At 41.1% G+C, this 1,153,433-nt stretch overlaps 3 protein-coding genes, 2 long non-coding RNA genes, 1 other non-coding gene and 1 pseudogene across 35 annotated transcripts; 2 read left to right on the plus strand and 5 right to left on the minus strand.

Moving 5' to 3' along the window:
* Positions 1–29,470: 29,470 nt before the first annotated feature.
* Positions 29,471–551,561, plus strand: KCNIP4 (potassium voltage-gated channel interacting protein 4). 10 transcript variants are annotated; one of them, XM_073001089.2, is made up of 10 exons: positions 29,471–29,745; positions 56,724–56,799; positions 57,399–57,532; positions 443,723–443,847; positions 511,303–511,372; positions 524,334–524,404; positions 544,966–545,073; positions 546,490–546,594; positions 546,958–547,020; positions 549,064–551,561. In XM_073001089.2, the coding sequence occupies exons 3-10, from the start codon at positions 57,400–57,402 to the stop codon at positions 549,109–549,111; spliced, it is 723 nt and encodes a 240-aa protein (XP_072857190.1). In that variant the 5' UTR covers positions 29,471–29,745; positions 56,724–56,799; position 57,399; the 3' UTR covers positions 549,112–551,561. The 10 variants fall into 10 exon arrangements, with proteins under 10 accessions (XP_072857190.1, XP_078250182.1, XP_020636100.3 ...); XM_078394056.1 differs by lacking the exons at positions 56,724–56,799; positions 57,399–57,532 and adding an exon at positions 436,121–436,226 and having other exon boundaries at positions 443,727–443,847; XM_078394057.1 differs by lacking the exons at positions 29,471–29,745; positions 56,724–56,799 and adding an exon at positions 56,806–57,113.
* LOC110072267 (uncharacterized) lies at positions 93,396–141,773 on the minus strand. 3 transcript variants are annotated; one of them, XR_012087577.2, is made up of 6 exons: positions 139,860–141,773; positions 123,837–123,894; positions 114,984–115,287; positions 106,521–106,603; positions 97,985–98,159; positions 93,396–94,825 (listed from the first exon to the last, which is right to left on the minus strand). It is a non-coding gene; the product is annotated as an uncharacterized LOC110072267 (long non-coding RNA). The 3 variants fall into 3 exon arrangements; XR_012087579.2 differs by lacking the exon at positions 114,984–115,287; XR_012087578.2 differs by lacking the exon at positions 106,521–106,603.
* On the minus strand, positions 550,929–572,559 carry PACRGL (parkin coregulated like). 8 transcript variants are annotated; one of them, XM_073001092.2, is made up of 10 exons: positions 572,402–572,557; positions 571,524–571,601; positions 571,210–571,361; positions 569,718–569,785; positions 566,637–566,727; positions 563,552–563,686; positions 560,228–560,335; positions 559,506–559,586; positions 557,597–557,659; positions 550,929–552,330 (listed from the first exon to the last, which is right to left on the minus strand). In XM_073001092.2, the coding sequence occupies exons 2-10, from the start codon at positions 571,573–571,575 to the stop codon at positions 552,274–552,276; spliced, it is 807 nt and encodes a 268-aa protein (XP_072857193.2). In that variant the 5' UTR covers positions 571,576–571,601; positions 572,402–572,557; the 3' UTR covers positions 550,929–552,273. The 8 variants fall into 8 exon arrangements, with proteins under 8 accessions (XP_072857193.2, XP_072857194.2, XP_078250180.1 ...); XM_073001093.2 differs by lacking the exon at positions 572,402–572,557 and adding an exon at positions 572,027–572,370; XM_078394054.1 differs by lacking the exon at positions 572,402–572,557 and adding an exon at positions 571,884–571,943.
* An 18,982-nt stretch (positions 572,560–591,541) lies between these two features.
* Positions 591,542–1,047,319, minus strand: SLIT2 (slit guidance ligand 2). 12 transcript variants are annotated; one of them, XM_073001080.2, is made up of 40 exons: positions 1,046,975–1,047,288; positions 1,043,754–1,043,825; positions 1,042,569–1,042,640; positions 1,002,873–1,002,944; positions 819,607–819,678; positions 807,085–807,156; positions 788,060–788,131; positions 784,779–784,942; positions 782,340–782,478; positions 742,079–742,150; positions 741,394–741,465; positions 736,432–736,503; positions 729,934–730,077; positions 729,631–729,794; positions 728,864–728,887; positions 725,669–725,686; positions 724,498–724,648; positions 716,824–716,898; positions 714,302–714,445; positions 710,787–710,930; positions 683,734–683,900; positions 671,953–672,085; positions 668,223–668,291; positions 667,038–667,109; positions 666,869–666,940; positions 666,441–666,512; positions 665,285–665,448; positions 657,747–657,871; positions 657,300–657,397; positions 653,536–653,675; positions 638,337–638,363; positions 632,513–632,606; positions 617,322–617,459; positions 616,994–617,234; positions 616,197–616,327; positions 599,102–599,256; positions 597,058–597,346; positions 594,564–594,714; positions 594,064–594,152; positions 591,542–593,406 (listed from the first exon to the last, which is right to left on the minus strand). In XM_073001080.2, the coding sequence occupies exons 1-40, from the start codon at positions 1,047,154–1,047,156 to the stop codon at positions 593,241–593,243; spliced, it is 4,590 nt and encodes a 1,529-aa protein (XP_072857181.2). In that variant the 5' UTR covers positions 1,047,157–1,047,288; the 3' UTR covers positions 591,542–593,240. The 12 variants fall into 12 exon arrangements, with proteins under 12 accessions (XP_072857181.2, XP_072857182.2, XP_072857178.2 ...); XM_073001081.2 differs by having other exon boundaries at positions 594,564–594,775; XM_073001077.2 differs by lacking the exon at positions 594,064–594,152 and having other exon boundaries at positions 594,564–594,775; positions 1,046,975–1,047,319.
* On the minus strand, positions 676,662–676,825 carry LOC140707940 (U1 spliceosomal RNA). The gene has a single exon (XR_012088069.1). It is a non-coding gene; the product is annotated as a U1 spliceosomal RNA (small nuclear RNA).
* On the plus strand, positions 729,071–751,953 carry LOC144589444 (uncharacterized). Its single transcript, XR_013545540.1, has 2 exons — positions 729,071–729,160; positions 751,873–751,953. It is a non-coding gene; the product is annotated as an uncharacterized LOC144589444 (long non-coding RNA).
* Positions 905,171–905,325, minus strand: LOC140707858 (U1 spliceosomal RNA; annotated as a pseudogene).
* Positions 1,047,320–1,153,433: the final 106,114 nt, after the last annotated feature.

The raw sequence follows: 1,153,433 nt of genomic DNA on the forward strand, positions 1-1,153,433 counted from the left end.
CGGACAGAGAGTACAGTAATTAGAAGCTTGCGCACTCTTATGTAGCTGAGTTGAGTCCTGGGACGCCAGCAAAGGCCTGCAGCAAAACTCCCGCTTACAAGTCTGCCCTAAAAAGAACACCTCTGCCACCTTAGGAAAACTCAAAGAGTAAACCACATGAGCTTTGTAGTCAGTAGACATACTTAGCTCCGTCTGGATAGGACTCATTAACAAAACGTGGCCTAAATTCCCCCTCAGGGTAATCTAAGACAGTTCCACTGTTCGAGAGACCAATTGATTTTTATAATTATTATTTTATTAAGAAAAATATAGAAATTTACAAAATAAAGTCAGTTTGATGCATAAGCAAGCAAATGATTATTTTCAAGGCAGGTTACAAAATAGAAATGAAGCAATAATTCTATTAAAATACAAAAACACTGAAAATCCATCAAAATATATAAAAAGCTGTTTAAGGGAATGCAAAAGGCAAAAGCCCCCCTTCTTCTAAAATTCCTTACATCTCTCCCTTTTGTCTTTCACCCGCACTGAGCAGCAGGCAAACAGATCTAGAAAAACTACATTTTCAAAATAGTCCAAATAGGTAATCCGTAGGATAGTATCTAAGAATGAATCAAAGGCTAAACAGAGAAAGAATAATGTCCATAGTAAAAGTTCCTTTTTGAAGCTTCGCTGGCACATCCCTTATCTCCCCTCTCTCACGCTGTCGTCCAATCACGGCATGAAGTCAGGTAAACAGTTCCTCCTTATCTTCTCTCTTCTTTGCTCCGTTCTCTTCCCATGGGTAACAGGTGTTGTTTGCCTCAGCAAATCTGCAACCACGCCACAACAAGGTCCATCTTCCTTATCTAGGAATGTTTTTCTCAGGCCTTCAGAAAAACATTCCCAGATACTTCTGGAAAAATTACACTGTCATGCAGAAATCATTTATACAGAAATCATATATCCCATCTTCAGTACATGATTTAAACCACATAAACCATCTCATGACACTGGTTATTATGGCAGGCCACCCAAAATTTCGCTACCAGTTCTGTAGTAGTCTGAGTTTGATCAATTAACAATTGGTTACAGTAGTCCGAGTCTGATTGGCTTGTCATGTAATTTAAGAGAGGTTTAATATATTTTCCTCAAATCTTGTTATCCTGTTACATCTGAGCATCGTATGCTCAATAGATTCTATCTCACCAGATCCACAAGGGCAGAGTCTCTGTTGCCTCGGGATCTTCTTAAATCTGCCTTCCAACACCACTGAGGGAAAGGCCTCACATCTAGCCAGAATAAAGGCTTTCCTAAACTTATACAATAGTACCTCGCAAGACGATTACCCCGCAAAATGACAAGTCCGCATGACAACGAGGTTTTGCGACCACCATTGCGCTTTGCAAAACAGTGCTTCCTATGGAGGAATTTCGCTGGATGACGTTTCGGTCCATGCTTTCCCAGACACTTTTTTTCCGGGACCAGTGCTTAGGAAGAGGATGATTCAACAGCTGATTGGCGGCTCCGCAAAATGGCTTCCCTAGGGTGTTTTCTTTCGCAAGACAGTGATTTAAGATGGCTGTCCTATGGGCGATCTTTGCTGGATGATGACTATTTTCCCCATTGCAAGTCATTAAATGGGTTTCAATGCATTCCAGTGGGGAAACGCTTTTCGCAAGCTGATGATTTCGCTAAACAGCAATTTCAGTGGAACGCATTATCATCGTCTTGTGGGCACCACTGTATGTCTCAAACTGTGATAAATATGCCATGGGAAGCAAGCGATATTTGTGTGTGTCTATCACTCTAAAGTTGGGGCATCTACTAAGATCTACCTGTCTTTCCATGTTCATTATTCTCTGTTTAAGGGTTGATTTCACTTCATCCCCTTGCATACTTAATATTACTTGTGGAGAGAAGCCCATAACTTGCAATTTGTTTAGGACTGATTTCAACCCCTTCGATTGAAAATTGTCCTCTAGAAGTAGATGGGTTAATCCCTGTAACTGAAAAATTTATTTTATTTTATTTTATTTCATCAAATGAATTAGCGAAGTGCTGCTCATTTCAGCAAATATTGCTGAGTCAGGCCAGTGGCTCACCAAGTTCTCTGTTTCTACTCTCCATACTATAAGCAATTCCTTGCTCTTTCCTAGTCATACCTGTAGATACTGTAGCAAGGAGTGAAACTGATACTACCATTGGCGTGCAGGTCATGTACTGTATTAAGCTATAGTCTTGTGTGGGATGGTGCCCATTTAATTTTCTTGGGATTTGCTCATTTTCTAAATTATAAGTTTCAGCTAATCCAGTTACACCAGTAAAATTGACTTATTGGTGGTCAACTCCTGAACAAGCCTTTGATCCTTGTAATAAGAAAGAGAGAGAGAAAGAAGCCATCATTGTCAGAGGCTGCTCTGGAAACTTGTGGGGAGCAGTGGCAGTTCTTGAGACCAATGGTGGACCTTTTAGTGTGGTGATTAGAGATGGGGTATATAAATACAAATACCTCAGTGCAGCTGGATTTAGCGAGGGGCCAGATCCTGCGGCCAGCCGGTCCACTAATGTGTCCGCCGGCAGGGCCGGCCTTGCTTATCCTTCCAGTCGCTCCCAGAGCTCCACTCTCTTCCTGCTTGTCTGGCCACTTGGCAGCTGTGCAGGGAGACTTGCCCTCCCTCCCACTGCCTGGAGTGGCCAGGCAAGCAGGAAGAGAGTGGAGCTCTGGGAGCGACTGGAAGGATGAACAAGGTCGCTGCCGCCACCAGATGTGTGAGTGGACGGGCTGGTCGCAGGGGCCTGCCCCTCGTTAAGTCAAGCTGCACTGGGATATTCATATACAAATACCTCCATCTATAGTGGTGATATCTGTGGGGGAACATACCTGCTGCTTTGATTTTCACAATATGGTATCCTGTAGACTAGTGGTCCCCAACCTTTTCCCTACCGCGGACCGATTGGGGTGGGGTGTGGCACGGCCATGGGGCAGAGCTCTCTCGTGCACATGCACACATTGCACTCAGGAGGGCGCTTGTGCACATGTGCACAGCGCACACATGGGGTGGAACACGCTCGTGCACATGCGTGCAACTGCGCTCACGGGGGCACTCATGGGGGGGCAAGAGATCTGTGTCTGCGGCCCAGTTCTGGATAGGCCACGGATAGGATTGCCAAACGTCAGGCAAAAGGAGGACATGTGGAAGGACCCCCCTTCCCATGTCTTTCCGTGGGTTTGGGTACAAATGGCTGTTTAAATAATGTTTGTTGGTATTTTGGGGGGGAAGCCTCAACTGAATTTATTTTTGAATTTATTTTTATTTTTATCATGACTGTTTCTTGGTCAGTTCACTAAGAGACATTTATTGGCAGCTATTGTAATCATATTATATTGATTGTGGGTTTAATCAGGAGTGATTCAAATGAAACATTCAATACGTCCTCTGTCTTCTTCTTTGTCTTTCTATGTCCTCCTTTTGGTACTCATGGATCGGGGGTTGGGGACCTCTGCCGTAGACCATCTTGACTGCTGTCATTGGTGTTGTCAGCTATGTAAAGCTTGGAATTCTTTTTCCTGCTGGCAGTGCGGGCAAAATATTTTGCAGCAATATTGGGCCATTTCCTGACTTTCTGAATCATGGGTTCCAAAGTACCCAGTCCCTGTACTTTTAGATACCCAGAGATACCACAGGCCAGTGGCGTTTACCATGCCTCTTTGCCCTTTAAATACCCGGCCTACAGTGGGAGCGAGGGCTGTAATTCCTGAAAAACATTGGATGTAGAAAAGATGGAGGAGAGGAGGTGTAGAGAGCTTTTTCTCTTAGCTTATGCTAAACTATGAGGAATTGATGATGGATTGTGTTAGGTAGATGGATGTTTACAGAATGTTGAATGGTAAGGAGAAGGAGGGGTGGGATTAACCCACCACAGCTTAGATTTTAGTGTTTCTTATTTTTAATAAGAAATAACAGCTTTATTTAACGATTGTAACCTTTGAACATGTTATTGTGCTGCTGTTTATGCGAAAGAATCATTTTTTAAATAAAAATAATTATTAAAACCTCATTGAGGACTAGTCTCTTGGACCAGCAGGGTTTGGATAAATCCAGAGGAGTGGAAAGGCCACTGACTGGCTACTACAGAAAAGACCTATTTAACTGAGCTGTTGTGAGTTCCCTTCACGGATTGCTGCCTTGTCATGGCAAAGGGGCTTGAGTAATTCAGAGAAGCTATGGACTATGCTGTGCAGGGACACCCAAGATGGACAGGTCAGAGTGGAGAGTTCTGACTAAACGTGATCCACCTGGAATTGGGTAGGTGGGGCTCGTCAGCCTTGGAAGGCAGCCCATCTAGGAGAAGGAAAACTCTGATTTCAAATCTCCACTGCCTTGTGGCTATATCCTAATCTGGTAAATAGGAAAGCCAAATAGCATTGGTTGTTGTGGGTTTTTCGGGCTAAAGCCTAAAGAACAACAAAACTACAATGTCTAGGAAATACTGCAGCAGCTTCCTCTGAGGAAGCATTGGAGCAGGAAACAAAGGCTTAGAGCAGTGGTTCTCAAACTGGGGTCCCCAGATGTTCTTGGACTGCAACTCTCAGAAATCCTGGTCAGCACAGCAAGTGATGAAGGCGTCTGGGAATTGCAGTCCAAGAGCATCTAGGGACTCCAGTTTGAAAACCACTGACCTAGAATACAGCCTAGGATGACTAGGCCCTGCTCCAGATGAAGGATATATAGGTGTATGAAGGTGTGGGTTTGTGGACTAGAACTCCCGGAATTTTGCCTGGGGAATTTTTGGAGACTTCTGGAAGTTGAAGTCCCAAAAATTCAAAGAACAGATTGTTATAAAATGCTATCTCCTGAAAGATACTGTACATGTACATTAAATGATACATTGTGTAGCAAAATATTCCTCCATTCAAAAAACAAATACAACAACAGACCACCTCTTCCTGTGCATGGAGAGGGGAAGCTAAAGCTAAAAAATTTGCTGTGGGCAAGGAGCTTCTAAAATGGAGAAGTGTTATGTCATCTTATTCCCTGATCAGGTTTTGAAATCAAAGTGTCTCATAATGTGGCTATTTTAGATGTTGAAAAACAAACAAAACCTATGGACCTACAGTTCATGGTCTGAACAGTAAAATCATGCCTGAAGGAAATCATTATAATCAATTTTTTATGCTTTGTCTTTTACCTTTCAGTAAAACCTACAGTTGAAGCAAGAAGAATGTGGTCTGGATGCATTCTGAGGCATAACTCTCCTCCTGTACTAATGGAGATACAGAAGGAGGAGAGTCCCACCACTGTTCCCACACTGAATGTTATGGAGCTGAACTAGGCAAACCATCTCAAGAATTCCTAGATGTGAAAGCTGCTTTTCAGGGGAGAGGTCTTATTCAGATGCAGGCAATCAGAGGGTACTGCTAGCTCAGCCATTCAGTTGTTAGAGAAGGGCCAAGTAGCTCAACCCCACTTCTTGTATGCATGAGCCATCCACATCAGACAATCTCATGACCCCATCTTCAAAAAATGTAGCAGTTTTCTGACACCTACTCTATTTTCAGCCTTCCTGGGAGTAAGGTTATTGCAAGTTAAATGCAATGTCTGTGTGTGTGTGTGAGAGAGAGAGAGAGAGAGAGAGAGCTCATTAGCTTTATATATAGGAACTCAGTTGTGGTATTGTCACACGTGGTGTGTGTGTGTGTGTATATATATATGTATGTATGTGTGTACACACACACACACACAACTGAGTTCCTATATATAAAGCTCTTGTACAACTGAGAGGAACTGTTGCTGTTAATTCTTTGCAAAGCAAAGAGGCTAGAATCCTTTCCATCTTTGATGATTTCAGCACAGTTTAAAGTGATGTTTTATTTTTGTCTCTGTGTCAGAAAATTGTGCCAGAGCTTTTGAGGAAGGGGAATCATCTATTGAAATCAAAGCTTGCACACACCAGATGTCATTCCAATTTTTGTTTTGCTTAGGCAAGGCTGCTGCTAATTTATGGGATGGAGTCATACCTACCTTGAGTAATAACAGCTCAGGAAAGAACCAACCTGGATCAGTGCAATTAAGAAAGGCAAAATATTTATGACAATTGAGGATGAGAATGAGCTGCAAGCATCCTACATTGACAGCTGCTGTATGTATTTTTCATGAGAGAAAGCAGATGCCCATTTATGTTTACGTTAATGATATGCAAATAAGGAAAGAAAGAGAAACAGTTTCTCCCATAGGACTGTAGTAGCTATGTTGTTTTAAAACAAGATTGTAAAGGAACGGGATGACCTTTTCAACAGCACTAATTGTTAACTTTTGCAGAGTTTATATGTAGTGCACTAATTTCTTCAGAAACCAACTGCACTCCCCTAAGTCAATGCACTAGGCAAAACTGAGTTCATTGGGAGAATTTAATAGAATACTTGTCATCACAACTTCAAGGCATACTGTTCCTTGCAAGTCATTTTTATTCTAGAAAAAATCCCCTGTCATTTCAAAACAAGAATTTATTGATTACATACTTGAATCAACAAGTCTTCCCTAGATCACTTATCATTAAAATAAAATTAAAAACACTGTTGCATAATTTGTGCCTGTGAAAGGCTGATGGCACAACCAGTGGGGCGGTTCTGGCAATTAAAAATGTCTTACTTCTTTCATGTGGCTTGTTCAATTCCCATATAATCCCTTTCACCATGTGGAAGCTGTGAGAGCCATGGAACAAGATCAGAACATTATTAATTAACAGAAATTGCCACTACCAGAAGACATTACTGTCAGGGCAAATGATAGATAACTTTCAAGGGGCCTCTGTAAGCAAGTACAGGCATTCTTTTCCTTTCACACTATGATCAAATGGATTTCTCGGGAAACAAACAGTATGTTTTTCCTTTTGCCTTTTTACTAGTCTTCATACAAGTAATTCTTTTTCAGCATTACCCAAATCAAATAATCCTAATAAGAACTGTGTGCTTCTATTTCAATTATTCTTTAAAAAAGTGTAGAATGAAAGAAGGAATTGAGATATTTGCAGAGTCAAGACAAAGTTACTGTCACATACAGCACTGATGGTACCTGTCTGTCATGGGTTTGGAGGGAAAGTTCCATCCTATGGGGAGTGGAAGGCGGGACATCAGGGGGGAGGAGCTGTACTGTATATATATTTGGAGCTTGTGTGGAGAGTTAGGAGTTGGAGTCTGTGTGTCAGACTGAGTACAACTGTGTGTCAGTTAGTACATACCTGATAGGTTCAGGTTTCTATTTAGGTAGCCAGAACTGATAGGTTCAGGGTCTGTGCGTTACCTTAAAGGGTTCTGTGGGAACCAATCTGTTATATGTGTATGTTTGGGGTTATGCCACGTTACATTATCCTATTTACCTGATTCTTTTATTTACCCTGTTTGTTATTTCAATAAACCTTGTTCTTTTATTTATTAAAATCCATTCCTGGTCTGTGTGACTCCTTACAGGGAATGGTTGGTGGCAGCATAACTACATGGTGGCATACTCCAGTAGGTCTGGGGTTGCTACATTGATTGGTGTCCAGCGTGTGGGATACGACTGGTCCAGTTGTCCAGTGGTCCAGCAAAGCCTTGGCAAGTGTGCCCAGAGCAAGGGGGGTCTAGTCAGGGAAAATCTGAGGGCGCGTAGGTAATCTTCTAGGCTTACCTCACGGGGAGGTAGGCTAGTGGAAGAACGTGCACACTCGGATTGGGGGGGGACTAGATTAGGGAGCTCTGAGGCAACCCGTTTTGGCGGGAAAGGGCTGAGGCAAAGCTGTGTGAAGTAACAGTGATCTAGCCTGTCTGCTGAGAGGCCTAGCAGAGGGGGTGGATTCTGCCTGGCAACAGTTGCAAGTTGGTGCTGAAGGAACAGCAGCAGTCTATAGAAGGCTGTTTCTGAGGCAAAAGGGAAAAAAGTCGTCGTTTTATTTTGAGGATTGACTTTTGAAGGCAGCCTGTTCTGGGGGGATTATGCCCTTGACTCGAAGCCAGATGGCAGAAATGGGGGAAGTGAGAGAACCACAGGGAGACCAAGGTTCTGAGGAGGAATTTGGCTCAGTGCAGGAACAGAGCACGGGAGAACTGACCTCAGAACTCAGAAAAATGCTCCTAGCCCAACAGCATGAACTGAGGGTGAGGGAGATGGAGGAACGGGAAAGAGAGAAACAGAGACAATTTGAGATAGAGAGAGAGAGAATGGAAAAAGAAGAAAGATTAGAGAGAGAATGGAAAGAGAAGAAAGATTGGAGAGAGAGAGGATGGCGTTTGAGTTAAGAAAATTGGAAATGATGAATCAGAACAATAATAACAATAGAGATTCTGAGGTGGGCCAATTGTCTAAAACTGACCTGAAGAAATTCCCTGTGTACCACAAGGGAGATTGCCCTGAGGTGTTCTTTTCCCTCGTGGAAAGAGCGTTTGTGGACTTCTCAGTAAGGGAAACTGAGAAGATGACCATTATGCGATCTTTAATCAGTGGCAGCCTGGCAGAAGTCTATGCAGAGATGCCAGTGGAACTGATGAAGGACTTCGCTGAGTTTAAAAAACTGGTGTTTGCCCGACATGGGATAAATGCGGAACAGCTGAGGCAAAGATTCAGGTCACTCACAAAAAAACCAGAGCAGACTTTTACCCAAGTGGGGGCCCAACTGGTGAGGTTGCTAGAGAAATGGCTGTCTCAGGAGGGGACAGAGACCTTCCAGCAGCTCAAAGACCTGATAGCGCTGGAACAATTTTATTCAGTCCTGCATGGGGAACTAAAGTTCCATGTGAGGGAGAGGAAACCTAAATCGGTGACAGAAGCGGCAGAGATCGCAGATTTTATTTCCCAAATAAGGAAGCCCTTAGGTGCTGAGGGGAAAACTGTGGGTAAGCCCAAAGAAACCTACAGCAGGTACTCTCAGGGACCAGGGAAAAACCAGCAAGGGGGAGGGGCCCATGTTGAAGGGAAGCCCTCAGACATGAAACCACCAAGACCTCAGATTTTGGAGGGAAAACCAAAACCAGATGAGAAAGACTCCAAGTACAGCAGAAAATGTTATTTCTGTCAAGGAAAGGGCCATCTAATCTCAGAGTGTGAGAAATTAAAGCAGCTAAAGGGAAATTTGCCTCATGATTTGAGTGGAACCAAGCCAAAAGCTGTGTTCTGTGTCCAGACAGAGCAAAGCTCCTTGCCACTGAGGGAGCCTGTTACCATGGCTACTCACTCTGGACCAGTTACATCTGCTGATCAGGCTGAGGAAAATGGTCCTCTTGTGGAGGTCAAGCGCTGCTTACTAGTGAGGACAGATTCGCAATTGTTTGAGACCGCAGGGGTGGACGTAGGAATACTTGACCATCAGTATAGGGGGCTAAGGGATACTTGTTCCCAGGTGACCCTGTGCCATCCAGACATTATTCCTAGGGAGTATATAATCCCAAATGAGAGCCTGAAGGTGGCAGGGATTGAGGGGCAGGTGATCTCACTGCCAGTAGCTGAGGTACCTGTGAGCTTTCAAGGCTGGAGGGGAGTTTGGCGGCTAGCGATTTCATCGACTCTGCCAGCAGCCGTGCTCGTGGGAAATGACCTGGCTGAACATGTGAAACGGGTGCTAGTGATTACACGCTCACAAGCTACCACGGGGACAGTTCAGGGGGGTACTGAAGAGCCCGAGGTTGAAGCAGGTGAGGGTAGTCCCGAAGCCGTGGCAGAAACCTTAGCCACGGACAGCAAATTTGGCCAAGAGCAAAAGGCAGACGCCACTCTCCGAAAGTGTTTTGAAAAGGTGACAGACACCCAGCTAACACCTGAAACCCCAGCGAGATTTCACGAGAAAAAGGGAATTTTATATAGAGAGACCCTGATGAATATCTCAAAAGGGGGAGATGGGATCAGAAGTCAGCTAGTGGTACCTGAAAAGTATCGCCCCATGATCTTACAAAGGGGGCACTCTGACATGTTTGCTGCGCACTTAGGGGTGAACAAAACACAGCAGAGAATCACACAAAATTTTTACTGGCCGGAAATAGGGAAGCAGATCAAGGAGTTCTGTAAACAATGTGATGTGTGTCAGAGGCAGGGGAATAACCGTGACAGGACCAAAGCGAAGTTGTGCCCTTTGCCTGTGATTGACACCCCGTTCAAATGTATAGGAGTGGATATTGTGGGACCTTTGCCCAAGGCCACAAAGAGGGGGAACCGGTTCATTCTCACCATTGTGGACCATGCCACGAGGTACCCCGAAGCCATTCCCTTGACTAACATTGAAACTAACACAGTGGCAGATGCCTTGGTGGGGTATATGTCCAGGATGGGATTTGCCTCAGAAATAATCACAGATTTGGGCGCATCGTTTACATCAAAGCTCATGAAACAGTTATGGCAAATCTGTGGAATTAAACACAAGGAAACCACTGCCTATCACCCCGAAAGTAATGGGTTAACGGAGAAGTTCAATGGGACTCTGATGCGCATGATTAGGGCTTACTTGGCAGAGAATCCAAACAATTGGGACCAGAAGCTGCAATCCCTTTTGTTTGCTTATCGATCAGTGCCACAAGCCAGTACCGGGTTCAGTCCGTTTGAACTTTTGTTTGGGAGAAAAGTAAAAGGTCCACTTGATTTAATCAAACAAAATTGGGAGCAGATCACCCAGGATGACCCACAAGATGTTGTGACGTACATAGACACTTTAATGAATGACCTGAAGAGAAACCTAGAGCTAGCAGCAGAAAACCTGCAAGCTCAGAAGGTCAGACAGAAAACCTGGTATGACCAGAAAGCCAGGGAGAGGCGCGTTAACCCAGGGGAGGAAGTGCTTTGGCTTAGGCCCTGCAAAGAGAACAAACTGCAGCTCAAATGGGCAGGACCATACAGGGTCATTTCCAAGATGTCAGATCTGAACTACCTTATAGAACAGGAGGAACACCAAACACGGAGGGTGGTACATGTGAATGCCCTGAAACCCTACTACAGAGGGGAACAGAGGGTTTTATTTGCGATAAAAGCAGCTGAGAGTGAGGAAGCTGAATTACCCTTCTGGGAGGGTAGAGGGGAAGTGAAATACAACCCAGATGAGGTGAAGATCAGTCCTGCACTCACCCAAGACCAGCAGCAAGAACTAAAAGTGCTGCTCACGAAATATCATAAGGTTTTTTCAAATAAGCCGGGGATAGTGAAGGGAGTGATGCATCGGATCCACACAGGGGATGCACCCCCGCAAGCAGTATCCCCATACCGAGTGACGGGACCCTATAGGGACAAGGTGCGGAAGGAGCTGGACGAGATGCTTAGGGAGAACATAATCGTCCCCTCTTCTAGTCCTTGGTCCTCTCCGATAGTCCTGGTGGACAAGCCTGATGGGAGCATTAGATTTTGTGTAGATTACCGGAAATTAAACCACGTAACCACTCCTGATGCCTACCCAATGCCCAGGCTAGACAACCTGATTGAAACCATAGGGGGTTGTCGGTTCATTTCATCGTTGGACCTAGTAAAGGGTTACTGGCAATTAAGGATTGATCCCAGGGATCAGGAAAAGACCGCATTTTGCAGCCCTTTCGGTCTATATGAGTTTAGAGTCCTTAGTTTTGGTCTCAGAAATGCACCAGCCACATTCCAAAGGCTGATGGACCAGACCTTAGCGGGGCTCAATGACTTTACTGTGGCCTACATTGACGATATAGGGATCTTCAGCAATACCTGGGAAGATCACCTGAAACACCTGGAGATAGTGCTGCAGAGGTTAAGTGCAGCAGGGCTAACAGTAAAGGCAAGCAAGTGTCAGCTGGGTAGCCCAGAAATAAAATACTTGGGTCACATAGTAGGGGGAGGAGTGATCAAACCCCTAGAGGCCAAGATAGAAGCCGTTCGTGATTGGCCCAGACCCAACACCAAGAAAAAAGTCAAATCATTTCTTGGGTTGGTGGGCTACTACAGAAAGTTCATCCCGAGGTTTAGCGAGATGGCAACTCCGCTGACCGATCTGACGCGGAAGAAGACTGGTGACCGCATCCCGTGGACCAGCGACTGTGAGGAGGCGTTCCAGAGGTTGAAGGAGGCGCTCGTCCATTATCCAGTGCTGCGTGCTCCTGACTTCGATCGGGAGTTCATCATCTACACCGATGCGTCTAACAGCGAGGTAGGAGCAGTTCTTTGCCAGGAGGATGAAAATGGTGACCAGCATCCAGTGTCCTACCTGAGTAGGAAACTCCAGAAAGGTGAGAGACATTTGGCAACCGTGGAAAAGGAGTGCCTGGCCATAGTATACGCGATTCAGAAGGCCAAACCTTACATCTGGGGAAGACATTTTGTTCTGTGCACTGACCACTCACCACTGCAGTGGTTAAAGACAATGAAAACCCATAATAGTAAACTTATGAGGTGGGCTTTAAACCTGCAAGATTATGACTTTGAAGTGAAGGTGGTCAGAGGGTCAATGAACTGTGTTGCTGACGCCTTGTCAAGAAGACCCGACGAGTGAAGACGGCGAAGAAACCATGGACTATGTATATTTTGGTGACCAAAAGTTAAATGTACCTGTTTATTGAACAGGCTTGGTTTGTATTAATAAAGGTAACTTAATGTATTGTAAATATTAATGTTTAAATGCATAATTGATATGTTTGACCTAAAGTAAGTATGGGTTATGGGATTGTGTTATAATGTATAACTGTTTTGGTGTTTTGATCATGGTTGTTTTTTTTGGAGAAAAGCACTTTAGCTTTTCCCCTGCAAAACAACTTATAAAGAGGGGAGGTGTCACATACAGCACTGATGGTACCTGTCTGTCATGGGTTTGGAGGGAAAGTTCCATCCTATGGGGAGTGGAAGGCGGGACATCAGGGGGGAGGAGCTGTACTGTATATATATTTGGAGCTTGTGTGGAGAGTTAGGAGTTGGAGTCTGTGTGTCAGACTGAGTACAACTGTGTGTCAGTTAGTACATACCTGATAGGTTCAGGTTTCTATTTAGGTAGCCAGAACTGATAGGTTCAGGGTCTGTGCGTTACCTTAAAGGGTTCTGTGGGAACCAATCTGTTATATGTGTATGTTTGGGGTTATGCCACGTTACATTATCCTATTTACCTGATTCTTTTATTTACCCTGTTTGTTATTTCAATAAACCTTGTTCTTTTATTTATTAAAATCCATTCCTGGTCTGTGTGACTCCTTACAGGGAATGGTTGGTGGCAGCATAATTATAGGGTGGTATACTCCAGTAGGTCTGGGTTTGTTACAGTTACGATTTCAGATATGCCTCTTGTCCCTGCTTCAAGAAATCTGATTACTTTTTTTTTTGCTTTCTTGGACGATAGTAGAAAAAGCTGGCCAATCCCAGTCAAACAGACTGAATTGGCTCAAAAAATCACAGGTTTTGCTTTCGTTTCTTTCTAGGAGCAATACTTTAACAGCATCAGTAAATATTCTGATAAATATGGAAATATAATGATAAATTTGTATGTGGGCATAAGTAGATTATTTTGAAGGGAAGTTCTTACCTTAAAATGATCTATGCATTCAAATACAAATTCTAGAAAGATTTTATCTTGTAAGGGTGGCCAGAAACAGCCTATTAAATACTTCCTCCCCATGCAGATTTGGATCTGGATATAATCATTCTGACATTAGGCCTTTCCACTGATTTCATTAAATTTACTCTAAGTGTAACTAATTCTGGATCCAGCTGATAGAGTTTTGAAAGTAAAGTGGGGTTCATTTCAGTATTATGCATCTTCGTATGTTTGAATTATATTATTTTGAACATTGTCACTTCATAAGAGTGCAATGATGGTATTGTGCTGGTAGGGTAAATCAACATTCTAGAAAGTAATTCTATAAATGAGGGCAGGCCAAACAAAAAAAAAATCACTTTGAAACTGGACTTTGGATCAGCACCAGCTTTGGCACAGATGTAGCAGTCTGCTCTTGCTCTGTGCCAAAACTGGGACAGGTAAAGTATTTTTGCATTATGATTTTTAAAAAGTAAAATGGCTTTTATTTAAAACAGATCAAATAAACTGACAATACCAATCTTGCTTAACTTAATAGTTGTTCCCACCAACTTTTCTTTTAATTTGGAAGGAATCCAGGTTTCAGGGGTTGAATCACGTATGCTCAAAAACAGCCTTTCATAACTGACTTTCTTATAAACTAAGCATGCATGGATTAGGATTATCAGCAAGAACATTCCAAAGTAGATATAATGTTCCTGCTTTGTGAGCCAGGAAGGAATATGTGGAAGGCAATGAAAAGTCATAAAACCAATCAAAAGATGGTGTATTTTTAACAGTCTAGGAAAACAGACTTGCTTTAAATGAAGAGAGGGAGTAACAGTCATCCAGAAAGGAATATTTTGCCATGTATCTTTGCTGTTGTTATTTAGTCATTAAGTCATGTCCAACTCTTCATGACTCCATGGACCAGAGAACACCAGGCCCTCCTGTCTTCCACTGTCTCCCAGAGTTTGGTCAAATTCATGTTGGTAGCTTTGATGATACTGTCCAGCCATCTCATCCTCTGTCGTCCCCTTCTCCTCTTGCCTTCACACTTTCCCAACATCAGGATCTTTTCCAGGGAGTCTTCTATTCTCATGAGATGGCCAAAGTATTGGAGCCTCAGCTTCTGTCCTTCCAGTAAGCACTCAGGGTTGATTTCCTTTAGAATGGATAGGTTTGATTTCCTTGCAGTCCAGGGGACTCTCAAGAGTCTTCTCCAGCACCACAATTCAAAAGCATCAATTCTTCAGTGGTCAGCCTTCTTTATAGTCCATCTCTCACTTCCATACATCGCTACTGGAAAAACCATAGCTTTGACTATGCAGACATTTGTCAGCAAGATGAAGTCTCTGCTTTTTAAGATGCTGTCTAGGTTTGTCATCACTTTCCTCCCAAGAAGCAGGCCTTGTTGTTAGCCATACTTTTTAAGGACCAATTGACTTCACTCTCCAGGATGTCTGGCTCAAGGTCAGCAACCACACTATCTGAGTTGTCCCGGACATACAGATCTTTCTGGAATAATTCCTCTGTGTATTCTTGCCATCTCTTCTTGATGTCTTCTGCTTCTGTTAGGTTCCTACCAGTTTTGTCCTTTATCATGTCCATCTTTGCACAAAATATTCCTTTAATATCTCCAATTTTCTTGAACAGATCTCTGGTTTTTCCTTTTCTGTTATTTTCCTCTGTTTCTTTCCACTGTTCATTTAAGACGGCCCTCTTGTCTCTCCTTGGTATTCTTTGGAAGTCTGCATTCAGTTTTCTGTAACTTTCCCTATCTCCCTTGCATTTTGTTTCCTTTCTCTTCTCTGCTATTTGTAAGGCCTCATTGGACAGCCACTTTGCTTTCTTGCATTTCCTTTTCTTTGGGATGGTTTTTATTGCTGCCTCCTATACAGTGTTACGAACCACCATCCATAGTTCTTTACGCACTCTTCCACCAAATCTAGTTCCTTAAATCTGTTCTTCACTTCCACCGTGGATCATAAGGGATTTGGTTTAGATTATACCTGACTATCCCAGTGGTTTTTCCTTCTTTCTTCAGTTTCAGCTTGAATTTTGCTACAAGAAGCTGATGATCAGAGCTACAATCAGCTCCAGGTCTTGTTTTTGCTGACTGTATAGAACTTCTACATCTTTGGCTGCAGAGAACATAATCAATCTGATTTCAGTATTGCCCATCTGGTGATGTCCATGTATAAAGTTGCCTCTTGTGTTGTTGGAAAAGTGTGCTTGTGATGACCAGCTTGTTCTCTTGACAAAACTCTATTAGCCTTTGCCCTGCTTCATTTTGAACTCCAAGGCCAAACGTGCTTGTTGTTCCTTTTATCTTTTGACTCCTTACTTTAGCATTCCAGTCCCTTATAATGAGAAGAAAATCTTTCTTTAGTGTCAATTCTAGAAAGTGTTGTAAGTCTTCACAGAATTGGTCAGTTTCAGCCTCTTCAGCATTGGTGGTTGGTGCATAAACTTGGATTACTGTGATGTTGAAAGGTCTGCCTTGTATTCGTATTGAAATCATTCTATCATTTTTGAGATTGTATCTCAGTAAAGCTTTTCCCACTCTTTTGTTGACTATGAGGGCTACTCCATTTCTTCTATGGGATTCTTGCCATAGTAGTAGATATGTTAATTGTCTGAACTGAATTCGCCCATTCCCATCCATTTTAGTTCACTGACGCCCAGGATGTCAATGTTTTTTCTTGCCATCTCCTGTTTGACCACATCCAGCTTACCAAGGTCCATAGATCTTACATTCCAGGTTCCTATGCAGTATTTTCCTTTGCAGCATCAGACTTTCCTTTCACTTCCAGGCACATCTGCAGCTGAGCATCCTTTCGGCTTTGGCCCATCCACTTCATTAGCTCTGGAGGTATTTGTACTTGTCCTCCACTCTTCCTCAGTAGCATGTTGGACGCCTTCCGACCTGAGGGGCCCATCTTCCAGCGTCATATCTTTTAGCCTTTTGTTTCTGATCATGGGGCGTTCTTGGCAAAGATACTGGAGTGGCTTGCCATTTCCTACTCCAGGTGGATTGCGTTTAGTTGGAACTCTCCACTATGTCCTGTCCGTCTTGGGTGTCCCTGCACGGCATAGCCCATAGCTTCTCTGAGTTACTCAAGCCCCTTCGCCACGACAAGGCAGGAATCCATGAAGGGGTATCTTTAGGGTAACAGCATATAACATTGTAAAGAATACAGTGGTGCCTCGCTTAACGATGTTAATTGGTTCCAAAAAAACATAGCTATAGGAAAACATCGTTAAGCAAAACACCATTTCCCATAGGAATGCATTGAAAACCGTCCTTAAGCGAAAATCCCCATAGGAAACATCGCTAAGCGAAACGCGGTTCCCCCATTGAAAATCATTGAAGCCGACTCAATGATTTTCAATGGCTTTCCGATGTCTGTTTTCGCTCATTTAAACGTTTCTTAAAATGTTTGAAACCTGTTTTAAATGCTTGGAATCGTTAGTCCACCTTGTGAAACCTATGCAAACTTAATTTGACTTTGTTCTGAGTCTTCGTTAATTTTTGGTGAATTTCTCCCCCCCCAATGAAAAGCACTGAACGGACAGATAGGCGGGGTATAAATACTATTATTATTATTATTATTATTATTATTATTATTATTATTATTATTATTATTATTATTATTATTATTATTATTATTATTATTATTATTATTATTATTATTATTAATAATAATAATAATAATAATAATAATAATAATAATAATAATAATAATAATAATAATAATAATAATAATAATAATAATAATAATAATAATAATAATAATAATTACTAATTACTAATTACTAATTACTAATTACTAATTACTAATTACTAATAATTTTGGATCTTTGAACTAGTACAGGATCTATTTACTTTTGACACTGATATTGTGTTCCTTGAGGTAGCAACCTCACAAAGTATGTTGTGAGGCATTAAATCTCTTGATTAAAATTTTGCCCAAGCCCTTAATTTTTCAATAACACTGGGCAAGCTGTTAGCTTAAAATCCTCATCAATAATATGGGATAATGACACAAACCTGCCTTATAAGATTGTTTTGAGGGTTACTAATGTAATGAACATGAACTGCTTTGAACACTTGAAGAACAGTAAGCATATATTGTAATTGAATGTGGTGGAAATTGAAGCGGCTGCAGAATATGTGTCTTAATATTTTAAGTTCTATACTGAACATTTCTAAGTCTACTACTGGCTTGCTAAGAACAGTTTGCAAAGTACAAGAACAATGACTTCCAGATTCTTCAGCAAAGGTTTTTGGAATAGGGTGAGGAATGACAATTAGTAATCTGTGTAATTTCAGCCACCTTTCTCCAGAACTGAATAGTCATATGTTTCCATGGTAACCTTAAGAGAGAAATCAAATATTCTTCAGTGATGTTTGGCCCTCATATACAACTAGTGTAGGTGGGCATTATCTTCAGTTCTAATGCCTCCTTTACAAAAAGAACAGAGAAGCTTGAAGTATTTCAACTTTACACAGATTGAGGGGAGTGGCAGATAATTAAAAGACATTTACTTAGCAATCTGTCTTGGGCACATGCAAACATTGAGCAGGTGACAGTCAAGGGCAAAGATACTTGTTTTAAAACTACCACATCCCCTGCCAGCTATGTATCTGCCAGTTGTGTGAAAAGGGCTTGTGCACATCACTGAGATATATGTGTAGGGCTTTTCCACACACAGGTGAATCCTGAGACGAATCCTGAGACAACCAATACTATCCTTTTGTGTAGAGGAGCCAATTAGAGAGTTACTCATAACTACCAATTGGAGAGTTATTTATTTATTTATTTATTTATTTATTTACTTACTTACTTACTTACTTACATACTTACTTACTTACTTACTTACTTACTTATACCCCGCCCATCTGGTTTACAAGACTACTCTATCAACATGTATGACGGCTACTGAATACATGGCTGGCAAGCACATTGACCATAGGGTGGGATTATGCCATCTGACCTTATTACTTGGTCATATGGTATATAGACCTAATTAACACACCAAAGAGTTTAAGTGACATTTGCCCATCTGGTTATTGTTTTCTGATTAGCACTAATAGCAAATAAGATGTAACAGCAAACATTGGAAGCCAGCAGAGTCAAGACTTAAGGCAAAGATTTCTCCTCGAAAGCATATCACTCTGTTCTTTAAGAGGCTCTACCCACTGTTTCTGGAGTTCTAAGTGTCATGGTTAAGTGCCATTGTGGAAGATTATTGCACTGTATTCCGAGGAGGTGTAGTGGTGTGTCCCAATTTTCTTCTATGCCTGAGCTTGACTGTGTAAAGACATAGGCTTATATGTAGACATCTCCATTTTTATAGGCCTTTATGGACTCTTCTTTGCTTAAGTAGAACTTTCTGGTTCAACAGTGCTATTTTGCTATTTTCATTCTCTTCACATGTCAGGATGTGTGTGAAATAAATCATGTTTAAGTAGCTAGCAGAGTCCCCGAAAGAAAATTTACACATTCTCTTCTCTGGACAATAGTGAAAAATAAGATGCAGTGAAACTTTTTTGCTCTGAAAGATTAGAGCAATATAACTCACAGACAAATTGTTGTCTTTCTCCAACAAAGGTTTTTATCTTATAGTTTCAGGAAAATATTTACAGTAGTATATAGCATTCCGGACAGCAAACAGACAGCATAACATTCAGAATTTCAAGCTCCACTCACCGGATCATGGTACTGTACTGACTTGCTTACTTTTATACACAATCTTACTACAGTAACAGGATTGCATCAGATGCACAGTGACTCAGCAGAGTTCAACTGCACATGTCCATCATTATCATAACTTTTCTTAAAGGTAAAGGTAAAGGTTCCCCTTGACAATTTTTGTCCAGTCGTGTTCGACTCTAGAGGGCGGTGCTCATCCCCGTTTCCAAGCCATAGAGCCAGCGTTTTGTCCGAAGACAATCTTCCGTGGTCACATGGCCAGTGCGACTTAGACACGGAACGCTGTTACCTTCCCACCAAGGTGGTCCCTATTAATCTACTTGCATTTGCATGCTTTCGAACCGCTAGGTTGGCGGGAGCTGGGACAAGTGACGGGCACTCATTCCGTCGCGTGGATTCGATCTTACGACTGCTTGGTCTTCTGACCCTGCAGCACAGGCTTCTGCGGTTTAGCCCACAGCGCCACCATGTCCCCACAGTGCCACCACGTCCCCACAGCGCCACCACATCCCCACAACGCCACCACGTCCCCACAGCGCCACCACGTCCCCACAGCACCACCACGTCCCCTAACTTTTCTTAAAGACACAATATTTTCTAGTACATTATTTCGATCAATATTCTGACAGTCCTATCCTTGCCCTGACAAAAGAACTGACTAAAAAGACTATATGTTTGCCCCTTTACTGTCTGGTTATCACATAGGAAAGGAATTTGTATATAAAGCTGAGCTGGTCAGCTAATTAATTATAGACCCCTATGCTTGAGAGGGACTGTGGTGGGGCTGTGGGTTAAACTGCAGAAGCCTCTGTGCTGCAAGGTCAGAAGACCTGCAGTCATAAGGTCAAATCCACATGACGAAGTGAGCCCCTGTCGCTTGTCCCAGCTCCCACCAACCTAGCAGTTTGAAAGCATGCGAAATGTGAGTAGATAAATAGGTACCACCATGGTGGGAAGGTAACAGCATTCCATATCTAGTCGCGCTGGCCACGTGACCATGGAAGTTCATCTTTGGATAAATGGTAGTTCTATAGGTTGGAAATGGTGATGAGCACCACCCCCTAGAGTCAGACACGACTGGAAAAATTGTCAAGGGGAACCTTTACCTTTACCTATGCTTGAGAACTCAGTGTATTCTGCCAGTGGCAGAAGTTGTTTCAGGTCTCTTCACCCACCCACCGCCCATCCTTTGCTGTATTAGGGTTATTATCATTCTTTATATTATTCTGTACTCATTTTATTATAGATTTTTCTTTCTTTTCTCTTACGGAAGTTTTGTAACCTTCCCTCACTGGTGTGATTATTCTCTCTCAAATTCAAAAGAACCTATAGTCCTTGGCAAAACACATGGCCACCTTTTTAAAAGTTTTATTTTAATGAACATTTTAAATGGTTCTTTCCCTTTGCCATTGATAGTTCTCTAGCCTGGGAAAAAATGCAAAAGGTGAAACTTTCCCTGCCATAGAACTAGACTGAGGCCCTGGCCACACAAGGGAAATGTTCTCTAATTCTTCTGATTCTTTCCAAACTTCTGTTTACTGATTCACAGTTACGTGGTATATATACTGGGGAATGCACCAGTAAAACAGAGATACAAAATAACACAACCTTCCCAGCTACAGGGAAATGTTCACCATTTATACCACTTGCCAAGAAATTTCAATCTTGACTGTACATCGTATGACCAGAAAAAAAAAACTCCAACTACCTGGGGGATAACTAGAGAACATTTTCCTCATGTGACCAGGGTCTGACAGAAAAACCTCAATTCCTGGCCACTAGACTGCTGTCAAAGAGAAACAAAAGTCAGTTAAGGTGTAAAATGAGAGATCATTTTTGTGCATATATTTCATAGAAAAGGAATCATTGAATTATGAGCTCAGCCTTTGAGGATGTGGCTCCTTTATAATATTCTAATAGGCAATACACAATCCTCCAACACTTAGATAACTTCTATTAACTTTTTCAGAATGAGGCAAAGCATACGGGGTTTTGAATTATTTCAGAGAGGTGGTTTCAAGCAACCTGCATGTTTTTTCATGGAGTAATTTGTTTCAGTATTGTCTCTCACAAGAGAGGTGATTTATTATTGGCTTAGTTATTTAGACTGGATGTTGAAGAGAAAATTTTGAAATACTCATGACTGGCAGAATAAATAAATTGCAATACTCAATTTTAAGCTTGAGGTCTCTGTTGCAATTATAATAATCCACTGCAATTATATGAAGTCCAATTCCACATTTCTAAATATATTACTCTGGTGCCTGCTTATGTGGGACAAATAAAGTATCTGGGAAATATTTTTTCTGATACTGATGAGCAAAATATGAGTAGGCTGTACAACACATTCCAAAATACACGCAACTAGGTTATTAAGTTGATGAGGAATTACCATACTATGCACCCTAACAGAAAACAGGCTTTATCAAGGAATAAACAACTATGTGAAATCTCCAAAGGGAGGTAGTTAATTTCTTTTTTTTTATTGCGATCTGTTTAAAATTTATTTCTAAATACTAATTGAGGATTGTGGAATATTTTAGTGTACGACAGCATAAAATAATTCATTATTAGACAAGGGATAAAAGGATTTCAGTTTATCAAGGATGGATACTAAACCAATGTTTATTTATTTTATTTCTAGCAAGCAGAATTTAGCAATGCATCCACACATTACACTTACAACATATTCTTTTAAGCACCACCACCACCACCGTCATCATAATTCTCTCCATGGACACAGGCTTTGTTGAGGTAGACAGGCCTGCGTGCTTCAGTGAAGTTGAGAGCTTCACTGAGGGTCTCCCAAGCCAGACAGGTCTCAGCTGAGAACCAGGACAGGCTGCTGCAAAGCTACTGGAAAATGCAAAACTTGGATTCCCACCAAAAAACCCAAGAAATTATGAAATGCTGTTATGAGGCAAACACAACATGATTTTCAAAAAAGAATTATGGAAATAAGGAAAAGGAAACACTGGGATAGTGACACAACTAAACAACAATTAATGGACCAGAGAATGTTTATCATCTGAAGTGAAATGTTTTCGGAACTGGAATTGCAAGAACTAGAGAAGGAGGCAAAAAAAAAATCAACACAGAACAATGGCCATAGTACGGAAGACAAATGGAGGATAGAGATAGATACAATAGTGAAAGAAAATGTATCAACAGAGGATCAAATTATGGAACAACTCAGAAATTGAGTTGACAGAACTGTAGACATCACTGACGAAAAAAAATACTAACCAATATTAGCCAGAAAACAAAAGACAAAGGCTCCCTGTTTTGCACCAGTTACAAAGTAAACTAGTAAAAGATAAACTGACAGAAGCAAATGCAGAAATCAGAACAATCCCAACCAACATGCTAAAGGAAATAAACCAGTTCACGTATAGCACAGCTACCGTAATAACCATGAAACTTGGTTACAAGCTGCAAGAAAAACAGAAAACTCCTGGCACTCCAAAATGTAAAATTCGGCTGGAAAGAAAAATAAACAAATTAGATATAGAAATTAGCAACTTAAAATACTTGAAAGATTAAAAACTTAAAATGAACAAGTAAAAGCTAGACTATGCCGAATATATCACCTAGAAAAGAAAACTACTGTTGAAATTATGGAAGAATTAAAACAATACGTGTGAGTTTTTTCAGACAAGTCTACTTCTTCAGACATATGAGAGAAAATACAGAGTTCACACAGTAAAATATCCATGCCTGGCTTTAAGATAAAATGGTGCATGGTTTAATTTCACATATGCAATAATTTATGATTGTTCAGGTCTTTTGAAGTCTCATTTTGGAAACATTCCTACAAGACACAGAAAACAAGGGATGAGTAAAAGATAGGGAAGGGGAGGTTCTGGTACGTTAAAGACCAACTGTAAGCAGTAATATGGTTAAAGGAGAAAGTAAAGGAACAATATGTGTTAATATAGAGAATATTGAGAGTTTTTAACTTTGAGCTTTGTACTGAAAGATGGATCTGGCAGTTGTTTGCACAAACTAACACAGGTACCTCTTATAAAATTACAGTTATGAAAGGCACCATATTTTTTCAACACAGAACTTAAAAGCAGAAGTTCAGATGGCATAGTTATGCCACTCTGAAATACATTTCTGAAAGAGACTCTGGGGGTAATGATAAAATCAAAATTTAAATCATAAATTAATATTGAAATCATATGCCTACCAGCAGGGAGGAGTGACAATGACATGAACCCATAGGAGTTAAATCACAACAGAAAGCAACAAAGTGGATCTCACAGGTTTCTCCTATGCTTGTGTCCTTAAAAGATTTACTACAGTCAATGAATCTGCAGTATATCTTCTAAGGTAAATCCAGCCTCAATTATTAATCTTCCTTAGCATTGATTTCAACAGCATCTACCTGTAGCTAAACATTGCAGAGCTGTGTACACAAATAACATTTACTGTTGTTGTTTAGTCATTCAGTCATGTCCGACTCTTCGTGACCCCATGGACCAGAGCACGCCAGGCCCTCCTGTCTTCCACTGCCTCCCGGAGTTAGGTCAGATTCATGTTGGTAGCTTCAATGACACTGTCCAACCATCTCATCCTCTGTCGTTCCCTTCTCTTGCCATCACACTTTCCCAACATCAGGTTTTTTTCTAGGGAGTCTTCTCATGAGATGGCCAAAGTATTGAAGCCTCAGCTTTAGGATCTGTCCTTCCAGTGAGCACTCAGGGTTTTCTTTCAAAATGGATAGGTTTGTTCTCTTTGTAGTCCATGGGACTCTCAAGAGTCTCCTCCAGCACCACAATTCAAAAGCATCAGTTCTTCGGCGGTCAGTCTTCTTTATGGTTCCCCTTCTTTAAGGGGAAAATAGTAAATGTTATCCCCTTCATGGATTGCTGCCTTGTTGGAAACTGGAGATATTAAAGGAACATTTTGTGCAAAGATGGACATGATAAAGGACAAAAATGGCAGGGATCTCACAGAAGCAGATGTCATCAAGAAGAGGTGGCAGGAATACACAGATGAATTATAACAGAAAGATCTGGATGTCCCAGACAACCCAGATAGTGTGGTTGCTGACCTTGAGCCAGACATCCTGGAGAGTAAAGTCAAGTGGGCCTTAGAAAGCATGGCTAACAACAAAGCCAGTGGAGGTGATTGCATTCTAGTTGAACTATTTAAAATCTTAAAAGATGATGCTGTTAAGGTGCTACACTCAATATGCCAGCAAGTTTGGAAAACTCAACAGTGGCCAGAGGATTGGAAAAGTGGCCCAAAGCCTATAGACAAAGACAAATATCTCTCTTACACACACTCTCTAGATGTTGAGCTGGATAAAAGTACTGGCAAAGCAGCTACCATGTTCTTTAGACTCACAAAGAGGGTATGGCTCAATAAGAAGCTGACAACATATACCAAGATCCAGGTCTATAGAGCATATGTCCTGAGTACACTCCTGTACTGCAGTGAGTCCTGGTCCCTTCGTGCACAGCAGGAGAGGAAGCTGAACATGTTCCATATGCGTTGTCTCCAACACATTTTTGGTATCACCTGGCAGGACAAAGTTCCAAACAGAGTAGTCCTAGAACGAGCCGGAATTTTCAGCATGTATACATTACTGAAACAGCGACGTCTACATTGGCTTGGGCATGTCGTGAGAATGGCTGATGGTCAGATTCCAAAGGATCTCCTATATGGAAAATTAGTGCAGGGAAATCGCCCCAGAGGGAGACCACAGCTGCGATACAAGGAGATCTGCAAGTGGGATCTGAAGCCCTTAGGAATGGACCTCAACAGATGGGAAACCCTGACATCTGAGCATTCAGCCTGGAGGCAGGCGTTGCATCATGGCCTTTCTCATTTTGAAGAGACCCTTGTCCAGCAGGCCAAGGCAAAGAGGAAGTCACAAAAGCAGCAAAATCAGGGAGCTGGACAGGGGACAGATTGGATTTGTCTTCAATGCGGAAGGGACTGTCACTCTCGAATCAGCCTCCTCAGCCACACTAGACGCTGTTCCAAGTCCTCCATACAGAGCACGTTACCATAGTCTTTCGAGACTGAAGGATGCCTAACTAAACTAATATACTCATAATCAATATCTCTCTTATAGTACTTCATTCCTGCTTGTTCAATATATTTTAACCTTCTCAACTCCTCTCCTAACACTTCTTCTCAACTCAATTCACTAACCCTCCCCTTCTAACTTCTAAACCCTAACTGCCATTCCACATCTCCAACTGTCTCTTTAACTCCGCCCCTCCTGCCCTATCCTTGGCTCCTCCCCCTTGAACTTCAGTGATGGACAGGCAGGAATGACGTCACCTTTTGGCATTTTGCTACATACCCTCCCCCTTAGAAAGTTTGTTCCATGGGAGTAAACCTACAGTGGTTTGCTCCATGAACAACGTAGAAACAGTTTAGTAAATTTTCACACAACCTATAATAATAATACTGCACATTTTAAATCACATTAATACTTACTCAACACCATTAAACTCCCCCAATCAATATTTGCAATACGTTTAATATCTTTGCTTACCATTAAGTCATCTAAAGGAAAGTTACATTTGTAATTACTTATTTTTATTTATACACAACTGGAACATATTATTATGTTTTACATTTACTTTCAGTAGTCAATTTATTATTCCTTAAGTCTTCGAGCCCAGGCTTCAGCAACTATCTTTTGAGTCATTCTTTTTCTGCAGATTTCAACTTCTAAATCTTGCAAGTTCCTGGTCCAGTTTGCAAGCTTCTTTTTGTAGGATTTCACAGTTCATAACTCCATTAAAGGAGATGAATCTGTGCACAGTTCAAAATGCCCTCTCCACTTGCACGGCCTGATCTTCTGTATTTACCCCCCCTTATATGACACTTACGTTCCATTGATGCTAGGTGTCTCGCACCAGCCTGCAGCTTTCCACTCAGGAACATAGCTGGAGGATGATTTTCCTTGTCATCCGCCTGGCTCAGCACGGCTCCGTGTTCGAATGTGGACACATCAGCGTGGATGGTGAAGTCCTTCCGGGACTCTAAACCTCTCGGCCGGCGTGAGGTAACCCTTGTCCATCAGATACAGTACCTCCATTGTTAACCGTTTCCCTCTCTTAGAAGGCATGGTTTATCTGTTTTCTCCCAGATTCAGATAGACAAACCTCGTTTTAAAAGGGACCTTTTTTTGTGTGTTAGGGAGAGATCGATTAATACTTAGTAGCTTTCCCTTTGACAGCCCAGGTTCGTTACTTTGTTACTTCAGGCACCTAGCCTCATTGTTCCCTGTAGGATACACTGTTTTGTTTGGCCTCCAGCCACCCTGCTGATTTTTTATTTTTCTGTTTTCCAAGCCCCTCTGCTTGGTCCAGTTCCCTCAGATCTGTGTTTGACCTTGGCTTCCGGTTTTGTCCCCTCAGCACTTCCTTCTTAGAGCCTAGGGTCCAAAGGTAGCCCACTAGTCTTTCACAATCTTGAGGTAAACCTTGAACTGTTGAGTTTTCCAGAGCTTTTCCCTTTCTTTAGTCTTTCCTGGTCTGCAATCAGGAGTCCCTTTTAAGCTTTTCACCAAGCCACTTTCAAGGGTCCCACTCCTGCCCTTACAGCACCAGACTACTAGGTCTCTTAAGCTCAGAAAATTCACTTTTTCTTTGGCTTACTGGAATCCCTTTTGCTTACTGGATTCTCACTCGTATCTCTTTAGCTTACTGGATTATCTTTCGATCCCGCCGCTGGTCACCACTTGTGGCGATCAACCTTGTTGCCTCTGTCTATTTTGGCCCTCACAAAGGCTCACGCCCTTTTTCTCTTCTAGCTGCCACCAGGTATTCTTCTAATACCAATTATGTTATACACATGTGCTGCCAAAACTAAGAGTTATTGAACTTAGGAATCAGAGGTTTAATTAACAAATATTCTTTTGTTGTCAAGAAAATCATAAAGTTAAATCATGTATGAACTTTATCAGGTATTAACAAGGATTGGATCATGTATGCCACTGGTTCTTAACCTTGGGTTACTCAGGAGTTTTGGACTGCAACTCCCAGAAGCCTTCACCACCAACTGTGGTGGCTGGGGTTTCTGGGAGTTGCAGTTCAAAAACATCCGAGTAACAAAGGCTAAGAACCACTGATGTATGCCATCACTTTTATTCCAAACTACTATATACTTATAATCAATATCTCTCTTATAGTACTTATAACTTCATTCCTGCATGTTCAATATATTTTAACCTTCTCATTCCCTCTCCTAATACTTCTTAACTCAATTCACTAACCCTCTCCTTCTCCCTTCTAAACCCTAACTGCCATTCCACTGTCTAACACTGCCCCTCCTACCCTATCCTTGGCTCTCCCCCTTGAGCTTCAGTGATGGACAGCCAGGAATGACGTCACCTTTCAGCATTTCACTACAGGGAGCAGAAAAAAGACAGAGAAAATCAATGAAGAACAAGAAAGTTTTATGAGAATAAATATGTAGTCTGGATAAGCTTGTAGTTTTGCACTGTCAAAAAAGCAATAGTATTGTAACATACAGTATTTTTAAATACACCACATGGATAAGAGATATCTTATTTCACAACCCTCCCATGGCTACAGACATGAATCCATGGCACATATGAATGGTCTCAAGCCATGGACCTGAATAAATCTTATTGGATTTAAAAGGAGATCCCCAAAGATCAAACCATAGAACACATATGTTTCCATAGCTTCATTCCAAATAATATTATTGACCCTTGTTTCATGGTACCATTATGGTGTGAAAGAGAGGTCCAAGGCACAGATCTTCACAGGCTGGCATGATTTTAATATATAGATCATCTGACATTACCATGGTAAAATTACAGGGGAAAACCCATGTTTCTAAACTAAACAATAAAAATCAGACATCTCTTTCTCTACATCTAAACCTGAATAAGTAGTCACACATATTTATTCATACTTAGCTAGCTGCTTGTTTGAGATGGTTGCTAATTTTCAGGCAATCATAATTAGTAATTTGCTAATGAATTGCCAATTGTTCCCTGCAAAAACAACAAAAAAATCAAGAGAACCTGTACCATTCCTTGGTGGGCTTCCTCCCCATCATACAATGAATTAGTAAATCTGTCTTTATTATTACCCACCCTCATTTTTGGATTCTATACAAGGACCATATTATCCTTTTCTTTCAGAATACATCCATGAGAACCTGTGCCCCAGATCCATGCTGCTGGGACATGTCAGTGTTTTAAAGTGAGTGGTAAGTGCTTTTCATGGTTCTGCCTCTGAGCATGAGTGGGTCTTATCATTTCACACTCCTTTCTGTAGGATGTTTCACAAAAATGATATAGTTCACTGAGATCCATGCCTAGAGCCATGTTTTTGCACCATGTGCAAAGTCACTATACAGAGAGGGACTCCTGATGCTGTTCTTCAGTTTGTACACATAGAAGTGATCCATCATTTGATGGTGGTTTGGGGGTGTATCCCATGTGAAAATCATCTGGACACTTGAGGAACTGTGTGTGAGGCCTATGTTTTAGCACTGCTTTGGCACCATGCAGTGAAGGTTCTGTGAGCTTTGTGGTTCACCGTGTGGCCACTGTATGATCATTGATCTGACAGTCTTTTTTTTTTTTTATCCTATTGAAAAACCAAATGGATCCATTAAACCACTGCCCTATGCCACAACAACACCATAGAGTGAGGGCTCTGTGATTTTTCTAGTTCAGTCTGTGAATATGGGTGTGATCACTGATTTGACAATGGTTTGGACTGGATCACATGGATCTACCCAAACCCATGACTCAAGATGTATTTTTGCAGCTTGATGATGCTATGCAATGAGGGATCTGAAATGTTTGTGGTGATTCAGTCTGTGAATACTATTTACGCATTGATTTGATAGTGGGGTTTCGGGGGGGGGATGCATTCCAAATAAACATCATATAAACAAACATACATATCTGCCTGAAATCCATTTTTGAGGGACCATGGTGACTTGGTGCAATGAGGAATCAATGATTTTATGCTTCACTCTGTGGACACACATGGGACTTAGGATCTAAGGGTGGGTTAACATATAAAAGCCAGGATTAATTGTTACCCGCCAGTGCTAAGTGTGCCACTTTAAGTGTCTTGCTTTCGTTTCCATTCACTCCTACAGTCGGGACCCTACGCACAATTGGAAATAACCCCGGGGGAACTCAGTGGGACATATTTACCACAAAGGGGAACTTTTACACGGGATGCATCCTGTCAGTGCGGTCTCTCCGCCCGGGAATGCATTCTCCCCCCCCCCCGCCTCTCCTCTTGCAAGGGACTCACAGCAGCAGGTTGTTGCAGCGGGAGGGTGGGCGACAGGTTCTCACGCAGACCGGGGCTGCCCGCAGCTCATTGGCGGCCGGCCCGCCGCTGGCTGGCGCTTTTTCCTTCCCCGTGCGAGAGGCGAGCAGGAGCCGTTCCCGCGAGGGAGACGCTGCAAAGCGAGGCCGGGCGGGCGCTCGTCGTGTGCCGCCACGTCTCCTCCCGCGACTTACCCGCCGCGGCATCGCCAGCCATGAACGTGAGAAGAGTGGCCAGCATCTCGGCGCAGCTGGAGGAAGCCAGCACCACCGGCGGTAGGGCTGCGAGAGCAGCGTGGGCTTCGCTGTTGGGTGTCCGTCTGGGTTGGCATTACCTGACTGTGCCTATCCCTTGCCTGAGGCGTTTACGCTGGGCTGAGATGTTCGGGCGGGAAAACAAATGGCGTGCTTGAAATGTCCAGGCTAGAGGCTGTGCGACGTCTGTGTGTGTGCGCGCGAGAGAGAGAGCCTTTGCTAGTACTTCTGTTTCTTTCCTTGAAATTAAAAATAAATAAACAAATAAATAAAAAAGTGAGTAAGAGGTAATTCAGATGCCTGCCAAAGTGTCGTCGAGGCATATATAAGGCTGTTTCCCTTCAGAGCACCCTTGCTAATTCGCCTTGGTTTAACTTGTACCGTCGCACCTGGCAGTAGTCATAACCAGTCATTCGGACGGCAATCTTGGGCGCGTTTACTTCAGGGAGTGAGCGGGAGATTCCATAAGAGGGAAAATGCAGCTAGGCTGCAGCAGAAGGGTACAGGCTACAGTACTCCTTTAGTGCTTCCATTTAGAGCTTTCTCCCAGTATTATTATTTTTCCCTTGCCGCTGAAATTTCCAGCTTCTTCTTGGTCTGCTTTTGTTCCTTCAATGCCAATTTGACCGTGCCGAAATTTATTACGTTTTTTTAAAAAAATTCCCACCCCTCCAATAAAACAAAATGATGAAAGATGTTCTCCCTACTAAACCTCTGTATGACACGTTGTTCCGAAACATTGAGAAACATTGAGAAAGTTAGTTTACAAACATGCTAAGCATGTTACATTGGAGTGGGGAAATACATAGATGTCCCTTTACCAAATGGAAAAAGTCTTTCTGTACCGTGGGACTTAGTTCTGATGTACTGTAGTGTTTCGAATAGCACTGTTAGTAAGTCACTTCTGGCAGTTACAGACTCTTTGTACTACGCATCTCATTCTTCTTCAGTTTGGCAGGTAGGAGTGACAGGGAAGCTGCCAAACCTGGGATGGTCCATGATTTCTGATTAAGCTAGTTGGGGAGTAGCAAGAGGTGGAAAACACCTCACCTAAAATGACTGGGTAGGTAGGTGCCTTTCTTAGAAGGACCACAAGTCACCAGTGTTTTTTATTAGAAATTGAAAAGTAATAAATTTAGCAAAAGTGACAAAGTGAAAAGTACATCAGACAATACAGGTTCACCCCAAATCCCACTGATTTCAGTGAGGTTATATTCAAAATAAATATATTAAGGTTTGGAAGCTTTAACAATTTAATGTTGTTTTAAAAACATTTTATCTCAGTGTTTGAAAGAAGGAATAAGCAGGGCAAGGATGTATGTATTTCTTGATGTTGTCATTTTGATATCCTTCATGGCTCATGAACCAGAATTTCTCCAGTTCTTTCCCCCAGAACAGTGTTTCATGATGTGAGACCACACTGGCAAGAACTTTTCTATCAAAAATGCTTATCTCAAAGTCCAGTTTTGACCATCCTTATTGCCATCAACAGAATGTCCAAGACTCAGAAGAGTGTCATATGGGGTGCACTGTTTAGAAAAAATTAGAATAGTGAGTTGGTCTAAGGATATCATTATATGAGTTAAAGCAGAGTGATAATGTTTAGTGCTTGTTGAGTTCCTTGCTAAGCCACTTAAAAGTGTCACATAGATAAGATAAAACAAAATTTTTAAAAAGTTCTTCTTTCTGTTTTCTCCAAATCAAAACCTTATTAAGAATTTGGAAACATATATTTTCTTGAATTTTGTTGATTTACTATTAGATACTTTGCAAAATATTAATATTTTGAAATAAAAAGGCAGTCCGAAAGTTGTTTAGATCAGGGCTATTGGCTTCACACTCCTATCAGCTTCTGTGCTTTTTTAAAAGCACAGCTTACGCACAAAAGTCTAGGGAGGCGAAGTTTCTCTGTTCTCTTTAATCCATTTCAAAAAGACGTGAATTACTACAGGCCAGGGTGCTGTTTGTTTAGATATTCAGTGCAAATATATCTTGCCTTTCTTTCATCATGGAATTCAAGGGAATGACCTTGTTTTAATTTGTTATTGGTGGAAACGCTTTGATTGTATTCCTGCATTGAGCAAGTGGTTGGACTTGATGGCCTTGTAGGCCCCTTCCAACTTCACTTTTCTATGATTCTATGAAATCTCAAAATATGTGAACAGCTCAGAGTGGCCTTTGGTCAGATAGGTGGAATAAAAAATTAAATAAATTAAATATGAGTGACCCAGTAAAATAAGAGTAAGTGACAGCTTGCTAATGATATGTGATAGGTCTTTTGAATAAGCTAAAAGATAAAAGGAAGAAGTTAATTTATTGGGGAGGCTAGATCTAAAACTGTGCTTGTCTAAATAGACACTCCATTCATGCCTGACAAAAAAGCTTAAAATCTTCTGTCCTCCAGCTTACTTTCAGGGGTAGCCAATGACATTTTGTTGCTTGAAGCAAAGGGCAGGATGGCACCACCGCACTATTCTATGGCTGGATTGGCAACTAATTTCTATTTTAGGGATAAGTGCTATTATTACCAACACCTGAGGCAGCAGGATAATAAAGTCATATAGGATAGATGGTGTGCCATCCAACATATTGGAAATATCAGGGTACACCGGAGGAACATAAGGAGATTTATGTCACTTCCCCACAAGCATCTGCAGTTACCTCATTATGCCTAATGGTCGACTCAGTCTTGTCTACAAAGCTCATCAGTCTGGAGGGTTATTTTTAAAGAAGTGAGGAGCTGCAGATGGAGAGGAGAATGACAATGATGCTTCCGAACTATTAATATGGGCACATGTTTCTATTTGCTCAAGTAGGAGTTTGTATAGAAACCAGTATAAACTATAGCTTGCAAAATGGGTTACCCTTTTCCAAAGCATGCTGCAGACATGCTGTTATTCCTCTGTCCTTGGAACTGTAGCATTGCTTGCAACAAGCTGTTTTGTGACAGTGTGGAGAATGGCATTGGTCTTGATGGATGCTCTTGAAACCTAATAGCCCTTGCCACCTATTATTGCTGTTTTTGAAACTTTGTTCAGTTTTAAAGACAATTTGCCATGCAGTATTGGAAAAGAGATCTCTAGTTTCTTGTGGGGGTGGCAGAAAGAGAAAATACTTATAGAACTAAATTCTTTCATTCCGGGCCATTGTTTCTTTCTGGAATTCATAGAATTATGGTTGGCTTTTCTTATGATAAATTAATAGAACTTAATGTGGAAGAAACATTGGGATTTTTTCAGTATCCTGAGAAAACATTTCTAGTGGTAAAGTTTTGGTGCAAAACAACCTTTCAATCATCCTGAAAAGGATGTAGAAAACCACAGTTTTAAACAGGGAATTTTAATAAAAATGCTAAGGAACGCTATTGTTCTATTGTTGTTCACAAAGAGTTTGGCTGCTTTGAAATTAACTACAGGGACATAATACTTTAGAAATGTATTAGCAATTTTAGAGGGGTAGCATGGTAAGAAATCAGTATTCATAAGTTCTTCTCCAATGATCCTAGCTCTATAAATATTGCTAGGGAAAGTTGGGTGGGGGAGACAGTGCAATTTAGGTTGAATGTCATGGTAGTGACTGACCACTAAAGCAACAGAATTTTCTTTGTGCACCACAGTGATCTTTGCCCTCAAAACCCTCTTCTACAGAGTTACGGCATTCTAGTGCAGATTTTTGAGGAGGGGAAAAGTAAGAATTGCTCTTGTCCCAACTTGATTGACATAAGCAGTTCCAACAAAAGAACAAACTCATGGAAACTGGCCTGAGACCTCATGGATGATAATCAGAATTGCATCTTGGATAAATGTTTCATTAGAAGTTAAAAGAAGGGTATTCATTATAAACTTCATATTCTAAAAGAACATAGATTAGAATTATGGTTTGTCCCCATGCTCTGCTGAGAGTGAGTGCCAATAACATTCGGTGGCATGTGCATTGGCCCTGTGTGCATATTGATGCTTCACATAGTATAATGCAGATGCAGTGTGTGAGGGAGCATGGCCAAAATGATCCTCAAACTGGACATGTGGTTTCTAAATATGGGAGTTCTATCTGCACTCACAAGCAGTAACATGCAGTTTGCCTCACAGATTTCATAGGTTGGAACAGATTTTGTGGGATTGGTTTAAGCAATAGATTACTTTCCATAGATGTATGTGAATCTTATATAAACTGCTCAGTTTGTAGGTGAACCATACCTTGGGTTTTTGCTCCATAATTAGCTATTGAGCAAGATTATTCTTAATGATTAGCTATAGAAGATTTTGCAAAAGGCCCCTGCATCTCCCTGTGACTGGCACTAGTGCGCATGTGTGAGCTCTGCGTAGACAAGGGTGCCGCTGCTTCCTGCTGAGCAGAACGGGCCGGTCACGCCAAAAAGGCTGGCACCCCGTCTCACTGCTGATGCTCGCCACGGCCACGCTGGATACCGTGCATTACTGTACGGTATGTAGAATGAAGTGGGCGGGCATTGGGAGGCTACTATGGGCAGCTATGTCTATCCCAACTGAAGTGCACCCAGCGTATAAGACGACACCCCCCCACTAGGAGGCATGTTTTTCAGGGCAAAAAAGTTGTCTTATACGCTGGCAAATACGGTAATTGCATAACAACAATTCATTAATTGTATAATAGGAAAAAGTCCAACAACACTGTCAACCTCCCACCCCAGGCCCTCAAAGTGTTACCATCTTGCTTTAGCTGCTTTCAGGGTCAAAGTCCGAGATTAGATTTTGACAGTCAGATATTGAAGAAATGGCAACAAAAATTTGCCGCAAGGGATCTTCTGGCAGTGTTAAAAATAGTGAGAAAGAATCAAAATGTTACACCTTTCTAGCATTCCAGCTGCTTTCATAAGCACATTTTATTCCATCAAGACAGTTAGTAATATGTTAGCTACTAAGTGTGTGTGAAATGAAGTCTAAGGAAATCAGATCTGTAATACTATGAATACTTACTGTACTTGGAGATATTGGGTTTTGTAGAGGTTACTCCCAGGTAAGTGTGCATAGAATTATAGCCTAATAGCAAAATCTTGCTTGCTCAGAGGTAAGTTTCACTGTATTCCGTGGGCCTTATGCTAAATGTATTTATGGCTGATTGCTGCCTATGTTGCCTGTTTTTGTCTTTTCAACAATAAATAGCATATGCTAAATCACTGCAGAGGTATTTTCATTAAGTTTCCTATTTAATGATAACTTTATGTTAATAGATTTCCCTTGAAGCACTTAATTGCATATTACATTATAGATTATAGTTCTAGAAAATGAGAAATAAAATTGATTTCCTCTTAAAATGTTGTTAATTTTATTTCTTATTACATATGTAAGTAATTAACTTGTTTTATCCTACATCCAGAATAGCCACTGAAGTTAGTGGGGACTTTTTTGTCCATGGCTGAGCAATTGTCATTCTTGTATATGCATGCTTTAGAAAGCTGAAGGAAGAAGCTAAAGCAGGAATAGATAAGGTGTATATTTTGTTGGATTTTGACTCTCAACCAGAGCCTGGAAGTAAGTTACATTACTTATAACTTACTTCTCCAAGCTAACTTTTGGAGACAAGAAGGGTGTAACGAAATTTCATTTTTTTTTTTTTTTTGGACTTATATACCGCCCCATAGTGCTACAAGCACTCTCCGGGCGGTTTACAATTTAATTATACAGGCTACACATTGCCCCCCCAGCAAGCTGGGTACTCATTTTACCGACCTCGGAAGGATGGAAGGCTGAGTCAACCTTGAGCTGGCTACAATGAAGTTATTTTATCGAGAATACATTGAACAACACAATGTGTTTGTGTTATTCAATGTGGCGCAGTGGTTAAACTGCTGTACTGCAGCCAAAACTGTGCTCACGACCTGGGGTTCAATCCCAGGTAGCCGGCTCAAGGCTGATTCAGCCTTCTATCTTTCTGAGGTCGGTAAAATGAGTACTCAGCTTGCTGGGGGGTGGCAATGTGTAGCCTGCATAATTAACTTGTAAACCGCCCAGAGAGTGCTTGAAGCACTATGGGTCGGTATCTAAGCAGCACGCTTTTTTTTTTTTTTTTTTTTTTTTTGCTTTTAGTTTGAAAAGTTACCTGAGGAAGTGTTTTAAGACATTTCAGAGGTACTCTGACAAGACTTCAGCTTATAAATCAAGAACCATCCACAAATACAGCAAAGAGTAATAAAAACATAATAAGCAGTATAGCAACTAATACAGTGGTTTACATGTCCAGCATTGCAAGGATTGGTAGAAATTAGTCAAATTGAGTAACAGGAATGAAATAAAAGTAACTTATTGACATTTTAAAAGTAACTTTCCAAGCTCTGCTCCCAACATCCCTCAGTTGTGACTGTGCAGGCTAGATGTGGTGGAAATTGTAATCCAGCATCATCTGGAGTGTTTTACGTTCCCCTGCTCTGGCCCTTAAGGGACCAGAATAAACTGTCATCTTTTCTGTATATTATAATGTTGATCTGATAGTGCAGAAGGTTGGAATAGTTCCAAAATAAGTAAAATGAATCAGCTCATGTCCTGCTGGACCTTGAGCATTGATTATGTCTCAATCCATATATTTGAGTGAGTCTAGGCAGAGCTAAGATACCAATAGGATGTCTTTTATAAGCTTTTAAATGTACCATGTGGAAATCTGATACATAGCAATTAATAAAGACTTCTTTATATCCTTTTCAGCAGATATCACTTGGCTTACATTTGTCATAATTTATCCTGAAAACTAGCAAAAATAAGCTCCTTTTTAGAAATTATAATTGCTTTCACAGAAAAGAATACCCTGTTTTCCCAAAAATAAGACCCAACCTGAAAATAAGCCCTAGTATGATTTTTCAGGATGCTCGTAATATAAGCCCTATCCCAAAAATAAGCCCCAGTTAAGTGAAACCCACCCTCCACCATTATGCAGCAACCAGAAGAAGATGACATGACTGTATTTGAGATAGAGAATGTAGATTTTTGTACATGGAAAAAAATCCCCTGAAAAGAAGCCCTAATGCGTTTTTGGAGCAACAAGTAATATAAGACCCTGTCTTATTTTTGGGGAAACACAGTATAAAATAATGGTCTGAAAACAGATAATCTATTTTGTTCTTCCCCAATATAGTAGCAATCAGCCAAGTGAACCTCTGTCATTATTCTATGGACCACTGCCACTATTTTAGCAATTCCCACTTGGGATTTGGTTGAAACAATTCTCATTCCCACAGATAAATATTGAATTAGAAACATGTGAAGTATAGCTACTGAGTTTTTTTGATACAAATGCATTAGGAAGACATTGACATCCAATGAACATATTCTTGTAGCATCCCCAAATTTTCTGAAGACCACTTTTAGGCAATTGTGTGTCTCCCACCATAATCAAGTGCCTGCATGGGGCTTATACAGAAGCACCATTTGTACCAACTGGATTTTCAGATGGAACCTCTGTACAGAGATACAGAAACTTTAATGGAGGCACCACAAAAATGCCTCAACCTTTGCAGAAATAATATGTTCATGTTATGCACAGATGCACACAAACGACACCTGTGTATCACCTATACCTGAATATAGCCTCTGAGACAGCTGCATACATAATCCTTGGGTATACAGTGGTACCTCAACTTACAAAAGTAATCCATATTGGAAAGGTGGCTGCAACTCGAAACTTTTGTAAGTAGAAGCAAAATTTCCCATAGGAATGCATTGAAAACCATTTAATCCGTTTCGGCTGTTTTTCATTCTTATGTAGAGGCGCCATTCTTAAGTCGAAGCATTACTTTCCATTAGGAACTAATGCAAAGCTGGTTAATCCGTATTCTACCACTGGGGGGAAATTTTTCTTCTTTTGACCTAAGATAAACTTAGGTAAAAAAAAAAGGATAGGAAAGGAGGGAGGGGGGAGAGAACACCTTCTAAACAGAACACCTTTTAACCCTAGCACCTTTTAAACAAAACAAAGCACCTTTTAGGTCAAAAAAGGAGAGTGGGGAGGGAATACCTGCTAAATAGAACACTTTTTAACCCAAGCACCTTTTAAACAAAACCAAGCACCTTTTAGGTCAAAAAAAGGAGGGTCGTAGGAAACATCTTCTAAACAGAGCACCTTTTAACCCAAGCACCTTTTAAACAAAACCAAGCACCTTTTACATCAAAAAAAGGAGGGAAGGGGGGAGGGAACACCTTCTAAACAGAACACCTTTTAACCCAAGCACCATTTAAACAAAACCAAGCACCTTTTAGGTCAAAAAAGGAGGGTGGGGAGGGAATACCTGCTAAACAGAACACTTTTTAACCCAAGCACCTTTTAAACAAAACCAAGCACCTTTTAGGTCAAAAAAAGGAGGGTCGTAGGAAACATCTTCTAAACAGAGCACCTTTTAACCCAAGCACCTTTTAAACAAAACCAAGCACCTTTTACATCAAAAAAAGGAGGGAAGGGGGGAGGGAACACCTTCTAAACAGAACACCTTTTAACCCAAGCACCATTTAAACAAAACCAAGCACCTTTTAAACAAAACCAAGCACCTTTTCCGAAGGACGTGGTGGCGCTGTGGGCTAAACCGCAGAAGCCTGTGCTGCAGCGTCAGAAGATCTGGCAGTCGTAAGATCGAATCCATGCAACGGAATGAGCACCCGTCGCTTGTCCCAGCTCCCGCCAACCTAGCGGTTCGAAAGCATGCAAATGCGAGTAGATAAATAGGGACCACCTTGGTGGGAAGGTAAACAGCGTTCCGTGTCTAAATCACACTGGCCATGTGACCACGGAAAGATTGTCTTCGGACAAAATGCTGGCTCTATGGCTTGAAGAGCAGGATGAGCGCCGCCCCCTAGAGTCGGACACAACTGGACAAAAATTGTCAAGGGGAACCTTTACCTTTTAAGCACCTTTTAGGTAAAAAAAAAAAGGGCAGGAAAGGAAGGAGGGGGAGGGAGGGAAGGAAAATGGGGAAAAGAAGAAAGAAAGAAAGAAAGAAAGAAAGAAAGAAAGAAAGAAAGAAAGAAAGAAAGAAAGAAAGAAAGAAAGAAAGAAAGAAAGAAAGAAAGAAGGTCATCACTGGGGCACACAGACCCCCCAGACAAAGGTTTGTGCTGTTAAACACAAAAAGAGAGAAGAGAAAGAGAGAGAGAGGACAATGGGGAGAGAGAGTTTGGAGTCTAAAACACATGCTAAAACAACATATTTTACAACAAAACATTTTAAATCAAGCAACTTTTAAACAAAACACATTTTAACATGAAACAAGCAACTTTTAAACCCACCCACCAACACCTTTTAAAACAAAAGAGAGGTCACTTAACTTTCGGTGTCTTCTGGAGGACATCATGGTGACTTCTGGATGGAGGATGGTGAGATGGTCATGACTGCAAGGTAGAGGTCTCTTCTTCTGGGTCATCTTCTCCAGGGGTTCCCTGTTGCTGTCTCTTGCCTGCAGGCTCCATCCTGGTGAAAAATCTGTCCAGTTTCATCTGCTTCATCCTGCACTGCAGAATCTTTCTGAAATGGCTGACCACGTTGTCATTCATCATGTCCAAAATTCTTCCTGTCACAGTCCTGTTTGGGTGGTGCCTCTCAAAGAAGTCCTGGCAGTCAGTCCATTTCTTGCAGATGGATTTTATCTCCTCATTGCTAACCTGCAGTGATTCTTCCTCAGTGGAAAGCTCCTCCACAAAAGCCTTCTGTTGCTCAGTTTGCAGTTCTGCAAGTTCTTCTGTCGCCAACTCCTCTTTGTGATCTTTAATCAGCTCCTCTACATCCTCCTCATTGACATCCAGACCCATGTCTTCACCCATGGAGATGATGTCCCTCACCACCTGTGAATCAGTCCCCTCAGTGCCACTGTCTGTGGCACATTCTGACCACAGTTTCCTCTAGGCTGAGTTCAAGGTCCTAGTTGTGACATCTTGCCAGGCCATGTCGATGAGTCTGACACTGTGGAGGACATTGAAATGTGTCTTCCAGAACTCTTTCAGGGCCAGGGACATCTCAATGATATTGAAGCACCTGGTGAGGAGTGCCTTTGTGTACAGCTTCTTGAAGTTGCTGATCACTTGCTAGTCCATGGGCTGCAGAAGAGGTGTCGTGTGTGTGTGGGGGGGGAAGGAACTTGACCCTGATGAAATCCTCGTTGATGTCATCCACCAAGGATGGGGTGTGTGCCGGGGCATTGTCCATCAGCAGAAGGCACCTCTCAGGAAGCTGCTTGTCTGAAAGATATATTCTGACAGTGGGAGCAAATTCGTCATAGAGCCATTTAATTTTAATTTAGTATGACAGTCTACTTTTCACATTTTAAATCCACACTGCAAGACCCATCAGAGCAGAAAACATAACCCCCCACCAAGCTGCATAAAACCCTGTACAGTACAGTAAACACAGTGTATGTACTCACCCAGAACAGGCAGTCTCTCTGTTTTTTTTTAAAAGTCAAAAATCCAAAAATCTAAAATTAAAAAAAGCCAAAAAAATACAGTCCGTACAGTACAGTACCAGGCAGTACCAGGCAGTATTGTACAGTACCATGGAGTACCAGGCAATACCAGGCAGTACCAGGCAGTCTGAAGACTCTGTCCCTATCCACTCTCTAATCGCTGGGACGAGCGAGGTAGGAGACAAGCAGCCTCTTCGCTGGCCAACAGTCAACTCAAAGTTCAAATTTCACGCTTTCCCCGCCTCCACTGCATTTTTTTCATCCATAACTTGAAGACTTAGAAAGCTCCGGCTGCAAAATATTGCTTTGACTTGCGGCTGGAGCTTTTCGTATCTCAAAAATTTCGCAAGTAGGGACAGTTGAGGCACCACTGTATATGTATGTAGGGTGGCACAGATCTGCCACACAAGTCTTTCAAACTTTTGGATTCTCCTCTCACAAATTTATATTTCTTAGATCTCTAGACATTATCTGCTCTGCATTTATTTATTGAAACAGTTCCTTAATTGCCACCAGGTTGATTGTTCATAGGTGATCCTATGAATTCATGACCACCAAAAGGTCCTGTCTTTAGCTGCCCCTGTTCAGATCTTGCAAACTAATAACCACAATTTCCTCTATTGAGTCAGTCCATATGAAGTTAGGTCTTGCTCTTTCCTGCTGTCTCCCAGTGTTTCCTAGCATCAGTGTTTATTCTAGTGATTTTTGTTTTCTTATGATATGTCCAAAATATGATACTTTTGGTTTAGTCAAATAGTTATTGCCTTTTTTGAAAAAGATCCTCAAGGTGGCTAACAGTCAAAGACCAACACTAAAAATGTAAGCAATATTATTCTGTTTAAATTTTCAGCAGCACTAAGGTCAGTGGAAAAGTTTTCACTAGACCAGCAGAACTGAAGGTCATAATGCAGTTGTAGCGAGACAGTTGTCTGCCAAGTGCTCTTCTGAACAGCCATGTTTTCAATGTTCAGCAGAAGTCCAGTAGCAAAAGAGAAAGAGTTGTCACTTTAGAGGGCATTTTATGACTGGGATAGCAGAGGTGAGAAAGTCTGATACAATATACATCACAGATTTGGGGAGCAGAAAGAATGGCTTTCTGTATTGATCTGTGTTTGGTGAGGTACTTATAGCTGACAGCAGTCCTTTGTATATTATAGGGCCAGTTAGGAGCCACTGGAACGTAGAGCTGGGAATCTTCCACTCTACGTGCAGCTGATACTTGTATTCCATTGAAACAACAGGTTGGATTTCATTCCTGGACAGTGAAGTATCCTTAGGTAGTGGACTGGTCCCACCTTCCTAGTCAGGGCAGGGTTCCAGCCCCTGACAGGGATGCTGTAAAGGGCTGCTTATTAGAGCTGAGATTTTGCGAGACCAACAGCTGTTTTTCCTGACTGTGGTGTTCTTAGATATATTTTCTGTTCCACCACCTGGCTTCATCCATCAACTTTGATTCCTGCTGCAACTCCTGGATTCTGGCTGTCCAGTGACTACTGCCAAGAACTCGGCCCTGGTATTTTTTAGGGCTTTAAGTTTAGGTGGAAGTGCTTTGATTCAGATCTCAAAACAATCTGGCAATCAGTGTGGAGTGAATACTCCTAGAATAATTTTTTTTTAAAAATCTTGCCCTTAGTTGATTGTCTCGAGTGAGAGCCAAGTTGGCTTTCTGAATATTTTTCATTTGGATTCAGGTAAAGGGGATGCCCCTTAACAGATTGCTGCCTTGCTGTGGTGAAGGGGCTTGAGTAATTCAGAGAAGCTATGGGCTTTGTTGTGCAGGGATACCCAAGACGGACAGGTTGTAGTGGAGAGTTCTGATTAAATGTTATCCACTTGGAGCAGGAATTGGTAAGCCACTCCAGTATCTTTGCCAAGAAAACCCCAGGAACAGAAACAAAAGACTAAAATATATGATGCCGGAAGATGAGCCCCTCAGGTCAGAAGGCGTCCAACATACAACTGAGAAAGAGCGAAGGACAAGTACAAGTAGCTCCAGAGCTAATGAAGTGGTTGGGCCAAAGCTGAAAGGACGCTCAGCTGTGGACGTGCCTGGAAGTGAAAGGAAAGTCCAATTCTGCAGAGAAAAATACTGCATCGGAACCTGGAATGTAAGATCTATGAACCTTGGTAAGTTGGATGCGGTCAAACACGAGATGGTAAGAATAAACATTGACATCCTGGGCGTCCGTGAACTAAACGGACAGGAATGTGCGAATTAAATTCAGAAGATTATCATATTTACTCTTGTGGGCAGAAGAAATGGAACAGCCTTCACAGTCAACAAAAGAGTGGGAAAAGCTTTACTGGGATACAATCTCAAAAATGATAGAATGATTTCAATATGAATCCAAGGCAGACCTTTCCACATCACAATAATCCAAGTTTATGCACCAACCACCAATGCTAAAGAGGCTGAAATTAACCAATTTTATGAAGACTTAAAACACCTTTTAGAAAAGACACCAAAGAAATATGTTCTTCTCATTCAAGGGGACTGGAATGCTAAAGTAGGGAGTCAAGAGTTAAAAGGAACAACAGGCAAGTTTGGCCTTGGAGTTTAAAATGAAGCAGGGCAAAGGCTAATAGAGTTTTGTCACGAGAACAAGCTAGTCATCATCACAAACACTCTTTTTCAACAACACAAGAGGCAACTCTACACATGGACATCACCAGATAGGCAATACTGAAATCCGATTGATTATGTTCTCTGCAGATGGAAAAGCTCTATACAGTTAGCAAAAACAAGACCTGGAGCTGATTGTGGCTCTGATCATCAGTTTCTTATAGCAAAACTCAAGCTTAAACTAAAGAAACTAGGAAAAACCACTGGGCTAGTCAGGTATAATCTAAACCAAATCCCTTATGAATACACAGTGGAAATGAAGAACAGATTTAAGGAACTAGATTTGGTGGACAAAGTGCGTGAAGAACCATGGATGGAGGTTCGTAACATTGTACAGGAGGCAGCAACAAAAACCATCCCAAAGAAAAGGAAATGCAAGAAAGCAGAGTGGCTGTCCAACGAGGCCTTACAAATAGCAGAAAAGAGAAGGGAAACAAAATGCAGGGGAGATAGGGAAAGTTACAGAAAATAGAATGCAGACTTCCAAAGAATAGCAAGGAGAGACAAGAGGGCCTCCTTAAATGAACAATGCAAAGAAATAGAGGAAAATAAGAGAAAGGGAAAAACCAGAGATCTGTTCAAGAAAATTGGAGATATTAAAGGAATAGTTTTGTGCAAAGATGGACATGATAAGGGACAAAAATGGGAGGAACCTCACAGAAGAAGAAGACATCAAGAAGAGGTGGCAAGAATGCACAGAAGAATTATACCAGAAAGATCTGGATGTCCTGGGCAACCCAGACACTGTGGTTGCTGACCTTCAGCCAGATACTCTATCCTGGCGAGTGAAGTCAAGACAGCTTTAGAAAGCATGGCTAACAACAAGGCCAGTGGAGGTGATGACATTCCAGTTGAACTATTTCAAATCTTAAAAGATGACATTGTTAAGGTACTACAGTCAATATGCCAGCAAGTTTGGAAAACTCAACAGTGGCAAGAGGATTGGAAAAGATCAGTCTACATCCCAGTCCCAAAGAAGGGCAGTGCCAAAGAATGCTACAACTACCGTACAATTGCACTCATTTTACACGCTAGCAAGGTTATGCTCAAAATCCTCCAAGGTAGGCTTCAGCAATATGTGGACCAAGAACCCCCAGAAGTACAAGCTGGATTTCGAAGGGGCAGAGGAACTAGAGATTAAATTGCTAACTTGCGCTGGATAATGGAGAAAGCCTGAGTGTTCCAGAAAAATCTACTTCTGCTTCATTGACTACGCAAGAGCCTTTGACTGTGTGGAGCACAGCAAACGATGGCAAGTTTTAAAAGAAATGGGAGTGCCTGACCACCTTATCTGTCTCCTGAGAGATCTATATGTGGGACAGGAATCAACAGTTAGAATTGGATATGGAACAACTGATTGGTTCAAAATTGGAAAAGGAGTATGACAAGGCTGTATATTGTCTCCCTGCTTATTTAACTTATATGCAGAATACATCATGCGAAAGGCAGGACTGGATGAATCCCAAGCCAGAACTAAGATTGCTGGGAGAAATATCAACAACCTCAGATATGCAGATGATACCACTCTGATGGCAGAAAGTGAGGAGGAATTAAAGAACCTTTTAATGAGGGTGAAAGAGAATAGCACAAAAATGGTCTGAAGCTCAACATAAAAAAAACCTAAGATCATGGCCACTGGTCCCATCACCTCCTGGCAAATAGAAGGGGAAGATATGGAGGTAGTGGCAAATTTTACTTTCCTGGGCTCCATGATCACTGCAGATGGTGACAGCAGCCACAAAATTAAAAGACACCTGCTTCTTGGGAGGACAGCGATGACAAACCTAGACAGCATCTTAGAAAGCAGATACCTCACCTTGCTGACAAAGGCCCGGATAGTCAAAGCTATGGTTTTTCCAGTAGCGATGTATGGAAGCGAGAGCTGGACCATAAAGAAGGCTGACTGCTGAAGAACTGATGCTTTTGAATTGTGGTGCTGGAGGATACTCTTGAGAGTCCTCTGGACGGTAAGGGGAACAACTCTGAATGTTCACTGGAAGGACAGATCTTGAAGCTGAGGCTCCAATACTTTGCCTATCTCATGAGAAGACTCACTAGAAAAGACCCTGATGCTGGGAAAATGTGAAGGCAAGAGGAGAAGGGGATGACAGAGGACAATTTAAATCAATAATATTAGTGGCATTTAAGATGGAAAAGCAAAATGGAAGTTAGGATAGAAAAGAAAATCAAGTAGTGACCTGAGGGGAGGCATGCCTAAGGAGCCAGGTCTTAAGTTGGCTCTTAAAAACATCCAGCGAGGGTTCCAGGAGAATTTCCGATGGAAGTTTATTCCAAAGTCGAGGGGCCACTGCCGAGAAGGCCCAGTTTCTTGTTCTTTATTTCTGGGTCTCCCTTGGCGTTAGGTCCCTCAGCCGCCTCTCCTGGCTGTATCGAATAATTCAAGTAGATCTAGGTGGGAGAAGGCGTTCCGCTAGGTATTGAGGTCCTAAACTGTTTAGGGCTTTATATGTCAACATTAACACTTTGAAATCAATGCAGAAATTAATGGGCAGCCAATGCAAGGCAGCCAGAGTGGGAGAAATATACTGATGTCTTCTCATCCCACTAAGAAGTCTGGCCACCACATTCTGCATCATCTGAAGCTTCCGCATCAATCTCAAAGGTAGCCCCAGGTAGAGCGCATTACAGTGGTCTAATCTTGAGATTACAAGTGCATGGACAAGAGTGGTGAGGGTCCCAACATCAAGATAGGGACACAGCTGGGCAATCTGCCACAGATGGAAATAGGCAGAACGGACTACTGACGCCACCTGGGTTTCCATGGTGAGCACCAGATCCAGATGAACCCCCAAGCTGCGGACCTCATTCTTCGCAGTGAGAGTCACTCCCCCAAAAGAGAGGTTCTTAAACCACCGATGGAGGGACTGCCCACCCTCAGGACCTCTGTCTTGTCCGGGTTCAGCCTCAACATCTTCTCCTGCATTCATTGGAGTACACCCTCCAGACAGCACTGAAGGGACAGAACGGCATCCACTGAGGTAGGTGAAAAGGAGATGTAGAGTTGAGTGTCATCAGCATACTGATGGCACAAGGCCCCACACCCCCTGATGACCCCACCCAATGGCCTCATATAGATATTAAACAGCATTGGGGAGATAATCGAGCCCTGTTGAACCCCACAGTTGAGACTCCATGAGGCTGAAACACTCTCCCCAAGTTGTACTATCTGAGGGTGGTCCTCCAAGAAGGATCGGAGCCAGGCTAGCACCAGCCCACCAATTCCCAACTCGGAGAGCCCCTTCAGGAGGATACCATGGTCGACGGTATCAAAGGCAGCTGAGATATCGAGGATGACCAACAAGGACATTTTGCCCCTGTCAGCCTCAGCAGGTCATCCAACAGTGCGCCCAGTGCCATTTCTCTGCCGTGGCGCAGCTTGAAGCCTGACTGGGACAGATCCAGGGTATTGGTTTCATCCAAAAGAGCCTGAAGCTGATCAGCCACCACCCTCTCCACCACTTTACTGAGGAAGGAAACATTGGCAATGGGCCTATAATTGCCAATATAGTCCATTGCCAAATTTGGTTTCCTCCTAATGGGCCTAATGAGTGTCTCCTTGAGGGCAAAAGGGACCTTGCCCTCCTGTAGAGACCCATTAATTATTGCTGTGGCCCATTCCGTCATTATAGGCCTGGCTGCTTTGAATAGCCAGGCTGGGCAACGGTCAAGAGAGGAAGTGGTGGTCCAGCAGTGATCAAGCGCTTTTTCCACCATATCTGGTGTCACAGGCTGAAAGAATTCAAGTCTCACCGGGCAAGGTGGAGTGCTGGACATCTCTGCTCGATCCACTGTATTTAAAAAAGGATAGAGGTCCTGGGGGATGGCCTACACTTTAGATTTTGAAAATGTTGCAAATTGGTCAGGTGAGATATTAGTAGGAGGCCCATTACCTAGACCAATTCTGGATAGATCACAAACTATATGGAAGAGTTCCGCCTACTGATTTGAAGCTTCGCTTATCTGGTTAGCGAAGTGTGATTGTCTAGCAGCCCCCACCTTAGCAAGGTAGTGGTTAGTCGTGATCATGACAGCTTTCTTGTTATATTCTATTGGTTCCTGTCTCCAATTGCACTCTAGCCGTCTCCTATTTCGCTTCATAGCTCGCAGCTCCTGGTTAAACCAGGACCCTGGCCGAGCTCTGCACCGGAGAGGGCATTTAGGAGCGATTGTGTCTACAGCCCTAGTGGCGGCAGCAAGCTATCCATCAACCAGAGCCTCGACAGGAGCACCAGACAGATCAGCTGGAATCCCTCTCATGGTATCCTGGAATCATGGTGGATCCAGTAACCTTCGAGGGCAGACCAGTAAAATATATCCATGCTCCCTGCAGGGAGGGAAAGCCACTGAGAGGTTACATTACACTGAGAGTCTTCTACAAGAATCCATAAAAATCATGTTAACAGGGGCCTTTCTATTATTAGTGTACAATAAAAATGGTTATAAACAATAAACATAGCTTCCAGGTTGGAAAGGAAGTCTCTGAATACATCTCCAATTCCAATATATATATTTTGTCCAATCGTGTTTGACTCTAGGGGGCGGTGCTCATCCCCGTTTCCAAGCCATAGAGCCAGCGTTTTGTCTGAAGACAATCTTCCGTGGTCACATGGCCAGTGCGACTTAGACACAGAACGCTGTTACCTTCCCACCGAGGTGGTCCCTATTTATCTACTTGCATTTGCATGCTTTCGAACCGCTAGGTTGGTGGGAGCTGGGACAAGTGACGAGTGCTCCGTCATGTGGATTTGATCTTATGACTGCTTGTCTTCTGACCCTGCAGCACAGGCTTCTGCGGTTTAGCCCGCAGCACCACCACGTCCCTTATATATATATAAAAGAGAGAGAATCATGCAGAGCTGAAACTTTGAGAACTACAGCTTATGTGGAAGATCTTCCTTTCAACCTTTTCTTGTGTTCAAGAAGAGATCCAGGTGGTGAATAAAAATTGGTTTTCTTTCCTCCTCAATATGAAATGTCACGTTTTTTTTTATAACTCTGCTGTACCTTCCTTCCACATTGAGTCTCATTTTAAGATCAGGATGAGTTGAGGATCCAGGAAAGGATCCAGCAGTTGTGTATATTGAATTAGCAACAACTCTTGTGCCCTTGGTTAGGATGACTCTGCTGGTGAAAAATCAATAATTGTATCATAAACAAAATCCACAACAGTGTGCCAGTGATATTGACCAAGTTGTTGCTTTCTTGGTGATGAAAGGCAAAATGAGGGACCCTATTATTAAGTGGTAATTTGCTAGGTGTGTGACTGATTTTAAAACAATTTAGATCAGTGGTTGACAGAGTACATCCTTTCTAATGTTATTGGGTTAAGCTTCCCATCAACCTCAGCCAGCTCGGACAACAGCTGGGAATGCTAGGAGTTGAACTCCAGAAACATGTGGAGGACTATCTTTTGCCCACCCCTCAGGTAAATAAGGCAGAAGCTGAAAAGAATTACATTTTTACTGAAGATAGCTTACTATAATATTCCAGTTTAATAAGGGCAGGAACTTTTTCTTCTATACAAGCCTATATTAATTATATATTTTAGGTTAGACACAATAGTGTTGGATCCATTGAGTGAAACTTGCAGATACTATGTTCTGGCTGCAGCCATTGTATAGTTGTGGTTGAAATCTTCGCTACAGTAAAGAATGAAAGAGGCTGTGCTTTTTCCTTTTCATCAACCTTTTTTTTTTTAAAGTTCATAAAAAGCTATCCACTGATGCTGCAGTTCTGCCTCTGAGTCTTGCCATCTTCTGAAAAGCTTGAAGTTAGTGCTTCTTTTTTTACCCAAGTGGATAAGGGGGGGAAGGCAATTATTGGTGAGAATTGTGTTTTTAAGTACCTCTCCTTGAGTATGATTTGTTTTAGTTGGAACATGTCTGAAGACTGATGCTGGCCCCAATTGCTCTTGTGAAATCAGGGTTGTAAGTAATAACTTGTAATATTTTTTCAGAGGAATTGTTAAACAGCATCTTCCTGTACTTTGGAAGTGAGTGTGGTTTCCTTAGAGATCCAAGAGCTATTGAGATATACAAAGAATATTTAATTTGAAACTGTGAGTACTTTCAAATGCTCTGCCTCCTGTCTGAAGGGGGAGGGCTTACCTTCATCCCGTGTCACTGTTATCTTTATTGCTGTGCATGCTTTTAGGCTGAACAAGTAGGGTTTATGTGTTACTACTTTACTGCTTAAAAGGCACAAAGAGGGAGAATAATTTATTTATTTATTTATTTATTTATTTAATTTATATCCCGCCTATCTAGTCGTGGTGGACTACTCTAGGCGAGAGCAAAGGGAGGGAGAGCAAAACTCTTCAAAGTTGTGATATTCCACATTCTCCTCCTCATTCAATACATGGACAAATGGTGGAGTCTTTTTGTACTTTGACCTCTATTCCAAGTAAACACTGCACTAATGCTGTTAGCCACCATTTGCTATATATCACATCACTACTGATGAAGAAGAGCCAGAAAGAAATAGAGACTTATAGTGCCAATCTCTCCAAATAGCAGATCTGCAGCACAGTTCAATTCAGAGTTACATAATCTTCACTTCTCCAACCCATTTGAATGCATTTGGGAGTAGAAACTCTCACTGTTTTTAAAGTGCTTAACTCAGGTAAGCAGAGGGGTTGGTTTTGTTTTGCTTGGGAATCAAATAATGGAGTTTGAGGTTGCTGCGGAAACTACAGGTGGTGCAGAATGTGGCGGCCAGATTACTTAGTGGAGTGAAAAAATACCAACATACAGTTGTGTTCAAAATTATTCAACCCCCAATGCTGTAAAGGGGTTTAGGGACTATAGTGTACATTTGGAATTGTATTCAGAATGAAATCCTACAAGGACGTTTTAAAGAACCAAATGCAACTAAAATAACATCAATTGTTTATGTAATACAGTAGTAAATGTTTCTTTTGTGGTTTCTTCATTGCCACAATTATTCAACCCCTTAAAGACTACCACTCTGAAGAAGAGAGGTTCATTCAGGTGTTTTCGATCAGGTATTGAAAACACCTGTGGATGTCACCGAGCACCTATCAAGCATAATAAGCACCAATTAGGCAGCTTTAAAATGACTGTGATACTCAGCTCCTTCTAGACATTTACTGGTGTGGTTACAAACATGGTGAAGTCAAGAGAATGGTCCAGGAAGACAAGAGAAGAGGTGATTTGTCTTCACAGGAAGGGCAATGGCTATAAGAAGATTGCAAAGAAGTTAAACATACCAAGAGACACCATAGGAAGCATCATTCACAAATTCAAGGCAAAGGGCACTGTTGAAATGCTACCTGGTTGTGGAAGAAAGAAGATGCTGACTTCGACTGCTGTGCACTACCTAAAGCGTAGAGTGGTGAAAAGTCCCCGTGTGACTGCTGAGGAACTGAAAAAAGATTTGTCAGATGTGGGTATAGAAGTTTCAGCTCAGACAATAAGGCGCACACTGCGTAATGAAGGTCTCCATGCCAGAACCCCCAGGCGCACCCCCTTGCTGTCTCCCAAGAATAAGAAGAGTTGACTGCAGTATGCCAAAAGTCATGTGGGCAAACCACAAAAGTTGTGGGATAGTGTTCTGTGGACTGATGAAACAAAATTAGAACTGTTTGGGCCCATGGATCAACGCTATGTTTGGAGGAGGAAGAACAAGGCATATGACGAAAAGAACACCTTGCCTACTGTGAAGCATGGCGGAGGGTCAATAATGCTTTGGGGCTGTTTTGCTTCTGCAGGTACAGGGAAGCTTCAGCGTGTACAAGGTACCATGAATTCTCTTCAGTACCAGGAGATATTGGATGAAAATGTGATGCAGTCCGTCACACACCTGAGGCTTGGGAGACGTTGGACCTTTCAACAGGACAATGATCCCAAGCATACCTCCAAGTCCACTAGAGCATGGTTGCAGAGGAAAGGCTGGAACATTTTGGAGTGGCCATTGCAGTCGCCAGACTTAAATCCGATTGAGAACCTCTGTTGGGACTTAAAGAAAGCAGTTGCAGTGCGCAAGCCTAAGAATTTGACTGAACTGGAGGCTTTTGCCCATGAAGAATGGGCGAAGATACCCGTAGATCGCTGCAAGACACTTGTGTCAAGATATGCTTCACGTTTAAAAGCTGTTATAACTGTAAAAGGATGTTGTACTAAGCACTAAGATTGAATGTCACTTGGGGGTTGAATAAAAACTAATAATGATGTGAGCACAGAAAAGACATTTGTGGTTATTTCATTATAAACTTAAGGTTATATTTCTCTGACCTACAAGTGCCTCTTTCATGTAAATGTAAGCAAGATGACTGAATGATCAAAATCAATGTCAAAATGGCTAAAACGTTCAATTTCAGTGGGGGTTGAATAATTTTGAACACAACTCTATTTTGCCCACTCTGGCCGCATTGCATTGGCTGCCCATCCGATTCCGCATCGACTTCAAAGTGCTGATGCTTACGTACAAAGCCCTAAACGGTTTAGGGCCTCGATACTTGGCGGAACGCCTACACCCACCGAGATCTACCCGTGTCACTCGCACGAGCCAGGAGGTGAGGCTGAGGAGCCTAACGCTGAGAGAGGCCCGGAAGGAAAAGACAAGAAATCGGGCCTTCTTGGTGTGGCTCCTTGCCTTTGGAACAACCTACCTCCTGAGATTCGCGCGGCTCCCTCGCTGGGCATTTTTAAGAATCAATTAAAAACTTCCCATCAGATAATTCCTGACGTCCTTCTCTTCCCCCTCCTATTATTTCCTCTTTCTTGGTTAATGTTTTAGTTATGTAAAAATAGTTTTTATATGTATTTATTGTATTACTCTATGTTGTTAGCCGCCTAGAGTGGTCCTGACCCGACCAGACAGGCGGGATATTAAATAAATAAATAAATAAATAAATAAATAAATAAATAAATAAATAAATAAATAAATAAATAAATAAATAAATAAATAAATAAATAAATAAATAGTGTTTACTTGAAAGGGACACCAGTGTGCTCATGTTTTGAGTGAGGAGGCTGAATGTGCTTGTTTTAGGAAGTACAAAAAGCTTCAACCATAATTGTGTGCTTTAACTTGAAGGTTTTTTTTCTGCCTCAGGAACAGATGCTTGATTATTAGTTATTGTTCTCAGAAGTACTGTCAGTGTCATCTGGGAAAATAACTTTCAGTATCCTTAACCTTGCTTTGGAAATAACAGTTTATTTTAGCAGCATGGTTTCTGTTAAATCACTTAATGAACAGTAAGATAATATTTTTTTTCTGTTGAGTAACAATTCACTTCTAAAATGTGTGGAGGAATTTTAGCCATTGGGAAGACTTTTTATTTTTAGCATGCCGCCACCACTACCACTGCCACCATTATTAATATGTAATGAATCAATACTTAATGTTTAATGTGTTATTTTTAAAAGCAGCAGCTAAAACTACTATGTTACTGTTGAAAAATAACACTCCATGCCCTGCTTTTAGAGCCTTGCTGGTCAACCCTATGCATGTTTACTCGAGAGTAAGTTAAATTGAATTCAGTGGGTTGTGAACGTTTTATCTTATGGGAATGTGTGAATAAAATGTGCTTGGTAAAAATAGAAGATTGTTTTGGAAGTGCATTCTCCAGATAAATTCCACATCTCTCTGCTAATCTGCAAACAATGTGCATGATGTTCCAGACTGCCATGACAAGTATCCCCACCCCATTTTGTTGGAACAGTGGCAACATATGGTGCCCAAAGTACGTGTGTGTGTGTGTGTGTGTGTGTGTGTGTGTGTGTGTGTGTGTATGTGTATGTGTATGTGTAATATAAATAAATGTCTAAATCTACATAAACCATGCTGCACCAACATTATATACTGGTGCAACACTTTAACTTTCCCCATGCATGCTACTGTGGCGACCTCCTGATCTCCATCTAGCAAAGAGCCAAGAGATTCATAGAGGAATTCAAGCCAGGGTTGAATTCACTGTTGTATTCTATTTTACAATACTGGAGGACCAAAACTTGTCTCATTTTTTCCTTCGCTGCAAGACAGCAGTGACTTCTTCCTGAGATCCAACACTGAGAGGACATCTCCTGCGAGAGCCACATTTGAATCTCTGTTGTTTCTAGCCCTTCTACCACAATTGGGACAATAAAAATTTCACACTAAAATGAATTTTGGACATTACTTATTGGTCAGAATAGCTGCCTCTGCATTTTACATTGCTTACTAACTGATGTTTTACAAGAATGACTGGGAACTATGACTTTCTGAAAAGGCAAATGTTACTTTCATTTTGTTTCTTTGTTTCACATTTTTAATCTCCTTTCATCTCCATGCCTTTTGTTTGTACAATGAAGCTGAAAACCTGAAAGCTTTTGCAACATATAGGAGAAAACAGTTTTAGCTGCACATCAATGTGCAAGACCCTGGACAGTCCTAAACCATATCCTTTTTTTTTTTGTTGGCAGTATTTATGATTAATTTCTTACCAGTAACTTTTAAAATGGAGCTGAGGATTCTTAAATATCAGCTGTGTGATGAAAAGCTCTTAGTTAATTGGAACTGCTATATTACCCAAAGTAATGAAAAGCATAGCAAAGCAATTGGAACATTTTTATTGCTGATTATTACATTAAATATGGCTTCAATTATTCAGCAAACTAAATAATTTGATCTTTTAATGCAGAGACAAATGATCCTGTGGGAAGCTCTAGTGTCTTAGATTTTTAGTCTTGACTTCATGTTATGACACAGATTTATCCACTTTCTACTAAAAATGAATATCCTGGAATTTATGTGCAAAAATAACTGCCCCACATGACTGATAGTCCTGATGGTTCTGAAGATGGTATCAGAAAGATCCAGATCAATGTTTTTATAGTTAACACACTCTCTATGTAAAGACTAGAGACATGTAATGAAATTGCTTCTGAACTGCATGACTGAGCTGCTGTCATTTTTCAAAAAAAGAAAAGTCCTTGCACATGGAACATCAGCATATTAGGAAAGTTTCTAGCTGAGTGTCTTGTGGATTCAGATGAGGTTTGTTTGTGTGGTAAATTTGCAATGTACTTTTAAAGAGCAATGGGTAGAAAAGTCTTGGAAAGCTGGCAGGGAAGCACTTAATTGTTGAAATTATTGTGAGAGTAGCTATTGGTCTTTGGGAATTGTGAATGTGTCTGCATGTGGATCATTTCAGAGACTTTTAGTGAATACTACCATTGGCCAGAAACAGACTGCACTGGCTACATACAGTATATTGTGATAATAAGAAAGTAAGAGGTGTTTTGAATGGCACAACAAATGCTGGACTTTGTTGTGTTCTGTTGTTTTTTTTCAGTATGTCATCCAGAGGGCTTCAGCTGTATGATGACTCACAAGCTGAATTATAAAACAAACAATAAATAAGAACATGTTCTTATTGAATTTGTAATGAAGTACTTCCCAGCCTTCATTTTTCCTGCTTGTATCTCCTAAGAGATTGTGTGGGTTTTAGTATTATTTGTAATAAGGGTGTCTGCTCACTGGGAATGTTAATCATTTTGGCCAAGATTCAACAGTCCTCTGCATGTATGAAAAAATGAGCAGAGCATGTCTCGATTTCCCTCCTTCCACTGCAACTGGCTGCTTAAAGCACTAGCAGACTTCATAGGTTGTTTCCTGAGAGGCTTCAGTGGAAAGGTGAGCCTTAGATAAGCTAATGTGTGTATGCAGCTTACACTTACGATCCCAGGGTTTCAAAACAACAACAAAACAACCAACTCTCAAAGTACCAGAGCCTGAAGTCAAGTGAAAGTTATTGGCATAAGATTCAAAACTGACAAGGTGAAAGTAGGTAGTTTCATGAAACATGTCATCTAATGCGGAAATTCCCATAGGATAGGGATGAAGAGAGGTTTCATATGGCTTGTTGTTTGGTAGAAACTTTTCAAGATTTGCAAATTTCTTCGTAAGTATGATGGAAAAAAACTTGAGATTAGATGGAGCTGAATATGAGGAAAAGCAATATTGACAGAATTGTTCATTAGACAGAAGGTTTGAGTGCTTCTCTCCTAAAGTCTGGCTATGAATGCCTCCACATTCAAACATGTTTTTGGTGCTGAAATAAGGCTTCTACTTCCTTTTTTCTGATAGTCTTATTTTGCTTTATCAGATGGTACTATACAACTTTTCTATGCTGAGAAAAGCTGTATAAATTGAATTTGGCTGATTGCAGATAATTGAGAACACTCTTTTTGTTCTTTTGATAAAACTTTAATAACATTCACAAACCCATCATAAATTTTATGGAAAGGACTTGAGATTTTTTTTAAACTTCAATGGGTGTAAAAGCAAAACTAACATAATTTGTCCATCCTTAGGTTTAAATAGCTTTAAAATGAGATTCTGTAAATTTTAGTAAGCAACAGTTCTTTTTGTTAGCTCTGAGAGCTAGATGGAAACTTCAGATTCAGAAGTGACATGTCACTGAATACCAATTGTTAGGTAGGATCAAACTGTGAGTTTGCATTGCCTTCATGACATACAGTGGTGCCCCACATTATGTTAATTTGTTCCAGCAAAATCGCTGTAGAATGAAAACGTTGTAAAGTGAAATTAAAAAGCCCATAGGAATGCATTAAAACCCATTTAATGCATTCCAGTGGGCTGGAAACTCACCGTCCAGCGAAAATCCTCCAGAGGAATCTGTCCCAGAAAACAGCGGGGGGCATTTTGTTTACCCGGCGGCCATTTTGAAACCACCAATCAGCTGGAGGAAAATCATCGTTTTGCAAAGAATTGGTTCTTGAAGCAGGGAACCAATCATCACAAAGCGAAATTCCTCCATAGTAAACATCGTAAAGCGATCGCAAAAGCAATCACAAAAAGTTAATCGTAATGTGATTTCATCGTTAAATGGAGCGATTGTAAAGCGAGGCACCACTGTATTTTAGTTTCCCTTAAAGTTTCAACTGGTAGAAAAAGGAAAGCATTGGAAAGTTAGTTTTTGAACCACAAGTCCCAGAGTCCCTCAACCAGCACAGGCAATGGAAGTGCTAGCTAAGGGTTATAGATAGTGGTGTTCCCAAAAGTAACCTTTTCAAACTCAAGACACTGGTTGCTGGACTAGATAGACCTGTGGGCTGCTCCCATATTGTCATTTGCATAGCTTTTTTAAAGCCATGTTCATTGGATTCCCCAAATAGTGGAACCCTGTGCCCTTCTGTCCTATTGATACATTATCCTCTACCATCAGAATCCATCCTGGCCAGATAGTCCCTATGCCTCCCTCTTCCCCCTGCCCTCCTGCATTACTTTCTCAGTGTTAGGCTCTGTACTCCAGAAAAGCTAATAATCTTAGACTTGCATTGGTACCTGAATACAAATATTATTGTAAATAGATATTCTACACTAGTGCTTAAAATGTAATTCCATATAATAGATAAATAGATACACTTGTGGTCACAGTGAAGCCAATGGTGAGGCAAGTGGTCTAAATATTTCTGCCAATATTGGGAGATTGCAGTGCTAGTTGACTCTGTTTTGTCTGGTGAGAATCCATGCAGAAGAGCAAGTGATCATGATGGAACAAAAATTAATTATACATAAAATCCTTATTCAGATGAGGTAAGATGAGCAGAGGGTACCCTTGTTATGCAAAATAATTCATGTATTATTCATGTTCTGTGCTAATGTGTTTGAGGGGCGGAGCCGAAAGAGAGGTTAAAAGGTGGAGCCTGAGTCAGTTAAGGGGAGAGAGTCTGGTTAGTCAGAGAGATAGAAGGAACAGATACAGAGTGACAAGACTGGTTAAGAAAATAGGTAGCAAATGTGGTAATGATATTGTAAAAGAAAAGTATGTACTGAGAGAATTGTTAATGATTTGCTTCTGTACAATGATTATCTGAAGAACTTCTGTTATTATTAAATCTGCTACACTTGAATAAATAAGTTCTGTTTGTATTCACAATACAAGTGTTCTGACTAACGTCATTTGTATTGTAGATTGAGGTAATCCACTGGTGGCAGCGAGAGGAAAACGTGAGCCTTTGTGAGGGCAAAACATGTAGGTGCCACAAAGGTGAACACCACAGTACCCTTTTAGATATTCATAATAGTTTCTCTAAATCAGTGCTATGGTAAGAGACACAAGAGAACAAGACACTATGAGTCAAGTAGCTTCAGCTGCTTTTCAGCTTTTGAGTGACAGTGGAATTAAGGCATTCTTAGTGGTATTATTTATTCCCCCCCCCCAGGCAGAACAGCTGTCTTTTAGTAACCAGCTAGAAGGACACAACACTTATTTAAAACAGAAATCTAAAAAAGGGAATTGTTTAAAATAGAAAGAACAATAAGGCGAAATTACATTTTCATTTGCCTAAGCGACCGATCAAGGTAAGGAAATACAGATTTGTTTCTAATCCTAAAATGATAATGCTCCGTAAAAGAGATTAAAATATTATTCAGATTCTCCCTTGTAAATATATAATGCAAATTGATTTTTATATAAAAGACGGATAACTGGTTAGTATGTAGAGTATGAACTTTTAATCCAATGTGTGAATTAAAAAACTGATGCATTTACATGGCCTGTTGAAACTAGCAGCTAGGGATGCACTTAACAAATTTTGTTGACTCATTTCATTCTGGAGGACTTAAAACTTATAAATTGTTGTTTAGGATGGTCCCTGAGACAAAATGGAGGATGGAAGACTTTCAACAACACTGCAAGAAGCCTGGCATTTTCACAAAAATATGCAGAAACTGTTGTTCGATAACACGAATGATATTCAGGGCACATGGCAGTTCTAGAGGTACTTTTTGTTCTTGAAAGTATTAATTAAGAGACAGTGATCAGCTCTGAGAAGGATTGATGACCAAAAAAAAAAAAAAAGACTGCAGCTATCTTTTTGTTTTACTCTTGAAAGGTCTGACCACCATGGCAAGTAGTTTGTAATACTTGGGTGTATAACACATACAGTTTGCTATGTTGGCATGGTAAGAAAAGCTCTCCAAAAAGTTATTTAACATATGTTAACATTTCAGTTGTGTCACTTCCATTACAGTTCTCTTGTACTGTATGTATCAGATGTGGATTCTCTGATTCTTTGTTGCCTGTTTCCTCTTGTGAAAGATTTTTATAGCATACCATCATCTTTGCAGTTTGATAGCATTTTCTATCCATACGCAATGAATAATGTGATATTTCATCTCCATTTGAAAAATACAGGTGGGGGCAGCATGGTGGTGTTTAGAATAGTGAGAGAGTCCTTTTAATATGTTATAACCTAGACTCTTTTTTAAAGAAGAGCTGCATAATGGATAGTACCAACAAAAAGGTAAGCCAAGATGATGCCTTCCATAGTGAGAACACTGCTTCCAACTTTCCTCAGCTTTCACCTGCAGCTGCTATTACTGGCGTTTTTTTTGTTGACACACATTTACTTCTCTCAAAAAAGTCTGTCTACTGTGGCAATATGCATTGGTGGCAGAAGGATTTAAGTTGCTTTCTAGACTGTTGTCGCCAGGGATGCCCTTGCCTCTTGTGATTGCAGAGTAGGATACAGATCAGTGGTTCAAGAATCCTCAAGGGTGCCAAAAACTGGGGGGGGGGGGAGAGAGTGAGAGAGAGAGAGAGAGAGAGAGAGAGGGAGGGAGGAAATGACTGGATATTCACTTCAAGTTGAAGCTCTTGTTTCCTTTGGATTGGTGGGAGTTACAGGGTTAAGTGCAAAAACTATCTCCTGGATATTCCTGGAAAAAGAAACACATTTTCATAAAACTTTTTTTTCTTGGGAGATCTTTGAAGAGGAAAAGGGGGACACATGGCCAGTGGACCAAAGTGGGCCCGAATTGTCTCCTCTTGCACTAACTGAAGGGACAGCACACATGAAAGGAGGTTCTTTGTATTTTATTTATTTAATAGCAGATACGCCCAGCGTGGTCCATGCCAAAAGCTCCATGAGCCTAACACTCTTTCAAGAGACCTCTGTCTTTTTTTAAAAAAATAATTAATAGGCTGCCTTCCTCCTTATAATGAGACCAAAGAAAGGTCAAAATATTAAAATATAGAATGAAAAACATAATCATTTTAATATTAAAAACAACAAACTATCTGCAAATTAAAATATATTTGAATAATAAAAAGCAAGTAAACATTAAAAATCATCTTAAGTTTAAAAAGGTATTCAGGAACTCAATTATTATTGTTAAAAACCTGCTTGAACAGATGGGTCTTCCTATGTCCATGGAAGGATAAAATCGAGGGGATCAGCTTGATCTCCTGAGGAAGAACATTCCAGTCTGGGAGCTGCCACAGAGAAGGCCCTCTCTCATATCCCCATCAGCCACATTAACAGCAATGTTAAAGTTATGTAGTTCTTCTGAAGTCATTATTTTTGTCTTCTTAACAATTGCAGTCCCACTTTGGCATTTCTTCTTCCACTTTCCCTAACAGTCATATTTGCTTTTAAAGTAAGTGAACAGCAAGAAAAATTATACTAGATTGTCATTGTTCTCTAATTTATCTGAGTTTTTGGATATTTGTGGCACTAATATAGGAATTTCAGCATTCATCTTTGAATGCTGACATCTACTCAGCTTTGGGCATCAAGTCTAAATACTTTTTAAAAACAACTTCAGTGGTTAAATTTTGAGTTCTTATTTGCTGCTTCTCTTTTAAATAACATATTTCACTATTTAAATTTGAGTTTTAAACAGCAATTTGAGGTGATCCAGAGTCGTGTCTATTTATGCAACATGTGACACAGATTTTTTTCTGTTTTATAATTGCATTGTTCATGAGTGCCAAGATATAGGCTTTTCGTGATCAAGTATGAATGGCTTCCTGCATTGCCAGATCAAGTAATATTTTAGCATTTCAAAGCAATATTTCAGATGACTGTCTACTTTGATTAGCAAATAAAATGATTCTCTCCAATGTACTGGCATTATTTCTATTAATATGTCAGCTTGTAATAGTGGCATCCTTCAGTTGGATTATGCTGAGTATTTGGTTTACTTACTGGGGTTAATGTAGCACACTGCTCTGAATTTAAAAAAAAAGAAAGAAGAAGAATTAGAATGTCTTTTCCGTCAGGGAATTTTCTGCCAGTTTAGTTGCATTTGTATTTTGAATCTCAATAGCTGACTGGATAGCTCAATGACTTAATTATCATCTGTGGAGCGAGAGGTTGGCAGTTCAATTCCCACTATGCCTCTCAAGAGAGCCAGCCTATATGGCCTTGGGCAAGCTGCACACTCCCAGGATGCCCCCAGAACAATGGAATGGTAAATCCCTTCTGAGTAGGATACCCTGAAATATGTTGACTAGAATACCTGGAAAAGTCAGAATTGACTTAATGATTAACAATTCTTATTACCTGTATCACAAAGATAGCCCCATATGTTTGCAGAAATTACACATAATGTAGGGGAAAACATTTTAATGTGTGGGCAACATTCCAGCAAGGACTAAAAGTACTCTGTGCTCATAGAACACTGACCAAGGTTTATGCTTGTCAGGGGTGGGAAGACAGAAAAAGGTGTACAAGGGGACAGAGAATAGAGTTTCTGGGAAAAGAGAATAGAGATATTTTTCCAGATGTTTTGTTTATAATAATGTATACTTGTGTTTTTCCAGACCTTTAGTAGGCATATAAATATTTCATAACTACTAAGGCTACAATCCTAGGCACAGCTGAAGCCCAACTGAATACATTGAAAGTTACTTTGAATTTCATTAAATATGAGTAAAATCAATGTGAGTTCCTGATTCTCAACAGCATTTAGATTATTCTAGCCTCTGGTTGACTCTAAGTTTATCATTAATGTTTTCTAAATAACCTCCAAGATGACCTGAACCCTGGGATTGAATCTGCTCCGTTAAGCATTGCCAGCATCTGTCGCATGTAGTCACTGAAACTAGGGACAGAACATTGAAAAACATGATTAAAATCTTAACTCCTCTTCCCCCGGCTGCCTGCCTTATTTTGAGGCGGTTTCAAAAAAATTGCCTGTTAAGTTATTGGGAAGGACAGTAATTATACTGGCTTTGGTGAAGAAACCTGTGATATTTAATGCATTAGCTTCATCCGCAGTGCACCCTGACAGTCAAAGTCCATTCAGTGCAACCACATTTGTATTGATCATGTTGACTGATGCTGCTAGGGTTTGTTGGGGCTTCTTATTTTTGCTGTAAGGGCCAAAACCCACAAGTTATAAACTGGTGAAATGGATGAAGATGTCAGCAAGGGAGAAAGAATTCCTCTCCACAGGACTACATTAAGATTAGGTGCAATCAAGAGAAGGAGGTAGCAAAGTGTGAATCTTAACCTTATCAATCATCTTCTCATCAATCTTAACCTTGATGAGCAAATTACAACTTGATTATTAATAACAAATACTGGCTGATTTCTTTTAATGAAATCTCAAAGGTATATATGAACCATTTAGAGGCATATTTCCAGGCTACCTGCAAAAGTATAACTCTCATCCTCAGGCTGGAAACACTTCATTTGATTCGAAAAAAAACTGCACTAGATAGTTGCAACACTAGCAAAGAACAATCTTGTAACATTTGAAGAGTAACAGACTTAGAGTATTATAGTACTGATGGAGATCCAAAAGACAAAAATACTTCTCATTTCTTTTCTGTAGGCTTTGAACTTCTCTGTCTTGCCAAATTTATTATTATTATTATTATTATTATTATTATTATTATTATTATTATTATTATTATTATTATTATTATTATTATTATTATTATTATTATTATTATTATTAAGACGGAGCCACCTTTTTCCTGTTGAAGGTCATGTTGACTTGGGGTGAATCTAGATACTAGCCCTTTGGTGGGTTGAGATAACCCCTCTTTTTGCCACCCCTTTCTCTCTTTAGTTATCTCCTCCTCTCTGCTCTCTCTCATTCCATCTTCATTTCTGTGCAGGCATCCAAGAGAGGGACAGGCCATTCTCGCCAGGGGGCCAAGCTCATCAGAGGTCTATTACAGTTATGCAGAGGGCTGTGTGTTTCCCAAAGTCTGCAGATGCCCATATTTGTGTTGATTATACATTGTGTCCTTACAGAGCTCCCAGACAACATCCATGTATATTTCTGCAGCTGATTTTCCCAGCCTACTGTATTTGCTGGCGTACAAGATGACTTTTTGGACCTGAAAAACATGCCTCCAAGTGGGGGGGGGTCGTCTTGTACTCCGAGTGCATGTCCAGCAAACCCTCCCTCTCTCCCAGTTAAGTCACTTACCTGGTAGTAAGACTGAGTAGAGTCCTGCTCCTAGCCTGGGAACAGCCTAACTCTAGCGCCAAATAGCTGAATGTCGGGAACAGCAGAGAGGAGGCAGCCATTTTGAGATGTGACCACATGGCTGCTGCCTCTCAAAATGGCTGCTGCCTCTCCAAAATGGCTGCTGCCTCTCTGCTGCTTCCTGACAGTCTGCTGTTTGGCGCTGATGCTGTCCTTCTTCCAGGAAACCCTCGCTCTCTCCCAGCAAAAGGAACCAGAATCACGCATGCGGAAGAGGGGTAGTCTTATACAGCAAGTATATAACAAACTCTACATTTTGAGTGGAAATGTTGGGGGGTCATCTTATACGCCCAGTTGCCTTATACACCGGCAAATACGGTATATATAATGTTATGTGCTGTCAAGTTGGAACTGATTCAGCAACCTTAATAGATTTTCTAGGTAAATGAGATACTCACAGAGTGTTTTTACCATTTCCATCCCACCTAGCCCATGAATTTCCATGGCTAAGCAGGGATTCAGGCCCAGGTCTCCTGAATTTTAGTCCCTTACTCTGTCTGCTATGCAACACTGGATGCCATATGTTGAGTTATAACTTTGCATTTTCCCTGTTAATGTTCATTTTGTTTCATTTGGTCCTGTTCTCTGATTTCTTAAGGTCATCTATCATATGAAGTATCCTCTATTACTCCTGATTTGGTGTCATCTGCAGATCCTCTGCTCTGTCATCCAGTGTACATATAACAATGTTGAACAACAGCAGGCAATGATGTACAGTATTTCACAATCCAACAACACCAAATTAGATGGTGAAAGTATTATTGTGTTTGTTTGTTTGTTTAGCTAAATCAGAGTTTCATGGTTATCAGAGGCCAGAAGAGTGGATATATAAATTTTCTAGTTTTGTTGGGGTGCCTCATTACTCTACATAGATCTCACTATTGTAACAGTATTAGGATAAATTATTATCAAATGTAACAAAATAACTTATGCAAGAAAACAAGTGATTAAAGCAAAATGTCATTTATTTACATTTCAGCTCAAAGTGTACACCAGACTCACCATAGACTTGACCAGACTTTAAACTATAAATCATTGGCTTTGTTTGCATACAACAGTAAACCAGTATGCTGAAAATTCCATTTTGCAGTTGACTGACAAGCCAGGAGTAAAAAATGAATGGTAAACTCTTTGCAGACTTTGGCTCATTAGAAGAGTAACAAACCATCGCTACTACAGCTATAATACTTAGTGTTAGCTTGCTGGTTGGTTTAATTTGTTTATCTGTTCCCCTTGGTGGGAGAAGCCCAGCAGGAATGATCAGGCAGTATCCTTGATAAGCCAGGATTCTAAGAAATTTCTTGTTTTTTGGTCTAGAATGATGACTTGTTTTGATCTTCAGCACAGGGTTGAAAATGTTGTTCCTATCTGTGCAAGTATTCAGTGTGACTCTAGTGATCTTTCCTCGGTATGATGAATAGATAATTGTATAAATGATCTAGGAAGCATTCTTGCTGTTAGTGCATCATTTTCTTATGAGTGTTAAGAGGCAAAGTAGAAAAATTCATTTCCAAATCCCAAAGATTTGACACAGTTTTGAATTTCCAAATGGCTAATATAAAATGGGCAGATTGAGTGGTGGCTCATGCTTAGAAAAAACCGATAGCATCTGATAGATTTAGATGAAATTAATGTAACATTAGACTTTGGCTAATATGGTGATAAGTACTAGTGGTCTTTCCAGTAAATGGTTATGAAAGAGACATTTTGAATACAGTGGTGCCTCGCTTAGCAATGTTAATTCGTTCCGAAAAAATCGCTGCTAAGCGATTTCATCGCTAAGCGAAATGCGGTTTCCCCATTGAAATGCATTGAAACCTATTCAATGCATCTCAATGGGGGAAAATATAACAACAAATTTAAAAAGAGTCAGAACAAAGTCAAATTTGGTTAACAAACGGTTCATTAAGTGCACTTTATGATTTCAAACATTTGAAACAGTAAACTTTAACTTTATAAATAACAGAAAAACATTTAAAAAACAGCAGACATGAGGCAGGAACTTTAAGTTTATAAACTTTAACTTTATAAATAACATAGAAAAACATTTTAAAAAGAGCAAACATGAGGCAGGAACTTTGGATCGTATAAAAATCCTTAGAAAGTGCATCAACATACAAAAACTCTTCATAAAGTGCATAAACATACAGAAACATACAGAAAATTTTCAGGAACTGCATAAACATACAGAAACCAACAGTACAGAAACTTTTTACATTTAACATTTTAAAACTGAACATGTGCGGCTGAAGTCTAAACCACCAGTGTTCAATTCAGGAACCTGGAGGCACACAGAACTCTCCCCACATCACAGCAAGCAACAGTCTTCTAGGAGGACGAGGGGGAGGAAGAAGGCAACTGGGCACCACAGGTGGAAGGAGCAGGTTCCTCTTCCTGTCTTGGCCTCTTCATGAGGAACCTCTCCATGGCCAGCTGCTTCTGCTGCCTTTTGAGCATCCCTCTGAAAGGGGACACAAGCCTCTTATCAAAAGTGTGCACAAGGTTATGTGACAGAGCCTTGTCTGGGTGGTGCCGCTGTATTAGAGTCTGCATGTTCTGCCACTGGTGCAAGAGCTTTTTCAGGTCCCTGGTGGACAGCTGTTCCTCCTCTGGCTCTTCTTCCTGCTCCTCCATAGCCTCGGCCTGCATCTCGACCAGCTCCTGGGTGAACAGTTCCTGGTCGTGGCCCTCCACCAGTTCAGAAATGTCCTCCTCTGTGACCTCGAGGCCCATGTTCCTCCCCAAGGCTACAATATCCTGCATCACTGTGGACTCTGGTGCAGGCACAGAAACACCAGTAGCCACACAGTCTGGCCAGAGTGTGCGCCACGCAGAGTTCAAGTTCCTCTGGTTGATGCCATCCCAGGCCGTGGCGATCATCTTGAGGCAGCCAACAATGTCAAAGTGCTCCTTCCAAAATTCATGGAGGGTGAGGTTGGTGTCCTTGGTCACCTTGAAGCACTGCCGGAAAAGCTCCTCCATGTAGCTCTTCTTAAAGTTGGCGATGACCTGCTGATCCATCAGCTGGAGTACTGGGGTGGTGCTAGGCGGCAGGAACATTATCTTGATGAAGCTGAACTCCTGCAACAAGTCGTCCTCAAGGCCTGCAGGATGGGCAGGAGCATTGTCCACGAGGAGCAAGGCCTTCAGTGGCATTTCCATCTCCACAAGGTAACGCTTCATAGCTGGGCCAAAAGCGTGATTGACCCAGTCCACAAACAGGGTGCGTGTGACCCAAGCCTTGGCATTGGATCGCCACATCACCCTCAGCTGGGCTTTGTCCACCTTGTGCTTCTTGAAAGCCCATGGATTCTGAGTGGTACACCAGCAAGGGCTTAATCTTCAGGTCCCCGGTGGCGTTGGCGCAGAAGAGGAGACAGTCCTTCATGGGCTTTTGGCCAGGCAACTTGCTCTCCTCTTGCGTCAGGAAGATCCTTTTGGGCATCCTCTTCCAAAACAGCCCAGTCTCATCGCAGTTGAAGACCTGCTGTGGAAGGTAGCCCTGTGTAGTCACGACCTCCAGGAACTCCATGGCAAAGTCCTCAGCTGCAGTAACATTGGAGCTGGCAGCTTCTCCATGCCTCACCACACTGTGAATGCCGGATCTGGTTTTGAAGCATTCAAACCAGCCTCTGCTTGCCTTGAACTCTTCTGGCTCGGCTGAGGTTCCGGGCTGTTGCTCCATGAGGTCCGCATACAAGGCCCTGGCCTTCTCACAGATGAAAGCCTCAATCACTGTTTACTGCATGCTGCTTCTCTCCCATCCAGATAACAAGGAGATTCTCCACCTCCTCCAGGACAGCTGGCCGGTTCTTTGCGATCCTGGTGACCCCTTTCACTGCATCCATAGCAAGGATCTTCTCCCTCATTGCTACAATGGTGCCAATGGTGGAGGGATTCCTGCCATACTCCCTGGCGAAGTCTGCGATGCGCTTGCCTCCATCGTACTTCCGGAGGATCTCCTTTTTCATCTCCAGGGTCATCTTCTCCCTGGTCGGCTTGCCGACCTTGGCAGAAGCAGGCTTCTTGGGACCCATGTCAGCTGTTGCTATGTTAAAAAAAAACAAAAACAAAAGTCAGTGCTTTACATCCACTTCACCTTCCCACACACCTTCCCACACCTGGCCAAAACTGCCCTGGACAAACAAGTGGCATAACACACACCTCCACCACAAGCTAAGAAAAAAACCCCACAGGAGAACAAATTCAGACCTACCTTTTGCTGTCCCAGAAGTTATGGAGAACTAGACTGCAGCCCACACCACGCCACGCCACAGGAGGATGCCTGACCAAAGAAATTTAGAAAGAAATTAGACTTAGCATAACTACACCCTCCCAGCACAAGCTAAGAAAAAAAACCCACAGGAGAACAAATTCAGACCTACCTCTTCCTGTCCCTGAAGCAGCAAACTCCACTGCAGGCCACGCCACGCCACATCACAGGAGGATGCCTGGCCAAAGAAATTTAAAAAGTAATTAGACTTAGTACAGTGGACCCTCGACTTACAGACGGCTCGACTTACAGACTTTTCGAGTTACAGACTTCTCTGGCTGCAAAATTTAGATTCGACTTGCAGCCAGAGAATCGACTTACAGACCAGAAAAAAACCAAAATGGAATAAAAACAGAATAAAAACCACTGGTTATGGGATTAATCGGTTTTCAGTGCATTGTAAGTCAATGGAGATTCGATGTACAGACTTTTCGACTTGCAGCCACCATTCCAATACGGATTAATTCCTTAAGTAGAGGGTCCACTGTATAACTGTACCCCCCAGCACAAGCTAAGGAAAAAAAACCCACAGGAGAACAAATTCAGACCTACCTCTTCCTGTCCCTGAAGCGGCAAACCCCACTGCAGGCCGCACCACGCCACACCACAGGAGGATGCCTGACCAAAGAAATTTAGAAAGAATTTAGACTTAGCATAACTGCACCCCACCCCCCCAGCACAAGCTAAGAAAAAAAAAAACCAGAGGAGAAGAAATGCAGACCTACCTCTAGGAATGCCTACAGTAAAAAAAAAAAAAAAATCAAACTTGGCACCATACTTTTGCATTCAAACCCCCACAACAGAAGCTACTGTACCCTCTAAGTTTCCCCTGCAGGGTACCCAAAATTTTAAATCACATTTCTGCATGCTTCTCCCACACAGAATGAATGCAATAGTAGATCCAAATTTTCCCAGGAAAAACCATTTAAGGACAATCATTAAATTAAGACTCATGCAACATTTCCCCCCCCCCAACCAAGAAGAACAAAACAGTAGCCAGTAAAAAATTTAAATTCAGGTTTTAAATTTAAAATCCGAATCCAAGATGCAGCCAGCCACAGAACACCAGAAAAATTAAGGAAAACCATTAAATTAAGACTCTAGCAACCCTCCCCCAACATGCATGCACAGAACACCAGAAAAATTAAGGAAAACCATTTAAAATGAGACTCATGCAACATTTCCCACCCAACCAAGCAGAACAATAGCAGTTCAGTACAGTAAAAAAATTTAAACTTTTAAAAGGCATGCACAACCCCCCTGCAATTTACCCAAAAATAAGAAAATAAAGATACCAGTACAGTACAGTAAATAATTTTAAACTTTTAAAAGGCCTGCACAACCCCCCCCCCCTGCAATTTACCCAAAAATAAGAAAATAAAAATACCAGTATAGTACAGTAAAAAATTTTAAACTTTTAAAAGGCATGCACAAAAAAACCCCTGCAATTTACCCCAAAATAAGAACATAAAAATACCTGTAATATTCATGCAATAAAACCCACCACCCACACAAGGGAACAAATGTAAACTTACCTTCTGCTAGCCAAGTTCTCCAGAAGAAACCAAAGTTGCTCCTCACGAAGTCAGCCCTGGAACTCCATGTGGAAAAGTAAAGCCAGGCTGCATGGTAAAGGGTTTTTAAACCTTCCCCACACAAGGCACAATGCATCCTGGGTATTGACTGTTTAAATTTGAAAGAAAGCAGCAACAGGGAAAAACACCCTGGAGGCAGTCGCATTGCGAAACAGCGACCGTTAAAACGCCATTCAAGTGAAGCACGACCCCCGGGCTGTTTAAACCATTGTTAAGCGAAACAGGGGACCCAAAATTTAATCGCTATGCGAAGCATGGTCCTGACATCGGTAAGCAAAAATCGCCCATAGGGACCATCGCTAAACGAAGTGTAAAAACACTCTGAAAAAGTCATCATTAAACGGAGCACTCGCTAAGTGAGGCACCACTGTATATGGTAGTACATTACAGTAAATTGAAACCTCACAGCCGCATAGTACTTAACTATAGTATATAAAAAGGAGGAAATGATAAAAAGTTTTATAGAAGCAGTGCATTACAAGGTTTTTGATGTAATTCCTTTTCTGCCGGGGAACCTGGCTTGTTGGCATACCTCTCACTACGTACCCTGTCTCTGAAAACTACATGGTGAGTTTCTAAAGGTATGAGTATCTGCAAAGAGATCACATTCTACTGCTTTACATTTTGGGAAAAGGAAAGTTAAAGGAGAAAAAAAATGGAGGGGCTACCTAGCTTGTGCTTCATCTCCTTAGGGCAAAGCTCACCCCAGTCCTCTATTATGCAGTGTCCAACACTTATCCCTCTACCTAAGATTATGAATATCTGTTTATATCATTGTTGTTGTATTCCTCAAAATCCCACCAGCATTAGCATTATCATCTTGTCCAAGTTCCCTTTCATGTTGCAGCACATGCTTTTCTCTTCTAAAATATAAATTTCTTTATTTTTGTACATTTCCCCCCAATGTCCACCCTTTTTACACATTTATCAAAATGTATACCTTTTGACACACCTGAGCAATGTGTGATTGTGGACCAAAGTGAGGGATTCTGGTTATCAGGGAAGGGCTGCATATTCTGAAAGTTATTTGCACCAATATTGTAAGCAAGGAGATGTTCCAATACACATTCAGATAAAAAATATCCTCAATCAGATCCTGAAATTGCTGTAGCACCAGTCACACTTGTTTTCTTCAGCATCGTTGGAGGTATTGATACTGGTGAAAAGCAAAATGAAAATGATTATTTTTGTTGAATAATTATAATAACATACATACTAGAACTCTTTTGCTTGGAGCTCATTTTCATTTCAAACTAAACCAGCAAAGCACCCTTGCTCTGAAATATTTTAAAGATTCCAAATATTTCCGAGCAAGGGTGCTTGCAGATTTAACTTCTTTTGTCAGCATTATTGATCTAGCTGATATACATACCAATTACTCCGCTGCTCCACTTAGACTAGAAGCTGCAGCCATATGAAATCCTGAGAGGTCCAATGAGAAACTTACTCTTTCAGTTGTTCTTTCTTTTCTTTATTCGTATCAAAGTGTTGCACAATTTGAAGTTATGGATGCATATGAAACAGAGTTCAATTAAATTTAGTTCAAACAAATTTAAAATGTTAAAATTAGTAGACTATTTTTTAAGCAGAAGCGGGCTACTTCAATAGTGTCATCTTGGCAAATTGCTAGAACGTTTTTTTCACATGGTGGCATATAAATTGCATGCACATAAATGCTACATTGATTGAATTTCTTTACATTCACAGAAAATTTGTCCTGTATCCATTTTACTGGATTATTCTTTAGTCTCCTACTTCACTTCAATGTCTGTTTAGTGATTTACAGATGGTCCAGCCAGAATCTTACACTCCTCGGCATTCATCAGTTTGGCAAAGCATGTTGTTTTTGCTTTCCATAGATTTAGCCAAAGCTCTTCTGATAGATTTAGCTTTCCATAGATTTAGCCAAAGCTCTTCTGATTTAATATTTAGAACTCAGATATGTCAAGAAATATCCTTTATTTTAGTCATCATCTAGGCGGTTATTGTCCATGAAGTGGATGACTTTGGTGTACTCGTCATCGTCGTTTAGTTGTGTCCAACTCTTCATGACCCCATGGACCAGAGCATGCCAGGCCCTCCTATCTTCCACTGCCTCCCGGAGTTGTGTCAAATTCATGTTGGTTGCTTCGAAGACACTGTCCAACCATCTCATCCTCTGTCGTCCCCTTCTTCTCTTGCCATCACACTTTCCTAACATCAAGGTATTTTCCAAGGAGTCTTCTCTTCTCATGAGATGGCCAAAGTATTGGAGCCTCAGCTTCAGGATCTGTCCTTCCAGTGAGCACTCAGGTTTGATTTCCTTTAGAATTGATAGGTTTGTTCTCCTTGCAGTTCAGGGGACTCTCAAGAGCCTCCTCCAGCACCACAATTCAAAGGCATCAATTCTTCGGCGGTCAGCTTTCTTTATGGTCCAGCTCTCACTTCCATACATCACTACAGGAAAAACCATAGCTTTGACTATTTGGACTTTTGTTGGCAAGGTGATGTCTCTGCTTTTTAAGATGCTGTCAAGGTTTGTCATCGCTTTCCTCCCAAGAAGCAGGCGTCTCTTAATTTCGTGGCTGCTGTCTCCATCTGCAGTGATCATGGAGCCCAAGAAAGTAAAATCTGTCACTGCCTCCATATCTTCTCCTTCTATTTCCCAGGAAGTGATTCATGACCTGGGCAGATGCCACAGCTAGGTTATATTTAAGCTTTTAACCCAAATCTTAAATCTTCCAGTTGATGAAAATAACAAATCTTTTAAAGTGCTTCATTGTATCATTTGAAGACTGAGACTGCTATCGTGTTTTGTATCTGTTTGTAGGTTCTGTTGAGCATAATACAACTTCAAAGCAAACAGATGTACAAGCAAGCTTTGATCATTTCAGTGATATATGCTCAATAAAGACAGAATGTGAGTGCATGGTTAGCACAGAGGTAAAACAAACTGCTTTCTTGCAATTACCATTACTTCTAAGAGCTTTTTATATATATGAGACCTAAATTGGCTATAATCCTGTGTCCTATTTATGTCGAAGGTGACCATTACTAAGCAGAAAGGAAAGCGACGGCATTTAGGAATTGAAAAATTTCTGGCCTAAACAGATTGTATGCTGGCATAATCAAAAGAACCTAAACAGTAATCTCCATGTTCAAAATTACCCTGATTGTTTTTTCATTTACTTATTTCCTATAAATTTAGAGATTTCTTAAATTGTGCACTGGAAATAATTGAGATAAGCACTTCCTGAAGATTTGATTTTCTCTTGTATGTGTTTGGAAGCTTCAAATGATTAAAAGAAATCATGTTTGTCATACAGTAATCCTTTCTTCATTTTGTGCACATAAATGGTGGTGGTGAAAGTGACAGCAGGACTGAACTTTTAGTCCCTCTTACAAATGAAAGCAATCCTTTTGTCTCCTACCCATATTTGTAGGGTTTAAATTATGACGGAAGCTTTCATCATGATTTAAAATCTAGATTATACAGGCCCTCACCTTTTCTAAAAGACATAGAGAATATGCTGATGAGAATGACAACATTTATTTTCCCCAAACAATCAATCTTTATTGCATGGACACAGACCTGATAAGTTTATTTTTCAAGTTTGAATGAAAACATGACGTTGATGATTAGCCCAAGTCTGGAATGCTTGGTTAGTATTAGGTTGAGATTGTGATGATTATATACTGATTTATGTTGATGTACACATTTTCAGAGCACTTTACTTATTTTATCTTGAATCCTATTATTCCATTTGCAGATGGGAGCTGAGGAAGAGATGGGCTTGCTTAAGATGCATATTATCAGTGAGATTCAAAGGCCAGACATCCTATTCGTAGGTCATTGGCAGAGCTGCCATCATACACTGGCTCTTGATAGCTCGAGACTTTCAGTGGGAGTGCCCCTGCAGAAGGAATCTCTGGGTAATAGAATAAACAGCCACAAAAAATCTGGATTATAGAGATCATATTGCAGAAAATAAACTGCAATACAGGTTTTTAATTGTTATAATTCACTTAAGTGACAATTGATCTTATACTAAAATCTAATTGCATACTGTAAATGAAGAGCTATTTTTAGTGTTCCATTCCAGCTGGTAGTACAGATGGTACACATTGTAGAAAGCTCTTTATTGGTTGAAGGCTAATGTGTTGGCCCAAAGCAGATTGATCTTATGGAGATGTGAACACCTTTCTCAGTTTCAGGCTATCTAATTAGTCTTGTTTGTACCAAAAAGACAGAAAGAAACAAAAAGAACAAAGAAAAAGAAAGAAAATCAAATGTTTGTATGGTATATGGTTGGGCAAAGGCAGCTCCAATATTAATGGCAATGTGCAGTCAGGTGACAAATAAAAAAGATCAAGCGACCAAAAGTCTTGGGACGAAAAGGTGATCCTCAATAAAATGTATGGTTATTAGCTGCATTGTGGGTATTTTTCATGTACGAGTTATAAAATGACTTAGATGTGTTGTTTTTGAAATGTGAATTGCAGAATAGCTGAACAAAGTGGTCATTATGTATGAAAGCTGCTTGTATTGTTACAGAAAGCAGATGGGTTGATGTAATGATTTTAATATATTTTAATTAACATAACTATAATACACAAAACAATATACAGAACATAAGAAAAAACTGAAAGCGAAATTATATATACATTCACCTTAATACTTAAAACAACCCTAAACAACTCAAATACCAATTTAACTAATATTAGCTGTTATGACCAAGCATTTTTTGTTTTGCAAAGGATTTTCAACCATGCAAATGTGTGTTTGTTTTTTAGGCATAGACCATAATCTAAATGCAGGGAAAAGGTTGATAATTTCAACTTCTTAGTAAAACCTACATTTGGGAGCAGCTTTTTCACAAGCTTCACAACAGCTGTTTCTGATGATTCTACATTTTAGTTGGACCCAGACCTCATGAATTTAATGGAACATCATGAAGCACATGCAAAGTGTCAGTCTCAGATCAAGGACTGGGAAGAATGTCTTTGCCCACAGCATGAAGAGCTTCATCAGGAGGGCTTTAAATGAATTGGAAGAAGGAGGGAGATACAAGCACAGAGTTAAGGGTAGGTGAAGCCTTACACTCAATAAGAGGAATGGACCAAACTGATCAAAAGGTCAACAATAATAACATTAACAATAATAATCATAATAATAATAATATTCATAATAATAATAAAAATATTCATCAAAATGAATAAAGACAAGCAGGTGACAAATCACACACCCTCTGGTGTCTATATACGAATGCCAGGAGTATGGGAAACAAACAAGAAGAACCAGAAATTTTTAATTCAGGAGGGTAATTATGACTTGATAGGAATAACTGAAACTTGGTAGGATGAGTCCCATGACTAGAACAGAGCAGTTGAGGGATATAAACTGATCAAAAAGAACAGAGAGAATAAAAAGGGAGGTGGAGTGGCAGTATATGTCAAAAATAGACATTCCTGCACAGAAGTACAGGAGAAGGAGAGTGGTTGTCCCATCGAGAGCATCTGGATCAATCTAGTTGTGGCAAAAAACAAAAGCAACTTGGTTGCTGGAGTCTACTACTGACAGCCCAATCAAAGAGAGGAAGCGGATGAAACTTTTGAAAACTGCAGGGTTTTCAAAGAGAAACTACATAGTAGTGATGGGAAATTTCAATTATCCAGATATATGTTGGGAGACAAATTCTGCCAAGTATGGTCCTTTCAAGAAATTCCTGGCTTGTGTGGCTGATAATTTTCTCCTACAAAAAATGGAGAAAGAAACGAGAGGATTTGCTATCCTTGACTTAATTCTGACCAACAGAGATGACTTGGTGGGGGAAGTGGCAGTAAGGGGAACTCTGGGTGAGAGTGACCGTGTCCTTCTAGAATTCTTGATTTCAAAGGAAATGAAAGCAGAGTGTAGCCATACACATCTGCTGGATTTTTAAAAAGCCAGTTTTAATAATCTCTGAACAAGGATAAGTAAGGTCCCATGGCAGGAGATCCTAACAAGAAAAGGAGTCCAAGAAGGGTGGGAGCTTCTTAAAAAAGAACTTCTAAAGGCACAACTACAAACAATTCCGACAAGAAAAAAAGGTGGGAGCCGGCAAAAAAGGCCAGTATGGCTTCACAAAAAGCTCAGAGAGGACCTAAAAACAAAAAAGAGACATGCACAGGAAGGCCAGGCCACCAAGGATGAGTACAGACAAGTAGCAAGGAAATGCAGGGATGGCATTAAGGGGGCAAAAGCTGAGAAGGAGCTGAGATTAGCTAGAGACACTAGTATCAATAAAACTCCTGGGCCCGGTGCTCTTCAATAGTTTTCTTAATGACTTGGATGAGGGACTGCAGGGAATGCTTGTCAGATCTGCAGATTATACCAAATTGGGCAGAATAACTAATACCCTAGAAGACAGAAACAAAACTCAAAATGACCTTGATAGGACGGAGCACTGGGCCGAAAGCAACGGAATGAAATTCAACAGGAATAAATGCAAAGTACTGCACCTTGGAAAAAGAAATCAATTGCACAGATGGGGGAATACTTGGCTCAGCAAACCTAGACTGTCCCCTCATTATGCCCTCCATTATGCCAACCAAGGCCTGTAACATTGGAATGAACTGGCTGTTAGCTATCTTTCCCCTAAAGACCTGTGTTGCACTTCAGGAAACATAAGCTGTTTGGCTCATAATACCCCACTCTTCTCTTTCCCCAAGGAGCAGCGCACCAATGGAAATCTCCAGTGCCAAATCATGGAGTGCCCTTTGCTCCTCTAGCATTCTTTCAAGCAGGTAGAAAGTAGAGTTCCATAGACATTCCACATCCTGGATTAGGTGGCGCAGTGGCAGTCCCAGTTTTTCTTGCTTCTTTTGCAAGAACTCACTGTCCAGACACTGTGGTGAAAATGCTCTGTCTCCTTTCTGGCTCACTCAATTATATGAGATATGCTTGTGTCTTCCATACTGTGCAGAATATCCCAAGCTACTGGGTTGAGAGTGTGGGCCATACACTGCATCTCTCTCCTCTTCCCAGCCTGCAATGCTACCACCATGTTTGCCCTATTGTCTTTGACAAACAGACCTTGTCTTTCTGCAACTAGACTCCACTTCTGCAGCATGTCTCCGAGAGCCTCTTGAATGTGAGCTATGTGGCTACCCTCTATCAAAGACACATTCAACAGGGCCCACCTGTATCGTGCCCTGTGCCTGAGGCCTCCAACTCCCACCCATGTCCTGTCAGGTAGAGATAGGCATATTTTGCATGCTGGCAGCTCCAAAGTCATTTGTAAAATGTATCACTTGTGCCCTGGCCAGCTGCTGCTATAACAGTTGCTTGACACACCAATATAAATCTTGCACCTCCCTGCAGCTAAGGGTTGTTCAGGATGGCAGTTGGTAATGGTATGCCAATTCTGTCACAAACCTACAGAAACCAGTGTTGTCCCCAGACAGAATGGGAATAATCCTGGCATTGTTATGTTTGCAGAAGGCCTTTATCTACATCCCTCCAAGCTCCTCCAGGGTTGCCTGGAACTTATTCTTGAGATTGTTGACCTGGGCTATCATAACCTTCTTTGGTCTGGTTTTAAAATAATGTAAAATGTAATTGACAGAGTTTGCACACAGCAATTTCAAGTGTTATAATAAAAACAAAAAACAAATTTGGAGTAAAAATTGTATTCTCCCTTGTGTGTGTGCATGTGTGTGTGTGTGTGTGTGTGTGTGAATGAGTGAGTGAGAGAGAGCAGTTGATAGTAAATAAAATTCTCACTTGGTTTTTGTTAAAGGCATTAAATAACTATTACTGTTCAAAACATATATTGAACAGAATAAACCCACGTCACTTGGGTATATTGGTACTTGTTATATAAACCTGCACTTGACTTCGCTATGTTCGTAAGTCAAACTTGACAGACAAATCTGTCTCATTTAACATCCTAACCCTATCACATATTTGACTCTATCAACTATCATATTTAACATATATCTGAGAGACTATATCCTAGTACCCTATCTGCCCCTGTCAAACACTGGCAGCCCTATCTGAAAGACTGCTAACTGACACTTGCCTTATATATCTGTCTGGCTGACACAAGACACATTCTGATTGGTCAGAATGCACCACTATGTAAATGTCATATTCTAGTCCTATACATATACATATTGTGTTGTACAATTACATATTCCAACACTCCATCTTAATACAGCATTTATCTCTAATTTCCATTTTATTCTGTAGTCTTTGAAATCAGTCTCTTGGAAATGCTTTCATTCAAATATGTGCTGCCATTTGAGTAGTACGACAATAAACCATTTTAATTACACCTTGTTCTACCAGTTCACACATTAAATGATATATGACATCAATATGTTTGGTCCTCATATTAATATTTTCACTTTTGGCCAGTTTGATGCAACTTTGTTATCCTTCAGCTCAATGGGTGATTCATTTTAAATTCCAAAGTGTCTCATCAATTTCCTTAGCCACAATAGTTCTCAGCAAGATTCTGCCACTGCAATATTTTCGGATTCTGTTGAACAGAAGGCTATAATACCTTGTTTATGACTTACTCACTAAATTGGTGCATCACCATACATAAACACATAACCTGCAACTGATTTATGATCTGAACAGTCTCCAATCCTACTTGCATCAGTATAACCCACTGTGACATTTGGTCCTTTGTGGCCCCTGTTTCTCTTACAAACACAGAGCACATGCAGGCAAACAAACAAAACACCTTTTCACTCGCTGCCACCAGTTGATTTCTTTATCAACCTACGTTGCTTAGGAAAGACAAAGGTCCATTCAGTTCTCACTTTTTCTTAAAACAGGTTTATTGATTACAGATGTTTCATTAATGATTCATAAGTATTTTCTTCAGGTTCATCAATCATCTATCTCAATCTTCTATATTAAATCACAGGTTACTATAGTCTAACTACTCAGTCTCCCACTACTATCCTCAGTCTAACTACTACTCAGATCTCCCATTGATCTCCCCCCCTCACTCTAACTCTGATCCAGACTGTAAAACTAACTCCTCCCCTCTGGCTCTGCCTTTTAACATCTCTAGTGGACCCACCTCTCAACCACATCAGCATAAAACATGAATAATGCATGACTTATTTAACCTAATAAGGGTGAACGCCACACCCACTAACTTTGCATTTTCACTAACTGATACCTTTAATTTAAAATTTTATGGTACCTTTAAGACTACTTTCTTAACTGCTTCCCAATCACCTTTTGTTGGTGCATTTACTTTTCTGCATAAAATATTTACAGCAGTAGCTATATCTGGCCTTGTAGTTGTAGTAAGATATTATAACTTAGCAACTACAGGTCTGTACTTAGTACTTGTGACGGACAGGCCAGAAACCACACCTGTCCATCACAATGGAACACTGATCCAGTAGCCAATGGTTGTGCAGGAGGGCGGAACCAAGGAATATGAGAAGATAATGGAGGACAGTTATAAGCAGTTAGAGTTTCGGTTAGACAGGTGTTAGGGGGTTTCAGTTAGTGATGATATAGGACAGTTAGTTAGGAGTTAAGGAAAGAGTTAGGTAGTTGGAAGAATTGTTTTGGAAAGAAACCCTTGGAAAGAAACGTATAAGAGAACTGAATGCAATGAAAACTATAAGAAATAAATAAACTGTTATAAAGTGATTGAAACTAAATACAAAGTAACCAGCATATTTCCAAGTTAAATGAAGTTTAATGAATATCAAAGACAATACCATCTATGATTTCCTTGAGTCTCAAATATGTTAATCTGTTAATAAACAATGCTATATTTGACACAACTGATTCTGTGGTCCTAATTGGTAATTGAGGAAAGATTTCCTCTGGTGGCAGAGGAAGTGGAGACAAGAGAAATTGTCATGACCGAACGCAAATCTGTTTGTTAGGGAGAACATACAGAGGAATTGGGTGTGTGTGACAGTATTATTTGGTAAAATGTTACTTTCTACTTTACATTTACATGTCTGATGTAAAGAAAAAAGAAACTTTAAGAAAATCAGTTTGTATTAGTATTGCAACATCACATGCATCTTTAAGACCTAAAGCATCTGACAGTTCAATTATCTTTTGTTTTTGACTGAACAAATATGAACTATCTACATTTTTTCAATTTTCTATAACTAAATACAATCAACCCTTGACTTACAAACGTAATCCGTTCTGGAAGTCAGTTCGTAATTTGAAAAGTTCGTAAGTGGAAACCAAATTTCCCATAGGAATGCACTGAAATTTAATTAAAGCGTTCCTATGGGAAAAATTAAAACAAAGTCACTTACCAGGTATTGGTAAGTGAGCCTGGCTTCTCACAGTGCCTTGGTGGCAGCCATTTTGTGCTCTTCTCCGCTCCTCCCCCCGGCCCCCACCCCCCCACCACGTGGCAAAGTGCCACTTTCAGAAGCTTCCCTGGGTGCTTTTGCACTGCCTTTTTACCTGCTGAACAAGCCCAGGGAAGCCACTGAGACCCAGCGCCAATCAGCTGAGAGGCGGGGAGAGGGGGGAGCAGAGAAGAGCACAAATTGGCTGCCAGTAAGGCAGGAGAAAAGCTTGAAATACTATAAAATGGTGCTTTTCCCCTGCCCCTGGGAGGCTTCTGAAAGTGGCGTTGCTGTGGGGGTGGGGGCGGGGTTGGGGGAAGGGAGGTTCACAAGTGGAGTCCATTTTCCCATAGTATAGCGGTTCGTAAGTTGAAATGTTTGTATCTAGAGCTGTTCATAAGTTGAGGGTTGCCTGTAATATTTTACATTGCCTATTCTCTTTATCACTTCTTCTGAACTTAGTTCAGACAAATGAAAGGATATATGCAAAATGACTATTTCTTTTTCTGCTACAGAGACATTGATCACCATCATCTTATTGAATCAGCATCATGTTTACTTTTTCATTCTATTCTCTCATTGCTTTTTAAAGTACATATAGCCCTTTCTTTAACTTGCAACCAAATTCTGGATATTTCAGGTTGACAAAGCCCGTTGGTTGTTGCATACAAAGTTCTTCCCAGGCTCCTTTCCCTATCTTAATATTTAAATTATATTTCATGAAGTTTAGTCATTACTTTTTCCTGTGTTTTGTAATTGCTTTGAGTTCTTCATAGAATTTTTTTCCTGCTTTCATCTTTATTAACAGTTAGGACATGTAGTTGTATGGCACTCATATTTGTGGGATTTGCCTTTAGCTGGACAAACGATTACAGTGGGGTCTTGACTTGAGAACTTAATCTGTATTGGAAGGCAGTTCTCAAGTCAAAAAGTTCTCAAGTCAAATCTGCATTTCCCATAGGAATGCATTGAAAAACCATTTGATCCGTATCTGCTCTTTTCCGTCCATAGAAACTAATGGGAAGTTGCAATTCCACCTTCGACCACTAGAGGGGGATATTTTGTTTCTTTTTTTCTTAGGTCAAGAAAGGTTCAGGGAAGGCAGGGAAAATACAGTCCAGGCAGTACAGTGGACTCTTGACTTACAGAATTAGTCCATATTGGAACGGTGGCTGCAGGTCAAAAAGTCTGTAGGTCAAGTCTCCATTGAGCTACAGTGCATTGAAAACCGATCAATCCCGTAACAGGCCGTTTTTGTTCCATTTTGGTTTTTTTCTGGTCTGTAAGTCAAATCTCAGTGTGCAAGTCAAATCTAAATTTTGCGGCCAGAGAAGTCTGTAACTCAAAAAGTCTGTAAGTCAAGCCGTCTGTAAGTCAAGGGTCCACTGTACTCAATCTGAATATGGACTTTAGTTTATAATAGCTAAATTTATATTTTTGTTACTGTGACTATAACTCCTATGGTTGTGCTTTGCATCACTGCCTAATGAAATGTGGTATGCCCAGCATCTATCTGTATTTGGTCACCGAGCTGAATGTTTATACTTTTCATTCTTTTCTGTACTGTGGATTTTTTCTACCTCATATATATAGTATATCAAGTATATCATAGATTTTCAGTTCCTAATATAATTTCCAGTCCAGAAACTCTAAACCCACCAGATTTCAAAGCATGACAGAGGCCTTCATACATTATTATGTAGTGCTGACAAGTGTTCTTGGAAGGCTGAGGTCCTGTTCTTTATCTGGCCTGTGACTGTAGAATAAATTTGTATTGTATTGAGGCAATTAAATCTAGAGAGTGCTGGCAACAGAGATGTGTACATAAGCTCTACCATCAACCCACCTTGAAGTCATGCATAGGTGCTGTAAGTGATTTATAGGCAGTGAGCATGTTTACAATATTGCTGTAAGTCGCAGCCTCTTTTTCTGGGCTGCCAATCACAGAAACTAAAGTACATTTAGCTGTGATGGCTTTCTGTTTTTTTCCACATGACAATTCTATGACTAACTCTTATGCTACCATCACGCTAGTAGTCTTCCATATCAAAGTCCATCCTTTGCCTTTTGACTTCCAGATAGTACAAGCATTGCTGCTACACAAGTTCAGGTGAACTTTAGAGATTATTCATTCCTCAGTGCTCTCTAGATCTGATCTCCCCTTCCAGTATTCTTACTGTAATACTGCCTGGTTCATGGAGTTGTTGTTTACTGGTGTAATGTAAAATAATATTATGGAATAGGCAGCCACTGTCCTCCTAGCCTGGTAAATGTTCAGTGCTTTTCAGCTGCCTCAGATAAACTTTCAAGCTCCTTGGGATGCCCCCTACTTTCTCAAGTGCCAAGGAAAAACAAATTTCAAAAGCAAACAATGTATCAATGTGTGAGCTGCCATACTTTTGCCTTGGGGAAAGTGAAAGTGATGGGCAGTCCGAGGACTCAAGACACACTCTAGTGTGGGGTGACCATTCCAAATTCAACTGTGGCAGTAAACTTCATGATTTAATGATTTCTGTTTTGTCAGGTCTGAACTTTTTGCCAATGAATACCACTTGTATCTGGAAAAGGGGCATATTTTCTGTGGCATGTGCTTTCTATACTTGCAAAAAGCACTATATAAATGTTTAGTATGATTAAGCTGTTGTTAATTCCAATTTAAGAAAAGAATAACCAAATTTTCCCAACAGCACCCTATGCTTCATTGTACATATCTTTTGAAACTAAGGAGAGTTGTAGATGCAGATGGTAGATATAGCATGAATATCTACTGTTTAAACAGCAAAAGAAAAAAAAAGATAGAATATTTGCATGTTTTTTGAAACATCTCAATTAGTGGTTTCAATTCCTGCCATCCTAATTAATTTTTTTTAATTTTTGCTATTTCCTTTAAAGATTGAGATTGAAGGAGGCAGGAAAGACAAAGTCCTGTTCTGCTTGCAGAAGCATAAAGCTGAATTTGAATCTGTGCCAGTGGCAATAACTACAAAATAATGAAAACAAATAGGCATAATTACAACACAAATGGCAACAATCTAATTGTTCATTTAAAATGGATCTCCCCAGCACTCCCACATCCCCATTTTTTTGTAATAGCTCAGAAATCCAGTTGTGGCCTTTGGGGCAGTGAGAGGCAATTTTAACATGTTTTGAGAATCCCCATGTAACTCTTGGGGACAGAGAGAGCCAAGCTGGTCATGTGTCTGGTGCATTGTCGAACTGGCTGACTGACTGATTTGGACTTAGGAAAAGGAGAAGGAGGAGGAGGAGGGGAATCCCATTCACAGCTGGGCAAGGAGAAAGGGAAGTGGGATTGGAATGGATACTTTTGTGTTATCTCTTTAAAAAACAGCCGACAGTCTTTATTCCAAACAATGGATCCCATCTATCCCATTGTGAATGGATATATGATGGAATAATGGCTGTATCAGAATAAACAAACAAACAAACAAACAAACAAATAAGTAAACAAACAAACAAGCAAATGTTTAGTTGTAGCTAAGCATGGTGATGGTGAAGGATCCTTCACAGAAAACAGCAGTGACATTCAAGGTAGTTGGTGCAGAAAAAGGCAATGGTAAGCCATTGCTGAAACCTCCTTACTTTTAAAATCCTATGATGTGATAGTCTAAAATGATACAAGAGATAGTGTTGAAAAATGAGACTCACAGATTGGACACGCATCTCTTGGGTAAGATGAAAGGTTAAGTATGAATAGCTCTGTTGCTAATGATGCACCTAGATTAAAGCTGAAAGGATGTTTAGTGGCTGACATACACAGAAGTAAAATGAAAGTCTGATGCAGCACAACACACACAATTGTAACATGGAACATGAGAAGTATGAATCAAGGTAAATTGGAAACCATAAAACAAGAAATAGAGCATATAAACAGTGCAGTGTTTGATGTCAGTGAAATAAAGAAGACTGGAATAGGACATTTTCTTTCAGACAACTACAAAGTGTTTGACTCTGGAATGACAACCTCAGAATAAACAGAGTGGCAGTAATGTTGATGCAAGATATAACATGGACAGTTAGGGGTTATAAAGCAAAGTTTGAATATTATCCATCAGACTACTAGGACAACTGTCAACATAACCATCAATCAAGTCTATGCTGCAACTACAGATGCAGAAGAAGATGAAATTAAAAGCCTTTACATGAGTATAGAGGAGGAAATTGGTAATGCATCAAAACCAGACATGCTTATATTCATAGGTGAGTGGAACATAGAAGCATGGAACAAAGCAGAAACAAATGCTGGAAAATTTGGCTTAGGGGACAGAAATGAAAGAGGAGAATGACTCAAAGAGTTCTGCAAAGCGAATTATCTGTTTATTGCAAATTTATGCTACAAGCAGCTGAATGGATTCTGTACATATGAACATCACCAAGAGAGAAGTCAAATATTTATTATTTATTTATTTATTGGACTTACATACTGCCCCATAGCGCTACAAGCACTCTCCGGGCGGTTTACAATTTTAATTATACAGGCTACACATTGCCCCCCCCCAGCAAGCTGGGTACTCATTTAGACTGCATAATTGGAAGAATGAAATGGAGAAGCTGTATCCTGCCTGCCAAAACAAGACAACCGTGAGGTGCAATGATTAAATTGCAATACTGCAGCCAAAACTCTGCCCATGACCAGGGTTCAGTCCCAGGGAGCCATTTCAAGGTTGACTCAGCCTTCCATCCTTCCGAGGTTGGTAAATTGAGTATTCAGGTTATTTGGGGGGGGGGGATTGTGTAGCCTGCATAATTAAATTGTAAACTGCCCATAGAATGCTTTAAGCACTGTGGGGCAGTATATAAGCAGCACACCTTTACTTATCTTTTAATATCAAATATTAGAGTAAAGCTGAAGAACACTAAAAGAATCCTAGCTCCAAAATTTAATTTAAACAAGATCTCTGATTAATTTAAAGTCCACATAAAGAACAGGTTTGCATTACTAAACTCAATGGACCATGAACCAGAAAAACTGTGGATTGAAACCAGAGATATTATTAGGGAAGAATCCAAAAGATTATTCCTGTAATAAAGAGGGGGAAAACCCTAGATGGATTATGGAAGAAACAGAATCGTCAAGGACAGGAAATCAAATTGTTAAGAAAATCAAACGGAAATCCAGCACATTTGAGGGGAATGCTAAATGACCAACAGGGAAGCACACTATCTGATCAGAAGTAAATAATTAAAAGGGGGAAACAGTATACTGAAGAACTCTACAGAAGAGATAAAAGGATGACAGATTCCTTTGAAAATGAATCCTACAATGGAGAACCTACAATTCTAGGTAGTGAAGTTAGCACTGTTTGGAAAGCACTAGGAAGAAATAAATCACTAGGGGTAGATGGAATACCCATAGAAATATTTCAAGCCACACTCAGTCTGTCAATTCTAACAAGAATATGCCAGCAAATATGGAAAACAAAGCAGTATTCAGTATACATTTCAATCCCCAAGAAAGGAGATGCCAAGGAGTGCAGTAACTGTAGATTCATTACTCTCCCATGCAAGCAAAGTGATGCTCAAGGTGTTGAAACAAAGGAGGGAGAAATGCCTGATGTTCAAATGAGATTTTGAAAAGGAAGAGGCACTTGAGATCCTATTGCAAATATCCACTATCTATTCGAGTACACCAAAGAATTTCAAAAGAAGACCATTCTATGCTTTATAGACTACAGCAAAACCTTTGACTGCATGGATCATGAGAAGCTATGGCTGTTCTGAAAGAAATGGGTGTGCCTCAGCACTTCACTGTTCTGATGTGTAGCTTGTATAATGGACAAGATGCTACTGTTAGGACAGAATAAGAAGAGAAAGAATGGTGCATTTTATCCCCTTATCTGATCAATATGTACACAGAACATATACAGAAAGACGGAGTAGATTCAAATGAAGGAGGAGTGAAAATTGGCGGAAGAAACATCAATAATTTAACATATGCAAATAACACTATCTTACTGTCAAAAAGCAGTAAGAAATGAATTTTAGTGAAAACAAAAGAAGAAAGTGCCAAAGCAGGACTGCAGCTGAATGTTACTGAATGTTAAGAAGAGAAGTATGATTACTCAGTAACTATATAACTTTACCATTGGCTAATGAAGAAATTGAAATTGTTAAAAGATTTCATATACCTTTCGTATACGAAAAAGATTTCGTATATCAATCATCAATTGAAATTGAGATTGGAGCCAAGAAATCAGAAGAAGACTGAGATTCAGAAACAACAACAGTGAAGGAATCAGAGAAGATCATCAAGTGTAAGAATGTGTTACTGGAGACCAAGACCAACAGCATTCACATTATTACCAATTACTATGTACCAGTGTGAAAGCTGGATATTAAAGAAAGCTGACAGGGAGAGACAGAGGAAAAAAAGGATTTACTTGAAATATCGTTCTGGAGGACAGCTTCGCAGGTGCCCTGGATTGCCAGAAAGATGAAGTGGGTCCTAGATCAAATCAAGCCTGAACTTGCTCTGGAGGCAAAAATATATTGAAACTTCAGCTGTGCTACTTTGGGCACATCATGAGAAGGCAGAATTCTCTGGAAAAGACAATAATGCTGGCAAAGGTGGAAGGCAGCAAGAAAAGAGGAAGATGAAATACAAGATAGATTAACTCCATCAAGGAAGTCACAGGCTTGAGTTTACAGGAGTTGAGCATGGCAGTTCAGGACAAAACGTATTGGAGATCACAAGTGTGGCATTCGCCCTCATAGCCTCTGTTTGTCTCACTAAATACAGAGCTCACAAAGGCAAACCAAAACACCTCTTGACCCACTGCCACCAGTTGATCTCCTTATCACCATACTTTACTTAGAAAAGATGAAGGTCCATTGAGTACTGACTTTTTAATAGAACAGGTTTATTTATTACAGTTGGTTTCTGGAACAATTCATAACCACATTCTTCAAGTTTCATCAAGCTTCAATATTAACTTTCTATAGTAATTATCACTGTTTACACTCAGACTACTCACTCCCCAAACTATCCTTCTCTCTCTTTCTGATTCCTAACACAGACTCTGACTCAATTTAACTCACTTCTCCTCTCTCGTTTCGTTTAGTCGTTTAGTCGTGTCCGACTCTTCATGACCCCATGGACCAGAGCACGCCAGGCCCTCCTGTCCTCCACTGCCTCCCGGAGTTGTGTCAAATTCATGTTGGTTGCTTCGCAGACACTGTCCTCCTCTCTCAGGCCCCACCTTTTAAAATCTCTTTTGCCCCCACCTCTTAACCACATTATTTTATTTATTTATTTAATTTATATGCCGCCCACACTACCCAAAGGTCTCTTTGCACACTACATTAGCATATAACTCATGAATATTGCATAACTTGCAACACATATCTTAGGGTAAATGCTACAATAAGGTTGCCATAAATCAGGTGGATGACACGTAACAACAGCAAGATTTAATTTTTCAAATCTGGCTACTAGAAAGTGTAAGCGGGCTTTCCAGTAAGCGTTCCTATTTTTATAATAAATTACTTGGGAGGGTAGGCATCTATCATGGCTCACCTTGATCTGTTATATTTAGAAAGGGAAAGAAGATACCTTGCACCAAGATATCTTGGAACCAGAGGGGGCAGAGTGTATAGCATCTGGGCCTCTGTAGATCATCTACTGCTCCTTTAAAATATTGGGGTTGAACATCTTGCACTTTATGAGTCCCTTGTTGAATAAAAAGGCTTGGTGTGTTATGTCTTTTTCAGAATAATTTCTTCCATAAGTGCCAACATTTTACTGATGAGCTATGGTAGATTAGGCTTGTGAGTTTGGATCAGTATGGCTGTTTGAATGTTCCTATAAGAATTTGGACTGTTTCATCATTGACCCATCTGGAAAGACTCCTGAAAACTGTAGGTTCCCATTAACCAAAATATTTTTTATGAAGGCTTTCATTCCTGTGAAATACTCTTTCTTTAATTAACTTAAGTAATTAACTTTGTCTTTTTCTCTTTAGTCTGTGGGAAGCAATGCTTGTTAGTTTGCTGTTGATCTGTTCACAACTATAGGTAATGAAGAGTTTTATTCTTTCTTTTACAAGTGTCTCAGAGTGAGACACTGAAACTTCAAGTGCCTGTTAATGAGAAAGGGGTGGATTATCTGGTGGACTTGTAGTTATTCTCCTCTGTGGATCTCTACATTTCCTGTGAAGCACAAGAAATTTTACCAGGCATTCAAAACTTCGCAACAATTTGAATTTATGGCAACAGAGTCTTCTTTCTCACACTAGCAGGCATAAATAAAAGATCATTCCCTCATGGGACTAAATCTGCCATTTTTAATTAATGCCCCCTGTAGGTATGAGAGAAGAAAGGGGCTAGCTGCATGTCATTTTCAATGTCACTTTCTTCTTTTGTTCCATCCTTCTTGCTTATGTCTGTCTTCATTTTCCGCCTATACAGGCTGTGGCTGAAATCCTGTTGGGGATTTACATATGTAGAAGTTAAACTTTGTAACTCACTGTAGCCAACTGCTCCTAACTAATGAGGTGCCAGTTGTGTTATGAAGTGTGCACCCAATTGCACAACAGGCCATTGTAACTTACACAACGTAATTTACACAAGTGTAAATAAGTTCAAAAGCATGTAAAAATATGAGTAGATAAATAGGTACCACCTCGGTGGGAAGGTAACAGCATTCCATGTCTAGTCGTGCTGGCCACATGACCATGGAAACTGTCTATGGACAAACACTGGCTCTATGGCTTGGAAACGGGGATGAGCACCACCCCCTAAAGTCAGACACGACTAGACTAAATGTCAAGGGGAACCTTTACCTTTACCTAAATCACCAATGGGATCCTTACCATTTTTACTCAAAATTGAGAGCAAGGTGTCCTGGGTTTGAACTCCAGCAGAAGACCAGACAGGGACAAGCCAGCTAAGATACAACTCAACTTTATTGAAGGAATAATTTCGCTCGGGAATTCTCTTAAGGCAGAGACGACCGTGAACAAAAAATGAGTGATACATTTATACATTTTAAACAAAGAGCCATAAACAGCATACAATGATTGGTTAAAAGTAATACATAAGTTGGATTCTCTCCTTCATTGGTTCCTGATTATCAGTCCGTCAATTGATTGGTTTCCTCCATAGTTTCCAAACTCCCTCCAGTGACCTTTGGATTCCCTAAATTCCTCGCCTCTCTATCTCCAAGAATGTATATTCCTCTTTATTGGTGTTATCTCCTCTAAGTTAATCCTATAGCTTCTTTCCTGCCAGATGCAACAGGAAATATCATGTACATCAGTGGTCCCCAACCTTGGGCCTCCAGATGTTCTTGTACTACAACTCCCAGAAGCCTTTTCACCACCTCTGCTGCCCAGGATTTCTGGGAGTTAAATTCCAAGAACATCTGGAGGCCCAGGGTTGGGGACCACTGATGTACATTATCATGTATATTGTAACACTTGTAGCACTCTGGTCGAGGCCCTCCAGAGTTTCTATGTAAATATGTGAAATGTCACGTCTTCCTTCATTCTCTGTCTCAATCTAAGTTTTTTTGTCCATTTGAAAGGGCCAGAGATTTTTAACCTCTATTTTTCTGGGGTATCATTTCTCCAGGGGTATCACCCCCCCCTTTTTTTACATGCTTCCAGTTCCAAAGAATCTAAATTCTTAGGCTGGGCCACTATGCAAGATGGAACAATGTAGTTCCCAGGTGCAATGTCTGATGGGTGGGGGAGGTGGGAGTAAAGGGAACCACACAAGAACCACCTGAGCAGACATCACTAGCACTTGGGAGGAATGAACAGCTAAGAACTGAACCTCTGCATTGCCGATATGATAAACAACGTTTCAAATGCATTTTTTCCTTCTGAAGACTGTTTTTTTTCTGCATAGACCTTCAGAGGAATGTGTACATCTAGTTAAACTCTCTAAAGACTGTTGATTTAGAGTTGAATACTGCCTTTGTTTTTGAGTCTGATAAGCTGTTAGTGTTTTTTAGAGCCCTGATTCTAATGAAAGCTCGTAATAACAATATTCACTCATAATTAATCTTCTCTTTACCAAAGAGGAAGGATAAGGCTGTTAAAACATCTGCTTAGACAAGAGATAAAGCTTTAGATAAAACCTCTGACAAACCATCAGATCGCAGTTTGGAACGCTTGAGGAGGGCAGTTTCACCAGCCCAAGCCATAGATAAACAAGAAACAATGGACGAACTGACGTAGATTGTGAAGGACATGTCCTGTAAAATGAGTCACAAGTTTGAGCAAGCAGAGAGATGAGCCAAGTCTATTGAAATGAGCATTAATAAGCTTTAAGATCAAGTTTCAGGAATGACAGAGGAGTTGAAAATTATCAATCAGAAAGTTAAAGAGCTGGGAGACAGGGCAGCAGAAAATGAAAGCAGGATAAGCACAATGGATGAGAGAATCAACGAAACAACCAAAAAGCTGATTTATTTGGAAGATAACTCCAGAAGGTCCAACATTAAAATAATGAATTTTCAATTGCAACATGGGCAAGACCCAAAAAAAAGATTATAAGCTGAGTTAACTCCATAATGGGTCCACAACACTTGAGTAAACTGGACATAGAAAGAGCTCATTTTGTTGATAATCCCAAAAGCCCAAGAACAAGACCAGTGGTGGTGAAGTTTTTTAATTATACAAAGAAAGCACAATATATGAGAGAAATCAAACAAAAAAAGACCAGCTGGTTTACAGGGGCACTAAGCTACAGATTTTCCTAGATTTAGGCAATGAGTCTTTGAATTGGAGAAAATGAAGCCTGTTATAGCAGTTTTGATCAAAATAATCTCAAATACCAGATGTTCAAATAGCTCATTCTATTCTATTCTAAATTCTAAATCCTGCCAAGTTATAAAAAGCAGCTATTTCAGAGGCTTTCACGCTTTATAAAGACTAAATAAAAAGTGTAATTAATCATTCTGAATGAAAAAGGAAGCTTTTTTAGATATGCACATTTTGTCTTATCATTGTATTTCATCTTTTTTCACTGGGCTGTAGGTACAAGTTACTTGCGTCTGTATGAGGTAAAAACATTGTTACTTTTTAGAGAATAAAAACTTGAAAACCCTGTGCCTAAATGTCCCCAAATTTGGTGCAGAACAAGCAGAGACACTCTGCTACATCTGTGCCAGATTTGGTACTGGTCTGAGGTCCAGTTTCATAGGTATAATTTTTTGTTTTTTGTTTGGGGCATCAGTATCATTTGATTTGCCTTATGGGATGCTTTTCTGCTCTTAACATCATAGTATATGGCAGCATGCTTGTGCAGCCATATTAGCATAGAGGAGAAAGCTGTCTGGCACCTTGGGCCATGGGGTAGTGCATAGCACAATCACTTTCTGGGAACATCTCCTCCAGAAATTAGCACAGCGATATCAATAAAATGGTACATTTAGTCTCAGCAGCCAGAAAAGGATCCCATAGTTGATGGTTGACAATGCTTTCACTCAGAGCAACCTCCTGTGAGCTCCCAGCTGGCTCCCCTCTGTTGAACCCTTCACAGTTTCTTACCTGGGGAGATACAGTTTGCCAGTCCACCTTCAGCTTTGACTCTGGTTTTCTTTTGCATCCTGGTTTAGGCATCTGGCTGTGGAGTCATAGGCTGAGAATTCAGTTCACCACTGTGCCTCTTTGACAGGGGTTGGGCTAAATAATCCATAGGATTTCTGCTAGCTCTGTAGCTCTAAGATTATTATCCTTTCAGTAGCAGCACCTTGAAAGCAATAGGTGTGATCAGGCACCAGGGTCAATTCTGAGGAGAGAGGTAGCATATGACTAGCTACTTGATGTCTCTCTTTGCACCACATAAGCCATTATAATGTAAAGCAGCCTTCCTCAACATTTTGTCCTCTTGATGTGTTGGATTACGACTCCCATCATCATCATCCCAGCCAGAAAGGCCAATGGTATAAGAGTCTGAATCTGCAATCTACTTCTTTTGAAAAATTTCCCATCATTTTTATGAGACTTACTCTTGTGTAAGCCTGTTTATGAGTACAGCTTAAAATTTATTTTTGAAACTTACATTATACTATGTAATAGCTAGTTTATGTTTTGCATTTATTCAGAAAAGAAGTACCTGGTCTGCGTTGAATGACCACCACCTAGTGGTGTCTGATCTAAAGCACAGTTTTATTTGCACTTGTGAAGGTGCCCCCACCCTGCACTATCATTGCACATCATATGATTTTTACAAAGCAAAGTAATCCAAGATTTCATTCAATAGCACTGTGTTTTTCTGTTACTACAGGTATATAATATTTTTCATTTCATAATTTGAGACTTGCAGACCATTTTAATCATACTGATCTGGAAATAAATCCCACTTGTTTTTAATTTGCCAAACTGACTCAAGTATATTTGGTTTCCCACTCACCCACACATTTTGATATTTCCTGCCCACTCTCAGATGTGATGGATGATCCTGAACAAATGTGAGAGAATACTAAATTTAGCTTTCCTCAGTTCACCTGGTAGACAAACCACTAGCATTCCATTGAGGGCAAAAACCTGAGAGCATGCCTTTGTGACATGGCCAGGTTGTGCCCTTGTGGGGTTATATAGGGCAGACAAGGATGGGGAGAGTTGCAAGCACAACACACATACAAACTGTGTTTGGACATAGCCAGTGAGCCCTTTGTCTATATGTCGTACAGAAAAATCAAACTTTTTCATGCTCCAGCATTGTTTGCTTTAAGATTTATCTCCCCACCCAGAGATCCAAGAAAGCACAGCTATTCTCTGAGACTTCAGCTAGTACTCTGAAATCTAGCAGTCATAATGATAGTCTTCCAGTGAAAGCGATTTAGCAGGTACAGTAGTTAAGTCCATTGTAACAATTTGTATCAGAAATAGTCATGTAGCTCCGTTGAGAGTACATGGATTTTATTTTTCACAAGCCGAAAGTCCTTTAATTTGCACCAGAAAGGCAACAACACTGGTGGTCTTATTTGGCAACAGTGGCAATTGAAATTGCCAAATCAACAGCACCCCATTCCCTGAGAATCTGGTCCAAAACCTGAGACAAGAGGATGGGGTCCTTTGACACCACACATATAGGCCACACAAAGGTTGGGAAAAACTTTAGGTGAAGCTAGTAAGCCCATATGTCACCTAGGAGAGGAGTATCCAAATTTTTAAAGACACTTCTTTCACTAAATTAAACTTCCTTCCCCTCTATCACCACTCACTTTGAGGTTTCTCTCCCTGCTTGGAAATTCGAAGAAACAATTCACCGAGACTCCATGCGTCACCCGGAGACCGGGCAGCTTACTGAACTTGTATCAGAGGTGAAATGTAAACCATGGATTTCCTGATTTCTAGCTCAACATTTTAGCCACAGTTCTTTCCCAGCACCGAATGAACTCAGTGGGATTTACTTCTGAATGCACATAATAGGATTCAACTATAGTTTGTAAATACATATGTTTAAGCTATATTCTTGATAGAAAAGTCTTCTCAGTAAATTGGTTTAGGATTGTGTTAAGAGGGCAGTTCACATGTTACTCCAGAAAGATTTCAAAAGAATGAAAATTTATTAAAGAGCTTGATTGCATTTCTTTAGACTTGAATTGGGATGATCGGCTTTTTCTACACTTCAAAATTGGCTCCTTTTTGCATATAAATTGTGTTTCTATATGAGTGCACTTGTAATCAAGGTAGGCTTTATATTCCTGTTATCTTAAGGTAGTGCCTTGTTAACTTCCATTTTCTCATTGTAGAGCACGCATATTTATAATCTCTTCATTCCAGTTTGTGCATCTGAAGAAATGTAAAATCTTGTGGGGTACTCTCAAAGGTACCACAATGTTTCCTCACTACAGTTATGGATATCTATGTGTCTATCTGTTGTGGATATTTATAGAGTTATTAAGGAACAGAATCATGGCTAGGGATACACATACAGTGGTGCCTTGCTTGATTAGGATAATTTGTTCCGTTCAAATCGCAGTTAAGCGAAATCCTCGTCAAGCGAAACGAAAAAGCCCACTGAAATGCATTGAAAACTGGTTCAATGCGTTCCAATGGGCTAAATACCTCAGCGTCCAGTGAAGATCCTCCATAGGGCGGCCATTTTCCGGTGCCTGTAAAGCGAGGAATCCATCCTAAAGCACAGCGGGGAGCCATTTTGCACAGTGGGTGGCCATTTTAGAGCCGCCATCTGAAATAGAGCAGGTCTTTCTTTCCAGAACGCATTAAGCCTCATGCTCAGTTCACTCTGCAGTAGGACCCTGAACAATATTTTTGCCATAAGTGCTGACACAGTGAACAACCTAAAATGCCCTCCTGTTCAGACCAAGATAGCTATTCCCTTTTCTCAAAATATTCACACATATGGTGATTCCAGTTAAGTTAAATATTAGTTGTCATCATTCTAATAATGTAAATGTACAATATGTACAATATTAATGTGAAGAATTATAGACCTACACATGCTTATTATTATTTGATTAAGAGAGAACAAACTTCCTGTAGAACCCCATAGAATCTTCTCACATACCTTAACTGTTCATCTGTATGTGCCTGAGTTCGGGAGCGAGAATAAGTATCTGCTGCAGGAGATCTTTACCCAGAATGCCATGGAAGAGGAGAAGCAAAAATAAAGCAACCAGGGCTGTAGTCATTTGTTGCTAAAGGAGTTGCTAGCACTCCTTTTGTAATAAGTCACAGACAAGTGTTTGTTTAAATGCCCTTGAAAATACAGGGCAAAATCCTGTTGCTTAGTGAAGTAAATTGCACTACAGTAGGTCCATTCAATGGGGATTTGGTGAGTCAACTATAATACTATTAATTCAAATGGGCCTCTTCTAACTGTGATTTACCATGCTATGGTAAATTGCAGTTAGAATCGGCCTATTAGAATCAGTGGAATTTATGGAGGAGTTGATTTACAAAATCTGCATTGAGTTAATGAGACTATTCTAGTGCAATTTACTATGCTAAGGTACATGATTTTGGCCATAGTAAATTCCAGGTGTTTCTATTACATACAAAACTGAAAGGCTGTTCCATTTGTTATTATGGAAAAACTCATTTCAATAATAACCCATTAGTCGTGTGGATTTTTAAAAATATGTTCAGCATGTTTGCTTTTAAAAACATGTTATCTATATTATCAATGCTTTCTTATAGTACTTGGTAATGTTTTGTACCACAGGCTAGTGGCTAGTCGTACTTCAATGCTTTAATAGTTCAGTCACTTTAAGAAAGAAAAGTTATTTTTATAAATGTGCAACTATAATGGTACAATAGAACCCCTGTATCCACTGGATCAACACAAAGTATATCGATTATACTTATTGTTAAAGTTATTATGTGTGGCAATGCAGATCTCAGAAAAGGAAATAACTTCATTTACTTGTGCAATAGGTGATACCTTTATAGACCACTTAAAAATCACTATGCAGTACACAAGCTTTTGTGGATCAAAACACCACTTCATCATGCTGTACCAGTGTGAAAACTCAAGTCCCAAAGTTCATGGCATGATGGATTTTGCTAGGCACATGTTTCTTAGATAGAAGTCAGGAGAGGTGCAGGAAGCAGTGATTGCTGTTTTAGCAGGTGGCGGAAAGACCAGTTGGATCTAAATTTGGCTGCCGTTAAGGGTTTATGTAGGAGGCATGCCAATGCCTTGAAAGCAGCAAAAAGGGTTTTCAACAGCAAGATCATTAATGAGGCCACAAACTGACAGGCAGAAAACGTCTGGGTGGTTCATGGTCTCACCAACCGTGGCCCTCAAAGGCCTTGCTTCAAAAAAAAAAAAAAAAAAAAAAAACAGCGGACAATTTATAGCCTTCTAAAAGGACATCCAGTCTGATCTTGACTTCACCAGCAGTTTGGTTGATTGGGTGGGGACTGCTGCTGCACCCTCTAACCCTGCCCATTTGGTTCAGTTTGACCTGGTAATGCCAAAGGAGGTTTCCAGGCTGCTGGTTAGGTGTAGGCTACTGCCTCCTAGCTCGATTCTTGCCTGCCTTGGCTAATAAAAGCTGACAATGGGGCTGTGGTGAATTGGGTTGTGAATATTGTCATCAAATTACTGAAGGAGGGATTTATCTCTCCTTGTGTAAAAGAAATCATTATCTGACCCACCATTAAATGCCCTCAACTGGCAATGAGTGATCATAACTTACTTCCAATTGCCAATATTATTTTTATGAGGAAGGTGATCAAGCAGGTAGTGGCTAATCAGCTTCAGACATACCTGGAGAAGCAAAATTGCCTTGACCCACTCTAGTCTGGATTCAGGCAACAACAGGGTACTGAGACAACACTGGTCACACTACACAATGAACTTTTAAGGGGAGCTGACAGGGGTAAAGGTACCCTGCTGGTTCTCCTTGATCTCTCAGTGGCTTTTGATACCATCCACCATGGTGTCCTCCTGAGCAGGGTCTCTGAGATAGGGATCGGGGGATGGCATTGAGCTTTCTTCAGTCCTTCCATGAGGAATGTGTCCAGACAGTTCAGCTTGGGGTTAACTTGTTGGCCCGTTGAACTCTCAATTGTGGTGTGCCCCAATGGTATCTGACATTTATGTTGAACTGCTGATGGAGATCATCAGGAGATTTGGAATAAGGTGTCATCAGTATGCTGGAAAAATATAAAGAGAGAATAAAATTGTAATCTAACAGATGTTTACTTAAATTTTAAATACAAGTATGGTAACAAATGTCCTCATAACTATAATCCAACAGTGTGAGCATAAACATATGACTTAGAACTGATCTACTGATGCAACAAAACAAAGCCTTTTTCCAAATTATACCTTATCACACAGCAAACACACACTCAACATCAAAAAAACTAAGATCATGGCCACTGGTCCCATCACCTCCTGGGAAATAGAAGGGGAAGATATGGAGGCAGTGTCAAATTTTATCTTCCTGGGCTCCATGATCACTGCAGATGGAGACAGCAGCCCTGAAATTAAAAGGCGCCTTCTTCTTGGGAGGAAAGCGATGACAAATCTGGACAGCATCTTGAAAAGCAGAGACATCACCTTGCCAACAAAAGTCCGAATAGTCAAAGCTATGGTTTTTCCTGTCGTGATGTATGGAAGTGAGAGCTGGACCATAAAGAAAGCAGACCGCCGAAGAATTGATGCCTTTGAATTGTGGTGCTGGAGGAGGCTCTTGGGAATCCCCTGGACTGCAAGGAGAACAAACCTATCAGTTCTAAAGGAAATCAACCCTGAATGCTCACTTGAAGGACAGATCCTGAAGCTGAGGCTCCAGTACTTTGGCCATCTCATGAGAAGAAGAAAAGAGTCCTTGGAAAAAACCTTGATGTTGGGAAGGTGTGATGGCAAGAGGAGAAGGGGACGACCGAGGATGAGATGGCTGGACAGTGTCTGCGAAGCAACCAACATGAACCTGACACAACTCCGGGAGGCAGTAGAAGACAGGAGGGCCTGGCGTGCTCTGGTCCATGGGGTCACGAAGAGTCGGACACGACTAAACGACTAAACACACAAAACACACAGCAAAGGAAAGGGGAGTTGCTATCTCATCACAGATTTGAATGCCTCTCCTCAGAGGAAAGCCCGACTGACACCCCTCGTCCACATTTGTGTAGGGTGATAGGGATGGGTGCAGCTCTGTTATCTGTCCTATAATGTGATCAATCAGTACTTTCAGAAAGCTGTCTGGTCTTGCAACATGACAGAAAAACCTGAAACCAACCAGCAGTGTTTAGTGCATGGAAGCAGGACTTCCGGAGATAGACTTGGGGGAGTAGAGGCAATGTCGCTTTTTGGTGCACCTCTGAGGTATAAATGTAGGCATCAAATATGGTGCCAGCTGTAATATCTCTCTCCATCTTCCAAGGTGGGCTGATAATCCATTTTTATAGGCAGATTGACCATCAAATGATGAGGCAGAGAGTAGTTTTATACTCATTTGATCAAGGTAAGTATTCTATGTGTGCTTTCCCTTGTTCAAAGCAACTTCCATTGTATATGGAGCTGGTTGCTTCATCAGTTTAGTTACAACCTCCTGACAGTGTGCTGGAGATGATGAGCTGCACTTATTCTGGAAGAAGAGGGATTTATAAGGCGCCCAGTCCTGGAAGTTGAGAAGGGGTACTACTAAGTCTCAAAGAGGCTGAAGGATTCTCTGTGGCTAAAAGTCACTTAAAAGCTTGTTTCCTGATGTCTATTGAAAGCATTGTATTAATGGAGTGACTAATTATATCAGGGTCTCCAGGTTCCATATAATGAACTGTTTTAGCTGCTTTTAAATCTGTAAAGAACAAACTTATTGAGGTTCATCTTGAGAGCTTACTCTGACTTGCACCTGTGCTTGTGCATTTTTTCTACATATTTTTGAAATGTATGTTATTTGTGTGCATTTTTCAAATGCTTTGCATTGGTTAAGGCAGAAGTAGGTGTGTCCCCACCCCACCCCCACTGTTGTACAGTACTGCAGCTCTGACCCTTCACTGTGAGTTATGCTGATTTGAGCAAATGAGCGTTCTGAGTGCTCAGCAGGTGGAGGACCACAGGTGCCTCTCCCTAAATAGTTCCTATCTGTATTTTTCAAATATACACATATTTTCTTGCCTGTTTTTAAATCTACAATTGTTTTGGGTGAGTAACACCCAAGTGAGGAAATGAGAAGACTTTAGTTGACATTCTGTATCCAATCCAGTTGTAGAAGTTGTAAATTGGATAATTTATGGTAAAAGAAAAACAGAAATGAAATTCTCATTAGTTTCTGGGTTGTGCTTCATAGCAAATACAGTGGTGCCTTGCTTAGCGACGTTAATCCGTTCCGGGGAAAACGTTGCTAAGCGAAAACATTGCTAAGCGAAATTAAAAAGCCCATAGAAATGCATTAAAATGTGATTAATGCGTTCCTATGGGCTTAAAACCTCACCTTTAAGCGAAAATCCTCCATAGCGCCGCCATTTTCGCTGCCTCTTAAGCGAGGAAAAACAGCGGGCGGCCATTTTGTTTTCCCAGCAGCCATTTTGAAACCGCCGATCAGCTGTTTAAAAAGGGTCGCTTTGCCATGATTGCTTCCCCGTGATCATCGCAAAGCGAAAAAAAAAAACATAGGGATCATCACAAAGCAATTGCTTTTGCGATCGCAAAACTCCGTCACTAAGCAATTTCGTCGCTCAACGGAGCGATCGCTATGCGAGGCACCACTGTATAGAAAATGGAGTCTAGGGTTAAGAGAGGAAAGCGTGGGACTGAGTTTTAAGATTACAGACAGAGGAAAGGTGGTTTGGGAAATCCATACAGGAAAGATAGGCAAAATAGATGGTGTGGAGAGAGATTCATTCCATAATTTGTTCAATTTGGGGCAGTTCTGGGTATGCATAAATATTTAACCGCTTAAACATTGGCTATAGGACTCTATCCTCAGTTACGCCACAGTTTTTAGGTGGAAAAGTTAAAATGTAGTGTTATGCTAGCAGCCACGAGATGGCAGTGCTAACAAACATTGTCAAAGGATGAAAGTTTTGAGAAAAGTAATTTGGCAATTGCAAAGCACAAAAGATAAACATATGTTGGGTGCTCTGAAATAACTGAAAATGGAATGAAGAACAACAGCCATCGGAACATGTTCACTATGTGTCACAATCCTGGCTGTAATAAAACATGGAGCAACTACAGGGAGAGCCTGTTTTCAGAGCCTGTTTTAAAAACTCTGGCATTTTGTAGTGCCAGGTTCACTTACATGAAGTCTTCATATACGTTGTTATAAGCACTGGTTATATGCACTAAGTATACATGATACTTACTGTCACATTACTTGAGTTTGCTACTCTGGAGAATGGAAAATGGGAGTCCAGATGGAATGAGAGTAAAAACTAGGAGGGTGGGGATGGTGTAGTTCTGTCCGCATCTTCCTCCTCATTCTCCTCTTCTTCACAAGAACATAAGAAAAATATTGTGCATTTCAAAGACTAACATAGGCTGGAAAAGAATGACATAGCTCACATTAGAAAATGAACAAGGGTCCCTACGTCTGTCCATTAGAACCCATCTACAAACATCACTTGTACCCCTGCATCTACTCTGTGTTACTCACAACTACATGATTGTGTTACTGTTCATCCACTAATGTGAGCTATGCCATCCTTTGCCAGCAGTGGCCCTCTGTCTTCAGTATAGAGCAAAAATGTATTCTCTGTACAAGAGGATGAGTGAACACAAATCTGCATTGCACATGGCAACTTATAAAAAAAACAGCAATGCTGCTTTGGATACTTTGTTATCCAAAGCAGAATGTTTCACTGGCTGTATCGCTTGTTAGCGTTCCTGGCCTTGCTGTTCATAATTCTCACACTCTTGCAAACATTGTGTACTCCTTAGCTAGAGCCATTGACCACACTTACACTGCTATTGCCCTGCTGAATTAGGAACAACAACAACTACATGATGCTATTTTAGACAATCACGCAGCATTGGATTATCTTGTGTTGGGTAATCACATCAGTGGTGAGTCTTTTGCCAATCTCTGTTGCTTTAACTTATCTGATACTAGTCATGGAGTAAATAATCAATTTGCTCAGCTTAGACAGCTTGCCAATAACATACAATAGGACATCCTTCCTGGTGGGATAGTTTGTGGTCATGGCTACCCCACTTTGGATGGCTTCATATTGTATTAATATATGCTCCTCATACTGCTTATAAGTTCCTGTTGCTTTATTCAATGTATACCAGCCTTCTTTTCCATGATAACTACCTGTCTCAAAGCTTCACCCTCAGGCCTTCACCGAAAATACTTATATGTAGTTCACAAATATATGAAAGAATATGTCCCTTTGCTTAACAAACTAGGGGAAATGTGGGAAACGTCTGCTTAAAGGTTGTAGCTGCATTCTATTCCAGTGACGTGCATAGACTCCTGGCTGGATGTGGCAGCTGCCAGCAGTTGGGGTAGCCCCTTCTTCTGCCCTTTCGCTTAGCAGTAACCATAAGATCAAAGGGTTATTTTAGCCAATCCTAGTTACGATTAGGTAACTAGTATCCTATCTGTTTCTCTCAACATACTATATAATCATGCTAAGTCAATAAAAAGAGCCCTCAGGTCATTGCCAGTAGCCTCTGCTGGCTCGGACTTTCGCTGTCGACTCCTTTGTTCTCTCCTTCAGGCAATTAGCCATTCCTTTGTTCCATGATCACCCACACAATACCCTACACAAGAGTCAATTGTGTGTATGTGATGAGGGGAATGTAGAGACACTTAGTCATGTACATCGCAAGGCTGCATTAATTTGATGTTTGGCATGTTTCATAGCCTTGGTGATGGGTATGGAGTCAGCAGGAGACTGATGTCCCTGGAGTACATTAAACAAAGGCTGCAATTCATGAGTAGGAAGGTACAAAAATGGACAAGCTCAATTTAGTGCCCAAGGAACTGTTGGAACTGCACTAACGTAAAGACATATAGTCCTCTGTAGGACCCTGATACAAATTGGCAAAAGACCCTAAAGGGGTACCTTTGTCTGGGATTTATAACCAGGCTGCTCTAACAATGTCACCCACTTGTGCCAATCCCCTGTTTAGGGATGGTAATCTGCTGTGCTATGGTGACAAAGAGTCAATCTCCATTTAGCTAATCTGCAAACACAGCAATATAGTTTTGTAAATTATCCATGACCAAAATGACAGCAGCATCTCTCCATTCCTGCATGAAAAGTACAAGAGTGAGCATTGCTTTAACAAAGACTTTCCAGTCAGCTGGAATAAGATTTCCATTTCCTTGTAAGCCATCAACCAACCCAAGAGTAAAACTCTATGGAGACCGTTCTTCATCGTGGTCTTCTGTGAATGCACACAAAAGGGTTAAATCAGCGCCAGCGATGATCCTCTCGGAATGTTCTAGAGCTAAAAGAAACAAAGTTGTAGATTAGGTACACTGCGCATGCTCCTCCCACCCAGCCTCAGTTCCATTTCTCCGCTGTGCGAAGTGGTTCCTTTCGGCTAGAGCTCTGATATATTTTCTTATTCTTGGACTTTTTTCGGCTTTGGACCCTGCGGTTTTTGACCCTGTACGACTACCGACTATTCTAACCTCTCCTATCCTGACGCGGATTGTTTATTTGGACTTGGCACTGGTTTTTCGCTGGTTGTGACGAATCGGGTTTTTCCCGCCTAAACCAACGGTCTCCTGGGTGCGGCGGATTTCGCTTTTGCAGCTTATGTCCCCGTCTGGCCCATTTAGTCGCTGCGTGGACTGCAATCGCAAGCTCCCTTTTCAGGACAGACACGAAAAGTGCCTTTTTTGTTTGGGGGAGGCGCATTCCCCCCAGGATTGCAGGCACTGTAGGGCTTTCACAAAACCTGCCCTTCGTGCATGCCAACAGCGCTTGAAATATCATCTTTGGGACGCTGCCCTGGCTGCTTCACAACCATCATCTATGGAGTTCCCCGCCTCCGCCGCTGCCCCATCGACTTCTACCAGCCTGGGTCAATCCTGCACCAAGGCTCAAAATAAGCTTGGGGACAAACCTTCAAAGAAAAAGGCACCATCTTCCAAAACCGCGGCGTCCAAACCTGCGAAGCAACCAAAGAAAAAGGCGGGTAAAGAGCTGGGGGCAACCGAACAATTGCTATCTGCTCCTGCTCCTATTCCGTCCCCTATTTTGGAGGAGTCTCTAAGAGACAGAGAATCCCTGTCGGAGGTACCGATCTCGCTACCTCCTAGACAGGCTGAGCCACTGGATGTTCCTCGGGCTTTGTCCCCGACGCCTCGCCAGCTTGCTTGTGCTACCGCAAGCTTGGTGTCTCCGCCCCATAGCCCTGTATCTACCGGGCGGGCGTCGTTGGCTCATTCCTCCTCATCGGCATTGAGACAGAGGTCGTCGCCGAGGAAGCGCTCTCGCAAGAGGAAGCACATTTCGAAACGCCGATGTCGGTCTCCCGACAGGCGTTCTCGACGTCGGCAGAGATCCTCTTCGGAAGATTCCTCATCTTCCTCTTCCCCGCCGAGAAGGCGTCGACGCCGACATCGTCGGAGGTACACATCTACCTCGTCCTCCACATCACAGGACAGGCGTCGACGTCGAAGGAGGGCAAGGCACGCTTATACTTCATCGTCTTCATCCTCTTCACCTCCGCGGCGGCATCGATGTCGACATCGTCTCGACGCCGAACCACCCCCGTTACCATCTAACGTTACAGGGCAGATTAAGGATGCCTCGGCTGTTATTTCTTCTGCACCATCCCTAACACTTACTCCTCAGCAACCAGTTAGGGAGCCCTCGCGACCTCAACCACCACCACGAAAACGGAGGCGTTCCCCCTCCTCCGAAGACGATGCTCTTTTTTCTGATACTTGCTCTGAGTCTGAGGACGAGCCGCATCCTCCGGATGATAAAGGGGAGCTGCCAATGGGTGAGGAGGTAGGCTCTGACACTGGTGACCCTCATGCCTCCTCACCGTCAGAGGATTTCTCCTCATATTCACAGATGCTTTCCAGGTTGGCTAAGGTGCTCAAGCTTCAAGTGGATGCGCCCTCTATAGTTGAAGAGGACCTCATATTTGGAGACATCAATAGTGAGCGCTCCCCTCCACCTACTTTGTCTTACCTCTCTGCTCTGACCAATATAATTAAAGAATTCTGGGAGCAACCATCTAACACTCCCTCTCTATCTCGACGTACTGATAATCTTTATAGGATATCAGGAGAAGATACCAGGTTCCTCCTCAAACATCCTATTCCCAATTCCTTAATAGTGGAAACTAGTTGCACTAAACCGACGGGGAGATCACACGTCACTCCCACTAATAAGGAAGGCAAAAAACTAGAGGTGCTTGGCAGGAAAGTTTATTCGCTTATCGCCTTTATTTTACGAGTTGCCAACTACCAGACTGCATTAGGAGCGTATCAGAAGCAGCTCTGGCTTAAAGTCTTGCCTGGGCTGCGGATGATACCTGAGGACGCTAGACAGGACTTTCTCAACACTTATGAAGAGGCTCAAACTGTCTCTAAGCATCTGCGTATAGCTACAAAACATTCTGTTGAGGCTGCGGCTAGGATTTTGATGTCTGCTGTCACTCTTCGTCGTCATGCTTGGCTTAGAGAAGCCAACATACTAGATGATGTCAAGGCGAAAGTGGAAAATCTGCCCTTTGACGCCTCGGGACTTTTCAGTGACAAAACTGATCTATACCTTGAGGAACTGCATAAAGCAAAAAAGACTGCCAAATCATACTACATACAGCCTCAGTCTAAATATAACAGATACCACTGGAAGAAGCCTTACAATCAGTACTTCCAAGGCTCACAGTACAAGCAATTCAAGGGACAATCTCAAACTAGGTCTGCCACTGCTGCTTCATCTTCCAATACTTACCGTCCTCAGCATTCTCAGCGTCGTCAGGGGTTCAAACAACCTGCCAAAAAATCAAAACAGTACCTTTGACCCAGTCATCTCAGTCCCAACACAACACGGAACAAGACTTTCTCCTTATCTCCAGAATTGGTTAGCTATTACAGGAGACTCTTGGGTATTAAACATCGTTCAATTCGGTTATCTTTTGGAGTTTATAAAATCGCCTCCTCTAGGGCAGGTTCTCTCTACATCATCAGATCCTGTCCTAGAAGAAGAAGTTTTTTCTCTGCTACGGAAAAATGCTATTCAAAGAGTTCCCGTTTCAGACATCAAAGACGGCTTTTATTCAAGATATTTCGCCGTCCCCAAGAAGGACAAAGGCATCAGACCAATTTTGGACTTGAGAAAACTAAATACTTACCTCCATCCGCGAAGATTCCGCATGGTCACCTTAGAATCGATAATCCACCTGTTGAAAAAGAACAGTTGGTTTCTCGTCATAGACTTGAAGGATGCCTATTTTCATATAACGATACATCCCCTCCATCGCAAGTACCTCAGATTCCTTTTTCACGACACCATTTACCAGTATCTGGCCCTCCCCTTCGGCTTGGCCACAGCTCCCAGAACCTTCACCAAATGTATGGCGCCCGTAGCAGCGTTCTTACGTCTAAACGGAATTCAAGTATTCCCGTACATAGACGATTGGTTAATAGTCTCCACATCCAGACGCCGTGCTCTGAAAGACAAAACATATGTGCTTCATGTTCTACGCGGCCTAGGTCTTACCGTAAACATCAAAAAGTCTCACCTAGTCCCATCTCGGGTCGTCAACTACATCGGGGCGAAGATAGATGCCAGAAGAGGACGCATCTTTCTACCACCAGAGCGCATACAAAAAATATGCCAAGCAATCCGGCAGTTTCAACCGGGGGCAACAGTCACAGCAAAACACGCCCAGCATCTCCTCGGTCTGATGGCCTCAACGACCCCAGGGTTGGCTCACGCCAGGTTGAAACTCAGGTCCCTTCAAGCGTGGTTTCTGTCACAATTCAACCCAGAGACAGATTGTCAACACAAACGGCTTCCAGTCACCCGGGAGTTAGCTCGACAACTCCAATGGTGGGGTTTCACTCCGCATTTGGCAATAGGGCGCCCATTTCGACCGCTCCGGCTGTCGGTACAGGTGACCACAGATGCGAGCCCTATCGGCTGGGGTGCACACTGTGGTCCTCACAAGATACATTCCCTGTGGACAGCGCAGGAGAAGATACTACACATCAACCACTTGGAAATCCTAGCCATTTTCAAAGCTTTCAAGACGTTTCTACCTCTGGTACAAGGTCGGGGTGTCCAAGTAGTCACGGACAACACCACGGCCTTGTACTATGTGAACAAGCAAGGGGGCACGCATTCACAGTCGCTACTTCTCATCACCGTGATGTTTTGGGAGTGGTGCTACCGCCATCATGTCTTCCCCGTGGCGATACATATTGCCTCGGAGGACAACACAATGGCGGACGATCTCAGCCGCCGTACCAGTCAGATGCACGAGTGGCAACTAGACAACAGGATCTTCCAACGCATTTGCCAACGTTGGGGCACTCCAGTCATGGATGTTTTTGCAACGATACACAACCGAAAGTGTCCTGCTTACGCCTCCAGAGCGGGCAGGGGTGCGGGGTCGTTGGGAGACGCGTTCATGGTCAGCTGGGACGTCGGTCTCGTATACCTGTTTCCACCCTTTCCTCTTATTCAAAGAACATTAATCAAGATCAGGGACGAAGCGGTAGAGGCCATTCTGATAGCACCCTTTTGGCCCCGTCAACCGTGGTTCCACACATTGTCGAGAATGTCCACGGATGTTCTCCCACTTCCTCTCTTTCCGGAGCTTCTGACACAACATGCAGGCAAGATGCTCCATCCGGATCTGGACACGCTACATCTCCACGCGTGGAAGATATCCCGCAAATCCAGGAGGTACTGGCCATGTCTAAGAAACCATCGACCATGAAGCTGTACACTTACAAATGGCAAAGTTTCCTAAAATTTACAGCTTCTAGAGGGTTAGTCCCGTCTCTGACAACCTTATCTACCCTGCTCCAATTTCTGCGTTATCTCTTTGACTTCAACCTCTCTATTCCCACTTTGAAGGTTTATATAGCAGCGGTTGTTTCATTTCAGCCTCGTGGTTCGTCGGCTTCCCGTCTTTTTTCTCACCCGACTGTTAAGGCATTTCTGAAGGGTTTGGCAAACTTACGACCACCAGTTCGACCTCCTGTTCCTCAGTGGTCTTTGCAGTTGGTTCTTCGCGCCCTCACGCGACCGCCTTTTGAACCCATGGCGCACTGTGACTTGAAGCTTTTGGCCCTTAAAACCCTTTTTCTAGTGGCTATTACCTCTGCGCGGCGTGCTAGTGAACTGGCTGCTCTCAGAGTGGACCAGCCCTTTTTACAGTTTTTCAGGGAGAAGGTGGTCCTCCATACCGATATCTCCTTTCTTCCCAAGGTGGTGTCCCAATTCCACCTAAATCAACCTATTATTCTACCGACGTTGTTCCCGAATCCTTCTAATGACACGGAGCGCATGCTCCATACTCTGGACGTTCGGCGGGCGCTTGCCTTTTATGTCTTCAGATCTAAGGAGTACCGTTTATCTAACAGACTCTTTTTGTGCTACTTTGGTTGTAAGAAAGGGTTACCAGCGTCACCATCGACCCTATCGAGATGGCTTGTGTCTACGATCTCACTAGCCTATGAGCTCCTGCATAAAGACCCTCCTGAAGGACTCAGAGCCCATTCCACCAGGGCAGTTGCCTCATCTACAGCTCTCTTACGTGGCATTGATGTACCCGATATCTGTAGAACAGCCACGTGGTCTAACATTTCTACGTTCGTCGACCACTACAGACTGGATGTGAGAGCTAAGAAGGAGGCTTCCTTCGGGAGAGCGGTGCTGACATCAGTTCTTCAGTGACGTCCCTCCATCCGGTGAGTCAGCTAGCTAGTCACCCTTTTGTGTGCATTCACAGAAGACCACGATGAAGAAAGTGGGGTTACTTACCTGTAACCATGGTTCTTCGAGTGGTCATTCTGTGAATTCACACAATCCCACCCTGCCTCCCCACTGTCCGTCACTGATTTTTACGATTCTCTTGCTCAGCCTTATGGCTGCTTCTAGTGGCGGATAAATGGAACTGGGTGGGAGGAGCATGCGCAGTGTACCTAATCTACAACTTTGTTTCTTTTAGCTCTAGAACATTCCAAGAGGATCATCGCTGGCGCTGATTTAACCCTTTTGTGTGAATTCACAGAATGACCACTCGAAGAACCATGGTTACAGGTAAGTAACCCCACTTTTTCAACTACACTTTTTTTGAACTCTTTAAACATAGCAAGGGGAAGACTTTCATGAACGCACTGCCCCTGATTGTTAGGAACCACAGGACAAACAGACATAACAGGGAGGGTGGCAGCAACGTCCTCTGGGCTTCCTTGGGCCATGACATCAGATAACATCTGCTGCACTGCTGAACAAGTAGGGGAGAAGTGAGGAGGAGGAGAAAGGGGAGACAGGACTGTTGGAAGAGTGATGACAGCTGTGTAAGAAGGATTGCTTCTATTTTCATGGAGATCTGATGGCTTAAAGGGTGGCAAAATCTGAGAGGCTGTTGGAAGGTTAGCTAAAGACTGGGCTAACAAAGGGTTTGCGATCTTTGAAATCGCGTCCCTGCAAAGATGCCATGTATGAAGGAGTTTAACTGGAGCAACAGGGTCTTTGTGCAGTTTATTCCCAATTTTATCCCAATCTGAAAGCTTAAGGCTGCCCTCTTCTGGATACCAAGGACATTAAGTACCTATTTCTGTCAATAAATCCTCTACTGAGGCATATACACTATGGCGGCCTTCTTTATGGAGCAAGTAAATCAGGTCCTTTTGATGTTGAATTTGAAGAGCTGTAAAAATGTTTCCCATCTTGAACGAATACTCACCGGGATCCAAAGGAGGATGTGAGGATGCGTCTGAAGCCCTTGCCGGGTGGGGTGAGCTCCTTTGATTGCCTCAGGCAATGTCACTTTGATGGAAAGACCAGCGAACAACACCCATCAATCACAGTGACAGATCATCTCTCCCTCTTATCACAACAATACACCCATAACTAAAAAACACGCTGATCACCATAATCACCCAATCTCCTGAAAAGGACAAAAGCTGATCCCACAGCTATAAATACTCATCTATCCAACAAACTGCACCAGAGCACAGACAGAGTTCTGACTCCTGTCCTCTGAAGATGCTGGCCACAGAGACTGGCAAAATGTTAGGAAGAAAATCCTTCGGAACATGTGGAAAAGCAGGCAAGCTTGGGCAATTTTTGAGAGAATTGACCCCCAGCTTCCCTGAGCTTTCTTGAATGTTCAAGCGACCATGTGCCTTTTTGGGAGCACATACTTGTGCAAAAAGCTCTTCTCCACCTTGAACTTCAGTAAGTCCAAGTCCAAGTCCAGACTTACTGATGATCATCTTCAAGCCATACTGAGGATCTCAACTGCTTCCTCCTTCAAGCCAAATGTGGCTCGACTATGCAAGAGGAAGGACTGCCAGGTCTCTAGCATCAAGGAGTTGGCAAGAGAAACCATGTTCAGAAGAACAATTCATATTCTTCAATGTTCCATTCATGTTCACAGCGATTCATGTTTAGAAGAAGACTAAAGGTTAAACAATTATTAATACAGACATTTGAATTTGAATACAGATGATATAGAAGACTGAAGAAATCACATATATTTGCTCACTAGAGAATTATTATTATTATTATTATTATTATTATTATTATTATTATTATTATTATTATTATTATTATTATTATTATTAGTAGTAGTAGTAGTAGTAGTAGTAGTAGTAGTAGTATTATTAGTATTATTAGTATTATTATTAATAATAATAATAATAGTAGTAGTAGTAGTAGTAGTAGTAGTAGTAGTAGTTGTTGTTGTTATTGTTATTGTTACAGATTTATTTTTTCTTACCTAAATTCTTAATTTGTTTGTATATTTTTTCATTTTATTTTGTGTTAAAAAATAAAAATTAAGAGATTTGAGAAGACTGGAAATTTTTTAACAAAGCTTTTCTTATGGAAAACCTGATGCCTCATCCAGACTCTGCCTCCAGCGGCCCCTCAAGTAAATTGAATTTGAGACCCCTGAAATAAAAGGTCAGCTGGGACTTCTCGTAAAAGCAGAGAAGATTCCGAAAATACAATAAACATATGTTTATAATGATACAAATTTATTTATTTATTTATTTATTTATTTATTTATTTATTTATTTATTTATTTATTTATTTATTGTATTTATACCCCGCCTATCTAGTCATTTCGACCACTCTAGGCGGCTGCAATCTAGTTTGATTCTGCTCCGGTATCAACACCGTCTTAACTGGCAGCAATGACTTAAACTGTCTTTTAATGAAAGTGAAAGAAGAAAGTGTCAGAGAACTGCATGTCCGTATTGACAACGAAGAGATTGAGATGGTTAAAACTTTAGTATGCCATGGTTCAGTCATCAATCCAAAAAGAGACTGGAGTGAAGAAATCAGAAGAAGACTGAGAATTGGAATGGGAGCAATGAAGGAGTTAGAAAAAATCATCAAGTGTAAGGACGTGTCACTGGAGACCAGAAGCAAAATCATCCACATGATTATATTCCAAACCACTATGTATGGGTGTGAAAGCCGGACAGTAAAAAAACTGACAGGGGGGATTTGATTCATTTGAAATACGGTGCTTGGAGAAGAGCTTTGCAGATGCCCTGGACTGCCACAAAGATGAACAACTGGGTCCTAGATAAAATCAAACTCGTACTTTCTCTAGAGTCAACACAGATGAAACTGAGATTGACCTACTTTGGGAGGATCACAAGTAGGTAAGGTTCTCTGGAAAAGAGAAGAATGCAGCAGGAAAAGTTCAAAAATGAGATGGACTGATTTCATAAAGGAAGACACAGACTTGAGTTTACAAGAGCTGAGCAGGGTAGTTGAGGGCATTTTGGAGTTAGCTCATTCATAGGGTCACCAGAAGTCAGAGGTAACTTGACTGTAAGTAACAATAAGAACAAGGATTAAAACATGTCTACATGCACTTTTGTAATGTGTATATTTTTACTCATTGAATTTTATATTTTACATTTTGTGCAATTTCCACATCCCATCTCAACCCTTGCAAATGTATAGATTTCCAGAACAAGACATGTTATCTTCCATTAGCAGTCACAGGAGGTGAAAAATAGATATTTCTGTATGGAAATATGAATCCAGTATATTTATTTCCCACTCCACCTAGGAATTTAGGAGAACAGAAGCAATCTTTACACTTGCTGTCAAGTCAGACTTAAGCCACACCAGTGACTCAACTCATATTTGACCTTTTTTCCCAATGACTTGGACTTGACTCATAACCCACACACACCTTCCTTTTTTCTGGGCAAAATAGCTTGTTTTTAACAGGGAGTTAGACTTGTGCCTTGGGATTCGAGACTTGGTGCTAAAGACTCAGATTTGGACTTGGGTCTCAGACCCAAAGACTGCCAACATATTTGCAATTTACAACCAGAATCATTTTCATTTATGTCTACAGCTTGTCCACCATTTTTCCTGGCAATCCAGTCAGATACCTTGCCTAGTCTACTTTTTGATTTAGTGGATCCACTTTACAAATAATCTTTTATTTTATTTTGTATCTTGCTCACAAACTCTCTCAAGGTCTGTGGTGAAAATGAGTATTTTCCTAATTTCAAGGACCATTGCAAACATCCCTGATTTGGTTTGCCCAGGAAGAATCTTTTGCTGGCGCTTCATTGTCCTCAATCTTGTTTATTAAATTAATTTGGGGGAAATGGTCATAGCAGGATATTTGTTTATAAGATGATGTATCATTTCTTCCGCAGAGATAATACAAATGCAGGAACAAGTGATACCTTTATTGGACCATTATGAATATAAAACAAAGAACAAAAACAAACAGCAAGCTTTTGATGATAATTCATCTTCTAGCTGTGCACCAGGTTCTTGTAGGTAGTTCCCAAATTAAATACTTTAATTAAAGTCCCAAAGTCTCATGGCTGGTATAGGGGCTAGGTTTAGCTTCTTAGATGGAATGCCTGCAGCCAGGATTTTGGAATTTATGACCGAACTCTTTTTAAAACCAAATACTGGCTGAGGATGAGTTTGAAACTACACCCTCCTCCCACAGCCCCCTTGCAGACTGTAAACTGTAGACCATTATATTCTTAATGGTCCATTAAAGGTATTACCTTTTCCTGCATTTGTATTGTTTCGAGGACCATGTGGCCTTTTCCTGATTTTTCCATAGAGATAGTTTAAGTACCAAAATCTGCTTGAACAGGTTTTCTGTCTGGCTGATTTTTTGAACTTTGACCTACATTTTGCTTCTTCCAAGCTATCTCTGTTCTGATGTTTGCCTCTTTTTTGTCCTTGTGGGACATTATGCTGCTGTTTCAAAGGGAAGAGTTTGCCCATTTATCATTTGTGGTTGATGGTTAGCTGACTTCTCTTGACCTACATTGTGCAGTGGTGCCTCTGCAGCCATTAACCCAGTAAATGTCATGCTTCAACCTCAGCTTCTGCTCTTAATGTTCAAACTGCTTATGCTTCAACCATTTTAACAGAATATATCCAGTAAAAAGTATTCTTTTGCTTGTTTGTTAAAGAAATGTGTCACATAATGACACATAATGACAAAAACTCTGAAGGGTTGCAGTGTGCCTTGAAATCCTGTTTTCTGGTGCTAATTTTTAAGGCCACATCAGTTCCCCCACAGAGCCTAGAAGTCCTCTCTCCAGGATGTTACAAAATTTGGTCTTATTTCTAGATATACTCTACCTCCCAAACAATTTCTCTCTAACAAGCAGGTGAAGTATACTGAAGCTAATGATCACAAAACAAGTACTGTACTAGTCATTCAGAAAATGAAAATGAAGCTGCTCCTACTAAGGCAAAAGTTAAAGGTATGGTCTCAAGTCTATATTGTCATTACTTCAGAAGCAGAAGGGAGATCAGGATGTACTGATCTTGTAGTGAGCTGCAGTAGACCAAGAAGGACTTCTGGCTTGTCAGACCTCACTTGGGGGCCCTCTGTATTATCTCCCTTATAAGCCAAATGAAGCCACACAGAAGCCTAGATGTTTACAGCTGACAAATGTTTTATATGTTTGTCATAACTGACATTTTTCCAGGAAAGGGTTAATAACGGAAATCAGACAATCATAGACAAGTGTTTCAAAATTCATCTAGATATATTAAGTATAAATATTTTCTTTGTTGCAATAATTTCAGGCAACTTTCAAAGCCTATATTTTTATACATTTTATCTATTTACTTCGTTTCTATGTTACATGAGCATAACATGTGATCCAGTAGTACTGAAGAACATATATAACTTTTGAGAATTCACGGACAAAACTTAAAATTTTCAGGAGCATCTCTTTTTAAAAAGAAAGACTCTTGAAAGTAAAAAAAGAACAATGTAAATATTTCAAATGCCATCTAAAATAAAAACTACATCTCTTGTAGTCATCAAGAATAAAAATACATAAAGTAAAAAAAAAACCCACATTATCTAGGTCCAAGCAAATTAAGATACACAGAAAAACATTTCTAAACAACGCTCACCCACCGTATCTCTAAGGAGGAAATCTCATTGTTGATTTTTTGGAGCCACTTGCTTATCTGTGGCCTTGGATAAGATGCAGCCGCTGCTGCATCTCTTCACTGATTCCTCTGATTCTTATGATGGGAAAACACAGCTTATTTATATTCTAAATTTTGTTTGCTTAATTCTTCTAAAAAACAGCAGCCACCCCTGCCCGTAAACATCAGTTATTTACTTTATCTGCTTGTTTTTGCTTATAAGCAGAAAGAAAAACAATGCTGACATCATCACTGTGGTTTCTAAGCAAAACAAAATATATTTACACCAATGGCTCTTTTGTGTTGCTGTATTGTCGTATTTAGCACCAAGAGCTAGCATCAGTTACCTCTCTGGAATTTTCTTAAGGGTTTCTGAGCATTTTTTGGAAATGCTTGAAGGACTCAAGTGGTTTTCAGTCAATGGTGAGTTTGCACTTTGCTGCTTATCTAATCCTAACTCATGACATGGAATCTGCATGTTGCATAACTGCCCCACTCTAACTTGCTACCAAGGATTGGGGTGGGGGTTGCCATTCAGGCAAATTACCAACACTTCAGAAGCTTCAGTGTATATAGGATTTATTTATTTTTGCCCCAGCCTACATTTACTCAATTTAAATTTCCTTTTCCACTTTGTCGTCCATCTATTTTATTTGAAAATAAAAATTTCCCATAAGCTATTTGCATTATCATCACTGTGAATATTTTGATGTCATTCTCAAATTTCAGTACTCATTCTGATAATCTTCTGAAGAGTTTAAATGGCAGCAATCTCAAAAAAGGACCTTGGAGAATCCACATCTTTTCCCTCTATGAGGAGAACTATTCTCTGATCCCTATTTTCTAACCAGTTCTTAAACTATAATATAATTATTACTCGGAGCAGAATGTAAGCTAACGGGTCTGATTTAAAAAAAAATTCCTCCAGGTTCCTTTTGAAAAAACTGGTATTGGCCATATTCCCATCCTCTGATACAGAGGCCCATCTTAGGGACATACTTCATATTGTTCTTAGAAAACTGGGCATAGCAACTGAATTATTTAACTTTCAGATAGGTACCAGAAATTTGTTTGTTTTCAGGTTGCAAGTAAAGTCAGAACTTCATCTTTGTCACCACTGCTTGCCTCAGTTCCTCCCTCTCCCTGAAAATACTAGTTGATGCACAGGTGTCTACCCTACATGTCTGCCATGTTTTCATCTGTGAAGGTTTTTCACAAATCCAATGTCAGTCATTTTGGAGATGCTTATTGTTGGCTGGATTGTTTCTAGTATTATGTGGCTTTCCTATTATCTTGATGTTCCGTGATAACAGTAAATTTGAAAAGGATCAACTGTTATGTGCTGTTGCCTACTCTCCAAGCAGAAGAGTTTTCCAGTGGGACTGCTCCTACTAGTTTCTACTAGATCAGTGGTTCCCAACCTTGGGTCCCCAGATATTCTTGGACTAGAAATCCTGGTCAGCACAGCTAGTGGTGAAGGCTTCTGGGAGGGTGTTTTTCTGGGTTTTTTTTAGGGGAGCCACTGATCTAGATACAAGAGTAGCTGAGACCTGTTATCTCACACACTCACCACTTTTCTTTATAATATTTGCTTTATTTACAGATATACAAGCAGAACATACCATATTTTTCGCTCCATAAGATGCATGTAATTTTAGAGGAAGAAAAACAGGAAAAAAACTTCTGTCACACCTGGCTGTCTGGGCGGCACTGTGGCATTTCCCTGTGGCCTGGGTGGCAGCAGGAACCATAGCCCAAGTAGTAATTGTGGCTCCCCCTCTCATTTATCGTTACCTGGTTCCCCACACACACCCTTACTTTTGGGGGAGTGCAGAAGAGACACCTCAGCCAGTCCCTGACAGGCATCCTGAGAGACAGAAGAGAGAAAGAGAGAGAGAGGAGGGAGACGGGAAAGGGAGAGGAAGGAAAGGGGAAGTGTGGAGGAGCCACCACTGCCGTGTGAGTGAAGGAAGGGCTGGCAGAGCGAAAAGCAAGGCGAGGGCAAGATGAAAGCTGAGACGAACAAGTAGAAGAGAGGAAAGCCACAGAGGGGAGGAGGAGGAGAAGGAGCTTGTTGCGCTCCCCCGTTTCGAGTCTCCCCTCACATCACATTCTGCTGGTGGCTGCCGTGGTGGCACAGGGCTTCAGAAGGTGCCCCTCTGATGTTCAGGTCCCAGCCTAGTGAGGGGGACGCAGAGAGATGAGAGAAACCCAGAGCAGGGGGGTCGACGGAAGAAGAGGAGAACAGTGGCATGGACTCTGAGGGGTCTGCACCATTTTTACAGTATTCACTCCATAAGACACAAACACTCCCCCCCACTGTTTTTGGGGGTAAAGTGTGTCTTATGGAGCAAAAAATACAGTAAGTTGGAGCAGGAGCAACTATAAGTAGTGAATCAAAGGAGCCGGCATTGGGCCCTCCAGAAGACTAACTTTTGTAATCTGCTTCTGAAAAACTGCAATCCTTTTTTTTTTTTGGAGTACAACTCCCAGAATCCCTCAGCTAGATAGGGGATTCTGGAAAATGTGGTACCAAAACATCATGTATCCAATGCTCTGCTGCTTTCCAGTTCTGCTGTCTCCAACTAAATTCTCTGCTCCCTCATGTCCAAATGCAGAAGAACAAGTGTTCCTTCACACCTCCTCGTAGCCTGCAAAACACTGGCTTCACATTCTGCTTCTGAAGCCAGATTGCTTATTTAGGAGAATATCCACAGCAATTCATGTATCATTAGGTTCTGTTGTGAAATAACCGATTCCTTTCAGCCAAACCCTCAGTGACAGACTTACTTGCATTAATCAAACAGGCAATGTCACAAACACCGGAGATACACTTATGTGCTTGTAACACCTCTGATTTCTCATAGCAAGTATCACTGCTTCATGCAGATTATACTTTGCTAGAGGGCCTTTTTCATCTACCATATGCTGCATTGATTTGATATGCAGCTGTTTGTTTGTCTTGACTTCTGAAATTGTGTTGCTACAAAACAGATTCTTTTAAAAACACAGTATCATCATCATTACCCCACAAACTGGTCTAATGGTCACAAAAAATATGTGCTGGTTGCAATCAGGCACCTCCCAAATATCAAGAAAGGCAATTGTGGCAGGAGACATGATAGAAGGATAGCAGAATAGCATTTGAAACTGAAAGAAAGATGTAAGGGTGAAAGAATCTCATTTGCTGCTCTTGTTTATGCATCATGCCTTCTTGATTTCAAAGCAGAAGACGGTACATGTTCTTCTTCTCAAAGATGTAATTGGATAATTTATTTGTTCTTCACTATGCTTTGCCTAGCAAGTGTAGTTAAAAGTGAGATTAATTACATTGTTATTTCCATTATACCTTGTGTTTCTGTCGAGGAGCTCAAGAGAATGTACATGTTTCTCTTTATCTCCATTTTATCCTCACAACAGTTCTGTGAGATAGATTAGGCTAGGAGTCAACTAATGCACCAAATACCTAGCATACCTAGAACACAATTGCTACCATTCACTTAAGCTCATCAACGAGAGGTAAAATGCTGAAACACTTGTGAAGTTCCATCTTGCCATTTTCCAAAGCATTTCTTGTCATGAGCAATTTGATAATGGCTTTTCTAAACACATATTTTTTTCTGTATATATGTTGTTGTTGTTTAGTCATTAAGTCATGTCCGACCCTTTGTAACCCCATGGACCAGAGCACGCCAGGGCCTCCTGTCTTCCACTGCCTCCCAGAGTTTGATCAAATTCATGTTGGTACCTTCAATGACACTATTCATCCATCTCCTCCTCTGTCATGCCATTCTCCTCTTGCCTTCACACTTTCCCAACATCAGAGTCTTTTCCAGGGAGTCTTCTCTTCTCATGAGATGGTCAAAGTATTGAAGCCTCAGCTTCAGGATGTGTCCTTCTAGTGAGCACTCAGGATTGATTTCCTTCAGAATGGATAGGTTTGTTCTCCTTGCACTCCAGGGGAATCTCAAGAGTCTCTTCCAGCACCACAATTCAAAAGCATCAATTCTTCGGCAGTCAGCTTTCTTTATGGTCCAGCTCTCACTTCCATACTGCACACAAAAATGGAATATAGTTCCTAATAAGAAAATATTACATGGAATTGTACCTTCACCAGTAGCTTGAAATACACAAACCTTAATGGCTGATGTGAACTTGAGAGGCTCATTAGCATACTAGGAACCAGCCTGCCTGATGTATGCTCTGGTACATGCTCTTTGCATACCAACAGCAAAATTGTAACACATGCTTTTATCAAGAGGCAATCCACACTTCATTGCCCTCCCAACCCTGGAGTAAAGATGCGAGACAGTGATATGGGTTAAATATGAGCCACACTTTATTGATATAAATTCAGATTCGAATTTGCCATCCTTTGGCAAAAGGAGGGGCCTGCTGTAGTGTGGAAAAGGTAAATGGCAGGGGTTATCCAAATACCACTTGATCAACAAATGGGCAAGTCCCTGGCCCCAGGTTCCAGCGGTCTTAAAGACAGCCGGGACCTGGCTGGCTGCTAATAAACACCCCCAGACCTCAAGCCATCTTTAGTTGATGACTGTTGGCCCGGAAGTGGCCCAGCGCATATTCCCGCCCCAGGCACTGTAATCGCACAATCCGCAATGCCGAGAGGTCTGATGCACTGTTGGCTTACCTGAAATTACAGCGGGACACACTGAAAATACCTGTTTTTTCTGCACTACCCACCACAGTACAAGGACTAGCCATGTTATGTCCCATGCCTGCTTGACTCGAGAAGCAGGTCCCCTCAGAGGTCTTCCAAGAAGACATCCAACCTAAATCAGAAAGGTGGACACCGACTTCCCAAAAAATTACAGGCCTCTCCATTAGGATCCTTTGGTGACCCTTTACCGATCCAAGGCTGTTGCAGACATATCTGCAAACCACTCAATTAATGCCCTGCCGTACTGCGTTACCATCCAAGGTATTCCTGGTGCCTCGCCAACCAAGGAATGCTCGTGAACCACTCAATCGGCATAACGTGATACCTGGCATTAAACCCATTTAAGGTTACAAATAATGTCCTGGGTCAATGCCTTATCGGAAAGCTATGGGCAAATCATTGCCATCAGGATATACTACCAGAACAACTGGTGGAGAATGGCCAAAGGCTGTCACCCTGTATAACAGGTTCCCCTGCATGCCTCATATTTCTTTCCACATAATGTGCGCATGGTCTCCCATCCCCAAATCACTCATCTACGGGGAAGTCTTCAGGCTTATCCATTAGGATCCTCTGGTGACACTCACCGATCCAGACCACTGCAGACCGCACTGCAGCCCTTGCGGTTAACACCCCTGTGTGTCATGTTAACCTTGAGGAACACTCAGGCCTATCCATTAGGATCCTCTGTTGACACTCACCGATCCAGACCACTGCAGACCACACTGCAGCCTTCGTGGTTAACACCCCTGTGTGCCGTGTTAACGTTGAGGAAAAGACCTACCATCTCTCCTCCCCGAATGAGGCTTTGAACAGGAGCATGTTTTAACATACATTAATAACCTTGATTGGACCTGAACATTATTAGTGTACCAGTCCCCAATTAGCACTCTAGACTCTTTAGAGGGGAAGAAGGAAGTGGAAGGGTTGTCCAACAATCTTTTGCTACATGATTTTTAGCACCTGTAACTGAAATCATCTTTGTGGTATTCACCCTTATTATGTTAAATAAGTCATGCATTATTCATGTTTTATGCTGATGTGGTTGAGAGGTGGGGCGACTAGAGATGTTGAAAGGCAGAGCCAGAGAGGGAGAGTAGAGTTCATTCAGAGTGGGGGGGGGGAATCTGAGGAGTGATTAGTCTGAGGAGTGAATAGCAACCTGTAAGATAATATAGAAGATTGTTATTAATGCTTGATGAACCTGAAGAAGATACTTATGAATTATTAGAGAAACATCTGCAATCAATAAACCTGTTTTATTCAAAAGACAGTGATGAATGGACCTTTGTCTTTCCTAAATAATGTACCGTGATAAAGAAATCAACTAGTGGCAGGTTGTATAAAGGTGTGGGGTTTTTTTTGTTTGCCTTCATGAGCTCTCTGTTTTGGGGAGACAAACAGGGGCCACAAAGGGGCAAATGTCACAATCTTGCTTGTTGATGTTGCCTCAGATGAAGTGGTTTTAATATTAATCAGTCTTGATTATATTAACTTAGTATTCTCTTTCAAGTTTCTTCAGATATTTTTGAAAGTGGATAGCAGGAAGTCATAACAATTTTTTAAACTATCACACAGTTGAAGCTGAGCAATAGGTGATACCAGTATCAAGTGATGGCTCACCTGCATAAATGAGCTGTCATGGAGTAATCACCACAGACTTTGTGGCAAGATAGAAATGTGTCACCTTTCACCATTCAGCTAAGTGTCTTCAATTGCTAAGTGATCAAGAGATGAAACTACATAACAGGTAACAGATATGGCTTTGGAGCAGAGGTATCTAAATATCAAGCTGCAAGACATGCAGATTTTGTATTCTTGAAGGCTTTCCCAGCCAGGATCTGATGATTGTTGTGGGTTTTTCAGGCTCTTTGGCTGTGTTCTGAAGGTTGTTCTTCCTATCGTTTCACCAGTTTCTGTGGCCGGCATCTTCAGAGGACAGGAGTAGGAACTCTGTCTACACAGTTCTGACTCCTGTCCTCTGAAGATGCTGCCCACAGAGACTGACGAAACGTTAGGAAAAACAACCTTCAGAACGCAGCAGAAGAGCTTGAAAAACCCACAACAACCATCATGCAGATTTTGTTCCTCAGGGGTACCAATCACTTTTAAAAATAACCTTTATGTCCTCCATACACATAGTATCCAGGGGAGAAGGATATATTTCTTTTCAGAGTTTGCATTAAACTAATCAATCTAGATGCAATGGCCATCATTTAGGTGAAGTCAGCGCTCAGGCTTGTCAAGGCAGTCAAATCATTCCAGTTTCTATTTCATTTGACACATTTATTAAAGACTCCAGTAAAAAGACTCCAGAAATCATTGTTTTTAAGGGCTAAACAAACCATTATGTAACTAAACTTATCATAATCCTCGAAAGCAGTCACAGAAGTGGGTTTAAGAAGGAGACTCCTGGCCCTTCCTAGCACTGCTTTTTAAGATGATCTTACCTCTACACTATCCACATAATTGGATGACCTGAATGTACAGCCACCAGAAGTCTTCTCTGAGGCTGAACCAGTCCAGTACATATACAAAAGTGCTAATTGGGGTCCATGGCTGACTTGTCATTCAAATACATTTCCAAAAAGAAATAGAGAACTTAGATTTGTTACACCTCCTCACATTCTGCTCTGGGAAGCAGATTTTCTCTCTCTGAAACAGAAGTGTATTTTTAGCTTTTTCTTTTATGCATAAAAACATCTCAACCACATGCTCAAGAATGACATTGCTATCTGCTCAAGGTATTTCTTCATTAATTGAAACAGTAGCAGATAGTTTCTGACACTAGAGCAGCAGCAGAGTTCATCACAGGCTCGCCTTGTCATCACAAAGATCAAAGTGGTTGTGTGACATTAGCGCCTCTTGATTTGTCACAAGTCAGATGTTGCTGCGTTGATACCTATGTGTAGTTGTGATCCTGCTGATTACAGTCCTAGACTTGTCACATTTGTGGATGACTTGCCATTTTAAATGATGCCACAGTTCATCATTTGCAAAGTAAAAAGGAAATAGTCTGATTTGTTACTTTTAAAACTTTATACATTGGACTGTTTAGAAAAAAAACATAATTTACTTAGCAATCTGTAATGTTTTAAAATAGCCTATATCTGTTTCCCTAAGCCATTTTCTTTAATGTCTGATTTGGTGTACAAGTTATCCCAAAGAAAACAGCCTGCTCCTTAGAAACAAGCTCCACTGTATTTAGTGGAGCTTACCTCAACAACATGTGCACAGAATTGTGACTTAAATTGTGACCTAAAATGCATTTGTTAACACAGCATTGCATCTTTTTTTGTATTTTGAACCACTGGTGACAGGACTGGTGGGAAAGAGATGCTAGATGCAAAATGCTAGTTAAGGAAGGAGTCAATAATTTATTTCAGTTAGTGAGGCAAAGATTTAATTAATCTACATCTACAAATTTGCATCTGATTTACTATAGACTAGGAATTTTGACACAATTCTAAAATTTAGGACCTTATCAATAGAAAATAATATATAGGTAAGAAGACCTAAGGCTATGAGTTGAGAGTCTGACACAAATCATGAATTGTTTTTAACCTTTTATAGCTGTTGGTGAAATACTGCAGATCAGTATCCTTCCTATTACTGATTTATGGCAAATTACCTCAAAAGACGTACCAGTAGACCACCATTTGCTTTTTGACTGCTTCCACCTGAAAGGATTTAACATCTTGGTGGGGCACATTTTAGGAGTGCGAGTAGGGGAGCCAGCCAAGGTCTTCCCTGCCTCCCGCCAGGTCTAAATCACATGAGATTAGATATTCTCTGCATTACTCTGTTGGTAGCATGGTGATCTGCTGTGTGGAAGATGATGATAGATGAGCAGCTGCTGTTGATGGGCTTTTATTTTGTTTTGTTTCCTCCATTTTATGTCTTTTTTAATAGTTACTTTGTTTTGTTTGTGGACTAAGATAGAGACACAGTTAGAGGTGTCTGACTCCTAAAAGCTGCTGTTTTGTCATAGAAAAAGCAGCATATTCTACCTCCCATAATCTACAATAAAGATTTAGAAAAAAAATGCTCTAGATCAGACTCAAAATGTCCCAAAAGGGGAGCATAAGTAATTCTAATACTTTGCCACCTATTTCAACTTTAAACAGAGATTTGATAGCAGAAAACTCTCCATAGCAGAGGTCTTATTATACCCTTGACTACTCCAGATATTTCTGATATTTGCCAAGAGATATTACTCCACAATGTTGATAATATCTCAGTGGAAAATTCCCTTAACATAGAAAGAGAAGCTCAGTATCAACTGCATGATAATTGTCTAAGTTTCATTGCAAACCAATGTCTTTTAATGGCTCATATTGTTACAGTGGTGCCTCACATTATGATCGCTTCATTTAATGACAAAATCACATTACGATGAACTTTTTGTGATCGCAAAACAATGTTTCCTATGGGGGAATTTTGCTTTGCGATGATCGGTTCCCTGCTTTGGAAACGGATTCTTCACAAAACGACGATTTTCCAACAGCTGATCGTCAGTTTCAAAATGGCCGCCGGGCAAATAAAATGGCTCCCCACTGTGTTTAGGAATGGATTCCTCGCAAGACAGGCAGCAAAAATGGCCACCCTATGGAGGATCTTCGCTGGACGGTGAGTTTTAAGCACATCGGAACGCATTAAACAGGTTTTAATGCGTTTCTATGGGCTTTTAAATTTCTCTTTACGATGTTTTCGTTCTACAGCGATTTCGCTGGAACGAATTAACATCATAATGCGAGGCACCACTGTATTTCAATTTTTGAACAAGTAGCAAAAATAATTAAAGATATAGAATGGTTTAGCAATTCCTTTGATGCATTTGTCCAGAAATATTTAATTAAGCAAGATAGTTTATTAACAACATGTGGCCTTGAGACATCAGGGAAGAGTATTTTTAAGAAAACAAAAGCAGCTGTGACTGGAGTCCTGTAACAAACCAAAAGCCTACAGAATAAATCATACACTACTTTGGTAACTAATCATTATGCTACACATTGTTTTTAATAAAGCAAACAGACACAATTGGGAATCACATTAAGCAATTAACTATTCATTGTGCCAATTGCTATGAGTCCGCTCTCATTTTATTAATTTGGCTGACGTTGATTGGCTCCCCCGTCCTTCAGCTTTTGAGAGAGTTTTGTTAGAATTCAGATGTGCTACCATTCTACTTATGCTCTTTAAAATGAGGACTTTTCTTTCTACTTACCAAATACAGTCTATGGGAGTTTTTAACTATTTATAAACTTGACCTTTGCCTGCAAGTTCATCAGATATTTGTCCCAGAAAAGAACAGGTGGCTATTACTTCCAGGCTAGATGACCTTAAGACAACCTTAATAGCTACTCACACTCTGGTTGAACCATTGGTGGCTTTAGTATTTAATGAGAAGTGTCACAGCACCAAAGTAAAGAGCAGTAACTTCTCAGTGATTATATCAAGGAGACAGAGGGGGGCAGCATTTGTTTGGAATAGCTCAACAAATTCTGATGCCAATTTAGATAACAGGGACACACTCACTGTAGCTTTTGACCATGAAGTAGCAAGAAAAGTGACCAACAAACCTAATACTGACAACAAGATGGAAAACAAATTCAGATACATTCTGGAGTTGTCACAAAATGGTATGGCTGTTAAGAAATAAGCTGAAATTGTCAATACATCATGCAAAATTTACTGAGGATTTGATTTCACATTTAGATTTGACAAAAGCGGTCTCCTCTCAACCTACTGCTTACACACATTTTACCAGTACAGGATCAATAAATGCAGAAGAGATGGCAGAAATTGGTTTTGAAAATGGAACTACAACATCTCCTGTCCTGATCTTGCAAAGTCCACAGGTGGAAGCATCTGATCCACCAAGATCAAGACAAGGACTTACACAACAGTGGAGGTTTAAAAACTGTAACTAGCCCTATAGGAGACTTCATTAGAAATGTTATATCAAGGAACACTTCTAATGGACTGATTGATATGCTCATATCAGGAATATTCCAAAATTAGGCTATTGCCCTGGAATATTGCAGTATGGTTTACAAAACAGTTCATTTATAGATCATGTTAAATTCTTTTGTTTCAAGAGACATGGACCCAGGAGGACTCAACAATAGGTGGTTCTCATATGATTAAAGCAGTCCGTAGTGTAAGAAATGTCAATTTCAAAGATGGATTCGTATTTTTGTATCAACTAAACTATGTGCTTCTATTCTTAGCCTTGATCCTTTGCTTCATATTGCTACTGCTTTGATTCTTAAATTTTGTTCAAAAGCCTTTTTGGCTGTTAATGTCTGTCTACCTGCCACCACCAGTTGCAGTCACAGGTGAGAGTGTCTTGGACTAAACAAGGGGGATACATTAGTAAATTGATTTTATTATATCCCAGAGCCTCATTGCTGGTAGATGAAAGGATAGATGAAAATGACAAGGCTTTTTTCTCATGTTTTCATAGGATATTTCCAGAAATTAATGAAGGCTACTGTCTTCTCAACAGACAGTCTAAAGGTCATGGCTGCAATTAAGGTGGGGAAAATTACATTTTAATCAAACTCTGGAGCATCCACTATGGATTATGTTTTGCTCTTTCACAATCTGCTGGGATCAGTATCTAATTTTAAGGTGGACTGCCATTCAGAAAATGATAATTTACCTTTGACTCCAAATGTGAAATTTAGGCATCTAAAAATTCATGAAGAAATGGAATTAACATCACTGGTTTTTGTTGAAATGAAAGTGGTCCAGCGAACTTGATAACTCTTTGAAAAAAACTACTTTACTCAAATTTTATCTTAGAGATTGTCTATATGGTGTGAAAGGAATGGACAATATCGGGCTAAATAGGGTTGTGAGGATGTCTGGTATGCCATTTGGTCAAATCCTTGCATCTAAATGTCACATAGAATTTAAGCAACTATATTGAGTCTGCACCTTTTGCCAATATTGTGAAGTGGCTTACATCCACTTCAGGATATTGACAAATTAATCACTACCTTGGAACTGTGGAAGACTGAAGAAATTATTTTTTTCCTAATGTGTATTGTAAAGGGGCAAATATTGGCTGCACCACTTTAAAAAAAAGAAAGAAAGATTCTTCCTAGGAGCTGTTGTTTGCTCTGTTTTTTTTTTTTTTTTTTTTAAAGGTCTCATCAAGAGCCTGCCCACAGTCAAATTAGGGAGGCTTTCAACTGGACCTTTAAAAGAAAAACAAACAAAAACTTCCAGGATGAAGCTTTCCATTTATTTATTCTTTTAAAATGGTGCCCTAATACATTTCTTTAAAATCTAATTTGTCTGAACTGTCTGTTTTATTAAGCCATATCACAATAATTGGCAAATTAGAGGGAGGCTTGCTTTTGGACTATTTCCAGTAATTACACATGTTGGAAACAGACTACCCAAACAGACTGATCCTACCCGCACCACAAAAGTAGAAAGGACTACTCCTGGGGTGGGCTGATTCACTCGAGCAAATACATCATCTGATCACCATCTTTAGGAGTGAACCAGCATGTCTCAGCTGCAAACCAAACAGTAGGCTGAATGCCCATGTAGTCAGCCTCTTAGTTCCTCCATCACATCAGCAGACTTTATTATGATTGCATTGGAGGTATACTGAAATTTTATATACTCCTTGCAGGATTTCCTAATATATAAAAATCCATCTAGCAATCACATTCCTGTATATAGTTCTATACCTTGGTTTGACAAGGAATGTCTCATAGCAAAAAATATTTTAGTGGCAAACTACAGATCATATAACAAACAGAACATGGCAAGAATTCCTATAGAATAGTTTGTGATTAAATGAAAACACAATGCTTTAATTAAGAGGGGAAAATTCAAGCACAGAGAGACCTATGACAACATTTAATAATTGCATCAAAACTAAATGTTTCAACCTACTTTTGGAGGATAGTAACAGGTTTGCATAATCATACAGCCAGTCATGACTCCTATATTCCTGTGAATAAATGAGAATATTTTCAGATATTTATGCAGTGGATCAGGAATATTCCCAAGTTTTGCAGAATGGTTTGGATTGTATAGAAAATGGGCACTCATATTTACCTCAGAAACCACCAAGCTGATCCAGTAGTTAAAATCTGACAATATCTCCTCTGATCAGTTAAAGGTCAATTTAGATAGTCCTAGCATCATTGTGCACACAGATTGATTATACAGCATGTATTCCAGAGGATAGGGGTTTAGCCTTCATCAACCTAGTTTACAATAAAGGAAGTAGATCTGATCCAGCCAATTACTTCCAATCATTTTGCTGAGTATTGTCACCAAAATATATGCACATCATCTGCTAAAAAAACCTATTGGATTCGTTACACATAGAATGCATTCTTGAGTCTTCACAAGCAGGATTTAGAGTAGAAAAGTCAACTGTAAGACAAAGAGTTATCCTTCAATATCCAAATATATGTGTGTGGTGCCTTTCTGCAGCTTTTATTGATTTCAAGTCAAATTTTAATCTTCTTTCTAGACATAAAGTATTGATCAAATTTGAGAATATCAATATTGTTAGACACCTATTATTGCTTATTCAACACTTGTATGAAAATACAAGGCTACAGGTGAACTAACCATGCTTAGGCCTTCATTCGATCTAGACAAGAGACTCCAAATGTAGGAGTTAGATAATGGAGACCTAGACTCCAAATGTAGGAGTTAAATAATGTTAGGAGTTAAACAAGGGTGTACTTTAGCCCCAACATTATTTAACTCCTACATCAACCTAATAGTGAAAAATTTATCACATCCTGATTTTCATCCTCCTAATGTGGCCACTTGTCTACTTTCAGTTTTCTTATATGTTGATGATGTGTTGTTGTTTCTACCTAGCACCGGTATAAGGTGACTTTTGAAGGCTCTTCATTCAAGATGTAATGAGGAACTTTTAAGTATGAATTATTCTAAGAATGAAGTGTTGATTTTCACTAGAAAAAAATAATTAATGGGAACTCCATAAAACAGCTATCAAGCCATAAATACTTAGGAATAGTCTTCCATGCATCTCACTCCTGTCATTCCCAAGTATGCAGTATATGTTCAGAAGAGTTTTGTATCACTGATAAGATTTTTCTATACAAAAAGTGGGCAAGATATTATATTATGCAAATATTTATAGCTAAGATCATCGGCAAATGATGTGTGAATCATAGTTGGGTACATATGATAAAATAATAATTGTATGCAGTCAATCAAGTCAATTCTGGCATATTCTGATCCTTTTCATTGTTTTGTAGTTAAAGAGTACTCATAAGTGATTTACCATTCCCTTCTTTGGGGGAATCCAAGGACTGTACAGCTTGTCAAAAACCATGTAAGCTGGCATTTCTGAGATGCACAGTGGGGAATTGAATTCCTAACCTCTGGCTCTGTAACCAGATAGCTAACTTGCTTAGCTATCCATTGGACTTATGATAACTTTAGACCTTCAGAAACCATTCGGACTAAATTTCTGAGAGCTGTATTTTCAGTTCTATACTGTGTCCCTAATGTGGCTTTGGGTCTAATTCCTGCTGATGCTTGTGCCAAGAGATACATGATGAGATACTGACTAAAACTTATTTTCTACCAGCAGAACTCACTCCACTGATGTTGATATATATCTTTTAATCTAGATAGAAAAAGCACTAAGAAGTTGCTGTTGCTGGGATATTTCCCCAGCACCTTAATAGTGCTTGGCTACTCAGAAGCCAAATCAGTTGTTAAGCAAAGAATCCGGTACATAGAATTACAAGAACATGTAAGTTTCCTGATTAAATATAATGCCTTAGGAAGAGTGCAAGATGTATTTACTGATAGTGAAGAAGTGGAAACTGGTCCATGTTCTTTTGCACTGCTCTTTCTAATAGGACCTTTGTATCGTTTTATGTATTCCTCCAAAATTCCCAGGTAGGTCAGAAGAACTTTTTCAGTTTTTTCTGACCAGGTCCTCTGTATTACTTTTAAAGTGCCCAAATTTTGTGCAACTGCCTACACTTCACTAGTAAAATAGTAATTTTCTTTCTTCCTCTGTTGGATGCTTGTGATAAGAAATTTTGTATACTACGTACTGTATATGAATGTAGTGTTTGGCATAGTATGAGAAAAAGACATGCATCACCTAAAAGAGGGTAAAAGAATTTTGCATTAAAATGTGCATGCTAATTTAGAAGTAGCATTTATAATTTGAATATAACTAAATTAAATTTCACCCAAGTGAAGCTGAGTGTGACTTATATGTGTGCTGAATCTCCTGTCTAGTACTGTACTCTACCTCCTTATGTTTCCTCATCTTTAAACTAGTGTTAGATAGGGCAGCCATTCAAAGAGAGGACGCCTAGCTGCTGCATCCAAGCCAGATGTATTCACTTGATGGATTGAACTTGAACTCTGCACCAACTAATTGGTAATCCTGGAAAAAGAGCATCTCAGAGCTTTCTTGAGGTCTTCAAATAAACATGCCTAGGTCAGGATCATAACAGGTTACAATTATTCTTTTCTGCTTCACCCCCTATTCATTTAGCTAATTTATGTCTGAAGGGGTCTTTACGGCTTCAGAGGTAGCAGAAGGAATGCGTTTCTGTCTTGAACTAAGCCTGGACCACCTTTAGAAGTCAAGAAAAGCCCGAGCCTGTTCAGTAAAATGCTGTATTTCTTAAAAGTCAGAAATACAGGTGTTCCAGGAGGTTTTAATAAATGAGGTTAGCTGAAGATGTCTCTGTGTTCAGCTGCTTCCCATAGTCAGAACAGAGAAGAAATCCTGTAAGTTTCCTATTGATCTGTTCCAGATAAAAGATCCGTTTACATTTGATCCTCTGTACCTGACAAGCCACAATGTCATTTTTTTTTTTGCCTGTGCTACCATCAGCACATTTAAGGCACTCATGTCAGATCAGTTGTGCCAATATAGTGTGGTGGATGGGTACCACCCTCAAAACCAACCATAGAAGTTATTTATTTTCAAGGTTTTATAGCACAGTACAGCAGAGGGTAGGTTAAGTGCATGAAAGCCTGCAGTTTTCTATATTGATGACTGATTTAGATACATTATATACCAAAATGAGGATAAGCAGCTCTGCTACTAAAGTTACAGTAAATCGTTCTGTACTGTATGCAAATTAGTGAGGCATAGGTACCTGTTTTAATACACTGACAACAGTACTTCACTTTTTAGACATCTTTATGAATGTTAACTTGCATACCACTGTCAGAGGGCACTCTCAGAGCAAACATCAAAATGCTGAAGGTTATTAAAGAACTATCTCCAATGTTGGCACTAGATTTGGCTAAAAACCTTATCTAAAACCTATTAGGTAGTATTAAAATAGTGGTTATAAATCTGCTGGTAGCTGTATGCGCATTATTTATACAGATATCAGTATGCTGTAGGAGTATGGAACATAAAGGGGTATAGTTCTTCCCCAGAAAATGTAAGATCAGGAAGAGAAATACGTATTTTCTGACATATTTACAGGAAGTTCTTATTTTGAATATGCATGTAATACAGCATATTTTGGTGTATTTTTGAGTTATTTTTTTTAAAAAAGAAATTATTATACTTGCAAATTTTGCAACAGATTGCTGATTGCAATAAAGAAATAATTGCACTGGAGTGGAAGAAATCAAAACCTCTTTAATCTGTGAAAGAATTAAAGAGATTTATACTACAATTCTCTGCTGGTAACACTAGTTCAGTTCACGTGACCTTGAGTGCGTTGCTTTCTGATTTAATCTGTGTATCAACCAGAAGTTGAAATTGAAACTAGGTTCCATTGCCATAATCCAGCTTCACAAGGAAGCCATGAAGAGCAGTAATTCTGACTCACTATAATGGCAGATGCAGTTGTAAGTATATGGTTATTTAAAAAAAAAAATGGAATATGAACTTTGGAATCTAAAGCAGAGAGATGGGAGAATATTGATTCTTATACCACTTTGATGTATTTTTATGCATAATTTCTTTTGAGTTCCTCATGCATGTGGTTTGGAAAAAAAACCTCTTTGATTCAGAGAATAGTGAACTCTGGTGGATAGTTAAAGTTAAAGAGGCCTTTCCTGAACAAACAACAGCCTGATGCAATAGTGCCCTATAATATCACATTCATCATATCACGTTTTTATGCATTTAATTGTAATGTATTGTATTATATTCCTGTTTTGTTTTGTACTTCTAATTCATTGATGTTGTTTTATTTTGTTATTCTATTGTTTTGTCCAGTTGTGGCCTTGGCAGGCAGGCAGGCAGGCAGGCAGGCAGGCAGGCAGGCAGGCAGGCAGACAGACAGATAGATAGATAGATAGATAGATAGATAGATAGATAGATAGATAGATAGATAGATAGATAGATAGATAGATAGATAGATAGATAGATAGATAGATAGATAGATAGATAGATAGATAGATAGATAGATAGATAAAGGAATTACTGAACAGGATTTCAGCCAGTAATATTAGAAGGCTATTGAGTTAAACCGGTTTAAAAAACTTAAAAACCCACAAACCAACACATACATAAAAAGCTCACATTAAAATTTAATAGTCCTTAAGGTGCCATACAACTACCAAGCTCATCTCTCATCACAAGGATCACAGGTAAAACTGTAAAGATTGTCTATACTAACACACGTGATTGCCAACTTCTTTCACCTTTATATTTAATAATCTCTTTTTCTCGCCATATGTAGTTTTAAGTGAAACTCCAATCTTCAAACCCACTCCCACCTCCAACCTACCCATCTCTCTTCTTTCTCCCCCTCATCTTTGTCCAGGCCTGGTGTCTGTTTTCTGTCTCCTAACGATTTTTTACAATAAAGCCCTAAAACAACAGAAACCATAAACTACTGTATGTAAATATAACATACATCCAAGAGCCAATCAATATTTAGTGTGAAAATGATATTTCATTCAACATTTCATTCTGTTTTGATGTGTCTGACAAAGTGGATGTGTCCACCTAAGCTCATGTTGAATTATGATAGCCTTTAAGGTACCACATGTTTTTCTCTTGTTTGTTTTGTTTTATTTTGTTTCTTTGGATTTTGCCTGATATGCTTGCATAGACTAACATGGCTACCTCTTCTGAAATGTTGAAATCTTTTATTATTTACTTTTCCTTCTTTTAATAGGACCTAGGTCATTAGACAGAAGTATCTTCTTTTGTTACTTTCAGTCAAAGTTTCATGGAGAGACAACAGGGCACTTTGAGAAGAGTTACTTCTTTTAAAATGTTAAATGCACTATCTCCTTACAAGAGGGAAATAAATAAGTATTTTCATTCAGCCCAATTGCAGACGGGAACCTTAAAGTGATAAAAATAGGTGCTTATTTAACGCCACTGAATGAGATTTTGGTTCAGATGAAGTTTGAAACAAGGTATTTTTGGCCAAGAGCCCAATTTCCTAACACCAAGCTTGAATTAATTATGTGCTGTCAAGTATTTTCTAATTTATGTTAGTCCTCCTAAGGTTTCCCAGGTTTAAAGTACTCAGAAGTGTTTTACCAGTCCCTCCTTCTGGGGCTCTCTGGGACTGTTCTACTTGACCAATGCTGCACAGCTGGCCGGGCACGTAACCCTGTCAGTTACAAATGTTTTGGGAAATCTGAGCTGATTCCCTCTCCTGGAAGCGCAGTAGGATTTGCACTTTTGGCCCTAGCTCCATGTGCAGGTACTCCAGTTCACTGAATTATACCTCTAAACTACACAACTTTAAACAATTCAGTGTGATCATCTGCACAGTGGGAATGAGAATGAAATGAAAATTACAACACACAGTTATTAGTCATGATGGTGATTTATCAGTTCTAGACTAGTGAGCTGAAAAAATGCCTCAAGTCAATAAATAGATGATGCTCACCATTCTGCTGTGCGTAAGCTGCTGGTTGAATAATAGCCATACTTCCTTGGATGAGCCTCAGTATTCAGGTACATTTGAGATCATTAAAATATAATAGAAGTCAGTTTTAACTGCCATATGCCTGCACATCAAAAATATGACTGTATTAGTTCCTCCCCCCCCCCCTTTTAGTGGTTAATATTTTCTGCAGTGTAGCTATTTAGTTGTGATCTGCAAGGGAAATCCATTCTCCATATACTGTGCTACAAAGTGCTCTTAATGAATTCTTTACCAATTTGGTTGAGAATTTGCTTTACTGCTTTACTGATTCTTTTGGTTCCCCTGCGTATCAGGTCTATTTTAACATGCAACCCATAGAAGCATGAACCCAAACAGATAAGTGAATATAGCATAGAAGCACAGAATCAAATAGCTAATGTGTGTCTCTGAGGGTCCATGGGCTGGGACAAACAATACAGATCATGGATTAAGCTATGGGTACTCCTCCCCCTATCATAAGCTGCTATGCATACACACATTCTTGGATACCAAGTCCATCATAGTACAATACTGATATGCAATTATTTTTCTTTTGATTATTGAGGGGAATGCAGGCAAATTGTCTCATTTCCTATGCATTAGGTTTTCCTTGAAGTTAAGAGGTACAAATCTTGTCTTTGTTTTCTCTAACAACTTTCAAATTAACCCCTTCTTTAATAACAGAGAACCAACAGTGTTATCTCTGATAGGCAAGGTTTCTCATCCATAATTTAAAGACACTGCAGTATTGATAAATTCAGTGTCTAGGTGAATACTTAAAGGAAGGTGAGGTTTTCTGCTCAAAATCAAAAAAGATACTGGTAATAAACAGAGCTTGTTGTTAACCTGGTTACAACAAACTCCAAAAAGTGATAGGAATCAACAGGGAGACCTAAAGCCTCCCTTAACATGCCAGCCCTTTTCCCCGAGCACCCGAGCTGGCGCCGAGCGATGCCTGAGAGTGCAGCTCGCTCCCAACCCATCCCTGAAGAGTGCCTCTAACAGCGCCGCCAACAGCAGCTGCCGCCGCCACCAAATCTTCCAGGGAAGCAGCTCTCTGGCTCTCTTTCTCTCTCAGCACCCCAGCACCAGCCCGGCCAGCGGCCACCTCAGCACCTAGTGGTGCTTCCTCCTCCTCCTCCTCCTCCTCCTCCTCTTTGTCCTGCTTAATCTGCTTCAGTTCTGGAGGCTACCTGGGGTCGCCTCGCAAAGTTTGCTCCTCTGTCATGGTGGGGGTAGCTGCTGCTGCTGAGTGTGCCTTTTTTGAGGGGGGCCTCAGAGGAAGGTTGCTGGACCTCCATGTGTGTATCTGTGTTATTGTGCATGCACGCGGGCACCTGTGGGGCTCCCCGCCCCGTTCTGTTTAATTTCACGGGTACTGATAGGGGCTTTTCTCCTTTGGCAAGGCGATTCTGTGAGGGTTTTTAAAATTTTATGTCGTGCTCTCCTCCCTGCCCCCGGCTAGGCGGTCGCCGGTGCTCCCTCCCTTCTCTGCTTCTTTGTCCTGCTGCTGCTGGTGGTGGTGGTAGTGAAGAAGGAGTCAGAGGGGGTCGTGGCCAGCGACAAGGGCTCACGTGCCTCTCCTCCTCCTCCTCCTCCTCAAAGCCCCAGCCAGGCTAAAGAAACTCCTGGGCGGCTTCCTTGGGCTCTTGCTCTGCTTGGCAGAAAATCTGATGCGGCCCAGCCTCACCCAGACTCTGCCTCCAGCGGCCCCCAGGTAAATTGAGTTTGAGAACCCTGTGTTAAACTGTCATCGTTGTTTAGTCGTTTAGTCATGTCCGACTCTTCGTGACCCCATGGACCAGAGCACGCCAGGCCCTCCTATCTTCCACTGCCTCCCGGAGTTGTATCAAATTCATGTTGGTTGCTTCGATGACACTGTCCAACCATCTGTTGGACTGTATTGTATTGTATTGTTAAACTGTATTGTATCGCTAAAATTTAAAGTGTAGATGCTCATTATGATAGTCCCTATGGCCAGGACTCTGAGCAGACTAAAAATGCTGGCAGTGGTCTTGATCCATATCAGTAAACAAATTCTAGCAAGTTTCATGTATCTAGAGTAAGCAGTTCTTTTGTAAAGCTAACAGTTCGTTGAAGTTTGTTCTGGACTAAGCCATACCAAAACAATTTATATTACAGCAGAATGTTTCACAACAATTGCTGCTGGGAAAATGCATTCTCCTGTAGGTACTGAGAGGATTATAGTCAAGCCCACAGGTAAAATGGAAGCCTCAAGGGAGAGGTAGATAGCATTGCCCCGAGAATCAAAATGTTTTAGTGCTTAATCTGTACAAACCCTGAGTTTTGAATAACTTGTTTTGTTAAAACCTATGTTTAGCCATCTTGAGTCCTATTTTTGAGAAGCAAGGTACATAATGCTTCCCATATGTATGAAAATACTGTCCATACTCCAAATCATCAGTAGCCAATGCCCATCCCATATATCTGTTGTTCTTACTTCTGATCTATATACAATGTCCCTGTGCTGTCAAAAAAATGATAGAAGAGGGCTTAATAGATTTCAGTTGCCCTGTAAAATTTAGACCTGTTGACTTGTGCCTGAGAAAAGTTGTTGGAAAGGAAGGGGCAAGATTGCCCACAAATTGAAAGACAATTGATGGGAACGAATGCATCCAAGATCAGAAAACAGGTTTTTTTCCCTGGTACCATGTTAATTAAGTGAAAACTGACAGCTGAACAAAAATGGTGGGGGAAAGAACAAGTTAAGTTTCTTTGAGAAAAGTTACTCCCTTTTAGAAGGTTCACAGTAACTAAGGAATACCCTCAAAAGGTCTGGAAAGGTGGATGATGGGTATAAAAATGGCATAGAAAATATAATTAGTTTGGCTTAACTTCTCTGAAAGTTAAGAAATTTATGCTTATTTGCTGTCTTGCTACTTAGTCGGTACTCTGCATATGCTCTGAAACTATGCTTTAATTCTTCTGGATTGTAAGTATTTGTTTATTTACAGTTGTGCCTCACTTTACGATTGCCCCGTATAACAATAAATCTGCTTAACGATGCCTTTTTTGCAATGGCAAAAGCGATTGCAAAATGATGCTTCCTATGGGCAAAATCCGCTGTGCGATGATCGGTTCCTTGCTTTGGGAACCGATTTTTCACATTACGACGACCAGCGAACAGTTGATCGTTGGGTTCCAAAATGGCCACCAGCTGAAGAAAATGGCCCCCACTGTTTTCTAGGACGGATTCCTCACTAGACAGGCACCGAAAATGGCCACCGTATGGAGGATCTTTGCTTGATGGTGAGTTTTTAGCCCATTGGAACGCATTAAATCCAAAGTGGAGGCCATCCGCCGTGACCTTTCTCCTTTTTTAAATACAATGGATCGAGCAGAGATGTCCAGCGCTCCGTCCTGCCCGGTTATTCTCGACTCCTTTCAGCCTGTAACACCAGATTTGGTAGGCAAGGCGCTTGATCGCTATCGGGCCACCACCTCTTCTCTCGACCCTTGCCCGGCCTGGCTAATCAAAGCAGCCAGGCCGGTAACAACTGAATGAGCCACTGCAATAATTAATGGGTCTCTCCAGGAGGGCAAGGTCCCTCTCACCCTCAAGGAGACACTCATTAGGCCCATTAGGAAGAAACCAAATTTGGCGGCGGACGAAATTGGCAATTATAGGCCCGTCGCCAATGTTTCCTTCCTCAGCAAAGTGGTTGAGAGGGTGGTGGCAGATCAGCTTCAGGCGCTCTTGGACGAAACCAATGCTCTGGACCCATTTCAGTCAGGCTTCAGGCCTGGTCGCACTGTTGGATGACCTGTTGAGGGAGGCCGATGGGGGCAACATGTCCTTGTTGGTCCTCCTCGACATCTCAGCTGCCTTTGATACCGTTGACCACGGTATCCTCCTGGGGAGGCTCTCTGAGTTGGGAGTCGGTGGCCTGGCACTTGCCTGGCTCCGCTCCTTCCTGGAGGACCGCCCCCAGAGAGTACAGCTTGGGGAGAGGGTCTCGGCCCCGTGGAATCTCAATTGTGGGGTTCCACAAGGGTCGATCATCTCCCCAATGCTGTTTAATATCTATATGAGGCCGCTGGGCGGGGTCATCGGGGGGTGTGGGGCATCGTGTCATCAGTACGCTGATGACACACAGCTCTACATCTCCTTTACACCGACTTCAGTGGATGCCGTCCGGTCCCTCCAGCGCTGCTTGGACACTGTACTGGAATGGATGCAGTCAAATGGATTGAGGCTGAACCCGGACAAGACGGAGGTCTTGAGGGTGGGCGGCCCTTCTGTCAGCGGCATAGGTGACTCCCTCTCCTTTGGAGGGACGACCCTTGCCGCAAAGAGTGAGGTCCGCAGCTTGGGAATACATCTGGACCCGGCGCTTACCATGGAAACCCAGGTGGCGTCTGTGGTCCGCTCTGCCTATTTTCACCTATGGCGGATTGCCCAGCTGCGACCATATCTTGATCAGGGGGCCCTCACTACTCTAGTCCATGCGCTAGTAATCTCGAGATTAGACCATTGTAATGCACTCTACGTGGGGCGGCCTTTGAGGCTGACGCGGAAACTTCAGATGGTCCAGAATGCAGCAGCCAGGCTCCTTAGTGGGGTGAGAAAACACCAGCATATCTCCCCCACCCTGGCTGCTTTGCACTGGTTGCCCATCCGTTTCCGCATTGACTTCAAAGTGCTAATGATCACTTATAAAGCCCTAAACGGTTTGGGACCTCAATATTTGGCAGATCGTCTTCTCCCACCCAGATCTACCCGGATCACCCGATATAGCCAGCAGGGGCGGCTGAGGGATCTGACGCCGAGAGAGGCCCGGAAGGAAAAAACTAGAAACCGGGCCTTCTCGGCGGTGGCCCCTCGGCTGTGGAATGCCCTCCCAACAGCAATTCGGCTGGCACCCTCGCCGGGCGTTTTTAAAAGCCAGTTAAAAACTTGGTTATTCAAGAAGGCCTTTCCTCCAGTCAATTAAGTTTCTCTCTCTCTCTCTCTCTCTCTCTCTCTCTTTTTGGTTCTTCCATCTTGGTAATCCTCTCTTTAAATTAATTGTTTTAAATTGAAATTTGTAATTTTATGATTTTATATATTTTTATACTGTTTTGTTTTATTTTGTAAGCCGCCCCGAGTAGACATGGTCTAGAGGGGCGGGGTAAAAATCAAATAAATAAATAAATAAATAAACCAGTTTTTTATGCATTTCAATGGGTTTTTTAATTTTCGCTTTACAATGTTTTCGCTCTACAGCGATTTTGCTGGAACGAATTAACATCGTTAAGCGATGCACCACTGTGTTTAAAATATTTTTACCACACCTTTGTCCTAAAAAAAGACCCAAGCTGACTTATACTGTTAAAAACAAAATATTAAACCTAAAAACTGTAAATTCAAATATTTAAAAGGAATTAAATAAACATATTAAAAATGTTAGGTAAAAGCATTATTAAAACATATTTACAAAGAACAAAAATGCAAACCATCCTGTTTTAAAATTTCTCTTAGATAGCCAGTCACTAAGGAAAAGCCTACCTGAAGAGAAAGGTCTTCACTTGTTTGCAGAAAGAAAGCCAAAATGATGCCAACCTGGCCTCCTGTGGGATAAAGTTCCAGAGTTTGGGAGCAGTGACAGAGAAACACTCTCATGGTCCCCACCAAACTCACCTGTGAGGGAGGTGGGACCAAGGAAAAAGCCCTCCCTGATGATTTTAACATCAGGCAGGCTCATAAAGGGAAACATGTTTTTTTGAGGTATAGAATGTCTCAATGCATAGAATATAATACAGAATTGCCAGTTTTTAAAACTTCTTTGGGAACTGTTATAGAATTGCCCTAGTCTTGCCTGTTTTTGAATATGTACTAGCCTCTCATTTTTATTGCTTTTTGAATTAAGTTTTGAAACTGCCTTGACCTTTATCTCTTTTTTGACTTTTTGCAACATCTTTATTAAATTTTTTTCCACATCATTCTGGTTGTGCTAAGAATAAAGGGCTTCTTGGTACTAAATCCTAAGGCACCTAATGGAGTCTTCATTTTTGTCTATTTTGATATTATAACTTCTTAAGGTTGGTGGGTGAGTCAAAGTGTGAAGCCTTGTGAGTTTTTGGTACCCCCTGGAGTCAGGTGGGTTGGAAGAGGATCAAATGGGAGGATTTTCCCCAGGCATCAGCACATTTCGCCCTGCCCCCAGAAATCACTCACACCAGGAAAGTCTGGACTATGTTCCTGAGTGGTTTGTGTGGACCTTTCTGTCCCAGCTATAACCTTGAGATATGCAGACCAAGGACAGATACTATGAGAAAGAGAATGCTTCCTTCAGGGAAAGGAAATGATTAGGAGAAAGAATCGTGTTACACATTTCCCCATAGTCACCTTAGGGTAGTCAGCAATTTATAGTCCTAAAATTATTGTTTGCTAAACAATGACTATGCAAAGTGACTTTGAAAGAAAATAATAAGATGATTTGGTGCAATGAAAAAATGCATGACTCTTTCACCAAACCCGTCAAGGTCCTCTCTGGTTTTAGGCAAGTGACTATTCCCTAAATCTGCTGTTCGCCACTTTGAGAGAGAAGAAAGAATACTGTACATTATCTCTATAAAAATTACTAGGATTATATATGTGAAGTGCTTTGAATCTTAAGCAAATGATGTGTACAATGAGCAAATACTTAAATCCATTTAAATACTTAAATCCATGTGTCACCAAATATTGGCTATACCAGACTGTCATCCAGTTTTGTACACAGTGACTTGGTGTAATTATCTCTGCTCTCAAATACATTTTAGTTGGCATGAACAGCTTCAGTTCATGTGGTGCATTAGGACACCCTGAGCACTTTGGCTTCTGCAGTAAGAATTTAACAGTACATGTTCAGTGCTTATGTGTGCAACATGAAAATTGCATTATGCCACTCTGTGTCCTGAAGCTTTACATGCCATTTCTGTATATTCCCTCATCATCATCCTCAAACTACTTACTATAGAAGGTCAGACCCTGAAGTTAATTTGTGTTGATGTCATAACTTTTCCGGTTGTTCAGGATATTTATTCAGACAACTGGGAGTGGGGAGTGAGATGGAGGCCTTTACACCAGCTGTTAGACTTGACTGTCTACACAGTATAATCTTACTCAGGCTGTAGTGTGGAAATGAATCTGTGGGTGAAATGAAGGATGAGAGAGTTGGGGTGGGAATCACTTTTGGAGCCAGTTGCAACACATATAGAAGCAATAAAGAATTTGTGGTGTTATTTTCTTTTCTGAATTCTGAAAACCTCACTCTTACTGTTGATATAATAATATGCTTCCAGCATGATACTTCAATTATGTTTGCATAATGTTCCATGTAGGCCTCCAGGGTTACATTTAAATTTGAACACTGTATAATCAAAATGGTTGTCGCCAGATGCCAGGCTCTGAAATGAATTGTATACTTTTGTTAGGCAACCAGATTACCAAATCCCCAATTATGATAGAGCATCTTAGACAGCAAACATTCATACTATATTATTCTGACAGAGTAGGTTGAGATGTTAAATATAGTTATGCAACTGAACAGTGGCAAGATTCAACTTAAAGAGTCATCAGTGGGAGAGAGGTTCTGTTCCTTCTCCTATTTGCAAAAACCTATTCACCTTTCATGCTAGTGGTGTCATGTTCCTGGGGGTTTCAAGAGACAAAGGTCCAGTAAGCCAGTCCAATATCAGAAGTCCAGAAGATGCAAAGCAGATACCAAAATGCCAAAGCCAAAACACAAACCATAGTCAGAAGTCAGAGTCCAAAGCCAAGGGTCCAGAAAACAAGGTCCAAGGTTTGCAAGAGCGTGGATGCAAGCCATAGTTTTGACCTGTTGCTTCCACAAGCTTCCAAGCCTCTGGGTGGAGATTTTATAGCAGCAGCAGTTATCTAAACACTTTATCCTGCTAAAACTCAGGGCTGGTCGACCTGGTGTTCCTATGGGAAGCATTAATGTGAGCCTTGGACCTTCATGTCATGAGTCCTTGCCAAAGCTTATCCCTCACTCTGGCTACTGGGGGAAGAGAATCTGGTAGTGATTCAGCTGTCTGTGATTCTGATTGCCCAGCATTTTCCTCAGCTTTAATTAACCCCTCAGATTCCAGATCTTATTCGGCTGAACTCATGACATGTAGCAGCCAACGACGTCGAGGGAGCTGTGGGGTGTGTGCATCAGCACTCCCCAAAGTTGGAGTGTAGTGTCAGGGATCAACTGGAGAAAATCAATGAATTTGGAAAAGTAGCAGGATTGAAGATAAACAAAGAAAAAACTAAAGTTATAATGAAAAACTTAACAGCCAAGCAAAAAAATCAACTTTCAGAGATCTACAAATAGTTAAAAAAATCTAGTACCTCGGAATATATTTAACTTCTAGATGTGTAACTATAAAAGAAGATAATTATATAAAACTACTTAAATAGATGTAGAAAAATGGAAAAACCTACAACTATCACTATTAGGAAGAATTGCAACAATCAAAATGAACATTTTGCCAAAGCTACTTTTTTTGTTTCAAACAGTGCCAGTGAAAATAGAGAAAGAAATACTTTGATGATCTAAACAAGGTGATATTAAAGATATATTTGGCAAGGGAAGAAAGCCAGAATCAAATTTAAAATGCTCCAAGAATCCAAGGAAAATGGAGGATTTGGTTTACCGGACTGGACCTTATATTATCAATCATCTGTTCTAATCTGGCTGAAAGAATGGATTAGCCTGAAAAACAAAAGACTTATATATTTAGAAGGACATGATCTACAGTTGGGTTGGCATGCCTTTTTATGGTATCAGAAAGCTAATGGTATTTCCAAAACCATTATATTAGAAACTCCCTGTATATAATATGGGGAAAAAATATAAAAGCGAATATGTACACAAAAATACCAGGATGGGTCTCACCCATAGAAGCATTTGTTCATCCCATCCTTTTGAATTTTGAAATTTTTTTGACTTATACAGATATCTTAGACATAGATAGGAGATTAAAGCCAAAACAAGATCTTATAGACCAGGGATTAGATGCATCGTGGTGGTCCATAATGCAAATGCAATCAAGATATGAAAGGAATTTAAAAGTGTATGATTTTTATAAAGAACAGAAAACATTTGACCAAACAGTGTTAACATCAGATGATAAATTAATTAGGAAAATATATAAATTTCTTTTAAACTGGAAAATGGAGGACAGACAGGTCAAAGAAATGATGTTCAATGGGCAAAAATTTTGAATACAATATTGACTTTGAAAAATGGCAAGAACTGTGGTCTAGAAACTATAAGATGACAATGGCAACATCTTATAAAGAGAATTTATATAAAATGTTTTATAGATGGCATTTACCTTCCGACAGATTGGCTAAGATGTATTCTAATAGGTCAAGTAAATGCTAGAAATCTCATAAAAAACTGGAACTTACTATCACCTCTGGTGTGTCAGCAAAGTCAATTTCCTAAGAAATTGCTCAGCCATGGGCAGAGAGGTTCCAAAGTAAATCGCTCCTTTACCAGGCAAACAGGGTCCGTAAATTTTGCCTTAGGGTAGCTAAAATTTACTCTGGCACCAAGTCTGACCGATTTCATTGAGAACCAAGCCACATATGTGAGTACCAGGGAATTCCATCCTTCTAGCACTCATAAATCAGTTGGACCCCAATTGGTAGCGTTAAGTATACGTGGCCTTGTAAAATGCATCAATTTAGATAAGCCATTTATTTATAACAGCTTGTGTCTATTCAAGAAGCTAACTTCCAGATCTTAAGCATATTTACTTTTATTAGAAAAATATAGTTCTATGAGAAATCAGTTTAAGCAAAGCATAGCAAAGCATATTTACATATTTCCAATCCCATCCCCATTGATAGGAGATAGAATTCCTCTGAAACAACGAAAATAATAAAAATCTAGCTAACAAAAAGAAGGGGGGGTGCGGACCTCCCCTCCGGCTTCAGGAAAAAATACATCTTAAAACAAACTACAAGTCCTAGTGTCCATCATCAAAACAACATTCCATCAGGCTTCTGGAAAATCCAAAGTAAACTTTCTCAATAGGAAAAACTTAGGCTTACTGTCCTTGGAATTAGATAGTCCATGCCGAGTCCTGTATGTTGGCATCCATCTTCCATCTCCCTCGTGGTGGAATCTCTTCCTTTCTTGTTCCCATGAGGCTCAGGGAAAGTTGTTTAGTCTAAGGCCCCCTCTATACTAGTCAGGTTGCCCTAGTTACGAGACAAGGCCACGCTGGACGGTACAGAGGTACAGCTAGGAATCAACTTTGGAAATTTCCACTCTCAACTCACACACAGAAACCAAGATAAATTCATTTTAGCTAACTTTGTGATTAGAAATCCCATCAATAAATCATTTTATGAACTTTCATAACCAAGCTTATCACATGGTGGACTTGTGAAAAAGCAAAAAATAAATAAATAAATAAATAAATAAAAGGAACAAAATACATACATGGCTTGTTAAAATAATCAAAAAGCATGTAGATTTTAGGCCAGAGCTCTTTCTGTTAGGTATAATACCAGAAAGTGTTGATAAACAAAATATATATTTAATACTGTATATTTTAACAACCGCGAGGATTATATTTGCACAGTACTGGAAAAATGAAGAAGCACCTACAGATCAAGAAATAATCAAAAAGATATTGGACTGTGCCGAAATGGATAGACTAACACTGAAAATCAAGGGAAAGGAAGATACAAAATATTATCAAACATGGGACTTCTGTCAATGGTTAGAAGGACGTTGTATAGATTAGGAGCATAATGTGTATACTAGTTGTTTTAACAAATGATTATAAGCGGTACCCAGGTGGCACGATGTTAAATCAGCATGGATGGATTTTATAAATTATAATGATAATAAAAAGAAAAATTTTTAAAACAGAAACAGGTTTTGTTATCAAATAGCATAGACCAGATCTATCCTGAAGTTAAGCACTTTTAAACATCATTCATTTCATTCTGAGAGTTAAAGAAAACACTATTACTATAATGAATGGGGTAGTTGAAAATGCATAGTTTTGGCTTAAGCTTAGTTAGTTAGTTAGGCATCCTTCAGTCTCGAAAGACTATGGTACCGTGCTCTGTATGGAGGACTTGGAACAGCGTCTAGTGTGGCTGAGGAGGCCAATTCGATGCTTGTGTTATTTGCTAACAAAGACTATTCCTCATAAATTGAAGTTGGTGGAGATCTGAGGACATACAGTTCCCCATAGATTTTTAGCAGTGCCCCCCCCATTTTATAGCATTACATTAACTACACATTTCATTCATTCTGTTCTGTTAGACTTACATTGGTTTTCTGACTTCTGCAATAATGCATTACAAAACTCTATCTGACTTTCATTGACTTGCCTGGACTTCATATTGTGCTTCTTCCTTGAAGGGTTGGTACTGTTTATTCCCTTTAGGGAAATCATTTCTTTCTCAGAAACATTCAGTTACTTCTTATCCACTCCCTCTGACTACAACTGCTACCTTAAAAAAATCTAAATCTTGTTCTCTGGGGTATATTTATAACATTCTCCAATCCGGCATTCTTTGGCATCTTATATCCCTTTTTGTAAATAATAGATGAGGATATTAAAAGAGCTAATTTGGTTCTGGTCCATCAACTGAACTGCCATTTGTCATTTTTTTCCCTTTGCTATTTTTAGTTCTGATAGTTCTTAAGAATCAAATTGTAACTAGAAGGTGAGCATAGATCTTTAGATGAGAGCCTGTGAAACAGTTACCACATAGAAGAAGAGATTTGAATCTCTCAGCTGCTCATTGTGGGAGAAAAACTGAGAAAGAAAACCCCCTCTTTTCTCCTTACAGTGAGATTTCTTTGCATGAGATTTTCCCCCCCTTGCAAGACATTTGTGGATATTTTCTAGTCATTTTTCCCCTGGAAGAAATGCCAGACTGTGCATAATGTTATGCATGTCCACTCAGAAGTAAGTCTATATTGAGTTTCAAATTATTTACTCTCCTGTTAGTTTCTGTAGGATTGTAGCCTCAATGTTATCTGTGATTGTTGGTAGTTAGACACTTTAGCAGAAGGTTTTATTACCACAGGGCAAATGCTAACAAAGAAATTCTGCTTGAAACCTGTTTGGAGGTTCATCCTGTGCCAAACTTATGATTTATTTCTCAAAATATAGTTTTTCATTTGTTGCTTGTTGTCCTCTGCAGGAAGTTGACAAATTCAGCACAATTTCAGTGACCTTTTTGGGGGGTGAGTCCCACACAAGAAAGATACTATACAATTCTTCATCGGAATTGTAACAATCCTTAGCAACTTGGAGTTTCTTTTGTTCCCTTTAGCTAAATCCTGTGCAGATGTAATAAATCTGTGCAGCTTAGCATTTCATCTACGCGGTAAAAATGGCCATGAAACTTCCCAAAAACTCTTGTAAGGTTTCCTGTGAAATTTCTCAGTTTGGGAAGGGAAGACGTAATCTTGCACAGAGAAGGCTTGCTGTGAAGGAAGGGAAATAGTGATCCCAGCACCATCTTGTCTTCTTTCTGGGAGCACAAGGCTGCCAGATTCTCATACTTGGAGTTGGGGACATTTTTTAAATGGCTAATCAGATGGCTGGCCAGATGCGTCTTGCAGCAATTGCCACCATTCCTCTAGGATTTACATCCTGCATTTCCCTGATGCACATGACATGAGTGTAGTTTGTTTAGGCCAGTGGTTCTTAACCTTTTTGAAAGTAACGCCCCCTTGAGCCATTGAGGAAGTTATCATTGCCCCCCTCCCCACGGTGATCATTTATTTATTTATTTATTTATTTATTTATTTATTTATTTATTTATTTATTTATTTATTTATTTATTTATTTATTTATTTAAGACAGTTAAATCCAATGACCCCTGAAAACAAAATTAAATTCCAAGAAAATGAAATGCCCCCCCAAAAGTAACATTTAATGATTTAGTTGCAAGTGAATTTTAAGACGCAAAAAGAAATATAAAAAGGGCATAAAAACAAATGCAGGAACTAAAAATTTCAAGACAAAAAGTCTGAAACTAAATTTAAATTGGAGGAAAATATATATTCATGCACACTGTAAAAAGGCTGCAGCCATCTTCACAGGTTTGGCTTGCTCCAGCGCCCCCCTACTGCCCCCTTCTGCTCCAGCGCCCCCACGCCGCCCCTTTTCGTTCCACCGCCCCCCTGAAAAATGAAATCGCCCCCTGGGGGGCATTATTGCCCACGTTAAGAACCACTGGTTTAGGCCATACACTCCTGCTGGGGATTGTAGAAAGCTCCCCTTCAGCTTAAGGATGTGTAGAAAAATAGAATAATAAATTAGTTCTTCTCCAATCTGTCAGGAGTGGGTTTTCCCTAGCATGATTTCTCACTACATATGCGAGAGCAGATCAACAAACACTTTTAAAAATCAGAGTTCCTGCATTTTTTGCAAAATGTCTAATATTTTGTGGGTTTGTGAAGCAAAGCATGTCCATGCGCATAGAGAGAGCAAATATAAAAAGATCAGCCAAAACCACAGACACAACCCACCTGACAACTCATGGAACAAAGCAGCAGTTTCTGTAGTTTCGTTATGCAATTTGCCCAATTTGTGCAAGGATCGTTCTTGCACATTCAAAACTCTGATCAAAACCTGCAGAAAAATATTTCCTCATTCTCATGCCCAGGAACAAGACTATTTATTTTCCACATATATTCATATTCAGTGACCTGAAAAAACATGCAAGGTATAGGGGCATTTCCAAAACTTACTATGCAATATGCTTTATTTAAATTATATCCTGCCTTCCTCTCAACTCTTAAGGCGATCATCTCATCATAGAGTTCTGCACTATGGTGGATTTTATTGTATTTATATTTAAATTATAAGAGTAAATCTAATTATGTTGATATACGCATATGCTTAAGTTAGCATATGCAATTTAAAGTGAAACATTTTCTCTTTTTTGTTGACCCTAGGTTAAACTTCTGATTGGCATTCCAAGTGATGACTGTCACTTGGGCATTCACAAGCAGGGTTCAGTCCATATGTATTCCCAAGCTAAGAATCTGGTCCTTTCTGAGGACTGTAACCTCATGCGAAAGCCAACTGATCCCCTTAATTCTAATTATTGCTATCTTTGCCTTACCTGGATGAAGTTTATTCTTCCTGATCCAGTCCATCAGGCTCACAGACAAATACTGTATCACTTCAACTGGTTTCTGACTTAAGTAAAAGTGGAGGGCCTACATTGAGTGGAACTGGAATCACAAAATTATATGACTGTTGTAAAGTAAAACAGGAATTCAAAAGTTATTCACTGTGAAGCAGAACAGAATCACAGAGAATCATGTTTTCTTTCTTTCCATTTTAAATAATGGGTTCATTCTCTGGGCATCACCTGACATCCTTACTGCAAACCATCTCCTTGCTGGTTCTCCACTGTACTTCTACATCTCAGTCTACCAAAAAAGCAAACGAACTAAAAAAAACAAAAACAAAACCAACCTACATTACCTTACAAACTTTGCATGGATTTTGCCACCTAACTTCTGCCTCTATTGTGGTATATTTCTCTTTGTGACTTTTGGCCCTCGAATCTATTATAGTCGTGCCCCGCTTAACGATTACCCCATATAACGACGAATCCACTTCATGACGATGTTTAGATGGGGTTTTTTCGCTTAGCAATGATCGGTTCCCTGCTTCAGGAACCGATTCTTCGCATTATGACGATCAAAACAGCTGATCATCGGGTTTTCAAAATGGCCACCGGCTGCTCAAAATGGCTCCCTGCTGTGTTTTTGGACGGATTCCTCGCTTTACAGGCACCGAAAATGGCCGCCCCTATGGAGGATCTTCGCTGGACGGTGAGTTATTCAGCCCATTGGAACGCATTGAACAGTTTTCAATGCATTTCAATGGGCTTTTTTATTTTGCTTTATGACATTTTCGCTCTACAGTGATTTCGTTGAACCAATTAACATCATCAAGCGAGGCACCACTGTATATTCAGCTGCTCAAAGTTCTCCTGCTCTTATAGGTGATTGTACTACTTGGTTGCCACTTTAACCTTTAACTTCTCTGGAACATGTATGTCGTGCCGTTTCTTTCTGTTTTCAAGCCCACCTCAAAGAAATCTAACACTTCTGTGTCAGGTGTTAACATTGCTTTATCCAGAGTTAAGGAACCAGTGGCCCTGTAGATGTTGATTGACTACAACCCCCATCACACTTGCCCATTGAATAAGCTATCTGAGCATATGGGAATGGTAGTCTGTCATATGGAGGATAAGAGCTTCTCTACTCCTCCCTTGTTCTTTATTCCAGACTGGAGCAAAGCCTAAACATGTGTGATTTTAAAAAAGTGTTGTAGCAAGTCTCCTCTGCTCTGTCCATTTATCTTGTTGTGTTGCTTGTCTCTCTGTTGCATCTCATTTATAAATTGTCCAGAAAAATTGCTTGCTGTGGGAGAGGGGAGTGCACACATACGCATGAACACATTAATTTGTAATATACGTTTACCTCCATGTACATTGAGAGACCTTAACAAATTATAAGGAATATATCTAATTGTATTTCTAAATTACTCTACTATGAAATCTGAGCTTGCTAATACTGTTTGGCATCCCATTTACAGTAGATGTAATGGAGATATTTTTCTTTCACAGTGTAAGGGGTATGTATCTTTACTTACTGGATGATCCCTGCAAGTGTTTTCCTGGGTCCTGGTATGTCACTAACTCTTCCTCAATAAAAACTTCTTTCACCTTTGGAGTATAATGTGGGCTTTGACTCTCTCCTTTGGGGATTGTGGAATTTGGCTCTGTTGCACCCTTTATCCAAACTGCAAGATTTTGCTCTGTCATTTATGTTTATGCTGTTGCTGTTCTGTGACCTTGATTGTTTTTTTTGTATCTCCATCAGGTGAGATTTTTTGAAATGGACAGATATGTATTCTCTTACTATGACAGAGCAGCTAGTGATTATAGCACAGCTATTTTTCCCCAGTAAATTCTCTAGCACATTCATTTTAACTCCCCTACTCCATTCTTTGCAAAACAGAATTCAAATAGAGTACCCTGCTCTCTCTTCTCCACCAGCTTACATGCTGATTCATTGATGAGGACGAATTCCTGTGTGTAGAGTTAGGCTCGCAGGCCCCGCCTCCAACTGAATGGTCTGTGAGGTTGCAGCAGTGTCTGCTCAGGAGGCTGCTGAGGAAAGTGAACCTACAACCCGTGGGATGACAAGGGTTCATCATACCAGACAGAGTTCCAGGGGGACCTGACTGTGACCACCCTGTTCAGCCACCCCCCTTGCCAGTTCAGTATTTTATTTGCATTCTTATTTCTTCACCTCCTTTGCTCCTTTAAAGGAATATCCTCCCCCCCCCCCCCGAACAAATCCAGAGGAGTTTATCTGGCTTTAAAAAGGCAGCCTCTGAAACGGCAGACACTGATAAAAACTGGGACAGAAGTTCTCTGCCAGAAACTGTTGACTTTTATTAGCAAAAGTGATCTGGCTGTCCTCAGAGGAACATCTTATTGCATAAGATGAGCGGATGTCGAAAACGGTGTAAACGTGAAATACTGAAATTCGCCCAGTATCTTCTCAGGCTAATCACAGGTTCTCTCCATACAGGTAACAGCTATTTGTTTTGGGGTCCCTCCTCCTTATCATAGAAACAGAGTAGTAACATTGTAGCCAGCTTTATTTCACGGTATTTACTTCAATTGCTCTGTTTTGTGTTAATCTTAATTCAGTGAACTGGAAAAGATTCAGTGTACAAGAAATGTGGAAGAACAGTAATTTGTTAGATTATGATAGCATTTGTGGTTGTATTCAAATCAGAACATTGCTGTTCAATATGCTTGCATGCTTACGTTTTGTTCAGAGAGGAGTGTGCTGAAAAATGTTGCCCATTATGCTTCCGTCTGTTGTCTGACTTGGAACGGGGGACTTTAATGTATGAACGATGTTCATGTTATCTTAGTTGGCAAGCGGAGCTGCTCTTGAAATATAAATCAGCTGCTGGTTGTTAGCATGACATTAAAATTCTATCAGGGAGAGTTTTGAAAAGACTGGGTTTCAGAATATTTGAAGTCTGTGAGATTTCTGTAATCTCTTTGCTAAGAGTCCTTGACATTGGCATCTTGTAAGGGACAGGTGGATATTTGTGTGTGCACACACTTGTGCTGATTAATGTCTGCTCAAAGGTAGATGACAATAACTGTGTGAAATCCTCAAATGACTTAAAATTCCTTAGTTTTGTGCAAGAGGCCAGCTGTCCTTCAAAATAACACTTACAAAAATATTTATATTTTGCCCATTTGGATATAGATGCAGTAAAGATTTTTAGTGAGGTGACAAATAACCTACTTTGCATAACATGAAATGGTGTATGCCAGCTGATGCTAAAACATAAACTGATTTTTTAAAAACAATGTTAGCCTCTTGTTGAAAATATCAGTGTGACCCATGTGTGTAAAAGAGTGCAATTCAATTGTGCATACCATTTTTGTATATTTATTGTGTATTCACATGTGTGCTTTAATGAAAAAGATGAGTCTGAGTCAAAATGGAATAGGTGTGTACTTGCTGAGATGCAAAATTTTCTTGAAAGTTCTTGGATCTTCAAATCAGGTTTTCACATGTATTTTACTATTGAAATGAAATACTTCATCCTATTTTGTATATGTAGAATGAACACTCAGTTAATATTATATGTATCTTTTGCTACTTGTTTTTATATTGATTTTTGACACTTCTAGTTTGTAGTACAGATATTTTTAGGAAAAAAATGTTTATAGAATGATTTCACTACAAGCACTAGTTAAATTTGCGTCATTCCTGGAGATAAAATATCCATCTAGAGCATTGTTAGCCATACAGAGATTGTACTTTGTGGCATACATTCTTAGTTGTTTCTCAAATGCACATTTTCTCATGTTCATTTGGTATATAATAAAATACCAATATGCCATCAAGATGAAATTAGATTTCTGGTGATCCATCTCATTTTTTCCCATAGGTAAAAAGTTACCAGAAATGGTTTTCCTGATCCTTTTTCTGGGGTTGCTCTGGACCTGTGCAGCTTGCCCAAGGCTTCACAGGCTGGCTGTTCTCCCAGAAGGAATTTATCTCCAAACTCCAGTTAAGTGCTTCAAGCCACCTAGCTGTACAGTACTATTATGAGTTGTACATCACAAGCTGAATATGAGCCACTAGCACAACACGGATGCAAAAAAAAAAAAAAAAAAAAAAAAAAAAGGCAAATTCTATTTTAGGCTACATTGATAGGAGTAGAGTCTCTAAATCCCATGAAGTGCTAGTTCCGTTCTATTCAGCACTGGTTAGGCTCATCTAGAGTACTGTGTCCAGTTCAGGACCCTGCATTTTGAGAGAAGAATGCTGACAATATGGAACAAGTTCAGAGGAGAATAATGAGAATGATTAGGGGAATGGAAATCAAGCCCTATGAGGAAAGACTACAAGAACTAGGAATGTATAGATTTGAGAAAAGAAGACTGAGGGCAGATAAGATAGCACTTTTCAAATACTAGAAAGACTGTCATACAGAGAAAGGGCAGGATCTGTTCTCAGTCACCCCAGAGCATAGGACATGTAATGATAGGGTCAAGTTACAGGAGGCCAGATGTCGCTTGAATATCAGGAAAAACTTCCTAACAGAGTACTGCAACAATGGAACTAACTACCTTAGTTCTCATTTCACCTGCGAGCAAGGTTATGCTCAAAATCCTACAAGGTAGGCTTCAGCAGTATGTGGACCGAGAACTCCCGGAAGTACAAGCTGGATTTCGAAGGGGCAAAAGAACTAGAGACCAAATTGCTAACATGCGCTGGATTATGGAGAAAGCCAGAGAATTCCTGAAAAACATCTTCTTCTGCTTCATTGACTACACAAAAGCCTTTGACTGTGTTGACCACAGCAAACCTTGGCAAGTCTTTAAAGAAATGGGTGTGCCTGACCACCTTATCTGTCTCCTGAGAAATCTATATGTGGGACAGGAAGCAACAGTTAGAACTGTATATGGTACAGCTGATTGGTTCAAAATTGGGAAAGGAGTATGACAAGGCTGTGTATTGTCTCCCTGCTTATTTAACTTATATGCAGAATACATCATGCGAAAGGCAGGACTGGATGAATCCCAAGCCAGAACTAAGATTGCTGGGAGAAATATCAACAACCTCAGATATGAAGATGATACCACTCTGATGGCAGAAAATGAGGAGGAATTCAAGAACCTTGTAATGAGGGCAAAAGAGGAGAGTGCAAAAATGGTCTGAAGCTCAACATCCAAAAAACTAAGATAATGGCCACTGGTCCCATCACCTCCTAGCAAAGAGAAGGGGAAGATATGGAGGCAGTGACAGATTTCACTTTCTTGGGCTCCATGATCACTGCAGATGGTGACAGCAGCCACGAAATTAAAAGATGCCTGCTTCTTGGGAGGAAAGTGATGACAAACCTAGACAGCACCTTAAAAAGCAGAGAGATCACCTTGCTGACAAAGGTCCACATAGTCAAAACTATGGTTTTTCCAGTAGCAATCTATGGAAATGAGAGCTGGACTATCAAGAAGGCTGACCACCAAAGAAGTGATGCTTTTGAATTGTGGTGCGGGAGGAGACTGCTGAGAGTCCCTTGCACAGAGAACAAACCTATCTATTTTGAAAATCAATGCTGAGTGCTCACTGGAAGGACAGATCCTGTGGCTGAGGCTCCAATACTTTGGCCATCTGATGAGAAGAGAAGACTTCCTGGAAAAGACTCTGATGTTGGGAAAGTGTGAGGGCAAGAGGAGAAGGGGACAACAGAGGACGAGATGGTTGGACAGTGTCATCGAAGCTACCAACATGAATTTGATCAAATTCTGGGAGGCAGTGGAAGACAGGGGGGCTGGTGTGCTCTGGTCCATGGGGTCATGAAGAGTCTGACACGACTTAACGACTAAACAACAACAATCTTAGAAGGTGTAAGCACTCCAACGCTGGAAGTGTTCAAGAGAAAATTAGACAACCATCTGTCAGATGTACTTTCAATTGGATTCCTGAACTGAGCAGTGGGTCGGACTTGATGACCTTATAGGTCCTTTCCAACTAAATTATTCTATGATGTCATGGCTGGAAACTGAAGAATTGCTGAAATTGTGTGAGATCCTTCTGGTGTCCAGGGCAACCTTCTAGGCTTTTAGATTTCTTCTACATTCCCCAATCTAGAAGGCTTTACAAGCTTTTAGTCAGTCTTATATTTTGCCATGCTGACAGGTAGTTAAGCTTTGCCACCTATAGCCTTACTCCCCTTCAGGACTTAGTTTCATGTTTCCTGTTCTTTTTTTCCCTTCATCCCAATGGTTATTTAAACTGCCCCTATCCAAGCAGGGCACAGTGGACAAGGACTTGATAATTAACAAAATGAAGGTTGAAATGACATTGATAGCAATGGACAAGAACTGAGCATGACTTTACTCAGCTACTGACTGAACGAACTTAGTTTTGCTCAGATTCTGAGCTTTGTTTTCAAGAGGGTTGATTGGAATGAGAAAGGAGGATCCACTTTGCACACATAGGACATAATATGAAGGTATCCATCCCAGACCTGCACAACCTATATCTGCCAGCCTATCACTGTTTAGAAAGTCTGAGAGAGTTGGCATGGTGTAACAGCTAAAACACTGAACTTATTCTGGAGAGACCTAAGAACAAATCCTGGCTCAGAGATGAAATTTGCCAAGTGACCTCTTAGACTGTATAAGGTCAGAGAAAGAACTGTATGTACTTTCTTGAGCTCCTTTGAGAGAGAGCAGGTTAAAAATGTAACCAATAATATAAATGAAATTGCTTCAAGCAGCAAAACCAAATTCTGTCAGAAAATCATACTGGTGTCTAAAAATGCTGTGATTCAAAGCTTTTTTGAAGCTCACAATGTATCAGCTTCTTACCTGTACATTTACTTCTTGTCTATTGGCTAAAGCAGTGGTTCTTAACCTTTTTGAAAGAAACGCCCCCTTGAGCCATTGAGGAAGTTATCATCGCCCCCCCTCCTCGCGGTGATGATATCTTTCTTTCTTTCTTTCTTTCTTTCTTTCTTTCTTTCTTTCTTTCTTTCTTTCTTTCTTTCTTTCTTTCTTTCTTTATTTATTTATTTATTTATTTATTTATTTATTTATTTATTTATTTAAGACAGTTAAATCCAATGACCCCTGAAAACAAAATTAAATTCCAAGAAAATGAAATGCCCCCCCAAAAGTAACATTTAATGATTTAGTTGCAAGTGAATTTTAAGACGCAAAAAGAAATATAAAAAGGGCATAAAAACAAATGCAGGAACTAAAAATTTCAAGACAAAAAGTCTGAAACTAAATTTAAATTGGAGGAAAATATATATTCATGCACACTGTAAAAAGGCTGCAGCCATCTTCACAGGTTTGGCTTGCTCCAGCGCCCCCCTACTGCCCCCTTCTGCTCCAGCGCCCCCACGCCGCCCCTTTTCGTTCCACCGCCCCCCTGAAAAATGAAATCGCCCACTGGGGGGCATTATCGCCCATGTTAAGAACCACTGGGCTAAAGTGTCTTTTTCAAGTATATACTTTTCCAATTGTTGACATTTTAAGATGTGCACATTGTACTGAAAGATTCCGGTAATTGTCACATATGTGTGAATTTATGATGCAAGGTGCATTTCCTCCTGCACCCATGGCAAAAACAGTACTTCTACCAAGACTGTCAGACCAAACAATGGGACTTGGCTCAAAACAGAGCAACTGCTATGAACTGTTCCTAAATGGACTCTTGCAGATTAAAAAGTGAGGATAGAAAAGAATAATGTGCAATGTGTGTATAATCAATGTTAAAACTCAGGGCTCAGTCCTTATCTGATAAGCTTCCGCTGAAAACTCTTTTATGAGCCCACATCTAGATACTTCAGTAATTAGGGAAGGATCACTTTATCATTGTTAACATGTGCAGTCCTGTTTCGGGGGGGGGGGACCAGATATGGTGCACATAAGAAACAATCCAGTCATAGCTAAGAATCTTTGAAGCCTATTGACTTTAGCTCAGGAGATTTAAATATATGCTTAACTCTTCTATTCAAATCAATAGAATGTCAACATATGTCACAGCTTTAGATAAATTGTGCCCATAATATACAGTCTGCAAATAAATGGTGAATCTTATATTAGGAAGATGTGAGCACATTTTGACAAAAGCTAGTGTTGATGCCTGCCTAGAACCCCAGTAGAAATGGTTTTGCCTACCACAGATACAGCTTCCAAGAGAGAAGGAAGCTTTGTGGCAATGTGTGATGGATTTGTAGGACAGAGAGTGGCTTGAAACGGAAGCTGAGAACTGGAAGCAGGCTTATACAGTAGAGAACCAATTCAAGTGAAGAGGCAGAAGGGTCATTTTAAAAATTCATGCATTACTGTGTTTGTGGTGAGTTCCCATTCACTTCAGTGGGTCAGAAAATGTCCATGGTGAGTATAGTGACATTGTACACCTTCCCTTCAGGTGTTACTTTGATACCAGTAGACACTTGGAAGAGAGTGGAGACTTTGGCAGCCCACTCCCCAGTATTTGTGCATACAGTTTGTGCAGAAATGCTTGTGAGCACCTCCTTTGAGACTTCTTGATTAACACACAAGTGTTGGGAACAACTTGTAATAAGACTACTTCACCTTTTGAGTCTTATGCAGGGATGCAGCAAGTCTGCTTTTGCTACAAACTTCTGCCACTTCCTTAACCTCAGAATCCCTTTAAAAGAATTTTTTTCTACAGTAATAATTATTATACAATTAGAAAGTAATCTGAACAACAGCTTAAAGTACTTTTTAATAACACTAGTTAGCCTTACTCTCTTTAAAAAATATTAACAAAAGAGGCTATATAAAATAAAAAATCTGGGGTAAATAGCTATAAGTTTTACAGGTACTCGTAATTATTCTCATTTATATTTTTGTTTTTTTAAAAAAACTAAGAAACTTAATGACATAGAGAAAGAAAGATAATTCTCTACCAAAAAAAGGGACTGCAAACTGCTTATGCTCACCAGGTAAAACTATTAAATTGGCTTTAACTGGCTTCTACCTGGTGAGTAGACCAAATTCTAACCCCAACCTTCTGACAGAGGCTGTAATGTGCCTCTGTTGCCTTTTCCCTAGCTCCACAGCCAGAAAGGAATTTTATGTTTAAAAAATAGTCCGGGGGGGGGGAGTAATGGCCAAGTAATTGTCAAACCTTTGTATGAAGAACCCATTGGAAAATTCCAGCCGTGCTGCCAGAGATGAGGCTTGGGACCCTACAGGGGTCGTTTGCAGTGTTCATTTGAACTCACCTCAAGCAGACTTGGCATTGACATTTGCCATGAATGTTTGGGACTCTTATTTACATTTTTTTTCTGCTTTATCTATATCAGTGGCTCTTAACCTTTGTTACTCAGGTGTTTTTGAACTGCAACTCCTAGAAACCTCAGCCAGCAGAGCTGATGGTGAAGGCTTCTGGGAGTTGCAGTCCAAAAACATCTGAGTAACAAAGGTTAAGAACCAGTGATCTATATAATATTGGTGCATAAGCCTGAAGCAGTGGGATTTTATCCATGAAGGCTTGCTGTTTGGTTTTTTTAAAAAGGTGTCACCTACTCTTGCATCTCTTTTTAATTATTGATTGAGTAATTCTGTGTCACTGACTGAGAGAGAAAATGAATAACACTAGTATAAGTGATCAGAATCACTATTTTTCTCCCCAGTGATGTTAAAAAAATAATGTTTTGTTCTATTTCTAGCAGCAGCTGAGAATTTCCATGGGGATCTTTAATGTGTGTTTCAATGATATATTTATCAAGGCAGCTGCTTCCCAGGCTGACAGAAGGTAAAAATGATTGATTTAGTAATGGCAGGAGTGAGTAACTGACAGCATGAGGAATATTGACACTACTGTGTGAGCTGTTCATAATCATTTATGTACTTAGTGGTTTTTTCCCCTCTGTGATAGCATCTCATTTGACTGTGTTCCATGGCTTTGATAATCATTCTAAAATAATGCAATTAACTACTTTCTTCGTTAGAATATCCTGCTCTACCAGAGAAGTTATTAAAATGGCCCAGTTCAGGTATAAAGTACAAGTGTTAGATCAGAAGTGATCAGAATGTTAAAACAGGCCCAAGGAATTCTCAATTAGATTGAACAATTGAATAAAACATTATATCTCTTTGAAATTCTTGCAATTTGGTTTTCAAACTTTTCATCTGCATCTCCTCCTTGATTGGGTGATCAGTAGTAGATTCCAACTACTACATTCCTTTTGTTTTTGTGCCACAATTCTAATAATCCAGATGTCTTGATGGAACAACAAAGTATCTGTTGTTCCTGCATATTTCTGTGCAGGAATATGCATTTTTTTACATACACTGTGATTCTACCTCCTTTTCTATTCTTTCTGTTGTTCTGAAGAATTTATATCCTCCAATTGCTGTATTCCAGTCATGGGAGTCATGCTACCAAGTGTGAATTATCTCTATCAAGGCATATTTGCTCTCCTGAACTCTCCAGTCCTTCTTGTTTGCTTCCTATACTCCTTACGTTCATATATAACCACAGCAGATTGTCTGATTTGTAGCCTGCTGTCTTTCATATATACTCATAACATAGCCTTCTCCTAATATTTGTATGAAAATTAGTATTGGCCCTTGTTAGAGCTGTCCAATCTGTTTCTTTTGTTGCATAGAAGGTTTCATTTATCTTTAACTCTGAGCTTGTATTTCCTTCCACCTTCCAATTCAGTTTAAAGCCCTCTTGAAGAAGTTCTTCATGGTATTAACAAGCACGTTCCTCCCAAACCTGCCAAGGTGCAATCTATTTCTTGCCAGCAGCTGGTCTCAGGAAGCATAGTCTGTGAACCCAAAATTCAAATCTCTTGCCTGTTTCAGCCCCTCCCCCCAGATGAGAAGAAAGGGATATGCATCTGTGTTTATGTGTGATGGCAGTCCTTCTATCACATTCCTAATACATCCTCCAAGGAAACAACATACCTGGCATCCATCTTCGTCCTAGCATTACAGAAAGATTAAATTTACATGGACTCCTCCAGAAGGTTGAAATAAAGAATTGGTTTTTTACAGTACATTGAATGCTTTCCCCACCACATCCGGGCTAAAATCATCAACAAGGGAGATGATTTACCATACAGTCTTACTCGGACAAAGCATGATGCTTTAGACAGCCTCAAAAACAATCCCAACGTAGTAATCAAAAAGACAGATAAGAGTGGCACTGTGGTTATTTATTTATTTACTTGAAATACGTTTACTTCACTTTCTCCTTGAAAAAGACCCAAGGTGGCTTACAACAATGAAAGACAATATTTAAAGTGGAAAACAATGAGTATACAACAGTGGTTAACAACATTAAAATATGATATTTTAAAATTATGAACAATGAATAAGGAGGCATCTTACATAAATTAACAGGCAATATTAAGGCAAAGATCAATAAGTATACAAAAATGTCACTGAGAAATTGAGAACACAAAAATGGAAAACATAAGTAGTACTAAAAATCCAATCAAAGCAGTAATGCATAACTATCTAAAAATCACACACAGGTAGCTGGTTACTGAGGGAAGGCTTGCCTGAAGAGAAAGCTCTTTGCCTGCTTGTGGAAGGATAACAAAGAGAAGGCCAATCTGGCCTTCTATGGGAGGAAGTTCCAAAATCTGGGAGCAGCAACAGAGAAAGCTCTCTCTTGTGTCCCCATCAGACACATCTGAGAAAGTGGTAGGACTGAGAGAAAGGCCTCTCCTGATGAACTTAACACCAGAGCCTGCTCATAGAAGGTGATACGGTCTTTGAGATTGCTTAAGATCCAGGGCATTTAGGGCTTTATAGGTTAAAACCAGCACTTTAAATTGTGCCCAGTAACTGATTGGCAACCAGTGGAGCTGCTGTAACCGGGGGGGCGGGGGGATGTAATCCCTGTAACCAGTTCAAGTCAGCAATCTGGCTTCTGCATTTTGGACCCACTGAAGTTTCCTGACACTTTCCATCGGCAGCCCCACATAGAGTGCATTACAGTAATCCAGCTGGGAAGTAACTAGGGTGTGTATCACAGTGGCCAGATCAGATCTCTCAAGAAATGGACGTAGCTGGCATAGTAGCTTTAATTGTACAAAGATACTTCTGGCCACCTCTGAGACCTGGACATCCAGGTTCAGTGATGAATCCAGGAGCACCCACAAGCTGTGCATCTATTTTTTCAAAAGGAGTGTAATCACATTCAGTACCAGTGGCATCTCTACTCCTTGATCTGCTTTTTGACTGACCAGGAGCACCTGTTTCTTACCTGGATGGTGTTTCAATTTGTTCACCCTCATCCAGTCCATTACTAATACCAAACATTGATCTAGAGCCGAAGTAGCTTACTTGGATTTAGGTGGCAAAGAGAGGTTGAGTTGAGTGTCATCTGCATACTGGTGACACCAAACCCAGAACTCTAGAGAGTCTCTCCCGGTGGTTTCATGTAGATTTAATAACATAGGAGACAAAACAGAACTCTGAGGGACTCCACAGATCAGCAACCAAGATGTCGAATAGGAGTCCCACAGCACCACTGAGTTCTCTCCTCCAGGAAGGACTGGAAGCACCATAAAACAGTGGCCCTAAGTGCCATTCCAGAGAGATGGGTCAGGAGGATACTGTGGTCAATAGTATCAAAAGCCACTGAGAGGTCCAGCAAAACCAACAGGGACACAGATCCCCTATCCAGTTCCTGTCATAGGTCATCTACCAAGGCAACCAAAGCCGTCCCTGTCCCATAACCAGGCCCAAAGCCAGACTGAAATGGGTCTAGATACTCTGTTTCGTCCAGGAACCTCTGGAGCTGAGAGGCTCCAACCAGCTCTCATACCTTCCCCAAGAATGGGATATTAGATACTGGTCAGTAATTATTCAGTATACAGTGGTGCCCCGCATAGCGACAATAATCCGTTCCGGAAAAATCGTCGCTATCCGGATTCGTCGCTATGCGAAATAAAAAAGCCCATAGGAATGCTTTAAAATACGTTTAATGCACTCCTATGGGCTTAAAATCTCACCTTATGCGAAAATCCTCCATAGGGGCGGCCATTTTCAGTGCCTCTAAAGCGAGGCAACACAGCGGGCGGCCATTTTGGAACTGCCGATCAGCTGTGCGAAAATGGGGCCTTTGGGAGGACCGCGGGGGAGCCCTCCCCCATGGTCCTCCCAAAGCCCCCGCCGGCATTTTCGCCCAGCTGATCGGCGGGGCTTCTGGATGATGGGGGAGAAGCCCTTCCCCCCCATCATCCAGAAGCCCCGCCAAGCTGGAAGATACCCTATGGTCCATCGAGTCCAATACTTGTTAAGGAGGCACAGTGGGGCATCTACATGCATGTTTAAATCATTTTTTAAATTAAAACTTTAAAATACTTACATTAAATTGGACAACCAGCTCATGGAGTGCAGGGGCATGCAACCTATGCCTTTCCAGGTGTTCTTAGATCTGAATCCTCTCCTTGCTAACCATTAGTTGTGCTGGATGCAGCTGATGGGAGCTGGAGTTTGCTGATATCTGGAAGCCCAGACCTCAGTTGCTCATCTGCTGGCCATACCGAATATGGTATACCCCGGCAGTGGCATTCTGAGAACTACCTGAAATTAAAAATGAAAAAGCATCATATTGAATTCAACAGTCCTGGGAGAACTAGCATTTTTATGCCTCACAGGATTCACTGTAAGAAGAAACACATCTCCTCTCAACAGTTCATATATTTCTGAGGCTAACAGAGGGTGTCTGAGAAATAAAAAACACAAAAGAATGCATGAATTTTAAAATATTATTAGCTAAAATGTGTACAGTTGGAAAAGTAAGTGCAAACATTCATGTAGAAAAGGTGAATAAATTAAGTAAAATGCACAAATAAATAAGCACATTTGTAAAAATACATTAAAGTGTGCATAAAATTTCAATACTGAGAAAACCACAAAATCTTACAGCTCAACGCAAAACAATGACAGGCAGAAGTAGATTCAGAGAAACTGAGTGAAATCAAAGCTGAGAAATTGTTGGCAAGGTGGCAAAATTCATTATTGGAAAGCAAAAAATCACAGCAAGGCATCACTATTCCTTTCCACAGCCAAATTAATCACTTTGTTAGGGTGGAATTTTTTTTTTTGAGCTTGTGTTGTGTTGGTGAATTGAGCCCTCCCCCACGGTCCTCCCAAAGCCCCAGTCGTCATTTTTGCCCAGCTGATCGGCGGGGCTTCAGGATGATGGGGGAGAAGCCCTTTCACCCCATCATCCCGAAGCCAGCATTTTCGCCCAGCTGATCAACAGGGCTTTGGGATGATGGGGGGAAGGGCTTCCCCCCATCATCCCAAAGCCCCGCCGATCAGCTGGACAAAAATGCCGGCTGGGGCTTTGGGAGGACCATGGGGGAGGGCTCCCCCGCGGTCCTTCCAAAGCCCCTGCCGATCAGCTGGGGGAAAATGGGGCCTTTGGGAGGACTGCGGGGGAGGGCTCCCCCACGGTCCTCCCAAAGCCCCAGCCAGCATTTTTGCCCAGCTGATCTGTGGGGCTTCGGGATGATGGGGAAAAGCGCTCCCCCCATCATCCCAAAGCCCGCATTTTCGCCCAGCTGATCGGCGGGGCTTTGGGATGATGGGGGATGCCCTTTCCCCCATCATCCCGTAGCCCCGCCAATCAGCTGCGCGAAAATGGGGCGTATGGGGAACATCACAATGCGATCGCAAAAGCGATTGCAAAATCCATATCGCTATGTGGATTCGTCATTAAATGGGGCACCGGTTAAGCGAGGCACCACTGTAGTGTCCAAAGAAGGCTTTTAAAACAATGGTCTTACTATTGCCTCCTTTAATCAAGATGGGATCCTACACTGTTGCATGGAGGCAATCACCACTCCTCCTACCCAATCAGCCATTCCCTTTCTGGCAGCTTTTATGTGCCAGGAAGGGCCAGGATCCAGCATTCACGTGCTAGCCTGCACATCCCCAATGATCCTGACCACATCATGAGGCTGCAGCAACTCAAACTCATCTATTAACGCAGGGGAAGTATGGGGCACAGTTCATTCACAGGACCCATCTCTAGTCAGTAATAGACTGGATGAGGGCAAATAAACTGATACTTAGTCTGGACAAGACAGAGGTGCTCCTGGTCAATTGAAAAGCCACTCAAGGAGTACGGTTGCAGCCTGTGCTGGATGGGGTTACACTCCCTCTGAAAACCAGGCACACATAAATTTGTGTCATTTTTAAAGCAGAAAATGGATTTTAATCATCAGTAGGACTGAGCCCTACGTTTCTTTGATTTAGTGCTCCTAGTGTACTCTGACATAATAGCAGATTTCAACTGTTGTTATTTATAATCTTCATGTAATTATAAATTCCACCTTTTAAAAAAAAATTACTGCCCTTTATATTTTTCTAAAATAATGCTTGTTGTCCAGAGTAGTGGCAATGGAAAATTAGAAAGGGTCTTTTAGTTAAACGTGAGCACCACAAGCCCAAAATTCCAGTGCCCTCTGATCCACCAGGATAAATGAGGAAGAATCAGCAGCTGTTATACCTTGATTGCTTGAGTTCTTTGGTGTCAGTAAACTTACCCCATAGATCCTGCTGATGAGGGAGGGTCCAGTGCAGGAGAGTATCATAATATTTGCTACTTCCAAGTGGTGTCCTTATCTGAGTAGTGTGGCAACCAATTCTTATCAACAACAGAAAAAGCAAATTAAAAAATTAAAAATAGTGTTATTGTTAGTAATGGTTGGTCCTGTCCATGAGTCATCATTATGTACTTAATAATAGTAACAGTCATCTTAGAACTGCAGAGCTGGAAGGGACCCTATGGTCCATCGAGTCCAATACTTGTTAAGGAGGCACAGTGGGGCATCTACAGTACATGCATGTTTAAATCATTTTTTTTAATTAAAACTTTAAAACACTTACATTGAATTGGACAACCAGCTCATGGAGTGCAGGGGCATGCAGCCTATGCCTTTCCAGGTGTTCTTAGATCTGAATCCTCTCCTTGCTAACCATTAGTTGTGCTGGATGCAGCTGATGGGAGCTGGAGTTTGCTGATATCTGGAAGCCCAGACCTCAGTTGCTCATCTGCTGGCCATACCGAATATGGTATACCCCGGCAGTAGCATTCTGAGAACTACCTGAAATTAAAAATGAAAAAGCATCATATTGAATTCAACAGTCCTGGGAGAACTAGCATTTTCATGCCTCACAGGATTCACTGTAAAAAGAAACACATCTCCTCTCAACAGTTCATTTATTTCTGAGGCTAACAGAGCATGTCTGAGAAATAAAAAAAAACACAAAAGAATGCATGAATTTTAAAATATGATTAGCTAAAATGTGTACAGTTGGAAAAGTAAGTACAAACATTCATGTAGAAAAGGTGAATAGATTAAGTAAAATGCACAAATAAATAAGCACATTTGTAAAAATACATTAAAGTGTGCATAAAATTTCAATACTGAGAAAACCACAAAATCTTACAGCTCAACGCAAAACAATGACAGGCAGAAGTAGATTCTGGTCCGTGGGATCATGAAGAGTCGGACACGACTTAATGGCCAAAACAACAAAATAGTGCTAAGTTTAGTAATCCTTGAAGTGGAACTACCCACACAAAGTGAATCCAACAGAACTCCTAGTCAAGACTGCTTGTGGAGAAAATTGATTTTGAAGTAAACTACTCTTTGCTTGTTCATTTTTGATGCAACTACTTGATGTCAGAATAGCATGTTAAATGGGGGTATAATAATTGTGTGCTGTTAAGTTGATTCTGATTTATGGCAACCCTTTTCAGAATTTTCTAGGTAGAGAATATACAGAAGCTGTTTACTTCTGTTCGTGTCCTGAGATTGTACACCTTGCCTAAGGCCACACAGGGTGACTCTTCTCCCAATCACTGGCTCTATGGCCAGATACCTTAACTACGGAGCTATCCAGCCAGCTATATAGGGTTTACCCAGTATTTTATTCCCATCTGATCTTATTGTGATGGGATCATTTTGGCAGTCATGTTTATTGTGTTCTAAGACTTTCTTTTACTACTAATAATAATTGTGTGCCATCAAGTTGATTCAGATTCATGGTGACCATTTCCAGAGTCTTGCACAACTTGCTCATGGTTACAAAGGCTGGCTCTTTTTTTTCCAGGAAGCATGTGGGGAATTGAACTCCCAATCTCTGGCTCCACAATCAGATATCTAGACCACTGTTGTGCCATTTACTACAAGGCTGCAAATGTGAGTGGAAAAACTGAAGGGCTTTTCTATTCAGAACTCATAAAAAAACAGTGTAATCTATTGTGGGCATCTAATTGAATTGTACATATTGCTTCTTACAGGAAATTGAGAAGTGGTTTATTAAATTAAACAGCTTTTGTATGAGCTGAAATATACATGGCAGCTATTCAGCTGACATGTTGAGGCCATTTCCAAGTATCAGGCAATTGTAGAGAGCACTTATTTGCTTTGTTTTTGTTCTTGCTGTTGTGATGAATGTGTGCTTATCTATTAAATTTTGTGGGGGATGTGTGGTGATCCCTGTGGCCCCTCTAACCTAGTCTGTGTCTGAATAAGGGCAAACAGGAAGCTGACTGACCTATCCTGCATCTGTTTCACCCTTGTTCAGGTCCATAATGGTATTCATGCATTTCTGGATCTCCATGAAAATCCATAGAGTAGACTATCTGTCTAGATGGGTGTGGTATAAATCTAAATAAATAAATAAATAAATAAATAAATAAATAAATAAATAAATAAATAAATAAATAAATACTTCTGTGAATGGGTAAAATGCAGACAGGTATGGTGTGAAGTGGTGATGCATTTTAATTTTTACTTTTTCTCCCTTTTAGCAGCTATGTACAAGCTAGCTGATGGTGAGATTTGCACCACCACAAACAATTAAAGCACAAAGACAGGAGGAGTTAAAAACAGATGCTACTGACCTAATTCTGTCCTAGCCAATCAAAACTTTGATAACAGGAACACAGGCATTCATCACAGTCACACACACATACTTAGTGTCAGTAGGACACTGTTTGGTAAACTAAAGAAAGAATCGGAAAAAAGAAAATTCTAGAATATAAATTTAAGCTAGCAATTGCAACACAGGTCTTTAATTGCAGCCTATGCTAATTCTATACTAGAGCAGCTAATAAGGAGATACATCATGTGCAATGATCTCAGTGTGAGCCTTCCCTGGGGTTTCAGTGGTTTGTATATTTGGGTGGACGTCTTATACTTGATGTGGGTGCGTCCAGCAATCACTCACTTTCTCCATTGATGTCAGCAGCTTATTATTATCCTTTTTGATTTCCATTTCTTCAGTCCAAATTGCTGCATGTCTTTGATTAAAAACTTTTAAACCCAGCAAATGCTGGGTGCAACATGGAGGATCTATGGGGGTGTTGCTCCACCTTACTGTATGAGTGACCAGCAGTTCTTTCCTCTGCCTTGTACTTGTCTTAGATTCATACATTTGCCCTTATTTCCATTTTTCCATATTTGTCTAAAGGAAGTACACATCCCTAAAATCTAGCAACAGGTTCAAATGTCCACTACTAAGTGTTTTAGCTTAGTGGATAGCTTTGCAGATTTCCAGCTGCTTGATGTATACAACGGTGGAGATGGACTAAAAATTGCAGCATGGCCATGGTGACTAGGGGATTCTATGCGTTTTACCCCTTTTAAGACCCTGCAATATGGATGGGCAAATCTGTCCGTTTTGTTTTTTTACCACATTCAAATTTTGCAAAATTTGTACGACCTGGTTTTTAAAAAATTGACTGAAACAAAATAGTACTCAATACTGCAAGGTGGGTATCTGCTTCATCTTCTTCCATGATTACCTTTTGCTTCTTTCGGTAAATTCTGATTAGAAACATGATGGACTGAAGCAAAATCCTCTCTTCTCCTGGCCCTGTCTAATATTTAGCATACAAATGCTACAGTTTTCCCACTGAACCTTCACCTGTGATAATATCTTAATTTTATTTTAAATATTCTTAGCCAAATTCCCTGAGGAATGTTGGCAGTGGTGGGGTAGAGAAAAAATTCAGTAAAGCTTGTAGCAGTTCTAAAAGTCTTCTTCACATATCAGACAGATTGACACATATAAGACAGACAGGGGGCCAACCATCTTAAACCCAAGAGAAAGCTTCTCATTTCTCCCAATATTGGGATACATATTCCAGCACTACTTTTAGCAGCAGGGAAATAACAATCTTGATCAAAATCTCAGGAGAAGTTCCAACCCTCTCCCACCCAGACAAAATCCTTGCTACTTGTTGGAATTGACTTGGTGGCATGCTATGGTTGTTATTGTTGTTATAGTAGCAGAGTATTATACATCATCAAGATTTATAGGAGGGCTTTGTCTCGCCCCTCACAAGTGATCCTAATGCAGTCAACATCATTGTTACGTCTCATAACAGGTAATAACTGCTGAGACTCTAAAAAAAACAATGTATATAAGTTTCTTAAACATATTAGAAGTGCTGCTGAAAAAAACCTACAACTTCTCTCTCAAATCTTTGGATTTAGCCATCTGAGGCATTATTTCTCATCCCATGTATCATCGAGTGAGTTTTTAATTTTTAAAAGGAATACATATTACATTAGCCACATATTACTTGTTCTTGCTTGCTCGTTCTTTTGCTAATATGATCTATGTGATCCTTTGCCAACAATGTCCCTCTGCACTCTACGTAGAACAAACAGGACAATCTCTGCAAGAGAATTAATGAACAGAAATCTGATGTCAGTAATGGCAATATACAAAATCCTGTTTCAGAATATTTCAATCCTGGACATTCTTTGAATTACGTGAAAATCATTATTCTAAAAACAAACAAACACAGAGAGAGAGAGAGAGAGAGCAAAATGGGACTTGAAAGAGGAACAGCTGAGATAATATATATACATGTGCTGAAGACCCACTTAAAGGACTGAATATCAGCCAAGGGTTCTTAACTCATTTCAAGTGTGAAATGTTATATTGATTCATACAGTTTGCCACTTGTGTCAACGATGCTATGATTATCTTTTACATGGATAATCGTAATTATTCATAACCTAATAGCCTGTTCAGTTATTAACAAGCCATTGTTACTTTGCCCATTATCTTTATTCTCACCTAGCAGCGGATCATGTATAAATGTGATAGTCACATAATCTCACTTGTATGTCTGAGGAAGTGGACTTGATCCATAGATATAATAAAAATCATGTGCCATTAAGTCAATTTTGACTTATGGTGACCCTTTTCAGGGTTTTCCAGTTAGGAAATACTCAGAAATAGTTTGCCATCCTCTTCTTCTGGGGTGCCCTGGGACTGTGCAGGTTGCCCAAGGCCACACAGGCGGGATCTGCTCACAGGAGGCACAGTGGGAAATTGAACTTCTCACCTCTGGCTCTGAAATCAGGTACCTAAACCACTGCCTCACATTAAAAGATATCAGTTAGTCTTTAAGGTGCTACAGTTTGTTTGTTTGTTTGTTTGTTTATTATCAATCTGGTTGGTTGGTTGGATTGATTTGATTTGTATACTGCCCCATTATTGTGAAGCACTATTCTGGACTGTTTATAATGTGCTAAAATAATAATAATAATAATAATAATAATAATAATAATAATAATAATAATAATAATAATAATAATAATAATAATAATAATAATAATAATAATAATAATAATAATAATAATAATAATATAATTTATTGTCATTGTAAGTATATACACAGTATACCATACAACGAAATTCACAGACACCCAGAGACCAGACACATGCACACACATAACATTCCCCAAACACTCCCCACCCACTAGAAGTCCCCCACTAAAAATACAAACATCTACACCTCAAGCCAAGTAACACAGTCCAACTAATTATTCACTACTGGTGGTCTTTAAGCTCATTATTAATTGCAATTATAGCTCTAGGATAAAAACTATTTAGAAAACGTGTGGTCCGAGTCTTAATTGTTCTATATCTTCTGCCAGATGGTAACAGTTCAAAAAAGTTATAAGCAGGATGGGAAGAGTCTCTCAGGATGCTGTGTGACTTCCTCAGACAGCGGGATGTGAAGATGTCATCCAGGGTTGGTAGCTGGAGCCCGATGATATTCTGGGCAATTTTAATGGTTCTCTGTAGAGCTTTTTTGTCCGCTACAGAGCTACTCCCAAACCATGCCAGAATGCCATAAGTTAGGACACTCTCAATGGTGCTACGGTAGTAGGACAGAAGTAAATGCTGTGATAAAATAAAACATAACAAAAGAATAAGTTTATAAACAAAGACAACAAAAGAAAAAACTACATGAAGCATAATTTCCAGATAAGAGGTAAAACATGAGGCATTAAATCAGTAAGGGTTGCAATGAAAAGCCTCTCTGAAGATCAATGTTTTCAAAAGCTTTTAAAAAATTGGGTGGGGGGGCCAAGCACAGCTCCACTGGGAGCTGATTTCAAAGTGTTGGTGCCACAAGATACTTTTTTTTTTTGGTTCTTTGTTTTTTGTAGGTTTTTTGGTTTGATAGAAGAACAATGTTTTATTCTCTTAATGGGCTAGAAGGCTTTCACACACAAGGTGGATCTATTTTTCTTTTCACTGTTTGGAGATGGGTGAGAGGAGCAGCACTGTAATATGTCTCACCCACCCTTGGGAAGGGGCTTATGTGAGACATTTGAGGATAGGTGAATAAGTACTTCCATGTTATAATGTGGTGGAAAATTCCCTACAGTTTTTCCTCCTTTAAAATGTAGTAAAGGATATTTTAGCCAATTCTGTCGACTAGATTGCCTGAACAGGAATAATGTTCTTTTGTGACATACCACTGTTCTCAGGTGGCATGAAAAGAAGAGAAAAGAAAAAAAAACCACATTATTCCCCTGCCCCCAAATAAAATAAAATAAAATAAAATAAATATATAAAAATAGTTGGCAGAACTGCTCTTCTCCAGTCGTGGTACAGAAAATCTAAACGTCTTTAACTGTGTGTGAGTATCATTCTCAGCATTTTGTTGTGAGGCAGAGTCCTCTATAACCCAATAATTGTAGTTAATGCCGGGAGGGAATGCTGTTGCCAAGGCCCAGGGCGCCATAGTCAAGCTGTGACTTCACAGCAAAATAAATGTGAATTAACTTGTATTTTTTTGCTGTGAAGTCACACTGGGCTATTCCAATATAAGTGGCAGCACAAATAGAGGAGGAAAAAGCCTTCTAATTGCAATTCCATTTAAAGTGCCTGAAGGTGATGCAGTTCAAAGGAATTGCCTTAAGAAGGCTTTTCTTCCTCCCAGTTCCTTCCCTATTTTATTTTGCAAGGGACAGAGTTCATGAATCAGTTAAATAATGAATTAATTAATAAACAGGACTGCTTGGGGGTGGAGCTGTTCAAAAAAGAAGAAGTGGTAGCTTAGGGGAGCGGAGGCTTTGTGAAGAAAGGTGAGTACTAGTGCTGCCTCTCTCTGTGTCTGTGTAAATATGCATGCTTTTCACCATCTTTCCCCCATTTTCTCACACACATCACTCCTTAGTCTCTTTCATTGTCCTCTTTTCTCTTGCTCCCTCTCTTTTCACCCGGCTGGCACTCCTCCCTTCCACTCTTTCTCTTTCTTTCCTCTTCCTCTACAGACAAGCCCTACCCCTACCCCATCTGCACAAAATCCCTTCTGAATCCTTCTGGAAAGAAAAAAAATAGAAGCCCCTAGGCAGGAGAGAAAAAAAGCTGCCTTGTATGCAAATAGGGCTATATGGATCCGATTCAGTGTTTGCATCATGTGGGCAGGAAAACGTAGTTCAAATTCGCCCCTTTTGTAAGCAGATCAAATCACAAGGTATTTGCTGGTGTTGTTGGGCTTTCAGTTGATTTAAATGAAATTCCAGTGTTAAAGTGAAGGGGAAATGGACGTTTTGTACTGGGTCAGAGGGCCTTTGAGTGTTAAAGAAAAAATGAATGGGGAATGTGAATTGTAAGCTGCTGGTTTACACAATCTGCTCTCTGTGCTTTTTAATAATGTCTATCACTGAATTTGTGCCAGCTCTTCATGTCCTAAGAATGTCAAGCTAACTCCTAGTATGGAAATTGTGTCTCTCTGCATAGGTGGGAAATATTAGCTCTGCTTTGAAAACAAAAAGCATGGTGGGGGGGGACAACAGCACAAAGTCACTAAAGTTTGCTACTCTGCCTTGTCCCTGTTCAGTAATATTAAAAGGGACCACCAGATTAATGACCAGAACTCTTGATCGTTGGAGGAAAACACTGATAATTTGTGTAAATGCTCTGTTTTACCATTCTTCCCTGGTTATAGTTTTGATTTATCCAGAATACATTCCCCCCCCCCAGGACAATTGCCATGACACATTTACCACACAGTAGAGCTGGGCAGGTTATCCTTATATGTGTTTCTCATAGGTCTGTGACACATCATGCTAAGAGGGATGAGGCAGAAGGATGTAATAAACATCTCAATTTATGCCGAGGTCTCTGGTCCTTCTGGTCCACTACTGCCTGCCCAGATTGGCAATGGATTTGAGCTGCTTTTCTTTGCTTCTCTTTCTACGTGATAGTGTTCCTTTATTCAGTCCACCTTTGACGGTGCTCTTGGAATGCTTGGTCGATCAGTGCTAGGAATGTATAAATCTATCAAGATTATATCCACAGATTTTCTCTTTCTCATACTGTCATGTCTAATCAGTGTCCTTGTGGAGTAAAGATCTGCAAGGTAAAAGCCCCATGACTTTTTCATTAGAAGGGACTGTTACCTCATCTGCCATCCCCTGCAAGTTTCCCGGTTCCCTCTGATCTTAGCTGCAATCCTCTCAGTAGCTGGGAGAGAAATGGTTGTTAGAAGTTAACCCTTTGGTAACAGATTGTTACCAATCTGCTTTGGAGCAGATTGTGTAAACCAGCAGCTTACAATTCACATTCCCAATTCAACTGTGGGTCTTGATGATGGCAATTTTAATTGTATTTTAATCATTTTATATTTTATTGTATTGAATTATAATTGTTGTAAGCCGCCCAGAGAACTTTGGGTAGGGTGGGCGGCATATAAATTAAATTAAATAAAAATAAAATAAAATAAATAAATAATGCCAAGTATTTAAGGATAGTCTACTGTTTGGTGGGCAACACTGAGCTGTGAGATTTAGAAATAGCCTGCTCTTTGTTCTAGAAAGTGCATCTTGTGCTCATTTAGTTCAGACAGTAAGAACTGGGAAAGTCTAGTTAAAAAGACCTCCAAAGCAGATTCTTCACATGTCCCTAATCAACAAGGATGAGTTGAGAACAATAAAATGGCGTAAGTAGTGTTCTGGGATACAAGCAGATTTCTTTCAAGTGAGGGCTCACAGAATATTGCGCTAGCCTTTCCTGGTGATGTGGCTTACTCATGTCATGTTTTGCATACCAGGAATCTAGTATATTTATTTTATACCTGTACTCATGTTTTTGTCTGAGTGTGTTGTGAAATACCCAGAGTAGCCTGGCTAGATGGGCTGTATACAAATTGAATGATTGAATGAATGAATGAATGAATGAATGAATGAATGAATGAATGAATGAATGAATGAATGAATAAATAAATAAATAAATAAATAAATAAATAAATAAATAAATAAATGCAAAAGCCCTCAAACACTGCTGATCTGATTTAACATCTGCCACATGTAGTCCATTGCACTTTTCTTCTTGACACAGTTTCTCCTATAAAGTAAGAAGCGGCTAACTATCCAGAAATTTATGACAAATTGCCCAGTTGTAAATGAAGCATAAAAGACCTAAAGTATGCCAATTAACCTTTTAACATAATTAAGGTTTTGTAGAAATGTAATTGAACAGCCTGAGCCACTAGATGGATGCCAGTACGTTTACTTCAGAAGAATTGAGTGCATACTATGCATATTCTGTAGCTCTTTATAAATCAGTGTTTTGAATTGGGAGTTACTGGGCTGTGGAGGGAAATGTAGTATTTGATTATGCCTGATCCCTCAGGAATGATTATGCAGAAGAATATAAGAAACTAAAACAACATTCCGTCACCTAGTCACTTCTGCCTCACTTTATAACCTGCACTGCTCACTTTTATTTCATTGATATAATTATATACCACTTTCTACTTAAAGAGCTTCAGTATGTTTCCCCATTCTTTATAAGGATGTAGATATAAACCTTCTTGTGCAATAATAAGACTGTGAGGAGTGACTTTTTCTGTTTGCCCTACCATGACCAAAATATATTATTTTCTCTTTTCTTTCTTTCCCTCTTTTTTACAGCCTTAGAAAGATTTTTGCACCTTTTCAAGACTGATTTCTGTGAATTTCTCTAAATGTGCAAAATTGAAAGCTATGATTGGATTGATTGTTTGCATTCATTTGATAAATCAACTGCTTGTGCTTGCTCAATGTGCATACTTAGCAACATGAAAAGAAAAGATGCTAGTTTTAAGCAGAGGTGTTTTTGGAAAATTGTGGAGCCATGAGCTAAAAATAGGTGCCTTGTATCATAATCTCATACTTGAGGGAAGACCTCCCTCTGGTCTTAGAGAATCCCCAGCAGGCTGTCTCACTATCTAGAGACAATTTGTCTTGGCTAAAATCTTAGCTGTAATAGTATTTCATATTTCTCATGTATACTCAGAAATTCAACAGCCCCTCTGTTAAAGGATCTGCATTCTCCTATAATGACAAGAACATCTTTCTTTGGTGTCAGTTCTAGAAGGTGTTGGCCAAGGTGTTTCACAGAATTGGTGAAATTCGCCTGTTCAGCATTGGTGGTTGGTGCATAAACTTGGATTACTGTGATGTCGAAAGGTCTGCCTTGAATTGGTATTTAAATCATTCTGTCATTTTTTTGATTGTATCTCAGTACAGCTTTTCACACTCCTTTGTTGACTATGAAGGCTATTCCATTTCTTCTACGGGATCCTTGCCCACAATAGTAGTTATGAAAATCATCTGAATTGAATTGACCCATTCCCATCCATTTTAGTTCACTGATGCCCAAGATGTCAAGGTTTATTCTTGCCATCTCCTGTTTGACCATATCCAACTTTCCAAGGTTCATAGATCTTGCGTTCCAGGTTCCTATGCAGTATTTTTCTTTGCAGCATCAGACTTTCCTTTCACTTCCAGGCGTGTCTGCAGCTGAACATCCTTTTGGCTTTGGCCCAAACACTTCAATAGCTCTGGAGCTACTTGTCTTTGTCCTCCACTCTTCCTCAGTAACATGTTGGATGCCTTCTGACCTGAGGGGCTGATCTTCCAGCGTTATATCTTTTTCCCTTTTCTTTGTGTTCATGGGATATTCTTGGCAACGATAATGGAGTGGTTTGCCAATTCCTACTCCAGGTGGATTGCGTTTTGTCAGAACTCTACACTATGACCTGTCCATCTTGGGTGTCCCTGCACGGCATAGCTCATAGCTTCTCTGAGTTAATCCAGCCCCTTCACCATGACAAGGCAACAATCCATGAAGATGGGATGGATGGATGGATGGATGGATGGATGGATGGATGGATGGATGGATGGATGGATGGATGGATGGATGGATGGATGGATGGATGGATGGATGGATGGATGGATAGATAGATAGATAGATAGATAGATAGATAGATAGATAGATAGATAGATAGATAGATAGATAGATAGATAGATAGATAGATAGATAGATAGATAGATAGATAGATAGATAGATAGATAGATAGATAGATAGATAGATAGATAGATAGATAGATAGATAGATAGATAGATAGATAGATAGATGGGTCATAGACAGTCGGGCACAGGCCTTCCTATTCCCTCCCTTGCTAGCTATCTCTTGTGCAGAATGATAAATTCAGGAATTGCCTAGATGTACCCTACAATACAACACCTTTAACATCATGAGGTTATGATGAGTGCATTACAATTTTTCTTGGCTTTTACGTTTCCTTCTTTTCCCTTTGTTTTGTCTTAAATGTCAGTTTTTCCTTAAGGGCTTGAGCCAGTGGCCTACTTTACCTCCCCAGATAACATCCCTCTGTATTAACCAACCATACTATTCAAGTAGTTTATTTTCTCTGACAGTGTGGCAGGTAATTTACCCTTGCCCTCTACTTTTTCATTGTGCATTATGAGCCAAGCAGATGTGACTGCTGCCTGCAAAAACTGTTGCAACATTTCCCCAAACCATCAGGCAGAAAAAAAATGGTAGAGTAACAGAGTAGAAACATGGGCAGGAGGATTGGGGTGTGTGTGGGTTGGGAACAGTCATGCTCTCCTTCATGGACATACACATTCTACCAAATATTTCTCCTATACAGATATAAGCATTCAGCAGGAGACAGGCAATCAATTTTCTTTTGCTTCTTTAAGAAATTTGGCAAAATACTTTCTTTGACCTCACTAGCTATTCTCCTTTTACAACTGGGAATATGAAACTCATAAGTGAGTTTAATTGTTTCTGACAGCAAAGTCACTTGTCAGTTCCTGTATCTTGTTGCATAGGAACAAAATATCAGGGGTTTTTTTCTGTTGAATTTTTATTTTGAAAGGACAGGTGGAAAATAAATAGAAATTAAGTTGAAGGAGAAATCCTGGTTTAAGAAAGGAGCAAATAGAAGGGAATTGAAAAATAACAATTTTTATAAGAATGACTTTGTGGCACTTTAGAAGTATAATTGTGCTTGTAGTGATGAGGCTCTGACATGGATTGTCTAAGGTGGCATGATTGTGCAGAAGGCTTGTTTGCTCAGTAAAGCAAAAAGTTGGTTCACTCCAAATTTATGAGAGAAGCAATTACTGTATTTGCTGGTGTATAAGGCGACTGGGCATATAAGACGACACCCCCCCCAACATTCCCACTCAGAATGTAGAGCTTGTTATATACTTGCTGTATAAGACTACCCCCTCTTCCGCATGTGTGATTCTGTTTTGGCTGCATCATGGGGAGAGTTCCTTTTGCCGCTTTTGGTTCCATTTCGGAGAGAGCCAGGGTTTGCTGGAAGAAGGAACAGCAGAGAGGCGGCAGCCATTTTGGAGAGGCGGCAGCCATTTTGAGAGGCAGCAGCCATGTGGTCGCATCTCAAAGTGGCTGCCGCCTCTCTGCTGTTCCCGACAGTCAGCTGTTCGGCGCTAGAGTCAGGCTGTTCCCAGGCTACCAAGGAGGACCGGGCTCAGTCTACTGGGTCTTACTACCAGGTAAGTGACTTCGCTGGGAGAGAGGGAGGGTTTGCTGGAAGTGCACCCGGCGTATAAGACAACCCCCCCCCTTGGAGGCATGTTTTTCAGGGCCAAAAAGTCATCTTGTATGCCAGCAAATACGGTATTGTCAATTTTGTTGTGATTAACTTCTCACAAATGACTGTAGTCATTTCACTATCTACATCTCATCCCCTGGCATAGATACTGTATGTAAATTTGGAGCCCTAAAACTCTCTCAATGCATCTGAGATGAGGTAGTGACAAAAGGCCATGGCACAATAAGCTTTTAGTCTTAGAAGTAGCACACAACTTATTTTGCTGCACCCAACTAGCCCACATGCATGGGGAAAGGGATGGAAAGTGACCCATTACAAAGATGGAGTAATGATAAATGGACAGGATGCCAAAGACATGGTAGGAGACTAAGCAAAGGCTATAGAATAGACAGCAATCTGATGGAAGGGTACACTGAGAAGGATGTCTGAGAAGATAGGCAGAAGACCAACAAGAAAGAGAAAGCTCTGAAGAAATCTTACAGTGCATACTATGGGTAAAGGGAGAGAGGAGTATTAGGAGGTTGGTCAGAGGATCCAAAGAAATTGGACTCGTAGGCAGTGACCTCAAAAGAGGGGAATCTGAGGAATAGTGTATGGTGGACTGGAGACATTCAGCTGAAGAAAGCAGAAAGTAGAGCCAGCTAAAGCTCAGATGTAGGACTGTGTTTGTGTAGTCATCGTAGAAATAGGGAACAGCGGGCTCCTCAAGGGAACTGGAGGACTGAATATTATGTCCCAGGAAGGTACAAGGACAAGGGGATACAAGTTCAAAATGAATGAATGAATGAAAATAAAATAAAATATGGAAACTGATAGGGAAATTCTGCCAGCTTTTGCTGTGACTGCAGGATTATGAGCTGACAAACCTCAGGGGTATAATGAGGGTTGGGGGGGGGGAGAGTCAGAGTGATTGTGATTGTGCAGGAGGAATGTAATGTATTGATTGGCTGTAACCAAACTTATTTTGTTGGATGGTTTCTAATATTGTGATTTCTTTCCTGCACATTTTCTTATTGAGAGCTAGCCAAATGTATGTTATAGTTATGTGTGTATGTATGTGTGAGTGTTTTCTAACCCCATCTTTTATCTCTTAATTTATCTCTCATGGTAAATCAGGATTGTTACTGACATTTCTATGTACTCCACTTTTCAATAAAGAGATTTTTCTTGTCAGTTGGATCCAAGAAGTGTGGCATATTAATGAATCCAGTAATGCAAGCAAATTGTATTTGAACTAATTTTATTTGTTCCTTGTAATATCTGCCAGTGATTGATAATATAAGGCAGCCAGATATTCTGTTACATAGATAAGCTTGTCATGGTAACTGGGAAAAATATTTTGGGTAGGATAAAGTAGCAGATAGAAAAGGCTTTGTTCAAGAAAAGAGGAAAGACTATTATGTTGTATTCTTTTATTGAGAGAAAAGAAATTCAGTATAACAGTATCACATTATACTGAGTTTCTTTTCTGTCAATAATTTCAGATTATGTATGCTGTTGATTTCACAGTATTAAAGGCCTCTCTGTATTTAGAGAACTAGTGTAATATACTGCATAAAGTGGTGGATTAGTCTGGCGATATCTTAAGTTTCATGCAGGCATGAAGAATAGGCCAGCCATTAGCTCTCAAAATATATCTCACAGGGTTTTTATCAGGATCAAATAGTAGAGGCAACACCTCTATTGGTGGAATTAAAGCACGAACATTAAAAATAATGAGAATAGTATGGTTTGTTGTTGTTTAGTCATTAAGTTGTGTCCGACTCTTAAAAGATGACGCTGTTAAGGTGCTACACTCAACATGCCAGCAAGTTTGAAAAATTTAGCAGTGGCCAGAGGACTGGAAAAGGTCAGTCTACATCCCAATCCTAAAGAAGGGCAGTGCCAAAGAATGCTCCAACTGCTGTGTAGTTGCATTCATTTCACATGCTACCACGGTTATGATCAAAATCCTACAAGGTAGGCTTCAGCAGTATGTGGACCGAGAAGTCCCAGAAATACAAGCTGGATTTCGAAGGGGCAGAGGAACTAGAGACCAAATTGCTAACATGCGCTGGATTTGGAGAAAGCCAGAGAATTCCAGAAAAACATCTACTTCTGCTTCATTGACTACGCAAGAGCCTTTGACTGTGTGGATCACCACAAACTCTGGCAAGTTCTTAAAGAAATGGGAGTGTCTGACCACCTTATCTGCCTCCTGAGAAATCTATATTTAGGACAGGAAGCAACAGTTAGAACTGGATATGGAACAACTGATTGGTTCACAATTGGGAAAGGAGTACAACAAGGCTGTACATTGTCCCCCTGCTTATTTAACTTATATGCAGAATACATCATGCAAAAGGCAGGACTGAATGAATCTCAAGCTGGAATTAAGATTGCCGGAAGAAATATCAACAACCTCAGATATGCAGATGGTACCACTCTGATGGCAGAAAGTGAGGAGGAATTAAAGAGCCTCTTAATGAGAGTGAAAGAGGCGAGAACAAAAAATGGTCTGAAGCTCAACATCAAAAAACCTAAAATCATGGCCACTGGTCCCATCACCTGCTGGCAAATAGAAGGGGAAGATATGGAGGCACTAACAGATTTTACATTCTTCGACTCCAGGATCATTGCACATGATGACAGCAGCCACGACATTAAAAGACACCTGTTTCTTGGGAGGAAAGCAATGAGAAACCTCAACAGCATCTTAAAAAACAGAGACATCACCTTGCTGACAAAGGTCCGCATAGTCAAAGCTAGAGTTTTTCCAGTAGCGATTTATGGAAGTGAGAGCTGGACCATAAAGAAGGCTGACTGCCGAAGAATTGATGCTTTTGAATTGTGGTGCTGGAGAAGACTCTTGAGAGTCCCCTGAACTGCAAGGAGAACAAGCCTATCCATTTTGAAGGAAATCAACCCTGAGTGCTCACTGGAAGGACAGATCCTAAAGCTGAGGCTCCAATACTTTGGCCATCTCATGAGAAGAGAAGACTCCCTGGAAAAGACCCTGATGTTGGGCAAGTGTGAAGGCAAGAGGAGAAGGGGACAGTACAGTGTCACCGAAGCCACCAACATGAATTTGACCAAACTCCAGGAGGCAATGGAAGACATGAAGGCGTGGCGTGCTCTGGTCCATGGGGTCATGAAGAGTCGGACACAACTTAATGACTAAACAACAACAACAACCTGTCTTTCTGCCTTTTAAACCAGCAAATTATTTTTATTTACGTTCATTGCAAAAGTACTGTAGAGCTTTCACTCCTGGCCAACTAAACACTCTGCCATTAGCATTCCTGGACAGGAATTTCTTTAAAAAATCCAATACTGCCAACACAAATATCCTTGTTATTCTGGAGGAATATAAACAATAACTCACGATATTTTGTGTCATCCTTTTTATCTTGTTATTTTCAAAACTTTTACTGAACCTTGTTTAAAGCTATTTCCTGAATGTTCAGAGACACATTACACCCTTTTATTGCTTTCAGGGCAGAATAAAAGTTAGCTGCTTAATGTGGCAAAATTTTGCATGGCTTCAGTCCAGATTCATGAAGGTAGGGTTTTAGTAAACGTATGATTAATTTTAGTTAACAGTAGCAATCTTTTAAGAGGAAAACACATCCGGTACTAATCATGCTGCTAGGAAATTTTTAGCTATGCTGTGTTAGTTTTTCAAGGCGATCATGATGCAGTCCCTTGGAATAACATGTTTTATTTATCTATGGTTTGTCTGTATTTCAGATATTGGTCATCGGCCCTAATACAAATTTTCATTGATTATGGGAAGGATCTGTTACTGTATCTTTCAACTTTGCAATTCTATGATTGTACTATTCTATATTGAATTCCTTCAAAAGATTCAGGATCATTATGGTTGCTAGGTCAAAGGGACATGACCACTAACAAGGAATGCAAGCATGTTTGGGTTGAAGTAGCCATATTGTGACTTTACATATAATAATAATAATTATAATATAACTTAGCATGTGTAAGGTGGAATCCAAGTCATCACTTCATCCCATCAAAGAAAGGCTCATCCATCAAAGAAAAGGGAATAGATCCAAAATTGATTCCATGACTTAATTTGGGACACCAAATAAATCTTTAATTATCAACATATCACCACAGGGAGTCTATGAACCCAGAGCTTTGCGATAACCTGCTACAAATAATGAGTTACTTGAAACTGATTCCTTTTCCCAGTGATGAAAATATACCTACACAGTGTTATAAAGAATCAGTTAACTCTTTATTAATAAATCATAAGCTCACTGTTTTGGTGGTGTACCTGTAATTTTTAAAGTTTTTTAAGTTGTGGATTTGTGGCCTTACTAAAATGTGGAAAAGGTGTAGCACATGGTTCAAAATGTACTGGCTTGCGAAGAAGTGGAGCTTTGTCACGGTGTAGCCAGCAGCTGCCAGGAACAGCTCCCGGGAAAAGCTGGAACCGCCCACTCTGGGGTCTCTCTAGAAATGGAGAGATTGAAGGGGAGACTAGGAGAGGTTTCTCTGAAGCAGTTGATGAATGTCAGAAGGAAGAAGATTGGGCGGCAACCTGGTTTTTCTTCCCTCTGAAAATTCACTCGAGCACAGATCGGAGATGGGAGCCATTTTGGCAGAATAGCTGTGAGTAACTCCACCCCCACCCCCTGAGGAGAGGAGAACAAGAAATACAGCTGAAAATATACAATAGCAAAGTAAGTTGAAGCCTCCGATTTATAAATAACCTCATTAAGATGAAAACGAAATTAGAGTGAAAATACTTGACCAAAAGAAGATACGGAGCAGCGAGTCTTGCTTGCCAGCCTGCTTCTTCAAAACGAAACAAAACTGACTCTTAAACAGCAGGCTGGCTCAAGGTCAAACAGTGAGACGAAAACTCTTGTGTTTCTGGAAAACATTACAGAGAAAATACTACTGGACAGGATTTAAGGGAGTGACATTTTGTGAATGCTGTTTAGTCTGGATATTTCTCCCTAGACTGTATGGAACTCTGATAATCTTGCTTTCAGAGAAGGAGGAATAAGTTTTTGGAAGTAAGAAAACAGACTGTGAACCATCAGTGCGACGACACAATCAGCTAGATTGAGGAGCTGGGAAAACCAGGAGTTTGACGAATGGGACTTTGATAACAGAATCTTGCTGGGTTTTAGAAGGAGGAATAAACCTTTGGAAGTAAGAAAACGGACTGTGAATCATCAGCAAGACGAACGCAATCAAATAGACTGAGGAGCTAGGAAAACCAGGACTGGAGTTTTGATGGATTATAACCATATCTGTTGGAGAGACTGACTTCCTGTGTCTGCTGTTTAGTCTGGACTTTTTCTTGGCTGGACTGTGTGGGACTCTGATAATACTGCCACGGTTGCAATTCAAATTGTTGGGCTAAAAGTTGAGCTATATATTAAACATCTGGGTAAGGAGGGGAGGAAATACTTAGGGGGGTTTGGTTGATGATGGGTTTGGTTTGTTGATAAAATAGTGGAAACTAAAGAGTATTATTATAGATGATACTCATTGGAAAGATGGAAATGGCCTCTAAAAATTTTAAATATCAACTGCTGGGGATTTTGCCAGATAAAGAATGGCAGGTTACCATACAAATGATAATAATAACAGGATTTCAGCAGGTAAATGGGCGTCTCAGCCAGATGGAAGATTTGATGAAAGAGAAATCATCAGATGTTAAGCAACAGTTAAAGGAAACTGTACTAACTCCAGAACTGTTTTTATTGAGTGTGATGCCAGGTAACATAGATGGGATTAAGAGTTACCCTGTGAGATATTTAGCTACAACAGTCAGAAAATGTGATGTTAAAAATCGGATTGCTGTCCTGGATTCATCCCTATCTTTCAAAAACTGGAAGAAAACAGAGTCATGGAAACAAGAGAAGCCTACTGAGAAAATATGGGAAATGATAGAAATTAATACTTTTTCAGGCATGCTGAATGTTTGCCCAAGACAGAAGGAAATTGAAAGAGGGGGTGTATTTTATAATTGGTCTCAGTTTCCTGATAGTGTTGGAGTAACTTAGCTTTAAACTAAAAGATAAATGTAAGATGATAGAGGGTAATCAAATGGTTAAAAAAGGTAGAAAGTTGATTTTTTTATTGAAAAATAAATAGATTGGATGCTTATATACTTCATATGAATACAGTGGTGCCTTGCTTGACGAGGATAATTCGTTCCATTCAAATCACTGTTAAGCGAATTCCTCATCAAGTGAAACAAAAAAGCCCATTGAAATGCATTGAAAACCAGTTCAGTGTGTTCCAATGGGCAAAATACCTCAGCATCCAGCGAAGATCCTCCATAGGGCGGCCATTTTCGGTGCTTGTAAAGTGAGGAATCCATCCTAAAACACAGCGGGGAGCCATTTTAAACAGCGGGCGGTCATTTTGAAGACCTGACGATCAGCTGTAAAGATCGTCGTTAAGTGAAAAATCAGTTCCAGAAGCAGGGAACCAATTGTCGTTAAGTAATTTTTGCCTATTAAAACATCATTTTGCGATCGCAAAAAGCGATCGTAAAAACTTCATCATCAAGCAGTTTCCTCGTCTAATGAGGTAATTGTCACGCGAGGCACCACCGTAGATTGGTTGATTGTATATTCTGTGTTCTCTTACCCTTAAAACCCTTTTCCCATCCCTTCCACTTCCTTTTACCTTTTGTATTCCCTATCCTATTCCTAGTTTTTATATATATATATAAATATATAAATATATATACTGGCTTGCCATCTGCCTAATGTTCTCATATTGGTATTGATTAGAGATGGGCATGAACCACCAATTTGGCTTCATTCCTTGGCCAAACAGGTGACTGGAGCTTCAAAGCCCCACCGCCTCCAGCAGATGCCCATCCAGAGGCTGCGGCCTGCTTTCCCATACCCCTGACTGGATACAGAAGGAAGGAATAAAATTAATATGCCAAAATGTGGTCTCTCATCATTTTCCCATAGCGATGGTTGAGTATCTTTTGGCTTTCACTGACAGGACGTTGTGTGTGTGTATAATTTCTTAGTATTGTTATGAATCAATTATCCCACCATAAAGGCTCAAAATGAATAAAATTTTCTTGGATTAAAAAAAAATCAAAGAAAGATTTTACAATATTCATGCTGATAAAATACACCACATCTTTAGGCAAAATTACTCTTTAGGTATTTCTACTGTTTGAAGAAGAATGAATTGGGGAGTGATTAAGGAATATTGGACCTTCTGTATTTTAGACTGTATGCGAAGAAAGTGTTGTATAATTTTTTAATCCTTGTTGTTCCTGGGGAGGAAATTTGTTATGGCCATTGGGCAAATGCAGACCTGAAGCTCACTATTTGACCTTGGGAAACTGAAAGCTTAAGATGTCTCACAAGGTTGTTGCAAAGATAAAAAAGTGAACCAGAGCTTGCAAAAGTTATTTATTTCGACTACAGCTCCCAGAATCTCCCCATCGGCATGGCCCAAATGGACTGTTTACTTTTGTCTAAAATAATAATGATAACTGGTTGTTCTGGGTTTTTCAGGCTCTTTGGCCGTGTTCTGAAGGTTGTCCTTCCTGACGTTTCACCAGTCTCTGTGGCTGGCATCTTCAGAGGACAGCAACCTGTACTCTGGTGTAGTTGGCTTGGGAGTGCAGTATTTATGGCTGTGAGATAGGCTTTTGTCTTTTCCTGTAGATGGGTGATTAGTGTGTATTGTTGTGGGTGTATTGTTGTGCTAAGGAGAAGAGATTATCTGTTCCTGTGGTTGATGGGTGTCATTAGCTGGTCTTTTGTGTGTAGTGATCCCCTGTCCTTGTGGGTGGGTAGAGTTCGTTGACCTTTTGCACGTAGTATGTTTGATAGCTGGGAGCCAAGTTTTGTTGAGCTTCATACTTTCCTCTTTTTTGTTGAAACTGTGCTTGTGCTTGTGGATTTCAATGGCTTCCCTGTGCAGTCTGACGTAATGATTGCTGTTGTTGTCCAGTATTTCAGTGTTTTGAAACAGAATTTCATGTCCAGTTTGTTTCAGGGCATGTTCAGCTACTACAGATTTTTCTGGTTGTTTTAGTCTGCAGTGTCTCTCGTGTTCTTTGATTCTGGTGTGGATGCTTCGTTTTGTGGTTCCAATATATACCTGGCCACAACTGCAAGGTATCCGGTATACTCCTGTGGTGGTGAGGGGGTCCCTTCTGTCCTTTGCTGTCCTTTGTTGTATTTTTGTGGTGGGCTTGAATACTATTTGTAGGTTGTGTTTTTTCAAAAGTTTCCCCATGTGGTCCGTGACCCCTTTGATGTATGGCAGAAATACTTTATTTGTGGGTGGCTGTTTTTCTTCTTCAGTTCAGTGTTGTTTTCTAGGTTTGATAGCTCTTGTGATTTCATTTTTGGAGTAGTCATTTGCCTGTAGGGCCCAGTTCAGATGATTGAGTTCATTGCTGAGAAACTGAGCTTCACAGTTCCGATATGCCCGGTCTACCAGTGTTTTGATTATGCCTCTTTTTTGCTGTGGGTGGTGGTTCGGGTTTTTGTGTAGGCACCGGTCTGTGTGGGTGGGTTTTCTGTAGACCTCATGTCCCAGTCGGAGGTCAGTTTTGCGTAGGACCATGACATCTAAGAACGGGAGCTGGCCCTCTATTTCTTTTTCCATGGTGAATTGTATAGTTGGGTGGATGCTGTTGAGATGGTTGAGAAATTCTTCCAATTTTTCTTCACCGTGACTCCAAATTGCAAAGGTGTCATCCACATATCGGAACCAGACTGTGAGTGCGAGGGGTGCCAAAACCAGGGCAAGTTTTTCAAAATGCTCCATGTAGAAGTTTGCTATAACTGGGCTGAGGGGGCTGCCCATGGCCACGCCATCTGTCTGTTCATAGAATTCATTATCCCACTGGAAATAGCTGGTCGTTAGGCAGTGTTGGAAGAGGGCCTTGATGTCTTCTGGAAATATCTGTTGGATGAGTGTCAGGGTGTCCTTTATCGGTACCTTAGTGAACAGGAATACTACATCAAAGCTGATCAGTCTGTCCCCAGGGTTGAGTTTTAGGGTGCTGATCTTGCTTATGAAATGTCCTGAGTCTTTGATGTAGGATGAGGTTTGTCCAATGTGGGTCTTTAGAGGGTCGCTAGGTGTTTGGCTAATTCATACGTTGGGGAGCTGATGGCATTTACAATGGGTCTGAGTGGGATTGAGTCCTTGTGGATTTTGGGGAGTCCGTATAGTCGTGGTGGGAGAGCTTCCGTCTTGCAAATGCGTTGAAGGATGTTGGGGTGCAGGGAGGAACTCCTGATCAACATTTTTGTTTGTTTTGTAATTTTGTTGGTTGGGTCCCGTTTCAGTTTTCTGTATGTGGTGGGGTCTAGAAGTTCTCTGATCTTGTCCTTGTATTTTTCTGTTTCCATGATTACCGTGGCGTTGCCTTTGTCTGCTGGCAGGATGATGATGTCTGGGTCTGAGTTTAGGGACTTGATGGTATTTCTCTCCTTTCTTGTTATGTTGCTTTTGGGGGGGGGTTGCTTTCCATAGGATCCTAGTCACTTCCCCTCTTATTTCCTCTGCTTTTTCTTCTGGAAGATGATATAATTCTGATTCCACGTTGGCAATTATGTCTTCCACAGGAATTTTACTGGGTGTGATCTAGGAGCTTGGGAGGGTTACTTTTCTGGCCTACGGAGGGAGGAACAGCGTTTGTATCAAGCTCTGCTCCCCTTTTAATCCTTTTAATCCTTTTAATCTTTTTAATTTTTATTTTTAATATTTTCAGAGCACTTAGGTGCTCAAGTGACTCTTTTTGGGACACATCCAAATCTGTCTCTGAAGTCTCAAGCTCTCTCTCTTCCTGGTTGGGAGTTTAAAGTACTTATTTACAAACCTTGAAGCTGCTGCTACGATAACAAGACGCTGCTATCTCTGGCTTTACTGCTCCCACTCTTCTATTCAAGATTAATTGCAGCAAGGCGTAATTGCTACACTTGTAGCTCTGAGTTGGACTTTTGGTAGCTAGTTGTTGAAAAGAGAAGGCTGAACTGTATGGGGGGTAAACGATGCAGAGCCAGCCCGGAGCAGCCGCTTGCAAGGGCGGTGAAACAACTGAAGATGGATGAGTTTGTAACAGCCAACTGTCCTGTGAGTAACCTTGCTACATTACCTATAGCTTCCAGCATTCTCACTAATAACAGATTTGCTTTGCTGAGAGAGGAAATACTCTCGTCCCCACTGGGTGCTTGTGACTTATCTGCAATTTCGACACCTTGTACTCCCCTTACCCCCAAAAAAGTACAGTTCCCCTCTGAAAGTAACCATGCTAAATTTCTAGCTGAACAATGTCTCCTAACAGCCCAAACAGTAATAGCCATCTTTGATAACCTACAACGGGTTTGCAATCAAATGAACTCAGTTGAAAGTGCTCTGGGGAAACTTACTGAGACCCTTCTTCAACCCAAGGATAATACACAAACCAGGGGGTTCAAAGAAAAGGCAGATGGCAGATTCAGCCATAAAGATGACATACAACAACTGGCTCCACAACAACTGGCTTCCCAATTGAATAGGGAGACAAAGTCATCAAAGATCTTTCAGAGCACTCAGGTGATGTTACAAATTGCTCCAATTGCCATCAACAGAAAGAGATGGGAGACACATAGATCAGTGATGATCTCCCTGAGTCAACTGTTAAATATAGAAGTGCGGAAGATTGACCTCAAGAATATTTGATGGCTCCCGCACAAGTATGGTCATAAAAGAGTTTGTCTCACCTTTGAACATGCTGTGATCCCTCTCATTCTCCTAAAAATGAGAACTTTTCTGGGCAAATTTCAAATTACTCCGTCAAGAGTTTTTTCTGAACCATCAACTTTACCCCCTCTATGGAGCAGGCCTACTTCCTTAATCCCTGGGAGCAATCCTCAAAGAGTAACCAGGGAAGACTTCAACTTTAGATCTGATTCCAATGCTGGGAAATCAATAAGGGTACAGTTAAAGAACTCAATGATCTCCCCCTTATCTGATCACAGGTCTTCCCTTTGCAATAGAGAAGAAACTCAAGCTCCCTTGATTGACCTTAACAATAAATGGGAGGAAGTTAAAGCTAGTGTTGCTTCCGTATGTAATAAGACCATACCACTGAGAAGTTACCTAACAACGGATGACTTGGGCTTACAAGCCAAAGCTGCACCCCTCAATCAATATCCAACAGCAAGTAATGATAACAGCCAGATACAAGAACCTAAGCGAGATCTTAAGCATCAGATGGTACCTCATCAGGATATACCAGTTCTGATTACCTTAGATGGTGAAGAAACTGAAAACAACAAAGGACATCTCATGCATGGGGCTAGTTCACGAAAATCATTTGATTCTGAACTTCGAACATTAGCCACTTTGGAGAAGGACACGACTTCTCAACTCAGCCCTGTAAAAACGGCAGCTCAACCCACTCTACCACAACACAGCACAATTCAATCTGCAGACATGCATCGCTCTGGAACGACCGACATGGCTACACCTTTCAATCTTAACACCCAGGATCCTTCCCTATCTCCTGATCTTATGGACTGACAGATAACTATAAATGACACCATCTCTGTTCTGTCATGGAATATAGCAGGATGGAATGCAAAGAGCAATGACAATTCCTTCATCAAGTATCTTTCTAAATTCGATATCTTATTGCTGCAAGAGACTTGGGCACTAGGGGAAATTGAAGTTAATGGTTACTCTGCCCACCAAATAAGTGCCACTCCCAGTGAAAAGAGGGGCAGAGCCAAGGGTGGCCTTCTTATATTGGTTTCAACTAAGCTCAATATTATAATGACCAAACTCCCCTCCCTTAATCAAAATGCTGCAGCAGTGAAGGTCAAATTTAATCACAGTACAATAGTGTTCATCAATGTATATTTACCACCCCAGAGACGGAATGCCCAGATCGAACGGATTTACCAAGATCTTGAAACCTATATTCAAAACCTTTTGCTAACTAATGATGGCCAAATGATAATTGGTGGTGATTTTAATGCCAGATTGGGTACAAATGACTCTGCTCTTTATGCTGCTTATAATTTATGCCCACCTGATGGATTACACTTCCCCATAGTTACTAGGCGCCTCTTTAAAGATACTATCAGTAATTATGCAGGCCTTAATTTGGCACAGTTAGTTTATCGGCTTGACCTACACATATTAAATGGAAGTACTTCAGGTGATATACCAGGGGAATTCTCTTTCTGGTCGGGAACGAGGATGAGTACCATAGATTATATGATTGTCAGCTGTAACATACTGAATACCGCCATTAATCTGGTGATCGACAGTAGGATTGATAGTGATCATCTGCCACTAAAATTATACCTGAAATTACAAGAACACCACACTCATATTGAGAAGGCCTTGCCTGTGAATCCTGAGATGATACTAACCAACTCCAGGATCAAATGGTCAGGAAAGGCCGCAATCTATTTCACTAATCTACTTAATAACAATCAGTTCTCTGAGATCCATTCCACCTTTCTCAAAGCGGGCCAAAGTAGCAATGTAATTGCGCTGTATGAAACACTAATAAATAAACTAGTAGACTTAGCTGATTCAAATAAATCAGCAAAAACCCATACTAACAAGCGCAGGTCCTATAACTGGTTTGATAAGGAGTGTGTTGATGCAAAAAAAAACTGGTAATTTCAAAATTTAAACAGAATAAAAACAAAAACCCATCATCAATGGAAGTGGAGGAACTGCTGCAACTTAAGAAAGACTATAAGAAATTAATTAAAGAGAAAAAAAGGAAAGCTCAACAGATAGAATGGGAAAAACTTATCAAAGCAGTCAGGGGGAAAGATATGAAATCATTTTGGGAATCCATAACACTTACTACCAACAATCTTTCAGTTAGGATGAACTCCTATATTAATGCTCGCGTGTGGGAAGCTCACTTCCACGAGCTTTATGCCAAAAGAGACAATTCCTCATTTCATGTGAGCCGTCTTTATATGAATCTACCAGAATGGCACCCGGTATCAGTCTCTGAAATAAAAGACCTTGTAAACCAACTGAAAATTGGTAAGGCCCCAGGATGCGATGGTATTCCTCCTGAACTCATTAAGAACAACTGTGAATGGTGGGCTCCAATTCTGGCAAATCTTTTCACCTATATAGACCAAAATGCTCACATGCCATCGGAATGGGGTACAGCCATTATTATCCCCATTTATAAAAAAGGTAAAAAAGACAATCCAGCTAATTATAGGCCAATCAGTCTACAACCCATAATTAGTAAGCTTTATGCCAGACACTTATCATGGAAATTGAGAGATTGGATGGACTCTGAGAGTGTTTTGGCAGATGAACAAGCTGGATTTAGATCTGGTAGATCTACACAGGACCATGCCCTTATTCTAAGGCACCTAGTAGATAAGTACACCAAGAAACCCCGAGGGTCCCTATTTGCCGCTTTTATTGATCTTAGATCGGCTTTTGATCTAATTTCACGAGATAGGCTCTGGAGTAAGTTAGAATCTTCCTCAATAGATCGACGCCTTCTGCTGCTTATGTATAAGCTGCATGAAAATACAACGCTCAGAATTAGATGTAACAAGGAAGGACAATTGTCTGATAAAGTTCCAACCTATAATGGTGTGAAGCAAGGGTGTATATTAGCACCGCTGTTATTTAATTTTTATATCAACTCAATGGTAACAGCACTCAGCCATCCAGAGTTTCATCCCCCCAAACTAGCCAATAGACATATATCACTTCTGTTATATGCAGATGATGCAGTCCTAATTTCACAGACACCAATAGGACTTAAGAGAGCTTTATACGCTCTTGCACAATACTGTAAAGAAGAAATGCTCCAGATAAATTACTCAAAGACCAAAGTTTTAGTGTTTGCTCAGAGGCCCAGGATCTATAAGTGGTTAATAGATGAGCATGAGATTGAACAAATCAAGGCCTATAAATATTTGGGCGTTGTTTTCCAGTATAAAGGAAACCACAAGGCCCATGTTAACAATGTGGTACAAGCAGCACAAAAATCTAGCCTTACTGTACTAAAATTCTTCTATTCTAAGGGAGGCCAGTACATTCCAGCTGCACTAAGATTGTTTCAGGCCAAATCCCTTAGTCAGCTCTTGTATGGGGCACAATTGGGCCCCTATTCTTCTTCTTCATTTATCCAGTTAGAAGTAGTTCAGTCCAAATTTGTGAGGGCTATATTACAAGTTCCAAGAGGGGTATCCAATGCAGCCCTCAGGTTTGAAGTGGGCTACCTGAAGGTTGAAGCCAGAGCTTGGCTGGCTATTTTTAACTTTTGGCTAAAACTAACCTTTCAACCAATTGGACTGACTTCACTGGTATTACAGGATAACCATCAGTCCCCTTGGAAGAGAGCAATATATCATAAAATCAACAGATACGGCTATTCAGTAGAAAGTATCCAACAAATGGGATACGATAAGGCCAAGAGTAATCTTAGGCAGCGTATTATTGAGACAGAAAGGCAGCAGGATCTTGGTATTATTAGAAATAGATTTACAGTTGACAACGCATTGCTCCCACTGAAACCGGCAAAATATCTCTACTTACCCTTAACACCTAAACAACGCAAAGCTCTTACTTTGGCCCGCTTCAATGCACTTCCGTCAGCAGTCCAGGATGGGAAGTATAACAACACCCCTTACACTCAGCGTCTATGCCCCTGTAACTCTGGTGAGATTGAATCTATCTCCCATGTGTTACTTCACTGTGCTTTTTATTCTAACATCCGAGAAGTCCATGTTGACCCTTACATAAGGGCATTTCCTGGACGATCAGAGGCACACTACACACAGCTTTTGCTGACAGGGCGATGTCCTGGCAGATATATTGGGCTTAATTCAGATATGCTGACAAAAGTTGCTAAGTTCTGTGCTGCTGCAATAAAAATCCGTGAAGGAAAGGTTCCACCTAAAGGGCAGTTATAGAATCTGTAAATTGGTGTACACCAATTAATGATCACACAGGCTATATGAGCTTTAAAATAACGAATTTGGCATTCTATGCAAGCTGTAATAGCCCATAGATAAGGCCTATGATAGGGAGGTAAGAGATATCTAGTAAGATGTATATATGTATATAGATGCTTTTAGTGCTTTTGTGTTTTTAGTGTTTTTAATGCTTTTATATTGTTCTTATGTTCTTATGTATCTTACTTTTGCTGGTCAATGACCGCAATAAACATTTATTATTATTACTGGGTGTGATTGCAAAATTTCCTTCTTTGCTTAAGACTGAGGTTTCTTCTGGGGAGAGTTGGCATCCCGATAAGTTGATGATGATGCGCGTGGTGTCTAGCGTAGGTTTCTGTTTGCTAGTTTGGCATTTGTTGAATTTCTGTTTTTGTCTGGCTGTGTGGTTCGTCATTTCTTTTTCGTGAATATATTGAACACCTCTACGGGGAGGAAACAGTCAGACAGACCCGGAGACTGGAAACACTCTGAAGCAAAAGAGCACACCTACTATGTTCCTTAACATTTCTACTACGCTGCAGAGACACAAAAACCATACCAGCCTTTCTCAGGACAAAAAGGACCATTATTTCCCCACAGGCCAGCCGCATCTACGACCGCCTGGAACATGCCCTCCTACGGGAAAGAATCCACACAACCCGCAAAAAACTGGACTCCACACTAGGCCTACACATCACTATCAGCCAAAAAATGAGAAACCAAGATTGGGACAAGATTGATAACCTCTCTTACAAAAAGATGGAAAAAGAAATGATGAACCACACAGCTAGACAAAAAATAGAAATTCAACAAATGCCAAACTAGCCAACAGAAACCTACACTAGACACCACACGCATCATCATCAACTTATCGGGACGCCAACTCTCCACCACAGGAGTATACCGGATACCTTGCAGTTGTGGCCAGGTATATATTGGAACCACAAAACGAAGCATCCACACCAGAATCAAAGAACATGAGAGACACTGCAGACTAAAACAACCAGAAAAATCTGCAGTAGCTGAACATGCCCTGAAACAAACTGGACATGAAATTCTATTTCAAAACACTGAAATACTGGACAACAACAGCAATCATTACGTCAGACTGCACAGGGAAGCCATTGAAATCCACAAGCACAAGCACAGTTTCAGCAAAAAAGAGGAAAGTATGAAGCTCAACAAAACTTGGCTCCCAGCTATCAAACATACTACGTGCAAAAGGTCAACGAACTCTACCCACCCACAAGGACAGGGGATCACTACACACAAAAGACCAGCTAATGACACCCATCAACCACAGGAACAGATAATCTCTTCTCCTTAGCACAACAATACACCCACAACAATACACACTAATCACCCATCTACAGGAAAAGACAAAAGCCTATCTCACAGCCATAAATACTGCACTCCCAAGCCAACTACACCAGAGTACAGGTTGCTGTCCTCTGAAGATGCCAGCCACAGAGACTGGTGAAACGTCAGGAAGGACAACCTTCAGAACACGGCCAAAGAGCCCGAAAAACCCAGAACAACCATTAGATCTCGGCCGTGAAAGCCTTCGCGAATATAATAATGATAACTCTTCCATCTTCTGGAGAGACCCAGTACTTCCCACAGCCATCACAAGCCCACCAGTTGAAGTGAAGGAATGATGGCACTGCCAGGCAGTGTGAACACAGGCAGTTCCCTTGCAGTACAATAATGCTGGAAATGTGGTGTCTTGACATGTAGCGGCAGCCAAACCAATATAAAAGCCACTTGGGTTCTTGAATGAGGAGGCTCTAGAGCAGTGATGGTGAACCTTTTGGGGCTTAAGTGCCCAAACTGGAAAAAACCAAAGCAAAAAACCCGAGTGGGTGGCGGGAGGTGTCAGACATGGAAGTGGCGGTGGCAGAAGTGGAAGTGGCAGCTGAAGGAGGAATCCCAGGCACGGAGGTCCCTCTAGACCCCACTCTGCATCCACCAGCTGCTTCGGATCCTGGCCCGCCACCTGCAGCCACCTCCTCAGGTTTGGCTGGGGGGGAGTAGCGATCCAGTGACTTATGGCTCACATGTCCGCAGAGACATGTGCCATAGGTTCACCATCACTGCTCTAGAGGAAGCTTGTGGCAAGTTATAGCAGAAGAGGGAGGTAGTCCCATGGCCAGCTGCCTGCCAGCGGCTGAGGAAGAAACACTAAAGGTCAATGAAAATATACCAACTACCACTGCTGGGTGGTACTTCTGTCATCCATTGGGGGTAGGTAGCGGCCCAGAGTCCTTCCAGTGGTACTCTCTCTCCTAGTGGCACATGTCCTCTTCAGCTCTCTCCGGAGGGCAAGAAGTCTGAAGCTGGAGGTAATAAGAGTGCTTAAACCCAGGGCCCCAGAACTCTAAACCTGACTCACATCCAGGACAAGATCAAACTCTTGTCGTGCCTCATGGCGCAGTGGTTAAAACGCTGTACTGCAGCTAAAACTGTGCTCACGACCTGGGGTTCAAATCCCAGGTAGCCGGCTCAAGGTTGACTCAGCCTTCCATCCTTCCGAGGTCGGTAAAATGAGTACCCAGCTTGCTGGGGGGGCAATGTGTATCCTGTATAATTAAATTGTTAACCGCCCGGAGAGTGCTTGTAGCGCTATAGGGCGGTATATAAGTCAAATAAACAAACAAACAAACAAACAAACAAACAAACAAACAAACAAACAAACTCCTGATGGTTCCACTCCATTCCCAACAGGTCCCAGTGCTTAATCTAATTGCTCAAGTGCCCCTGGCTCCAATGCATTCCAGCAGTGAGTGTCTGCCTAACATTCATCTCCTGTGGTATCTGTGAGAGGGCACCATGTATTGCTTTACAGAAAGTACTGTTAAAGTTCACTGCACCTAAAACGCTACCCCATGTGGTTCTTCTGAAGATGGAGGCCTGTAGTTTTGATGTGCTTCTCTCCAAGGAAAGGTTGGAGCTAATAGTGGCTTTGAACCCCTTGGAAGAAAGGCAGTATATAAATGTAATGAATTAAATTAATGTGCTTTATTCACAATGAATACCTATATCTCTGGCCCTGAGTTGGGGAAGCAGATAAAAGATTTTTGTCAAAAGTGTGATGTGTGTCAAAGGCAAGGGAATAGTAATGATAAGACTAAAGCAGAGCTATGCCCTTTACCAATTATTCCCATCCCGTTCCAACGCCTTGGTATGGATATTATAAGACCATTGCACAGAGTCACCCAAAGGGGGAACCGATTTATTTTAACCATTATTGATTATGCCACACGGTACCCTGAGGCCATTCCTCTGGGGAATATTGACACTCATACTGTGGCTGATGCCTTGCTTAGTTATATGAGCCATATGGGGTTCGCGTCTGAAATAGTTACTGACTTAGGATCATCTTTTGCATCAAAGCTCATGCAAAGATTGTGGCAACTGTGTGGAATTAAACATGTAACTTCCACCCCTTATCACCCGCAAACTAATGGCCTTGCGGAGAAATTCAATGGAACCCTCATGTGCATGATTAGAGCCTACTCTGCAGAGAATCCCTACAATTGGGATCAGAAATTACAACTTCTGCTATATGCTTATAGGTCTGTGCCCCAAGAAAGCACTGGGTTCAGTCCTTTTGAGTTATTGTTTGGGAGAAAAGTGAGGGGACCCCTTGACTTACTCAAACAAAGTTGGGAGAAAATACAAGGATCTGATCCTGAAAATGTGATTTCATATTTAGACAACCTGATGAACACTCTAAAAAGAAATTTTGAGCTGGCTGCTATAAATTTACAAGGGCAGCAAAAGAAACAAAAAGTTTGGTATGATAAGAAAGCCAGAGAAAGAAATTTCAATCCCAGAAATGAGGTGCTAGTGCTAAGACCTCTCAAAGGGAATAAATTACAACTAAATTGGGCAGGACCATTCAGGATAATTTCCAAAATGAATGAAATTAATTATATCATCAAGGAGGATGGAGAACCAGGCAGGAGAGTGTTCCATGTAAATATGATCAAGCCCTACTATAGGGAGGAGAACTTGGTTCTGTTTGCCATGAAAGAAGCAGACAATGAAAAACATGACTTACCATATTGGGAAGGGAGGGGGAAAGCAAAATATAACCCTGAAGATGTTAGAGTTAGTCCTTTACTTTCCCCTGAAGAAACAAAATGAAGTGAGGGCCTTGGTAATGAAATACCAACAGGTCTTCTCCAGCAAACCAGGGTTAGCCAAGGGAGTGGTGCATAAGATTGATACAGGGGATGCACCCCGACAAGCGGTCACTCCTTATAGAGTTACTGGGCCATATGTCGATAAGGTGTGCAAGGAGCTGGACAAAATGCTGAAGGAAAACATCATTGTTCCTTCATCCAGTGCATGGGCTGCTCCTATAGTGTTGGTAGACAAGCCGGATGGCAGCATCCAATTTTGTGTGGACTATAGGAAGCTGAACCATGTAACCAAGCCGGATGCATATCCGATGCCCATATTAGACGACCTAATAGAGACCATAGGGGGATGTCAATACATATCCTGCCTAGATCTAACGAAAGGGTTTTGGCAAGGGAGAATAGACCCCAAAGATCAGGAGAAGACAGCCTTCTGTAGCCCTTTTGGTTTATATGAGTTCCGTGTCCTGAGTTTTGGATTGAGAAACTCACCAGCAACATTTCAGAGACTCATGGACAAAACACTGCAAGGGCTTAGCGACTTCACAGTGGCTTACATTGATGATATAGGGATCTTTAGTCATACCTGGAAAGATCACCTGTATCACCTGGAGACAGTGTTGCAGAGAGTGAAAGCAGCTGGGCTAACAGTGAAAGCTAACAAATGCCAGCTGGGTAGCCCCGAACTGAAATATTTAGGCCATATAGTAGGGGGAGGTAGAATCCCTAGAAGCCAAAACTGAAGCTATTAGCAACTGGCCTAGACCCACCACCAAGAAAAAGATCAGATCTTTTCTAGGGTTAGTTGGCTATTACAGACGGTTTATACCCAGATTTAGTGAAATAGCCGCTCCTTTATCTGACCTAACATGCAAGAAGAGTGCAGATAGTATCCAGTGGACGAGCAGCTGCGAGGAGGCGTTCGCAAAGCTAAAGGAGGCGTTGATGACCAACCCAGTCTTAAGAGCTCCAGATTTCCAGCGCGAATTCACCATCTTCACCAATGCATCCAACACCGGGTTAGGAGCCGTGCTGAGCCAGAGGGATGACAGCAGAGAACTTCATCCCATGGCTTCATCCGTGAGCAAAAAGCTGCAGGCGGGCGAAAGACATCTTTCTACCATTGAAAAAGAATGTCTTGCAATAGTGTACGCTCTTCAGAAACTCAAGCCATATATATGGGGGAGACATTTTGTCTTGTGTACTGACCATTCCCCATTATTATGGTTAAGGACCATAAAAGCCAACAACTTCAAATTGATGAGATGGGCCTTGATTCTTCAGGACTTTGATTTCGAGGTATGCGTAATTAAAGGGACTCAAAATGGTGCTGCAGATGCCCTCTCAAGAAGACCCGAAGACTAAATAAGAAATAAAAGGACTCTAGTATAATGGTGAAAGCAACAAAATGTTCATGTACACACTGTTAAATGTTATATGCTGTGTATTCAAAAGAAATTATATGTAAGTATTTTAAGTGTTGTGGTATGTTATTAAGTATGCACCTGTATAGACAATTGAAGTGTTGAGGTATGTAATGGAACTAGTAACTGGATTGCAGAGTTAATGTATAGCATGCAAGTAAGATGTTGAATTATTGTTTATGTTCAAATGTGGTAAGTTTGAGTGTAATGTTGTGTAAATGTTGTGGTAAGTTTGAGTGTAATGTTGGGATGATGTAATATTGTAAAGCTCTTCGTTGTTCATGAGGGTAAAGCACTATAGCTTTCCCCCCATGAAACAACTTGTTAAGGGGGGGTATGTAGCATTCAGCCCTGCCCTCATCTGTCCGTCACAGCTGAGCAGTGGAAAAGGAGCCAATGAGTGAATGGAAGGTGGTGCTAAAGGGGGAGGGGCTGGGATATAAAGGGGGGTGTATGGAGTATGAGAGAAGAATGTGAGTCTGCGAGTGAGTGAGCCAGTAAGTCAGTGAGAGTAGGGTTCTGTGTGTCAGTGAGTTCAGTGAGTGAGATTGATTGATTAGCAACTTGTGATTTACCTATTACATATTGCTGATCAAATAAACAAGTTTCACTTTCAAAGTAACACATGTCTCATTGAATAATTGGTATTGAAACCGCAATACCTGGTGGCAGCAATTAAGAAAGAAGAGTGAGCACCTCCTGGAGGCCTGAGATAATAGAAGCTTCAGCGTGCTCGCTATAAAGCCTAGAAGAGCATTTGATTTCTATAGAATGGGAAACACTGATTGAACATTGTTGCTGTTAATGAACAACTAAATTCCACTGCTTTTATTGTTATTTTTTGGAAATAACCTGTTCATCAGAGATGTTTCGTGGTATCATGCCTGTGAAAAGCATCATGCCTATGAAGTTTTACCCCAATGAAAATCTTTTTGCTGCCCATCACTGAAAATTTGAAGTGACACTTCATTTTGAAAACTATGCAGAAATGAGATAGAGAAAAGAACAGTTCTGATGGTTAGTAGTAATAAAGGGACATGTGGAAAGAGACAATTGTTAGATTCATAATATAGTTGGACAGCTGGGATAGTGGTGGCTCCAACTAGAGGAAAATACTTTGATTGTGGTCATAAGATCGGATGAAGAGTTCATCATCCTGAAATGTTGTTTCAACTAATAATGGCCATAGAGGTGCCAGCTTGATCCATTAGGATTGAGCTCAGGTTGTCAGCAGAGGCTTGACTGTCATACTGCAATTTAACCACTGTCCCATGGGGCAGAGTGGGACACCCTGCTTGCTCAGAACAAGAGCTTCCATGGCTTAACATCAAATGGAATGTAAACATTGTTATTCTATAACAAATCAGTGTGGAGAGTTATAGAGGGGAGAATATTTAACGAGCACAGATCATTTTAAGGCGGTAATTTTGAAAAGAGTGCCCATTTTGGTTTTCTGCAGCAAAGACATAAAAATCTTGTTGTAACTTAAATACTGAGCTAATGTCATAATAAAAATCTATAGAAGACTTTTTTTTGTTGCTTTTAGTTGTAGGTGACATACTGATGGAAATGTATTTGCCTCTGTGTGTATGTAATGAATGAATGAGAGAAAGATTTCCTTGGAGAGGAAAACTGAAGATGCTTACATATGCAGTACATAAGCCCAAGAAAATGAATTGGAAAATGGTGTTTTTTTAAATTATTCCTCCAAGAAATGTTACTGGTTGTTTTCCCTTTATTGAAACATTTTCGATTATGAGCATTAGCAAAATGTACAACAGCAACATTATATAATGTAGAACTGCTGACCATGTTCATAGTCATGACTTGTAAAAGCACATTTAATATCTTTTTACTCACGAACTTCAGAGTATGTAGCAGTCTCATCATTATCTCTTATCTGGATTTTTTCAGTATTCATGCCAAATAATTTATATCATATATCAGAGTGGCTGTTTTTATGGAACAGAGACTGCTCTCTGTCACTAAAATAATTGTCATAGGATCCCATTGTCACATTCCCGCCTGTCCCTTGGTTGTTTCACTAAGCAAAAGGGCACAAGCTATGTGTCGTGTCGCTGCCACCAGTTGATTACATCAACATTATGTATTATTAATAATAGAGGTCCAGGCAATATGTTATTTAAAAAGAACCAAATAGAAGTTGTTTATTAATACAGGTGATGAAGCTACAATCAATTTTTTAACTCTTAACAAAACATCGTACTTCATCCACTCTCAACTGCCAACCCTCTCTCCTCACTTCAAACTCTCTCCTCCCCCTGCAGAGACTCTTATATCTTGTGACTCCGCCTCTCCAGCACTCCCATTGCTTCATGCAGACAGCACATTAATACTCATATCTGGGCAGACGCCACACCCATACATTTGCCATAGAATGAGTTCAGATATATATTTGGTACAATACAGTATCACACTGTTTATAGAAAACTGTACTCTGTTCCACTCTTTTCTCCCTCCACCATTCCCTTCCTCATCCTTCAGGTACGAAAATAAACACTGGCTTCACAGCTACGTATACGTTTATACTTACGCAAGTGTATTTGTTTCACAATGGTGTTTACGCAGAATGGAGAATTTGTGTGAATTTGCTTGGATATGATGTAGAGCAGGAAGGTTTGGAGAACAAATTGTCACTACTCTGGACTTCTGTTCCCCTCCATAGTATCAGCAGTGCAATTTACATGATTCAGTTAACAGTAGCTCTGCCATTAAAATTAATCATGAGCTCTTCTGTTTTTATATGGTCTTAAGTGTGTAGAATAGTGCTATTAGAAAGAATGAGGCCAAAACAGATATCAGAGATAGCCCACAATTACAGAGGAAAACACATTAATGTTGCAGAGAGGTGACTGAGGCAGTATTTTCTGATTGTGAAATCAGGCCAGTCTGCATAATCTACTGAAAGAGATACCAATCCAATTAAAATAAATTCTTGCACTGATGTGGATGGACTTGACCAAGTTTTCACTTGCCTCATATCCCATGTATTATTATATATATATATCACCTATGGCTCTCCTGTAAATAAAAGAGGACATTTGTCAGAGAGTGGGCACCTACAATGAATCAGATTTGTGGCAGGAAAAGATAGAAAAATCACTGGGATACATTTACTGTTCCATTAGCTTAGATATATTTAAGTGTTATTTCCATACCAGTCATAGTATGATCACCTTGAAATCCCCAATGTGAATCTGTACAGATGAGCAGATCACAAATGAAAGCAATTAAATAATAACTTTCCCAGCATATTTAGTTAGAATTGTCTCTCTCATTACATCTCTCTCATTACATCTCTCTCTCTCTCTCTCTCTCTCTCTCTCTCGTTCTGTTCAAATGCAATTTGCTTCAAGATGTGCATCAATAAATTCAATTTATAAGCACAAAAGCCTCTGGGTTCAATGTTTTCTACAAAAGCCAGTCATTTCACATAGATATCTTGAGGCAAATAATCAAATTCATTCTGCAAAATCCTAATAACAGCAGAACTGTAAGTATATAATTTAAGCTTCATCTGCAAAGAAGGAAAATTATCTACAAGGAAAAACAGATTAGGCATCCTTCAGTCTCGAAAGACTATGGTAACGTGCTCTGTATGGAGGACTTGGAACAGCGTCTAGTGTGGCTGAGGAGGCCAATTCGAGAGTGACAATCCCTTCCACACTGAAGGAAAAACAACCCTTGAATTTTTAACAAGGACACAATATATTTTAATAATAAGAAACAGTTTGGCATTATGTTGTTGTTATGTGCCAACAGATCAGAATTGATTTATAGAGAGTCTAACTGGATTTTCAAAGTCCTAGTGTATTACTCTGTCCACTATACTACAATGGATACCTTGGATATGTAGTTCATTGTAAAGAATTGTGGCATTTGCCCCTCGTGCCCCCTTGCTTGACCGTCAAGACTCAGAGCGCTCGAAGGCAAACAATCCCCTTTTTTACACTGCTGCCACCAGGTGATCACTAAATCACTATTACTTCAGAAAGATGAAGATTCAGTTCCACACTTCAAAGTCTTTTAAATATAACTTTTGTTTATTGATTACAGAAATTGATAGTGATTCATGAATATCTTCTATAGGTAAATTCATTATTAACAAAAATCTTCCATTTGATAATACACTCCTAACTAATCACCTCCCAGATTTCCCCAAACTCCACACTCTATTTCCTTCTGCACTCTCCCATGCCACTCATACTCTCTGACTCCCTGACTCTCTCTCAGGCTCCGCCACTTATCACATCTCTCTTGGCTCCGCCTCTCAGCAGCATGAATATGCATGAACAATTAACATAACAAACATGAACCATTGGCATAATAAAGGGGAATGCTACAGGAATGAACTTGATAACATTTTTATAAAAGTGACACTTGATAACATTTTGACAAAGGAAGTAAATGGTGGATGATTTCTCAGGCTATTTAGTGAACGATGCCTTATCTGTGGAGCTATGGCAAGACTGGGCCATCAAGGGTCTCTGTCTGACCAAACCTCACTGAAAAGAGTTGTGAAGCAAGTCTGTTTGCTAGATTCTTTCTTTAAAAATACAGTTTTGAAAGGGGGTTAGTGTGGGATCTGCAAACTATACAGTATTTGTGTTAATGCAGTTTAAAATAGAATTTGCCTTTTTTGCAGCACATCATACTGTTGGATCATATTCAACTTGCGATCTACAATTTCATGATCCTTCTCACATATAATAGTACTGAGCAAAGTCTCTCCCATCTTCTAACTGCGCATTTGGTGTTTTCCCATAGGTGTAGAACCTTGAACTCACCCCTGTTAACGTCCGTTCTGTTTTTTTTCAGCTCAGAGCTAGAGACTATCAAAATCTTTTTAAATTGTTTCTGTCTTCCAAGGTATTAGCTATTCCACTCAACTTTATGTTATTGGCAAATTGTAACCAGCATTCCCTGCGCTCCTTCATCCACATCATTAATAAAAATGTTGAAGAGCACCTGGCCCAAGACTGAGCCTTGGTGTACCCCACTTTTTACCTCCTCCCAGTTTGAGATTGAGGCATGGATAAGCACTCTCTGAGTATGATTTTATTTTCCTGGGCTCCATGATCACTGCAGATGGAGACAGCAGCCACAAAATTAAAAGACGCCTGCTTCTTGGGAGGAAAGTGATGACAAATCTTGACAGCATCTTAAAAAGCAGAGACATCACCTTGCCAACAAAAGTCTGAATAGTCAAAGCTATGGTTTTTCCTGTCGTGATGTATGGAAGTGAGAGCTGGACCATAAAGAAAGCAGACCGCCGAAGAATTGATGCCTTTGAATTGTGGTGCTGGAGGAGACTCTTGAGAATCCCCTGGACTGCAAGGAGAACAAACCTATCAATTCTAAAGGAAATCAAACCTGAGTGCTCACTGGAAGGACAGATCCTGAAGCTGAGGCTCCAGTACTTTGGCCATCTAATGAGAAGAAAAGACTCCCTGGAAAAGACCCTGATGTTGGGAAAGTGTGAGGGCAAGAGGAGAAGGGGACGACCGAGGATGAGATGGCTGGACAGTGTCTGCGAAGCAACCAACATGAATTTGACCCAACTCCGGGAGGCAGTAGAAGATAGGAGGGCCTGGCGTGCTCTGGTCCATGGGGTCACGAAGAGTCGGACACGACTAAACGATGACGAGTATGATTCTGTAACCAACTGTGCATCCCTTGACAGTTGTTCTATCCAGCCCATACCTGGTTGACTTGCGAAGTCCAGATATATTACATCTACAGCATTCCCACCATCTAGCAGGGAGGTTACCCAAACAAAAAAATGTGGTAATATTAGTCTGGCAGAATTTTTCCTTGACAAATCCATTGTTTTCAAGGTGCTTGCAGAGTGATCTGCTCCAGAATTTTCCCTGAGATTGAAGTGGTCTATAGTTCTCTGGTTCCTCCTTTTTGTCCTTTTTGAAGATAGGGACAATGTTAGCCCTCCCCTTCCTCCTGCACCTCACCCATCCTCCGTGATTTAAAGAAAACAATGCAGCACTCTCCATTGTCAGATAAGGTATATCAAATATAAACACCCTTGATTTGGTTTCTCTAAAACTGTGTACATCCCTAGTTAATACTATGGTGTGCTGGTAATCTAACTGAACATATAACTAGGAGTGTTCTGGGTTGGAGTATGGAGTACAGGCAAACTATCATTCTGGGTGACAGGCACTGATTCAGTGTACTGAATGTGACAATGTCCTCTGTGAAAGCTATCTAACTTATTGACAAGGAGATTGGATCAGGCTCTGAAATCTAGGTATTAGTATAGTGAACTAGCTCTAGAGTGGGCTCTGGACTCATTCAGGCACAGAAGGGGGGATGTGGGATATGTTGTGCAACATGGATTCCTGCACCTAGCAGGTAGTATGAAACCCCCCATTTTGTCCAGGTATCATATATGAAACCTCTCCAGTGTGTTCTTTTACCGTATTTTTCGCACCATAAGACGCACTTTTTTCCCACAAAACGGGGGTGGAAAGTCTGTGCGTCTTATGGAGCGAAGAAAACAGATTATATTTTCCTGTTTTCTTCTCCTGAAAAATTGGTGCGTCTTATGGAAAGGTGCATCTTATGGAGCGAAAAATACGGTATAAAGAACACACTGGAGAGGTTTCTTATATACTTAAGATAGGCTATTGAGAATTCTTCAGCCACTGTGCGGGCATTCACCTCCACTGCAAGTGTAGAACATGAAGAACATGTACTTTTTTCATGGTTTTCACAATTTGCACGGAATTCTCTAGTATCTGAAGCTAAGTATGTGTATACAGAAAGCACAAAAGAATGGGCTAAATTATCAAAAAGTTGCAAATAAAACATTTAATACTTTTGCTTTTTAAATGTACATGCATAAACAAAGCAGCGGTTATTGCTGTTTTACATTCTCTGCAAAAACAATTTATCCAAGATCAACAATGACAAAAACCTTGCCTTCATCACAAAGGTGTGTTCTTGCTCAGTACAGTATGTGAAGATGAACCAGGTCATGATTTACATGATTTAGATTCCCAGCAAAAACAAAATAAAACACAGCCTGGGCTTTTGTTATTGTCCAGTATGCCTGCTGGATGCCAACAGCAGTAGGTGATTTTGATATTGATCATAGCAACTAATCTCTACATTCTGCCATGATATTCAGAGTGATTTTTTTCTGCATGTAACACTTTCTTCATTTCCAAAGACTCTGCTGCCACACTGTGGGAGGAAAAGAAAAAGATTGGTTCTATGCAGATTATCAGTCTGTCTGGGGAAAGATGCAAACATTTTTAAAATGTATGAAAGCTTGGAGCTTGGCTGACCTTCTTCTAAACAAATGGACAGAGACTTCAGGCAGGAAACATTACCTTTTTAAAAGATACATCAAGTAGGGTTTATTAAGAAGAATTTGTGTCTCCCAAATGAGAGTTTACATAAGCCCCAGTGCAGACTAACATGCATCCACCCTATTCAAGGCAGCTACTGGTCGGCAGTAATAGCTGAAGGCGGCACTGGCAGAGAAGGTAACATTGGTGACACTCAAGCTACATACTGCACATTAGGTGCCTATGGTAAACCACTGCTGAACTCTCCTTACTATGAAAACCTTGTGATGAGACTATGTGGAAACCATATCAATGACATAATTGGAAGCAGGAGATGAAGAAACTATATTCTGTCTGCCAAAACAAGAACAGGGGTGGATTAAGATCATGAACTGTTAATATCCAACATTAGAGTAAAGCTGAAAAAGAACACTAAAAGAATCATAGTGTCAGGATAATGAAAAAACATTTCTGATGATTTTAAACTCCACATAAGGAACAGATTTGCATGAATGAACTCAATTGACTGTGAACCAGAACAACTGTGGATTGAAACTATAGATACTGTTAGAAAAGAACATAAAAATACAATTCCTGAAATAAAAAGAAAAACCTAGATAGATAATGGAAGACAGAGACTTGAAATTTTTTTAAATATACAAAGTGGAGGCCATTTGTCGGAAACTGGACCTCTCTTCTTCATCAGTAGATCGAGTAGAGACATCGCCTGCACTGTCCTGCCTGGTGACTCTAACACAGTTTCAGCCTGTGATGTCAGCTGAGGTTGACAGGGTGCTCATTCGCTGTAGGGCCACTACCTCGTTACTAAACCCTTGCCTGGCCTGGCTCTTGAAAGTGGCCAGAAGAACAGTGTGGGCAGCAGCTATTACCAATGGGTATCTTCTTGAGGGCATTTATTATTTATTTATTAGCTTAATAAATAAAACTAACAATGATAATCTGACCAGGAGGAAATAAAGAGAATGTGGAAAGAGTATACTGAATACTTATACAAAAGAAATAAGGAGATGACAGACTCTGAAGAAGAATTCTATGATGAAGAGTCTGTAGTTCTAGAAAGTGAAGTGAAAGGTGCTATGAAAGCCTTAAGAAGAAATAAATCATCATGGGTAGATGAAATACCGAATAAATTATTTCATCAAGCCACAGAAAACAAATCTGTCAAAATGCTAACAAAAATATGCCCACAAATATGGAAAACAAAACAATAGTCTACACATGGCTGATGTTCTCTGTACCTTCCAGTCCCCAAAAAAGTAGATGCCAAAGAGTGCAATAAGTAGAGGACCACTAGTCTAAATTCTTTTACAAGAAAAGTGATGCTCAAGGTGCTGCAACAAAGTTTTTTTTTATCTTATATGGAGTAAGAAATGCCTGATATTTAAGTTGGTTTCTGGAAAAAAAAGAATGCAAAGAAACGAAACAAAAGACAAAAACATAACTATCACCATATTTTTCCATGTATAAGATGCCCCCATGTATAAGATGGCACCCACTTTTCCAACTCAAAATTAAGAAATCTATATTTTGAACATAAAATAGAATACATTTTTATTTAGTAATTAGGTAACATTTACATACCAGTACTGTTGTATTATGCATCACACGTAGCATTGAACATATCACTATTTTAGCCTCTGGGCTCAGAACGCTTGGACATTACCAGTCCCTGTTGCATCTGAGCACTGCCTACATGCTCCACCTCCAACAAGGTGTGTTCCAATTAGTTTGTTCAGCATTAGCTGATGTCAGTTACATAGGGCTTGTGATTGGAGGAAGCTAAGCCTCATGATTGAAGGAAGCCTGTTTTGCAGAGGCACGGTATGGGCAGTTTCTCAATTGCATGATTCTTTCCTCAGCTTACTTCTGTGTATAAGATGACTCTTAATTTTTCGTCAAAATTTTTTAAACAAAAGTATCATATGCATGGGAAAATACGGTATATTTTAATGTAAACTTTTGTGGACACATCCATTTCATCAGATATACGGAAACAAAATGAAGTGTTGGATGAATTATCAGTTTCACAAGTAGAACATTCAAAATATTCATTGGTTCTTGGATGTATGGTACATCTACATGCAGTAATTTATGGCCTGTGTTGTTTTAGGTATTCTGTAACCATTCCTCCAGGAGACAGAAAACACACAGCAGGCCTAAGCAAAGAAGAGGGGGGAGAGAAGAGAATTAACAAAAGGAAGAGGCACTTGAGATTGTATTGCAACTATCCACTGGCAATTGGAGACCACCAATGAATTTCAGAAGATCAGTCTATGATTTATCGACTATAGCAAAGCCTTTGTGTGGATCTTGAGAAACTATGGGTTGTTCTGAAAGAAATGGCTGTGCCTCAGCACTTGATTGTCCTGATGTGTAACTTGTATTATGGATAAGAAGCTACTCTTAAAACAAAATATGGAGAGGCAAAATCGTTCCCAAACTAGATTCAGATGAAGGAGGAGTGAAAATTGGTGGAAGAAACATCAAGAGTTTCTAGATATGCAGAGGACACCATCTGAAGGGCAGCAACAAAGGCCGCCCGGAGACTCTTGCAGAGTGCAAGCATCATACAAGTCGAATGAATGAATGAATGAATGAATGAATGAATGAATGAATGAATGAAAGGAATTAGAAAGCTAATCAAGTGTAAAGATGTGCACTGGAGACCAAGACCAAGATCATCTTGTATTTCTGATCACCATGAATTGGTGTGAAAGCTAACTAATTAAGAAAGATGTCAGAAAACAAATTTATATGTTTGAAATGTGCTGGAGGAGAGCTTTGTGAATACCCTGGACTGCTATCTCTGGAGGCAGAAATGTTGAAACTGAGGCTATCCTACTTTGGAAACATCATGAGAAGGCAGGATTTTCTGGAAAAGACCATAATGCTGGTCATGGTGGAAGGCAGCAGGAAAGGAGGAAGACCAAATATGAGATGGACTGACTCTCTAAAGCAACCACAGGGTTGAGTTAACAAGAGCTGAGCATTGTTGTTGAAGACAGGACATTTTTGAGATTGCTGATTCATAGGGTTGCCATAATTTGGAAATGACTTAATGGCGCATAACAACAGAAGAGATATTTGGAATACATTTCCCATGCCTTCTGGCACCAATGGACTATAATAATTACATGTGGCAGTATCCAGGGCTTAGTTCTGTGGCTGGTATGTGTTGCAAGCTCCCTGCACTAGAACATTAATTTGTGTTAAATTGGGCAATAAGGCTTTGCATCTTGGAATGGGATAAGTGCCTTAAATAATTTCATTTTGGATCTGTCTAGACTTTAGAAGGACATAGCCTGTGATTGTAGAGCTGCAAAAAGTCTGTATTTGATGTTTGCCATTAATCTTATAGATAAATTATTATCCCCTGTTGGTGGCTTTGTTGTATATCTAGCTGTACCAAGGCTAGATAGAGATATCCATAGACATCCTTTCTGGCATGTACGAATAATTTCATTCATTGGAAGACAATTTAGAAAACTCTTTCTCCAAATGGCCTTTCTCTCAAATTATCAGAGAACATAAATCTGAAATACGGGACAAAGAGAATTGTTGAAGGGTCTGTGTGGATTTGAGATATTAAAGGTAAAGTTTCCTCTTGACATTTAGTTCAGTCGTGTCTGACTCTAGGGCGCGGTGCTCATCCCTGTCTCCAAGCCGTAGAGCCAGCATTTGTCTGAAGACAGTTTCCGTGGTCACGTGGCCAGCACGACTAGACACAGAACGCTGTTACCTTCCCACCGAGGTGGTACCTATTTATCTACTTGCATTTTTTACATGTTTTCAAACTGCTAGGTTGGCAGGAGATGGGACAAGCGACAGGAACTCACTCCGTCGCGTGGATTCGATCTTATGACTGCTGGTCTTCTGACCTTGCAGCACAGAGGCTTCTGCAGTTTAACCTGCAGTGGTTGTTCTATTACTGTGTTAGGTAGGTTTTCCCTAACTTTTAGCCATGTTATCCTGTGCTTGTTTAGTCCATCAGCTCGCCCAGATTTTACATTTTCTCATTTTGAATGAAGGTGAGTCTTTAGTTCTTGCAGAACCAGACATATAAAATACAGGCTATAGTCACTGTTTTGGATGAATGTTTTGAGAAGAACAAGTCTTTCTATGCTATTATCCAGTGAATGAAGCAGCCTACATAATGACAAGGTTTCATAGAAATTGTACAAACTTATTCCAGGTTAAATTTATTGTTGTAGGAACGCTTGGTACCTAAATGGCTTGCAAACACCTGAAATCTGTTTGCAGAGTTGTCTCCAAAGTGCACAAAAAGCAAAGAAGCCATAGCCACAAGCACTGATTAGGAGGATTGTGAGAGCAGTTGTTCCAAAAAGTTCCTGTGTGTTGTAGAGAGCAAGTGTTAAAATCCCAGCTTGCTCATGGAAACTCATGGGGAGCAGTGGCAAGGCTAAACTGTTCTTTGAACTTATCACATGCCTCAAAAATCCTGTTAGGTTTGCCATATATTGGAGGTGATTTGCTGGCATATAACAATAATGTACTGTAAGTGTATATGTTGTCCCTTTAAGAAACTATAAAAAGCTTGCACAGGTGAAGCAATCCATGGGTTTAATAAAGGGATTGTTAGAGTGTGGGCTTAATAACAGCTGGATAAAGGGTCTTCCAAAAGAACTTCCAAAGGTAGCCAGTTGTAATACTGCATGCCTATCATTTTGATTTTCCATTTCATGTTATGTTCAGTATATGAAGCAGTTCATTTTATATGGTTGTATTTTCGTGCTGTGGCTTTGAATACACTTATTTATCACATGAAATATTAGCTCCTGAGCATTTAAAACCTATATGAAACTTGAGATATGGCCTTCCTCCATGGCCTTCTTCTGCACAATTCTGCTAAAATTGTACTGTTATTGCTGAAGATGATCTCTGGAATATTCATTTTTGTGGAGGATGACTAAAGGCTTTCAAGACACAAATTTTCTTTGAAAGTGTGAGGCTTTTCCCATTTGGCTCAAGTAACAAATACTCTTGTTTTCTTGCATTTTGCAATGTTTGAAAAATTTATATAGTCAAAATATATATGTTTTTTTGTTTGTTTTTATCAGGGTATTTTTGTACAGGCACATGATAGCAACAGTTTTTTTTGGTTTGGTTTTTTTAAATTCCTAAGCTCTAATATTAAACACCATCATGCATTTGTACTTTGGCAGTTCTTGGGTTTTTTTCTGGCTTTGTATCTCAATGATCATTTGGCCTTACAGAAACATCAAGTTCCGTTTTATCGTTCATAGGCTTCTGGAAGCTTAACTAGGTGTTGCTTTATGGAAAGGAACAGTTGGCATCAATAAGTCAATAAGTCAATAAATATCAAGAGAAGGACCAGGAGCAAGGACCAGGAGCATACATGATTGTTAGGGTTCGGTTTTTGGGGCTGTCGGTTCTTCAAATAAAGGACGAGTCGGTTGAGGTAAATCAAATGGTTCAGTATTTATTGCAACATCAACTCCAACAGGGTTCACCCCTAAAAAGGGGTTCAAAGATTCTTGCAACATATTGCTCGGCTTTAACGGGGTCCATAAACTGTTTATAAAAGGATTTGTCGTCTCTGGGTTCCAAGGTCCTGTTAACAACGGCACAGTTCCCTGCCCAGGGTCCAATTCTTCGTCCAGAGATATCAACGGTAAAGTCTCTTCATCCCCGCTCCACTCACCCCAGGACGACCCATCTCCTCCTTTGACTCCCCAGGGGCCAGGTAACCCCCCAACTTCCTCAATTCGGCTATATGCCATTGTTTTTTCCTTTCTAGCTCTCGGGCTACTGCTTCCCTTTCTTCCCGGAGCTTCCTTCTCCACTCCTTGGCCTCTGTCTCGCCCCAATACGAAGGATGAGGCTTTAGCCCAAGCTGACGGCGTTTCTCTGCCTCTTCATGGGGGACACGGACCTGCTCCCACTTGTGGGTCCAGGGATCCTCCATCCAGATCCACTCCCATCCCCGCGGTATCTCCGCCGGCTTCCCTCTTATATCTCCCGCTGCTGCCTCAATCTCCTCCCTCCATCTTCCCGCCAAAGATCCCCCAGGTTCCGGGGTAAGGGTTAACCCTTTCATAGTCGCCTCCAAATCTCCCGTATCTACTCCCTTATTTAAGGTAAGGGGTTCGGCGACCTCTTGTTCCCAATCTGGGGTCTCCACGCCTTTCTCTTCCCGACGCGTTGGGGACGGAGGTGGGGATGTTTGAGTGTGAAGGGTTCTCTTCGAGAGCGATGGCACTCCCACTAAGGCCTCCATTTTGGGGGCCTCACAATGATTAGAAAATTCAGTTTGTTATTCTTGAGGTTGAATTTATGGTTTTGTATATTAAATTTCTTGAAAAATGTTTCAAATAATGATGAGAAATTAAAAAGACTATTATAAAGAAGCAGTAATACACATCTGCTGTCATACAGTTCTTTGAACTACTTACTCAGAAAGAGATAAAAATTTAATGAGTAATATCTCAGAAATGTGGATAGGAAATTGATACATTTGTATTTATTGGAAAGCAGAGATCAGCAAGATTATTTTCTTGGACTACAGTTCCCAGGAGTCCCTGCCCAGTTACTATTTTGGTTGATTCTGAATGCTGTTGAACAAGAAAAATGTCAAGTACATATCTTTACAACAATACAGACCATAGCAATGAAACAAAACACCAACTAATGAGGTTGGGAGGGAGATTATCCATTGGATTGACAGGTAATAGTATGTGTGTATGTGTAGTTGGCTGTAAGCAGTTTGATTCGTCCTTTAAGACAAGGTAAAGAAAAGAATTCTTTTTTACATGTAATGCAGAACATTTTCCCTGCCCTAATAGAGTCTATGTTTTTTTTCACTTCCTCTGCTCCTCCACTGAGGAGTAGAAGAATTGCTTAATTTCCCAATATCCTGAGGTGACTCACTTATTAAACCAATTTGGGATATTGGAAATTCCCACCAGAAGAAGTTTTGATGGCCAGACGGTTTCCTTTTGGTTCATTTCCAGAAATGAAAATCACATGTGCTGGAAAAGAACCAAACCAGAGTGATCCTAGGCAAACCGAAAAAGTAGGAACACTCGAGATAATCTGGTTTGTTCCAAGGATGTTATTACATTATCACTGGAAAAAGGAGCAGACCGAACCATCCCCACAACACAAAACAGCAGGCTAAATGCCCAACTGATCACATCCAGATAGTATTGTTTTAGTGCACTTTGTAGAAAAAAAAGTCATAGATACCAGATCTAACATAAGGAAAAACAGAACATTTGGGATGGAAATTTATGATGATGGAAATTATGTTGATGACCTTGTTCATATATATGGAGCAAAGAAACTAAAGAGGTCCTGGTGGAGGTCACTCTTGATTCACTTTTGCTTCTTTCTAATTGAGGTTGGATTTTTTGTCTTCAAAGTGTTTCTGCTTAAAAGTGGGGACTAATATGTCCTTTTGAACATTTTCATGGTGGCTTTATATTTTCACAAGTGTTGCTTTGGTAGATGGATGTGTTCAGTAGAAACAAACATCCCAGCAAAAGGTGATTTTCTAGAATCTCAATAGTAACTGTTATTTATTTATTATCTTATTTATTTAATTTATATCCCTCCCATCTAGTCCAAAGTCTACTCTGGGTGGCTAACAAAACTCAAGAATAATTAAAAAAATAAAACAACAACATTAATACAATTGAAAATAGCAAATAAATTAGGTATTGACAGGAGGGAAGGCCTGCCTAACGAACCAGGTCTTGAATTGTCTCTTAAAAACACCCAGAGAGGGAGCCAGACAAATTTCTTTGTTTTTAAAATTTTTATTTAATTTATTAAACAAACATCCAACCTAAACAACATAAACCTAACACCACAATAAAATACAATTACATAATACACCAGTGCCACCTTCACACTCAGGGCTAGCATTAATAATATTTTTAAAATTCATTCAATCCATTTTCTCTCCAAAAAATCATTGTTTCTTCCCTCAGTGTATACCCCTTCCCTCTCTGAAATACATATTCCAGGAATACACTCCATGTTTTCTTAAAATCATTAATTTTTATAGGCCTCTTCTTATTTTCATATCACATGTCAATTTATCATTATTTGCCATATCCCATAATTTTCTATATCATTCCTTTAATTCCATTAATTTGGTTGTCATTTTTCCAATTTCTTGCAAATATTAACCTTGCTGCTATAACCATTATTACAATTAAATCCTTATTTTCTTTCAACAATTGATCTTTCTTAACCATATTTAATAAAGCCATTGACGGGGACATTTGAATATTTAACCCAATTATTTCCCTTATGTGGTGTTCGCCCTCATGGCCCCTGCTTGTTTTCCCAAACACAGAGCTCACAAGGTACCTCACCACGCTCTCTGATACGCTGCCACCAGTTGATCTCTTTTATCAACTTAGTTTACTTAGAAAAGATGAAAGTCCACCCAGTACTGATGTTTCAACAGAACAAGTTTATTAATTACAGATGGTTGCTGGAATAATTCATAAGCATGTTCTTTAAGAGTCATCACTAATCAGTCTTTACCATCTATATTAATTATCACAGGTTACACTCAGCCTAATCACTCATCAGACCCCCAACCTATCCTTCTCTCCCTGATTCCAGACTCAGACTCTGACTGACTCCTGTCAGGTTCAGCATAACATATTGCATAACTTAGGTGAAAACCACACCTTATTTCTTTAAAAATTTGGTTTCTTTCTTTCTTACTTACTTCACATAACCACCACATATGTAAATACATCCTCTTCTCTTTTTTACACCTCCAACATGGTGATGATAAAATTTTATTTACTGTATTCAGTTTTAGCGGTGTTAAATACCACCTCCATATTACCTTACAACAGTTTTCCTTTATCCGTACAGACATATTCTTCATAATTCTTTGATCCCAAATTTTATCTCACTCTTCTCCTACTACTTCTTTATCCATATCATGCTGCCACTGTGCTTTTAATCCTTGTGTATCTTGTTTGGCCTGAATTAATTATTTATTTAACTTACAGTTCCCTTTCTTTTTGTCTTTTCCTCTGATTTGAGTCTTTTTTCAATAATCAAATTTTGTCATTTTTCTACTTTTCCCTTCCTTACTTTTCCATTCCCTTGTCTACCTTTCTATTTGAATCATGTTAAACCAAGAAATCCCCTCTCCTCCCAAAATCTCTTTTATATTTCCTTTATCTTTCATCTTCTCGATCCAAACTTTTATCCTATTTATCCCTTTATCTTTTAATATATTCTTAAGAGGTTTTTAAAAAGATTTTATGGGAAATTCTTTAAATCCACAACCTGGGATAAGGGAGAAGTTGTTGGGCCCTAAACTTCTTCCAATTTTCTAACATATTTTAAAGGAAAGGGTTAGTAATCTTTTAAATCTCTTCTTTAATTTTTCTTTAAACAATATACTTTCAATTTTTTATTCCTTACCCTGCATTTCTATTTCTGTCCAAACTAAATTTGCATTCCCTTTAATAATATCTGGGATATGTCTGAGTTGATTTGCTGTATAATATAATTTTAAATTGGGTAATCAAAGACCTCCCTGTTTTGTGTTACATACCATAATTTCTTATTAATCCTCACTTGTTTATATCCATTACAGTAACAATTTGTCATTGTCTGCCATTCTTTCAATTGTTTTTCTGTAATCTTTATAGGAAGCATCCAAAATATAAAGTTTAATTTAGAAACAATTTTCATTTTACATAATGCTACTCTACCAAACCAGGAAATCTTTAATTTCTGATGATCTTTTATCTGCCCAGTTATCTCTTTTTTCAACCTATCCAAAATTATTTTAATTATATCCTGTAAGTTCCAGGTAATATTAATCCCTAAATATTTAATAACATTTCCCATTTTTCCTTTAAAAAGTATTTTCATTCTTCTTTTCTCCTCATCCAAGTGGTTTAACAATAAACATTCTGACTTTCCCCAATTTACTTTTAATCCCATTATATCCTCAAATTCCTCCAAATGTGATTTAAGCCTCTCTGTTGTTTCTATTGGATTTTTAACTATTAATAATGTGCCATCAGCAAGCAAAATTATCTTACCATTTTCTTTATGTTCTATCCCTATAATCTGTTTATCATCTCTAATTATTTGTGCCAATAATTCTATTATCAATGTAAATAATACCGGAGATAAGGGGCAACCATGTCTTGTACCATGGCCTAGGTGCATTGTCTCAGTTATTTCATCATTAACTATTACTCTAGCTGTATTCTGTGAATATAATTGGTGAATTATCTGCCTGAAATCAGGTTGAAACCCTAAATATTTAATTAAAAGCTTTAACATATCCCATTCCACTGAATCAGTTGCTTTAAATGTATCTAACAATAGTACTCTGGCTTTAAAATTAGTTTCTTTAGCTAAATGCATTGAATTAAGCATTCTTCTCATTAAATCTGACATTTGTCTACCTAGTATAAATCCATTTTGATCTTTTTCTATGTAGCCTCCCATAAAATTATTTAATCTCTTTGCCATTATTGCCATGAATATCTTAGCATCTTGATTTGTTAGTGATATGGGTTTATATGCTTCCATATTTATTGGATTTTTATCTGGTTTCAATATTAAAACAATAAATGACTCTTTCCATGATTGTGGGATTTCGTCTGCCATTAATATCTTATTAAATAATACTTTTCACTTTGGTATAATAATATTTTTAATACTTTATAATATTCTGGGCCTAATCCATCTGCTCTGGGAGTCTTTCCTGTCTTTAGATTATAATAATAATAATAATAATAATAATAATAATAATAATAATAATAATAATAATAATAATAATAATAATAATAATAATAATAATAATAATAATAATATAATTTATTGTCATTGTAAGTATATACACAGTATATCATACAACGAAATTCACAGACACCCAGAGACCAGACACAGACACAGATTATTTATAATATCCTCTATTTCTTTACCTGTGATTAACTGTTCCATTTTATTTTTATCATCATCTGACAGTTTTTTATTAAAATTATTTTTATATAATTTTTAATTTTAATTATAGAAGGATTTTTACTAGTGTATAAAATTTTATAAAATATTTGAAATGCTTCCAATTTCTCCTTCATTTTGTTACATCTTTTTCCATTCAGATCTTGAATTACTCCTATATTACCTTTATTCTTTTATTGTAGAAGACACTTTAGCTAATAACTTGGAGTTCCTATTACTAAATTCAAAACATTCACTTTTTAAATACATTACATTTCTTTGCACCTTTTCCAGATAAATCCCTTCCAGTTCCTGCCTCCTTGCTTATAATTCTATTATAGCTTTCTTATCCCTAGTTCTTATAACTATTTTTTCTAGTTCCCTTATATTATCTTCTAAGGGAACTAGAAATACTAGGGATAAGGAACCAGACAAATTTCTGGGGGGGGGGTAGAATGTTCAGGAGGCAAGGGACCACTGCTGAGAAGGCCTGCTATATTGTTACAGTGGTGCCTCGCATAACGATGTTAATTGGTTCCGAAAAAAAACGTTATGTGAAAACATTGTTATGTGAAGCACCATTTCCCATAGGAATGCATTGAAAACCGGTTAATCCGTTCCAATTGGAATGGATTATCCAGTTTTCTCCCTCTCCCCGCGGCTTGGATCTGACCCACGGCGGCTACCTCAGCCATGGCTGGACTCCCTAGAGTCCGGCCATGGCTGGGGTAGCCGCCGCGGCTCGGATCCAAGCTGTGGGGGGAGGGTGGTGGGATTGGAATGCCTTTCAGGCATCCCGGGCTTGGGTCCCACCTGCCGCCGGTTACCCAAAGGTAACCGGCGGCGGGTGGGATCCAAGCCCGGGATGCCTGAAAGGCATCCCAATCCCACCACCCTCCCAGCCTCCCCCCACGGCTTGGATCCAAGCCGTGGGGGGAGGCTGGGTGCGGACACCCCCCCCACCGTGCAGCCGCCGCTTGAAGCCTCCCCGTGTCACTTTCCCCAGCCGTTCTCAGATTTCCAGGCATCCGAGAACGGCCTGGGGTCCATCCGAGGCTGCAGCCCACTGCCGACATTTTCCCCCAGCTGAGCGGCGGGGCTTCAAAGCTCCTGCCACTCAGCTGGGGGAAAATGGTGCCTATGGGGAAAAATCGCAAAGCGATTTTTCCCCATAGGCAAGATCGTAGTGCGATCGCAAAAGCGATGGCAAAAAAGCCATCGCTATGTGATTTCTTCGTTAAACGGGGCGCTCGTTATACGAGGCACCACTGTATTTCTCTTTGGGCCTCCCTCAGCCACCTATTTTGACTAAAATGAGTGATTCGGGTAGATCTAGGTAGGAGGAGGCATTCTGCCAGATATTGAGGTCCTAAATCATTTAGGGCTTTATGTGTCATAATTAGTACTTTGAAATCTGTGCGGAAATGAATGGACAGCCAATGCAGGGCAGCCAGAGTAGGGGAGATATGTTGATGTTTTCTCACCCCAGAAAGAAGTCTGGCTGCCACATAAATCTCAAAGGTAGCTCCACGTAGAGCACATTACAGTAGTCTAATCTTGAGACTACAAGCACATGGACCAGAGTGGTGGGAGCCCCCACATCAAGATAGGAACACCGATGGGCAATGTGCCGAAGATGGAAATAGGTGGAATGGACCACTGATGCTACCTGGGTGTACATGGTAAGCGCCGAGTCAAGATGGACCACCAGACTGTGAACTGATTTCTTTGTGGTGAGAGTCACCCCCCAAAAAGAAAGGGAGGTCCCCAATCCACTGATATAGAGGGCCACCCACCCTCAGGACCTCAGTCTTGTCCAGGTTCAGCCTCAGACCATTCATCTGCATACATTTCAATATGGCCTACAGACAGTGCTGAAGGGATGAAACGGCATCCACTGTTATTGTTTTCATTCATTATTTTTAATTTTTATCTTATTCCTTTGCTTTTGCTTTTGCTTTAACTTTATTGTACTTTAGTTATACTGAGTTTTAGGTCTGTTAGTTTTTGTTTGAGTTTCTTTTGTGCTCCTCTCTTGGGTTTCTTTTCTCTTCTTTTTGTTTTCCGTTTTGCCTTTGGGTTTTACTCCCTCCATGATTCCCAGACACCCCCCCCAACCTGCCTGGGCTTTGCTTACCAAAGATAGACTTAACACTTTGCAGCCAGCTGTTGTGATCTCGAGGAATGGTGTATGGTCTTCCTGCTCTTGACTATGGGTGTTTTTCCTACAGTAGTGAGATACAACTTGTGTCGCGGAGGCTTGGATTACAGTTTGGAAATGTGTTGATTCTGATGGTAATTCAAACATTGACCATCTTGAAACTTCCTGGTAACACGTTGAAACTGTGGGGAGCTGTGGTTGCTAAGGACGCCAAGACAATGCTGCTGGTAGCTGGCCCCGTTGTGAGGGTATTGTGTTTGCCCTGGGTGGCTTTTTTCCTGTTCCAGCCGTCATCCCCTGGAGGTGCGATTACCCACATTCTTCCACAGATGACCCTGGTTTCAGCCGCTGTTATTCCTACTTCCGTTCCCTGGCTTTCCTGGCTGATACTCAAACAAACCTGGCCCTAGTGCTAATATAGGAAAGGAACCACAGAGAGAGTGGCTAACAGGACTTTCCAAACTGCAGTAATCAGAATTCTTTCAGGGTACGTCTAAGTGTTTGCACTACCTTACAGAAAAACCTCTGGGGAAGGTGTGCCCACAATACAGACAGGACCTCCAAGGGTTACGGGTACTTTTATATATCTGTCCCAGGGCAATTTTTTCTCTTATCATATTTTATCTTTTAGGTTTCTGGCTTCCCCCAGATGAAACTGCAGCAATGAAGTCTCTGTTTACATTGAGCATGTCCTTTCTAATTTTACCTTTTCAAAAAACTTCTCTAACTACCATAGTTTGTAACACATTAGCACTTTGAACAGAAGGAGGTAATTTCATCATACAGTAGGTCAATTTTGAACAATGTGTCACTGAATTGGAATAGCAGGTTGCATAGGCTCACATCAGAAGACTGTGTTCTTTTTTTCTTCCCTGAGAGTGTTACTAATACATTAATCTGAGGCTATAATAAACTACAGCGATGAAGTTTCTCTATTCATAGTAAGTTCTTAATTGTTTTAAGCAAAGTTTGTGGGAATTAAAACTCTAGGTGGTAGTGCAGTCTTGCTTTAAATTAGAATCTCTGCTGAGCTCAGAGGGAATGAATGTTAATTTTGCAATTTCTTGGCAGTAATTTCTTCAATTATGATGTGGGCTAATAGTTCTTCAGACATAATATGCTGTATTCCTTTTGTCTCTACATCTGCACTATAGCTAAATTTGCATTTTAATTAAAGCTATCAAATGAGGGATATTAAACCCTGCAGCAAGGAACATAGCTTTTACATCCATATTCAGCAAAGTTTAAAAAAAATATACATAGTCCAGACTTCTGAATGGCACTGTTGATAAGACCTATTTTATTAATATGCAGTTTGTGTGAAAGATGTTTTATATTAATTAATACAGATAAAGCTATAATTTAATATATATTATTCTCTTTTTCAGCCAGGTTGTAAAAGCATTTTTGTTTTCAGAAAATAATGTAGCACTCAAACTTTCAGGGGAATTTTTTTTAAATAAATAAATATATCATTAGGGTTGCTTGCTTGCACAGTAACTCAAACATATCAATAGACATAAACCCTTGTGTAGATGCATTTGATTACAGGGCATTTGAACTGCAAGATTATTCTAATATTTCTTGTGCCCTTCATATATTTTGGTAAGAATATTACATCTGTAATAAACACCTTAATACAAAGTTTTTAACTAGCCTTAAATACATTATTTATTTATGTCAGTGATTTGAAAGTGGGAGTTCTAACTACTTGACTACATGGGCCTGCCTGTAGGGCTGCTACGGAAGCTTCAACAGGTCCAGAACATGGTCCCCAAACTTCTGAGTGGTGTAAAGAAGTATCAACACATCTCTCCTACTCTGGCTGCCCTGCACTGGTTACCCATCTGTTTCCATGCCAGCTTCAAGATGATGGTGTTAACTTATAAGGCCCTAAACAGTTTGGGACCTCGATACCTTGCACCTCCTCCTGATTAGATTTGCCTGTCCAATATGATTCTTCCAAGTTGGGCAATTGAGAGTATTGACCCCAAGAGAGGCCTGGAAAGTGAGGACTAGAAACCAGGCAATCTCGGCAGTTGCTCCCCAACTTTGGAACAGTCTCTGGCCTGAAATCTGCCTGGCCCCTTCACTGAGAACTTTTAAGCAACTGTTAAAAACATGTTTTTTTAGATAGGCCTTTGTGGACCTTTAACATCCCAATACAGTGGAACTTCTAACATTTATATGATCAGTCCTGCCATTTTGCTTTTTTTATCATTATAGTTAATATTAGTTAAATTCTGTTGTGTGTTTGCGTTTAATTCTGATTTATTCTATTCATTTTTATTTTGATTGTTGTTTAATGATATGTGGCTCAGTTATGTAAACTGCCCAGAGTGGTCCTGACAGCTGGATGGGTTAAATGAATGAATGAATGAATGAATGAATGAATGAATGAATGAATAAATAAATAAATAAATAAATAAATAAATAAATAAATAAATAAATAAATAAATAAATAAATAAGACTATAAACTAGGCTGTACCTCCCCCCCCATCCTGTTAGAATGGGTAGGATTTTTGTTTAAAGAGTCATATTCTTGTGGAAGGCTTAACTGGCAGTTAGGGTTGCCAGCAATTTCTTTTTTAAAAAGAAATATAACAACAGCCCCCTACCTGTCAAGGGGGTGGGGTAGGGTGGACCCTAATATGTACTTACATGTACTCTGTCTATTTTAAGACAATGAGAAGAAGAGGGAGTAGCTCAGATTCTGAGAGGCAATTTTGCCCTCCTTTCACAGCAGCACAGGCACAGTACCTACTACTTACAAACATGCAGAATTTCAGCTAATTCTTTATACCACACCCTTACATCTAAGTCACTGTCCGCATTTACACACATGTGTTTAACTATTTTAGGAAGGTGTGTTTCAGGTGACCACAGTTCAATCAGCCCATCTTCCCCCTTCTCTGCCATTATTAGCATCCCCTTACCCACCTCTTTTGCCAGCATTTAAATCCCTTTCCTCAATGTTTAGCAAGTGGCATAACACTGAAGCAAAAAGACATAGTAAGCATTTGAAATAATGCTGGGAGGGGGAGCTTAAAAACATGATTTACAAATTGCATTTCAGTTGTAGTCCTTACCAGTGCAAGCAGAAGGCAAGCAAAAGGGTTAATGTTCACTTCCCAGATCATACTACACTCTGTACCATCATTAACCATGTCATCTGGACATGCTCAGCAAGTGCTCCAAGTGGCTGATACAGATGATCAAAAAGATACAGGGAAGACAAAATAATATGACTGGAAATGCTACTACCACCACCCAAAATAATAATTAAAAAACCCTGCTAATCAAAACTAAATATACTGCATATTCATGCCAAATTATCAGATCTACTTGCAATGACTGAACAAATATCAAAAGGAAGAAAATGGTGCAAAAGTGGGACAAATGGTTGTACAGTAAATTCTTCAGTAAAAATACAAATCTGGCTCTTCAAAGCTCCAGGACAGCACAGGAAAACTTGCATACCAACCTGACCCCTTGGACTATCTGCCCGTTACAGAAGAGTCTGGTCATTCTTCCCATATTCCTGACAGCATCTTAAAAAGCAGAGACATCACCTTGCTGACAAAGGTCCACATAGTCAAAGCAATGGTTTTTCCAGTAGTGATGTATGGATGTGAGAGCTGGACCATAAAGAAAGCTGACCGTTGAAGGATTGATGCTTTTGAATTGTGGTGCTGGAGGAGACTCTTGAGAGTCCCCTGGACTGCAAGGAGAACAAACCTAATCATTCTAAAGGAAATCAAGCCTGAGTGTTCACTGGAAGGACAGACCCTGAAGCTGAGGCTCCAGTACTTTGGCCATCTCATGAGAAGAGAAGATTCCTTGGAAAAAGCCTTGATGTTGGAAAATTTGACGGCAAGAGGAGAAGGGGACGACCGAGGATGAGATGGCTGGACAGTGTCTGCGAAGCAACCAACATGAATTTGACCCAACTCCGGGAGGCAGTGGAAGACAGGAGGGCCTGGCGTGCTCTGCTCCATGGGGTCACGAAGAGTCAGACACGACTAAGCCACAACAGCAGAATCATTTAAGATGCAATGGGTAGCGGGCATATAGTAGACATTGGTCACAACTGTAGAAGGACAAATAATGGCTTAAATTTTTTAAAAGAGCATCATTTCTACTGCTCATAGAAAATGGAATTGTGAGTTGTAACAAGTTCTGATGCTGCTGTACGACTAAAGAAACCTAGGATTAAGTCTGCTTCTATTTGACTTTCAGAGTGAACAATTAACATATAATCTCTCTCTCTTTCTCACTTGGTGTTCTGCACACATCACACTCTCAAACACACTTGATAACTGTTAGAAGCTTGGACCTCCCCGTGGGCCACATCTTCTGACCTAGACAACTAAAAATCCCAGATATGTGGACATCTTGGAACTATTCTGTATTTTCCACATCTGCGAGGTATGCTGAAATTCATCCTGAGTGCTGAAACAAATTTTGAATGAGCATTCTCAAGCAGATACTACTTCTATGAAAGTAGTCGTTTGACATGTATTCTCACAACTGTAATAGTATACCGGATACCTTGCAGTTGTGGACAGGTATATATTGGAACCACAAAATGCAGCATTCACACCAGAACCAAAGAACATGAGAGACACTGCAGATTAAAACAACCAGAAAAATCAGCAGTAGCTGAACATGCCCTAAAACAAGCTGGAAATGATATTCTATTTCAAAATCCTGAAGTACTGGACAACACCAGCAATCTGTATGTTAGACTGCACAGGGAAGCCATTGATATCCATAAACATCAACAGAACTTCAACAAAAAAGGAAGAAGGCCTAAAACTAAACACAGCCTGGCTCCCAATTCTGAAAAATACAGCCTGCAAAAGGTCAACGAACTCTACCCAGCCACAAGGGCCGGGGATCATTGCACAAAAAAGACCAGCTAGCGACACCCATCAATCACAGTGACAGATAATCTCCCCCCTTATCACAACAAAAACATGCTGATCACCCTATCTCCTGAAAAAAGACAAAAGCTGTTCCCACAGCTATAAATACTCAACTATCCAACAAACAGCAACAGAGCATGGACAGAGTTCCTACTCCAGTCCTCTGAAGATGCCGGCCACAGAGACTGGCAAAACGTCAGGAAGAACAACCTTCAGAACATGGCCAAAGAACCCGAAAAACCCACAACAACCCATAGTAGTTTGACAGTTTACACAAACTACAAAGTTTTGTGATGAGAAATACAATGCAAGGCAAACGATTTACATTTAAAAATTATGTTAACTGTGTTTTACCCTCATTGATGGAATTTTATGTTACCACTTTTTATACCACACCCTCACATTTAAATCACTGTCCACATTACACAAAGTGTAAGTGCTGCCTTCAGCGTCGTCATTTAGTCGTTTAGTCGTGTCCGACTCTTCGTGACCCCATGGACCAGAGCATGCCAGGCCCTCCTATCTTCCACTGCCTCCCGGAGTTGGGTCAAATTCATGTTGGTTGCTTCGCAGACACTGTCCAGCCATCTCATCCTCGGTCGTCCCCTTCTCCTTTTGCCGACAAACTTTCCCAACATGAAGGCTTTTTCCAAGGAATCTTCTCTTCTCATGAGATGGCCAAAGTACTGGAGCCTCAGCTTCAGGATCTGTCCTTCCAGTGAGCACTCAGGCTTGATTTCCTTTAGAATTCATAGGTTTCATTCTCCTTGCAGCCCAGGGGATTCTCAAGAGCCTCCTCCAGCACCACAATTCAAAGGCATCAATTCTTCGGCGGTCTGCTTTCTTTATGGTCCAGCTCTCACTTCCATACATTACGACAGGAAAAACCATAGCTTTGACTATTTGGATTTTTGTTGGCAAGGTGATGTCTCTGCTTTTAAAGATGCTGTCAAGATTTGTCATCGCTTTCCTCCCAAGAAGCAGGCATCTTTTAATTTCGTGGCTGCTGTCTCCATCTGCAGTAATCATGGAGCCCAAGAAGGTAAAATCTGTCACTGCCTCCATATCTTCCCCTTCTATTTCCCAGGAGGTGATGGAACCAGTGGCCATGATCTTAGTTTTTTTGCTGTTGAGTTTCAGACCGTTTTTTGCACTCTCCTCGTTCACCCTCATTACAAGGTTCTTTAATTCCTCCTCACTTTCTCCCATCAGTGTGGTATCATCTACATATCGGAGGTTGTTGATAATTCCTCCGGCAATCTTAATTCCAGTTTGGGATTCCTCCAGTCCAGCCTTCCGCATGATATATTCTGCATATAAGTTAAATAAGCTGGGGGACAATATACAGCCTTGTTGTACTCCTTTTCAATGTTGAACCAATCAGTTGTTCCATATCCAGTTCTAACTGTTGCTTCCTGTCCCACATATAGGTTTCTCAGGAGATAGACAAGGGGGTCAGGCACTCCCATTTCTTTAAGAACTTGCCATAGTTTGCTGTGGTCCACACAGTCGAAAGCTTTTGTATAGTCAATGAAGCAGAAGTAGATATTTTTCTGGAACTCTCTGGCTTTCTCCATAATCCAGCGCAAGTTAGCAATTTTGTCTCTAGTTCCTCTGCCTCTTCGGAATCCAGCTTGTACTTCTGGGAGTTCTCGGTCCACATACTGCTGAAGCCTACCTTGCAGGATTTTGAGCATAACTTTGCTAGCGTGTGAAATGAGTGCAATTGTACGGTAGTTGGAGTATTCTTTGGCACTGCCTTTCTTTGGGATTGGGATGTAGACTGATCTTTTCCAATCCTCTGGCCACTGTTGGGTTTTCCAAACTTGCTGGCATATTGAATGTAGCACCTTAACAGCATCATCTTTTAAGATTTAAATAGTTCAACTGGAATGCCATCACCTCCACTGGCCTTGTTGTTAGCCAGGCTTTCTAAGGCCCACTTGACTTTACTCTCCAGGATGTCTGGCTCTAGGTCAGGAACTACATTGTCTGGGTTTTCTGGGATATCCAAATCTTTCTGATATAATTCCTCTATGTATTCTTGCCACCTCTTCTTGATGTCTTCTGCTTCTGTTAGGTCCCTCCCATTTTTGTCCTTTATCATGTCTATCTTTGCACAAAATGTTCCTCTAATATCTCCAATTTTCCTGAACAGATCTCTGGATTTTCCTTTTCTGTTATTTTCCTCTATTTCTTTGCATTGTTCATTTAAGAAGGCCCTCTTGTCTCTCCTTGCTATTCTTTGGAAGTCTGCCTTCAATTTTCTGTAACTTTCCCTATCTTCCTTGCATTTTGCTTCCCTTCTCTTATCTGCTATTTCTAAGGCCTCGTTGGACAGCCACTTTGCTTTCTTGCATTTCCTTTTCTTTGGGATGGTTTTTGTTGCTGTCTCCTGGACAATGTTACGAGCCTCTATCCAAAGTTCTTCAGGCACTCTGTCCACCAAATCTAGTTCCTTAAATCTGTTCTTTACTTCCACTGTGTATTCATAAGGGATTTGGTTTAGATTATACCTGAGTGGCCCAGTGGTTTTTCCTACTCTCTTCAGTCTTAGCTGGAATTTTGCTATGAGAAGCTGATGATCAGAGCCGCAGTCAGCTCCAGGTCTTGTTTTTGGTGACTGTATAGAGCTTCTCCATCTTTGGCTGCAGAGAATATAATCAATCTGATTTTGAGATTGTCCATCTGGTTAATTCCATGTATAGAGTCGCCTCTTGTGTTGTTGGAAAAGAGTGTTTGTGATGACCAGCTTATTCTCTTGACAAAATTCTATTAGCCTTTGTCCTGCTTCATTCTGAACTCCAAGGCCAAACCTCCCTGTTGTTCCTTTTATCTCTTGACTCCCTACTTTAGCATTCCAGTCCCCTAGAATGAGAAGAACATCTTTCTTTGGTGTCAGTTCTAGAAGGTGTTGTAAATCTTCATAAAATTATTTAATTTCAGTCTCCTCAGCGATGGTGGTTGGTGCATAAACTTGGATTACTGTGATGTTGAAAGGTCTGCCTTGGATTCGTATTGACATCATTCTATCATTTTTGAGATTATATCCCATTAAAGCTTTTCCCACTCTTTTGTTGACTATGAGGGCTACTCCCTTCCTTCTGTGGGATTCTTGCCCAGAATAGTAGATATGATAATCATCTGAGCTGAATTTGCCCATTCCTGTCCATTTTAGTTCACTGATGCCCAGGATGTTGATGTTTATTCTTGCCATCTCCTGTTTGACTACCTCCAGCTTCCCAAGGTTCATAGATCTTACATTCCAGGTTCCTATGCAGTATTTTTCTTTGCAGCATTGGACTTTCCTTTCAGCACACACTAGGAAAGGTGGAAAGCTGAAAGCCACAAGAGCAAATCATTGTAATACCTAATGTAGGTTTTTAGGAGGTTGGAAGTAAGGTTAAAATCTCAGCTTATTAATAACTTTTAATATATATTTTTCAATGGAACACACAGATGATAGGAAAATGGTGGGTTGATGACTGGGAGGATCACCCCATACACGAAAATGTATGCATTATTTCATTAATTCAAAGAACTTTATCACAAAATCTGTATGAATGGCAATTATCTGCAAAAACCAGGTAATATACAGTGGTGCCTCGCACAACGATGTTAATTGGTTCCAAAAAATTCATCGCTGTGTGAAACCATCGTTCTGCAAAACACCATTTCCCATAGGAATGCATTGAAAACCGGTTAATCCATTCCAATTGGAACGGATTGCTGTCCTTAAGCGAAAATCGCCATAGGAGACATCGTTGAGTGAAACCCGGTTCCCCAATTGAAATGCATTGAAGCCGACTCAATGCATTTCAATGGCTTTGCGAAGTCCTTTTTCGCTCCTGTAAAAGTGTCTTACAATGTTTGGAACCTGTTTTAAATGCTTGCAATCATTAGCCCACCTCCTGAACCCTATGCAAACTTATTTTGGTGTTGTTCTGAGTCGTCGTTAATTTTTGGTGATTTTTTGTTTTTTCTCTCATTGAACTCTATTGAACTGTCCGTCCAATGCATAGGAAAATGGTGGGTTGATGACTGGGAGGATCACCCCATACACCAAAATGATTTTAACCTTACTTCCAACCTCCTAAAAACCTACATTAGGTATTACAATAATTTGCTCTTGTGGCTTTCAGCTTTCCACCTTTCCTAGTGTGTGCTGAAAAACATTCACCAAAAATTAACAACGACTCAGAACAACACCACATTAAGTTTGCATAGAGTTCAGGAGGTGGGCTAACGACTGCAAGCATTTAAAACATGTCCCAAACATTGTAAGACACTTAAAAATGAGCGAAAACGGAAGAGCTTCAAAAGCACTGAAGCCAGCTTCAGTGCTTTTGAAGTCCTTTCCGATGTCGGTTTCCGCTCATTTTAAGTGTCTTACAATGTTTGGAACCTGTTTTAAATGCTTGCAATCGTTAGCCCACCTCCTGAACCCTATGCAAACTTAATTTGGTGTTTTTCTGAGTTGTCCTTAATTTTTGGTGAATTTTTTTATTCTCAATTTAAAGCCTTTGAATGGTCCGTTCAACGGTCCGTAAAACAGGTTTCAAACAGTTTAAGACACTTTTACAGGAGCGAAAAAGGGACATCGTTAAGTGAAATTCCCCCATAGAGAACATCGTTAAACGATGGGGGAAATTCCTCAAAGAAACCCATCGCTGTGTGAATTCATCGTTGTATGAAGCAATCGTTGTGCGAGGCACCACTGTACTGTGCTTGCAGGAAGTAAAATATGCACTGTACCTCATTGCCATTCTTTTTGCACTTTTACCACCATAGTGGTAAGCAACATGTCTTGTAAAGATGGGGAAGTAGTCTGCAGGAAATGTAGAAAGGTTCCATTTCATGCTGCTTCTTGAGTAATGTATGGACTTCTGGGCCCAGAAGAGACGTCTGTGTTGCAGCTTTTTCCCACTGGGAGATTACATTGGGGGAGCCTCCCATTGGTAGTCTTCCATTGAGAGACTGTGGTATCTGCAGGGGATTGGTTCAAAGCCCCCGCCCAACATATGCCAAATACCTGTAGATATGCAAACTCTCTATATAACATTCTTGATTCCCTCTAATGGTCAGTTCTGGTGAGATACCTTGAAAACACGTATTTCTGGGGGACTTTAACATTTTCAGGCAGCAGGTAACTGAAACCGTAGGAAATGATCCCATGGATACAGTAGTCCTACTGTACTTGTGTTTAAGGGAGAGGCAAGGCTGCACAGGATATAACCCACATCCAGCTTTTTTTACCTTCAGTGAAAAGGGGCCGTGTGGATATGTTCAGGCACCTGATTAAAAAATCTGTCAGCTCTGTGATTTTGTTTTGTTTTGTTTCTCCTTGAGAAAATCAAGACCTGTATCTATTTTTTTTTGTCAGAAGCAGCACTAGCAAACAATCTTCTATTGCCTGCAAAAATGTTGTATTTTGTATATGAACTCTTGTATGTGTGAAAAAATATTTTGCATAAAATACGATTTTTATTGTGCAAAAATCCCCTCCCCTCTTTTCTATGCAAGAGGGGGAAAGTCCAAAATAATCTCACCATCTGAATTTTTAAAAAATTCTCAACCATTATAACAAAACAGGTCTAAGATCTGCATCACTGTGTTGACATGGAAATAAATCATATTATAGACTCTTCTTCTGCAGACTTGCGAGGAGGGGTAGTTATAGAGTGTAGGATAATGTCATGCTTCCACATTCAAACTGAACAAAGACTTTAATGCCCAAGAGCCATATCCAATTTCATCCCAGAAGACAACTGAGGTGAATGTGGAATGTGGAAAGTCTTATATCTTTAAAAATAAGCTCTTTTTTTTTTAAAAAAAGAGACGTATTTAAAGAAGGAACTAAACGAGTGAGGAGCGGGCAGTGAGCAGAGCCAGAAGTCAAGAATTTAACTGAACATCAAAAAAACTAAGATCATGGCCACTGGTCCCATCACCTCCTGGGAAATAGAAGGGGAAGATATGGAGGCAGTGACAGGTTTTACTTTCTTGGGCTCCATGATCACTGCAGATGGAGACAGCAGCCCCGAAATTAAAAGACGCCTGCTTCTTGGGAGGAAAGCAATGACAAACCTTGACAGCATCTTAATAAGCAGAGACATCACCTTGCCAACAAAAGTCCGAATAGTCAAAGCTATGGTTTTTCCTGTAGTGTTGTATGGAAGTGAGAGCTGGACCATAAAGAAAGCTGACCGCTGAAGAATTGATGCCTTTGAATTGTGGTGCTGGAGGAGACTCTTGAGAGTTCCCTGGACTGCAAAGAGAACAAACCTATCATTCTAAAGGAAATCAACCCCGAGTGCTCATTGGAAGGACAGATCCTGAAGCTGAGGCTCCAGTACTTTGGCCATCTCATGAGAAGAGAAGACTCCTTGGAAAAGACTTTGATGTTGGGAAAGTGTGAAGGCAAGAGGAGAAGGGGACGACCGAGGATGAGATGGTTGGACAGTGTCATCGAAGCAACCAACATGAATTTGACACAACTCCGGGAGGCGGTGGAAGATAGGAGGGCCTGGCATGCTCTGGTCCATGGGGTCACGAAGAGTCGGACACGACTAAACGACTGAACACACACACACTATGCCTCCTGAGAGGAGAGTAAGCCTGTGTGGCCATGGGTAAGCTGGACAGTCCCAAGGTGCCCTGAGAAGAAGGGAATGGTAAACCACTTCTGAGTACAGCTAGAAAACCTTGATGACTTGTCATAAGTTAAAATTGACTCGCCTATATGTAAATATAATTGTTTAAACAAGTAAAGAAACCTTGCCTGTAAAGAAGAAATGTTTGATATTTTTGGTTTTGAGTTTTTAAACCTTGGCAAACAGTTTAGAAAAAATTAAGCCATATTTATTAACTGTATCCATGGATTTTCATTCTTTCAGTAACACTTGTTTACTTGTTTTTGCTTCTAGTCATTCTATTCTACTAGTGGCCTGTAGAGAGCAGCAAAAAAACTAGAAAGAACAACTCTTGAAAGCAGAAAATAAGAGAATCATGTAGGGTGCCAATCAAATCAGACACCAAATGTGGAAAGGATGCTTCTGTGCTGGAATTCCTCCCTCCTTCCATGCCCCTGTCAGGAGGTTGTTTACTGCATTAACTTATTCTTGAGTGGTTCAGAGATCTGAAAAATCTTGCTGGTCTCTGTTGAAGCTGTATGTGGCCTTCATTGATCCCCCTCCTGGCCCTTCAATGTGTATCTGCATTTTTCGTACTGGTTCTGTCCTTAATATTGCTTACTTAGGGTTAGCAACATTACCTCTTAGCTAGGAGGAATGGCTAATTACCAGAAAGCCTATTTGGCAGATGTCCTTTTCCCTATCAAGTCTCAAGCTGCCATCTGACACAATTCTGTATTTCTTCTGCTGAAAATAATAGCCCCTACCTGAAGGCACCTGTGGAGGGTACCCACAAATACCAAAGAAAAACGGTATTTTGCACCTTATAATTGGCCATAAATATATATATTTGTGTGTGTATGTGTGTGTGTGTGTACACACACACACACACACACACACACACACACAAATATACAGTATACATATGTGTATGTATACACACAGCGGTGTGGATGTGTATACACACACACACCCCCACCTCTGTGTTTATACATTCGCATCTGTATATTTGTATATATACAGTGGTGCCCCGCATAGCGACGATAATCCGTGCAGCAAAAATCGCTGCAAAGCGATTTCATTGCTATGCGATTTTAAAAAGCCCATAGGAATGCATTCAAACCCCTTCAATGCATTCCTATGGGCTTAAAACTCACCTTTAAGCAAAAATCCTCCATACGGCGGCCATTTTCACTGCCCGGTAAGCGAGGAATCTGGGCAAAAACACAGTGGGTGGCCATTTTTTTTACCCAGTGGCCATTTTGGAACCGCCCATCAGCTGTTAAAAAATCATCGCTTTGCAATGATCGGTAAGCGAAACAGGGTACCGATCATCGCAAAGCGATTTTTTCCTATTTAAAACATCACAGACACCACCCATGCCCCCCCCATTCACTGACACCGGTCCTTGGAAGAATGGTCTTCAACAAAACCAGTCTCTGGCATTAAAAAGTTTGGGGACCACTGTTCTTGTGGGTATGGTGGGCTTTCTTCCCACAACAAAATGGTCTATATTCACCAGTCTGTTCCTGTGGGGTTGTCAGGAAAACCAAAGCTCATTATTGCTGAAACTATGATGCTGATATGATTTAAATCGGTTAAAAATGCACATACTCAGAACATATCTCCTCCTTTCAATCAGAGCTGACATATAATTTTCTTGGCTCTTGGAACCAATTATACCCCGGCAACTGGAATGTAGTTTTTCCCTTTCAAGAACTTGGCCCAGTCAAGGCAGGGAACCTGTGCACTTCCTGCCTGGCATTAAGTTAGCAACTCTTCCAAACTTCTCTTTCCACAAAGAAGGTGGCTGTTTAGTGTAGGATGAAGAAGTCCCATTGTTGATAGTTTTCTGTCTGCAACAAACCTGACTGATAGAAAATTTTTGCAGTCCAGAAATTTGTCATGGAAAGGTGATATTTCTTCAGGTTTAAAAAAAAAGCTAATGACATGAAAAGCAGTGCAACTAGTCTAAGTTCCTCTAGAACCCCAGTTCCAGGACATGAATGGAGAATTTTCACCTCCACCTGCAAAGATTGCTCCATGTCCACTTCACTTCTGTTCTTTACAAAGAGATGAGGAAAATCATTCTGTAACATGGAGAATCACTTCCTGGCAAATCTGGTGAAGTTGTCTGTATTACAATACAGAGGGTAATAATGCTAGAAACTGCCCAGAATCACATTCTGACAGCGACATTATTGTGGCAAAGCTACCTGAAACATTTCTGTTTTAAAGTAGCACCAGAGCACAGCAGTTAGTCTGGTCCCCAGTGAAAAAAGTGTCCTTGAAGCTATTTAAAGATCTTGCAAAATAGAACAAGACAAGGCTGTTGGACGAAAATTATCGAGCTCCCACTTCAAGCAGACAGCAGTCTCCAGTCTAGATTTATCATTGTAAGTGAAGTCGGCCACATCTTAACCTCAGAAAATAATTCAGGGAAACACAACTTGCCCCATCACACTAAATAGAACATTTTGTCCGTGTGTGTGTTTGTCTGTGTGTGTGAATTACGTTAATGCACCATTATTACTTTCAAACATTTTTAAATGGGCTCTTGTTTCTGTTCTTATTTAGGAGAGACTACCATACATCCAGCCATGCATTAATTAAATGTTTAAAATCTGCAAGTCTGACAAAGATACTGGTTAAGGCATATGGCATAGAGCACTGATTTTCAACCAAGTGGCATGCATGCCACCTGTGGAACAGAGAAGAAATTTAAATGGGGTGGAGAGTTATCATAACTATCACTAAGAATTGGCACTCCCACAAGCCCCATGTCTGCTTGTAAACGTTGCTTTTTTGTCCCTAAAGCTTACTGTGAAGTATGAACATGGTAAGAAAACTGCCTGTAAGCATGTAAATGTCCATCTTGAAAAAAGGGGGACTTTGGGCATTTTACACAGTGGCACCCAGGTTCTCTGATAAATTGATTGTGGGATGCAAGATACTAAAAGTTGGCTAATCCTATATTTCATCCACCCACCGTCCTTGACTGATTTAAAGGAAAATACATGGGACTTCTTTTATTTCTTAAGCAGATGCAACTGGACAAATGTGGAAGCATTCTATGATTAGAAAAGGCCCCATTTAACAAATTCAGATTTACTGGTAAACAGCCATAAGCTGGGCTGCAGGAGACCTAAGAACAAATCATTAATACCTAGGATTCACTACGTACAGAGAAGAAATCTACAAGGTTGCTTTTAAAAAGTTATGGAAAGGTGAAGAATTCTCTCCCCCTACCTCTGCCACAGATTTCCTGGTGTTGAAATGTGCTTGGCAGTTGAAAAAGGATGGAAGAGTCTTTCTCTCCCCCCCCCCCCTTAAGTGTTTTATGAATATAGTCCATTACTACAGTCCCTTACGGACATAGAATCAGGCAAAAGAAAAAGCACAAATTACTCCACTGGAGACTAGGACAGGTGCAAGACATTGTCCCACGGGAGGCTCTCTCTCCTCTACTGCTGGAGTGTTTTTACATGGTTGTTGCATTAGCGGCAGGACCATTTCACCTGCAATACAGTGTTCTTGGGAAAGGCTCTGCAGATCTGCCACCCAACAACAGTACCAAAGTTCAGCCCATGGTTGCTTAATGTGTAACACTCATGAAACGCTACCACCTGACCCTAATATATCACACTTTTCCCCCTCGAAATACAATGGCAGATGTGCTAAAAAAGTGTCATCACCCAATGTTATAAATAATTATAGAAATAAAGCTCCCCCGTAATCAAGGGGATTAGAGTTGCCATCATATTTCCCTTCAAGCAAGATTTCAAGGTAAATTTGGAGGGTCAGTTTGTGTGAAACACCTGAGAAATGTTGAGAGAAACAAAAAGCATTTTGAGGAGACTTCCAAAGTTCTTCATGGGGATTCTATATATCCCTGCTTGGAATCTATTAATACAGATTATTAGTCACATTTCACTGCTTTTAACCAGTAGTGAATGTTCTACTGGAGGCCTGTGAGATGAGGAAGAAATCACAACTTGCTCCTGTTCTAAATGCCCATTTTTATTACATAGCCAAGTTGAATTTCTGATTGTTATTTTTCGCATTCCTTCTATTGATATTGTTTAAATGTGACTTTGATTAACATCTTTCAATAACATCATCAGAGAATGTTCTTTCCCATCACATCCATCTTGTTTGCTTATTGTGATTTTAATGATATTAGCTTTAGTCAGACAGCTCTGGACCTGTCAAACCATTAGAAAGGAGAGAAATTTAAAAAAAAACACAAAAAACACCCCACTATTGTTTGGATAACAGATGTGTTAATAAAGGGCTGAGTGAAAGTAAGAAAAAGTTTCATCAACTAGATGTGCCCTTTCTTCCATCAGTATCAGCCATGAATGCCTGTTAATACAGGGGAAAATTACCAGGCAGACCTGAAACAATAGCAATTATGAGAGGCTTTGTTTAATATTTCCTGGGAGGGTGGCTCATAAGATGGCATGGTTATTTCAACAACGTTGAACGTGAGCACCCCCCCCCCTTCACCATAACAAATAAGCTTCCAATCTGATTTCAGTTAAATGTTGAAATTTGCAGAATTACTGTTTTAGTGCTAGGGGATTCATTGATCTTAGCTAAAAGTGCTCCATATCCTCCCCCAATATAGCAGAATCTGAGCAGTGCATTGCATTCTGAAAGCTCTTGCATGTGCACAACAATGAGGTAGCCATCAGACAATGGGAAACTTTGACATTTATAGCACTTTGCCACTCTAAGTCTGGACATTTTAAACAATCAAACACACAAGAAGGCAAGGGGAAAATTATTTGATCCAATTACTGCTACTATCCCAGGAACCTTGAAGTTTGCCTTAGGAGAGTATCAAGCGCCTTTCTTTCTTTTTTGAAAAGAAAAGCTTGCTGCAGGGCTCTTCCCCAGGATCATCTCCTTCCTTCCAACTTTCTGAAGGTATTCTTCCACAAATTATGCAGTACTTACTTAACAGAAGATATCTCTCTGGTGATAGAAAGACTTCTGTTTGTCATAGCATAGGCTTTTCCTCATCTCTATATCTTGCACTTACCCATGCTTTGTTTTGTGATTGCTCATTTGAAGGTAAATGTAGGATTAATTTGCAAGTGTGGTTGCTGAGGCATGCATCTCTGACAAAATCACACTGTCAGAGGGGAAATGAGTTAACAGAAGAAAATAAGCATTCTCTTTAACTGTTAAAGTGTGCCTTGTTGCCTATTAATATGAAGTAGTTCAGGAAGAGGAAGAAGAACAAGTAATGCACTGAAACATCATCACTGAGAGTCCAGCTCGCTGGCAAAGTATGGCTTTAAGGTCTTAAAACACCTGGGTAATCTGATGTGGTTACATACTTTTATTTTAAATTTAAAATCCAAATCCATTTTGCTGTCTTCTAATTCTTCTATTGGTTGGTATCAGAAGATACATTACTATTTAGCTTCTAACATATCAATTTTGTTCCATAAAACCAAATTATGTTGGATTATAGGTGACATTTGCGGGGAAGAGACATTTAACTACAAATCTGTGTGCTTAACAGACTTAGCTGAAATCTATAAATCAAAGCTTCCAACAGCCCTGAATTAGATAGTCTAATGAAAGCCAGATTAGCCCTGTAGGGGCATTCAGCTTGTTCATGTGAGAGCTGGAAGGGAAAGGGTGGTCACTCAGGACCTCCTCCAGTCTTGTAGCCCTGAGCATCCTGTATCAACAATGGTGATCTGAAGGGGACTTCTATGCACATTCCCTTAAATGTGAATAGTAACCTTTGTGGAATTGGGAGACTTCATTTCATTTCCAAGGAATGAATGTCATGGCCAGCTTCTCCAGACTTTCACCTAGGAATGCATGGTTAGAGCTTCTGTTTGAGTCTCCATGTTATACTGTCAATATTTTTGTCAAAGTTATACATTCTGGAGAGCTGCTAATACTGACTTGGGGACTGACCACATCAATCCACCAGTAGAACCATGTATTAGTAAAATTGCTGCTATACTATGACTCCAATCTAGACTGGATCCCCTATGCTCATTTTAAAATAAGGGAAAAGAGAATTATCTCCTTGCTGCATCATTAAAGTAATGTTCATTTGATCCATAGGTGATTTATTATACAGTGGTGCCTCGCTTAACGATGTTAATTGGTTCCCAAAAAAACATTGCTATGGGAAAACATAGCTAAGCAAAACACCATTTCCCATAGGAATGCATTGCAAACCGGTTAATCTGTTCCAATGGGAACGGATTACCGTCCTTAAGCGAAAATCACCATAGGAAACATCGCTAAGCGAAACAATGTTTCCCCATTGGAATGCATTGAAGCCTATTCAATGCATTCCAATGGTTTTGCGATGTCCATTTTCGCTATTTTTAAAGTATCTTACAATGTTCAAAAACTGTTTTAAATGCTTGGGATCGTTAGTGCACCTTGTAAAACCTTTGTAAACTTAATTTGGCTTTGTTCTGACTCTTCGTTAATTTTTGGTGAATTTTTCCCCCCATTGGAATGCATTGAACTTTTGACAGGTCCGTTTTCACTATTTTTAAAGTGTCTTACAATGTTCAAAACTGTTTTAAATGCTTGGAATCGTTAGCGCACCTTGTAAAGCCTTTGCAAACTTAATTTGGCTTTGTTCTGATACTTCGTTAATTTTTGGTGAATTTCTCCCCCCCCCCGACACTTCAATGCATTTCAATGGGGGGGAATTCACCAAAAATTAACGAAGAGTCAGAACAAAGCCAAAGTAAGTTTGCAAAGAGTTTACAAGGTGCACCAACTATTCCAAGCATTTAAAACAGTTTTTGAACATTTTAAGACACTTTAAAAATAGTGAAAATGGAATATCACTAAGCGAAACAGGGAACCTAAACTGTCATCGCTAAGCGAGGCAAGGTCCCGAACATCGCTATGCGAAATTTCTCCATAGGGAGTGTGACAAACCCAGACCTACTGGGATATGTCACACAGTTACACTAAGCTGCCACCAACCATTCCCTTTAAGAAGTCACACAGACCAGGGATGGATTTTTAAACAATAAAAAGAATAAGGTTTATTTTAAATACACACAGGGTAAATAAAACAATCAGGTGAATAAAATAAAGTAACGTGGCTTATTCTCACACACACAAGCATACAGTTTGGTTCACCTAGAACCTTTAACTTAAAGCACAGACCCTGAACCCATCAGTTCTGGCTAACCCACAGACCCCTGAACCTTTCAGGTTGGTACTCTGACACACAGTAGTACCCTGTCAGACACCCAGACTCCCACAACAGCTTCTTCTTCCCCAGCTGCTGCTTCGTCCCAACCCAGTGTCTCACAGTTTGTCTCAGCATCTACTCTTCACCACACAGGCATCACATATTTATACAGTACAGCCCCTCCTCCTGATGTCCCGCCTTCCACTCCCCATAGGATGGAACTTTCCCTCCAAACCCATGACAGACAGGTAACATCAGTGCTGTTATGTAACACCTCCCCTCTTTATAAGTTGTTTTGTAGGGGGAAAGCTAAGGTGCTTTTCACCAAAAAAACAACCTGTATAAAACATACAACAACAGTTATACATACCCTATAATACTTACATATACTTACACTCCAAGTTAACCATAGCAAATATGCATTTAAACATTTTACCATATACAGTACATCAATTTACCTCTATTAATACCAACCAAATTCAAAACCAGGTACATTTTAACTTTTTGTTTTCATTATATACATATAGTCCATGTTCTTTCGCCGTCTTCAGTCTTCAGGTCTTCTTGATAAGGCGTCAGCAACACAGTTCACTGACCCTCTGACCACCTTCACTTCAAAGTCATAGTCCTGTAAGTTCAAAGCCCACCTCATAAGTTTGCTATTGTGGGTTTTCATTGTCTTTAACCATTGCAATGGTGAATGGTCAGTACACAGAATAAAATGTCTTCCCCAGATGTAAGGCTTGGCCTTCTGGATCGCGTAGACTATGGCCAAACACTCCTTCTCCACGGTTGCCAAATGTCTCTCACCTTTTTGAAGTTTCCTACTCAGGTAGGACACCGGATGTTGGTCACCATTCTCATCCTCCTGGCACAGAACTGCTCCTACCCCGCTGTTAGACGCATCGGTGTAGATGATGAACTCCCGGTCGAAGTCTGGAGCACGCAGGACAGGATAGTTGATTAACGCCTCCTTCAACCTCTGGAACGCCGCCTCACAGTCGCTGGTCCACGGGATGCGGTCATCAGCCTTCTTCCTCGTCAGATCGGTCAGCGGAGCCGCAATCTCGCTAAACCTCGGGATGAACTTTCTGTAGTAGCCCACCAACCCAAGAAATGATTTGACTTTTTTCTTGGTGTTGGGTCTAGGCCAATCACGAACAGCTTCTATTTTGGCCTCCAGGGGTTTTATCACTCCTCCCCCTACCATGTGACCCAAATATTTTATTTCTGGGCTACCCAGCTGACACTTGCTGGCCTTTACTGTTAGCCCTGCTGCACTTAACCTCTGCAGCACTAACTCCAGGTGTAACAGGTGATCTTCCCAGGTATTACTGAAGATCCCTATGTCGTCAATGTAGGCCACTGTAAAGTCACTGAGCCCTGCCAAGGTCTGGTCCATCAGCCTTTGGAATGTGGCTGGTGCATTTCTGAGACCAAAGCTCAGGACTCGAAACTCATAGAGACCAAAAGGGCTGCAAAAGGCAGTCTTTTCTTGATCCCTGGGATCAATTCTTAATTGCCAATATCCCTTTACCAGGTCCAATGATGAGATGAACCGACAACCCCCTATGGTTTCAATCAGGTTGTCTAGCCTGGGCATTGGGTAGGCATCAGGAGTGGTTACACGGTTTAATTTCCTGTAATCAACACAAAACCTAATGCTCCCATCAGGCTTGTCCACAAGGACTATCGGAGAGGACCAAGGACTAGAAGAGGGGACGATTATGTTCTCCCTCAGCATTTCGTCCAGCTCCTTCCGCACCTTGTCCCTATAGGGTCCCGTTACTCGGTATGGGGATACTGCCTGCGGGGGTGCATCCCCTGTGTGGATCCGATGCATCACTCCCTTCACTATCCCCGGCTTGTTGGAAAACACCTGCTGATATTTACTAAGCAGCATTTTTAGTTCTTGCTGCTGGTCTTGGGTGAGTGCAGGACTGATCTTTACCTCCTCTGGGTTGTATTTTACTTCCCCTCTACCCTCCCAGAAGGGTAATTCAGCTTCCTCACTCTCAGCTGCTTTTATCGCGAATAAAACCCTCTGTTCCCCTCTGTAGTAGGGTTTTAGGGCATTCACATGAACCACCCTCCTTGCTTGGTTCTCCTCCTGCTCTATAAGGTAGTTCAGGTCTGACATCTTGGAAATGACCCTATATGGTCCTGCCCATTTGAGCTGCAGTTTATTCTCTCTGCAGGGCCTAAGCCAGAGCACTTCCTCCCCTGGGTCAAAGTGCCTCTCTCTAGCTTTGCGGTCATACCATGTTTTCTGTTTGACCTTCTGCGCTTGCAGGTTTTCTGCTGCCAGCTCTAGATTTCGCTTTAGGTCATTCATCAAGGTGTCTATGTAAGTCACAACGTCTTGTGGGTCATCCTGGGTGATCTGCTCCCAATTTTGTTTGATCAAATCAAGGGGCCCTTTCACCCGTCTCCCAAATAGAAGTTCAAATGGACTAAACCCGGTACTGGCTTGTGGCACTGATCGATAAGCAAACAAAAGGGATTGCAGCTTCTGGTCCCAATTGTTTGGATTCTCTGCCAAGTAAGCCCTAATCATGCGCATTAGAGTCCCATTGAACTTCTCAGTTAACCCATTGCTTTCAGGATGATAAGCAGTGGTTTCCTTGTGCTTAATTCCACAGATCTGCCATAAGCGTTTCATGAGCTTTGATGTGAACGATGCGCCCAAATCTGTGATTATCTCTGAGGCAAATCCCATCCTGGACATATACCCCACCAAAGCATCGGTCACTGTGTTAGTTTCAATGTTAGTCAAGGGTATGGCTTCAGGATACCTTGTGGCATGGTCCACAATTGTTAGAATGAACCTGTTCCCCCTCTTTGTGGCCTTGGGCAAAGGTCCCACAATATCCACCCCTATGCATTTGAACGGAGTGTCAATCACAGGCAAAGGGCACAACTTTGCTTTAGTCCTGTCGCGGTTATTCCCCTGCCTTTGACACACATCACATTGTTTACAGAACTCCCTGATCTGCTTCCCTATGTCAGGCCAGTAGAAATTCTGTGTGATTCTCTGCTGTGTTTTGTTGACCCCTAAGTGTGCAGCAAACATGTCAGAGTGCCCCCTTTGTAAGATCATGGGGCGATACTTTTCAGGTACCACCAGTTGACTTCTGATCCCATCTCCCCCTTTTGAGATGTTCCTCAGGGTTTCTCTATATAAAATCCCCTTTTTCTCCAGAAATCTCACTGGGGTTTCAGGTGTTAGCTGGGCGTCAGTCACCTGTTCAAAACACTTTTGGAGAGTGGCGTCTGCCTTTTGCTCCTGTCCAAATCTGCTGTCTGTGGTTAAGGTTTCCACCACAGCTTCTGAACTTCCCCCACCTGCTTCCGTCTCTGGCTCATCATTACCCCCCTGAACTGTCCCTGTGGTGGCTTGTGAGCGTGTAATCACTAGCACCCGTTTCACATGTTCAGCCAGGTCATTTCCCACGAGCACAGCTGCTGGCAGAGTCGATGAAATCGCTATCCGCCAATCTCCCCTCCAGCCTTGAAAGTTGACAGGTACCTCTGCTACTGGCAGAGAGATTATCTGCCCCTCAATCCCTGCCACCTTCATGCTCTCATTTGGGATTATAAACTCCCTAGGAATAATATCTGGATGGCACAGGGTTACCTGGGAACAAGTGTCCCGCAGCCCCCTATACTGACGGTCAAGTATTCCTACGTCCACCCCGGCTGTCTCAAACAACTGAGAATCTGTTTTTACCAGCAAGCAGCGCTTTACCTCCCCAAGAGGACCATTTTCCTCAGCCTGATCAGCAGAGGTAGCTGTTCCAGACTGAGTAGTCATGGCAACAGGCTCCCTCTGTGACAATGAGCTTTGCTCTTTCTGGACACAGAACACAGCTTTTGGCTTGGTCCCACTAGAATTCTGAGGCACCATTCCTTTTAGCTGCTTCAATTTCTCACACTCTGAGATCAGATGACCCTTTCCCTGACAGAAATAGCATTTTCTGGTGTATTTTGATTCTCTCTCATCTTGTTTTGGTTTTCCCTCCAAAATCTGAGGTCTTAGTTTCATGTCTGAGGGCTTCCCTTCACCACGGGCCCCTCCCCCTTGCTGGCTTTTCCCTTTTATTCTCAAATCCAGCTCCTTTTGCTTGGCCTCAAACTCAGCCCTGATCTGTAAAATTTCTTCCTCAGCCCTTGCTTTTATCTCTTTTACTTTTTCTTCAGTCTTATCTCTGATTTCTTTTAATTTAATGTCTTTTTGCTGAGTATATTTTTCAAGATCTTGCTCACTTTGTCTGACCTGAGCCTCATACTTTTCCTTCTTTGACATTTCTTCCACTGATAAATTGTTAATAAACTTATTTAGGAACTTCAATTCCAATTGTACCAGTCTAATTTGGTGTTTCAGTTCCATCTCTTTTATCCTCATGGCCATTCCCCTTTTCTTGGCATCTGCCTCTGCCTGACAGATTTCAGCTCTTTCTTTTCTTCTGATTTCCATTTCCCTCACCCTCAGTTCATGCTGTTGGGCTAGGAGTATTTTTCTGAGTTCTGGGTTTTGTTCTCCCGTGCTGTCACCTTGCACTGAGCCAAATTCATTCTCAGAACCTTGGTCAATCTGGGGGTCTTTCACATCACTCATTTCTGCCATCTGGCTTCGAGTCAAGGGCATAATCCCCCCCCAGATCAGGCTGCTTTAAAAGTCAAGCCTCAAAATAAAACGACCACTTTTTTCCTTCTTGCCTCAGAACCAGCTCTCTCCAGAGATTGCTGCTGTTCTTCAGCACTAAATTTGCAACAGTATCGAGTCAGAGCCTACCCCCCTCTGCTGGGCCTCTCAGCTGGCAAGCTAGCTCACTGTTGCTACGCAGTTTTGCCTCAGCGTTTTCCCGCCAAAATCAGGCTGCCTCAGAGCACCTTAATCTAAGTCTCCCCAGTTGGCACGTTCTTCTACTAGCGCACCTCCCCGTGAGGTACACCTAGAAGATTACCTACGCGCCTCAGACTGTCCCTGACTGGACCCCCCTTGCTCTGGGCACACCTGCCAAGGCTTTGCTGGACCACTGGACAACTGGACCAGTCGTATCCCACACGCTGGACACCAATCAACGTGACAAACCCAGACCTACTGGGATATGTCACACAGTTACACTAAGCTGCCACCAACCATTCCCTTTAAGAAGTCACACAGACCAGGGATGGATTTTTAAACAATAAAAAGAATAAGGTTTATTTTAAATACACACAGGGTAAATAAAACAATCAGGTGAATAAAATAAAGTAACGTGGCTTATTCTCACACACACAAGCATACAGTTTGGTTCACCTAGAACCTTTAACTTAAAGCACAGACCCTGAACCCATCAGTTCTGGCTAACCCACAGACCCCTGAACCTTTCAGGTTGGTACTCTGACACACAGTAGTACCCTGTCAGACACCCAGACTCCCACAACAGCTTCTTCTTCCCCAGCTGCTGCTTCGTCCCAACCCAGTGTCTCACAGTTTGTCTCAGCATCTACTCTTCACCACACAGGCATCACATATTTATACAGTACAGCCCCTCCTCCTGATGTCCCGCCTTCCACTCCCCATAGGATGGAACTTTCCCTCCAAACCCATGACAGACAGGTAACATCAGTGCTGTTATGTAACAGGGAGCATCGCTAAACGGAGTGCAAAATCGCTCCAAAAACCTCATCGCTAAGTGAATACATCGTTAAATGAGGCAATCGCTAAGCGAGGAACCACTGTATAGGGAAGTTATGATAAACCCTAGAAGAAAAGGAGAAAGTTTACACAAACAATTGATCATCCCTATTAAATATAGAGAAATGGTAATAGAAACAGGGACATGCAGATTCTTTTGCAGCTCATTTGGGAATAGCATGCACCAAGCAAAAGATAGCACAAAACTTTTATTGGCCTGGAATGGGAAAACAAATAAGGGATTATTATAAAAGCTGTGATATATGTCAGAGGCAAGGGAATAACCAAGACAAATCCAGAGCTAAATTATGTCCTTTACCCATTATATCAACCCCATTTCAGCGTATAGACATGGATATTGTGGGACCATTACCTAAAATGACTAGAAAGGGAAATAGGTTTATTTTAAGTATAGTAGATTATGCTACAAAATATCCGGAAGCAGTCCCAATGTGTAATATAGAGACCGAAACAGTAGCAAACAAACTGTTAAGTTACATGTGTCACATGGGATTTGCTTCAGAAATTGTTACTGACTTAGGAAAATCTTTCACGTAAAAATTGATGAAAAGGTTGTGGCAATTATGTGGAATAAAACATATTACTTCAACCCCATATCATCCTCAGACAAATGGGCTGGTAGAAAAATTTAATGGAACTTTAATGCACATGATAAGGGCTTATATTGCTGAGAACCCCAATGATTTGGATTGTAAAATGCAACATTTATTATATGTTTATCAGTCAGTACCACAAGAAAGTACTGGGTTTAGTCCTTTTCAATTATTATTCAGGAGGAAGGTGAAAGGACCCCTAGATTTGCTCAAACAAAATTGGGGAGAAAGAAAGGCAGAAGATCCTGAAAATGGAATCAAATATATAGATAATTTAATGAACGCATTACAAAAGTCTCTGAGATTACCTTCAGAAAATTTACAACATCAACAAAATAAGCAAAAAGTTTGGTATGATAAAAAAAAGCTAAGGAAAGATCATTCAATCCTGGAGAAGTCCTAATGTTAAGACCAATAAAAGGAAATAAGTTACAGTTATATTGGGCAGGACCTTTTAGAATTATAGAAAAACTGAATGAAATAAATTATATAATTCAAGAAGAGGGAGAAGATGGTAGGAGAGTAGTTCATGTTAATATGATAAAACCATATTATAGGAAAGAAAGAATAGTACTATATGCCATGAAGGAAGGAGACAAAGAGAAACAGGAAACGCCATATTGGGAAGGAAGGGGAGAGACCCAATATAATCCAGGGGAAGTAAAAATCTGTGAAAAAACTATCACCAGAGCAAAAAGAAAAAGTAAAAGCCATGCTTAGTAAGTATAAACAAGTTTTCTCCAACAAACCAGGGGTAGCAAGAGGAGTGATGCATAAAATTGATACTGGGGATGCACCTCATCAAGCAGTAACCCCACATAGAGTGACAGGACCATATTTAGAAAAAAGTTCACCGGGAACTCGACGAAATGTTAAAGGAAAAAATTATTGTACCATCATGTAGCCTGTGGTCTGCTCCGATAGTAGTGGTAGGTAAACCAGATGGCAGTATAAGATCTTGCGTAGACTATCGTAAATTAAATCATATTACTAAATCTGATGCATACCCGATGCCTAGATTAGATGATTTAATAGAAACAATTGGTTAATGTCATTTCATGTCAAATTTAGACTTAACTAAAGAGTTGTGGCAAGTAAAATTAGACCCTAAAGACCATGAAAAGACTGCTTTTTGTAGTCCTTTCGGATTATATGAATTTCAGGTCTTGCCATTTGGATTGCAAAATTTGGCAGCAACATTTCAAAGATTGACGGACCAGATGTTACAAGGGCTTAGAAGCTTCACAGTAGCCTATATAGATGACATAGGGATCTACAGTCATACATGCACAGATTACCTACACCATATAGAGATAGTGTTACAAAGATTAAGTAAAGCCGGTTTAACAGTAAAGGCTAGTAAATGCCAGATAGGAAATTCAGAGATATTTAGGCCATATTATAGGAGGAGGCATAATAAAACCACTTACATCAAAGACAGAAGTAATCAACAATTTGCCTAGACCTACATCAAAGAAAAAAGTTAGATCGTTCTTGGGATTGGTTGGCTATTACAGAAGGTTTATCCAAAACTTCAGTGAAATAGCAGCCCCTTTGTCAGACTTAACCCATAAGAAAAAAACAGATAAGATCTTCAAGAGTTTGAAAACAGCGCTGATGACCGGGCCTTTTTTTGAAAGCACCAGACTTCCAGCAAATCTTCACCATCTACACAGATGCCTCCAACATTGGGATAGGAGTGATATTAAGCCAGGAAGATGACAACGGAGACCTTCATCCCATAATGTTCCTGAGCAAAAAACTGCAAGCAGGAGAACGCCACCTATCTACCATAGAACGTGAGTGCTTGGCAATAGTTTGGACATTGCAGAAACTTAAACCATACATATGGGGGAGACATTTTATTCTTTGTACTGTTCATTCTCCATTGTTATGGCTATGGACTGTTAAAGCGAATAATAATAAACTGATGCGGTGGGCGCTGTTATTGCAAGACTTTGATTTTGAAATTATAAGCGTCAAAGGGAGTCAAAATGCAGTGGCAGATGCATTATCCAGAAGAATAGAAGATTGAAGAAAGAACAATGAAAAACTGCATAAAAATATAAAAGAAGAAGATATGGAAAATGTTATAATTGCATGTAATAAAATTGGAAAAGAAATGAAAAATGATTACAAATGTAAGTTATATAGTATAAGTAATGTTAAATATGTAATGATATAAGTAATAAAAATGGTGATACATGTAATGAAAAGTTGAAGAAAAAATATTAATAAGTTTAAAAGAGGTAATAGAGAAAATGAAGAAGGATAAAATGTATATCTGTTCAATGTTTAAAGAAGATTTGTATAATAATAAAACAGAAAAAAGTTCTCTCATATGTTGTACATAAGGGTAACTCACTGTAGAGTTTACCCCATACAAACTTTTCCAAGGGGGAGGTATGTGACAGACAGGCCAGAAACTACACCTGTCCATCACAATGGAACACTGATTCAGGAGCCAATGGTTGTGCACGAGGGTGGAAACAAGGAATATAAGAAGAGAATGGAGGACAGTTATAATCAGTTAGAGTTTCAGTTAGTGATGATATAGGACAGTTAGTTAGGAGTTAGGGAAAGAGTTAGGTAGTTGGAAGAATTGTTTTGGAAAGAAACCCTTGGAAAGAAACGTATAAGAGAACTAAATGCAATGAAAACTATAAGATATAAATTGTTTTAAAGTGAGTGAAACTAAATACAAAGTAACCAGCATATTTCCAAGTTAAATGAAGTTTAATGAATATCAAAGACAATACAATCTATTATTTCCTTGAATCTTAAATATGTTAATAAAGAACGTTATATTTGACATGACTGATTCTGTGGTCCTAATTGTTAATTAAGGAAGGATTTCCTCCGGTGGCAGTGGAAGAGAAATTGTCATGCCCGAAGGCTAATCTGTTTGTTAGGGAGAACATACAGAAGAGTTGGGTGTGTGTGACAATAACACAGGGGAAATTGTGTTGCCCATTTCTTCCACTGTTATGGTCTGAGCAGGGAGCAAGCACCCTATGTTGGGTGAAGCACCCCCTTTCTGATCATGAACTGCTCTGATTGGTACTATCCAATAGTCTTGGAAAGCCATGTTCCAGGCAGTGGTCCAGATCATGGAGACCTGAACGTGATGGAGAAATGTGCTATTTTCCTAACAGTATATCTGGATATGGACACTGGAAAAGAATTCAGTTTCAGAGGACTAGTTTCACTGAAATTTAGGTCATGAAGACTTAAAGTCAAATTATCAAGATCTGTATATATACATCCATGAATTATAAATGTGAGGCCCTTTCAGACAGAAAATGCAGTACTGTTGAATACTGTTGTTTACAAACAAATGTATTTTAAAGAGGATATATTGCTTGATCCAGTAAACCCAATTTAGATTTTATATATCTCCTTTATCACCATGCTCCCAATTTCTGTGATTAAATTTTGGCTAATGTACGAAACAAAAATAGAGGAAACTAAAATAGACTAAAATAGACAAGCAATTGGTGCTTGTTCTGTGATCTCATTGTGAATGCTGGGCTATAAATATATTTAATTGGACAGAACTGAGGAGGTGAAACATAATTTAATAATGATCAATCAGAGATGGCAAGCTAGTCAGAGAGGCTGTAGTCCTGTGGTTTATACGTATTAAAGCAATTTGCTTTAGATCATTCATGTGCTACATCAATTAACATTGGTTAAGATTTTCCTCCTGATACCCCTTTTTTGCTCCATCCAAAAATTACCAATTTCAGCTTTTGAAAAAGAGCTTCCTGAAAAATAAAATGGATGAGCTATCATGGTAGAACCAGAGGTTTGAACAAAGAGGTCTGTAGTGCTTTTATGCAAAGACCTTATATAAGTGATACTCCATAAGCTGATTGAACTCAATGTATTCTTTGATTTGTTGAACTCAACAAATCAAAAGGAGAGCTTTTTCAGCTAACTGGAGATGGGAATGACCTGTGGTCATAAGGGAAGCAAATATATTTCAATGAGCATGGTGCCTGGTGCACTTAAGGCTGATTCCTAGGCCTCATGCCCAAAATGCTACAGTTCAGAGTGGGTTATTTACAGGCCAGAAGCTCTGTTCATCTGACACCTACCCAGTTGTTATCAGTATGCATACAGAGAAATGAAGTTTTCTAATGTCCAGCTTGTTATAGAGCCAACATGCAGGTGGGAGTTTCTCCTCAATAGACATATCATTCTCCACATGAAGAAAGTGATGATGGAGAGGGGAGGGGATAGACTCTGTTCTCTTACATTTACTTACCTTTACCAGGTAGAGAATGACTAAAAAGGCCTAGAGTGCAGGAGGTCATGGTGGCAGCAAGAGACATGCCAGTGTTAGCACCTGACCCAATGTAGGCATGGCTGAACTCACCAGGACTGATGCTACTTACTGTACCATTCTTTCCTCCCTATTTATTAAAATAGGTCATAGTTAGAGAGCAAGCTTACAGGTGCACATTTTATTGTTTTTCAAACGTATGTATTATCCTTTTTTTTTGCAAAAAATTAAATTAAAAAAATTGGTGCTGATTTCCAAGTAATTTTTTAAATCAGGATAGTAGCAGCAAATTCCAGAAAGTAAAATAGTAGTAGTGTGCATGAGAGCTGACATAATACACATGGCCATCTAAAGTATGTTTCCTCTATCAGACTGTGACTCAGAGTCTAAATTTACTTAGGTGCACCACTGATGGTTAAAACATAAAGTTTCACGAGTGCAAGAGAAGTATTAGGATAAAGTGATGCGCATCTTGAGATGAGGAGAATGTTGTTTAGTTGTTTCTGGTAAGAACCAATAAAATAAATGCAACATTCAAGTAAATAAATACAAGCAAATACTTCATATTGAGGATGGAAAAAACATGTGGGAGAAATTGAAGCCAACAGATTAATCTATCCAGCTGCAGGACATTGTTCACTGGGATGTCCAATTCAGAACAGTTTTCACAGTTAAGCTAATACGTACATTCAATTCTCTGGAAAAGACAATAATGCTGGGAAAGGTTGAAGGCAACAGGGAAAGAGGAAGGCCTAGTATCAGATGGGTTAACTCCCTAAAGGAAGCCACAGTCTTGAGTTTGCAAGAGCTGAGTAGGACTGTTGAGGACAGGACATGGAGATCTCTCATTTATAGGGTCGCCATGGGTTGGAGGCCACTTGACACGACTTCACAACAGTAACAGTTGCCTTCATGCAATTGCAAGCATTCTAAGTCTTTAAAAGAAATAATAAAACTACTGGAGTTGGCAAGTTAAAAAATCAGTGCAAAATAGATTTTTGTATATGTTCTCATGTTCCACATGCATGCTGCATGAATGGTAAGGCAGCTAAAGGAGAGGGCGACACAGAGTAGATAGTTGAGCACCTTGATCTTTTTTTCTGCTCTGTGGCAGAATGTGGGTGTTTCTTTGTGTGCTGAAGGTCTCCAGGAGTGAAAAAAGACCCTGCTTTTGCCCCTGGAGCGCCATCGCCAGAGGAAGAAATACTGGCATAGTGGTCTGACTTGATACAAGGCAGCTTCATCTGTCAGTATATTTCTGTGGGATTGTCGGGTCATATTTGTGTGACGGACACTTATTGTAATAGCTGTTAGCTTTTGTGCTTAGAGCCCAGCACTCATCTCTCACCTCAGGAGTGAGCCCAAGAGGCGGTCATGGCTGAAAAACACTCTCTCGCCCTTTGCCCCATTGCCATCCTCACGTCTGCCATGTGGGGATAAAAACACTGACCTTTCAGGGTATTGTAAGGATTACAGACATCATAATGTAAATCAAACATGATGAAAACTCTCTAAAGTGCTAGGAAAATGCTAATCATTATTATGTAGCGCGTTAACAGCCTCCTTTGACATAATATGGACATTTTTGTTAAAGCTCAGCTTTGATAAGAAGCAAAGAAATCCAACAAGCACAGCCTGCTGTTAGACACTTCAGGTTCACTTCCTCTGCAACCTCTTTGTTCTGCCTCACGTTTCTTATGCAGGCAGGGCACATATGCCTTTTCTCTTGCCTGTCTCCTCTACAGTACATAATTAATCCAAGGGAGCAGTGAACCCTTCAGTGGAGTGCTCTTTACTTCTGTCAGTGATATTTAAATTAATGTGTTTCTCATCAATTCCAATCAGTGCTTGGAGGCAATATAATAGCTTTTAAAGATTTTTGGTTTTTCAGTGCCCTTTAGGAATAAATGGAGCAGCCAGATGCTTTTGCCCCTGGGGAGCGAGCCACTGCTAGAGGAGGTTTGCAAACCGAAATGGATATAATCTGTGGGTCAACCTTGGAAATATGTTTACCATTTTGTATGTGTGTGTGTGTGTAATTTTGGAGACGTACTCCTCCAGTTATCTCAGACAGGCTGGCCTCTGGACAAACTGGTGAGATGGGCCATCTCAGCCACACCAAGTACTGAGCAGTGGTTAACTAAAAAGACCCCTGGAGAAGCAGATAAGAGACCTGTGGAACCTTGAGGAATCAAGTGGCCACTCAGCCTACCAGATTTTGGACTGCAGCCATGTCAGTGCCAATAGGATGCCAAAGATTAGGCTTCAGTATGGAAAACAATGGTTTTAACGGTAGGCATAGAAACTGAGCTGTGGAATGGAATGGAAAACCACTACATTAAAACTTCGAAGCACTCTTGTCATGGCTAGACAGAAGTGAAAAGTCCTCAGTTCCCAGAAAGTTTTAGCTGTCCAAAAACTGCTTGGAATCTCTAGATTGAAAGTTACATTTGGAATATGGAATACATGAAGTAAGTTGCAGGGAAAACCCACAATACCATAAAAGAGATGGAAAGGATGAATCGGAGCTGGTGAGTTTTCTTAGTCAGGATCTATCCACGTACATATAGATCCTGAGCATATTATGTTTTCTTCAAGCAGTAATGATGTGCACCATCATGGAGTTGTGAAGACAATGCAAGCATAGCTGTTAATTTCATACTCAGACTGGGGAATGCTTATCCAATCAAAGGAAAATCCCATGGACATCAAAAGAGTACAAAGATGGGCTCCAACTGCTGGTTGAATACCCCAAAGCTGTTATAAAGTGTAAGAAAATTCATGATAAGGGATTTTAAGGCTATGATAGGGAAAGAAGGCTGCAGAGCATTTGTGGGGAAACACAGACTGGAAGCATTGAATGTGGAGAACAAATCAGACATGAAATGAGACGCTGCCCTCCCCCTATTGTATAGAGTCAAGGTTGCCACTCTGCTGTGATGTCTCCCATATGCAGAACCAATAGAGCCTCCACTATTTTTTTTTTCAGACAATAAAAGTACACAATACCAGGATGCCACTCAAAGAAACCGATTTGTCCCCTCCTCCCATTCTTTGCTCTACCATTCAGCTCCAGTGATGCTGGCCAGCTTCTTCAGTAAGACTTGGCTGTGAGAGAGATGCAGACAAGGGACAGTGGGAGAAATGTGGGGAGAAACCTGTAGAATCTCTCACAGCCAGGTCATACTAAAGAAGCAAGGGAGTGTCACTGAAAGCCAAATGGACCAGCAAAGAATGGGGCAGCAAAGCTAGAACTCCTTTTAGTGGTATGCCTGGGATTATTTACAGGCTGTATTGTAGGAACTTTGCCACTCTGCCTTAGTGATGCCATATGAGATTTGTGGCCAAGTTTCCCTTAGATTTTAGAGGAGCCACCCAGTGACCACATGGACTAGACTGGACCACATCTGGCCTGGACTGGACCACATCTGGCCTGGACTACAAATGTTAAATGTACTTCTTTTAAAAGGAAGTCTCTAGCCCTTATAGAAGAAGAGATATAAGGCAAAATGTGCAGTCATTGCTTTGATCAGTTCTTTGTATGAAACAAGCCTTTCAGTGTGATGAACCTGTGTGAAGCTATCCATGGTTTCACAGTCTTTCATAGAGATGTAAAGCAAGGTAAATGTTGCCATTCTGAGAGAGTTGGTGTGTGTATGTAAAGTTGAATTTGGGGGTGTAACTTTAGCTAGCATATTTTTTTAGATATAATAAAATATTCAGTTCATGCTTTTGAAGGAGATGACACCTTATTTCCCCCTACAATTTCTGCAGCTTGCTCCCACTTTCCTCTGGATATATTCCTGTAGATCAGGTGTCATAGGTGTAGATCTGGTGGCATATATATGTGCGACCTTAATAGGTTTAAGCTGCATAATATGGAAAACCCATATCAATTAGTGTATCATGCTTATTTATATATTAAACAAGTTGCTCAGTGATTTACTTAAGATGCAATTTGGGCTGCCCAGGCTTGGAAAATGGGAAGATAGTCTCAAGTTTCTGGCTATGACAGAGAGTTCCACATACACCACTAAGCCACTCGACCCAGACTTCTCCTGATGTGGGTGATTTCCATGGAGGTCAAGTGTATTGCTGATTTTGTGGCCTTCCCTCAACATTGTGAGCCTGACTGCCCCTCCAGTGCTATAGGAAGTTACATAAAATAAAAACACCACAAGATTGCTTGCTTGAGACAAAAAACAACCTTGTAAAGAAGAAATAATAAAAATACCCACAAGATTTTCAGGATCCCAAGCCAAGACATTTCTTTAGTACCAACAACACCCTTTCTTCTCATACTAACAAAAAAGCTGTAAAAATTATTAAAGATGTTACAAACAGACATGAGATTTAAAAGCAGATTCAAAACTTCTGGAAGAATCAAAAAGATAAGACACATATCCATAGTAAAAAAAATGTAAGATTTAAGAGGATAGGCAACTCTAGAATAGTCCCCACAGAAAACAAGAAAGATTAACTAACCTATACTAATTTGTTGTTGTTTAGTTGTTTAGTCATGTCTGACTCTTCATGACCCCATGGACGAGAGCACGCCAGGCACTCCTCTCTTCCACTGCCTCCCAGAGTTTGGTCAAATTCATTTTGGTAGCTTCGATGACACTGTCCAACCATCTCGTCCTCTGTCGTCCCCTTCTCCTCTTGCCTTCACACTTTCCTAAAATCAGGGTCTTTTCTAGGGAGTCTTCTCTTCTCATGAGATGGCCAAAGTATTGGAGTCTCAGCTTCAGGATCTGTCCTTCCAGTGAGCACTCAGGGTTGATTTCCTTTAGAATTGATAGGTTTGTTCTCTTTGCAGTCCAGGGGACTCTCAAGAGCCTGCTCCAGCACCACAGTTCAGCTTTCTTTATGTTCCAGCTCTCACTTCCATACATCACTACAGGAAAAAAACCATAGCTTTGACTATTCAGACTTTTGTCAGCAAGGTGATGTCTCTGCTTTTTAAGATGCTGTCCAGATTTGTCATCGCTTTCCTCCCAAGAAGCAGGCCTCTTTTAATTTCATGGCTGCTGTCACCATCTGCAGTGATCATGGAGCCCAAGAAAGTAAAATCAGTCACTTCCTCCATATCTTCCCCTTCTATTTCCCAGGAGGTGATTGGACCTCCTGGGAAATAGAAGGCCATGATCTTAGTTATTTTGATGTTGAGTTTCAGACCGTTTTTTGCACCTCTTTCACCTTCATTACAAGGTTCCTTAATTCCTCCTCACTTTCTGCCCTCAGAGTGGTATCATCTGCATATTGGAGGTTGTTCTTCCGGCAATCTGAATTCCATCTTGGGATTCCTCCAGTCCGGCCTTTAGCATAATGTATTCTGCATATAAGTTAAATAACCTGGGGGACAATATACAGTCTTGTCGTACTCCTTTCCCAATTTTGAACCAATCAGTGTTTCCATATCCAGTTCTAACTGTTGCTTCCTGTCCCACGTATAGGTTTCTCAGGAGAGAGATAAGGTGATCAAGCACTGCCATTTCTTTAAGAACTTGCTATAATTTGCTGTGGTCCACACAGCCAAAGGCTTTTCCATAGTCAATTGAAGCAGAAGTAAATGTTTTTCTGGAACTCTCTGGCTTTCTCCAAATCCAGCGCATGTTAGCAATTTGGTCTCTAGTTCCTCTGTCCCGTCGAAATCCAGCTTGTATTTCTGGGAATTCCCAGTCCACATACTGCTGAAGCCTACCTTGTAGGATTTTGAGCAAAACCTTGTCAGCGTGTGAAATGAGTGCAATTGTACGGTAGTTGGAGTACTCTTTGGCACTGCCTTTCTTTGGGATTGGGATGTAGACTGATCTTTTCCAGTCCACTGGCCACTGTTGAGTTTTCCAAACTTGCTGGCATGTTGAGTGTAGCACCTTAACAGCATCATCTTTTAAGATTTTAAATAGTTCAATTGGAATGCCATCACCTCCGCTGGCCTTGTTGTAAGCCATGCTTTCTAAGGCCACTTGACTTCACTCGCCAGGATGTCTGGTATAATTCCTCTGTGTATTCTTGCCACCTCTTCTTGATGTCTTCTGCTTCTGTTAGGTCTCTCCCATTATTGTCCTTTATCATGTTCATCTTTGCACAAAGATTCCTTTAATATCTCCGATTTTCCTGAACAGATCTCTGGTTTTTCCTTTTCTATTATTTTCCTCTATTTCTTTGCATTGTTCATTTAAGAAGCCCTTCTTGTCTCTCCTTGCTATTCTTTGGAAGTCTGCATTCAGTTTTCTGTATCTTTCCCTATCTTCCTTGCATTTTGCTTCCCTTCTTTTCTCTGCTATTTGTAACTCTTCCTTGGACAGGCACTTTGCTTTCTTGCATTTCCTTTTTTTGGGGGGATGGTTTTGTTGCTGCCTCCTGTACAATGTTATGAGCCTTTATCCAAATTTCTTCAGGCACTCTGTCCACTCAATCTGGTTCCTTAAATCTGTTCTTCACTTCCACTGTGTATTCATAAGGGATTTGGTATAGATTACACCTGACTAGCCCAGTGGTTTTTCCTACTCTCTTCAGTCTAAGCTTGAATTTTGCTATGAGAAGCTGAGGATCAGAGCCACAATCAGCTCCAGGTCTTGTTTTTGCTGACTGTACAGAGCTTCTCCATCTTTGGCTGCAGAGAATATAATCAATCTGATTACGGTATTGCCCATCTGGTGATTTCCATGTGTAGAGTCGCCTCTTGTGTTGTTGGAAAAGAGTGTTTGTGATGATCAGCTTGTTCTCTTGACAAAACTCTATTAGCCTTTGCCCTGCTTTGTTTTGAACTCCAAGGCCAAACTTCCCTGTTGTACCTTTTATCTCTTGACTCCCTACCTTAGCATTCCAATCCCCTAGAATGAGAAGAACATCTTTCTTTGGTGTCAGTTCTAGAAGGTGTTGTAAGTCTTCATAAAATTGGTCAATTTCAGTCTCCTCAGCAATGGTGGTTGGTGCATAAACTTGGATTACTGTGATGTTGAAAGGTCTGCCTTGGATTCGTATTGACATCATTCTATCATTTTTGAGATTATATCCCATTACAGCTTTTCTCACTCTTTTGTTGACTATGAGGGCTACTCCCTTCCTTCTGTGGGATTCTTGCCCAGAATAGTAGATATGATAATCATCTGAGTTGAATTTGCCCATTCCTGTCCATTTTAGTTCACTGATGCCCAGGATGTCGATGTTTATTCTTGCCATCTCCTGTTTGACCACCTCCAGCTTCCCAAGGTTCATAGATCTTACATTCCAGGTTCCTATGCAATATTTTTCTTTGCAGCATCGGACTTTCCTTTCCCTTCCAGGCACGTCCACAGTTGAGCGTCCTTTCAGCTTTGGCCCAGCCACTTCATTAGCTCTGGAGCTACTTGTCCTTGTCCTCCACTCTTCCTCAGTAGTATGTTGGATGCCTTTCGACCTGAGGGTCCCATCTTCCAGCATCATATCTTTTAGCCATTTGTTTCTGATCATGGGGCATTCTTGGCAAAGATACTGGAGTGGCATTGCCAATTCCTACTCCAGATGGATTGCGTTTAGTCAGAACTCTCCAGCATGATCTGTTCGTCTTGGTTGTCCCTGCACAGAATAGCCCATAGCTTCTCTGAGTTACTCAAGCCCCTTCGCCATGACAAGGCAGCAATCCATGAAGGGGATAAAGAGCTCATAATATGACCCAAATCTTGGCTGCTGATTTTTTTTGGAGAAGCCTGCTTTGGTGTGGAAAATATGGAGTGGAACCGTAGCAGACTGTGAAGGCTTTAATGCTTTCCTCCATATTAACACCCCTCAGTTCCTCTGCTCACTGCACAAGTTTGCAAAGCAGATTCATATTTGATTGAGGAGAGGGAGAACAGCTGGGGGCAGCCGGGGGTGGATGCAGGGCAGACAGGGAAGGGTTATACATCTTATATTCCCTTTACACTTTCTATTGCTCCCTGCAAACAAGGCAGCTATAAAGCTTTTGTTATGCATGTTTGTGTGTAACATCTAGTCAAGCATTTCTTTTTTAAAAACATAAAACACTTTTGCAGTGCTAGTAAGAACACTTCATGAAAGGAAAGCTGTCAAAAAACTGGTTTGAGGTCCAACTGTGAAATGTGGGGAGAGAGGAATCAAACTAGATATTATATCCTCTTACTGTTGGCATCTTCTCATATTCCCTGAAGCAGATCCAAGGGGGAAAAACATGAAAAGTCTTCTCCATATTAAATACAAGATGTATATGACTCCACACAGAATCCCTTGGTAAAGTTTGAAGTAAAGCACTCTTAGGCAAAAAGTGAAATACATTTCTCCATATATTTTCAGCATTTGGTCTTCCATTCTTATCTCCCAACTGAATAACTCAGCTATAAATAACAGTGTGGTGGTTTTGATATTATATTTTCAAAAATCAAAGACGAAATCTAGAGGACTAGCTATCAGCTATTCTTGAGATAAGCTTCTTCCTTATGAAAAAGTACTCGATATGATATGAGAGTCCAATGGAAAACACTGCTCTTCTGACTACTCGCCCACAGCATGGAGTAGTTGCTTTCTTTGGTAGTAGCTTGCAGATTTTTCTTTCCATCATAGCCAATAGTTGGGTTGCCAAGTCTGAGGATGCTGGCTAGAATCACTAAATCGCTGTACGTCTGTAGCTGAGAAGGCAAACCTTACAGTGAGCAGTGCCTGGAGGAAAGTAAAGCTTGACTTTTGTATACAAGGCAGCTTTGCAACCCATCTCCACTCATTCCCAGTTGGGGCCAGGGCTAACTGCCTTAGTACACAAGTGTTTTCATATGTGTTGTGCTGGTGCCTGCTAAAAAGAGAGAAGTGATGGAAAGGGAACTGGGAAGAGAGTTTTTTCTGCCATTTGTGACATGGCAGGGAGAGAAGGTAGTGGCAATGTCATGACATAAGTCTTGTTCTATGAGCCCTGGCAGCAATGGCAAAGGGCTTGTGAAGAAAAACTCTCCTTGAGCTGATGAGAAGCCTTCCTCAAGTCCCAGCGGCCACAGTGTAGGGCCTGGAAAAACTCTTGTCTGTGCTACTTGTGCTATATAGGCAGCGCAGGATGGAGGCTTTGCCACAACAGCAGCAAGCACTGCAGGTGTTGGGCACGTCTTGCCACCTGGTCAGCTGCTGAAAATGGTTTCCCCCAGCTCTGGATTGTCAGATTGTCTGGTTAGCTGGGTTTTACTATCTACTGCAATTCCCTTCATGCCAACTTGCAACGTCAGGTAGCCCAGAAGCAGTTCATTTCCCCTCCCAACTCTTGCCTGGCCTGGCACATGACATTGGAAGAACCCACCATGTGACATCACAAGGGCCCACTCCTAATTTCAGATTTTGGCTTGGAAGAATCCAGTAATAGTACGATACTGATCTGACAGTCCTAGCTGCTGACCATGCTAGCTGCAGACGATAGTATAAAAAAGTAGTTTCTTCAAGGTCTTGCCCCATCAGGCTCCATAACTTAGGGAAGGGAAGGGAACAAGACAGATCTTCGCATAGTCAGTTATGAAGAAGGGGCATAGATGGATGATACTCTGATACGTTGTTTGCTTGATCTGGAATGAAGCATGTTGAGGAACAGCAAACCTAGTATCAAACGCAAAGGAGACACCAAGGAAGATTCCCTATAGTCAGATAGGGCACCCAGAGAAGAAACAACTGGGCAAAAACAGTGCCTGTCCAGATGAAGATGAAGTGCATCTCACCCCACCTTATCTTCAAATGTGGCCATATGATTAATGGTAAGGACTACCAATTTTTCTGACAAGATGTCATTGCATTAAACAGCTGTGTGACAGGCAAGGTGGAGTGCATCTTCTGTGCATCGTATTCAATGCTGGGGCAAATCTTCATTTTCTGTTCACAGTTGGATTCTGAGCTAAATTGGCAGGCCACTTACATGCATTAGCTGAACAGTAATTTGAAATCTGAAAAAAATAATTTGCAGTAACATTGATTTCATTTAGGGTTGCAATGTTTCATACAGTGAATTGGCAGAAGAATAAGGAAACATCTAATTGATTGATCAAAGGGAACCAATTTGAATCACTGAGGGTTCTTTTTAATTCCCTGTAGTGAGGGGAGAAACAAAGCTATTTGGTCTTTACACAGTACTATAACAAGGAGGGATGAGACCATTGTTAGACCACTGTTCTTTTTAAATGCTAGCATTCCCTCTGAAAACACAAGTGCACAGCTTGGGTATGCTCCTGGATTTGTCTCTGAGCCTGAATGCCCAGGGAGTGCCTTTTCACAGTTACAACTAGTGTGCCAGATGTGCCCATTCCTGGAGAGGTCTGATCTGGCCTGGTGACACATGCCTTAGTTACATCCTGGCTGGATTACTACAACATGCTCTATATGGGGCTGCCTTTGGAAAGTGCTCAGAAACATCATCTGATCCAAAATGCTGCAGCCTGATTGTTAACTTGGGCTGGTCACAGGAATCATAGAGCCCCCTGTTACAGTAGCTCTGCTGGCTGCCAATTTGTTTCCGGTAACAATTAAAAGTGCTGATTCTGACCTATAAAGCCCTAAACAGCTTGAGTCTAAGCTATCTGAAAAACAGTAACTCCCTTTATGAGCCTGCCCAGGTGTTAAGATCATCAGCAGAGGCCTTTCTCAGTCCCAAGATCTTCATAGGTGTGTTTGGTGGGGACATGAGGGTGCGTCTTCTGTGTTGCTGCTCCCAGACTCTTGAATTTCCTCCCATAGGAAACCAGGCTAGCCTCATCTTTGCTGCCCTTCTTCAAGCAGGCGAAAATCTTTCTCTTCAGGCAGGCTTTTCCTTAGTGATTTACTGTCTGGGAAACAACAGACAAAATGGTTTATACTTTTAATACATTTTAGTAATGCTTTTACCTAACATTTTTAATGCAGTGCTATTAATTCTTTTTTTCAATATTTGAATAATTTACTGTTTTTAACTTTTAATGTTGTGTTTTTAATTATGTAAGCCAACATGGGTCCCTTTTCAGGAGAAAGGTGGAGTTAAGAATATTATAAATAAATAAGTAAATAAATAAGTAAATAGTTTTCTACCTATACTAGTCTTCATCAGGCTGTGCACCAATATATTGTGAATGTGCAGGAAAAAGTATATATGAAATTTCCAAAAGTCCATGGCAGATGTCAATGCCAGGTCTGTTTCTTTGAAATGAATTGCAAAATGGAGATGGTAAACCTAAGTCATGAGTGTAGCTTCCAAATTCCACCTTGGTGGCCATTGATTAGATTATCTCTCCCAACACACCAAACAAAAGGCTGCCAGGTAGTCAGCATTTTTCCTTTCCCCATCACCTTTCTTTGAAACTCAAGGTTTTCCGGCCACATCTGCCAGGAATTTTGGAACTTTCATAATTTTTTTTCTGCATATACACAATATGTTGGTGCATAGCCTGACGAAGACTATAGGTTGAGAGTTAGCATTTTTTTAAAAAAGAGTTCTAATGAAAGTATCACCTCCCCTTGCATTTGTTTTTTTTTTAAATAGGTGAACTTTTAAATTTATGGACACACATGTATTGTTTCAAGCCATTTGAATTCATGGGTATTAGTTGTCTAAGACGAATGGACATTTTTGTCAAACTGTCAGGCTAGGGTTTTTGTTACATTCTTCAATTCTAGTCGTTAATATACAGTATTTAATTTAAGGCTGAAAATAATAAATTAACATTTCCAATTCACTGACAGATTTAATGTTGCCTGTTTTGCATGCTTTATTTCCTCACCCCATCTGTTTATTAAAGATGGGAAATCACTAGTCTCAGCTGTCTGCTTAGTACCAGGATGTCAAGAGCATTGGGCTCCCCCCCCTTAAAAAAAACAACCCTTGACAACAACTTTGTTTTGTACAATGCCAGGAGCCAGTCTTATGTGGTTCATGTTGGAAAACCATCACGGCATCTTATTAAAGGGCCCTGTGATATGACAGCTAGAGTGGAAAAATGGAACAGACAGCCAAAACATTATGGATTTCTTTTCTCCAGAATCTAGCTGTCAGGACAGCAATCACCAACACTGATGTTTGCTGCACTGAACATAATATGGATTGAACCAGTTCTAGTACTGCCTCAGGTGCAGAACTCTAGTTAGATAATGCAAAGTTTTATTATAGTACTGTTCTCTGGAGAAAATATGAATTGGGGTCTGGTTTTGGTGCTACAGAAACACATGCAGTCGCTTGAGCCTAATCCCTGTGAGCTGATAAATTCAATCTCACATAATGGAGAAATAATGAAAAATTAGTTTAAAACACCTGTGGAACCAGCTGTGCCAAATTTATAGGACATATGAAGTGTCCTTATTATCCAAGCACCAATTATTGTGTCACAAATGTAAGATCACATCTGTGAACTCTTTGTTTAACACAAAATTTTAGAAGTTCACTGCCATTACCTATAATTATTGTTATGAAACATAAATCTATTTTTATTCATAGATTTATTGAAAGAAGTGGAAATCCCACTCTTCTATTATTGTCTAGTCACATTGTTTGTGTTTATCTAGTCTGTCTATATCTTCAGTCTATATCAAATGTAATATTTTAATAATAACAGCACAAATTTGCTATTTGTTTCCTAAGTCTGCAGCAATCTGCCAATATATATAACATGATTAGTCTCAGGCTGCAAGTGTAACCAAGCTTTTTTTGAATGTATTATTCTCCTGGACCTTTACCTGCGTTGGCACCCCTGGGGCCACTGACATGGATTCTGATATCACAATGGTTCTTGAAAAAGAGGGGATCACAGTATTTCCAGCTAACATTGGCTCAATTTCAATGAGGTCTGATAAGGGCTGAATACAGCCTTGAAATAGGAGTTTTTCCAAATGGGCTGCATGAAACTGAAATCATTTGATGTTTACCTGCTGCAATCTGTCTGTAGAATTGCTCTGGGATATTGTACTTTTTGTGTGTGACCATCCAGCTGTTTTCCAGGTACACTAAGTAGACCTGATAGGCCATATGTATGACCTCTGCTGATGTCAAGTCCTTAGTAAACTTCAATGAATTTACACTGCAGTAAGAAATTGCCTTTCCCTGTGATCACTTTTAATACCACACACTCTATCTCAATGTGTATCACTTGTCCCTTCATTTGCAAAAGTTGGGGATACTCTGTACATACTGTAAAATGAAATGCTGGACCCTTTTCTGGCTTGCTGTCAAAATGGAATGGAAGCAGAATGGGGACTGAAGGAATTAGTGCCATCCTTATTGCTGGAGTTACCATGGAAGCCTGTATCCTTCAGAACACCTTTCTCTTGCCCAATTTGCTCACTGTGTCCTAATTGCAATGGATAAAACGTATGTCACAGTGTGAAACCTATTAGCCTACATCATTTCAAGGGGTAGACACAATTTGAATACCTTTGCATAGCCAGTAAATGTAGGCAGGTGCATGGCAGCAGCCTCCTAATTGAAAACAGAAAGAGGGATATGTAAGTGTATATGCACTCCCAACTGTTTGCATAAATCTGAATACATTTGCATAGTTTTATAAGCAGCAAATGAAGAATGAATAGAAAATGGAAGGAATGAATGGAGCAGAAATTCAGAAATCCGTATTATATTTCATCTTCCTTCATACAACTCCCTGGTATTATGAATATAAAGTTACTTGTACTGTATCACTACCATATTACCATATAAACGGTCTCTCCCATCCCGCTACAGATCCGCCAATTTGAGACCGCCCCATATACAAATACAAATTCCATTCTATTCACCGACCCTATATGTAGTTAAATATTTAAACATTTATTCTATCTTCCACAACATACACTTTTCAGTGCATTTTAGATGAATCCTTCTCTATTGAGTTCTTGTATGATAACACATGTATTTTTGTTGTTATTTTTTATTTACTGTTATTTTGGTTTGCTTAAAAAACTAATGAGAGATGACTCTGCAAAGTAGAATCTCGAATTCCCCATCTGTCTTGTTGGTTCAGATTATGAATTTTTGCAAAAGACTGCAGGCAAGGCAAGCCATTTCTTATTATCAACAAAAGTCTAGTTTATGAATGTGGGATATTATGCTTCTAAATCCAGAATACAAAATGCCAGGAAATGGACTGATACCGCTGCCCTATATTGCTTCACTCTTGTGCTCACTACTATTCACAAGGTGACATCAAAAAAGGGAAAATCCCAGAAGCTGACTCATTTTTCCATCAACTAACCACTTCTCACCCAAACATAACACAATTATCAGGACTGCTTTTAGACCAGTATGAATGATAGTGAGCACAACAGGGTATCCTGTGGACCATCTTGATTGCTGCTAGAGGTATTGTCAATATTAAAGCTGCCCTTTCCTATGTAAATCTTGGCATCCTTTTTCCTTATGACAATATGGGCATGATAATTGTGTGACAATATCGAATCATTTCCTGGCATTTTGAATTGTGGATACAGAAGCACAATATCCCACATTCATAAACCAGAGGGTTTCTTAAGAATTGAATTTCCTGGCTTTTTAAAACGAACATTTATATATGCATACACTACACAAATTCCAACAGAAACTTCCCTAATGTAGAATTACCCAGTGTTCTCGGATCCCAGAAGATGAGCACTTCAGCTGTACTATGGTTGTTAGAAGAGGACAGAACAGCTGGGATGTGGCTGTAGTCCGTCTGTGCCAAAATACCTGAAGGGCTGTTTTGGACTTAAGGAAATGGTGAAGTAAAGGTGTGAGTAAGTGTAACACATATGTACAGTGGAGAAACATTCACACTCTTTATGCTTTCGAATAAACTTACCTTGCCGTTCCTAGGCTGCAGAATGCAGACATGAAAGCTATGCTCCTATTTCCAAATCCTTTCCTTGGGGTAGGCAACCTGACGAATAAAAGCTGTATTGGCCAAAAGCCCTACAAACATGTATGCGCATTTTCCAGAAGATGTCCCCTTGCCTTTTAAAATTTAAAAAATGGGAAGAGTTTGGAATTAGCAAATATTGTTACTAGAAATTAAAACCATAATTATCCATACTATGTGAAAGAAAGACAGAGAACAGAGAGAGGAACAGAAATCAACTTTTTTGAGATGTGATGTTGGAGGAGATACCACAGCTTACAGATACCACAGACACCAGAAAGGCAGAAAACGGAGTGCTCAATCAGGTCAGGCCTGGACTGTCACTATATAGTCTCGTTTTAGAAATATTTACTGAAAACAACCCAGGGCTGCGATAAACACAACTACTCTGTACTTTTGCAATGCAGAAATAATTTGAATATTCCTTACAAAATTATATGTTAATTCCTTGGAGAGACAGGGCAATATGTCACTTTCTGAAGGACTGTCACTGTGTCACTTTCTTTAAAGCAAGCACATTTTTTACTCTTCCTCACCAGGAAAACATCTTAGAGGGAGAGAACAGCTCCTCTGTGGCCACTGAAATACTGTTTGACTAGAATAAGCTTGTGTTAGGTTCTGTTTTTATGAGGGAACATAAACATTTTTTATTGGACATATTTTTTTCTTTACTGGAAAATATACCTAAAATAAGTAAAATAAAATTAAAATAAATTTTATGTTGGAAAATCAGAGATATACACCTGCAGATCTACTCAAGTAAATCGGCAAAATGCTTAAAAAAAAACCAAACAAACAAAAAACCCTAACTGGCAACAGTTATTGGCAGAGTGTGAAAAAAAATCTAATTATGCAGTGGATAAAAGATCAGAGTATTCTAGAGCAGAATAAGCTTCAAGTCTCTCCTCAGTAGACCACCCCTTATTGGTCAGTTCCTCTCAGCTTGCATTTACTGTTTATGATATGATACTTAAAGGCATCATATGTAGGTTGCAATATTTCCAGCAATAATTGGGCTGCAGAAATAGTAATAAGAACTAAAAACACACGCATACCAAACATATATTTGCCTACCACATACCAGGCCTTTGGTCAAGAACTACCCTAATTTTGTTAATTTATGGACAAAATTATAGACAGTAAAATTCATGCATATCAATATTGTCATTTTTATCCTATAGCTATATTTCCAAAGGTTTATGTTCTTCTTACAGCTTTTCAGCACATGCATATTTCATTCTGACAATCTGACCATCACTATTTTCTGTTATTCTTTCTCTAAAACAATATGAAATTCAATAGAAGTATAGTTTCCTCAAAACCTCCTTCCTCTTCCCTCACTTCCCTTTGTCCTGAATCAGCAGTCTGTTGAAGTAAAACATCTCTCATGTCCTCAGATTTTGTGAATCCATGCTACCATGAAACTCAGGAAATTGCTAAGACATGGCCATATTATAGCTGAACATTTTCATAAAGCATATTATATGTCTTTCTAGAAATCACTACACATTGCTAAAACAAAACCATTTAGAGTACACTTCAGAAATGAACAAAGCAAAACTGAACTTGTAGCAATTTGTGAGAGGATATTTAAAAACTTTCCCACAGAAATATCTCTTGGGCCTCAAAACTCTTAAAGAGAAGGCTAAATTAGAATCTTTCTCTTTGTTGTGAATGTACAAAGATTGTTTATATAAGGGAACATTTAAATATTTATTCAGTGCTTGAATCCCAAATTGGTACAGATCAGAAACAGCTAGCCCATATGAAGCTGCTGATTATGTACAGATTTGAAAAAAAAAACAACAAAATAACATTTTTAGTAAGTGTAAAAAATAACTCAATAGAATCACAAATTGAAATATACATACAATTGTGGTAAAATTGTCAACTGCATATATAGCAAAAAATATTTATATATATCTTAGTCTTTTTGTTTTGTTGTTAGACCAATAAAGCACACATCCAAGGAGAAACATTTATAAGTATTTGGATATTATTGGTTAAAATACTGTTGGATGAGGTTTGCCTGCTGCGTGGCAATGATATGAGCGGTGGTGGACTGTTGCTGTATGAGTGGTGTGGATTGCAAAATTGCAAAAGGAAACCTTTAATCAGTGGCCATCTGCCACTGCTGATGGCCTCATTTTTGTTGTGTAGATGGACACCTACCCACCCCAAAAATTGACTTCAGCCAACATTTTATACCAACTTTTCATAATGTTAATGGACTTCTTGGGTTATATGGATATGTTCAGTAATAGCTGCCTATAGTTGGAATAGTCATCTTCTGAAACCAAAGTAGAATTACGGTTCTTTTGTTTGGAAATTCAGTTGAATTCAACTACTAGTGTTCACTGTAGGGGCAAATTTGATCACATAATTCAGTGAACCCACATCAACAGCATTTCAGTTAGACATGTTGGGTTACAAAAAATACCCTTTAGTTTGTTTCCTTTGAAAATTCATATCTTACTTATTTATGAAAACAGATGAATGGTACTTGATTATTACTGTGCCATTTATCCAAATTAGAATTAACTATATCCTGTACATGTTGATATGGATATGGTAGTTTGCACAAAATAAGTAACAATTCTCCCAATTAAAAAGGAGAAGTAGAAAACATTATGAAAGAAGAACTCAGGCAATTTTCTTTCAAAATCAAATGAAAACAAGGTCTTTCTCTCCTATGTCTGAACATTTAAAAATCCCTATGAGGCATTTCATCAAATTTCTTTGAAGCTAGGCAAAAATAAAGTTGAATTATTTTTGTGAATACTTCATTAGTTTTGATATTATTTTCTGTCCACTTTAAAATGGATTAATATTTTGAAACACAGAGTCTGAAATGGCAGTGTGAAGATCCAGGAAGAGGAAACAAATTCTAGGAATTTAGAGTTCCAAGGAACTTTGGTGATCACCTGGGTCAACTCCTTGCAGGATCTTGACTACACACATAGTTTTCTCCACATTTATTTGGGTTCATTCACAGTTTTTAAGCCACACCACTGGGCAGTTTCCACTGCTGATATTGTAATAGTCAACACAGAATAAAAATTTTATCTGGATCACCATAGTCCCCACTTTCTCAGCCACCTCTCTCCCTCCCTGCCCCCCAATGGAAGACACAACCTCTTCTCTTCTCTTTTCCTTCCCCATCTGCACCCCTTACCCAACTACCAGCTCTGTTTTGTGCCCCTGACAATCTTTCTCCCTCCTTCCCTCTCAAGGTCTCACTTTCATAATTTCAAATTGTTTCAGCAGCCCTGTGCTTACAGTGGCTCCCTCTGTCCCGTGGCTGAAAATTTTCAGGTTCAGTCAGAAAAAGACAGCCAGTGGGGCTCTTTCTCCCAAAGTATCTAGAGCTTCTTGGATCAGGGGGAAAGGAGTTGGGCAGAAGACGAGTCAAGGTCACCCAGAAGAGAGCGGTGGAGGGTGAATATGCTGTGAGGACTACAGGAAGCCATCTTTGCCTTATTCAATCTGCACTGTCAGCTGGTTGCAGTAGTTTTAGAATTCCAGAGTTAGGGGAGCCTATGGATCATTAAGCACAGCCCTTGTCAGGGAGGTACCGTGGAGAATTGAACTCTCGACCTCTTGCTCCACAACCAGATACTTAAACTACTGAGCTATCCAGCAGTTCAAGGGCCCTAGTAGAGATGGGCATGAACCACTGGTTTGGTGGCTCATGCTGGTTCATTTTTTGCCAAACATGTGTTCAGCGCTTCCCAGACCTGCCTCCTCCAGTGGGTGCTCACTCAGAAGCAGTGCCCTGGCTTCCCTGCCCTGCCTCCTGCAGATGCTGCCTCTGAGTGGGCGCCCACTGGAGAAGGTGGGGCTGAGAAGCACCGAACACCTGTTTGGATGAACCGTCTCTAGTCTTTAGCTACCCACCACTGTGTACTGACATGGTGACTGAGGCACCAATTGCTCACCCCCAATCCTAAAGTGACATATTACTTACTAGACACACAGGATTAGGTGACCCCTCCATGCCAGAAAGTAGAGAAAAATGAGCCCCACCAAGTCAGGGCAAAATAAAGTCATCAGTGCCAGCTGAATAAAATGAGTTGATTCCACAGTGAAAATACCCACTGAGTTTCCCCATGCTAAGCTTTACATTATGTAGTCACTTTTTCATATTTTTTTTTGTATTATAAATAATTGTATATATCGTCTTTTCACGTAGAATACTGTTCCAAATGAGTAATAGTAATGGTTGGGTCAAAGATTGCCCTGTTGGTGCCAGATATATCTCTCACAAGAGAATGCTCCAAAACCAGGGTGCAACCATAAAGAAAGCCTTTATTGTAGCCAAAAAAATGTTTTTGTCCTATATATGGGGAATATGAGGAAGAGCTTCTAGGGACACATGGGGAAGGTTGTTCATATGGAAAGAAGCACTCCTGTGGCATACAGTTTGAATAGGAGTGTTACGAGAGGGGACACACATAAGAGTGTGCCCCCTCTCATAACTGCAGCTTTTGTCCTATGTGGTGGAGTTTTATATGGCTTCAGATTCGTATTGATTTGGTATTTTGCTAAATATGTTCTCCTTTAAGTTACCAAGAAATTTTTGCTACTTTCTTCCTGCATAAAGAGCACTGATCTGAGGACAGCAGTTATTGGACGTGGAAACCTAGTGAGTGTCCAGTCCAAGAACTAATTCATAGGAAATAAACTACAATAAAATAAACAGACATTCAACCTAAAATTTGGATTACACGTGGCAATTGATTAAAAAGAGTCAACAGCTATGTACACTGACTCTTCAATGAATCAGTGCTTGGCCCTCTTACTCTGTGTGTGTGTACCTATGCTATTAAGTTTAGGTAGCTAGATGGAATCTTTAGATATAGCATCGTGTGTTAAGGTCCACAAACATATATTCAAATTTGAATCACTGATAAGAAACCTTTGGTAAGGAGAAACTCGGGATAGCATTAAATATATGTTGGAGGAGGTTGTTCTTAAAAATTCCAATGCTAAACATTTGGAGAAATACAAGTCCTATTCATAACTCATCCCCTCCTCCATACTCATTGTATTCCTTTGATTTCAGACTTACAGTGGACCCTCTACTTACAGAATTAATCCGTATTGGAACAGTGGCTGCAGGCTGAAAAGTCTGTAGGTCGAGGTTCCATTGACCTACAATGCATTGAAAACCGATTAATCCATAACCGGCCGTTTTTGTTCCATTTTGGTTATTTTCTGGTGTGTAGGTCGATTCTCCGGCTGCACGTCGAACCTAAATTTTGCAGCCAGAGAAGTCTGTAACTCGAAAAGTCTGTAAGTTGAGCCGTCTGTAAGTCGAGGGTCCACTGTTCAGGATTTGCACCGGGATGCCTTACTTTCTGATCTCTAAAACTCTTGTATTCCAACTGGACTAGTTAAAAGCCAGAGCAGTGCAGGACAGGGACTTTTTAAAAAATCATGCCAAAAATAGTGAGATACAAAGGACAAACATCATAACAATATTTTAGGTCTTAAACCTAATTTGGCCAAAGACCTCCTGGAATGGGATGTGTGATTGACTTTGATCTGTCCTACTCAGAAGTCATTCCCAGCTTTTTTCCAATATGGATTTTCTGCCCCAAACAGCTACTGGAATGTTGTCCCTGGGGCAGTTTTGAAGCTGGTGGCTCAAAGATGGATGTGATGGGTGGATTTTGTTGGATTGCCCTACTCAGAAGTTACCATTCCACCCTATTTTTTCATAATATTAGTTTATGCCAGGAACTGATACTATAATGTTTGGGGACTGGTTGTCTCATATTGCTCCCCTCTAGTCAGATGGGACTCATCCTCCCTTCTGAAAGGACTCTTTGAATGAAATCACACTGAAGAATCATTGTTACGATTAATTGGGAAATTTTACCCTGAGTCCTATAGGATCAGCTGACTCATGTATGATAACAATTCATATAGTTTGCAGGAGTACAATGACAAGTTTTCTGCCACTTCACACAGCCATGTTCTTCAAAAAGGTTAATCTTTGATCATATGCTTATCTACCATTGCATCTCATTGTGAACCTGTGCTGTATCCTGTTAAGAGGTTTGCGTATGTTTTTTAAAAAGTTGATACCCTGTTGGGGGAAGAGAAAGGGTGTGTGAAAAAGGAAGGTTAAAGTGGCTGTGATTATGACAGGAAGTATTAAGAGAAGAAGCACTTCAATTCTTGAACACTTTCCTGCATGTTAGTGAAGGATGTTAGTCAAAGGAGTGGGTTTTAAGGGGGGAAACGGTTTAGTGTTGAAGTCACAAAACCTGCTACTAGTGACAATCTGGATGGTAGGAGGCGTTGTTGTTATTTAGTTGTTTAGTTGTGTCCGACTCTTCGTGACCCCATGGACCAGAGCACGCCAGGCCCTCCTGTCTTCCACTGGCTCCCGGAGTTGGGTTAAATTCATATTGGTAGCTTTGATGACACTGTCCAACCATCTCGTCCTCTGGCGTCCCCTTCTCCTCCTGCCTTCACACTCTCCTAAAAGGTCTTTTCCAGGGAGTCTTCTCTTCTCATGAGATGGCCAAAGTATTGAAGCCTCAGCTTCAGGATCTGTCCTTCCAGTGAGCACTCAGGGTTGATTTCCTTTAGAATGGATAGGTTTGTTCTCCTTGCGGTCCAGGGGACTCTCAAGAGCCTCCTCCAACACCACAATTCAAAAGCATCAGTTCTTCGTGGTCAGCTTTCTTTATGATCCAGCTCTCACTGCCATACATCACTACAGGAAAAACCATAGCTTTGACTATTTGGACTTTTGTTGGCAAGGTGATGTCTCTACTTTTTAAGATGCTGTCAAGGTTTGTCATTGCTTTCCTCTCAAGAAGCAGGGGTCTTTTAATTTCTGGGGTGCTGTCACCATCTGCAGCGATCATGGAGCTGAAGAAAGTAAAATCTGTCACTACCTCCATATCTTCCCCTTCTATTTCTCAGGAGGTGATGGGACCAGTGGCCATGATCCTTGTTTTATTTTGTTTTGTTTTTTGATGTTGAGCTTCAGACCGTTTTTTGCACTCTCCACTTTCACTCACTAGGAGGTGTTAGGCAGACTTAATTCGTTTCTGCTAGGTGTGAAATATCTTTTTACATTGTTCTCAGGGCTATTGAGACCAACAACAAGGGGTATTCCCACTTTTTACAATGTTCTGGAAGTTTAAAAAAAGCAGACCATTTCTTGGATCTGTATCTAGCTGACGTATTTAGTGGAATGCAGTGGGTCCTCTGTGAGGCCAAGAGAAAAAGTGAAAAAAAAGTATTCTTCATATTACCAAAGCTTTGGCAAAATGGGATGCCTGCCTGCCTCGTTCCTACTGCCCTCACTGCTTCCTTACCTGCTCCTGCCACTGCCACCACCATCCTCAGAGTTGGGCACATGCTGAGCTCTACAGCAGTTCATGGTCCCTGGTAAAGATGGAGAGTAGGTGCATGCACAGAGGAATTGGAGGGCAGGAGCAGGCAGGCTCCCCCAAGCACCGATAGGAAAAATGAACCACAAACTGGTTTGTTTTTCCAAGGGTTCGTTGTTATTTGTGGTTAGTCATGAACTATGATCCATCAGAAATCACCAGTTTTCCAGCTCGTGCCAATCTCCAGATGAAAGTGAGGGACATCTAAAAAACCAATATGTCCATGTTGACTTTACATTCTTAATTGCAGTTATGGAAAGTTGGGGTGGGTGGGAAATGTTTCCAGTTCTGTATGTGAAAATGTCCTTTGTTACCAAGGTACTTGATTATGTTATTTTTAAATTCCATCAGTAAATAATGCAATAGATTATTTATTTAGCACAATCTGTGGCAGTCTTTCATGTCTTACTCTATATTGTAATATTGTTTCTTTGTTCAAAATCTTGTATAGTAAGCAAAAAAATTATTATTATTCTTATTAGCACTTTAGTTGTGGGTACACCAATAAGGACCACCAAAGAATCCCCTCCTATGTTTGGATCTCAGTTTGTCAGTATTGGCTGTTTTAAAGGGTAGAGTCTTTTAAAGGAAAGGAGCTATACGTTCCACTGTCTTGAGTCAAAGTTACAAGGCCACCTTTCAACTCTAGTCTCCGCCAAATAATGTTACAGTTAAATAGAGGAAAACTAAAGAAAGGCTTTTTTCCTCTCTTCAGGCTGATGGAGATTTTTAAAAAGAGCAAAGAATAAACACCTCATTTCTGAACAAACTGAGAATTGTCACAGTGGCCATAAAGTACAGTAACAGCTCCATGTGGTAACTTACAGTTGTAATCAAAATTATTCAACCTCCATTGCAAATCAGATTTATTGTCAAAATTTACAGACCTTCAGCTGTTTGCAATCAACAAATCAAACAAAAGCAATTGAAATAGCTCAACACAATAAATGCTTCAAGTGGTTTCCCTAAATTAAACTGAAAATTCAACTTTTAATCAACTTTGCAGTCTCAAAATTATTCAAACCCTTCATGGCAAGCATTTTTAGTACTTAGTAGAGCACCCTTTTGCTGTTATGATCTGCTGCAAATGAGATGCATAGCTAGACCCCAGCTCCTGGCACTGTTCATGAGGAATCTTAGCCCACTCTGTGTTCAGTAATATTCTTGGGTTTGTATGCTGCAACCACCTTCTTCAAATCCCACTAGAGATTTTCTATGATTTCATGTCAGTTGACTGTGATGGCCACCATAGAATCTTCCAGGACTTCTGCAACCAAGCCTTGGGGGAATTTAAAGAATGCTGGGGAAGGCGGGGCTTTGAAGTCCTGAACACCTCTTTGGCCAAGAAACAAACTGGCACTAACTGCCAAATTGGCTGTTTGTGCCTATCTCTATTCCTGATTGCTCTTTTACTCGCATAACCCTAAATGGAAGTCAAGGAGGCAGAACCACGTCACACATTTCCATCTTCCATATGGGCAGGGCTTTGTTCTCCTTTTGGATCTGATGCAGGTTAGTGGATCTGCTGCATCGCATGATGCATCCAGGGATCATTTGCATGTATATTTGTAAGTAAAGCTAATAATACAAATACACCTTCAAGTACTCTCTTCTACAGCATCAGCAAGTGCTACAACTTTAGCTATTTTGGGCCACCTTTTAGGAATTGTTTGTAGTTGTACTTTTAGAATTACTTTTTGTGTTAGGATCTTCTGCCATGGGACCTTACCTATCATTGTTCTGAGTTTATTAAAACTGGTTTTCTTAAAAGCAAGCACACACATGTTGCTACACTCTGCTTTCGTTTCTTTTGAAATCAAGAACTCAGGGAGCAATGGTTGTTGTGGGTTTTCCGGGCTCTTTGGCCGTGTTCTGAAGGTTGTTCTTCATAACGTTTCACCAGTCTCTTCGGCCAGCATCTTCAGAGGACAGCACTCTGTGTTCTGGACAGTGCTGTCCTCTGAAGATGCCGGCCACAGAGACTGGTGAAACGTTAGGAAGAACAACCTTCAGAACATGGCCAAAGAGCCCAAAAAAACCACAACAACCATTAGATCCCGGCCATGAAAGTCTTCGCGAATACAAACTCAGGGAGCACTTGGTCATTTTCTCCAGAGTTTGTCTTACTGTCACTTGCACTAAGTCTAGGAGAGCTACTCCTCTGGTTTCTTCCTCCACTTTTTAAAGGAGAAAATTATCAGCAACATAAACCAGAATTTTTTTTGAAGGGACATATTTGTTAGAATTTGCTTCCGAAAAAGTATCAGGATAATTGAAATGTCCTTTACTGCTACATTGTGTTTCTTTGAAATTCTTTCAATTTGTCTTTCAAAGGTTCATGTGCTTCAGATATTATATTCACAGAAAAATACTGCCATTTGGCCCTTATATTGCTTTTCATAGTCAGTTTATCACTATTTAATTCACCATCACTGGCCACTACAGTGATGGTTATGAACTAAGGGATGTAGCACCAGGTGCTTGGCTACTGCACTTGTTGCTATTGCTGCTGCTCTGACTGTGGTAACATCTACATGTTTACAACTGTTTGTCCTAATGTAACTGTTGGTTTTTATAAAAATAACAGCATGCTCATGGTACACACAGCAAACAGATTTTCTCTTTTAAATTCAAAATCCTTTGGTGTATCGGGATTAAAGAAAAATTAAAACAAAGACCCAGTGCATATCTACAACTATTTGTTTTTGTTTTGTATTTAATCCTTCTCACCTAATCCTCTAAGTACACAGTTTAAGAAGAGCAGTGGAAAGCTATAAATACTTGAGTGCATTCAGTCCTCATGAGATTTTGCAATTTCATTGTGCGATGAACAAAGCAGAAAATTCTTCGGCTATAGGACTTTCCATTTCAGAAGGATTCATAAACAATTAGTTTATTAAAACATTCAGATATTTTTGAAAAGAAAATGGATCTGTGATTGGGTTCTTTCAAGAGTGTAGGCGGGCCCGGGGTTTTGGCAGGAAGAACAGATGGAGAAAAAGCAGCATTTAACATCTGAAATCCCCAAACCAAATGGATACAACATCTCTACCTCTGGCAATAACTTGTAACTTTTCACTTTAACTGGTTCAACATTTTGGTTCCCTCTCACAGTCTCTTCGCTCCAGGGATAAAGGTTGTTGCTGGGTTCTGCGCTGGCACGCTTAATACTGCGCATACCATCCCGCAGCAAGGATGTTTCACATGTGTTCCCTCCAACCTGGGGAGATAAGGGCTGGAACCAAAGGGGATCTCTTTCATCCCCAAAGCCGGAGTAGGAGAGGCTGCTCCCCAATTCCATCCCCCTTCGAGCTCACCCTTTTCCTTCTTGAACGGATCTGGTGGGGTAGAGGGTAGTCTACCTCCAATCATGAAGTTTGGAAAGTCTCTCAGCAGTTTCGCAATCCTATCCCTATTTTCTCTGGTCTCTTCAGTCTGTACACTCCTGTCCTCTCGTTTAGCCTGCCCTCTCTCCTCCTCCTCTTTTATATTGTCCCATCTCCACAAACCTAGCTCCTCCCTCATTTGTTTCTGTCTTCCCTCTGCTAGGAACACTTCAGCTGCTTTTGTATTCCCTGTTTGATCAGTTCCCCCACTACACAGCCTTCACTCATTTCCTCTTGTTTCTTCACGGAGGACGGCACACTTCTATTCTCTCACTCACACCCCCCCCCATGAATGGGCCGTCCTGTCTTCAGAGCCCATCAATCCTTCTCCCTGTCGGGAAAAGTAGTCTGCATTAGCATGAGCACTACCTTTCCGATATTTTATCTCAAAAGTAAATGGTTGTAAGCTCAAATATCACCTTGTTAACCGAGGATTCACATCCTTCATTCGATTTAACCATTGTAATGGAGCATGATCAGTAATTAGAGTAAAGGGTGCACCTAATAAGTAATACCTGAAAGCTTGTATCACCCACTTCACAGCAAATGCCTTTCTCAATAGTAGAATATTTTTATTCTCTCTGACTTAATTTTTTACTGAGGTACATGACTGGAAACTCTACCCCATCTTTCAATTGCAACAGTACAGCCCCCCACTCCTCTATCTGATGCATCAGTCTGTACGATGAATGGTATCTCAAAGTCAGGAGCATACCTACTGGGTAACTCAGCTAAAATTACTTTCAGCATCTCAAAAGCTCTATTCTCCATAGCACCCCAGACTACTTTGATAGTTTTCTTCTTTCTAGTCAGATCACTAAGAGGTGCAGCTATTTGAGCGAAGTTAGGTATAAATTGTCTGTAATATCCTGCTAAACCAAGAAATTGTTGAACTTCCTTTTTGGTTTGAGGTAGAGGCCAGGCCGTCACTTTGTCTACCTTATCAGATACTGGTTGGATTTTCCCTTGAGTCACCTGGAACCCCAAAAACTTCACCCCCTTTCTAGCTACTTTGCACTTAGATGGGTTAACTTTAAGTTTAGCCTTCTGTAACTCTTTCAGTACTTCCTCAAGGTGCCTCAGATGCTCTTCCCAATTATTGCTATATATAAGAATGTTATCGATGTATGCCCCTGCAAAATCCCTAACAGGCTCAAGTACTTTGTCCATTAACCTTTGAAATGTGGCTGCTGCCCCATGCAACAAACGGCATTCGGGAGAAATGGAAAAGGCCCTTAGGGGTCACAAAAGCAGTTTTTTCTTTGTCTTCTTGTCTCAATGGTATCTGCCAATAACTTTTCGTTTATTCTGCTCGTCCCAGTCTTTCTAATAAGTCTTCTATTTTAGGCGTAGGGTAAGCATCAAATTTTGAAACCTCGTTCAACTGCCTATAATCTATACACAGTTATATACAGTACTTCCATCTGGTTTGGGAACAACTACCAGGTAGCTCCTCCAAGGGCTCTTAGAAGGTTCAATTACACCTAATTTCAACATTTCTTCTATTTCTTTATTTATGGTTTCCCTCAAATGTCGTGGCCAGTTCCTACTTCCAGATCTAACTACTACTTGGGGTTGTGTATTGATAGCATGTTCCACCAAATCAGTATTTCCTGGTAACCCTGAAAAGACTTCTTGAAATTGTAACTCCAACTCCACTAACTGTTGTTTCTGTCTCTCGTCCAATTCATCACTCAATTCAATTTTCTGCCCCTCTCTAAGATAATCACTAGCTTCTGGCCCAAACTCTTCATCTCTCACCTCTCCCCATAATGCTTCTCTCTCTTTCTACTCTTTCAGCGAATTGACATGGAAAATTCCTTTCTTCTTTGTCTTATCAGGCATCCAAATTTCATAGTCTACTGTTCCAATCTTTCTCAACACTTCCTAAGGACCATGCCATGTGGCAAACAACCTAGCTGAGGCAGCCGGCATCAATAGGAGTACCTTTTGGCCGGGCTCAAACTGTCTGATCTTCACTTTGGCATCATATCTACATTTCTGTCCTTCTTGAGCTTTAAGCAAATTTTCTTTGGCTATCCCTGCTATTCTTTGCAGATATTCTCTCATTTCCATGACGTGCTTTACTACAGTCTGTGCTTCATCTTTCCCATTCTCCCACTTTTCTCTTACTAAGTCTAAGATACCTCTGGGATTCCACCCATACATCATTTCGAAGGGTGTGAAACCAGTAGATGCCTGAGGGACTTCTCTAACCACAAACATCAAAGGTGCTACTAGTAAGTGCCACCTCTTAGGCTTTTCCATTACTAGTTTTTGCAGCATTCCTTTCAAAGTCTTATTAAACCTTTCCACTAACCCGTTAATTTGAGGGTGATACACTGCAGTATGTAAAGGTTTCACTCCCAACAAACACCACATCTCTTTTAAAGTCTGACTCATAAATATGTAAATACAGCCTCTTCTATGCCTTCTTCACTAGCATGTTGGCATTTATAGTCCATGAGAGGTCCTCTGAGATGTAAGTGCTCAGAAACTTAAAACTACCAACCCTCTCCATTTCCCTCTCCATTAGTTCTTTAGTTTTTTTGATGTTAACTGTAAGATTATTTTCTTTACATCAGACTACCAATTGTATTTCCTTTCTGTAAAGCAGACTCATTGTTCTTATTTATGAGCCCCACCACTGTCTTATCGTCCACAAATTTAATAATTGTGTTAGTGTTCTATTTCTTGTAAGTCTTTAGTTTGTTTTGTTAGGTGTATTAACTCCTATTTGTAAATTTAACTTTTACAAGTTTAGTTTAGGGACCTTTTCTTTCGTTTGGGGGTTGTGGGTGGGGGGCGGTGGTGGTCATGGTGATAGAATTAAGGCCTGGTAGTAGAAAATTAACCTGGAGAGATAATGGAATATCAGTAGCAATGGGGAGGGGAAGATACTTTTTTGGCCATTTCAGGAGAACCTGAGGTCTGTATTTGGTTCCGATTCTGAATTCTAATGTTCCTTCGACTTGACAGGTGCAAGGTAGCCAGCTCAATTCATTGCCTTCCACTCTGTTCCAACAGCATTGTCTGGCTGTTATAATGGACTGAACCTGGGCAAAGTTGAATCCTGATAAGATGAAGATGCAGTTGTTGGAAAGGCATCCTGATTGATTAGAGGATCTGTTGCCTGATCTTGATGGGGTCATACCCCCCCTGAAGGATCAGGCCCAGTTGCAGCCTTAATATAGTTTAATGGCAGGACAAAATGTGGCAGCCAGGTTGATCACTGAAACATCTACATTTGACAATATTCCTCCGTCTGGGTCCACCTGCACTGGCTGCCAGTATGCTTCCAGGCCAAATTCAAGGTACTGATGTTAACTTATAAAGCCCTTTACAGTTTAGGACCTTGCTACCTGTCAGAGTGCCTCTCTTTCAAGTCATCCTCCCATCCCACCTGCACTTCCCAATCCTTGATGCTGCAGGTCGCCACTCTGAAAGACGCCTGGAAGTCGTCAACCAGAAGCTGGACCTTCTCAGTAGTGGGTACCCCATTCTGGAACTCCCTTCCAGTGGAGGTGAAATTGGCCCCCACCTTCCTGAGCTTCCAAAAGCAAGTTAAAACCTGTCTTTTTACCCAGGCCTTTACAAACCTTTACAAATCACTCTGTTGCATGGATTTGAACAGTTGGTCTTATGACCTTGCAGCTCAGAGGCTCTGCGGTTTAACCTGCAGTGCCAACACATCCCTTTTACAAACCTCATCCCTTTGGAATATTAATTTTGTAGTTAGTTTATGTCAGCTCATATTTCTCCAAAGGGATGTTTGTTTTTATATATTCTTTTTTAAAAAATGCTCTATATGTTTGTTATTTTCTGGAAGCTGCCCAGAGTAGTGGCGTGTCCTCTAAACGGGTGGGGTATATGTTTAAACAAACAAACAAACAAACAAACAAATAAATACATGCAACCTCAAGGTTGTTTTTGCAAACCCAAAATATTCCCCCTTAGGGGGAAAATCATCAAAAGTTATTATTTGCTCCTGGAAACTTCCAGATGTAAAGGTTTGGAAATAAAATGGGGTACAGAGTCCTCTAACTTCCCAGGAAGCCCCTGGGGCACACAAAAGTGAACGCCAAGGACTTCTAGCCCTTTTAGGTTTTAATTATTTACACTTCTCAGTTTGGGAGCAAGAATGTTTCCCAGTGGGTCCTGTGGGCAAAAAGTGGGCCCCTGGACCTTCTGAAGATGCCCACCCACCAGTTTAAAGTTTAATCATAAATATTTTGCCTCTTACTCTGTTCTCAGTCTTGCTTTGATACAATGCCTTTCAGTTGCTCAGTACCCAGTGCAAGTCCACATATTAGTTAAGCTTCTGTTACCCAGGCAACTGAACATCTGCAACAAAGCTACAGTATCAGCAATGCTGGCATTAGAGACAGAAAGAAAAGAATTTCCCAGATGTGCAGCTATCATTTCAGGATGCATCATATTCTACAGGGACATTTGCTAGATGCCCTCTTGGGCCCTTGAGCGGTGGTACTTTTCTACACATGACTGTTGTTGTGTGTCACAGTGATGATGAGCACAAGGATAATCCTCACAGGCCAAAGTTTATCCGACTGCCACTTCTGGCCTCCGTTAGAGTAGATCGAATGCATTCACACTCCCTGTCAGTCAGTCAGTCAGTCAGTCACACAGTCTCCTCTTTTCCTCCCTTTCTCTTGCTGCTGTAGATTTCTTAATGTAGTTTAATGGCTTTGCAAAGAAAGCTAGGCAGACGTGTTCTTTCCTCAGTGGCTGTGCTATACCATGACCTAGCTCACCATGAACCTGGAAGGGCTCGAAATGATAGCCGTCTTGGTTATGATTGTGCTCTTTGTTAAGGTGCTGGAGCAATTTGGGCTGATTGACTCAGGCTTCGAAGGTAAGAGAGTGGCTTCTAACATTTTTTTACCTCTTTATTTTAGTGGGGAATCTTGGGCAGTGTTATGAAGGGCACCTATCAATGAGACTTTTACATTGCTAGCAGAGTCATCCTCAGAGTAATGCATATATTGGGAGTGTTTTAGGACAAATGTTAACAACTTTAATTGATTCACACACACACACACACACACACCCTTATTGCTGCTGAATAATGACTGTCATTGAAATATTCTCAAGCACTTTCAAAAGAAGGGGGTGTGGTAGGAAGAAAACTTTAGCTAAGGATTCTGGTAATCATTTCCCCACTTTTCACAGAATTTATAGAGGGAAGTTAACTGTATGTCTGTTTTAAAATAATACCATACCAATTATATTACACTCTGATGTACCATACAATTGTATGAGTGTAAAGGCTGTGTGACTCTGTAGTCATAATTATTTTGCTGACAATATTCTTTACAGCAAACATTTAACTCTTTAAACTTTGGCTGAAAAAAGTTCCATTGATCTTTAGCTGTGGAAGAGTCTTGTTACTGCACATTTTAATTTGCAGGTGTTTGCTATTATTGCTGTGTTTGTTTCATCACCATCCCCCGGTTCATTTGTATTTTAGGACATATGACTGAAAAAGAATTAGCTGTGTAGATTTTTAGTTTTTATACAGACATCTGTTGTAATGGAAAGTAGTCAAAGAATCTTCTTCCCCCCTCTCCATTTTAAATCATAGCATTTACACATTTTGTTTAGCCCATACATTGACTATTTGCATGAGAGATATTATGGAATGATTGTTTTGTCTTTTTTTTATTGAAGCATCAGTCTTAAATGTTATGGCATGTGTAAAAAACATTCTGTAAATTGCCTTGTAGATAGAACTGTGCACATGACACCAAGACCTCACTCTGTGAGTAGATTAAGGTTTCAGAATCTATCTGGGAAAAACAAAATCAGCAAGATGTAAGTTTGCTGCTCTGGCAAGGCTTACATTAAACCTGTTTATATAACCCTTTAAAGAAGTGTAATCTTTTCTACAAGAGATTATACATGAGAGAAAGTTCACGGCATGCTGTGTTTTCCAGCACTGTGCTGTGCCTTTATGAAACCCACACATAAGCAGTATTAATCAACGGCAGCTTCAGAGATGATGGAGTTTTTCCCAATCGTGGTGTCCACTGCATTTCTGTAAAGAAGATTATTTGGGGAGGCTTATGTGTCCATTAGAAAGATGTATCCTATTTGATACAACTGAATGTTTACATTTGTAGAGATATTCCTAGCTCTTGCCTTCAATTCAGTGATACGATGAGCTATGGCAAACTTATTGATCACTTTCAGAAATGCAAGCTAGGTTTGTGATACAGAGTACACTTCCATTTGTTAATAATCAAGCACTCATATTAGGAGACGTGGATCTGCTTCTGTATTATTTCCTCATGTCTGAACAATTGAAGTATCCCCTTCCAGGATGTTTCTACAGTAAATTCTAAAAGTTGTAGTTATTTCTTAACAACAAACAACCTAAACAGCAGGCTGGGAAAGCATACTGATTTTGACTGAAAAAATCCTATATGATCTCCAAGAGTAGATCTCTGCTGTCTACTCTTGCTAGCCTTGTTTCTGGTCTTCCCGTGGATGTGTTTTGCCTCCCTCTCCTCCCCAGCACTCTTCTCTTTAAGATTTCCTGCTTTGGAAATCATGCTTTGCAAACATATTCCTAGAAATATTCAGGACTAAAAAGATTAAGCTGAAGGGTGGAAATGCTGGAATTTAATTTTTATGTTATATATATATATATATATAAAATTTTGTATTTAAAGATTACCACATTCTGTTACTAAAAAAAAAAAAAAATTGGAGTTGCCAGTTTTATTTGGATTTCCAAATGATTATTTCAGATTACATTACACCACTTTAAACTTAGTAAATGGAAAACTAATATAATGTTTATACTGGATAAGGTATGAGAAAATGATAAATAATCATATCTGTCTTTTGGTCTACTTATCCATACATCCATTTTATCTCCTTTGTTTTTGCATACCTTGTAAATTTTACTCTGAAAATACATATGTGTGATTTTTATTTGACATAAACGTGTTGTCAAATCAGTACCTCATGTACTGTCCATTTGTTGTCGTATATACTATTTGATCTAGAGTTCTATTGAATGACATGCAGTTCATCAGTAACTTGTTTCTTACTAAAACATGTTGGTACTGAAAAGTAGGATATGGCTATGGAAATGGTTTGAACTCTCACTGGTCAATTGTTGGCCTAGGTAGGCATTGTGTAGTGAGCTTCACAGACTGCAACAGAAATGGGAAACATGACTTTTCTAAAGTACTGCTCCCAGAATACTCCAGGTAGTATGTCCTCCAGCCATACTAGCTGGGGTATTCTGGGATATTCTGGGATAGATATTTCAATACTATACGTATATATAAATAATGATATTTTGCATCTTTACCTTAGGTATTGAAATCTTAGATTGTGTCATTTTGTAGCAAGGAATAAATAAACAAACAAAAGTCAAAGGTTTTTTTTTAACCTGCTGGAAGAGTTTATAAATGGGTTGTACATTATGTACAATTTGGGACTTGTTTACTGCAAAAAAACAACAACATTTGTGTAAGCACATGTACTTGTGTGCAAATAATTTTACTTTCTGAAAACTTATATTTTGTGCGAGGACCACAAGATCAAGAATTTGGGCACACATTTTTGCATGTAATAAAATGTATCTTTGCTTATGCTGGTGCTTTTCAGCTGTCCCTCCCAGGGCAGGGTTTTGATATTTACCAGGTACTGTAGCTCCTCAGAGCTAGAAGAAGGATGTTGAATCCAAAGGGAAGCATGGAGCAGACACTCACATGGTATCCTCATTTTGGCAGAGGTCACAAGTGCCCAGAAGAGATCCAAATGTACTCTAAATGGATCTCCTTGCATTACTCGTTACTTCTCAGTAGTCAGGTTGCTATTATCATTTTCACCATTCCATTTGCACAAGTAATTAATTGCACTGTACACTAGTAATGTGTTACATTTTCATTATCAACAAATCAGAAAAAAGCAATAATAAAGAAATACTATCCATTGATGGATTCTGATACTTCTCTTGGAAATATTTATGGAAGTTCAAAAGATGAAAGTAAATAGTAGTTCTTTTGCCACTTAGGATTAATAAAAACTTTTAAAAGAAATCCTTTAATGTCCTTTAAAGGTGACATTTGAAAATATCCGTTACCTGTTACAGCTAAGAAATTTAGGTGCTACTTGTTACACCTAAAGGTAACTTTGTATCAACTAGTTATATTACTTCTTGCTGAAAAGGAACTACTTACAGGTAAGGAGATCACTTGTAATTGGTTCCTTCCAATTTCTGCCCAGAAGTCAAGACCATCCCTGAGTCTGCTGTGCTGACTGTTGGGGGATGAGGCTGCTGTAAGAGAGCAAGACCGTGAAAGACAGTGTCCTCTGTTGTTTACAGTAAGCATAGTTCTTTCTTTTCCTTGTTGTTCATCTAAGGAATTGGCCAATGTTTGGCTGGTCTCTTTTTTAAATGAGTCAAATTACTTCTGTTAACGTTTTGTAATAACCTAACTAGGTTTGGCAGGAGATACTTTAGTGATTCTGGTAGCATTTTTGTACTGAAAAAAGAGCAGTAAAGCTTCACAGTTGTGTCATTCACAGCAGCAGTTCCAAACCACTAGACTTCACTGTCACACTGGTGCGTCAGAAGCCTAGCAAACAATCTTTGTGAAGAAAACATTTGGAAAATTTCTGCACTGAATTGGTCTATAATTGTTTCTTGAATAAAAGCAAAAATAAGTTGAAGATTTTGGGGGTTTTGGCAGTGTGCATTGTGTTCATTATAGACTGTATTGAACTTTTTAAAAGACCTTTAAGATAATTATATGATTAAATCAATTCAGTTGTGGGCAGTGGGTTCACCTTTGACAAAGAACTGCTTAATATCCTCTCGAGGAGATAAATTGGACTTGGGAGTTCCAGTCTAAAAACTTGCATTCTCAGTTAACAATAGTGATTGGAAAACTATGGTTGCCCTATCTGTGGTTGACTGAACTTCCCATTACTTTTAGTCATGCTGGTTTGCACTAATGGTAGTTCAAGTTCAACAATATCTGGAGGCCTACAATTTCTTCCTTCTGCTCGGTATTATTCTTCCTTCCCTCCACACTGTGGAACTCCTGTGACATGTGGGTGCTTTGGCCGAATATGTGGATTTCATAGACTTCTACAGTAGGAATGTGAAATATGTGGTCATCTATCCACATGCTGTTGCACTCTAACTGCCGTCTGCCCAGCCAGCATGGCCACTAGTGAGGGATGATGGGAGCTGTAGTGTAAAAAAATTAAGAAGCCACATATTTCCAGCCCCTGCTGCAAGAGTGTAGCCATCCATTTGAAAGTACAGGTGCTCATCATATCAGCCCGTATAGCTACCCACTCCCCCATTAAGAACAGCAAAAATACAGACAATTGGATTTGAGCAAATGAAGAGTAGCCATTTTGTAAAGTTAGTAGCTCCTAATTGTCTATTCAAGACCAAACCACTCAGAAATACTTTTTATTACTACAACAAAGGTAGATTGCAACAATATACAGTGGTGCCTCGCATAACGAGTGCACCGTTTAACGACAAATCCGCATAGCGATCTAATTTTTTTAATCGCTAATGCGATTGCATTGCGATGTTTTAATGGGTAAAACATCGCATTGCGATGATCGGTAAGCGTTTTGCTTACCGATCTTTGCATTGCGATGTTTTTTTAAACAGCTGATCGGCGGTTCCAAAATGGCTGCCGGGTGCCTAAAATGGCCACCACAAGTGTTTTCGCGCCCTGCCCTCGCTTACCGAGGGCGCAAAAATGGTGGTGCTATGGAGGAACTTTGCTCAATGGTGAGTTTGGGAGCCATAGGAACGCATAGGAACATTTAATGCGTTCCTATGTCTTTTTCCATTCCGTTTAGCGATGTTTCTGCATAGCGACGATTAATCCGGAACGGATTAACATCGCTATGTGGGGCACCACTGTATCAGTCTTAAGAATAATTCCCCCCCAGCTCCTAAAAGGATTGCAGCTAATTTCAGAGGTAACAAAGAGGAAGGAAGCAGTGGTGATATTGTAAGAGACTGTCATGAACCCATTCCCCGGTTTGTTTCTCCACACAACCCAGGTTCACTTTCAGGTGTGACATTTATTTTTCAACCCTTTCCGCTGCCACCAGAGGAGTCTCTCCTCGATACATCAAATATGATTCTTAAATCGGTGTTATTCAATCAAACAAAGTTTATTAAAGTGTTCATAAGTAAATCATATAAAGTAAATCATTGATGGTCTTATTTCATTTATTCAATCAACTGTGCTTTAGTAACATTTATATTTGCTTATTTATAATCATTTCAATCAAGATATTTATTTATTTCTTATCATGTTCGCTCTCTCTCTATTTTTCTTTAACACCAGGCTGGTCCTAACTGCCTAAATTGCTTCTCTCTAACTGACATCTCTAACACAGACTCTAACTACGAACTCTAACTGAAATCCTCTCTAACTCCAAACTCAGACTCTAACTGCTCTTTAACTGTCATCCATTCTCTTATATATCCCTCGTCCTGCCTTTTCTGTACAGCCATTGGCTCTTGAATCAGGGTTCCATTGTGATGGACAGGAGCAGTTCCTGACCTGTCTGTCACAGAGACTTTGCAGTTCAAAAGGTTCTAAAGTTTCAATATTGTGTGCCATGGCTCCACTATGGAATGTCCTACTGTACAATATAGCATGTCATAGAGAAAAGTCCAGCTTAGAAGTCTTTCTTCCTGGGCATGTTAGTTATGATGGAGCAAGGAAGTTTAATTTATTTTATTTTTTTGCTTTCTCCCCCCCCCCCCAAGAGGGGAAAAAAAGAATGCAGTGTTTCTGAAAATTATCAAGGGGAAACCAGTGTACTTTAGGGGCAAGACTTTCAGATGAGGATTCAGGAGCTTCAAATTCCCTCTTGGCCATGGGAACTCACAGCAAGATAGTAATGATAAATTACTCCTTGAACGTCTCACATACTAAGGTATGCTCACATTTTTGGTGGCTATAATATATCCAGCAGGTGCAACAGTAGCTGTCATCCCTGCTAGATTAACATCCTCTATTGCACACAAAAATCAGACTTTCTTCATTCAGAGATTTGTCTCCCTGAATGGAGACCTGGAGAAACAGAGCAATTCTTTGAGACTTCAACTGCTGCCCTGTGACCCGGCAGCCCCAACTTGCATCCATAGGTTTTATAAGTAGTCCAACAAGACAGCCAGACTGCAGCAACACAGAACAGAGAACTGCAGTTGCTCTCTGAGAAATATTATTGTTCTAAACAGTAAAACACTGATTTTTTTAAAAAAAAAACTGAAACCATCACTTCATCATGGAAATTTTTGTAAAATGAAGAATGGCATTAGGTCATTGAGGTGTGTTTGTTATGTGCTGTCAAGTCAGAACTGATGTATAATAACCCTAATTAGGCTTTTGAGGTAAAGATATTTAAGGACTGGTTTTGCCAGTTCCTCACACCTTAGTGAATTTCCATGGCTAAACAGGGATTTGAATCCAGGTCTCCTAAGTCATAGTCTGTCACTCTATCTACTAAATGATACTGGGTTATTGAGGTAGATAGTGCAGCCTTTTGACTTAATACACACTAAGGCTGCAAAACATGAAGAGGAAAACTGTAAACTGCACACTTCCTGATCCAGGGGTGGACAGCTTTGGGCCCGCTAGCTGTTGTTGTCATCGAAGCGACCAACATGAATTTGGCTCAGCTCCAGGAGGTAGTGGGAGACAGGAGGCCCTGGCGTGCTCTGGTCCATGGGGTCACGAATAGTCGGACACGACTAAACAACAGCTGTTCTTGAATTGCAGTTCTCAACAGCCCCACCCAGTACAGCCAGCTGAGAGATGACTGGAATCATAGCCCAACAACATCTGGGAGTCTGCATGTGTCTCACCTGTGCTCTAAACTGTAAAAAATTAAAGGCATTGCAAATCCACTTGGATTCAAATCCTACTTGGACTTCTAAGACCTCTAAGACCAGCATATGTTATTTTGCAGAAGTTTTTGTGGACTATAAACACATGTCGGCACTAAGTGGGCTGCAGTTCACAAAAGCATATGACAAAATAAAACTTTAAGTATTGCAAGATTTTTGGTTTTGTTCTTTAAAATACCTCAAATTTCTTTGCACTTTGAAATTGGGCAGAGATGATGAAAAAATATCAAAGAGTTTTGTACCACAGGTCTTTGTTGTTTTAAAATTCTGTAGTTCTAAACAGGAACAAATGTTTATAATAAAATGTATTATTGAGAAATAACAAAAATAAAAAATAATCTAAGTGGTAACTTTAAGTTTAACAGGATGGGATGAGCTTCTGTGGATGACAATCCATTATTTCAGATGCATGGAATATGGAATTTAGTTGACAGAACTACAAGCAAAGTAGTCATCAGTACTTACAAATTTATGACCAGAGAGAAACAGAATACAAAATAAATGGCAGGTGCATCATTAATACTGGTCTGAAATGTTCAAAGGGCTGATGACTAAAATGTCCTGATAATACAGTTAACTAATACAAAGTAAGCTAGACTGCTAAACTGACATTGTCTTCAGAGATGTTGAGGCAGAAATAGGCAATGTGGGGCGCTGAGGATTCATCCCTCCCCCACCTCCTAGGCTGTTTATGGGGTGTCCAGGCCTCCCTCAACTTCTTTTTATTTTTGTTTGTTTCTATAAAAAGTGATTTGTAGCTTCTGCAATCCTCCCCAAGTTGTGATTCACCCTTTAAATGGATAAGAGGGTACCTGGACAAAAATGGCAATTTTTCAAAATTGGAAGTGGACTTTAATCATTTCTAGTTTGTCCATTCATCCATTAATTCATTCCTTTCTTTCTTTCTTTTTTTCATTTTTATCATCTGTGTGGACCCTGGAAATATCCAGGAGCAGATGATTGGCCTTGGACCTGCAGAAGTTGTCAGCCGTATTAAAGCAATGAGTTCTGTGTTCAAGAAAAACCAGAATGATCTGCTGTGTCTTTTAACTCTTTTTTTTTCCCCGTCGGGAGGAGGATTGCTAGTACCCACCTATTTATGTATGTAGTGCATTAGGAAACCATTGTCCCATGTCAGGGACACCCTAATAGGTGGAAAGATAGATTTGTGAATGTGTTCCAGCTCAACTGTCTCAGGCCTTGGTCACACTTGTGAAATGTTTCCCAGTTATTTCTCATGGATTTGGGGTTTGTTTTTTGTGTTCAGATGACAGATGGCCATTACCAATTCTTTTGCTCTACCTCCGTGCTACCTCCACATTAAATCTCGCCTGCTGGGAGGCTACAACTTTATTTGTTTTGGGTTTTATCACAGAACATTTTTTACTATGTTGACTTGTGAACGACTATCCCAATACATTTCTGACCAAGCTGCTGTGTTGTCCCCACCACTGATATCATTCAGCTGCATATCATTTATTTTATTTTATTTTATTTTATTTTATTTTATTGATTTTCCAGGGTTTGCAGTATCGATGCGTTGGTAAACTGATCTCCTTGTACACCGTGCTTCAACACATGCATGTAAATGCATTTTTAAGGGTGAAAATTCCTGTAAATAAAACAGGAAGGGATATGTTCTGCTATGGAGCTGTAGCCACATCTTTGTTTAAAAAATGTTGTGGCACTTTTTAAAAAAGTGAGGACACACATGGTGGAATATATGTCATGTAACTGCAACATGCTACTGCTAAGCAAGTAAAAGGTGTGAGAAACCAAGGAAACATTTTGCTGGTGCAAACATGGCCTCACTCTCCAGTTGTGCCTTGAAATTATTTTCTTCTACAACAGCAGCTCTGAGGTCAGTGATAAAGGTTGTGGCTGCATTGGAAATAAGAATCTGAATGGTTAATCTTTGCTGGAATTTGATTCACAGTTTATATTTCGTCTGAAATCACAAACAGTGCCCATACAGGGGCTGCAGAGTGATCTGCACCATTCATGCTGGTTGCAATGCAAGTCACATCTCAGCCTACAGACCTCTCTCTCCCCCTGCCTGGTTCCTTCTTTCTTTCCTGATCCTGCCTTTGCTGATTCTTTAATGGTTTGCAGCTGAGAGGAGTCCCATATCCCAAAGCAAGAGTGAAAGGAGAGGAGGAGGTATAGGAGAATCCACAGCACAGTGAGACTGCCAAAGGATTGGGGTGAAGCATGGGGTAGGATTCTTTTTTTTCTTTTTAAAATTTATTTTTATAACACAAATTTGTCATGTTCACTGGATATACGTAGAATTGTCCATATCATATCATGTCTCATTTGTCTCTATACCTTATTTCTTTGCTCTAGCCATTCATACATTTTATTCCAGTTTTGATAATATTCCAAATCCTCTTTCCCTTTAATTGTCATTGCCAATCTATCCATCTCTGCACAATCTAAGATTTTTTGTACAATTATTTCTTCTAACAGAGATTTTTTGTTTTTCCAGTATGGAGCCCATACTATTCTAGCCACTGTCAATATATGTAATATAATATAGCTATCTTGTTTGTTAATATTCTCTGGCATAATACCCAATAAAGATAACTCTGCTTTGAGTTCTATATTCATTTTTATTATTATTTTTAATCCAAGAGTGTATTTTAACTCAATTTTTTTTTTGCTTTTTCACAAGTCTACCATACATGATAATATGTTCCCTCATGTTTTTTACATTTCCAACATCTATCAGAAACATTTTTGCTATTCTAGTTGGTGGTAAATGCCATCTGTAAAACATTTTGTATAAATTTTCTTTATATGCAGTTGATAAGGTTGATTTACAATTATCACTCCATAACTTTTGCCACTTTTCTAGCTGAATTGTGTGACCAAAGTTTTTAGCCCAATGTATCATTGTTTTTTTCACTTGTTCATCTTTGATTTTCACTTCTAAGAGGAATTTATAGATATTCTTAATTAGCTTATCTGCTGTTTAGAGTATTATTTTATCAAATTATGGCTGTTCCCTGTAGAAACCTTTTGTTCTAGAGTCCTTTTTATACATTGATTGAATTTGCAATAAAGGTAACCATGATAGTATCAGTCCTTGGCCTGCTAGTTCTTCCTTGGTTTAGAGATTTCCTTCTGGATTTAATATTTCATTATATGTCATTATTTTCTCAAAGTTGATAGGATTTGGATAAGTAAATGCTTCTATCGGAGACACCCATCTTGGTATTTTCCTATTGATTCTGGTTTTTCTTTTTCCCATAGAGTTAGGAAAGCGTCTCTTATCGAGTTATTTTGAAAGTCTTTGTGTGCTTTAGTTTTGCCATACCATAACAAGGCATGCCATCCCATCTGCAAGTCATGTCCTTCTAGATATAAAAGCCTTTTATTCCTCAGACATATCCATTCTCTCAGCCATACCAGAACTGAAGCTTAGTAGTGCAGTGTCCAATCTGGTAGACCAAAGCCTCCTCTTTCTTTCACCCCCTGCAGTAATTTGGTTTTTATCCTTGCTAATTTTTTTTGACCAAACAAATCTTAGGGTTAATTTATTCAATTCCTCAAAGAATGTCCAGTTGAGCTTTATTGGAATTGTTTGAAAGAGGAAGAGTACTTTTGGTAGTATGTTCATTTTTATAGTTGTAATCCTTCCTAAAAATGAAAGTCGTCTCTTCTCCCATCTTTCCAGATCTTGCTTTATTTCATTCAATAGCTTCCCATAATTCTCTTCTTTTATTGTTGAGCATCTGGCCGTCAGGCAAATTCCCAAGTATTTAACTCTCTTGACTATTTGAAGCTTGGTCTTCTCTGTTAGGAGATTTTTCTGTTTATCCATCAAGTTTTTTACAATTAGTTTAGTTTTCCCTCTATTTATCTTCAATCCCGCTACTTCTCCAAATTTTTCAATCTGTTCCAATAATTTCGGAGTTGACTCTAATGGTTTTTTTAATTTATTTATTTATTTATTTATTTATTTATTTATGTATTTATGTATTTATTTATTTATTCATTCATTCATTCATTCATTCATTCATTCATTCATTCATTCATTCATTCATTCATTCCATTTATACCCCGCCTATCTGGGCTATCAGTCCACTCTAGGTGGCTTCCATACAAAAACAGACAATAAAACACAGAAAAATACACGCTGATTCAGTAACAGCTACAATAAAATAAAATAAAAAATAGGAAAGTAAGAGAAAGAAAAGAAAAAAATTAAGATTTGGCTGGAGGGAAGGCCTGAATGAACAACCATGTTTTAAATTAGGTTTTAAAGATGGCCAGCATAGAGGTTGCGTGAATCTCTGGAGGGAGACTGTTCCAGAGGCAAGGAGCCACCGCCGAGAAAGCCCGGTTTCGTGTCTTCTCCTTCCGGGCCTCTCTCGGCATCAGGCTCCCCTGCCTCACCTCCTGACTCACGCGGGTGATCCGGGTAGACCTTTTCACATGCTGCCACCAGTTGATCACGAAATCAACGCACTTTACTTAGGAAAGATGAAGGTCCATTCAGTTTTCACTTTTTCTTAAAACAGGTTTATTAATTACAGATGTTTCTTTAATAATTCATAAGTATTTACTTAATCAATCATCAATCTTCTATTTTAATCTTACAGGTTATTATTCATTCCTCAGACTAATCACACCTCAGATCTTCCAACTATCTCTCTTTCTCTCCCTCCCTAACTCTGACTGAACTCTACTCCCACACTTCTCTCAGGCTCCGCCTTTTTAACATCTCTGGTGGCCCCACCTCTCAACCACATCAGCATAGAACATGAATAATGCATAACCTATTCAGCATAACAAGAGTGAATGCCACATCCTGGGTTATCTCTTCTCTTTCATGAGTGCATCTCATTCTTGTTCTGTCTCTTCCAGTTCTTTATTTTTATCCCTTTGTTCTTGTTCTTCTCTTTCATTACTCTTTGGTCTCAAAGAGTATTCATCTTCTTCTCTCCCTTTGGGGGTGTCAAGATCCAAAATTCAATATTAAAAAAACAAACACCAATATTTAGCAAATCTTAAACTTATTATATTAAACTAATATTATTTCTCTTATTTCAGTTTTAGTTCAGATAAATCAATTTTAAATAGCAATATGTGCACACACACCAGAGCTGATCCTTCTGATACAATCCTTATTTTATTTCAAAACCTTTAATACTCCAAATATAGGAAAGAGTGAGATAAGCCCTCCTGGTAGCCCCAGTTACTTATAATCCATTCCTTTGAGATAGTCACTGTCCAAATGTCGTCTTAGTGTCTTCTAAAATCCAAGTCATATCAAAAGGAAGTATCCCTTTTAAACTATAAACTCCAGAACTATTTGTAGCTCCAAATAGCACAGCTCATTTATCTCCCAAAAATGATGAAGGCCAAAGAGAGGGCCAAAGAAGGTCCAATATGAAGGCTCCAAGAGTTGTAATCCAAAAGTTATAACCCAAAATTGTAAAGTGTTTTAGATTTTGTGAAGTTCAATACTTACTTATAATTCCAAGTTAAGGGGTTATTTATAGCCCAGATATAGGAGGGTAAGGTAAAGGTTCCCCTTGACATTTAAACCAGTCGTGTCTGACTCTAGGGCACGGTGCTTATCCCCGTCTCCAAGCCGTAGAGCCAGCATTTGTCCATAGACAGTTTCCATGGTCACGTGACCAGTGTGACTAGACATGGAATGTCATTACCTTCCCACCGTGGTGGTACCTATTTATCTACTCACATTTACATGCTTTTGAACTGCTAGGCTGGCAGGAGCTGGGACAAGCAAGAGGAGCTCACTCTGCCACGTGGATTCAATCTTATGACTGCTGGTCTTCTGAACGTTACCTTCCCACCTCGGTGGTACCTATTTATCTACTCGCATTTACATGTTTCCAAACTTATAGGTTAGCAGGAATATAGGAGGGTATTCAGATGCAAAAAAAGCCAAAAAAATCTACCAATCGCCTATAATTAAGGATCCAGATAGTTTCTTGATGTCCTCTAACTCTTCTAAGATCAGGAACCAACTAGAAACTTCAAAGTTCAATCTTCCATTGTCTACATGGGCAACTTTATTTGTAATCCACTATGTATATTCCCAAATGGACAAAAGAACAAGAAAATGGAAATTTCAACGTCCTTTAAAAATTAGAGAGTTTCCTTCATAACTCCTCTGCTCAAGCTATTCCAAGCCAAATAGTTTGAAAACTGGGAAGACTGCCAATTTAGCAAAAGCAGTCAAAACAGTCCTCCCCTCCAACAAAAACTAGAAAGACTAATGCACAAAACAGCCAAAAATGAAACTAGTCTCAGTTCAGTTCATTTTATAATCTCAATTTCGTGGCATGGGGATTACGACTCCACATTTGTCATATTTCTCAGTAAAAAAAGAGAAAAAGGAAAAGTTTTCCACAAACTCTCCCTCCATATTCTTCAAGCGCTCAGTTGAATATTGTAAATGTCTTCAAATGACATTCAGGCTATTAACAAAGCAATCAGTTCTTCACTAGCTTCCCTCCTCCCTGCTGAAGGTTGCCATTTCAGGTCTGTGAGGGAAGAAGTAGCTCAAATGAAAGTTTCAGGTCCCTCTCTCACTATTTATCCAAGCCTGATAAAATAAAGCTTAAGAACTAAACTATTTAAGTCTCACCCAAAGTAAACACGACAATATCCTCTTTTTATGTCCAATCTCCTGAATTAGTCCAGTGTCGAAATCTTCAGGGGAATGCATAATGGCGCGTCCCCTTCTTTCCTCCTGGGGAAAGGCAAACCTCTGAATCAAGCCAGGACAAGTTGCCAGTTTGCCCCATGTCTCAAAGGTAAATACCTCTCTTCAAACAGCCCAACAGGCTGTCTTCGGCCTCCTCTGAAACCCTCCTGTCTGGAGAAAAATCCTACCCCTGAGCAAGTAGCTCAAGAGAGAGCAGCTGCTTTCCACATCTACTGGAAGTCCACCTCCAGGGGTAGAATTCTTATACAGTGGGGTCTTGACTTACGGACTTAATCCGTATTGGAAGGCAGTTCTCAGGTCGAAAAGTTCTTAAGTCGAATCTGCATTTGCCATAGGAATGCATTGAAAACCATTTAATCCGTATCTGCTCTTTTCGTCCATAGAAACTAATGGGAAGCTGCTATTCCGCCTTCTGCCACTAGAGGGGGATTTTTTTCTTTTTTTCTTTTAACCTAAGATGACTTAGCTTTCAAAAAAGGGGGGGGAAGAGTTCGTAACTCGAATCTAAGTTCGTAAGTCGAGTCCATATATTCCTATGAGAGCGGTTCGTAAGTCGAAACGTTCATATGTAGAGCCGTTCGTAAGTCGAGACCCCACTGTATGTGCAGCCAGGAAAGAGATACAAGATGGGTTGGTGGATGTGCTGGTGGATGTGCTGGTGGGATGCCACAATGCGGGAAGCAGAGAGAGAAAAGTTGCAAGTATCTCCTGATTTGGTTCAGGAGGTGCCAGGGCAAATGTATAATTTTAATTTAAAATGAGGTGAAACTAGTTTATGTCACCAAAGATCAGTAATTACCTCCAAATAACCGTGAAAAGGCTGCAGCCTTATTTTTCTGTTTTCAATCTGTCTCTGCACTAAATAGCCAGTAGTCACCAGGTTTTCATCTGGCCTCACTAACTATACTTCTAAGAGCTTAGGCATTTTGGTCATCTCTTATATATTGGGCACTTCGTAGCCCTAATAATGGGTTATATTACCAAGTACATATGTTTATGCTTGGCCTATGTGTGAACAATTTATTAGTAGGATGGTTATAGGGATTTTAAAATATGTCTTGTTTTTGCTGCATTTATCTGAATTCCAACAACATTCTCACCAAGCTGCAGCATCTTATAAGGGTTTGAGACTCCTGTATGAAAAAATCATATGATTTTCATGAGTGTTTTTCAAAGTTTACACGTCTCTATAGGCATTTTATGCAGATTCCCCATTGAGTAATGATTTCTGTATGTGTTTTTTTTTCCAAATATACCACTTTTAGTTGTGCATATGATTACAATGTATGCATGGTTTTCATTTGCCAAAACGCATTAGAAGTCTCGGAAATGTACAATTTCTGAGGCAAAACACTCTTCATCCTGCTGTCAGTCTGAGGAGATGCAAAATGGATAAAACTGCAAAAAATGTGGACCTCTCAAACTTTTCTTTTCCACCACTAGTTAAGTTTAGATAATTAAACAATTCTTTGATAGTGTTTAGTGATTAAGTTTAGAGCCACTTTCTTAATGGATCACTTTTTTATCTCCTCTTTGTAGCAGATACTGAACATAAGTGAGACAATAGACTTTGGCAACATGTGGTTGACACTGATTACAAGGCTATGAAATCCACAGTCAGTAAACTGCAGCATATGGTCCAAACAGCAATCCACTAGGAACTACAGAGTACCCTTTTCATACTGTGATCTCCCTGGATCAGCCATGGTTTGTAATACGTATGAAGAGCTTGTCTGTCATTCTGCTTTTCTAAGGAGTATAATTTTGCACTCTTTTTAATGCCCACTGGAGGGATAGGCAGGTTCATCTAGGATTTAAATCTGACATAGTCAGGAGGGCTTTCGTTTAATTATTTCTTTGTTTTTAATCATGGTGTTCTGTGCAGATCTCTCTTACACATGCCCAAAATTTAAGTTTTATGTTGTCCTTGGAGAGTGTTTGGATGATAACGTCCCCTTCACCATGTATACCATATTCTAAAAAATGGGAAAGCAACAATCAGCTTACTACATCTGTGTAACTGATATTCTCCTTGGATAGTTAAAAAAAAAATTAAGAAAAAAGTGCTCTTTGCACCATTCAGGTGAAGGATATATTTCCTAAATGATTAAAATGTATCAAGGTTACTATTCCTCTTGCTTCATTGAAGCCTGAAACCTAATTTATCTCTGACACATATTGGGTCTTTTGGCATCTGCACTGCACATGGTTTGTTGCCGCAGGTTCCCCAAAAGACCTTGGCAAGAAACAGATACCAGGGAACAGAGAAGCCTGCGTTAATTCCACTGTGTGATTTGTGGGTATTGCACAGGAGCATTTCCATTGCTCCGTTCGATGAATTCCAGGACATAATGTGTTTTAGTTTGCTGCACAAGCAATACGGAAGAGTCCTGTGGCATCTTAAAGACTAGCAAAAGTATTGTGGCATGCTTTTGAATAGGCTACCCTAGGGGTGAGATGATAGACTATAGTACAGGAGTGGGAAATCTTTGGCACTTCAAGCTTTTAGAATATGGCTCGTATAATCATTTGTCATGCATCATGCTGACTAAGACTTCTGGGAGGTGACGTCCAAAACATCTGGAAGGTATAAACTTCAACAACCCATGGACTACATCAGGTGTATGAAATGGTTTAGCAACATGCTAAGTGGAAACATAAATTCTTACACTTCACCACATCCTGAACTGGGATATTTGTATCTATTGTATACAGATATATGGATTTATATATTTAAATCAATTTTCCCCTCCTGGAGCACATCTTTCTTGCCTATCTCCACACCCTAACTGTCATTATAAGAAAAGCCAAATTCAGCCAACTACTGTCATCTGTCACTGAAGGCTATGCTGGCTGCAAGTGATGGGGATGGCAGATTAACAACATCAGGACATCTCTGAACTAGGTATGTTCCATCCAAGTTCCCTCTGAGCCAAGATACTCAAGGTGACTCTTTTCCATCCAAGTTCCCTCTGAGCCAAGATACTCAAGGTGACTCTTTTCCTCTTTCTCTCAGCCTTGCCTACTTAGCAGGTTTGTTGGGAGGAAAACAGTGAGGAGGAGGGGAGTGACATATGCTACCTTGAACTTATTGCAGGGAAGACAGGATGTAAATGAAACAAACAAATGAATGTGCAAATATGCTACTCATCTGTTACAAGAATATGGTGGAGACACATACTGCTCTAAATTCTGAAGGTCATATTCTGGACCTAGTTGTTTTTGACTGGTTGAGGTAATCTAGATGTGAACAAATTTATTAAGGACATGCTGTCAAGTTGATTGTGTGATGTATGATAACTATTGCTATGCTTTTGTAGGTACAGAGTTCTCAGAAGTGGTTTACCATTCCCATTGGGTTATTTCATATTCAAATACAAACTGTAATGCCCAAGCCTCCCTGAGGACGTTATGGGGTCTGGACAGGGAGTCACTTTGGCCACAAATCTACCACTTTTCACTGAGGTAAGCCCTTAAGCCTCAGCAGTACATAGCATCTGTGCCATGGACAAGCCTAACCATTAAAGAACACTTTATTCTGTACTTAAGCATAAGCTTTGTGATTCCCCAGAACGCACAACAGCTCAGCTAGGTAGGACTTCTTAATGGTAACAAATTAGTAATGTTTTCTAATCCTCTGAACTTATAACCCTGCTGTTCCAAGAGACTAGTCCTCAGTGATATTTTATAATTATTTTTATTAAGAAAATAAAGAATCATAGAAACAGTTTGTTTCCCAAAGTACAGTGGTGCCCCGCATAGCGACGTTAATCCGTTCCAGGATTAACGTCGCTATCCAGAAGCATCACTATGTGGGGGGGGGGAACCCATAGGAACGCATTAAACTCCGTTTGGGGAAAAACTCACCGCTATGCGGGGAATCCTCCATCCGCCCGCCATTTTCGCTGCCCAGTAAGCGAGGAATCCGGGCCAAAACACAGCGGACGGCCGTTTTGCCAGCTTCCCTGCATTACAGTTTGTATTTGAAAGTGGCGCTTTGCCGGGGTGGGGGTGGGTGGGGGTGTGGTAGAGGCAGGCCCTCCACCCCCCACCACCCTGCCACCCCTCCCGTCACTTTTGGAAGCCTCCTGGGGCTTTTTTCAGCAGTGAAAATGCACCTCTGAAAGCCCCGCTTTGCCGTGGGGGGCGCGGGGGGCACAGGGAGGTGGCAGGCCTGTGTGTTTGGGAGCAGTCAGCCTATCCTTTTATGCCAGTTTTATCTGTGCTAAGTTTTGCAAAGAGAAAAATAGCTAGAGTTACTCCTGCACAATTTCATGAAGCCACTGCTACAACAAGTGATTTGGATATTCCTCACTAAACTTTCTCACCATAGATGAATATCCTTTATATCTAGCATGTGTGCATATGTTGAAAGAGAAAATGAAAGAGAGAAAATGAAATATGTTGGAAAGAGGGTTCATGTCTTCTTGCCTTTTGCAGGCATATATAGCTTTGCCTTTGAGAACTTTTGCCCAGCTGTGCTTAGAAAGGATGTTGTTGCATACCAGAAATACTTGCAACCCTTGTTGTACCAAGCAAATTGTTGCATATCGACCAAATCTGCCTGCCATTGAGCATCTACTTTGGAGACAATGGTCTTATTTCTTTTTAAATGAACTCTAGCAGGTCTATGCAATGTATATCATCCTGATCAGAAAGCATTGAGAAACATCCCCTACCTTCAATGTTTTGACCTGCTTTTTGGCTTCCCTAAATAGAGGCTTCAGACAACCAAAACTCCCCATTGCTGAGGGTGTATAATAGATATTGTGTAGTATTTTCCCCTGTGCAGCCATCTCAGCCATTAGCACAAATATGAACAAGGTATGGTACAATAAAGGCTCTTTATTAAAAGACAGTATATTACAAGGGTATTGTAAAGCAAACATCTAAGCCTCAGGGATAGCAGAAGCACATGACATACAGTTTAGCTTTACAAGGTGTATATGTAGAAACACATGCAACACAGGCTAGATTTACAGGCTGTATATTCATGCAGGGCAGTTTCTCGTCCTCAGCAGCCCAAGCCTTCTCTGGTGGGTGAGATTGAAACCACATTGTCTGCTGATTTCAGTTCAGTACCGTTCGGCCCATGTCCACAATTGCACTCAATCCCATCATCCTCATCATTCCAAGCCTTCCGTGAGTGAGAATGAAACAAACCTTTAGTAAGGTTTTTAAAAGACCTTAAAACCCCTAACATACCCTATAGCTATAGCTTTTAGAAAATGCTCTTACCTGGATGACTCTGCATCAGTCTCAAAGCCTTCATCTGAACGTCTTCCACATCTGATCCTCAGGGCTGTCGGCATCAGCCACAAAGCCCTATTTCGCCAGCACACAGCCATCCACATCCTCTGCTGATTTCAGGACATCACCAGTTGGCTTCTGTAAATCTCTTTTTGACAATTGCCCACAATCTCATTTAAGCCCATCATCCTTCTCATCACCCCACATCAAGGTGTAGGCTGGTTTCTTGTGCTTTTCAGCTTCTGCTTTGGCTTTGTGGTAAATACGAATATGTCTTCTGCAGATATTTGTATTTGTCTGCAGAAGAAATCTAAGAAGATTTTCTTCTTAGATCTTCTGGGCCTTCAGGCAGTATTCCCCTGAGACTTGCAGGGGGCCTTAAGGGGCACAGGGGCTTGGAAAAAACTACAGGCCCATAGTAGTAACCTTGGGGGCGCAAGCACCTTTTTGCTTTCACCAGAGCCTTTTGGCTTGTCCCAGAGAACAGGTTTTCCTTGTCCTCCATCTTCTGCCCTACGGCCACCCCTTTTCTAGCCAAACCCCTCCAACCTCTCCCCATTGACCTACAGGGCTGCGGGGGTGACATGCCACTTCGGGGGCCAATCCTGAGGCCATGCTCTGGTCATGGGGAACCCTGACATCTATGAACCCCTCCTATAGGTCCATGGTGACCTCAACAACCCCCCACATTACCTTAAAGCCCCAACCACCCAGGAGGAGGGCCTTGGGTCAATTCTTGACCCTCTGTCCCACCTCGTAGGGGCGGCACACCTGTCAAAAGTGGATTTGATGAATGCTAGGTAGTATTACTACTTTCCACTACGACTGCAGAGATGTATTCAGGAGAACAAGCTGTCCCAGACCTTGAGCGTAAACCTTGCATAAACCAGCACTGACTTCTATTGTTCATATAATTTGTTCTCCTATAGCTTGATTTGAGTATTCAGCTAGTTAGCTTCCATTTATAAATGTGGACATCAAGAGGCAACATGAAAGCAGCAGACTAAAACCAATTTAAACCTCAAATCCCTGGGTAAAAGCAGACAGTGAAGAGGCTAAACTAACCTCCTTAAAAGGCTATTCCATACTTTGTGCATCACAGCCAGAAAGGCCCTTTTTCTTGTCCTAGCACAGGGGTCAGGGAACTTTTTTACTTTTTACCCCCTAAAAAATTTATATTCGCCGACATTACCCCCTTGATTTGAAAGGAAGAATCTTGGTCACACGTGGCCAGTCAAGCGCCGCCACCGAAGCCTTGCTGCCCTGGACGTGCTCAGTTCTTGGCCCTGCGGGGCCAGCTCCCTTTCTCTGCTGGTGGGTGGCCGTCAAAGAGCAGCAGGTGGCTCGCCCTCCGGGAGCACCTGACGCTACCTCCCGCTTTGGCACTGGCTCTGGTGCATTGGCAACGTTGAAGCAGCATGATAGATGCCACACGGAGGGCAAGAAGCTCTGCCAGGCCCGGCCAGTGAGCATGGAGGCACCACTGAAGGAAGCTGTGCAGCTGGGCGAGCGCCGCTGCTGCCCAATGGGCTGCTCTGGGGTAGGGGCATGGGGTGGCGTCCCAGCATCAGGAGGCTGAGCCTGGCCCAGGCCGCCTGGTCCCAGCACCAGGAGGCTGAGCCTGGCCCACCCTCCCCCCTCTGCCGTGATCCACCTCTCCAGGCACTGGAAGGAGAGGCTCCTCCTGGCTGGAGTGCTCCAGCCACTCGCCCCCACCTTGCCCTCTGCCATGGCCAGCCCCGCCACTGCCTCAGCTGCCAGCCACCATCCACCATGGTTCAGTTGCAGCTGGGCTGGAGAAGGGGGTGGGAAGGGGGTGATCCGGGCAGAGGAGGAGGAGGAGGAGGGAAGGGGGTTAGGGTTGCGTCCTCATTACCCCCAGGATTTTCATTTTAACCCCATTTGGGGTAATTTACCCCTGTTCCCTGACCACTGTCCTAGCTACTGCTACTGTGGTGACACCAAGAAGGATATTGGAATGAGGCAGAAGAGAAAAGGAATAAAAGTGACCAGGTTTCTCAGAAACAGGCACCCGGGATAAGAGGGGACCATTGTTGTTTGTTCCAGCAAGAAAGTTTACTTTCTGGCGGGAAAGTTCCCTTTCTGGAACTGGAACTCACAGTTTCCAATAGCCTTCCTCTCTAATGTAATGGCATTGCTGACTGGAGGTGGGCGGGTGTGGTAATTGGAGATGTTAGTTTTCAAAGAGTAATTTTTTCCAAGCTCTACAGCTTGTCCTGCTTCCTCTGATTGTATTAAGAGTTTTAATTAATTTCCACTTCATCAATAAAATATAAAACAATCCTTTAAGCTATGAACATTCTGAACATCAATCTAGGTGATGTTGCCAAACTAAGCTAGCAAGACTAAAGCAATCTTTCAGCTGTCACATTGTGGCAGTCGGTGAGATGCATTTCACAAAATTCACCATCTGTGTCTAAAAGCATTTCCGCAACCCATGTTTAGATATGCTTTACATATAAACTTTAAATCTTCTTTTTAAAAGTTACTGACCTATTGTACAGTGTCACAGAGATAGCATATGCTGTTAAGTATGGCAAGTATTTATGGACTGCTAATTTTCTGAAAAAGGAAGAGACAGATTTAGCAAAGCTAATTGTTTGAAGTCCGCGCTTTGAGAGCAAAATTGTCATAATTACAGTAACTATAATATGTTTGGAGGTGGGGGTTCAAATCCTGAGAGTGCCTTCCAAGATGCAGAAACCTTACTGAAGCATCACTTGAAGGTTAGAGTAAAAATATTTGTAGCTTCCCAAACTTATACTTACAACAACCCTAATAGAGCTTTCAAGATAAGTGAGATGTTTAAGAAGTGGTTTAATCACTTCCACACCCCCAGTAAGTTTCCATGGCTGAGTCAGGATTAGAACCCAGGCCTCTGGAGTCCTCATCCATCATCATATCCACACTGGTATACAAATATACAGTATATTTATATTTTATCTCTGAAATTCCATCTCTTTCCTTCCCCCCTCACAATTCAGGGCTTGATCATACCTGCCAAAAAACTCCCACATATACCAATTTGGCCATTATTTAGATGGTTTCATAATTTTCCATTCACATGGATTCCTTTGCCCTGGTAAGCAGCTTATTTTCCCCTTGTTGGGAGGGTTGTTTTAAATTGTACCAATGGTGAATCGCTTCATTCCTTATCATTTCTCTGTGTGTGAACATTGCTGTTGATTTATTTCCTTTGCAAAGGGGTTGGGTTTCTGGATGTGTAGCCACTTCATAGCCATTGCACTTGTACTCTTTAAAAAAACAATAAGAGATATCGCTAAATTGCTAGTAGCAGCTGCTGGTGGCTGTGCTGTCACTGCCGCCACCACACACACACACACACACACACACACACACACACACACACACACACACACACACACACACACACACACAACCACACATAACCATGAATACATTGCTCAGAAGGAAACAGCATTCCACCCTCCCTTGAAAGTGAGAGAGGGTTTGAGAGGGCTTTGAATTGTAAAGAAAGGAGTATTGCTTTTTTTTAAAAAAAAAAAAACCTGTTCTTCACAATACCTTGCAACTCTTTCAAAATCTGCCTCCTCCTTCTAATGTTGTTCAGAAAAAAAAGGGGGGGGAGAGAAAGCCAAGAAAGAGGGAGAGATATGCAAGGAAAGTGAGTAAAGAAGGGAAAGGAAAGGGGGAGGGGGAGAGAAGACATCACTTTATCAAATATCACTTTGGGTAATGAACAAAAAAGAGGATGGGGGGCTGATTGCCCGAAGAAACAGAAGAGAAAATGAATTGACAGAAAATTAAAGAGCTGTGTTGCCTGCTAGAATGGTTCAAATAGAAAGAAAGAAACAGATACAGTTTAAAATAATGTGAATGCTACACACACACACACACACACACACACACACACACACACACACACACACACACACACACACACACACACACACACACACACACACACACACACACACACACACACACACACACACACACACACCATATGACCTCTGGGTTTCTTTTCTCATGTGATTGAGGACTCAGCTATTTATTTATTTATTTATTTATTTATTTATTTATATCCCACCCATCTGGTATAACATACCGCTCTGGGCGGCTAAGTTATATCAATGAAGCTTTGTTATTTACATATGCATATTTTGTTGATAATACAGCTATTCATACTAGCAAAGTGATGGAGAGAAAGCTTTGGGTTGTTGATTGTCCCATCCTGGTCTCAACAGTATTAGGAAGGATTGCTTTCACAGCAAAAGTGCAGTACTGTGTAGTTGAGAACAGGGTGTGTCTGTGTGTGGTAAAGTGCTCACCTGCTCTAGTGGCCATGTCAGTTTGGAATCTGAACATGGAATGTCAGAGGAAACCGTGATAGAAACTTGACAGATACAGTAGAACTTTCTTTTTCTGCCAAGCTTCCTCTTCATAGTCATGATTAGCTTCTGCTTTCTCAGGGGACTTTCTGGCTGGGTTGTACAGTGTCAGTTGGGGGCTAGCAGACTCCACTCCTGATGATGATTCTTCATTTAAAGGAGAAATGTCATCTGCTGGATTTTGGGTTTCTGATTCTAACCAGAGAACCTCATATTTATTTGAGCACAGAATAACAGGAACACCACTTACCAAGTCCTTTTGAGAGATCAGGTCATCAAGCCATATTTGTTTGACAAGTTTTTGTGGAGAATGGGAGCTAGATCTCCTCTTGATCTTTTCCCCCCCTCTCCATGTTCTTCAAATACAATTCTCTGCAGAAAGAGGAAAGAAGTGGCTCTAATATATCCTTTGGGTAAAGGTAAAGGTTCCCCTTGACATTCTTAGTCTAGTCGTGTCCGACTTTAGGGGGCGGTGCTCATCCCGTTTTCCAGCCGTAGAGCCAGCGCTTGTCCGAAGACAGTTTCCGTTGTCACGTGGCCAATGTGATTATAGAACACTGAGGTGGTACCTATTTATCTACTTCCCACCGAGGTGGTACCTATTTATCTACTCGCATTTACATGCTTTTGAGCTGCTAGGTTGGCGAGGAGCTGGGACAAAGCGACGGGAGCTCACTCCGTCACATGGATTCGATCTTACGACTGCTGGTCTTCTGACCTTGCAGCGCAGGCTTCTGCGGTTTAGCCCGCAGTGCCACCATGTCCCTACTTTGGGTAGGCAGGGCAAAGCAGAGCAACAGCAGCTGAATATAGCTGTGCTCACATCACCATCTTGGATCTTCTCATTATTTATTGTTTCTGCCAAGCTTCTATTAGGTCTCCTCTGAAGTTCCATGTTCAGATTGAAGAAGGTGTCTTGAGGGAGACTTTACTCTCTGCCTCACTGAGAACAGAAACAAACATGCAGAACAGAAAAAAAATCCTTTTAGGGTGATTGTGTGCAAGTGTCACAGCATGAGCTCCTTTTGCTTGGTGAAATGTGCAAATTAGCTTGCTTTACTTTGTGATTTATCTTTCACGTTAAGTGCAGAATTCCTTTGAAATGTGATTTCTCAAGCACAAAAGACTGAGTGTGACTACATGGTCAAATACTGTGGGATTTCTCTCTGCTTTTAAAACAGGTGAATTCAGAGTATTTTTTTAATTGACTGCACAATGCAAAGGCTGAATTGAATTGGTCCAGCCCTTTTTGCTCCCCAAATATTTCATTCTCACTCTTTTTTCTGTTTTTTCAAGCTGGAATAATTCAAACAATTTCCTCATGTGGCTAGTGTTACATACAGCACTGATGTTACCTGTCTGTCATGGGTTTGGAGGGAAAGTTCCATCCTATGGGGAGTGGAAGGCGGGACATCAGGAGGAGGGGCTGTACTGTATATAAATGTGAAGCCTGTGTGGTGAAGTGGGAGACGCTGGGATGTGAAGAAGCAGCAGCTGGGAAGAAGAAGCTGGTGTGGGAGTCTGTGTGTCAGACAGGGTACTACTGTGTGTCAGAGTACCAACCTGATAGGTTCAGGTGTCTGTTGGTTAGCCAGAACTGATAGGTTCAGGGTCTGTGCTTCAAGTTAAGGGTTCTGTGTGAACCAAACTGTATGCATGTATGAATGAGAATAAGCCACGTTACTTTATCTCTTATTCACCTGATCGTTTTATTTTTCCCTGTGTGTTATTAAATAAACCTTATTCTTTTATTTGTTGAAAATCCATCCCTGGTCTGTGTGACTTCTTATAGGGAATGGTTGGTGGCAGCTTAGTTAACGTGTGGCAGATCCCAGTAGGTCTGGGTTTGTCACATTGATTGGTGTCCAGCGTGTGGGATACGACTGGTCCAGTTGTCCAGCGGTCCAGCAAAGCCTTGGCAAGTGTGCCCAGAGCAAGGGGGGTCTAGTCAGGGACAATCTGAGGCGCGTAGGTAATCTTCTAGGTGTACCTCACGGGGAGGTGCGCTAGTGGAAGAACGTGCCAACTGGGGAGACTAGATTAGAGTGCTCTGAGGCAGCCTGTTTTTGGCGGGAAAAAAAGCTGAGGCAAAACTGTGTAGTAACAGTGATCTAGCCTGCCTGCTGAGAGGCCCAGCAGAGGGGGGTAGACTCTAAATCGCTACAGTTGCAAGTTAAGTGCTGAAGGACAGCAGCATTCTATAGGGAAAGCTGCTTCTGAGGCAAAAGAGAAAAAAAGTGGTCGTTTTATTTTGAGGCTTGACTTTTAAAGCAGCCTGTTCTGAGGGGGGAGTATGCCCTTGACTCGAAGCCAGATGGCAGAAATGGGTGAAGTGAAAGACCCCCAGATTGACCAAGGTTCTGAGGATGAATTTGGCTCAGTGCAGGGTGACAGCACAGGAGAGCAGAACCCAGAACTCAGAAAATTACTCCTAGCCCAACAGCATGAACTGAGGGTGAGGGAAATGGAGGAAAGATTAGAGAGAGAGAGAATGGAAAAGGAGGAAAGATTAGAGAGAGAAAGAAGGCAATTTGAGATTGAGAGAATGGAAAGAGAAGAAAGAATGGAGAGAGAGAAAATGGCGTTTGAGCTAAGAAAACTGGAACTGATGAACCAGAACAATAATAACAATAGGGATTCTGAGGGAGGCCAATTGTCTAAAGCTGACCTGAAGAAATTCCCTGTGTACCACAAGGGAGATTGTCCTGAGGTGTTCTTTTCCTTAGTGGAAAGAGCGTTTGTGGACTTCTCAGTGAGGGAAACTGAGAAGATGACCATCATGCGATCTTTAATCAGTGGTAGCCTGGCTGAGGTCTATGCCGAGATGCCTGAGGAACTGATGAAAGATTTTGCAGAGTTTAAAAAACTGGTGTTTGCAAGACATGGGATAAATGCGGAACAGCTGAGGCAAAGATTTAGGTCAATCACCAAGAAGCCAGAGCAGACTTTTACCCAAGTGGGGGCCCAATTGGTGAGGCTGCTTGAGAAATGGCTATCTCAGGAGGGGACAGAGACCTACGAGCAGCTTAAAGACTTGATAGCACTGGAACAGTTCTATTCAGTCCTGCATGGGGAATTGAAATTCCAGGTGAGGGAAAGGAAACCAAAATCTGTGGCAGAAGCAGCCGAGATTGCAGATTTTATTTCGCAAATAAGAAAGCCCTTGGGTGAGGGGAAATCTGTAGGTAAACCCAAAGAACCCTACAGCAAGTACTCTCAGGGACCAGGGAAAAGCCAGCAAGGGGGAGGGGCCCATGGTGAAGGGAAGCCCTCAGACATGAAACCAAGACCTCAGATTTTGGAGGGAAAACCAAAACAAGATGAGAGAGAATCAAAATACACCAGAAAATGTTATTTCTGTCAGGGAAAGGGCCATCTAATCTCAGAGTGTGAGAAATTAAAGCAGCTAAAAGGAATGGTGCCTCAGGATTCTAGTGGAACCAAGCCAAAAGCTGTGTTCTGTGTCCAGAGAGAGCAAGGCTCATTGTCACTGAGGGAGCCTGTTGCCATGGCTGCTCAGTCTGGAACGGCTGTATCTGCTGATCAGGCTGAGGAAGGTGGTCCTCTTGCGGAGGTCAAGCGATGCTTGCTCGTGAGAACAGATTCTCAGTTGTTTGAGACAGCAGGGGTGGACGTAGGAATACTTGACCGTCAGTATCGGGGGCTGCGGGACACTTGTTCTCAGGTGACCCTGTGCCATCCAGATATTATTCCTAGGGAATATATAATCCCGAATGAGAGCATAAAGGTAGCAGGGATTGAGGGGCAGATAATCTCACTGCCAGTCGCGGAGGTACCTGTCAACTTTCAAGGCTGGAGGGGAGTTTGGCAGCTAGCAATTTCATCGACTCTGCCAGCAGCCGTGCTCGTGGGAAATGACCTGGCTGAACATGTGAAACGGGTGCTAGTGATTACACGTTCACAAACCACCACGGGGACAGTTCAGGGGGGTAATGATGAGCCCGTGACGGAAGCAGAGGGGAGTTCAGAAGCTGTGGTGGAAACCTTAACCACAGACAGCCGATTTGGACAAGAGCAAAAGGCAGACGCCACTCTCCAAAAGTGTTTTGAACAGGTGACTGACGCCCAGCTAACACCTGAAACCCCAGTGAGATTTCTGGAGAAAAAGGGGATTTTGTATAGAGAGACCCTGAGGAATATCTCAAAAGGGGGAGATGGGATCAGGAGTCAGCTAGTGGTACCTGAAAAGTATCGCCCCATGATCTTACAAAGGGGGCACTCTGACATGTTTGCTGCGCACTTAGGGGTGAACAAAACACAGCAGAGAATCACACAGAATTTTTACTGGCCTGACATAGGGAAGCAGATCAGGGAGTTCTGTAAACAATGTGATGTGTGTCAAAGGCAGGGGAATAGCCGCGACAGGACCAAAGCAAAGTTGTGCCCTTTGCCTGTGATTGACACTCCATTCAAATGCATAGGGGTGGATATTGTGGGACCTTTGCCCAAGGCCACAAAGAGGGGGAACAGGTTCATTCTCACCATTGTGGACCATGCCACAAGATACCCTGAAGCCATACCCTTGACTAACATTGAAACTAACACAGTGGCAGATGCCTTGGTGGGGTATATGTCCAGGATGGGATTTGCCTCAGAAATAATCACAGATTTGGGCGCATCGTTCACATCAAAGCTCATGAAACGCTTATGGCAAATCTGTGGAATTAAACACAAGGAAACCACTGCATATCATCCTGAAAGTAATGGGTTAACTGAGAAGTTCAATGGGACTCTGATGCGCATGATTAGGGCTTACTTGGCAGAGAATCCAAACAATTGGGACCAGAAGCTGCAATCCCTTTTGTTTGCTTATCGATCAGTGCCACAAGCCAGTACCGGGTTCAGTCCATTTGAACTTTTATTTGGGAGAAGGGTGAAAGGGCCCCTTGATTTAATCAAACAAAATTGGGAGCAGATCACCCAGGATGACCCACAAGACGTTGTGACAGATAGAGACTCTTTGAGGAAGGACCTAAAGAGAAACCTAGAGCTAGCAGCAGAGACCCTGCAAGCTCAAAAGGTCAGAAAGAAAGCTTGGGATGACCAGGAAGGCAGGGAGAGGCACTTAAACCCAGGGGAGGAAGTGCTTTGGCCTAGGCCTTGCAGAGGGAACAAACTGCAGCTGGGTAGCCCAGAAGTAAAATACTTGGGTCACATGGTAGGGGGAGGAGTGATAAAACCCCTGGAGGCCAAAATAGAAGCTGTTCGTGATTGGCCTAGACCCAACACCAAGAAAAAGGTCAAATCATTTCTTGGGTTGGTGGGCTACTACAGAAAGTTCATCCCGAGGTTTAGCGAGATTGCGGCTCCGCTGACCGATCTAACGAGGAAGAAGACTGATGACCGCATCCCGTGGACCAGCGACTGTGAGGCGGCGTTCCAGAGGTTGAAGGAGGCGCTCGTCCAGTATCCAGTGCTGCGTGCTCCAGACTTCGACCGGGAGTTCATCATCTACACCGATGCGTCTAACAGCGGGGTAGGAGCAGTTCTGTGCCAGGAGGATGAGAATGGTGACCAGCATCCAGTGTCCTACCTGAGTAGGAAACTTCAAAAAGGTGAGAGACATTTGGCAACCGTGGAGAAGGAGTGTTTGGCCATAGTCTACGCGATCCAGAAGGCCAAGCCTTACATCTGGGGAAGACATTTTGTTCTGTGCACTGACCATTCACCACTGCAATGGTTAAAGACAATGAAAACCCACAATAGCAAACTTATGAGGTGGGCTTTAAATCTGCAGGACTATGACTTTGAAGTAAAGGTGGTCAGAGGGTCAGTGAACTGTGTTGCTGACGCCTTGTCAAGAAGACCTGAAGAATGAAGACGGCGAAAGAAACATGGACTATGTATATATATTGATGACAAAAAGTTAAATGTACCTGTTTTTTGAACTTGGTTTGTATGAATAAAGGTAAATTGATGTAATGTATATGGTAAATGTTTAAATGCCTAATTGCTATGGTTAACTTAGAATGTAAGTATAAGTAAGTATGATATGGTATGTATAACTGTTGTTGTGTGTTTTATCCAGGTTGTTTTTTTGGGAAAAAGCACCTTAGCTTTCCCCCTACAAAACAACTTATAAAGAGGGGAGGTGTTACATACAGCACTGATGTTACCTGTCTGTCATGGGTTTGGAGGGAAAGTTCCATCCTATGGGGAGTGGAAGGCGGGACATCAGGAGGAGGGGCTGTACTGTATATAAATGTGAAGCCTGTGTGGTGAAGTGGGAGACGCTGGGATGTGAAGAAGCAGCAGCTGGGAAGAAGAAGCTGGTGTGGGAGTCTGTGTGTCAGACAGGGTACTACTGTGTGTCAGAGTACCAACCTGATAGGTTCAGGTGTCTGTTGGTTAGCCAGAACTGATAGGTTCAGGGTCTGTGCTTCAAGTTAAGGGTTCTGTGTGAACCAAACTGTATGCATGTATGAATGAGAATAAGCCACGTTACTTTATCTCTTATTCACCTGATCGTTTTATTTTTCCCTGTGTGTTATTAAATAAACCTTATTCTTTTATTTGTTGAAAATCCATCCCTGGTCTGTGTGACTTCTTATAGGGAATGGTTGGTGGCAGCTTAGTTAACGTGTGGCAGATCCCAGTAGGTCTGGGTTTGTCACAGCTAGTTGTGACAAGTTCTTGTAAAGACGGGGAAGGGTTGTGTCTGTAGGTGATGTAGGCAGCTATGTTCAGGATGAGGGGGAGGAGAGACGTGCAAAAGTAAAGCACCATGATTACTGTTTGTTGTCAGATTTATACATCTTTGAAAAGCATTTTTATAGAAAAATAGCATGGAAAGGTACTTCACACAGTATCAGAATGCATATCAGGTGAAAAACAAAAGAAAAATAAAGAATACAAAAACATAGTGGCACCTTAAAGACTAACTGCTATATTTAAATGTGAACGTTTATGGACATTATGTCCATTTCATCAGACATAAGAGTGAGACTACGTGGTAAATATTTATGAAAGTCCCCAAAACAAAAAGACTGTTTCCTGGGAACAAGTTGTTGATAGTAAATATTTATAAATGAATAAATATTTACCATGTAGTTCCACTATTATGTCTGAGGAAGTGGGCATAAAATGCAGCAGTTAATCTGCAAGATGTTGCAACATTTTAAATCTACTTTAATTTTTATTTTTATTTTGTTTTTGTTCAGATCTGCTAGCACAGACTAACATGGCTACCTCTTTTAGAATTGCAACTATCAACAGAACATCAAAAATCTGAACCATAATTTTGCAAACTACATAATGATTCACAACTGAGAATGATTCCATATGGGATCACCACTTCCCATCAACCATCCATTACTCTTTTACCTTACTTTCAAGTAACACATGCAACAATTACCTCATTTCTCTTCACATATGGTTTAGCTAGCTCCTGTGTGAGCACTGATTGCAATTTCAGACATAACACACACAAACCCATAGCTTTCCAACACTAATGAAATTGTAGCTCTCACTACAAGTTATCTATAGCATCCCTTTCAGTCCTAAGTTTCAAAGGGGCATGCCAAAAGGAAAGAAACAGTCAGCAGAATTAACTGTTGGGGGAATTTTTCTGTTGGTGTATATGTGTGGTGCTGATATACCTTTACGGAAACCAGCACCGGCTGAACTGAGGATATGCATGTGTGCTGTTATGTTACCAGTATAGTGGTTTTTAAAATGTACATCACTTCAAGAGTGTGTCGAATCATGACATTCTTCTTCCTACATCTCCTTTTCTCCTCCTTCTGGGAGGAGACAAGATTATATATATAAGGTGTATGCTTGTTTCTAATTATAACATCACCCATTATATTGTAATATATTGGTACTGTATAAGGGAACATAAGACAATCCATTTCAACTGTTAAAATTCTCTTCTTTTCCTCTTCCTCCCATAAACAAATTATCACATTTACTCCTGATAAGCACAGAGTGAGATGATCAGTTCTTTATATGAGCTGTTCATGACCTAAGCAAGTTAACTGAACAATTTAAGCAATTCTATAAGCCACTACCTCTGACTACACCATCCTGTCGGGATATTATGACCCACAATATGGAATTTACTCTGTAGTGTATGAACCAATGTTTGCTAACAGGCATCCATCATAAAACAGGTGTGCAGCCACAGAGTCAGCACATGAAGCTGATGCAATCCATGGGGTGACACATGAAATGTGTATTGGACATGAGGTAAAGTCTGGGAGAAGGTATCAGGTGATGTGATTGGTTGTTCGAACTATATAGGTGCCACACACTATGGTGATGTGTGCAGTGTTGTGTTGGAGAGTTGATGCATGAAGGGCTGCCCATTCATTTGCTGAAAGTGTATTATTGAGTCTGATATACATAGTTTTATTGTACATAGTCTGTAAATACACTCCAGGTGAAGGAACCTACTGTCTCTGTGAGTATCTTTGCTGACAACCTGGAAGACTGATTTGTCTCAGAGCCATCTCTCACATCCCAAATCTTGACACATCCTTGTCCCATACTACCAAAGGTCCTTTGCCATTCTCTATTGCCATTTCTTTCCTGTCCAAATAAGAAGCAGGATTACAATGGCCAAAACCCTACTGCTTAGCAGAGTAAGCTGCATGAGAATAGACCCACTGAATCAGTGGGCATTTGGTGAATCAACTTCTCCATGAATTCCATTGATTCAAATGGGCTTACACCAGCTGTGATTTTCTATGCTAAAGTAGGTAATCTCTGTAGAATCAATTTCTGTATCTTACAGGTCTCCTTACAATAGTATACCTCCTGCTCCCTTTTTATGGTATACTCTCATCTAAGCAATATGCCCTTTTCTGGTTTACATAATATAGAGGAATATGTGAGATTCCACCTAGCTTTGGAGGTTTTGATTAGTACCTGGTAAATTCAGAAAGCAAAAGCAAAAAGGATTTGCAGGGGGGAAACTGGGTTTTTAAATCATGTTGCTGCTTGGTAACTTTTGAAGAAGAAAGATTTATTTAACACAGTGTCTCTCCCACTCATCCTTCCCCCCCCCAGCTTTGTTGAGAGACTAATCAAGTATTTGGGTCACAGACTTGCTCTGTAAACCTGTATTTGCTAGAGAGAAATGTCTACTGAATTGCAAATTCATTATGGGGACACTCTCTTATTCGCCCAACATTAAATTGCTCATAATCTTCTCAGTCACTAATGGCACACTTGGAAGGAGATCTACTGGCAGAAGGATCTGTCAGCAAATCTGCTGTGCTATCAGTTTGCACAAGAGCCAAAGGACAAAAAATAGGAAGAAGGTGTGGAGAAAGGGAGGAGCACGCATGTCCAACAGTAAGTTCAGAAATACCACCAAAATGGGTTTCAAAAGGCCCTGGCAATGGGGCATAGAAAGGGAAGACTATTTCTTGAGGAAATAAAAGGGGGGAGGTGTAACTGGAGGACAAATTACGGCCCAGTACCAGCTCTACTTTTTTTTTTTTTTTGCTGGAGACACAACACTGCAAATACACTGCACTTCCTATTCTTGCTACAGGGCTTACCGGGGAACTGCATTATAACCATCTGGAGTAGAGATAACTTACCTGCCACACCCCCTGAAACATTTAACTTCTGGAAGGATTTGCAGGGGGAAACTGGGTTTTAAAATCACATTGCTGCTTGGTAAGTACTGAGCCAAAATTTCTTAGAAAACTTTTTTAAAGATAAACCTTTATTTTTCCTATTCCCCTAGAAATAAAAGGCCCCTTTGCAGGACTGTTTTAAAAAATGTCACCACCACCACTGTGCCCTAGAATAATGTGAAGGAAGCAAATTGCAAAGCCATTGCAAAAAGCAAACATTATTTGACCGGGGGGGGGGGGGCTTTGTAATAATCACCACTAAGGGTGATCTCACCTCTAAGACCCTGCTGGGGAACTTCTCTTTCTTTTGGAGAAATTTGGTGAAAAGATTCCATTAAATAAATTACAAAATTGCAAAAAGGTATTTGTGCACAACTGTACTAATAATTGCTGAAAGCCAATTGGTGTTTTAAGAGAAACAGATGATTTCTAAATAATATACTCAGTGTTCAGTCACAGTAGCCTAGCTGAAAATTCAGCAGATGTCTTTCATAGCCTAGAAAAATACAATGTTCAATGAATTCATTCTTTAAACTGCATGCAGAAGTGCCAAGTTGCCTTCACTTATTTTATTTTAGATTTCTGGATTTTAATAATATTGACTTCTAGTGCTTTTTCTGGAGATATCACCTTTTGAAAGACAGGACCAGGTAATTTTGATGATCTACACCTCCCAGGAGCATAATTCTGTCATTTTTAAAAATAAAACTGGGTCTGTAATTGATGCACAGGAGTGCTTCAACATTTAATTATCACATACTGTATGTTTAAAATTGCAAAAGGGAGTGCTTACAACTTTTTGTAATTTAAGCCCATTTCTCCTAAATTATTACCCAAATTATTCTTGTCAAAAGCAAATGAAACTTTAAAGCAAGCTGATTTTTATAAATTAGTCCCTTATGTTAGAAGTGTGGAACACTCTTCACAGAGAACATCGGTTGCCCTCAAGTTTGCTTGTGCAGCAAACTGTGGGAATCCTGCCACAAAGAGTGTGTGGGAAAGTCATCCTTGGGTCCTTCATTTGCAAGCAGAATCAAGGTCCTGATACCCTCCTAGGAACTGTTATACTGCTTACAAGTGATGGCGGAAAAGGATATTGTCACAGTCCCGCCTGTCCCTTGGTTGTTTCACCAATCAAAGGGACAAACTACATGTCGTGTCGCTGCCAACAGTTGATTACATCAACATTGTTTATTATTAATCACAGAGGTCCAGGCAATGTGTCATTTTAAAAAGAAACAAATAGATGTTGCTTATTGTTACAGGTGATGAAGGTATAATCAATGTCTTTAATTCTTACCCACTTCATCCACCCTCAAACAGCCAATTCTCTCTCTCTCTCTCTATCTCAAACTTCAACACTCCCAATCTCTCACTCTCTAAAACTCCAATCTCCCCTCCTCCTCCTGAAGAGAATCTTATATCTCATGACTCCACCTCTTCAGCACTTTCATTGGTCCATGCAAATAGAATATGAATATTCATGACCTCAGCAGAAACAACAGATATCAATTAGAGATGGGGGTATACAAATATCCCCGCACAGCTAGAGTTAATGAGACCATCCCCTCACACGTCTGCCACCACTGCCAGCCCTGGTGTTCCTTCCAGTTGGTCCAGAGCACCCAGTTGGCTAGCCAGTCATCAGCCTTGCAGGCAGAGTCATTTTCCCTCCTTCTGCCAGGAGTGGCTAGCTGACCAGACATTCCAGAACAATTGAAGGAAGATCGGGGCTGCCAATGGACACATGAGTGGATGGTCTGGCCCCAGCAGCCAGACCCTCGTTAACTCCAGCTGTGCAGCAGTATTCATATATGAATACCCCCATCTCTAATATTAATCCCTGCATACCTCACCTGCCAGCAAGATTGGGCTCCCACTAGCCCACCAAAAAAGCTAATAGTAGCAGTGGTAATAAATGTCCCTGATTCCTGGGAGTGTGGGACTGAGAGTAAGACATCACCATTCCACTGATTCTGTGGAAGGTTGCTGTGGTAGGATGGTGTGAGGATTGCCCCACATCACTCCTGTCACTCATCTTCAGCATCTCATTTGCATGAGCCTATGAGAGGAGTGGAGGGGTGGAGTCAGAGGATATAAGAAGGTGTGGCAGAAGAGATGAAGGGGAGATATAGAATTTGCAGAGAGAGAGAGATAGTCAGGGAGATAGTGAGAACAGATACTAATAGAGATAAGGTGGTCAACGTTAATAAATAGAGCAGTTGGTGATTAGTTATGTGGCAAGATATATGACTTTTTAATGATTTGATTGTATGCATTGAATAAAGAACATCTATGATTCTGATTAAATTTAATACTCTTCAATAAATAAGTTCTGTTGGCAGTAACCAGACAACTGTCTGACTAAAGTTCTTTATATATTGTGCATAAAGGAAATCCACTGGTGGCAGTGAGGAAAAGAGAGAACATCACAATTGGTACCTGCTGGTGGAATGACATAGCATGAGCCCTTTGTTTGGGGAAACAAGCAGGGGCCACATGGTAAACATCACAGATGGGATTTGTTAATCCCAAATCCTCTAGTTACTAATTGGTTGTACTGCTTGGTGTGAATTTTCCGTTGTATTGGGTACCAATAGTACTCAAGGAAGTGGGGTGGGGTGGGGTTACATCTTCGTTTGCACCATAATGGTTGTGGTAGAATTGCTGTTTTGGGCAAAGGAAAGCTTTAAAGTAACCCCATCCTAATGATGTTATGTATAAGCTATCAAGTCAGAACTGACTTACAGCAAGCCTAACAGGGATTTCAAAGTGAGATATTTAACGAGTGGATTTACCAGTTCTACACCTGTAGGCCTCCTGAGTCCTTCACTCTATCCACTACATCACACTGGGTATCCATCCTAATGATATTCCTGAAAATTTCTGGAATGGGCAATGTTAAAACGACCTTCCCATTTTATAATGCTATGATAGATTACTGCATTGCTAACCAGAGATGGTGATGGACCCTGTAATTTTTCTATCATGGCTATTCTACCATAACAGCTTTTGCAGTTGGTCTGGCATGGTTTCTTTTTCTTGTGAAGATGTACATTGATCTGAACTATGGCTTGTGGTTTAAAATAATTTTATATTCAGTTTGATTCCAGTACAATAATTTTATATCTAGTTTGATTCCAGTACAATTGATCCATGATAGTTAAATGGAACCTTTCAGTCTAGGAATGATCCTTCTGATCCTCATTTGCCTGTATGCTTTAAATCAAATCCCCAGCTCTGTTATGAATGTGCTGTTATTCTTTTGAGTGATGTCTCTTGTTAATAAGATTGCTAACAAGGCAAACAGCTTTCTAACTCCATATGAGAGGCTGATAGAACTCTTTGTTGGTATAAAATGTTTACTCAAAGGTGTAACTTTCTCCAGTGGACCTTTAAATAATTAATCTATGTGAGCCCAATCTCAGCAAAGTGCTGAATTAATATTACAGTGGTGACTTAATCCGTCCCAGAAGATATTCACAAGTTGAAATGCTCTTAAGTCAAATCAGGATTTCCCATTGAAATGCAGTGAAACCCAATTAATCCATTCCGGCTGTTTTTTGTTTGTATGTATAGGTGCCGGTTGTAAGTCAAAGCATTAGTTCCCATAGCAAACACTGTTAATCCATCCTCTACCACTAGGGGGAGAAATTTTTTTAACCTAAGATGCCTTAGGCTTAAAAAAGGGCAGGAAAGGAGGGAGGAAGGGAACAATGGGGAAAAGAGGAAAGAAAGGTCATCACTGGGGCACACAGACCCCTCAGACAAAGGTTTGTGTTTTTAAGCACAAAAAGAGAGAATACAGAGAAAGAGAAGACAATGTGGGGGAGAGAATTTGGAGTCCAAAACACATTTTAAACACATGCTAAACCCACACATTTTACACCAACACATTTTAAACCAAATGCCTTTTAAACCAAACAAAACATCATTTAAACAGAACACATTTTAAACCAAACCAAGAACCTGGGGAGCATAGAGAGAGGGAGAAGATAATGGGGGGCTGACTTGAATCTAAACTCCATTTTAGAGCACCACAACCAGCGCAGACCCTTGCAAAAAAAAATCTGATTTTAAAACCAAAAAACTAAACTCCATTTTAAAGCATACCAGGCAGCATAGACCCTTGCAGAAAGGGTCTGCAAGACCCATCGGAGCACAGAAACATAACCCCCTCACCTAGCCCAAACCCAAGCTGCAAAACCCCTGTACAGTAAATACAGTGTACTCACCCAGAACAGGCAGTATCTCTGTTTTTAAAAAGAGTCAAAAATCCAAAAATCAAAAATTAAAAAAGCCAAAAATATACAGCACGCACAGTACAGTACCAGGCAGTCCAGTACCAGGCAGTACAAGGCAGTACCAGGCAGTCTAAAGTCTCTCTCTGTATCCACACTCTCTAACCGCTGGAGTGAGTGGGGTAGCAGAGAAGCAGCTTCTTCGCTGGCCAACAGTTAACTGAAAGTTCAAATTTCCTACTTTCCCTGCCTTCCCCACATTTTTTTCTGTTTGTAAGTGAAAGCTCCATTCACAAGTTGAAGCAAAATTTAGCTACTGGAACTGTTCATAAGTCAAAATGTTCATGGGTAGGGGCGTTCGTAAGTCGAGGCACCATTGTAGTTTTTTTTTAAACAGTCCTGTCATAAAACCATTTCATTGCTCATTCATCTGAATTTATGTGGAATATGAAGTGAAGAAACTTTCCTCAACCCCCTGTCATAACCAGATATTAATAGCTAGGATCTTCCAAGAAATTATTTTGTTGTGAGAGGTACTTTTCTTGCTTGCTTGTTTGCTTTAAAGCCAGCAATCTAAAAGAAGTGAATTCTAACCTATGAAAATTCATGCTTTCAAACTATAGTCATAAAGGCACTTTAAAAGGTCAGTTTGAAGAGATGTGTATTCACACCCTTCCTGAAAGAAACAGCCATGGGAATTAACCATTGGTAATGTGTCCTCAGTCATTGAAATGCAGTAGAATGTTCTCTTCTCTGTGTGTATCAAATAGCCCCCACAGGTGTTGTTACTCTGACAAGGTTCTTCCTTGAAGATCTTAACAATCATTTCAAAATGAGACAAGTGGTTTCCAGATAGCCAGAACTGAAACCATTTTGGACTAAAAATTAAAACAAATACTTATGTAGGTTTTAATTGATTCATGGGGTATACTCTAATTGGGACTAAGAACTAGATTTAGCCTTATGTGTTTAAATTATAGTAAATATATTACAGCAATATCTGATTTTGAACAATAAAATAATTATGCAGTACACTAACTCATAAACACTGACTCATAATATTTCAAAAAGTGCTACACTGTGTCACCATTTCACACAAGAAACTAGAAAACTAGAAATGGGCCAGTGAATTAATTTCTTTTCTAATATGTTTAAAGCAAACAAGTTATTTATTTATTTGCTAAAGATCTTATCTGGTAGGGGGCAGTCAAAACTGTTATAATCAGTAATGTGACTTTTGGATGTAGCCAAGGCATAATGGTCTGTTCTCTCCCATCACCCAGCTAGTGTGTGACAGCATTTTTATACCAATTAAATGAGACAATCCTGGAGACACCTTAATGATAATATTGTAGCATTGACTCTAATGAATCTTGACATTTGTGATTGCAGATATTTCACCTTTCAACCTGACTGTAATGTTTTTCCACATGTAGTGCACTGGGTGTCATGGTTCCAAGGAAGTCACTTAATTTATAGCTACTTCGATTCTGAGAAGCACTGCCAAAGCCAGAGACCTACAGTACAGAGGTCTAATAGTCTGGCTCCAGGCATACACTCAGAATATTGAATGGATATCTGCTTGTCTCAAAAAGAACTGAGAGAAGTGCACAGAATGACAACCCACATGATCTGAGTGTTTGAAAAACAAATTACAATAGTTACGGCTCTTTTGCTTGGAAACCAAGCCAAGTAAAGTAATCATAAAAGGTTTTTCTTCCTTCTCTGTTTCTGATATTACTGGGGCCTGAGGGCACCCAATGAATTTAAATATTTGGAGGATCAGGAGAGACAAACAGAAGTTCTTTGTTACACAGTGCATAGTAAAACAATAGAATTCACTATCATATGATCTGGTGATGGCCATCAACTTAGAATGCAATTAGACAGGGGGTTTTGGAGTGATCTGGGTCATGTTTAACAGTCTCTTCTCTTCAGTTTTATCTTGAACTTGAATGATCCTTCCATTCACAGAGGAGACGTTTCTTCTCCCATGAAAAGGATCCAGACAGCACTTCAAATTGTTCCAATTCTTCCCCTTTTTGATTATTGAAATTTTGCCCTTTCCCTTTTGTTGCAGCTGTCATGCCACAGGCCAGTGACACAGCACTATAGCAATACTCCTTATATTTGAACTAGCGCTGCAACAGGATTTTTTTATATAAGACAGTAGATGAGAAGGTTTCTTCACCATCCTTTCTACTGTCACAACTCACTGCATATGTCACAGGGTGTCACTGAAGAAAACACTGCCCATAGCTCTATTTAGGGGCAAAATAAGCAACCACATGGACTTCAGAATGTGATAATTAGGAGTGCTCCCAACTGCAAAAAATAAACTTCAGCCCTAGTACTGTGTCAGAAAGGAACAGCTCACAAAAGAGGTGAGAGGGATCACTCTTACTTAAAACACATATGGTCACCAGAAAATATGGTGAACCAAACCATACTAAAAATGAACCAAATGACAAGCTATATGCTCATCTAATCAACCAGAAATTGACAGTTCTGGTTGACAGTAAATCTTTCTAATAGACCTTTGAATGATGTTAAGCAAAAAGTTTGACAAAACATTGATTATCTTTTGTACCTACCACTGCACATGACTCCACTCAGGTGAGATTGGATTTACTTTGTTTATGTAGGAATGTCAAATTGAGGCACTTCTTTGACAAGTCAGAGGAACAATATTGGGACATAATAGTAATTTCCGAAACAGATTTTTGTTTATGCTGCAAGGTAATCCAGCCTCTGTGATTGTTACTTTTGAAAACTTGGTTTTAAAAGATTTAGAGGAATTAGAAAAATCAACTAAATTCCCTTGGAAAAATATGAGTAAGGCAGAACAATGTGCCATGGGATCTCTGTCCTCTGATGCATCCATAGTTATAAAAGTAGTTGACAAAGATGGCACTAGTGACCACAAACAAGAAATCCTTAGGCAATTGAAAGACACAACAGCATATGAACCATGTTTATATGACACCACTAATGAAATAATTACAGAAATCAAAATTACATTACAGGAGGGTTTGAGTTTGAGGTGCATTAGCAATAATGAATACAAATTTTTGCTTAAGAATAATCCCAGAATACCGGCTTTTACACCTTACCCATGAATTGACAAAGAAAATAATCCTGTTCTGGGAAGATCCATAGTCTCAGGGTCCAATTCAGTGCGTGAGCAGTGTTTAAAGATAAATTTTTGAAACCATTTATACCTGAAATACCATCATACATTCAAGACTCCAGAGATCTGATTAATAAATTAAAGGCAGTTATAATATAGGAAAAAGATACACCATTTACTCTGGATGTGAGATCATTGTATACCAGTATACTTTAGGAAGAAGCCTTAAGAATCTTAAGAGCAACCTTAGACAAAAGAGTGGAGAGACATCCTCCTTCCTGTATTCGTTATCTGAGACAGCTTTGAAAAGGATTTATTTTAAATTTAGCAACAAATTCTTAAATTAGGTATCCTTCAGTCTTGGGAGACTATGGTAACATGCTCTGTATGGAGGACTTGGAATAGCGTCTAGTGTTGCTGAGAACACCCAGAATGACAATCCCTTCCACACTGAAGACAAATACAATCTGTTCCCTGTCCAGCTCCCTGATTTTGCTGCTTTCGTGACTGCCTCTTTGCCTCAGCCTGCTGGACAAGGGTCTCTTCAAATTGGGAGAGGCCATGCTGCACTGGCTGTCTCCAGGCTGAATGCTCAGATGTCAGGGTTTCCCATCTGTTGAGGTCCATTCCTAAGGCTTTCAGATCCCACTTGCAGATATCCTTGTATCGCAGCTGTGGTCTCCCTCTGGGGCGATTGGGCAGCAAATTCTATTGGCAAACAAAAGGAGTGGTTGTGGGATGTGTCATGGCCCCAGATATAGCTAATCTATACATGTTGTCTTTTGAAAATATGTACTCTAGAAACAACCTCTTTGGAGATAATCCAGCAAAAAGGTTTAGATTCATCAATTATATTTTTTATGATTTGGAGGCCCCTGAGAGTATGTCAAACAATTCTTTGGATGGTTCAATGCTCTGGATAATAAAATTCTATTTGACACCAATCATAAATATGATGAGATATATTTCTTAGATCTCATTATCAAGAAGGTATCAAGGAAGTCATACACAAAAGTATACAGAAAACCTATAGATTGTAACACCTGAAGTTTGATAGATCCTATTCTAGATCTCTACATTAGAATCTCCCATTTGGTCAATGTTTAAGAATGAAAAAGGAATTGTACAAAGAGGAAGAACTTTGAGCAGGAATTTCTGATATTGAGAGATCAGCTAAGAGATAAAGGATACCCACATGAGATTATAAACAACAGTCTTGCTAAAGCCATCAACATCACACAGGGTGGTCTTTTAAAAAAGAAACCTACACACCATGTTAACTATGTTTTAGCATACAATCATGTTACCAACAAATTACAGAACTGCATGAAGCAGCATTGGAACACTTTGGAAAGTGTGGAAGGTTTTTGGGAGAGATTACAGATCTCCTTTAAAAGGACTAGAAACCTAGGGAATATTTTAGTAAAGAGTGAGTTTAAAGACAGGTTATCACCATGAATCTCTAATACCAGGTTCTTCTCCTACAGGACACCACCCCTGTAGCTACTGTGCCTATTGTAAAAAACATGTCATGAGACAGAATTTAGAGATCCACAAAATGGCAAGAGATGTGCCTTAAAGAAATTCACTATCTGCAATGCTAAGGGAGTGATCTACAGTATGAAGTGCCCTTCTAATAAAATGTATATAGGTAAGATCTCTAGATCCCTTAAGACATGCATAGGAGAACACCTTAGCAATTTAAGAAATAAAAGACCTGGTAATCATCTTGTTAGCCACTTTATGAAATTTAATCATTCAGAAAGAAATCTAACACTCTGGGTTGTAGATCTGATTCCTGGAAGTACAATAAGTCTTTACTGAGAAAAGAAATTGACTGGATAGTGAGTTTGAACACTCTAGCCCATTTGGGGCTTAATTAAGAAAAATATTTCTTGCCCTTACTATAGCACTGCCCCCACTGTCTTGCTGATTGTCTAACAGTCCTTGACTCAGCTGCCAGCTGCAACTGAATGCATACTCCTCCTCCCAGATTCATTCTCATGAGACAGACTAAATGAGCTGACAAAGTTTTAAAATCTTTGCATGTATCAAAACCACTGCTGTTAATCAATATTAGAAGATCATGTTGCATGCATATTCATCAATGCTATATTATTTACGGTTGTCTCTTGCTTGCTTTTCATAAACTAATTTATTTCCATTTTTATGTTAAGCTCCTGAAGAAGGCCATTTGTTGAAACATGTCAAAAAACTTCATTTTAAAAAAGAATGAAGTTTATCACATCTTTTTTACATACTGAGACCCAGTCTCTCATTGGAATTCTGTCACTAGTGGATATACCAGTTCCTTGTTTTCCACTTGCATAACAACAGTGGGTTCTCCAAGTGTCATTACTTAAGAAGTCAAAGTAGCACCACCTGCTCACAAGGTGTTCTTAACATGTGCATACTCTTCTGGTTGTGTTTTTTATCTTTTTTTTTAAAATGGTGTTTCATTTAGCAATGACAATTCTAAGATGTTAGGCTGGAAGAGGCAAAGCCTACGAATATCCAGTCACAGAAGTTTTTGTTAATAAAGATTTCCCATATTTTATATGAAAAAAGACTATACTAGGTAATTATGTCTCCGCCTAATAGCAAAAATTCACTAGAAATTACACTTTTGTCTTCATACATCAGTAGCATGCTTCAAAATGTTCTGTTCTAGTATAGTGTATGTGACCAACAGGATTAAAGAAAGAAGACTGCTGTATAGCTCAGTGGTTTAGGCATCTAGTTGTGGAGCTAGAGGTAAATTTCACCTTTCTATGTACATATAAATTCCAATGACATGAAATTTTTGTTGTTCAGTTATTAAATCATGTCTGACTCTTTGTGACCACATGGACCAGAGCACACCAGGCCCTCCTCTCTTCCACTGCCTCCCGGAGTTGGATCAAATTCATGTTGGTCGCTTTGGTGACACTGTCCAACCATCTCGTCCTCTGTCATCCCCTTCTCCTCTTGCCCTCACACTTTCCCAACATCAGGATCTTTTCCAGGGAGTCTTCTCTTTTCATGAGATGGCCAAAGCATTGGAGCCTCAGCTTCAGGATCTGTCCTTCCAGTGAGCACTCAGGCTTGATTTCCTTTAGAATGGATAGGTTTGTTCTCTTTGCAGTCCAGGGGACTCTCAAGAGCCTCCTCCAACACCACAATTCATAACCATAACTTTGACTATTCGGACTTTTGTTGGCAAGGTGATGTCTCTGCTTTTTAAGATGCTATCGAGGTTTGTCATCGCTTTCCTCCCAAGAAGCAGGTGTCTTTTAATTTCAGGGCTGCTGTCACATAAATTCCAATTATCCCTAATGGATAGAATAGCTGCAATAAAAATGAATATACTACCAAAACTAGTTTTTCTCTTTCAAACAATTCCAATATTATTAAAACAATACTTTTTAAAAGAACTAAATAAGATAATGACCAAGTTTGTTTGGGAGAGGAAAAAAAAACAAGCATAAAACTTAAGGCTCTTCAGGACAATAAACAAAGAGGAGGGTTTGGTCTACTAGATTGGATGAATTATTACAGAGCAGCAGCTCTGTCCTGGGTGAGAGAATGGGTTACTCTACAAAATCAGAGACTTTTAAAAATTGAGGGGCATGATTTAAGACTGGGCTGGCATGCCTACCTGTGGTACCAAGATGATAAGCAATGCAAAACATTTAATTTACATCTGATCTGGGTCTGGAAGACAGTTAAGGTACAACATTGCAGAAAGATACCATTATGGGTAGCTCCATTAGAAGCGTTCTCTGATCCGGCAAGAACACCTCAAGGGACAAACGGGAAATACACCGAGATATTAGATAGTGATTTTAATCTAAAGAACAAAGATGACCTGGCAGAACAAGGTATTATCTTAGACTGGTGTTTGATAAACTTGTTGAAATCAATATATATAAAAAATAAAGCTACAGGGTTTCCAAAAGACAAAATACCTTTGGATAAGGGGTTGCTGGCCTCAGAGGAAAAATTGATTAAAGGTTTATGTAATGCTTTAGTGGAGCAAAAAAAATAGAAGATGAAATTGTGAAGGATTGCATGGTAAAGTGGACTCAAAATATAGATCATAATATAGAATTAAGTTGTCTGGTGACAAATTTGGGAACGAAATATTAAAATGACTACATCTATAAACCTGAAAGAAAATACATACAAAATGTATTATAGATGGTATGTAACACCAGAGAAATTAACAAAAATGGATAAAAATGTTTCTAATAAGTACTGGAAATGTGAAAAAAATGTAGGGAGCGTCTATCATATGTGGTGGACATGCAATAGGGCCAAGGACTTTTGGAAAATGATTCATGAAATGATAGAGAAAATTTTAGGGGTTAAAATTGGTTTGACACCAGAAAGGTTCTTATTGGATATGTTACCAGCTACACTGAAAAGGGGGGGGGGGACAAGGCCTACTTGACCTTACACCTGATAACGGCAGCTAGAATTGTATATGCCAGTAAGTGAAAGACGACAAAGGTGCAAACAAGAAAGGAATTTATTGAGAAAATTTTGGAATTAGCAGGAATGGATATTTTGACAGTTACACTAAATGACAGATGGATAATAATAAATGGGAACCTCTTTATACTTTGATGAAATCTACATCAACTTAAGTAGAATAGATTAGATTAATACTATGTTAGACAGTATAAGTTTAAATGAATGGAATATATTGGAATAAATGACTCTGGCTGCAATGGATAGAAAAATAGAAAAATACAATAAAAATATTTTTTAAAAATACAACAAAAGAGACTTTCGCCCTTTTAGGCAAAGTCTACTGTGCTTCATGGGTTTGTGGCCCAGCATTTTATCTTCTGAGTGATGTAGGTTCTCCTGGGCATCTTCTTCCAGAACAGCCCTGTCTCATCGCAGTGGAAGGCTTGCTGGGGGAGGTAGCCTTCTTCCTTGATGAATTTGGCAAACTCCAACTTGAAGGCTTCTGCAGCATCATGGTCAGAACTTGCAGCCTCCCCATGTCTTGTAATGCAGTGGATGCCACTTCTCTTTTTGAAGTTTTGAAACCACCCCTTGCTGGCTTTGAATTCTTACATGGCACTTCCAGAGGGGTTTCTTTCCATTAAATCACTGTGCAGCTTCTTCACTTTTCCACAAATGATGGCTTCACCGATGCTCTCCCCTTCCAGCTGTTTCTCATTCATCCAGACCAGTAAAAGTTTTTCCACTTCTTCCATCAGGGGTGGCCTGTTCTTCGTTAGGATTGTGATTCCTTTTGCCACATCAGTGTCTTTCAAGACATCTTTCTTCTTTAAGATGGTGGCGATGGTTGACTTTGCCATCTTTAATTCAGTGGCCAGTTCAGACAAATGCATGCCATCTTCATGCTTTTTGATCATGTCCTTTTTCGTTTCAATGAAGATGATTTTTTTTTTTTTGCTTTGCTCTGTTCTTTCTTTGGAGCCATGACTGTTCAGCACATCACAGTACACAAAATACAGCAACCATTACTGTATTCCAGCACAGAACTCCTCATCACAAAAAGAGAGCATAGGGGGAGAGAGAGATAAGACAATGGGGGGGGGGGAGAGAGAAAGAGCCTTGAGTCTACAGTAAACTCCATTTTAAAGCCTGGCTGCATCAACAAGCACCACAGCCCCTCACAGAATATTTTCTGATTTTAAAAGAGACAGACCTTGGAGCCACATTTTAAACACACACATTTAAAACAAAAGAGAGGTCACAGTACACAAACCCTAGGAGCCACAGAATGCAGAAATAAATACATAAATTTTACATTTTAATATTGCAGTCTAATTTTCACATTTAATTTTAAATTAATATTACAGTCTACTTTTCACATTTTAAATCACACTGCAAGACCCATCAGAGCACAGAAACATAACCCCCATCTAGCCCTACCCCCCACCAAGCTGCAAAAAACCCTGTACAGTACAGTAAATACAGTGTACTCAGGCAGTCTCTCTGTTTTTTAAAAAAGTCAAAAATCCAAAAATCAATTTTTAAAAAAAAATTGAGGGGGAAATGCTTATCTTTTTGCTTGTTTTACACCCTCATATGGCCACCCGTTTTAAAAAATGTACCTCAGCCCTTGCCTTCTTGCTGCCATTAATCACTATGGTGATGATGTCACAATACCAAATTGCCATGATGATGATCTCGCAGTACCATCCAAGGTTACACAACACCTCATCTGCCTATAATACCTCAGAACTGTGTGAAAGGTGTTCAGTGTGGTTGGGCTTCTCGTGGATAGAGGATTTTTGGTCTACCGGAGTCTCTGGGAAGGCATCAAGACCTCAAAAATAGGAATTCTGAGTTTTCACCTCAGTAACCTGAGTGCTGTATCACAGAATCCCTTCTGAGGGATAATAATCAGATATTATGGTTTCAAAATATCTTAAGTATTTTCCAGAAAGTCACAGTAAAATATCTTTAGCATTTTTGTTTACATTTTTCTCTAAATTAGTTTTAAAATAACTTCTATATAGACCGTCTCATTTGTAAAGCTAGATTAACCTTGTATTAATACAGCACTTGAAAAAGAAAGGTTCTTGTTGTTTCTCCACAGCTCACAGGGCAGGGCCGGTAGTGGGGTGTGTGGTAGGATATACAAGCAGACATGGATTTGCTCCTCCAGCAGTTGACTAGGAGGCAGGGCAGGGATTCCTACAGCAGTCAGACAAGGAGGCAGGGCAGGGATTCCTACAGGACTACCTTTCAGTGGCCAGCTGCTGGAGGAGGCAAAAGAGGGAAGTCTGGGCCCAGACTGAAAGATCATTAAGGGGAAGGGACAGAGCAGTGTGCACTGGCAAGCCAGTGGGTGATCCAGGGGAGGGGGGGAGAGAACAAGCAGCAACTGTGCTGCCTCTCAGATGACTTATAATGGAGGGACACAAAGTACTTTGTGCTCATCTCTGAACATGATATATTCCTACTCCTGATTTATCTCTGGAGAAAGTAGAACCTCTTCTCTACCTCTTTTCATCCCACTCTTTCCCAGAGTATGTTTTGCCTACTCTGGTGGTCTGTTTCTATTTACTATATATACCAACTACAGTAATAAAAATATAGTCTGGTTTAACAGGAAGAGACAGTCGGCATGCAGCCAGTAGTAGACCAAAGCACCAGGAAAAAAGAGAAAATTTGGTCACTGTACCGGTTACTGCTGAAGCAGAAGAGGGAAGCCCTACCCATGTCTTAGTATACCAGGCTTCTGAGCTGAATTGTAAAGAAAGTTAACCTAATGTGCTAAATTTAGACCTATATTATTGCACAAGTGTACAGCAATATATTGTGCTGCCAGTACCATTCAGCATTCCATAAGCCAACTCAAAAAATAGGAATGCCCCCCCCCCAAAAAATTGTAACTATGAAACTGGACCTTGGATCAGCACCAAATTTGGCACAGATGTAGCAGAATGTACACAGATGTAGTTTTGAGGTGTTCCTAATTTGGGGATAGGATAGGCTCAGGTTATTTGTTTTTGTTCAAATTAGAGTTAAGGTTTGGCTTGATTGAATACCCACTTTTCTTCTTTTCTGGCTGTCTTTAGTATCTGTACCAACACCACATCTCAAATGGGTTGATTTTTGTTTGTCTTTCTTCAGTATCTTTCTTTCACATAATATGGATGATTTTGACCTTGATTTCCACTGATTTCCATTCTTTGCTAACTCCAACCTCTTCACTTTTTTATTTCAAAAAAGAAAAGGGTCATATTTTGGAAAACATGTGCACAATATGTCCATAAAGCTTTTCTTCCTCAGCTTTCCTAACTCAAAGAAAGGGATTAGAAATCTGAACATAGCTTTCCAGTCTGCATTTGGCTGAGTGGGCATGGCAACATTAGTTTACCTGAGAGGTTAAAGGGTGTGGGTTTTTTCCATTGTACATCTTGTACTTACATCTTTGCATCATCAAAGGTGCGAGTAGTATGACAGTGGAGCCAATTACCTCGAGAGTTGATGAGTGCTCCAACACTGGAGGCATTAAAGAGAAACCTAGACAACCACCTTGCAGATATCCTTTGAAATATATTGAAATAGTATGAGAAGTCATCAAATCCTGAGACACTCCACAGGTCAAGATATTGAACAGGAGTCCCCCAGCACCACTACCATTCACAAAGTGGCACTACATAAGGGAAAATCCCAGAAGCTGACTCCTTTTTTATTAGTGGACGACTTCTCACCCAAACACAAAGCAATTGTCAGGGCTGTTTTTTAATAAGTGTGAATGGTAGTGAGCCGAAGAGGGTATCCTGTAGACTAATGGTTCCCGAACCTTTTCCCAACTGCACACCAGTTGCTGGGGCATGGTGTGTGCGCATAGGGTGTGGCATGCTCATGGATGGGTGTGGCACGCTCATGTGAGGGCGGGGCATGTTCACGGGGTGCTCGTGGGGCAGAAGGAGATCCGTATCCACAGCCTGGTCCTGCCTAGGCCATGGACCGGTGCCAGGTTTTGGACCGGGGGTTGGGGAACCCTGCTGTAGACCAACTTGACTGTTGCCATTTGTGTTGTGACTATTCAGGCTGCCCTTTGCTATGTAAAGCTTGGCATCCTTTTTCCTACTGGCAAAACGGGGATGATATTGTGCAGCAATATTGGGCCATTTCCTGGATTTGTGAATCATGGGTACAGAAGCACAATATCTCACATTCATAAGCCGTATGCTTTTTGTAGAATTGAATGTATTTATTGCAATATTGATTATCTAGCTCAGACAGTGCTGCTGATCCTGTATCGAGGAGGAGAAATGCTGGCAAGGTGTCCAATATAATTTCATCTATTATTTTCACATAATGAATCAAAAAGTTGATTTGGAGCCTTCTTTCTTAGGGTACCCATATTGCTCATTAGAGGTCTGGTAAACATGTGCAACAAAAATGCAGGAGAAGCCTTGTGGCACTATAGGACTAACAAATTTATTCCAGTGTGAGCTTTTGAGGATTACAGTTCACTTCTTTAGACATTTCTAGTTAAGGTGTTCCTAATCTAGGTTGTCTCATCTGTAAAGAGAATATTAATTTATTTCTTGTCTAGTCTGCCTTGCTGGTACTGAGTACGCTTATCTCAGGTGAAACCTACAAGTGTTTTCTTCCTTTAATTGAAAACTATTTTAAGGCCAGAATTGTTTCCTTTTTGAACAATGCTTTGTTGTTCGCTCTACACAAAGAAATCACTGCTGAATATAACCAAGTCAGTCATGCTTTAGTGAGGAACTATTGTCAGAAATAACTTTAGGCAGCACACGAAGCAACAAGACATTTTGGCAGGGATGAACATCCAATAAGTCCTTTTGTATAGTTTGAATTCTGACATTTGATGTCCCTTTAAAGAAGCAACAACAAACTCAACTGCCCAATCAACTTCTTTGTTTTTCCTCCATAAGGAAGCGTTCAGCCAGATAATCCACTACATGCCATGTGAAATGGTACAATTCAGGAACAACTTTAACCTCCCAGAGGTCTCACCACATTAGCTTCTTAAGCCAGGGATGCAGAATATTTTTGTTTTCTGTTTGAAGTCTGCATTTTCTTGAGGTAATCTGTTGAGGGCAGAGCCAAAAGTGACCAGAGCTGCCCCTGTTCTTTTTCTTGTCATCTTCTCCCAGTCTGTGGAGATGGAATTGATCACTTTTGCCAGATGTCTAAATTTAGTAGGAGGGAGGGTTTTTTTAAACATCATCCTTTGTTTCCTTTGAACTGCCTGTTTAGCCCTCCCCTCCACCTTTCCCTCTTGCTTTTTCCCTCCCCCTCATGAAATCAAAATGAAAGTGTGATTATTTTGTGGAAGAGAAGAATTTCAGTAGGCATAGCTTGAACAACAAGCTGCATATCATGATATCCACTCTACCACAAAACTACTAAAGATACAGGAACTATGTTCTTGCTTTCATGTGGTCACCACAGGATGAAGTTCCTCCACTCCAGAATTAAGCTATGTATTAGGTTAAATTCTGCTCCCAATCAAGGGTAAACTGAATCAGTTTCACTTTTCTCCCTTGCTTGCAGTATTAGATTTTTATATATGATTCTCTCTCTCTCTCTCGGCTGTTTTCCCCTAATACAATGCTGACTATATCCACAAGTGCCAGATTAGTTTGCTTTTGTTTTGTAATTAATTCCCTGAGGACTCATTGCTATCCCAACCCCGGAATAAAGATGTGAGACAAAGATATGGGTTAAATATGGGCCACTTTATTGATAACATCAAATATGAAAATGGCAGTCCTTCGCTAAAAGAGGGGGCCTGCTGTAGTGCGGAAACAGGTGGAAGGCAGGGGTATGCCAATACCCTTTAATCAAGAAATGGGCAATTCCCCGGCCCCAAGTTCCAGCGGTCTCCAGACAGCAGGAACCCAGCCAGCTGCTAATAAACACCCCAGACCTCAAGCCTTCTTTATTTGATGACTGTTGGTCCAGACGTGGCTCACCGCATCCTCCTGCCACAGGCACTGTAATCGCATAATCTGCAGTGCCAGGAAGTTGGATACACTGTTGGCTTAACTGAGATTACAGTTGGGACACACCAAAAATACCTGTTATTTCCGCACTACCCACCACAGTGTAGGGACTAGCCATGCTCTGTCCCATGCCTGCCACAGAGCTGCTCGAGCTCAACAAGCAAGCCCCCTTTGATGTCATTTAAAAATATACGCAAACCTGCATTTGACAGGTGGACATCATCGCTCCTGAATAATTCAGGTTTCTCAACTTGGATCCTGGGGTGACCCATCACTGATCCAAGGCCACTGCAGACGTCTCTGCACTTTTCTGATAATGCCCTGCCGAGCCTTGTTGACATCACACTTCCTCACAGAGCCTCACCAGGCTAACCAAGGAATAATTGTGGACCACGGATCCAAGGCCACAGCAGCAGACACCTCTATGTACTTTCTGTTAAAACCCAGCCAGGCCTTGTTAACATCACCAATACTGCCTGCACCTTGCTAGGCTAACTGATGAATGATTGTGGACCACATGATAGCCATCACAGGATACCGAATGCTGTCATCCTGCACAGCTGGATCAACTGTACACTGCACAGGACTTTCCGAGCAATATGCGCCTAGGCTCCGAGCACCAGCTCGCTCCCCCATGGGGATGTGGCAGCATAGCACTCTGCCCAATAATTGTAGCTGTGGCTGACGCTCACTATGTGCTTTCGTCCACCGGACCCTAGAGGCCTGTAAAGACATAAGTCGGGCCTCTGCCAACACATTAATTAATGTCCTAATATACCTTTTGTAACTTGACGGAGACCACCGGCCCAAGTGTTTGATTTCCTCCGGGCTGTAGCTCAGGGCTGCTGCAGTGGATGCCACTCCAATCCTAACAAATGTGTGCCAAACTTTGTGCCCGTAATGACTACCTTATTTAGGGCTAAATCTCTCAATTTCCAGACCTGATTTGTAGTCAAAGGTGACTTATCAGCATGCTGGAAAATTACCTGCTCCCTATCCTCAATGTTCTAAATATGCCCTCAAGGCTCTGACCGGGCATACGTGGTCTATACTGCATTGCCCAATGACCTACTGCCTCCATTTCCCTGTTTGAGCAGCCTTGGATCATCTAATTAAGAGTTCTACTCTCCTTTCCAGGACTTCAACGTCCTGCCATTGTAGAGCTAACCTAACTTTGTCTACTTTACCCCCAGCTACCAGTTCACTAATTCTGAGGGCACCGGAAAAGGCTATAAGGGAAGCAGCATTGCATAAGGCTCTTTCATACTCATCCCTGAACAGGAGTACCCACTGCTCACATGTGCTTTTAAAAGAGGAGGGGAAGTGGGAAGTCTAGGGTCCATCACTCTCTCTCTCTCTCTCTCCTTGGACCGTCACTCTAACCTTTCCTAATTCGATAAACCCTTGAAAATTCCTTATAACCATTTATTTATCCGTGAAATGCTAGAGCCAACAGTTTACATTGGATAGCGCCTGGTGCTAACCATCTCCTATTAAGCTACACCAGTGGTGTCGAACTGTGGCCCTCCAGATGTTCTTGGACTTCAACTCCCAGAAGCCTTCACCACCACCTCTGCTGGCCAGGATTTCTGGGAGTTGAAGGCCAAGAACATCTGGAGGGCCACAGTTCGACACCACTGAGCTACACCATAGATTGCTATATATGCTTCACAGGAGCTGGCCAAATCTGCTCTGGGTCAACCATATTCCTAAATTCCTAAAAACTCTATTCCAGGCAGAATAACCCTTTCTTGTCCTTGATGCCAGGGCCAAACCTAATGCTCCAGAAGCATCCTCTCTCCAATCTGCCAGACCTCCGGAGGAAGGATTTTGGCTGCTCCCTAGCCTCTGGTGCTACTCCCTTAACCACTCAATCTGTTGGCATGATAGAGTGTCTGCTATTCTATTGTCTATGCCTGGAACATGGCAGGCATGCACTGACCTGTTAGACTGCAGTGCCCGTAATGTAAAGGCCCTGGCTGATGAAATGACTCATTTTCTGATTGTGATGTCAGGTTGCCCAAGATATAAACAACTGCTTGGTTGACGCACCAGAAAAGTAACACTGGATCTATCCATTGCTCTGCCTAGAGCCAGAGTGCCCCCAAAGAATTCCCCCCCCCCCAAAAAAGGTCAGGTCCCTCATGCTACCACTCTGATGCCATGAATCTGGCCAGGCACCCAAACACCATCTGCCTTGAAAATAGATGCCGAATATTAAAGATCTGCCACACCCAAGTTCACCTGGAATTCCTCCCTCAGACTCACATCAGATCCCCAAAAGGAGATCCAATAAATTTCTTGAGGATTTAACTCCAAACAAGGAGATCTTTGCTCATACCTCATGTTGCCCTAGTCCTATGCCTTGGTCGTTTAGAACCCTTCATGAGTACAAATAGTCACCTGAGAATGCTCAACCTGGCACCACAACTCAACAAGCAAAGTTTAAATGCACTACTATTTCTTGTAAATTCTTAAAAGCTGTTTCTCTCGTGTACACTAGAGAATCTATTCTAGACCTACAGTCAACCAATTTGTTCTGGGGTAACCTCGATATCTGTTGTGTTATTGGGAAAGTTCTGCGGACCCGACCCTCCTCTACTTCCTTTAACCAAAGCCATTTGGCAAGTACCTGGCATCCTCCTTATGGGATAGGTCCTCTACCATTCCTCCAGAACCCAAACCTTAATTAGGCTGGGTCACTTTTCGAGGGTTACCCCCACCATTGTTTAGCTTTGGCACCTCCTGTCTCTTTCTTGACACTGTGCACCTGCTTTAAAGCAAGAGGAATTTGCTTGCAGCTCCCCCCCCCCCGCAGTTAATGCACTCATGTGAGAATCTATAAGGCTTTTTAGCGCAAAATCCCTTGGAATTTTATTGGAAGCAGGATAAGTGGAGCTGAACTGCCCGTCCCTTAGCAGGGCAGGTAACTTGTGTATTGATGATCTTTCTCTGTAGGTGACCACTGTCAAATCGTTCACCTGTATTTTTCCTAGCGGTGGTCATGTGCTGTAGCCACAGAGCCGTCTGGGGCTCATCCAAGCACAAGTTTGGCTGAATACTGCTCTGCATGTGGAACACCTAATCCTACCACAGCCAAGCCTGGCCAGCAAAATCTGTGTAGGTCCTATAAATAATGTCCAGGTATTGGAAGAGGGCTTAAGCCCTCCACAGTTGGGCCTTAACAATGGCACTATCATAAATAAGGAAACCCAGCAGCCAGTTGGCCCAAGTCCTGTCCGACATTTGTCCTATCTACATTTTCCTCCTCCTCCTCATCCTCTTTGTCCAGGCCTTTCTTATCCACTTCTCTACTGAGCAGGTCAGATACATGGACGCATTCACCTTTCCAAATCCTTCTTTGTAGTGGCTATTAAGTGATCTCAAGGGGTGTGGAGTAGTCTCCATATAGTGAAGCCCCGAATGGTACCATGTCAGTAACCTGTAATAGGGACCAAAGGATAAGGCCAAGACCCTAAACTAGATACATTATCTGATTAAGCCTATGCAAAAAGCAGCATAGGCATGCCCTAGCCACTAAAATGTGGATTGGCAGAAGTCCAAGCTGCACTCGAAAAATCCTATGTTCATTCAGGTATAAAATGTGTTTGCAGTGTCCCAAGTGTAGTACCGCCAGCCCAAGGCCATGCAGGCAGATGTGCCTGGCTGCCCGGTGCGATAGCAACTCACCGGAGGGAGTAGCAGCCCTGCAAGGATCATCACAAGGATGTATGGTGCTGGAACTAATCTCCTCCACCTTATCCTGTCCCTCTTGATAGATGGATGATGATTCGTACACTCTAGGAATCGAAGACCATCGCTTTCCAACACTGTGGGCCCTTGAAGTCATGGACGCCCCTTTAGTGTCACACCTAGCCATAACTTCCTGGACCTGGGTGGACTTAAGAGTGAGAAACCTGACCATCAGGTCCTGAGCCAATGTTTTTAATTTGGTTTTCGATGGCTTTTTGTCTCCCTATGCGATCTCCGTGGCCCCACCTCGCTCAGCTGAGGAGGCTGCCTCCCCAACCTTTGGGCCTCTATGGCCGCAATGTTGTCTTGGAGCTCCTGCCAAACTGGCCAGAACTCCTCATCGGATGATGATTGAGGGGGAGACACATGAGGGGCTGGCCTTTTCATGGCATGCTGTTTTCCGTGTGTGTGTCTCGCCCCTTCCTTGATGTCATTATTGCCTTAACTTATTAATTAATCAATTGGTAATAAATGTTCATTAGTTTAAACCAAGTGGTAGAGCAAAAAGTGACATCAATTAGCCACAACCTGCAGTCTGAACAATGCTTAAGATCACACACACTTTTACTCTGGACCTACAAAAGTCCAAGCCCCTGCCCCATAGACAGCATTGAGGGCAATGCCCCACTAGAAACTCCTTAATGCCCAGAGCTTATGTATTTATAATTGTGCTGCCAATCCTAGCTGCTAGGCAACCCTTAGCCCTGGGCTAAAACACTATTTAGTCCCTTCAGTCCGAATGGCAGTCACTCTTAACAAAGGGGACCAGAACAGGTGCCCTATGAAAGGAAAGGAACCCTTGGATCACTGGATCCAGTCCCTGCCAGTGCACCACAGAGGGGAAAAAGAACTATAACCCTCTGACTCATTAGACATCTAAAACCACTGAGCTGAAACTCTGAAAAACAGTGCTAGAAACATTTTATTTATAAATGCTCTCTTAAACAATGTGCATCTATATATTACCTTAATGTATAATGAATATTGCTGTACATAAGTAACTATAAACAAATGAAATTGATTATTAATTGGCTCAATGAATTTATTCTAATCACTTATTGAACAGTTATTGAATTTATAATTTTTTATTAACCAAGCTCAATTAATACTGTGTTGTATGGTTAAGATATATATAAAATCCAATTTATTTACTTATACTTGTGATGATTTGTGCTTTTATGTATATTAGAATGGGATATGTAGTCCTAAGATTGTCCCAATAGCATCCATCTTGATTTAAAGTCTGCTCTGTAGTAGGAAAGTTTTACATGCTGTTTCAGAGAAGCTTCGCTCTCTGGTTATCTCGTTGCTAAGGTGAGCAGAGAGCAGAGACTTTCGTAGTCAAAATAATTCTGCCACAAAGTATGATAACAACTGAAGCTCCATGAGAAAGTTAGGCGGGACAACAAGACCCAGGAGGGGGTGTTCCTTATGAAGCATTCTGGGAAGAAGAAGGAAGTGAGTAAGGAGTTGGAAAAAGATGGAGTTGGACTGAGAAAGGGCAGACACGTGCTTTTTCCTATAATGGACTATTTTTCCTACCATGGACTGATGGGAGTTAACTGGATTTCATCTAGCATCAACCTATGAAGACCCAAGACACGTGAGATGGACTATGTTACCCTTTATATTAGTTAGCATAGTTTCATTTCTTTATTTTTCCAGCTGGAGTGGGGAGGGGAGTGTTCCGTTTGTCTTGATATGAAAATGTAACCACTAAACTATTTTACTATCAACTGAAACCTTTTCTAAAGCAATTCTTTTCAATAAAGCAGTAATGATTAAATCTGCATGTATTAGTTCTTGCACAGACTAGCTGAATGTCTAATTGGCCACGTGTGTTTGCTACCAAAGATTCAGAGCCAGATTATTCTGAGTATAGCTCATGGATTTGTCTGTGTGTGTTGCTTTCTTAATAAAGGGGATTGGCTTTTGAGGAAGAAGTTTAGACAGGACCTGGCTGAGACCTAAGTGGCTCTGCTCAGCAGTTAGAGGTTTGTCTGGATTTCGTACTCATCCCAGTCTCCGGCACCCCCATAAATCTCTTTGGAGATAAGGGGCTGCTTACAATACTAATTATGTTTATTTATCCTACTTTATTAATTTATTAAATTTAATTTATTTTATTACTTATTTATTGCTCTTTTTGTTTTTATTATCACCCTTTATCTAAGTTCTTCACTCCTATACTTTTCCCTCTTTATGCCCTTTTTTTGGTACCAGCACTTCATTAGCTGGTCAGGTACGGCCAGCAGCTCTGTTCCTGTCTGACTGTTAGGTTAAAAAGGAAAAGGGGTGCACGGTTAATAATACCAAGACGGACTCCCAACACCTCAAAGCACAAAACAATAAGAAAAACTAAGGCATAGGAAACCAGCAATTGTGAAACAGTAGTAAACCAAATAAAGACAGATGTTTCTTGAATTCAAGTTCGAATGCAACAAAAGGAACCTCCGAGAGCATGACTGGAATGGGCGGGCACCTCAACTATTAATAACCTTCACATTTGCAATATTCAAATATATTCTACAGACCTTACCGTATATTAATTTCCCCCTTGGTTATCTTTATTACCACCTTAAGAATATGAAAAAAAATCTGATGCGCCACCACTTCCCCTGCTTCTCGGCTGGGCTAAGCCAAACCTTGCCACTGAAAAGTTACTTTCAACCAAATATCAAGTAAATATAATAACAATAAACAATGAAGTAACCCTTGGAGGGAGTGGATGCTGCCCCCCTGACCCAGGAAGCTCCGATGCAAGGTGACGTAGCCGAAAAAGGCACAGAATCATAGCAAGGACTCTGTCTCTTCCCAAAGCCCGAAAAAGAAGAGGGCAGTGTGAGGGGGCAAGCCCTTTAAGTACCCAGGGCTTCCCCGCCCCTCGCACAATTCTCTTGAGACTTAAACACAGCCTCGCTCTATCCTGGGTGGATAGCAAGGATCGATCACGCTGGCCAAAGCCGATGCCTTGCCAGCGATCACAGCATTGCAGTTATCTTGGTGTATTTGATGTCTTAGAAATGCAGCACTGAAAGTTTTCTGTGACTAGAAGGATAACATTGTAAGAACAAGAAATATTAGATCTGACTCATGATTATGGCTGCTCCACGAGGTGCGGAAATATTTCAGAACTTCCTCTAGTTATTAATGATGTGTTACTATTTAGAAATGTCATAACATTTTCCATTCACCCTCCACAACCTGATGAGCTATAAATTCTGAAGTAATTTATACACCCATATTCTGGTTTGTAAGTGATATGAGTGATACTTTTATATTAGCATTTAATTAACTTGCAAATATTATGCTAAAATGTGAAAATACTAACCAAAGACTGAGTTGCCAGATTTAATTATACCCTTGTTTAATGCCAGTAAATTGAAGAGGTCAAGGCAGTATTTAAAGTACTGAAATCATAGGCATGGGCCCAAAAGTTGTTGTCATTCAAAACGGCTTCACTGAAATCTTGCAGTTATACAATGGAGATTAATGGGTTTTTATTCATTTTAATGTAAAACGAATGTGATATAAATTTTGAAACATGGCTAAATGATTGATGTGTAAAAATAAATTTGAGATTGGTATAGAAAAGATACTTACTCCAAAAGTAGTATTAATTGCATTTCATTAAAACTTGATTTCTTGTCAGGTCAGTGTTGGAACTTGGATAACACTAATTAATTGCTCAGTTCTAGCAATCCAGTTCCAAGTGAATTTTGATTTTTGCTTCTTTTGCTGCGTATGTACTTATGATGCAAAATGTTAATAGCTAAATTGGGGCAGCAACTGTCCTTCTTTGCAGGACAGTCTGGTACACATTTGAGAAAGGGCTAACCTCCCTTCCCACAGCCAATGGGGCCTCCATGGGCTGGGAATTGCCTTAGGTCATTACTGGTATTGTTGATTACAACCTCCCCCCACAGACATTAATTACTGGCATTGTGGCGATCCCCCTCTGTGCCCTTTATAGCTCTGGGTCCACAAAGGTAAATACGCCCTTTTCGCTGCCACCAGGTATTATACTAATACCAAATCAAATCCCACACACTCAGGAGCTGTCACCCCAAAGGGTCATACAATTTCAGGAATCAAGGGTTTTAAATAAATATTCTTTTATTATTGAACAAATCATAAGGAGAATCAAATATAACTGTTTCATATGTTCATGTATAATAAATCAGGTGTTAACGTATATCAGATCATGTCAATATTTCTCTTTTTATACTTAGGCATTCATCCCTGCTTGTTCACTATATTTTAACTCTTTCAATTCCCTTCCTTAACCCTTTTTGCTATTCCTGAATCCTAGCACTCTCTTAATAACTTCTGGTCCCTAACTCTGCCTGAACCTCTCTCTCTCTCTGAATCCAACCCCTAAATGTCTCACCCAGCTGTTCCAACTGTCATTCTGGCTCCGCCCCTCCTGCTCCATCCCCTGATTGACATGCAGGAATGACGTCATACTTTGGGTTCCGTTACAGGCATTCACATCTGTGGGAGAATATAAAGCATTCTGCAGTTGAGCATTCTGTTGTGTCTTGAAACTTTAAAATAGGTGCAACATTTATCTATGCCTAGACTCCCATCTTGTTACCATAGGCTTCTTGCTATTCTGAAACATTTAACAATCAAAATAATAATGTTGGTATAGCACTAAAAATTGTCAGGGACTAAGCAAGAAGGTAAAGTAAAAAGTGACAGAAGTAGGGCCAGAATGCTGAACACAGTTTTTCAGCAAATGTCACAGAGAGACAAAGAAAACTAACTTTAGAACTGCAGAGTTGGAAGGAATCCTAGGGATCCTCAAGTCCAGCCCCTGTCAAGAAGGCACAATGGGGAATCAAACTCCCAACCTCTGGCTTCACAGCTGAGATTGAAAACACTGAGTTATCCAATGACTATAATGATATTCTGCAAAGAAATAGAAGAGAAGAACAAAAGGAAAAATGAAATATATATTCAAGAAGATCCAGGAAATAAAAGGGAAATGTAAGCTTAGATTAGGAATGCTGAAAGACCAACAGGGAACCACACTATCTGGCCAGGAGAAAATAAAGAGAAGGTAGAAACAGTATACTGAAAACCTATACAGAATAGATAAAAGGATAAAATAGATAAAAGATTCCTTTGAAGAGGATCCTATGATGAAGAATCAGCAATTCTAGACAGTGAAGTTAAAACTGATTTGAAAGCCCTGGGAAGAAATAAATCACCAGGGGTAGATGGAATACCAATAGAGCCATTTCAAGCTACAGAGACCAAATCTGTCAAAATCCTAATGAGCATATGTCAACAAATACGGAAAACAAAGCACTGTTCAATATACCTTTCAATCCTCAACAAAAAGGAGTACAGTAACTGCAGGACCATTGCTTTAATTTCCCATGCAAGCAAAGTGATATTATAAAGGCTTTTGTCTTATACTATGAGTGAGAACACCTGATGTTCAAGTTGGATTTGGAAGAGGTACTCAAGATAATATGGCAAATATTTGCTATATTATTTCAGAAGAAAAATCAGTCTGTGCTTTGCAAATCCTTGACTACGTGGATCATGAGAAGCTATGGGTTGTTCTGAAAGGGTGTGGGTTTCATCACTTGATTGTTCTGATGCATACTTTGTATTGTGGACAAGTAGCTACTGCTAGGATAGAATAATGAAACAAATAAATATGGAGAGACATAATGGTTTCCTATAGGCAAAGGAGTTATTGTTGTTGTTTTGTTATTTAGTCGTTAAGTCGTGTCTGACTCTTCATGACCCCATGGACCAGAGCACACCAGGCCCTCCTGTCTTCCACTGCCTCCCGGAGTTTGGTCAAATTCATGTTGGTAGCTTAAGTGACACTGTCCAACCATCTTGTCCTCTGATGTTCCCTTCTCCTCTTGCCTTCACACTTTCCCTTACATGTTCAATCTATATGGAGACTATATCATATGGAAAGCCAGACTACATTCAAATGAAGGAGGAATGAAACTGGGTGGAAGAAACACCAACAATTTAAGATAGGCAGATCACACCATTTTACCGTCAAAAACCATCTTACTAGCAGAAAGCAGGAATGACTTGAAATAACTTTTAGTGAAAGTGAAAGAAGAAAGTACCAAAGCAGGATTGCAGTTAAACATTAAGAAGATAAAATTCATGACTAAGGAAGAACTCAGTGCTAGAGTTGCCTCACTTGTTGGTGCATTATCTTGGCTTTCTTGTTTGTCCCCCCCTTTTTCCCCCCCATCCTTGGCTCACACAACTCTCCATAAGTTCCCAGACTTGGTCCATCTATCCAGCTGAAACCCGAGGAATTCTCTACTTCCGATCACCTTGATCCTTGTCACCTGAGAGACAAAAATATTTTGGTAAGGCTTCAACAAAAGTGCTTCTTGTGCTTAGCCCTGTTTAATGCCTGTTAGAATATTTTATTAAATTATACACTTATGCCAAAATAGAAACTATTTTGGCTCATTCTTTTTATCATCACTGTATTATCCCATAGTCCAGGGTTCTCCAAACTTTTTACCCTGAAGGCGACACCAGATACTTTCAAGATCTTAGACAGTTGAAGGTACAGGAATCTGCATGTGTGCACACATCTCCTGTGCCTGCATCCCTGCACGCACACATACATGTGCAGAGGCTCACCCACCCACACCCCCAACAGATGGCCACCTGCCCACATGCACTCCCCGCTCCAGCACCCCGCATGCACACACACTGGTATTCACATGCAAGCACCCCCTGCAGATGCCCACATGTCTCCCCACCCCCACACGTATGCACACCCACCCACCCACACACCCACCTGGATGCACACCTGCCCAAATACCCCCTGCCCCCCCCCACACCCCCTGTGCACACACAGGGTTAAGGGAACGGGTCAGATAAAACAGCAAGGCGGGTAGGATGTGGCCTGCTGGCCATAGTTTGGAGACCCCCGCTCATCACATTTCTGCTCTAGTCAAATTTCTGAGAGTTATTAAACACTATGCCTTATTTTTTTGTTTGATTTATATTCCTCTTTCTCTCGATGCAGTGTCCTAAATGGCTACATGCAATATAATGAGCTGTTGTGTGTTGCCACCTAGATTATAGTAATAATATCTAATTACAGTGAAACTTGAATATATTTGTTTAAATTAATATATGAAAATCTATTGCCAAAAACACCCTGCTTTTTGGTGGTGGAGCAGTGGTTTCCGTACCTTAGAGTGCAGCACATTCCAGGACCTTTGCTTATTTAGCAGAGCTTACCTTCTAAATGTATATAAGACTGTAACCACGATGGCTGCATGTGGATTTCTAAGTTAAGCATTGGAAAGTAGGCCGTGCAATTTAGACAACGCTTCATCAAAACTATTGGGAATTACATGATTAAGAAGCTTGATCAGCCTTGGCTATTATTATCATAGCACCCATGTTTTTTTACACTAGAAACATTGAATAATTAGCCTGATTTGCAAGGGGTGGGGAAGAGGGAGCCTAACCTAAATTTTCATAAGCAATGAGTGATTTTTGACATCTCGTTTGAGATTTTCAGGGATATGGAGTTTCTGATAACATTTTATATCAGCACTGAAATCAAGTTAACAGATTGCAAGCAATTTTGAAAATGTTTTGTCTGCACTGTAGGAGAAGTTGCAGTATGCAGTAGGATAAGTTAATGAGAGTATTTTTATAGAGATTCTTTTTGCCTTTAAATTAGATTCAAGACCTGGTTCATGTTTCCAGATTTTAAAAAATGCAAAGCTACCTATCTTCCTGGAATTTATGAGGATAAGATTGTAACTAATTAATATTTCAGTTAACCTCTCAGATGCACACATTAACAGTGGTGAAGGAATGTTTGCATCTCAGGGGAGAGCAATTCTGTCACGGAGGTGCTATGGTAAGACTGTACTCTCAACACAGAAATGCACCCCTCCTCTCCAGGAATTAATGGCCACATTGATAATTAATAGTTCCAGTTGCACTGAAAATTCATAAATTTTTGAAAGGCAGCAGTGGTATTGGAAGGTGACACTGGCAGAGGATCCTTCACAGACAATGGCAGTGACACTCAAGCTAACGTTTGTTAGTACTGTGCAAAAGAAGGAAATGGCAAATGATGGCAAACAAAATACTGTACGCCTTGAAAATTCTATGCTGAAAATATCATCAAGTTTATTACACATTTTCTAATCTATCAGAAAAAGGCAAGAAAATCAAACTACACAGCATATGGAGGAAGACTCAAGGGGAGGTAAAGACTATGTTTCTCTAATTTTTTTTCTTTCATTTTTCCATTATTTCAAAACAACCTAAATATCCCATTACATAAAATGCAACATTTCCAATTTATCTGATATTTTACACTGTAAGCTGTATTTTTCCAAAAACCAAACCAACCAACCAACCAACCAACCAAAAACATTAAAGGTGAATAACATGCTGATATTATCTATTAGAACAATTTATTCCTCTTTCAGCCACACAAGTCTTCAGTGAGACAAAACAGGATCCCTCTACAAGGAGAGCTTCACATGGAAGCTGGACAATCACACTGAGTGTTCATGATTGTAACAGTTGTGTGGTCTTATTAAGAGATCCTGTTACTAGAGGCTATAAATTCCAGATACAGTATACTAGTGTGATTCTGAGTATTTTGTGTATCTTAGGCAGAACTGGAGCATGGAAAGGTGAAAATATTCACCCAGAAGGATTATATCTAGAGATGGACAGACATTTTAAAAACAGTGATTTGCTTTGATTTGTGGTTTTGATTTGTAAAACCCTATAACATTCCTCCAAGCACCTAGATACACTAGATCCATAGGGAAGCTTCTCCCAAATCTCCTCTATGAGTCCTGCAAGTTTGGTGAAGATTGGGTTTCAGACATCCAGGTTATACACCCACAAAGTGGGTTCCCTCAGGAAATTGCCCTTTAGCAGCTAGCTTGGGGAAACCTAATCTTTACCAAAATTGGAAGGATTGTAGAGGAGAGTCAGGGAAAGCTCATCTGCAATTTTAGTGTCTCTAGGCCTGGGAGGGGCATTTTATAGTCCAACAAATTGACAAATCAAAAATTGCTAAAAATTCATTGATTCATATTCATCAGGGGCATCAATTTGTATGAACATGAATCAACAATTTAGTGATTTTTGATGAAGTTTGCAATTTGTTATTTAATTCATGCCCATCTCTAGTTATATCACAAAGATGATGGCTTAATCAAAAATAGGGCAGCCACAACTACCATGTCATGCTCCTCGTAGTACAGTGGTTAAACTGCTGTACTGCAGCCAAAACTGTGCTCATGACCTGGGGTTCAATCCCAGGTAGCGGCTCAAGGTTGACTCAGCCTCGTGGCACAGTGGTTAAAACGCTGTACTGCAGCTAAAACTGTGCTCACGACCTGGGGTTCAAATCCCAGGTAGCCGGCTCAAGGTTGACTCAGCCTTCCATCCTTCCGAAGTCGGTAAAATGAGTACCCAGCTTGCTGGGGGGGGGGGCAATGTGTAGCCTGTATAATTAAAAAATTGTAAACCGCCCGGAGAGTGCTTGTAGCGCTATGGGGCGGTATATAAGTCCAATAAATAAATAAATAAATAAATAAATAAATAAATAAATAAATAAATAAATAAATACATACATACATACATACATACATACATACATACATACATACATACATACATACATACATACATACATACATACATACATACATACATACTGAATGAAGTGTGAAATCATCTGGGGTGAAAAAAGTTTGGGATGTTAAATCAGCACATGTTTTACCTGGAATTTAAAAATGCCCAGGGTGAACTGCAGTTAGGAATTTCCAATCAATCAATCCCTGGTTGACTTTGCTGTCATTCTGTGCTACTATATCAGTCAGGCTTCAAATACTATGATGAAATAAATCAAAATAAAATGAGAGATGGTGTTGGAAGAAGAGACTCCTATGTTTGAAATCAGGTAGAGGAAGGTGAAACATAAAGGTTAGATACAAATGCCACTGTCATTAATGAGGCAACAGGATAAAGACAAAAGGCCATCTATCTGCTGAAATCTGCAGAAAGAAATTCCAGTCAATAAAAACTAATGATACAACCTTTTGGAAGCCATCAATTCATAGGATCTTCATATGCTGGAAGCAACTTGATGGCACATAACAACAATCTCAATTAGGTTAAAACTTTTAGGACACAATGGTGCCACAAGACTGTTGTTTGGGCCACTAATTTTAGGACAGAACATGCTGTGCATGTAGAAATGTGGCATTTCTGCTGTTTTTGAACCAAATTGGATTGGGACATGAATTGTGCTTACTTGGAGAAAATATGGGTCATGTACATGATTTTAATCTGTGATATAAAAAGGTGATTTTTCTGATTTTAAGGGTTATTAAAGACCTGAGGCATTTTCAGTACACAGAAGATTCAGTGCATAGGTCTGTAATATTTCCCTGTAAATAATTAGGCAGGTTAACCTTGCAGAGATTAGTTTAAAAATGAAGACTGCTAGTATGTTAATTTAGATGCATATATACAAAGTTAGGAATAATTTATCATCATTATCATTAGGTGCTGTGCAGAGCACATTGGGCAGCAAGAGTTCGTCAAGAAACCTGATCTTTTGCAACATTTTTGGCATTGTCCCAAGGAACATTAATGGTTTTGAGATCTTCCCTGAGTGTTTGATACCAGTTTTTTTCAAGGTCAGCCTTGTTTTCTCTTTTCTCCAGGAGATATCCACTGTAGCACAGTTTTCAGGTGCCGATCTTTGGGCATGTGTAAGATGTGGTTGGCAAATTGCATTCAATGTTCATTCCCAGTAGTTGACAGATATTTTGAGTCTGATCTTTATCGCATTTCTTCATTAGGGATATGATCACAATATGAGACATGGAGGATTTTTCTAAGACAACATTGTTGGAAAACATATAATCCTCTTGATCATGAATTTCCATGTTTCATAGGCATATATTGCAGCAGGTATAACAATACCCTTAAAGAGTATTATCTTTGAGGTGATACTTATGGCTGCTGTTGACTGAGTGCATGCGTTGAAATACAGCCGACACCATTCCAATTCAGCAGCTGATGTCCTTGTCAGTGCCTCCGTCAGTAGACATAAGGCTGCCAAGATAAGTGAATTGCTGGGCTTGCTCTATAGCCTGGCCACATAAATGTGCTATCTTGGACTCCTCCAATCTGCATAAACCTGGTCTTTTCAATATTAATTTATTTAGGAATAATGATTGGAATTTATTTAAATTTTGCAGGATGCACGCCAATACATTTCCATTCACTTAACTTCAAATACAGTACTCAGTTAGTTTCATTCTACCTAACTCACCAATATATCAGTAGTTCGTGATGCACCCCACCCACCCACCTGGTTAATTTTCTACCCAGATTCCGCTACTAAAAAAATAACCCATATCCTATTTGAGAAAAGTGTGAAATGATTTGGACAAGACTCTTAAAAATTATGTAATCCTCCAAACATTTTGAAAAGTGGTATGTATTTGTGGGGGATGTAAATATATTTAGGAGACTTGTACATTTGGATATATCTGGATTTTTATTACATTTGATATGAACATTGAAAGAAGGGAGTGCCAGTGTAACTAGGTTCTTCTGAAATTGGTGACGGTTCCTTCATTTCGGCAGGAATAAGACAGGGAGGCAATTTGAACTGTTCAACAACTTTAACTTTATTCTCTTCGGCTTCCTTACTAACAAGATCAAACACGTCAAAACTGCTTAACTACGGGATTATTCCGTAACTCAACATCTTTGGTTCTGGGGCACATAGTCCATCTCTCACATCGGGGTTGGACCAAAGCGTTTGCGGTCGGTCATCAGCCATATTGGGGTACTCCTCACAGCACACACTGTCCTACAACACAGATGTCTCACCCAATCCCCCTCCAGGGGTTGCCTGTTGAGGATGGGACCAGGGCGGATTACCTTCCTCCCTCCACTTTGGTTGCGGGGGTAGACCACAACCGTCTATTCTAAGGAGTTTACAACCTTCCTTTCACCCCTAGGAGAGGAGGGGTCAGGTAGTAACCCTCCTCCCGTCCTAAGGTTTGGAAACTCTCTCAGTAGGTCACAAACTTTGCTAGCCTGCTCGTCCACACTATCTGTTTGTACCACGCTGTCTCTCCTGCTTCTTTCTTTCATGTCCACTTCCACTCTAAATTCCTGCACGTCTCCTTCCCCTTTTATAACTTCCTCCCACAGTATCAGATCTTGGTCCTCCCCTTTGTTCCCCTCCTTATCTTCTGCCAAACATATCTCTATCGCCCTCTCACCTTTCATTTCATCTTCCTCTATCCTTATGAGTTCTCCCTCATCACATCCAGATGGCTCCCTCTGTCTTTCCTCTGTTGAGGACAGCACACTTTCTGTACATCACAGCCAGTGTTGGGGATTTAGGGTTGATAATGTTTATAGATATGTCTAGGCTGGAACGTGAAAAGTTTTAATGTGGTCTTCCAGTAATCATGCAATATTAGAAGACAATCTCCTACGCACCCAGGGCTCAAGCACTATTCAAAAGAACCTTAAAGTTTCTTTACAGGCATTTGCATGTAATTTGTGATTGGTGACATAACCATAAGGAAACACTGAATATTCAGACATAAAAGACATTGTAATAAAATATTTCATTATACTATATGTTTGCATGTTACCTTGTGCAGAAGAAAAGATGAGGGAGAGTCAAGGATATGGATATGGAATTGGAGACAGCTAACACAGGCAGTGAGGATGAAATAGTTGAGTCAGATGGCAAGGAAAAGCTGTAATATTAGGACTGGCCACTTCACAGTGGCAGAATGATTTTTTTGTTTCTCGTGCTGCTGCTGATGGCAATACAGTGTGAATGATGACTTTCAACAGACACAGAAACAATAATCTTAACAGCAGACTAATTGACAGCTTCCTTCTTAGAAAACAATTTTTAGTTATTCGTTTCAGAGATACAAAGGGGGAGAGTAGGAACTTGTATTATGGGAAGTGAGGGCTCTTGAAAAGGAAGATGTGTGGAAGAGACAAAGGAAATTAATGTGTTAACTTGCAACCATCTTGATGCTGTGCAATAGCTGAACTTGTCACCATGGAAGCAGCCTCCCCTTCTTCATTGGAAGCCACTTGTCCTATAGTGCTGCCTATGGCAGGAAAACTTTGACTGTTCCAGTACTGCCACAAGCACCATGGAAAACCAGCATTTAGGACTGAGTGGCCCAAATAGTGGGCAGGTACACACAGAAAGGGTGTCACTGGAAGGACAGATGCTGAAGCTGAGGCTCCAATAGCCATCTCATGAGAAGAGAAGAATCTCTGGAAAAGCCCCTGATGTTGTGAAAGTGTGAAGGCAAGAGGGGAAGGGGGTGACAGATGATAAAATGGCTGGACAGTGTCATCAAAGCTACCAACATGAATTTGACCCAACTCTGGGAGGCAGTGGAAGAGAGGAGGGCCTGGCGTGCTGTGGTCCATGGGGTCACGAAGAGTCGGACATGACTTAACGATTAAACAACAACATACAGAAAGGACAAAGTCCAGGAGGAAATGTACTGGGAAAGCAGAGTAACCTCTTCCTACACATGTTGTTGGACTGTAATTCCTATCATCCGTGGCAACTGGCTATCCACATTGGGCATAATAGAGACTGGAGCCCAATAACTTTTTCCAGGTCACTTAATTTTAATGGCTTACTCTTTTTTTCTTAGAAAATTTTAGCTGTAAATGTTTAGGTCTAAATAATTCAAGAATAAATGTCAAAGCAGGCTAATAACTACACTGCATTTTGTTCTCAGCTTTTTACCTGAAAGGTGAAGCTTAACAGGTTTTACTGAAGAGTGCAGGAGGACGAGAAGTCAAGGAAAATTTCTCTAATTGAAGCCAAAGGGGATACTGTTACATGTCACAAGTAAATTAGTTTTACACCATAAAGAAATCTATGCAATGTGGCATAATACCAGAGAAGGTTATATTCCTGTTAAAGCTACACTGCTTCTAAGATTAATTAATTGACCCCAGTGAAGTAGAGGCTATTAATCAAAGAAAATGAGAACCAATGGAAAATAAATCTCACTGGTTCAAAATTCTCCATTGCATTTCTTCTCCACTCTCCATATGTTGTTCAGGAGAAACTCAGTTATCTTCTGTGGATCTTGGACATGATGGCCACTTACACAAGTCCCAAAGAATAAAATGTCCCACCAAGATAAAGGATATACATTTGTCTGTGCTGATGTGTATAGCTGCATATTTAAAAATAATGAGAATTAAATTTTACAAAAAGAAGCCAATTAATTTTGTGTTCAGGTCACCCTAAATAAATTCTTCAATTAATTTTTGTCACATTTTTTGGCCGTACCAAATATCATCTGCAATTCATGACTGTTGTTGTTGTTTAGTCATTAAGTTGTGTCTGACTCTTTGGGTCCCCATGGACCCTCCGAAGTTTGGTCAGCTTCAATGACACTGTCCAACCATCTTATCCTCTGTCCTCCCCTTCTCCTCTTGCCCTCATACTTTTCCAACATCAGGGTCTTTTCCAGGGAGATTTCTCTTCTCCTGAGATGGCCAAAGTATTGAAGCCTCAGCTTTAGGATCTGTCCTTCCAATGAGCACTCGGGGTTGATTTCTTTCAAAATGGATAGGTTTGTTCTCTTTGCAATCCAGGGGACTCTCAAGAGCTCCAGCACCACAATTCAAAAGCATTAATTCTTCGGTGGTCAGCCTTTTTTATGGACCAGCTCTCACTTCCATACATTGCTACTGGACAAACCATAGCTTTGACTATGTGGACCTTTGTTAGCAAGGTATGGTCTCTGTTTTTTAAGATGTGGTCGAGATTTGTCATTGCTTTCCTCCCAAGAAGCAGGTGTCTTAATTTCGTGGCTGCTGTCACCATCTGCAGTGATCATGGAGCCCAAGAAGGTAAAATCTGTCACTGCCTCCATATCTTCCCCTTCTATTTGCCAGGAGGTGATGGGACCAGTGGCCATGATCTTTAGTTTTTTTGATGTTGAGCTTCAGACCATTTTTGGCGCTCTCCTCTTTCACCCTTGGTACATGCTATCATATGCTTGCAGATGCTACTTCCCTGCAAGCAAAATTAAGGTGCCCTACTGCTTCCTGAATTTCTCTGAGGATAACTTTTATCTTGCCCATTAAACAATTCAATCTTGCCCTAAGCTCGGTGATTTTCATTGCTGGCAGCCTACAGGCGTGCTGCCAGGTGTCCTTCTCTGTGCCCAAGAAGGTTGCACAGGAAACTGAACAGCCCATTGGTAGGCCCTGTCCATAAAGAATGCACCCACAAAAGCAAAGCCCAACAGTTCAAAATCATCAGGATGAAGTGGGAGGCGAAATGCTGACTTGACACCACCCTTTGCCAATTTAGCTCCCACCCTGCAGGACCATATAATATGCACAGCGGTATCAAAGGAGGTATCCTGCACTGTGCACTGTTCCTGTGGAATGCTGCCATTTACTGATTAACCCTCTGGATAAGACAGTTGGTGAATGAGTCTAAATTCTCCTGGCACTTTTGCGGATCTAGCCCAAGTGGTGACACTCTGAAGTTGGGCACTTGTGGGTGAGGAAAGGAGCAAAGGACCCTGCCCTCTCAAACTTCCTGGTCTATTTCAGCCCTAACCATGTCTTCCATCCCTATCACCTTCAAATTGTTTGCAAAGGCAGCCTTCCGCTCCCCTGTCACTGGGATCCGGAAACCTAACTGATACCCATCAAAGAAGTAGGCAGTGTCTTCCTTTCTTGGATACCTTGCCAACCATTGCCCCAGCACCTTGACTTTAATGTGACTGGGTCCCTTTTGCAGTGACAAAGGGGCCGTCTGGCTTCCTACCTCCACCTGCCTTCTTGCTGCCCCCTTTTTGTGGTTGTCCTTTGAAACATCTTACACTCGCATGATACCCTTCACATATGGAGCATTCATGCTGGTACCGACATGCCTTCCTGGAGCATGAGCCCTTTGAATTGAACTCCCAATATAACAGGCCAGGTTGAACCATCTGCCCTGATGTAACATGAGGAGGATTACCCTGACCTGCATTTCGGATCAGATGATCACTATCAAACCTGTCACCTTGAGCCGGACAGGCTGGTGTCATTGTCTGGAGACAAAGCCCAGGATGTGGCTCATCTCATGTTTGGGTGTATCACAGCTCTCATATGAAAAAATTTATTGTAGAGAAGCCATGTATGTCCTGGAAAATCAACATAGGTGCTGTAAATCAGGTTGAGGTACTGAACCAAGGATTGTGTTTTCCAAGGCTGGACCTTGACTATCGATTCAAAATAAATGAGAAATTCTGGCAATCAATTAGCCCAGGTTCTCTTGGGCTTCTTATGTCAATGTCTTTCCTTCCTAGCAATTCAAAAACATTCACATAATCTCCTTTCCACATACCCTGCTTTGTTGCAGGTGTCAGATGATCACCTAACAGGAGAGAACAGTATCTGAATGGTAGAGCCTGTAAAGGAACAGAATTGTATCCAGTGTCAGGCACCAACGGATATGCCATATCCCAATTCCCATTGTAGGTACGGGGGGGGGGCAAGAAAGGATGCCTGTGGGTAAGGCTCCCTCCAAATTTTGGTGTTCAGCCCTGAGAAGGCCATCTAGCCTACCAGTACACCTGGTCCTCATATTGCTGACAGTGCAAACCCAGGCACCTCTTGGACTGGGTCCCTACACCATGGCCAAACTATCATTGCCCTGTTAGTGTCCGGTGCAACGGCTAGCTCACCTGCTGCTACAACTGTGTTGCCCTTGTGGTATAACAAACCACCATCCCCCTCTGCATGGCATCAGCTCCTGGAATTATATTCACCAATTAAACCCCCTTAACCATGAACCCCCTACCTTAACTATATTATGAATTTGTTTATTTATATTTCCTTTTTTCTCCCAACCTCTTATTCTTTTAATAATTTTTATTAATTACTATTCTTATGTAACCAAAATCTGCAATCTAGGGACTCTGTCAAAAGACCCTTGTCCACCCAAACTTCAAGGAAGTGCTGATGTACCCCCTCAGTCCATTGAACCAAAAACGAAAGTGCTGCTCCACGTGCTCTGATGATGAGCACAGTACAAGCACCCTCTGTAGCAAAGAAAGCCTCAAAAGAGGCTGCAGAGGAGGGTGAGTGCAGCTATATAATGTACTCCCAAACCCAGCCCCCAGGATGTAATGCAAGATTCTTGTCTCGTCTCATCTCAGAAGGGTGAGGGCCAAAGAAGCTCTGCTCCAACAACACTGTGTGCACCAGTGGCGCAGCCATTTGTTGTGGTGTTATATCTCTGAGTGAGCAGTTCTTCTTAACCCAGGCCTTTCAAAAAGCTATGGTCATTTAATAAACATGGAATAGAAGGGCAATGCAAGTGTTTCTCATCCACCTTGGCAGGCTGGAGTGAGGATGCTTATGTGACTGTTCTTCTATTTTGCATTTAAGTAATTGGATACTGGCTCATGTTTTTAGCATTCTGAATACCTACATGTGCTACATTTCTTTTTGTTATCCTTGTTTATTTTCTTTGGAAACATTTATCTTAGGAATATTTGAGTCCCAATTGTTGATCTCCGATAGTCTTTTCCAAATTGTATTATCATTTTGTGTTGTAAAATACCTGGGGGAAAACATTATGGGGTCATTACAATAAAACTAATATTTGCTGATCTTGGAAAAATATTATGGACCTTCAAAAATGTATTGATTTCAATGTTCGTTATCTATCTTGAGCACTGCATCTTTATGCAAAGGGGGCTTAAATAGAATTAATATGTAACAATCAATAAAAGATAAACAAGAAAATACATTAGACAATTTTGCTTTAGAAAGTTCTAACTTATGAAATAATGGATGTTATAAATAAAGCAAAACACATTTTAATCCATTGGAAAGTATTTTCATTATTCAGAGGTCTAGGTTTTGGATAAAGATGGCAGAAACCACTGGTTCAGAGGTTCATGCCAGTACATTTACAGGCCCCACAGGTGTTCCACGGTTCGGTGCCCCACTCACACCAACAGGCACCCACTCAGAGAAGCACCTGGAGGAGGTGGGGCAGGGAATCTGGCGGTTTGTGCCCAGCCCTACTTTTCGACAAACACTTTTATACTACTATTGTTTATAATAATAATTATGTGATAGCAAGTTAGTTCTGACTTACGGTGACCTTTTCCCAAGTTTCTAGGTGTACTTGGAAGTGGTTTAATATTCGCTTTTTCTTGAGGTTCTTTGGGACTGTGTCCCTTGCCCTCTTCTCTTGAGAGACACAGTGGGGAATTGAACTTGCAGCCTCTGGATCCACAGTCAGATACCTAACTCACTGAGCTTTTCAGCCAGAACAAGTGAAATCAGGGTTCTGTGACAGTTGTGTGCATCTACTTTAAGGCTTTTTGTCAAGCAGTAAACATGTATGCTAAACATGTCATGAATGAATGGTGCCTCTTGTCAATATAGTACTCAGTATTCTGACATTGTGTTAATACACCAGTCATGAAGCCTGTCACAAATTCATTCATGGATAGTACAGTGTTTCACAATATTAGGTCATAAACGACTTTTTAAAAACCAACTGATTTCTGTCTGTGTAATGTGCAGTGAAATGTGTACACTTACTAGATTGCTTTTGTTATCTTTGTTGTAATGGTTGTTGTGGGTTTTTCGGGCTCTTTGGCCGTGTTCTGAAGGTTGTTCCTCCTAACGTTTTGCCAGTCTCTGTGGCCGGCATCTTCAGAGGACAGCACTTTGTTGTAATGCATTGTGCTTTTACTTCTCACCCCACACAGTCCACTCAGTTTTTATACAGAATTATAATAATATATAATAATATGATATATACTAACAGAGGAATATATATTAACATAGTGTTTGTTTTCAGACACATATTTGACTGGATTTTGATGTTAAGTGATTCTTAATTAATTCATCAATTTCTTGGAAAAAAATTATGTGCACCTATTTCAGGCAACAGGTTGTGCAGCATATTGAAGAGTTCTGTTTTTGTTTATGTGATGGTGTGTTCTCAAATTAACCTTTGTTTTGTTGAAATCTTAGTACAGAAAACACAGCTGCTCATTTAGAAGCTGTTAAAAGCTCTCCAGAATCCTTTTGCTATACCAAAAATGCATCCTTCGAGCATAATGAAAATAGACTGTTGGAATTAATTAAATTCATGTTAGACACTAAACATTTAAGCATAATTTAATTATAAACAAAACTGGTTGAGAATTATGCCTTACAACAGAGCTTCAAAAGCTACATATCAGAGTAATAAATATAATGACATGATTATCTGTAACTGAACAGTGGCATGATCGTGCTTTGAGCATCCTTCTACCACCGTTCAATTATAGATGGTTTCAACATGTCATTATATTCTTTTTAAAGGGAGCTCAGAAAGTTGAGATATATTTAACATAATTGTTCCATTGATTGCTCCAGTGATCTGTGCAGTTAAATTAGCATAATAAAGTATTTTCTACTCTACTGGCTCTCTCTCTCTTTATATATAAATGGTTTTTATTATCTTTAGAACAAAAACAAATGCAAAAATACCAAAATACAAATAATAGTGCTTACTATACATTAAATTCTACTGTGCACCCCATACCCACAGGACCCCACTGAACAATATTTTTATTACAAAGTTGTATTGATTGTTGTTTAGAGATTTTCCCCTTTCCTTTCACTAATACAAATTCAATAAATCTACCCCAAATAGCATAAACATATTTGAACTTATTTCCCCTCTTTTCATCTTGAGTTCAGTAGTCAATTTATCATTTAATGCAATGTCCCATACTTTAGCATACCAATCTTCTAATTTAATATCATTTCTATCTTTCCAAAACCTAGCTATTAATATTCTAGCACTTGTCATAAAGTTCATAATCAATTCCTTTATGTAATAATCAAGATTTATCAAAAATTGACAACAAAGCAATTTTAGCATTAAATTCAATATTTTTACCAAATATATCACATAATTCCTTAAAATCAGTTTCCAAAATTTCTTAACCAATTTACAATCCCAATTTCTTCATCACATTTCCAAGAAACTTTAGAGTAATCTGAACTTATTATATTCAATTTCACAAGAGTCATATACCACCTTAAACAGATATAGTTTTTAAATTCCTTTATTCTTACTGACATTAACCTTAAAACTCTCATCCTCCACATTTTTATCCAATCCTCTATTTTAATTTCTGTCTTTAAATCATTTTCCCAAATTGATTTCAAACCTTCTGTTCCTATCTCTTTTTCCTCTTGGTCCAAAATTATATTATATATTCTACTTACTACTCCCTAAATCAAACCATCTTTCTGCATATCTTCATGTGATGATAGAAATTGTTTGTACTTAGTGCATTCTCTACATTTACCATTAATTTTCAACCATTCATTTGTCCAACTGTCTAATTGAATATAATTATACCATGATAGTTTATTAGTTTGAAGTTTGACCATAATCTGATCCTTCGATATATTCTACAGGTATAACTATATTAAATATACTGTTAGATAGCAAAAGAAATAACAAAACTAGAATTACTAAAAACTGAGTCTTAAATCTTTTTTTTCTTTTAATTGACTTATAATTAAAGGGAAAGAGGGGCGGAGAAGGGGGCTTTAGTTTTATTAAACATTAGGTAAAAATGGAAAAACCAAATAAAAAGATCAGAGGCGAGGTTCTAGTTGTAGTTCTGCCGGACGGCAGTGGCATCCCCCCCTCCACCTTTTGTCCACACTAGTGGTTATGGCATGGGACTGTGGTGGAGTGGGAGAAAACCTATACATTCACAAGATTGGCATATATATAAAGAAAAAAAGAACCAAAAGAGAAAAGGAGACCATATAGATTAATAAGGAAAAGAGAGAAGAACAGCATAAAAGCAACAACAACAACAACAACAACAACAACAACAACAACAACAACAACAACAACAACAACAACAACAACAACAACAACAACAACAACAACAACAACAACAGAAAAGAAAAAAAGAAATTTAAACAGGGGGAAAACATTGATCCATCTTCTTCCAGAAATCTGGTCATTTCTGGTTCAGCCTTCTATTTCTTTACTTGAAGTTAGGGTTAACCCCTGACTTTCCTCTTCTTGCCAAAGTTGCCAGGCCTTCAGCAGTTCTTTACCTTCTATGCAAGAATAGATTTTGAACAGAACCTTGCCTTTCCAAATTGTCAAAAAATTAGGATGACCCATTGATATTTGAAGTTGTTTTTAATCAATACTGTTGTGACAGGCTTCATAGATTTTCTCCAGTTCAGAGATTCATTGCATACATCCTGGAAAATCTGTATCTTATTTTCCTAATAGACCAGCTGGTTTTGTTTTTGTTTAATTTCTCTGATAAATTGTTCTTTCTTTGTATAGTTAAAAAACTTCACCACCACTGGTCTAATTCTGGAGCTTTTTGGGTTACCGAGAAAATGTGCTCTTTCTATGTCCTGTTCAACCACATGCTGTGAACTCATTATGGAGTTAACCCAGGCTATAACCTCTTTTTTGAGGTCTTGTCCATGTTGCAGTTGGAAATTCATTATTTTAATATTTGAAGAGACACTTTTCCAGCAGGCTGAGGCAAAGAGGCAGTCCCCAAACCAGCAAAATCAGGGAGCTGGACAGGGGACAGGTTGTATTTGTTTTCAATGTGGAAGGGATTGTCACTCTCATACTGGCCTTCTCAGCCACACTAGATGCTATTCCAAGTCCTCTGTTCAGAGCACGTTACCATAGTCTCTCAAGACTGAAGGATGCTTACACAAGCCTACACATCTCCAAGGGAGGAATCCCTGCCTAATCTGTGCTATATTCTACAGCTAATTAGAAAAATGTAACACAGAAAGTCTGAATGACTGTGATTTTTAACTTTGTAATAAAGAACCCTGAAAGAAGACAGGCTTGACACATTTTATAACGCTTTAAGTCTGAGGGCTAGGTTTACACCTTTTGAGGACCTAATAAAGATTCATTCCCTCCCAACATCCAGTTATTTCTTTAGGAAAAAAAACATGCCCAGAGAATACTTCAAGGGTTTGCGGGGGGGGGGGGGAAGCGATGACTCCAGAATAGGTCCTCTTGCTCCTTCTCATACACATGCAACCTTAGGAAAAAATATGTCATTCCTCCTAGGCACTTCTAGAACCCCCCTTTTTTAAAAAATAGATGATTTTATTTCATGGGCACAGTGGGAGGGTCCCAGAACTTTTGTGATCCATATGCAGCCCATAGGCCATGTGCAGTATGCTTATCACTCTCCTCCCCGAAATGGAAAACCTTAGTGTTGTACTATTATAGTGCTGGAAAAACTGGATCCTCTTTGCCTTTTTAGTGCCACAAATATTTGAAATATAAGGAGGCTGTAGACTATTTTGTCTGTAACAATTGTGATTATACAGCAGCTGTCAGAGAAATTGCATTGCTTAAGCTGAGCAAAAAGTTCTTTACAGCTTGAAATTGGTGGGTGCTGATATTTGCAGGAAGAATGTAAAGAAGCTAAGATATGAAAGAAGGAAGTAATGGTTCTGTGGGGATTAGGATCATCTTTTGACAGAAATAGCAATGTTGGTCCTTGTTTTCATTAACAACAACAAAATATTTCTTAGCACAGTTTACTGAAAGCTACCTTTCAGTGAAGCTTCTCTCAGTAGCCGTACTTGAATCCTAGAATCATGAAGTTGGAAGGGGCTTATAAGGTTGGGTGGGATAGCTAATACCCTTGAAAACAGAAAATTCAACCCCCTGCTCAGTGCAGAAATACTAATAAAAGGATATCTGCCAGATGGTTGTCTAAATTTCTCTTGAATGCCTCCAGTGTTGGAGCACTCATCACCCCTTGAGGTAATTGGTTCCATTGCTGTACTGTTCTAACAGATAGGAAGTTTTTTCTGATATTCAACCGAAATCTGGCTTCCTGCAACTTGAGCCCATTGTTATTTGTCCTGCACTCTGGGATGATCGAGAAAAGATTCTGCCCCTCCTCTGTATGACAGCCTTTCAAGTATTTGAAAAGTACTATGTTTTTTTCAAAAAAAAAACACCTTTTTTCTTTTTTTTTTCAAGGCTAAACATGCCCAGTTCTTTTAGTCTTTCCTCATAGGGCTTGGATTCCAGTCCCCTAATCATCCTTGTTGCCCTCCTTTGAACTTGTTCCAATTTGTCAGCATCCTTTTCGAAGTGTGGTGTTCAGAAGCTGACACGGAACACAAGATGAAGCCTAACCAGTGTCAAATAAAGGGGAACCAGTACATCACAGGATTTGAAGACTATATTTCTATTAATGCACCCTAAAATAGCATTTGTCTTCTTTGTAGCCACATCATACTGTTGGCTCATATTCAGCTTGTGATCTACGATGATTCCAAGGTTCGTATTGCTGAACCAGGTATCCTCCATCTTGTAACTCTGCATTTGGTTTCTTTTTCCTGGGTGCTGTACTTTGCTCTTATTCCTGTTAAATTTCATTCTAAATTTCATTTTGAATTTTGTTTCTGTCTTCCAGGGTATTAGCTATCCCACCTAATTTTGTGTCATCTGCAAATTGGATTAGCATTCCCTGTACCCAGTGATCCAGTTCATTAATAAAAATGTTGATGAGCACAGGGCCCAGGACAGAACCCTAGGATACCCCATTTGTTACTTCCACCCCGTTTGAAAATAAGCCATTAATCATCACTTTCTGAGTACAATTCTATATCCACCTGACAGCTGTTCTGTCCAGCCCATACCTAATTTGCTAATCAGAATATCATGGGGCACTTTGTCAAAAGCTTTGGTGAAATCAGATATACTGTGTGTATAGCATTCCTTCTGTTTATCAGGGAGGTTACCCTATCAAAAAAATGAGATTAAATTAGTCTGGCAGGATTTGTTCTTGACAAATCCGTGTTGATGTCTAGTTATTACTGCATAGTTTTCTAGGTGCTTGCATAGTGATTTCTTTATAATATGTTCCAGATTTTTTTCCAGGATTGATGCCAGGCTGACTGAACTGTAGTTCTCAGGGTCCTCCTTTTTGCCCTTTTTGTAGATAGGGACAACATTAGCCATCCTCCAATCCTGTGGCACCTCACCTGTTTCCCATGATTTCAAGAAAATAATGGACAGCAGTTCTGAGAGTGCTTCAACCAGTTCCTTCAATATTCTCTGATGCGGTTCTTCCGGCCCTGGAGATTTGAACTCATTCAAGGTAGTAAGATATTCTTTGAATATTTGTGCATTAATCTCCAGCTGCAGTCCTGTTTCCTCCATTTGCACTCCACATTTGTCTGAAGGGTCATAGTCTATCCTTTGGGAAAATATTGAGCTAAAATAGGAATTGAGCACTTCGCAGTTCCACTAGTAAAGATAGTTGTGGCGATCCCCCTCTGTGCCCTTTATATCTTTGGGCTCCACAAAGGTAAACACGCCCTTTTAGCTGCCACCAGGTATTCTCTTAATACCAATACAATTCCCACACACATAGGAGCTGATCATATAACTCAGGAATCAGAGGTTTTCAATTAAACATTCTTTTATTAATAACAAAATCATCAGGAGAATCAAATATATAACTATGTCAGGTGTGCATATATTAGATCATGTATTCAATCACTGGTATTTGTGTTCATTCCTGCTTGTTCAATATATTTCAATATTTCAATTTCCTTTCTTAACACCTTCCTATCTATTCCTAAACTCTAGCACTCTCTTCACATCTTCTTCTCCCTACTTCTCTCTATCCCGGTGTCATTCCAACTGTGTCTCTAACTGTCTCCTCCAGCTGTCTTAACTGTCATTCTGACTCCGCCCCTCCTGCCCTATCCTCTGATTGACAGGCAGGAATGACGTCATCATTTGAAATCCGCTACAATAGTCTTCTCCTTCTTTTGCTCATAACTGTGACTCTCTTCCATGATGCTTCCTCCATTATGTTCGCTCTCTCCTCGCCATTCTCCTTCTGTCCTTCCCCTTGTTGCTCTTCCACCTCCAAAGCCCCTATTGACTGCTGCTGCTGATCAAGAGTTCTGTCAATGTATATGTCATCTTTCCTTATAGCCTTATGTGTGGCTACTCACTGCTCCAGTTTTCTCACTTTTTCTTCTAATGGTGAGACCAGTTTGCACGTGCTGCATGTGTATGCCATGTTACACTCAAGCACAAAGAAAAACATTGCACAAACCTTGCAGGTCACCACACACTTTGCAGGTCACCACGTTTGCAGGTCCCTTCTGTCAACGAAATGATCCAGGACATCTCCCCAGTTGCGCCAAATCCTTACAATCTAGTAACCTTGATACAACTCCCATACTCACTTCAGTATGTTGGATTTAATAGATGCATTTTTCACTACCCCCTTGATTGAATCCTCTAAATACATTTTTGCATTCACATGTAACCCCTCCTAAGAGAGTCAATTACAGTACCAGCTGAGAGATATACATGGGGAGTTTTGCCCAATGGGCTGGAAGTCATCCCCCAACATGTTTGGGGAAGCCCTGTGCAAAACACTAAGAGGATGGGATAGATCTGAATGCTGTCGCTTAGTGCAATACATGGTTGACTTCCTTCTATCTGCAGGTTCACATGAAAAATGCTTGGTCTTCAGTGATAGCCTTTTAAACTTTCTAGGCTATCAGAGATTTAAGGTATCAAAGGAGAAAGTTTTGTTAGTCCAAAAAGCGGTGAGGTTCCAAGGATTCATTATCTTACAGGGAGAAAGACAATTAGGAATGGAAAGGAAAGAAGCGGCATTTCAAGTCTCTCTCCCTGACACCAAATGGCGGTGCCATACATTTTTAGGGATGGCTGGGTTTTGCCGGCTGTGGGTGCCAAATTTTTCAGTCATTGCCTGACCCTTGTATGAGGGAGTTGAATGGGCCAGGAGAGGCAGTTGAGAACACAGGTGAAATTAAAACAGCCTTGTTGTTATTGTTCTTTAGTCATTAAGTAGTGTCCGACTGCTCTTCTTCAGTAGCATGTTGGATGCTTTCCGACTGGAGGGGCTTATCTTCCAGCGTCATATCTTTTTGTCTTTTGTTTCTGTCCATGGAGTTTTCCTGGCAAAGATACTGGAGTGGCTTGTCAGTTCCTGGTCCAAGTGGATCGTCTTTAGTCAGAACTCTCCACTATGACCTGTCCATCTTGGGTGTCCCAGCACAGCATAGCCCATAGCTTCTCTGAATTACTCAACCCCCTTCGCCACGACAAGGCAGCAATCCACGAAGGGGAAAACAGCTTTCTGAACCCTTAAAACTACTTGAGGCTCTAGCACTTGGTTTACCAGACCCAACAAAGCCATTTGTCCTATTTGGCAATGAGAACAAGGGTCACTCATGGGGAGTTCTGACTCAGAGATTTGGCAGCTGGTGAAGAAGGATTGGATATTTCTCTAAGCAGCTGGACTCAGTGGCATTGGGCTGGCTGTCCTGGTTGCAAACAGTAGCTGCAACAGTGCTGTTGTGTAAAAAAACTGAGAAGTTTACTCTAGGGTCCAAGGTTACTGTACATGTTCCACACACAGTTTAAACAGTGTTGGAGCAGAAAGGAGGACACTGGATGTCACACGTGTGAATTGGCCAATACCAGCCTATGTTCTTAGGTAGTCCTGACCTATGCCTGATGACTGTCTCTGGACTGATCACAGGAACCCTATTACCATACACTGAAGGACAGGGAGAAAAATCAGGACCTGGCCCATGACTGCATTGAGGCAATTGATGAACAATGTGCTAGTTGTCCACACCTCTGCCATATGCCAACCTCATCCTATATATTGATGGAAGTAGCCAGGTAGAAAATGGGATTTGAAAAGGAGGATATGCAGAAGTTACCAAAACTGAAGTTATAAAAGCACCACCACTAGCACCATGGACTTCAGCTTAGAAGACAGAATTGATAGCAATTATCAGAGCCCTGTCACTGGGGGTAAAAAAAAGGAACTCAACATCTATACTGATTCCCCATATGCTTTTGAAGGTAGCTCATGCATTTTGGCTGATGTGGAAAAATTGAGGATTTTGTACCACCAAAGTGCCCCCAATTGCTTGTGAAGAAGAAATTCAAACCCTTCTAGACACTATACATCTACCCCATAAGGTAGCAATGATGCATATTAAAGGACATGGTAAAGCAGCAGACCCAACTGAAAGGAAAAGAAACCAACTAGTGGACATGGCAGCCAAAGAAGCCACCCAAGCTTCCTCAGTCGGTGATGTGAAACAAAAAAATACAGGCAGTTGTAAAAGCCCCTGCCCTTTCTCTTCCACCATCTCCACATACCAACCAAAAGAAAGAAAGCAGGCTCTCCAACCAAGAGCACAACAGGATAAAACAGGGTGGTTATGCACATATTTTCCTTTAAGAGCTTCTACAATGTGAGTTCTGGTCCTCAGATTGTCCCCTATGGAGAGGATATGCAATGGTAAAATACCAAATAATCATCACTTTGCTAAGTGGAACTTTTTTGTGTCCATTTGGTATTTTCAGGGCTGTAATGAGACTGGGGCTACTGGGACTCTGCCCAAAACATTGAATTGACAGGGGCACCCTTTCTCTCAGATGTGGAAGTCACAGAGGAGCTGACTTACCAAATCCTCATTGATTCAATGGGCCTCCTGTACTTGCAGCTTGCTACACTAAGCAACAGGCTACAGCCAATAGAAGTGTATTAAACACACTTTTCATTTGTTTCTGTAGCTCTGACAGTGCTTCTGACCTCTGGTGGAGAAGGGAAATACTTGCAAAGTCTTTAATCCTGTAATTACTTCTTGTATTGTGTTCACATCATGAATTATCAAGTTGATTTGGGAAAGGTATTTTGTACTGTTTATACAGGGTGTCAAAATTGCTAATTACAGTTCTGAGTATTTAATGAATTCACACATAATGGTATTCATTATCTGACATTTGTTTAGAAAACATGTCAAGATATTTAATATTTGATTGTTGTGAACCTATGAGGTATCATATTTTATCTCTGCCAAAATAAGACACTGAAGACAATTTTGAAATTGAAGTAGCTGTTTCAGCCAGTATCTTAATAATTGTGACTCTTCCTTTGAAGGAAGGCAAAGACCACTAGATCACAGCTTTATGAAAAGGTTTTTCAACAGGCAGAACTATTAACTGTAATGTAAAATATTTTAACCTTAATGGAATATAGAAGTATCAGGTCCCACTCAGGAAAGCAGGCATAACATAAGTTTCCCAGTTCTTGTCACAACTACATCAATGATCCCCTTGAATTTTTGTTATAGTTATGCTTCCCCAATGCTATTTAATACGTATATGAGGCTCCTGGGGGAGGTCATCATGAGTTTTGGAGTTTTGTGTCACCAGTATGTGGATGACGCCCAGCTCTATCTCTCCTTCCACCCTTCTGCACTGGATGCTGTCCTGTCCCTTGAGCACTGCCTGGATTTGGTGCTGAGATGGATGAGGGAAAACAGACTGAGGCTGAATCCGAAAAAGACAGAAATCCTGCGGGTGGGGGTCCCTAATGTTTGTGGTCTGGGTGCTTCCCTTTCTTTCAGGGGAACCACTCTTTCCATAAAGGATGAGGTGTGTAGCTTGGGCATACTCTTGGACCCAGCACTATCAATGAAATCCCAGATAGTGTTTGTGATCCGATCCACCTACTTCCACCTAAAGTGGATTTCCCAGCTGCGTCCCTACCTTGACACTGGGTCCCTTACCATGCTGGTTCATGCAATGGTACTGTCGAGATTAGACTACTGCAATGCCCTATATGTGGGGCTGCCCTTGCGTCTGCTAAAGAGACTGCAACAGGTACAAAATGCAGCAGCCAAACTATGAGTGGGGTTAGAAAATACCAACATATTTCCCCCACCTTGGCCACTTTGCACTGGTTACCTGTTCACTTCCATTCCAGCTTCAAGGTGATTATATTAACCTATAAGGTCCTTGTGGCGATCCCCTCTGAAGCCCCTATTTCCACAGGCCTTCAGGAGGTTCTCGCTCTTCTTCTTTCTTCACTGTCACCAGGTATTGCTGTCTCAATACCATTCAATCAAGGAGACATGTGTGCTTTTAAAACTTAAAAGATTTATTATATCAGGGAAGTTGACATATGATTAATATTCAATAAGCAAATCACAGGTTACTAGTCACTTGTATCTAAGTCAATCCTACTTTAACTTTAAAACTCTATCAACTCTCTGTTCCATTCAGAGTTCTTACAGATCTCTAACTCACTCTAAGTTCACTTTTAAGTTTCACACTGTCTCTCACTCACAGAATCTCCCTTCATAGGCTCTACACATCAGCCTTTATATTCAGCCCCCTCCCCCCTTGGCCCCGCCTTCCGTCCTCTCACTGGCTCCTTCTCCACTGTTCAGCTGTGACGGACAGGTGAAGGCAGGGCTGTTCGCTACACACCTCCCCCCTTAAAAAGTTGTTTCATGGGGTAAAAGCTATAGTGCTTTACCCTCATGAACAACGAGGAGCTTTTCAGTAGTTTACCCAGCACTACACAACGTTGCAATCAAAACTTACCACCTTTCAACATAAGTAATAACCAAACATATATGCTGGCTATACATTAACTTTGCAATCCAGTTACTAGTTCCAATACATACCTCACCACTTCAATCATCTGCACATGTGCTTACCCAACAACAGCACATAAAACTTTTAATATTTGCATACAATTTTTTAACACACAGCAAATAACATTTAATGAGGTGCAAATCAACATTTTATCACTTTTGCTACATTAACCAAGTTTATTCTCTTCATCTTCAGCCTTCGGCATTCTGTTACCACATTTTGAGTCTCTTTTGTCCCACTTTTAAATTTCCTCGGTCCAAAATTTGTGACACATGAGTTCACTCTCACCACCACGTTCTCGTCCTCTTGAAAAGTCCAAAACTGTAATCATGGAGGAGTGGTAGTGCTCTCATAAAGGACATGTCCTACCCTCCGGTGTGGCTGGAGATGTGGTGAAGTCCACTTCCCTCTGCATTTTCACGATACTCATGGCTTGCAGACAGCTGGGGTCCCTCGCCAACCTGCAGCTTCTCAGGAACGACGTAGGATGAAGGACCTTGCAGTCATCCACCTGGCTCAGCGTGGCTCTTGCCTCGAACCTTGAACCCTCTGCGATGGTGACACCTCTCTGGCATTCGAGCCCCCTCTGGACGTGGTCTGCCACCAGCACGGTCTTCCATCTCTCCTTTCGTCGTGTTATTCTGGCTGCTCTACAGAGTTTCACCTCTCCCTCTGGAGCAGATAGTGTGATGCTCTTGGTTAAACCCTTTAGGTAGGGCCTAGCAAGATTGGGCCTATCTTACAATCCTTTTGCCCTTTGCATCACTGGCAGGGTTAGACTACGTCTCGACCTATTTAGCTTTCTATAGGTCACACCTCTGCCTTCCCAATATGGCCATGCATGTTTTCACAGGGTCTTTTTCCTTCTCTTATACTGACCCAACTTTGCTTTCTGGCCCCAAAGTTTGGCTAGGTAGGTTCATTCTCTATAAGGTGTAACCGCCTGTGGGTGTGCAACCCCGGTGTCAAACCTGTGCACTACACCCTTGGCTACTCCTGGATTGCTGTAGAAAACCTGCTTGTATTTTCTAAGCATGGCTATAGCTTCTTTTTGTTGTTCTCGGGAAACTGAGGGACTGATTTGGGCCTCTTCTGGGGTGTATTTGAGATCGCCCCTCCTTTCCCCATAAGATAACTTAAGGCTTTCACAGTCTGCTCCTTTCAATGACAGTGAGACAACCTTTTCCTTTCTACAGTAGGGCATGATCATTTTCACCCGGGCCACTATCCTGCCTGTCTTTCCTTTTAACAGTTCAAAGTAATCTCCCTCATTCACTTGGGAGGTTGCTTGCATCATTTTGGAAGGGAAGTAGGTTCCTAAAAGCTTGAGGATCTCAGACGCAAACTTCCTGCTACCCATTTGCCTCAGCAGAGCTTTCACCACATTCTGAGCCTCCATATTTCCCAGGGGAACTGCCTTGGGATAACGTGTTCCCCAGTCAATAATATTCAGAATGATTTTGTTTCCCCTCAGGGTAACTCTGGGCAATAGTCCAACTATGTCCAAACTACTGCTTTGGACTGAGTTCAAAATAGCAGGGAAAGGACATAGCTTGGTGTCAGTTTTATCACTGCAATCCCCTTGACTCTGACCTCCCTCACACCTCTGGCCAGATTCTTTTAACTGCTCCTCCACTTCAAGGCAGTAAAAGTTTTGTACTAATCTTTGGTTAGTATTTGTCATGTCCATATGGGCTACAATGGTACCAGCATGCCCCTGCTCCTCTATCCCCACTTGATCTTTGAGAGGCACTACCAGCTGCTTGTGGTAAGTCTCCCCTCCCCCACTGGGATCCACAAAGGCCTCCCTGTCCAAATGGTCTTTTCCTGGGAAGAGCCTATCTGGACTCTCTGGGGTTAACTGACCTTCACCAACTGGCTTAAAACACTGATAAAACATGGGATCTGTACTTTGTTCCCTTTTTAAAGTGTTTTCTAGTGGGCTCTCAACTGGTACTGATTCAGCTGTAGGGTCCTCTCCCCTCACCAGCTCTGTTTGGATTTCACCCATATCCTCTACTTTGCCTATTTCTTCCTGCTGGGCATGAGTCTGCACTAAAACACTTTTGACATACTCAGTGAGATCAATCCCAATAAAACAAGGCACAGGCAATCTCTCAGCTACGCCTACTCTCCTTACTCCTTTCCACCCTTGATAGCTAATAGGTACCTCAGCCACTGGCCTAGTAATCAGTTCTGCACCTATGCCTTTAACTGTCAGGCATTCACCTTTTAATATTTCCTCTGGAATTTGATCTGGTTCTCTGTTCTCAGCTTGGTCAGTAAGATTAGCCAGGGCTGCCATGGCACCCAGTTCCTCCTCCCTGGTGGTAACTTGGTTCTACTGTAAACAGTATACAGCATTAGGCTTAGGCAAATTTCCCTTTTGTGACCCAACTTCTCTGTTCTTATTACACTGGGCCAAGAAGTGCCCCTTCTCCCCACAACCAAAACAAGTTCGAAAGTTCTTTTGATCATAACTAGGGGCTTTCCCCCCCTTACCTTCCCAGTCCTTGTTTCTGATTTGGTTATGATCTGAGGGCTTGCCTACAAAATGGCCCCCAACCATCTGTTGGTTCTTAAACTGCCCTCTGGGATCTCTTTTCATATCATCCCAAGCTTCCCTTCCAACTTTTACCTCAGAAAAGTTTGGATTTCGAATGTGTGAAATAAAATCAGCGGCTTTTCCCGCTTCTTGAAGGTTTTTGGCTTTTCTGTCATACTCTAGTTCCTGTTTCTGTTGTTCAGTGTGTTCACATCTCAGTTGATTAAAAATATTATTAATATCTTCAATATATTTATTACAATCATCCCTATTATTCTTTTCCTACCTATTGGATTTTTCATCACTATTTCTTTTCCTTTGACATGTGTCACAACTCTAACAAAATTCTTTATTTCCTTGCCCATTTTTAGCCAGTAATAATTCTGGGATATTCTGTGCTTAGTCCCTGTAATACCTAAATGTCCAGATAAGGTGTCTGTGTGACCTTTTCCCATTATTTTCTGTCTATATTTAGAAGGAACTATTAGTAGTTTCTGAAGGTTCTCCCCTTCCCTCCTGGAGGTTATTAAGATCTCTCTATATAAAAGGCCTTTTTCCTCACAGTACCCCTCAGGGTTCTCAGGGGTTACTGGATCTTTGCTGACCATCTTAAAGCATTGTTGTAATGTTGGATCTGCTTCTTGATCCTTTTTAAATTTCCATTTTTGGAACTTTATAGAGTCTTCCTCCCTTGAGGTCTCCATTTCTCTCTCTAAGGTAATTTCTTCCTCAGTTTCTTCCCTCTCTTGATCTGAGCCAACTGCCATCTCAGTAGGCACCTCTGCTGCCTTTTTCCCCTGTGTGGAAGGCATGTTTAGTGATTTAGGCTTCTGCTTCAATATTCAATAAGCCTAAAATTTAAAATGTACACTTCCCCCTTTTTTTCTGTGAGTTAGAGTCTGTAATAAAGTTGCTTCCCCCAGCAACCATCCACTGTTAAGATACTGTATTTAGGCCTCTGGCTCCCAGCCAGGCCTTCTTCTGAGACAAAGTGTCTCTCCCTGCCTCTAGGCACCAAATAACCAGAAATATCAGCTTTAACTCTTCCCAGTTTTTGCTGATTTAAGTCACCTCAGCTTCTCTGCCCTCGGTCTCTGCTTTCTCCCCTCAGAACTCTATCCTTTGAGCTCAGGACAAGCTAGCCAACTGGTCCCAGTTTCTGCTTGAGGTAAACTCCTTCCAGAAATGGTTTCCTCAGAGCCTATCCCTATCTTAGCCCCCCATTTGAGCTTAGGAACCTTCCCACTAAGCTTTTTCCCCTTGAAAAAGCCCTAGGAAGTTACCCAGTCTTCACTCAGATTCCCTGACTAAAATATATTTTTCTGCTCTGGGGACCTTTCTGTTTCTAGGTGTTACTGGATCAAATTGGATCCCAACCGCTGGTCACCACTTATGTGGCGATCCCCTCTGAAGCCCCTATTCCTACAGGCCTTCAGGAGGTTCTCGCTCTTCTTCTTTCTTCACTGTCACCAGGTATTGCTGTCTCAATACCATTCAATCAAGGAGACATGTGTGCTTTTAAAACATAAAAGATTTATTATATCAGTAAAGTTGACATATGATTAATATTCAATAAGCAAATCACAGGTTACTAATCACTTGTATCTAAGTCAATCCTACTTTAACTTTAAAACTCTATCAACTCTCTGTTCCATTCAGAATTCTTACAGACCTCTAACGCACTCTAAGTTCACTTTTAAGTTTCACACTGTCTCTCACTCACAGAATCTTCCTTCATAGGCTCTACACATCAGCCTTTATATCCAGCCCCCTCCCCCCTTGGCTCTGCCTTCTGTCCTCTCATTGGCTCCTTCTCCACTGTTCAGCTGTGACGGACAGGTGAGGACAGGGCTGTTCGCTACAGTCCTAAACATTTTGGGACCTCGAAATCTAGGCAAGTGCCTCCTTCCTGTTAGGTCTGCCCATTAAGTAAGATCATCTCAGGCAGGGCAGCTGAGAGTCCTGACCCTGAAAAAAGCCCAAGAAAATGAGCATCAGAAATCGGACCTTATCGGCAGTAGCTCCACAACTGTGGAATAGCCTCCCACCCGAAGTCCGCCTGGTCGCTTCACTGGGCACCTTAAAAACCACTAAAAACCTGTTTATTTAGACAGGCCTGATACATACTGATGCAATAGTACTTTTGACAATGTAACATCTAATCTGCTGCCATGCTTTTCATGTTATTTCATGTTATTGTATTTTATTATGTCTCTTGTATTTTATAGTATATTTGTTTTGCACTTTTATAATTTATGGATGTTGTGATCAGTTTTTATTATGTTATTGTTACTGTTTAGTCGTTGTAAACCATTCAGAGTGGCCTTTGCTGCCAAATGGGCAGTATAAAAATCAACTAAATAAAAACATAAATTCAAGAAAGCTGATTTCAGCTAGATTATTTATTTTATTTTATTTATATCCTGCCCATCTGGTCTGGTCGATCACTCTGGGTGGCTTCCAATAAGGTGTATACGAAAACATAAGAATTTTTTACTAGATTTTTACTGACTTGCCTCTGCGTGGGTTGCATGCTACTTTAGATTAGACATCCTTAAGTCTCGAGAGACTGTAGTAATGTGCTCTGAATAGAGGACTTGGAACAGTGTCTAGTGTGGCTGAGAAGGCCAGTTCGAGAATGACAATCCCTTCCACACTGAAGAAAAATACAATCTGTCCTCTGTCTAGCTCCCTGATTTTGCTGCTTTCAGGACTGCCTCTTTACCTCGGCCAGCTGAACAAGTGTCTCTTCAAAATATGAGAGGCCATGATGTACCGCCTGCCTCCAGCTTGAACACTCAGATGTCAAGGTTTCCGTTGAGGTCCATTCCTAAGGCATTCAGATCCCGCTTGCAGATATCATTGTATCGCAGCTGGGGTCTCCCACTGGGACAATTTCCCTGCACTAATTCTCCATACAGGAGATCTTTTGGAATCCGATCATCAGCTATTCTCACGACATGCCCAAGCCAACATAAACATTGCTGTTTCAGTAATGTATAGATGCTAAAACTTCCAGCTCATTCTAGGACTATTCTATTTGGAACTTTGTCCTGTCAGGTGATACCAAAAATGTATTGGAGACAACACATATGGAACGTGTTCAATGTACTCTCCTGCCATGCACAAAGGGTCCAGGACTCACTGCAGTACTGGAGTGTACTCAGGACACAGGCTGTATAGACCTGGAACTTGGTATATGCTGTCAGCTTCTTTTTAAGCTATATTCTCTCTGTGAGACTAGAGAACATGGTAGCTGCTTTGCCAATGCATTTATCCAGCTTGACATGTAGGGAGAGAGTGTCAGAGATAGTTGTGCCAAGGTACACAAAGTCATTAAGAACTTCCAATTCTTGTGTGGAGATGATAATAGAGGGAGGTGAATCCATGCCCTGGCCCATGACTTGTGTTTTCTTCAGGCTGATTGTTAATCCAAAGTCTTGGCAGGCCTTGCTAAAATGATTAATGAGTTGTTGGAGGTCTTCAGCAGAGTGGGCAACAACAGCTACATCATCGGCAAAGAGGAACTCCCGCATGCATTTCAGCTGGACTTTGATCTTCGCTCTCAATCTAGAGAGATTAAAGAGCTTTCCATATGATGTAGTCCAGAGATAGACACCTTCTGTTGCAGTTCCAAAGGTGTGCTTCAGCATGACAGCAAAAAAGATCCCAAAGAGTGTCGGCGCAAGGACACAGCCCTCTTTCACTCTGCTTCGGAGGTCAAAGGCATCTGATGTTGAGCCATCAAAAAAGCTTTAACACCAAGTTTTCTGGAGACATCCAAGATCGAAGCATTGGCATCAGCTCCATTTGATCCTCACTAGACATTATAGCCTTCCTAGTATTACGATCACATAGGATTATCAGGGTGCTGATTGCGATCCTGATCCCTCCCTGGTGTGTAATAGAGTAAAACTGCAAACAAAGTGATTGTATCACATGAAAAAGGAAGGAAGACCACATATTGACATCAGCAAGACTCGAGATCAAAGAAAAGTGGAGGAATTTGCCCAAGCACTTGAGGAAACTTTTCCAGGCCCAGGTAATGCAAATGCACCTGAACGATGGGAACATTTCAAGAACTCTGCCTTGTCCACATTTGGCAAGAAGACCAAAAAGACAGCAGACTGGTTTGACACCCACTCAGAGGAGTTGATGCCAGCCATCAAGAAAAAGGAGAGCTCTAGCAGCATACAAAGCCTATCCTAGTGTGTACAACTTGCAGGCTCTTTGAGTTGCTCGTAGCAAAGTCCAACAGGCTGCCAGGGGATTTCTAATGATCATTTACTTCATCTCTGCTCTCAGATAGAGATAGCACCGGACACAGGTAACATCAAAGGAATGTGAGACGGTATCAAGCAGGCTTTAGGTCCAATACAAAAGAAATCTGCTCCTTTGAAGTCTGCTACAGGTGTGGTCATCCAAGTCCGAACACAGCAGATGGAACACTGGGTGCAGCACTATATTCTAGAGAGAACGTAGTAACTGAAGAGGCATTAAATAACATTGAGTGCCTGTGTGTCTTGCAAGAGTTGGACAGTGAACAAAGTTTAGCAGAAATAAAAGTGGCCTTGGATTCCCTCACCTCCGGCAATGCACCTGGGAAGGATAACATCCCTTCTGAAGGGCAGCAGAAATCAAACAGTAGGTACAAAATGATAAATACTTGTATGTTTGAAGTCATTTTAGAGCCCCCAATATTGTGAATAAAGTAGTCACTGGTGATTATTCAGTGTGGAGTTGATAGATATATCTGGCTCTTGGAGTAAAGGTGAGACAGAATTTGCACATCAGGGTTCCATTTCAGCCTATATTGTGATCCTCTGGTCCTAAAATGTTCCAGCTGATGAAATTAGTGGAAACAATGAGGCACTCTGGTTTTATGCTAAGGGGACAAAATCCCCCCCCCCCCACAACTAGTCATGACTGGTCATAGAGAAGAAAGAGGCTTACTGGGTTTAATGTCCAAACTGCACTGCTTCTAGCCATATCCAATGCGAAAAGGTGACGTCATTCCTGCCTGTCCATCACAGAAGCTCAAGGGGGAGGAGCCAGGGATATGGCAAGAGGGCGGAGTTAGAGAGACAGTTGGAGATGTGGAATTAGGAGAGGGAAGGAGAGAGTTAGTGAATTGAGTTGAGAGTGTTAGGAGAGGGAATTGAGAAGGTTAAAATATATTGAACAAGCAGGAATGAAGTTATAAGAACTATAAGAGCGATATTGATTAGAAGTATATTGTAGTTTGGAGTAAAATTGATTGCATACATAATCCAATCCATGTTAATACCTGATACAGTTCATACGTGATTTACCTTTATGATTTACTTGACAATAAAAGAATATTTGTTAATTAAACCTCTGATTCCTAAGTTCAATAAACCTTAGTTTTGGCAGCTCACGTGTATAACATAATTGGTATTAGGAGAATACCTGGTGGCAGCTAGAAGAGAAAAATGGTGTGAGCCTTTGTGAGGGCCAAAATAGACAGGGGCCACAAGGGCGATCACCACACTTTCACAACTGCTTCTCCTTAAAATCCTTGGGGAGGAGGTGGATCCTTAGAAATCTATTGACATGCAGGACTTTCACTTCTGCAACTATGTGCACCATCTGCTACCTGCACTAATTAAAAACTTCCAACTGGGAGCCTCTGGGATAGGAATAAACATTAGGGAATGTGTCATAGCATTCATTGTGCTCCTCCAAAACAAAACCTGAGGTATTATTAGGAATGGTCCTAGTAAAAAAATAATAATGCTTCTTCAAACTGTGTGCACTTCAGGTGGAGAACACCTCAGACATCTGTCCCAATACCTGGTCTGTACTGTTCAAATTATTCTTGTGTGCTGTATTAAAATGTTTATGTTCCTCTGCTCCCTCTGCTGAAGTAATGCACTCAAATTACTCATAGGAATTAGCTCTGAGGTGGAGTGTCCTTTTTTCAGTGACACCAGAGCACTTGTTTCTCCGGCTAGACATTCCCAGCTCCAGCCTGCAACTGAAAGACGTTTTGTCAAAATGATGTCGGTTTATGGCAATACAGTGGTGCCTCGCATAGCGAGGTTAATCTGTTCCAGATTAACCTTCGCTATGGGGAAACATCGCTATACGGAACGGAAAAGCCCGTTTAATGCATTTGTTTAATGCGTTCCAAATGGGCACAAAACTCACCGTTCTGCGATGTTTCCCCCATCCGGCCACCATTTTCGTGCCCTCGGTAAGCGAGGGCAGGGTGCGAAAACGCTGTGCGTGGCCATTTTGGGTGCCCGCCGGCCATTTTGGAACCGTCGAGCAGCTGATTGAAAAAATCGCTAAGCGAAAATTGGTAAGCGAAACGCTTACCAATCATCGCTAAGCGATTTTCGCCCATTGGAACCGTCGGTATGCCTTCGCATTAGCGATCAAAAAACCAGATCGCTATGCAAATTTGTCGTTATACGGTGCGCTCGTTAAGCGAGGCACCACTGTATAACTGAGGAGAAATTTACCCAGGAATAGTAAAAATAGAACTAATGGAAAATGAAACAACCTGCTACAGTGAGTGTCTCAAGATCACATTATAAATTAACCTGAGGATGTACATGGTGGTGGTGGGGCTTCTCACTTACCTATTGCTGTTTAGGGTATATTTTCCAGGATAATGAGAGAAGTTAAATTACTAACTTTTTTTTAAAAAAAGAAGCAGCTATTGAAGAGGAGCTATTGAAGGAGAGTTGTGCCATTCTACATGATGATCTGGGGTCAGGGCCATAAACTGGGGGGAGGCAACCAAAGTTTGCAAAATTAAAAAGCTGTGTGCCTTTTCCTAGATTTCAGAAGGAGGAACCTGTCAGTCTGCTCTACCAGCACACAAAAATATAATGTGAATTTTACCAATTTTTGGCAGGCAACTGGGGGATAGCAGAATAAAGGTGAGAGTTATACCAGGTATACTAAGGCAGCAGATGGCATATGAAGCAGATGGCTTGGTAGACCAGACCTCTGAGTCAGGTTGAAGAGGAGGTAGTGTTGGGCTGCAGGGCTTATTTGCTTAGATCATGTGGGCAAACCAAACCTCCCCCATCAAACGACAAAGCTACTACACTACTGTTGATCTTTTGTAGCTCTGACAGCACTGCTGATATTCAGTGAAGGGTGGGAAATGCTAGCAAGGTGTTCAATGCTGTAATTGCTTTTTGTTTTGTTTTCACATAATGAATTACAGGGTGAATTTGGGGCATGCATTTGGAACTGCTTGCCTCAGGGGCCAAATTTGCGTGTCACTATTCTCAATGTTGTTGATCTGAAGGTTTTACATTAAACATTGTTTAACACGCTAAATGGCTGCCTTTGGAATGCAGGGTTCCATCTCATTTTAAGCACATTAAATACGTGTCATTTTAATGGGTCTTTTTTTAAGGATCAATGTTTTAAAAGAGGAGATGCTCATATGTAGGAAAATTGTTCATGTATGTAAGCCATATGCTCATTCATATGTAGGACAATTTAGAATTAGATATTATCTGTAGTAAAGTGGCTGGGCTCTTCCCCAGTTTCAGCTTCCACTCCCAGCTAGTCTACATGCTTTAGAACTGCTTGCTGCCCCTTCTTTCTTTGGAATCTTCATCACTATCCTTCATTCTACAGGTCCTGAGTTGTCACTTGCTATGTCTGCAGGACATATTTATATTTTATATATATTATATATTTATATACTATTGCTCACCATGTCCACTCTTGACTATATGCTTCCAGACTTCTTAAGCACAACTACAATAGTGCGAAAATAGTGGAACAAATTGGATATATTTTTGTTAATTCAGTTCTAGTTGAGACTTGGAAGATATGAAACATTAAACCTCATGTAATTGTTTGATGGTGGAAAGTGAATAGCATTCATTCTCAGTTTGATCTAATAAATAAGCTTACGGAGAACTTAAATGGAAATGAATCTCTTTCTAATGAAAAAAGGCAGTGGTAATTTATGAATAAGCATGTGAACCCTCTGGTAATCAATGGATACATTTTACATCTTACTGAATTCTGTGAAAAAATCTTTACTGACATTTATGGATTTGGATTGCAGCCTGAATGATTGGTAAAGCTTTTTTGTGTTCTATTGATTGCAAAATCATAGAATAATGGAGTTAGAAGGGGCCTATAAGGCCATGGAGTCCATCTCCTTGCTCAGCCTATTATTATGTGTCCTACACTCTGGGATGATCAAGAACAGATCCTGCCCCTCCTCTGTATGACAATCTTTCAAGTATTTGAAACATGTTATTATATCTCCTCTCAGTCATCTTTTCTCAAGGCTAAATATGTCCACTTCTTTCAGACATTCCTCACAGAACTTGGTTTCTAGTCACCTGATCATCCTTGGTGCCCTACTCTAAACTTGTCAGCATCCTTCTTAAAGTGTGGTGTCCAGAACTGGACAAAATACTCAAGATGATGCCTACCCAGTGCTGATTAGGGGTGAACTAATACGACATGGGATTTGGGGTCTATGCTTCTGTTAATGCAGCTTAAAATAACATTGGCCTTTTTTGCAGCCACATCATACTTTTTTGCAGCCACATTCAGTTTGTGATCTATAACCATTCCAAGATCCTTGCAACTCACAGTATTACTGAGCCAAGTATCTCCCATCTTGTAGATGTGCATTTGGTGTCCCTTCCCTCAGTGTAGAACTTCACATTTATCCCTGTTAAATTTAATTCTGCTGTTTTCAGTCAACTGCTCGAGCCAATCAAGATATTTCTGAATTTTATTTCTTTCTTCCAGCCATCCCACCAAATGTGTCATTTGCAGATTTGATAAGCATTCCCATAAGAATTCCAGCCAATTTTTAATTTAAATAATTGTTGACATATAAGTAGAACTTTTTTGGACTGCAGGTACTGGATGCATTGAAGCAATGCATATTTATTTGCTGGTTGCCCAACTGCTTGGTTAATATTAAAGGCAATTTCTCCACCATTACGCAGGACATGATATTTTTAAAAAGAGTCTTACTGCTAAAATGTATGACAATTACATTAGAGCAGCACAGCAGGCTGGTAAGATGGGGATATGGGGATAAATTATTGTGGAGAGGGTGAATTGAGACAGACAACCTGCTGATAACATGGCAGGCATTTTGCATTTGGCAAGGCGCTTCCTGGTGGCCACTGTGATCTAGTCAGTGGGATGTTGGCTCAAGAAAGGGTGAAGCTGTGCTTGGCTGAACTAAGAAGAAAGCAGGCTGGTTGCTCTTCTGGGCAGAGGGAATCATTTTCATATTTCCTTATATACACCTGAAAAAAAAATACGGCAGCTGTCAGGACAAAATATTGTGCAAAAGTGTCCCATTAGGATTCTGACTCAGACAGCGTCAAATGAACTTTGATACAGTTTCTTTGATGCACCCTTTCCCATCCTGAAAGATTGTAGTTGTTTGAAACTACAATAGAAGCAGGCTGACATACCGTATTTTTCACTCTGTAAGACGCACCTTTTTGACCCCAAAAAGTGGGGGGAGGTCTGTGCGTCTTTTGGAGCAAATACTGTAAAAGCGCTCCAGCAGGGGGATTGTGGGGGGAGCCTTGGAAAGATTGGAGAGTGCCTTCCAGCACCCTTCAGAGGCTGGAGTGCAATATTTCCATATTTTGAGGGGGCTCCTCTGCTTAAAGCCTTCCATTTCAAAACAAAACAAAATAAGTTTTTGGATCGCAAGAGGGAAAGGGGGACTTTTTCAGATTTTAAACCTTTTCACATTAGCCTATTTATTTCTGTTAATAAAAACCCATTATGATGACTTCAACAGGAGATAACACTCAATTTAAAATAATAATACAAATTAAATATGCAATTTGCTGTGGACATGGCCTTTCTCTCTTTAGCTGCATCCCCTCAAAAGGGTGGCTCTCAAGTTGTCTGCAGTGCTGAAAAATAGTTCTTGGCACCACTGAGATCCTCCACCTTACCATCAGACGCCAAGACCTTGGCCCAATGGTGGCTGGTGAAAGAGTCTGCCAGCAGGAACTACCAGCTGCTGCCATGGAACAACAGAAGAAAGAAACTGCTGGATAGAACTGCTGGGTAGTCCAGTGATTTCTTCATCATCTCTTATTGACTACCCAGCAGCAATCTGTTTATTCATCTCTTTCAGTGCAATAACAATTCATTATGCGTGTGAAAACTTGAAATGGTAATTCCCACTCATTGTGTGTCATCTTCCTGCTGTAGAAGTCTGCTTCATGATTCTCCTGGTAAATGTATGACTTGTGAAATGACATGCTTGAGAATACACCAGTCCCAAAACTGTATTGTTAGTAGCAAGAAAGACATGGATTTTGTTCCTCCTTGGTGGTTGACATAAAGCATTGTAGTATTGTTGTCTGTGGCTATTGGAATAACTTTGCCAACTACAAATTGTTCAAAAGCTCACTGCCTCATGAAATTGCCAGAATATTTTTTCCTGTTTTCCTCCCCTAAAAATGAGGTATGTCTTATGGAGAGGTGTGCCTTATGGAGCAAAAAATACGGTAGTTGTCTCAGTGAGAGAAAAAATGAAAGACAGCACCAAACAGCATTGCAAAAACTTTGTGCCACATTTCAGGCTAGTCATTCTAGACAAAAGAAGAAGAAAGTTGGCCTTGAAAGAAGTTGATTCTTTCGAATGAATTATTTCCTTGTACCTGTTGAGGTTCCCTTCCCCTCTATTTGTTTTTATTGATTTGTTTGTTTGAGGTGTTTGATGGCTGCAGCCACTTACTTGCATTTCCTCTCATTTACATCTTCTGATACTTAAGAACTGGTGTGCAGAGTAATGTCCATCATCCTTGGTAACTTTAAATTGTTCTATATGACAACAGCTGCATGAACCATTTATGTGCAGTGACACACCATATGAACTAGATGTTCAGCTCACTGAAAACTCTTCCCCCCCCCCATGGTTTGGAGAAAACTGCCTCATTTCCTAGTGAGCCATAGCAAGTGGGGAGTCTTGCCATGTGTTAACAGGTTCTGTGTAGAGCTCCTTAAATTGGCCTTCTAATAACAGCAGGAAGGCCTGCACACTGGCTTTTACTTCTCTTGATACTGCCTTCATTTCTTTTTATCTAGCTAAATTAGTCTATTGATTTCTGAAAATGAGTGAGCCTGCTCCTGCCAGCTTGCATGAAATAACCTTCAAAAGAAACAATCCAGCTTCTCAAACATTTAGAAAGTCGTCCACCATTTCTGAAACAATCTGAACTTGCCTAACCATTTTCAGTCTCAAGGGTTGTCCAATAAGCTCCTCCCACTAACTGGTGATCCTCCAAGTCACTTCCTGCTTCCTTCCACCTTAACTACAGGAAGTGGGCCTCCATGGGGAAAAGGAAAGGGGGAAAGTCTCTCCTTGCTTTCTCCATCTGCTGTGCCTAGCAAGCTATAGAATAAAGCACTAGGATGCAAGGCCACAAGTACGGTTTGGGAAACATAATGTAACATCTAGGAGTACAAATTTTCCAGTATGATAGAAGGAGTCTTACAGTATAAAATTACATTCATGTTATGTACAACACACAAAAGATATATGAAATATTTTTGTTTCGTAATTTGCAAATAGTTTTATTTTATTTAGGAGTGAAATTATTTTTAAGCATCCCTTGATTAAAATGTAATAGATGTGGCTATTGCTGCTTTGTGGATTGGAGCCACTCATGGCCATCACCATAGTAAGATGCAAGACATTCAACATAGTCTGGATGGCAATAATAGGCTCAGTAGATTTGAGGTGCTTCAGTGTAACATCCCCCAAGCTGGTAACTGTTCCCAAGCTTCCCCCCAGATATTCTGAATAACTAGTGCCTTCATCTTTGACCAAAGGGCCATGCTGGTGGAAACTGTACAGAGAACACATCTGGAGGACACAAAGTTAAGGATTCCTGCTCTGAGAGAGAGGGAAAAATGTTGCAAATTTCCCATTGTAGCTTTATGGGGTGCTGGAAGATGTTGAAATGGACAATGTGAAATCCAGTTCCTGTATCATTGCTTTATTTGGCAGGAATGCAAGGCAACTTCCATCTTGGCCAAATAGATTTGCAGATTTGCTGAAGTCAAACAGTTTGAAAGGACTCCAATTCCCTTTCAAACAGGGAATGAGGTCTTCCAGAGGTCTGTGTACTCTAACTCACATCAGCCCCTGGCAACCAACACAGTAGTATGGGATGATAAGAGTAGCAGTTCATCGACATCTGGAGGCAAAGGCTTTTAGAAAATCATGACAGCCCATCAAAAAGACTAAATTTTATGAGGGGGGTATATTTTTCATATTTCTTGTTGATTAATGATCATTGCATATAAATGTTTTAGACCCCCTACCATCTCTTAAAAACATGTCTCAATCCATTTGAAGATGCTATTTTTTTCCCTACTTGAGCCAAGAAAAAAAAACTTTCTAGCAAAAAAACAGCAGGGAGGAGCACCAAAAACTTTATTAACCACTCTTGCTGAGTCATGTGGAAATGGGGGAAATGCTGGATGCACCAGTTCATTAAGTTGTCTTAATGGATACTCACAAAAGGGGCTTAAAGTGCATATTCTGCAGCACTCTTATTGCTTATCATGCTGGCCTTTATCTTAGACATACATTAAGAGAAAAAGTCTCATGATTTACTGTTTCCAAATAAGTTTGTACCAAACAGATGTTGTATCACTGTGAACACTGCATCTTGTAACATTTTATATTTAAAAACAGCATGAAATAGCTCATGTAGCAATTTTCAAGATTGGTTTTCTTTGAAGCTGGTGGAGTCTGTAACCCATCAAACTTGAAAAATTGTTTCCAGAACTTGGAAGAAATGGCCAACGCATCCTGGAGTTTTGCTGTTATTAAATATTTCTGTCAGCACCACATTCTTTAATACAAAGCTTCAACACAGAGTCTCTTGGACACATCCAAGATCAAAGCATTGGCATCAGCTCGATCTGATCCTCACTAGACGCTCTAGCCTTCCTAGTATCATGCAGTTATCAGGGTACTGATTGTGATACTGATCACTCCCTGGTGTGTAGCAGAGTAAAACTGCTAATAAAGAAATTGTATCATACCAAAATGGAAGGAAGACCATGTATTGACATGAGCAAGACGATCAAAGAAAAGTGGAGGAATTTGCTCAAGCATTTGAGGAAACTCTTCCAGGCCCGGCTGATGCAACTGCACCTGAACGATGGGAACATTTCAGGAATGCTGTTTATAACACTGCTTTGTCCACATTTGTCAAGAAGACCAAAAAAAAACAGCAGACTGGTCTGAAGCCTATTCAGAGGATTTGATGCCAGCCCTCAAGGAAAAGAGGAGAGCTCTAGCAGCATACAAAGCCTGTCCCAGTGTGTTCAACTTGCAGGTTCTTCAAGTTGCTCATAGCAAAGTTCAACAGCCTGCAGGAGATGGTCTATCAATTCTTGGCTTCAGCTCTGCTCTCAGATACAGACAGCAGTGGCCACAGGTAACATCAAGGGAATGTAAGATGGTAGCAAGCAGGCTTTAGGTCCAATACCAAAGAAATCTGCTCATTTGAAGTCTGCTACGACGTGATAATCCAGGACCGAACACAGCAGATGGAACGTTGGGTGCAGCACTACTCTGAGCTATATTCTAGAGAGAATGTAGTAACCGAAGAGGCATTAAATAACATCGAGTGCCTGCGTGTCTTGGAAGAGTTGGACAGCAAACTAACTTTAGCATAAATAAAACTGGCCTATGATTCCCTCACCTCCGGCAAGGCACCTGGGAAGGATAACATCCCTGCTGAAGTGCTGTAAAGAGATCATCACCACTGAGCTGTATGAAATCTTTTGTCTTTGTTGGAGGGAAGGTGGATTACCACAACACATGAAGGATGCAAACATCATCAAATTGTATAAGGACAAAGGAGACGGGGCGACTGCAATAACTGCCATGACATCTCTCTTCTCAGCATTGTAGGGAATCTATCTATCTATCTATCTATCTATCTATCTATCTATCTATCTATCTATCTATCTATCTATCTATCTATCTATCTATCTATCTATCTATCTATCTATCTATCTATCTATCTATCTATCTATCTCTCTGTCTGTCTGTCTGTCTGTCTGTCTGTCTGTCTGTCTGTCTGTCTGTCTGTCTGTCTGTCTGTCTGTCTGTCTATCTATCTATCTATCTCAGGTCAAAAGGCGTCCAACATGCTACTGAGGAAGAGCGGAGGACAAGTACAAGTAGCTCCAGAGCTGATGAAGTGGATGGGCCAAAGCCGAAAGGACGCTCAGCTGTGGACGTGCCTGGAAGTGAAAGGAAAGTCCGATGCTGGAAAGAAAAATACTGCATAGGAACCTGGAATGTAAGATCTATGAACCTTGGGAAGCTGGAGGTGGTCAAACAGGAGATGGCAAGAATAAACATCGACATTCTGGGCATCAGTGAACTAAAATGGATGGGAATGAGTGATTTCAACTCAGATGATCATTATGTCTACTATTGTGGGCAAGAATCCCGTAGAAGGAATGGAGTAGCCCTCATAGTCAACAAAAGAGTGGGAAAAGCCGTAATGGGATATAACCTCAAAAATGATAGAATGATGTCAATACGTATCCAAGGCAGACCTTTCAATATCACAATAATCCAAGTTTATGCACCAACCTCCATTGCTGAGGAGACTGAAACTGAACAATATTATGAAGATTTACAACACCTTCTAGAACTGACACCGAAGAAGAATGTTCTTCTCATTCTGGGGGACTGGAATGCCAAGGTAGGGAGTCAAGAGATAAAAGGAACAACAGGGAAGTTTGGCCTTGGAGTTCAAAACGAAGCAGGGCAAAGGCTAATAGAGTTTTGTCAAGAGAACAAGCTGGTCATCACAAACACCCTTCTCCAACAACACAAGAGGCGACTCTACACATGGAAATCACCAGATGGGCAACATCAAAATCAGATTGACTATATTCTCTGCAGCCAAAGATGGAGAAGCTCTATACAGTCAGCAAAAACAAGACCTGGAGCTGATTGTGGCTCTGATCATCAGCTTCTCATAGCAAAATTCAAGCTTCAACTGCAGAGAGTAGGAAAAACCACTGGGCCACTCAGGTATAATCTAAACCAAATCCCTTCCGAATACACAGTAGAAGTGAAGAACAGATTTAAGGAACTAGATTTGGTGGACAGAGTGCCTGAAGAACTTTGGATAGAGGCTCGTAACATTGTCCAGGAGACAGCAACAAAAACCATCCCAAAGAAAAGGAAATGCAAGAAAGCAAAGTGGCTGTCCAACGAGGCCTTACAAATAGCAGAAAAGAGAAGGGAAACAAAATGCAGGGGAGATAGGGAAAGTTACAGAAAATTGAATGCAGACTTCCAAAGAATAGCAAGGAGAGACAAGAGGACCTTCTTAAATGAACAATGCAAAGAAATAGCGGAAAATAATAGAAAAGGGAAAACCAGAGATCTGTTCAGGAAAATTGGAGATATTAGAGGAAAATTTTGTGCAAAGATGGACATGATAAAAGACAAAAATGGAAGGGACCTCACAGAGGCAGAAGACATCAAGAAGAGGTGGCAAGAATACACAGAGGAATTATATCAGAAAGTTTTGGATATCCCGGACAACCCAGACAATATAGTTGCTGACCTAGAGCCAGACATCCTGGAGAGTGAGGTCAAGTGGGCCTTAGAAAGCCTGGCTAACAACAAGGCCAGTGGAGGTGATGCCATTCCAGTTGAACTATTTAAAATCTTAAAGGATGATGCTGTTAAGGTGCTACATTCAATATGCCAACAAGTTTGGAAAACTCAACAGTGGCCAGAGGACTGGAAAAGATCAGTCTACATCCGAATACCAAAGAAGGGCAGTGCCAAAGAATGCTCCAACTACCGGACAATTGCACTCATCTCACACGCCAGCAAGGTTATGCTCAAAATCATACAAGGTAGGCTTCAGCAGTATGTGGACCGAGAACTCCCAGAAGTACAAGCGGGATTCCGAAGGGGCAGAGGAACTCGAGACCATATTGCCAACATGCGCTGGATTATGGAGAAAGCCAGAGAGTTCCAGAAAAACATCTACTTCTGCTTCATTGACTATGCAAAAGCCTTTGACTGTGTGGACCACAGCAAACTATGGCAAGTCCTAAAAGAAATGGGCGTGCCTGACCACCTTATCCATCTCCTGAGAAACCTATATGTGGGACAGGAAGCAACAGTTAGAACTGAATATGGAACAACGGATTGGTTCAAAATTGGGAAAGGAGTACGACAAGGCTGTATATTGTCACCCTGCTTATTTAACTTATATGCAGAATACATCATGCGGAAGGCTGGACTGGAGGAATCCCAAGCTGGAATTAAGATTGCAGGAAGAAATATCAACAACCTCCGATATGCAGATAATACCACTCTGATGGCGGAAAGTGAGGAGGAACTAAAGAACCTTGTAATGAGGGTGAAAGAGGAGAGTGCAAAAAACGGTCTGAAACTCAACATCAAAAAAACTAAGATCATGGCCACTGGTCCCATCACCTCCTGGGAAATAGAAGGGGAAGATGTGGAGGCAGTGACAGATTTTACTTTCTTGGGCTCCATGATCACTGCAGATGGTGACAGCAGCCCTGAAATTAAAAGACGCCTGCTTCTTGGGAGGAAAGCAATGACAAACCTTGACAGCATCTTAAAAAGCAGAGACATCACCTTGCCAACAAAAGTCCGAATAGTCAAAGCTATGGTTTTTCCTGTAGTGTTGTATGGAAGTGAGAGCTGGACCATAAAGAAAGCTGACCGCTGAAGAATTGATGCCTTTGAATTGTGGTGCTGGAGGAGACTCTTGAGAGTTCCCTGGACTGCAAAGAGAACAAACCTATCAATTCTAAAGGAAATCAACCCCGAGTGCTCATTGGAAGGACAGATCCTGAAGCTGAGGCTCCAGTACTTTGGCCATCTCATGAGAAGAGAAGACTCCTTAGAAAAGACTTTGATGTTGGGAAACTGTGAAGGCAAGAGGAGAAGGGGACGTCCGAGGATGAGATGGTTGGACAGTGTCATCGAAGCAACCAACATGAATTTGACACAACTCCGGGAGGCGTTGGAAGATAGGAGGGCCTGGCGTGCTCTGGTCCATGGGGTCACGAAGAGTCGGACACGACTAAACGACTGAACACATCTATCTATCTATCTATCTATCTATCTATCTATCTATCTATCTATCTATCTATCTATCTATCTATCTATCTATCTATCTATCTATCTATCTATCTATCTATCTATCTATCTATCTATCTATCTATCTATCTATCTATCTATCTATCTATCTATTTAGATTTATACCCCACCCATCTAGACAAATAGTCTACTACTCTGCTACACCTGGAGCCTCTTCAGCATGACACGGGGAAGCTGCTTGCCTGTGTTGTGCTGAAGAGGCTCCAGGTGCTTGCAGACACAGTCTATCCAGAATCACAGTGTGGATTTCAAGCTAATAGATGAACCATTGGCATGGTATTTTCCCTCAGACAGTTACAGGAGAAATGTAGGGAACAACGACAGCCGTTTTTGTGGCCTTCCTAGAACTTACAAAGGCCTTTGTTTTTTAGCAGGGTCGGCCTTTTTAAAATACTTCCCTAGATTGGATGTCCACCTTGACTCCTTAATCTCATCAGATCATTTCATGAGGAAATGAAAGGCACTGTAGTTTTTGATGGCTCAACATCAGATCCCTTTAACATCCGAAGCCAAGTGAAACAGGGCTGTGTCCTCATGGCGACTCCGTTTGGGACATTTTTTGCTGTTATGCTGAAGCACACTTTTGGAACTGCAACAGAAGGTGTGTATCTCTGGACTAGATCAGATGGAAAGCTCTTTAAAAGAATGTTGAGAGACTGGATCTACAAATTGGATAAAGACCAGAATTTAGCCTTAATAGACTCTTCAAATTTCTCTCACTGGTACCATCTACTGAAAACAAACCACTCAAGGGCTCAATACTTACATACACTTACTTTTGGCTTATTGAGAACCGTATTCATAGAACTCCATTTTCTAACCATGCCAACCGCTGTCTTAGAAAGCAGGTACATGAATGTCCTTAAGCATCTAAGGCTATCTACTTGCAGAGCAGGTGACCCATATTACATACAGAACAGCACTGTTTGCAAAAGTGGCCAGAAATATCCACGCTAATTTCCTGAGAGCCATCACAATCAATTGTGCAAAGGACTCCCAGATATGAAGGGTTATTACAGTATTTTATATGTCTGTGATTTTATCATGATTTTACTTTATCATATTTGTATGATAAAATATGCCGCAGCAGCGGCAGGAAGAGGTGCCCGAGGACACACGCGACTGCTTCCTTCCGTGTATAAAACGACACTCAATTTTCCCTCTAATTATTTAGGGAAAAGTGTCATTTTATACATGGAAAAATATGGTAATTGCACAATTTAAAACTATATTTATTTACAAACATTTCTTGTTCATGTTTATTATGATTAAACATCAGTATTTGTGTTTTTTGCTAATTAATAGTTAATCTTGTTATTTCCCCCAAATTTTTCTAAATGATTTTTAATCTTATCCATACTTTCTAATGGGTTTTAAATAGTCAATAATGAGTTGTCAGCAAATAAATTAATCTTAATTATATCATTTATATCATTTTTTCCTGATCTTTTAATTTATTCATAATTTCTTATTGCATTGGCTAGCAATTCTATAACCATAAAAACAATATTGCTGAAAGTGGACAGCCTTGTCTAGTATCTCATCCTAGAAAAATCCAATCTGTTAGACCATAATTAACTATTATGTCTGAAGTATTATCTGAATATAATTGGTCTGCAACCCCTATAAATCTTTTACTAAATCCCCAACCCTTTAAAAGCAGTTTTAATGTTGATCATTCGGCACAGTCAAAGGCCTTAAATATGTCTAGTGATAAAACAGTTGCCTTTTTTTCCTTTTCTATCTCGTATATAATATTCAAAACTTGTCTAGTTAGATTGTCCATTTGTCTTCTCTTTATAAAATCACATTGATAATCTGTTTAATCTATTTGGTGGTATAGCCATAAAAATCTTGGCTTCTTGGTTTATTAGAGATATGGGCCTATAGGATCCTAGATCTGTTAGATCCTTGTTGGGTTTTGGGATAAAAATCATTAATGAATGTTTCCAAGAACATGGCATTGTCTCTCCTTCCAATATTTTATTCTAAAACATTTTTAACTTAAATATCAAAATGGAACTAAAATGTTTATAATATTCTGGACCCAATCCATCCGGGGCTGGTGTTTTACCATTTCTCAGTTTATTGATAACTTCAGCAATTTCTTCTTTTTTAATCTCTTCTTCTAATATTCTTTTATCACATTCCAATAATTTAATTTTTAAATTCACATTTATATAATTTTCTATATTCTCTTCCAGTACGTTGTTTCCAGTATATAATTTCTGATAAAATTCTTGAAAAATCTTCAATATTTACAGTCCTGTAATACACTCTGCACATACTCACTGATATGCTAGCCTTCATTATTTATGTAAAGTAAACCATGGTGTTAGAAATGGCTGTGGGGGGCTAAGCACTGATGAACCCTAGTCAATTTAAGCCCCCGAGGTAAAAGTGTGGGGCATGGTTTCACATTTGTCATCTCTTAGTTTACCTATCACAAATTTATCTTTAACTGTTTTTAACTGTTTTAATGTTTTGTATTTTGTATATAGTTGTGAGTGTCAATAACTCGATAAATATCTGCACTTATGATCATTACATCAATAGGCCCAGTGGGAAATATCTGAAATATTTGTATGATGACATCTGATTATGAGACTTCTATATGTGATCACAGGAAAAAGTCTCCTGTACTGGTAAATTATGGAAGTAAGGGCAACATATAGACATTCAGAGAGCCTTGTGGTACAGTGGTTAAATTGTTGTACTGCAGCCTAAACTGTGCTCACGACCCGGGGTTCTATCCTAGGTAACTGGCTCTAGATTGACTCAGCTTTTTATCCTTCTGAGGGCGGTAAAATGAGTATCCAGCTTGCTGGGGGGCGGGCAGTGTGTAGCCTGCATAATTATTTTGTAATCTGCCCAGGGAGTGCTTTAAACTTATGAACGTCCCGACACACGACCATTTCAAGTTACGATCAGCTTCAGCCACAAAATTTTGCTTCTACTTGCAACTGGAGCTTTGAGTTACAACCAGTAAAAGGCAGGGGGGAAAGGTGGGAAGTTCAAATTGTTGGTAGGTGAAGAGGCTGCTTCTTTGTAGCTCTTTTACCCCAGCATATATAGAGTGTGCGATCGGAAGAGGCTTCAGACTGCCTGGTAAGGTGCTGCTTTCTACTTTTTAAAAACTGTTCTGGGTGGGTTTGCAGCATGGTTTTGGGCTGGGTGGTGGAATTATGTTTCTATGCTGTGATGGGTCTTGCAGGGTTTGTTTGTTTGTTTGTTTGGGTCCCCCCCAACTTCCGATGGGTCCTGCAGGGTTTGTTTGCTTTTTGGGTTTTTTTCCCCCATCCCATTTCCGATGAGTCTTGCAGAGTTTGTTTTTTGGGGGAGTTTTCCCCCATTTCTGATGGGTCTTGCAGGGTTTGTTTATTTTGGGGGGGGTTTCCCCCCATTTCCGAAGGGTCTTGCACAGTTTGTTTGCTTTTTGCTTTGCTTTTTTTGCCTTTCCAAAGGGTCTTGAATTGTTTGTTTGCTTTTCTTCCCCTCCTCCTTGGCCGGAATGGATTAATCACGTTTCCAATGGGTCTTACAGTGTTGTGGGGTGTGTGTGGGTTTTTTTGGTGATTTTTTTCTTTGCCCACAACAAATTTATTGCATTTCAATGCATTCCTATGGGAAATGGTGCTTCAACTTATGACCATTTTGCATTACGACCAGAGTTCTGGAACAATTAAGTTCATAGGTCAAGACATCACTGTATAAGCAGCACACTTTGCACTGCTTTAGATTTACTGGCAAATCTCAGAATTTATTGACATATCCCTCAAGCTGTTTTAAAGTCTTAGTGGTTAAAACAAAGATCATGTCAGTTAACACATAATACAGATGGGGATGTTGATAATTCATGATGGATCTGTGATGAACATATATGGAACATATCATGACATACAGTGGAGTTATGATGGAGTTAGGCTGTCTGTTAGGTTGCCCAGTCAGTTGTTCAGGAGCTCAATTGTTCTGTCTTTTAAGTTTTAAATATTTTCCAGTATGTATGGAACAGTATTTACTTGAGATGGAAAAAGTACTGCCTAAATTCTCTGTTCTTGTTTACTTAGGCTGAGAGACCTGAATGTGGAATTTTTAGGCCCTATAAGATTCCTCATCTTCAGTGCAAGAGCAATGCAAAGAATAATTATTCCCTATCAGAACTTTTGTAGTTTATTTATTTATTTATTTATTTATTTGATTTATACCCCGCCTATCTGGACCGATGGACCACTCTAGGCGGCTTCGAATATAAAATTAAACAATACAACACAACAAATACATGACAAATGCGAAACAACTAGAGTAAACTAAAAATAGGAAAAAGAAGAAAAAGAAGAAAATCAAGAATTGGCTGGAGGGAAGGCCTGAATGAATAACCATGTTTTTAATTGGGTTTTGAAGATGCCCAGTGTAGGGGCCATTTATGCAAAATGTCACTGAAACAGTCTATGCAAACCAGAGTTCTTTCCCTTAAGAGCAAAGCATACACACGCATTGTCCACGTTTTTAAATTTGGAAGGAATCCAGGCTGCAGGGCTGAAATATTGACCCTCAAAAAAGGCCTTTCAAAAGGGAAAAATAACTTTTTTATAAACTGAGCATGTTCAAAACAGGTTTTCCAGCAAGACTGTTCCAAAGTAGATACAAAGTTGCAGCTTCCTGGTCCAGGAAGACAGATGTTTGAAGGACAATGAAATATCACAGAAGTAGTCGAAAGATTTTTTTTTCTTTGAAGAGCCAAAAAGCTAGTCTTGTTAAAGTAATGGAGTGACTATGCTCAAGAAAGGAACATTTCGCTGTGTATCTCCAGGGAACTAGAATATGGTTTTCTAAGGCATATTCAAAGTATATCTACATTATGAAAGCATAAGGCAGTTGTGCTTGTCCCTGCTTAGAATGCTTTTGGTAAACATTCTCTCAGAATTTCTGTGACCAGTCTCCTGACACAAATCTTCAAAGGGAAACTTAGCTCCAGGACTGAGAAAATCTGAATTTTTGACCCTTTCTATCAGGAACAAATTAGCTGTCTCAGAGGAGACACTTTTAACTCCTTCCTGGCCAAGCAAGCATTGGTGCTGGGAAAGCAATTCTGTCTCTTGTTTGAAACATAGTTAAAAGAGAAAAGAAAACAAATCTTCAGAAGCTCACTAATTTAGGCTGTGAAATTATTGTTTGTTGCTTTCTGCTGGAACAATCTTACTCAATGTTAGCAGAGCTTTGGTGCCTATACCCTGTCATAGTTTCAACCATTCCATCCATCTTGTCACTATACAATTATCAGATAACTAAAGGAGAAAAACCATCCAAACATATTATGTGTCATCAAGTCACTTCTGATGTGTAGTAACTATACATTATGAGTAGAGATAGGTGCACTTGTATTCATATACGAATACGAATACCTCCCCACAGGTGGACATAACTGACACACACCCAGTTCCCGTTTGTTTTTCTACACACCCAGGTTCCCTTTCGGGCATGACATGTACTTTTCACCCTTTTTCGCTGCCACCAGAGGATATGTTCTTCTCTGTACCAAATATAACTATTAGATCAGTGTTGTCCAATATAACAATGTTTATTTATGGGTTTGGAGGTAAATCATATAAAGAAAATCATGGATGGCCTTTTATTATTCATTCAATAAATGTTGCTTTGATTACATTTAAGTTTGCTTATGTAGATTCACTTTAATCAAGGTATTTATATATTCAACTATTAATTTATTTCTTAGCACTTTTAACTCTTTCCAATCTTAACCACATAAACTTTCCAAGACTTGTCCTATTCCTATCTCTTTCTCTATCTCTCTGTTACTCTTCTCTCTAACACAACCATGGCCCTAACTGCCTAAACTGTCCTAACTGTCTTTCTTTCTCCTTTTATTTTCCTGGTTCTGCCCCTTCTGTCATGTCATTGGCTCCCACATCAGCTCTGACCTGAATGATAGGAGTGTTCTGAGAGCTGTCCGTCACAATAACAAAGGTCCACTCACTGATCCACCACAGGTGTGTGAGCTGTGGAGCCTTCCAATGGCTCCAGAGATCGCATTCAGCAAACCACTCTTCAACCTAGCAGAGAGGCTTGTCATCCCACCTCCTCCCAGGAGTGGTGAGCCAAACGTGATCTCCAGAGCCATTGGAAGGTTCCACGGTGCCCGTGCCTATGGCAGATTGGTGAGTGGACCGTCCAGCCCCATGGGGATGGAGCCTCATTATGTCCACCTGTACGGGGTATTCGTATACAAATATAAATACCCCCATCTCTAATTATGAGTTAATGACTGTAACAGCCTCCTTATACCTCACAAAGGGGCCATTATGTCACACTCAATCACTCTTCGTTTCCACTGCCACCAACCATTCCCTCAAATGAAGCTTCAGGCCAAAGGATGATCTCAAAATAAAAATAAGGTTTATTGTGTACAACAAAAGGAATGGCAAATCACTTGTAGATAAATAATACTTTAATCACTTTAATAATATAACTGTCACACTCACACTCTCACAGACTCTCACTATATAGCACAGATCTTACCTAACAGCATCTCCAAACCCTAACCGTCCCTAACTTTAAAGACCTATCTGACCCTCTCACACCATTCACTCCCCTTATATACAACATCTCCACCCCTTAATTCCCACCCTCCGTCACGCCATTGGTAGATGACACACAGCTTCAGCAGTGACGGGCAGGTGATGTCATAGCTGTATGTAACAATGACCTCTAGATTCTCCTATCATTAACATCTCTGCTCAGTTGTTCCAAACTAACAACATCTTATTAGGTTGCTCTGTCTTCTTACTACCCCTCCTTCCTAGCAATATTGTATTTTCCGGTAAGTTCTGCTCGGGTCGTACAAACTAACAACTATGTATGCTTTTATTGAGACAGTCTGTCCTTTGTTAGGTCTTTCTCTCTTCCTAGAATGCCCCCACAGTTTTCCCAGCAATTGATCTTTTCTGATCAGTTTTATTATATGTGCATGGTAGGATAGCATGCTTCTACTAATTTTTGCTCCAGTAAAAGTTCAGGTTTTCTTGATTAAGGACCCATTTTTCTGTCTTTCTGCCTGCCTGTGGTATGTGTATGGCTCTCCTCCAATACAACATTCCAAATGAGTTTATTTTTGTCCCAGTCTTTCTTCACTGTCTTCCTTTTACATATTATGGATGATTTTGACCTTGGTTTGTAGTTACAATCTTTGCTAAATCCCAGCTCTCCTACCACCACCACTCTTTAAAAAAAATCAAAAGGCAAGAGGACATATTTTGGAAAATATGTTCATAGAACTTTTGGTCTGTTATAGCTTTTCTATTCAGGTTGCCTACCTCAAAATTGGAAATTGGAACATAGCTTTCCAGTCTGCATTTGGCAGAGCTGACATAGCAATGTTAATTTAACCAAAAGGTTAAAGGATGCTTATTTATTTATTTATTTATTTATTTATTTATTTATTTATTTATTTATTTATTTATTTATTTATTTATTTATTTAAATTTATATGCCGCCCACACTACCCAGAGGTCTCTGGGTGGCTAACAACAATTAAAATTCAATACAGTAAAAGATAAAATAATTAAAATGCAATTAAAATACAATTAAAATTGCCATCGGACCCACAGCTAATATTATTTCAATTAAAAGCCTTCTGGAACATGAAGGTTTTGACCTGGCACCGAAATGTCATCAGCATCGGCGCCAGACGAATCTCAGTCGGGAGGGCATTCCATAGTCTGGGGACAGCTACTGAAAAGGCCCTTTGTCTACAAGCCGTCCCTCTTACCTCCTTAAGGGATGACTCTTTCAAAAGGGCCCCCTGGCTAGATCTTAACTGCCAGGTAGGTTCATATGGAAGGAGGCGGTCCTTCAGGTATCCAGGGCCCAAGCCATTTAGGGTTTTATATGTCAAAATAAGCACTTTTAATTGGGCCCCGGGCAGCAACTGGTAGCCAATGTAACTTATACAGAATTGGCTTGATATGTTCCCTGGTGGCTGCACCACTCACCAGCTACGCAGCTCGATTCTGGACCAGTTGCAGTCGCCGGACCGTCTTCAAAGGCAGCCCCATGCAAAGCACATTGCAGTAATCTATGCGGGATGTTACCAGTGCATGTGTGACTGTCATGAGACTCTGCTCGTCCAGATAGGGCCATAGCTGGTATAATTTCCGCAGCTGAAGGAAGGCGCTCCTGGCCACCAAGTCCACCTGGGCTTCCAGTGTTAGACTGGGGTCCAGGAGCACCCCCAAGCTGCGGACCCTGTCCCTTAGGGGGAGTGTAACCCCATTCAGGGCAGGGAAATGGCCCTCCAGCCTGTCCGGTGAAGCACCCAGTAACAGCACTTCCATCTTGTCTGGATTGAGTTTCAGTTTATTAACCCTCATCCAGTCCATTATCAGGTCCAGACACGAGTTTAGCACAGAAACTGCCTCACCTGGATTGGTGGAAAACGAGAGGTAGAGCTGAGTATCGTCAGCGTATTGCTGACTCCTCAGCCCAAACCTCCTGATGACCTCTCCCAGTGGTTTCATGTAGATGTTGAACAGCATGGGGGACAGTATGGAGCCCCGAGGAACCCCATGACATAACTGCCATGGGGCAGAGAAACTGTCCCCCAGCACCACCCTCTGGATACGATCAGCCAGGAAGGAGCGGAACCACCATAAAGCGGTGCCCCCAACTCCCAACCCAGCCAGCCTATCCAGAAGGACACCATGGTCGATGGTGTCGAAAGCCGCTGAGAGGTCCAGGAGTATCAACAGGGTCACACTCCCCCTGTCTCTCTCCCGGCAAAGGTCATCGTACAGGGCGACCAAGGCAGTCTCCGTACCAAAACCCGGCTTGAAACCCGATTGAAATGGATCCAGAAAATCTGTTTCATCCAGCAGCGCCTGGAGTTGCCCGGCCACAACCTGCTCCAACACCTTGCCCAAATAAGGGAGGTTCACCACTGGTCGGTATTTGAACACCAGCCTTGGGTCCAGGTTAGGCTTTTTAAGGAGTGGTCAAGTATGTGTTGCACTCACTCACACGTTTGCTTCACCATTTCATTAAGTCCAAAACAGCCCTTCAAAATATTTTGACATAAAGGAATTACAGCCATATCCCAGCTGTTCTAGCTTCTGTCCTCTCCCAGCAACCATAATGCAGATCATGTGCTCATCTTCTGGGATCCTCTAGCAGTGGGCAACTCTACATGAGGGAATTTTCTATTCAAATTTCTGTGTAGTGTAGATATACTCAAACTTTTGTTGCAAAACTAGGAAATTCAGTTCTTCAAAATAACCTCCAGTTTATGACTGAATATTGTGTTTCTATACCCTTGACTCAAAAATCCAGGAAATATCCTGATATTGCTGCACAACATTGTGCCAACTTTGTTAGCAGGAAAAAGGATGTCAAACTTGACAAACAAAAGGCAGCCTGTATGTTGACAACACCAATGGCAGCAGTCAAGAGGATCTAAAATATGCCCTATTGTGCTGACTACCATTCACAAAGTGACACCACACAAGGGAAAAACAGCTCTGACAATTGCTTTGTGTTTGGGTGAGATGTGATTAACTGATGAAAAAAGGAGACCGCTTCTAGAATTTTTCCTTCCTTGGTGTCACTTTGTGGATTGTAAGTGCTGTGAGGACTGTCAAGATGAACAGACTTCCAAATTTACCACTATAGTCTTATCTATGCCCACTTTACATCCTATTCCACACACAGAAATCAATGACTGTTGACTTCCTTTTTTCAGTCTTGAAAACAAGAGAACAGTTCAGAGATTGATTTAATACTACTTTTGCCACAAGCCAACAGGGTTCATGGTGAAGATTCATAGTCAAGAGAAAACCTACTACAAAGAAACTGGCCAAGGGAAGATTTAAACTGGAGAACTGATGGCCAGAGAAAAGATTAGGTGCCTTCTTTTGGCTTCTGTATGCAAAAAATTTCCCTTCCCACAAGGAAGCGCCAGCAGTGCCATCTTTTTTCCATCAGCAGTGGATGCTGTTACATCCCTTGGTGGCTGTTCTGCAGTGGATGCAGGAAAATGGACTGAGGCTGAACCCAGACAAAATGGAGGTCTTGAGGATGGGTGCCCCTGTCAGTAGATTGGAAAGTTTCCTCTCTTTTGGGGAAGCAACCCTCACCACAAAGAGTGTGCTCCACAGCTTGGGAGTCCATCTTGACCTGGTGCTTGCCATGGAATCCCAGGTAACGTCTGTGGTCCACACCACTCATATCTTCGGCGGATTGCCCAGCTGCATCCCTATCTTAATGTTGGGGCACTCACGACACTTGTCCATGTGCTCGTAGTCTCGAGATTAGACTACTGCAATGCACTCTACATAGAGCTTCCCTTGAGATTGATGCAGAAACTTCAAGTGGTCCAGAACACAGTGGCCAGGTTACTAACTGGGATGAAAAAATATCATCATATTTCCCCCACTCTGGCCACCTTACACTGGTTACCCATTAGATTCCACATTGATTTCAATGTTTTAATGATTACATATAAAGCCCTAAACCAGTGGTGTCCAACCTTGGCCCTCCAGATGTTCTTAGACTTCAACTCCCAGAAGCCTTCACCACCACCTCTGCTGGCCAGGATTTCTGGAAGTCCAAGAACATCTGGAGGGCCAAGGTTGGACACCACTGCCCTAAACGGTTTAGGACCTTGATACCTGTCAGAGTGCCTTCTTCCACCTAGTTTTACCCATGTCACTCACTCTAACCAGACTGGGTGGCTGAGGGCCTTAACTCCAAGAGAGGCCCAGAAGGAAAAAAAAACCTAGGACCCGGGCCTTCTTATTGTTGGCTCCTCACCTTTGGAACATCCTCCCCTCTGAGATCCTCGCTGAGGGTTTTTAAGAGTAAACTGAAGACCTGGCTCTTCAGGCAGGCCTTCCCTCCTGCCACTACTTTTTTCCCCTCTGGTTTTTGGCTTGTTTTTGTCTTTTTAGTGATGATTTTAATTTTATTGCCTTTTTGGACTGTAAACCGCCCAGAGTAGATTCGTCTAGATGGGCGGTATAAAAGCCAAATAAATACAGTGGTGCCTCGCATAGCGAGGTTAATCCGTTCCGGATTAACCTTCGCTATGCGAAAACATCGCTAAACGGGACTAAAAAAGCCATAGAAACGCATTGAACTTCGTTCAATGCGTTCCTATGGCTTGAAAACTCACCGTTAAGCGATGTTTCTCCATAGCGCCGCCATTTTCGCACCCTCGGTAAGCGAGGGCAGGGCGCGAAAATGCGGTGCGGACCTTCCGGCGGCCATTTTGGAACCGCTGATCAGCTGTTCTCCCCCGCTTCGTTTTGCGAAGATCGCTAAGCGAATCGCTTAGCGATCATCGCAAAGCGAAAAATCGCCATAGGGGCCATCGCTGAGGGAACGCTCCAGCGATGGCCCGGACCCCCTCGCTATGCGAATTCATCGCATAGCGAAGCACTCGCTAAGCGAGGCACCACTGTAAATAAAATAAGTGGCACTACAACACACTATATCATAGCGTCAGCTTTTGCAGACTGTAGCCCGCTTCTTCACATATCGGCACAATTATCTATTTGTTAATAGATAGTCACTTGAACAAGCACATAGCTTAGAAGTACACAAAATATCATCTTGTCCAAGCCCCCATGGCAGGAGGAAGTCCACCACTGTATTAGCCTCTGAAAATATATATGTTTGTTCCAAATACTTGCATTCTGTATCTCCTTTTAGTTCTTCCTCCAATCGTAGGATTGTAGCTACTTTAGCATCATGTTACTAGGTTTTCAAATACTGCTTTAGAATATAAGATTGTTGAATGAAAAAATATAACTTGGCCAGGATTTGAATCAATTTGGATCAAAATGCTGTTCTGCTAATACATCATTGGGATCTGGTTGTGAGATGGAAGAGGTATCATTCCCCCTCCCATCTTTACATGCTGGTTTCTCTGCTAAGTGCCACTCGAGTCTTACTGGATTGTGCAGGGTGTGGCTGTGATCTGATAGGTGTCCATCTACCTTTACAGGTAGCCTCTTGTGTTTTATATTCCTAATGTTCCATTAACTTAAATAACAGCCAGAGTCCAACACTGCATAATTCCAGTGGCATAACAACACTTTCACCTTCTCAAAGCCCTCAAACATGTGCTCTAGAGGGTTTCCCTGTCCTTCAGAGCGGATTTTGAGGGAGGAGATCAACCACCCCCAACTTCCACTATCAGAATTGCTGATGGGAAGATATTCCATCTTTGGAAGCTTCTAGATCTAGATGGTATCTGATTACTCTGGAAGATTTTCCCACTAAGGTGATTAGCACTTCCAGTAGACATCTGGAATATTGAGAATGTCCAAGCTGTAGATAGAACCACTGCAAAGTGCTCTTGCCTGCCTCATTCAGCTGAACCATTATCTTGGTTTTCTGAGGAACTGGGAACTGTGAAAGAAGGAAAACAAAAGTCTGCCCAGAAATGGCAGATGACACTGACTTAATGAAAAGAATGTTTTGTGGATAGTAACTCCTGTGGAATATATGCCAAGGGGTAAGATGTATGTCAGGAGATAAGAAAGAACACTGCTCCTCTTTGAGATCAGCACAAACATGTAAACATAGGTTTCCCTTTCCAAGACATGCATAATGTTGCAGTTTTTGAATTTTCTGTAAAATTCTCCTTTTGCAACAGAATAGAAGTACAAAAATTGAAAGAGGAGAATAGCTACAAGCTTAACTGGCACATAAAAGTCTCAGTAACTTACTCTGAGATATTTCGTGGGGAAACATTTTTTTAAAGTTTACAGTTGCTCGGAATTACAGACTTGTGTATACTGATTTCTTTACTTCACCCCTACTGCACACACAGCTGAACAGATCAACAGCGGCAAACAGAACTGCCACCAACCAATGAAAGAGATGGATAGAACACTCAGCAGAGATGCTGTGCTTCCTTTGAATTTCGAAAGATGAAAGGGATGATTGGTTAGTGCTGGATAGACAGACAATTACCCCAGCCCAGAGAAGTCTCTCCCAGTTACTTAAACTTCAGCCAGCATGCGAGGTTGTAAATAATATGTCCAAGGTAATAGGTAATACGTTCAAGAAACTTCTGCAAAGTGGCTTTGTATTTCACAAGAAGTCAATGCGATTGGGTCACATCTTAGTTTAAACCTTTGCTAACATCTTGTAACATGGCACCTTAAGGCAGAGGAGGCAGGGCACCTACAGCTAACATTTACTGAAATCCAGCAATAAAAGTGTCAAAGCTGCCAATGAAAAGATGCAAACATTGTTATGATGATTAATCTGGCATTTGACTGGCTCCGAAGCAGTCATCTTGTCATCTAAGGCTGAACTGCAAAGCCTGAGGCTGCAAGCACTTGATTAAACCAGTGCTCGTTGCCGCATGCTCTCAAGTGCAACTTCCCTGGGAGGCTTCCTTTTCTGAACTGACACAGTAAAGTCTTAAGTTCTGAATCAAATGCCCTTCAAGCAGCTCACAAGTAAGAGCCCTTGCTGGATCTGATGTCATGCCAAGGGGTCCACCTCAGCTCTTTGAAGGGAAGTTTTGAAATTAACATGGCTTCAAGATGCATGAGATGAGGGTCTTCAGTTAGCCCTTTGCCTTCACCTGTGTGGTCAATTCATTTTTCTCAACCCCTTCTGCTGCGCTGTCAACTTTTTCCTTTGTGTGAAGCAAAATACAGGCAAAATCCTCTTCAACTTTTCTTCAACAAGATTGCACAGAGGCTTGACAGCAGCCTGGAATGATTTGCTTACTCGAAGAATGTTGACTTTGGAATGGGAGTCTGAGGGACTGCAAACAGTGGGTATTGTTGTGATAATATTTGCGTCTCTGAAGCTGCTCCATTTGCTCGGACTGATTGATTTTTCAGAAGGTAAAGTGGTTGCTCTGGTTTGTGCTGTTTGTGGGTAGAGAGTATCTGGTCTTCTAACAAAGGCTATGTAAGTACATTGGTTGTTTTAGGTGTAAAAATCTCTTGTCTGTTTATTGTTTTGCTGGAAAATTTATTAACCTTTGGACTACATATATTGTGTTCCTTAACATTTTATCAGTACAGTTTTACAATATTATATTTTATAGTGAGCCAGTTGTAGAGAATGAGATTGAAAGCAACGTATGTATGAATCAATCCATTATAAACCATTTCAAACTAATAGCTCTTAACATGAACCATCTCTCTGAATTTTGATCATTTCTTCACAAAGTACATACTTTTCTGATTCCACATTAATGTTAATAATATTTAAAATTTTATTTTGTGCACAACTGGCATCTAGAAACATTTTATATCTATTCAATTGCTTTACTCAGATCAGAATAACTGTAGATTTAGGAATTAATCAGAGTAGATCAATATTTTAAATTGTCTCTAGGCATAGGTCATTATTTGTATTTTTGCTCTGAAAAAAGGTTTGCATATATTTAATTGGCCTGTTTATTTCCAAGTAAAACTGCACCATATGTTTAAGAGAAACATCCCACTTGGAGTATTCTTTAGTTAAGCTTACAGATTATGAATATACAAAGTAATATCTAACAGTGTGTTGTATGTTCTCACTGTTAATTGTTCCTGAAAATGAAAGTATGCACATATCCTCTTTCTTACCTGTGGGAAGCTGAAATCATTCTATTTGAATATTCATTAAGTCTTCCTCCAGCAACTCTAGTTCATTTAATTGGATGTCCATGGACACATAGTGTTCCAACATTGTCTGAAGTTACAATTGTCTCACTTGTTTCCTTCTCTTCTGTACAGTAGCATTCAAAAACAAGGACAGTCATTTGCCTATTCATTTCATGAAGTGAAATTCACAACCTTTCACATTTTAAGATGTGTTAACTAGTTCAGCTTTTGAAAAACCAGGAGTGTGTTTTAACAGTGGCAAGGATATATTTTGTTGATAAAGATTGCTTTACAGAAGCATGTAAAAACCGTTTGTTCCTGTTCAACCATCAGGGAATTTAGCAGTAAGAGACATTTTATATAGATTGGTAAGATTTCATTGTTTTATATGAGTTGTTGTTGTTTACTCATTAAGTTGCATCCGACTCTTCATGACCCCATGGACAAGAGCACGCCAGGCCCTCCTTTTCCAGAGGGGCCTCCTGGAGTTTGGTCAAATTCATGTTGGTAGCTTCAGCGACACTGTCCAACCATCTCATCCTCTGTTGTCCCTTCTCCTCTTGCCTTCACACTTTCCCAACATCAGGGTCTTTTCTAGGGAGTCTTCTCTTCTCATGAGATGGCCAAAGTTCTGGAGCCTCCGCTTCAGGATCTGTCCTTCCAGTGAGCAATCAGGGTTGATTTCCTGCAAAATGGATAGGTTTGTTCTCTTTGCAGTCCAGGGGACTCTCAAGAGTCTCCTCCAGCACCACAATTCAAAAGCATCAATTCTTCAGAAGTCAGCCTTCTTTATGGTCAAGCTCTCACTTCCATACATCACTACAGGAAAAACCATAGCTTTGACTATGCAGACCTTTGTCGGCAAAGTGATGTCTCTGCTTTTTAAGATGTTGTCTAGGTTTGTCATCGCTTTCCTCCCAAGAAGCAGGTGTCTTTTAATTTTGTGGCTGCTGTCACCATCTGCAGTGATCATGGAGCCCAAGAAAGTAAAATCTGTCACTGCCTCCATATCTTCCCCTTCTATTTGCCAGGAGGTGATGGGACCAGTGGCCATGATCTTAGTTTTTTTGATGTTGAGTTTCAGACCGTTTTTTGCACTCTCCTCTTTCACTCTCATTACAAGGTTCTTTAATTCCTCCTCACTTTCTGCCATCAGAGTGGTATCATCTGCATATCGGAGGTTGTTGATATTTCTTCCGGCAATCTTAATTCCAGTTTGGGATTCATCCAGTCCTGCCTTTCGCATGATGTATTCTCCATATAAGTTAAATAAGCAGGGAGACAATATACAGCCTTGTCGTACTCCGTTCCCAATTTTGAACCAATCAGTTGTTCCATATCCAGTTCTAACTGTTGCTTCCTGTCCCACATATAGGTTTCTCAGGAGACAGATAAGGTGGTCAGGCACTCCCATTTCTTTAAGGACTTGCCATAGTTTGTTGTGGTCAACACAGTCAAAGGCTTTTGCGTAGTCAATGAAGCAGAAGTAGATGTTTTTCTGGAACTCTCTGGCTTTCTCCATAATCCAGCGCATGTTAGCAATTTGGTCTCTAGTTCCTCTGCCCCTTCGAAATCCAGCTTGTACTTCTGGGAGATCTCGGTCCACATACTGCTGTAGCATACCTTGTAGGACTTTGAGCATAACCTTGCTAGCATGTGAAATTTTATCATCTACAACACCTGATAACTTTTTTCTTTAAATTAAAAGCATTTGTATAATCCAATTGGTATAAATGCAAATATTAGCCACTGTATGTTGCTCCATTGTCACACACACACACACACACACACACACACACACACACCATTTTCTGCCCTATTTTTCAAGCTATCTGGTATGTTGCATTTTAGAAGCAAACCCTCATATGGTTTTCTATGTTTTTAGTGTAGGTGTTTTTGACTGAATTTTCTATCAGTGGATTTTGTTAGAAAATTTCATTCATGTTTTATATACCATGCAGTGGACTTTAAGAAGAAAACTATAACATCTCAAATGTGAACTGCGCATTAATATTGTGCAACTAGCAACAAATAGTTTCAGGGGCTTACTATACCATGCTGTCATCCTAAAAACAAACAAATCAACAAAAATCTTTTGCATAATAGAACTTATCTAGAGGCATGATGAGGCCCTATTCTCTTTGGAGTATACATGTAAGCTCCCCAAATATTATCTTAATAGTTCCAAACTGTAGGCAATTTACTTCATCTTTCAAAAATACTCATATTCCACAGAGACAGAGCAAAGAGATCTCAGATTAAACTATGTCCTAGAAACTCAGAATATCATTTTTCTGCTAATTCTTCCTGATTAGTACTGGTGGCATCCACACTTGCCCAGAGCTCCCAGCACTATTTTTCTGTGACAAAAAGCTAAAGAATTTCTGGTCTACAATGCGTTTTTGAAACAGTTGAGCAATGCAGGAGTGGAGAGAAAAATAGGCTAGTTGATATTTCTAATATATCTATTTCTTCTTAACTAAAGTAGAAGTATGGATTAATACTAATGTGGTAGTTAAAACAGTTTTGAGTTGTAAATTCTGTCACCTAACCAGTGGCTCACTCTAGGTGAGAACCACTTCTCTGCTGTTTTATGTTCCAGAAAGATCCATGGTAGCAATTCCCAGGTCAGTAGGTTCATAGAAAGTACTAGTTGCATTGTAACAATGACTTCAGAGCATTCTAATTCTGCATACAACATGGTTTGGATTCTTCTTGGCATACTCGTACATTTTGTTGCAAGTAGTGATAGCTTGTGACATGAACAGGAGCTCCTTGCCTTAAAATTTTGGAGTCAGGTGCCTATTTTGGTCTGACCATGGACCACCTACAGGTGAAAGGCATTCCTAATATTTACAGGGTTGCAAGCTTTAAAATATCTCATTCAGTTATTTTTCAAACCATGAAAATATTGGGACTCTGGGGATTTCTTAAAAGCTTATCAGCAATTTCTCAGTGATCATCAATACACTTTATTATAGTGTTTTTTCACAATGGAAGTATGAGCTATGAATAAGTTTATTAAGAAAAACCCCAAGGGAAAAATAATATATAAAAGATTAAAAAGAGACAAAACCCCATAAAACCTTAAAGACTGTTATATTTAGACATATTGAGTGAAATAAAAATATACACAAGTAAAACATTAATGCCATCTTTGAAAGTCAGTGGTATATGGTTTCATCTTATACACACAGAAATCTATGACCTGTGTTTGCTGTCCAGATTGTTTGAAATTTGGTTTGTAAACATTTCCACAAAAGAAAGGAAACAGAACACAAGGCAAGACCAAAAAAAGGGAGAAGAGGAGATTAGTGATGCTGTAAAGACCTACTGTGACTAATAACATGATTAATGGATACAGCAAAGGAACAATGTGTGTTGGTATGGAAAATATTAACATTTTTACATTTGAGCCTTGTGCTAAAATATGAGTCTGGTAGTTGTGAAGGAAAATAACAGTAGACAACAACAGAAGTATTATATTTGGTAATTAATTAAGAAACCCTGACTTATATTCATTCCTTTTATATGTGTGTCATAATTTTGTGTAGGGACGTGGTGGCGCTGCGGGCTATACTGCAGAAGCCTGTGCTGCAGGGTCAGAAGACCAAGCAGTCGTAAGATCGAATCCACACAACGGAGTGAGCACCCATCACTTGTCCTAGCTCCCGCCAACCTAGCGGTTCGAAAGCATGCAAATGCAAGTAGATAAATAGGGACCACCTCGGTGGGAAGGTAACAGCATTCCATGTCTAAGTCACACTGGCCATGTGATCACGGAAGATTGTCTTCGGACAAAACGCTGGCTCTATGGCTTGGAAACGGGGATGAGCACTGCCCCCTGGAGTTGAACACGACTGGACAAAAATAGTCAAGGGGAACCTTTAACTTTACATTTACCATCATCATGTGTATAAATTGTATCTCAGTTTCCCCCCTCTGTATAGCTTGTTCTATGCAAGCTATACAGAGGGAGAAAACTGAGATAAAATATACCCGGGTACGTGGGGTTCATCAGCCTTGGAAGGCAGCCCATCTAGGAGAAGGAAAACTCTGATTTCAAATCTCCACTGCCTTGTGGCTATATCCACTGATGGAAGAGGCTTCAGGAGTAAACCTCGAGGCAAAATCTGGAGCCGGAGTCCTGGAGGCAGTTTGTGTCGTTCTGGCAACTCCTGTGATGTTGCTGGAACCAATTGTATTGGCCCTTGGCTTTCCATTGGACTATTTCAGCGACGTGGAGAGGGGTATTTGCTGCTTGGGTAACAGTCTATCTTCCATATTATTTTACCCAGGCTTTGTGCTCTGGAGACGACACTCATACAGAGCACATTACCATGGTTTTTCGAGACTGAAAGATGCCTAAGATAGCTTGTTCTGTAGTGTTTCTTTCCAAGAATGGTAACTTTCATATCCTGTGGAGAATGTCCTGATAGATTGAAATGGTTGGAGACAAGTTTCTGTGTATTGTGGTTTCTGATGCCTAGACTTATGTCCATTGATTCTTTAGGTAGAGATTGTCCTGTTTGTCCTATGTAATGTACAGAGGGGTACTTTTGGCAAAAGATGGCATAGACCACACAAGCTGAGGAACAAATGAAGGTGGCCTTTGTGTTGTGTGTAACATTGTTAAATCCTGTAATCATATTGTCAGAATAGATGTGGTGGCAGAGTTGGTATCTGGGTCTGTGACAGGGTTTAGTCCCCATGTGTTAGTGTTGTGTGGTCCATTGTGTATTACTGGTTGCTAGATATTAGGGTGTTGTTTGTAGGCAACTATAGGTCTGTCACCAAAGGCTTGGGAGAGTGAAGTATTCTTGTCCAGGATGGGCTGGAGATCACTTAAGATTTATGCTATTCTGTTTATGCTATCCTGAACGGACAGATGGATGAAACAAACTGTAAACAGGAACACACCAGTGAGTAGGGAGGATACACTGCAATATTTTATTACATCTGTCATGTCCTTTCCCTAAAATGGTGAACTTCTCTCTTGGCCCTATGAGACTATATATCCTGTATAACATGGCTGGATGTTCCTCCCTACAAAAATTGAACATGAATGTGCCAGCTATTAAGGTAGGTTACCTCTCTTGATAGCATCCAGTTTTCTAAATGAAGGGACTAATTTGTAGGGAGGAACAGTCAGTAATGTTGAGACCCAACCTGTAATCTGAAGAAGGGTTGTAAACCTCTGTTTATTTCATGTTTGCAAAAAAGAATGAAATATTCAAAAAGTTTTTTTTCCTAAAGGGAGTCCAAGAGATTATGAGTGTTTTTGTGCATTTTTCACATGTTGACACTTTTCTGGCAATGAAAAATATTTTTTTAAAAAAAATCGCAGAAGTGTTTTGAGCAAAAATTGATATTTAAGATTTTGCGAACTATAGATCTTTGTGCACAAAGTACAAGTTTTCATATGCAAAATACTTTTTTTTCTGCTGACAAAAATGCTGAAATTTTTGCTCTTGGGAAGAAGCAAGAAAAGAAATCTCACAGTAATTGACTATTTCTTCAGTCCCCATGGTCCATCAAAACACCCTTTGGGGGCTGATCCTTTGCTAAGTGAGGCCTCAGTACAACTGAAAATTGCAATTAGAGTAGACCCAATGATTAGTGGGATTTATGTAAGTCTTGAATGATCATTCAGCAACTGATTCCAATCGATTGCTCAGGCTATTGCTGTAGCTCAGGCTATTGAGCAAAAGGAAAAAAAAGTGTGACTTCTCCACACTCATCTGATGGGGAAGAGACTGTCAAAGTTTGAAATCAATAAATAAAGTATTGAATGATTAAAGGTATGGGAACAGCAGCCCAAAATGTGAAATATGATTATAACATAGAGGTTAATGTTGTAAAGTTTTGAATTTCTGGTTAAATTGGTTGACACAACCAAGCCAAGCAGAGCTGAGAAGCTGAGGAAGGAAACAGATATAACAGAAGCTATTAGAAATAACAGAAACATAGAGGTAAGCAAAAATCATGACTTTTCTTCCATAGATTTAAAGTGGCACACATGTGTGTTTAAACATGCTAAAAGGCTAAGAAATGTACTTCTATTTATATTGTTTTTAACTTTATAACAAGATGTACTTTTTAAGGCTATAAACTCTTGTATTTTTGGATTGGAATATGATTTAAGTTAATGTCTGTAACTTTTTAAGCTAACAGGTTATAGTTAATTTTTTTAACTTAATTATTTTGAACCCTATGGATCATCAACTCCAGCTCCTGTCAAGGAGGCACAGTGGGGAATCAAACTCCCAACCTCTGATTTTGCAGCTATTAAGTTGTCTTAATATGCTTAAACATCTGTACTTAAAGGTTTTGCTTATAGCTGTAAGAATAATATTTAGAGGTCACATATTTTTGATTTCTCAAAAAGTTGACATGTTTTCAATAACTTTTGGATTTTTGTGCATAAAAGAAATGTGTATAAATAACACTGGTAGGGTTAGACAAGGTACTGTTGCCTGGATTTATTTTTGGCTGCAGTCACATGAGCTAAATGTTGCCTTCCTATCACCCAGTGAGTTTTTCTGGTAAACTTGTCATCACATGACACACAGTTATTAGCAAATCATTTACCAGGTGAGCATGCTAACTGCAGATCACCTCTTGCTCTTGATATTCAAATGAACTTTAGTATGATTGTTGCAAGTATCTGGTTCACACTCACACTCATATTAACCCTTTCAAGGACAAATGTTAACTGTGATGGACCACCACAGACTCAGACTTCATTCAAGTATCATGCTTTTGACCTTGACATTAGTGTCGGTACCTGAAAAACTAAATATGCACTTAACTTTTTGAAACTGTCTTGGCTTTGGTGTGCACCTGTAAAATAGAATTGAAATGAAAATATTACAAAAGGAAATCCCATTTTTTTGAGTTATACATTTTGCTACCCTTCTAAAAATATTTCAGAAAGGTTTTTTTCTGTTTTATTCTGTAAGCATGCAAGATACAGTGATTGTTTCCTATGTGCAATATGATTACACAGAAGTTGAGGCAAGTTGTATTGCTTATACTCTTAGTTAATAATCAGGGCAGATGATGTCATGATACGATAAAACTTACAAGAACTTTATTAATAATGTTTCTATTAATGATTGTTATTTTCATGGATTTGATGCTGATGAACAGTTTTTGTTGGGAAGCTGTATTCATGAGGAGAAAACGTATGCTTTGTTAATGGTAGAAATTGATTCAGATGTAATCTGTGTGGGGTTTGAACAACTCAAATGTTTTATACTTCACTGAAAAGCAACACTTGTTCAGCAAATGAAAGTGGGGAAGGGCTGCAGCATGCTAGTGTGCGTCATATTACTTTGTTGGTGCAAAAGCTAAGTTGTTGATAATGCACTTGTTCTTTTCTCAATAGTATAGTTAGTTTACTTTAAATCTACAACAACAGTACATGAAACAATTAAATTATATTCTATACTGCCTTTTGTCTGAGGTCATCTGAAGAATCTGAGGGAAAAGGGACTGTTATGGTTATTAATACTTCTTTTTTTGCATTGGGGTTCTGAAAGCATGGGCTGTGCATCGGAATAACACAAGTGGATAATTTATATAAAATGTATAAGCCCCTTTCATGCATTATTCATATGATGAAAGAGAGTTTGTTGAAAGGGGCTGCAGCCCTACCAATGTTACATGGTTTGAGTTGGGGGGGGGATACAACAGGAGAAAGGCTTGCTCATGCTACATTCATTTCATGGGTTGCAGACAACCTGTGTTGGCAAAAAAAAAAAAAAGGTACTTATCACACAGTGTTATCATCTTAGGGTTCGTAGTAATCCTGGCACTTTTCTAAAGCCATTTCTGTGCCCAAAATGCCTGTCACAATCACAGAATCATAGAAAAGTGAAGTTGGAAGGGCCCTACAAGGCCATCAAGTCCAGCCCCCTGCTCAACACAGGAATACAATGAATGATTATCTAAGTTTTTCTTGAATGCTTCCAGTGTTGAAACACTCACCAATTACAGTCCTGTGAGCTTTGAGGCTTGATTAGGGCTATCATCAACCAGTAAAAACCCTATATGGCTAATGTGATGATTACTCACCATTTGAAAATGCCATTTCCTTCTGCAGTCTTACGGAGTCTATGTGTGCCCTTATGAGGGATAGGACATGTATGGTAATGGCAAAAATGATATATTACTTGAAGGTTAGGGAAGCACATACAGTGTAAAATAGCTTATCCAGAAACTGTCTAGTGTTGAAATGTTTTGGAATGATGTAAAACTGTATGCATTATTTTGCACTGTTATATGTATTCTTCTTTCAGAAATGTTTTTCTGTACATTTTTTACTAAGTTCCTCCCACTTCCATTCTGGATATCAAATCTTTTAAAAGAAAAATCCATTTTTAAAAAAGGAGAGAGATTAAGAAGAGAGAGATTAAGGTCAGGTGGGATCTGTAGTTAAGTGAAGAGGGAGAAGGAACACAATTTGTTGCTGTAAGAGGATGGAAACCCTGTCAGCAGGTCATCCAGTCATTTCCTAGTCACTTCAAAACATTCAGCTCCCCGGTAAACCTGGGAGAAACTACAATGTGCTGTGAAGGCCAGGAATTGGAAGAGAGCTTAGGAGGCAATAGCAATCCCAAAAAAGGAAGAAAGAGTGCGGAATGGAGAACAAGACTCGTGCAATATGAGGAGGAAAACAAAGGGAATTGGCAGGAATAAAGGGAAGACAGAAAAGGGATGTGCTAGAAGGAGCGAAGCGAGCCTCATGAGGAAAAGGAGGAGGGCACCTGCGAAGATGCTGTAGAAACTCAGGGTGAAGAGGTTTTCTTCTTGGAAGCAGAGTCAAAGAAAAAACTCAGGAGTTATTGAGGAGTGGGCCTGGGTAATTAAGGAAGACCTGTGCCTGGGGAATTGGTACTACTGGGGATCCTACTAGAAGAAACAGAGAGATAGTGTAAAGCTGAACCTCCCTGCAAACGATCTTTTTGGGAAGAGAGGAAAAGGAGAGAGTAGTGATGCCAGGCCCTGGTACCTGGGGGTGAGGATATAACAATAAGAACAAATCCTGGAGAAGTAGACAGGAGAAGGCTTGTGACACACCTTGGAGCTTCCAAGGGAGTCCTTGAGTTTGTATCCATTGCAGGCACATAGGCCATCACTGTTATGTCCTCCCCCCATGCCTCAGTTGGAAGCACTATGTATAAGACCAAGTTATGTTGATACCTGCTATAAGGTTGAAACTGGAATCTTTCCAATAGATAACTTAGGGAAGAAGTTGAGAGATACTGTGTAAATACCCATTTAGAGAAAGTCCAAGTTGCTGATGTTGACAATGCACATGTTCAATCAATAAATTTTATTCATTTGCATGTCCAAGTATCTTCTTGTAGAATAAGCAATGGATGCAAGCAGTCCTCTTGGTCCCCTTGAAATGGTGGGGGGGGGAGGGAGAATCAGAGTTGCCCACCCATATTCTAACCCAGTGATTATATACAAGTGCCAGACAACACCTAGTTATTGGAATTTTGCCCCTTGGCCAAACAAACTCAAGAACTGGGGAAGTGGATATCAAAGAGGGAGGAGTTTGGCTGCCACACTTTTTTAGGGATGCCAACTTTTCCAGAAGCCTTCTGTTATAGTGTATGTGATGCTCAAGAAATTGGCTGGAAGATATCAAAACAAGAAAATGTAGGATATCTTAACTGGTATTCATCCAATAGGTGGTGTGTAGTTTGTGATGAAAGCATGTTAAACATTTTTGTTAATTAGCCTCAGAAAATGATTCCTCTGAGGCTTTGTGTTCTATGAAATATAGAGTAGGAAAGTGGATGCATTAGAACAGAGTGGATTGATTTTTTTGAGTCATAAGTATGAAGATTTAATTGCACACCTTATGCAGAGCTTTTGTTCTCAAAAGCCAGACCAGTATAGTTTCAGAAGCAGCTGTTGATTGTGTCAGGAGAGGGTGGCAATGATGTAAAACATGTTGTGAAGACTTAATTTTTCTTTAAGTTATTAGCTGTAAAATTATTATGGAAAAGTGATGTTCTAGCTGTTGTCAGCCTTTGTCAGAATAGCCAAATGTGAGGAATTATAGAAACTGCATTCCAAGAGGAGCTAGAGGCCACACCCTGCCCCCAACACACACACACACACACACACACACACACACACACACACACACACACACACACACACACACACACACACACACACACACACACACACACACACACACACACACACACACACACACACACACACACACACACACTACATTGGAAACTGGAAGTGCACAACACTTCATCCTTATAATGCCTGTCTTAGAATCATAGGTGTGAACTAATCCTCAGGATCCAGCTTTTACCTCTTCGTTGATAAATGTCAGAAGTCCCACTTCTAGCAAGATCCAAAGCTCAGATGAGTGAGATCCACAAGTTAGCACATCGCCTTGCACCAAAAGTGCCCCTACTTTCCTCGCTTCTATATAAATTGGCTATCAGTATTCCAATAAATTCGAGAAAGTATTTTGATTTTCACACTCTGCAAAATTTTAGTTTCCTGGATTATTGCACAGTTTATGATTTTTTGCACTGAGCATGGGGTTGGACCCAATGGCCTTATAAGACCCTTCCAGGTCAATTATTCTATGGTTTTCTGATTCTATGATTCAGAATTATGCAGTGGTAGTTATTTCATATAATAGCAAGAATGGTTAGATACACTACAAACAAACTCCCACCTTATAAACTCTAGATTCTGTAATTAAGATGCATCACGTGGCTAAAATATTTTAATTAACTGAAAGACAGAGATTGTTTTTACTTCCAGTTGCATGGCAACAATCAATACCAGTATTTATTGAATCACATTTTTTGTGTGCTCTCCAGCCTTTTGGCGATAAACCAAGACGGGATGATACTATATGCCACTTCTCAGAATCACTGTTTCTTTTAAAATCCATCTGTACCAAGCACTCCGAAACCATGTTTGTACAGAAGAAGACCAACTGAACTTTTTCTGGTCTTACTTGAATCATTCTAGTTCCCTTATTTTGCTAATTTGATTGGAGTATTATTTGTTTCTCTTATACAGGCTGTTATCAAATTTGAGATGAAAGACAAAACTATTTCAAGGCAGAATTAGCCTTTCAGTTCTGGATGGTATTGTGTTTATGTCTCTGTTTTAGGAGACCTTTAACTTTGTTTATGGCCGCCCTGGGCCTCTTTAAGAGGTGTGAGTCCTGTCCTAACAAAATTGCCCTTTCCACTGGACATTACCACTGTTAGTTTTGTCTTGGAGAAGAACACCAGCCGTCCCTGTGTGCAGTCTGTAAAGGCTTTACTAAGCTGGCGCTTAAGGTACCAATTTTTAAAATTACTCATAAGTAAACATAGTAGATCTTGCTTTGAGATCATACAAAGCCACAAAGGGGGGGCAGTAGTTTCACAGCTGAAATGGGTTAGCTGCTGTATATTATTATCTATTTTTTTTTTAAATAGCTTGAAAAATATTTCTACAGGCAGGAGCTAAGAATGTATGGTCAGGAAGGACCTAGATGCTTTCTTTCACACTGAAGGCCATGGCATGGTTAAAAGTGACAGACACCTGCCCTTTGAGCTGACTCCAGACACATTCTGGCTGGCCAGAATGCTATGATATGCAAATAGTTCCTTCAGAATTCTCAGATATACAAAAAAGGATTGATTTCAGAAGTTTTAGGGGTTAGAAAACAGTAATTAAAGGGTCTGAATTAGAGCCTAAAAGGGAAAAAGCAGCTTCTACAGAGCAGGGTTTTTTTAGATACAGTGGGGTCTCGACCTACGGACTTAATCCGTATTGGAACAATGTCCGTAGGTCAAAAAGTACGTAGGTCGAAAATGCATTCCCCATAGGAATGCATTGAAAACCCATTAATCCGTTCCAGCCCTTTCTCCACCACCAGGCAGCTTCTTCACTGCTGAAAGCACCATCCGGTGAGCCCTTTGGGAGAAACCGGGTGGCGGGGAAGGAAGGCAGGAGCCGATCCGGTCTTTCTCCCCCACAGCGAGGCTTCTCCCAAAGCGCTGCTCCCGATGGTGGTGGTGGGAGACCGGATCAGCTTCAGCCTTCCCTCCCCGCAGCTCGCCTTCTCCCAAAGGGCTGGCCCGATGGTGCTTTCAGCAGCGGAGCAGCTGCCCGGTGGGGAAGGAAGGCAGGAGCCGATCTGGCATTTCTCCCCCACTGGGCAGCTGCTCCACTGCTGAAACCACCATCGGGGCAGCCCTTTGGGAGAAACTGGGCTGCGGGGAAGGAAGGCAGGAGCTGATCCGGCCTTTCCCCTCCACCATCGGGAGCAGCGCTTTGGGAGAAGCCTCCCGGTGGGGGAAAAAGACCGGATCGGCTCCTGCCTTCCTTCCCCGCAGCCTGGCTGCCAGTGTGTGGGATCTGTGTGATCCAGTGAAGCCTTGTGTGGAAAGGTGCCCAGAGCAGGGGTCTTTAGTCAAGGCCGTCTGAGTAAACGCGTGGGTAACCTTCTAGGACTTGTCTCACGGGGAGCGAGTCTAGTAGAAGGGCGCGGGACCTCAGATTGGGGCAAAGACAGGGAGGCTCTGTAGTGACCATTTCTGTGAAGAGTTGCCCAAAGCACAAGCTGTGGCAGATTGGCTGGCTTGTCCTGAGTTTGGGGAAAACTCTGAGAGGACAAAGTGGAGCCAAGGGCAGTGAGGCTGAGGGAACTCAAAGGCAGCTGAACCTGAGACAAGGGGAAGCTGTGTGTGTGGTTAAGATTTGTTGCCTAAGGCAGAAGGAAAAATTCTGTTTTGGCGGGAGGCCTAGCTGGAGGCTGAAGCCTGGTAACAGTAGCTAGCTTGCCAGTGCTGGTGGAGCAGCAACTTTATAGCAGACTCACTGACAGGAAAAAAGTGTACGTTTTAAAATCAAGGCGTGTAAGTGGGAACAGAAGCCTGAGGGAAGAAAAATGCCCTTGACTAGGGGAAAGAAAGCTGAGAAAGTGCCTTACGAGATGGCAACTGGGTCAGATGGTGAAAATGGGGATGTTGAGGGAGAAATTACCTCAGAAAAAGTAATGGAGACCTCAAGGTGGGAGGACTCTATAGAATTTCAAAAATTCCAAAAGTGGAAATTACAAATGGAATTGAAATTGGATGCAATGGGGATCTATGACGGGCAGGAGGCCAGTCAACTGTCCTGTGAACAGAAAGAATTGCGATTAGAGTTGGGAAAGTGGAAAGAGGAACAGAGGTCTGAGTACAGGCAGTTGGAGCTAGACATTAAAAAGAGATGGGAAATACAGTGCAAAGCTGAGGCAAAAAAGTTTAATGATTCTAAAAGAAAGATAAAGCCCCAAACTGTTCAGGAACCAGGAGAAGGCACACATGTTATTTCACCCGTTCAAAACACGAACTTTTCTGAAGTAAAAGTGGGAAGAAAAACTTGTGAGGACAGCAAAAAGGAGCCCAAAGTTTACTTTAAGAACCAGCAGGAAAGTGGTTGCCATTTTGTAGGCAAGCCCTCGGAACAGAGCCAGCCCAAATATAAGCACTGGGAAGGGAAGGGAGATAAGACCCTTAGCCCAGAACAGAGAAACTTCAGATCTTGTTTTGGATGTGGGGAGAAAGACCATTTTGTTTCACAATGTGCTAAGGCCAGAGAAGGGGGTCAAAAGGCTAATTTACCCAAGCCCAAGGCAGTGTATTTTGTGCAGCCTAACAAAGTTACCTCAGAAAACGGTGAGACAGTCACTCGTAGTACAAGTACAGCTAGGGAAGAGAGTCATGAGCAGCGAGCAGAACAGCTGCCTGTAGCTGAGATTGGCCATTGCTCTCAGTGTAGGGCTCTGAAAGACTCTTGCTCTCAAGTCACTTTGAGCCATCCAGACATAATCCCTCCTGAGAAAATATTGAAAGGTGAAAGCCTGTCAGTTAAAGGCATAGGTGCAGAACTGATTACTATGCCAGTGGCTGATCAATTGCCTGTACGTTCTTTAACTGGGAATGATATCACTGAGCATGTCAAAAGTGTTTTAGTACAAACTCGTGCCCAGCAGGAAGAAATAGGCAAAGCAGAGGATACGGGTGAAATTCAGATAGAGCTGGTGAGGGGAGAGGACCTTACAGTTGAATCAGTACCAATTGAGAGCCCACTAGAAAACACTTTTAAAAGGGAACAAAATACTGATCCCAAGTTGTATCACTGTGTTAAGCCTTTTGGTGAAGAGCAATTAAACCCAGAGAGTCCAGATAGGGTCCTTCCAGGAAAAGACCAGTTGGACAAGGAGGCCTTTGTGGATCCAGTAGGGATAGAGGAGCAGGGGCATGCTGGTACCATTGTAGCTCATATGGACATGACAAAGACTGACCAGAAATTAGGACAAAACTTTTACTGCCTTGAAGTGGAGGAGCAGGTAAAAGAATTTGGTCAGAGGTGTAAAGGAGGTCAGGGTCAAGGGGATTACAGTGGCAAATCTGATGCCAAGCTGTGTCCTTTACCTGCCGTGTTGAACCCAGACCATAGTGTTGAATTTGGCATAGTTGAACCATTGACCACAGATATCATGAGGGGAAGCGAAATCAGTCTGAACATAACTGAGGATGCAACATGTTCTCCCGAAGGAGTTCCCCTGGAAAATATTCAGGCTCAGAACACTGGAGATGCTCTGCTGAGGCAGTTGGGTAGCAGCAGGTTTACTTCAGAGCTTGTCAAGAGTTTGGGAACCTATTCCCCTCATAAGATGATGCGAGTAAATTCCCAAGTGAACGAGGGAGGTTACAGCAATACGTTAGAGGGAAAGACAAGTCAGACAGGAGATCAGGGGAAAATAAGCAAGCCCTTCTATGGGAAAGAAAACTTTGTTGTGCTAGCATTGGAAGGGGCAGACAAAGAAAGACTCGAGTTACCTTGTGAGGAAGGGAGGTGTGAACTCAAATACCCCTCAGAGGAGGACCAAGTCAATACCTCAATTTCCCCAGAAAACCAAAAAGGAGCTAGAGCTGTGCTTCAGAGGGTCAAGCATAATTTTTCCAACAAGCCTAAAGTAGCCAGGGGTGTAGTGCATAGGTTTGACGCCGGGGATGCACGCCCACATGCGGTTACATCTGATAGAGGTCAGACCTGTCTAGCCAAAATTTGGGGCTGGAAAGCCAGGTTTGTCCAAAACAAGAGAAGGGAAAAGCCCAAGAGAAAACACGCATGGCCATATTGGGAAGGCAGAGGGGTGACCTTTCGAAAGCTGACTAGTTTGAGATGTAGCCTAACTCCGCCAGTGGTGCAAAGGGCCAAAGAATGGAAAGTTAGGTTCGAGCTTGCTAGGCCCTGCTTAAAGGGTTTAAACAAGAGCATCATGTTGGCAGCTCCAGAGGTGAAACTCTGTAGAGCAGCCAGAATGACATGGCGGAAGGAGAGATGGAAGACCGCGCCAGTGGTAGATCATGTCCACAGGGGGCTCAAGTGCCAAAGAGGCGTCGCCATCGTGGAGAGGTCCGGAGTCGAGTCGGGGGTCGCGCCGAGCCAGGCAGATGACTGCAAGGTCCTTCATCATAGGTCGTTCCTGAGAGAGAGGCTGCAGGTTGGTGAGGGATCCCTGCTGTCTGCAAGTCGTGAGCATCGTGAAGGTGCAGAGGGAGGTGGACTTTGCCATGTCTCCAGCCGCACAGGAGGAGAGGACATTTCCTGTAAGAGCACTACCACTCTTTCACGACTACAATTTTGGACTTTCAACAGTTTTGGACTCTTGGAGAGGACTGTAACGAGGTGGTGAGAGTGAACTTATGTGTCATAAATTTTGAAGGGAGAAAATTTAAAATTGGGACAAAAGAGACTCAAAATGTGGTAGCCGAATACCAAAGGGTGAAGAAGAAGGAAATGGACTTTGTTAATGTAGAAAAGTGTTGAAATGTTTAATTGCACCTCATTAATTGTTATGGACTTTGTGTGTATTCTATTTAAAAAAATTGGTATGTAAGTATTAAAAATGTTTAATGATTTTACTGAATAAGCACCTGTATAGATTATTGAAGTGTTAAGGTATGTAATACAACATACATGCAGGTAAGATGTGGAGATATAATTTATGTAAATGTGGGGGTAAGTTTGATGATAATATTGGGTTGATGGTATGTTGTATAGCTCCTTGTTGTTTATGAGGGTAAAGCACTGTAGCTGTTCCCCCATGAAACAATTTGTTAAGGGGGGAAGTATGTAACGTTCAGCCCTGCCCTCACCTGTCCGTCACAGCTGGGCAGTGGAACAGCAGCCAATGAGGGGGCGGAAGGTGGTGCTAAAGGGGGAGGAGTTTGGATATAAAGGGGTGTATGGTGTTTGAGAGATCAGTTTTGAGGAGATAGAGATAGAGATTAGAGATGAGAGTTTGTTAGTTATAGTGAGTGAGAGAGCCTGTCAGTGTGAAATAGTCTGTGAGAGCCAGTGATTTATTTACAGTGATTGACTTATTGATTCTTTACCAGTGATTTACTATTTTTATTTCCTGTAATCAATAAACCAGCTTTTGTTTTTCAAAGTTACACTTGTCCTTCTATTGATTTTTAAGGATAAGTTGGTGGCAGCAGAGGTTTTTAAAGTGAAGTAGCAACCACTCTGTGAAGTGTGAGGGTGGCTGTTACACCATTTGTCCATACATCCCCAAATTTGGCAAGAGCAGTCTGCTACATGTGTACCAAATTTGGTGCTGACCTGAGGTCTAGTGCCATCGTTATAATTTTTTGTTTAGGGCACCCCTATCTTTTTATTTTGCTTGTAGGATGCGTTTTGCTGAGCTTCCCCAAAATACAGTGGTGCCGCGCTTAACGGTGATAATCCGTTCCAGGAAAATTGCCATTAAGCAAAAACATCATAAAGAGAAAATAAAAAGCCCATTGAAATGCACTGAAAACCTTTCAATGCATTCCAATGGGCTTAAAACTCACCGTCCAGTGAAGATCCTCCATACAGCGGCCATTTCGCTGCCTGTATAGCGAGGAATCCATCCCTAAACACAGCGGGGAGCCATTTTATCTGGTGGCCATTTTGAAACTGCTGATCAGCTGTTTAAAAATCATTGTTTTGCGAAGAATCGGTTCCGAAGAAGGGAACCAATCATTCCAAAGCAAAATTACGCCATTTAGACCATCGTTTTGCAATCACAATTACAATCGCAAAAAGATAGTCGTAAAGCGGATTTGTCGTAATGCGGGGAAATCATAAAGCGAGGCACCACTGTATATGACACCATGTGGCAAAAAGCAACAAAACAAAACAAAATAAGAACTTCACAAATATTGTGAAAAAAAACTTCCGCCTGAAATAACTGAAAATAAAACTGCCAATACAGTGGTGCCCCGCTAGACGACAACCTTGCAAAACGACGAATCCGCATGACAATGAAGTTTTATGATCGCTATAGCAGTTCGCAAAACAGTATTTCCAGTGGGTGAGTTTCGCTGGACGATGTTTGGGTCCATGCCTCACAAACCGTTTCTCGCAAGACAAAGATTTTGGCACTGATCGGCGCTTTGCAAAACAGGTGTTTTCAGGACCGATGCTTCGCAGGACAGCCATTTTAACAGCTGATCGGCACTTCTCAAAATGGCTTCCCTATGGGTGATCTTCGCAAAATGATGATTTTTCCCCATTGGAAAGCATTAAACGGGTTTCAATGCATTCCAATGGGGAAACTGTTTTCGCAAGACGTTTTCACAAGACAGTGATTTCTATGGAATGGATTATCATAGTCATGCGGGGCACCACTGTATAAGAATGCTTCCATACAAATCTATGATGCCACCACACTTGGAATATACTGTGAACATTGCATGTGAAAAAGAGTGTAGGGATCCATCAGAATGATCAAGGGACTGGAGCAACTCCTTTATAAGAATGATTATAGTGCTTGAAGGTTCTTCTGCTAAGAGAAAAATAAGAGCAAGGGGGAAAATGAGAGAACAATATAAATTGAAGTAAGATATGGGTGAAAATAGAGAGATTTCCCCCCCCCCATCTTTTATAAATCTAGAATGCAGGGTTATCCACTGATACTGAATGTTGGAAGATACAGGAGTGATAAAATATGTCCTTTTTAAACATAAAAGTATAATTAAACACTGGGATCTTTTGCCATCGGATGTAATGATAGCTCTTACTGTGGGTCGCTTTAAAATTAGGCTAGATAAATTCATGGGGGGTAAAGCTTTCTAGAGCTACTAGTCTTGATCACTAGACAATACCTCCAGCATTAGAGGCAGCATGCTTCTAAATTCCCCATGGTGTGGGGACATGAGAAGGAAAGAGCTGCTGCAGTCATTTTCTTCATGTGAGTTTCCCTTAGCCACTACCTGGCCACTGTATAAACAGAATGCTGGAGTCCATAGAATTTTGCTCTTTCTAGTATAGCTCTTCTTAGGTTGTTAGTTTCAGCAGTCAAGACTGACAATGTGCCAAGTTTGGATGGAAGAAAAGAGTCTGCCCTGGGAAAGCTTTGGAGTCGCATGTTTTTCAAAAGGCTGGCAGAGCTTCTTCCTTTGGCCATAACCTAGTGAACGTTGTCTCTCAGGCCTGCTCTTGCAGTCTTGACACTCCTGTTTGGCTGAGGGAAAAATCAAGCTGCTGGGGAGCCACCTCATAGAGAGGACAAGAGACACAGAAAGGATGCTGACAGCTCTCTCCTGAAATGAGGCAACCTCTCTTTGTGGTGATGCTGGGTTTTGAAAGAAGGGAACATGACACTCAGCTGTGTGTCTTGCATCGTTGCCTTTTCCCAGTACACTTCAGAGAGGGACCCAGCGCAGGTCATGCAGGCCTATTGTGCACACGGTTATTGTTCTTTCTTATGAAACACAGGGCAGTAGCTTCATAACAGTATTTGTTTGAATAGGGAGTAAGGGCCAGATGGGGTGATGAAGCAGCAAGGTATTGGAGTTCCATGCTATGTCTGCCATCTGGCTGTCTGCACCTCTTTCACTAACATGCGATCATCAGATGCTCTGGAGAATAATGCTCCATCACTGGTTAATCAGTCTATATTGGGGAATGGGCAGACTTGTTATCCGTCTCAGGTACCAAAATACCCTGGGAGAGCGTTAAGCATTGACAATGGGATGAAGACTTCACTGCACCCAGTCAAACAGCAGTCCCCGAGAACGGTGATAAATAACATACGTGAGAACCAAACACTGGCAGTTGAGGAGCCAGCCAAAGACTTAAAGCATCACATTGAAATACTCCAGCTTAATTTAAAAGAAAGGACTGAGAAGGAAAGGAAAGGAAAACAGCAGCATGAAATGACTGGGAAAAAAAAGGAAAGCCCAGCATGAACTATTGCTATGTTTTTGTCCTGCACACATTTTATTTGTGTCTGATTAGGACACCAGCCATCTGTTTGTTAGATACTGAGGCATTACAACATGGCAATCTTATCACGACAAGCTGTTATGAGCAGCATTAGCGAGCATCCTTCACAAAAGGGCTGTGATAGATAACAGGCATCTTGTTCAGAGGAAATTAGATTTTCTTAGCACTAAGAAGAATCATTATAAAAGGGAAAACACCAAGTGCAATACCAACTAACTGCTTTCTCCATCTGTTATGCTGAAGGAAACAAGTGTTTTATTTTCTCTCCAAATCACATGGGAATGCAATTTTAATAGTTTAAGATGTATACATTTGTTCTCATGAGCATGTGTGATATTATTGTATTGAAATGAAAAGTAGTTTGAAGCCAGACATGTTTCGTTCTCTATTTTTTCCCCATTCTGAATGAAGAAATACAAATGATTGTCTATTTCTTGGATGTCCCGTTTATATAGATAATGCCCCTCTATTGCTTAGTCTAAGTGCTTATGTAAAGGAGAGTCAATGATACATTTTTATCAAATAATTACGGCCATATGTGTCCTTTAGGGTCAGGGCACATGTGTGGTTGGAGTGCAACTTCCATTGGTCCCAGTCCACACAGCCACTGGTGAGTGATGGTGACAATTGCCTTCCAGCAACATCTGGCAGACCAGATATTCACCAACTCCGTTTCACTTCTTCAGTTGGTTCTCTCTATGTTTATCTATGAAGAGCAGGCCTGAAATAGTGTGAAATATGCTCTAACTTTTCCATGGGAGGGCTGTGGAGAGGGTGATGATCCTGTTTCCTTGGCCCACAATTTCTCTAGTATTGGTCATGATTCAAGGTATTAGGGCAGGGCTTTATCTGTCAGAGAATGCTTATGTTCCAGGATGAGGAGAGGCACCACATGGGCCAAAATAACTGGTCATATTTTACGCGCTATGTGTCTTGACTTTGTCAACTGCATAGCATCTTTACTCAGGTGGTTAAAAGACTTGGGCTGTTCTCAATTGTCCAGAATACTGGGAGGCGGATAAAGGCTGGTGCATGGATGTTAAATTAATAATGAGAATGTCTGGAACTTTTTCAGTTTATGGAAAACTCCCATCCCCACCAAAGTATACAGAGAGTTACAAAGTAATCACTCTAATGTGTTGTCAGAATACACAGTGTGTTGGATCTGGGAGGCCAAAAGTGAAATATTCACTTTCTGGTTTGTTGTAATCCTGGGAAATGTAAATGATCCACTAATCTGTTGGAAAGCAAAAAAATTACTCTTTAGGAATTTAATTTCTGGTATCCCCCGCAAACTTGTGGTATTTGGATGATTCTGGGAGTTATGGTTCAAAAAACTAAATGCTTGAATCTCTGGTCAGTAGGTCATGATTATCCAAATAAGTGCATGGATAAATAAAATAAATTACAAACATTAAAAGACTGTAAAACACTTTGCAAAATCACTAAGTGACTAATGATGTGATAGTACTAACATTTTACATCAGATTATTGATGTCTTCCAACCGATAGAAAAAGGTTAATGAATGCTAAGGATCTCAGTAAGAAATTTCCAGGGAATAACATAGCAATGATGCTTTATTACTGACACAAAATACAATGTGAGCATTTCATATTATTCTTGCCATTCTGCACATTAAAAACATACATCAGCCTGACATTTGAAATCATGGGTTCTTTTGTGGACTTGGCAATAAAGCAAAGCACAGCATGAGGTCATGTTCTGGTACTGTATAATCTTCATAAAACTTTAAAATGATTCTCATTTTGATTATATTTCTCCATCTTGTAAATCATTTTACAAAATATTGTAAAACAAAAGCCTTTAGGCCAGTGACTCAGCTAAGTGGGATAGGCAACTGTTGGTGGCAAAGAATTCATTCAGTAGGAAATGAGATTGGTACCCTACTAAGCAGATTCTGTGCAGAAACACACAAGGATGGAGTGCATAAAGAGATAGACTTTGTCCTGTTGTTACTATGCAGAAAGCTGCAAAAGTAATCATTTTCTTGAAGTCTAAGCCGTGCAGAAATTTGGCAGCAACTGGTGGAAACCCGCATTTAAAACAAGTACTTTACTTCTTAATCTGATTTCTAGCAGTTCACTTCTAGCTAAAATTCAGAGTAAACAGGGAGATCCATACAAGTCAACAAAATACTTCATATTTTCTGAAGGTTTGCTACCTTTAATGAAGCAACACCTTTAAAAACACTTTTTGATGTGTTCAGGTAGGGCAGTTTTTTACCACACAGACCACCAAAAATGCCACACCTGAAATATCATGGATTTTTAAATGGCCATTTAGGGATGTGAAATGGTGGTATTCAAATTCAGGAAACGTTCATGTTTTTAAAAAACAAAGCATTTCTCATTGGTTGTTGTGGTTTTTTCAGGCTCTTTGGCCATCTCCTGAAGGTTGTTCTTCCTAACGTTTCACCAGTCTCTGTGGCCGGCATCTTCAGAGGACAGCACTCTGTGCTCTGGTGTAGTTGGCTTGGGAGTGGAGTATTCATGGCTGTGAGATGGGCTTTTGTCTTTTTCTGTAGATGGGTGATTTCACATTTGTCTTCTAATCAAGAGTATTTTTAATTCCAGCAGCTAATGAACAGCGTACTTTACAATAAAACTGAGACCACAATAAAATATAGCACCATAGATCTATCTGGATTTTTTTCACTATTTGCAATCTTGTCTGCAATTTGTGTCATAAAAATGGCTGTCAGAAGTCAAGGCAGTAGGAAACAAATCTGTTAAAGCTCCTGGGTCAGGAACTTTCCATTGCACTATATATGAGACTTTCTAACTAATTCCATGGTTCTCTTTGAGGCATGTGCTGTCTGTGAGTAATACTGTGAGATGTCAATAAAAGGATGACATCAGACTTAACCTCTTTTGACCTGTTGTACTTCTTCTGTCAGCATGCTGCCACCTTTACACCAGATACTTCATTTCTCCATTTGTTCGTATTGTGAAAGAGAGACAAAATGTCTTTTGCTTGGCTTTTGTGTAGTGGTGCCATTTCAAGATTTCATCAGAAGGACAAGATGTTCAGGAAGGCTGAATAGCTTTCTCTTGAATATATGATATTGCAACAAAACAAGCACATACATTCCTAATGAAACCTGTCCAACAAACTTCAGTGTCTTTGGAGATAATTTGTTATTTGTAGAAACTTACAGTCTTTAAATATATCTTTCACACACTCATACCCATCACACACACACACACACACACACAAAGAGAGAGAGAGAGTTTTCCCAGTTTTTGATCTTAATACCTTCAGTATGTACTTAGCACCTAGACTTGTTTCCTAAAGCAATGTCACTGTTAGGGAAGGTGATGTGGGTTGCACAGAAAGCCAGCATGGATGGAACACATTGCATAGTGAAGTACAGTTGATAGGGCTGTGAGACAAAATCTTCTTTACTGTGACTTTACAGGATGTGGAATCCCCTATACTAGGAGACCCAAAATAACCTTTAAGTGCTGGCATTCAGACTCAGGAAATGGCAATTTTATTTTCTTGAGCTGCCTGTATTCATCTGAATTCAATATCATCCACATTCTTTTCTTGCTTTTTTTTCTTTCTTGGTATGTGTTACTTTCTGCTGCTGTTTCACATTTGTTTAATGGTGTTTAAAACTAATTTTTAGCTGTTTGATTTTTGTTGTTTTCATTATTAGCCACCTTCATGTTATTTTTTGCCATGAAAATATGGAATGTTCCTTTTAGATAAATTTACAGTCCAACACTTATAGGGAATGGTCTAATTATCTTAATGTTTTAATTTGTTTTTAATTTTATCTATATTTCACGTATGTTCACAATTTTCACTTGTGTAATGCTCAGGAAGGAAGGAAGGAAAAAAATAATTAATTAATTAATTAATTAATTCTGAACAGTGATGCTGATTTTATACAAAGTGGACCTACAGCAATTAGTATACTCTTGCTGGTTGGATATTTCAAGCAGAAACAAATTTTAACATATTTCCACTCTATTCTAATTAATAATAATAACAACAGATTGATAGTGATTGATTGTGGCAGCGTACCAGGATGATATTCAAAATCAGTTCCCCTTTTTCTATTTATATGATATGGGTTGCTTTAATCATAGAATGTATTAATCCAGCCCAGTGAAGCAAATAATTTTCTAGTTCATATATAAAAAAGCAGGATTATTTATTATGTGTGAATAACTTTTAACTCTCACTCTTTTCACTTGAGAAAAGAATAGGAATTGAACTCTCAAAAAATTTCATGTGTAGAACTGCTGTTGGGATTACTAAGATTATTTAGATGAACTGTTTAGAAAATGCTCGAGCATCTTTTATGCATGTTAACTATTTTATTAATGAGCCATGGTGTGTGTACCTAAAGATCTCCCAGAATATTTGCTGCTGCTTTTACTACCTTCTTCCATGTAAACTTACATTTCACCAGCATAGTAAGCTGTTATCCAGGTATTTGCCACCCTCAGAGCTCAGTGAATGTAGATGGTCTTTTCAGGAATGGTGTGTTGTTTATAGAATTTCATCTCCAGAGGGATTAATGCACCACTTTCTTTATTATTTTCTCCTTATATTTTTTCTTCTATAATAAAATATTCAGTGTGTCTATCTGAAAGAAATTGTGCCTTTTTTCTTCCTTATGATTTCTTCTGCTTGTCCTCACTTCCCCCATGCTCTTTTCTGGCCAATCAGACGGCAATGTCACCTGTGAAGGCTTCCTTTGGTATTATCTGGCATCTGTAGGGTATGTTCTTTTCTTTCCAGCAGTTAAAAACTGATGATGAAGAACTATATTGAGGAAAATGCTACCGAAACCACATCACTGTTCATTTATTTATTCATGCTGCAACTGATACCACCACTACCATCACCACCAAAGCAACAACAGCAACAACAACAACAACGATGATGTACTGCCAAGTCAATTCTGGTTTATGGCAACCTTTCCAGGGGTTGCTAAATATAATGTACTCAGAATTAGTTTACCAGTCCTTTCTTCTAGCTGTGCTCTGTGGCTTAGCCAAGGTTGCACAGGTGGCAGAGTACAAAGCTCCATGAATTAAACATGTTCTGGGTGATCGTTCTGGGGAGAGACAGTACAGATTCAAACTCCTAGCCCTAGCTCCATAGGCAGATGAACCTTCCCTCTAAAGGTCACTCTAACTATTTTCCAACATCAAACTTAAAAGGCAGCTCACGTGAAATCCGATTGACTTCTCAAAACTTCATCCTCCTTTGGTTAAATCCAAACTGAACACCAACAAAACGTACAAAACCTTAAGAAATTATCTTCTTTCATTTCTTCTCTAATCATTCTAAATTGAGTAGTCTGTTTCTTTATTACTGCTGCTGCCAATATCATAACCAGATATAATTGAAAAGAGAGTCCTTGGGCATTTTTCTAAGATCTAGTAATTTCAGTTCTCACAGCCTATGAGGATTACCACAAACTCTTTATCAGATAAATTCCCATTCCTCTTGTTAATAATGAGAACAATAGTAAGGTCTTGTTAGGGATTATCTTTTGCTATGTTAACAGACTCATCCAGTTTATAACTTCATGCCAGAATGATTTGACCTTTGAGCAGGTAGTAGCAGGCATCCTTCAGTCTCGAGAGACTATGGTAACGTGCTTTGTATGGAGGTCTTGTAACAGCGCCTAAGACCTTCAGATCCCGCTTGCAGATATCCTTGTATCGCAGCTGTGGTCTCCCTCTGGGGTGATTTCCCTGCACTAATTCTTCATACAGGAGATCTTTTGGAATCCAACCATCAGCCATTCTTACGACATGCCCAAGCTAACATAGACGGCACTGTTTCAGTAATGTATACATGTTAAATTTCCAGCTCGTTCTAGGATTATTTTATTTGAAACTTTGTCCTGCCAGGTGATACCAAAAATGCATCAGAGACAACGCATATGGAACATGTTCAGCTTCCTCTCCTGCTGTGCACAAAGGGACCAGGACTCACTGCAGTACAGGAGTCTGCTGAGGACACAGGCTCTATAGACATGGATCTTGGTTTATGCTGTCAACTTCTTATTAAGCCCTACTTTCTTTGTAAGTCTAGAGAACATGGTAGCTGCTTTGCCAATGTGTTTATCCAGCTCGACATCTAGGGAGAGAGTGTCAGAGATGGTTGAGGAAAGGTACACAAAGTCATGAACAACCTCCAATTGTGGGGATAGTAATAGAGGGAGGTGAGTCCACACCCTGGCCCATGACTTGTGTTTTCTTCAGGCTGATTGTTAGTCCAAAGTCTTGGCAGGCCTTGCTAAAATGATCCATATGTTCTTGGATGTCTTCAGCAGAGTGGGCAACAATGGATGCATCATCAGCGAAGAGGAAGTCCCGCATGCATTTCAGTTGGACTTTGGTCTTTGCTCTCAATCTAGAGATATTAAAGAACTTTCCATCTAATCTAGTCCGGAGATAGACACCTTCTCTTGCAGTTCCAAAGGGAATGCTTCAGCATGAAAGCAAAAAAGATCCCAAACATGGTTGACACGAGGACACAGCCTTGTTTTACTTTTCTTCAGATATCAAAAGGATCTGATGTTGAGCCATCAAAAACTACAGTGCCGTTCATTCCCTCATGAAAGGACCTAATGATGTTAAGGAGTCAAGGTGAACATCCAATCTTGGGAAGTATTTTAAAAAGGCCATCTCTGCTAACCAAATCAAAGGCCTTTGAGAGATCTATGAAGGCCACAAAGAGTAGCTGTTGTTGCTCCCTACATTTCTCCTGCAACTGTCTGAGGGAAAATACCATGTCAGTGGTGGATCTAGTAGCTCAAAATCCACACCATGATTCTGGATAGACTCTGTCTGCAAGCACCTGTAGTCTCTTCAGCACAACACGGGCCAGCAGCTTCACTACAATGCTGAGAAGAGAGATACCAAGGTAGTTACTGCAGTTGCCCCTGTGTTCTTATACAATGTGACGATGTTTGCATCTTTCATGTCCTGTGGTACTCCACCTTCACTCCAGCAAAGATGAAAGACTTCATACAGTTCGGTGGTGATGGTCTCTTTACAGCACTTCAGCACTTCAACAGGGATGTTATCCTTCCCAGGTGCCTTGCCAAAGGCGAGGGAATCCAAGGCTGCTTTTATTTCTGCTAAAGTTGGTTCACTGTCCAGCTCTTTCAAGACAGGCAGGCACTCAATGTTATTTTATGCCTCTTCGGTTACTACATTCTCTCTGGAATATAGCTCAGATTAGTGCTGTACCCAGCATTCCATCTGCTGTGCTCAGTCCTGGATTATCTCGCCTGTAGCAGACTTCAAGGGAGCAGATTTCTTCTGTATTGGACCTAAAGTCTGCATGATACCATCATATATTCCCTTGATGTTACCTGTGTCTGCTGCTATCTGTATCTGAGAGCAGAGCTGAAGCCAATAATCATTGGAACATCTCCTGGCAGCCTGTTGGACTTTGCTATGAGCAACTCGAAGAGCCTGCAAGTTGTACTCACTAGGACAGGCTTTGTATGCTGCTAGAGCTCTCCTCTTATCCTTGATGGCTGGCATCAACTCCTCTGAATGGGCTTTGAACCAGTCAGCCATCTTTTTGATCTTCTTGCCAAATGTGGACAAGGCAGTGTTATAAACAGTGTTCTTTAAATGTTCCCATTGTTCTGGTGCATTTGCATCAGCCGGGCCTGGAAAGGTTTCCTCAAGCGCGTGGGCAAATTCCTCCACTTTTCTTTGATTGCGAGTCCTATTGATGTCAATACATAGTCTTCCTTCCCTTTTCGTGTGATACAATCTTTTTGTTTGCAGTTCACTCTACTACATACCAGGGAGTGATCAGTATCGCAATCAGCACTTTGGTAACTGTGTGTGATCGTAATACTAGGAAGGCTGGAACGTCTAGTGAGGATCAAATCAAGCTGATGCCAATGCTTCCATCTTGGATGTCTCCACGAAACTCTGTGTTGAGGTTTTGTGTTAAAGAATGTGTTGCAGACACAAAGACCATAATAACAGCAAAACTCCAGCAAGCGTTGGTCATATTTGTTCATCTTCCCAATGCCAAAACAGCCTAAACTGCTGGGCCAAGAGTTGTGATCAGCACCAACTCTAGCGTTAAAGTCTCCAAGAATGAACAGCGATTCTCTCTCAGGGACTTTTCTGACAGTAGCAGCCAGATTGTCATAGAATTTGTCTTTGACTTCTGTTGTGGACGACAGTGTTGGTGCATATGCACTAATGAGGGTGATTTGATCCTCACTAGACGTTCACAGCTCGATTTGATCCTCACTAGACATTCCACTCAGTCCCACTGATGAGTGGAGCTGCAGAGACAGGATTCTTTCACACCCACAGTAGGTGGAACAATGGATCTCAGTAGAGCATTTCTGACCACAAAGCCAACACTGTATTCCCTGGTCTCATTCAAAGGTTTTCCCTGCCAGAAGAATGAGAAGTTTTTTTTTCTTTGACAGATCCCATGTCTGGGAATCTCGTCTCTTGCAGGGCAACAATGTCCATCTGCAGTCTACTCAGTTCCATGTCAATGACTGCTGTCTTGCGCACATCATCTATTTCCTGCAAGTTGTCAGAAAAGCAGGGGTCATTGTCCGTACATTTCAGATGCCCAACTTTAGGGCAGAAGTTTTCTTATGATTGATCTATGGTGCAGGGTGATTGATCTGCTTGTTGGCTTTCACCCTTCCTAGTGAGGTGCAGTGACCTCTCCCACCGTTGGATGTAGCCCCTGGCATCATGCTCTACGCCAATTAAGCAAAGACTTATAACCAGTAACTGCTATTTCCCGTGTTATTTCGACACTGTATGAGAAGCTGGAGTGTCCTCTCCAGAGTATGAAGCCTGCGTAGAATAATATGGAGGATAGGCTGTTACCCAAGCAGCAAATCCACCCTCTCCTCATCACTGAAATAGTCCAATGGAAAGGCAAGAGCCAATACAGCTGGTTCCAGTGACATCGCAGGAGTTGTCAGAATGACACAAACTGCCTCCAGGACTCCGGCTCCAGATTTTGCCTTGAGGTTTACTCCTGAAGCCTTTTCCACCAGTGGATATAGCCACAAGGCAGTGGAGGTTTGAAATCAGAGTTTTCCTTCTCCTAGAAGGGCTGCCTTCCAAGGCTGACGAGCCCCACCTACCCGGCCTGCTCCCTAATAGTGTGGAAGTATGATCCTACTCCTAAAACATTCCTGCCCCCCAGGTGTATGCAATGCTATTTGGCTTTCCCATTTAGCAGATTAGAGTCACAAATAGAACTGGAGAATTCTGCTGGCACTAATTTAAAGCCAAAACCCCGCCCCCTCAGACCATGAGGTCAGGGAGTATAAAGTTCAGCCTAGCAGAAAATACCTAACCAAATAAAATGCCGCCCAAGCACAGCTCCCTCCTGCCTCAGCTTCCTCGTCAGGAAAGTGGCAGGACATCTGCATATACTCTAATGATCCTTTTGAGCCACAATTTCTCCAACATGTATTTGATCTTCTTACAGATTTTATGATGTTTTATAGTGCATAATTGCCATTTCTGAACTGTTCCTAATAACATTTCATTGGGCCTAACTTGTAGAGATTTATAAGGGTGAATGCCCATATTTTTAATGAAGACTGTTCTGGTATATTAATATTTAGGTTTCTTTCCAAAGCTGTCTTAATTCCTGTATTATTACCATATTCATCATTAATAATACTCTTACAAATTAAAAATAAATTATTTAAAATATATATTATTCTTTTTCTCCATGCAGCACATCCCTCTTTTGGTCATCTCTCTTTTCCTGGACTGCAAAAAGTACAAATGCAGACAAATTAAGTAAAATAAGATTATTACATCAAATATAAAGAGACAGAAAAAGAGATTACCATGGAAATTATAAAGAACAAATACACTGAGCAGGGATGCACATTTGTAGTATTGCATTATCTCCTCCCAAATTCAAGAACAGAACAACATTGTACACTAAGTGCCTATCGCATAGCCTTTCACTTTCCCATTTGCTCATTTTTCTTAATGGTTTCAGGTAGGCAACCTACCATAGCTTTAATTGCTGTTGAACCTGACATATGCACAGATGTTGGGTATATGGCCGTGTCACATTTCTTTACTCACATGAATCCAACACAACCTTTATAAAAAGAAAGCTGCCTCCTGGCAGTGCTGGACTTATAAGGGCAGAATTTCCCTGGGTTCCCCTGCCAGAAGGGCCCTCCCTTACACAAAAATATAATAATTAAAACATTAGTTTCTTTTATTAAAATTTATATTGGGAAACAATACTATGCCTGCAACAATATGTAAAATTGTCTGAATTAACTATTAAAGCAAGAAAGCAAAACATGCTGCTTATATACCACCCCATAGTGCTTCAAGCACTCTCCGGGCGGTTTACAATTTTTTTTTTTATTATACAGGCTACACATTGCCTCCCCAGCAAGCTGGGTACTCATTTTACCGACCTCGGAAGGATAGAAGGCTGAGTCAACCTTGAGCCGGCTACCTGGGATTTGAACCCCAGGTTGTGAGCACAGTTTTGGCTGCAGTACAGCAGTGTTTAGGGCCTCAAGAGAAGGGGACCCCCCCATAGAGTTTGCAAAGGGAAAGAGACTATATCTTTGTTCTCCTTGTCTGAAGCAAAGATCTGGAGCAGGTTTCCTGCTTCCTTCCACTTGTCTGGAAGGAACTGGTGATTCACTATAGATCTTTGCTTTAGCCACGGTGGGCAAACATCTAGTCTTTTTGCAAACTGGGCAGGAGTCTCTCAGGGCAAAGGCAAAGGGTGACTGAGTTCTGCAGGAAGAAGAAGGCTTTGAAGAAAGTTCATTGTAAGTTCATCCTTCTGCTTTAGGGAATCCTTCTTTTCCAGCAGGGCTTTCCCTGTGCTGGTTCCTTGGATGTCCATACTCAGCTCTGGATTAAGCAAAATAAGCACCTGCCTGGGGCATCAACAAGAGAAGGTGACACTCCAGAATTTTTTTTTCCAGTACTGGAATTTCCATGGACCATAGTGGAAAAGGTGCACCCTCTTTAACAATCACATATTCCCATCCCTCACCATTGGCTCTCTCCTTACATTCCTCGAAAACCTCAGGAAAACCACACCCCTACTTAAAGTAATTGACTGTGAATCAGTAAAAAACTAAAAGCAATAAGACTTGCCTAGTGAAAAAAATCATATTTTGAGTTAAATGATCAGTCACCATCATCATCACTTGGGTTTTGTTTGTTTTTTGTTTGTTTTCCCTAAGAGGTTGGGTGCGGATAAGGAGAAGAGCTACTGGTCATTTACACCCATGACCTCTGGTCATTTACACCCATGATGCCATTGTCAATCAGCTGAAGGCAAACTGGATATTGTCAGTATTTCAATAATTCCATGTTTTACACTACTCATGACAATGCTGAGCAGCATTTCAGAAAGTGGCTCATGTGCAGCCCATCAAATGGTATTGTTTATTGCTTTTATTGTACTTTGATGTCCAGACTGGAAAAAAGCAGAGAGAGAAAAATGAAAAGTCATGAACAAAGCCAAGAGATTGTGCTGAAGTTAAATTCTCAATCTAGGGAATCTTCTCATGTTGACAGGGAGTGAGGAAAACAAGAAATACTGGATTGTGCCATGTTGTGGTCATGATTTTTTTTTTAATCTAAGAGAGCCTGTCATTTAGGGATAGTGAAGAGATCACAGGATCCAACCATAATGGGAATTTTTAAAAGAATTATTGAACTGATTGCATAATTTGAATCATTTTGGATGGGTCACCTTAAAGAATTTGACAGTCCTGGAAGTGGTAAGCAGTTATATTTTATCAATATAATTTATCAAACTCACTTGATCACATTGGTGGTCTAGTCTAAAAAACATGTCTCCGAAGATCCAAGTGGTCCATATTTTGGAGCATTATCTTTATGAATTGAACAAAAGTAGTCTAAATTGTCATAAATTTATCTATTTGTTCTTGATCTTAGAAATACTCCTGTGAGGAGGTTAAACATTATTGGAAGGCAGGTAATTTGTCAATAATTACTGGGTTCATTGCCCTTGTGATGATCTATTATTATCAGAAATGTGTGGCATGTTGTCGCCCAGTCTTCACTTGTAGAATTTTGAAGTAAGTGGTTAAATTGCACTGCTGTACGTTGGTGGAGACTTATTAGATGCTTTAACCAAAATCTGTGCAACTCATCTGGACCAGGTGCACTCCAATTTTTCACAGCCTTTACTTGCCTCTTTATCATTTCAGTTGTTATTAGAATATCATCCATTTGTTTTTCTTGAGTTTCTTTATAAATGTCTTTAATCCATGAGGCGTTTTTGTTATGTCTGGTTGGACTTTTACACATTTCTTTCCAAAATTGTAATGCATTATCTTTACATGGGCCTAATTTCTCTTGCTCTTCATCTCCTCCTAGTGATTTATATTGTTGATTATTTTGAAATTGCTTGTTTTGTCTATATTGTTTCAAGTGTTCATCAGATTTTGCAATTTTCTTTGCTGTAGCTGTTAAAATGGTAAAGGTCCCCTTGACAATTCTCCAGTAGTGTCCGACTCTAGGGGGCAGTGCTCATCCCCGTTTCCAGTCCATAGAACCAGCGTTTGTCCATACACAGTTTCTGTGGTCACGTGGCCAGCGTGACTAGACATGGAACGTTGTTACCTTCCCACTGTGGTGGTACCTATTTATCTACTCAGATTTTTTTACGTGCAAAAGCTGGGACAAGTGACAGGAACTCACTCCGTTGCATGGATTTGAAGTGTTGATCTTTCAAACTTGCAGCCCAGAGGCTTTGCTGTTTAACCTGCAGTGCCACCACATCCCTATCGCTGTAGCTATTACCGGCTGCTTTAATTCTTCCATAGTTTCAACAATTGTTTTCCTTTCTAGGTCATATATTTTATGTAGTCTGCCTTTTACTTTTACTTTTTTAAGTTTTGAATCTTTCAAGTGTTTTAAGTTGCTAATGTCTGCATGTAAATTGTTTATATTTCTTTCCAGCTGAATTTTACATTTTGGGCTGCCATGAGTTTTCTAGGCTTTTTGCAGCTTGTAACCAAGTTCCATAAACATTATGGTAGCTGTGCTATACATGAGCTGGTGTTTTTCCTTAAGGGTGTTGGTTGGGATTGTTCTGATGACAATGTTTGCATCATTCAATAGATCTTTTACTGGTTTACTTTGTAATTGGTGCAAACTGGGGGGCCTTTGTCTTTCTGTGTTCTGGCTAATATGGGTTACTATTCCTCTCCTCCGTGATGTTTGGTGTTCTGTCAACTCATAATTTCTGGGTTGTTCCATAAGTTGTTCCTCTATTGATATGTTTTCTTCCACTATTGTGTCTACCACTACCCTTCATTTGTCTTCCATATTTTGGTGATTGTTCTGTGTTGATTTTGCCTCCTTTTCTAGTGCTTGCAATTCCAGTTCTAAAAGCACTTTAGATAATAAACCTTCTCTGGTCCATTAATCGTTGCTCAATAATGTCAGTACTTAGGTGTTTCCTTTTCTAAATTTCCATCATTCTTTTTTGAAAACCATGGGATGAAAACCATGTTATTGCTTCGTAGTAACATTTCATAATTTCTCGATTTTCAGTGAGAGTCCAAGTTTTGTGTTTACATTGTTCCAGTAGCTTTGCAGCAGCCTGTCCTGATTTCTCAACAGGGTCTGCTGAGCCCTGTAGCTCAACTGTCACCAGATGCCTATGGACTATAGCATCTGACACAGTCATTGTTTACCTGGGCAACAACTTGATCCATCATAATTGATGGTTGGTGGACACAGTTGATCTGGCTTCTCAACTGAGACCTGTCTGGCTTGAGAGACCCTTCAGCATAGCTCTCAACCTCACTGAAGCCCACAAGCCCCTCCACCACAACAAGGTCTCTGCCCATGAAGGGGATCATCCTTCATTTTCAGTATCTTTATTTGATATGTTGCTCTCGTTGTCTGCAGATGTAATTGGGAGATCTGAACTGGTTCTTTGTCATTCACTTATATGTTTTCTACTCGTGAAGCAGCGAAAAATTATGTAAGGCGTTTTGTCTTTGCTAAGACAGGAATATTTCTTTCTTTCCTTGTTTTGGAATCGTTTTTCTTCTGAACCCTAGAAAGCTGGATTTTCTGTGGCATACTGGGTCTCCTGTGTGAGAATGTAATCTGAGAATATAATCATTATGTGGTGACATGGAACTGTAGGCTACTTTCCTGAAGGATGTAAGCACTCTATCCCTTGTTTACTTGAGCAGCCAAAAGTTGTTTAAAACTGATGCAATATAACCAGGGTTGGATCAAAACTTTTAGAGGACCTACTCACTGAAAAGAAAAAAAGAATCATGTGTACAATCCTAATACTGGCTTTCAGCCACTTTGATTAATGTAGACAGATTTTGTCAGAATTTCTAAACTGAAAAGCTGAAACACCAGTTTAAAACCTATTTGGAGGCACTTTTAACAGTGGCTGTAATTTCTTTAGCTAGCACATATAGTGCAGAGGCAATGGAACTAAAAGACCAGCAGCTTTTTTCCTCCTTATCCTCACCCAAACTTCCAAAATAGAGAAATAATTTAAAAATAAAACACATACTAAGTGTTGATGGAGAGGAGGGAGGTGGTTTTCTTCAGGCTGTTGAGGAAGTGAGAGAGAAAACTGATGGTGAGAGATGGATGGATGTGATTTGTTAAGGAGAGTTGTTGTTGTTTAGTCCTTCAGTCATGTCTAACTCTTCATGACCCCATGGACCAGAGCACACCAAGCCCTCCTGTATTCCACTGCATCCCGGAGTTTGGTCAAATTCATGTGGGTAGCTTTGGTGACACTGTCAACCATCTTGTCCTCTGTCATTCCCTTCTCCTCTTGCCTTCACATTTTCCCAACATCAGGGTCTTTTCCAAGGAGATTTCTCTTCTCATCAGATGCCAAAGTATTGAAGCCTCAGCTTCAGGATCTGTCCTTCCAGTGAGCACTCAGGGTTGATTTCCTTCAGAATGGATAGGTTTGTTCTCCTTGCAGTCCAGGGGACTCTCAAGAGTCTCCTCCAGCACCACAATTTAAAAGCATCAATTTTTCGGTGGTCAGACTTCTTTATGGTCCAGCTCTCACTTCCATACATCGCTACTGGAAAAACCATAGCTTTGACTATGTGGACCTTTGTTGGCAAGGTGATGTCTCTGCTTTTTAAGATGCTGTGTAGGTTTCTCACTGCTTTCCTTCCAAGAAGCAGTTGTCTTTTAATTTCGTGGCTGCTGTCACTATCTGCAGTGATCACGGAGCCCAGGAAAGTAAAATCTGTCACTGCCTCCATATCTTCCCCTTCTATTTGCCCGGAGGTGATGGGACCAGTAGCCATGATCTTAGTGGTTTTTTTTTTTTTGATGTTGAGCTTCAGACCATTTTTTGTTTTCTCCTCTTTCACCCTCATTGAGAGGTTCATTAATCCCTCCTCACTTTCTGCCATCAGAGCCCAAGCGCTACAATTTTTTGCATGATTCAGAGCACTCCTAATTATCCTGTTCTGCAGCCTATGCAGATGGCTAGTTTGCACCCAAGTAGACCTGTGGGTAGTATTATCTGAGATGACAACCCTGTGACATATTTGGTGCATAGCAGCATTGAAAGGGATGATAGAGAACCCCTCCCTCCTCTATTTTCATCGGCTCTACCATTTTTATTTTTAAAATATTTTCCTATTCATGCAGCACTACTTTAAATAAATGAGATACATTCGTGGTATTATGAGTAGTAAGCTAGACAGATGCATCGATATTTCACTATGACACTTACTTTATTTAAGGGGAAAAAAGAAAGTCTCTGCCACCTGCTGAATGACAGCCACTGGGAAAGGCAGGAAAGGGAACAGGAAGGGGAGTGTCATTCATTGAAAAGCGGACACATTGGCACAATCCAAAGACTTGTTTGAAACTTTTCCATGGGAGAAAAAAAATGTCGATGTGAATGGAAGGATCATACAAGTGATTAAAAAGACTGCACTAAATATAAGAACCTTCTAAGTACAAACCAGGCCACTTCAACTTCCCTCTCTGGATGTGCCCAAAGAGTCATTTGGTACATTATACAAATATATTTTTTAAAAGGGCACAAGCCTTTGTGCACTCATGTCAGTTTCATCAGATACATAAAGTACTATCTTCAATTGACAGATATGAGTGTGACTTTGTAACAACAACATTTATAGATCTCTTGACCATGACAAATAAAGACAAATATTTCTAACAAAACAGAAAAGTCTATTGTGACAAGATGTTTCAGCTTCTGTTTTCTTCAGCTGTTCTGAATAACAGTATACTGTATCCAAATACACACACAGAGAGAGAGAGAGAGAGAGAGAGACAGAGGCATAGAATAAATATGTATGCATAAATGATGGTGTAAAGGAAAAAGTGGTAATAGTAACTACAGATGAAAACAGAATTCATGAAACAGTCTGTGACAGTTATATCAAGAGTCAGCATTGTTCTCGTTTGTGGTATCATAATGGTTGAAAAGCCATGGTAAACCATAGTTGTGGGTGATCAAAGAACAAAGGAAGACTAATTGCCTTAGAGAGAGAACAAAGGAGTTGACAGCAGATGTCCGAGCCAGCGGAGCCTACTGATAACACCCCAGGAGCTCTTTTATTTACTAGCATGATTACATAGTACTGTATGTTATGAGAGAAACAGATAGGATACTACTTACCTAATCATAACTAGGATTGGCTAAAATAACCCTTTGATCTCATGCTCTACCTCTAAGCAAAACGGCAGAATAAGGGGTTACCCCACCTGCTGCCAGCTGCCGCTTCCTGCCAGGAGTCTATGCACATCACTGGAACAGAATGCAGCTAGAACCATTAAGTAGAAGTTTCCCACATTTCCCCTTTTTCTTGTTTGTTAAGCAAAGGCACATATTCTTTCATATATTTGTGAACTACATATAAGTCTTTTTGCCTAAGGCCTGATGGCGAAGCTTTAAGACAGGTAGTTATCATGGAAAAGAAGGTTGATATACATTGAATAAAGCAAAAGCAACTTATAAGGAGTATGAGGAGCATAATTCCATGAATGAGAACACAACACAATAGCATCACAGAGTTGGCATTCAGCTGCGAGATAATGGCTGCTAGAAAAGTTTCAGGAGTTTGCAGGATCTGCTGCTGATTTGGAGCTCTTTTTGCATCAGCACTCAGTGTCTTTATCATGCCCAAAGTAACTTTGGGCTGAGTGCGCTTCCAGTGATACGCAGTCATCTGATCCTGCTCCACAGCCATCGCTGGGTTGAATTCTGGAATTGGGTTCTGCAGGTTGCGATGCTAACTCATTCTTCCCACGATATGGCCTCACACACCGAGCCAAGATCCACAAGTGACCTGTGGGACTAAGCACAGCAGAATAGCCATGATCCCATGTTAGTAAAGGGGCTGGACCCTCCCACTGAGGGTCGAGAGGTTCCTTCTAAGTCACTAGTGGCCGTTCCATGAGGATTTATTTATGAAATCAGGAGATGGAGGAACCGATGGGTTATAACAAGATAGCTGTTAGGATCGCAACTAACCATTAGCTAGCTAAGGTAAGGGCTGCCAGACAATCTCACTTCGCTGACCGGATAAGCTTCCAATCAGCAGGTGGAACTTTTCTGTATAGTTCACGATCTATCCAGAATTGGTTTGGGCGATAGTCCTCCCACTAATATCTCACCTGATGAATTTGCAGCATTTTTAAAATCAAAAGTGGAGACCATCTGCCATGACCTCTCTCCTTTTTTAAACACAATGGATTGAGAAGAGATATCCAGTGCTCTGCCTTGCCCAGTGATTTTCAACTTCTTTCAGCCTGTGACACCAGACTTGGTGGACAAACCACTTGATCGCTGTCGGGCCTCCTCCTCCTCCCTTGACCCTTGCCAGGCCTGGCTTATCAAAGCAGCCAGGCCTGTGACAACAGAATGGGCCACCGCAATAATTAAAGGAGACACTCATTAGGCCCATTAGGAAGAAACCAAATTTGGCAGAGGATGACAGGAAATTATAGGCCCGTTGCCAATGTTTCCTTCCTTAGCAAAGTGATGAAGAGGGTGGTGGCAGATCAGCTTCAGACGCTTCTCGACAAAACCAATGTCCTGGACCCATTTCAGTTGGGCTTCAGGCCGTGCTATGGTACGGAAACAGCACTGGTCACACTGATGGATGACCTGTTGAGGGAGGCCAATGGGGGCAATATATCCTTTTTGGTCCTCCTTGACATCTCAGCTGCCTTTGATATTGTCGACCACGGTATCCTCCTGGGGAGGCGCTCTGAGCTGGGAATCAGTGGCATTGTGCTTGCCTGGCTCCGATTCTTCTTGGAGGACTGTCCCCAGAGAGTACAGCTTGGCGAGAATGTTTCAGCCCCATGGAGTCTTAATTGTGGGATTCCTCAGGAGTTGATCATCTCTCCAATACTGTTCAATATCTACATGAGGCCGCTGGGTGGGGTCATCAGGGGGTGTGGGGCATCGTACCATCAGTATGCTGATGATACACAGCTCTACATCTCCTTTTCACCTACTTCAATGGATGCCGTTCCGTCCCTTCAGCGCTGCCTGGAGATGGTACTGAAATGGATGCAGTTGAATGGGTTGAGGCTGAACCCGGACAAGACGGAGGTCTTGAGGGTGGGTGGTCCCTCCGTTAGTGGTTTGGGTGACTCCCTTTCTTTTGGGGCAACGACCCTCACCACAAAGAGCGAGGTTCACAGCTTGGGGATACATCTGGACCCGGCGCTTACCATGAAAACCAAGGTGGCGTCCGTGGCCCGTTCCGCCTATTTTCATCTGTGGTGGATTGCCCAGCTGCAACCATATCTTGATGGGGGGGCCCTCACTACTCTTATCCACACGTTTGTAATCTTGAGGTTAGACCATTGTAATGCACTCTATGTGGGACTGCCTTTGAGATTGATGCAGAAACTTCAAATGGTGCAAAATGCGGCAGCCAGGCTTTTTAGTGGGGTCAGAAAATATCAGAATATCTCCCCCACTCTGGCTGCTCTGCACTGGTTGCCCGTCCGTTTCCGCGTTGACTTCAAAGTGCTAATGATGACATATAAAGCCCTAAACAGTTTGAGACCTCGATACCTGGCAGATCGCCTTCTCCCACCCAGGTCTACCCAAATCACTCGACAAAGCCAGCAGGGACAGCTGAGGGGCCTAATGCTGAGAGAGGCTCGGAAGGAAAGAACAAGAAACCGTGCCTTCTCGGCAGTGGCCCCTCGGCTATGAAATAGCCTTCCAATGGAAATCCGTCTGGCTCCCTCGCTGGGCGTTTTCAAAAGCTGTTTAAAAACCTGGCTCTTTAGGCAGGCCTTCCCTCCAGTCAATTAACTGATTTTCTGTTTCTTTAATTATCCCATCTTGACAATGTATATAGAAATAAGTTTGTAGGATTTTATGTATGTTATAACATTGTGTTTTATTTTTCATGTAAGCTGCCCCGAGTAGACTTTGTCTAGGGGGGTGGGATATAAGTCCAATAAAAGTAAAGTAAGTAAAAAAAATGTTTTTGTACTGGTGACAACTTATGATCACCTGTGATACAGTTAAATGATTTAATGTGAATAATGCTATTGATACTACATCTGGAACATCTTGGGGTTTAATCCCTCTGGTTTTTTGTTGTTGTTTTGAAAGGAGAAATTTAAAAGGGTGGTGTGCCCTGTACAATTATACAGCACCATGGGAAAGTCGAATGCCCCATTCATTGCAGAAAGTGGTAAAGGTGTGAGAGGTATAGGCAGGGTCATTGTCAGATTTTAAGGCTTGAGGCCGGCCCATAATTGCAAATGTATGTAAACAATGTTATATGACATGGCAAAAGGTCTCGCCATGAAGAGGGGTAGCCCAAATGTATCCTGAATAAGTATCAATAGTTCGATGAACATAAGAAAGAGGAACAAGGGTAGGAACATAAGTGACATCCATTTGTCAAAGCTGATTGGCATCTGTTGTTCATGGGTAAGCAGCATCAAAAGGAAAGGAAACGAGAGACATGGAACAGGAAGAGCAGGAGGAGACAATGTCTCGAGATTAAGAAAGTGGAATAGAAAATCGCTTATGGAGTTGTTTAGCACTCTGATAAAAAAAGGAATGGCTGTCCATAAGATTGGAAAAGAGGGGACACAAGGAACGAAGAGCAGAGTCTGCACAATGATTTCCCTCTGAGATAGCATCTTGAAATCTAGTATGAGATTGGATGTGAGCTGAAAAAAAAGGTTGTGATCTGGCAGCAAGGAGGTTCTGATCTTCAGAGCTCTGAATAGAAGTAAAACAGGTTTTCCAGGTTCCAGGAGGTTGCTGAAAAGTAATCACGGCTCTGGTAGCCGCACCATTGGTAAAAACAGTGCATCAAGGAGAGGAGTAGCAGAGAAAGGAGAGGAAAAGCGAAAGGGTACTTGCTGAATGAATGTTAAGTGAGGGTCTTTGGGAGGATCAAAATGTATGTTGCCAATGTAGTCTGAAAAAGCAATTTGCCAAGTTAGTGATGTAGACATTATATGATCATGGTCAGCTTTGGAAATAGGTAAGTCACAACACAGAAGATCCCAACCTGTGAGTTGTTTGGCACGATGGCAGTCCTTTGATTACAAGGTCAGTAATTGCATTTAGAGTGGAGTAAACATTTCAGAGATGAGTGTTACATAAATAAAGCCATTCTGCTACAGAAATGGCCTTGTCAGACTTTGGACTACACAACAACCCAGTAGGCAGTTGGGGAGTGTCCAAGATAACCAGTTGCAAAAGAAGAAATGTGGTCGACCATGGTATGTAGTGAGGCTGCATTAATTTGATGTATGGCATGTTTCATAGTCTTGGTGATGGTTATGGAGTCAGCAGGAGACTGATGTCCCCAGAGTGCATTAAACAATGGCTGCAATTCATGAGTAGAAAGGCACAAAAATGGACCAGCCCAATTTCAGTGCCTGAGGAACTGTTGCAACTGCACTAATGTAAATTGAGATGGAGTTTTTAGTTCTGGTAAGAACGGAGAAGATGTAGCTTGCAATAGTTTGTGCCCTGGATAAAGAAATGGAGGTGTGGTTTGTATCTTTTCTGGAGCTATGTGAAGGCCTTTTTTCTCTAAGCAGTGGGGAGGGATTGCCCAGCCACCAAAATGTCATCCATGTAAATGATACACAAGCAATTCAGGATGTTCCAAGTGAAATTGCCGTAGGGCTAGATTGACAAAATGTTGACATAAAGTCAGGGATTCAGCATTCCCTGAGGCAAGACTTTCCACTGATATCTTTGAGTAGGTTGGGAACTGTTGTACACAGGGCAAATTTTGCCTGTAAAGGCGACATTTTCCCTGTCTTTTGGTGCTAAAGGAATAGTGAAGAAAAAGTCCTTGAGATCTAATATCATTAACTCTTAGTGTTGGGGTATCAAATAAACGAATGAAATGAAGCCGCATTGTAAAGAGCCCATAGGTTGAATGCACTTGTTATCTTCCCAAAGGTCGTGTAGCAAACACCACTTCCCAGTTTTCTTTTTGATGGTGAAAATGGGTTATTCCTCAGACTGGTGGAATATCTATATGTCCTTCATCTAATTGTTCCTTAACTAAGGCCTCCACTGCGTGGAGCTTTTCTTTAGACAATGACCTTTGATCAACCCAGACAGATGGTCCAGGGAGCCACGTTAATGGCAAGTCTGTGTCAGATTGCGTAGAGGCCTATATTATAAATTTGTCTGCAATTTTGCATCAACCTTTTTCAAGAGATCTCGACCCCAGATGGAAAAGGGGAATGTAAGGAGAATGTACGGAGTGATTGTCATTTGTCTAGGAGAGTCACCTAGACTCTCCAGCACAATGGGCTGGAGGCTTTTCTGGACTTGCTCATACCCTCCAACTCCCCAAATGTCATGCACTGGCTGGGTGGGATAGCTTTCTGGCCAGTCTTTCTTTGCAATAAGAATAACGTCAGCTCTTGTATCAATCAGGCCATTAAGAACAAGTGATCCCATTTTAAGAGGGAGTCAGGGCTGCAAGTGCTCTATGGTAGTTATAGCAACAACTCGAGTAGAACCAAAATCCCCACTATGAGGGTTGGTAGAAGGACCCATCTGTGTTAATGGAAATAACAACAATTGAGTGATAGATTCACCCACAGGAAGGACTTGTGGTATATTAAACCAGGTTTGGATAATTAAGGGTCCTTCATAATCCACCCAACTTGGAGTTTCCCAGTGTTAGAACAGACCGGCATTGATTGGCTCAGTGATAATCTTTCTGACATTTTAGAAGGGTGTTTATTATTTTGGGGGGTTCATCTGCATGCCTGTCTGAAGTGCCCTTTCTCGCCACAGGAAAAACATTTACGATAGGCCAGCTTAAAGGAGGTAGCCATAGCTGTGGCCAAAAGCTGTGTCTTGTGAATTTTTGTCCCAACATTCTGACATAATTTTAGCATGGAAGCAATGTCAGTCTCTGGTTTATTGTAAATAGCCTGAAGGGTTGTTTTACAATCCATGTTAGTATTTTTAAATGCCAGCTGTTTTAACAAAATATCAGCAGCCTCTGTATTCTCCACCTGCCATTCAATTGTTATTTGCAATTTGTTAATGAAAGACATATAGTCCTCTGTAGGGCCCTGATGCAAATTGGCAAAAGACCTTAAAGGGGTACCTTTGTCTGGGATTTTTAACCAGACTGCTTCAACAATGTCACCCACTTGTGCCAATCCCCTGTTTAGGGATGGTAATCTGCTGTGCTATGGTGACAAAGAGTCCATCTCCATTTAGCATATCTGCAGACACAGCAATATTGTTTTGTAAATTATCCATGGCCAAAATGGCAGCGGCATCTTTCCATTCCTGCATAAACAATATATATTGAGCAGGAGTGAGCATAGCTTTAACCAAGGCTTTCCAGTCAGCTGGAAGATTTCCATTTCTTCATAGCCCATCAACCAGCCCAAAAGTAAAACTGCCATGGAGACCATTTTCAACTACACTTTTTTTAACTCTTTAAATACAGCAAGGGTGAGACCTTCATGAACACATTGTCCCTGGTTGTTACGAACCACAGGACAAACAGACATAAGGGGGAGGGTGGTAGCAACATCCTCCGGTCTTCCTTGGGCCATAACATCAGAGAACATCTGCTGCACTGCTGAACGAGGAGGGGGGGGAGAAAGGGGAGAAGGGGTCATTGGAAGAGTGGCATGAGCTGCGTAGGAAGGAGGGTTGTTTCTATTTTCATGGAGATATGTTGGCTTAGAGGGTGGCAAAATCTGAGGGACTGTTGGAAGGTTAGTTAAAGACTGGGCTAACAAAGCGTTTGTGATCTTTGAAATCATGTCCCAGCAAACATGCCATATATGTATGACTTTAACTGGAGCAACAGGGTCTTTGTGCAGTTTATTCCCAATTTTATCCCAATCTGAAAGCTTAAAGTTGCCCTCTTCTGGATACCAAGGACAAAAATTGCCTATTTGTGTCATTAAATCCTCTACCGAGGCAGATACACCATGGGGGCCTTATTTATGGAGCAAGTAAATCAGGTCTTTCTTATGTTGATTTTGAAGCACTGTGAAAGTGTTTCCTATCTTGAACTAATAATACTCACCGGGATCCAAAAGAAGATGCAAAGACGCATATGTAGCCCGTGCCAGGTGAGGTGAGCTGCTTTGCCTCAGGCGATGTCCCTGTTCAGGCGTCAATTGTGGGTGATCACAGAATAAAGGAAGGCTAATTGCCTTAGAGGGAGAACAAAGGAGTCAACAGCGGACAGGAAAAAAGTGCCCCCTCCCTCCCCTTAGAGGCTTCTGGAGGGGGAAAAAGGGTAAGAAACTTAAAAATGAATAAAAGAAAGTCACTTACCAGGCCTTGGTAGCCCCCAAACAGCAGGAAAAAGAGCAGGAAACAGCTAAAAGCCCACACCAGAAGGGAGCCTGGCAGCCATTTTGTGCTCCCCCCCCCCGCTCCAGCACCCTCCTCTCCCCGCCTATCAGCTGATCGGCTGGCTCTGAAGAGGCTTGGGGAGGCTTGCTCAGCACCTAAAAAGCCTGCCTGTGTGTCTTTGTGCTGAAAAAAAATCATCACAACATGCTTTAAAACATGATTTGAAATTGGCTTTGTTGAAAAAAAAAGATTTCTAAAGTGCTTTGCAAACTGTTCCCTGCCTTCCTCCTCATTTCCTGAACCTAAGGGGAAAAAAAAGAAAAAATATTCCCCTCTAGCGGCAGAAGGCGGAATAGCAGCTTCCCATTAGTTTCTATGGACGGAAAAGAGCAGATACAGATTAAATGGTTTTCAATGCATTCCTATGGGAAATGCAGATTCGACCTATGAACTTTTCGACCTAAGAACCACCTTCCAATACGGATTAAGTTCGTAAGTCGAGACCCCACTGTATGTTATGAGAGAAACAGGTAAGATACTAGTTACCTAATCATAACTAGGATTGGCTAAAATAACCCTCTGATCTTATGCTCTACCTCTAAGTGAAAGGGCAGAAGAAGGGGTTACCCCACCTGCTGGCAGCTGCCGCTTCCTTCCAGAAATGTATGCACATCACTGGAACAGAATGCAGCTATATTCTGCCTTTAAGCAGAAGTTTTCCACACATAGTAACCTACTTTCTCTTATACATTTAAGCTAACATATCACTCCAACGTCATCCCATTCTTGGTGGAATTAATATCCAATGTCTCAAATATATTAATTTTGTCTTTCTAACAAATGAGCAGGCAAATTAAAACCTAGTCTAGTGAGCCACAAACTGTCATTGTTATCATAAAATTATACAGAAAACCAGGGAATTTCTGCATCTCAAGGAAAGCAAAAGTACCAGCCAGTTATCACATCTTCTGAATGACATGTGCAGATTGTTTGATATGACAAAGTGGTAGAGCTTAAAACAGCATAGGGATTTTGTGGGAAATCATTCATTCTATATTTGAATCATCAGGCAATTAGAGCAATGACAAAGGTGTCTGCCAATATTCTTTGGCTTAATCTTCAAAACAAAAATATTCAGATATCAGGAGATGCATTAACCCCAGTGTTTGCATTTAATAAATATTGTTTTGTGATTATCCATTTATGAAGAAAGAGAAGTGGTACAAAAGCCTTTGGTGTAAGTTCAAAAGGAAAGAGATGTTGTTGTCTTTTTCATTGTTTTCAGCAGGGAATGTCTGTCTGGTTTTCTTTGTGCTCCATCCTTCAGCATGCATGTTTGGTGTGCAGCATGCAAGTTGATTCTTCAGAGATTTAACAGCCCTGATAATGTATCTTCTAGGTTTCCTGTACACCCAGAGCAGTGCCAAAAACAACATTAAAGAGCGGCTTATGAAGCTCTTCCCCTGGTCATCTGCCAAAACTACATCTCCTGATATTCAAAGCAAGTTTTCCTTTTCCCATTTGCTAATCTTTTGGTTTTAAATTTGCATGTATTATGAAGTATATTTTTAAGCTGATTATGTGAGCTTTACTCTAGTACCTTTAACATTATTCAGATTTTGCTAACTTTTACTGCTATGAGAAAAATGTGAAGATGTAACCCCATTTTGAATAACTGTTGCATAACTGTAGAATGTTTGATGAGTGACCATATATAGATGGAATCTGAAACTTCAAATGAGCAATACTCTTAATTAGCATCAACTATAAATTCATGAATTATGCAAGCTCTTGTGTTCTCCAAAACCGTTTATCAGACTCTAAACCACTGGGTGAGGGCATGGGAGTTGAAAAATATGTTCAGGTGTTTTAAACCATGCAGTTTTGCCATTAAACTCACTTCCAAGGGAGTAGGCCTTGGCCAATCAGGTATGTAACATATGACTTCTTACAAAGACTGTTGAAAATAGTTTCTTCTTCTTCTTTGTGGGCACTACAAGAAATCAAACCATTGCAAACTCATCTCCTTCTTTGCCCCTTCAGGCTCTCCTTTTCTGGAGAGCCTGAAGGGAGAAAGCAATAGCAGTTTCAACAAGATCTAAGAAAGTTTCATCAATTTGACCAGAATCCTCTTTGTCAATGAGTAATGTAAAATACACAGTTATAAATGTGCTAGCCTATAAGGCTTCACCCCACCCCCAACACTTTGTCTTGATGCAATTGTCAGTGTCATATGTGCAATGCTTGTGTGAGGTTTTTTTTTACTGAGAAACCTCATGCAATTTTTGAGGGCAGCTTTGTGATTATTTTCTAGAAGAGCCACCCAACTATGCAGGATTGTTATAATTCCTGTGTGGAATGGCATATTTCATAGAATCATGAAGTTGGAAGGGGCCTATAAGGCCATTCTGTCCAACCCCTTGCTCAGTGCATCTTTCCTGAGCATCTTGTTTTTCCTCCCACATACCAGGCAAGTGTCTTGCCCATAAAAGGTCCCCTCTGATGCAAGAAAAGCTTGAATTTTGTGTATGCTTTCATTACCTGTGCAAAATGCCTGAAATCTGCAAGGTATTCCAGATTCCCCCCTTCCCCAGTATTCTCAAAGAGAGAAATCTCACTACCAGAAGAAATGTCCTAGTTTTTTCAGCAAGAGCAAGATATAGTGACACTGTTATCTCTAGATGCCAAGCATAGTATATAACAGAATTAATGAAGGGGCAGAAATTTGTCCTATAGTAAGCAGATAGACTTCTTTCCACAACGTTAGTGTTTAAATACTGACTGCTCAGTGACATTTTTGCATGCTGGATTAGAATGAGTTAAACACCACTCCCACCCCTAACACCTTTTCCATTAGATAACAGAAGGATTGGGATATAACCTTTAACAATTAATGGGAAACTGCTCATCTTGTGGCCTCCTAGGCAATGGGCACAGACGTGATTAACAGTGATTAACGTTGCCCTGTAATGTAATACTGAATGTGTTAAATTAAGTTAAAATGTCCAGTTCCTGCCATTATGCCATGTTAGGGAAAAAAAACCCAAAACAAAACAAAAAACACCCTAATTACATTTCAACAAATACAAATAATAATAAATTATTTCAAAGCTCTGGCTAAGAATACTTTGAGGGAAGGCTGTCCTTTGTCTTATTATCAAGACCAAGACAACTAGAATCTGAACAGGCATAAAGTGCAGAGTGAAAGCGTATATTCCAAGACGGCAGGTTCATATCTGGAAAACCATTCTTGCCGAGACTGTAAAACAAACTTATTCATGCTCCCTTACAAATTAGAGAACAATAAAAGTTTTTATTTAAAGAAAAGCATTATTTGAGACACTGAGTTTGCACAGCAGCTTCTAGCAACTGTTCATAGGCTGTTTGGCATGACTTAAAAATCAGAATTTGCTCCTTGAAACGGGAAGTGCTTCTGACTTTCTTTGCGATAAAACAATGGAGACTAAACTTTCAAATACATGATACATATGTTTAAATTGTTCAAATTATTAGAAGCCTTTAATTTCTAATTCAGAAGCTTTAGTCTTTATTGTATTATGCAAAATAATTCAAAAGTTATTTTGTGAACATGTCATCTCACCTATAGGTTTTTAGGATTTCATTCCTAATTGCTGGCTTTTGGTCTGCCAGCAATGCTGAGAAATAAGAAGTGCAATGTTGTTGTCATCAAAACCAATTCCGCTCCACAGTAATCTAGTTACTGCAAACGAGACCAACACTTCTCCATGCCTGCCCATTCCTTTTGGAATTCCTGGCAGAGGCTACTGTTCTTTTATTGTGGGTAGGATTGCTCCAGGATGTGTGATCAGGGGGATGGAACTGAAGCAGATTCCCCTATGTCACCTATCAATAAAGGAAAAAAGTAAAATAACAAACAAACAAACAAATCCCAGATTTACTAGAGATGGAGATAGAGGAGAAAGAGGAGGGAGACCTCTCTCTCTTTTTGCTTATTGCTTGGTTCTTGTTAAAACCCTAGTGCTATGTCTCTTGGTGGCCCTTGGCAGCAAGCTGATTTGCTGGCATGCTACATATCAATTTTTTAAAAAATCAGCTTTCCTCCATTCCCCTGCTGGGATGCAGAGAGATGCAGATTTTTTCTCTCCCCCCCCCCACCTAAATGTTCACCCTATGTTACTTGGTGGCAAACTGATTCATCAGTACAGTGGTGCCTCACTTAGCGATGTTAATGTGCTCAAAAAATTGCTGTTAAGCGATTTCATCGCTAAGTGAAACGCGGTTTCCCATTGAAATGCATTGAAAACCAGATAATCCATTCCAATAGGAATAAATTGCCGTCCTTAAGCGAAAATTGCCATAGGAAACATCACTAAGCGAAACACAGTTCCCCAATTGAAATGCATTAAAACCTATTCAATGCATCTCAATGGGGGGGGGGAATACAACAACAAATTAAAAAAAGAGTCAGAACAAAGTCAAATTTGGTTAACAAAGGGTTTATTAAGTGCACTTTATGATTTCAAATATTTTAAACAGTAAACTTTAACTTTATAAATAACAAAAAAACATTTAAAAAACAGCAAACATGAGGCTGTTTAAACCATTGTTAAGCGAAACAGGGGACCCAAAATCGCTATGCAAAGCATGGTCCCAACCATCGCTAAGCGAAAATCGCCCATAGGGACCATCACTAAACGAAGCGCAAAAACACTCTGAAAAAGTCGTCACTAAGCGATTTCATCGCTAAACTGAGTGCCCGTTAAGCGAGGCACCACTGTATAAGATTGATCTATACTTTTTTTAAAAAAAAATGCAGCATTTCCCCCACTCCCCAGGCAAGGGGAGACAGAAGAGGGTGTTGGGGCTAAATAGGGTCATTTTGAGAGGTGACATGGTTTTCTGTTCTGAAACCACCTCATCCTTGCATGTGGGTGCAAGGATACCCCAAAGAACATACTGCACCTAAAAGCCACCCTGTTTAGACCTATCACGCCCAATCCAACTGGATTGTCTAGTCACACCCTACAGTAAGTCTACCAATTTGCATTAAAAGACAAAGCCTGTCACTTTCACTCAATCCTACCATTGGTCAAACCTGTTTCCACATCCCTGATTTTTTAAAACAGCAAATGAGTTATGAGATTGTTTAGATGGCTTTTAGTGATGGGAGACTCTAACATGTTTTGTTCTAGAACAGCAGAAAATAGTACTAGGTCAGCAAGAGCAAATCACTGAGCATTAACCCACTTTGTTATTTGCTGTCTAGAACTAATTGCACAGCAAAATCTTTAAAAAGTAAAATAAAAAGTGTATATTGCTATTTATGCTTCTCAGCTGGGGAACAAGAGATACTAGACACCTCCATACCTTACATCACTTGAAACATAAACTACACATACATCAAAAGTCTGCTTTGTCAGACCACACCAGGCAAAACTGGTATGAAATAGTGTTCTTCTTACGGGGGAGGGGGCATGCTCAGCAAAAAACCTCAGAAAGTCATATGTATGAAATTATTGGCTAGTACTGTATAAGCAAAACATAATTTAGTTGTCAGAGAAAGTGGTGATATGATGTATATCGTAAAGCAGGACAAATGGCATTCTGATCAAGCTTTAAATTTAGTTAATCAGGACATAACAGTTTTCAGCATTGTTATTTTAATTAGTTCATTCTGGGAATAAAGAGAATAAAATTGGACATTAACACTATTAAAACACTACTTTATATTTTCTCTAAGTATGAAGTTAAACACCATTCTTGTTATTGTAATGTTTATGTTGTTTTAGTTCAACATGGTTTTCTGAAGAGGAGTGAGCTGTTATTCTAAAACAAAATAGAAGATTTGTCCCCAAGTTCTTAAGCAAATGTTATGCTGAATGCTGAGTTTAATTTTTGTGAAAGTATATTACTGTCACCATGAAAAATACAAACCAACAAACAAAAAAGATGCAGGATTCACAATAAAACTTCTTTAGAGTACATCATGTCCAAGCTATACAGTGGGGTCTTGACTTGAGAACTTAATCCGTATTGGAAGGCGGTTCTCAAGTCAAAAAGTTCTCAAGTCAAATCTGCATTTCCCATAGGAAGGCATTGAAAACCATTTGATCCGTATCTGCTCTTTTCCGTCCATAGAAACTAATGGGAAGCTGCTATTCCGCCTTCGACCACTAGAGGGGGATATTTTGTTTCTTTTTTTCTTAGGTCAAGAAAGGTTCAGGGAAGGCAGGGAAAATACAGTCCAGGCAGTACCAGGCAGTCTGAAGACTCCCAACCCACTCTCGAAACGCTGGGAGGAGTGAGGAAGCAGACAGGCACCCTTTTCACTGGCCAACAGTTAACTGAAAGTTCAAATTTTGCACTTTCCCTGCCCCCCACGTGGTTTTTTTTTCAGTTCTTAACTCAAATCTAAGTACTTAAGTCAAGTCAATATTTTCCTATGAGAGTGGTTCTTAAGTCAAAATGTTCTTAACTCAAGCCGTTCTTAAGTCAAGACCCCACTGTACAATGTTAACTCTTCTATAGTGAAATATTAACCAGATGCCCATGGTTGCAAGGCTTGGGGCTTTGTTTAGTGTCCGACTGATGCACAGTTTGAGTCTGATGCAAGCAGATGCTAGAGAAATAGACCTGAGGCAAGAAACCTGTTCAGCGATGATTTGGCGATCCCATAGTAAGTGAAACTGGCAGGGCAGGGTAATCTGAACTGCTCCTCAAAACATGTAGCTCTGGAGAAGCCTGGCTTGGAAGGAGTGGCTTGATAACCAGCAGTGGTGTGTCATTTTTAATCGTTATCTTTTGTTAATTTAAACAATTTAAATATATTGACTTAATTTTAATAATATTTATAATGGAGTTGGTTTTAATGATTTAATTTTTATTTTTTAAGCTAAAAATCATTTTTTATTCTTTTAAATGTTTGTAAGCCACCTTAACATTATTTTTAATGGAAAGGCAGAATATAAATTAGATAGATCTTTTTTCAGTGGTTTGTGAGGCTAACTGACTAAATTTGGCATCAGCTATCAAGCTATTTGCTGACCTATTACAGATTGACCGTCTGCGCTCTCTGAACTTAACCAAAGAAATACAATACACACATTTCTTACAAGAGAAAAATGATACAACTGTATTGGTTAAAGCTGCAGTCCCTGGCCAGCACTGGGACATTGGATCTGGTGCGCTGGGAAGCCCAAATGCTCCCCGATGCCCACCACCGTTTACTTCAGCAGCTGCTAAAAGTTCCACCAGATGTAGCCATCTTCTGGAAGCCACAAGGCATATGGCACTCCATGATTCTTTGACACCTGAGAGCAGGCGTTGGGCCAATAGGCCCCTGAGCTGGACCAAACCATGACCTTGTCCCAGTCTCTTCATGCAAGGAGGTTTGTTCATCATTCTGGGCAATTAGTCTTCACCTTTAAACTGTCCAGATCCAACCCCAATGCCTCAAACTGCGAACAAAAATACAGTAATTGACTGCACAAAGTCAGTGTAGTGATACACCCAACCTTTAAAACTTGTGCAACAACCTAAAACATCACCTGATTCCACCACCATAAAAGAAGGAGGGAGGGGGGAAGGGAGGCCAGTGAGCTGCAGGCTGGATAGGGAGTGGCTGTACCCTTCTGTTTTAAGATGGGCAGGCAGACCAGAGTGGAAACTCCCCTCTTCCAATCTGCCTGTTCCATAGTCATTTCCTTGGATTCGTCTGCCAGCCAATACAAGTCTGGCCAGGGAGCTTCAATCCCCACTGGCCAATCAGGGGCCAGCAAAGGAATCCCAAGCATCCGACTCTTCCCCATTGTGCTGGACATGTGACTACTGCCATGCCTACCCAGATGTCCCAAGCCTGAGAGACCCTCCTTGGCAGAAACAAATGGCACCCATATAAGTTTGGACCCCTCATATTGCATTCTTGACTTACATAATATGTCTGGGTGGTTGAAGTGTCACAGCACTGGATATGGCAGAGATAACAAATTGGAGATAAGCTGCTGGAAGTCTTCATTCAAGACCTGCCATCCCTGGCACCTTGTAGTGTCATGGTGTTTCAGGTCTCCTACCTTACTGTACCAAGAATGAACTCCATGTTAGGTCTGTTTTCACTTTTTCCTCTTCCCAGAGTTTCTGTTTGCCATGTAAAACAGCTTCAGGTGGTTTCAGGTTGATTACTTGATAGTTGGGTGTGTGTTTCTGTTGTGAGCTTATTTATTTCCTATGCTACTACTGTGAGCCTAGAATTATGTACGTCCTTCAGCTGTTCTCCCCAAAAAACTTTAAAAATAAAAAAGAGGAATGCTGTTTCTCCTATTTTTAATCTCTTGAGGAGAAAAGAGAACAGATGAAAAGGGAAATAAAGAACAAATAGTTCTCAACCTTGTGTCCCAAGATGTTTTTAGGATCAAGACACATATTTGGAGAGATCCATTTGGTGAAGGAGGATCCTCAAGTTGCAAAAAGATATAATTCCAGAGTCACATGGAGCAAAAGCGATTGTGTTCTTCTGAGGAAAATGATATAAGAGCAGGAAAGACCCATTTCTCTGAATCTGTCTTTTGTCCTTCAGTCTCTGCCTCAAACAAGTGACTAAATGGGGTGGCAATGAATCTTTTCAACTTGAATTCTGAGGATAGTATATCATGAGGTTCACATTCACAGTTCAGAGGGGAAATACCGAAGTCTTGAATGGATCAAAGCTTGGTTTTGTACACCTGGATTTTGTAAAAGATTATGTTTGGTTTTGTTTAAGTAGCAAAATTGTGGATATTAAGAGCATAAAGAAGAAATCACGTAGTTAGAGTAACCAACCACATCAGTTTGTTGACAATGTCATGTAATTGAAGAGCCAGATAGTCAGTTACAAAGATTTTTACTGATTGTCAAGTGCTGCCTTTACCTCGATACACTATTTCTACTCCTGACAAATCTCAGGTTTCTTGTTTTACTCATCCTTTATGCTTTGGAAGATTGTGGGTTACTTTTTGTTGATTTTTATTTTTGATTGGTCTTCCAGACAGTGTAGAAGATGAGATGGAAATGGCTACTATACGACATCGACCTGAAGCCCTTGAACTACTGGAAGCACAGAGCAAATTCACAAAGAAGGAACTTCAGATCCTCTACAGAGGGTTCAAAAATGTAAGTGGTATTTTTTAACTTCTCCATAATCTTATGAATCTTGAGTGCTGAAGTAAGGAGAAGAAAGCTGTTGCGAGCGCACTGAAGCCTCTATTATCTCAGGCCTTTAGGAGGTGCTCACTCTTCTTTAGTTGCTGCCACCAATACCAATTCAGTACCAATTATTTACTGAGACATGTGTTGCTTTGAAACTTAAATTTGTTTATTTGATCAGTAATATATAATAGGTAAATCACAAGTTGCTAATCAATTTCTCTCACTCACTGAACTCACTGACACACAGAACCCTACTCTCACTGACTTTCTGGCTCACATTTTCACAGACTCACAGATCTCCCAAAACTCTTCTCATACTCCATACACCCCCCTTTATATCCCAGCCCCTCCCCCTTTAACACCACCTTCCATTCACTCATTGGCACCTTTTCCACTGCTCAGCTGTGACGGACAGGTGAGGGCAGGGCTGAATGCTACAAAAGCTAATAGAAAAAAAATGTGAAACAGATGTTAAAACAGAAGGTGTGATAGTCAGGAAGGATATTGAACATGCCTATGGGCTGCAGAGGGAAGGAAAACTGAAGTTTACTTATTGATTTGAAATAACCAGTCAAATGATGGGATAAAGATTGCTGGCTGACCTGTGATGGGGTTACGTTGTGATTCCACTTTCATGTAGCAAAATGAAATGCTGTCCATCTGACATGCTGATAATTCAGGTCTCTTCCCCCAAACATCCTAATTTTGATTTTGGAACATAATGACAGAATCTAAAAAGGGAAGTTTTCAGTTGCCAGCAGAAGAAGTGAAAGGATCAAGTGTACGTCTCAAAGAAGGAAGTTCCACATCTGGGAGCAGCCATAGAAAAAGCCCTCTCTTGAATCCTCACCAGATATGCTTGTGAAAGTTGTGGAACTAATAGAAAACACTCCCCAGAGAATCTTAATACACATGGGGACTCATAGAAAAAATATGAACTTTCAGTAGCCTGGATCTGAGCTTGAGATGATTTAAAGGGCATGACCAGCAACTTTGAATAGGGCCCTCAAACAAACTGGCAGTCAGTGAAGCTGTTTACTGAGGAAGGAGTCACATGATCCAGCCCTAGTCAACAGTCTGCTGCAACATTTTGCACCAGCTGAACTTTCTGAACTGCCTTTAGGGACAGTCCAGAAGAACCAGTAGGGAAACATTCATCCTATCTAGTTCCCAGACTAGAGGAGCTGAAATACTGATCCTCAGAAAAGGCCTTTCCAAAAGGAAAAACAGCTACAATGTTTTGGTGGTGGCAGCTTTGTAGAATAAAATGCTGTATACATTTGTAGGCAGGGAAGGGAGATAAGCATTATCTCAGGATTTCTGACATCAAACAATCTCCCCACATAAGTTTTCAAAGGAGAAAGCAGCTCCACATTTTGGGCAACCTGAACTTTTGACCCTGTCTATCACAACCCAATTAGCTGACTCTTAGGTAACTTTTTAACTTCTTCCTACCTGAAGAGGCTTATCAGAATCATGCTTGCAAGGGACTATGTGTCTGGTTGTAAAAACGGGAGACACAAAAGTACCCTGCTTCCTCGAAAATAAAACCTAACCTGAAAATAAGCCCTAGTATGATTTTTCAGGAAGCTCATAATATTAGCCCTACCCCCAAAGTAAGCCCCAGTTAAGTGAAACCCTACCCTCCACCATTGTGCAGCAATCAGAAGATAACATGACTGTATTTGAATAAATGTATATTGTTGTACATGAAAAAAATAACACATCCCCTGAAAATAAGCCCTACTGCATTTTGGAGCAAAAATTAATATAAGACCCTGTCATATTTTTGGGAAAACACCGTATTTAAAAAAAAACAAATATTGAAAATATTTTATATGTACTTTTTAGAAAGAATACAGTAGGACTACTTATACGCAGAATCAGTACATGTGGTTTCACTTATCCAGTGGCATAAACAAACAAACAAACAAACAAACAAATAAATAAATAAATAAATAATAAACTGGCAGATAATAGGGTGGCACAGGTACATGAAGCAGCTTGGCACTCTAGAGATCAGTTTGTGAATTTCGTTGTATGTATATACGGTGTATATACATTGACTGACAATAAATTTAAATTTAAATAAACAAACAAAACTCTGAAATAGACGTTATCAAGGTATATTACCAGGATCAGCCACTAGATGGAACCAGAAACTATATTATATACAGGTAGCTTAATGGAAATACAATTGTGGCCTGACTTCTCTGACAGAAGCAGCTTCTAATGAAATTGAGAAGCCACATTTGCTGGGGTTGGCAGGGGAGGCAGCAGCTCCTGGTTTCAGGGAAGCCTCCTTTGTGAGCAGAAGGGCAGGGAAACCCAGTCCTTTTGCAAGACTTGGCCAGTGCTCCCTCTTTCAACCGTGCACACACACACAAAAAAAACCCCACACCTGGAAATGCTTCACATCTGCTGTTTCAGGTATCCATCAGGGGGCTTGGATCCAATCCCCTGTGGATACCGTGCTCCAACTGTACAGAACAAATACTCAGAAGCTCATTTTTATAAGCTGTGAAATTACTGTATTTTGCTTTATGGCTAGGGTGGCCTTATTAGATGTTGGCATAGCTTTGATGCTTATATCTGGTCCATGCTGTTTTACTGGTGCCTGGGAGGGCACCAATATATTGTGCTGAGCGTAGGATTCAGCATTCCATAAGCCAAGTATAAAATTGGGGTTGCCCCAAGCAAAAAATATATAATTATGGAAGTGGACATTAGATCAGCATCAAATTGGGCACGTATATAATGGAATGCCTGTTCTTACTTTGTGCCAAATTTGGAGATGTTCAGGCAAAGGGTTTTCAAGATCTGATTTTTTTTAAAAAGTGACAATTTTACCCTCTTGCAGAAGCAAGTGACCTTGAGCTCCAGTAGATTTAAAGCAGATCAAATACATTTATAAGACCAGATTTGCATATCTGGAAAAAATTGTCAGTCAGGCCCCTTTTTTCATTTGGACAGAATTCAGTGATTCATGGCTTTAATACATACTTTAAAATTAGTGATTTTAAAGTGAACACAACTCTTTGAATTTGGGCATCCTTATTAATTGCCAGCCTTTTCTTTTCCTCTCCTTCCAAAGTCCTCTCCACCCCATTTCCTTTCCATCCCTTCCAGGTCCCCTCCAACTCCTTTCCTTTCTAACCCTCCAGGGTTCTCTCCAACCCCTTTTCTTTCCATCCCTTCCAAAGTCTTCTCCAACCCCTTTCCTTTCCAGCCCTTCCAGGGTCCTCTCCACCCCATTTCCTTTCTGCCCCTCCAGGGTCCTCTCTAACCCCTTTCCTTTCCTTCCCTTCCAAAGTCCTCTCCAACCCCTTTCCTTTCCACCCCCCAAGGTCCTCTCCACCCCCTTTCCTTTCCATCCCTTCCAAAGTCCTCTCCATCCCATTTTCTTTCCATCCCTTCCAAAGTCCTCTCCACCCTATTTCCTTTCCATCCCTTCCAGAATCCTCTCCACCCCCTTTCCTTTCCATCCCTTCCAGGGTCCTCTCCACCCCCTTTCTGCGCCTTCCAAAGTTCTCTCCAGTTTCTGTCCCTTCCAAAGTTTTCTCCACCCCATTTCCTTTCCATCCTTTTGAGGGTCGTGTCCATCCCCTTTCCTTTCCACCCCTTCCAGGGTTCTCTTCAGCCCTTTCCATTTCCACCCCTTCTGGGGTCCTGTCCACTCCATTTCCTTCCTATCCCTTCCAGGGTCCTCTCCACCCCATTTCCTTTCTACCCCTTTCACCTTCACTCCAGCAAAGAAAAAAATTCCATACAGCTTAGTGGTGATTATCTCTTTGCACCACTTCAACACTTTAACAGGGGTGTTATCCTTCCCAGGTGTCTTTGCTGGAGTGAAGGTAGAATACCACAGGACATGAAGGATGCAAACATCGTCACATTGTATAAGAACAAAGGAGACAGGGATGACTGCAACAACTACCGTAGCATCTCTCTTCTCAGTGTTGTAGGGAAGCTGCTTGCCTGTGTCGTGCTGAAGAGATTCCAGGTGCTTGCAGAGTCTATACATAATCACAGTGTGAATTTTGACCTAATAGATTCACCACTGACTCTGTATTTTCCCTCAGACAGTTACAGGGGAAATGTAGGGAACAATGACAGCCATTCTTTGTGGCCTCCGTAGATCTTACAAAGGCCTTTGATTTGGTTAGCAGGGATGGTCTTTTAAAAATACTTCCCAAGATTGGATCTCCAACTCAACTCCTTAACATCATCAGGTCCTTTCATTAGGAAATGAAGGGCACTGTAGTTTTTGATGGTTCAACGTCAGATCCCTTTGACATCAGAAGCAGAGTGAAACAGGGCTGTGTCCTCATGCCAACCCTCTTTGGGATCTTTTTTGCTTTCATGCTGAAGCATTGCCTTTGGAACTGCAACAGGAGGTGTCTATCTCTGGACTAGATCAGATGGAAAGCTCTTTAATCTCTCTAGATTGAGAGCGAAAACCAAAGTCCAGCTGAAATACATGGAAAGTTCGTCTTTATCAATGATGCACCTGTTGTTGCCCATTCTGCTGAAGAGCTCCAACAACTTATGAATCGTTTTACTAAGGCCTGCCAAGACTTCAGATTAACAATCAGCCTGAAGAAAACACAAGTCATGGGCCAGGGCGTGAACTTACCTCCCTCTGTAAACATTTCCACACAAGAATTGGAGGTTATCCATGTTGTGTACCTTGGCTCAACCATCTCTGACACTCTCTCCCTAGATGTTGAGCTGGATAAACGCATTGACAAAGCAGCTACCATATTCTCTACACTCATAAAGAGAATATGGCTTAATAAGAACCAGATGGCGTATATACCAAGATCCAGGTCTATAGATCCTGTGTCCTGAGTACACTCCTGTACTGCAGTGAGTCCTGGAGCCTTTGTGCACAGCAGGAGAGGAGATTGAAAATGTTCCATATGCATTGTTTCCGACACATTTTTGGTATCATCTGGCAGGACAAAGTTCCAAATAGAGTCGTCCTAGAACAAGCTGAAATTTTTAACATGTATACATTACTGAAACAGTGACGTCTACGTTGGCTTGGGCATGTCGCAGTAATAGCTGATGGTCGGATTCCAAAAGATCTCCTTTATGGAGAATTTGTGCAGGGAAAGCCCCTCAGAGGGAGACCACAGCTGCGATACAAGGATATTTGCAAACGGGATGTGAAGGCCTTAGGAATGGACCTCATCAAATGGGAAAATTTGACATCTGAGCATTCAGCCTGGAGGCAGACAGTGCAGCATGGCCTCTTCCAATTTGAAGAGATACTTATTCAGCAGGCAAAGGCAAAGACACAGTCCCAAAACCAACAAAATCAGGGAGCTGGAGAGGGGACATATTTTATTTGTCTTCAGTGTGGAAGGGATTGTCACTCTCAAATTGGCCTTCTCAGCCAGGCTGGACGTTGTTCCAAGACCTCTATTCAGAGCACGTTACCATAGTCTCTCGAGACTGAAGGATGCCTACAGACATTAATTGCTAGCATTCTAAATGGACTGAACTTTTAACCCCGCCACTCAGAATACCATTCAGTGATTGTAAAAGATTCGGCTCCTTCTTTGCCAAACATTAAACTCCTTCCTGTGAAAATATTTAAAATATATATTTAAAAATAGAGAATAATATTTAGCAGCTCACTCATTTCAGCTGTGAAATTACTGGTTTTTTGCTTTGTGGCTGGGGTTGATCTCAGGGCAGGTTTTACCTGGTTTAACTGTAAGTTTACCCAGTTTACTTCCATGTATGTTTACCTGGTTTATTCATGAACAAGGAGACAGTAGCAACAGCTTCCAAGGACAGCTACAGCATGAGAGAACATTGGAGTGAATCTTAGGGAAACAGAAGGGAGGTAAGCCACTCCTCCCCGTTCCTGACTTTTCTCCTTAGCTGTGGCTCTGCTGTGTGTGTGCTGCCTTGTGTGGGACAACTCATAGAGTCAACATAGTTTTCTTCCCTTCCTTTTTCTCTCAGACTTTATTCCAAGGACTGGGATGATGATATGTGAGGGTGCATTGGCTCTATATGAGTTACTGACTTCCACAATGTCCTGTCATTAAGAGCTCTCCCCAGCTCTTGCAAACAAATAATATTTCATGATTGATTGTTCACTCATATTCTCTCTATGTTTTTGGGTGAGAAGTGGTTAACTGGTGAAAAAAGGAGTGAGTTTCTGGAATTTTCCACTGCTTGGTATCTCCTTGTGAATGATAGTGAGCACAAGAGGGTATATTGTAGCCAATCTTGACTACACAGTGTGTAATGATCACTTTTCCCTAAAGAAAGTATGATGTTTGGGCAAGGAGTCACTGTGAGTGCAAAATCACCACCTTTATCTCTGAGGTAGGTCCTTTAAGCCTCAGAAGTGCGTAGTGTAAGCCTTGTGGATATCTTGACCTTAAAAGAAACCTTTGCTTACTTCCAAAGCAATCAAGCATAGACTTTGTGCTTCCTTAGACAATACAGCAGCCCTGCAAAATAGGACCTAGTAATTAGAGTAGCTACTTAGTGACATCCAATCTCCACTGGATTTAGGTATAAGCCCTGCTGTTTCAGGAAACCAGTCCTTTATAAGAATTATAATTGTTTTATTAAGAAAATAAAGTTTCATTAGAATACAGTTGTTGTGCAAAAGCATTAAGCATAAGACATATTCAAACACTATAATGATTAAATAAAGCTGCTGTTTCTTATCAAAATAAGAAATATTGAAAACTAAACTAAGTAATCATCTTGGTTTCTGGCTGGGCTGTTCACCCCCCTTCTCTCTTTTCAAAAAGCAACCCTTTTTCCTCTTACATTCTTTAAGCATTCCTAAACATGCCACAAATCAACATTTTACATACACAATCATTTTTGTACATGTCTTAAGATCTTCTTCATGGCACTTATTAGCCGTTATCCAATTAATTGCAAGAAAGCTTAACAAAATTCTCCATCCATATTTCTGATGAGTCCACAGGTGTTTTGTCTTGTCTCCAATTAAGCGGTATTCTTGTTTGGTCTTCTCTAGGCCTCTCTCTTGCCTTGCCTTCTTATCTCTGTCCATGTTTCTCTGCACCAGGCAGTAAATCTGCAAAAACAGTCTCACACATTCCATTGCTTTTAACTCATCTTACACAGAACCTAACAGACTCCATCTTTATGTGACTACTGTGGCGGAATGCCCAGGTCCCACCTGTCCATCATGTGGAGCTCTAGAGCTGGATCCTATGAGAGGACAGGAGGGCAGAATCAGAGGGACAGTTAGAGACTGAGAGAGAAGTAGAGAGTAGGGTTTGAAGGTTTATGAGAGAGATTGGACAATTGGTGTAGTTGGTTGATGTGTTAAAGAATAAAGGATAGAAGTATAATAAAATAGACAGTCATCAGATCTTATTCCAGTGATTGATGGGAAGTAATACAAATAAAGAAACATGTTTAATATCCAAGTTTCATGGGTGCAACATAATAAAACATCTATGAACCTACATGTGTGATTCAACAACCAAATAAATAATCAGTTATATTTAATAACACGTCTCTATGCAACATCATTGGCAAAGTATGGATAAAGATCCACTGGGGGCAGTTGGTGAAAGGAGAAATGAGCAAGTCGTGTCCAAAGGTGGATCTGGGTTTGAGGGAAACAAATTAGGGACACTGGGGGTGCACAGCATAAGTGGTGGCAGCATTGGTGGGATCCGAATTGAATTCCAATAAGCTGTGGGATGTGAAGGGAATAAATTCCAGTAAGCCAAAGAAAGGGAAAAGAAATTATCTGAGTCTAGTTAGTCAAGGGCCAAAGGATAGCTTGGAAGGGACTCCTGATCATGGAAAGACTAAAGCAGGAAAGGACTCTGAGGATAATTCTGTGTTGAAAGTTTACTTCAAGCTTAGAGAAAGACCAAGGAGCTAACTCTGAATCCCAAGCTCTGAAAAAGGAGCACTGAAGGGAATAGAAGGGAGGCCAGGGTCAAGGAAATAGCTGAGAAAACAAAATTTAACTGTGGCTAGAATAAAATAAATATTAATGAGAAAAGCTTGGTGTCTGGACATTGACAGATACAGTGTACCAGAACCAGAGACAGCAAAACTGGGGGGCCTAAGGAAATTAAGTAACAATCAGCAGCAGCCAGCGGAAGGCTACTATACATCACACTCTCTCTCTAACACAGAAAAGGAAAAATGGTTTTAAACTGAGGCTTGTCTATTTGCCTCTATTAAGCCAACCAACTTATCCAAAAGAAAAACAAATAAACCATGCCTTCTAAGAGGGTGTGTTAACAATGGAGGTATCAGATGGTCAAAGGTTACCTCACGAAGAGGAAAGCTCTGAATTTGCTGAGCATGAGGCGCAGGAAGAAGATACCTCAAGGAAAGAAATTGGGTTAACCTCCCAAGAGTTTGATAGATGGAGATTGCAGAAGGAATTTAAATTAAAAGAATTACAGCTCAAGGCTGAGGGAAAAAATTACAACTCAGGGCTGAGGCTGAGGCCAGAGAAAAAGAGATGGCTATGAGAGCAAAAGAGATGGAATTCCAACTAGAAATGAGATAGTTTGAATTATCAGCCCAAAACAATAATAATAATAATTCACTTCCTGAGGAGAATTTATCAAAAGCAGACTTAAAGAAATTTCCTCAGTTCAGAAAGGGTGATTTCCCCAAGGCATTGCTCAGTGCTTTTGAGAGGACATGCTGGGATTATAAAGTGAAGAATGAGGAGAGAATGATCCTGATAAGATCTGAAAGAAGTGGAGAGTTAAATGAGATTTATTCTCAAATGCCCCAAAATCAGGCAAGAGACTATGGGGCTTTCAAAAAATTGGTTTTTGCAAGATATGGAATCAATGCTGAGCACCTCAGGAGGAAATTTAGACAGTTAATTAAAAAGCCTGAGGAATCATATTATCAATTGGGAGCCAATCTAGTCAGATACTTGGAGAAGTGGCTGGAACAGGCAAATGTAGAAACTTTAAATGAGATGAAAAATATTATTGGGTTAGAACAATTCTATTCAGTTCTGCCTGGAGAACTGAATTTTTTTGGTTAGGGACAAAAAGCCTAAAACTGTACAGCAGACCAGTGAAGCTGCTGATTATACAGTGGTGCCCCGCATAGCGAGGTTAATCCATTCCGGATTAACCCTTGCTATGTGAAATCATCGCTAAACGGAACGTAAAAGCCCATTGGAACGCATTAAACATCGTTTAATGCGTTCCAATGGGCCCTAAACTTACCGTTCAGCGAAGTTTCCTCCATAGCGGCAGCCATTTTCGCGCCCTCGGTAAGTGAGGAGAGGGCGCGAAAACGCTGTGTGCGGCCATTTCGGGCGTCCGGCAGCCATTTTAGAACTGCCGAACAGCTGATCGCCCGACTCTGCGGGAGGCTTGGGGGGGCGGCAAGAGGAGGAGAAGAGGGAAAGTGGGGGGAGGACGCGCGAGTGTGCGGCTTCCCTCCCTTCGCCTGCCTGCCTCGCCGCCTGCCTTCCTCCCTGGGAGCATCAGGAGAAGGACGAGGAGGAAGAGGGAAAGCGGGGGGGTGGCGGGCGAGCCAGTGAGCCACTCTTGCGGCAGCGGCGGCTCCTTCCTGGCACCCATCTTCAGCCCGTCTTCGGTAAGCGAGTTTTTTCCATAGGGAACGATGCTATGCCTCCGCATTAGCGATCCCGGAGAAGGGATCGCTATGCGGATTCGTCGTTATACGGTGCGCTCGTTATGCGAGGCACCACTGTATCTCAGAAATCAAAAACCCCAAATATTCAGAGGTTAGACTTGGAGATAAAAGCTGGGAGGAAAGGAGGAAAGAACCCAGGGATTACTATAGAAACAATCAAAATACTGGAAGCCATTTTAGAGCCAAGCCCTCAAAGCAGAATCAACAGAAGAATAAAAGCTTTGAAGGGAAGGGAGACAGGTCCCCATATTTTGAACAAAGAGCCCCTAAAACACCATATTTTGAACAGAGTCCCTAAATCATGCTTTGGGTGTGGAGGAAAAGGGCCCTATTTCTCAATGCCAAATCTTAAAGAATAAAGAGGTTCAACAGAAAGGAGAGGCAAATTTACCCAAGAAAGTGCACTATGTACAACAGCAGGGAAAGACAGCTGAGGCAATTGAAAATGATGCTGAAAAACAGATGGCAGAGGACCAGGAAAAACAGCTACCATTAGCCAACATTGTCCAATGCTTTTATATAGAAAGTAACCAGGAACTCCTTCATTGTTCTGGTGAAAACATTTATATAAATGATACAAAATATCTAGCATGGAGAGCCACCTGCTCTCAGGTGACTTTCTGGCATCCTGATATTATTCCTCAGAAAAATATAGTGAGAAATGAATACATAACCATAAAAGGGTTTGGGCTGAATTGAGTACACTACCTATGGCTCAAATACCAATGAAATATCAAGGGTGGAATGAAGTGTGGAAGGTAGTCCGCATGAACTAACTTCCTGCTCTCTGTTTGATTGGGTTAGATCTATCTGAGCATGTAAAGAGTGTTTTAATCACTACTTGCTCCCAGATAGAGAAAAGAGAGAAACATGAAGACAATTGTGAGATCTCTAATGAAATTATAGGAGGAAATGAAGACAATGAAACAGATCACATGCTAGTTATAAGGAATCCTCATGAAAATGTGTTTAAACAAGAGCAAAGACAGGATTCTACATTACACCAATGCTTTGAGTCAGCCAGAGAAGGAACCCTAACCCCTGAAAGCCCTGAAAGGTTCTGTGTAGAGAAAGACCTGTTATACAGAAAGGTCTTAATAAATCCTCAGAGGGGAGGGGAAAATGTTCACAAACAACTGGTGATCCCTTTTAAATACAGGGAAAGGATAATGGAAAAGTGACATAAAGACACCTTTGCTGCTGATTTGGGAATCACACGCACAAAGCAGAGAATAGCTCAGAATTTCTACTGGCCAGGAATGGGGAAGCAAATAAAATCATACTGTCAAAGCTGTGATGTATGTCAAAGGCAGGGTACGGGCAACAATAAAACTAAAGCTAAGCTGTGCCCTTTACTGATCATATCAACCTCATTTCAATGCATTGGCAAGGATATTGTGGGACCCTTGCCTAAAGTAACCAGAAGGGGACACAGATTCATATAAACAATAAAAGATTATGCCACTAGATAAGTCACCAGATTGCTACTCCCCCCTGCAGCCAAACTTGAGGAGGCGGCTGCTGGCATCCCAACAGGTGTTGGGCCAGGATCGGGAGCAGCTGGCGCTGGTGGCAGATCCGGAGTGGGGTCTTGAGGCACCTCCTTGCCTGGGATTCTCCCTTCTGCTGCCACTTCTGTTTCCACCACCATCACTTCTGCTACCTACCCCGCCGCCTGCCGCCCACTTTTTTTCCCCAGTTTGGGCACTCAGGCCCAAAAAGGTTCACCTTTACTGGAATAGAGCAATCCTATTCCATTGTGCTCAAATTGTTTACCTTATTGCAAGGCAAAAAAAAATATAGGATGGATTATGTGATAATTAAAGAGGCACAAACCTCATCTAACAGTGTAATGCAGATACACATTTACCCTCATTTTAAAATCAAAGCTGAAAGTTTAAACCAGGAAAAAAACACAATTTGACATGGCTAGAATTCAATGAAAATGTAGCTAAATGGACACTTTAACAACTACAACTTCCATTCTTTTGCTTTATCACTAGGTGGGATTTGGTTTACCTTTTTGGTGCTTTTCCAACTTGAAGTGGCTGAGGTTTTTTGTTTTTGTTTGATTTGGTAGGTTTTTGTTTTTGTTTTTTGTTTTGCCGTACTTAGGGTTTCCAGAAAAAGTAAGGTAATAAGCAGCTGTGGTTTATTTTTATTTATTTACTTGAAATATGTTTACCTTACTTTCTCCTTGAAAAGGACCCAAAGCAGCTTACATACTTACAAAAGCAATATTTAAAAGCTAAAAACACTATGTATACAAATATTAGAAATAATCAAACAAACAATAATGTAGTACTATAAGACTAACTAGTTTGTATTTTTGTGTCTAAGCTCACTTTGGATTGCTAGATCACTGATTGAGACAGTACTGCATTCCACCCCCACCCCCATTTTAGAGGTGCCAATTGTTGCTCATTTGGACTATCATTTGATCTGGATTTCAGCTTTTCATTAATTATAAAAAATTTATAGTCCTGATAGAATGAGACATATAAGGCAGAATATAGACTTGGCCTACTGTTTGCAAGAAACAAGTCCTTTTATGTGATCAGCTAAAAGAGAAAAGCCATCCACAATTTCACAAATAAACGCTGCAATGTTGAGAATATATTGTTCTTTTCCAAACTCCTCAAATTTGTTTGCAGAGGTTTCTGTGCAAATAGAGCATAAAAAACAATTAACCTTTAGCAGTGAATGTTGGCTGGGGAATTGTGGTTATTGTGACTCCCAAAAAGGAACTTTTCAAAGTCCTAACTGTATAGGTTGTCATGTGGTATTAGTGTAATAACATGTAGTTCTTATTATTTAAAAATATGTAATGCATTTGTAGACCCAGGAGATAACATCTACTGAGTAGATTAATGCCCTCCTGTGTTAAGTTACAGAAACTGCACATACTTTCCGTCATGTCAATTCCTGAATTCTATCTTTCTGTTCTTGGATTCCCCATCTTATGCTATATTATTGTTTAAATGTTTTTAATGATTATGAATGTTGTTCATTTTTGAGTGTGATGTTTTTATTGTTATTTAATGATTTTATGAGTAGACGCTGTCTGGGGGGGTGGGGTATAAATCAAAATAATAAATAAATAATACTTTGTAGATACAAAGTCAGATTCATGAAAGCCTATTATTTGCTTTGGTGGCTATTTACCAATCTTACTGTTAACAGGAGACTTGGTTTGCTGCCTTAGCAAGGCAAATGGAAATATTTATAAGAATATTGAAAGTAATTTACAAACATAGCAAAATTAGATGACACTCGATGAGAACTGATAAGATGAAGTATAAAAACCAATCCAAAAATTTTAATAAGAGGAGGGAATACATATTGTGATGTTCACCTCTATGAAGCACCTACTTTTTGTGCCCTCACAAAGGTTCCAGTCTTTGTTTCCCTCACTGCTACCAGTGGATTACCTCTACCCACAAGATAAAAGAAGTTTGCCCAAATGCTTGTCTGGTAAATGCAAACAGAACTTATTTATTGAAACGTAGCAAAGTTACCATATTTTTCGCTCCATAAGACACAACTGACCATAAGACATACCTAATTTTAAGAGGAGGAAAACAGGGAAAAAATTTTGAACCAAATAGTGTAATAAAATATTTAATAAACTATAACAGAATAACATTTGAACCATGTAAAGGGAACAGCAGTCAACAGTGGTATTAGGAACCATTACCACTGTCATTAACAAATGGAGAGACTTAAAGGTTTGAGTACTCTAGTTTTCTGGAAACCCCAAGAACTCACCATCGCTAGAGTCAGAATTTAGGAAGCTCATTCGCACACAATCACTGACATTACTTTCTTCACTGTCTTCATATAATATACCGTCTTCACTTCCATCTAAGGCATTGCTAATGCCACATTTTTCTCCTTCACTGAGTCCCATGATGTTTTCACCCATTCACAAACTTGATAGGATTGACACAGCCTCTTCATTCGTCCAGTAGGTGTCAGATCATGATTACCAGCAGCCATCCATTTGTTCCAATCTTCTCTTATTAAAACCTTAAATGGCTTGTTGATGGAAACATCAAGATGTTGCAACTGGCTGGTAAGACCTCCGGGAATTACAGTTAGATGAGTCTTCACTTCTTTGAAGCATTTTTGTTGGTTCGCTAATATGTGCTTTAAACTGGTCAAGCACTAATAAGGCAGTATTTTTCAGAAGTCCTCCAGGACATTTGGACCACACCTTTTCAACCCATATTCTCATTCCATTTTCATCCATCCATCCTTTCTCATGTATGTGTACAACAACTCCTTATGGAATCACTTCTTTTATAAATGTTTTCCTTTTGAAAATCAACATGGGTGGAAATTTGGTGCCATCGGCACAGTAAGATAACACAGTTGTGTAATGGATCTTCTTATGCTCTCAAGTTTTCACAGTGATGGTTTTGGCACCCTTCAGATCTACAGTCCTATTAGATGGCACATCAAAGGTTAGCAGGACTTCATCGATATTCCCAATCTGGCCAGTTTCAAAGCCATTTTTCTTCCTAGGATCAATAACAAATTTATGAAAAGACAGAATTTTAGATTCATATTCTTTTGGCATTTTTTGCGCAATTCTAGTTTTGGTCCACGTAGCAAGATCACATCGCCTCACAAATCTGTAGCACCATGATGGTGATCCTGTAAAATCCTGAGTGCCTTTCTGTATAGAAGTGTGTTTCGCTTCACATATGATCATTTTTGTTGATACAGAGAAGCCATTATTCCGGTGATGTACCGTATTTGCCGGCGTACAAGGCGACTGGCCGTATTTCCACTCAAAATATAGAGTGGACGGCTCTGCTTATAATATTTGTACATCATTCAAAAGCAAGATTTAAAGCTAAAAACAATGAATGGTTTGCATATTATTATGTAGTCAGTGGCAGTGGGGGGGGGGAGTACAGAATCCAGCCATATATGACAGCGGCATGGGCTCTGGGGTGTGTGTCTGTAATTGCACCATTTTTACAGTATTCGCTCCATAAGATGCACACATTTTCCCCCACTTTTTGGGGGGGAGTAAGTGCATCTTACAAAGTTAAAAATATAGTAATATTAATCACAGATGTTCTTCAGTTGTTCATGGTTCACAAGCAAATCATTCACAGGTTTCTCTATACACACTTTCTTCTTGCCATGTAATTAATTACCACCTTCTCTATCTATTTATCTTAACCAGTCTCTAACTCAATCCCTATCTCTTCTGCCTCTGACTCTGACTAACTCTCACTGTCTCGCTCTTGACTGACTCTTGACTGACTGACTCTTCCTCTCAGGCTCCACCTTTTAACCTCTCTCTCGGTTCCACCACTCCACCACATTTGCCTAGTACATGAATAATACATTACTTATTTAGCATAATAAGTGTGAATGCTACACATGTGCTTGGGGGACTCAGCTGGGGGTTGGGTAAGAATTTATTAATGTGAATCAGTCAAACAAACAAGACTTTATTATGGTCATTGACCAGTGTAAGGAAGATGGGATACTGTCACTTGATATGCCCATTACACACTCGAATTAAACCATACCCCCAAATTAGACAGCAATCTAAAATTAAAAAAATAACCTCACATTCATTATAATATAACTGGAATATTAAAATCCAGGAGGCAGTGAATAGAAGGAAAAGTATTCTGAAGATTAAATTATTATTGTGGGGCTTAGAGGTTAGTGTATCCATGAATAAGAAGTACAGTCATAAAATAATTCCAAGTAATTATAAGTATACATATAAATATAAAATGACATTAATCCATCATTAAAAGGCATAAGATTAAAAACAGTGTTTCCCCGAAAATAAGACAGGGTCTTACATTAATTTTTGCTCCAAAAACGCATTATGGCTTTTTTTTCAGGGGATGTTTTATTTTATAGTCATGTCAGCTTCTGGTTGCTGCACAATGCTGCACAATGGTGGAGGGCGGAGTTTCACATAACTAGGGCTTATTTTTGGGGTAGGGCTTATATTACGAGCATCCTGAAAAATCATACTAGGGCTTATTTTCAGGTTAGGTCTTATTTTCTGGAAAACAGGGTATAAATACTAGTTTGTGATGTCAGTCATCACCCGAGGAATTTAATCGCAGCCGCACAAAACCTAGCAACATTATATGTAATGAAATTAATATCTGACAGAAGCAAGGAAGTATAAAATTGATCTGAGTGTCCCGAGTATTTATGAACTATTGGTAAGATGAGATGAGTTTGAATATATCTATAAAATGAACATCGAAGTGCTCTATTGATTCTATTTATTTATTTATTTATTTATTTATTTATTTAATTTATACCCCGCCTATCTGGCCCACCGGACCACTCTAGGCGGCTTCCAAATATAAAATCAAATAATAAAACATAGACAAATACATAATAATCAAACAAGAACAGCAGTAAAGATAAAAAGGAAAAGTAAGAAAAAATCAAGAGTTGGCTGGAGGGAAGGCCTGAATAAACAGCCATGTTTTTAATTGGGTTTTAAAGGTGCCCAGCGTGGGGGCCGCGCGAATCGCCGGAGGGAGATTGTTCCAGAGGCGAGGAGCCACCGCCGAGAAGGCCCGGTTTCGTGTCTTCTCCTTCCGGGCCTCTCTCAGCGTCAGGCTCCTCAGCCTCACCTCCTGACTCGCGCGGGTGATCCGGGTAGACCTTGGTGGGAGGAGGCGTTCCGCCAAATATCGAGGTCCTAAACCGTTTAGGGCCTTATACGTAAGCATTAAAACTTTGAAGTTGACACGGAAACAGATGGGCAGCCAATGCAATGCGGCCAGCGTTGGAGAGATGTGTTGATATTTTCTCACTCCTGTAAGGAGCCTGGCCGCCGCATTCTGCACCACCTGAAGTTTCCGTGTCAGCCTCAAAGGCAGCCCCACGTAGAGCGCGTTACAGTGATCTAATCTTGAGATTATGAGCGCATGCACCAAGGTAGTGAGCGCCCCCATGTCAAGATAGGGTCGCAGCCGGGCAATCCGCCAAAGATGGAAAAATGCGGTGCGGACTACCGATGCCACCTGAGTTTCCATGGTGAGCGTCGGGTCCAAATATATGCCGAGGCTGCGGACACCACTCTTCGCGGCCAAGGTGGTCCCCCCAAATGTGAGAGAGCCACCCAAGCCACCTACCATGGGGGCACCCACCCTCAGAACTTCCGTCTTATCCGGATTCAGCCTCAGTCCGTTCTCCTGCATCCATTGCAGTACGGCCCCCAGGCAACGCTGAAGGGAAAGGACAGCATCACCTGCAGTTGGTGAAAAGGAGATGTAGAGCTGGGTGTCATCGGCATATTGATGACACAAAGCCCCACATCCCCTAATGACCCCACCCAGCGGCCTCATATAGATGTTAAACAGCATTGGGGAGATAATCGACCCCTGTGGAACCCCACAATTGAGACTCCACGGGGCCGAGACGCTCTCCCCAAGCTGAACTCTCTGGGGACGGTCCCCCAAGAAGGAACGGAGCCAGGCAAGTGCCAAGCCACCAATTCCCAACTCAGAGAGCCTCCCTAGGAGGATACCGTGGTCGACGGTATCAAAGGCCGCCGAGATGTCGAGGAGGACCAGCAGGGAGATTTTGCCACTGTCGGCCTCCCTCAGCAGGTCATCGTACAGGGCGACCAATGCCGTCTCAGTACCGTGGCGCGGCCTGAAGCCCGACTGAAATGGATCCAGGGCATCCGTTTCGTCCAGGTGAGCCTGGAGCTGATCGGCCACCACCCTCTCAACCACTTTGCTCATGAAAGAAACATTGGCGACAGGCCTATAATTGCCAATTTCGTCCGCCGCCAAACTAGGTTTCTTTCTTATGGGCCTAATGAGTGTCTCCTTGAGGGCGGATGGAAATCTACCCTCAAGGAAAGACTCATTTATTATTACTGTGGCCCATTCTGTTGTTATCGGCCTGGCTGCTTTGATTAACCAGGCCGGGCAAGGGTCCAAGGAGGAGGTGGTGGCTCGGCAGCGGTCAAGCACCCTGGAAACGGAATCAGGCGTTACAGGCTGAAAAGAATCGAAAGTCACTGGGTAAGATGGAGTGCTGGACATCTCTGCTCGACTCACTGTTTTTAAAAACGGAGAGAGCTCCCGGCGGATGGCCTCCACTTTAGATTTAAAAAAGGCTGCAAACTGGTCAGGGGAAAAACTAGGGGGAGGCCTATCACCTGAACCAGTTCCAGATAGGTCGCGCACTATACGGAATAACTCCGCCTGCTGGTTGGACGCTTCGCTTATCCGGTTAGCGAAGAATGATCTACATGCAGCCTTTACCTTAGGCAGGTAAAGGTTAGTTGCGACCCTGACAGCTGTCCAATTGTAATCCGTCGGGTTCTTCCTCCACCTACGCTCTAGCCTTCTCCTATGTCGCTTCATCGCTCGGAGCTCCTGGTTAAACCAGGGCGCAGGCCGAGCTCTGAGCCGGAGAGGGCGTTTAGGTGCGATCGTGTCTATAGCCCTAGTGGCAGCGATGGACCAGCTGTCAACCAGAGCCTCGACAGGAGCGCCAGCCAGGTCAGCTGGAACACCTCTCATGGCCTCCTGGAATCCAACAGGATCCAGTAGCCTTCGAGGTCGGACCATAGAAATAGGTCCTTGCTCCCTGCGAGGGGGGAGTGCCACTGAGAGGTTGCATTTTATTAGGTGGTGATCTGACCATGACAATGGGACCAACTCGAGGTCAGTCACCACCAGACCACACTCGCTCCAGTTGGTGGAAAAAACCAGGTCTAACGTATGGCCACCCACGTGGGTGGGGCTGATAACATGTTGGGACATGTTCAAGGAAGCCATGGTTTCCAAGAACTCAAGAGCTGGCCCTGTGGTCTCTGCCCCCGCATGCACGTTGAAATCACCCAAGACCAAAAGCCTCGGGGATCCCAACAATGCCGCGGAGACAAAGTCGGCCAGCTCCGGTAGGGAAGTGGCTGGGTCGCAGGGAGCGCGGTAACCCAGCAAAATCCCAATACCATCCCTAGCCCCTATCGACACGTGGAGTGCCTCTAGACCTGGCTTTACCACCGAGGAGCGCCTAGTAACCTCTAAGTTGGATTTGTAGACAATGGCTACTCCCCCGCCCCGCCCCTCTAGTCTACCCTGGTGCTGGACAGCATAACCAGGTGGGCAGATGAGAGCCAGAGGAGGACCCCCCTCCCCATTAATCCACGTCTCGGTTATGCATGCCAGGTCTGCATCCTCCTCCAGGATAAGGTCGTAAATCACCTGGGTTTTGTTGGCGACAGACCTGGCATTCAACAGTACCAGATTTAGAGTGGAGGGCTGGCTGATCCGGCTACCTCGATATTGGGGTTTGGTCACAGTCTCAGAACAATGAACAGCTTTCAAACATCTGTCCATCGTTCTTCTGACACGAGTAGGGACTGTGTCAACGCCATATCTCCCTCTACCCGTGATCACAGGGATGTTAAAAGACCCCCTGCTGGGTGAACAGGCCTTCCACTCCATATCCAAGAGAAAGAAAAAGAAAAATAGAGACCAATTAACCTAAATTAATAAACCAAACAAACTTAGATACAAAGCAGGTACATGAATCAAATATATGCAATAAAACAGGAAAATTACAAAAAATAAAAATAAAAATCCCAAAATTATGAACACCCTGTGTAACATTAAAATAAATTATTGAAAAATCACATACTAAAGCCCCATATATAATCCTGATCCTCCCTCCTCCTCTACACAACCTTGTCCATTCAACAATGTCTGTTTCGATGTTATTTTGAATATTGGTGTTAAAGATGATGTTGAAGGAGGAATAAGAGTATTACTCGTGGAGGTGAGCCAAGTTGTTTCAGTCGCTGGCCTTTGTGTGGGGGCAGAGCGTCTTTGCAGATGGTCCAAGAAAGGGAGAGTGAGTCAAGCAGTCTTAGAAAAAGTCCCGTCCCCTGGAGATCCAACATGGCGACCAGCCAGCCAGGGAGCGGGACAAACAACTCACTCTCACTAACCGACACCCAATATTCCCCCCCCACAGCCTTCCACACTTAAAAGTCTTCACTCCCCCTAAGCCAGGTGGCTGATGTTGGGGGGGGGGGTGAGGCAATCAGGGGTAGCAGGGCCTGGTCCTGGAAAACGGAGGGAGATAGAGCCAAACTCCGGATGGCAGTTGACAACAGCCCAGCCACAGTTCTTACTGTCTCTCACCCAGTGAGATTGTGGCAGGCAGAAGATCTTCCGCTCCCCCAAAGGCAGGAATGTTGGTACGGTGAGGCCCTGAGAACACCTTCGGCTTAAAAGCCTTCACTCACCCTAAGCCAGGTGGCTGATGTTGGGGGGGGGGTGAGGCAATCAGGAGTCGCAGGGCCTAGTCCTGGAAAACGGAGGGAGATAGAGCCAAACTCCAGATGGCAGTTGACAACAGCCCAGCCACAGTTCTTACTGTCTCTCACCCAGTGAGATTGTGGCAGGCAGAAGATCTTCCGCTCCCCCAAAGGCAGGAATGTTGGTCCGGTGAGGCCCTGAGAACACCTTCGGCTTAAAAGCCTTCACTCACCCTAAGCCAAGTGGCTGATGTTGGGGGGGGGGGTGAGGCAATCAGGAGTCGCAGGGCCTAGTCCTGGAAAACGGAGGGAGATAGAGCCAAACTCCGGATGGCAGTTGACAACAGCCCAGCCACAGTTCTTACTGTCTCTCACCCAGTGAGATTGTGGCAGGCAGAAGATCTTCCGCTCCCCCAAAGGCAGGAATGTTGGTCCGGTGAGGCCCTGAGAACACCTTCGGCTTAAAAGCCTTCACTCACCCTAAGCCAGGTGGCTGATGTTGGGGGGGGGGTGAGGCAATCAGGAGTCGCAGGGCCTAGTCCTGGAAAACGGAGGGAGATAGAGCCAAACTCCGGATGGCAGTTGACAACAGCCCAGCCACAGTTCTTACTGTCTCTCACCCAGTGAGATTGTGGCAGGCAGAAGATCTTCCGCTCCCCCAAAGGCAGGAATGTTGGTCCGGTGAGGCCCTGAGAACACCTTCGGCTTAAAAGCCTTCACTCACCCTAAGCCAAGTGGCTGATGTTGGGGGGGGGGTGAGGCAATCAGGAGTCGCAGGGCCTAGTCCTGGAAAACGGAGGGAGATAGAGCCAAACTCCGGATGGCAGTTGACAACAGCCCAGCCACAGTTCTTACTGTCTCTCACCCAGTGAGATTGTGGCAGGCAGAAGATCTTCCGCTCCCCCAAAGGCAGGAATGTTGGTCCGGTGAGGCCCTGAGAACACCTTCGGCTTAAAAGCCTTCACTCACCCTAAGCCAGGTGGCTGATGTTGGGGGGGGGGGGTGAGGCAATCAGGAGTCGCAGGGCCTAGTCCTGGAAAACGGAGGGAGATAGAGCCAAACTCCGGATGGCAGTTGACAACAGCCCAGCCACAGTTCTTACTGTCTCTCACCCAGTGAGATTGTGGCAGGCAGAAGATCTTCCGCTCCCCCAAAGGCAGGAATGGTGGTCCGGTGAGGCCCTGAGAACACCTTCGGCTTAAAAGCCTTCACTCACCCTAAGCCAGGTGGCTGATGTTGGGGGGGGGGTGAGGCAATCAGGAGTCGCAGGGCCTAGTCCTGGAAAACGGAGGGAGATAGAGCCAAACTCCGGATGGCAGTTGACAACAGCCCAGCCACAGTTCTTACTGTCTCTCACCCAGTGAGATTGTGGCAGGCAGAAGATCTTCCGCTCCCCCAAAGGCAGGAATGGTGGTCCGGTGAGGCCCTGAGAACACCTTCGGCTTAAAAGCCTTCACTCACCCTAAGCCAAGTGGCTGATGTTGGGGGGGGGTGAGGCAATCAGGAGTCGCAGGGCCTAGTCCTGGAAAACGGAGGGAGATAGAGCCAAACTCCGGATGGCAGTTGACAACAGCCCAGCCACAGTTCTTACTGTCTCTCACCCAGTGAGATTGTGGCAGGCAGAAGATCTTCCGCTCCCCCAAAGGCAGGAATGTTGGTCCGGTGAGGCCCTGAGAACACCTTCGGCTTAAAAGCCTTCACTCACCCTAAGCCAGGTGGCTGATGTTGGGGGGGGGTGAGGCAATCAGGAGTCGCAGGGCCTAGTCCTGGAAAACGGAGGGAGATAGAGCCAAACTCCGGATGGCAGTTGACAACAGCCCAGCCACAGTTCTTACTGTCTCTCACCCAGTGAGATTGTGGCAGGCAGAAGATCTTCCGCTCCCCCAAAGGCAGGAATGTTGGTCCGGTGAGGCCCTGAGAACACCTTCGGCTTAAAAGCCTTCACTCACCCTAAGCCAAGTGGCTGATGTTGGGGGGGGGGTGAGGCAATCAGGAGTCGCAGGGCCTAGTCCTGGAAAACGGAGGGAGATAGAGCCAAACTCCGGATGGCAGTTGACAACAGCCCAGCCACAGTTCTTACTGTCTCTCACCCAGTGAGATTGTGGCAGGCAGAAGATCTTCCGCTCCCCCAAAGGCAGGAATGTTGGTCCGGTGAGGCCCTGAGAACACCTTCGGCTTAAAAGCCTTCACTCACCCTAAGCCAGGTGGCTGATGTTGGGGGGGGGGGTGAGGCAATCAGGAGTCGCAGGGCCTAGTCCTGGAAAACGGAGGGAGATAGAGCCAAACTCCGGATGGCAGTTGACAACAGCCCAGCCACAGTTCTTACTGTCTCTCACCCACAATGGTATTGTCTCTCCAAATAGGGGATCCTCCGATATCAGCCCTCAAGAACAACTATGGGGAGGACATGACATTGTGCCAGGGCAAAGGGCATTCAATAGTTTGGTGTATCCAATTTGGATAAATATATCATAGGGGCAGCAAAATACCTGCTGAATTCATTGACAATAAAAGCTGGAGCTCTGGCTAATTGTTTTGATGGCCTCTGATGGAATTAGATCTTTTTCTGGGGCCTTTCCTGTTCTCAGTTGAGCAACCAGGTTCTCAAGCTCTGTCCCAGTCACAGGAGGCCACATTGGTGGATTTTCTACATCTTGAATACAGTGCCCACTTCCAGCAGAGGTGTCCATATATAATTCTTGGAAGTATGCCTCCCAGAGCCCTGGGGGGATGTGACAATCCATCATGGTTCGATCATGAGTTTGGGTGTATGATGTAATGTGCCAGAAAGTGGCTGAGTCATTAGATTGACTGCTCATATAAGTTGTATTCAATTATTTTTATTAGCTTCGCTTTTCTTGTGTGCTAACAGTTGCTTATAGTATCTCTTTTGCTGAAGAAGGTATTATGCCGCTGTTGGAATGGTGTTATATAGATAGGACTGGTATATAGTAGCTAGTGCCTTTTTGGCATTGACACAGTCCTTGTCAAACCATGGCTTGGAATGAAGCTGATGTTGTTTCTGAGATACAGTTTTATTTTGGATTAATCACTTATGGAGTTCTTGAATGAGGGTGTTATAGTTTTCCAGGGATGCCTCAGGGGTCTTAGCTGTTATCAAGGCAGATCGAAGTCTCATTAGTTGATCTGAGTTCAGCATCTCAGTTATTCTTTGATTGAAGCATGGGGTCCACTTGATTCAATGGTAGGTTCTTCCTTCTGGGCGTATGGTAACAGACCTCAGTATGCATTTCCTGAGCAAAAACATTTAGCTGGAGCAGAACTGGAAAATGATCGCTGTCAAATTTAAGCTTATCTTCAACAGCTTTTACGTAGGGAAGAAGATATCTAGAGATGCTTATATAATCAATCTCATTTTGGACCTGGAAAAATAGGTGAATTCAGCTGGATAGTCACCTTCAAAGGCACCATTTAAGATGTGAAGGTTTAGCCTGTAAATTGTTTGAGCCAAACCTGCAAAATTTGTTTTTGGGTCTTTTGAGGAGCGAAGAAAGAGGAGACCATCATTTTCTAGTTTAGGAGAGAGACACTTATAGGCTGTATAGAGGCTATGGTCATTAGGGCCCATCCTTGCATTAAGGTCTCCCAGAACTACAGATGCATTTGGATTTAGCCCTATAAGGTCTGCAACACAGGCTTCTAAATCAGCCCACAAGTTCCTAAGCCACATTCCAGGTTAGAAGGGTGACCTTGTGCTCGTCCTCTAGCTGTCATGCCAGTCGTTGGAGAGGTAAACTTTGCAGTGGTTTGGAGTTGCCTGTTTGCTGAGGTGGTTGTGATTTTGTCTCCACCCAAGGAGGGGTGAGTGAGGAGTTCTCAATTACTTGCTCCTCCTTCTCTACCACTCTTTTTTCCCCAAGAGGTCCTGTTCTTGGGAGAGATAGGTTGGTCTTGTACCTTAGACAGAGAATCTGGAAGAATCAATGCTTCATGAGTAGCAAAATGTGGCTCATTGACAAGTAAGGATCCCTTGTGTTTATCCAGAGAAAGAGAAAGTTGAGACTCTCGAGAGGCATCTATTATAGGTTCCATTGTATTAGAAGGCTTTAGAGATGGTAAAATCTTTAGGTGCTCAGCTAGGGAGCATCTTCTCAAAAGGATTATTTGACCACAATTTGCTTGATGCTAAGTTCTCATCTAAGGAGATATCAGGCCACAGTAGGAGGGTAGAGACAGAGCCCGGTTTCAAATGGACCTCAGCAAAGGTTGTCTGTTTCGTATGCTGATCTCTTCCATTTTCGTTGGTTTTCACCCCATGGTTTGTGGTCTTGTGGATGTTATGTTCTTCAGAAGGGACTAATTTCTCCAATGAATATATGGGATGTGCTGACCCAGTTAATGCCATTAGTTCTTGTCTAAGTAGCTCTGTCCTTCCAAGTATAGATCTTTGTTTTTCTCTGGAGAGCGCTCTAATCGTATTGAGGTCTTCTTAGGATAGGTCCTCGTTATTGAGATCCAATTGTAGAGCAATTTCCCCTGGGGCCGAATCCTCAAGGTCCAATTGTCTTGGGGCTTCAGGTAAAAGGTGTACAATCTGGGAAGATTTATCTGATCCCTCAGGTTGTGAAAGATCACATGTTGTAATCCTTACACTGACTCCAGAAGGTTCTTCCAGCAATATCTCCATTTGGGCATCATTTTCAGGTAGGCATGTAGATAGTTCCAATAGATCTTGTGCAACATTTTTGAGGCTTCAAAAGTGTTTGAATTGTTGGGTTATCTGCTTCTGTATTCTTTAATGACCTAGGAATAGTCTCAAATTTTTTGGAGAGATTTCCCAAGGGAAGATGTTAGTTCCTCAAGGTTTTTTTAAGTATTCAATCTTCTGTTTACAACTTCAGACTCTGTTTAATCATGGGATGATGCACTCGGGATAGTGGATACTTTGTGAAGTTAACTTTTGGTTGTAATACCTGCTCAGGGGTTTCTTTGTGATCTCTCCTGATTTTTCATCCTGCTCTAATTACAGCTGGTCTCCTTGGAGTGTAAGGAAGCTGGAATGCAGAGAGGAGTGCCTATTCTTTGTATTAACGTTTCCTCTAAGGTGGCAACTTGGTCAGCTATCTAATCTAGTTTAGATAGGTTAGATAATCTAATATAGCCAACACAGTTCTTCCAGTGATTAGAACATGTTCACCCATCAGCTTCAGTGTTTGAGCCTCAGCTACCTCTGAGGCAGTGTTTGATAAACCAGCTATAGCATTAGATGCCAGGGAAACCCCAGGCTGGTGCAGAGATATATTCTCTGAAGGCAGAGGGGGTGCTGGGGAGGCAATACTTTCAATATCCCCTGGATCCTGATTATCATTTTTATCTATAGCCAATGCCGAGTATCTATTTGGTGAAGCATTTTGTATTAGTTTACTTACAGCTTGATTGACATTCAGTCATCTAGGCATAGCTGTTTAGCGTTCTTGAGGGGAGAATATGAGGGAGTTCTCTGACGTTTCTTCTTCCTAGGCATGCTGTCTTGATAAACAAGTCTCAATATTTCAACAGCTCACAGCCGAAGCTGCCTTTAACACCTTGGCTCCTTCTCTTTCTTTCTCTCTTCCTCTTTCTCTCTCTTAGCTTTCAGTTCCATGAACATGTAGTAGAAATAAATACTGAGTTGTCTGTGTTCTGTGGTGTCAACAGAAAAATATAGTTGTAGCTCCCCCACACATTCTGACACTTTGACTGTAAGTAGGCATACAAGATAACTTCCTCCATAAGTCAGCAACAACAAAAAGAAAAGAGGCTGGTAAAAACAATAAATAAAAATAAAAAGAGAGAGTGATGCAGCGCTTCAAAAATGCTGCTAGCCTCCCCTGAAATGGACCAATGATTTCAATTAAAGGTATCATGTATGAATTTATGTTTTATGTATTTTTATTATGATTTTGATTTGTCCACTTCAGTCATTTTAGTGTACCTTATTAACTGAGAGTTGTTAAGTGTTTTTCCTTACACAAATTTGTATTAGTTTATTTCTGATATATTGGATTTAAACTTGAAAATATACATTTTGTAAGAAATAGCTCATTCACAATTTCGAGTATGTATGTAAAATAAAAAAGAAGAGAAATCGATTTTTGGAAATCAATTTATCAGTGTTTTTAGAGAAAATAACAATAGATTTTCAAAAGAAGAAGAAGAAAGAGGGCTAAAATTTTATTCTTGTTCATTTGGAGTTTTCCCTTATTTTGACAGAGCCAGCTGTGAAGAACACAGGCTTCTGATTTTACCTACATTCTCTAGGACTCTTAGGGAAGGCGTAAGTGTTAGATACTCTAACTTATGAAATTATGCATCATACCATGTTCCTGGTTTGGTGGAGAGGAAACCAGGAACATGGTATGATGGACCTTGAGGAATTTCACAATCCCTTCCAGTTCTTCAATTCTGTACATCTGTGATTCCTTTTAGCAATCTTAAGTTCTAGTCTTTGTTCCAGACTTCTGGCACCTTGCCTTAGCAGAAGAATGGTTGTGACCTCATGGACCAGAGCGCACCAGATCCTCTTGTCTTCCACTGCCTCCCGGAGTTGGGTCAAATTCATGTTGGTAGCTTTGATGACACCGTACAACCGTCTTGTCTTCTGTTGTCCCCTTCTCCTCTTGCCTTCACACTTTCCCAACATCAGGGTCTTTTCCAGGGAGTTTTCTCTTCTCATGAGATGGCCAAAGTACTGGAGCCTCAGCTTCAGTGAGCTCTCAGGGTTGATCTCCTTTAAAATGGATAGGTTTGTTCGCTTTGCAGTCCAGTAGGCACTCAAGAGTCTCCCCCAGCACCACAATTCAAAAGCATCAATTCTTTGGCAATGTATTCGTGAAGGCTTTCACGGCCGGGATCTAATGGTTGTTGTGGGTTTTTCGGGCTTCTTGGCCGTGTTCTGAAAGTGGTTCTTCCTAACGCAAAACTGACCTCCGACTGGGACACAAGGTCTACAGAAAACCCACCCACACAGACAGGTATCTACACAAAAACTCCAACCACCACCCACGGCAAAAAAGAGGCACAATCAAAACACTGGTAGACCGTGCAAATCGGAACTGTGAAGCTCAGTTTCTCAACGCTGAACTCGACCACCTGAAGTGGGCCCTACAGGCAAATGGCTACTCCAAAAATGAAATCACAAGAGCCATCAAACCAAGAAAACAACACCGAACTGAAGAAGAAAAACAGCCACCCACAAACAAAGTATTCCTGCCATACATCAAAGGGGTCACAGACCGCATGGGGAAACTTCTGGAAAAACACAACTTACAAACAGTATTCAAGCCCACCACAAAAATACAACAAATGTTACGGTCAGCAAAGGACAGAAGGGACCCCCTCACCACTGCAGGAGTATACCGGATACCTTGCAGTTGTGGCCAGGTATACATTGGAACCACAAAACGAAGCATCCACACCAGAGTCAAAGAACATGACACTGCAGACTAAAACAACCAGAAAAATCTGCAGTAACTGAACATGCCATAAAACAAACTGGACATGAAATTCTATTTCAAAATACTGAAATACTGGACAACACCACCAATCATTACGTCAGACTGCACAGGGAAGCCATTGAAATCCACAAGCATCAACAAAACTTCAACCGGAAGGAGGAATGTCTGAAACTCAACGAAACCTGGCTCCCAGCTCTCAAAAACACAGAGTGCAAAAGGTCAAGGAAATCCACCCAGCCACAAGGTCAAGGGATTACTGCACACAAAAAACCAGCTAATGACACCCATCAACCACAGGGACAGATAATCTCCCCTCCTTATCAAAACAATACAGCCACAACAAAACACACTAATCAACCATCTCCTGATCAGGACAATAGCCTATCTCACAAACTAGCCTTCTCACAGCCATAAATACTCCACCCACTCTCAAGCCTACCCAGAGTACAGTTTGCTGTCCTCTGAAGATGGTGGCCACAGAGACTGGCGAAACGTTAGGAAGAACCACTTTCAGAACACGGCCAAGAAGCCCGAAAAACCCACAACAACCAATTCTTTGGCAGTCAATCTTATTTATGGTCCAGCACTTGCTTCCATATATGCTACTGGAAAAACCATAACTTTGACTATGCAGACCTCTGTTGGCAAGGTGATGTCTCTACTTTTTAAGATGCTGTCCAGGTTTGTCAATGCTTTCCTCCCAAGAAGCAGGCGTCTTTTAATTTCTTGGCTGCTGCCCCCATCTGGAGCCCAAGAAAGTAAAATCTGTCACTGCCTCCATATCTTCCCCTTCTATTTGCCAGGAGGTGATGGGACCAGAGACCATGATCTTAGGTTTTTTTTTGTTTTTTGTTTTTAGCTTCAGACCATTTTTTGGTCTCCTCTTTCACTCTCATTAACAGTTTCTTTGATTCCTCTTCCCTTTCTGCCATCAGAGTGGTATCATCTGCATATCGGAGGTTGTTGATATTTCTTCTGGCAATCTTAATTCCATCTTGGGAATCCTCCAGTCCTGCCTTTCACATGATGTATTCTGCATATAAGTTAAAAAAGTGGGGGGGGGGCAATATACAGCCTTGTTGTACTCCTTTCCCAATTTTGAACCAATCAGTTGTTCCATATCCAGTTCTAACTGTTGCTTCCTGTCCCACGTATAGATTTCTCAGGAGATAGATAAGGTGGTCAGGCACTCCAATTTCTTTAAGAACTTGCCATAGTTTGTTGTGGTCCACACAGTCAAAGGCTTTTGCATAGACAATGAAGCAGAAGTAGATGTTTTTCTGAAACTATCTAGCTTTCTCCATAATCCAGCACGTGTTAGCAATTTGGTCTCTAGTTCCTCTGCCCCTTCGGAATCCAGCTTGTACTCAAAATGTTTAGACAACTGGAAAAAATAAACTTTGGAAACATTTGCAAATAAAGGCAGATGTTTGTCTAAACACCTGAAATTGTCCAAAATTAATGTGTAGTAGGCTTATTTAAGTAAAGTGATTCACACCTGGGCTGTGCTCCTGATAGCAGAAGACTAAATTGGAGGGAGGTAAAGGAATCTACAGCAAGTGTGCACTAAGGTGCCCTTACAGCTGGAAGATTCAGGTTGGGGGGGGGAGATATTTCCAGAATACAAAAAAAAAGGTGCAGCAAAGTATGCTATCCTATGCATACTTACATGGAAGTAAACTCATTTTGCCATCACATGACAGAACTCCCTCTGTCTGGTTGTTTTTCTTCAGCTGTAGCACCACACAGAGCTTAGAAAAATTCCTTTTTTTATACAATAAGTCACAGATTGCCACAACCTGCATGCTTTTAACCTGCACACACACACAGCCACCATGATCAATATACTATAGTAGCTGAACACTGCTGGACAGCTTTATGTCTCACAACAGCACCTCTTCTTGATGTCTTCTGCTTCTGTTAGGTCCCTCCCATTTTTTTCCTTTATAATGTCCATCTTTGCACAAAAGGTTCCTTTAATATCTCCAGTTTTTTTCAACAGATCTCTGGTTTTGCCCCTTCTATTATTTTCCTCTATATCTTTACACTTTACATTTAAGAATGCCCTCTTGTCTCTCCTTGCTATTCTTTGGAAGTCAGCATTCAATTTTCTGTAATTTTCCCTATCTCCCTTCCATTTTGTTTCACTTCTCTTCTCTGCTATTTCTAAGGCCTCGTTGGACAGCCACTTTGCTTTATTGCATTTCCTTTTCTTTGGGATGTACAAAGTTACGAATCTCCATCCATAGTTCTTCAGGCACTCTGTTTACCAAATCGAATTCCTTAAATCTGTTCTTCATTTCCACTGTGTATTCATAAGGGATTTGGTTTAGATTATACTTGACTAGCTCAGTGGTTTTTCCTACTTTCTTTAGTTTAAGTTTTGCTATAAGAAGCTGATGACCAGATCCACAATCAGCACCGGGTCTTGTTTTTGCTAGCTGTATAGGGCTTCTCCATCTTTGGCTGCAGAGAACATAATCAATCTAATTTCGGTATTGCCCTTCTGCTGATGTCCATGTGTAGAGTCACCTCTTGTGTTGTTGTGTTTGTGATGACTAGCTTGTTCTCTTGACAAAACTCTATTAGCCTTTGCCCTGCTTCGTTTTGAACTCCAAGGCCAAACTTACCTGTTGTTCCTCTTATCTCTTGACTCCCTACTTTAGCATTCCAGTTCCCTATAATAACAAGAACATGTTTCTTTGGTGTCAGTTCCAGAAGGTGTTATAAGTCTTCATAGAATTGGTCAGTTTCAGCCTCTTTAGCATCGGTGGTTGGTGCATTAACTTGGATGACTGTGATGTTGAAATGTCTGCCTTGGATTTGTATTGGAATCATTCTATCATTTTTGAGATTGTATCCCAGTACAGCTTTTCCCACTCTTTTGTTGACTATGAGGGCTACTCCATTTTTTCTACAGGATTCTTACCCACAATAGTAGATATGATAATCGTCTGAATTTGCCGATTCCCATCCATTTTAGTTTACTGATGCTAGGATGCCAATGTTTATTCTTGCCATCTCCTTTTTGACCACATCCAGCTTACCAAGGTTCATAGATCTTACATTCCAGCTTCCTATGCTGTATTTTTGTTTGCAGCATCAGACTCTCCTTTCTCTTCCAGGCACATCCACAGCTGAGCGTCCTTTCAGCTTTGGCCCAACCACTTCATTGGCTCTGGCGCTACTTGTCCTTGTCCTCCACTCTTCCTCAGTAGCATGTTGGATGCCTTCCAACCTGAGGGGCTTATCTTCCAGTGTCATATCTTTTATCCTTTTGTTCCTGTTCATGAGGTTTTCTTGGGAAGGATACTGGAGTGGCATTGCCATTTCCTACTCCAGGTGGATCACGTTTAGTCAGAACTCTCCACTATGACCTGTCCATCTTGGGTGTCCCTGCATGGCATAGCCCATGGCTCCTCTGAATTACTCAAGCCCCTTCACCACGACAAGGCATCAATTCGTGAAGGAGAGAAGAATGGTACAGTTGTTCAAAAGAAGAGGGAAGCATAAATTATTAGATACAGGTTCATAATGATTTACTTTCACATAACATTTAATGTAAAATGTTAAATTTCACAAGTAGCTATAGGACTTTTCTGTGATGTGTCCTAGCTTTTGTAATTCTCTCATTATACATTTATGAACTAGCACTGACATTATAGATTTTTCAGTGACTGGTAAAATATTTTTCTTTTATCTAGGGATGCTAACCTGGTCATGCCTCTGTAAAAAATTTTTTCTGTTCAAAAGTTATTCTCTTAGTTTTATTAGTAGCTTGATTAGTGCTAATAATGTATTCCTTTTGACCTATCTGATATTCATTATAAAAAACTATCTATATGTAACTTCAACTAAATTATTAATTTAGTTTAGATTATTAATTATTAATTTATAATCTATAATTAATTATTAATTTAGTTGTAGTTCTGTGAATAGCAGTCATTGTTGCATAAAGAATGTTTGGAAAGTTTGTAGAACTATTTTAGTCAACACACAGAACCATGAACATGATCAGAACAATCATATAATTGGCCGCAAGGCTGCAAGATTTATTCAGAGATAAATCTGCTAAATCAGAGGTGAGTAATATATGACATATGAACTATAAGTATTATGTTTTGCTGTCCAGAAGCCACTGACCATATATTATTTGGAAAAGGAGCAACATTCCTCTGGAAGTCTCCAGGAAGCACAGTTGTTCATGAAAACAAAGTTGTGGCATCTAACATTTTTTTTCTTAATGAAACAAGGATTTTCTGAAACTAGAGATAGCCTTATCGCTACATCTCTTTTTAATGGTTCATGATACCCATAACAGGTCCCAGGGAAGGAATTGTCTCCAGGATCTGACCAAAATTGCTCACCTCTAAGTTCCTTTTCTTGACAGTTTGGTCGAGGTCAATTTTAATCAATAAAGAAAAATGCTAGTTGTGAAACTGAAAGTGAAGACTTCATCATTATTTTCAGACATTAATTCAGTCTTGTTTTGTTACTTTAATGGTGAATCAAAACTCAGTGACCCAAATTCTATTTTGCAGTTATGCAACATTGCCATAAGTTAGGAAATTTCCGTAGACATTATTTATTACATTCTGAGTCATGTGATTCAATGTGCAGAAGATGAAGTCTGTGGAGATTTCTTATGTCATTTGGTTTCCAAAACGATGCTGTTTGTGTAACTATACAATAGAATTTTCAGCCAAAGTGTTCATTTGAATGTTATATCGCTTCATAGTTCGACATAAAGCTTTTTCTCATAGCATGCAACCATTTTTTTTTGTTCATACAGGCATTTTGCCTAACGAGAGACTTCAAGAAAAATACAAATTTTAAAATATGAATTCAAGAGTTATGTACTGGATGAGCATAGACTTGTAATAAAGATCTTATATGATATTTGCCTTATATTTTACCATGCAATGTTGAAGCTAAAAAATTTAGAAAATTAATGAAAATATATTTAGAACCAAATTACCCTGATAAATAAATAGCTACTGAGAGGAGATATACTAGAATAATGCCAAATGGGAGAATTTTTAAAAAGTGTTTTCACTGTAATTGGAAAATAGTTTTAAATAGGGTCCTTTTCTCCCCATGCTTTTAAGGCTGTTTCAGAGTTTTTCAGTTTCCCAGTCTTCAGTCCCACTGCTGTTGAATCATTGCCAAGTTGCCATCATAGTAGGAGAACTCAGTTTTGTAACTGGCTTCCTGTCATCTCTACTTACTGCAAAATGGAACTGTGATTGCTGCAGTCATTAACCTTTCAAATCAATAGCTCTGTGGCATGTCTTATACAAGTGGCACTTCACAGTAAATGGCCCAGACTATCAAGCATGTGCTCGGCATGCAATCTGTCTTTCTCTTTTGCCCATTGATAAATCCTTACAATCAAAAATGAAAAGAAGCTTTTATACTTCTGTATATTTCCCTCCTCCAAGTACAGTAGCTCGTTAAATGGTTAGCAAATTAAGCGGTTCAGTTCCCAGTAAGATGCTCACCATAACTTCAGTCCGGTGGCTGCAGTGCACTGTCCTGTCCTGTGAATACAATAAATAGCTGTGATTTGCAAACTGAAAACTGCATATTTTTTTTAATTTTTATTTAACATAAGGGGTGACAAAAAGGAAAAGGGGACTTAGGAATTTATGGGGAAGAGGAGAGACCATAAAATGCTAACAACCATTCTGAACATATTGCCATATCATAGTTTTAAATTGTTCTGTTTTCTCTTTTCTGCCTTTTAGATTAAGTTCTCATTTCAATATATGCTATTTACACATTGCCTGTTAATTTGGTCCATTTGTTGAATAGGTCCCATCTTTCTGTTGCCTTTTGTAGGGGTTAGTGCTTCATGACTTCTGATAAAATGTCCATTTCTGCTATTTCCCATATTTTTTCAATAAGGTCTTCTTGTTTCGGTATCGATCAAGATTATCGAAGGCTTTCTCTGCATCCAAGAATATCATGGCCATCTGTTTCTCCGGTTGCGCTTCATAATACTCCAAGGAATTTAAGACTATCCTTATATTATTCTTCATCTGTATTTTCGGAAGGAACCCAGACTGATCTTGGTGTATCAGGTGGATTAAGATTCTTTTCATTCTAGTTGCCAGGATAGTCGCATATCTTTTGTAGTCCACATTCAACAATGAAATCGGCCTATAATTTTGTATTTCTTTACCTTCCGTGTTTTCTTTATGTATAAGAGAGATTGTCACTTCAGTCCATGTAGCTGGTATTTTCCCCTCTTCTTCGACATATTCTAGCAGTTTTTTAAATGGCTGAAATAGTACTTCTTCCAGTTCTTTGTAATATTCTGCTGGTAGCCCATCCGGGCCTGGTGCTTTCCCATTTTTTTTGTTTTTTAAGGGCTTCCATAATTTCTGCATGTGTTACAGGCTCATTTAAGGACTGAGTTTGTTCTTTAGTCAGTTTCATTTTGTTATACTTTAATATATATTCTTCCTGGGTTCCTCTATCGACTTTTTTTTTTCTTGTATAGCTGGCGATAAAAATCTTCAACAATTTCCTTTAATTCTTCCTGTTTAAATTTATCTATTCCCTTTTCATCTTTCAGGGTTCGGATTATTGTCTTCTCCTTCTCTTTCCTTAGTTTATATGCTAGCCATCTTCCCGGTTTATTTGCATTCTCAAAAAAATTTTGCTTTGCAAATTTGAACTTCTTTGCAGTTTCTTCGGTGAGCAGTATATTAATCTGATGTTGTATAGATTTTATCTTCTCTATCAATTCTTTATTGGTTGGATTTTGTTTCAGCTGCTTCTCCTCTAACGCTAGCCTGTTTTCTAAGATCTTGTATTTTTCCCATCTTTCTCTTTTTTGTTTTGCTGCAAATCTTATGGCTAATCCTCTAAAGAAAGCCTTACTTGCCTCCTATACCATAAGCACTGATGTATCTGGTCTCATATTCTGTTTAAAGAAGAAGTCCATTTCTTCTTTTGCTTTTTTCTTAAATTCTTCATTTTTTAGATGTAGTGTATTAAGCCTCCAATTAAATTCTCTTGGTCTACTACCTACTTGTACCAGAATTGGATTATGATCTGCGAATGTATTAGTTAGTATATCTATTTGTTCCAATTCTTTCATTATGTTTATTGACATCTAGCATGCATCAATCCTTGACCATGATTTATGCCTGTTAGAGTAGAAGGTGTAATCTCTTGTCTTGGGGTTACATGTTCTCCATACATCTACGATGTTTAGTTCTTCTGCTAATTGTAAGGAATTTCTTGAAATCATGTTTCTCTTCTTTTTGCTTGTTTTTTCTGATTTTGTGTCTAGATCTCTATCAAAGACGGCATTAAAATCTCCAAATATGCAGTACTGATCATAATCTTTGTTTGCCAGTTCTTGTTGCAGATCTTTGTAAAAATTTTCTTGATTTCCATTTGGTGCATAAATATTGACTATTAACAATTTATTGGATTCTGTTTGAATTTCAACCATTACTATCCTTCCATCCTCTGAGGCAAAAATCAGGGAGGGTTCCCACTCCTTCTTGATAAAAATAGCTACTCCTTTCTTCTTTTTGCTCACGTCTGAACCTGCAAATAGCTTTCCTAGTCTTGGGTACTCTAACAATTTCAAATCCTTTCTTTTGACATGTGTTTCTTGGATGCATATAACATCAGATTTCTGTTTCTGCAGTTGAAGAAAGATTTTCTCTTTTGGGGTGAATTTAGGCCATTTATATTTGCTGATATAATCTTCATTTGTTTTCTAGACATCTTGCTCGAAGTTACTATCTTTTTGTTTTTTCTTCATCATACTTCTAGTACATCTTGGTTCAGTTATTTCTTGCTCTCTTGACTTGGAGTCTGATTCTAGTTGCGATAATTGCGTTTGCTCCTCTCGAAGTCTTTCTTCTAGTTCTTTGTCACCTGGCTTTCCCAACTTCTTCTCATTTTTTTCTATAAAATCTCTTGCTTTCATTGGAGACGTTATGTTATATCTCTGCATATCAATCCAGAAAAATAACCCTTCTGGTGTTAGCCATCTATATGAGATTCCATTTTTTTTGAGTAGCTGTACCAAATAAGTATATTCCTTTCTTCTCTGTCTCACTTGCCACGGAATTTGTTTTAGGAAGTTAATTTTTTTTCCTCTTCTATTGTCAATTGTTTTTCTTGTGACTCCCTTAAAACCTTGTCTCTGATTGCCTTCTTTGTGAATCTCAAATGCACTTCTTTGGGTAGCTTATTTTTTTCTAGCATATGCTGCATTCACTCTGAAAGCTGCCTCTAGGCCTTGACGAAATTCCGCTACGTCCATCTCTATTGCTGGCGCCAGGGCTTCACTCATTAATATCTCCAAATCTTCATTCTCTGTTTCTGGCACATTTTGAAATCTTAGCATCTTCAGGGCCCTGTCCATTTGTAACATTATTAGCTGGTCTTCACATTGCCTCTGGTTTTTCTGAGTCTGTTGTACATAAACTGCATATATTTTTTTAAATAACTCGTTATATATGTGTAGTTTATTCACAATTGTAACAAAAGAAAGGAAATTTTGTTCTTTGGACTGCTACTTGCAAAATCCCACAATTGCGGTATTCTGAGAAATGTTCAAAAATCTCCAAATGTTTGCATCTCTGGCTATAGCATTTTGATCAGAATTGTGAGGGAAAGAATAAGATTCTATTCTGCAAAAAAATCTCCAGATTCTTAATATGGAATGCTGTGCTTTTATATCCATGATTCAAAATGCCAGGAAATGACTGCTATTGCTGCACAGTAAGGAGTCCCCATTTCCAGTTGGGAAAAAGATGCCAAGTCTTACATAGCAAAGAGCGGTTTGAATGTTGATGACACCAAGGGCAGAAATGAAGATGGTCAACAGGACTAGAGGTGTACACGAACTACTGGCTCAGCGGTTCATGCCGGTTCATCCTTCTGACAAAGAGGTGTCCTGTGGTTCCTGGCCCCACCTCCTCCAGTGTGCATCAACTCAGAGGCAGTGCCCTGGGTTCCCTGTCCCATTCCTTTCTGGGCACAGCCTCTAACACCTGTTCATCCACAGAGCAAACCAGCACAAAGTGTCAAACCAATGATCCATACCCATCACCACACACTAACATTCACAAAGAGACACCAAATAAGGGAAAATCCCAGAAGATGGCTCTTTTTTTCCTTCCCCATCAGTTAACCACTTCTCACCTAAACACAAAGCAATTGTCAGGGCTGTTTTTTTAACAAGTATACAAAATACTTTAGAGTTGTTGTTCAATACATAAGTCCTGCAGTTATTTTTTAAAAAAATCTGTAGGCCCAAATATTTAAAAACACATCCTTGCAACAATTGTTAATACTTAAGTTATAAACAGAACTTAAGTCATAGCTGAACATAAAATATAGAAGCATTTATTTTAAGACTTTTTATTTTAAAAAGAATATTTTAAATTACATTCCAAAAGTACAGGAGATCATAGCCTATAAAGGCAGACTACATCTGGTAGCAAGGAATGGGAAAGTAAAGCACAATTTTCAGTTAAATGGATGGTATAGAGAAGTGTGCCATGTAGCTTTTAATTATAAGTTAATCTATAATATTAAATTCAAATGGTTTTATAAATAAGAATTGTTTTCTTGGGGAAATTAATCAGTTTTAATAAAGGGGAAGGATTGTGCATCTTAGTAAGAGCCCATGCAGTTTTGGAAGAGGAATGAGGCTCTGTAAATGGAGGAAAATCTGATTATATCTCCAAATGGTCCCAGTGGGGGGTTGGAACACATAATGTATTATTATATTGTTTATATGGCTTTGTGTTACTAAGGTTTTTTTAAGTCTTTTTTTTTGGTTTGTATTTTAACAAAATATATTGTTAATATGATGAAACTGAGACTATCATGAGAAGTCAGGTTTCTCTGGAAAAGACAATAATGCTAGGAAAGTTTGAAGGGTGATGGAGCAATTTTTTCTACCATCCTGGTCATTCACCCATTTTAGAAGCCAGTTAGGGCTCCAACAGTATTACCTGCTGAAGCAAAAGGAAATTCTGCAAGAGTCATAAGGAAACCATACATATCCATCAGCTTCCTGGGGTGGACTGGGAGTAGAATCTGTGTTTCAATGATGACAAATTACAGGAACCACTTTGGACAGACCATGATTGTTGTGGAGGATGTGCAATAGTCCTATAGTTGCTGCAATCCGGGTATCTTCTTTGCCCGCCCAGCCCAGAGTGATGAGGCTCGACACAGGAGATGGATTAAACATGGCTCACACTTTATTGAATGTTAACACGTTAACACAAAATTCCCTTTTCAAAAGGGGGCCTAACATAGGGCAAAGTCATGTTGTGTGCCTGGGGCCAGCCTTGCCCCAGACATGGCCTTAACTGTTGAGTTCCAATAAAATCTGGAAGCCCCCCCCCCAGGATGCAGCCTGAATGAGCCTTGGGATTCAAGATGATCGAGGTCCCAGGGGACCCCCATTTCCTCTCTGTCCCAGCGCAAAAACCAGAAGGTATTCCATGTTTTGAGGTGGGATAGCTTACATCCCTACTGGGTGCCCACTTGAACTCACACAGTATGCCCCATACCCCCACCATTGTCAAAGTTTCAGACCTAAGGCCACCTTGAATATCATAAAGAAGTACTGTATTTTTTGCTCCATAAGACGCACCTAATTTTTAGAGGAACAGGAAAAATATTCTGAACCAAATAGTGTAATAAAATATTTAATAAACTATAATAGAATAAAATTTGAACCATATAAAGTGAACAACAGTCAACAGTGACATTAAGAACCATTATTTATTTATTTATTTATTTATTTATTTATTTATTTATTTATTTATTTATTTATTTATTTATTTATTTATTTAATTTCTATCCCGCCTATCTGATCATATTAGACCACTCTAGGCGGCTTACAATAAAAACAACAATGTAATTTTAAGACATTACAGCAGAAACGTAAATAAAAATAAAGAACAGAGTAAGAAAAAGATCGTCAAGGGTTTTCTGTTGGGAAGGCCTGCCTATACATCAATGTTTTTAGTTGTTTCTTAAAAATGCCCAGCGAGGGAGCCGCGCGAATCTCAGGGGGCAAGTTGTTACCACTGTCATTAACAAATGGGGAAACTTAAAGGTTTGAGTACTCTAGTTTTCTGGAAACCCCAAGAACTCACCATCGCTAGAATCAGAATTTAAGAAGCTCATTTGCTCACAATCACCGACACCGCTTTCTTCGCTGTCTTCATATAATATACTGTCTTCACTTCCATCTAAGGCATTGATAATGCCACATTTTTGAATGACTGTACAAAAATCTCCTCCTTCACTGAGTCCCATGATGTTTTCACCCATTCACAAACTTGATAGGATTGACACAGCCTCTTCATTCGTCCAGTAGATGTCAGATCATGATTACCAGCAGCCATCCATTTGTTCCAGTAAATGGCTTGTTGATGGAAACATCAAGAGGTTGCAACTGGCTGGTAAGACCTCCAGGAATTACAGCTACTGTAGATGAGTCTTCACTTCTTTGAAGCATTTTTGTTGGTTCGCTAATATGTGCTTTAAACTGGTCAAGCACTAATAAGGCAGTATTTTTCAGAAGTCCTCCAGGACATTTGGACCACACCTTTTCAACCCATATTCTCATTCCATTTTCATGCATCCATCCATTCTCAAGTATGTGTACAACTCCTTATGGAATCACTTATTTTGTAAATGTTTTCCTTTTGAAAATCAACATGGGTGGAAATTTGGTGCCATCAGCACAGTAAGATAACATAGTTGTGTAATGGGTCTTCTTATGCCCTCAAGTTTTCACAGTGATGGTTTTGGCACCCTTCAGATCTACAGTCCTATTAGATGGCACATCAAAGGTTAGCAGGACTTCATCGATATTCCCAATCTGGCCAGTTTCAAAGCCATTTTTCTTCCTAGGATCAATAACAAATTTATGAAAAGACAGAATTTTAGATTCATATTCTTTTGCCATTTTTTGCGCAATTCTAGTTTTGGTCCGCATAGCAAGACCACATCGCCTCACAAATCTGTAGCACCATGATGGTGATCCTGTAAAATCCTGAGTGCCTTTCTTTATAGAAGTGTGTTTCACTTCAAATATGATCATTTTTGTTGATACAGAGAAGCCATTATTCCGGTGATGTACCGTATTTGCCGGCTTACAAGGCGACTGGCCGTATAAGATGACCCCCCAACATTTCCACTCAAAATATAGAGTGGACGGCTCTGCTGCAGCACCACCAATGGCTGCCCGGGGCTCTGCCCGGGTCCACCCTGGAAGTTCATGGCCAGTGGGGAGGAGGGCAAGGAAGAGGGGAAGAGGCTGCGTGGGCAGTGGCAGGAGGAGGAGGAGGAGGAAGAGGGGAAGCAGGCAGGTGGCGGGTGAGCACGTGTGCAGCTGGCTCAGCAGCAAGAGGGTGAGGAAGAGTGGAAGAGGCTACGCAGGCAGTGCAAGAGGAGGAGGAGGAAGAGGGGAAGCGGGTGGGTGGCAGGCGAGCATGCGTGCAGCTGGCTAAGCAGTGAGAGTGTGAGGAAGAGGGGAAGAGTCTGCGCGGGTGGCGGCAGGAGGAGGAGGAGGAGGAGGAGGAAGAGGGGAAGTGGGGGGGTGGGCGAACGAGCACGCAGCTGGCTCAGCTGTGGGGGGGCGGGCAGCCCGGCGGCGGGCTCTGACCACTCAGGCATGGCCATCTTTGCTTCCCTCCATCCATCCGGACCGCCTGCCTGCCTGCCCACTTGCCTTCCTCCCCAGCCAGAGTGGCCCCGCGTCATTCAACGGCGGTGGCAGCTCCTTCCTGGCCCAAATGAAGTGTACCCGGCATACAAGACTTAGAGGCATGTTTTTTTGGGCCAAAAAAGTCATATTGTATGCCAGCAAATATAGTATGATCCATTCTTTCATGTCCACCTCCAACTGTGGCTACTTTGCAGCATGTCCACGGAAAGTGTGCTTACTTTTATCAGCTTTTTGCAGCTGATCCTCCTGTTTCCTCCACTCTCTAATTTTTTTCAGATGGAGGAGGCCCAAAATGTCTCTCTGCTGCTCTGTTTCCATGCTCCTTAGCATATTTTACTACCTGTAATTTAAAAGGAATTTTATATGCTAGCCTTTTCTGCTTTATCATCCTTGCACCGTATTTGTATTAACTTATAATATTTGTACATCATTGAAAGTCAATATTTAAAGCTAAAAACAATGAATGGTTTGCATATTATTATGTAGTCAGTGGGTTGTAATTCTAATTATCTGGGCCCAAGCTGCCATAAACTGTAGGATAAATGGCCAATGAAGCAGCTGCGTGGAAGATGTGAGGTGGAGCTCACCTCTTTCTCTGCAGAATTGGGCTTTTGTTGCTGGCGGTAGGAAGCCAAAGAAAATTCCTGGGACTTGCTGTTGGGCTTGGGTTGGGGTTCGGAGGGTAAAAAAAAGACTGATGAGGGGGAGGAGGAGGCTAGAGAAAGAAGATGCTGCTATTTGTGGAGGTGAGTGAGTGAGTGTGGGTTGCACCACTTGTCTCTCTCAGGCGATGCATGCCCGGCAGCCCTCCTGCCAGGCTGGGGATGGGGGATAGGGTTGACACAGCAAATATCTGCCTCATCACCCGTGCAGAAAGGAAGCTTGCATTTGAGGCACCATCGGGGGTGAAGGGGTGTGTGCATGGAGGGGTGGGGGAAGTCAGGCAGCAGCGGCCCAGCAGTCACAAAGGGAAGAGAACGCGGCCGGCTGGCTGGCTAACTCATGCGCACATGGACACACGCTCCCTGGCGCTCCATAAGGGTGGGGAAGATCACGGGGCCACTGGGTGGGTAAAGTGGCAGAGGAAATTTTCTACGTTGGCTTAAAAAGGGTGACTCAGGAGAGAGAGGTGTTGTGGGCAATGGAGGGTGGGGTGGAAGGATGAGTTGGGGGTCACTCCATGGCAGTGGAGTGGCGTGCCTGCCTTGCTGGTCTCTTGCTCTTTCCCTGCAAGGCCACACACCTCAAGTGGCTTGGGTTGGGGTTGAAAGGGTAAAAAAAAAGACTGATGGGGCAGGGGTACAGAACCCAGCCGTGTATGACAGCAGCATGGGCTCTGGGGGGGCTGTAATTGCCCCATTTTTACAGTATTTGCTCCATAAGACACATACACTCCCCCCCCATTTTTTTGAGGGGGAAGTGCATCTAATGGAGCAAAAAATACGGTAACTCTAGGATTGTCAGATAAATGGATACCATTGCTCCGATATAACTCAGGGTGCTGCATACAAATATCCAGGTGTGCCATCACAGACCCAAGGCCAGCTGTGACCACTCCAGCAACCTCATGGTTGATACCACATCGCACTCCATCAGTGTGCCTCGGGTCACAGTCAACCCTCCAGACTCACCATGGTAGCACTGCTGACCACACAATACGCAGTGTAGGGAACTAGGCCACTAAGGCCTGCATTCTGTGGTCACCTTCAATATAAGGGACTTGCCTTTCCACATAGCCAAATCATTCCTACCTAGGTGCACAACATCTATCTCAAAAGGTATCTCTATGCACCGCTGAATGACCAGATCCATAAAGCCATTCCTTAAAAGTCCTCTCTGGCCTCTCACTCCAATGTTGCCCAGGTTCTGCCCCCAACTGGAACAGCATGCAAACTATGGCTGCCCAGAACATGAAATTGTGGCCAACCAATAAAACCCTGATCCAGCCCAACAGGAGCTTCAGACCTGAAAAACACAATGGAGAACAAGCCAGCACCAGGAACTGTGGCAAGGTGCACAATTATGTGTGTCATCTGTAGGAAGCCTGTCTCCACACTTCTTGATCACTCTGCATTGTAACCCATTGCAGCAGCCATTGACACTTCCTCTATCCAAGAAGAGTGGGCCCAAACCTCTGTCGCTTAGCTTTCTGAAGTGCTTGGGAAATCACCCTCAAAATGATATTTAGTTAAAGGACTCCCATCTCTATGGCAAAACAACTTGCCCTGTCCATCACCCCTCTGTGCCAGGACACCTACATAGTGTTGGGATCTGCAGATGGAGCTAGACGTAGGGATCTTGCAGATGAAACCTTCTCCTCGACCAGCAAGGAGAAAGGAAAAGAGACGGGACACTTGAGTGTGGTTTGCAGGACGGGATCCGGATGAACAGAACAGCCTGCCGTGGTAGTTGTTCAGAGGGAATTTCTCCCCCTCCTTCGCCGCACCCCCTTTATTGTTTTCTCCTACCTTTGCACTAGTTAATCAATACTATTCTAAACAGAGGCATGTAATTTCCTGAACACACAGGCATGGTAAACAGAGGTAAACAGAGACAGATAAATCCCAAATACACAGGCAAGGTAAACAAGACAGATAACACCTTTAAATACACATGAAGTTAATACAATTTACCCAGAGACAGGAAATTATCCTAGATACCAAAGTAGGTTAATGATCATCCTTACTGGAAACTGACCTGGGCCCAAGCACAATGTCTGCTGTATACATTGTAAAAGCATACAATTTCCCCACAACATAGCTCGAACAAGGCACAGTTCCACTAGGGAACACTTTCCCAACTTGATACTGCAACCTTTCCCTTGTTGGTTGGTTTTTAAACTTCTCAGTTAAATGACGATTCAGTCTTTGAAGACCACTACATCAGAACATTGCAAGGCTGACCTGATCAGTCCTCAGTGCTGCAACTAGCTCACTTTTCCTAAAAGCTCCAAATAAATGTAACTAAAGAAGCTGCCTTAAATAGGCATGCCTCAAATTTAGTTTTGCACACCTCAGACTAGACAGTTGATAATTGCTGCCACATAGCTGGTGATATGGGGGTTCTCTTGTCATTTCCTCACTGCCATTTTATGCATAATGGAACCCCAAATCATGAGAGATGTTCTACCGGGGAAGGCCAATCCTGACTCAACACTTCCATACCATTAAAGGAGAAAAATTCTTCACATGCCACTGCATATGCACTTTGTGTGCTAGGAGCAACTGCCAAGGCTATGTCCTGATTCACTTCTGCTCTCTAAGGTAACCTCTGCTAGCATTACATCTCGCTAAATGCACGTGCCTGGGGCCAACAACCTGAACCGCTTGATCTGCTGATGGGACAGGGCATCTATCAGTACATTATCAATGCCAGGCATGTGGTGAGGATGAAAACTGATGTTATAACATAAAGGCCCATGCCAGAGTCTTATTTATTTATTTATTTATTTATTTACAATATTTTTTAGCCGCACCATTGCCAGTGGCTTCTGGGCGGCGTACAACATTAAAACCTAAAAACATTAAAAACATTTTAAGAAACAGTATAAAATACCATATATTAAAATATTTCTTAAAACAATTAAAACATTAAAATTAATTAATTAATTAATTAAAATGCTGGGTGAACAGAAAGGTCTTTGCCTGGCGCCGAAAGGCCAAGAGTGTCGGAGCCAGGCGGATCTCTCTAGGGAGGGTGTTCCAAAGTTGGGGGGCAACAACCGAGAAGGCCCTATTCCGACATGCCATCCCCTTCACCTCTTTCAGGGATGGCACCTTCAGAAGGGCCTCCTGGCCTGATCTTAAAGGACGGGCAGGCACATATGGAAGAAGGCGGTCCTTTAGGTAACCAGGTCCTAAGCCGTTTAGGGCTTTATATGTCAAAGTAAGCACTTTGAATTGGGCCCGAGCAGCAACCGGCAGCCAGTGTAAATTTTTCAGAACCGGCGTGATATGAGTCCGTGCGGCGGCACCACTTACCAGCCGCGCAGCCCGGTTCTGTGCCAGTTGCAGTCGTCGGACCGTCTTCAAAGGCTGCCCCACGTATAGCGCATTGCAGTAATCCAGTCTGGTTGTTACCAGTGCATGAGTGACTGCTGCCAGGCTCCGCTCATCCAGGTAAGGGCGAAGTTGATATATTCTCCGCAGCTGTAAGAAGGCACCCCTGGACACCGAGTCCACCTGGGCTTCCAAGGTCAGACTGGGGTCAAGGAGCACCCCCAAGCTGCAGACCCTATCCTTTAGGGGGAGTGTGATCCCGTCTAAGGTAGGGAGATGGCCCTTTAACCTATCTGGCGGGGCACCTACCAGCAGCACTTCAGACTTGTCTGGATTGAGCCTCAGTTTATTGACCCTCATCCAGACCATTATCGAGTCCAGGCACGAGTTCAGAACGGTGACTGCCACACCTGGATTGGTAGAAAAAGAGAGGTAGAGCTGGGTGTCGTCAGCATATTGCTGACTCCTCAGCCCAAACCTCCTAACGACCTCCCCCAGCGGTTTCATGTAGATATTGAACAGCATGGGGGACAGTATAGAGCCCTGAGGAACCCCATGACACAACCGCCATGGGTCAGAGATACTGTCCCCCAGCACCACCTTCTGGACTCGATCAGCCAGGTAGGAACGGAACCACTGTAAAACAGTGCCTCCAATTCCCATCCCAGCCAGTCTGTCCAGAAGGACACCATGGTCGATGGTGTCGAAAGCCGCTGAGAGGTCCAGGAGAATCAACAGGGATGCATTACCCCTGTCTTTCTCCCGGCAAAGGTCATCATACAGGGCGACCAAGGCAGTTTCCGTCCCATAACCCGGCCTGAAACCCGATTGAAATGGATCTAGATAATCCGTTTCATCCAGGAGAGCCTGGAGCTGCTCAGCCACCACACGTTCCAACACCTTGCCCAGAAAAGGGAGGTTTGCTATTGGACGATAGTTGTTCACTAGACTTGGATCCAGATTAGGTTTTTTTAGGAGTGGGCGAATCACTGCCTCCTTTAATGGGGCAGGAACCACTCCCTCTCTTAACGAGGAGTTGATGACCTCCAGGATCCAGGTGCAAACTCCCCTGGCAGATTTCTTTATTAGCCATGATGGGCAAGGGTCGAGTTGTGTAGTGGTGGCACAAACCGATCCAAGCACCCTGTCCACATCCTCAGGTCGCAACAACTGAAACTCATCCAATAAATTATGACATAAGTCCGGAGCACTGGACACAACCATGGGCTCTGCATCAACAGTGGAGTCCAAATCTTTGCGAATCTGAGCAATTTTTCCCTCAAAGTGTGTAACAAATTCGATTACAGTGAGCCACTGAGGAGTCCAGGACCTCCACCGAACCATTAGGTTGAAGAAGGTCCCGGACCACTCGAAATAGCTCTGCTGGACGACACACCGAGGAAGCGATACGGCTGGAGAAATACTGGCGTTTCGCCAGCCGTATTGCCACAGAGTAGGCCCGATAATGGGCTCTAAGCTGTGTTTGGTCATAGTCGCAGCGATATTTCCTCCATCTGCGCTCAAGCCGTCTCCCCAACCGTTTCATGGCCAAAAGCTCCTCTGTGTACCATGGAGCCTTATAGGCTCTGCGGGCAGGGAGAGGGCGCCTAGGTGCGATCGTGTCAACCGCCCGGGCCATCTCCTTGTACCACAAGGCGACCTGGGCTTCGACAGGAGCGCCGACCATATCAGCTGGAAACTCCCCTAGAGCATTCAGGAATCCTTCAGGATCCATAAGTCTCCGGGGGCAGATCATTTTAATTGATCCCCCACCCCTGCAGAGGGTAGTAGTGGCTGAGAGTCTAAATTTTACCAGGAAATGGTCCGACCATGACAACGGAGTCAAAGATAAATCCACCACATCCGGACCACCATCCCCCTGTCCCGTAGAGAATACTAGGTCAAGTGTATGGCCTTTCTCATGAGTCGGGCCGATGACATGTTGAGACAGCCCCATGGTTGTCATGGCGGCCATGAAGTCCTGAGCTGCCCCTGATAAAGTGGCCTCGGCATGGAGATTGAGGTCCCCCAGTACCAAAAGTCTGGGGGTCCTCAACACCAGATCCGAGATCACCTCCGTCAGCTCAGGTAGGGAGACTGTTGGTAAGCAGCAGGGTGGGCGGTACACCAGCAGAATCCCTAGTCTGTCTCGCAAGCCCAACACACAATACAGGCCCTCTAGACCATTTCCCAAGGGGACAGGGAGCCTGGAAAAATGGAAGGAATCCTTGTAGACTATTGCCACACCTCCTCCCCGCCCCTCCGGGCGACCCTGGTGTTGGACCAAGTACCCAGGGGGACATAACTGAGATAGAGGAACTCCTCCTCCTTCTCCCACCCAGGTCTCAGTAATGCATGCCAGGTCAGCCCCCTCATCCAAAATTAAGTCATGGATGAGGGCAGTCTTGTTTTTTGCCGACCTGGCATTTAATAACAATACCATGTGGCCCGGGGGGTGGCTGATATGGTCACCTGGTACCATGTGGCTAGGAGTAGAGCTAGAAAGGGGGATAGGTGTAAGGTATCTAACCTCCTTTCTCCTACTCGGGCATGCTCTACTCCCACCGCCATATCTTCCCCTGCCGTATATTGTCTCTATTGGTTGCCCCAGAGACCCCTCAGCCCCCCTGTTTCCCAGCTTGTTCCCCAGCCGGTTCCTTCAGGGAATCTGGCAGCCGGCGAGAGCCCAGCCATAGTCCCACCGTCTCTCACTCGGTGAGCTGTGGAAGGCAGATGAAATTCGGCTCCCCCGAGTGCAGGAATGCTGGTCTGAAAGGGCCCCAGAAGCAGCTCCGACTTAAAAGCCTTCTTTTCCCCTTGAGCCAGGTGGCTGATGTAGGGAGGGGAGGAGGCAGCCAAGAAGCGACAGGGCCCAATCCGTCTCTCACTCGGTGAGCTGCGGAAGGCAGATGAAATTCAGCTCCCCCGAGTGCAGGAATGCTGGTCTTGAACCCTGGCGACCTAGAAGTGAGTGAATTAACTATGTGAACCATTGCTAAATTGTCACACCAGAATGTGAATGCAGAGTTAGCCCATGGCTCACCCCATAACAACAGGCCCCACCCACTGGAAACAAATCAGAAAGGTTAAATTGCAACTAACTCCCTGCTCACTGCAGTTCATGGGCCATACTCCAGCACACCACCTCCCACAGAAATACATACTGCGCCCTAGGAACCCAGCTGCATCAGTCTGAACCTGAAACTCAGCCCCCAAACACAACTTAGTTCTCCAAAAGGCAACACTGTTAAAACTGTCCAGAAACTGAAGCCTAACATGAAAATCCTCTTACATCCCTGCTGACAGCCATTGACGATGGGATGGCCTGTGCAGACCCACCATTGCCACACACAGCTGCCTGAGGAAGGCTTTTCCCAGTACTACTGCCTTGCAAGTGAAATTAAAGTAGTCCACTGCTTCCTGCAACTCCCGTAATGTGCCTTTTTGCCTACCCAGCAGCTCCCTCGGTCCATTCTCCAGCACAACCAGCTTCCCTTCTGGAAGCTGACTGAATTGCTGAACTATGTCAAACTCTATCCCCAAATAAATCAAAGCTGTTGCTGGTCCTTCCATTTTCTCTTTGGCCAAGGGTACTCCAAGCTACTTGGTCATTGCCTGAAAGGCTACCATAAGCCTCTTCCATTGACCGGTGCCCCTTTTCCCGCAAAATAAATATCCATCCAAGTAGTGCACTGCTTGTGCCATCCCTGTCCAGTGTTTGAGCACTCATTCCAAAAATTGAACTGAAGCACCCAAAGGCAGTGCAAGATATGGAACATCCATGGGCAGCTCCCTATCCATGCAAAACTAATAATTAAATGAGAATCCTATAACCAAAGGATGTGTACCAAACACTGCCAGTTCCTGTAGGATCTGATAGTTTACTGAATCCCCTTCTGGATAAGACAGATGGTGAATTAAACAATATTCACCAGCTGCCTTCTTTGGGACCACCCATAATGGGGACACCCGGAAATCGGGAACTGGTGGAGTTGGGAATGGGCCCAAGACTGCTCTCTAAAACTTCTTTTTGAATTGTTGCTTGAACAACCCTTTCCATACCATGCACAGACTTCAAATATAAACCCATCTAACAAATACCAAGCTACTTTCCTATCAGGGTAGTCCCTCAGCCATTCTGCCCGCACTGCCAACCTAATTGTGCTGGGGCCCTTGGTAAATTTGGGGCCCCAGGAGCCAGCTTCTTTCCACCTCCAAGGTCCTTTCCTCCAAATCTTGTCTTTCCCCACAACCCGGACCAAGGATGCGTGCAATCAACTGCACGTGAAACTCTGGTGCCGGAATCTACATAGACACCTATTGTATGATCTCATTGCATTGAACTCTCAGCAGACCAGGCAGGGCTGAACCACCTGGCCTAAGATTGCACAGAGAACTGTTCTTTATAAATCCCTCTGCCCAAGGTGACCACTGTTGAAACAGTGACCCAGCACTGGGTGAGCTGGTGTCATAATATGCAGCCAAAGGGTGTTGTGCTGGACAACCCATGGCATGTTATGATGAATCGCCACACACATATAGAACTCATCAGCATAGTGAAGCCATGTGTGTCCTGAGAAATCCGTGTAAGCCCTATATATTAGTCTATTGACTAGATGGGTGGGATATAAATAAATAAGTAAGTAAGTAAGTAAGTAAGTAAGTAAGTAAGTAAGTAAGTAAATAAATAAATAAATAAATAAATAAATAAATAAATAAATAAATAAATAAAAAATAAAAAAATAAAAACTATTAGATCCAAATATTGGAACAGGGGGAAATGCCCTATCTGGTTGTGCTTGCACTAAAGTCCCTACATACATGAGGATAGCTGACAACCACTTGGCCCAACATATGTCTGGCTTACATTTTCTCATCTTCTTTCACTCCCTTTCTTCTACCTTCTCTCCCTCCTTCTTCTCTAATTCTCTCTTCAAAAGCTTAAAAACATCTACATATCAACCTTTTTGAATCTTCTCTACCGTCAACTGGAGAAGATGGTTTCTAAGCATCAATGACTGTTCCCTTGAAGGGAGATCATCCCTAGCTACAGAATTATACCCTGTGTCAGGGATGGGGGGGGAGACTAGCTACCTCCCTGGCCCCAATCCCTATCACTTAGCTTATGAGAGACCACTGTGGGTAGGTGCAATCCAAGGCTCACCGAAGTGCCTGCCCCTGTGACACTGGGCATACTAGTCCCTAAAAACAGTGTGGAACTGGTGGGTTAGTTGGCCCCCAAAGCCAAATGCCGGAGCTAAATGAAAGGTCAGATGTGGCAGCATTCTCACCAGGCACCATGATTCCTCATCCTGCAAACAGGCCTTTGGCACCTGGCCCAAACCGCCACTCTCCCCACTAGCCATTGGCCCTGCACTGCCTTCCACCTGGGACCTGGGTCCAGCTGATGCTGTCTGCACTCTTTGCTCACTTCTGTGGACTGGTTCATCCTCTGTTGTTGCCAGTTGACCAGACTGTGCCTGCTGTCCTCCAGAACCACTTGCAGCTGCTGTTTCCCCCTGGGTCATGCTTTTGTCTTCGAAAACTGCAATGCGGGACAGCATAACATCGGATATACATCTTAATTCATACAGCTTGCAGGCTTTGGATTCCCTGCTGGACCTATGAACCCCCAGTGGATTGCCCTGCTTGCCAGTCCAAAGCCCCACTCCCTTCCCTGCCTGCTCAACTTGCTATTACTATATTGTACTAAACTCAGGCCAATCCTCCTCTTCTGAGGAAGGTGCTGCTGCTGGTGATGCTATGGCCTTCTGCTTTGCAGGTTGTCTTCCCTTCGGGTTTCCCTGGCTCTGCTTTGGACCCATGCTGCCCCTTCAATTTACAGGCTTAGCCCACAAGCTTGCCCACCCTCCCTCCCTTTCTTCCTAATCACTTATTTATGCAACCCAGCAATGTGCTTCACTGGGCTTTATCTGGGCTCGCATACACCTCATTTAAAAAAAAATTCACATATGCCTCACTGCTTCCAACCCCCGTTTGTTGTTGTTGTTGTTGTTGTTGTTGTTGTTGTTGTTGTTGTTGTTGTTGTTGTTGTTGTTGTTGTTGTTGTTGTTGTTGTTGTTTTGTAATTTAAAAGTGCAAATGGGGAGAAGAGAACACAGGTCACTTCCCCTTAACTAGGCCACAGCACCTTCAATCCTGATGCCCCATTTTTAATTCTTATTCTTAATTTTATTCATCCCCTATTGAGAAGCCAGGCCTTTTTAAAAAACTCTTTTGAGGCTAGCCATGCCTCTGACTCCAGCTTCCCTTTCCCTCTGCAAAGGAGCATTTGCTGGGATTTCTCCATGTTTTTCTTGAGGAAATTCTAAATATTCTTACTAATCCCAAATCTTTTTGGGCAGGTGGCAATGAGTCAAATGCCTTTTTACAGCCTATCCAAAAAAGCCTCTGTGCTGCAAGGTCAGAAGACCAGCAGTTGTAAGATCGAATCCATGTAACGGAGTGAGCTCTCGGCGCTTCTCCCAGCTCCTGCCAACCTAGCAGTTTGAAAGCATGTAAAAATGCGAGTAGATAAATAGGTACCACCTTGGTGGGAAGGTAATGGTGTTCTGTGGCTAGTCGCACTGGCCATGTGACCATGGAAACTGTCTTCAAACAAACGCTGGCTCTATGGTTTGGAGACGGGGATGAGCATCGCGCCCTAGAGTCGGACACAACTGGACTAAATGTCAAGGGGAACCTTTACCTTTACCTGTAGTCTGTCCAGGCATTTTTAGATTTAGTTTTCATCTTTTTGCATTATTTAATATCATTTTATCAATACACAGGTGATCTTTCATGCCTCTTGACTTTTTAAAGTTCCCTTTCTCTTCATTTGGCTTTAGGGGGTTTCAATTAAATATATATTGATTTTGCAAGTACTCCTGTGAGGAGCTTGAACATTGTTGGAAGACATGTAATTGGTTGATAGTTACTGGGTTCATTGCCCTTTTAATGATTTTTTAATCAGGAACATGCAGCCTGTTTTCTTCCAAACTTCAGTTGTAGAATTTTGAAGTACTGTAAGTGATTAAATTAGAATATAAGAACATAAGAAGAACCCTGCTGGATCTGGCCAAGGGCCCATCTAGTCCAGTTTCCTATATCTCACAGTGGCCCCATCAGATGCCTCTGGCAGCACACAAGACAACTAGATACCTGTCTCCTCATACCCCTCCCCTGCATCTGGCATTTTGAAGTACATTGCTTTTAAGCCTGGAGATTATACATCCCCATTATGGCTTCTAACTTGCAATGGACTTTTCCTCCAGGAATCTGTCCAATCCCTTTCTAAAGGCATCTAGGCCAGATGCCATCACCACATCCTGTAGCAAGGGGTTCCACAGAAATATTTTCTTCTGTCTATTCTCACTCTCCCAACACTCAATATGAGTGGATGTCCCCTGATTCTGGTATTGTGTGAAAGGGAAAAGAGTTTCCCTCTATCCACTTTATCCAACCCCTGCATAATTTTATACATCTCAATCTTGTCCCCCTTCAGGAACCTTTTCTCTAAACTAAAGAGCCCCAAACGCTGTAGCCTTTCCACATGAGGGAGGTGCCTCAGCCCAGTCATCATATTAGTCACTCTCTTCTGCATTGCTGTATATTGATGGAGACTTATTAGATGCTTTAACCAAAATCTGTGAAGCTCATCTGGATCAGGTGCACTCCAATTTTTCACAGCCATTATTTGCCTCTTTATCATTTCAGTTGTTATTATAATATCATCAATTTGTTTTCCTTAAATTTCTTCACAAGTGTCTTTAATCCATGAGGCATTTTTGTCATGTCTGGTTAGTCTTTCAACATTTATTTCCAAAATTTTAGAGCATCATCTTTGTGTTTGTTTAGTCGTTTAGTCATGTCCGACTCTTTGTGACCCCATGGACCAGAGCATGCCGGGCCCTTCTGTCTTCCACTGCCTCCCGGAATTGAGTCAAATTCATGTTGGTAGCTTTGATGACACTTTATAACCATTTCATCCTCTGTCATCCCCTTCTCCTATTGCCTTCACACTTTCCTAACATCAGGGTCTTTTCCAGGGAGTCTTCTCTTCTCATCCAATGGCCAAAGTATTGGAGCCTCAGCGTCGGGATCTGTCCTTCCACTGAGCACTCAGGGTTGATTTCCTTTAGAATGGATAGGTTCTCCTTGCAGTCCAGGGGATTCTCAAGAGTCTCCTCCAGCACCACAATTCAAAATCATCAGTTTTTCGGCAACCAGCCTTCTTTATGGTCCAGCTCTCACTTCCATACATCACTACTGGAAAAACCATAGCTTTGACTATGCGGACCTTTGTCGGCAAGGTGATGTCTCTGCTTTTTAAGATTATTTTGAAGTTTGTCATTGCTTTCCTCCCAAGAAGCAGGCGTCTTTTAATTTCATGGCTGCTGTCACCATCTGCAGTGATCATGGAGCCAAAGAAGGTAAACTCTGCCACTGCTTCCATATCTTCCCTTTCTATTTGCCAGGAGGTGATGGGACCAGTGACCATGATCTTAGTTTTTTTGATGTTGAGCTTCAGACCATTTTTGCACTCTTCTCTTTCACTCTCATTAAGAGGTTCTTTAATTCCTCCTCACTTTCTGCCATCGGAGTGGTATCATCTTCATCGGTCCACATACTGCTGAAGCCTACCTTGCAGGATTTTGAGCATAACCTTGCTAGCGTGTGAAATGAGTGCAATTGTACGGTAGTTGGAGCATCCTTTGGCACTGCCCTTCTTTGGGATTGGGATGTAGACTGATCTTTTCCAATCCTCTGGCCATTGCTGAGTTTTCCAAACTTGCTGGCATATTGAGCGTAGCACCTTAACAGCATCATCTTTTAAGATTTTAAATAGTTCAACAGGAATGCCATCACCTCCACTGGCCGTGTTATTAGACATGCTTTCTAAGGCCCACTTGACTTCACTCTGCAGGATGTCTGGCTCAAGGTCAGCAACCACACTATCTGGGTTGTCCGGGAGAGCCAGATCTTTCTGGTATAATTCCTCTGTGTATTCTTGCCACCTCTTCTTGATGTCTTCTGCTTCTGTTAGGTCCCTCCCATTTTTATCCTTTATCATGTCCATCTTTGCATGAAATGTTCCTTTAATATCTCCAATTTTCTTGAATAGGTCTCTAGTTTTTCCCCTTCTATTATTTTCCTTTATATCTTTACACTGTTCATTTAAGAAGGCCCTCTTGTCTCTCCTTGCTATTCTTTGGAAGTCAGCATTCAATTTTCTGTAACTTTCCCTATCTCCCTTTCATTTTGTTTCCCTTCTCTTTTCTGCTATTTGTAAGGCCTCATTGGACAGCCACGTTGCTTTCTTGCATTTCATTTTCTTTGGGATGGTTTTTGTTGTTGCCTCCTGTACAATGTTACAAGAATCCATCCATAGTTCTTCAGGCACTCTATCCACCAAATCGAGTTCCTTACATCTGTTCTTCACTTCCACTGTGTATTCCTACTTTCTTTAGTTTAAGTTTTGCTATGAGAAGCTGATAATCAGAGCTCCAGGTCTTGTTTTTGCTAGCCGTATAGAGCTTCTCCATCTTTGGCTGGAGAGAGCATAATCAATCTGATTTCAGTATTGCCCATCTGGTGATTTCCATGTGTAGAGTCACCTCTTGTGTTGTTGGGAAAGAGTGTTTGTGATGATTTGTGTTTTTATGTGTATTAGAATGGGATATGTAGTCCTAAGATTGTCCCAATAGCATCCATTTTGATTTAAAGTCTGTTCTGTAGTAGGAAAGTTTTACATGCTGTTTCAGAGAAGCTTCGCTCTCTGGTTATCTCGTTGCTAAGGTGAGTAGAGAGCAGAGACTTTCGTAGTCAAAATAATTCTGCCACAAAGAATGATAACAACTGAAGCTCCATGAGAAAGTTAGGCGGGACAACAAGACCCAGGAGGCATTCTGGGAAGAAGAAGAGTGAGGAGAAGAAGAAGAAAGATGGAGTTTGCCTGAGAAAGGGGCAGACACGTGCTCTTCCCTTAATGGACTATTTTTCCTACCATGGACTGGTTTTCATCCAGCATCAGCCTTTGAAGACCCAAGACACGTGAGATGGACTATGTTATCTTTTATATTAGTTAGCATAGTTTCATTTCTTTATTTTTTCAGCTGGAGTGGGGGGAGTGGAGTGTTCCGTTGGTCTTGAATGAAAATGTACCTACTAAACTATTTTACTATTAACTGAAATCTTTTCTAAAACAAATCTTTTCAATAAAGCAGTAATGTTTGAAACTGCAGGTGTTAGTCCTTGCACAGACAGGTTGAATGTCTAATTGGCCACGTGTGTTTGCTACCCTAAGTTATAGAGCCAGATTGTTATGAGTATGTGTCTGTGTGTGTTGTTTTCTTAATAAGGAGATTGGCCTCTGAGGAAGAAAATTTAGACAGAACCCGGCTGAGTTCCAAGTGGCTCTGCTCAGCAGTTAGAGGTTTGTCTGGTTTTCGTACTCGTCCCAATTTCCGGCACCCCCATAAATCTTCTTGGAGATAAGGGGCTGCTTACAGTGACCAGCTTTTTCTCTTGACAAAACTATTAGCCTTTGCCCTACTTTGTTTCGAACTCCAAGGCCAAACTTACCTGTTGTTCCTTTTATCACTTGACTCCCTGGTTTAGCATTCCCATCCCCTATAATGACAAGGACATCTTTCTTTGATGTCAGTTCTAGAAGGTGTTTTAGGTCTTCATAGAACTGGTCAATTTCAGCCTCTTCAGCATTGGTGGTTGGTGCATAAACTTGGATTATTGTGATGTTGACAAGTCTGCCTTGGATTTGTATTGAAATCATTTTATCATTTCTGGGATTGTATCCCAGTACAGCTTTTCCCTCTCTTTTGTTAACTATGAGGGCTACTCCATTTTTTCTACAGGATTCTTGCCCACAATAGTAGATATGATAATCGTCTGAATTTGCCGATTCCCATCCATTTTAGTTTACTGATGCTAGGATGCCAATGTTTATTCTTGCCATCTCCTTTTTGACCACATCCAGCTTCCCAAGGTTCATTCCAGGTTCCTATGCAGTATTTTTCTTTGCAACATCAGACTTTCCTTTCACTTCCAAGCACATCCGCAGCTGAGCGTCCTTTCGGCTTTGGCCCAACCATTTCATTAGCTCTGGAGCTACTTGTACTTGTCCTCTGCTCTTCCTTGGTAGCATGTTGGATGCCTTCCGACCTGAGGGGCTCATCTTCTAGTGTCATATCTTTAAGCCTTTTGTTTCTCTCCATGGAGTTTTCCTGGCAACGATACTGGAGTGGCTAGCTTCTCTGAATTACTCAAACCCCTTTGCAATGACAAGGCAGCAATCCATGAAGGGGATTTCTTTTGCTCTGCATTTTTTCCCTATTGATTTATCAATAATCATTGTTTATTTCAATATTACATGTTTTCTCTATGTTGTTTCAAGTGTCCATCATAGTTTTCAATTTTCTTTGCTGTTGCTGTTGCCTGTTGTTTAAATGTTTCTATAATTCCAATAATTGTTTTCCTTTCTAGGTCATATATTTTGCTTTTAATTTTTAATTCTAAAATTATGAATCTTTCAAGTGTTTTAAGTTTTAATGTCTGCACATAATTTCTTTATTTTTGTTTCAAGCCAAATTTTCTATTTTGAGTGCCAGGAGTTTTCTGGGTTTTTTCAGCTTGCAACTACCATATTTTTCCATTTATAACATGCCCTCATTTATAAGACACCCCCCCCCCATTTTCTAACCCTAAAATTAAGAAAACTTAGCTTTGAGGACTCAGCCTCTGTGCTATACGTGAGCTGGTTTATTTCCTTTAGCATGCTGGTTGAAATTGTTGTGATGACAACATTTGCATCATTCAGTAGATCTTTTACTGGTTTGCTTTGTAATTGGCACAAAAATGGGGAGCCTTTGTCTTTCTGTGTTTTAACTAACGTGGGTTACTATTTTTGCCTTTGGTAATGTCTGCCGTTCTGTCAATCCATAATCTCTGGGTTATTCCATAAATTGTTCCTCTATTGATAGATTTTCTTCCACAATTGTGTCTACCTCTGCTCTCCATTTATCTTCCATACTATCATCACTGTTCTGTGTTGATTTTTCTTTTGCCACATTTTCTAGTGCTTGCAATTCCAATTCTAAAAACAATTTACAGTACTCCAGATGATAAACTTTCTCTGGTCCATTAATCATTGTTCAGTTATGTCACTATTTGGGTCTTTTCTTTTCCAAATTTCCAAATTTCCATAATTCTTTTTTTTAAAGCATGTCTGTTGGGTTTGCTTCATAATGACATTCCATAATTTCTCAGTTTTCAGTGGGAGTCCAAGTTTTTTGTTTACATTGTTCCGGTAGCTTTGCAGCAGCCTGTCTTAGTTCCTCAATAGGGTCTGCTGAGCCCTGTAGCCCATTTGTCACCAAACGTCTACGAGCTATAGCATTTGACATGGTCATTGTTGACTCAGGTGATTACCTGTCTTGTATGGATTTCTATTTACTTCCTCTCATCATAATTGATGGTTGATGGACACAGTTGGTCTGGCTTCTCATCTGAGACCTCTTTGGCTAGGGAAACCCTTAAAGTAGTGACACTACCACCAGTATAGCTCTCAATCTTATTGAAGCATGTAAGCCCCTCCCCTCAGCAAGGCCTGTGCCCATGGAGGAGATGATGATGATGATGATCCTGCTTCAAATATACATTGATTATTGATGCACATGGAAGAATTTCAGAAGCTTTTGACTGTGTGGATTTTGAAACGTTATGTTCTAAAAGAAATAGATTGCACTTATCGAATACTTGAAAGATTGTCATACTGGGGAGAGGCAGAATCTGTTCTCAATCATCCCAGAATTTAGGATGCACAATAATGGATTCAAGTTACAGGAAGCCAGACTTTCTAACTGTTGAAACAGTATGCTAGCAGAACCAATCATCTCAGGAGGTGGTGAGTGCTCCCACACTGGAGGCATCCAAGAGAAAATTAGACAGCCGTATGCTTTTATTTGAGTTCCTATATTGACTGGGGCGTTTAGACTCAATGACCTTTACATAGCAAAAGGCAGCTTGAATGTTGACGACACCATTGGCATCATTTAAGATGGTCTACGTTATATTTTATATATGTTATTCATTAAAAAAATAATTACCCAACTTTTTCCTTAAAAAAGACTCAGGCAAATTGTATCAATTAAAAGACAGCAACTAAAGCTATAAACAGTAAGTAGACAAGTATTAAAAGGGTCAAACAAATACCAAACTAAAACACAGTAAACAAAAGCACCAAAAGCACATTCAGAGGAGTAAGGCACAACAATCCATTTAAAAACCTGACTCAGGCAGCCAGTCACTAAGGTAAAGCTTGCCTGAGCACCCTCTGGTGCTCACTGCCATTCACAAAGTGACACAAAGCATGGCCCTTTACAATTCCATTATTCTATTATTCTATGAATTGGTTGGCTTGATGCATAACCTACACTCTGGACAAGAGGCTACTGTTAGAATATGAAGGCACAGAATTATTTCCTCTTGGTATAAGACAATAGTATATATTTTTTGGTTCAGTCGGTGTATAGAACATATCATACAAAAAACGATTAGATTCACATGAAGGTTGGATGAAAATTAGCAAAACAAATTTTAAGGTATGGTGATGACACCATATTACTGACAGACAACATCAGTGACTTGAAACAACGAAAGTGAAAGTGCCAAGAACCAAGAATATACTACATACAATATTATGACAAAATAGTGTCTACATAAGAATTAAATAACTTTGTATGCCCCCAAGAAGTTGAAACTGTTAAATATTTTCTATATCTTGGTTCAAATATCAGTCAAAATGTAAACTGGTGCCAGTGAATGGGAAGAAGACTGAGACTTGGAAGGGTGGCTGTGATGTAGCTAGAAAAGTTCCCTTAGTGTTAGGGTGTGTCACAGGAGACCAAAGTGAAGATAATCAATACTGTGATGTTCCTGATTGCTTTGTATGGATGTTAAAGCTTGATATTGAAAGTAATGGGGGGGGGTGAAGATGTGGTGTTGGAGGACCACCAGGGTCTAGGTCAAATCAAGGCCTACATTTCTTTTGAAGTGAGCATGCTAAACATGGCAATGTAGGTGATCACGGAACAAAGGAAGGCTAATGATGTGGGTGATCACAGAACAATAGGAAGGCAATTAGCCTTAGAGAAGTTGCAAGGAAATTGAAAAGCAGATATCTGAGCCAGCAGAGCCTCAAGCAACACCTTGAGAACTCTTTTTATTAACATAGCACGATTAAACAGAATGTTGAAAGAATTCATATAGGATATTAGTTACCTAATCGCCACTAGGATTGGCTGGAGAACTGTTTGATCTAATTCTCTAAAACTAAGCAGAAAGGCAGAATGAGAGTTCACCCCACCCACTGGGAGCTGCTGCTTCTCTGCCAGGAGTGTTTGCTCTCACTGTAACAGATAACAGCTAACAGCCTTGAGCAGGGGCTTCCCACACGGCACCCCACAAATCATACTCACACGTCCCTGTAGATAATGGGTTTCATTGTAGTAAAAATTCTGGTTGGATACCTCTGACATTTTGAGTACCTGATAGGGAGAGAATAATACCACCAGTGGACACAGAAATTGTCTTTATAATATAGGGTTGGGTTTGTTGAAAATAGCCTGCAGGTCAGGAGAGGAATGGGGCAACAGCCCAAATAATTTCATCTCAATAGAGTAAAAAGAAAAGGATATCTTTATAGGATTGTTATCCCACAGCAAGCAGAAATCACAGGACCAATGTCTTAATACCGTGAACAGTTTGCAAATAAAATGCTCTGTCATAACCTTTTACGGATGGTATGCTTACAGCCTCATGATGGAGGTTGTGACATATTCATATAAGCATCGGAATCATACTGATTATATGGCTGCATTGATACAAACTAAGGTACAATAGATGTTTTGGTATTTCTGGAACAAAGAGTTCAATTTTCTGTAAGAACATCCAATCTTATCTCGTGTAAGAAAATGTCAGTTTGTCCATTACATCCTATGTATCCTGTCATTTGGGGACCCTTCTTCCTCCCTGTGTTCACAGCTGGAAGAGGTAGTGGTGTTCTTCCACAGGTTTGTGAGAGAGTGTTTGGGGCACTTATCTTGTAAGAAAGGAATGTATTAGAGAGGATTTTTACTGAATGGGCTTCTTTATACTAACTAGCTCATTTGAAGTGAAAGTAACATGTAAAGTATAGAATACATATTTCAAAGAAAAAAGGTGAAAAATCAATTTTATATTATCATGAAAGTTCTGAACATTGATAGTTAACTTGATTTTTTTAAATCACTGTATTTGTATTGCCATAGAGATGGAGAGGAACTTCTCATAAATAAATAAACAATTTTTTTTCATTCATTCTCATTTTTTTTGCTTCAGATGCCCAAACGATCAAGACTCACTATTAACAATGGCACTGAGAAGAGTGCCATTTATTGGTCTACTCTGAGCAGAGGAGAATATCTTGGGGCAGCCAAAGCTAGTTTGTCAGCCAAACGACCATGTTTCATACATGGAGCCACAAACTCCATGGCATAGATATGAATATATGAGAAAGCTTCAGAAATTTTGTTCCCAAACTGAACAGGAACGAAGACCAAAAAAGGAAAAAGAAAGAAAGAAAGAAAAAAGAATCTTATACATGTCCTTTAAACATGTTCTTGACTATTATTTCAAATACTTTTTCAATAACAAAATTTGGCTTGATGCCATCAAACGCGCCTTAATTCTTAAATTTCTTGGCAATAGAAGAAAAAAATGAGCTTGGTTTCCTCTAATGCCGCAAGGATGTTAAAGCCATCACTTTCTAACCTCTCCTTCCCGATAAGGGCAGATAATGGAAGTTTTTTTTAAAAAAAATTACATGCAGAGGAATTGAATCAAACAAAGGTAATTAGAGAAAATATGAGAAAATCCATCATTGTGAGGCTTGCCTCCTTATAAGCACATTCTCATATATCATGTATATTCTTGTGCCTGGTGGGGATTATTTCCCCAAAGTATACTAATTCTAGACCTAAGGCTACAATTCTCATGAAAGTGACTCAACACTGTAATGACACTTAATAATCAGAAACATTTATAATTCCTTCCAGCTGAGGATCTCAGGGTGCCTGACACATTAAGAATGGGGCTCACAGCATTCAGAGAAAGCAGCAAAATATTTCTATTAATATAATTATCTTCCACTAACCATTATCAGGGCAGACGTTGGTGAAACTATTGGTATTGAAATTACACCTGAATTGCTAAGATCTGTGCATATGCTACCCAAGGAAAATTCAAAACAGTAATTAGATGATTTGATAGTTAATTAGTGTGGTCATTCCTAGTGTACTTTACAGGGTTGAAATGAAACTCACCAACCAACCATCCATCAAGATGATGGGTTTGTATAGATCATTTCAATTTTTTAAATTGTTCCACTTCAGTATTTGCCACTCACTGAACTAGTCTCTATTAAACTTCCAGGCCCAGAACACATGAACTGAAATACTTATTTTCATTAACTGCAAGCTGTAATAAATCAATTCATGTTTTTCTTCAGTTACATATGCTAAATAGAATGTCATTGTCACTAAAAGCCTCTTGCAGGCGGGAAATACAAAGGTCAGTGTCATGATGACCTTCTACTGGAAAAGTCCCATCACATAATACCACAGGAATACACAGGATTTTCACCCATTTGGCTGTTATCAAATATTATATATCTGCCATGGGTAGATGGCAGCACTCCAGCTGCAACCTCCTCTGTTTCCAGTGCCATCACTGTCCTATATACATAGACATCTACAAGATTTAAGAGGAAACTTCCATTATTCTTGGAGTTCTCCATATGATTTGAGACCCTAGAAAATCTCTCAACTCACATAGAGAGACTTCACAAGTGGTAGAAGATTTGCCTCTTCATACTTATCAGTGTACATGGAAGAGAAATAGATCCAGAAGTGTAGGAGGCAAGGCTAAAGCAAACGCTACCCACTATAACATGATTTTACTAGGGCTGAAGGCTTGCACACATCTGTACAACACATGGTTTGCCATAGGAACAATGAAAGAGGTAATGTTAAATGTGGCCTCCTCCCACCCAGATAGTGAGAAAAAATTATTGTTAATTCAGTAGTTTTCCTAAATATGTATCTATATTGGAAAGAACTGAAGCTGGGCTATCTTTAAGTGTATTTGCACTTAGGTGATTGATCAGTAAAAATGAAAAAAGTTCCTCAACCCAGATTGTTTAATAGGTTGGTAACATTGCTGTTGAAGATTTCCTTAAAATTTAGAAAACTTTGTTTCCACTCAGTTTCAGCATACCTCAAATTTTCAGTTTTCTTGCTTAGCATGTAAAACAGACTCTGAAAGGCTTCAGTTTCCCAGTATTCTACTGAGTTCAGACTCCTGGCTCAAGACTTACTCTGGAATGAGGCAGCTCTTATGGACCAATATATGGAGGGGTTAGATGATAGGATCCTGGATGAGCTGGCACGTGTAGACCGACCTAACATGCTGCAAAAGCTAATCACTCTATGCTTACGCATTGATGGCCGCTTGGAGAGCCGACACATAGCACAGGGCGGGTCCCGCCTTCTGCAGTCACCCTTGCCAGTCCCCAATATCAGACCAGAGGATTCTGAACCTATGCAATTGGGAGCAGCTCGGTCCCGCCTCAGCCCTGAGGAAAAGACCCGATGCCGCTCCCAGAATCTTTGTCTGTACTGTGGGGGAGCAGGACACTTTGCTTCTGGCTGTTTGGTTAAGCGGCATAACCTTGATTCTAGGAAACTGTTGCCAGTAAAAGAATTGCCCTCAGATGTGGGGCACTTAGCTGGGTCTCCTGAACCATATCTTAGCATCCCGGGACCATTCCTTGTACCCGTTAAACTCTGCCTGCCAGATGGACATTGGTTGTTTGTTCACGCCATGGTTGACTCTGAGGCAGATCGCTGTTTTATCGACACCGCTTTTGTGAAACAGCACCGGATCCCTGTACAAGATAAAGAAACCCCGACCCTAGTCGAATCCATAGATGGACGTCTCCTTCGCTCCGGTCCCGTGACCCAAGAAACCCATCCTACGTTATCCAGATACCCGGCATCCGTTTACCGTGGAAACAGATGCCTCCAGTGTTGCCCTGGGCGCAATACTGTCCCAGTGGGAGGACCCCTCACAGCCACTACAGCCCTGTGCGTTCTACTCCCGGCAGTTCACGCCCTCGGAGCAGAATTACACCATCTGGGAGCGAGAACTTTTGGCCATCAAAACGGCGTTCGAGGTTTGGAGGCATTACCTCGAAGGGGCCCGTCACCCAGTCCAAGTTTTGACAGATCATCGAAACCTGGAACACTTACAAACAGCCAGACGCCTTAACCAATGCCAAATCCGATGGAGTCTCTTCTTCTCCCGATTCGACTTCCATATTACTTATGTCCCGCATACCTAGAATCGGAAAGCTGATGCCTTGTCCCGCAAACCAGAATATGCTGTTCCAGCTTCTGAAGAAACCCCGATTTCACCGATCCTGCCTCCCTCAGTCTTTGCAGCCGTAACTACTCGCTCCCTGGCTGAAGAGATTCGAGCCAGCCAAGCTCGAGATTCCTGGGCCAAGCAACTGCAGGAACTTCAAGAGGGCTCGGACAATGACTTTACCAACCACCAGGGCCTCCTATTACATCGTGGACGCATATATATTCCTCCGGGGCCCCTCCGAGCTCAGGTCCTCCATCTGACCCATGATTCCCCTCCTGCAGGATATTTTGGTTAATACAAAACCCTGCATTTGCTCACACGAGAGTTCTGGTGGCCCCAGGTTCGAGCTGACGTCGCCCGATATGTTGGATCCTGTGAGGTTTGCCGTCGAGCCAAGGATGTACCAGCTAAACCTTCAGGTCTCCTGCAACCTTTACCAGTACCGGCCAGCCCTTGGGACACAGTATCCTTGGATTTCATCACAGATCTCCCGCGGTCACAAGGGTATACCTATATCTTAGTGATAGTGGACCTATTTACTAAGATGGCTCATTTCGTTCCATGTGCCAAACCTCCCACAGCTCCTGACACTGCTCAACTCTACCTCCAGCATGTTTTCCGTTTGCATGGTCTCCCGACGTACCTAATCTCTGATCGTGGTTCCCAGTTCACTTCCCGGTTCTGGAAAGCCATACACCTGGGCACCCAGGTGCACTTGTCGTCAGCATATCACCCTCAAACAGATGGACAGACCGAGCGTACCAATGCCACCTTGGAACAGTATCTCCGTTGTTACATCTGTTACCAGCAAGATGATTGGGCTACCCTGTTACTCCTGGCAGAATTTGCTTACAATAATGCGATACATCTACTGAACAGACACCCTTTGAAGCCAATTATGGGTACATCCTCATTTTTTCCCGGCTACTCTACCCTCGACCATGGTTCCTGCTGCCGATGCCCACATACGCGAGTTGCAGGCCGTTCGGGACTTGCTCCGAGAGCAGCTTCAGCAGGTTAAAGAAGCTTATAAAACAGCAGCTGACCGGAAGCGACAAGAAGGGCCACGTCTCAAACCAGGAGACCAGGTCTGGCTTTCTACCCGTCACCTTCACCGACCTGGCCGAACCCGTAAATTGGACCCTCAGTTTATAGGACCCTATGAGATCACGGAACAAATCAACCCTGTTGCTTTCTGGCTATGACTTCCAGATACTCTCCATGTCCACCCGGTTTTCCATCGATCCCTCCTTGTTCCTGTCTCAGCCCCAGACCCTGTTCGATCCTTGCCCCCGGCTCCACCTCCACCTGTTTTGGTCAATGGCGAGGAAGAATATGAGGTCCATCAGGTCCTGGACTCCCGAATCCATCAAGGGAGTCTGCAGTATTTTGTGGATTGAGAGGGTTACGGTCCTGAGGATCGATCTTGGGAACCAGCCAGTAATTTACTCGCCCCTGAGCTGATACAGCAGTTCCATGCTACTTACCCTGATCGACCCGGCCCATCTGAAGGGGGGAGTCCTGGGGAGGGGGATAGTGTCATGAGTGCTTCCGAAGACCTGGAACCCGAAGGGTTAACTGTGGCTGAAGAGAATGTGGAGAGATCAGAAACACCTGAACCGCCTCCAGATTCTCCTTCCACAGCAGACAGGCTTCAGGGCAGGCTTCAGTAAAGACTTAGGACCAGAAGATCAGAGGATCGCTCAAAGGCTGTCCACAGAAACCTACATGCATCTAGTCCTGAGTATTAACAGGATAGAAAGCTTTCCAGCAGCTCAAGGAGCTGTTTTACTATAAAACAGCTCCCAGTGAAGCCAGAAATTCTGTGGAAGCAAGGAGTCAAAACCTTGGCTTGCATCCACGTTTCTTGTATCATGTTCCTGACCCTGAACTCTGGACTCTGCCCTTGAACTACTGTGGTATTGGACTTCGGACTCTGACTCTGGACTACGCTGTGTATCAGACTCTGGACTTTGACACTGGACTTCCTTCTGTGAGTTGATTTATGGACATTGGCTTTGCATTCTTGGTATTCTTGACCCTGGACTGGTTTATCGGACTTCGGCTGTTGTAACCCCCGGGAACGTGACAGATTGCTTCCACCCCCACACTTTTCCCAACATGGAGGGAAAAGCAAACGAAGACTCAGGTCCACTGAATGCTGTGCTTACTCAGGTGCAGTTCCTTACCCAGGCAGTCGGCCAGCTTCAACAGCAACGAATATAATTACAAGCCGACACTGCTTCTCAAGCTAAATGTCCTGTGCCGCCTCCTGAAAAATTTGAAGGCAGTGTGGAGGAGTTTCCAGCATTCTTGGCACAGTTTAAGCTGTACATTGAGCTGCGCGCCAGAGACTTTCCCACAGACAAAACCAAGGTATGCTTTATAATCAGCTTACTCAAGGGTCAGGCAGCTAAATGGGCTACTCCTTTGGCTATTGTAACCCCCGGGAATGTGACAATTCAGTACTGACTTTTTAATATAGCAGGTTTATTGACTACAATTGGTTTCTGGAACAATTCATAAGCACATTCTTCAAATTTCATTAAGTTTCAAGTATTAATCTTCTATATTAATTACCACAGTTCTCACTCAGACTAATCACTCCTCAGACCTCTTCTCTCTCTGATTCCTAACACCCACTCTGACTCAACTTAACTGACTTCTCCTCTCAGGCTTCACCTTTTAACATCTCTCTCAGCCCCGCCTCTTAACCATATTAACATATACAATGAATAATTCATAACTTACAATGACTATCTTAGGGTGTTCACCACAGCAACACAGGTTCAATATTGTGCAGCAATATCAGGCCATTTCCTGGCATTTGAATTGTGGATACAGAAGCACAATATCCCACATTCATAAACTGGAGGGTTTTAAAATAATTGAGTAGCTTATAGTACTTATCATTGCACTTAAAATGTTAGAGCTGGGGAAAGGAAAGCAAACAACTACCAAAACTATCATAAAACCAGAACAACATCCCAAGATAGAAAAGTTACACATTTGTTGCTTTATAGTTTAGGCAGAAGAAGAGGAAGGGGAGACTTCATGGAGTTATATAAAATGCTGAGCAATATACAAAAAATTGAACAAATTATAATACCAGAACCCAATTTCTGCAACGGACCTGAACTGTGGGAGATTAAGGAGAGACATGTCAAATGAACTGGTGCTGAAACCTCTCCCTAAATATTCTTACAGCACATTATAGACCCCCAGGGAAAAATCTGAAGCCTCTATTCCTCAAAGCTTGCATTTTCCCAGAAGGAGTTAATTCCAGCATGACTTAGAACAGGGATCTCCAAACTATAGCCCACAGGCAACATCTGGCCCACCTTGCCATTGTATCTGGCCCATTCCCTTCAGCCCATACATGTGTATGGATGGGGATGCAAGTGTGCATGCAGGGGGGCGGGGGCATCTGGGCAGGCATCTGGATGGTTGGGGGTTGCCTCTGTGCATCTGTACATGTGGCTGCACATAGGGGTACACACGCATGTTCCTTCAGCCCTCAAAAATGTAGAAAGTATATGATGTGGCCCTCATGCTCGAATGTTTGGAGACCCTTGACTTAGAAGACTACCGTATTTTTCTGTGTATAAAATGAAACTTTTTCCTAAAATAATCAGATGAAAAATTGAGGGTCATTTTATACACGGAAGGAGGCAGAAGCAAAGGAGCAGTTGCACCTGCACTCGGGCGCCTCTTGCTGCTGCCACCACCACCACCCAATTGTCTCCTCCAGGGCTCACACCTTGTCCACTCTGGTGGCGGAGGCAGCAGCAGCAGGAGATGGAGGCAAAGGAGTGTGACGGGCAGCTCTCAGGTCACTCATATCAGTCAAGTCAGAGCTCTGGTGTGGGAGCCTATGACATGACAGGAGGGGCGGAACTAAGAGGAAAAAAGACAAAAAGACAGTTAATGACAGTTTAAAGCAGTTAGAGCCGTGGTTGTGTTAGAGAGAAGAGAAATAGACAGATGGAGAGATTGAAAAAGATAGGGATAGGACAAGTCTTGGAAAGTTTGGGTGGTTAATAATTGAATGAATTAAAGTGATAATAATAAAAGAAACTGTTTGAATATAGTAAAATCATGATTAAAGAAAATCTAACTACGCAAGCATATCTTGAATCAAAAGAACATATATTAAATGAATAAAATAAGACCAGCTTTGATTTCCATGTATAATTGAACTGTTCTCCTATAAATAAACCTTGTTAGTGTTGACAGCTGTGACTCATTATTAAAATTTGGTAGATTGAGGAAAATCCTCTAGGGGCAGCATATAAAAGGTGAAAATTGTAAGTAGCACCCAAAGGCTAATCTGGGAGTTAAGGAAAACAAACAGAGGAGCTGGAGGGCTGCTACAAGGAGCACTCACATGCACTCGGGCGCCTGTTGCTGCTACCTCCCCCGCCAACCCGATCACCTCCTCCAGTGGAACTGACAGCTTTGCATTATTAGGACAGTTCTCATCCTGCTCTCTTTCAACCTGAGTATCATAAATAATCTCTACTGTCAGTGGCATAAAGTCTCTTACCTCAGGTGGCATTGAATGTACATCTGTTCAAGAATACAGCAAGCAAACAAACACATGCACACATAAAAAGGAGAGGGGGCCCCTGTATACAATTTTCCCTGTTACCAGTACTTGTGCAGACAGTGGACCTTTTAGCAGAAATATGGGTTTTTTGTGTGTTTTATTCTTTATTTGGTCACAATTAGGTACTCCTGTAGACAGAAGCTTTCATGAACATGTCATTCATATGCATTGTTTACAACTTCTTTTAGGAATGTCCCAGCGGGGTTGTTAATGAAGAGACCTTCAAAGAAATTTACTCTCAGTTCTTCCCACAGGGAGGTAAGTACTCTGCAGATAATTAGTCTTGTTTGCATGCACAACCAATTGCCTGTAATCATTTTGAAATTTGGCCTGTACAGGTTATTGGTTTCATTAATTAAGTCTCTTCTTAACTGGTGGACAGTAGCTTGGGCTTTAATTAATGAGTCAGCAAACCACATACTAGCAATTGCAAATGTAAAGCACAATCTACACTCTTTTTCTTTGTTTCAGCTCACCCCTTAGCCTCAGGATAAGTAACCAAAAACCACATACATATTCAGTGGAATGTTTTCTTCCCGCCTCCTGACTTAAGAGGTGACGACATGAGCAAACCAATGGCAGAATTGCTCTAGGATTGGCGCAATCTGATTTGTATTATTGTCCACAGACTATTTAATGTGTAGCTCAACGCAGATCAGCCCAGACATCCCCCCTTCTAATCTGCACTTTTTTTCCCTCTGCCTTTGGAGTTTCTACTTTTTCCAAGTGAATGTATTTGCATTGGTTCAGATATGTGTGATTGCCTGTGCCAATGTAGAAAAGCAACAGGGCTTTTCTGTTGTAAGGATCAATTCAGGTAGGTGGGTGGGTGGGGGATGAATGGGTGATGTTGAAAGTGAAGTCTGATGTGAAGCATGTTTTCTCTGACAGTGGGAACACTCCTTTCTGTGATGGTGGGTACACTCCTTTTGAGCTGTCTCCTTTTCACCTTTGGAATTAATTAAAAAAATTTGGAGAGAATTATTTATTCTAATGCAAGATCACCTGGTTGCTGCAATGCTGGGGTATGTCCTTTGCATTTGCCTCTGGATTACTTTCCAGAATTACCTTCCACACTGACCATAATGACTCTTTTGACAGCACAACCTCTATGTTCAGTTTCTTTCACTTCACAACTCCAGTGTGTGCCTCTTTACGCTTTGTATACAATTTCAAGTGCAGAACCTGGTGGTCTAGTCTTTGCCAGACCTGTCATATTGTGTTTCTGGATGAGAGATTATCTGGATCCATTTCAAACTAGCTTCAGCCCTGGTTATGGGATGGAGACTGCTTTGGTGGATGACCTATGCTGGGGACTGGATAAGGGAATCTGTGTCCCTGTTAGTTTTGCTGGACCTCTCAGCAGCTTTTGATATTGTCAACAATAGTGTACTTCTGACCCCTTTCTGGAATGAGATTGGGGGCATTGTTTTATGGTGACTCCAGTCTTTCCTGGAGGAGAGAACTTAGAAAGTGTTGCTGGGGGATTCCTGTTCAACACCCTGGCCACTGAACTATTGGGTCCCTCTGGGTTCTGTCTCCTATATTATTTAACATCTACATGAAACTGCTAGGAGACATTATCCAGGGTTTTCAGGTTCGGTGTCACAAATTCCAACTCTACCTCTCCTTACCACCTAAATCCAAGGAAGCTGTTTCAGCTTCCCCTGCACCATCGGAGCACTGGCGGAGGTCCCCTGCAACTGTGCGTGCCGGCTTTAGAGGCTTCCCTGCGCCATGAAAGGATTTTCAGGAGTCCCTCCACGTGGCAATGGGCGCTTGCAGAGGCTAGCCCAACATGATTTTTGAAGATTGCACCCTTTCCCCCTGCCATCAGTAAGGTTCCAAACGTAAAAAGGCTTTCTTTTTTTTTTCCTTTTTCCATTCAGAGGCTTGCTGAAGGCAGGGGAAAGGGGCGGCATCTTCAAAAATGGTGCTTGGCTAGCCTCTGAACAGCAACATTCATCTTGCGAAAAACCACCATAGGAACAATCGTCTTGTGAGGCATCAAAAACCTCGCTGGACCCATTCGTCTAGCAAGTTTTTCATCCGGCGAGGCAATCGTCTTGCGAGGCACCACTATATATGCATATGAAATGCTAAGGGACTTCCATTGTGGTTTTTGTTGCTACAAATGTTCTTGTGGAAAAGTTCAGAAAAGGGCGACAAGGATGATCAGGGGGCTGGAAAACAAAGTATGGTACATGTTTGTGAATTTCAGAGCTTTATAACAAATAGCATGACTGTGTGCCTTGCTCCAGTGTTTTTCTATGCAGTGTTTTAGCATGTTTGTGTATCTTTAATTTTCCTCTAGCTCTCTTCTTTTAAATTACACTCATGTCTTGAATTTTACATTGTGTAATTTTAAAATCAAATGTGTATAATTGCAGAGCTTTAATGATGGTGAAAGAATATGGAAAACCCAAGTAGAAACTTACACACTTGTGAGGGGAATGTGACAGAATTCCCTCTGTAAAAAGCTTTCCCTCCCTCCATCCCTCTTGCTATATGATTGAAAGCTTTCATTTCCAGCTATTTTTGGATCTCTTGCTTCACCCTGTACTTTCTTACAAAACATAAAGGGGAGAGCGGCATTGGTCAGGAGAATCAGCATTATTTTTCTCTGTCAGTATACATCCCTTGGAAATACTGAAGCTTTTATGTTCGTTTTGAGCTCCTTTTTTAATGTGTTCATATTTTTAGCACTTGCAGTATGCATCCTTGGCATTTGTCAGTTTGCTGTCAGTTTCTAATGCTTAGGCAATAGTTATGTCTGTATTGCTGGACCAAGTAGCAGCAATTTGTTTAGAATGCTGCCAAGCTTTCGAAGATTCAATTCTGAAACAAAACAAAACAAAACCTCTCCAGTTTGTGAGTGTGGGATATTCTGCTTCTGTATCCATAATTCAAAATGCCAGGAAATTTCCTGATATTGCTTCGCAATATTGTAGTTGTGTTGCCAGCAGGAAAAAGGATGCAAAGCATTACATAGCAAAGGGCAGCCTGAATGTTGAAACAGCTAAAAGCAGCAGTCAAGGTGCTTTACAGAATACAGTCTTCTGCTCATTACCTTTACACTTGTTGAAAAACAGCCCTGGCAATTGCTTTGTGTTTGGGTGAGAAGCGACTAACTGATGAAAAAAGGAGCTAGGTTCTGAGCTTTTCCCCTGCTTGGTTATCAGACCTAGAAGTTAGGTGCTTGGCTAAAATCCATGTTCTATTTTTTGCAAAGCATCTATTTCCTTCTTTGCTACTGTATTTTTCCATACATAAGACACGACTTTTTCCTAAAATCATTAAACTAACAATTGAGGGTCATCTTATACATGGAAGTAAGCCAAGGCGAGAACAGAACGGCCTATACCTTGCCTCTGCAAATAGGCTTCCTTCAATCCTGAAGCTTAGCTGCCTCCAGTCAGGAGCCTTATGTAACAGACATCAGCTGATGCTGAACAAACCAATTTCAATAGGGCTCAGATGCAACTGGGACTCTTGAGTGCTCTGAGCCTAGAGGCTGAATAAAGTTAAAGTGTGATGCATATGATGACAGGCATATTGTGGGCAAGAATCCCGTAGAAGGAATGGAGTAGCCCTCATAGTCAACAAAAGAGTGGGAAAAGCCGTAATGGGATATAATCTCAAAAATGATAGAATGATGTCAATACGTATCCAAGGCAGACCTTTCAACATCACAATAATCCAAGTTTATGCACCAACCTCCATTGCTGAGGAGACTGAAATTGAACAATTTTATGAAGATTTACAACACCTTCTAGAACTGACACCGAAGAAAGATGTTCTTCTCATTCTGGGGGATTGGAATGCTAAGGTACGGAGTCAAGAGATAAAAGGAACAACAGGGAAGTTTGGCCTTGGAGTTCAAAACGAAGCAGGGCAAAGGCTAATAGAGTTTTGCCAAGAGAACAAGCTGGTCATCACAAACACTCTTTTCCAACAACACAAGAGGCGACTCTACACATGGAAATCACCAGATGGGCAACATCGAAATCAGATTGACTATATTCTCTGCAGCCAAAGATGGAGAAGCTCTATACAGTCAGCAAAAACAAGACCTGGAGCTGATTGTGGCTCTGATCATCAGCTTCTCATAGCAAAATTCAAGCTTAAACTGAAGAGAGTAGGAAAAACCACTGGGCCACTCAGGTATAATCTAAACCAAATCCCTTCCGAATACACAGTAGAAGTGAAGAACAGATTTAAGGAACTAGATTTGGTGGACAGAATGCCTGATGAACTTTGGATAGAGGCTCGTAACATTGTACAGGAGGCAGCAACAAAAACCATCCCAAAGAAAAGGAAATGCAAGAAAGCAAAGTGGCTGTCCAACGAGGCCTTACAAATAGCAGAAAAGAGAAGGGAAACAAAATGCAGGGGAGATAGGGAAAGTTACAGAAAATTGAATGCAGACTTCTGAAGAATAGCAAGGAGAGACAAGAGAGCCTTCTTAAATGAACAATGCAAAGAAACAGAGGAAAATAACAGAAAAGGAAAAACCAGAGATCTGTTCAGGAAAATTGGAGATATTAGAGGAAAATTTTGTGCAAAGATGGACATGATAAAAGACAAAAATGGAAGGGACCTCACAGAAGCAGAAGACATCAAGAAGAGGTGGCAAGAATACACAGAGGAATTATATCAGAAAGTTTTGGATATCCCGGACAACCCAGTTGCTGACCTAGAGCCAGATATCCTGGAGAGTGAGGTCAAGTGGGCCTTAGAAAGCCTGGCTAACAACAAGGCCAGTGGAGGTGATGGCATTCCAGTTGAACTATTTAAAATCTTAAAGGATGATGCTGTTAAGGTGCTACATTCAATATGCCAACAAGTTTGGAAAACTCAACAGTGGCCAGAGGACTGGAAAAGATCAGTCTACATCCCAATGCCAAAGAAGGGCAGTGCCAAAGAATGCTCCAACTACCGGACAATTGCACTCATCTCACACGCCAGCAAAGTTATGCTCAAAATCATACAAGTTAGGCTTCAGCAGTATGTGGACCGAGAACTCCCAGAAGTACAAGCGGGATTCCGAAGGGGCAGAGGAACTCGAGACCAAATTGCCAACATGCGCTGGATTATGGAGAAAGCCAGAGAGTTCCAGAAAAACATCTACTTCTGCTTCATTGACTATGCAAAAGCCTTTGACTTTGTGGACCACAGCAAACTATGGCAAGTCCTAAAAGAAATGGGCGTGCCTGACCACCTTATCCATCTCCTGAGAAACCTATATGTGGGACAGGAAGCAACAGTTAGCACTGGATATGGAACAACGGATTGGTTCAAAATTGGGAAAGGAGTATGACAAGGCTGTATATTGTCACCCTGCTTATTTAACTTATATGCAGCATACATCATGCGGAAGGCTGGACTGGAGGAATCCCAAACTGGAATTAAGATTGCAGAAAGAAATATCAACAACCTCCGATATGCAGATGATACCACTCTGATGGCGGAAAGTGAGGAGGAACTAAAGAACCTTGTAATGAGGGTGAAAGACGAGAGTGCAAAAAACGGTCTGAAACTCAACATCAAAAAAACTAAGATCATGGCCACTGGTCCCATCACCTCCTGGGAAATAGAAGGGGAAGATATGGAGGCAGTGACAGATTTTACTTTCTTGGGCTCCATGATCACTGCAGATGGAGACAGCAGCCCTGAAATTAAAAGATGCCTGCTTCTTGGGAGGAAAGCAATGACAAACCTTGACAGCATCTTAAAAAGCAGAGACATCACCTTGCCAACAAAAGTCCGAATAGTCAAAGCTATGGTTTTTCCTGTAGTGTTGTATGGAAGTGAGAGCTGGACCATAAAGAAAGCTGACCGCCGAAGAATTGATGCCTTTGAATTGTGGTGCTGGAGGAGACTCTTGAGAGTTCCCTGGACTGCAAAGAGAACAAACCTATCAATTCTAAAGGAAATCAACCCCGAGTGCTCATTGGAAGGACAGATCCTGAAGCTGAGGCTCCAGTACTTTGGCCATCTCATGAGAAGAGAAGACTCCTTGGAAAAGACTTTGATGTTGGGAAAGTGTGAAGGCAAGAGGAGAAGGGGATGACCGAGGATGAGATGGTTGAACAGTGTCATCGAAGCAACCAACATGAATTTGACACAACTCCGGGAGGCGGTGGAAGATAGGAGGGCCTGGCGTGCTCTGGTCCATGGGGTCACGAAGAGTCGGACACGACTAAACGACTGAATGAACGAACAATATGATGACAGTACTGGTAGGTAAATATTACCTACTGTGTTCTGTTTTATGTTTAAAATATTGATTTCTTAATTTTGGGTTAGAAAAGTGGAGGTGTCTTATACATGGATGCATCTTATACAAGGAAAAATACAAGACTTTCTACTTCATAGATTCTTCCATTGATATCTGTTTCTTGTCTTCTCATGATGCTGGTTAATTTATAAATGATGATCTTACAAGGTAGGAGAGATTATTAGGAAGTATTCAGAAATTAGTTCGAGAGGAGGGTCTAGCAGATGATTCTGGAAAATCTTGTGTCTTGAGAGACCTTTCATGTTCAACATTTTGACATCTCTATCCCCTTCTTTTTCTGTACTGATTCCAACTTGTATTTCATCACCTTCCACACCTTTGTCTGAATCAGATTTTGGAGATATTACTATTGTTATGAGTGGTTTATTATATTGATCTTTTTCTTCATAGGTATATAGTATAGTTCATTCTTTTATCAGTGTTCTTCAATTCATCAAAATAAATTACATGTCTAATATTGATTTCTTCTATTTTCAAATGCATTACTCTATATCCTTTGGTGTTTAGTTCATAGTTAATTAATACAGTTTGCTTGGCTCTGAAATCTAATTTATATATGTCACCCACACCCAGTTCCCCTGTTTCTTTCTCTACACACCCAGGTTCCCTTTCGGGCATGACATGTACTTTTCAACCCTTTTCGCTGCCACCAGAGGATCTGTTCCTCTCTATACCAAATATGACTAATAGATCCTTGAAATGCAACCTTAACTCATTGATTAATTTTGGATGTACACATAGTCTCATCTATTTCTTTATTGTTCTGTTTTTTATATAGGGGTTTGCATTATAGGTTTTCAAGGGCTTGTGCAGATGCAGAGTTACCCAGCTTCTCAGACCTCCAGTTTAGTTGCACCAATTCTCTAGGTACTGCCTCTGCTAACTGCAGTTTACTTCCCTCTAAAGTTTTCAGTTTCACAGCCTCAGGATAATATGATGTTTCCTGAGCCTCATGTAAGTTTTTATCTTTTCCAGGATTCAATTTTAAGCTAGGCTCTGTCATTACTAAGGACTTTTCTTTAGTTACAAGATCCTTGTCCATACAGAGTTTCTCAGGGCTTTCAGAAAACAATAGAGTGGGATTTTCTGACACTTATAATCAACCCTCCAAATTATTGTTCTCCTTTTGCTCCTGGGCAAAACTCCTTTCCTTGGGTTTTTCCATAATCTTACAACCCTCTTCAAACCAATTATTAATCTGACCCTCCAGGAAACTTTTTTCTCCCCAACGTTCTTCTGTTGCTGTAGTGGGTGCGTTTTCTGACTTCCTAGTGAGCCTGTATATACAAAACCACCCTTAACATGTTTCATCTTATTCCAACCCCCTTTTTCAACTACAGACATCTCTCTGTGTTCATGGGTCAGTTGATTGAAACTCTTATTAGATTTTTCAATATAATCTTTGTGAATATCTTTTATTTTATTTTCCTCACTATTGGAATTTTATTTATTTATTTATAGTTTGTCACTAAGTCTTTCTTAGCTATTCCTGCTACTTCATGTCTCATTTTAAAATCAGGATCTCTCTGTATTTGGTAAATTTCACGGCTTTGACCATATTCTTTTATTTGTTTCTCCATCTTTGGACAGTAATAACTTTGCACTATCCCCTGCTCTATGCACTTAACTCCAAAATGACCTCCCTCATATCCCTTTTCCATTCTTTTCTCTCTTTACTCAAAAGGGATACCCAGTTGTTTGTGGATATTTTTATCTATAAAGAATCTTTTAGGGGATTCTGGAATTACTGGTTCTTCTTTGACTGCATTAAAAGATTGTTGCAGCATATAATCATTTTCTTGTTCTTGTTCAAAACTCTTTTTCTGAGACTCTATTACAGCTACACCTTCTGCAAGTTCAGGTGATTGACTTACACTTAAATCTTCCTTAGGAACCTCACTATTACTATCTGAATTTTCTATCTTTTCTGTCTGTGAGTGTGTAGTAATTAAAACACTTTTGACATGCTCTGTTAAGTCTAGCCCAATCAAACATGGAGTATGAATCTGATTTGTAATGGCTACTTTATGCCAGTCCACCCTTGATAATTTATATGTACTTTAGCTACTGGTAACTTAATCACTTCTGTCCCAATTCCTTTAACTGAAATTTTCTCATTTCGAATTACATCTTCCTGTGAGATAATCTCAGTATGACACACTGTTATTTGAGAACATGAATCTCTCAAAGCTAAATATTTGACATTGACACTTTTTTTCTTCCAAATTCAAATAGACAAGCTTCGGTTTTAAAAGGACCTTTTTTTCTTTGTTCTCTTCTGTAAGCCTCAGTTATATTCACCTCAGTTTCCTTTAGACCTTGCTTACACGTTTGATCCCCTCAGCGCTCCCTTTCTCAGAGCTTTGGGATCTAAAGCTAGCCCTGTTGGTCCTTACACTCTCAGCTTGAGGTAAGCTTTTAACTACAGAAATCTCCTCAGAGTCTTTTCCTGCCTTTGTCTTTCCACAACCAGGAGTCCCTACCAAGCTATTCACACTGAGCTTTAGGGTTTCCTACTCCTTCACTTGGACTATTGACAACCAGGTCTGTTAGACTCAGAGATTTTCTTTTACTTTAGGATTTCTGGTATTCCTTCACTTTGAATCTCAGAATCAGAAAACTTCTCTTTATTTTTGGCTTACTGAATTTCTTTTTCATTCGTATCCAGCTTAATAAATTTCACTTTATTTTGGCTCACTGCATTTCTTTTTCATTCGTATCACACCACTAAACCACTATTTTATGTCGCACACACCCAGTTCCCCTGTTTCTTTCTCTACAACCCCAGGTTCCCTTTTGGGCATGACATATACTTTTCAATCCTTTTCGCTGCCACCAGAGGATCTGTTCCTCTCTGTACCAAATATGACTAATAGATCAGTGTTGTCCCATAAAACAATGTTTATTTATGTGTTTGTATGTCAATCATATACAGAAAATCATGGATGGTCTTTTATTCTTTATTTAATAAATGTTGCTTTGATTACATTTAAGTTTGCTCATGTAGCTTATAGATTCAAATATTTATTTCTTAACACATTTAACTCTGTCCAAATTTAACCACATACTTTCCAAGAATTGTCTTATTCTTATTTCTTTCTCTATCTCTCTATTACACTTCTCTCAAACACAACCCTGGTCCTAACTGCCTAAACTGACTCCTCACTAGTTCTAACTGATTATAACTGTCTTTCTGTCCCCTTTTATTTCCCTGGCTCCACCCTCCTGTACTGTCATTGGTTCTCACATCAGTGTTCTATTGTGATGGACAGGTATGGTTTTCTGGTTTGTCCATCACAATATATTTTCTCTTTAGGTATGTAAGCATAAGCTTAACTTCCAAAACCTCTTACATGCTTCACACCTGTTAATATGTCATGCCATAACTCAAATGGTGCTTTAATGTATGTTTAGTTGGCAATCAATTTCGAAAATAATTTTCAGTTATTAGAGTTTCATCCCAAAATTTATTTAGTAATTCAGCATCCACTAAAATACATCTTGTCATTTTTAAAATATTAGTTTTCTTTTTGATAATCCGTTTTGCAGGAGTATAAACAACTGTCTTCTTCTGCAAAATTCCCTGATCTTCAAGAAAAAATAATAATTTTATGTGAAATGTATTTGTTGTCATTATTTGTTTGTATTGCCTTCACTTTTTTCTCAAATGTATTGCCATGGCAACATATTTTCAAAACATTCTGTGTATATCGGGCTTTTCTCTTTAAGTAAATAAGTTACACAGTGTAAAAAAAAATTAACAAAAACACAAATGCATTTGTTTCCACCTGGTGATCACTGATTAATTGATTCACACAGGTCACTACATATTAAATCTAGTACTTTGTTACTTCTTTTTAAATTTAGTTTAAATTAAGGTTTTACTGCTTTTTCTTTAATACAGTTTGTACATCTGTGCAAATTCTCACCATTTTGTCTTTATACCTGTTGCTAGATTATACTTTTGTAGAATAGCTTTTGATTCTCTATGAGCAAATCTGTGATGCCATAGCTGTAAACTATTTTCATCTTCTCTTTTTTCTAGTACTTTATTAATTTGTTCTTACTCATCTAATATACCCAATTTCTAAACACAGTCTTTCATTGGTGCTTCAAAATAAACTTCATCACTTTTCTGTATTAAACATTTTTCATTTTCAAAAATCACTTCAAAACATTTTATATCTGGAGCAGATACACTCAATAAATTGCAGTCAAGTTGAGGAATATCTTGTACTTTACTCACAGTAAAGTACAATAAAGTACATCTCTTGTTCTGTAGTTTAAAATTACTGAACCTTTATCTTTCACTTTCATGTACTGGCAATTAGCTATTCTTCCTGGTAGACATCTAAATGTATCTCACCTGGAAGAAGGCCCCAGCTGGAAGGCCTTGAGACTGAGCTGTACCTTTCTCAGCTCAAGAGCCTTAAGGCCTGTCCCCGAGGGGAACCAAACATCTGTAAGGTGTCTGTCTGTCAGGTAGAACCCCCCAGACGGGAGAATTATGTAATATGTCATCCAAGCAATCAAAAAATCCCACTGCCGGACACAGGTATGGGACTTAGCAAAAGAAATCACCCAGCAGAAATTAGATATAAAACCTGAAATGACATTCTTGAATGTCATATCAGGAATCAATGATAATAAATTGAAGCATTGTCTTATGTATATACTCACGGCAGCTAGATTACTCTGGGCCAAAAAATGGAAAACCGAAGAGGTTCTGACAATAGAAGAGTTGTTAAACAAGCTATGGGACATAGCAGAACTGGACACCCTATCAGAAGCACTACGGGAACAGCCAAGAGACTATGCAAAACAAAGCTGGGAACTAATATATTCTTGGGCCCAGAAGAAGACAGGAGCATAGGGCAAAGTTTATGATGCATGTAGAGTGGACTCGTAGTCCAGATAGGCAGGGAATAAATAAATAAATAAATAAATAAATAAATAAATAAATAAATAAATAAATAAATAAATAAATAAATGTATATTTACTCAGTATACACTGAAAATGAAATTGGGGGAGGAGAGGGGTTAACGAGGCTGGAGTCTCTGACTCCAAAGGGGGGAGGGGTTAGTTTAACTTGAGGAGTTAGTTTTTGGTTTGTTTGTTTTTTGTTTTTTCCCCTTCTTTTTCCCTTGTCTCTTATTTGTCTTGCTTTTTTTCTGTGTAAAATAAAATTTAAAAAAAAATCCCTCTGCCAACCAACACTTTCAGAATTCATTAAATGTATTAATAATGCTACTGTTACTTTGAACATCTATTTTCTGTGCCTATGTCTCTCACCATTGATTCCTCATCCCGCACAATTTATACTATATATAAACCTAAAGCTAAATATTTCAATCCATGAGTCTGAGGAACGTGAGTGTAATTCAAAAAACTGACACTGGAATCAGTGAGTCATTAAGGTGCCACAATACTTTTGTTTTTGTTTTTGTTTTGCGTTTGTTGGATATGCTGAAGCAGACTAAGATTAAGATGGCTACCTCTGTGAAAAGCATTTCTCATGATAACTACATTACTTTAAGTAGCAATGCTTGAAAATGCATCGCTGTGGCTGCATTGTGACCACTGTTTTGTTATTATCATGGTTCTGCTGATGGTATCAGTGTGTTGGATCCAGATCCAGGTGCATGTTTCTGAAGTGGTGGAAATGGATTTTGTCACTCCTTTCTTCTCCTTAGCTTTGTGGAAATGATGTATAGAAGGGCAGCAAGTTGTGTTGAATGGGGTGAGCTGTGCTATGTGTGAAGCAGAAAGGTATAAATCAGTATCAGGCAGCTGAATCTTCTGTGGGTAAAGCCTTTATGCCCACAGAAGTATGCCTCCGTACTGTTTACTGATAGATCTTCTCGCACAGCAGGCAGCTAGGTTAACTTATGAAATCTCAGAATGGTTTGCAGAGTACACTTCCCTCTTTGGAGAGAGATTGCAGTCACACTTCTTATTCAAGGACAATAAAAAAGCTAGTATTGGTTAAAGAAATCCATTCATATAGGAGAGATAAGAGAAATATTATAGCTATGTCACTAAAGGAGGAGATACAAGATACATGCAACGTCTTCACTGCAAGCTGAGTTACAGCCAGTCACTTCCAACACAATAACTCCTGACTTTGCAGTTGGAATGTTCTTAAATTGGAATAGCTGAGATATCAGAAGGCCTGCACAGTTGTTGAGAACTATAAACCAGGAAGACAATAAAATGAGATGCTCTTACACTGCTCTGCTACTGCGTAGTTACAATTCAACATGGAACGTACCTGGGAGTAGGACCATAAGCACTGACAAATCTTAGCCTATGACTCTGAACAGTGCCCCTGAGAAGAATACAGGAGTCCAGAAATGTAGCAAATTAGGCATTATTTGCCCCATTCATTCCAGTCCCATGACTTGAGCTGTGTGTGCCTTCCTTGGCATATAGGGTCCGCATATGTTTTTTTCAAGGAAAAGAGGCTCCATGCACACACTGGAATTCTCCAGACTCATGAATGATTCCTGGGAAAGTATTTCAAACTTGAAATACTTAGTGTATTGATGAAGAGTTTCTGACTTTTGAATAAAATTAACCTGTTGCTTGGCATAGCAACTAGAGAGTAGGTCCATTGAATCAATGGGGATTTGGTGAGTCAGCTCCTCCATAGGTTCCATTGATTCAATGAACCTACTCTAGTTGTGACTTACTATGCTAAGCAACAGGATTTCAGTCACTGTATGCTTGTCTGTATTGTTTATGAAACCCAAATGAAAGCTAGTTTATATAATTTTGTCTGTTATGCCTCTCGGTCTTTCCCAGCCCTTCTCCCCTCAATAATATTTGGCTTGGAAGTGGAAGAGAAGGCTAATATTTCCTTAACAATACAGATTTTAAACATCCAGTTAACAAGAAAAATCTTGTTTAAATTTCAGATTCCACAATGTATGCACATTTTCTGTTCCATGCATTTGACACGGATCACAATGGATGTGTGAGTTTTGAGGTAAGGCTGTTCAATTCTGTCTGTTTTAACTGTGTTGTGTAACGTCCTACACTATGGTGCTACATGTTCATGATAGGCTGTACAGAGATTTATGGCCTGGTATCCAATTGCCCAAATGCAGAATGGAAGGGCACCTGTGTAAGTGTTTCCCCCCACTGCATGTTTCCACAACCAGTGGAAGAATGGGCATGTGACTGTGGTGAGCCTGCTAGAGTTGGAGAGAGAAGATTATGTGATTGCCCTTCTGCTGTGTGTTGAAGCAACAAGGCACTGGCCATGGTAGCTCAGTAGTGTTTAAGTACCAGAGGCTGGGAGTTTGATTCCCCACTATGCCTCCTTGAAAGGACTTCATGATCCATAGGATCCCTTATATATCTGCAGTCATAAGATAAGATGGTGATGTTATTGTTGTTGTTGTTGTTATAATAATTCTAATCATAATAGTTAAGGCTAGATCCAGTCAAATTTTAGCCATAGCTTTCAGTGAACGTGTTAAGCATGTGTTCAGATCTGCTCTAATGAAATAAATAAAACTTTTAAAAGTGTGTGTCTGTCACTAGATAAGGCTCTGCTTTAATTTTCCTAACTGTCTTGTCAATATATTATTAAGTAAAATAGAATAATAGAGTAATGGATTTGGAAGGGGCCTATACGGCCATCGATTTGCCGGAATCCAAATCAAAGTATATCTGATAGATGGATGTTAAATTTTCTCTTGAATGCCTCCAGTGTTAGAACATTGGTTCCATTATTGTAATGTTCTAACAGGAGGTTCATATATTCAACCAAAATCCTGTTAATTTGAGGCTATTATTAAGTGTCCCACAGTCTGGGATGATCAGGAACAGATCCTGCTCTTCCTCTGCATGACAATCTTCCAGATATTTGAAAAGTGTTATTGTATCTCCCCTCAGTCTTTTTTTTTCTTCAGTGCTAAACATGCCCAGTTCTTTCCTCATAGGGCTTGGTTTCCACCCTTTAATCATTCTCGTTGCCCTGCTCTTAGCTTGTTCCAATTTGTCAACATCATAACCAGTGCCAAATAGTGGGGAACTAGTATCTTGTGGGATTTGGAGACTATACTTCTGTTAATGCAGCCAAAAATACAATTTGCCTTTTTTGTAGCCACATCACACTGTTGGCTCATATCCAGCTTGTGATCTATAATAATTCCAAGATCCTTCTCACTTGTAGTATTGCTGTGTCAGGTATTCCCCATCTTGCAACTGTGTGTTTGGTTTCTTTTTCCTAGATGCAGAACTTTGCAGTTATCCCTTATAAATTCCATCCTGTTGTTTTCAGCCCAGTGGTCAGGCCTATCGAGATCATTTTGAATTTTATTTCTGTCTTCCAGGGTATTAGCTATTCCACCAAATATTGTATTATCCACACATCTGATAAGCACTCCATACACGTGCTCATCCAAATCATTAATAAAAACATTGAAAAGCACCAGGCCTAGAACAGAGCTTTGTGGTAGCCCACTTCCTACCTCCTCCTAGTTAGAGAAGGAACCGTTGATAACTGGCGTTTACCATGAGGCCCCTGCTTGTTTCCCCAAACAAAGGGCTCACGCTATGTCATCCCACCAGCAGATACCAATTGGGACGTTCCCTCTGTTCCTCACTGCCACCAGTGGATTTTCTTTGTCCACAATATATAAAGAACTTTAGTCAGACACTTGTCTGGTTACTCCCAAAAGAACTTATTTATTGAAATGTATTAAATTTAATCAGAATCACAGATGTTTTTTATTCAGTGTATACAATCAAATCATTAAAATGCCATATATCTTGCCACATTAATCACCACCTGCTCTATTTATCTTGACCAGCTTATCCCTATTAGTATCTGTTCTCACTATCTCCCTGACTCTCTCTCTCTCTCTCTCTGCAAATTCTATATCTCTCTTCTGCCAAACCTTCTTATATCCACTGACTCTGCCCCTCCACTCCTTCCATAGGCTCATGCAAATGAGATCCTGAATATGAGTGATAGGAGTGACGTGGGGCAATCGTCACATACCTCCCCCCAAGAAAAGTTTGTTTCATGGAGGAAACCTTATAGTTTACCCTTATGAACAATGAAATATGCAGGAAACATTTCATCCAAAACATCATCACAATAATGTGCTAAATATTAAACCATGTACTATATGTTACCATTTAACACAATATATTTATCATATACAGTCCCTACACATATCTTATATTAGATTTTTCTCAATTACTATGTTTAGCAGATCAAACATTACTTTAGACATTTAAAGCAATCAATACAATTATAACCATTTGCATTAATTACATTAATATAAATCAAATTACCACTACTTACCATTATTTCAACAAGACATTCCAGTTTAATTACATCTCAAAACTAGTACACAAACAGAACATTTCTTACAGCATTACATTTTTTCCCATCCATCCGTTAGTCCTCCGGTCTTCGAGACAATGCATGAGCCACCATGTTCTGGGTTCCCTTCACATTGTGAATTTCAAAGTCAAAGTCCTGCAACAGTAGGGCCCACCTTATCAGTTTGTTGTTATTGGCCCGAATAGTCCTTAGCCACAAAAGTGGGGAATGGTCGGTGCATAGTACAAAATGTCTTCCCCAGATATATGGTTTCAGTATTTGCAATGCCCAGACTATGGCTAGGCACTCCCGCTCAGTTGTGGATAAATGTCTCTCACCCACCTGCAGTTTCTTGCTGAGATAGGTCACAGGATGATGGTTTCCATCATCGTCAGCTTGGCTCAGCATGGCTCCCAGCCCGACGTTGGGCGCAACCCTGAAGACTATAAACTCACGCTGGAAGTCTGGGGCTCTCAGGACTGGACCAGTAGTCAACGCTGTGTTCAATTTGTTAAAGGCTTCCTCACAGTCAGCCATCCAGTAGATTTTCTCAGCTTGTCTTTTATGGGTTAGATTAGACAGAGGGGCGGCTATCTCACTGAAGTTAGGTACAAAGCGACAATAGTAGCCGGCTAACCCTAGAAAAGCTCTTATTTTTTTCTTGGATGTTGGCTTGGGCCAATTGTTAATAGCCTCTATTTTTGATTCAAGGGGTTTGATTACACCTCCACCTACTATATGGCCTAAATATAATTCTGAACTCCCTAGTTGGCATTTACTTGTTTTAACTGTTCAGCCAGCCTCTTGTAATATCTGTAGTACTGTTTTAAGGTGGATTTTGTGCTTTTCCCAGGTCTCTATAAGGTCATCTAAATGAGTTGTCGGATAAGCATCTGTTTTAGTGATGAGATTTAATTTTCAGTAGTCTATGCAGAAGTGGATGCTTCCATCTGGCTTATCTACCAACACTATTGGGGCTGCCCAAGGGCTAGAAGAAGGAATGATAATTTTTGCCTTTAGCATCTCATCTAGCTCCCCACGAACCTTGGCAACATATGGCCCTGTTACACAATACGGAGTGACAGCTGTGGGGTGTGCATTCCCAGTATCTATTTTATGCACTACTCCCTTGGCTACACCAGGCTTATTAGAAAAGACTTGCTTGTATTTTAGCAGCAAGGCTCTTGCTTCTTCTTGTTGTTCTTGTGATAGAGTAAGGCTAATTCTGACTTCCTCAGGGTTATACTGGGATTCACCCAGTAACATTCTTCCCAATACTGTAATTCAGGCTTTTCATTGGGCATTTCCTTGATGACACACAAAACAAAATTTTCCTTCCTATAATATGGCTTAATCATATTTATGTGCACAGCTGTTCTGCCTTCTTCTCCCTCCTCCTGAAGTACATAATTCACATAACTCATTTTAAGAGATCACTCTAAATCAGGGGTCTCAAACTCGCAGCCCGCAGGCCAATTGTGGCCCGCGTGATGATACTTTGTGGACCCCGCCTTAATATGAAAGTTTAATGTTAGTGTGGATTGCGAGTTTGATGTGTATGGCACTTTACACTGTTGTGAGTGGAGCTGAACAAACCTACCAATCACGGTGGGGCACACGGCTCTCGGGGGCGAGTGAAAGTTTCAGCAGCATTGTCATAGAGTGTTTTCTTCCGTGCCTGGCTGGCACTTCATCCATTGTCCATGTTTTTTTTTTAAAAAAATAGACAGTGGTTCTCCGAATTCTTCAGGCAGTTCTTTCAGTACACTTTGATGCAGTTCATCAGGTCTTGTAGATATGAACTCAAGAAATCAAGAACTCAAGTAGAACATGGTCACTTTCCTCCAGAGTTCCTCTTGCAGCCACTTATTTCACCAAGTCATTTCTATAGATTAGAAACATGTGAAGTACAGCTACACCTCTAGTTTCTTCCTCCACATTTTGTAGGAGAAAATTATCAGGAATTTCTTGGAAGGTCCATATTTGGCAGAATTTGTCTCCCAACAGATATCAGGCTATTTGAAATCTCCTATTGCTGGTACATCATGTTTTGAAATTCTTGCAATTTGTTTTTTAAAGGTTTACTCCATATCTTCTCCTTGATTGGGTGGTCAGTAGTAAATTCCAGTTACTGCATTCTTTTTGGCTTTTGCCCCAATGATATTAATTCAGATGCTCTTGAGGGGACAAAAAAGCTCACCATACTGTATTTTAGAGATGGGGTATTTGTACTTTTCTCCCAGGAGAGATGAATATGACTATGACCATCACCGGTGGCTGGACCCTTTTGATCTCCCCCCCAGAACCAGCCCGGTCCACTTACTGGGCTTCACATGGCATGCTTGGTCATCATCAGAAACATTGCACCAATTGTGGAAATCGCCCAGCTGGGACTTCCCCACCTCCCTGTCCTGCTGTCCATTCTGGCAAGGAAACAGGATGATGGGTCTCCCCACTCAGCTGCTGAGTGTTCAGTATAGAGTGGTGCCTCGCATAGCAATCACTCCGTAAAGCGATGAAATCGCTTTGTGACACATTTTTTTGCGATCGCAAAAGCGATCACTTTGCGATGGTCCCTATGGGGTATTTTTGCTTTGCGATGATCGCAGGGAAGCAATCATCGCAAAGCCCCCATTTTCGCACAGCTGATTGGCGGTTTCAAAATGGCTGCCGGGTAAACAAAATGGCCACCCGCTGTTTTCAGGCACGGATTCCTCACTATAGAGGCACCGAAAATGGCGGCACTATGGAGGATCTTCGCCCAGCAGTGAGTTTTAAGTCCATAGGAACACATTAATTGTGTTTTAATGTGTTTCTATGGGCTTTTTTATTTTGCTTAGCGATGTTATCGCTTAGCAGCGATTTTTTCGGCATGAATTAAAATCGCTAAGCGAGGTATCACTGTATATGGCAAGTCTATGGATCTTCCCGGCATATTTCAGTTTCCATCCCATGCAGTAGGGAGTTTCCTACTACAACTGCTCGTCTCTTCTTCTTTTTGTAGGGTATGAGTTCAGTGACTGTGCTTGGCTGAATTTCAGCCTTTCTCATATCCTCCCACAGAGTCTCCTATATATCTTCATTTAAATGCTGTCTTCTAAATTCCCCTTCAAGAATCGGAGAGAAGTTTTGCAGTTTAACTGGTGAAGAAAGTTTTCTTCTTTTGCTCCTATGAATCTTTTTTATGATGCTTCCTCCACTATATTTCTTCTCTCCTCAGCATTTTCTACTTTTCTACTTTGCCTTGCTGTTCTCCTACTTCCAGTGCCTTTCTTTTCTACTGCTGCTCGAAAGCTCTATCTTCATCTTCTCTCATAGCCTGAAGTGGGCCCCTCACTGATTCAACTCTTTGATTCTCCCCCCCACACACACACACTATTAACAGTTTACATTTGCTGCATGTGGATGCTGTGTTATTCTCAGACAAAGACACTTGCAGGTCACCATCACTGAAGTATTTCTTCCCTTGATAATCCCTGTTACCTTATTTTCTTTTTTCTATATGCCTATGAGTGTCCTTGACTTTGTGTTGTCTGCCTCGAAGGGGGCTGGGAAGGTTCACTAATATATAACTCTCTGCCTTTCTTTCCTTGGTCTCCTGCTTTCATTTTTCTCTTCCTCCAGTAGACTCTTTCCTTACTACCTCTCCCCCACCAAACTCCTGTCAGTTCTCATAGATCCCACACTCTGGGCACTCCCTAGGGTGTGTTGCTGTTTTATTCCTCTGCTGTGCTGTGTTAGGAGTCAGCAAGCATCACAATTTAAAAGGGAGAAGTGAGCGCCTAATAACATGTCGTGAGTGTAATAGAATCCCATTTTGTTATAAGCAGATTTGAAGCTTGGGCAAACATGTGTTTGGGACCACTGAGAAGAAGAAATGTAAGAAAGGGACAATTTGCAGTTGAAAAGCAGTGGATGAGGAGAGAGTTAAGCATATCTTTTCTGGCTATAACTTCTCTGACATCCATTGCACTTTTATTTACTTGGTGTATGCACTATGACACTGAAATCTTAAAAGGTATTTACAGTAAGATAATTGATCCTCACTCATTTGTGGATGATGATGATATATGTTTATGTCTAATATTTGAAATGTGTAAAACAACATCTTATATTTCCCAGTGCAGAAATACTAAAATATTAAAATTAGATTCACCTGCTCCACAAATCTTGGAGGGAGATTTGAAGTGATGCCATGCTAATATTATCTCGTCACAGTACTGTTGCTAAATTCTCTCTAACAAATGTTAACAACTCTCAGAATGAAAGAGGAAAATGTTTGTGGTATCCAGGAATATATGTATGCATTTAAGAAATGGGTGTGCTACCACATTTTATTGGCTTATAGTGGAACCTATACTCAGGTCAAGAGGTTACTGTATTGATAAAATTTAGAGAAACAAAATGGTTTCCAATAGGCAAAGGTATCAGTTGTGAGTCCATTTTATCTCCCCGTCAATCTATATGCAGAAAATGCAAAACTGGATTAGACTAAACATCAACAATCAACATCAGTAGTTTGAAATATGCAGACAACACAACATTACCGCCAGAAAATGGCAATGATTTAAAATGGCTGCTGATGAAGATGAAAGTTTAAAAGGAGGATCAAAGATGAACATTAAAAATACAAAAGAAGGAATATAAACTTTAATGTTTGCAGTACACTTATAAAGTCTGCCTTCATGGAACTCAAAAAAATCCTTAAGTGTATGGATGTGTTGCTGGAGCCCAAGGCCAAGTAATATATTCCTGCCTATGATGCATGGGTGTTAAAGCCAACAATGCAGAAGACTGATAGGAAAAAAGTCAATTCATTCAAAATGTGGTGTTGGAGGAGAGCTGTATGAAACCCATGGAACACTAGACACACAAACACAAGGGTGCTGAATCAAACCATGCTCTGAGTTTCTGTAGAAGCAAAAAATGACTAAACTGAGGCTTTTGCGCGTTGGACATATCATGAGAAGACAAGATTTGGAGGAAGAGACAAATTTGAATGCAGTAAGAGATAAAAATACCCAATGCGGTGTAATGAATAGAGCGATGGACTAGGACTAGAGAAGTAGATGTTGCAGAACATTTCCTTTACCACCAAAAAGCTGAGATGTATGAAAATACAGATACACACATTATCTGAAATGTCTGAAAACAGTAGCCATCATGCTTGCAAAATGAGAGCTGAGTTTCACAATACTGGTAGCAATGTTAGCCATATTGTTAGGAAGAAGCAGACACCTCAGGCAGCAGATGTTGGAGGACTGCAGTAGTTTCTTGGCTGTTCCTTCTCAGCCCTCATCCATTCCTCTGAAAGTCACAGCTGTGGATGCCATGTGGCCTTTCCTGGACCCTTGTGTTTGCTAACAGATGTGTTGAAGGATATTTTAAAGTAAAATTCAACTGGCAGTCAAGGTAGCTTTTCTGTATAGAGAATGGATGGAGGTGTATCTTGCCCTGTACTTCAGGTCTTAAAATATCTTGAACTGATAAAAAATACTGATAAAAAACATTAAGGTTAGCATGTTGTTTTATTTCAGATTTTTGGTGGCTTTCTTTGGGCTCTCTTTTGTGGGTAATAAAGAAAATCACTAACCAAAGGCTTTCAGCCTTTTGCTTAATTGCAGATGTGGAAGGCAAACAGTGTAATAGTCACTTCTAGATGACAATTAATGTTCCCATGCGGACCCTCAAGCAAGCAGCAATCCACTGGACACACACCCCAAGAACTAATTGCTACCTAGAAGTGATTGCATGTTAATGCCATTTGCCTTCTGCATGTGTAATTAAGCAACAAGATTTCAGCCATATTCATAAACATTGAGTTTATATATATATATATAAAATATAATTGACAATGTCATTTTAATGTGTCTGTTTTAAAATGAAATAGAAATTTCTGTAAAAAGTAATAATTATCCGTATTTTATTAACTGCAAAAGCATTAATGAAAATATTAAAAGCAAAGAACTTTTTCCACAAATTGTTTTGTTGAGCCCTCCTCCTCCTGCCATCAACTTTAACCAATGAATTCACGAAGGCTTTCACGGCCAGGATCTAATGGTTGTTGTGGGTTTTTTGGACTCTTTGGACGTGTTCTAACAGTTGTTCTTCCTAAAGTTTCGCCAGTCTCTGTGGCCGGCATCTTCAGAGGACAGCACTCTGTGCTCTGCTGTAGTTTGCTTGGGCCAAAGAGCCCAAACATGGCCAAAGAGCCCGAAAAACCCACAACAACAATTTAACTAATGAATTACAAACAATTTTGAAAAGGACAAAAAATATTTTAGTATTTTAATATAATGACCAAATATTCCATTGGAGGAAAGTAAGAGAAATGTCCTTTAATTAACAAAGCTTAATTCCTTAAATAGTTGAACTATTTAAAATCTTAAAGGATGATGCTGTTAAGGTGCTACATTCAATATGCCAACAAGTTTGGAAAACTCAACAGTGGCCAGAGGACTGGAAAAGATCAGTCTACATCCCAATACCAAAGAAGGGCAGTGCCAAAGAATGCTCCAACTACCGGACAATTGCACTCATCTCACACGCCAGCAAGGTTATGCTCAAAATCATACAAGGTAGGCTTCAGCAGTATGTGGACCGAGAACTCCCACAAGTACAAGCAAGATTCCGAAGGGGCAGAGGAACTCGAGACCAAATTGCCAACATGCGCTGGATTATGGAGAAAGCCAGAGAGTTCCAGAAAAACATCTACTTCTGCTTCATTGACTATGCAAAAGCCTTTGACTGTGTGGACCACAGCAAACTATGGCAAGTCCTAAAAGAAATGGGCGTGCCTGACCACCTTATCCATCTCCTGAGAAACCTATATGTGGGACAGGAAGCAACAGTTAGAACTGGATATGGAACAACGGATTGGTTCAAAATTGGGAAAGGAGTACGACAAGGTTGTATACTGTCACCCTGCTTATTTAACTTATATGCAGAATACATCATGCAGAAGGCTGGACTGGAGGAATCCCAAGCTGGAATTAAGATTGCAGGAAGAAATATCAACAACCTCCGATATGCAGATGATACCACTCTGATGGCGGAAAGTGAGGAGGAACTAAAGAACCTTGTAATGAGGGTGAAAGACGAGAGTGCAAAAAACGGTCTGAAACTCAACATCAAAAAAACTAAGATCATGGCCACTGGTCCCATCACCTCCTGGGAAATAGAAGGGGAAGATATGGAGGCAGTGACAGATTTTACTTTCTTGGGCTCCATGATCACTGCAGATGGAGACAGCAGCCCCGAAATTAAAAGATGCCTGCTTCTTGGGAGGAAAGCAATGACAAACCTTGACAGCATCTTAAAAAGCAGAGACATCACCTTGCCAACAAAAGTCCAAATAGTCAAAGCTATGGTTTTTCCTGTAGTGTTGTATGGAAGTGAGAGCTGGACCATAAAGAAAGCTGACCGCCGAAGAATTGATGCCTTTGAATTGTGGTGCTGGAGGAGACTCTTGAGAGTTCCCTGGACTGCAAAGAGAACAAACCTATCAATTCTAAAGGAAATCAACCCCGAGTGCTCATTGGAAGGACAGATCCTGAAGCTGAGGCTCCAGTACTTTGGCCATCTCATGAGAAGAGAAGACTCCTTGGAAAAGACTTTGATGTTGGGAAAGTGTGAAGGCAAGAGGAGAAGGGGACGACCGAGGATGAGATGGTTGGACAGTGTCATCGAAGCAATCAACATGAATTTGACACAACTCCGGGAGGCGGTGGAGGATAGGAGGGCCTGGCGTGCTCTGGTCCATGGGGTCACGAAGAGTCGGACATGACTAAACGACTGAACAAACAAACAAACAATTCCTCTGTCTTTCAGTTTCCTCCATCTTTCAATGAACTCCTTGGTATGATAATGTTATTACAAGGTCAAGAAAAATTAATGAAATTGCTACAAATCTCCATTGATAAGTGAGTTCAGTATTGAACAAATATAACAATACCTCTCTATTAGTATCGTGCTTGCTTGCTTCATTATAACCAGGCTTTCTCCTTAAAAAGGACCCAAGGTGACTTACATCAGTAAAGTGACAATATTTAAAAGTTTAAAATAGCAAATATACAAATATTGCAAAAAAATTAAACAAATATTAGATTTAAAATGGTAAATGACAGGGATTGGGTCTCACACCTCACTGTAGAGTGTGACTTAAGCCGTACCAGCTTGAGCTCGACTTGGATTAAAAAAAACAAAGAAACAAAAAAAAAACCCCACTCAAACTCAACTTGCAACTCAGACCCATTTTTCGAAGTTGTGTTTCTGAGCCCCTATTATTTTAATGGAAACCTGCAAGAGAGGCCGTTTGCCTGCCTCTCCTGCAGGTCTCCATTAAAACAATAACCCACATATCACTTCTCCACTTCCATTTGGTCTGACACAGTCCATAATATCAATTTCCGCATCCTGCTCAGTCCAACATCAAGTCCCCAAAATCCACCAGCCACATACAATCAAACCAGTCTGTCATACCATTCTATGTGGAGATCAAACAAAAGGGCTCTTGATGCCAATCTGCAATTGCATCCTGAATGTTCTGGGGACACTTCTGGTCTCTGACTTTCAGGTAATCCACATGGCAATGATATTAGTCGCAGCCTTCTGCAGCTCAGCCCTTGGTTCTATCTGCATCCTCAATTCACCTGCAAAGCCTGTCTCTATAGCTTAGCACAGAGGGTGCCTTGGAGTGGACACATCTGCTTGTGACCACAATAGTTTGCGGATGCCTCAGGCTCCTCCATCCCCCTTCAGCTTCAGCACAGCAAGCAAGCCAGATGGATCCAATTGTCAAGCTTGGTTAAGAAATATGAAGGCAGCAAGAGGCTTCAGGTTATTAAAGGACTGCTGGTTGTTAAAGCATGCTGGAGTTTGGGCTCCAGCTTATGGGCTTAAACAGTAAGCAAGGCAAACCAATATAGACTCAAAAATTAAAAAAAAAATAAAAAATAAAATGGGAGCTTTAAAAGGCATGAGCATAACAAAAACAAAAAACTGGGTTGTTTTATACCTATATTGGATCACCAAAATGTCACTAAAAGGCAGCTTTAAAGTCCTCTAGAATTCTTTATGAGGCTGGGCATTACTAGGATTGGGCAAAGAAATCAGAAAAATCCAAAAATTATTTAGCCAGGTGTTAAATTATTCTGAAATTAGATTCAAAGGGGAGGCTGAGGCTTGAAGAGTCAGCATGAGATATGAAGGTGTCATGTTTTGCGTTCAGGGATGTAGAATCAATTTCCTTTCTCCATCTCTGTAGACCAGTGGTCGGGGAACAGGGGTAAATTACCCCAATTGGGGTAAAAGTGAAAATCCTGGGGGTAATGAGCAGAGCGTTACCCCCCTCCCCCAACCCCCACCCCTGCAGCCAAACCTCAAATTATAAACCACCTCTCCCTGCCTTGGTTGCGGCAGGGCACTTGGAATTCCGTTCTTTCAGAGATCGGAGAGAAGCCTGCTAGATTGGTTACAGCTATAGAATAGCTCCGGTCTCTCAGTCAATCTGGGGCTTGTGAATGACTGCTTCTGCCGGAGATGAATGCAAGAAGCAGGAGGAGGGAAAGGCTCCAGTTAACGAGGGAAGGAAGGTGCGAGAGACTGAGGGCATCAGCAAGCTTGTTTAAATGTATGTAGAAAATGGATGGAGGGAGGGAGGGAGGGAGGGTGTGTGAGTGTGTGTGTGTATGAGACAGACAGAGAGAGAGAGAGACTGACAGAAAGCTATGAAAAAATGAACAGGCAAGCAAAGCAGAAGGCTTGAATCAAGTTGGGAAAAAGGGTGGCTTTATCAAGCTTGTTTAAATTAATGAGAGGAAATGGACATATTGAATTTAATTGTTGAAAATTGGGGGAGGAAGGGTTTGTGTGTGTATGTGTAAGAGAGAGAGAGAGAGAGAGAGAGAGAGAGAGGGACTCAAACCTATGAAAAAAGGAACAGGCAAGCAAAACAGAAGACTTGAATTGAGGCGGGGGGGAAAGGGGTGGCTTTTTAAGATGCTGTCTAGGTTTGTCATTGCTTTCCTCCCAAGAAGCAGGTGTCTTTGAATTTTGTGGCTGCTGTCACCATCTGCAGTGATCATGGAGCCCAAGAAAGTAAAATCTGTCACTGCCTCCATATCTTCCCTTCTGTTTGCCAGGAGGTGATGGGACCAGTGACCATGATCTTCATTGTTGTTGTTTTTTTATGTTGAGCTTCAGACCATTTTTTGCGCTCTTCTCTTTCACCCTCATTAAAAGGTTCTTTAATTCCTCCTCACTTTCTGCCTTGCTTTTGCATAGTTAATGAAGCAGAAGTAGATGTTTTTCTTGAACTCTCTGGCTTTCTCCATAATCCAGCACGTGTTAGCAATTTGGTCTCTAGTTCCTCTGTCCATTCGAATTCCAGCTTGCACTTCTGGGAGTTCGTGGTCCACATACTGCTGAAGCCTACCTTGCAGGATTTTGAGCATAACCTTGCTAGCATGTGAAATGAGTGCAATTGTACGGTAGTTGGAGCATTCTTTGGCACTTCCCTTCTTTGGGATTGGGATGTAGACTGATCTTTTCCAATCCTCTGGCCACTGCTGCTGATTTTTTTTTTTAAATAGTACACTAGTCCTTTGATATTGGGCTGTGGCACCAGGGTGGGTGACATGACCTTTAGCCTGGTTTGTTCCTTTTTTTACACCACACACAGAACGATTAAAGTGGTAGGAAAAGCTCCCCCCCCCCAGCTCTGCATTGCCTGTCTCTAGCAAGCATGTCATTGCTAGCACCACTCTGGCAGCCATTGATGATGATTAAATCCTCTGCAAGCTAGCAAAAATTTAATGCAGTTTGCTAGGCATGTTGGACACCTTACTACTTCTTGCACCATCCCATGGCTGGAGTACAATGTGTTCCAGCAAAAATTGTGCACATCTTTATTAAATTTGGTGCATTCTGCTAGTTTGGTACATAGCCTGGCAGCCATTGATACTGATGATATATCCTGCTAGTTTGGTACACAGCCTGTGTAGATTCAAAAATATTTTGAATTCAAATAATGTATGATTTCCTTCGTTTCAAATCAAAGGGGTAGTGTCGGTGTATATAAATTGGGGGGGGGGGGGGTTAAAGGTAAAAAAGTTCCCTGACCCCTGCTGTAGACAAAGGGCTGTCCAAAGGGGTCTTTCTCTCAATCCCCCCACTTTCACAGGTGCCCTTGGTGGGGAGACAGGAAAGGGCCTTATTTGCTGCTGCTCCCAGACTCCAAAACTTCCTGCCAGGTTGACCTTATTGTTGTTGTCCTTCTGCAAGCAAGCAAAGATCTTTCTCTTCAGGTAGATTTTCATGACAGAGTGTCTAGGGGAGGTTTTAAAAAGAGATGGTTTGTGTTTTATTGCTTCTAAATCTATTTTGATAATGATTTACCTAACATTAATATAATGTTATTAATTCATATAATATTTGAATAATCCACAGTTTCTAGTTTTAATATAGCATTTTAATGATGTTAACCTCCTTGGGTCCTTTTTTAGGAGAAAGGCAAGGTAAAAATATTAAATGAATACATTTTATATCCTTGGTTTAGAACTATTAGCTGCATCACTGACTTTTTTTTGGTGTCTGAAAACTTCAGTGTTATTTATGTCAAATACACTGCCTCTCTGTGTTGCAAATTGTGCATAGGTGTGTTTTGTTGACTCCAAAGTCTTATTTGTGTCAATATTGTTTTATTGGATAAGGAAAGGGCATTGGCTAAGGAAAAGGCTAACAACAGTCAGGTGGACACAGATTAGTGGCTCCTTTTCAAATTGGGTGGAAGTAACAGGTGGAGTACCCCAAGAGCTCAGTCCTGTGCCCTGTGCTGTTCAAGATTTTTATTAATGATCTGGATCAGGGGATACAGGGAATGCTAATCAAATTTGTGGATGAAACAAAACTGGGCAGAATAGCTAATACCCTGGAAGAGAGAAACAAAAAATCTAAATGACCTGGATTGGCTTGAGCACTGGGCTGAAGACAACAAAATGAAATTAAACAGGGATAAGTGCAAAGTACTGCATCTCAGAAAAAGAAACCAAACACACAGTTATAAGATGGGGGAATACCTGGTTCAGCAATACTACGAGCAAGAAGGATCTTGGAATTGTGGTAGATCACAAGCTTAATATGGGCCAACCATGTGATGCGGCTACCAAAAAAAGGCAAATTCTATTTTAGGCTGCATTTACAGAAGTATAGTCGCCAAATCCTGCAAGGTATCAGTTCTCCTCTGTTCAGCACTGCTTAGACCAAGTTCTGGACACTACACTTCAAGAAGAATGTTGACAAATTGGAACAATTTCAAAGGAGGTCAACAAGGATGATCAGGGAGCTGGAAACCAAGCCTTATGAGGAAATGCTGACAGAATTGGGCATGTTTAGCCTTGGGAAAAGAAGTCAGAAGGGAGATAAGAGAGCACTTTTCAAATACTTGGAAGTAGAGATGGGGGTATCCGTATTCGGATACGAATATCCCTGCACAGCTGGAGTTAATAAAGGTCTGCCCTCTGGGGCCAAGCTGTCCATTCACATGCCCACTGGTGGCAGCCTCGCACATCCTTCAGATCACTCCCAGAGCCCCACTGTCTTCCTGCTCAGCTAGCCACTTGGCAGCTGTGCAGGGAGACTAGTCCTCCCTTCCCTTGCCTAGAGTGGCTAGCCGAGCAGGAAGACAGTGGGGCTCCAGGAGGGATTGGAAGGATGAGTGAGGTGGCCTGCGGTGGTGGACATATGAATAGAAACTCCGGCCCCAGTGGACGGACTCTCGTTAACTCCAGCTGCATGGGGATATTTGTATTTGTATACAAATGCCCCCATCTCTACTTAAAAGGCTGTCATACAGAGGAGGAACAGGATCTCTTCTCAATCATTCCAGAGTGCAGGATGCACAACAATGAGCTCAAGTAACAGGAAACCAGCTTTTGGTTGAATATCAGGAAAAACCTCCTATCTGTTAGAGCACTTCAGCAATGGAACCAATTACCTTGTGAGTGCTCCAATACTGGACGTATTCAAGAGAAATTTAAACAAGCACTTGGCAGATATACTTTGATCTGTATTCCTGCATTGAGCATGGGGTTGGCCTTGATGGCCTTATAAGCCCCTTAGAATTTCATTATTCTATGATTCAATGATAATTTAATAATGTTTTATTTATTATTTGCTTCCATATGATGTCTTGCTTCAGTAAAAATTTACTAGTACTGTATTTTATTCATTTCTAAAGGTACACTTCAGTATGATACTGGATATTGGTGAAAATAATGTTGCCAGTCTACCCATCTATGAGGAAAAATCATTTCTCTTGGCAGCAAGTTATTGCTCATATATAACATGCTGGTTATAGTCCTCGATACACATCACAAAATGCATCCAGCTCCTCATTAATGAATGGCTATTTGTCACCAAAACACATACAATTCCTCTTGTGCAAGTGTAAACTGGCAATATGATTTGGACCATAGTTGGTCTTTTGGTAGAGAGTTAATGACTGTGTAAATGCCATAAAAGCTACTGTTTAAATAAATCAGGATAGTTAATAGCTACATTGGGAATTCTAAATAATTTGTTGGCAATATGTTGATTGTTGATTACTAAAAATTCTTTTTCCTACATATAATCAGCCACACCGACATGATTGCAATGTTTGTTTCTGTCTAAACATATTATTCTGGTATTGCTGGGCTCTGTGAATATATCCAACTTTTTGCCTCAGATGTCAGATATATTGTACTAAATATCAGTTAAACCTGGCAAAAACAGTTTAAGCACTATTGGTGTGCCATCTGACTAGTTTCCTTTTGTTTATTTTTTTGCTTATACACTTTTGTTTATTTGGAATCAATTTCTGTGGAGTATACTGTTTGGTTCATGCCAGAAGACCTGTTTGATCCTGGGTAAATTCCCTGCTCTATTCCTGGGAGTTTGTAACTGAAGCCCTGCTGAAACAGCTTTGGGAAACCTTGAACTGTTGCTGACCAGCACAAAGATGGAGGTTTTCATCTGTCCTGTTGGCACACTATACCTGTTTCTTTCTGATTGCAGAGTGGAGGAAACAGACCAGAGAAAAAATATTGGCATCAGAGCTTCCGAATATATCCCCTTAATCTTTCTGATGTCAATTTGCTGGGTTCTGTTCTTTTTTTTTTTCCTCATGTCTGGAGCAAAATCTAAGGGAATGGATTGTTTTTTGTCATTTTTTCCCTTGAAACTTGAAGTATATTTCACTACATTTAACTTGTGTCATGTAGAAGATAAGAAGAGATTTCAGAAAGCATCGTGGATCTAAAATGACAGATTCATGGAGGAAACTGAATGTATTAGTTGAATGTATTGAATCTACCAATGGGGGTATTTTGAAACACAGCCTTATTAGTGTGTCAACCTAGAGCAGAAGACAGTGATTTTGTTGTTGAATGGAGTACTTTAATACATTGTTGTATTATAATAATAATGCTAAGAAATGGTCTTAAATGTGTCCTGAGTAGAGATGGGGGTATTCATATTCATATACGAATACCCCCATCTCTAGTCCTGAGCCCTTTGGAAACTCTTTAATTGTCCATAAATCTTTTCTTTCTCAACCTTTACAATTAATGAAAAGAAATCTGAATATAGGAAATGACAGCATGGTCCACCAAAAAAGGGATATAAGTGTATATTTAAAACAATGTGGAATGGTCACAGAAGGAAATATATATTTGTAGCGGAATGCCAAAAGGTGACGTCATTCCCACCTGTCCATCACAGAAGCTCAAGGGGGAGGAGCTAAGGATAGGGCAGGAGGGGCGGAGCCAGGGAGACAGAGAGTGAAACAGACAGACAGTTTGAGGAGATGTGGAATGAGAGTTAGGGTTTTAGCAGTAAGAAGAAGAGTGTTAGGGATTTGAGCTGAGAGTGTTAGGAGAGGGAATTGAGATAAATGATATTGGAATGAAGTTACAAGTACCATAAGAGAGATATTGAGTAAAAGTACATAGTAGTTTGAAATAAAAGTGAGTGCATCCATAATCAAATCCATGTTAAGACCTGGTACAGTTCCTACTTGATTTACCTTTATGATTTACTTATCAATAAAAGAATCTTTGTTAATTCAACCTCTGTCCTATGTTCAATAACCCTTAGTGTTGGCAGCACACAAGTATAACATAATTGGTTTTAGGAAAATACCTGGTGGCAGCATGAAAGGAAAGGGCATGATCTCTGGTGAGGGCCAAAATAAACAGAGGCAACAAGGTAGATCGCCACAATATTAAACTGACAACCTGTTGTTTTTTATTTCATTTCTATCTCAACTTTCTCCCCAAATTCATAGTAAGTTCCCACTACATAGACAAATTAACCTAAAGTGGATTTTTCTTAACTGTACTTTGGGAATCAGTATATTGGACCAAAATGAACTTTTTGGAACCACTTCCAGGGACTTGGAATTTCGGTTTTGGCCGATGCAGAGTTGCAGGAACTAGACTACCAGGACATGGGTACAAACACTGAATTGGACTGTGAAATCTGGAGGTTTCGAACCTCGGTTCAGGCCTATTTGGCCAAAGTAGATCCTCTGAAACTGCCCCTGGAGCTGGAAGTGTTTGTGTTTGACTAGCTGGTGTAAACCTGTGGGAATTAGGCCATCAGGCCACAGATACAACCATTGAATTGTGCCTTGGTATTTTGGGGGTTTAAATTTTGGTTCAGGTCTATTTGGCTAAAGTGGATTCTTTGAATTGACTCTGGAGACTTGGAATATCTGTTTGGCTGGCATCAATTTGCCAGGGATGAATCAGGCCATGGATACAATCATCAAACTGAACTGTGATACTTGGGGGTTTTGAATCTTGGCTTAAGTTCTTGGTCGGCTGGAACATAATGGCACAACAAAGACAATTTTGGGATGAAACAAAATCTACCCTTCAAACAATCCTAGAAATAGGACATCCCACTACCAAGAGGCAAAATTATTCAAGGAACAGCTGAAGAAGAATTATAGTCAACAAGAGACAGGGAATAACAAAAAAGGAAATGAGAGTGTACCGGATGATGCATGCCAATCAAAAGAGGAGCTGGAGGAAATTAATGGGGAAAACCTAAGAGAAACAACTTTAACCTTGTATCTGAGGAGAGTATTAAGGGAAGACAAGGGGAGAAAATCAGTAGAATTAATTTTTTAAAAAACCGGAAGATCTATTGAAGATAGACCAAGTGCATAAAGATCTACTGGAGATAAATCAGATGCACAAAATGGTTTCAGAGGGCACAAAAGATGGCAGAATACTTAGAGAGACAGAAACAAAAAGTGAAAAAAGAGAAATGTGAGGGAATTACTTAGAAAGATGAAAAAGGGAAAATAGGAAGAAGGCCCTTAATGTTGGAAAGCATGTATATATCTAACTTCGGGAATTGTAAAGGAGCATATCCTTTATATTAAAAAGGAGAATTAAATTGAAATAAGGGAGCACTAATCGGGGTAAAGACGTAATATGGTGGGTTTTCTTTTTAGGTAAATTAAACTAGATATAAGGTTGGGGCATGGATCTGGATTTACTTTTATTTATTTATTTTATTTATTTATTTATTCGATTATTACCCCGCCCCTCTAGACAATGTCTACTCGGGGCGGCTTACATCAGTTAAATTAAATATGCTATTAGAAAATCTTGAGAATATTGTACATTATGAAAGTAATATTATGATAGTAGCCAATATTATATACTAAAATACATACATGAATGGTTTGAATGTTTGAAAGATGTCTGGAATTTGGGGGGACAACTGGGAAGACACAGATGCAAAAAAACAAATAATTGTAAGCAAATCATGTAACACAATGTTTGATAAGTGAAAAACTAATAAAATGTATTTTAAAAAGTAAGTTCCCACTGAAATAGGTAAAGGTTTCCCTTGACATTTAGTCCAGTCGTGTCCAACTCTAGGGGGCGGTGCTCATCCCCGTTTCCAAGCCATAGAGCCAGTGTTTGTCCGAAGACAGTTTCCGTGATCACATGGCCAGGTACTGAACACCACTACCATTTTGACCTTGCAGCACAGAGGCTTCAGCGCCACCACGTCCACTTCCTATTGAAATAGAAACTAAAAAGTTGTCTTGACACACATTTTTAAAAATATTGTATTAAAAGGTAATTGAAAGCAATATGAACATGTAGAGCAACCACCACTCTAAGCCTCCTATCTTACCACCAAAAAAGCTCCCCTGAATAAAAGGTACTTGCCTTCTGATGGAAGGAAAAGATGAGGGGACCAATCTAGTCTTCCCAGAAAGACATTCCTAAATATGGTGCTGAAGCTGTCTCTTGTGTGTTCACCAAAAGTGCCTAGTAGGATGGTAGGATAAAAAGGGCATCCTATGAAAATATTAAAACTCTGTGAAAGAGGTGGTGACCTCTTTCAACTGGTCTCTGTATTTGACTTCTGTTTGTTGTAAGAGATGAAGTATAAATTGTCTGTAACTCACTGTCACTGTTGTCTCTCTTGGGATGAAAAATTGTATTACTAAATTTATTCAGTTTATTATCATTAGCTAAGGCAACAACGGAAGAAAAAAATGACATCCTCTGTATACAAAATAAGATATATGTCCTCTTGTATCCTGAGTTGCTGTTTTAAGGAAAATAATCCCTTGTGGCCTTCAGCTTCCACTATTTGTTTTGTCTTTTTCAACAATGTGTAATAAAAATAATTATTCATGAATTGTCTGGCTGAGAGGGTGGAATTCACCGCTTGGCTGCTTTAGCATTTTTTGTATAAGATTGGAATTGCTATCATCCTTTATCCATTAGTGCTGGAATAATCCTACTGGTGTCAGTGGCCCATGGAGCTGAGTTGTACGTGTTGATAGTTTGGGCATGGTCCAACCAAAGTTGACCCCTTTATAACTTCCAGTTATTTAAGTAAATATAATTTAGTTTTTTTCAATAAAACATGATCACGCTAGTAGCAACTACTTACAGATCCTACTGAAACCATATTGATGTCAACAAATTTAAGTGTGTGTTTAGGTATGAATGCTTGTGTGTGGATCATCTCCCTTTGTATTTTAGTTCTTCCTTGCAAGGGGAGAAAGAAAAGCTGCCATTGTGTTTTAAAGACTAGGGTTTAACATGGAAGACTTATAGTTCATTACATTCTTACATAGTATTCTCATGCAGTTTTCAGAAAATTAAATCATACATTTTTTCTTTCAGGATTTTGTTATGGGCCTTTCTATTTTGCTCAGAGGAACAGTGCAGGAAAAACTTAACTGGGCTTTTAATTTGTATGACATAAATAAGGATGGCTATGTAACTAAAGAGGTAAGATGTTGTTTCTTTTTCTGTATCTTTAAAGCGCTTGCCATTAAATGCATACTTGAAACTTACCCTCGATTTATTTTAGTAAAAACTAAGTAGATCAAAACCAGAGCTGGTTAGTCTGTCATATGCAGCTGCCTGGGACAAGCCTTAGACAAACAAAAATGCATGTCAGGATCCTTTGTATTTGGTCCACTGGACATAATAGAAAAGGATGCTGTGGCATACTTCTCCAATGTCATTCTGTTTCATTGCCATAGCTGCAATACGGTGACTCCATGCATCTGCCTTTATATGTTGCCTCTCACAACTCACAATTGTGTTTTCCCAGCCTTTCTGTCTTTCAAATGCAAGGGCAAAGACACAGACTCAGCTTCTTCCAACAACATATTCAAATGGTAAAACTGTAGTTGCAATAGTCCTGTGTTATGATTTAGGAACATGGATCTTCCAGCCTCCCAATTTGAAAAGAAAACACACTTTCTTCTTTCTTGTACTGTTTATTTGAGCAACATAGCCCTTCTCCCAGGAAACCCTCCAGGAAATACAGGATGATAGGCAGAGAAAATGACACTTACCATTCAAATGACCTTGATTTGCAGAAACAGAATTTTAATCACTTTTCTTATCTTCATGTAATTGAACATGTCTTACTGTGTTTTCCGTCCCATGAAAAAGGCCTTTAAAGGACCTTAGAAGTGCTAATCATTTCAAGCACAATTAATTGAACACCCTGTGAGGTTTGCTATTCAGATTTTTTACATAGAAGCATGGTTGTTTCTCCTTGCTCTCTCTCTCCCCCCCTTACTAAATTTTGTCTGTTCACCTTGTCTCTCAATGGTTTTGAAAGATATCCAGGTGACAATAAGGGAAATGTTTTATAAAATAAGAAAGGTGTTTTTGTAGACCTAAAAATATTTGACACTAGTAGGTTTCTACATGAAAATCTGTTCTAATTCATTAGGCACCCAGGTAGTAGGGAAAATGCATGTGGCTAATTGAAGAAGCTTGACTTGCTAGATGGCTGCATAATCCAGGTGTGGGCAACTTGAGGCCAGATGTTACTGGACTACAACCCTAACCGGCCTTAATCAGCATAGCCCACAGTGGTAGATGATGGAAGCTGCAGTCCACCATCTGGAGGCTTACATGTTGTCATAATTATAACTTAATTATATCAAAATAAGCCTCTGTAACAAGGATGGGGAAGGCATCACCTTTGAGGAAAACTCCTACTGCAAGTGATCATCACATGCTAGGTGGGACTGGGGGGGTCATAGCACTCACCCCTCCCTTTCCCTGGTTTATACAATATGAAACACTTCCAGCTCTGACTTCACAAGATTCCCATCTTATAAATGCAGTTTTCATTAGTTGCATATTTTTTCTGCTCACATTAACATGTTTTTTCTCCATTAGGAAATGCTGGATATTATGAAAGCTATATATGATATGATGGGGAAATGCACATATCCTGTTCTCAAAGAGGATGCCCCAAGGCAACATGTGGAAACATTTTTCCAGGTAGGTCAATGTCCATCAGATTGCTTTCCATTATGATGGTTAGGAAGTTTGTGTTCACGTTATATCATGTGCACTCAACTGACTAAGCAGCAGTTCCGTTCACTGGTGGGCTTGTATGCAGCTGGATGTTTTCACTGACAAATAAACGAAATCTAAATCTTTGATTTGGTAATAAAATGTAAATTGTTAAAAAGCTTAGAAGTAATGAACCCAAAGGAGTTTGGCAACAGTGTTATCATTCTAAAAGGCCACTTTTTAAAGCTGTTATAAGGTTCCCATATATATTTTGCTTAAAAGATTAAATAAAATGGTAATATTAACATGTAGTTGACATCATTTAATGAAAAAAATTCTTATTTGCAGAAAATGGACAAAAATAAAGATGGTGTGGTTACCATAGATGAATTCATTGAAAGCTGCCAAAAAGTGAGTGACTGGTGTTAACACCATATACACACAGCAATTCACAAATTTCAAAGTACTTTGGAAAACAGTTACTGGGAAAAATTCTGTTGCATAACTTTGTACTTGGTGTAAACTGGATTAGGTGCTGGAAACATTTAATTTACACTAATTAGAAGTTTCCTAAACCCACTGTTTTAGCTTCTCAGGATACGGTACTTGCATGCAAGCAATTACGTATAGCAAAGGATTTGTCATTCCAAACAATGTCAAAACTAAAAATAAATTTACTGAGTTGCAAATACAGTGGTGCCTCGCATAGTGATTGCTGTTTAGCAATGAAATCGCTTTGCGACACATTTTTTGCAATCGCAAAAGTGATTGCTTTGCGATGTTCCCTATGGGGGAATTTCCCTTTGCAATAGTCGGTTCCCTGCTTCGGGAACCGAGCATCGCAAAGCGACGATTTTAAAACAGTTGATCGGCGGTTTCAAAATGGCCACCGGGTAAACAAAATGACCACCTGCTGTTTTCTGGGATGGATTCCTCGCTTAAGAGGCACCAGAAATGGCCGCGCTATGGAGGATCTTCTCTGAACGGTGAGTTTTAAGCCCATAGGAACGCATTAATCAGGTTTTAATGCATTTCTATGGGCTTTTAAATTTTGCATTGTGACATTTTCTTTCTGCAGCGATTTTTGCGGAACGAATTAATGTCGCAGTGCGAGGCACCACTGTATATTTTGCTGCACAGGAATGCAGCAGTGATCTTTGTGCAGCAGGGCAAACCAACATTCTACAAGCCAGTTCTGAAAATGATGTGTGTTTGTAAAGCAAAAACAAAAATGTATAGCTTTTAAACTGGGCTTCAGTACCAAGTTTGGCAGAGTGTCTGCTCTTCCTCTGTGCCAAATTTAGGGACGTTTGGACAAAGGGTTTTCAAGTTATGATTATGATTTTTAAAAAATAAAACTGTTTTACCACTACCCTCATTCAGAAATAGGCAACCTCAAACTACCACAGATATAACATGGCTCCCATAACTTGAAAAGACCAATCTTGCTTAGCCTAAATCAGAATTGTTGGTCTCACTCACTTTTCCTTATTTGGAAAGAATCCGGCCAGTAGCAGCATATTGGTCCTCAAAAAAGACATTTCAGATGAGAGAAAAAGTTATTTCTTATAACATGGAGCCTGCAAGGTGCAGGTTTGTCAAGAGTAGCTTCAAGCAAGAATACATTGTGTCTAAGTAGACAGGTCAATTGAACATCACAGTTACTATATAAGGCGTAGAAAATTGGTTTATTTCTTTAAAAAGGAATGTAGTCACAGTCCTCCAGTAAGCAGGGTATTTTGCTATTTATCCTTTGAATCTGAAATGTGTTGTCAAAGCCTCTCTCCAGACCCATCTGCAATCAATTCAAGGGTCAGTTCACTCATGAGTGTGACTGATCATCTGAATATATAAGCCCTGTTAATTGCTCCCCCCCACCCTGAAAGCAGAGGTTGTATCATAGCACTTGATGATAATTCATATTTTCCAAGCAATAGATATATAAAGAATTTGCTTTAAGTTTGGGTGAGAAATTGTTAACTGATGAAAAAAAGGAGAGGGCTTCTGGGATTCTCCTCTCCTTGGCATCTCTTTGTGACTGGTAATGAGCACAAGAAGGTATCCTGTACCCCATCTTGATGGCTGACATTGATGTTGTCAACATTCAGGCTGCCCTTTGCTATGTAAAGTTTGGTGTCCTTTTTCTTGCAGGGAACATGGCCATGATATTGTGCAGCAGTAATATTGGCATTTGGAATCATGCACAAAGAAGCACAATCTCACACATTCATAAAACAGGGGTTTGTTTTGTTTTTTAAAGAACTGAATAGAAACTATAGGCAACCAACTTGCAGTAATACATTTCAGCTGCATGGTTCTGGATTACCTATTCTGTTCAATTTTTTTGATGTTATGGTTTTTAGCCTGACAGATTGCCTATATAAAATAACTGCTTTTTTACTTTCATATTTTTAATTTGTTCTTGGATAATGAGATGATGTGTTTTTCCCACAGGATGAAAACATAATGCGTTCCATGCACCTCTTTGAAAATGTGATTTAATCTCATGTCCTTCTGTCTTCAGTTCATGGACAGTATGAACAATTCTGCAACAAAAAATCCATAACCCTGTTGCCACGTTTACCATAAATCAGGATTGCTCAGCTTTACACTGAGATGTGTATAACGCAAATAAGCTTTGTTTAATTAAAGCCTTTCTGAGACTGTATTTTTCAAATAGTTGAAACAGTCTTGTTTAACAATGCTTTGTAGCTGTTCTTAAAACCTCACCTGATTCAGAGAACAATCCAAAGGATATCTGCATTATTGCCATCTCATTCTTGATAGAGGTCCAGAGAGATGGAAAAGGGCAACATGTTTCTCATTTTCATTAGCTGAACTTCTAGACCATAAAACTGTTTAGTTTCATGCTGTCATTTGTATTTACACAATTTTACATAATTCTCAGTTAAAAACTATTATAGCAAATTGCATTTGTGACACAGTCAACCCATGCACAAGCTGGGATCATCACACAACATAGATGACTATTCCTTCTTACCACCTTTTACGATGACATAACCAGATTACCTGAACAGGGGATACTTCCAGGCATATAGTCTGTCTGCTCAGTGCATCTTGATTGAAGGGACAGATGCATTTGTCAAGTAATCATTAAATACACATACACACATGTCATGGTGAAGGAATCAGGCTCCATTATATCCTACAGAAATCCTGTTGATGTAGAGAAGGATACTACCCTCTATATTCTTGTGCAGTGACCTGCATTTTTAATTCTTGATCTCCTTATTTTATAGGATATATTATTTTTATAGTACAAAGTTTGAATGAATTAACTTTTATTAGTTGCCGGTGGCAAAAAATGGTCTCTCCTCAAGACTTCCAGTTTAGTTACAATAAAGACAGAATTTAACAAAGAATGTGCAATGTCCACCAAAAGGGAATAGTAAACAGTTGACTATTACTAGCTCTTCATTTGAAGAAAAGAAAAATGAGAGTGTATTTAAATATTGCTCTCTAAGTATACATTTGGGTAGCTAAATTGTACCAGGGAGGGAGAATAGAGAAGGTTCCTGTAAGCTTCCAGTATTTCACTGTTCAGAGTATACAACAATATACTGTCATGCCCAGTGGCAAACAATTTAACATTAGCAGTATCAAAGGATTCTTTAGTTACATAGGGTAGTGGGGGAAAAACAGGCCAGAATCATATTGGTTAGTTACATTGGAATGAGTGTAAATCGTAAGACTGAATTGCCACTAGTTAACAGTTTGCCACTTGTATCTCTCAGCTTGCACCAATTCATACAACAGATGCACAAGGGATACAAAGTGGCAACTCACTGACTAGCAGCAATTCACCACTGCAATTTATACCCGTGCACTTGTTCAAACTAGAGATGGGGATATTCGTATTTGTAAACGAATATGATTATCTCCATTCCAGCTGCATCAAATGTAGGTCTGGCCCTTGCCACTGCACTGCCAGCATCCCACTTTTCCCACCAATTGCGAATGTAGCTCCTCTGCCTCTCTGCTCAGATGGCCATTCCAGGCAGGGGATGGGAGGACAAATCTCCCTGCATAGCTATTGAGTGGCCAGCCAAGCAGGCAGAAAGCAGAGCTACTTCCATAATTGGTGGGAAGAGCAAGACGCTGGTGGAGTGGACAGGTCAGTTCCGAGAGCCAGACCCACATTAGGTACAGCTGGGACGGGGATATTCTTATTCATTTACGAATGAGAATATCCCTATCTCTAGTTCCAACATAACTAAACCAAAAGATTCTAGCCAATATTCATTAGAATATTTAGTCATTTAGAAGCAATTGTGATACTAGACTTGAGGAACAGAAGCTGCTTGTCAAAAATGGTTTATTCATTAACATTGTGCACAAAGGGCAGAAAAGACAGAGTTTATTAAAGACAGTGGGTGGACAGAGGAAGGGATGAAGGAAAATATTAAAGGAGCAAATTGTAACATGTAGCTTGTCTGTATGCCAGTGACATTGCATATGCAGCAAACATAAGTCATGGAAATGACAAAGGAAAATACACCTGTGCTATGGCAGAGCAGTGAGAGGCATAAACCAGTCCACTCACTCAGCTTCTCCCTGACCTTCACTTACAGAGAAGACTGACTGTATTCAACAAAGAGCTATGTTTCCTCAACACAATCAAAGCATTACATTACCATCCAGCTGTCCAGAAGCCTACAAGTACTGGTACAAGACATATTCCACTCTTTATTGTGACATTTCTGCACAAAGGATTTGAAGAGCTCACAGATGTACAATGAATGCCGAAAACTATTTTTGCTAAACTAAAGCAAGCATCTATTCTGGTGTAGAAATGGAACGGAGAAGCATGTTCAAGGCTGCTCTGCTATCACCAGTGTAGGACTATGAGTAGTACAATACATGTACACCTAAAATTTGCTGTTTTATGTTTGTGAAAATAAATGTGCACATTTTATAATAAAATGAAAAAAGAGACTATCTGCTGTTGCTTTTTTAAATAAACCAATATTCACAATTTTTAGAAAATAAATATTTAATACTAATAGAATATGTTGAACATTTTAATTATCTTTTAATACTTTAAATATCTATTTTGTACTAGAATAATCATAGTGTTGACATTTTGTACCCTCTTACAAGAAAACACACTTCATACCTTTTCTTATCCTTTCTTATCCTAAGAGCATATAAAAATAAAAATAAATCTCCAGTGACTAAGCAGTTAGTTCCTGCTTTTTTAAAAAAGTTAATCACGGCACAATCCAGAAAAACTAAGTTTTTTCAGCTTTTCATAACTTTAATGAAAGAGCTTTTGTGACATGCTCAACTCTCCCCATGAAGCAGAAATAATAATGTTTAAAACTGTCTGGATTGTTCTCTCAGCTTCTAACATCAGATATGTTAAATATATTCCACTCCTCAATTAAAGAACATCCAAACATGGATAAGACAGTAGAAAATGTAACACAATTTCTTTTAGAGTTCCTGGTAGAAGGAATGTAACAAAGGTCATCCCAGTTGTAGTGTTTCCCATAATTACGTTGTCTTGAATACTTTTACCTTTAATACTCTTCTTTTTAAAGCGTGACCAGCTCTTATCTCCCTGAGAAATATAGAAAAATATCCTATGGAAAAAGAAGTAACACCAAACAGTTCCAATGGGGTTCTTCATCACATCTTTCTTTAGCAGGAAATTGAACAATATGTTGGAATTTTAGATTTTATAATAGCCAAGCTTTCCTGTTGATAAAGTAAGAGTTAAATGTAGTAAGTATGCTGATGCAGCAAAAGTTCTGATATAAAACAAACATATATATAATGATAAACATACAATCTGGACCATGCCCATTTGCCAAAAAAAAGCAAGGAGGGAGGGAGGAAGGAATGAAAGTAGGGGAGAAAAGATTAGTAACACCACCGTGGGACTCAACATACCTACCCTATCTGTGTGTGTGCTGCTGACCAAATGATACCACCCCAAACTCATGTACGAAGCTTGGGACTACCATTTAACTTGTGGACAGGGACTGTAATGTTCCTTTTAACTCTGCTACTTTAAGTCTGCCTCAATAAGAGCAGACTTCATATTGGGTTTTTTTAAAAAAATGAACATGTTTTTAGTAAACACAGCTTTGTTACAAGATGATACTACATAAACCATGTGTCATAGCACTGACATAAGATACATGTGGACATAATATCCAAAGTCTGCTATCTATAAAATAATAAGAGGGGGGTCTCTAAACTAAAAGAAGTTGTATTTTTTTTAAAAAAAAACAATGGAGTAAAAAGATTCAATAACCAGGTAAAAATAGAACACAAAGAGAAACTGACAGCTTAGATTTCAACCTGTCAGTTTTCTCAGTTGAGAACCATATGTCTTTACTTGTATGATGCACTCTATATCTCCCTAATGTTAAACAATTTCTGCTTTATAGACAGACAGACACTCCTTTCCCCACTCCTGCTTTGTCAATGACACTTTAGGCTGTGCACTAATGTCCACATTACTGGAACATACTTCTTGTACAACAGGTATTTTATTTATTTAATCTTCTCCCTTCCACAGCCCTCCAATATACTTCTGGGAATGAGCAAAGAAATGAATGGGGGAATAACCAATGAGTGCAATCTGCCTATTCCACTAAAGGAAGGATACTATTGCTAATATTTATTATTAGCATTTACAGGGAGTCATCAATTTGCAAGGAATATTGGCCAGAATTCTTCCAGTAATGTGCACATGTATGAACTAAACTACATAACCCACTGTGGTAAATTGTCTACACTTAATGAGGTGCCAAAAGCATTAATAGGCATGCACCTATTCCGTAATCAGGCATATGCATTATAACATGACTCATGAGATAATGCCAATTTGCTGTGATAAGTTACACAATTTAACTTAGGCACTTGTACATCACCAAACAGGCTCTGGTCAACAGAATTTATGGGCAATCATCAATGTATGGCATATGTAAGGCAACCACCATGTCTACCATAGTAGTAAGACTACATCTAAAGTTAAGTGGTTTCAAATACAGTGGTGCCTCGCTTAGCGATTGCCTCGTTAAATGATGTATTCGCTTAGCGATGAGGTTTTTGGAGCGATTTTGCGTCAAACCTACAGTTCAATGCATTCCAATGGGGGGGAAAATTCACCAAAAACTAACGAAGAGTCAGAACAAAGCCAAATTAAGTTTGCAAAGGTTTTACAAGGTGCACTAACGATCCCAAGCATTTAAAACAGTTTTTGAACATTTTAAGACACTTTAAAAATAGCGAAAACAGACCTGTCAAAACCATTGAAATGCATTGAATAGGCTTCAATGCATTCCAATGGGGGAAACACTGTTTCGCTTAGCGATCTTTCCTATGGCGATTTTCGCTTAAGGACGGTAATCCATTCCCATTGGAACGGATTATCCGGTTTTCAATGCATTCCAATGGGAAATGGTGTTTCGCTTAGCGATGTTTTCCCATAGCAATGTTTTTTTGGGAACCAATTAACATCGTTAAGCAAGGCACCACTGTAAATGTAATTAATATGATGCACTCCGTATCCTAGTAAGTTAAACCTTGATTCATTGATACAGATTCTGTCATTTCAAAACTACAATATAAATTGCTAATTATAATGTGCAGCGGGCTTCCATAGACATGAAACTATGGACAGGATTCCTGAGCCTGTTATGTGTTGCACACATATTGCAAGCTGAAGAAACTATGTGTGCAAGTCTATGAAATGGAGCTTTGTTTCCTTCTTAACAGCTGGAGTATATGGTACAATTTTTTTTTTTTAAAAAAAAAGGAAAAGCAAGTGAAAAAGAAAGGAAAAGCAAGAAAAACATATGGAAACAACACAGACAAGAGCAGAAGCGTTCACATCAGACTTCCAAGCTTTGCAAAGGAAACATAAGGACTTTGGGGCTTAGACAGTTTTCTCATCCATCCTACCAGAACTGAAGAAGAGGAACAGAAAGAGAAAGAAAAATACTCCAGGTGAACAACTCACTACAAAGGTGGTGTTTACGAGAAAGATTCATTTTTTGGGACCACGAGCCAAGATTCCTGGAAGATGGACTACTAGCAAGAGATGGCTTGCACATTACAAAGACTTGGAAGAATGTGTAGGTCACAGCATGAAAAATGTCATCAGGAGGGCTTTAAATTGAAGGGGGAGGGAAGTACAAGCACAGAAGTATAGATAGATGAAACCTATGCTTCAAACAGTTCCAATGGGGGTAAACAACATTAATAATAATAAATTAAAATGTACAAAGAAAAGCAGGTTCCAAATCACACAATCTCCAGTATCTATATACAAATGCCAGGAATACAGGAAACAAACAAGAAGAACCAAATATCATAGTTTAGGATGAAAAAAATATGACTTGATAGAAATAACTGAAACTTGGTGGGACAACTCTCAGGACTGGAATACAGCAATTGAAGGTTATAAATTGTTCAAAAAGAACAGAAACAATAGAAAGGAAGGTGGAGTTGAAGTATATGTCAAAAATACACAGGAGGAAGAGACTGGCTGTCCCACTGAGAGCATCTGAATCAATGCAATTGGGACAAAAAACAAAAGGAACATGGTAGATGGAGTCTACTGTTGACCACCCAATCAAGTAGAAGATGCAAGTGAAACTTCTGAAAAACAGATTGGAAGGATTTTAAAAGGACACAGTGTAGTATTGATGGGAGATTTCAGTTATCTGGATACAGTGGTGCCTCGCTTAACGAGTGCCCCGTTTAACGAAAAAATCGCATAGCGATGGCTTTGTTGCCATCGCTTTTGCGATCGCACAACGATCTTCTGGAAGTCCGGGAACGACCTGGGTAAGCAGCGCTGGGAGGCTTCAAGCTCCCCGGTCCACCCCCCAGCCTGTCCCCGCCGCTTAAAGCCTCCTTGCGCCGCCTACCCAGCCCGTTCTCGGACACCTAGGTGTCCGAGAACAGCCTGGGTAGGCGGCGCGGGGAGGCTACCGGCATCGGGGAAAGGCTGGGGGGTGGACCGGGGAGCTTGAAGCCTCTCCGCGTCGCCTACCCAGGTCGTTCCCGGACTTCTGGAAGTCCGGGAACGACCTGGGTAAGCAGCGCTGGGAGGCTTCAAGCTTCCCGATCCACCCCCCAGCCTGTCCCCGACGCTTAAAGCCTCCTTGCGCCGCCTACCCAGCCCGTTCTCGGACACCTAGGTGTCCGAGAACAGGCTGGGTAGGCGGCGGGGGAGGCTACCGGCATCGGAGAACAGGCTGGGGGGTGGACCGGGGAGCTTGAAGCCTCTCCGCGCCGCCTACCCAGGTCGTTCCCGGACTTCTGGAAGTCCGGGAACGACCTGAGTAAGCAGCGCTGGGAGGCTTCAAGCTTCCCGATCCACCCCCCAGCCTGTCCCCGCCGCTTAAAGCCTCCTTGCGCCGCCTACCCAGCCCGTTCTCGGACACCTAGGTGTCCGAGAACGGGCTGGGTAGGCGGCGGGGGAGGCTACCGGCATCGGAGAACAGGCTGGGGGGTGGACCGGGGAGCTTCAAGCTCCCCGATCCACCCCCCAGCCTGTCTCCGCTGCTTAAAGGGTAACCGCAGCGGCTACCCCAGCCATGGCCGGACTCTAGGGAGTCCAGCCATGGCTGAGGTAGCCGCCATGGGTCAGATTCAAGCCGCGGGGGGGAGGGAAAAAACCGGATAATCCGTTCCAGTTGGAACGGATTAACCGGTTTTCAATGCATTCCTATGGGAAATGGTGCTTCCCATAACAATGTTTTCACATAACGTTTTTTTTTCTGGAACCAATTAACATCGTTATGCGAGGCACCACTGTATATGCTGGGAGGCAAATTCTGCCAAGTATGGTCCATCCAAGAAATTCTTTGCTTATGTGGCTGATAATTTTCTGCTAATGGAGAAATAAACTATAGGACAAGTTATACTTGACTTGATTCTAACCAGTAGACAAGATTTGGTGGAGGAAGTGGCAGAAAGGGAGACTGACCATATTCAACTAGATTTCAAAGGAAACCAAAACAGAGTGTAGCCACACACATACTGTATCCTGCATTTCTAAAAAGTCAATTTTAATAAACTCAGAACAAGTTAGGTTCCATGGCAGGAGATCCTAATAAGAAAAGGAATCCAAGGAGGATGGGAGTTGCTAAAAGAGTAAATTCTAAAGGCACAGCTATAAACAATTCCAACAAGAAAAAAAGGCAGGAGAGACCAGAAAAGGCCAGTATGGCTTCACAAAAAGCTCATAGAACACCTGAAAACAAAAAAACATGTCTAGGAAATAAAAAGAAGGCCAGGCCACAAAGGAAGTAGCAAGGAATTGCATGGATGGTACGAGGAGGGCAAAAGCTGAGACTGAGCTGAGGTTAGATAGAGACACTAAAAGCAACAAAAAACATTCTTCAGGTATGTGTGCAGCAGAAGACAAAGAAAAGAAACAGTGTCTTACCTACTCAATGGAGATGAAAAAATGATAACAGATGAAAAAGAAAATTCCTATTTATTATTAGATATTATTAGATTTATTTATTATTATTAGATATTTTATCTGTCTTTTCCCAAAAATTTGTCCAGACAAATGTGACGTGGAAGTGGAGCAGTCAGGATTGAAGTTGGAGATTGATAAAGAAACAGTCAAGGAGTATCTCAGTATCCTGAACGAATTCAAATCTTGAGGGCCCAGATGAACAAGTGCCAGAGTGTCTAAGTTTATGTCTAAGTTTATGCTGAGCTTTTCCCATGTCCATGTCAGCCAACTGCAAGAGTCTGTCACAAAAATTATTTTATAATTCTTGAACATTTTAGAGTATCATGTTTCCTGAACCAGTTCAGACCAAACTACATCTTGAAATGCATCACAAGTACAGTGGTGCCTTGCTTAACGAGGATAATCCGTTCCAGCGAAATCGCTGTAGAATGAAATCTTTGTTAAGCAAAATAAAAAAGGCCATTGAAATGCATTGAAAACCCTTCAATGCATTCCAATGGGCTGAAAACTCACCGTCCAGCGAAGACCCTCCATAGGGGCAGCCATTTTCGCTCCCTGTAAAGCGAGGAATCCGTCCTAGAAAACAGCAGGGGTCCATTGTGTACACCCGACAGCCATTTTGAAACCCAGTGATCAGCTGTTTTAGATTGTCGTAATGCGAAAATCGTTTCCGGAGGCAGGGAACCGATCATCGTGAAGCGGATTTTCCCCATTTAAACCATCGTTTTGCGATCACAAAAACCTAATCGTCAAGCGATTTCCTCGTTAAATGAGGTAATTGTTAAGCGAGGCACCACTGTATTTCTTTACTGGAAAAAAATAAAGGTATGCTAAGGTGCCTATCAATGTGACACAGAAGGGCCCTTTTTAGGTCCCCTCCCTGGTGAAGACTGAGCCTTTAGAAAATATCCAGTGCCCAGAAGCCAAGTTCTTAGATCTACTCTCTCCTCTCTGCTTCATGTGGCAAGATATCACAGACCCTGTTATCAAAATTACTCAGCATTCTCCAGATGTGATCTAATTCCAATCACAAAAACATATTTTCATTTCACACATTGTGCTAAGGGTTTTCTGTGCTCAATCAAGCTAAAAAATGCTGTCAAACTACAGGTATTAAGGACTAAATAATTAACTGTTCCTGTAGTGATGTATGGAAGTGAGAGCTGGACCATAAAGAAAGCTGACCACCGAAGAATTGATGCTTTTGAATTGTGGTGCTGGAGGAGGCTCTTGATAGTCCCCTGGACTACAAGGAGAACAAACCTATCCATTCTAAAGGAAATCAACCCTGAGTCCTCACTGGAAGGACAGATCCTGAAGCTGAGGCTCCAATACTTTGGCCATGTCATGAGAAGACTCCCTGAAAAAGACCCTGATGTTGAGAAAGTGTGAAGGCAAAAAAGAGAAGGGGACGACAGAGGATGAGATGGTTGGACAGTGTCACCGAAGCTACCAACATGAATTTAACCCAACTCAGGGAGGCAGTGGAAAACAGGAGGACCTGGCGTGCTCTGGTCCATGGGGTCACGAACAGTCGGACACGACTAAACTAAACAACAAAATTAACTGTTCTAACACTTTCCTGTCTTTGTAGCCTTGATCTCCATCATCATCATCTGATAGGGAGAAGAAGAAAAACTTTAAGGGACCAGAGAGCTTGGAGAAGAGCAAAATGCATGATAAGGCTGAGAAGCACCAGAACTGGTTTTCTTTTCTTTAAGGGTAAAAACCCCTTTGAATCTTCACAAAGGTATTTTTTTATCTTGCTCCATAAATTGTTCCAACGGTTCAAATTCAACTTTTCCTGTGTTTTGGGTAAAGCTAGGCCCCGGAACAAATGAGCACCATGATGCTGGCCTGAATCTGAATTGCACAATGGTGCAGAACCTCCATCTGTGATCTTGTGCTGGCACTTGTGCCAAGTTAACCTCAAAATTGTCAGAATTTTCCAGCAGTTCCCTAAAGGGATTTGCTCATTTTATTGATTTTCTTCTATGTGCCAATTATAAAATTAATCCCATGGCTATGGATGTAATCCCAAACTTCTATCATGTTTGTATGCACTAGGGAAACAATGAAGGGGATGAGAAGAAAAGGAAAGATGTTCACACACCCCCATAAAATGACCATTTCATAGGAGATCTGAGTGCAATTAAATATTCTGCTAATCTCCCACACCATACTCAGGCTGCTTTTCAGTGCATAAAATAAACAATTTATCAGGTCAGGAAAATTAAAGGCAATTAAGTGCAATGCTGACTGGCCATATCGTAGTTACATAACACAAAGCAGAATGCCTGTGTATGTCACGGCAGAGTGCAACATATCTTGAGTGCACGAGATAGGCTTAAGCAATTATTATTAGGCAATGTGCACAAACGCTCAGTTTTATATCAGACGTAGTCCCACCAGTGCCACTTACCTTCCCACCATATAGTTCCAGCTTTTGTAAAACTTCTGTGATTTGCTCTTTGTATTTCTTGCTCATCTGTCTCTTTGAAAGCTTTCAGGAAAGTAAAATACAGAAGTTAGTTTTATGCCCATCATCTCTGAAGCCATTAACTTCCTTCGTATTAGATATATGCAGAAATGTTAACTAGTCCGTACATAAGGCCTTAATAACATTGATTCATATTCTGGGGGGCTGGAGTGATGGTAACTCCTCTCTAGTTACTCCACAAATTGTGAGCCAAGCTGTAGAGTCCCACTACAATAGCTTGAAAAGCCTGTTTGGTGATCTGCCTGAGATGGCAAAAGTGTCAAGCATCTGCAAGGACACAAAAATATTAATTACCATATTTGAAGAGGTATAATACAAGCTGCACTGGCTCCACCTAGTTCAAAAATGTCAGAACACTATCATGCCTTATCACAGATAAGGATTTACTCCTTGATCTCTAGGTGATTTACAGAATTTTTGAGTCCTAGGAAAGATGCCAGGGCAGAAAGGAATGTGTATCTCAGAGACTTCAAAGCCAAGGCAGGCTTAAAATGGGGCATATGGTTCTTCAGAAAGCCTGCATTCATGTCATATAAGGATTTGTATGAAATTCATGAAAGTATGAAATCAGGAATGATAGCTGCAGTCACACAAAGTTTGACCTTAAAGCATGAGTAACAGTTGCCCGATACTGTTGTACTCACACTTGAAAGTAGATGCTTCAGATGATCATTAAGTGAAGGGCCAATAACAGCACTCAGCTGCACCAAAGCACTCAGTCCCCTTTCAAATACTTCTCCATCTGAATGGGCCTATTGAAAATGAAACAAACAAACAAACCAACTGGCTATAAAAATGGAGAATACTCTACAAACTACATGCTCTGTAGAGTAAGTCTCTTGAGCTCATCAATAATTCTTCTTCTCCCCCTCCTCAAATGGTTCCTTTTAAAATTCTTAAGCATGCAAGTTGGTGAAGCATTTAGTTGGATGAGGATCAAAAGGAATGAGTTCAGACCCTCACTCAACCATGAAACTATTTGGGCCAGTTACACATTCTCAGTCTGACTCACTGACCAAAGTTGCTGTGAGTGTACAGTGGAAAGAAGAATAGCCACGCAGGGAACGGGAAAGACCAACTGGAGAGTAAGGAAAGTCCCTGGATATTTGACCAAAAGGGAGGCCACAAGTGTAATAAATTAAAATCCATGCTGGATATAATTTTTCTCTCATTTTAATAAAACATTATTTTAGTATTTACAGCACGAACATTTGCATACTTACCTTACATAAGTCCCAGTGTGCTGGGTTATGTATAATCCTAGTAATCCTCAGCTAAAACTGTAACACCTTGAAATCTATTTATCTGGACTACAGCGACACCATTACAGTAAAATAATAGTATTTTAAGGGGGCTATTGAAGTAACTCCATTGGTCAACAAGTATCCATGTATTTTAAATAGTTGCCAGTACGCCAGGAACTGGACAAGGAGAGTGTGTCCCTGTTGGTTCTGCTGGACCTCTCAGCGGCTTTTGATAGCATCGATTATGCTATCCTTCTGTGCCGTCTCTCTCATATGGGACTTGGAAGCTCCAGTCCTTGCTGGAGGGGAGAACTCAGAGGGTGGCCTTTCGCCTGTGGTATCCCTCAGGGTTTTGCTTTGTCTCCTATGCAATTTAACATCTACATGAAACCACTGGGAGAATTTGTCCAGAGTCTTGGGTCTCTCTCTCTCTCTCCTTTCCATCTAAATGCAAGGAAGTTGTTTCGGTTCTAAATCAGTGTTTGGTGTCAGTAATGGACTGGATAAGGGCGAATAAACTGAAACATAATCCAGACAAGACAAAGGTGCCCCTGGTTAGTCAAAAAGCAGATCAAGGAATAGGGCTGCAGCCTGTACTGGATGGGGTTACTGAAAAACACAGGTGTGCACCTCCTGGTTTAATTTCTGAGCCTGGATGCCCAGGTTTCAGCAGTGGTTAGGGGTGCTTTTGCACAGTTAAAACTAGTGTGCCAGATATGCCCGTTTCTTGAGAGGTCTGATCTGGCCATGGTGACAAATGCCCTAGTTACATCTTGGCTTGATTACTGTAATGCGCTCTATGTGGGGCTGCCTTTGGAAACTGTCTGGAAAAGCGAAAGGGTACAAAATGCTGCAGCTAAATTGCTAACTAGGGCTGGTTATGGGGAATATATAACTCCTCTGTTACAGCAGCTCCACTGGCTGTCAATCCATTTCCAGGCACAATTCAAGTTGCTGATTTTGACCTATAAAGCCCTAAACAGCTTGGGTCCAAGCTATCTAAAACAGTGATCCCCAATCCCCAGTCCCTGGCCCAGTCCCAGTCCCTGGCCTGGGCCAGACTGGGCCGCTGAGAGAGACCTCCCCTCCCGCCTGCCCCATGCGCACCCACCCCTGCGTTGCCTGTTTGCGCATGCATGCATACCCCCACAAGAGCATACTATTTGCACATGCGCCCATGCAGTCGTGTGCATGCACAAATGGTGGCGGTGGCACGGTGTTTGTGCGGGCGCGCACCCGCCCGTGCAAAAGAGAGCACTTGTTCCCACATGCGCGCGAGCGCAGCTGGTCTGCGGAATGGAAAACGTTGGGGAACACTGATCTAAAAGACCATATCTCCCTCTATGAGATGGTTCAGGTGTTATGTTCATCATGAGAGGCCTTTCTCTCAGTCCTACCACTTTCACAGATGTGTTTGATGGGGACACAAAAAGGCAAAGAGCTGTCTCTTCAATACTGAGGCAAGCTTTCCCTCAGTAACTAGCTACCTGTATGAGATTTTTAGATGAAATATTATGCCTTACTGCTTTGACATCTCTCTCTATGAACCTGCCTGGACATTAGGATCATCAGGATGGCCTTTGTCTCAGTCCCACCATCCTCAGAGGTGTGCTTGGTGGAGACACAAGGCAGAGCCTTCTCTGCTGCTGTTCCAAGACTCTGGAACTCCCAGTCATGGGAAGCTAGGCTGGCCTCGTCATTGCTGTCTGTGACGGCTGCGATGACGTCACCTGCCTATCATGGTTATGCTGGAACCCATCTGCCTATAGCAGAGCAGGAGGTGGGACTCCAGGAGGTGGAGCTGTGTATATAAGGGGGGGGGGAGTGAATGATGTGAGACAGTTTTTAGTTGAGAGTTAAGAGTTATGGAGAGTGAGAGTTGAGTTAGGGCACTGTGTTAGTTAAGGTCTGAGAGAGAGTGTGTATGAGGGGATACTTTATTATTACTGATTGCCTTTTTATTTTAGTTGATAAAGTGATTTACCATTCCTTCTGTTGTTATCAATAAAATACAAGTTTTTATTTTTTAAAATCATACATTTGTCTGAAGAGTCTTATGAAGGAGTGGTTGGTGGCAGCGTAAATAAAGTGTGAATGAGAGAGTGTCCAGTTCATTGTGACATGAAAGTGGGACGTCACACTGTCCTTCCGCAAACAGGCAAAGACTTTTCTCTTCAGGCTGTTTTAGTACTGATTTTATTTAGTTTTTAATATATGACTTGTTTAATTCTTTTTAAATATTTGTATATTTACTGTTTTAGCTTTTAAATATTATCTTTTTAATTATGTAAGCTGCCCTGGGTCCTTTTTAAGGAGAAAGGCGGGATAAAAATATTTTAAATAAATAAATAAATAGTTGCAACTTGAGTAGGCCCACTGAATTAATCAAATTTCTGGAAGAGTTGGTTCACTCCCACTAATTCAATGAGCCTAATTCTAGTTGTGACTTCCTGCTGCATTTTAACCAATAAATTATGGTAATAGTGATATAATTTAGTAACTCCTGAATAATTTACATTCTAAATTAATAAAAGCCTGCAGGAGATGGATATAGAAAGAGATACAGATAACTGATGCAACTCTGGAATACACTTTGATCTTTTGAACAAAGGTTTTCATGCAGCATTTTCTACACATTGTTCATTGTGACCATCAACAATTATAATAAAGTTGCTAAATGGTACAATAAGCTTTCTGTATAATTCCTAAATGGAAGAAACATACCAAAGCAGCTTTTAACACCGGGATAAGTCGAGGCAGCAGTGGAATGACTTTCTGAGCAGCACCTTCCACCAAGAGCAGTTCTTTAAAACCCTCCTTGGACACAAACGTGTATGGATGCCTTGTCTCTCTTAGCCCCTGTAATAGTGGTACAACATCACATTCACACATAGCAATCCCCTGCACCTTTGTCTTCAGAAACACAATTCAAAATACAAAAAGCTATAACAGGGTTTCATCACAGATTTTCAAAACACACTTATGCCATCTTGTGGTTCCATGAAAAATGCAATTCTTAAGTCAGCCTTATATACCAACACTATTCAAGTATCAAAGCATCGTTTTCTTGACTACTTTCTACATACAGAAGTATTTCCATGCTTAGACTAAAACAGTTCACAGCCAGGAACAATTACTAGGCTAAAACTGCAATAGTATTCTGTGACTGTCAAGGGAACATCATTGCCTGGTTTGCCCAACGCTAACATCTCCTTGAGAGAACTCTGTTCAGGAGCTAAGTTGTACTGTTGTCAGGAATTATGTGCATAAGTAGCTGCTAGTAGCTTCTTTCATTCGCCAGCTCTCAAGGGTTCTACTCTGCAGTGTGTGAAGGTGACCTTGAAAGAACAACACTTATGGTTTCGAACGAAACCTGGAAGCAGAGGAATTCAAAGCATGAACACTGAAAAATCAGCAATGTCCCCCACTCCCTTTATCCTTTTGTCTTGTCAGAGCTGATTTTATGAGCATGTTCAAAGGTGCTCTTTCACCCTATTGCATCTTCTCCCTCCACTTTGGAAACACAGGGAAAAAGAACACATGCTTACAAAAATTTTATATTAATGTTCACCTATTGAGGCTCAAAGTTTACATCTGGTGAGATTCAGCCTCTGTTTTTAAGCACACTTGTATATATAGAAACAAATATGAGTAAGAACACAGAGGACCTGGCAACGCAAACCACAAACAAACCAGTCTACCATACTGTTTCTTCCAAGTAATATGTTTAGCATACTCTTCTTAAGCTACATAGATCTGAGACTGGATGTGGAAATAAAGTAAATATTCAACAGGATACAGTGGTGCCTCGCACAACGATTGCTTCATAAAACGATGAATTCACACAGTGATGGGTTTTTTTGAGGAATTTCCCCCATCGTTTAACAATGTTCTCTATGGGGGAATTTCACTTAACGATGTCCCTTTTTGCTCATTTAAAAGTGTCTTAAAATGTTTGAAACCTGTTTTAAATGCTTGGATTCCATAGTGCACCTTGTGAAACATGTGCAAACTTAATTTGGTTTTGTTCTGATTCTTCAGTAATTTTTGGTGATTTTTTTTATTTTCCCCATTTAAATCAATTGAATGGACAGTTCAATGCATTTAAATAGGGAAAACAAAAAATCACCAAAAATTAAGGACGACTCAGAACAATAGCAAATTAAGTTTGCATAGGGTTCAGGAGGTGGGCTAACGATTGCAAGCATTTAAAACCTGTTCCAAACACTGTAAGACACTTAAGAATGAGCGAAAAGGGACATCGGAAAGGACTTCAAAAGCACTGAAGCCGGCTTCAATGCTTTTGAAGCTCTTCCGTTTTCGCTCATTTTTAAGGGTCTTACAATGTTTGGAACAGGTTTTAAATGCTTGCAATCGTTAGCCCACCTCCTGAACCCTATGCAAACTTAATTTGGTGTTGTTCTGAGTCGTCCTTAATTTTTGGTGATTTTCTGAATTTTCTCTCATTGGAATGCATTGGACGGAAAGTTCAATGCATTCCAATGAGAGAAAATTCAAAAAATCATCAAAAATTAAGGACGACTCAGAACAACACCAAATTAAGTTTGCATAGGGTTCAGGAGATGGGCTAACGATTGCAAGCATTTGAAACCTGTTCCAAACATTGTAAGGCACTTTTACAGGAGCGAAAAAGGACTTCGCAAAGCCATTGAAATGTATTGAGTCGGCTTCAATATATTCCAATGGAGGAAACATTGTTTCACTCAACGATGTTTCCTATGGGTTTTTTCACTTAAAGACGGCAATCTGTTCCAATTGGAACGGATTAACCGGTTTTCAATGCATTCCTATGGGAAATGGTGTTTCACAGAACGATGTTTCAAACAACGTTGATTTTTTTGGAACCAATTAACATCGTTGTGTGAGGCACCACTGTATACTGTATAGCATTTTAGATCTGAATACAGTCCTGACAGAATTATGAATGGACATTTCCAATAAAGAAAGCAGGTACAATTAGAAAATTCTTGAGTAAAGCTGACAGTAAAAATATGAGAAAAATTATGCATATTCATATATTCCATATACACAGAGCTACATGATAAGGAAGAAGGAAGGGTACTGTAACAGGCTAGAGCAGTGATGGTGAACCTTTTTGAGCCCGAGTGTCCAAACTGCAACATAAAACTGACTTATATATTTCAAAGTGCCAACACTGCAATTAAACCTGAATACTGAGTTTTTAGTTTAGAAAAAACAACTGCCCCTACACTGCAATGTTTAAATGCTTGGTTTTTTCCCCCTAGGGGCAGTATTAACAGAGAAATACTTACCAGTCCTCCAATTCCTCATTGGATTATACCAGTCCAATGCCCGCCATTGGACCCCTCCGCTGGACCACTGCACCAGCAGAGGGGAGTGCCAAAATGCACAATCAGAGGATGGGTAAGTATTTCTCAATGGCAACCCATGGCTCGTGTACCCACAGAGAGGGTTCTGAGTGCCAGCTGTGGCACATATGCCATAGGTTCACCATCACTGGGCTAGAGTATTACTGGCTTGCTATAGGCTATTTTCTTTTGAATTACATATGTTAAAAATGGGTTTCACTGATTTCCTAATTTCTTCAAAACATTTATGTAATATTCCCACATGCCTGTTAAAACTGAGACACAGTGTAAGTCACAATGTTAAAATTTATAGCTGGTTGCAGCTTCCCACAGTACTTTGAATAAAAACAGCATGGAGATTTGAATTATGGAAGGCTGATATATATGCAAACTGCATTACAAAATCATATATGAAAAAGGTAGTATCTTCTAAAAAAGTAAAGGAATTTAAAAATTACCTCTGCCAAAGTTATAAGAAGAGGATCAAACGGAAGTGTTTCAGGACTACAGTCCCAATGCAATTTGTGTTTTACAGAGCCATGAACTAACCTGAGATAAAAGAGAAAACTATAAAGCATTAGTGATAAAGTATCAAATTTTATGTCAGATACCTTTAAACCATTTTGTCACTATTAAAGCAATGTGAGTTCAAGACCTTTAATACCCTCTGAATTCTGTAGACTTTTGTACTCGCAAGACACTATTCTCCTTTGGAAGATAGTTCGAAGCCATCTCAATAAGAAACCAAGGCTGCAATTCTGGACATGTTTACTTGAAAGTAAGATCTGCTGAATTCAGTGAAATTTAGTCCTCAGTAGGCAAAATGTAGATTGTGTTATAAGAGGGTTTTCAAAAAAGGTAAACATTATTCCTTCTATGTTAAGATAATTACATCTTTAAAATACACAGAAAATAATCTTTTACCAAAAACCACTGAAGAACAGTATTACGTAGTATGTAATGATACAGAATGCTGCTTAAATATTTTATGGTTTCTACTACAATTGTGCCAAAGCCTACATAAATGCTCATCAATAATGGTGTGACCATTTTAACAAGAGATGGGGGTATTTATATATAGTGGTGCCTCGTGGGACAATTAATCTACAAGATGATTAGTTTTTGCTATCGCTGTTGCGCTTCGCAAGACGATGCTTTCCTATGGATGATTTTTGCAAGACGACGATTTTTTGCCGTTGGAACTCATTAAGTAGATTTCAATGCATTCCAATGGGGAATGCAAAGGAACAGAAACCCAGCATCCTTGCACACAAACGCAAATAAAGCTTACTTTAACTAGATGCCTGTTTAGATATTGCTTCCCCCACACTCTTGCTCCTCCTTCCTTGTTCTGCCTGCCATCCAGCTACTGCCTTTATTATTAGCCCCTTCTTGTTTTCCCGTTACTGAAACTTTCTTATTGTTAATCCCCACCCGGGTTGCCCAAGCAGAAGGGGGGGAGGGGGAATCTTCCTAGGTAATTCTCCAAGCCGCACTATTTCCGTAACAAGAAGGGATTCCCCACTCACCCCGATGGCACAAAGGAAATCCCACGTGGTCATGTGGTCCGCCCCGCTCGACTCCAAAGTAGCTGGGAGCAAGGATTTCCCCACCTCCGAGCCGATGGGAAAACCAGAAAAGCAGAGCACCTGGCAAGTAGGGAAACCCGACAATCCGAACACCCGGCCATCTGGGATTTCCCCACTTAGCATCCAACAAGGAAATCCCAGAGGCAAGAACGTTGCTTAGTCCAGAAAGGGGATTTCTGCAATCAGCCAGCCAGGGAAATCATGCTGGGGGGAAATTGTGTGTAGCCGAAGCCAGGGCGTATTGTAAACTTAACTAGGGCTTTTCCCAATTAGTCACCCGGCAAGGGAGGATCCTTCCCGGCCACGTGGCCTCCCGCTGCACGCCGGAGAGTCACGGGCGCCATTCATGCAAAGGGGAGGGATTCCCCCCCAATCAACCCGATAGGAGCTGGGGCCAGGGAGTCTCGGGCACAAACGGGGAGATGGTTCTTCACGGAGAGGGGTCAGCTCAGGCAGCGCCACCGTGCACTATTGGCTCATGGAAGGAGGGTTCCCCCCAGGCCAGTAAGGTGATGATTTCCAGCACCCAGCGCCTGCACCTCTCCCCTCAAGCGGGAAGTAGTCAGCTGAACCGCCCAAGAGGTAAGGAAACCGAAGCCGCTTTATCACCGTGGGGGAAGTCAGTGCTGACCCCCCCCCAAGCCGCTGCTCCGGTGTCAGTTCTGGTCCTGTGCCCTGCTCCTTGGTTTGCTGCCCCCTGCTTGAGCCATGTGGCGCCCAGTGCCACAGGCAAGTGCGACAAGCTCCCTCCTGTCGCTCAAACACACAAAAGAGGGTGACAACAGGGATGCTCCTCTTTAAATACGCCACACTCGTCCTCATGCCCCTCGGCTACTCTCAGGGCAGCGCCATGGGGCTGGACCCTCATTATCAACACCTGTGAGGGAGTATTTGTATGTGAATAGCCCCATTTATAATTTTAACCCAGTCTGATTGGTTTGTATGTTTTATTCATCTCTCTTCACTGCAAGACCTGCCACTGCCCATTAGCTGCTAAGGGCATGAACAAGAATTGCTGCATAAATGTTTCATGAAATTTGAAATCATACATGTTTCTACCAACACCATCATCAAAAGTATTACTGATTTCTTGTTACACTTTTTTAACGGCGTAAAGAATTAAATCAGAACAAGAGAAAATCCTTCCTGTCTGTAAAATAATCCCATCAGTGGAAACATTTGGAATTGAAAGACTCTTCCCCACCATCCCCCAAGGGCTTCTCTAAGACTAAAGGGATCCCGTCAGAGCCTAGAGAAATCTGAGAAAGGGGGATTGGAACATTTTAATTTACGAAAAGCCACTGCACCTGGTGACATCATCAGTCTTACACGATGTAAAGCTGGCATCAGGATTTCAGGCAAAGTTTGTATATTTCATTACTAAGATGCAACTCCTTGATGATGCGAGTCATTACTACCCAAATAAGACATAATATATTCACCTGACCATAACCAGATCCTGGTTAACAAAATCATGTATTCCAATGATCTGGATGTTCCCCTTTTGATTTCTTTTACTGTACTGTGGATTTTTCCTGCCTCATATATACTGTATATATTCCAAGATTCCGATTTAAGTTTGAAAACAGACATTATCTGTGCTCTGGCCATCTAAAGCCTACTGATTACTGAGGGCCTTTTTGCATTTCTGTCCAGTGATTATCAGTTTATTTGGAAAGCACAATGTGATGTTTTTTCATTGCCTTCTCAATGTCAGTGCTACAGTCAACAGTCATGGCTATCATCACAACTGCAGTGTGATAATCCACACCGAAGCCCCACTGGTACCCTCTATCTTTGGCTTTTGGTTGACACTTACATTCTTGCTGACCAAAGTCATATGATGTTTAGAGGTGATTTAGTTCTACAAGGCTCCATAGATCTCCAGGTCAAGCCTGCTTAAATAGATTCACACTGCTCACATGTGTACTATTCACTCCCAAGTGTTACCTGCAAGGAATGCCTCCTTTAGAATAAATGGCAGCAAATGCAGAAGGAGATCTCGACTGAACACTGAACTAGAATAAAAAGACAGTCACATGAGTAAAAAAAATGCTATATTCAGGTACAAATTAAATCAGGCACAAATTGTGGTAGGTTATTTAAAACTGGAATAATATTAACACAAGATGGGCACATCCCAGGCAAAATTAATCTCTCAGAAATCATCTTCTTCAACATTAAATCCTTCCCACTGAAATCAAGAGCACTCAAAGATACTTATTGTGGTATGAACTATAACCATTGTGTCATATCTTACAACATGGCATACTTAAAGTAGTGTGATAAGTTTTCTTATAGAATTTTCTTATAAAAAAAGTTGCTCAGATATATTACAGTACAAAAATATTTTATATGTAGAATGAACTGAAGAGCACAATGTATATAATCTTGAAAAAACATACCAAGCAAGGATCCTTACCTTGTAGAATATCTTATCTTACCACATACTGAAAAAATCTTTGCAAAGAAGTGTTTCTGTGTAACAAAGTGTGTACTACGCGTATTTGCAAAAACAACTCTCCAACAATACTACAATTATAGAATTATAGAAACTGGCTAAACAGCCTTTATTTTATTATGTACGTCACTACAATGTGAGGTAAGTCACATTTACCCCCAGCAAGCAAATATGTCACATGTTATCTTGAAAACCACCACGGAGAGAGCTGTGTCATTCTTTCACCCCACCTTAACTAACAGGGGGCAAACATATGAAAATTAGGCATGCAACTGTCTCCTCCACCTATCTAAAAATAGAACCCAAGTCTATCTCTGAATGGTAACAGGAGCTGCCTCTCCACAAAAGTCAAAGCAGAGGAAGGAAGTTATAAGTTATAAGAGCAGGAAGAAAGGAGGATCAAAAATCACCACCCTGAAGGCTGCAGTAATATGCAAACGCTAATTTCCCAAACTGTTAATAAAATGAACTTCCAACAATAAAGCTAACATGCATGGTATATTGGCTTAGATAAATAGGTGAATTCACATTTGCCTTCTTAAATTAACAATGTTAAGAAACACACTAGAGAGGGAATGAACCAATAATTAGAGCTAAAGAACATTAATGCAGCAGAGAACAAAACAGAGGCACTGGCTTGTGTTTCCTGACTTGTGAAATAAGCTTCAAAGGAATCTTGTAAGAACCATGAGGTGCCATACTGCTCTGCCAGCAAACAGCAAAGTTCATTCTTTAAATCAGTGGTTCTTAACCTTGGGTTACTCAGGTGTTTTTGAACTGCAACTCCCAGAAACTCCAGCCAGCACAGCTTTAAATCTTATTCTTGCTATCATTAACCAAAATCCTGGTGCAACAGGGCTTGTGCTTCTCAGCTGATCCTCCCTTTCTTTCAGCACTGTCTTCATATATAACTTGTAGAAGAAACAGGATTAAGATCAGCCCTATCACTTTCCAAGTATGTAAAGTTATAGTTCTACTTACTGGATCAATTGTTTTAGGATTAAGTCTGTCACTGGGCCTGGGTTGTGGCTTAACTACAGCATCTGGTGTGGAAGAAGCAGATGTCTTTTGTTTCTCTGTCACATTCTTCTCTTTCATTAAAGGGCCAGAAGACATCCGTTTAGCAACATCCCCTGAGATACCAAACCATAATCATAATAATTTTTAAAATCAAACAGTAGCTCATAGACAGAAGCAGCAAAAAAGATTAGTATCATTAAAGAAATGAGAAATGTTTAAATTAGGAACAAAACTTGAAAATAGCATAGCTGTCACTAAAAAGTAAAGACACATACCTGCTGCTTCCTGCCTCAAACTTGCGCCTCCGTATTTCTTCATTTGCTGCATGCCCCTTTAGGACACTTTATGTTCACCTGCAGCAGAGAAAAATTGATGCTAGTTCATTTCTCTTTGCTCTGCTTACTCTGTTAACACAAATCCTGAAAGGGTTATTCAGAGAGAATGGTTGTGACAGAGAACACATGAAAGATAGCGTATGCTGGAAGGGAAGAATATAAATAATCTATTTCTACTGGTCAACTACTATTACTATTAATATATGATCATGATTTATCAGCAATTCTAGATATAGTGCCAGGGATATTTAAGGAAACCAATACAGGTCGCATCAAGCAGAAATTCTTGTCGCTGAATACCAGTTGGTGGCCCAGAGGAGGAAGGATTGCGTTTATGCGATGCTTAAGAGGCTTCTCCCGAGCAAAAGCGGCGCAGCCTAAGAGGTTCGTTGTGCTGCAACCGCCGGGGCCGCCCGTGCTGAAGGCAGGAAACGACACCTTGCCTTTCCTGAAGGGCCGCCACACCCTTCTTTGCCATGGGTGCCGCCGCTGGAAGCAGTCGAGGCTGCGATTATTCAGCTCTGAGGCAGCAGGCCCTGGGCAGATATGGTCAGAGAGCGGTCTGTTCTCACATGGCCTCCGGCAAGCGCCAGAGGGATCAACGGGCTGGGACCACCGGCCCTTGCGCGGAGCCAGAAACAAGACAGGAGGCCCGACGAGGCTGCGACCAAGAGATGCTTCAGGCACAGGCGACGCCAGCGCAGGAAGGGTTGCTGGGAGACAAGGCTAAAAGGGCGGGCAGGACCAGGGCCCTCCTTCGCCGCGACGCGGGCATGACCTCCCCCCCACACACACACACACACTCTCTCCTCACTTACCGATTCCTTCGGCTTGGAAGGCCCCTGAGTGGCCGGCACGAGCGCTTGGGCACCGCGCAGTTCCCTTTCCGTTGCTAAGGAAGCTACGGGCGGCGATGGGGCCCAATTCCTTCCAAAGTCAGAGGCGCACGAGTGCGCGGCGGCGGCGGCGTCCGATTGGAATTCTGGGCTCCGCTCTAAGCGGATTTTTACCGAAGAGCGCCGTGGACCGTTTCGGGCTGTTTGGAGACCGCTCATTTGTCTGTCCCCTCGAACGTTGTTGTTGTTGTTGTTGTTGTTGTTTTTAATTAGCTCTCTTTTGAAAATGGGTCTGTTGTGGGTTTGTTTTGTTGCTTTATTTTGTGCATCGAGGCGGGCTTTTCAGAATAGTAAAGCACTTCAGAAACAATCAGCAAACAATTTTTTTTAACAAAAGCCGTGATAGTTAAGAATTTGCCCGCTCTGTAGCTGCTGCAGGCTCGGTGTTAATAATTAAAATAGTAATTGTGACATAAATGCCCGTGGGCCAGTGCATTGGGGGGACTACCGGTTCAGTTCTGACCTCAGAGTTTCAGATGTTGGCCTTGAATTCAGTTGACGTTCTTGCTAGATCAGTCCATTGCAGCTCAAGCGTGCCCAGATGTGCGCTTGCTCAGTTAAAACTGATGCACCGCCTGTGCCTGTTCCATGGATTGACCATGGTGACACATGCCTTTGTTCCATTCCACTTGCTAGTTGCTCTATATGGGGCTGGTTTTGAAGATGCTATGGAAACCAGCTACAGTTCAAAATGCTGTAACCAGGCTGCTGACCAGAGTGTTTTATAGGGTACATACAACACCCCTGTAACAGCAGGTTGATTTCCAGGGCCATAAGGCACAGTATGATACTTTTCTTAAGATTTTTCCCTTCTGTGAGTCCCACTATAACAGGATGCTTTAGAGCTAGGAAAAATGGTACAGTACGAATCCTACATTTAACACAACATTGTTGATTGTCAAGTATTACTCAAAAAATTGTATAATAAAACCGAGGCTTATAAGCTGCCTGAAATAAGCTGCCCTGGGCCCTTTTCAAGGAGAAAGGTGGGAATAAATAAATAAATAATACATGCTTTCGAACTGCTAGGTTGGCAGTAGCTAGGACAATCAATGGGAGCTCACTCCATCGCGTGGATTCAAACTGTTGATCTTGCAACCCAGAGGCTTTTGCGGTTTAACCTGCAGCACCACTGTGACGTCCACCCCATGCCCTGTTTATTTCCCACAACCCACAGGTTGGTGGTGACATTCTTTCGCTGCCACCAGTGGATTTCTTTTATCCACAAAGTAAATTATTTTACTCAAACACTGGCTGCCAACAATTGAAAGTTTTTATCAAACTACAGAAGTTCTTTATTTATTTATTCAAAATCACAATCCTTGAAATGTTATCTTTTGTTTACTTATTTGCAATTTAACCAGCTTAGGTATTTACAGTGGTGCCTCGTTTGACAAGCATAATCCATTCCAGCTAAATCGCTGTAGAGCAAAATCATCGTCAAGCGAGGAAAAAAACCCATTGAACCGCATTGAAATCCAGTTCAATGCGTTCCAATGGGTGAAATACGTCAGCGTCTAGCAAAGATCGTCTATAGGGTGGCCATTTTCTGATCCCTGTTAAGCAAAAAATTCATCCTAAAAACAGCGGAGAGCCATTTTGCACAGTGGGCGGCCATTTTGAAACCCGCCGATCAGCTGTTTTTAGATTGTTGTAATGCGAAGAATCGGTTTCCGAAGCAGGGAACCAATCATTGTCACACGAAAATCGCCCTTTGAAACATCGTTTTGCGATCGCAATAGTGATTGAAAAAACATCGTCGTGAAGCGATTTTGTCGTTTAACGAGGTAATCGTAAAGCGGGGCTCCACGGTACTTGTTACAACTCTCACTTCTTACTTTGACTATCTAGCTCTTTCTGCAAATCTCTTTATCTCATTTCTTTCCCTCTAGAGAACTGATTCTCCCTCACTGACTCCTCTGACTAACTCCCAAGACTCTGCCTCCGCCCATCCTGTCCTTCCATTGGCTCATGCAAATGAGGTTCTGATGTGATTGACAGGAGTTACGTGGACATTTGCCACAGCCACCTTTTTGCAGTTTAACCCACAGCAACACAGATAGGTGGTGGCAAATAGTAAAAGTGTCTTCAATGCTGCCTTCGCCAGTTATGGAAATAGTTCTAACTGAGCACACCAGAATTGTTCCAAGTCCAGTTTTTCAAATTCAATTTGAATATGTGCATTGGCCTTCAATAAGCTAGCTTTTTATTAAATTATTGTTGTCTATAGAATTAAGATAAAAAAGTGGATCGAGTATCCATCTCTGCTCTTTGCCAATACCTCTTGTGGAAAAATATCCACGGAAATATGCACTCAGTTGTTGCAAATGTATTGCAAGTTCAGGTAAAATTGTGATTTTCTCGTTTTCCAGAACGGTTTAATTATGCCAGGGAAAGTTTGCGAAATTACCATTTTCAACTCAACATACCTAAACTTTTTCGATTAAAGCAGGTAATTTTACAGTAGCTATTATTATGATCTTACCATATCGTTGCATTGTTATATTTAATTCATTCAGGTGAGTGAATGCATCTGCTATGTAGGCCAGCTGAAGTATTGCATCTCTTCTTTCAAAGTCTTTCACTAAATTATGATTTTGATTAGTAAGAAAGAATAATTTCCTCACACATTTCAGAAACCCTGCTTGGCATACCTTGGAGAGCCGCCTTATGTCAGTGTGATAAAGAAGCACAGTATGGCCAGCACCGATTTCTTCTAATAAAGCATGAAAAATACGATGATTAATCGCCAGTTCTCAGATATAATGTGCTATATTTACTGCAGTAGCTAAGAGTTGTTTTAACTTGTCTGGCAAAGTTTTCAATGGAAGTGCATGGTGGTGTTTTTATAATGTATGATACTTCTTTCTTCATATATGCAAAAATGTTTGCACCACCAGTGCAAATTGGACCTATTACATCCATTGGTATTTAATGTTTTTTTTAAAAAGTCTTTAATGAGATTGAAAACATCAGTTCATTTTGTCATCAGCTCCAGTTGCTCACAAAATAAAAATTCTCCCAATATTTCCTTTTCCTTTATGTTTTTCACAAATACTACTGCAACTATCAACATCAGTTGACTCATCCAATTTAATACTCTCTTTCAAAGGACTGGTTTTAATATCTTGTACTAATTGCAGTGAAGGCAGCAATCCTTCATGGATTGCTGCCTTGTCGTGGCGAAGGGGCTTGAGCAACTCAGAGAAGCTATGGGCTATGCCATGCAGGGCCACCCAAGACGGACAGGTCATAGTGGAGAGTTCTGACTAAACGCAATCCACCTGGGGTAGGAACCGGCAATTCCACTCCAGTATCTTTGCCAAGAATGCCCCATGATCAGAAACAAAAGGCTAAAAGATATGACGCTGGAAGATGGGCCCCTCAGGTCGGAAGGCGTCCAACATGCTACTGAGGAAGAGCGGAGGACAAGAACAAGTAGCTCCAGAGCTAATGAAGTGGTTGGGCCAAAGCCGAAAGGACGCTCAGCTGTGGACGCACCTGGAAGTGAAAGGAAAGTCCGATGCTGCAAAGAAAAATATTGCATAGGAACCTGGAATGTAAGATCTATGAACCTTGGGAAGCTGGAGGTGGTCAAACAGGAGATGGCAAGAATAAACATTGACATCCTGGGCGTCAGTGAACTAAAATGGACAGGAATGGGCGAATTCAACTCAGATGATTATCATGTCTACTATTGTGGACAAGAATCCCGTAGAAAGAATGGAGTAGCCCTCATAGTCAACAAAAGAGTGGGAAAAGCTGTAATGGGATACAATCTCAAAAATGATAGAATGATGTCAATACGAATCCAAGGCAGACCTTTCAACATCAAAATAATCCAAGTTTATGCACCATCCTCCATTGCTGAGGAGACTGAAATTGAACAATTTTATGAAGATTTACAACACCTTCTAGAACTGACACCAAAGAAAGATGTTCTTCTCATTCTAGGGGACTGGAATGCCAAAGTAGGGAGTCAAGAGATAAAAGGAACAACAGGGAAGTTTGGCCTTGGAGTTCAAAACGAAGCAGGGCAAAGGCTAATAGAGTTTTGCCAAGAGAACAAGCTGGTCATCACAAACACTCTTTTCCAACAACACAAGAGGCGACTCTACACATGGAAATCACCAGATGGGCAATATCGAAATCAAATTGATTATATTCTCTGCAGCCAAAGATGGAGAAGCTCTGTACAGTCAGCAAAAACAAGACCTGGAGCTGATTGTGGCCCTGATCCTCAGCTTCTCATAGCAAAATTCAAGCTTAAACTGAAGAGAGTAGGAAACACCACTGGGCTACTCAGGTATAATCTAAATCAAATCCCTTATGAATACACAGTGGAAGTGAAGAACAGATTTAAGGAACTCGATTTGGTGGACAGAGTGCCTGAAGAACTTTGGATAGAGGCTCGTAACATTGTACAGGAGGCAGCAACAAAAACCATCCCAAAGAAAAGGAAATGCAAGAAAGCAAAGTGGCTGTCCAAGGAAGCCTTAGAAATAGCAGAGAGGAGAAGGGAAACAAAATGCAGGGGAGATAGGGAAAGTTACAGAAAATTGAATGCAGACTTCCGAAGAATAGCAAGGAGAGACAAGAGAGCTTTCTTAAATGAACAATGCAAAGAAACAGAGGAAAATAACAGAAAAGGAAAAACCAGAGATCTGTTCAGGAAAATTGGAGATATCAGAGGAACCTTTTGTGCGAGGATGGACATGATAAAGGACAAAAATGGAAGGGACCTCACAGAAGGAGAAGACATCAAGAAGAGGTGGCAAGAATACACAGAGGAATTATATCAGAAAGATTTGGATATCCTGGACAACCCAGACAATGTAGTTGCTGACCTAGAGCCAGACATCCTGGAGAGTGAAGTCAAGTGGGCCTTGAAACGAAACGAACGAAACTAATTGCAGTAAAATGTCCTGACTGATCTCTTGAATGCACAATCAAATCACATAAATAGATTGTTGAATCTGCTGAATTTTCTTATGTGCTTCAGAACCGAATACAATTTTCACAATTTCCAATGCCCATGGTTTTACAAATTCTTCAGCTATTGTATGAGGTTTTTTTTCCTAGCACACAGATATGCCACCTGATAAGAAGCTTCTAACAACGGCTTCTGAACTGCTGCAAAGTCAAGTTCTGTGATAGTACCACTGGTATCAAATTGTGCCTTCTTAGACTTCAAGACGTGGTGGCGCTGCGAGCTAAACCGCAGAAGCCTGTGCTGCAGGGTCAGAAGACCAGCAGTCGCAAGATCGAATCCACACGATGGAGTGAACTCCCGTCACTTGTCCCAGCTCCCGCCAACCTAGCGGTTCAAAAGCATGCAAATGCGAGTAGATAAATAGGGACCACCACAGTGGGAAGGTAACAGCGTTCCGTGTCTAAGTGGCACTGACTATGTGACTACGGAAGATTGTCTTTGGACAAAAACGCTGGCTCTATGCCTTGGAAATGGGGATGAGCACCGCGCCCTAGAGTCGAACACGACTGGACAAAAATTGTCAAGGGAAACCTTTACCTTAGACTTCAAGATGCTAAGTGTATGTCCTGCAGTTTCACCACCATGCTAATTACTGAAATGTTCTAACAACTTTGACAGTTTGAGATTGGAGTTTGAAAATAACTTCCAACATAAAATGCATTGTGGCCATTGGGTACTATCTTTCTCTGTTGTACAAGTGAATCTGTAAGCAACAAAATAGTCTTTCCATTAGTGTCTTTTAAACATGGCAAGGGTTACTTCAAATAATAAAGTAATATTCACACATTATTTTATCTTAAGCCATAGACACATTACTGGATGCCAAAGATGGGTTTTTTTATTTCTTGGACTACAAATCCCATAAATCTCCATTCTGGGGGTTCTACTTGATAAACAGTAACTTTTCAGAGACTTGACCATGGCTCATCTGGAAGAAATGCCTCAGTTGGAAGGCTCTGAGGCGGGGCGAGGCCTAATTCCACCTAAACTTCCTGTTCCTGCCCTAGTGCTAGTTGGAGACTTTATTTATTTATTTATTTATTTATTTATTTATTTATTTATTTATTTATTTATTTATTTATTTATTTATTTATTTATTTGATTTCTATCCCGCCTATCTGGTCTTATTCGATCACTCTAGGCGGCTTACAATTCAACAACAATAGTTTTTAAAAACATTACATTACAAGTTAGCAAAGACAAAGATCAAAGGAATATAAGAAGAAAAAAGATCATCAGGGATAAGCTGTTGGGAAGGCCTGCCTATACATGAGTGTTTTTACTTGTTTCCTTTCCCTTTTTTGAATGGAAAGCCAGATGGAGTTTGGCCTAGCTCAGTCTCAAAGCATTCCAGTTGTGGCCTTTCTCCCAAGTCAGCCATGTTTAGGTGTCTGTAAGGTGTCTGTCTGTCCAAGAACTCCCAGTATGAAGAATTATATTTCTACTACCAAAAAAATTCAAAACCCATCCCCACTAAATGCTTGAAGCCAACCCTTATTGATAAAATTAATTCCTTAGCAGGTATTGCTTCCAGAGATATATGGAAAGAAAGAACTGTCCTGGAACCCCAGGAAAGATTAGCCCCAGTCACATGGAGAATTGGGTTACTTGGAAATCACTCAACAGACTATGGATTAGTGTTGGCAGAACCAAAATAAACAAAAAATAAATAAATGGAAGTTTTGCATTGCAGAGAACTGAAAACGTCATATCTATGTCAGTGTGTTCTGTGCTCCTTAATGTGGAAGACTTGATCCTAGCTGCCCCATATGCTCTTCATGTTGCCTGTTACTGTCTGAAAATTATTTGATATATTTATTAATTGTACTGTGGTGCTTCTGACATGAACAAACAAAGAAAATCTCACTGCCCTCTTGGACACCCAAAATGGGGACTTCATTGTAGCTGTTCTGAGGTTATTTTTTTAAAAAAAAAACATTGAATGATTTATTTGCTTTTAACTTTACTTGTTTTTAGTTACTGTAAACCATGCTGAGTCCCTTTGTGAGAGAAAGGCAGCATAGAAAAGATGAATAGATAGAAATATCTATATAAGTTAAATTTGGATTCTGAAATTCTTTGACTCTGAATGTCTAGAGTGGTTTGCTCCTTGTACATTGTGTACCACCTATTTCCTCAGCGGTTCCCCATTGGAAGGGATGAAGTCAAGTGGGGACATGGTCATTGCACCCAGACCTTGTATAAGCTATCCTCACATTAAAAACTGCTTTGAAATCAAAGCTGTTTAATCATGTAATGTAAGCTTCACAGATGACTTCATTTTGCATTGTTTAGAAAGAAAGGAAGAGTAGCAAAGTAAGAAAAAGTCTGTTTTCATTCAGTTTTGCATTTTGTCCACTTGATGGTGATACAGATATACTATTTCATTTCCCTTAATTTTTTCTCCTCTCCTCTCTACTCTTGTAACTCTTTGATCATTGTTTCACTACTGCTGTCAGATTAGTTAATTTCAAAAGGAGAAGAGATTTAAAAAATTAATTTAAGTATTGAAAATGTAAAGTAATGTACCCAAAGAATGGAAGTTTCTTATATGAGAGATACATTGTTTGTCTAATTCATTTCCACCAATTTTAGTTCGGCTCAGATAAACGGACATATAAAATATTGAGATATATACAGATGCTACAGAACGGTTTGACTTTTCTGTGGAATAAGGTAAAGATTGAAATAAATGTTTATTTTGTTTAACATTTGCTTTGAACATTTGTATAGTTCGCACTCCCAAACAGGGACTCTTTCCAAGGATTTCTTTCAGGAGGTCAGTTGTGGATGAGAGCACCCTGAACACTTTTGTAACACTTGCTTAGTTACAAAAAATGGATGAGATTGGAAGTAACATGCAGACATTGCTAATACTAAAAATGAAAAGCTTCCTTTTATATTGGTTTTTGATCTTGAAATGCCCCTTCAGAATTTATACATATTTTAACAAAGGCATGAAGCATATTTTATTAGCCCGTTTTCATCAGGTATTTTAAATATATTTTAAGTAATGATGTTTTAATGCTTTGTCCTTAATCACATATTAATGTTAATGCCGTGGAAGTTCTAAGAACCATTTCGGGTGAGGCTTCTCTCACTCAATTTTGCTGGGACTTCACACATTCTTTTCACTTTTAGAACTCTGTTGCTTTTCCATTATTTATCCTAGCTTTATTTTCCTGCTGGGGAGTAAGTATGCAGCAGCCTAGGAACAATGTTAAGGTGTGGATTCAGTTGTTTGAAACTCAGTATGATTACCTGAGCACGCTTCCCCAGTTCGTAAAGGAATCACATCCACACTTTTCTAAGAAAATAAGGGTGCAATTACAGTGCAGTTTGCCCCAACAGTTTGTGCTGGTGCCAATATGGTTAAATTAAACTACATAATTACAGCTTGGTCTTTATAAAATGAATATTTATTGCTTTTTGTTCAGCCATCAGGGAGTAGTGTTTGTTTGTTTGTTTGTTTGTTTGTTTGTTTGTTTGTTTGTTTATTTATTTATTTATTTATTTATTTATTTATTTATTTGACTTGTATGCTGCCCACACTCTGCAAGAGTCTCAGCGTGGCTTCGTGAGGCTCCATTTGTCGAGGTAGAGCCACAGCTGGAACAGTTTCCGCAGTTGTAGGAACGCATCCCTGGCCACCGAGTCTGCCTGGGCCTCCAGGGCCAGGCCTGGGTCCAGGAGCACCCCCAGGCTGGTAACCGTGTCTCTCAGGGGGAGTGTAACCCCATTCAGGGCAGGGAAATGACCCTTTAACCTGTCTGACAAACCACCCACTAACAGCACTTCCGTCTTGTCTGGATTAAGCTTCAATTTATTAACCCTCATCCAGTCCATTATCAGGTCCAGCTAAAAGTTTAGTTTAGAAACTGCCTCACCTGAACTGGTGGAAAAAGAGAGGTAGAGCTGAGTGTTGTCAGCATATTGCTGACTCCACAGCCCAAACCTCCTGATGACCTCTCCCAACAGTTTCATGTAAATGTTGAACAGCATGGGGGACAGTATCGAGCCCTGAGGAGCCGCATGACATAACTACCATGGGGCTGAGCCATTGTCCCCCAGCAACACTTTCTGGACACGGTTAGCCAGAAAGGAGCAGAACCACCATAAAATGGTGCCCCCAACTCCCAACCTAGCTAATCTATCCAGAAGAATGCCATGGTTGATGGTGTCTAAAGCCACTGAGAAGTCCAGGAGTATCCTCCTGTCTCTCTCCCGACAAAAGTCATCGTACAGGGGTGACCAAGGCAGTCTCTGTGCTGAAACCCAGCCTGAAACCCGATTGAACCCATTTTTTTGGTAGTAATTTTGCTCACATAAGCTTTTTCTTTGTTTTGTTTGCTTGTTTGTTTCTGGTATGTGTGTGTGGTCCAAAAGGGCAGGGGCTAGTGTGTCCTAGGGTGATGTTAATGGTGGGGTGTCTTTTTTTTAAAGTTCACGAATGCAACACTGAATTGATATAACAATTTGTGAAACTTCAGTGCTTATCTGACAGCATGAAACTGAAAAAAAATATAATAATATTTTTTGCAGGGGAGATGAGAAGTGTTCATGTGAGGGAGATGTTCCCGCTGTACTGGCATACATTGAAGAGTTTGCCAGTACATTGGAAGCATCCTTCTCAAGTGAACATCTCTTGCTTTGCTTTCAAACACATTTATTTTATTATGCTTTTCCAATTTAGTTCTATGTCAGATAAGCACTGCAGTTTCACAAGTTCTTATATTAATACAGTATTGTCATCCCCCCCACCCCCAAAAAGAGGTGGGAAAGAAGATGATGTTAGTGATATCGGAGGCTAAGCCTGGTAAGAACTGTAGCAATCTGAGGTGTGATGTGGGCTTTTGCCCACACAGCACCTGGGATAATTAAATGTACAGTGTGAATGACAACAGTAATTTAACTGCTGTAAGAATCTTTGAGCTGGCTGTTATCAGCCCAGACAGCCTCCCTGTCTAGTTGCACCCTGAGAAACCTTGTGTTTATTGAAGAACTCCTGAAGAACTCTTAGATGTTTATATCTTCAGAATTTTTTGTGCCTTTACTTGTGTGAATATAATTGTGTTTAAGGAAAATGTAACATGGCTGTTACAAATGCAATTGATTTGAAATCTAGATATAATGAAATGTTTTCTCCCAAAATTGCACAATATGCAGCTACAGTAACAAGAAAGCAATGTTCTGCCTGCATTTAGAACTGGTATCTGTAAATTAAAGTTTGTTGTTGTTTAGTCGTTTAGTTGTATCTGACTCTTTGTGACCCCATGGACCAGAACACGCCAGGCCGTCCTGTCTTCCACTTCCTTCCGGAGTTCAGTCGTAGCTTCAATGACACTGTCCAACCATCTCATCCTCTGCCGTCCCCTTCTCCTCTTCCCTTCACACTTTCCCAACATCAGGGGCTTTTCCAGGGAGTCTTCTCTTCTCATGAGATGGCCAAAATATTGGAACCTCAGCTTCAGGATCTGTTCTTCCAGGGAACACTCAGGGTTGATTTCCTTTAGAATTGATAGGTTTGTTCTCCTTGCAGTCCAGGGGACTCTCAAGAGCCTCCTCCAGCACCACAATTCAAAAGCATCAATTTTTCAGCTGTCAGCTTTCTTTATATTCCAGCTCTCACTTCCATACATCACTACAGAAAAAACCATAGCTTTCACTATGTGGACCTTTGACGGCAAGGTGATACCTCTGCTTTTTAAGATGCTGTCAAGGTTTCTCATTGCTTTCCTCCCAAGAAGCAGGTGTCTTTTAATTTCGTGGCTGCTGTAACCATCTGTACTGACCAGGGATCCCAGAAAAGTAAAATCTGTCACTACTTCCATATCTTCCCCTTCTATTTGTCAGGGGGTGATGGGACCAGTGGCCACAATCTTAGTTTTTTTGATGTTGAGCTTCCGACCATTTTTTGCGCTCTCCTCTTTCACCCTCATTAAGAGGTTCTTTATGTCCTCCTCACTTTCTGCCATCAGAGTGGTATCATCTGCATATCTGAAGTTGTTGATATTTCTTCCGGCAATCTTGATTCTGGCTTGGGATTCCTCCAGTCCAGCTTTTCGCATGATATATTCTGCATACAGTGGGGTCTTGACTTAAGAACGGCTTGAGTTAAGAACATTTTGACTTAAGAACCGCTCTCATAGGAAAATATTGACTTGACTTAAGTACTTAGATTTGAGTTAAGAACTGAAAAAAACCGACGTGGGAGGCAGGGAAAGTGCAAAATGTGAACTTTCAGTTAACTGTTGGCCAGTGAAAAGGGTGCCTGTCTGCTTCCTCACTCCTCCCAGCGTTTAGAGAGTGGATTGGGAGACAGTCTTTGGACTGCCTGGTACTGTACTGCCTGGACTGTATTTTCCCTGCCTTCCCTGAACCTTTCTTGACCTAAGAAAAAAAGAAACAAAATATCCCCCTCTAGTGGTCGAAGGCGGAATAGCAACTTCCCATTAGTTTCTATGGACGGAAAACAGCAGATACGGATTAAATGGTTTTCAATGCATTCCTATGGGAAATGCAGATTTGACTTGAGAACTTTTTGACTTGAGAACCGCCTTCCAATACGGATTAAGTTCTCAAGTCAAGACCCCACTGTATAAGTTAAATAAGCAGGGGGACAATATACAGCCTTGTCGTACTCCTTTCCTTATTTGAACCACTCAGTTGTTCCATATCCAGTTCTAACTGTTGCAATCCTTTCCAACGTATAGGTTTCTCAGGACATATATTAGTTGGTCAGGCACTCCCATTTCTTTAAGGACTTGCCATAGTTTGCTGTGGTCCACACAGTCAAAGGCTTTTGCGTAGTCAATGAAGCAGAAGTAGATGTTTTTCTGGAATTCTCTGGCTTTCTCCATAATCCAGCGCATGTTGGCAATTTGGTCTTTAGTTCCTCTGCCCCTTCTAAATCCAGCTTGTACTTCTAGGAGTTCTTTGTCCACGTACTGCTGAAGCCTACCTTGTGGGATTTTGAGCATAACCTTGCTATCATGTAAAATGAGTGCAATTGTACTCATTTTGAACTCCAAGGCCAAACGTCCCTGTTGTTACTTTATCTCTTGACTCCCTACTTTAGCATTCCAGGCCCCTATAATGACAAGAACATCTTTCTTTGGTGTCAGTTCTATAAGGTGTTGTAAGTCTTCATAAAATTGGTCAATTTCAGCCTCTTCAGCATTGGTGGTTGGTGCATAAACTTGGATTATTGTGATGTTGAAAGGTCTGCCTTGGATTCATATTGAAATTATTGAAATTATATCCCAGTATAGCTTTTCCCACTCTTTTGTTGACTATGAGGGCTACTTCACTCCTTCCACAGGATTCTTGCCCACAATAGTAGATATGATAATTGTCTGAAATGAATTCACCCATTCCCGTCCACTTTAGTTCACTGACACCCACGATGTCAATGTTTATTCTTGCCATCTCCCTTTTGACTACATCTAGCTTACCAAGGTTAATAGATCTTACATTCCAGGTTCCTACGCAGTATTTTCTTTGCAGCATCGGACTTTCCTTTCACTTCCAGGCACATCCACAGCTGAGTGTCCTTTCGGCTTTGGCCCAACCACTTTATTAGCTCTGGAGCTACTTGTCCTTGTCATCTGCTGTTCCTCAGTAGCATGTTGGACGCCTTCCGACCTGAGGGGCCCATCTTCCAGCGTCATACCTTTTAGCCTTTTGATTCTGTTCATGGGGTTTTCATGGCAAAGATACTGGAGTGGCTTGCCAATGCCTGTTCCAGGTGGATCGTGTTTAGTCAGAACTCTCCACTATGACCTGTTCGTCTTAGGTGTCCCTGCACGGCATAGCCCATAGCTTCTCTGAATTACTCAAGCCCCTTTGCCATGACAAGGCAGCAATCCGTGAAGGGAAATTTAAAATTACATGGTAAAAATATTATTTTACAAATTCTCGTGTCATCAAATAAATTGTTTAGCATTATAAAATTACTTTAGCTTCATCCAAGTCCTTACCCCCAAATAAATTCTTGCTTTCCTGAAATGCTTGTTGAAATGTTGCTCAAAATACTGTCTTCAAATGTATATTACATGTTTCAGGGAAAAGGGAAGAATAAACCTCATAAATATCTTGCTTGGATCTGGAATATACCACTAGCTTTGATCTATAATGTAGTACCATGTCAGGCATTCTAAAGCAGTTTTATGTGCTGTAAAGAAAAGAAGTTGAGTAGCTTCATGGTTAATGGATTTAAAGTTTCTCTAGAAGGTGTGAGATCAAAGGGCAACTTAGCGGCTTTATGTTGCACTAGAGAGCTATCACTGATATGAGGTGGATGACCTTGGGAAATTAGTTAACAGGAGCTTCTTTTTCCAAGTCAGTTGCTTACACTCAATTTTTTTCTATCAAGCTTGTAATGCACCTCAATTGAAGGGACAGAATACACATTTCCATGTTACTATTGCAACACAGTACAGTAATGCATTATTTTACTGCTGGTTAAAATTTGTGTGAGTGAAAATAGAACATGCTGGTAAGCAAAAACATAGTGTTTGTATGTGAGAGATGAGATGAGAGATGCACACTAAGGTCCTTTTCAGTGTGGTCTGAGAACCCTAGTGGCATCTTTGCAAAGGTGCCTGCAAGTGCAGCACGAACGTTTTCATGATACTAAGGGAAGTAAGCACCTGTATTTAGGGACTTCAGTGGAATAGGTTCCAGCCAATGGAAACCAAACTTGTTCTTGTTGTCATAGCCTTGCTCCATTAACCTGCATAATATTTTTGGATTATGCCGAAGTGTGATGAAATACTGTGAAGTGTGCTTAGATAATTTCTTATTTCTTATAAGCACCGGGCAGGATCTATTCCCTTGTGCTGACAAAATGCAGATGATAACTGAGGCCAGTGCCGGGAGTTGGTAGAACAGTAGACACCTCATTCATTACATGCATAATGCTGTTCTTAAAGTAGCTCAAGGTCTTCCTCCGTCCCCATGGAGATTAAAAGGAGCTGATGGAATTCAGCAAGTTTCTTTGCCCTTACAAACAATACTTCAAACCAAGAAGGCCAGACCCCTTTAGCCACAGATGCTACAGCTCATCTTGAAACCTTCGCTATCTCTCCCTTTCCTAATTCCAGTGAAAGTAAGACTAAAACTTTAGAATCTACAACAAAACATTGCAGACTATCCCTTTCTCTTAGTGGGAGTGCTTTTGTTTCCACTTCTAGCTAACCAGTAATGCCCAGTTACAGAAGGTGCAAGTTACAAGAAGTTGGGACAGGGAGTCCCGACATCATCCTCTTTACCATTTTTCTTTTGCGGGGTGGCACTCATTGGCTGAAATTATGTTGCTTAATGTAATGAGCTGTGTAATGAGTCAGCTCCTCTGTAAGTTATATTGATTTAAATGGACTTCCTCTAGTTGTGACTTACCTTTAGCATAGCAAGTCACATTTAGAGTAGGCCAATTTGAATCAGTGGCATTAATGGTGAAGTTGACGCACCAAATCCCTACTGGTTAATGGCCCTATTCTAGTGCAACTTGCCCTAAACTCCAGTATTTCAGTCAATATATTAACATGATTTGGATAATATGTGGTGATGTTTGTTTCCCAGAAGTCCTGTTTTAACTCAGTTTTCCTAACTTGCTATTCCAGGGTAGGTTTACTTTTAATTCTTACTCCCCAGATTTTAGTATTGAGTTTCTTTGCCACTGTAATCTTTGATCTTTTGTGAGACAAAATCTGCACTAATATGCATGCTGTAGGACTGGACTATTAGAACTTCATATAACCTTATTAAAAGTGCATCGTACTGAGCTGTATTCAGACACACTGAAATAGTCATGGACACCACAATATTTTTTGCCTCTCAGAAAACAATTTAAGGGCTGGTGGTTTCTTCCCACACTGTCTGATAACAAATATTTAATTCCTACAGTTCCTTTCATTCTGTTCATGAATCAGAAGCAAGGAGAGACTTGAGGGGGGTAAGGTGAGACAGCCTTCTTTGCCATTGCTGTTCTTTTTTTTACATTACATTAGGAACAATTTACTCTTGCCATATGAAGAGCAGTGAAAAATGTGGCTATAAGACAGTTGATCCACACTACACCTATCTAGCTGCTATTGCAATCAAGGTTCTTTGAGATGGCTGTTACTAAGAAGCACACTCATGCTGGCTTCTGCACTTTATTTATGAAAGCTTCACCCTTGTCTAGTCAGTTTTAATTTTGGAAGAATATTGAACAAAGAAATGCACAAAAGATGCAAGCTATTCCCACTGGGCGTGCTTCCTCAATGTCTTGTATCTTCTCTAACTAATTTATTAAGAATTGTTTTAGATGAATATGTAAAGAATGGGAATAACACATGTTTAAACACCTTAGGGATGTGGTGGCACTGTGGGTTAAACTGCAGAGCCTCTGGGCTGCAAGGTGGAAAGATCAGTGGCTCAAATCTACGCGATGGAGTGAGCTGCCATCACTTGTCCCAGGTCCTGCCAACCTAGCAGTTCAAAAGCATGTAAAAATGCGAGTAGATAAATAGGTACCGCCACAGTGGGAAGGTAACAGCATTCTGTGTCTTGTTGCGCTGGCCACGTGACCATGGAAACTGCCTATGGACAAACGCTGGTTTAACGGCTTTGAAACGGGATGTGCAATGCCCCCTAGAGTCGGACATGACTGGACAGTTGTCAAGGGGAACCTTTACCTTTACATTTAAATGCCAACAGATCAATATCACTGCAAGATGGCCTGCAAGGTAAGTAGAACTGGACAGTGTAAGTCTAAAGAAGCTGCCCAAATTCACGTGTAAGTCCAGGTGCTCCAGGAAGGTTTCTTTTCATTCTGTGATTTAATCTATGGTGTCATTTGTTTGACACCAACCTAAGTATGACCAGTATTGGCTCCTTTGTTTTCCCTACCTGTGTGTTAGAAATGCTTTAGAGCCCACCCTGTCAATATGTTTACGGGACCTAATGTGCACGGACCCTTTGTTGTGTGAACTTGGAATTCTTCTGTATCCCAGCTGGAGTTAATAGTGGGGATTTCATTAAAGACCATTCAACACTGGGAAGGCAAGCAGTGCAATAGGGAATCCTTTCTCTTGGTCTCTGCCCACAAATGAGAGACAGGAAGGTCTCCTCTTCCCATTGTCTTCTGGAGATGCAGTTTTGGGGAAGGACTTGCCTGGCAGCCTCTGTGGACCAGATGATGCTGGCAAACTGAAATCTTCTCTCCTTTGGTACAAACTGTACTGAACATAAATACACTGATTCAGTATTAGGCACGTTTCCTATGTTTCTAAGAATCTGGAGATCTAAATTACATTAACGCAGAAACCCTGATCATACCTGGTAATTAAGTCTAAAACCAGATAAATGAGTATCTTAGGGTTAATGGCCTATTCCATGGACCTAGTTAGTGTAACCACTGTGTGAACAACTGTACTTGCTTTACATTGAATCAACATTGTCCACCCAGCCCAGTATTGTGTACTTTGTTGTTGTTTAGTTGTTTAGTCGTGTCCGACTCTTCGTGACCCCATGGACCAGAGCACGCCAGGCCCTCCTGTCTTCCACCGCCTCCCGGAGTTCGGTCAGATTCATGTTTGTAGCTTCAATGATACTGTCCAACCATCTCATCCTCTGTCGTCCCCTTCTCCTCTTGCCCTCACACTTTCCTAACATCAAGGTCTTTTCCAAGGAGTCTTCTCTTCTCATGAGATGGCCAAAGTATTGGAGCCTCAGCTTCAGGATCTGTCCCTTCAGTGAGCACTCAGGGTTGATTTCCCTTAAAATGCATAGGTTTGTTCTCCTTGCAGTCCAGGTGACTCTCAAGAGCCTCCTCCAGCACCACAATTCAAAAGCATCAATTCTTCGGCGGTCAGCTTTCTTTATGGTCCAGCTCTCACTTCCGTGCATCACTACAGGGAAAACCATAGCTTTGACTATTCGGACTTTTATTGGCAAGGTGATGTCTCTGCTTTTTACGATGCTGTCAAGGTTTGTCATCGCTTTCCTCACAAGAAGCAGGCCTCTTTTAATTTCTGGGCTGCTGTCACCATCTGCAGTGATCATGGAGCCCAAGAAAGTAAAATCTCTCACTGCCTCCATATCTTCCCCTTCTATTTCCCAGGAGGTGATGGGACCAGTGGCCATGATCTTAGTTTTTTGGATGTTGAGCTTCAGACTGTTTTTTACACTCTCCTCTTTCACCCTCATTACAAGGTTCCTTAATTCTTCCTCACTTTGCCATCAGAGTGGTATCATCTGCATATCAGAGGTTGTTGATATTTCTTCTGGCAATCTTAATTCCAGTTTGGGATTCCTCCAGTCCAGACTTTCGCATGATATATTCTGCATATAAGTTAAATAAGCAGGGTGACAATATACAGCCTTGTCGTACTCCTTTCCTAATTTTGAACCAATCAGTGTTTCCATATCCAGTTCTAACTGTTGCTTCCTGTGCCACATATAGGTTTCTCAGGAGGTAGATAAGTTGGTGAGGCACTCCCATTTCTTTAAGGACTTGCCACAGTTTGCTGTGGTTCACACAGTCAAAGGCTTTTGCATAGTCAATGAAGCAGAGGTAGGTGTTTTTCTGGAACTCTCTGGCTTTCCCCATAATTCAGTGCATATTAGCAATTTGGCCCCTAGTTCCTCTGCCCCTTCGAAATCCAGCTTGGACTTCTAGGAGTTCTTTGTCCACGTACTGCTGAAGCCTACCTTGGAGGATTCTGAGCATAACCTTGCTGGTGTGGGAAATGAGTGCAATTGTACAGTAGTTGGAGCATTCTTTGGCACTGCCCTTCTTTGGGATTGGGATTTAGACTGATCTTTTCCGGTCCTCTGGCCACTGTTGAGTTTTCCAAACTTGCTAGCATATTGAATGTAGCACTTTAACAGTGTCATCTTTTAAGATTTTAAAATCTTAGTTCCACTGGAATGCCATCGCCTCCACTGGCCTTGTTGTTAGCCAAGCTTTCTAAGGCCCACTTTACTTCACTCTCCAGGATGTCTGGCTCAAGGTCAGCAACCACACTATGTGGGCTGTCTAGTAGTGATTGACAAATCTCTCCATGGCTTTGGACAGGAGTCTTCCCAGCCCTGTTACCAAAGAACCAGAATAGACATTACATAGCACTTTTAAGTAGAAGCTTATGAGGTTAAATTCATTTATTTATCCTATTGATAGGTTTCTCAGCTCTGCAAGTTGCACATTAGCTTGCGTTTCTTCATTGATTGGTCATCAGGAGATAAACATGAGCTTCATTTGCAAACTGACTGTGCAGACATGACAGCTTTAAAGAATTGTATCTTTGAAGGGAGAATTATTTATTGCTTTCCAACTGCTAAGCTAGTATCATGTCAGGTTTGACCCTGGGAGTCTCTAGTAACCTGGAGATGTTAAAGATAGTCTTGGTATGTTATGATGGTTTGCCACAGATTTTTTGTTCTTTCTTTAAACACAGAGTTCATAATCTACTCCTTTTCATGCCACAACTTTCTTATCCATGAAATCATTCTATAAATTCTCTGTTGTGCAGCAATTATTATCAAGTGGTTTTCTAAGATATAGAATTAAAATATAGTGTGGTAGTTACAATTATTTCCAAAGAGAAATTTAAAAATATTATAATCCACGCGACGGAGTGAGCTCCTGTTGCTTGTCCCAGCTCCCGCCAACCTAGCGGTTCGAAAGCATAGAAATGCAAGTAGATAAATAGGGACCACCTCGGTGGGAAGGTAACAGTATTCTGTGTCTAAGTCGCACTGGCCATGTGACCACGGAAGATTGTCTTCGGACAAACGCTGGCTCTGTGGCTTGGAAACAGGGATGAGCACCTAGAGTCGAACACGACTGGACAAAAATTGTCAAGGAGAACCTTTACCTTTATACCTGATCCTAACAGCATCATTTTACTATGTCAGACCCTAAAGTTTTCAGATGAAACTGGTGAGCAATTATAAAGCTACAAAAAATAATTGGAATTTTCTCTTTTACTTTGTTAATGATATATATATCCTAGATAAGTTTTTTAATTATAAAACATTAAGAAGGTTGAGCTTTTTAGAAGAATACAAGTAAAAGCTAGCACTGAAGTAGATATCTGTTTAATTTACAAACATCAGTAAAGGTACTGATATCAGTCCAAATAAGACAAAGCAATACTGTATTACACATGTACATCTAGCCTTTTGTTTTTTAAAAAAAATTGGAAAAAACCCCACATCCTTTTTTACAGGGTACCCCAAAATTTATTGGAGAAAAACAACAACAAAACTCACTATGAAGAATTATTACCAATTATATATTGTGATTTAGCAGCAACATGTTAACAAAGGGAAACATTAGGGCAAGTAAAGTAGTTTTAGTATTTGGGGAAAGTCACAGTTCTTGGTAATACAGTCTCTCTCTTTTTAATTTTAAAGGTAAGGGATTCCAAGGGAACATTAGTTTGTAAAGGTCTATGTTCTAGTGTAATTTGCTACACATCATTCCTTTTTCTTTTGTAATGTATACTTAGGGAAACAATAACTTCTATACACTTGTTATCTACTGTAAATACATTTTTTGCTCATATATTACAAGGACATGAGAGATGCTGTGATTCTCTGCTACCATGAAAACTACAATCTGTTGTTGCTTTCAGCATCCTTTTCTATCCATGACATGACATGACAGGTTGCTAAAGTAAAAGAAAATAACAACTGAGACCAAATCCATTTACCCCAGGAGAGCACACTATATTAGTTCTATTGCAAATATCCTGATTTTAAGTTTTTTAAGAAACAACAACAATAGGCAATACAAAAATATCAGGACAAATATAAATTAATATATATTAAAGCATTGAAAAAAACAGTAGAAGGGGTGGCCTAAATGTTAAGTACAATGTACTTTGATACAATAAATATTTCTCAGGAAACTGAATACTGTAGAGAGCTGTTCAGAACTCATAAAAATGAAACTTCATATTATACCTAATTTTCCCAACAATAATCTATTTTTATCATCCCCATGACATTTATTTTACAAAAAAAATTAATACTGGAAAGGGTAGATAAACAACATTCCATTTCTTTTTCTGATAACATGCTGGCATAAAAGAGATCAAGAGATTGCAGGACTATGGTGCATCCTCTTTTGTTTGGGAGGCAAGAGATCCCATTTTCTCAAGCTGATTATGCCATTCAAAATACAGCTGATATTTGCTAAGTTTGCCCAAATGGATTTTTTTCACCTGACACTAATTCCTTGGAAAAGTTTGATACAGTTTTGGCAAGAGAATAAAACCAGAACCAAAAACTATTGTTAAACCCTTAAAGTAGTTTTAAAACTCTCTCAGTTTTTCATGAATAGATTGGCAGGTTGAACATCACTTGAGAGTGATGTGTTTATCTTCAGCATGTTGTAAAGAAGAGTTGATGTTAAAAATCAGTTTTCCACCATTGTTGAAATGCTACCAGGTCTTTAAAAAAATCCTCTTCAAAGCTCCTCTCAGTTACAAGAAGTCTCAGTTCAAACAGTTGATTCTTTTTGTTGCAAATTGAAGAAAAGTGTATTTAATCTCATAATAAAAATAAGTCTGTTCTTTATTTTACAATATATTTCAAATATTTCCACTATGAAGAATTAATTAGTCCAAGACAAGGTCAATAAGTATACAACTTAAAAAAACAAAAACAAAAAACAGACAAGTGGGGCAAACAGGTCATGTTTAGGAGGGGCACTTTGTACAGCCACACTTCACCACCTTCTCAACCTCATCCACAAAGGAGGATCCATCAGTGCATTCAAATGAATATTTCCGTCTCTTGCTCCTCAATGGCCCGCAGCACTGCCCACTTGAACACCCTCCTCGGCATTCTAGTCTCGATACCTTCTTGGACGTCTGACATGCGGCATAACCTTGCTGCTTTTGGAAGTAATCTCTGATTCGTTCCCCTCGACAAGAGATTTCTATAAAATGAAAAAAGAACATCCACTGAATGGCACATCACACAGTGTTATGAATCATAAAATGGCATCTTTTAACAGAATGAAAATCTTCTAAATATAGTTTGTGTTTTGTGTTCTTTAACTTAAAAAAGAATGGTTTTGATATGATGGATTAAAACTGTATTGCACAGTCAATCCAGTTCATTTTTAGAGATGATTTATATGTGAACCATAAATACATTATTATTACAATGACAAGAAAACTGGAAATTTAAATCTTTTTGTTTATTATGAAAATACACACAATATATTCTTCACAGTACAGCCAGCTGGTTTCCTTTACGGTTGAGAAGTACTTGAGATGGCATGCAATTTCATTTACTAGACCTAGAGTTAAATATTATTCAATCTGTTATTTAATAGAAGCTACATTCCAATAGCTTCATAAATTACTGAGGCATAGAACCAGTTTAAATAAGAGACATCTGGTTTAAAACATGAGCCCCATATTCCATTTAGTTACAATGATGCAAAGCAGAAAATAAAATTCAGCTCAAGAAATTCAAAGAAAGGAAGAATTGGAGAGAGGGAGGGGAAAGAGAAATGAAAGAGCCTTGATAAATAAGGGAAAACAATGACAGCAGAGAGAAAAAGTCTTCCTCTTTTAATCCATCTCACCTGTATAATTCGCTGTGATAAATCAGTTGAAGATGAGAGGTCAAAAGTAGAGTTTGTGATAAAAGTAGGAGCAGAATCATTGGATTTGGCTTCACAGTTGCAGAAGGTAGAGAATAAATACAGAAAGATACAGCAGATAAAAAGTGGCAGTTTAAATATAGCAAAAAGTTGCTTTTGAATAAAGAAAAAAAATCATGTCAAAATGTTTGATGGGGTTTACCCCCCCAGTATTAACATTAATTTCAAGGAGCACTTGAAAAAAATATTTTCTCTTGCTTATAAAACCAGAAAATATTAAAATTAAGGAAAAATATGCAGATAAATTCTGTATGAAATTGGGTTTTTGGCTTGGGAAAGAAAGGGAAAACAAAATGTGAAAAATCTCAAAGAAAAATGTAGTTTGTACATAAAAGAATGGATTTTTCCATCATATGTTTTGAAAATAAAGTCATCACATTTCCCTCTTATATGAAATGACGATAATCTGACTGGATATTTACCTTTATCGCAGCTGTCCCCAGTGTATCCGCTGCTGCATTCGCAATACGGTTTCCCAAGGCTTGAAAGCCTACATTTACCGTGTTTACATCTGATGGACCGGCAGGGGTTAAACAGTTCTTCATCTTCATCACAGAGGACTCCCCCATGTCCCTGCAGGCATTTACAACTGTATGAAAATGCATTGATTGGCAAGCAGGTACCATGCACACATCTACAGAGGGAGACAAGCCCAAGAGAATAAAAATAAATTATTCATCCAAACTACGGCTAAGTGACATTGACCATAAATGCTTTGGACTGCACTCAAAAAGGAAATTGCTTATAGTTTTCTTTTTGTTTCGTTTTTGATTGCCGCCTTCTAGGAAGACATGGTGAAGTGGTTTGTTTTAAAATAATTCATATCCAAGGTTAGTGCAAGGATAAGGAAGCAAATAGCTCACTATAATACTACCACTGTAGATGTGTTATGGAAGACCTGAACAGTATGTCACAAATACCAAATTCTGCATTCCTCAACTGATCAGGGCATATGCACGACTGAGCATAAGACACAGTGGAAGCAAGGAATGCAAAATCTGGCTACAAACGACTCAGCTTAACAAGAAGTATTTACAAAAACAAGAGGCATGGGAGAAATAGCTTACCTGTAATTTTGAACACGATCTACAAGAAAAAGACTGATAATCACCTAAAATTGCAGGCCACACATATCTTTTAATTGCCAGGGCAAGGAAAATGTCTTGAGTTTTTTTTCTAGTACTCATTAATGACATTTGTACCACCTCTTCATTGAAATAATCTTTTCTACTATTGTTATAACTTACTGTATTTCATAGCATAGATGAAAGCTCTTGTGCTAGAATTTATCTGTTGCAGCACTTAGGCAGAGCACAACAAATAGTTACTTTCTAATACAAAGAACAGATATCTTCTGAAACAAGGTCTTTGAACTTTGACCAAAGAGGAGATGACATATTACAGATCAAGCTTAGGGTCCAGAAGCTTCATTAATAGTCACAGAATTGTCACTTTCATAAGTGAGACCCTTTGGCTCTATACATATAATTTTCATGAAAACTGCAGGCTGGCAGTTCCTATGAAAGAGTCTCAAGCTCAAAATAAATGTCATGTTTTTAATGTTTTTAATTACTTAACGATTTTAATTATGGAAGTTTAATTGTTTTTAATCTGTAATTTATTGTGCTTTTAATATTACTTGTTATTAACATTATGAGCCACCTTGGGTCCCCTCACCAGGAGAAAGGTGCCCTGCAAATGATTCAAAAGTAAATAAATGTTGAACATGCAGTTCTTTAAAATGGCAGATAAAAATTCAGAAGTAGAGTGTGGATTCTAGTATTTACTGGGACTGGACAGGTGGAAAAGGGGAGTTACCTTTTCACATTGGTTTTCCAATGGAAGTTGCTTGCATCTGAGGGAATTTGATGTCATGGACTTTGATGTCATGCACATGATTTTGGCCCCTACATGTCCAGTTTAAATGGACACTTTTTCACTTGTTCAGCTAAGGAGGAAGACAGAATTTTTAGGCTAGTGAGACCTACCATGATTATACTGGATTTTTACCTATCTTGGCTCATAAAAGCATCTGGGGACAGGAACTGACTGAGTGGATAGGTGTAGCAGTGATTGCCTCTTTATGGCAAGCTGCTATTCCATTTTACCTAAAGGATCTTTCTTGAAACCACACTGCATTGGAACATTTTGGTCAGATTTCCATTAAGGGCAAGGGAAATGATCTTGTGGTGCTCCTCATTTCTCTATGAGTTGGTTTGTATAGATCCATTTCACTCTGGGTTTTGGTCTCGTTTGAGGAGAGAGACAGCTTGGGTCACCCTGACGAGCAACCTATGCCTGGAATTGTACAAGGAGCTCAGTCACATTACATAATTCTTCCCTTTCATCTTATCGTCACAGTAAACTCTGAGGTTAAGTTAGTTATGCTGAACTATTCGCAGGAATGATGGAGTATAAATAAAATTGATGATGATGGTTGTTGTAATATTGGGGGTTGTGGCAATGGTAAAACTATATGGCAATGGTAAAAATAGATCACATTCTTTGAAAACCTGGATATGATCACTGAAAGATGGCTGCGACTTGATGGCTCATCATACATTGGATCCCATCTATTATTTACTATGTGAGCTCAGTATCTCACCTCATCGTCTGTTTTCTCTTTATAGGCTTCTTGACAGACCAATGAGAAAAGTAAATATAGAAGTCAGGAGCCAAAGTACCCCAAGCAGTCTTTGTGTTAATACTAGGTTTTTGGAATGAGATGCTAATAAAACTTGCTTCTTAACGGTGAACTGCAATTATTGTGTTATCAGTCATTACATTTACTTCTAATATGTTTTAAAGAGATTAATAGTTCACAAAATAGTAGTGCAAGGGATTGAAAACATCCTATATCAGAATGCTTGTATGTATATGTGCTATATTAGGAAATGATATTTAGTAAGGACTTACTTATTTCCCAGGCAAGGATCATTGGTTTGTTGATCACACAGTGAGCCGGTCCATCCTCCATCACATTCACACATAAAGCCTGACTGACTGGTTACGTGGCATGTTCCATGAACACACACCTTCTTATGGCAAGGTTCACAGCCTGGGAGGATTCCAACTTGCAGTGGGACATTTCTAAAGTCCTGCAGTTCATTGTTGATGTACAGATTACGGATGCAGCCATGGAAACTTGTGCCATTTTTACCTGGAGACTGGCGCAGTGCAGCAACATTGTTCTTCAGAGGCATTCCTGGGGAAAAAAAAAAACCTCATCAACTTGTTAGCTGGAATTAATCCATACAGCCAAATGATGACTACTATTGCTTATTTAAAATAACTTAATTCAAAGTAGCGTGATTAGCTATGGAATTTGTCAACATTAGCCTAGTTTTTAAGGATGTCAGATCATTTCCACCCATACATAGCTGATTTTTCTGTCACCACGTTATGAGTTTTCAACTAGATTCTGTAACAGAATGCATACAAAAGCCAGTGTTCATGAAAGGAAAAGATGGGCTGAATCCACCATGTTGTAGTGCTACGTTGATGTTAAAGCAGTTGTGCACACTTCATATTTAGAAAAGTGGCATCAATACATATAATTCCAGACTAGCTTCAACAAATCTACTGCCATTATTTTTTTCAAGATGTTTCAATTGGCATATTAACTAAAACATACAGCGGTGCATTGACTTACGACCATAATCTGTTCCATAAGATGGACGTTAACTCAAAATGGTCGTAAGTCAAAGCACCATTTCACATTGAAATGCATTGGAACGCGATTAATCTGTTCCGGCAAAAAACAACAACAACAACAAAAAAACCCCTACAAAATAATAATAAAGTACACAGCAAGCCCAGTCAGAAGGCACTGGGGCTGAAAAAAACAACCAAAAATAAAGCACACAGCAAGCTCCATTGTTGGGGCTTTAAAAAAAAAACAAAAATAAACAGCAAAGCAAGACCCGAAGGCACTGAGGCTGAAAAAAAAAATCACCAAAAAAAACACAACACTGCACAGAAACATAACCCCGTAGCCCAAAACCACACTGCAAAACCCACCCAGAACAGTTTTTAAAAAGCAGAAAGCAGCACCTTACCTTACCAGGCAATTCTGAAGAGGAGGACCAGGGTCACGTAGGTCTGTGACGGGGTGAGTGGCAGCTGGCTGCCCCCTTTCCTCGGCCAAGCAATTTGCCCCTGAACCCTGTCCTTCCAGGGAGCAGGGCACGCTTTCACCCAGCCAAGCACCAACGACCACGCACACACACTCTCCTTCTCTTGCACTCTGTGCCCCCTCCACTGCTGCTCTTTTCCAAGGAAGGGGGTTGGCTGCTCCTTTCTTGGCAACCCGGAAGTGCTTCTTTCTTTCCCGCTCACCCGGTTGGTCGGGATACTGAAGAACCAGACAGGCAGCTGCAGCCCTTGCCTGCCTGTCTGCCTGCCTGCCTGCTGCTCCTCACGCGCTCGCGCTCACCTCCGCTTACAGGGAGCCTGCTCGATACACGAGCAGCTTTCCCAGCTCTAGACACAAGGGCAATCTCAATGCGCACTCCTCCTCCTCGTGTTCTCCCTCCCTCCCTCCCTCCCTCCCACATTCCCCTGCCTTTCACACACAAAGCTCAGCTCCTTCCCCTCCCTCCTAGAGTTTTTTTTAAAACAGACAGTTTTTTAAAAGCAGAAAGCAGCACCTTAGCAGACAGTCCAAAGCCTCCTCCGAACGCACACTCTCTAACCATTGAGGCGAAAGAGCTACAAAGAAGCAGCCTCTTCGCCTACCAGCAGTTAGCAATTCAATTTTCCCACTCCCTCTCCCTGCCTTTTTGTGTTCGTAAGTAGAAGCTCCGGCTGCAAGTTGAACCAAAATTTTGCAATCAGAGCTGGTCATAACTTGAAATGGTTGGAAGTTGGGACGATCGTAAGTTGAGGCACCACTATCATTGACCTTTTCCCAGGCTCCACATGTTACATATATATCTACACTAGAAAGATGTTCCCTTACCTCCTACATAAAGTGGGGAATCAAAATTCAGAGTTGATTGTTTAGATAAGTTGGTGATAATCTTGGGACTTCCTCCATCAATCGACAAAGACAGAATGTGATCCATAGCCAGTAACTCAACTACATGGAAATTTCCATCATTGATTATTTCAACACTGAAACAAGATAAAATAATATTTAACTTCTTAAATGCTTGAGACATAACAGAAATGAAAGTGAGATGTTAGAGATGTTGACCCAGACTTTTCTAGGCATTGCATTTGGAAAATTGGAATTACAGTGGTGCCTCTCTTAGCGATGTTAATCTGTGCAGAAAAAATCTCTGCTAAGAGATAACATCGCTAAGCGAAAATAAAAAGCCCACAGAAATGCATTAAAATGTGATTAATGCGTTCCTATGGGCTAAAAACTCACCTTTAAGTGAAGATCCTCCATAGCGCCGCCATTTTCGGTGCCTCTAAAGCAAGGTATCCGTGTCTGAAAACAGCGGGCGGCCATTTTGTTTAACCGGTGGCCATTCTGAAACTGCCGATCAGCTGGCTGAAAATGGGGGCTTTGCGATGATCGCTTCCCTGCGATCATCGCAAAGCAAATTTCCCCCATAGAGACCATCGCAAAGCGATCGGTTTTGCGATTGCAAAAAGTCCATCGCAAAGTAATTTCGTTGCTATACGGAGCGATCGCTATGCGAGGCAGCACTGTAATAGACCACTGGTTCTTAACCTTGGGTTACTCAGGAGTTTTGGACTGCAACTCCCAGAGGCCTTCACCACCAGCTGTCCTGACTGGGGTTTCTGGGAGTTGCAGTTCAAAAGCATCCGAGTAACAAAGGTTAAGAACCACTGTAATAGACCAACACATTTTCCTGTTTGAGCATAATCTAGTGAATCCAAAGAACCTCACTTGGTCAACTGTCTGCAGCAGTGCACTAAATGTATGTGAAAGACAAAGAGAAACACATGTAGACTCTAGAAATTTACCGATATCTAGCTGTCCAGCTAAGCTGTCTTTAGCATAATTGCTCAGGTTGTGCATTAAATCACTGGTTCTTAACCTTGGGTTACTCAGGAGTTTTGGACTGCAACTCCCAGAAGCCTTCACCACCAACTGTGCTGGCTGGGGTTTCTGGGAGTTGCAGTTCAAAAATATCCGAGTAACAAAGGTTAAGAACCACTGCATTAAATGACATGTTTCCATTTGGACTTCCAATATGGTGGCTCATTTGAGAGGTGGCCCTGCTTGATTCAGATTGAATCTTGGTTCAGAAATCTAAATCTTTTGTGCCAACCAGTGACTATGATTAAAAATGAACCAGTGATTAAAACTTTTTTTCTTGTCAGAATGGGATATTTGCAAGCACGCCATGCTTATGAAAGAATTGTGTCTATCAAATACTGACAGATAGGAACAATGTTTCTTGTACTACATTTTTCTCAGTTTTGTTTAACTGCCAATATCTTTTAAATATCTTGCTGGAATCAGATAACATTTGAATGGACAGTTGTTTTGTGTAAGGGCATAAACCCTACTAAGCCTCAGATGGAAAGATAAGACATCTTAGTGAACAGGCAGGCTTTTTAGTTTGGGAATATTTAGAGAAAGGACATGCTTGTCTCTCTGTGGGGTTGGGCTATTTGTGTGTGTGTGTGTGTGTGTGTGTGTGTTGACAATGAATACAGCAATCAGATGGCACTAATTAGGAAAATTACAGTCTTTAGAAGGATGTTTTGTATTATTTTGTGTATATGAGGACTTCATTTACAAATTTCCATTTACAACACTGATATTATTCATGTGATTCATACCTACCTAACTATATTTTGATCAATTTGTATAAAAATAACATATGCCATAGTGGTGTCCCTAGGCAATATATATATACCTATATATAGCACCAGATTTCCTTGTTTTCTGTTCAGCATTTTTCAAGTAAGCCCCCAGTGCTATCTCCTTTCAGGCTTCACAGATACCATAAAAATACTTTTGAAAATCCTGATTTGCAGACAGAAGCAGGAAAAAACAATGGACACTTTGTAACTCCTGCACTAACACTAATTCACTGTGATTAGATGGTAGAACGGCCAGTCGCAAAGTGCATTTCCTCTTCCTCAATCTCCTGCCATTTCCTTAAGTGGAAAACTTTAGGAGAAATGTAACAATTTTTATGATACCTTGTTTCAATTTGTTCCTTGAAGTTGAAATGGCTGAGTGTGTTAACTGGACTGAGTGTATCAGTCTGAAGAAGTGGACTTTCCCACAAAAGCTCACATTCAAATACAGCAGTTCACCTTTAAGGTGCCACATTTTTGTCTTCTTTATTTTTTATTTTCATTTTGTTTATGTCTGACATGCTAGACTGACATGGCCACCTCTTCTAAAATTTCCACTTCTAAGTACATGCAGTACTTCCACCACCCTTTCCACTTCTCACTATAGACCTCTTAAGCTGGGCCAGGGATTGTCCTAGTGCAGAACTGCTGGGGCTACAAGTGAGGAAAAGCATCAGAAGCCCCAGTGGTCCTTTGTATCACAGCCTTCATTACAGATGTAAACCAGTATGGTGCAGTGGTTGTGATGTAAGACTAGGAGAGACCTAGGTTCAAATATTTCCTTGAACAGGAAGTTCATTGGGTGAGTCATTAATACTGTTGAGCCTAAGCAATCTTTATAGGATAGTTGTGAGGACAGAATTGAAGGGGATGCAACCACTTTGTGCTCCTTGGAAAAAAGGTGAAATACAGGTAAAATAAATACGCAAGGTGACTGAAATAAGTTTGATAATCTAGTTGAAGGAATTTTACATTCTATTTTAAAACCTGCCAGGGAAAAGAAAGAAAAGATGACTGGTATAAATAAAGAAAGGTGGCATGCATAAAAAGAAGAAAAATGGAGAGTTTTGTTGCTCATTGTGTCTGAAATAATAGCTGACAAGAGCAGAGGCGAAGATATAAACCCAAGAGCAATAATCCCTGAATCTTTCCAGTTCCTCAAGTGTAAGGATCTAGTTTCAATCTCTTCTAGATTCATAATGAAGAAGAAAAATACAGTTTAAATATACATATATGTCTTAATTCCCTTTTGTGCTTTAAAGTTTATGATGTTTCTTGTGTCTCCAGTATTCTTGTTTTTATTTAATATGATTAATGCATGCATGTGGACAATAGTACATTGGTTGCATAACTTAGGGTACTTTCTAACATACGCATAATAAAGAAGAACCAAGTATTTTAAATGATTTCGTATAGGAATATTGTATATAAAAAGCTGTATTTCACAGGGATAATTTTTCCTTGCAGTTTATACAGATTCAGTAACATCTGTGGCCTCTGATATTATTGTCTAAGAAAATGCAGCATTATCATTCCACTTTGCCATTTGAGAGGAATTATTTGCAAATATGACTGCAAACAAGAGGACAACAACTTCTAAAAATTCCATAATAGTAGATTGAATGCTGTTCCCTAAGTCAAATATGTGTTACGGGGGAAAATGGGTCCAGGTCCTTATCTCCTTCCTACACTGTCCTCCAGACTTTATAGAGAGGGAATGACTGACACATGTGAACTAAGAATGCTTCCTTGATCAAGTATGGCTCATTTCTCTGTGACTGCAACTCAAGAATAATCCACTCATTCCCTTCAGGAGAGAAGAGGATTGATCTTGCTCATACATTCCAATATCTATCCCTACTTCATGTGGTGCCAGATGCCAGTAAGTCACCTAGCTGCAGGATGGGGCAGGAAATATTCCTGTTCCCATACTACACCACCACACATACCCCAGAATTACAGAGACCAAAGGGTCTCTGATAGGGGTATGCCATTAGTATTTTTTTTTGCAGGGGGAGGAGCTCCAATTTCACAGACCCATACCTATTGACTCCTACACACACCTATATTTCACTCACTTCAACCAGGGCCTAGTTCTGAGGCTACATGGCCTAGTTCCAGCTTTGCTTCCTGTTTATGAACAAAAAAAGGAAGCTGCCATTGTGCTTCCTGGAAATTGTAGTCTTGCTGCACTTAAGGCACTAATAGTTTTCTTAAAAATGTATCAAAGAAAGCAGGCCACAAATCACATAAACTCAGATGTCCATATACAAATGCCAGGAGTATGGGGAACAGGCAAAAAGAACTGGAAATCTTAGTTCTAGAGCAAAAATAAAACTTGATAGGAAGGTTGACTCAGCCTTCCATCCTTCCAAGGTCGGTAAAATGAGTACCCAGCTTGCTGGGGGGGGGGGCAATGTGTAGCCTGTATAATTAAAAATTGTAAACCGCCCGGAGAGTGCTTGTAGCGCTATGGGGCGGTATATAAGTCCAATAAATAAATAAATAAATAAATAAATAAATAAATAAATAAATAAATAAATAAATAAATAAATAAATAAATAAATAAATAAATAAATAAATAAGTGGTTGCAAAAAAGGCAACTGCTGTTTTAGGCTGCATTAGCAGAACTACAGTCATGAAAACCTGTGAAGTACTTGTCCTCCTCTATTTGGCACTGCTTAGGCCTCATCTTGAGCACTGTGTCCAGCTCTGGACACCACACTTTAAGAAGAATTCTGATCAACTGGAAGAAATTCAGAGGAAGGCAACAAAGATGATCAGGGGATTGGAAATAAGTCCTATGAAGAAACACTGAAAGAACTGGGTGTGTTTAGTCTTGAGAAAAGAAGACTGAGGGAGATATGATAGCATTTTTCAAATACTTGAAAGACTCATACAGATGAGGGGCAGGATATGTTCTCCATCATCCCAGAGTACAGAACTTGTAGTATTGGGGTTAAGTTACTGGAAGCCAAATTCAACTTCCTGTTTTGTACACTGCCAACAGGAATGAAGGGCAAAGCTAGGACATGCAGACACAGAGCTAGGCTCTTCTCCAGGTGAGTGAAATGTAGGTGTCTGTGGGCTGCAATTCTCAAAATTCTTGAATAACGCTGGCAATTGGAATAACAAGAAAAAATAAAACAAAGCAACAAAGAAATAAACTGAACAAAAAACAAAAAACAAGTAAAACAAATGGCACATCAATAGACTTGGACATCACATAGTTTGCTGGTTTGTTCAGTGCAGGCTCTGCAATACAGAATATAGCAGCAGGGTCAAAATACTGCTTAAACATTTCCATTGAAGGATGCCCTATCACTTCTATCTAAGGCAGTCTTGTGGCTCATGACTTCAATAGGGTGTGAATGCATTAAAAGGTAGCACCCAAGTGCTTCTTAAAATGTAGAACCCTGAATTAAACCCTGTCAATACTGATCTAGGGAATGGAGGAGTTGTAGTCCTCAGCTCTGGGGCTGATTCAGAGGCAACTCTTATCACCTAAGGAACAATTAAAGGCAAAATTGGACCTTAATCCAAACTGACTTCAAACCAATGTGGCATTTTGTTTCTGTCCCCCAAGAGGTAGCCCAAATCACTGAAGTTTTCAATCTGAAGGAGCAGATATTATTTTTGGATCCTCGCAGATGAAAAGGTTGACCTCAATTTTTAAAACCTATTACAGTGGGGGCTTGACTTGAGAACTTAATCTGTATTGGAAGGCGGTTCTCAAGTCAAAAAGTCTGTAAGTCAAGTCTCCATTGACCTACAGTGCATTGAAAACCGATTAATCCCGTAACAGGCCGTTTTTGTTCCATTTTGGTTTTTTTCTGGTCTGTAAGTCAAATCTCAGTCTGCAAGTCAAACCTAAATTTTGCTGCCAGAGAAGTCTGTAACTCAAAAAGTCTGTAAGTCAAGCCATCTGTAAGTCAAGGGTTCACTGTAAGGGATGGGCTAGATGACTTTGGCTTTGATGTTGTACATGATTAACTCTTTGTAGTGTAACACTGGGGTGGATTTCAAGGAATAAGGATGTTCATCAAATAAAAGACTTGGGCTGGAAAAGATTTAGATGGCAGTTATTTTGAGGATATTTGGGAACTGCCACTTAAAACATAGTCAAAGAGTCATCTACTATCAATGTCACACCCAACACAAATTAAGATATATTAATACAATTACAATTAGATCCTAAATGGGGGGAGTATAAAGATATTTGCACTTAACTGCATATGTGGTGGCTGTGACAAACCCAGACCTACTGGGATATGTCACACAGTTACACTAAGCTGCCACCAACCATTCCCTGTAAGAAGTCACACAGACCAGGGATGGATTTTTAAACAATAAAAAGAATAAGGTTTATTTTAAATACACACAGGGAAAAATAAACAATCAGGTGAATAAGATAAAGTAACGTGGCTTATTCTCACTCATACAAGCATACAGTTTGGTTCACACAGAACCCTTAACTTGAAGCACAGACCCTGAACCTATCAGTTCTGGCTAACCAACAGACACCTGAACCTATCAGGTTGGTACTCTGACACACAGAAGTACCCTGTCTGACACACAGACTCCCACAACAGCTTCTTCTTCCCAGCTGCTGCTTCGTCACATCCCAGTGTCTCTCAGCATCTCTCTTAAACTCTCCACACACACTCCACATATTTATACAGTACAGCCCCTCCTCCTGATGTCCCGCCTTCCACTCCCCATAGGATGGAACTTTCCCTCCAAACCCATGACAGACAGGTAACATCAGTGCTGTATGTAACACCTCCCCTCTTTATAAGTTGTTTTGTAGGGGGAAAGCTAACGTGCTTTTCACCAAAAAACAACCTGTATAAAATACACAACAACAGTTATACATACCATATTATACTTACTCATACTTACATTCTAAGTTAAACCATAGCAAATAGGCATTTAAACATTTACCATATACATTACATCAATTTACCTTTATTCATACAAACCAAATTCAAAACCAGGTACATTTAACTTTTGTCATCATTATATACATAGTCCATGTTCTTTCGCCGTCTTCATTCTTCAGGTCTTCTTGATAAGGCGTCAGCAACACAGTTCACTGACCCTCTGACCACCTTCACTTCAAAGTCATAGTCCTGTAGGTTTAAAGCCCACCTCATAAGTTTGCTATTGTGGGTTTTCATTGTCTTTAACCATTGCAATGGTGAATGGTCAGTACACAGAATAAAATGTCTTCCCCAGATGTAAGGCTTGGCCTTCTGGATCGCGTAGACTATGGCCAAACACTCCTTCTCCACGGTTGCCAAATGTCTCTCACCTTTCTGAAGTTTCCTACTCAGGTAGGACACTGGATGCTGGTCACCATTCTCATCCTCCTGGCACAGAACTGCTCCTACCCCGCTGTTAGACGCATCTGTGTAGATGATGAACTCCCGGTCGAAGTCTGGAGCACGCAGGACAGGATAGTTGATTAACGCCTCCTTCAACCTCTGGAACGCCTCCTCACAGTCGCTGGTCCACGGGATGCGGTCATCAGCCGTCTTCCTCGTCAGATCGGTCAGCGGAGCCGCAATCTCGCTAAACCTCGGGATGAACTTTCTGTAGTAGCCCACCAACCCAAGAAATGATTTGACCTTTTTCTTGGTGTTGGGTCTAGGCCAATCACGAACAGCTTCTATTTTGGCCTCCAGGGGTTTTATCATTCCTCCCCCTACCATGTGACCCAAGTATTTTATTTCTGGGCTACCCAGCTGACACTTGCTGGCCTTTACTGTTAGCCCTGCTGCACTTAACCTCTGCAGCACTAACTCCAGGTGTATCAGGTGATCTTCCCAGGTATTACTGAAGATCCCTATGTCGTCAATGTAGGCCACTGTAAAGTCACTGAGCCCTGCCAAGGTCTGGTCCATCAGCCTTTGGAATGTGGCTGGTGCATTTCTGAGACCAAAGCTCAGGACTCGAAACTCATAGAGACCAAAAGGGCTGCAAAAGGCAGTCTTTTCTTGATCCCTGGGATCAATTCTTAATTGCCAATATCCCTTTACCAGGTCCAATGATGAGATGAACCGACAACCCCCTATGGTTTCAATCAGGTTGTCTAGCCTGGGCATTGGGTAGGCATCAGGAGTGGTTACACGGTTTAATTTCCTGTAATCGACACAAAACCTAATGCTCCCATCAGGCTTGTCCACAAGGACTATCGGAGAGGACCAAGGACTAGAAGAGGGGACGATTATGTTCTCCCTCAGCATCTCGTCCAGCTCCTTCCGCACCTTGTCCCTATAGGGTCCCGTTACTCGGTATGGGGATACTGCCTGCGGGGGTGCATCCCCTGTGTGGATCCGATGCATCACTCCCTTCACTATCCCCGGCTTGTTGGAAAACACCTGTTGATATTTACTAAGCAGCATTTTTAGTTCTTGCTGCTGGTCTTGGGTGAGTGCAGGACTGATCTTTACCTCCTCTGGGTTGTATTTTACTTCCCCTCTACCCTCCCAGAAGGGTAATTCAGCTTCCTCACTCTCAGCTGCTTTTATCGCAAATAAAACCCTCTGCTCCCCTCTGTAGTAGGGTTTTAGGGCATTCACGTGAACCACCCTCCTTGCTTGGTTCTCCTCCTGCTCTATTAGGTAGTTCAGGTCTGACATCTTGGAAATGACCCTATATGGTCCTGCCCATTTGAGCTGCAGTTTATTCTCTCTGCAGGGCCTAAGCCAAAGCACTTCCTCCCCTGGGTCAAAGTGCCTCTCTCTAGCTTTGTGGTCATACCATGTTTTCTGTCTGACCTTCTGAGCTTGCAGGTTTTCTGCTGCCAGCTCTAGATTTCTCTTTAGGTCATTCATCAAGGGGTCTATGTATGTCACAACGTCTTGTGGGTCATCCCGGGTGATTCTCTGCTGTGTTTTGTTCACCCCTAAGTGTGCAGCAAACATGTCAGAGTGCCCCCTTTGTAAGATCATGGGGCGATACTTTTCAGGTACCACCAGCTGACTTCTGATCCCATCTCCCCCTTTTGAGGTATTCCTCAGGGTCTCTCTATATAAAATCCCCTTTTCCTCCAGAAATCTCACTGGGGTTTCAGGTGTTAGCTGGGCGTCAGTCACCTGTTCAAAACACTTTTGGAGAGTGGCGTCTGCCTTTTGCTCCTGTCCAAATCTGCTGTCTGTGGTTAAGGTTTCCACCACAGCTTCTGAACTCCCCTCTGCTTCCGTCTCTGGCTCATCATTACCCCCCTCAACTGTCCCTGTGGTGGCTTGTGAGCGTGTAATCACTAGCACCCGTTTCACATGTTCAGCCAGGTCATTTCCCACGAGCACGGCTGCTGGCAGAGTCGATGAAATCGCTAGCCGCCAATCTCCCCTCCAGCCTTGAAAGTTGACAGGTACCTCTGCTACTGGCAGAGAGATTACCTGCCCCTCAATCCCTGCCACCTTCATGCTCTCATTTGGGATTATAAACTCCCTAGGAATAATATCTGGATGGCACAGGGTTACCTGGGAACAAGTGTCCCGCAGCCCCCTATACTGACGGTCAAGTATTCCTACGTCCACCCCTGCTGTCTCAAACAACTGAGAATCTGTTTTTATCAGCAAGCAGCGCTTTACCTCCACAAGAGGACCATTTTCCTCAGCCTGATCAGCAGAGGTAGCTGTTCCAGACTGAGTAGCCATGGCAACAGGCTCCCTCTGTGACACTGAGCCTTGCTCTTTCTGGACACAGAACACAGCTTTTGGCTTGGTCCCACTAGAATTCTGAGGCACCATTCCTTTTAGCTGCTTTAATTTCTCACACTCTGAGATTAGATGACCCTTTCCCTGACAGAAATAACATTTTCTGGTGTATTTTGATTCTCTCTCATCTTGTTTTGGTTTTCCCTCCAAAATCTGAGGTCTTAGTTTCATGTCTGAGGGCTTCCCTTCACCATGGGCCCCTCCCCCTTGCTGGCTTTTCCCTGGTCCCTGAGAGTACTTGCTGTAGGTTTCTTTGGGTTTACCTACAGATTTCCCCTCACCCAAGGGCTTTCTTATTTGGGAAATAAAATCTGCGATCTCTGCGGCTGCTGCCACAGATTTCGGTTTCCTTTCCCTCACCTGGAATTTCAATTCCCCCTGCAGGACTGAATAGAACTGTTCCAGTGCTATCAAGTCTTTAAGCTGCTCATAGGTCTCTGTCCCTTCCTGCGATAGCCATTTCTCAAGCAGCCTCACCAATTGGGCCCCCACTTGGGTAAAAGTCTGTTCTGGTTTCTTGGTGAGGGACCTGAATCTTTGTCTCAGCTGCTCTGCATTTATCCCATGTCTGGCAAACACCAGTTTTTTAAATTCTGCAAAATCTTTCATCAGTTCCTCAGGCATCTCGGCATAAACCTCAGCCAGGCTACCACTGATTAAAGACCGCATGATGGTCATCTTCTCAGTTTCCCTCACTGAGAAGTCCACAAACGCTCTTTCCACTAAGGAAAAGAACACCTCAGGACAATCTCCCTTGTGGTACACAGGGAATTTCTTCAGGTCAGCCTTAGACAATTGGCCTCCCTCAGAATCCCTATTGTTATTATTGTTCTGGTTCATCAGTTCCAGTTTTCTTAATTCAAACGCCATTCTCTCTCTCTCCAATCTTTCCTCCCTCTCCATTCTCTCTCTCTCTAATTTTTCCTCCACTTCAAATTGCCTCATCCTCAGTTCATGCTGTTGGACTATGAGCAATTTTCTGAGTTCTGGGTTCTGCTCTCCTGTGCTGTCACCCTGCACTGAGCCAAATTCATCCTCAGAACCTTGGTCAATCTGGGGGTCTTTCACTTCACTCATTTCGGCCATCTGGCTTCGAGTCAAGGGCATAATCCCCCCTCAGAACAGGCTGCTTTAAAAAGTCAAGCCTCAGAATAAAACGACCACTTTTTTCCTTTTTGCCTCAGAACCAGCTCTCCCCAGAGATTGCTGCTGTTCTTCAGCACTTAGCTTGCAACAGTATCGAGTCAGAGCCTACCCCCCTCTGCTGGGCCTCTCAGCTGGCAAGCTAGCTCACTGTTACTACGCAGTTTTGCCTCAGCTTTTTCCCGCCAAAACTAGGCTGCCTCAGAGCACCTTAATCTAAGTCTCCCCAGTTGGCACGTTCTTCCACTAGTGCACCTCCCCGTGAGGTACACCTAGAAGATTACCTACGCGCCTCAGACTGTCCCTGACTAGACCCCCCTTGCTCTGGGCACACCTGCCAAGGCTTTGCTGGACCACTGGACAACTGGACCAGTCGTATCCCACACGCTGGACACCAATCAATGTGACAAACCCAGACCTACTGGGATATGTCACACAGTTACACTAAGCTGCCACCAACCATTCCCTGTAAGAAGTCACACAGACCAGGGATGGATTTTTAAACAATAAAAAGAATAAGGTTTATTTTAAATACACACAGGGAAAAATAAACAATCAGGTGAATAAGATAAAGTAACGTGGCTTATTCTCACTCATACAAGCATACAGTTTGGTTCACCCAGAACCCTTAACTTGAAGCACAGACCCTGAACCTATCAGTTCTGGCTAACCAACAGACACCTGAACCTATCAGGTTGGTACTCTGACACACAGAAGTACCCTGTCTGACACACAGACTCCCACAACAGCTTCTTCTTCCCAGCTGCTGCTTCGTCACATCCCAGTGTCTCTCAGCATCTCTCTTAAACTCTCCACACACACTCCACATATTTATACAGTACAGCCCCTCCTCCTGATGTCCCGCCTTCCACTCCCCATAGGATGGAACTTTCCCTCCAAACCCATGACAGACAGGTAACATCAGTGCTGTATGTAACAGTGGCAATGTCCCAGTTGACAGGTTTCTGGATGCAAATATTTAAAGCAATGGAACAAACAGCACAAAAGAGCATATTAATTGTGAGCACCACAGTTTAACAAAGATATCCAGTAGCTGGAACATACCCAAAGGAAGCTGACAGAAAAATGGAGTTTGGAAACCAAGCCTCATGAGAAGTGGTTGAGAGAGTTGCACATGTTTAGTCTGGAGAAAAGAACTGCAAAGTCATAAAACAGCTATCTTCAAATATTCGGACAATTGTCATGCAAAAGATGGAACAAGCTTGTTTTCTGCAGGCTCCTGAACATAAGACCTGAAGAAATGGATTTAATTTACAGGACAAGAGATTTTGACTCAACATTAGGAAGAACATCTGAACAGTGAGAGCTATTTGATAATGGAATAGACTGTCTTGTAGAATAGTGGATCCTCCAGCACTGGAGATATTTAAGCAGAGGTTGGATGACCACCTGCCATGGATGATTCAGGTGGGGATTTCCTGCTCTGACAAGGGGCTGGACTCTAATCCCTGTTGTCCTTTCAAGCCTTAGCCTTCTACTATTTGATGAACTCCAGTACAGTATTGGACTTTTATCCTTATTCCTGAATCCGCTATAACGTTACACCACAAAAAAATTAATCTATTTGTAATGTCTGACATCAAATAGCACACTTCATGAAAAGCAAAAAGCAAAGCGTGCTGCTTATATATACTGCCCCATAGCACTTCAAACACTCGATGGGCAGTTTACAAGTTAATTATGCAGGCTACACATTGCCTCCCCAGCAAGCTGGGTACTCATTTTACTGACCTCGGAAGGATAGAAGGCTGAGTCATCCTGGAGCCCGCTACCCGGGATTGAACCCCAGGTTATGAGCAGAGTTTTGGCTGCAGTACAGCGGTTTAATCAATGCATCATGAGGAGCAGAACATATTTTTCTTGTTGACTGGGGTGGGATGGGGAAAACAGTTTTTACAATGGTATGAATGAAAGAAACTGCACATCCCCAAACAATTATTGGTTAATGGAGCTACTTTGCATTAACTCAGAAATAAGACAAATCGTTTGCACTACAGATATGAATTCTGTTTAGCTGAATGCTGAAACACAAATGAAATCAGAGTGATTTGTGCATTTCCCAGACAACCAGGCTCCCACCCCAGTGATCCTTCCTATTAATTTTGGTATTCATACAGTCAAAATAAAAAAATTAAAAAGACAGGATGTGAGTAAAAAACAGAGAAAGGGAAAGTATCAGTATCGTTACAATGAGGATGCTGAGCCAGCATCACCAGAGAAGGAAACTGATAGATGAATGAAGCCTAAGACATGCCTGCACACACTACTTGCTGTGGAGGGCCTTTGTGAATAGGCTATAGCAACTACTCTCCAACTTTTTCTTTTTTCATTTTTTAAAGGTGCATAGCAGACTGAGGGACTTATTAGTGTAGCTTGTTTCCTGGGCTTTCCCTTTTCTCTTTTCTTTTAAAAAAATCAATAGTTACAGCATTATAACTAAGAGAGAGAGCATGTCTGCAAAAGAATGCCTACACTCTTCGGTTTAGGTCAGAACCTCACTTTAGGATGTTAAGGTCTTTCTTCCCCCCTACTTTGGTTTCCCTTTTCTTGTTGGGGTGATGGTGTCACTGTTAAAGTCTTGTCTCCTGCTTCTCTTCTTTCTTGTGTTCTCAGATTTGAAGCTGGGCAAATAATTCTGCCAGAGGTAATGCTGATGATACTGTATATACCCCAACCCTAAATCATATTCATTTGCATTTCCTGTTTTCTAGGAATAGAGTTTTTCACAGAGATCCAGAAACATACAAATACAGACACAGACACGGATCAGGTTAAAGAGCACTGGGATGATTGGTTATCAATCTCTGCAGCCTGATCCAGACACAGATGATATCAGGAATGCGAATGGGGATCTGTGCCCATCTCCAATTTCCAGAAAAGGTTAGGGAAAAGAGACTTACTTTGATCTGAATGTGAAGCAGCTTTCTGAAGTCTGCAGAGGGGTGTTCCTGACTGTGTGAAACAGAGCCATTTCAGCCCTTATTGATTTTATTTAACATCCTTGACTTTCAAAGGCTCTCTTACCTGGCTAGGGCAGATTTCATCTGCAATGGGGGGAAATGAAGGAAATACATAGGTTTCAAAGGCCCCAAGAATCTTCACAGACAAAAGCTTTGCACAACCAGGAGGGTTCTGGCAGTACAAAGTCTTTGCTAGATAAAGATTGCTACAGGCTTGGAAACACCATGAGTCCCCTCTGGCAAAAGCTAGTGGCTGTCACTTGCAGCAGAAGCTCTCCAGACTCAGGCTGCAAAGGCCAGCCATCCTCACAAATCACAATAGTCCCCAGCAAGAGAGCACTGCCAGACAGGAGGCCTAGTGGGACGTGCCTGAGCTCTACAGAATAACAAATGTCAAACTTAGCCTGCAAAAAGCACCCACTATCCTTTATCAGCCAGCAATTGAGAGGACATCAAACTAAAAAGGCCTCATATTAAAATAGAGCTGTTAGTCTTTGGTGCCACAACATTTTTGTGTTTGTTATTTTTATTTTGTTTTTGGACTGATATGCTAGCAGACACTAACTTGGCTATCTCTTCTTAAAAAGGTTTTGTAGCAATCACCCTGCTTTGGCTCATGTAGGAGATTATTTGCATGCACCAATGGGAGCTGTTAGGAAGCAGAGCCAGAGAAACTAGAAGGGAGGGGTGAGGAGAGAAGAGTTTTGTTGGTCAGTTAGTCTGTGGGAGTTAGAGAGAGTGGTAGAGTGAGGAGTTAAGGGAGGCAGTTAAGAGTGTGGAACTTATAGAGAGCTAAGATTGAAACAAGTTATTACAAAACTACTGAATACTTTAAAGTCTTTAAAGAACCTGTTTAAGTGAACTGTATCCAATAAACCTGTTTTTGTTAAACTTTACACTCAGCATGGACTTCAATCTTTCTAATTGATCATTGTTGACAGAGATCAACTGGTGGAAGTATAAAGGAGGGAATGTGTTGTGGACCTCAGGCTAGTGAAATAATCTGGGGACATGCAGGGGCATGTCACAGGCTTATATCTCGATTTTAGCCACAGGAAATATTTGCTAAACAGAAAAGGTAGTTTTGGCTTAAATCATAATCCAAGTCAGAGGGGAACTGAGAATCTTCTAAAGCTCACTTCTCCACTGAGATGGGCTTTTACAAGTTTCATCTTTCAACAGTTTCTCACTAAGCTTGACTTGAGAGAATGCTATTGACATTCTTAGCCTGAACTGTTGAACAAGAATTTATTAAACCAAATTAGTGTCTGTTTCTCCTTTGACAATGCCTTCTTATATCCCGTTCAGTATCATCTGAAGCCACAGATCATGAGTGGGCAACTTTAGGGGTTTCTTTCATGCTGCAGAAATAAAAAAAAATCAAGCAAAACAACTCCAAAATCAAGGTTTCTGCTTTAAAAGAAGACATGCACTCCATGCATTTGTTGTTTAATGCTTAATTGCTCATGTTAAAGCATTTTTCTGTTACCATGTCACCATGTTTTAGCACTGCAACAGCACACTTACAGATAAAATATCTTTTTGCCATAATAACAAGTTTGACAGCAGTTCTGGGAACTCCCAGAGAGACCACAAAAATGGTCATGTGACTTGTGCACTGCTCACCACTGCAGTATATATTGAGTTCTGGGTGATACTGACATGTTTACATATCAGAAAATACTATATATTGCCAGCTTATATTGAATTAATAAAATAAAAGAGAGAACGTACAGACTTTATACCATTTGCTTCATTTATTAGTTTAGATATCCTTCAGTCTTGAGAGACTATGGTAACGTGCTCTGTATGGAGGACTTGGAACAGCATCTAGTGTGGCTGAGAAGGCCAATTCGAGAGTGACAATCCCTTCCACATTGCAGACAAGTACAATCTGTCCCCTGTCCAGTCCCCTGATTTTGCTGCTTTCGGGACTGCCTCTTGGCCTAAGTCTGCTGGACAAGGGTCTCTTCAAATTGGGAGAGGCCGTGATGCACCGCCTGCCTTCAGGCTGAATACTCAGATGTCAAGGTTTCCCATCTGTTGAGGTCCATTCCTAAAGCCTTCAGGTCCCGCTTGCAGATATCCTTGTATCACAGCTGTGGTCTCCCTCTGGGGCGATTTCCCTTCACTAATTCTCCATACAGGAGATCTTTTGGAATCTGACCATCTGCCATTCTCACGACATGCCCAAGCCAACGTAGATGTTGCTGTTTCAGTAATGTATACATGCTAAAAATTCCAGCTCATTCTAGGACTACTCTATTTGGAACTTTGTCCTGCCAGTTGATACCAAAAATGAGTTGGAGACAGCGCATAAGGAACATGTTAAGGTTCCTCTCCTGCCATGCACAAAGGGTCCAGAACTCACTGCAGTACAGGAGTGTGCTCAGAACACAGGCTCTATAGACCTGGATCTTGGTATATGCCATCAGCTTGTTATTGAGCCATACCCTCTTTGTGAATCTAGAGAACATGGTAGCTGCTTTGCCAATGCATTTATCCAGCTCAACATCTAGGGAGAAAGTGTCGGAGATTGTTGAGCCAAGGTACACAAATTCATGAACAACTTCCAATTCTTGCGTGGAGATGGTAATAGAGGGAGGTGAGTCCACGTCCTGGCCCATGGCTTCTGTTTTCTTCAGGCTGATTGTTAGTCCAAAATCTTGAAGGGCCTTGCTAAAACGATTTATGAATTGTTGGAGATCTTCAGCAGAGTGGGCAACAATGGCTGCATCATCTGCGAAGAGGAAGTCCCGCATGCATTTCAGTTGGACTTTGGTCTTTGCTCTCAATCTAGTGAGATTAAAGAGCTTTCCATCTGATCTAGTCCGGAGATAGATACCTCCTGTTGTAGTTCCAAAGGTGTGCTTCAGCATGACAGCAAAAAAGATCCCAAACAGGCTTGGCGCGAGGACACAGCCCTGTTTCACTCCGCTTCCGATGTCAAAGGGATCTGATGTTGAGCCATCAAAAACTACAGTGCCCTTCAGTTCCTCATGAAAGGACCTGATGATGTTAAGAAGTTGAAGTGGACATCCTACCTTGGGAAGTATTTTAAAAAGGCCATCCCTGCTAACCAAATCAAAGGCCTTCGTGAGATCTATGAAGGCCACAAAGAGTGGCTGTCATTGTTCCCTACATTTCTCCTGCAACTGTCGGAGGGAGAATACCATGTCAGTGGTGGATCTATTAGCTCGAAATCCACACTGTGATTCTGGATAGACTCTGTCTGCAAGCACCTGGAGTCTCTTTAGTACAACACAGGCAAGCAGCTTCCCTACAATGCTGAAAAGAGAGATGCCATGGTAGTTATTGCAGTTGCCCCTGTCTCCTTCGTTCTTATACAATGTGACAATGTTTGCATCCTTCATGACTTGTGGTACTCCACCTTTGCTTCATTTATAAGCTTACCTGTAAATGGCAGATGCTGGGTACAATCCTGTATCATAACTAGCTCTGACTCGTCCACGATACAGTTCCACTGCTATATGATCCCTGTCACCTTTATACAGCAGGATTCCACTGTCTTCATCTGTTGCAATCTTATGGGAAATTTGAAAGAAAGAAACATTGTTTGATTATAATGCCATTAAACAAAAAGACTTTATGTAAAAGAAATACATTTGTTACAATCATTCAAGCAACAACCCAAACATTTAAGCTGATAAAAACTAAATGAATTATTGGATCAGTGCAACGAAGTGTTATTTCAGTATTTCTCTAAATGTTGGCCACCCATAGCAGCAGCCATAATTTGTGCTAGAGCCATCACAGGAAAGCAACCCTTGGTTTTGACCTGACCTATGTCTTCACATTCACTGCTTTTCTTCTGAGCCTGCCACCCAGGCATTTTATATGGCAAACATACACTTAGGAAAATCAAGCTGGTTTGAGGGAAAACTAAGGTGAAGCAGCTGAAAGAGAAGAGAAGCAAGCAGTGGAAGAGTTAAGGGAAGTCTCTTTGTCACTTTTCCCCTAAAACTGTCTGTCTCACCACTCTTTGCTTCATTTTTTTTTTTGTAGCAAAAAAAGCAGTGACTGTGTTCCTTTACTTATCCTGGTTGCCAAATATTTGGTTTGGTCCTAAACACTGTTGCGGTAAGTGACCTTGATTTATACACCTGAAATACTATCAGAAATATGTATGGGTTCAATTCCTGATCCACATTTTATGATGATCACCTTATTACAGAGCACCTTGGCCTTACCTGGAGAGTAATATTGGTCTCTGGGTGAATTTTCGCTGAAGGAATTTGCAAGTAAGATTCTTTGTTCACAAAGTTTATGCTGACTAGTTTTTCACATTTATCACCCTGGTAACCTGACAAGCACTGACAGATAGGTTCGTTGGCTCTGATGATGCATTGGGCTCCATTTTGACACTCATAATTATCACATGGGCTGGTTCGAGGCAAGACCATTGGTGGTGAAAACTCACAGAAAAGTCCACTAGATGCAAAGAGACAATTGTGTAAGATGAAGTATTCCATAATGTGATAATAGATGGTTTATCACACCTTTCTAAATTACTCTCACCTGTACCCTTCAGGGCATATGCAGGTATAACCATTCACTGCATCAGTACACTGTGCTCCATTTTTACACTTGTTGTCTTGGCAGTCATCATAGTCAGCATCACAGTGTTCTCCAACATAGCCAGGTGTGCAATTACATCTATACAGTAGAAAAATATACAGGGTAATGCAATTCCAAAATAATAAACAGCAGGTATACAAAATACATTGCAAAAGCTACAAATTGCAGTGCTGTTAAAAAAAATATATTGAAAATTAGATATATATTGTACTGCACTTGAAAGAAAATACTTCAGAGTTTGTTGCTGAAAGGCAGTAGACTGATTGAAAACCTTGCTCTGCATGTGAATCTGCAGTTTTAATATTTATAGGTATTGCCTTGTTTGCAGATCTGTTTCATTATATGGCTTTATATTCAGACTGCACATCTTGAGGGCTCTCATAAATCATTCTGTTAGCCTTCTTTGCAGTTGGAGTCACACAAATGATTTTTCAAAATTAGTAAATCTATAAATCTTATTTGAAGAGATCTTAACAAATAAACCAAGAGTTTGCTTTGGGGTTGTGTACAGTGAACGAACCAGCACTACACTCCCCATAAATTAACCATGATCAATAATTCATTTTTCTCGAAGGTTTTCACAGCCGGGATCTGATAGTTGTTGTGGGTTTTTCGGGCTTCTTCAGAACACGGCCAAAGAGCCCGAAAAATCCACAGCAACCATCAATTCATTTTTCATTTGCATTTTTTTTAAAAAATGAAAAAATAGGTTTAGCATTGTTATCTGTAAAATTTTAACTCCACAGTTTTAGTGTGAAATGACAGGTTACTCACCTGTAATTGTAGTTCTTTGAGTGGACCTCTGTGATTTACACCCTGGGTAATCTGTGCCTGCATGGTGCCTCATCGGAAGATTCTAGAGCTTCTGCGGTAGCAAAAAACCACGTTAGAATAGACCCCTCTCCCTCCATATAAGTACCTTGGCACCAAGACTCTCCCTTCAGTTATGTCAACTCCCACATAATAGAGCTGCATGGCGTGACAGTGGGGAGGTCGGGTAGGATGTGTGAATCACAGAGGTCCACTTGGAGAACTACAATTACAGGTGAGTAACCTGTTGTTCTTCTTCGTGGCCTCTGTGAATCACACTGTGAGTGACCAGCAAGCTATCTTACCTGGAGGAAGGGTGTCACACCAAGGTAGAAGCTAGCACAGCACATCCAAATGCTGCATCAGACTTCTGTCGAACATCTAGCCTATAGTGCCTGATGAATGTGGATGGCTGTGACCAAGTGGCAGAAGCACAGACATCTAGTAGAGGCACACTGTGTAAAAACTCTGTAGAAGCTGCCACTGCTCTAGTAGAATGAGGGCAAATCACCTGGGGAGCTGGCTTTTGAGCGAGCTGATACGCCAGGTAGATAGTAGAAGCAACTCATTCAGAGATCCTCTGCGAGGACACCTGAAGACCTTTAGTGGAAGGTTGGAGACTGACAAAAAGACCTAAAAGGTTGTGTGCGGCCCAAATAAAAAGTAAGAGCCCTTCTAATGTCCAGAGAATGGAGGAGCCTTTCTTGAACTGTAAATGGTGATGGAAAGTAGGAGGGGAGGACCAACGGTTGGCATAGGTGAAACTAGGATACAACTTTAGGAAAGAAGGCGATACCCACAGACAACTTGACCTTATCTGAAAAATCTGCAGATAGGGGTAGTCATATTGCAAGGCTTCTAGATCGCTGGTCTGGCAAGCAGACGTAATAGCAACAAGGAAGGCCATTTTGAAGGTAAGTAGCTGAAGATCCACAGAGGCTAAGGGGTCAAATGGACCCTTAGTGAGCTGCTGTAAAACAAGAGTTAGAGACCATTGCAGTGAGGGCGGATAAACATCTGGACATATGTGTGATAAGCCCTAGAGGAAGCACTTTAGAGTGGGATGCCTGAAAAAAACAAGCTGCTGGAGAGTTTGGTGTTTGATAAGAGATGATTGCAGAGAGGTAAACCCTTAAGGAGGAAAGAGAGAGGCCTTTAGTCTTAAGATGAAGCAAGAAATGGAGGACAGTGGAGTGAGATGGGTTGACTGAAGGCTGAGCAGAGGCTTCAGGGAAGGACTGAAATTTCTTCCATTTGCATAGATAAGCCTTTCTGATTGATGGTTTCTTTGCCTGACAGAGGACATCCATCAAGGAGGCAGAATCCTTCATGCTGCCAGGTGCAGAGCAGGTAGGACTGGGTGGAGAACCTGGGAGTTGTTCTGTGTGAGGAGGTGTGGCAGGCAGGGAAGATGATGAATGTCCGATGACAGATTGTGAAGAACTCGGAACCAGGATTGTCCCGGCCACCAAGGCCTATAATGATGGCAATGGGTTTGTCCTATTGTAAGCAAACTACTATTTTGTGGAGGAGGTGGAACAGTGGAAAGAGGTAAGTAAGGGTCCTGGGCCAATGGCCAACGAACGCATCTCCCCACATGGGAGCAATAGCGTTCGTACTTCTGATTCTTGCGGGAGGCAAACAGGTTGACAGTTGGCTTGCCCCATCAAGCAGAGGAGGAGGAAGACTGACTGTTCCCATTTATGAGGTTGAGAGTCCGTGCAGCTGAGGTCTGCAAGGTTGTTGTCCTGACCTGCTATATGCAGTGCTGCGAGGCAGATGTGATGCGACAGACACTATTCCCAGAGGTTGATTGTGAGGTAGAGGAGACTTGGGGAGTGGGTGCTGCCCTGTTTCAGAATGTAGTACATAGTTGTTGTGGTGTTGTTGTTGGCAATCTGTACCATCTTGTCCACAAGGTGGTTTCTGAAGGCCTTGCATGCTTTTATCAGTGCCAGAAATTCTATTTCATTTATGTGGAGTAATTTTTCTCTGTGGGACCATTTGGCATGGATCCTTAGGGAATTGCAGCGAGCACCCCAGCCTGTAAGGCTGGCATTGGTAGTGACCTGTATTTGATGACGTGGTTGTTGAAACAGTTGTCCTATCGTAAGTTTTGGAGAAGAACACCACGATGAAAGTTGGGAGGCGAGTTCTGGAATGACCCTTAGCATAGTGTGAGGAGGGTCTTTTCGTGGGTCGAAGAGGGCAAGAAACCATGACTGGAGTGATCTCACTTTTAAGTGTATGTGTTGTACTACAGATGTTATGGATGCCATGGTGCCCAGAACACGTTGAACGGTTAATGCAGGTGCAAGCACATGAGGGGTGAAGTTGCGAAGCAAAACTACCAAGTTGCATTGCTTGTCTGGTGGAAGGAATGCACGGGCTTGAGTAGAGTCTATGAGTGATCCTATGTACTGAACAACTTTTGCAGGTTATAACTTGGATTTCTGTACATTTACAGCAAGATGGAGATTGCAGAGAAGGAATAACGTGAAGTGGGTGTCCTCTGTGCTTGCAATGAGAGTGAGCTACAAGGAGCCAGTCACTGATGTTGAGGAAGATGAGAATCTTGTGAAGTCTGAGGTAAGCTGCAACTGGGGCCATGCATTTGGTGAAGACCCTGGGAGCTGTTGCAAGGCCAAAGGGAAGCCTTTTGAACTGACAGGCCTGAGTTCCAAGTTGGAAGTGAAGAAAGTTTTTGTGGGAAGGATGTGTGGAGATGTGGAAATATGCACCTCAGAAATCTATGACTGTGAACTAGTCATTCTTTTTGAGTAGAAGGAGAACTGTCTTGAGGGTGACCATATGAAATTTGGTGGTAATGATGTAGTGGTTCAGCTCTCTGAGGTCTAAGATTGGAAAGAGACTTCTGTCCCTTTTCAGTGTTTTCAGAGGACAGGGTTTTTTTATGATCTCAGTCAACTGGACATCAAACATGATGTTTGGTCTTGCAATCTTTGTGCCTAGTGGTGGTTTGCTGATGGGGTTTGGCCCTGTAAGGTTGTTGTTTGAAATAGGGAGTATAATGAGTTTGTCTCTGGGGTTCCTGATGGAACTTTTGGTAAGAAGTGTAGGGACGTCTCCACTGATTAAGTTGAGGACATTGTTGGTATGATGTTGGTATGACGTCTCGCTGCTGATCTTTTCTTTTGGACATTTTTCAAAATGTTATCCATTTCTGCATTAAAAAGGCCAGTCCCATTGAAGAGAAGGTCCTCAATGCATGCTCGGGCATCCTCAGCAAGGCCAGCTGTTCTTAGCCAGGAAAAGCACCAAATGGTGACAGAGGTAGCCATGGATTTAGCTGTCACATCCACAGTGTGTCCAGCTGATAGCAATTGCTGTTTGGCAACAGAGAGTCCTTCTTGCTGGAATATTTGTGCCAGCACTTTTTTTGTCTTCTGGTAATGCCTCAGTAAAGGTGGACACATTGTCCCAGAGAAAACACTAATAGGTGCCCATAGCTCCTTGGTAATTAGCCACTCTCATAGTGAAGGTAGCAGAGGAATAGAGCCATCTGCCCATGGAGTCAATCCTCCTCCTAATCCTTGTTGAGTGATATAAGGGCTTATTGGTGTCGAGACTGAGACTGTGAGGCCTCTACAAAGATCGAATGTGGAGTTAGTTGCTTTTGGAGAAACAATGCTCTGGTATCGTAAACTCTGTAAAGGTTGTCAATACATTTTGACAGAGAATAGGATGATCTGGCTTCGTCCACAAACGTTGGGTGGTGCTGAGTAGGGATGGTAACATAGAAATGTGAACTGGAGTAGTTGTATCTTTGGAGATTGGATCGCAGAGATGATCCGCTGGCTCAGTTGTAGATCTATGGATTTGGAGATCCAAAGACTTGGCCATATGTACCATCAATTGTGCGTAAGTCTGAAAATCCTCTGCCAGATTTGGGGGTTCAGCATCTGCTAGGTCAGAATCAGGTGAACCGAGTAAGACAGATGGTGTTTGTGGCCTGGAACCCTGATCCGATTATTCAGGATTGCGTTGGGAGTCAATAGAATGTCAATTGACTTCTGTGGGGTTGTGAGTCATAATATTGATTTCAATGTCCGGACGTCGGTGTGGACGGTATGTCCATGGACATCTGTCGGTGTTGAGGATCATCGACCAACAGTGATGTTAATAGAGCATCCATGGACACAGATTGATATATAGGGTCCTCGACATCATAGTTGATGTCGTGATGGTGACGGACTCGAGGCTTACATATCGGTAGATGTCGAGGGTCATCCATTGGCAATGGTGCTGAAGGAGCATTCATAGACCAAGAGTGATATCGAGGTTCATCGATATCGGAGCCTGTGTCTCGATGGTGATGGAATGTATGTTAACAACAAGGTTGGTAAGATAGGTGGTGGACCACATTGAATGGTTGTAGAGTAGACAGATGCTGGTGATGCCGAGAGGATCAATCTCGATCAGCCTGCTGAGTTGGAAGGTAATGACCTACTGGGCCTGCAAATGCATCATGAGTTGAGGAATATTGCTCAACCACCTTGGGCTTTTTAGTGTTTTAGGGGCTGTTTCCATAAACTGAACTCTGTACCCTTTGTATGTTTGTATGTATTTATTATGCCAATAAAGGTATTTATTATTATTATTATTAGATGCTGGATGGTAAGCAGCCCGAGGCATTTGAGGCTTATGATGGTAAGATCGTTTCTACACCAAGGGTTGCCAAGACTAGGACCTCTGGTGTAGTACTGCTGCCGAACTGGGGAGAGTAACTGGCTGAGAGCGCTTGGCACTGATTGGGGCAAATGGCTACCTGATGAGAGTGCTGAGCATGGGTTCATGCCGCACACTATGGAGGAATGCTTTCCTCATATGGATATTGTGCTTGATGATGTGGCAGAGGCAGCAGTGGTAGGCCTGATGCAACCGAATATGGCACAGTATCAGGCTGCGGTTCCAATTCTGGCATGTCAGGCAAGGCTACTACAGAATGGCTGCTGGGAGAGCCAGATTGTTGGGGGCTAGGAGGAGAGAATGTAAGCTGGTACACTTGTTCCTCCCATTCAGGTGACTGAGAACATGGGTGACGGGACGGGAGTCCCTTGTCATCTGAGGGTGAACCCATACAAATTTAGTCACAGGTCTCCTGGGGCTGTTGTGGAGTGACTGCAGGTGGTTTAGCCTTAAGCGGTTTGGATCTTTTAGGTGGTGAGGGTTCGGGAACCGAGGAGGCATCAGGGGACAGTCTTCTTTTTGTAGACGATTTTGATGTCGAAGATTTCAACATCGAGTGTTTAACATTATGTCCCTTAGACAATGTCGATGGAGCATCGGAGTGTGATGGTGTGGCCGAAGGGTGTTGTTTTGATGTTTCTGAGATAGCCTTTTCCATAGCTTTAGTCTGCAAAGTGGTTTTACAAGCAGGCTGAGCCATGATTTTTGAAGGTTGGATGGACTGCTCCAAAAGATGGAGCTTAAGCCTGGAGAGGCAGCTGCGGAGGACTCCGCGCTTAAAGTTCTTACAGTGAGGACAAGAAGAGGTTTGGTGGGCCTCACCCAGGCAAAACAGACACTTAGCGTGGCTGTTGGAGAGTGGGATCTTATTGTCACAGACCACACAGTGTTTAAACAGGCTCAAAGGGGCCATGGATAGAAAAAAGAGAAGGGGGGAATGCTTCGGCCCTAAGGCTGGAGCAGAAAGAAAAGAAACACTCTTATATATAATAATAAAAATTAAAATAATAAAAATAAGAGAAAAGTAATCAAGAGTAAAATTCTCTTTCACTTTCAAACTCACAGAAGCAAGCATGTGAGGCTCTCAATGCAGCAGTTGGGCCGCGGGTTGGACAAGCCTGCTGTAGAATCTTCCAATAAGGCTCTGCACAGGCGCGGATTACCCACATCATGATTCACAGAGGCCACAAAGAAGAAGTGAAGATTATTTTATCAAGGTCAGTACACAAGGAAGGGAAAATGACATAAACTGGATACAAAGCACTGAATCTAACTGCTATCAAAACACTTGGCCACTAGAGTTGATGCCTGCCTAGCAACTTTCCAAATCTTGGAAGTTGCAAGCAAAAAACAGTGCCTGCTTGTTAGATCAATAAGGAGCCTGACTTCAATGATTTTCAAATGGATTGCTCAGGCTCAGCCAAGTTTAGGAGGAGTGTCCTGTAACAGCAATCAGTTAATCACTGAAAAGTAGTGGTTGCCCTTAAAAATTTCTTGGAGCCTACTTCAGACAAATTGTGAGAATGGAACAGCATCCTCTAGAGCGGTGGTCCCCAACCTTGGGCCTCCAGATGTTCTTGGACTACAACTCCCAGAAGCGTTCACCACCACCTCTGCTGGCCAGGATTTCTGGGAGTTGAAGTCCAAGAACATCTGGAGGCCCAAGGTTGGGGACCACTGCTCTAGAGACACAGTATTTCTTTTTCCCTCTCTTTCCTTGGTTTTGTTTGCTGTTGATCTGTTTTCTTGGTTGATAAGTATGTGTGCAGTAAAGATACAAGACAGTAATGTGTGCAGTAAAGATACAAGACAGTAATTTCTCAAGCAACTATAAACAATTTTTTATTGTTTATCATATAAATGTCTCAAAGTGAGTTAATGAGACTTTATGATTTATTGATTTATTTAAAATATTTTTATCCCACCTTTCTCTTAAAAAGTACCAAGGCAGCATTAATAAGAAAAGGTGTACAGTGGACCCTTGACTTACAGAATTAATCCGTATTGGAACGGTGGCTGCAGGTCAAAAAGTCTGTAGGTCAAGTCTCCATTGACCTACAGTGCATTGAAAACCGATTAATCCCGTAACAGGCCGTTTTTGTTCCATTTTGGTTTTTTTCTGGTCTGTAAGTCAATTCTCAGGCTGCAAGTCAAACCTAAATTTTGCGGCCAGAGAAGTCTGTAACTCAAAAAGTCTGTAAGTCAAGCCGTCTGTAAGTCAAGGGTCCACTGTACTCTGGAGAACTTGTAGCTATTCTCTGTGGAGACATGTACTTCTCCTATGTAGCAAAAAGAAATTTTTACTAGAAATGGAAAACTCTACAACACATGCATGGCCTGTTTTTTGAAGTTGGGTAAAAATGGTGCTCACTACAGAAACTCAGGTGGCGTCAGTGGTCTGCACCACCTTTTTTCATCTTTGGCGGACAGACCAGTTGCGTTTCTATCTTGATGTTGGGGCGCTCACTACCTTGGTACATGCAATTGTAATCTCGAGATTAGAGCACTGTAATGTGCTCTATGTGGGGCTACCTTTGAGGTTGATGCAGAAACTCCAAGTGGTGCAGAATGCGGCAGCCAGACTCCTTAGTGGAGTGAGAAAATATCATCATATCTCTCCCACTCTGGCAGCTTTGCATTGGCTGCCCATTCGGTTCCGCGTTGATTTCAAAGTTTTAATGCTCACGTATAAAGCCCTAAATGGTTTAGGGCCTCAATACTTGGCGGAAGGCCTACTCCCACCAAAATCTACCCTTATCACCGACCGAGTCAGGAGGTGAGGCTGAGGAGCCTGACGTCAAGGGAGGTCCGGAGGGGAAAAACAAGAAACCGGGCCTTCTCGGCGGTAGCTCCTCGCCTCTGGAATAATCTTCCTCTGGAGATCCATGCAGCCCCTTCACTGGGCATCTTTAAAAACCAATTGAAAACTTGGATGTTTAGGCAGGCCTTCCCCTCAGCTATTATTAGATTTTTTCGTATTTCTTTCCATCTTGAATATTTATTTATTTATTTATTTATTTATTTGATTTATATCCCGCTCATCTGGTAAATCTATACCACTCTGAGCGGCTCTATAACTCTATTACTGATGTTTAAATGTTGTTATATTTTACTATTGTTATTATATGTGTTGGAAGCCGCCCAGAGTAGTCAGTTGACTAGATGGGTGGGGTATAAATAAATAAATAAATAAATAAATAAATAAATAAATAAATAAATAAATAAATAAATAAATAAATAAATAAGGCACCCAAAAGGTGTCCACTTGTGGACTGATACTTGGATAAGACCACAGGTGAGATGTGAAATATCTCTATCCTTATACCATTTGCCAAAGTGCATGGCTTCTGTTCCTGCAACTGCTTTTTACTGCGTTGTCAGGGTTTTCTTTTAAGCCATTGAAAATATTTGAGAAAAATAAAGTGTGATCTAAATCTTTAAATAAATGAATAATCTCCCCACATTTGGCTTTTACTTCAATCTTCAGACTGGTTTTTTTTGTTTGTTTTATTGAGACTCAATACTACTAAATCCCTTAATTTTGTAATTGGTAAAGACCCTGGGGAAAGTAGTAGGAAGGCTATCATGTATTAGAGGACTTTATTATTTAAGTGTTTGGCCTATACCATCCCAGTGAAATTCAAGCAGGATGTATGGAAAATAGTTTTAAGAACTGTGAGTTGATTAATTTTTATAGGACCCACAGATCTTTGCCTGGTTCCTTACATTAAATTAAAAATACTTTTAGATGATGTTCTATATACTACATTCAAAAGGCACTTTGTTTAATTCATCTGTTAAAAACCTATTGAAATAATAACCCCACACTTTCACAGAGTAGTTGTATGGAAGTTGCTTTCACATTATTTATTACTGATTTTTTTTAAATGGTCTCTTTAAATACTCCAGAACTCCTCTGGCATTTTCAGCAGCTTTAGGATATATAGCAGTTACTTCAAAGTCATACACATGCACAAACTACACACAAATATACATGTTAACCATTCAGTAAAGTAATGTAATGGAACAATATTTTATGCATAACTTATCTACTGAGAATTATAAAGAAGCAAAAACATTGACAGTAGCCTCAAAAGTATGACCCTGAAATCAATTACTTTTTGAGCTTGTGCTTCTTGGTACTATAACATGGACAAAATCTGTCAATAACTTAATACAGCAGGATCCTTGTATTTGTGTGAGATCTGTTCCATTATCTACTGTGAATGCCTAAAACCATGGATAGTAGTGAACCCTATACACAACAAAAGCCACAGTGCCCACCCCATTGTATTTTGTATTGATGGAGTAAACTGGGCACTAATCCCATGGATGTGGGGGTTCTACTGTAAACACATTATTTAGCAGAATGATGGACCTTATGTTCAACCCTATTGTGGCGTCCACCAGGTCATGAATATTAATGTGCTATCTGCATGGACTAACGAGAGTGCTGGAGAGATGGAGTCATGAGATATAAGGGTCTCTGCAGTAGTAGTAGTAGTAGTAGTAGTAGTAGTAGTAGTAGTAGTAGTAGTAGTAGTAGTAGTAGTCTGAGATTGAGTAGAGATTTGAGGATTGGTGAGTTTGGAGTGTGGGGTGGAAAGAGAGGGTTGGTGGTTAAGAGTATATGAAGTAGGATGTTTTGGTAAGAGTTAAAAACATTGCCTGTACCTTCATCACCTGTAATAATAAACAACTATTTGGTTCTATTTAAAATGACACATGGCCTGGACCTCTATTATTAAAATATATAATGTTGACACATAGTTTGTGCCTTTTGCTTGATGAAACAACCAAGGGACAGGTGGGAATGTGATAAATTGGTGGCACAGCGCTGGGATATGAAAGACTCCAGTGAAAAATTGAATGGGCTTGAGTTTGAAGGTATTTCGAGCTAGGAGGGGTTAGGATCTGTGGTAAGAAGTGGTTACCCATTAGAGTCTTGTGGAAGACTTAGTTTCAGGGCTTCTGAACCCAGATCTGGAGAATCCTAAGACAGGGAAAATACCTACTCAAGTGAAACCATTTACTTCAGGATTTACAAGACAAAGTGACTAACTCAAAATCTGAAACTCTGAGGGTAAAGAGCAGTAGCGGATGGAGTGGAAGCCTAAGTCAGAATAGATCTGATGTGATAATAAAAGCTAAAAGTAAAGAAAAGCTAAGCAGAAAGTTGTTATGGTGTCTGGAGACAAGAATTGCCTAGATAGGGAAATACTGTGGCAAGGGTTGTGAGCTTGGGAGTAGCTGAGGTGAGCTGCTTGAAAAAGTGCAACCTAGTTATAAGGAAAGCCACTGAAAGAAAGGTCTGTTTGGCTCTTGTGAGGGAAAAGAACCAGTCTAGTTTAATAAGAAGTTGTATTGTTTATGCCACCCAAACAAAGTAAAAAAGTGGTTATGGAGGCACAGGTTGAGCTCCAAGGGGCTGAGGGAAATGGGAACACTTAAATTCAAAGTGAAGAAGAAACTGAGGGCTCAATAATAATTGCCTCAGAGGGAGAAAATATCCAAAGCTCTCAAGATTTTGAAAAATGAAAGCTAGAACAAGAATTTAAACTGAAGGAGCTAGCTATGAAAAACTAATTAGAGGAGCAACCTCTTAAAAACCAATTAGAATTGGAAAAAATCAAGAAACTTGAAAGGAAAAGGGAATTTGAGCAAGATTTGGAAAGAGAAAAAAATCAAAGAAGGAGAAAGGGAAAGGGAAATGCAATTCCAAACAGAGATGAAGAAATTGGAAATAGCAGCTCAAAATACTACTGCTACTGCTACTGCTACTGCTACTGCTACTGCTACTGCTACTGCTACTGCTACTACTACTACTACTACTACTACTACTACTACTACTAATAATAATAATAATAATAATAATAATAATAATAATAATAATAATAATAATAATAATAATAATAATTCCAGTGTGTGACACTGAGCATGGAGAAAAGAATGAAGTGTAAAGAGTTGTCTGTGGATTTGAGAGAAAAAAATTCTGGAAAAACATTGACAATCTCAAGGCTACAAGTCCATCTCCAGAGATCTTAATGTTCCTGTGTCCACTGTGTGCAATGTCATCAAGAGTTTTACAGCCCATGGCCTTGTAGCTAACCTCCCTGGATGTGAACGGAAGAGCAAAATTACTGAAAAATTACAACAAAGGGTTGTTTGAATAGTGGATACAGAACCCAGATGAACTTCCCAACAAATTCAAGCTGATCTGCAGACACAGGGTACAACAGTGTCAGCTCGCACTATCCGTCGCCATCTGAATGAAAAGGGACACTATGGTAGGAGACCCAGGAGGACACCACAGTGGCATAAAAAAGAAAAACTGGAGTATGCCAAAACATTTTGTGACAAAATCACAATCCTTCTGGAAGAACTTACTGTGGACAAATAAGACAAAAGTAGAGCTTTTTGGTCAAGGACATCATGGCACCATTTACAGAAAAAGAAATGAGGCATTCAAAGAAAAGAACTCAGTCCCTACAGTCAAACATGGTGGAGGTTCAAAGATGTTTTGATGTGCTTTGCTGATTCTGGCACTGCATGCCTTAACTGTATTCAACGGTATCATAAAATCTGATCATTACCAAAGAATTTTGGGGTGCAACATAGTGGCCAGTGTCAGAAAGCTGCCTCTCCACCAGAGGTCATGGGTCTTCCAGCAGGACAATGACTTGAAACACACTTAAAAAGCACTCAGAAATGGTTACAAACAAAGTGCTGGAGAGTTCTGAAATGGCCATCGATGAGTTCAGATCTGAATCCCTTAGAACAGTGTTCCCCAACCTTTTTCGGACCACGGACCAGTTGAGGGGTATGGACTCCATGCGCGGACCGGTTCAGGGGTGGGGGCACCCCCCATGCTCATGGGTGGGTGTGTCACCACCGCAGGTGGGTGTGTCGAGCTTGTGCACATGAGTGGCACACCCTTCACGCTTGTGCATGACACGCCCACCTCTTCGGCGAGCCAGGGGGAACCAGGTTCGCAAGGGAGAGTGGGTGGGCTGTCAGGGATGCGTGGAGTCCTCCTCACCTTGCCCCATCGCCCTGCGCTCCTGGCTGACAGAGCGCGGGAAATTCAAAAGACCTCTCCACTGGGCTCCTGCCATGGGGTCTCCCAATGCTGCTGGCTTTCCAGCCATTGCCAGCCAGGCTGGAAAGCCAGCAGCATGGAGGGACCCCACAGCTGGAGACAGAGCCCTGTGGGGAGGCCACTTGAATTTCACAGGCTCCTGTCTTCAGCCGCTGGGTCCCTCCGTGCTGCTAGCTTTCCAGTCAGGCTCTTGGGAGGCCACACTGCTGTTTGTACAGGTGCACAAGCGCGCGCAGGCGCAAACAACCTTTGCGGGGGTGAGTGTGTGCGGAGGGGGGGAGATCTGTTTTCGCGGCCCGGTTGGGCTTAAGCCACGGACCGGCAATGGGCCGCGGACCAGGGGTTGATGACCTCTGCCTTAGAACACCTGTGGAGAGATCTCAAAACAACAGGTGGGAGATGACATCCTTCAAATCTGAAGGCCCTGGAGCAGTTTGCAAAAGAAGAGTGATCCAAAATTCCAGTACAAAGGTGTAAGAAACTCATTCACAACACAAATAGAGAAGAAAAGTCAAATCTGATACAATCCCACACAGAAACCCAAAAATGCACTGGCCAAAATTATTGCCACCTTTAACTTAATACAGTATTTGGAAAAAATAACTGAAATCAATTGCTTCCTGTAACCATAAATGAGTTTCATTGTTTTTTAAAAAAAGAATTGCAAGGATGCCAATATTTTTGGCCCTGACTGTTTTAAATGTATTAAGCTTACTTAGATATCTATAGAATTCCTAGGATAGACATACAGTGGCAAGAGGCAGTGTGGTGTAGTAAAAAGTATCAGGCTAGGACTCAGGATGCCTCGGTTCAAATCCCTGCTCTCACCTGGGGAGAGTGACAGTGCTGAAGCCCTGATATATGTCCCATATAACTCTAATACCCTATTAGGATTACTGTAAGTCAGAAACAACTTCATAGCACATAAAAACAAAACAGTGGCAAGGAATCAAATATTTCAATCTGCTAATTGAAGCAGTTCTGTCAGTGGAGTCAGGAGGAATCCCAGTGACCTGTGACTGCCCTCAGATTCCGCTCCAGAGGGTGAAGCGATTTTTTGGGTACCTGAGAGGGTTACAGAAAGTAGTGGCACAATGCTAGATCCTGATAAATAGTTGACCATGTAACAGAATTTTCATTTGGCCCTGTTTGATACTTTGCCAATCACCAGTCACCAATAAATGGAGCCCCTTAGTAGTCTGTTTTTTATTCACCTATAATACTGAGATAGTAAGTATTAGATAAAAATTAAAGACTGGTTCAGCCATTTGTAAGTCTGAATAATTAAAGAGTCAAAAAAGCAATGGAGACACAAGTTTTAGGAACATTCCCACAACATATATTGCTTAATATAAAATGTAAACTGAAATGTGAACATAACTTTCCACAGTACTGGGCCACTTATCTTTAGTGAAAATGCAACTTACAAGTTGTAGCACATTACTCATCTTCTAGTATTGCAAAAAAATTGTTTTTGTACACACTTGAAAAAAATTGTGGTCCACTAGGTCAAATACAAGCCATCAAGCATGGATTGTGATATACCTCTGGTTGACAACACCCCTTGTTCTTTGCTGTCCCAGACAGGTTAAAATAATAGGAGTCTGCAAGTTGCACTCAAGCTAACATACATGACAGGTAGGCTTCCTTTCATTTGATAGATGACTAGTTGTGATACACTAGTCTGTCCTGTTTTATTTTTAGCATCAGTAAAATCACTTCTAATTTTCTGTTGTGCTATCTCTAATGCCTTGAAGACAGGGAATAAGAAAGCCAAAAGAAAATAAACAAGGAATGGCCATGCTGATCAATACCCTAGTTTCATTTGATGGGTATATGTGCACGTGAATCCATATATTAACAAATTAAGGTTGGTGATTTAAAAGAGAATGTGGTATTTAAGTACTTAGAATGACAACCCAGAATTGTCCTGGTACTATTTTGGCACAATAAAAGCAAATATGCAAAAACATGTGCAGATCAGAGCAGCAGGTTTCCCAAATCTACTCATCTAAAGACCATTAAAGATCATTTTTCAAGTGTGCATACTAATTCATTATAGTACAAATGTCAGTTAATTAAAGATTAGCCTTCCTGGTGATGAACCTCCTCATGAAATAATGATGTCTTGCTAATGACCCATCTTGTAATTCCAGCTTCATACTCCAGTTTTAATTTAAGGTAATTATTCATTTCCTAGTCCAAGTAACTGAAAGGATTTTGTGTGGATTGTCGTGGAGGATAAAAACCTCTCCATTTGTCATTGTTTGTATTTAATCCACACTGCTAGGAAACTGGTCACTCAACAGAGAATCTTCATGTTATTACACAGGGCTCCATGCAAACCAAAGGGGAAAAATGTACTGACCTATTATGCTGTGATCACAACTCCTCTGAATGAGTAGTGACAGCACAATTCACCCCCACTAAAAACAAAGCCCAACACCATTCAGGAGCACAAAGCAGTGATTAAAAACCAGACAATACTTGTGTATAAGGATATAGGACTTACTTGTATCCTTTGGGTGTCAGGATGCACTTTGAGTCATGCTGACAAGGGTTCAGGTCTTGGGCACAGAAATCCAACTTTTCTTCACACAACTCACCTGTAACAAAGTATAGCCAATCAGTATAACCATCCACCACAGGAGCTAGGAAACAAAAAGCAGCTACGATTTATTTCTATGGCAACTCTCAGTACAGCCTAATAACTTCAGTGATATAAGGAGCTGGCAAAGGATAATCTCTCTCTTGGTATAATCTTGGCTTTCATGACTTTTCTTCAGCAATGCTTCTTTGTGCATAGAGCTGCTATTTAACTTGTTTATTTACTCAAACTTATTCAGGGCTCTTCCATAAAAAATCAAGGTTGCAAGATTCAGAAAGAAATGCAAGGCTCCCCAAAAAAGCTTGACAAGAAGATTGACAATAAATGATCCCTGGAGTGCAGTCATAAGCCAATCTTTCATGCTATAAATTGACTATTTAACTGGTTAAAACATTATGCTGTACACATGAGGTTTTAGCACAATTCAGTACAGCATCTTGGCTAAAGTGGAACACTCCATCCACTCACAAAAATCTTCCATCTCCATCTATATTGTGGCAAAACAGTTTCAAATGTGCACATTTGTCCTTTCCTACATCACAGCATATGTGAACAAAGTACAGGCCTAGCTCACCATTTTCTGAGCAGTGTTGGAATTTCTCTAGTACTGCGAATCCAGTAATAGCCTCATCTCAGGAACATTTTTGTCGAAACAATGATGGAATGATGTCTACCCAGGAGTGACAGTGATAATTCGATAGGTAGAAAACTTTTGTACTATATAGCAACAGTGTAGGAAACAGCTAAAGGGAAACAACTACTGTGGTGCTCTTTCAGTGGTGCCAATATATTTATGTAATCCCTATAACCACACTTGAAAAATATGCTCTTTTCAGTTACCAGAAGACAAACACTGCTGAATATATTTTCACAAGGGAAAATGCTGAGTCTCAGCAAATGTATTATAAATTATATTAATAAATCTCAGAAATGGATACATCCTTTCAGTTACAATCTTCAGCATAAAATCAGTTGCTTAGACCTAATGTTAACTATATTGTAAGATAAGAAATGTCAACCTAGTATATCTTGACTTCAGCAAAGCTTTTGACAAAGTGCCCCTGATTAGCAAGCTAACTAGGTGTGGGCTGGAGAGAACAAGTGTCATGTGGATACACAATTGACTACAGAATCATACACAGAGGATGATGATTAATGGGTCCTTCTCTAACTGGGAAGAGGTAACTAGTGGGATACCCCAAGGCTCAGTCCTGGGCCCGATGCTCTTCAATATTTTTATTAATGATCTGGATGAGGGACTGCAGGGAATGCTTGTCAAATTTGCAGATGATACCAAATTGGGCAGAATAGCTAATACCCTAGAAGGCAGAAACAAAATTCAAAATGATCTTGGATAGGATGAAGCACTGGGTTGAAAGCAACAGAATGAAATTCATCAGGAATAAGTGCAAAGTCCTGCACCTTGGAAAAAGAAACCAATTGCACAGTTACAAGATGGGGGATACCTGGCTCAGCAAAACTACGAGCGAGAAGGATCTCGGAATTGTCATAGATCCCAATCTAAATATGAGCCAACAGTGTGATGTGGCTACAAAAACAGCTAATGCTATTTTAGGCTGCATTAATAGAAATGTAGTTTCCAAATCCCGCAAGGTGCTATTCCCCCTCTATTCAGCACTGGTTAGGCCTCACCTTGAGGATTGTGTCCAGTTCTGGACACCACAATTCAGGAAGGATGCTAACAAACTGGAACAAGTTCAGAAGAGGGCAGCAGGGATGATCAGAGGACTGGAAACCAAGCCATACGAGGAAAGGCTGAAAGAAGTGGGCATGTTTACCCTTGAGAAAAGAAGACTGAGGGGTGATATGATAGCACTTTTCAAATATTTGAAAACCTGTCATACAGAGGAGGGGCAAGATCTGTTTTTAATCATCCCAGAGTGCAGGACACACAAGGATGGGCTCAAAGGAAGCCAGATTTCGGTTAAATATCAGTAAAACCTTCCGAACTGTTAGAGCAGTGCAACAGTGGAACCGGTTACCTCGGGAGTTGGTGAGGCATTGAAGAAACCGTAGATAATCACCTGGTAGATATGCTTTGATTGTATTCCTGCGTTGTGCAGGGGGTTGGACTTGATGGCCTTGTAGGCCCCTTTCCAACTTCACTTTTCTATGATTCTGTGAAGATTAATGGGCCTGATCCAAGAACTGTGCAACTAGTTCCATGAGGAAGCTTAACTGTGTTTTTCTTTTTCTTCACAAGCATACCTGTGCTAATCTGTTAAACGAAGATCCAGAATTCCAAGGGGCAACAGTTAAAAATTCACTTTATATTCACATACTGCCTTCAGGGCACTTATAGTAGCTCTTGTCAAACTTTTAAAAATATTTTAAATAGAGAAAGAAATCAGAAGTGCAAGGTAGAATTGTGAGACAAAACCAGTTCCCATGGAGAATAAATATTACTCTCTTATGGCACTCACAACACTGAAGCATCCCAAAGAACAAGCCTATTTACAACTATATATTATATCACAAGTGGGATGGGTCCAATGATCATAAAACTTTTTTTTGTGATTCTGACTGGCCTTCAAACCCCCCTCCCCCACATATCTTTGTTTCAAGATGATTGTAAAAGCCAAGTGAGCCAAGACAGCAATACCTAAGCTGTTCTAAATTAAGCAACAATCAATAGAATAGCAAAGGCTCCAGAGAGCTTAGTATTATGGTTACATAAATTAAATTATACCAGATACACAGAGATTACACAGAACAAAGATGAATCTCTGTGCACAAGAAATGCTACTGAATCTGAAGTGTGAATGCTCTTAATATAGATTATCTTTCACATTTTCCAGGGATGGGCAGCTTCAGCAGATCACGAAATCTCAAAAGTTGGTGTCTGGCAGTCACCTCAGAATTTTTTATTTAAAAAAAAAAACACGTTAAAGAGTACGAGGAGACAGCTACAATGTACTAATGGTGCCTCACTACTTTTTTTTGCCTTTTTTGTGTAGGGGGAAAGCTGCAAAAGGAGTGAAAGTAGGCTTTTTGGTGAAACTTCAGATTTGGAGAATACAAAAACTGATTTAAAAAGACCCAAACTGGCTAAAATTGATTCCATCTTGCTGTTGGATCCCATATGGAACCTGAGGGTTGTCCTGAGCACCAATTTGTTTATAGAGAATCAAATGGCAGCAGCAGCAAAAACTGCCTTTTAAAAACTACACTGGTGGCACAATCCATGACACTTTACAGATATCAGGCCCTTCCCACATTTATCCAAGATTTACCTTGGAGATCAGTTAACATATTTCAGCTCACAGGAAATTGCTCTTGCATACAATTTGGATGCTACAATGCTGTAACTTTAGCTCTTCATGAATACAGGGAAGAGAAACTAGCTGCTTGTTATGCTAGCTGCAGATGTTTTCCAGGGTCCAATTCAAGGTGATTGTGCTTAACTCCCTACTGAATTGCCATGTTATTTGATTCAAAGCCTGCCCTGCAGCGGATGCTGAAAAACACGGATTATAGCAAACACTATTTTAATAGTGAACACTATAGTGTACAAAGCATTCTGGAAGCTGAGTCATGGCATCTGGACTTCTTTCTTGTTAGGTTGAAACGTTTCACTACTCATCCAAGTAGCTTCTTCAGTCTACGAAAACACTGTATATACAAAACATTGTATCTGGTGCTCTCTAGTGTCCAATTCTGGTAATGGCATCATAGAAATACATTTCTCTAGCGAACACTATACACAGTATGGTTTCTGGCACCCTCTAGTGGTTAGGTCTGGTAACTTCACCTTAAGATATACACATTTCTAGGATTTTTCTTTTAATATTTTAAAAGTGAATCAGTGGATACTGATCCTGCAGATATTGGGGGGGAGCTACTGTATTCTTATTAGGATTCGATGACACTTACCCTTACTATGTTCGCTGAAAGTGACAATCTCCTGTCCTAGGTACTGACAATCTTCTTCTAGATTAGTGCCTCCAGATGTTTTTTAATTTCATCTCTCATGATCTCCCCCCCCCCCAACAGACCATGTTAGATGGTGCTGAAAAGAGTTGCGGTTCAAAACAGCTGAGGGCACCAGGTTGGAAGAGGCCGATTATGAGCAAAGCCTTTATGGTGTTCTCTGTGGGCTGAAGAATTCATCTTTTTGGATGCCTTTTGAAAGCTGTCAGAGTGACAGCCTATCTTGACGTAATTGCTGAACTTCTGTGCCTGTTATCTGATAATTCCAAGATTTTGAGCAATCATCAACTGTTGTGCCTGGATTATAATTTAATTTTCAAAATGCAACATGTCAAAATATTCAATAAATTTTAAAAATGATTTCCACATGTGTTATCTTCAGTAACCCTTACAACAATATTGTAAAGCAGGAATTCTTGCCATAGTCAAATCAAGTTTCATTATATTAAGTGTATGACCTAAAACATGAGTTCCCAAGGGAGTTGTGAAGTGTTTTCTGGGAAGTTGCCGCAGTTAATTTTAGTTGCCATTAATTTTATATTTGTTACATACAGTGGGGTCTTGACTTGAGAACTTAATCCGTATTGGAAGGCGGTTCTCAAGTCAAAAAGTTCTCAGGTCAAATCTGCATTTCCCATAGGAATGCATTGAAAACCATTTGATCCGTATCTGCTCTTTTCCGTCCATAGAAACTAATGGGAAGCTGCTATTCTGCCTTCGACCCGTTTAATGCATTCCTATGGGCTTAAAACTCACTGTTATGTGAAAATCCTCCATACGGCCGCCATTTTCGCCACTTGGTATGCGAGGAATGGGCACGAAAACACTGCGGGTGGCCATTATTTCCCCGACGGCCATTTTGGAACCGCCGATCAGCTGTTTTTAAAACACTGCTATGCGAAAATAGGTAAGCGAAACAGCTTTTGTGATCGCAAAAAATCTGTTGCTATGCGGATTCGCCGTTAACCGAGGCACTCGCTAAGCGAGGCACCACTGTATATGTTTCTATTCTGAAAAATCTATTTTAATGTGTTTCCTTTACCTCATTAAAATACCTCATTTTTATGCTAATGTGGCTGGGGGTTCACAAGTTACTTTGCTATTAAAAAGGGGTCATGACTGAAAAAAGTTTGGGAACACTGAGCTAAAAGCTAGTCTCTGTAATCAAGATGGTGTACTGAGACTGAGAGACTGATTAGGAGTTTGCTTATGACAGGCTTGGGAGTTTGTTCCTGAGGTGTGACCTGGTATTGGGGATTTCACATTCTTAGCTACTGCATTGGTTCTGTCTCAGGAACATTATTTTTGTCTGTTTAGTTTAACAATTCATTAGTGTCTCATTTGGGAAAAGAGAAAAAAACATTATTAGCTAAAGAAAAAACAGGACATCCCAGTGACTCATTCAATAGTATTGATGTTTGTGGCTGGTTCACTTAAAACTAGCAAAATGTTTGTAAAATGTATGAATTTTTGAAAACATGTACTGTTATTATAACTTCAGAAGGACCTGTGAGGCATGAATGACGTCAAAATAAATAATTTTAGTTGATGTGACTGTCACAGTGGCAAGTCATATGGACATACAAATTTGATAATTTTAAAACTATTTGTGCTAGAATATAAAGACTCATGTATGAAACTATGACAGAGGATGTAACCATATAATGAATAAAATTACTGCAGTCATTTTGAATGAATGCCATATGACTAAAAAGGAAGCTGGAGGAAAAGTAAAAAGAAAACTATGATAATGAAATAGGCTTAAAAGGCAACTAACCTTTTTCCACTTCATTCAGATTAGCAGCTTGTGTTGACAAAGACAGAAGAGACAAAGAGACTTTTACATTGTACTGCAACAGCATACACAAGTAAATTAATGCACAATTAACAGGAGCAGAAAAACTAAGTTGATACAGCAAAACTGAAGCAAGCTTTCCTTTTTCTTTTGAGCAGAGGAAACAAATACAGTGGTGCCTCACTTAATGATTTTAATTGGTTAAAAAAACATCGCTATGGGAAAACATTGCTAAGCGAAACACGTTTCCCCATAGAGATGCATTGAAAACTGGATAATCCATTCCAATAGGAACGGATTGCCGTCCTTAAGCGAAAATTGCCATAGGAAACATCGCTAAGCGATACAATGTTTCCCCCATTGGAATGCATTGAAGCCTATTCAATGCATTTCAATGGTTTTGCGATGTCCGTTTTCGCTATTTTTAAAGTGTCTTAAAATGTTTGAAACCTGTTTTAAATGTTTGGGATCGTTAGTGCACCTTCTAAAACGTGTGCAAACTTAATTTGGCTTTGTTCTGAGTCTTCGTTAATTTTTGGTGAATTCCCCCCCCCCCCACTGAAGGGCATTGAACCCAAGTTTGACAGCTGTCAAACGGGCACTTCAATGCATTCCAATGGGGGAGAAAAAATTCACCAAAAATTAACGAAGACTCAGAACAAAGCCAAATTAAGTTTGCACACGGTTTATAAGGTGCTCTAATGAATCCAAGCATTTAAAACAGTTTCTGACTCTTCGTTAATTTTTGGTGAATTTTTTCCTCCCCCGTTGGAATGCACTGAAGTGCCTGTTTCACAGCTGTCAAACTTGGGTTCAATGCATTTCAATGGGGGGGAAAATTCACCAAAAATTAACGAAGAGTCAGAACAAAGCCAAATTAAGTTTGTACATGTTTTAGAAGGTGCACTAACGATTCCAAGCATTTAAAACATTTTTGAACATTTTAAGACACTTTTAAAATTGCAAAAATCGAAACAGGGGACCCAAAATGCATTCGCTATGTGAAGCATGGTCCTGAAATCGCTAAGCGAAAATCGCTCATAGGAAACATCGTCAAACGATGCGGAAAATTCTTTTAAAAAACCCATTGTTAAACGAATACATCGTTAAACGAAGCAATCGCTAAGCGAGGCACCACTGTACAAGAAATATGCACCACTGGGACAGAAACAGCTTTATTGGACTAAAGATATATGTGATTTTATTGGCAGATGATAATGAACAGGAAGAAAAATGACAAGATACAATTGTGACATTCAGAAATTTGAAGACTACCAAAGAGCATATATTGAGGAAGCAAGAAAAGGATTAAAGTTCACAGCAAATAACTGTAGAGAACCTGGAAATATTTCATTTCCAACATGCCATATTTTTCATGGTTTTAAAATTATGATATGTTGTAAAAAATACAGTAATAAATACTACACTGGTATTTGTGGTGTTACTCTGCATCAGTGGTTCTCAACCTTGGGTTACTCAGGTGTTTTTGGACTGCAACTCCCAGAAACCCCAGCCAACACAGCTAGTGGTGAAGGCTTCTGGGAGTTGCAGTCCAAAAATACCTGAGTAACCCAAGGTTAAGAACCACTGCTCTGCATAATACTAACAATAGTTCTGGCTGTTGAGTATAAATGCAAGTCACACTTGAAATCTACCAGCTAGTAGTCAAATACAATGACTTTTAGAAATTTACAGGAGACACAAATAGATTCTCATTTAATGTTTCAGCTGCAAATGCTCACCAGAGCCCTGCACATCCTCCTCGAGAGGGCACTGGTATTTTCCAAAAACAAAAGAAGTCTGCCAAATCTATCACATCATACCTGCCATGCAAGTGATTTGCTTTATATCTCCCTATTTAGCTATCTCTCTATCTTCCACTTTGATTCTTCATCAAAGAATGCCACCCACTTTTACCAACACATCACCAGGGACTGGAAAAATAATTTCAGCACCCTTCCAACTTTCCTGATGGGCCCAGCTATAGCTCAGACATCCAAAGTCCAAACATCACCAAACTTACAATGCCTGTAAAGCAGTGTCAGGGCAAGATTGTCTCTTAATTCTGGTGTCCATAGGTGCTTGGGGGCATTTTACAGGATTTTAAAGTAAAAAGAAATTGATAAATTGATATGTCTGTCATAAAAAAATTGTATCATGAATCACAACAAATCACAATTTTCCAGTTCATGCCCACCTCTACTGAGAAAGTCAAGCTGACCTTCTCATATAATGCCTATTTTTAAAACAGCTGCAGTGGGTATCAACACATTTCTGGGGCCAGTTCAGCTTTATATTATTAATCTTTAATGTCACAAATGATGTGGTCTTACCATCCTCAGGGATTGGCTTTCCCTGTATCAGCTCCCGATTGTAGGCTGTACCCCTAGTTTAAAGACTTACATTAGGTGGGAAAAGTGCTGCCTATACTCGGGACAATAAGCTAATTCAATCTACAGAGGTTTTCCCAGGTGTTACAGTGCTTATTTGAAGGTCTTGTATCCATATTGTATTCTTGTCTAATAAATTATATGAAAGAAAATCATGCCACTACAAGGTCATATTTCTCTTTATGTCATATTCGGTTATTTTATCTGGCAGAACATACATATCTATACCAAGTGTTAGTACAGTATCTGTCTAATTGCCACCAGCGGGAAGGTTATTAATTTGTTATGCAGGATATTTTTTGTTACCATTTTAAATAATATTAAGTAGCTTCAGTAGGAGATTAGAGCTGATCTGTTTGATTTTTAATACTTTCAGATTCTTTCAAGAGCTGAAATCAGTAGTAAATGGCAACTAGAGTAGGCCTACTGAATCAGTGGTGATTTTGTGAATCAACAGTTACATAAGTTCCATTGATTCAATGGACCTATTCTAGTTGAGAATGGCTACAAGGTTTCAGCCAGTATATTGTCCCACAAGGCTGTAATTCAAGGCACATGACCACCAAAAAGCAAAAAATTCTCTTCCTGCATCACCTCCAGAGCAATTTAGTTGAATCCTTGGTAATAAATGCTATTTAAGAGGAGTTAGGTATCATTTGCAGATGATTCTTTGTGTGTTCTCCCTAATATTTGCTGAAATACATTTGACCTATTTCATTAGCTATACTATATTCCAGATCAGTAGTCATTTTAATCCTGAAGTTGAATAGATTTCTAAATCCAACATTTCATATACAAGGAGGTGCTGATAAGTATTGAGCCTTTCCAAGAAAAAAATTGAGCTCGGAAGCTGTAGCTGCCACACTATTCTACATATCCCCCAAGGAAGTCAATGCACTTGTGACATCTGTCCTGCAGCTTCTTAAGTCCCTGCAAATAAAATTATTCCAACTGCTGGTTTAACCACTCATTTGCAGCATTAGTTGCCTCCAGAACACTCCCAAATTGCTGTCCCTTTAGGTGTTTTTTGAGTTTGGGGAACAGATAATAGTCAGAACGAGCCAGGTCGGGAGAATAGGGTGGATGGGGCATCACTTGAAAACCTAAGGACGTCAGTTTTGCCACTGTTTCACCTGCAGTGTGTGATGAGGCATTGTCAAGCAACAGGATGACACATTTGGAGAGCTTTCCTTGACATTTTTTCTTGATGTTTTGCCTCAACTTTGTTAATAAAGCACAGTAATATTTTGTATTGATGGTTGAACCCATCAATGGGTTCAACCATGTGCTGGTAGTCCACCAGCAGAACACCCTTCTTATCCCAAGAAACTGTTGCCATTTGCTTCTGCACCAACCGTTGCACTCGGAACTTCTTTGGCCTGGGGGGACCACTGTGCCTTCATTCCTTAGACTGTTTCTTTGTCTCAGGATCATAACAGTAGATCCATGTCTCATCACCAGTTACCAATTTGCCCAGGAAATCTGACTCATTTCTTGCAAAATGTTCCAAAACAGCCACAGATGACTCCACACGTTTTCTCTTTTGTTCAGTTGTCAAAAGTTTGGGGATCCATTTTGCTGCCAGCTTTCTCATTTCCAAGTCGTTGTGGACAATGGCACCAACTCTCTCACATGATATTCTCAGATATATAGCAATACCTTTGGCTGATATTCGACGGTCCTCCATGATCATGTCATGGATGGCTTTCACATTTGCAGGCACGGAGACAGAAACAGGCCTTCCACTGGATTTCTCACTTTCAACACCGAAATGGCCAGTTTTAAAATTAACAACCTGACATTTAACTGTTGCATAGGAAGGGCCACTGTCACCCATAGTTTGTGACATTTCATCATGGATCTGCTTTGCACCTTTCCCTTGGAGAAACAAGAACTTGATTATGGTCTTATGCTCTTCCACACTGAACTTTCCTGGAGGTGCTGCCATGTTCACTTTGGACCTGAACATGAAAGATAAGTTAAAATCATAGGTAGTTGATTTTTGCACCATTGAATACAGACAAATTGGCCAATACACCCTGCAATTTATAGCTTTCTACCTCAATTTGTTCTGGGAAAGGCTCAATACTTATCAGCACCCCCTCGTATCAGTGAAATAATTCCATTGAAGTTCTGGTCAAAATTTCAAAGTAATTGTTCAAATCAAGACAACCGGTTTAGGAAATATTCCCTCTAAGGTGTGTATGTGTGTGCTGTGCATGCACAGAACACCACTGGAGCTGTACACAGGCATCCAGTTTGTTTACTTACTGTTTCAGATGAAGCCTCGCCCCTCCACGTGTACACAGGGTGAGGCTCCCACACAGTGCAAACGGAAATTAGAGGGGACATTGATTGTGGGACAATATATTGGCTAAAAATGAAAGATCTGATGAATTTGCACCCAGAGATCTACAGTGGTGTCCCGCTTGACAATTACCTCATTAGAGAGGAAATCGCTTAATGAAGTATTTGCTTAATGATGTTTTAATAGGGAAAAATCGCTTCACAATGATCGGTTCCCTGCTTTGGGAACCGATTTTTCACTTAATGATGATCAAAACAGCTGATCATTGGGCTTTCAAAATGGCTCCCCACTGTGTAAAATGGCTCCCCGCTGTGTTTTAGGACGGATTCCTCGCTTTACAGGCAAAGGAAAATGGCCGCCCTATGGAGGATCTTCACTGGACGCTGAGGTATTTCGCCCATTGGAACACATTGAACCAGTTTTCAATGCTTTTCAATTGGATTTTTATTTTCGCTTGACGACGATTTCGTTCTGCAGCAATTCTGCTGGAACAGATTATCCTCGTCAAGCGAGGCACCACTGTATATGATTAGGAACCCTTTCTCTAATTTGGCTCCCAGGAATTTGTGTTCCACTTCAAAAAAGATGAAATACAGTGGTGCCCTGCATAGCGACGACAATCCATTCAAAAAAAATCATCGCTATGTGGATTCGTCGCTATGCGGGGCAAAAAAGTCCATAGGAAAGCATTAAAACATGTTTTATGTGTTCCTATGGGAAAAAACTCACTGTTATGCGGAAATCCTCTATGTGGCTGCTAATTTCGCTGCCCGGTAAGCAAGGAAAGGGCGTGAAAACACAGCGGGTGGCCATTTTCTTTACTCAGCGGCCATTTTGAAACTGCCGATCAGCTGTTTAAAAAAACATCGCTATGCAAAAATCGGTAAGCGAAACGCAAAGCGATGTTTTACCATTAGAAACATCACAATGCGATCACTTTTGCGATCGCAAAAAACACATCGCTATGCGGATTCGTCGTTAAATGAATTGCTCATTATGCAGGGCACCACTGTACTGTGCAAAGAACCACATTTCCCAATTACACAACTGTTGTACATTATATATTATAGGTATTAACAATGAGATGAGAGTTACTAATGTCTTATAGATTTTTTTCCCCATGTATACAATGTGGAAAAGAAAAAAAAGAGATTTTGAAAATGTTTAACATTTAATGTTCCTTTGCTATTAGGAATATCTATTCTCCTTAATTGTTCAGTAAGTCAATCTTTATCCAATGCCAATCCAGGTTCTTTTTAAGAAAGGCAGGAATATAAAGCAGATGGGAGACACAGTAATATTGGGTGATATCTAGAAACCCTATTCTTCCTTCTGAAGCTGGTAGAAAAACCGGTGACTTAAATTCAGAGTTTTTTTCTTTAAGAAATATACATTAAGCAGCTTTTGCCAATTTAATATGTCTTTTTTAAAAGTTTGGGTGATAGCCGGATTCGGCAGTAAAAATATGAGCTTGAAGAGTATGTTCATATTTACCACAGCCACTCTTCTTAGCCAGGACACATTTAATTTTGCCCATTTTTAAAATTCATTTTTAAAATTTTGTGGATTGATAATTAAGTGATTTTAATTTATTCAGATTTTTAGAGATGGCTATGTTGTTTCTAACTTAATCTGTAAGCTTGCAAGAGCCCCATGCATTTTAATTTCACTGCTGATTTCTTCATTGGCCATATGGGTGGCCACACTTTGGACCTGGTTTTCTCCACTGAGCAGAGAGAGTCTGGCCTGATAGTGACTGACCTTCAGTTGGTCCCCCCTTGTTGTGGTCGGACCACCATTTGATAAAGTGCAATCTCACAGTGGCCCTCCCTTCCCATGGGGAGCAGGGACCTATTTTCATGGTCCACCCTCACAGGCTGCTGGATCCTAATGGATTCCAGGATGCCATGTGTAGGATTCCGAATGACCTGGTTGACGCTCCTATCAAGGCCCTGGTGGATGGCTGGTATGCCACCGCTGTCAGGGCTGTAGACATGATCGCTCCAAAACGCCCTCTCCACCGCAGAGCCCAACCAGTGCCTTGGTTTAACTAGCAGCTACCAGCTATGAAGTGGAATATGAGAAGGTTAGAGAGCATCTGGAGGCAGAACCCGACAGAAAATAACTTAAAAGGTGCCAAGGTCACATCTAGCTTGCTAAGATAGAGGTTGCTAGAAAAGCCTACTTCACTGTCCAGATAAGCGAAGCATCCGATCACCAGGAGGAACTTTTCTGTATAATACGCGACCTATCCAGAATTGGCCAAAACAATTGGCCTCCATCTAGCATTTCTTGTGACCAATTTATAGCATTTTAAAAATCAGAAGTGGAGGCCATCTGCCGGGATCTCACACTCTATTTGAAAACAGTGGTTCGAGCTGAGACATCAAGCGCAGTGCCTTGTCTGCTGAGAATTACTCAGTTTCAACCTATGACATCCGCAGAGGTGGACAAGGTCCTTGATCGCTGTCAAGCCACCACCTACTCCCTTGATCCTTGCCCGGCCTGGCTAATCAAAGCTGCCAGGGCAGTGATAACTGAACGGGCCACTGAAATAACAAATAGGTCTCTTCTTGAGGGCAAGGTTCCTCTTGCCCTCAAGGAAACACTCATTAGACCTGTTAGGAAGAAACTGAGCTTGGTGGTGGACAACAATGGCAATTATAGGCCTTTTGCCAATGTTTATTTCCTTAGCAAGGTAGTTGAGAGGGTGGTGGCTGAGCAGCTTCAGGCTCTCTTGGATGAAACTGATGCCCTGGATCCATTTTGGTCAGGCTTTAGGCCGCACCACAGCAAGGAAACGGTTTTGGTCGCCCTGCTGGGTGACCTACTTAGGGAGGCCGACAGGGGCAAAATGTCCTTGCTCGTACTCCTTGATATCTCAGCCACCTTTGATACCATCAACCATGGTATCCTACTGGAGACGCTCTCTGAGTTTGGGATTGGAGGCCTTACTATTGCTTGGCTCTGGTCCTTCTTGGAGGGCCATCCCCAGAGAGTTCAGCTTGGGGAGAATGTATCAGCCCCGTGGTCCCTCAGTTGTGGGGTCCCGCAGGGTTCGATCATCTCCCCAATGCTGTTTAACATTTATATGAGGCCATGGAGGGTCATCTGGGAATGTGGAGTTTCATGTCATCAATATGCTGATGACACCCAGCTCTACATCTCCTTTTTTTCCATCTGCAATGGTCCAGAACACAGCGGCCAGGCTATTAACAGGTGTGAAAAGAATTCACCATATTTCCCCCACCTTGGCTACCTACCTATCCACTTCTGCATCGATTTCAAGGTGCTGTTACATATAAAGCCCTTAACGGTTTAGGCCCTTGATACCTGGCAGAGCGCCTTCTTACACTCAGCTCTACCTGTATCACCCGCTTGTCAGGCCAGGTGGCTGAGGAGCCTAACGCCAAGAGAGGTCCGGTGGGAAAAAACTAGAAATTGGACCTTCTTGGCAGTGGCCTCTCGCCTATGGAATAACTTACCTGTAGAGATCTGCCTGGCTCCCTCACTGATGGCCTTCAAGACTAGCTTGAAGACATGGCTATACAGGCAGGCCTTCTCTATAGCCATTGCCTAGCCTTGCCTAGCCTATTTTCCTTTTCTCTCCCCCCTCTCTTTCTTGTCTTTCTTCTTTTTTCCGTTCCCCATCTTGGACTTTGTGATTAATTTGGATTTTAACCTAATTTATTTTTATGTTATATGTAAACCGCCCAGAGTAGACACATGCTAGATGCGTGGTATATAAATCTAATAAATAAATAAACAATAAATCTCCAGGGGTGGATGAACTGCATCCGAGAGTACTGAAGGAACTGGTTGAAGAACTCGCAGAACTGCTACCCATTATTTTCTTGAAATCATGGGAAACAGGTGAGGTGCCAGAGGATTGGAGGAGGGCCAATGTGTCCCTATATTCAAAAAGGGCAAAGAAGAGGCATCTGGGAACTACAGGCCAGTCAGCCTGACGTCAAACCCAGCCAAAATTCTGGAACAGATCATAAAGCGGTCATTGTGCAAGCACCGAGAAAACAAGGCAGTAATAATTAGAAGCCAACACAGATTTGTCAAGAACAAATCCTGCCAAACTAATTTTATTTCAGTTTTTGATGAGGTCACCTCCCAGATAGACAGAGGTAATACTGTTGACGTAGTATATCTTGACGTCATCAAAGCTTTCGACAAAGTGCCCCATGATCTCATGATTAGCAAGCTAACGAGATGTGGGCTGGAGAGATCAAGTGTCAGGTGGATACACAATTGACTACAGAATCATACTCAGAGGGTGATGATTAATGGGTCCTTCTCTAACTAGGAAGAGGTAACTAGTGGGGTACCGCAAGGATCAGTCCTGGGTCTGGTGCGCTTCAATATTTTTCTTAATGACCTGGATGAGGGAGTGCAGGGAATGATTGTCAGATTTGCAGATGATATCAAACTAGGCAGAATAGCTAATACTCTAGAAGACAGAAACAAAATTCAAAATGCCCTTGGATAAGATGGAGCACTGGGGCCGAAAGCAACAGAATGAAATTCAACAGGGATAAGTGCCATATTCTACACCTTGGAAAAATAAACCAATTGCACAGTTACAAGATGGGGGATACCTGGCTCAGCAAAACTATGAGCGAGAAAGGCATCAGAATTCTTGTAGATCACAAGCTAAATATGAGCCAACAGTGTGATGTGGCTACAAAAAAGGCTAATGCTATTTTAGGCTGCACTGATAGAAGTATAGTTTCCAAATCCCGCGAGGTGCTATTCCCCCTCTATTCAGCACTGGTTAGGCCTCCCCTTGAGGACTGTGTCCAGTTCTGGACACCACAGTTCAAGAAGGATGCTAATAAAATTGGAACAAGTTCAGAGGAGGGCAATAAGGATGATCAGAGGACTGGAAACCAAGCCTTATGAGGAAAGGCTGAAAAAATTGGGCATTGTTTAGCTGTGAGAAAAGAAGACTGAGGGGTGATATGATAGCATTTTTCAAATATCTGAAAGGCTGTCATACAGGGGAGGGGCAAGATCTGTTCTCAATCATCCCGAAGTGCAGGACATGCAACAAAGGGCTCAAGTTAAAGGACGCCACATTTCGGTTGAATATCAGGAAAAACATCTTATTAGAGCGGTACGACAGTGGAACCAGTTACCTCGGGAGTTGGTGAATGCTCCAACACTTGAGGCATTCCAGAAAAACTTAATCACCTGGCAGATATGCTTTGATTGTATTCTTGCACTGAGCAGGGGGCTGGACTTGATGGCCTTGTAGGCCCCTTTCCAACTTTACTTTTCTATGATTCTATGATTAAGTAACATCATCAGTGAATATTCTAATTTCATGTTCTTCCATCTCCACCATCCTAATTTCAAATTTTGTTTAATGCTTTCACGAAAAGCTTCCACTGCAATAGCAAAAAGGGACAACCTTGTCTGCCAGAGTGAAAGACTCAGTAAAATGGGAATTCATTCTTATGGAGGCCCTAGGGTTGGATTAAAGCTTTTGCATAATTTGAATGAAATCCCATTCCCACATTCACTTTCTTTAATGTTTCCACAAGAAAAACTCTATTCAACCTATCAAACATCTTATTAGTGTCTAATGATACTACAGTAGTCTGAATTAACTTTATTTTTTTGCAGGATATAAACATTTATCATTCTATGAATGAAGTCCGCATTTGCCTACTGAGGATAAAACTAATCTAGTCTAGGTTTATGTAATTTCCTATGGTTTTATTTAGATGGGTTACCAAAACAGAAGTGACTTGATGTTTTGGTTAGTGAGACAGATGGGCTGACACAACTCTACCCTCTCTGCCTTTTGACATGCTTTCAACTATTTTACATTCATAAACAATTTTACATTCATAAAATTCCATTAAATAGCACAGCGGATTTGGTGCTAGGATATCTTTGAATAATTTATAAATCTCATAAGAAAACCCATCCAACCCTAGTGCTTTATTTTGTTTATGATTTCTTTATAGTGTCAAAGATTTCTTGAGTTGTGATTTACACATTTAATTCTTCCATCTGCCCTTCTGATAATTGTTTGACCAGATTTTACTCAGATATCAGACATTTTGATAGTTGATTATCAAAATCTTGTTGCTTAGTTACACTGGAGTAAGTCCAATGCTCTAAACTGCACCGGGGAAGCGCTGCTAGGTTATCACTGCCTGTATTCCTAAACATGCAGTAAGTTAAGCTACTGGTGCATGATGAAGAGTATAAGCAATGACTTATTAACTAGTGTCAATTTATCACCTTGATTTACCACTACACTAATCTGACACAACTAACGAATAGGATCCTGACCAATGTTTTAGGCCACTATTACTGTTATTGTTGTTTGGCTTTTTATTCATTGTTTTTAATTTTTATAAACCCTTTTGGCTGATTGGATAGCTCAGTGAACCTGAAGAGCCTGCCTCTGTACCCTTGGATAAGATGCGCAGTCCTAGGTTGCCCCCAGAAGACGGGAATTATAATGGTAAACTTCTGAGTAATCTCCGACTAGAAAATGCTAAAAAGGGTTGCCAGCAGTCAGAATCAGTTTGATGGCTATTATTATTACACCTTTTACTACTATTATTATTACACTTTTTTGGCTTAGTTTTTAATAAAAGCAATATGAAGATATTTTAAAAGTAAATAAAATGATTTAATTACTATTAGGCACCATCTTTGAATTGGAAGGAAGAATTTCCATATTAAAAGAGCATTTTAATAATTAACCACCAGTGGAGGAAACCCAAACATCAGCTTGCATTGGGATTAGTGTGGATATTGCATAAGGACACTGCATTCATTGTATTTCAGGAGTACAACAGCATTTACCACCACTACTGAAAGGATAATTTCAAGGAGAGGACAAGGAGCACTGACAGGATAAAGGAGAAGATCTTAGTTAGAAATGCCTTCTGCCCAAACTAAACTCCTTAACATGCACTTATGGTAAGAAGGAGCTTAGGTACTAAAACAACAGTGAACTATGGATGCTCCTGTCAGGGACAGAGTACTGAATTACTTTCTTTCTCTTGCCATTCCTTCTGCCACAAAGATTTTCCAGATGTATAGAGCCATCTTTTGTTTTCCTGGTTTTTCCTATAAAGGAAAAGCCAGGAAAACAAAAGAAAAACAAAATCCAGTTTTAAATCACTGTGACCAGCAAATTTGAGTGTTCCAATTCAATCAAATACTCTAATCAGATTATCCATGTCTCTGAAATCTGTAAAAGCAAGAAGTCTATCCATGGTTGTCAATGACTAAGATTTGTTTTTAAGCAACTGATTTTAAAATAAGGGATGATCAAGTCACTACAAAGCCAGATTAAGTAAGAACTCACTTGAATTGCCAGCTGCAACATAAATGTGGGTTGTGTGAATTAACCATAAGCTACTTTTGCTATTTAAGCAGTTTCCGTTGCTTCAGAGTATAATGATTTAAAGATTTCCTTAAATTGTCAGTTTCCAAATGTAGTACTGACACCCACAGATACAGCAAGTTTGGCTGTTATTGTGATGTGAGGGAACCCCCAAAGACTTGTTTCATTAAACAGTGAAACAGCCATATTTGTTTGCTGTATGGAGTCTCATTCTGAAGTAAGGACCCTTATTTGTAATGGTGTCTGTGTCTGTAGTTTCATTTTGTTTTAGCAGTAAATGATTCATCATGAGACAGACAAAAATAAAGTATCAAGGAAGCCCTTCCAGGCCTGGCTGATGCAAATGCACCCGAATGATGGGAACATTTCAAGAACACTGTGTATAACACTGCCTTGTCCACCTTTGGCAAAAAGACCAAAAAGACGGCAGACTACTTCGAAACCCATTCGGAGGAGTTGATGCCAGCCATCAAGGATAAGAGGAGAGCTCTAGCAGCATACAAAGCCTGTCCTAGTGAGTACAACTTGCAAGTTCTTCAAGCTGCTCGTAGCCAAGTCCAAGAGGCTGCCAGGAGCTGTTCCAATGATTATTGGCTTCAGCTCTGCTCTCAGATACAGATAGCAGCGGACACAGGTAACATCAAAGGAATGTATGTATATATATAAATTCATTAAAGTGGGATAGCAGTAGAAAAAAATCAGACTGCTAGGTGTCCATGCAGCCTCACACACACACACACACACACACACACACACAGAGAGAGAGAGAGAGAGAGAGAGAGCTGGGGTTGGTGAGAGGGAAGGGACATCAGTGAGTGGCAAGGTCAAATTAAGCAGAGAAATTGACAAAATCAGCATTTTTCCAGTCTTGCAAAGGAAATACTGTAATGCTTTCCCATGCCCAACTGCTGTCCTGGATCTCTTTTCTGATTTTTATTAAAACTATACTCTTATTATGCTGATTTCCTCTGGCTTTGATTGCAAGCAGGAAGAATTAAGTGGGGAGAGAGAGCAGAGAGTGCCGGACACAAAAGGACACATGCCTCTCACAGCCACTTGCTCCTGCCACCACCAGTGTTATTTTTTTTTTAATTATTTTATTTCTTTCAAAGTGGAACAGTGCTAGATCAATACCACAGATAGAAGAGATAGAACAGAAAAAAACATATTGAATGGCAAGGTTTCCTGTAGGCCAAAACCCATGATCCCAGCATTCATTACCTGACAAACCTCACAGACACAATTTACACCAACAGAGGCATACACATATGATGCAAAATAATCACAAGTGGTTTAAATCAGTGGTTCTTAACGTGGGCAATAATGCCCCCCAGGGGGCGATTTCATTTTTCATGGGGGCGGTAGAACGAAAAGGGGCGGCGTGGGGGTGCTGGAGCAGAAGGGGGCGCTGGAGCAAGCCAAACCTGTGAAGATGGCTGCAGCCTTTTTACAGTGTGCATGAATATATATTTTCCTCCAATTTTAATTTAGTTTCAGACTTTTTGTCTTGAAATTTTTAGTTCCTGCATTTGTTTTTATGCCCTTTTTATATTTCTTTTTGCGTCTTAAAATTCACTTGCAACTAAATCATTAAATGTTACTTTTTGGGGGGCATTTCATTTTCTTGGAATTTAATTTTGTTTTCAGGGGTCATTGGATTTAACTGTCTTAAATAAATAAATAAATAAATAAATAAATAAATAAATAAATAAATAAATAAATAAAGAAAGAAATAAATAAATAAAGAAAGAAAGAAAGAAAGAAAGAAAGAAAGAAAGAAAGAAAGAAAGAAAGATATCATCACCACGGGGAGGGGGGTGATGATAACTTCCTCAATGGCTCAATGGGGCGTTTCTTTTAAAAAGGTTAAGAACCACTGGTTTAAATGATCCTCTCGTGGCTGGGTAAAATATCTCACTTTGCAATTTAAAAACAAAATCCTGGGCAAAAAATCAAATGAAATCCAAACTTCCCTGTGTCATGGAGTCTGAATTTTTAAAAACAATCTCAAACATGCTAAACTGGATTCAAAACAATTTTTTTCTTTGTATAATCATGCCATGAGAGGGAGGTATTTTGCCCATGTCCAAGCTGAAGAGCATTGTAATTCAATGTAACTAAGGGTAAAGTGGTGGTTGCGGAAGGAAAACTCCTAACATCTCACACAAACTAGAGAGCTTTTCTCCAGAATGTTCCTTTCCCCTCATAACTAGAATATATGACAATGCTATCCATTTATGTCATGCTTACACATTGTTTTTTGTCTCAATCTTTCTTTACACAGAAATCAAAGAACAAAAGTGCTCCTAGAACCATCCTGGAACTTCTAATGCTAATTTTTGCTATGGTGCTTCAGTTCCGAGGCACTCTAGAGTTTTGCAGTTATGACCAGAAGGGCATTCTGCATTCAGTGAAGAAGGATATACGTTTGGTGTGCTGTGAGCTTGTTGGGTATACAGAGAAGTTGTAGTGGGAAAAGAGTGATGGGAAAACATGCCTTCGGAAATATGAAAACAAAAAAGAATGCACAGCAAACTGGTATCCCACTACATCTAGCATCTTCAGCTGCCATGACTCAGCTGCAATTCATCAGATGCGCTTATGTGGTTTTTATTTCCACTTTTCATAAAGCATTCTTTTTACATACCTCAATTATAAAACAGTGTTTAAACTTGTGCATGTTTGTGAAGGACATCATAATTTGGTTTAGAAAAGCTGCATGAATATGAAAGTAAAAGTAAAACGGTAGAAGTGCACTTGGCTAATGGACAGAATGGGCCAGAATGGCTCTTTTCTTAGTGCCCTTTTAAGGGGAAGTAAATCCTAAACAATTTCAGCTGACACACCATGTGTTCAATGAAGTGAAGCTCTTCTTGTTTCACTGTTTTGCATCTGCAATATACAGATTTTCCTACCATGCAATACTTTCAAAAATATCAGAGACAACATTTAAATGAAGATCTAAATGAACACAATCCTAGAAAATTTGCAAAAATATTTTGCCAATAGAACTAGAACATGAAATCAAAATAAAGGTGAATCAAAGGCATTAACACCTTAGCATCATTGTTAGAGGTGTTGGAACATGCCCCCTCTTACCTGTGTATTCAGGTGGACACAGGCAAGTATAGTTGTTAATTCCATCCACACAGGTAGAATTATTTTCACAATCATTATCTTCACAATCATCAATATTCACTTCACAGTTTTCACCTTCAAATCCATCTGCACAGGTACACCTGTAAATAAGAAAAACATGGTAACTTGTCAAACAAGAACCTTCTGTGTTTTTTTTCTTTTTCTTTTCAAGATTGTTTAAAACAGACATTCAGTCCTCCTTCTCAACAGGAGCAGAACATTTCAGGCCTCTAGGAAAAAATAACCTCCTAACACTTTTCCACTGATGCATGGCAATTGCCCACCCTCCACAACTATTTCTGCTTTTCAGTCATGCTCCACCTTTATACTTCTGGGCAAAAACTATGTGTAGGAAAGAGCTTGAGTATGTGCATTGGAAGTTGAAGATCCAAAACAAATGGGCTATCCTAGCTAGGTGACAATTTGGGTCTGGGCAAATAAAAAGTATCCGAAAGACATCAGATTTGATACTAAGCAGGCTTCCTCGATTTGGGAGGACATTCCAATCCATCATAACTGAGAATAACTCTTATGTATCATCAGCTGCTTAAAATCTGTAGCAGAATGTGGCTCTCAGACAGCTTCATGTATGTAGAGATGGTGCTTAAGATATCTAGGTCCCAGGCCATTTAATGTTTTATAGATAAGCACCAGCAATTCAAATTGTATTTAGAGACTAACTGGCACCAATGAAGTAGCATAAGAACCAGTAAGAATTTTTCCCTGGCTTTGCTCCCAGTTGTCATAGTTAGCAAGTGTTTTTAGGCAGACTAAAGGATAGCTCCTCATAGACCATACTGCGACATTAACTCCTCTGCTGAGGAGAGACTGCAGCTCTTAATAATCAGTCTTAAGCAGTGAACAGTGCTAGGTGCTACAGATACTATCTTGGCATCCAATGACAAAGAAGTATTAATTAGCACCCCCATAATGTAAACCTGATTCTTCAGGGCAACTACAAGTGTGCTTATACCAGAAAGGAGAACACAGAAAAATAACCCACCCAATAATAGTGTCTCCATGCTGAAGGGACTGAATGTCAATTTACTGGTATTCATTGTCTTCATATTACTGAGGTCACTGATTTAAGACTTTCACAGTCACATGGAATCCAATGAAGAATGGAATGACACGTACTGATGACATGTCGCTCAAAATCTCCACATGATCTGATTTAGAATTTGGGTGGAAATTTTAAACAGAGAACACTGTGAGACAGTGTAGTGCAAGTTCCATGAAAGTAAGCAGTAATCCTCCATTATCAGTTACTGAAATAGGCCGTCCAGGTCTGACATGGCCAATGAAATTAAGTGACTCCCAACAAATCATAGAATAATGAAGTTGGAAGTGGCCTATAAGGCCATTGAGACCAACACCCTGCTCAGTGCAGGAATACAAAATCCAGGATACCTGGATATCTGCCAGGTGGTTGTTTAAATTTCTCTTGAATGCCTCCAGTATTAGAGCACTCACCATCTCTTAAGGTAATTGGTTCTACTGCACTATTACTAAATTGCTGAGAAGTCCAGAAGAATTAGCAGGGTCACATGTCCTCAGACCTGTAAACTTGTAAATATAATCCATCAGCGTGACTGAAGGTATTCTGATATGAAGCCCAGGCCAGAAGCCTGACAGAAATAATCAACATAATGAATAACCAGAGTTGCATGACCACCATGCAGTTTCTCTGGGCCATAGATGGCATTATTTATTTTTGTGCATGAGCACTAGAAGATGTGACATAGTTTAGTATGAAGTGCCTACCTCTGCACCTAGAGGCCAGCCTGGAGTTGAAATCTCCACTGTGCCTCCTAGGAGAGGAGCTAAGTGACATTATCCTGAGTGTATGGGGCTGAAGAGGTTACATGACTTGCCACCTGTGTAGTCTTGGGCAAACTGTATGGTTCTAGATAGCCATGAGAAGAAGACAGGTAAACAATTTCTGAATACCGTATTTGCCGGCATATAAGACGACCCCAACATTTCCACTCAAAATCTAGCATTCGTTTACCCCGCCGGAGGGGCCAAAGAGGGAGGAGAAGGAAAGCAAGTTTCTGGAGTGGGCTACCAGCTGGCCCGAGGCAGAGGCCAGCGCCTGCTCGCTTGCCTGGCCTCTGGAAGTCTCCTCGGGAGCCCAGCGCGGCGGCTGCACTGGTGACGAGTGGGGCGGCGCTGGCTTGTTGCAGGTGCCGTTTGCTTGCCAGCTTCTCTCCACCCGGGCAACATGGTGGTAGGTCACGGGGAAGAAGGAGGCAGCACTGCTGCTGCTGCTTTCTGTGAGTGCAACTGTGCGAGGAAGTGACTGAGCTGGTGGGGACCGAGCTCCGCGTGCTTCCCGGGCTGGGCTCGCCTCTCCATGCTGCTTCCTGATGGGCCATGCAGCGCCTGAGAGCCGGAGCCACCCATTGCCTCCTCAGGAGAAGAGGCGCTGCCTCCACTGGCTTCTCTTCCTCCTCCTCCTCCTCCTCTTCCTCGTTCACCTCTCCTCTTTCCTCCTTGCACTACGTGCTGCCCGCTCCGGGTGCACCTGGCGTATGGGTCCGATGGCAATTTTATATATATTTTAATTGTATTTTAAATGTTGAATTTTTATTGTATTTTAAATATTGTAAGCCTCCTAGAGACCTTTGGGTAGTGTGGGCAGCATATTAAATAAATAAATAAATAAATAAATAAATAAATAAATAAATAAATAAATAAATAAATAAGATTAACCCCCCCCCCCCACTTGGAGGCATGTTTTCCAGGACAAAATACGCCGGCAAATACGGTACTTTATACTTATAAAAACTTGCAGGGGAATTGGCTTGACGGCACATAATTATTAATTACTATGTGTACTAGAGACTATATGCATTTATAACAAACATGAATACTCAATATACTTTTATTAATGTGTTATGTGTTGATCCTCATTGGAACAAAGCATTCTGGAGTGCTTTTAATTCATTTTAGTCCGTTGAATTGTGATTAAAACATGAATTAGTCATGTTATTAAGATGTATCACATTAATTTCAAATAGAAAGCAATCTAACCTTTGGTTAAGATGTAGATGCAAAAAAGGAAGATAATTTCTTTATGAAAAGCAGGAACCAAGAATGCTTTTGACAAGGAATGGATAGGCATTCTTATTTGAAATTACTGGATCCACTTATTGAAGAACTCTCTTTCATAATTCATGAAGTACATGTGAGTCTCTCTTACTGTGTGATTAAATATCTCTACATTAAAAATGCTCACAGCGTCTTTATCCAGTGGCATGCTGGTTTGGCAAAGAATTATTAATTTTCTGTTTCACTGGGATTTACATCTGATCATTTACAGGCTGTCTGTTGACATGATGCAAAGAATAAAAGTTGAATTGTGAAACTTTTCAGCAGGGATCTAGCTAGCTATTAATTAGCATAATAGAGTCAACACTATAATGTCTTGCCCTATTATGCCTTGACTAATAACAACATATTTTAAAAAGAAAAACTTTCAAAGCACACTAAGCTCATTGATGCTACTTGCTCTACTGAATACTACAGCAGCTTTAGAAAAGGCACCACTGTGGGTTTGTGCTTATCAATATACACCACCTCTTGTCATTACTTTTGGGGATCAAAGTATAACAGCACACACAGACTACTGTGTTGCTGCTCTGCTTTGTTTTTGCTAATTCAACAAGCCTTTCAGACTCAGCAGGGCTTCTGTTTTGTGTTCTTAGATTTTAAAAACCTACCAAAATCCATCCTTTTCACCTTCTTTTAAGTGACAAGTTCCGCCTTGTTTACAAGGGTTGCTGATGCACGCGTGAATTGGAATATCGCAGTCTTGGCCCTAGGAATAAAACAGCAACATTGTAAGACTGTGCAGAAGAAAGACAAATTGGATTTCCTTTAAAACCAGGAGAGTTTTATATATTCCTCTATTTTTAATATATTCAACCCATCCATTTTTCCATAGAGCATGATGTAGGGGAGAGCAAATGATTGGCATGCATGCAGGAGGTGCCAAATTAAATCCCTGGCATCTGGAACTCAAAAGGTGGTATACATAACAAAATGGAGAAAGGCATCTTTGTACTCCAGACCATGAAGTGCACTGCCACAGAACTAGGCAGAAAGAAACTATGTGGGACAACCTACTTACTTACAATAATGTACATAAAACAAAAAGTTCTCCATACCTTGAAACCATATGGACAGGAGCATCTGTAGAAATCTACAGGGTCATTATTACAGGTGCCATCATTTTTGCATGGATTTGATAAGCAGGGACTGCATTTGGCAAGAATACTGACATCCACTGGACCTTCAAATAAAAACAAATTCGTAGTCAGAAATGAAATCCTGTCATTATTTGTATCACACGTGCTTTCAATTAGGTGCCAACAATTCCTGCCTCAGATTCAAGCTTCTGAGGCTCCACTGGCACAACAGGTTGACAGGTAATATAAAAGGAATGTGGTGGCTGTGGCTCTCATATGAAGACCAAGACATAAGTGCACAAGTCTCAGCTGCCGGACGACAAACCTAGTAAGAAAATGCTGCACCGTACTGTATACATAAAACATTGACTGGGCTAATAATAACAAGCAATCCTTGAAGTTTCTAGTCTCTCCTTATTCACAAATACAGAAGATGCAGGCAATTCATCATTATAGCATCCTCAACTTCCCATATGGAGAACAGGAACTCAGTTCTTTGCTATAAAACTGGTGCAAGGATTAGGAAGATAATGTACACAATACGCTCTGCATACATGAAATACGACTTACATAACTTCTATGTGTGCACATATATACTGTACATACCTTACAAACTGTATAATACTTGATGAATGTCACCAAGTATTTTATCTATATGGTTTTGTATTTGTGTTGAGTATATTTGATCCCAATACCAGATTGATTCATTTGCTCTAGTAAAACTGAATTATCAGCGAGCTACAATTTCATCTTTATTAGTGAGAAGTATAAAACCAAGAGATTTATACTGTATCAAATACAAAAATGTCAAAACAAAACTAGCCTCTTCCTCATTATATGATTTCTACTCTGTGTAACCCTTTATGGATTTTATCTGTATAAAAAGTAGACTCAGATTAAATTCCTCACAACACAGAGAGAAACATGCATCCTATGCAATAACATAAAAGAAGGAAGATGCTTGGAGTCCTATTATTGGAGGGAAAATAACAGTATCAGGGAAAGAAAACAAAACCTCCCGGTGACATCATTTCCTGGAAATTTTCCCACAGCCAAGATCCCCTTAGAGTCAACTGAGGAATAAATATGAGCTATATGTGCAATTAGACACAGGCATACAAACATGTGCACATTTAGAAGGGTGAGGCAAAAAAGGAGCAAATGACCCAATTTAAAGCAAAAACATTTGGGTACAGACAGGAGACAGAAAAAGTAGGACTACTATAGATGCATACTTTATAGATGACTATACCATTGTTAACAATTTCTTACTCTAGACACTGATGTAATGTCCTGGTTTGTTTTAACTAATAACATGATATCCTGGCCTGTTTTAATTAACTTTGGTGGAATGAACCACAGTTCCTCAAGTTCATATGAAATGGAAAACACCTTTAGTAAAAACCTGAAAGAGAAAATTTCAGTCTCCTCCCCTCATGTGTAAAAGAAGCAAATGAGCCCAAGGCTCACTATAGCTTTTTGGTGAGAAGAAATTCTTGCTTTGGAAAAACCCAGGGCTGACACTACAATATAGTCACAGGAGACGCTGCCTTTCAAGACTACTTGAAAAGTGAAGCCGGCTTTCAGGAAATAACCTAGCTGCTGTAGTCTGTACTAAACAATACCAGGTAATGGTAAAGTATTATATCAGTGCTTAAAGAGCTTCACTGACCTATTTTGGAGCAGAATTCAATGTTTCATTGTGTGCCTTTCAAGCCCTACAAGACCAGCAATCTAGATATATGAAGCAACATCTCATCTCATCTCAGAATATGCATAGTCTGAAGTCAACTACAGGTCTCACTTGTGGCCTATTAATTTCCTTTCACAGGAGGGATTACTGGTGCTTATGCTATTATGCTTCTAACGCCAGGTAAATATCTTCTGGAAGAAAAGCCAGAGGAACCTAAGATGTGTGATGAACTACCAGATTCCACAGACTCTGGACCTTCAGGAATTGAAGATGTCAAACTTTCAGATGTTGAATCTATGGGCCATGAAGCCTTAGAAAGCTGGGAGCCTGAACTTTAAGATGAAGGTGGCTTTAGTGCTTGGTCATAGGAGAATGGACCCCCTTCCACCCCACATGAATCTTGCAGGAAAGAAGGCATTACCTCAGATAGATGCTCCCAGATGAAATGCTTGGCTACAGGAGAAAGGATTCTTCAGGATAACCAAGAGGAATAGGAGTTTTCCTGAAGAGAAAGCTATTTCTCCCAGCCAGACCAGAAGGTGAAATCCTGCAGCTGAGTTTCCCTAGTGGCTGGCCAAATACTTGTAGCTGAATTCAGGATGGGACTTCAGTAGCTTTGTTATATGAATCACGGTTTGGAACTACATTTTCCCTGGAGACAGTCTCTTCTAGTTCCAGCTGTTGTCTGCTGTGCATCCTGATTCTTATTGCTAATTCACTAGTTCCAACTTTTTAGATTGGTTGGATTTAGAGATGGGCACAAACCTCTGTCCAGAGGTCCGGTTGAATTTGTTGCTGTGTGTGCACAGATGTTGTGTGAGCATGGTGTCCTCCTCCATCCCTCCTCCCCTGCAAACTCATCCATTCTTAACCAGCCGATCCCAATGTTCCAGAGCTTGCTTGCCATAATGAGGGGCCAGTCTAGGTGGATGTGGGATTCCATGGAGGGAGAACAGCATTATTTCTGGCCTGAAATAGTGGCCTTGGCCAGTATACTACAAGACTTTTTCTGCTATAGGTTTGCCTCCTTGTGAAAGAAGCAGCAGTATGCCCTAGCAACTCTGATGGACCCCAAATTTAACAAGTGGGCAATAGATACTAAGAGATACTGTTTCAAAGAGACATAATGTAGTAATGATGGGAGATTTCAATTATCCAGATATACGTATGTTGGGAGGCAAATTCTGCCAAGTATGGCCCTTCCAAGAAATTCCTGGCTTGTGTGGGCTGATAATTTTCTCTTACAAAAAGTGGAGAAAGAAACGAGAGGATTTGCTATCCTTGACTTAATTCTGACCAACAGAGATGACTTGGTGGGGGAGGTGGCAGTAAGGGGAACTCTAAGCAAGAGTGACCACCATGTCCTTCTAGAATTCTTGATTTCAAAGGAAATGAAAGCAAAGTGTCATAAAAAGCTCAGGGAGGACCTGAAAGCAAAAGGAGAGACATGTATAGGAAGAAGAGTACAGACAAATAGCAAGAAAATGCAGGAATGGCATTGAGAGGGCAAAAGCTGAGAAGGAGCTGAGGTTAGTTAGATTCACTAAAAGCAATAAAAAAGCATTCCTCAGGTATGTGAGTAGCAAAAGACAAACAAAAGACATAGTGGCACAGCTCTGCAATGGAGATGGATAAATGATAACAGAAGACAAAGAAAAAGCAGAGGTGCTCAATTCATATTTTAGTTCAGTCTTTTCCCATAAGACAAACTATGAACTTCCAAACAAATTGGAACTGCAAGTGGGGGGGGGGGAGACAGCACTGCAGCTGGAATTTGATAAATAAATAGTCAAGGAATACCTTACCACCTTGAATGAGTTCAGATCTCCAGGGCCGGATGAACTTCATCTGAGAGTACTGAAGGAAGAGGCTGAAAAACTCTCAGAACTGCTACCCATTATTTTCTTGAAATCATGGGAAACAGGTGAGGTGCCAGAGGACTGGAGGACGGCCAATGTTGTCCCTATCTTCAAAAAGGGCAAAAAAGAGGACCTTGGGAACTATAGGCCAGTTCTGGACACCACACTAGCAAACTGGAACAAGTGCAGAGGAGGGCAACAAGGATGATCAGGGGGCTGGAAACCAAGTCTTGTGAGGAAAGGCTGAAAGAACTGGGTATGTTTAACTTTGAGAAAAGAAGACTGAGGGGTGATATGATAACACTTTTCAATTATTTGAAAGGCTGTCATACAGAGGACAGGGATGATCTGTTCTCGATCATCCCAGGGTGCAAGACATGCAACAATGGGCTCAAGTTAAAGGAAGCCAGATTTTGGTTAGAGCAGTACAACAGTGGAACTAGTTACCTCTGGAGTTGGTGAGTACTGCAATACTGGAGGCATTCAAGAAAAACTTAGATACCGTAATCACCTGGCAGATATGCTTTGACTGTATTCCTGCACTGAGCAGGGGGTTGGACTTGATGGCCTTGTAGGCACCTTTCAAATTCACCTTTGTATGATTCTAGGGGGCAATGCCAGCCCACTTTCCATTGCATGTGACAGTCCAGCTAGTACTGGGGGGGGGTGTCACATAGAGCAGGAAAAACTACCAATGTTCATCACACCTCAAACAGCAGTATCAGCAGTTGTACTCTAGAATCCAAGTCCCTCATCCTGGCAGGAACAGAGCAAGTTTTCTGGGACACCGTCTTGACAAGTATGACAAATCTGTCTTCCAGAAATACCACCCCAGAGGAAGGAAACAGCAGAGAAGTATATGCAAGCCAAAAGAGACTGATCTCTCATCATACTGGGCTGAAAGGAGTGTTTGAGTAGTTCTGGCTAAGGTGGCAGTGGGACTGATCTATTCCCCACCAACTAGTATGCCCAGTGGGACGCTGTTCTCTTAGGCAGGGGACATTGTCAGTCCACACTGAAATAAATGACTATATAGCCTTCATATTGACTGTAATGAAGTTCTGGATGTCCAGAAATTCCATATTAAGGAACCATTGGACTACAATTCCAAATCTGAATTCAGAATCCTAATTTTGGTGCTAGTGCATATCCCTACTTACAAGTATAATGAAGAGATAGGATAGGAAAGAATGGCATCAGACTTGTGGTTCCTAAATAGACCTATAAAACTGTAACATATAGTGACATTTCTAGTTCAATAGGGTAAATAATTTATAATGGTAAAAGAACATAAGTATATTTCAGATGCCAAGAAATTCATATGCCATAGCATGTAATATAGGAAGACCCACAAAAGTATCCAAGCAAAGGAGGGAAAAACAACAATGACATGCATGTCCTTGGGGAAAAATTTGCTTAAGAAACATTTAGGGAAGGTCAGAAGGTCTCAAACAGAAATCCAATTCAGGGCGCTTTATGATCTTACCTGGTATAAGAAAACCACAAGGCCCTGGAATCTCTAGAAGCAGGGTGTGGATTGTGAAGGACAACAGTAAAGAAATAGTAAGTCTATTAGATTTCACAACCAAAAAGAAATATGGTACATGGAAACTGTATTGGGGTGGAAGAAATATGCTTTAAAACTCACAATATTTCTAATGAACAGTATGTGAGATCTAGGAAAGTACAGTGGTTATGGTGTTATCCTGAAACTTGGGAAATCCAAGTTCAAGTCCCCATAGAGCCATGAAAATCACTGGATGACCTTGGACCAGACATTCTGTCAGTCTGACCTCCTTGGAAAAAATGGTTACGAGCATATAGGAAGGAGGAGAGAACCATATACACTGCCTTCCATTCACTGGAAGAACATAAATGGAACTAAGAAATAATGCACATTTTTATTCACAACATAGGTATTAAGTTATTTAAAGTGGTAACTTTATTTTCAGTTATTTGTTGCTCTCCATTCTGTTCCTTGACAATAAGATTTTTCATTCTTAATTATGGTTTTGTATACACAGACAAAGCAAAGAGCGACCAACATTACATGATACTGTACATTTTTTCATGATTTTTGAAGAGTCACTCCCATAAATAGTGGAAGATATCTGTTTATCATATCACATGGCAAACCTCTCTTCAGTACTTTTTCTTTGATCGTAGTTTGATTTGCAAATCTGATTGTCAAAGTATAGCTTATGGGAGGGCAAACTGGTTATTTATACTGAGTCTGCACTCTCCTTAATGTTTAGTTTGATTTACAACAATTCAGCAGCTGTATTCATATTACTATGTCCTGCATTCCATTATCAACACACTGCATTATATTAAAAACATAAGTACTTGCAAGTATTCCTGTCTTTTTGTAGAATAATTCATTAACTTTTTTAAAAAAAGGTCGTGTAACAAAATGATTACAAAATAGCCAAGATTTGACAGCTGATGTGGTGTAGAGAATGGAGTGTCAGACCAGGGCTCAGGACTGCTAGATTCAGACCCCAGCTTGGAAGTTCAACATTTTATATATATATATATATATATATATATATATATATATATATATATATATATATATATATATATATATATATATATATATATATATATATATATATATATATATATATATATATATGTGTGTGTGTGTGTGTGTGTGTGTGTGTGTGTGTGTGTGTGTGTGTGTGAGAGAGAGAGAGAGAGAGAGAGAGAGAGAGAGAGAGAGAGAGAGAGAGAGAGAGATCAATAGAAAACCGCTCTTTGAACATCCTGTGTATTTTGAAAACCCTATCTTGACTGCCATACAGAAGAGTCAACTTGATGGTACAAAACAACAAAAGCAACAATCAGATTTGACAACACCAGCCAGCAGTCTGCAAAACAGGCACAACAAGGGAACCACTTCCATGGAAGTTCCATTTTCTCAAGGAGACTGACTAGTTTAATAAACATTGCTTCCTGATGTTTTTAAAAACTGAAAAGGATGTAACTGAGACCAAGTTCAAAAGAGCAGGCTAAGTCTAATGTGAGTCACAAGTAGAGAAGATAAATCAATATCTGTAAAAGTTACATTACTTGTATCAATGTATGTTACATTACTTGATAACAAGTCCCATTCATGTCACTGAGTTTACTGTAGCTGGGATGAACACTGTATTTTGCCAACTGAAACTCAGCCCATTCTGACCATGTGGAAAACCCTACTTCCATATTTTTTTTCTCAAGGGAACACCAGTGGTTCCCAGACTTCCCAGAAACATTAACCAGCATTACCAATAGTCATGACTTCTAGGAGTTGTGGTCCAAGAACATCCAAGGTCCCATGTTTGGAAACTTCTAGTGTATACTCTAAAAATTCAAAGGAAGGCTACAACCCTATACCTGTAAATACACTATAAATCAGGAGCATTCTACAGGGAATTGTAAGTGTTCACAGAGTATTGTTGAGTGTAGACTCCTTGGCAAACCTGCCACTGCACAACATATGAAATGGCCTAATCCATTTAGAGAGACTGCAGCATACATTAACAATGATTCTTGGGAAAACACTTCACCAAAATAGGCCAGGAATTATTTTGCCATTTGTTGGCACCAAAAAAAACTAGTTCTTCTTAATATTTTCCAGAAGATCTGTTTCTTTCAGCTGCACAGAATGGGAGCCCATGATGTCTTTAAAATAATGTTTAATGGCAAGGCTCCCTTGAAGCTGGGTGTGTGCGTGCATGCATTCCTGCTTCCCTGCATGCAGTTCTCTTCCTCCTCCATGCAGCAATCACATTAGGTTGCAGCTGTGACAGAACCCTGTGTGGCGGAATGGAGTCATGTGCGCATGCAGGGGGGGAAGTCATACGCAAGAGAGGTGGAGCAAAATTAGAGGTTATGTTGCTTAACAGAATGATTTTCTAGTCAACAGCTCAAAATATTAAAATACTTGAGCATGAAAATTGCTTTTAAAAGCCACGTACCTTGGCATAGAAATTTTTTAGAAGGAGTGGTGAGAAGCAGCTTGTCAGCCATTTCTCCGGGGCCCACACATCGAGCTATACCTGGCTCTTTGTATTCTGACTTCACCCAGTCAGACAGCCACTGCATGTTACAGTCACAATGAAGTGGATTTGCTCCAATGGCACTGCAGACCAAAAAAAACAAGGAACATCTATTTTATATGTTTTCATTTTCCTATAATCTCTGAGAAATTAAATTAATGGAAGACATAGCAGAAAATATCCCAAAGCTAAACCTGCTACTCCTACACTATTTTCTTAGAACGGTGCAGCAGAAGGAAGATTGACACTCTGGTCCCAACAGGTTCCATGGGAACCAGCAGAGAAGCACTTCCCTGAATAATTTGTTATGGGTATTTTATTTAGGAAGGAAATGTATGACTTCCAAAGCGTGTCCTCCTCATGGCATGATGGTAAGGGTCAATGGCGGGACAGAATCAGCAAACGTGTTATCTCTTCTTGTCCTCTCCAAGGTTCTCTATAAATTCATTTTTAAAATGATCCTCCCCCCCCCCAAAAAAAAACTCCAGGAAAACAAATTATCTTGGGGAGGCATGTGGGAGGAAAATATATAGCAAAGTAGGGCTGACCTTAAATTAATGTTCTAAGCAAGTAATAACATATCTGCCCTCTACCCCACTAGTGTATAGTTTTCTTCCTTAAAATGACTTTGTTTAGTGTCATAAGCATGCTTGTACATAAGAGATGTGCTGAGAAAGGACCTTATGTGATAAAGAATGAAGAGGGAAAGGAAACCAAAATCCTGCATTCTCTTACAGAAGAGGAAATCAAGGACCTGAAACTTTTCTGTGGAAATAAATAGTTAGATGACAGACCACCCTTTAATTAGACATATTTATTATCTTTCCTGCTTGGCCCATGAATGGAAAATGAGACAAAACCCTCTTACCTACATGTTCTCTGATGGTGAAGGAGGAATAAAATACAACTAGGTGAAAGATTAAAAAAGAATTGCACAACATACTTCTCATTAAGGAAACAAAATCTTGAGAGACGTCTCAATTCTACCATTATTTCTATGCATGCCCAAATACAATCTGCCCAACATGGCTTGCTCAGTTATATTATATCAGAGATATTTGGACTTGGTACTCACAGATGGGATAAAGATGAAAGATCATTAAAAGCACCTTCAGGAACAACAGAAATATCATTGCCATGTAAAGACCTACGTAAAGAAGAAACATTTATGTATTGGAAGGAGATGTGGAAATATTTCAACATTCAATGGTATCAAATTCCATTGATTTCCAAGCTTACTAATGGTGAATTAAATAACCTAATTCTCTCTACCAGCATTCAACTCTCTGGAATCCCTTGGAAATTAGGAGGAAGGCTAAGTGTAAGGCAAATTCTCCATACAATATCTTACAACCTCTAGCTCTAGTAGTACTGACAGAAGAATTTCTATTGCTACATTTTGCCATTCATGTTATAGAATGGCAAAGGAAAAAGCTGTGGCAGAGGACATAGCTAATCCTCTAAGAGACATACATACACAAATAACAGAGCCTGACTACTTACAGCAACCGAAGCGATTTCAAGCCATCAAATGTTCGTGCTGGAATACATCTGAGACGATTGTAACTGAGAATTCTGAAAATATAACAAGAGTAAACACACACACACACCCCTATGTATACACACATTAATACGTGATAAGCTTTTTCTTTTGCTACAAAGATCAACTTACAAGGTAAGCAGCTGAGTCATGTTGGTGAAGCTCTGGTTAGAAAGAGTGCTGATTCTGTTGTTACTTAAATCTCTACAAAAAAAGAAATACATATGTTTTAAGGTTATAGCACATATGTTGGAACACTGAAAACTACTATTGAATGTAGTATTATTAACAACTTATTCAAGCTATCATCATCTTCTATTGTTTTATGTAATATACATACTTAACATCTAACTTTTACAGGAGAAAACCAACAACACACATGCACAAAACAAAACAAATATGACAAAAAGGAAAAGTCCAAGCACTGAGTTCAATAGTAGCCCCAACCAGAAAAGACCTATGGAAATTAATGGGACTTGTTAAAAGTAATGTAAATTCCACTGATCTCAGTGTGTTTACTCTAGTTGGGACTGACATCAGATTTAGTCCCAAGAATGCCTGGGATTAGTGAACTAATTCCTAAAATCACCACCACACTACCAATACTTGCCTCTGTGAAATAAATGTATCAACTACATATGCATCATTCTCAATGTTACTCACCCACCTCTTTGAGACCTGTGTTCATTTTAATGCAAAAATCTGTGTTTGGCAAATTTACTTTCTAAACAACAAATGAGGATAAGACATGTGTAACATTAGAACTGATGTGTTGTTAAACTTGCCTATGCATATTTCTGAAAAAGACACCTTTAAAAAACATTAACTTATTCTGATTTTGTTTATACGAGATGCAATCTAGCACTTGTTTCCAGTGTGATACCTCCTGAAGCTTAACTTAGAAACTGCTTGAAATTATTTCCTTTTAAAAAAAGTTGCTGTTTTTCACTGTTCTCTCACTATAGCATTGTCTACTGCTGTGTAACCCTGATCAAAATAAACCATGCCAAATTTTCCTAACTGAATTTGCTTAAATGCTTTTATGGACTCCATCTATGTGACAAGCAACTATAGCCAGCATACTCCATCATTTGTTTTATAAAAGTCTGCATCTTTGTGAATGGATAATTTCTCTTTCCATACACAATAGTGATGTGCTGTGGTTAGAGAACTAAATGTAAATCATTTCTAAAATGTGCATTAAAGTTTAATTACTAGAACATTCAGTACACATCACGTTTTTCTTGAAACTATTTCATTTAATAGAGAACACGATTTTAAATAATAGCATAGAGAGATGTTCTGAAAACCACTCACATAAGAGTTAAATGCTTGTAGTTTGAAAGTTCTTTGGGAACAAGGGTAAACTGGTTTCCATCCAGGTAACTAAAAAAAGAAATAATGCGATATCATTTAAATGAAATTATTAATTCCTTCTATGACATCCACATTCAGAACTAAAGCAATAAAAAAGTCCATAAGTCTATTGACAATATATCAATCTATCTATTGGCAATGTGACGTTCACCTCTGTGAAGCACCTACTTTTTGTGCCCTCACAAAGGTTCCAGTCCTTGTTTCCCTCACTGCCACCAGTGGATTACCTCTATCCACAATATAAAAGATGTTTGTCCAAACACTTGTCTGGTAAATGCAAACAGAACTTATTTATTGAAGAGTAGCAAAGTTAATAATATTCACAGATGTTCTTCAGATGTACATTGTACACATGCAAATCATTCACAGGTTTCTCTATACATACTTTCTTCTTTCCATATAATTAATTACCACCTTCTCTATTTATCTTAGTCATCTTAGCTCTATTAATATCTGTTCCTTCTCTCTCTGACTCTAACTCATTGACTCTCTCCTGACTGACTCTTGACTCTGACTAACTTACTTCTCTCAGGCTCCGCCTTTTAACCTCTCTCAGCTCCGCCTCTCAGCAACATTAGCATACAACATGAATAATACATGACTTATTTTGCATAACAAGGGGTGAATGCTACAGAAAATATCTATTGTCATTATAGCTATAGTTTCATATAGTTTTCCTGTAGGATAATTTGGCAGCTAGGGAACAGATGTGATCAACCACTGGTTTAATAGCCAGATAGGCATTTGCACACTTGTTCAACAGAAATAATTTTACCATGTTGGTTGAAGATTTTCTACTTCCAACTTCCAAGTTCAAGTTTATTGTATTAGCTAAAAGCCATCACAATTGTTTAAAATACAAATCTGATCAAATAAAATCATGATAAAATCATGGACAAATAAAATAATAAAAGACCATATCTGGGAGTCCCCTGCACAATTGATCGTGATGGCTTTCAGGAAATTAGCTCGAATATTTCTGGCTGCTTTTGCAAACAGAGCTGTTCTGTATGTAACATAAGGGTCACAGTCCAAAAGTAACCTGACCACCTTTATCTGAGGGCTTTCCTCCTGTAGAGTAGCCAAAATGTTACCCATGAACTTTTCTCTGGGGTTTTGATAGAGTTGACAGTATAGTAAATAGTGGACAACATCCTCTATCTCACCTGCTCCGTAAATACATAGCCTTAGATGTTTAGGGACATTCATATACCTGCCGTCTAAGACAGCGGTTGGCATGGTTTGGAAGCGGAGTTCTGTGAATGCGGTTCTCAAAGAGGGAAAAGTAAATCCATGTAAGTAATGCACCATTGAGTGGTTTGTTTTCAGCAGACAGTACCAGTGAGAGAAATTTGAAGAGTGAATTAAGGCTAAGTCCTGGTCATTATCCAATTTGTAGAACTAGTCCCTCAACATTCTTTTAACCCCAGAAAAAGCAAAAATATCTGTGGAGAGGGATTTAGATTTTAGCAGGGTTTGCTCATCAGGCCCACAGTCCCCAAAGGACATTAGCTGCATATCAGCATTTCTTTCTAAAGTGTAGATATTCATTGGCTGAAATCCTTTTGCTTAGTATAAGTTGCACCAGAGCAGGCCCATTGAATGAGTAGGGATGTGGTGATGTAATGGCTCCGTAAGTTCCATTTGGAGTTGACTCACTAAATCTCCACTGATTCAACGTGCCTAGTCTAGTGCAACTTACTATGTAAACAGTAGGCAATTATTTCTTGGTGTGGGGAAAAAGATTGGATATCTTTATGTTTTATGATATATACTCTTGAAGTTTCCTTGATTCAGAAATGTCACTGGATTTCCAAACTGCCTCAAAAGTCAAGAGTACTGATAATTAGTGATGAACTCCCTGCCACTTATAGTCACTCCTCTACCAGGATAACATTGTGTCACCAGTCAAGACTCTGGTATGAATTCTTAGCAGTGGATAAGCTTGTCTTAAAGACAGTCTGGAGACCATAGACAAGAACAAGATGGGAGCATATCACACCCATTTTTAAGTCTCTATACTAGGGATGCAACAAGTATTTTAAAAATGTACTGTTCTCTGCAGTTTACCAAGCCTTTTCATGGTGAGGCATCCAACAGAACTTGCCACTCCATAAGTGAAGTTTCTCTTATGACAATTTTTAGAGGGTAGGGGTTGATTTTATTGGCATCTTCTGGGCACATCTGTTACTTTGTAAATCCTCAAAAATATCCAAAATACATATTGTCAGAATTTTAGTTATCTCTGTTGAAGTCTTGGCCAGGTAAACCAAAAGTTGAAGTACTATTTGTCAAAATTTTAAGATACATCAAAATATTCAGAGACAATTTATTTCACAAATCCACCAATACTAAGTAATATATTCATTAATTTACTTATTGCATTTGGAAAGCTTAATGGTAAGTTCTTTAGAAGTCAGCAAGGCCCCTGAAGTAGCTTAAACAAAACTCATTTTGAAATGGAAGATCCATTTTGAAATGGTTGGATAAAAAGACCTGCATTTATAGCCTTGACAATCAAACAAAGGTGAACTTCCCTGGGCAAGGAGTTCCAAAGCTGGGATATCACAATTGAAAAGCCTATACCACTAGTCATTGCTCATCCAGCCTCTGATAGGATGAGAATTGGAGAAGAGATTTGGAAGACACAGCTTGACATGTCCTTTTGGTATTTTGGCAGCAAGCTGATTGAGGCTTTAAAAAGTATATGTTCGGTATGGTGAAACTCAAGAGAGTCATCAAGAATGAGATATTTTCAAGTACTCATCCTATTTTTAGTGTCCCATACTAAAGAACCTATTTTAGCCTTGAAAGACAAGGCTTGATCTAAAGTGCTTTGTCTACAAATCTGATTCTACAAAGGGAGAAAGAGAAGAGACTGTATGCCTCCTTCCAGGTCTGCCACTCAGCAGCCTCTTTTCTTGGCTGAGCTTCAGTTTGGTGACTTTTATGTCGCAATTTTTAAAGAAATATTTTTTAAAAATCTTTAAATGCTTTATCAGATATTTTTTAAAATGTAAAATACAAATCAGTCAGGTTTCATAACAACAAGTGATATAAAGCTGTCTATAGTTTTGAAGAACAATTAAGGGGCAAATTACACATATTTGACAAAAGTTATGAAGAAAAATATATTTAGAAAACAGCACGCTTTGCTAATGTTAATGGAACAGGAGAATCATTCTGAAGAAGTTTCTGAATATATGCTGTTTGCCTAAACAAACTTCTGATTCAGTTAATCCCTTGGAGTTTTAAATTTTAATAGTTACTTTTCTGCATTATTCATATTTTCCTTAGTTTAAGGTATCCAGAAATAATTGCAGAAGAAGCAAAAAATATGAAAAATGTACAGAAGAAGTACCAAAGTGTGAAACAAGCTACTTGAAGTCCCCGCAATTACCAGAATATGTTCTAGAAAATATAGCTTGTCCAATAATTTTACTTACCAAGACCATTTCCCTCATTCTTGAAACAAACTTTATTGCTAGCACATTTGTACATGGGAAATATTTATTTATTTATTTATTTATTTATTTATTGTATTTATACCCCGCCTATCTAGTCATTTCGACCACTCGAAATATCCTTATGCTTACAACATAAAGGATAACAAGTTCAAGAAAAATTTATAACAATTAATTAATTAAATAAATAATATTGTACCACTTACAGTTCAGTTACATCTTTTGGGATGCCTTTGGGCAAAGTCTTCAAACCTTTGTTACTGCAACGAACAACAGTGTCTAGGCAGGTACATTCTGCAGGACAGCGGGAGAGTGGAGAGCAACTGTTCTCATCATTTCCTGGTTAATGAAAAGAGGCCATAACTGTAAACCTTGCTTAATGAAGAGCACTTAACTCACTTATCAGCAGCACGAAGTTTAATTCTCTTTCAGATATCTATGAATGTTCTGCTCACAAGTAATATTGGAAACAGCAAATAAAAGTTTGAAGCACTACACATGTGTTTTCAAAGACAAGCTTCCACTTCAGGTGTCTAAATTACTACCATTCACTTGATGTCACAGTTGCTGAAGAAATGGCATCACCTGAATGACCCAGGCTTACTGGCTAAAGGCATAACCTAGAGCGGAGGTTGTCAACCCCCGGTCTGTGGCCCAGTGGCAGTCCCCGACCGGCACCTGACCGGGCTGCAAAGACAGACCTCTCACCCCCACGCACACGCTCACCCCCACAAAAGCTGTTTGCGCTTGCGTGTGCTCTCATACACATGTGTGAATGGTGGTGCGGCACTTGTGCGAATATGCATGCTCTCATGCACATGCGCAAATGGTGGCACTGCCGTTCATGCATACACATGAGCGCACATGCACACACAAGCGCTGCACCACTGTTCATGCATGTGCATGAGCGTGGGGGGTGCCCCAACTTCCCCAGCTGGTCCGCAGACTGAAAAAGGTTGGGGACCGCTGACCTAGAGTACTGCTAGTCACTTTAAACAACCACCACCACCTTTCACAAACTACCTCTCATTTAAAACTACTTTTAAATGCCACTTCATTATAAACGGCATTTTCAATGTAATATTGAAACATATATTTGACATTATGTAGGCATCCTTCAGTCTTTTGAGATTATAGTAACCTGCTCTGAATAGAGGTCTTGTAACAGTGTCTAGTGTGGCTGTGAAAGCCAATTGCAGTGACAATCTCTTCCACACTGAAGACAAATACAACCTGTCCCCTGTCTAGCTCCCTGATTTTGCTGGTTTCGGGACTGCCTCTTTGCCTCTGCCTGCTGAACAAGTGTCTCTTAAAATTGGGAGAGGCCATGATGCACTGCCTGCCTCCAGGCTGAACGCTCAGATGTCAAAGTTTTCCATCTGTTGAGGTCCATTCCTAAGGCCTTCAGATCCTGCTTGCAGATATCCTTGTATTGCAGCTGTGGTCTCCCTCTGGGGAGCTTTCCATGCACTAATTCTCCATACAGGAGACCTTTTGGAATTTGACCGTCAGCCATTTTCACCTTATGCCTGACCCAACATAGATGTTGCTGTTTCAGTAATGTATACATATTAACAATTCCAACTCATTCTAGGACTACTCTATTTAGAACTATGTCCTGCCAAGCAATAACAAAAATGCATCAGAGACAACACTTAAGGAACATGTTCAATGTCCTCTCCTGCCGTGCACAAAGGTCCAGGACTCACTGCAGTACAGGAGTGTACTCAGGACACAGTTTCTATAGACCTGGATCATGGTATATGCTGTCAGCTTCTTATTAAGCCATACTCTCTTTGTGAGTCTAGAGAACATTGTAACTGCTTTGCCAATGCATTTATCCAGATCGACATCTAGAGGGAGAGTGTCAGAGATTGTTGAAGCAATGCACACGAAATCATGAACACCTTCAGTTCTTGTCTACAGATGGTAATAGAGGGAGGTGAGTTCACGCCCTAGCCCATGACTTATATTTCCTTCAGGCTCATTGTTAATCTGAAGTATTAGCAGGCCTTACTAAAACAATTTATAAGTTACTGGAGATCTTCAGCAGAATGGGCAACAACAGATGCATCATCAGCAAAGAGGAACACCAGCATGCATTTTAGCTGGACTTTGGTCTTTGCTCTCAATCTAGAGAGATTAAAGAGCTTTCCATCTGATCCAGTATGAAGATACGTAGACACCTTCTGTTACAGTTCCAAAAGTGTGCTTCAGCATGATAGCAAAAAAGATCCCAAACAAGGTTGGTGTGAGGACACAGCTGTGTTTCACTCCACTTCGGATGTCAAAGGGATCTGATGTTGAGCCATCAAAAACTACAGTGCCCTTCATTTCCTCATAAAAGGACCTGATGATGTTAAGGAGTCAAGGTGGACATCCAACCTTGGGTAGTATTTTAAAAAGGCCATCCCTGCTAACCAAATCAAAGGCCTTTGTAAGATCTATGAAGGCCACAAAGAGTAGCTGTCGTTCCCTGCATTTCTGCTGAGGGAAAATACCATGTCAGTGGTAGATCTATTAGGTCGGAATCCACACTGTGATTATGGATAGACTCTGTCTGCAAGCACCTGTAGTCTCTTCAGCACAACACGGGCCAGCAGCTTCCCTACAACACTGAAAAGACAGATGCCACAGTAATTATTGCAGTTGCCCCTGTCACCTTTGTTCCTATACAATGTGACAATGTTTGCCTCCTTCATGTCCTGTGGTACCCCACTTTCTCTCCAGCAAAGACAAAAAATTTCATACAACTCAGTGGTGATGATTTGTTTATAGCACTACAGCACTTTAACAGGGATATTATCCTTCTCAGGTACCTTGCTAGAGATGAGGGAATCCTAGGCCACTTTTATTTCTGCTAAACTTGGTTTGCTTTCCAACTCTTCCAAGAGACGCAGGCAATCGATGTTATTTAATGCCTGTTTGGTTACTGCATTTTCTCTGGAACATAACTCAGAATAGAGCTGCACCAAGCGTTCAATCTGCTGTGCTCAATCCTGGATGATCACACCTGTAGCAGACTTCAAAGGAGCAGATTTCTTCTGTATTGAACCTAAAGCCTGCTTGATACCATCATACATTCCCTTGATGTTACCTGTGTCTGCTGCTATCTGTATCTGAGAGTAGAGCTGAAACCAATAATCATTACAACATCTCCTGGCAGCCTGTTGGACTTTGCTATGAGCAACTTGAAGAGCCTGCAAGTTGTACTCACTAGGACAGGCTTTGTATGCTGCTAGAGATCTCCTCTTTTCCTCGATGGCTGGCATCATCTCCTCCAAATGGGCTTTGAACCAGAATGCCCCCTTTTTTGTCTTCTTGTCAAATGTGGGCAAGATGATGTTATAAACAACATTCTTTAAATGTTCCCATCATTCAGGTGCATTTGTATCAGCCGAGCCTGGAAAGGTTTCCTCAAGCACTTGGGCAAATTCCTCCACTTTTCTTTGATTGTGAGTCTTGCTCAAGTCAATATGTGGTCTTCCTTGTAAGAGTCCGCCACTGTCAAAGAACTACATTAAAAAAGACAATGTGATGGACAGAGGGGAGGATGGGTAGGATGTGTGGATTCACAGAGGACCACTAGATGAACCATGGTTACAGGTAGGTAACCTCTCTTCTTCATGGCCTCTGTGAATGCAAACAATTGGGTGACTGACAAGCTCACTTACCGGATGGTGGGATGTCACAGTAAAACTGCCAATACAGCTTTGTCAAAACAGCATCATTTTTGCCCAGACATCAATACGGTAATGTCTCATGGAAGTTGATGAAGTAGACCACGTAGGTGACTGCAGATGTGAGGAAGATATATTCCCCCCTGGAAGGCAGTAGAAGTTGACAGCACTCTGGTGGAATGAGCCTCAAAGTGTTCAGGCTGTGTTTTGCCTGCTCGCTTGTGGGCCAATGAAATGGTTTGAACAATCCAGCAAGAGATAGTTTGAGATGAAGCTGGAGCACCCTTATGGGGGCCATGAAAACATAGAAAAAGTCTTGGTGATTTTCTGAATGATTTAGTCCTATCAATGTAGAAGGTCAAGGAGCATCTTACATCAGGCATGTGGAGCATGTGCTCAATAGGTGTAGAAGGAGACAGAAAGTAGGTAGAATTAATGGCTGATTAAGGTGGAATTCAGAGAAAATTTTAGGTAAAAATGATGCATCAAAATAAAGGATGACCTTATCCAGATGGAATTGAAGGAAGGGTGGATCTGATCTGAGGGCTGCAAGTTTGCTAGCACACTTAGCAGATGTTATTGCTACAAGGAAGGATGCTTTCAGAGAAAGTAATTTGAGATTGGAAGTAGCCATTGGTTCAAAGGGTGGTCTAGTGAGTACGTTGAGGACAAGTGTAAAGACCACTGAGGAAGAGAATGTTGCCATGGGGGGTGTGAATATTTTGGAGTCCCTTGAGGAATTTCTTCAAAGTTGGGTGGGAAAAAAATCTAGCCAAACCAGAATGAGAAGGTTGGTGAGCTACAATAGCTGAAATGTAAACCTTCTAGGTAGAATGGGACAACCTGAGATGAAATAGATGAAGGATAAAGGTAAGTAAGGTCTTGCAGGTACCGTATTTTTTGCTCCATAAGACACAGTCCCCCCCCAAAAAAGTAGGGGGGAAGTATGTGTGTCTTATGGAGTGAATACTGTTAAAAAGGTTTCAGCCACCACCACCCAGAAGCTTCCCACCACCGTGCTGAGAGGCCTCTGAACCAGCACCAGAGGCTGCTTGCCGTGGCAGCCTCATTGGACCGCACCACTTTGCCATCTGCACTGCTGGCTTTCCAGGATCTGCCTCCTGGTGCCCACCTGGAAAGCCAGCAGGGCCAACAGGCCTATGGCAGCAAATTTAATGGCAGAGAGTGGTGAAAACAGCCAAGGACTGAAGTGGAAAGACTGATTCTAGAAAGACCAGGTGAAAACACAAACACAGTCCCCCACTACCACAAATTATGCAGTTGATTTTCCCACATTTGGGGAAATCACAGGGATCAGCACACCCAAAGTGCAATGAATGTGCCTCACCCTGGGAAAACCACTTTCATGATCATGGTATCTCACCTGCCAGGTTAGTATAAGTTGGAGTGGCCCCTGCACCTCCTGCCCCCTTCTGTGCCCTGCCCCCCAAGGCATGATGCCCTCCCCCGGCTGCAACTCCTGCTCAGAACAGGGCTGCACAGCCCCAGTCCTGCCAGAGGCCAAGAGAGCTCCTCAGTGCTTTGGGATGACCTGTGGGACCCCCATCAGGGGCCAGGTGTTCCTCCCACAATCCTCCAGTGCACAGATATTAGCATACCTAATGTGCGGGGAAGGCAGAGAAAGTGGGAAATTAAAACTTTCAGTTAGCGAAGAGGCTGCTTGTCTGCTTCCCCACTTGTCCAAGTGGTTAGAGAGCTGAGAGAGAGACCTGGGACTGCCTGGTATTGTCATTTTAAAAAGTAAAATTTACTTTAAAAGCTGCTTGTTTTGGGTTAAACTATGCTTGGGTGAAAAGGTGCTCTGTTTGAGTTGAAACTTGCTTGTGTAGAAACGTGCATACTTGCTTTAAAAGCTGCTTGTTTGGGGTTAAACTGTGCTTGGGTGAAAAGGTGCTCCATTTGAGTTGAAACCTGCTTGTGTAGAAACGTGCATACTTGCTTGGTCTTATGCTGAGCATGTGCTACTGCTGGTGAATGGGATCAGATTAAGCTTTGTGTTGCTGTTCTTTTGCATAACCTAAAGTAAATAAGAAAAACCAGCTGTTAAATAGTTTAATTCCACTATTTATCCTCCACACAACTAAAAGGGACCTCTCAATGCAGTGCCAAATCAGACAAACCATTTCTAACTTAATATAGGCTTGAGCTGTAGCTGGGCAGAGTTGCACAACAATCTCATCTGTCATTGAGACATTTCTATAAGCATGGGGAGGAGGTGGATGAAAGGAAATGTAAAATATAGGTAGTGTGGTATAGGTCTTATCACAGGCTGATAATGGTCTATATGTACTTGAATTAAATTTATGGTACACAAATTTATGGTACATAAACACGAGTACACAAAGCTTTAAGTCTCTCCATTTGTTAATGACAGTGGTAATGGTTCTTAATGCCACTGTTGACTGCTGTTCACTTTACATGGTTCAAATGCTATTCTGTTATATTTTATTAAATATGTTATTACACTATTTTGTTCAGAATATTTTTTCCTGTTTTCCTCTAAAAATTAGGTGTGTCTTAAGGTCAGGTGCGTCTTATGGAGTGAAAAATATGGTAAGTTCTAAAAATTAGCAAAGGAGAGGAATGCCTTCCATTTATTTTGGTATAGGGTTTTCAAGCTCAACCAAGTATGTCTCTTATGGCGGGAATATCCTTCATGCGATCAGTTTCAGAGAGTCTACGTCCGGGTGATAAATCATCCCATTGTCCTGAGTGAGAAGGTTGCGGATTGATGGGCGATGGAACACATCTGTTGACATTGACCTCAGGGGCGTGAACCACAGTTGTTATGGTCACCATGGAGCGAGTAGGATGGCATTCGACTGGAACTGTTGAAATCAAATGATGGTTCATTGTATGAGTGATACCGGAGGAAATAGGTAGAGTAGGTCTCCGGTCCAGTTTATCATAAACGCATCTCTGAGTGAGTTCCTGTTGGTACTGGGTAGACAGCAATATCTCTGACATTTGGTGTTGGTCTCGGAAGCAAAGACATTGATGGATGGAACTTGTGGCAAAGCAGATTGAAAATGCCATTGTCTAGTGACCACTCGTGTGTTCGCATGGTAAGGCGACTGAGACAGTCTGCTACAAGGTTGTCATCTGTCACGACATGGACAGCTATTGGGAAGTTGTGGTGTAAGTAACACCATTCCAGAGTTCGACAGCCAGGTATAGTAATGAGAATATGAATGTTCGAGATGGGATTTGGTAAGGTTCACCTTGAGCACGAGGTCTTGAAGAGTATCGAGAGTGAATTGGGTAGATCTGACAGCATTGTAATAGGAGGTAGCGACTATCAGCCAGTCATCTGTGTAGGAGAATATAGAGATGCCTTGAAGATGGAGATAGGCAGCAACTGGTAAAAGTTCTCAGTGATGTCCAAACGGGAGGGAACAAAATTGGTACAAGATGTTGTTGAACCGGAATCGAAGAAATTTGTGATGATGTGGGTGGTGGATGGAGATGTGTAAGTATGCATCCTGATGAGGACAAACCAGTCTCCCTGTGAAAGGAGAAGGATGATAATGTTGAGTGTCAGCATTCTGAAGCATCTGGGTTGAATGAATATATTGAGGTGTCTAAGACTGAGAATAGGATGGAGTCTTCCATCCTTTTTGGGAACTGTAATGTATCTCAAGTAGAATCCATCATACAGGGCAGAAGAAGGGACTATAAGTATGCCATGCTTTTGTAGAAGAAGGGAAACCAGTGGATATGGGGTAGTCTTAATGGGTCTAGGTGGTGAAGTATGATCAAATTCAATAAAATGGCCATTTTGGATAATAGAAAGGACCCACTGGTCATTAGTGATTCGATGTCAAGAGTTGAGGAAGGGATGTAATCTGGTCTGGAATGGAGATAGAAGGGGTCTATGGATATTGCTTACCCTTCTTTTGTTGATGTCGAAAGGGCTGATGACGGGCTGTTGTTGCTGGGGTTGGAAAGCAGGTGTCGATGGGCTGGAATAGGATCTGTCATAGGTTTGTGGTTTGTATGGTCAGTATGGTTTTTGGTATTGCTGAAAGGGCTGTTGGAAGAAAGTCTGCCTGCGAAACTGAGGGTGCTGGTAGCAATAAGGTTGTTGGATAGAATATGAGTGTGCTGTTTTATGGATTTTATTAAGGTTATCCATTACTTCATCTGTCTTGGCATTAAAGAGGCCAGCACCATCAAATGGGAGGTCTTCAATTTGTGATTTGGTATCATCTGAGATGCCGGCAGATCTCAGCCAGGCATGTCATCTTAGGGCGACAGAAGTCGACATAGCCTTAGAAGCGGTGTCTGCGGTATGGCAAGATGCAATCCTTTGTTGTTTAGCCAGGGTTGTAGCCTCGGTGTGGATGTTTAGGGCTTCTGTCTTGGAAGCATCAGGAGCCACTTGGAGTATGGGTAGAATTTTGTTCCATAGTTAGCAATGGTACATGCCCATTGTGGCTTGATAGTTTGCTACCCTCATAAGGAAGGATGCGAGAGAATATAGGCATCTGCCTAAGATATCAAGTTTTCTCCCTTCACAGTTAAGTAGGGGCTACAAAGGATTTATTATGTGCTCTGGACTGATTGAATTTGACAATGATCGAGTTTGGTCTAGGATGTTTAGAGAGAAATGCTTTATTGGGACGGTGGGTCTTGTAATGATCCTCTACATGCCTCAAGATTTGTAATGAGGGAGGGGGTTTGTCCCATGATTCTTTCACTAATTCATGCATAGCAGGGATGAATGTCAAAATGAGAGATAGCGTCATGTCCTGGTTAAGGTCATCAAAGACCAGCTCTTGTTTTTGAGGTGGTGGTTCTTTTATGTCTAATTGTAAGGATTTTGCCATTCGTATCACTAGTTCAGAATAGGAGGTAAAAATCTTCTGATGGGGAAGGTGGGTGATTCTCAGCCACATCAGAAGAAGGTGTAGGTAGATTAGAGAGAGATTATTGAGAAACATCAGAGTTGGAATCTGGAATGGAACAAGAAGAGTCTGAAGATGGTGATGGATGTGGAGGTATAGTCGTTGATACTGAGGTAGGCGGTAACTTGGAGCAGTACATTGTTCAGTGTCGGTAGGAGGAGGGGGAGGGGGAGGACCCTTATAAGCGGTAGTAACTCATAGAGAGGTTTGATGTTGAGATTGTTTGGAGAATTGTCTCACCTGTTTGGATTGAGAGTGTTCTTGAACAAGTGGGAGAAGAGTGTGCTTGACAGCTGATTTGGTCGGGATCAACATGCAGTGCGTCTATGTCTGGTACGTAGTAGAAGGACGATGTCGGTGTCTCAGTGATGAAGGCGAAGTGGACGGTGAATGTTGAGATGGATAAACATATCTCACCCTTTTAGGCTCATCATAATATGCATGCTCAATCAAGTCGTCAGGGTACTAGGGGTCATAACGATAGTATGGATCCCCCTGTTGATATCTAGGTTGGTACCGAGATGGTTCAGGATAGTAATAATATTTCCTGTGCGGTGGGTCAAATTGGACCGGTGACAGGTGTCGTCTCTTTGCTCAATGTTTTCTAGGAGACTGGTGAGACGATTCAGATCTAGAGACTGGAATAGTTATCGCCCTCCCTAAAGATGTAGGACTTGAATGTTCCAAGGCCGGGCTGGAATGAACAACAGCCAGAGATGGGCCAGTACTCGGTGAAAGGCTGGCAACAGAAGCAACAGCCTGAGCCGACATCAAAGTCTGATCATCTTTATCAGAGCCAGAGGCGACTCTAGACGACTCCTCAAGGATCGGTGATGGTAATACCGATTGAGGTGGATCAATATGGGTTGATTTCTTTCTCTCTCTTTTTGGTCCTTTTAGGCTTATCTTTTTCTTAGAAGAATCATCAGGATGGGTTGGAGCCTTTGACGTGGATGTCAAGCTCGATTTCAAAGTCGACTTCAAATGGTCCTTTTACCAAGGTGAAGGATTCGTTGGGCTCAATATCACGTGAGGAATTTCACAACGTTCACGAGTTGGAGACATTGTCGGATTCATGGGAGACAAATTTAAAGATTTTTCCCAGAGGTAAGAGTGGAGCCTTTGAAGTCGTAGTTTTAAGGCGGGTTTTGTAAGCTTTTTACACTTGGGACAGGAGTGTGTTTGATGTTGTTCCCCAAGACAAAAAAGGCAAAGGCCATGTCCATTGGTAAGCGGGATCTTATTCATGCAGAGCACGCACTGCTTGAAGGGCTCAGGAGGGGACATAAAAGGTTGTGGAAAGAGAATGGAGAAAGGTGGAGGGAAGGGGAAAAATACCATGGGAAAATTGAAAAATGAGTAAATTGAAAAGGGAAAACAGATAACTCACTGGGAAAAATATCCAAAAAAATGACTGAAAAATAAAGGATCCCAATGATCAATAATCTCAACAATAGCACAATCGCTCTAATGTTCCAAAATAGGTCCGATCTAAGCAGTGGCAAAAAGGAACTGAGGGGACTTCTGGCGGGCGCAGCATGCGCTCCACGGGGGAACGTCCTACTAATCACGTCTTTAAGCTCTAGAAACTTCCAAAAGGTCCTGCGCAGGCACAGAACAACCCAATTGTGTGCATTCACTGAGGCCATGAAGAAGAAAGATATGTTACTCTTCAAGTAAAGAGTAATATTAACTGGTTAACAACAACAATAATTGTTTAGTAACAAGTGGCCAGAATCTAACTGGCATTTTATGTTTGTACAAGTGAAATGGTATAAGTTACAACAACATATTGCTGCTAATTAAAGAGTTGCTGGTTGCATTCCTGGATGTGTCCTGATTAAGTGCCATTTTAATGAAGTGCCAAAATGGAAGCATGAATTGTCCCCCAGTGACCCAACGAACAACAAATCAATTCATCATTCGTTAGGTCTTTTTTCTTTTGCTTTCCCTCCTCTTGCTATGCCTCGGGGCATAGCAAGAGGAGGGAAAGCAGGGGATCAAAGCAGTTGCAGTGCTGCAGCTGTGAGGATCAAAATGATCCTGCAGTGCTTTGATCCCTTTTCCCGTCCTCTTGCTAAGTCCCATGTGAGGCTTAGGAAAAGGAGGGGGAAAGGGATCAAAACAATCCTACAGCCTCCCTAGGCTTAGCAAGAAGGGGGAAAGCAGGGATCAAAGTGATTCCGCAGCTGGAGCTGCAGTATTGCTTTGATTCCTTTTCCCCTCCTCTTGCTAAGCCTTGTGGGGCTTAGCAAGCAGAGGGAAAGCAGAGGGTGGGATTCTCTTCAGGCAGGTTTTAGCAAGCCGCCCAAGGGGAAAGCCTTTCTCTGCTTATGCCCCTGAGGAACAGCTGACCCACAGGGGCGTAAGCAGATAGGGAATAAAAGGACAAATATAAAAGGGTCTCTGCACTCCAAGAATATGAAGCATCTGATGAATCAGGGATATTTAATTAATATCCTGATTCATTTTTATATTTGTCCCCATGTCTAGTTCTGATGCAACTGAGTATGCAGGTCAGAATCCAACCAGCACCTTGATAATTAGCTGCAATTTCTGCTTATACCATTTATGCTATTTACTTATGTAAGCATAAATTGCTGATTGGATTCTGAGGGCTGATGATTTCCAATCTAACTATCCTATCTTTCCCTCATGGTTAGACTGGGAACTGATAAGAGCAGGTAGGGCATCTTTTAAACTCACCTGAGAAGCAATGCTGGGTAGGAAATGTCTTAACCAAGCCTGTATCAAATCATTCTGCAGTTATATTACAGTACTGAGTTTTTGTAAGTATACTATGTTGAAAATATATTTACGTTTGTGTTATTTGTACAGTTTTGAAGAGAGCTGTTGCTGAAGAATAAAATTAGATTTACAATCACACAAATAATTCTGAGGCCTCCTTCTGATGCTACTTCTGCCTGCCATCTACTGTCTACAGATTCCTTCCTGTTCAGTCCAAAAACAAGAATGTGCAATACATTGTGAAATTTCTCAAGCGAGCTAGCTTTTGAATCCTGCAGGCCTTTCCATCAGGCCTTGTAGGGAAGGAGCATGAAAATCCCCAAAATAATCTTGGGCAGATGCTAAGGTAGAAGCTCTCTTGAGGAGCAAATTTTATCACCTTTCTCAATGTGCATATAGAAAGGGCTGCCAAACACTTCCTGTTCTGATATGGTGAAAGAATGACATAAGTGGAGCCCATTTCAGCATAGCCTCACTCCCAGGACTGTTATGTGTGACCCTTATTGGAGAAGTGCAGGAAGAAGAGACAGGTACCAATGAAAGAAGACTTTATACAAATCTAAGTTACTTTATACACTGTTACTCTTATTTTATGATAGCTAATGATCACCAGGGCAACTGCATTTCTTACCATCATCACAAGTGAAATCCTGAATGGCAACATCCTGTATTGGAATTTCTTTTAAGAAGTAGGGTTTCTGGCAGCGAGGGTTCCCTGTGACAATGCGCTTCTTTCTCAGCCACTCTCCCAGCCATGCTAAGTGGCAGTTGCAGTTGAAAGGATTGGCTAAGAGGTTTCTGACAAGCACATGTGAATAAAATATAGTTCAACTTCAGGTAAAGGAAGCATACAAGAAATACATTGAGAAAGATTAAAATACCTTTTCTGTATTGCCCCAACCCCCTGCCCCCCAAAAAAGAAAGAAAAAGAAAAGAGAGGTTCTTCTCAGCCTTTCACTGCTGCTGTCATTGTGTTTTTCCACAACCCAAATACAGATGAAATTCCTCCCTCAAGAACAAACAGACAAGTAAAATAACGCCTTCCTATTCCAACTAAAGTTTGGGAAATGCATTTTCAGAGTTTGAGTTGAAAAATCCTGAGACATCTTGTTTAGAAATAATGCAAAAGTGTCACAGATCTGATCTGCTGTCAAAATGTCCACACATAATACTGTAATTTAATGTTAAAATGTTGGTTACTTTATATTATTAGCTATAACTTGAGAACAGTACTTTCATTAATTTGCCTCCTCAAGATTTCCATCTTTTATTTGCTCCAGAGAATTGACTTCTTGTGTAAACCGACAGCTAAATTGATTACATGCCAGTTATAAAAATGAATTTAGTTTCAGAAGTCTCAGTGCTTTTGGCATCTCTACATTTCAGCAAATACCTTTTGATAATTTCCTTATTTATAAACATGTGGTCTTAAATATGCACAAATGGGTCATTAGGTGTAAACTGTCTGATTCTAAATGAAAAGAGAATTAAGTACACTGGCAATTATTGTTCCTCTCAAAAATTCATACCACAGATATCCAAACTATTAGAGAAACCAGATTTTTACCACATTCCCTCCCTCCCATCTTCAAATCATATTTTTTTACATTAAAAATTGAAATGTAGCCACTTAGACTGCAATCCTATGTGCACTTAAATGAGAGTAAGTAACATTGAAGACAATGAGTTTTTTCCTAAATAATTTACTTCAATGCCTACCTTCATCTTTTAGGGCCCCTGTCAGAGACGTAAAAGCTGGAAGAAAAAAGTTCCCACTCCCAATTTCCCCCAGAAAATTAAAGAAAAATTTGGGAAATACTAGAAATAGTACTTCTTTTCACATCAAACCAAAACTTCATTTATCACTTCAGCAACATGATAATTTACTTACACCTTAAGCTGTGACAAGGTGGGCATTTGTCCTATGGTTTGGTCTAGATTGGTGATGGGCTTGTTCACTCCTTTTCCTGGCAATCACACAGTGTATGTATTATTGTGAACCAGCCTGCCCCTGATCAATGCCTAGCTGCACTTTTTGTGGTCCCAGTCCCAACGGTTACTCTGTTTTTTGTTGTAAATAAGATCACACTGTTTTGGTTCATTTCTTGCATGTGTGATCACTGGGATCAAACAAAAGAAGATGGCTCAAGCTATCAAAAGCACTTAAAGATCTTAAGAAATAGAAACCCCTTCCCGCTCTTTCAATGCATCACAGATGTGTTGTATCAGCAGCAATTTTTTTAGAAATAGAAAGATTTCTTTCCTTTCCCCCCATGGGAGAGCATGAAATCTGTGGAAGGTTGGCTAGCTTGTCCTGAGTTTAAGGAAGAACTCTGAGGGGACAAAGCGGAGCCAGGGCAGAGAAGCTGAGGGGACTCAAGTCAGCTAAACCTGGGATAGGGGAAGCTGATAATTCAAGTTGTTTTGTTGCCTGAGGCAGAGAAAGAAGCTCTGTCTGTGGTGAAAGGCCTAGCTGGAGGCAGAGGCCTAGACACTGTAGCTAGCTTACCAGTGGATGAGTGCTGGAAGCTAAGTTGTAACACAGACTCTGACTAACAGAAAAAAAGTATACTTTGAAACTGAGGGTTGAAAGTTGAATCATAAGCCTGAGGAAAGAAAACACGCCTTCAACCAGGGGAAAGAAAGCTGAGCAAGTGCCTTGTGAAATGGCAGTTGGGTCAGAGATAGAAAATGGGGATTCTGAGGGAAAATTTACCTCAGATCAAGAAAGGGAGACTTCCAGGTGGGATGACCCAATAGATTTCAGAAAGTGGAAATTGGAGATAGAAATGAAGACCAAAGTTGAGGAAAGACAAATGGCCTTACAGATGGAGAAAGAAAAACTGGCCTTAGAAATGGAGAAAGAAAAACAGGCCTTAGAGATGGAGAGGGAGAAAGCTGCCTTAGAGAAGGAGAGAATGGCATTTGAATTTAGGAGGCTAGAACTGGAAGCTCAGGCCAATAATAACAATAACAATAATGGCAGGGATAACTCTTGAGGGGAGACAGTTGTCAAAGGCAGACCTGAAAAGATTCCCAGTCTTTAGAAAAGGAGATGATCCTGAATCATTTCTGGTGATGTTTAAGAGAGCATGTGAAGATTTTGCGGTGAGGGAATCTGAAAGAATGATAGTGTTGAGATCTCAAATTAGTGGAGGCCTGGCTGAGATCTATGCAGAGATGCCTATAGAATTAATTAAAAATTATGAGGAATATAAAAAATTAGTTTTTGCCAGGTATGGCATAAATTCAGAACATTTGAGACAGAAATTCAGGGCTCTCACCAAGAAACCTGATGAGTCTTACTCTCAGATGGGGGCAAACATGACCAGATATCTGGACAAATGGCTTGTACAGGAGGGAGTCCAGACAGTACAGGATCTTAAAAACATTATTGGACTGGAGCAGTTTTATTCTCTCTTACCTGGAGAACTGAAGTATTTAGTCAGGGACAAGAAACCCAGAAATTTACAAGAGGCAGGGGAGGTTGCTGATTTTATTTCCCAGATTAGAAAACCAAGTGGTTATGAGGGAAAAGTTGTGAGGAAAGTGTGTGAGGACTCAAATAAATATTCCAGAGGACAATTTAAGAACCAGCAGAAGGTTGGGGGCCATTTTGTGGGTAAGCCCTCAGATCAGAACCAGACCAAAAACCAAAATCTGGAGGGAAAAGGAGTTAAGGGTGCTGGGAATGATCAATTGAACTTTAGGACTTGCTTTCGATGTGGTGAAAAGGGCCATATTTTGACCCAGTGTGGTAAAAATAGAGAATTTGTGCCACAAAAAGGAAATTCACCTAGGCCTAAAGCTGTATACTGTGTGCAGCAGGAACAGGTTAATCCACCAAGGGAGGAGTTAGTCATCATGGCCACACAAGCTGAGCTCTCTACACAGGCTGATATTAGTGAACCTGATCTTCCTTTGGCAGAAGTTAGATATTGTTTTTTAATTAAAACAGACCAGGAGTTATTTAAAACAGCTAGAGATAATATTTGTGTCTTTGATAATAAATACATGGCTCTGAAGGACTCGTGCTCACAAGTAACCCTATGTCACCCTGATATAGTCCCTCAGAAATACATTTTAAAAGGGGAAAATATGTCTGTTAAGGGAACTGGAGAAGAAACTGTCATTTTGCCTGTGGCTGAATTACCGATTGGAACTGACCTCTCTGAGCATGTGAAGAGGGTTTTAGTTCTAACACGTTCCCAACAAGAGAAAGCAGGGACAGCTGAGGAAGGGAATGAAAGTCATAGGATGGGAATGCCTGACTGTAATGACTCAGCTGAGATAATTCAACTTAATATTCCCCAAAGTAATATGTTCACTCAGGAACAACAAGCAGATTCCATGCTGAAACGCTGCTTTGAGAAAGTTTCTGAAGTACAGTTAACCCCTGAAAGACCTGAAAGGTTCCACATTGAACAGGGCTTATTGTACGGAGAGTCTCTGGTGAACCCCAGGAAAGGAGCGGATAATATTCAAAAACAGTTAGTGGTTCCTGTGAAATACCGCCAGAAAATATTAAAAAGGGGACACTCAGATGTATTTGCTGCTCATCTAGGCATTAATAAAACCAAACAAAGAATATCACAAAATTTCTACTGGCCTGATATGGGAAAGCAGATTAAGAATTTCTGTCAGATTTGTGATGTTTGTCAAAGGCAGGGTAATAGCAACGACGAAACTAAAGCGAAGCTGTGCCCTTTACCAATAATTTCTACCCTATTCCAACGCATTGGTATGGATATTATAGGACCATTGCCTAGGGTCACTCAAAGGGGGAACAGATTTATTCTGACCATTATTCATCATGCCACACGATACCCAGAGGCCATTCCTCTGAGGAATATTGAGACTCATACTGTGGCTGATGCCTTGCTGAGTTATATGAACCGTATGGGTTTCGTGTCAGAAATAGTAACGGACTTAGGAACATAATTTACCTCAAAGCTCATGCAGAGACTGTGGCAAATATGTGGGATCAAATATCTAAATAGTTCCCCATATCACCCGCAAACTAACGGCCTTACAGAGAAATTTAATGGTATTCTGATGCGAATGATTAGGGCCTATTCTGCTGAGAATCCTTACAATTGGGATCAGAAATTACAACTTCTGTTACATGCATATAGGTCTGTATCCCAAGACAGTACAGGATTTAGTCCTTTTGAGTTGCTGTTTGGGAGAAAAGTGAGAGGACCTCTTGACTTACTTAGACAAAGTTGAGAGAAAATACAGGAATCTGATCCTGAGAATGTAATATCATATTTAGACAACCTAATGAACACTCTGAAAAGAAATTTAGAGCTGGCTGCTGAGAATTTACAAGGGCAGAAAAATAAGCAAAAAGTCTGGTATGACAGGAAAGCCAGAGAAAGAAGTTTTAATCCTGGAGATGAGGTGCTTGTGCTAAGACCTCTCAAAGGGAACAAATTACAACTAAATTGGGCAGGACCATTCAGAATTATTGCCAAAATGAACGAAATTAATTATATAATTAAGGAAGATGGAGAACCAGGCAGGAGGGTGGGCCATGTAAATATGATCAAACCATATTATAGTGAGGAGAACAGAGTGCTGTTTGCCATGAAGGAAGCTGACAATGAGAAACATGACTTGCCCTATTGGGAAGGGAGGGGGAAAACAAGATATAACCATGAAGATGTCAGGATTAGCCCTGTACTTTCCCAGGAGCAACAAAGTGAATTGAGGGCCTTGGTTACAAAGTACCAAAAGGTTTTCTCAAGCAAACCAGGCTTAGCCAAGGGAGTGGTGCACAAGATTGATACAGGAGATGCACCCCCACAAGCAGTTACTCCATATAGAGTTACTGGGCCATATGTTGATAAGGTGCGCAAGGAGCTGGACGAAATGCTGAAGGAGAACATCATTGTTCCTTCATACAGCCCTTGGTCTGCTCCTATAGTCTTGGTTGACAAGCCAGATGGCAGTATTCGATTTTGTGTAGACTACAGAAAGCTGAACCATGTAACCAAGCCGGATGCATATCCTATGCCCAGATTAGACAACCTGATAGAGACCATAGGGGGATGTCAATATATTTCCTGCCTAGATCTAACAAAAGGGTTTTGGCAAGTGAGAATTGACCCCAAAGACCAGGAGAAGACAGCCTTTTGCAGCCCTTTTGGTTTATATGAGTTCTGTGTCCTGAGTTTTGGGTTAAGAAACTCACCAACTACTTTCCAAAGACTTATGGACAAAACTTTACAAGGGCTTAGCGACTTCACAGTGGCTTACATTGACGATACAGGGATCTTTAGTCACACCTGGAAAGATCACCTTTGTCACTTAGAGATAGTGCTGCAAAGATTGAATGCAGCTGGGCTAACAGTGAAAGCGTGCAAATGCCAGCTGGGTAGCCCAGAATTGAAGTACTTAGGTCATGTAGTAGGGGGAGGTAGGATCAAACCCCTAGAAGCCAAAGTGGAAGCTATTAGTAACTGGCCTAGACCCACCACCAAGAAAAAGGTCAGATCTTTTCTTGGGCTGGTAGGCTATTATAGAAGGTTTATTCCTAGATTCAGCGAGATAGCAGCTCCATTAACTGACTTAACATGCAAGAAGAGTGCTGACAGTATCCAGTGGACCAGCAGATGCAAGGAGGCGTTTGGGAAGCTGAAGGAGGCATTGATAACCAACCCAGTCTTAAGAGCTCCGGATTTCCAGCGCGAGTTTACCATCTTCACAGATGCATCCAACTCCGGGTTAGGAGCTGTGCTGTGCCAAAGTGACAATGGCAGATATCTTCATCCAGTGGCGTACCTGAGCAAGAAGCTGCAGGGAGGTGAGAGACATCTATCCACCATCGAAAAAGAGTGTCTTGCTATCGTGTATGCGGTTCAGAAACTTAAGCCATATATTTGGGGAAGACATTTTGTCTTGTGTACTGACCATTCCCCACTATTGTGGTTAAGGACTATCAAAGCCAACAACAGCAAGCTGATGAGCTGGGCTTTGATCCTGCAGGACTTTGATTTTGAGGTTCGAGTAATTAAAGGGACTCAGAACGGTGCTGCAGATGCCCTCTCTAGAAGACCAAAAGATTAAAGAAGAAAAGAATGGACTCTTAGAATGGTGAAAGTAATAAAAGTTTGATGTACATGTACCCATTGATAAATGTTATTTGTTATGTAAGTGAAAGTAACTGTATGTAAGTATTTTTAAATGTTATAGTTTAATATTAAGTATATGCCTGAATGAACATTGGAAGTGGTAAAGTGTGGCAACTAGAGTGTAAGATTGAAATGGAAAATGCAGGTAAGATGATTAATTAATGTTTATGTAAATGTTTGTTAAATGTAATGGTGTTATTGGGATAATGTAATGTTGTTTTGCTCCTCGTTGTTCATGAGAGGAAAGCACTTTAGCTTTCCCCCAGGAAACAACTTGTTAAGGGGGGAGGTATTGTATCATACAGCCCTGCTCTCTCACCTGTCCGTCACAGCTGGGCAGGGGAACATCAGCCAATGAGGGGACGGAGGGTGGTGCAGAAGAGGGAGGAGCTGAAATATAAAAGGGTGTGTGTGAGGTATGAGGAAGAAATGGAGAGATTGATAGATTGAGAGATTGAGAGTTAGTGATTAGCATGTTAGTAGGCCTGTGAGCCAAAATAGTCAGTGAGGAAAAGTCTGTGTGATTTAATGAATGAGAAACAGTGATTTACAGCTTGATTATCTACCTGTGATTTACTCATTTTATTTTATTATAACAATAAACAAGTTTTGTTTTGGAAGAAACACTTGTCTTTTTTGAATATTAAATATAAGTGGTGGCAGCAGTTGAAGAAGAGTAGTGAGCACTCCTGGAGGCCTGAGTTGGCAGAGGCTTCAGAGTGGCCCGCTACAGTCCCCTGATATTAATTCTTACAAATGCTTCCATGGTTTTCCAGGTATAGAGTACTCTAAGGATAATATGAGATTGTGCAGCTTGCTGAAGGTTAGACAGACTTGCTCTTCTTCCTGAAGGCACAGTGGGGAATTGAACTCTCGACCTGTGCCTCCACAAAGTACCCAACTTACTGAACTATCCAGACATAAGTTGTCTTCTGAACTTAAATATATTTGTTTCCATGATTCCACCCTGTAAACTGTGTTAAGAATGGCATACTGAGACTAACTTACTACTACTACAACTGTTGAATCTTTTTATCTTTACACCCAGATTGGGCCACTAATAGCAATGATGTGTGACGGATTTCCTTGTCACTCTCAATCTATATACAGTATTACCTGCCAATTTTCTGTGTGCCTGGCTGATACTAAAGCAAAGGAACAAGATGAATAAAAACACTGGTAACCGTAAGGTTTTAGGAAGGAAAATAGCTGTTACAGAAGTTGAGGTTTAGGGATTCAGTGTCATCTTATTAAAGTAGGCTGCTTTATATACTTCATTATGGTTACAAGATTCCGTAACTGTTTGCAGGTAAAAGGAGAAGAGTTATAGTTCCAGTTTCACACTGCTTTAACATATAAGAAATTATACATGCTTTAGTCTTGGTACCCCTAATATTTGAGGACTACAGAATAGCACTAAAGTTTTGCCAACCAAATGGTCTAAGTCTGTGGAAACTGTGGCAGGATCTACTTACTTCAGATAACCCACATTAATGGTTGTTGTGGGTTTTTCAACTGAACCCAGACAGAGTTCTAGCTCCTGTCCTCTGAAGATGCCAGCCACAGAGACTGGCAAAACATTAAGAAGAAGAAAAATGACAGGTTACCCGCCTGTAACTGTAGTTCTTCAAATGGACCTCTGTGATTCACACCCTGGATGATCTGCGCCTACATGGAGCCTCATTGGAAGATTCTACAGCTTCTGTGGTAGCAAAACAAAAAAACAGATTAGAAGAAACCCCTCCCCCATATAAGTACCTTGGCGCCAAGACTCTCCCTACAGTTATGTCAACCACCACATGATTAATCAGAACAGAGTGACAGTGGGGAGGTCGGGTGGGATGTGTGAATCACAGAGGTCCACTCGAAGAACTACAATTACAAGTGGGTAACCTGTCCTTCTTCGTGGCCTCTGTGAATCATACCCTGGGTGACTAGTAAGCTGTCTTACCTGAAGGCAGTGTGTCACACCAAGATAAAGGCTAGAACAGCATGTCCAAAGGCCACATCAGACTTCTGCTGGGGATCGAGTCTATAGTGGCGGATAAAAGTGGACAGCTGTGCCCATGTGACAAGCACAGATATCTGGAAGAGGAACGCTGCAAAGTAATGCTGTAGAAAATTAGATTAATTACCTGTAACTTTTGTTCTTCTAGCGGTACTCTGTGAATTCACACAAATGGGTTATCCTGCGCCTGTGCAGGAACGTCCGGAAGATTCTAGAGCTTAAGAAAAAAGAGTCAATTAGCTTCCCCTCTGCGGGGTATATAAGCCCCGCCTCCTCCATCTTCCTTTCGGTTCCCTAATCCGCCGTTACCGTAAACTAGATAAGCATGGTATCACAGAATGGTACCATGAGAGACAGAGGAGAGGAAGGGAGGGATGTGTGAATTCACAGAGTACCACTAGAAGAACCAAAGTTACAGGTAAGTAACCTAACTTTATTTGTAGTGGTCTCTGTGAATGCACTCACTGTGCAGCAGGGCCGTCACGGTATTATAGATGACAGTATCGCCTGTCCAAATGCCACATCATTTTTAGCCCTGATGTCCAGTCGGTAGTGTCTGGCAAACATCAGAGGGGTAGCCCAGGTGGCTCCCTTGCAAATGTTCTGCAGTTGGACACCTTTGAATAGGGCTGTCGAGGAAATCGCTCTGGTGGAATGTGCCTTTAAGCCCTCTGCAAGAGGTTTCTTGGCCAGCTGGTAACCCAGGTGAATGAGCTGAACGATCCACCGTGATACTGATTGGGAAGAAGCAGGAACACCTTTGCATGATCCGTGGTAACATAAGAAGAGACGCGGAGAGCGTTGGATGGACTTGGTGCAGTTTAGGCAGACAGCAAGGGCCCTTCTAACGTCGAGAGAATGAAGTTTGTGCTCTAGCGGTGTAGTTGGAGATGGGAAAAAAGGTTGGGAGCACAATAGGCTGTTTGACATGAAATTCTGACACCACTTTTGGGAGGAAGGAAACGTCCATGTATAAGGTAACTTATCTGGGTGCATCTGTAGGTATGGAGGGTCCGACCTCAGGGCAGCAATCTCACTTGCTCGTCTGTCTGAAGTAATGGCTACTAGGAATGCGGTCTTCAAAGAAAGAAGTTTTTCAGAGCACATAGCCATTGGTTCAAGTGGAGGTTTAGTAATGGCCTCTGAGACCAGCAGAAGGGACCATTGAAGTGCAATGGTTTGGGAGGGTGGTCGTATGTTTTGGAGGCCTTTTAAAAATCTTTTGAGTGTAGGGTCAGAAAAAAGCCTTGCAGCGTATGAACGAGGAGGCTGGTGTGCTATAATAGTTGAAATGTAAACTTTAAATGTGGAGTGAGCAAGTCCCATATTGAAGAGATGCAGCAAAAAAGGTAAGTACCGTGCGTAGAGAAGCTGGTACCATGGTCATGCCGTTAGATTGGGCAAACTTGGTAAATGCTTTCCATTCGCCTTCATATGAGTGTAAGGTAGAGGGCTTTTGTGCGTGGTCTAGCACCTCGCAGAAGCAGGGGTTATCCTCCACGCCGTCAGGCAAAGGGACCGAACATCGGGATGGAGGAGAGCCCCGTTGTTCTGTGACAGGAGAAACTGTGTCTGAGGAAGGTGGTAAACTTCTCGTGCTATTTCTGATAGATGAGCGAACCACAGTTGCCTCGGCCACCAAGGGGCAATGAGGACTGCATCTGTACCATACTGCCTTATCCTGGTCACAGTCCTGAGAATCAGCGGTATTGGAGGAAACAGATACGTTAGTTCCCCTGACCAAGGTATGAGGAAGGCGTCTCCCAGGGAGGCGGCGTCCATGCCCACCCTTGAACAGTATCGGACACACTTGGTGTTGCGATGGGACGCAAAAAGGTCCAGGGTGGGCTGTCCCCATCGTGTGCAGATTATCGCGAAAGACCGTCTGGTTCAGTGCCCACGCGTGCATCCTGGTAGGGAGTCTGCTCAAGTGGTCCACCAGAGAATTGTCCTTGGAACGATGTGGATCGCCTGTGGGAAAACGTCGTGGGAGCGACACCATTTCCAAAATGTGATGGTCAGCTGGAGATGCACTGATCGTGTTCCACCTTGCCTGTCGATGTAGTGCATCACTGTGGTTTTGTCCGTTACCAGTTGCACTGCATGGCCTGGGATGCAAGGCAGGAAGGATTGAAAAGCCTTCATTACGGCTAGCAGTTCCAGTTGATTGATGTGCAAGGTCTTTTGGGGTTGGGGTCCAAAGACCGTGAGCACGGAGGTTCTGGCAGTGTGCGCCCCAATCTGAGGGGCTGGCATCGGTGACAACCTGTATGGACAGGTGAGGGGAGTGGAACGGTCTTTCCAATGACAGGTTGTTGGAGGTGGACCACCAGGTGAGATACCACGTGATGTGAGGAGGAATTCTCAACCTCTTGGACTGCGGGTGTGTCACGGGATCGAACTGGGTGATGAACCAAGACTGTAGGGGTTTGAGTTTGAGTCTGGCATACGGTACCACCGCGGTAGTGGATGCCATCAGCCCCAGAACATGTTATAGTGCGCTGTAAGTATGGCACACGGTTTGTGCTTGCGCACGGCTGCTTTGATCTTTTGAATTCCTTGTGTTGGGAGAAAGGCCTTTGTGCAAACAGAGTCCAAGGTTGCTCTTATGTAGGAGAGTACCTGAGAAGGTTTGAGATTGGATTTTTTTTTTTTTTAGGGTGGACAGGGTGAATCTCGTGGCCGAGACCGCTTCGTGGTAGGATCAGGCCACCAGAAGCCAGTTGTCGATGTAAGGAAAGATGTTTATTCTTTGGGTTCGTAAGTACATAATGACTGGTGCCATGCATTTTGTGAATGTCCTGTGGGCCGTTGAGAGCCCAAATGGTAAGGCAGTGAATTGGAAGATATTGTGGAGGAATTTTGATGAGATGGGTGGATGGAGATATGGAAATATGCATCTTGCAGATCGATGGTGACGAACCAATTTCCCTGAGACAAGAGCGGAAGAATGGAGTCAAGGGTGAGCATACGGAATTTCTTGTGAAGTATGTGCTGGTTGAGGTCTCTTAAGTCCGTGATGGGCCTATGCCATCATCATTTTCAGGGACTGCAAAGTAGTGTGAGATAAACTATCAGTACTGTCAGATGGAATTTGGATTATGGCCTCTTTATATAACAGGGATGAGGTTTCCGAATACAGCAGCTTGGAAAAAGGAGTAGGCCTGACTGAATTTGGTGGAAGGATGCAGAAAAATTCTATCCCATATCCATGTTGAATGATACTAAGGACCCACTTATCAATAGTGATTTTTTTTTTTTTGTAGGAATAGAAATAATCTTGTATTGGACGGAGATTCATGAGAATAGCTTACCCCTATGCTGAGTCTTGCGAAAAATTGCTTAGGGCTACGAAAGCATTGTTGCTTGAACAGCGGCGTAAGAGGGTGCTGAACTTGGTAAGTGTGGTCCTGCTGTTGCTTACTACACCAAGGGGGCTGGTACTGAGTAGACGATTGGTACTGTGGCTTTTTGCAGGCAGACTTGTGGTACCTATATGGCTGGTATGGTATGTAAGATTTCGCTGTCTTTCACATCTTATGGACATTGTCCATAGTCTCACCAGTTTTAGAGTTGAACAGTCCTGCAGCATTGAAGGGAAGTTCCTCGACCTCAGCTATGGTGTCTTCAAGGATGTTGGCTGTTCTAAGCCAGGTGTGCCATCTAACAGCAATGGCAGTCAGTCTGGATTTAGAAGCAATGCCAGCTGTGTGTTTGGCAGCAAATCACCTGGTAAGAGTGTTAGCCTCTCCATAAACATTAAGTGCTTCTGCTTTCGCGCGGTCAGGGAGTGATTGCAGTACTGGAGCTATCTTATCCCACAAGTGCTTCTGATAGGCACCCATGGCGGCCTGATAGTTAGCAATTTTGGTCAACATTGTGGCAAATGAATGCAGCTTTTTCCCAAAGGTGTCTGATTTCTTTCCGTCTTTGTCAACAGGTGTAACTGATGATCTGGTATGAGATTTGTACTGAGTAGATTCAACCACAGTAGAATTGGGTGAAGGATACTTGGCCAGAAAGTCAGAGTCCGAACCATGAGTCTTATAGTGATGCTCAAGCTTGCGTGGCACCTGTACCAGTGTAGGAGGTTTGTCCCAAGATTTTACCAGCTCGAACAGAGCAGGAATGAGACTGAGACTAGGAGGAGAGGTTTTGTCCTGCTCCATATCATGGAAGACAAGGTCCCATTCTTGTTGAGGCATTTGTGCATCGAGCTGCAGAGTTTTCGCCATCCGCATAACGAGCTGTGCAGAGGATGAAAAGTCCTCTGATGAGAGCTGAAATGACGAGCATTGGGCAGCAGTATCAGGGGCGTCAGAGTTGCTGGACACCGTAGACGGATTAGACGACTGTGAGGCGATCAGAGGAGGACTCCTCAGTAGTGTGTCTTCTGGTACCATAGCCACGTCCGATTGGGTGGACTGGGAGAAGAGTACGGTATAGTGGGCATCAGGACTGGAGTAGAGCATTGTAGCCTGAACCAAAAAGTGCCCGCTACTGTACCTAGCACGCTTGGGAAGCGCTATAGGTACCGGAGGAAATTGTCCCTTGCGAGATGGTGGTTGAAGTGTAGCAAGGTCCTGTAAAGTATGTGGCTGACACGGGATAGAGGCAGCCACAGTATGGTGCCACGGTACTTGTGCCTGAGGCTTCAACTGATACGCGTAGCCTTGGTACGGATACGGTTGGAACAGAGCATAACAAGAGTGGCCAAACTGTGGTAGTCCTTGTGGACGGTACCCATCACCTCCAACCCGAGGCTGGTACCGAGCGATGTTCTTGTGCTTTGCGATACGCTTCCTAGGAGTTTCATGATCAGACTCCTGTTCAGATGAAAACTCGGTATCAGCCTGCCCTGAGTATCGAGGGCTTGGATGGGCAACGGCCCGGCTGGCGGCTGGCTCAGCCTCAAATTGGCCCAAGTTTGGCAACATGCACATATTGTCCTGAGCCGCCAGGGCTAAAGGAATGTGCTCCTCTGTATCAGAGAGTCCAATTGCTTCCCTCGAAGACTCCTCGAGCAATATTGAAGGAGCAGGAGGAGGTACAACAGGCAACTTAGTCAATTCCTTCACTGTCTTAGGCTTATCGGTAGCCTTCTTTTTCGCAGGGTGAAAAAGCGGTTTGGGTTTTGGCGGTTTGGAAGCGTCCTCAGCCTTAACCGGCCCAGAGATGGTAAGCAGCGGTTGATCAGCCGAAGAGTCTTGTTTAGAAGCCTCAGCACGCGGCAGGGACAGTTCTGTGAGGGAGGCACTTTCCATGTTCGGAGACAGAGTCTTTTCGTAAAGGAAAGCTCAAAGTCTTTGGCGCCTCAGCTTAATCGCTTGCTTGAAAAAACCTTTGCAAGCAGAGCAAAACTGATCTTGATGCAATTCTCCAAGACAAAACAAACATTATCGTCCGTTTGATAAAGGAATTTTCTGGGAGCAGACGACACACTGCTTGAAGCCCCAAGGGGCCATAAACAAAAGGGAAAAAAGGGGGATCGTTGATCGGGGGGAAACACGACAGAACACAAGAAGTAACTCAGAATCAGCAAGTTCTGTCGAATAACAGTTAAAGTAAGATAAAACAAGGGAAAAAAGGTAGCTAGCTAGCTAAGTACTTAACGGTTGATAGCTCTGCTCTTCCTACGTCCTACAGGAACGGCGGAAAAAGAGGAACTGAAAGGAAGATGGAGGAGGCGGGGCTTATATACCCCGTGGGGAGAGCTAATTGACTCTTTTTTCTTAAGCTCTAGAATCTTCTGGACATTCCTGCACAGGCGCAGGATAACCCATTTGTGTGCATTCACAGAGACCACAACGAAGAAGCTGCTACTACCCTGGTGGTGTGAGGGTGAATCACTTTTTGGACTGGTTTCCGAGCAAGTTGGTATGCTAGGTGATTGGTTGAGACAACCCACCTAGATATAGTTTGAGAGGTCACTTGACAACCCTTGGTAGGTGGTTGGTGACTTATAAAAAGAAGAGGTGAGCGCCTGAAAGGCTGGGTGCACTGTAGGTAAAAAGCAAGGGCTCTTCTAACATCCAAAGTATGGAGGATTCTTTCCTGAGCTGAAGATAGTGATGGGAAGAAAGAAGGAAGGACAAGTGGCTGGGAAAGATGAAACTGAGATACGACCTTGGGGAGAAAAGAAATGTCTGGAAAAAATTCTAAATAAGGATAGTCGTAATGTAAAACTGCTAAATCAGTGGCTCATCAAGCTGAAGTGATAGCAATGAGGAAAACTGTTTTGAAGGTAAGTAGTCATGGATCAGTTGCAGCTAAAGGCTCGAAAGGAGCTTTAGTGAGCTGTTGTAGTACAAGAGTTAATTGTGGAGAAGGTGGACAAGTATCTGGGTACATATGAGATAGACCTTGAAGAAAACATTTTAATGTTGGATGGTCGAAGAAATCAGCTGCTGGAGAGTTGGAAGGCTGATAAGAAACTATTGTGGAGAGGTAAACTCTTAACGAGGAGAGGGAAAGAATGCTAGATTTGAGATGAAGTAAGAAACGTAGAACGATGGTGAGTGATGGATTGATAGGAGGCAATGAGGAAGCTTCAGTGAAAGATTTAAATTTCTTTCATTTATACAGGTAAGCCTTCCTAGTGGAGGGCTTTTTTCACTTGATAGAGAATGTCCATTAGTGAGGCGGAATCCTCCATGCTGCCAGGTGAGAACAGGTAAGTTTGGGTGGAGTACATTGGAGTTGTTCTGCATGAGGAGGTGTGGCAGCCGAGGAAGACGGTGAATGTCTGATGAAAGATTGTGAAGGACTGGGAACCAGGATTGCCTCGGCCACCAAGGGGCTATAACAATGGCATCAGGTTTGTCTTGTTGTTGGTGAACCACAACCTTGTGGAGGAGTGGGAATGGCAGAAAAAGGTGAGGGTCTTGGGCCATTGGCCAACAAATGCGTCTTCTTGGGAGGGCTTGCCAATTCTGGCTCAGGAGCAGTAACTCTTGCACTTTTGATTCAAGTGGGAGACAAAGAGTTTTAGAATTGGTTTGCCCCAGTGCTTGCAAAGATGAAGAAAAACTGATTGGTCTAATTCCTACTCATGAGCTTGAGAATTTGTGCAGCTGCCAGGGTGTTGTTGTGGCCAGCTATGTGTAAAGTTGTGAGATAGATATGATGTGTCAGGCACCACTCCCAGAGGTCAACTGCTAAATAGAGGGGACTTGGAGAGTGGGTAGCACCTTGTTTGAGGATATAGTACATTGCTGTGGTGTTGTCAGTGGCAATTTGTGCCATCTTGCCAACAAGAAGATTTCTCAAAGCTTTGCATGCCTTTATTACTACCAGCAGCTCCAATTCATTTATGTGGAGCAATTTTTCTCTGTGGGACCATTTGGCATGGATTTCGAGGGACTTGCAGTGTGCTCCCCAGCCTGTGAGGCTGGCTTCAGTGGTGACCTGTATTTTTTAATATGGCTGTTGGAACAGTTGTCTGCCGGAGAGGTTGGGAGGAAAGCACCACCATTGGAGTTGGGAGGCGAGTTCTTGAGTGACCCTTAAAAGAATGTGAGGAAGGTCTGTCAACGGGTCGAAAAGGGCAAGGAACCAATATCTCATTTTTAGACATACATGTTGTACAACTGATGTCATAGAGGCCATGGTGCCTAGTACATGCTGTATGGTTAATGCTGGTATCATAGCATGAGGGGTGAAATCCTGAAGCAAGGCGATTAATATTTCCCTTTTGTCTGTAGGGAGAAAAGCATGGGCTTGCACGGAGTCTATGAGGGTGCCTATATAATGGACAATCTTTGTTTTTAATTTGATTTTTGTTTGTTGATAGCAAGGCCAAGATCACAAAGGAGAGTAAGGAAGTGTCTCGTTGAGCTTTGCGATGGGAGTGTTGATATATGGAAAGATGAGATTTTTTTTTTTTGAAGTCTGAGATAAATGGCTACCGGTGCCATTCACTTGGTGAATACTCTTGGAGCTGTTGCAAGGCCAAAAGGAAGTCTTTTGAACTGAAAAAGGAAAGGAAGTCTTTTGAACTTGTAGGCCTGAGATCCTAGTTGAAACTGAAGGAATTTTCTGTGTGTAGGATGTATGGAAATATGGAAGTCATAGATCTGAGACACCGGGACATTTGTCGGTGTTGAGAATCCTACATGTCGAGTGATGTTAGCCAAGTGTCCATGGACACTGCTTGATATGGTTGGTTATCGGCCTCGAACTTGGGATAATAGTGATATTGCATTCGATGTTTAGGGTCTACTGTGCGTTGGAGACCAAGCAAGTGTCAGTGGACCAGGATGGATATCGAGGATCATCAATACCAGAGCCTGCATCTCGATGATGTTGAAATTGAGGTTGCTGATGAGCTGGTAGAACATTAAACTATATAGACGCTGGGGATGTCAAGTGTGAGGAGAGGTTTCCGTCGTCTGGGTTGGTAGGGAAATAGTGGGAGGCTGGAGGTTTAAAAGTCTCTTGCGCTGAAGAGTGTTCCTCCACCATTTTGGACTTTTTAGATGCCATGTAGAGAGCTGATTGAAACCCATGTGAGTCATGGTGATATGGCCGCTTCGACACCGATGGTTGTCGAGATTGAGGCCCACTCTGCAAAGTTGCCACCGAACCAGGTAAAGTAACTGGTTGACTGGTAGTTGTAATTTGTCTGGGCAAGCACTGGTCGGGGCAAATGGCAACCCGATGGGAGTGCTGAATGTGGGTCTGAGCCGCACATGATGGAATAGGTGCCTTATAGAACTGTTGAGGTAGATGTCTTGGAGGAGGCCGTGGTGGGCAATCTGTTGCCACCAAATAGGGCATAGTTTCTAGTTGTTGTTCGGAGTCAACTCTGTCAGGTGAAGCAACTACAGAGGGGTTGCTTGAAGGAACAGAATGTTGAAGACAGGGAGGAGAAGATGTTAAGCAATTGACTCTATCGTCCCATTCCAGTGATTGAGAACAGGGTTGATGAGATAGGAGTCAATCATTGTCAGAAGGGGAACCAACAGAGTTTGACTCGCATGGTTCTTGAGGTTGCTGAGGAATAACTGCTGAATTAGATTTGTGTTGTTCAGGTCTTTTTGGTGGAGAAGGTTCCAGAGCCGAAGAGGCTTTGGTGGACACTTGATGTTTAGCGGAGGGTTTCGATATCAAAGGCTTCAGTATAGAACGCTTTGATTTGTGGGTTTTGGAGGTTTTAGACAAAGTGGATGGAGAGTCAGAGTGAGAGTCGGATGTTGTTTTGAAGATTCAGAAATGGCTTTTTCCATCGCTTTGGCCTGCGAGGTGGCCTTACAGGGAGGTTGGGCCATTTTGGTTGGTTGAAGGGATTGCTCCCAAAGATGGAGTTTCAACTTCAAAAAGCGAGAGTGGAGAACACCGCACTTGAAGTTTTTACAATGTGGGCAAGAGGATGTTTGATGCACTTCTCCCAAGCAAAAAAGACACTTGGTGTGGCCTTCAGAGAGTGGTAGTTTGTTATCACAGACCACACAGTGTTTAAACGTACCCAAAGGGGCCATGAATAGTAGGAAAAATGATTTGGAAAAGGAAATAACAGAAAATGAAGGGGGTGCTGCGGCTGAAGGCCGAGCATCAAAAAGGTAGAAACAAAACAATAACTCTGTATATCTATGATTTATATTAAATGAGAATAATTATAAAGAAAGAAGGAAGCAAGAATAAACTCTCTTTCACTTTTGACTCACAGAAGCAGAATACAAGGCTCTCAACGCGGTATTGAAAGAAACTGAAGTGAGAGTCTTGGTGCCAAGGTACTTATACAGGGGAGGGGCTTATTCTAATATGCTTTTGTGCTACTCCAGAAGCTCTAGAATCTTCTGATGAGGCTCCGTGCATGTGCATATCACCCAGGGTGTGATTCACAGAGGCCACAAAGAAGAACCTCCAGAACATAGCAAAACAGCCTGAAAAACTCACAACCACCATTGGATCCCAGCTCTGAAAGCCTTCGAGAACACAATCCACAGGAAGTTTTTGACTGCAGGTTATCTGAAAACAGATCAGAAACCACCTGTTTCACACATTCTGCTTTAATAAGAACCATCACATTAAATCAGGATGTGAAGCAGTCCCCAGTCTGCAGGCTGACCAGCAATGGGAGGCTTCCTACTGCTACTGACAATGCTGAGGTTGGGACAGCCTCATCTAGCTGCCAAGCTGGGAAAAAGGAGGCACTGAAGAAAGTCTCCCAGTACTGTCCCATGGGACGGAAGCCCTGGTGTGGGTTAAAAATGGTACCAATGCACACTTTTCAAAACTGCACCAGGGCTTGCATCATGTGAAATGACCAAAGTTGCTGTGAAGCAATTTCAGTTGTACTGCAAATGCAAATACAGTATGTATTTATGCTTGGATATAACACAAGTGTACCTGTAGTTGTGATGGTGTTAAACATTCATCCGACTTTTCACTTTTTTCCAAGGAGAATTTGATTCTTCTTATGCCAAACAAAATGAACACTCTGCCCTACATGCCACTCTCAGCTCATGTCAGGCAAGACTTACTTAATCTGGCAGTTAGCATTAGTCACTTATGTGCCATCAAGTCAGAACTTACAATGATCCTAATCAGACTTTCATGGTAAGTGAGGTACATGGCACCTTGACTTACAAACGTCTCCACTTACGAACATTTCAAGTTACGAATGGCTCCATTCACAAAATGTTGCTTTGACACGAATGAAGCTTCGACATACGAATGGGAAAAAACTGCGGGGGAGACGGGGAAAGCACGAAATCTGAACTTTCTGTTAACTGTTGGCCAGTGAAGAGGCTGCTTGTCTGCTACCACGCTCATATTTATTTTTATTATTTATTTTATTTATTTTATTTATATCTCGCCTATCTAATCAATTAAGACCACTCTAGGTGGCTTACAACAACAAAAAACAACAACAATGTAATTAAAAGCAATTTTACATAAGGGAAAACTTTCAGCAAGATGGGACAGACAGTAGGGAGTGGAAAGAGAGGGAAGATCAGGAATTGAATAAGGGGAAGGCCTTTTGAAACATCAGTGTTTTTAGTTGATTTTTTAAAATGCCCAGTGAGGGAGCTGTGCGAATATCAGGAGGTAGGTTATTCCAGAGGCGAGGAGCCACCGCCGAGAAGGTCCAATTTCTTGTCTTTTCTTTCTGGGCCTCCCTTGGCGTTAGGCTCCTCAGCCTCACCTCCTGGCTTGCAAGGGTGACACAGATAGATCTTGGTGGGAGTAGGCGTTCCACCAGGTATCGAGGCCCTAAACCGTTTAGGGCTTTATATGTAAGCATCAACACGGAAGCGGATGGGCAGCCAATGCAATGCAGCCAGAGTGGGTGAAATGTGTTGGTATTTTTTCATACCACTAAGAAGTCTGGCCACCGCATTCTGCACCACCTGTAGTTTCCGCAGCAGCCTCAAAGGCAGCCCCACGTAGAGTGCATTACAGTGGTCTAATCTTGAGATTACGAGCGCATGCACCAAGGTAGTGAGTGCCCCAACCTCGAGATAGGGCCGCAGCTGGGCGATCCGCCTAAGATGGTAAAAGGCGGTTTGGACCACCGACGCCACCTGAGATTCCATGGTGAGCGCCGGGTCCAGATGGATCCCCAGACTGTGGACCCCATCCTTGGTGGGGTGGGTCACCCCCCGAAGGAAAGGGAGTTTCCAAAGCCCCCAACTGTGGGGGCGCCCACCCTTAGTACCTCCGTCTTGTCCGGGTTCAGCCCAAGCCTGTTCTCCTGCATCCATTGCAGTACGGTCCCCAGGCAGCGCTGAAGGGACAGAACGGCATCTCCTGCGGTAGGTGGAAAGGAGATGTACAGCTGAGTATCATCAGCGTACTGATGACACCGGGCTCCACATCCCCTGATGACCCCACCCAGCGGCCTCATATAGATGTTAAACAGCATTGGGGAGATAATCGACCCCTGTGGAACCCCACAATTAAGGCACCACGGGGCCGAGACGCTCTCCCCAAGCTGTACTCTCTGAGGACGATCCTCCAAGAAGGAACAGAGCCAGGCCAGTGCCAGGCCACCATTTCCCAACTTGGAGAGTCTCCCCAGGAGGATACCGTGGTCAATGGTATCAAAGGCCGCTGAGATGTCGAGGAGGACCAACAGGGACACTTTCCCCCTGTTGGCCTCCCTCAATAGGTCATCGCACAGGGCGACCAATGCCGTTTCTGTACCATAGCGCGGCCTGAAGCCTGACTGAAATGGATCCAGGGCATCTGTTTCGTCCAGGTGCGCCTGAAGCTGATCTGCCACCACGCTCTCAACCACCTTGCTTAGGAAAGAAACATTGGCGACGGGCCTGTAGTTGCCAATCTCGTCTGCCGCCAAACTTGATTTCTTCCTAATGGGCCTAATGAGTGTCTCCTTGAGGGCAGATGGAAATCCCAGTGGTTAAGTGAGTGGATAGGGAGACAGTCTGGTATTGCCTGGTAATGTATAGTAAGTACACTGCCTGTAGTGCGCTGTATGGAATGTTTTTTTTTTTTTGGCTTTTTTAATTTTTGATTTTTGGATGTTTGACTTTTTTTTTAAACAGAGAGACTACCTGTTCTGGGTGAGTACACTGTATTTACTGTACTGTACAGGATTTTTTGCAGCTTGGTGGGGGGGTTATGTTTCTGTGCCCTGATGGGTCTTGCAGTGTGGATTTAAAATGTGAAAAGTAGAGTGTAATATTAAATTACAATTAAATGTGAAAATTAGACTGTAATTTTAAAATGTAAAATTTATTTATTTATTTTTCCATTCTGTGGCTTCTCTGTTGTTTTAAAATAATGTGCAGTGGTGCCCCACTTGACGATGAAATCGCTTGATGACGAGTTTTTTGTGATCGCTATAGTGATTGCAAAAAGATGGTTCCTGTGGGTTTTTTTCACTTTACGATGATTAGGTCCCTGTTTCATGAACCGATTGTTCGCAAGATAATGATTTAAAACAGCTGATCAGCGGTTTGCAAAATGGCTCCCCACTGTTTTCCTGACCTATTTCCGCAAGACAGGGATCGCAAAATGGTCGCCCTATGGAGGATCTTCACTGCACGAGCAGGTGTTTCCCCCATTGGAAGGCATTAACTGATTTTCAATGCATTCCAATGTTGTTTTTTCCCCACTTGACAAAGATTTCGATTTCAACAGCGATTTTCCTGGAACGGATTATCTTCATCAAGCGGGGCACCACTGTATGTGGGTTTAAAATGTTACTCCAAAGTCTTTTTTTTCTTTGGGGATCTGTTTGCTGTAAATAATGGTTGCTAGATGTTGATGCAGGCAGTTTAAAATGGAGTTTAAAATGGAGTCTACTGTAGACTCAAGGCTCTCCCCCCACCCATTGTCTTATCTCTCTCTCCCTCTATGCTCACTTTTTGTGATGAGATCTGTGGTGGAAGAATGCTTGCTGATTGTTGGTGCAAGCAGACTGTAAAATGCAGTTTAGACTCAAGTCTCTACTCCACCCCCTCTATGCTCTCTTTTTGTGATGAGGGAGTCTGTGCTGGGTTAATGGTTGCTGGATTCTGTGCCTTTTAGGGTTTGTGTACTGTACAGTGGACCCTCGACTTACATACGGCTCCACTTACAGACTTTTCGAGTTACAGACTTCTCTGGCCACAAAATTGCAGCCAGAGAATTGACCTACAGACCAGAAAAAAATCCAAAATGGAACAAAAACGGCCAGTTACAGATTAATCGGTTTTCAATGCATTGTAGGTCCATGGAGCCTCGACCTACAGACTTTTCGACCTGCAGCCACCGTTCCAATACGGATTAATTCCGTTAAGTCCAGGGTCCACTGTACTGTGGTGTGCTGAACAGTACGTACATAGTCATGGCTCCAAAGAAAGAATTATTCAGCGCAGGATGAAACAGACAATACTGGACAGATCCCCCCCCGGATGGAGCCTGCTGCCAAGAGACAGCAACAGGGAACCCCTGGAGAAGATGACCCAGAGAAGGAGACCTCTACCTCGCAGTGATGACCATTTCGTCATCCTCCAGCCAGAAGTCACTGTGATGTCCTCCAGAAGACACCGAAAGCTGAGTCACCTCTGTTTTGTTTTAAAAGGTGTTGGTGGGTAGGTTGGTTTAAAAGTTGCTTGTTTCATGTTTTGTTTAAAAGTTGCTTAGTTTAAAAATATTGTTGTTAAAATGTGTTGGTTTAAAATGTGTTTTAGCCTCCAATTCTCTCTCCCAATTGTCTTCTCTCTCTCTCTGTCTTCTCTCTTTTTGTGCTAAAAAGCACAAACCTTTCTCTGAGGGGTCTGTGTGCTCCAGTGATGACCTTCTTTCTTCCTTTCCTCTTTTCCCCATTGATCCCTCCCTCCCTTCCTCCCTAAAAGGTGCATGCTTTAAAAGGTGCTTGGCCTGGTTGAAAAGGTGCTTTTCAAGGTGTTGTGTTTAAAGGGTGTTCCCTCCTTTCCTGCCCTTTTTTTACCTAGAAGGTGCTTGGCTTGGTTTTGTTTAAAAGCTGCTTGTTTTTCAAGGTGTTCTGTTTAGAAGATGTTCCCTCCTCCCCCCCCTCCTTTCCTGCCATTTTTTTACCTACGTTCATCTTAGGTCAAAAGAAGAAAAAAATAAACCCCCCCCCCAGTGGTAGAGTACGGATTAACCAGCTTTGCATTAGTTCCTATGGGAACTAATGCTTCGACTTAAGAACGGTGATTATACTACAGTTAAACAACTATTTTTTTCTTGAGCTGTATTTTCTTGTTGACTAAGGACAAATGAAGTGACTGATCTGGAAATAATGGGAAAAATATATAGAAAATAGGGTCATTGGTGACACACAGGAACACACCTCTACTTTGATTTACAAGTTAACGTTCAAAGGGGCCTAAAAGGCCATCATGTCCAGCCCCCTGCTCGATACAGGGATACAAATCAAAAGATATTGGCCAGGTGGTTGTCTAGGTTTCTCTTGAATGCCTCCAGTGTTTGAGCACTCACCAACTCCCAGGGTAACTAATACCACTGTTGTACTGCTCTAACAGTTCGTAAGTTTTTCCTGATATTCAACTGAAATCTGGCTTCCTGTAACTTGAGCCCATTGTTATTTGTCCTGCACCCTGGGATGAACAAGAACAGATCCTGCCCCTCTTCTGTTTGACAGCCTTTCAAATGAAAACCTTTGAAAAATGTTATCATATCACCCCTCCGACTTCTCTTCTCAAGGCAAAACATGCCCCGTTCTTTCAGTCTTTCCTCATAGCACTTGGTTTCCAGTCCCCTTATCATCTTTGTGGCCCTTCTATGAAATTGTTCCATTTTGTCTGCATTCTTCTTGAACTGTGGTGTCCAGAACTGGACACAATCCTCAAGGGGGGGCTAATGAGTGCTGAATAGAGGGGCACTAGCACTTCATGGGATTTGGAAACTATACTTCTATTAATGCAACCTAAAATAGCATTAGCCATTTTTGTAGCCACATCACACTGTTGGCTCGTATTCACCTTGTGATCTACGAAAATTTCAAGATCCTCCTGCTTGTAGTATTGCTGAGCCAGATATCCCCCAGCTTGGAACTGTGCATTTGGTTTCTTTTTCAGAGATGCAGTACTTTGCACGTATCCTTGTTGAATTTCATTCTATTGTTTTCAGTCCACTGCTACAGCCAATCAAGATCATCTTGAATTTAGTTTCTGTCTTCTAGAGCAGTGGTCCCCAATCTTGGGTCTCCAGATGTTCTTGGACTGCAAGTCCCAGAAGCCTTCACCACCACCTCTGCTGGACAGGATTTCTGGGAGCTGAAGTCCAAGAACATCTGAAGGCCCAAGGTTGAGGACCACTGTGCTAGAGTATTAGCTATTCCACCCAGTTTTGTGTCATTTGCAAATCTGACAATCATTTCCTGCACTCCCTCATCTGAGTCATTAAGTAAAATGTTGAAAAGCACCAGACCCAGGACTGAGCCTTGGGGTAACCCACTTGTTACCTCTTCCCAGCTGGAGAAGGACCCATTAAGCATCACCCTCTGAGTACGATTCTGTAGCCAATTGTGTATCCACAATTGGCTTCCCCCTTCCAATTCAGTTTAAAGCCCTCCTGTCGTAATTCTTCATGCTGTAGCCAAACTCATTCTTCCCAGTCCTTGTTAAATGCAAGCCATCTCTTGCTAGAAGTCCTTCTTCCAAGAAGCTTAGCCTGTGGTGACAGAAACCAAATCTCTCATGTTGACACCACCTTTGTAGCCAGTCATTCACCTGGAGTATTTCCCTTTCCCTTTTCTAGTACTGGTAGAATGGATGACAAACTATCTTGGCCTCAGAGTCCTTGAATTTCCTCTGTCTTTCCCAGAGCTTCGAAGTCTGATGAGATTTCCTCAAAGCTCTTCTTGGCTGTGTCATTTGTTCCCACATGGACAAGAAAAAAGGGATATATATCTGTGGGTTTTATGAGTGATGGTACACATCTCTTATCTGCCACATCTCTTATCTGACCTTCAGGTAGACAGCATACCTGGCAAGTCCTGCCATATTTCAGTCTCAATTCCACGCAGTAGAGAGCCTCCTACTACGGCTACTCTTCTCTTCTTCTTTTTGTAGGATGCAGGTTTAGTAACTGTCTTTTGTTGTGCTTTAGCCCTTCTAATCTCCTGCGGGCTCTCCTCTGCATATTGTTCAGCAGACTCCTCTTCAAGAGTCTGAAAGCGGTTTTTCAGTTCCACTGGTGAAGAGTTTCTTCTCCTTCTTTTGATCCTAACTGTGACTCTTTTCCATGTTGGGTCCTCCACTATGTTTGTACTCTTCTCAGGACTCTCCTCCAGTGCTTTGCTTTGGTTTTCTTCCATCTCCAGTGCCCCCTGTGACAGCTGCTTCTCTTCAAGAGTTCTATCTATGCTTCATCTTCCCTTATAGTTTTGAGTGTGGGCACTTGCTGCTCCAGTTCTCTCACTTTTTCTTCTAACAGTGCCACTAGTTTGCACATGTTACACATGTACGCTGTGTTACACTCAGGAAAAAAGACAAAGATAGCACGAACTTTGCAGGTTATTATAACTGAATTGTCTCCAACCTCCATAATCCCTGCTAGCTTTTTGCTTTCAACTGATTTTTTATAAATGCCTGTCCCTTTTATTTTGTTATCCTGACTGTAGCTGGAAGCATCTACAAATGTACAACTATATCCCAAGAAATGAAAAATGTTTGTTACGTGTCTCCCCCTTGGCCTTCTCCATGGAACTCCCCATGAAAAACTCCTATTTGCTCACTCTGTTCATGAGCTCCCTGGGTCTGCCTCAGCTTTATTCCTCAGCTGTGCTCTGTTCAGAGTCAGAAATCAAAAGGCCCTCCTAGAACTCACAGCTGCTACAGTGGACCCTTGACTTACAGACGGCTTGACTTACAGACTTTTTGAGTTACAGACTTCTCTAGCCACAAAATTTAGGTTCGACTTGCAGCCTGAGAATTGACTTACAGACCAGAAAAAAACCAAAATGGAACAAAAACGGCCTGTTACAGGATTAATCAGTTTTCAATGCACTATAGGTCAATGGAGACTTGACCTACAGACTTTTTGACCTGCAGCCACCGTTCCAATACGGATTAATTCCTTAAGTCAAGGGTCCACTGTACTTATAGCTCTCAGCTGTAATCAGGACATTTCCCTTTCTGTTAGGCCAGTCACACAGCTTTTCATGTTCACCAAACACCAGCAGAATATAGAGGGGAATGAAGAGGGGAAAAAGACATTTTGATTTATGTATGGGGATTCACATAGACAAATACATTTTCTTGTCTTCTGACTGGGTTGGAGTGGGAAACAGCTGCATGACAGAATATCACTGCTTCCCTTTTAAACTGACTGACCAACCAACCAACCAACCAAACGACTGGCTGATCTATCAGCCCATCAACCAACCTTCTCTAGTTCCTAAGGCTGAAGAACACTTTCAGTAGCACACATTTATTTCCACTGAGCTAGGGACTAAATGGGTAAATTCTCATTTGCAGAATGATATTCTATTTAATCCTGCAGATGCAGCTAAGAACCCACACTTCACTGTGCATAGTGTATGGCCGTGGCCCCCAGTGAATGGTGAAGTGCACAAAGAAAGAAACTCCATGGAGATGTATCTCCAAATTCCTTTTGATTTTTTTGGATCAAATCTTAAGGCCTTTTCTGTTGCTGGAGTCTATCTTCTCAGGGAGGACCATGGACCGTGTGTGTTACTGTTATGTTGCTATTGTTGTAACACACTGCATCTGCAGCAACACCCTAGATCAAGGGAAATCATCATTGCCAAGAAGCTGTACCTGGGGAGGGACTGGTTCACATGCTAACACTTATCATATGAATTCATTTTTAGGAATAAGTTAGACAGAATGAATAGAGCCCTTTAGAGGAAATGTGCACAGCTAATATTTAGCAGAAATTGACAATATATCCCCCTATTTTTTTCATTTGTAATTTGATGTTTAGCATTCTGTGGAAACTATAACATATATCATTTTAAAAACATGCCTGCGTGTTTTCTGTTTATTAGTGGTATGTTTATGTTCACAGTACTATTTCATTTGATCTATCTAAAGACAGAAAACATTTGTATAAAAGACAGATTCAAGATCAACTCACAGTGTGGACAGGGAATGAAGAGTGTCAAAGGCACCAGGAACAATTGTAGTTATTTGGTTGTCATACAAGGAGAGCAATCGGACAGAACTCAGGCCAGTAAAACTATCATTGCTCACACAGCTAATGCGATTGCTCCTCAGCATTCTGTTAAAAAAGCATGAACAAGTTAGTTTGATAGCCTTCAAAGAACACTTCACACACTTCCTGCCTACTTTTTTTTGGCAGTTTCTGGACATGTGAAGTTGACAAACCTTTATTCTCAGCAATTAGCAAGTCAACGTCTACATTCCTATGTGTAACTCCCTCTTTTAAAATTGCTATCAGCAGTTCCAAAAGTGGTAGCTGTATTTTCTTTCATGAATATTATCTTTGCTAGAGTACTCATGGAATGAACAGAATAAAACAAAAAAGTCACAGGGGAAGATAAATGCTACAGATTCACCTCACAAAAACACTGCAGTAGAATGCAACTGAAAATACTGCATTTACAAATACTTTCAATTTAGCATTTCAGCAACAATTACAAAGTACGGATAGAAATGTAAATTTCAAATATGATGACTGGAGAGATACAGAGTTTGATGGATTAATCTATGATAGAATATTTTGAGATGTACCTTCAACAGTGAAAATACAGTGGCAAAATACCATGATATGCCACCATATCCCTGGTGACAGAAGCTAGGCCAGAACTGACAGTGATGGAAGGGGGGGGAGTGTTGGGGAAACATATACAGTGGACCCTTGACTTACAGACGGCTTGACTTACAGACGGCTTGACTTACAGACTTCTCTGGCTGTAAAATTTAGGTTTGACTTGCAGACTGAGATTTGACTTACAGACCAGAAAAAAACCAAAATGGAATAAAAACGGCCTGTTACGGGATTAATCGGTTTTCAATGCACTGTAGGTCAATGGAGACTTGACTTACAGACTTTTTGACTTGAGAACCGCCTTCCAATACGGATTAAGTTCTCAAGTCAAGACCCCACTGTATGTCATAAAATCGCTTATCCTTGGCCCTCTTATCAATATGTTAGAAATATAATGGCCTGAAATTAAAAGGGTGTACATCCCTTTTAAAATATATATTTACAACAGCAGATTTTACAGTTCAAGCACTTGAACTATAAAACTTTGACTTCTCTTGATGCTGTTTTAGAGTCATTTCAAATATAAGTCAGAATCCTATTGGGGGTTTATGCTGGTATAAGTGTAAATGTGGAAATCATGATGGTGAGTTGTCATTTCCTTCACTACCAAGATCATGGAATATAGCGTGGAGGCATCACTAACTGCTGCCTCCAGTGGAATATGTCAGCTTTCTCTCCAAGGCAATGGAACAGCTTGGGCTGCCCTCACTGCTAAGAAAAAAATACCTTTGCAGTGGTGATACATGAATTATGGAACAGATAAGGATGTGAACCTAATGTTATCATTACCATCTTTTCAGAGTTAGGTGAATGTGTGTGTGTGTGTGTGTGTGTGTGTGTGTGTGTGTGTGTGTGTGTGTGTGTGTGTGTGTGTGTGTGTCCCCACAGCCAGGTGAGGATTCAAACACTGGTCTCCTGAGTCCTAGTCTGTTACTCCATCCACTCTACCATACTGGATACCCTAGCTGAAATGTTACCCCTCTAGTTTTGCCACTGTGTTTGCAAGCTGCGAAGTGGAGGGCTTCAGAAATGCAAGAACAGAATCACACATTTTACAATCCAAAAACAACAGTATCCATGCTCCTTGCAGTTTTTTTTAATTGGACTTATATACCGCCCCATAGCGCTACAAGCACTCTCCGGGCGGTTTACAATTTTTAATTATACAGGCTACACATTGCCCCCCCCCCCAGCAAGCTGGGTACTCATTTTACCGACCTCGGAAGGATGGAAGGCTGAGTCAACCTTGAGCCAGCTACCTGGGATTTGAACCCCAGGTCGTGAGCACAGTTTTAGCTGCAGTACAGCGTTTTAACCACTGCGCCACGAGGCATGTGCCCATCCTCACTCTTGTATCAGGTTAAGATATATTGTAAGAAAAAAATGCAGGAATAGGCAATACCTTTACACATCACTAAAGAAACCACACAATCTACTAGCTTTCATGGATCAGAAAGTCCTCTTCTTCAGGCTTGCACCAGTGTCTTGTCACCAGTTCGAATAACTTGAGAGTCCCAAAGATGCAGGCTGCATTAGACTTGGGGTTTTAAAGTTATGGCTAAGGAAGGAAGCTGTTGATTGGATATCAGGTCCCCATTCTTCAAAGTGCAGAGATCATGCACAAATGACTGCTCCACAAAGTTCTTTTCTCAGAAGCTTTTGGGGCCAATTGTGCATAGAACAATCCTATACAGCAGGTCAATATGATTATCTCCATACTACAGATTTTGAGGATGGGAGGGTGAGGGAGCTGAGGAAAACCATCTTGCATTAGGACCAGGCGTGGGGGCCATTTTTGCTCTCCTCTGGATTCTGCAGAGCTGTACAACCGCTCTGACTCCCCCACTCCATATTTTGGAGAAAAAGATTCAAATCAACCCCCAGAAGTAAAGGGACAAGGTTGTTTCAGGTCTGAAAAGCTCTTGGAATCAGTGACTGTCCAATCACTTTGGGGGAACTGAAGAGGCAAAAGAAACTTGAGGGTGTGCAGTGGGCCCATGGAGGGGCTCATGTGGTCTAAAGGTGACATGTTGCTCACCTCTGTCATAAACATATATATGTAGCGTATGTAGCAGAGGCAAAATTTCAACTTCTAAAATACCTCTGATTTCACAGCTCAGGGTGCAATCAGATAGCAATAATGGAGCAGGTCTGACTGCACTGGAAAGGGTTTCTTCACCAGAAGTCTTCTCCTTTAAAGCATCCCTTCTGTACCAACAGTAATCACTTTAGCCCAGCTACAAAAAAGAGTAGTCCTGCCACTGGACCAAAAAGGTCCAACTTATGCAGAGAGCAAGTTTGGGTTGATTTGTGATCTGCTCTATGTCATCTCTGAGGGAAAACAGCTTGCACTGGACCATGCTACAACTCTTCCAAAACATGAGCTACTGTATTTCACCATCCAATTTCACCCTCAGTCTCTATTGAGCAATATTAGTCATAAACTGGGCTGTTCCATGGATTTAGAATAGCCAGTTAATAACTAGAGAGATATTGTAAGGGAATGATGAGATTAAAAAAAGTGATAGGCATATTGCCAAAGAAAGCTGCTGCCCCACTGAAGTAATAAACAAAAACTGCAGGTCCATATTTTTATTAAAGATATATCCTAAAATCTGGGTTACATTTCACTTCTATCAGACATTTCTGAATTTTTCTGTGCTACCAAATCTTATCCAAATTCTCTGAACTACAAATGTCAGACATTTTAAAAATATAAATATATGTATGATTATGTATTCCATTATATATTTAAAATAAAGCATTAAACCACGTTCAAGAGTTTGGTCTTTAAATACAAAAAATGTTCAAGGTAAGAAGTAAAATAAGTTTTAGGAAGTAGGAAAAAATAACAGACTTACAAGGTTTTGAGACTTTCTAATCCTTTGAACATTTTATGCCGAATATTCTCCAACCGATTACTGGTGAGCAAGAGCTCATTTACACCATATGCACCTTCAAATGCTCCTTCTTCAATATCTGTTATTTTATTATTGCTCAGATTTCTAGTGTCCATTCAAAACAAAGGGAATTAAAATGTTAGGAACATAACCAATTTGTTACTTACTGATCAATATAATAAAACATGCAAAGTCAAAGTAATGACTAAATTTTGGTGTAAAACTGAAAAAGAAAAAAGCAAGATAGTTCTGATCACCATTTTAAAATTCATTTGAATTTGAGACAGGGATTCTAGGAAGAACAGAGGAAAAACAACAATGTAAGGAATAAAATGCAATGTTTTAAAATACTTGATTCACTGTCCCATTATCGGCATTGTCAGTATTCTTTTATGACAGGGAATTGTTGCCACCTTGCTTTTGGAAAATACTATATCCACCTCCCCCAACAGAGCTAACTGCATCAACATATGCTATCAAAGGAGACTTGTTAGCGCTATCCAAGATGAACAATTAAGTAGGAGGGCTGAAGTGTGAAAAAACCTCTCACAGAGGCTAAACCAGGGATCTCCCCTGGCTGAGCAAACAGGGTCAATCTGATTTGTTAAGCTCATAGCAACACTTTATTGTTGCTTCGTGTCACATTTTCCAGGAACTGCTTTCTGAAACTGCTTAAGTTTGGTGTTGCAACACAAAATGTGTGTGTGTGTGTGTGTGTGTGTGTGCGTGCGTGCGTGTGTGCACACGCATGCGCTGTGCTGTCAAATCAGAACCAACTTACAGCAACCCTAATAGGCAGTACTGTAATTCCCAAACTGTGCGCCACAGCGACATAGGGCACGGGGAAACCCAGCCAGGGGTGCCATGGGATCCTCTCATCTTTTCCCCTCCTTCTCCCAAAGTATATTACAGCACTTACTTGCCGTTTCTCTGGTGTTTATGCATAGTGCAGAGAGGGAACCCGGGCCCAGTCTTACTAAAGAACTGGGTTTCCTGCCCTCCCGTTCTCAAGGGAACCTTCCCTGCCCCATCTCTGCAAAAAATACAGCTTCTCCGTTTTTCCAGAAGCTGCCTCCATTGGAGAAATCAGGTCATGAGTGTATTTCCATTAAGCTTTCTGTATCTAGTATAGTCTCTGATTCCATCTATGGCTGGTCCTGGTAATGCACCTTGGGAAGGCGTAGTCATATGGTTTTTAATTCAATTTATTTTTTTCCAGGCAGTGGATAAGTAAAACTGTGGGTTCTGATCCCATACACATAGTAGTTCTACTGTACTGAGGAGCCACAATCAGTGGCCAGTAAGTCAAGGGAGCTGCGAGTTGAAAACATTTGAGAACCACTGCTTAATAGGGCTTTTAAGGTAAGTAAGATATTTGAGTGGTTTTACCAGTTCTACTCCCCCAGTGAGTTTCCATGGCTGAGTGGGGATTTGAACTCTGTTCTGCAGAGTCCTAGTCTGTCACTCTATCCAATATACTACACTGGGAATCAATACACAATGAGCCAAGGTTGCTGCACCCAGACTTTGGAACTCCCTCCCACTAGAGGTCAGATCTCTGCTATCCTTCTGCAAGCAGGCAAAGACCTTTCTCTTCAGGCAACCCTTCCTTCAGTGACCAGCTACCTGTGTGTGATTTTTAGATAAACTTTATTTATGCATTACTGCTTTGACTGGATTGTTAGTACTACTTGTGTTTTCCATTTTTGTGTTCTCAATTTCTCAGAGTGACAGTTTTTTTAAAAAAATTATGCTTGTTGATCTTTGCCTGTTAATTGATGCAAGATGCCTCCTTATTCATTGTTCATAATTTTTAAATATCATAATTTTATGATGTTAACCACTGTAGTATACTAATTGTTTTCACCTCTAAATATTGTCTTTCATTATTGTAAGCCACCCTGGGTCTTTTTCAAGGAGAAAGGCAAGGTAAAAACAAACAAACAAACAAACAAGGTGAATTAACAGGGAAATCTTGGAAATAAATTATGGGTAAAAAAAATTGCTACTGTATGAGAAATTTAAATGATACTTTATATCTTCACTATGAAATTCTTAAAATTTTTTTGCCATCACTTCTTCCTATTTGGACATTTGAAGGTGTCTTACACTGTCAGATAACTGACCTTATCTAGGCTGGTACCATCAACAACTCTGACTGGCTATAACCATAAGGGCTCTCAGCAAAGGCTTTCCCAAGTCCTGTGTATATAAAGTACTTTCAGCTGAAAATATCAGGGATTGAAACTGAAACTTTGCACACAAATATATGGACACATAGCTTTGCTAATGATGAGTATCTCTTCTTCACTGCCCACATGCAGTGTGGCATTATTTAGTAGAGATAAAAGAAAACATGATCAGAACAGTGGCAAAAAAAAAAAATCACCATCTAGATAACCCGTGTTAATATTCTCCAGGAAGTGGGAATATCCATAGTTTTTTGTCTCCTGACAAGGTACTTATTACAGGATGACACTTACATTTTACGCAACTGAGGAAGCTTCTTAAAAATCCCTGTAGCCTCCAACACAGCAAATTCATTGTTGTTGAGTCGCCTGTAGAAGGAACAGCACAACACATAGCACACATAGCATACATACTGTACATACAGTAGATGCATGTTGGAGTTGCTGCAGGCTCTGTTTACACTCATGAATATTAGCAACCACTATAGTTTGCACAAAGGCATGAAGAAGTGAAGGTATTGAGAAGTGCATAGGACCATGTTTGGGAGACAGTGACCATTCTGCCTTGCATATGTAAACATCTGGTTAACAGTTATCAACTGCTGCTGAAGAATAAGAATGTATTGTAGATTTTTCATACATTGATTGGAAATTAACAATATCCGTAACAATACCCCTCCCCTTTTTTTTATTCCTGACTCCCCGCAGAGCACAGCTGACAAATAAAGCTAAAGGCAGACCCAGGGAGCTCGCCACCAGAGCTCACGAACAGAAGAGCAAACAGGGAGTTTGCCACAGGAGAGATAGGAAGGAGACGAAGACAGAGAGGTAAGTGGATTTTTCTCTAAAGTAACACCAAGAAAGGGCCTTAAATAACCCCTAGGAATTGCCCAGACAGAAGCACCACATACTCTACTTAAAGAGCCATGTGCTCAGTAGAACAGGAAGGGGTGTGTCCTTAACAGGAAGATCCGTGTGATTGACCTAGCAGACAGGGAAGTGTTCTGATTGCTGCTGAAGGCTATAAGTAGCAGCTGTGAGTTCTGGGAGGGCCTTTTGATTCCTGGCTCCAGGCAGAGCACAGCTGACAAATAAAGCTAAAGGCAGACCCAGGGAGCTCACCGTGGGAGGCCCCTAACAATTTTTTTAGTTCCTTGGATATATGTACAACTCCCAAAACAAGAGGGACAGGTATCCTAAACAAACAGTTGAAAGTAAAAAAGCTAGAAGGGATTATGGAGTGTGGAGATAACTCAGTAGTAGTCATCTGCAAAGTGTGTGCTATATTTGTCTTTGTTCCTGAGTGCAAAATGCTATATATAAGTAACAAGTATAAACTGGTGGCACTGATAGAAGAGAAAGTCAGAGACCTGGAGCAGCGAGTAACCACACTCAAGGCTATAAGGGAAGATGAAGTCTACATTGATAGAACTATTGAGCAGTAGCAGCTGCCAGAGGGGGCACTGCTGATGGAAGAAAACCAAAACACTACAGTGGAGGAAAATGCTCTAGAGGCTACAAACACAGTGGAGGAACCACCACGGAAAAGAATCACAGTTAGGAGGAAAAGAAGGAGAAGACACTCTCCTAGTGGAACTACAAAACTGCTTTCAGTTACTTGAAGAAGAGTCTGTCGGACAGGACGCAGAAGAAACCCCATAGGAGGACATGAGTAGGGCTGAAGTGCAGCGGAATGCAGTCGCTGAACCTACACCCTAAAAAAAGAAGAAGAGAATAGCTGTAGTAGGGGACTCCCTGCTACATGGAATTGAGACCAAAATTTGCCAGGAGGATCCATGGACTCACCAGGTATGCTGTCTCCCTGGAAGACCGATAAGGAATGTGATGGAAGGATTGCCATCACTCATAAAATGTACAGATAGATATCCCTTTCTTCTTGTCCATGTGAGAACAAACAACACAGCCATGAGGAGCTACCGAGAAATCCCGTCTGACTTTGAAGCTCTGGGAAGGAAATTCAAGGACTTTGGGGCCCAGATAGATTTTTCTTCCATCCTACCAGTGCTCAGAATAGGAATCAAAACAGAAAGGAAGATCCTCTGGGTGAATGACTGGCTACAAAAGTGGTGCTGATGACAGGGATTTGGTTTTTGGGACCACAGGCTAAGCTTACTACAAGAAGGACTGCTAGCAAGAGACGGCTTGCATCTAATAAAGGACTGGAAATAATGTGTTTGCCCACAGAATGAAGAACTTCAACAGAAAGGCTTTAAACTGAATTGGAAGGGGGAGGGAGACGCAAGCACAGAGTTAAGGTTACATGAAACCTTACGCACAATAAGAGGAATGGGCCAGACTGATCAAAAGTGCAACAATAATAACATGAACAATAATAATCACAGTAATAAACATAACAATAAACAATAATCATAATCATCATAGAAATGTACAAAGACAAACAGGCCACAAATCACACACCCTCTGATGACTGTATATGAATGCCAGGAGTATGGGAAACATAAAAGAAGAACTGGAAGTTTTAATTCAGGAGGGGATGTATGACTTGGTAGGAATAAGTGAAAGTTGGTGGGATGACTCCCATGACTGAAATACAGCAATTGAGGGGTATAACCTGATCAAAAAGAACAGAGAGAATAAAAAGGGAGGTGGAATTGCAGTATATGTCAAATTTACACATTCCTGCACAGAAAGATAGGAGAAGGAGGGTGGCTGTCCCATCAAGAGCATCTGGATCAATCTAGTTGGGGCAAAAAAACCAAAAGGAACTTGGTAGTTGGAGTCTACTACTGACAGCCCAATCAAAGAGAAGAAGCAGATGAAGCTTTTGAAAAACAAACTGCAGTGTTTTCAAAGAGAAATTATGTAGTAGTGATGAGAGATTTCAGTTATCTGGATATATGTTGGGAGGCAAAATCTGTCAAGTATGGCCCTTCCAAGAAATTCCTCGCTTGTGTAGCTGATAATTACCTCCTACAAAAAGTGGAGAAAGAAACTAGAGGATTTGCTATCCTTGACTTGATTCTGACCAAAAGAGATGAGACTTGGAGAGGGAGGTGGGAGTAAGGGGAATTCTAGGTGAGAGTGACCATGTCCTTCTAGAATTCTTGATTTCAAAGGAAACCAAAGCAGAGTGTCTGCTGCATTTTAAAAAAGCCAATTTTAATAATCTCAGAACAAGGATAAGTAAGATCCCAAGGCAGGAGATACTAACAAGAAAAGGAATCCAAGAAGGGTTGTTGTTGTTTAGTCATTTAATTGTGTCCGACTCTTCGTGACCCCATGGACCAGAGCACGCCAGGCCCTCCTGTCTTCCACTGCCTCCCGGAGTTGGGTCAAATTCATGTTGGTAGCTTTGGTGACGCTATCCAGTCATCTCATCCTCTGTCATCCACTTCTCCTCTTGCCCTCATACTTTCCCAGCATAAGGGTCTTTTCCAGGGAGTCCTCTCTTCTCATGAGACGGCCAAAGTATTGGAGCCTCAGCTTCAGTATCTGTCTTTCCAGTGAGGACTCAGGCTTGATTTCCTTCAGATTTGATAGATTTGTTCTCCTTGCAGTCTAGGGGACTCAAGAGACTGCTCCAGCACCACAATTCAAAGACACCAATTTTTCGGTGGTCAGCTTTCTTCATGGTCCAGCTCTCACTTCCATACATCACTACAGGAAAAAACACAGCTTTGACTATGCGGACTTTTGTTGGCAAGGTGATGTCTCTGCTTTTTAAGATGTTGTCTAGTTTTGTCATTGCTTTCCTCCAAAGAAGCAGGCTTCTTTTAATTTCGTGGCTGCTGTCACCATCTGCAGTGATCATGGAGCCCAAGAAAGTAAAATCTCTCACTGCCTCCATATCTTCCCCTTCTATTTGCCAGCAGGTGATGGGACCAGGTTTTTTTTTTTTTTTTTTTTTTTTTGATGTTGAGCTTCAGGCCATTTTTTGCACTCTCCTCTTTCACCCTCATTACAAGGTTCTTTAATTCCTCCTCTCTTTCTGCCATCAGAGTGGTATCATCTGCATATCGAAGGTTGTCGATATTTCTTCTGGCAATTTTAATTACGGCTTAGGATTCCTCCAGTCTGGTCTTTCGCATGATGCATTCTGCATATAAGTTAAATAAGCAGGGGGACAATATACAGCCTTGTCGTACTCCTTTCCCAATTTTGAACCACTCAGTTGTTCCATATCCAGTTCTAACTGCTGTTTCCTGTCCCATGTATAGGCTTCTCTTGAGATAGGGTGGTGAGGCACTCCCATTTCTTTAAGGACTTACCATAGTTTGCTGTGGTCCACATAGTCAAAGGCTTTTGCATAGTCAATGAAGCAGAAGTAGATGTTTTTCTGGAACTATCTAGCATTCTCCATAATCCAGCACATGTTAGCAATCTGGTCTCTAGTTCCTCTGCCCCTTTGAAATACAGCTTGTACTTCTGGGAGTTCTTGGTCAACATACTGCTGAAGTCTACCTTGCAGGATTTTGAGCATAACCTTGCTAGCGTGTGAAATGAGTGCAACTGTACGGTAGTTGGAGCATTCTTTGGCACTGCCCTTCTTTGGGATTGGGATGTAGACTGATCTTTTCCAGTCCTCTGGCCACCGTTGAGTTTTCCAAACATGCTGGCATAGTGAATGTAGCACCTTAACAGCGTTATCTTTTAAGATTTTAAATAGTTCCACTGGAATGTCATCACCTCCACTGGCCTTATTGTTAGCCAGGCTTTCTAAGGCCCACTTGACTTCACTCTCCAGGATATCTGGCTCAAGGTCAGCAACCACATTGTCTGGGTTGTCCAGGATATCCAAATCTTTCTGGTATAATTCCTCTGTGTATTCTTGCCACCTCTACTTGATGTCTTCTGCTTTTGTCAGGTCCCTCCCATTTTTGCCCTTTATCATGTCCATCTTTGCACAAAATGTTCCTTTAATATCTCCAATTTTCCTGAACAGATTTCTGCTTTTTCCTTTTCTATTACTTTCCTCTATTTCTTTGCATTGTTGTTTAAGAAGGCCCTCTTGTCTCTCCTTGCTATTCTTTAGAAGTCCATATTCAATTTTCTGTAACTTTCTCTATCTCCCTTGCATTTTGTTTCCCTTCTAAAGTAGCCTCGTGGCGCAGTGGTTAAACCACTGTACTGCAGCCAAAAGTTTGTTCACAACCTAGGGTTTAATCCCAGGTAGCCGGCTCAAGGTTGACTCAGCCTTCTATCCTTCAGAGATGGGTAAAATGAGCACCCAGCTTGCTGGGGAGGCAATGGGCCCCTCAGGTCAGAAGTCATCCAACATGCTACTGAGGAAGAATGGATGACAAGTACAAGTAGCTCCAGAGCTAATGAAGTGGTTGGGCCAAAGCCGAAGGGACGCTCAGCTGTGGACATGCCTGGAAGTGAAAGGAAAGTCCAATGCTGCAAAGAAAAATACTGCATAGGAACCTGGAATATAAGATCTATGAACCTTGGTAAGCTGGATGTGGTCAAACAGGAGATGGCAAGTATAAACATTGACATCCTGGGCGTCAGTGAACTAAAATGGACAGGAATGGACAAATTCAATTCAGATGATTATCATATCTACTACTGTGGTCAAGAATCCCATAGAAGGAATGGAATAGCCTTCATAGTCAACAAAAGAGTAGGAAAAGCTGTAATGGGATATAATCTCAAAAATGATAGAATGATTTCATTACGAATCCAACGCAGACCTTTCAACATCATAATCCAAGTTTATGCACCAACCACCAATGCTGACGAGACTGAAATTGACCAATTTTATGAAGACTTACAACACCTTCTAGAACTGACACCAAAGAAAGATGTTCTTGTCATTGTAGGGGACTGGAATGCTAAAGTAGGGAGTCAAGAGATAAAAGGAACAACAGGAAAGTTTGGTCTTTTCAAAATGAAGCAGGGCAACGGCTAATAGAGTTTTGTCAAGGGAACAAGCTGGTCATCAAAACCACTCTTTTCCAACAACAGAAGAGGCAGCTCTACACGTGGAAATCACCAGATGGGCAATACCGAAATCAGATTGATTATATTCTCTGCAGCCAAAGATGGAGAAGTTCTATACAGTCAGGAAAAACAAGACCTGGAGCTGATTGTGGCTCTGATCATCAGCTTCTCATAGCAAAATTCAAGCTTAAACTGAAGAGAGTAGGAAAAACCACTGGTTAGGCTTCCCTTTGAGGATTGTATCCAATTCTGGACACCACAGTTCAAGAAGGATGCTAACAAATTGGAAGACGTTCAGCGGAGGGAGACAAGGATGATCAGGGGATTGGAAACCAAGCTATATGAGGAAAGGCTGAAACAATTGGGCATGTTTAGCCTTGAGAAAATAAGATTGAGAGGTGATATGATAGCACTTTTCAAATATTTGAAAGGCTGTCATACAGAGGAGGGGCAAGATCTGTTTTTGATCATCCCAAAGTGCAGGCCACGAAACAATGGGCTCATGTTAAAGGATGCCAGATTTTTGTTGAATATCAGGAAAAACTTCCCAAGTGTTCGAGCAGTACGACAGTGGAACCAGTCACCTTGGGAGTTGGTGAGTGCCCCAGCACTGGGTGCATTCAAGAAAAACTTAGATAACCACCTGGCAGATATGCTTTGACTGTATTCCTGCATTGATCATGGGGCTGGACTTGATGGCTTTGTATGCCCCTTCCAACTTCACTTTTCTATGATCTTATGATAATTTCATCTGAATGATTGCACTTCTTGCAGGTTTGCAATGGAGGTCTGATTAGGCAAAAAGATTTGAGATGCCATTCAAAAATAATAATTAAATATTTAAGTACATGCATCAAATTGATTGACTTACAGCAGCCCTTTCCAGGGTTTCATAGGCACACAGTACTCAGAGGTGGTTTACCATTCCCGTTTTCTGGTGGGTGCACTGGAATTGCACAACTCTCTCAAGGCTACATATAGGCTAGTAATGCAGATACTTTGCAAACTGCAAAATATATACATCCACAGACCCTTCTAAGTCCTTGTGCAGTTCCGTGATACTACTGGAAGATTCTGCAAGCTCATATGACAATGTGCAAAGACTGCACACAACCGTTGCCTACATACAAATATGCCAATTACTGGTGAGCAAGCACTCTCCAGTGTGTCACGTTAATGACAACACATATAACAGAGTTTAGAGAAATTACTTCTCTCGACTCCAGTTGGGCTAACTAAAGTATGTAAAGAGATGTGATTTTTTTTAAAAAGGGTACCATTTCCAAGTTCTCCCACTCACTCACACACACACACACACACACTTAAATGAAAATGCAGAAAACATATATTTAAACGAAAATGCACCTCCACTCCTGCCATGAAACTGTGTTTTTTATTTCATCTGGCTCAATCTACTGACAGTTCCTAGATGTTACAGTAACATTGACTGAAGCTCACTGCTGCCATGATACCTCACTGGCATGCTCTCCAGTTGACAGGCACATTTGAATGATATCATGCTGAGCCTATTAGAAGTGGGTCTAAAACTTTGGTCTCTGCTCATAATGAACTCTAGCAGAGGCAAATTGCTGACTTTGCTGTTGTCCTGTCATGAGGCTGGAGAATGCAATCATGAGATTCAGAATGCTCAGCTGTCTCATTTTGCACCCTCACTTTTGTGAAACATGGTATAAGAAAGCAAGGATGAGTTGTTTACATTGTGAACAAGAGGAACTGCAAAGAGAAGGCGGAAGAGGAGAAGATCTGTGATACCAAGTAATTTTGATGTAACAATGTGAAGTGGTGAATGGACGGCTCAATGCATGAGGTTAAAATGTGGCGCAGAGTGCCAGCTTCTCATGTTCTTTTCTGTACTGTTTTACAATTCACCCTTACTAAACTTTTTAATGCAAACTGAACTTTTAAAATTGAAAACACATGCGCTGAAGCTTAGTAGGATTTGTTAACATTTTTTAAAAAGCAACTAATAAAGAAAATGTAGTAATACTTGTATAAATAATAACGCTGTAAGCTCAGACTTACAGTTCTGCCGTATACTGAGGAATATGGTCAGGAATTTTGCTGAGCTTTTGATTGGAGCAGTCAACTGTCGTGCCTTCACAACGGCATTTTTCAGGGCAAGCAAGGTCTGCAAAGCAATCTCCACTTAATTTTGATCTGTAATCTTCTGTGCCTATGGACAAACAGAATACAAATACTGGTGCTAAGTCTATTAAGAGAATGATGATACTATTTTCTCACAGAAGAAAAGGACGGATCTGCAAAACAGACAAATGGGTAATTTGGGTTAAGTTTTGTGGTAATGAAGAAACAGAAAGACCCAAAAGTGGGTTAAACTTCAGAGGGCTTGAAGTTTTCTGAGAGGAGGAGGGAAATCATGTGGTGGGATAACATTAACTGCTTGAGCTTTTCACAGCTGTAGTTTCTGCTGATTAAGATGTCAGCCAATCTATCTATTTTACAGTTAAGAAACAGAAAACAGCGCTACTTCTTTTCAATATAGCCCAGTTTCAAGATTAAGTAGATGGTTGTATCCCATTTCATTAACCTTGTTTATTATTCTATTTCATTGATCACAGTTCTCTACAAAATCTCTATGCTTTAAAATTTAAAGTTCTAGTTTTCTTCTTTTTTAAAAAAGTGTGTAATCCTGATTTAAGCCTCAGCAGCTTGCCATGCTGTAGAAAGCTGCGTGACGTTCCATGGTGCTTGACAGAACCATGTTTTACTCATACCTCGCAACCACATGGTTAGATCAAGCACAACAGAAAATCTCGCTAAGTTATCACAACGTCATCCACTTAAGCCAAAGAGAAGAAATGGGAGGAAAAGGAAAGAGTAGGGAAGTGTTGCAGTGGGAAACTGCTTGTGACGGTAGGGCATTCCTCTTACAGAATGTCCACCATCACTGCAATGTTCCTTATCTAGAAATAAACCATTAGCAGAAGGAAAGAAAAGGATATATCTTCACCATTCTTCTCAAGTTACAGAATGAAGATAATGGCCTAGATAGATCAGAAGAAACATGTAGTAAATGCTTGAGGGTAGATGATAGGATGGTGGAGGGAGAAAGAAACTCAAATGTACAGGGAGTTCTTCTTGGAAAAAAGGTGCAAAGACTGTGAATAAGAAGTGGAAAGTGCAGCAGGACTGGGAAGTATACTGTTTAGTTCACACAATGAACTCTACTTACAGCCCAAATGGTGAACTCCTGAAAGAGGAAAGACAGCCAAGGAGGAAAGAAAAACAGAGTGATCCCAATGGCAAACAAAACAAAATGCACCCAGAAACAACAAAGCATCTTGTTACTTATTACCTAGGCATTATAGGGCAATATCCTGCCTTCACTGAGATCATTTTGTAAGTCCCCTGGACAATTAAAAAGGGTTGGGTTTTAATAGACATTTTGTTGATTATGTGAAATTTTGACACTGTCCAGTGAGAGACAGAGGAAAATTAATTTAAAGTGCCACAGTACAGTAGAGTACACCATAGTTTCTCTATTGTGGACCTTTGCACTATATTACTCGTATGCATAAAAATATTACTCCTCTAAGACAGCGATCTCCAAGCTTTTCAGTATGAGGGCCACATCATATATTTTACACATTTTCAAGGGCCGAAGGAGGGAAGGGAGACCCAAGTGATACCCCACCCCCCGTGACTTTGCAAAGACAGCAGGGGTGGGGAAATCGCTTTTATTAGGCTTCACTCCTTTTCCTATCTCCAATCGGGCATAGGAAGAGGGAAGGGGGACCCAAGCGATCCCCCACCCTGTTGTCTTTGTTTGTACAGTGGGGGTGAGGGATCGCTTGGGTCCCCCTTCCCTCTTTTTCCTATGTCCAAGCGTGGATAGAAAGAGGAGTGAAGCCTGACAGTAGCAATCCCCCACTCCCGCTGTCTTTGTAAAGACAGTGGGGGTGGGGGATCGCTTGGGTCCCCCTTCCCTCCTCTTCCTATACCTGGGCTGAATAAAAAGGCAAGGCGGGACAGATGTGGCCCACGGGTTTGGAGACCCCTGCTCTAAGACATTGTTAATGAACTTTAAGGTACCTTGGGAAAACTTTCACAATTATCTGACAAACAATTTAGTAAATATAATTAAATAATGCTTGGCTCGGGCTGTTCTAGTGCATTATATTTTGTGTCCAAAAAGTGCATTGGTTATTGTTAGGACCCATCAAATGGCTCGCAACTCATGGTGGCTTTAATAGGGTAAGGCATATAAGTCATTTAAGACATTGTTACCCTCCACTGATTTTCCAATTGCAAACCTAGAGATTTCAAACCATGTCTTCTGAGTCTCACTCTAATTAGTGCCAATTCTATCAATATACATTGAGTTATTCACTTTCTTGTTAAAACTAACCTACAATTTTCAAATATTATTCAGGAACAAAATACTTTTAATATAGGTTAGAATTATGAATTATTTCAATATCTGCCTTTCAAATACCACTTTGGATAGACATTGTAAATGATGTCTTGTTGAAGGGAGGTAGCTGCTAACTGAGGGCTGAATGAAAAGTACTTAGCTCTGATTTCTGGGAATGTGAATTTCTAGATCTTTGAGGTGTGTCATTCTGTTTATTCTTTTCACATTATATTTTATCCCACTATATGCAAATAAATGAAAACAATGCTTTTTTATACTCCTAGTATGCAATTTACTTTTCTGACTGACCTCTACTGATTGTTTATGGTAATAATTTTATTTATTTATTTATTAGACTTTTATCCCACCCTTCTAGACAATGTCTACTCAGGGGGGTATTTGTATAACACAGTATAATTTGTATACAAATAGTATTTGTTATAACCAATAATGGCAAATAACCAGCCTTTTCTACTTTTACCTCTGTATTAGAGATGGGGCTATTCGTATTTGAATACGAATATCCCTGCACAGCTGGACTCAATGAGGGTCTGGCCCGTAGGGCCAGATCATCCACTCATGCATCCACCGGCGGCAGCAGCCCCACTCATCCTTCCAATCGCTTCTGGAGCAAAGCTCTCTTCCTGCTGGGCTGGCCACTCAGCTGCCATGCAAGGGGATTCATCTTCCCCCCTCCTGCTTAGAGTGGCTAGCTAAGTGGGAGGAGAGTGGTACTCCGGGAGCGATTGGAAAGATGAGCAGGGCCGCTGCCACCGGATGTGTGAGTGGACGGTCCGGCCCCCGGGGAAAACCCCCAATTCTACTCTGTATTTAACCAGAGCATTAAAAGAGTGATCTGAAAATGCTTCACATGACCAGTCTAGATAAAAGAAAAGGTAGCACTTGACAGTAAAAGCAGCTTGAGTTACTAAATCCCACTTAAACAGCTGCAGCCAAAACCAATAGATAAATTAGCATGCAGAACACTGCAGGCTGTTCATATACCTGTAAGTGTTTAAAATAAAAGTTTCATTGATTACACTCTCGTCCAGTAGAATTCCCCAACAACCACAATAAAATAGAATAGAAATTTTCTCCTGGGAATTCATGCATCTGCCATTCACCCAAAAGCTCTTTTACCGACCTTTGAGCACTTTTGCCAATTAATTATTTCTCAACTGTTTGGGATAGTATATAGCAAAATAAATAACTGTATTGGCTAGGATTTTTTTCTATCAAGAAAGCACTGGACTCATTTCTCAGCTGCAGGAGAAAGAAAGAAAAAGGATATACGTTTCTGTGAGTTAGAGCTAGTATTAATCATTAATGTACAATAAGTCAAGAGAATTAGCATTCAGCTGAAAGCAAAGTATGAGTATACTAATCCTTTATTCATTGTTTTGCTTTCATTGAAACATATTTTGCACAAGTCTCCTGCACAGCCTTTGGATGCCTATGCAAAGAACTAAACATACTTTTGCTTTGGCATTTTTGTGATTTCACAAACACAGGGATCAAAGGTCATAGGTGAGCAAACTGCAGTTCAGACAGTCAGCAGGAAGCCAACAGTTTAGAGTAGAGTGCATAGAAGCAAAGCAGCAAAGTACTTCTTTTGAAGAGGACTTTAGGTTCTTTTAGTGCTTTGATCACAACAGAATTCTCCTCATTTAAAAACAGCTAAATAGCTATACTTAAAGAAAAGAGGTGTGAATAGTAAGCAGAATATGCAAGATTAGTACTGATACATCCACCATAAAACAGATGGTGAAGCCTAGCAAGAGTGAAGAAGTCCCATCACAGACATTTCTGTACTCACTTCTAACAAGAGCTGCATGCGAAGCCCACAGACTGGGAAAATGAAATTAGAAAACTGTTACTAAGCTAAGAGGTTTTCACTAGGGTTAAAATGCATGCATCAGATTTTTTTACCAGTTAAAACAAAAATATGCTTTTGTTGAGGGAGAAAAACAGGTCTGCAGTTAGTCAAATTTACTGCTGCAAAGCCAAACCTACCTGGAATGAAATACTGTTCTTTAGCTAAATAAAAAAGAGAGGGGAAAAAATAGAATATGCACCTGAATGTCAGCAAGCAAAGAATTAATTCTATTAGATTGAGTATGGGCTATCGTTAAATACAGGTAATTGTGAGAAAAAAAATGTGTATTGATACAGTACAGTTATAAGTATATCTGCAGCCAAGATCAATTGTTCTGTTCCAGTATTTACACTAAGGACAGAGTTAATGGCAGAATATGAAATGCACCTGGAGCAGCTGGACACCAGATGACAGAAGTTAGGCTTTAGAAACAAGTAAGTAGGAAATGGAATAAGATTAGAAAAAGCAAGCTGTACATTTCAGCATTATATAAGCTTCCCTGTTTAATATGAATGTCATGTTTTAACATTCTGTGGGCAGATTATATTTTCAAGAATTGTACTCATATCCCAGACATATTTCTTCCTTCTTGTTTTTAAAAAGTAACGGACAAGAGGGAATACTTCAGAACCGTATGACTTAAACAAAAAGCACCATATATTTCATTTCTTTTCACATATTTTGTGTCTTGCAGAGGCACTCGCAAGTGTGTTAACTACAGGAATGTTCCATGATCAAACAGCCTCAGTCCAGTGTTGTCATGATTGCTAAATAATTCAGTCAGAAACCAGGGTGCTTTTTTGGGTTAATGATGTCTGTAACTGCTGCGGGTGGGAGTTTGGAGGAGGGGTTGCTAGTTTTTTGGGAAGTGAAAAGAAAGTAGCAGCTGAGCTAAGGAAATTACCTGAACAGCGAAATTTCTTGCTTTTGATCTGGCCAATCCTTTTGTTTGCTAGACGGCGGGGGCTGGTGCAGCGAGCGCCGCTGGTTTCAATGGGGTTTGTATGGAGATAATCCGCCAGCCACTTCAGATGGCAGTCACAAATAAATGGATTCTGAGCCAAATGCCTTTCAGAAATAAAAAGAAAGACGGTTCTTACATGTTTGTGGTTGGTCTCTGCTGTTCCCAAAGTTTCCCAAGTCTATTTGAGAACAGAAGCAAAAAGCCTGAAGCACAGAACAACAAATGGACAGTTCTAATACATACAGGGTTTGAATAGCTCGTAGTGGGGAAAAGGTGCCCTTCGCAATGGTTTGAAGCTTATTATCATACAGAGAGAGAAGGTTCAAGTTGTGCAGGTCTTGGAAAGCATCTACTCGCAGACAGTTGATCTTGTTTGCATTTAACAATCTGTAAAACCAAAGATAATTACAAAACAGAATAACAGTTAGTTTACTCTTATTAAACTAAGTGGTTTCACAAGCTTTACTTCAGCTAGGTTTCTTTCCTTTTTAAAAAGAATTTCACATAATATACCTAATCAACTCAGGTGCCACATTTCTGCACTTGTGATATAACTAGTTCCTTAAAATAAATAAAATTTAAGGAAAAATGCTCATACATCAGGGTGTTTAAAATATAAAGCCAAAAAAATTAGCTAGGAAGCCACTGGTTGTATTCAGTTTACTTTAAAAAAAATACACAGACCCAAAGCCCCAGTGAGCCCTTTCCTTCCACCACTGCAGGCAAAATAAGACTTTTCTGCTTGCATTTCAAATTTCTGTTTGCAATGTAGTATCCCAGTTGAACTCCAAACTGTAGTCTTAACCATGATAAATTGCAACATTATGGCTTCCCAATGGTTTGAAGTATATGGTGCAATCCTTAGGGTTCTGATGTAAGGGTTGGGTGGTTTCGGGTCAGGAAATTACACTGCAACTCAGACAACACTCTTTAGCATGATTAAGCTATTTCAATTTAAAAGGAAATATTGTTTCCTTTGAAAGGGAAAGACTTCTGAAGACTGTTAAGGCCGTCCCTTTAGAAAAACTGCTTAACCGAACACTTCCTTGGAGTGCAGGGCCTTTCTTTCTAATTGTTGCTTATCAGGGATAATTTCTAAGGTTTTTGTTTTGTTTTTTGTTTTAAACTTGCTGTCAAAGCACTGCTGATTCACTATGCCGGTTAGCAAACATTACAAGCAATGGGACACTTCTGTCTTGGTTCCTTCCCACAAACTAAGAAGATTTACAGAAATCTTCCTATTTCTTAAAATTGTTAAGCAGCAGTATAGGAAGCTTTCCCTTCTAAATCTTCCTAGCCTTTGAAAAAGAATTGAGAAGTAGCCCATTATTTTAAATATCTGCTAATCAGCAATGCTTTGACAGAAGTTACCCCCCAAAAAAGCCTCTCACAATATCACTAATAACCTTAGCAACTATTGAAAAGAAATGCCCTGTCCTCCTAAGGAGAGTTCAAAGGAAATGCCAATTAAATTGCTTCTCCAAAAGGACAGCTGGGCAGAGACTTTGGGGTGATTCAAGAGATTGCACGTGATCAAACTGAACCAAAATGGAGTGAACCTGTCCACATCTAAGAAACAGTGGCCCCTGAAAGAGACCTAGAAAAGTGCAGGTAGGGGATGGGCTGGTTAAGTCTACTAAAAGTGCTATCTGATCATTAGAAGCAAACCAGACCATCCCTGCAGCAGACTCAGCAGTAGGCTACATGCTTGTGTAGTCAACCACATAGTCTAGAACAGCAATGAAAGTTTCCAAACTCTTGCTGTAGCAACAGTAGAGAAGAGGGAGAGTATAAACGTGATGGTTGGTATGCCTAATTCTCATAATGATATAGATAAGGATAAATATGTCCAAAACAGATCACTGTGGAAATGCTATAAATTCCCATCTGGACAGTAGGCAACTTTCAGTCTTGAGAGGCTATGGTAACGTGCTTTGAATAGAGGTCTTGGAACACCATCTATTGTGGCTGAGAAGGCCAATTCGAGAGTGACAATCCCTTGACAAATACAATCTGTCCCCTGTCCAGCTCCCTCATTTTCCTGGTTTTGGGACTGCCTCTTTGCATCTGCCTGCTGGACAAATGTCTCTTCAAAATGGGAGAGGCCATCTGAGTGTTCAGCCTGCCTCTGAACACTCAAATGTCCAGGTTTCCTATCTGTTGAAGTCTATTCCTAAGGCCTTCAGATCTCACTTGCAGATATCCTTGTATTGTAGCTGTGGGGAGGTTTCCGTGCACGAATTCTCCATGCAGGAGACCTTTCGGAATCCAACCATCAGCCATTTTGACCACATGCCTGAGCCAACGCAGATGTTGTTTCAGAAATGTATACATGCTAACAATTCCAGCTCGTTCGAGGACTACTCTAGGATGCATTTCAGCTGGACTTTGGTCTTCGCTCTCAATCTAGAGAGATTAACAAGCTTTCAATTTGATCTAGTCCGGAGATAGACACATTCTGTTGCACTTCCAAAAGCGTGCTTCAGCATGACAGCAAAAAAGATCTCAAACAGAGTTGGCATGAGGACACAGCCCTATTTCATTCCGCTTCGGATGTCAAAGGGATCTGATGTTGAGCCATCAAAAACTACAGTGGCCTTCATTTCCTCATGAAATGATCTGATGAGGTTAAGGAGTCAAGGTGGACATCCAATCTAGGGAAGTATTTTAAAAAGGCCGTCACTGCTAACAAAATCAAAGGCCTTTGTAAGATCTATGAAGGCCACAAAGAGTGGCTGCTGCTGTTCCCTACATTTCTCCTGCAACTGTCTGAGGGAAAATACCAGGCTTTCACGCGAATTGAGTCCAGTGTTGCTCCTATTTGGAGATGGTCTGAGATGGTATCAGGCTGGACTTATTCTTGTTGATTTTTAACTCGAGTCTCTTTAGGGTGTAGAGGGTGAAGATTGTGGCAGAGACTGCCTTGTGGTAGGATTTTGCCACTAGGAGCCAGTCATCTATATAGGGAATTTTTTATCCCCTTGGTACGGAGGTATGTCACGACCGGTGCCATGTATTTTGTGAATGTCCTGGGGGCTGTGGAGAGCCTGAATGGGAGAGCGGTGAATTGATAGGTATTGTGGTAGAACCGGAACCAAGGAATTTTTGATGGGTGGATGGAGATGTGGAAGTAGGCGACCTGTAAATCTATGGTGACAAACCAGTTTCCCTGAGACAAAAGAGGGAGAATGGAGTCAAGAGTCAGCATATGGAATTTCTTGTAGAAGATGTATTGGTTGAGGTCTCTGAGGTTCATGATGGGCCTTATGCTGCCATCTTTCTTGGGGACTGCAAAGTAGCATGAGAAGAAATCCTCGCTGGAGTCAGAGGATGGTACTCTGGTTATGGCCTCCTTGGATAGGAGTGCTGAGATTTCCAAATGCAGTGGCATGGAAAAGGGAGTTGTTTTGACTGAGTTTGATGGCTGGGTTTCTGAAAATTCGATCAGATAGCCCTTTTCAATGATATTAAGGACCCACTTGTCGGTAGTGATGGTTTGCCATTCTTGGAGGAATGGGAACAGTCTGGTGGTGCAAAAAGAATTAGGAGAGATGCTTACCCCTGTGCTGAGTCTTGCGAAATGACTGCTTGGGGCTGCGAAAGTGTTGCTGCTTGAACAGCGGAGTGGTGGACTGTTGAGTCTGATAAGTCCGGTCCTGCTGTTGTTTGCTGTACCAAAAGGGTTGGCACTGAGTGGAAGATTGGCACTGAGGATTATTGTATGCCTGTTTCTGGTACCTATACGGTTGGTATGGTACATAAAACTTCGCTGTCTTTCTCATTTTATGGATATTTTCCATGATTTCATCAGTCTTGGAATTGAATAGTCCAATCGCGTCGAAGGGTAGATCCTCAATTTTTGTTTTAGTGTCATCGAGGATATTGGCGGTTCTGAGCCATGCATGGCATCTGACAGCTATCACCGTTAACATGGATTTAGAGGCAGTGTCTGCCTTGTGTTTTGCAGCAAATCTCTGTTGTCTGACCAGGGTATTAGCCTCTTCGTAAACACTGAGAGCTTCTGTTTTAGAAGGATCAGGTAAAGTTTGTACCATAGGGATTATTTTGTCCCAAAGATGCTTTTGGTAGGCTCCCATGGCCGCTGGATAGTTGGCTATTGTGATCAAAAGGGCAGCGGAGGCATAAAGCTTCTTGCCCAAATTGTCCTATTTCCTAACCTCTTTATCAATGGGTGTAGCTGACGATTGGGTACGAGATCTGTATTGAGTGGCTTCAACCACGATGGAGTTGGGTGATGGATGATTAGTGAGGAATTCAGAGTCTGACCCATAAGTTTTATAGTGATGCTCTATTTTGCAAGGGACTTGAGCCATCAAGGGTGATTTGTCCCATGAAGTTTTAATCAGTTCGAAGAGGGCTGGAATAAGGCTTAGACTAGGAGGGGAGGCTTTGTCCTGCTCGTGTTGGACTAAGTCCTTTTCATGTTGCGGGATCTGGTACAATGTGGATCACAGACTACTTTACCAGATCTGTGCCACAAGATTACACTGTGAATTAACTCCTATTACTGAATGAAGTGGAACTGGAGCAGAATACCAGGAGTACTTTGTCATGGCCCTCTCCACCTTTAAGTATATATAGGAATATATAGGGTTTTTTTTCCAGAATGGTAAAAAAACTTCTCTTGAAATGGTATTATTACACAAAAAGTATATGCATGAAATAGGCAAAATGCTAACTCTGATTGAATGGGAAATAATGCATTTTAGGGCCCGAGCACATCAGTCAAAATTTCCCTATTTATATCCCAGCTAGATTGTAACACAAATTTCTGGCTGTGTAACTGGGAAACATTTCCCTCTCATTGGAGGGTTGTGTTGTTTTGTTCCCATGATGTGTTGAAACATTCCTTACCAGTATCACATGTGTAAACATCAGTCCCTCTGGGGAAAACAGAGGAGAGTGGCCAGGACCAAGGCACCACCTCAAAGAACGGGGCTTGCGCTGTGGGATTTGGTTCAGGGATGGTGGTTGGAGTATGCCCAGCCTTTCTCAGCTGTGGAAAGTAAGGAAACTGAGAACAGAGAGAGTGACCAGGATCAAGGTGCCACCTTCAAGAAGTGCACCCATTCTGTAGGGCTCAGCACAGGGATGATAGGTATGCCTGACTTTTGATGGTGGAGGTAGCTAGGTAGGGAAACAGAAGGGAGAGCAGTCAGGACCTAGGCACCATCTTGAAGAGGTGCACCTGCCCTGCAGGGCTTGGTGAATGGGTGGCGATAGGTATGTCCAGTCCTTGCCAGTGGACAGAGGGAGGGAAACGGATAAGGAAAGGTGCCCAGGACCAAGGTACCACTTCAAAGAAGTGCAAAGAAATCAAGGGTTAGGGGCTTTAGCCCTAAAGAAAGCCCTAAGAAATGTCTATGAAGGGCTGCACTGCACCAGGAAACAAGAGAGGAAATAAATTGGTCCCATGGTTTAGCCAGCCATAATGTTATAAAGAGGAAGAAATGAATTGGTAACATTAAAATAAATAGGAATGTTTGCTCCAGTATATATACCATGTGACAGTGATTGTGTGTGTGTGTGTGTGTGTGTGTGTGTGTGTGTGTGTGTGTGTGTGTGTGTGTGTGTGTGTGTGTGTGTGTGTGTGTGTGTGTGTGTGTGTGTGTGTGTGTGTGTTTAAATCACCACATTCAGTTCACCAAACACTTTATTGCTGTTGGATGCCCTTTCCATCCTATGCTGTTGCTTCCTCATAGTCTCCAGTCTCATTTGCCCACATTGTTGTTTAACCTGATATGCAAATTTTGTCTCCATGATTCATTATATCAGATGTAGCACTGTTACACTACTAATAAAGTCACACAATAAGTGGCTGTGCAGGCAAATGAGACCAAATACTGTGAGGACAAAAAAAGATGGAAAATGGCAATGAAAAAGGCAGAAAGGGGGGGGGAAAGCCAGGAATGTTCTTGCTATAAACATGTGCCAAGTGTGCTGTCAAAATAGCCTAAATATTATAACTAGAGATGAGGGTATTCATATTCATATATGACTATAAATACCCCCACACAGCTGGACATAATGAGGTGCCAGACCCTTGGGCCAGACCGTCCACTCATGTGTCCACTGCCTGCTCTGTTCTCCCTCGCAATTGCTCTGGAACTCCTGGTCATCTAGCCACTCCTGGCAGAAGGAGGGAAGATGAGTCTCTGTGAAAGGCTGACGAGTGGATAGCGGACCAGGAACTCCGGACTGATTGGAAAGGACAGCAGAGCCAGTGGCAGCGGTGGACACATGAGTGGACCTTTGTTACATCCAAATGCTATATCCATCTCTAATTATAACCAAGTAAGTTGATCCACTTGAAATAAATCAGAAAGGATGGAAAAACATATGAAAGGAGTCCTTTTACACAGCATAAAAATCAACAGATCAGCTTTCCGAATTCTCCAAGTATATGTATATGTGCATATGTATATGTATATATGGAAACAACTAACCAAAGCAGGGGAAAAAATCAATGTTTAACACTTAAAAAAAACAAAAATAAATCCATGCAAGAAATATATTTAAGAAAGAAGTTCACTTATTGGGGATGAGAAGTGACAAGAATACTACTATGCATGAAAAGATAATAAAAAGCTTCATGTTCAAAAGATTTACATTCCCTGGTACGAAATGTTTCTTTACTCTCTGATATAAGCCATATTTAATCCAAAAAATCCTTTCTCAGTGAACAACGTTATGGTCAGATTTTGATAAATAAACACTCACAGCAATTGCAGAGAGAAAAGCCCTTCAAAAAGGCCTTTGGGAAGTTCTGTGATTTTGTTTCCATAGAGAACCCTGTAAAAATAAACCAGAAGAGTGATTGTTCGGAGAAACAAATCAATTTATTTAGAGTTCCTCTAAAACCACATGCCATTGACTCATGTATAACAAAGACACCAGAGCTGGAACACAGAATTATACTCTAAACAGCACTACTATATCAGCTAGTTCTCTACAACCAGTAGTTTTCCACAGTGGCATTCATGTTAATCTCCTTTTGTTTTGCATTGTTCTAGTCAATTCCAATTAAGGCACCACAATCTTTTTATTGGTATTTTCTAAACAATGTAATTAGTACCCAACTAAGCTTTATAGGAGCATACAAAATGCTTTGCAAAAATGGATCTCTGCAAGATAATAAAAATAAAAATAAACTGTGCAATAGATAGATCAGAACAAATGTGTTTACAATACTTAAATTGCTTTGCAAAGATGAACATACATGAACAGCTCTTAGATTTTCACGTCAAAAAATAGCAACATAATTGTCTACAGGACTTTACCTCTTGGTTTCTCCTTTTACACCAGGCTAGGTATAAAATAGCAATAGAATAATGCAACTCAAACTGGTCATGCACAACGTATGACTGAACAAACTATCTCACCAGCAATTAAAAGCAAGTCAATAAGGGCTCAGTAAACATCCCACATGCTGCCAGATTATAATCTAATATAGGGAGAATGCAGTAACATTTAATGGGTGCAACCCTGTTAATAATTTCTCCAATTTCACTCATGTGCTGCATGGAGAGAATCCCTGTCCTGCCTCCCCTTGGAGTGGTAGACTGCTGGAGAAGGCAGGGAGGGGGAGCCCAAGTTCCTGCCCAGATTGGAGTGCTGGTGGAGAAGAAGGACCCCGACAGTGTGTGACACAATGAAGTTCAATGTATTCGTGAAGGCTTTCACGGCCAGGATCTAATGGTTGTTGTGGGTTTTTTTGGGCTCTTTGGCCGTGTTCTGAAGGTTGTTCTTCCTAATGTTTCGCCAGTCTCTGTGGCCAGCATCTTCAGAGGACTGGAGTAGCACAGAGACTGGTGAAACGTTAGGAAGAACAACCTTCAGAACATGGCCAAAGAGCCCGAAAAACCCACAACAACAATGAAGTTCGGTGGCACGGACCAAATTAATTTGAACCCATCTCTAGTAAGAACAGATATTCAAAGATTTCTATAAGGCAGTAACAAAATTTGGCAAATGGCAGACACGTACAGAAATTTCGCAATCCACTATGCATCCAAACACTGGGCATACAGGTCAGGAGCAATCTACTATCTAAGTGATATTCTGATGTGCTCTGTCCAAAATCTGTGACATTCTCTGTTTCTTGTCCTTCATAAAAAGAAAGCATTACTGGAAAGGGGCTTGGGCAAATGGGTGTGACAGGTTTGGGGGAATGTATGCATTCATTTCTGGAACACAGCAGATCTTAATATTATGGTCAAAATCCCAGCAGGCAGTGCTTGGCATCTGCACCATAAAGTGAAAAAAGAGAAGAAAGAAAAAGTTGGGGAGGATGAAAGACAGAACTCATTATGTGACCTACTCAATCAAAGAAGCATTCATCATTCCACAAGAATTCACACACTAAATCCTAACGGTGCAATAGTATTTCAGTAAAGTTTGGTAAATTAAATTGAGAAACAGAAGAAAACTGACCCAGAGGGCAAAAAGGCAGTGACAAGTCTTTCACTTTGCCTTGCAGATTTACAAATGGGCTTCAATTGCCACTGCAAGAGAGTACGTAATGCATCTCATCTGTTGTTAAATAGTCATCTCATCTGAGCCATCTCCAGTGCTTCTGTGGCTGGAGGCTCTAAGGAAGCCTTTGGGCTTTGGGTGGAAGGAAAAGATGTCTCCTTTCATGCGCATTTGCCTACCATGGCAGGGATTCAGATTATCCTCAAGAATGTCCAGTTTTCTCAAATCAGATTAAAGACCAACTTTTTAACCCTATGAAAGCCAATGGAGCAAAAAGCACCTGTTGAGTTGTTGCTCTGTTTCAGGAGTGAATAGCAGCTTTTAGTTCTGCCCAGGTCTTTTCCCGCAAATAGAACAAATACCCTGTTGTTGGCACATATGTCTATTAAATGGACATGTATATTAAATGGAATGCTATGTAAAGGGTTAACCGTTAAGACCATATATTTTACTCTGTTTATCCAATTAGTTTACTCAAAAGAAAACTTACTCCCACATGGAGTATGTGAAATATTTAGTTAAATCCCAATGGTAGGCTAGATACACAAATGACATGGACAATTCTGTACCTAGCCTACTGTAACAGTTGAATTAGTGTCCTCAGAAACTGCTCCCAGTATGGTAATCCTGTTGTAGCAAGAATTGGCATGAAAGGAAAACAAAGGTATGAACTGCTCATGGACAAAATGCCACAGCCTGTCCTGGATATTAAAGAGTTTATTATGTTTTTTTAAAAAATAATATTTTACCCTTACTTTCTACTTAATTAAGAAGGACCCAGCATGGCTTACATAATTCAAAGGCAATATTTAAAGCTTTAAAAACAGTAAGTACACAAATGCTGGAAAGGATCAAACAAATAACACACTAAAATATGGGATACTGAAACAACATCAAAGCACATATAAAACAGTAAGGCACAACACCGATTTAAGAAATCCACTCAGGCAACCAGCCATTAGAGGAAAGATTGCTTAAAGAGAAAGGTCTTTGTCTGCTTGTGGAAGGACAACAAAGATGGGACCAGATTGGCTTCCTGTGGCAGTAAGTTCCAAGGTCTGGGTGCAGCAACAGAGAAGGTCCCCTCTTGTGTCCCCAGCAAACACACCTGATGATCTTAACAGCTGGGCAACCTCATGAAGGGAGACAAAGTCCTTCAGATATTTGGGCCCATAGAACCAGTACTTTGAATTATGCCTAGAAATGGACTGGTGGAAACCAGTGGGGCTGCCATAACAAGGTGATTATATGATCACAGTGACCAGTCCCAGTTAGCAATATGGCAGCCACGTTTTGGACTCACTGGGTTTTCCGAACAATTCCAAAGGAAGCCACATGTACAGCATGACACAGTAACCAGTTTTGCTTTGATGATACTATAAACAACAATATCTGCCATGAACTTTCCCCTTTAATTATATCATCTTGAATAAAAAAGTATTTGTGGCATTTCTCCTAGGAATGGGACTCTCCCCAATTTCTTGAAATGGAACTATTTCCATTTCAGACCCTCAGCATCATCTAGCATTTTCTGGAGTTTCTAAATTACTCAAAATAAAACTACAGTTCCAATGTAATCTAACTCTTATTCCGCCTTCTTCCTACAGCTAGGAGCACACTAAGCATTTAGGAGCCTTGTGCCATTGTAGAACAACACTGTTGTATTTTGGAAGCTTGTCCAAGAAGGGAAGTATACTGATTCTGTTTACCTGCTGTGTCTATTTACCTGATGCATATCCAATAAATTAACATTATTCTTTCATGCCTAAAGCTTGGTTTCTTCCCAAATGCTTTAGAATTTGAATGACTGAAGCTTTGACTATAGTAAACGGTCAGTTTTAATTCACCCATGGTTCTTTAATTCTCTTCTGAAGAATACAAGATTGGCCCATTCCCTCTTGTCCTTCTACCAGCAGGCAAATACCTTTTTACTCCAGTAAGCTTTTTGTAACTGACTGAGTTTTGAGGAAAGTGTCTTTAAAACTGATGCTGTACTCTTCCACTTCCTTTTTTAACCGATTTTAAAATGTTTTAATTAAAGTGTTTTAACATTATAGCTTAATTGGTTCTTTTAACATTATACCGTCAGCTAGGATCACTCTCCACGTGAGGAAAGTACAGGAGGAGAGGAGCTTCTTTACTACAAATATTTACAAATACCAACCTAGAGTGCACAACTTTGCTCCTTCTACTTCCCTGTACAAGGACTGGGAGTAGGAGTATCAGGATCTCAGCCATTACTTATAGAGGTTAGCTGAGCCCTGCGATTTGTACTCAGCCCAAATCTGCAGTCCTTAACTGGGAGTGGTCAACTTCACATTCAACTCTCTCTCAAAACAGAGACAGAAGAGGACACATGGGGAATCCCTATGGATACTTCTAGTCACTAATCAGAAGTAACAGTGAGAATTTATCTTCCTGGTGGGACTTTAAAAGGAAGTGAAGGGACGCAGGGTCTCCATAGGCCAGAGGTTCACCTCTCTCCACTGATCAAAACTGTTAAGTATTTGGCACAGTGTGTTCCAAACTGACTGGATAGTTTAGTGAATTGGATATCAAGCTGTGCAGCCATAGGCTGAGAATTTAATTCCTCAATATGCTTCCCAGAACAGCCAACCTGTGTAGCTTCTGGGAAGCCGCACATTCTCAGAACATCCACAGCAGAAGAGAATGGTAAACTTCTGAGTACTCTGTACTAAGAAAACACTGGACAGGGTTGCCTTGTCAGAATTGACTTCGTGGCACATAATTATTATTAATTACAGCAGATCCCACTGTGTGGCTGAGTATATATATTTGAACACACACACACACACACATGTCCTTTGAGATGGTGTATAACTAAAAAATATCAACAAATATATCAGTACATATATTTGTATCTATCTAGTTCTACTCTACTCAATATAAACTTGTTATGTGTGAGTTACTATATGGCATTACGGTGAGCTCCCTGGGAAACATTTTGCAGGGGAGCCCTGCAACATTGCTGAATGAAAAGCACCTTTGTTCTGATCTGAGCTCTCTTAATGATGTTTGGTGTCACTGAAATTATGTCACGATGTCAGCGCTAATAATTTAAATGACCAATGATACCAGCACACGTTGCTTTCAAAACCAGACATCCTCTTTGCCGCCTCCCACCGCATTCTCCTACGAAGACACTGAATTTTGCATTTCTTAGGAGAGAACAGTATGGATACTTACAGGGAATTTAAGGACCGCAGGCCCTGGAAAGAATCTGGTGCTGCCTCTGAAATCTGATTATTGCTCAAATCACTAAAATGAGAAGTAAGATCATAATGTATTAATTCAGATGCATGCTTCATGCTGTTAGGCTTCATTATCAAAGAAAGCAAGCTATTTATTTAAATCTTCTAATACACAGCATTATAATTTATAATTATAGTATTTATAATTATTGAGACAATTATAAAATCTAACCAAACAGTTTTTCACAGTACGAAAACACTTATAGTTCAACATGCTACCCCTTCCAGAAATAATTGCTTAAATGTGTACAATAATTTGAAACGTTAATGCATTTTCTATATTTGGGATAAGATCAGATTGTGTGGGGACAATATATCACACTGCAAATGGCATTTCACAGCTATGCTATGCCTTAAAAATAGATTTTAGAAGACTATTTTGTGAACTTTCCTATTTACATATTCATATGAATTTGTGCTGATATGTTGTCATAAATGTCAGTTATTAACATGACAAAGAATTTATGTGGACCCAGCAATCAAACAGAGCCATATCAACTAATCTGTCAGCTGTCAGCCATTCTTGAGTATTCATACATTGATGGAAGTTATTTTGAATAAAACATGACCTGTTTTTTATCCAAATGTTTTTACACAGATTCAAAATATTTCTCACTCACATTCTTCTGAGCTTTTTATATGGTGAGAAAGCTCCAGGGGGGATGGCCTTGATTGAATTTTGCTCCAACCGTCTAGCAAAGAAAAAAACAAATTGAGTACTCTAAAACATAAAACAAGCGGGCAATCTTAAATGTTTGTAATTCATGTCAGTATCGATGAGAAGAAATGCACTTTAAACATGTAGATAGGGATTTTCCTCCTACCATAGTGAAAGATTATGACATGGGAATCAAACACCAGCAATTGTTTTCATTTTTAAACACTGAAGAAACATTATATAATTTTGACATGCAGGTAATGAGTGATAGTTTAAATTAAGCACCAATCAGATTTTACAGATGGTGTAATATATGGAATATTCTGTATAACATCCAGCAAGAATAGCAAAAAACATGAATATCTTACAGTTCTTATCATAGGGTTTCAGTTTCATGTAAGACTAGAGTAAAAGGTTCAAGCAAGCAATAGGTTATATGGGTCTCATAAAGTTACTCTTGTCCAACTACTATAACAAAACTGAAGTTTCTCCTTTCAAATGAAAAAGCAGAATTCCCTTTCTTCCTGTAATGACCCAGTACAGTCTCTGATCGGTCTCTTGTCATCTGGGTGACTACAGAGTTGTATTTTGAGAGTGAGGGATTTGCTGCCCTATTGGTAAGGTTGGGTCACATGAGAATGACATACATGGGGAGAGGAGAGAAGAATTGGGAGACATGTCTCGGCTGTTTTATGTTTACTTCTGCCCAGGGGAGCAGATGGAAGTTATATGTATGCTCAGTGTGGGCGGGTCTGTACTTGTTCAGGAAGATATATGAATGGGCAGGTTGTAGGTCTTCCAGAAGCAAATTTCTGTGTCCTCTAATTATCAACACCCCAGGAAAAAGCCCCATTCTCTCACCTCCAGGTGTGGCTCTGGGTAGCTGTTGTAAGCAGCCCCGTATCTCCAAAGAGATTTATGGGGGTGCTGGAAATTGGGACGAGTAAGAAAACCAGACAAACCTCTAACTGCTGAGCAGAGCCAATTGAACTCAGCCAAGTTCTGTCTAAATTTTCTTACTCAGAGGCCAATCTCCTTATTAAGAAAGCAACACAGTCATAACCATGAGATATACTCAGAATGATTTGGCTCTGAAAGTTTGGTAGCAAACCCACGTGGCCAATTAGACATTCAGCTAGTCTGTTCAAGAAACAATGCTTCTAGTTAGAAATCAATCATTACTATTTTATTAAAAAGAATTACTTTAGAAAAGGTTTCAGTTGATAGTACAATAAGTCAGTAGGTACATTTTCATTCAAGACCAACGGAACACACCACTCCCCCACTCCAGCTAAAAAAATAAAGAAATGAAACTATGCTAACTAACAAAAAGCATAAATCATCCATCTCACGTGTCTTGGGTCTTCAAAGGCTGATGCTAGATGAAAACCAGTCCATTATGGGAAAAGCACGTGTCTGCCCCTTTCTCAGGCAAACTCCATCTTTCGCCCTCTCCTCCTCTTCCTTCTTCTTCCCAGAATGCCTACTGGGCCTTGTTGTCCCGCCCAACTTTCTCATGGGGCTTCAGTTGTTTTCATACTTTGTGGCAGAATTATTTTGACTACGAAATTCTCTGCTCTCTGCTCATCTTAGCAACGAGATAACCAGAGAGCGAAGCTTCTCTGAAACAGCATATAAAACTTTCCTACTACAGAACAGACTTTAAATCAAAATGGATGCTATTGGGACAATCTTAGGACTACATATCCCATTCTAATACACATAAAAACACAAATCATCACATGCCCCCCCTGATTATCGTTAAAATTCAGAGCAGTTAATCTGATCTAATTTTAAGAAATCAAGCAAAAGTAACTAAAAAGTAATTCAAAGTAATTAACTGGTTACATCTCAGAATTCAACTACAGATTTAACTATTACAATACTGAAACATAGCACACTGTTGAATACATTGTTTCAACGTTCAGGTTCATAAGAATCTTCACAGTACATTCTAGAAAGACCATCTGCCACTACATTCAATTTTCCAGGAATGTGTTGAACTTCAAAATCAAAATCTTGCAATGCTAGACTCCATCTCAACAATTTTTGGTTGTGAGATTTCATCTTCTGCAACCAAACTAAAGCTCTGTGATCTGTTTGGAGTGTAAACTTACGACCCCATAGGTAAGGTCGAAGTAAATTGAGAGACCAAAATATAGAAAGAGCTTCTTTTTCAGGTACTGCGTAACTTCTCTCTCTATCCAAGAGTTTTCTAGAGAAGTATGAGATAGGGTAAAGGTTCCCATCTTCTCCTTGCTGTAACAAAACAGCTCCCAGTCCTAATTCAGAAGCATCAGTTTGTAAAATGAATGGTTTGTCAAAATCAGGGGATTTCAGTATAGGTGCATCCATAATCTTAGCTTTTAAAGCTTCAAAGGCACCTTGACACTCTGGTGTCCACTTTACCTTGACAGGCTGTCTCTTCCTAGTGAGCTCTGTCAGAGGTGAAGCCAAATGACTGAAATCAGGAATGAATTTTCTGTAGTAGCCAACTAGGCCCAAAAACGAGCGTACCTGTTTCTTAGTTTTTGGAATAGGCCAATCATTAATAGATTGTACTTTAGCTTGCAAAGTCTGAATTTCTCCTTGCCCAATCAAATGACCTAAGTACATGACTTTTCCTTGCATCCACTGACACTTGCTGGCTTTGACTGTCAGTCCTGCTTGTTGAAGTCTGGACAAAACAGTTTCAATGTGAGACATGTGAGAATCAAAATCAGAACTGAAAATGGCAACATCATCAAGATAAGCACTTGCAAAAGGTAAACCTTGTAAAAGTTTATCTATCATCCTTTGAAATGACGCCCCTGCATTCTTCAAACCAAATGGCAATCTGCGGAAACGGAAAGTTCCCACGTGCGTGATGAAAGCGGTCTTATCTCGTGAATCTTCAGCTAAATCAAGCTGCCAATAAGCATTCTTTAGATCGAGAATGCTGATAAACTTAGCCTTTGAAAGATGTTCAATTAAATCATCCATTCTAGGCAATGGGTATGGATCTGGAACAGTAACACTGTTTAACTTTCTGTAATCAACACAAAATCTTACTTCCTCGAGAATTTCACCCAAAGCATTACGTTTTGGCACCAGAACCACCGGAGAAGCCCAAGGGGAGAATGACGGTTCAATCACCCCCAAAGATAACATCTTTTGTATCTCTTGTTCAATTTGGATAGCATGATTACCAATTGCTCTATATGGGCTAGACCGGATGGGCTGGGCGTTGTTCTCAGTAGTTATCACATGACTGATCAATTTGGTGTAACCTGGTTTATCTGAAAACACATCTTGGTATTGTTCTAAAATTTGAAACAACCTTTCTTTCTGATCAACGGTACCTGTTAAAACAAGATTATCAGACCAGGTACCTGCATCTTGCAATTCAGATAACATATCAATAGGTTCATTTGCAGCATGAAAATATTCAGCATGACATTGAAAAACCATTGCAGATCTATCTTTGTACAGTTTCAAACTATTGACATGGTAAAGAACAGGTTTCTTATTAGAATCCAACATTTTGACAAGATAATTGACATTTCCCAATTTTTGAACAATTTCACCTGGACCTTCCCAGACAACTTCTAGCTTAGAAGGTCTGAGTGGGTTCAGAACAAGTACCAAATCACCCACAGAAAATTCCCTGTGTCTGGATCTCTTGTCGTGGAAGAACTTCTGACTTGCTTGAGCGTCCAACAAATTGTCTCTGGCTAACTCCTGGACAGCCAAGAGTTTCTCTTGAAGTTTTCTAACAAAATCAGCAACTGGCACAGTACTACTTTTAACCACACCTTCCCAATCGGATTTCAGGAAGTCCAATGGTCCTTGTAGATTTCTTCCAAACACCACCTCACTTGGAGAAAAGCCACCTAGTGAAGAATGAGCTGAGCTACGGTAAGCAAACAAAGCAAAAGGCAAAAGCTCATCCCAAATGTTTCCATATTCTTGGGTCAAAGTTTTAATCATCCTAAGCAAAGTTTGTTGACCTCTTTCCACCATACCATGCGATTGAGGATGATGAGCCGTGCTAAAACTGATGGTTATTCCACTTATCTCGCAGATCTTACGCATAAGTTCACTTGTAAAGGCTCCTGCTTGATCACAAATTATTTTGGATGGTACTCCAATACGCGAGCACAAGTCCACAATAATTCTAGCTATGGTGGTAGCTGTCAGGTTGCTAATAGCGTAAGCCTCGATCCACCTACTGGCAGAACAGATGAAAGAAATGATGTATTTCTTCTTAGATTTAGTAGGAACAAAAGGTCCTAGCACATCCATTTGCAAACACTGGAACACTTGGTCAGGAATTTCCATAATCTGCATTTCGGCCTTTACCTTGTCAGTTTGATGGCCTGTGCGTTGGCAATAGTCACAAGAACTGACATAGTCCTTTACAGTTTTTGAAATACCAGGCCAGTAAAAATGTTGAGAAATCCTCTTTAGGGTTTTTTGTATTCCCTGGTGCCCACTACTCAGATGGTCATGAGCCATTTCTAGTATTCTCAGTCTATATTCAGTAGGCACGACTAACTGTTGAACAGGTTGGGCATCCAAGTTGGATTTGGGGAAATATTCTCTGTACAAAAGTCCATTTTCTCCCCACAGGAAACTAACTTGCTGATGCGCAGGACGTTCAGCATAGTTGTCTGCTTGTGACCTCAAAGAAGCTAGAGAGGGATCATTAAGTTGCTTCAGTCTAAAGTCCTCTGATCCCTTAGGTATCACCTCCTCCATTTTAGTTTCTGTTGTAGCTGCATTATCAGGTTCGGTCACAAGAGGCTGCTGTTGGGTAAGGTCTCCATCTGAGCTATCCTCAGTGGATTCCTGCTCCCGTTCAGGATCATGCATCTCCCTACTTTGAGATCGCGTAACTACCAACATTGAAGTTGCATTTTGACTCTGCATGTGATCCAAAAAAGCAAGATCATTTCCAAGAAGAAAATCAGGTTTTCCCTCATGGGTTAAAATATGTTTTGCCCCTGACCAGCTCTTATACGAAATTTTGACATAAGCTAAAGGAATAAAACGCTGATCAGTCTCTATAGATCCATAAGTTTTTACTGGACACCTCAGGTTGTTCAAGATTAAGGTGGGGTCTAGAAATCGTTTGCTTATCGAAGAAATGTCGGCACCCGAGTCACGAAAAGCACTTAAAGCCATATCACCTCCAGGTGTGTGAAGAAAAACCACCTCAGAAAATGTGCGGGTTGCCCAGTCCCTTTGCGCAGTTGGTACTATGCAATCAGGATCCATAACAGAAAACCTCTCTCCTGATGCAGTCTCTTTTACAATTTCTGAGGAAATTGAAGCAATTTGTAAGTCCAAAACTCTAGGCACATATTGGTTTACTGCTGCCTGCATTCCACTGGCTTGCGAAGGGGTTACAGTTAGGTTAACTCCTTCCTGACTCTGTGAAGGCACAATGCTTGACTGGTGAGGCACAGAAACTGCATTACTGGCAGCTGGTACTTGCTGAGTTCCTGCTGGCACAGAACTTACATACGCCATCTTGGGTGTGCCTGCTTTAGATCTGCGTGGAGCTGGCACAGGTGTTTTCCTAGCTGGCTCCTTAACTTGGCTAGCTGGCACATTCAACCTTGGGCAATCTCGTCGCAGATGAGAGCCACCACATTCAAAACATTTAAGAGGCGTTTTACCCTGGCTAGGAGCTAGACTCCTGCGTTGCTCAAATGAACTTTGCCTGGGCTCTTGAGGAAAAGACTTTCTAAATTCAGGCTGACTCTGTCTCTTAGGCGCTACTGGTGCAGTCTTTGGCCTAACAGCAGGTTCATGCGTTTTAAAGGAGAGAATTTCATCAGTCTTTAAAGCAAGGGTTTGCAAGTCTTTGTATCCTCTCTCCAACAAAGTACTCCTTATTTCTGAAGGCACTAAATTAAGAAAATGCTCCATGTACAACACAGTTCTTAAATCCGCAAAAGTACTGGCGCCCAAGGAGCTCAACCACTGATCACCTAGATGTTCTATTTTGTCAGCTAGTGCAGAATAACACTCATTAGGCTGCTTTTTCAGTTTTCTAAAGTTCTGCCTCAGTATTTCCGAAGTGAAACCAAATTTTCTCTTTACCACCTCTTTAAAAGTAGGCCAGTCAGGGTCCTCATCAGATAATTTGGCTACCAAGTTGGCAAGTTGCCCAGAACACTGAGTACGCAGTAGCTTGAGGTGCCAGGCCTCCGGTATCTTAAGATCTCGACACGCCTGTTCATATATCGATAAAAATGATAAGATATCATCGCCATCATGGTAGTAAGGTAGATTGCTTCTATCAACACTGGCTATTGAGTTCTTAAACTCTTCTTTTTCCTTCAGCTCATTAACCAAACGCTCCACCTTTGCCTCTCTGTACTGCTTCAATAACTCATCAGCCATGCTCTGATTACGAATGGTTTGAGTGTGACAAGCAACAAAATCAGCAAACATCATTGCTAACTTATCCACTGGTGATAGACTCTTGTTAGGATCAGGACCCACAGCACCGGCTGCTGCTGCTGCTGCTGCTCCTGCTGTCCCATCAGAAATGCCTCTGCCTGGCACTCCCCTCCCTACTGGAGTGCTGGCACCCGCCATTTCCTCTGCCTGATCCATCTGTTGCAACTTAGTCCAAGTCTGATCTGAATCAGATCTAAGTAGATCCTGGACGTCCTGTTCTGGGAGTTTAGCCATTATATCTCCCTTTTGTAATTCCCTTCTCAGTTGTGAAGAATCATAAGTAATCCTTTGCTTAGCTCCACTTGGAGTCAAGACGTCCTGTTCAAGAGCCTCCAAAAGCTCTTGGTGCCAGGGCTTCGTATCTGTACTAACCAAAGGCAGCTTAGCAGATGCACTACCAATTTTAACTTTTCTCTGAGTCACAAACAGCTCTCCAGGCAATTCCAAAAATTCTTCTGCTTCTAAGTGTTGCTCCATATAAGCTGGAACCAACGCAAACGCCGAGCTGACCCAAAAAGTAAAATCTCTCTCTGCCCATGTAGCCGAAACTGTAGGGCGAGAGCAAAGCCATAAAACACTCTGGCAGGAACAGCCCTAAACTGGAGCTTCAGAAGGGCGACCGTTTACTTGCATGAAAATGCCCACTCATTAAACAGCCCAATTAAACAGATTTTAATGTCAGTTAAAACCTAAGCGTTGTTTCTTATCAGACCTCACTGCAGCTAAGTCTTTCCGTAAGATCCTTAGCTGGAAAGAGAAAAGCAATTTGGCTAATTTACAGCCTGTCAGCATGCACGCACTCCCTCAGCCAAGGCTTCCGGAAGAATGCCTGCAGCTTCACTTACAAAGCAAGCACCATAAATCCATAAATCACACTAAAGCACGTGTTCCATCCCACCGCTGCCACCATGTAAGCAGCCCCGTATCTCCAAAGAGATTTATGGGGGTGCTGGAAATTGGGACGAGTAAGAAAACCAGACAAACCTCTAACTGCTGAGCAGAGCCAATTGAACTCAGCCAAGTTCTGTCTAAATTTTCTTACTCAGAGGCCAATCTCCTTATTAAGAAAGCAACACAGTCATAACCATGAGATATACTCAGAATGATTTGGCTCTGAAAGTTTGGTAGCAAACCCACGTGGCCAATTAGACATTCAGCTAGTCTGTTCAAGAAACAATGCTTCTAGTTAGAAATCAATCATTACTATTTTATTAAAAAGAATTACTTTAGAAAAGGTTTCAGTTGATAGTACAATAAGTCAGTAGGTACATTTTCATTCAAGACCAACGGAACACACCACTCCCCCACTCCAGCTAAAAAAATAAAGAAATGAAACTATGCTAACTAACAAAAAGCATAAATCATCCATCTCACGTGTCTTGGGTCTTCAAAGGCTGATGCTAGATGAAAACCAGTCCATTATGGGAAAAGCACGTGTCTGCCCCTTTCTCAGGCAAACTCCATCTTTCGCCCTCTCCTCCTCTTCCTTCTTCTTCCCAGAATGCCTACTGGGCCTTGTTGTCCCGCCCAACTTTCTCATGGGGCTTCAGTTGTTTTCATACTTTGTGGCAGAATTATTTTGACTACGAAATTCTCTGCTCTCTGCTCATCTTAGCAACGAGATAACCAGAGAGCGAAGCTTCTCTGAAACAGCATATAAAACTTTCCTACTACAGAACAGACTTTAAATCAAAATGGATGCTATTGGGACAATCTTAGGACTACATATCCCATTCTAATACACATAAAAACACAAATCATCACAGCTGTATCTTTCATATTGTGAGGAGTCCATCAGAACAATTTGATCTTGTTTGTGGTGGGGTATACCACAACATTATGCTGTTCATGAAGTACAATGTATTATCTCAGACAGCCAAACCTTTCCAATTATAGCAGTAACAGATCCTACATACATTTGACAAAAGGAAATTCTAAACAGATTGCTGAAACTTCCTGACATTCAAGCTGCAAAAAAATTCCCAAAGCAATCACACGAAAAACAATAAAAATACTTCTAAGGTGGCAAGGAAAAAGGAAAAGATCCAAGACAGAGCAAGGAACAGGCAGCAGAAGATTGGGGGTGCTGGGAACTCAAACAAAATAACAAATGTGAAGGGCTGTGAGACAGATGTGATGTTGCAGACACCACTCCCAGAGGTCGACCGCTGGGTAGAAGAGACATGGGGAGTGGGTGCTGCCTTGTTTTATGATGTAGTACATCGCTGTGGTGTTGTCAGTGGTGATCTGTACCATTTTTCCTACAAGAAGGTTCTGAAAGCCTTGCAGGCCTGTATGATGGCTAGTAGCTCCAACTTATTTATGTGAAGCAGTTTTTCTCTGTGATACCATTTGGCGTGGAATGTGAGGGATTTGCAATGAGCCCCCCAGCCAGTGCGACTGGCATCGGTAGTGACATGTATTCATGGGCGAGGCTGTTGGAACAGTCACCCAATAGAAAGGTTGGTATGGGAATGCCACCATTGAAGTTGAGAGGCCAGTTCTGGAATGACTCTTAGGAGAGTGTGGGGAGAGTCTGTTAGTGGATCGAATAGGGCCAGAAACCAGGACTGGAGAGATCTCTTTTTGAGATGCACATATTGTACAACTGACGTCACAGAGGCCATGGTGCCTAGAACTCATTGCACCATTAAGGCAGGTATCAAGGCATGGAGAGTGAAGCTGCAAAGTAAGGTGAAGAGATTTTGTCTTTTTTCTGCAGGGAGGAACACATGAGCTCGTGTGGCGTCTATGAGTACGCCTATGTAATGTCCTGGTATGTTTTAATTTTGATTTCTGTTTGTTGATAGATAGACCAAGAACACAAAGAAAGGTGAAGGTGAAACAGGTTTCTCATCGAGCTTTGGGACGGGAGTGTGCTACAAGGAGCCAGTCATTGATATATGGCAAGATGAGAATGTTTTGAAGTCAGCACTTGGTGAACACTCTCAGAACTGTTGCAAGGCCAAATGGGAGTCTTTTGAATTGGTGTACTCATGATCCAAATTGGAAATGAAGGAATTTTCTGTGTGTGGGATGTATTGCAATATGAAAGTAAGCATCTCTTAGGTCTATGACAATGAACCAGTCATTTTTTCGAAGTAAGGGAAGAACTAATTCTAGAGTAACCATGTGGAATTTAGTGGTGCTGATGTAGTTGTTTAATAATCTTAAATCTAGAATAGGGTGAAAACCCCTGTCTTTCTTTGGGATGGTGAAATAGCGAGAGAAAAACCCGGTATTGTTTTGATAGACGGCTTGTATGGCATCTTTGAGAAGTAAATTCATTATTTTTTCTTGCAGGGGTTGTGACAGAGGAGTAATGCCATCTTTGATAGGGAACTAGATACAAAATCAGAAAAAAACAAGTAAAAAGAAGAAAAGCACAATTCCAAGAAATTTCTTACAACTGGCAGAAGAAATAAATATTGTATATGCATGGAGAACATGTAATCCAAGGACAAGAGACTATACTTTTTACTCTAATAGGCACAAATCATGGTCAAGAATTGATGCTTGCTGGATGTCAGTAAACTTAATGAAAAAATTGGAACAAATAAATATTTTACCCAATACATTTGCAGATCATAATCCAATTTGTTACAAGTAGGTAGCAGACCAAGAGAATTTAATTGGAAGCTGAATATATTACACTTAAAAATGAAGACCTTTTTTAGTGGAATAGCCATAAGATTTTCAGCAAAACAAAAGAGAGTAAGATGGAAAAAATATGAGATTCTGGAAAACAGACTAGCGACAGAGGAGAGCCAGTTGAAACAAAATCCAGCAAATAAAGAACTGATAGAGAAGATAAAATGGGTACAACACCAGATAAATATATTACTCACCGAAGAAACTGCAAAGAAGTTTAAATTTGCAAAGCAAAACTTTTTTGAGAACGCAAACAAACCAGGAAGGTGGTTAGCATATAAATTAAGGAAAGAGAAGGAGAAGACAATAATACGAATTTTGAAAGATGAAAAAGGAGTGGACAAATTTAAACAGGAAGAAATAAAAAAAGATTGCCGAGGATTTCTATCGGAAGCTATATAAGAAAAAAGAAGTCAACAAAGAAACACAGAAAGAATATATATTAAAGCACAATAAAATGAAATTGACCAAAGATCAAATTCATTCCTTAAATGAGCCTATAACATATGCAGAAATCGTAGAAGCCCTCAAAAAACAACAAAAATGGGAAAGCACCAGGTCCAGACGGATTACCAGTGGAATATTATAAAAAACTGGAAGAGGTGTTACTTCAGCCATTTAAGAAGCTGTTAGAATGTGTTGAAGAAGAGGGGAAAATACCAACAACATGGACTGAAGTGACAATTTCTCTCATCCATAAGGAAAATACAGAAGGTAAAGAAATTCAAAATTATAGGCCAATTTCATTGTTGAATGTGGACTATAAAATATATGCGACCATCTTGGCAACTAGAATGAAAAGAATTTTAGTTCACTTAATACATCAAGATCAGTCTGGGTTTCTGATTGTTTCTCTTTTTCCCCTTTAACCTCAACTCCCCTTTTCCTTTCTGTCACCCCTCTTGTTAAAAAAATAAAAATATAAAAAAAAATTTCATCAGAAATAGTGATAAATGCTGTCATTACAAAATTACTCAACTGGGTGTCATCTTTACTTAGAATAAAACTAGAGTGTGTTTACACTGGCATATAGTTTACACTGGCATATGGGAGGCAGGAGGGAGCTGTGCTTGGGGGACATTTTAATTGGTGAGATCTCTTCTGGTAGGCTGACCTTTGTACTCCCTGACCGCATGGTCTGAGGGGGTGGGGCTTTGGCTTTAAATTAGTGCCAGCAGAAGCATTAAGCCTCTTGTCTGAAGGGGAAGCAGAGGCAGGAGGGAGCTGTGCTTGGGGGACATTTTAATTGGTGTGATCTCTTCTGGTAGACTGACCTTTGTACTCCCTGACCGCATGATATGAGGGGGCGGGGCTTTGGCTTTAAATTAGTGCCAGCAGAAGTGCACGCCTGACACCACGCGAAATTCTCTGGTTCTATTTTTTACTCTAATCTGCTAAATAGGATAGCCAAATAGCCTTTTATACACCTGGGGGCAGGAATGTTTGAGGAGTAGGATCATACTTCTGCACTATTAGGGAGCAGGGCGGGTAGGTGGAGCTCATCAGCCATGGAAGGCAGCCCATCTAGGAGAAGGAAAACTCTGATTTCAAACCTCCACTGCCTTGTGGCTATATCAACTGATGGAAAAGGCTTCAGGAGATAACCTCAAGGCAAAATCCGGAGCCGGAGTCCCGTAGACAGTTCGTGTCGTTCTGGCAACTCCTGTGATGTCACTGGAACCAGTTGTATTGGCACTTGCCTTTCCATTGGACTATTTCAGTGACATGGAGAGGGGGGATTTTCTGCTTGGGTAACAGCCTATCCTCCATATTATTCTACCCAGGCTTTGTGCTCTGGAGAGGACACTCCAGCATTGCATACAGTGTCGAAATAACACAGGAACTAGCAGTTAGTGGTTATAAGTCTTGCTCGATTGGCATAGAGCATGATGCCAGGAGTTACTTCTGATGGTGGGAGAGCCGACAAGCAGATCAATAACCCTGCACCACACAACAATCAGAAGAAAACATCTGCCCTAAAGTTGGGCACCTGGAATGGACGGACAATGACCCCTGGCTTTTCTGACAACCTGCAGGAAATAGACAACGTGCGCAAGACAGCTGTCATTGACATCGAACTGAGTAGACTGTGGATGGACATTGTTGCCCTGCAAGAGATGAGATTGCCAGACTCGGGATCTGTCAAAGAAAAAAAAAATCTCATTCTTCTGGCAGGGAAAACCATTGAATGAGACCAGGGAATATGGTGTTGGCTTTGCAGTCAGAAATACTCTGCTGAGATCCATTGTTCCACCTACTGTGGGGAGTGAAAGAATCCTGTTTCTGCAGCTCCACTCATCAGTGGGACCGGTCACCCTCATTAGTGCATATGCACCAACACTGTCATCCACAACAGAAGTCAAAGACAAATTCTATGATGACTTGGTGGCTACTATCAAAAAGTCCCTGAGAGAGAGCCGCTGTTCATTCTCAGAGACTTTAATGCTAGATTTGGTGCTGATCACAACTCTTGGCCCACCTGTCTAGGCCATTTTGGCATTGGGAAGATGAATGAAAATGGCCAACACTTGTTGGAGTTTTGCTGTTATTATGGTCTTTGTGTCACCAACATGTTCTTTAATACAAAGCCTCAACACAGAGTTTCCTGGAGTCATCCCAGATCGAACCATTGGCATCAGCTTGATTTGATCCTCACTAGACGTTCTAGCCTTCCTAGTATTACGATCACACGCAGTTACCAGAGTGCTGATTGTGAAACTGATCACTCCCTGGTGTGTAGCAGAATAAAACTGTGAACAAAGAGATTGTAGCACACTAAAAAGGAAGGAAGACCTCGTATTGACATCAACAAGATTCGCAATCAAAGAAAAGTGGAGGAATTTGCCCAAGAGCTTCAGGAAACCCTTCCAGGCCCGGATGATGCAAATGTACCTGAATGACGGGAACATTTCAAGAACACTGTTTATAAGACTGCCTTGTCCACATTTGGCAAGAAGACCAAAAAGATGGCCAACCGGTTCAAAGCCCACTTGGAGGAGTTGATTCCAGCCATCGAGGATAAGAGGAGACTTTTGCAGCATACAAAGCCTGTCCTAGTGAGTACAACTTGCAGACTCTTCGAGCTGCTTGTAGCCAAGTCCAACAGACTGCCAGGAGATGTTCCAATGATTATTGGCTTCAGCTCTGTTCTCAGATACAGATAGCAGCGGACACAGGGGAATGTATGACGGTATCAAGCAGGCTTTAGGTCCAATACAGAAGAAATCTGCTCCCTTGAAGTCTGCTACAAGCGTGATCATCCAGGACCGAGCACAACAGATGGAACGCTGGGTGCAGCACTACTCTGAGCTATATTCTAAAGAGAATGAAGAGGCATAAAATAACATTGAGTGCCTGCCTGTCTTGGAAGAGCTGGACAGTGAACCAACTTTAGCAGAAATAAAAGCAGCTTTGGATTCCCTTGCCTCTGGCAAGGCACCTGGAAAGGATAACATCCCCGTTGAAGTTTTGAAGTGCTGTAAAGAGACCATCACCACCGAGCTGTATGAAGTCTTTTGTCTTTGCTGGAGGGAAGGTGGAGTACCACAGGACGTGAAGGATGCAAACATCATCACATTGTGTAAGAACAAAGGCGACAGGGGCGACTGCAATAACTGGTATCTCTCTTCTCAGCATTGTAGGGAAGCTGCTGGCCCGTGTAGTGCTGAAGAGACTCCAGGTGCTTGTGGGCAGAGTCTATCCAAAATCACAGTATGGATTTCGAGCTAATAGATCCACCACTTACATGGTATTTTCCCTCAGACAGTTGCAGGAGAAATGCAGGGAACAACAACAGCCACTCTTTGTGGGCTTCATAGATCTTACAAAGGGCTTCGACTTGGTTAGCAGGGATGGCCTTTTTAAAATACTTCCCAAGATTGGATGTCCACCTCAACTCCTTAACATCATCAGGTCCTTTCATGAGGATATGAAGGGCACTGTAGTTTTTGATGGCTCAACATCAGATCCCTTTGACATCCAAAGCGGAGTAAAACAAGGCTGTGTCCTTGCACCGACCCTGTTTGGGATCTTTTTTTGCTGTCATGCTGAAGCAGGCTTTTGGCAACAGAAGGTGTCTATCTCCAGACTAGATCAGATGGAAAGCTCTTTAATCTCTCTAGATTGAGAGCAAAGACCAAAGTCCAACTGAAATGCATGCAGGACTTCCTCTTCGCCGATGATGCAGCCATTGTTGCCCACTCTGCTGAAGACCTCCAACAAATCATGAATCATTTTAGCAAGGCCTGCCAAGACTTTGGACTATCAGCCTGAAGAAAACACAAGTCATGGGCCAGGGCGTGGACTCACCTCCCTCTATTACTATCTCCACACAAGAATTGGAGGTTGTTCATGAATTTGTGTACCTTGGCTAAACAATCTCTGGCACTCTCTCCCTAGATGTCGAGCTGGATAAACACATTGGGAAAGCAGCTACCATGTTCTCTAGACTCACAAAGAAAGTATGGCTTAATAAGAAGTTGATGGCATACCACAAAATCCAGGTCAATAGAGCCTGTGTCCTGAGCACATTCCTGTACTGCAGCAAGTCCTGGACCCTCTGTGCACGGCAGGAGAGGAAGCTGAACACCTTCCATATGCGTTTTCTCTGACACATTTTTGGTATCACCTGGCAGGACAAAGTTCCAAATAGAGTAGTCCTAGAATGAGCTGGAATTTTCAGCATGTATACATTATTGAAACAGCGCCATCTACATTGGCTTGGGCACGTCGTGAGAATGGCTGATGGTCGGATTCCAAAAGATCTCCTGTATGGAGAATTAATGCAGGGAAGCCGCCCCAGAGGGAGACCACAGCTGCGATAAATCTGCAAGCGGGATCCGAAGGCCTTAGGAATGGACCTCAACAGATGGGAAACCTTGACGTCTGAGCATTCAGCCTGGAGGCAGGCGGTGCATGATGGCCTCTCCCAATTTGAAGAGACACTTGTACAGCAGGCCGAGGCAAAGAGGCAGTCCCGAAACAAGCAAAACCAGGGAGCTGGACAGGGGACAGATTGCATTTGTCTTCAATGTGGAAGAGATTGTCACTCTCAAATTGGCCTTCTCAGCCACACTAGACACTGTTCCAAGACTTCCATACAGAGCACGTTACCATAGTCTCTCGAAACTGAAGGATGCCTTCATACATAGTTATAGTATATGGAATGCTGATAGCACTCTTTGACATGAAAAAAGACCCCATTTGTTTGTTTGTTTGTTTGTTTATCTATTTATTTATTAAATTTATACCCCACCAATTTAGACCCAAGTCTATTCTGGGCAGCTAAGAATAAAAATAGCATGAAAGCAATATAATAAAATAGAGAACAATAGTAATATCATTCAATATGGGGAAAAGATAAAAATAATCACGTGATGACAGGAGGGAAGCCTGCCTAAAGAGCCAGGTTTTAACTTCGCTTTTAAAAACACCGAGCAAGGCAGCCACTGTTCTTTCATTGACAATGAGATCTCTGAAGGGAGACTGTTCCAGAGGCGAGGGGCCACTGCCAAGAAGGCCTGGTTTCTTGTTCTTTCTCTCCAGGCCTCCCTTGGCATTAGGCTCCTCAGCTGTCCTTCCTGGCTAGAACAAGTGATTCAAGTAGATCTAGGTGGGCGGAGGCATTCTGCTAGATATCGAGGTCCTAAACCGTTTAGGGCTTTATATGTCATCATTAACACTTTCAAATCAATGCAGAAAGGAACGGGCAGCCAATGCAAGGTAGCCAGAGTGGGGGAAATATGCTGATATTCTCATCCCACTGAGAAGTCTGGCCACCGCATTCTGCATCAACCTCAAAGGTAGCCTAATGCAGAGCTCATTGCAGTAGTCTAATCTTGAGATTACAAGTGTATGGACCAAAGTGGTGAATGGCCCAACATCAAGATAGGGATGCAGCTGGGCAATCTGCCACGGATGGAAATAGGTGGAGTGGACACAGATGCCATCCCGGTTTCCATGGTGAGCACCAGATCCTGATGGACCCCCAAGCTGTGAACCTCATTCTTCGTGGTGAGAGTCACTCCCCCAAAAGAGAGGGAGTTTTCCAAAACACCAATGGAGGGGCCACCCACCCTTAGGACCTCCGTCTTGTCCGGGTTCAGTTTCAGCCCATTCGCTGGCATCCACTGCAGTACAGCCTCCAGGCAGCACTGAAGGGACAGAATGGCATCCACTGCGGTTGGAAAAAAGGAGACGTAGAGCTGGGTGTCATCAGAGTATTGATGGCATGAAGCCCCACACCCCCTGATGACCCCACCCAGCAGCTTCATGTAGATATTATACAGCATTGGGGAGATAATTGAGCCTTGCGGAACTCCACAATTGAGGCTCTCCCTAAGCTGTACTCTCTGGGGACAGTCCTCCAAGAAGGAGCCAGGCAAGCGCCAGACCACCAATTCCCAACTCGGAGAGCCTCCCCAGAAGGATACCGTGGTCGACGGTATTGAAGCGGCTGAGATATTGAGGGGGACCAACAAAGACATCTTGCCCCTGAGGGGGACCAACAAAGACATCTTGCCCCTGTCAGCCTCCCTCAGCAAGTAATCCAACAGGGTGACCAATGCCGTTTCCATACCATGGCGCAGTCTGAAGCCTGACTGGAATGGATCCAGGGCACTGGTTTCATCCAAAATAGCCTGGAGCTGGTCAGCCACCACCCTCTCTACTACTTTGCTAAAGAAAGAAACATTGGCGACAGGCCTATAATTGCCAATATCGTCTGCCACCAAACTTGGTTTCTTCCTAATGGGCCTAATGAGTGTCTCCTTGAGAGACCCATTAATTACTGCTGTGGCCCATTCGGTTGTTGTAGACCTGGCTGCTTTGATTAGCCAGGCTGGGCAAGGATCAAGGGAGGAGGTGGTGGCGCGACAATGGTCAAGTGCTTTGTCCACCATATCTGATGTCACAGGCTGAAAGAGGTCAAGTCTCACCGGGCAACACGGAGCACTGGATATCTCTGCTCAATCTACTGTATTCATAAAAGGAGAGAGCTCCCGGCGGATGGCCTCCACTTTAGATTTTAAAAATGCTGCAAATTGGTCAGGTAAAATACTAATAGGAGGCCCATCACTTAGACCAATTCCAGATAGATTGCGAACTACAGTATACGGAAAAGTTCCACTTGCTGATTTGAAGCTTCGCTAATCCAGATAGCGGAGTGAGCTCGACTAGCAGCCCTCACCTTAGCAAGGTAATGGTTAGTCGTGATCCTGACAGCTTTCCGATTATAATCCATCAGGTTCCATCTCCATTTGCACTCTAGCCTTCTCCTATTTTGCTTCATAGCTTGCAACTCCTGGTTAAACCAGCGCACAGGCCGAGCTCAGGGCCAGAGAGGGCATTTAGGAGCAATCGTGTCTAAAGCCCTGGTGGTGGCAGCAAGCTAGCCATGAACCAGAGCCTCGACAGGAGCACCAGTCAGATCAGCTGGAATCCCTCTCATGTAATCCTGGGATCCTACAGGATCCAGTACAGTGGAGTCTCGACCTACAAATGGCCCCACGTACAGACTTTTCGATGTACAGACAGCTCCAGTCGCAAAATTTTGGGTTGACTTGCAGCCAGAGCTTCGACGTACGGACCGAAAAAGGCAGGGGAAAAGGGTGGGAAATTCAAACCATTGGTGGTGAAGAAACTGCTTCTTAAGCTCTTTTGCCCCAATGTTTTGGAAAAGGGAGGCTCAGTCTCCTGGGCTTCCAGTGCCATCCTGCCGATCTGGTGTGGGGGCGAAAAGAGAGGGGGACCAGCTTCAAGAAGGGTCTGCTCTGGCCAGATTGGCTCCTGCCTTTCTCCCCTGCCACCTGGCTTCTCCACTGCTGAAACCATCATAGGGGCAGCCCTTTGGGAGAAGCCGGATGGCAGGGAAGAGAGGCAGGAGCTGATCTGGCCTTTCCCCCCACCACACGGCTTCTCCCGAAGCGCTGTGCCCGATGGTGGTTTTGGCAGTGGTGAAGCCTGGCAGTGGGGGAGAAAGGTGACGATGGAGGCCAGGCCCAGCAGCGGCAGCCAGAGCCCTGTCCCGGCAGTGGGGGTTAGAGTCCGGGAGGCCTCCTGGCAGCAGTGGTCGCGGTGGAGCAGGTAAGGCTGCTTTTTGCTTTTTTAAAACTTTTTTTTGTCTTTTACAGGGTGGGATTGGGCTGGTGGGGTTGTGTTTGTGTTTGTTTTGTTTTTTTGCAGCCCCAGGGGCTTGCAGTGTTTTATTTTTATTTTTTTGGGGGGTATCTTTTTTCTTGGGCTGGAACGGATTAATGGGTTTTCAATGCATTCCTATGGGTAATGCATTTTCGACCTACAGACCTTTCGACCTACGGACACCGTTCCAATACGGATTAAGTCCGTAGGTCGAGACTCCACTGTAGCCTTCAAGGGCGGCCAATTAAAATAGGTCTTTGCTCCCTGCAGGGAGGGAGAGCCACTGAGAGGTTACATTTTATTAGGTGGTGATTCGACCATGACAAGGGAACTGACACAAGGTCAGTCACCATCAGACCACACGCACTCCAACTGGTGGAGAAAACCAGGTCTAGCATATGACTGTCCATGTGGGGGGCCATTAACATGTTGGGACATGTCCAAGGAAGCCATGGCTTCCAAGAACTCAAGAGCTGGACCAGAAATCTCTGCCTCCGAATGGATGTTGAAATCACCCAAGACCAGAAGCTTCGGGGATTCCAATAGTGCCACCAGCTCCAGTAAGGAAATGGCTAGGTTGCGGAGAGCGCGGTAACCCAGCAAGATCCCAATACCATCCCTGGCCCCAATCGACATGTGGAGGGCCATTGTTTGTGTTTCTAATTAGAACTATCCATCTTTACCCTTTAAGAACAGTCCTGCACAGGGCTAAGACATGCAAGCTTTTTGACACAATTCACTGAGATGCAAAATAGCTCTTCACAGATGACCAAAATGACACTGGGAGAGGTATTAACTGAGGAGACAAACCCTGTGATGTATTAGGTGGGCTGTCACATTGAAAGGGAAGGTGGAGAAACCCCCATCTCTATTTTTATCCTTTATTTTAAACATTTCTGTAACTGAAGCAATGAAATTCTAAAACCATACCAGGTTAATGCACTGCCATTTCAATATGCCACTTACTCTTTGAACAAACAAACAACAAAAATCCTGCATGAGATCTGAGAGAAAAAAAACAGAGGAAGAAGCTATGATGTCTCCATGGGCTCCACCCCACAAGGAAGCACAGCCCCAGAACAGCCCTGGACGAGGAGAAATGCTGGAAAAACTGAAAGTTACTTCCCTTCTGTCTCCTGAATCTTCACCCAAATGTCATCCCTTCATGCTGCAGCAGATCTTGACAGCTGTTGCTGCCAACTCCTTACCTGTGAGTAAACCATGTAAACATACTCACAAGTAAAGCAGGTAAACTTTGTATAGATCTGTAGCATGAGAGAAGAGGACCCATTGCATGACCTCCAGTTTGGACAGAGGTGACAGGTTTAGGTCAAACCTGTGTGAATTGTTGAATGCAATTCTATAAGTATTAACAGGATCGGAGGTACAAGATATGTGTAGCTAGAGGTGGTACAGCTGAGTTGATTGAGACAGCTGAGAGAAGAATGACACGATTGGTGAACCCTAGGATAAAGCTAGGAGAACTAGCTTACACACTTTGTTGGTTGTTGGTGTTGTATGCTGTGTCGCTGTCGGAATTGTTGTATTGGAGAAGATCCTGGAAGAAGCCTATCTCCAGGTATATTGGGAGAAGAACTTGTGGCTTCAGGGCTGCTCAACTGGTAAACAAACTCTGGACTATTTACAAAAGGACTTTGACTGTGATTTACGTGCTGAACTGCTGTGCATAACCAAGGACTGTCAGACCAAGACTAAAGCTGTGTATGTATGTACAAATCCTGTAAATAATACAAGTAATACTTCTATCAGCACTACAAGTGGTTTGGTGTATTCATCTCAGGGAAGTTTATCTATCAATAGCGCCACCTGGTGTATCTTGGAAACACTGCAACTCTGTCAAGAGGGATGGCTTCAGTGAGAGTTAAAACAGATTGCACTTAAGATAAGAACCTTTTAAGCATGCATGGACCACAACAAATTTCCCAATGTGGACAGCCCTTCAGTTTTGTCAAGTAGGCTGCATCTTTTTCAGTCATGTGGCTGCAGCATTTGTACATTCAGTGCTCTTGATTTGATGTGCCATATATACAGTAGAAGAAACTATTCAGGAAGGTAAATCTGCGTCATGAAATAAGAGGTTAATGAGGAATTATGCAGAAATAAATTTAAAAATATGTAAGGATTAGAAATTTTGCCAGCAAACCCATTTTTGAAAAAGCAAAGTTTCTCTTTGAATAGAATTAAGAAAAAAAATAAGGATTTCTACTGGAAATTTATAGTAATAAGCCAATATTGACATTCATACACAACTTACACACAAGAGCAGAAAAAGCTGTTAAGGAAGTGTAGAAGCAAGAGTGGCAATAAGAATTTCTTAAAGTGAGAGTATAACTATACATTGTAAAACCATTTCTAAATATTCGATAGGAGATACCAGCAAAAACAGTGGGCAAGCCCCCCCCCCACACAACAGGGGGCACAAGGGGAGGCTGCTGGAGAAAAGCAGAGCACAGAAGTGTTTTTCATCTGAAAGAGGTATTTGATCATGGCTAATGAATGATAACACTACTGCTCATATTACTGCACAACACTTAAAAACATCCTCCTGTACGACAGATTACAATAATGGCTGTAAACTTTCAAGATCAAACAAGTGAAATCAAATTCAGTTGTCTTCCATGAACTAGAAATATGCAGAATGTAAAACATCAATAACAGTTCAATAGAATAATTATTTTGCATAATTTGAAAAAGATAGGATATTTGAGACTGGTTTGACGCTGCAACAAGACAGAAGCAGGAGGATGGAGCTCTTATCCCTGGGCTGAATTCTGACCTGTTTGGGACACCCCAGGGTGTCGAAACCACCCCGAAGAGGTGGTAAACTGGGGGGAAGCCTGTTGATCATGGGGGGGATGGTGGTCATCCCCGTTTGATCCAGGAAACTCCCCAATCAGCCAAAGGGCAGAAACAAGCAGCTAGGAAGCTTGCTTGCAAGTCGTCAGCAGCCAGCAATAAGAGAAGCAACAATCAGCTATTCAACATCGGTGTTATTGTCGGGTGAGAAATATTTTTACAACTAACTGCTTATGATTATCTCCGGAGAAGACAATCCCTATATACAGAAAAAAGAATCTACTATCAATCTCATCATTTGTAGAGCGGCAGAAAATCTGGAGAGAGGGATAGTTGATGCAAAGAAAATAATTTAAAGATTAATGGGACTAACTACTCATTTAAATACATTTAAAATATTTTTAAAGAATATTATAATTTGGTGTTATAAACTTTAAGAAACTTTTCTTGTAAGTTATTATCAGTCAAGAAGCAAGTCTGGAGTTATTATGTTTTGTCTATCTGAAGTCTTTTGGCATAATGCCCAGAACAGTGACCTTGAGCACTCTACTGCTGTTTAAAGCTTGGAAACCTTTTTTTAAATTTCCTTTTGATTTTTTCATGCCTGGCTGGAACATAAACAAATTAACCCTAAAGTGGATCTTTTTAAACTGTACTTTGGGAATTAGTATATTGGGCCAGAGTGAACTTTTTGGAACCATCTCCAGGGACTTGGAATTGCAGTTTTGGCCGATGTAGAATTGCGGGAACTAGGCTACCAGGATATGGATATAAATACTGAATTGGATTGTGAAATTTGGGGGGTTTGAGCCTCAGTTTAAGCCTATTTGGCCAAAGTAGATCCTCTGAAACTGCCCCGGGAGCTGGAAGTGTTTGTGTTTGACTAGCTGGTGTAAACGTGTGGGAATTAGGCCATCAGGCCATGGATATAACCATTGCATTGTACCTTGGTACTTTGGGGGTTTAAATTTTGGTTCAGGTCTATTTAGCCAAAATGGACTCTTTGAACTGACTCTGGAGACCTGGAATATCTGTTTGGCTGGCATCAATTTGCCAGGGATCAATTAGGCCACAGATACAATCATTGAACTGGACTGTGATACTTGGGGGTTACGAATTTTGGTTTAAGCTCTTGGACAGCTGGAACAGAATGGCACAACAAGGACAATTTTCGGATGAAACAAAATCTCCCTTCAAACAATCACAGAAATAGTGAGATCACACTACCAAGAGGCAAAATTATTCAACGAACATCTGAAGAATTATAGTTAACAAGAGACAGGGAATAACAAAAAAAAAATGAGAGTGTGCTGGATGATGTATGCCAATCAAAAGAGGAGCTGGAGGAAATTAATGGGGAAAACCTAAGAGAAACAACTTAAATCTTGTATCTGAGGAGAGTATTGAGGGAAGACAAGGGGAGAAAATGAGCAAAATTGATTTTAAAAAGCCTGGAAGATCGATTGAAGATAGACCAAGTGCATAAAGATCTAGTGGAGATAAATCAGATGCACAAAATGGCATGAAAGATGGCAGAGTCAGAAACAAAAAGTGATAAAAGCGAAATAAGAGAGGGAATTACTTAGAAAGATGAAAAAGGGGAAAATAGGAAGGGGGTCCTTAATGTTGAAAAGTATGTATATATCTAACTTCAGGAATTGTAAAGGAGCATATCTTTTATATTAAAAAGTAGAATTAAATTGAAATAAGGGAGCACTAACCAGGGTAAAGACGCAATATGGTGGATTTTCTTTTTAGGTAAATTAAACTAGATATAAGGTTGGGGCATGGATCTGGAACTACTTTTATTAACTATGTTACTAGAATATCTTGAGAATATTGTACACTATGAAAGTAATATTATGATAGTAGCCAATATTATATACTAAAATACCATATTTGCTGGCGTACAAGATGACTTTTTGGCCCTGAAAAACATGCCTCCAAGTGGGGGGGGCGTCTTGTACGCCAGGTGCATGTCCAGCAAACCCTCCCTCTCTCCCAGCGAAGTCACTTACCTGGTAGTAAGACTGAGTAGAGCCTGGCTCCTAGCCTGGGAACAGCCTGACTCTAGCGCCGAACAGCTGACTGTCGGAACAGCAGAGAGGCGGCAGCCATTTTGAGATGCGACCACATGGCTGCTGCCCCTCAAAATGGCTGCCGCCTCTCCAAAATGGCTGCTGCCTCTCTGCTGTTCCTTCTTCCAGCAAACCCTGGCTCTCTCCGAAAAGGAACCAAAAGGGGCAAAAGGAACTCTCCCCATGATGCAGCCAAAGCAGAATCACGTATGCAGAAGAGGGGGTAGTCTTATACAGCAAGTATATAACAAACACTACATTCTGAGTGGGAATGTTGGAGGGCTGGACTTATATGCCCAGTCGCCTTATACACCGGCAAATACGATACGCACATTAATGGTTTGAATGTTTGAAAGATGTCTGGATTTTGGGAGGATAATTGTGAATACACTGAACTGTAAAAAATGAATAACTGTAAGCAAATCATGTAACATGATGTTTGACAAGCACAAATTAAATGTAGATAGAGTGAAAAACTAATAAATGCATTTTTTAAAAAAGAAAAAGATAGGATATTTTAGTGGGATAGGCATGTGACTGTGAAGCTAGAGATAAGGAATTCAAATTCACATTGTGCCTTCTGAAAGGAGGCTAGTCAAAATAATCTGTGGCTGATTTTTAAAATTATTTTTATTTTTAACTTTGAAACTATATAATATACATGACATTACAAACACAAAACAGAAAAAACCTATACATCAAATAATATGTAATAGCAAAAACAAGACTCAATACATTCGTAACTCAAATATACCGTGTTACCCATCACTCTTGGGAATAAATGTATATATGTATATATGTTCTACATCTGTAAATTTCATCTTGATTTATATTATGTGGCCCATCTCCTTCCAGAAATATAATGATTCCTGTGTCAGGGTTTAACCTTTGTGTTTAGTAAATACATGTTCTAAAAAAGCTTTCCAAATCCCATTAAAACTGTTTTCTTTCAATAATTATTTTCTAACTTTCAATTCACAGGTAAATTTATCATTAATAGCCAAATTCCATATCTCACTGTACCGTTCCTCAAAGTTCAACTGATTATTATTTTTCCAGTACCTTGCAAATATCAATCTTGCTACTGTTAACATATACTATATCATAAATGTTGGTGCACACCCTCACATTTCATAAACATTTTAATATGCTCCTTTTCATGTTACAACACTGAAGAAATGACACTTGGACACAATGTAAAGCAGTGAGTATATAGCTTGTATAACAGTGTAAACGTGCTGTTCCCTCAAAATAACACAACACATAGCCATTAATGTCTAAACTGCTGGCAACAAAAGGGAATACACCCCCAAGTGACAATGTCCACATTGGGCCCAAGTAGCCATTTTCACTCCCTGGTGTCATAATTAATGATTGTGTGTTGTGCTATTTTGAGGGGACAGCACATTTACACTGAAGAAATGACATTTACAAGTGTCATTTCTTCAGTGTTGTCACATGAAAAGATATACTAAAACGTTTATGAAATGTGAGGGGGTGTACTCACTGTGATACACTCTATTAGTAGCCAGTTCCACTTTTCCTCTTTCTAACTGACTTTTTTCAAATATATTTAACAAAGCATTGGATACCTTTGTATATCTCTTTATGATTTCATTAATGTCATTGAAAACAATCATTCATTCTTTTTATCTTCATATATCTACCACATATAATAATATGTTTCTCTTTCTTTCTTACATCTTCAACATAAAGACCTTTCTTCACAACATTCAATTCCACTGGTATTAGCTACCACCTCGATATTGTTGTTTAGTTGTTAAGTCATGTCTGACTCTTTGTGACCCAATGGACCAGAGCATGCCAGGCCCTCCTGTCTTCCACTGCCTCCTGGAGTTGGGTCAAATTCATGTTGGTAGCTTCGATGACACTGTCCATCCATCTCGTCCTCTGTCATCCCCTTCTCCTCTTGCCTTCACACTTTCCCAGCATCATTAGATGCCTGAATTACTGGAGCCTCAGCTTCAGGATTTGTCCTTCCAGTGAGCACTCAGGCTTGATTTCATTCAAAATGGATAGGTTTGTTCTCCTTGCAGTCCAGGGGACTCTCAAGAGCCTACTCCAGCACCACAATTCCAAAGCATCAATTCTTCGGCAGTTAGCTTTCTTTATGGTCCAGCTCTCACTTCCATACATCACTACTGGAAAAACCATAGGTTTGACTATTCGGACTTTTGTTGGCAAGGTGATGTCTCTGCTTTTTAAGATGCTGTCTAGGTTTGTCATCACTTTCCTGCCAAGAAGCAGGCATCTTTTAATTTCATGACTGATGTCATCATCTCCAGTGATCATGGAGCCCAAGAAGGTAAACTCTCTCCCTGCCTCCATATCTTCCCCTTCTATTTGCCAGGAGGTGATGGGACCAGTGGCCATGATCTTAGGTTTTTTGATGTTGAGCTTCAGACCATTTTTTGCACTCTCCTCTTTCACCCTCATTAAGAGGTTATTTAATTCCTCCTCAGTTTCTGCCACCAGAGTGGAATCATCTACATATCTGAGGTTGTTGATATTTCTTCCGGCAATCTTAATTCCGTCTTGGGATTCATCCAGTCGTGCCTTTTGCATGATGTATTCTGCAGATAAGTTGAAAAAGCAGGAAGACAAGATACAGCCTTGTCATACTCCTTTCCCAATTTTGAACCAATCAGTTGTTCCATATCCAGTTCTAACTCTTGCTTCCTGTCCCACATATAGATTTCTCAAGAGATAGATAATAGTTTGCTGTGGTCCACACAGTCAAAGGCTTTTGCATAGTCAATGAAGCAGAAGTAGATGTTTTTCTGGAATTCTCTGGCTTTCTCCATAATCCAGCGCATGTTAGCAATTTGGTCTCTAGTTCCTCTGCCCCTTCGAAATCCAGCTTGTACTTCTGGGAGTTCTCGGTCTATTCTCTCTATATTGTAATCTTCTTCATCCAATCTTCAGTTTTTATAACTCTTTCTTCTATCAAAATATTATTTATTTTTTTTCTTAAGGTTATCTGGAAAATTATGTAGTTCCATGATGTGTGTCAGTGGTGAAATCTTTGGACTCAATATTCTCCTATAATTCTTTCAACATTGCAGCATGTTACTTAAAAATAGGTTGTCTATGTTTTTAATCATATATTTTATATTTTCCTAAAAAACATAATTTCCACTATTTTCTATCTTATAAAACTCCAAATCAATCCACATGATCCCTTTACAATTTATTATAATTTCTGGAACATGTCTCAATTGATTAGCCATGTAATATGATATTATATATACTCAAATCTCTTTTATTTTGAATTAAATGCCATCACCTTTTTTGTTTATTCTGCATTCCTTGAGAGCACATGTGAGCCTATGCTATAGACCTTGCACTGTAGAGCATTGGTCCCCAACCTTTTTAATCCCAGGGAACAGTTTTGTTGAAGACCATTCTTCCAAGGACCGGGAAGGGGGGCTGCTGCCGCCACCGTCCATGAATGGGGGGGCAGGGGGCGTCCTTGCGTGGGGGTACTTGTTATGCAGTAGTATGTTATGCCATCATTTAAAGTGCCTCTGAGGAATCCCAAATAAAGATCAGCTGTGCTAGTAGGTCTTTCCTGACATTTTCTTAATCACATCCTACAGCAGAAGCCACGGTCCACAGAGAGCTTTCAAAGCATCAGAGGGATCTCATTCTTAAAAAGGTATCATTCAGGAGAAGGGTACAAAAGAATTTCCAAGGCATTAGATATTCCATGGAACACAGTGAAGACAGTCATCATCAAGTGGAGAAAATATGGCACAACAGTGACATTACCAAGAACTGGACGTCCTTGCAAAAGTGATGAAAAGACTACAAGAAAATTGGTCAGGCAGGCTGCCAAGAGGCCTACAGCAAAATTAAAGGAGTTTGAGGAATATCTGGCAAGTACTGGCTGTGTGGTACATGTGACAACAATCTCCTGTATTCTTCCTACGTCTGGGCTATGGGGTAGAGTGGCAAGATGGAAGCCTTTTCTTATGAAGTAAAACATCCAAGCCTGGCTAAACTTTGCAAAAACACATCTGACATCTCTCAAAAGCATGTGGGGAAAAAGTGTTATGGTCTGATGGAACCAAGGTTGAACGTTTCGGCCCTAATTCCAAAAGATATGTTTGGCGCAAAAACAACACTGCACATCACCGAAAGAACACCACACCCACAGTGAAGCATGGTGGTGGCAGCATTATGCTTTGGGGCTGTTTTTCTTCAGCTGGGACAGGGACCTTAAACAAGGTAGAAGGAATTATGAACAGTTCCAAATACCAGTCAATATCGGCACAAAACCTTTAGGCTTCTGCTAGAAAGCTGAACATGACGAGGAAGTTCATCTTTCAGCATGGCAACAACCCACAGCATACATCCAAATCAACAAAGGAATAGCTTCACCAGAAGAAGATTAACATTTTGGAATGGCCCAGGCAGACCCCACACCTGAATTCAATTGAATATCTGTGGGGTGATCTGGCAGCAGGTGCATGATGATCTGAAGAGGGCTGTGCACAGGAGACGTCCTTGCAATCTGACAGATTTGGGGCATTTTTGCAAAGAGTGGGCAAATATTGCCAGGTCAAGATGTGCCATACCGATAGACTCATATCAAAAAAGGCTGAGTGCTGTAATAAAATAAAAAGGTGCTTTGGCAAAGTATTGGTTTAAGGGTGTGCACACAGATGCAACCATATTAATTCAGTTCTTTATTTTTATTCCTCTCCAACTAAAAGATTTCAGTTTGTTGTTCTACTGAGTTGTACAGTTCATAGGCCTCATTAAAGGTGGAAAAAAGTTCTGAAATGATTTATCTTTGTTGCATTCTTTTTACATCACAGACACTTGACATTTTAACAGGGGTGGGTAAACTTTTTATATCCACTGTAAGTTGCAAGCAACTGGATGGCACATTACAATGGATGTTTATTTTGCATATAATGGACAAACATTATTCAGTAATTGAAAGCCTTGTTTTTGACAGTTTATCACAACTCTTTTTCATCCACTTTTATGTAGGACTGTGTCTGTGTTCATTGTAATCATTGTTAGTGATCTCAAATATTTAAGACAAGCTTCAATGAAAAACTTGCACATCAAAGGTTTTGTCACCACAACCTTAAATGCCCAGTGACTTTCCTACCAACCAACCACAATCTTTGTATTTTGGTCTCTCTTATTTTAATGCCATGTATAAATATTATTTTCCCTTATGTCTGAGGAAGTGGGCTTGTCTGGATGGCTCAGTGTATCCAGCTGTAGATCCAGAAGTTGGAAGTTCGATTCCCCCACTGGGCCTCCTTGGCAGAGGCTGGACTTGATGATCCCTAGGGCCCCTTCCAGCTCTGCCATTCCAAGATTCTGATTATTCTCGTCCACAAAAGCTCACATTAAAGAAATATAAGGTGCCACCATGTTTACTGTTGATGAGAGGAAATGCCACTGCAGGGGTGCTTCAAATAAGTGCTTTCCATGCCACGACCCCCCCCCCCCTACACACACACATTAAAGCCCAGTTTCTCCAGTCTGGGAGAAAAAAGGAAAGAAAGGAAAAACAGGCAAAGGGCCCAAAAGACAGGCCCCTGGCTTGAGTGGTTGGAGAAAGCTGGCATCGGGCAACAAGGGCCTGAGGGGAAGCCCCCACAGTTCCCTGAAAGAGGCAGTGCAGGGGGCAATGTACTGGGATGGGGCACGCCCCTGAACAGCCCCCGAGCCCTGCTCCTCTCCATGGCCAGCCAGAGGCGCTCTCTGGGAATGAAGGTTTGGGCCCCAGAGAGATGGCAGGCATGGGCCTGCCGGGGGGGGGGCAGCCCTTTCCAGAGCCCCCCTCCCCATTTTTGGCTGTGCCCTCAAACACCACCATGGCCTCACTGCTGATTCTGTGCACTGTGGGAAGAAGAGTCCTCTTTGGGGCAAGGCTCCCGTGATCCAAAGCAGCAGTCGCCAACTTTTTTAGGACTGTGGACTGGCTGAAGGCAGGGTACCCACCCGTGCTTGCACGGGAGCATGTGTGAAGGGATGGGGGAGCGCTCACTCTGGTGCTAGCACGCACATGTGTGCACAAAGCAGCTGTGCGGAGGGGAATGTGTGCGGGGGGTGGGAGCTCTGTATCCACGGCCGACTGGTTCAGGCCACGGACTGGCTTCAGGCCGCGGACTGTGAGTTGGAGAACTGTGCTATAGAGCTTTCTCCCTAAATTACAAAATTCTTTGGAGTGACATCAGCAAAAGCAACTTTTTAAAAAATGAGTTCAGCAGGCAAAAGCTTTTCTCCTAACCAGGCCTGGGGGAGGGGGGAGTGACAATTCGCCTTTTTCTTCTTTTTCTCATTTTCTCCCTGACTCGTGTGCGTGTGCGTGCGTGTGTGTGTGTGTGTGACAGAGAGAGAGAGAGAGAGAGAGAGAGAGAGAGACTAGGCCTGAAGGAAAAAAAGGTGAGAAATTGCCTGTTTTTTTTCTTTTTTCTCATTTGCTCCTTAACACAGGCATGTATGTTTGAAGCAGTGAAGTCACATAGAAGCTGCAATCTGATTTCAACATACCTAAAATTAGATATCTGGCAAGTATAAAATTATGCCTTTTTTCAAAAATTCAGGCAGTGGATTTTCAGTAGTGATGATGATGATACTTTGGTTTGTAAACTGTAGGAAGTTACAAGGTGTCAGCCCAAAGGTGTTTTAATATTCAACAGCAATTTGACATGAGATATAAGAGTTGTTTAGCAAGATTTACTTTCGCTAAGAACAGGCAACATCTCCTTTTTTGAGAGAGCTTCTTCAACTGCACATTCATCAAATACCCACTCAGAATTCTGTAAGGATCTCTGTAAAATGGTGGTTACTTCAGATATTCCCTTAAGGAAATTATGTAATGGTAGCCTCAGTCATTTCTTGGAGAAGTACAACAGTCACCAGATTCCAAATAAATAAACTCTTAAGGAAAAATTACATCTCTACCTGCTATGAAGATGTGCTAGCTAAAATAAGATCTGCTGTTGCCAACAAGAAGCTATGGGTTTCATCAATAGAAGAAATGAGTGATGCAAACCGAAGACATGTAGCTCATGTTATTATTGGCATTCTGAAATGTGAGAAGCCTGGTGAAGTATTTCTTCTAACATGTGACTCTATAAAAATAAACAATTCCATTATTGCTGTATTCTTTGACATTTTGATAAAACTGCTCTGGCCAGATGATGTAAAATGGGGAAACATTCTCTTCTTTGTAACAGATACTGCACCATATGTGACTAAAACAGCCTTAAGCTTAGACTTCAATTTCTTTAATGATCCACATCACATGCCTTGCAACATGGTTTACACAGAATGGACAAAGAAATTTGAAGCAACTGTCCTGATGTAGATAAATTAATTTCAAATGGCAAAAATGTTCATTAAAGCTCCACTTTGTGTACAAAAGTTCAAAGAAATTGCTCCTACTTTGCTCTCCCTCTCCTACCTGTTGTGACATGTTGGGGAACTTGACTGGATGCCACTCTGTATTATTCAACAAATTATTATTTGTGAATCTTGTGCAAGATTTCTTTTCTGAAACCTTGTTTGGAAACTTGGCATATATAAAATCTAACTTCAATGGACTATCAAGAGCAATCACCCACCTTGAAACAGCAGAAATGGAACTGATGCACTGAAAATTGTGAAAAAAACAAACCAGAAGGGATTTAAAGCAAGCAAAGGAGAAAGTGGCTGAAAAAAATAGTGATAAACTGCCAAAAGTGCTGCAATCTAATCTGGGTTATTCAACACTTTGCAAAAGAAGTAACATTCTTAATGGACTTGAAGCAATATTTGATGACTTTGAGTTGGCTTTTTTCAAATTTGTTCCTATAACCTCTTGTGATGTTGAATGGCGTTTCTCAATGAAGGACAACAGAAGGAGTTTGATAACTTCAAGATGCATGTGATCATCCAATGCAATTCTGCTGCTGCTGAAAACTAATCAATGTATGACTATTTTACTCTCAAAATGTTCACTTGATTCATTCAATGAAATCATTTCCGCCTAGAGTGGTCGCAATGACCAGATAGGTGGGGTATTAAATAAATAAATAAATAAATAAATAAATAAATAAATAAATAAATAAATAAATAAATAAATTTCTGCACTAGAAGTGAAGACTATACCTTTTAATTTCTGAACATATTTTTAAAAATAGGGTCCTAATTTCAGAAAAATTATGAAGTAATATTTTTTGGTTAATTGGTCATATTAAGGTAATAAAATCTTCCATGTTCATAGAAATCTTCACCTTACTTATAACTATCTTTATGGGTAACATCCAAAATAAAAAGTTTAATTTAGGGATTGTCTTCATTTTTACTACCACTATTCTTACAAACCAAGATAACTTCAACTTTTGATTGATTTTCTTTAATTTGTTCCTTAACTCATTTCCCCCCCACTTTATCCAGATTTTTTAATGATATATAGCAAATTCCAGGCAGTATTTATTACTAAATATCTAATACTATTTTTTTAACTTACCTTCAAATTTATCTTTTATTTTCCTTCTCTCATTTTCATAATTTGCAAGTATAAATTGAATTATAAATATAATTTACTCCAATTTACTCTTAACCCCTTTACTTCCCTGAATGCTTTTAAATGCAATTTAATATTTTAAATTGGCTGGCTGGGTGGGGCTCATCAGTCGGGGAAGGCAGCCCATCTAGGAGAAGGAAAACTCTGATTTCAAACCTCCCATGCCATGAGGAGGAGGCGCCGCCATCATCCATGCCATGAGGAAGCAGGCCGGTTAGGTGGGGCTTGTCAGCCTGGGAAGGCAGCCCATCTAGGAGAAGGAAAACTCCCGATTTAAAACCTCCACTGCCTTGTGGCTATATCCACTGATGGAAAAGGATTCAGGAGTTAACCTTGAGGCAAAATCCGGAGCCGGAGTCCTGGAGGCAGTTTGTGTCGTTCTGGCAACTCCTGTGACGTTGCTGGAACCAGTTGTATTGGCCCTTGCCTTTCCATTGGACTATTTCAGCAATATGGAGGGATTTGCTACTTGGGTTACAGCCTATTCTCTGTATTATTTTACCCAGGCTTTGTGTTCTGGAGAGGACATTCCAGCTTCGCATACAGTCGAATAGACGCTATTCCAAGTCCTCCATTCAGAGCACGTTACCATAGTCTCTTGAGACTGAAGGATGCCTATGATGAATATTTTCTATAGATTTCATTGGGTCTTCAATCATTAATAGCATATCAGCTACAAATAAGTTCACCTTAATTTTATCTTTATTCCTCCTTCCTTTTATTTCAGTGTCTTTTCTAATTGCATTTGTTAATAATTCCATTATCAAAGTAAACAATATTGGAGATAAGTGGCATCTTTGTCTTGTTCCTCGGCCTAATGTTATTCTTTCTGTCACACCAACATTTACTAGAACTGTAGCAATGTTCTCCGAGTATAATTGTTGAATATTTCCAAACAGTGTACTTATTAGAGCACCTGTGGCTGATGAGTACATGTCCTGTCACTTTTGGGGCCTTGGGCAAGCTGAATGCTTCTGGACTTCCAGAAGGAAGACCTGGGAAACCATTTTTGAATATTTTACATGTAGAAAACCCTGGAAATCTGCTTTGCTTATAAAATCACACAGGGGTGGAGTTGCGCACGAGAGAGGTCGAGACCCACCCAGCAGAGCTGAAAATTAGAGGGTACGTTGACAGAAACTATTTTGCACAAATTAAGAAAAACTGTGCAAAAGTATTTTAACACAAGTAATGCTTTAATGTGAGACGTGGTGGCACTGTAGGTTAAACTGCAGAAAGCCTCTGGGCTAAAAGGTCAGAAGATCAGCAACTTAAATTCATGTGACGGAGTATGCTCCCATTGCTTATCCCAGCTCCTGCCAACCTAACAGTTCAGAAGCATGTAAAAATGAGAGTAGATAAACAGGTACCACTATGGTGGGAAGGTAATGGCTCTCCGTGTCTAGTCGCGCTGGACACGTGGCCACGGAAACTGTCTACAGACAAACACTGGCTCCATGACCTGGAAATGGGGATGAGCACTGCCCCCTAGAGTCAGACTTGACAGGACAAATTGTCAAGGGGAACATTTAATATAAATAACACAAAATAACAATGGATGCTTTGTTGCAGGAACTTTTAAGGATCGGAAGGACCAGAGTGTTTCTCTGGATTGCTTTAAAAAAAAAAAAACAAGTTGCCTGCCTACTGCATGTGCTTTTCTTCTCAAATAAGATAGGCACAGTTTGTTCAAGTTAAACAAAAAAAAAGAGTTAAAGTTAAAGTTATGCAAGGCTGTTGTTTGTGGATTATAGCTCTGCTTTTAACACCATTCAACCAAATAAGTTGTTTTTAAAAATGATCAACCTGGGATTACCTCAGGAGATCTGCATGTGGATAAAGGATTTTCTGACAGATAGGCCACAGTCAGTAAGGATGGGATCCCACCATTCTTCTACCCTGGTAGTAAGTACAGGAGCTCCCCAGGGCTGTGTGCTAAGTCCCTTCCTCTATTCCCTGTACACACGATTGCACCCCACTATATAACACCAATGCAATTATTAAATTTGCGGATGATATGACAGTGGTGGGACTCATAAATAAGAACAATGAGTCTGCTTATAGAAAGGAAGTACAAAGATTGATACTATGGTGTAAAGAAAATCATCTCACAACATCAAAACAACTAAAGAACTCATAATTGATTTTAGGAGGAAGAGAAATGTACATTTACCACTGTACATAAACAGTGAGGAAGTGGAGAGAGTTGGTAGTTTTAAATTTCTGGGTACTTACATCTCAGAGGACCTGTCATGGACTATAAATGCCAACATGCTAATAAAGAAGGCACAGAAGAGGCTGTATTTCCTGAGAATGCTCGGCAAGTTAAATTTATCACAGCATTTACTTCTGTCATACTATCGTAGCACCATTGAGAGTGTCCTAACCTATGGCATTCTGGCATGGTTTGGGAGTAGCTCTGTAGCGGACAAAAAAGCTCTACAGAGAACCATTAAAATTGCCCAGAATATCATCGGGCTCCAGCTACCAACCCTGGATGACATCTTCACATCCCGCTGTCTGAGGAAGTCACACAGCATCCTGAGAGACTCTTCCCATCCTGCTTATAACTTTTTTGAACTGTTACCGTCTGGCAGAAGATATAGAACAATTAAGACTCGGACCACACGTTTTCTCAATAGTTTTTATCCTAGAGCTATAATTGCAATTAATAATGAGCTTAAAGACCACCAGTAGTGAATAATTAGTTGGACTGTGTTACTTGGCCTGAGGTGTAGATGTTTGTATTTCTAGTGGGGGACCTCTAGTGGGTGGGGAGTGTTTGGGGAATGTTATGTGTGTGCATGTGTCTGGTCTCTGGGTGTCTGTGAATTTTATTGTATGGGTATACTGTGTATATACTTACAATGACAATAAATTATTATTATTATTATTATTATTATTATTATTATTATTATTATTATTATTATTATTATTATTATTATTATTATTATTATTATTATTATTATTATTATTATTATTATTAAGGAGACAGTGGGGAGGGGGGGACACAATGTTCTTGTCTTGCTTTCATCCAGAAGCCTGAAATCTCATGGCACATGAACATTCTTTACAATTTTATTCTCACCCAAATGGTCTGTTTCTAAGGAGTCCCACTGCTTAGTTTTTCAAAGCTGTTTCTGACATTATGGCCAGTATCCTGTTGATACTGGGCAGAGAGTAACGCTTAGCCTGTGGAGTTTCCCATGTTCTCTAGCTTCCTATTGCAGTAGATGGAGATCATCCCACTGAAACAAAGAGGGCTTATTGAAGGATATACTTGATCTGTCCTAATGTAAGCTCCTAAAGAGCCCAACTACTCATACAATAAATTGTTGTGAATATGGGAGGGGAGAAAGAAGATTGTGTTCTTTGTATCTAGAAGTCCTTTTTGTTCTGGAAGACTGGTTCTGGCCTTACAATGATAGGAATATCATTTGATGATAGCTTATTTAAGTGTATTGCTAGGAGCAACTCTTGCTGATATAATATGTGGGGACTTCAGAACTGACAAACACTTTTCTGTTGAGTCAGTGATCTAATGATTATATGCCTAACAAACTGAATTGACCAGCTCTAGTAGAAAGAAAACCAGTGTTCATGAAGTACCACCAATAAACACATAAGAAGTGATTTATAGAATTTGAAAGTAAAAATATAATGAATTATCTGTAATCCCATACATGTTTGACAGGTGTCTTGTCACAACAAACATTTTTTCATATGAGAAAAGATCTGATCAGGAGGCAATCATATGCCCTTGTGCTGAAAGCAAGACTTTACACCATTTCCCCATCATTAAGCCCATTGTACTCTCTGGGTTGTTATGCTCAAGGCTAAGGACTTGCTGCATCAATTGTACTCATTTGCAATTGTACTCTCTGGGTTGTTGCACTCAAGGCTGAGGACTAGCTGCATCAACTGCTCCAACACCACATGTCACATTTCTTAATGTCTACCCCACTCCCTCTTGTTTAATATTATCCAGTCTCTCAGAAAGCCTAGTGTTTACGAATGCAGCTTCTATGCCCATAATTCAGAACTCCAGGAAATGATCCAATATCTGATCCTTGTCAGGTTTCTCTTTGTGAATGACAGTGAGCACTAGAGAGTTTCCCATGAACCAGTGGTTCCCATCCTTAGATAATCCAGGTATTCCTGGGCAGCAATTCCCAGAAGCCTTCACCATTAGCTGCGCTGCCCAGGGTTTCTTGGAGTTGCAGTCCAAGAACACCTGGGTTACGCAAGGTTGGGAACCACTATATACAGTCGTGCCCTGCTTTACGTTTACCCCGTTTAACAATGAATCCGCTTGACGACAATGTTTTTGCGATCGCAAAATGATGGTTTGAATGGGGAAAATCCGCTTTGCGATGATCGGTTCCCTGCTTCAGGAACTGATTTTCGCTTTACAACGATTAAAAACAGCTGATTGTCGGGTTTCAAAATGGCCACCGGGTGTACAAAATCGCTTCCCGCTGTGTTTAAGAGCCATTTTTTGCTTTACAGGCACCCAAAAATGACAGCCCCTATGGAGGATCTTCACTGAAGAGGTTTTGGCCCACTGAAATGCATTGAATGGTTTTCAATGCATTTTGATGGGCTTTTTAATTTTGCTTTACAATGTTTTCGCTCTACAGCGATTTCACTGGAACGAATTGACGTCATTAAACGAGGCACCACTGTATACTATACTTGACTGCCAACACCGATGTTCTCAGCATTCAGGCTGGCCTTTGCTTTGTAAAGCTTGGCATTTATGGGTTACCATATTACAAGACCACTTCCTGTGGTTCTGAATTGTGGAAACAGAAGCAACATCCAACATTAATAAACCAGATTAAATGAATTTCCTAAAAAAAAAAAAAAAAAAAAAGAAGAAGTTTAACAAGATGTCCAGATTTCTGAGAAATCGACTGGAAGTCTAAGTTACAGTATCATAGATACACCATTCATGGAAGGTGAAAGACAATTAAGGTTGCAAACCCACCCTGGAATAAGTCCCATTGAATTCAATAGGGCTTCCTTCTGAGTAAGCTATGATAGGATTGCAGTGTAAGTATTTTTGGAACTTACATGTCGTCAGCCCAAGAAAAGAATGCTGTTGGATTCAGAAACAGAATACTTCTAGACATTATATTTTTAAATGATTTTGCCTGCCAGCATACTTAGAAGTTTGACTAAGTTCAGCTACACTTGTTCCTGTGGTAAGGCTATAACCCTAATATGCTATGTTTCCAGACGTGTCATTCACCTCAATGAGATTTACAGTAGGTTAATAGATGCAGAACTGTAGGCTAAACTGACTTGCTCTTTCTAAATACCTGAGAAAGTAAGAAAGGAATGTTTGTGTATATATGTGTATGTTTCTGATTGCGGTGGCCTCAAGATATTTTGGAGAAGTCCCTATCTTTCTTTGCGAATCCTCTCTCTCTCTCTCTCTCTCTGATCCTCCCTCCTTTTCATCTTCTTTCACTCTGCCTTGTGTGGCTCCTCTCCTGCTTTCTTTTGTCATCACTCCTTCCCTTCCCTATAACATCCCCACTCCCTGTGGCTCCTTTCACTCTCCCCCTTTTTGTGGTTTCTCTGTCTCTATATTCTCTTTTTCTGGACTCTCTTTTCTGCCTGTGGTTTCTTTCTTCCCCACTCTTGTTTTCTGTCTCTTCACAGCTCTTCTTCCTCCCTGTGGCTGCTTTCTTGCACGTTTCATAGACCTTCTCTCCTCCTCTGTGGCTTTACTCTCTTCCCCTTTCCCTTCTCTCTTTCTCCCTCTGTCCCTCCTTCTTTGTGTGTATTTCTTCAATGATACTTATTCCTATGGAAAGCCAGCAATCCTAATTTACCTTCTTGTCTACAAGTACGCTTCCTTGGCCTTAATTAGACTTAAGCACTGAATTTCCTGAAGTATTGGCAAGAGGTTTAGGCAACTATTACAGAATATTTCAATAGGCATGTTCAGAGACAGTATGTGAAAAAAATGCATTTAGAACCACTTTTAAGGTATTGTGTCTCCTAAATGAGAGTATGGATCGACTTTAAAGATTGTAGGGAAAAGCATTTTCTTTTTGGGAAACAGCGGTATGCATTTGAAAATTAACTGCAGACTTGACTATGTATTGCAAAAACAGCAACAACAAACAATCCTGAAAACAAAAGCAGCAAAAAGAATGCATGGGGATATATGAGAAGGGAACAATTAGAACTTTAAAAGTTTTTGTTTTGCCACAGATGTGCTCATGCTATCTACTCCCAATCTGCCAAATATGGTCCTAATTTAAAAACCAATTACAGTAAAATGTTGTAACATTTGCTTGTACTGCCCTTCATATCAGTGATAACTTACAGAATTCTGTATTGACTGGTCAACTCAGCATTGGAGGTGCATTCCAGTGCACTTATAATTTAAAAGACTAGTGTGATTCAATTAGGTTAAGTGAATAATTTAATAGATTAAAAGCATGATGAAGTGAACAAAACAAATTAAACCATATCTGGCAAGCATTACTTTCCTACCCTCACTGTTCTCTCCCCCCCCCCCAATTATTTCTTGATTGCATATGCCTAGTGTGATAATTGCCATTCCAAGACTGACTGGTTGAATCACACCAATTTCTTTATTCTGTGTTAATGGTGAAGATCTATAAAGACCCCTCCATTTCTGGTTTGTGCCCAGCTTTACTGGGGTAATTTTAATTTTTATCAAATAAGGTCAGTCCTCCTGCTTTTTTAAATATTTTCCCCAAATATGGATATGTGGCGGAACGTCTACTCCCACCAAGGTCTACCCGGATCACCCGTGTGAGTCAGGAGGTGAGGCTGAGGAGCTTGACGCCGAGAAATGCCCGGAAGGAGAAGACATGAAATCGGGCCTTCCCGGCGGTGGCTTCTCACCTCTGGAACAATCCCCCTCCAGAGATTCGCACGGCCCCCACGCTGGGTATCTTTAAAAGCCAATTAAAAACATGGATGTTTATTCAGGCCTTCCCTCCAGTCAATACTTTATTCTTTTTATTCTTTCTTTATTTACTCTTTACTCTATTTTTCTGTTTTGTAAAGTTATTGAAAGATTTATGTAGTATTTTTGTGTTATTTTATTAATGTAGTTGTTTATGTTATATTGGAAGCCGCCTAGAGTGGTCACATAGACCAGATGGGCAGGATACAAATCAAATAAATAAATAAAAATAAAATAAATAAATGTTTGTGGGAATGAGTTAAATTGTATACATTCTGTTTTTTAGATGCAAGAGTTAACACAATCAAAAGTGTTAGGTAAAATGTTGTTTCCATGCACTGTTGCAGACATATGGGGATGGATGTGAGGGTAATCATGGGGTTGGTGTCCCTCTCTCGTGGGCTGTCTTTCATGTGCCCAGATATGCACTGCTTGTGAAACAGAATATGTAATCAAATGAATGAAGGACAGCCCGCCAAAGCAGGGAAACCGCTTTGTAACTCCTCTTGTGCTTTCGCAAAAGTTTTTTGCCCATATTTTTACAATGTCCGGTTACTGCTGGTAACAAACTATTACTTAGGCCTATGACACTTCAGCTCTAAAATTCACACAGTTTTCTGATGCCATGTTTTAAAAACATTATGTATCAAATATTAAATCTTCCAGATTTCATTCCTAGCATGGACAGTTCAAACAGTTGTCAGCTAACATAACAAAGAGGGGGTACAAAACCTCTGTCCACAACTTTGGGGGGCCACCAATATTTGGAGTGGACAGTTGTGCACTAGGTGAACTAACTGACGAGTTTTGGATATGACACTAAAATGTCAGTTTGGAGAACATTTGGCAGAGTTTGGAAATGTTGCATTAGTTTTACTTTAAGTAAAGTGCTTTGTTGTCATAACTGTTTTTTCTAATTTTCTAATTTTAAATATTAATGTGTTCTGTTATTAGTTAATGATGCATTTGTAAAGCACTACTGCTATTTTTTAAAAAAATAATTAATTAAAACAGTTTGAAACAATTAGAATTTTTAAATCACCAAAATAACTTTCCCCACATGAGTTCAAGTAACAAGTAATACTATTGTCATTGAGACAGAAAATGGACTGGACACACAGCAAAGAGATTCTAACTAATTCTCTTATCATATATGAAAACAGAGTCCTCCCTGCCCCACACCTCACTGATAAGCCTGGATTAGCTCTACATCAATTTGCATCACCTTTTCTCTTCAGGAGGAGAAAAAAATTCAGGTCATTGGTCCTTCTACCCATATATAACAAGATATTCACTAAATTTTTCCTTTTCGCGAGGGATGTTAACCTTTTGGTGATGATGTTAACATATCTATGTGCATAGTCATCAACAAAAGAAAATACAAGGTTATAGCAGAAACAATTTGATTCATCCACAATATGTTAGGTTACCAGAAAGTTGTCTTACATCTCTAAATGTTTCCACTTAGCACTCTATGAACTTGGAAGAAACAAATGGTACAACAATAGGAAACATAGTATTAAGTTTATAATAATAAGTAGTTGTAAGGAGAAAAAATCCAGTTACATACATTTCTGTTATGGTTTCTGGAAGATTGGTTGGGATTTCAGTAAGGCCCTTCCCTCGGCAGTCCACAATGTTGTTGCTACAGGTACATGCAGCGGGGCAGTGTAAGACGCTGCAGGAGGGAGCCATAAAAGACTGATGACCTGGAAACAGCAACAGATTGCTACTTCTAAAATTGCAAGAATGCTACTAATGAAAAGCCTAACTCGTTACAATACTTGGACTGAAAAACACATTCCCTAGCCTGCCCCACCCACTGAGATTACACATTGGCAATTTCAAAAGGAACACACAATGAAATTTCTAAATGATGTAAGAACATGAAGAAAATATTGTATGCAAAGGCCTGGGAGTGGGCCACCCACCCAAACCCATATTTAGGACTTTTTTTTTTTTTTTTTTTTTTTTTTTTTTTTTTTTTGCACAGATGAGGGACTAATAAGGAGGACTCTGGAGAAACCAGGAATATTGGAAAACAACAACAATAAATGATTTACTGGTTATTTAACTGTTCATAACAATAATCTTAGAATTACAGAGCTGGAACAGGCACTAAGGATCATCGAGTCCAGCCCCTGTTAAAGAGGCACAGTGAGGAACTGAATTTGAACCTCTGGCTTCACAGTCAGATACTTAAACCACTGAGAAATCCAGCAGTTCATATTTAGCTGTTTTCACACAATTATTTTTACTTATTATTTAACTGTTCATATATATTAATTGTTTTTACTTAAAAGAACTTGCCTTCTTCCTCATCTATAAGGTATGACCAAAGAAAAAGAGAAACAAATGTTAGTAATATATCATTAGGTTTTTTATTACTTTTCCTTTACAAGCTAACAAAAAAACCATATAGTAACATGTACAAATGTATTCAGTTTTCTGATATAAGTGTTCTTCACAAAAAGTTATGAAACCATATAAAATACTGAAATAAATTGCATAATTTAAAAGAACTAATATTTGTTTCACACAAATAATTGGATTTAAGGTACTCTATGTTCAATCCACTTGAATGATGGGTGATCAGAATTTACCAAAACGTACATACATTCATATTTACAATAAAACAACATTGGCATTTTAAAAAGCTTTCAATGTGAGAGAAACTGAAATTGATAATTGTTTTTCTTCCATAGAGCTTTTTGTGCTCACTTCCTAGAAGTCTAGACTTCTGTTCACAACCATTTCATGCTAAATCAGGATTACTACCTCTTCTCTTGAGACATTCCTCATCTTTAACACCTCCACAGCAGCCAGTTTGCTGTGGAAAATTTCACTTTAATTCATGTTTGAAGGATTTGCTTAAATTTGCAAACTTCATATTGTGAACAGAAAGAATTTGAAGTTTCAAAAATTCAAATGCTGGAAACAGCAAAATTGACAGTTTTCCTGGCCCTACTTTTTACTCCCTGATTATGCCTGAACTTAATGACTGAAATCTTCTTGCTTAGCACAGTAAGTTGTACTGGAGTGGGTACAATGAAATTGGTTGAGATTTGGTTAGTCTAGGTAAAGGCAAAGGTTCCCCTTGACATTTAGTCCAGTCATGTCCAACTCTAGGGCGCAGTACTCATCCCCATTTCCAAGCCGTAGAGCCAGCGTTTGTCCATAGACAGTTTCCATGGTCATGTGGCCAGTGCGACTAGACACTGAATGCCATTACCTTCCCACCATGGTGATACCTCTTTATCTACTCACATTTACATGCTTTCGAACTGCTAGGTTGGCAGGAGCTGGCACAAGCAACGGGAGCTCACTCCACCACGTAGATTCAATCTTACGACTGCTGGTCTTCTGACCTTGCAGCACAGAGGCTTCTGCAGTTTAACCCGCTGCACCACCATGTCCGCTTAGTCTACTCCTATGTAAATTCCACTGATTCAAATGAGCTTATTCTAGATGAGACTTCCTTTAGTGCAGTATGTCACAGCTAAAGTTGGATGATTTGAATCAACAGAATTTATGGGGGAGCTGACTCATCAAGTCCCAACTGATTCAATGGACCTACTCTAGTGTGACTTACTAAGCAAAGCAACTGGTTTTTAGCTATTTTTTACTTATGGCATTTTAAAACTGCCCCCTGACCAGAGTTCTCATGTTACTATTGTCAAGAAGAGACCACCAAGCCTTCCTTGTTCTTATGGGACATGAGAAACTCTCAAGCTCCTTTTCTTGCAAGTTACATTCTGAGAATGCACATTAAATTGCCTCAAGCAAAAGAGATTTGGGAGGATATGGTTTCCATTCTTTAAATTTTCAGTTCTGCTGCCTGTGTTTGCATGAGCACAGGCAGCACAATGCAGAGGAACATTTCACTCATCTGCTCAAATTGTGAGTGGAATGAACACACTGTGTCTTCTGCATCATTAGTGGATTTCATTTTACACATTTGCCCTCAGGCTGTATCAGGGTGCTGTTTTAACAGTGCTGATACTCTTACCATTGCAGATGAATTCTCGTTTCTGAACTTCTGCTACATTGTGCCCCCTTAAATGTGATGGGCCCATGCATTGGGTATATAATCCAACCCGAGGTCGCTGACGTAGCCAATCAGATAACCAAGCCAGGTGGCAATCACAGTAAAGATTGTTGGAATGAAGTCGACTGCACAAAGTAAAAATAAAATAAAATATAGAAATCAATATATTTCAAAGAATACAAAACACACTTTAAATTTTAGGCCATTGCAGGCTACAGCAGCAGAGCTATGAGTGAAGGTGGAAGTCTTCATTTATTTTGCTCTTGCAGACAAAAATTTTTTTTCAAAAATTCTCATTGTGCAAGAATACAAGAGATTTTGTGCATTTTAAAAATTTGTTTACATTTCTTAAAAAAATAGCAGTCATGTTTTTCTACAGAAAATCTTACATTTTGTGCAGAAGGACTCATATCAGTCAATTTTGAAAATAGAAAGGTTTTGAAGCAGAATGTATACAAAATCCACAAGTAGTGTTTTGTCTTTGCTTTTTGCAAATAGTATTCCTGAAAAAAATCTTGTTGTCTTTTGACTCTCCTGTAGAATCATAGATTAATGGAAGGAGCCTATAAAACACTGAGTCCGACCCTCTGCTCAGTATCGGAATAGAAACCAAAGGATATATGTCAGGTGGTTTTTTAAATTTCTCTTGAATGCCTCCAGTGTTGGAGCACTCACCACCTCTCGAGGTAATTGGTTCCATTGCTGTACTGCTCTGAGAGTTAGGAGTTTTTTTCTGATATTCAACTGAAATCTGGCTTCCTGTATCTTTAGCCCATTGCTGCATGTCCTGAACTCAGGGAATTACAGAGAACAGGCCCTGCCTCTGCTCAAGGGTGCCCCTCAGGCTTCTTTTCTCAAAGTGAAACATGCACATTTCTTTCTTTTACGTGTAGCCTGCATAATTAACTTGTAAACCGCCCAGAGAGTGCTTGAAGCCCTATGGGGCGGTATAGAAGCAACACGCTTTGCTTTTTGCTTTGCTTTCAGCTTTTCTCACAGGGCTTTGTTTCCAGACCCTGATCCAGGAGTGAAAAATCTCACAGCAGTTGCCTGTTTCTTTCAATGGGCATTTCAATGCATCAGGAAACCTCACTGCGGAGAAACTTTTCAAGTATTTCTTACACCTTTTATTTATATATATATATATATATATATATATATATATATATATATATATATATATATATATATATATATATATATATATATATATATATATATATATATATATATATATATATATAAATAAATAAATAAATAAATAAATAAATAAAAGGTGTAAGAAATACTTGAAAAGTCAACTTTGAAAATAGTCAACTATATATATACTGCCTATCTGGTCATTATGAGTACTTTGTCAGGAGCAAATTATTCTTTCAGTATTGTGTAAATTTGTGAAAAAGATCTGGGCAATAAGCTAGTGTTAGTAAATTATCAAGGAGCTAGAAATATGTGCAGCTTAGTTCAGCAGCACCTCCAGAGGCAGGTTCCAGAGGAGCCTCCAAACGACCTGTTTGAGAACTGGGGATGGTAGTAGGCTAGGGGCAAAAATCTGTGTCATGCTATGTCTGCAGAGACCAGTCAGTCAAGACTGCAGCCATGCGCCACTTTAAAGTCCAGTATCCCTTTAAAGCTGCATGTCATTGAGATAAAAAAAAAGAATTTAGATGTGGGGTGATAGGAGGCAATGATAGCAGTGAAGTCTTTGTTGCAGTCTCCCATTTGGTATTCTTCCTATATTGCTGGCAGTGTAGGTCCCATACTTAGTCAATAAGTAAAAGAACAAGATTCATTACTTTAGAAGTACTTTGTAGTTTATCTGGAAAATGAAGAAATTGAATTGAGAAACTCTAACCCCCCTGGTGGAAAATCACAATATATGTGCATGTATCTCTATGTACACATGCATGCTCACAAACGCACAAGCCCACATGCGTCAGAGTGGACATGTATAGGTTTCTGTGTATTCCATGGAGACCTGAGTGGTGAATAGTGATTTTGTATAAGAATTACTTATAGAAATCTTAACTCCCCTATGTGTACATTGTCTCACATTTTTTATTTTCTGCAAAACTCTTAAATTCATCAGTACATACTGAGAATGCTGGTCTTTAAAGTGACATACATAGAACAATGCAAGATCCATAACCAATACTCCAAATGGTTTTAAAGTTTATAGGTTGCTCTGTAGTTAAATGGGCTGCTGCAATAGGGAGATGAACTTCTTTCAATACATCTGGAAGATGAGTCATGGCAACTGGACTTCCTTCTTATTATCAACATGGAGGATATATCAGGGATCTATCAACTCTCCTCAGACTGAAAAAGCTACTTGATTGATTAGTGAAATGTTTCAACTTAGCTATTTGCGCCAAAATATCAAACATGTTATTGTTTTTAATTAAGACTGATAGGAATTTGTTTAATTTTTTTCTCAATTACTTTAAGCACATTTTATATGTAAGATTCAACCTCCAAAAATTGAGATTGTGAAATCAATGATGACACATCCTTAATTATATAGCACAATTGGAAAATGCTATACCTTCTGCATTACAATGAATCTGAGGAACCATTTTAATGTAATTAAATTTACCAGCATTACAGCAATGAAACCTTAAAGATTTTACATTTCTTAAATCTGACAGACAGCCACTGATTCTCCTATGATCTAAAATGAAGACATGATCTGTTCAGCTTCTCAGATATCTCAAGGTTATAAAAATCTCTTCTCCCCATTCCAAATTTCAATCTACCACAGGCTCTGTCCTCCCATGGCAAAAAGAAACAGATGAAGAAACCGTTATCTATGAAAATTTCATTGGTGTGAATGTCTTGAATATGTCACATCTGGGTCAGCCAAATGAAAATACATTTTGTTGCACAATCAAATGAGTCACATTTCTGATCTTTAATGGGGTCTGATAAAGATTAATTGATTTCCCCCCTGAAAACATGTTGTATCTACAACTGATGCAATTACATATGTAATCTATCCATCCCTCACCTCTTAAAGGGTCGACAGAGACGAAAAAGGGATGGTTTGGTTAAGTAAGGGATGTCTTCAAAGAAGTGAGTCACAGCTTCCGGAAGTGGTACTTCCAAGAGATCAAACACTTAAAAATATAGTCCACCAAACATAAAACTGTGATTTTAAAATGAAAATGGGGTCTTTCAAAAGGACTGCAATTGTTAAAAGAATGACAATTTCATATGTTAAATAATATATGGTAATTACTTACAAGGTTCTGAGCTTGGGCATATGATTGAAACTTGCCACTGAGAGTCTTGTGATATTGTTATTGTTGAGAGTGCTGCAAAAAAATTAAGGACAGATACAAACATCTCATGTTGTACATTTCTTGACATTCAAAATATTCAGGAATCTCTTGAAAAATAGTGAATTTCACAACTTCAGAAATGTATCAAATGAACAAAGTGACAGTAAGAATTAGCAATGGCAACAGAATGTGGCAGCCTGATTGCGAAAGCAATGTTAGGAAGTTATTTCTAGATTTGGCTCACTTCTTAAGAATTATCCTTCCTTTCTACTCAAGAGAACACAATGTGATTAAAATAAAATTAAAATAAAAGAAACTGAACAACATATCACTAAATATATTCAGCAAACACCAAACCATGAAGGACACAATAAAAAACAAGACAGACTAAATTTTAAAAAATAAGACAGACTGATACCTATTTAAGTAACGGAAATTTATTTAGAAAGTGTTGCTTCTGAGAACAGGGTTTTCTAAGAGTCTATTTCCAGTCTTAAATCAAGCTGCCAGACTGATCACCTAGTGCTTAAATAAAGAAAAGCTTGGGGAATTCAGCATAATTTAGAATTACAGATGTTTGAGACTAGTAAGGGGACGAGGTGGCGCTGCGGGCTAAACCGCAGAAGCCTGTGCTGTAGGGTCAGAAGACCAAGCAGTCATAAGATCGAATCCACGCGACGGAGTGAGCGCCCGTTGCGTGTCCCAGCTCCCGCCAACCTAGCGGTTCGAAAGCATGCAAATGCAAGTAGATTAATAGGGACCACCTCGGTGGGAAGGTAACAGTGTTCCGTGTCTAAGTCGCACTGGCCATGTGACCACGGAAGATTGTCTTCGGACAAAACGCTGGCTCTATGGCTTGGAAAAGGGGATGAGCACCGCCCCCTGGACAAAAATTGTCAAGGGAAACCTTTACCTTTACCTTTAACCTTTCACTCATTTCCAACTGTTAAAAAATTTAGAGTCAGAAAGCCTTGCCAAATCTCCTTGTAAATATGCATGTTACCCAGATATCTCTCACAGATCCATATTTCCCATTGCCTCATACAATACCCCACAATTAAGCTATTTGGAACCTTAGAGAGAGTAAGTAACATATAATCTCAGAGACAGTAAATCATTTCCTATAGTTTTCCCACCCCCTGGAAATGCACCAGTGAAGTTGGTGCAATAATGGAGAAACACTTTCTAAACACCGTGTCTGTGGTCAGGTGTCTCGCATATATATTTAGTACATGCTGAACCAGATGTAGTTTCTGGACATTCTTCAAGGCAACCCTACATAGAGTGTCCTACAGCCACATGATTCCAAGCAACTGAAACATGAGTGACCATGACCAGAAATTTAGCATCCATATATAATTAAAATAAATAACTGAATTATTTCATCAACATGTCTGCCAAAGAGGGTAATCTAAGCAGAACAATGCTAAGGGGAATACCTGTTTATATTGAGGATCAAACTATATATAGGGTCAGGAAGAGGGTTCAGTTGTAAATTACTACTAATTGCAAACACTGTTTTAAAAAATGCCTAAAAGTGACATGTGAGAAAAACTAATCTATTACTTAAAACAAAAATAAATTCTCAGAATAAATGACTAACACAGGTACAATACAACTCTGAAAACCTGAAATAAATTGTTATTGAGATTAGCTTGCCTGATACAGCTAAAAGGATCTATTGACATTAATATGGTTCTGCATATATATATATATATGCAGGTTTTGCTGATATACTTCCAAGCAAAATGCATTTTATAAGCTAATGTACTCTTTATGCAAGCTCATAGTTAAATAGCAAAAATTCAGCAAAAAGTCTAAAACCAGGACCATCCTTCATGTAACCATTTCTTTTAAAAAAAACAGCCTAAATATTTACACCTTCATCCCAAATTGCTTGCAATTCAACAATTTACCTATAGCCTAAGAAGATAATAAAGTAATCAGCAGATCCTCCATAGGGACTTATCTGATGACAAGGCAAATGATTTGGTTAAAATGCAATTGCCATACTTTCTAAAATGTGTCTCAGCTGTTGTCTACCCACATCCCTTCATGGAAAGTAACTCACAGGAATTAAATTGGCATAAACCTCTTCCCCTTTGGGCCAGAGGTAAACACATTGACAGTATTCAATATGTCTAGCAGGAATTGTAAAAGATCAGCAGCTGCCAAAGCCTCCTGGGAAAAATACCCCAATGTGAGCAAAAAATCCTTATGCCTTTCCTCTGTGGAGAATATGGGAGAGGAAAAGGAAGAACTGAGTCACATTTTTGTGTGTGTTTTAAGGAGAGATGGGAAACTGATATGCACTACAGCAGGGTTTTTTTCTGTACAAAAGTTCCAGATGAACAAATGGTCTAGCCCCCAAAACCAGTGAGTCAGCCCAATCATGCAGCAGCAGAGTTGCAAGTGGCACCATTAAGAGCCTGTTCATACTGGCATATAGTTATGCTATATGGTTTCCTGATAGCACTGTTTGGCACAGAAAAAAAAAAACCTCATCTGCTCATGTTTCTACTTAAAACAATCCATCTTTCTGGGCACATGATCTTTTTGAGACAGTTCACTGAGACGTAAAATAGCTCTTTGTTCTGCCTTCATGAATTGGTATCAAGAGTTAAAATAGATTGCACTGAAGATAAGGACCTTTTAAACACTGGCTGGATTACACCAAATTTCACAGTGTGGACAGGCAGAACAGATAAAGGCAAATTGACTTTGGAATGGTGCAGCACAAATTGTAAAAAGATTGGGCCCTAGAAAGTGGAATAGGGAAGGATCTAGATTGTGCTTCAAGCAAGAAAAAGGAACAGAGCAGTACTTCCTTACCTAGAATCAAGGGATTTTCTTCATCTAAGCAAACACTTTTTAATTCAAATATTTCAGAGTGATGACATCACCTCCAAAATAAAGGTTAACCCAAAAAGGAAATGAATTGTTCACATTGCTACATGGGAAGGAGAATGTAATTAGATGATAATAACAGCAGCTTTGCATGAAAATAACATTAGCCTCATATTCTATGCTCAAATCTGTATCCCTAAGTATGAATGCTCTGTCTGTAAGGTTTAATTTTGAAAGTGGTAAGACTGAAAGTGGTACTATAATGGCATGGTTATAAGCATTCTATTCTGCATAGATAAACAACTAGTCTTAAAAAAACCCCAAAAATATTATTTTCTAGTTGTTGATACTCTCAAGAAAAACCTAAAAAACCGAATTTGGCAGCAGATGGTTATAACAACTATTGCCCTGATGAAACCTATGCCCTCGACCCATTGCAGTACAGGGTTCAGGCCATGTCATGGCATGGAGACAGCATTGGTTGTCCTGCACGATGACCTTCTGAGGGAGGCCAGCATGGGTAAAATGTCCCTGCTGGTTTTCCTTGACCTCTCAATAGCCTTTGATACCATCAACCATAGTATCCTCCTGGGAAGGCTCTCTGGATTAGGGATTGGTGCCCTGGCCTGGCTCCATTCCTTCCTGGAGGACCACCCCCAGAGAGTGCAAGTTGGGGAGATGGTCTCCACTGCTTGGCCTCTCAACTGTGGTGTCCCCCAGGGATTGATCAGCTCCCCATTGTTATTTAAAATCTATATGAGGCTGCTGGGGGAGGTCATCTGCAGATTCAGAATGGTGTATCTTCAATATGCTGATAACATGCAGCTCTATCACTCCTTCCATCCATCTGTAGTGGATGCTATCCCATCCCTTGAGTGTTGTCTGTGGTACTGAATTGGATGGGAGCAAGCAGATTGAGGCTGAACCTGGACAAGATGGAGGTTCTTTAGGTGGGTGTTCCGATTATCTGTGGATTGGGTGCCTCCCTTTCCTTTGGGGGTGTTACTCCCTCTGCAAAGGATGAGGTTCATAGTTTGGGTGTCCTACTGGATCCAACACTGTCTATGAACATTCAGATAATGCCTGTGGTCTAGTCTGCCTATTTCAGTCTCAAACAGATTGCTCAGCTATGTCCCTGCCTTGACACTGGGCCCCTCACCACACTGATCCATGCACTGGTAATCTCAAGATTAAGCTACTGCAATGCTCTCTATTGTGGGGCTGCCCATGAGGCAGTCACAGAAACTTCAACAGGTCTAGAACATGACAGCCAGGTTATTGAGTGGAATTAATAAATATCATATTCATTACCTGCCTATTTCCATGCCAGCTTCAAGGTGATGGTTCTAACCTATAAAGTCTTAAATGGTTTGAAACCTCAGTACCTGGCAGAACACCTACTTCCAACATGATCTGCCCATCCTACAAGAACATCTCAGGCAAGCTGAGAATGCTAACCCTGAGAGAGGCCCAGCGGGAGAAGATGAGAAACTGGGCCTTCCTGGTGGTTGCTCCTCAGCTGTGGAATGAACTCCCTCCTCCAGTTTGTTTGTCCCCTTTGCTGGCGATTTTTAAAAAGTCATTAGAAACCTTATTATTTAGGCAGATATTCCAAAACAGTGAGAAGGAGGTGAGAAGAAGGATTGTAATGGCTGTTGTGGGTTTTTCAGGCTCTTTGGCCATGTTCTGAAGGCTGTTCTTCCTGGATGACACCTTTGCAATTTGGTGAAGAAAAATTGGAAGAATTTCTCAACCATTTCAACAACATCCACCCAAATATACAATTCACCATGGAAAAAAAAAAATAGAGGGCCAACTCCCGTTCTTAGATGTCATGGTCCTACGCAAAACTGACCTCCCACTGGGACACAAGGTCTACAGAAAACCCACCCACACAGACCGGTACCTACACAAAAACTCCAACCACCACCCACAGCCAAAAAGAGGCATAATCAAAACACTGGTAGACCGTGCAAATCGGAAATGTGAAGCTCAGTTTCTCAGCACTGAACTCAACCATCTGAATTGGGCCCTACAGGCAAATGAATACTTCAAAAATGAAACCACAAGAGCCATCAAACCAAGAAAACAACACCAAACTGAAGAAGAAAAACAGCCACCCACAAATAAAGTATTTCTGCCATACATCAAAGGGGTTACGGAACACATGGGGAAACTTTTGAAAAAAACCAACAACCTACAAACAGTATTCAAGCCCACCACAAAAATACAACAAATATTACGGTCAGCAAAGGACAGAAGGGACCCCCTCACCATTGCAGGAGTATACCGGATACCTTGCAGTTGTGGCAAGGTATATATTGGAACCAAAAAACGAAGCATGCACACCAGAATCAAAGAACATGAGAGACACTGCAGACTAAAACAACCAGAAAAATCTGCAGTAGCTGAACATGCCCTAAAACAAACAAGACATGAAATTCCATTTCAAAATACCGAAATACTGGACAACACCAGCAATCATTACGTCAGACTGCACAGGGAAGCTACTGAAATCCACAAGCACCAGCAGAACTTCAACAAAAAAGAGGAAAGTTTAAAACTAAAAAAAACTTGGCTCTCAGCTCTCATAAATACAGCGTGCAAAAGGTCAACGAACTCTACCCAGCTACAAGGACCGGGGATCACTATACACAAAAGACCAGCTAATGACACACATCAACCAGTGACAGATAATCTCTCCTTTTTATCACAACAATAAACCCACATCAAGACACACTAATCACCCATCTACAGAAAAAGACAAAAGCCCATCTCACAGCCATAAGTACTCCACTCCCAAGCCAACTACACCAGAGCACAGAGTGCTGTCCTCTGAAGATGCCAGCCAGAGAGACTGGCGACACGTTAGGAAGAACAACCTTCAGAACAAGGCCAAAGAGCCCCAAAACACACACAACGACCATTAGATCCCGGCCATGAAAGCCTTCGCAAATACACAGAAGGATTGTACTTTAAAGTGAGAAGTTGGCCATGATATATCTTGCAATCTTTTTTAGTCTTATAATTTTAATAATACCAGAAAAAAGGGCAAGATACTGTACCATGATCCAGAGGATGACATAATTGACATTTTCTGGCTCTGTATGTGTGTCTTCCTGAAAGTCTGAACTTTCAACAGAATGTATGTTGAAAATCTAACTCTTTTGTCAATGCAAATATGATTTAAATGAAAAATATTCTTTCTATTCAATTGTTATTACAACCCCCCCAAATCCCTCTATTAGAAGAATGCGGTGAATACTTCCAAAATACTATTTGGAAATGGATTTATCAGCATCACCAAACTAATGAGAAACATATTGCAACTTAAGATTTATTGAAAGTTGAAACCATGCTGTTTTATTACTATCCATGCAAAATATGTATTCCCAGTATTGTTGTTTTTTAGTCGTTAACTCATGTCCAACTCTTCGTGACCTCATGGACCAGAGCACGCCAGGCCCTCCTGTCTTCCACTGCCTCCTGGATTTGGTCAAATTCATGTTGGTAGCTTCAATGACATTGTCCAACCATCTCGTCCTCTGTCATCCCCTTCTCCCCTTCTCCTCTTTTCTTCACTCTTTCCCAACATCAGGGTCTTTTCCAGGGAGTGTTCTTTTCTCATGAAATGACCAAAAGTACTGAAGCCTCAGATTCAGGATCTGTCCTTCCAGTGAGCACTCAGACTTGATTTCCTTTGAAATGAATAGGTATGATCTCCTTGCAGTTCAGGGGACTCTCAAGAGTCTCCTCCAGCACCACAATTCAAAAGCATGAATTATTTGGCAGTCAGCCTTCTTTATGTTCCAGCTCTCACTTCCATACATTGCTACTAGAAAAATCATAGCTTTAATTATGCGGACGTTTGTCAGCAAGCTGATGTATCTGCTTTTTAAGATGCTGTCTAGGTTTGTCATCAGTTTCCTGCCAAGAAGCAGGAGTCTTTTAATTTCATGACTGATGTCACCATCTGCAGTGATCATGGAGCCCAAGAAGGTAAAATCTCTCACTGCCACCATATCTTCCCCTTCTATTTGCCAGGAGGTGATGGGACCAGTGGCCATGATCTTAGTTTTTTTGATGTTGAGCTTCAGACCGTTTTTTGTGCTCTCCTCTTTCACCCTCATTAAGAGGTTCTTTAATTCCTCCTCAGTTTCTGCCATCAGAGTGGTATCATCTGCATATCTGAGGTTGTTGATACCTCTTCTGGCAATCTTAATTCCGATTTAGGATTCATCCAGTCCAGCCTCTCGCATGATGTATTCTGCATATAAGTTAAATAAGCAGGGAAACAATATACAGCCTTGTCATACTCCTTTTCCAATTTTGAACCAATCAGTTGTTCCATCTCCAGTTCTAACTGTTGCTCCCTGTCCCACATACAGGTTTCTCAGGAGACAGATAAGGGGGTCAGGTACTCCCATTTCTTTAAGAACTTGCCATAGTTTACTGTGGTCCACATAGTCAAAGGCTTTTACATAGTCAATGAAGCAGAAATAGATGTTTTTCTGGAACTCTCTGGCTTTCTCCATAATACACTGCTTGTTAGCAATTTGGTCTTTAGTTCCTCTGCCCCTTCGAAATCCAGCTTGTACTTCTGGGAGTTCTCAGTCTACATACTGCTGAAATCTGCTTTGTAGGATTTTCAGCATAACCTTGCTAGTGTGTGAAATGAGTACAATTGTACGGTAGTTGGAGCATTCTTTGGCAATGCCCTTCTTTGGGATTGGGATGTAGACTGATCTTTTCCAATCCTCTGGCCACTGCTGAGTTTTCCAAACTTGTTGGCATATTAAGTGTAGTACCTTAACAGTGTCTTCTTTTAAGATTTTAAATAGTTCAACTGTAATGCCATCACCTCCACTGGCCTTGTTGTTAGCCATGCTTTCTAAGGCCCACTTGACTTCACTCTCCAGGGTGTCTGGCTCAAGGTCGGTGTGACAAACCCAGACCTACTGGGATATGTCACACAGTTACACTAAGCTGCCACCAACCATTCCCTGTAAGAAGTCACACAGACCAGGGATGGATTTTTAAACAATAAAAAGAATAAGGTTTATTTAAATACACACACAGGAAAATAAAATAATCAGGTGAATAGGATAAAGTAACGTGGCTTATTCTCACTCATACAAGCATACAGTTTGGTTCACACAGAACCCTTAACTTAAAGCACAGACCCTGAACCTATCAGTTCTGGCTAACCAACAGACACCTGAACCTATCAGGTTGGTACTCTGACACACAGTAGTACCCTGTCTGACACACAGACTCCCACAACAGCTTCTTCTTCCCAGCTGCTGCTTCGTCACAACCCAGTGTCTCACAGTGTCTCTCAGCATCTCCTCTCACCACACACGCATCACATATTTATACAGTACAGCCCCTCCTCCTGATGTCCCGCCTTCCACTCCCCATAGGATGGAACTTTCCCTCCAAACCCATGACAGACAGGTAACATCAGTGCTGTTATGTAACACCTCCCCTCTTTATAAGTTGTTTTGTAGGGGGAAAGCTAACGTGCTTTTCACCAAAAAACAACCTGTATAAAATACACCACAACAGTTATACATACCATATTATACTTACTTAACCTTACACTCTAAGTTAACCATAGCAATTATGCATTTAAACATATACCATATACATTACATCAATTTACCTTTATTCATACAAACCAAATTCAAAACCAGGTACATTTAACCTTTTGTCATCATTATATACACATAGTCCATGTTCTTTCGCCGTCTTCATTCTTCAGGTCTTCTTGATAAGGCGTCAGCAACACAGTTCACTGACCCTCTAACCACCTTCACTTCAAAGTCATAGTCCTGTAGGTTTAAAGCCCACCTCATAAGTTTGCTATTGTGGGTTTTCATTGTCTTTAACCATTGCAATGGTGAATGGTCAGTACACAGAATAAAATGTCTTCCCCAGATGTAAGGCTTGGCCTTCTGGATCGCGTAGACTATGGCCAAACACTCCTTCTCCACGGTTGCCAAATGTCTCTCACCTTTTTGAAGTTTCCTACTCAGGTAGGACACTGGATGCTGGTCACCATTCTCATCCTTCTGGCACAGAACTGCTCCTACCCCGCTGTTAGACGCATCGGTGTAGATGATGAACTCCCGGTCGAAGTCTGGAGCACGCAGGACAGGATAGTTGATTAACGCCTCCTTCAATCTCTGGAACGCCGCCTCACAGTCGCTGGTCCACGGGATGCGGTCATCAGCCTTCTTCCTCGTCAGATCGGTCAGCGGAGCCGCAATCTCGCTAAACCTCGGGATGAACTTTCTGTAGTAGCCCACCAACCCAAGAAATGATTTGACTTTTTTCTTGGTGTTGGGTCTAGGCCAATCACGAACAGCTTCTATTTTGGCCTCCAGGGGTTTTATCATTCCTCCCCCTACCATGTGACCCAAGTATTTTATTTCTGGGCTACCCAGCTGACACTTGCTGGCCTTTACTGTTAGCCCTGCTGCACTTAACCTCTGCAGCACTAACTCCAGGTGTATCAGGTGATCTTCCCAGGTATTACTGAAGATCCCTATGTCGTCAATGTAGGCCACTGTAAAGTCACTGAGCCCTGCCAAGGTCTGGTCCATCAGCCTTTGGAATGTGGCTGGTGCATTTCTGAGACCAAAGCTCAGGACTCGAAACTCATAGAGACCAAAAGGGCTGCAAAAGGCAGTCTTTTCTTGATCCCTGGGATCAATTCTTAATTGCCAATATCCCTTTACCAGGTCCAATGATGAGATGAACCGACAACCCCCTATGGTTTCAATCAGGTTGTCTAGCCTGGGCATTGGGTAGGCATCAGGAGTGGTTACACGGTTTAATTTCCTGTAATCAACACAAAACCTAATGCTCCCATCAGGCTTGTCCACAAGGACTATCGGAGAGGACCAAGGACTAGAAGAGGGGACGATTATGTTCTCCCTCAGCATTTCGTCCAGCTCCTTCCGCACCTTGTCCCTATAGGGTCCCGTTACTCGGTATGGGGATACTGCCTGCGGGGGTGCATCCCCTGTGTGGATCCGATGCATCACTCCCTTCACTATCCCCGGCTTGTTGGAAAACACCTGTTGATATTTACTAAGCAGCATTTTTAGTTCTTGCTGCTGCTCTTGGGTGAGTGCAGGACTGATCTTTACCTCCTCTGGGTTGTATTTTACTTCCCCTCTACCCTCCCAGAAGGGTAATTCCGCTTCCTCACTCTCAGCTGCTTTTATCGCGAATAAAACCCTCTGTTCCCCTCTGTAGTAGGGTTTTAGGGCATTCACATGAACCACCCTCCTTGCTTGGTTCTCCTCCTGCTCTATTAGGTAGTTCAGGTCTGACATCTTGGAAATGACCCTATATGGTCCTGCCCATTTGAGCTGCAGTTTATTCTCTCTGCAGGGCCTAAGCCAAAGCACTTCCTCCCCTGGGTCAAAGTGTCTCTCTCTAGCTTTGTGGTCATACCATGTTTTCTGTCTGACCTTCTGAGCTTGCAAGTTTTCTGCTGCCAGCTCTAGATTTCTCCTTAGGTCATTCATCAAGGTGTCTATGTAAGTCACAACGTCTTGTGGGTCATCCTGGGTGATCTGCTCCCAATTTTGTTTGATCAAATCAAGGGGCCCTTTCACCCTTCTCCCAAATAAAAGTTCAAATGGACTGAACCCGGTACTGGCTTGTGGCACTGATCGATAAGCAAACAAAAGGGATTGCAGCTTCTGGTCCCAATTATTTGGATTCTCTGCCAAGTAAGCCCTAATCATGCGCATTAGAGTCCCATTGAACTTCTCAGTTAACCCATTACTTTCAGGATGATAAGCAGTGGTTTCCTTGTGCTTTATTCCACAGATTTGCCATAAGCGTTTCATGAGCTTTGATGTGAACGATGCGCCCAAATCTGTGATTATCTCTGAGGCAAATCCCATCCTGGACATATACCCCACCAAAGCATCGGCCACTGTGTTAGCTTCAATGTTAGTCAAGGGTATGGCTTCAGGATACCTTGTGGCATGGTCCACAATTGTTAGAATGAACCTGTTCCCCCTCTTTGTGGCCTTGGGCAAAGGTCCCACAATATCCACCCCTATACATTTGAACGGAGTGTCAATCACAGGCAAAGGGCACAACTTTGCTTTGGTCCTGTCGCGGTTATTCCCCTGCCTTTGACACACATCACATTGTTTACAGAACTCCCTGATCTGCTTCCCTATGTCAGGCCAGTAGAAATTCTGTGTGATTCTCTGCTGTGTTTTGTTCACTCCTAAGTGCGCAGCAAACATGTCAGAGTGCCCCCTTTGTAAGATCATGGGGCGATACTTTTCAGGTACCACCAGCTGACTTCTGATCCCATCTCCCCCTTTTGAGATATTCCTCAGGGTCTCTCTATATAAAACCCCCTTTTTCTCCAGAAATCTCACTGGGGTTTCAGGTGTTAGCTGAGCGTCAGTCACCTGTTCAAAACACTTTTGGAGAGTGGCGTCTGCCTTTTGCTCCTGTCCAAATCTGCTGTCTGTGGTTAAGGTTTCCACCACAGCTTCTGAACTCCCCTCTGCTTCCGTCTCTGGCTCATCATTACCCCCCTGAACTGTCCCTGTGGTGGCTTGTGAGCGTGTAATCACTAGCACCCGTTTCACATGTTCAGCCAGGTCATTTCCCACGAGCACGGCTGCTGGCAGAGTCGATGAAATCGCTAGCCGCCAATCTCCCCTCCAGCCTTGAAAGTTGACAGGTACCTCTGCTACTGGCAGAGAGATTACCTGCCCCTCAATCCCTGCCACCTTCATGCTCTCATTTGGGATTATAAACTCCCTAGGAATAATATCTGGATGGCACAGGGTTACCTGGGAACAAGTGTCCCGCAGCCCCCTATACTGACGGTCAAGTATTCCTACGTCCACCCCTGCTGTCTCAAACAATTGAGAATCTGTTTTCACCAGCAAGCAGCGCTTTACCTCCACAAGAGGACCATTTTCCTCAGCCTGATCAGCAGAGGTAGCTGTTCCAGACTGAGTAGCCATGGCAACAGGCTCCCTCAGTGACACTGAGCCTTGCTCTTTCTGGACACAGAACACAGCTTTTGGCTTGGTTCCACTAGACTCCTGAGGCACCATTCCTTTTAGCTGCTTTAATTTCTCACACTCTGAGATTAGATGACCCTTTCCCTGACAGAAATAGCATTTTCTGGTGTATTTTGATTCTCTCTCATCTTGTTTTGGTTTTCCCTCCAAAATCTGAGGTCTTTGTTTCATGTCTGAGGGCTTCCCTTCACCATGGGCCCCTCCCCCTTGCTGGCTTTTCCCTGGTCCCTGAGAGTACTTGCTGTAGGTTTCTTTGGGTTTACCTACAGATTTCCCCTCACCCAAGGGCTTTCTTATTTGGGAAATAAAATCTGCGATCTCTGCGGCTGCTGCCACAGATTTCGGTTTCCTTTCCCTCACCTGGAATTTCAATTCCCCCTGCAGGATTGAATAGAACTGTTCCAGTGCTATCAAGTCTTTAAGCTGCTCATAGGTCTCTGTCCCTTCCTGCGATAGCCATTTCTCAAGCAGCCTCACCAATTGGGCCCCCACTTGGGTAAAAGTCTGTTCTGGTTTTTTAGTGAGGGACCTGAATCTTTGTCTCAGCTGCTCTGCATTTATCCCATGTCTGGCAAACACCAGTTTTTTAAACTCTGCAAAATCTTTCATCAGTTCCTCAGGCATCTCGGCATAAACCTCAGCCAGGCTACCACTGATTAAAGACCGCATGATGGTCATCTTCTCAGTTTCCCTCACTGAGAAGTCCACAAACGCTCTTTCCACTAAGGAAAAGAACACCTCAGGACAATCTCCCTTGTGGTACACAGGGAATTTCTTCAGGTCAGCTTTAGACAGTTGGCCTCCCTCAGAATCCCTATTATTATTATTGTTCTGGTTCATCAGTTCCAGTTTTCTTAATTCAAACGCCATTTTCTCTCTCTCCAATGCCAATTCAAATTGTCTCTGTTTCTCCCTTTCCTCCCTTCTTTCTCTCTCTAATCTTTCCTCCATTTCCCTCACCCTCAGTTCATGCTGTTGGGCTAGGAGTATTTTTCTGAGTTCTGGGTTCTGCTCTCCTGTGCTGTCACCCTGCACTGAGCCAAATTCATCCTCAGAACCTTGGTCAATCTGGGGGTCTTTCACTTCACTCATTTCTGCTACTTGGCTTCGAGTCAAGGGCATAACCCCCCCCCTCAGAACAGGCTGCTTTAAAAGTCAAGCCTCAGAATAAAACGACCACTTTTTTCCTTTTTGCCTCAGAACCAGCTCTCCCTAGAGATTGCTGCTGTTCTTCAGCACTAGGCTTGCAACAGTATCGAGTCAGAGCCTACCCCCCTCTGCTGGGCCTCTCAGCTGGCAAGCTATCTCGCTGTTGCTACGCAGTTTTTCCTCAGCTTTTTCCCGCCAAAACTAGGCTGCCTCAGAGCACCTTAGTCTAAGTCTCCCCAGTTGGCACGTTCTTCTACTAGCGCACCTCCCCGTGAGGTACACCTAGAAGATTACCTACGCGCCTCAGACTGTCCCTGACTAGACCCCCCTTGCTCTGGGCACTCTTGCCAAGGCTTTGCTGGACCACTGGACAACTGGACCAGTCGTATCCCACACGCTGGACACCAATCAATGTGACAAACCCAGACCTACTGGGATATGTCACACAGTTACACTAAGCTGCCACCAACCATTCCCTGTAAGAAGTCACACAGACCAGGGATGGATTTTTAAACAATAAAAAGAATAAGGTTTATTTAAATACACACACAGGAAAATAAAATAATCAGGTGAATAGGATAAAGTAACGTGGCTTATTCTCACTCATACAAGCATACAGTTTGGTTCACACAGAACCCTTAACTTAAAGCACAGACCCTGAACCTATCAGTTCTGGCTAACCAACAGACACCTGAACCTATCAGGTTGGTACTCTGACACACAGTAGTACCCTGTCTGACACACAGACTCCCACAACAGCTTCTTCTTCCCAGCTGCTGCTTCGTCACAACCCAGTGTCTCACAGTGTCTCTCAGCATCTCCTCTCACCACACACGCATCACATATTTATACAGTACAGCCCCTCCTCCTGATGTCCCGCCTTCCACTCCCCATAGGATGGAACTTTCCCTCCAAACCCATGACAGACAGGTAACATCAGTGCTGTTATGTAACAGTCGGCAACCACATTATCTGGATTGTCTGGGACATCCAGATCTTTATGGTATAATTCCTCTGTGTATTCTTGCCACCTCTTCTTGATGTCTTCTGCTCCTGTTAGGTCCCTACCATTTTTGTATTTTATCATGTCCATCTTTGCACAAAAGTTTCCTTTACTATCTTCAATTTTCTTGAACAGATCTCTGATTTTTCTCTTTCTATTATTTCCTCTATTTCTTTGCACTGTTCATTTAAGAAGGCCCTCTTGTCTCTCCTTGCAATTCTTTGGAAGTCTGCATTCCATTTTCTGTAACTTTCCCTATCTCACTTGCATTTTGTTTCCCCTTTCTTCTCTGCTATTTGTAAGGCCTCGTTGGACAGCCACTTTGCTTTCTTGCATTTCCTTTTCTTTGGGATAGTTTCTGTTGCTGCCTCCTGTACAATGTTACAAGTCTTCATCCATAGTTCTCCAGGCACTCTGTCCACCAAATGTAGTTCCTTAAATCTGTCCTTCACTTCCACTGTGTATTCATAAGGGATTTGGTTTAGATTATACCTGACTAACCCAGTGGTTTTTCCTATTTTCTACAGTTTAAGCTTGAATTTTGCTATAAGAAACTGATGATCAGAGCCACAATCAGCTCCAGGTCTTGTTTTTGCTGACTGTATAGAGCTTCTCCATCTTTGGCTGCAGAGAATATAATCAATCTGATTTCGATATTGCCCATCTGGTGATGTCTATGTGTAGTCACCCCTTGTGTTGTTGGAAAAGAGTGTTTGTGATGACCAACTTGTTTTCTTGACAGAACTCTATTAGCTTTTCCCCTGCTTTGTTTTGAACTCCAAGGCCAAACATGCCTGTTGTTCCTTTTATCTTGACTCCCTACTTTAGCATTCCAGTCACCTATAATGAGAAGAACACATTTCTTTGGTGTCTGTTCTAGAAGGTGTTGTAAGTCTTCATAGAATTGGTCAAATTCAGCCTCTTCCACATCAGTGGTTGGTGCATAAACTTGCTTTTTCAGTACATTTTATTAAAATGAACAAAGAGTTCCTGAGACACGTAAGAGTTATTCACCAGTCCAATGAGTTTCCTCCACCTCCAATCAATTTTAATGATAATTGTTCTGTGAATTTTAGAATATGAGGCTATATCTGCTGATATCTTTTCCATAACATATGCATCTTGAATAATGCCACAGTCTAAAGAAACAGTAAATAAACATAGTTTCTGAAAAGTCACACACATCATTTTCTTACGAAACAGGTGTATAGTTGTGACCACTATGACATTTCATGTGGTAAACTATTCTGCTGAAGTGTATGAGATCCCCTACGACACTTAGTAATAACAGATTTTGTCTGTTTCCATGTGGTCATTTTACTTTTCTAAAGCTGCTGGTAGAATCACATAACACAGCAGCATTTTCACACTGACAATTAGTTCATTTATTATTTTAATTTATTAATAAATATCATTTATATGCCACCTTTCTTCCCATAGGTAACCCAATGTAGCTCACAATTAAACAATAAAATACTATGCAAAACTGTATTGAAAACAATTAAGCATTAATCAGCGTTTAAAACAATTATGAAGACATTTAAAGATATCTCAATTTCGTAAGCAAAGTGTTTCCTAGACCCCCATTTATTGCTTAAAACCTACCTGAAAAGGATGGTCTATGTCTGATGATGCAAGAACAAGGGGGAGGAAGCCAATCTGGCTTCTTAGGGCAACCTGTTCCAAAGCCTCAGAGCAGCCACTGAGAAGGCCCTCTGCTGTGTCCTCACCAAACAAGCTTGAGAAAGTGGTGGAACTGAGAGAAAGGTCTCCACAGAAGATCTTAAAAGTGGAGTGATTGTGGGGATAATTGTTGCTGTTACATGGCGTCAAGTTGCTCTTGACTTATGGCAACCCTATAAATGAGTGACGTCCAAAATGTCCTGTCCTCAACTGCCCTGTTCAGTTGTTGTAGCCTGTGACTTCCTAGAGGACAACCATTCTCAACTTTTTTTTTTTTGGCCACAGCCAAAGGAAGGACAGATAGAGCTGGGTATCAGCGGCATATTGATGGCACTGAACCCCAAAACTCTGAACAATCTCTCCCAGCAGTTTCATGTAGATGCTGAATAACACGGGGGACAGGACTGAGCCCTAAGGGACACCAGAGGCCAGGACATTCTGAGTTCAGCCACCCAAGAAGGATCAAAACCACTGTAAGACAGAACATCCGAGACTCATCTCAGGAAGGCTGCCCAGAAGGATACCATGGTGATAGTATTGAAAGCCACTGAAAAGTCCACTGAACTTATTTAATCCAATGGATGATGCTTACTCACCCCCAGCCTCAGTTCCCCAAAGTACTCCTATCATCATTTAGTCTTATTGAGTCAAAATAATCTCATATTTATCAAGACTCAAATATATTTCTTCTCCAATCTCTTTTTAATTCAGCAGTTTGGCAGAATGGTGGAACAGTTCTCTGTCTGTTCTCTGCCATTTTCTCTATATCATGGGATTTGCCCTCTGCACAGCACCAACAAGAAAATTAAAAAACAGTAAGATACTGTTTGTTTCAAAACTACAATAGCAGGCACAAGATGCCATGTCTGCACTTAATTCTTGAGAAACTTAAGTATAAAGTCTATAAAAAGTTTGAATATGTGCAATCCTACTACAGAAATATACAAATGAATAAAAATATAAAAAGCAACTATTCTGCATACATTGTAAAATAAAGCTGCACTTATTCTAACACAAAATTGACAATTAGAAAACCGCTTGAATGTACACTTATATAGCTCAAGATGTTAGGGAAGTTGATAAACTAGTCATTTGTTCCATTTCGTTACAACACTGTAAAAGAACAAAACCTAAAGGATATAATTAACTTTGTTTCTTAAGTATGTGTCTTAATTTGTTCCTTGTTTATTAGATGCTCATCTACAAGTAATGTTTAGCTGTTCTTGTATATATGCTCATTATCTCCTTATGTGGTTCCATTCTGTTTTATAATGAACTGAACCAACAGCAAATGGAGATTTCACCATAAATGACATAAGTAAAGGTAAGTTCTTCAATGTTTATCTGGAAGTGTGTATGTGCATACTGTATATCTATATATCTATATTTCTATCTCTATCTCTGTATCTATAACTACCTAGCTAACATACAATGAAAATGAAAGCCTTTTCAATGTCATTTCAGAAGGCTGTGGTGTGTTTGGGAGTGTGTATTTGTTTCTGTCTTTGTCTCTGTGTATAAACATACTGTAAACACACACACACACACACACACACACACACACACACACACACACACACACACACACACACACACACACACACACACACACACACACACACACACACACTCCCAAGCACACAACAAAAAGCCTTCATGAGCAATGGGACAATACTGACTATTTGAACAAGGAAAGGGCAATATCTTGTTTAATCCAGTTTTAAAATGTCAGAATTGAATAATTAAATGGAAAAGGCTTATAAAATAAAGTAGAATATATATTAGTAGCAAACAAATTAGCTGTTAAGGTAAAGGTAAAGGTTCACCTTGACATTTAGTCCAGTCATGTCTGACTCTATGGCACGGTGCTCATCCCCGTTTCCAAGCCATAGAGCCAGCGTTTGTCCGAAGACAGTTTCTGTAGTCAGTGGCCAGCGCGACTAGACACGGAATGCCATTACCTTCCCACCGAGGTGGTACCTATTTCTCTACTCACATTTTTACATGCTTTCGAACTACAAATTAGCTGGACATGAATTCAAATATCCTAACATTAAAAACGTGCTGTCCACTTAAAAGGTATTTTATTCCTTGATATTATTCATCTTTGATAAAACTCAATTGTATTTTAAAATGGCAGGTTGCAGTAATTATCTTCTTTATATTCTAGCTGGCCTGAGGTTAGTTTCAACATTGTCAAATAATGCCTTGGACTGGAGCTTCTACATTATTCTGAAAACAGTTAATTTCATAATCTATGAACAAAGCCTGAGCTATGACTGAAACTTCTTGTTTCCTTTAATTTACTTTTGTGTACTGTTTTTCTAAAAAGAGTAAATGAAAACTATACAGCATTTAGCATTGCAAATTTATCCAAGTTTAGTTAAAAGTAGGCAAACTCTCAGGTAAGTAAATATACAGGACCGCAGACATCAGCTGATGTTCCCAATAGACTGACAGAATTATTTCATGATTGCAAGTTAAATCCTCATTTTAGAAAGAAAACTATTAGACATGTTATTTACAAATATTATATTTATTATACTGATTTACCATCCTTATTGCCATATTAGAAAAATTAAAAACAGAGCAATCAGTAAAGTGTCAGGGTACTCAGTAGATAACATCTCCAGTTCAGTCAAGATATGAAACCCCATCCCAGTGCTTCCCTAGCTGCTATTTGCAGGAGAGTACTGTTAACTTCTGGGGAGATATTCAGCTGTGAACAGCTTGCAGATAACAGATCAGGAATCAAAACCAATTGTAAAAGACTGAATATGGAAAGCAACTATTCTCAAAAATACCTAATCTTACCTCCTAGAAAATTCTTTTTGAAAAAGCTGCTGAAATAAGTGTATTCAAGGCTTTACTCTATATTTCACATGAAAAGAATGTGTCTGAAAGGAGGAATAAAATTGTGTGGGCTCTGAACAATGGAAAACAGGTTTACATGAATAAACTGAATCATAAACCTTTTACCTTTGGAAAAAAGTATTCTCTTCCCTTAGATGGTTGTATTTGGCAATTGTAATATTTTTGCTAAGAATATCCCCACTCATTCCACATGCTTTTGGTATCTAACAAAGTAACATTATTCTAATCAAAGTAGATTTATTCTAATACATCAATTATTTCATTCAAGTATTTTGACTCCAGAGCTGCAGCTACCAGATAAGCTTTTCTATTTGGATTTGCCTATTTAAGAAGAGAGACAAACAGTTACTTACAGTACTTCCAGATCACGGAGAGCCCTAAATGCCCCATCTTCAATACAGCTGATCTGGTTGTAATCCAGTTGCCTGTTAAATAGATTAGGAGGTGATATGTGAAAGATATGAAGCGTGGCAACATTACGGATAAGAAAGCCTTGTTAAGAGATGAGGCTTGAAAGCTAGGCCACAATAACTGATATATACTCCCTAAATACTGTACACTCATCTACTTAAGAACGTCATACGCCATTCTGGTCTTGACGCCACCACTGAAATCTCTTTTTGTTTCAAACTGCATGTGTAAAATCACGACAGCCCTGGGAAAGCTCCAGTAAATAATAACTACACCTTATATTAAATGCCAAAGGAATGCAATTTCATTACATCAAGAAAAGCTATCCATTAAAAGCTCTCAGCGTCATCTTGCTGAAACAATTTCATTAAGGTAAAGGGCTGTAAATCACTTAATGTCATACGCATCCCCTCAGTGACCTAACAGAATCCATTTATCAGAGAAGCCCAGCTGCATGTTAATTTCTCTATCCTTGGCAAGAAAGAGCAGGAAAGACCACCCTTAGTTCTACAAAGACAGCTTCTTCCTAGAATTTCACATTCTTAGGGATGTATATGATGTTTGTAACATTTTCCAGTCCCCTTCTGAAAAAAACCAAGACACATTCTAACACATAGAAACAATTCTCAGCATATTGTTTCAGCACGTCTTATTTTCTTCATGATTTTATGCAGATAAGATCTATTAAAGAAACACTGACATTCTAGACAAAAAATCAGCAATACTGTTCATGCATTATTAATCTTTAAATATTAAGATATGAGAAATTTATACTTGGTTTAATTTTCAAATTATTATTTTCTTCAACTCAAAGTTACCACGTTTTTTTCCATTTGATTCAGAGCATGATGTATGACAACAGTTCAACATACATTTACACAAAAAACTGAAATCGCCTTTTCTGCAAAGTTAGTAAGCATTAGTACGGTATAACTACAGTGACACATGCCATAGTTGCATATGAGTTGGATTACTGCAACTCATTTTGGATGGAGCTGACTCTGCAAAGTGTTTGGAAACTTTAGTGGATCAAATTCTCTGTGCCCAAATTCTTGAGAAGAATCAGTTAAAGTAAAACAAAGACTCCCTGTTACAACTTCACAGGTATATATAAGGACACGACAGGGGCTGTTCTGGTGGCTTTTCCCAGGCTGTGGACCACCTCCTAAGCAAAATAAGGCAATCCCTCACCTTGCTCTGCTTCAATTGCCCGTTAAACACCCTTTTGCTCAGGCAAGCATGTATTAACTGAATGGGCCACTTGTGAGACGGCTTTCTGAAGGATGTTTTACTTTTTCTTTTTTTAAAATGAGATGTTTTTAAATTGTTTAAACAATTTTAATTCTGCAATTGTTTTAATATGAAAATTTGTTTAACTGGTTTCAGTAACTTCCTGGCTGAAATCCTGTTTCACGACATAAACAAATTCATAAGGTTTCATTTGTTCCTGACAGGATTTCAGCCACTGTATTTTTACTTGTATCTGTGTTTGTTTTTTAAATGTTACGTACGTATCTAGGCTTGTTTTACTGGGACAAAGGTGAAATATTAAATAAACAAATACCGTATTTTTTGCACCATAAGACGCACTTTTTCCCCACAAAACAGGGGGGTGGAAAGTCTGTGCGTCTTATGGAGTGAAGAAAACAGATTATATTTTCTTGTTTTCTTCTCCTAAAAAATTGGTGCGTCTTATGGAAAGGTGCGTCTTATGGAGCGAAAAATACGGTACATAAAAACATAAAAGCTAGCCAGTTCAGTCCTACACCTACTTGCTTCTAAATAAATTACCAAAGAAACATATTTAGGATTATAGTTGTGCAATTACAGTTTTTCATAATTACTGATCTTGTGTGATTTTTGCTATTTTCTTTAAATGAAGATGTACATAAACATTGTGTGCATATGTACACAATAAAGCTTTGGCTGTCTATATCCAGGTAGACAAAAAAAGAAACAAGTGAGCATGTAAATATACATACATTTTTAAACACAAATAATGGACTGAGATCTTGAACACATGTATACGTTGTGTTTTTAATTACAGCCAGGCAAAGTCCCACAGTCAAGGAAATTTACTTCTGAATAAACAAGATATAATCTTTCTATAGAAGCCAATGCTGGAGGCATTCAAAAGAAAATTGGACAACCATCTGTCAGATCTCCTTTGATTTGGATTTCTGCATCGAGCAGGGGGTTGGACTTGATGGCCTTACAGGCATCTTCCAATTCAATTATCCTATGATAAGCTTTTCTTTGCTAAGGGTTTCTGTGAAATTCACCAGTTTCACTGCCCAAGTTCAAGCTGCTCCTAAAAATGTGTGTGGGGGGGTTGTCAATGGAGGGAAGAGGTAGTTAATGTATAGCCCTTCAGTGTAACCTTGTCTAGAATCCCAAATCTGGGGTTGTAGTCAGAGGATGTTCATCATCTCCAAGAGCAATGCATGCTGTTTGTCTCTTTTAGAACATGGTGCAAAAGTAGTCAAGGTACTATGCATGTAGTGTCCAGAGGTTCCTGTAGCCATAGAATCATTGTCCACCAGTAGCCTGGCTGAACCAAAGCTCTACCATACTGGTGACTGCTTGTGGAACCAGTGGGCTAGCTCGATCTGAGCTGGCTCAATACAAAGCACTTTCTCATGTACCTACGCTGTCTTGGATACACTTACTTCTGCAAATTTTAAGCAAAGCAGCAGCATTTACAGTGGGGTCTCTACTTAAGAACTTAATCCGTATTGGAAGGTGGTTCTCAAGTGGAAAAGTTCTTATGTAGAATCTGCATTTCCCATAGGAATGCATTGAAAACCATTTAATCTGTATCTGCTCTTTTCCGTCCATAGAAACTAATGGGAAGCTGCTATTCCGCCTTCTACCACTAGAGGGGGATTTTTTTCTTTTTTTTCCCTTAGGTCAGAGAACAGTGCTTCTGACGAAGCTAATTTTGAAGCAATGGACTGAAAACCAATTAATCCGTTCTGGCTGTTTTTTTTATGTAGAGGTGCGTTCGTACATTGAAGCATTAGTTCCCATAGGAACTAATGCAAAGCTGGTTAATACTTACTCTACCACTAGGGGGAGAACTTTTTTAACCTAAGATGACCTCAGGTTAAAAAAAGAGCAGGAAAGGTTTTTTTTTCCTGTTCTTATCTGGATTTTTGTTCTCAAGTAGAAGCAAAATTTAGCAAATGGAGCTGTTATTAAGTGGAATTGTTCTTAAGTAGGGACGTTCTTAAGTAGAGACCCCACTGTACCTTGAAGCAAACTTCTTTGGAAGTAAGATACAGGTTCTTTTAACATTACTTTTAACTTAAACATTCAGAGTACAGTATCAGATATGCTTGTTACAGTGAAGTGACATTGTTTCAACACTCAGGAAATGCGATAGTTTAGGAGATTGCTTCAAAATAATTGCTTAGATTTAGTTGCTTACACATTCCATCTTAGAAAAATTGAAGAAAAAGACAGCTACTGATCATTTAAAAAATATACATAAAGGCAACATTGAACTACACATAATAGTGCACATGCAAGAAGCCTGTCAAAGTGGTAGTAATCTCCGTTTTCATGGGAAATGAAGAACTGATTCTAAACTTCTGCTACCTTCTTATGACAGCTAATCTTCATAATATCTATTACCTTGAAAGGATTCTGCAGATATAGGATCTGCAATGGTGTCACTGTAAGCAGAATCAGCAGGGCAAGCAGTGTTTCACCAGCCATTCTGGCAACACTGCCACTGCCCTAATTGTTGGAATGTTGACTTTCACTGGTTGCTTGCACAAGCACCATTTTTATTTCCCAACTTTGCCATGGCCCATTGAATACCTGATATTTACATACATTTTTCTTCGGTTATTTATTCCATTTTGCTCTGAAACTAAAATGCATTTATAAAAATAAATAAATACTACAATGCATTTATAATGCATTAGAAGAGCCTCGTGGCGCAGTGGTTAAAACGCTGTACTGCAGCTAAAACTGTGCTCACGACCTGGGGTTCAAATCCCAGGTAGCCGGCTCAAGGTTGACTCAGCCTTCCATCCTTCCGAGGTCGGTAAAATGAGTACCCAGCTTGCTGGGGGGGCAATGTGTAGCCTGTATAATTAAAAATGTAAACCGCCCGGAGAGTGCTTGTAGCGCTATGGGGCGGTATATAAGTCCAATAAATAAATAAATAAATAAATAAATTTTTAATAAAAATAGTATTTATAAATACACAAAATGTTCAATATATTTTGTTTATGGCCATTATGATTTGGTGTAGTTTACACAGCACATTTTTGAAAAATAAAACACATTTAAAAATGTTTTCAACAGTAAGTAATGTAATTTTGTTATTTTGAAAATACTTGAATATCACTGGTTTGAGACACAAAATACATTCTTCTCTAGTCCATCACCTCATCATCTACACTAATGAGGCAGCAGCATGAAGAACCCAAGATCTGACTATACCATATTCCACTTCCACCATTTAGTGAGATCTCACTGCTGTAACTATTTATTATTTATTTATTTAAAATATTTTAACCCCACTTTTCTCCTTGAAAGGACTATTAAAGTAACTGATATGCTATGAACACCATCAAATATGAAGACACCTGTGCAACGTGTAATCATATTGTAATTCAGTTATGCCTATATTATTATGAAAAGGAACTAATTATGAGCAAATAGTTATTTGTAACTGATTACTTCAAAGGTCCAGGACCCAGACTCACAGACCTGCTTACACTTGAATGGAAAAGAATAATTTCTCACCATTGCTTAAGAGTCACCTTGTAGAAGAGATCCTAGAATCTCTTAATACATCTACATGGCTATAATGTAATATGAAATTCAAGGGATCGCATTACACAACCAGTGACCATATACTCAACAGGGTACAATTGAGCTGCAAATCATTTGGAACATACCAGTTCCAGTGAAAATAATTGCAACTGCCCAGAGGCACAAGAGGACTTTTCACAGAGAGATCCCACTGGATTCTGCCCTTCCCCACCACTGCAATATATCACTTGTGTACTCAAAACATTTTCTAGATGCTGCAGTGAATAGTTTGGTATGGTGTTTCCATCACACTGTATTTTTTTAAAAAAATCAGGTGTTTTACATTTTAACAAATTAGGGATATTTACAATTAAGTCAACAGGCTTTCTATTTTAAATGACCAAAATAATATATCTGGTACAGTTCTCTAACCCCCAGAGCAATTGATCAAAGCCATCCAAATTAGCAGAGTGGCATGAAATGTTATCCTCTGACACAACACAAAAGAGAAATTGTTTTGAGACAAATTGGTAAAATCTTTTAATGCCATCAAATTTGCCTAATGCAGTCTGCAGGTTAATCTGTAAAAGGGTGAGGAGTATGTTGGCCCCACATCTTATTATCTTTAGCTGTCTATGTATAAATCAGCAGTGACATGGCTCCTCCTAAATCATCCACATTATACACAAAGAGAAAGCTTTAATGGCACAGAAAGCACTCTAGCAAATCTTGTCCGAGAAGAACTGAAAGGCAGATTTCTTCTACATTGGCACACATTCAGGTGCATCTTTTTTTAAAAGTTTCTTTTAATGACCTCTAAATTCTGCTGTGGCTAAGACTGTTAAATAGTTTTCAAACTTGCTTCTTCCCCACATAGTTATTTTTCTGTTTGTCCCGAGATAAAACTTAGCACAAACCATCTTCTTGGCAGAAAGGACCACTGACTAAAATATAGTGTTTCGTCTTTGTTTCACACTCTTTGAGGTAATGTGGACAATGTCAAGAGATTCTAAAAAGGATACTAAAAACATAGAAGGGATGAAGCAAATTATTATTATTATATAATTATTAAACATTAGAATTTGCTGCTGAATGTGAAGTAACAACCCGGTTTATTTTTTATAAAATGCTACTATTCATCAAGCAGGCAAAATATCATTATGATAATAACATATGTAAATACTACCCGATACAGAAGTGAAAGGAAGTGAAAGGAAAGTTCGATTCTGCAAAGAAAAATACTGCATAGGACGCTGGAATATAAGATCTATGGACTTTGGTAAGCTGGATGTGGTAAAACAGGAGATGGCAAGGATAAACACTGACATCCTGGGTGTCAGTGAATGAAAATGGATGGGAATGGGTGAATTCAGACGATTATCATATCTACTATTGTGGGAAAGAATCCTGTAGAAAAAATGAGAGTAGCCCTCATAGTCAACAAAAGAGTTTGAAAAGTTCTACTGGAGTTCAAAACAAAGCAGCGCAACGGCTAATACAGTTTTGTCAAGAGAACAAGCTGGTCATCACAAAAACTCTTTTCCAACAACACAAGAGGCGACTCTACACATAGACATCACCAGATGGGCAATACCGAAATCAGATTATTTTCTCTGCAGCCAAATATGGAGAAGCTCTATACAGTCAGCAAAACAAGACCTGGAGCTAATTGTGGCTCCGATCATCAGCTACTTATAGCAAAATTCAAGCTTAAACTGAAGAAAGTAGGAAAAATCACTGGGCTAGTCAGGTATAATCTAAACCAAATCCCTTATGAATACACAGTGGAAGTGAAGAACAGATTTAAGGAACTAGATTTGGTGGACAGAGTGCCTGAAGAACTATGGATGGAGGCTCGTAACATTGTACAGGAGGCAGCAACAAAAACCATCCCAAAGTAAAGGAACTGCAAGAAAGCAAAGTGGCTGTCCAACGAGGTCTTACAAATACCAGAGAAGAGAGAGGAAACAAAATGCAACTGAGACAGGAAAAGTTACAGAAAATGGAATGCAGACTTCCAAAGAATAGCAAGGTGAGACAAGAGGACCTTCTTAAACAAACAGTGCAAAGAAAGAGAGGAAAATAGTAGAAAGGGAAAAACCAGAGATCTGTTCAAGAAAATTGGAGATATTAAAGGAACTTTTTGTGCAAAGATGGACATGATGAAGGACAAAAATGGTAGGGACCTAGCAGAAGCAGAGGACATCAAGAGGTGGCAAGCATACATAGGGAAATTATACCACAAAGATCTGGATGTCCCGGATAACCCAGATAGTGTGGTTGCTGACCTTGAGCCAGACATCCTGGAGAGTGAAGTCCAGTGGGCCTTAGAAAGCATGGCTAACAACAAGGCCAGTGGAGGTGATGGCATTACAGTTGAACTATTTAAAATCTTAAAAGAAGACACTGTTAATGTGCTACACTTAACATGCCAGCAAGTTTGGAAAACTCAGCAGTGGCCAGAGGATTGGAAAAGATCAGCCTACATCCCAATCTCAAAGAAGGGCAGTGACAAAGAATGCTCCAACTACCGTACAATTGTATTCATTTCACACACTAGCAAGGTTATGCTGAACTTCCTACAAAGCAGATTTCAGCAGTATGTGGACTGAGAACTCCCAGAAGGACAAAGCTGGATTTTGAAGGGGCAGAGGAACTAGAGACTAATTCGCTGGATTATGGAGAAAGCCAGAGAGTTACAGAAAAACATCTACTTCTGCTTCATTGACAACTCAAAAGCTTTGGACTGTGTGGAGCACAACAAACTATGGCAAGTCCTTAAACAAATGGGAGTGCCTGACCCCCTTATCTATCTCCTGAGAAATCTATATGTGGGATAGGAAGGAACAGTCAGAACTGGATATGGAACAACTGATTGGTTCAAAATTGGGAATGGAGTATGACAAGGCTGTATATTGTCTCCCTGCTTATTTAACTTATATGCAGAATACATCATGCGAAAGGCTGGACTGGATGAATCCTAAATCGGAATTAAGATTGCCGGAAGAAATATCAACAACCTCAGATATGCAGATGATACCACTCTGATGGCAGAAAGTGAGGAGGAATTAAAGAACCTCTTAATGAGGGTGAAAGAGAAGAGCGAAAAATAGTCTGAAGCTCAACATCAAAAAAACTAAAATCATGGCCACTGGTCCCTTCACCTCCTGGCAAATAGAAGGGGAAGATATAGTGGTACTGAAAGATTTTACCTTCTTAAGCTCCATGATCACTGCAGATGGTGACAGCAGCCACGAAATTAAAAGACTCCTGCTTCTTGGGAGGAAAGGAATTGCAAACCTAGACAACATCTTCAAAAGCAGATACATCAGCTTGCCAACAAAGGTCCAAATAGTCAAAGCTATGGTTTTTCCTGTAGTGATGTATGGAAGTGAGAGCTGGACCATAAAGAAAGCTGACCGCCAAAGAATGGATGCCTTTAAATTGTGGTGCTGGAGGAGACTCTTGAGAGTCCCCTGGACTGCAAGGAGAACAAACCTATACATTCTAAATCAAATCAACCCTGAGTGCTCACTGGAAGGACAGATCCTGAAGATGAGGCTCCAACATTTTGGCCATTTCATAAGAAGGGAAGACTCCCTGGAAAAGACCCTGATGCTGGGAAAGTATGAGGGCAAGAGGAGAAGTGGATGACAGAGGATGAGATGGTTGGACAGTGTCACTGAAGCTACCAACATGAATTTGACCAAATCCGGGAGGCAGTGGAAGACAGGAGGGCCTGGCATGCTGTGGCCCATGGGTTCAATGAAGAGTCGGACACGACTTAATGACTGAACAGCAACAACAACCCATAAAGATAATTAAGTTAGTTTGATCAATATGGTAAAATGAGTTGTAATATTAGAACTACTTTCTTCTGATACTTTGTGTGACCTGGAATGCCTTTTCAAAAGTTCTTTCTTTCAGTCCATCCATTTATCCTCCCATCTGTTCACCATTTATTGTTAAAATCACTGGCAAGCCATTAAAAAAAGAAAACATAACAAAACAAACAAAATAGATATTATTTACTAGCAGAAGACACCCACAGGTATATTATATACATGGGACAGATTAATTTCCTCATTACAGCTATGAGAAATGTCGAACATGATTAGTGAACTGTTTTAAAACTAGTACACTTGATCTTAGGCAATATGTTCTTTCTTGGTATACCTTTCTAACTACTGTAGTTTTTAATACCTTGTCAAGTAAATGATGTTTATGCAATCAAAAGATGAAATACTTACAAAGCACAATTATGAAAATTAAAGCAATTTATTAATTTATACAGAAGTTATTCAGCTTTCCAAAATAAAAGACTCATTTTCCCTAGAAGGAAGAAATCAACAGCAACCTGTGGTTTTATAAGAATGGAAGCAGAGCTAGATTCTAAGGTGGTGGAGGAACAGTTAGGGGATGAACCAGGAAGCTTTATCCAAGAAGAACATGGAGACCAGAACTGTGCAGCTGTGGTTAATAAAGCTTTTCTTCTATTTTGCCTGCCTGATGAAATCTCTCTTGTAGTGAATGAACTTCTACACAAACCTTACTTGCAAGGGAAAACAGTTCAAAACACATGAAAATTTCACATTGTATACCACCTCTCTAGGTAATTGGTTCCACTGTCTTACTGCTCTAACAGTTAGGATGTTTTTCCTGATATTCAATCAAAATCTGGCTTTCTGTAACTTGAGCCCATTGTTACATGTCCTGCACTCTGGGATGATTGAGAACAGATCCTGCCCCTCCTCTGTATGACAGATTTTCAAGTATTTGAAAAGTGTTATCATATCACCCCTCAGTCTCCTTTTATCAAGGCTAAACATGTCCAGTTCTTTCAGTCTTTCCTCATACGGCTTGGGTTCCAGACCCCTGATCATCCTTGTCACCCTCCTCTGAACTTGTTCCAGTTGGCAACATCCTTTGTGAAGTGTGGCATCCAGAACTGAACAGAATATTCAAAGTGAGGCCTAAGCAGTGCTGAATAGAGGGGTACTGGCACCTCACAGGATTTGGAAACTATACTTCTGTCAATGCAGCCCAAAGTAGCAATTGCTTCTTTTGTAGCCACATCACACTGTTGGCTCATATTCAGCTTGTGATCCATGACAATTCCAAGATCCTTCTTGCTTATAGTATTGCTGAGCCAGCTATCCCCCATCTTGGAACTGTGTATTTGGTTTCTTTTTGCGAGGTGCAGTACTTTGCACTTATCCAAGTTGAATTTCATTCTGTTGTTTTCAGTCCAGTGCTCCAGCCTATCAAGATCATTCTGAATTTCTGAATGATCCAGATCCTCCCTGATTAGATCTGGACTGTGAACTTGAGCCATGATTCTGACACCCAAAGCTCTGGTATCACTACTTAGCTGAATGGGGAAACTAAAAATGGTTATAACTTTGGGATGGATCACACATCACCACAAAACTTAGCAACCAGGTAGACCATGGCCTATCAGTTCCTCCCCCCTCCTTTCTGCAAGATACTTCCAAAATCTGCTAATGCCTGGAATGTAATATGGAAAGCAGGCAAAAAGATAGATGACCCTCAGCAGTATTCTTTACTCAGGCAAATACATACTAGTTTGTGAGATAGTCTGGGCCCAAGCCATTTAGTGCTTTATAGATTAAAGCCACCACTTTGCAATTTGCTAGCACCTCATAACTGAAAATATTGTTCTGTCGACAGTTAGATGGAATTAACAATCAATTGATAATTTAAAAAATAACAAATTATATTTAATGAAAGGTGACCCACTGATTTATTTAGTCTAACTGGCTCTTTATATTGTTCAGGGGAGGGGTTGGGAAGCACTGACAGAGTTAAGGAGTGGTATGAACAATCTGAAGTCTCTGAATTTCAGAAGTCTGATTTCATGAAGGTTCTCATAGACTTTATTATCATCTATAAATCTCCCCCCACCAAAAAAAAAACCTTTGGCTATCACATTGAAAAGAAATGGAAAGATTAAAGATTACTTTAAAATAGGACAGTGATTTTAGATAGTCAGTTTCTCAGAACCTTATGTAACAGTCCAAACATTAATAACTGGAGGAGAACCAGTAGAAGCATTCACATAGCTGTCCAACTTGGAGGTATGTACACTGATGTTCAGTATAATGACATTAATAGTCATTTTACATATAAAAATATAGGTACTACTAATTTTGTATATAGTAATACTCAACAGTATAAAAAACTAAGACAACATCAGGGGGTTAGAGTAGCAATACTGAACATCACACTAAATCTTTCCTCTTCCTGCAATGTATAAAGATTCCTGAAACCTTTCCTGTAAGTGTTGGGTTGTTGCATTACTGTATTTGCTGGCATATAAGACTACATTTTTGGCCCTGAAAAACATGCCTCCAAGTGGGGGGATCGTCTTATACACCGGGTGCACTTCAGTTGGGATAGACATAGCTGCCCACAGTGGCCTTCCGATGCTCACCCGGTGCCCATAGTAGCCTCCCAATGCCTGGCCACCTCATTCTACATACCATCCAGTATCGTGCGGTATCCAGCGCGGCTGCGGCAAGAATCAGCAGTGAGACAGAGGTTCCAGCCTTTTCGATGTGACCGGCCCGTTCTGCTCAGCAGGAAGCAGCGGCACTCCGGCCCACCCCTTGTATATGCAGAGCTCTCACATGCGCATTTGCGCACTAGCGCCTGTCACAGCGAGATGCAGGGGCGGGCCGGAGGTGCTGCGGTCGTACTGCGGCCGTACAATGGTGACAATGAATAGCACCTTTTATTTGGTGTGTGGAAGGTGTGCGGAAGAGGGAGTAGTCTTATACAGCAAGTATATAACAAACTCTATATTTTGAGTGGAAATGTTGGGGGGTCGTCTTATATACCCAGTCGTCTTATACGCCGGCAAATACAGTATATCTGAAGAGACAAACCATATTTGAGATAAACTGTTATGCTATGTACTGTCAAGTCAGATCTGATTTACAGGAAGCCTAACAGGGCTTTCAAGATCAATGTGATATTTAAGGAGCTGTTTTACTAGTTCCACATCCCAGTGAGTTTTCATAGTGGAGTGGGAGTTCAAATCCAGGTCTCCTGAATCCTAGTCCATCACTTTATCCACACCACACTGCGTATCCCTAGATGAACTACAGATACTTTAAAACAAACCAAATTCAAACCATGGTTTCTAAATCTGGCTATCTTATGCAAACTGAAGTTAAAATTAATCATATGATCAGAAGCTGCCATTAACAAAAAGTCAAAACTTTTATATTCATCCTCTTAGCTGTATATGAACAGGAAATGAGAAAAGGACCACACAAGCCAAATGGAAGCTCACAGTTATTGTCCCTGGCTGATATGTCATAAAAAACCATGATGTGAATGATGAATGTGTTTAGTAAGAGACTAACTAGAACTGATAGTTCATTACTTTCAGTTCATATGTGTTCTGAATGTTAACATTTAAACTGCTTTAAGATAGTTATCACTATTCTTGCAGATACATTTTACTAAAATTTACATTAATTCACATAGTTTAGCAGGGGAAAGCCAGGAGAAGAGCCAAAAAAAAAAAAAAAAAAAAAAAAAAAGGTCAGCAGTGCCACTTTTGGCCCAAGTGCATCTCATAGTTGTAGTAAAATGAAGTTATTGGAAGAGACTATAATGTAAACTATTACTTTCATAGAAAAATACAAATAAAAGTAAGTACTTACAGATTTTTAATATCCACAGCTCCACGGAAAGCCTTTCTTGGAATGGCATGAATCTGGTTTTCACTGAGATCCCTAAAAAAGAACGAGAATATTAAATACAATATATAAAGGATCTACTGTAATGAACAGGCAAGAACAGATACATGTAAGAGTGGGTGATATCTTTTATTGGACCAGTAAAAAAAAATCAAACAAATATAGTGGTCCAATAAAAGGTATTACCTACTCTTACATTCGTGTAATCTTACGGACCACATAGCCTTTTCCTAATGCTTTCTGGAATAGGTGAGAAGAGACCTTTCAAGTTAATCTAAAACACTGTCATTCAATCTCCAATCTAATTCATACATATTCCCTGAGACTTAATAACTTGCTATCAAATACAAAGAAGGAATCACTTTTGAAAAATATTGCTGAAAGTATTCAGCAGTTAGTAGATTCCTTCCCAAATGGGACAGAGAAGAGAAGAGAAGAGAAGGTAGTATCTACTATTTTAGTTAATTCTTAGCCTGCACTTTCAAAGAAACTGACTTTACAGAAACATCTCAGACGTTTGTGTTTAAAGATTAATATTTCAAATGCCAACAGAATTCGGATATTCCTACAGAATGTCTTGAACAACTCTCACACAACTCTCATATCTAAATAACAAAACATATTTCCACTTAACATGTAGCATTAAGGGCTTTCCATGTTCACTGTAGTTCCAAACAACAGGAAATTGAACCTGGTAATGAGCCATCCTTAACAGAAGCTTTATCGGAGCAAAATATATGTGTCAGCATGGTGGGCCCCTGTCCCAGAATTATTTGTTCTCTGCAATAGGCACATGGAGTGGTGAAGTAGAAACAGTGGAGCATGTTCTCTTATACTGTCATTTTTCTCGAGATCTTTGCAAGGATCTATTCTCCCCTATTTTTCAAAAATTTCCAGAGAGACCTGACAAATTTTATATTCTTTTGCTGCTCTCTGACAAGGTTTCCTGCATTACTAGCACACCTGTTATAGCTTGCTACAGTTTCCTGACCACATAAAGTATTTGAGTGCCCCCACCCTTGTTAGAGATTTTTTGTTTAATTTTACTTTCTAGGAGAGTTGAGGTGGTATACTAATGGCTGTATGTGTCTCTTAATTTCATCTTATGTGATTGGTGTGATGTTTTAAAAGCTTTTATATCCTTCAATATTGCTGGTTAACTTATAACTTCTTTCTTAACTTTAATGTCTTAAAAGAGTCAGATGGTGCATTGGTGATGACATGTGTTTTCCAATGCCTTTTGGTATTATCTGATATTATGTGATTTTATCTAAATAATGTATTTTTATCTTCCTGGTCACTGACCATAATAAATAAATACAAATACACATGGAGTCTACACAACCAAAATACACCCTGCCATATCATAGCAAAACACAGGACATCATACTCAGTTCTCTTTTTCTCCAAGCAACGAAATAAATGTCTGAAAAATTCTGACCATATTGGTTTACATACCAACATTTATTGGCAATTATCCTATTGAGATTTTACGCCTGCATAATGCAATTGTTGTAAACTTTGGAGACAGATTTTCTCATGTTCATATCACTGAAGATATTATCTGTTGTGTGCTAAGTCATCCAATGCAGTACATAACAGATAATATTTGTGATGATTAATTAGTCTGGGGAAATTCACCTCCAAATGTTACACTGTTTGTGCCACATTTGCTGTTGTAACTAACAGGACACTGACCACAATTTCAGTTCCACAGAGTGAAAGTAGCCTTCAAAAGATGTCCGAATTTGAATTTGGTAGACCCCCAGAACATGGAATTTCTTGCCAGTTGCTTCATAAATTCTTTTAAAAAATGTTCCTGCAGTTGTCTTCTTTTTGTTCTTGATTCACTGAGGTACTAATTAGAAAAGAGGCTATATTTGGTGGAATATGTCATACATGAATGAAGAAAAATAGGCAATCATGAAGATCCAAAAGATCCAGCTGTTAAAGTCATCAAACTCAAATGATGACTAGCACCTTTTGTGGCAGTTAATTCTTTGTGTCAATAAAGCATAACGAGAAAAAATCCTGCCTTTCCCCCCATCTTAAATCTACAGCCATTTTCGCTGGGCAATTCTATATTCTAGTATTATGATGACAATGACGATGACAACAACAAAAACAACAAAGACAGGTTTCCCACCTGTAATTGTAGTTATTCGAGTGGACCTCTGTGATTCACACCCTGAGTGATTCACGCCTGCACAGAGTCTTATCGGAAGATTCTAGAGCTTCTGTGGTAGCAAGAATATGCCCCTCCACCAAGTACCTTGGTGCCAAGTGTCCCCTTTCAGTTGTGTCAACCACCACTTAATAGTAAGCAAACAATGGCGTGACAGAGGGGAGGATGGGCAGCATGTGTGAATCACAGAGATCCACTCAAAAAACTACAATTACAGGTGGGTAACCTGTCATTCTTCCTCGTGGCCTCTGTGAATCACACCCTGGATGACTAATAAGCTGTCTTACCCGAAGGCTAAGTCTCCATCGGGCCTCCGCAGCCATGGAATGTAAAAAGACCAGTAAAATTGGCTGCCCTTTGCAAAGATATTGGCTGCCAGCTTCCCTACCCTAAATGAAGCCGCAGCCACTATCTTTGCAAAGGGCAACTAGTTTCCCTTTTTACATGCTGTGGCTACAGAGGCCAGATGGAGACCTTGGCGGTGGCAATTACAGTAAGGGGGTGTTGGCGGGGGTGAGGGTCTGGAGGGGGACGGCAGCGGCACAGTGGTGGGGGTAGTGGCAGAGGGGGGTGGCAGTGGCAGTATTTTTAAATAACCCCCCCTCGAATCAACAAATAACTTCGTTATTCATGTTTCGTGGGTTGTCAACTTTTGATGACTCACGAAGCGGGATGACTCAACAAAATGCTGAGTTGTCCCCATCTCTACACGTAAGGGTTTTGTTGTATGTCACCTATACCTATATAATATTTAAGTCTAAATATAATTCTGAACAATTTCTTAAAAAATCATTTCCTTTTGACAAGCCATTGAAGATGACCCTCAGCAACCTACTATTTCTGAATTACAATAACAACAACTCAGTAAGAGATGATATATTCCTCTTCACTGCCTGTAGTTTGGGCTGTTCATTTTTGGCATTCAGACCGCTCAGGTCACCACAGAGCTTCCTAGGTTTCAACGTAATTTAAGTGGGATTTTTATACTCCCTCCAAGTGTTGGGAAAGGACAATAGTGAGCCTTACGGTGAGGATTCCAGAATATTTGTAGCACTGGGGGTGGGTAGGTGTGGAGGAAAAAATCCGCTTCCAACTCATTTCCTGCACAGTGACCACAATAAGACTGATCAACTGGAAGTTACACATTTCTTTTTGTTTAATAGTGAAATGATCCCTCTTTAATCAAGTCTGTGTTTACTACTTCTTTTGCATCTTTAAAAGAAGCAAATTAGCGAAAAGATAAAAATAGGCAATACAAAACTAAATGGCGTTTATCCCAAAATCTCCTTTTTATTTTGACTAATGATGAAGTTGCTTTAAATCTACAGCAATATTACACAGGTTACTGTAGAATGCAAAATAATATGTTTTGTAGCAGTACTGATAGCTTTCACATAAGCATTAATTGCAGCAACATATGGGTAGAATAAAAGGGAAAATTAGTGGATTTTACACAAGATTTAATGCACTTAAATGCTTTGTTGAAACCCTGTAAAATTAATACGCATTTTAATTCAAGATGCTTTATTTAGTTATCACACAAAAAAGTTCTAAATGCAATACACACTTCTGTTATGGATTTTTATTAAATTTGATATGGAGTATGTTAGTGAATTACACATAATGCACCACCTCCTTGTTAGTGAAATCAAATCTGCATTGCAGCTATTTTATTACTCACTACCAAAGACATCTAGTTAAATATGCCATTTACTCACAAAGCACGGAGTGCTGTAATTTTAAATGTATAAATGAAAAGTGCTATGAGAAAAAAACCTGTATCATGCACTTCTATAGTTGGAACAGGGTTCCTTTTTTTCTTGAATAGCTAAGCCATCATTTATGTTAAAGCAATAAATTTTTCATAGAAAGAAACCTGCCTCTAAATTTAATTACCAGTAATTTTATTTTTCCTTCATGGTTTAACCTCTCTGAAGAGTCCTATCAGTTTTATCATAAATCTGTAATGACATCCAATACTTTAGAAAAACCATGCAGTGTGGAAGAAGGAATAGGGAGCCTTATTTTCAGAGCTGAAAGAAGGAGAAATACAGATGCAAATAAGAGTACCTAGACCGCCATTCCTTTCTAAGTTGTATTCTGATAAAACAACAAAAATGCAAAAAACCACTAACAAATTTTACATCAATTGGCTCAATAAAAGGCCTCAATTATTGCCAAGGAGAAATAGATTTCAATCTGCAACAGCTTAGCAGTAACATCAAAAATAATTGTACTCTCAGGCCTTAAACATATTTGTCATTATATCCAGATCTATGAGGAGAATTCCTAAATGCTAACAGAAATCTTGATGTACTACCCACTCTTTTTCTCTTACTCTAGTTCTTCTTAATGTAAAAGAATTGAAGAATATAATGAAACTCTCACTCATACAGATCTCTGCCTTCAGGAAAATTACCACGTGATAAAGATGGTTAAGGTAGTACACCTTGATATGACAAGTCCCAACATGCAATGTCTCACCTAAATTTTGAAGTGAAAAAACTTACTCTAAACCTTTAATTTACATTTAATTCTTCCAACCCCCCCAAAAAACCCAACAATAAAATGGATGTGAAGCTTTACATAGCAAAGGGTAGCCTGAATGTTAACAACACCAATGGCAGCAGTCAAGATGGTCTACAGGATACCCTCTTCTGCCAAAAGTTTTTTGAATAACTTAAATTCCTCTTTTTAAAAATATGAGTTAAATATATATATGGTACACACAAATCCAATCATAAATCTCCCTCATATAGAACTACCCAGGATTCCAGAAGAGGTTATTCTGAAAATCAATAACTGATAAACCCCTTTCTCCCCAACCTTCACACTAATGTTCTCCCCCTCATGCTGCAGCTGTCATTGGCTCCTGTGATACTGCTTGCTTACTCATGAGTAAACCACATAAGCATACTTATAAGGAAGCTGGGTAAATTTATTCATGAGTAAACCAGGTAAAACTTGCTTAGATAACATCCCCAGTCACAAAGTAAAAAAACAAACAAACAGTATTTTCAGTGTAAATGATTGAGCTTCTGAATATTAGTCTACTAAAAAATTAAATATTTGCGAGTAAACTGGGTAAACTTACTCCTGAGTAAACCAGGTAAACATACTCATGAATGAACTGGGTAAAACTTGCTTTCAGATCATCCCCAGCAACAAAGCAAAAAAACAGTAATTTCACGGCTTAAATGAATGAGATGTTGAATATAATCTTCTGTGTTTTTTAACAAAAATATTTAATATTTTCACAGACTTGGCCAGGAAGGAGTTAAATGCTTTCTTTCACACTGAATGTTGTGGCATGGTTGAAAGTGACAGACTTATGACACCTGCCCTGTACAGCTGCCTGGCTGATACCAGACACATTCTGATTGGTCAGAATGCTATGCTATGCAAATAGTAGTTTTTAGAACATTCAAAGTAATAAAAAAGCCAGCGGTTTCAGAGCTTTTGGGGCTTAAAAAGTTGTAATTGCAAGCTGTGATTTAGAGCCAATTCTTATGAAAGTAAAAAACAAACAAAAAACACCTAAAATGGAGTTTTTTTTTCAGGTATGCAAATTTTCTCTTATCAATGTAGTTCATCTCTTTTAAATTGGAGCTCCAGGTCACTTGCTTCTGTACAAGGTAAACCAATTCTACTTTAAAAAATCACAACTCAAAACCTTTTCCCCAAACACCTCCAAATTTGGCACAAAGCAAGAGAAGATTTTTTTTTTTGCATCTAAGCCAAATCTGATGCTGATCCATGGTCCAGTTTCATCCTTATGAATTTTTGTTTGGGGCATCACTATTTTTCGTTTCACTTATGGAATGCTGTATGGTGCTGTCAGCACAATATAAGGCTGTTATGCATTGACAGTGTCTCTGCCTCTACATAATCTTCACCTCATTTTCTATTAACTGTGAAAACCTGTTTACCTGTAGACTGAATTTTTTTCCAGATCTTTCTCCTTATTGGCACCTTCCTTCTTCATATCTTCAGTAATTATATACTTCCTGTATTTATTCCTCCCTAGAATTCTATTTCTTAATTGAGCTCCTATCTTTTTATTGCTTCTCTTGCACAGTGGCTGCTGCCCATCATGATTGGTGGTATGGAAGGCACAATACCCCTATGGAGCCAGAGATCACAGGCAAAATCAGAAGCAAAAGTGAGTGTCCATGCATACTCAGGCAAGCAAGTAAACATACACAGAAGAAGAGAGTATCAGTTTGGCCCTACCCCTCCACTTCTGTTGAGGCAAGGAGGAGCAGACCGATGAGGGATAGTTTGAATACCAATTAAATAAAAGTGCTTCAGCTCAAGATAAGATTTAAGATTTAAATTTTTGTACTTTAAATCAGTTCAAAATAGTGAAATATCCTCCTCAGGTTCCGCTTATTTTGATCACGGTACAGTCATGCTTTGTGGTCATGTGACATATATCCCAGGATGTGTGTCCCTACATGTTTTTGAAGTACAGCAATGTTTTATTGTTTTTGATGAGGCATGTGCAGCTACACCTCTGTTCCAGAATATTTCCCTCCTTGGTTTCCTGTAAGTCTGTCCTCCAATTTTTTTAAAAAAATTCCTTTACATTAATGTGTCAACTGTAATCCCATGATGTGTAAAATCTTTCTCTGCAGTGTTTGTGCCTCTTGCAGCATTGCATGCCACTCAGTGATGGGATAACCACAGTCCAGTGCAGTGTTCCCACCCTCTGCACTATGTGGAGTGACGCTGCAGAGAACAATGTCCTAGCATTTCTGGCAGACTGGAGTGTTGTTGAATATGTTCCCATTTCCCTCTTCTTTTGTGCAGCTGCTCTACTTCTGCCATCATCATCTCTCCCACATGAGTATAATAAACTATTCCAATTAGAGATTTAACACACACCCCGAGCAAATACCCCACACCACCAATTTTGGGAAATTACAAGTCACTTGCTGTGTGTTGAAATGTTGTTACACCAACATAACAGGTTCTTTCTTGAATGATGCACTCCAGGCTGACAGAAGAAAACTTAAAGCAATTGTTCCAGCTTTTCTGCCTAATGTTCCAGGCACAGGCTTTCTACTTTGTTGAAAATGGCCATGCCATGTTCACCTTTGTTTCCAAGCACCACTCCTTGAAGATAAGAATGAAGGGGCAGAGCCAGGAGCAGCAAAAGCAGCAAGAAACTTGGGCTCCCAGAAGACCTGCTGTATACCGTGAATCCAGATGCCCTCAATTAAATTGAGGGTGGGGGGAGTCAGGAGAAGGCCACCCCGGGTCATAGGGAGCCGAGAGACCCTGGGAGGAGTGGACGAGCAATCCCCCTCCTTGAGGACTCTCCTCCTCAGACAGAGGATTCCTCAGGCGCCATCTTCTAATGGTGTTTTTAGCTGTCAGGCTCCGTGGAAGGATACCAAGATTGCACCTCCGGAGGACCCTGGAAGTTCCCAGGCAGAAAAGTGAGTTACTGAATTGAGCGAATGCCCAAGATTTATATTCGATGCGAGGAAGAACAAATGACTTGGAATTAGATGAGCACAGAGGACCATGTTTATCTTTCTATTATGTCTTCCTCAAATGCTGCTCTATCCGCAGAAAGAGAGGGGTGGAACAAGCAGCTTACAATCAGAGATCTTAAGAATAATAAAAGAATTCCAGACGGTAAGGAAACGGGAAAGATTTTTGCCCAGGGGAGGAAAGTCTTTGAAAGAACAACTGAGAAGACGCAGCGTTGGCTGTAAATGTCTGTGGGGGAAATGAAGGGGGGATGTCTTGAACAAACTGTATAAGTTTAACAAGCCTTGTCCTTCAACTCCTACTGAGTACTACTGCTTCACATAGTTGACCTGAGGGTAATAAAGAATCTTCCTGAGAGAAGAGAACAGTTTAATTGTTAGATACGGTTAAAGCCAAGAAACTTCAGCTTGCTAGAACCCAATGGGAGCGCTTGATCGAAGCCTCCAGGTCCAAGGATAGCGGGAAATTCTGGGCACTAATCTCCGGGGATCTGCAGGGGAAACCCAACCAATCAATAACAATCTCCCCCCAGATTTGGCACTCATACTTCACAAATCTTTTTAGTAGCGATGGGGCAAACCTTTCCAACCCCCCTGAAACCGATATCAGCGAACACCCTGAGTGGCCGCCAGTATCCCCCGAGGATATTATTACTTTGATCTCGCAACTTAAGCCCAAAAAGGCTCCTGGCCCTGATGCAGTTATTCCAGAACTATTGAAGTTCTTCCCAGAATGGTGGGCTCCCCCTTTGGCTGCCCTGTTCACTACAATTAACAGAACTGGAATAATGCCCACAACATGGACCAATGCTATTATAGTGCCTATTTATAAAAAGGGCAACCCCTCACTCCCGGAGAACTATCGGCCAATCAGTCTTCTATCAATCATCGGTAAGCTCTACGCTAAACTTCTTCTAGCAAAATTAGAAGACTGGCTAACAACGTGTAACATACTAGGCCCAGAACAAATAGGGTTTCGTCATGGCAAGTCTACCCTTGACCATTGTGCAGTATTGTCACACTTAGTTTCCAAATACAGTGGGAAATATCGGAATAAACTCTTCGCTGCCTTTTTGGACCTTAAGGCGGCATTTGACTCAATCCCGAGAGAATTGCTGTGGGCCAAGTTGGCCAGGTTGAATATAGATCCCAGACTGCTCTTCCTGATTAAAAACCTATACTCATCCACTAGTTGCCAAGTCAGGTATAATCTTCAGGGGAACTTAACTCCGGGAATTCCAATTTGCAAAGGCGTGAAACAGGGCTGTATTCTTGCTCCAGCACTTTTCAACTTATTTTTAAACGATCTAGCCCCAGCCTTATACACAATCAATGGGCACGCCCCTAAACTTGCTCACCGCCATATTCCCATCCTCCTATATGCGGATGATGCCGTTGTATTGTCATGCTCCCAAATTGGACTGAAGCGTTTATTACGTCAAACTATGACTTACCTCCATCTTAACGATCTAACATTGAATACCAGGAAAACAAAGATCTTAGTTTTTTCTAAGTCATGGAAACCACTCTCATGGTCAATACAGGGAAGTGTTATTGAGCAGGTCAAATCAATCAAATACTTGGGGATCAATTTTTTCTACAATGGGAGCTGGCTAACCCACCGCAAGTGCGCTCTATCACTGGCAAGAATTAGTGCTTCGGCTATTGCCCGTTTTTTCTATCTGAAAGGGAACCGATATGTCCCTATGGCTCTAAGAGCTTTCAATGCGAAATCTTGCTCCCAACTCCTATATGGTGCCCCCATATGGATTGAAGCCTTTGATCGCACCATCGAAGGCTTACAATCTGCCTTCCTGAGGAAAATACTTGGATTGCCTAATTGTGTCCCCTATGCCGCTATGTGCATAGAAACGGGATTGCTATTGTTGGAAACTCGTGCTTGGCTTTCGACCTTCAAGTTCTGGCTCCGTCTTTTATTCAACTCCAAACAGAACTCTTTTACCTTTCTGATGTTGACGGATAATCATGCTTCCCAATGGTTGACCACGATTCAGAAAAAAATCATGTCCTTGGGAATTTCCCTGGATACATTCCACCTGTCCTCTAGTCAGGCAATACTTCGATCAATCAAACGCAGACTGTTAGACATCCAATTCCAACATCTGACTGAGGCAGCTCGGAAAACTTGTTCCCCTAGTCATTTGGGCCTACCCCTGAAGCCAGGGCTCTTAGCTCCCTATTTCTCCTTTCTAACTGACGCCCACTACAGAAGAGCATTTATGCTGGCAAGATTCAACGTACTACCGTCAGCTATTCTACTTGGTAGATACCAGAGAGTCCCACTTAATCTCAGACGATGCCCCTGTGGTCAAGATGCCATCGAAACAGTTTCTCACGTTCTCTTGGACTGCCCTTTCTACAACAGCTTGCGTGCAAGATTTCTAGAACCATTGCTCTCCAGTTTTCAAGGACGCTCCGATAAGGCCAAGGTTTGCTTTTTAGTCCAGGGGAATATTAACCATGTCACTACCTATGTCGCTCGCTTTTTACATATCGCAATTCAAAACAGAGAGACCATCCCCCAGGCATAGTTGAATCACTCTCCCAACGTAATCTGGCCATGGCTCTATTACTCTCCACAGCCTTTTTATTGATTTAAGCTTTGCATTAAGCATTCCTAATCTACATGATGCAGTGGTCTACAACTACTGTATACCTTGAAACTATGTAATGCTTTATTCTGCCTGCATTGAAGCTTTTTGATCTGCTTCATGCAGGGTATATACCCTCCATCTATCTGAGGACCCCTGCTTGCTGTATGTTTTATGCCAATAAAGGTTATGATGACTGACTGAGTTTAATTGTTTAACAGTTATATTACGTCTGGAGACTGTTAAAATAGAATGAGGAAGGGAGACTTTTTGCTTTCACTTCTCATTTGACAATGTAAAGAAAGAAGCTTGTTTCTGGTCTTTATCAGAAGCAACAACGGCAGCAGTTTATTCCTGGGGATTTCACTCAGGAGACACACAGAAAAGACATACCTGGAATATATTTAAAGGTGTTTACGATGGTTTTTGGGTCACCACCCATCTTAACGCGAAGATTGGCTTTGTTTTTTCTTTAGCAGACTGAAACTTACTAGACAGTGTTGCTGTGCTCGGCTGGTAAAGAGACTACAAAGCAAGAGTCAAGACTATTTTATTATGCTGAGGACATCTACTGCTTGGCTGGAAACTATACCAGAGCTTTGTAATTTGGAATATCTTTTTGTTTTTCCTTTAGCAGGCTGAAACATTCCAGACAATGTGCTCTGCTTTGTTGGCAGAGAGACTATAAAGTAAGATCTAAGACTATTCTGTCATGCTGAGGACCTCTAGTGGTTCGCTGAATAATTGTATTTAGAGCTTTGTATTTTGGAGTATGCTTTTGGTTTCTGTTTTAATAATCCTGTTAATGCTGTTAGTGCTGTGTGGAGGCAAAAAAAGAGGAGGTCTTTGCTGGTAATAAGGGGGAAATTCTTTAGTAACTGGGAATTGTGAAAGGGAGCCATATGATCTCGAGATCCAAAAAAGAAGACTCACCAGGCTATGGGGCTTTTGGAACTCACCAGGCTATGGGGCTTTTGGAACAGCCAAATTAATGAATCAAGACCCCTTTAAAAATGCAATTCAGGAGATGCAAGCAAACATCATTAAACAACTTTCAGACCAGATAAAGGATGTAAGAACAGATTGTAAAACAGGAATTGAAAGCACCAATCAAAAGATAAGGCTCATTTACACAGATAGTGGAGAAAGTTGATAGATTAACAAAAATGGAACAAGATATGCAAGACATCAAAGATGAAAAAGATAGGATGCAGTCACGTCTTCTAACTTTGGAGATGGAAAAGGCCTCCTATTTTTTGAGGCTTCAGAATGTGGAAGAGATGCAGGGAGAGACTAAACAGGAAATTATTATCATTGATTTCTGAAGAATTGGCCAAACAAACTGGGATAGGCCAGCAGGAGTTGGAACAATCAATTGAACAAGTCTACCGACGGGGAAATGATTTTACCAGAAGAATAAACTACCGAAGGAAATCCATATCAAATTTCTAAGAAGAACAGTAAAGAAAAAATCCTGAAAGTTAATAGAGAAAAAGATTTGATGATCAGAGGTATTAAATAAAGGTACTGAAAAAGGTGCCCTGGAGTATGTGGAAGAAAAGACAAGAATACCACTTTCTCACCAAAATATTAATTGACAGGAAAATTCCACTTTCATGTCCTGGAAGGAGTGTATTTCAATTGGGAGGCAGGAAGATATAAACTGAATAGTAAAATGAAAGCCAGAAATTTCCTGATAGAAATGAAACCAAAACTGAAGCTGAGAGAAGAAGACTTAAAATTTTTGAGCTAAGAATCAGAAGAACAACAAGGAGGAGATGAGAAACAACAACAGGAAGAGGAAGAAAGACCAAGGATGTCACCACCAGCAAGGAGGACCAGGGGCAAGGAACTAAGGGATAAAATGGGTAGTAAAAGCCACACAGATGTCTGAACATATTAAGCTTCTCTCAGTGAATGTAAAAGGGCTTAATTCACCCCAGAAGAGAAAGAAAATATTCAATAAACTTTTTAAAGCAAAGGCAGACATCATATTTATCCAAGAAACACATATAAAAGAAAAGGACAAAAAACTATTAGAAAATTCTAAATTTAGGGAATACCTTCATAGCTTCAAACCAACAAAAAAGAGAAAGGAATAGCTATGTATAGCAAGAAAGATCTGAACCCAAAATTGGTATTTAGCTCAGAAGATGGGAGATTATTGATAGTGAAAATTTCCTGTGAGGGAGAAGAAATACTACTCGTGAACATATATGCACCAAATGTATCCCAAGACAAATTCTATCTTCAATTGAAGAATCAATTAATTCCAAAGATAGAACAGAAAATATGTATCATGGGAGACTTTAATGCAATAGTAAATAAAGAAAAAGATACATCAATGAGAAATGGAAGCGCAAGGAAAAGAACAAGAAATGTGATACCTAAGGTGTTCCTTGAAATGGCATAAGAATTGAGTCTAATTGATTTATGGAGAACCCAATATCCCCAAAGAAGAGACTACACATTTTACTCAAACAGATACAACTCCTGGTCAACAAAAGATAACTGTTGGATCTCAGCGGAAATAACTAATCAAGCGGAAGAAATTGAAATATTACCAAATACATATGCAGACCAAAACCCATTATGGATGATTTTAGGGCAAATACCAAGAAGAGGCTCATGGAGGTTGAACAGTTATTTACTGAGAGAAGAATCCTTCCTGAATAGTTTAAAAGGAGTTAAAATTGTACTTTCAAATTAATAAACCTCAGGACACAGCGATGACAGTGATTTGGGACACTGCAAAAGCTTTTTTTGTGGCTGTGCGACAGAATACAATACACAAAGAAAAAAAGGAGAGAAGTAAACAAGACCATACTCTAATAAGGTCATTTAAAAAGGAGGCAATGGAACTGAACATGTCTCCAACCAAAAAGAATTTATTAAATAAGATAAACATTTTACAGCATAAAATTAACTTATTAAAACAAGAAGAGATGGAGAAAAAAAATTAAATTAGCAAGGCAAAATTTCTTTGAAAATGCAAATAAGCCAGGAAGATGGTAAGCATATAGAAAAAAAAAACAGAGAGAAAAACAAGGATTATTGAAATACTGGATAAGCAAGAGAAGGAAATATATAAACAAAAGGAGATTGAAAAAGAAATTCAAGTTCTATGCCGGACTTTATAAAAAAAAGAGAAGTAGAACAGGAGAAGCAAATAGAATATCTGAATAAAATTACAACTTGGAGGTTTAATTCACAACAACTTGAGAAACTAAACAAATCAATCACAATGAACGAGATTGGAAAGGCATGGAAAAAACAGAAAAGTGGGAAATCCCCCGGCTCAGATGGACTACCAGCTGAATATTATAAGGCGTTTGAAGAAGTCTTAAGTCCTCAATTTAAGAAGTTAATTGAAGATATTGAGTCTAAGGGGGAATTTCCAAACTCATGGAATGAGGCACATATTACTCTAATACATAAGGAGGGGACGGAGAAAAATAAAATCAAGAATTATAGACCAATCTCTCTCTTAAATGTTGACCACAAGATTTTTACAACCATCTGGGCATCAAGATTAAAGGAAATACTAGGAGAAATAATGCACAAAGATCAAACAGGTTTCATCCCTAAAAGGAAATTGTCATCAAACATAATGACAATAATAGATATCTTAGAATATTATGAATTGCATTCAGAAAAGGAAAATTAATATAAGAAAACTTATAAGAAAATCCCAACATGGGTAGTGTCTATAGAAGCATTTACTTTAAAAGTGTATAATCAGAAAGGAGCACTACTAACATATAAAGAATTACTTAATAAAGAACACAACATAAAAAATAAGCAAAAGCTAGAGGAACTAGGGGAGGCAACAGATTGGTGGTCAATGATAAAAGATAAAACTGTGGGCTTCTTTGAGGGTGAATTCCAGGTGGATAAACTGTGAATCGATACTGATGAGAAAATAATTTTAAAAAATGTATATATACCTATTGTAATATGATATGGAGGATGCAAGGGTAAAGGAGACGATGACAAAATGGGCAAGTAACTTTGGTTACAATATCAATATTGATGATTGGACAATGATGTGGAAAGAATGTCATAAAATGATTAAGCTGGTAAATTTAAGAGAAAATATCGTCAAAATGTTCTACAGATGGCACTATACCACTGTAAGGTTGGCAAAAATGTCAGAGGGTAATAGCGATATTTGTTGGAAGTGTTAAAAAAAGCAGGAACTTATTATCATATGTGATGGACATGTGAAAATGTCAAGAGATATTGGATACAGGTGTGGGAAACAGTAAAAGAAATCATTCAACAGAAATTAAATTTTAAACCTGAAATAGCACTATTAGATATTATGTCGGAAATTTCTGATAAGAAAATCAAATACTGTTTAATGTATATACTCGTAGCTGCTAGGTTACTCTGGGCCCCAAAAAATGGAAGAGTGAAAAAATACCTACGATGGAGGAGTTCCTAAAGAAACTGTTGGATATCGCAGAATTAGACACACTTTCAGAAGCACTACGAGAACAACCAAGAGACTATGTAAAACAAAGTTGGAACTTAATTTATGTTTGGGCTCAGGAAAAGACAAAAGTTCAGGGCAAAATGTTTTATGTCTAATCCTTTTTACAAGGCTCACCAGAAACCTGGGGAATCTGGGATCCAAAGGAGGTTTGAATCTTTGTCCTCTGAAGAGGGGAGGGGTGGGTTTATTTTGGGTTATTTTTTCCCTTATTTTGTATTTTGTTGTATTTTGTTTGAATGATAGATGTTTTGTATGTATAGGTTTAAATAAAAAGAAAAAAATTAAAGAAAAGAAAAAAAGAAGATAAGAATGAAGTTATTTGTGTGCAACATAAAGCTTTTCTCCCCCCCCCCCCATTGTTGCAGCGTTATGCTTCTGCTCTGCTGCCGGCAGTGTGGGTTGGTGCACAGCTACAATGCACTTGCTGGGTGATTCCTGGGAGAGGGAATTAGAGTGCTGATACCATCTTGGACACTTGAGATGAAACACTATGACTACAGAAGTTCAGGATGACCAGGGAGACATCTTATGAAATTGCAGATGCCCTCTGTCCTCATCTAGAATGGGAGAACACTATTATGAGAGAGGGAGTACCATATGATGAATGAGTTGCTATTTGCATTATGCTCCTCTCTTCCAAAATGTGTTATCAAGAAATCAGGAACAAATTCAATAGGGTTAAATCTAGAGTTGCCGGTACGGTATTGTTATCAAGGTGTGCCTGGCCATTGGACATGTGCGTTACTGGAAGATGGTGTATCTCGGTGATCAAAACAAAGTATTTTCCAACCATGTAATTTTGTGACTGTACATTTTTAACTTAGCTTCCAATGACCCCCCCCCCCAAGCTAATATCACCTACCTACATGTTGGAAGCTAATTCTCAGCTTCAACAGCTGAACGCAAATATCCCTTGATATCCCTTATAGGCTTTTCAGCTGTAAGAATTTCCTGCAGATTCTGTTCTCATGTAATCCATTCTTTTCTCAGTATCCTTCTGTGCAGGGCAAGGATCATCTATTGATCAGTTAGTTTTTCTTAACATCAATAATGGCAGAATTGCATATTCACAGCTAATGATCTATTATTTGATTTATGGTCCTGCCACAGGAAAAATACATCATGACGGGATTTTTTTTGTCATATTACATCAGCATAGTGTGAGGAGAGTGATTAATAATGAATACTTGGAGGATTTACAGTAAGTGACTTGTCACACTTTCCTTGCAGTCAATACATGAACCCCATTGGAACTTTAGATAACTTTATGAGTGCTATTGCCTTTCTCACCAGATTTCTTAAAAAACATGTGCAGTCACTTTTCCATTCAAACACTGACTGTATGCAAAAAGGACACATGCCACTGAAATCCTCCCATTACTCATGACATTACATTATTAAATTTAATTCCAACTATTACCTTAAAAACTCTAATTTATATCTTTTTAATGTCAAAGGATGCATTACCTTTGGTCCTTGCATCATTACTCACTTTGTGTATGCAGTGAATGCTGCCTAAGGTAGTGATCTCTAGGTAGAGTTTTTCAGCATTCTAACCTGCTACTCTTCCGCCATACCATTTTACTTTGCCCTGTGACACACATACTTGTGCAACACCAGACAACTATGCAGTTGGATGATGGTTAGTGTTGTGTTCTCTTGTTTCCTTTCAGGTTATGGCAGGCTTCAATGCCCTAGGATTTCCTCATTGCATTGGTGTGGTTGATGGAGGTCATATGTGTCCCAAGAATTAAACTGATGAGTCCTTGAACAGAAAATACTTCTACTTTGTGATTATGCAGGGGGCTACAGACCACATGGAACTTTTTTAAATACTCATATTGGTGATACAGGTAATGCCCATGATGGCACATGTTTTAAAGTCATCGTTCTTGAGAAAGTTGATGGGATGACACAACACTTGTTCCCAGGACCCCACATATTACACTAAATGGTGTGTGGCTCCCCCTGTTATTTTGGCTGATAGTGCATATCCACTTCGCCCATGGCTTATGAAACCATTCCTGGCCCTGGGAAGTTAGGTGGAGAAAAAATGCAACTGCTTTCCTAATCGGTCTAGAAATTTTGTGGAATGTGCCTTTCGGAGACTGAAGGGTCGCTGGTGCAGAATATAGATGTCTAGAAGTGGCACAGGGGAACTTCAACATTTGCACTACATGTGTAGTTCTACAAAATGTATATGAAGCCAAGGGCCACACAGTGGTTGGTAAGACTGACAGTACTGACATGATGATTGACAGTGAGGCCCATCCTGCTGAGTTATCTGCAAACAATAACTCACAGAAACTCCAACCACCACCCACAACAGAAAAGTGACATAATCAAAACACTGGTAGACTGGGCAAATCGGAACTGTGAAGCTCAGTTTCTCAGCACAGAACTCAACCATCTGATTTGGGCCCTACAAGCAAATGGCTATTCCAAGAATGAAATCAAAAGAGCCATCAAACCAAGAAAACAACACCAAACTGAAGAGGAAAAACAGCCACCCACAAATAAAGTATTTCTGCCATATATCAAAGGGGTCACAGACTGCATGGGCAAACTTTTGAAAAAACACAACCTACAAACAGTGTTCAGACCCACCACAAAAATATAACAAATGTTACGGTCAGCAAAGGACAAAAGGGACCCCCTCACCACTGCAGGAGTATACCGGGTACCTTGCAGTTGTGGACAGGTATATATCGGGATCTCAAAATGCAGTAATCACACCAGAATCAAAGAACATGAGAGACACTGCAGATTAAAACAACCAGAAAAATCAGCAGTAGCTGAACATGCCCTTTAAAAAGCTGGACATTAAATTCTATTTAAAAATACAAAGTACTGGACAACACCAGCAATCTGTATGTTAAACTGCACAGGGAAGCCATTGAAATCCATAAACACAAACAAAACTTCAACAGGAAAGAAGAAGGCCTGAAACTAAACTTAGCCTGGTGTCCCATTCTGAAAAATACAACCTGCAAAAGGTCAACAAACTCTTACCCAGCCAGAAGGGCCAGAGATCATTGCACAAAAAAGATCAGCTAACGACACCCATCAATCACAGTGACAGATAATCTCTGCCTCTCCCCCCTCCCTCATCACAACAAAAACATGCTGATCACCCTATCTCCTGAAAAAAGACAAAAGTCGTTCCCACAGCTATAAATACTATCCAACAAACACCAACAGAGCATGGACAGAGTTCCTACTCCAGTCCTCTGAAGATGCCAGCCACAGAGACTGGCGAAATGTCAGGAAGAACAGCCTTCAGAACACGGCCAAAGAGCCCGAAAAACCCACAACAACCATTAGATCCTGGCCATGAAAGCCTTTGCGAATAAACAGTTAAAGACATTGTACCGTCATCACCTGTATTAATAAACAACTTCTGTTTGGTTCTATTTAAAATGGCACATGGCCTGGGCCTCGATTATTAATAATACATAATATTGATGTAATCAACTGGTGGCAGCGAAATGACGGGTAACTTGTGCCCTTTTGCTTGGTGAAACAAACAAGGGACAGGTTGGAACGTGACACTGATTATTTGCTGTGGTACACTACAGCAGAGATGTCACTAGCCTAATTGCCTCTACCCCTTTTGCTTGCCAAGGAGCACTTGCAAGGCTGTCTAGAAAGATGGGATGTCCAGGATACCCACACACCTTGGATCAAATAAGATCCAAGTGGAAGACTTTTTGACAGTCTTTCAATAAAGCCATGATTTTATGATGTGGTAACTCACCACCAGGACATAGACTGCCCTGTTTCTTTTCTAAAAAATGCACCAGATCTGGACAGATGGTGGAAAGCCAGACCAGGAACATGCTTACCCTGTTGGTAAGTAGTGGAAATGTCAAGCATGTTTATTTTGTATGCGGTCATATGGAATATCAAATGGAAAAAGAAATCTTCTGTGGTGCCAGCTGTGTTCATTTCATGCCGACTCATATTTCTGCAGGGAGAATTCCTGTCCCAGGCATCAGCAGTTCTGTGTCCAGCATAACAGAGGACCAGCTCAATGCTGATGAGGTTTAGGCAAGAGAAGGTAAGAGATCCTGATGGACTGAATGCTCGTTTCCTGCAAATTCTCAATAGATAAAAATGTCTAAGCTACTCTTTAAATTAATTTCTTTTGTTCAGAGATCCATGGGGCAGCTGACCAGGTGACTGATTTTTGCTGTTGTTTAATTTCAATTTATGTTACTTAAAAACTAGAGATGGGGGTTTTCATATTCGGATATGAATAGCCCCACACAGCTGGATGTAAAAAGTACTTTTTTGTGACTAAAGTACTTTCCCCCTCCACTTCCTTCAGAAGAAAGTGGAGGGGAAAAGCAGGAATCATCAAAGTGATTCATCAAAGCGATTCCTGCTTTCCCCCTCCACTTCCTTCAGAAGAAAGTGGAGGGGAAAAGCAGGAATCATCAAAGTGATTCATCAAAGTGATTCCTGCTTTCCCCCTCCACTTTCTTCGAAAGAAACTGGAGGGGAAAAGCACTTTCCCCACAAGAAAGCACTTACTTGCAAGGAAAATGCTTTCACCTTCCAATTTCCTTACAAGAAAGTGCTTCCCCCCTCTACTTTCCTCGCAAGAAAGCATTTTATTGTGAGGGAAGTGCTTTCCCCCTCCACTTTCTAGTGAGGAAAGTGCTTTTCCCCTCCACTTTATTCCAAAGAAAGTGGAAGGAGAAAGTATGAATCGCTTTGATTAATCACTTTGATGATTCCTACTTTCCCCCTCCACTTTCTTCCGAAGAAAGTAGCGGGGGAAAGCACTTTCTTCACAAGAAAGTGGAGGGGAAAGCAGGAATAAAAGTGCTGTGATCCCTGCCTTCCCCCTCCACTTTCTTGCAAAGAAAGAAATTCTGAATTAGAAAAGTGGGGGATATCTTATACATGGAAGCTTATTATACACAAAAAATATGGTATGTCAACATGCTGAGATTACATGTCAAAAAATTTTCAACTCCTTTTTGATTCTCATTTCCACAGGGAACCAAAACATCAGCACAGTTTTTGCTTTTCTGTTACTTTCAGAAAAAAACATTTCCAAGCAAAACTAGTGCAATTTTTTTTTTTGGGGGGGGAGTAAAGCACAAAATAAGCAGAACAGGAGAGACATATAAATAACCAATGCTATTACATTTGACAACCCATGCAGTAAGTCCAAAGTTGCTGCACTTTTAAACTGTGCACATTGTGGAAATGTGCAAAACCTAGTCTCAAAAATGTGAAACATCTTTCAGAGAACAACAATTCTTGCTATTTCATGGCAAGGAAAATTTCATCTCTGCCAGTTTACCACACAAGGATGAACCAGGTCAAGATTTAAGTATCTTGGTTACCATGACAAAGAGATGACTAAAAAGGAGTTGGAGGCCTGGAAAGCAAAATCAGTTTACGAAGGCAAAGGTTTTGTTCAACATCAGTTCCAGTGGTGTTGATGCAGACTCATTGCACAAGGACTTCCCTAGGGATACAGTGCACCTACTTTTGGAGAGGCTGCAAAGACCACTATCTGAACCGAAAGGTCTTCTCTGTGGTTTTATTATGCAGTCTGCATAAAGCAAAGTTAGTTTCCTGCAAAGTTGGTAGGAAAATACAACTCTTGATATTTATTTAATTTTGAAAGAAACTAAAGTATTAAATTGGCAATTCTCAAAGCAGGAATCAATTCCATCCTGCAGTGCATCCAAAAATGCACTTACAGTAATTTGCTATGGAGGCACAGCATAAAATTAAGCAGACATAAAATATTATTCATTATAGAAAATTAATTTCCTGAACAGATGCACTACTCATATTACAAAAGTCTACAGTGATTCAGCATACTAAATGGCAATTATAAAAATAAAAATGAAACACATTAGGGCATATATGTATTGTGCTTGAGTCCTGGATATCATGCTTTGAGAAGGATATTTCGTCTTCATTATTTACCTTTTCAACTTACAAATAATGGCATTATTAATAGCTATCAATGCAGTGTTATAGCTCAAAGCTCAAGTCATTTAGTCCTCTAGGACTTAAAGAGTCTCCAGATATGTTGCTTGCAGAAGATGCAAGAAAAATATGGAGACAGCATAATCAATTGTTTAGTGTGAAGCAAATCTGCAAATTTCTACAATTCATTTTCATATGCCATCAAGTCCCTTGTAACTTATGGTAACCCTAAGAATTAGTGACTTTCAAAAGGTAATTAACAACCCTGCTCAGGTCTTGCAAACTCAAAGACACGGATTCCCTTGTTGGGTCAGTACATGTACAGTCTCCCACCCACCACCCAAATGATTTCCAACTTTCTCCTGCATTATCACCTTTTCCTGTGTGTTCATCACATCTTGTCTTCTCATGACTCCATTTAGTCATTTCATTTTTAGAGGGATTTCAGGTTGAATTGGTTTACAGCCCATTATTTGTCTTTCTAGCAGTCAATGGTATCTATTATGCTCTCCTCAAAACACTATGTTTTGAATTATTGTTTTTTAAATCCTGTCAGTTTCCTTCATGTAGCTTCATGCATGTAGCAATCAGGAATACTATAGTAAAGATTATCTTGACCTTCCTTCTATACTGTGATATTCTTGATCACTATCTACAGATGTGAAAACTTGGCAGTGAAGAAAGTTGACAGAAAAATCAATTCATCTGCTTTACTGGTACCATGAATTTCCAGAAAGACAAATAAGTGAATGAAGCTGGAACTCCCCCTACAAGCAAAAATGACTAGACTAAAGCTATTGTACTTTGGGAATATCATTAAGATGCAGGATTCATTGGGGAAAAATTATGCAGGGGAAAGGTAAAACAGTAGGAAATGAAGAAGACTGAATACGAGATGGATTTAATCAATAAAAGAAGCCATGGCCTTCAGTCTATAAAATCTAAGCTGGTCTGCTAATGAAAGGATGTTTTTGAGGTCACTAAAGCATAGAGACCAAAAGCAACTTGATGGCAAGTGACAACAACAACTTATCATTCGGGAGCAAGGGTGCTGGCACACACTGGCCATTCATTGTGACATGATTCCCGCCCCCTCCTGCCAGTTGAAGCTGCTTCAGTAATCAGGGTTGGAAAAAGCTATCTCAGCTAGCACATAATAGTTTGCCAGTCCCCTAACAAGCAAGGATGAGAAGGGTTTATGATTCCTACCTTCTCAAATGGTGATAGGCTACGAAGCTTGGTTTTGGCCAAGGAACACTGAATTTATTGTTTCTACTGAATTCTGGAATATTACAGTGAATCCTGCTGGTGAGAAGCACTAAAGTCTGAATAATATGACAGATCTCTGCAGATTTCTGGGTTGTTGTCTTCTGTAGAGGGTCATCCTATTTTTAAAACAGGGGTGGGAGATCTCATCAAGAGCCATTTTTCAGATCTGCCAGCATGCCCAAAAGTTATATATTGTACCCAGGATACAGAGTTGTAGGTTGACATGGGTGATCCAAAAAATTAATTTGCAGATCAATTTTTTTATATTTAGTCATGGCAAAATTTGCTGTAATTTTTCTGTTGTTAATTCAAAACTGGATTTTCAGGGGATTTTTTTTAACTGAAGAAGCCCCTCATGCCCTCTAGTGGCTATTTTAAGAAGCAGGTTATGAAGGACCAGAGATGCTAGAGGTCATGGGAAAATTATTTCCCATGCTTACCAAGAGGTCATAAGGGGCCTCTCTGAACGAAACATTTCACCTCTCAAAATAAATAAATAAATAAATAAATAAATAAATAAATAAATAAATAAATAAATAAATAAATAAATAAATAATAATTTTAGGTGGTGTTTTTCCCTACTCCTGAATTAAGGACACCATAGCTAAAAACATGATTGTAGTGGCCTTTAAATAAAAATGAATGCTTGACAATTAGAAGTGGCAGAACTGCAGGGCCATTTCAAAGTGTGCTCCCAATACAATTATTTGTGGGGAATTCATTCTTCAAATTTTTGAGAAGTCTGAAAACATGTCTGTTCTATGTCTCTGACAGAAAACGTCACAACAGTTAAACTGACAGGGACACCTACCAACTTCTTGCTGTCACGTCAATGACAGCATTAAAAGCAATGTCATTAAAAACAGCTCTCTTAATGATTAATGAAATCTAATTTATTCCATTCTAAAGGTTTGGATTGTCACAGACCTCAATCGCTATTTGAACAATAGAATGATTAACATTTTTTGCCTGTTGTTTAAGAACAATTTTAAAACAACTAGTTGTCCTGAAAGTACACACCAGCTACTAACATCACCAGTAAGTCACAAGAAACTATCATTGACAAACACTATTACGAAACACAAATTAGGAAATAAGAACATAAAAGCCCTGCTGGATCAGGCCAAGGGCCAATCTACTCCAGCTTCCTGTATCTCACAGCGGCCCCACCAGATGCCTCTGGAACCACACGAGACAATTAGATACCTGTCTCCTGATACCCCTTCACTGCATCTGGCATTTTGAGGTACCTTCCTTTGAAGCCTGGAGATTATACATCCCCATCATAGCTTGTAACCTGCGATTGACTTTTCCTCCAGGAATCTGTCCAACCCCCTTTTAAAGGCATCTAGGCAAGGAGTTCCACAGACTAACAACATACTAGGTAAAGAAATATTTTCTTTTGTCTCTTCTCATTCTCCCAACACTCAATTGGAGTGGATATCCCCTGGTTCTGGTATTGCGTGAGAGGGGAAAGAGCTTCCCTCTATCCACTTGATCCATCCCCTGCATAATTTTATTCATCTTAATCATGTTCCCCCTCAAGCACCTTTTCCCTAGACTAAAGAGCCCCAAACACTGTAGCCTTCCCTCATAAGGGAGGTGCCCCAGTCCAGTCATCATTTTAGTTGCTCTTTTCTGCACCTTTTCTAGTTCCACAATGTCTTTTTTTAGGTATGGTGACCAGAACTGTACACAATACTCCAGGTGCAACCTTACCAGCGTTGTGTACAATGGCATTATAATGTTGGCTGTTTTATTTTCAGACCTCTTTTTAATGATACCTAGAATGGAATTGGCCTTCTTCACTGCCGCCACACACTGGGTTAACACTTTCATCGAGCTGTCCACCAGCACACCACTAAAAGTACATAGTTTATTACTTCATATGAATAATAGGCAGATGTATTTCATGTCTCTCTGAAGGTTGTGAGCCTACTAACTCATTAAACCTAGACTACCAATATTTCCCAAACATTCATAGAATTCTACTTTACTGTATATCTATCCTTATTATATCTATCCTTATTACTGCGAGCAGAAGTGATGGCCACAAGGAAGAGGGTTTTGAACAAAAGAAGGTGGTTGGACTTCGTGGCAAGAGATTCAAATAGAGATAGTATAAGACGTTTAAGGATGGTATCTAATGACCACTGCAGAATAAAGTGTGGTCTGGTAGGTTGCATGTTGGAGACTCCTCTGAGAAATTGTTTCAACGTGGGGAAACAAAAGAGTGTAGAAGCATCGGCGTTGTGTGGTTGGTGGCCTACTATAGCTGATAGGTAAACCTTGATAGTAGACAAGGAAAGCTGTCTGCTAAAGACGTAAGAAATTGCAGTACAGAGTGAAGAGTTGTAGGTGTAGTAGGAAGGTGATGCTGAGTCTCAAATTTAACAAAGGCAGCCCATTTATACCCATATAATTGTGTGGTAGCTGGTTTTCTGGCATGTGCCAAGATAGAAGCTACAGAGGGTGAATTCTCCATGCTGTAAGGTGGAGAGTGGGAAAATCAGGGTGAAAGGTTTGGCCCTGGTTCTGGTTGAGCAGGTGAGATATGGAGGGAGACGGATGAAGTCCATGGAGATTGAATGGACCATGGTGAACCAGGGTTGACTGGGCCACCATGGGGTGATGCGGATCATGTTGGCCTGTTTCTGATGTAACTTGACAATAGTCCTCAGGAGGAGGGGAATAGGGGGGAAGAGGTAGATTAGGAATGATGTCCATGATGTCATGAGAGTGTCTCCCAGGGAGCAGGGACCAATTCCTGCTCTGGAGCAGTAGAGAGGATATTTTAAAAATGTGTTAAAGTTTGAGTTTTTGTAGGATTTTATTATGTCTGTTATATTGTTGTCTTTTTATTATGTATGTAAGCAACCCCGAGTGGACTTTGTCTAGGGGGGTGGGGTACAAGTCTAATAAAAGTAAAGTTTGTATTTTCTACCATTGCAAAAATGTCTACGTGCAGATGTCCCCACAGGTTGGAAAGTTGACGGAAGACTGCATCGTCAAGGGACCATTCATGCAAGAGCCGTGGCGTTGTCAGTTGTTATCTGGATGGCAGTACTGGTGACAAGTGGTTCAAAGGTGTGGAGAGCTTTGATGATGGCTAAAAGTTCCAGGTTATTTATATGAAGGTATTTCTCAATGCGAGACCAGAGGGCATGAATGTGCAGGCCACTGCAGTGAGCTCCCCAGCTGGCTGGACTTGCATCTATGATTATCTGCATGGTGAGTTGAAGGGGTGTGAAGGGTCTGCCTATGAATAGATTTGTTCGTGTGTCCCACCACTGCGAGTTTGGGTGTGACCCTCAGTAACATTGTGAGTGGATCTGACATAGGACTAAAAAGGGACAGGTACCACGCCTGTAGAGAGCGCATTTTCAGGCATGCATGTTGGATAACTGATGTTGTAGATGCTATGAGCCCGAGAAGTCGCTGTGTGTGGTGTGCAGTGACTAATGCATGTGGTCGGAAATGCTAAACGCGGAATCGATCTTCATTGCACATTCTTGGGGGAGGAAATCTCGTGCTCTTTGGGAATCTAGAACTGCGCCAATATACTTCAACCATTGTGAAGGAGTGAGGGTGGATTTGTTTTTGTTGGCCTTTAAGCCCAGATTCTCGAGGAGGGAGAGAGTGAAGTTTACATTGCATAGTGCTTGAAGATGAGAGGGGGCCACCAGCAACCAGTCGTCAATGTAAGGGAAGATGGAAATTCCTTTTGTGTGGACATAGGCTGGTACTGGGGCCATGCACTTTTTGAAGACACGAGGAGCAGTAGAAAGCCTGAATGGGAGGGCTTTGAGCTCATAGTGTTTCCGAGGGAGAATCTGAGAAATGGTTGTAGACTGACATGTTTTGGCTTGCTTGGAATGAGGAGTTTGATTAACCTCATGAGGTGTAGGCAAAGGGCTGGTATTGGTAGTGGTGACCTGAACTGATGAAGCACAGGCCTATGAGAGCATAGTGGGTTCAGCACGTGATTCCAAAACCTTAGATGATGGCCAGGAGTGTTTCGGTACCAGTGGCTGAAGTAGAGGATGTGGAGAGAGATGTTTCCTTTTATGGGAAGACTTTTGATGCTTTGGTATTGGAAGTGGTACCAAAGAGTCTCCTGCAGAGCAGGATTGGTTATATTGCTGTGAGTGATATTGAACAGGAGATTCAGAATCTGAGTTTGAATAGTAGTAGGAGTGCCGAGGGTGCTTAGGTTCCACGTATACCTCTGTATTGGGGCACCAGTAACGGTATTGGCAATGGCGGTATCATTGTGCTGGCATTTCATAATAAATGGGTGGCTCATCTTGGGGTGATGGTAGCGTGTGAGTGAGTCATGCGATGCAAGTAACCCTGTTGACCTATGTGGATATAGAGCGTTGACATCAGAAGGACCAGTCTCCAGTATATGATGTGTCTTCTGAGACCGCATGCCTGGAAGTTGTAGATCAGCCACTGAATCTGATTGACACATGGAGACGGAGCAACCCGAGGGGCTTGAATGGTCATAACATGGAAGCACTGTAACCTCAGCTGAGGTATTAGCCCACAATGGGGACTCTGCCAATAAAGGTGATAGTGGTTGGCCTGACGGTGGAGGCAGATAATTGTTTTCATCAATGGAGATAGAGTCCAGGCAGATAGTCTGCTGCTCCTGAAGCGGGATCAAGGAGACCGCTTTATCCTTTTGGTGTTTAGAGGATTGGGTACCAGAGGATGACTTTTTTAATTTCTTAGGTTTGGATTGTTGCTCCAGTACCAAAGGAGACTTCAGTATTGGCATGGATTTTGGTGTTAATCCACCTGCCTTTGACTTGGAACGTGTCTTAGCCTTAGATTTCAATTTAGCCTAAGAAGCAACAGAAGCTTCTGGAGAGGCCAAACGAGCCTGGAGAGGTTATGCAGGTTCCATAATCAGTGTGGGCAGAAGAGAACGTTCCCACAAATTGCCCAGGCCCAATTCAAAGTGCTTGTTTTGACAGGGCTTGGGCCCCGGATACCTGAAGGGCCACCTCCTTCCATATGAACCTACCCGGCAGTTAAAATCTAGCCAGGGGGCCCTTTTGAAAGAGCCATCCCTTAAGGAGGTAAGAGGACAGCTTGTAGACAAAGCGTCTTTTCGGCAGCTGCCCCCAGACGATGGAATGCCCTCCCGACTGAGATTCGTCCTGCGCCAGTGCTGATGACATTTTGGCGCCAGGTCAAAACCTTCCTGTTCCAGAAGGCTTTTAATTGAAATAATATCAGCTGTGGGTCCGATGGCAATTTTTAGAGTATATATTTTAAATGCATTTTAATTGTTTTGACTTTTTATTGTATTTTAAATGTAAGCTGCCCAGAGACCTTTGGGTAGTGTGGGAGGCATATAAGTTAAATAAATAAATAAAATAAATAAAGAGCATAGATGCTGCTGTCTCAGTTTAAGAGCCTGCTTTGTTAATTTCTTGCAAAAATGGCAAGAAGACAGCTGGTGGATTTTGCCCAGGCAGAAAAGGCAGGAGTCGTGGCCGTCGGTCAAAGGGATATTATTGGGGCATGAAGTGCAATGTTAAATGGCCCAGAGGAGGCCATAAACTAAACAAAAATGGAAAAGGGACAGAAAAATGAGGGATAGGGGAAGGGGAGTAAAGGGAAGGAAGAACAATTAAGTCTCTCACTAAAGTTCCTTCTAAATGCAGAGCAGAAAGGTGAACAGAGCTCATCTGAGAGAAGAAATCTCAGTGGTGGCAAAAAGGAACTGAGGTAGTTGCCAGGACGGGCGGACCACATGTACTAGGGGAGGTGGTCCTGGTGAATGAATGTTTAAGCTCTAGAAGATTCCAGAAACCTCTATGCAAGCGCAGATGAACTCCTTATTGTGCATTCACAGAGACCACAAAAGAATGGCTGGTGCATGGAAGTGAGCACTTTCCATTCAAGACAAACTGCTGGTAGAACAGTTAGAGGCTACAGGGGCTTTCAAATTATGAATTAGGGTTTGGAGGGAGTAATGGGTGATAATTACTAATTTGAGTCTTAGGGGTGACTACATGGGCATTTGTCCTACTGTTTGGAGCACTGTGAAAATAGGTCACTTCTCTCCTTTTGCCAGCAACCAGATGACCCAAGTGCCAGTGCAAACGGGTCCTTCTTAAAACACAAGGATGTATATCAAATATATACATAATAATGTTTGTGCCATCCTGCCACATTTCTTAAAGGATGTTGCAGAACCATGAAAAACACAGCATGAAATTTGATGACAAAGAAGTCAAGGCAAAACTGCCTTCTGATGGAAAATATCTTGAAAAATTTCAAGAATTAACTGATTTCCTGCAAAATCAAAAAAAAAAAAAATTACCGTATTTTCCGTGTATAGGACGCCCCATGTATAAGACACCCCCTCATTTTTCTAACCCAAAGTTAATAAATCTAAGTGGGGCTTAGCAAATGTAGGGTAAAAAGGATCAAAGTGCTGCAGGATAGCTTTGATCCCTGCTTCCTCCCTTTGTGCTAAGCCCCGCATGGCTTAGCAAAAGGAGGGGGAAAGGGATCAAAGCAATTCCATGACTACACAATTATGTTGATCCCTTTCCCCCTTATACAACCATGGGATTGCTTTGATCCTTCCTCCCTCCTTTTGCTAAGCCCCATGGGACTTAGCAAGCAGAGAGGAAAGCAGGGATCAAAGCGATCCTGCAGCACTTTGATCCCTGCTTTCCTTTTGCTAAGGCTTAGCAAGTGGTGGGGAAAGCAGGGATCAAAGCCCTGCAGGATCACTTTGATACCTGCTTTCCACTCCACTTGTTTTTTTCTCCTCAGTGCAAATTCCAAAATTCCAAATTCCTGTAAACTACATGTTCTTACCAGGACTACAAACTCCATCACAATTTTCATTGTTGCAAATGCAGCAGTTCCTTGAAAAATTGGATTGGACTCGTGCATTCATGAGCCCGGGGGAGTCAATTTCCTATTGACTACATACGTGTCACAAAGGCTATAAAACATTCCATAAATCAAATTAATGCAGCGTTAAAATGTAGCATGGCAACCTGCATTGCTTCTTTTGACTCTGTACAGCTGCCTACCAGATTGTTGTGCGCTCCAAAATCTGTCAAGGTGAATGCTATGACACATTGGCTTGGCTTGTTTAACACTTCTGCTCTAAATGTTTATTCTAACTGCGATTGCAGACCTTGTGACTAAAGGGAGGCCATCATACCAAACAAGTCACAGATTGGGAGTTCCTTTGTTGTTACTTGCCTATCTCCAAGACTGGCTCACTAACTAATCACTTCGTTTTTGCAAACTGCATTGCTGACTTGCACTTTAATCTTTTTCTGACTTTGAAAAACCTTCATGTTGTTAAATCACAGCCTTCCCCCCCGCCAGACAATCCATTCCATACTGGATTCCAAGATGCTATCTCATAAGAAAAACAGTCTGCACACTCTCTTCATTGTCTTTTGAATTTGGTTTTTTCTAATCCTATTGACAGTTATTCCTCTTTCCACCAGACTGCTGAACAAACTTTTTTTCCTTTTGTTGCTGTCAAGCCATGAGAAACGGATGCAAACCAGCTCTGGCTATTTGATTTCATGCATGTTCCTGCCTTTTCTCCACCTCATGTCCCTTTACAAGTTATGAATAGAGCACATGGCTCTTTTGACTTTCTCCTTGCAAATCAAATGAAAAACAGAGGGACTGCATTCACAGATCTAGTGTCAATAGCATTGTTTACACTAAATCATGTATCTGTCTCTGCAGGTCAGCGCAAGCTGTTGCCAATAGAGAATCCTATGGAATGGCTGCTGCTGATTTATAAGCAGCCTCCTGACCTGAAATGGAAGGGTCCAGCTTCTTTATTAACATGGAGTTGCAGCCATGCTCCTGTGTTTACTTCCACAGGTCCATGGTGAATTCCAGCTTGGTGTGTGAAACCTTATCATGGAAAGAATGAGTTGGCATTGCAACCTGCAGAACCTCATTCCAGATTTTCACCCAATGATGACTCTGGAGCGAGACCAGATGGCTGTGTGTCGTTGCAAACACCCAGCCAGACCTGACAGCCCTCAACCCAAAGTAACTTGGGGAATGCTAAAGTCACTTAGTACAGATGCCAAGTGAAATCTAAGCCATCAGCACATCCCAGAGACTCCTGAAACTTTTCTAGCAGCTGTAATCTCTCAGCTGAATGCTAACTCTCTGATGTTGCTGTGCTGTATTCTCATTCTTGGAACTGTTCCAGTAGGTGTCACAGAGGCTCAAGAAGAATTGCATGCCTGTCTGCAATTTAACATTTGGGAAAGGGTGGCAGAAATCATAAACGTTTCTCACTTCTACCTGTAGGAGGCATATGCTATGTATGGTCTACTGGGAACTTGCTTGATTCCTGTCTGTAAGGAACCCTGTGACATAGCTAATGATACTTTGTTGGTCAATGGTTTGATGCTACTATTGTTAAATACACTAACTCTCATGAATGGGGGCGAATAACAAGAATGCTACCCATTGATGCTTTCTCTCTTTACACTCCTTCTGTAGCAACCAGTGAAACCACCACTTGTGCTAGAGTAATTAACTGCTCTTCTGACAAATGTGTTACTACAACAAAAGCAAAATGGAATTGCTCACAGGGTGTTGTCACGTTCCCGGGGGTTTCAACAGCAGAGTCCGATAAGCCAGAAGTTCAGAGAATGCAGCGCCGATATCAACATGCCAAAGCCAAATCACAAACCGTAATCCAAGGTCAGGGTCCAAAGCCAAATCACACAACGTAGTCCAGGGTCAGAGTCCAAAGCCAAGGGCCCAGAGAACAAGTTTCAAGGTAGTCAAAAGCATGGATGCCATCCAAAGATTTGACCTGTTGCTTCCACACACTTGCCAGCATCTGGGTGCAGATTTTATAGCAACAGCAGCCAGCTAAACACCTCATCCTGCTAATAATCAGGGCTGCTCAACCTGATGTTCCTATGGGAAGCATTCATGCGGGCTGTGGATCTCCGTGTCATGAGTCCTTGCTGAAGCTTGTCCCTTACTCTGGCTACTGGGGGAGGAGAATCTGGTGGTGATTCAGCTGCCTGTGATTCTGATTGCCTAGCATTCTCCTCAGCTGTAATTAACCCCTCAGAATCCAGATCTTCTTTGGCAGAACTCATGGCAGCTGTCAACATTTCATATAATTGAGCTCATATCATCCTGCCTCCAGGCTGGTTTTTTACATGTGTTCAACATACCTTTAGCTACATTCCAGTCAATCTGTCAGACACACAATGCTGACTTAGTAGATTAGCAACCAACTTAATGCAACCTTCTGCTTTACAGAACTCCTCGTCTCGGCTGAGACGAGAAAGCTTATCTCTTGATAGTACCTGTAATGCTAAAGTTACTTTGTTATCCAAAGCAGAATATGTTTCACTGGCTGTGTCACTTGTTGGCATTCCTGGCCTTGCTGTTCATAATTCTCACACTCTTGCCAACATTGCGTGCACCTTAGCTAGAGCCATTAACTACACTTCCACTGCTATTGCCCTACTGAATCGGGAACGACAACTACATGATGCTATTTTAGACAACCGTGCAGCATTGGGTTATCTCATGTTGCGAAATCACATTGGTTGTGAGTCTTTTATTAATCTCTGTTGCTTCAATTTATCTGATAACAGTCATGCAGTGAACAATCAGCTTGCTCAGCTGAGACAGCTTGCCAATAACAGACAGCAAGACATACTTCCTTCCTGGTGGGACAGTTTATGGACATGGTTGCCCCACTCTGGATGGCTGTGCACTGTATTGATGTATGCAGTTGTGCTCTTCATACTCTTGTAATTTGCTGTTGTTTTATTCAATGCATTCCAACTCCCCCCCCCCGGTAATTACTGCTTGTTGCAAAGCTCCGCCTTCTGGACTTTGTAGAAAGGACTTATATGTAATCCGTAAACATATTAAATAATATATACCTTTAATTAATAAAAAAGGGGAAATGTAGGGGGGGGCTCCCCAAGGTTGCTAAGCTGTTGTCTGTTCTTCAGTGTAGATCACACTCTCCTGGATGTGACACAGCTGGTTCTGATGGAAGAGTGGCTACCCATTCTTCCTCTTTCTCATAGAGATAGAGAGCTACAGTGGGGTCTCGACTTACGAATGACCCTACTTGCGAACAATTCAACTTACGAACCGCCCTATAGGGGAAATAAGGACTCGACATACGAACTTCCCTCGAGTTACATATAGGAAAAAAAGTGCAACCTCCCTCCCCTTAGAGGCTTCTGGAGGGGAAAAAAGGGTCAGAAATTTTAAAATAAATAAAAGAAAGTCACTTACCAGGCCTTGGTAGCCCCCAAACAGCAGGAAAAAGAGCAGGAAACAGCTAAAAGCCGACACCCAGAAGGGAGCCTGGCAGCCATTTTGTGATTTCCCCCCACTCCTGCCCCCTCCTCTCCCTGCCTATCAGCTGATGGGCTGGCTCTGAAGAGGCTTGGGGAGGCTTGCTCAGCACCTAAAAAGCCTGCCTGTGTGTCTTTGTGCTGAAAAAATCAGCACAACATGCTTTAAAAAACATGCTTTAAAATTGGCTTTGTTGAAAAAAAGATTTCTAAAGTGCTTTGCAAACTGTTCCCTGCCTTCCTCCTCGTTTCCTGAACCTAAGGGGAAAAAAAGAAAAAATATTCCCCTCTAGTGGCAGAAGGCGGAATAGCAGCTTCCCATTAGTTTCTATGGATGGAAAAGAGCAGATACAGATTAAATGGTTTTCAATGCATTCCTATGGGAAATGCAGATTCGACCTAAGAACTTTTCGACCTAAGAACCACCTTCCAATACGGATTAAGTTCGTAAGTCGAGACCCCACTGTAACTTCAAAGGCTCTTTTAAGCCTGTCCTAATTGGCATTATGTAACCAGTACCCTATCTGAATTCTGTCGACTATCTGTATACTATCAACAATCTGTAAGGTTAATAAAAGGAAGTTGTCCTGGTGGTGTATGGAGTGGTGTGTTTGGAAGACTCTGCTGGCAGACATCTCTGTGTGTGACTGACTACTTGAACTTCTCTCTCTAAGACTAATTGCTTTCTTAATTATCTGGTGATCATCTAAACTATCAGCCTTCTCATTTCACAACCACTACACATAAACACCAAAATAAATCAAATATTGCAAACATCCAAAAGTCTTACAACCATGGAAAACTACAGGCATAAATGCTTATACATGAATTCATCCTTCCAGCTTGTGAAACTGTGCAGGTGTGATTGTGATCCCAAATTCTTACAACTATGAGAAGTTGCAAAGAAAAATACATTTTAAAACAAAATTTAAGTTGTAGGCAGACATTAAATGAAAAAAATTATATTTCAACTGTAAGCTTCGAACTATAGATGTTACAAGAACTTGTATCATACAGCTACAACCTACAGATTGAAACACCAGTGAATACATCTCCAGAAAAAAAAGTTCTTAAAAGTAAGAATATATAAAATTCTTTTTTAGTTCTGTGACTAAATTTTTGCAAGACCTGGAGGAATAAAGGCGTATAAAATAAAGGATCTGCTAAACCAAGGTACTATGAAACCAGAGTAAAATATCACCCTGTATCCATGGGATCAGTATCCACTGATTCACTTATCCATGGTCTGAAAATATTAAAAATATTAAAAGAAAAATCCTACAAATATATATTTCTAAAGATTAAGTTACCAGAACTGGCCAGTAGAAGGAGCTAGAGACCATGCTATGAGTAGCTTTCATTATAATCCACATTTTCAGCATTTGTGGACATGGAAGTCCTATTGTACTGTAGTTACATAATGTGCAAGTCACAGAATTTGCAACTACCATCTCTGGTTAAATTAACACATTGCAACATGAATATGTTCTGCTTATTACAATACACTTTCAATTCTTTCCCACAGATCGATTGTCACCTACGAATGCATTTCCTTTTGCTAAGTAGTGTTTATGTAGAACAACTTTGTTCCCATGCTGAGCTGGAGAGTGGGCTGATTATTTCACAGTGACTTTTACTATACTGATATTCAAACCTAATTTTAGTACAAGACACAGACAAAATGTTACATTCTGATAATTGGGTAAGTTGTATTTAGAACACCTATTTAATAATCAAGATGTAAAAAGCAATTTCTTGAACAATTATTTAAGTATTGTCTGATCTACTATTTTACACCTAGCCAGAAACAACAGTTATCCTAACGGCAAACATGTTCAGAGGAACAATTCAGCATTCTACATTGCAATTCTAAAAATAGGGGCAACTGAAACAAAAATTATAACTTTGAAACTGGACTTTGGATCACTACTAAATTTGACACTGATGTAGGAGTCTTCAAAGGGGAAATCAGCTACAGTTATGGGGCAATCTGAACTTTTGACCCTGACACTCAGGACCCAATTAGCTGACTCTCAGGAGGATAACTTTTTAGTACTTTCCCGGTCAAACATTCCTGGCAAGGTCTTTGTGCTGGCAATGGAATTCTGCTTGCAAAAATACTTGAAAATATATATTTAAAATAGGAAAATATGATCTAATATTTCACACTCCTTCAAAAACAACCCTGACAATTGATTTGCATTTGGGCGATAAATTTATTTATTTATTTATTTATTTATTTATTTATTTATTTGTTTATTTATTTATTTATTTATTTATTTATTTATTTATTTATTTATTTATTTATTTATTTCACTTATATACCGCCCCATAGTGCTACAAGCACTCTCCGGGCGGTTTACAATTTAATTATACAGGCTACACATTGCCCCCCAGCAAGCTGGGTACTCATTTTACCGACCTCGGAAGGATGGAAGGCTGAGTCAACCTTGAGCCGGCTACCTGGGATCTGAACCCCAGGTTGTGAGCACAGTTTTAGCTGCAGCACAGCGTTTTAACCACTGCGCCACGAGGCTAACTGATTAAATTAAATTAATTAATTAAATTAAATTAAATTAATTAAATTAAATGGCTAACTGATTAAAACAGATTTTCCCTTGTTTGGTGTCACTATGGCAATGAGCACAAGAGGATATCCTGGAGACAATCTTGACTGCTGCCATTGGTGTTGTCAACATTCAGGCTACCTTTTGCTATGTAAAGCTTGGCATCCTTTTTCTGCTTGCAAGGCAGGTACGATATAGTGCAGCAGTACTGGGCCACTTCCTGGAATTCTGAATCATGGATACAAAAGTCCAATATCCCACATGCATAAACTGGAGGGTTTTTGAAGAACTAAATATATTCTTGCTATGTAGGTGTAGCAGCATTTCTATAAATACAAAATTTAACAGAGATCTTGATTTGCTTGTAAGTTGCCCCCTGTTGGCTTGTTGTATCAAAGCTCATCTTGCAGCAGCAATGGGAAGCAGAATCATACCAGCAGCTCTGCTGGAACAGTAAGCTCACAGTGTTCTTTCTCATTCTGAATTGTTTTCACATTATCCGGGCATTATAAGAGCTGCTGTTTAATTTCAGGAGTTGGTAACTGAAATCTCTTGTTTTCCCTTCTTCCCTACATATTTCCCATTTCTTCTGAGTCGTTATCTTTCAGGGTTAAATTTTTCTTCTGTAACACATTTTCTTCCAGATACATGCATTGAAAATCAGTGTTACAATAAAGACTGTTTATCTTTCACAAACCAATCACAGTACAATGTTCATTGTGATGCAAAAAAATAAAATAAGGGAAAGACACACTCTGACAAACATGTATTTCGTCACTGAAAGGAGAGCTGCTGCTTATGTTATACTGACTGTAACATCTACTCTGATGATCAGATTGTAAACCAGTAGGCAGAAACTGTCTTGTTTTATTGATAGTATCGGAACCATTCTGATAAAGTGTTTAAAATAAACATCTGAATCATTCCGGCATAGTATGCAGAATCAAAAGGGCAGAAAACTTCATGAGCTTAATACAACCGTCCCTCTTACAAAGGAATTCTAATTCATACAATACAATGAAATATGATACCACATAGAATAATGGTTATCAACCTTTTTTTCTTGTTTTTGGACTGTAATTCCCAGAAGCCTTCACCACCAGTTGTGCTGTCCAGCATTTCTGGGAGCTGCGGTGCAAGAACACTGGGTTACCCAAGGTTGGGAACCACTGAGTTATAGAAGACTCCCAGGCTACAATGCAATGAGAGTGAAGTATTGAAAACGGCTCCCACACAAAATAGGATGTGTGCTCAGCTGTAACCAGATCATGTTGTTAATCGATCCCCTCCTTTTCTCAACTTGAAGAAAAAGGAAAAGAACCCTAGGAATTACTATTCTATCTAAGTCTATAAAAATACATTTTCAAAAATGTCTCATCCTAATTATTATTATTATTATTATTATTATTATTATTATTATTATTATTATTATTATTATTATTATTATTATTATTATTATTATTATTTATTTATTTATTTATTTATTTATTTATTTATTTATTTATTTATTGCAGTGCGGCCAGAGTGGGTGAGATATGTTGGTATTTTTTCACTCCACTAAGTAATCTGGCCGCCGCATTCTGCACCACCTGTAGTTTCCGCAGCAGCCTCAAAGGTAGCCCCACGTAGAGCGCATTACAGTGGTCTAATCTTGAGATTACGAGCGCATGCACCAAGGTAGTGAGTGCCCCAACATCAAGGTAGGACCGCAGCTGGGCTATCCGCCTGTGATGAAAAAAGGCAGTATGGACCACCGACACCACCTGAGATTCCATAGTAAGTGCCGGGTCCAGATGGATCCCCAAGCTGCGGACCCCATCCTTGGCGGCCAGAGTCACCCCCCTAAAAGAGAGGGAGTTTCCCAAATCCCCAGCTGTGGGGGTGCCCACCCTCAGTACCTCCGTCTTGTCCGGGTTCAGCCTCAGCCCGTTCTCCTGCATCCATTGCAGTACAGTTCCCAGGCAGCACTGAAGGGACAGAACAGCATCTCCTGCAGTTGGTGAAAAGGAGATGTAGAGCTGAGTGTCATCAGTATACTGATGACACAAGGCTCCACACCCCCTGATGACCCCCGCCCAGTGGCCACATGTAGATGCTGAACAGCATTGGGGAGATAATCAACCGCTGTGGAACCCCACAGTTGAGACTCCACGGGGCCGAGACACTTTCCCAAAGCTGCACTCTCTGGGGGCGGTCCTCCAAGAAGGAATGGAGCCAGGCCAATGCCAGGCCACCTATTCCCAACTCAGAGAGCCTCCCCAGGAGGATACTGTGGTCAATGGTATCAAAGGCTGCTGAGATATCAAGGAGGACCAGCAGAGACACTTTGCTCCTGTCAGCCTCCCTCAATAGGTCATCACACAGGGCGACCAATGCTGTTTCTGTACCATGGCGCGGCCTGAAGCCCGACTGAAATGGATCCAAGGCATCTGTTTCATCCAAGAGCGCCTGAAGCTGATCGGCCACCACCCTCTCGACCACCTTGCTTAAGAAAGAAACATTGGCGACAGTCCTATAGTTGCCAATTTCATCCGCCGCCAAACTGGGTTTCTTCCTAATGGGCCTAATGAGTGTGTCCTTGAGGTCAGATGGAAATCTGCCCTCAAGGAAAGACCCATTAATTATTACGGTGGCCCATTCTTACTTACTTACTTTACCTTTATTGGCATAAAGGGTAGACTAGAGGGACGGGGGGGGAGTAGCTATCGTTTACAAGTCTACCCTAGAGGTAGTTAGGCGCTCCTCGGTGGTAAAGCCGGGTCTTGAGGCCCTCCACGTGTGGATTGGGGCTAGGGACGGAATTGGGATCTTGCTGGGTTACCGTGCTCCCCGCGACCCAGCCATTTCCCTTCCGGAGCTGGTGGACTTTGTCTCCGCGGCATTGCTGGGTTCCCCGAGACTATTGGTCCTGGGGGACTTCAACATACATGCGGGGGCAGAGGCTTCCGGACCAGCTCTTGAGTTCCTGGAGACCATGGCCTTCTTGAACATGTCCCAGCATGTCAACCGCCCTACACACGTGGGCGGCCACACACTAGACCTGGTTTTTTCCACCAACGGGAGTGAGAGTGGTCCGATGGTGACTGACCTTGAGTCGGTTCCCTTGTCATGGTCGGATCACCACCTAATAAAATGTGTCACCAAGATGGCTCTCCCCCCTCGCAGGGAGCAGGGACCTATTGTCATGGTACGCCCTCGAAGGCTACTGGATCCGATTGGATTCCAGGATGCCATGAGAGGAGTTACGGCTGACCTGGCTGGTGCTCCTGTCGAGGCACTGGTTGACGGCTGGTTCACCGCCGCGGCTAGTGCCGTAGACACGATCGCGCCTAAACGCCCACTCCGCCGCAGAGATCGCCCGGCGCCCTGGTTTAACCAGGATCTCCGGGCGTCGAAGCGGGTCAGGAGACGGCTAGAGCGCAAATGGAGAAAGGACCCGACGGGTTTCAATCGTATAGCTGTTAAGGTCGCTACTAACCTTTACCAGGCTAAGGTAAAGGCTGCCAGTCGAACTTACCTCGCTAACCGGATAAGCGAGGCGTCTAACCAGCAGGCGGAATTATTCCGTATAGTACGCGACCTATCCGGAATTGGCCCGGGTGATAGGCCTCCCCCTAGTTTTACACCGGACCAATTTGCAGCATTTTTTAAATCTAAAGTGGAGGCCATCCGCCGGGACCTCGCTCCTTTTTTGAATACAGCGAGTCGAGTTGAGATGTCCAGCGCTCCGTCTTGTCCGGTGATTTTTGATACCTTTCAGCCTGTTTCGTCCGATACTGTCGCCAGGACGCTTGATCGCTGTCGTGCCACCACCTCCTCCTTGGATCCTTGCCCGGCCTGGCTAATCAAAGCAGCCAGGCCTTCAACAACGGAATGGGCTACTGTAATAATTAATCGGTCTTTCCTTGAGGGCAGATTTCCCTCTGCCCTCAAGGAAACACTCATTAGGCCCATTAGAAAGAAACCTAGTTTGGCGGCGGACGAAATTGGCAATTATAGGCCCGTCGCCAATGTTTCTTTCTTAAGCAAGGTAGTCGAGAGGGTGGTGGCTGATCAGCTTCAGGCGTTCCTGGATGAAACAGATGCCCTGGATCCATTCCAGTCGGGCTTCAGGCCGCGCCACGGAACAGAAACGGCATTGGTCGCCCTGTGTGATGACCTATTGAGGGAGGCTGACAGGGGCAAAATGTCTCTGCTGGTCCTCCTCGATATCTCAGCGGCCTTTGATACCATTGACCACGGTATCCTCCTGGGGAGGCTCACCGAGTTGGGAATAGGTGGCCAGGCTTTCGCCTGGCTCCGTTCCTTCTTGGAGGACCGCCCCCAGAGAGTACAGCTTGGGGAGAATGTCTCGGCCCCGTGGAGCCTCAATTGTGGGGTCCCACAGGGGTCGATCATCTCCCCAATGCTGTTTAACATCTATATGAGGCCGCTGGGGCGGGTCATCAGGGGGTGTGGAGCGATGTGCCATCAATATGCGGATGACACGCAGCTCTACATCTCCTTTTTTCCAACTGCAGGAGATGCCGTTCTGTCCCTTCAGCGTTGCCTGGGGACCGTATTGGAATGGATGCAGGAGAACGGGCTGAGGCTGAACCCGGACAAGACGGAGGTACTAAGGGTGGGCGCTCCCACAGTTGGGGACTTGGGAAACTCCCTCACTTTTGGGGGTGTGACTCTGCCCGCCAGGGATGGGGTCCGCAGCTTGGGGATCCATCTGGACCCGGCGCTCACTATGGAATCTCAGGTGGCGTCTGTGGTCCGTACCGCTTTTTTCCATCTTAGGCGGATAGCCCAGCTGCGACCCTACCTTGATGTGGGGGCGCTTACTACCTTGGTGCATGCGCTCGTAATCTCAAGATTAGACCACTGTAATGCGCTCTACGTGGGGCTACCTTTGAGGTTGCTGCGGAAACTACAGGTGGTGCAGAATGCTGCGGCCAGATTACTTAGTGGAGTGAGAAGATTCCAACATATCTCGCCCACTCTGGCCGCACTGCATTGGCTGCCCATCCGATTCCGCATCGACTTCAAAGTGTTGATGCTTACCTATAAAGCCCTAAACGGTTTAGGACCTCGATACTTGGTGGAACGCCTTCTCCCACCAAGATCTACCCGTGTCACTCGTGCGAGCCAGGAGGTGAGGCTGAGGAGCCTAACGCCGAGAGAGGCCCGGAAGGAGAAGACCAGAAATTGGGCCTTCTCGGCGGTGGCTCCTCGTCTCTGGAACAACTTACCTCCTGAGATTCGCGTGGCTCCCTCGCTGGACATTTTTAAGAAACAACTAAAAACATTGATGTATAGGCAGGCTTTCCCAACAGAAAACTCCTGACGATTTTTCTTTTCTTATATCTTTCTTTGATTTCTATCTTAGTCTAGGTGCAATGTTTTAAAATTATATTGTTTCTTTTATTGTAAGCCGCCTAGGGTGGGCTAATATGTCCAGGTAGGCGGGATAGAAATAAAATAAATAAATAAAAATAATAAAATAAAAAGCGCATAGGGTGGCCCATTCTGTTGTTGAAGGCCTGGCTGCTTTGATTAGCCAGGCGGGCAAGGGTCCAGGGAGGAGATGGTGGCACGATAGCGGTCAAGCGCCCTGGCCACAGAATCAGGCGTGACAGGCTGAAAGGAGTCAAAAATCACCGGGCAAGACGGAGCACTGGACATCTCTGCTCGACTCACTGTATTCAAAAAAGGAGGTCCCGGCGGATGGCCTCCACTTCCGATTTAAAAAATGCTGCAAATTGGTCTGGTGAAAAACTAGGGGGAGGCCCATCACTCAGACCAATTCCGGATAGGTTGTGTACTATACGGAATAGTTCCACCTGCTGGTTGGATGCTTCGCATATCCGGTTAGCGAAGTATGATCGAGTGGCAGCCTTTACCTTAGCCAGGTAAATGTTAGTAGTGACCTTGACAGCTATCCAATTATAATCCGTTGGGTCCGTCCTTCATTTGTGCTCTAGCCATCTCCTGACCCGCTTCAACGCCCGGAGATCCTGGTTAAACCAGGGCGCCAGGTGGTCTCTGTGACGGAGAGGGCGTTTAGGAGCGATCGTGTCTACAGCCCTAGCCATGCTGGCGGACCAGCCGTCAACCACAGCCTCGACAGGAGCGCCAGCCAGGTCAGTCGTAACACCTCTCATGGCTACCTGGAATCCAGCCGGATCCAGTAGCCTTCGAGGGCGTACCATGACAATAGGTCCCTGCTCCCTGCGAGGGGGAGAGCCATTTTGAGGGTGCATTTTATTAGGTGGTGATCCGACCATGATAAGGGTACCAATTCATGGTCAGTCACCATCGGACCACTCTCACTCCCATTGGTGGAAAAAACCAGATCGAGTGTGTGGCCACCCACGTGGGTGGGGCCGTTGACATGTTGGGACATGTTCAAGAAGGCCATGGTCTCCAAGAACTCAAGAGCTGGCCCAGAAGTCTCTGCCCCCACATGCACGTTGAAAACCAATAGCTTCGGGGATCCCAACGGTGCCGTGGAGACAAAGTCCACCAGCTCCGGTAGGGAAATGGCTGGGTCACGGCAAGCACGGTAACCCAGCAAAATACCAATACCATCCCTGGCCCCAATCGACATGTGGAGAGCCTCAAGACCCGGCTTTACCACCGAGGAGCGCCTAGCAACCTCGAAGATGGATTTATAGACAATGGCTACTCCCCCTCCGACCCTCCTGTCTACCCTGGTGTTGGACAGCATAGCCGGGCAGACAGATGAGTGCTGGGGGGGACCCCCCTCTCCGCCAATCCATGTTTCGGTTATGCATGCCAGGTCTGCATCCTCCTCCAGGATAAGGTCATGAATTACCTGGGCCTTGTTGGATACAGACCTGGCATTCAACAACACCAGGCATTGAAGAAGTGTCGGCACATCAGCAGAGGTGTAAAATACCTGAAAATTTAATTTTTTCAAGAAAAAAACTTTTCTGTTTTTTTCCCAGAAAAAAAATGAAAATTCATAGAAAGTTCCTTGGAAAGAACTTAAATACATAAAGTTTCAGACGTTTTTCATTAAGGTATTCACATTACTGTATATACTTTGAATATCATTTCATAGATTTTTTATCATTGTAAAAGAATATATTTCATATTTCTTTTTTTTCATTTTTTCTGATATATATATGAGGCCCTCATATAACACACACACAATAAAGAAATAAATGCACAAAAAACCCTCTTGTAGCTTTAGTCAGTGAGAAGAAAACTTTTGATATTTATCATTTCCACTTATGAGATTGAAATAACTGAAGATTTAAAACTCTGCCTATATTAAAGGAGGGTGGAGTACGAAGACTCAAAGCCTTCCTCATACCTTGAGATCCCCAGCGGGGTATTTGCCAAAGAAGAGATGACCTAGGAGTCTGCAATGGAGGATCTGTAGCCCATTCTCTGTGTGACCAGACAGCTGGCCTGGAAGCAAGATGATGATTCCTAGAAAGAGCCAGTAAGCAGTTTCCCAGTGGTTAGGATTGAGGCCAGTAAAGAGGGACTTCCACCAACCCAGCCCCAAGAGAAGGCTCCGGCCCCACCAGCTTCATGGCACCTGAGACACCTGACAGATCCTATGGTACCCACTCTTATCCAGCTTAGGTGGATGCCAATGGAAGCAAAGCAAAAGCAAAGTGTGGTCCTTATATACCACTCCATAGCGCTTAAAGTGCTCTTTGGGCAGTTTACTAGTTAATCATGCAAGCTACACTTTGCCCCCCCCCCTCTCCCAGCAAGCTCAGAAGGATAGAAGCCGAGTCAGCCTTGAGCCGGCTACCTGGGATTGAACCCTAGGTTGTGAGCAGAGTTTTGGTTGCAGTAGAGCAGTTAAACCTCTGCACCATGAGGTTCATGCCACAAGAGAAGGCAGCTAGCTCCCCAAGGAGCAGAAGCAGGAGGGCAGCTGCCACTCGCCAGCTGCCTCTACTGATCTTTTTTAAAGGGCTCCAGGGCTCAGCTGCAGACTGGGCTTGTTTATCACCAGGACTTTGTTGGCCTCAGTCACATGAACCAAGGCCAGTACTGAACTGATTGTTTCCAAGGGGTCTAGTGATGGATACTCATTCCTCAGGGATGCAGGAGGGCAGTGACGGGACTGTTCAGAGCACCTACCTCAATAAAATGCATGAATACCAACAACCTGGAGCTGACAGTGTTATTGACAGCTACTGACAAGTAGATTTATTTTGTAAACACAAAGTTAGTTCCAACATAATGAAGAGATCAATCTCAAGCCACATTTGAAAGAAAGAAATACTATTTTCAAGAATATTTTAACTAAGAATCTTAGATTTCTTATTTACTAAGTTAAAATAATCAATTGACAATAGACCAAATGATAGTTTCATCAACTACCAACCATCTTACAGCTACTTAGGGACAAACTATTTGACAGATTTTTTAGCAACAGCTTAGACATTTTCCTGGAATTAAAGTATGTGTGATGAATAATCTACAAAGATTTTCAAGAAAAAAGGATGTTTTCCATCAGTCCACTAGTTTGTACTCTTCTATTCAGAAAAAAAGCACCCTGCTTTTCTGTAGGTTGAGGTGGGGAAGAAATTCACGGGGTTCACATTCAACATGCTAACTTTATCATCTATTCTGAATGTTAACTCGTTTTACAGTTTTGAACAAATACACATAATAAAATTCAGTTGTCCTCGGAAAGCCACTACTTCCAAGAATTCTGCAGTGGAGTTCTCCAATTAAAAAGAATAAATACAAAATGCACCTGATCAATACCATGAAGCAGGCAATATCCTTCTTGAAAACACAGTGCCATTTCAAATGCAGCAACTTGGACATTCCAGTGTTCACAGCTATTAGAAAATATGTATTTTTGTACCCTAAAATTTCTGCCCTCAAAACTCTGAGATATGGCTCTGTTTTTTCACTGTACTAGCATTCCACATTACCTAAGAAGTAACAGAAAATTGCATTTAAACACTTGAAACAGTTTTCATCACACTTCTTTTAAACATTTCAAACGAATTTCTCAATGTACATAAATACCTCCCACTGTTCAGTTAAATCTTTTTGAGTCCTCTGGTGGCCAGATGGAAAAGTCAAGTATGTGAAGTAATGAATGAATGACTACTCTAAGACCTTTTCATAATGTTATAGTTGATTGAGGCCCATTTGAGGGGTGTTATCTAATTTCCCACACATTTTCTGACCCATTTTGTGTGTCTTTTCTCAGAAGGATTTTGCTTGCTATATTGTGGGCATAAATAGCAAACTAATTATCTTGTTTAAATCCCTTTGCAATGCTTCTAATCCTATTAAGTTATAAGAATGTGTGAATACTGATTGCACAGTTTTTGTTTTTGTTTTTTTAAAAGAGGAGGGTCAGATGGGAACAATCCCAAGTGCTTTAATCCTGCAGTGCCTTTGGCTAATTCACTGAACCAGCAACTGCATGAACATGTAAAATTGCTACCAACTACAGTACATCAAAAAAGAAAGAGAAGACTTGTTATGGATTGTGTTAATCTTTTACTTCACTCTGGACATCCTAATGTTACCTGAGGATATTTGAGCCACAATACAGCCCTGCCATCAATATACACCAAAATCTGTCTTGCTCTGCTTTCATGATCAGTTTTCTAATAAAGAGAATGACAATTGTACCATGTTAAAAAGAAGTCGTGCTAAGTATAGGAAATGAACTAATTTTGCAAGAGAATTCTATAGTTCCTTGGAGCCCTGACTCCTTTCTTCAATGAAGGGTCACAAGCCTTATTAAAAGCCCCTTGCACTCTCCCCATCTGCTGAAACTACTGGAGCTGTGGCCTCCTACTGTCCAACATTGAGCAAACTTTAATCACTTTTCTTATTTTAGTCACACTAGGGATGAGCCAGCCTCCAGTGAGAGAGAGAGAAAGAGAAGTCATGATTGATGTTTAGCTGACTTTTATAAGATATGACTTTGGCCCTTCAGTTCTCACGTTTGCTAAACCAGGTGCTAAACAAAAATGCTTTAATTATGGATGGATGTGTCTTCCTTGGAGCACTACTTTTCTTCTTAAAACAATACACTCAGTTGTTTCTATCCACAAAGAGCACTTGAGGTCTTAGGAATGAATTTGCTACACAATACTTTGCAAAATAAAGGTTGCACAAACTACAATCCTGCACTTCTTACAGCAGAAGCAAGTTCAATGGAATTATTTTAGATACTGAGAGGTTTACCATAGACTCCCTTCAAAACTGTGACAATGGAATGCGAGAAATTAAATTCTACCAAAACTGCAAAATATAGTAATTTATCCTCTGTTGTCCTCCAGATTATACATGTTTAAGATTTAATCATTTAATTTTTGCCTCAAAAATATGAGGGTAACACACAGTAGAAATCTGAAATTCTATTTGCAGTTCTTCAGCAAAAAACGTTTATTCAAATTACTCTATAGATGAGGAGTCATGTCCTTCCACATTCACCCAGATTACTCCGGTACTGGAAGAAGCTGGCTGGGGGTGAGAAGTGCCTGAAACGATGGGACTACATATGGGCTATTTGTATTCATATTTCTGTGGAAACAATATGAAAAGCGGCACCACAGGTACCAAAGAGACCCATTCCTTTCCCACAGGACTGGATGGTCCACTTACTAGTCACCACATAGTGTTGGGGCCCTTCGTGTTTGAGAAATGGGCCCAGCCAGTGCTCCCCTGCCTCCCCGTGCAGTCACTCATCAGCTGAGTGGGGAGACTCCCTGTCCACCTCCTTGCTGGAGTGGATGGCTGCGCGGGGAGACAGGGAAGCAATGGCCAGGCTCCTTCCCAGATTGGAACGATGACAATGACGAAGGACACCAGCACTGTGTGGCAATTGGTGAATGGACCTGCCAGTTCTGGGGGAGAGAATGGGCCTCCATGGCACCTGTGGCACCGCTATTTGTTTTTGTATCCCCAGAGATACAATACAAATAGCCCATGTCTAGGTGGGACACTTTGGTTCAGACTCTCTTATTTGCACATCCCTTTTTATGTTAAATAGGACCTAGTTCATATCTAAACAGTACAGATGAAAGGTTGCATCTCAGAATACATGATTATTTATGGTGACTAATTAAAAATAGGAATTATTAACCACAGAGAAAAGAAGAGCATTAAAACATAATGTTATTAAAATCCACATGTTTTATTTCAATGTTCTCCACTCAGCCACATAAAGAATTAAGTTCTTATAGGGTGCTTCTCCCTGGAAATATGTTTTCCCAAAAGGACTTCCATTTATTTAGTTACTAACAGTATGATCATCTGTGTTTTTACTCAGAAGTAAATTCCTTTATTATTTATTGGCACTTTTGCCTTAATGAGTAGATTTAGGATTGAATTTCCAAACAATGCAAACACATAAACTTGTTAAAACACGCCCAGAAGGTTCTTTAATGAAAATTCAAGGAACAAGTAAACCAGACAGCAACAATAATAAATTATATAGGGCACCAAAAGATGGGTCTAGCAAGAATAGCCTTGTGCAAGACAGGTTTCTTTCTAATAAAAGACTAGGCAAATTACAATACAGAATGAAAACTGGTTATTATTCACAAACCATCAGCAGTGTATGCTCAAACCCAATCTAATCATTAGTTGATACTGGCCAAGGCTAAATAGGAGTTGTAAATGAGAATAATGATATACTGCCACTGCAGAATATCCAGCAATTTCCAAATTAGAGTTAACATCACAGAAATGTTCTTCTGTTAAGCAGAATCTCCCAAATCAACTGGAGCACTTGTAGTCATATTGCCTTCCAAAAATATGGCACTCATCTTACAATGACTCTTCAACAACAAAGCTTAGCAATCTCTCAGAAATACAGATAACTATGAGAAATCTGTTAACCCTGCATATTTTATTTTGGCCACTGAGAGGCACTCAAAGGCTTAGAAATACTTTTAAAATCCACATGTTCTTTTTTCAGTATTCCTACATGACAGAAAACAGCTTCCCCAATCATCACATTGTGTCAGACTACCTGACTGAGAAAGGTATTAGTTACTCACATTCTTGAATCTAGTAGTACATTATTACTCATTCTCTGTGTTTCTCTTTCAAATGTTTATTTTTTCATTTCATCAGTTTGTAAGAAATCATCATTTCATCCCCCTTCATGGATTGCTGCCTTGTTGTGGCAAAGGGGCTTGAGTAACTCAGTGAAGCTATGGGCTATGCCGTGCAGGGCCACCCAAGACGGACAGGTCATAGTGGAGAGTTCCAACTAAACGCAATCCACCTGGAGCAGGCAGTGGCAAGCCACTCCAGTATCTTTGACAAGAAAGCCCCATGACCAGAAACAAAAGGCTAAAAGATATGACGCTGGAAGATGGGACCCTCAGTTCAGAAGGCATCCAACATTCTACTGAGGAAGAGCGGAGGACAAGTACAGGTCGCTCCAGAGCTAATGAAGTGGTTGGGCCAAAGCCGAAAGGATGCTCAGCTGTGGACGTGCCTGGAAGTGAAAGGAAAGTCCAATGCTGCAAAGAAAAATACTGCATAGGAACCTGGAATATAAGGTCTATGAACCTTGGTAAGCTGGATGTGGTCAAACAGGAGATAGCAAGAATAAACATTGACATCCTGAGCGTCAGTGAACTAAAATGGATGGGAATGGGTGAATTCAATTCAGATGAGTATCATATCTACTACTGTGGGCAAGAAGCCCGTAGAAGGAATGGAGTAGCCCTCACAGTCAACAAAAGAGTGGGAAAAGCTGTAATGGGATATAATCTCAAAAATGATAGAATGATGTCAATACGAATCCAAGGCAGACCTTTCAACATCACAATAATCCAAGTGTATGCACCAACCAACAGCGCTGAGGAGACTGAAACTGACCAATTCTATGAAGACTTACAACAACTTCTAAAACTGACACCAAAGAAAGATGTTCTTCTCAATCTAGGGTATTGGAATGCTAAAGTAGGGAATCAAGAGTTAAACGAACAACAGGAAAGTTTGGCCTGGGAGTTCAGAACGAAGCAGGGCAAAGACTAATAGGGTTTTGTTAAGATCATCAGCTTCTCATAGCAACATTCAAGCTTAAACTGAAGAGAATAGGAAAAACCACTGGGCTAAGGTATAATCTAAACCAAATCCCTTATGAATACACAGTGGAAGTGAAGAACAGAGTTAAGGAACTCGATTTGGTGGACAGAGTGCCTGAAGAACTATGGAAAGAGAAGGGAAGGGAAGAGAAGGGAAACAAAATGCAAGTGAGATAGGAAAAGTTACAGAAAATGGAATGCAGACTTCCAAAGAATAGCATCTTAAAAAGCAGAGACATCATCTTGCCAACAAAAGTCTGAATAGTCAAAGCTATGGTTTTCCCTGTAGTGATGTACGGAAGTGAGAGCTGGACCATAAAGAAAGCTGACCGCCAAAGAATTGATGCTTTTGAATTGTGGTGTTGGAGGAGGCTCTTGAGAGTCCCCTGGACTGCAAGGAGAAGAAACCTATCCATTCTAAAGGAAATCAAGCCTGAGTGCTCACTGGAAGGACAGATCCTGAAGCTGAGACTTTAGTACTTTGGCCATCTCATGAAAAGATAAATCTCCCTGGAAAAGACGCTGATGTTGGGAAAGTGTGAAGGCAGGAGGAGAAGGGGATGACAGAGGATGAGATGGTTGGACAGTGTCATTGAAGTGACCAACATGAATTTAACCCAACTCCGGGTGGCAGCAGAAGACAGAAGGGCCTGGTGTGCTCTGGTCCATGGGGTCACAAAGAGTTGGACACGACTAAACGACTAAACAACAACAACAAATCATTTCATCAGTTTGTAAGAAACCTTATTTAGCCAAGAGAATTATCTTGCTCCTTCTCATGATTCTACTTCAATTCTTTTTCTGAAGGAAAAAACAAATATTTATTTCAGTTATTTTTCTAACTTACAGTCTATTTCACATGACTGTATTGTTTCTGGTTTCACCTTGGGGTGAGGAGGTGGGAACAAGTATCTAAAATGATTGCTATATCAAAGTCTGCATAATATAAGAGTTATGCTAGTGGGTGTTGTTTGATTACTTTGCTGCTATGTATCTATTTCTATCTGCATGCAATAGTAAAGTTAAATTTAAAATACATTGTAAAAGAAACATAGACATAAACACATTAAAGAGGAGAAAATGCAAATGGCAAAATGATCAATCCAGAAACAACACAAAGGCTAAAATTATGTTGTTCAGCATAGCAAGTCACAATCAGAGTAGGCCTACTAAATTAAAGAAACTTATGGAGGAAGTGACTCACCAAATCCTCATTGACTGTAAAAGCAATGGTAGTTGTGACTTAGAACTCTGATGTTACTTTAACAATTATTAACAAACAATGGTAAAGAGCCTTCCTCTTGGGTGCACATCTTAAAGCAATGAGGGAGTTCGAAAGTGACAAGCAAGCTCAGAGCAATGCCGTCAGGACTCATCAAACGCTCATCCAAGAAACAATGATCAAAAACTAAGATGCATCCACCCTGTTCAGGATTAATGTTTGCAAAAGAGAGTGATAACCATAGAGAAAAGAGTGATAGTTCTAAGGGTTACAGAGACAAAGAAACTGAAGTGCAGCTACGAGACAGCAGCAGTAAAGGAATGGAAAATTGGCATAGGATCTTCAACAACCAGAAGTATGTAGGACACAAATATAACTCTTTCAAGCTAAGGAACCTGAATCTATCAAAATCCTAAGAATATGGGGAAAAATATGAAAAACAAAACAAGAGGCCACAAACTGGAAACATTCAGTATACATTCCAATCCCTGAGAAAGAAAATACCACAGACTGCGATAACTATAGGACCATTACATTAATTTCCTATAAAAACAAAACGATGCTCATGATTATGCAACAAAAGCTTCTATGATATTTGAAGTAAAGGAATGCCCAAACTTCAAGATGGATTCAGAAAAGTAACAGGCACAAGAATGATATTGCAAATACCCACTGGCTGCTGGAGTGTACCAAACAATTTCAAAAGAAAGTTTGCCAGTGCTTTATAGATTATAGCAAAGCCTCTGACTTTCAAAGCGTGAACTGTGGAAAGCCAGAGGTCCATTCTGAAAAGAAGAAAAAAAAGAATCTGCCTCAGCTCTTGATTGTCTTTCTGCGTAACCTATACTCTGGATAAGAAGCTATGATTAAAACAGAACGTGGAGAAATAGAATGGTTTCCCACTGGCAAAGGTGTATATTTTATCTCCCTATTTGTTCACAATGTATGAAGAATGTATCATAAGGAAAGATTGAGATGAAGGAAGAGTGAAAATTGGTGGACAAAATATCAGTAATCAAAATTGTACAGACAACACCTTATTACTGTCAGAATTACTCATGACAAAAGTGAAAGAGGAAAATTCAACAGGACTTGAATTGAATATAAAAAAGACAAAAAATTCATCAACAGAAAAAGTGCATAACATTTAATATTGATAATGCAGGAACTGAATTGTTACAAAGTTTTGTTCAATCATCTACGTGAATGGAGACTAGCAAAAGTCAGAAGAAGACTAAGACTCAGAAAGGCAGATGCAAAAAAATTAGCAAAGATCCTCACGGTAGTCTACACTATGGTATGTCCAGTTACTATATATATGAGAAAGCAGGACAATGATGAATGCTGACAGGAAAAAATATATTAATGAATGATTAGAAAAACATGTAAATGGGTCCTAAATCAAATCAAGCCTGAATTCCTTGTAGAAGCAAAAATCACTAAAGTGATGTTATCATACTTTAGGTGTATCATGAGAAGGCAAGACTCATAGGAAAATGCAATAAAGCTAGAGGAGGAAGTAGGAAAGAAGGAAGACAAAATATGAGATGAATTGACTCAGTAAAGGAAGCCACTTCTTTGAGTTTGCAAGAACTGAGCAGAACTCTTAATGGCAGGATATTTTAGAGGTTACTAATTCAAGACTCTTCTGTTTGCTGACTACTAACAGAGAAAATGGAAGAATAAAACGGGAACATCTCTAGGGAGTGAGCAATCAGGAGTTGGACAGTGTAGGAGCAGTAGTGAGGAAAGGTTCACCTGGAAGAAGAGATAAAAGAAAAGGGAGACCAATGAAACAAAATTAAAGTTTTATATTAGTGGACTTTCCTAGCATCCTTCAAGACAGAGAAGACAAAGGAAAGGGCTCTCATAGACAAACAGAAGAATGCAAAAATCTATGAGGGGTCATGGAAGGAAGAGACACTTCTGTAATGGTGACCTTTAAAGTATGTGCCTTCGTCTCTGAGAACAACACAACATACACAAAATAGAACTACAGCAGCAAGTGCATTAGGGCTATAAGAGAAGAGTACATAAACAGAACTCTCAAGCAGCAGCAGCCACAGGAGGCACTGGACATGGAAGAATAGGAAGACAAAGCAGAGGAGGAGAGAACAAAGTGAAGGCAACACCATGGGAAGGAGTCACGTCAGCAAAAGAAGAAGACACTCTTCACCAGTGAAACTGCAAAACCACTTTCAGATTCTTGAAGAGGAGTCTGGCAGACAGCATGCAAAGGAAGACATACAGGAAAACCCATGTGAGGGCATGAGAGGCTGAAACTCAGTCAAGCACCCTACGAAAAGAAGAAGAGTGGTTGTAGTAGGAGACTCCCTACTGCATGATACTTGTAGCAGGCCACTCTCAAGCCTCTACCAATCCAGGCCTCTAAGAGTGCTCACTACCTCTCACCAAAACTGCTGCCACCAACCTATCCTTTAAATCACAAGGACAAGTGTTTCTTTCAAAAAAAATAAAGTGTTTATTGATTACACAAAATAAAAGGAGTAAATCACAGGTATAAAATCAAGTTGTCAATCACTGTTTATAAGACACTAGCTCACACAGACTTTTCCCTCACTGACAGGCTCTTTCTCACTCGCTATCAATCTCTCTACTCACTCATCTTCCAAAACTCAATCTCCTCTCACACATCACACACACCTTATATAACCCAGCTCCTCCCACTTCTGCACCACCCTCCGTCCTCTCATTGGCTGAGGTTCCCCTGCCCAGCCATGACGGACAGGTGAGAGCAGAGCTGTATGCCACAATACCTCCCCCCTTAACAAGTCATTTTATGGGGGAAAGCTAAAGTGCTTTCTCTCATAAACAACAAGAAGCAATACAATAATACATTTAACATAATAACAATATTATATTTAATAATCATTTTATAAACATTAAGTAAACATCTTACCTGCAAGTCATTCCCACACATTCATTAACATTTACCAAGATCATTCATACTTACACAATATTAGACTATAACATGAAAATTATACTTACATTCAATTTCATATGCGTATATAACAATTAACATATATCAGTGTGTACATGTACAACAAACTTTTAAATACTTTAACCATTCTAAGAGTCCATTTTCCTTCTTCAGTCTTCTGGTCCTCTCGAGAGGGAATCTGCAGCACAGTTCTGAGTCCCTTTAATCACTCGAACCTCAAAATCAAAGTCCTGTAGAAGCAAAGCCCACCTCATCAGCTTGCTGTTGTTAGCTTTGATAGTCCTTAACCACAATAGTGGGGAATGGTCAGTACACAGGACAAAATGTCCTCCCCAAGCATAAGGTCCAAGCTTGCGAAGAGAATGAAGAATTGCAAGACACTCTCCCTCACCACTCGAAAGCTGATCTTCGCCTGCCTGTAGATTCTCGCACAGGTACGCCACACAATGATGTCCTCTGTCATCCTTCTGGCTCAGCACGGCTCTTAACCCGGTGTTGGATGCCTCAGTAATGATGGGGAACTCGCGCTGGCAATCTGGAGCTCCCATGACCGGACTGGTCATCACCGTCCCCGACAGCTCCGCGAACGCCTCCTCGCAGCCGCTGGTCCACTGGATATGATCTGCACTCTTCTTGCGTGTTAGGTCAATAGCACTACAAGAAGTAACAGCTGGTGGGGGTGCACCTCCAGTATCACTTTTGTGCATCACTCCCTGGGACAACCCTGGCTTGCTGAAAGAAACCTGCCGGTATCTCCCTTGAAAGGCTCTCAATTCATTTTGTTGCTCAGGGAAAAGTACAGGACTAACTCTGCCATCTTCAGGGTTATATATTGTTTTCCGCCTTCCTTCCCAATAGGGTAAGTCATGTTTCTCATTGTCAGCTTCTTTCATAGCAAACAACACTCTGTTTTCTTCTCTACAGTACGGTTTTATCATATTATCATGAACCACCCTTCTGCCTGGTTCTCCATCTTCCTTAATGACATAATTCTAAATGGACCGGACCAATTTAGCTGTAATTTGTTCCCTTTGAGAGGTCTTAGCACCAGCACCTCATCTCCAGGATTAAAACTTCTTTCCTTTGCTTTCCTGTCATACCATACTTTTTGCTTATTTTTCTGCCCTTATAAATTCTCAGCAGCTATCTCTAGATTTCTTTTCAAAGTGTTCATCAAGTTGTCTAAGTACGATATTACGTTCTCAGGATCAGACTCTTGTATCTTCTCCCAACTCTGTCTAATTAAGTCAAGGGGTCCTCTCACTTTCCTCCCAAACAGCAATTCAAAAGGACTAAATCCTGCACTGTCTTGGGGTACAGACCTATATGCATATAACAGAAGTTGTATTCTCTGATCCCAGTTGTAAGGATTCTCAGCAGAATAGGCCCTAATCATGCACATCAGGGTACCATTAAATCTCTCTGTGAGCCCGTTAGTTTGCAGGTGATATGGGGAAGTACAGTGGTGCCTCGCTTAGCGATTGCTTCGTTTAACGATGTATTCGCTTTGTGATGGGTTTCTTTAAGGAATTTTCAGCATCGTTTAACGATGTTCTCTATGGGGGAATTTCACTTAACGATGTCTGTGTTTGCTCATTTTTAAGTGTCTTACAATGTTTGGAACATGTTTTAAATGGTTGGAATAGTTAGTCCACCTTGTGAAACCTATGCACACTTAGTTTGGCTTTCTTCTGAGTCTTCTGAGTCTTCGTTAATTTTTGGTGATTTTTTGTTTTTCCCCTCATTGAAATCCAATGGATTTCACACACGCCTTATATAACCCAGCTCCTCTCACTTCTGCACCACCCTCCGTCCTCTCATTGGCTGAGGTTCCCCTGCCCAGCTGTGACGGACAGGTGAGAGCAGAGCTGTATGCCACAATACTGAAACTGAAATATGCTGGGACCCACCAGATGTACTGCAAAATCCATGGACCCACCAAATATACTGTAACTTGGAAACATTTTGCTGGTGTGACTGCAACCTGTGTCAAAAATAAAATATTCCATATAACTGGGGTGAAAAATAAAAAGAGAATGGTAGTTGGAGTCTTCTACCAACCATCCAGTCAAGAAGAAGTACATGAAAACTTTGAAAAACAAACTGGAAGAATTTCAAAGACAAATGATGCAGTAGTAATGGAAGATTTCAAATATTCTGATATCTGCTGGAAGGTAAATTCTGCCAAATATCACTCTTTCACGATATTCCTGGCTTGTGTAGATGATAATTATTCCCTTTGCCAGAAAAAAAAGGAAGAAGAAACCTGAGGAGTAGCTATCCTGGACATGATCTTAACCAACAAAGGTGACTAGGTGGAAGGAGTGGCAGCAAGAGAAACTCTGGGGGAAAGCGATAATTTTCTACTTGAGTTCTTTATTTCAAAGGAAACAAAAGCAAAGGGTAGCCCCACATGTATGTTTGAAAAAGCCAATTTTAATAAACTCAGATAGGCAAGGTCCCATGACAGGAAATTGTAACAGGAAAAGAGTCCAAGATGGGTGGGAATTTCATGAAAAGGGAATTCCAAAAGCACAACTACAAAAAATTCTAACGTGAAAAAAAGGTGGAAGACAGCTAAAAAGACCAATGTGGCTTCAGAAAAAGCTCAGAAAGGACCTGAAAACAAAAACAGATAGGAAAGAAAACAAAAACATATAGAAAAGAAGGCCAGGTCACAAAGGAAGAGTACAAAAGAATAGCAGAGAATTACAGGGATGGCAGTACAAAGGAAAAAGCTGAAAATCAGCTGAGCTTAGCAAAAGACACTTAGAAGTAACAGAAAAGCATTCTTCAAATATGTGTGTAGCAAAAGAAAGAAAATAAATAGTGGCCCAGCTACTCATTTGGAATGGAAAAATGATACCAGATGACAAAGAAAGAGCTCAATTCCAATTTCACCTCAGTCTTTTTCTGAGAAGACAATCTGTGACCCTCCAGGCAAATGTGAAGTAAAAGCACAGTAGACAGGATTGCAGCTTGGAACTGATAAACAAATAATCAAGAAAGACCTTATTACTTTGAACAAGTTCAAATCTCCAGGCGCCAATGAATATTCCAAGAGTATTGAAGGCAGTGGCCAAATCTATTATTTTCTTAAAATCACGGAGGGTGGATGAAGTGCTGGATGATTGGAGAACAGCTAATGTTGTCCCCTATATCCAAAAATGGTGAAAAGGAAGAACCTGCAAACTCCAGACCTGTCAGCCTGACATTAAACCCAGGGAGAATTCTTCGGCAGGCTAGTGCCACTGAGCTGCATGGTATTCTTTTTGTCTACATTCAGTGGCTACTACCTTTCAACTAATCTCCTCCCCTTCAGGACTTGCTACTTCATTTAATCTCATCATCTTGGGCAATGGTTTTATCTTCTTTCTTGTTGTGCTTCTGCTGTAATCCAGATCTGTAAAAAGATCTCACTGTCAAACAACTCAGTACAAACATACTGGTCTGACTAACTACTTTCTATGCATGTGTGCCAAACAGTAGGTATAATTATTAAAGAAAACAACCATATTGTGTTTATGACTTAGGTTGTTATATAACTCAGAATACTATAAAATTATATTCTTTAATTATATTCTTTCTCCACTATTCTCCAGCAAATACTTGGTAAAGAATATTCTATTACAGATCAAAATTCTAAAGAACTATACATTTTTTCCTATCAAGTACATTAATTCCATCACCCTTAAATACACTTAACTAATAAGACAAAATCTTTTGAACCATCTGCTTCAGCCATAGATTTTCCTCTTGTATTTCACCCTCACTTACATCGCATTATTCGGAACTGTACTTAAGTTTCATTCTCTAAGTCAGTGGTTGGAGAACAGCGGAAATTTACCCCAAATTGGGTAAAAATTAAAATCCTGGGGGTAATGAGGACGTGCGCTGAGGCACTTCCTGGCTGCCCTGCTCTCGGGAGTCACACGCTCCTCTTTCCCCAGCCTGGCTAGTGGCAGTTGCACGGCTGCTAACCCGATGCTCGTCTCAGCTCGCCCGCCCTTTTTAGGAGCCGAGGCTGCCTTGGGATGCAAGCGGGTGGGAAGGAGACTAAAGACAGAGGCACACCACAGGCAGGCACTGGCTTCCTCCCTCGCCCTCCTGCTCCATGCGTCTTCCCTCACTAGGGCCTTCGCTGAGCGCAGCCCCTCCCCCAATCCTTTCCTCCCTTCTCCTTGCCCGCATCGGCGGCGCGGTCCAGCCTGGGCTCCTCAGCCCTTCCAAGCTAGGAGTGTTGCCTTTGTAAAAAAGAGAACAGGGCTGTGCCCAGCCTGAAGGGAAACCAGTTTGCCGTGCAGCAAAGGTCATGCATTCTACAAACTAACTAACCAGGTGCCTTCCTCCATTCTTGGATTAAGCACAGTCTTTCCTTTCCTCAGCAACCCATCAGCTAAGAGAAACTAAGTTCCCCAAGGTCTAGAGTGCCCTGTGAAGTTTGTTACAACAGAAGGGGGGGAAAGGGGCTCTAGTGGCACTTTTAAAGATTAACAGTTTTCAATTTGGCAGGAATTTTTGCAGACTGCAGCCCACCTGCTAAGTTTCCTCCAATTGTATAAAGTAAACCAGAAAAAGAGAGTGGTCCCTTAAACATACACAGAGTGCTTGTGCCCTGATTAAGCACAAGTGGATATCCCAGGTCAAGAAACAAGCAAATTCTAGGCAATTTGCCTGTTTTCACAAAATGTGTCGTCATAGCTTTTCAGGGTATGCTGATGATAACATTGTAGTTCTCTGAAGAATCCTGACTCTGAACACAGAGACACCATTTGGTTGTCATGATGACCACTAGCCATCCACAGTGCTGCCTTCCCTGAACTTTTCACATCCTTTTTGAAAGCCAAGTAGGCTGATAACCATCTCCACCTGCATCTTGTGGCAGAGAGTTCCACAGGTTCAATTATGAATAGATTCAATAAGATTTTGAATTCAAATAATGTATGATTTCCTTCCTTTCAAATCAAGGGGGTAATGTTGGCGTATATAAATTTTTGGGGGGTAAAAGGTAAAAAAGTTCCCTGACCCCTGCTCTAAGTCAACCCTCAACCATATTCAAATGTGCATTACATCTATCGCCACACATTTGTCAATTACTCCACCCACAGATGCATCAAAATTGGCTCAAAGCCTCTAGCAGTTCGAGTTGTGAAGCTGAGCTCTACTCTGAGATGTAAGTGCCTCTAGTGACTAAATGCACTCTCATGTGCATCCAATCACAAGTGTACCAGAGCGGGAGGCACTTCTGCTGCATATTCAACCATTAGATAAGAGGTGAGGAGGAGAATGAAAAGCAGAAGTCTGGTGATAGGAGAAAGAGAGCACAGGTGCTGGCAAAGTTGCTACCTCTCCTTTTAGTACAGCATGGCTGGATGTTTGTGGAAGGGATGCTGGTTAGGGATGTGTTCAAAGCAGTACGGCTCTTGCGGTACTGATGGTGGTGTGAAATAGTGAGTGAAAATCACTGTATGTGAAACCATTCAGCATCCTATGTGATTAGAAAGCCTTTTCTGAACTGCAAGTCAAAGAATTCACCTAGAATCCACCCACACAAAATTCAGGGACCTGTAGATTAAAAATAAAAGCCCACAGGGATTCTTAATTACATACATATTAGTCTCTGTAACAATTTTTTGTCTTTGAAGAAGAATGAAATTACCCCAGTGGTGCTTGTGAGTGATAAGTCAAAGTGATTCATGAGATGGGCAGTCTTATTGGCCATTAGACCTCTATAAATGTCTTCTTTCAAAGAACCCTTTCTTTCTTTCTTTCTTTCTTTCTTTCTTTCTTTCTTTCTTTCTTTTTTTTTTTTTTTTTTTTTTTTTTAGATCCTCATGAAGCTCATACAGTTCTTCAGTATATACATACCTGTGTGGATGGCAATGAAGCTAGTGTGAAAGCAACTGACACAAAAGCAGAGGAAAAATTTAACAAATCTGATCAAACATAATTGAGAGTTCATTATCAATGAGTTCATCCAGCCATTGTTCTTTATGGCAAACTAGCTGAAGGATGGAAAGTTATAAAAACTTCCCTGAGAACGGGAGTAGCCCCAGCTTCTTCAAAAGCAGTAGCAATGTGACTACTCCTGCAAAACCCAAACCTGCAGACCCAAAATGTCAGTTCATGCTAGGCCAACTGCCAACATTTGTTTCCTAGGTAATTTGATTAAAAGATGGTGGCTACTGCTCTCCACTTATTCTTGCAACAGACTCACTTTCAGCACCTGGTGGAGACACCTTTATCAACCCAGGCCCTTTTAAAACCCCTATTTTTATTATTCAACTAGGAATATAAATCTGTGCTTGCCTTGTCTTCAGAAGAGAGAACAAGGAATTCCAACACTCTCCTTGTCTCTATTTTGCACAAATTCACAGCTGTCTGTTTCAGTCTCATTCAAATTCCTCATTGAGATGTTGTATTGACTCCATGCAAGCAAAATCAAGAATGGAAATGCAGCAAGTATATTTCACATTCCTGGGTTAGATGACTACTAATGTGTTGTATGTTTAGTCATCTGCTTCCAGAAGAAATATACACTGATTTTGTCTATCAGGTTATTGGACAGAATCTTGTGTATTACACCCATCAGTATAATTCCATCATCTTAAATATTAGCTGTGAATTGCTGCAAATTAACAAGTCAGTGTAAGCATTATGACCAGTTGTGTGACTTGGTGTACAACAGTGAGTGCCTACACTGACAAGCAGCATTTTTCAGCTGCAATTTATGTTGGTAAGAGTTCTGCCAGAATAATTTTTGGCTGGATTCCAGTGAGTATGTTATATTTAATTCTACCACAATGGTTTATAATTTTATATTGCACATCAGGTTTTAAGAGACTAGTGTTACTTGATAACGATATAATTTTTAGCCATATAAATATTTTATGCACACATATCTACATATGTATGCACAAAGAAATACTTTCCCCCCTCCGCATGACAATTTATATTAATTGCTGAACTAGCACCAGCAAAATATCTGTGAAGATTCTCAGTCATCCAGTGAGGTTATCTCAAGGTGGAGGATATATCAGGAGTCTCCTATCAAATCTCCCCAGACTGTAGAAGCTACTTGGATGAGTAGTAAAATGTTGCAATGTAATAAGAAAGAAGTCCAGTTGCCATAACTCAACTTCCAGATATCAACTTCCAGAGAGCAAAATATAGCTCTCTTGCACTCACAGCAGTTCAACTTAACTTGTTTAAAGTCTCAACAATTCTGGCATGTGCTAATAAGTTTTGAAAGAACTTTATCTTTTTGCTGTTAGCAACCACCTTTGGATGTATAAAGTTTACTTGACAAGCTGAGGTTAAAACAATACTACCATATCTTTCAACTCTTTAAGCCCACAATGTAAATATTTCATTTTTGCTATTTCACTTATGCAAAACTGGCTCCACAAAATTTATTCCCATCAACAACCATGTATTAGGCACATTTTCAATTTTTTTTGGTGGGGGGGTTGATCTATATACATATAGTTGTACTCATTTTACTAAAGGATCTAGAGGATCTACCCTTGTTTAGGTTCCCTCTGGTCTCTCTACACACATCTCTGATATAGCAAAACCCCCTTTCTTCACTTTTAGAGAATCTGATAGGCTACACTGAAGGAAGCAGCAGTCATGTTGTCTTCTCTACTATCACAGCACTTTCCCTAGCAGGCATCTGACATGCATGGAGCAGCCTGAGACCACTTGTAGAAATGAGTATGTTGTGCCTGACTTGCTCACTATGGAAGTCTATAATCTAATAGCTGAATACTACTCTTTTTGCATAGGAGCAGCATCCACAGCAGCTACTTTAGGATATGGGGAGTAGCAGATAATAGATGTGACAGTGGTCTTCGTACAGGTTCAAGACCTACATACGTTATCTCCCGCAATAGATGCTGGTGTTTATTTTTTCTTTTAAAGGCTTCAGCCTGGTTGAGAGTTGTTTTGTATGGTCACAGTTACATACACTGGGTGGTGAAGTATGCTTTGCAGATCAACTGGGACCGTAATTTAGGCCATGTTGAATTGGAAGGGATGGAGAGGTATGCTATGTGGCAAATTTTTGGAATTGGAGTCCCATGGTACTCCGGATGTTTCCCCTGATATACTGGTTGTTCACCTGGGAGGAAATGACTTGGCTCGAAGGACGGGCAGGCCACTTATACGAATGGTGATCAATGGTTTGCAAGTCATTAGGGCCAAGTTTCCTTTGTCTGATCCCCAGGCACACAGTCATGCATATTATGTACATAAACCTGCGGCTAGATATTATGATGTGATGTCTGAGTAAGTGAACTCAGTTCACATTGAAATAAATCCATTAGTCCTTATGGTGCAACTATATTTTTGTTATACATGCTGAAACTGCAAACCATAATGATTCAGCCTAAAGGGGTGGGACTAAGAAAAACGCATGGCTGTGATTAAGAGATTTGACTCTCAGAAAGAGCAGGAGAGCTGAAGAGGCCAGAGCAACTGTTGCCACTTGGGCTACTATAAAAAGCCCTTGCCAACTTGGTCAAGATACAATTTTTATATGTTTGTGTTGGAGGGGTGAATCTATATTTGCATACAATTGCATTGATACTTTATTTTAGGGTTTAAAAGATTCTCCCGTCTTATGGATACCCAACCCAGTTCAGGAAAGTACCTTGGATTTTTGTTTGACTTTGAAATCAAAGGGAAACTTGAACTTTGCAAATTCTACAAGCAACTCCTGTACTGGTGCTGTTGCCAAGGTATTAGGTGCACAAATTGTAGCATTTTGTTGTCATAATGGCTCATGCTGTCTGTTATATAAATGCAAATAAGAGGAGACTCATTTTGCGAAACTGTGTGTGCAAGATTCATCACTACTAAACAATTAGCCCATAGAACTTAAATGTGTTACAAAACCATGATGCCAAAGACCATTTTCTTTTGGGAGGCAGTCGTCTGTTGCAATCTGCATAAATCATAAAGATACTTTATTAAATTATAAAAAGAAGAAAGGAAAATCTCACTGTTTTGAGAAAATGGGAAGAATTTGCCATTCTTCTAACAAACCATTTGAGGACAAATCTAATCGGGATTTCTAACCCTAGAAAGGAAGGAAACCACCACTATTGGTTTCTTTGTTGAAAAGTATGTCACAGAGAGTTCTCACTGATTTTGTCATTTCACATGAATAGGAGGATACAGACCTGGCGTGCATAACAGAAATGTGGATAGGCAGACAGTGGGTCCACCCCTGATGCTGGCCTGTCCACCCGGTTATGCTGTCCAGCACCAGGGCAGACTGTAGGTGTGGTGGGGAGTAGCCATTGTATATGAAAACACTCTAGAGGTTACTAGGCACTCCACAGTGATAAAATCAGGTCTGGAGGCTCTCCACATGTCGATTGGGGCCAGGGATGGTATTGGGATCTTGCTGGGTTACCGCGCTTTCCGCGACCCAGCCACCTCCCTACTGGAGATGGTGGACTTTGTCTCTGCGGCATTGTTGGAGTCCCCGAGGCTTTTAGTCTTGGGAGACTTCAACATCCATGCAGAGGCAGAGACTCTCAGTCCAGCTCTTGAGTTCTTGGAAACTATGGCTTCCTTGAACATGTCCCAACATGTCAACGGTCCCACCCATATGGGTGGTCATACGCTAGACCTGTTTTTTCCCCACCAATTGGAGCAAGCATAGTCTGATGGTGACTGATCTTGTGTCAGTTCCCTTGTCATGGTCAAATCACCACCTAATAAAATGTAACCTCTCGGTGGCCCTCCCTCCTTGCAAGGAGAATGGACCTATTTTAATGGTCCGCCCTCAAAGGCTACTGGATCCTATAGGATTCCAGGATGTCATGAGAGGGGTTTCAGCTGATCTGACCGGCGCTCCTGTTGAGGCTCTGGTTAATGGGTGGTTTACCACCACTACCAGGGCTGTAGACACAATCGCTCTTAAACACCCTCTCCTATGCAGAGCTCGGCCTGTGTCCTGGTTTAATCAGGACCTGAGAGCGATGAAGCAAAATAGGAGAAGGCTAGAGTGCAAATTGAGAGGAGACCCAAGGGTTCAGAACCAAGTAGCTGTCAGGACTAATTGTTACCTAGCTAAGATAAAAGCTGTTAAGTGAGCACACTTCGCTGATCAGATAAGCCAAGCTTCAAATCAGCAAGCGGAGCTGTTCCACATAGTTCGCGACCTATCTGGAATTGGTCTAGGTGATGGGCCTCCCCCTAATATCTCACCAAACCAATTTGCAGCATTTTTTAAATCTAAAGTGGAGGCCATCCACCAGAAACTCTCTCCTTTTTTGGATACAGTGGGTCAAGCAGAGATGTCCAGTGCTCCTCCTTGCACTGTAAGATTTGATCATTTTCAGCCGGTGACACCAGAGATTGTGGACAAGGTACTTGATTGCTGTTGTGCCACCAACTTATCCCTTGACACTTGCCCGGCCTGGCTAATCAAAGCAGCCAGGCCTATAACAACATAATGAGCAACCGCAATAATTCATGGGTCTTTTCTTGAGGGCAGGGTTCCCCTTGCCGTCAAGGAGACACTCATTAGGCCCATTAGAAAGAAACTAAATTTGGCGGCAGATGATATTGGCAATTAGAGGTCCGTTGCCAATGATGATATTGGCAATTAGAGGTCCGTTGCCAATGTTTCTTTCATTGGCAAAGTGGTGGAGAGGGTGGTGGCTGATTAGCTTCAGGCTCACTTGGATGAAACAAATGCCCTGGATCCAAACCAATCAGGTTTCAGGCCATGCCATAGTACAGAAACGGCATTGGTCACCCTGTATGATGACCTATTGAGGAAAGCCGACAGGGGGAAAACGTCCCTGCTGGTCCTCCTCGATATCTCAACCACCTTTGATACTGTCAACCACGGTATCCTCCTGAGGAGGCTAAGTTGGGAATTGGTGGCCTGGCGTTTGCTTGGCTCCAATCCTTCTTGGAGGACCATCCTCAGAGAGTACAGCTTGGGGAAAGGGTTTCAGCCCCATGGAACCTCAATTGTGGGGTTCCGCAGGGTTCGATAATCTCCCCAATGCTGTTTAATATCTATATGAGGCTGCTGGGGATGTGGAGAATTGTGCTATCAGTATGCTGATGACACACAGCTCTACACTTCCTTTTCTCCAACTACAGTGGATGCTGTTCTGTCCCTTCAGCACAGCTTGGAGGCTGTACTGCAATGGATGCAGGAAAATGGGTTGAGGCTTAACACAGACAAGACGGAGGTACTGAGGGTGGATGGCCCCACCATCAGCGGTTTGGGAAACTCCCTTTCATTTGGAGGGGGGTAACTCTCACTGCAAAGAGTGAAGTTTGTAGCTTGGGGATACATCTGGACCCAGCACTCACCATGGAAACCCAGGTGGTGTCAGTGGTCCAATCCACCTATTTCCACCTTAGGCAGATTGCCTAGCTACGTCCCTATCTTGATCTTGGGGCACTCACCACCTTAGCGCATGCACTTGTAACCTTGAGATTAGACCACTGTAATGCACGCTACATGGGGCTACCTTTGAGACTGATGTAGAAGCTTCAAATGGTGCAGAATGTGGTGGACAGACTTATTAGTGGGGTCAGGAAATAACATCACATCTCTCCCACTTTGGCCGCATTGCATTGGCTGCCCATACGCTTCCGCGTCAATTTTAAATTCTTAATGATTACTTATAAAGCCCTAAACGGTTTAGGACCTCGCTATTTGACGGAACGCCTTCTCCCACCAAAGTCTATCCGTTTCACTTGATCTAGTCTGGAGGTGCAACTGAGGGGCCTAATGCTGAGAGAGGCCCGGAAGGAAAAAAACAAGAAACCAGGTCTTCTCGGCGGTGGCTCCTCGGTTGTGGAACAACTCATCTTCAGCGATCTGTATGGCCCCTTCACTGGGTATCTCTATAAGCCAATTAAAACCATGGCTGTTTAGACAGACCTTCCCTCCGGCCATTATTTGATTTATTTTTGTTTTCCATCTTGAGCAATTATTTTATTTTTGGATGTTCATATTATTTTAATTGTTTTTGTTGTGTTTGATGTATGCCGCCCAAAGTAGTCAAAATGACTGGATGGGCAGGATAGAAATGTAATAAACAAACAAACAAACAAATAAATAGCAACAATTAAACATATTTATAATGTATTGAACTGTTTACTTTAACTGAAATTCTCACTTGCAAACCAGCTTCAGATAATATGAGACCGGATGCTTATTTCACATCTTCACTGAAGTTTACCATTTTAACACCTACCTTCCCACTTTGGAGAGATTTCCCTTCCCCCCTTCTTTTCTTAGCCTTTTGTTGTCTGTTTTTTGTTTTAACTACTGTACATAATTTGGTGTCACCAGAAAACTTTCACCACTTTGCTGTTCCTCCTAACTCTAGATCATTTATGAACAAGTAAAAATGCACCAGTCCAAATATGAACCTTTGCAGAATCTTATTATATGTATTTGCTTACTGGAAGACTTGTTCATTTATTCCTACACTCTGCTTCATGTTCTTTCTATTTAATTTATTTACCACTGGAGATGGCGTTCGTGCAGGGCAAGCAGCTACCTGAAGCATTCTATTCAAAGGGTATATTATCTTTAGACTTCAATTCCATTTTGGATGATGAACCATTGATCAACATATTTGTACACTCAGCAGAACAGTGCTTTGCAAATTACCATCAGTCTTTAATTTCCAAAATAAAGCTGCTCAAGTTACAAGGTTATGGGACAAAAACATAAGAAATATATTCAGCTATTGCTGAGTGTGATGATTGCCCCACATCATTCCTGTCACTCTTATTCAGGATCTCATTTGGATGAGCCTATGAGAAGAGTGGAGGGGTGGAGTCAGCCGATATAAGAAGAGATGAAAGGAGAGATAGAGAATTTGCAGAGATATATATAGAACTTGCAGAGAGAAGAGATAGATAGTCAGGGAGATAGTGAGAACATATACTAATAGAGATAATCTGTTCAAGATTAATAGATAGAGCAGGTGGTGATCCCTGCGACCCCTCCAGCTTCCTTAATGTCTTTGGGCTTTTTATCTCTCCCCAGGTACCTAAGGTCTCCCGATAGAAGTGAATAGAACTGCTCTAGACCCATGTTGTTCTTAATATCTTGTACAATCTCAACTCCTTCCTGTTGGAGCCATTTGTCAAGATATTTGATGAGGTTTGCTGCCAATTGAGAGTAGGATTCTTCAGGTTTATTTGTCAGTGCCCTGAACTTTCGTCTCAAATGTTCAGCATTGATGCCATACTGTGAGAAAACCAACTTTTTAAATTCTTCAAAATCCCTCTCTTCAGAATTAGAATTGCTATTGTTGTCAGCTCCAACTTCTTAATTTCAAATACCATTCTCTCCTTCTCCAAGGCAATCTTTTCCTTTTCCAATTTTAATTCCTATCTATTTCTCTCTGTTGTAGCTCCAGCTGTCTTTCCTCGGATCTAGCTTGAATTTCCAGTTGTTTAAACTTGTATTCCTTTTCTTGTTCTTTCTCTAGTTTCCATTTTTGGAATTCTAGAGAGTCCTCCCCCCTTGAGGTCTCCATTTCTCTCTCTCTGAGGTAATTTCTCTTTGAATTTCTCCCTCCTCCTGATCTGAATCATATACAACCTCAGGAGGCACCTCTGCCGCCTTTTCCCCCCATGTGGAAGGCATGTTTAGTTATGTAGGCTTCTGCTTCAATTTACAAGCCTCAAATTTAAAAGGTACACTTTTTTTGTCTCTTTTTTTTCTGTGAGTTAGATTTTGTGCAATAAAGTAGCTTCTCCAGTGATCATCCACTGTCAGGCTACTGTGTTTAGACCTCTGGCTCTCAGCCAGGTCTTTTTCCTAAGACAAGGAACTTCTAGGCACCAAATAACCAGAAATATCAGCTTTAACTCTTTCCAGTTTTTGCTGATTTGAGTCACCTCAGCTTCTCTAACCTTTGGCCTCCGCTTAGTTCCCTCAGAACTCCGTCCTTTGAGCTCAGGACAAGCTAGCCAACTGGTCCCAGTTTCTGCTTGAGGTAAACTTACACCAGAAATGATTTTCTCAGAGCCTGTCCCTATTTTACCCCCCCACAATCTGAGCTTAGGAGCCTTCCTACTAAGCTTTTCCCCCTGAAAATCTCTAGGAAGTTACCCACTCCATTCGCATCAGACCCCCTGACTAAAATATATATATTTTGCTCTGGGAACCTTTCTGTTCCTAGGTGTTACTGGATTAAATTGTATCCCGCCACTGGTCACCACTTTGTGGCAATCTCCTCTGAAGCCCCTATTCCCCCAGGCCTTCATGAGGTTCTTGCTCTTCTTTTTTCTTCGCTGCCACCAGGTATTACTGCTTTAATACCATTTAATCATAGAGAAATGTGTGCTTTTAAAACCTAAGCCATTTATTAGATCAGGGAAGTTAATATATGATTAATATTCAATAGGTAAATCACAGGCTGATAATCACTATTATTTGAATCCAAACAGCTATAACTTTAAACCACTTTTAACTCTCTGTTCCATTCTTCATTCTCAGATCTCTAACTCACTATTAGTTCACTTTTTAAGTTTCACACTGTCGCTCATTACCAGACTCTCTTTGTACTCCATACACCAGCCTTTATGTCCAGCCCCCTCCCCCCTTGGCTCCACCTTCTGTTCACTCATTGGCTCCTTCTTCACTGTTCTACAGTGACAGACAGGTGAGGGCAGGGCTGTTGGCTACAGAGGTAATGGGGCAGCGGGAATTGGGCATGTGAGCATCCATTTTGCTGAAGCAAAATGAAACACCAAGAGGAAAAAAGTCTGGCATTTCATTTTGCTTCAGCAAAACAGGATCCCCAAACTGGATCACAAACCGAACCATGAACCAGCCGGATTCGTCTGTTTTTCTGGTTTGTGTTTCGGTTCATGCCCCTCTATACTCATCCTGATTCATGTGCCATTCAGTCAGTTACTTCTGACTGTGCATCAATGACCTCCATAATCCTCTATCATTAATTTTTATTTATTTATTTATTAGATTTCTATCCCACCCATCTAGGCCAAGGATCTACTCTGGGCAGTTTACAAATTTAAAAACAATTAATGGCTCTACAGTCTTACAAACTCAAGACTGGTTTCTTTATTGAGTCAATCTGCCTTCTCCTTTTCCTACTGCCATGCTTTTCCTGGCACTGCTGTCCTTTTCAACTGAGTTTTCTCATGATATCACAGCCTCAGATTAGCTATTTTAGCTTTCAGTGTACTTGTCTTAGAAGCCTGATCTAATATTATCACAATTAAATACATACCTCTAAATGTGGGGTTGCAAGAGTGTGTGGAAATACATGGCTTTGCATGATTAAAAATACCACATCACAAGATGAAAGACAGCAGGTGACTCTCACTTCAATTATTCTTTTCAAACTGTACAGATTTTTCATACTTAAATACATAACTCTCATAAAGGCATGCAATGTCCCTGGAGAGATATTGTGAGTTACAGACAGACTCCCTTCATACTTGCATGCCACCACTCTGGCAACTTTACTCTAAAATCTAGTCGGGATTTTCTTAGTGCTCATTGGCTACATGTTAGCCCAAAGAATAACCACCCCAGAAACTATCCCAACTGTTTGGGATTGTCCCTTTTAATGTACCACTCAGCCAGTGCCTTCTTGCCCCAGCTGGTATTTACTACAGTGGTCCCTCAACTTACGAACTTAATCTATTCCAGAATGATGGTCGTAACTAAAAATCGTCATAAGTCAAAGCACCATTTGCATAAACAAACAAACAAACAAACCACTGCCTTGGGGCCAAAAAAATCACCAGAAGCAAAAGCAAAAAAAAAAAAAAAAAAAAAAACAAGCCCCATTGGAATGCATCGGGGCCAGGAAAAAATCACCAAAAAACAAAACAAAACAACAAAAAATACAGCAAGCCCCATCGGAATGCGCTGGGGCTGGAGGGGAACCAAAAATAAACAACACAGCAAGGCCCATCGAAACGTGCTGTGGCTGCAGGAAAAATAACCAAAAATAAACAACACAGCAAGCGCCATCGGAATGTGCTGGGGCTGAAAAAAACAAACACACCAAAACACACAAAAAATCACAGCACAGAAACATAATCCCCCATCCCAAACCCACCCTGCAAAATCCTGTATTTACTCAGAAGCAGAAAGCAGTACCAGGCAGTCCAAAGCCTCCTCCAACACACACTCTCTAATCATTGGGGTGAAAGAGCTACAAAGAAACACCCTCTTCACCGACCAGCAGTTAATACATTTGAATTCCCCTTTCCCCCCCCCACCTTTTTTCCAGTCATAACTCGAAGCTCCGGTCGCAAATCAAAGCAAAATTTTGTGGCTGGAGCTGGTCATAACTTGAAATGGTTGTAATTTAGGACGTTCGTAAGTCAAGGCACCACCACTCTATATGGTTGTTAAGCGACAAACTGCTTTTAATGTAAGCTTTGGCTTTAAGTTTTGATGTCATATACCTGAAGAGATGTGGGTGATTGCTAAATACTGTACCTCTAAAACTGTAGCTAAAATAATAATGAGAGTTATTTTCAAGAACAAACAAAAATTTATTAGGGGAATATAGGCAAACAGAAGGGAGGAAATGATAATTATCATGTAGTTTAAACTGAAGTGGAAAAATGATTAAACACAAATAGAGAGTGTAGCGGAACCCAAAAGATGACGTCATTCCTGCATGTCAATCAGAGGATAGAGCAGGAGGGGCGGAGTCAGAATGAGTTAAGACAGCTGGAAGAGACAGTTAGGGAGTTGGAATAAGAGAGGGATAGAGAGAAATAGGGACAAGAAGATGTGGAGAGAGTGCTAGGGTATAAGAATAGCCAAAAAGGGATTAAGAAAGGAATATTGAAAGAGTAAAAACATATTGAACAAGCAGGAATGAATATATAAACATAATATGAGAAACACCAGTAAATGAATACATGAAACCAGTGAATGAACACATGAAACAGTTATATATTTAATTCTCCTTATGATTTTGTTCATTAATAAAAGAATGTTTGATCAAACCCCTGATTCCTAAGTTTTATGAGCAGCTCCTGCATGTGTGCGAATTGTAGTGGTATTAAGAGAATACCTGGTGGAAGCGAAAAGGGCGTGTTTACCTTTGTGGATCCCAGAGAAATAAAGGGCACAAAGGGGGATCGCCACAAGTGGTAGCAGTGAAAGTGGGATTTGAAATATAATCCAGTGAGCCAAAAGATTTCAGTAAACCAAAGAAAACTTGAATTTTCTGAGCTTGGGGAACCTAGTAGTCTGGTGCTGCAAGAGCAGGAGTGGGACCCTTGGAAGTAGCTTGTTGAAAAGCTTAAAAAGGGACTCCTGAGGCAGACCAGAGAAAGACTACAGAAAGGGGAAGCTCTGAGGAAAATCCCACAGTTTAAGGTTTACCTCAAGATAGTGAAAGACCAGGGGGGCTAGCTTTGGGGTCCTGGGCTCTGAGAGGAGAGTGCCGAGAGGACAAGAAGTGGGAGCCAGGGTCAAAGCACAGATCTCAGAGGAACAGAACAAGCAGAGAAGCTTAGAAATCAGGAAAAAAAATAAGTGTGTGGCTGAAAGCCAAAAACAAAAAGAAACAGTGTATCCCACAAGGAGCTCAGGCAGGGTGCCTGGAATAACAAAGTAGCGAAGCAAGCCTAGAGCAGGTTGTCTAAGCTACTAAGTATCTTTCCCTAGCACAGAGAAAAAAATTTAAGTCCCTTTTAAAACAAGCCTTGTGTTTTGAATCTGAGAACATAGATAAGCCATGCCTCCTAAAAGGGGAAAGAAGTTAACAATGGAGGTTCCTGAAGGACAGGAGTTACCTCACGAAGTGGAAAGTACTCTTGAGGTAGCTGAGCAGGAGGATGCTACTCAGGAGGATGATGATGATGCCTCAAGGGGAGGAGAAACTATTTTAACCCCCCATGAATTTCAAAAGTGGAAGTTGGAGAAAGAGTTTCATTTAAGAGAATCACAGCTAAAAAATGAAGCTGAAGCCAGACAGTTAGCCATGGAGCAAGAAAAAATGAGGGTAGAGGCAGAAGCAAAAGAAAGAGCTGAAGCCAGAGAAATGGCCATAAGTTAAAAAGAGATGGAACATCAATTACAAATGAGGCAACTAGAAATAACAGCCTTAAATAAGAATAATAACAATTCAGCAAGTGAAGAGATTTTAAAAAAGACCTTAAGAAATTCCCAGAATTCAGAAAGGGGGATAATCCTGAAGCATTTCTGATTCTGTTTGAGAGAGCCTGCTGGAACTATAAAATCCAAGAATCCGATAAAATGATCCTTTTAAGGACCCAAATCAGTGGCGAACTCGCTGAAATATATGCCTGGATGCTTCAGGAAAAAGTGAGAGAATACGAAGCTTTTAAAAAGCTAGTTTTTGCAAGGTTTGGGATCAATGCAGAGCATTTGAGGCGGAAATTTAGGGCATTGACCAAAAAGCCTGATGAAACCTATTCTCAATTAGGGACCAATATGCAGAGGTATTTAGAAAAATGGCTTGAGCAAGCAGGGGTTGAGACCCTAGAGGATTTGAAAAATGTCCTGGGTCTTGAACAATTCTTCTCAGTGTTACCTGGGGAATTGAGATATTTAGTAATAGATAAAAAGCCAAAAACTATATTAGAAGCGAGCGAAATCGCTGACCACATTACAGAAATCAAACATCCAAATTATTCTGAGGTGAAATTTGGGGGGAACGCTTGGAATGACAGAAAGAGAGAACCGAGAATGTACCTCAGAGACCAACCAACAGTTGGAAGCCATTTTCAGGGTAAGCCCTCAGAGCAGGGCCAGCATAAATTTAAAAACTGGGAAAGGAAAGGAGAGAAATCTCCCAGTTTTGAACAAAAAGCTGTTAGATGTTTTTCTTGTGGAGAACAAGGCCACTTTAAAATGCAATGTGTTAAAAACAGAGATTTTGGCCAACAAAAAGGGAATTTAGATGTGCCTAAGAAAGTGTATTGCGTACAGCAGAAAGAGGTACCTACAGGGGCAGTTGAAGCAGGCGCCATGGCAACCACAGTTAGTGGCAGAGCAGAAAACCCAGAGCAACAATAACAACTCCCAGTAGCGCAAATTCTCCACTGTTACTTGATTGAGAATAATCAGGAACTTATGAAATATTCTGGGGATGCAATTTATATAAATGAAACTAAATATCAAGCTCTAAAAAACGCATGCTCTCAAGTGACATTATGCCATCCAGAAATAATCCCTTCAGAGTTTAAAGTGAAAGGAGAAAGCATAAGAGTCAAAGGAATTGGGACAGGGATAATTACACTACCAGTGGCAAATATACCAATAAAATATCATGGGTGGACTGGTTGGTGGAGGATAGGAATTGCCAGTGAACTGCCAACATCATGCCTGATACGTATAGACCTCTCTGAGCATGTTAAGAGTGTTTTAGTGAATTCTAGGGCCAAGAAAGAAAACAAGGGAATATCTGAGGAAAAACTTGAGTCCCCTAATGTAATAATAGGAGGAAATCATAAAATAGATGATTTGGTAACAAGGAGAAATCTAAATGAAGATACATTTAAAAAAAGATCAGGAAGAAGATCCAGCATTAGAACAATGCTTTAAAATGTTGAGCAATGAAACAATATCACCTGAGAACCCTGAGAGGTACTTAGAGGAAAAAGGCCTTTTATATAGCAAACTCTTAATAAATCCCAGGAAAAGAAGAGAGAGCCTTCACAAACTACTAGTGGTTCCTTCCAAATACAGAAAGAAAATAATGGAAAAAGGACACACAGACACCTTATCTGGACATATAGGTATTACAGAGACTAAGCAGAGGATATCTCAGAAGTATTACTGGCCAAAAATGGGAAAGGAGATCAAAGAATTTTGTCATAGGTGCGACATATGTCAAAGGAAGAGAAATAGGGAAGATAAAGCCAATAGGGAGGACAAGAGTAGGGATGATTGTAATAATTATATAGAAGACATTGATAAGATTTTTAATCAACTGAAACAGGAACACACCGAACAACAGAAACAGGAACACAGAGAAGTGTCAGTACTTAGAAAAAGTGAGGATGATTTGAAACAGGTTAATTTAGTGTATACAAGATCAAAAGGAAGACCGGAAATACTAAATTCAAAAATAGAGGAGAGGCAAGGTCCTACAACAGCAAGTCAAAGTACAGTGGTGCCTCGTATAACGAGTGCCCAGTTTAATGATGAATTCGCATAGCGATGGCAAAAATGCCATCGCTTTTGCGATCGTATAACGAAGGCGCCTATGGGGAAAACATCGCAAAGCGATGTTTTCCCCATGGGCACCATTTTCCCCCAGCTGAGCAGCGGGAGCCTCCAAAGGAGCGCTCCCACCACTCAGCTGGGGGAAAATGCCTGCGGTGGCCTTCGAAGGACCCTTCCGAAGGGTCCTTCTGAGGCCACCACGGGGGGAGGGTGGGGGGATCCGATGCCTGTCAGGCATCCTGGGCTCGGATCCCACCCGCCGCCGGTTACCCAGCCTTGGCTGGATAACCGGCGGCAGGTAGGATCCAAACCCAGGATGCCTGACAGGCATCCGATCTCCCCACCTTCCCCCCGCGGCTTGGATCGGACCCGCGGGGGCTAGCCCTGCCATGGCTGGACTCTTGGGAGTCCAGCCATGGCAGGGCTAGCCCCCACGGGTCCGATCCAAGCCGCGGGGGGAGGGTGGGAGAGCGGGGGGATCCGGATGCCTTTCAGGTATCCTGGGCTCGGATCCCACCCGCTGCCGATTACCCAAGGCTGGATCCAAGCCGCGGAGGGAAGGTGGGGAGATCAGATGCCTGTCAGGCATCCTGGGTTCGGATCCCACCCGCCGCCGGTTACCCAGCCTTGGGTAATCGGCGGCGGGTGGGAGCCGAGCCCGGGATGCCTGAAAGGCATCCGGATCCCCCCGCTCTCCCACCCTCCCCCCGCAGCTTGGATCGGACCCACGGGGGCTAGCCCTGCCATGGCTGGACTCCCAAGAGTCCAGCCATGGCAGGGCTAGCCCCCGCGGGTCCGATCCAAGCCGCGGGGGGAAGGTGGGGAGATCGGATGCCTGTCAGGCATCCTGGGTTTGGATCCCACCCGCCGCCGGTTACCCGAGCTGCGGGGGGAGGGTGGGAGAGTGGGGGCATCCTGGGCTCGTATCCCACCCGTTTAAGACACTTTTACAGGAGCGAAAAGGGAGATCGGAAAGAGCTTTAAAAGGGAAACGGAGATCAAAGAGCCCTTTCCAATCTCCCTTTTCGCTCCTGTAAAAGTGTCTTAAACTGTTTGAAGCCTGTTTTAAATGCTTGCAATCATTAGCCCACCTCCTGAAACCTATGCAAACTTAATTTGGTGTTGTTCTGAGTCTTCGTTAATTTTTGGTGATTTTATGTTTTCTCTCTCATTGAAATGCATTGGACGGACAGTTCAATATAGGATTGCAAGCATTTAAAACTTGTTCCAAACATTGTAAGACACTTAAAAATGAGCGAAAACGAAAGAGCTTCAAAGGCACTGAAGCCGGCTTCAGTGCTTTTGAAGTCCTTTCTGATGCCTATTTTCGCTCATTTTTAAGTGTCTTACAATGTTTGGAACCTGTTTTAAATGTTTGCAATCGTTAGCCCATCTCCTGAACCCTATGCAACCTTAATTTGATGTTGTTCTGAGTCGTCGTTAATTTTTGGTGATTTTTTTTAATTCTCCATTGAAAGCCTTTGAACGGACCATTCAAAGGCTTTCAATGGAGAATTTTAAAAATCACCAAAAATTAACAACGACTCAGAACAACACCAAATTAAGTTTGCATAGGGTTCAGGAGGTGGGCTAACGATTGCAAGCGTTTAAAACAGGTTTCTAACAGTTTAAGACACTTACAGGAGCGAAAAAGGGACATCGTTAAGTGAAATTCCCCCATAGAGAACATCGTTAAACGATGGGGGAAATTCCTCAAAGAAACCCATCGCTGTGTGAATTCATCGTTGTATGAAGCAATCGTTGTGCGAGGCACCACTGTATACAAAAAGAAAGCTAAAAATATCCAGGAGACAAGCAACTGCGAGGATGTCGTTGGGAAGGCGGTGATGGCCTGTCGGATCGTGAGAGGTGTAGAGTCCCGGAAGGAGTTCCGCGCTGAGGTGTCCAGATTCGAACCCAGAGCCGTGCTGAGCCAAGCAGATGACAAGGAAGATCATCAGCCAGCTGTGTTCCGGAGTGGAAAGCTGCAGCTGGAGGAGAGACACCGTACATTGATGGTACGTAAGTGTAACAAAAGAGGGTGGTTGTTACAGGAAATCCAACCGTGCAAGGGAAAAGGACAATTTGGACTATGCACAGACTCAGTACCATTAATAGAATTACGAACTGGGAAAGCCTACAAGAACAAGCTTGCAAACTGGAAGAGAAATTTGCAAGGTTTGGACTTTAAATTCCTTAAGAAAAGAATGACTCAAAAGATAGCTGCTGAAGATTGGGCACGAAGACCAAAGGAAGAAAGAAAGGACTATAGAAAATAAAAGTAGAATGTGATAAACTGCAAGTTATGTACAAATAAAAATAAGTAATAGCAGAGGTAATTGTCTTTTAAAGAATTGTAAGATATGTAAAATGTAATAAACTGTTCTAGTTATGTAAAATTAAAAAGAAGTAACTGCAAGTGTAATGGTACTTTAAATGAAAGAATGGTAAGAAATGTAGAATGTAACAAACCGTTCCAGTTATGTATAAGTAAAAATAAGTAACTGCAAGTGTAATTGTACTGTAAATGAAAAGCACACTTTTTCAAATATCTTTCTTCTTTTTACTCAAGGACACTGACCAACTGTGACTACTCAATCAAACACAAGCAGACTTCTTTTAAATTGCCCAAATGCCACCTCACATCACATTCCAAATGAATGAATGAATGAATGAATGAATGAATGAATGAATGAATGAATGAATGAATGAATGAATGAATCAATCAATCAATCAATCAATCAATCAATCAATCAATCAATCAATCAATCTATGCACAGAACTTTGGGTTCTTTTCATTGTATTTGTATCTACCTAAATATTACAGTGGCTAAGTCTTTTCTGTGCAAAGCATATGGAACAGTACTGCATTACAACACTTCGCTTAACCCTCATGCGTTAGGACATAGAGTCTCCACTGACTGAACTGTGGGATGTTTTTTGATCCCAATAAGAATTTGAATGACTTTAGGATTTGGGTTGTAGGACTCCACACACACTTTTGTTTCTCATGACACCAGTGAAAATTACTACCGACAACTAAAATACATCACTTCTGCTTCCCTGAATTACAGTTTGTCAACAATGGCATGAAACATCTTCATCCCAATATGTTACATTGCCTACAATAAAAATACATTCCTGGGACTTGTTTATTTACTTTTTTCATTTATGTTTTTCTGCACAAAAACTATAATACTATCTGTATTTTTCTGGTAAAAACAAAGCAGTTAATATGGCAGTGGGATATGCTAAAGACAATTTTAGCAAGGGGAGGAGTACAGAATAGATTTGAGCATAAGTTACTATAGAGGAACATAGGTTGCTACCTTTTCTTTTCATATTATCATCATCCATAGTGTTTTACATTGGCTAACCTCAAACATCACCTAACCTTCTAAATTACTTGAAGAATGCTAAATTGCATAAATATTACTTCAGAATACAATATTCTGTGTCTGGTGACATATTCAACAAAAGCATAAATAGGTCTATTATTTGTGTTAGATCTGGTGATTGGACTGTCACAAGAAAGGACAGAGAAGATAGGTAGATCTTGTCCCAGATACAGTTTACTTGATCCATTCGATTGTTGTTCATTAATGAACAGTCCTAGCAACCAGACACTTTTCTTTCCATCTGCAGGTAACATCTTCAGTTCCTTCTGGAGTTATAAGGGAATGTGTGAGTGTTTTGAGATTAATAACTCACTTCATCAGACAAGGTATTACAAAAAGTAGATGGGAGGAGAAATGGAGGAAAGACTATAATGAACTGGAAACCATGAAATATATATGTTCACTGTTTTAAGATGAAATGTGGGAGATTGGATTTTCAGATATTCAAGTTAAGCTCTTTCATGTTATATGACTATTATGTTGCACTGAAAGTGCTGGGATGAAAAACAAACAACAATGACCAATATCCTGTTTTTGTGGGGGTTTTTGTTTTTGTTTTTGTTTTGTTTTTTGGTAATACAAAGTGCAGCTAATATTTGGAATTGTTGGAATCGACATATTAACAGACCTTAACAGAACTGTAGACTGGGTAGTAAAGACCAAGTTCAGATGCTTCCATCTTTTCTCACTGACACATACATACAAATCTATTAACACATGCTATAGTGGAGAGCTTTGGATGAGATTGTCTTACCCTAATTGTTTGACAAATAATCCAATTTACAATGAAAATACCTTAATGTTTATATGGCATGCATTATCTTTCACGTCTTTTGGGATTTTTAAGATATTACAAAACCAGCTGCCTTTCACATTGATGATCTCCATTTTGTGAAGTGCACAGTAGGTACACTAACACACTTTACTTTATCTATACAATACAGTAAATGAAATAAGTTGGTAGAGAATGCATTGTGTTTCCTGGATGGCAGCTTTATTCTTTATCTGGAATTTCTATCCATTGCTTCAAAGAACCATAGTGGATCAATATAAATATATGCCAATTTCTTTCTCACAGTCTCACAAAATTAATAAAATACTAAGACCTTATTTCTGCCTCCAAATTCGTTGAATGACTTAACAGGCCATCTGACACTAGATATCGCTTATTTCAATATACTTTTGCAGTAGCTTCAGAACTGGCTAAGTCACCCTGAATAAAATGTCACACTGAAGCCTTGTGCTTTGCACCTGCACAGGCCCCTGACTTTTCAAATGGTTTTGAGGTTCAAGTAATTACATTACTGAAGTTAGTGATCTGTATCCGAATTACAGCAGATTTCTTCATGATATAGTCTCTTTTTTGTTATTAATCAAGAAGTTACTTATTCAGTTATGAGGGCTGAATGTTCCCAGTAGGCAGTCTTTTCACAATTCAGTTTCCCTGATGGGATCCGAAGAGGAAATGAAATAACAGATTGTGCTCCTGATAATCTAAGCAGAAGCTGCTATTCCATTGGGAGTCCTGCTAACAGAACAGCAATCAAGAAACCAAGCCTAATAAAGGTGATGTTCAAGGGATGTATCCCGGATTCTATGAGTTATTCCTTTTAAAATGGGTGCTGGTTTTGTAAAAGCAAACCATATACAAAACAGGAAGAAGGGTTACAAATGTTAACTGTACTAAGCTCATTAAAGAAGTGTTGCCAAAAGTAAGTCATGTTTACAGAATACAGTTGGGGGAGAAACAGTCATTACATGCAATTGTAAACAAACAAACAATATTGTACTGACCTATTCAGGTTCTGCTATGATTCAGGGTACTTTCCTAACCCACCAGGTACATATACAACTCAAGAACTCAATCCCTCTTCTGGCATTCAGCCACAAAATGTGCAGGGCTCAAATGGCAAGATCGCCCTCTATATCCTCACTCCACCTAGGAGCATGCCACAAGTAATGAGGAAAAACGCCCTCTTCTAACAAGGGAAAATGATACTTGTAATGACAGCCACAGGCAGTTTATGGATGTTTGCAAAATGCATGTTCTACAACAGAGGAAGGGAGCTTGTACCCTCTAAATATCATCGCACTTCCACTTCCACCAGACTCAGGCAGTCTTGCCAACAGTCAGTGATGAACAGCTGTATCTGGAGGGCCACTGTTTCCCCACCTCTGCTTGTGCCTCATGTGGATATAAAAACGTTTTAGGTAATTTCACAACAAATAAGAACTAAAATTATGGGGACGTGGTGGCGCTGCGGGCTAAACCGCAGAAGCCTGTGCTGCAGGGTCAAAAGACCAAGCAGTCGTAAGATTGAATCCACGCGACAGAGTGAGTGCCTGTCGCTTGTCACAGCTCCCGCCAACCTAGTGGTTCAAAAGCATGCAAATGCAAGTAGATAAATAGGGACCACCTTGGTGGGAAGGTAACAGCGTTCTGTGTCTAAGTCGCACTGGCCATGTGACCACGGAAGATTGTCTTTGGACAAACGCTGGCTCTATGGTTTGGAAACGGGGATGAGCACCGCCCCCTAGAGTCGAACACGACTGGACAAAAATTGTCAAGGGGAACCTTTACCTTTACCTTAAGAACTAAAATTAGATGTATATATATTTCACAACATAATTAGCAATAGAAGGACTATGTTTAACAACAGGTGGTGGTAACAGTAAGAGTAGTTTGAGAATAAGATATATTTCTAATATAGGACATATTAATCCATAATATTGCTCTATGTCAATACAGAACAAATCATGCCACACCACACTAAGGGGGAATGGATGGATACATATTACTGTTGCATATGAACTTATATATGTATGCTTGAAAAACACAAGCTATATTTTGGATGTGTCACTGTGCAAAAACACTTATTAAATTATAGTCAGTATGACCCCTTATCCTTATTTTTACAGTTAGAAAATATAGAATATTAATTGTGCCATTGTAAACAAAATGGGTATGATTATATAAATGGCTGGGTTTGGGAGTCAAATTTGTGATATTATTTCTTTTTATCATATTCAGCAAATAACCTAATCGTAGGTAATGAAGTATAGTGGTGCCCCACTTAACGATTACCCCACTCCATGACAAATCCGCTTAATGATTACGTTTTTGCTATCGCTTTTGCGATCGGAAAATGATGTTTAGACAGAAAAAAAAACCGCTTTACGATGATCGGTTCCCTGCTTCGGGAATAGATTTTTCGCTTTACAACGATCAAAACAGCTGATCGTCGGGCTTTCAAAATGGCTCCCCGCTGTGTAAAATGGCTCCCCGCTGTGTTTCCTCACTTTACAGGCACAGGAAAATGGCCGCCCTATGGAGGATCTTCGCTGGACGATGAGGTATTTCGCCCATTAGAACGCATCAACCGGTTTTTAATGCATTCTAATGGCCTTTTTACTTTCGCTTGACGACGATTTCATTCTACAGTGATTTTGCTGGAACAGATTATCGTCGTCAAGCGAGACACCACTGTATCTCAATTAAATATACACACAGAACATTTGTGACAGTTTAATACAACAAAGATGTTGTATTAAAGAAGTTCAATACAACATCTTTGTTTCTAAAATATTTATTTTGATCTTTCTTTCTGGATATAATCAAGAAATTCTGTATCTCCCTGAAACTGTATGTACTTATCGGTTATGAAACTAAAGTAAAGAACTAATTAAACTAAAATTTATATAACTAGAGGCAAAATAAGGGTACGGCCCCAAATTTGCACTGCACATTCTAGAAGAGATTTTAAGTCCTCTTGTCTAGAGCTAATTCTCACCAATGAATTCTTACCAGGTCTATTTTGTCTGATGTATGAATAGCAAGAGCCTGCAGAGAGATTTCCCTATTAATGTATTCTCCATTTCTTCATACAGATATTAACAAAAGCTTAGTCACTTACACATGCAGTCTAGTACAATTTTGTCAGAAGACATCTTTCTGCAGTGTACCTGTCCTTTGCAGAATAGAAATACAACACAAGGGAGACACTGCACAGTTTCACAATTGTATAGACTGATTCACAGTCTTCTAAAAACTAATCAAAGAGATGGTTGTTGTGGGTTTTTTGGGCTCTTTGGCCGTGTTCTGAAGGTTGTTCTTCCTAACATTTCACCAGTCTCTGTGGCCAGCATCTTCAGAGGGCAGCACTCTGTGCTCTGTTGCACAACAGGCAACAGTCTTTACCAGTCCTCACCTGAATGGGGGGCGTGTGTCCAGTTAGAGAGCACAGAGTGCTGTCCTCTGAAGATGCCGGCCACAGAGACTGGCAAAACGTTAGGAAGAACAACCTTCAGCACATGGCCAAAGAGCCCGAAAAAACCACAACAACCATTCGATCCCGGCCATGAAAGCCTTCGCAAATATATTAATCAAAGAGATGTTAAGCAAGATCCAACTCTAAACATTAAAATTTAATTTGGTTGAATTGATACTTTTGTCATGGGACACTGACTTAGCAAAGCGAAACAAAAAAGAGACTGAGTATATATTACGTACTGAGTAAAACCTCCTAACCCTTCCAGCTGTTAAAGATAACATTGATACTCGAATGGACCCTCAGATTCTTATCCCACAGAACCAAGACTCTGCAGACTTTTCCTTTGAGGGGACGAGCTGAATCTTAAAGATGTAGATTCAAAAATTCTGGATGCATAGGAAAATATTATCATGGGAGAAAGCAAACATCAGAGACCTTGCAATTTATTTGAAAATTTGATAGCAGGCAACTCACTTCCTAAATTGGGCTAACTCATACTAAAGAACCACCACTGGGGAGATCAAATCAGTTAGATTACATTAGGCATTCTTCAGTGTTGAGAGACTATCTTGGGAAGTATTTTTAAAAAGCCATCCCTGCTAACCAAATCAAAGGCCTTTGTAAGATCTATGAAGGCCACAAAGAGTGGCTCTCATTCCCTACATTTCTCCTGCAACTGTCTGAGGGAAAATACCATGTCAATGGTGGATCAATTAGCTCAAAATCCACACCATGATTCTGGATAGACTCTGTCTGAAAGCACCTGGGTCTCTACAGCACAACACGGGCAAGCAGCTTCCCTACAACACTGAGAAGAGAAATGCCACGGTAGTTATTGCAGTTGCCCCTGTCTCCTTTATTCTTATACAATGTGACAATGTTTGCATCTTTCGTGTCCTATGGAACTTCTCCTTCCCTCCAGCAAAGACAAAAGATTTCATACAGCTCGGTGGTGATGATCTCTTTACAGCACTTCAGCAGGGATGTTATCCTTCCCTGGTGCCTTGCCAGAGGTGAGGGAATCCAAGGCTACTTTTATTTCTGCTAAACTTGGTTCGCTGTCCAACTTTTGGTTGCTCCATTCTCCCTGGAATACACCTCAGAGTAGTGCTGCACCCAGCATTCCATCTGCTGTACTCGGTCCTGGATGATCACGCCTGTAGCAGACTTCAAAGGAGCAGATTTCTTTTGTACTGGACTTAATGTCTGCTTGATACCATCATACATTCCCTTGATGTTACCTGTGTCCACTACTATCTGTATCTGAGAGCAGAGCTGAAGCCAATAATCATTAGAACATCTCCTGGCAACCTGCTGGACTTTGCTACAAGCAAGTCGAAGAGCCTGTAAGTTGTACTCACTAGGACAGGCTTTGTATGCTGCTAGAGCTCTCCTTTTTTCCTTGATGGCTGGCATCAACTCCTCCGAATGGGCTTCAAGTAAGTAAGTAAGTCAGAACTTTATTGGCATCTGTAAAGAAACTTATAACACAACAGGCAACAGTCCTCACCCAAATGGGGGGGGGCGTGTGTCCAGTTAGAAAAAAACAAAGAACACGGGTGCTATAAATAATGTTAATCATAGAACTTGATAAATCAGCATTCCTTGCTACATAAAAGTAAAATACATAGCATGGACATAGGTAGGCTTCAGAGTAGGACTAAAATTTCTTATCCAGTTTCTGAGAGGCATGTGTGGTGACACTATGTTTACAAGGATAAAAACCTTTATACTACTAGAATAGTAATAATCATATGTTTCTTTTTTATGATGAGGAGAAGCAAAACAGGAAAATCATTGTACAGGTGTGTGGGAAACCCCTGCCCAAGGCCGTTAGTTGTTATCTGTTAGTGAGATCAAGCTCTCCTGGCAGAGAAGCAGCAGCAGCCCAGCGGGCGGGGGTGACCTCTCATTCTGCCTTTCTGCTTAGAGTTAGATCATAAGTTCATAGACTTTCTCCGGCCAATCCTAGTGGCGATTAGGTAACCAGTATCCTATCTGAATTCTCACAACATACGATGTAGCCCTTGCTAATAAAAGAGTTCTTAAGGCATTGCAACTTCTCTAGTTCTTCTGCCAAATACAGTATGTAGGCAGAGGAGGTAAGATTTAACTATGCAGAGAAGAGATTAAAAGCTAGAGTGTACGTGGGAAAATGCCTTCCTATTGTCTGTGATCACCCACATCATTAGTTTTCCTTTTACTCCGTGATTACCTACACAGGTGTAGCTGTATTGGATCAGAGAATGAAATGGTAGTCCAGTATAACTAGCTATTACCTTACATAAGCCAGGAAGGAGAGTCATAAATGACAACTGCACAAAGCTCAATATTTATATTAGTCAAGAACTTTCAAGAAGTAAAATAATTCAGGCTTGAAAACAAAAAAGCAAAATGAGGTGGAGGATTGAAAAGCACAATGAATGACAAATGGGTAATAAACTGTATTGAGTTTACGAGGTTAGCTTGAAGCATAAAAGACTTAATCTTCAATTCATTCCATATTCTTAGGTCTTACACACATGATATCAAAGCAGTCAGCAGAAGAGTCATATGGGACTAAGAAAATCCAGGACAGTCTTATGTGAAAAAAGCAGCAAAGCCTTACAAGAGTAAAACCACAGTAAGCTGCAGGATTTTTTCATCAATCCGAGAAATACATCTTACTAACAGCAAGCGATTGAAACTAGTACAGCAAATCTTTTACGACAGACACCAAGTATTGCAACAGATATCTAAGATAATACATGGAAATAATGATTTAGCCATTAGTCACACAAATGAGCCTAATATGTAGGCAGAGGAGGTAAGATTTAACTATGCAGAGAAGAGATAAAAAGCTAGAGTGTATGTGGGAATCATATATTCTTCCCCGTTAGGCCTATTTTTGAATTTTAATTTTCTTGGGATTTGCCAAGCAAAGATATTACTGCATCTATAAAACAGATTCAAGAATATAAGGAACTTTAACATTGAGAGCAATTGGTCTACCACTGACAACACACAAACATGGAGAGAAAAATCCTTGAGATGAAGTGTTTATTACCAAGAAACAGAAGACATGAGAATCTAGCAAGCAAATATATTTCTCCTCCAATGCCTCTACATGAATTTGGGAATTGTTACTTGTTGCTTACAGTAACATGCTTCAGCTCTATGAATGGTCTATGTCACCATAAACATTCTTATTCACACAATAAACATAACAGTCTATGTCACCATAAACATCCTTATCCTTATTCATTTACACTTACATTTAAAGTGGGTTCTATAACACAGTTCCTAGTCTAGCTCTAGAACTAAAACTTGTGTTACACTAAGAACTGTGATATAGAACACTGGTTCTTAACCTTGGGTTACTCAGGAGTTTGGGACTGCAACTCCCAGAAGCCTTCACCACCAACTGTGTTAGCTGGGGTTTCTGGGAGTTGCAGTTCAAAAACATCCGAGTAACAAAGGTTAAGAACCACTGATATAGAACACAGAAGTGCTTTAGAAAGTGAAGTGAAAGCTACTCTTAAAACACTAGGAAGAAAAAAATCAACAGAGGTAGATGGAATATGGACAGAAGTATTTCAAGCCACTATTTGAAGCCATTTTGAATCTGTCAAAATCCTAACAACGAATATGGAAAACTAATTAATGGCACACTGACTGGAAATATTCAATATACATTCCAGTCCCCAAGAAAGGAGATGCCAGGGAGTGCAGCAAATATAGGACCATTGTTTAAATTTCCCATGCAAGCAAAGTGGTGCTCAAGGTGTTGCAACAAAGATTTTTTACATTGTATAGAGTGAGAAATGCCTGAGTCGAGTCTGAGTTAAGAGTTACAAGTCCCAATCCATGTTTGCAATATTATCTTGAGTTCTTCTTTCCTTTTGGAATGCAGCTTGAACATTCCAAAAGGAAAGAAGAACTCAAGATAATATTGCAAACATGGATAGGGACTTGTAACACTTGACTCAGACTGTGGGGGGATTGGCAACTCAACGTGCAACTCGACCCATTTGTCCAAGTCATTTTGTTGAGTCCCCACCATCGGCCTACATGCTGCTGCCATCTTCAAAGGCAGCAGGCCCAGCTTCCCTTTGAGGAGCCAGGTTACTGCCTCCGCCCACATATGCACCACCCAGCTGATAGGCCAATGTATGCACAGAGACAGCAGGCCGGCTCCAGGAATGGGGTGGGTGGTGGCAGCAGCAGGGAGGGAGGGCTGCTGTCTCTGCACATGTGGTGGCCTATCAGGTGGCTGGTGCATGACCAGTCTGAGTCTTTGGGTCTGAGTCCAGAGTTCCAAGCCTCAGAGGAGGGCAAACATTTTAAGACTTGCACTTGAGGCTTGGAACTTGGACCTGAAGACCCAAACTCAGACTTGGAACATGGGCCCAAAAACTCGGACTTGCCAACATCCCTGACTACAAATATCTGCTGGCTATAGGAGTGCCCCAAATAATTTCAGTAGAACACCAGTTTATCCTTTATTGACTATGACAAAGACTTTGTCTGGATCATTAGGAACTATGGGTGTTATCTGGAAGAAAATGGGTGTGTCTCAGCACTTGAGTGCCCTGATGCACAATCTATATTGTGTACAAGAAGCTACTGTTAGGATAGAATATGGAAAGACATAATGTTCCTATAGGCAAAAGTGTCAAGATAATGTGCATTTTATCTCCCTGTCTGTTCAATCTATACATAGAACATATCATACAGAAAGCTGGATGATTCAGATGAGGGAGGAATGAAACCTGGCAGAAGAAACATCAGTAATTTAATATATCCAGATGAAACTGTCTACTGGCAGAAAGCAGCAATGAATTGAAATGACTTTTAGTGACAGTGAAAGAAAAACATGCCAAAGCAGGATTGCAGTTGAATGTTACAAAGACAAAAATCATGACTACGGAAGAATTAAGCAACCATAGTGTTAACAGTGAAGAAATTGAAATTGTCTAAGGTTTTGTATACCCTGGTTCAATCATCAATCCAAACAAACTGCAGCAAAAAATTTAGAATACTAAGACTTTGAAAGGCAGCAATAAAGAAACAATAAAACATAATCAAGTGTAAGGATGTGTCAGTAGTTACCATGTATGGGTATGAAAGCTGGATAGTACAAAAAGGCTGACAGGAAAAAATTGATTCATTCGAAATACCGTATTTTTCGCTCCATACGATGCACTTTTTCTCTCCAAAAAGGTGGGAGGGAAAGTACATGCGTCTTATGGAGTGAATGCAGTAATCCAGGGTTCAGCCACCACCACCCAAAAGCCTCCCACTGCCATGCTGGGAGGCCCCTAAACTGGCAGCAGAGACTGCTTTCTATTTGGACCTCACCATTCTGCACTGCTAGCTTTCTAGGATCGGCCTCCTGCAGCCCACCTGGAAAACCAGCAAGGCAAACAGGCCTATGGCAGCAAGCAGTGAAAATAGCAAAGGACCAAAGAGTGGTTCTAGAAAGACCAAGGAAAACCACAAACACAATCTCCCACCTAGGCAGTTGATTTTCCCACATTTGGGGAAATCACAGGGGTCAGCTCATCCGAAGTGCAATAGATGAGCCTTACCCTGGGAAAACCACTTTTACAACAATGGTATCTCCCCTGCCAGGTCTGAGTTTGAATGGCCCCTAAGCCTCCTGGCCCTTTGTGTGCACTATCCCCCAAAGGCATGGTGACCGCCGGTTGTACCTCCTGATCAGAAAAGTGCTGCACAGCCCCAGTCCTGAAAGAGGCCAGGAGAGCTACTCAGTGTTTTGGGGTGCCCCACAGGACCCCCATCAGGGGCTAGATGTTCCTCCCACAATCCTCCAGTGCACAGATATTAGCATATCTGCCTGCTTGCATCACCCAGTAGGCTTCTCTATTGGAGAAGCAAAGCAGGAAGGAGGAGTCTCTTTCCCTTCACCTTCTGCAGAGAAGTTAGACCATGTGACTAGCCAGACATTTTGAGAAGGAGAGAGAGAGAGGGAGAGGGAGAGAGGACAGAAACAAAAGCTTCTAAAATTGGCAGTAACTTAAACATTTATTGCTACTGCCTTATGAATTTGCCAGAATATTTTTTTACCGGTTTTCCTCTCCTAAAAATGAGGTGCGTCTTATTTGGAGGTGCGTCTTATGGAGCGAAAAATACGGTATGCTACTATTCCTTCCCCAAGATGGCGCCGGTGGCACATGAATAGTGATTTTACTCCTGAAGCCCCGGTTTGTTTTTCCTACTTCCCTTTCTTTTCCCTCACACTTTTCTGCCTGTCTTTGTTCTTTTCAAATTTAAATTACTTCCCCCTTCTGAACTGTCTCCCTCCCTCCCTTATTTACGGCACTGAGAGGGAGCTCGGAAGCTTGGAAACCCCCTGTGGAGTGAGAGAGGGCTGCGGAGAGAGAGAGCTATATCAGCCGACCGACACAAGAGCAAACGCGGTGTGCTGAGTCAGGCGGAGCCGGAGCTCAGAAGGCGGGGGTCGCTTCAAGACTGCTCGTCAGTGCTCAGAGGCTATCGCTTCAGCTTTATTTCCATCTGGAGGCACCTTTGCAGAGACTCCGACTAACCTTGTTTCATCTGGAGGTAACTTAGAGGAGTTTCTGTGAACTGGGGACTAGAGACTGCTGCAGTAGGTCTGGACTGTATGCCTGGAAACTGTGGCTGCTGAGGGTGTCTGCGAGGAGCGTTGGAACGCTGCGCCATGTTTAACACCCAGAGAGTAACCCTTTCTTCACCTTCCCTCTCCTCAATCTGTTTTTGGTGCCTCAATGACGAAGTTATCACAGCTGGCTCTCAAGGTTGGACAATGGCAGGCTTTCTTCCAGCTTCGGCAGTAGTGACTCTGATTCTGTCTATGAGTTTCTTTGCGAACGCTGTATCCACCATTAAGATCTGGGAGCCTTGCTCTTGCTCTAAGACTCGTATACCAACACCACCATTAATACCACCAGGACGATTAACATCAAAAAGGACAAGATTACATAGTAAAGGAGGACAGTTCAGAAATATATGTTGGGGGACAATCACTGTCGGATTTTTATAATTGTTTTTTCCCTTTTTCTCTTCCTTTTATTGTTAATATGTAATCCTTTAATTTAATTGGCATTAAGTTTATATTACAATTGGGTTATGCATTTTTATTATATGCTTATTAAGTAATTTGTATAATTTGATTGCATCATTTTCTGTTAATTTTGATATTTTGATTTTGTATTTATTTCTTAATTGTTTTTTTTCTCTTCTGTTTTTTTCCCCTTTTCTTCTTTTCTTTGTTCTTTTTCCCTTTTTTTCCCCCTGATATGGATTGGAAGGCCTGCCCCCCCAGCGAGGGGCCTTTTAAGATCTCTGTGACTACGGGTAATGGGAGGTATAGCGTCGGCGCAGTCCCTACTCGTGTTAGAAGAACAAGGAACAGATGTTTGAAGGCTGTTCATTGTTCTGAGACTGTGACCAACCCCCAATATCGAGGTAACCAGTTCAGCCAGCCTTCCACTCTATCCCTGCTGCTGTTGAATGCCAGGTCTGTGTCCAATAAATCCCAGGTAATTTGTGACCTTATCCTGGAGGAGGACGCAGACCTGGCATGCATAGCCGAGACGTGGATTGGCGGGGAGGGGGGTCCTCCCCTGGCTCTCATCTGTCCGCCCGGTTATGCCGTCCAGCACCAGGGTAGACTGGAGGGGCGAGGGGGGGAGTAGCCATTGTGTATAAACCCAGCTTACAGGTTACCAGACGCTCCTCGGTGGTAAGGCCGGGTCTAGAGGCACTCCACGTGTCGGTTGGGGCCAGGGATGGAATTGGGATTTTGCTGTGTTATCGTGCTCCCTGTAACCCAGCGATTTCCCTTCCGGAGCTGGCCGACTTTGTCTCCGCGGCACTGTTGGGATCCCCAAGGCTTCTGGTCTTGGGTGATTTCAACGTGCATGCGGGGGCAGAGGTTACCGGGCCAGCTCTTGAGTTCCTGGAAACCATGGCTTCCTTGAACATGTCCCAACATGTAAACGGCCCCACCCACGTGGGTGGCCATACGTTGGACCTGGTCTTTTCCACCAATTGGAGCGAGTGTGGTCTGGTGGTGACCGACCTTGTGTCGCTCCCCTTGTCATGGTCAGATCACCATCTGGTAAAATGTAAGGTTTCTGTGGCTCTCCCCCCTCGCAGGGAGCAGGGACCTATTTTCATGGTCCGCCCTCGAAGGCTACTGGATCCGGTTGGATTCCAGGATGCCATGAGAGGGGTCACGGCTGACCTGGCTAGCGCTCCTGTTGACGCTCTGGTTGACAGCTGGACCATGGCTGCCACCAGGGCTGTAGACATGATCGCGCCTAAACGCCCTCTCCGTTGCAGAATGCGCCCGGCGCCTTGGTTTAACCAGGAGCTCCGAGCGCTGAAGCGACATAGGAGAAGGCTAGAGCGTAAGTGGAGGAAGGACCCGACGGATTATAATTGGATAGCTGTCAGGGTCGCAACTAACCTTTACCTCTCTAAGGTGAAGGCTGCTTGTCGAACTTACTTCGCTAACCGGATAAGCGAAGCGTCCAATCAGCAGGCGGAGTTATTCCGTATAGTGCGCGACCTATCCGGAACTGGTCTTGGTGATAGGCCTCCCCCTAGTTTCTCACCTGACCAGTTTGCAGCCTTTTAAAAATCTAAAGCGGAGGCCATCCGCCGGGACCTCTCTCCTTTTTTGAACACAGTGAGTCGAGCAGAGATGTCCAGCGCTCCGTCTTGCCCGGTGATTTTTGACACCTTTCAGCCTGTCACGCCTGATTCGGTGGCCAAGGTGCTTGATCGCTGCCGTGCCACCACCTCCTCCCTTGACCCTTGCCCGGCCTGGCTAATCAAAGCAGCCAGGCCGATAACAACTGAATGGGCCACTGTAATAATAAATGGGTCTTTCCTTGAGGGCAGGTTTCCTTCTGCCCTCAAGGAAACACTCATTAGGCCCATAAGAAAGAAACCTAGTTTGGCGGCGGACGAAATTGGCAATTATAGGCCCGTCGCCAACGTTTCTTTCATGAGCAAGGTGGTGGAGAGGGTGGTGGCTGACCAGCTTCAAGCTCACTTGGAAGAAACGGATGCCCTGGATCCATTTCAATCGGGCTTCAGGCCGCGCCACGGAACAGAGACGGCATTGGTCGCCCTGTACGATGACCTATTGAGGGAGGCTGACAGGGGAAAAATTTCTCTGTTAGTCCTTCTCGACATCTCAGCAGCCTTCGATACTGTCGACCACGGTATCCTCCTGGGGAGGCTCTCCGAGCTGGGAATTGGTGGCCTGGCGCTTGCCTGGCTCCGTTCCTTCTTGGAGGACCGTCCCCAGAGAGTACAGCTTGGGGAGAGTGTCTCAGCCCTGTGGAGCCTCAATTGTGGGGTTCCACAGGGGTCGATTATCTCCCCAATGCTGTTTAATATCTTTATGAGGCCGCTGGGTGGGGTCATCAGGGGATGTGGAGCGTCGTGTCATCAGTATGCGGATGACACCCAGCTCTACATCTCCTTTACTCCAACTGCAGGTGATGCCGTCCTGTCCCTCCAGCGCTGCCTGGGGACCGTACTGGAATGGATGCAGGAGAACGGGCTGAGGCTGAACCCGGACAAGACGGAGGTCTTGAGGGTGGGTGCCCCCACTGTTGGCGGCTTGGGTGACTCCCTCTCGTTTGGGGGGGTGACTCTTGCCGCAAAGAATGGGGTTCGCAGTCTGGGGATCCATCTGGACCCGGCGCTCTCCATGGAGACTCAGGTGGAGTCCGTGGTCCGCACCGCCTTTTTTCATCTTTGGCGGATAGCCCGGCTGCGACCCTATCTCGATGTGGGGGCGCTCACCACCCTGGTCCATGCGCTCATAATCTCAAGATTAGACCACTGTAACGCGCTCTACGTGGGGCTACCTTTGAGGCTGACGCGGAAACTCCAAGTGGTGCAGAATGCGGCGGCCAGACTCCTAAGTGGAGCTCGAAGATACCATCACATTTCTCCTATTCTGGCCGCGCTGCATTGGCTGCCCATTCGGTTCCGCGTTGACTTCAAAGTTCTGACGCTTACGTTTAAAGCCCTAAACCGTTTAGGGCCTCGATATTTGGCGGAACGCTTACTCCCACCCAGTTCTACCCGTGTCACCCGAGCGAGTCAGGAGGTGAGGCTGAGGAGCCTGACGCCGAGGGAGGCCCGGAAGGAAAAGACAAGAAACCGGGCCTTCTCGGCGGTGGCTCCTCACCTCTGGAACAACTTACCTCCTGACATTCGCGCAGCTCCCTCGCTGGGTATTTTCAAGAAACAACTGAAAACATGGATGTTTAGGCAGGCATTCCCCCTTTCTACCTAACACTTTCTTTTTCTGTTATAATATATCCCGTTTCTCGCCATCTTTGGGGAAAATTTTTTTTTTATTCTATCTTAATTTATGTAATTATTATTTGTGATGCGGTTTGTTATATGTTTCTTTTTTAAATGCATGTTGTAAGCCGCCTAGAGTGGTCACAATTGACTAGATAGGCGGGGTATAAATGAAATAAATAAATAAATAAATAAATAAATAAATAAATAAATAAATAAATAAATAAATAAATAAATAAAATAGATGAGAGCTTTGCAGTTACCCTAGAACACCAGAAAGATGAACAAGAGGGTCCTAGATTAAATCAAGCCAGAAATATCTCCAGAGGCAAAAATGTTTCTGTTGAGGCTATTGTACTTTGGGCACATCATGAGAAGACAGAGTTCTCTGGAAAAGGCAATAATGCTAGGAAAGTTTGAAAGCAACATAAAAAGGAGGAGACAAATGAATTATCTCCCTAAAGAAAGCCACAGTCTTGAGTTTAGAATAGTTGAGCAGGGCTGTTGAAGAGAGAACATTTTGGAGATTTCTCATTCATAGAGTTGCCGTAAATCAGAGGCAACTTGACAGCACATAACAACAACAACAACAACAACAACAACAACAACAACAACAACAACAACAACAGTAAATCTATCTTTGGTCCTAATATGCCAAGGCTATGCATAAAACACCACCAACTCTCAATTTAGTCTACCAACAGCAAATCAGGGAGGACGGTGAGGATGCTGACCATGAGAGAGAGAAAACAAGATATCAGGCTTTCTCAGCAGTAGCTCCTCAGGTGCGGAATCAACTGCCACCTGCTATTTTCCAGACCCCTTCACTGGGGACTTTTAAGAAACAGCTAAAAACCTGGTTATTCCAGCAGACCTTTCAAACGATGTAATCCATGGAGCCCATTGAGACTGAAAACAAAACTGATAATGTCATTGATCACTGCCACTAAATGCTTAGGCAGGGGTTCCCAAACTGTGTGCCACCACTCCATGCAGCACCTGAGAACTAAGCCAGGGTACCATGGGAAAAGGGAGGGAACATAGTGCCATAAAGGTTGTAAAAGCACTGCTCATAGCTCTTTGTGAAATAGGAACCAAAAGTGAAGTGCATGTGTCTGCCTCTCCTTGCCCCATCTCTATGGTCCCCAGTGGAGATGCCTGCCAGGTGGTCTTGTGCATTTCCTGTGTCAGGACCTGGAAGAAGGTGGGCCCTCAGAGATGGGGGGCAAGAAGAGACAGGATGGCTGATGAGGGATATCAAGCTCATGTCCCTGGTGGCAGAGAGACCCCTGATTTTGTTATTTTTTGTGATTTGAACTCCCCAGAGTGGCCACTAGCCTGCTTCTTGGGAGGAAAACGACGACAAACATAGATAGCATCTTAAAAAGCATATACATCACCTTGCCAACAAAAGTCCACATAGACAAAGCTATGGTTTTTCCAGTAGTGATGTATGGAAATGAGAGCTGGACCATAAAGAAGGCTGACCGCCGAAGAATTGATGCCTTTGAATTGTGGTGCTGGAGGAGACTCTTGAGAGTCCCCTGGACTGCAAAGAGAACAAACCTATCAATTCTGAAATCAACTCTGAGTGCTCACTGGAAGGACAGATCCTGAAGCTGAGGCTCCAATACTTTGGCCATCTCATGAGAAGAGAAGACTCCCTGGAAAAGACGCTGATTTTGGGAAAGTATGAAGGCAAGAGGAGAAGGGGACAACAGAGGACGAGATGGTTGGATAGTGTCACCAAAGCTACCAACATGAATTTGACCAAATTCTGGGAGGCAGTGGAAGACAGGAGAGCCTGGTGTCCTCTGGTCCATGTGGTCATGAAGAGTCGGACACGCTGTTATCTTCCCACCGTGGTAGTACCTATTTATCTACTCACATTTGCATGCTTTCGAACTGCTGGGTTGGCAGGAGCAGGGAGAAGCAACGGGAGCTCACTCTGTCGCATGGATTCGATCTGAGCTTTATTCACAGATGCCTCTGGAACAAGCTAGAGATTTTGAGGCTTATAGAAAGATGGTGTATTCTAGATTTGGGACTAATTCAGAACATCTTAGGAGAAAATGTAGATCAATTTCAAAGAAACCTGAGGAGTCTTTTGCCCAACTTGAAGCACGTTCGACACAATTACTCTATAAATGGCTGGAGCAGGAACACATCAGGTCCTTAGAACAAATAAAAAATATCATTGGATTAAAAAAATGTTATTCCATTTTGACAGGGGAATTATATTACTTGGTCAGGGAAAAGGATTGTAAAACTATGCTACAGGCATCTAAATATACCGATTCCATTAGTGAGATCAGAAATCCTTGATTCTCTGAGGTAAAATTTGGTAGGAAAGTGTGAGACAACAGTAAAAACAGTAAAAACAAAAGTTACCTCAGTCAGGCACAAGCTAAGGTAAACCATTTTAGAAACAAACCCTCATCTCCAGAACACAGTCATCTGAAATGTAAAGTTCTGAGGGAAAAGTTAATAAGGCTCTTTATTTTGAATGCAAGGCCAATAAAGAGTATTATGTGTGTGGGGAGAAAGGTCATTTTTGGGCTCAGTGTGAGACTCTAGGAATTTTAACCAGCATAAAGGCAGAAATTCTAGTCAACCTAAGAAGGTGTTTTGTGTGCAGCAAAATAAGTCACAGCAATCGGCAGTAGAAGTTGAGGCTTCTTCCCACCACAGTACTATTGCTAAGGAAATGGACTTGGCAGAGTGCCCACACATTCCAGAAGCAAGAGTGATACAATGTTTCCTAATCGAATGCAATCAGGATTTATTGAATAACTCTGCACAGCCTATTTTCATTTACAACGTAAAATATCTGAGTCTGAAAGATACATGTTCCCAAGTTACTATTTGTCACTCAGATATCATTCCTAAAGAGAATATGTTGGAACAAAACTTCACCCTCAAAGTCATCAGCTCAGATGTGGTGGTGCTGCCAATGGCCAAAGTAGCAGTGAGATATCAGAGGTGGTCTGATATATGGAAAGTAGCACTGTCAGACCAAATTCCTGCTCCTTGTCTTATTGGGTTAGATCTATCTAAGCATGTGCAGAGTGTTTTAATAGTAACTTGCTCTCAGGGGAAGCAGATTCAAGCTTCTGAGGAAAGTACTGGAACTCTTATTAAAAAAACACTGAAATGAAAGAAACAGCTGATTTAGTGCTAATGAGAAATCCTTGTAGTACCTCCTTTATTAATAAGCAGAAGGAAGATGTTGCCTTGAGGAATTGCTTTGGGAAAGTTAATGAGAATCCCATTCCACTGACCCCTGAACACCAAGAGAGTTATTGTGTGGGAAAAGATTTATTATACAGAGTGGTTTTAATGGCACCTCATGGGGGGAGGACTCCACAAACAGCTAAATACAGGGAAAAGTTAAATACAGGGGAAAGATTATAGAAAAAGGACACAGAGGTGTATTTGGGACACACCTGGGAATCTCTCACACCAAGCAAAGAGTGACACAGAATTTTTTTTTTGCCTGGAATGGGGAAGCAAGTGAAACAATGTTGTCAGATATGTGATACGTGCCAAATGAGTGGTACTGGGGATGACAAGATGAGGGCTAAGCTATGCCCATTGCCAGGGATCTTGATCCCTTGCCAACATGTGGGTCTGCAAAAGTCCTTAGAGATAGCAGGGCAAAGCTTGAGGAGTGCTCCTGAAAAACAGAGGGTATGGTGTGATGAAAAGGCCCAGGAAAGACCATTCTGTCCCGAGGACAAAGTTGGGATGCTGAAACCCATGGAGGGGAGTGAATTGCAGTTAGCAGGGACAGGACCTGTGAATTTGTTGCAGTGGCACTGGAGGGCTGAGGAAACTAGTACTGGGAAGTCTCCACATGCAGCTGTACTGCTGAGGCCCATAAAGGGGAATGAATTGCAGTTAGCATGGTCAGGAGCTGTAGATATATTACAATGGCACTGGGAAGCTTCAAAGAACTAGTATTAAGAAGGCTCAACTTGTAGCTGTAAAAGCACTGAAAATCCAGACAACCTGTCCCAGAAGTTCCATATAGATGCTAAATAACATAGGAGACAAAACAGAACCTTGAGGGACCCAGCAGGCTAATGGCCAAGATGTCAAACAGGAGTCCTCATCATCTCATTCTGAGTTCTCTCAAGAATCGGAGGTACCATCAAATGGTGTCTCCAATTCCCATCCCAGAGAGACGGACCAGAAAGATATAATGGTCAATAGTATCAAAACTGCTGAGGTACAGCAGAACGAAAAGGAAGACACTCCCCTGTCCAGTCCCCAGTGTAGGTCACCCACCAAATCAACCAAAACAGTCTCTGTCCCATAACCAGGCATGAAGCCAGGTTGAAATGGATTTAGATAATCCATCTCATCCAGGAAGCCCTGAAGCTGAGAAGTCACAATATGCCCCAGCACCTTGCCCAAAAATGAAATATTAGAGGCTGGTCAGTAAATATTCAGTATTTTGTGTCGAAGGAGGGGTTTTCCAACATTGGTTTTACTATTGCCTCCCTATTTGCATCTCTGTTCACTGTTGTGCTAAAAGTAAAACCGAATTTGTGTTGCCAAAAGTAGCAAGGAACTTACTGTAAATGTAGTCAACCCTTTTGTTTCAAGAATGGGAGTACAGTGGTGCCTCGCAAGATGAATTTAATTCATTCCGCGGTTAATGTCTTGCGAAAAACCCATCTTGCAAAACACATTTTCCCATAGGAATGCATTGAAATCTAATTCATTTGTTCCTATGGGCAAAAAAAGTCAGAATGAAGTCAAATTTGGTTTACAAAGGGTTTATTATGTGCTCTTTAAAGCCATACATATTGTGCAGATGATTTTTTTAAAATTCAATCAAAAAATTAACTTTTTAAACATCATAGAAAAACATTTAAAAATCAGCAAACATGAGGCAGGAACAAAAAAAAGAAACGGAAAACATTTGTCTTGCAAAGCACAGCCATAGGAACATTTATCTTGCGAGTCATCAACCCCATTGCCAAAACCATTTGTCTTGCGAGTTTTTGTCCTGCAAGGCATTTGTCTTGCAAGGCACAACTGTATTTGGTTTTTACTCTTCTTTCTATATGCTCCGATGCACTAACCCAACCAGTAAAAATGCTATTTTGTATACTACAAGACAGACTAGAGCAGCAGCCGCCTTTGGCAACATCACCAATCCTAGATCCGCAAGCTGTAACTGTATAAATTTCTAAACATATATTTTCAAGATGTTCACTTTATATTTTAGTGAGGTTATTTAATAATTATCAAATTAAATTAATCAATTAATTGTATGCATTTTAGTCAATTAATCTATTGATAAAATCTGCCTAGAGTGGTTGCAAGACCAGATGGGCGGGGTATAAATAAAATAAATAAATAAAATAAATAAAAATTTGTCTCTAAAGAACTACTCTGAAATAAGTGTTCTTTGTTTTCTTTAATGATGCATATATGCATTATTAAGGTACCACCTTAGAAAGGGTACTGAGAGTAATAATTGTTCTACAGTGCACTGGTGTTTTTTTCCCCTTTTTGTTTTACAGTTGAAAATTACTTGTTGGCAACTGGCATTCAGTGCGACTACAATTCCCCCCCACACACAGTTATCAAAGCATGGCATGCTTGCAAAGGTTCTGGAATATGTTGGCTTTTAGAAGAGGATACCAAATTTAGTACTTTTTAAAGAAAAAAATGGTCCTCAAACATCTCTGTGCATATTTTCTCAAATTTCAACAAAATTATAGAAAAATTGGACACACAATTTGACTTCTAAGAGAACTGAATGTAGATCAATAATTCACATTTCAAAATATTGCTAGGGCCTGACTGTGTTTGAGAATAATGAACAGAACTTTCTAACTGAAATGGAACTAACATGTTTTCCTCCATTACACTTTCCTTTCCCTCTATTGTTATGCTATCAAGTCTTTTCCAACATATAGTGACCAACGGGGGGGGGGGAGAGAGAGAGAGAGAGAGAGAGAGAGAGAGAAAGAAAGAAAGAAAGAAAGAAAGAAAGAAAGAAAGAAAGAAAAAGAAAGAAAGAAAGAAAGAAAGAAAGACCTTTGATCATACACATTGTTCTGCATAAAGGCATGATTTGTGAGGGGGGATATGAAGTACTGTTTTTACTTACATAGTTTATTACTTTAAAAAGTACTATTGAGAGTACTTTCATTTCTTAACATGTGCATCCATAGTGAAAGCTTTTCCATTTCAGTTCAATTTCAGAGTCTGTCTATCCAGTAAACTATCAAGATGTTTGAAATTCTAATCTTGTGGCTGAGCACATAAAATTGCTCAAATCCTTATTGTTAAGATCTTGGGTTTGCTGCTTTGTCGTGGCGAGGGGGCTTGAGTAACTCAGAGAAGCTATGGGCTATGCTGTGCAGGGCCACCCAAGACGGACAGGTCATAGTGGGGAGTTCTGACTAAACGCAATCCACCTGGGGTAGGAACCGGCAATTCCACTCCAGTATCTTTGCCAAGAATGTCCCATGATCAGAAACAAAAGGCTAAAAGATATGACGCTGGAAGATGGGACCCTCAGGTCAAAAGGCGTCCAACATGCTACTGAGGAAGAGCAGAGGACAAGTACAAGTAGCTCCAGAGCTGATGAAGTGGATGGGCCAAAGCCGAAAGGACGCTCAGCTGTGGACGTGCCTGGAAGTGAAAGGAAAGTCCGATACTGGAAAGAAAAATACTGCATAGGAACCTGGAATGTAAGATCTATGAACCTTGGGAAGCTGGAGGTGGTCAAACAGGAGATGGCAAGAATAAACATCGACATTCTGGGCATCAGTGAACTAAAATGAATGGGAATGGGTGATTTCAACTCAGATGATTATCATGTCTACTATTGTGGGCAAGAATCCCGTAGAAGGAATGGAGTAGCCCTCATAGTCAACAAAAGAGTGGGAAAAGCCGTAATGGGATATAATCTCAAAAATGATAGAATGATGTCAATACGTATCCAAGGCAGACCTTTCAACATCACAATAATCCAAGTTTATGCACCAACCTCCATTGCTGAGGAGACTGAAATTGAACAATTTTATGAAGATTTACAACACCTTCTAGAACTGACACCGAAGAAGGATGTTCTTCTCATTCTGGGGGACTGGAATGCTAAGGTAGGGAGTCAAGAGATAAAAGGAACAACAGGGAAGTTTGGCCTTGGAGTTCAAAACGAAGCAGGGCAAAGGCTAATAGAGTTTTGCCAAGAGAACAAGCTGGTCATCACAAACACCCTTTTCCAACAACACAAGAGGCGACTCTACACAGGGAAATCACCAGATGGGCAACATCGAAATCAGATTGACTATATTCTCTGCAGCCAAAGATGGAGAAGCTCTATACAGTCAGCAAAAACAAGACCTGGAGCTGATTGTGGCTCTGATCATCAGCTTTTCATAGCAAAATTCAAGCTTAAACTGAAGAGAGTAGGAAAAACCACTGGGCCACTCAGGTATAATCTAAACCAAATCCCTTACGAATACACAGTAGAAGTGAAGAACAGATTTAAGGAACTAGATTTGGTGGACAGAGTGCCTGAAGAACTTTGGATAGAGGCTCGTAACATTGTACAGGAGGCAGCAACAAAAACCATCCCAAAGTAAAGGAAATGCAAGAAAGCAAAGTGGCTGTCCAACGAGGCCTTACAAATAGCAGAAAAGAGAAGGGAAACAAAATGCAGGGGAGATAGGGAAAGTTACAGAAAATTGAATGCAGACTTCCAAAGAATAGCAAGGAGAGACAAGAGGGCCTTCTTAAATGAACAATGCAAAGAAATAGAGGAAAATAACAGAAAAGGAAAAACCAGAGATCTGTTCAGGAAAATTGGAGATATTAGAGGAATATTTTGTGCAAAGATGGACATGATAAAAGACAGAAATGGAAGGGACCTCACAGAAGCAGAAGACATCAAGAAGAGGTGGCAAGAATACACAGAGGAATTATATCAGAAAGTTTTGGATATCCCGGACAACCCAGACAATATAGTTGCTGATCTAGAGCCAGACATCCTGGAGAGTGAGGTCAAGTGGGCCTTAGAAAGCCTGGCTAACAACAAGGCCAGTGGAGGTGATGGCATTCCAGTTGAACTATTTAAAATCTTAAAGGATGATGCTGTTAAGGTGCTACATTCAATATGCCAACAAGTTTGGAAAACTCAACAGTGGCCAGAGGACTGGAAAAGATCAGTCTACATCCCAATACCAAAGAAGGGCAGTGCCAAAGAATGCTCCAACTACCGGACAATTGCACTCATCTCACACGCCAGCAAGGTTATGCTCAAAATCATACAAGGTAGGCTTCAGCAGTATGTGGACCGAGAACTCCCAGAAGTACAAGCGGGATTCTGAAGGGGCAGAGGAACTCGAGACCAAATTGCCAACATGCGCTGGATTATGGAGAAAGCCAGACAGTTCCAGAAAAACATCTACTTCTGCTTCATTGACTATGCAAAAGCCTTTGACTGTGTGGACCACAGCAAACTATGGCAAGTCCTAAAAGAAATGGGCGTGCCTGACCACCTTATCCATCTCCTGAGAAACCTATATGTGGGACAGGAAGAAACAGTTAGAACTGGATATGGAACAACGGATTGGTTCAAAATTGGGAAAGGAGTACGACAAGGCTGTATATTGTCACCCTGCTTATTTAACTTATATGCAGAATACATCATGCGGAAGGCTGGACTGGAGGAATCCCAAGCTGGAATTAAGATTGCACGAAGAAATATCAACAACCTCCGATATGCAGATGATACCACTCTGATGGCGGAAAGTGAGGAGGAACTAAAGAACCTTGTAATGAGGGCGAAAGACGAGAGTGCAAAAAACGGTCTGAAACTCAACATCAAAAAAACTAAGATCATGGCCACTGGTCCCATCACCTCCTGGGAAATAGAAGGGGAAGATATGGAGGCAGTGACAGATTTTACTTTCTTGGGCTCCATGATCACTGCAGATGGAGACAGCAGCCACAAAATTAAAAGACGCCTGCTTCTTGGGAGGAAAGCAATGACAAACCTTGACAGCATCTTAAAAAGCAGAGACATCACCTTGCCAACAAAAGTCCGAATAGTCAAAGCTATGGTTTTTCCTGTAGTGTTGTATGGAAGTGAGAGCTGGACCATAAAGAAAGCTGACCGCCGAAGAATTGATGCCTTTGAATTGTGGTGCTGGAGGAGACTCTTGAGAGTTCCCTGGACTGCAAGGAGAACAAACCTATCAATTCTAAAGGAAATCAACCCTGAGTGCTCATTGGAAGGACAGATCCTGAAGCTGAGGCTCCAGTACTTTGGCCATCTCATGAGAAGAGAAGACTCCTTGGAAAAGACTTTGATGTTGGGAAAGTGTGAAGGCAAGAGGAGAAGGGGATGACCGAGGATGAGATGGTTGGACAGTGTCATCGAAACAACCAACATGAATTTGACACAACTCCGGGATGCAGTGGAAGATAGGAGGGCCTGGCGTGCTCTGGTCCATGAGGTCACGAAGAGTCGGACACGACTAAACGACTAACAAACAAACAAAGATCTTGGGTGTGATCTACAAACAAAGAAACAATTTGCAGTGTTGGGTATGTCTTTTATGGACTGCTCAGTTACTTTTTTCATTTCTTTCAACACAATAACCAAAAGGAAATAATAATCCAGCAGGTCTACACAACATGATAGTAGAAGCCTAAAATTCTGCAGTTATAAGAATAATCCTGCAGGGTGAGGTAGTCCTAGAGCCTTAAACTCCCAGACTACTAAAAATGAAGTTTGGCAAATTGGTACCTGACCAAGTTTCTTTACAGCACTATTTATGCTCATAGTATTTTGCTCACCTAGCAAAACTGTACCAAATTAAATTACTACGGAATCAGTTTACTACTAGACCAGGTGCTACGAAGTAAGTAAAAAAGAGGAAGTAAAACAAATATAAACAAAGGAATTGCTGCCTTATGAGTCTGCTACCTTAGCAAAAGCAGTAGGAATTCTCAGAAATTTCTGGCAGGATGCTTCCTGAAACTATATGATAATGGTTTTGGTCAATGACAAGTGATGCATTTGAAGTGGCACAGTACTACACTCGGCAGCAAAAGGCAGTCATTATTTGAAAAAGAATTTGACAACTGTTATTTCTCTGGTCTACAATCCAGCAGAGTTAACAAAGTGAAAGAAATTATTAATGCAGCTTTTCACAGTTATTTCTTAATTAATCACTGTATTCACACAAATGAAAACCAGTGCCACAGGACATTGCTAGGAGTGGACACACATTTTTCTCCTTCATAAAAAATCATCATACCAAGCCCTACTTTTTCAAACATCACTCATGTTTCACTTTACTGCACACCAGTGCACAATCACAATTGTTCTATTCTCTCTAAATGCTGAAGGATATATATTGAGTCTATAGAATCATTGTCTAGTGTTTTTTTTTAATATTACAGATTGCTAAAAAAAAGACCACACTATGATCACTCAACTGTATAATAATTCTTCCTAGGAAGTCCCTAGAGAGTTAAAGACAACAGAAACTAACCTTTAGAAATTGGACTAGGGGCGCAGCTATCATAACAATGCTGGTTGAGTTCAAATGCTTGGTCTTCAGGGCACACAGCATCACTATGCAAATAAAATAACCTATTACCTCCATTCCCTTATTTATTTTAATATGCATGGAAATAATCCAGAAGGGAAAAATGATTATTTTAAAAACTAAAGCTTAACAATACATAAGACAGAATCCAGGCAATTACCCAACTAGTCTCTGCAGTCCCAAAGGGGGTTGTGTCATATTACACCTGAAGTAATGTTGGGAACTCAGATTGTAGAATCACACATATGAGATAATGAAACATCCATATGGTGTGGCACAGTGTTTTCACTATCAAAGGTATCAGTGCATGTGCAAATGTTTTTCCCAAGGCCTCTCTTGTTTGTTTGAAGCCCTCAAAGAGCTGGAGGAATCTCCAGCACTGGAAGCATAACCCACTTCTTTTAAGGTGGATGGATTTTCATTTATTTTCAGCATTTGTAAATTATTATTATAAGTAATGCAAAGGCAATAAAACTACAAAAATATAGCATTAAAATATCAATAGAATCCAACACAAAGAGTGTAAAAAATGAGAACTATGTAATGAAATTTAACAGAGCAGAACCCCAGTAGTTACCAAATTATTGTAGAATAATCACATGGCAGAGCAGGTAGAAATGATGCTTTATGTGCAAATCGGGCACAAATAGCATCCAAAGGGCCTATAATACCCTATTTGTGAGAGCATAACTGGGCTCTGAAAACCCAAGTTCTGCTTGGTGACAGGGAGCAGAAGCAATGGAAAAGGAAGACTGCCCTGCTGCTCAAATGCAAGCTTATATTAGTTTTGCTTGCCTCTCTGAGTTCTCTACTATTTGGCAATAGTTATTTTTTTCATCAACTTCATTGCTCTCTACATCTGGAAAAAACCAAAGGGTTAAATTGTCTTCTTAAACAAGACAAGGTCATGAATTTCAAAGCCTCTTGTTCTGAGAGAAACACAGGGTGGGGAATTTACACTTCACTTCTGTCCATCTCCCCGAAATTTCATGGTACAGTGGTGCCTCGACTTACGAATGTCCCTACTTACGAACATTTCGACTTACAAACAGCTCCGGTTGCAACATTTTGCTTCAAATTGCAAACGGAGCTTCCACTTATGAACAGAAACAGGCAGGTAAAAAAGGCAGGCAATTCAGATTTCTAACTATAGGTGGCGACGAGGCTGCTTTGTACTGTACCTCTTTCAATGAAGTTGATGAAAAAATAACTATTGTCAAATCTTTCAATTTCCATAGTTAGAGAGTGTGTCGTCGTTGTCAGATGCTTGGGAGAGCCTCCTTCTGCTTCGGAGTGAGCATGTATGTCTGTAGCGAGGTAAGCTGCTGTTTTCTCCTTTTAAAAAACTGTTCTGGGTGGGTTTTGGCTGGGGCAGTTATGTTTCTGTGCTCTGTTGTTGGTGGGCTTTGCTGTTTATTGTGGCGGTCTCCTCTGAAGCCCCTATTCCCCCAGGCCTTCACAAGGTTCTCGCTCTTCTTCCTTCTTCGCTGCCACCAGGTATTGCTGTCTCAATACCATTCACTCAAGGAGACGTGTACTTTTGAAACTTAACTTATTTATTTGATCAGGGAGAGTAACATCTGATTAATATACAGCAGGTAAATCACAGGTTGCTAATCACTTGAAACTGAATCAGTACTACTTTAATTTTAAAGCTCTATCCACTCTGTACCATTCAGCATTCTCAGAGATCTCTCAGTCACCCTTAGTTCACTCTTAAGTTTCAGTCTCTCACTACCAGAATCTCTCTCACTCAAAGATTCTCTTCTCACTCACTGAACTCCCTCTAACCCACTCACTCTATACACCAGCCTTTATATCCAACCCCCTCCCCCCTTGGCACCGCCTTCCGTTCACTCATTGGCTCCTTCTCCACTGCTCAGCTGTGATGGACAGGTGAGAGCAGGGTTGTTTGCTATATACCTCCCCCCTTAAAAAGTTGTTTCATAGGGTAAAAGCTATAGTGCTTTACCCTCATGAACAATGAGGAGCTTTACAGTTGTAAATCATCCATTACACCACATTACAAACAAACTTACCACATTTGAACATAAGCAATAATTCAACAACTTATTTGCATGTTATACATTACCTTTGTAATTCCGTTACCAGTTCAACTACATTACTCACCAATTCAATCGCCTATACAGGTGCTTACTCAACAACATGACATAACATTTAAAATACTTACATACATTTTTCTCATATAACACACAGCATACAACATTTAACGAGATGCAATTAAACATTCCATAGCAGTTGCCATTTTACCAAAGTCCTTTTATTTCTTATTCAGTCTTTGGGTCTTCTTGAAAGGGCATCTGCAGCACCATTTTGAGTCCCTTTAATTACATGTACCTCAAAATCAAAGTCCTGAAGAAGCAAGGCCCATCTCATCAATTTGCTGTTGTTTGCTTTTATGGTTCTCAACCATAATAATGGGGAATGGTCAGTCCACAGAACAAAATGTCTACCCCATATATATGGCTTGAGTTTCTGAAGAGCATACGCTATTGCAAGACACTCTTTTTCAATGGTAGAAAGATGTCTTTCGCCCGCCTGTAGCTTTTTGCTCAGGTACGCCACGGGATGCAGTTCTCCGTCATTGTCCTTCTGGCTCAGCACGGCTCCTAACCCGGTGTTGGATGCATCGGTGAAGATGGTGAACTTGCGCTGGAAATCTGGAGCTCTTAAGACTGGGTTGGTCATCAGCTTCACGAACGCCTCCTCGCAGCTGCTGGTCCACTGGATACTTTCTGCATTCTTCTCGTGTGTTAGGTCAGATAAAGGAGCGGCTATTTCACTAAATCTGGGTATAAAACGTCTGTAATAGCCGACTAACCCTAGAAAAGATCTGATCTTTTTCTTGGCGGTGGGTTTAGGCCAGTTGCTAATAGCTTCAATTTTGGCTTCTAGGGGTTTAATTCTCCCTCCCCCTACTATATGGCCTAAATATTTCAATTCGGGGCTACCCAGCTGGCATTTGCTAGCTTTCACTGTTCGCCTTGCTGCTTTCACTCTCTGCAGCACTGTTTCCAGGTGATACAGGTGATCTTTCCATATATGACTAAAGATCCCTATATCATCGATGTAAGCCACTGTGAAGTCGCTAAGCCCTTGCAGCATTTGGTCCAGGAGTCTCTGAAATGTCGCTGGTGAGTTTCTCAGCCCAAAATTCAGGACACGGAACTCATATGATCCAAAAGGGCTACAGAAGGCTGTCTTCTCCTGATCTTTGGGGTCTATCCCCACTTGCCAAAACCCTTTCATTAGATCTAGGGAGGATATGAATTGACATCCCCCTATGGTCTCTATTAGGTCGTCTAATCTGGGCATCGGATATGCATCCGGCTTGGTTACATGATTCAGCTTCCTATAGTCCATGCAAAATCGGATGCTGCCATCTGGCTTGTCTACAAGCACTATAGGAGCAGCCCATGGACTGGATGAAGGAACAATGATGTTCTCCTTCAGCATTTCGTCCAGCTCCTTGCGCACCTTATCGACATATGGCCCAGTAACTCTATAAGGAGTAACTGCTTGTGGGGGTGCATCCCCAGTATCAATTTTGTGCACCACTCCCTTGGATAACTCTGGTTTGCTGGAGAAGACCTGTTGGTATTTCATTACCAAGGTCCTCACTTCATTTTGTTGCTCAGGGGAAAGTAAAGGACTAACTTTGACATCTTCAGGGTTAAATTTGGCTTTCCCCCTCCCTTCCCAATATGGTAAATCATGTTTTTCATTGTCTGCTTCTTTTATTGCAAACAAAACAATGCTTTCCTTCCTATAATAGGGCTTGATCATGTTTATATGGGCCACTCTCCTGCCTGGTTCTCCATCCTCCTTGATGACATAATTAATTTCATTCATTTTGGAAATTACCCTGAATGGTCCTGCCCAATTTATTTGTAATTTATTCCCTTTGAGAGGTCTCAGCACTAGCACCTCATCTCCAGGATTGAAAGTTCTTTCTCTGGCTTTCTTATCATACCAGACTTTTTGTTTCTTTTGCTGTCCCTGTAAATTTATAGCAGCCAGCTCTACATTTTTCTTTAGAATGTTCATTAGGTGGTCTAAATATGAAATCACATTTTCAGGATCAGATCCTTCTATTTTCTCCCAACTTTGTTTGAGTAAGTCAAGGGGTCCCCTCACTTTTCTCCCAAACAATAACTCAAAAGGACTGAACCTGGTGCTTTCTTGGGGTACAGACCTATAAGCATATAGTAGAAGTTGTAATTTCTGTCGATATTTTAAAGGAACCACTAATTGCTTCTGAAGATTTTCCCCTCCCTTCCTGGTATTCACTAAGATCTCTCTGTATAATAGGTCCTTCTCTATAAGGAACCTTTCAGGTCTTTCAGGGATTAATGGTTCTTCAGTAACTTTTTCAAAGCAACCTTGCAGCATGGAATCTGCTTTTTGTTCCTGTGTAAATGTATTGTTTTGGGGATTCCTAATTTGTATTAACTCAGCTGGGTCATCATTGTCTCTCATTATCTCCACAGGAATCTCATCTTTTTCCTCAGCTGTCCTTTCATTTTCCTTCTGGGAATGGGTCTGTACTAAAACTCTCTTCACATGCTCAGCGAGGTCGATCCCAATTAAAACTGCCGCTGGCAATTGCGCCGCTACTCCTGATCTCCATTTTCCTTTCCAACCTTGATATCTGATGGGTATTTCAGCAACCGGCAGAATAACAGCTGCTTCTCCAATCCCCTTAACTGTCATGCTTTCCCCTTTCAAAATGCATTCCTGAGGGACAATGTCAGGATGGCATAAGGTTACTTGAGAGCATGAGTCCTTCAGAGCCATAAATTTAATGTTATTAACAAAAATATTATCACCAGAAGTTTTAAAGAGTTCTTGGCTTGTTTTAATCTGGTAACAATGCAGTATTTCCGCCTCTGGAAGATATGGTTCTCTGTTCTCAGATTGCACGCTTTGTGTAGGGAGATCAGCCTGGGTTGCCATGGCGCCCAGTTCCTCCCTCTTGGTGGTAACTTGGTCCTGCTGTAAACAGTATACAGCCTTAGGCTTAAGCAAATTTCCCTTTTGTGGCCCAACTTCTCTGTTCTTACTACATTGGGCTGAGAAGTGGCCCTTCTCCCCACAACGAAAGCAAGTTCGAAATTTCATTTGATCATTACTAGAGCCTTTAACTCCCTTTCCTTCCCAATCCTTGTTTCTGATCTGGTTATGATCTGAGGGCTTGCCTACAAAATGGCCCCCAACCATCTGTTGGTTCTTAAACTGCCCTCTGGGATTTCAGTTCGTGTCCCCCCAAGCTTTCCTTACAACTTTTACCTCAGAAAAGCTTGGCTTTCAAATGTGTGAAATAAAATCAGCGGCTTCTCCCGCCTCTTGAAGATTTCTGGGTTTTTTTATCCCTCACTAGGTACCTCAGTTCTCCAGGTAGAAGTGAATAGAGCCAACTGCCATCTCAGTAGGTACTTCTGATGCCTTTTTACCCCATGTGGAAGGCATGTTTATTTATTTAGGCTTCTCCAAATTACAAGCCCCAACATACACTTTTTTCCTTTCATTGAGAGAGTCTGTGCTATATAGTTGCTTCCCCAGCAATCATCCACTGGTAAGCTACTGTGTTGAGGCTTCTGGCTCCCAGCCAGGCCTTTACCAAGAGACAAAAGTTTCACCCCCTGCCTCAGGCACCAAAATAACCAGAAAATCAGTTTTAACTTTTCCCAGTTTTTGCTGATTTGAGTCACCTCAGCTTCTCTGCCCTTGGTCTCAGCTTAGTCCCCTCTGAACTCTATCCTTTGAGCTCAGGACAAGCTAGCCAACTGGTCCCAGTTTCTGCTTGAGGTAAACTCTCTCCAGAAATGGTTTCCTCAGAGCCTGTCCCTATCTTATTCCCCAATTTGAGCCCAGAAGCCTTCCCACTAAGCTTTCTCCCCTTGAGAAAGCTCTAGGAAGTTTACCCACTCCTTTAAGCTCAAATTCCCTGGCTAAAATATATTTTCATGCTCTGGGAACCTTTCTGTTCTAAGGCGTTACTGGATCAAACTCGTATCCCGTCGCTGGTCACCACTTAATGTGGCGGTCTCCTCTGAAGCCCCTATTCTTCCAGGCCTTCACAAGGTTCTTGCTCTTCTTCCTTCTTCCCTGCCACCAGGTATTGCTGTCTCAATACCATTCACTCAAGGAGACATGTGTACTTTTGAAACTTATTTATTTGATCAGGGAGGGTAATATCTGATTAATATACAGTAGGTAAATCACAGGTTGCTAATCACTTGAAACTGAATCAGTACTACTTTAACTTTAAAGCTCTATCCACTCTCTGTACCATTCAGCGTTCTCACAGATCTCTCAATCACCCTTAGTTCACTCTTAAGTTTTACACAGTCTCTCACTACCAGAATCTCTCTCACACAGATTTTCTTCTCACTCACTGAATCTCTCTCATATCCCATACACCAGCCTTTATATCCAACCCCCTCCCCCCTTGGCACCGCCTTCCGTCCACTCATTGGCTCCTTCTCCACTGCTCAGCTGTGATGGACAGGTGAGGGCAGGGCTGTTCACTACATTTATTTTAGGAGTTTTTTCTTCTTAAACCTCAGCAATGGAGGTGGCTTTAGTGTTTGTTTTTGGACTTTTTCTTCTTCTTCTTAATCCTTAGCAATGGAGGTGGGTTTGGTGTTTGTTTTTGGAGTTTTTTCTTCTTCTTAAACCTCAGCAATGGAACACCTTCTGACTGGGCTTGCTGTGTTCTTTTAAATTTTCTGGTGATTTTTTTCTTTGGCTGGAACGGATTAATCAGTTTTCAATTCATTCCTATGGGAAATGGTGCTTCGACTTATGAACATTTCAACTTACAAACACCATTCCAACACAGATTAAGTTTGTAAATTGAGGCACCACTGTATTTCTTAGAAGTTTCATGGTTGTTATTTTCTGGAAGAATTCCCAATCTGAGAAGGATTATTACAATTCCTAGTATCTTTCCTGTGCATAGTTCACCTGGAAGTAAGAGAAGAAACACCAACCCGTGCAGAATTTTTATAAATCCTGCATAAATTGCATCTTTCTTGAAGAGATTCATCAGAAAGGACATAAAGCTGCATAAGACTGGCACATTTCTGCACAGAACAGGCAAAAAATGGGAGGGATGAACAATATATATGCAAAACATACCATATACTTGTGGTGTGCATCCATGAAGTGGATGTTCCCAAAACAATAAAGAATAAATTACCAGAGGTAGATTAAATACCAATATAAGTATTTCAATCCATAGAGTCTGAATCTGTCAAAATTCCAGAAAGATATGCCAACAAATATGGAAAACAAAACTGTGGATGAAATGGGGCTGCAGTAATCTGATAGATCACATTAGTTGCTAAGAATCATTGGAACTCTGCCAAGGTAAACTGTGTGCCATTGTCCAATACTATAGTATCTGGTAATCCATGCATTGCAAACTACTGTCACAATATCCGGATCACAACAGCCGATGTCACTGATGAAACTGGAACCATCTCCAGCCACTTTGAATATGAATCCACAACAATAAGACTTGACCTTGGAAAGGGCCTACAAAATCTATATGCAGCCTCGGCCACAGTGTCTTTGTCATCTCCCAATGCTGTACGAGTGCCTGTGGCATAGCCGACCGAGATTCCTGACATGAGTGGCACACTTGAACCCATTTCTCAATTTATTGGTTCATTCCAGGCCACCACACATAACTATGGGCCAATGCCTTCATGCATACTATTCCCAGATGTCCCATATGCAATGCTTCCAAAACTGTTTGTCATAGTTTAGGTGGGTAAATGACCCTATTTCCCCACAGCAAACACACTTTATGTACTGAGAGTTCATGCTGGTGTGAATAAAAAGGCTTAAAATCACTTTCCAGCCTCCCAAATGGCCACCCCTTCCATGCCCAATTTAAAACTCTAGATAATATTGGATTCCATCTTGTATGACAGGCTATATCTGAAGCATGAAGTGATGGCTGGGGTAAATCGTCTATCAACATAACGCCGTATGTAGGAGCAGGATCTGCCTCTATACTTGCCAGTGGTAATCGAGTAAGGGCATCAGTATGTCCCAATGCTTTTTCTGGACGGTGACATATCACATAATCATATGCTGCAAGAAACACAGCCCAATGCAGCATCCGGGGAGACAGTATCTAAGGCATCTGTCAAACTGAGGCAAAAATTCCTAACAATGGTTTGTGGTCTATAACAATTTCAAATCACCAGCCATATACGTAATCGTAAAATTTCTTTACTCTTGCAACAAAAGCAAGTACTTCCTTATCAATCTGTGTATAATTTATCTCAGTCGCCAATAAAGTCCCTGAGAAATATGTAATTGGAGCTTCCCGCCCATCAGACATACGATGACTCAACACAGCACCCACTCCATACGGGAATTCATCACATGCTAGGACAATTGGTTTCCTTTCATCAAAATGAGTGAACACACTTTCAGAAGACAACAGGTTTTTTTCCAGTCTCAAATGCCTCATTCTGCTTCTGGCCCAATGCCCAAGAGATCTTCCCATCCAGCAAGCAATGCAGAGGCTCAGTCACCAAAGCCTTATGAGGTAAAAGGGCATGGTAAAAATGTAAAAGTCTCAAAAATCACTGGAGTTCCTTTTTTGAACATGGCACTGAGGCATTCCTTATTGCTTGTATTTTGGTGTCTGTGGGATGGACACGTGCCGCATCCATGAAAAACCCCAGAAACTCAACCTGCAATACCCTAAACTGACACTTTTCTTTTTTAACCTTCAGGCCCACATCCTGCAGGTGACCCAGGACCTCTTGGAGAAACTCTGACAGTTCCCCCATTGAACTTCCTGCCACCAGAATATAATCAAAATATGGAATAACTCCAGGAATTCCCTTCAGTAAACTCTCCATTAAACTTTGAAAAATTCCTGGGGCCATGCTTACTCCAAACTGCAATCTCTTGACCTTAAGTGCACCCCAATGAGTCACTATAGTTTGAGCTTCTGTTGTGCCATCATCTACTGGTAATTTTTATATGCCTGGGCTAGATCCAATTTAGCAAAAACCCTTTCCCCTGCTACTGGAACAAAGAATGTATGTTGTTGTAATGCCTTATAATCTGCACAAATTCACACCGTTTCATTTGCCTTCAGGGGAATCACAATTGGGGTTTCCCACTGAGCATCTGGCACTGCTTCTAATATTCCCTGTGAGATCATTTGGTCTAACTCCTCATCTATTTGGGGCTTTAATGTGAATGGCACCCTCCTGGCCCTCAAACGCCTAGGTACTACAGCTAGGTCAAGATTAAATGATATTGGTGGGCCCTTATAACCCCAATGAATCATCAGATACACTGGGGAAGTCCTGATAAATTGCTTCAGTGTTTAACTGATTTACGATGAACACCCAGCACTGTAATGCCCAATGGCTCAAACCAGTCCAAGCCCAGCAGGTTTCTGTGATGTCCTTCCACAATAACAAGCCACAGGGGCCACTGAACTTCTGATAGTCCATTTGAAATGTTCCCTTCCCTGCTATTAGAAAACGCCATCCCTGAATGCCCATCAATTGTACTGGTAGCAGTTCCAAGCACCAATTCCTTTTGCAGTACAAATCTGACGAAAAGCCTCTTTTGAAATTATCAACAGGGTTGACCCTGAATCAACCTCCATTTCACATGGGACCTCTTGAATGTGCACTGTTATTTTATTTTTCTCAAGTATTCGCATTCAGATACTCTGAATGGTACAGGATAAGAGTGATTAATAACAGAATGACACTCATCCACTCAAAATCCTCTCTTCCATTCTTCCCATGATTTATGCTGCGACAGGGAGGCCTTAAAATTACTAGACACAGGCAATATGACCCATCCTGCTACATGTTCTGCACTTCATTTTATGAAAACAGCAGGACCTCCTCTCATGTTGCACTCCACAGCCGGTACACCCAGTCCCATGAGGCAGTTCATTCCTTTTCACTTTCTCTCTTAGTCTGATGTACTTCCTCTTCCTCTCCAGAATTATCTTCCACACTCCCCTGAAGACTGGTTCAACTTTCCGTGGCGAGGCAGAAATAAATGTGGTCATGTGGACCTCATGTGTTGACAGATCTGCTGCCTCTGCTGCTTTTGCCTCCTCTAGGGCTATGTTAAAGGTCAATCCCTTCTTAGCATACAAATGCTATTATTTATTTATTTATTTATTTATTTATTTATTTATTTATTTATTTATTTATTTATTTATTTATTTATTTATTTATTTATTTATTTATTTATTTATTTATTTATTTATTTATACCCCGCCTATTTAGTCAGTTGTGACCACTCTAGGCAGCTTACAACATACACTATAACATTAAACATATGACATATCACATAACATAATTTGCATTAAAAAATAACATAAAATAAAATTTTCCCAAAGATGGCAAGAAACAGGGTTTATTATAGCAGAAAGGAAAAGAATTTTTTAAAAAAGTATAATTGGGTATTACCTGGAAAGGGGGAAGGCCTGCCTGAACATCCATGTTTTCAGTTGTTTCTTTAAAATTACAGTTTCTCATCCCTCACTCCATGCACCAGCTGATCCCTCAAAGCTGTTTCTAAACCGGTAAATTTACAGTGCATGGCTGCTCATTGCAAAGCTGTTACAAATCCTGTGATTGACTCTCCTTGTGCTTCATCCTGATCATGAATATATATGCTGAAATTTGCATGCACTAATAGGAGTTGGTGGGGTGGAGTTAAGTAGGGAAAAGAAAAGGAGAGGGAGAGTAGGCCATTGAGAGTGGAGAAAGAAGGTTGTTTAGTTCACAGTTAACAACACTGACTAGACTTTTATCATTTGTAACAATAAACAATTTCTACTTGGTTTTTAAATGATATCTTACCTGGACCTCTGTTATTAATAGTGAAAAAAGTTGATGTAAACAACTGGTGGCAGCTGAACAACACATAGCCTGCGCCTTTGCTTGGTGAAATGACCAAGGGCCATGCGGGAATGTGACAAATTGGTGGCATAGCGGTTGGACCCAAAACAATCCAGTGTGAAATTGAATTTTCTTGAATCTGGAGGGGAAAGGGGTTAGGATCTGTAGTGTAAGAAGTGGTTACCCGTTAGAGTCTGGCGGAAGACTTACTTTCAGGGTTTCTGAACTCAGGTCTTGGAGGTCCCTTTGATTCTTGTGAGGGAAAAGAACCAGTCAAATTTAATAAAAAATTGTATTGTTTAGGCCACCCAAACAAAATAAAAAAATGGTTATGGAGGCACAGGTTGACCTCCATGGTGCTGAGGGAAATGGGAACCCTCAAATTCAAAGTGAAGAAAAAACTGAGGGACCAGTAATAACTGCCTCAGAAGGTGAAAATATCCAAAGCTCCCAAGATTTTGAAAAATGGAATCTAGAACAAGAATTCAAACTGAAGGAACTAGCTATGAAAAACCAATTAGAATTGGAAAAAGAAAAAAATCTTTGAAAGGAAAAGGAAATCTGAGCAAGAAACCAGGCAAAGAGAAATGCAGTTACAAACCGAGATGAAGAAATTGGAATTAGCTGCCTCTGCCTCCAGTGTGGGAAACCCCTCAAATATCAATCTAAAGAAATTTCCCCAATAGATCCAGCCGCTGGAGGGTCCATGACCTCGAACAGCGAGGCTGGCCTTGCCCTCCACCCGGGATATCGCGAGATGGGGCCAGCGTGACTTCCGGGTGGGAGGGGAGAGCCCTGGTGTTAAAAAGACCTTCCCCTTCCGGAACGCCCTCTTCTTTTCGGGCACCCACCCGCCCTCCCCTACTCCAGTGTGAGTTATCCTGGTTGCCGTTACGGGGCTGGATAGGAATTTTGGCCCCCATCCCGATTGGCCTATGGTTGGGGGAATTTTCGCCTATCCCACACTGGATGGGGTGTTTTCTGTGGCATATAGGTGGAGCTAGCTCCGGTCACACTAAGGCGGGTAGTGTGGAAAATTAGGCATCTACGGTGGGTCCCGCAGTAAGTTCAAGCCAACAGTACATCCTACCGCCCGGCACTGCGGATCGTGCGATTAAAGTGCCTGTGGCGGAAAGATGCGCTGGGCCACCCCAGACTAACAACCCTCAAACAAAGGGGGATAAAGGTCTGGGGGTGTTGGGTTAGCGGCCGGCCAGGTCCCTGCTATCCTTTAGGGTCACGGGAGCCTGGGGGCCGGGGACTCGCCCTTACGTTCATCCCTTTAAAATGTTTCCGCACTACAGCAGGCCCCTCCTTCAGAATAAAGCCTTGATATGACTGTATGATTAATAAAGTGTGGCCCATATTTAAACCCATATTACTGTCTCGTGTTTTATTCCGGGGTTGGGGGGGCATATCGGAATGGAGATTGTCCTGAATCTTTCCTGATTTCCTTAGGGCGAGCTTGTTGGGACTTTGGGGTTAAAGATGATGAGAGGACAATAAATGAAAGGTTACAGTTTTATCTGAGATCTATTCACAGCTGCCTCTTGAACAAGCTAGAGATTTTGAGGCTTACCAAAAGATGGTGTGTTCCCCATTTGGGATTAATGTGTTTGTGAAAAATGTGTCTGGATTAGAACAATTTTGTTCAATTTTACCAGGAGAGTTGAGTTATCTTGTCAAGAACAGGGATCCTAAAAATGTGCAACAGGCATCTGAAAATGCTGATTCTATTAGTGGGATCAAGTATCCTCAATTCTCTGAGGTAAAAAATGATAGAAAACTTTGGGACGTCAGTAAGGGAGCATCCCAATCCAGTAAAGATTACATCACACTCAAGCTAAGGAAAATCATTTTAAAGCAAGACTGTCATTCTCAGAACAAAGTCTACTGACATCAAATAACCCTGAGGGAAAAGCTAATCCCTTTACTCTGAACATAGGACAAATAAGTGATGTTATGCTTGTGGTAAACAAGGCCATTTTTTGTTCCAATGTGGAAGTCAAAAAATATAAATTTCAGTCAGCCTAAACAGGTATTTTGCCTTCAGCCATTGGCAGTTGAAGCCTCTAACGGCTGCACTGTTGCTAAGGGAATAGACTTGGCAGAGAGGCCAGAGCTTCCCGAGGGCAGAGTGATACAGTGTTATTTTATCCAATGTGACCAAGACTTACTGGAAAGTTCTGGAGAAATTATTTTTATCAATAGTAAAAAGTATCTAGGAATTAGAGACTCATGTTCTCAAGTAACTATCCATCACCCAGACATAATTCCTAGAGAAAATATAATATAACAGGAGATAATTACTCTTAAAGGCATCAGTTCTGATTCTGTAGTATTGCCAATGGCTAGAGTAGCATTGAATTACCATGGGTGGTCTGGTATATGGAAAGTAGCTGTGTCGGATCAAATCCCAGATCCTTGTCTGATTGGTTTGGATCTCTCAAAGCATGTGCAGAGTGTTTGCATGGTAACCCACTCTCAGGGGAGGCAGATTGTAGCTGCTGAGGAAAGCATGGGAATCCCAATCACTAAAATTTTCATTGAAAGATCCGGTTTACAGAAACATCCTGAAATAAGGGAGACTGCTGATTTGGTGCAGATGAAAAATCCTAATAGTTCCTCTTTTATTAAGGAACAAAAGGAAAAGGTTAAAGAGAATTCCATTCTGCTGTCCTCTGAACATTCAGAGAGGTATTGTGTGGGCTAAGACCTATTGTATAGGGAGGCTTTAATGGCATCTTGTAGGAGTAGAGAAGGGCCCCACAAACAGCTAATTGTCCCCGTTAAATACTGAGAAATGATTCTGGAAAAAGCACACAAAGATGTATTTGGGGCACACATGAGCGTCTCTCGCACCAAGCAAAGGGTCACACAGAATTTTTATTGGCCAGGGATGGGGCAGAAAATTAAGCAATATTGCCAAAGCTGATACTTGCCAGAAGTGAGGTACTGGAAATGACGAAATTAGAGCTAAACTATGCCCATTGCCTGTTATCTTGACCCCTTTCCAACGGTTAGGTCTGGACCTACCCAGGGTGACTAGACGAGGAAATAAATATACGTATTTTATCCATTATTGATTTCGCCACCAGATACCCAGAAGTGGTCCCCCTAAGAAACTTAGAGATGGAAATTTTGGCAGATGTATTTAATTAGTTATATGTGCCAAATGGGATTTGTGTCAGTAATAATAACAGATTTAGGAACTTCACTTCCAAACTAATGAAGAGACTATGGCAGGTCTGTGGAATTTCCCATGTGACGTTGTCTCCTTGCCACCCCCAACCAAATGGGCTGGTGGAAAAATTTAATGGAACATTAATGAGAATGATATGTGCATATGTGGCAGAGAACCCAAATGACTGGGATAATAAATTACAACCACTGCTATATACTTATCAAAATATTCCCCAAGAAAGCACAGGTTTTAGTCCTTTTGAACTTTTGTTTGGTCATAAAGTAAGAGGGCCTTTAGATTTGTTACAACAGAACTGGGAAGATAATAAAGAAAGGGACCACAAGTCAAGTGTAGAATACTTTGATAATTTAATTAACACCTTACAAAGATCCATAGAGCTAGCTGGGGAAAACTTAAAGGGGACCCAAGGTAGACAGAAAAGTTGGTATGACAAAAAAGCTTGAGAAACAACATTCAGTCCTGGAGAAGAAAGTAAAGTTACTTACCTGTAACCCTGTTTCTTTGAGTGGTCCACTGTAGATTCACTCTAATGGGTTAATCTGTGCTTGAGCAGAGCAACTCAGAAACTTTCACAGCTTTAAGCACTTAGTCCTGGGACCTCCCCTACACTGGCTATATAACTCCATCCCCGGCATCCAGTGCCTTAGTTCTGAGGAACCGACTGCCATTGCCCAGCATGCCATGGCACACATGATGGACAGCGGGGAGGAAGGCAGGATGTGTGAATTCACAGACGACCACTCAAAGAACCACAGTTACAGGTAAGTAACTTTTCTTTCTTCTTCGTGCCCTCTGAATACACACTAATGAATGACTGGCAAGCTGACTAACCAGGAGGAGGGACATCACGGAAGTGCAGAAGCCAGGACAGCTCGACCTACCACAGCCTGAGCCTTCAGATGGACATCCAGGCGGTAGTGCGAGATGAAGGTAGACCAACTGGCACATGTGGCAGCACAGCAGACATCCCCAATGTCCACCCCATGAAAAAAGGCCGTTGAGGATGCTACAGGTATAGTAGAGTGACCTCTCACCGGTTTTGGAAGAGGAGACTCTTCCGAATCATAGGCAAGACGGATGGTCTGGACTATTCATCTAGAGATGGTCTGAGAGGAAACCAGTGCACTGAAGGAGGAGCCACAGTTAAGTGAACCATCGGGGTCAAGAGATGAAAAGGTCTCCCTATCCATAGGTTGCAGGGGAGTCCCCACCAATCCAGTTGTGCAGCAAGTTCCAGAGTTACCTGGAGCAGCATGGATGGGTGGTTGCAAGACATCTGAAAAAAGAAATCAGACTGGAAGGGACCACATCCTCAATTGAGCATGCTGTCCCACAGCTATGGTAGATGCCATCAGCCCCAGAAGTCGCTGGACCTGTAGGACAGGGAACCAAATGCCTGAAGAAAAGGAGCATAATAAATCATGCATTTTCACAGGCTTGTTGTCAGGGGGGAAAACCTGTTTCAAGAAAGCATCCAAAGTTGCATCAATACAATTTACACATTGTGTAGGTTGCAAAGCCAACTTCTCTATGCTGAATTTAGTCCAACTGCTGACAAAAGAGACAGTGATTCCCTCAACTGAAACCCTGAGAAAGCGTTGATGGTCTGACCGGATGCTAGCATGAAAATGAGCATCTTATGGTAAACCAACTCCCTGGATGTAACATGTGAATAACAGAGTCCAAGGAAGCCATACAGAATCTACATAGAGTAACAAAAAAATTCAGGCCTCCAAAATCAAGGATGGGCAAGAGGCCTCCACCCTTTTGGCGGGGGGTTAAGGGTGGCCTTAACATAAAGGAACACCAATTGGAAAGACAAACGGGTCAAACAGACTGATTGGTCAATGACAGAGAAATCAGGTGCAGCAAAGAGACTGCTTAGTCTTGCGGTCCTGTCTGCGGTTTTGTTGGTCAGGGCTCTTCCTGCCCACATGCCTGGGGGGGGGTGACAGTTGGTAACTTTGGGGTTGGGGCTGTTGACATTCCCAGTATGACCCAGGCTGGTAGGAACAACCCCAGGTACTTGCGGTTGTTACGCCGCAAATGACTGTACCACCATTAGAGCTTGAGCAGGTCATAAAGAATGACATCAGTTTTCTGACCAAAAAGCCCTATACCATCAAATGGCAGGTCCTCAACCTGCCAGTTGTTTGGATGTTGGTTTAAAGGCATGCCGAGCAGTAATGCCCTCATGACGCGCCAGCCCCATTGCCCCCTGGTGATATGGGAGGCCTTAACTGTAAAGGTGTACAGGAGCTACTTGCAGAATGGCCAATGCCAAATTCCATAAGCACCCACAGAAGTGGAGCAATTGGCTACATGGCGGCCAGAAAATAAAAATGCCAACCAAAAAACTCCTTATTGGAGATATGAAGAATAACCTACTAGGGGTAAAGGACGGTGACTATCTGTGGTAGAATACACCAGATGGGCGGGATATAAATAAATAAATAAATAAATAAATAAATAAATAAATAAATAAATAAATAAATAAATAAATAAATAAATAAATAAATAAATAAATAAATAAATAAATAAATAAATAAGGCAACTGATATGGGTGTAGGAAGATAGGTTGGAAGTTCCAACCTGAATAAGGTAAGTCCTTCTTACGATTAGGGGAGAAGTCTTTCTTCGCATGAACCCAACCAAGATCAGTCTCAACACAGTTGCCGGGATGGAGAAGGCTTAATGGGTTAACAGTGGGTTTGATTGAACCTGTGGAAACTTTGCTGCCGAAGCCGAGTTTGAGGGAGCACTACTCCTTCGAGGCATAGGTGGAGGCACAAAGCATTCATTAGCCCATGGCTCAGTGCCAGGTGGAGTGGGGCAGCAGAAAAAGCACATAGCTCCTATACCAAATAAAAGGGACTGGTCCTGCACAAACTTGTCAGTGTGATAGGACTCTCCTAAGGAAAATTACTAGGGTCTACATGACAGCATCAGGATTCAAGTCCTTTCCCTATGAGCCTACGCTGGCTCCAGCAGCTGAAGTGGGACCGCAGGCTGTGTGAACAGGCCCATTGATAAAAGGGCTGTGTTGTGCCAAATTATCAACCAGGCATATCACTGACTAGTGGGGCTAGCAGACTTCAGAGGAGATCGCCAAATAAGCTTTTTGCAAAGAGTATCAAATGCCAGCTGGTGCTCTTCCCCCAGGCAGAAGAAACAAGTTGTTACTGAAGAAAGAACATGGGGAGGTCAAAGAAAGGAAAGATAAAAATAGAATATTTTTTTTTACTTGTGAAATTCCAAACGAAGCTGCTGCAGCAGCAGCGGTCAAAATAAGAACTGAGGCACTGGGTGCTGGTGGCAGAGTTATATAGCCGGTGTAGGGGAGGGCCCAGCACTAAGTGCTTAAAGCTGTGAAAGTTTCTCAGCTGCTCTGCTCAAGCACAGATTAACCATTAGCGTGTATTCAGAGGCCACGAAGGAGAAGTATTAATGTTGAGACACATAAAAGGAAATAAGTCACAATTAGCATGGATCAGAATGTACACAGTGGTCTCCAAAATTAATGATATCAATTATATTCTCCAAGGGGAAGATGAAGGCCATAAAGTAGTCCATGTCATGTTATAACCTATTATATAAAATAAAAATGGGTTCTATATACAGTACTGTCAAGGAAGACCCAGAAGCAAAGCAAAAATTGCTTTGCTGAGAAGGCAGGGGGGAATTTAAAAATAACCCTTAGCCCAGCTCTATCATTAAAACAAAAAGATATGTGTTCTCTCCTGCAGAAATATGGGACGGTATTTTTGCACAAAACTGGAATTGCAAAATGGGTAGTGCACAGAATAGACACTGGGGATGCCCAGCCTGTTGCTGTCACTCCTTTCAGAGTAACAAGTCCCTATATTAAAAAAATTGCACCGAGCTGAGTGAGATTCTAAAAGCTAATATTGTTATATATTATTATACCATCCATGAGTCATTGGGCTGCTCCTATAGTCTTAGTGGATAGTTCTGTGTGGACTACCAAAAACTAAATCATATTGCCAAGGCAGATGCCTACCCAATGCCTCATCTGGATGACCTTATTGAAACAATATGAAAATGTTCATATATTTCCAGTTTGGATCTGACTAAAGGGTTTTGGCAAATGCCCGTGGATTTTAAAGACCAAGAGAAAACAACTTTTTACAGTCCATTAGGGTTATATGAATTTTGAATTATGAGTTTTGGCTTTAAAAATGCACCAGTCACATTTCAACGGTTGGTAGATAAAACCCTGTGTGGCCTGAGAGAGTTCAATATGGCATACACACAGATGACATAGGTATTTTTAGCCTGACCTGGGAATAACATAAATCCCATCTAGAGGTCATGTCGTGAAAGTTACGTGATGTCAGTTTGACAGTGAAAGCGGCTAAATGTGAAATCGTGAACTCTAAAATAAGGTACTTAGGGCATCTAGTCGGAGGGGAGATGATCAAACCTCTAGATGCAAAGATAGAAGCTATTGATACTTGGCGCAACCCAGCTTCTAAAAAGAAAATCTGAGCGGTTAGCCAGATATTGTAGACATTTTGTCCCAAAGTTTAGTGAGATAGCTGGTCCTTTAGCAAATTTAACCTGAAAGAAGCAAGCTGAAAACATCTAGTGGACATCAGGGTGTCAAGTACCTTTCAATCATCTGAAGAGGTTGCTGGCTTCAAAACCTGTCCTTATTGCACCAGACTTCGACTGGGAGTTCATCATTTACATGGATGCATTGAACATGGGCCTGGGGGCCATGCTGTGCCAAACAGTCAACAGTGGAAGTCTACATCCAGTGACTTACATAAGCAAGAAACTTCAACCTGGTGAGAGATATTTATCCACTATTGAAAAAGATTGTCTAGCTATCGTATGGATGCTTCAAAAGCTGAAGCCCTACATTTGGGGAAGGAAATGGCTAAGAACTATGAAATCTAATAGCAGCAATCTTATGAAATGGGGGCTGATTTTGCAAGACTTTGATTTTGAAATCCACAGTATAAAAGGATCTCAGAATGTGGTCACAGACGCTTTGTCTAGAAGGCCAAATGACTAGAGAAAATTCTCTCTTTTTTAAAATGTATCTGAGTTCAATATTAACTATTCTGTTTGTGTAATAGTTATGGTATATGCTTAAAGTGCAAAATTTGCTTAGATATTAATAAACTAAGAGGTAGATACAGTGATAGTAAAAATAATGGTGTATATACTTAGTAATGTAAGAGGTTAATATTTGCATTTGTAGGTGGTTGAGAGTGGAGAAAGAAGGTTGTTTAGTTGAGAGTTAACGACGTTGACTGGACTTTTATCACTTGTAACAACAATTTTACTTGGTTCTTAAATGATACATTGCCTGGACCTCTGTCATTAATAGTGAACAAAGCTGATGTAATCAACTGGTGGCAGCTAAATGGCACGTAGTGTGAGTCTTTGCTTTGTGAAATGACCAAGGACCACATGGGAACATGAGAGCCCCTTTTATAAAATACATGTCAGCAAGCTATTTCAGAGGGCTGAAGTGAAAAGCCATTCTTCAATTTCTCTTTTACAACATTAAACACTGTTTCCTGCAACAACACTGGTGCAATAAGTGCCATGGCAATTTCAAAAATTTGCCACCCACACTCACTAAAAATGTAGCCTTCTGCAGCCCTGTATCTGTAATTCTCTGAGCAGTCAAATAAAACTCAAAACATGTTATGCAAGAGTCCCAATCTTTGGCTGTTTGGCCAAATGGCTCAAATGGACCCCTGCTAGCTATTCTCACTGTCAAGTCACTTCTCAGGTGGGACACTCATTGCAGTAATTCAGGCTATCTCCCTTGTCACATCCCATTCTAGTGGGTTCATGACTCCAAGTTGTAAATCAGCATGCCTTTATTCAGCACTTCTCAGCAACAAGATAAGGTGAAAGACACCAAGTAAAACACATGTGCACATTTATACAACACTCATCCAAGGAACCACCTTACTCCCACTAATTACCTACAGCTGGCTGGCAACCCAAACAGGACAGGCAACAACTGCTCCCATTGCTGCACTCACTACATAACAGTGTAGTTTAAGGTTTAGGCACTAAAATGTGTTTCCTCCTTTCTTTTATCCTGCTCCTGGAAGAGGGACTGGAGATCATATTGCAAATATACACTAGTTACTACATTCCCAGTGTGGTATAGTGGATAGAGTGACAGACTAAAACTCTAGAGAACAAGGTTCACATCCTCACTTGGCCATGGAAACTCACTGGGGAAATGGAATTGGTAAACCCACTTGTTAAGTATCTCACTTACCTTGAAAGCCTTATCAGGATCACTGCAAGTTGGTTCCAACTTGATAGCACAGAACATACAAAAACACACACTACAACAGACCAAAAAATTTCAGAAGAGCAATCTATGCTTTAGAGACTACAACAAAGTCTGTGTATGAAATATTCAAATTGTTCTCTTTTACTTTTTAAAGAATCTTTACTCTTAAAAGAGATGCTCCAGTGAATTTAAGTTGTGCCTATAACATAGGTTTTAATACCTGCATCTTTTTACAAGTTATAAGGATACATTTTAAGATACATGCCTAGAGTTTTTATGATTGTAAGACTTTTGGATTTTAGGAAATGTACTACAGTTCTCCCTACAACACCTTCCCTTCTCTTTCTATGCCTGTTCCCTTATGGAGGGGAAAAACCCTAGCTTTCACGGGTGCTGACCCCCAACAAAATGTTCTCTGTAAAATAAAAACACATGAGATCAGCTGCAATTTTAAATGGAACTGTATTTACATGAGATGGAGATACATTACTAATAGTATGTTTTCTGCTTTTGCACGTTTTTTTTCTGCTGAATGTTCTATCCTTCCCTTTTTCGATTGGTGACAGTTAACATGTGGTAACCCCCATCATTTTGAACTCATTAGCCTATCACTACACTAAAGCAAGTGGCAACTAGAGTAGGCCCATTTGTATCAAGAGAATTTATAGAATAGTTTCAGCAAATCCCCACTGATTCAATGGGCCTATTCTAGTTGTGGCTTACTGAACTAAGCAACAGAATTTCAGCCACTACTTATTAATTAAAGGGAGAATTATGCATAGTATTATCTTTCATTAAACCTTTCCAAAAATTTAGTAGTGTTTAGATGTACTGAAAGCAAAATTTAAATTTCTGGTTAAGGCTGATATTTATTTTTCTGAAGTAATCCTGGAAATGAATTTAAAAGGCATCAGTTGCAATTGTTTAGTGGCTGGCATGGCATTGCAATTTTATTAGTTAGTTTCACAGAGTTGCTATACACCAAAAGCTTGCTTTTGTTTGCCATCTACTTCTTAACTAAACAGACATGCAAGGACAATGGGCAACTACATGTCTGTATTTAAGAGGTCACTGGTTTAGTACCACAAAGGTCACCAAAAATCAACCACACTCAGACCTCTTTGCTTAGAAGCTTTAAACATTACACCAGTGTGAGCTAGTAGGAAGGAAGAAATGAAAAGGGAGTGTTTCTAAGCAACCTCATGGAGTTAAGCAGCTCAAAAAGATAGCTAACACTGGCTGTACTCCAATAAAGAGAAATCTGTACTAATATCACCATTGATTTTACACACACACACACACACACACACACACACACACACACACACACACACACACACACACACACACACACACACACACAGAGCCCACATGACACAGGATCAGAAATGAAAGACACACTATCTTGGACATGAAGAGACTTCATAACTAGATAATAAGCTATTGCATCATAAATGAAACATAAACAATGTTATATATAAATTTTAGTTTATACATTTGGATTAATCTCTTGCTTTCCAAATTGAGACATTATTTATAAAATTTTAAAAACCATGTCAATGCAAAACAGTAATAAGAATAATGAGCAGAAAAACAATACGATTTTCATTTTAGTTCAATATACATATTCACCAAACTATATGTTATTTTGTGAAGATCAGCAACTAGCATTTCTGGTACCTCACAAAAACTATTCGGGAATCTAAAAATACAACATTGGGTCAAGTATAATTAGCTCCTGTAAAGTGAACAGACACATAAAGAGGTTACCTACCTGTAACCATAGTTCTTCGAGTGGTCCTCTGTGAATTCACACATATGGGTCTTGTCTCCACCTGTGCTGACGTTCTCGGAAGATTCTAGAGCTAAAAGTAACAATTTTATGGTGTGATTCCCCCATGAAGTACATGGTCCTCCCACCCACCACTCCTCTCAGTTCCTAAAATTTGTCCACCGGGCAAAAAGTTATACAATAATTATATAGAATACCCGTGACGTACACAGGGGAGGATGGGTGGGTAGTGTGAATTCACAGAGGACCACTTGAAGAACTATGGTTACAGGTAGGTAACCTCTTTTTCTTCTTCGTGGCCTCTGTAAATGCACACATATGGGTGACTAGCAAGCTTCACTTACTGGTAGGGGACGTCACGGTAGAGAAGATGTCAGCACAGTCCTGCCAAATGAAGCATCACAGTGCGCTCTGACATCTAGTCAGTAGTGCTTCACAAAGGTTGAAGGTATGGACCATGTTGTAGCACAGCATATATCAGGGATCTCAATTCCACGATGGAAGGCAACTGGGGTGGAAAGGGCTCTGGTGGAATGAGCTGTTAGATGGTCAGGAGGTGTTTTCCCTGATAGTTAGTAGGAGACAGAAATATTATGAACTATCCATCTAGAGATGGATTGAGAAGAGGCAGGGGTGCCCTTACGAGGGCCATGAAAACAGAGTTTATTAGTCTTTGTCCTATCCAAAGAGAAAGCAAGGGCTTGCCGGACATTGATGGTATGGAGCATGTGTTCTAATGGAGATGATGGGGACTTAAAGAAAGACGGTAATATGATGGGTTGATTGATGTGGAAGTCAGACACCACTTTAGGTAAAAAAGAAACATCAAAGTATAAAGTCACCTTATCAGGGTGAAACTGTGTGAAAGGTGGATCGGCTTGGAGAGCGGCAAGTTCACTGGCCCATTTGGCAGAGGTTATAGCAATGAGGAAGACTGTTTAGAAGATAAGTAGCTTCATTTTTGAAGATGACATGGGCTCGAAGGAAAGGCGCATTAATGCACTGAAGACCAGCTGGAGGGACCATTGAAGGTGGATGTTGTTAAGTCCCTTAAGGAATTTCTTAACCATAGGGTGGGAGAATAATCTCGCAGAAGGAGAGTTGTCCGGTTGATGGGCGACGATAGCAGATATATACTTTTAAGGTGGAGAAAGACAGTCCCAATTCAAAGAGATGGGAAAGGTAGGAGAGCAGAGTCTTCAAGGAAACAGGAATGGCAGGTAAGTTGTTTTGTGTTGTATATTTGATGAATGATTTCCATTTATTTCTACATAGGGCTTGGGTTGACGGTTTACGGGATTGGTCTAAGATGGCCCTTAACATGGGAGTATCCTCCAGGCTGTGAGGCTCAGTGACATCAGGTTTGGATGGTGGATCAGCCCTTGGTTGAGTGTGAGGAGATTCAGCAATAGAGGAAGACAGAATGAGTCTGTCAACATCGATGTGAGGTGTGAAGTGAGTAAACCATGGTTGTCTGGGCCACTTCAGGGCTATGAGGATCGTGTTCGCTCTGGATTGTCGGAGCTGAATGATCACCCTTTGGATGAGTGGTATCGGAGGGAATAGGTAGAGGAAGTTCCGGGACCAATCCACCATGAACGCGTCTCCCCTGGGGTTGGTGTCTCCTCCAGATTGGGAGCAAAAGATCGTGCACTTGTTGTTTGCCCCTTGATGTAAACAGGTTGATGGTCGGTGTGCCCCAGCAAAGAGTTGGTAGAACTCGGTGTCATTGAGAGACCATTTGTGTGTCCCCAATGGCAGACACCTGAGATAATCTGCCAAGAAGTTGTCTTCTGTCGAAATGTGTACTGCTATGGGGAGAACATGGTTCTGAAGGCACCATTCCCATAGATCAACAGCAAAGTACAGAAGGGAGAAAGAATGGGTACCTCCCTGCTTGCTGACGTAATAAAGCACTGTTGTGTTGTCTGTAGTGAGTTGAACAACGTGCCCCTTGATGAGAGGGAGGAAGGCATGGAATGCTTTGATGATTGCTAGTAATTCCAGGTGATTGATGTGTACAGTGGTACTTCGACTTAAGAACTTAATCCGTATCGGGACTGCATTCTTAAGTCAAACGTTCTTAAGTCGAAGCATCATTTCCCATAGGAATGCATTGAAAACCATTTAATGCATATCTGCTGTTTTTCGTTCTTAAGTCGAGGCGCTATTCATAAGTCAAAGCATTAGTTCCCATAGGAACTAATGCAAAGCCGGTTAATCCGTATCTACCACTATGGGGCAATTTTTAAAAAATTTTCTTCATTTGAAGGTGAACTTAGGTCAAAAAAAGGGCAGGCAAGTTTTTTTTCCTTTTTTTGGTTCTTAAGTTGAGGCTCCGTTCTCAAGTCGAAGTAACTTTTTACAAACAGAGCCATTCTTAACTCAAATCGTTCTTATGTAAGGATGTTCTCAGATCGAGGTACCACTGTAGAGTATTTTCCTGTTTTGACCATGGGCTGTGGACCTTTGGATGAAGGCAGTGTGCTCCCCATCCAGAAGGACTGGCATCGGTCATGACTTTTACCGTTGGTTGCAGAGGGGAGAAAGGTCAACCGATCAGCAGGTTTGGGAGGTGAGTCCACTGTTCTAGTTGATCTGCTAGTTCTGGGGTGACTGTTAGTTTTGTGGATGGCGGGTCTGTCATGGGGTCAAAGAGATACAGGAATTAGGCTTGGAGTGATCTCATCTTGAGCCTTGCATGCTGTATTACCGATGTCATTGAGGCCATGAGCCCAAGAAGGTGTTGTGCATGGCGGGCAGACACTTTCCTTTGAGGTCAAAAGGGTATGATTACCTTGTGTATTTTGAGAATTCTTTCCTGCGGGAGGAAAGCTCTGGCTTGAAGTGAGTTTAGTTTGGCCCGATAAAGGTGACTCTTTGGCATGGTTGTAGATGAGACTTTGTGGGGTTGATGTCAAGCCCAAATTGTTGAAGTTTATGAAGAGTGGTATCTCTTGCTGCAATGGCATCGAGGTATGATGTTGAGATGATGAGCCAGTTGTCGATGTAGGGATAGACATTTATGCCTGGAAGGTGTAGAAAGGCAGCAATTGGTGGCATACACTTGGTAAACGTTCTTGGGCTGTAGACAGTCCAAAAGGGAGGGAAGAAAATTGGTACACAGTGTTGTTGAAGTAGAACCTGAGGTATCTTTGATGGGAAGGGTGTATTGTGATATGGAAGTATGCGTCCCGTAAGTCGATTATGATGAACAAGTCTCCCTGTGAAAGCAAGGGGAGAATAGTGTCTAGTGTGAACATTCTAAATTTGTGGGGTTGAATGAAATTATTAAGATTGCCTTCTCCCACCTAGATCTACCCATACAACCCGATCTAGCCAGGAGGTGAGACTGAGGAGCCTAACGCCGAGGGAGGCACAGAAGGAAAAAAAACAAGAAAACGGGCCTTCTCAGTGGTGGCCCCTCATCTTTGGAATAGCCTCGCTCCTGAGATTCGCATGGCCCCTTCCCTGGGCATCTTCAAATGCCAATTGAAAACCTGGCTGTTCAAGCAAGCCTTTCCTCCATCCACTGTCAGATTTTATTTCTTGTGTTTTCTCCCATCTGGATCATTGTGTTATGTAATAATATATTGTTATGATTTTAAATTGTATTTGTTATATATGTTGTTACCCACCCAGACTAGTCTGTATGACTAGATGGGTGGGCTATAAATGTAATCAATCAATCAATATCAATCAATATTTCTCAAATCGAGGATAGGACAGAATCCTCCGTCCGTCTTCGGGACCATAAATATTTTGAATAGAAGCCATGGAGGAGAAGCCACCAATCAGAGGTAGAGACCAGGATAATAGCCTGCTTGGATAGGATAATAAAGACTTCCTCCTGGAGAGTGGAAGAAAATAGTGTAGAGTGGATAAACCCCAAGGGGGGTAGATTGTCAAACTCAATCACATAGCCATGGATGATGATGGACAGAACCCATTTATCATTGGTAATAGTACTCCATTGATGGAGAGAAATGGTGCCAATCTAGTCTGGAAGGGAATTTGGAGAGGCTGAAGGGGAATTTTTTTTTTTTTTTAAGATATTCCCTTAATATGGCTTACCCTTTCTTTGGCCCTTACGAAAGGGTTGACATTGATGTGGTTGGCCTGGGGAATGAAAGGATGGCATCAGTGGTTGTGGATTTGTGGGAGATCTCTCGGATTGTTGAGGACAATATTGCCTGTACGGGTGGAATCATTGGGATTGATACTTTTGGTAAGATCTTGGATATGACTGTTGTGGTATTGGGATTGTTGAAACCTAGAAGATTGCTGATATGAATACGATTTTGTGGTTTTACGTATCTTATGGATATACTCCATGGTTTCATCTGTTTCAAGATTGAAAAGACCTGTACCAATTCGTGTTTTAGTTTCATTTGACATTGTGGAAGATCTTAGCCAGGCATGGCATTGAATAGAAATAGAGAGACTAAGGTTTTAGATGCAGCTTTTCTGCGTGTCTCGCCGCAGTTCTCTGGTGCTTAGCAAGGGCTATGGCTTCAGAGAGTGTTGATTAAATCAGTTTTTATTGATTCTGGTGCTGATTCAAGGAGTGATAGGACCTTTTCCATAGGCAGCATTGGTATGCCCCCATTGTGGCTTAGTTGTTAATATTTCTCAATAGGAATTACTGTAGAGAATAGATCCTTCTGCCCAGGATGTCTATTGTGTCCACGAGATTGGCTGGACTCTACTATGATTGAATTAGGTAGGGGGTGTTTATTGAAAAATTCAATTTCGGCACCGCAAGTCTTATAGAGGTCGTCATTCCTTCGCGAAATCTGCATCATGGAAGGAGGTTTATCCCATGTTTCTTTGATGAGTTTTAAGACAGATTTATTGAAAGTCAAGCTGAATGGAGGGGATCTCTCTTGGTTGATGTCGTCGAACACTGGGTCCTCCTCTGGAGATGGTGGTTCTTCAACATTCAAATGCAGTGCTTGAGCCATTCTGGATATAAGTTGGAAGTATGAAGAGAAATCCTCCGAGGTGGAGGAAGGATGTGTATCCCTTGTGTCACCAGGAGGGGTAGGGAGGTCTGGAGATGAGTGGGAGAGAACTTTGGAGTGATCATCTTCAGAAGAGGAGGATGAGCTATGCGATGATGGATAGCCTGGGTCAGCAAAAGGAAAAAGAGGTTCATGGTACCGCGGCTCATGAGCTTCTGTAGGCTCCAAGGGGATTTGAGTAATGTGACGTAAATAAGATGGGATCGAATGGTCATGCTTCTTGGATTTTGATGTTGATTTAGATAATTTAGATGGTTGATTAGTAATCAATGTCGAACCAGGTGGTGCGGTTTTCTTAGACTGATGTTGAGTCTTCAGTGAAGATGGCTGGGAATGATCTGGTGTACAACGAGTCCTTTTCTGTTGTGCAGAATGGTACCGTTCGATGTCAGATTGCCATCGAAGTTGGATCGAAGAACTGGTATGGCATCATGGGGAATGAGAAGTAATCCCATATGGTGTCATAGGTCTCAGTGGTGAGATATGCTTTTGCTTTTCCACATGCTTCCCAGGGGAGGAAGGAGGTTTGTTAGGATCCGATGCTGAACTTCCAGCTGCCCGGCCCGATGGAGAGTTGGAGTGGGCCAAGGCCAGGCTGGATGGAGGTGCAGCTGCAAAGAGGCCAATTTTCGCTGTTAAGTTTGATGTCATAGTGGAGGCTGTAAGTTGTTGAGCCTCATCTCTGTCAGAATTGAAGTCGTGGGCCTCTCGTGAAGACTCCTCCAGAATAGAGGAAGGTAGAGAGGGCTGGGGAGGATCAGCGCGAGGAGATTTATCTCACTTAGAGTTTTTTTACGGTGGACTTAGGTTTCTTTTTCTCAGTGAAGTAGTGTGCCCGGGAAGATGATTTAGTGGTAGCAGACAATCTCTGTTTAATGGTAGACTTGGATTTATCTGCAGGCTCTTTGGGAGGTAAGACGGGTGCCCTGGCTTCAGGAGCAGGTCGACCAGAAGTAAGCCTCTCGCCAGAGGAACTGGGAGATCTTACCGCCTCTGTGGATGGTGCAGGAGGGTTCATCACCGCTTGCCAAAGGTAAGATCTCAGTCTTTGCAGTCTTTGTTTTAATGCCGGCCTGGTTAAATTTTTGCAGGCAGTGCAAGAATGGGTTGGGTGATTTTTGCCCAAACAGAAGAGGCACTTGTCATGGCCATCCGAAAGAGCAATTCTGTTTGCACAAGAAATGCAATGTTTGAAGGGTGCTGGAGAGGCCATAAGAAAGGAGAATAAAGTAGGGAGAAGCCAAGGAGGGGAAGGGGGGGAATCAAAACGGCTGGAAAGTGAGAAAAAATGCAGCAAAATGAATAAGGTAAGCTGATTAAATAATTAAGAATGAGAAAAGATAAATAAAGAGAGGAAAAAAATCACAAAAAGAGTTCAAGGCTAGCTCACTCTTTCCAGAGAACTGTACAGCTCGGTGGAAAAAAGGAACTGAGAGGAGTGATGGGTGGGAGGAGCATGCACCTCGTAGGGGAATCACACCATAAAATTGTTACTTTTAGCTCTAGAATCTTCTGCACAGGCGCAGTCAAGACCCATATGTGTGCATTCACAGAGGCCACGAAAAAGAAACACTGGTTCCCAACCTTAGGTAAGCCAGCTCTTTTTGGACTGCAACTCTCCAAAACCTTTACCACTAGTCGTACTGACCAGCATTTCTGGGATCTGCAATCCAAGAATACCTGGCTTAACCAAGGTTGGGAACCACTGGTCTAGGTGGATACATCGGTGAGTTGGATATCTGGTTGTAGAGGCAAAGTTTGGGAGTTTGATTCTTCATTCCAGGAGAAGAGGGGACAGGCTGCAAAAGCCCAGGACACCTTCAGAAGAGAAAAGTAAACCACTTCTATTTTATACATACAAAACCCTGAAAAGTATTACTATATGTCAGAATCAACTTGATAGCTGCTTCTTTCTCTTATTCTTCTTGCTACTATTAGTATAGTAAAATGGCCTGAGCCACTTACCACTGAGGCAGTACTTGACACTTCTTACCATGCATGTTTTATTTGATATTCTTTTGTTTTTATGGCACTTGCTCTAAAATATTTATACTGTATCTAAAACGAATTGAGAATCACAAGGACACAAAGTAAACTGTCTTCTGATTACTTCCCATAAAAGAAGAGTTTAAATATATAAGCAAGTAAATAAAATAAAGCCATTGGCATGTAAGCTTCTAGCAAGTGTTGACAAGGACCAACGAGGAAAAACATGATCAATTTATATTTGAAATAAAGAAGAAACCTAATAGACAACATAGTAATAGTATTTAGTTTCATGGAGTTACTACACAACAAAAGCTTGCTTTTGTTTACCAGCTACTTTTTAAATAAGCATACTGAACATTTCAACAACATAGTTTTTAAAATATTACTTTTAGAAGCCACGTGCAAAATATTGCATATTGTACTATGAAAAGGAATGTAAAATACTAATATGCCACACAGAATACATGGTTCAAGACCAAAGGTATCTATTTTTTGGTTTAGGTAATTTTTCTCCTTTTAAATAAAACATTCTATTCCAAATTTTCTTATCATGCCTTCTTGGATAGGCTAAAAACAAGAGATGAGAAAAATGGTGGGACCTGAAGAATAATTAAACACACCACAGCTTTCCCCTCATTTCCCCCATCATGGAATGAAACCAGGCTTTCTGACATGCTCTGACAAATAGAGAAAACACTGAAAGGCACAAATTACTTCAGTCAATTGCTGTGCAGTAAAAGTAATCTGCAGATAATGTAGATCAATTTACAGGCTAGGAAGGAAGCATTGTCTCTGCACTAGCTGTGAAGAAGTGTAATTTAAACACTCAATGAGATTACTTTTAAGGCATGTTTTATAACACTGACAAATATGTGCCTGTTGGTTTTTGGAAAGGCAAATTTTAGAATTCAAGACACCCACAGCCTACTTAAACGAATTGAAAACTATGTTTTCTTAAAATCCACCTGAAAGTATAAGATATAATATAATCCAGAATTCTGCATCTTACTATTATATAGAGACAGTTCAATTTTCCCTTACCCCAGTGTCTCAGGACTCACCAAGAAAGCTTATTTCACTTTCATGATCTAAGCAATAAAATGAGAAATTCTGATTTGTTTAAAAAGAGAGAGAGAAGAAAGAGAAGGTGCTCCTGATTACTCTCTTATCACACTGGAGCAGATGGTGCTGATACATAATTACATTTAGGCAACTAGTCTCAAGTCTGAGAGCTTCTATAGTTCCTGCCATTATTTAACTATTTAGATTGTTTGCAAACTGCATTTAAAAGTAAAGATGTCTGCATCACGCTGTGCTCATTCAGTCAAGAGGCCATAGACAAGTTAAAATTAATGAGTCGGAAGACATGTAAATCATTTCATTTGAATAATAGTGCTCAATAAAGTCATCTGTTTATCCTTCACTAATCATAAATAAATTCTTTTAAACTCTGAACACAACTCATTCTACAATGCCTTCTCAAAACTCCACATGGCTGTTGGTTTTTGTCCTATATTCATAGCCACCCTAATCAGCCCAGAACTTAACGTCAGATTGTCAGGAGTTTACAGTGAGTGCTCAGAGTGCTTTTAAATCCTCTAAGGTTTTCTCAGATGTCATAGCCATCTGGAGGAAAGGGAGGATCCCCACTGGGTCCCACTAACTAGTTTTCTCTTCCTGAATTGAAAGACAGCAAGAAGTAAAGCATTTGCAAACACATCATTCACTCTTTCCAAGAAAGCAAAATAAAACCTGAAATGAGGTATCTTCTCATATATTGAACAAAAATATGCTAACAGCATCCTCAATTAAAACTGAGGAAATGTCCATTGTGATAATAATATTGTATGGGTCCAAGAAGAGATACTATTCTTAATTGTTAAGTCCTATCACTTTCTTTCTTTACATGAAACTTTTCAGGGCAAAGGTGTAAACAGAGACTGAGGTTGTAATCACATGAACCATAAGAACTGCAGTTATATTACATCATTATTTAAATTGTTTTATAATCTTCCCTTCACATGATGCAGAGGTAAGATCAATCCATTTCACCAACTGATCAATATTTTCAACCTTGCAAGCATGGGCTTTTTAAAATGAAAGACTGTAAATATTAACGTCTTACATTAATAAGGATTACATTAGATGAATCTTACATTACTAAGGTTACTTTTATTTTCACCATCATTATACATACCTCTTATTTTATTAAAATCCAAGCAAATTTTGCACTTTAAACATATTCTGTAACTATTGCACAAACAGAACAGTTAACACTGAACTCAGATAAAAACAAAGAATTTTCTCTAGTCATTTGGTCTCCTAGACAAAGAGTCCACAACCAGTTCTGGTTCCCTTTTACACTGCGGATTTCAAAGTCAAAGTCCTGTAAAATCAGCACCCATCTCATCAGTTTTCTGCTGTTGGCTCAAATCGTCCTTAGCCAGAGAAGACGAGAGTGGTCAGTGCACAGGACAAATCTCCCCCAAATGTATGGCTCCAGCTTTTGCAGCATCCATACGATAGCTAGACACTCTTTCTCGATTGCGGACAAGTGTTTCTCACTCGACTGAAGTTTCTTACTGATGTACATCACCGGGTGCAGATTACCACTGTCATCGGCTTGGTTCAACACAGCTCCTAGTCCCACATTCAATGCATCTGTGTAGATGATGAACTCATGCTCGAAGACCAGTGCAATAAGGACCGGTCCTGAAGTCAGCACCCTCTTCAGACAATCAAAGGCTACCTGGCATTCTGACATCCACTGGATGTTTTCGTCTTGCTAAGTTTGTTTTCTTTTTGAATAGTGGCTTCATTTTTTTCAGCTGTGGGAGGAGTAGGTAGTTCCTTCAACTCCTCCAGAACAGCTATGGCTGTATTCTTCTTTGAAATCTTCTTGCTCTTGCCTTCACCCTCACCCATAAACTCAACCACAGGTACTTTTGTCACAAAGCTCTTCATGTAAGGAGGACCACTTTCCCGGGTCACCTCAAAATTCACAGGCAAGTTCCTTTAAAGTGAAATTTCAAACACTTGGCTTATTTAAGATTTATTGAGATTTTCGTCATCTGGTTCTCTCCCATTAATCTCTGGTTTCTCAGGTAGGATTTGGTTTTGCAGGATTTTCAGTGCTTTTACAGCTACAAGTTGAGCCTTCTTAATACTAGTTCCTTCAAGCTTCCCAGTGCTGCCGTAACACATCTACAGCTCTTGACCATGCTAATTGCAATTTATTCCCCTTTATGGGCCTCAGCATAAGTACTTTGTCCTCGGGACAGAATGTTCTTTCCCAGACCTTTTTATTATGCCAGATTTTCTTCTTTTCTTGAGCACCCTTTAAGTTTTGCTCTGCTATTTCTAAGGACTTTTGCAAAGCCATCCATTGGAAAGGAGTTGAGATCACTGGCAATGGGAAGAGCTTAGCCCTCATCTTGTCATTTCCAGTACATTGTTTTTGGTAACTATCACAGCTTTGACAATATTGTTTAACTTGCTTCCCCATCCCTGGCCAAAAAAAAGTTCTGTGCCACTCTGCTTAGTGCGAAAGATGCCCATGTGTGCTCCAAATACATCTTCATATATCTTTTCCAAAATATTTTCTCAGTACTTAACCAGTACAATTAACTGTTTGAGGGGTCCTTCTACCACCCTATCAGGGCACACAATACCTCTCTGGATGTTCAGGGGTCAGTGAAATGGGAGTCTACTTACCTTTTATGAAGCAATCATTTAAAGTATTGTTTTTTTGTTTGTTAATGAAGGAGGAATTCTTTGGATTTCTCATCAGCACTAAATCAGATGTCTCCCTTATTTCAGGATGTTCCCCTAAAATGGGTCTTTCGACGATGATTTCAGTGCTTTCCTCAGTGGATTCAATCTCCCTCCCCTGAGATTAGATTATCATTAAAACAGTCCGCATATGCTTAGATAGATCTAAATCAATCAGACAAGGATCTGGGATTTGATCCGACACAGCTACTTTCCATATGCTAGATCACTTATAGTACCTCACGGCCACTCTAGCAATGGGCAGAATTACAGAGTCCAAACTGATGCCTTTGAGGGTGATGTTCTGTTCCAACATGTTATCTTTAGAAAAGGTGTCTGAGTGACAAATAGTTATCTGGGAACATATCTCGTAAACTTAAATACTTTATGTTAATAAAAATAGCTTCCCTAGAGCTTTCCAGTAATTCTTGATTGCACTTGATAAAAAAACACTGTAACAGTTTAACATCAGGAAGCTCTGGCATCTCCGCCAAGTCTGTTCCCTTAGCAACCCCCACTAGGGGACACATCAAGCCAATTCTGTTTAAACTACATTGGCTGCCAGTTGCTGCCCGGGCCCAATTCAAAGTGCTTATTTTGACATATAAAGCCCTAAAAGGCTTGGGCCCTGGATACCTGAAGGGTCGCCTCTTTCCATATGAACCTACCCAACAGTTAAAATCTGAAAGAGCAGAGGTCAGGTTCCAAAGCCAAATCACAAACCATAAGCTGAGGTCAGGGTCCAAAGCCAAATCACACAACATAGTCCAGGGTCAGAGTCCAAAGCCAAGGGTCCAGAAAACAAAGTTCAAGGTAGTCAGGAGCGTGGATGCGAGCCAGAGATTTGACTTGTTGCTTCCACGAGCTTCCCAGCCATCTGGGAGCTGATTACATAGCAAAACAGTCATTGAACTGCTGGAAGCCTTTCATCCTGTCAAAACTCAGGACTAGCTGACCCTTTGTTTCTGCGGGCAGCATTCAAGCAATCCTCTGACCTGTGCGTCATAAATCTTTGCTGAAGTCTAGCCCTCACCCTGGCTACTGGGGGAGGAGAATCTGGTGGTGATTCAGATGTCTGTGCTTCTAATTGCTCAGCATTCTCCTCAGCGGTAGTTAACCCCTCAGGTTCCGGATCTTCAGATGAACTCATGACACTATCCCCCTCTGCAGGGCTCCCCCTTCAGATGGGCCGGGTCGATCAGAATAGGTGACATGGAACTGCTCTACAAGCTTGGGGAGGGTGTAAGTTGCTGGTGGGTTCCCATGATTGATCCTCAGGGCCGTAACCTTCCCAATCTACGAAGTAGTGAAGGCCTCCCTGGCAGATTTGGGAGTCCAGGATCTGATGGACCTCATATTCCTCCTTGCCATCAACCAAAACAGGCAGAGGTGGAGCCAGTGGTGGAGGTTGGACAGGGTCCGGTGCTGCAACAGGAACAAGGAGGGACCAATGGAAAACTGGATGAATATGGAGAGTGGCTGAGAGATGTAACTGGAAAGCAACGGGGTTGATTTGGTCTGTGATTAAATAAGGTCCTACAGTACGTGAGCATCAGCAGCAAGAACTATGGTTGATGGCTGGACAGCCAGGAAAAAATGAGGGTGGTACCCATAGGTGGCTGCAAATGGGGTCTGTTTTGTGGATGAGTATATGACATTATTGTAGGCAAGTTCAGCCAGGGGTAGCAGGGTAGCCCAGTCATGTTGCTGATAGCAGGTATAACAATGGAGATATTGCTCAAGAGTGGCATTAGTACGCTCAGTCTGTCCATCTGTTTGGGGATGATATGCCAACGACAAGTGCAGTTGGGTACCCAATCCGGTGTGTAAGGCTTGCCGGAACTGGGAGGTGAATTGGGAACCACGATCGGAAATTGAGTATGTTGGCAGCCCGTGTAGACGGAAAACATGAGCCATCTTGGTGAACAGGTCCACTATTACCAGAACACAGGAATACACTTGTGATTGTGGGAGATCCGTGATGAAGTCTAGGGATACTGTGTCCCAAGGGCCGGCTGGTACGGGTAATGGTTGTAGCAGCCCTGGAGGTTTGGCTGGTATGTCCTTGGCTCAACGACAAACCTCACAGGAATCCACATAATGGGAGACATCAGCTCAAACCCGGGCCACCAGAACTCCCATGTGAATAAGTGCAGAGTTTTGTATGGACCAAAGTGTCCTGCAGGAGGGGAATCATGGGTCAGATAGAGCACATTGGTTTGGAGGGGTCCTGGAGGAATGTACAGGTCTCCATAGTGTAATAGGAGACCCTGGTGGTAGTAAAGTCTCCAGCAGGGCCCTTTTGGAGTTCCTGCAAATGTTGCTTGGCCCAGGGATCTTGAGCTTGGCTGGCTCAAATTTCTTTAGCCAGGGATGAGTGAGTTGTAGTGGCTGCAAAAACTTAGGGGATAGGATAGGTGTAGTCAGAGACTCTTCAGAGGTTGGAACAGCATGTCCTGGCTTGCAGGACAAGGCACCGGCTTTCCAATTCTGAGTATGCGGAATGTAGATAATGCGGAAGTCAAACCAGGTGATGAAGAGACACCATCGGATCTGATGTTAAGGCGTCAGGCTGTCTGTAAGTGTTCCAGATTCTGGTGGTCCATCAAAACTTGGACAGGGTGATGGGCCCCTTCAAGTTAATGCCTCCAGACCTCAAAAGCGGTTTTGATGGCCAAGAGTTCCCGCTCCCAGATGGTGTAGTTGCATTCTGGGGGTGTGAACTGCCGGGAGTAGAAAGTGCAGGGCTGCAGTGACTGTGGGGGGTCCTCCCGCTGGGACAGCACTGCACCCAGAGTGACACTGGAGGCATGCGTCGCCTCAGTAAACAGTAGTCGGGGGTCCAGATAGCACAGAATTGGCTTCACGGTAAAGCGGGTTTTTAGTGTGGTGAAAGCATGGTCTGCCTCTGGAGTCCAAAGAAATGGCTCTTTGGGTTGGAGGAGGCAGGTCAGCGGCATGGTTATGTCTGCGTAGGCTGGTATGAACTGGCGGTAATAGTTCACAAAGCCGAGAAACTGCTGCACATCCTTACGGTTCCAGGGCTTCTGCCACATCAGAACTGACTCTATTTTCTTTGGGTCCATCTGGATCCCTTGGGGAGATACAATGTGACCTAAGAACTCAACTTCCTGCAAGTTGAATTCACACTTTTCCAGCTTGGCATAGGCGGTGGTCTCATAATCTTTGTAAGACCTGACGAGCGTGTTCTGTGTCCCGAGCCGGGTCTTGGGAGTAAATCAAAATGTCATCCAGACAGATGATCACAAAGTGGTCAAGCAGGTCCTGAAAGATGACGTTCATGAACCACCGGAACACAGTCGGAGCATTGGTTAGACAGAAAGGCATGACCAGGTGTTCATGCTGGCCATAATGAGTCCCAAAAGCCGTCTTCCACTCGTCAGCACCGATTCGCGCCAAATTATAGGCGCCACGGAGGTCCAACTTGGTATAATTTGTGCCCCCTTAAGGCGATCCAGGAGTTCACCAATCAACAGCAGGGGGTAATGGTCTCGAATGGTTATTTTATTCAAGGCCCGGTAATCATTGCAGGGGAGAAGCTCTGCACCCTTCTTCTTAACAAAGATAACAGGTGCAGACAGGGGTGACGTGGATGGCTGGATGAATCCCTGTTTCAGGTTTTTATCAAGAAAGGCCCGCAAGGACTTGACTTCTGGTTCAGACATGGGGTAGATCCGTGCCACAGAAAGGGGTGCCCCAGGCACCAATTTGATAGCACAATCATAGGGTTGGTGCGGGGGTAGGTGGTCAGCCCCCTTCTCCTCAAAGACAGCAGCAAAGTCCTTGCATTCCAAGAACTTTCTGTTGACCCTGCTGCAGCCAAGGTATCCATTGGACCCAGATGCAGACACAGGTCCCTGAAACACAACTCCCCTTGTGCCCAGTCCATTAGGGGGTTATGTGATCGGAGCCAGGAAAGTCCCAGAATGAGCGGGAAACAGGGCATGCATGCAACATTGAATTGTAGTTACTCCTGATGGTGTTGGACCTGGTGAATGACCGGATGGGTTTCCTGGGTCACTGGGCCAGAGCGGAGGAGACGCCCATCTATGGACTCAACTAGGGTCTCTTTATCTGGTATGGGGATCCAGTGCTGTTTCACAAAGGCCGTGTCAATGAAACAACAGTCGGCTCCAGAATCGACCATGGCATAAATAAACAGCCAGCATCCATCCAGCAAGCAAAGTTTCACTAGTACAAGGAATGGACCTGAGATGTTAACATAGGGTTCAGGGGACCCAGCTAAGTGCCCCACATCTGGGTATCCACTCAGACACGGAGCAAATCTTTTACTGATGGTGGTATCGCAGAGCTGGGGTTACAACACGTAACCAAGCAGCTAGAAACAAAGTGTCCTGCTCCCCCACAGTACAGGCAGAGATTCTGGGAGTGGCGTTGTGCTTTTTCCTCAGGGGTGAGGCGTGGCTGAGCAGCTCCTAACTGCATGGGCTCAGAATCCTCATGTCTAGTGTTGGTGTGCCTCGGAGGTGGCTGTGAGGAATGGGAACCGCCCTGCGCTAGGCGTCGGCTCCCCAGGCGGCCATCAATGCGAAGGCATAGAGTGATTAATTTTTGCAGCATATTGGGTCGATCTACACATGCTAGCTCATCTAGGATCCCATCAGCCAACCCCTCCCTATATTGGTCCACGAGAGCTGCCTCATTCCAGAGCAAGTGAACTCAGAGAGTGTGAACTCAGTGGAATACTGGGAGACTGAACCCTTACACTGTTTCAAAGTCCGAATCTTCCTATTGGCAATAGCAGTTTGCAAGGGATTAACAAAAGCTGCTGAGATATGTTCCAAAAAGCCCTAGTAATTGATTAACAGGGGTGAAGGAGCAAGGAGCAGAGGAGTAGCCTATTTAGCTGCCTGTCCCTTGAGATGGCTGACTATGAAGCATACCTTGGTTTTGTCAGTGGGAAAGTCTATGGCACACAGCTCAATATACAGTTTACACTGTGCCAAGAATGCTGGAAACTCCTCCACACTGCCTTCAAATTTTTCTGGAGGAAGCACAGGGCACTTGACCTGGGAAGCAGCATTGGCTTGGGATTGCAGTTGTTGCTGCTGCTGATGTTCATCTCTTTGAGTAAGAAACTGCACTTGAGTAAGCACAGCATTCAACGGATCCAAATCTTTGCTTCCTTCTCCCTCCATCTTGTGGGGGGAGTGTGGGTGGAAGCAATCTGTCACATTCCCGGGGGTTACAACAGCAGAGTCCAATAAGTCAGTCCTATGTCAGAAGTTCAGAGGATGCAGAGCCGATATCAAAATGCCAAAGCCAAATCACAAACCATAATCTGAGGTCAGGGTCCAAAGCCAAATCACACAACGTAGTCCAGGGTCAGCGTCCAAAGCCAAGGGTCCAGAGAATAAGGTTCAAGTTAGTCAGGAGCGTGGATACGAGCCAGAGATTTGACTTGTTGCTTCCATGAGCTTCCCGGCCATCTGAGAGCTGATTATATAGCAAAACAGTCATTGAACTGCTGGAAGCCTTTCATCCTGTCAAAACTCAGGACTAGCTGACCCTTTGTTTCTGCGGGCAGCATTCAAGCGATCCTCTGGCCTTTGTGTCATAAGTCTTTGCCAAAGTCTAGCCCTCATCCTGTATACTGGGGTAGGAGAATCTGGTGGCGATTCAGCTGTCTGTGCTTCTAATCATTCAGCATTCTCCTCAGCTGTAGTTAACCCCTCAGGTTCCGTATCTTCGGCTGAACTCATGACATCACATCAAATTAAAAAAACAGTTAACATATAACAATTCCACATGGTGTACAATCATTCAAGATGGAAATAAAAGATAAATCAAGTGATGCCCAGAGGGAAAACCTGCCTAAATAGTCAGGTTTTGAGTTGGCTTTTGAAAATACCCAGCGAAGGGGCCAAGCGGATCTAGGAGGATAGATTTTTCCAAAGACAGGGAGCCACTGCCAAAAAGGCCCGGTTTCTTGTTTTTTCCTTCCGGGTCTCTCTCGGCGTTAGGCTACTCAGCCACCCCTCCTGGGTAGAATGAGTGATATGAGTACATCTAACTGGGAGGAGGTGTTCCACCAGGTATCGATATCCTAAACCATTTAGGGCTTTGTATGTAATCAAGACTTTGAAATCAATGTGGAAACAAACGGGCAGCCAACGCAAGGTGGCCAGGGTTGGAGAGATATGTTGGTTTTTTCTAAACTCACTGAGAAGTCTCGCTGACGCATTCTGCACCATTTGAAGCTTCTGCATCAATCTCAAATGTAGCCCCACGTAGAGCACACTACAGTGGTCTAATCTCAAGATTAGCAGCACATGGACCAAAGTGGAGAGCACTCCAACATCAAGAAAGGGACACAGCTGGGCAATGCACCACAGATGGAAATAGGCAGAGTGGACCACTGATGCCACCTGAGTTTCCATGGTGAGCGCCAGGTCCAGATGTACTCCCAAGCTGCGAACCTCGCTCTTTGCGGTGAGTCACCCCCCCAAAAAAGAGAGGGAGTTTCCCAAACCACCAATGGTGGGGCCACCCACCCTCAGGACCTCCATCTTGTCCAGGTTCAGCCTCAGCCCATTTTCCTGCTTCCATTGCAGTATAGCCACCAGGCATTGCTGAAGGGACAGAATGGCATCCACTGTAGTTTAAGAAAAGGAGATGTAGAGCTGGGTGTCATCAGCATACTGATGGCATGATGCCCCACACCCCCTGATGACCCCACCCAGCGGCCTCATATAGATATTAAACAGCATTGGGGAGATAATAAAGCCCTGTAGAACCCCACAATTGAAGCTCCACAGGGCTGAAGCTCTCTCCCCAAGCTGTACTCTCTGAGGACAATCCTCCAAGAAGGACTGGAGCCAGGCAAATACCAGGCCACCAATTCCCAGCTTGGAGAGCCTCCTCAGGAGGATACCACGGTCGACGGTATCAAAGGCGGCTGAGATATCAAGGAGGACCAGCAGAGATATTTTACCCCTGTCGGTCTCCCTCAGTAGGTCACTGAACAGGGCGACCAATGCCATTTCTGTACAATGGCATGGCCTGAAACCCGACTGGAATAGATTCAGGACATTTGTTTCATTCAAATGAATCTGAAGCTGATTGGCCAGCACCCTCTCCACCACATTACTAATGAAAGAAACATTGGTGACAGTCCTGTAATTGCCAATATCGTCTGCCACCAAATTTGGTTTCCTCCTGATGGGCCTAATGAGTGTCTCCTTGAGGGCAAGAGGAACCCTGCCCCCCAGGAAAGACCCATTAATTATTGTTGTGGCCCATTCATTTGTTATACGCCTGGCTGCTTTGATTAGCAGGGATGAGGTGGTGGCCCGACAGCGATCAAGAGCTTTGTCCACATTATCTGGTGTCACAGGCTGAAAGAGATCAAGACTCACCGGGCAAGGTGGAGCGCTGGACATTTCTGCTCGATCCACTGTATGCAAAAAAGAAGAGTGCTCCCAGCAGATGGCCTCCACTTCAGATTTTAAAAATGCTGCAAATTAGTTGGGTGAGATACGAGAGGGACACCCATCATTTAGATCAATTCCAGATAGGTCACAGACTATACGGAAAAGTTCCGCCTGATGATTTGAAACTTCACTTATCCGGTCAGCGATATGAGCTCTGCTTGGGATTGGGATTTCTTACTGTCATCCCACACTTTCCTACCAATTTTTACCTCAGAAAATTGAGGATCTCTGATCCTACTAATAGAATCAGCATATTCAGACGCTTGTAGCACATTTTTAGGATCCTTGTCCTTGATAAGATAATGCAAATCCCCTGGCAAAATCAAATAAAATTGTTCCAATCCAACCCCATTTTTCATTTAGTCTAAGGAAGTGATATGTTCCTGCTCTAAACACTATTAAGAAACTGAGTCAACCTTGACCCAAGCTGAGCAAAAGAGTCCTTATGTTTTTCTTGAGATTGATCTAAATTTTCTCCTTAGATGCTCTCAGTTAAACCCATGTCTGGAATACACCATCTTTCTATAAGCCTCAAAATCTCTAGCTTGTTCAAGAGGCATCTGTGAATAGATCTCAGACAAAATTCCTCCTATCTGTGACCTTAAAATTATGATGCTCTCATTGTCTTTAACCCTGAGGTCCCAACAAGCTCTGTCAAAGGAAATCAGGAAAGTTTCAGGACAATATCCATTCCAATATTGGGGAAATTTTTGAGGGATTACCACACTTGAGGCAGAGGCAGTGACAGATTTTACTTTTTTGGGCTTCATGATCACTGCAGATGGTGACAGCAGCCACGAAATTAAAAGATGCCTGCTTTTTGGGAGAAAAATGATGACAAACCTAGACAGCATCTTAAAAAGCAGAGGCATCACCTTGACGACAAAGATCCGCATGGTCAAAGCTATGGTTTTTCCAGTAGCAATGTATGGAAGTGAGAGCTGGACCATAAAGAAGGCTGACCACTGAAGAATTGGTGCTTTTGAATTGTGGTGCTGGAGGCGACTCTTGAGAGTTCCCTGGACTGCAAGGAGAACAAACCTATCCATTCTGAAGGAAATCAACCCTGAGCGCTCACTGGAAGGACAGATCCTAAGGCTGAGACTCCAATACTTTGGTCATCTCATGAGAAGAGAAGACTCCCTGGAAAAGACCCTGATGTTCGGAAAATGTGAGGGCAAGAGGAGAAGGGGATGACAGAGGATGAGATGGTCGGACAGTGTCATCGAAGTGACCAACATGAATTTGACCAAACTCTGGGAGGCAGTGGAAAAGAGGAGGGCCTGTTGTGCTCTCATCCATGGGGTCACGAAGATTTGGACATGACTTAACAACTGAACAACAGCAACACCACACTGGAATTATAGTGCTTTACCCTCATGAACAATGAGGACCTTGACAAAATTACATTATCCCAACAATACCTTCACACTTACCAAACATTTACATAAACATTAATTACTTACCTGCATGTTATATTTCAACCTTACACTCTATTTGCCAGTTCCGTTACATACATTAACACTTTCAATGTTTATTCAGGCGCATATTTAATAACAAACTATAACATTTAAAAATACTTACATATAATTTCTTTTGAATACACAACATATAACATTTCTTAATGTGTACATTAACCCGTTATTACTTTATTACTAGGATAGGGTGGCAGAAGATATAGAACAATTAAGACTCGGACCACACGTTTTCTGGATAGTTTTTTATCCCAGAGCTATAATTGCAATTAATAATGAGCTTAAAGACCACCAGTAGTGAATAATTAGTTGGACTGTGTTACTTGGCCTGCGGTGTAGATGTTTGTATTTTTAGTGAGGGACTTTTAGTGGGCGTGAGTGTTTGGGGAATTTTATGTGTGTGCATGTGTCTGGTCTCTGGGTGTCTGTGAATTTCGTTGTATGGGTATACTGTGTATATACTTACAATGACAATAAACTATTATTATTATTATTATTATTATTATTATTATTATTATTATTATTATTATTATTATTATTATTATTAGTAGTAGTAGTAGTAGTAGTAGTAGTAGTAGTAGTAGTAGTAGTAGTAGTAGTAGTAGTAGTAGTAGTATTTTGAGCAGCTAATTCCAATTTCTTTATCTCTATCTGGAACTGCATTTCTCTTTTTCTTTGCCTGTTTTCTTGCTCAAATTCCCTTTTCCTTTCAAGTTCTCTGATCTTTTCCAATTCTAATGCATTTTTCCTTTTCCAATTCTAATTGGGTTTTCATAGCTAGTTCCTTCAATTCAAATTCTTGTTCTAGCTTCCATTTTTCAAAATCTTGAGAGCTTTGGATAGTTTCTCCTTCTGAGGCAATTATTACTGGACCCTCACTTTCTTCCTCACTTTGAATTTGAGGGTTCCCATTCCCTCAGCACCCTGGAGGTCAACCTGTGCCTCCATAGCCACTTTTTTTTTACTTCATTTGGGCAGCATAAACAATACAATTTCTTATTAAACTAGACTGGTTCTTATCTCTCACCAGAGCCAAAAGGACCTTTGTTTCAGTGGCCTTCCTTATAACTAGGTTGCGCTTTTCCAAGCAGCTCACCTCAGCTACTCCCAAGCTCACAACCCTTGCCACAATATTTCCCTGTCTGAGCAATTCTTGTATCCAGACACAAGAACAACCTCCTGCTTAACTTTAGCTTTTATTGTCACCTCAGATCTATCCTGACTTAGGCTTCTACTCCATCCACTACTGCCCAAGCAAAGGGCATAAGCTACGTGTTGTGTTGCTGCCACCAGTTGATTACATCAACTTTGTTTATTGTTAATGATAGAGGTCCAGGCAAGTGTGCCATTTTAAAAAGAACCAACTAGAAGTTGTTTATTAATACATGTGATGAAGGTACAATCAATGTCTTTAACTCTTAACCAAACATCCCACTTCATCCACTCTCAACCGCCAATGCTCTCTTCTCTCTCTCTCCTCTAAACTCCCAATTTCCAAAACCTCCCTTCTCAACTTCCATTACTCCCTCTCCTGCAGAGACTCTTATATCTGGTGACTCCGCTTCTCCAACACTCTCATTGGTACATGCAAATAGCTTATTACTATTCATGACCTGGGCAGACACCACAGCTTGTTCTTTAAAAAAAAAAAGCAAATGCATCAGTATGCTCTCCCTCAACAGTTCACCGCTGCATCATTTTCTTATTGTAACATTCATCCCCACTCATACCCTTCCCTTGTCAATGTGGAAGAACACCCTGCCTAGTGTCCTTTGATAAACAAAGCACCCTAAGGGAAACTTTGCATTATGCAACGTCTTCGGATATTGCCTTCTAAAGTTTTTCACACAAATTTAGATGCTGCCTTAGAAATAAATCACTTAAGTATTTTTAATTTTTTAAAAAACCGATTTCACAGCAGCCTGCTCCTTTAACAGAACAGAAAACGAGTCAATTTCAATTTATATAGCCTACAAAATCTCTTCAAAGTTGAAGAAATGTACCATAAGAAAGGACAACCATGTGAATGTGCCTGGCAATTTATATACCAAATGAAGATATATAAATATTGGTATAAATGATGTAGAAAATTCAAACAATTCAAATGTCTTGTGTTTAGGCCCTGAAACACTAAATCACGAAAACCCTTTCAATATCTGCCCAGGGCGATGAGTACCCACTGGGCTGCAGGGCAGGGGGCAACTACTGGTAACACAGCCAAGGGCTCACACAATTAGATTTAGTTTTCTGCCCACCCTCCACACTTGAGCAGAAGCATTCCACACCACCACAATTCACCGCAGGGACCACATGTCCAGGATTTTAAATGGAGAAGTATTGAAGCCCAAACCCATTTCATCCTGAGGCAAATACCAAGTCATTAGTAAAAGCTATGATTGTGTGATTGTATGAACCTGGCACCACCTTAATATGCTCCTCTATGCTCTTTTGAGTTTGCATTTCTCACTTTATAGCAGGAATCAACTTCACAGAAATGAAAAAAAAACCCAAAACAAACAAATTTCAAGATATCTAAAAAGTATACAATATTGTGAGAGGATCCATGCCATGACTGAGGAAAGCCATCTTCAGAATCTGTATGTTGCTTACATAATATAGATTATGACAAGCTCATGAATTTAAAATGAAGGGTCATTGGGGGTACCCACATAACAAACAACCTGTCATTTGGACCTGCATTTCCCTGTTCTACCAATAATCTGCAACGTACACATTAAAACTTTAAAAACTGAAGTGGGATTTTACAATAGGAGAAAATTTGATAGGTACACACACGATTTTATTTCTTTTCTGAGAGGCTGTAGATGTGGCTTGTATTGTCACAACCTTGTGATGGGGGTGATTTTCCCACAACATCATGTAACCACCTCTACTTTTTCAGTTATTCCTTCCACCATCTTACCTTGCAAAATCTGTTAATGAAAAAGAAGTTACTTACCTATAACTCTGGTTCTTCGAGTGGTCATCTGTGAATTCACACTAATGGGTTAACCAGGAGGAGGGACGTCACGGAAGTGCAGAAGCCAGGACAGCTCAACCTACCACAGCCTGAGCCTTCGGACGGACATCCAGGTGGTAGTGCAAGATGAAGGTAGATGGAGTGGTGCATGTGGCAGTGCTGCAGACATCTGCGATGTCCACTCCACAGAAAAAAGTGGTTGAGGATGCTACAGCTCTAGTAGAGGGAGCTCTCATTGATTTTGGAAGAGTCTCTGCCAAGTTATAGGCAAGATGGATGGTCTGGACTATTCATCTAGAGATGTTCGGAGAGGAAGCCAGCACTCCAAAGGAGGAGCCCTCAGAGGTGGCAAAGAAATGTTGTGAAGCACGAAAAGTGGTTGTGCGGTGCACATAATATGACAGGGCACACTTCACGTCTAGAGCCTGCAGGGCTCTCTCAGGAAGGACAGTTGGCTGGTTCAAATTGAAGGCAGAAAATGCCTTAGGCAAGAAGGTAAAGTCTGGCCGTAAGGTTATTTGCAGAAAGGAGGTTCTGCTCTTAGTGTAGCCAGTCCTCCAGTCCTGCAAGCTGAGGTTATCTCCAGGAGAAAGGCAGTATTCAGGGTTAGCAATCAGAGCGATGTTGTGCCAAGGGCTGAAAGGGAGGCCTCATAAGCCGCCGAAGAACTAACTGGAGAGACCACTGAGGTGTTATTGGTCTTATAGACAGGGCACATATTTTCCAGGTCTCTGAGAAATAGCTTGCAGGTAGAACGGGCCAGTTCCAGGCGAAACAGGTGCAGGAGAAACTGAAGGAGTGTGTCCAGAGATGTTGGCCTAGTAGGCAAATGTTGTCTTGATGCAAAGTGATAGAATGCCTACCAATTATGGGAATAGGACAAGGTGGGTATAAGGTTTGTGAGCATGATTGAGCATGTCTGTTACAGCCTGGGAAGTCTCCAAGCCGTCAGATGGAGGGAACCAAGGTCCGGATGAAATATGTGACCTCTGTCTCGAGATAGTAGATGAGGGACCAGCTGCACCCTGATGTACTCCGTTGCTCCTGGGAGCAGGATCAAGAACCAAGGTTGGCGAGGCAACCAAGGAGGAATAAGTATGATGTTTGCATTCTCTTATCGGATTCGAATGACAGTCCTTCAAAGAAGGGGAAAGGTGGAAACATGTAAAGGAGGTCCTGTGAACAATTCATCAGGAAAGTGTCCTCTAGGGAGTTGTGGCTGATGCCGGCTTGGGAGCAGAACAAGGCCCACTTCTTGTTCGTCTGAGATGTGAAAACGTCTATGTCTGGAGTCCCCCCCAACAGTGACAGAGGCGGCGAAAGATGGCATCATTGAGAGTGTAGTCTGCTATGGAAATCTTCTCACCTGCCATATGTACAGCCACTGGATGAATGTAGTGAGCATAACACCATTCCAAAAGGGGGATGATGTGAAAGTGAAGGCATGCCACCCTGCTTGTTTATATAATAAACTGAGTGATATTATCCAATGCGACCAAGACCACTCAACCACAGAGTAGGGGCTTGAAGGCCTGGAATGCATTGGTGATTGCCAGGAGCTCTAATACATTGATATATAGGCCAGCTTTTATCGTGGACCACCGGCCGTGGCCAGCATGGTGGTGTGTAGACAAGCCCACCCAAGCCTGACAGGCTGGTAACTGCAGTTCACTGAACTAGCAGGGTCAAGAGACCAAATGGTCTACTATCCATTGGTTTGGGGGGGGGGGAATTTCCACCAGTCCAGTTATGCAGCCAGCTCTGGAGCCACCTGGAGAGCGTGGACAGGTGGTCGCAAGAACAGTGAGAGAAACCAGGCTTGAAGGGACCGCATCCTCAATCAAGCATGCTGTACCACAGCTGTGGTAGATGCCATCATCCCCAGAAGTCGCTGGACGTGTAGGGCAGGGACCAAGCGTTTCAAGAAAAGGAGCATAACAAACCATGCATTTTACAATCTTATTGTCAGGGGGAAAAAGCCTGCTTCAAGAAAGCATCCAAAGTCGCATTAATATAATTTACACGTTTGTGTAGGTTGCAAAGTTGACTTCTCTATGACCTTTAGTCCTAACGCTGACAAAAGAGACAGTGTCAAGGATGTGTGTTTACAAACTTGTGACCTGGACTCAATGACCAGGAGCCAGTTATTCAAATATGGGTAAACAGTGATTCCTCCTACTGAAAACCTGAGAAAGTGTTGATGGTCTGACCGGATGCTAGCATGAAAATGAGCATCTTACAGTTCAATCACAGTAAACCAACTCCCTGAACGTTGTGATGATTTGTGTTTTTATGTGTTACGAGAATGGGATATGTCGTCCTAAGATTGTCCCAACAGCATCCATCTTGATTTAATGTCATGCTGTGTCAGAGAAACTTCATTCTCTGGTTATCTAGTTGCTAAGGAGAGCCAGAGAGTTACATTCCAGGTAGTCATAATAATTCTGCCACAAAACATGATAACCACTCAAGCTCCCATGAGAAAGTTAGGCGGGACAACAAGACCCAGGAGGAGGTGTTCCTTATGAGGCATCCTGGGAAGAAGAAGGAAGTTGGAGGAAGTTGGAAAAAGATGGAGTTTGACTGAGAAAGGACAGACATGTGCTTTTTCCCAAAATGGATTATAACTTTTGAATGGAGCCTTTTTGTCAACATGGACTAATGGATTACAACTGGATTTTACCTTACCTGTGGGACTATGGACTGTGAAGTCTCAGGATACGTAAGAATGACTACGCTTATGCATTATCCTAGTTTAGAATGCATTTCTTGTTTTATTTTTATAGCTGGAGTAATGGGGGTGATTCGTCAGCCTTGATATGAAAATGTTTCTAACTGAAATGCTTTACTATAATCTGAATTCTTTTCTGAACCATATGTCTTAATAAAGCAGTAATGTTTTGGAATTGCATGCATTGGTTTCTTGAACAGACTAACCTATCTAATTGGCCATGTGTATTTGCTACCATATAGAGTCCAGATTTGCCTGAGTGTAAACTCATGGATTGTCTGTGTTTCTTGTTTTTACTTAACAAAGGGGATGGACTTGAGGAAGGAAAATTAGTGCAGGGCCTGGCTGAGATCTAGGGCTCGTCTTAGTACATAAGGACTGACTAATTTTCTGGAATCTCTCCTTCTCCGGCTTTCCCTTAATCTCCTTGGAGATGGGGGATTGTTACAGATGTAACATGTGAAAAACAGAGTCCAAGCAAGCCATACGGAATCTTCATGGAGTAATAAAAGAATTCAAGCCTCCAAGATCAAGGATGAGCCAGAGGCAAAGGAACAATAGCATCTGTGATGATTTGTGTTTTTATGTGTATTAGAATGGGATATGTAGTCCTAAGATTGTCCCAATAGCATCCATCTTGATTTAAAGTCTGTTCTGTAGTAGGAAAGTTTTTCATGCTGTTTCAGAGAAGCTTCACTCTCTGGTTATCTCGTTGCTAAGATGAGCAGAGAGCAGAGACTTTCGTAGTCAAAATAATTCTGCCACAAAGTATGATAACAACTGAAGCTCCATGAGAAAGTTAGGCGGGACAACAAGACCCAGGAGGGGGGTGTTCCTTATGAAGAATTCTGGGAAGAAGAAGGAAGTTGGTAAGGAGTAAAAAAAAAAGATGGAGTTGGACTGAGAAAGGTCAGACACGTGCTTTTTCCCATAATGGTTTGTAGCTTTGCTATGGACTATTTTTCCTACCATGAACTGATGGAAGTCAACTGGATTTCATCTAGCATCAACCTATGAAGACCCAAGACACGTGAGATGGACTGTGTTATGCTTTTTATTAGTTAGCATAATTCTATTTCTTTATTTTTCCAGCTGGAGTGGGGAGGGGAGTATTCCGTTTGTCTTGATATGAAAATGTACCTACTGAACTATTTTACTATCAACTGAAATCTTTTCTAAAGCAATCTTTTTCAATAAAGCAGTAATGATTTGATCTGCATGCATTGGTTCTTGTACAGACCAGCTGAATGTCTAATTGGCCATGTGTGTTTGCTACCAAAGATTTAGAGCCAGATTATTCTGAGTATAACTCATGGATTTGTCTGTGTGTTGCTTTCTTACTAAAGGAGATTGGCTTTTGAGGAAGAAGTTTAGACAGGACCTTGCTGAGACCTAAGTGGCTCTGCTCAGCAGTCAGAGGTTTGTCTGGATTTCGGACTCATCCCAGTCTCCGGCACCCCCATAAATCTCTTTGGAGATAAGGGGCTGCTTACAGCATCATTCCCTAACAAGGCCTGAATTTCATCACCCAAAGGGGGTGGCCTGTGACGGGGGTACGGCGAATTCAGTGGCATAGCCGGTATCTATGATAGAGAGTACCGAAGTGTTAGACGTGAAGGAACACCAATTAGAACAGGGTCAAACGGACTGATTGGTCAATGACAGAGAAGTCAGGTGCATTAAAGAGACTGCTTGGTTTTGCGGTCCTGCTTTGGAAATGGCCAGTTGTTTGGATGCTGGTTTCAAGCCATGTCGAGCAGCATGTTGGTACTCTCTATCATAGATACCAGCTATGGTACTGAAGAAAGAACAAGGGAGGTCAAAAGAAAGGAAAGAATTGTTTTTCACTTGTGAAGTTCCTAATGAAGCTGCTGCTACAGCAGCAGTCAAAAAAAGAACTGAGGCACTAGGTGCCGGGGGCAGAGTTATATAGCTGGTGTAAGGGAGGTCCCAGCACCAAGTGCTTAAATCTATAGAAGCTTCCAAGACTGCTCTGCTCAGGTGCAGATTAACCCATTAGTGTGCATTCACAGAGACCACGAAGGAGAACACAAAATAGCAGCAAAATGCCTTCTGACCATTAGTATGATAAAAGCCACATCTAAAACCACCTTCTCTCCCTGTGTTCACCCAGTAAAAGGAAGAAACATGGGAGCAATTAATCCACAACAAATGGAACAATTTCATTTCTGTTCCTAATGAATTTCAGTCCTTTCTACTCATAACTGTAAATCATGAAATTACCTAAAGACCCTCTGCATCACATCTTTTGCCGAGTGAGTCATACATTCTGTGTGAAGTGATGGTGGTGGTAGACCTTTATGTAAAGAGAAACCTGCTGTAAACAAGCACATTCTTCACCCCAGTTTGCACAGCATTCAAATTTCAGAGAGAGACTGTGCATGTATGAAAGTTCTCTTTACATATGTTCCAAATGGTGGATGCAGAACTCGTAGTTAGTATTTCCATCATCCCTCACACATTACTTTGTCAGATAGGACTGATGGAAAGTACAGTTCAACAACTACTAAAAGGCTGTGAGTTCTTCAGTTCCTGCATAGAGGGAGAGAGGGGCATAACTCACTAAGAACATAAAAATATTTGTAGATGTCTTCATCCTCTGTAAGAAAGGTGCTAAAAACAATTCAGAGTTTTGAGACCAGTGCTTTATTTTCCTGCCAGCAACAACACATTAGCAATATATATATATATATTTTAAAGCACAAAATACGTTTTTGTACACAAAATTTTCACAGAAAAGTTCCAAAATGTAAAAAATGGCCACAAATTCTCATAATCTCATTTGGTGGGAGAGAAAGTTTCTAAGATTTTTCATTCTTACATGAGAAAATAAAGCAAGTAAAGGCGCACACTTACTCAGGTGATATATACTAACACTAGTGCTTCAGTTGTGCCCATTTCTTGAGATACCTGATCTGGCCACGGTGAGACATGCCCTAGTTACATCTCGGCTGGATTGCTTTAATACCCTCTACATGGGGCTGCCTTTGGAAAGTGTTCAGAAACTCTAATGGGTCCAAAATGCCACAGGCAGATTGCTAACTAAACCTGGTTACAGGGAACATCTAACTCCCCTGTTACAGCAGGTCCACGGGCTGCCAATCCATTCCTGGGTACAATTCAAAGTGCTGGTTCTAACTTATAATGCCATGAATGGCTTTGGTCCAATCTGTTTAAAAGACTGTATCTCCCTCTATGAGTCTTCCCAGGCATTAAGCTAATCAGGGAGGCCTTTCTCTTGGTCCAACCCCCCTCATAGGTGTACTTGGTGGGGACACAGGAGAGGGCCTTCTCTGTTGCTGCTTCCAGACTCTGGAACTCCCTCCCTTAGGAAAGTTAGATTGGTCTGAAATACATCTTTGCTGTCTTTCCACAAGCATGCAAAGACCTTTCTCTTCAGGCAGGCTATCTGAGAGGGTTTTTTAAAAATGGATTGTTGCACTATGTTGTTTTAAATATGTTTTTAGTACTGATATTATTTACTGGTTTTAGCAAACTCGTTTAATTCTTTTTTAATATTTGTATACTTCCTGTTTTTACCTTTAAATGTTGTCTTTTTAATAATGTGAGCAGTTTTGGGTCCTTTTAGGGAGAAAGATGGGGTTAAATACATACATACATACATACATACATACATACATACATACATACATACATACATACATACATACATACATACATACATACATACATACATACATACATACATACATACATACATACATACATACATATTTTGAATTTTAAAAAAATCCCAAGGTACACAGCAATATAAACTGCCAGCTTATCCATACCCATGCACTTGTAAAATAAAACTAATTGACATTGAACAGGATTTGCACATAGCCTTATCTATCTGTCAACTGTACCTGTTTCTGATATCCTGTTCTACACAAGAATGATAATTTAAAGTTAATTCACAATATGTGGAAGAACATATTGCACAACAAAATCAAGGGAAATTGTGTGCGTTTTAAGAAGAAACGACTGTTGCAGAGCTCTGCCTGCACTGGAGGAATGATATTACCAGCAGTGACAAATTACCACTAATCAAAGAGTTCTCTCTTTTTCATTTTAGGATGCTTGCAACTTTTTCTCACCAGTCATACATATCCCCCCAAAATTTTAAAAACAAAACAAAACTCTTCAGTGGCAATCTGCTGCTACTGGTGAAATCATTCCCCGTGCAGACAGAGCTGCACAAGAGAATATTAACCATAGAACGCTACAACAGTAATTACTATAAATTTATTTTAAATGACTGCACGACCTATAAATAGAAGAATATCATTTCCAAATACCTCAACCTGAATAGCAAAATCCCTCTGGATTTTATTCCATAGTCATTCCTCCAGCAGAAATCTTCTACAATCTCAGAAAAGCCAGATTTCATCCTTCCAGAAGTATCAAAACCAATACTTTGATAGTGCTTGTAGTTTATAAAGCTGCCTTTACTGGATCAGGCATTTCTTGTTGCTGTTGCTCTAGTTGTTTGGCTAGTGTTTACACATATGCTAGTCTGATGTGTTGCCACCGCTATGAATAAAATGACATATAATTTTAATATGAGAAATAACACACACATAACCTTGAACACCTCCACATACAAAAAAAAAACTATTTCTAGTGGACAGAAGATTCTGGTTTCTCAGGAAATAAAGGCTTAGACATGTCAAGAACAGACATGTATTTTCAGTATTGCAACTCCTCCGAAGAATTTTCAGAGATTGTGCCTTTGAACAATTCTTGCTACCACTGAGTCAAGGCATACACTAATGGAAGAAGCAATGATGATTGCTGTTTTCTAATGGAAGACGTCTCAAAAGTGTATGTATTTTGCCTTTTGACTTAATCAGTGTGTGGAATTACTTTGCCATTAAAAATAAATAAATCACTTCAGGGATTTGAGAAATACCAGTAGCAGGTGCTAAGCCTTAATATTTCCTTACACTCTGTATTTCAGACATCATAATGTCAATTCTAAATTTAGCTCTTTGTTACTAATTCTATTTTGAATAGCCTTTTGCAGTTTTGTTTCGTGAGATCATCCAGGATAGGAAAATCTAAGAATCTATGTCTGGCAAGTTATTTTTTACAAAGAAATTAGTTACTGTTATATCTCCAAGTTGTCATTTGTTCACTGTTTTAAATAAAGATGACAATTTACAGAAAGTAACTCTTTGCTTCCTCATTATTCAACAGTAACAAAATCATTACTTTTGGTTAGTTCTGGAGAACTATCTGAATACTACAGGCTGTTGACCAGCACAGTACAAAACACTTCACTGTTATGTCCACATCTCCTGTAGCATAAAAGCAACACACCACAAGTGGAGTTATTTCTTGTCACATTTCGATCACAATATACTTTACTTATGCCACAGTTTCCCAACATGAATTAATACAATAATATTATTTGTAACTATCTGTCTTCAAGATTGATCATTATTTCTTAAGGTTAGTAACTTTATGCTTTTTTAATTAAATTTAATAATATTACTTATTTATGAAAACAGAACATTTCTTTGTAAACGAAACTGAATGTTTAGAATTTCTGCAAAAAGTCTTATTGTCTGCTTGTGCTTTGGAGTCACAGACTCACTTTAGCTATATTATTTAGTACAGTGGTGCCTCGCTTAATGATTACCTCGTTAAACGATGAAACCACTTTACAATGAAGTTTTTGCAATCGCTATTATGATCGCAAAACGATGTTCCTATGGGGAAAAATCGCTTAACGGTGATCGGTTCCATGCTTCAGGAACTGATTTTTTGCTAGAGGACGATTTTAAAACAGATGGTCGGTGGCTCTAAAATGGCCGCCCGCTGTGCAAAATGGCTCCCCGCTGTGCTTTAGGACGGATTCCTTGCTTTACAGGCACCGGAAAATGGCTGCCCTATGGAGGATCTTCGCAAAACGAGCAGGTATTTCACCCACTAGAACTCATTGAACCGGTTTTCAATGCATTTCAATAGTTTTTTTAATTTCGCTTGACGAGGATTTCGCTTAACAGTGATTTGAACAGAATGAATTATCCTCGTTAAGCGAGGCACCACTGTAATAACATACAGTCCCTTCAGGTGAGTTACAAAACAGTAGGGCTGGCACCAGAATAGAGAAACCGGAAGCAAATGACATTTAGTCACATCTGCACATATTTGCACATAATAATAGTTTTGGAGTGTGTAACCCTCTCTACATTTGCAGAGTTAGAGGTACTAGCTTAGAAAAGCCGTTTCATCTTTGAAAGAATGGAAGGGTAACATATCTTTTAAGATAATGTGGTTCTTTGGCCTTTCTTTCTTTCTTTAAAAGATTTTAAACCTGCCTTTCTTCTTAAAAAGGATCCAAGGCAGCTTACATCAATTAAATGACAGTATTTAAGTTAACAACAGTGAGTACACAATACTAAAAAGATCAAATGAATACAATACAGTGGTACCTCAACTTACGAACTTAATCTGTATTGGAATACAGTGGTGCCTCACTTAACGGGCGCCCTGTTTAACGGCGAAATCGCATACCGACGAACTTTTTGCAATCGCTTTTGCGATCGCATTGCGATGTTTTAAATGGGGGAAATCACTTGCGATGATCACTACCCTGTTTCGCTTACCAATTATCGCAAAGCAATGATTTTTAAACAGCTGATCAGCGGTTCCAAAATGGCCGCTGGGCAAAAAAAATGGCTGCCCACTGTGTTTAGGGACGGATTCCTCGCTTACCGGGCAGCGAAAATGGCCGCCGTATGGAGGATCTTAGCTTAAAGGTCAGTTTTAAGCCCATAGGAACTCACTGAAAGGGTTTCAATGCATTCCTATGGGCTTTTTAAAATCGCATAGGGACGAAATCGCTTTGCAGCGATTTTTGCTGCACCGATTAACATCGCTATGTGAGGCACAACTGTAGTATTCTTAATTCAAAACGTTCATAAGTTGAAGCAGCATTTCCCATAGGAATGCAATGAAAACTGATTAATCTGTTAGGGCTGAAAAAAAATACTCCCGCCCCCCCAAAAAAAACACTGCAAGCCCCGTAGGAACGCACCGGGGCTGCAAAAAACAAAACAAAACCCAGGAGAGAAAGGGAGCCTCAAAGGCTGGCCAAAGTGAACGCAGCCGGAGCCAGAGACCTGGCCGGGAAGTGCTTGCCTGCCTGCCCGCCCGCCTCCTCCTCCTCCTCCAGATCTTCCTTCACTCCGGTCAGCAGGCACAGCTTCCCCACTTGCTGCCCAGATGAAAAAATAACCAAAGAAATAAAAAGAACACAGCAAACCCAGTCGGAAGGTGCTCCGTTGCTGAGGCTTTAAGAAAAAAACTCAAAAAAAAAAAAAAAAAGAAACAGACACTAGAGCCACCTCCATTGCTGAGGTTTAAGAAGGAAAAAAACTCCAAAAATACATACACATGCTCACTCACTCCGAAGCAGAGCACAGAAACAAACCTTCCCTGCACACACACACTCACTCACTCCAAAGCAGAGCCACCAAACCCCACTCAGAATAGTTTTTTAAAGGAAAAAAACAGCAGCTTACCTCCCTGCAGACAAACACACAGGCTCACCCCGAAGCAGGAGGCTCTTCTAAGCCTCCAACTGCGACACATCCTATAACTGCCGAAAGAGCTACAGCACAAAGAAGCAGCCTCGTTGTCACTTACAGTTAGAAAATTGAATTGCCCACCTTTTTTCCCCTGCCTGTTTCTGTTCGTAAGTGGAAGCTCGGTTCGCATGTCGAAGCAAAAAGTTGCGACCTGAGCTGTTCGTAAGTCGAAACATTCATAAGTAGGGTCGTTCGTAAGTTGAGGTACCTCTGTACTAAAACAAATAAGCAGCACCAAAATATATTCAATCCAGTACAGTACATCAATCCATTTAAAAACCTCATTCGGCAGCCAGTCACTCAGGGAAAGTGTGTCTAAAGAGACAAGGTTACGATGGAGAAAGCCCTCTCCCACGTCCCCACAAAACACATTATGAAGGAGGCAGGACCAAGTCGAAGGCCTCTCTCTTGATGATCTTAACACTTTACCTGGCTTATAAAGGGACATGTGGTCCTTGAAATAACTTTGGCTCAAGCCATTTAAAACTTTATAAGTTGGAACAATCACTTTGCATTAAGTATGTATATTAAAAATATTTTTAGCTTTTTGGTGGTGGTTGGTCTGTTGGCTGGTAAAACATGTGGGTGAATTATTAAGCAATTATTAAGTAATTATTAATTATTATTAAGTAAAAAGATTTCTTGCAAACTAGATTGGACACAAGAAAAGGATTTACAATAAAAGAAATAGGAATGTTTCAGTGTTTTCTTTAAAAGCAGTTCTTCTCAGCTACTGAAGACTTCATTGAAATTTCAGCTTCAGTATTTAATAAATTACTCTTTACACGGATACTGTGCTAAAATTGAACAAAGGCTGCCTACAAATAAAAGAATGTTAACATTGTGAAGTATCCTCAAAGCCGCCTATTAAACTGGGGCACTAAGTTTCTTTGCAGTTTTTCCTAGGGATTACTATTAGTATACACGGGTTAATAACAAAGTCTGATAATTGTTTAAAAATTCACATCACTAAAGTGGATTACACTGCATCTACCAAGGGGATCAACAATGGAAGCTTAAACTAAGCCATTATTTCAGAAACAAAGATTTCATTTTAAGCCTCTGGAATAAGCATAAAATGGACAGAGGAAAAAATTATTCTGATGTAAGAATAAAGCAAACACTACATGCTTCTCATATAGACTCACATTTCCACAGCCATGTATTATGCATGCAAATAGAAAAGCTGTTTGCTCCAAAAGCTCATCATGAACCAGCAAGATATGCAAATTACAAAACTGGACAAAGGAACTGCAGGTTACTGAAAAGCATGAATGTAATCTTGTCTCAATTTTTGCACACAAATTATAAATGTTTGTATCACTATTTAGCTCTGAATATTAAAAAATGCATGAATAATTTAAAGGTATATTATAAAAACCAAACAGAAATGTTAAGTAACAGCTTGTTTTAGCACTGCTAAGAAAGCAGTCTTCCTCAGGTAAAGTGTTTCTGCTCCACTTCAAGGCCCAAGTAAGGGAGTTGGAGATCTGAGTGTTTCCCCAACAAAAATGTCCCTACTACGAAAAACATGCACAAGTAAGCCAATAATTGCATGAGAAAGAATGGAGGTAATTGAGGCATATACAGAATGCTTTATTTTCAAGCCCAACAGAATTATCTATATATAATTGTGAGTATATATATATATATATATACACACACACACACACACATACATATGCACATATATCTATACATACATACATACATACATACATACATACATACATACATATATGTGTGCGTGTATACTCACAATTATATGTAGATAATTGTGAGTACACACACACACACACACACACACACATATACGTACATAGATACATAGAGAGAGAGGGAGGGAGGGAGGGGAGGGAGGGAGGGGGAGAGAGAGATTGTTTGTGTGTGTGTGTGTGTGTGTGTTTGTTTATTCAGACATTTTTATACCACCCAACTTAGTGACATACACTGCACCGGGCAGTTAAACAATGAATAGAAACAATTGGGAACCTCCCTCAGAAACTATAAAAAAGCATTATAAAGTCAGAACAATGGTTATTACATTTTACAGAATACTTTTAAGCCATTGGTAGGGTAGTTCTCTCCCTCTAATTTTCATCCCCACTGTGTGGGAACCTCACCTGTATGCATGCAGGGGGTGGGGTTTCATCTGAAACCTGGAAGTAAATAGGCATTGACACCAGCAGCCACTGTGTGGCATCATGGAGCTCTGCACGCATATACATACAGAAACACACGCAGACACACAGACACACACACACACACACCTTAGAGCGAGTATTGTTGTGAAGAAAAAGCATTAAAATACATTTAGTATGTGCAACTGTGATGCAGCAACAGGCTGCTTAAGCCTCAGCCACTACCATAATCTCTCTAATAGATCTTCTAAAATAAAACTTTTAAAAATTATCCTGCTAATAAACATGGATAAAGTTGCTAATTTTATAACCATATCACAAGAGATAAAATGGTGTCTGAGAGCCTTTTGGTTACACTAATTCTGCAAAGTAATTTTGTGTTATTTTATCCATTTTGCAGCATGGAGACCAAAAGATTACCAACTCTGCAGTGTACTCATCTCCAACAACAGCTTGAGGGTCATAAATCGCCCACTTCTGGCTTAAAGAGGTCTGAGAGTTTTCGTCAGCACAGGTGCCTGGATGGGACTTTTTATCCCCTTCTCCCTTCACTGCAGGCCTTGGAATCATGTCATGCCATTTCCTAGTGATTTCTCAGGCAATGTACTAATGAATAATGTATAAGAACACATTCTGAAGGTGTCTATGTTTCTTCTCTGATGTCATGTAAGCAGTTCCTGCAGATAAAATGCAAGATGAGCAAGTCAGCTCCCGTAACATACAAGTACATCCTCCAGACCTGTTTTCTCAAAAGCCATACACAACTTGGTATAGAGTTTTCTGTTATAGTAAGACTTTTTAACATCTGTAGTCCCAGAAAGGATGCAAAATTCCAACAGAGCAATTGTGAAATTATACTGACTTGGGAAAATGTGCCTCACAACAATGTGAAAAGTAAACAAAGTAGTACAGGCTTCTCCAGAACAACAAATCTTGGACAACTATACTTCTTCCCCTACCAAATGAAATACATACTGAAAATATAAAGAAAACACACTCAATTCATTTTCCTTGTCAATCAGGCATTGACAAGGTATCTCAATGAGTAATTTTCAACTGCGACCATAATCCCATAGCACAATCATATGTAGGGCCTAAAAAACGACTTTCTTAGTAGTTCATACTTAGAAAACAACAGGTTACCCACCAGTAATTGTAGTTATTTGAGTGGACCTCTGTGATTCACACCCTGAGTGATCCATGCCTGCACGCAGCCTCATCGGAAGGTTTCAGAGCTTCTGCGGCAGCAAAAAAAACACATTAGAATAAGCCCACCCCCCCACCCCCGTTATAAGTACCTTGGTGCCAAGACTCTCCCTTCAGTTGTGTCAACCACCGCTAGATTAAGCAGTATGGTGTGACAGTGGGGAGGCAGGGCAGGATGTGTGAATCACAGAGGTCCACTTGAAGAGCTACAATTACAGGTGGGTAACCTGTCATTCAACTTCGTGGCCTCTATGAATAACACCCTGGGTGACCAGTAAACTGTCTTACCCAGAGGCATGGTGTCACACCAAGGCAGAGGCTAGAACAGCACGTTCAAAGGCCACATCAGACTTCTGCCAGAGATCAAGTCTATACTGCCACGTAGAAATGCTGTAGAGACTGCCATTACCCTGGTGGAGTGAGGGCGAATCACCTTCGGGACTGGTTTCTGTGCCAGTTGATATGCCAAGTGAATGGTTGAAGCGATCCACCTAGATATAGTTTGAGAGGTCACCTGACAATCCTTGGTAGGTGGTTGGTGACATGAAAAGGCGAGGTGAGCGCCTGAAAGATTTGGTGCACTGGAGGTAAAAGGCAAGGGCTTGTCTAACATCCAGAGTATGGAGGATTCTTTCTTGAGTTGAAGATGGTGATGGGAAGAAAGAAGGAAGGACAAATGGCTGAGAGAGATGAAATTGAGATACGACTTCAGGGAGGAAAGAAACATCCATGGATAGTTTCACCTTGTCCAGAAAAAAAAAACTGTAAATAAGGATGGTCATAACGTAAGGCTGCTAAATCACTAGCTTGTCGAGCTGAAGTGATAGCAACAAGGAAAACTGTTTTAAAGGTATGAAGTTGTAAATCAGTTGGAGCTAAAGATTCGAAAGGAGCTTTAGTAAGCTGTTGTAGTACAAGAGTTAATAACCATTGTGGAGATGGTGGACAAGTATCTGGGTACATATGAGATAGACGTTGAAGAAAACATTTAATGTTGGATGTTAGAAGAAATCAGCTGCTGGAGAGTTGGGAGGTTGATAAGAAACAATGGCAGTGAGATAAACTCTTAATGAAGAGAGGGAAAGGCTGCTAGACTTGAGATGAAGCAAGAAATGTAAAACAATGGCAAGCGATGGATTGATAGAAAGCAATGAAGAAGCTTGAGTCAAAGATTTAAATTTCTTCCATTTATACAGGTAAGTTTTCCTAGTGGAGGGTTTTTTTCGCTTGATGGAGGACATCCATTAGCGAGGCAGGATCCTCCACACTGCCAGGTGCAGAACAGGTAAGTCAGGGTGCAGTACTTGGGCATTGTTCTGCATCAGGAGGTGTGGCAGGCAAGGGAGGTGGTGAATGTCTGATGAGAGATTGTGAAGGACTGGGAACCGGGGTTGCCTTGGTCACCAAGGGGCTATAACAATGGCATCAGGTTTGTCTTGTTGTAGGTGAACCACAACCTTGTGGAGGAGTGGGAATGGCAGAAAAAGGTAAGTGAGGGTCTTGGGCCATCGGCCAATGAATGCATCTCCTTGGGAGGGCTTGCTAATGCCGGCTTGGGAGCAGTACCATTTGCACTTCCAATTCATACGGGAGGTGAAGAGATAGAGAATTGGCTTGCCCCATTGCTCGCAAAGATGAATAAAAACTGACTGGTCTAATTCCCACTCATGAGCTTGAGAATTTGTGCAGCTGAGTAGGTCTGATAGGTTGTTGTTGTGGCCAGCTATGTGTAAAGCCTTGAGACTGATAGGCTGTGTCAGGCACCACTCCCAGAGGTCAACCGCTAAATAGAAGAGACTTGGAGAGTGGGTGCCACCTTGTTTCAGGATATAGCACATTGTCATGGTGTTGTCGGTGGCAATTTGCACCATCTTGCCAACAAGGGGTTGAAAGTTTTGAAAGCTTTTATAACTGCCAATAGCTCCAATTTGTTATGTGGAGCAATTTTTCTCTGGAAGATCACTTAGTGTGGATTTTGAGGGATTTGCAGTGAGCACCCCAGCCTGTGAGGCTGGTGACCTGTATCTGTGGGCGTGGTTGTTGGAACAGTCACCTGATGACCGTTTGGTCAGGAGGAAAGCACCACCATTGGAGTTGGGAGGCGAGTTCTGGAGTGACCCTTAAAAGAGTGTGAGGGTCTGTCAGTGGGTCGAAAAGGACAAGAAAACAAGATTGGCGCAATTTTTAGGCTTACGTATTGTATGACTGAAGTCATAGAGGCCATGGTCCTAGTACACACTGTACAGTTAAGGTGGATACCATAGCACGAGGGGTGAAAACTCAAAGCAAGGTGACTAAGTTTTCTCTTTTGTCTGCAGGGAGAAAGGTGCAGGCTTGTACGGAGTCTATGCGTGTGCCTATACAGTGGATAATCTTTGTAGGTTTTAAATTTGATTTCTGTTTTTTTGACAGTAAGACTGTGATTGTGAAGAAGGGTAAGGGTGAAGTAAGTGTCTCATCAGGCCTTGTGACAGGAGTGATATACGAGGAGCCAGTCATCGATGTATGAAAAAATGATAATTTTTTGAAGTCTGAGGTAAGCAGCAACTGGTACCATGCACTTGGTAAACACTCTTGGAGCTGCTGCAAGGCCAAAAGGAAGGTTTTTGAACTGGTAGGCTTGTGATCCTAGTTGAAATCAAAGGAAATTTCTGTGTGCAGGATGTATGGAAATATGGAAGTATGCATCTTTGAGATCTATGACAATGAACCAGTCATTTTTGTGGAGTAAAGGGAGAACTGATTTGAGGGTAACCATATGGAATTTTGTGGTAATTATGTATTTGTTTAGTTCTCGTAGGTCTAAGATGGGGCGAAGACCTCCATCCTCTTTGGGGATGGTAAAATAGTGAGAGAAAAACCCTTTGTCATGCTGGGATATGGGTTGTATGGCATATTTGAGGAATAAATTTTTTATTCCTGTAGGGTTTATGATGGTGGAGTGATGATGTGTGTTGCCACAGGAAGTTGGAAAAAATGGATGCAGTAGCCATCTCGGATGATGGACAGTACCCAGGCATCAGTAGTGATGGATTCCCAGACATGTAGATGTTTCCAGAGGGCAGGATGGGTGCAGTGATGTGTGATCTTGGTCATGGGAGTGTCAAACGTGATGTTTGGGTTTGCAGTCATTTTGCCTCGTAATGGGCTGTTGTTGGGGTTTGGTTCTTTGATTTTTGAAGTAGGGTGTATAAAGTGTATGTCTTGGAGGGTCACGATGGAATTTCTGATAGGAGTTATATGGTCATCTCCATTTGATTTTGCTGGGGGCATTATTGGTAAGATGGGTAAACTCCCCAACGCCTAGCTGCTGACCTTTTCTTTTGTACATTTTCCAAATTATCATCAGTTTCAGCATTAAAGAGGCCTGCACCATCGAAGAGAAAGTCTTTGATACATGTGCAGACATCCTCTGCTGTTCTTAGCCAAGAAAAGTGTCATACAGCTACTGTAGTGGCCATGGACTTTGCTGTGGCATCTACAGTGTGTCTAGCAGATAGCATCTGTTACTTGGCAAAGGACAGGCCCTCTTGTTGGAAGGTTTGGGCAAGTATCTTTTTATCTTCTGGTAAAGATTCAACAAAGGCTGACATGTCCCAAAGGAAGCATTGATATGCACCTATGGCTCCGTGATAGTTAGCGACCCACATGGTGAAAGCTGCTGATGAATAAAGCTATCTGCCCATGGAATCGATCCTTCTACTGTCTTTATTTGGTGGAATGAGAGTCTGTCGATGTAGGGATCTGGATTGTGAGGCTTTGACAAATATAGAGTTTGGAGCTGGTTGTTTTTGAAAGAATAAATCTCTGGAGTCATGGACTCTGTAGAGGGGTTATTGGTTCATTTTAACATCGTGTGGGAAGAGGCTGGTTTTGTCCAGGATTGTTGAGTGGTGCTAAGTAGGGATGGTAGCATTGAAATATGTATGGAGTAGCTGTATCTTTAGAAATCAGGTCATATAGATGATCTGCTGGTTGTCGAAGGGCAGTGGATTTGGAGATCAAGAGACTTGGCCATACAGATCAAAAGTTGGGGGTAAGTTTGGAAATCTTCTTCCTGTGATGATGGATCAGCATTGACAAGATTGGATTTTGGTGAGGTAAGTAATACTGACAGCATTTGAGGTCTGGATCTTTGATCGGAATATCCAGGATCACATTGGGAGTCAATGGATTGTCGATTAACTTCAGTGTCGAGAGGTTGAGCATCATACTATTGATGTTTGTGACCCAATGTCAATAGAGGCAGCATGTCCATAGGCATTTGTTGGTGTCGAGAATTTTCAACATCTGAGTGTCCATGGACTTCATCTGATATGGCTGGACATCGGTGTCAAACTCAGGATCATAGTAATGTCGGGTTTGATGGATTGGATCTAGAACGATGGAGATCGTGTATCAGCAGAGGAATAGTACAAGTGTCCATAGACCAGGATGGATATTGAGGATCATCAATATCAGAGCCTGTATCTTGGTGATGCCGAAACGGAGGTTGTTGACACGTTAGTAAAGTAGTGGAGTATATAGACGATAGGGATGCTGAGTGAGAGGAACAATTTCCATTGTTTGGGTTAGTAGGAAAATAGTGGGACGCTGGAGCTGCAAAAGCCTCGTGTGTTGAAGAATGCTGATCAACCATTCTGGGTCTTTTAGGCACCAGGTAGGAAGCAGATTGATGTGGCCATTTTGACACCGATGGCTGTTGAGATCAAGGCCCACTGTGGGAAGGTACAACTGAACCGGATAGAGCAACTGATTGATTTGTGGTTGCAGTCTGTCCAGTCAAGCACTGGTTCTGGCAAATTGCAACCTTAAGAGAGTGCTGAACGCGGGTCTGAGCCACATGTGATGGAATAGACAGCTCAAAGGACTGTTCAGGCTGATTTCTCTGAGGAGGCCGTGGTGGACGATCTCATGTCACTGAATAAGGCATGGTCTCCAGTTGTTATTCAGAGTCAACTCTGTTGGGTGAAGCAACTACAGAAGGGTTGCTTGAAGGAACAGAGTGTTGAGGACTGGGAGGAGAAGATGTTAAACGATCTACTCTGTCATTCCATTCTGGTGATTGAGAACAGGGCTGCTGAGACAGGACTCCATCATCATCAGAAGGCGAGCCCACAGAGATTGATTCAGAAGTTTATGAGGCTGCTGAGAAATGACTGCATATTTAGATTTATGTTGTTTGGGTCTTTTAGGTGGAGATGGCTCCGGAACCGAAGAGACTTTGGTGGACATTTGGCGTTCAGTGGAGGGCTTTGACATAGAAGATTTCATTATCAAGTTGTTTCGACTTGTGAGTTTCGGAGTTTTAAGACGACGTGGATGGAGCATCGGAGTGAGATGGTGTGGCCGATGGACATTGTTTTGAGGCTTCTGAAAGAGCCTTTTCCGTCGCCTTAGTCTCACAGGTGGCCTTACAAGGAGGTTGGGCCATTTTAGTTGGTTGACGGGATTGTTCACAAAGACGGAGTTTTGACCTCAAGAGGTGTGAACGGGGGAACTCCGTGCTTGAAGTTTTTACAATGCCGGCAGGAGGATGTTTGGTGTGTCTCTCCCAAGAAAAATAGACACTTGGCATGGCCAACAGAGAGTGGTATTTTGTTATCACAGACCATACAGTGTTTAAATGGGACCAAAGGGGCCATGAATAGGAGAAAAAACAATTTGGAGGGAAAAACAATGATGGGGGTGCTCTGGCTGGAGGCCAAGCGGTGAAAAACAAAAACAAAAAAATCTCTGTATTAATCAATTTGATCTAAGTTGTAAAAGAAAATAATTATAATGAAAAGGAATCAAGATTAAGCTAAGCTCTCTTTCACTTCTGACTTACAGAAGCAGAACTATGAGGCTCTCAACATGGCGGTTGAAAGAAACTGAAGGGAGAGTCTTGGCACCAAGGTACTTATACGGGGGAGGGGCTTAGTCTAATGTGTTTTTGCTACCACAGAAGCTCTAGAACCTTCCAACAAGGCTCTGTGCAGGCATAGATCACCCAGGATGTGATTCACAGAGGCCACAAAGAAGAACCCTAGGATTGTTGCCACAAGTTAGAATCATCATAGAATCATAGAACAATGGGATTGTAAGGGGCCTGTAAGTCCATGAACCCTCTCCCTGCTCAATGCAGGAATCCAAGTCAAAGTTAAAGTATATCTGACAGATGGTTGCCTAATTTTCCTGAATGTCTCCTGCTCACCAACTCCCAAGGTGACTGGTTCCACTACTGTACTGCTCTAACACTTCAGAGGTTTTCCCTGATATTCAATCAAAATTTATCTCTGTTCAATTCCTTTCTGTTGTTTTCAGCCAATGCTCAAGCTTATCAAGATATTTTTTTTAATTTTGATTGATCTTCCAGGGTATTAGCTCTTCTATACAATTTTGTGCCATTTGTAAATATGATAAGCATTCCCTGCAATTCCTCATCCAAGTCATTAATAACAATTCTGAAGAGCACCAGACTCAGGACTGAGCTTTGTGGTATCCCACTTCTTCTCTTCTCCCAGTTTGGGGAGGACCCATTGATAAACAGTCTCCGAGGACAATTCTGTATCCAACTGAGGATCAACCTAATAGTTATTCTATCCAGCCCGTACTTAATTTGCTAATCAGAATATCACGGGGTACTTTGTCAAAAGCTTTTCTGAAATCAACTTATACTACATCTACGTAGTATAATTCCCACTACAGAATTCCCACTACATACCTCAGAGGTTACCTGATCAAAATACGAGATAAGATTAGTCTGTCAGGATTTGGTCTTGGCAAATCCATGTTGGCTTCTAGCTATTAGTGTGCTGTTTTCAAGGTGCTTGCAGAGTGACCACTTTTTAGTACTTCAGAATTTTCTATGGGATTGATGTCAGACTGATTTATCTGTTTCCGAGATTCTCGTTTTTGGCCTTTTTTGAAACAATGGGCAACATTAGCCCTCCTCCAATCATCAGGAAACCTTCACAGTTCAAGAAAAAAGACAGTCATTCTGAGATTTCTTCAGCCAGCCAACATGATCCAAAAACTAGAATAGATTTAAAAATGCCAATATTATAAAACCACTATCAAGTGATGAAAATTATAAATACCTCGGCATACTACAAGCAGAAATATCGTACACACAAAAGTTAAAGAACTGACAGAAAGGGAATACATCTAAAGACTGTGGAAAATCTCATATTCAGAATTAAATGGGGGAAATGCAGTCAAAGCCACAACCACATGGGCCGTTCCAGTAATTAAGATACCCAGCTGGAATAATAGCCTGGACCCAAAATGAATTAGATCAAAAGAATTGGATTGAAAAACATGGAAACTAATGGGTATGCATCACACATTACATCCAAAAAGGAATGTGGACAGATTATATTTACCACAAAAAATCAGAAGCTGTGATTCCTGCAAATACAGCAGGTAGTAGAGGAGAAAAAGGAAGACTAAATGGTTATATTAGTAGAAGCAGACGAAAATTACTTAGGGCATTGAAAATGGAGATTATTTTAAAAACAACAGAAACAAAGGCCCAATATGTAAGCAGAAACAATAATTTGAAAAAATAATAAACAGCTGGAAAAATAAACCACTACATGAACAACACATGAAAAATATTGATGGAAAGCATGATCATAATTCAACATGGTCATGGCTAAAACTGGGGATCCTTCAGAAAGAAACCAAACACTTGATCTTTGCTGCACAAGAACAAGCACTCCAAACTATGGCGATGAAAGCTAAGATCCAAAGTATTCATGCTAACAACAAATGTCGACTCTGCCAAGAAGATTAAACTGTTTCACATCTCATCCGTGAATACCCAAAGATTGCACGAACTGATTACAAAATTATACATGGTAGAGTGGCAAAATTAGTGATTATGCAAAAAATATAACTTGCCAGCCTCCAAAAACTCATGGGAACATCAGGTAGAGAACGTGTCAGAAAATGATGAAGTCAAGATCTTTTGGGATTTCTAGATTCAAATGGACAGACACCTTGAACATAACACATCAGGCATAGTTGTAATCAAACAAAGAAATGTCTGGATCATTGATATTGCAATTTTAGGGGATGCCCAAGTTGAAAATAAAGAACTGGAAAAACTAACAATGCACAGAGACCTGGCAAGTGAAACACCATCACAGCTCATCAGATATAATAACAGTCAATGTTTTTATAATTTTGTCTTGTGTTTTTGAATAATAATAATATGCTGCCAAGGTGCTACCAACTTCTTGTGAGCCTTGTAAGGATTTCCTAGGTATATAATACACAGGAGTATGCAGAAGTACCAATCCTTTCTTCTGGTGGTTATTAGGGAATGTAAAGCTTTATTAAAGCTATGCAAGGTGACTGTTCTCCTGGAAAGCATAGTGGAGAATCAAATTCCTGATTCCTCACCTCTGTCTCTGTAGATATCTAACTCACTGAGCTATAAAAACATTAATAAAATACATGGTTAATGTACTAGTATTTTGTTCTACACAAAAATGAGTCTACTTCTTTCATACGTGTTTGACATAAGCAGGCAGAAAGCTGGCAGTGGTGTCACAGTGATGCTAAGCACCAAAGCAAAAGCAAAGTTATTAAGACTCAGATAACTCAAGCCTTATGCCCAAATGCCTACTACATTTGCTACAATGAAAATTTCATCTTCATCACCAGAAACAGAAGCAGAGTGAAATTAATAAAGAATAATATGAATAATTAATAAGAACTCATAGGAACTATAAAAAGAATGTTAGTTGTATGACAACTAAAGAAGAAAAAACAAAAAAAAATTCGCATGGCTACTTCCTTTATACTTCATCTGTAAACGTGCACTACAACAGAATGGTGAGTGGAATGCAGCAACTTGCAGGAGGAATAAAGTCTTGTTACATTATCAAATTCTGCAAGATTAGAGGGAAAGACAGCTGAGGTAAATCTCCATATATTCCACAGTATTTTGAAAGGCTAAAATAAGGCCTTAGCTCGCCATATTAACAGCCAGTTTTTCATTATGAAATTGCATTTAGACAGTTATTGATTCTGCCCCAAAAACACAAAAGTTGATTCTGAAAATACAAGCTACTCCCCTGCATCTACAGTTTTATACTACAGACAAAACTGTAATTAGCTAACTATTCTAACCATGTAGGACGTATGTTATTTATACTTTCAAAAATTGTTACTTGCTTTAATAATGCTGTTATCACTTTTGAGATACAATGTGTGACTAAGACACAGGAAACCAAGTTTGAAATTACTGCTTGGCCATGAAAACCTACAAGTGGGGAGGTTACAATGTTACAAGCATTCCTTAGATACCTCAAACACTTCAGATACCCTACTAGGGTTATCGCACATCAGAATTTCTGTGCCTGTATTTATCTTCCCTGAGAGTTCTATCCCTATTATGAACGATCCTGTGACTAAATATTTTATTTCCTGTGTCTGAAAAATTGAATTGGAATCCATGAAAGTGTATGCTTACATCAATCTACTAGTCTTTAATGTGCCACAATCCTTATTTAACTTTTGTTTTCCCTTTGTTATTATCCTAATAGCGTATCCATTGATTCATCTTTTGTGTGTGGAATAGTGAGCCACAATCACTGGGCATTGTCTGGGAGCATGGTTCCCGCTAGGCTGGGAATGCACACATGGCTCTGCTTCCCTCCACTCAGCTCGTTTCCTTCTCCACACAGTGATTGTGTTAGGTTTCAGTCATGACGGAACCCAGTGCAGGGGGGGGGTGGAGTCATGCATGCAGGGGTGAAGCCATGTGTGTGAGAGAGGCGGAGCCCTGCCCAGCAGAGCTGAAAATTAGAGGGTCCATTGTCTGGGAGTATTAACATGCCTCCACCATAACCTAAATTCCCCCCCCCTTCTCTATGCTGCCTAGGAGCAATACAGGACTGCTTATTAGCCTTCTTCTTCGTCTTCGTCTTCTTCTTCTTCTTCTTTTGGATGGGTAACACAAAACAAACACATATTTGCATTGAGGTAAGTCTCACTCTGTTTGAGACCAATACCGGAACCTCAAGAATGCTTTCCTAGAAGTAAGCCCCATAAAACACAAGAGGAGTTACCCCTGAATAATACATGTGTGGGAATACAATGTCCACATGGCAGAAGACAACTCATTTTCTCAGCTGTATACTTATTTTTTTGTTCTCAAATATGTAGATACACTTCCTTTCCCCCAGTGATGTGTATATCCAGCTAGATATATTCTGCAATTAGTGAAAAAAAGGCAAATGGATAGTCATTTTCACCATTTACCAGCATACTAATATGCACTCCAGAATGAGACATTAAATTATTAGTAGTGGGAAAAAGATTTTGCAGACATGCAGTTTGAGCACACTTTCAACAAATCAAAAAACCTTAAAAGTCACATCTGACCATTTCCACACTACAAGGAAATATGTCTGCAGCTGCTTCCCCTTTTGGGGAAATATAATACCCAAAACAGCTTTCAATGGCAGTGTAATGTGAAGAACAAACATTTCATGAGAATTTACTCAAGAAGAAACAAATTTTAAAAATAAGAGAACAATTTTATTGTTGTCAGTCAACCACATCTTAAATAACCTGTTCCTAAGTTTGCAACACATGTTCAACTAATTCCTCACATTAAATTTGCCTGAAGTAAACAAAAAACTAATTTATCCAGGATATTAAAGTCAAATATCACTTTGCACCCATATAGTTAGCTTGTTTTAACTTAACTCAGGACTAAAAATGAAAAACAAGTCTTGAAGCAGTCACATAGAATAAATTGACTTTGTTTATTAAGCCTTGAGTGCCACACACACCTTTAGTCATAATGTATGACAAATTACCAAGATTTCATTATGTACAGATTCTAAATCAAAAAGAACAATAGACTGTTTTCCACAAAACCATCAGAGGTTTCCCTTGAGACAAAGTTTGGGATCCACTTGTCTATAAACTGATTTAGCTTTCAGAAAGGGAAATATGCATAAACCCTCAAGCAGAAATCACACAGCCGTTGAGGAACAGGGAGTAATAAAAACTTCAATGAGACATGTGTCTTAAAAACTGTGATCATGAAGCTTTTAAAGTACAGAAATACACTCAGTCATAGAGTTGGAAATGGAATTTCAGAACAGGAATACACATAAGGGATTTTACTGGGCAAGTCAAGATAGCAGCAGAACTGCTTCCAGATCATTCTTTCCCTGCCCGAGAAGGCAAACAAAATCTACGGTGCAGTTCCATTGTCCCATTTGGTCCCCTTGATAGAGAAGGTGCATATAAAGGTTCTGGAATCTTTAAGCAATGCAATCAAAAGAAGTTTTAAACCAACATTAGTTTTTAGTGTGTTAGGCAAAAACTTTTAAAAGATATTTAACATTCCTTTTCAAAGTCTTCATCTACCTAGATAAGGTAATTCACAGAAGAATTGCAAAGGCTCTAATAATTTCTCAGTGCTGTTACTTCTTCTTAACTTTCTTAGTCAGTGATCATAACTCAAAATCATACTGCATCAGGTATATCTGTTGGCTAGTTAGCAATCCAGATGCAAATTTCAAGATGTGGGAGGAAGGGGCCTGCAACACAGACTAACTTGTTTTGCTTGTTTGTTTGCATGCTAACTAATCAGAGGGATTTGTTGTTCCCGGGCTACATAAGCTCCACCCCTGTTCACTCCCCTTTTCTCACCATGCGGTTTGAGACTCCATTGTTATTCCTCTTTTCTTGACCTACAAAGATGTAACATCTCCAGGCGAATCTCTGAGGCTTGGAGATTTCTCCTGGCCAAATGGGCTAAGGAAAGGAACCATGTTTTCTACTGTTTTTCTCTTTCTGTATCAACCTGAGACCTGCTAAATACCTATCCATGTGAGTAGAATATAGAAATATTTCTTTAATACAAAAATCATCTCCTGAGTGTTATTTTCTAGACTGCTAGGCTTTGGTGAAGGGTGGATAGAGAAGAAAAGAAAAAGGGGACTTCTTTAGCTAATTTTGCCTAACCGGCTGGCCTTCTACTGTGCATTTTACTGGGACTTAAGCAGTTTCCAGAAAACTTCTCCAATAATATCTAGATGGCTTTTCCAATCACAGGTACCTTACTTCTTCTGTAGATCTACAGAGTAAAACTATTTGTAATGCAATTTTCCCCATTAAATAAGATCACACAAAGTAAAGGACATTCAACCCTCCTCAGCAATCTCTCCCACAGTCAGACACCACTTCTACATTCAACAAAGAAAACCAAAGGTGATTATGCAGCATTCACCAAACTGAAAATATTAAAATGGGTCTACTATTTGTGGAAGAACATGATTACAAGCTCTCTTCTTTACTTAACCCTTATTATCTCTTGGAAGCTACCAGAAAGACCTTTTTAGAATGGAGATCTGTACTGTGAGAATAAGATTTGAGCCTGAGAGGACTCTTTTCATATCAGCATCATTACAGCCACCAAAACATGCACGTGTTAAATGCAAATGCAACAAAATACATGGCAAGATGTTTTTATTGTCACATTGTCAGCCAAGGGCCACCACAGGAAAAGACTTCTGAGTGGCCTTGCATGTGAGCCATGCACTGTCTTTGTCACAGAAAGGTAGCTAATAAAACTTGAAAAGAATATATGTAGAACTAACTGAAACAGTAAAATAGCATGGAACAAATGTGAAAACAAAATAAAATAGAGCAAGTATCATATTGATTAACGCACCAATCTATTTTTGTTGTTGGCAGGTTGCTTTCTCACAGATTCAAATAGACAAGCCTCGGTTTTAAAAGGACCTTTTTTCTCTCTCTCTTTCTGTGTTAGAGAGATTGATACTTTGTAGCTTTTCCTGACAGCCACAGGTTACTACTTTGTTACTTTAGGCACCTAGCCTCCCTGTTCCTGTGTCTGAGACTCTGCTACTTTCTACCTCCAGACACTGAGCTGTTTCAGCTTACTTCTATTTTTCTGTTTTCCCTCTTTGATCCAGTTCCCTCAGATCTGTGTCTGACCCTGGCTTCCGCTTTTATTCCCTTCAGTGCTCCCTTCTTAGAGCCTAGGATCCAAGCTAGCCCACTGGTCTTTCAAAATCTTGAGGCAAACCTCTACCAGAATTTTTTCCCTCAGAACCTTTCCCTCTTTTAGCCCCTGATCTGCATTTAGGAGCCCCTCTACTAAGCTTTTTCCACAAGCTCTAGAGAGTTGCCCACTCCATCCACGACAGATCTCCCTGACTAACAGGTATCTTTGACTAAGGAAAAACTTTACTCTTTGGCCTCACTGGCCTCTATTCAAATCCTTTGGCTTACTGAATTATCACTCTTATCCCACCGCTGGTCACCACTTTATGTCACACACACCCAGTTCCCGTTTGTTTTTCTACACACCCAGGTTCCCTTTCGGGCATGACATGTACTTTTCACCCTTTTTCACTGCCACGACAGGATATGTTCCTCTCTGTATCAAAAATGACTATTAGATCACTGTTGTCCAATATAACAATGTTTATTTATGTGTTTGTAGGTAAATCATATAAAGAAAATCATGGATGGTCTTTTATTTTTCATTCAGTAAACATTGCTTTGATTACATTTATGTTTGCTTATGTAGATTCACTTTAATCAATCTTAATCATATAAACTTTCCAAGAATTTTACTATTCGTATCTCTTTCTCTATCTCTCTATTACTCTTCTCTCTAATGCAAACACAGCCCTGTCTAAAGTGTCTTTAATTGTCTTTTTTCTCTCTCCCCTTATTTACCTAGTTCCGCCCCTCCTGTCATGTCATTGACTCCCACATCAGCTCTGTCCTGACTGACAGGAGTGTTCTGAGAGCTGTCCATCACAGTATCTCACACACATCATATTGCAATCCTTACAAGCATGATGCAAGGCAGCTCAGTGTCATTTACTCTACACTGTAGTTGAGATGGAAGGGAGACTAGGGGCCCAGTTCAGATGGAATGCTAAAGAACTGTGCATCTATAATGTCCCATAAGTAACTCTTCCTCTCGCAATGGTCTTTTTCTTTGTGAATTCCAACCTAATGATACCTTAAGGAAACTTCATATATATACCTTAATGAAACTTAAAGAAAATTCTTTGGGAATTCCAATATGTGTGTGTGTGTGTGTGTGTGTGTGTGTGTGTGTGTGTGTGTGTGTGTGTGTGTGTGTGTGTGTGTGTGTGTGTGTGTGTGTCCGTGTGTCCGTGTGTGTGTGTGTGTGTGTGAACCCTTCCAAACAGGGTTGCAAGACATGGGGTGTATTTATTTGGTTTACAGCCTAGTCTGGACTAAAAATTAATTTCACTAGTACAAGTATAAATGAAAAACTGTGGTTTATTCTAAAGGAGAAGGAGCTCACTGGATTGGCATTTGCACTGGGAGGAACAGCACAGGAGCACATAGCTGATGCAAATAATGATGAAACACGATTTGGCACTGGTGTGTGAACCAACTTAGCTTTTTGGACTTTTCTTATGTATTTTATTTTAAAGAATCAATTTTAACAATCTTCTTGCAGGAATGAAGAATTCTAGCTCTCTGCATTTTATGTTTCATGATTCCTTGGTCTTTATTCTTCTGACTTCACATTCACTTGTTAGTCACCTTCTCAATTCAAGACTGCCAATTTAAAACTCCACATGATTTTGTCAACAATAAAGATGGGCATGAACTGCTGAATTGGCAGTTTGTGCAGATTTGTCCTTCAGTCCAACAGGTGCTGGGTGCTTCCCAGCCCTACCTCCTTGCATGGGCACCCACTCAGAAGCAGTGCCCTAGCTTCCCTGCTCCACCTCCTCCGGGCACTGCCTCTGAGTGGGCACCCACTAGAGGAGGCAGGGCTGAGAACTGCCAAACACCTGTTTGACCAAAGGATGAACCATCTCTAGTCACATCTTATCCAAATACAAAGATTTTCTATTCAATTACTAATTAGACAATTTTATATTAAAAACTGTTACATTTGTTCACCATTTATAAACATACAACTTTTGATATGAAAAGGTTTTTGTAGGGGGGAAAATTAGGTCTACTGAATTTCAAGTAATATATGGCCAAAATCCTGTTCCTTAGTATAAACTGGATCATAACTTTCAGTGTGTTCCTCTCTGATAAATAAATCATCCCTGCCTTGACTTATGTGTTCATAGATGCAATCACTGATCCAGCATTCACATGGGCCCCCAAGAATCACAGCAGGGATGGTTTGTCTACCAGGAAGTAACAAAACAAGAGTTATCATTTGGCTTATGCTAAGGAACAGGATTTCAGTCTTTGATGAAGATCCCAGGTAAATATATCCTTTTTAGAGTGCAAATGCAGGAATAAGTGATACCTTTATAGACCACTAAAGAAATAATACAGTCTCTTAGATTTGGGAATCAGAGTCCATTTCCTTAGGCTTGCATCAGTGTTTTGAGTTCATAAACTTCTTTTTCAGCTATATTTTAAACATGTATGTTAAAATGTCTACAGAAAAAATAGACTGCAAAGAATTTTACAAGTCCTTCCCAAAACCAGCACCACACACCCACAGGTGTTAATTAAATGATCATTTAATAGTGAAATGTAAACACATTTTCCTCATTGACAGCACATCCCATTATAAATCCAGGGTAATAAAAGCCCTAGTGTTAACACTCTGAACCTCATTCCCACAACACTCTTAAAATGCTTTGTCATGTCTAAGGTTAAGCATCTAGACACAAAACAAAGATTGTACCACTCAGCTTCCAGTTCAATTTTCCCATCGCCCAGTGACCTAGGTAACACTTTGAGCAATAAAGAATAAATTTAATTTCTTCAGCATTTTGTGAGGATTAGGAACAATTGTTGGTCAGCAATGACTTCTTATCCTTGGATTCTTTCCCTTCGAAAAGGAAATTCTGATAGTTTAAGACACAGAACAAACAGAACTTTAAATTAGGGGGGTTTCAATCCGTTTGAACAGTTGGAGGGGAAGCAATCAAGTTTCCTTTGAGTGCTTCTCAGCTATTCAGTTAATGCAAGATTTAATCTCTCACTAACTTCATGCTTTGCAGTTACATGTTTTTCTGTAATTCTTCTGCTTTCATTTCCTCCTTTTTTATATCACTACTCATAATGACGCCACATACAAGTACCCATATAGTATGAATTTAAAGCTTTGTACTCTCTTTATAACATTTTTACCTTACTTCTATCCACTGCAATACAGCTATTTTCTGACTTATTCCATTTGTACCTATTTCCCCAAATAGTATTGAATTTACTGTATCATAATTTCTTGGGGCTTTCAAAATCAACCATTCAAGAACCTTCTGGTGTTTGTTTGCATTACAGTCTAAATAATATGTACTTGTGACAGCTAGAGAAAATGAGAAGCAACACTGCTTTGCAGCCTATCCATAGACAACCCTCCCTCCCCCTCCCTGCAGTCCTCTATACTAGGAAAGTTTCCAGACAGTTACCTCACTAGCAGTTAGAAGCCATGGTGAAGCCATTCTGTCTTTTACTGTCACAGATTTACTGAACTAAGAGGAGAAACAGTGTGGCAAAAAAGAATATTACAAGTGAAGGTCAACATCATATGATGCTTCCATAAAATTTAGTGAGTGAGGAAGAGCAATGGCATGAGAAAAGTTTTATTACTTCTATGTACAGTATATGCCACTAATATAGGTCAAGTTAAGTAGCCTTTCCTTCCAAATTAAACTAAATTAAACAAACTTGCTTGGAGTCAGAAATTACTCTCCAGAGTTTTCTTCTAAAACTTTAAGGGATTTCAAGCAACAAAATATAACTGCTTTATATAAGAGGCTTACCACATTGAAGGAAGCACATGCCCAAACCATATTTGCTACCTGAAGTTTTTAAATTCAAGTTAAACTGAACATGAGAATGACATACTAGGCTTAATTGTTTATGCACTACATAGACGTAATATCCAATACTTCTTCAAATGAAACTGTTGCAAATAAGGTGTTATTAAATCCAAGGAATATAATGATAAGTAAATTATTTGCCATTCTCTTATACAGTAATCTGAAAAAGAAAGTACCTTCTTTGAATTCTATGGTTTTACAAATAAGGACATAATAAAAATCATCTGGTACTTAAAAGATCTGAAAATTAGCTAAATACAATCTCGCATTGAACAAATGACATATTACACCATCATGATTCATTTTTTAAAAAAGTCAAAAGCCATGTGTGAAAAAAGTACATCTGCAAATGCAGGAAGAGGTGATACCTTTAATTGACCATTAAGAATATAAAACAAAATAATAAATGGCAAGCTTTCAGTCATAAATCATTTTCTTCAAGGCTGTGCATCAAGTTCTTGTGGATAGTCCCAAACTTATATACTGTTGTTATTAATGTCCTAAATTTACATGGCTGATCATGCTGAGGCCAGGTTCACTTCTTAGATGGAGATAGCTACATCATGCAAGTTGGTTTCAAGCTCCTCCTCAGCTAGCAGTTTGGAATTTATGTCCCATCTCTTAAAGGACAGTCAGGCAATCTGGTTCCCCCAGCCCTTTTTTCTGCCTTTTTGAAACTCAAAAGAATTTCTTTTTGGCTAGGGGAGGGAAGAATGCCAGGGAGCATGGCCTTTAACAAAATTGGGATTAGGAATTTAGTTAAGCCACCAGGAACAGTCAATTTAAATCAAATTAAAGCCAAATAAATGGTTTTGCCTGGTGGATGCTTTCTTTAGCATGCAGTACCTTATGATTCAGTACCTTGTAGAAACACCTTTAGCACCAATAACTTTAAGTAAGCATTTTCTGTATTACTTTATCAGTCTCACATCATTCTGGAGGAATTCTGATCCACTCTTCTTTAGTGTTCCTTCAGTTTATTGATGTTTAATGCGTTCCAATGGGTTTTCACGTTCCGTTTAGCGATGTGTTCACATAGCGAGGGTTAATCCGAAACGGATTAACCTCGCTATGCGAGGCACCACTGTATTTGCCATCAGCTTCTCACCTCTCTTTGTGAGTCTAGAGAACATGGTAGCTGCTTTGCCAATGTGTTTATCCAACTCGACATCAAGGGAGAGAGTGTCAGAGATAGTTGTGCCAAGGTACACAAAGTCATGAACAACCTCCAATTCTTGTGTGGAGATGGTAACAGAGGGAGGTGAGTCCACGCCCTGGCCCATGACTTGTGTTTTCTTCAGACTGAAGAAAACCAGATGATTTTTATTATGTCCTGATATGTAAAACCATAAAACTCAAAGAGGATGTACTTTCTTTTTCACATGATTGCAGTTCATGAGAATACATCTCTCTTTCCAAGACACCAAGCGGACAATGCAATGACACATTTTTAAAGCCTCCTTTAAATTTGAGGACACAGCAACTAAGAACACATCAATTTTGTAAGAAAACATCATTGTTCCACTTTTTAAAAATTGGATGTTTAGGTGCATGAACAAACATGTATTACTTATGATAGCTACTACATTATTTAACATAAATCTCCAAGTCTTCTGTTTAAAAAACTGTTCTGGAAAAAAATGCTTTCAAAACATTGGCGAAAACAATGTTGCTTTGTGCAATAAATCACACAAAACTAGGCCCTCTGAATTAATGGACATTTAGTAAGTTAACTCCATAAGTTTCATTGATTCAAGTGGGCCTACTCTATCTGTGACTTACTTTATAGCATTTTGGCTAATTTTGGTTGTTAATTATGAACCCACTACAATTCTTTTTTTTTTTTAACCTGAAGTCAATGTTATTTTTTTTTAAACTTCAGGAATGCTAGAATGTATATGATGATGTTTAAGGACAATACAGTATAAAATTTTATATTCAGGTGGATATAAATTAATGATTTTTTAAAAATCAAATTCATTTAAACAATTTAAATCATAATTTGAATTTTAAAAATCATTTTTGTCTTTAATGGTTAAAAATTCCACTATTATACTATGCATTTTGTCATGATAAAAGAACAAGGTATTTTCTTCAGCCATTTGTTCCTCCTATCATTTTCATTCTCCCTTCCCTGCCCACTACAAAGCAATCTCCTATGTGACATCTATACAGGTATTAATGCTAAGAATGCAAAGACCAGAGCAGCTCATCTAAAAAAACATTAACAGCCATCTGAAGAACTTTCATCCCTTTGCTTCAAACGTGTCTAGTGTTCCCAGGAATGGAAGTCAGCGGTAGCTATCATGGTAACTCACTAGATGAGTAATGATGTCGATAGGACTGGACAACGGTAACCGTAGCAACTGTAACCTGCAATTCCTGCGTAACCATTGTTGGATTTATTGTGGCAGGGGCCAAAGAGGCCAGGAGTAAAATGAAGCAAAGAACTATGGTGTCTGACACATCTAGTACCACACACTTTAATCATAGCTGGCAGAAATTAATTCAGGAGGAATTTTACAAGAGCTCCCCATGCAGTTTTGTTCTTTTGTTACAGGCTATAAGAACCAATCTACTAAATAGACAATCAAGAGTAACACTCTCGTTAGGCCAAAAACCTTATTCTTCTCTCATTTTGGTGGTGGTGGTGGGAAATAAGAACATAAAATGTATGTCTGGACATTTTCCAGTAATAACCTGCAGATTCACTTCAAAAGATTGTCATTATTCATTTCCTAATTAGCTACAGTTTACCTATCAGAAGAGTTTCATTAAAACAAATGATTTTGAAGGAGAAATTCTATATACTTTAGAAAATATAGTATTTATAGATATATCTTTTTAAACCACTGAAATTTGGATTGAAAATTAGTACCCTGCAAGCAAATGGCAATCAATGAACTATGGTCTAACCAGTCAAATTAAGCAGTCAAAATCTATTTGCGTCAGATAAGCACTCACCAGGCAGTAATGGTCTGCCGCATTTAATGACACTACTGCTGATTCCAGATGTATTAGCATGTGGGTTACCACAGAAAATCTGTGTCACTCCAAGAAAGGAAAAAAAAATTCTTGCTCTTTAAAATGTGTATTATATACTGTTGTGAAATTCCTAACAAACATGTCAATATAACTTGATATCACAAATTATTTTCAAAAATTATTATCACAATGTGATTAAATTATACATATTGAATTTGCAACAGGTTAACTATTAACTTATTCAGCAAAGTTTGGCATGGTATGTCAAAGTTTGCTTGTTTGCTGAAGTGATTTTATTTTATTCATGTTTTCCTATCCTTAAGCATTTAAACCAATAGTACGTCCTGTATCATTAACACTCAACCTATCACGTTCCTTTACTTACACTTTCCACCTGTCAAGTGCTTTTAATTTATGATGTTGCTCTGCAGGTTAAATAGAGCTGTTATTATTTTACACAGTTCTGTTAATGGATTTGATAAATGGTAATGCTATTTAAACTAGTCTCCTGCCCCTGAACATAGTTGCAAGTATACTTCTATTTCTGAGCAAACATCTTGACCTGCAAACATAGTGCACTCTCCACTTCATCAATGAGAAATTGGAGCAGACAGCCAAAGGAAAGTACAGCTGGCCACATGCAGTACCCAACTATGTCCAATATTTTATATATAGTGCACCCTTTTTATATTGTGTTTACACTATGCAACAAAATATGTGCTTCTTTACTCAGCATCTCAGCTACTTCACTGTATTTATCAGATGGCTATTATTTAGAAATATACTGGCATATTTAACAAGTTTCAAAGACTTGTAATATACTACCTACACTACAGGAATGAAATATTGATTGACTGAGTAAAACTGGCACTACCTTACCAAACTACATCTATTCTAAAATATAAAGGCTCTCAAATAACAGCATGTCATCTCAAGATATAAATGCTTCTAAGAGTATAGGAAAGCCTCTGCATTAGATTTATTAAACTTTTTAATTACATGTTATAAACAGTTATAGTTGGATTATCAAGCACGCTGAAGCATCAAGACCATTCCAATATTGACTCATCTACTTCCTGCAGTCCACAACCTTCACTGCCAATGCCAAATTATATACATAATTCGTTCTCATTATATAATTTGTTTCATACAGGAGAAAAATCAAGCTGTGCTAGAGGTCTATTTTTAATTATTTGATATTACTTAAAATCACTCAATGATAAAATATATAGATTTGATATTTATTATGAGATATAGCACATATGCTACAGCAGTTCTACATTTTGAAATACAGTTACTATGGAATTAAATAGTGGGAGGACCACAAGGACTAAGTGTCAAATGAAAAATTGTTCAATGCTTAAACCAAACCAATTCTATTCATTTCTATGACTGTGGATCAGAATAAATTGAATTCAAATACTATCACTTCTGATCTAAGCCCAATGCTGTTAGATCCCAAAAACAGAACTAAGCTTAATGTGTCTGGCAATCAGAAAAAGTTGAATGTAATATCCAGAGCTTGTTATCTTACAATATAAAACTCAAAAATGTTCCAAGATTAAAAGCAAATCACTTGGTAGAAGCTGTAGGTTTTTGACCCAATATTTGAAACAGCAGCCCAAATCCTATTACTTAGTGATATTGGTGTAATGGCAGTGCCACTCCTTAGCAAGCCATGTGCGCCAGTCATGTGAGTTGCTATGCAATGCGTATTAACTAGTAGCAAGTCACTCTTGCAGGTTATACCATTATACTTCTGCAGGCATAACAACAGAACTCTTGAGCAACACCTCTGGAAAAAAATGGGAAGCAAGATGCTGTGATATTTTGTACAGCAGATTCCCCAAGCACAAAGGATTTTGTTTGTTTGTTTTGAAATTTACCTGAACAACTTCAGCATCAGTCCCCAATGTGAGTACTGACAGGCTTGTCCAGAAAGTTTGCCTTTCCTTGCAGTACCAATATAATTAGAACAATTATTTTTAAAAAAAACACACACACAACCACAACCACAACTCTAGCCGCCTAGAGTGGTCTTAACTGACTAGATAGGCGGGATATAAATAAAATAAATAAATTTTAAAAAATAACATCTTGAAAGTTATACAAATATTGAAACAATTTATTTTCAGCTGGGGCAAAATTTTAAAAAAATGTTCTTTTCTTTACTAGCAGTGGTTTCAGTTTGACAAAATACTTGAAGCTCATTGCAAAATGAGTATCTTGATCAACGTATTGTCAAGCTAAAGTGCATAATGAAATCTATAAATATTTAATAGAGAATCTATTTACTCCATAGTACTGCTACTAGATGTGTAGGTCACAAATATGTACTGAATTTATATAGAGCCTTGATTACACTATTTATATTTGCTTTGCTTTTATACCCTTCAAAGGTAAAAGGGTATGTCACTTTACTTAAGGAAAGTGGCAAAGGGAGGGTAGAGAAAAAAAAGACCTGCCACTGCAAACTTCAGGATTCTGTTTCTTATAAAATGACACTTGCTCAGATAGTAACATGAAAATTTCATCCACAATTTAACCAACACAGTCTAAAATTTTCCTAAATTTTTAAGTCTGAAAAATACTGCCAGAGCTACAGCAAACTAACACATTTTAATTTTTTTGTCCAATAATGGAAATACTGTATATATCATATTGGCATTTATCCTGACAAAGTTTTAAAGAGACTTGACAAGACTGAGGACTGAAGAACTGGAGTCTGGAGGAGGGCTGCTTTTCTCCTTCTTTGAATAGGCACACCCTCTACCAAATGAATCCCCAGTTCCTTCCTTGTAAGGAATCTCTCCATTTAAAAAATGACTTTGGAAGAGTTGATCCAGTTGAGACACACACAGCCAAATTTACAAAGGGTGGGAAACCACTTTATACTTCTACAGATCCTAGAGTTCTAATTAAGAGACAGAATACATCAACATACTTGAATGAAAAAAATCTTCAACAGTCTGCATTCCAACATATGCCCTACTCGAGAATATAATCCCACAACTCAGGACCCATTAACATAATATCCTGTTCAGCAGGTAAATCTTCAAATACAGAGCTAGATGGTCAAATACAGCAGAATTTGCTCCACCTATAAAAGAGGTGAATGTGACGTATATTTTAATATCTGCGTGACATTCAAGGCAGAATCGATTTCTTCCAGCCTATTTCCTGTCAAATCTGCTTTTTTTCCCCTGCCTCTATGGCAGTGCTTCTGAAGCAGCTCCCTGCCTCTCCATAAAAAGATGGGAGAGGTGGGACCAGAGAAAGGAAGGAGTGAATGGGGCTATGGCCCATATTGCGGCTCACTTTGGAAACAATATGGACAGTGAAATATCAAACCAAATCACAGTAATCAAATCCTACCAATTCCTCATTCCAATGTAGTCAGGCCCTAAATTAATGCTAATAATCCTCAAGCAACTACTCTGATTTCATTGTTGCCATTCTTTAAACAACTTCCAATCCATATTATTATATGAAAAAAAAGAGGGCAGAATAAAAAAAAGAGGGCAGAATAAACTGGAAATTATTTTCCATCCAGAATTGAATCCACAATTGCAATCACCTCTAACTCAGGTTCTAAATTCTAGATCTGTCAACTACAACAACTGAAAAATAATCAACAAAACAGAAGGAATCCACATACGTTTTCAATAATAAAAATGAATACAGGATAAAAGTGCCTTCAGAGATAAATCTGGCTTCAGAAACGAATAAAGCACTTCAATTAGAACTTTGAAGCACCAAAGAGAATTCCAAAGGCTCCCAAAAGTGACATGGAATTTTATCTACTTACAGCCTGTAGAGTTTTGGTGTTCCCAGAAACAGCAACTCAGAGAGAAGCTGAAGATTATTTCTGTTTAGACGCCTTTAGTGGAGAGGGAGGGAAAAAGAAGAAGAATTAAAATAAGCAAAAAGAAGAGTTATAAATCAAATAAGCAAAATCAATAGAAACTCTACCATGACATATCAAAACTAGACAACTTGGTACTAAGTAGGCATGCAGCAGGAGCAGACAACTTTTAGCACCATGGTTTTGCAAGGAATATAAACCCTATGAATAATTTAACATTTAAATTATAAATATTAACATAGAATCTTCATGAATGCATTAGAATCTAGCTTTTTTGTTTGCTTCTATATCAACAGGAAATGTTTGACAGCATGGAGCTATAGGTTAGGAGTTTAATAAGCAGCACATTTTGCTTCAGTTCCCCTCTGTGCCTCCTTGATAGGGGCTTGGCTCAAAGATCCTAGGTTCCCTTCCACCTCTGCAGTTCTAAGATGATGATGATGATCTGGCATGAATACAAAGACCATTTTACTTGCAAGTCTTTACACTGGTTTTCCACAAGGAGAAAATGGTTGTTTCAAAGAACTACCAGGTGTATTACAGCAATTCAGCCATCTTCAAGGAGCACTGAGAATTAAACTGAAAAGAGCTTCAGACAACTGAATCAATGGAGATTTGTTGAGTTCAAACCTCTTTATTTTCCACTGATTCAAACAGGCCTCCTCTAACTGTGCCTCGGAGGACTTCATTCACCAAACCGCCACCAATTCAACAAACCTACTTTTAGTGTGACTTGCTGTGCAAAGCAACAGGATTTAGGCTGCTGGAAAAGTTTTTGCAATCACAGTCAAGGTGAAACGGGTGGAGAAAGGGCAAGCATATAGAAGAGGACCTAGACACACTGTATCTCCGCCAAGAGTCCCTCCGAGTCAAGGCTGGGTACAAGATCAGACATTGCAACTACCACAGTCATTTTCCTATACATTGTACTTCTTTTTCACTCATAAGAGCACATACAAGTCATTTGTTATATAGAACAAAATGGTATGCTCAGTGAGACTGCAGGGATAGGGGGGAAAAATCTCAAACCCCAATCTCAAACAGAAAGTCATATATTTTGACCTACAACAGTACGCAAGGGGACTGCTAAGTACTAACTCCTTTGCTTGCATCCCTAGCCTGAGTTCCATTTTTTTGGTCCTGTTATAATACAACATAGCCTTTTCAACCTACAGCCCTCCAAACATCAGGATCAGGTCTTCTGGGTTTCCTCAGAATGACACATGGTCTTCTCAGAATACCAGCATGATGCCAGCTTATGTAAAGTTTTGTTTCTTGCTCTAAAAGGCTGCATTGGCTCTTCTAAAGCTAACTGACTAGCAACTAAAGCTTTAAGATAAATATTCAGGGTGTGTGTGTGCAATTTTTGATCACTCCCGCTGCTGTACCATGCCCTTCCCTCCCCCAGAATTTACTGGATTCTACAAAATTCCATTCAGTGCTGAGACTGAAAGAGGCTACTTGCCATTGTTTTAAAAAGCCACTACCCCAGCAAAAAAATTACCACAATTACTTTCCATCATTCAAATAGGATTCTACTCAGCCAACCAGAGCACAAAATCTCCAATAAAAGTAATACATGCTCCCCCAGTGGCAGTGCTACAAAGTTCATGAGAAACTACTTGAGAATTTTGCTTTCTCTATAATGTTTGCTTTGTTTACAAATATTCAAGAATATGGCAGAAGCAAATGCACTCTTACAAACAGAGAAGCTGCTAATCCAGCACAAGGGTGCAGCAAACACCAGCCAGAAGCAACAAACTCTGGGTCATTCTCACAATCTGCTCTCCACTCAGACAATGAAACTGGTTAGAAACTGTCACCACACTCCTTGCTGGAAACACTATCCACTACAGCCTAGGCTCCAGAAGGTCACGATGTCCTCACAGGGAATCTGTTATGATCTTTTGCAATCAAGGAAGGAAGGTAGGAAGGAAGGAAAGAAGGAAAGAAAGCTTAATTTCCCTTGCTTGTTTGTGTAAAACTTGGTTTTTCTAACCTACCACGTCCATCAAAAACAAACAAAAAGTAAAAATTGGTTATGAAAATTACTGTTTGACAGCAAACAATTGTTTGATACTTCTGCACATGATGAGACCATGAAAGTGAATGACACCGAGTGGCTGAGAGAGACCATGTGACATTTCTTGATACTGTGCAGATACTCAGAAACCGCAGAAAGAGTCAGCAGTGTCAGTGTGAGTGAGCGTTCAGACGGACTTTGTGATTATATTTCTTTGATTTCTGCTAATAAAATTGTTCCGTTAATATTGGGTAAAATGACTTTTCAATATTATAGCAATGAATTTCATAGCAATACATTTTTTTCCGAATCTCAGAATGGATCACTGCCTGAATCTGAAACGGTGATGCTGTTGATGAGGGTGTATCCTGTTCAAAACAAAACGAAGCTTCTATCAGTCATCTTAAAAGGTGTCACCAATATAGCAAGGGATATGTTGACTGGCTTTATGTGTACAGGTCTTGAAGACAAGCAACTAACAGAGTGTGTGTTGTGTTAAAGATATTGTCCAACGAGGCCATGAAATTATCAAAATTGTGAAGATATATCAATACTAAATATAAAGAACATGCCACAAAGAGCATTGATTTTTTCAAAAGTAATGAGCATGAGCTTTGGGAAAGTTTAAAAAATGGTTTAAAAGACTGCAACTGGTTGTAACAATGAAAATACAGTGAGGGCTTCATTTTAAGTTTCTCAACTAATAGGGGGGAAAAGCACACAATAGGCGAAGAACGTATATTACCTGCTGCAAAAATCATGGTTTCTGCACTGATCAATGAGAGCTGCTGCCAAGGATCTTTCCTTAATAGCTTTGTCAAATGAAACAGTTAAGAAGCAAATCAACGATTTGTCGGCCAATATCAAGAAAAAATTATTGAATGAATTTGCATGTACCCCTACTTTGCACTGTAATTGGACAAAGAAATAGACACAACTAAGAGACTTTACTCTGCTATGTTAGATAGCATAAGAGAAATGTTTTCAAAGACATATTGTTCCTCTCCTCATTGGTACATGCTATAGCTGAAGAAGTATTTAATAGCTTAAATGAGTTTATAACATCTCATGACAGATTGGTTAAAATGCATTGGAATTAGCACAGATGGGGTATGAGCCATGTCTGGAAAGCTTACTGGACTTGTAGCACGGAATTTAAAAATCTTACTTTTGGTAACTTGATACTATTGCTGCGTACACAGGGAAACTCTAGTTGCTAAGAAGATAGCATAAAAACTAAAGCAGACCTTAATTGAATCACTCAAAATTGTCAATTTTATAAAAAACAAATCAGTGAATTCAAGACTTTTAGAACAGTTTTGCAATGATATGGACAGTGAAAGCCACCATGTTTTGCTACACTGGGAAGTTTATTGGCTATCATGAGGAAAAGTTTTGTTTTGTTTTTGGGAACTGAGAGACAAGATTATTCCTCAGAGAGAAGCAATTTCACCTCAGCAACTGTTTGACAGATTTTTCTTAATCAAATTAGCATATCTGTCAGATACATTCACCCATTTAAATATGCTCAACTTGCATCTTCCAGGAGAAAAAGTTATATTTTTTTAAGTTGAAGACAAGATTGAAGCAATTATCAAAAAATAGGAATTGTGGCCTATCAAGCTGAAACTATGGGACATTTCCAACCCTCATAAATGTTCTTGCTTTGACAAAGTGTTTTCTGAAGAGGACACATTACTTATCAAGTGACATTTGGAAGATTTGCAGTATAGTTTGCGTGAATATTTTCCTGTTCCTGACACAAGCAAAAATTGGATTAGAAATCCATTTTCAGTTAATATGTATGAACTAGAGGGGCTAACAGCATCAGAAGAAGACAAGCTCATAGAAATATCCATGGATGGTGGAAACTAGTCCATGAGTTTTTACCCAAAAAAATGTTATCCACTATAATTCCATATGAACCTAAACTGTTTCTGTTGAATATAATACTATATTCGATAGAAAAAGAAAAAAGATACTTGATAATACATGTAACTACAGCACCAAGACTTTTATATGTCAGAAGCCACTGGCAATGGTGCGGCTAAAAAATATTGTAAATATTGTAAATAAATATGTCAAATACTGGGGAAAACAGGAGATTCCAACAATACAGGAGTTAATAGGAAACTTTTTCGAAGCAGCAGAGATGGGTATTTCAACTAAAGTATTAAAAGACAAAGAAAATGTTGGGGCTGGAAAAAAGGGGAATCTCTGTAGAACTGAATGAGATATGAGAACATGAATGGGTTAAAGTTATAGGAAAGAAAATATAAGATATAATTGTAGATTTTAAAAGCTTAGAAAACAATGGCAAGTTAAGTGCAAAGTAAGCTTAGTAAGAAAACATATCAGCGAAAGTAATAATGAGATACAGTATATTGTTTATCATATTCTGTATTTTATATTTACCCCAGTACCCACTTCCAAATCCTTTTCCCTATGATTTTCCCCTACTCAATGGAAAATGATATTTTAAAAGAAAAAAGAAAAAAAGAAATATCCATGGATGGTGCTCTGAAATTGCAGTTCAAGGAAAAGTTCCTTTCAAATTTTTGGGCTCACCAAGAAGCAAATTCTCTGGAACTATCAAAAAGGGCTATGAAAGTACTGATGCCTTTTGTAATGACATACTTGTGCAAAACATCATTCTCTGTTCTCATTTATGTTAAAAATAAGCATAGAAACCATTAGAAAAATGTAGAGTCAGAACTCAGAATGCAAGTTTCAGCTATTAAGCCTGATACAACAAGGCTTTTGAGTGAAACACAGCACCAGTCTTCTCAATAAGTGTACTTATTTGAATATAATTGTGGCGGAATGCCCATGTCACACCTGTCTATCATACCTAAAGCTCAAGTGCAGGAGCCTATGAGAAGACAGGAGGGGTAGAGTAAAGGAGACAGTTAGAGAGAGGGAGACAGAGAGAGAAAAGAAAGAGAAGAGTTGATGGAGAGTTAGAGAGGAGAATAGAAGAGTTGGAGAGTGGAGAGAGAATGAGAAGGACAGTTGTGAAAGAGACGAATAGTCAAGATAAAGAGATAGTCAGAGATTATTAATGAGTTGATTAGTGTGAATAAATACAACACCTGAATAAACAAATGTGTAATCAAATACAAGAAGTTTTAATAAGTGATCGTACACAATGATAAAAGAACATCTGTGATTTAAATACCAAAAGATCAATAAACAATTTATATTGGCAGCACATGTATGATGCATATATGGTTCAGTGTGGGTGAGAGATATTCACTGTGGTTGCAGCGGAAGAAAGACAAAACGTATCCAGAGAGTGAACCTAGGTTTGGGGAAAACAAACCGTGAACACTAGGTGGAACATCACAATAATGGTCCCTTTCCCCCCCCCCACCCAAATTGTATTTAATGAGGCATAATTTTGTACAATTATATTCACATCTGTGAGGATTCTATTTTTTTTTTACTCCACAAAAATGTCCTTAGACTTAGGTAACTTTGCAACAGGGGAAAGGGTTATTGGTGTATTCAACATGAATTCCTTATCTACAAAATTGTCCCATAACACTTCTCCTGTCACCAACGGGTCCAACAGGGGTCTCTTTGTTTCATTCACGAACGCATTGGTTTCATCTGGGTTCCAGGGACCTAACCAGCCTTGGAGAGGGTCATATTTTAGTATCTTGTCATCCTCTGCTTTCAGTAAGGGAATGGTCTCAGCCTCACCAGCTCTGTCCCACTCAGCATCTCAAATGTTGGGGAATAGGGTACAGAGTCTCGTTGCGCATCCCTCATCCGTACCTCCTCCACTCTCCATCTCAATCTCTCCTGTTTTTCCCTCTCTACCTTCTCTTTCTCCTCTCTCAACTGCCTCCTCCACTCACGAGCCTCCGCTTCACCCCAATAAGAAGCACGTAGGGGAATCTCTCATCTCCAGCAATAGTTTGCTTCTTCCCTGGGCACCCAGAGTCTTTCCCACTCTCCGGTCCACAGGTCTTGTGCCCAGATCCATTCCCAACCTGGAGGCAATCCCCTCTCATCCCTTTTTATCACTGTGGTCCCCGCCTCAATCTCCACCCTCTTTTTCCTACCCGTTCCCACCAAATGTTCTTCCGTTTGAACAGCTACCATTAACCTGCACATTTTGCCTTCTGAGGCGGAGCTTGACTGCAGTCCACCCCCAATTCCCGAAGAAGGAGAAGAAAAATACAGCTGAAAATATACAATAACAAAGTAAGTCTTTGATTTATGAATAACCTCATTAGATGTTAAGGAAACTAAAGTGAAAATACCTGACTGAAAGGAGAGAGGAGGCGGCGAGCTGGCACACCAGCCTGTTGTTTTTTTTCAAAGCGAACTGACTTTTAAACAACAAATTTACAACTAGCAGACTGGCTCAAGGTCAATGAGATAAGACAGCGAGATGGAAAATGTTTGTGTTTCTGGAAAAAAATCCCAGTGGAAATATTACTCAACAATCTTTAAGGAATTGAAATCTTGTTAATGCTGTGCAGTCTGGACTCTTCTTACTAGTTTGAGTGGGACTTTGAAAATAAAAGCTTGTCTTGGGAGCAGGAGACGTAAGCTTGTGGGAAGGAAAAACAGGCGACAAATTATCAGCGTAGCGACATAGATTGAAGAACTGGAAAAGCCCTCTAGGAGCAACTGACAGTGAATCATCAGCTTGTGAGCGAGAGGAATTTAACAGAATAGACTGAGGACTTAGGAAAAAAAATCAGGGCCAGAGTTACTGAAGGACTATAATGATTTTTTTTTTGAGAGAGAGAGAGAGAGATTGGTTCCCCGTGTCTGCTGTGTTTGGACTACTTGAATTTGCTGTGATTTTGATAGTATTGCTATAATATCTGGATAAGGATACTATTTGGACAATAACTGGACAAGGAGGGGAGGACATTTCTGGGGGGTTTTGGTTTGTTGATAAAATAGTGGAATAAAAAAAATAATATTATTTATACAAACTATATATACTGGAGAGATGGAAATGACCTCCAAAAGGTTGGGAATTTTGCCAGATAATGAATGGCTGGTTACTATGCAAATGACAATAATAACAGGATTCCAGCAGGTAAACGAGCACATTAATCAGATGGACGATCTTATCAAAGGGAAATCAGCAGAGGTAAAACAACAGTTAAATGAAACGGCCCTAACACCAATACAATTTACACTGAGAGCTATACCAGGTACTATAGATGAGAGTAAGATTTACTCTTTGAGCTACTCAGCTATAATAGACAGAAAAGGTGATGTAAAAAATCAGACTACTGTCCTGCACTCAATTTTATTTTCCCAAAACAGGAAGAAAATAGAGTAACAGAAACAAGAGAAGGGCACTGAGAAAATATGGGAAGTGCTAAAAATGGAGATTTTTCCAGGCAGACAGAAGGATATTGAAAGAGGAGATGTATTTTATAATTGGTCTCAATTTCCTGATAGAGTTGGAATAACTTAGATTTAAATTTAAACATGAATGTAAGATGATACTTAGAGGATAACCAGATTGTGTGTGTGTGTGTGTGTGTGTGTGTGTGCATACACATACAGTGGTGCCTCGCATAATGAGCACACCGTTTAACGATGAATTTGCATAGTGATCCGTTTTTTGGGATTGCTAATGCAATCGCATACCAATGCCTAGATAGGCAAAAACTCGCTTTGCGACGATCAGTAAGCGTTTCGCTTACCGATCTTCGCATACAGTTTTTTTTAAATCAGCTGATCAGCGGTTTCAAAATGGCCGCCGGAAGACCCAAAATGGCCGCATGCAACGTTTTCGCACCCTGCCCTTGCTTACCGAGGGCGCGAAAATGCCTGCGCTATGGAGGAACATCGCATAACGGTGAATATTTGGCCCAATGGGCTTTTTTGCACCGTATAGCGATGTTTCCCCATAGCGATGGTTAATCCGGAATGGATTAACCTTGCTATGCAGGGCACCACTGTGTATATATAAGTGTGTGTGTGTGTGTGTGTGTGTTTGGCATTGAAAAATAGGAGACGATAGGAGAACACAGAGTATACAATTATCCAATCTATTCATATTAAGGATACATGCATCAGGTCCATTCATTTTTCAATGCCAAAAAATACCTTTATATTCTTTATATTCTCTGGGAGCTGTTTATATAGTAAATCAATCATTGCCAAAGTCTAGCCCTTACAATGGCTACTGGGGGAGGAGAATCTGGTGGCGATTCAGATGTCTGTGCTTCTAATCACTCAGCATTCTCCTCAGCTGTAGTTAACCCTTCAGGTTCTGGATCTTCAGCTGAACTCATGACACTTCCCTTCTCACAACATCATTTTCTAGCTTTCATTTTCACATAATGTTTTGTATAGTTGTGCCATATTAGTGTCTGCCTGTCTTGGAAGAGTTGAACAGTGAATGCAGAAATAACAGCGGCCTTGGATTCCCTCGCCTCTGGCAAGGCACCTGGGGAGGACAACATCCCTGCTGAAGTGCTATAAAGCGACCATCACCACCAAGCTTTATGAAATCTTTTGTCTTTGCTGGAGGAAAGGTGCAGTACCACAGGACATGAAGTATGCAAACATCATCACACTGTATAAGAACAAAGGACACAGGGGCGACTGCAATAATTACCATGGCATCTCTCTTCTCAGCATAGTAGGGAAGCTGCTTGCCCGTGTTGTGCTGAACAGACTCCAGGTACTTGCAGACAGAGTCTATCCAGAATCACAGTGTGGATTTCGAGCTAATAGATCCACCAGTGACATGGTATTTTCCTTCAGACAGTTGCAGGAGAAATGTAGGGAACAACGACAGCCATTCTTGTGGCCTTCATAGATCTTACAAAGGCCTTTGATTTGGTTAGCAGGGATGGCCTTAAAATACTTCCCAAGATTGGATGTCCACACTGACTCCCTAACATCATCAAGTCTTTTCATGAGGAAATGAAGGACACTGTAATTTCTGATGGCTCAACATTAGATCCCTTTGACATTTGAAGCGTTGTGAAACAAAACTGTGTCCTCATGCTGACCTTGTTTGGGATCTTTTTTGCTGTCATGCTGAAGCACGCCTTTGGAACTGCAACAGAAGGTGTCTATCTCCAGACTATAGAAAAGATAGAAAGTTCTTAAATCTCTCTAGATTGAGAGCAAAGACCAAAGTCAAGCTGAAATGCATGCAGGACTTCCTCTTCGCCGATGATGCAGTTGTAGTTGCCCATTCCACTGAAGACCTCCAACAACTCATGAATCATTTCCGCAAGGCCTGCCAAGACTTTGGATTAACAATCAGCCTGAAGAAAACACAAGTCATGGGTAGGGCGTGGACTCACCTCCCTCTATTACCATCTCCACACAAGAATTGGAAGTTGTTCATGATTTCGTGTACCTTCTGACACTCTCTCCCTTGATGTCGAGTTGGATAAATGCATTGGCAAAGCAGAAGTCTTACCACATTCTCTAGACTCACAAAGAGAGTATGGCTTAATAAGAAGCTGACGGCATATACCAAGATCCAGGTCTATAGAGCCTGTGTCCTGAGTACACTCCGGTACCGCAGTGAGTCCTGGACCCTTGGCAGGAGAGGAAGCTGAACACATTCCATATACATTGTCTCTGACGCATTTTTGGTATCACCTGGCAAGACAAAGTTCCAAATAGGATGGTCCTAGATCGAGCTGGAATTTTTAGCATGTATACGTAACTGAAACAGCAACTTCTACATTGGCTTGGGCATGTTGTGAGAATGGCTGATGGTCTGATTCCAAAAGATCTCCTATATGGATAATTAGTGCAGGGAATTTGCCCCAGAGGGAGACCACAGCTGTGACACAAGGATTACAAGCAGAATCTGAAGGTCTTAGGAATGGACCTCAACAGATGGGAAATTTTAACATCTGAACCTTCAGCCTCGAGGCAAGTGGTGCATCATGGCCTCTCCCATTTTGAACAGACACTTTTCCAGCAGGCTGAGGCAAAGAGGCAATCCCAAAACCAGCAAAATCAGGGAGCTGGACAGGGGACAGTATTTCAGAATTATACCTACACAAAAACTCCAACCAACACCCATGACAAAAAAGAGGCATAATCAAAACACTGGTAGACCATACAAATCCAAACTGTGAAACTCAGTTTCTCAGCACTGAACTCAACCATCTGATTGGGACCCTACAGGGCAATGGCTACTCCGAAAATGAAATCACAAGAGCCATCAAACCAAGAAAACAAGACCAAACTGAAGAAGAAAAACAGCCGCCCACAAGTAAAGTATTTCTGCCATACATCAAAGGGGTCATGGACCGCATGGGGAAACTTTTGAAAAAACACAACCTATAAACATTATTCAAGCCCACCACAAAAATACAACAAATGCTACGGTCAGCAAAGGACAGAATGGACCCCCTCACCACTGCAGGAATATACCGGATACCTTGCAGTTGTGGCCAGGTATATATTGGAACCACAAAACGAAGCATCCACACCAGAATCAAAGAACATGAGAGATACTGCAGACTAAAACAACCAGAAAAATCGGCAGTAGCTGAATATGCCATAAAATAAGGTGGACATGACATTCTATTTCAAAATACTGAAATACTGGACAACACCAGCAACCATTACTTTAGACTGCACAGGGAAGCCACTGAAATGCACAAACACCAGCAGAACTTCAACAAAAAAGAAGAAAGTTTAAAACTCAACAAAGCTTGGCTACCAGCACTGAAAAATACAGCGTGCAAAAGGTCAACGAACTCTACCCAGCCACAAGGACTGGTGATCACTACACACAAAAGACCAGCTAACGACGCCCAGCAATCAGTGACAGATAATCTCTCCTCTTTATCACAACAATACATCCACAACAAAAACACATTGATCACCGTAATCACCCATCTCCTGAAAAGGACAAAAGCTGATCCAACAGCTATAAATACTCAACTCCCAAACAAACTGCACCAGAGCACAGAGTGCTACTCCTGTCTTCTGAACATGCCGGCCACAGAGATGGTGAAACGTTAGGAAGAACAAACTTCAGAACACGACCAAAGAGCCCAAAAAAACCAGAACTACTTCTCAAATACTTGAAAGGCTATCATACAGAGGATGGGCAGGATCTATTCTCAGTCATCCCAGAGAACAGGATACACAACAATGGGATCAAGTTACAGGAAGCCAGAGTTCAGCTGAATATCAGGAAAAATGTCCTGTTAGAGCAGTAAGACAGTGAAACCAATTACTCGAAAGGTGTTGAGTGCTCCAACAGTGGAGGCAGTTAAGAGAAACTTAGGCAACCACTTAGCAGATTACATGAACCTGATTTGAACCACATAAGTAATTACTGCAAAAACCAAAGGATTTTATCCATTTGGGATTGATATAGCTGAGATTGTTATCTATTAACAAAAATAAAGGACATGAAAAAGGATGTTCTAAGTCCATGTCTAAGGTCTCAATTTGCACTGCAACTTAGAATTCTAAGAAGAACAGTTTTATCCTTATATGTTTTCTCTTAAAATAAAACATTTCAAATACCAAGCTTACTCTTATGAATTTGGCACATATACTGAAATGGAAAGCTTGGCTTTCTCATGCATCACCATCACAATACTTGTCCTACACGAACACTGCATTTTTGCCAGCACACATGCCATCCATTATTGCAAAGAATGCAACTGCTCAATGTTTAGTCTAGATGGAAAACATCTGGACAACTACACTCAGATGAGCAACAAATCAATTTACTGTGCTCAAAAACTAGCAGTTGAAAAGGCCATTAATTGTTTACCACAACCAACAACCTTCACAAAAACAGGAGATCTCTTAGATTTTATCAAAACAATATTCTGATTTGATGCTCACATTTTGCCACATACTCGCTCATACTCCACAGCAGCTTTCCCCTCAACCATTGCCTTTCTCTTCAGGTGATGTGATTCCCCAATTGAGTTGTTCACTGGGAACCCTTGCTTTTTGTTTTGTGTTTTGCTCCATCGTACACACTGTTATCTGAATGAATAAGATTCAGGCGACCTGTGTTCAAATTCCTACTTCACCATGTAGACTCATTGGTGGATGATGATGGTACAACCATATCTTGCATACTTTGAAAACTCCACTAGGGTCATGGTAAGTCTAATCTGACATTACATTTCTCAACAAGCACACATATAAAAGGCTAAGATCTGTTCACTCAGAGAACCTTTCAGCAGCTGACAATTCCAATTGTCAGTTTCAATTCTTACTCTTTAAATTCCCAACCTTGAGTCCCCAGATGTTTTATAGACTAAAGCTTCCAGAAGTCTTCATGACTAGCTGTGTTGGTCAGGATTTCTGGGAGCTGTAGTCCAAGAACATCTGGGGACCCAAGGCTGGGAACCACTGTTCTAAGTTCTCTTATTTTCTACTGCTTACTGGAGATAGGCACAAACCACCAGTTTGGTGTCAGATTCTATGAAGGAATATCTGAGTGCCTTCACTGGGTCCCTATTTTACAGACTCCCTATGAGAGATTTGTGTCTTATAAACATCCAACAATGAATTTAATTGTGGTCACTGAAGATATTGTACCTTGATATATTCATTCAATTCTTCCTTCCAGGATATCCTCCAAAATCTTGGAGTTCAAAAATGAATCCTTTTCTTCTTTAAAAGATTTATTTAGCGAGCAGAGATGGAGGTATTCTTATTCGTATATGAATACCTCCACACCAGCTGGACATAACAGGGGTCCAGCCCCATGGGGCTGGAAGGTCCACTCACTGATCCTCTACTACTGTGGGTGCCACAGAACTTTCTAATGGCTCTGGAGATTACGTTCAGCTCGCTACTCCTGACAGGAGGTGGGACAACAAGCCTCTATGCTAGGTCAAAGAGTGGTTCGCTCGGTATTTATTTATTTATTTATTTATTTATTTATTTATTTATTTATTTATTTATTTATTTATTTATTTATTTATTTATTCATTCATTCATTCATTCATTCATTCATTCATTCATTCATTCATTCATTCATTCATTCATTCATTCATTCATTCATTCATTCATTCCCCGCCTATCTGGTCATTACGACCACTCTAGGCGGCTTACAACACAAATATAAAACAGATGTATATATAATAGAAAAAAATTGTTTAAACAATTAATAGAAATTCTACAAGATGGCAAAAACAAAAAATCATCTTTTAAAAGGAGGGGAAAGGAATTAGGGATTAACTGGAGGGGGGAAGGCCTGCCTAAACATCCATGTTTTCAGTTGATTTTTTAAAAAGCCCAGCGAGGAAGCCGCGAGAATCTCCAGAGGTAAGCTGTTCCAGAGGCGAGGAGCCACTGCCGAGAAGGCCCGGTTTCTTGTTTTCTCCTTCCGGGCCTCCCTCGGTGTCAGACTCCTCAGCCTCACCTCCTGACTCACTCAAGTGACACGGGTAGAACTGGGTGGGAGTAAACGTTCCGCCAAGTATTGAGGCCCTAAACCGTTTAGGGCTTTAAATGTAAGCATCAAAACTTTTAAGTTGATGTGGAACTGAATGGGCAGCCAATGCAATGCGGCTAGAATAGGAGAAATGTGATGGTGTTTTCTCACTCCGCTAAGGAGTCTGGCCGCCACTTTCTGCACTACCTGGAGTTTCCGCATCAGCGTCAAAGGTAGCCCCACGTAGAGCGTATTAAAGTGGTCTAATCTCAGGATTACGAGCGCATGAACCAAGGTAGTGAGTGCTCCCACATCAAGATAGGGTTGCAGCCGGGCTATCCGCCAAAGATGGAAAAAAGCGGTGTGGACCACCGATGCCACGAGTCTCCATGGTGAGCACCGGGTCCAGATGGATCCCCAACCTGCGGACCCCACTCTTTGCAGCAAGGGTCACACACCCCAAATGAGGGGGAGTCGACCAACCTGCCAACAGTGGGGGCACCCACCCTCAGAACCTCCGTCTTCTCCGGGTTCAGCCTCAGCCCATTTTCCTGCATCCATTGCAATACAACCCCCAGGCAGCGCTGAAGGGACAGGATGACATCACCTGCAGTTGGAAAAAAGGAGATGTAGAGCTGGGCGTCATCAGCGTACTGATGACATGATGCCCCACACCTCCCGATGACCCCACCCAGCGGCCTCATATAGATATTAAACAGCATTGGGGAGATAATCGACCCCTGTGGAACCCCACAGTTGAGGCTCCATGAGGCCGAGACATTCTCCCCAAGCTGAACTCTCTGGGGTCGGTCACCCAAGAAGGAATGGAGCCAGGCAAGCGCCAGGCCACCAATTCCCAGCTCAGAGAGCCTCCCCAGGAGGATAATGTGGTCGACGGTATCAAAGGCCACCGAGATGTCAAGGAGGACCAGCAGGTATATTTTACCCGTCGGCCTCCCTCAACAAGTCATCATATAGGGCGGGCAATGCCGTCTCTGTACTGTGGCACGGCCTGAAGCCTGATTGAAATGGCTCCAGGGCATCTGTTTCTTCCAAGAGAGCCTGAAGCTGGTCGGCCATCACCCTCTCAACCACTTTACTCATGAAAGAAACATTGGCGACAGGCCTATAATTGCCAATTTTGTCCGTCGCCAAATTTGGTTTCTTTCTTATGTCCACCTGTGCGGGGGTATTCACATTTGTATACAAATATGAGTACCCCATCTCTATCAGCAAGCCACCAGACAGGTAAATAGGACAAAAATGTAAAATATGTTTGGAATATATAAAAGTATATAAAAAACTAAATGAACATATGTTTCAAAATTCACTGTCTCCTAAAACAAAAACTTTCAAGTTCAGATATGAAGAGTGCCTTTTTATACTACCCTGTTTCCCCTAAAATAAGACCTAACCTGAAAATAAGACCTAGTATGATTTTTCAGGATGCTTGTAATATAATCCCTACCCCCCAAAAAAGCCCTAGTTGTGAAACCCCGCCCTCCAGCATTGTGCAGCAACCAGAAAATGACATGACTGTAAAATAAAATATCCCCTGAAAATAAGCCCTAATGTGTTTTTTGGAGAAAAAATTAATATAAGACCCTGTCTTATTTTTGGGAAAACACTTTATATAAAGTAAGATTTACTAAAATTCTGATCTTCTATTCAGACAACATTAAATTCAGTAATCCAAAGGATACAATAAAAAAACTAATTAGTAAAAAAAAGCTATTGCTTCAAAAAATAAAATATATAAACTCTCAATCGAGTCACTTAAAATTTTATATTACAATACATATTCTTTGTAAAACAAAGCAGAGCATGGTAAAAGCTAAAGTAATTAAGTCATACTGCATTACATAATTCTCACCCAATCCAAATAGAGATTTCTCTCCCTTGTTTGTAAAAACAAACCCCCTGTATCCCTTGAGATGTTCCCTAAACATGATAGAAATCTGTTTATATATCTTTTGATGTTATGCTTAATCAGAACAATCTGACATAAAACTCTGGCTTTCCTGTGGGTGTGGGATGTCAACATGCACTGATCTCTATCTAAGTAATACCCTGGTATAGTGATATCCTAGGTTACCTGGGTTTTGTATTACCCCCTCTCCTTTGAAGTCGAACTGGCAAAGGTGGAGTGATTTAGTGACTTTTCATTTGGATAGTACAATACATTCTGAATATCTATTACATGCTTTTTAAACATTTTCTATGTTATAAAATGTTTCCCATTTAAATTTCTTAATCTTTCCTGAGAGATATTTTTATTAAAGTCCGTATTTGACATCAGCAATACATGCCGGTTCATTTTTTGGCTGAACAGCTGTTTGAGCAGGGCAAGGAAGCCAGGATGCTGCCTCTCAGTGGATACCTGCAGGAGGAGCTGAGGCTAGGATGCACCAAACACCTGTTTGGCCAAATAAAGAATTGGCATGAAAACAACACTTTGTGCTCATCTCTAGTGCCTACTTTTACTGAGCACATTACTGCCTCTCCTCCACAACTGGAAAGGTAGTTCCTTCCCACAGTGTTTGAAGACTACATCAACTCTTCAGTTTACTTCTTTCATTCACCATATGTTTGATAGTACAAATTCAGAACTATAGAAGCAGGGCACGCTCAGATGTCTTTTTCAAAAAAATAATCTCCTTTAGCTGATGGAGAGAATGTGAGTGCAGTGATCCTTTAGTTCAGGGGTCTCCAAGCTATGGCCCGTGGGCCACATTCAGCCCACCTTGCCTTTTTATCTGGCCTGGGCTGTGAACGTGAATGTCTGAGTTTATTAAAGGATGCTTCCACAGCCCACCCCCAGACCCTTACTTTTCTTGCTTGCTTTAAATCATAGAAAAGCTTTGCTTTTCTCACTGAACTTGGTGACACTGGACTCTGTCACAGATGCACCTGCTTGTTCCACTTTGAAGCTAGTCTGTGGTACATTGGCCGACCACAAATATCCTGTCTACCTATTTTCCTATTGAAATGTAACCACAGAACAGGTTGCAGACAAGTTAGAGTAAACAAAGGGGGGGAACTGCCTGCATACTTAGAAAACATATGCCCCTTTGCTGTTCTGCCCTATAGAATGCATACTGAATAACCCCCTTGACCTACTTGTCAGCCAATGAGGATTTTTATGTATCTTTATTTCCTTGCAGTTAGTAGGCATAAAAGCTCTTTGTACTTTTGGGTCAATGTCTCTCGTGTCTGGGGGACCTGAGTGGCCACTCAAAATAAACAGCACTTGTTCTCTCTTGAGTCTGTGTATGGTCAAACCTCATGCTTGCTTGTACAAGAGTGTTTTAACACTCCCAGATTTCTTATATCTGGCTCACAGGGCATAGGAAGAGGAGGGAAGGGGGACCCAAGCGAAGGGTCTCCTTTCCTCTTTCGGCCCTCAGAAATGCCTAAAATATATGATGTAGCCCTTATGCTGAAAAGTTTGGAGACCCCTGCTTTAGATTACAGTGGTGCCCTGCATAGCGACGTTAATCCATTCCGGATTAATCGTCTCTATCCGGAAACATCGCAATGCAGGAGGGAAAACCCAATAGAAATGCATTAAACTTTGTTTAATGTGTTCCTATGGGGCAAAAACTCACAGTTATGCGAAGATCCTCCATAGTGAGGGAAGAGCGCGAAAATGGTTGTGGTGGCCATTTTGGAACCGCCGATCAGCTGTGTGAAAATGGGGCCTTTGGGAGGAACACGGGGGGCTCCCCCGCGGTCTTCCCAAAGCCCCCATTTTCACACAGCTGGCCGAAGCGCTTCGGAACGATGGCGGGGAAGCCCTCCCCCATGGCCACTCCGAAGCGCCCGCCGCAAAAATGCCATGAAAACACACACACACACACACACACACACAAACCACAGAAACATAACCCCCCAGTTCAAACCCACCCTCCAAAACCCACACAGAAAAGTTTTTTAAAAAGGACTTACCGGTCCGAAGCCTCCCAGCGCTCTGCTGATTCCGCGCAGGCGGGGGCGAGCAACCAGGGGCCCGGCCTGCTCTAGCCACCCGGCGCTCCGCTGCCTTTGGAGCTTTCAAAGGGCTTCCTCCAATGTTGGGGAAAGCCCTTTGAAATCTCTGAAGGCACCGATCACGGTGGCAAGGACCCCCAGGGAGGTCTCCCATGGTGGTGTGCAAACCCTGGGAGACCTCCCTGGGGGTCCCCACTGCTGCGATGTTCGAACTTCCCACGCTTTCTCCCTACCTTTTTGGCTTCAGAAGCTAGCCGGCGGGCCAGGGAGGAATCGGCTCCCTCCTTCCACCCGACGGTGAGTCCCCTTCACGTCAGCTGAGCTCAGCCCAGCGCAAAGAGGACCCAGAGTCGGGTGAAAGGAGGGAGCCGATTCCTCCCTGGCCAGCTGGCGTGCTTTTCCAAATGAGAAGCAAGGCAGCCGACCAGGGAGGAATTGGCTCCCTCCTTCCACTCAGCCCAGCGCAAAGCGGACTCTGCATCTGTTGCAAGGAGGGAGTCGATTCCCCCCCCCGCCATGCAGCTTGCTTCTTGTTTGGAAAAGCAAGCCGCGTGGCCAGGAGGAAATCGGCTCCCTCTTTGCAACCAATGCAGACTCCGCTTGGCGCCGGGCTGGACGCGAAGCGGTGGGCTGAGTGGAAGGAGGGAGCCGATTCCTCCCTGGCAGGCCCTCCCCTGCGGCCGCTCCAAAGCACCTGCCGTGAAAATGCCGGCCAGCGCTTCGGAACGGCCACAGGGGAGGGCTCCTCCACCGCCGTTCCGAAGCACCGGCGGGGGAGCCCTCCCCCACGGCCACCCCGAAGCGCCCGCCGGGGGCCTATGGGGAAAAATCGCTTTGCGATTTTTCCCCATAGGGAACATCGCAATACAATCACTTTTTCGATCGCAAAAAAATGAATCGCTATGCAGATTCATCGTTAAACGGGGCACTCGTTATGCAAGGCACCACTGTATCTACTTCTTGCTCCCTATCAGGTCCCTCGAAATAAAGCACCACATAATATCTTGAATTGTTTGAATGCCAAATACCATTTCTCAGCTAAATTATGTGGTACTCAGAAAAAGTGATGTGGATTCTTGAGAGAAAAAATAGTGCATTAAAATGATTTTAAGAAACTATCCAAGAAAATTTTCCACTGCCATAAACTAATGGAAATCTGTATTACCATATTTATATTTCACTTACATTTAGAAAACAAAGCTAATGAAGTATGTCATATTTATCTGACACACTGCATAAATAGAACAGATTTTTTCTCAAATAGCAGAGAGTAATTGAACCGAAATTTTGATTGAGGAAAAAATTCAATAAAGTGCACTTAGTACAACTTAAATGTTGTATTCAAGCAAGTTCAAAAGCTTTTCTTGAACATTGTTTTATTGGAAGACTTGTAAATATTTTATGACATGACAATTCAACAACATACATTTCTCTTACGTTAACTTGTTTAAAGAAGAAACATTCCTATAGCATACTGATTTTAGCAAACCTGAAAAGCCATAGACATAAAATATGAACACTACAGATGATTTCTCGGTACAGGGGTGATTTATGGATTACAATTCTGATTTTAGATCTGACTAGCAATTTACCATCTGTCCAATCTGACGAGTTCTTTATATGTTCCCTAGTATGCACTTTATATGCACTTCTAGTATGGCTAGAAATGCTATAGTTCCTACCAACAGTAACAGTTCTGCTCAACGCAATTCCTCTAAGAAGGCATTTAACGTTCTATCCAATGTAAACTGAATCCGCAGTCATAATTATGGCCAGTATTTATTGTTAGTTCCAGTAAGCACCATACAAGATGTGATTCAAGTGATCACGGTCATGATCATAAGCGAAGTGAAAAGGGCAAAGAAGACTTTCCACTACCAGAATCCTGTCTGGTTATAATCCTTTCCCCTGACTGCTATCACAGCTTTGGCTATTAATTTAGTACCTCTACCTTGATTTCACTGTATTAATAAAACCAAGCAGATTATGATAGTAAAGCCCCTATATCAGAGAATCATAGAATCATGACATTGGAAGGCTCCTATAAGGCCATCAAGTCCACTCCCCTGCTCAATGTAGGAATACAAATCAAAGGATATCAGCCAGGTGGTTGTGTAAATTTCTCTTGAATGACTCTGGAGTTGGAGCACTCACCACCTCTCAAGGTAACTGGTTCCACTGTCGTACTGCTCTAACAGTTAGGAAGTTTTTCCTGATATTCAACTGAAATCTGGCTTCCTGTAACTTGATCCCATTGTTGTGTGTCCTGCACTCTGGGATGACTGAGAACTGATCTTGCCCCTCCTCCTTTCAAGTACAGTGGTGCCTCGCATAGCGAGGTTAATCCATTCCGGATTAACCTTCGCTATAGCGAAACATCACTGAACGGGACAAAAAAAGCCATTGGAACGCATTAAACATCGTTTAATGTGTTCCAAATCAGCCCAAAAATCACTGTTCAGCGATGCTTCCGGGGTCCGGCAGCCATTTTCGCGCCCTCGGTAAGCGAGGGGAGGGCGCGAAAACGCTGCTTGCGGCCATTTCAGGCATCCGGCAACAGCTGATCGCCCGAGGGCAAGAGGAGGAGGAGGAAGAGGTAAAGTGTGGGGGGAGGAGGACGAAGAGGGAAAGGGGGCGGACGCACGAGCGCGCACCACTTCCTTTCCTCCATCTGCCTGCCTGCCTGCCTGCGTTCCTCCCCGGCGGCGGCAGAAGAGGGAGGAGGAGGAAGAGGGAAAGTGTGGGGGGAGGAACACAAAGAGGGAAAGGGAGCGGACGCACGAGCACGCGCCACTTCCTTTCCTCCATCTGCCTGCCTGCCTGCGTTCCTCCCCAGCGGCGGCAGAAGAGGGAGGAGGAGGAAGAGGGAAAGTGTGGGGGGAGGAGGAGGAAGAGGGAAAGGGGGGCGGACGCATGAGCGCGCGCCACTTCCCTCCCTCCGCCTGTCTGTCTCGCCGCCTGCTTTTCTCCCCGGTCAGCACGGCCCCGCATCACTCTCTCGGCGGCGGCTCCTTCCGACGGGCCCCCCACATGGAAGATCGGTAAGCGAGTTTTGCGCATTGGGGCTGACGCTATGCCTCCACATTAGCGATCCCGGAAAAGGGATCGCTATGCGGATTTGTCGTTATACGGTGCACTCGTAATGCGAGGCACCACTGTATTTGAAAAGTGCTATCATCTCTCTCCTCACTCTTCTTTTCTCAAAGCTAAACATGTCCAGTTCTTTCTTTCCTCATACGGCTTGGTTTCCAGCCCCCTGATCATCCTTGTCACCTTCCTCTGAAGTTCCAATCTGTCAGCATCCGTCTTGAAGTGTGTTGTCCAGAACTGGACACAATACTCAAGATGAGGCTCAACCAGTGCTGAATGAGGAGAACTAGTACTTCATGGGATCTGGAGACTATACTTCTGTTAAGGCAGCCTAAAATAACATTTGCCTTTTTTTAGCCATATCACACTGTTGGCTCATGTTCAGCTTGTGATCGACAACAATTCCAAGATCCTTCTTACTTGTAGTATCGCTCAGCCAGGTATCCTCCAGATTGTAACTGTGTTTGGTTTCTTTTTCCTAAGTGCAGATCCTTCAGGGATGCAGCAATACCAAGAGAATCACACATGTATACAATATGTAAATATTTTCTGCAGAACTACATAAGAACTAAGTAGTATTAGTACTACTGTATGTAAACTGATATAAGATCTTTCACACACTGCTGAAGAAAAAAAATAAAGACTTTAACATACTATAAATATTGTCCCAAAATGTTTATTACAAGTATGACTGAAAGTATTCAGTTCCTTAAAGAAGCATCTCACATCCTCCTCTGAAGGAAAACAGCAGAAATTCAAGGTGGCTGAAGACTTACATTTGAAGTGCAAGATAAAGTCGAAATAATTTAATGTTACTGTGTTGCATTGTCTATTCAGGACTAAGTTTTGTAATAATGATCATGTTTGCCTAAATTATTCCCATAGGAATTTAAAAACTGCAATTTCAGTGATAACCTTGTAAACATAAAAACCTATGGAAATTTTAAATTGCATGAATAAATTGCTAGTAAAAGATACACAAACGAACAAAAACTGTATTCTTTACAAATGAGATCCAGTAATGCTTATTTTGACATTTTGCAACAGTACAACTAATTTAAGTGGCTAAAAAAGAGCATCCAGCAAACAGTGTCTCAAAGAACGAGTACAAAACAGATGTGGGAAAAATAAACAGCCTTCCTGTCTTGGAATTTCTAAAAAGGTCTGCAAAGAGCAAACAGGGCTTCTTACTGCAATTTGACTTCTAGACCTGTTAAAGAGAGTCCCATGAGAACTAGACTCAGATTAATTAAGTATACTGCTAAAACTACTACAGTTAGCGAAAAAGTATACAGGATCTTCAGTTACACAGCCTGCACACTTTTATTCCAGAGATCACACTAAAAGTTACTACCTTACCTGCATTGTATTCCATTCTCTGGAAATAAGCATACTAAAGCCTGTGGAGGGGGAGGGGGAGGGGGATACAAAGGGATGCTGATGTTTCATATTGACAATCTGTGGCATGTGTTAAGTTATCAGAATTGTCAGCCTGAAACCATATGGACCATATTTGGACTTCCTAGATTTAATGTAGCATTATTCAGTGTCATACTCACATTTGGCAGCTGTTTGTGAAATGAAACTACACTAGACAGAGTTGTGTTTTAATTAGTATAGGGTAAATTGACAAAACTTACACATTAGACAAACATGAGCACAAGAGAATCCATGGTATATTGATGTAACAATAGCCAGACACCTTTGCTAAATCTACCAATTACAAAACATCCTGGTACCAAGTTTGTGCAATTGTCAGTAATATGCATTTCCCTCATGAATTACTGAATTATGCATTCTAGTTTAACAACCACACACACCACCTGGCTAAGAGAGTCATAACCAGATTTATTTCAGTCCCTTAACCACTTTTCTACATTTTTCTCATTTTGTGAAATATTTTGGGGAAAATGTATGCGTGCAGATATGAAATATAATTTTAGGCAAACAGTCTTACATTCTTTAACTATGTGATAAGAAAGGCAGGCATCCCCACCCTATACTGTTCTGAGAAATGTGCTCCTAAAGCTATGCATGTTAGCAAGCAAAGGTTTTGCTTCAGCCCTGATTAATAAGGAAAAACTTATTTCTGTGCTTCCCCTCAAGGCCTGTTCAAAAGCGTATTCTCTGCTTGAGCTCATTAACTACCATTAGAGAAAAGCATTAAACCCCAAGCTTATATATTCCCAATCATCAAGAGGATCTGTACCTACAAAGCACAGTTTTTTTAAAAAAAGGGGGGGGCTTTTAGAATTTACAGAAAACTCTTAATTTCTGTAAATTTATAGTACTGGCTCGTTTTTCAAGTCAGAGTTACCAAGAAACAAGCAAACAAACCAGATATTAAGATGAGAATTCTGCTCTTAACATTGCTCTTTTTCCGAAGCACTTGGTGCATGTTAGTATTTCCCATTAAAAAAACAGGGCCATAAGAGCAATAGCCCTAGGTAACTGCCACTGACATTCATTCATTTCTGCATTAGACCAGACCCATCCCAAATGCTTCAGGGTAATTGTAAAATGAGCATACAGATCCAGATAAATATCAGAACCAACCACCCTGAAATCTTGACCCTGGCTATCAAAAACCAGCCCAAAGTGTTTTAAAGTGCTCTGAGACCCTGAGGTTTTGGCAGCTGTCAATAAATAGGAACTTTCAAAAGAACAACAGTGGAGGCTTTGAGACAGGGGCCTGTCTCTTATAAGCTGCTGTGTACAATAAATGTGTGCAAGTGCAGCGCACACTGATGGTTGCACTCACAGTGGACTATAACTGCACTTTATAGACAGCACTATGTATCTGGCAAAGATCAGTGATCTACAGGCACAGATATCAATTAATACCAGCAATTTGATTTCCAACTTGCTACAACAGTTTATATTAGATATGGAGTTCACCTACCTTTATACTGCAAGCTGGCTAAGAGCAACAGATTGTCTTGCCCAACCTCTACTTCTTGGGCACCATCTGATGTAGTTCCTACACATTACCTGGACCGCTCTTTCTACAGTACGTGGCTAGCAAGGAAAAACCAGCAACAAAATGTAAAAAAATGGCAGCTGAGAGAAAGATGCAAACCACAACCCTATGTGTTCTGCTGCAAGAAAGAAAGAGTAGTCACTAGCAGCAATGACCACTGCTCCTCTCCCACTGCCCTCAGCAGCTCATGAGGATCAGCTGGCAACCACTTTTTGAGCTACAGAACTTTTAAGAATGTTACAGAAACGCTTTGCTTTCACCTCAATACTTTTTCTCTGGAAATGTCCTTTTTTCTGTCCAGACATCGAATTTAGGCTGCAGCTACACAGTCAACTGCCACAGGATTTGCTCTGGCTATAAAACTGATTAATTCAAATCATCTTTTTGTAAACCTACAAGATATACATTGGACACCAACACCTAATGAAAACTAGCCTACAGGTCTATTTTAATCTTTAGTCAATGTCCATTATTATGGTAGGAAATGTGATACTAGTTACCATTGCTAGGGTCATGACCGTTACTATGAAGGCTCACTACATTAATTTCCCTAGTGCAGTGACCTGAATCAGTATTCTATACAATGTCCACATGCAAAGAGCTGGGTGGAAGATGAGAGAGCTGAACAGAAGTGGAAATAATTTCCTTTATGATTGTGCTTAAAGAATCTAAATTGATGCAGGCTGAAATCAAACTCACATCTCACTTTGTCTGTGGTATTCTCATGCTCATCAAGAGTCCATATTTTTTTCCCTTGATAAAAGCAAGCTCACACAAACTGTTGTTTGTAGAGAGCCAATGATGCATGTTTACTTGCCGTACACAAAGAAATCAGTTTTCTAATAAGAGCATTTTAGCTGCATGAATATTTAAACAGATGCCTAGTGTGGGATACTTTCGCCTAACAAAATTAGTTTGTGATGGTAGAAATGACATTATAATGCTTGCAAAAGTGATGTTTATCTAAATTTTCACCCTTCCAGCTTGTTGGCACTCTGTTACTCTGATATCTAAAAGACTACTATTTAGGCTTTTGTTAGCAAGCTTCATGTGATGTGATGGGTAAAGCAGTACACTATAAACAAACTGGATTCCTCAGCTCTTGTGCAAGAATCCAAACACCCTGCAAACAATGGTGCTGCCTGCATATTGTGCAAACAGAATTTGTATTCATCATTTTTTCCAAGACCCAAGAGAAGAAAGGGTTAAGATGCACAGAATCTGAATCACTGAATTCAACCAGCAATAACCACCTTCAAACACCATTTAGTCTTTTCTGAAACTTACAAATTAGTACTAAAATAAATACATGTACAATAGTATTGTTAAAAATTGAATCATATGTAGTGTAAGTATTTTGTTATTTAGTTTAGTATTTAACAAGATATAGATGTCCTTTCATTTGTAAACTATATGACGTTGTTAAGTTCACCTCGTGCCCCTATTTCTTTTTCTCAGTCCAAAACGGCTCACGTTGATGACGTTCCCTCTTTCATTCGCTGCCACCAGTGGATTTCTTTATCCACGCTGTAAAGGACTTTAGTCTGACACTGGCTGCCAACAACAGAACTGTTTTATTAAAGGTTATTGGGGTAATTAAGGATAACAGATGTTCTTTATTCATTTCATAGAATTAAAATCACTGAAACATCATATATTCTGCCACAGGTCCCCCAGACACTTATCAAAATTTCAAATATGCTCACCCTATTAAATAAATATGGTCCAAATTCAGATCACCCAGTGTGTTTCATGAACATTTAAGACATGCAGCCACCATTACCTGATGGTGGCAAAATGGACTCAACCTGTTTGATTTTGGACTAGAGCACTTCTGAACTCCCTGATTTATTACATGATCAAAGATTGAATGACTGAGGATTAGTAGATATCTGGCATATTTTGAATTCCACAGAGAAATCTTACATCTTTTTCCTTTATATATCAGAATTGCTCCCAAATTACCTTCTTCTCTATGTACCCTCCTTCAATATATGACATATTACAGATAATGTATCTGTCACATATTACGTTGCTGTACTTCGTGGCATTTTTCTGCCTTACTTTGCCAAGTCTTCTAGAGTACACCATCTGAATGTTTTCCTGCAAGTCAGATAAATCAGAATACTTTTATCATAACTCATGGTCATCATCCTCCACAGTCTTTTTGTTTAAAAACACATTAACTGAGAATGTCCACTTCCATCTTCAAGAGCAGTGGTTCCCAACCATGGGTAACCCAAGTGTTCTTAGACTGCAACTCCCAGACATCTTCACCACTATCTGTGTTGGCGGCAGTTTCTGGGAGTTGGCTCAGGAACACCTGGGTTACTTAAGGTTGGGAACCACTGATCTAGAGGATGGGGACATAATTTAGTAGTGTAAATTAAAACTATAATTGAAACTATGAAACATGGGAGAGTCCTGTATCCAGGCAGTTTCCTATTAAATAGAATAATGATATCCAGACCTTCTGGTTCCCTCCCTATCTGTGTCAAAACACTGAATCAAACTCCTTCTCAACCCCCTTTTATGGAGCTTGTGGCTCTGTTATTACTAAATGAGACACAGACAGCACTAGGTGTTCAGATCTATAGATCAATTAATGATATTAAAACATATACTGCAAATTTCAGAAGGTAGTAACAGTAATTTTGAATTCTCAATTTCTTATGAGGGAGCAGATGAAAGTTAGTTAAAAATTTATTGATTTAAATTCCTGAATTCTGAAACATGCATCATTATTTGACTTTTCACCAAAATTCATTTGACAAAATTAATTGCCAATTTACATATTACTACTTAGTTTTCGGTTAGGTTAGGCATCCTTCAGTCTCCAGAGACTACGGTAATGTGGTCTGTATGGAGGACTTGGAACAGCATCTACTGTGCCTGAGAAGGCCAATTCAAGAGCGACAATCCCTTCCACACTGAAGACAAATACAATCTGTCCCCTATCCAGCTCCCTGATTTTGCTGGTTTCAGGACTGCCTCTTTTCCTAGGCCTGTTGGACAAGTCTCTCTTCAAAATGGGAGAGGCCATGATGCACCGCCTACCTCCAGGCTGAATGTTCAGATTTCAAGGTTTCCCATCTGTTGAGGTCCATTCCTAATGCCTTGCTTGCAGATATCCTTGTATCATAACTGTGGTCTCCCTCTGGGGCAATTTCCCTGCACTAATTCTCCATACAGGAGATCTTATGGAATTGGACCATCAGCCATTCTCACGACATGCCCAAGCCAACTTAAACGTGGCTGTTTCAATAAGGTATACATGCTTTAAAAATCCAGCTCATTCTAGGACTACTCTGTTTGGAACTTTGTCCTGCCAGGTGATATGAAAAATGTGTCGGAGACAAAGCATATGGAACATGTTCAGCTTCCTCTCCTGCTGTGCACAAAGGGTCCAGGACTCACTGCAGTACAGGAGTGTACTCGGGACACAGGCTCTGTAGACCTGGATCTTGGTATTTGCCGTCAGCTTCTTATTAAGCCATACTCTCTTTGTGATTCTAGAGAAGGTGCTAAGAATACAGTGGTGCCCCGCATAGCGACGATAATCCGTTCCGAAAAAAATTGTCGCTATGTGGATTCGTCGCTATGCGGGGCAAAAAAGCCCATAGGAACGCATTAAAACACGTTTAATGCGTTCCTATGGGCAAAAACTCACTATTATGCGGAAATCCTCCATGTGGCCGCCATTTTCGCTGCCCGGTAAGCGAGGAAAGGGTGCAAAAACACAGCGGGCGGCCATTTTCTTTACCCGGTGGCCATTTTGGAACCACTGATCAGCTGTTAAAAAAACCGCTTTGCGAAAATCAGTACGCGAAACGCTTACCGATCATCGCAAAGCGATGTTTTACCATTAGAAACATCACAATGCGATCGCTTTTGCGATCGGAAAAAACACATCGCTATGCGGATTCGTCGTTAAACGAATCGCTCGTGATGCGGGGCACCACTGTACTGCTTTGTCAATGTATTTATCCAGCTCGACATCAGGGGAGGGAATGTCAGAGATCGTTGAGCCAAGGTACACAAAATCATGAACAATCTCCAATTCTTGCATGGAGATGGTAATAGAGGGAGGCGAGTCCATGCCCTGGCCCATGACTTGTGTTTTCTTCAAGCTGATTGTTAATCCAAAGTCTTGGCAAGCCTTGCTAAAGCAATTCATAAGTTGTTAGAAGAATGGGCAATAACAGCTGCATCATCGGCAAAGAGGAAGTCCTGCATGCATTTCAGCTGGATTTTGGACTTCACTCTCAATCTAGAGAGATTAAAGAGCTTTCCATCTGATATAGTCTGGAGATAGACACCTTATGTTGCAGTTCCAAAGGCGTGCTTCAGCATGACAGCAAAAAAGATCCCAAATGGAGTCGGCACAAGGACACAGCCCTGTTTCACTCGACTTTGTATATAAAAGGGATCTGATGTTGAGCCATCAAAAACTACAGTGCCCCACATTTCCTCATGAAAGGACCTGATGTTGTTAAGAAGTCAAGGAAGACATCCAAACTTGGGAAGTATTTTTAAAAGGCCGTCCCTACTAACCAAATCAAAGGCCTTTGTGAGACCTATGAAGGCCACAAAGAGTGGATGTTGTTGTACCCTACATTTCTTCTGCAACTGTCTAGGGGAGAATACCATGTCTGTGGGAAATCTATTACCTCGAAATCCACACTGTGATTATGGATAGACTGTGTGCAAGCACCTGGAGCCTCTTCAGCACAAAACAGGCAAGCAGCTTCCCTACAATGCTGAGAAGAGAGATGCCACGGTAGTTATTGCAGTCGCCTCTGTTCTTGTACAATGTGACAATGTATGCATCTTTCATGTCCTGTGATACTCCACATTCCCTCCAGCAAAGACAAAAGATTTCATACAGCTTGGTGGTGGTGATCTCTTTACAGCACTTCAGCAGGGATATTATCCTTCCCAGGTGCCTTGCTGGAGGCAAGGGAATCCAAGGCCGCTTTTAGTTTTGCTAAAGTTGGTTCACTGTCCAACTCTTCCAAGACAGGCAGGCACTCAATGTTATTTAGTGATTCTTTGGTTAGTACATTCTCTCTGGAATACAGCTCAGAATAGTGCTGCACCCAGAGTTCTATCTGCTGTGCTCGGTCCTGGATGATCACGCCTGTAGCAGACTTCAAGGGAGTAGATTTCTTCTATATTGGACCTAAAGCCTGCTTGATACCGTCATACATTCCCTTGATGTTACCCGTGTCCGCTGCTATCTGTATCTGAGAGCAGAGCTCAAGCCAATAATCATTGGAACACACTTGGCAGCTTGTTGGACTTTGCTACGAGCAACTCGAAAAGTCTGCAAGTTGTACTCACTAGGACAAACATTGTATCCTGCTAGAGCTCTCCTCTTATCCTCGATGGCTGACATCATCTCCTCCAAATGGGCTTCAAACCAGTCTGCAGTCTTTTTGGTCTTTTTGCCAAATGTGGACAGGGCGGTGTTGTAAACAGCGTTCTTGAAATGTTCCCATCGTTCAGGTGCATTCGCATCAGTCAGGACTGGGTTTCCTCAAGTTCTTGGGCTAATTCCTCCACTTTTCTTTGATTGCAAACCTTGCTGATGTCTCTACCACACAACAGGGATCAGTATTGCAGTACTAGGAACACTAGAGCGTCTAATGAGGATCAAATGGAGCTGATGCCAGTGCTTCAATCTTTGATGTGTCCAAGAGACTCTGTATTGAAGCTTCATATTAAAGAATGTGTTGCTAACACAAAGACCATAATAACAGCAAAACTCCAGCAAGTGTTGGCCATTTTCATTCATCTTTCCAATGCCAAAACGGCCTAGACAGCACCAACTCTAGCGTTAAAGTCTGAGAATGAACAGTGGTTCTTTCTCTGGACTTTTTTTGATAGTAGCTGCCAACACCATATTCCCTGGTCTCATTCAATGGTTTTCCCTGCCGGAAGAATGAGAAATATCTTTCTCATGTCTGGCAGTCTCTTCTCCTGCAGGGCAACAATGTCCATCTGCAGTCTACTCAGTTCCATGTCAATGACAGCTGTCTTGCTCACGTCGTATATTTCCTGCAGGTCATCAGAAAAGCCAGGGGTCATTGTCTGAACATTCCAGGTGCCCAACTTTAGGGCAGAAGTTTTTGTATAATTGTTGCATGGTGCAGGGCTATCGATCTGCTTGTCGGCTTTCACCCTAAACCCCACACACCCTGTGAGGTTAACAAACCATGGCAAGATAGCACCTTACTGGCTGGTGACTGCCCAGCTTAAGGTGGGCGGTAGCTACCTAATGAGGTGCAATGACCTCTCCCACCGTCAGAAGTAGCCCCTGGCATCATGCTCTACGCCAATCGAGCAAAGACTTATAACTGGCAACTGCTGCTTCCCGTGTTGTTTCGACGCTGTATGCGAAGCTGGAGTGTCCTCTCTAGAGCACGAAGCATTGGTAAGATAATGTGGAGGATAGGCTGTTACCCAAGCCAAAAATCCCCTCTTTCCACATTGCTGAAATAGTCCAATGGAAAGGCAAGAGCCAGTACAACTGGTTCCAGCGACATCGCAGGAGTTGCCAGAACGACATGAGCTGCCTCTGGGACGCCGGCTCTGGATGTTGCCTCAAGGTTAACTCCTGAAGCCTTTTCCATCAGTGGATATAGCCACAAGGCAATGGAGATTTGAAATCGGAGTTTTCCTCCTCCTAGATGGGTTGCCTTCCAAGGCTGACGAGCCCCACCTACCCAGCCTGCTCCCTAAGAGTGCTGAGACAAGAACACAGGCCTCCAGCTGCTGGACCTTGTCTTCCAAAAGGACCACCAACGAACACTTAGTGCATTTCTACCCAGGCACCTCATTGGCAAGAAAACAAACATACCACAGGTGTTACAAGTGCAACAGATCCTGCACTCTCCATCTCAACTGATTGGTCAATGAATTAAAGAAGGGAGGAAGCCTGATCCTAACCCTAAAACTTTTCTGCCCCCCCCCCGGTGTATGCAATGCTATTTGGCTTTCCTATTTACCAGATTAGAGATCGTGATGGATGCCCCACGTCACGCCTGTCACTCATAGAAGGAGCTCATTTGCATAAACTTATGAGAGGACAGGAGGGGCGGAGGCAGAGAGTCAGTTAAGTCAGTTAGAGAGAGTGAGAGAGAAGAGGAGGAAATAGATTTGAAGACAGAGTCTGAGAAAGTGTGAGAACTTAAATGAATAAAGGTGAGATGGTTAAAGTGAATAAATAAAACAGGAGGTGATTGAATGTGTGGCAGAATATACTGTATGATATTTCAATGATTTTGATTCTATGAAATGAATAAGGAACATCTGTGATCCTGAATTCCCCTAATTCCCCTAATACCCTTTAATAAACAAGTTCTGTTGTTGGCAGCCAATGTCAGACTAAAGTCCTTTACAGTGTGAATAAAGAAATCCACTGGTGGCAGTGAAAGAAAGAGTGAACATAGTGTAACTGTGTGACATATCCTAGTAGGTCTGGGTTTGTCACAGGCAGCCAATGTCAGACTAAAGTCCTTTACAGTGTGAATAAAGAAATCCACTGGTGGCAGTGAAAGAAAGAGTGAACATCACCAGTGCAAGCCCTTTGGGTTGAGAAAAGGAAACAGGGGCACGGAGTGAACGTAAAATATAATCAGAGAATTTTGCGTGCCATTAAGCGTGCACTTCTGCCAGCTCACAATTAAAGCCAAAATCCTGCCCCCTCCCCCGACCATGTGGTCAGGGAAAACAAAGGTCAGCCTAGAAGAAAATACCTCACCAAATAAAATGTCCTCCCAAACACAGCTCACCTCCTGCCTCAGCTCCTCTTCAGGAAAAGAATGTAGAGCTTTTGCCAGCCCACATTTAAAGCCAGAAACCCACCCTCCAGACCATGTAGTCAGGGAGAACAAAGGTAAACCTAGAAGAAAATACCACATCAAAGTACTGCTTAAGACTAATGCAATTCCCCTTGACATTTAGTCCAGTCGTGCCAGGCTCTAGGGTGCAGTTTTTTCTACCCCTTCCAGCTGGCAGAAATATTACTTTAAAATAAGTTTGTAAAATGGTTAGTCTACATCTCCACACTGCCTGTGAAGAAGGGGACTTCCTCTTATGTACAGTACTTCCAAAGGAGATATTAAAGTTACTGATTCTTTTAATAAGCTAACAATAACAATTCTGCAGGCTTATAACTTTTGCAAACTTGTTCACAGAACTGTCTCAATAAACTATGGAAGTGATCTACACATATGGATCCATTTGCAGTTGACCTAACATTCCCATTCTCACAGCAATTCTTTAAAGACAATGCTTAATAATATATCTGCATGCTGCTGCGTCCATAATCACTCAGCAGATACTCAACTGGAAGTCACTTCCTATACTACAGATTTTTTTTAAATGGAATTTTAGATATTCTGACTAACTCAAGACATGAATGGAGTGTTAGCATTTTTGTTGTGGTGAAGGGGCTTGAGTAACTCAGAAGCTATGGGTGATGCTGTACAGGGACACCCAAGACAGACAGGTCATAGTGGAGGGTTCCGACTAAATGCAATCCAACTGGAGTAGGAATTGGTAAGCCACTCCAGTATCTTTGCCGAGAATACCCCATGAACAGAAACAAAAGGCTAAAAGATATGATGCTGGAAGATGGGCCCCTCAGGTCGGAAAGCATCCAACATGCTACCAAGGAAGAGTGGAGGACAAGGACAAGTAGCTCCAGAGCTAATGAAGTGGTTGGGCCAAAGCTGAAAGGACGCTCAACTGTGGACGTGCCTGGAAGTGAAAGGAAACTCTGATGCTGCAAAGAAAGATACTGCATAGGAACCTGGAATGTAAGATCTATGAACCGTGGGAAGCTGGATGTGGTCACACAGGAGATGGCAAGAATAAACATTGACATCCTGGGCATCAGTGAACTAAAATGGAATGGGTGACTTCAATTCAGATATTATCATATCTACTATTGTGGGCAAGAATCCCGAAGGAGGAATAGAGTAACACTCCAACAAAAGAGTGGGAAAAGCTATAATGGGATAGAATCTCAAAAATGATATAATTATTTCAAAACGAATCCAAGGCAGAACTTTCAGCATCACAATAATCCATGTTTATGCACCAACCACCACTGCTGAAGAGGCTGAAACTGACCAATTCTATGAAGACTTACAACACTTTCTAGAACTGACACCAAAGTAAGATGTTCTTCTCATTATAGGGGATTGGAATGCTAAACTAGAGGGTCAAAAGATAAAAGGAACAACAGGTAAGTTTGGCCTTGAAGTTCAAAACGAAGCAAGACAAACGTGAATAGAGTTTTGTCAAGAGAAGAAGCTGGTCATCACAAACACTCTTTTCCAACAACACAAGAGGCAAGGAAATCACCAGACGGGCAATACCGAAATCAGATTGATTATATTCTCTGCAGCCAAAGATGGAAAAGATCTATACAGTCAGCAAAAACAAGACCTGGAGCTGATTGTGGCTCTGATCATCAGCTTCTCATAGCAAAATTCAAGCTTAAACTGAAGAGAGTAGGAAAAACCACTGGGCTACTCAGGTATAATCTAAACCAAATCCCTTATGAATACACAGTGGAAGTGAAGAACAAATTTAAGGAACTCGATTTAGTGGACAGAGTGCCTAAAGAACTTTGGATAGAGGCTTGTAACATTGTACAGGAGGCAGCAACAAAAACCATCCCAAAGAAAAGGAAATGCAAGAAAGCAACGTGGCTGTCCAGCAAGGCCTTACAAATAGCAGAGAAGAGAAACAAAATGCAAGGGACATAGGGAAAGTTACAGAAAATTGAACGCACACTTCCAAAGAATAGCAAGGGGAGACAAGAGGGCCTTCTTAAATTAACACTGCAAAGAAATAGAGGTAAACAACAAAAAAGGAAAACCCAGAGATCTGTTCAGGAAAATTGGCAATCTTAAAGTAATATTTTGTGCAAAGATGGACATGATAAATGACAAAAATGGGAGAGACCTCACAGAAGCAGAATACATCAAGAACAGGTGGCAAGAATACACAGAGGAATTATACCAGAAAGATGTGGATGTCCCGGACAATCCAGATAGTGTGGTTGTTGACCTTGACATTAACATTGCCGAAAGAAATATCAACAACCTAAGATATGCAGATGATACCACTCTGATAGCAGAAAGTGAGGAGGAATTAAAAAACCTCTTATTGAGCGTGAAAGAGAAGAGTGCAAGATCAACATTAAAAAAAACCCTAAGATTTTGGCCACTGATCCCATCACCTCCTGGCAAACAGAAGGGGAAGATATGGAGGCAGTGACAGATTTTGCTTTCTTGGGCTCCATGTTCACTGCAGATGGTGGCAGCAGCCACAAAATTAAAAGACTCCGGCTTCTTAGGAGGAAAGTGATGAGAAACCTCGACAGCATCTTAAAAAGCAGAGACATCACCTTGCCAACAAAAGTCCGCATAGTCAAAGCTATGGTTTTTCCTGTAGTGATGTATGGAAGTGAGAGCTGGACCATAAAGAAAGCTGACTGCAAAGAGAACAAACCTATCCATTCTGAAGGAAATCAACCCTGAGTGCTCACTGGAAGGACAGGTCCTGAAGCTGAGGCTTCAGTACTTTGGCTATCTCATGAAAAGATAAATCTCCCTGGAAAAGACCCTGATGTTAGGAAAGTGTGAAGGAAAGAGGAGAAGGGGATGACAGAGGATGAGATTGTTGGACAGTGTCACCGAAGCTACCAACATGAATTTGACCCAACTCCGGGAGGCAGTGGAAGATAGGAGGGCCTGGTGTGCTCTGGTCCATGGGGTCATGAAGAGTTGGACATAACTAAACAACTAAACAACAACATCCTGACACTTATCTCAAAAACTGCTTTTGTGGGAGATGGGCGCAGATAGAAAGGCTTCTGGGAACATCATCAGTGGAGACACAAAAACACCTGCTTTACCAGTATGCTACTACCACTGGGATACATTTCAACTATTAGTTCAGAGCATCAAGAGGAAACTGAAGAATATATAATGTCTAATTTTTTCAAAGTTCTTGCTGACAAATCTGTACTATGAATACTCAATGTTATAACAAAGTTGCTATTTTCCCCTTTGAAAGGCCTTTTTTGAGGGTCAATATTTCAGCCTCTACAGACTAGATTCTTTCCAAACAAAGAAAAATGAGTGTGGCCCACAGTTATCTTTCAACATAAGGAAGACTGGATTTTTATGTGATCTGTTTTAAATCTGGGATCATTCAGGTCACCTATTCTGAATAGGTGAAGCAGTTTTATTTAAAAACAACAACACCAAATACCCCCTTGCCCAAACTTCCTCAAATTTAGCACAGAGGAAAAGCAGATTGTGTGCTGCAAATGTGCCAAGTTTGGTATTGATATGAAGCCCAGTTTCAGGGTTGGAATTCTTTGTTTAGGCTACCCCCATTTTTAGAACTGTCTTGCCGAATGTAGATTTGCTGCTTCACCATATCATAACTGCACTATAATCCATCATGACTATAATCCATCCAGCTACATGCCAACAAAAAGGGATGCCATTAGTTAACATATTGCAATAGGAAAATCCAGACAATGTCACTTCAGAATAGGAATCCAATTAACTCCCCAACCACAGCACATTGCTATGAATATATAAAAGCCTGAGCAACAGAAGATCGCTCCTTTATTAACAACTCCATCTCTGCAACTGAGCCTAGAAATAGAAAGCATGTCTTTGAGCATTCCAAACAATCTAATTTTTCGAAGCACTCTTAGATATTTCATGCCAAACATCTGAACACATGCACAGTACCTTCATCTCCCAATGCACTATGGCAAACCATAAAGTTCCTTGACAATATTCAATCATACTGTGATAATATTGTGCACCATAAACAAGACACAAAGATATGCAATGTACACTAAAATATATATACCACTGTAGTGCTGCAAACACTTACTAGATTTGACAACACACTGGAGAAACCAACAGCAAACACACCATATCACATACTGTTAATGAGGCCAAACATTCACAATGTTTTCTTCATCACAGAATCTTAGCCAGGGCACTCAGCACCTGTTCCAGTGCAGCAAAGAATCCAGTTGAGGCATGCTGACTCGAAAAGATACCCAACCAATGGTAACTTCTCCGAACTACCTCATCAGTACCCAGTCACAGATTATACCTGATGTTTCTCATTACCCCTTCAAAGTCTCTATCTTAATAACAACCAGTCAGCTCTCCAATATTAACAAAGGCAACAGTCACATTATGCCTGACTTTGTCCAAGTTCACCAAAAGAGTCACTGAGGGAGGACCCAAGGGTTCAGTCTCCTCTTAACTCTCTCTTCGCCACTCCTATAAGCCAAGCAGAGTTTCTGCTACTCTGCCTGACTGGGGATTGAGAACAGAGGAGACTAAATATAAATACAAAGGCCTACTAGGAAATAAGTAGAGGGTAGTGGCAGCACAGATAGATGAAATGAGTTGCAGGAAAAAAGGGGCATCCCAAAACAGAAGTGATTCAAACAATGTCCTGAATAAAGTACAGATCTGCATGTCAATCCCATTAGCAGGCTCACTACACTTGTTGTCTACACCTGAGAAGGAGGAGTGTCATCCTGTGTAAGCCTATGGTCACCATGTTAAATCTGACCTAACAGGAGCCTTACATTTGCCCTCTCCATGGGCAAACGTATGAGGCATTAGGAGTTCAATCTGAAAACACATCTGTATACTGTATGTGTCACAGCTTCCATTGTACCACTACTACGACACAGATTACTTCCTTCTATTCCTGGATAACATGGAGGCACCAGCTCTCAATATCAGGATTGGAAGGGAGTGACAAGAATTATTGAAGATAGTGGACAAAATCCTATGAGTTATGTTCATCTGTCCATTAGACAGTGAATTTCTACCCTGTAAAGAAATTAGCATATGCATTTGTTGTTGCACATCAAGGCATGCATCTTGGCATGCCACAGCAAAAGTCTGTGATGATTTCCCAACTTGTGGCAATTTACTACCAGGAATTACACTTACTGGCTAATGCCACCTTTTGTTTTATTAAATAAAACAAAAATCAAACACCATTTTATAGCCAGTGGATTGAAGGGGTACATATAGAAATGTCATTAGTGGAGCCAGAGGTTGGGAGTTTGACCTCCAAGGCAAAGGAGTGAATTCAATCATCCACTGTTTCTCTTCCACCTCTGCAGCTCTAAAATGGTGATTATTATAAAACTGCTACAGAAGTTAAGTTTGTTTGTGAAGAATCTGTTTGATATTTAAATAATATTAATATCCACAAAATCTTCACTCTGCCATAAATATAAAGGAAATATTTGAAGATAACTTCAGCATTTTCTAGAAATAATTTTCAATATCACTGTCTCAAGAAACTGGTTGTCACACAGCAACAAGATTCTGTTAAATGAATGTTGAAATCATTAACAATAAAGAATGTGTTTTTATTCAAAAATGTAGAATATTTGCTCTAAGCCAATGCAAGACTTGTTTTCAAGACATTCTGACTATATTATCTTCCATTAAAAATTATCTCTCCTACTTCAAAGGATCAAATTTAAAGCATTCGCATGAAAAAGCTGTGATAATCTTACCACAATGTGGGAAAATACACAAATCTTAAACAGCTTAGAACAATTTAGTCTGAAAAATCCCAAGATATTTCACAAAATGTCTAGTTTGCAAAGTTACTCATAGAACAGCATGAAAATGCAAACTTTTTACAGATACAAGGCATCAAAGTATTGCTTTTAAAAACAAGAGCTGCTTTTTAACAAACATACAAGGATTTGCTTTTTGAATAATTAAGCAGAACAAAATTATGCCCCAAGGCCAAACTACACACAACAGCAACAGATCTGTGCTTTAAAGAACTGCTATAGTTACATGCAAAGCAGGAGTGATGCAAAAGACACACGGAGAGAAGAGGTACTGAATTCCTATCCTCACTTTTTTCTTCCTAGCTGGAGATAAGGGAGTTCAGCACTCACATGCCCATACACCTCTTGCAGTTTAAAGCCATGCACTCCAAGCTTTACATACAATTGGAACAAACCAGCATTTAAAAGGCTTAAGTCTGTTCCTGTATTGGTTTCATATTAACCAATAGTTCTATGGTTTTATAATAAGTAATAAGTTTAGGTATTTCAAAAATTTATAAATTCATAATTTACTTTCAAGGAAGTATTAAAGATTTAGGACACAATCCAAAAACCCCAATTAAAAATAGAAATACATTTCTTTATAGATACCTAACTGATGAATAACCAGACTGATTTAATTACTCAATTTTATTTCTATTTAAAGCATCTATTTAAAACATTGCTGCCCATGACATCTCAGTGGGTTTATGCATAAGATTCTGGCAGTTTAATGTAAAACATCTGTTATGGACAGAATTTCAAGGAGAAAAAAAAATCTGGAAAACCACTTTCCAAAATCTAAGATTAGTAGCAAAATTTATGCATAAACTTAAAACCACAATACCCCCCCTACTTTGATAGCATCCTTTAAATTCAATTAGGAACAGGCAAATTATCCTACAAAGGCCAACCAAATCAGCTAGTCATCTTAAACATTCAAAACATTTCACTTGATGCAGATCTGTTCTATTTCTTTTGGTATCAATACAAATGTTTTTGTGAATCAATGCAAACACAATTCAGCAAACCTGGGCTCTACAGATAAACTATACAATACTATATTTAAGACTTCTGATAGGAAAAGAGTATGAAGAATTACTGTATTGTGCAATTGTTGGAGGGAGAGGAATCCCTCTTACAAACATGGTTCTACTACCCAGAAACAGTAAAGCAACATTCTCCTTACCAGAAAACAAACATGCTAAAAGTTACAAGGCTCAGTCTTCAATAGAAATGCTTTTTTCCTGTGTGAGTTAAATTCAAGGTTAGTCTGCTCTTTGAGAACCCTGAAAACCAGCAGACTAACTTTCTAGTAAGCCAGCACATTCTTGACACCTGAAGCAGACAGCTTGAAAACACCTTGCGTAACATGGGAAGAAGGTGAAGAGAGAAAGGGGGGGGGGGAATTCACACAAAACAACCCCTGAAGCAGCTTTATAATTCTTGACAAACTGGAAGTGTTGACTAAAGGACATGCTAGACTTTTCTTTTCTTTTTAAGCTGCATGTCTCAATGAGCAACCTGTTCTATGCTAGGAGAGCACATAGCTGCCAAATACGTTTGCTTTAAAAATTCATGACATTGTGTCTACATGGAAGTACTTTCCTGAAGTTTGAATACCACACCTTAAGTGCTATCAAAATCCAATATTCACAGAGCAAAATTGCACCTTTCAGAAAGACACACAAATTGTATGCAAACTACCACTTATGGTTCAACAGTACAGAAAAGCTTGTAAACTGAAGTAAAACCTTCAACTGACTGCAGCATTACACATTCATAACTGACCATTTTAGGCTTCTAATGTTTTCCTGTTAATACGGTAAGATCACTTCAAATACTCAGGGGAATGCTCACGGCACTTTGCAACTAAAAAGTTTTCATCTCACAGAACCATTTTCTGTAAAAAAAAAAAAAACTTTTTCCTACATCATACTATACAATAGTACTGTACTCAGAAAGTCCTTACCTGCTGCAAACAGCAAAAGCTCAGTGGCTAATATCCAAATAAAAAAAATCACAGTAGGGCCAGTGAATCAGCAGGGATTTGCCGAGTCAATTGCTCCATAATTTCCACTGATTCAATGGGCCCACTCTAGTTGTGACTTATTACTGGAATTTAGCCAATGTGTATATCCTTTAAGTTTTCATAAAGGAATGCCCTCTTCACTCGCCTGTCTTCAGACTGGGGTTGTTTCTGAGTCATTGCTCATTCCCTCCAGGAAATTCATTTTTACACTCTTATTGTGTAATAGTATATCTACATGACTCTTTAGACTGCAAATTTTCTCTTTCTATATAATTTCCACTTCGCTCACATACTACCAGAAATCAACTGCTGTATATTACTGCAGTTAGTAATAATTAATATAGGCACATCAAGTTTCTTTAGGTTTAACAGCTCATAGGCCATCCACTGTACATTGATGAATCTTTGTGTCTCATGCAAACTGAGAGGGGAAACAGAAAAAAAACACCTACTTGTTCAGTTACATTTGAAAATGATATATTAAAAAAATACTCACAGTCTCTCCAGCTCTTTCAGGTCCTGGAATGCTCCTCTCTCAATTGTACTAATCTTGTTTTCCATGAGTTGACTGAAACGCAGAATAAGTGTTTTAAAGTAATCAAACAAAGCTAGTAATTAAACAATGATTAGCACCTATTACTACTGCATTTCAGTAATGGGGAAATTTGCAATTGCCTCTTCTTTATTAACTCTGCAATTCCCATTCAATGTGTTTAAGAACCATCACCTTACATTACTCTGTGACTTACGCCCATGGAAAAGAAATACTATACTTTCCACTCTGAAAGAAAGATTTTAAACCTACTCATGAACCTGAAGGATCAAAGGTGAAGAAAATATATGCCTGCCTCAAGGGAAGAGGCAATGCTACGGATTAATAGGAGAATGCAGAAAACAAGTATAACACAATGTTTAAAATGTTTACTTATATAGTTACCATAAATATATTTCACAAACAAGGATCAAGTGCTATTTTATGCCTGAAAGATTCAATGCAACAAATAAGAACAATTTGTTACTGTTCACTTTCGGGAGGATGGCTCACAATATTCCAACTGGTTACAATTATCTCTTGATTTACAGTTTCCCTTTACTACTTGATTTCAAGGTTTGCTGATAAAGCAGCAGTTATCACTATATAGCTGTCTTAAGAGTCTCATGACTGAAAAATGGAAAGCCTACACACAGAGAAAATTACTTATAAACTTAAAAAACCCAGACTTTTATCCAATAGAACAATTTTAACATTTAAATCAGTGTTACTCTAATTTCATTGTAAAAGTCAAGTTACATCCATAATTTCTGAATCTACTTATTTACCAAACTAATTTTGAATTTTAAGAATTCTAGCATTTCTGAGCCATTTAAACATTCAAATGTATTATTCTAATAACTTTTTAAAAAATACAAGAAAGAATCTATTTTGTTACTATTGCCTATTTTTCTAAGTACATATATTTTGCTCTACTTACAGATTCAAGGATAAGCATAAAATCACAATACAGAATTGCTGCTGTTGCATTTTTTCCAAATTTTATGTCATATCCGAACTGCTTTTTCTCATACAGTGTGTTCACTGTTTTAGAGTTTAAGTATAGAATTAGCTCTGTTCATTTAAGAAATTATTCTGTACATATAAAAAGTAACAAATAAAACTGTAGAAAAGAAACAAACAACTTACAGAACTCGAAGATGCCGCAGACCAGCAAAATCAGTCTTCGTGATCCTTGTGATATTATTTCCATTAAGATCCCTTTGAAGAACATGCCAGCATTAAAATGAGAAGTGATCATTAATAGATGTACAGGTTTTTTTTAAAAATAAAAAGCAAAATATTTTAATACTTCTGAGAATTAATACACAAGCATTGCTTCATACAAAATCCTGTATGTTTTCCTAAAAACAAATTTATATTACTTAACTATAAATTAAATTACGTAAAGTTCACTTGTTCATTTTAAAAATATAATTTACTGAAAATACTGAAAACAGTGATGCTACAAGATGCTACAGTTGCAAAATAAGACTTCTTTGCAATAGCAGAAATTATTAGTAACAATTCTACAACCTTTTGATATGGTTGGCTTCTATTTTGGATGAATGTCTGTGTGTACCAGACATGAAGCCAAGACATGTTTACTTAGTGACATTTAGAAGTCAGTTCTGAAAACTAGAGAGAAAAGGGGAGGATTTCTTGGCCCAGTTCTCAAGCCATGTGCCCAGAGACCATGGCTACAGCAAACTACGTGGACTATGAGCTTTTCCCTCTTTGCAGAGTCCACAGGAGGAAAGCAGGCAAGAGTCCTGGCATCAGGAGGTCAAATGAATGGGGAAACAGGGAGTAAAGAGACAGTAAACATCTTTGACAGCTTTCCCAAGGCCCAAGATTTCTCTCAAAGGCATCATCAATTTTGCAGCATTCCTAAAGAAAGAAAAATAGCTGTAGTTACATAGCTAAATGTTCTCAAACAAACATTTGGGGGATTTAACATGATATGATTTAAGCTCTGAACTGTTTCAAAATAACATCTTCAAATTAAAAAATAAATTCTTCATTTCACCTTGTAAGCTTTCTTATGACTATAACATGTAAACTATATAGATAATAGGAAAGAATTGAATTTCATTTGGATTTCAAATCAGAATTTCAATTCACCCCCTTTTGATCACTACCCTGTTTCCCCGTAAATAAGACCTAACGGGAAAATAAGTCATAGTATGATTTTTCAGGATGCTTCTAATAAAAGTCCTACTCCAAAAATAAGCCCTAGTTAAGTGAAACCCCACACTCCATCATAGCAAGCAGAAGATGACATGACTGTATTTGAATAAATATAGATTGTTTTACATGAAAAAAATATCCCCTGAAAATAAGCCCTACTGTGTTTCTGGAGCAAACATTAATAAAAGACCCTCTCATTTTCGGGGAAACACGGTATTGCTTTACTAATATATTAGCAAGGGTTCAGCTAAAATTTATGTTATTGTTAACAGTGGAGTAAATATTAAGAACAATATAGAAAGACCTTAAAGAAATAATTGATCACCCTGTGAGCTTAGTTACAGGAAACAGCTTTACATGGAAACCTGATCTTAAGATCATGTATATTATTTGAGGAGGAGATGGTAGAAGTAAGCACATTCCACTGCAGAAAAGCAGCAGGAATCTTGTGTGATCTGGACAAACTTCCCCATATTCAAAATAACCAGTCACTCTGGGTATTTACAAACCTAACTTTTTCCATGCCTCTTTCCTAGAGGTTTTCTCCCCAAACTGCTTACATAAAAAACAATAAAGTCATGTTTTGAAAACCACTCTCAAATGTGTGACCACTCAGGAAATATCCTAACTAGCTCTTAATTTATTAGCATGGAAGTGGGTAACAGGTACTCCTTCACAACATTTTGACTGAGTTTCGAATAATACACTTCACACTGTCAAACCAAAAGGTAACCAATTTTTAGCTAAGAAAGAGATCACAAGTCTATGGCTTAAATAGGTAACAAGTGCCTCATATTTGTCTAAAATTATGAGTGTTTCACCCCCAAATCATTTGGAAGTCCAATGTCAAGTCATCAGTCAACTTTTATATACAACAAACAAATTTTGTTGGTGGAAGAATTGCGAATTATTTATATGCAAAGCAGCACTTGAAAAAGCAATTTTACTATATTCCTGCTATAGGGAAATTCTCCACCTATATGACTTAAATACCACCTTGCACAAGTACTGCAGATTTTAACCCTGTCCATGCCATGCTTTTGTAAAGGGGAAAACACTTAAATGAACTAGGTAGAATGTATTGACTGCTATGCCTGGAACTGCTATGCCTGGAACTGAGACTGCCTGTAACTCTTTCCAATTTAACAGCCCCTGAAGACCTCCTGAAGGGGCTTCTACAAGCTGTTTCTTTCAGACAGCTTCACCAGGACCAGAAAGATGTCTTTCGGTGTGTGGAGAGGTACACAGAGCAAAGCAAGGAAAGGGCCATTTTTTATTCACAGCTCTTCCTGACCCAAATTACCAAACTGCAATTACTCTGCTTACTACTGGGCAAGGCAGGCAGTAAAGCAAAGGAACTAACCCTTTGATTCTTTCATGTCTCCTCCTACTACTGCTTCTATAACCAGTAATGAGAAGTGTGTATGGGAAACTGGGGGAGAGAGAAAACAAGTTGTAAGTTGGAACTACAGATCAATAATTTAAAAACTGGAACAACTGCTGGGCTGTGCTTTGTGTTCACTGAACTGTATACTGAAACAAGGAACAACCTCTATCAGTCTATAGTTTTCCTTTAAAAGAGATATTAGTATGAGATATGTATGCAGGCCTGCTTGTGGGCTTAAGAAAACAGAGAAAGTGATAATGAAATCTGATTACACCAAGCCAATTTTAAAAAGAAACCCAAATCCCTTCAAATCCTAAACAGTGTCTCCTCACCAACACCAAGTATAAAACTGGGCATCTGAAACAGATGTTTGCTGTAGGGAGACCTTTAAGAACAGCACGAATGCTTAAAACAGAAGTATTAAGTATATATTAAGCTGCAGAACCTTGGGCTTTAGAAAGATATAATTCTATTAAGACTTCCAAACCTATTGCTCCCAAAAGCTTCTGCATGGCACAAATGTAAGCAAGAAAATGCCATCGTGGGTTAAAACGATAGGGGTGCCCTTTCAAGCCTTTTGGGGAGGGGGGAGAGAAAGGCGGAAATGAGAGGAGCAGCGCCAAAAGGAACTAGACAAGGGCTCTTGGCACTCTCGTTTTAGGGTGGGTGGGGGATACCTTCCAATCCCTAGAAATGGCAACAGAGTGCTTGACATGTTCCCTAGAAGAGGAAAGGGATGGTTCACCGGCTGTTCCAACCTGAGAGAAGAGAAGGAATCGGGAAGGAGACTTACAGCCTCTCGGTGTTGCGTGGAATGTTCCTCGGGACACTCCGCAGCGCCAGCCCATGACAGTCCACGGTGCTACCCGAACAGGAGCACTGACCCGGGCACGGCTGCGGCGCCGCCTCCCTGAGATGGAGCAGCAGAACCAGCCCCACTAGGCTGAGCCGAGCCAGCGCGACCAGCAGCTTCATCGTTTCCTCTCTGCCGCCACGGGGTCCCCCAAAGCAGCCACCGATCTCGGTTTCTTTAAAATAAGGCCCCCAAACCGTGGAGAACTTCACCCTCCCGACAGAAGGGAAAGCAGAAGAGACGAGAAACCCCTCCTCCTCTTCCAAGGTCTCAGAAGTCCCAAGCAGAATCTAAATCCCCGATCGAAGCGAAAGGAAGCTGATGTCACGCCCGATCCACAAGCGAAGTCGGCTTGGCAGCAGTCTTTCCGAGGGCAGGGCGGAGATGCCAATCCCAAGGGTCCTAGGCTGGACACCCCCTTCCAAGGTAAAGCCGAATCACTGTGAAGTCAGCTGCCAGACGGGCGGATCGACAAGCCCAGCCCTGCGCGCTTCAGTGCCTGCTGGTCTGTCTTCTCCTCTCGCCGGGTCTCCTGCACAACATGCTGGAATCCCGTCCCCGCCGGGCTAGACGCAACAGCAAGAACAGCAGCAGCAGCCGCCGTCGCCGCCACCAGCCCCGCGCTGCGCCCCTTTCAAAACCTCGCTTTCGCCGCCGCCGCCGCCGCCGCCTGCACGAAACTGCATTGCGACCGCCGATGTCCGCCTATCACAGAAGCCGCGACTGCATGCCTGCCTGCCTGCCTGCCTGCCTGCCTGCTCGCTCGGTCGCTCCCTCGCCGAGAGAGGAAAGCCTGGCGCGGTCAGGAGCAAGAGCTCCGCACGCCGCCTTCTTGCCCTCAAGCCCAACGGACTTTGTGATACGGGGAAGGGAAGGATGGACTCCGATGGAGGTTAAATTGCATGCATGTGGGAGGAGGAAAAACACACACACACACACACTAAAGTGCCTTCTCCCCCTCCCACCCCCGTTTCTGTTCTAAACTCCCGCAGACACGACTTAGAGGTGGAAAGGTTTGCCCTCCCGCCTCATATTAACTAAACAACGCTAATCAGCGGTACACCTTGGGAGGCGCAGGGAGGGCTTTCCTCAGGCAGGCTCCGCAGTCTCCGCTGCGCGGGCGAATTCTCGCTTCCGAGCCCGATCCTGCGCAGGTAATCACAACACAGAACAAATCCCCCAGAGCAGCTCCCTCCTCGCGCCGCTAATAAACCAAATGGGAGGGGAAAGGGGCGGGCACGAGCCTCCCTGCCTCGCTCTAGTCGCCGGGCGACGGGATCGCGGCGGCGGCGGCGGGCGACACCTGAGAGAAGAAGAAGAAGAGAGCGAGAGCAAAGGCGAGGGAGGGGAGGCTGAGGGCAGGCTCTTCGCCGTTTTTAGTGGGCTTCAGGCAGGCTTCCTCGGAAGTAAAACCAAAAGGACTCTCTTACGCTCTCCCTTGCAGTTCCTCAAGGAGCACACCTGAATGGTTCTGATGGCAAAGAAAGACCGCCTCGGCTTTCCTCGATGCCGGGGCCCCGCTCCCGACTGCCGGGCTATACACAGCGGTGCCTGTGGGCAGCTCCGCGGAAGCAGCACGAGGGAGCCGCTAGTGAAGAAATGTGCCTGAAAAGCGGGAGCGCAAGAAGGTCTCGGATTAACTAAGTGGGTTACGCACCCCTTTGCGAGCAATTGTAGATTACAACGACCTGGCTGCAAGTCAGCAAGAAACTATGTTTCTCCTGAGGGGGGTGTTGTTTTCTGAAACCCTCCACGTGAGAAAGCGCGGCGGTTCCAGACGTACCCCAGCCCCCCTGCCTGGCAACTCTCGCGAGTATTTCCCTCCGCCCGCGGCAACTTCCCGCTCTCCTTTGGCACCCTTATATAGCTGTCGTCGAACCGAGTCGTTCCAAGCCACTCCCCGACGGCCCGGAGGCTTCTTGCTGATTGGTTGCTTATTTGAAGAGATTGGGAAGGAAAGGGAGAAAAGAGGGAGGCTGACTAAAGAGGTACATATATAGAAGGTGGGGAGAAGGAACAGCACTGCAAACTCGAGTACAGTATAAGGGCCGGTTCTTCAGCTGTGAAGTGGACATGGGATTGTCACCAAATCGGCCTGGGGAGAGAAAACAAATTCTGCACGGGCAACGAATCGTGCTGTTCCCCCGCGCCTCCGTAATCGCATGTATTTATTTTGACTTCTTTGCAGAAAATAAAGATTCAGGCAATCGATCATAGAATAATGAAGTTGGAAGGGGCCTATAAGCCTGTCGAAGCCAAACCCCCCCCCCCCGTTCAATACAGGAATACAAATCAAAATTCATACGACTTTTTATAAAATGTGTAGTGATGGTTTAAGTACTCCTTGATCCCGAATATTTTTTTCTGCTTAAGACACTCCAAAATGATAACTACTTTTTTCAATAAATCATTTTAAGGCAACAGTATATAAAGCTCTTTGTTTTATCATATCTTGATACTTTTTCTAATTAAGGCAGCCAAGCATCCTACTGAAGTAGGATAATGTAACAGGATACTCCCCAACTTCTAGACAGATAGATAGATTTGACAGGTTTGGTTTCTTTATTTTAACCTCACACTTTTGAGAGGCCAGCCTCTGGACCAAATTGAAGAATAGCACCATTACACACCTTAGCCTTGCTGAGAATCAAGTTAGTTAATCTGATCAGTGGAAAACCCAGTACAGTACTGTAGTTTCTGGTGAAGGAGTTTGAGCAAGAGGCCTGTGGATACCTTAACAAACTAAATTGCTGCTAAACTCCACCTGACCTTGGCCAACAGCAGCAGTCAGTACCAGGTCAGGCTATATAATATGAAAATATCTGTATATGATAGTACCCATCACAATAAGTTATAACACTGAAATATAAATGTTATTTGTTATCAGGTTACTGAGTTGTAAGTAAGTAACAGCAACCTCAAAAGATTTTTTTTAAAAAATGGTTGGCAGAAGAAATATTAGAGGTGATGGGGAAAAGGTGAAAATGGGGAAATAAAGATGAAGTTAATTACATATTGTGCAAGAGATCCAAAACAAAATTAGAAATGTCAGAGAAACATTGGTGACCTGAACAATATACAGCTGCTTGAAAATTACATAGCAACAGTATTTGATTGCTTAGCCTCCAGTCCACTTTTCTGTGATAATTTGTTGGTGCCACTTGTGTTTTTTTTAAATGCTCTTGCCACGTTACTGCTATTTGTGTTGTATTTTAGAGTTTTGTTGTGAATCTCTCTTTTAATCCTTTGTAAACTACCCAGAATACTGCTTTGGCATTAATGGGTCAGTCAGTCAGTAAACAAGTCAGATGTTCATACTCAAATAGACATCCAGAATGCAGTAAGGCAAACAAAAAATGTCAGTGCTCCTGACTCACTGATGTTTTCACAGAAGTATTAATGCTAGCGGAAGACTCGGAGTGAATCCAACCAAACATGGGCTAGAACCCATTGGAGGGCCTATTTCATGGCAGTAGTGGCAGTGAAGAAATCATTCTTCTCTGCCACCTTTGCATCATCTGCACAGAGTTGATCAGCAGTGCTCTTTCATGTTGTCAATTGCCTGTTACATCATGACCCACAAGAAGATAGCACTGGCCTCACTGTAGCTCACTGTGAAAAAATGGGACAGCAATTTGCAGGCAAAATCGCTCAGATTCGCTTTGACTTGGATGCTGTAGTTCAGGGGTCAGGGAACTTTTTACCTTTTACCCCCCCAAAAAAAAAAATTTATATACACTGACATTACCCCCTTGATTCGAAAGGAAGGAAATCATACATTATTTGAATTAAAAATATTATTGAATCTACACAGGCTGTGTACCGAACTAGCAGGATGCACCAAATTTGATAAAGATGTGCACTATTTTTGCTGAAACACATTTCACTCCAGCCATGGTGTTGGTATAGGGAGTAGTAAGGTGTCCAACGTGCTTAGCAAGTTGCATTAAATTTTTGCTAGCTCGCAAAGGATTTAATCAGCATCAGTGGCTGCCAGAGTGGTGCTACCAATGACAAGCTTGCTAGAGACAGCCAACGCAGAATTGGGGGGGGGGGCTTTCCCTACCACTTTAATCATTCTATGTGTGGTGTGCAAAAAGGAACAAACCAGGCTAAAGGTCATTTCACCCACCCTTGTGCCACAGCCCAATATCAAAGGACCAGTGTGCTTTTTTTATCACCATCAATGAAAAACACAGCAGTGGCCAGAGGATTGGAAAAGATCAGTCTACATCCCAATCCCAAAGAAGGGAAGTGCCAAAGAATGCTCCAACTACTGTACAATTGCACTCATTTCACACACTAGCAAGGTTATGCTCAAAATCCTACAAGGTAGGCTTCAGCAGTATGTTTACTGAGAACTCCCAGAAGTGCAATCTGGATTCCGCAGGGGCAGAGGAACTAGACACCAAATTGCTAACATGCGCTGGATTATGGAGAAAGCCTGAGAGTTCCATAAAAACATCTGCTTCATTGACTACGCAAAAGCATGGCAGAAAGTGAGGAGGAATTAAAGAACCTCTTAATGAGAGTGAAAGAGGAGAGTGCAAAAAACAGTGAAGCTCAACATCAGAAAAACTAAGATCATGGCCGCTGGCCCCATCACCTCCTGGCAAATAGATAGGGCAGATATGGAGGCAGTGACATATTTTACTTTCTTGAACTCCATGATCACTGCAGAGGGTGACAGCAGCCACGAAATTCAAAGATGCCTGCTTCTTGGAAGGAAAGCAATGATAAACCTAGACAGCACCTTAAAAAGCCACCCTTTCCCCCCCGCCTTAATTCAAGCTTTCTCTTTTGCTTGCCTCTTCTTTTTCATAGTTTTGAGTCAGTCTCTCTCACTTACTCTCCCTCCCTCTCTCTCTCTCTCTCTCTCTCACACACACACACACACACACACACACACACACACACACACACACATCCATCCACCCTTCCTCCCTCCCTTTTTCCATACATTTTCTACATGCATTTAAATAAGCTGGATGAAGCCCTCGGTCTCTTGCACCTTCCTTCCCTTGTTAACTTGATCCTTTCCTGCCTCCTGCTTGCTTGCAGTCATTTCCAGAGGAATCAGTCATTCAGAAGCCCCAGATTGATTAATTGCCCAGGGCTAATACACAGCTCTAATCAATCAAGCTGGTTTATCTCCAATCTCTGAAAGAACGGAGGATTTACAAGTGCCCTGCTGCAATCAAGGCAGTAACAGGGAGAGGTGGCTTACAATTTGAGGTTTGACTGCAGGAGGAGGGGGTGGGAGAGAGGGAGTGGGGGTAGCACTCTGCTCATTACCCCCAGGATTTTTACTTTTATCCCATTTGGGGTAATTTACCCCTGTTTCCCGACCACTTCTGTAGTTAATATAGGTCCTGTAGATGTAACTATAGCACCGGCTTGTCCTGTGTTGATGAATAAGTTTCAGTTTCTGAAGCGTAATGATGTGGACAGGACCTTTGGAGAGGTGAAGGCTACAGCTTGTCTGGTGGATCATTGCACTTCCTGGTTTATAAAAGCTGCTGGAGAGGGACTGGCTGAGTGGGTCTAAGAGGTAGTGAGTGCCCCCTTGCAGCAGGGTAGGATCCCAGCATGCTTAAAGGAGGCAGTAGTAAGACTATTCTTGAAAAAGCCCTCCTTGGACCCCATAGTACTGGATAATTATTGTGCAGTCTCAAATATCCCATTCTTGGGCAAGGTGCTGGAGCAGGTTGTGTTTTCTCAGCTCCAGGGGTTCCTGGATGAGATGGATTATCTATGTATCCATTTCAATCTGGCTTCAGACCTGGTTATGGGGCAGAGACTGCTTTGGTCACCTTGGTGAATGACCTACGGCAGAAACTGGACAGGTGGAGTGTGTCCCTGTTTTTTCTGCTGGACCTTTCAGCAGTTTTCAATAGCACAAACCAGTGATGGCGAACCTATGGCACGTGTGCTACAGCTGGCACGCAGAACCCTTTCTGCTGACACGCGAGCCATAAGTCACTGGATCTCTACTCCCCCCACAGCCAAACCTCAGGAGGCGGCTGCAGCTGCAATGCTGGCACGGCAAGCCAGGATCTGGAGCAGCTGGCACTGGTGACAGATCCAGAGTGGGGTCTCGAGGCACACCCAACTCTATCTCTCTATTCCATCTAAATCCCAGGAAGCTATTTCGGTTGTAAATCAGTGTCTAGTGTCAATAATGGACTGGATGACAACAAATAAACTGAAACTTAAACCAGACAAGACAAAGGTGCTCCTGGTCAGTCGAAAAGCTTATCAAGGAATAGGGTTGCAGCCTGTGCTGGATGGTGTTATATTTCCTCTGAAAGCATAGGTCCAGTTCAAGGTGTTCCTGGATTCATCTCTCAGCCTAGATACCCAGGTTTTATTGCTGGCCAGGAGCCCCTTTGCACAGCTAAAACTAGTGCACCAGCTGAGCCCATTTCTTGAAATGTCTGATCTAGCCATGGTGACATATACTCTATTTACATCTTGGCTGGATTACTGTAACACACTCTAAATGGGACTCTAGAGGGTCCAAAATGCTGCAGACAGATTGCTAACTAGGACTCGTTACAGGGAACATATAACTCCCCTGTTACACAGGGGACTGGCTACCAATCCATTTATGGGCACATTTCAGAATGCTGATTCTAACTGATAAAGCCCCAAATGGTTTTGGTCTAAGCTATCTAAAACACCACATCTCCTTCTATGAGTCTGCCTGGGCATTAAGATCGTCGGGGAAGCCTTTATCTCAATCCCACTACTCTCACAGGTATGCTTGGTGGGGACATGGGAGAGGGCCTTCTGTCTTTCTGCTCCCAGGGTCTGGAACCCCCTTCCATGGGAAGCTAGGCTAGCCCCATCATTAGTAACCTTCTGCTAGCAGGCAAATGCCTTTCTCTTTAGGCAAGCTTTTCCTTAATGGGTGGTTTGAGAGGGATTTTAAATGGACTGTTGTGCTCTGTTGTCTTAAATGTGTTAATATTGATTTTATTTACTGTTTTTAATACAATAATCATTTAATTCTTTTGTAATATTTGTATATTAACTGTTTTTAGCTTTTGAATATTGTCTTTTTAATGATGTGAGCTGCCTTGGGTGCCTTTTGGGGAGAAAGGCTGGATAGAAATATTTTAAATAAACCAATTAAAAATTACAACTTAGATGTACTAGTAAATGTTTTTGATTGGCTCTGCTGAATAGTATCATTCCTAAAATTTTGCTAAGATTGAGATTTATTAGCTTTATTATATTACTCAAAAAGAAAAATACCAGATTTTCCAGCAATTACAGAATAAGCTTTATGTCCTCATCACCCTGTGTGATGTAGTGGATAGAATGATGGACCAGGACTCAGGAGGTCTGAGTTTGAATCCCGGCTCAGCCATGTAAGTTCACTGGGGTTGTAGAACTGGTAAAGCCCCTCCTTAAATAACTCACCTTGAAAGCCCTATTAGGGTCACTATAAGTTGATTCTGACTTTGTTGTTGTTGTTTAGTTGTTAAGTCATGTCCAACTCTTCGTAACCCCATGGACCAGAGCACATCAGGCCCTCCTGTCTTCCACTGCCTCCCAGAGTTGGGTCAAATTCATGTTGGTAGCTTCGATGACACTATCCATCCATCTCGTCTTCCGTCATCCCCTGCTCTTCTTGCCTTCAGACTTTCCCAACATCATGGTCTTTTCCAGGGACTCTTCTCATGAGAAGGCCAAAGTACTGAAACCTCAGCTTCAGGATCTGTCCTTCCAGTGAGCACTCAGGGTTGATTTCCTTCACAATGGATAGACTTTCCAGGAGACTCTCAAGAGTCTCCCCCAGCACCACAATTCAAAAGCATCAATTCTTCGGCGGTCAACCTTCTTTATGGTCCAGCTCTCACTTCCATACATTGCTACTGGAAAAAAACATAGTTTTGACTATGCGAACCTTTGTCAGCAAGCTGAAGTCTCTACTTTTTAATATGCTATCTAGGTTTGTCATCTCTTTCCTCCCAAGAAGCAGGTGTCTTTTAACTTTGTGGCTGCTGTCCCCATCTGCAGTGATCATGGAGCCCAAGACTGTATAATCTGCCACTGCCTCCATATCTTCCCCTTCTATTTGCCAGGAGGTGATGGAACCAGTGGACATGATCTTGATTTTTGTAATCTTGATCTTCAGACTTATTTTTTCGCTCTCCTCTTTCACCCTCATTAAGAGGGACGTGGTGGCGCTGTGGGCTAAACCGCAGAAGCCTGTGCTGCAGGGTCAGAAGACCAAGCAGTTGTAAGATCGAATCCACGCGACGGAGTGAGCGCCTGTCGCTTGTCCCAGCTCCCGCCAACCTAGCGGTTCGAAAGCATGCAAATGCGAGTAGATAAATAGGTACCATCTCGGTGGGAAGGTAAACAGCGTTCCGTGTCTAAATCACACTGGCCATGTGACCACGGAAAGATCATCTTCGGACACACGCTGGCTCTATGGCTTGAAGAGCGGGATGAGTGCCGCCCCCTAGGGTCGGACACGACTGGACAAAAATTGTCAAGGGGAACCTTTACCTTTACTAAGAGATTCTTTAATTCCTCCTCACTTTATGCCATCAGAGTGGTATCATCTGCATATTGGAGGTGGTTGATATTTTTTTCTGGGAATTTTAATTCCTCCAGTCCAGCCCTTCTTATGATGTGTTTATTCTGCACATAAGTTAAATAAGCGCAGAGACAATATACAGCCTTGTACTTCTTTCCCAATTTTGAACCAATCAGTTGTTCCATATCCAGTTCTAACTGTTGCTTCCTGTCCCACACAAAGATTTCTCAGGAGGTAGATAAGGTGGTCAGGCACGCCCATTTATTTAAGAACTTGCCATAGTTTGCTGTGGTCCACACAGTCAAAGGCTTTTGCATAGTCAATGAAGCAGAAGTAGATGTTTTTCTGGAACTCTCTGGCTTTTTCCTTAATCCACTGCATGTTAGCAATTTGGTCTCTAGTTTCTCTGCCCCTTTGAAATCCAGATTGTACTTCTGGGAGTTCTTGGTCCACATACTGCTGAAGCCTACCTTGTAGGATTCTGAGCATAACCTTGCTAGCGTGTGAAATGAGAGCAATTGTACGGTAGATGAAGCATTCTTTGGCACTGCCCTTCTTTGAGATTGGGATGTAGACTGATCTTTTCCAATCCTCTGGCCACTGCTGAGTTTTCCAAACTTGCTGGCATATTGAGTGTCACACCTTAACAGCGTCATCTTTTAAGATTTTAAATAGTTCAACTGGAATGCTATCACCTCCACTGGCCTTGTTATTAGCCAGGCTTTCTAAGGCCTACTTGACTTCACTCTCCAGGATGTCTGGCTCAAGGTCAGCAACCACACTATCTTGGTCGTCCGGCACATGCAGATCATTCTGATATAATTCCTCTGTGTATTCTTGCCACCTCTTCTTGATGTCTTCTGCTTCTGTGAGGTCCCTATCATTTTTGTCCTTTCTGATGTCCATCTTTGCACACAATGTTCCTTTAACATCTCCAATTTTCCTGAACTAATCTCTGGGTTTTCCCTTTCTATTATTTTCCTCTATTTCTTTGTACTGTTCATTTAAGAAGGCCTTCTTCTCTCTCTTGCTATTCTTTGGAAGTCTGCATTCCATTTTCTGTAACTTTCCCTATCTCCCTTGCAATTTGTTTCCCTTCTCTTCTCTGCTATTTTTAAGGCCTCGTTGGACAGCCACTTTGCTTTCTTGCATTTCCTTTTCTTTGGGATAAATTTTGTTGCTGCCTCCTGTACAATGTTACGAGCCTCCATCCATAGTTCCTCAGGCACTCTGTCCACCAAATCTAGTTCCTTAAACCTGTTCTTCACTTCCAGTGTGTATTCATAGGGGATTTGGTTTAGATTATACCTGACTAGCCCAGTGGTTTTTTCTACTTTCTTCAGTTTAAGCTTGAAGTTTTCTATGAGAAGCTGATGATCAGAGCCACAATCAGCTCCAGGTCTTATTTTTGCTGACTGTATAGAGCTTCTCCACCTTTGTCTGCAGAGAATATAATCAATCTGATTTCGGTAACGCCCATCTGGTGATTTCCATGCATAGAGTCACCTCTTGTGTTTTTGGAAAAGAGTGTGATCACCAGCTTGTTCTCTTGACAAAACTCTATTAGCCGTTGCCCTGCTTTGTTTTGAACTCCAAGGCCAAACTTTCCTGTTGTTTCTTTTATCTCTTCACTCCCTACTTTAGCATTCCAATCCCCTATAATGAGAAGATCACCTTTCTTTGCTTTCAGTTCTAGAAGGTGTTGTAAGTCTGCATAGAATTGGTCAATTTCAGCCTCTTCAGCATTGGTGATTGGTGCATAAACATGGATGACTGTGATGTTGAAATGTCTGCCTTGGATTCATATTTAAATCATTCTATCATTTTTGAGATTGTATCCCAGTACAGCTTTTCCCACTCTTTTGTTGACTATGAGGGCTACTCCATTTCTTCTACAGGATTCTTGCCCACAATAGTAGATATAATAATAGTCTGAATTGAATTAGTCCTTTCCCATCCATTTTGAGGCCCATTAGTGAGAGTCATTAGGCTGGGAGCTACTAGGAATGGGCCTTTTTGATGGTTGTCTCACACTTTTAGAACTCTCTAGACAGGTACATTTGACTATATTGCTGCTAGAGTTTTTTAAAAAATAAAAGCTGTGAATGTATTTATTCTAGTCATATTCAGTGCTTTTTTGCTGTTTTATTTGTGGTTTAATTGTGATTGTATGTTCATGTTTTTGTGGTCTTGTGACCGTGTGAGGGCAACATACTCTGAAAGGTTGGTTAAAATTATTTCAAATAAATATAGTTCAACATTTATGGGAAGCCTATAATTGTCAATTTGAAATTAAGTGTTATTACTACTAATGATACCCAACTATATTCCTTCTTCAACCTTCAGCAGGTGAAGCATTATAAATTATTGAATAAATTATTGAAAATAGTAGACTGGACAAAGAGAATTGACATTTCATTCTGACAGAAGAGCTGCTGAGGGTATTTTTTTCTACCCTAGGAAATGTTAAACCAACTTCTAAAAGATCAGGTGCACCATCTGAAAGAGCTCTTTAATTAAATAAATATTTACGTCTTGAGGCCAAGTAGTCTTTGTAACATGTTGGACTTGTTATGTTGATATGTTGACTGCAATCTTTCCTGGACTCGAGATAGTCTAGCCACAGTAATAATCTATATACATTACATAATGTACATTACGTACATTACATACATTGTGTAATGTATAATGTATAATATATAATATATACTTGTAGGTTACAGTGGCCAAAATCTTGTTCCTTAGCTTAGCAGGTCACAAGTAGAGTATGACCATTATATTAGTAGAACTTATGGAGGAATTTACTGACCAAATCCTCATTCTGGTTGCAGTTTTCTATGCTGAGTAATCGGACTTCAACCAGTATTATACTACTCTTTATGTTGGACTGCCTTTGAAAAAGGTTTGGAAACTGTAGCTAGTCTATACTATTGTGATTAGACTGCTGGGAAAAGAGTTATTTCACTTGACTGTAGTGAAATAACTCTGTTGCCCCCTAGTAAGTTCCTGAACTCAATTCAGAGTTCTGCTCTTAACCTTTAATATCTTATAAGACTTCAGATTTAACACCAGTTAGGTAGCCTTTCAGATTCAAAGGTTTTCTTTGTTCATAAACAAATTATAAGGTGTCTTCATGGTTTGAAGAAATCTTGCTGAACTGAGGTTTATTTTAAATTTGATTTTTGTTTGTGTTTGCCATTTTATAGCTTTATTTTCCATATTTCATTGTCACATGTATTTGCATATTTTGTTAATTTAGAATGTGGCTTGGGATCCTTTATATAAATTGGCTAGGCAAAGCTATCCAGAAGCCAAAAGCATATCCTTGCCATGAAGAGTTTACTATGTTTGCCTAGTCAAAAAGTTCTTGCTTTTTGAGATAATGATATATAAGAATTTTAACTATATAACTATCAAGTGTTACATTTGAAATCTTGCCAGGATATCGAGTAGAGGCTGATTGAAAGAGGCTATAACCCCATTCCAGAATTCAATCCAGCAATGACTCTGGAGTGGGGCCAGATGACTCCACGTCATCAGAAGTGCCGAACCCAGACTTCCGGCTTGACGTTGCAACGAGACAGCAGCAGGAGGACAGAGCTCTGTCCCCCAGGCTGAATTCTGACCTTGTTTGGGACACCATAGGGTGTCGGAACCACCCTGGAGGGGTGGCGAACTGGGGGGGAAGCCTGTTGATCATGGGAAACTCCCTAATCAGCCAACGGGCAGAAACAAGCAGCCTCGGCTCACTTGCAAGTCGTCAGCAGCCGGCTAAGAAGCAACAATCAACATCTGGCATCGCTGTTTACCATCGGTGAGATTTTTATAACTAATTGTTTATACCCCTGGAGGAAATAATTCCTATATATGGAAAAAAAGAATTGCTATCTCATCTCAGAAACTATAAAGCGGCAAAAAATCTGGTGAGAGGGATAGCTGATGGAAAGGAAATAACTTTTAAAAATACATTTTAAGAATATTACAGTTTGGTGTTGTGAAGCTTGAGAAACTTTCCTGTGAGTTATACTTGATAAATCTGGACTCTGTTTTGACTACCTGAAGTCTTTTTGGCATGGAGCCTAGGAGTGGTGACCTTGAGCACTCTGCTGTTATTTCCTTTTGACTTTCTTTGTGCCAGGCTGGAAAATTAACCCTAAAGTGGACTTTTAAGGCCATCAGGCCGTGGATACAAATATTGCACCCAACCCTGGTATTTTGAGGGTTCAGATTTGGTTCAGTCCTATTTAGCCAAAGCGGACTTTTTGAAATGACTCTGGAAACTTTGAATATTTGTTTATAACCATTTGGGCAGCTGAAACAGAATGGCACAACAAGGACAATTTTGGAATGAAATAAAATCTACCCTTCAAACAATATTAGATACAGTGAGATCTCATTATCAAGAGGCCAAATTATCCAATCAACAACAGAAGAACTATAGTCCACAAGCAACAGGGAATAACAAAGAAGGAAATGGGAGTATCTCAGATGATGTATGCCAATCAAAGTAGCAGCTGGAGGAAGTTAATCGAAGAGAAATATCAGTCTTGGACCAGAGGAGAGTACTAGGGGAAGACAAAGGGGAAAAAAACAGCAAAATTAACCAAAAAAAGCCTGGAAGACCCATTGAAGATAGACCAAGCACATAAAGAGTTAGTGGACATAAATCAGATCTACAAAATGGTTTCAGATGACATGAAAGATGACAGAATGCTTAGAGACACAGAAATATTAAATGACAAAAGAGAAACCAGAGAGGGAATTACCTAGAAAGATGAAAAAAAAAGGAAAACAAGGAAGGGCCCCTTAATATTGAAAACATGTATATATTTATCATCTGGAACTGTAAAAGGGTACATTTTGTATATTTAAAAGGAGAATTAAATTTATTTATTTATTTATTTATTTATTTATTTATTTATTTATTTATTTATTTATTTATTTATTTATTTATTTATTCATTTATTCATTTATTCATTCATTCAATTTATATGCCGCCCACACTACCCAGAGGTCTAATGAGGGAGCCCTAATCAGGGTAAAGATGTAATATGGCGGTTTTTTATTTTAGGTAAACTAAACTAGATATAAAGCTGGGTCATGGATCTGGAACCACTTTCAATAAGAATGTTATTAGAAGACCTTGAGAATTTTATATAATATGAAGAGTAATATTATGATAGTAGTCATATTATATACTAAAATTTGTATATGAACGGTTTGAATGTTTGAAAGAAGTTTGGAATTTGGGGGGATAACCGGGAAGACACTGAGATGTAAAAAACAAATAATTGTAAGCAAAACATGTAACACTATGTTTGACAAGCACAAAACAATGTAGATAGAGTGAAAAACCAATAAAATGTTTATTAAAAAAAGAAAAGAAAGAGGCTATAACAATGTATGTTTGAGTTAATCTGGGCATTGTAAGACAATTAAGATGCCCACTTGAGACATTAAGGACTGTCATAAGGAATTGAAAAATAATTAAAAAGCAGTTATCTTTTGTTCTTCTTTTTAGAGAAGGCTTTATCCCATTTATATTTTTCTCTTTTTCATTTTCATTTACTGGTTTAATTGGAGAGTCTTAAATTCTTTGTGTCCAATGTTGTGAACACTAAGGACATCATGCTAGGAAGCTTCACAAGAGATCCACCGGCTGCTGATCTATTTTTGAGATTTTATCCCCGTACAGCTTTTCCCACTCTTTTGTTGACTATGAGGTCTACTCCATTTCTTCTATGGGATACTTGCCCAGAATAGTAGATATGGTAATCGTCTGAATTTAATTTGCCCATTTCCATCCATTTTAGTTCACTGATGCCCAGGATGTCAATGTTTATTCTTCCCGTCTCCTGTTTGACCACATCCAACTTACCAAGTTTCATAGATCTTATATTCCAGGTTCCTATGCAGTATTTTTCTTTGCAGCATTGGACTTTCCTTTCACTTCCAGGCACGTCCACAGCTGAGTGTCCTTTCGGCTTTGGCACAACCACTTCATTAGCTCTGGAGCTACTTGTACTTATCCTCTGCTCTTCCTCAGTAGCATGTTGGACGCCTTCCAACCTGAGGGGCTCATCTTCCAGCGTCATATCTTTTAGCCTTTTGTTTCTGTTCATGGGATTTTCCTGGCAAAGATACTGCAGTGGCTTGCCAATTCCTGCTCCAGCTGGATCACATTTAGTCCGAGCTCTCCACTATGACCTGTCCGTCTTGGGCATCCCTGCACGGCATAGCCCATAGCTTCTCTGAATTACTCAAATTCCTTCAACATGACAGGGCAGCAACCCGTGAAAGGGTCTGACTTGATAGCACATAACAAAAGCCTGATGAACCAAGACAGCATAATTTAAAAGAAGTATGAAGAAGCATGCAGGAGACATGCATTAAATTCACATGCTGATTCGGAGCCAGGTAAGCACTCTTCTGCATACATGTACTTGGGAAGAGATGGCATGTCAAATGTCAGTGTGTATGGCTACTTTATTGACTACAAGATAGCCTCTGTTGACTATCAGGAGTCCTGATGTATATAAATATATATTGTCATAATTGGCAGCCTGTTTTAGCATCAACAAGCTGAAGTGAAAGATGGTGATCAGAAAATAGATATATGAAGAGGATGTATATTCATGTTATAGATATTCAGTTTGAGCTCCAAGAATATTTTTAGAGAAGCATTTGCTGATTCACATAATGACATCATTTTCAATGCAGAAGTTATCAGCAACATCTGACATGCTACCTTACATTTCAGATGGTCTGTAAAGCTTACTTTATAACATCAGTGAAGTGAGTAATGAGCACAGACTAAAAGTAAATGTTACGAAAATCGTCCACAGTAATCAGTGGAAATTCCAAGAAATGCAGCGATAGACTCAAAATTGATGTATAAACCTTGGAATTTCTTTGAATGACAGCTGTGTAAGGCAGACTAGAGAGGGCCCCAAGTAGCCTTCTTAAACTGCAAAATGTAATATGCAGCCAAAAACTTTAATTTAGCTTTGGGAATTCACATTGTCTGGTGATGTGTATTTTTTTTTCTGTTGTCTGGCAGACTGACAGGGACTACTGCCCAAAAAGGAGTGGCAGAAAAATATTAAGTGCTAGCAGCTTTTGGATCACAAAAGTGACCAACTGAGATGTAAGGTAAATGAATAAATATTAAGAAATCCTGAAGCATATAAAACACAGAAACCTGGAGTACTTTGGACACAATGAGAAATGAAAAGCACAAATCAGTACAAGTGATCATTCATATAAAAATAAATGATAAATTAATCACTGGAAAGAGAAGAACATATGGGCTTTAAGATCCTGGGGACTCATTTGTGTACAGCATAACATCATTGTTTAGATCTGCTGGTGAAATAGTCTACCAAAAGGTATTTGCTTGGCCATCTCTGTCTTTAGCTTTTTCTGACAAGTGGAAATATATAGGTTGTATTCCATATGGAGGCTGGAATCTTAAGACTTAAATGTTGAAATTTTTTATCTGAATATGTATTAAATATAAATCTTGTATAGTAAAAAGTAAAATGGCTGATTTTACCTGAGTCATGTACTGAGTGGATTCAGGTGGGTATCAAGGTTGAAGATGTTGTACAGCTGGAGAAAATGATGTAACCTTATGTAAGTGTGAAATGAAGCAATGCATTTTGTGATTGGCTCCAAGAATGTACAAAAAGCATGTGTAAAGGGGACATCTTATCTGCTGTAAGTCAGATCACCTATTTCTATGTCATGTGTTGTATCATGTTATGTTATGCTGGCAGTTGAATGTGTTTGCTCTGTATATTTGTAAATAGACTATGTTGAATTTTATTCTCGGTATTATAGTGTCTTTGCAACCTGGTATCTCCAAACTTTGTTTATGTCCTGAAAATACATTAACAAAGTCTCAACAGGGTTATGGGCCCAGAGGAGATTGTTTCTAGCAGATAAGTGCTGAATGCCTGAGAAGAGGAAGCACGTAAAAGCCAAAGCTGAATTTGAAACGGAGATGGAAGTATCTAATGGTGCTGGAGTATCTGGAAATACTTCAGAGGATGTGGAACAGACTGTAACAGTGAGTTCCAGAATGCAGCAGGCTAGTGCTTTACCTATGTTGCATTTAAATGACATGAATTACTTGTCTTGGTCTCTGAAGATGGAGATGTTTTTGAGGAGAAAGTCTCTGTGGCAGAATCTAGAAAATCCTCCAGATGATGAGGAGGAGGAATGTACACATGATGATAAAGCAAGAGCAACAATAACACTGTGCTTGGAAGATTTACAGTTGATTTATGTGATTTACAGTCGTACCAGAGTTTTGTGATCCTGAGCAGTCTGGATGAAAGTTTGGATAATGTGGTTATCAATCTGGAAAACATAGCAGAGGAGAATTTGAATGTGCAATTTATTTCCAGGAGAAAGTTTTGACTGTGAAATACTATAATTGTGGATGTGCTGGACATATCTTTAAAAACTGTCCCAGATGTGATGGAGTGGAGAGAAAAAAAGCAGATGTTTAAAAAGCAAATGCGGAGGCATCAGGGTCATTTAGCTATCGTGCTAACTCATCTAAACTGAGTAACATATGGTTTTTGGACAGTGGAGCTTCTCAGCACTGAGAAGAGCTGTTCACAAACTTAACCCCTTCAGCTGAAAGGAAGTGTATCCAGTAGATGGAAAATCTGCTGCTGTGATTGGAACAGGTTCTGTGTATGTCAACTGTTTAAACCAAAGTTTGAATAATGTATTATGTGTACCTAGCTTACAGCACAACTTATTAAGTGCATCCAGTCTAGATAAAGATGGCTACACTGTAATTTTTGAAAAAGGAAGTTGCAAAGTTATAAAAAATGGTGGGAATTGGTTATCTAAAAGATCATCTTTATGTGGTGTGTGAGTATAATATTGCTACAAACATGGTTAGCAACTCAGGGCCACATGAAAAATGCATGCACATCCTAGACATAAAGTTAGGCCATGTAAGTTTTGGAATCCTAAACCAAACTGAGGAATGTTTGCCTGATCTAAATATTAAAAATTGTGAAAAATATTTAGACTATAATATATGTAAATTAACCAATCTAAAGCATTCTCAGTGGGTAAAAAGAGTACAGTAATAGGATCAGTGAAAAAATATTTCAGCTGGTTCATTGTGATGTTCTGGGGCCACTGCAACCCACAAAAGGTAGTAATAGGTTCTGTTTAACAATAACAGATTATTACTCATGTTACAGTTATGACTATATAATGAAACAAAAGTGAAACCTTCCAGAGATTTAAGGACTTTGTTGCCATGGTAGAACGAAGATTTTTTACTCCTTTAGCTGCCATTCAAACAGAAGGGGGGGAGAGTTTATAGTACATAATTTTATTGATTTGTCACAGGTGCTCAATTGTAGCCACACATGCTGAGAATGTAGTGGCAGAAAGGAGAAATGGAGTTTTGCAAACTGTGTTAGACTATTTACTTCCTGGTGCACATTTACTCAGAAGTTTTTGGGGTTAAGCCATGAAATGTGCACACTACATTGTTAACAGAGTTTGGAACTCTACAGTTGAAAATACACCCTATTTTTTGTTTGTTTGTTACATGGATGACAATCTTCATTGAAGCATAGGAACATTTTTGGTTGTCATGCTTGGGTTCATATACCAAAAACATTTAGAAAGAAGGGTAGCCCTAAAGCAAGAAAATTTATTTTCTTAGGCTGTCAAACAGGAAGTAAAATTTATAGGTTTTATGATCAGTTTGGAAATGTAATAATTAGCAGGCCAGCTAATTTTCGTGAGAATGAGAATTGGTCACAAATACATGCAAACAGTGAGATACTTTTGCCATTGTCTAAAGATAGACAAGAAAAGTTTGAGGAAGGAAAAAAAGAAAATGAAGCTGTAGGAACATGAGACATGTAGTGCAGCTGAGAAAATTGTTCCAAAACGCTCACAAAGGTCTAATTTTGTTGTTCTACCTGAGAGATTTACAGCAACTTATGTAAACATAGTAATATCTGAATCTGAGAGTTATAAGCAGATGTTTAAATTGCCTCATGCTCAACAAGAAAAATTGAGAGAAGCAATATTAAATGAGTATGACTTTATGGGAGCACAAAGGTTTTTCACCAGCAAAGTTGCTAAAAATGGAAATGTACGTAGTAGGTTGCAAATGGGTTTACAAGTTGAAGGCACTGGCAGATAACACCCTGCAATATATGGCACGTTTGGTGGTTCAAGGTTTTACATTGAAGCAACAGGAAACATTTTAAGTCAGAGTGCTGCAAAACCCTTGCAGAAGCACTGGAATGGTGTGAAAAGAGTGCTGAGATATTTAAAGGGAACCATAAATTGTAAATTGAAGTTAAATGTATCTAACAATCTGAACTTAAAATGATATGCAGATTCAGATTGGGATTCATGCAATTGATAGGAAATCAATTTCAGGAGTGGCAATAAGTCTAGGAGGGGCTTTGGTAAGCTAGAAACATGGTTGTATAAAAAGTAGAAACAAGTACATTTGCATAAAGTATTGCAATGTGAAGAATGCTGTGGATCAAAAACTGATGGATTCACATTATTGTCCAAGTGAAAATAATATTGCTGATATTTTCACAAAGCCATTGACCATGCAGAAACATGTTTATCTATGCAATAAAATTTGTCTATATAACAATTAGTTTAATAATAATAATAATAATAATAATAATAATAATAATAATAATAATAATAATAATAATAATAATAATAATTTATTGTCATTGTAAGTATATACACAGTATACCCATACAACGAAATTCACAGACACCCAGAGACCAGACACATGCACACACATAAAATTCCCCAAACACTCCCCGCCCACTAAAAGTCCCCCACTAAAAATACAAACATCTACACCGCAGGCCAAGTAACACAGTCCAACTAATTATTCACTACTGGTGGTCTTTAAGCTCATTATTAATTGCAATTATAGCTCTGGGATAAAAGCTATTCAGAAAACGTGTGGTCCGAGTCTTAATTGTTCTATATCTTCTGCCACCCTATCCTAGTAATAAAGTAATAACAGGTTAATGTACACATTAAGAAATGAAACAACTTGTTAAGGGGGGAGGTATGTAGCATTCAGCCCTGCCCTCACCTGTTCGTCACAGCTGGGCAGTGGAACATCGGCCAATGAGGGGATGGAAGGTGGTGCAGAAGGGGGAGGAGCTGGAATATATAAAGGAGTGTATGATGTAAAAGGGAGATTAGAGAGAGAGATTTTGAGAGAGTTAGTGATGAGTGTGTCTATGGGCCTGTGAGCCAAATAGTCAGTGAGGGAAGAGTCTGTGTGTGTCAGTGAGTGAGAGACCTTGATTAACATCTTGTGATTTACTTACTTTATTTTGTTAAACCAATAAACAAGTTTTTGTTTTGAAACAACACTTTTTTTTAAAATATTGGATAAAAATGGTGGCAGCAACTGAAGAAGAAGAGTGAGCACTCCTGGAGGCCTGAGTTGGTAGAGGCTTCAGTGTGCTCGCTACATTAATTGTAGTAATAAACTTGTAATAAATTGTAATAAACCCATTAATGTTGCGAGCACACTGAAGCCTCTACCAACTTGTTTATTGGTTTAACAAAATACTCTTCCCTCACTGACTATTTGGCTCACAGACCCATAGACACACTCATCACTAACTCTCAAAATCTCTCTCTTTTTCCAATTCTGCATTCCTATCCATTTCTCTTTGTCTCATTCTTTCTTTCTCCATTTCTAAGGCTCTTTCCTCAGCTTTGGCCTTCATTTTTAGCTCCAATTTCCACTTTCTGAATTCTATTGGGTCCTCCCCCCCCTGGAAGTCTCCCTTTCTTGATCTGAGGTAAATTCTTCCCCAGATTCCCAATTTTCTTTATCTGACCCAGCAGCCATTTCACAAGGCACTCGCTCAGCTTTCTTTCCCCTGGTTAAAGGCATGTTCCTTTACTCAGGCTTCTAATTCAACTTTCAAGCCTCAATTTAAAAGTACACTTTTTTTCTTTCCTGTCAGTGAGAGTCTGTGTTATAAAGTTGCTGCTTCCCCTGCACTCATCCACTGGTAAGCTAGCTACAGTGTCTAGGCCTCTGTCAACCAACTAGGCCTGTCACCAAAGACAGAGTTTCTTTCCCTGCCTCAGGCACCAAAACAACTTAAAATCACAGCTTCACCCTATCCACTTAAGGAAGGGTGTTGAGATTTTTTTATAAATGTTGTCTAGTAAAAAGTAAAATGGCTGATTTTACCTGAGTCATGTACTGAGTGGATTCAGGTGGGTACCAAGGTTGAAGACTTAATGTTGTACAGCTGGAGAAAATGATGTAACCTTATGTAAGTGTGAAATAAAGTAATGCATTTTGTGATTGGTCCCAAGGATGTATAAAATGCATGTGTAAAGGGGACATCCTACCTCCTATTTGAGTAACTAGTTTTTAAAAATATATTTCTACTTGCAACACTCCAAATCCTCCACCATTGCTTATACTTGTTAGAGCTCATGGTAGCCCCCAAATATTGAAGACTATAGTTGCTTATCCTTTTTTTTACATGTTGCACAACCTCCCTTCAAGTCCTGTGAATCCATGCCCAGCATCCTATTGGGGATTTATGCTTGTGTGAATTAATAGTATAAATTATGGCAGTGAATTTCTCCTAATTAATGAGTTGCCACTCACATGCTTACTTGTGCACCAAGTTGCATATCTGACATAGTAGGAATTTGTTAATTAGTGGCAATTTCCTACTACATTTTACACAATTGCACACATGTTGACATAAATCCCCAATAGGTTACAAGACTGCTAGTAAAGTTCTCATAATGCAGTGAACATAAATAAGGTATTTGTTGCACTGTAGCAGTTATTATGGACTAAAATTACAGTTATGTGAGTAACACAATTTAATCACCATTAATCATATTATTTAAATAATATGATTAAAAGCCAATGCTCTGGGATACTTCTGTTATGACAAGTATATCATGCAGTTTGTTTACATTGGTGAGAAGGTAATGCATATGAGACACATGAATGAATCACATGAAATTCACATTTCAAATTCTTCTGTAATACAATTATTTGTCTTCTTAATTACTTCTTTATAATAAAAGAAAAATGCAGTAGAGTAAACGTTTATAGCTGAGGGAATAACCTCAAGCTGGAGATAGGATCTCCTTTTTCACTAGAAACTGAAGATGGTATGAGAAAGGCATGGTTGCTTATGGTATACATACATACTCCACATCTTCTGTCATCTTGATTAAACAGCTTAATATTACCCACCCCCTGTTATCTTGGGCCAGAAACAGATGTTAAAATTAGCCTGTAATTAGAGCTGAAGGATATTAATATTGCGAAAACAGGAATGAAATAGTCTTCCCATTTTTTGTGAAGTCTAACTTCAGAAGAATGCCACTTAAATCAAAGCTTGAAAATAGCTTATTAAAATTAACACATCAATGTTAAATTTCTGTTTTTGTATCAATGCCAGGAAAAAAAAATTAAACTCCAAAAAGTAATATCTAAATTCTAAGGTTAATGGTAGTTTTGAACAACGTTAGTTTGGATATATCTTCTCCAGTGGTGATATGTGAATTTACAGCTGCTGCCCCCCGCAGCCTGGTAAAAAAAGGTCTATACCTCCCTGTGATGTTCCACCCAGTGTTCCCTGTTTGTTTCCCCCAAACACAGGTTCAATCCCTGGATACGTTTACTCTTTCTTCCGCTACCACCAGTGGATCTCTCTCATCCACACTGCACCATATGTACATCAGACACGTGCTGCCAATATAACTTGTTTATTTATCTTTTGGTTTTTAAATCACATATGTTCTTTTATTATTGTTTACAATCACTCATTAAACTTCTTATATTTGATTATACGTTTACTTATTCAGGTGTTGTATTTACTTATTCACATTAACCAACTCATTAACATTCTCTGACTATCTGTTAAGCTTTACTACAGTGGGGTCTCGACTTACGAACTTAACCCGTATCGGAAGGTGGTTCTTAGGTCAAATCTGCATTTCCCATAGGAATGCATTGAAAACCATTTAATCTGTATCTGCTCTTTTCTGTCCATAGAAACTAATGGGAAGCTGCTATTCCACCTTCTGCCACTAGAGGGGGATAGTTTTTCTTTTTTTCCCTTAGGTTCAGGAAACGAGGAGGAAGGCAGGGAACAGTTTGCAAAGCACTTTAGAAATCTTTTTTTTTTCAATGAAGCCAATTTTAGATCATGTTTTAAAGCATGTTGGGCTGATTTTTTCAGCACAAAGACACACAGGTAGGCTTTTTAGGTGCTGAGCAAGCCTCCCCAAGCCTCTTCAGAGCCAGCCCATCAGCTGATAGGCGGGGAGAGGAGGGGGAAGGAGCGGGGGGAAATAACAAAATGGCTGCCAGGCTCCCTTCTGGGTGTCAGCTTTTAGCTGTTTCCTGCTCTTTTTCCTGCTGTTTGGGGGCTACCAAGGCCTGGTAAGTGACTTTCTTTTATTTATTTTTAACTTTCTGACCCTTTTTTCCCCTCCAGAAGCCTCTAAGGGGAGGGAGGGGGCAGTTTTTTTCCTGTACGTAACTCGAGGGAAGTTCGTATGTCGAGTCCTTATTTCCCCTATAGTAAGTTGAATAGTTCGCAAGTAGGGTCATTTGTAAGTCGAGACCCCACTGTATTCAATTTATCTCATTCTCATTCTCTCTAACTCTCCAACTTTCCAGTTCTCTCTCCTTCTCTCCCCAATTCCCCCTCTAACTGCCTCCCTCTATCTCTGTTTTCTTGACTCCCCCCTCCTGTCTTCTCATAGGCTCCTGCACTTGAGCTTCAGCTATGATAGACAGGTGTGATGTGGGCATTCCACCACATACCTTCCCCCTAGGAAAAATTTGTTTCATGGGGGAACCTTATAGCAGTTTACCCTCATGAACAACATATGAAGCAATTAACAATTTATTTCAAACATTTTTCCAATACTATTATCAGTTACTCTTTTAAGCAGTATTTGTATTCTTACTCTTTTACACAGTATCTAGGCATGTTTGTTCTTACTGATTACTATTAAACTCACAATCTTATTATTTAACCATTTAAACTGCATTAATCAACCTTTGCATTAGTTCCACTTTAATTAATACAAATCTGTTGCTTTTCTTTCTACTTACCATTAAATCATATAGAAATTACATTTTAATTACCTTTCATACTTATACATAACTAGAACATTTTATATAACATTACTTTACTTTATTTGAACTTATACCCCACCCCTCTAAACAAAGTCTACTAGGGGCGGCTTACAGGAGTAATAAAATAAAATACAATAAGATATATAATGATAAAACCTACTAACAGATGCATATATAGATTATCAAGATGAAATAATTGAGAAAGAAAGATCAGTTAATTGACTGGAGGGAAGGCCTGCCTAAAGAGCCAAGTTTTTAAATGGCTTTTAAAAATGCCCAGCGAGGGAGCCAGGCCAATTTCCATTGGGAGAGTGTTCCACAACTGAGGGGCCACTGCCGAGAAGGCCCGGTTTCTTGTTCTTTCCTTTCGGGCCTCTCTCGGCATAAGGCCCCTCAGCCGTCCCTGCAAGTTACATCTTTCTTCTCTGTCAGTCTTCTGGTCTCCATGTTAATGCGTTAGCCACCACGTTTTAAGTTCCTTTTACACTCTGAATCTCAAAATCAAAGTCCTGCAGAAGTATGGCCCATCTCATTAGCTTGTTGTTATTTGCCCTTATAGTTCTCAGCTACAGAAGTGGGGAATGATCACTGCAAAGTACAAAATGTCTTCATCATATGTATGGCCTGAGTTTCTGCAATGACCATACGATTGCTAGGCACTCTGTTTCAATTGTGGACAAATGTCTCTCGCCCACCTGCAGTTTCTTACTGAGGTAAGTTACCGGATGATGCTTTCTGTTGTCATCTGCCTGGCTCAGCACGGCTCCCAACCCGATGTTGGACACATCTGTGAAGACGGTGAACTCTCTCTGGAAATGTGGAGCTTTCATGACAGGACTGGTAATCAACGCAGTCTTCAGCTTATTAAAGGCCTCCTCACAGTTGCCTGTCCACTAGATTTTTTTGGCGTTTCTTTTGTGTGTCAAATCAGATAAAGGGGTGGCTATCTCGCTGAAATTTTGTATAAAGCGACGATAATAGCCAACTAACCCTAAGAAAGATTTTTTTCCCTTGGACGTCGGTTTAGGCCAATTACTGATTACTTCTATTTTTGATTCCAGGGGTCTGATTAGGCCTCCCCCTACTACATTGCCTAAGTATTTTAATTCTGAGCTAACCAGTTGGCATTTACTGGCTTTTACTGTTAGCCTGTCTCATGTAGTCTCTGTAGCACTCTTTCAATATGGCTCATGTGATCTTCCCACAACTGACTATAGATCCCTATATTGTCAATGTATGCTACAGTAAATTCCCTAAGCCCTTGTAATATTTGGTCCATGAGTCTTTGAAACATTGCTGGAGCATTTTGCAGCCTGAAACTTAAGACCCGGAGCTCAAACAAAAAGCTGTCTTTTTCTGATCTTTAGGGTCTAGACCCACTTGCCAGAACCCCTTAGTCAGATCTAAACTGGATATGAACTGACATCCCTTATAGTCTTGATCAAGTCATCTAGTTGAGGCATTGGGTAAGCATCAGGCTTAGTGACATGGTTCAGTTTTCGATAATCCATGCAAAAGCGGATACTTCCATCTGGTTTATCCACTAGTATTATTGGGGCTGCCCAAGGGCTAGATGAAGGAACAATGATTTTTTTCCTTCGACATTTCATCTAGTTTCTGACGAACCTTGGCTACATATGGCCACATTACTCTGTAGGATGTGACACCTTGAGGAGGTGCATCTCCTGTATCTATTTTGTGCACTACTCCCTTTGCTACACTAGGCTTATTTGAGAAGACTTGCTTGTATTTCTGCAGCAAGGCTCTCGCTTCATCTTGTTGCTCTGGAGTTAGCGTATGACTAATCTTAACATCTTCAGGGTTATAATGGGGTTTGCCCCTTCCTTCCCAATATTGTAATTCCTGTTTTTCATTGTCTACTTTTTTAATGGCATATAAGACAACATTTTCTTTCCTACAATAAGGTTTGATCATATTTACATGAACCACTTGTAGCGTTCTCCATTTATTAGATCTATGGTTCTTGTATTATGTAATGGTTTATGAATATTCATGTTGCTGAGAGGCGGAGCCAAGAGAGATGCTATAAGAGGCAGAGGCAGAAGTCAGATTAAGTCAGATTGAGTCAGTTAGAGAAATGTAAGAGTCAGGCAGGAGAGAAAAGCCAGACAGAGTAATGGAGTGTGTAGTATGAGAAATTTAGGTGTGATTAGCTACTGAAGATATCAATGAATCAATATCTGTAATCAATAAACCAGTTTTATTTTAAAGAACTTGAAGTGTGGACCTGAATCCTTCTGAAGTAATGGTGATTTAGAGATCACCTGGTGGCAGCAAGTGTAAAAGTAGAGAGTGTTTGCCTTCGTGTGCTGTGAGGCTTGAAGGTCAAGCAAAGGGGCACGAGGGTGGACACCACAATTGGTGCACAGCAATGGGATACGAAGGAAGTTGAATTCAAAGAAATCCAGTGAAGCCTGAGTTGAACTCAAAGAATTCCAGTCAAGCCTGAGTTTTAAAAGAATTTTCTGTAGTCTAGGGTATTTTTTTAGACAGAAGTCTGTGGGAAAGAAGTTTGGTTCCTCGCTAGAGCTTTGGGGAAAAGCTTAGTAGTGGGGGCTTCTGAACCCAGATCTGGGGGGGGGGGTTAAGTTAGGAAACGACTCTGAAAGGAAATTCTTGTGTTTACCTCAGGATCTGAAGACCAGGGGGCTTTCCTAAGGCTCAAGGCTCTAAGAGTAAAGAGCGCTTGTGAAAAAGCAGAAGCCAGGGGTCAGAGCAGATCTGAGGGAAGGAAGGAGAAAGCCTTCTCTTGAAATAGAATTATATTAGTGACTGGAAGTAAGAGAAGAAACACAGGTCCTTTAAAAATAAGTACACACTCTGTAGTAATAATCCCAGAAGTAGATATGCCACCCAAATGTTCCACAAGGGGGAATCCTGAGTCTGAGGTTTTACCTCAAGAAATGGAGGGAAACAATGACCTGTGTCTCCAATAGAGCAGGAGGAAATTAATGAGGGTGTCTCAGAGAATCCAAAGGAATTAAGCCTTCAGGAGTTTGAAAAATGGAAGCTGGAACAGGAAGTTAAATTAAAAGAATTACAGCTCAAAAATGAGGCTGAGATCAGGCAAAAGAAGCAAGATTTTGAAAAATAGAAGCTGCAGCATGAAATTAAATTAAAAGAAAAACTGTTAGAAATCAAAGTTAGGATTGAGGAAGAGAGGTTACAGCTCAAGGCTGAACTGAGGGTAAAACTGATGGAATTAACAGTCCTAAACTATAATACTAATAAATCCAATCCTGAGGGGAAACTATCAAAAACAGCTGATTATATAAAAGAATTAAGAAACTCAAATTATTCTGAGGTAAAAGTTGGTGGTAAAAACTGGGACAACAATAAGAAGTCCTTTAATAAAAATTACCTCAGCGAAACAACATGGAATGAAGGCCAGGGTGGTGCCTCAGCTAAATTAGTATGGCCTAGTCCTCAGAACTGTGATGGCAGACAGTGAGGAAGAATTAAAGAACCTCTTAAGGAGGGTGAAAGAGGAGAGTGCAAAATATGGTCTGAAGCTCAACATCAAAAAAAAACTAACATCATGGTCACTGGTCCCATCACCCCCTGGCAAATAGAAGGGGGAGATATGGAGGCACTGACAGATTTTACTTTCTTGGGCTCCATGATTGCTGCAGATGATTGCAGTAGCCACACAATTAAAAGACGCTTGCTTCTTGGGAGGAAAATGATGACAAACCTCAACAGCATCTTAAAAAGCAGAGACGTCACCTTGCTGACAAAGGTCCGCATAGTCACAGCTATGTTTTTTCCAGTAGCAATGTATGGAAGTGAGAGCTGGACAGTAAAGAAGGCTAACCACCGAATAATTGATGCCTTTGAATTGTGGTGCTGAAGGAGGCTCTTGAGAGCCCCCTGGACTGCAAAGAGAACAAACCTATCCATTTTGAAAGAAATCAACCCTGAGTGCTCACTGGAACGACAGATCCTGAAGCGGAGGCTCCAGTACTTTGGCCATCTCATGAGAAGAGAAGACTCCCTGGAAAAGACCCTGATGAGAAAATGTGATGGCAAGAGTAGGAGGGGACGACAGAGGACAAGATGGTTCGACAGCATCACTGAACCCACCAACATGAATTTGACCCAACTCTGGATGGCAGTGGAAGACAGGAAAGCCTGGCATACTGTGGTCCAAGGGGTCACGAAGAGTCGGACATGAGTTGACTAAATACAACAAGGCAACCACTGAGATTATCATGACAAACTCCTTGAATCAGTTCAACACAGTTGCCTGTCAACTGTATGTAAGTGTAATGTTAGAAAGGAAGTATAGGCTCCTTTGCTTTTAGAGAGGGGAAGAATGGTTGGACATAATGCCCTTTATAGCCAGCACACCCACTAATGTTTTGAGTAGTGTATTAGAGCAACTACATATCAGGTTAAACATTTTAAAACTACACTGTTAATAGCAAAGTTATTTTTCCCCATTTCTAATATTTAGCTAATTTTTTACCCTAACGCTCCAAGCTCTAGCTTAAATACCAAAGAGCTATCATCAAACATAACAAGGACTCAAATAAGCAAGTTGGTGAATCAAAATTCACATTAATTTTTTTGTCCAGGAGTGTCAGTTACATAGAACTGGATGTGCAGAAGTACACTGTGGGCTACAATGTCTCTCTCATAGATAGTTTCTCTTTTTAAAAGTGATTATCTTTTCTCAGCCCTGCTATCAACATCTTTTAACATGATATGCCACATAAAGATGGCTTTTTGTCACTGAAAAGAAGAGATTTCTAGGTTTTGTAATTAAGACGTTTCTTGTGGCACCTATTATTTTCATTATTTTTTGCTATATGTTAATTTGTATGCATGCATTCATCTAAGTTAAGTGCACTCATATTACATTGGATTTGCCAAACAAACTTTAGAGAATAATGACCCAGATAAAAGTAGTGTACAAGTCATTTTTTCAACATTTCTGGTTAAAACTGGTTTGACTGCTTATTTTAAACTTCAAAACTGAAGATTTCTATAAAATGATGTAGCTGAAATGTCCAGGATTAAACCACAAGGAGAGCTTCCCATTCTGAAGCAAAGAGGACAGTAGTTCCCAGAAAGTTATATCAACTGTTTCTATTGGGAACTTAGGATGAGTGAAATATAAAGTTAGAACCATCAGAAAGGGATCAGGCAAGAAAAGGAACTTTGTGGGAAGATAGTGGCAATGTTAGAGATGCAGAGACATTCTTGATCAGATGCAGCAGGAATAACCAAAGGTGGTGTTGCTTGTTCTATGAAGAGATGTTCAAGAAATTAGCTAGTGGTGAGATTAACATATGTCTGCATGTAATAAACAGTTGGGTTTATAATAGTAGCTCTAAGAGGTAAAGGACTGCAATTATGAATGAAATTACTTATATCACACATAGGATAACAATATGTCTATGTTATAGGCTTTAGCAACATTAGCTTCTTCCAAAGCACCTGTGCATTTTAATATGTAGTTAGTGTTCTGTTGGTTAGAATTCTAATCTTATCCTTGTTAGCAAGTAAGGTGGAAAAACTATAATTAAAGCAGATGTTTGCTTCCTTACTCTTTGGTGAGGTGGTGATAGGCCAAAACCATGAATAGATGTTTCACCCATGAACAATAATTACATGTATTCTGAGAGTTGGGACAACATCTCTCTGGATTTGGGTTTGCAGTATTCATCAGACTTTGGGAAGGTTCTTGTCACTGAACAGCTCCTCTTCAGGATAGGTCACATGGCCTCTGTGACTAAAGGAGTGGCAAGACAGCCTTCTCAGCTGTGGCCTGTTTTGGAATTATTTCCCCAGTGAGACCTGCCTTGAACCATTGAATATTATATGTCAAGCAAAAACATGTCCTAAACATTTAAATTTTTGAAAAATAATTTATGTTACTCATGCATACTGTGAAAGCTTTGCCAATGAAGACCATTATATAAATATTTTATACGACAGTCAATTAGTATGCAATGTTCCACTTGGACACTTTGTTATTTTTGATTTTGGAAGAGATAGAAACCCTATTCCTGCATGACTTTTCTCATGGTCATCAACACAGATCAGGAAAGGCAGATAGTCCTGCACATTACTGCTTTATTCAGATGAGAATTGATGAATCTATAGAGGAGGTCCCTGGTTGTAAACAGGTTCTACATATGAGCAAAGCCCTAGATTTCCCAGGGTTCTTATTAGCTTGTAGAATGTATATGTGAGCAGGAACTTCTCTCCAGATTCTTCACTGCTCACATGAGCAAAGAAACAGGGGTAGGGGCATGGTAGGGCTAGTCAACTCAATCTATGTTATCAACGCCAGGAAAGGTAATTACTGAATAGGACCATAGAGTTGTGAGTTTATTTAATCCACCCCATCTTGTGGTATACAGTTGCTTCTAGGGCAGTGGTGGCAAACCTTTTTGGGCTTGTGTGCCCAAACTGGAAAAAAACCAAAAAATAGTGGGCAGTGTGCAACTGGAAGTGGCAGCAGCAGAACCAGAAGTGGCGGGGCGGACCGGAAGTGGCAGTGGAAGGGGGAATCCTGGCACAGAGGTGCCCCAAGACCCCACTCCGGATCTGCTGCCAGCACCAGGGCCTTGTACACACATACTCGATGAAGCCCTTGCAGGGGTGTTGTTCTCCTCCATCCTGTCTGCCTTCAGCATCGCCCCCTTTTCCTGTCCAGTCCCACCTGGGACTTTATCCCTTTAAGGGAGGGAGGGGGTGTCCTACGTCATTAGAGGGAGGCAGAAGGCAAGTTATTTTCTCGTGTTCCTTTGTTTCCATCCACTCACAAGATTCAAGGGGAAGGTAGGATCTCCTTACTCCCCCTCCCTACACACACATACACCTTCTCAGTTTTGGCTGTGTGGGGCAGGGGGAGTAGTGATCTGGTGACCTATGGCTCGCATGCTGGCAGAAAGGACTCCATGTGTCAGCTGTGGCACACGTGCGATAGGTTCACCATCACTTTTCTAGGGCATACTGCACAGCAGGAGAATTAGCTAGTGACTGTATTCTTTATTTTTTATTTTTGGCTTTGAACATGTTCTGATTATAACTCTATGAATAAACCTAATATTATACACACTCCTAGTAATATTATACATCTGTCTACTTAGGTAATGGTAACATAGTCATCCCTCAACTTACGAATGGCCCTAGTTACGAACATTTTGACTTACGAAGTGCTCTGATAGGAAAATATTTCCTTGACTTGCGAACTTTGCTTCGAGTAATGAAGGGAGAAAAATGCGTGGGAGGCGGGAAAAGAACGAAATTTGAACTTTCAGTTAACCGTTAGCTAACTGTAAGTTGAAACTGAACAAACACCACATCCTTTCCTCTCTCTTTTGATTTTTTTCTTTTCCTCCCCTCCTCCTGTTGATTTGGAGGCTGGCGAGAAATGGATCTTGGGAAGGGGGGACGGGATGGCAGGGAAAAGAGCGCTGTTGCAGGCATATTGACCAGCACAGTCACTGCCCCTGATATCAGCTCCCTGGGAGAAGGAGGAGGAGGGTAGGTCAGGTCCGTTGTGGCTGCTTCCCTCTGTCACTCCCTCCTTCCCTACATGCCCACTCCAAGCATATCCACCCTTCCAGAAGCAGTGCTGCCTGCCGGTTTGCCTGCCACCCTGCCTGGGGAGGGCAGCTTGGGAGTGGTAATTTGGGCAAGGTGCCAGGCGCAGCCATGCCTCGCCTCACTTCCCCCCATCCCTGGAGGAGAGCAGACCTGATGTCTCCTCTCTCCCCTCCCCTGCTCCTGCGGTGGGGTCCCCTCCCTCTGCTCCCACGTGCTTTGTATCTCTGGCCCCAGCCCACCCTCCTCAGAGGCCATGATCCCACCAGGTCGCAGCCATTGTCTCTCCCCGGGCTAGGATCCTGGCTGCCGCTGCCACTGCCGAGCACTGGACTGGCCATGCTGGGGATCCGCTGCGACCAGCTGCTCATCCTGCTGCTTCTTGGGGTGCTGCTGAGTGCCGATCTTTATTTCCACCTCTGGACCCAAGTGTGGCGCCACTTGGCCCTGGCTGGAGCCAACAATCCGGGCGGGGCTTCACCTGCCGCTGGAGCTGCCGGAGACTCCTCTTCTTCCAAGAGTCTTCCGAAGCCCTCGATGAGGCCGCTGGACGAGTAGCGAAGTCCCCTGGCAGCCAAGTCCAAGCTGAGGCAGCTCAAAGGTAAGTGAGATACCTGAGATTCCCTTGCCCACGGAGGGAAGAGGTTCTCCTTGGGCCAGAATGCAGGAGACACAGGTGCGGGGGAGTGGGGAGGAAGGACCAAGACTGGGAGGACTTTTCTAGGCAGAGCTGGAGAAAGTTAGGGGTTTCGGACAACTCCCTAGATTCCCCCAAAATTAACTTTCCCAGGCTCTGCTATTGATGCAGGGGTTTTTAATGGGAAGCAAATTCCGCTTCCTTATGTTTTTGGATCTGGCGCATTCAGGCGTCTGACACCAGCCATGATGGGTGGCAAATGTTCCCACGCACGGTAGCGGACTTGGTTGGGCAGTCAGACAATTATGGGGAGAAGCTACAGAAAGCAAGGGTTGTTTCCTCTCTCTCTCTCTCTCTCTCTCTCTCTTCTCTCTCTCTCTCTCTCTCTCTCTGGAGAGAGAGATGTGGTGTTTGTTTAGGAAGGCAGGCATTTTTGTGCTGAAGGAATGGTTGCTGGATTCTGTGCCTTGCTGGGGGGGGGGTTAAGGTGTTTGGTTTAAAAAGTGTTCCCTCCCTCCTTTGCTGCCCCTTTTCCTGCCAAAAAGTGCTTGTCTTGGCTGAAAATGTGCTTTTCAAGGTGTTCTGTTGAAAAGGTGTCTGTTCCCTCCTTCTCTCCCTCTTTTCTTTCCTTTTTTTTTAACCTAAGTCATCTTAGATTAAAAAGAAGAAAAAAAGAAAAAAAATCTGCCCATAGTGGTAGGAACGGATTAACCAGCTTTGCTTTAGTTCCTATGGGAACTAATGCTTTGACTTATAAACTGCCCCTCAACCTAAAAACCAAAACAGCCAAAATGGATTAATTGGTTTTCATTGCATTCCTATGGGAAATGTTGATTCGACTTACAAACTTTTTGACTTACAAACTTCCTTCCGGAACGGATTAAATTCATAAATTGAGGGTTAACTGTATCCAATTGCTGGTCCTAACTAGAGGAGAGCCATTGAATTATAGGGATTGCAAAGTGTTGACTTAGTATTTAGCAATTGATTCAATGGGTCTATTTTAACTGGAATTAACAATTGGATTTAAGCTTTCAGATGGACAAAAAAATCAAGTGAGAATGTTCATGACAAATGTTTATGTTTTTTGGGAAAAGCTTGGAACCTGAATGCTTGTTATAACTTGTTATTTTTATGGAAATAAAAAGAAAAGAATGAATATTGAAAGAAGTAATTGCTGGTGCTTTTCTCACATGACAAAACACAGTGACATCTGCCTTTTAATATTAACATTGTAGAATATATTTTTTCAATTTTTTCTTTTAATATCATTAGTTTTTCTGTTATGTTAGAATGGGAAAAGAAAATTAAGAGAGGTTTCTACATTGATTTATACATCAAAGTTCTTTTTTTTCTACAGATACTGAAAAGGACAAGAGATTATATAATCTTTTGATGTTTTGCCAAACAGAAACAGAATTTATGTTGCATGTAAGCTCTCTCCACTGAATAGATGAATTGTGTTATCAGTTTTGACAGTGCTGATGACTGACTGCAGGAGGGAACAGAAGAGAGGATTATACCTAGGTCTGTCCCCCAACATATAATCAGATTACGCTGGGGAACTCTAAACTCTAGGAGTCTGTTTGACCCTCTTTTCTTGATATTTCACCACAGCTTAGCAGCAGCATAATCATGACCACCAACACCATAATTTTTAATTAAAGATCTTTTATAGTTTGTCCCTTTTTACACTTAAACAGTGTGAATGTTTGGTGTGACTGAAGCTCACTGTTGTATTGCTGTTAGTACATAGAGTGATGGACTAGGACTCAGGAGACCAGGGTTTGAATCCCTGCTCAGCCATGGCAACAGTGGGAGATGGGTGTGGAACTAGTAACACCATTCCTTAAATGTCTCATTTGCCTTGAAAACCCTATTAAGGTCACTGTAAGTCAGTTCCAACTTGATGGCACACAACATCACATAAAATTCACATAGTAGCTTTTTAACATAATCATTTTAGGTTTTATTTCAAGGTAGGTTATGCATTTAAAAATTAGTATGGAAAAGAACAGTATGAATGTAATACTAAATGTATATTACTTCAATTAATTATGATTTCTTCTTCCAAGAAGTAAATATTCCATGAGAAATTGTAAGTAATTTTTGTGAATTGTTTACATCTTATATTCAGAAGTGGTTTTGAAGTCTCAGGCCTTTGATGAACACCTCTTGAAAATAAAACAAAGCAAGTAACAGCCTCCCTGTTCCAGTCCCTGCTGCTGTTTGCTTTGGTTGGTGCTGGAAATGGCGAAGCATTCACAGGGAAAAGGGATCAATGGTAACTGGCCTTGCCAGTTATTATCCCAGTCCTAGCTCTGTTATCCAGCGCACAGACTATGGAAAATTCATTTTGGCACTTTGTGTACATTAACAATTAATGGCAGTTGCTGCATTGTGCTGAAGGTTCTGAGTGAAAACAATGCAACAAGACTGGAATAACAGCAGATATTTCTGATTGTTTCCCTGTTACTTTCAGCATAAAAGGATGTGCCTACTAGTAATAATGGATACAGCCTGATACAGCAAACACACTTGAGAAATGCTATAGGGTTTTTGTATTTAGGAACTCTATACCTATGATTCCTCAGCCTCACTAAGTACTCTGAAACATGGTACTACCACAAAAAAATTGTTAGGGATGGGACCTTCAGGTTGTAATGAATGAAAAACTACAATAAAGGGGCTGTTTCATTCTTTAGTTCATTTCTGAAAGAGAACCTCTGAAATCCAAATAATTCAGTTTCATGAATGAGAAGGACCTGAAAGTTTTGGATTTTATTTGCATTTTCTAATTTGGATTACCTTTGTTTGACCCATGTGTGCAAAATTGCCTCTCCCATTTCTGAAGACAGCCATGATCATCTTCTTTGTGGCCTCTGTGAATCACACTCTGGGTGATCTGCACATGCACAGAGCCTTGTCAGAATATTCTAGAACTTCTGCAATCAAAGAAAGAAAGAAAGAAAGAAAGAAAGAAAGAAAGAAAGAAAGAAAGAAAGAAAGAAAGAAAGAAAGAAAGAAAGAAAGAAAGAAAGAAAGAAAGAAAGAAAGAAAGAAAGAAAGAAAGAAACATTAGTACAAGCCCCTTCCCTCTAGTATATATACCTTGGCGCTAAGGCTCTCCCTTAAGTTTCTCTTCAACTGCAGTGCTGAGAGCCTCATTCATAGATTCAGTGAGTGTTTCCTCTGAAAGAAAGAAAAACCCTTATTAATTTTAATTTACACCTTTACTCTTTGCTATTAGATTCGGCCTTTGAGGGCACTCCCCCCCTTTCCCCCATGACTTAACTTCATGTCCTTTTCAGGCCCATTTAGATGATGCATGGTCTGTAATAATAAGATCCCTCTCTCCAACAGCCGCACTAAGTGATTTTTTTTTTTGCCTTGGAGGGGCTCATCAGATCTCTCCCTGCTCCCACTGTAAGAACTTCAGGCATGGGGTTCTACACAGTCACTTTTCCAGGCTTGAACTTTGACTTTGGGAAGAATACCTCTAGCCAGGCAAACCTATGGCAAAACCAATATGCAAATCTGTGCCACAGGCCAGAGCCATGGACTAGGCCATCTCTGAAGCAGCAAAACAATGTCCATCAGCCAGCCCTTCCCATTCCAAAAAACAAGGGGCCCCTTCAATGTCAACTTCAGCCTTACCTCCTGCCTCCCAGCCTCACAAGGCCAAGAATTTGACATCGATTGCCTTGACATCAAAGCCTTCAGTAACCAAATGGAAGGCGTCAACTGACCTGCCTTCGGCTGCAGAACCATGTCCACTGAAAAGGCCAAGTCCTCAAAGTCAAAGGCCTCCAAGATTATTTGAACACTGAAGACCTAGTCTACATTGGATCCCTCTCTGATGAAAATGCTCCTCCAGCCCATCAGCCATCTCTTCATCCTTCCCAGTCACCTGATTGGGATCAATGTGTCGACCATCTGGCGACTTCTCCACCAACTAATCCTCCACAGTTCTCCCAATACCCTAGGGGATCCTCTGAGGCTGCTTCACCCTCCCATGATGCTGCTGAACAACTTGACACTGTGCCTTAGGCTGCCCCTTCCACCTCGACCACCGGTGCACAAATATTGGCACCAACTTTACCAGACCATCCGCTTGCCTTCTTGTGCAGACGCCACTTACCATTGCCCTTGGCTACTTGGGCCCAATTTGGACATTGTCACTTAGGGGTGTACTCCCTTTTGTTGCCAGCGGTTTAGACATTAATGGCTGTGTGTTGCATTATTTTGAGTGGACAGCACATTTACACTGTTATACAAGCTGTATACTCACTGTTTTACATTGTAGCCAAGTACCATTTCTTCAGTGTTGTCACATGAAAAGATATACAGTGGTGCCTCACACAACGATGTTAATTGGTTCCAAAAAAATCAACGTTGTGTGAAACATCGTTCTGTGAAACACCATTTCACATAGGAATGCATTGAAAACCGGTTAATCCGTTCCAGTTGGAACGGATTGCCATCGTTCAGTGAAAATCCCCATAGAAAACATCGTTGAGTGAAACAATGTTTCCTATATTGGAATGTATTGAAGCCGACTCAATACATTTCAATGCCTTTGCGAAGTCCTTTTTCGCTCCTGTAAAAGTGTCTTACAATGTTTGGACGCTGTTTTAAATGATTGCAATGGTTAGTCCACCTCCTGAAACCTATGCAAACTGATTTTGGTGTTGTTCTGACACTTCGTTAATTTATGATGATTTTTTGTTTTTTCTCCATAGGAAACCATTGGATGGTCTGTCTAATGGTTTCCAATGGAAAAAACAAAAAATCATCATAAATTAACGAAGTGTCAGAACAACACCAAAATCAGTTTGCATAGGTTTCAGGAGGTGGACTAACCATTGCAATCATTTAAAACAGCTTCCAAACATTGTAAGACACTTTTACAGGAGCGAAAAGGGAGGTCGGGAAGAACTTTAAAAGGCAAACGGAGATCAAAGAGCCCTTTCCCGATCTCCCTTTTCGCTCCTGTAAAAGTGTCTTACAATGTTTGGAAGCTGTTTTAAATGATTGCAATGGTTAGTCCACCTCCTGAAACCTACGCAAACTGATTTTGGTGTTGTTCTGACACTTCGTTAATTTATGATGATTTTTTGTTTTTTCCATTGGAAACCATTAGACAGACCATCCAATGGTTTCCTATGGAGAAAAAACAAAAAATCATCATAAATTAACGAAGTGTCAAAACAACACCAAAATCAGTTTGCATAGGTTTCAGGAGGTGGACTAACCATTGCAATCATTTAAAACAGCGTCCAGACATTGTAAGACACTTTTACAGGAGCGAAAAGGGAGATCGTTGTGTGAAAATCCCCCATAGGAAACATCGCTGTGTGAGGCAGCAAATTTAACAGAAAAAGGCATCATTGTGTGAATTCATCATTGTGTGAGGCACTCGTTGTGCGAGGCACCACTGTACTAAAATATGAGGGGGTATACTCACTTCTGTGGTATACTGTAGGCCTGATCATAATAATGATTTCTCTTTCTCAACTGTACTGTTTCCTGATGTGAATAAGCATGTGATAATAAATGTGAACTTTAAAGTACTGCTAGTAGCTATTTAGTTCTGATGATGATTTATTTTTCTCTCTTATGCACTGTTCTTCTTGCTTGCTGTTTTAGAGTAGTTTAGCCTTGTTGTTTTTTAGAGGGTTCTGTAGGGCTTTATTTGGTCTGGCACCTGAAGCAGAAATGAATTAAAATGAAACAGAGGAGTCTGAAACAACCTGCTGATTTGTGTTTAATGAAAGGATGGTACAAAAATAATTAAAAAGGAATGAGACAACTCTTTAAAGAACCCTTGAATGAAACCCTAAAACTTTCCCATGTACTATGATGAATAGACAAGTAATGAGGGGGTAGCATTTTCTTCTTGCAACTGTTTTATTTAGGATAGGATTCAGCAGATCCATGAACTTAAATACACTAAGATTGTAAAACTAAGATTTCAGAGTGGTGATGGTGGTGAAACTCAGCTTCCTATTCTCATAAAAGGAAAATCAAAATATAGAAGCATAAGAGACTGAATCTGTTATCTTTCCATAGATGACCTCTCTCTGCAGACTTTTAATCTCAACTGACAGAAAACGAGTTCGGATGTCATCGGTGCTGTACAAAACCAGCTTCAGCTCAGATCATTGAATAGAAATTACCTCAAAAGGACATAATTGATTGAAACAAATCATTGGCTATGGGAGAGGTTAATTGTTTCAGCTGCATCTTTATGCCTTAGAGAGTTGAAAGGCCTGGCCATGTGGAAATTGATAAACTTGTCACTGTGACAACATATTCAGTCCAAGAACTTAAAGGGAATCAGGTGCTATAGGAAACAATGCTACATATTCTAAATACAGCTATGGATTATCAGGATGTTTTACATGTCCTATGGAACAACTACGTTTTCAAATCTTCCTTCCAAAAAAGGATCAATTTCTTCAAAATGCAGTATACAGTGGTGCCTCGACTTATGACCATAATACGTTCCAGAAAAGGGATGTAACTTGAATTGGTCGTAAGTCGAAGCACCATTTCCCATTGAAATGCATTGCAACACGATTAATCCGTTCCAGCCAATCAATCAATCTCTAGCAAGCATGTCATTGCTAGCACAACTCTGGTAGCCACTGATGATGATTAAATCCTCTGCGAGCTAGCAAAAATGTAATGCAACTTGCTAGGCACGTTGGACACTTTGCTACTCCCTATACCACACTATGGCTGGAGTGCAATGTGTTCCAGCCAAAATAGTGCACATTTTTATCAAATTTGGTGCATCCTGCTAGTTTGGTACACAGCCTGTGTAGATTCAATGATATTTTTAATTCAAATAATGTATGATTTCCTTCCTTTCGAATCAAGGGGGTAATGTTGGCATATATAAATTTTTTGGGGGGTAAAAGGTAAAAGTTCCCTGACCCCTGCTGTAATGGATACAAATGGGCTTTTGCAGCGTTTTTATAATTAAAATAATTGGTGAGTGTAAAGTCATGGAGTCCCCTGGTGTTGGATACATGTGGTCCATAGGCCATACTTTGCTCACCACTTTACTATACTAGTCTCAAGGATCTTTGCATGTACACACATGCATGGCTGTGCATCCCTAGATCTGAAAATGGTAACCATGTATTAATTTACAAATGGCATAGATTTGATGCTTTTATGGAAAAGTGCTTCACTGTTACATTAGGTATTGTTTCTTGCACCACACTCAATTGGCTTAGCATGTGAAATGTGGATAACCTATTATACACTTCAATATCTGAAAAGGATAACAATGCATGCATCTGCTGATGGGTAGCTCTACAGCCTTTTTGAAAAGGATATGACTCAGTGACTATGCTGATGTGCTAACAGGAAAAGGAAATAGTTCACTATCCTCTCTTTTCAATAATTTTGCATACCTCTTAGCTCTAGCTTTTTAAATATTAGTCTCTCAGCAATATTGCTTTACATTAAGAAGATAGTGCTCTGGAGATCCTCAGACTGAATCACACCTCCTTTTCAGTAAAATGTTTGTTAATTGCGTCTATGCCTTGGGTTGTGCAGCATATGTCCCTGCAGGGAAACACCCATATGGTTTCAGAGTATGTCCTCACACTCTGTTGTCACATAATAGAAAACAACATACTTCTAATTAAAATGCATGGCCTATAGTATGACTGAAGGTGTGATATAAAAAGAATTGGATCTGGCAGTATTGTAGCTCTATAATTTCACAAATCTGATAACAGGCAACAGATTTTGAGATGGCTGTGTTGGTAGAAGAAGGGTGGTTGCCTGAATGCAAGCAAATCTACCACTCCCCCTACCCCCATAAAGTGAAGCCAGTTTCAATAGGGTGGATTCCACTTCCAGTGTAATAGATATAGAATCACAGAACTTTGGAGGTACCTCCTTCTCTTTCTTTTGGTGGGGGCATGAGAAAGGGCCTTCTCAGTGGCTGCTCCAGGGCTTTGGAATGCACTGCCCTCAGAAGCCAGATTGACACCCTCCCTCTTGCCCTTTTAGCCAGGCTTTTAAGAAATAATTGGAGTTCTTAGGAATGTGGTAGTTTAATTTTTTCTTAAGTTTCTTAAATCATTTTTAATCTGGTTAAGGAGCCAGAGGTTGAGAGTTTGATTCTCCAGTGTGCATCAATGACAGGTCAGGACTCAGTGATCCAGAAAGTTCCATCCATCTCTGCAGTTCTAAGATAATGATTAAATATTTAAACTTTTAAAATTTGTTTTTACAGCTTTTAAAAATGCCTTGTTGTATAGTTTAAATGGTTGTGAACTGCCTTGGGCAGTTGAGTTTGGACAAGAAAGGAGGCATATACATGACTGACTGACTGACTGACTGACTGACTGACTGACTGACTGACTGACTGACTGACTGAATGAATGAATGAATGAATGAATGAATGAATGAATGAGGAAAAGTAATTGGTGAACAAAGCATTTACATGTTCAGTATCCATCTTCTAGGGACAACTCTCCACTCTGTACTCAGCTTCAAACCTGGCTTTCGACATTTGAGGAAAAATATTTAAATTGATTTTTTGTGACTTAATACCTATACATCACCATCAAACTAGTAACTGTTTTGTGTGTTTGAATGATGACAGTGCATGCACACACATATTTGTGTCCATTTGCTGTTTTTTGAAATATATAGATTTCATTATTTTCTAGTGTCAAGTCTACCCTCTGAAAAAGGGTCAGGGGACATTTTTACCTTTTACCCACCAACAAATGAATATACACTGATTTGAAAAGAAGGATCTTGGTCACATGTGTCTTGGTCCAGTGTGGCCAGTCAAGCACCACTGCCAAAGCCTTGCCGCCCGTGCCTGGGCCGCTGCCGCCTACTCTTCTGCCTGGCACGGCTGCACTCAGCCTTCTTATGGACCCCTCTCCACCGGCAGGCAGCTTCTGGGTGGTCATTGAAGAGCAGCAGGTGGCTCGCCCACTGCGCGCACCCAACGCCACCTCCTGCTTCAGCACCAGCTCCAGCGGCTGCTCGCTGGGGTGGCTGCATTAGGCTTCATTGTCGGGGCTCCTGTGGGCCTTGCCATTGAAGCACATCAACAGCTGATGCACGGACAGTGAGAGGGTCTGCTAGGCCCGGCCGGCTGGCATAGAGGCGGTGCCGAAGGAAGCCGTGCGGTCGGGCAAGCACCGCTGCCTCCCAATGGACTCCTCCAGGGACAGGGCGTGGGGCGGCGGCAGTGTCATGATTTCAGCTGAAGAAGATCTGGAATCTGAGGGGTTAATTACAGCTGAGGAAAATGCTGGGTAATTAGAATCACAGATAGCTGAATCACTGCCATATTCTCCTCCCACACTAGCCAGAGTGAGAGACAAGCTCTGGCAGGGACTCATAACATGAAGGTCGGAGGCTTGCATGAATGCTTCCCACAGGAACATCAGGCTGACCAGCTCTGAGTTTTAGCAGGATTGAGTGTTTTCTAGAAATCAGATGACTGTTGCTGCTATATAATCTGTACCCAGAGGTTTGGAAACCTGTGGAAGCAACAAGTCAGTTCTCTGGCTCCCATCCACGCTCAGACCTTGCTCTCTTGACCCTTGGCTTGGGACTCAGACTTCTGACTACAGTTTGTGCTTTGGCTTTGGCAATTCGGCATCTGCTTTGTATCTCCCGGACTTCTGACTTTGGACTGATTTATTGGACTTTTACCTTTACCTTTTTATCCCCTGGAAACATGACAGGCGGCAGCGTCCCAGCACCAGGAGGCTGAGCCTGGCCCAGGCAGCAATTGTGGCTGCACCTGCCCCCTCCACCATGAGCCACCTCTCCAGGCATTGGAAGGAGAGGGTCCTCTGGGCTGGGGTGCTCTGGCCGCTCACCCTGGCCTCACTGTCCACCATGGCTGGCCCCACCACTGCCACCTTGGCTGCCCTATGCTGCTGGCTGGGGCCTGTCACCGGCTGCCATCCATCATGGCTTGGTTGCAGCCAGGCCGGAGAAGTGGGCGGGAAGGGAATGATTAGGCAGCTGTGAACCCCCCCTCCGGGCAGAGGAGGAGGAGGAGGAGGAGGAGGGAAGGGGGTTAGGGTCACGTCCTCATTACCCCCCAGGATTTTCATTTTTATCCCATTTTACCATTTTCCGACCACTGCTCTAAGAGAAGAAATCCAGATGCTATGTTGTTTTGCAATCAATTCAAATCAATTTCCTAATAATGGAAAACTTCAAGGTTATTTTGGTTAATGGGAAAAAGAAATGTATCTTAAGAGATACTGAAATTAAAACATACTAGTTATTTTCCCACACTGAAGCTGTTGTCCAAAAAAATGAATGCTTAAACACAATTAAACACAGAAACACAGTTAAAAATATGTCTGATAATTTTTGCCTAATGTCATGAGTTCAGCCGAAGAAGATCTGGAATCTGAGGGGTTAATTACAGCTGAGGAAAATCCTGGGCAATCAGAATCGTAGACAGCTGAATCACCACCAGCTTTTCCTCCCCCAGTAGCCAAAGTGAGCGCTAAGCTTTGGTAAAGGCTCATGACATGAAGGTCAGAGGCTCACATGAATGCTTCCCACAGGAATATCAGGTCAACCAGTCCTGAGTTTTAGCAGGATGGAAGCCTTTTATTTATTTATTGAATTTGTACCCGCCCATTTAATCAGCTGACTACTCTAGGAGTTTGATGACTGTTTTTGCTATAGAAGGCTTGGAAGCTTGTGGAAGCAACAAGTCCACACTCTGGCTCGCATCTACACTCCTGCTATCTTGGACCTTGTTCTCTGGACCCTTGGCTTTGGACTCTGACTTCTGACTATGGTTTGTGTTTTGGTTTTGGCATTTTGGTATCTGCTTTGCATCTTCTGGACTTCTGATATTGGACTGTCTTATTGGACTTTTGCCTGTTGAACACCCCCCCCCCCCCGGAATGTGACATGTAATAACAGGCAACATCAAGAGCATTTGGATCAGTTAGTATCAAATATTCCATTTTACCTATCAAGGAACATATACAGACATAAATGTGGAGTTGCCTGATAATCTCCACTCTCAGAATGAACTATTAATCCAGAGGCACAACTGGAAGAGTAACTGGTTTTAATAAGATGTACACGTTAATAATAGCATAGGGCAGCGATGGTGAACCTATGGCACATGTGCCACAGCTGGGACATGGAGACTTTTCTGGCAGCACGCAAGCCATAGGTTGGCAGATCCTACTTTCCCCACCCCGCGCAGCCAAACCTGAGAAGGTGTATGTGTGTGTGTAGGCCCCCCCTACACACACCCCTTACTCCCCCCAGTAAGGAGACCCTGCCTTCCCTTGAATCCTGCGAGCACTGGTGGATGGAAACAAAGGAACATGAGAAAATAACTTGCCTTCTGCCTCCCTCTAATGACGTAGGATACCCCCTCCCTTAAAGGGACAACTGGAGAGTAAAAGGGGGCAGTGTGAGGCAGGCGGAAGGTGAAGAACAATGCCCCTGCAAGGGCTTCATCGAGTGTGTGAGTACAAGACCCTGGTGCTGGCAGCAGATCTGGAGTGGGGATCTTGAGGCACCTCCATGCTGGGATTCCCCCTTCTACTGCCACTTTCGGTCCATCGCCACTTCCGGTTCTGCTGCTGCTACTTCCGATTGCGCCCACTATTATTTTGTTTTTTTCCCCAGTTTGGGCATGAAAGCCCAAAAAGGTTCATCACCACTGGCATAGGCCCATAGCCTGGCAAATGTACCAAGAAGTAGGATTCAGATACATATGTTTCCATTTTTTGTTGTTCTTTAAATATGTATAATACAAATACTGACAAAAACAAACATTAAAACATGTAAAAGAGAAACTGAAAGAAAGAAAATTGCATGTACATGAGTATGGCTTCTCTTTCCAGCATTTGGAATGCTGGCGTACTAATCAGTGAATACTCCTTTGGTGAATAGGTTGCTTTTAAAAATGTTTACATCTCAGCATGTGCATGCACAGTTGAATGAATTGTAAATGTATCCTTCACTTTCAGAAAGTCAACAGCACAACCATTTTTTATGTACAAGACCTGTTCCAAAGAATGCCACAATGGAAGGGGATAAAATGTATTTTTATGTCATGGTCACAATTCACATCCTTAATGCTTGTGCACACAATTCAACAAAGATTACATGGCAAGAGAGCTCAAGGGGTGCATCTTATGGGGAATTTGGGATAGTAGTAATTTAGTAGAAAGTGAAGAAATGAGGTGAAATGTTTGGAACAAAGTCATAAGAATTTTTAAAATAGCCACAAAGCATATTACAGATAATAATTACCAGATTTCAGGGGTTGCCTTGCACTATCAATGTTACCGTGTTATGTACACTGCAACTGAAAATGTTTTGATAAAGAGTTATATAAAAATACCACAGAGATAAATAAAATATTTGTGACATGAGTGCAACTGTAGATGCTGCTGGTTCTGAGGCAAAGCCCAATAGTTTCTGATACATCTGATCTTAGTCAAAATTGTTGGCTCACCTAGCAGAAAAGGCTATCTCATGTGTCAGATCTGTTTTGATTTGATTCTTGCACTGAGCAGGGGGTTAGACTCAATGGCCTTATAGGCCCCTTCCAACTCAATTATTCTATGACTCTGTGTTATGTTCTGCTGTTGAACTTACCATCAATGCACGATATCAGGCAATCCCATGTTGCATCCCAGCCCAGACTAACACTACACTACTGTTAGAAGGAAGGTGCTATTAAGCACTTGCAGAATGGCTCAAGTGAGACAGGCCACATACTCAAGGCATATATTTGTGTGTTTCCAGATCAGAGGAGCAAGACCAACCTTTTCCCTCCCCCCAACTTCCCTTTTCCCACTTACATTTTACATCTGACTTGGTGAACAGATAGTATTCTTGAAGGTTCTTGCATTTGTGTATGCCTCTGCACAATTTCTGTATGCTTGTGATAAGCCTATAAAGATGTTTTCAGTATGGAGTTTGGAATTTGTCTTATGCTAATAAAGCTATTGCTACCTTTACGTTAAAAAAAGAGAATATATACTCTGTAAATATTTACTGATCTACAGATTATATCATCTAGGTACTAATACATGAAGGCAAATATCAAAATATTTTATAGTAGATTACTCAACAGTTGCTTTCACTGGTGTACATGAAGGTGGGGTTGTGTATGTCACCAATCCTGAAATCTCTCTCTGTTACTCTCTCTGTCACTCTCTCTCTCTCTCTCTCTGATACTACAAATAATTTCCTCTGTTTATTCATTGATACTGCTGTATTTCCACACATTCATACATCTTATATTTGTGTTATGTTAAATTGTAGCATAGAAGCTATCCTTTGGAAATGAATATGCATTCAGGAAAGTAATACATTGAAAAATGTGGGAAATGATTTTGAACAACAACAAAAACCCTTCGGTAAGAAGCATATAAAATGTATATGTTTTGTTTTTCAGCTATAAAGATAACTTCGTGATGACATATTGACTATCATTTTTAAAATTCATTCAATTCTTACTACAAGGGTGGAGCTTAAATGTAAATGTCTTAAATTTAAATTATGCTAATTCATTCTGACAAGATATATTTTTCTTTTATTTCCTCTCACCTTGAATAGAAAAAAAGCTTCACAGACTTCAGAAAATGCTGTCTTATGCTAGAAAAGACAAATAGAGGGCACCTGACAGAGGGCTAAGGTCAATTATGAGATGACATTGGCTTGCAACCATCTTATTGCAATTTGTTATCTTTTGAGAACTAACCAGCCCTCCAGCTTCTGTGAGATAAGCTCACAATCTCATTTAAAGTAGATTTGCCTTCTATGATTGTTTTAAAACTGTAGCCTTATCTGGCAGAACTAAGAAACGGATTTCCATAAAACATCAATTCTGTCCAGGAATAGAGTCCTGCTCTTGAATGTTCTGAGTCTTTTATCATCTGATTGGGGAAAGAAGAAGAAGAAGAAGAAGAAGAAGTCTAACTCACAAATATCTTTCTGTTCTTGTTGTACTTCTGTTTGTAAAGAAGGGGATTCCACTACCTTTTTTATTACCCTGTTTTCTGGAAAATAAGACATGGTCTTATATTAATTTTTGCTCCAAAAACACATTTGAGCTTATTTTCAGGGGATGTTTTATTTTTTTCACGTACAACAATCTACGTTTATTCAAGTACAGTCATGTCATCTTCTTCTGGTTGCTGCACAATGGTGGAAGGTGGGGTTTCACTTAACTGGGGGCTTATTTTGGGGGTAGGGCAAGGGTGGGCAATTAATTTCTATAGGGGGGGCACATAAAAAATCTGAACTGTGTTCAGGGGCCGAACCAACTTTACTTAAAAATAAAATGAAACAGTGATGTTATGATTGTTTTTATTTTAAACTTGTTAATCTTCACAAATACTAAAGAGTTTTTTTTTGCGGTATGTTAAAGATAAGCAACTGACAAAAAGCTATAAATCAGGCTTGTACAACCTGTGGCCTGAGGGCCGCATGCAGCCCAGGTCAGCTCGTAATGCGGCCCAGTACAATTTTTTATTTTTAAAGAATTTCCAAAATTTCAAGTTACACTGCCGGCGCTTGCGGCCAGAATGTGGCCAGGGTACGTCACAACAGTAGAGGGGGAGAGAGGGAAGGAAGGAAGGAGTGGGAGGGGAGGGGACAGGGGGGCTGCGTGACTGTACTGTGCCGTCCCCGTCAATAGGTGGACCCCATCCCGCTGGAGTAGAAGCTGGCAGCCTCTGCTGTCTGAGATCGCAGGTGCCGGTAAGCGCACTTGGAGCGTGGCTGCAGAGGACGGCTAAGGCTGCCCCCCCATGCAGCCCAAACAAAATGTATGTGCGGCCCAAATCAAATTTTCATCTTCTAATGTGGCCCAGGGAAGGTGAAAGGTTGGACACCCCTGCTATAAATGGTTTTGATGTTCAAAACTGTCCGCGGGCCGGACAGGAATGGCTTGTAGGCCTTATGTGGCCCTCAGGCCGCACTTTGCTCTTGTTTGGGATAGGGCTTATATTACTTGCATAATGAAAAATCATACTAAGGCTTATTTTTGTTGCTGTTCTTTAGTCATGTCTGACTTCATGACCCCATGGACCAGAGCATGCCAGGCCCTCCTGTCTTCCACTGCCTCCCGGAGTTGGGTCAAATTCATGTTGGTAGCTTCGGTGACACTGTCCAACTATCTCGTCCTCTATCGTCACCTTTTCCTCTTTCCTTCACACTTTCCCAGCATCAGGGTCTTTTCCAGGGAGTCTTCTCTTCTCATTAGATGGCCAAAGTATTACAGCCTCAGCTTCAGGATCTGTCCTTCCAGTGAGCACTCAGGGTTGATTTCCTTTAGAATTGATAGGTTTGTTCTCTGCAGTCCAGGGGACTCTCAAGAGTCTCCTCCAGCACCACAATTCAAAAGCATCAATTCTTCGGCGGTCAGCCTTCTTTATGATCCAGCTCTCACTTCCATACATCACTGCTGGAAAAACCATAGCTTTGACTATGCGGACCTTTGTCAGCAAGGTGATGTTTCTGCTTCTTAAGATGCTGTCTACGTTTGTCATTGCTTTCCTCCCAAGAAGCAGGATTCTTTTAATTTCGTGGCTGCTATCACCATCTGCAGTGATCATGGAGTCTGAGAAGGTAATATCTGTCACTGCTTCCATATCTGCCCCTTCTATTTGCCAGGAGGTGATGGGACCAGTGACCATGATCTTTGTAAGGCCTCATTGGACAGCCACTTTGCTTTCTTGCATTTCCTTTTCTTTTCTTTTGGATGGTTTTTGTTGCTGACTCCTGTACAATGTTACGAGCCTCCATCCATAGTTCTACAGGCATTCTGTCCACCAAATCGAGTTCCTTAAATCTGTTCTTCACTTCCATTATGTATTTATAAGGGATTTGGTTTAGATTATACCTGACTAGCCCAGTGGTTTTTCCTACGTTCTTTAGTTTAAGCTTGAATTTTACTAGAAGAAGCTGATGATCAGAGCCACAGTCGGCTCCAGATCTTGTTTTTGTGCTTTCCTCCCAAGAAGACGCCTGCTTCTTGGGAGGAAAGCAATGACAAACCTTGACAGCATCTTAAAAAGCAGAGACATCACCTTGCCAACAAAAGTCCGAATAGTCAAAGCTATGGTTTTTCCTGTAGTGTTGTATGGAAGTGAGAGCTGGACCATAAAGAAAGCTGACCGCCGAAGAATTGATGCCTTTGAATTGTGGTGCTGGAGGAGGCTCTTGAGAGTTCCCTGGACTGCAAAGAGAACAAACCTATCAATTCTAAAGGAAATCAACCCCGAGTGCTCATTGGAAGGACAGATCCTGAAGCTGAGGCTCCAGTACTTTGGCCATCTCATGAGAAGAGAAGACTCCTTGGAAAAGACTTTGATGTTGGGAAAGTGTGAAGGCAAGAGGAGAAGGGGACGACCGAGGATGAGATGGTTGGACAGTGTCATCGAAGCGACCAACATGAATTTGACACAACTCCGGGAGGCGGTGGAAGATAGGAGGGCCTGGCGTGCTCTCGTCCATGGGGTCACGAAGAGTCGGACATGACTAAACGACTGAACAAACAAACAAAAATAGAGCTTTTCCATCTTTGGCTGCAGAGAATATAATCAATCTGATTTCGGTATTGCCCATCTGGTGATGTCCACATGTAGAGTCGTCTCTTTGTGATGACCAGCTTGTCCTCTTGACAAGACTCTATTAGCCTTTGTCCTGCTTCTTTTATCTCTTGACTCCCTACTTCAGCATTCCAATCCCTATATTGAGAAGAACATGTTTCTTTGGTGTCAGTTCTAGAAGGTGTTGTAAGTCTGCATAGAATTGGTCAATTTCAGCCTCTTCAGCGTTGGTGGTTGGTGCATAAACATGGGTTACTGTGATGTTGAAAGGTCTGCCTTGGATTCGTATTGAAATCATTCTATCATTTTTGAAATTGTATCCCAGTACAGCTTTTCCCACTCTTTTGTTGACTGTGAGGGCTACTCCATTTCTTCTACAGGATTCATGCCCAGAATAGTAGATATGGTAATTGTCTGAATTGAATTCGCCCATTCCCGTCCATTTTAGTTCACTGACGCCCAGGATGTCAATGTTTGTTCTTGTCATCTCCTGTTTGACCACATCCAGCTTACCAAGGTTCATAGATCTTACATTCCAGGTTCCTATGCAGTATTTTTCTTTGCAGCATTGGACTTTCCTTTCACTTCCAGGCACGTCCACAGCTGAGTGTCCTTTCGGCTTTGGCCCAACCACTTCATTAGCTCTGGAGCTACTTGTACTTGTCCTCTGCTCTTCCTCAGTAGCATGTTGGACGCCTTCCAACCTGAGGGGCTCACCTTCCAGCGTCATATCTTTTAGCCTTTTGTTTCTGTTCATGGGATTTTCCTGGCAAAGATACTGGAGTGGCTTGCCAATTCCTGCTCCAGGTGGATCACATTTAGTCAGAACTCTCCACTATGACCTGTCCGTCTTGGGCATCCCTGCACGGCATAGTCCATAGCTTCTCTGAATTACTCAAGTCCCTTCACCAAGACAAGGCAGCAACCCGTGAAAGGGTCTGACTTGATGGCACATAACAAAAGCCCGATGAATCAAGACAGCATAATTTAAAAGAAGTATGAAGAAGCATGCAGGAGACATGCATTAGAATTCACATGGTGATTCAGAACCAGGAAAGCACTCTTCTGCATACATGTACTTGGGAAGAGATGGCATCTCAAATGTCAATGTGTATGGCTACTTTATTGACTACAAGATAGCCTCTGTTGACTATCAGGAGTCCAGATGTATATAAATATATATTGTCATATTTGGCAGCCTGTTTTAGCATCAACAAGCTGAAGTGAAAGACGGTGATCAGAAAATAGATATATGAAGAGGATGTATATTCATGTTATAGATATTTAGTTTGGGCTCCAAGAATATTTTTAGAGAAGCATTTGCTGATTCACATAAGGACATCATTTTCAATGCAAAAGTTATCAGCAACATCTGACATGCTACCTTACATTTCAGATGGTCTGTAATGCTTACTTTATAACATCAGTGAATTGAGTAATGAGCACAGACTAAAAGTAAATGTTACGAAAATCGTCAACGGTAATCAGTGGAAATTCCAAGAAATGCAGCGATAGACTCAAAATTGATGTGTAAACCTTGGAATTTCTTTGAATGACAGCTGTGTAAGGCAGACTAGAGAGGGCCCCAAGTAGCCTTCTTAAACTGCAAAATGTAATATGCAGCCAAAAACTTTAATTTAGCTTTGGGAATGCACATTGTCTGGTGATGTGTATTCTTTTTTCTGTTGTATGGCCTTCTGTTGTACCCTCTGTACTTGAACTTTTAGCTTTGAGGATATTCTCAGAGACTCTAACATTGAATCTCTAATATTAATGTACCATGGCTCACCTTTCTACTCTTCCCCCCCTTTTTTTTTCATTATGTTTGCACTTTGTGTGGGTCGACCACCTTTAGGCTAAAAACAACCCAACTTATGCTGCGTAAAGTTGATGATGTCATCAGCTGTGGTAGTTTTCTGGAAATTAAAAATTTCCAACTATTTGGGATACTTTTTATTATCAGAAGCTGTTGGGGGCCACAAGAAGGAGAGAAGCCTTTACTTTCTGAGAATACATCTGCTGGGATGATTTCGATGGTGGCAGATATTTTCACAAATTGAAGACTTGCCCCTCATCCACAGTGTGTCACCAAATGTCATGTTGAAAACAAAAACATCACACTTTTTCGTAAACATGCCTTAGTGCACTGTTAATGTCTCCACCAACACAGTCTCTAGGAAAGAGACTTGGAAAATAAGAACATCTCTTTAGAGTGTCAGATCATATTGTTATCCACTGCCTCCCTTATTTTGCAAAAAAGTGTGATGTAATTAATTTAGAAAAAAAGCTACCGTATTTTTCGCACCATAAGACGCACTTTTCCCCCAAAAAACAGGGGGGTGGAAAGTCTGTGCGTCTTATGGAGCGAAGAAAACAGATTATATTTTCCTGTTTTCTTCTCCTAAAAAATTGGTGCGTCTTATGGAAAGGTGCGTCTTATGGAGCGAAAAATACCCTATGTTGATTTTTTCCCCAACCATATCAGGTATTTGGGATAAATAGATTTAGGGAGCATCTTATTTCAAGAAATTCGGGTCATATAATCTAAGGACTAGTAGGATTAGAGAGGGCAATGGATCTGATCATTATATTTCAGAAGGGAAAGTCTTTATTTAGGAAATTACCTGAAAACTATTGCCCAGACTAAAAAAATTTTTTTTTAAAATGGCACATAATGTCATACAGATAGATATGGCTTTTCTTAAATAATAAATATAAAGGTTTAGGTTCAAGGTTACAGTCAGCCTATTGAAAAGAAGAAATTTTTAATCACTGATAATTTAATTATCACAATTTTAAAATTCTAAATAAGAATAAACCTTTAGCTCAACATTAAAACGAAACATTACTTGACTATGTATTTTAAAGCATCTTTTAATTCCATTTGTTTATCTCTCTATCTCTGCATGTTTAGATTTTTAAAAAAAATAATTTCTAGGCCTGAAGAATCCCATATGATCATTAAAAATATCATCTCATGCGAAAATCATCAGTTGAATAAGTGAGTAAAATCAAACAAGCCATGTTTGAAATCAGTCAATTGACTAATGACCTGAACAGAAGTAAGGGCAATTTAAGATTCTGAGCCACCTTCTTAGCTATAAGTTGTAAAGTAGCATAGCAGACTTTCTGAGTGGGTTGTTTAGAATGGGTTGTTCAGGCCACTCCACTTGGCAGCAACATGGGCGAAGTCACTCTCACTGGTTTTACCCAATAGAGTCTTAACAGCACCCATGCTTTCCCAGACAAATTCTGATGGACTCCTTTCTATTCCACTGGAATTTCTCAGGAAACCTAACTATGATTCTAAGCTAGATGCCCTTTTCAGGGAGTAAATCCCACTGGACTCAGTGATATTTCTGAGCAGACATCCATAGGTACGTACTATTGTGAAGAGAATATCTATCTAATAATTTGAACTATTTCTGTCAAGCTGTTTTGTGTTCGCTTGGATAAAACATGGTGAGTGGATTGTTGTTTTTTTAAATGGTATTTTAGACCACTGGTTCTTAACCTTGGGTTATTCAGGTGTTTTGGACTGCAACTCCCAGAAGCCTTCACCACCAACTGTGCTGGCTGGGGTTTCTGGGAGTTGCAGTTCAAAAGCATCCGAGTAACAAAGGTTAAGAACCACTGTTTTAGACAGACTTTGCAACTGATCATCTCTGTCCAGGCTTCCAAAGAGAGTTTGTTTCAATAAACAATTTTTGAAAACGGACACGAGGAACTTCTATTTTTGTGACTGTTCTTTGTATAGTAAAAGCATGTATTTTTAAAATTGTAGCTCCATCATTTTATAGTGCAATGTCTTGGAAATCATACCACCATTGATTGCACAGAAATCAATGGAAGGTATGGGTTGCACAGGAGTACTTCCCACAGAATCTTGCTCTTCATCTATCCGCCTTTCCAGGTGACAAAGTTTGGGAAAGCTCCTGCCTGGAGGGAAAAAGAATACTTTGGAAAAAAAATAGCCACGTATCCAGACCCACCACACACATGCCACATGCCACACACCAATTGGACAATTTTTACTTTGTGTTCCCTTCAGCTATTCCCCCCCCCACTCCTGATTGTAGACTTTATGGCTAGACTAAAATATACAGAACTTTGTCCATTTTGTTAGGTGCATACTTCATAGCCTGAAGTTATTCAGACAAAAATACTTCACCCTCCTGCAACAAAATACATGTGCAACAATAATTCACTAAAGTTGGTGAGTTGTCTCTTTAACTCCTCTCCCACCCCACGGTTCTCTTTCCAGGATCTTGCATTGTTTCTTATGAGTTAGAAGAGTACCAGACCACCTCCTTCAGCCTCCCCTGATAAGGAAACACTCTTGTAATGACCATTCTGTGATTTTGAAAAGCCCCTCCTCACTTCCTTTCTCTTCCTTTCCCTTCCTCCCTCTATTATGCTTGGCAAGAATGGAGATCCATTCCAGCAAAGGCGTATCTCACTGGGGAGTTGGGGGCAGTGATGGATTTTCATTCCAAACACGATTTTCAACTGCCTCTCCCTGCCTCCCTTAGTCTTTCCAAACATGGACAGGGCGCACATGTGTACACACTGCTACATTGCCCCCACCACACCATCCAAACAGAGGGAGAGAGAGAAAGAAAGAAAGAGAGAGAAAGTTGGTAGGACAGGCAGGGAGGTGAATGGAGGAGGGACCTGTGAAAGGGAGGCTTGCTGGCTGACACCATGGCAGGAATAGAGACTGAGAAGTGGGGGTGACAAGGGGAAAGGACTACTTCCCCCAACTCTCCATTCCCCTGTTACCCTAAGACCTGGGATCAAGGTTTGTTTGTTTTTGTTTGTTTGTTTGTTTGTTTGTTTGTTTATTCTGCCTTCCCTACCACCTCTGCCACTACAGATTCTGAGCCAGCCTGCCATGCTAATACCTGCCTTCTTCTCTTCCCCATCCCACTCGGACCCCACACAGGCTTTTTCAGAATTGGCTCCCCCCAAGGTGACTCAGTGATATTGGCAGCCATGTGACAGGAAATCCCCTTTTGTATGCAGAAAAGGGGCACAGAAGAAAGAAAAGGCCACCCCCTTTTGAACTCATCCCTAGTCTTGTCCAAGACTTTGCCATCACCTCTACTGGCCACCTCCTTTCACACTCAACAACCTCTCCCTCTCCTTCCTGGATAGAAATCGCATTCCCCTTTCCTTTCCCAGATACCATTCATGTCTGAGAGCAGCAGCGGCACAGAGGAATGCAGCCACTTCTCCCAATGGCACACCCAGTTATAGGAGGGGAAGTGCCCCACACCTCCTCCAATAGCCCTCGAAAGGGCCATCAGATACAGTTTACCAGCTCATTCTCCTCGACTGGTTGATCTACTCCCCTTTGTAGCCTGGCGCTGTACTTATGCTGGTCTGAGGGTGGCCGGCTCATTCCACCTGCTGGACAGCCTCAGCAGGCAGGCAAGCAGACAGGGAGGGAGGGAAGGAAGGTGAGAGGACAGATAGACAGACTACCCAAGCCAGCTCAGTGGCAAGTCAGAGGGTGGGCAGCATGTACAGTAAAAGGGTGTTGTCTAAGAAAATTGTGCCTGGAGTGAGAGCCCCTTTTGCTCCCCCCATGCTATGTCACTGTACTACACGGTGGATCTACACTCCATGTCCATAAAAATCTGCCACCCCTACTTGAATATTTTTATTAATTCCCTTGTTCTTTCAAATAAGAATCCATGTTCTTCCAGATGTAAACATTCCCTTAAGAGCCAATGCCGTATGCTAACAGATGGTATTCCATCTGTGGTATAGTAACTGAAAATGCATTGCTTCACTAGTTAAAGGAAATATAAAACTACCTTAATCAATTTTTAGGAATCCTGGCTTTCAGACTTTGGCATAAGCAGCTAGAGATTTGAGAGAACTTTATGTTTGCTACAATTGATGCTGCTTTATATATTAATGCTATCTTTAAAAGTAAAACATAAAATAAATATACATATCTGCATTATCAGACTATAGTTTTCCATTGTTTATTTGTTTGAGAGGACTCTTACATACAAAATTAGGTGGAATTATTATATCTATTCCATTGTATTTTGTGTGAATTCCTGTATTAATGGAATTTAAAATACAAAGATGTGTGATATTTCATATGGCCATCAGTGGCTTTAAATAAAGAAACTTACATATTCAGCCCACTAATAGGTATTTTGCTGGGTAAAACAGTAGGCTATAATCTTTGCTGTCAGTTATGATGATCTTGAATCATGCCTGGATACAGATATGTACTGGGCCATGGATATGGTGACACAATCTATAGCTAGAGAAGGGTACAAATCAGTAAAATTGTGATTTGTTTTGATTTGTGATTTATCAAGGTCAACAAATCATGAATGACAAATTTACAATTTTATCTTACGAATCAACACATCGATTTGTCAATTCAGTTTTTTACTTTAAAACCCTATAATACCCCCCACCGCGCAGAGAGACAACATATTCACATAGAAGCTTCCTCTGACTCTTCTCTACAATTGCAAGTTTGGTGAAGTCTGGGTTTCAGATGTCTGAGTTATATGCCCACAAAGAGGGCCTCCCAGGAATGTTCTCCCAGGTGCCTAGAGTCACCAAAATGACAGAGATGCTTCCTCTAATGCTCCTGTATAATTCCTCCAGGTTTGGTTAACATTGGATTGCAGATATCCAAGTTATACACCCATAACGTGGGTACCCCCAGGAAAGTGCCCTTTAGCAGTAGGCTTTGGGAAATGCAATTTTCACCAAACTTGGAAGGATTGTAGAGGAGAGTCATGGGAAGCTTCTCCATGATTTTGGTGTCACTAGGTTCATTGGGGGGCATTTTATATCCAAATAGATTGATAAATAAAAAATCACTAAAATCATTGATTTGTATTCATGTTCGCTTTGATTCATACAAATATGAATTGACGAATTCACAATTTTTGAATGAATTTGGTGATTCATTTTTAATTCATGTCCATTTCTATCTATTGTACATCTATACCACAGACTTAAACTGATCCAACAATAATTCAGTTTCTTCATGACATCCTAAAAACTGTAATTCTCTTAGATAGGCTTTGCCTCATCAAAGTACTCTCACAGGCTTTGTTGGGAGATGTTCTGATAGCAGATGAATTGGCATAAAGCATGTGCAAATATATTGTGCAAATATATTGCCTGAGTGATCCTAATGGAGGTTGCTATCTGGTCCTCCATTTCTCCCTGGCTTATTCTGAAGAGAGAGAAATATAGAGTTGGCTTTCAGATTTGACCAGAGTTCACAGATAGTATCAAAGACTATCTTTCATTTATCCTTGCTTCAAATTCTTTTTTAGAACCAGGCCTTGAAACAAACTAGCTAATAAACTTTGGAGTGAAATCTCTTGGAGTGAGGGGGTAAAGGCAATTTTCCATACTGCGGTTAGTTCTGAAAGATCTTTTAGATAAAGAAAGGAAACATACCCAAATTGTGTAGCTTTACCTATTTTGCTTGATAAAGTTCATTCTCTGATTGGGTAAACTCATGCCATGTTAGTACCATGCCTAAACAGCTAAATTAGCAATCTACAAGGTCTCAGACAAAAGCAGGGAGAGCTGTGTTGGCACAAAACATGGCTCTTTGTTTTCTGCTGACCATGTTTTCCACTAACCAAGGAGCATGTGCACCCAGGCAAGATGGATGCAGCTCTGAGTTCACAGTGGGAACTTACATTGGCCAAGAGGGAGGGTCTAAAGTTTACAGTTTTGAGTGAACTTATGTGCTGTTCCAGGGGCTCTCTTACGCCATTGTCACTAGCCTGTAGCAGCCCTCCAGCATTACTTCTAAAGACAAATTGAAGACAAGGACTCAAGATCTAGTCTTCTCTTCTTCCTGTCTCCCCTTCCTTTCATCCTGTTTACTTTATATATTTTCCTAATGAAGAGGGCATTATTTTCAAAGCTTATGTAATTGTCTGTGCTTTTGCACCTTTTTTGCCTTTTTCTTTGGCTTAATAGGCAGACAGTATGCAATTTAACCTAATGTGTAGGTTGTGAAACAGGACGCAGGTCTGTTAGGAAATTTTTGTTTGTTTGTTTCAAACATTTAGATACTGACTGGCTTAGCACTGGGCACTACTCTAGGAAGTTTCCAATCAAATCAGAGCATTAAAAATATAAACCCACCCCGTCCCATAAACCAAAGATTAAACTAAAAAAAAAAAAATACGACTACAAACATAAGTGGCAAACAAGCCCAATAAAACCTAATTGATGGTGGGATATGGGGACTCACATATTAATTCAGGGGGAGATATCCTTGAATATTACTCTAAAGAGTAGTTTCTTTAACATCCTCTTGGAAGCTGGGAGAGAGGGGGGCCTGGCACAGCTTTAGTGGGAGCCCATTCCATAAGAATGGGGCCACCATTGAAAAGGCACAGTTTCTAGTAGTGGTCTTTTTTTCCTCCCATGGTGTGGCCACCCACAAATGTAGAGCCTGTGAAGATTAAGTGGTATGGGCTGAAGTTCTGAGGGAAAGATGCTCCAACAAATAGTGGGGTCCCAAACTATTAAGGTCTTTGTAGGTTAAAACTAAATCTTTGAACATGGCTCAAAAGAGAACAGGAAGCCAATGCAGGTGGCCTAGCAATGGGGTGCTGTGATCAATGTTGTACCTACCAGAAACTGGCTATGAGACCACCAGTGCATGGACCAACATCATCATGGACCCCTCATCTGAGTAGGGGCATAACTAGGCAAACAGCTAGGTCAATTAAATGGCAGTACAGTGGTGCCTCGCTTAACGAGTGCACCATTTAACGATGAATCCACATAGCGATGTCGCTTTTGTGATCACAAAAGTGATTGCATTGTGACGTTTAGATAGGCAGAAACTCGCATTGCGATGATTGGTAAGCGTTTCGCTTACCGATCTTCATATTGTTTACAGAACAGCTGATTGGCAGTTCCAAAATGGCCGCCGAGTGCCCAATATGGCCACCACAAGTGTTTTCGCGCCCTGCTCTCGCTTACCGAGGGCGCGAAAATGGCGGCGCTATGGAGGAACTTCGCTGAATGGTGAGTTTGGGCCCCATAGGAACGTATTAGACTAAGTTTAATGCGTTCCTATGGGGTTTTTCTATCCATTTAGCAATGTTTTTGCATAGCGACGATTAATCCGGAATGGATTAACGTCGCTATGCGGGGCACCACTGTATAGACATGGCCAATACTCATTGTTCCAATAGTAGCATTTCTAAATTATGAACTTGATCCCTAAGAGGAAGATTAACTCAGTCCAACTTAGGCCTGTTCAGCAGGCCCCCTAACAGAATATGCAAAGGTATCAAGGAGGCTAGCATAAAAGCTTGTGGATTTATCTGTCTAATACAGTGGCGCCCCGCTAGACACCCCACATGAGGTCGAAATCGCTTGACGATGACTTTTTTGTGATCACTATTGCAATCGCAAAACGATGGTTCCAATGGGTTTTTTTCACATTATGTTGATTTTTTCTGGCTCCGCAAAATGGCTTCCCTCCGTAAAATGGCTTCCCTCCCTTCTCAAAATGGCTGCTTTCCAGACAGAAGCTTCGCAATACAGCGAATTAGAACAGCTGATTGGCGGTTCTCTATGGGCAATCTTCACTGGACGATGAGGTATTTCCCCCTTTGGAATGCATTGACTGGTTTTCAATGCATTCCAATGGGGATTTTTTCCCTGTATGACAACAATTTTGCTTTACAGCGATTTTGCTGGAACTGATTATTGTCGTCAAGTGGGGCACCACTGTATTTGGAAGGATTCATCTCATTTGCTACCATCTTTTGATATTTCATGCATTGTGCAATGCTGCTTTCTCTAGTTAGGAGATGCATAGTCTATCATGACTCTCAGCAAACATATCATGAAGGGTCTATTACAAAGTAAAGCAAAGGTAGTTGATTGATTGATTGATTGATTGATTGATTGATTGATTGATTGATTGATTGATTGATTGATTGATTGATTGATTGATTGATTGATTGATTGATTGATTGATTGATTGATTGATTGATTGATTGATTGATTGATTGATTGATTGATTGTATTTATACCCCGCCTATCTAGTCATTTCGACCACTCTAGGCGGCAAGAGTTCAAGGCAAGATCACATACTTTGCATCTCAAACTCCGGATACTATCCATGACAATGCCAGATAAGGTGGCAGTGTGTAGAAAACACTTAGCAAGATTTTTTTTTCTGATTTGCTCTAAAAAGTGTGGTGTATTGACTGCAAATCTCAGCAGAATAATTTATCTGAAAGACTCATTTTAGCCTGCTCTCAGGACAATGACAAGATTTAAAAGAAGATACATGGAGCAGGAATATTACATAGTAAATTATGTGACTCCAATGAGGCTAAATAGTTTTAATAGGATTTGATGAAGATGGCAACAGCCAAATCTTATTGCAAGAAGACGGAACAAAAGCCTCAGATGCCAGAATGGGAGAAGGTCCCTAAGATGTATCTGCCATACACAGTTATATCAGTTTGATACTCATTTAACTTCATCCTACGCATGGGACTCTGCACGGAGGAAAGGAGGACACTTGCCTCCTGGAATTTTAGTCCAAGTAATTGTTTAAAGGTACACAGGTAAACAGTCCATGGGCATAATTAATTGTCTTTGCCTCCATCCAGAATTACTTCAGTTGATGCCTTTGATCCTTAGGAATCTTACCAATAAATCCCAGAATACCTTGGAATAGAACCACAACAGATAATGTAGTATGAAACACATATAACAGTTTAGCATCTACTGAGTTGGATGCTTCAAAGAACTTATTGTACTTGAAACAATATTGTTAATTGCATCTTTCATTAGAAAATATGTGACACTGAAATCTGTATTTTAAAAGGTTTAGTAGAAGCCTTGCCAGGTGGTATTGTACAAACAAGTGGTTTGTTCTGATATGTAGGTCTTTACAATTTGCTTGTAAAAGAGAAATAAGAGTGCTAAGTGGCTTAATTCTTTGTTCTTGAAAAGGCAGAGGAATTGAATCACATCAGCAATAGGAAAGGGCAACATTCCATGTACTGATTAACAGAAATATCTGCAAAAGAGGGGGAAAAACCCAGGCCTATTTTATAGTCTTGTGCTCTGAAGTGCAAGCATAGCTGCAATATTACATCACCTATAGGATAGGCATTACAAAATGAAGTGAACTGTACAGCAGTCTATGGTAGTTATAGAAAGACCATTGTTTTGGAGCAAGTGTAGTTCATACAGGGTGAGGATTCCAGTATTATCCATTGAATTAAAAATGGGCATGGGAGCATGAATTTGACCCAACTCCGTGAGGCAGTGGAAGACAGGAGGGCCTGGCGTGCTCTGTTCCATGGGGTCACGAAGAGTCGGACACAACGACTAAACAACAATAACAATAGGACCATACCCTAACAATAAAGGTGATTTCTGGAATTTGTTATTTAGAGTCCAAAAAGCTTTTTAGGACTTAAAAAAAATCCTTTCAAGACTCCTTAGAAGAAATCTTTTACCTCAGCATAAATAATCCCTGTGTGATGAAACCAACACTGACCTTTATAAAAGCTGTAGTGTATAAGACTACCAGTTCCCAAATATCTTGTTCTGTCATCAAAGTCACATGCAGTATGGAATTATTAATATTCATAGCTTGGAGTCTATAAAGGAGTTTATTAAAAGTTATTAGTTACACTTACAGCTTTAAAAAAACAACTCCGGTTTCTTATTTCTCTCTCTCTTTATGGGGGGGGGGGGACAAAATAAAATCACACTTTTATCTAACTGAGTTAATGTACAGCAAGGGATACAAGCAGCAACTAATTAAACAGCAGCATTTTGCCATTGTGATTTGCACCTGAAACTGGCATAGTTAGCAAACAGGATTTGGGCTGTTTATTTATTTATTTTAATTATTTACATGCTGCCTTTCTCCCCGTAGGTGGCTCACAACAGGTAAAATAAAAAATAAAAACACTATATAAATACCACATTTAAAAAACAAACATATGTACATTAAGATTAAAACAATCCAGTGTAACCACAATTAAAAAAACATTTAAAACCCTGTAAGTTTTTTAAAAACCCAGCATTCCTGAGAAAGCTTACTTCTTTTTAAAAGATTTTTTAAATAACTATAACATAAACATAAACATAAAATACACAAACCAAAATACAATTTAACTGTGTTCCCCACCACCATAGACGGGACCTCTTGCAATAATCTTCTTCTCCCTCCATTTATATTCTTCTTTTATTGTCCTCTTCTCCAGAACTGCATTGATTCTTGATTTGGAGCTTTCCCTTTTCCTCTTGTTAAAACATATTGCAAAATTCTGCCCCATATTTCATAAAAATTATTCTTTTTCGACACTCCTTTCTTAATCCTTAAATTACAAGTTAGTTTATCATTTATAGCTATATTCCATATTTCATTATACCATTCATTGATTTGAAATTCAAATTTTTATTTCCATTGCCTAGCTATTATCACTCTTGCTGCTGTTAATAAATCGGTTATCAATTCTTTAGTCATCTTATCACATTCCACATTCTCAAATATTGATAACAAAACAATCTCAGAATTAAATTCTATATCTTTTTCACATATGTCATTTAATTCTTTAAAAATTTGTTTCCAAATTCTTTGTACTTTTTCACATTCTCACCACATATGAAGGCATGTACCAGTTTCTTTCTCACATTTCCAACAGACATTCGGATAACTAGCATTAATTTTATTTAATTTTATCGGTGTTAAATACCATCTTAGACCCAGTTTTAAATTTTTTTCCCTCATTCTCACTGACATAAATCTTAAAACCCTCATTTTCCATATCTTCCTCCATTCTTCCTCATTTATTCTTTTTCCAATATCTTGTTCCCACACTATCTTCAATCCATCTTTCTCACTTTCTTATTCCTCTAAATCAACGGCCATAAATTTTACTCACTGTACCCTTTACTGAATCAGTCATCTGAATGTCTTCATATGATAATAAGAATTGTTCATACTTCGTGCATTCTCTACCTTTGTTACACTTCTTTACCCATTCATTAGTCCATCTTTCTAATTGTATATAATTCAAACATGAAATATTCTTATTCTGAAGGATTTGTTTCATTTGATCTTTCGATCTCATTGTATACAACAGATCTTTCAATCTAATCATTTTTTTCTTTAAATAATTCCACATACGCTTTCATATTAACAGGAACATTCTCTATTTCAGTCACTGATCCAAGTGGAGAGTTAAATGGACGTAAATTCTTTCTATATTTATACCATATTGTCGCAACTGCCACCTCCTCCTACGTCACCACAAGAGATGACAGGTCACGATCCTTCACACACACACACACACAACTTCGCTGCCACCAACCACACATAAACCTGACACTTCAGACTTAGTATGGATTTCAAAATAAAAATGATGATTTATTGAATACAAAAATAAAATGGAAATCACTGAGTAAAAGAATCACTTGTCACACTATATTTTTCAGACCTTAACCCTGCACAGTTCTTTATTACTTAACACTCAATTACTCAATTACCTAACCTATATCTAACCCTGTCTACAGATCTTCTTTCAAGCCCTCTCTCAACCCTCTATCTATCTCTCTAACTCTCCAACATCCTCCAACTCACCTTCCCCTCTTTGCACTCCCCCCTTATATACAAAAACTCCACCCCTTTAAGACCCACCTCCTGCCCTGCCATAGGCTAGGAAACTCCAGCCTCAGCCAAGACAGGCAGGTGACGTCATGGCACACGTCACATACCTTCCCCCTTTAATAAGTTGTTTTGTGGGGGAAAGCTAAGGTGCTTTTTCCCCAAAACAACTGCAACCAACATCAAGCATTACATTTATCAACACAGTTTAATATAACTACAGTATTCAAATATACTTACACTTCCGCCATACAGGTATATAAAAACATGCAATGCATAACATTTATCATAACACAACACATAACTGTCCAAACATTTGACATTGCCATATACCATGTACAGAGTCCATAAGTTCTTCAGATGTCGTCTTCCGGTCTTCTGGATAAGGCGTCAGCCACACAGTTTATAGTCCCTCTGACCACCTTAACCTCGAAATCATAGTCCTGCAAAAGAAGCGCCCACCTCATCAGTTTACTGTTCTGTGATTTCATAGTCCGCAACCACGACAGAGGTGAGTGATCAGTGCACAAGGTAAAATGTCGACCCCAGACGTAAGCCTTTAACTTCCGGATCGCGAAGATGATCGCCAAACATTCTTTCTCGATGGTAGAAAGATTCTTCTCCCTGGGAAGCAACTTCTTGCTCAGGTACGCCACTGGATGTTGGTCTCCGCTGTCATCCTGTTGGCACAGTACCGCTCCCACACCGGCATTAGATGCATCCGTGTAGATGATGAACTCTCTGCAGAAGTCAGGAGCATGCAGCACTGGATGGTTGGTTAGAGCATCTTTCAGCCGTCCAAACGCCATCTCGCACTTTTCCGACCAGGAAACGTTGTTGCTGCTCTGCTTCTTTGTCAGGTCTGATAAAGGTGCAGCAATCTCACTGAAACCGGGTATAAACTTTCTGTAATACCCTGCCAGACCTAAAAAGGACCTCACTTTCTTTTTAGTGGTAGGTCTGGGCCAATTCAGGATTGCTTCTACCTTGGCCTCTAAAGGTTTAATTAGGCCTCCTCCCACTATGTGACCTAGGTACTTCATCTCTGAGTTACCTAGCTGACACTTACTAGCTTTAACGGTTAAGCCAGCATCTTTCAATCTTTGTAGCACTAATTCTAGATGATGTAGGTGATCTTGCCAGGTGTTGCTAAAGACCCCTATGTCATCGATATAAGCTACCGTGAAGTCACTGAGCCCTTTCAGAGTATGGTCCATGAGCCTTTGAAATGTTGCTGGTGAATTTCGCAAGCCAAAGCTATGGACTCAAAATTCAAACAGGCCAAATGGACTACACAACGCGGTCTTCTCTTGGGCCCTAGGATCACTTCTTCCTTGCCAACACTCTTTGGTTAGACCTAAAAAGGATATGACTCTGCAACCTCCAATCGTCTCACGTAGGTCATCAAGCCTAGGCATAGGATAAGCATCAGGTTTAGTTACTGAATATAACTTGTTGTAGTACACACAGAACCTGACACTGCCATCCAGCTTGTCTACTAAAACTACAGGGGCTAACCAAGCGCTAGATGAGTGTACAATAATTTGATCGTTCAGCATTTCGTCTAGCTCTTTGCGAATATTGTCACAGTAATAACCTGTTACTCTATATGGTGTTACAGACTGAGAAGCATTCCCTGTGTCAGTCCTGGGTAGCACTCCCTTGTCAACACCAGGTTTGTTTGAGAACACTTCTTGAGGTTTTGTAACCAGCGTTCTACAACTATTCTGCTGTTCTCTGGATAGAGCAGGGCTGATCTGCACCTCTTGTGGATTGAACTTTTGTGGGCCCCTCCCTTCCCCGAAGGGCAACCCATGTTCCTCCTTATCAGCCGCTTTTATTGCAAACTGCACATGGTTGGTCTCTCTGTAACAAGGCTTCAGGGCATTGATGTGAACGACCCCCCTGCCTAACCTTTTCATAAGTTTGGATGTATGAGAGGTTCCTAAGTCTGTGATTATCTCAGAAGGAAAACCCATCCTACTCATGTAAATTACTAAGGCTTCTGCTACAGTCTGGGTCTCTATATTACGTAATGGGATCGCTTCCGGATATCTCGTTGCATGGTCTACTATAGTTAAAATAAATCTGTTCCCCCGCTTAGTGGTGTTGGGCAATGGACCTCTGATATCCACCCCTAGACGTGTAAAAGGAGTTGAAATCACTGGTAATGGGCATAGCCTTGCTCTAGTCTTATCACAGTTAGAGCCCTGTCTCTGACAAATATGGCATCTTTGACAGAAACTCTTAATATGTTTACCCATATCAGGCCAGTAAAAGTTTTGGGCTATTCTTTGTTTGGTCTTGTTTATCCCCATATGAGCTGAGAAAATGTCTGCATGTCCCTTTTCCAGAATCATAGGGCGATATTTCTCAGGCACCACCAACTGTCTCTTAATTTCAGGCCCCCCTTTTGAAATATCATTCAGTTTTTCCTTATAAAGTAAACCACCCTTAATAATAAAACGTTCAGGGCACTCAGGTGATAAATCTTTATCAGTCACCTTTCCAAAACAGTCTTTTAAGGTGGGGTCTGCTGTTTGTTCCTTGACAAAGAGGCTTTTCTGAGGTATTTCAACTGAGAATGCCTCAGGTTGTGGTACAAATTTCTCTGGCTCTTGAGAGTCAGTCTCATTACTGGCTTCACTTTGTACTGATTGTGCACGTATTACCATCAGGGCACTCTTGACATGCTTTGTTAAGTCATTACCAATAAGAAAAGGGGTAGGAATCTCAGAAGACACCCCCACTCTCCACAATCCCTTCCAACCTTGATATTCAATTTTCAAATCAGCTACAGGTAATGAAACTAGTTCTGACCCAATCCCTTTCACAGATAGAGTCTGGTCAGCAATCATACAACTTTGTGGTACTATGTCTGAGTGGCAAATAGAAATTTGAGAACAAGTGTCTCTCAAAGCAGTATAGTCATTTTCAAAAACTTTTATCCTGTCCCCAGCAGATTCCAATAACGCACAATTAGTCTCTATGTAATAACAGTGGACAACTTCAGCGAGAGGCAGCTCCTTCAATGTATCCAATTCAGAGCTCCTAACTGCCTCTGCCTGGGTTTCCATGGTAACAGAACTTTCAATAGAAGAAGCTTGAGGTTTACTCTGAACACAAAATACAGCCTTTGCTTCTTTTACATTAACTTTCTGAGGTGGAATTTCTTTATTTTGCCTTGTATTAAAACATTGTGCAGCAATGTGGCCTTTCTTTTTGCAAATGAAGCAGATTCTCTCCCCCCATGAGCTTTTCCCATCAAATCTTTCAAGTTTCTCTTTTCCCTCCAAAACTTGTTTACTGTGCTGGCCCTGTTCTGAGGGCTTTTCACTAAAATGGCCGCCTACTTTAGTCTGTCTCTGTGCTTGTTCCTTAGAGAACTTTGGGTCCCATGTTTTCCTCACACCTCTCCCCTCATAACAACTAGGACCCCTTATTTGAGAAATAAAATCAGCTATTTGAGCAGCGTTTCTAACGTCAGTTGGTTTCCGTTCTTGAGCTAAAAATTTAAGTTCCCCATGGAGTAAGGAATAAAACTGCTCCAGGCCCACAACATTTTTCAATTCCTGAAAAGTTTTTACATTCTCCTGTTCAAGCCACCCATCTAAACACTTTTCTAAGTTAAAACCAAGTTGGGTATAAGATTCATCTGATCTTTTAGTAAGTTTTCTGAACTTCTGCCTAAGATGTTCTGAATTAATGCCAAATCGATTGAAAACCATTTTTTTGAACTCTGAATAATCTTTACTGAGCTCAACTGGCATATCAGCATACACATCAGCCATTTTTTCCACTCAGGAGAGACCTCAAAATTATCATTTTCTCTGTTTCCCTCACAGAAAAATCAGCACAACTTCGTTCAAAGATTTTAAGGAAGTTTTCAGGACAATCCCCCTGTTTATATGTAGGAAATTTCTTCAAATCTGATTTTGATAACTGGCTTGGTTCAGTACCAGAATCTCTGTTGTTGTTATTGTTGTTTTGGTTCAGTATTTCCAATTTCCTAAGTTCAAAAGCCATACGCTCCTTCTCCAGTTCAAATTGTCTTTGTCTCTCTCTTTCTCTTTCCTCTTTTTCTATTTCTAACTGCCTCATTTGAACTTCATGTGCCTGGGCTAACTGAATTTTCCTCAGTTCTGATAACTGTTCACCATTAGCTTCTTCCTGCACTGAGGCAACTCTTCCCTCACCATTTGACTCATCCCCAGACCAGTCTGACATTGCCTGGTCTCTTTGTTCACTCACTTCTGCCATTTGACTGCGTGTGAGAGGCATTTTACTAACTCAAAAAGCTCCTGTCAATTTCCACGCCTCTGTTTAAAAATACTTTTATTCTTGCTGTGTTTTAGGTCTGACACTCTTTAACAGGGTATACCAACAGATATGGTTAGGCTTGTTACTGTAATCTCTAATGGCTTCTGCCCCTTCACCGGGCCTCTTGCCAGATTTAGAGCTACTTTAATTTTCTGCCCTTGGCTCTACTTCCAAATCCACCACAGCTTCACCTTCTCTCAGGTTCTGTAGTTCACTGGAGAAATCCCAAATCTTCGCTGCCCTTGGTCTGTCTGTCCCTTCCGAGTTCTCCCAACTCTGGACTCTCAGACCAAGTCACAACAGCCTCCTACTTTGGGCCAATCTCCCTCACAAAATGGACCTTCTAGAGCTCATAAGTCAGTTCCCTCACTCTGAAGTTTAGGTGCCTCTCTACTAGATCTGCTCCCCCCTGGAGACAAATCCTAGAGAGTTACCCACACCCCACTTCAGGTGCACCTAACTGAAATCCTTTTGCTCTGGTCACACTAGCCAAGGCTTTTCTGGGCAACTGGGCTACTGGACAACTCGTATCCCACACGCTGGCACCAGTTTTGTCGCAACTGCCACCTCCTCCTACGTCACCACAAGAGATGACAGGTCACGATCCTTCACACACACACACACAACTTCGCTGCCACCAACCACACATAAACCTGACACTTCAGACTTAGTATGGATTTCAAAATAAAAATGATGATTTATTGAATACAAAAATAAAATGGAAATCACTGAGTAAAAGAATCACTTGTCACACTATATTTTTCAGACCTTAACCCTGCACAGTTCTTTATTACTTAACACTCAATTACTCAATTACCTAACCTATATCTAACCCTGTCTACAGATCTTCTTTCAAGCCCTCTCTCAACCCTCTATCTATCTCTCTAACTCTCCAACATCCTCCAACTCACCTTCCCCTCTTTGCACTCCCCCCTTATATGCAAAAACTCCACCCCTTTAAGACCCACCTCCTGCCCTGCCATAGGCTAGGAAACTCCAGCCTCAGCCAAGACAGGCAGGTGACGTCATGGCACACGTCACACATATGTTTAACATTGTCTTTATAAATGGGTTACTAATTTCACTTATTTTATATTTCTTAACCATACCAAATAAATATTTTTCAATATCTACCTGTAATTCTGGTGATTCCATTTTCCACCAAAATAAACTTTCTGGGTTGTATATGATTTCTCCAATAAACCTCAACTGATTAGCCAATTTTTTATATATATATATTTGGTAGACCTATACCACTTTTTATGTTGTTTTATACCAATACTTTTTATTTATTCTAGGTCTCATTACAATATTTGTTAATCATTCCTTGCCAAAATTTCAAATCCTCCTCTGTTAACTGTATTGGTAACGTTCTAAATAAAAAATGAATTATTGGTAAAATTTTTCTTTTTTATCAAGGCAATCCTTCCAAACCAATAAAGTTTAAAATTACTATATTCCTGTAATTTCTTTTAAATTGCTTCCTTTAATTTATTATAATTATATTTCTTCATTTTTTGAATATTTTTACTAAATCTATATCTAAGTAACTGATCTGCATATCATAAAGTCATGTTTCTCAACAAACCTTTTTAAAAATTTATTATGATTAAATAACATTATTTCAGATTTTTGCCAATTTACAGTTATTTTTCCAAATTTTTCCAAATGAATTTTAATTCTATCTATACTTTCTAACAGGTTTTTCACTGTCAATAAGGAATCATCAGCAAATAAATTAATCTTTATTTTATTATCTTCCCCCATACCTTCAATTAAATCATCATTCCTTATCACATTTGCTAACATTTCAATAATTAAACAAAACAGAACTGGAGAAAGAGGGCAGCCTTGTCTAGTGCCTCAGTCTACAGCTATCCATTTTGTCATCCCATCATTAACTATTGTGCAGAAGTATTCTCCACATATAATTGGTCCTTTCCCCCTAAATGTCTTTCCAAAACCCCAGCCCTTCTACACAATCAAATGCCTTGAATATGTCTAGTCATAAAATATCTGCCTTTAATTTATCTTTTTCTATATTATATATAATATTCAAGACCCTCCTAGTTAAAGTTTCCATTTGTCTTCCCTTGAAAAAACCATTCTGATCCTCTTTAATATATGTTGTAATAAACTTACTCATTCTATTCACAATTATTGCAGCGAATATCTTTGCATATTGATTTAATAATGAAATAAGTCTATACAAACTTATTTATTTATTTATTTTATTTTATTTTATTTAACTTATATGCCGCCCACACTACCCAAAGGTAGTAGACAAAGCAATTAAAATGCAATTAAAATATATACTCTAAAAATTGCCATCAGGACCCACAGCTGATATCATTTCAATTAAAAGCCTTCTGGAACAGGAAGGTTTTGACCTGGTGCTGAAATGTCATCAGCATCAGCGCCAGACGAATCTCAGTCAGGAGGGCATTCCATAGTCTGGGGGCAGCTGCCGAAAAGGCTCTTTGTCTACAAGCCATCCCTCTCACCTCCTTGAGGAATCGTTCTTTCAAAAGGGCCCCTGGCTAGATCTTAACTGCCAGGTAGGTTCATACGGAAGGAGGCGGTCCTTCAGGTATCCAGGGCCCAAGCTGTTTAGGGCTCCACATTCCCTCCAGCAAAGACAAAAGATTTCATAAAGCTCTGTGGTGATGATCTCTTTCCAGCACTTCAGCACTTCAGCAGGGATGTTATCCTTCCCAGGTGCCTTGCAGGAGGCGAAGGAATCCAAGGCTGCTTTTATTTCTGCTAAAGTTGGTTTGATGTCCAACTCTTCCAAGACAGGCAGGCACTCAATGTTATTTAGTGCCTCTTCGGTTACTACATTCTCTCTGGAATATAGCTCAGAGCAGTGCTGCATCCAGTGTTCCATTTTCTGTTCTTGGTCCTGCATGATCATGCCTGTAGCAGACTTCAAGGGAGCAGATTTCTTCTGTATTGGACCTAAAGCCTGCTTGATACCGTCATACATTCCCTTGATGTTACCTGTGTCTGCTGCTATCTGTATCTGAGAGCAGAGCTGAAGCCAATATTCATCAAAACATCTCCTGGCAGCCTTTTCTTTTATCACAAGTCTTGTTGATGTCAATACATGATCTTCCTTCCTTTTTTGTGTGATACAATCTCTTTGCTCACTGTTTTACTCTACTACATACCAGGGAGTGATCAGTATCACAATCAGCACTCTGGTAACTGCGTGTGATCATAATCACACTGCTATTACTCTCCTTAAACTGAATTCTGCTATCTGCTGTTTTCCTTTCATCTCATCTTACAACTGAGCACAAGGCAGCAACTTAATACATGATATGAGCTAATATTTGGATCATATAATATTCGTCCTCTATGATTACAATAGAAAAAAGAGTAGTTTTAGCTATCATAAAGTTACATTTCTAATGAAGTTATATCTTTGCCATTGAAAAAGAAATTAATTACAAGTAACATTAATTTTATGACTTGTTTCATAACTCTGGTGAAACTTTGTTTCTCCTCTTACTCATTGTAGCAATATTCTATAGGTGGGTGTCCTAGACATCAGTGGTCTGGGAAACTCCCTTTCCTTTGGGGGAGGGGAGTGACTCTTACAACCAAGAGTGAGGTTCGCAGTTTGGGTGTACATCTAGACCCGGCATTCACCATGAAGACCCAGGTGTCATCAGTGGTCTGTTCCGCATATTTCCACCTTCTGCAGATTCCCCAGCTGCATCCCTATCTTGATGTGGGGGCACTCACCACTTTGGTCCATGCACTCGTAGTCTCAAGATTAGACTACAGTAATGCACTGTACATGGGGCTGCCTTTGAGACTGATGCGGAAAACTTCAGATGGTACAAAATGCGGCGGCCAGACTTTTACAGGGGTGAAAAGGTACCGACATATTTCCTCCACGCTGGCTGCCTTGCATTGGCTGCCCATTCGTTTTCACATTGATTTCAAAGTTCTTACGATTACATATAAAGCCCTAAACAGTTGAGAACCTTGATATCTGGCAGAGCACCTTCTCCCACCCAGTTCTGCCAGAGTCACTCATTCCAGCCAGGCCAGGCAGCTGAGGGGCCCAATGCTGAGGGAGGTCCAGAAGGAAAGAACAAAAGGGCCTTCTCAGCAGTGGCCCCTCACCTTTGGAACAACTTGCCAGTGGAGATCCGCCTGGCTCCCTCTCTGGGTGTTTTCAGGAATAAACTTAAAACCTGGCTATTTGGGCAGGCTTTCCCTCCTGCCATATCTTAATTTCCTATACTTCGCCATCCTGGACCTATATATATATATTGGTTTTATGGTTTTAAATTTGTAAAATTTGTAAATTTATAAATTTGTAAACTGCCCAGAGGAGACCTTGGTCTAGATGGGTGGGATAGAAATCTAATAAATAAATAAATAGAAAGTGTGAAGGCAAGAGGAGAACGGGATGACAGAGGACGAGACGGTTGGACCGTGTCTTCGAAGCTACCAATATGAATTTGACCAAACGCCGGAAGGCAGTGGAAGACAGGAGGGCCTGGTGTGCTCTGGTCCATGGGGTCATGAAGAGTTGGACATGACTTAATGATTAAACAACAACAAAGCACCCACACTGTGTTTTAAATATTTGAAACAACAAAAAGCCTTCTAATGCTTTTGTTTGTTTGTTTAAAGTAAAGACTTTCCTAGGTTTGACTCCTCTTCAACAGTGATATCACTATTAGAGATGGACATGAATTTAAAAAACGATGATTCATCATAATTCATGAGTCATCAAGGTTATTGAAGAATGAATTTACATTTTTGTCAATTTGTTTGTGACATCAAAACCCTACAAAACGTCCCTCCAAGAATCTAGAGACACCAAAATCCCAGGGAAGAGTCACCTGATTCTTCTCTATAAGCCCAACAAGTTTGGTGAAGTTTGGTTTTCAGATCTCCAAGTTATACACCCGCAGGTAAACCCCCCAGGAAAGTGCTCCACAGGCAACTAGACACACCAAAATCACATAGAACCTTCACCTGTCTCTCCTCTACAGGCCCTCCATGTTTAATGAAGTTTGGGTTTTGGATGTCTGAATTATACACCCACAAAGTGTGTCCCCCCAGGAAAGTGACAGAGGCAGCTGGCATAGTTTGCAATGAGGCACAGAGGTAGTTTGGTTTGCCTCCAGGCAGAGAAGCATTTGGAAGAGCAGTTTTTTTTCTTCTTCCCCTTGGCTTTAGAGGAATGGGTAGCAGGGGCATTGAGGCAGGCTGGCATAGACAGAATTCAGTTTTTCACCTAGGCACAGAGTGGATGGCATTGAGCTAGTTTGTTTTGGCTCCAGACACAGAGGTGTTAGACATACTTTAGCTTGTCACCAGGCACGGAGGTGTTTGGAATAAACGTACTTTAGTTTGCCTCCAGGCACAGATGCATTTGAAAAAATTGTACTTTAGTTTGCCATCAGGCACAGAGGTGTTTGGAAGAGGTGTGACCTTGGGGCTGTTTGAGGGGCTGGTGACTGGCTGGTGGGCAGGTTTCTTCAACTCCCCCCATGGTTACTTGTATGGGATGTTGAAGCAGACAGGCTTCTTCCATTGGTGGCACAGTTGCAGAACTCAGCCACATGGAACCAAGATGTGGGAAAGACTGGGAATCAGGCACTCAAAGAACTGGAGTGATTTCCCTGGATTGACAGGGTAGGATGTTGAGGTAGGGTTTACCACCAGGCACAGAGGTGTTTGGAAAAGATGTACTTTAGTTTGCTACCAGGCACAGAGGTGGATGGCACTGAGTCCAGTTTCTGCCCTCAGTGGGTCAGAAAGAGCCATTGAGTTCAGTTTCTGCCCTTAGTGGGACAGGAGGCAGGCAAATGGCATGATGAACCTGGGGAACTCAAGCGGACAGGTGGGCAGGCAAGCAGGCAGGCAGATGGTATGGTGAGACTGGAGACTCAGACTAGCAGGTGGGTGGGCACGCAAGCAGATTGTATGGTGAACTGGGGGATTCAGGCAGGTGGGCAGGTGGTGTGGTGACAGACAATGATGGGCCCAGGAAGGGAGGATTCACATTGATGAACGACAGCCTCTCTGCATTTATGGGTTCCAAATAGGAGCAGCAGGGTCATAGCCTGCCTCCACGCTGGGAGAACACACACTCACTCTGGATCCTAGCATGGGGGATGGAAAGGAGGTCCATGGTCACAGTGAACAGCTCGGACGATATCACAATTTTCTGGGTCCAGAAATGGAGGGGATCTGATTGGGGGAGATGGGTGGACTCAGGTGGGTACTTCCACACCATGGTCTCCCCTGGGTCTTCATCTGCCACCTGTCTGTCCTCTGTGGCAACCATCTAGCTCATCACAGAGCTCCAGAAATGGAAGCTCCTCTGACTCATGCCCTGACTTGTCCTCAGCTCACCACACACACATCGTGCTTGCAATGCCCTGAGGACCTCAGTGGATAGCTGTGTTCTCAACTCCTTGAACTCCACAGTGTGTACTGCCATGCTACCCTTGATGCAAAGGTCACACAAGCAGGCCATGTGGTAATCTCTGTCCTGCAGACAAGTTGTAATCCCTTCTTCATAGCAACCTCTTCACCAAGGCCCTGGGCCATGGAAGGAGGGGGGGATCCCTGTGCCAGAGCAGACTTCATGTACCAGTCAAGGGCATGAATGTGGAAGGTGAACTGTCCAAGGCTGGCTCTGTGACCACACAGGACATCAGAGGTCTCTTGGAAGACCTCGAGTACCTCCACCATCTGGGAGAGGGCCAGCCAATCCATAGTACTGATGCCCACCTCTCTTCCCCAGGGCAGGAGAGGCATGAAGGACATGATATTCTCCAAAACTGCTCTATCAGGCAGGACACCATGGTGTAGGTGGAGTTCCACCTGATTGGCAGGTCCATCAGGAGAATATGTGACTCCTGCCCCAAACTACTCCTGCCTCTCACGCAGCCAATGAACAGCTTTCAGGCTGGTTGAGAAATGGCTCACCAGTTAGTGACATTGCTCCATAAGTGCCCACATATCCTGGGTGCCTGTGTCCCACTCGGGCTTACTGTGGCTCCCCATGCCGGTGGCATTGCACACAGCAAAGTGTAACATGTGTCATGCACACTATGCCCTCAAAGCCCACTGTCTTTAATGCTACCAATATATTGCGCTCAGCATCCGTGACCATGGGGCCACAGATGACCTCACCCTGCCATGCCCACCATGGAAGTGCATCCAGGAACTCATTGGTGATGTTCCTTCTCATTGCCTGAGCCTCCATGTGCTGCGCCTGCAGCAGAATGGGCCTGTAGCCTGGTGGTAGGATAAGGGCCTCCCGCTGTGCCCCTGTTGCTGATGCCCTGCCACTCCTCAGGTCCTTCGGCTGCCACCAGTGGGCTGTGAGCAAGAGGTAACCGTGGTGACCTCCACTCTACAGGTCCACTGTGAAGTGTACCTTCCACCCCATGCCTAGGAAAGCTTGTCACAGACCATCTTCTGCAAAAAGCGAAGACATGACTCTAAAACTGATGGTTTCCATGGGATGGTTTCCATGGGGTTTCCAGTGGCCAAAAAAAGGTAACCTTATGCCAGAAATAATTTCCTCAGAGCCTGTCCCTATCTTAGCCCCCCGATCTGAGCTTAGGAGCCTCCCCACTAAGCTTCCCCCCCCGAAAAGCTCTAGGGAGTTATCCACTCCGTTTGCTTCAGATCCCCTGACTAAAATATATTTTTCTGCTCTGGGAACCTTTCTGTTTTAGCCGTTACTGGATTAAATGGGATCCTGCTGCTGGTCACCATTTTGTGGCGATCTCCTCTGAAGTTCCCATCACCCCAGGCCTTCACGAGGTTCTCACTCTTCTTTCTTCATCTCTGCCACCAGATATTAATGCTTTAATATCGATAGAGTATGGAGACAAGTGTGCTGTTCAAAACATAAGTCTTTTATTTGATCAAGGAAATCAATTAATGATAAATATTCATGGAATAAATCACAGGCTGCCAATCACTTGTATTTGAATCAAATCTAATATAACTTTAAAACTCTTTTAACTCTCTGTTTTAATCTAGACTCTTACAGATCTCTGACTCACTTTCCAGACACTTTCAAGTTACACACAGTCTCTCACTCACAGAATCTCTCCCAGACTCCATGCACCAGTCTTTATATCCAGCTCCCTACCCCCTTGGCTCTGCCTTCTGTCCACTCATTGGCTCCTGCTCCACTGTTCTGTGGTGACAGACAGGTGAGGGCAGGGCTATCCGCTATAGTCAAGTATACCGAACAGTGGCCCTTCCAGATACTTTGAACTACATCACCACTTTTTCACATGTTTCTCCCTAAAAGGCTTCAGTGGACAGGAAGAAATGATAGCAGGGCAAGGAAAGAAATGGAAGAGAAGCTAAAAGATTAATTAAATTAAATTAAATTAAACTTTAAATTATCTCCATCTTGCGTTTCCATGTACAATATATTCAGAAAGTACCCAACAGATTACATTATCTTTTCTGCCTCTCTCTCTCTCTCTCTCTCTCTCTCTCTCTCTCTCTCTCTCTCTCTCTCAGTCTTCATTTGAAAAGAAGTCTTTATTTATCCTAAGGCTAAGGAATTGGTAGCTAGTTCCAGAGGCAGCATGTGAAGCTGCAAAAGGCTGGAAACTCTTTTCAAGACTTGAATATGCTCCTCATACAGAGAAAATTCACCCAAGGTTGCAGATAAGAGTTCAAGAAATCAAATTAGGATGCAAAATTGACTGTACCTTGATTAGATTTCTCTCTGTGATTTGAATATTATTAGCCAGTAAATAAAGCAATGATTAACGTTTGTCTTTGTTAATTCTACTAATAAGAAGACGACACACCAGTCAGCCTTAAGGGGTACGCTATCTCTGTTCTTTGTTCCTGTTTCTTGATTCTGCAGAGGTATCTTCTTTTGAAGACAGAACAACTCTTCTGCAAGCTGAATCAAATGTTTTTCCTCCTCCTCCCTATCCTTGCTCATTACACATTTATATGTTAACGACTCTTATCTACTATCAATTTTGTTCTCTCTCTTTTCCCAAATGTACACTGCCCTTGTTGAGCTACATTTGAGTCCAGCAACAATGATGAAAAGATTTATTTGGTGTCTTCTTTCCCACAGTTTCCTGAAGAGATTCTAAACTTTATCTGCAAAATCACAGATTCATGCCGTTTGCCACTGCACTCACATACACATTAATAGTCTTTTCTCTTGCCCTCTGAATTATCTTATCACTCAGCTGTCTTGGACTCTCTTTAGTGTTACAATTCCTTTTCACAGCAGGTATCACACATTTTCCTGTCAGCTGATAACGTATGACATCAGCAAATTGTTGGAGGTTCAGGAGGGAAACCATTTATCTGTCTTCAACCAAGAGAAGGCATTTCTATAGCACTTTTAAAATGAGACAATGTAAATACACTTGCATAATGTACAATCTCAAAAGCCCAGTTTCACTTACATATGGGGGTGGGGGGGGTCATATTTGTAATTATGTTTTAGCATCTTTATCTTCTCAGTGTTGTCTGCAAAATCTCTCCCCAACCAGAGTAGCCGAAATGTATACATGTATGAAGGTTATGATTATACGTGTATTTGTTTGCTATAGTAAGTTTTTAAAAATTAACATTATGGTTTGTAAAAAATATGTTTACATACATTTTAACTATATGCATGTTCAGGTATTTTATTATGTAGTGAAACTATTTGTGCAATGTGTATGATGGCAATGAGTTATCTATGAGACACCAGTCAGTCCACCAGACTGATGTTAGTCCAGCCATATCTTTAGACCTTGGTTGGTCTTGAGAGGTATACACCTTGAACTGGGGTGGGTGGGAAGCATGATTTGTTTCTTTGCCTGAGGCTGCAGGTTTACTTGAACCACCCCTATTCCTAAGAGAGATTTTTCATAAGAATATAAATTCAAGCAGGATATGATCATTATCTTCCCAGTTCATAAGAGACATTGACTCCTAAGCAATTTGCTATTAACAAATCATAAGCTATAGAGACGCCCTGCTGACCCAACAATTCTTCAGTCTGAATATAAACGTTGAGTTGTCTACTAGATCCTTTGTACTCATGTCAGAGTCTACAAAATTACACAGTACTTATGAAAAAGGGAGGATGGGAGAAGAATATAACTAAATTATCTCTATTTTAACTGATACTTTGTTTGCACAAGAAAATACATACAGACTTCTGTAACCTCTGAAGTCTGTATGTATCTGTACGTATCTGTATAAATCTGAATTCTCAAAATAGCTTAAGTAACAGAACAAGAATTATATGTGTTGAAATTTCACACAATTGTTAGAACTAATAAGACAAATGCCAAACCCAATGGGAGGTCAAAGCTGGGAGAACATTAACAGTAAATTTTGAAAGAAAAGGAAAAAAAATCCTAGTAAGTTTACAAGAAACATATGAATTTTGTATGTACAATAGTATGGATTGCTTCATTTGTTCCTAGTAGCAATAGTGCACAGGAAGTCAGTTGATTGGACTCTCTTGCATTATTTCAGACACATTTCTATTTCAGTGAAGGGCCTTCCCCTCTCAAATAGACCTCAAAGCCTATAAATACCTCTGGGGTTCCCATTCCTCAAATTGCATGAAGTGGGGGTGATCCAAAAGGAGACACAGGTGGAGTCAATTATTTCCATACCACATGGGCAGCTCTCAAAAGAGTTTCCTGATTTTGGCTACAGTAGACAGTTTGAGAGAGAAAAATGAAGCAGATAAGAGAGAGACAGAGTGTATTGGCACTGATGAGTTATAGTGATGTTTTGAGGAGTATGGAGTGGTGGAGCTGAGCATGGCGTTTGGGTGCCTTTGGTGTGTAGAATGCTTTCAGTTTCCCTCTCCAAGTTTGAGGAGGGCATGCAATTTACCTCAGAAAATGAAAAAGTGCTTTAGTCTTCATAGGTTCATCCATAGGTGTTGAAAAGTATTGGGAAAGTGACTTGGAAATCATTATAATGAATCCACATTTTATGGGTTGGTGTTGTAGTGTGACCTAAATGAGCAAATACTAAACTTTTCAATCCCAATTGTAAAAAAAAGTAGTTGTAAAACAGATGTTTTTAAAAAACTCACAGAAATAGCTGCGTGATCCATGAGCAAAAACAGAAAAACCAGACTTGGGCAAGATGCGTCATAGGATCACTGTATATTTTATAAACATGGAAAAACCTTTGAGCTCTCCAACAGGAAATGCTTTTTAAATTTGCAGATGACACACCATTGGGAAGACTATCTAATTCAATTCTTCAGAAAAATCTACAGTTTATCAATGTGGGATATTCTGCTTCAAAAAGCCAGGAAATAGCCCAATATTGCTGCACCATATTGTATCCATGTTGCCAGCAGGAAAAAAGGATGTCAACTTTACATAGCAAAGGGCAGCTTGAATTTTGACAACACCAATGGCAGCAGTCAAGATGATCTACAAGACACCCTTTTCTGCTCACTACCATTTACAAAGTTACATTATGCAAGGGAAAAGTTGACTTCTTTCTTCATCAGTTATCCACTTCTCACCCAAACAAAAAGCAATTGTCAGGGCTGTTCTTCAACAAGTGTGAATGGTAGCAGAAGAAAGTATCCTGTAGACCATCTCAACTGCCAGAAAAGCAGAAAAGTGGGTGCTCAATTATGTCAACCCTGGACTCTCAGTAGAGCAAAAATGAGTCAACTGAGTCTATCCTACATGCACATATAATGGAAACCCATTTCTGCTCACTACCATTTACAAAGTTACATTATGCAAGGGAAAAGTTTACTTCTTTTTTCATCAGCTATCCACTTCTCACCCAAACAAAAAGCAATTGTCAGGGCTGTTCTTCAACAAGTGTGAATGGTAGCAGAAGAAAGTGTCCTGTACACCATCTCAATTGCCAGAAAAGCAGAAAAGTGGGTGCTCAATTATGTCAACTCTGGACTCTCAGTAGAACAAAAATGAGTCAACTGAGTCTATCCTACCATGCACATATAATGGAAACACAGAAGTGACCAGAATAGACTGTATTGCTGGGAAAACTGGGGTGGAGCACTAGGAGAAGTGGAAGACCTAAAATAAGATGGGTTGATTCAATAGAGGAAGCCACAGCTGTTATTTTGTAAGATCTGAGTAGAACTTACTGGAAAAGACAGTATTGCTAGGAATAGGCGCAGTAGGAAGAGAGAACAACCTGATATGAGATGTTGTTGGTTTGCAAGATCTGACCAGAGCTGATAATGATAGGACATTTTGGAAGCCAGCAACTCATATAGAGTCTGTCAACACTGGCATATAGTTATATGGTATATGGAATCCTGATGGCATTCTTTATCATGAAAGAAAATACCTCATTCATTTGTGCTTCTACTTAGAATGATCCATCGTTCCCCTTTAAGTGTAGTCCCGCACAAACTGGCAGAGGGTTAAGGCATGCAATCTATGTGGCAAAATTCATTGAGATGCAAAATAGCAAACTATTAGAAATTAGAAAACTAATTATGGGGGTGATAACAGAACAATAGGAAGGCAATTGCAAAGAAGTCAACAAGCAGACGTCTGAGCCAGCGGAGCTTAAAAGCCACGCCTTGAGAACTCTTTTTATTAACATAGCACAATTACACAGAATGTTGAAAGAATTCAGATAGGATACTAGTTACCTAATCACCACTAGGATTGGTTGGAGAAAGTCTTTGAACCTATGCCGTAACTCTAAGGGAAAAGACAGAATGGGAGGTCACCCTGCCCATCAGGAACCACTGCTCTCTGCCAGGAGAGTTTGCTCATCACTGAAGATAGCAGCTAATGGCCTTGGGCAGGAGCTCTCCACAGACTCCAACTAACATATTCCTCCCCATCCCAATTATTTTAATTAACATTTATTTATTTATTTATTTATTTATTTATTTATTTATTTATTTATTTATTTATTTATTTATTTATTTATTTATTTATTTGATTTGATTTGATTTGATTTGATTTGATTTGATTTGATTTGATTTGATTTTTTTTACCCTGCCCCCCCAGAAAGCGTCTACTCGGGGCGGCTTACAAATATAAAAAAAACATAAAATATAATAAAACATCATAATCATTAAACAAATAAATAATATGGTGTGTTCAATATGGTGTGTTCAATAACATGCTATTGATGGAACATTCATGTTCATCCATCTATATCTCTGCAGGAATATGTATTTTTGATGTACATTATGACTTCTCCTCCCTTTCTGTTTTTCTGTTCTTTTTAAACTACTTTATATCCTTCAATTATTATAGCTAAAAAAAAAAATTAAAAAATTGAAAAATTAAAAGAATAAACAAAAAAGACAAACCTGTGGTGGCACCTTAAAGATTGTTATTTTTTAAAATGTAAGCCTTCATAGACAATTTTACCTTTGTTACAGATGCTTGAAGGCTGTTCATTGTTCTGAGACTATGACCAACCCTCAGTATCGAGGTAGCCAACCCAGTGAGCCCTCCACTCTAACCCTAGTACTTCTGAATGCCAGGTCTGTATCCAACAAAACCCAGTTGATTTACAATCTTATCCTTGAAGAGGATGCAGACCTGGCATGCATAACTGAAACGTGGATAGGTGGAGAGGGGGATCCCCCCTTGTTTTCATCTGTCCACCTGGTTATGCTGTTCAGCACCAGGGTAGACTGGAGGGGCGGGGGGAGTAGCCATTGCTTATAAATCCAGCTTGGAGGTTACCAGGCGTTCCTTGGTGGTAAAGCTGGATCTAGAGGCTCTCCATGTGTCGATTGGGGCCAGGGATGGTATTGGGATTTTGCTGGGTTCCCGCGGTTCCCGCAACCCAGCCACTTCCCTTCCGGAGCTGGCAGACTTTGTCTCCGCAGCACTGTTGGGATCCCCGAAGCTTCTGGTCTTGGGTGATTTCAATGTGCATGCGGGGGCAGAGGCTTTGGGGTTAGCTCTTGAGTCCTTGCAAACCATGGCTTCCTTGAACATGTCCCAACATGTCAACGGCCCCACCCACATGGGTGGCCACACATTGGACCTGGGTTTTTCCACCAGTTGGAGCGAGTGTGGTCTGATGGTGGCTGACCTAGTGTCAGTCCCCTTGTCATGGTCAGATCACCACCTGATAAAATGTAACCTCACAGTGGCTCTCCCCCCTCGCAGGGAGCAGGGACCTATTGTCATGGCCCGCCCTCAAAGGCTACTGGATCCTGCTGGATTCCAGGATGCCATGAGAGGTGTTACGGCTGACCTGGCTAGCTCTCCTGTCGAGGCTCTGGTTGATACCTGGTCCACCTTCGCAACCAGGGCTATTGACACAATTGTGCCTAAACACCCTCTCCGTCATAAAGCTCGGTCAGCACCCTGGTTCAACCAGCAGCTCCGAGAGCTGAAGCAACATAGGAGAAGGCTAGAGCGTAGGTGGAGGAAGAACCCGACGGAATATAATTGGATAGCTGTCAGGGTTGCAACTAACCTTTACCTGTCCAGGGTAAAGGCTGCTTGTCGAACTTACTTCGCTAACTGGATAAGTGAAGCATCCAACCAGCAGGCAGAGTTATTCCGTATAGTGCGCGACCTATCCGGAACTGGTCTGGGTGACAGGCCTCCCCCTAGTTTTTCATCTGACCAGTTTGCAGCCTTTTTAAAATCTAAAGTGGAGGCCATCCGCCGGGATCTCTCTCCTTTTTTGAATACGGTGTGTTGAGCAGAGATGTCCAGCACTCTGTCTTGCCCGGTGACTCTTGATTCCTTTCAGCCTGTCACGCCTGATTCTGTGGCCAGGGTGCTTGACCACTGTTGAGCCACCACCTCCTCCTTGGACCCTTGCCTGGCTAATCAAAGCAGCCAGGCCGATAACAACAGAGTGGGCCGCCGCAATAATAAATGGGTCTCTCCTTGAGGGCAGATTTCCCTCTGCCCTCAAGGAGACACTAATTAGGCCCATAAGAAAGAAACCTAGTTTGGCAGCGGACGAAATTGGCAACTATAGGCTCGTCGCCAACGTTTCTTTCATGAGCAAAGTGGTCAAGAGGGTGGTGGCCGATCAGCTTCAGGCACATTTAGAGGATACAGATGCCCTGGATCCATTTCAGTCGGGCTTTAGGCCGTGCCACGGTACAGAGACAGCATTGGTCGCCCTGTGTGATGACTTGTTGAGGGAGGCCGACAGGAGTAAAACATCTCTGTTGGTCCTCCTCGACATCTCAGTGGCCTTCGATACCGTTGACCACGGTATTCTTCTGGGGACGCTCTCCGAGTTGGGTATCAGCGGCTTGGCTCTTGCCTGGTTCCGTTCCTTCTTGGAGGACCGTCCCCAGAGGGTGCAGCTAAGGGAGAATGCCTCGGCCCCGTGGAGCCTCAAGTGTGGGTTCCACAGGGGTCAACTATCTCCCCAATGCTGTTTAACATCTATATGAGGCTGTTGGGTGGGGTCATCAGGGGTGTGGAGCATCATGTCATCAATATGCTGATGACACTCAGCTCTACATCTCCTTTGTACCAACTGCAGGTGATGCCGTCCTGTCCCTCCAGCACTGCCTGGAGGCCGTACTGAAGTGGATGCAGGAGAACGGGCTGCGGCTGAACCCGGACAAGACGGAAGTTCTGAGGGTGGGCGCTCCTGTTGTTGGTGGCTTGGGTGACTCTCTCTCGTTTGGGTGTGACTCTGGCCGCAAAGAGTGGGGTTCGCAGCCTGGGGGTACGCCTGGACCCGATGCTCACCATGGAAACACAAGTTGCATCAGTGGTAAGCACTGCCTTTTCCCACCTTTGGCAGATTGCCCGGCTGCGTCCTTACCTTGACACGGGGGCGCTCACTATCTTAGTACATGTGCTTGTAATCTCCAGATTAGACCACCGTAACGCGCTCTATGTGGGGCTCCCTTTGAAACTGATGCGGAAGCTCCAGGTGGTGCAGAATGTGGCGGCCAGACTCCTCACAGGAGTGAGAAAACATCAACATATCTCTCCTACTCTGGCCATGCTGCATTGGCTGCCCATCCATTTCCGCATCGACTTCAAAGTGTTAATGCTTACATATAAGGCCCTAAATGGTTTAGGACCTTGATACTTGGCGGAACGCCTCCTCCCACCTAGATCTGCCCGGATCACCCGCTCGAGCCAGGAGGTGAGGCTGAGGAGCCTAATGCCGAGGGAGGCCCAGAATGAATGAACATGAAACAGGGCCTTCTCAGCGGTGGCTCCTCCCCTCTGGAATAACCTTCCTCCGGCGATTCAGGCGGCCCCTACGCTGGGCACTTTTAAGAGCAAATTAAAAACATGGTTGTATGTTCAGGCCTTCCCTCCTGTCAATAGATAATTTTTCTTCATTATTTATTATTTCCTTTATTCTCATATATGTCAGTCTGTTTGTAATATTATTATTATTTATTGTATATGTTCTTTTTATTGGAAGCCGCTCAGAATGGTCTATTTGATCAGATGAGCGGGATAAAAATCAAATAAACAAACAAACAAACAAACAAACAAACAAACAAACAAACAAATAAATAAATAAATAAATAAATAAAATACATATTTTACTGAGCATTTGAAGAAAAAACAGTCATTTAATGGGCAGAAAATTTTGGAATCAGCAAGTAAAAATATATATGAAGGTGAATAGTGCTGGGCAATGCAATGAATATAGAAACTGGCTATTCACATTGCAAAGAAATGTATAATAATATAACCTACCTCTGATCCTTGCAGTGTTCTTGTTTGCATAGCTGGAAAAATGTGGTTTTCGAAACTGAACAGCATTCCTGAGTTTTGACATTAATACAATTGAAATTGGCTTGCAGTAGAAACAAACTTTCAAAACTGGAACTTTATGGAAGAGACTGTCCCTTGTCGAGATTGTACAATTAATAAAAGAAGGCATATACAGTATATTAACTTTGGAATATTCAGAATGTTCCATGTACATCAAGTTCGAACGGACTTCTAAGGACCCTTATGTGACAACCCCAGACCTACTGGGATATGCCACAGTTTAACTAAGCTGCCACCAACCATTCCCTGTAAGGAGTCACACAGACCAGGAATGGATTTTTAACAAATAAAGGAATAAGGTTTATTTAAATAACACACAGGGAAAAATAAAATGATCCAGTGAATAAGATACAGTAACGTGGCTTAGTCTCAATCATACATACACACAGTTTGGTTCACACAGAACACCTTTAAATAAAGCACAGACCCTGAACCTATCAGTTCTGGCTACCCATAAAGACACCTGAACCTATCAGGTTGGTACTGACTGACACACAGTAGTACCCTGTCTGACACACAGACTCCCACACCAGCTTCTTCTTCTCAGCTTCTCCTCAGCTCTCTCCCTATATATATACAGTACAGCCCCTCCTCCTGATGTCCCGCCTTCCACTCCCCATAGGATGGAACTTTCCCTCCAAACCCATGACAGACAGGTAACATCAGTGCTGTATGTAACACCTCCCCTCTTTATAAGTTGTTTTGTAGGGGGAAAGCTAAGGTGCTTTTCTCCAAAAAACAACCTGGATCCAAAACATACAAAAACAGTTATACATTAACATACAATACCATACTTACTCTAGGATAAACATATCAATTAGGCATTTAAACATTTACCATTTACAATACATCAAGTTACCTTTATTGATACAAACCAAGCATGTTTAATAAACAAGTACATTTAACCTTTGGTCACCAAAATATATACATAGTCCATGTTCCTTCGCCGTCTTCATTCTTCGGGTCTTCTTGACAAGGCGTCAGCAACACAGTTCACTGACCCTCTGACCACCTTCACTTCAAAGTCATAGTCTTGCAGGTTTAAAGCCCACCTCATAAGTTTACTATTGTGGGTTTTCATTGTCTTTAACCATTGCAGTGGTGAATGGTCAGTGCACAGAATAAAATGTCTTCCCCAGATGTAAGGCTTGGCCTTCTGGATCGTGTAGACTATGGCCAGGCACTCCTTTTCCACGGTTGCCAAATGTCTCTCACCTTTCTGGAGTTTCCTACTCAGGTAGGACACTGGATGCTGGTCACCATTTTCATCCTCCTGGCAAAGAACTGCTCCTACCCCGCTGTTAGACGCATCGGTGTAGATGATGAACTCCCGGTCGAAGTCTGGAGCACGCAGCACTGGATAGTTGATGAGGGCCTCCTTCAACCTCTGGAACGCCTCCTCACAGTCGCTGGTCCACGGGATGCGGTCATCAGTCTTCTTCCTCGTCAGATCGGTCAGCGGAGTCGCTATCTCGATAAACCTCGGGATAAACTTTCTGTAGTAGCCCACCAACCCAAGAAATGATTTGACTTTTTTCTTGGTGTTGGGTCTAGGCCAATCACGAACTGCTTCTATCTTGGCCTCTAGGGGTTTGATCACTCCTCCCCCTACCATGTGACCCAAGTATTTTATTTCTGGGCTACCCAGCTGACACTTGCTCTCTTTGCAGGGCCTAGGCCAAAGCACTTCCTCCCCTGGGTTAAAGTGCCTCTCCCTGGCTTGCTGGTCATCCCAAGCTTTCTTTCTGACCTTTTGAGCTTGCAGGGTCTCTGCTGCGAGCTCTAGGTTTCTCTTTAGGTCATTCCTTAAAGAGTCTATATATGTCACAACGCCTTGTGGGTCATCCTGGGTGATCTGCTCCCACTCTTGCTTGATTAAATCAAGGGGCCCTTTCACCCTTCTCCCAAATAAAAGTTCAAACGGACTGAACCCGGTACTGGCTTGTGGCACTGATCGATAAGCAAACAAAAGGGATTGCAGCTTCTGGTCCCAATTGTTTGGATTCTCTGCCAAGTAAGCCCTAATCATGCGCATTAGAGTCCCATTGAACTTCTCCGTTAACCCATTACTTTCAGGGTGATAGGCAGTGGTTTCCTTGTGTTTAATTCCACAGATTTGCCATAACCGTTTCATGAGCTTCGATGTAAACGATGCGCCCAAATCTGTGATTATTTCTGAGGCAAATCCCATCCTGGACATATACCCCACCAAGGCATCTGCCACTGTGTTAGTTTCAATGTTAGTCAAGGGAATGGCTTCAGGGTACCTCGTGGCATGGTCCACAATGGTGAGAATGAACCTGTTCCCCCTCTTTGTGGCCTTGGGCAAAGGTCCCACAATATCCACCCCTATGCATTTGAATGGAGTGTCAATCACAGGCAAAGGGCACAACTTTGCTTTGGTCCTGTCACGGTTATTCCCCTGCCTCTGACACACATCACATTGTTTACAGAACTCCTTGATCTGCTTCCCTATTTCAGGCCAGTAAAAATTCTGTGTAATTCTCTGTTGTGTTTTGTTCACCCCTAAGTGCGCAGCAAACATGTCAGAGTGCCCTCTTTGTAAGATCATGGGGCGATACTTTTCAGGTACCACTATCTGACTTCTGATCCCATCTCCCCCTTTTGAGATATTCCTCAGGGTCTCTCTATATAAAATTCCCTTTTCCTCTCGAAATCTCCCTGGGGTTTCAGGTGTTAGCTGTGCGTCTGTCACCTGTTCAAAACACTTTTGGAGAGTGGCGTCTGCCTTTTGCTCTTGGCCAAACCGGCTGTCTGTGGTTAAGGTTTCCACCACAGCTTCGGAACTCCCCTCTGCTTCCGTTTCGGGCTCATCAGTACCCCCCTGAACTGTCCCCGTGGTGGCTTGTGAGCGTGTAATCACTAGCACCCGTTTCACATGTTCAGCCAGGTCATTTCCCACGAGCATGGCTGCTGGCAGAGTCGATGAAATCGCTAGCCGCCAAACTCCCCTCCAGCCTTGAAAGCTCACAGGTACCTCAGCTACTGGCAGCGAGATCACCTGTCCCTCAATCCCTGCCACCTTTATGCTCTCATTTGGGATTATATACTCCCTAGGAATAATATCTGGATGGCACAGGGTCACCTGGGAACAAGTATCCCTTAGCCCCCTATACTGATGGTCAAGTATTCCTACGTCCACCCCTGCGGTTTCAAACAACTGCGAATCTGTTCTCACTAGCAAGCAGCGCTTGACCTCCACAAGAGGACCATTTTCCTCAGCCTGATCAGCAGATGTAACTGTTCCAGATTGAGTAGCCATGGTAACAGGCTCCCTCAGTGACAAGGAGCTTTGCTCTTTCTGGACACAGAACACAGCTTTTGGCTTGGTTCCACTCAAATCATGAGGCACATTTCCTTTTAGCTGCTTTAATTTCTCACACTCTGAGATTAGATGGCCCTTTCTTTGACAGAAATAACATTTTCTGCTGTATTTTGAGTCTTTCTCATCTTGTTTTGGTTTTCCCTCCAAAATCTGAGGTCTTGGTTTCGTGTCTGAGGGCTTCCCTTCACCATGGGCTCCTCCCCCTTGCTGGTTTTTCCCTGGTCCCTGAGAGTACTTGCTGTAGGTTTCTTTAGGTTTACCTATAGATTTCCCCTCACCTAAGGGCTTTCTTATTTGGGAAATAAAATCTGCGATCTCGGCCGCCTCTGCCACAGATTTCGGTTTCCTTTCCCTCACCTGGAACTTCAGTTCCCCATGCAGGACTGAATAAAACTGTTCCAGTGCTATCAGGTCTTTGAGCTGCTGGAAGGTCTCTGTCCCCTCCTGAGATAGCCATTTCTCTAGCAGCCTCACCAGTTGGGCCCCCACTTGGGTAAAAGTCTGCTCTGGTTTCTTGGTGAGTGACCTGAATCTCTGCCTCAGCTGTTCCGCATTTATCCCATGTCTGGCAAACACCAGTTTTTTAAACTCAGCGAAATCTTTTAACAGCTCCTCTGGCATCTCTGCATAGACTTCTGCCAGGCTGCCACTGATTAAAGATCGCATAATGGTCATCTTCTCAGTTTCCCTTACTGAGAAGTCCACAAACGCTCTTTCCACGAGGGAAAAGAACACCTCAGGGCAATCTCCCTTGTGGTATACAGGGAATTTCTTCAGGTCAGTTTTAGACAATTGGCCCCCCTCAGATTCTCTATTGTTATTATTGTTCTGGTTCATCAGTTCCAATTTTCTTAACTCAAACGCCATTTTCTCTCTCTCCAATTCCAATTCAAATTGTCTTTGCCTTTCCCTTTCCTCCCTTCTTTCTTCTCTTTCCAGTTGCCTCATCCTCAGTTCATGCTGTTGGGCTATGAGCATTTTCCTGAGTTCTGGGTTCTGTTCTCCCGTGCTCTCATCCTGCACTGAGCCAAATTCATCCTCAGAACCTTGGTCCACCTGGGGTTCCCTCACTTCACCCATTTCTGCCATTTGGCTTCGAGTCAAGGGCATAATCCCCCCCCAGAACAGGCTGCTTTCAAAAGTCAAGCCTCAAAATAAAGCGACCACTTTTTTTTTCTTTTGCCTCAGAACCAGCCTTCTATAGATTGCTACTGTTCTTCAGCACTAACTTGCAACTGTTGCCAGCCAGAGTCCACCCCCCTCTGCTAGGCCTCTCAGCAGACAGGCTAGATCACTGCTACTTCCCTCAGCTTTGCCTCAGCCTTTTCCCGCCAAAACGGGTTGCCTCAGAGCTCCCTAATCTAGTCCCACCAATCTGAGGTCACACGTTCTTCCACTAGCCTACCTCCCCGTGAGGTAAGCCTAGAAGATTACCTACGCGCTCTCAGATTGTCCCTGACTAGACCCCCCTTGCTCTGGGCACACTTGCCAAGGCTTTGCTGGACCACTGGACAACTGGACCAGTCGTATCCCACATGCTGGACACCAATCAATGTGACAACCCCAGACCTACTGGGATATGCCACAGTTTAACTAAGCTGCCACCAACCATTCCCTGTAAGGAGTCACACAGACCAGGAATGGATTTTTAACAAATAAAGGAATAAGGTTTATTTAAATAACACACAGGGAAAAATAAAATGATCCAGTGAATAAGATACAGTAACGTGGCTTAGTCTCAATCATACATACACCAGTTTGGTTCACACAGAACACCTTTAAATAAAGCACAGACCCTGAACCTATCAGTTCTGGCTACCCATAAAGACACCTGAACCTATCAGGTTGGTACTGACTGACACACAGTAGTACCCTGTCTGACACACAGACTCCCACACCAGCTTCTTCTTCTCAGCTTCTCCTCAGCTCTCTCCCTATATATATACAGTACAGCCCCTCCTCCTGATGTCCCGCCTTCCACTCCCCATAGGATGGAACTTTCCCTCCAAACCCATGACAGACAGGTAACATCAGTGCTGTATGTAACACCTTATAGGTAAGAGAGGCAAACTATTAAAGAATACATTAAAGAATGGTTTGACCATTTCCACTCTTCTAGTGAATTTCCATGCCAAGTGGGGATTCAAACTCAGGTCTTCTGAGACCTCGTTTGTCACTGTCAGCTGAATCATACTGAGTATCTTTATGGAAAAATCAGGAAAGGGCTGCATGCTTGTGGAAACAATAAAGATACAGGAACAGGTGATACTTTTAATAGACTGTTAAGAATATAAAACAAAAAGTAAACAGTTAACTTTTGATGACAAATCATCTTATTCAAGGCTATGCATCAAGTTCTTGTGAGTGGTTATTTATTAATGTCCCAAATTCACGTAGCTGGTGATGTTGAGGCATCGGTATGTAATATAGCTTAGTATTATTATTATTCCTGTATTAATGTGGTATTGACAGAGAATGGCTTTTTAAAGGCCACCTTGTTAGTTCATGCCACAGCTGAAATTTGAACTGGGCATTTCCTGCTATATAGCTTAGCCTCAAGGTTGCAACACAATGCACTCTTATTCAAAAACGTAACTGAGCAGGGTCAAACTTAGCATGTATAGGATTGTCCCATTAGTTTACTCTCCTGTTATCAACTGCAGAGGATTCAGAATAAGTATTTTAAAAGAAGCAAGATATTCAAACAAAAACAAAAGACTATTGGAATGGTCAAAATCCTGTACAATACTATTCTGGGATCTTCTGTAATATTACAGTTATCCTGTAAACAGATTTAACTGTGCCATTGCTTACTATAAACATAGGATTATGAGCTTTTAACATTTCTTTTGGAAAAAGATATTAATAAGCTATTAATATTATACTGTGATTGCAAAATTAACATGTCAAGCATGTCTTAATGAACTCACAATGGAAACCCTCCCAAACAAGAGACAGGCTGCGTTAGCACTGGGTATCATGTCTCCAGGAGTTCTCAGTTCAGCACTCCTCAACAAAGGATGGCATATCACATTCTCTAACTAAGCATAGATCAAAATAGATGAAGGCAGTTAAATGAAATATGTTGCTTAGAGCAGTGGTTCTTAACCTTTGTTACTCGGATGCTTTTGAACTGCAACTCCCAGAAACCCCAGTCAGGACAGCTGGTGGTGAAGGCTTCTGGGAGTTGCAGTCCAAAACTCCTGAGTAACCCAAGGTTAAGAACCAGTGGCTTAGAGCATGAAGAGGAGCCTATGAGCTGTATTTGCCATTTCCTGAGACGAAAAGCCCTATTATACTCTCCAGAACTGGCGGGATACTATTCTGTAATTGTTACACAGAGATAAAATCTTCCAAGGTCCAGAAAAATGTTTGTGTGGCTCCCAGGTTGCTGGAAATTGATCACAGAATTATAGAATAATTGAATTGGAAGGGGCCTATAAGGTCATTGAGTCCAACAGCCTGTTCAATGCAGGAATCTAGATCAAAGCAGACTGTTTTTTTTCCTGAATGCCTACAGCAATTAAGTGCTCACCACCTCCCAAGGTAATGGGTACCATTGTTGTACTGCTTAAACAGTTAAGAAAATTTTCCTGATTTTGTTAGTTGTTTAGTCATGTCCGACTCTTCGTGACCCCATGGACCAGAGCACACCAGGCCCTCCTGTCTCCCACTACCTCCCGGAGTTGGGTTAAATTCATGTTGGTCGCTTTGATGACATTGTCCAACCATCTTGTCCTCTGTCATCCCCTTCTCCTCTTGCCTTCAAACTTTCCCAACATCAGGGTCTTTTCCAGGGAGTCTTCTCTTCTCATGAGAAGGACAAAGTATTGGAGCCTCAGCTTCAGGATCCAGTGAGCACTCAGGGTTGATTTCCTTCAAAATTGATAGGTTTGTTCTCTTTGCAGTCCAGGAGACTCTCAAGAGTCTCCTCCAGCACCACAATTCAAAAGCATCAATTCTTCAGCAGTCAGCCTTCTTTATGATCTAGCTTTCATTTCCATACATCACTACTGGAAAAACCATAGCTTTGACTATGCGGACCTTTGTCGGCAAGGTGATGTCTCTGCTTCTTAAGATGCTGTCTAGGTTTGTCATTGCTTTCCTCCCAAGAAGCAGGATTCTTTTAATTTCGTGGCTGCTATCACCATCTGCAGTGATCATGGAGTCTGAGAAGGTAATATCTGTCACTGCTTCCATATCTGCCCCTTCTATTTGCCAGGAGGTGGTGGGACCAGTGGCCATGATCTTTGTAAGGCCTCGTTGGACAGCCACTTTGCTTTCTTGCATTTCCTTTTCTTTGGGATGGTTCCTCCTGTACAATGTTACGAGCTGCCTCCTGTACAATGTTACAAGCCTCCATCCATAGTTCTTACGGCACTCTGTCCACCAGATCGAATTCATTAAATCTGTTCTTCACTTCCACTGTGTATTCATAAAGGATTTGGTTTAGATTATACCTGACTAGCCCAGTGGTTTTTGCTACATTCTTTAGTTTAAGCTTGAATGTTACTAGAAGAAGCTGATGATCAGAGCCACAGTCAGCTCCAGGTCTTGTCCTCTTGATAAAACTCTATTAGCCTTCCCATGCTTCATTTTGAACTCCAAGGCCAAACTTACCTGTTGTTCCTTTTATCTCTTGACCCCCTACTTTAGCATTCCAATCCCCTGTAATGACAAGAACATCTTTCTTTGGTGTCAGTTCTAGAAGATGTTGTAAGTCTTCATAGAATTGGTCAATTTCAGCCTCCTCAGCATTGGTGGTTTGTGCATAAACATGGATTACTGTGATATTGAAAGGTCTGCCTTGGGATCATATTGAAATCATTCTATCAATTTTGAGATTGTATCCCAATACAGATTTCACCACTCTTTTGTTGACTATGAGGGCTACTCCATTTCTTCTATGGGATTCTTGCCCACAATGGTAGATATAATAATCATCTGAATTTAATTTGCCCATTCCCGTCCATTTTCATTCACTGACACCCAGGATGTCAATGTTTATTCTTGCCATCTCCTGTTTGACCACATCCAGCTTACTAAGGTTCATAGATCTTACATTCTAGGTTCCTATGCAGTATTTTTCTTTGCAGCATCAGACTTTTCTTTCACTTCCAGGCACGTCTACAACTGAGCGTCCATTCGGCTGTGGCCCAACCACTTCATTTGCTCTGGAGCTACTTGTCCTTGTCTTCCACTTTTCCTCAGTAGCATGTTGGACGCCTTCCAACCTGAGGGGCCCATATTTAGCCTTTTGTTTCTGTCCATGGGGTTTTCTTGGCAAAGATACTGGAGTGGCTTGCCAATTCCTGCTCCAGGTGGATCGTGTTTAGTCAGAACTCTCCACTATGACCTGTCCGTCTTGGTTGTCCCTGCACGGCATAGCCCATAAGTTCTGTGAATTACTCAAGCCCCTTTGCCATAACAAGGCAGCAATCCGTGCAGGGGGATTTTCCTGATATTCACCTTAAATCTGGCTTCCTGTAGCTTGAGCCCATTATTGCGTGTCTTGCACCCTGGGATGATTGAGAAGAGATCCTGCCCCTCTTCTGTATGATTACTGTGGCAACTTCCCACGTCACTCATGCCATTCATATTCATGAGCTGATTTGCATGAACTTATGAGAGGGCTGGTGAAGCTGAGTCAGCAGCTTCATGAGGCTTGATGGGAGAAGGAGAAGTCAGATAGGGCTGGTTAGTGAGACAGAGAGGCAACAGATACTGAGAGAGATAGGGCTGGTTGTCAGAGAGATAGAGCTGGTTAGGAAAATAAGTAGAGAAGGTGGTAATGGGATTGCAAGAGAAAAGAAGTGTGTACTGAGAGGACTGTTGATGATTTGCTTATGTATAATGTGTATCTGAGAAACTTCTGTTATTATTTAATCTGCTTCACTTCAATAAATAAGTTCTGTTTCTGTTCACAAGTTAAGTGTTCTCAAAAACATCATTTATATTGTGAATTGAAGTAATCCACTGGTGGCAGCGCGAAGACAACGTGACATGAGCCTTTGTGAGGGAAAAATAAGCATGGGCCATGAAGGCAAATGTCACAACTACCTTTCAAATATTTGAGAAGTGCTATTGTATCTCCCCCCAGCCTTCTTTTGTCAAGGGTAAACATATCCAGTTCTTTCAGCCCTTTCTCCCCAATCATCCTTGTTACCCTCCTCTGATCTTGTTCCAGTTTGTTGGTATCCTTCTTAAATTGTGGTGTCCAGAACTGGACACAGTGCTCTAGATCAGTGGTTCTTAATTTTTTTGAAAGAAACGCCCCCTTGAGCCATTGATGAAGTTATCATTGCCCCCCTCCCCATGGCGATATCTTTCTTATTTATTTATTTATTTATTTATTTATTTATTTATTTATTTATTTATTTATTTATTTATTTATTTATTTATTTATTTATTTATTTATTTATTTATTTATTTATTTATTTATTTATTTAAGACACTTAAATCCAATGACCCCTGAAAATAAAATTCAATTGCAAGAAAATGAAATACCTGAAAAAAACAGCAACATTTAATGATTTAGTTACAAGTGAATTTTAAGATGCAAAAATAAATGTAAAAAGGGCATAAAAACAAACTGCAATGCAGGAACTAAAATTTCAAGATGAAAACTCTGAAATTATATTAAGATTTGAGGAAAATATGTATTCATGCACACTATAAAAAGGGACCTGGTGGCGCTGTGGGCTAAACCACAGAAGCCTGTGCTGCAGGGTCAGAAGATCAAGCAGTCGTAAGATCGAATCCACGCGATGGAGTGAGCTCCCGTCACTTGTCCCAGCTCCCGCCAACCTGGCAGTTCAAAAGCATCCAAATGCAAATAGATAAATAGGGACCACCTTGGTGGGAAGGTAACAGCGTTCCATGTCTAAGTCGCACTGGCCATGTGACCACGGAAAGATTGTCTTCGGACAAAACGCTGGCTCTATGGCTTGGAAACGGGGATGAGCACCGCCCCCTAGAGTCAAACACGACTGGACAAAAATTGTCAAGGGGAACCTTTACCTTTACCTATAAAAAGGGTTAAAAAGACACAAAGAAAATTTTTACAGAAGGAAAGCAACAAAAATCAGAGAGACAAAATTTATATAGCTACACAAAAAGTTTACACAAAGAGCACAACAAAAAATTGAAACCATAAAACTGAGAAACCAAAATATAATATCAAAGTGAAGTGCATGTTCAAAAAGTATAATACAAAGAGACACACAAAATGTTTTATAGAGCACAACAAGAATTCAAAAACGAAGCAAACATCATTGCACTGTGTAAGAACAAAGGAGACAGGGACAATTGCAATAACTACTGTGGCATCTCTCTTCTCAGTGTTGTAGGGAAGCTGCTTGCCCATGTTGTACTGAAGGGGTTCCAGGTCCTTGCAGACAGAGTCTATCCAGAATCACAGTGTGGATTTCGAGCTAATAGATCCACCACTGACATGGTATTCTCCCTCAGACAGTTGCAGGAGAAATGTAGGGAACAACGATAGCCAATGTTTGTGGCCTTCATAGATCTCACAAAGACCTTTGATTTGGTTAGCAGGGATGGCCTTTTTAAAATACTTCCCAAGATTGGATGTCTACCTCGACTCCTTAACATCATCAGGTCCTTTCATGAGGGAATGAAGGGTACCGTTGTTTTTGATGGCTCCGCATCTGATCCCTTTGACATGGATTCCAAAATATCTCCTGTATGGAGAATTAGTGCAGCAAAATCGCCCCAGCGGGAGACCCCAGCTGCGATACAAGGAGATCTGCAAGCAGGATCTGAAGGCCTTAGGAATGGACCTCAACCAATGGGAAACCTTGACCTCAACAGATGGGAAACCCTGACCTCTGAGCATTCAGCCTGGAGGTAGGCATTACATCATGGCCTCTCCCAATTTGAAGAGACCCTTGTCCAGCATGCCAAGGCAAAGAGGCAGTCCCAAAAGCAGCAAAATCAGGAAGCTGGACAGGGGACAGATTGTATTTGTCTTCAGTGTGGAAGGGTTGGTCACTCTTGAATTGTCCTTCTCAGCCGCACTAGACAATGTTCCAAGTCCTCCATACAGAGCACGTTACCATAGTCTCTTGAGACTGAAGGATGCCTAATCAATCAATCACCCATGGGCAAAACACAAAATGAGACATGAAAATGAAAAAAGGGTGCTGAGGTTTTTATCCAGTGGATGTCACTCCACTGATAGAAGGCACTGTCCCCTTTCAGAAGAGGGAAGGAGAAAGTTTTCAGTGTTGCCCCTCCCACTTGCAGACCACCTAAGATCTGCTGTTAAGTGTGAGTTGGGTAACTGAGCTTGGTGTGGTGGCAATGGAGAATGAGGGCAGCACAGGAGAAAGAAAATTGGGGTTAGGAAGCAGCCTAATTTCTCCTTCCACCAGCAAGATGGTCCTTACTGGACACAAGCCTGTGTATTCCAAAGCTTGAAAAATGCAGCTTGATATAAGTTTCACTTTATCTTCCACAAACTACCTCTGACACTTAAATGTGCCGGAAAGGTGGTAATTAAAACCAATATGTCTCCATGGCTTATGTCCACAGCCTGATGAAAACATAGCCAGGACTATATACAGTATTAATGGCCCATTCTAGTTTCACCGAAAGACTTAGTCATCATACTGACCAATAATATGCCAGCAATTGGTTTTGTCACTTCAGCTACAAGTCCTAACAGAATCTTAAGAATCAGAGAATCTTAGAATAATAGAGTATTTGTTTGAAAGGAAAGGAATATTGATTTTGCTGCTGTCTGAACTCTAAATTCAATATAGCAACCCACTTGGGTCTCAAAATAATTTGTGTTTCTCTCCGCGCTTCCCCTGCATTGGGCAGGAAGGTGGGCGGGAAGGTAGGACAGACAGATGAGTCTTGTCTCTCCCTCCTCACCCGGGTGCAAGGCAGTGCTTCACCGGGTGAGGGCAGGGACCCAAGAGACCCTTTCCTTCCACCCGATCCACACTCAGTGCTCCCCTAAGGGAGAAAGGCGAGACATGGCAGGCAGAAAGAGCTGGATCGTCTGGTGGTGGCAGTGGTGGCACCGGATCCACTGCCAGCACCACGGCTGCAACCGCCTTCACAGGTTTGGCTTGCTCCAGCGCCCCCTACCACCCCCTTCTGTTCCTTTGCCCCCACACTGCCCCTTTTCATTCTACCGCCCCCCTGAAAAATGAAATCGCCCCCTGGGGGCATTATTGCCCACGTTAAGAACCACTGCTCTAGATGAAGCCTACTCAGTGCTGAATAGAGTGGGACCAGTACCTCATGGAATTTTGGGACTATACGTCTGTGATTCCCCCACCATGTAGAATCAGTTTGGTGTAATTTGGTAGTTTTTAAAATGAGTCTTCAGAAAGGAAGCTGTACACTTTTTGTTGTTTTTGCTGCAACTCACCAACATATCTACACCTGTGAAGTAATATAGTATCTTTTTGTTCCTAGCTTCAAAGAAACCATTTAGTATTAATTACACTGCAATTCCTACAAGCAGATATACACCATGTACATAGCAAAAAATTAGCCAGCAAGCATACAATTAATGACATAACAATTTCTTTCCTAGAACGGATGTGGAGAAGATGAAATGAAGAAGCAATATATTCTTTAAAAAGAGTGTTCCTCCCTGCCAATTATCTTTGGCTTCAATGACTGAACTCTAGTAATACGGGATATCAACTATTTCTGCTAGGATATGAACATAGGAGGGCTTGTCCTATAGGGCCTGAATGAATTGAATTGCCTTAGAAATGAGACAGCGAATGATTTAGCTACTTTTGTGATCCAGTCCAAAATTGGATGTTACCTCCAGTCAGACACCCCAGTTCCACAGCGGTGTGGTGGGAGCAGCAGTGATAACAGTGCTCTGACATGGGAAGGATGTTGGAAGGAGGGCAAAAAACACTGGGGCTTGTAATGCTCACCACTAGTTTTAGGCAAGTGTTATGAGCTCCCAAATCTCCTGCAGGAGCTGAAGTTTTTGCAGTTCTCTTTATTGGTGATCTGAACTGAAAATGTACTTTTCTGGAGAAACAACTCACCTTACTTTTCCAGGATAAAATTTCATCAGCTCTGGTACATGCCTGTTCTTGGGTTTGTGTTAGTTGTGCCTTTACTGGCTAAAGATAACTTGATAGCATGTATCTATGCACTGCTAATATAACATTTTGAAATAATTCAGCTGCAGATAGCTGATTGGTAGCTTTTCCAAGGAAGCCAGGTTGAGCCGTTTTGTTGTTGGCATCTCACTTTCTCTCTCTGAGTGGGGAATCAAATTTTATTTTTTCCAAATTGTGGGTTCGATCATCATCATCATCATCATCTGTCAAGTCAATTCTGACTTAGAGTGACTCTTTTCAGAGTTTTCTAGACAGAGAGGGATCTTCAGGTATGGCTAGGGGGAAAAATCCTGTCTGAAATCCTAGAGAGCCATTATCAGTCAGAGTTTACAATAGTGGGCTAGACTGATCAAACCTGGCTCAGTACAAGGCAGATTTCCATGTTTCTTTTGTAGACCTCTGTGTCATTGTTATTGCTCTCTCTAGTCTCCAGCAGAATTTTTCTCTACTCCTTTTCCTCAAGTCTCTCTGTTCCTTTGCACTTGCTTTCACAAGTCTTTGCTTCGTAAGTTCATATTCTGAGCACCCTTCCCATACTTTTCTGCCTCCCCAGGTCCTCTCTAGGATAACAACTCAGCCAATGGTAGCCCATACCTTTTTAACATCATGGCAACTAACTCAGTTGCTCTCAAAGGTGCTAGTTCTATCACATTCATGGTGTGTTATGAGCTGTCACATCACATCTGACAGTTTCTGAGATATGTGAGGCATTCAAGGAGTGATTTATCATAGTTACCTTCAGTGACTTTGCATGGCTGATTGAGGATTTGAACCCAGGTCTCCAATTTTGGCCTAGTCGGATACTTTTGCAATGCATCTCACAGACTCTCAGTGTCCATTAGGGTGTTATAATAAAGTTAAAATATGTAGATGGGAATTCTAATTTCCCAGCTGCACACACAATATTTTAAGCAATGACTAAAACTCAATGAATTGTTTGACAAAGTTTTGTTATTTTTAATGTCTATTTTTAATTATGCAGAGCTTGGACAGTCACTTTTAAGAAGAATTTATATAATGATATGCTGAAGCCACTCATAATGGAGCTGTGGTAGAATGATGCTCTGGGTCCCATAGAATCATCTTACTCCTTGCTCAGCTATGGGTGGCTTCAGTATATTATTATATTCATTGTTCTTCAACAAAACTTGCCAAGCTTTGCTAGGTTAATTTAAAAACAAAACAACAGTATATTGATTATTCTTGGAAAAAACTGAATTAGACTCCCCACATGGAATGCATTAATACAAATAATCACACATTTTCTTAATGCACTCAGTATTTCCACATTCAGCTCAGTTTATTTGTTGAGAAGGGTTAAATATGTAGATGAATGATTAGGAAGGAGACTTTACAAATGTTTATCTAATGGGGTAAAGCTGTTGAATGAAGCCCACAGGGTCAGTTTCATGTTCTTAAATATATGTCTACCAGAATGAAGCACAAGAGGGTTTATATAATTTGAAGTGTTAAATTTTTAACATTGTCAAAAATAATCTTAAATTTGTATTATATGCAGAAGATGTCTATTCCTGTCTTGTTCAATAAATGATGGGGTAGGTGAGTCTGGGACAAATGCATTCATTTTGTCATTACATGGCTCTGAATGCCATGTAAATTAGCAAATCGACACTATATGTATTGCCCGATTTTATTCTCTTCTGGATGTTTGCCCAATTTATTCAAAACTGGAGTTTTACAGGGTATGTGTGGAGTGACTACTCTGAAGTTAAGTGAAACCCTGCCCTCCACCATTGTGCAGCAACCAGAAGAAGACAACATGACTTTATTTGAATACATGTAGATTGTTGTACATGAAAAAAATAAAACATCCCCTGAAAATAAGCCCTAAGGTGTTTTTGGAGCAAAAATTAATATAAGACCCTGTCTTATTTTCAGGAAAACACAGTAGTTGGCCTTCTTGGGCTTTATGTATTCAGAAGTTAGTGCCACATCTTGAAAACTATAACTATGACAGTCCATGAAAAAAATAAACACATAAGGCTTTGAGTTTTGAAGAGCTCTCCATCATCACACTAGGTGGTACAAAACAAACTAGGATAGGGACAAACACATACAACAGTGAGATCAGATGACAAGGGTGTGGTGTCTTCATTTTAAACTCTATTCTAAGCTTCCCAGGAGAAGAGCCAGCCTGTGTGCAGCCTTGGGCAGATGCACAGATGCACAGTCCTAGAGCATCCCCATAATAAAAGAACAGTAAACCACTTCCAAGTAATTTCTACCTGGAAAACCCTGGGATGTGCCACCATAACTTTGAATTAGCTTGATATCATGTTATTATTAATTAATTACAAATCAAAACACATGGGCATTGTTTTTTAAAAAGCTCTGTCCCATAACTGAGTTTGCCTCTTGCTGTATTTAACTGCATGCCACATAAATAAAATATTAATGTTCATCTTATAGGCTACAACTCCCAGAATTTTCCCAAACAAAATGGCCACAGATTGCAGTGGTCAGAGGATTCTGAGATTTGTAGTCCAAAAGGTAACATTTCCAGTCATGCAACTGTTCAGAGAATTTTCTGGTGAATTTAATATTTATTTAATATCAAAATTATTGGAGAGTCATTGGGAGAAAATTCATTCCATCTTGGCTTGACAGTTCATTATATAAAGACTGGGTAGTGCTTCAGAATACCTTTTGCAATATGATTGCAGTTGCCAATTGGTTGACCTGGAATGAACCTAGGTCAAGCACAGTCCTTCCAAACAGCACAATGATGTATTGCAGGAGACATGCATGAAAAGCTCCCAGGTTGAGCGTCCACTTAGTTGCATGTCAGGTTGTTATGACCCCCACATTGCACACCTACACACTGTGAATACCTTGTTATTTTAACTGATTCAAGCAAATATGAGCCAGATGAAGCAGAAATGATTGTGTTTTGTTACATTTGTTTGGTGGCTTTGAAATATACTGTGCAGATTTCTCTTTTGAATATTCTCTCCCCTTGCAATTTGAACAATGATCAAGTGCTCCAGAATGAAACATAAAACCCATAAAATAGTTACACCTGTTTTTAACTAATTTGATTTCCATGTTGAGATGGATACTCCATGAATTTAAATTCTGGTCCTTCAGCTGCAGCTAACAATATTCCCTGTGGAAATGACATAGTGCATCTCCATGGAATACATTTCCTGCATTATGCTTGGAAAGTAACTCCATAATGTCTGGATTTCAGACTAATTACAAACCAGATCTATCTCTTAATATATTGCATGCTATGAACCTGATCCTGTTTCCTGCTTGTTATCATCAATGGGATTTTTTTCACATCATGACAAAAACATGATTAAGTCTGTAATCTTGTTCTTAATTTTCTTTTCCTGGAAATGTTTCTTCTGCATTAAAAACTCCATAAATGTTGCCTTTATGGCTTTACTAACTTGTAAGGATCTCTTTTCAAAATTTAAACTACATATCCTAATTATAAATGAAAGCTACTCATTTTCATTCCCAAGCAAATCTACTTTAAAAATATAGTAATTTTGTTGTAGAATATTTTTGAGATGAATCAAGTTAAATGGGGGGGGGGAATAAACAAACAGTTTTCTATTTCTTTTTAACATACTCAAAATATTCCATAAAAAGGATGGTCTGGCCTTTGCTATATTTCTGGTTAATATAAGTTAACTAAGCAAGCATGCTAAATTATTAAATTTGTGGAATACATTGTGCCTATTACATTACTGAGTCTTGCACTGAACTAGAAAATGAATGTGATCATTCCAGACTCATTAAATTGGTTATATATGTCATACAGATGTATAGTTTGTTGGCTGTAGTGTACCACACCAAACCTATTAAGGATACATACACTATTTTATGTTACAGTACATATTTAAATCCCATTACCCTTTTTGGTTTTCTCTTTCACAAAATTAAAAAAAACCCTGGTTCTTAAAATTCTTTTGGTTAAGCTACAACTCTGTAGTCTCCGTCTCTCTGCTTCACTTCAGTTGTCCTGCCATGCAAACAAAATGCAGGCTATTTGAGATATTAACTACATGAAACTACTTTTGTAAAGGCACTTCTATGTACAAATCTCAGAGGCAGCACGGAGAAAAATGGGGGCAGGGGCTCCAGTGAATTCTTAGTTGAAAAGCTCTATTCCACACATGAAGCTTTCCTTAGCAAGAATAGGTCTATATTCAGTATTTCACATAAAATATGTTTATTCACTATAAGCATTATTCACTATCAAATAGTAATAAAATTGCAATAAAATTTACACTTGAGTAAGATATTTAGGATTTAGGACTTTTGAAAAAAAATTGTATTCTCTTTTATTCTCTTGGTGATAGAATGCATTTTGTTTCAGAATGTAGAACAAAGGGCAACCTTCTTGATCTATTTTGTGGAATCCATGACAAGAGCAGCAGGAATAATTTAACATGAAAACCTTTTGCCAACATGGCCATGCTATACATGAAGGTGCTCTTCCTACCTGTTGCATCTCTGTTAAAAATATGCAAGCCCTGGAAGAACAGCACTCACAGACACCAGACTGTGTTTTAAGCAATTTTTGAAGGAAACTATCTGACAGTAAGGCAAGTGGTGATGTAAGGCAGGAAATATGTAGCCCACTAAATGTTGTTGAATGAATTCCCATCACCCTTCAGCAAAGGCTGTTTTGACTAGGACTTATGGAAGGTGAAGTTCAATATTCTCCACCCTGATGCAAAGTACAGTGGTGCCTCGCTTAACGAGCGCACCGTATAATGAAGAATCCGTATAGCGATCCCTTTTTGGGGATCGCTATACGGAGCTGCCCCAATCGCCGCACTCGCTTTGCGACGATTGGGTCGTCCGGTGGCCATTTTGGAGCTGCCGAACAGCTGATTGGTGGCTCCAAAATGGCCGCCGGATGACCCGAAATGGCCCCCTGTCAGTGTTTTCACGCCCTCCCCATGCTTACCGGGGTCGCGAAAACGCTGCGGGGGGCCATTTCGGGTCATCCGCGGCCATTAAAATGGCTGCGGACGACCCGAAATGCCCCCCGCAGCGTTTTCGCGACCTTGGTAAGCAAGGGGAGGGCACGAAAACACTGACAGGGGGCCATTTCGGGTCATCCGGTGGCCATTTTGGAGCCGCCGAACAGCTGATCGGCGGCTCCAAAATGGCTGCTGCACCGCGAAAACATCGCTGGAGGGGTAAGTTTTGGCGCCTATTGGAACGCATTAAACTAAGTTTAATGCGTTCCAATAGGCTTTTCCTGCCCCGTACAGCGATGTTTTCGCATAGCGAAGGTTAATCCGGAACGGATTAACCTCGCTATGCGGGGCACCACTGTATTACATTATTTCCAAAATAGGACATGGGTGCAAGTGACAGACAAAACAGGCAAAGTAATCAGGTGCAAGTGAAAGACAGAATAATCAAAGGAGGGCTAAACATGCTATGTAAAGATAGACAAACGTCCACCATGGAGACAACGCACTCAATTACTTTCCCATCCTTCTGCATTCAAAAGTTCTAAAACCTGGAAATAGCTGTAGAAAAATCCTGATCTAGAAGGCAGGTAGCTCAGGTGGCGGAGTCTGTAGCAGAACGGATGTGGAGCATAACTGCCACACAAAGTGGCACCAAGTCTAGTTCCGTTGTTATTTAATTTTTATATCAATTCAATGGTAAGGGCACTCAGCCATCCAGAGTTCCATCCCCCCAAACTAGCCAATAGATATATATCACTTTTGTTATACGCAGATGATGCAGTCCCAATTTCACAGACACCAATAGGACTTAAGAGAGCTTTATACGCTCTCGCACAATACTGTAAAGAAGAAATGCTCCAGCTAAATTACTCGAAGACCAAAGTTTTAGTGTTTGCTCAGAGGCCCAGGATCTATAAGTGGTTAATAGATGAGCATGAGATTGAACAAATTAAGGCCTATAAATATTTGGGCATTGTTTCCAGTATAAAGGAAACCACAAGGCCCATGTTAACAACGTGGTACAAGCAGCACAAAAATCTAGCCTTACTATACTAAAATTCTTCTATTCTAAGGGAGGCCAGTACATTCCAGCTGCACTAAGATTGTTTCAGGCCAAATCCCTTAGGCAGCTCTTGTATGGGGCACAATTGAGCCCCTATTCTTCTTCTTCATTTATCCAGTTAGAAGTAGTTCAGTCCAAATTTGTGAGGGCTATATTACAAGTTCCAAGAGAGGTATCTAATGCAGCCCTCAGGTTTGAAGTGGGCTACCTGAAGGTTGAAGCCAGAGCTTGGCTGGCTATTTTTAACTTTTGGCTAAAACTAACCTTTCAACCAATTGGACTGATTTCACTGGTATTACAGGATAACCATCAGTCATGATGTCTTTGGACGTAATAAAGCTGCTATCATAAACTGCATTTACCTGGGAGTATTTGACCCGGAGCTGGGTCAAATTCATTTTGGTAGTGGTTGTTGTAGGTTTTTTGGACTCTGACTTTGACTGTGTTCTGAAGGTTGTTCTTCCTAACATTTCGCCAGTCCCTGTGGCCTGCATCTGTGGAAAGCACTCTGTGCTCTGGTGCAGTTTGTTTGGGAGTTGAGTATTTATGACTGTGAGATCAGCTTTTGTCCTTTTCAGGACATAGTTGATTATGGTGATTAGTGTGTTTTTGTTGTATTGTTGTGATTATCTGTCACTACGATTGATGTGTGTCGTTAGCTGGTCTTTTGTGTGTAGTGATCACCGGTCCTTGTGGCTGGGTAGAGTTCGTTGACCTTTTGCATGCTGTAATTTTTCAGTGCTGGGAGCCAAGTTTTGTTGAGTTTCAACAAGATGCCCCATAAGCCTTGTACATGTGTGAATTCTCTAAGAAACTTGTTTTTTTCCTGTTAAAACTCTCCATATCTTTATTAAAATCAGTCAAGATGTCACAGACTATTGTCCAGTTCTTCCCCACCCCTAAGCACAATTCAGCCTTCTGCAGAGTACAGACAGCTCCAAATATGTGTTTTTTTTTCCTGTTTTTTTTTCAAGATGGCGTCGGGAGCAGTCACACTCAGCTCAGCTTCCTCTTTTATTTACTCTTTCTTATCTATCTCTGCTCGGATTCCCTGTGGTTACTACCCTCCGGAACCATGAAGAAAAGGAGAAGAGCCAAATATCCTCTCAGCCAAGAGAACTCACCGACCAAATCATCCAAACAGAGGCGGCTGGAAGATTGCCCGTCATGGTCAGACACCGCAGATCTCGAGGGTGAGTTCATTAAGCCTGGCTCCCCTGGCTCCTTAAACAGAGATTCCTTAGAAGCCCAGCAGTTCCCTTCCCTGGTTCCCTGCGACAAACAGCTCCCACAGCCTGAGAATGCCTTTAGCAATCATTTTTTGCCGCTGCTTGGTGAGCACTGTGCAATCACTGGAAAGACAATAACATACATATGCCAACAGCTCAGCTTTATCATAGCTCAGCTGGCCCAGCTGAACAAGATGCCACCGCCCACGCTCCTTCATCCCGGGCAAGACACAGGACTCTATTCCACCCACCCAGAGTGGTTTACAAAAGCAACCGTACCCGGTAACCAGGCATGTGCTGAGGTACCTATGGGAACAAGCCTCTCCCTAAGCAAGAACCAAATTGTGTTAGAGATCTGGGCGACTCCCCTAAACAAGGGCAGATGGTCAAGCAAGCGGCATGTGATTAACTCACTGGGCAGTCTATTATCCATGGACAGCAATAAGATTGATCTCTTGGAAATGTCACATCTTCCGCGGTCCTCCCGGCTGCCACGTTGTTTACGTATGCTGCTAAGGTTTCAAAGCTTCAGAATTCCCCGTCTATTGCATGAAAGAAAACATCTTTTAGAATCTTACAATATTCTTCTACGCAGAGTGTTCAGCGACACGCCTATCAGACCACTGATTTCAATGAACGTGCCGACTCACTCCCTATCAGTCTCCTCTCAAACTTCAAGGCCAAGTCTTGGACAGCTGCCTAGTTTGCAGCCTAGAGCTTATGGCCTTCAGAACACCAGTCCGAAAGTCGACCCCCCACTTGATAAGAGCCTAGGAGTCTCATCCTTTTTACTTGAACTGACAGCAGCAACTAATAACATTGAAAGCTCCTTAGCTAAGCTAAAAACTTTGCACTACAAGCCCTGTGCGAGTATATCCCCGTCTTGTTCCAGCTCAAGCAACACCCAGGACAAAAAAAAAGGCAAAGGAAGGGCAAAAAGAAAAGACCCGAGTAACACCTCGCCTCCTGATCTTTTGGTCCCCAATTCTACAGCCGATACACCGGGAAATTTACTCCCTGGCCCAAGGGCTTCATGCTCCCCAGCCAATCAACCGACTGCCAGCGAGCACCCGAAGACTGTCGACCTAACCATAACATCAGAGCTGTTGTCATCGGCACTTGTAGCCAGCCCTCTTGCCGAAGCGTCGGGGCAAATAGGATCTCCCGGCATTAACTCAAAAAAAGATGTATCGAGGGAGACGCCGTCCATGGTGAACCCCACGATCATGCCAGCTTCGGAGCCCTCCACCTGTACGTTCACCGACACGCGCCCTCTGACAGAGTCTCTGTCCACTTCTCCCCACACACGGCCTGATGTTAGCATCATCAATGGTCCCGCCCAAGGGGAACCCCTACTGCAACTTGACATAGACATAGACAGCGAGTCTGTGCCTTTCGAGGCCATTCATGGGTTTAATGATCTGTCACGGGAAAATCAATACTCGGTGCTCAGGAAGGTTGAGGCACTAAGGCAGGAACTGAAGACCCTAGTAGATCCCTTCGAACCCAATAGCTCCTCTGGAGATCCTCCATTCTTTCGAGGGACAAACACTTCGATTCCACCGCTTTCTACTGGGGCCACCACCTGGCCAAAAGCCTACAAGGGTAGATCCCCCTCACTTGAAGGAAGCTTCCAGATTGAACCGCCCCCATCCACCTCTACACGGGCAGAACGTACATTGTCAATTGCCCCTTCGCCTACCGGAGCTCAACACAAGAGAGCAGCCCAGAGCCTTTGTGTGGGTCAGCCTAGTCTCGAAGGAAGGGTCAACAGCAACACACTTCAACCCACCAATTTCCTCCAAACGCCCAACGTCCAAGAGCCCAGCCAGATTAAAGCTCTTTCAACTTCACTTCCAACCCAGCGTTTTCCATCTAAACTAGTTTTGGTGACTGCGGACATTCACATCTCAGAGAACTCCAGTGTTTGTCCTTCAGCCTCACCGGTTCTGCCAGAACCCTCGGCTAGTCCGGATGCGGACATCCGAGCCGGGGTCGACCCCTATGCTGTAAGCTCACTTCCGGACTCAATGCCACCCGTCATATTGTCGCCTTCAAACTGACATTCGGTCAACCCACTCCCCTCTGCTGCATCGGCTAACCTAAGTCTGATCTCCTGGAACGTGGCGGGCTGGCACGGCAAAAAGCAGGATCCTGACTTTTGTGATCTTCTTCGAGGCTTCAGCACCATACTGCTACAAGAAACGTGGACGGCTCACCCTATATCCCTAGCCGGATATGCTTCATATTCCCTACCAGCTCAAAGGCTCACGACAAAGGGACGGCCATCCGGGGGTTTAGCAATACTAGTAGTCGACACAATAGCTTCCAGCGCCATTCTTTCCGTCGACGGCATTTGCA

This window comes from Pogona vitticeps, chromosome 5 (assembly GCF_051106095.1).
Source record: "Pogona vitticeps strain Pit_001003342236 chromosome 5, PviZW2.1, whole genome shotgun sequence".
NCBI lineage: Eukaryota > Metazoa > Chordata > Lepidosauria > Squamata > Agamidae > Pogona > Pogona vitticeps.

What these genes read in the sequence shown, in the direction of transcription:
- KCNIP4 (XM_073001087.2), top strand. Translation starts at nt 57,331, where the DNA reads ATGCACTTAACAAATTTTGTTGACTCATTTCATTCTGGAGGACTTAAA. An exon ending in TCTACAGAGGGTTCAAAAAT is followed by an intron (nt 443,848 to 511,302) that starts GTAAGTGGTATT and finishes AACTTCTTTTAG; the next exon opens with GAATGTCCCAGCGGGGTTGT. An exon ending in ATGGCTATGTAACTAAAGAG is followed by an intron (nt 545,074 to 546,489) that starts GTAAGATGTTGT and finishes TTTCTCCATTAG; the next exon opens with GAAATGCTGGATATTATGAA.
- PACRGL (XM_073001092.2), bottom strand. Translation starts at nt 571,575, where the DNA reads ATGCAGCAAATGAAGAAATACGGAGGCGCAAGTTTGAGGCAGGAAGCA. An exon ending in ATCCTAAAACAATTGATCCA is followed by an intron (nt 569,786 to 571,209) that starts GTAAGTAGAACT and finishes TTTTTATTCTAG; the next exon opens with TTCAGTGTTCAGTCGAGATC. An exon ending in TGGAGGGTCTTCGCTGGACG is followed by an intron (nt 552,331 to 557,596) that starts GTGAGTTTTCAG and finishes CTTTATCAACAG; the next exon opens with GAAAGCTTGGCTATTATAAA.
- SLIT2 (XM_073001077.2), bottom strand. Translation starts at nt 1,047,156, where the DNA reads ATGAAGCTGCTGGTCGCGCTGGCTCGGCTCAGCCTAGTGGGGCTGGTT. An exon ending in GGTGAAAAGGATGGATTTTG is followed by an intron (nt 653,676 to 657,299) that starts GTAGGTTTTTAA and finishes TCTTATTTACAG; the next exon opens with GTGTACCTGTGCAGATGGAT. An exon ending in TGGGGACAGCTGCGATAAAG is followed by an intron (nt 593,407 to 594,563) that starts GTAAATATCCAG and finishes TTCATTTTATAG; the next exon opens with AAATCTCTTGTCGAGGGGAA.